The following is a 1,153,433-nucleotide window of genomic DNA, read 5'->3' as shown; positions in this document are numbered from 1 at the left end:
ATGGTGTGTTAGTTTCTGCTTTTAACAAAGTGAATCAGTCATACATAAACATATGTTCCCATATGTCTTCCCTGTTGCGTCTGCCTCCCTCCCACCCTCCCCATCCCACCCCTCCAGGCTGTCACAAAGCACCGAGCCAATATCCCTGTGCCATGCGGCTGCTTCCCACTAGCTATCTACCTTACTGCGTTTGTTACTGTGTATATGCCCATGACTCTCTCTCGCCCTGTCACAGCTCACCCTTCCCCCTCCCCATAACCTCAAGTCTGTTCTCTAAGAGGTCTGCGTCTTTATTCCTGCTTTACCCCTAGGTTCTTCATGACATTTTTTTCTTAAATTCCATATATATGTGTTAGCATACGGTATTTGTCTTTTTCTTTCTGACTTACTTCACTCTGTATGACAGACTCTAGGTCTATCCACCTCATTACAAATAGCTCAATTTCGTTTCTTTTTATGGCTGAGTAATATTCCATTGTATATATGTGCCACATCTTCTTTATCCATTCATCCGATGATGGGCACTTAGGTTGTTTCCATCTCCGGGCTATTGTAAATAGAGCTGCAATGAACATTTTGGTACATGACTCTTTTTGAATTCTGGTTTTCTCAGGGTATATGCCCAGTAGTGGGATTGCTGGGTCATATGGTAGTTCTATTTGTAGTTTTTTAAGGAACCTCCATACTGTTCTCCATAGTGGCTGAACCAATTCACATTCCCACCAGCAGTGCAAGGGTATTCCCTTTTCTCCACACCCTCTCCAGCATTTATTGTTTCTAGATTTTTTGATGATGGCCATTCTGACTGGTGTCAGATGATATCTCATTGTAGTTTTGATTTGCATTTCTCTAATGATTAATGATGTTGAGCATTCTTTCATGTGTTTGTTGGCAGTCTGCATATCTTCTTTGGAGAAATGTCTATTTAGGTCTTCTGCCCATTTTTGGATTGGGTTGTTTGTTTTCTTGTTATTGAGCTGCATGAGCTGCTTGTAAATTTTGGAGATTAATCCTTTGTCAGTTGCTTCATTTGCAAATATTTTCTCCCATTCTGAGGGTTGTCTTTTGGTCTTGTTTATGGTTTCCTTTGCTGTGCAAAAGCTTTGAAGTTTCATTAGGTCCCATTTGTTTATTTTTGTTTTTATTTCCATTACTCTAGGAGGTGGGTCAGAAAGGATCTTGCTTTGATTTATGTCATAGAGTGTTCTGCCTATGTTTTCCTCTAAGAGTTTGATAGTTTCTGGCCTTACATTTAGGTCTTTAATCCATTTTGAGCTTATTTTTGTGTATGGTGTTAGGGAGTGATCTAATCTCATACTTTTACATGTACCTGTCCAGTTTTCCCAGCACCACTTATTGAAGAGGCTGTCCTTTCTCCATTGTACATTACTGCCACCTTTATCAAAGATAAGGTGTCCATATGTGCATGGGTTTATCTCTGGGCTTTCTATCCTGTTCCATTGATCTATCTTTCTGTTTTTGTGCCAGTACCATACCGTCTTGATGACTGTAGCTTTGTAGTATAGTCTGAAGTCAGGGAGCCTGATTCCTCCAGTTCCTTCTTTCGTTCTCAAGATTGCTTTGGCTATTCGGGGTCTTTTGTGTTTCCATACAAATTGTGAAATTTTTTGTTCTAGTTCTGTGAAAAATGCCAGTGGTAGTTTCATAGGGATTGCATTGAATCTGTAGATTGCTTTGGGTAGTAGAGTCATTTTCACAATGTTGATTCTTCCAATCCAAGAACATGGTATATCTCTCCATCTATTTGTATCATCTTTAATTTCTTTCATCAGTGTCTTATAATTTTCTGCATACAGGTCTTTTGTCTCCTTAGGTAGGTTTATTCCTAGGTATTTTATTCTTTTTGTTGCAATAGTAAATGGGAGTGTTTTCTTGATTTCACTTTCAGATTTTTCATCATTAGTATATAGGAATGCCAGAGATTTCTGTGCATTAATTTTGTATCCTGCAACTTTACCAAATTCATTGATTAGCTCTAGTAGTTTTCTGGTAGCATCTTTAGGGTTCTCTATGTATAGGATCATGTCATCTGCAAACAGTGACAGCTTTACTTCTTCTTTTCTGATTTGGATTCCTTTTATTTCCTTTTCTTCTCTGATTGCTGTGGCTAAAACTTCCAAAACTATGTTGAATAAGAGTGGTGAGAGTGGGCAACCTTGTCTTGTTCCTGATCTTAGTGGAAATGCTTTCAGTTTTTCACCATTGAGGATGATGTTTGCTGTGGGCTTGTCATATATGGCCTTTATTATGTTGAGGAAAGTTCCCTCTATGCCTACTTTCTGCAGGGTTTTTATCATAAATGGGTGTTGAATTTTGTCAAAAGCTTTCTCTGCATCTATTGAGATGATCATATGGTTTTTCTCCTTCAATTTGTTAATATGGTGTATCACGTTGATTGATTTGCGTATATTGAAGAATCCTTGCATTCCTGGAATAAACCCCACTTGATCATGGTGTGTGATCCGTTTAATGTGCTGTTGGATTCTGTTTGCTAGTATTTTGTTGAGGATCTTTGCATCTATGTTCATCAGTGATATTGGCCTGTAGTTTTCTTTCTTTGTGACATCCTTGTCTGGTTTTGGTATCAGGGTGATGGTGGCCTCGTAGAATGAGTTGGGGAGTGTTCCTCCCTGTGCTATATTTTGGAAGAGTCTGAGAAGGATAGGTGATAGCTCTTCTCTAAATGTTTGATAGAATTCGCCTGTGAAGCCATCTGGTCCTGGGCTTTTGCTTGTTGGAAGATTTTTAATCACAGTTTCAATTTCAGTGCTTGTGATTGGTCTGTTCATATTTTCTATTTCTTCCTGATTCAGTCTTGGCAGGTTGTGCCTTTCTAAGAATATGTCCATTTCTTCCAGGTTGTCCATTTTATTGGCATAGAGTTGCTTGTAGTAATCTCTCATGATCTTTTGTATTTCTGCAGTGTCAGTTGTTACTTCTCCTTTTTCATTTCTAATTCTATTGATTTGAGTCTTCTCCCTTTTTTTCTTGATGAGTCTAGCTAATGGTTTATCAATTTTGTTTATCCTTTCAAAGAACCAGCTTTTAGTTTTATTGATCTTTGCTATCGTTTCCTTCATTTCTTTTTCATTTATTTCTGATCTGATTTTTATGATTTCTTTCCTCCTGCTAACTTTGGGGTTTTTTTGTTCTTCTTTCTCTAAATGCTTGAGGTGCAAGGTTAGGTTGTTTATTCGAGATGTTTCCTGCTTCTTAAGGTGGGCTTGTATTGCTATAAACTTCCCCCTTAGAACTGCTTTTGCTGCATCCCACAGGTTTTGGGTCGTTGTGTCACCATTGTCATTTGTTTCTAGGTATTTTTTGATTTCCTCTTTGATTTCTTCAGTGATCACTTCATTATTAAGTAGTGTATTGTTTAGCCTCCATGTGTTTGTATTTTTTACAGATCTTTTCTTGTAATTGATATCTAGTCTCATGGCGCTGTGGTCAGAAAAGATACTTGATACAATTTCAATTTTCTTAAATTTACCAAGGCTTGATTTGTGACCTAAGATATGATCTATCCTGGAGAATGTTCCATGGGCACTTGAGAAAAATGTGTATTCTGTTGTTTTTGGATGGAGTGTCCTATAAATATCAATTAAGTCCATCTTGTTTAATGTATCATTTAAAGCTTGTGTTTCCTTATTTATTTTCATTTTGGATGATCTGTCCATGGGTGAAAGTGGGGTGTTTAAGTCCCCTACTATGAATGTGTTACTGTCGATTTCCCCTTTTATGGCTGTTAGTATTTGCCTTATGTATTGAGGTGCTCCTATGTTGGGTGCATAAATATTTACAATTGTTATATCTTCTTCTTGGATCGATCCCTTGATCATTATGTAGTGTCCTTCTTTGTCTCTTTTAATAGTCCTTATTTTAAAGTCTATTTTTTCTGATATGAGAATTGCTACTCCAGCTTTCTTTTGGTTTCCATTTGCATGGAATATCTTTTTCCATCCCCTTACTTTCAGTCTGTATGTGTCTCTAGGTCTGAAGTGGGTCTCTTGTAGACAGCATATATAAGGGTCTTGTTTTTGTATCCATTCAGCTAATCTGTGTCTTTTGGTGGGAGCATTTAGTCCATTTACATTTAAGGTAATTATCGATATGTATGTTCCTATTCCCATTTTCTAAATTGCTTTGGGTTCGTTATTATAGGTCTTTTCCTTCTCTTGTGTTTCTTGCCTAGAGAAGATCCTTTAGCATTTGTTGTAAAGCTGGTTTGGTGGTGCTGAACTCTCTCAGCTTTTGCTTGTCTGTAAAGGTTTTAATTTCTCCATCAAATCTGAATGAGATCCTTGCTGGGTAGAGTAGTCTTGGCTGCAGGTTTTTCCTTTATCACTTTCAGTATGTCCTGCCACTCCCTTCTGGCTTGTAGGGTTTCTGCTGAGAGATCAGCTGTTAACCTTATGGGGATTCCCTTATGTGTTATTTGTTGTTTTTCCCTTGCTGCTTTTAATATGTTTTCTTTGTATTTAATTTTTGACAGTTTGATTAATATGTGTCTTGGCGTATTTCTCCTTGGATTTATCCTGTATGGGACTCTCTGTGCTTCCTGGACTTGATTAACTATTTCCTTTCCCATATTAGGGAAGTTTTCAACTATAATCTCTTCAAATATTTTCTCAGTCCCTTTCTTTTTCTCTTCTTCTTCTGGAACCCCTATAATTCGAATGTTGGTGCATTTAATGTTGTCCCAGAGGTCTCTGAGACTGTCCTCAGTTCTTTTCATTCTTTTTTCTTTATTCTGCTCTGCATTGGTTATTTCCACTATTTTATCTTCCAGGTCACTTATCCGTTCTTCTGCCTCAGTTATTCTGCTATTGATCCCATCTAGAGTACTTTTAATTTCATTTATTGTGTTGTTCATAATTGCTTGTTTCATCTTTAGTTCTTCTAGGTCCTTGTTAACTGATTCTTGCATTTTGTCCATTCTATTGTCCATTCTATCTCCAAGATTTCGGATCAACCTTACTATCATTATTCTGAATTCTTTTTCAGGTAGACTGCCTATTTCCTCTTCATTTGTTAGGTCTGGTGGGTTTTTATCTTGCTCCTTCATCTGCGGTGTGTTTTTCTGTCTTTTCATTTTGCTTATCTTACTGTGTTTGGGGTCTCCTTTTTTGCAGGCTGCAGGTTCGTAGTTCCTGTTGTTTTTTGTGTCTGTCCCCAGTGGCTAAGGTTGGTTCAGTGGGTTGTGTAGGCTTCCTGGTGGAGGGGACTAGGGCCTGTGTTCTGGTGGATGAGGCTGGATCTTGTCTTTCTGGTGGGCAGGTCCACGTCTGGTGATGTGTTTTGGGGTGTCTGTAGACTTATTATGATTTTGGGCAGCCTCTCTGCTAATGGGTGGGGTTGTGTTCCTGTCTTGCTAGTTGTTTGGCATAGGATGTCCAGCCCTGTGGCTTGCTGGTCGTTGAGTGAAGCTGGGTGTTGGCGTTGAGATGGAGATCTCTCGGAGATTTTTGCTGTTTGATATTATGTGCAGCTGGGAGGCCTCTTGTGGACCAGTGTCCTGAAGTTGGTTCTCCCACCTCAGAGGCACAGCACTGACTCCTGGCTGCAGCCCCAAGAGCCTTTCATCCACAGGGCTTCTTAATTTGGGATGATTCGTTGTCTATTCAGGTATTCCACAGATGCAGGGTATATCAAGTTGATTGTGGAGCTTTAATCTGCTGCTCCTGAGGCTGCTGGGAGAGATTTCCCTTTCTCTTCTTTGTTCTCACAGCTCCCAGGGGCTCAGCTTTGGATTTGGCCCCGCCTGTGCGTGTAGGTCGCCGGAGGGCGTCTGTTCTTTGCTCAGACAGGACGGGGTTAAAGGAGCCGCTGATTCGGAGGCTCTGGCTCACTCAGGCCGGGGGGTAGGGAGGGTCACGGAGTGTGGGGCGGGCCTGCGGCGGCAGAGGCCGGCGTGACGTTGCAGCCTGAGGCGCGCCGTGCGTTCTCCCGGGGGAGTTGTCCCTGGATCCCGGGACCCCGGCAGTGGCGGGCTGCACAGGCTCCCCGGAAGGGCGTGTGGCTAGTGACCTGTGTTCGCACACAGGCCTCCTGGTGGCGGCAGCAGCGGCCCTAGCGTCTCATGACTGTCTCTGGGCTCCGCACTTCTAGCCGCGGCTAGCGCCCGTCCCTGGAGCTCTCTCAAGCAGCGTTCTTAATCCCCTCTCCTCGTGCACCAGGAAACAAAGAGGGCCGTAAAAGTCTCTTGCCTCTTCGGCAGGTCCAGACTTTTCCCCGGACTCTCTCGCGGTGCACTAACGCCCTGCAGGCTGTGTTCACGCCGCCAACCCCAGTCCTCTCCCGGCGCTCCGACAAAAGCCGGAGCCTCAGCTCCCAGTCCCGCCCGCCCCGGCGGGCGAGCAGACAAGCCTCTCGGCTGGCGAGTTCCGGTCGGCCCGATCCTCCGCGCTGGAACCTGTCCGCTTTGCCCTCCGCACCCCTGCTGCTGTGCTCTCCTCCGCGGCTCCCAAGCTCCCCCACTCCGCCTCCCGAAGTCTCCACCCGCGAAGGGGCTTCCTAGTGTGTGGACACTTTTCCTCCTTCACAGCTCTCTCCCGCTGGTGCAGGACCCGTCCCTATCCTTTTGTCTCTGTTTAGTTTTTTCTTTTGCCCTAACCAGGTACGTGGGGGGTTCCTTGCCTTTTGGGAGGTCTGAGGTCTTCTGCCAGCGTTCAGTAGGTGCTCCGTAGGAGTTGTTCCACGCGTAGATGTATTTCTGGTGTATCTGTGGGGAGGAAGGTGATCTCCGCGTCTTACTCTTCCGCCATCTTCCCGGAAGTCCCAATGTGTATTCTCCACACACACTACTCTTATCAGCAACCCCACCCTTGAACTATTGCTATAAAACTCCTCACCAAGTCCTCCCAGGTTGGGACACACAGTTTTTTGGGACAGGAGCCCACTGTGTCCCCCTTTGCCTGGCAAAGCAATAAAGCTCTTCTTTTCTACTTCACCCAACACTGTCTCTGAGATTTGATTCAGCACTGATGCACAGAGGCTGAGTTTTTGGCATCAGTGTCTGTTTCATTTTTGAATTATCTGTAAACAATAAAGACATGACATTTCCTACCAGCTAGGAACATGAAGTCTCAAAACAGATTGAAGTTGATCAGGGAAAATAAAGGAATGCGACATTTCATCAGAGTTGTGGGGTTACAGCCACACTCCCTTATCTGTTTCATTTTATCCTTAAAACATTTCAAAGGCCCACCAAAGACTGAAAGTTCTTCAAACACAAGATTCAGCATAGCCCAGGGGATGCCCAGAACAGGGTGGGGTTTATAAAAGGTGTTCAGATACCTGCTGACTGATAACCAATAAACTTCTAGAAAGGTATTTTTAATACACAGAGAACTAGTTAGTTACTTAAGATAACCAATCTGGATTGTTGAGGAGGAGAAGTATCATTCATTAATTTACATTTATTCAGCAAGTATTCATTGAGCACCTACTGTGTTCTAGTCACAATTCTAGGTGTTGTATGTATGGCAGTAAATAAAACAGATAAAGTCCCAGTCAGCATATAGCTGACAAACTCATAAAGAGAAACAAATAATAAACTAACCAAATACAGGCATCCATAAGTGCTATGAGGAAAACTGAGCAGGGAGAGGAAGGATAGAGTGAGGGCAGAATGGGGTGGTGGGGCACAGACTGGGGAGCCAGATACTTAGGTGACATTGACTGAATGGCTGAAGTGAGAGAGCGGGTGTGGTGGGCAGAAATTTGGTCCCTGTTACCTCCATTTCCTGGTGTCACTCTTATGAATATGTTACTATGTTGCATTACATGACAACAGGTACAAATTAAGGTTGCTAATCAGTTGACCTTAAAATAGGAATATTATCCAGGAATATGGACTCATCACATGAATCCTTCAAAGCAGAAAGCTGGAGAAGAAAAGGAAGTGTGAGGACTCGACATACACTGTTGCTGGCTTGGAGATGGAGGGGTCACATGAAGACTGTGGGCTGCCTCTAGGAACTAAGAGGCAAAGAAAAGGGAACCTCAGTCCCACAAGCACAAGCAACTGAATTCTGCCATCAACCTGAATGAGCATGGAAGCAGATTCTTTCCCAGAGCCTCCTAATAAGATCCTGGCAGCTGACACCTTGATTTCAACTTTAGGAGACTCTGAACAGAGAACCCAGCCACACCACACCAGACTTCTGACCTATAGAACTGAGCTAATGAGCAAAGGCTATTCTAGGCTGCTAAATTTGTAGTAATTTGTTACTGCTGCAGCAATAGAGAACTATTACAATGGGCCATCTACTCTCTGGGAGAAGGGGATCCAGCACAGAGAACAGTAGGGTAACAGTCCTGAGCTGGAAGCACACTCATAATATTCTAAGAACAGCAAATCGGCCAGTGGGGTAGGAGCAGGGTGACGGAGATGATGAGTGGTCAGAGATGAGGTCAAAGATGCAGTTAGAGGTCTACTGTGTGGGACCTTAAAATTCTACAGGGTGTTACTGGAGAGTTTTGAGCAGGAAAATGATGTAATAAGTTTTAAACTTTAAAAGGATTATAAAAGGGTACCTCCTGCTGTCACACAGTAATTCACTACAAGGATACAAGTGTAGATGCAGGAACAGTTAGGAATCTGCTGCAGTAGACAAGGAGAGAGATCATTACGGCTGGGACCAGTTGGTAAAGGCAGGTGAGGAAAAGTTGAATATTGAATACATTTTGAAGATACAACCAACAGGATTTGCTGATGGAGTGGATGAGGAGTAAGAGAAGGTGAGATGTAGAGATTTGAGTAGGTGGTTAGATGCACAAGTTTGGAAACTTATACAAGGAACTGACGGTAGATAGATGCTATTTAAAGCTTCAAGACTGGAGGAGATTTCCTGGGGAGTGAATGTAATTAGAAACAAGGACTTCACTCTGCAGCAGGCGATATTTAGAGATCTGAAAGGCAGAGCGAGTGAATGAGGTATTAGGAAAAACAGAAGGGTGGTGTCCCAGAGCCAAAGGTTGCAAGGAGCGGGGGGTGGACCAGGAGACTAGGACTGAGAGTGAGTCACTGGATTTGCAGCAGGGAGGGCACTGGTGGCCTTCATAAGACTGCTTTTGTGGAGTGGTTGGGTGATCTCAAGAGGATTGGAAGAAGTGGAGACAGTGAGTACAGATACCTCTTGTTGAATCATTTTACTGCAAAGAGAAGCAGAGAAATGAAGCTACAGCAGGAGAGAAATGCAGGGTCAAGAGAGAAGGTATTTCTTCCTATGCTGGGAGCTATTACAGCATGTGTTTGATGTTAATGGGAATGACCTAACAGACAGTGGGGATTCCTGCAGGAGGGAAACACCAGAACAGGGATCCAGGGCCCGGGGAAGGAGGCAGAATGAACAAGGGCAGAGGTCAGCAGGTTGGAACACAGGTCAGGAGGGTGTGGATGTGTCCATGAAAAAAACTGTAACCACTGGAACACGTACACAGCCCCAGACACTTTACAGAGATGATGCTTTGTTGCCTCACGGGAGTCTCAGTCGTGTTTCACAGGCAAAGACAGAGGTTAAGTAACTTGTCTCTGGTCATCCATCAGTAGGGTCAGAGTCAGATGGCAGGTCATTAAGACCAACTTCAGAGAGAGAACTATTTGGAGGCTTTGATGAATTGGTTTTCTCAGTCCAGAGGGTGATTCCTGCTTAGAATGATTGGAAAATGCCTGGAGAAAGTCAGGCCTGCATGGTGGATAGAGCTGAGAAAAATCAGGAGGAAAAAGATCTTGTAGCTTTGTGAACAGAGGAGGTAAGAGTCAACATATATTAACTAGGATAAGGTATGTAATAAATAAATAAATAAATAATATAAAGCTAGGAACAAAAAGCTAGAAAATTCTAATCGAGATAAGATTTTATACCTGAACATACTTTATAAGGTTTCTGCTCAGAAAACTCACCCACTATAACAAAGCCTCTTGGTGTTTGTGCTCCAAATGTGACCTGGATCACATCACAGTGGTTCCAAGGCCTCACTCATACTGAAACTTGGCTACCATCACTACTTTTACTACGGAATACACATAGTTGCCCATAGAGCAGGCTGTCAGCTTCAGAATCCCTGGCTTATGCCTTGTTCTTTTCGGGTTCCTATGCCCCCTTGTTCATAGCCACAACTAAGCCATGTTTCTCCCCACAGCCTCTGCTGCCTGTGTTCATCACAGGATGCCCTCTCTGGGCCAATGACTGACTTCTTTGCCTGGCCTTGGGTAGCCAGTTGGTGCAGGGTCCTGTGCAGAGTCAGGGAGAACATCTTACTTCCCAACCTGGGACACATTTAGTTTCCAGATGTGGGGGCCAGAGCGTCAGTGTTTCCTGAATCCTTCTGTAAGGCCCTTGCCTCCCCACTGCCCCAGTCTGCCACAGTGCTGTCCATTTTCAACCTTAGGGGAGTCAAGCCCAGTTCAAAGGGATGGACAAGGAGTGGACACTGCACCATTTCCACCACTTCTCCCTCTTCCTTTCTCATACCTGCTCCCAATCCAAACCTCTCCTTTTAAATCATTTTATTAAATCTCCATTTAAATCAAGGTTGCCAACAGCTGGGGAAGAAGTTGAGGTGCTCTGCATGACAAAAATGTCTGTGCCCCAGAGCAGCCACAAACAGCTTAGTCCATCCTCTCCCAGCTATCCAAGGGTAGACTGGCTGCAGGTACCTGACAGGGGTGAGAAAATGGAAAGAAGAAAACGGGAAAAGACAATGGTTGGCGAAGAACATCTCACCACCCTCTTTAAGCTCTGTGAGGAGTCGGGGTCTCCCTGGGTCTCTTTGCTTAGAGCTAGTGAGCAAAGGAAAACAGCCTCCGACTGGGTTCTCTGAACCTTACAAGGGAGAAGATGCTGACACTGACTTCCTTTTAGTCTGTAAGCTCCTAAGGGCAAGGACCGTGTTTTTGCTTGACTTAAGCAGACAGACATGAACACTCAACTAAACCGTATGCGACTTGAGGGCAAAGGATGTGTCTGATACTTTTCTTGTTATTTCCACAGGGTCTGAAGGGGTTCATATTAAAGGCTTATCATACGCCTAGTTGTCATTGGGAAGCAGCTGGGATATCAGGCCAAAGCACAGGAGTGTGAAACGGAGGAGTTGGCTTCCAGTCCCAGCTCTGCTCTGTGACCATGAGCAAGTCCCTCCACCTCTCTGAGCCCCATTTTCACATTTGTAAATAAGGACACCACCACTCCCCAGGGCTGTGTGAGGTCAGATGAAACAATGTGCATGAAATTTCTGGATACAGTAAACTTAAAGCACTGGACAAAGGAAAGGTATTTCTACTCTGCCTTTCCCTCTCTCTCACCACAGGGCACAAAAGGCATATTTTAGAAAACGTTGGAATTGGTGAGCCAGCACCTTCCAACCAGAGGGGATAGGCCTACAATTTCAAGGCTGTTAGCACGATCACAAAGAGAAACACAGAAAGAGGAAGCTACATCCATGCACGCTGGCAGACAGACAGGAGGGCACTAAAGAGAAACCCAGGAGCCCAGACAGAAAATGTATCCCCAAGTCTAGGTAGCGCAGTTGCTTCTGCAGAGGCCCTGAGTCAGAATTAAGTGAGTAGCAAGTTAGGGGCAACAAGAGGCTTTAAGGAGACACTGGCAGTTTCTACTTTTCCTGCGACCAGATATGTTAGAAATAAAGCCTCATCTGGGGTCTCCCTAAAGTTAATGAGACGGAGCTGACAGTTCACTGACTTGCTTTGCAGAATTTATTTTATGTGTCTCTAATCCACATGGCTCCTCTTCACTTTGGGACTCAACCAAGGGAAACTCCCGAAATCCCACTGGCTTATTTACACTTACCACATCGCCTCAGACACAGTGTGTGCTCAATCAACATATTATTATTCCATTCTGAGATGACCTTAATCCACATGAGCATACACATGCATGTATGCAATACACATTTGTGCGTGTGTGTGACTGCATGCTCAAGTTACAGTTATAAATTTCCTACGGGTACTGGGCTTCCTGTTCAGTCTGTCATCTAGATGAATTTTACAGGGGAAGGCTATCCCCCAATTACAAATCAAAGATTTCCCCACCGGCCCAGGAGAGGAAGAGAAAGGCCTTTGACCTCTGCTCTTTTCTAAGACAATGTGTCCGGGCAAGGGCCAGACCTCAGAGGGGACATCTATCTGCATGCCACACTCAGGAAAAGAGGCCCTGGTCCTGGCCTTCCAGCCACAGTGAAGATTCTGATGCCCCAGTATACTGTGGGAGGTGGGGAAGATGGGACTGAAGGGACCATGGAGATCTCAGAATTGGCTGATCATGTGCAGAGATGACCAGTGCCATCCCCGACACTCTACTCCACTTGGGACAGAGAGCTTCAAGAATGACAGGTTAAACTTCCTCCCAGCTCAGTGAAATGGGAACTCAGGGTCAAAGTAGTAAGTTAGAGATTATAAAAGTAAGATTTAAGCACTCTGAGTTTATGGATAAGATTCATATCTATTCCAATGGGAAAATGATTTATTACCAAATGAATACAGTTGGTTTGCTAAATTAAATCTTTTCAAAATTCAGTGTCCATGGAGAAAACTCACAGTGGTTGGGGTATGGGGATTTCTTGGCGGTGAGGACATTGAAAATCAAGTCTCTGCCATAATCCTCAAGCACACGGCACTTTCTCCTCACTGCCTTCCCTGCCGGTTCCTGCGCCCCCATGAAAGAACCAGCCATGGTGCTCTGCTCTTAGGCTTCAGAGGGCAATGCTGACTTGCTTTGCTTCAGGCCATCTTTTCACTGTCTCAGTTACTTCATCACTCTCCCCCGGAAAGCTATCTCAAAAGAGCGTGTCCAACTAGTAAGGCAGTATAAATGGGTTGGCATGTTTAGCCAGGATCTTTGGGCTGCAAGAACAGAGACCCATTCAGGTTAGTTCACATTATGGGAGTCTGTCATAAGGATATGCATGAAAACAAGGGGTACCATAAAGCCCAGAAACAGCTGCATACCAGCTGGAGGGAATACAGAAGCCTAGTTCAGATGTTTTCTTTCCTGAGGAATTTCATCAGTCTTCACTCAGAACTCCACCATTAACACTAATGCAGGTCCTCTCCATCTCTGTTTCTACTTCTCCATGAACCAAGTCAGCCTCTACTCTAGTGACTCTTAGCTACCTCCTAACTTGCATGCTCATGGTTATTACACGGTTATTATCCTGGACTCTTCCATAGCATGATATCTGTATCCTACCTTCTCTCAGTGTGCTGTCCCGTTTCTGTTCCTCCTACAAACTAATCAACCCTTTCTAATTCTAGTTCAAATTTCTAAGGAAGACTCATGATGTCCTTGCTCGGAAGAGCTTTCATGCCATGTGACATCATAGGCTGCCATTTGCCAGCCTAGGGATTTCCTAATCTATACATCAGATACTTGCTACCAGTCTAATCGGTTCAAGCTGTGGCAGTGAGGTTCCCCTATATAGAGAACTTAGCCACTACTTCCATAATTAGAAAGCTTCCCATGCACATAATTAGAAAGTGCATGGGAATCCCTTCGCAAGAGGCTGTGGTCATAGCAGACTTTTAGCCTATTTGGAACAATCAGGAAGTGAGAGATCATTTGTCAATTAGCTGAGCATACCTTTGCATATCTCTTGCATTGTGTTTAATAAATAATTTTTAAACCCCTATTTTACAGGAGCTCATCCTCTCCATTTTAAGAAAGAAGATAACCATAGATATTTTATCCAATTTCCACTTTAAAGTGGAAGATATCACTGAGCAGAAAAGTGGCCTTAGATGCTTGACAAGAGTCCCAGTTTAAGAAGCCTCTTACAGTGAGTTTCTCAATGTCAGCAGGAGGGCACAGCAATCCTCCTGAGTGGGGAAATACCTTTTTCTCCATAACCAAAGGCTTGTGTTTCTAGGACAGTTCAGAAGAAAACCTGCCTAAGAAGGACCATCCTTGCCACTCATTTAGTTCCACTGTCTCCTCAGTCAGCAAACAGAGCACTGACCTGGGTCTGAAGCTGTCGTGTGCCGTGTACAAGACCTGTGCCCCAAGCAAACATCCTCTGGCATCGGAATCTAAGGTGATGGCCCAGCAGAGAAACTCAGTTTGGTCACCAGAGGCCTACACGGTGCCTCTGTGGCCTCCTGGGGTCTGGGGATGGGAGCTGATGACTCTAACCCTCTGTCCCCACCAAGTGCCACTTGAGTTGAGCACGGAGAGGTTGCTGCAATCAAACGGGCTGGCAGAATGAGCGCACTTGTGCTCAGTGGTGCATCTGGAAATTGGCCTTCTTTGGCTTTTAACAGGACATTTCTCCAGCAGCTTTATGATTACCAAAGACAATCAGGGCAGTTGGAAACCTGGAATATTTGTACCCTTTCCTCTGTTTGGGCCTCAAGCACCAAAAACATTAAGTCAGTGCTCTAGAGGGTCCCTCCCCTTTAGAGAAAATGTTTAGTAATTAAAAGGCACTGTATTTCTGTACTCATTAATTTTAAAATATTCCCCAGTCAATATTAGCAATTAACATGATTATTTACTGCTTAGTGATAAGCTGAAGCTATAACAACAGTCTTTTTTTTACCACCTTCTGTTTTCTATCAGGAATAAATAATAGCACTCAACTATTCACAATATCTATTGTAGCCAGTGTGATTTTAAATTATAGACATAAACATCTATCTTTTATGTTCCATCAATTTTTGGTAGTATTTCTTGACCACCACCTATTACTATAAGGTGAGGAATAGTAAGGACTACTCCTAACTTACTGTCCCTATCTCTCTTCTACTCTTATCCATATTTCTGTTGTATATTTTCTTTTACATAATTAATGATAATAACATTTAAATACTATTCCATAACCTTAATTATGTCTTCCACCCTTTGTTTACAGGTTGAGTCTAAAAACTAACAAGCCAGTAAATACCTTTTTTGTTATAATTACTATGCAAATATTATTCACCACAGAGGCAAATGATATCATATAATTACTTTTCCTTCTCTACAGGTAAAATATCATAACCCCTGGGACATCTGAAGAAGAACATCATTAGTGACAAGGTCAAATAAATTATCTGTCCTGACAACCAATTCTCCAATCATCTCACAATATATTAAACTTTCTATGTGACCCATGACTTTGTTATAAAATGATTTGGTTTTTCCCAAGATTTCTAATTGGTTTTTTTCCACTCAGTTGTAGGAGGGCATGGAAACCCCATTTTACCAAGGACCACCTTCAAGGACCTTCCCTCCTGGTGGACCAATCATTCTCTAGGCCTGATGCACCACTTGCTATGCTGGGACTTTCCTTCACCACACTATTGGGTTAGAACTCTTCCCTTAATCATGGCTTTCTTTCCCCCTGTTTTTGCTAGAATAACTCTCTTATTTTGCCAAGTAAATATTCTGAATTCATAATGTCTAAAAATGTATTTTACCCTCCCACTTGATTGGCAGTTTGGCAGGATACAGAATTCTAGATCAAACTAAATCCAGTTCAAAATAATTTTCCCTAAGAACTTTGTGGCACTGCTCCATGACTTCTATCATCCAGTGTTACTGATGCCAGCTGATTTTTGTTACAATGCAGGCTACTTGATTTGTCAGTTTGTTTTACTCTGAAAGCTTTTAGGGTCTTCTCTTTATTCTGATCTTTCTAAGTATGATGAGATGACTCTTATGTGTGGATCTTTTTATTTTTTCATACTGCTCTGCACTTGAAGAGCTGTGTCAAATTGAAGACTTGTACCTTTCATCAACTCTTGTAAATTTACTCACAATTAAAAAAATCAACCCTATATTAGTCATATGTTGAACCTGGATTGATCATTCTTTCATGTTCATTTTTTCTCATGTTTTCCATCTATATTTTGCATTATAGCTAGGAAGATGGCTTTGACTTTACTATCAAAATTTGCTTTTGATTTAAAATTTTTTTTTAATTTTATTTTTTACAAAAGTTAATTCTTTGACTATTTGTTTATTATATCATTCTGTTCTTGTCTTGAATACAATGTCTTCTCAATTTTCTGTGAGGACATATTCAGCTTTTTAAAGTTATCTTTTGTTTCCTGAAATAGCTTCTCCAGGATCAATTATATTTGTTTTGCTCCTTCTTTTACATACTGCTCTTCTTCCTCATATATTGTTCATTCATATTCAAGAGAAATGGACAAGGCTGATTATTCCAGGTAGATACTTTACCTAGAAGATTCCCTTCTGCTACTTTATAGGACTGTATGATTATTCCCCTAACAGACCTCTGCCCTAAATTGTAAGACTGATTGTAACTTTTGTATATCTGGATGGGATATATTTAATGGCAGGCTTTGTTTTAGGGTGATCAGTGAGAAACAAACTGCTCAAATTTCAGAAGGAAAAATTGCTTTATTCTGGGACAGCAATACTCACTAAGAGTCTCAGCTCTCTACAGATTGCTTGTTCTCTTTCTAGAGAACATTTTTCAGTTTGGGTTTGTTTTGCTTTTTGGTTTTGGCTTTTACTTATTTGTTTTTTAGTCTTGGAGTAAATTCAAGCTACTACTTGTTTTACAAAGGGAGGCCAAGGAGAAAGGGAGTATGGGGCTGACTTCTGCAGCTCTTATCTTCAATCAATCCTTTTCTTTTCAGTTGCCTCTCACTACTACTCTCTACACCTATTGACTCAGTGTCCAAAACCTCTTAATGGTTTCACAGGTAAGATCAGCTTCCACCTCTCCTGCAAGCCCCACTTGCCCTGTGGCTTCCTCTGCTTTGCTCACTAATCAACACATTTTCATTTTCCCTCTTCTGAAAATTTCCTGAAATCACTTACTCACCAATGATCTCTCTTTCCAAACTTTTTGCCATTACATGCTTATTCCGTTTTGTGTTTCTCTAAGTCCTGAAATTTCAACTGGGTTTCAGGGGGTAAAGGGAGTCGATGAGTGAACAGGTTTTGAATCTTGAATTAGCAGCCCCCCAATACATGTTTTGGGGTGTTTAGACAAGAGGAGAGCAGTATTTCCCCTCCCCCAGGGCCAGAGAGAGGACATCAATCGTGGTGGCCTGTGGAGGACAGCTATGCCCAGCAGGATGGCTGCCTCATAAGAGTCATGAGCCACAAAGGCTGTGTGGCAGCAGAGCAAAGAAGCCCAAGTAGAAGACCTTGAGAAACGATTGTGAGTCAATTGTATGAGTCAGTCATTTGTCTGCAGAGCTCTCATAAGTAACTGGGGGCCACTTTAAAGAGGGTAGAAAAGAGGGGGTTAATTTCTAAAAGTAGTTAAGCAAAAGCTCATTTCAACATACACTGGGATAAGAAAAGAAGTGTAATCTTATATTCTTTTTGTCCTTTAAAAATTTTCTTCCATAGAAGTGTTAGTACAGTTCAAGTGAAGATCAACCTTTAAAACATAGAAGGCCACCTCCAGGGACGAACTTTTGTTTGGTACAAGACATCTTGCCTGTTATGTAATGTCTAACTCACGGTGAGGGAAGGAGGGGGTGGAGGAAACCCATACTTACTACAATTCTGCTACACGTTAGGAATTTGAGATATCTTATTTTGATTCATCCTCACAAGAACTCCATGAGATTTATTCATTAATTCCATCAACCCACTAAATTTAATGAATATCCTATGTATACCTGGAACTGTGCTAGGCATGGGGGGAACAATGGTGTAGGAAAACAAACACTCATTGTGTTTACAAACTAGTGTAGGAAAACAGACAATTAAATGATCACATGAATGAGTGTAAAGCTAAAATTACAAGTTCAACAATGTGCTATATGATGCCATAAAAATGCAAAAATGAGGAAATCCGAGCTAGTATAAGGGGAGGATGAGGGAAGGCAAGAAAATGACATTTGATCTGAGATCTAAAGAAATAATGAGAGTTAACCAGCTGAAAAGGAAGGGGAGGAGTATTCCGAGTAAAAGACATATCTGTGCAAAGGCCCTGGGTAGAGAAAGCACTACAGTTTTAAAATATTTATTTATTTATTTGGTTGCACCAGGTCTTAATTGTGGCACGTGGGATCTTCATTGCCGCGTGAAGGCTCTTAGTTGTGGTATGCAGGATCTAGTTCCCTGACCAGGAATCGAACCCAGGCCCCCTGCATTGGGAGTGTGGCGTTTTAACTACTGGGCCACCAGGGAAGCCCCAGCACTACAGTTTTAAATATGTGAAAGAATCACCATTTGGCAACCACCATAGTATAATTATTTTAGGCAAGAATCATCAATGAATTCTAATATCTGAAGATGAAAGTTTGATAAGGAACAAGACTCTAGATAGTCTCAGAGTATTTCCCCACAAGACATTTTTTAATTATAAAGGGAAGTATCACAATGGCTAAACCTGACAGACATCACTTTAACTAAGTGATCAAAGTTAACATCATATCAACAGTAATGGGATAGTTGATATCATGTTCCTCCTGCTATGATGCACTAAGAAGAATACAAAATTGCTTCCGTGATATTCCTGCCCAAAATGTATAACCTGTATCTAATCATGACAAAACAGCAGACAACCCAAAATGAGAGACATTCCACAAAATAACTGGCAGGATTCTTCAAAAATGTCAGTGTCATAAAAGACAAAAAGAAACACTGAGGGACTATTCCAGATTAGGGAGTTGAAAGAGACATGGAAACTAAGTGGAATGTGTGATCCTGGATCCTGAAGCAGAAAACATTTTTTTTCTTTTGCTATAAAAGACATTAATGGGATAATTAGTGAAATTTGAGAAAGGTTCATAAATTAGAAAACAGTACTACTTTCATATTAATTTCTTTATCTTGGTGCTCTCAAAAAATTCAGAAAAATATAGTAAATGATACATGCAGTAAAATTTAACATTTGAGGAATATGAGTGAAGTGTAGACAAGAATTCTTTGTACTATTTTTGCAATCTTTGTATAAGTCTAAAATTATTTCAAGACGAAAGGTTAAAACAACAAAAATACATGAAAGATGACTCCTGTGAGTGGAAATCAATAAACAAAGGAAAGTGGGAGGCAGGATGAAGCTGAACTCATAGAGAAAGCCCAAACCATGCTGTCCTTGAAAATCATGTTGAGATGTTGGTCTTTATCCTAAAGCAACGGGAAGCCACTGAAAGCCATGGACAGGAAATGACATAACCAGATAAGCATTTTGAAAAGCTCACTCTGGTTGCAGGACAGAAGAGAGACTGTAGAGGATCCAGAATAACTAGATAGGAAGCTGTCATGTAAAGTGCAGCAGTGTGGTGGCAGTCAGCCTGGATAGCAGTGGATGGATTTAAGAGCCACTTGGGTGTTAATATTTACAGTGCTTGGAATGGAATGGAAATGGGAGAGGAGGGTGACGAGTGGGAATCAGAGGAATTACACTGGACTCCCAGGTTTCTGGTTTGCACAACTGGGTAGATAGTGGAGACCTTCTGTCAGATAGGGAAGGCAGAAAGAAGACCAAGTTGGGGGGAATCAAGAGTTTGATTTTGGACGTGTTGTGTTTAAGTTCCCTTTGAGACATCTAGGGAGAGCTGTCAAGTAAGCAGCTGCATCTGAACAGTGGTGGGAATGAAAGGTGGGGATGTGGCTGAGCTCGCCCAGAGAGCAGGGCCTAGGAGAGAGCCTCAAAGACCTCTGGTCTGTCTGTGTATCTCTGTTCTTACCCTCATTTCATAGATGAAAACAGAAGGCAATAAGTGACAGAGCAGAAATTGAAATGGAGGTCCTCCTGACTTCAAACCTCTGCCTTTCCCAGTAAGCTCTCAAGAAAGTACAAGATGCTTTTGGTCCTTTTCCAATTTTATGCAAAATCAGTCTGAAGGAATCAAAATGTATTAAGAAAGAAGTGACATGGTAGAAGAGGTTTTTAGGTCTTCCTTTCTCCAGATGCCCAGTTAACAAGATTTTTAGGAAAACCAAAAAGCCATACTTTTCTTTTATAGGTTTCAAAATTTGCTTGCAGTTTATCTCCAGAAGCATATTGGAAAGACACTTTTCTTTTTAATATAAACAAATCCTTTGGTAATGGTGTGGAGTGTCAGAAAAATCTATCCCTGCTTTGGGTATAAATTTCCATGGTCAGGCTTTGCTGAGTTGGTTCTTCCCCGAACTTTAACATTCATCTCCTGTTAACATGTAAGAAATGAGAGAATTGGAGCTTGCAGTGGCCATTTTAGCAGAGACTCCAACATAAAACTGCAGTAATACTGCTTCCCCCCTTACCTCCTCATCTCAGGTTATGGCTGTATATGTGGAGTGAAGAATTTCATGTGTTATTTAGAGATTTCACCTATTACCTAGAACTTTCATGTCTGTGATTCCATTAACCTTTTCTGAGCTAAGAGAAATAAACTCACAGCTATCCTTTGCACATCTCATAAAGAAGCTTGTAATAACTCCTGGCTTATGAGGTTGGCTGCTGACAAATCCCTAGGGCACTATGGTGGAATATGAGAGGACAGCCACAGAGCCCAGCTAACAGAAGTGCTTAGAGTGACGAGCTAAAAATGAGAGGTTCAAAGATGTGAGGCTCTGGGATAACTCAGAAGCCCACCTGTTTTCTTAGACAGTCTTTAACCTTTTTAAGAACATTCACACATTTATTTGATCTCCTACTGTGCTTTGCCAACACCAAATACCCCCACATCCGTATGTTAGTGTAGCTCTGACCCCAGCTCTAGGGTATCTTCCCTAAACTCACAGTTACCTTTCGAAGAAGCAGTGCATTTTTCAGACAAGCAAATAAATACAGGAGCATCCAGCCCTGTGCCCAAACTATGTTAATTTGAGTTAACATTCAGCTGTGGTCTTGAGCCCTTTGGCTATGGTGCTGACCATCCTTTGAGCAGGCTTAGACCAAAAATCTTGAGCAGAAATAGCATCTCTTATTCTCATTGCAACACCAAGACCCCGCTACTCAAAGAAGCATCCCCAAAGCACTATTACTAAACTATTCTGACCCAGGACAGAACCCTCATCAAATCTCTCAGGTCCAATGGGTTAACCTGGAGTGGTAGTGGGGCTGGTTATGTTGTACCCAAACTCCTCTTTATGACATCTGTCCTCTATTTCCTGTCCATGTCACAGAAACACAACTAAATGATAATCTGAAAACATGTCAGAACATAAGCACAATGAAAATAATAATAGCTAATATTTACTGAGTACTTACTGAGTGCCAGGCACCGTGTTGAGCCCTTCACATACACTATTTTATTGGTTCTTCCCAACAACTCTATAAGGCAATTACTATTGTCCCCATCTTGCTGATAAGGAAATAAGACTTGGCAAGACTAAGTAACAGCAGTCAGTGGTGCTTGGCCAAGGGGACAGAGTAAAACACAACTCTAAGTAAGCCACTCAATCTCAAGATGGGAACCCCCGAAACATAATTTCATCCAATTTCAAAATAGTTTCATGACCAAAAATCAGCCAGGAAAACATTGGACACAGTCTCATACAATGAAATTTAGCTTGTAAGCCCACTTCAAAGGGGTGTCAGCAATGTGATCCTATGCCAGAGCAAGCATTGTTTCATAAATGATTGTAAGTATTTATAACAAAACAATTTACATCCTTGTAAAAATTATTCTTTGTGCAAGAATTCTCATTGAGGACTTCCCTGGTGGCACAGTGGTTAAGAATCTGCCTGCCAATGCAGGGGACACGGGTTCGAGCCCTAATCTGGGAAGATCCACATGCCGCAGAGCAACTAAGCCCATGTGCTGCAACTACTGAGCCTGCGCTCTAGAGCCCATGAACCACAACTACTGAGCCCACGTGCCACAACTACTGAAGCCCATGTGCCTAGAGCCTGTGCTCCACAACAAGAGAAGCCACTGCCATGAGAAGCCCACGCACCGCAACGAAGAGTAGCCCCTGCTCGCCGCAACTAGAGAAAGCCCGCGCACAGCAACGAAGACCCAATGCAGCCAAAAATAAATAAATAAATAATTTTTTTTAAAAAGAATTCTCATTGAATTTTTTCAACGTTTTTGTGCACATTCACAAAGAAAGTGAACAAAACCTAACTGTACAACTCTATGTACTTGTATAAAGTAAACACACATCTAACAACCATCACTGATCAGGAAACTGAATATTATTAACACACAAATATCCCCCCTTCCCCCCAATATATCAAACGGTAAACTATTCTCCTAACTTCTATCACCATAGTTTTGCTTGTTTTTTAACTTCATATAAATGGAGTCATACATTAGACATTCTTTTGTGTCCAGCATCTTTTGCTCAACACTGTTTGTGAGATTCATTGTGCATGGTTGTAGTTCATTCATTTTCACTGCCTCATGGCATTTCATTGTATGAATAGACCATGATATATCTATACTTACCCATGATATATCTATACTTACCCAATTTGATAGACATTGTTTCTAATTTTTGATTATTATAAATAATGTTGTTGTGATGACTCTCACACATGTATTTTGGTGCCCATATTATGCATTTCTGTTGAGTATATATCTAAGAACAGAAACAGTGGGTCACAGAGTATGTACAGCTTCAATTTTAGTGGATGGTGCCAAGTTGTTTTCCAAAATAGTTATACCAATACCCACCAGCAGTATCTGCAGGATATGAACATTCTCATTGTTCCATATTCTTATAAATACTTGGTATTTTCAATCATTTTTATTCTAGCCATTCTGGAAGTTGTAGAATCTTGTTATGATTTTTATTTGTATTCTAATGAGGTTAGCATTGTTTTAAAAGTAACCGAGAGTTGGTTTAATCAGGTAAGATACATAAACAAGAAATGAGAGTCATGAAAAAAGAAGTTTCTATACTCACAGCTCCCTAGAAATGGCAGGCATGGCATGGCATGCCACATAGGGAGGTCACACAGGGAAGCACCAGGGTTGCTCAGGTGGCAGAGGGAACTGGGGAGAACATAAGCAAGAGCCTCTATGGTGGTTTTGTCAGTTGTTCCCAGGCCCTGGGATGGTTAGGGCACAGGTATGGTGACCTCGAATGTGAGACACTAATAATGGTGGCTGGGAGTGTGGACTCTGGATTGGTTGGTTTGTTTACTATTTCTAGGAATTAGCTAACCTTTAGAAGGGCAGATCCTCCAGAGTCAGCAAGGCCCCAAGATGTCAAAACACCAGAATACAGAAAATAAAAAGACATGGTTAATGCAAGTACTTTTTCATATGATTAATGGGCATTTGGAGATACTCTTTTGTAGCCATTCAAGTTTTTGCCCATTTTTCTACTGAATTGTCTGTCTTTCTCTTTTTTTTCTTGCTTTTTATTTTATTTTAAAATTTTTATTGGAGCATAGTTGATTTACGATACTGTATTGGTTGTCTTTCTCTTATTGATTTACAGGAATTCTTCCTGTATTCTGGATGTGAGAACTTGGTCAGCTATGTGTATTACAAATATCTTTTCCCATTCTATTTCCTTTTCACTATCTTAGTGCTGTCTTGTGATGAACAGAAGTTCTTAATTTTTATGTAGTTCAGTTTATCAATCTTTTTCTTCATGGTTAATACTTTTGCTTAAAAAATATTTGCCTACTCCAAGGTCATGAAGATATTATCCTCCATTATCTTCCAGAAGCCTTGTTGTTTTACTTTACTTATTGAAAACTATAATCCATCTGGAATTTACCTGTATGGTGTTCATATGGGGAAAAAAATTTTTTTTCCACATAAATATCCAATTTGACCAGTATCACTTATTGAAAAGCAATCCTTTCCCCACTATTTTCAGTAACAATTTGTTATAGATTAGGTGAACATTTATGTGTGTGTGGGTTTTTTTAAGACTTACTATTATGTTCAGTTGGTCACTTGTTTAGAAGATTTTGCCAACAACACACTATCTTAGTTACTGATACTATAAGAACTCTGGCTTTGTTCTTCTTTTTCACGAATGCCTTGACAATTTTGGGGCCTTTGAATTTTTATGTGACTTCTAGAAGCAATCTGTCAACTTCCACAAAAAAAAAGTAACCACTGGGATGTCTCGAATCTATAGATCAGTGATGTCAAGTTGATACCATTACAATATTGAACCTTCCCATCTATGAACATTGTATGTCCTTCCATTTATTTAAGTCTTCTCTAATTTCTTTCAATTTTGTTGTATAGTTTTCTTTGTACAGGTCTTACACGTTTCATTATATTTATTCCTAGTTATATGATGTGTTTTAATGCCTGTGGCAGTCATTGAGCTATACCGCTTGGGTTTCCCTTTAAAAAAGAACTTGCTATTGAGCTGCAAGAAGTTCTGATAGCTGACAGTCTCCAGCTGTTAGTACCTTTAGGATATGCTTCATCTTTAGAGGTTAAGAACAGGCTATTCCTGAGAAATCCCCAGACAATGACTGAATACTGTAAGGATACTTGGCTCTGGCCATATCTGCCCAATATGGGACCCCTTTAACAGACAATTTTTGCTTCAGTGCTCTGCATTGTGCTGGTCAAGACTTTGTGAGATCAATATCATGGTCTGAGGCTATCCTTTCCCAATTGTGCTTCCTCCCTCTTTTATCTTTCATGGATGTGACCCCACAACAAACACCTTGCACTCCTCAATCTGTCTCACTGTCTACTTCCCAGAGGATCCAACTGATAATGCTATTATTAAGGGCGTTTTTTAAAAATAGTATATTGTTCCATGTGCAGTACTCTTTATTTTAAATATTTATTTATTTTGGCTGCGCCGTGTCTTAGTTGTGGCACGCAGGCTTCTCAGTTGCAGCATGCAGACTCTCAGTTGTGCACGCAGATTCTTAGTTGCAGCATGCAAACTCAGTTGCAGCATGCGTGCCAGATCTAGTTCCCTGACCAGGGAATGAACCTGGGCCCCCTGTATTGGGAGTGCAGAGTCTTACCCACTGGACCACCAGGGAAATCCCAAGGGTATTTTTTTTGTTTGTTTGGGTTTTTTTTTTAATATAAATTTATTTATTTATTTTTGGCTGTGTTGGGTCTTCGTTGCTGCATGGGCTTTCTCTAGTTGTGGCGAGCAGGGGCTACTCCTTGTTGCGATGTGCGGGCTTCTCACTGCGGTGGCCTCCCCCGCTGCGGAGCATGGGCTCTAAGTGCGCGGGCTTCAGTAGTTGTGGCTCGCAGGCTCTAGAACGCAAGCACAGTAGCTGTGGCGCATGGGCCCAGCCGCTCCACGGCACGTGGGAGCCTCCTGGACCAGGGCTTGAACTCGTGTCCCCTGCATTGGCAGGCAGACGCTCAACCACTGCGCCACCAGGGAAGTCCTTGGTATTGTTTATTAAACTTCAATTTCTACTTGTTTGTTGCTGGTACATGAAAACACAATTGATTTTTACATGTGACTTTGTATCAGCAACATTACTAAATTCATTATTAATCATGATTCTTCTGCATTTTCTAGTACAAACTACAGAATCCTTATATCTTTAATGTTTTTCTCCTGCTTTGTTGCACTAAGACCTATTATAGAATATTATAAATATCCTAAGACAATGTTATTATTTTTTCTTTAAATAGCTCTTTGTATTTTAAAATAAAAATCATCTTCTATATTTACCTAAATACTAACTATTCCAAATGTTCTTCATTTCTTTCTAAAGATCCAAGTTTCCACAAGGTATAATTTACTTTCAATCTGAAGAAATTCCTACAGCATTTGTAGTGCAAGTTTTCTAACAGTAAATTCTTAGTTTTCTTTTATCAGAAAATGTTCTTATTTCACCTTTGTTCCTTTATTAAAATTTTTTTTAATAATTTCTTTTTTATATTAATTAATTAATTAATTTATGGCTGCATTGGGTCTCCGTTGCTGTGCACGAGCTTTCTCTAGTTGCTGCAAGCAGGGGCTAATCTTTGTTGTGGTGTGTGGGCTTCTCATCGTGGTGGCTTCTCTTGTTGTGGAGCACAGGCTCTAGGCATGTGGGCTTCAGTAGTTGTGGCACGTGGGATCAGTAGTTATGGCTCACGGGAATCTAGAGTGCAGGCTCTGTAGCTGTGGTGCTCGGGCTTAGTTGCCCCATGGCATGTGGGATGGTCCCAGAGCAGGGCTCGAGCCCATGTCCCCTGCATTGGCAGGCGGATTCTTAACCACTGTGCCACCAGGGAAGTCCCCTAAAAATGGTTTTATTGACATATAATTCATATACTACATAACTCACAATTCATTAGAAGTGTATAACTTAGTGGTTTTTAATATATTCACAGAGTTGTGCAACCATTGCCACAATCAATTTTAGAACATTTTCATCACTCTCCCACAACAAACCTCAAAGGAGTGGTCACTCCTCCTTTCTCCTCCACTATCTTTTTCCAGCCCTAGGAAACCACTAATCTACTTTCTTTCTCTATGTATTTGCCTATTTTGTAAAAATGGAATTACATAATATACGGGCTTTAGCGACTGACTTCTTTCACCAAGCACAATGTTTTCAAGGTTTATCCATGTTGTAGCATGCAGCAGTATTTTATTTCTTTTTATGGCCAAATAATATTCCATTGTATGAATGTGCCATATCTTATTTATCCATTCACCAGATGATGGATATTCAACCATTTTCACTTTTGGATATTATGAGTAACGCTGTTATAAACATTTGTGTACATGTTTTTGTGTGGACATATGTTTTCATTTCTATTGGAGTATATACCTAGAAGAGGAATTTCTGGGTCTTATGGTTATTCTATGTTTAACTTTTTGAGAAACTTCTAGACTGTTTTTCAAAGCATCTATTTGCATCATTTTACATTCCCACCAACAATGCATGAGGCTTCCAAATTCTCCACAGTCTTGTCAACATTTGTTATTAGCTGTCTTTTTTTTAATCATAGCTATCTTAGTGGGTATATAGTGTTATCTCATTGTGGCTTTGATTTGAATATCCTTAATGGCTAATAATGTTGAACATCTTTTCATTTGTATATCTTCTTTGAAGAAATATCTTTTGCCCATTTTTAATTGGGTTATCTTTTTATTATTGGTTTGTATACCTTTGTTCTTATATTTTCACTGGGTATAAAATTCTGGTCAAAAGATTGGTTTTTTTGTTTGTTTGTTTAAGCACTTAAAGATATTATTCCAGAAATCACCATTAGGCAAAAACCACAGTAAAAATTTTCACAGACAAGATCCATAGACAGATACTAGTGAAAGACTGAAGTGAAACAGGGTAGCTGCATGGTCTCAAAACACTTCCTACAAGACATTTTTAACTACAAAGGGAAAAATGATAACTTTCCAGTGAAGAAACGTGATGTTACCCAACTGATCAAAATTAACATCACCAGGAATGAGACATTTGCCATCATGAACTCCCTGATACGATGCACTGAGAAGAATACAACAACACTTCTGTGATATTCTTACCCAAAATACTAATTCTAATCACCAGAAAGCTTCAGACAACCCCAAACTAAGAGACATTCCACAAAATATCTGACAAATAACCTTCAAAAGTATGCAGGTAATAAAAGACAAGGAGAGACCAAAGAATTGTCACAGATGTTGGAGAGGAAACATAACAAATAAATACAATGTGGGATTCTCAGTTGGATCCTGCAACAAAAAAACAAAGCACTTAGTAGAAAAACTGGTGATATTTTAGTAAGGTCTGTAATTTAGTTAATAGAATTGTACCAATGTTAATTTCTAGGCTTTGATAATTATCAACGCTTATGTACACTGATAACATTAGAGGAAGCTGGGTGAAAGGTGGACAGAAATTCTCTGTACTATTTTTGTGACTTTTCTGTATTTTCTAAAGTTACTTTAAAATAAAAAGCTTTTAAAAAGATATTATTCCACTATCTTTTGGCCTCTAACATTTCTGATGAGAAGTGAACGATAATTCAAATCATTTTTCTTCTGATGTAATATGTCATTTTTCTCTGGCTGCTTTCAATATTTTCTCTTTAGCTTTGGTGCCAGCGATTTGCCTTTGATGCATATAGGCAAAGCTTTTTGGTGTTTATTTTGTGTGGTGTTCACTGAGATTCTTGAGTCTCTCAATTTATGTCTTTCAATAAATTTGGGAAATATTCAGCCATTCTATCGTTAAATACTTTTTATGCCTAAGTCTCTTCTCTCTTTGGGATTCTACTCATTTAGATGTTACCATTTTTGTTATTGTCCCTTAGTTGTCTGTGATTCTGTTTATATTTTTCAAACTTTTTTCTCTCTCTTCTTCATATTGAATAACTTCTATTGATATATCCTCACATTCACTGACTCTTTTCTCTCTCATTTCCATGTTTTCAGTGAAGCCCATTCAGTGAATTTTTAACTTCAGATACTGTACTTTTCAATTCTAGAATTTTGTAGTTTATTTTCTATAGTATTTCTCTGTTGAGATTCCTCTCTTTTAATTTATTACACGTTTATTTTCCTTCACTGAGCATACTCATAATGTCTATCTTTAAATCTTGTGAGCTAATTCCATGGGTTGATCCTAAATTTCTCAGTGTTGGTCTAAGTTTACTGTCTTTTCTCTTAAGACTGGGGCACATTTTCTTGGTTTTCATATGTCAAGTTGAATTGAATCGTGGATCTTATCAATGCTGTGTTGTAGAGACAAGATTTATTTACATCCCTCCAAAGAATGGTGATGCTTTGTTTTAGTGGTCAGTTAATCTGACTTGCTCAAATTGTAAACTCTGTCTCTTGCACAACAGCTCAAATCTCACTTATGATCTTCTGGCCTTCCTCGAGGTACTTGGAGTATGTCCCAGGCATGTATGGTTCAGGGGTCAGCCAGAAACTTGGGCAGAGTTCATACAGAGAATCTGGGGCTCTGACTCTCTCCTTTCCAGGATTATAATTTCACTTTCCAGTCCCTGTGGTAATCTGTTCTCTGATTCTTTAGGACAGAAAGACAGGTCTTAAAGGTCTTTTTCCAGAGTTTTTGTCACCTCAGATAGTACCAAACTTTGGCCTGCCCTCAGACTAAGTCATAAAAATGGGGATCTCCCCCTTATTGGTCCCTTCTTGCAGGTTTTATCTCCCCTCCAGACTTGCCCTCCTGAAAGATTGCTGTTGTTATCTGTGTGATGGTGAGGTCCAGTTGGAGCCCATTTAGTCTTGCCCTTGGCTGCTGTTTCCTGATTTGCTTCTTTCTGGGCCAGTGCCACTTACTACTTTGCAAACACATCAAAGAGAAGCAACTCAGACTGTTAGGCTCATGTCTCTGCACTTCCCTTTGCAGTAGCACCTTCAAGTCCAAGCTTACTCGGTAGTCTTGAAGGCCAATTATCATCTCCTAAGCACCATAGCACTGCTGAAAACTCTGCTCGGTTTCTTTCCCTCTTAGCAGGTGTCTTTTCTCTTACTTTCTGCCCCTCTTCCCAGGCCACTTATAAGGCAAATGTCTCATTTGGAAAATAGCACAGCTTGTCGGGCTTTCCTCAAAGAGTTTCCCTTCTCTCCAGGATTGCGGCCCTCCTGTCCTAGCTGCTTTGAAGCTCTCCAATGCTTCTGAAACCAAGTTTTGTTTTGTTTTTAATCCATGTTTTCTGTGCCACAAGCTAGTTTGTCATCACTGGAAGTTCAACATTATCATCTAAGTTTTTAAAATCAATTTAGGAGATTCACTTAAGCATATAGCAACAAGAAGGCAATTTTGATTAAATATTCATATTTATGTAAGATGAAAATAAGTTATAAAAATCAGAGTTTTAAAGGTTTAATTCAAGTCAGTGAACTCCCTGTATCATAGTGGATAATAGCATTCACTTTCCAGTAGCCAGATCTGACCTCGAATACTACTCTGCTGCCTCCTAGGCAAATAACTTCGGGCAAATCACTTCAGTTTTCTCACCTGTAAAAGGGAGATGATAGTATCTACAACCTCAAGTTATTATAAGAGAACTAAATAAATTATTATTTGTAAAGGCCTAAGGATAAATATCCTTAAGGTATAGGTAACACACACACACACACATACATATATATATATATATATATATATATATATATATATATATATATATATATGCCTTCACCACAATCAGCTAAGGACTTGAGGCCTCTTCCTTCATAAGGTAAATACATTGGGCATGGTAACCTAACCATTGTAACCATGTATCCCAAAATCAGAGTGGATTAACACAATAAATGCTATTTCTCCCTCATGTCACAGTCCAATGCAGGTTGGCAGGAAGTATGGGGGAGCCCTATGTTTCACACAGTCATTCAGGGATCCAGGCCCTTTCCATCTTGAGGCTCCATCCTCCTCTGGCTCTGTGGTATTCTCTCTATTCAAACGATAAATGCAGAAAGAGAGAGAAGGCTCGCACATGGGAGGGCTTCATCGACCAGGCCTAGAAGTGGCATATGTCACATCTGCTCACATCTGACTAGTCAAACTCCAGTCACTTGGCCACATCTAATTACAAGGGAGTCTGAGAAAAGAGTTGCCAGGAAAAAAATAAAAATACTTGCTGAACAAGTAGCCAGCAACAAATATCATATTAAGTTGTGAAATATATAACAGAGCATATCATATGATGATATTGATGACATAAAAATTGTATATCATCTATATTCTTAGCTAGATTTTGACATCTTTTAGGACAAGGATTTTGTATCATTTTTTCTAGAACAGTATCTAACACTTACAGTAGTTGCCCAATAAATGTTTGAAGAATGGGTTGTACAATATTGAAGCTAAAAGAGTCCTTGGAGATCTTCTAATCTAAATTCTTCATTTTAAATGTGAAGAATCAGAAATCTAGAGATGTTAAACCCTTTGCCCATGTTTACTGGCAAGGCTGGGACCCATTTATCTCACATTCCAAATCAAATGAGACAATCTTTTTTTTTTTTTTTGAGACAATCTTTTTAAACCAACTTATCACGCTTCCCAGACCAAATGAGATTCTCCTTTTAACCAACTTATCAGAACTCGCACACAACAAAAATTATTTGTTCCAAAGAAGTCTTCTTAGAGTTTCTATACTAGTCAGATACTACCACCATTTTAAAAATTCACAGAGCTTCATTTTAGGAATTGTTTTCATAGCCGATGGCATTTTCTTTAGAATTCCACTAATAGTGGCTGATAAATATTCATCCCCTTTATGGATTTGATTTTGAGAAACAGAAGTTGTTTGGAATCCAATTTGATAGATAAAGGTGAGTGGAGGTGACCCAGCTATGCAATACTGGTTTTGATTTTTTTGAAAAAGCTGAGACTGTGTGTTATATGATTTGCCAGCCTGTTTGGAGGACAATTCCAGAAAAGGGGATGTGTGGACATTTTGAGCAATGGCATCACTGTTGGAATAAGTTTGTGGAGTCCTAAAGTTACTGGTTTGAAGAAAAATAAGTAACAGTCATCTGAAATGTATACATTCTAGTTTAACCCACATGTCAGAAATGCCAGTGTTGTCAAACGCCCATGTCAAGTTCTAATGCCTAATATTCTAGTAAGAAACTTAGATGATTTTTAGGCCCATACTAGCTCCTTTTTCAAAGCAGCCACAGGATGAGGGAAAGAATTGCTATTAGAAGAATGGGGGAAATGTTTCTGGATAAAATAGCAGAAAGTTGGTAACCCTATCCACCCTTTTCTTGGGAAATACTTAGGAAAATACAAGAACAAAAAACTGCAAAATTTAGTTAGGAAATTTTGTACCCCAACTAACCCTTCAGCTCAGGAGTTGAGAGGATTCTAAAAGCAACCAACCACATGCTCAGTGAGAGGATCCAAGAAGAAAACTTCTGTCCTCTCCATCAACAAGCCTCAGACGAGGAGTGATCTCTCCTCCTTAGATGATAAACAAATAAACAAGAAGCAATGGGGACCCTTGATGAGAGTCTGCAACACAGAACAGAAAGAACAATGCTCTAGCAACAGGTGTCCAGGGTTCTGCCTTAATTACCCTAAACTAACCTGGGGAAGATGGAAGTCAGAGTTCAGAATCTTGCTTTTGTTTTGTACATCTTTATAGAAATGTAAACATCAGTCTCATTAACTTACACTCACACCTGGCCTGTTTTGAAACGCTCCATGGCATTTCCCTGACAACTGCATTTAAAGACTTTTCAATTGCATAATTACACTCTATTGGTAAATTACCATCTTGAGCAAAGATCCATGTGGAAAGGAAAGGACTGTTGGGCAAGTGCTTCCTGGGGAAGTGCTGTTGTACTGTAATAGGAATCTTTTTGGAAGTAAACATTTATTTTAGAAAACAGAAACATGTGAACATGTGGCCACAAAATAATTACCCAAGAATTCAACAAAGACCCCAGCCTAGAAAGCCTTTAGCTGGCCTACTCTGCCCTCACAGCTACACATAACGAAAACAATTCATTCCACCGTGCCTAAGCCACCCTTTTCTCAGGCTGAGCTCTAATGCCTCTTGGATGTGGCATTTCCAAGGAAGTGGGAGATATGCAAATTCACAGGTGGATGAATTGTCCAACCTCAACAAGCCAGTCATCTGCCTCACCTCAACAGCTGAGCTTCTTAAAACTCTTTTTCCCTTGGGCTTTTAGATCACACTTAACTGAGGAAGTGCTGAACCCTGATGTGTACTCCTGAACCAGCAGTTATTCACAGAAACCAACATCAGGGGGTTTCAAATTTCATCTCCCCGCAATTGCCTCCAGATTAAATTGTCCTCAGTTAACAGTCAAAAGCTGCCTCTACCTGCCAGTCCTAAATGCTCCACCTGGGATGAGGGACCCAGCTGTGCTCTTTTCTGCCTCTCACATCTTCAAAAGTAATAAAGCCTCAGCACTTGGAATTTAGCTGTCAATTTTGCTGATGAGGCAGCAGGAAAATTAGAAACCATTTCCTAGCCTATAGCGGTGCTGGACCCAACAAATGCTAACCAGAGCAAAAAGTTGTGGCTGCACACTTCAGTCAGCAGCCAGGAAGGGCAAGGCTTGGAGAGCCTTGACTGAGAAAGGGGCATTTAAAAATAGTTATCTTGCTTCCCAGAACTCCTATTTTAAAGGGGGCATCTCTGTTAATTGAAGGTTGTTTAAAATCTGATCTTCTCCCTTAAAAACAAAACAAACAACTTAGAAATGCATCAAGCAGATTCCCTAGAGACCAACATAACCCAGAAAATGTAATAACGCAAAGCCTCAGCAGCTGAGTTTTTATTTGTGCCTAGCTTCATAAAGCCAAACCCCTAAGGGGTCTGAACCTAGGGTTCATTTATTCTTAATAAGCTCAGTTCCAGAGGTGCTGTCAGCCTCCAGCTAATGACAACACTGCCAGAAGCTGGGGTAGCTGGATTGCAAAGAAGAGTGAGGATCTGAGATAAGAAATATAAGTGTTGATTCATGTCAGCATTTATTAATGTCCAGACCCCACGTCTTCTCTTTCTAACAGTTCATTCAGTATGGATTCTCTAATCCCCCTAAAAGAGAGCACTTCTTGGTGCTAATCAAGATGGCACTGGAGACAGAGGCAGTAATAGGTACTTCCATGCAGCTTCCCCTTCACCAACCACAGATCCAGTGTTACAGCCACTCAAATGAGCTGGGCCTGGCCCACAGGATACACAGGGGGACTGCCCAATGTCACACTACAAAATGGCTGTCTCCTGGTCACGAGAGACATCAACCCAGATGGTAAGTCATGAACTCATATTTTACTCTCTTCCCAGAGATGTGGTTTCCTCCCTGAGGAATCCAAGGCCCCCACACCCATGTGAAGCAAAGGATCTGGGTCAGCAACGTAGCTGCAAGTCTGGTCAGCTTGGTCTTGTAATGCAGCCACCCTATCACAGGCCTTGCTCAAGTCACCTTCCCTGGGCTCCCAGACTGAGTAATTCAGGTGGTCCTCCCTACTCTCTTAGTCAGCCCCATCTATAGCAAAAGTGAAGCATTTCCAAAATGATGTGAGCAGTGGAGATGATGATAAAGGAACAGAGTGAAGTTAATGGCCCAAGGGATTGGTTCTCTCTAGATGGGCCTGGGTTGCTTCCCTAACAGAACATGAAGAGGGGTTTTCTGGCTGAGGGTACATCAAAAGCAGACAAGGGGACATTCTTGGTAGAAATAGCAGGGTAGACACACTATGTGTAGGAGGCTTTTCGGATTTCTGGGTCCTATCTGTCTCCAGTCTAGTCTAAGTACAGAGCCTTATACTCTAGGAAGTACTGGGGTCTCACTTTCCACTAAACCCAGGATTCTGTAGCCTGACTCACAGAATCAAATCTCCAGTTTGGACCTCTCCTTGGTCTTGAATCTGCAGAACCATTGTCTACTCAACATCTCCACTTAAACATTTCAAATGATTATTGAATTCAACCCATCAAAAATGAAACTTATGATATTCTTTCCAAACCTGGCTCTCTTCCTATGAAATCTCCATGGACGTGCCAGTCACTTTAGCCAGAAACTAGGAGTCTTTGACATATTACTCTCCCTCACCCCTGATATCCAATTGATCATGGGATCCTGTAGATGTTATCTCCCAAATGTCTTTCAAATATACCCCCCTCGCCATCTCTACAGACACTCTCTGTAGTCCATGTGGTCGTTATCTGGATCCCAAGCTACTGCCATTGACTCCTCTTTGGTCTTCCTATTTTCACCCTAGCTTCTCTGCATTCAATTCTCCACAGAGTAGCCAGAGTGACCTCTCTGTAGTACAGATCTGATAGATCACTCCCATACTTATGCCCTTCAATTGCTTCCCATGGCTCTCAGGACAAAAGCCAAATCCTTGGCTTGGTTTATAAGGTGGTCCATAGACTGGCTCCTACCTACCTCTCCAGGCCCACCTGCTCCTCTCCAGACACATCAACTTTCCTAGGCTCCTCACAGGCGCTGTGCTTAGCTCCCACCACAGGAAGTATACATACCCAGCTCCCTCTCCCTGAAGTGCTCTCCTCTCTCTGCTTCACAGTCACTACTTTAGGGGCTCCTCTCTGACCTCCTGACCAGGCAAGTTGCCCTGTTACATGCTCTCATAAAGATCATGTGTCTCCCTTTCAGAGTCCTTACCACAGTTAGTTTCTGTTTGTTTGTATGATTATTTGATTAGTGTCTCTCTCTTCCAGTTTGCTGTAAGCTCCATGAAGTCCATTTTTGCTCATTAAAGTGTCTCCTGTACAATGATGAATAGTTGGCATTCAAAAATTGTTGAAGAAATTTATTGAATTAAGTGCTAGAGGCAATAAAACAATGTCTACAGAATCTTTAAGGAAAAATGTTATGATCCAAGAGATTGCTTTAAGTTTTAATTTTACTTGGAATGCTTCACACCGTCCTTGCTTAGAAAAATTAAAATCCTACAGTTGACATTAACAGGGTCTTTGACGACTACCCACCCCCAACACCACACACACACACACAAACACACTCGAACAAGCACACACACAAAATACCTATTCCTTACTTAAGAGATAACTACTGTTGAAAATGTGGTATGTAGTCTTTCAGAATTTTCTCTATACTTTTACATATATACACACGTACCCAGAAAAATACTTAATACTAGTTTATGAGAATGCGGGTAAGGTCCTCAAGAATTTTCAACTCGGATAGGATGTCTTTTACTTGGGAAGACAACGAAAAGACATTTCCAGATACACAAGCACTAAAAAATATACCACCCATGTATCCTTTAAAAAAAACTTTTGAAAAATTATTTCATCCAAGGGGAGATAAAAAGTGTGATAACAAAGGATTCATCTTCACACAGTTTAGACTAAAGAGTTGTACTGTATGTTTTCAGATGAGGTCTATGGTCAGAGGACAGCTTTCTTTACCACGTTTCTCATTATTTTTCCCTTTTTGTTTCCACACCTTCTAGTTTCAGGAAATTGGGTACTGAGCCATATTCCTTACTCCCCAGTGACTGCTAATTTTGTCTAATAACATCATAAAATAATAATAATGCTGTTCAGTCCTTGCTAATAATGATCAAGCTCCATGTGGCTAGGATGCTGCCCCAGGAGAATTGCTAGAAAAATCTCTTTTCTCTTTTCTCCACAAAAGCTTAGCTATAGGAAGAACATATTGTTCACTTCATTACCAAGGAAATTGAGATAAGATTAGCTGCTTTAAAACTCATACAGCTTTTTTAAGTGGTAAAGAATAACAAGCCAGATGCTGTCTGTCATTACACTTTTTCTGTTATCATTTTTCATCTAGTATCTATGAAGGTATCTGTGTAATTGATACTTAAAACCAATACACAAGTGAGTTATATTATATATATATATATATATATATATATAAATACCCCAAAATGTTAACAATTACTATATATCAATTTAATTTTTCATTTAAACAAATATTATTATATGAGAAGAATGGAGCAATGGGTAAGACAGGCAAGAAAGGGTGGTAGAATTTTGGCTGCTTTATCTCTATTTTACACTTTATAATAATTTACAATTTCTATGAATTTGAACATTTCTCATACTTTTGGGTTTACTGCCATTAAGCTATTTGTAATATTCCTTTGTAATATTCTTAAATTTGCCTGCATCAGTAGTTTTCTCCTCTGCTTCATTCTTGACGTATTTCTTTGTGGCTTCTGCCTTTTTTTCCCTTAAGTAATTCTGCCAGAGATTTGTCAGATTCCTAATGCTTTAAAAAAAAAAAAAAAACCTTTTAGTTTTGATACCTTTACTGTAACTTTTTTCCCTAGGTCATTAATTTTTGTCTCTTGTTGATTATTTTCTTTCTTCTATGTTTTTGGAAGTTTATCCTATTCTTTTTAACTTCATAATTTGGATGCTAAGCTTATTTATTTTCAGTGTTCTTTTCTAATACAAGCATAATAAGCTATAAATTTCCCTTTAAGTACCACATACATTCTAGACTATAAATTTCCCTCTGAGTACCACTAACTACCACACATCTTAATACGTAGTATTTATTTCTTTGCTGTTCAGTTCTAAGTGCAAAACAGTCCCGTAAGCAATACCTACAATCTGTATATTGTTAGCAGTTTACAACAAACACAATCTGTCACAGTCTATTCCTGATCTAAATTTTCCAATAATTCCCAAACAAGAAGCCATGCAGTACTAAATAGCACTAATAGTATTATATATAAGTACTAATCGGAGTATAAACTCTGTCTTTAAGATCTAAATACAAAGACTGGCCAAACAGGCTAAGACCACACACCCTGTGAAGTTGCCAATCCACTAATTTGGTAAATAACCTAATTACTTTCTCCCATCATGAATAAAAGTCTTTCATACACATCCTTGGGAAGTTATTTTCCTGATTGTATCTCAGGTGTACATCTGTACATCTGTTCATATATGCAAGTCTTTAATAACAATTTGGCTAGCGCTCAATATAGTTACTGCTTTTTGCTTTAGCACATATTTTTCAATACCCATTATTTCTGACATTTGGATTATTTAGAAATAAGTGTTACAGTATACAAACGTGAGTTTTCTTAAGTTATCTTTTTGGTGTTTAATTTCCGAACTTGTTAGCTTTGCAGTCATTAAATATGATCTGAATAATACCCAATCATTAGATTTGTAAAGACTTGCTTGCTTAACTACCTAGAATCAATTTTTATAAATGTTCCATGAGAATTTAATACAAATATATATTTGCTGTTTGTTGGGTGAGGTGCTTTATGTGCCCATTAGAACAGGTTTGCTGTTTGTATTGTTCAAATCCTCTGTGTTTATATTGATTTCTTTTTTTATCTGCTTGATCAAATATTGAGAGGTGTATTAAAATCTCATACTTTGATTACAGCTCTATTTCTCCTTGGTGTTTTATCACCAATCTGTAATTAGGTGCATTCCAGATTAAAACTGTTGTATCTTCCTCTTAAACTTTAACTAATACTTAGACCCTTCTTCATCTCTAGTAAAGCCCTTTTGCCTTAAAGCTTATTTTATCTGACAATAATATGCATAGCTATGCAAATTTTCTTTTGGTGACTATCTGTCTGCCTACATTTTTTTCTCATGCCTTTACTATCAACCATTCTGTGTTCTTATATTTTAGGTGTGTTTCATGTAAACAGTTGTTGGGTGGATTTTTTTTTTTTTAATTCAGTGTGACAAGCTTTGTCTTTTGAAAAAAGAGTTCAATTTATGGAAGTTTATTGTATTAATATACTTTCTAATGTTGTCCCTCCTATCATTCTTTCATATCTATCTATGGAGGGGTTTCAAACTAAATTCCTATCTTCCTTCTGGGGCTCCGATTAAACATATATTGGAGCTTCTCTTTCTATTATCCATGTCCCTTAATTTTCTTATATTTGCCATCTTCATGTCTCCCTACAAGAAATTCTAGGAAATTTATTTAAATCTATCTTTCAACTTGCTAAATCTCTCCTCAACTGTATCAAATCTGCTATTTAATCAATCCATTAGTTTTCTAATTTTAATCATTATATTTTTTATTTCTAGAAATTCTGTTTGTTTCTTTTACAGATCTGAGAATATATTGCTCCTTCATATACTTTCAATGACCTCTCTTTAATTTCTTTAAACATTGAACATACTTTTTAAAAATATTCTATCACTGATAATTTTAACATATGCAGCATTTGATGGTCTAATTTGATGGTTGTTGGTTTCTGCTGACTCTCCTTTGCATCTTGTTTTGTCGTGGGCTCAGTGATTTATACCTGTAAGCTCATATTCCTTGGAACTTTATCTGTGGAATTCATTGAGGTCTGAGTGTAAAGCAAGTCTTGTCTAAGATAATTTACATTTGCTCCTGCCAAGTATGTGAGGACACAACTCATCCAGAACCACTTTAAGTTAAATTTGCAAATTGGGGTTTTGTAGGCCAAACAATAGCATGAATTCCAGGCTAAAATCTTTTCAAGTATAAGCTATGGCTTAGGAATTCATAGGGAGAGTTTTTTCTTTGCCCTTCAACCTGGCCCACCAACAGCGCAGGTTTTTTCCTAGCTTTGCCTCTACCCGAAGTATACTGCCTTCCAGGGAGTCTCAGCTTTATTGAGAGGGAGTGTTCTTTGACCTTCCATCTGTTCAAACTCCTCTCTTATCTCTGCACTGGTAAGGGTTTCTCTGAACATCTACTCTGCCATGTTGCCAGAATCTAAAACTTTTAATATTTTTTTGTATTTTCAATTTTCTACAAAGAACATGTTTTACCTTTATGATTTTAAAATCAGATATTTTCCCCAAAGAGGTATATACCATTTTGGATATGACATATGATCATAGCAACACTGAAGAAAATACGTCCAAAAAAGATTAAAAGAAAATATGCCAGGCACAGTGGTTAAGAATCCACCTGCCAATGCAGGGGACATGGGTTTGAGCCCTGGTCCAGGAAGATCCCACATGCTGTGGAGCAACTAAGCCTGTGCACCACAACTACTGAGCCTGCACTCTAGAGCCCGTGAGCCATAACTACTGAGCCCGCGTGCCACAACTACCGAAGCCTGCGCACCTAGAGCCCATGCTCTGCAACAAGAGAAGCCACCACAATAAGAAGCCCGCACACTGCAACGGAGAGTAGCCCCCACTCACCACAACTAGACAAAGCCTGCACACAGCAATGAAGACCCAATGCAGCCAAAAATAAAATAATAAATAAATATACAAACAAACAATAAAAGGAATGAGCATCTTGTAACTTAAAAAAAAAAAAGGAAATATGCCAAGATATATTCTAGGTATAAGAATTACAGAGAATTTTTCTTTCTATTTTTCTGTATCTTTCAAATTTTTTATATAAAACAAATGTTTATATTAGAGCGGGAAAATGACAAAAATCTTTTAAGAGAAAGAATGAGATTAAGAGACAGAAAATGGTATCGTATCAAGAAACCATTCATGTACCCCTCTAGAAAATTGTTAAGCTATATTTTAGTTAGAAAAATCCATTTCTAACAATATTAACTCAAAAAGCTACTTCAATTTGACCTTGGTTATGGTCTCAGCATATCTTCCCACTAGGTCCAGATCATCCTGAAATCAGAACAGTTCTTTCCTAATGCATTTATAATGACACACACTGAAACCAAGGAACATCTACTGCATGAGGAAGATGTCAGTGCAGATAAATAGCCCAAACCTTTAATTCTCTACAGAAATACTATGCTTATATCATAGAATAAGCATAGTCTCCTTTCCTTTTGATTCCACAGCTCTGGGAAATCCTAATAGTCAAACTAGCAAGATTCTGAACTGGTATCGACCACACTGAGCCCTGTTTTTGTATTTTCCTGGAATGCAAGTTTCAGCCTTCAATTTATACAAAGGGAGAGTATATGGAAAGTAAACAACACACTCCTGAACAATTAAATCAGAAGGGAAATTTTTTAAATATATATATCTCCAGAAAAATGGAAACAGAGTACACCAAAACTTAATGGGAAGCAGCAAAAGCAGTTCTAAGGGGGAAGTTTATATCTACATTAAAAAAAGAAATATCTCAAATTATGCCTCAAGGAACTAGAAAAAGAAGAACAAACTAAGCCCAAATTAGCAGAAGGAAGAAAATAAAGATTAGAGCAGAAATAAATGAAATAGAGAATATGAAAACAATAGAATAGATTAACAAAACTAAAAGTTGGTTATTTGAAAAGATAAACAAAATTGAAAATCCTTTAGCTGGACTAACCAAAAAAAGGAGAGAGGACTCCAGTAAATAAAATTATAAATGGAAGAGGAGATATTACAACAGATAAGACAGAAATACAAAGAATCACAAATGACTACTATGAACAATCATAGGCCAACAAATTGGACAACCTAGAAAAAAAAAAGGATAAATTCCTAATACATACAACCTACCAAGACTGAATTCTGAAGAAATAGAAAATCAGAACAGATAATAACAAGTACAGAGATTGAATCAGTAATTAAAAATCTCCCAACAAAGAAAAGCCCAGGACCAGATGCTTTCACTGGTGAATTCTACCAAACATTTAAAAAAAAAAAAAAATAATAATGCCAATCCTTCTCAAACTCTTCCAAAAAATTAAAGAGAAGGGAGTACACCCAAACTCATTTTATGAAGCCAGCATTACCAAAGCCAGATGACACTGTAAGAAAACTATAGGCCAATATCCCTGGTGAATATAGATGCAAAAATTCTCAACAAAATACTAGCAAACCAAATTCAACAGTTCACTAAAATGATCATGCACCATCAAGTGGAAGTTTTCCCTGGAGTACAAGGATGGTTCAACACATTCAAATCAACAAATGTAATATATCACATTTAATAGAAAGAAAAATAAAAATTACATGATCACCTCAACAGATGCAGAAAAAGTATTTGACAAAAATCAACAACTATTCATGATAAAAAGAAAAACCTCTCAACACCACAACATAATAAAAGTCATACATGACAAGCCCACAGCTAACATCATATTAAAGGGTGAAATGTTGGAAGCTTTACCTCTAGGATCGGGAATAAGACAAAGGTGCTGACTCTCACCATTCCTGTTCAACATAGGACTAGAGTAATCAGGCGAGAAAAAAATAATAATAATAAAAAACATCCAAATTGTCTGTTTGCAGATGATATATTATCTATAGAAAACCCTAAAGACTCCACCAAAAAACTGTTCAAACTAACAAACAAATTCAGTAAAGTTTCAGGATACAAAATCAATATCCAAAAATCAGTTGTGCTTCCATATACTAAAAATTAACCATCTGAAAAAGAAATGAAGAAAATGATCCCATTCACAATAGCACCAAAAACAATAAAATACTTAGAAATAAATTTAACTGAGGGGAAAGAGCTATCCACTAAAAACTATAAGACGCTGATAAAAAAAAAATTGAAGAGAGTATAAATGAATGAAAACATATCCCATGATCATGGCTCAGAAAAATTAATATTGTTAACATGTCTGTACTACCCAAAGCCACCTAAAGATTCAATGCGGAGCTTCCGGGAAGATGGCGGAAGAGTAAGAAGCGGAGACCACCTTCCTCCCCACAGATACACCAGAAATACATCTAAACGTGGAACAACTCCTACAGAACACCTACTGAACGCTGGCAGAAGACGTCAGACCTCCCAAAAGGCAAGAAAGCCCCCACGTACCTGGGTAGCGCAAAAGAAAAAAGAATAAACAGAGACAAAAGGATAGCGACGGGACCTGCACCAGTGGGAGGGAGCTGTGAAGGAGGAAAGGTTTCCACACACTAGGAAGCCCCTTCGCAGGCGGAGACTGTGGGTGGCGGAGGGGGAAAGCTTTGGAGCCACGGAGGAGAGCACAGCAACAGGGGTGCGGAGGGCAAAGCGGAGAGATTCCTGCACAGAGGATCAGGGCCGACCGGCACTCACCAGCCTGAGAGGCTTGTCTGCTCACCCGCCGGGGCGGGCGGGGCTGGGAGTTGAGGCTTGGGCTTCGGTCGGAGCGCCAGGTGAGGACTGGGGTTGGCGGCGTGAACACAGCCTGCAGGGTGTTAGTGCGCCACGGCTAGCCGGGAGGAAGTCTGGAGAAAAGTCTGGACCTGCCGAAGAGGCAAGAGACTTTTTCTTACCTTTGTTTCCTGGTGCGCGAGAAGAGGGGATTAAGAGCGCTGCTTAAAGGAGCTCCAGAGATGGACACGAGCCGCGGCTAAAAGCACGGACCCCAGAGATGGGCATGAGATGCTAAGGCTGCTGCTGCCGCCACCAAGAAGCCTGTGTGCGAGCACAGGTTACTATCCACACCCCCCATTCCAGGGAGCCTGTGCAGCCCGCCACTGCCGGGGTCCCGGGATCCAGGGACAACTCCCCTGGAAGAACACACGGCGCGCCTCAGGCTGGTGCAACATCACGCTGGCCTCTGCCGCCACAGGCTCGTCCCGCACTCCGTGCCCCTCCCTCCCCCCGGCCTGAGTGAGCCAGAGCCCCTGAATCAGCGGTTCCTTTAACCCCATCCTGTCTGAGCGTAGAACAGACGCCCTCCAGCGACCTACACGCAGAGGCGGGGCCAAATCCAAAGCTGAGCCCCTGGGAGCTGTGAGAACAAAGAAGAGAAAGGGAAATCTCTCCCAGCAGCCTCAGAAGCAGCGGATTAAAGCTCCACAATCAACTTGATGTACCCGGCATATGTGGAATACCTGAATAGACGAGTCATCCCAAATTAAGGAGGTGGACTTTGAGAGCAAGATTTATGAGTTTTTCCCCTTTTCCACTTTTTGTGAGTGTGTATGTTTCTGTGTGAGATTTTTGTCTGTATAGCTTTGCTTCCACCATTTGTCCTAGGGTTCTATGCATCCTTCTTTTTTTTAATTATTATTTTTCATTTTAATTATTTTATTTTACTTTATCTTCTTTCTTTCTGTCCTTCCTTCCTTCCTTTAGACAATGAATCATCCCAAATAGAGGAGGCGGACTTTGAGAGCAAGATTTATGATTTTTTTCCCTTTTCCTCTTTTTGTGAGTGTGTATGTGTATGCTTCTGTGTGAGATTTTGTCTGTATAGCTTTGCTTCCACCATTTGTCCTAGGGTTCTATCAGTCCGTTTTTCGTTTTTTAATTTTTTTCTTTTTTTCTTAATAATTATTATTCTTTATTTTAATAACTTTATTATATTTTATCTTACTTTATTTTATTTTACTTTATCTTCTTTCTTTCTTTTTTTTCCTTCCTTCCTTCCTCCCTCCTTCCCTCCCTTCTTTCCTTTCTTTCTTTCCTTCTTTCCTTCTTTCCTTCTTTCTTTCTTTCTTTCTTTCTTCTTCTACTAATTCTTTCTTTCTACTTTTTCTCCCTTTTATTCTGAGCCGTGTGGATGAAAGGTTCTTGGTGCTGCAGCCAGGAGTCAGTGCTGTGCCTCTGAGGTGGGAGAGCCAACTTCAGAACACTGGTCCACAAGAGGCCTCCCAGCTACACATAATATCAAATGGCGAAAATCTCCCAGAGATCTCCATCTCAACACCAGCACCCAGCTTCACTCAAGGACCAGCAAGCTACAGTGCTGGACATCCTATGCCAAACAGCTAGCAAGACAGGAACACAACCCCACCCATTAGCAGAGAGGCTGCCTAAAATCATAATAAGTCCACAGACACACCAAAACACACCACCAGACGTGGACCTGCCCACCAGAAAGACAAGATCCAGCCTCATCCACCAGAACACAGGCACTAGTCCCCTCCACAACCCACTGAACCAACCATAGCCACTGGGGACAGACACCAAAAACAACGGGAACTACGAACCTGCAGCCTGCAAAACGGAGACCCCAACACAGTGGGATAAGCAAAATGAGAAGACAGAAAAACACACAGCAGATGAAGGAGCAAGATAAAAACCCACCAGACCTAACAAATGAAGAGGAAATAGGCAGTCTACCTGAAAAAGAATTCAGAATAATGATAGTAAAGATGATCCAAAATCTTGGAAATAGAATAGACAAAATGCAAGAAACATTTAACAAGGACCTAGAAGAACTAAAGATGAAACAAACAACGATGAACAACACAATAAATGAAATTAAAAATACTCAAGATGGGACCAATAGCAGAATAACTGAGTCAGAAGAACGGATAAGTGACCTGGAAATAAAATAGTGGAAATAACTACTGCAGAGCAGAATAAGGAAGAAAGAATGAAAAGAACTGAGGACAGTCTCACAGACCTCTGGGACAACAGTAAACGCACCAACATTCGAATTATAGGGGTTCCAGAAGAAGAAGAGAAAAAGAAAGGGACTGAGAAAATATTTGAAGAGATTATAGTTGCAAACTTCCCTAATATGGGAAAGGAAATAGTTAATCAAGTCCAGGAAGCACAGAGAGTCCCATACAGAATAAATTCAAAGAGAAACATGCCAAGACACATGTTAATCACACTGTCAAAAATTAAATACAAAGAAAACATATTAAAAGCAGCAAGGGAAAAACAACAAATAACACACAAGGGAATCCCCATAAGGTTAGCAGCTGATCTTTCAGCAGAAACTCTGCAAGCCAGAAGGGACTGGCAGGACATATTTAAAGTGATAAAGGAGAAAAACCTGCAACCAAGATTACTCTACCCAGGAAGGATCTCATTCAGATTTGATGGAGAAATTAAAACCTTTACAGACAAGCAAAAGCTGAGAGAGTTCAGCACCACCAAACCAGCTTTACAACTGCTAAAGGAACTTCTCTAGGCAATAAACACAAGAGAAGGAGAAGACCTACAATAATGAACCCAAAACAATTAAGAAAATGGGAAGAGGAACATACATATTGATAATTACCTTAAATGTAAATGTATTAAATGCTCCAGCCAAAAGACACAGACTGGCTGAATGGATACAAAAACAAGACCCATATATTTGCTGTCTACAAGAGACCCACTTCAGACCTAGAGACACATGCAGACTGAAAGTTAAGGGGATGGAAAAAGATATCTCATGCAAATGGAAACCAAAAGAAAGCTGGAATAGCAATTCTCATATAAGAAAAAATAGAATTTAAAATAAAGACTATTACAAGAGACAAAGAAGGACACTACATAATGATCAAGGGATTGATCCAAGAAGATATAACAATTGTAAATATTTATGCACCCAACACAGGAGCACCTCAAAACATAAGGCAAATACTAACAGCCATAAAAGGGGAAATCGACAGTAAAACAGTAATAATAGGGGACTTTAACACCCCACTTTCACCAATGGACAGATCATCCAAAATGAAAATAAATAAGGAAACACAAGCTTTAAATGATACATTAAACAAGATGGACTTAATTGATATTTATAGGACATTCCATCCAAAAACAACAGAATACACATTTTTCTCAAGTGCTCATGGAACATTCTCCAGGATAGATCATATCTTGGGTTACAAATCAAGCCTTGGTAAATTTAAGAAAATTGAAATTGTATCAAGTATCTTTTCTGACCACAACGCTATGAGACTAGATATCAATTACAGGAAAAGATCTGTAGAAAACACAAACACATGGAGGCTAAACAATACACACTTAATAACGAAGTGATCACTGAAGAAATCAAAGAGGAAATCAAAAAATACATAGAAACAAATGACAATGGAGACACGACAACCCAAAACCTATGGGATGCAGCAAAGGCAATTCTAAGAGGGAAGTTTATAGCAATACAATCCTACCTTAAGAAACAGGAAACATCTTGAATAAACAACCTAACCTTGCACCTAAAGCAATTAGAGAAAGAAGAACAAAAAATCCCCAAAGTTAGCAGAAGGAAAGAAATCATAAAACTCAGATCAGAAATAAATGAAAAAGAAATGAAGGAAACGATAGCAAAGATCAATAACACTAAAAGCTGGTTCTTTGAGAAGATAAACAAAATTGATAAACCATTAGCCAGACTCATCAAGAAAAAAAGGGAGAAGACTCAAATCAATAGAATTAGAAATGAAAAAGGAGAAGTAACAACTGAAATACAGCAGAGCAGAAATAAAAAAGATCATGAGAGATTACTACAAGCAACTCTATGCCAATAAAATGGACAACCTGGAAGAAATGGACAAATTCTTAGAAATGCACAATGTGCCAAGACTGAATCAGGAAGATATAGAAAATATGAACAGACCAATCACAAGTACTGAAATTGAAACTGTGATTAAAAATCTTCCAATGAACAAAAGCCCAGGACCAGATGGCTTCACAGGCGAATTTTATCAAACATTTAGAGAAGAACTAACACCTATCCTTCTCAAACTCTTCCAAAATATAGCAGAAGGAGGAACACTCCCAAACTCAATCTACGAGGCCTCCATCACCCTGATACCAAAACCAGACAAGGATGTCACAAAGAAAGAAAACTACAGGCCAATATCACTGATGAACATAGATGCAAAAATCCTCAACAAAATACTAGCAAACAGAATCCAACAGCACATAAAACGGATCATACACCATGATCAAGTGGGGTTTATTCCAGGAATGCAAGGATTCTTCAATATATGCAAATCAATCAACGTGATATACCATATTAACAAATTGAAGGAGAAAAACCATATGATCATCTCAATAGATGCAGAGAAAGCTTTCGATAAAATTCCACACCAATTTATGATAAAAACCCTGCAGAAAGTAGGCATAGAGGGAACTTTCCTCAACATAATAAAGGCCATATATGACAAACCCACAGCCAACATCATCCTCAATGGTGAAAAACTGAAAGCATTTCCACTAAGATCAGGAACAAGACAAGGTTGCCCACTCTCACCACTTATTCAACATAGTTTTGGAAGTTTTAGCCACAGCAATCAGAGAAGAAAAGGAAATAAAAGGAATCCAAATCAGAAAAGAAGAAGTAAAGCTGTCACTGTTTGCAGATGACATGATAGTATACATAGAGAATCCTAAAGATGCTACCAGAAAACTACTAGAGCTAATCAATGAATTTGGTAAAGTAGCAGGATACAAAATTAATGCATAGAAATCTCTGGCATTCCTATACACTAATGATGAAAAATCTGAAAGTGAAATCAAGAAAACACTCCCATTTACGATTGCAACAAAAAGAATAAAATATCTAGGAATAAACCTACCTAAGGAGACAAAAGACCTGTATGCAGAAAACTATAAGACACTGATGAAAGAAATTAAAGATGATACAAATAGATGGAGAGATATACCATGTTCTTGGATTGGAAGAATCAACATTGTGAAAATGACTCTACTACCCAAAGCAATCTACAGATTCAATGCAATCCCTGTCAAACTACCACTGGCATTTTTCACAGAACTAGAACAAAAAATTTCACAATTTGTATGGAAACACAAAAGACCCCGAATAGCCAAAGCAATCTTGAGAATGAAGAACGGAGCTGGAGGAATCAGGCTCCCTGACTTCAGACTGTACTACAAAGCTACAGTAATCAAGACAGTATGGTACTGGCACAAAAACAGAAAGATAGATCAATGGAACAAGAAAGAAAGCCCAGAGATAAACCCACGCATATATGGTCACCTTATCTTTGATAAAGGAGGCAGGAATGTACAGTGGAGAAAAGACAGCCTCTTCAATAAGTGGTGCTGGGAAAACTGGACAGGTACATGTACAAGTATGAGATTAGATCACTCCCTAACACCATAGACAAAAATAAGCTCAAAATGGATTAAAGACCTAAATGTAAGGCCAGAAACTATCAAACTGTTATAGGAAAACATAGGGAGAACACTCTATGACATAAATCATAGCAAGATCCTTTTTGACCCACCTCCTAGAGAAATGGAAATAAAAACAAAAATAAACAAATGGGACCTAATGAAACTTCAAAGCTTTTGCACAACAAAGGAAACCATAAACAAGACCAAAAGACAACCCTCAGAATGGGAGAAAATATTTGCAAATGAAGCAACTGACAAAGGATTAATCTCCAAAATTTATAAGCAGCTCATGCAGCTCAATAACAAAAAAACAAACAACCCAATCCAAAAATGGGCAGAAGACCTAAATAGACATTTCTCTAAAGAAGATATGCAGACTGCCAACAAACACATGAAAGAATGCTCAACATCATTAATCATTAGAGAAATGCAAATCAAAACTACAATGAGATATCATCTGACACCAGTCAGAATGGCCATCATCAAAAAATCTACAAACAATAAATGCTGGAGAGGGTGTGGAGAAAAGGGAACCCTCTTGCACTGTTGGTGGGAATGTAAATTGATACAGCCACTGTGGAGAACAGTATGGAAGTTCCTTAAAAAACTACAAATAGAACTACCATATGACCCAGCAATCCCACTACTGGGCATATACCCTGAGATAACCATAATTCAAAAAGAGTCATGTACCAAAATGTTCATTGCAGCTCTATTTACAATAGCCCGGAGATGGAAAGAACCTAAGTGTCCATCATTGGATGAATGGATAAAGAAGATGTGGCACAGATATACAATGGAATATTACTCAGCCATAAAAAGAAACAACATTGAGCTATTTGTAATGAGGTGGATAGACCTAGAGTCTGTCATACAGAGTGAAGTAAGTCAGAAAGAGAAAGACAAATACCATATGCTAACACATATATATGGAGTTTATGGAATTTAAGAAAAAAAACATGTTATGAAGAACCTAGGGATAAGACAGGAATAAAGACACAGACCTACTAGAGAATGGACTTGAGGATATGGGGAGGGGGAAGGGTAAGCTGTGACAAAGCGAGAGAGAGGCATGGACATATATACACTACCAAACGTAAGGTAGATATGTAGTGGGAAGCAGCCGCATAGCACAGGGAGATCAGCTCGGTGCTTTGTGACTGCCTGGAGGGGTGGGATAGCGAGGGTGGGAGGGAGGGAGACACAAGAGGGAAGAGATATGGGAACATATGTATATGTATAACTGATTCACTTTGTTATAAAGCAGAAACTAACACACCATTGTAAAGCAATTATACTCCAATAAAGATGTAAAAAAAAAAAAAGATTCAATGCAATCCCCACCAAAATTTCAATAGCATTTTTTACATAAATAGAAAAAAACAGTAATAAAATTTTTATGCACCCAAAAAAGACTGCAAATAACCAAAGCAATCTTGAGAAAGAAGAACAAAGCTGGAGGCATCACACTCCTTGATTTCAAACTATACTACAAAGCTATAGTAATCAAAATAGTATAAATGGCATTTTAAAAAAGAGCCCTGAAATAAACTCACACATATACATGTGACTAATATTTGACAATGGAGCCAAGACTACTCAATGGGGAAAATACAGTCTCTTCAATAAGTAGTATTGAGAAAACTGAATATCCACATGCAAAAGAATGAAACTAGACCTCTGTCTTACATCACTCACAAAAATTAACTTAAAATAGATTAAAGACTAATATGTAAGACCTGAAACTGTAAAACTCCTAGAAGAAAACAAGGGGGTGACCTTGACACTGGTCTTGGCAATGATATTTTTGGGTACAACACCAAAGGCACAAGCAATAAAAGCAAAAATAAACAAAAGGGCTACATCAAACTAAAAATCTTCTGCACAGCAAATGAAATGATTAGCAAAATGAAAAGGCAACCTACAGAATGGGAGAAAATATCTGCAAACCCTATATCTGATAAGGGATTAATATTCAAAATATGTAATGAACTCATTCAACTCAAGCAAAAAAATATATATAATACATATATATAACCCAATTCAAAATGGGCAAAGGACCCAAATAGACAATTTCCAAAGAAGATATACAAATGGCCAGCAAGTACATGAAAAGGTGCTAAACATTACTAATCATTGGGGAAATGCAAATCAAAACCACAATGAGATATCAACTCACATCTGTTAGAAGGGCTATTATCAAAAAGACAAGAGGTAAGTGCTGGTGAAAAAGGAACACTTGTGCACTGTTGGTGGAAATGTAAATTGGTACAGCCACTATGGAAAATAGTAAGGAAGTTCCTCAAAAAATTAAAAATGGAACTACATATGATCCAGCAATCCCACCTTTGGGTATATATCCAAAGGAAATAAAATCATTATCTCAGAGACATAGCTGTACTTCCATGTTCTTTGCAGCATTATTTACAATAGTCAGGACATGGAAACAACCTAACCGTTTGTCACAGGTGAATGGATAAAGAAGTTGTGAGATATAAATATACATACACACACACACACACACACACACACACATACACACACACTGGAATATTATTCAACCATAAAAATTAAGGAAATTCCACCATTTACAGCAACATGGATAAACTCTGAATGCGCTATGCTAAATGAAATAAGTCATATGGAGAAAGGCAAATACTGTATGATCTCACTTACATATGGAATCTAAAAAAGCAAAACTCATAGACACAGAGAGTTTATTGGTGTTTATAGGAGAAGGGTGGGGGATGAGTGAAGGTGGTCAAAGAGTATAAATTTCCAGTTATAAGAGGAATAAGTTTTGGGGGTCTAATGTACAGCATGATGACTATAGTTAACAATACAGTATTGTATACTTGAAATTTGCTAAGAGAGTTAATTTAAAAAGTTACTTTATACATACACACACACACACACACACACACACACACACACAAAAGAGTAGCCATATAAAGTGATGGATGTGTTAACTAGCCTTATTGTAGTAATCGTTTTGCAATACATATGTATATTCTATCATCATGTACACCTTAAACTTACATAATGTTGTATGATATTTATATCTCAATAAAACTGGGGAAAATTTTTCTGTGTTATTCCATATTGATATAGGGCTGGCTGTAGCTTTATTATTTTTCCTGAACCATTCTATCATATAGTAATATATTTCTGGACATTGGAAGGGTCTGATTCATATATAGTTAACTACTATCTATATTTCTCTTTCTGTGACTCCCTCCTCACTTGTTCTCCTGCTCTCACTTGCCATTGGCTGGTTCCCTTTTGGTCTCTTCCTTAGACACCCCTAGCCCACCCCGCTCCAGACTCAGCACTGAGCATCCGTATCTTCATCTTAAATTCCCAGGGTCTAACACAGTGCCTAAACTGCAGAAAGCCTTCAATAAATGTCTGGTGGAAGGCAGAGGGGAACCTCATGGTTATATGAACTTCAGTGGCAGCTGGAAGATTGTTTTCCCCTTAACATACATACAAATAATTCCCCAGTGTAGTTATCCTCAAACTCCACCATCACAGAAACATGCGTTTTTTAATGGCCTGTTGTTTGAGATCTTTATTAATAATAAAATGCAAGAAGGTCAGAAGCCATGACAGAAGCAACAAATCAGCGTGGTTTCACTCATGGCTGCCTTACCTCTAATGAATTAAACTAGGCAGACAACTGGGAGAGAACTATGAGGCTGGATTCAATTCACAATAGTCCAAACAAATGCTTGAGATTGTGTTTGCTGGGCACCGGGAATGTAGGAATAGGCCAGCTGAAGTCTAGAGGCAGGTCCAAGTAGAATAACAGGCAGGAGGGAGCAGCCTCAATGTGGGGAGTGGGGTCTTCCTAGAAAGTCGTTAGAGCTTCCAATGACACTAAGTATGCAAAAGGCTTGGTGAACTAAAAAGCCTTAAGCAAATCTTGGGGGTTATTATTATTGTAGAGAGAAAATGTTTGTGAACTTCTGGAGAAATTATCACCCCATCCAGGATTCAGGTGGGGCTGGCCCCGATCAGCTATGGCTGGAGGGAAAGCAAGGACCCCAAGTTGTCTCTGAGAGGCTTCAGACTTTGTGCTCATCTAAGCTGCCACCCGCCTGACGGAAACAGATTTCATGTATAATTCACATCATGGAGAGCGATCACAACAAATACCACAAGTGCTCTCAGGGATCGTAAGTCAATTGGGTTGTGCTCCCTTAGCCCTGGTTAGCTTCCCCTCAGAAACCTGAGCACTAAGCAGGTGAATCTTCCACAGTCCATCCCCCACCTCCCCTTTCTTTTTAAAGACACCTGAAAGAGCAATGAGCCAGAAATCAGTCCTTCAGGGCCCAAGGAGTGCTCTGCTTTCAAATGCTTAACCAGCACACCAGGGTGATGAGGAAACAGAAGGCGTAAAACTGCTTCCCCAAGCAGAGCTGCTCTAGGAATTCTCTCAGCTCCACGGCTCCCTCCCTCACAGTTCTTAGCTAGTTTTTTAAAGACAAAGACTAAACAGACAGACGATTCCTTAACACCCAATGCTTTATTTGTTCAACATGAATATGGGAGTTTAGCATAGACAGAGGGAATTAAAGAGGTTTGCATTTGTAGTCTTCCAGTGGATGGATACAATTTGAGCTCAAAAAGAGTGAGGGAGAAAGACCGCAAAAGAAAACAGGAGAGGTTCAACCCTCCAATAATTGGTCTTTGCCCAGATATGTGCTCAAGATGTTCTCAATAGGAATTTTAAATATTGGATACTGACAAATTAGTAAAGATCCTTTACTCCTCGCCTACAAAAATCGCATCCACATTGCCACAGCCTCTCCCTAAAGGACCACTAAAGACCACACACATCTTAGTGGAAGAAGGGACCACCCAAAGAAAGAGGTTAAAAAGACTTGTTTGGAGATAAAAGATGACAAACGGTTTGGCAAGGATGACAGCCAAGGTCCCTTTCTCACACTGTATATTCTTCTATAAGCTTGTCCTTGTCCTCTCACTGTGCCCCTCTATCACTGATGTTGTGGTCATCTGACCAAAGAAAGCCCAAGCACCTTTGTTTGGTTTTCAAGTGCCTCCTTGGGCAGATCCTGCACTGACTTTTCTAGCCTTTTCTCACATGGACCCTGGAACCACACTGCCTGGTGCTAAATCTTGCGTCTGCTACTTACTAGTGGTGACCTTGGAAAGTCAGTGGGGTTTCTGTGCCTCAGGATAATATAATATTTCACAAGTGCTGTCTTGACCCAGTTTTGAGATGATGGCTAAAAAAGCTCTCAATCCCCTTTTGCAGCATTCTGCTAAACCCACACTCCAACTGTTTCCCTTATGGGGCTCTAACATTCCTGGGCTATAACATACATACCACAACTGCCAGAGGCCTGACACCAAACTTCAAAGGACGGCGCCTTCTTCCTTGCACTTGCAGAATCATGAAAAAATATCCAATCCACAAGAAGCCTGGGAAACCTAGCTAACCCCACCTGCTTATCATACACATTAGCCATCTCCTACAGTTCCAGGTGTCACTCTTTCCCCTGGAGTGACCCCTTGTTGCTCTTGTGGCTCTGTGTGGCAGACTTTTCTCTTTGGGAGCTGTGAGTAATAAAACATTCTGCCTTCCATCTATTCACGGATCACGGTCTTGCATCCTGCCATTATCTGAACGTAACAAATGTTAAAATAAGATAACTCAGTTTCCTCACCTGTAAAATGAGGATACTAATTATTATTGGTTGTAACTACCTCACAGCAATGTCACAAGAATTAAAGGGGTTATTATTGCTAAAGCCCTTAGAAGCTATACTAGCATGTTATATAAAGAAAAGAAAAGAAGTCATCAAATCTAACTACGGGAGGCTGCATGGACTTAGTATGCATATTCCATCTCTGCTGCTTCCTCCAAGATTACTGTTTTTCCTATCCATGCTTTTTTCTGTCCAAATCCTTCCTATTCCTTAAGTTCCAGTTTAAATGCCATATCTTTAGGTCAACTGGGTTGTATTTCTTTTGCTCTGATTAGCTCCTTCTCAGAAACCTGAGCTCCAGGCTGGTGAGTCTCCAGCAATCCTCCCTTAACTTCTTTTTAAAGATATTTTAAGGAGTAATTGCGCCAACAACGATGATCCTTGATTTCGACAACAGAAGTCACCTGCCCCTCTATTTAACTCTCATAGCACCTAATTCTCGGTTACATAAAATCATGGACCTTTGAAGCTGAAAGAAAGCCAAAGGTCAGCGCATTCAAGTGGAAGCCTATCTACAACATCCCAGGGCATGGCCCGCCAGCCTCTGCTCAAGAACTACAGACATTCAATCCACTCTTGTAGCTCTGACCTTGGAAGAAGGCTGGTGCTGCAGAAAGTCGCCCAGTGCCACTAAAGCTTTTCTCTTCTCCTTACCCAAATCCTGGTTCTACCTTCACTCAATAAAATTCTAGAGTAGAGACTGCAAAATGGCAGCTTACAGGGCCAAATCTGTGTTTTGTTTATCCTTTGTAGCGATTTTCCTCTACATAGTGTTTTTTTAATTTGTAAAATTAACTGCCAACATAAAAAAATTGAGAGGTTTCATGTAAACTTCTGTATTTCTGATTCCTCTTTAAAAACTGAAGGATATGATTATGTTGAACCTGTAATTTCAGGAGACAATTATCACCTGGGGTGGAGTAGGGGCTGCCCCTAAGAAGGGCCATGTGCCCTCCACAGTTCTCACCCAACCCTATAGCTTCCCTGACCCAGGGTACTTCTGCTCGGCTATGTCACCTAATTGTTTCTTATGAACACTTGAGTTTGAAACGTTTGCCCTTGAGAGTCTGGCTAGTACATACCACATCTACTTGCACACTCAAATCCAAAACATAACTCAGGGAATACATGTGAGAGGAGCATGTTTCTTCCTCCTTTGTTGCTAAAAAAATTTCCATTCAAAATGGAGAAAACCACAGAGACACTGTTGAAACCCTCAATTTCTAGGAACTGGGGAGAATATTTTGATGGAGCCATAAACAACAACCCAGGAATACCCACATCCTGCCCAGACAATCATCCTAGACCTTCATCCTACCCTGTCCTGCCCCTCCTAAGGGAGCTCTGCACAACCACACAGTGTTAAGCAGAAAACTAGGACAATGGGATTAGAGATGTAGGCTGGGTGGGAATTGTATCAAAAATCTCATCCTCATGTTGTTTTCTATCTGGGTTACAATTAAACAAATATAATAAATTTTCTGCTTTAGCCAGAAACACTTCCAGATTTAGCTTTCTGGAACAGACACTAACTGCATTAGAAAGATGGGAATGTAATTTGGAGAGGGAAAGAAAAAAAGATTTGAACTCAGAGGGAAAAAAATAAACTATTCACAAACTTAAAATGGGGGTTGGGAGAAACCAGTGACTTCACAAAGGCACCTAGAAGCTACCTCCAGTGGCAAAGTGCCCCTCACAGAACCCCAGTGCATTTCCTTGGAACCCCAGGGTTCTAGAAGAAATGTTTGTGAAATGCTGCACTATCAGTTAAAACAGCAATGGCAGCAGTTGTCCTGAGTGAGGCCAAAGCATCTGACAAGAATTAGACACCCAAGCAAAGCAGCTGAGAGCAGTTGAGGAGAATAACCCTGCTGTATCAGACACACGCTTCCAATATTCCATTGCTACAAATGCCACCTACAGATCTGAATGCAAATACTGATGCCTTGACTTACTCAATGGAGCAAATAACTTCTCTGAGCCTTGGTTTCCTCATTTATAATAATATTACCTACCCGAGAGGGCAACTATGAAGATCAAATGAGGAAAGCGCTTAAATGTTCTATCTGGCCACCAGCTCTCAATAAATCTTGGCTAGTAATTATAATTATTATTGCTAGTGTTAGCAGGAACTGTAGCATGTTTGGATTAAAGAGAGTAACTTGTTGCTTATCTTGTGGTTTAAAGCCATATTTTCATCTATTCTCTGCTTTAACAATCCACAATCATAATGTCAGGGTCTCTCTCTTTTTGTCCCCTGACCTTTCCCTAAACTGACCGACAAATGTGGAAGTGTCTACTCTTGATGGTTCATGATTTTTGTTTCAGCCACGAGTTTGCTATCTGAGAGATGAGCTTCTGCTTTTAAATCTGGGGGTGGGGTGGGGAAAAAAAGGTAGGAGATGAAGCCCCTTATACTGTCTTATGTCTTTTGAAGTTTCTTTTCTGAAGTCATTTAAACTCTTTGACTCTATCTCTCCAAGCACACATGAGAAACAATATGGGATATTCTAGTCTGGCTTAACAATAAAGAACTTTTTCGAGGCCAGCTACAAGCACTGCTACTCCTTAATGTGATGCCTGCACTGCATTTTCAGTGCCTGTCCTGTTAAACAAAACTTTTGAGCACCAGTCTTAAAAAGCATATCCTTGCTCTTCAGTGGGGTTCTGTTGTTATAGTTCACTGAGAACAGAAACCCGTAGGATATTATAGAATCATGTTTGGGGATCTGGAAATGATCTGGGAGACTGCAGATTTAATAGTTTTTAAAAAGTAAGGCCCAGAAAGATCATAGAAAATAAGATCATATGTCTTATCAGAGGCAAAGCCAAGACTAGAACCAAATCTCCTTAGTTTGGGTTCAGGGCTCTTTCCATTACCCCCATTCAGATAGAGAATGGTCAGGATTTCCTATTTTCCCCAAACACGCATTTACTCCCAGTTTGCTCCTGGGCACCTCGGAGGCAACCCTTGGCCATCACTGTCCGCCCCAGCTCTGTGGCGCTGACAGCTGCCCAGTGACATCCTGCAGCTCCTATTTTCCCATCGCTACACTGGTGCTGACATTTTCCAGAGAGCCACAGTTCTCTAGCCCCACATTCTTTGTCCAAATGGAAATGGAAATCTGTAATTTTGGCTCCTAAAAGAAAGGTTAAAAGCCCTGAGGTTTATTTTCCCTGGTCTCTTCAGGGTGCTAATCAGCAGACAGCCTTTGAACTGCAGCGTCTGGATCCCTGCAGGCCTCTGCCACCTGCTGTGGCTATAGATATTTTTAAGTAAAGAAAAAAGCTACCTGGGGCTTCCCTGGTGGCACAGTGGTTGAGAATCTGCCTGCTAATGCAGGGGACACGGGTTCGAGTCCTGGTCTGGGGGGATCCCATATGCCACGGAGCAACTAGGCCCGTGAGCCACAACTACTGAGCCTGCGCGTCTGGAGCCTGTGCTCCACAGCAAGAGAGGCCGCGACAGTCAGAGGCCCGCGCACCGCGATGAAGAGTGGTCCCCGCTTGCCGCAACTAGAGAAAGACCTCGCACAGAAACGAAGACCCAACACAGCAAAAATAAATAAATAAAATTACTAAACTCCTACCCCCAACATCTTCTTAAAAAAAAAAAAAGAAAAGAAAAGGAAAGAAAAAAGCTACCTGGTTTTGCATCTAAAAAGTTGGAATTCCCAGAAATGGGGAGTCTGTTTCCTGAGGAGACTGTCCTCCTGATCGCATTCTGTGAGGAAATGATGAGGCTCTCTCGCTGAGAGCAAGAGGAAGGACCAGAAAAGGGAGAGGGGCTAAAAAAACAAAACAAAACAAAATAAAACTGAGAAATTGATCCTAAGACAAGAAAAGGCACAGGAAAAAGGAGACGAGGAAAACAGCCATATCAAAAGAGGAAGAAATGAGAAAGCTGAAAAGTAAAAGTGGGAGCTGGTGAGGCTCACATAGCAGAAAGAGCATCAAGGACAAAGATGACGGCTCTTCCATAGAAAGGACCATTGGTCTCTAACACAATGGGTCTGAAGTATAGCAGAATATGCCACCCCCAAATATGCCACTTCGGCATAAGGATCATCTTGAGTGAAGGCAGTTGAGAAGAAGCAGATACAAGAAAAGCTCTCTGTCCTCCCCCTATTTGTCTAAAAGCAAGACACTCCCCCCACCACCCCGTCCCAGCCAGGAGGGACAAAAGTTAATCGCCAGAGACAATATACACACAATCTACACACAATCACCAGAGGAATCTACACACAAACCATGCTAATACTAGCCCTTATCTTCCATTAGTTTCTCCACATATTTGCCTTCCCACAATTTGCCACTCTACAAACTCAAAGTCCTTTTCCTTTGCCTTGTCACTTTACTAAAAATTTACTGTTCTTTTGTTAAGATATTATATAAGCCCAAGTTCTAACGACCCCTTTGAGTTTACTCATTGCTAAGTGTTCACTTGTATTCAATCAATTCAGATGCTAGTAAACTACTGTTTGCTTTCTCTTGTTAATCAGTCTTTTGTCAGTCTAATTTATAAGGCCCCAGTCAATGACCCTAACATGGTGCTATAGACAATGTTTGTGTCCCCACAAAATTCATATGTTGAAATCTAGCCCCCATTATGATGGTATTAGGAGGTGGGGCCTTGGGGAGGTGATTAGAACATGAGAATAGAGCCCTCATGAATGGGGTTAATGCCCTGATAAAAGAGACCCTAGAAAGCTTCCCCCACCTATTCTGCCAAGTGAGGACACAGCAAAAAGATGACCATCACCAGACACTGAATCTTCTGGTGCCCCAATCTTGGACTTCCCAGCTTCTAGAACTGTGAGAAATTTCTGTTGTTTATAATCCACCCAGTCTATGGTATTCTGTTATAGCAGTCTGAATGAACTGAGACAGGTGGATAGAGAGAAAAAGAATTTTTCTTCTCCTATAGGTCACACCAGCCAGGGATAGTGGTCCAGCCTTAAAGACAGAAAGGAGCTGCACATCTAGACTTCCATGGTTTGACAATTCTTATTACTTCCCCAAGTGAGGTGGGAATGGACGCTGCAAGAGGTGGGGTTAGATATCTAGATATTGAAATAATAACACTCAGTAAATCATAGTTAAAATTCCATCTAAATGTCAAATGTCATTTGGGACATTTTGGGGATATTAGGCTAATGCTACTGAAACCAGTTCCCAAGGAGGATCTAACTCTCTGAACACCTGACCCAATCATAGCTGGCAGAGGCTCACATGTCTGAGCCTGTTTCCCTCTTGAAAAGAATAGAAAATCTAAGAGAAAAAGTGTAAAAGAATAACCCTCCTGGATCAAACACAACACTTCAAATATTCCATTGCTACAAATGCCACCTACATCACAAAAGCCTCTGTCAGATTTTCAAATTCAATGTTCACTCCTAAAGAAAATAAGAATGAAGGAAAAAAATTCATTCCATGTAACAGCTCAACTTCTTGGGCCTTTCTTTCTGAACAACTCTGCATGCCTGAGGAATTTTTTGAACTTGGAACTTTGGTTCATAATCCTCCCAGTAGCAGGTTGAGTTTTTATATTTAAGCTCAATGTTTTCTAGTCTTACTATTACATTTGTACTTAGCTGCATATAATTAATTAAATGTCTTTAAAGTCTTAAGTAAAAGTTTATGTATAGCATTAAGTGAAGACACTCTTTTTAGGATCCCCATGTGAAACTATGGATAAAGGATTAGGTATAGTATGGCAGATATAGACTGACTGGCCCCAAACCACTGGGTACCTCTTTCCCCTTGTTTTCCTCAGCTATAGAATGCAAAAGCCAGAGCACTTACCTCCCCAGTCTCCCTTACAGCTAGGGGTAGCCATATGATCCCTGAGGAGGTGTTCCCTTTCCAAATATGAAGAGAAACTCTCAAAAGAAGAAGGATTAGGGCTCTTCCCCCTTCTTCCTGCCTGGAATTCAGAAAGAGCTTCCTGGAGGCATAGAATCCATCTTGAAACCACATGGATGAAACTAAGAATGGAAAGCAGGAGATAGAAGGAGACAGGTGTATTGCCCTTAAAAAGCACTGCTCTAGGGCTTCCCTGGTGGCGCAGTGGTTGAGAGTCCGCCTGCTGATGCAGGGGACACAGGTTCGTGCCCGGTCCGGGAAGATCCCACATGCCGCGGAGCGGCTAGGCCCGTGAGCCATGACCAATGAGCCTGCGCGTCCGGAGCCTGTGCCCCGCAACGGGAGAGGCCACAGCAGTGGGAGGCCCGCGTACCGCAAAAAAAAAAAAAAAGCACTGCTCTAGCCGAGGGCTGCTTATCTCCAGGTTTCTTGGGACATGAGAAAAATAAAAACCTTGCTGATTTAAGCCACTGTTGGGTAAAGGAAAAAGTCTGAAAGCCTTTAAAATGGACCACTTGTCTTCAAAGGAAAGTTAGGCATTGACTAATGCACTCTTCCAGGTTGTCTGATTCTATGGGGTCTCTGCAGTTTTCAATGTTGTTGAAGTATTTTACAACTCTGTAAATTATATGGACCTGACAGCAAGGCAAATGATTCTTGCCCATAAACATGCAAATGAATTTTGTCTGGCAGAGGTGCAGCTGATCTCCCACAGTTCTGCTCTACTAAGCCAATGCAGTTTAGTATTCCTGATTGCTTATATATGTCTCTGTTCTCTGGATTACCCTTTGAATTGGTTGTAATATCTTACTGGTTGCCTCTTTAATTAATGAGTTAAATAAAATCATTGGCATGTGTTCATTCTATATTTGTATGGATATCATAACTTTACCTTTTTAAAAAAGATATATTCTTTAACAAGGGTCCTCTATTACTTGCAGTCTTACTAAAGTAATCTTAACTGACACATATACCTAGCATGACTACATATCCAAGTAAATTGGTACCCAGATGAGAGCTGAAGCCACCACCTCCAATACAGAAAAGCAGAGCAGGAAAACTCATTCTAGCAGACTGATCAAACCAGTGTCATCCAGACTTACCACACATGGCCATCTTCCTAGTCAACATCCTCCACAGCAGAGAACGAGCAGGGACAGTCTCAAAAAGAGCTGACTTCGCTTACAAATTCCTGAGATATTTTGGCAGAAGAGGAAATTGGCTATAAGAAAGTCTGGAAGAGGCTGTGTGGGTTTTACTTCCCTTCTAAGTGCTGACAGTTGAGGGTTTGATTTTGAGATGAGCATGTGCACGCTAAGAGAAGGAAGCATCACTCCTGCTCAATCCACTCTTTCTCTACCCACAGCAAGAGACTCTGTAAAAGAGAAGAAATGTTAATCAGGGTTCAATCTCTTTGGTCTCTGACATAGGGAAACAAGTTCAAGTGCCCTTCTCCTTCTCCTCTGTATTATTTGTCTGACCCTCTATGACCCCCAAATGTGTCTTATCTTTTCTTGCTGGAAATCCCTTGAGGGCTGGAGCAAATCTCTGTGATGGATCTCATAAAGCATCCAGCACACTGGGGGCATTTTATTTGAATTAAAGAGCATACTGGTAATTGGAATAAGATATTAGCTTTTTTTTTTCTCCCAGGGATATCTCTGCAACAGTTCCAGGAGATGGGCTAAGTTCTATCCTAATAAACATGGGGACATTTTGCATGAGACTATGAGACCTTGTCATATTCAACCTAACCCCCACCCTCATCTGACCTCCAGGAGGCTCTGTGAAGAATTGAATTCCATTGTCTGTGTTTGAAGATGTACTCTCTTGTGTATTAACATGTTAAAGGTTAACGCCAGCCCAAAAAGCACTTTCTAGAGACCTGGGTAAACAAGGGACCAGAGTTTGAAAGGGAATATCTTAACATTTGAAAGAGAATATTTTAACAGTAATGCTATTTAAGCCATACTTGATCTAAAGGATAACCAAAAAACTCCCCTGGGAGAAAGAATGCTTAAAAACTGTCCTTCCTTTAGAGATGTGGATTCTGAAGTAATCCTCTACTGGCTGGACCTGAAGTACTTTTTTTGGAAAGTAAATTACGCTTTTAAGATGCTAGTATCACTAATATGTATAAAATGGATAACTAATAAGAACCTGTTGTATAAAAAAAAAATAAAATAAAATTCAAAAAAAAAGATGCTAGTATCTGCGAGTGATGGTAAATGGTCCAGGACAGGGCTGTGGAGTCAGATAGACCCAGGTTATTACATTAAATTAGATAACATGGGGAGCTTGACAGGATGCTTGGCACATAGCACCAATAAATGGTCATTATTGATAGAAGTCTATCTGGCTTATATGACCTTACCTTTGAGGGTTTGTGACCTGGAGTTAGCCAGTGAGGTTAATTAGATGAAAGACAACCTTTTAAAGAGAGGATAGTAAGACCAAAGGCACTGGAATCAGTTTGTGAGAAATAAAATGAGGGCACGGACTTTGTCCTATTTACCCTGTGTCTCCAGACAGGGCCTGGCACATAGAAGGCATCAATAGATACTTGTTGAGTCCAGCAGGAGGTCCAGCTCCCTCCTCAGTACTTCTGGGCTTCAGGGGAAGGTGGGTGCTTCGGTTTTCAAGGTGGTTGTCGTGAGCTCCCTCGGAGCTCCACTCCAGGCACATCCGCTCCTCTCTCTTGAGTCTTGTTCACCAGGTGTGGGCGCATGAACCCTGGCCGCTTTCTCTTCCCATCCCCGTAACATCTCTAACACAAGGCTGGTGTGTGAAGCTCACCTTTTCTCAACAGCACATGAAGATCACTGCACAGTTCAGAAAAACACGCCCCTTGGAAGTCGGATGAACATTACCGTTCCTCGAGCCTCTGACCATTTCTGCCACAGGAGACCCATTTTAAACCAGCTCTCTCCCTCGCTCTCCTTACAAGGGCTCACTGCCCCAGGGGCACAGAAGCCAATACTATGGCGCCGGCTTTTGAGAAAAGAAGGAGCTTTATCTCCAGGTCTACTGGCAAGGAGACAGGAGACAGGACTCAAATCTGTCTCCCTGATCTGGCGTTCGCTCAAACATTTATGACTTAGAGGAGGAGGGCTGGTGTGCAGAAGACCTGGTGGGGCAGATTTCCATTGGAGGGCTTTGGAACGTGGCCATTTATGGTAAGATACGGTAAAGGGGTCTCCGGCAAAAGATCTTCCGGCACGTCGGCCCCTGTGCTTCTGAAAGGATTTGGCTTTCAGGTTCCGGTCGTGTCCTGGTCCTTTGGTTCCGTGTGGGAGGCAGGGTGAGAAACTTTCGTTCCGGTTGTTATTTGAGGTCAAAATTTTCTCCTCTGTGCACGCTTCGCCTGTGTGACTGTTCTGTCTCTAAAAAACAACTCAGTATCTTGTTAGAAACAGTATAGGGCCTGTTTGACCTGGTTCTACGGTTACACGCTGGTGGATCATCAGGTGCTTGGGGCTGGTTCCCCCATCTCCTCTCTCCTTGGAGAAACTGCCGTTTTTTGTTTTTTGTTTTTTTTGCGGTACGCGGCCCTCTCACTGTTGTGGCTTCTCCTGTTGCGGAGCACAGGCTCTGGACACGCAGGCTCAGCGGCCATGGCTCACGGGCCCAGCCGCTCCGCGGCACGTGGGATCCTCCCGGACCGGGGCACGCACCCGTGTCCCCTGCATCGGCAGGCGGACTCTCAACCACTGCGCCACCAGGGAAGCCCAAAACTGCCGTTTTTATCTCCTACACTGACAGCCTGAGGATGGCAGAGTGGGTGGAGGGGCTCAATAATTCTGCTTCGGCATAGCAGGTAAACCCCTTTTGTCAGAATCTCCCTCTTTCAAACTACACCAAAACCTTGTCTTTCAGAACCAAAAAGGACATTAACCTATTTCTGAAAATAATCATCCTCACTTCTTCATCTCCCCTAATATACCCCACTTACCCTTACGCATCCCCCTCACCCAAGTTCACTGGTAAATATTTCAACTCTTTTGCTTCCTTTTTTTTTTTTCTGGTTTTTACTTCCATATCTTTAAACATGATGCTTACACTGCTATTTCTTGCTTTATCAATTTTAGACATTATTAATTGACTTCTGTACCAGTCAGACTCCATAAACCTATGCCAGATAATTTAATAGAGGGAAATTTAATATAGGATATTAGTTAGAAAGTGTTAGAATTGCTGAAAGAGCAAACAGAGATCAGTAACTCCAGCTCCTGCCTCCCCCAGGGCTGGAGGGACCAGGAGAAGGAGGTGTTCCGGGCTGCTTGACAGGAGGGGGAACTACTGGGGCCACCTGACAGATTATGTTAATATTATTAACTGCTGAGTCAGTACTGTAATTACATTTTGTTTCTCATACATTTTTTTTTGTTTTTCCTGAAATAATTGCATTTTTTTGTGATATGCTTAGTTTATTGAATAACTAGTGCCAAGTGTTCCCAAACAGTCTGTGAAAACTCTCTCAATGCTCTCCTCCATTTGGTCCAACACACAGATGGAGTGATTCAGAACGTGCCACTCCAGGATCTGCTGCTTTGGTATATTGATTATTTTGAGCTGAAGGTACTTGAGAAATAACAGAGGCAGGAAAGGGTTCTCTCAGCTCCCCCTTTCTACATAAAAGCAGGTCGTAAAAGTTCCCATGAGAAAGGTGCCCTTCCTATAGCAGGAAGAAAAGAACAATCTCACCACCAGAATGGACCCATGCAAACAAAACTAGTAAAATAATCCTTATCTTTCATTAGTTCCTCCCCCTCACCCATATACCCCAGTCACTGTCCCACAATAGACCGTCCCAAGCCCAAGCCCCTCTGTCTTGTCACATCCCCACAATTTATCCTTCCTTGTATAAAAAAGTATATAAGGTTTATGGCCTATTGGCTTCTTTGGGTCTTCATTTTCCTTTTCAAGACTACCATGTACAAATAAAAATATTAAATAAATTTGTATGTTTTTCTCTTGTTAAACTGTCTTATGTCAGTTTCATTCTTAGGCCAGCCACAGAACCTAGAGGGCAGAAGGAAGTTTTCTCCCCCTACATAGATAAGCCATTGGTTCCCTGTACTTTCCCTGGAGACTCTCCCGCCACCACTGCCCCCCAAGCCCCCAGCCTGCCTGCTCCTGCCTAGGCTGGCTGCTGTGGAGCGGGGAGCAGGGGGCTGGAATATAGCTGTCATGCCAGTATGTCCCATAAGGGAGGCCTCCGTAGCTTTCTCTTTCTTAGTTTACTCCCTTACTGTGCTGAAGCATAAGCTCCACAGAAGACAAAAAGTACAATTTTTGAGTCATGGCTGTCTGAAAACACCTTATCCTATCCTTACACTTGACTGAATTCCAGATTGAAAGTTGTTTCTCTTGCAGTATCTTGAAGGCATCACTCCACCTCCTTGTAACCTTCACTGTTGCTTTTGAGAAATTCAATCCCATTCTGATTTCTGATCCTTTGTACGTGACCTCCTTTTCTCTCTGGAGTCTCTTAGGATTTTCTCTTTATCCCTGGTGTTCTGAAAATTCACAGTAATGTCCTTGATCTAGGTCTTTTTATATTCATTGTGTTGGCCAATGCAAGGATCTTTTCATCCAGACCAGGAATCAGCGAACTTTTTCTGTAAAATGAGATGGCAAATATTTTAGGCTTTGTGAGCCATACAGTTTTTGTCACAACTTCTCAACTGTATCATTGTAGCAAAGCAGCTGTGGACAAATATGTAAATAAATGAGCGTGGCTGTGTTCCAGTAAAACTCTATTTACAAAAAGGTAACAGCATGAATTTGACTCACAGGCTGTTTGCCAGCCCCTGATCTAGACTCTAGATACTCATGACCCTCAGTTCAGGGAGATTTTCTTGTGTTATTTCTTTGATAAAATCCTTCCCTCCATCTTCTCTTTTCTCCCTTTCTAGATCTATTAGTCAGACATTGGCTTTCTTAGATTAATTCTCTAATATCCTTGTCTTTTCTTTTTTGTTGTTTGTTTGTTTGTATTTTGCAGTATGCAGGCCTCTCACTGTTGTGGCCTCTCCCGTTGCAGAGCACAGGCTCCGGATGCACATGCTCCAGATGCGCATGCTCCGGACGCGCAGGCTCAGTGGCCATGGCTCACGGGCCCAGCCGCTCCGCGGCATGTGGGATCTTCCTGGACCGGGGCACGAACCTGTGTCCCCTGCATCGGCAGGCGGACTCTCAACCACTGCGCCACCAGGGAAGCCCTCCTTGTCTTTTCTTATTGTCTGTCTTTTTGTTTTACTTTATAGGAGATTTTTCCCACTATTGAATATTTTTTGTAATTCTATTTTTTAATTTCTTACATCTTTCTTGTTTTTGGATTCTTTTTTAAAACAGTAGCCCACTTCTGTTTTGCAGGTGAAATGTTTTTGTCTTTCTACAAATATTATTGTGGAGGATGTATTTTTACATTTTGTTCTGCTCTGGGTGGTATCTCTGTTTCCTCTGAGCAACCCCTTCCCAACCTTTCTTCCATTTTTTTGGTTTTATTTTGTTTCTCCATCTTTTATGCTGGATGCTTTCTTCAGACTTCTGCTGATCCTTAGCTGTTAATTCATATTTAAAAGTAAGGTGGAGAAAAGTGATGGCAGAATAAAAATTACCAAATAGTCATAACTACCAAAATGTACTTCCTATCAGCTCTTATCAGACCAACCCTCCTCCAGAAGACCACTGTAAACCCTGAACAAAATACAACAAACAATCACCTGAAGGCACTACCGAGTGACCAAAAGTAGCCAGATACTGGAGAAGAGTTGACATTAGGAGGCACTGGGTTATTTCTCATTCTGTACAGCTTCTAGCCTGAGAACAAGTCCCAGTCTGTACTACATGAAGGTCAAAATACTACGAGAAACCCACAAGACTTGCTGGCTTGAATAATCAAACTCCTGGGCAACAACAAAGTGAGGGCCAATCCAAAAAGGAGACAGTCAGAAAAAGGAAACCCCAAATTCTGTCTAGAAACTCTCACCCCATCTCTGGTTGCCCCCTGAACCACAGTGTATCAAGCAGACTTCAAGCAGCTCAGCTAAGGCTAAAGTCTGGAACAAAAATGTCAGCTGCTGCCTACTACAGGGCAGTTTGCAGTTCAAATTCAGACAAGTTAACTTCCTGGCAATTTTTAAAAAATAAATAAATAATTTAAAATAAATAAAAATAGAAGTGATGAGACATTCTGAACGCCCAGGACAGGCTTACCAACTTGCAAGGTTTAAGCGGGGGTCCTCAAACCTCAGGATCTCTAAACATTTCCTGGTCCATTTCCCCAGAGAAGAAGCCACCTCTCCTGCAGGGGTTTAGGCCCTGGCTGCCAGCATCTGCAGGGCAGGGTAGCTGGAGGGAAGACATATAATTGATCCCCATATTTTACCTGTGTGTTACCTCCACCATCTGTGGTTCATGATGTCCTCATAGCCCGAGCCTCTCCAGATTCAATTTCTAAAGAGAGAAGTTGGGAGTGTTAGAGGGGAGAAGTGTGGTTGTCCCCTCTCTGCAGGTGTCGGGAGGGACCCGGGGCTCTAACTGAACCCAGAGAGATTTTCAACCCATGGCCTGGCTCAGCCCATGTCCCAGGCCCCCTGCTGCACTTCTGGGGCCATCAGCTTGCTTCTCCTCAGTGCCCTTCTCTGTGGGCACTGAGGCTGTAGCTTCCCCCTCTCTGGTAGGTAAATCAGTTGCCACTCTTTCATTTATTTTCCATCCTCCGAGAATGTGTTGACATCTTCCCTAGTGTCCCTCATTTCCTCTATCCTGTGGCTTCATCACATTTTATTTTTACTTTGGCAGTCACTTTAGTGAGGTTTCAGGAGGAAGAAGAGCTGATTGCATGAGTTAAACTGCCATGTTTAACTGGAAGGAACTATGATTTGGGAATATGCCCAACAGTTAGCAGCAAACGGTCACAGCATCGGGCAGCCCAGGAGAGGATGTGCCTGGAGTGCTGACAAGCTCAGCCAGCGGCTGCCCTGGAAAGGCAGGTACAGACAGAGAGATTTAAAGACCACCTTCGGAGGTTCACAGTTGTCCTTTATTTCTGTTTGAAGAGGGTAGTATCAGGGCCTGGGGTTTTCAGCTCGAAAGTGTCTGATTTGGAGGAAAAGGAAAAGGAAACATAACCCAGTTCCCTGGTAGGTTGTCAATGGCTAAAAACCAGGAGTGTCCTAATGTTCTAGTTAAACCTGCCCTCCTTTCCTGGCATCCATGTGATTTGTGCTAAGGCCTCTCTCAGGTGACAGCTGCCCCTCTGTTCTCCTAGCAGAGTTTCTGGCTGCTTCCAGACTCCTTTTGAGGAAAGACAAAATAGTGTTTTTCACAGAACATGAAGGGCCACCTTGAGTCCAAGTTTCTTTCCCAATTAAACTGCTAGTGAGGAAAGCCAGACCGCCTCCCTCCCATCTGTACCTTTGGCTGTTCTCACATAACCAGAACAGGAACCAAACCTGCCTCACAGGTGTGTGAAGATGCAGATTCCCCAGGAATTGAGCCTGACATTCCCTGGGCAGCAACCCCAGACAGTGGTACTAGTGTTGGCTGGGTTTTATAGCTGGGGGCGAACTGTCATGCTCACCACTCACCCCTGGGGCCCAGCACAGTGTCTGGCACGTGCAGTAAGAGCTCAATAAAAAATTTTGTAAATATAAAAATGAATGAGGCGAGGTTAAGGACCCAACCAAGTCCACACAGCTAGTACCTGAGGGAAGGGGAATTGGAAGCCAGGGCTGTCTGACTCCCATGCTGAGGTTGGAACCCCAGAGCTGTGTGGACTGGAACAAGGTCCACTAAGAAAGAGCCCTTTACTTGAGCTACTGAAGACCTGCAGGCTCCACCCACATCTGACCCCATCCCAACTTGAGTCTGCCTGGCTGAGCCTCCTCTCTGCTTCCTTAGCTAGCCAATGGTGCAGAGTTTTTCTACAACTTGAGCAGACTGACTGTAGCAAATCAATGTCTTGGATCAAGAGCTGCCACCTTCCATCTGCAGGAAGGCTGCCTTGCAGCAGTAAAGGAAATCAATCCTTCCTGTAGTTACTTTAGCCAGCCTTCAGGGACAATAGCTAAGGCAGCGTCCCCTGCCCAGACTCGGGTGCTTCACCCAGCAGGGCACAGCAAGGGCATCTGACCAGGGGCCTCATGCCAGCTCTCTGGGGCACTTTCTGGAAGAAATAGTGAAACTGGAGGCTGCTGAAGGATGGACAACACCTCCAGTAATGAGCTGTGCCCACTCCAGCCTCTATGCCCACAGCTTGGGCAAGTCTTCCCATACTGACCAATAAACCACTCCACTGGTTCATGCTTCCCCATCAGGGGTGTCTCTCATTCTGTCCTCACTTGGGAGCCAGCAAGAACCTTTCTTTCCTCAGTAACACCATCCTTGTTTTCCATGACAACAAGCAGAAACCCAGTCAGTCCCAAACACCACAGCAGCCTTAGGAAGCTTCTGGAAGTGGGGAGAAAAGCATCAATCGACAGCATCCTTTTCAAAGGAAAGGGCTGGAAATCGGCTTCTCATCAGCATCAAGAAAGATTTTCTGTTTCTTTCCTTTTCTCCTGCTGACAGGCCATGGTCTACCTGCTCCAGGAAAAAGATTTCTTTTTTGCTAATCCCTCATGGCAGGGAGATTGTCCCTCTGCCATTCCAGGAGCCTGGAAAGCCTGAACCTCATTTTGAAAAAGACCCTAATTCCCATGGAGCAAAGGGATCATGTGGTTCAGATATAAAATAGGATTTATAGGGGGAAAACATAAATAGCAAAGCAGCTGAGCACATGTAACCCCTGGGCCTCTCACCATCCCACAATTCAGGCCAAGTGTAGACAGTCTGCATGCTTTGTGGCAAGGTTCCCATCAAAGGGGCCCCATCCCTGGACCTTTGTGTCCATTCTCATTTTATACGCACAACAGTTATTTAATACACGCCTAGCAGGTACCAAATGGATGGGATCTGCACTAAATGGATGGGAGATCCCAGCATAATGTCATTTAAATGTCATGCAAATGTCTGCTACCTTGTATTCCAAATTATCCAGCTTTCCTGGATAATTTCCTTCTCTTCAATTTGAAAAATAAAATGGATTGAGCATCACTCCCTCATTCCACTAAACTCCAAGATTTCTATGTGTTTTTGAAAGGACTCATGTCCTCATGGTCACCTCTCCACCTGGTTTCCCCTCCCCACCAAAGTCTCAAATAATCTTTGAGAGTTTCCTCCAGAAGCTCCTCTCTAAGTCAGTGTTCCTTCACTGCTCTACTCCCTCAAGGTTTTTGGCAATAGTTTCCCATTAGAACAAACTCCAAAAGATTGTCCACATTTTTATTTAGGACAAAGTCTCCCCTCACTGAATACTACCGATATAAATAGGCCATTGGGAATCACTGGGATGTACAGACTTTCATTACAGTGGTGTTTGCTATATGAGATTCCACCCATGTTTGAAATTTTCCACTGGCGTCAAATTGAATTCCTTTCTCTGACCTTCTAGAAAGTGAGATGCAATTGCCCCAAAACATCATTACAATGTTTAACGATATGGAGCTAACTCCTTCCCTCCAAAGAAACAACTTCCCTTAGAGTTCCAGGAAAATCTGATGAAGACAAATAGTCATACACAATATTAGGAAAATTCACTGACCTCATATGCACATTAACAACTCAGATGTAGACAATACAATGTCTCCAAGCCTATCTCAAAGTAGTAAATTTTGTCCCCAAATATATATATGTTAGGTTCTTCTCCATATTATATTTTTCACAATGCCCACTCAGTTCAATATTCCCTGACTTTCAAAACAACATTCTATAAAAAGCAGTAGCTTTGTCATTAAAAAAAAAGGAAGAAAGAAAAAAAAGTTGGAAGGACAAGTCTTCAGACGCAGTTTGTGCCTTGATTCAAAAGTGCTTGTCTTGGGCTTCCCTGGTGGCGCAGTGGTTGAGAGTCCGCCTGCCAATGCAGGGGACACGGGTTCGTGCCCCAGTCCGGGAAGATCCCACATGCGCCAGAGCGGCTGGGCCCCTGAGCCACGGCCGCTGAGCCTGCGCGTCCGGAGCCTGTGCTCCGCAATGGGAGAGGCCACAACAGTGAGAGGCCTGCGTACCGCAAAAAAAACCCAAAAAACCAAAGTGCTTGTCTTCAGCCATAGTGTCTAATGCTATCTGAGGAGTTCTTGGTCTCTTATGAGAATCTGTTGCCCACAGGAAAGGTCCTCAGACACTCACAAGCATTTCCAGTGTGTTGCATATCAAGGCCATTGCTATATGCCCTCCCAACACACACACACACACACACACACACACACACACACACACACACCCTCCTCTCAAAAAAGAAAATTGTCCAGCAAACACTCAGTTCATATAAATCCTAAGAATCATAATTCAGACAACCTACTATATCCTAGTCACAAAATGAGTCTATAAAATGCTCTAAGTGACCTGCAGGACAATACAGGAAGTCACTGGGGCAGGGAACTGCTTACCTCAAAAGCGTTTATGCAAAGGAAATGAAAGAGCGTTACAAGCCAAAGCACATGTGAAATGTCTACTCAATGCAAGACCTGCCCCTCAAGCTTGGTACTTCGTATAATTTATCTCAATTAAGTATGAGCATCTCACCTTTTAAGACTCTACAACCTACGTCACCTAACTTTGAGACCACCAACTATCCCTGGGTTCAGTCATCATCAAGAACCTACTCAAAATAATCCAGCTCGTACTGGCTGATGACACGTGAGCACCTGTCAGTGCACAAACTTGTGTGCAGGGGGAGCTTTCGAATCCATTTCAGTTGGGCAGCTGCTTATCAAGACTTTTTCCCAGAAGCCTATTTAGCCTAATGATTGTGAGTAGCAATGACTTCTGCTTAACTAGTACAGTAATCAGTGCAAATTCCCCCTAAATACTAGAGACCCATTTGGCACGTGCCAAGTGATGCTTAACCAGATGCTAAATAGGTGTGAAAGCCTCAGTTCTGGTCTTACCCAGCTAGTTGCCAAATACATAAAGATGAAATGGGGTTCTAAGTATGCCTGGATGGATGAATTGTTTAAAACGTCCCTCTAATTGCTGTGACAGCCCCTCCCTGCATTTCTTGCCTCAACGAGTCCTTGTGAAGGCAGAGACAGCACCAGAGACAGAATAGAGTAAAAGTAAAGTCGATAGCACTTTGAAGTGTCTGCTCCCGATTCCCAGTTCCCCCTCTTTCCCAGCCCCCACTCAGCATTCCTTTCCTGGTCAAATGTCCTAATTTCTGCCTTTGTACATAACAGCGGAGATGCCTTTCATGCACTAAACAAGGGCTACCATCCCAGCTTGTACACTGACTTGTTATCCATTCTGATGCTTGTGCCCCGGGACCAAAGGAAGGACTGAAGATAAACATTAAAGAGAGAGGACATTCCACATACAGTCAGGTGTATATGTGTAATTGACCGAAAAAATACTCTCTTCATTATTTGGAAAAATAACTAACTTTTACTGAGGGCTAGCTTGGGCTGGAAAATGCCCAGGGGTTATACAGTTAAATCCTTCCTGACACCCAGTCCACCCCATGCTCAGCCAGTCCATCCATGGCATTTCACTGCTGGCTATTGGTCCATGGGTGGGCATGTGTTCTAAGAGGGTCCAAATAGACGGAGGGAAAGTGCATGCATTCAACTCTTGGGGCAGAGGTTTTGCTCTCTCCTTCACCAGACATGAGGGAGAAAGCATGTTACCCCAATTGCTGCTGCTGACCCTCTTGCAAATGCAAAGGGAGCCAGCCTGACTACAAAGCTGAAAATCAGAAGAGGACACAGACAACAGAACTGGAGGAAACATAACTTGGGCCCCAGTTGCATTCTGCCTGTAGCCCTCTTTACCTCTGGACTTCTCCTTATGTGAGCAAATACATTTCCACATTGTTTACGTCCATTTGGGTTGACCTTTCTGTTATTTGCTGCTGAAAGCATCCTAATTAAAACTATAGCACCCTGGGGAAGGAATTGTAATATCCTATTTCTAGCTGAAGGACCAGAAATGCAGTGGAGTTAAATTACTGGGCTGGGGAACTGGCTGAGACCAGGTTCAGACCCAGGATTGCCTGGTGTCTGGGTTGTGCAAACTGTCTCCCGAGGAGTAAGAAGAGTCTGAGAATACCCTAAAAAGTGGCAGAACTTCATTCCTGTGGTGACTGATTTTATGTGTCAACTTGACTGGGTCACGGAGTGCCAGATATTTGTATAAATTTCATGGTGTGTTTATGAAGATGTTTCCAGATGAGACCAGCATTTGAATTGGTGGACTCTGTAAAGCAGATTGCCCTCCCCAGTGTGGATGGACATCACCCAATCCACCCTGGGGACTAACTAGAACAAAAGGCAGAGGAATGGAGAACCGATCCCTTTCTGCCTGACATCCATCATCTCCTGCCCTTGAACTGGGATTTACACCATCAGCTCCTCTGGTTCACAGGCCTTCAGACTCAGGCTAAATTACACAACTGGCTTTCCTGGGATATATTCCTAGAATATATGTATTCCATTGGTTCTGTTTCTCTGGAGAGCCCCGACTAATATAATCCCTTACAGTTACTTTTTTTTAATCAAGTAAGTGATTTGGAACCAAGTTTGGAAAATCAGGTGGGTGGTCAGGCAGAGAAAGGACATCTTGGCTAAAGTTAGGAGACCTTCCCTTGTGGCTGAAGGCGGTCCTGAAGGAAGAGTTCCCAACAGTTTTTAGCAATGAGAGCTGTGTCAGAACAAGACCAAAGTCTCCCAAGGTAAGTACTTTAAAGGACCCTATTTTTCAGATGCACATATTCTAGTCATTTAAGAAGTCATGGAGTCTTGATTATCGTCGTTCTATCCCGCATTCCAATCCCAGACTAGAAACTCTGGACATGTCTCTGAGCCCTCCCTCAAACACAAAGTCCTGAACATTCTCATTCCTTCACTGTGTCTTTGGAATTCATCTTTTCCCTTCCATTCACCTCAACTTTCACAACAAACGCCTTTCTCATTTTTCTCCTCACACTGCAGTCACCACTTCACTGTTTGGCCTATTATAATAGTTACCTATTATAATACTTACAGACACTTTCTGCTCTGACATCCTCACCTCCCCAAATAACTTACGTTGTTCCCCCTCTAAAAACACTCAGAAAACTGCAGTGTAGCATCATACAACAAAACACGGGCTTTGTCAGGAGACCTGGGGCCAAATCTTCGTTCCGCTACTCATTAGCCGTGTGATTTTGCATAAGTTCCTCTGTCCTATTAGGCCTCAGTTTTCTCATCTTTAAAATGGAAGTAATAACAAGTACCTTACTGGACTGTTGTAAGAATTCTAGTGGACAATAAATACTTAGCGATTTAAAGAGTGGTTAAATGAGAAATCACATCAAGTATCTACTACAGGACCAGGTAAATATGAGATGTTTAATTTTGGCACCAATCATCATTACTATTGCATTTACCATATTTAGTTATCATATAGTATATGGTGGCCATCACCAGTGATCTAACGTCTTGGTTTGGCAGGTAAGCTTTACCTGGATTCCTAGGCTTCTGCTTCTGCTGCCCTCTCTTACATTAGCATTTCACTCCAGTCATACTCTTCTGTTCATTGTCTTCTAAATATGACTCATACATCCCCAGGTCTAAAGACTAGTTTCTTCTACTACCCCTGCCTGCAGCACTCTTCCCAAGCCCCTCCACTTATCTAAATTTTATCCTTCACTTAAGGTTTTTAAATCATCCTGTCTCCTCTCTAAGTCATCTCTGACTGTACCAGACCATCTACTAAGCTTTTTCTCCATACCAGACATCTTCCACTCAGCCTAAGTGGGTTTTCCCAAACTGCTTGAGGGCCTACACCTCTTGGACTCCACAGTACTTAGCAAACTTCCCAGCACATAGTAGGAACTCAGTAAGTCTTGACTATTATCATTATTATATCACAATTTAGTTAGGCCACAACAAATTTTTTAAAAAAATCATTATCTTACAATACCAAGGGTCTATTAAGCAAAAATCTTTTATCCCTGATTTTTGAGGTTCTGGGTATGAGTGTACATTTCTGAAGCTGAAAATACTATTCTACTATAACTTCATTCAAATAGACCTTAAGAGAATTGATAGCCATACAACCTGTTTTAGGCTTTACTGACTCCAACCTCACATGTCTAAAGGTAGATATAGATACAGATAGATTTTTTTCCATGTAATCTGAGGCTTGGGTCATTCACAGGTGACAGCCCTGGAACCTTTGATTGCATCAGTGGTAGCAGAGCCAGCGTCTCTGTTTATTGATGATAAATCAATATGGAGCAAAACTGCTGAGTTTCCACTCTAAGGAAAGGACCAAGGGACGAATGAGTTAATACAGGTGAAAATACTTTGTCAAGTATAAAGCAGCAGTCGATGAATGAGTATTTCCATCGTCATCACCATTATTCCCCCTGATGATAATTAAATCACAAGGATTCTTTTAAGGACAGGGGATGGTCTTTACTTCTTGGAATCACTCCTATCACCCAAACTGGGTTTGTTCAAAGATAGCTCAGACTCCAGCACCTCTCTCTTTATAGTGACCAAGTAGAAAAAACTTTGAAAAGTTTTGCTTATTAATAACACTTCCACAGAGAAAGAATATGAGAGCTCAGGTGTGAGTGAATAAATGTCTGTGTGTGTAATAAATGGCCCAGATTTCTCTAGAAATACCTGGAAAGGAACCCCATCTTCTGACGGCATCATTAACAAGCTGTGTGCATTCATTGTCTCCATCCTAGATGCTCCCCACCGCGAGCTGGAATCTGTGATCTGGGACCAGCTGCTCCGCCAAGCACAGATTTTAATGAGGGACTCTGCAATGGGAAGCATAGCTGCCATTGCTTTTTACACTACTAGGGGCTGCTGGCTGGCACCAAGGAGGCTTGCCAAGGTCTTGGGGCATGTGGAAGGAGCAGTAAGCTGTGTACAGATAGAATTTTTACATGTTGTTGACAGCCAGTGAGAGCAAGCTATACAAACACAGCTCCTGGCCACATGAAGCTTGCAAAATTAAGCTTATCTGGCTAGAAAATACAAAATTAAAACTTAATTTCATTCAGCTGAATGCCACTGCCTTTTAGGCAGAAAAGAGTTTGTTTTTTCATGTAAACCTGTCCTCCCTCAAACCAAAATTCTTCTCAATAAATTAAGCAGAGCCAAGATTTGAAGTCAGAAGCTCTGGATTTAAATCCCAACTCTGCACCTTACTTATTAGTTGTATGGTTCTGGACTTAAATTCTAGGGGTCTCAGTTTCTTCATCTATAAATGAGAATATTGAAAGTAAATTTTTAAAACTTTAATTCTCACAGAATGGCTGTGAGAATTCAATGAGATTATATTGTCCTAGATCAGATTTCCCAGAAGGAGAATCTGAGATGAAGATTCGTGGGCAAGTGATTCAGTATGAAATGCTCCCAGGAGAAGCAGGTAAGGCAGTGGGAAAGCAGGACGGGAAGAGAAAGAAACTAAGCCAGGGTGCAATTTCAGGCAAAGCCTTATGGAGAGGTACTTCTGCCTGATCCCACAGAGCAACTTGGGAGCATAAATTATGCCTGAGTTTGTTTCAACCCAAGCAAGGGAGCTGGTCTTTCATACTCCACACCTGTCAATCATTGGCTAAGAGTTGACCCAGGGACCTGAACTCCAAGCCCTGACAACTCTGTGTGGAGACAGAGGACTCTAGTGGCTGGGAGCAGTCTTAAGAGAAGAAAAAAGCAGGAGCAAGCTGATGGGAGCAAAAGTGCACCAAACCCGGGAGAGAAGTGAAGAGTTAGGGTAAAAAGGTGTCAAGAGGGTAAAAAGGTGTCAAGAGTAGACAGAGCCTGGCACACAGTAGGGGCTGGACCTGAATCTGCCAGTGGGCAAAAGGTGCATCATCTATTTTAGGTCACAAATGGAAAATTCTATGCAACTAAATATCTAGAAGCCTGAAGGATTTTCTGAACTATTAACCCTGCCCAAAAGCTGCATATTCAATGCCCTGGAGAGATTCTTAAAGCAGCTTCTTGGGAAATGATCAATATTTTCTTCCTCATTGCTAGTTAGACTGTGAGTGAGAAATCAAGATGAGGTTGACGTTAAAATAATGAACAGGAAGCAATTCAAGGGAAATGAACTCAATTCTTCTTGAACATTTGGAGATTTCTGGCAAGAAGATGAAAAGGGGTCAGGAAATGGTTCCAGCCTTGTTAATAGACAAATCCCCAGATTTGACTCCTGGGACAAATTTCACAAATCCTCAGTAAAGATGTCTCTAACCACACCTCTGAAGCTGAACCAGCTTTAACCAACAGGTACAAAGGGGTCATCAGGCAGCCTCCAAAGGACATCTCACTATACTGTCAGCAGCTTTGTGTGGGGCATTTAACCTTTAAGGTACAGGAGGAGCCAAGACTGCAAGATGAGAGAAGCTTAGACGTAACTTTGGATTTCATCAGCCTCTGAAATCAGGATGCCCCAATACCCCAGGATCTTTGCCCTCTATCTCTCATGAGACACTAAGTTGAAGGATTTAGTGGGTCAATGAAAATTTGTCTCCTACTGTGTGAACGAATGACTCTCCAAACACATCAGTTTTCCTTCTTCCGGGTGGAGATGTGACGATGCCAAAAATACTCAGTCTTTCTGGAGAAGAATAAAGAAGAAACAGAGCTGAAGAAACAGAACCCTGAAGCTGCACTACAGCCGCACATTTTCATTCCAATTAACAGGTATTTTTCTTGCCGTTACTGTATGCTAGGCTCTGCTGTGTGCAGAGGGAACGGTGAGCGGTGCACCACATAGGTACCCCTCGGGGCAGCGGACTGACACTGGAGGCAAAGACAAGCATTTCAAGAAGGAGGAGCGGCCGTGAGGGGCAAGTCCCCAAGTGAAGGAGGAGAGGGGGGATGAAGAGAGTCAGAGGGATCCTGAGCAGGTGAAGAAGCAAGAGTGGGTGCCCGGTGAAGCAGCAGAAGCAGCAGCAAAGATTGCTTATAGCAAAATGATTTCTCTCTCAGCATTCTTACCTTGACCCTCTTACTCAGAATTCCTACCAGAGAAATATCTGCCTTTGGGGGAGCACCAGGGGAACGAGCTCCTGCCCTTCATTCCCTGCCCTTCCTCCCTCTTTCCCAAGGCAGGAGGTAAGTCTTCCTAAGGGGAAAAGCACAACCCAAGCCCCTAAAGGTTATCACAAAGAAGGTTCACAATGAATGTTGATGAGGGATTTAATTTCTAAACAGATGAAAAGGAGAGATTGAAAAAGAGACAAATAAGGGCTATTGAAGAATCAAGGTCTGAAGGCAGTAGAAATGGTGACGACCACATGTCCAACTTTTCCTATTGTCCTGGCTTCATTATTAATAATGCCCCCTTTTACTCACAATAGTGTCCCAGTTTGGATAATAAATTATATGGTCATAATAAAGGAAATGTGATCAAGCATATAGGAGGGAGAGTAGCTAGTCTTGGTAGGAGAACATCTACTCCTCAGATGAAAGAATAAGGGAAAGATGAAGATTTATGAGTGAGAAGTCAATTCAAGTGGCCAAAAGAGTAGATTATTATACCAAGCCAAAAAGCTGGGATAGGTTATTTCTAAGGCCTCTTCCAGCTCCTAAAACTCTATGTTCCCATGGTTTTTCCCAATAATAAGGGAAGAAAGTAAAGCTGCAAGCTTAAATGGGTTGGTAGCTTGGCAAAGAGTTACCAAGAGATAATTATCTTCTGATTCTATCTACCTAGTATCCCACCTGCAGGGCCTAACTCTCCACCTCCACCCTAAGAGAACCCTAACTGGAGGAGTTTTAATCTCCAAGAAACAACTTGGAACCTAATTAATTGTACAGAAAGTTGGGTGTAAACAGAATGAGAGGAAGTGGTTTTTAAAGAGTCTAGACAAAAAATAAAATAAAGAGTCTAGACAAACAGAGGCCAAACAACAAGAATTTGCTGTCACATTTTCAGCACTGCCTAGAGGATGATATAGCCTATTTATGGGCTTTTATTTAACAAACGACTTTTAAAATGATAACTTATGGATTTGCCTACAAAGAGAGAGGGCACAAACCAGCCAATTCAATATTTACACACACACACACACACACACACACACACACACAAATACACACTCACCCCTGCTCCACCCCCAAAATTTTATGTTCTCATTATAAATATCTGAGATTTTCCACTTATACATCAAGTTCACATGAGTTTGCTGAATGTGAGTCAGTTCCCTGAGTCTAACTTTCTCAGAAGAGACAATCTCATATTTCTGAAACCACAAAGCTTAAAAGCTGACCCCGAGTTGGGCAGGGTCCCACGAGGCCCTGACTGAGATGCCAGTCCACTTCTCTTTTTGGTAATTCTGTCTATTCATTCTTCAGCGTTAATACCCAGGAGCTCTGAGCAGCTCTGGAGCCTCTGGGGTCCCCTTGCTGTGGGTAAAGACTGAGCAACACAAGGAGGATCTGTGGTAGGACTGGAGCTCTGATTCCTCCTCTCTACATCCTCCAAGCATCGCTGGACCCATCTTTCTGGAGTGCCCACCTGAGTCGTCTTAAATCTCCACCTAATTCCTTTCTCTCTGGGACCAGCTTCCCAGAGTGTGTAGACTGGCAGTTCTTGCCCTCCCTGATGTTTGCTGACTTTGAGGAGCCTCCTCAGGCAAATAGAAGTTTTCAGTGAAACAGTGTGAATTTCTTTCTTAATTTCTTGTCTTTGCTAACCCCACCCGACTTAGCAAATGTTATTTCCTGCTATTCTCCAAGTCAGGCAAACACGGCCAATGCCACGTTCCCTCCGTTACCCCAGTCCTTTTCCTGCAGTATTCTCTCCCTTCCTTCCAGGCCCAGCCTGAGCACCCCTGACTCCAGGCAGCCTTCTCCCTGAACCGGTTCCCTTTCTAACCTCCAAGAGTTCTCACTAACTGCCGAACCAAACATCTAGCACTTGCCCACACCCCAGCAGCAAGAGAGAAGCTAGAATAAGGAGGGTGAGCTTGTCAGGGAAGCCTGGAACCCAGGCTTAAATAGGAGCTGTAGTAGGCTTGTACTAGTAGGAGCTGTGTCACTGGCTTAAGGTCACCCAGCCAGCCAATGGCCATTGTAGATTTTTAGGCAGCTGAAAGGAATGCTTTATGAAGGAAAAGGACATTTTCAATAATACCCTGGCACAGGATGCTGTTCGTGCAGAAAGCAGGCAGGAAATGCCTACTTGTTTAGTATGCCTCTGAGTGGCTGCATCTTTCAAGCTTGATTAATACTTAATGTGATTGTCTTTAAAATCTGTCACTATTTGGCAGTGATCAAGATGAGTGCCAGTGACAGAAGCACAAATATTTGTATTAGGGCGATGCCGTCTGCTAGGGTTATATGATTAATAAGTTTTGCCTGGTCACCCACAGAGATTTTGTTTTCTAATTTATCCAGCAGTAGTATTAACCAAAAATGCTGGAACCAGTGTGGAAAAAAAGGAGAGGAAGGGCAGGTTGTTAGTAGCTTTGGGGTTTTTCCTTTAATTATTGAAAGGGTAGCCCATTGCTTGAAGGGACTGGCTCACAAATTTAAAAGTCCTCAAAATCCTACTGGAACCAGAGCAGACAGTCTCGAAGCCTGCATTTCATCAAGGCAGACACAGTCTGAAGAGAGCAGAATATGCCAAAGAAATGCTTTAAAATTAAAAAGGGGGGAGGGTGGGCAGGGAGAGAGACAGAGATTTTGCTGCAGGGAGAACAACAACAATTTTCTTACTTTCAGAGAAAATGCACACAGAATACCAGATGCCGTTACTTCAACAATTCAAATAGAGCCACACTAAATATTTCCAAGCAAGAAAGAACATTCTGAAAGGAGACAGAAAAGAGGGGTGCCCAGGCTGCCGCCACCCCAGGAACAGCTGTGAAGTGATTACAGAAGACTCTGCCTGCTCCAGGCAAATCCTTAAAGGTCCAACTCAGCCTTTAACTCTTCAGTGGTCACAAGGTGGTCACATGGGGTACCATGTTCTAGTTTTTCTCATTTCAGGTGGGCAGAAGGGCCTACAGGTATCTCTCCAGGGCTTCCTGGCTATGTGTTCAAGCCAGCTACTCAGAATTGCTATGTCCTGGGGGCTTTCAGTCACTCAAACCTAGGTTTGAATCCTAGCTCTATCACTTACTAAGTATGTGATCTTGGGCAAGTCACTTAACCTCTTTGGGCACCACTTATCTCATCTGCAAAAATAAAGACAATACTTGGGTTATTTTGAGGATTAAATGACCTATAAAATGAAAAAAGTAGCCATTATTCCAAGAGACTCATTCCTTCAAATCTCTCATTTCTACCTCCTTTGCTTCCTCTATCTTTCCCTCCCTCCTACCTTCTCATGCAGTATTAATTTCCAGCCGTCCTACCAATACAAGCCCATCAGGTCTGCTAGCTTACCTGGATATTCGTTTCCATGACATCCACAATCATCTTTCAAGTACTAATCCAAAGACATTGATCCAAACAAAGGAAGACAGCAACCCCTACAGGATACAATACTAACAGAAAGTGTCTAGTTCAATCATCAATATATTATTATCATCATCATCATTAATTAGGTGTCTGCTGTGTGCTAGTTTTATAAAAGATGTCCTATAAGATAAGGCCAATAAATTCCTAGCAAGGCCAGATTACTCTGTGACAAAAGCCAAATACTGTACATGGTGGTGAGGGTGCAGAAAAAAGAAACCAACAGAGAAGAGGGGTCTGGGCTCAGTGAGTAACTCTGAAGGCTGACAATTGCATGAAAGGAGGCTAAGCAGTAATAAGGGGATAACTCCACAGATTTTTTTCCCCCAGCTTCATTGAAATATAATTGACATATAACATTGTATAAATTTAAGGGGTCCAACATGATGATTTGATACATGTATATACTGTGAAATGATTACCACAGTAAGGTTAGTCAACCTCATCACCCCACTTTTTGTTTTTTGGATGTGGAGAGAACTAAGATCTACTCTCTTAAAATTTTTCAAGTATGCAATATAGTATTGTTAACCATTATCACCATGTTTCAGCTTAGATCCCTAGGACATATTCACTTTATAACTGGAAGGTTATACATTTTAACCATCTTCACTCATCCCCGACCCTCCTATAACCTATAAATTTTTTTAGACTCCATATATAAGTGAGATCATACAGTATTTGTCTTTCTTTGTCTGACTTATTTTACTTTGCTTAGTGCCCTCGAGTTTCATCTATGTTGTTAACAATGGCAGAATTTTCTTCTTTTTTATGGCTGAATAATATTTCATTGAAAAAATTATATACGCCACATTTTCTTTATTCATTCTTCAATCGACAGACACTTAAGTTGTTTCCATGTCTTGACTATTGCAAATAATGCTGAAATCAACATGGGGGTGCAGGTATCACTTCAAGATAGCGATTTCATTTCCTTAGGATATATGCCCAGGAGTGGGATTGCCAGATCATTCTGCAGCCTTGAAATAGCCAGTGACAGACCCACAAAGGAATCACACCCACAACCTAAATCTACATTCCAAAGAAAAATTTTGAGCATGACGCTTCAACATATATAAATGCAAATACAATTACACACACACATAAATACATGTTTATACATGTACGTGTGCTAATAATTGTATCTATTATAAAACATACTCAAACACAGTAATTTAAGTGAAGGGATAAAGAACAGTTATATCCTTAAATAGCAATTCTAATATTTCTTTTTTTCTCCATGGAATCATCTTGTGCAACTTCTGAGATGTACACACTCCACTTTGGAAATGGTTATTTTAGCCATCTGAGCCTTCAGCCTCTTCAGTAATGAAAGTCTGTTTTCAATCAGTTCTGCTAAATCGAGCAAATCCTAAATATAAGCATCTTCTATGAGACCCGCTAATAGTGCTGAAGGGTCAAAGACGAACAAATCAGACTCAGTCCTGGCCCTCAAGGTGCTCACAAGCTAGTGGGAGAGAGCCACAGGAAACAGACCTTGTCAGCAGAATGTTGGAAGTTTGCCCACGGGCACCTAGCCCAGCCTAGGGAGGAAGAGTGAGCAATGCTTCCAGGAGCACACCTGAACCTGGTGGTGGAGCATGAGTAGGAGTCAGGAGTTGAAGGATGGTGATCTGCTTGTTGACTGAAAAGTTGTGTTTCCATATAGCCTTCCAAAAAACACAACAGTGAAAAGGAGAGTGCCGGCTAATTGAATCATAGAATAAATTGAGGATTAAAACCCAGAAAAGAATATAAGAAGGCATATGTAACATGTCTTGACCTCTGAATAATTAATTTGGAATTATATTAAGTCTAAGAGCCAAAATCTTGGCATACCATTCCTAGCTTGTTAGCCAAATCCCTGAGAAATAGGAAGTAAATGCATTTAAAACCTCTTGAACTCCATGACCCCATCTATAAAATGAGATGTCAACAAATCACTCACTAACCATAGAAAATACTTTAATCAGTAAACATAACAGAAATCTCTTGTAAGTGTATTTTGAAGCTTCTAAATCTAATCTAAGACCTTGTCTAAGTATCAATTAGCAGAGCTTTACGATTCCAATGAGATAGGACTAATTTTCAAAGGGGAAAACTGAATCACAAGAGTAGCAATAGCCTATCTACACTGGCACTGCTGGAGCCCAGGCTTATTGTCAAGTTCTCTACCATCCATACTCCTATAGTCCCTGTGGTTTCTGCCTTGGGCCCTCTTCTCTACTCTACCCTCTTCCTGCTGCCCTCACCACTCCCATAAATGTGCTGAGAGCTCCCATATCTCTACCTGTAGCCTTGACCTCTTTTACGAGCTCCCTGCCCCTTTATCCAACTGCCTTCTGACCACTGCTCTAATGGATGTCCCAAATGAAACATCCAAACTGATATCATTATTTTCCCTCAACAAACCTGACCCTCTTCCTGGTTTCTTACTTGGGGAAATGGTAGCCCCATCTACTAGATTCCCCCAGCCAGAACTGAGGAGTTATTATTCACTCCTTCCATTTCTCACCCATCAATCACCCAGGACAATGGACTTCCTCTTCTAACTAGCTCTCAAATCTCAAATCCCCCACACATCTCCATACCTGTGGCCACTACTACTGTCCCATTGGCCTTTGCTGAAATAGCCTTCTTCCTTTCCAATCCATTTTAAACTGTAAATTGTATCATGGCGTTCTCTTGCTTAAAACCCTTCAAGGTTTTCTACCGCCCTTAGTACAAAGTCCAAATGCCTTAACAGCGCTCATATGGCCCTTTAGGACCTGGTCTCTCTACATGTCCAGAGTCATCTCTCACCTCTTCCCTCCTCAAACTCTATGTCCTAGCCATGTTGAATTCTTTCTACTCCATGAATGCACTGTACTCTCACTACTGGGCTTTCACAGACATAGTTCCTCTGCTTGGAATACTCCTCCCTCTTCACTTGGCTAATTCCTACTTATTTTTCAGATCATCTTCCTCTAGAACTCTTCCCTCATCCACTGAGCTAGCTTGTAGCCATGTAATGTATTCCCAATTGCATCTGTACTAGTCAAGAAAGTACGAGCTGTGCTGTGGCAACAATAAACCCCAATGCCTTCGTGACTTAATAACATTTTAATTTTTTAAATTTAATTTGGAAATAATTTCAAACTTACAAAAAGTTGCAAACCTAAAAACAGTACAAGGAACATCCATACACCCTTTACCCAGATTTGCCTATTGTTAATATTTTACCCCCATTTGCTTTTGTATTTGAGGGTAAGTTATATAGATTATGGCCCTTCATCCCTGAGTTCTTCAGTGTGTATTTCTTAAGAATAGAGAGGTCTCTTACATAACCATAGCACAACTGGCATCTTCACAGGCTGACAATACAATACTTTAAAAAATCTAACCTAATATTCGCATTCCAATTTTGTCAGCTGATCCGATTATGTCCTTAGAAGCACTTTTCCCCTTTCTGTACATAATCCATTCTAGGGGCAGATATAGCATTTAGTTGTCTCCTTTAATCTGGAACATTATCCCTGTCTGTCTTTGCCTTTTATGACATCGACATTAAAAGTTTTTTTCTCATTCACAACATAGTCTGAAGCAGCCTGGGCTGCCCTCCTCCATTTGTAACTATGCTCGCTGGCATGTGTCTCCAAAGTCATCAAGTCTAGGCAAGAGTGAGTATGGAGAAAGTATGTCCTAGATGAAGGTGACACATTGCTTCCACTCACATGCCTTTGGTCAAAATTAATCACAACCCTACCAAATGCAAGGGGCTGAGAAATGTAGAAAAGCAGACAGATGAGTGAGTCTAACAGCCTCTGCCATTCTTCCTACATTTCCTGTATCTTGAAATCTATAATTTTCTATTGTAAATACTCATGAAACTAGTTGTCATACATGCAGATTTTTGACTGTGTCATAGCAGGGTTTCCTTAGTCACTGCCATCTCCCTAGCACCTACTGTAACGCCTAGAACATAGTCAAGGCTCATTAAATATTTGTTGAATGAATGAATGAGCAAGTTTGCTCAGTTTACGTATTATTTTAAGTATCATTCAACCTCAAGAACCCTAACAACGTTAGAAGGCTCAGGATAGAGTCTACACAATTAGTTTGGTTAAAGAAGTTTCCCTAAATTCCCAAAGAGACAATCAGTTCTAGAAACAAGATGTAAACCATACTAATGACCATAAGGAAAGCCAGGAAATAGTTAATAACCACCTAATTATGGTTTGAAAATTGTTTCTGGAATAGCCACAAATTCTAAGATGCCTACCGACTGCTGGGTAAGATATGTGAATTAAGAGGAAGAAAAGATTCCATTTAAGTCCTATAAATATCTCCAACCAGTCTCTCTGGAGCCTTTAACAATGTGTTAGAGAAGATTCTCTATCTCTTCCTTAAAATCCTTGGTTGCAACTTAACGCTTATGTGGAGGTTACTGAGAATAATACATAAGACCTTAAAAACCTACAGCCCACAGCTGTAGAGACTCACCAGTGTCACGAAACTGGCAAAATAATGCCAACATCAGAACCGAGACTTCTGATTCCATTGTTCGTGATATCCTTCCCTTATACCTGGTAACCTGGTCAAGTTCCAGCTCTCTTGATCTGTCCTGCCTCTGTTTAGCTGTTGCTATCTCAGCATCCAGATTCATTAATATGCCCCCATAGTGCTCTATCTTCAGGCTTAAGCTTAGAAATCTCTCATTGTATTTGAGATTGGCTACTTCCACGTCTTTTTCTCACGTTAAGCTCTGGGATATGGGTCCCTGTTTTCTTCACTTACATTTACCCCCAGTAGGCATGTTAATTGGCCAGAGTTGTTACAAATCTGACGGCATAAGCCCGAAGGGTTTTGCTCTGTTCTGTGGTTTCCTAGTCAGAAACCTCAGCTTTGAACTACCCCTGAAATTGGAGCTGGAACATCTAAGCAGATGTGACTTGGCAGGCAAAGGCTAAGAAAATATATACATCATCCTAGCTCCTGTAATAGTGGCTTTCATCATATTTCTTCCCTTTAACACAGCACAGTTAGCTCTTTTGTGAAGACTTTACCTTGAACATCTCTTACTAATTAAGCCCATTCCTTCCTGGCAGTCTCTGTACTGCAAATGGGATTCAGCACTGGCTGCTGTGTGATTTGCAGCCACAGGAGTTAGAAAGATCAGGGCGCCCAGAGAGCACTCTGGAAGTGGTGGGAGCGGGGGCGGGGGCGGTGAGAGGAGTGATAAATTGTTTACTTGTTCCAAGTAAAGATTACATATCCCCTCTTGGACTTTCTCACTAAGCACTGAATTGTTTTATTACCAAGTCCTGAAGAGAGCCAGAAAATGAGTACTAGACATGTGGAAAACATACTTTAAAGAAATAGTTCATCTGCCAAATAATTTGAAACAGTGCTTTTTTTTCAAGTTGGCCTTTTCTTAATAACCAACATACATATGGTGAGCATTTTATGCCAGGCACTTGTTAAGATCTTAATGTACACTAATTCTTTAAATCTTTGTATCAACCTTATGAAGTAGATGCCATTATTATGCCCATTTTACAGATGGGAAAACTGAGGTACTGGGATACTGAGTATGGTCAGGTCTTACAATGTTAAGGGGCAGAGCTAGAATTTGAACTTGGCAGTTTGATTTCAGAGTCAATTCACTTAACCACTACACCAAACTCTCACAGGAAAAAAGACAACTGTCACTAAATTTCCTTACTTAGTAAATGTTTTACTTTAAGCAAATTGGTTAACCTCAGTATCTGTCTCCCCACCTGGATGAGGCTAATAGTATCCACTTGGCACGTTGGATAGAAGAATTAGTGGCAGTCTATAAAGTACCTATTACTGGAACCCACAGCATGGACTCCATAGTACTTATTAATCTTTGTCATTCTTTATATATCAAGAGGGACTCCAAAGCAACTTCTGTAAACAGAATCACCAAGATGTAATCATTTAAACTCAAGACCAGAGGCACCAAATAAATATTAATATTTACAGCTTCAGCATTGAAAACCTAACCTCTAGTAGACAAACATCATGGATCCAAACACCTACGAGAAATTGCCTAAAATCTTCACCTCTCTCATCCTGTAGCTCACCAGGTTCTGGTCGATTCCCAGGGCCAGCCTCACCTGGGGGGGTGGGGGCGGCCCTTGGGCAGCCAGGTCAAGTCCAGGCCTTCTGGGCCCATTCAAGATGGGTTTGAGTGTTGGTTCAAAGTCTCCCCAGAGTATACCTCATTCCACACATACCACAGAGTTCAGCCTGGAATCCTCCCCTAGCCTCCCAAGAGCTCTTCAGATTGGGTGTGGCCTGGCTTAACCACCTTGAGAAGATCTAGATTTGAAAGAGCTCTGCTGGGAAGGAGAGAAGAAACAAAGCATGATTCCAAGGCCCTCAGAGTTTCCTGGCCCCAGGTTAAGCCTTGCACCAAGGAGGCTAGTCAAGTTCAAAAGCGCCTTTCAGCCTTCATGCAAACTTCTTTCAGGGAAGGAAAAAGCCATGAGACACACAGCTTCCAGCCAGGGCCTGTGACCACAACATCCAGGGCTTTTAGCCTGAGGATGGAAGCCCAGAGAAAATGCAGGCAGAGGGAATAGAGAGTAAACAAAGTGGACGCCCCCTTGGAAGCCCAGCCACATGGAGGATATCCCTGAAGAAGAGCGAGGAGGGTCAGACAGGGTGTCTGTCCTGCCTGGGATCCGCTGAGGCAAAAGGAGGGCCTCAGAAGCTTCAGACAGCCTCATTCTTTCAACGTGGGAAAGTCAATGCGCGACACTGAAGCTGATGCTTTGAGGGTGAAATTGAAAGAGATATAATCCTGAAGTGTGGTTTTGTCAGAATAGAATAAAAACTGTCACTAGAAAAAGAAAATTGCTCACGAAAGGGCATGAGCCTTTCCTGCCTACTCAGAAGAGTGAAAGAAAATGCATCTGCTCAGCTGCTGAACTTTGCTTGAAGAGCAAAGAAAAATCTATGAACCAGGAGAACTAGCGGTACCTCCGTGCAGGGTAAGGATTCATGGCCAAATTAAAACTTCATTTTGAAGAAATTGTTGTCAAAGTCCCTAGACATGAAATTATTATAATTAGGTAATAGCTCCTGAACTTAAATCTCTTATCAAACTGAGAGTGGGGAAAAGGTAGCTACACTGGACCTCATTAAAACTAAATGAATAAATACGAGCTTCCAGAAGAATGCCAACGAGAAAAAAATGCCAAAAAGAAAAAAATGCAGTGAGTGTAAGCTCAGGAAGGGGCAGAGGCAAAACAATGGAGCAGAAGGAACTCTAAATTGGGTGCCAGGAAACCTGGGTTTGTGTCCTGCTGGCAGCTGCATGACTTTGGACAAATGGCTCAAGCCAGTGTTTTTTTTCTTTTTTTTTTTTTTTTTGCGTTACACGGGCCTCTCACTGTTGTGGCCTCTCCCATTGTGGAGCACAGGCTCCGGACACGCAGGCTCAGCAGCCATGGCTCACGGGCCCAGCCGCTCCGCGGCATGTGGGATCTTCCCGGACCGCGGCACGAGCCCGTGTCCCCTGCATCGGCAGGCGGACTCTCAACCACGGCACCACCAGGGAAGCCCAAGCCAGTGTTTCTTAAACTATAGCATAATTATTCAGAATCCTCTGGAGGGCTGGTTAAAATGCTGGACCCCACCCCAGAGTTAACATGCAGATTGCTGGGCCCCATGCCCAGAGTTTCAGGTTTCCTGGGTATATGGAGCCTGCAAATTTGCATTTCTAACAGGTTCCCAGGGGAGACTGATGCTTCTGGTCCTGGGACCACACCTTTGGATCCACTAGGCCTATCGATTTCCATATCAGTAAAATGACATTGGAAACCAGGTGATCTCTAAGCTCTCCTCCTGTTCTAAAAGTCTATGAGATGAACAACCTGGGAAAGCAAGAACAGTAGCAAAAGACTTACCCTGCAATAGTAGGAACAGATCTGCTTGCTGCCTGAACTCTCAGGGAGCTATCAAGAGGAATGTACTCTGATTCAGTTATCTACTGAAGACCCAACAGCAGGACAGAACCCTGAGCAACACATCCTGTGTGGCAGCAGCAGTGCTGGCTCATCAGTCTTTCCCCTTATATTTATTAATATATATTTATATTAATTTATTAATAAATATGTATCTCTTATAACCAGAATGTGTATGTAAAAGTATGTAAAATTGACATAGCTAAGGACTAATTGAGCAAACGATAGAAATATGTATTTTTATTCATATTTATAATTAGTTGAGTTTATATGCATACATGTATGTATAATTAAACCTATATATATGTCTCAGAAAAACTTATATAACTTTATATATAATACTCATATGCTAACTCTTCTATGATGTCTCCCCTGATCCCCCACAATCAGTTTCATGTAGTAAAAACTCTTGCTTTTAGATGAGAAATTTATCTAATATATATGTATATTTAATTACTCTTACGGTTAAAAAAAATGACTTTAGAGTGAAGCTGCCCTAAGTTTGCATTTTGGCTCCACCGTTTGGTAGCTAAGAGATGTTGGGCAATTTATTCAACCCCTCTGAACCTCAGTTTCCCTGCAGGGAAAATGGGGGCAAAAAATACTTACCTCATAGGGTCAATGTGAGAATTACATGAGTTAATGTATAATAAAGCACCACATTTATAAAGTGGTAGCTATTATTATAAAACAATGTGCTACTCTTTTCATTAAAATGTTAAATTAAGTATGGAGCTTTAATACATATTAAATTAACATAATCAGTCTCTAACTTAAAAAATTAGGTCTCTATTTCCAAGGTTAACTTCAAAAATAATGTGGGGCCTGTCAGATGGCTCCCAGGAGGGGAAATGTTGATAAATGTGGTAACCTAACAAGCAATGACCATGACCTAAGGGAAACAGTATCATTTTATGAATTTGCTAGTTGGTCTTTCCTGTTAGATCTTTAGCCATGACTTAGAGACAATGATTCATGTTTGAAATGGTCTTTTTGGCCAATGTCTCTGACCTTAACTACTTTGGAGTCTCTCACCACCACTTTTCACTGCCTATGTGCTATTTCCACACACAGCCTCTTCCATATTATCACCTGGACATAAGTGCCTGCCATCATCCAGTCACATTAACAGATACCGCAATGCTTTGGATTCACCTACTGTGAGCAAAACATGCATAAAGATCCAGGCTTTGCCTTGAGCTGAAGTTTTTGCCTAAGGTCTTCAATTTTACATTTGGTCTATAATTAATTATGTTTATTAAATTGTCAAGCATTTGCAGAACCGCTCATGGACAAAGCTCTGGGCTGAGCACTCAGGAGGGCTACGTCTGGGGAAAAACATAATCTTAGAGTCTAGCAGGAGAAATAGTATCTAGATGCACGTAACTATCGCAGGTAGAGAGTAGAATGTAATGAGCATCACAAACTAAGACAGGCAGTTCAGAAGACAAAATTTCTCCCTACTAGGAGAGGTCTAGGAAGGCAGGACAATGAGCAGTTTTAAAGTTTTGAATTTCTCTAAAACAGCATAAATTGAAAGAGGAAACTGCAGGATGAGGCAATGATATTTACAAAGCTATTGACATATAAAGGTGGGATTTCTTTTGGCCACAAGTAACATAGGAAATGTAAAGGAATGGACAATAGTTAACACTGACTCACATTTGCTGAATGCCTGCCCTGTGCTTTATGTACTTTCGTCCATTATTTTATCTGATCTTCATAACAACCTTATGGAGTAACTATTAACCGAAACCAACACACTTTCCCATCCCTGGAGACAATAATAGGAACAGGCAAAAATAGTTTAGCTATTTGTTCCTGAAATACTTACTCCTGGAAGATAAGACTGTGAAGCACATAAAATAGCTCACGTCAAGACTCTTGCCTCCTGGCACCCACCAATCCAAAGCTACTGTCATAAACTGCCCAGTCCCAACATCTCCTGCCTTTTAAGACCTGCCTTAAAGTCATGCAGCCCAGGACCTAAAGCCCTATAAAAACCTTCTCTTGACTTCCCCCTTCTGAGACACTATATTCTTTGCCAAGTGATGATCTTTCCTTAACTGCAGTAAGTCTAATAAACTTAGCTGTGCTTGAGCAACAGATATTTTTTAGTTGTCTTTTGAAGACAACTACTAATATTACCACTGATATTGAGGACATACTAATATTATATCTCCATTTTACAGATGAGGAAACTGAGGCACAGAAAGGTGAACTAACCTGTTCAGTGTTTCAACAGTCAGTGGCAGGGCTGGGACTGAAACCTAGATTTTCTGATCCTTAAGTCCAAGCTCTTAACCAGACAGTGGCAAGTTGGGGAGTCTGAATAGTTTTGGTACTCAAAGGGATGTTCAAAGGCCCCTCCTCCCAAAGCCTTCTTGACTCCTGCCTTCTACAACAGGAGGAATTTCCTGAGGAACTCCCTCTATAACATCACTAGCAAGGGGCCAGAGGGTTTCTGTTTCAACATTTCTAGATACGGGTCCTTGCTGACTCAGAAGACAGCCCCTTGCATGATTCAACTGAATTAATCATTCTTTAGCTCTAGGCTTTGACAAAAGGAAAGAAGTCCACTTATTAGGAGCATGGACCCACCCCGTATTCCTTCACCCCTGGCCCAAGAGTAGAAGATGATCCAGGGTCTTTCTCCTTGGAATAGTGTTGGCTTGTGGTGTCATGATTTTAAACCATCTAAACCATGGTTCAGCTTAGCAGGCCCCTTGATTTTCATCCTGGGATATCCAGGGAAACAGAGTTGGGCCTTCAGACATCCCTTGATGCTACCAACCACAGCTCTTCCAGTTAGTTCCCAGGTCTCAGATGTTTACGCTGAATTTCCAGACTTCTGTTCATTAGAGCACAGCTAGCTTCTTAGTGATCCTTCTCCCCAAAGCTGTTACTTCAGAAGTAGGGAGCACCAGCTAAGGAGGCATGCAGGAGACAACTCACTGAGTTATAACTCAGTATAACTATTTCCTCCTGAAACTCAGGCAGAGGATGCAAGGTCTAACTTCTATCTGACTACTTCTTTTTTTTAATTTAATGAACAAGAAGAGCCTTCTGGCTGAGCTGTGCTCACTGGTGCAAAGTTAACTTTGTGATCACTTCTGAGACAAAATATAATTAGAAATTCCTTGGCTTCTACTTTTCCAAAGGGATATACATACACAGAAGAAAATGATCATACATAAGACAATATCTCATTTGTCTTTTTTCATTCTAACCTCAAGTTTAGAAAATTACCCATAGAATTTCAAGAAGAATTCACTACTTCAAAGATACTAGCTTAGCTCTGAAATTCACATCAGCCATAAACTTGAGCATCAAGTCTTCCACCAAAATCATTAATTTTTTTAAAAGAGGGTGAGAGCAATGACAGTTTCCTGGAACACATCTCTCTCAGCTCCCTGAAATGAAATTCACCCAGGCTCAGTGAGTTGAGCTCAGTTTCGGAAACTACACTCTTATTACCTCCTCCCGAGTCTTGTGCTTCAGTTTCCTTAATAATTCTTAACTAGAATTGCTTTTCCTTTCTGAGAAATTGATATCTCCCTCCTCCATACACATATAGCAATTTATTCATACTTCTATCCTAGCACTTACTCCTGTCCTGGGCCATAGTTCATTATAAGCAGCTTAAATTCAGGGACCATTTTTTCTGCCCTTTCAGTACCTGTCACAGTGTGGATAGAAGCCCCAACACTGTTTGTTGAGTCGCTGAGTGGAGCTAATGAAAAAGACATTTTGAAAGAGTAGTTCAGGATGATTAATCTGGCTTTGGCACGAGGGAGACTTGGGAAAGCATGGAGAATAGAAGTAAGAGCATCACTTAAAGAGTGATGATGATATCTTAGTGTGAGATTAGAAGGGCCTGAATTAGGTGGGTGGCAACAGGAATGGAAGTAAAGGACCACTATGAGAGAAAACTGGGGAGAGAAAAGGCGTGGTTGACAAGTGATTGAATCCATGGGGTGAATGAGCAGGCCCAGGATAACTAGCCGATGACCAAAAATTCATGCTTCCTTAGAATATCATCAAGAAGTGACTGCCCCTCCAGGGACTACATTTCCCCATTCCCCTTGCACCTAGGTGGAGCTCCCCACCCCCCTTGCACCTAGGTGGGGCCACACAACTAGCTTTTGCCATTGAAATGTGAAAGGAAGTAATGTGTGTCGCTTCCAGATCAAAGTGGGTGAGAGGGGGCGCTGGAGGGGGAGAGGGGGCTCCCTGGCCTGGGATGGTCCTGGCACCCTCGCACCTGCCCCTGGAGTGGCCACCCTCCCGCTTCTCTCCCCAACCCCCTCCATGGGTGCCCGCCCTTGCCCAGCACCACAGGTCTGTTCAGCCCTCTGGGTCCCCTCTCCAGCCACTGCCCCACATCTCCCAGGAGCCAGGCTGGTTTCAGAAATGCCCTTACAGCAGTAGCCATGTGTCTGACAGGGTCTTGGAGCTCCGGCCGCGTGACAGGCCTGTGCCTCTGAGGAGGGAGAGCCGAGTTCAGGACACTGGTCCACCAGAGACGTCCTGGCTTCACGTAATATCTAACGGCGAAAGTTCTCCCAGAGATCTCCATCTCAACGCTAAGACCCAGCTCCACTCAATGACCAGCAAGTGACAGTACTGGACACCCCATGCCAAACAACTAACAAGACAGGAACACAAGCCCACTCATTAGCAGAGAGGCTTCCTAAAATCATAATAAGGTCACAGACACCCCAAAACACACCCCCGGACATGGTCATGCCCACCAGAAAGACAAGATCCAGCCTAATCCACCAGAACACTGGCACCAGTCCCCTCCACCAGGAAGCCTACACAACACACTGAACCAGCCTTACCCACTGGGGGCAGGCACCAGAAACAATGGGAACTACGAACGTGCAGCCTGCTAAAAGGAGACCCCAGACACAGTAAGTTAAGTGAAATGAGAAGACAGAGAAACACACAGCAGATGAAGGAGCAAGGTAAAAACCCACCAGACCAAACAAATGAAGAGGAAATAGGCAGTCTACCTGTAAAAGAATTCAGAGTAATGATAGTAAAGATGATCCAAAATCTTGAAAATAGAATGGAGAAAATACAAGAAACATTTAACAAGGACCTAGAAGAACTAAAGAGCAAACAAACAATGATGAACAACAAAATAAAGGAAATTAAAAATTCTCTAGAAGGAATCAATAGGAGAATAACTGAGGCAGAAGAACGAATAAGTGACCTGGAAGATAAAATAGTGGAAATAACTACCACAGAGCAGAATAAATAAAAAAGAATGAAAAGAATTGAGGGCAGTCTCAGAGACCTCTGGGACAACGTTAAACACACCAACATTCCAATTATAGGGGTTCCAGAAGAAGAAGAGAAAAAGAAAGGGATGGAGAAAATATCTGAAGAGATTATAGTTGAAAACATCCCTAATATGGGAAAGGAAATAGCCAATCAAGTTCAGGAAGCACAGAGAATCCCATACAGGATAAATCCAAGGAGAAACATGCCAAGACACATATTAATGAAACTATCAAAAATTAAATACAAAGAAAAAATATTAAAAGCAGCAAGGGAAAAACAACAAATAACATACAAAGGAATCCCCATAAGGTTAACAGTTGATCTTTCTGCAGAAACTGTGCAAGCCAGAAGGGAGTGGCAGGACATATTTAAACTGATGAAAGGGAAAAACCTACAACCAAGATTAATCTACCCTGCAAGGATCTCATTCAGATTCGATGGAGAAATTAAAAACTTTACAGACAAGGAAAAGTTAAGAGAATTCAGCACCACCAAACCAGCTTTACAACAAATGCTAAAGGATCTTCTCTAGGCAAGAAACACAAGAGAAGGAAAAGACCTACAATAACAAACCAAAAACAATTAAGAAAATGGTAATAGGAACATACATATCAATAACTACCTTAAATGTAAACGGATTACATGCTCGAACCAAAAGACATAGGCTGGCTGAATGGATACAAAAACAAGAGCCATATATATGCTGTCTACAAGAGACCCACTTCACACTGAGGGACACATACAGAATGAAAGTGAGGGGAGGGAAAAGATAGTCCATGAAAATGGAAATCAAAAGAAAGCTGGGGTAGCAATTCTCATATAAGAAAAAATAGACTTTAAAATAAAGACGATTACAAGAGACAAAGAAGGACACTACATAATGATCAAGGGATCAATCCAAGAAGATATAACAATTGTAAATATTTATGCACCCAACATAGGAGCACCTCAATACATAAGGCAAATGTTAACAGCCATAAAAAGGGAAATCAACAGTAACACAATCATAGTAGGGGACTTTAACATCCCACTGTCACCAATGGACAGATCATCCAAAATGAAAATAAATAAGGTAACACAAGCTTCAAATGATATGTTAAACAAAATGGACTTAATTGATATTTATAGGACATTCCATCCAAAAACAACAGAATACACTTTCTCCTCAAATGCTCATGGAACATTCTCCAGGATAGATCATATCTTGGGTCACAAATCAAGCCTTGGTAAATTTAAGAAAATTGAAATCATATCAAGTATCTTTTCTGACTACAACGCTATGAGACTAGATATCAATTACAGGAAAAAATCTGTAAAAAATGCAAACACATGGAGGCTAAACAATACACTACTTAATAACAAAGAGATCACTGAAGAAATCAAAGAGGAAATCAAAAAATACCTAGAAACAAACGACAATGAAAACACAATGATCCAAAACCTATGGATGCAGCAAAAGCAGTTCTAAGAGGGAAGTTTATAGCAATACAATCCTACCTCAAGAAACAAGAAACATCTCATATAAACAATGTAACCTTACACCTAAAGCAATTAGAGAAAGAAGAATTTAAAAACTCCACAAGTTAGCAGAAGGAAAGAAATAAAAAAGATCAGAACACAAATAAATGAAAAAGAAATGAAGGAAACGATAGCATAGATCAATAAAACTAAAAGCTGGTTCTTTGAGAAGATAAACAAAATTGATAAACCATTAGCTATACTCATCAAGAAAGAAACGGAGAAGACTCAAATCAATAGAATTAGAAATGAAAAAGAAGAAGTAATAACTGACTCTGCAGAAATACAAAGAATCATAAGGGATTACTACAAGCAACTATATGACAATAAAATGGACAACCTGGAAGAAATGGACAAATTATTAGAAAAGCACAACCTTCCGAGACTGAACCAGGAAGAAATAGAAAATATAAACAGACCAATCACAAGCACTGAAATTGAGACTGTGATTAAAAATCTTCCAAGAAACAGAAACATAGGACCAGATGGCTTCACAGGCGAATTCTATCAAACATTTAGAGAAGGGCTAACAACTATCCTTCTCAAACTCTTCCAAATTATAGCAGAGGGAAGAACACTCCCAAACTCATTCTACAAGGCCACCATCACCCTGATACTAAAACCACAAAGATGTCACAAGGAAAGAAAACTACAGGCCAATATAACTGATGAACACAGATGCAAAAGTCCTCAACAAAATACTAGCAAACAGAATCCAACAGCACATTAAAAGGATCATACACCATGATCAAGTGGGGTTTATCCCAGGAATGCAAGGATTCTTCAATATACACAAATCAATCAATGTGATACACCATATTAACAAGTTGAAGGAGAAAAACCATATGATCATCTCAATAGATGCAGAAAAAGATTTTGACAAAATTCAACTCCAATTTATGATAAAAACCCTCCAGAAAGCAGGCATAGAGGGAACATAGCTCAACATAATAAAGGCTATATGTGACAAACCCACAGTCAACATCATTGAGACAATGGTGAAAAACTGAAAACATTTCCTCTAAGATCAGGAAGAAGACAAGGTTGTCCACTCACACCACTATTATTCAACAGAATTTTGGAAGTCCTAGCCACAGCAATCAGAGAAGAAAAAGAAATAAAAGGAATCCAAATCAGAAAAGAAGAAGTAAAACTGTCACTGTTTGCAGATGACATAATACTATACATAGAGAAACCTAAAGATGCTACCAGAACACTACTAGAGCTAATCAATGAATTTGGTAAAGTAGCAGGATACAAAATTAATGCACAGAAATTTCTTGCATTCCTATACACTAATGATGAAAAATCTGGAAGAGAAATTAAGGAAACACTCCCATTTACCACTGAAACCAAAAGAATAAAATACCTAGGAATAAACCTACCTAAGGAGACAAAAGACCTGTATGCAGAAAACTATAAGACACTGATGAAAGAAATGAAAGATGATACAAACAGATGGAGAGATATACCATGTTCTTAGATTGGAAGAATCAACATTATGAAAATGACTATACTACCCAAAGCAATCTACAGATTCAGTGCAATCCCTATCAAACTACCATTGCATTTTTCACAGGACTAGAACAAAAAGTTTCACAATTTGTATGGAAATGCAAAAGATCCCGTATAGCCAAAGCAATCTTGAGAAAGAAAAATGCAGCTGGAGGAATCAGGCTCCCTGACTTTAGACTATACTACAAAGCTACAGTAATCAAGACAGTATGGTATTGGCACAAAAACAGAAATATAGTTCAATGGAACAGGATAGAAAGCCCAGAGATAAACCCATGCACCTAGGGTTACTGTATTTTTGATAAAGGAGGCAAGAATATACGATGGAGAAAAGACAGCCTCTTCAAAAAACGGTGCTGGGAAAGCTGGACAGCTATATGTAAAAGAATGAAATTAGAACACTCCCTAACACCATACACAAAAATAAACTCAAAGTGGATTAAAGACCTAAATGTAAGGCCAGACACTATAAATGTCTTAGAGGACAACATAGGCAGAACACTCTACGACATAAATCACAGCAAGATCCTTTTTGACCCACCTCCTAGAGAAATGTAACTAAAAACAAACAAACAAAAAAAACAAATGGGACTTAATTAAACTTAAAAGCTTTTGCACAGCAAAGGAAAACATAAACAAGACCAAAAGACAACCCTCAGAATGGGAGAAAATATTTGCAAATGAAGCAACTGACAAAGGATTAATCTCCAAAATTTACAAGCAGCTCTTGCAGCTCAATATCAAAAAACAAGCAACCCAATCTAAAAATGGGCAGAAGACCCAAATAGACATTTTTCCAAAGAAGATATACAGATTGCCAACAAACACATGAAAAGATGCTCAACATCACTAATCATTAGAGAAATGAAAATCAAAACTACAGTGAGGTATCACCTCACACCAGTCAGAATGGCCATCATCAAAAAATCTACAAACAATAAATGCTGGAGAGGGTGTGGAGAAAAAGGAACCCTCTTGCACTCTTGGTGGGAATGTAAATTGATACAGCCACTAGGGAGAAGAGTATGGAGGTTCCTTAAAAAACTACAAATAGAACTACCATATGACCCAGCAATCCCACTACTGGGCATATACCCTGAGAAAACCAAAATTCAAAAAGAGTCATGTACCACAATGTTCATTGCAGCTCTATTTACAATAGCCAGGACATGGAATCAACCTAAGTGTCCATCGACAGATGAATGGATAAAGAAGATGTGGCACATATATACAATGGAATATTACTCAGCCATAAAGAGAAATGAAATTGAGTTATTTGTAGTGAGGTGGATGGACCTAGAGTCTGTCATCCAGAGTGAAGTAAGTCAGAAAGAGAAAAACAAATACCATATGCTTACACATATATATGGAATCCAAAAAAAAAAAAGATTCTGAAGAACCTAGAGGCAGGACAGGAATAAAGACGCAGATGTAGAGAATGGACTTGAGGACACGGGGAGGGGGAAGTGTAAGCTGGGACTAAGTGAGAGAGTGGCATGGACGTATATACACCACCAAATGTAAAATAGATAGCTAGTGGGAAGCAGCTGCATAGCACAGGGAGATCAGCTCAGTGCTTTGTGACCACCTAGAGGGGTGGGATAGGGAGGGTGGGAGGGAGATGCAAGAGGGAAGAGATATGGGTATATATGTATATGTATAGCTGATTCACTTTGTTATAAATCAGAAACTAACACACCATTGTAAGGCAATTATACTCCAATAAAGATGTTAGAAAAAAAAAGTGAGTGAAAAATCCCCATGATTTTTTGTCTCATCTGTCACCCAGAAGGAGAGAATTCCAAGGTCCTGGAGGAGACTGGAGACAATTTGGAAGACGCCTGTGTCCTTGAGTGACCACACTGAAGGCTGCCTACTAACTGAGAACACTGATATTGTACTTTACATGAGTGAGACGTGAATTGCTATTGTGTTTAGTTTACCTGTTACAGCAGCTACTGTTATCTTAATTAAAATATAAAGGGGCAGGAAAAGCCATGGATGCTTTTGGGTCCCTCGTGGCGTCCAGTACTTTGGAGAATGGTGGCACTGTCCTAATATAATGAGGGGTAACAAGAGGAGAACCATTAAAGAGGGGAATTTCAATACACAGCTGAATGATATAATGATGCAAAGAAGATGCCAGAAACTGGAAGTTAGAAGGCTCAGCCCAAGACTAAGTTGCTCTGCTTAAAAAATATGTCCTTAAACAAATTCCTTAACTTTTCAGCCTCAATTTCCTCATCCAGAGTGTAATATATGAAGGCAAGTCTTATAAACAATAAATAGCTATTCCAATGTAAAATGGTATTATTTTAATCTAACCACCCCCTTTTAAAACGACAGGGGAACTTATGGATCATCTGAGTGAGAAAAATGCTAAATCTCATATAGCAGTTACTATAAGTGGGCACTGTGTTAACTCATATCATCTTCATGACATAGATATTATTATTATCATCACTAATTTATAGGTGAAAAAATTGAAACACAGATGGGTTAAGTAATTTTCTCAAGGTCACACCACTAATAAGTGGAAAGTAGGGATCAAACCCAGGCAGTCTGCTTTCCAAATCTGTGCTCTTTACCACCACGAAAAGATATCATCTCTAGGTACAGCTTCTTCATTTCAGATGTGGAAACGTAGGTCATGTCACACAGGTGGTTATGCACTAAATATAGACTACAGTGACAGAGAAGGCAATTTTCTCCCCGGGAAAATTCTAGTTTCTCATAAAAGGCTGTTTCTGCAGAAAATCATTGAGCTGAGAATGCATAAATTACTAAAGAAACCTAACCAGATATTTGAGCAGAATTTACGTTGGTAGGAGAACAAGCAAAATGAGCTTTACCCTTGCTGTATCTTTCAAATATAAAACAGGAGGGATAAGCAGATGGATTTATTTAAATTTTTTCCAGGCAAACTTTTCCTGTGGTTCTAAGACATATCAAGGTCCTCAGGGAAGTGAACTCCAGTCCCTTGAACTCTTTCCAATCTGGAGCAGAAAAATGGCCCCAGGGTGACCAAGAGGCCAGATCGAGCTCAACTCTCCTTCTGGAAGCTTTTAGCCAAGGTAAACCAAGTATAAGGAGCTGCTAGGAGAGCACACAACATGCCTCCTCCTTCTTGATTTCCTGAGATGCCTCATCCCTGAGGAACCTGAATGTCCAAGCAGAGCCCCTGACAGGTGAGTGATGCCAACTGAAACTCTCTCTGGATAAAGCCACCTGTAAATAAGACTCTGTCCTCCAGATGCCATCTGAAGCCACCACATGAAAGAGTGGCCTCTCCTCATGTGAGATCCTTCACACTTGCTTACATTCAGGTCAGAGAAAATCTCATGTATCAGGGCCAACATGGTTCTCCCCTGGAACCAGTAGGATCCACATGGCTTTCTCATTCCTACTGAACCTGTTTGTGGAATGTCATCATTCTCTTACGACACAGGTGGAACATCTTAGATGAATTTCCAGATGGTTAGTCTGCCCCTTTCTATTTCCCACACTGAGAGAGACACAGGTCTATTGATTGCTACAGACCTGCGCAGACACTTTTGAGTATGTTTGTCATCTTTATATGGACTGTTTACCTCTGACCATTCGATGGCATTGATTAATTCAAGAAGACTCAAAAATCAAAAAACATTGACAAAGATCTTTATTATGAAATGTGAAATGATAAGATAAAATCAAGAAGAAAAAAATCATTCAAAAAAGAGAAGAGAGCTAAGTAGGGACATTGGGAATCTATGATGAAGAGGAGACCAATTGCTGCACAGATTTTTCCTCCTTTCCCAATGCCAGGGGTCTAGAGATACAGATAACACCTGCCCCTGCATCACAGGCTATTGCAGAAAGGAAGGGAGATAAGATAAAATCAAGAAGAAAAAAATCATTCAAAAAAGAGAAGAGAGTTAAGTAGGGACATTGGGAATCTATGATGAAGAGGAGACCAATTGCTGCACAGATTTTTCCTCCTTTCCCAATGCCAGGGGTCTAGAGATACAGATAACACCTGCCCCTGCATCACAGGCTATTGCAGAAAGGAAGGGAGAACTTTGGACTACACCACTTAACAAAGCCTCTCCTATATCTTACCTAATTGGTTCCCCCAACAATGCATTTTATAGGAAACTGGGATCAAATTATTTAAATGATTTGCTCTAAGTCACAGAGTTCTAAACAGAATGTGTCTACAGATTCCAACCCCAGGCTCTTTGTCCCACACCACATTCTCTCTTGCATCACCAAGTGAATTTGTGGGAAAAAAAAAACTGTTTCTGCCTTCAGCTATATGATCAAGGATGAATTACAACTTCTTTAGGGCCTCAGTGTCTTCACTTGGAAAATGAGGTTACACTAGAAATGGATGATCTACAGTTCTGAAAGTTCATGAATCCAGACATCTGTCCTCCATCAAGTTTAACAAAACAGTATTTTTTAAATTGCCAGTTATAATTAGTGGATCATGAAATTAATTTAGTGGGTAGCCACCATTACCTTTTTTTTTTAAGTGACAGAACAGAAAAGGTTTGAATAGAATAAGGAAGGGTAAGATAGGAAAAAATGTCAGCATGCATCCCATGAAGTAAGGGTGAACACTGTTTTGTAAAACTGGGTGTGTGCACTGAGTCATAATATAAAATTTATTTCTTACTATAAGACACAGTCAAAAATGATTGAAACTCAGGTTTAAATTATAGAGTCATATGACACATTACAGCAGAGTTTTACTGTATTCCAAAAATACGTATACACTTGCTTGGGGGGGGAGGAGTGTTGTTATTTTGTTTGTTTGTTTTTGTGATTCATTTGGCTCTGGTTTGACTTTCTCTTCCTTTTTTGTTATCTTTTCCCCCAACCAGGAGTTCTCATCCCCTCCTTCACTTTCTCATTTGCTTTGGGGAGGTTTCTGGCTGCTGCCAGAAAGGGAAGTTCTGAAGGAAGAGAAAGCAATGAGGTGTTAAATGGCATTGCATGTTCTGCAAAGCTCATGACATGTGGTTTCCTGAAGGGGGAAGCACAAATGACAAAAAAAGTCTAGTTGGAAGGAGACTGAAGACCCTAGAGATTCTGAACAATAGTGTTGTGGTCTAGGAGGGAGGGGGGCTATAATTAATATATCTCTGTCTCTTCCATCTTCTCCTTGTAGGAGAGTGATTAACATAAATGGGTTCCAACTCTTCAAATAAGGGTCTCTCATAAGGGGCCTATGTTGAGAGAAGTGGGGATTGTTTCTGCTTTCCCAAGGCTGGCAGCCTAAGAGAAAATTGTTTAAATTCATATAGGGAATGGAAGTTTGGGGAGGAAATTGAGGACTTGGTCTTCCCGTCTGTTGCTCAAAACCACTCTCTTCCCCCAAAAGACTGACCCCTCTAGTTCAAGTTTAAGCAGATGAGGCAAGTAGTTCCACAGGACTGGATATTTCCATGACCCTGGAGCCTCCCACAAGAGATTTCCAATTGTTACCCTTTCCTGGATCCTCTTGGGTACAAAACCTCTGACTTCCTGTGTGATTCAAAGTTTGAAGTCCCGGTCAGTGGCTAGAAAACGGAGTCTGTGATGAAGGTCGGTAAAAACATTTGACTGAGACCTTTTATCCTAAATCATCTGGCTGGAAACTTGAGATGTGGCATCCTAATTCTTCCTCTCAACCTGGCCTCAGGACAGCTTGGCTTGGAATAATGTCCAGGAAATTATTAATAATGAGAAACCTTCGTTCCCAGCAGGCCCAGTCTATTAATAGGGAAGGTGACATGTGTGATCTCATGGTTCTGCATAAATACTCTCTTTTGGCCTCTCAATGGCAAAAATACCAGTGTTTCCTTCAAGGGGCTGCAGGTGGAGGTGAGACAGGGCAGCCCCCTGGTTCTAACTGGCTCCCTGCGCTGAGCTCTGTGCATAGAGTCACGGTGTCCACTTCGGATCTGCCTGGCAATGATGCCTTTTCAAGTGCTACTGTGTTAAGCGGCCCCTGTGGCTTTATAAAACAGTTGACCTGCTATTGACCTGTTCTGCGTCCTTGCAGCTCAGGAGCAGTCTCTCTGGGCCCCATGATAGATTATAATGAAGATTACAAAGGCACTGTTAAACCTAATGTCTCCCAACTGCCCCATAGTACAAGGAGCAGTTTCCTGTTAGAGGAGCATGGGTGAGCCCCTCCAGGGACATTAGGTCAGTAGCAGTGACTCCAGAGCTGCTCAGTAACAACCCCCTCTCAGCTTCTATCCCTCCAAGGAAAGCCAATGGTCCATCAGGGTCAGCCCCACATTTTTTCAGAACACAAACCTTTCCTTCATTTATTCCCACATCCAAAAGTGCCTGCAACAAGTTTCCACAGGTAAAATCTTATCTTTAGCATGAAAAGTGAGTTACCAGGATTTATCCTTCTATGCTTTCTACTGGGTGGGGATGTTTAGCATCATTCCTGCCCTGGCCATAGTCAAATAAGTTAAACACTTGCAGATGAGAGAACCAAAGCACTAAAGAGGTACTTAGATTAGATAAAATCAACGTTGACAATCAACTTCCTGTGTAAGACAAGAGGTTCACCAAAGGAGCTGGGTAGCTGCAATAGCTGAACCTGGGTTTACTGAGAATTGAGTTTCCTGGGTATCAACACAGAGGGAGTTTGATGAGTTTCCCAGCTTTCTTCATTCAAGAGGAAGGAACTGTGCCATCTCCTCAGAGGAAGTAAAGCATGTCCTTAAATTTTTCCCTAAGATAAATTTCTCCCATGGAGCTTCATATTAGAGACACTGCATGGACAATGCTCTCAACAACATGAAGTGCAGTCACAATTTCAATAGGGCACTTGTCGTTTTTCTTGGTGAACCAGCAGGGTTACAAAACACAGCTCAGTGAAAGCAGTCTGCTGGAGGCCAAGCAGGATGGCCTGACCACATCTTTCCTATGGTCTGGCTTGATCAAATAATGAAGAATAGAATACCTGAAAAAATGAATAGGCCTTTCAACAGTCCTCTATAAAGAGTACTTTCTTCGTGGAAAATACTAGAGTGGTCAATCATGGCCTGCCCCGCTCTCCAAGTCTCCCTCCCCTAAGGAATCTACTCCATGGTAAAGCCACCATGAACCCACCTGCACTGGACACAGGTGGTTAGAGAAGGGCAGGCATTTCATCAGATGGCCAGATTCCTGAGGCCTGACTTGAAAGATGAACAGAGCTAAGCAGATTATTCCCCAGGAATTTGAATCCAAGGCCCCAGTGGGCATCAGGAATTGTTCTGAGATCAGAGGTGGGAAAAGCTGCGATGGCCAAGTACTGAGGTTGAGGAAGAGGGAAGAAGATGCCATATGATATTAGGAAAGACAGCTGGTAAAGAGTAAGAACAGAGCACATCTACACACAGAGATAGAAACAGGGCAAATCAGAGACCATGCAGCTCTTGAGAGAGACTGTGATGATATACTCTCCCCCAAAGCTGCCTTGGATCCAAACCACCTCCCATTTCCAGACCTAGCTATGGTGATGCCTGGGGGAGCCCTGGATTCTTATAATAAACTCTCAGTTTCTCCAGTAAGGTTGAGAAGGTCTTTATTCCTTGCAAATAAAGAGCCTGACCAAAATGCAGGCTTTTAATAAGAGTTGAAAACAGACAGTATTATGTCCCAGTCTCTACATTGCAAGCATCGTGTTGTTGAGTGAGGGCAGATCCAATGAATGAGAGATCAAAAGCAGATGGTATGACACACAACAACATGGATGGATCTCAGAGGCATTATGTTGAGTGAAAGAAGCCAGTCTTAAAAGGTTACATACTGTATGACTCCATTTATATGTCATTCTTGAAAAAACACATAATAGTGATGGAGAACAGATCAATGGTTCCCAGGGACAGGTGTGGGAAGAGAGTGTGACTATAACAGGACAACAAAAAGGGATTTTGGGGGATGATGGTGCTAGTGGTGGTTACACAAATGTATACTTGTCTTTAAAGACACAGAACAGTAAAAAGAAAAGAAGGAAGGGAGGGAGGGAAGGAGAGATGATCGCTCAAGTGAGAAGCGCTACTAAATGAGACCTTCAGACAGACCAGAAGTTGGGCCAACTCTAGGCAAAATCGTCTCAGCATATGCTCTTCTCATTGCTCTTAGCCTTATCTTTTCATCCCTCAACTCCTCCTTCTTTTCTTTCTGGCTGACATGGCCTTCATAACAAAATCAAACCAAGGAAATGAGCAATGAAGGTGGAATTTCTGGTATCAGTCAAGAGGTGAGAGAGGTCTTGAGCTGGGATCAGGTCTTGCCATCTCTCCTAAAATCACACTGTAAGTCAGAAGTAGTTCACATGATTAGCTCCAGGTTTAGGCTCTCCTGGGAAATTGAGTATCTGGCTTTCATTTTTTTTGTGCCCAACTGCTGTCTTTTCCTGCCATTATCAAATTCATTTTTCCCTTCTTTTTTTATACCCAGCAGCATCTCTTTTTACCTATTCAGGAAGTCACACTCTCAGCTTGCTAAAGAGATACTTCATGATATTTTCCCTGAACACAGAACTCAGAGGAAAAGCTTGGACTTGTAGCTCTCAGTTGTCTTTCAATTTTCCTCTTTGCTGGAAGATATTGGTATATCCTGACCGACAGCAAAAGCTCGAGCAAAGTAACTCTGTGTGAAATAAAAGGAAGCCTGTGTTAACGTATAAAATAGTAGCAATCACATCCTGGAGGATCTAAACTGTAAGTTGAACAGGATCTTCAGATAAGTAGCAACAAAGGACTGTCACGATATTTTAGAGAGGGGTGCAGAGAAGGTAATTCTGCAAGTCAGACAGGACTCAGAAACAATTGCAAAGGAGAGTGAGAGGACCACATACACCAGGGCTGGCCACCTAGTAGTCACCTGCCATCTTACATGGTCATTATCTTCCCAGCCACTGAAATGCATAGAAGGAAATGAGCAGAAGAGCAGTGGCCCTGGAGCCACACCCAGGCAACACCACATCCTAGAACCATGATCTCTGGCAAGTTCCTTGGGCAAGTTTCCTCAGCTTCCTCATCTATAAACAGAAAAAATAATAGTACCTACCTCATGGAGTTGTGAAGATTAAATGAAATTTACATATAACATACTTTAACAGTGTCTGGTTCAATGTGCTGCACCCCCTCCAACACACACACACACACACACAAACAATCACCATCACCACCACCACCACCACCACCACCATCACTGCAAAGTTATTCAAGGGGATCTCGGTGGAGCACCGACATTGTCCACTGTACAGAAGCTCTCAAAAATGCTAGTTCTCATGATGAACCTGACAGTGAGCCACCCCTGCTCCTCACCAGCAGAGTCAAATGAAATGAATTAGGAGACATTCTCTGTGAGAAGATTTACACCAGTAAGACAGGGAGCAGTAAATAAAAGCAACAGATTAGTGCAATATTACTAAACCTCATCATTTAGGTTCCCGCCTGGCAGATTTAATAAATGAGATCTATCTCTTCTTGGTGGATGCAGTAGCATAAGTACCATCTAAATCAGGTCTGCAGAGAATCAAGTGACCTGATGGATAGCTATCTCTTAGTTCAATAGCAGTAACGCATGGAGGATTTGGAGGGATTTGTGCCAGGAATTAGAGAATGCAACATTTGTCTTGAATTAACTAATTTTTATAATCAACGTACTGTGAGTGATATGCTCCTGCGAAGGTAGATTTGTGACCTGCCTGAAGTACCAATTATGTTCCAATTTGGTAATATGAGGTGTTGTGGCAATTTTAACACATCGGTAAAGATGGAAATCAATTTCTTTTCCTTAGTAAATTTTGTAAATAAAAAGAAAATATAGGGTTTCCGGGTCCAAGCCAGCCTTTTGCTTCAACTTTTTCTACTTCATGGCTGCTGACTGAGGACAGGGCTTGTCCCCCTAGAAATTCCACTCTGACACAAGACCAAGCTGGCCCCCCTTGGGCGGCAAACCTCTTGAGTTTTGGGAAGAGTGGGATCTTCTTCGGGACAGGCCTGTTGCTGGGCTGATGGGCTGAAACTGAGCTTTAAAAGTGTGTCAGATACTGTCACACACATTATTTCACCTGGCAAAGGAGGCTGGGCAGATACTAGCATTCGTACTTTACAGTAAGAAAAATGAGGCTCAAATTCAACAAGGGATTTACTGAGGATCAAGATGAGGCTCAAATACTACATCTTCAGACTGTAAACCCTGATATTTGTCTATGAATCCACAAAGTAATTTAATGGTTTAATATCTGTGTAAATATGCCCCTGTCTTCTGAGCAGATGAGAACATGGGGTCACTGAGACAAGTAGGAAGCTGCCAAGTGGAGGAAAGGGGAGGGAATCTCAGGTAGAGCAAGCAACATGTACAAAAGCAGGAGGCTTACAAGTGCACGTGAGATGGAGACAGTCAGAAAGAGCATCAGTCCTACACTTACAAAAAAAGCTATTTTACAAAGAAAACAGTACATCCAAAACTTTTCTTGAAACCACCAAAGAGTTGAGGTGGCAGGACAACTAATTAACACAAAATCTGAGGAAAGACAGGCACCTGCAAGGAGAAATGAAACGTGTGCTCTTGCTTACTTGGAATGGATGTTGTTAGGCGTTGAAGAATTTAGCTAAAATTGTCAGCAAATTGGTAAAGGACAAGTAGAATGTTTAGAACCCCTGGGGGATTTCCCTGAGGGGGGATCAATAGCCACTTGTAATTTCTTCTTCATGGATCTCACTGGGCACTCACAGAAAAGTCTTTCAAGAGTTCTGAGAAAGTGTCCCTTGTCCCACAGGCTTGTGGAAAGGAAACAGCTGTTGCTGCAGGAAACACGAGAAACCCCACCCAGATCCTGTTGCACTATATCCCCAACAGAACAAAAGCTTTAAACTGTTGGAAGAAGAACAACACACACTATCACTCTTAGGGCACAGAAGATAACCTACTGCAGCCAAGGGAAGAAAACAAAAAAGAGCCCTCTACTCCTGGGGATGAGGCAGTAATACCTGCTGTACCAGAACTACCTCTTGGAGGGGGCAGAAGCACTGAGACCCAGGGACATAGCCCCTGTCTGACACCTTCTAATGAGAATGACAGAGAATGCCTTTCCACTGCCCAACACTTCCTATGACCAGGCTAACAAGCAGCAAGTAACAAATAATAATCGAATATTGCTGAGAGACTTACAAAAGTGTGGAGAGAAACTCTCCCTGAGGAAATCTCAACGAGAAGATGGAAACCTGAGGATGGAGAAGACATTAAGAAAAACCCTCTGCAAGCCAGCCCCTACCCTCACCACAAGGTAATGCCAGAGGAATTTTAAGTCTGCAATGGGCTGTGGCTAATCATGGCAACAACAAACCCCAAGCTCGGGTCACCAAAAGCCTAGCAGAAGGAAAGGTGTACTCATTTCTACGTACAAAAACTATTTACAGTCTCCACTATGCTATATAAGATGTCTAGATTTTTTTTAAATTATAAGGCATATTAAGAAGAAGAAGAAAACAATACTGTCAAGAGATAAAGCCAAAAAAACTAGGCATATCCTATCAAAACTGCTGAAAACAGAAGACAAATGTTTAAAAAACATTTAATGGAGCTGGGGAAAAGATACATTATATACATAGGAACAAAGATGAGAATGACAGAAGACTTCTTGTCAGAAACCAAGCAAGCTAGAAGACAATGGAGTGACGGGTTTAAAGTGCTAAAAGAAAAAGACTATTAACCAGTTCTATAACCAGCAAAAATAATTTTCAAAAATGAAGAAATACTTTCTCAAAAACAAACAAACAAATGAAAAACAGAGAGAATCCATTGCCGGCAGACCTGCACTATGAGAAATATTAAAGGAAAAATATCAGGCAAAAGCAATATGATACCAAGCAGAAAACTTGGTATCAAGTTTTCACACAAAGAAATGACAAGCTCTTAAAATGGAATAAATGAAAGTAAAAATAAAATTCTTTTTCTTCTTATTTTTAATGGCTCCAAAAATAGGTGATTGTTTAAATAAAAATAGTAGCAACGTATTTTGTATTTATATCATATGTAAAAGTAAACTATATAACAACAATAGCACAAAGGATGAAAGGAAAAAATTGGCAGTATACTGTTGTAAGGTCCTGACATTACACACACGGAGATATAATATTATTTGAAGATAGACTGTAATTAATTACAGATGTATAAAGTTGTACATTGCAAACCGACTGGCAATCACTAAAAAATTAAAAAGGGTAAAAATAATAAACAAATAGCAGTAATAAAATGGAATCATATGTTTAACTAATTCAACAAGGGAAAGAAAGAGGAAAAAGTTTTTAAATAGATGGAAAAATAGAAAACAACTATCTAGATGGTCGATTTTAAGCAACTGTATCAATAGCCATACTAATTATAAATGGTCTAAACTCATCAATTAAAATGTAGAGATTGTTCAGTTGTATAAATAAAGCAAGACCAATGATAACACAAAAAATAGTCGAACTGAACGGAGAAATAGACCAATCCACAATTATAATTGAAGGCTTCAACACTCCTCCATCAGCAATGATAGAACAGAAAGACAGAAAATCAGTAAGGAACAGCACTATCCACCAACTTAGGCTAATTGGCATTTACAGGATTCTTCACCCAACAAAAGCAGAAAACACATTGCTTTCAAATGAACATAGACCAGTCAGTATGACAGACCATGTTCTGGACTAGGAAACAAACCTTAACAAATTTAAAGAAATAGAAGTCACACAAAGTATGTTCTCTAACCAGAACAAAATTAAACTAAATTTTATAAAAGAGGGACAGACGGTTTAACTAGAAACTTTGGTTTCACCAGGTTGGGAAGGGAGCTAAATGGTCTTCTAGGACTACACTGGTCTCAAAGCATGTGTTGCACATGCAGATAAAGACAGGCAAAAGCTTTATAATTTACTGTGAAATTAACACACATAGTAGGAAAGCTATTTTTGGTTATCACATTCCTCCCCATCTAGCAGAAAATGCCTATGATTTGCTGTGACTTGAGATGTATATAGAGTCAGCCCTTTGTATCCACACATTCAACGAACTGCAGATCAAAAGTATTTTTAAAAAAAATTCCAGAGTTCCAAAAAGCAAAACTTAAATTTGTTGCACACTGGCAACTATTTACATAGCATTTACATTGTATTTACAACTATTTACATGGCATTTACATTGTATTAGGTATTATAAGTAATCCAGAGATGACTTAAAGTATACAGGAGGATGTATGTAGGTTATATGTAAATCTATGCCATTTTATGTTTGAGCATCTGAGGATTTCCGTATCCACGGGGGTCCTGGTACCAATCCCCCACAGATACCAAGGGATAACTGGGCAGAGAAAGGCAGTGAAAAACAGATTGATATCTGGGGATCCAAATCCAGGGTCTCCTGCTGATCATGCCCTGCTTTTTCCTTTCATTTGTCAGACCACACAGTGCAAGCAATACAGTATGACGATTCAGCCCTCAGGCCTCAAGGACCTAGAGAGCAAAGGTCAATCTGTGTTCCCCTGCTCACCAGCTATGTGGTTATGGGTATATTATTTAACCTCTCTAAGCTTCATTTGCTCGTCTGTCAAGTGGAGATAGCAACTGGATCTATCTCAGATTGGTTTTGTGAGAATTAAATGAAAATGATGTATGAAAGCACTTGGTACAGGGTGTATAGACCGTAGTAAGCGCTCAGTAGAGATAGTTATCACCATTACCATCCATAATTATTATTCCTGGGGAAGAAATTCTCCTGGGAAGCTCTCCATAAGGCTAAAACACTTGTGCTGTTTAAAGACTATTTATTTAAATTTGGAACCTGGCAAAAGGCATAAAATTTATAGGTAGGAAGAAATTAAATCTGCTGTGGTTTCCCATCTCCTCTCTGGGAAGGTCAGGGAGAATAAAATGGAGCCAAAATATCGGGCTGCCCTTAAACAGACTCTCTCACAGGAAGACCCTGTCGCATCCCATATTCCCCCAAAGCTGTTTTCCCTACATGATTGTTGGTGCTTGAATTCCTTTAATTGGAACCAAACACTGTCATTCCACAACAGAAATATGACTTAAAATACATATAGTGCTGGGATGGGTGGTACAGTGTATTATTATACGTTCCTATTAAGAAAAAAAGCAGATTTTATATAAGTAGGGAGATGCTTTGTTTACAAGAAGGGTGGGGAACTGGGAGGTCCTCACTAAAAGGGGAGACAGTACATCCTAAAGACCACCTGAACCCAAAGAAAAAGGCAAATGAGTAAAACTAGAAGGATCCTGGAGGGCAGGCAGATCAGAGTTTTCCAAACACCAGCCCTCAGACCAGTTTGTTAGAATCTTCTAAAGAGACTGTTAAACATACAGACTCCTAGGCTCCACCCTGGACCTACTGAACCTGAACGAGTTGGGGTGGGGTATAGGATTTTAACAAGCGGGAGGAGCCAGATGTGGGCATCCCATGTCAATACCAACTTTTCCCTTCATAGAGGATGAAAACTGAGCCCAGTATAATGAAGTAACTTTGTCCAGGGTCATTTCATAGCTGTCTTAAATACACTTGGCTCAGCTGTCATTGTGGGAGCGAGAAAGAAGTGTGAGCCAGCAACTCTAGTCACTTTCCCACCCACCCCTAATGGTTCACTCGAGCATTTAACACATGGACAGTGTCACCTTCTTGCGATTCCAGTCTTTCTGTGCTACCCATGGCAACAACTCTCTCAGGATGGCTGAGCTAAGCCCAAACTCCTCTGTAAATTGCAACTTCTCGTTTGCAATTATCAGAGCTGGAAATGTCATATTTGGTCAGTAGCTGGCAGTCATGATTGGAGCAGCACACACTAACAAGAGGAAGTAGCAAGAAGCCAAAAATGAATCCAAAGGGAGCAAAGTGACCTCTAACCAACAAGAAAACACAAGCCAATCAACCAAGAAAATCAATGAGGTGAAAATGGTCTGCTCAGGAAAATCAATAGGGTGTAAACCAGCTGCGCTCAGCCCTGTGGCCTTGCACCTGCTCCAAGCCCCAAGCTGAAGCGCGTCATTCCTGCTTGTCAAAGACAGTGCCTCACTCCCACCTCAATCTCCTCCCACTAGAATCTTCCTATGTACCACATTTTCTCCCTGAAATACCCTAAATCTTGTCGACACATGAAAATGTGCTTTCTCCACCCTCTCATGGCCACCACTTTTACCCAGAACCTCATCATTTTATACTAGATTATTTCCAGAACCAGCTCCCTCTGCCTCCATCCTGTCCCTGGTGTACCTGGCATGCAAAGCTCAGCATAATGTCTCCTTTGCCTCCATTACTCCCTTATATGAACCCTCTGCCAACAAGGAAGGTCTCTTCTTTATCCCTGCCTGAAACTCGAAGTTTTTGTTCAAACCCGTCCTTAGGATGCCTATTCTCTTCTCTCTCTGAATATTCAGATCTTCCACCCACTTTGGGTTGAGCTAAAGTGTCCCCTTCTTTACCAGGCCTTCCTGGAACACCAGCAACCCCCCAAAATCCCCTCCTTCTCTCAGCACCTGTGGAACTTTTCAGTAGCATCCCTCATGTCTACATTAAGTACATGCCTACATTCATTGTTACAATGCTGGGGGTTGGTGGATAAGGGTGTTGTCTCTATAATATTCTAAACTCCTGGAGGAAGGCAGTATAGAATGAAAAGTACACTGGGATGAGAATTGGGAGCTCTTGGCCCAGCCCTCCTTTGCCTGTAATTACTGTGGGTTCTTGGGCAAGTGATTGAAGCTCTCAAGGCTTTTCTATAAAATGACATGGTTGTATGGGAGACCTCTAAGTTTCCTTCTCATTCAAACATTCTAGACTCTAAGACAAAAATTGTCTCTCCTTCATATCCTCCGTAACACTGACTAGCTCTTTCCCCTTAATATTTTTTAACCTCTTAAGATTCTCTTTCCTAACTTATTAAATAGGATTGATAATAATACCTTTTTCATAGAGTTTTTGAGAGGCTCAACTAAGATACTGTTTGTAAGATACTTAGCACAGTCCTAGACCAAAGTAAGGGCTTTATAAATTTTTGTTATTATTATTAAAGAAATAGAGGAGCATATTAAATATCTGTCAAATAAATGAATAAAAACAACTATGTTTGAGCCAAAAAAATCTGAAGTAATTTAATTGCTATTTAAACAATAAGGTATGTTACCTTTTCTTTAAAAACAGAATGTATTTTCCTTTCCTTTCTCTGAGCTAGAAATTCCCATTTATAACTGCCCTTCTGCATCCACATTGAAAGCAGAAGATCAGAGCTATTTCTGCAGGCCTATGTGCTGGACAGTGGGCTGTAGGAAGGCTAGGGAAAGATGTGCCCATCCCAGATGGCTCTCCTAAATGTCAAAGCAGCCGCACATCCCAAATAGGAAGACCAAACATTCCATTTAAAGAAGCCACAGTCGCTTTAACCTGAGACATGAAGATGGTGTTTCCTTGAGAATAAAACAAGGAGAAGGCTGCAGTTCAGAGGCCCCTGGTCCCTGGCTGGCAAGGTGTTAACCGTCAACGAGCTCACAGGGTGAATCCTTTTCCTTCTCAAAGCAGATCCACTTGATGATGCTTCTCTCAGAAGATAGAGAAATCTCACGGAGTTGGTGCTTATTCACTCAGACAGTCAAGTCCAAAGCAGAGGAAGTGTGTCCTGAGGCAGGTCCCCAGGGATGAGACCACACCCTGAGCCAACCAGCTGGGAGGAAGAGTCCCAGCTCAACAGATTGTGGAGTTTCAGGAGGAACCATGACAAGGCCAGCTGCCCCTGTGACTGAAAGACAAGACAGTCATTCCAGAAAATAGTATTCATGGAAATGGAGTTAGGCTGCCTGGAGTAGATTAGGAAACCAGAATACATGGCACTCCAGAATTCAAATAACCCAGACTAGATTTGGGGAGAGTGGCAAGGTCCTCTTCAGAAATGTAACAACTTAGTAAGTCCATAGAACAAAAAGCTTCATACAATAAAAAAATTTTCTTTACTAGTGCTTATGATTCCAAACTTTTAAAGTATTGCTTCAAGTGCCAACAAAAATAAATAAATAAATAAATAACCAAACCTTTCCTATCCTTTGATGGAATTCCACTGGGGTTGGGAGGCAGGTATGAGTGTAAAATATACAGCATGATTAAAAAAGAAATAAATACTTTCAAAAATGTATTACTCAGTAACTAGGTTATAGATGAACAATTGGTCAAAACCAATTTGTAAAGGAATTGCTACAGTCTCTCTATAAGCTTACAAATGTAAGATTATAGAAATCCGTATGCATCCCTCTTTCCATAGGACACACATCAATCCTGAAGTCTAATCCATTCTGGAACCTTTGTTGGTTGATGGTTGAAATGACAGCAACAATGTCTTCCTTCATTGATTCACTGGAAAGTAGAGCAAACACAAGGTTCTTTGAAGTCTCTCAAGCGGAAGTTGGATGGCATGATATCTGGGGATAAGGTTAACCACTGTTCAATTGTTTTTAATTACCTTGTGTTTATATAGGGTATTTGTATGATAACAAACATATAAAGCACATAGGGGAACTTGACCAAAGTTACTTGGTGACAAGGAAAGAAATGGTGAAAGTGTATACAGTGGGGACTTCCCTGGTGGCACAGTGGTTAAGACCCCACGTTCTCAATGCATGGAGCCCGGGTTCAATCCCTGGTTGGGGAACTAGATCCCACATGCACGCCGCAACTAAGAGTTTGCATGCTGCAACTAAGGAGCCCTCCGGCTGCAACTAAGACCCGGTGCAACCAAATAAATAAATAAATATTTTTTTTAAAAATGAAATTAGAACATTCTAAAAAAAAAGTGTGTACAGAGTACCATGGTGAAATCTCAGGAGAACAAGTGGGAAAGAGAAGAATTGTTATGGGGACGTCACAGAGCAGAGTAAGTATTAAAGGTAGGGCCCAAAGAATGGAAACATGTCATTGTTCTGCCTCTTACCAATTTTAGGACCTTGCATAAGTCCTTCATATTCTCTAAACCTCAGCTTCATCATTACAAAATGGAGAAAATAGTAACTGTCCTTTGTGAGATCAAAGTATTGCTTTTCTCATGCAGGATCTCAGAGAGCAAAGTATAAAGACAAATCAGTGATAAACCCAGAATTCTGATATTTAAAAGATTTCTTGATCTGTTTGGAAGATCTGTTGTTTGTGGTAGTAGTTTCTAGTCTCAGAGTGGCCTACATGTCCCTGGACATGAAATAAAATATCAGCCCCTGAATCCCTGAGTCCCTGAGTCAGGAAGGCCCCACAATACCATGAGAACTTGCGTCACGGAAGCTGGGACTGAACAAGTGGGTACACACGTCTTTTCACCTGTTCTGGCTATTAAGGTACAGGGGCAAGAATTCATTTTTATTTGCATACAGAAAGCCTCTTAGGGTGGCCTTGTCTCCTGAATACTGATCATATCCCCAAAGGAGGTAGATTAATAGGTTAGTTCTGTTTTTGTAACAGAGACACCCACGACTCTATTATGTTCTTGCACGATCTCTAAGGGCATGCACACATGAGTGTGGTGTGTGTGCGTGCGTGTGCATGTCAACCATGACAGACGTGCTCTGGGTGTAGAAGGCCACTGACTCTCTGAAGAAGAGAAAGCCAAAGTGATAAGCTTAACCCAGGTGCCCGTGGGAATTCTACTCCTGACCAATAGTGACCATCTCTGAATCTTCCTTGAAAGCAGTTTCAGCAAGCCTGGGAGCCCTGCCCTCCCCTCAGAGTCCAGCCCCTCTTCTGTGCCGAGGCTGCCAGCCAAGGGACAAATTAGTGTCAATGATGATGTCAACACTTGCCTGGTGAGTCCTGCATTCAGCACATCTTCCTAATGAAGCTCTGGACTATTTAATTAGTAGCTGTTCTGACAATTCTGTCCTTGTCACATCAGCCATAGATTGGAACACAAGGGAGAAAATGCCCGTTGAACCCATGCCATGGCATTTGCTCTTTAAATTGAGATGAGTGGGATGCATTCAGCTTGCTAATGCATGGAAATTAGAGGTAATGCAGTTTCTTACTCTATCAGGTGGGAAGGTACAGAGACACAGCCACACATAAAACAAAGGACGTTTTATTTTCTCCCCATCCAAGCAGTTGTTTTGCTTACCACCTCTCCTTTTTGAGGCATACATGCACTGCCTTTTAGGGCATTGTCCTTACAGTCAGAGGGACCTGAGTTTTAATTCTGCTTTGGCTTTTATTAACTCCCTGACTTTGGGCTAGATTCTTAACTTCTCTGAACCCCAGTTTTCTCATCTGTTAAATGAGAATAATAATGCCTACCTCTGAGGTTGTTATGATTCAAACAAACAAATGAAGCACTAAGCATAAATACTAAATATTTGAAAAAGAACTTTTGAAAAAGAACTTTTCATATTACTTTTCATATTATATCTCAATGTCCTAAGATCTGAAATAAGAGATTAATTCCACACTGTGGTGAGTATAGTACTGGCTTTATTCACCTCTCTTCTGTTTCCCACTCCACACCCTTTTTTTCCCAACCTAGTTTCTTCACCACTCCTTATACAACATAGGTTTCAGCCATCTCACCACCCCAATTGTCTTCCTCTATAAATTCCAGTTTGTAGGTAGTTTTCAAAAAGTGTGACTCCCAAGTTTAACCCCAAGCTCCCTTTCACTAAGTACAATGGGACTTTTATTTCCCTTGAACTAGACAACTTACTGACTAATTCAGTCTCAGATCCCATTAACTTTTCAGCAGCCATGCCATACAGGATGGGAAAGGGCCTTTCTATCCCAAGGGCCAAGAAAAGGTAATTTATTTGGAAGAAACGACCAAATTCCACCCATTTAAATTTTTATTAAACAGAGAGAAAATGAGACCTTGAGTGATACAGTTCATTTGTGATTATTAGAATCTTTGAAAAGGTTAAGGTGTTTGCTACAAAATATAAAACAGTCATCTGCATCTTTACCACTTAAATTTCAGGAAGGAGATTTAGAAATTTTGGAAGGCAACCATCCATTAGAGTCTTGGGAGACAAACAGTATTAAGATGGAATCTGACAAGGAAAATGAGGATAAACAATAAAATAGTTCCATAAATTTTAGAGGATGTGTCATTGTTTCAAGGCTTTCTATTTACTACTTTAAAAATTGAAGGAAGGAATATGTCCCTAGTACCTTCTTGAGAGTCAGTATGCCACAGAGAATGCAAAAATACATGAAAATCCTTAGTATTTTTTTATTATGATCATTCCTTTAGAGCCAGTTTTATTTCTAATTGTTAGTAGTTGTTTCATTTAGAATTCTGTTTTATAACAATGATCCACCTCTGTCATATTACTGATGTTTTTTACACCTTTAAAATAGATTTGTAATCAATAATACTTGTTAACGCTTGTCATAAAAATTTAATGTAAATCTTATGCATTCAGTGGTCATTGCTCTGTAATTTGTAAAGACTTACCAGTACTCTGTTCTGCTAATTAATTTGAGGATTTAGACTGTAAGCTCCATGAGGGCAGGCAGTTAGTAGTTTTCTCATTTTTGTAACCATTTCTATTGTATGTCTGCATAGCATACATTTTGATATATCAGAAATGGTGTGTTTTAATTGGGTCTTCTTTATAGTAATAAAGGCTAAGAAAAAGGAAAAAAATAGTTCCATAATTTTACTTGTTCCTCCCCTCCAGTTCAAAAGAAAACATAGGTCTTTTCAACAGATAAAATTGCCTTTAAAAAAATTAAGAAAGTAAGATGGGATTTCTTTCTTTTTCTAAAGATGAACTTTTTAAACACTGCCCTTTTACCCTTGAAACCACCACTCCACCTCCCTGAAGGGGCCCAACCAGATCATGTTGCCTGTCAGCAAAAACCCATGTCTTCTCCAGAGAATCCTCTGTGCCTTGCAGTGCCTGGCACAAGTCCAATAGTCAATAACTAAATGGATAAGTATTTGTTGAATTAATGAATGAACAAACAAATGAACAAATGAGTTCATGAATAACAATCTTCTCTGGGGGGAGTTTAGTTACCATATCATCAGGGTTGAGTGTAGATAACAGAAAAATAGTCCAGATCATTCAAGCAGAGAGCTTAATGCTGGATAATAGGGGCTTACACAGACATTGGTAGAACTGGAGGAGCATCAATCAGTCAGAGAGCTGCCACTAGACCTACAGATTTCAAGGTCACCTCACCATGACAAGCCACAGATCAGGAAGCTGCTGCTTTGGCCCTGGCTACAACTACCCTTCATACCTACAAATCTGGTGACTACACAGGGATATATACATATATACCGAATATATAGATATATTCTTTTTCTTATTCTTGTCCATTATGGTTTATTACAGGATATTGAATATAGTTCCCTGTGCTATACAGTAGGACCTTGTTGTTTATCCATTCTATATATGATAGTTTGCATCTGATAGTCCCAAACTCCCAGTCCAACCCTCCCCTGCCCCTCCTCCCCCTTGGCAACCGTAAGTCTGTTCTCTATGCGACATATAGTTCTTTATAGCTTCCTAACATAGCAAACTAGAAAGAGGGTGGAGTGAAGTTTGAAGGGGCCAATCCCTGTCAGGAAGTTCTTTCAATCTAATGAGAAAAAAGCTTTAGTCATGAGAGAGGATGAAACAAGAGAAGAAACAGGAAGGGCTAAGAGATACACCTAATGACTCTATGGCCTTGATTTTCTAGTATGCTCCAGTTCAACTGTTCGGGTCTATCATCAGACCTCATGCATCTTTTTGAGTTTGTAAAACTTGATGACATCAGATACAGAAGAAAAAAATTCACCCCATTCCCCAAATATCATTTCTTCTATGACTCCATCCATATAGAAGACAGCCAGTATTCTAGAAAGAAATTACAGTAATTAAGACTAGGGTCTGTCCTGCCAAATGTTTCCTTGGAATCTTGAAAACCTTCCCATCTGTTGCCTAGAGGAGGCAGGTTTTCCAAACCAACTTCTGAATGAATCACAAGCTGTGATGGTCATGACAATGGGCCTCACAAACTTCCATCTGCAGGAAGTGTAACTGCTCAAGGGCCCCAAGCTGCTGCTGGCTCTGACATCCATTGAAATTCATCGCTGCTGTGGCACCTAGGCCGCTCTTCCCAAAAGCTGCTCCCAGGCAATGACTAAGCACAGCAAGGAGTCTAAGGCAGGCTCTTTCCTGGGAGAAATGGGACTCCTTTAATGGGTGACTTTGGCTCAAGGACTCCCCCAGAGCCTTGCCAAACTTTCCTTAGAACTTTCCATAGCCTGCTCAGCATCTAGGGTGCTCCCATGCAACATTTCTTTCCTCTGTCCTTCACTCAAGGTCAGATTTGCTCTGATGGCTCTTCCAGTCTCTCTCAGCTCCCTCCCATTTTCTCAGGCATTTCCCTTAATAAAATCCTGTCTTGACATCTGCTTTCTGGAGGACCAGGACTATCACATGAGTCATGCTGGGAGAAGCCTTACAGCTGATCTTTAGCATCCCAAGCCCAAGTATGTCCAAAGGATGGGGAGGGAGATATGGAGGAGGTGGAGGTAAGAGATCATTATGAGACCATGCAGAGTAAGCATCTTACATAGGCAATGGAACCACGGTTTACATATACATATATCTAATGAGAGAACAGCTTTCAGTCATGGACAGGAGGAAGTCAGAGAACAAACAGTAAGAGCTAAGAGATATGCATGGCTACTCTATGACTGAGAGTTTCCAAGATTGTTCCAATTCAAATGTTCCGGTCTCACTAGACTTCATATACCTTTTTGAGCTTATAAAACAAGCTCATACCAGGTACAAAAGAACAAAATTTATCCCAATCCCTGAATATCATGTATAAATATATATACACATCTGTGTGTGTGTGTGTGTGTGTGTTTATATTAGAAGCAACTATTAAAAGGAGGACATTTTAGGGCTTCCCTGGTGGCGCAGTGGTTGGGAGTCCGCCTGCTCATGCGGCGGACGCGGGTTCGTGCCCCAGTCTGGGAGGATCCCGCGTGCCGCGGAGCGGCTGGGCCCGTGAGCCATGGCCACTGAGCCTGCGCATCCGGAGCCTGTGCTCTGCAACGGGAGAGGCCACAATAGTGAGAGGCCCGCATACCGCAAAAAAAAAAAAAAAAAGGAGGACATTTTATATTGTTAATCCTTGTCAAGAAAGATAATCTCCATTCTTGAATAGGTAAAATAATGAAAATGTTTTAAAGTTTTTTTCTCCTGCTTGTATTCAGGCAAAATTTTCTTTCCTTTTAATGAGTTTTTATTGTTAGAAGTTCAGTACTTTTGCTTAAACTGTCACTAAATCAGAGTTTCCCTTGATTATTTTATTTCTGAGTATACTCCTTGTTAGCATAAGTTAAGTAGGAAGATAGATAGATAGATAGATAAATAGATAGATAGATAAAATATAGATAGGCAGATAGACAGACAGGTCTATCTCACTATTTTAGAAATCTAGTCTGCAAACTCCATGTCAGTCCAGTGCAACACTGTCATCTCAGTTCCTAGCACTATGCTGGGTATACAGTAAGCACTTAAAAACAAATTAAGTCTCAACCTTGATCCTTACAAAAGCTGACTTGACTCAAAACAACTCACAGAAGATTCTCTTTGCATTTATCTTCTATTATTTGCTAACCCCCTAAACAAGAACACATCTAGAAGGAACTAAATTCGGAGCTGACTTTCATGGCCCAGATCATGTAAAGTAGAGAAAGGGATTGCCAGATGGAGCTTCACTGTTACCAACTAACTCTAAACACAGTCTGTCCAAATGCAGTGACTCAAACCCCTGTTCAGCCACTCTTGGAGATCATTACAATGTGAAATGTTCAGGGATACCCAGCACCCTCTGAGCAGTCTAAGAGGGGCAGGAATTGCTTCTATACCATTGTTTCAGTTCTGTAAGATAAACCTGGAAGCAGAAACTGCTTCCTGCCCAACATAGAGTCAGATTCATCGAGCCCACATACCCAGGGTCTGACCAAGACAGTCCCATGACCTAACTATTAGCATCTTTATAGGGTAAATTGGATTATATAGGCCAGGAATGCCATTTTTTAGTGGTCAAGAACTTGAAAAAGGAGAACAAAGATTTTTGAATGACAAAGGTAAGACTATTGGTGTGATGAGTTTGTGTCTTTTGTTGTGATTTTTTTTCTTTATCCTTCCTACCATTTTTTCTACCACTCTGGATCCTGCCCCTACTCAACGAGGCACACTTATGAAGTAGGAAAATCCTGACCCTTAGAAATTCATTCAAAAATTATTTATTGAGCACATACTACATTCCAGGCCTGAAGTTAGGTTCTGTGGAGACCATGATGAGCCAAACTTACACACTTTCTACCATCATTAGAGCTTTAAGTTTGGGAGGGAGATATCAGTAATAAAGGAATCCCACAAATCAATATCCAGTTACACATTAAGAAATGTGCTATGAAGAGCAGGATGCTATGAACCATCCCAGAGGAAGTAATAGATTGAAACATGAGGAACAGTTAACTCAGAGAAGCCAGGTAGGTAAGAACAGGTGGGTCAGGGAATGTGGCTCCAGGCAGGCGGATCAGCATGTGGAAAGCAGGAAGGTTTAAACACAGAGCATTTCAAGAACTGGAAGAAGGCCATGATGGCTGACCCCAAGCATGAGAGGGAGTGCAGTGAGATAAGACCACAGAAGAGGCCACAGCCAGATCAGCAGGCCCTTGTACACATGCCAGAGCCCTGAGGATTTTCTCTCCTTTGGTTTTTCCTTATCCCCTCACCCCAGAGCCCAGTGTCCTCAGAGTTCCCCCAAGCTTGCAACTGACTGCACACTTTCCTCAAGCATTTCAAAATTCTCTTAGCCTCCTTCCTCCCCCATGAAAACATACAGGCTCGCATCCTGGGCTAGAGCCCCTGTCCCTTTCTGCTATCAGCTCTCCCTCCTTGGCCTTGCTGCTTTTTCAGTGCCAAGTGTCTTGTTTTTTTTTCTCTCCCTCTTAGCTCAGATTTATTCTCAGATCCTCCCTTTGTTGATGTATAAATTCCAGGCTAGCATCTACTGTGTAATCCTTCCCAAGGATAGTGGACATTAAAAGGGAAAGCAGGGCCTCTCTGCTTTAACCCACAACAAGGAATCCCCAGACTCCAGGGAGTTTATCTTTCAGAGAGGAGAAACATTTGTGTGCACCACATTCCTGGTGCTCCTTAAATCTGCTGTGTAAACAAGTACCATTTTCCCCAAACTACACTTGCTTACATCCTAGTAGAAATATATGAGAGAAGATTATCCCCAGCTGTATTTAATAAACCAGTGGTTCTTAACTGGGGGGGGGGGGGAAATGATTTTGGCCCCCAGGGAATTTATGACAATGTCTGGGGACATTGTTGTTTGTCACGCTGGAGTTGGGTGGTGATGCTACTGGCATCTAGTAAATCGAAACCGGGAATGCTGCTAACATCTTAAACATCTCACAATGCACAAGACAGCCCGCACAACAAAGAATTATTTGGCCCAAAATATTAATGATCATGAGACTGGAAAACCCTACAATAAACTCCTCCAACTTTGAAGTGACAGTTCAAGGTTTATATCCCTCATCCCTGATTAATATCAGTAATTTATCATAATTAATATCATTCCATGGCTAACCACCTCCACAATGCATTCACATAATTACTGCCTATATTTTTACGTATTTTTATTGATTACACTTTCACCCTTTTTATCTCTTTAACTTGGATATTTAAGGTCTTCAATATTCTCTTTATACAGGACATGGGACTGCTGCAGTGGACCCCAGGGCTGCCCTGTGCAGAGGGAGACAAAGATGTTTAATAGTCAGGATAGAATTGAGCATGTTGTAGTGACAACAATCTCAACATTTTGGTTGCTTTAATGCTTCGAGTTTATTGCTCACTCACACTGCATATCCAACACAGGCCAGCTGGGGGTTCTTCTTCCCTGTGTCATTCAGGGGTCAAGGCTGATGGACACTCTGCTATCTCAAGATGGGGCTTCAAGGTTCACTTCAGGAGGGAAAGAGATGCTAGAGAATCATGCTTGAGCCCAGAATTGATACAAGTCACTTCTGCTCATGACTCAGAAATAGTCATATAGTCCTATCCAGACTAGAAATAACAGCAAGAGAACTAGGAAATGTAGGGGAACTAATAGAATATTAGCTGAGTTTGAATTCCAGCTTTATCACCTGTAAGCTGGGGTAAGTTATATAACTTCTCTAAGCCTCAGTTTCTTCACTTGTAAAGTGGCAATAATAATAAATATTTACTTCATAGAGTGGTTGTGAGGATTAAATGAGATGCTTTATATATAACCCACAGCATACAATATTGGCTTAATAAATGAAAATTGCTATTGTTATTACAGTGATGACAATAATGATAATATGGTTTTGGTTCTTCGGACCACAGGCATGTATAGGTTCAATAGATCATAATATAAAGCAGACCCAAGAGGAGGTTACGTCCTGACTGGCTTTTTTCACCGGGATAACATGGTGATTTGTCAAATTTTCTTTTGTATTCCTAAGAATAAATAGATTTACTCTTTGTTCATTCATCCAAGATCATTTTTGAATACCTACTATATTCCAAGCATAATGCAGATGGTGCCAATAGAAAAATGAAGAAGACCTCAGTCCTGCCTTCAAGGGTTCACAGTCTGGAGGGGAGGCAGCTGAGGTCTATGGAAGCTCTGTGATAGCACCCCACAGACCAGGGAGGCAAGAGTCAGGTCACAAAAAGCAAATGGAAGTTATCAGGGAAGGAGATGGACTGGACAAGGGAGAACAACTCAGCCAAGGAAAGAATATGGCAAAGGTACAGAGAAAGCTTGGTAGATTCCATCATTTAGCAAGTCCAGAGCACCGAGGAGGGGAAGGGGCAGATGCAGAGGGGTCTTCTACACAAAGAAGAGTTCAAACAGGACAGTGACATGATCAAGTCTGTTTTCGAAAGAATCTATTTAAGTGGTTACATTAGTCTGCTCAGGCTACCATAACAAAATACCACAGACTAGGTGGCTTAAACGACAGAAATTTATTTTCTCACAGTTCTGTGGGCTGGAACCCAAGATCAAGGTGGTGGCAGGTTTGGTTTCTCCTGAGGTCTCTCTTCTTGTCGTGCAGATGGCCACTTACTTGCTGTGCCCTCACGTGGTATTTTCTCTGTGGTCTGTATATCCCTAGTGTCCTTTCCTCTTCTTATGAGGACACAAGGTATATTAGATTAGGACCCCTCCCTTATGACCTCGTTTAACGTTAAATACCTCCTTAAAGGCCCTATCTCCAGATATAGGCACATTTGGGGGGTGTTAGGGCTTCAACATATGTATTGGGGTGGGGGGGGCTATAATTCAGTCCATAACAGTGGGCAAGCTTGGTTGCAGGCAAGCTAGAGAGGTGAAAGCAGCAGCAGCAGCTCAAGCAAAGCACTGCATTGAGTTAATGGGAGTAGGGATGAAGGAAAAGGGAAGTATCTGAAAAATAAAGAGTTGGTAGGACTGATGAGACATGATACTCATACATTGTCGTATGACTTAGGCAACTGAGTAGGGACTAATCATACCAGGTACTGAGATGGAGGGTGTGAAAATGTATTAAGGAAACCTAACTCAAAATTGGAATCGGGAAGCCGTGAAGTGCAGGCTCTCATGCACGTGCCCCCGCGCAGCCTGCTTTAGTGCCGTAGGAAGAAGGAAGCTTTCCTCTCTCAGCCGCAACAGTAAGCTGCCGTCTCCTGCAGACAATGAGAAGCTGCCACCACTTGGAATTCTCATTTTCCTCCAACGAACTTTTGTTAAAAACAACCCCGCCAACTTCCTCCTTTCCTCTGTGAGAGAACGCTCTCCTTGTTTGTTCTCCAGGCTTGCCTATGGTTCACATAGTTTGTACCAAATTGCAATTCCTCTGCTATTCCCAAATAAACTCATCTTTTTTTTTTTTTTTTTTTTTTTTTGCTTAAATAAAATTGCTCTTCGCTCTGTTTAAGGTTGACAAGGGAAAACAGTAGGTAGGGGACAGATGAAGAGTTCATGTTTTAACTGTTGGTTTTGAGGTTCCTGGGGGACATACGAGTGGAGAAATTAAACACGTAGTAAGTATGTGGTCTGCCTCCAGAAAGAAATCTAGGCTGGAAATACAGATTTGGTAATTGTCAGCATAGATAGGGGCTGATTAAGGACATAAGAGTGGATGAAATCACCCAAGGAAAGTAAGTAGAGTAAAAAGAAGAGATGGCCAATGGCCAAGAGCCAAACCTCAGAAAACAGAACAAAAGAAAAAAAAAAAACATTTAAAGAGTAGGTGGAATAAGATTTGCTTGTGAAGGTGCCTGAGAAGAAGAACCAGCCATTGACACAGGCAGCTCCAATTGCCTTCAGAATTTGGCCTGAAGCCCAATTATATTTCTCTAGCTTGTGCCACAGTACATGAACAGTACAATTTGTCTCACTTCTTTCTCTTGCTTTTTAGAATATTCAAAAAATTTTGGCTCCCTAAGTAGTTGCAGGCTGTAATGGAGGAGTAGATCCCTTCTAGCTCAGAGTTCATAATTATCTGTTTTTCCTGTTCTCTTTTAACGGAGAAGCATAAACACATTTCAAATATATGTTGGAAAACCATCATAATATCACAAAGAGAACTTGATACCTATTTTCAAAGCATTGTTATACGCATAACAATTCTAACAAGTTAGATGTAGAAGTATTATTATCATTTTTTTTTCAATGAAGAAACAAGAGTAATGAAATGAGGTGATATAACCACAGTCACAGACCCGGTGATTGGTGAAGACGGGATGAAGTTTGCAGCTCTTAGGACTCAAAGGCAGTGTTCTCTTAACTTCTGGGTCTCCATTTCCTCACAGAAAAATGAAGTTATTAGACAAGAAGTAGGAGTTTCCAATGACGTTTAATTGTGTAAGTTTTATTCTGGTCAAAGCTCACTTAGAACAGCCGCAAGTATTAGACATAAGTGGCTCTGGCTGAAGTAGAGGTGAACCCCAGAGTCAGAAAAGTGACATTTTGATATTGGCAGATGTTTTGACCAAGGAACATTTTGACTCAGGAGAAAATACAATCAATTAAACTTTCAACTTAAAAAAACTACCAATTTTCTTTTTAAATTACCAAATGTAGGGGGGGTTGAATGGTGGCCCCCAAAAGGTATATCCACATCCTAATCCCCAGAACTTGTGAATATTACCTTATATGATAAAAGCTTGAATGTTACCTTATTTGGAAAAAGGGTCTTTACATATGAATTTAAGGACTGTGAGATGAGGAGATGATTCAGGATTATCCGTGTGGGCCCTAAATCCAATGTAAGTGTCTTTATGAGAGACAGAAGAGAAGACACAGGCACAGAGGAAAAGGCCATGTGAAGACAGAGGCAGAGACTGGACTTACGTAGCCACATGCCAAGGAACACCTGGATCCACCAGAAGCTGGAAGAGACAAGGAAAGATTCTCTCCTGGAGGCTTCCGAGGAAGCACAGCCCTGCTGACATCTTGATTTTGGAATTATTGCCTCCAGAATCGTGAGAGAATAAACTTCCATTGTTTTAAGCCATCAAGAGTGCGGCAATTTGTTACAGCAGCCCAGGAAACTACTATACCAGGTAATGTGAAACATCAGTAAGCCCACCCTATACCTTACCTTTAGCACACTGCCAATACCATTCTAGGATGAAGAAGTAGGGGTGAGGTCAAGATGAAAGATGCAGTGAAGGTGGATGAGGTTCAGAGACAGGGTGAGACCGAGGAATTCTTTAAGAATTTACTTAGGGGCTTCCCTGGTGGCGCAGTGGTTGAGAGTCCGCCTGCCGATGCAGGGGACACGGGTTCGTGGCGCGGTCCGGGAAGATCCCACATGCCGCGGAGCGGCTGGGCCCATGAGCCATGGCCGCTGAGCCTGCGCGTCCGGAGCCTGTGCTCCGCAACGGGAGAGGCCACAACAGTGAGAGGCCCGCGTACCGCAAAAGAAAAAAAAAAAAAAGAATTTACTTATACCTTGGCTGGTCCATGTCTCAAATTCTCTCATTCAACCATCAGAGTTAAAGACACTGTGCATACTGATATTTAGCCCCTTATGCTCAGCTCCAGACTGCACAGGAAATTGCCAATTATATTTCTAGCAGTCCTCTCAGAACTTGTGATAATATATGTTTTCATTTCATAATATTCCTATGTAACTCTGGTTTGGGGAGATAAGCCTGAGGTTCCTAAGAACATATCCCAGTTTAATCAGACTTTTAAGAAATACCTTTAATATATTTTTCTGAGTAAAAGTAATACATATGAATAAAAATTCAAACAATAGATAAGTGAGTAAAATAGAAAATGAAAATCACCACAACAGGGGTTGGGTTTGGGGTAGAGTAAGCATCAAGGCTAGCCAGGCACACTTTATTGATGATAAGGACCCGGGGTTTTATGATTTTACAGGATCATTTTGTGCAGCCATGCCACGCCACAATATCTGTAGCAAAATGATTGAGCCAAGATGAATTTTGCATCATGATAAGCATGTCAAAATGTCCTGCTTCACCCATAGAACTGTACACTGTCTGACCTTCCAATACCCAGAAAGTCCCTTAAGAGATTTCCAGAAACCCCTCAGAGATCTTTGGGCCACAGTTTGCAAAATGCTGGGTGAGACGTCCTTCAAGTGCCTCTCAGCTATAACTTTCAATAAATGTGTGTAGATGTGAATGAGTTTAATAGACAGTGGTAAAATAACACAATACAGCAGAGAGCTATTGGAACGGATACCCATAAACCAGTTAATGCCCGTCAGCAATCAGAACACTAGTAGCTTCTGCCTCTATTGATACTTGCGATTACAACTTAATGTTTTTACTTAACTGATGGCAGTTGTCTCCACGAGAAGCTGTTAGCGCATTAGGTCTTTATTAAGACTGGCAAAGTAATAAATAATGTTTGTGACTTCTCTTTTGTTCACAAGGTTAATTGCTGCTTAAGAGTATTCTTGTGAGGTATTAAGAGCTCCCAAGAAGTTATATATGCAAACCATTAGACTAAAAACAGAAGTCTCAACAATCTACTAATTTACAAGTTGTTGATGGACCCAAGTTGTGCCTGGCAGTAAGATTCTAGCAGTAAGATACTGAGTATTACCCAGGATTTTGCATTCATTCTGATTTTTTCATTTAATTTGACAGATATTTATTTAGAAAAAAACACTAAGTTAGGAACTCTGGGAGGTACAAAGGTATATACCACCAACGCTCTCCAACGTTGTTGAGGAGAAAAATATACATGTGTTAAGTGAATTATTGAATGAGCTGTATTCAGAGGATGCAAAGAGAAAACTACTCCAGCTTGGTTGTAATATAAAATCTTTGGACTTCCCTGGTGGCGCAGTGGTTGGGGGTCCGCCTGCCAATGCAGGGGACACAGGTTCGAGCCCTGGTCTGGGAGGATCCCACATGCCGCGGAGCAACTAGGCCCGTGAGCCGCAACTACTGAGCCTGCACACCTGGAGACTGTGCTCCACAACAAGCGAAGCTGCCCCAATGAGAAGCTCACGTGCTGCGGCGGGCAGGGGGGTGGCCCCTGCTTGTTGCAGTGGGAGAGAGCCCGTGCAGCAGCTGAGATCCCATGCAGCCAAAAATAAATAAGTAAATTAATTAATTAAAAAAATATATATATATAAAATCTTTTTTCCACGTAGCTGAATATGGTTTGCTAAAATTTGCTTAGAAGTTTTTTTTTAAGTCTACGCCATTTGTCTAAGTCACTGTTAATTGGTTACTTTGCTACTTGCTGCCAAATACACCCTAACTTACTTAGGTCCATTAGACACCACTCACCCTGGAGTGGGACTGGACCTAAGAGATCATTAATTTCTATCTCTCTGTCCTACCAAAGAGGAGGGTGGATCCCAGAGAGAGATGAAAGGATTGGTCCAAATCACGTAGCAGCAGCGAAGCCTGGACCAACCAGGGTTCAGGTCACTAAATTCCTTATTTCTTTGAGGCCTTTAGAAGATGGATTCAGTTGTGCTAATACTGCGCTTTATAGTTTGTCCAGTTTGGACACAATACCTCAAATTCCACCACATGAATTAGACACACAGGCAGAAAAGAAAAAAAGATGATGATGGTCATAGTGATGATGATGGTGGTGGTGATGAAGAAGGAGAAGAGGAGAATAAGAAGAAGTAGAAAATAGCTCTATTTAGTGAGAGTTTACAATAGACCAGGTGCTTTACAAACACATCTATTATAACCTTGATAGCATCTCTCTGAGGTAGATACTAAAATTATTCTAACTTTACGAATAAGGACACAGTGTTGTTGAATGCTGAGGTTGCACAGTAAGTGGCTGCCAGTAAATGTGAAATCCCAGACTGGTCTGCCTTCAGAGCCTGGATTCTAAACACATATAACACTACAGGCTATGCAATTTCTGAAAAACCCTGCCCCCACTACCAGTCTGAGAGGGACAAGACAGGGACACACGACAGTCCTTGCTGGTGTCTGAGAAAGCCCTAAGAAAGACTCAGATTGTGCCAGCAGCCCCAAATGGTATTTCTGATGTTCTCACTCTCTATGGTGCTTTCAGTTAGCAAGACAATCATCTCCAACAGGAATTCCAATGAAGCTCAGAGCAAATTAATTAGCCTTGCTGCAGACACAATAAAACTCTGCAAGCAGTTACCATAGTAGGTAACCTTGCATGTTTTACAAAGTGTGGCGTTTTTACTTCATCTCATGTTGAATAATGAAAAATTTTCCCTGCCCCCTGCTAAACAGTGAATGATGAGAAGCCCTTTGGTAATTCAGTGACGTTGAATTAAATCTATGGTAGAATAGCCACATGTTTTCCTAGGCTACCATCCCCTTATTTTAGCTCCCTCTCCCTTTTCCTCTCTCTCTCCCTCACAAATTCCATCACAGACATTGAAAGGAGATGGTGCTACATTCCTGGCTACAGAGGGAGCATCTGTTGGCAACATCCAGCTGGAGTCAGGCTCCTGTGGGAAATTGGAGGTCACTGGGCACTCCAGGGAACCTAGATGTGGTAGTACTGCCCAGAGACCTCAGCACCCACTCTGAACCCACACAGCATCACCTCTGAGGAAGTCAATTCCAACATCCTCTGTTGCTCTCTAGCCCCTGCCCTGCTTTATTTGCCTTTAGAGAAGTTATATATTTATTTGATTTCGATTTTATTTTTCTCCACTGGATATAAATATCATGACAGCAGGGACTTTGTTTTGTTCACTGCTCTGCTGGGGAGAAAGCACCTAAAGCAGTGCCTAACACGTGGAAGGAATGCAGTAATATTTGCTGAACGAATGAATGACTGCCAAAAACATTGGCCAGTAATGGCAGTTTTACTGAGGATTTCCTGGGGGAGGTGGAGGAGAAAATGAAATCACATTCCATGTAGCAAGAGTTCACCCAGTCCCCCACTGGACCTCTTCCTCTGATGTAACTCCTCTCTCCTTTTCCCACCCAACCTCCACAAATGCACTTCAATTGTCCAAACAATCTAGGAAATATCAAAACAAAATATCAAAATAAACAAAAGCCTAGAGTCTCTGCACATGTACCCCAGCCCAAAAAACCACCTTAGAAATCATTTCAACCAAAGACAAAACATCTCAAGCATGAATAGGGAACTGACTAAATTATGGTACATTCATAAAATGGAATATTATGCATCCATTACAAAGAATTTGGCCAATGACCGATAGATAGATAGATAGATAGATAGATAGATAGATAGATATTGGGTGGACCAAAAAGTTCCTTCAGTTTTTTAAGTAAAAATAAAAGACACATTTTTCATTTTCACCAAGAATTTTATTTTGAACAATGTATTCACCCTTTTGTTCCACTACCTTCTGCCATTTTTCAGGTAGCTTCTTAATTCCATCTTCCCAAAACATTTTATCTTTTTGAGCAAAGAACTGTTCCAGGTGCCTTTTACAGTCTTCCAGGGAATTGAAATTTTTTGCCTTAAGAGAATTTTGTAAAGACTGAAATAAATGGAAATCCAAAGGTGCAATGTCTGGTGAATATAGTGGATGAATCAGAACTTCCCAGCAAAGCTGTAACAGTTTTTGCCTGGTCATCAAAGAAACATGTGATCTTGTGTCATCCTGATGGAAGATTATGCGTTTTCTGTTGACTAATTCCGGACACTTTTCATCGAGTGCAGCTTTCAGTTGGTCTAATTGGGAGCAGTACTTGCTGGAATTAATCGTTTGGTTTTCTGGAAGGAGCTCATAATAGAGGACTCCCTTCCAATCCCATCATATACACAACATCACCTTCTTTGGATCAAGACTGGCCTTTGGTGTGGTTGGTGGTGGTTGATTTCACTTGCCCCATGATCTCTTCCACTCCACATTGCTGTACAGTATCCACTTTTCATTGCCAGTCACAATTTGTTTTAAAAACGAACATTTTCATTACATTTCAGCAGAGAATCGCATGCAGAAATATGGTCAAGAAGGTTTTTTTCGCTTAACTTACGTGAAACGCAAACATCAAAGTAACTCACACAGCCAAGCTGGTGCAAATGATTTTCAGCACTTGATTTGGATATTTTGAGTATGTCGGGTATCTCCCCCGTAGTATAACGTTGATTGTTCTCAATTATTGTTTCGATTTGATCGCTATCAACTTCAACTGGTCTACCCAACCGTGGAACCACGGTCTACCCGTCACAAACCACTTTTGACACATTCGATCAGTCACAGCACATTCTCCATACACTGCACAAATCTTTATGTGCATTTCAGTTGCATTTTTACCTTTCTTGAAATAATAAAGCATAATATGCTGAAAATGTTCTTCAATATTAAAATGGCTATACAAAAATTCACCAATTTTGATGTCTTTTTTTTAATGCAAGCTGATATGACAGCTGTCACATACAATCTAACAAAATTGTTTCGAATGAAGTTAGACAACTAAGTGCTACTAGAGCCACCTTACAGAAAAAACCAAATGAAACTTTTGGCCCATTCAATAGATAGATAGACAGAAAGAACAATAGCCAAGATATATTGTTTAATGAAAAAAGCAAGGTGTAGTTCCACGTATATAGTATGATTATATAGGTGAAAGAGAGAGAGCAATATACATATATTAATATTTACTTAGTAGATCTTTGGAAAGACACATAAGAAACTGCTAATGGTAGCTGCCTATAGGGAACAGAACTAGGAAACTCTGTGTCAAGGGTGGAAACAGACTCTACTTTTTAGGGAGCTTTTGGTAGTGTTTGAAGTTTTAGTTTTAGTTTTTTGGGGGGTGTTTCTTGTTTTTTGAGTGTTTGAATATTTTATATACATCAAATAAATGTAAATAATTAGAAACTAAATGATAGAAAGTGTGGGTGACAGGTAGTCAAGCAAGCCATAGATCAATTCCACCTTCCCCTCAAAGACTTCATCCAACCAAACAGGAATATCGTGCCTTGGGAGTGTCTGCTAAAAAAATTAGACTTGAATCTTCACCCTTCCATTCTCTGCCAAAATGAAGCCTCAGAGCACATAATGGTACCCACTGGATCCCAAGGCCAAAGGAACTCAGGGAGCCGGCAATTAACTTAAATGCATTTGCTCCATCCAGAAAAGCTATTCAAATGTAACTATGAGGTTGGTCTCCCCAGAACTTTTAGCTTCCCCAGCCATTCTTTTCATAGAAAATAATGCTTAAAATCAGAGTAACTTAGCTTTTGTGATAACAATATAATGTAATGAGTGGTTGGAAATGTTCTATTTAGCTAAGAAATCTCCAGTCACATCAGCTTGGTCTTCTGGAATGTACATCTTACCAAAGTACTGATTATCTGCTGGTTCTGTTGCCTGTATACACCACTTGCTAATATGTCCTCTAGAGTTGTCAGGTCAATTGCTGAAGTAAGAAAGAGAGCAAGAGCAGGGATTTCTGGTTTTGTGTCAACCCCCCGAGAGGAATCCTGCCTGTCCCTTGGAAGGGTATTGTGAACTCTCCCGAGGGGTGAGGGTGTTGACTCTGCCAGAGAGATCCCATGGTGGCCGACGACCACCTTCAGTGGCTGACCAAGCCATGCTCCAGAGCCACTGAGGGACAGCAGGGAGTTAAGTCAGGATCCAAGAAATGTTCATTCCAGCCCATCCTCATCTCCCACAGATTCTGCCAGGCCCCTCACCTATGTCTACACCTACACCCACACCTAACATGTACGAAGATATCTATACCCTTTCTCTTGACTGAGCAGGACAAAAAACTGAGGGAGATTGAGCAGAGACAAGGAAAAGAGAAGGCTGGTGAAATTCACTCTTGAAAGAAGTAGGGGAAGCCCTTCTTTTAAAGTGATTCTGCACTATTTGGCACCATCAAGGAAACCATGGTGGAAAGAGCAGTTCCTGTCTGATTGCCAAGGAACAAACACGATTGGATTTTACACTTTCAAGCCAGCTGAAAAGAGAGGGGCCTGTGATAAAACTGAAGAGAAAGTCCTGTGCTATCAAATTCTGGGTAAGTCAGGTGAGATTGTCAGCAAAATGTAGATGATTAAAATATGGCCAACAAGTGTAGGTTCATATCTTCATAACTTCCTATTTTGCATCTTCCTAGAATTAAAGAAAAATTGCTAATGTAATCAGCAAATTCCTAGATCACTGACAATTCTAGAGGATAAATTAACACTGGCATTTTAATTTAGGAGCTGATTAGCTAGTAAAAGAGGTTCCATTTAGAGCTGAATGATCCTGTATTTCTAGCCTTAGAGCTTCATTCCTCTAATTTAAGTTCTTGACAGTCACTTACAAATCGCTCAAGACAGAGCCCACTTTAAACACTTATCAGTCAATCACACCTAAATGTGAATTAGTATGTTTTAGATCTCCCCTTAAGAACAGTTTTGTACAGGAGGAAGAGGGACAGAACATGCTTCTGCAAGTTTGAGGGAGTTGGAAAGGAAGTGCCCCCATAGACTGGAGTAACTGAGAAGAAAAGATGGGAAGCATAGAATGGGCACCAAACACAAATTTCACTACTTTTCTTGGGGAACAGGGCTCTCAGGCAGCAGAGAGCTTTGTCCACCTCACGTGCCTCTGTATTCTGTCCAGTGGCAGAGAACATGGTGGTTTCCTGACATCTCCTGATTCATATCTATATCTTTAGATCTTTATGTATAGAGGAACCTGGTCCAAAGGTATCTTCCAGCTCCCCAAGCTGTAGCGGTCCTTGGTCCGTCCCCCTAACTAGCAGCAGAATAGCATCACCTCACTCTGAAGTTTCATTCTCTGCTGCAGGGTATCACCTCCACCTAGCCACTCCCTCTCCTTCTTAACCACAGTAACATGACCTTGAACATCCTTATTATACAATAAACCTAGAACTGATAATGGTTTATGAATTCATCTGCATGGTCTATTATTGGCAACCTCTTGAAGAATCAACCCTAATGTTAAACATGACTTCATTAAGAAAACTTTTACACTAAAATCAAGCTGGCTCCTATAGCCAGAGACCTGACACTTAGGGAAAACTGAACCTCACATTATGAGTTAAATTGTGTCCCCCAAATTCATATGCTGAAGTCCTAACCCCTAGTACTTCAGAATGTGACCGTATTTGGAAATAGAGTTTTTGCAAATGATGAAGTTAAAATGAAGTCATTAGGGTAGTCCCTAATCCGATATAACTGTGTCCTTATAAAAAGGGGAAATTTGGACACAGGGATACACACATGCACACAGAAAGAATGCCATGTGAACATGAAGGCAGAGATCAGGATGATGTGTCTACAAGCCAAGAAACAACGAAAATTGCCAGCAAACCACCAGAAGTGAGGAAAGAGGAATGGAACAGGGCCCTCAGAAGAAAGCAACCCTGCTGACACCTTAAGTTCAAACTTCTAACCTCCAGAACTGTGAGACAATCAATTCAGCCAAACTGTTCTTGGTATTTTGTTACAGCAGGCCAAGCATATTAATACACTACACTTCAAAGCCCTGGCTCAAGATCCATTGGCTTAAACCCTAAAATCTAAAATTGTTCCTTTCTCTACTTTGCCCAACCATTCCAGGAATCAGTCTTCAGCTAAAAAGCTCCAAACTGAGATGGGTCTTGAGTTTCCAACTAGGGAAAGATAAATTTGGATTTTAGTCCTGGTTGACTCTTTGGGTGAACTTGAACAAGTTATTTCATCAATTTCCTGATTGTCAAATGAGGAGGTTAAATAAAATTCTGGTTGGCAAATAGATTGTATCTCTTGTGCCTATTCTAGCTGAGTTGTGGCAGCTACCTAAAGCACGATCTTGAGCACTCTACGAGGACCGTATTCCTACATCTCTGAGCCTGACCCTCTGGATCTGCTCATCTCATTACATGACTTCCAAATAATTTAATGAGTTATATCCATCCCTTTCACACACTGTTCCAATAGGCTCTAGGTAAGACTCTTCATATTCCCACAGAGTAAGTGCTTCAGCTTTGGGATCACTCTGTCTTGCCACTCAGGTGCCTTGACTGAATAGAAAGAATACAATGATTATCAACAATGTCTGCTGTGGACACAAGATGGGAAGTCCACCCCAAATGACCTATGTACTTGCCGTCCCTGGACTGAATTGAAAAACTTTACAATTTCTTTCTCCACTGATCCAGAGCTTCTTATTATTGCCCTTATTATCACTTTCAATCATTGCTGCTTCTTTATGCTATTCTCTCCCAAACTATCTGCTCTTTTTTCTTTTTTTTTTTTTCTCTCACCTCTTCTCCAATTGTGATGGTTAATTTAATGTGTCAACTTGACTGGGCTACAGGATGCCTGGATAGCCCATTGTTTCTGGGTGTATCTGTGAGGGTGTTTCCAGAAGAGATTAGCATTTGAATAGGTAAACTGAGTAAAGTGGATTGCTCTCACCAGTGCAGGTGGGCATCATCCCACTGGGTCCCTGAACAGAACCAAAAGTCAGAGGAGGAATAAATTTGCTCTCTGGTTGAACTGAGACATCCATCTTCCCCTTCCCTTGGACGTTGGTGTTCATGGTTCTTGGGCCTTTGGATTCCACCCAGGGCTTACACCATTGGCTTCCTTGGTTCTCAGCTTTTTGGATTCAAATTGAATTACACCACAAGCTTTCTTGGTTCTCCAGCTTACAGATGGCCTCTTGGCCTCCATAATCATGTAAGCCAATTCCTATAATAAATAAATAAATCTATCTAATTTTCTGTTAGAATACGTGTATATATCCTATTGGTTTTGTTTCTCTGGAGAACCCTTCTACACCAGCCTTTTCCTACTCTCACTCTTCTATGCTTTATGGCTTTGGTGCTGCCAGAATTGTCTATTATAGCTATCACCAGCCAACGAAAATACACTTTCCTTCTGGGCTGGTAAAATGGTCAATTACAGGACATTATCTATGACTTTTTTGGCTTAAGCTCTTGGCAATTTTCTTCAGTGTTTATAGTAGTCTTTTTTGTTAAGTCTCCTAAGGGTTCGTGGTAGTCCTAGGTGCTTATGCGTGCTGGATGCTGATACACTGGGGCAGTGTTGTGATACCACAAAGAGCCTTCCTAACACTCAGTGATTGAAAGGAGGTAAAGCCACGTTTACGATTTTTGAAATGGAGGTGATTACATTACAGCAAACAAAGTTCTGTCTTTATCTAGAGCTTTCCATACATTATCCTGTTTGATCTTCACAACCTTGTGATGTAGGCAGGACAAGTATTCTGTTATTCTCACATTACATTTAGGGATCATAATTAGAAAGACTAAGTGACTCAGTTACGCAGAATTAAAAGATTTCATGTTGTGTCATCTTACCAGTCACTCAGCAAATCATTTAATTTCATTCATTAAGATATTATCATATATGAGTAAACCCTCTTTAACAGCCATCAAGACCCAACAAATGAGTAGCGGTAGACAGTTTGACCAGGATTGAATTGATTAAAGACCACATTTAACGGAGCCTTAAACTGTGTCCAACTGTGTCCTGCTTTTCCCCAAAGCAGCAGGATGGCTTCTCTCTGAAGTACTCTCGCTTTTAGTGAAGCAGTTTTGTGTAATTTCATGCCGGACTCATAGGCTCTGCTTGCCTCATCAGGTGTGAATCAGATAAAGAAATAACTAAATTCACTTTGCCCATGGTTCCAAGTCAATACACTCAGAGTGAGGGCTTGTATTTTACTCCACACTTATCCCACAAGGGTAATGGGTTTGGGGGTCAGTATGTTCCTTGCTAAACAGTTGTTCTTTACACTATGGTCTAGAAACCATCAGTGTATCTGGTAATCAAACTCAGCATAAGTATACAAACACATTGCCACGTGCTTCCAAGGGAAGCAACCAATCTTTAATGTTTCCTAGGACTATAAGGAGGCCATAATGAGGTTTATGCTGTATATAACTCATTTTTCTGAAATATTGGCAAATAGAAATAACAAGTTCTCCTTTAGCCTAAATTTTCCTCTGGACCAATAACTAAAGAAAATTACCCTGAGAGCTCAAATAGTACCGGCTTGCTGTGAAAAAGCACACATCTCTAGGATGAGAAATAAGCATTTTCTTGTCTCCTGGCTCTGGGGAGACATCCAGCGTCAGAGGGAGTTCTGCAGGATGAGCAAGGCAAGCTCGCCTCAGGAGGTGCAGCTGTGCTCTGGCTGAGAACAAGAACTACAGGTTTGCTCCCCAAAGAGCTGGTGAGTATTAGGAGGAGGCATGAATACCGCCATCCTTTTTTGCTCTTGACAGGTTTTACCCAAGTTATTTGCCAAAAGGACAGAGCACAGGTTTCAAATAAGTCTTTCAAGCTAAGATAGCACAAAGCTCATGATCAGATTAGAGACTGAAAGCCACCAGGGTGATGGCTGCCGGGCAGGCTTCCCACAGCCCTGCATCACTCTTTTTGAGGCTGTCCGCCCACTCTTCTTCCCAAGTACGGCCATCCATCAAGTGTCTCTGGTATATCTGTGAGGCTCAAATGCCCAGAAACTTTTTAGGTCTTATTTTGTCAGACTTTTCATCAGATGAATCATATTTGGTCATACTCTACTTCTTTAAATTCTCTTTTTTCTCTGCATCTACGACATTATACTCTCACAGGTATTTTTCTACCCCTTTGACAACTTTTTCCCAGTATTTCCCTCATACCTCCTCCTCCAACTAACTTTCAAATGCTGGAGTTCCTAAAAGCACATTCCCAGCCCCTATTCTTTTCTCTATCTAGACTTTCTCCTAGGTGATCTCATTCATTTTATCTTTCTAAGTGTTATCTGTGTACTGGTGTGCCAAAAAAATTTCTCCACGGAGATTCTTCTTCCTGAGGTCTAGATTTGTTTATCCAACCACTTTTCCGTTATCTCACCTGAGATGTCTCAAAAGCTCCTCAAATTTAACAAAAGCAAAACTGAAGTCTTGACCCAAAAGAAATATCTGAGACTTCCCTCACGGATTTTGATCAAGAAGGACAGACAGCCACCTATTCCAGGAGAATCACTTCTGGTAATGGGGGACTACATAAATCAGACCAACTCTTTCACTGAGAACAGCTACAAAAGCCAGGGAAAATAGTTCTATATATGTTTGAGGGCCTCAGATAACTATCAATAACACAGCAGTGAATAACCATGAGGCCAAGATCCAAAAAAAGAAAGAAACCCAGAGAAATGAGCCTAGCTTTGGGGACTACTTTTTCCCTGGGGAGATCTTCCAATTACATAGAGATGGCTGAGAGGCAGAGAAACTGAGCAAAGTATTCAACAAACTGATAAGGCAAGGGGACGAAAATGACAGTTTGGGGCCTGCCAAGGAAGGGAACACTCTTAAAGTTCCCAAGCTTTGGGGCTTGATTTTGGACCCTGCATTATTCAGGAGTTCTCCAGAGAAACAGAACCAATAAGATGGACAGACAGAGAGAAAGAGAGAGAGAAATTTTAAGGAATTGGGACATGCAAGTATGGGGGCTGGCAAGTCTGAAATCTGCAGGGCAGGCCAGCAGGCAGGAGACGCAGGGAAGAGTTGATGCTGCAGCGTGAGTCAGAAGGCAGTCTGGTTCTGCTTCCTCGGGGAACCTCAGTCTTTTCTCTTAGCGCCTTCAACTGATTGGACAAGGCCCACCCACACTGTGGAAGATAATCTGCTATACTTAGAGTCTACTGATTGAAATATAAATTTATCTAAAAAATACCTTTACAGTGACAGCTAGACTGGAGTTTGACCAAATATCTAGGTGCAGAGACCTCTCCAGGTTGACATACAAAATCAACCATCGCAGATCACAGACCACTGCTGATTTAAGAACCACACTTTGAGTAGAACTAGTCTAAGATCATTGCATTACAGTTGAGCATTGGACAATGTGGGTTTGAACTGCAAGGGCCCACTAATATGCAGATTTTTTTCAGTAAATACGTACAACAGTACTACATGGTTGAATCCACAGATGTGGAACTACACATATGGAGGGCTGACTATAAGTTACACTTGAATTGTTTGCTGCTAACCCCTGTGTTGTTCAAGGGTCAACTGTATTTGGTATTAGGAAAAAGTATTCATTATATTAGGCTTTGATAAGTCAAGGATATATAATATAATCTCTAGGATAACCAATAGAGTAGTAAATTAATGTTTAACTTGGGATAATAGAAAATAATCTAAATACAAAGGAGAGATTAAAAAAATATATAAAATAGGTGAAACAAATAAAAAGCAAATACTAAGATGGTAGATTTAGGCCCAAATATGTCAGTGATTACTTTCAATGTAAATGAACTAAATATTTCAATTAAAAGAGGAAGATTATCAGGATGTATTTAAATACACACACACACACACACACACACACACACACACTGCTTAAGGACACACATTTAAATATAATATAGACAGGTCAAAAGCATGAGGATAAAAATGGTATACCATGAAAATACTAACCAAAAGAAACTACAATAGCTATACTGCTATTGGATAACTAAGACTTTAGAACAAGAAACATTATTAGAGCTAAAGAAGAACATTGCATAATAATAAAGAGGTTAATACACCAGGAAGATACAACAGTCCTACATTTGCTTGTTCCTTGGAACATAGCTTCAAAACATATTAAAAAATACAGAAAGAGAAGTCTGCAAATCCACAATTACACTGGAAGAGTTTAACACACCTATCTCATAGGTAGAGCAAGCAGTCAAAAAATTCAGTAGGAACACCAAAGATCTAAACAATACAATCAAACTTTTCCTGGTGGACATATTTATAGAACAGTGTACCTAATGACTACAGAGTATACATTCTGTTCAAGGACACACAGAACATTTGCCAAAATTGCCATATTCAGAGCCATAAAGCAAGTCTCAATATATTTCAAAATCAAAATCGTATCAGAATATGTTTGGTTTCAGTGGAATTAAGCCGAACAAGTAGGAAATCCCTCAATTTGGAAATTAAGAAGTAAATTTCTAAATGCCTATGGGCCAAAGAAGAAATCACAAAGGAAATTATATAACAAATATTAACCCAAAGATTTTTTTAAAATACATATTCAAATCACACTTACATGAAAATTTATAGCCCTACTGACATACAACAGAAAAGAAGAAAGCCTGAACATCAGTGCACTAAGTATCCACGTCAAAAAGCTAGAAAAAGAGCAGAAAATTCAGCCCAAAGAAATGAGAAAGAAGAAAATGATAAAGATAAGAACATACGTTAATGAAAAAGAAAATAGAATAGTAGAGGAGGTGATCCAAGAAAACAGTAGTTTTGCTGAAAAAACTAATAAGGTAATACTCCTTCAAAAAAAGGCACAAATAATTCATGTCAGGAATGAAAAGGGGATACCACTGCATATCCTACAAACAATGAAAGAATAATAATAAGATTTTTTTTAACTACATGCCAATATTTGAAAATTTAGATGAATTAGATGGTATATTCCATAAAACACACACACAACTTAGCAAAACTAAAAGTAATTTAAAAAGTAATTCACTGCTTAAAAACCTGCCCAGGGAAACCTATAGGCCTAGATGGCTTTGCTGTGAATTCTACAAAATATGTCAAGAAGAAACAATGCCAATTTTTCCACATATTTTTCCAGAAAAGAGAAAAGGAAAGATCACTCTTCAGTACATTTTTTAAAAATTTTATTAGAGTATAGTTGCTTTACAATATTGTGTTAGTTTATACTGTACAGCAAAGTAAATCAGCTATACGTATACATATATCCCCTCTTTTTTGGATTTCCTTCTCATTTAGGTCACCACAGAGCACTGAGTAGAGTTCCCTGGGCTATGCAGTAGGTTCTCATTAGTTATCTATTTCATACATAGTATCAATAGTGTATATATGTCAATCCATACCTCCCAATTCTTCCCACCCTCCCCCTTTCCCCCTTGGTATCCACACATTTGTTCCCTACATCTGTGTCGCTATTTCTACTTTGTAAAAAGATCGTCTATATCAAATTTTTTCATATTCCACATATATGCATTAATATACAATATTTGTTTTTCTCTTTCTGACTTACTTCACTCTGTATGACAGTCTCTAGGTCCATCCATGTCTCTACAAATGACCCATTTTCATTCCTTTTTATGGCTGAGTAATATTCCATTGTATATATGTACCACATCTTCTTTATCCATTCCTCTGTTGATGGACATTTAGATTGCTTCTGTGTCCTGGCTATTGCATATAATGCTGCAATGAACATTAGGGTGCATGTGTCTTTTTGAATTATGATTTTCTCTGGGTATATGCCTAGGAGTGGGTTTGCTGGGTCATATGGTAGTTCTATTTTTAGTTTTTAAGGAATCTCCATACTGTTCTCCATTGTGGCTGTATCAATTTACACTCCCACGAACAATGCATGAGGGTTCCCTTTTCTCTACACCCTCTCCAGCATTTACTGTTTGTAGATTTTTTTTTTTTTTCGGTACGCGGTCCTCTCCCTGTTGCAACCTCTCCCGTTGCGGAGCACGGGCTCCAGACGCGCAGGCTCAGCGGCCATGGCCCACAGGCCCAGCCGCCCCGCGGCATGTGGGATCCTCCTGGACCGGGGCACAAACCCGTGTCCCCTGCATCGGCAGGCGGACTCTCAACCACTGCGCCACCAGGGAAGCCCCTGTAGATTTTTTTTATGATGGCCATTCTGACCCATGTGAGGTGATACCTCATTGTAGTTTTGATTTGCATTTCTCTAATGATTAGTGATGTTGAGCATCTTTTCATGTGTTTGTTGGCCATCTGTATGTCTTCTTTGGAGAAATGTCTATTTAGGTCTTCTACCCATTTTGTGATTGGGTTGTTTGTTTTTTGATATTGAGCTGCATGAGCTGTTTGTATATTTTGGAGATTAATCCTTTGTCAGTTGCTTTGTTTGCAAACATTTTCTCCCATTCTGAGGGTTGTCTTTTCTTCTTGTTTATGGTTTCCTTAGCTTTGCAAAAGCTTTTAAGTTTCATTCTGTCCCATTTATTTATTTTTGTTTTTATTCTCATTACTCTGCGACGTGGGTGGGAAAAGATCTTGCTGCAATTTATGTCAGAGTGTTCTGCCTATGTTTTCCTTTAAGAGTCAACATTTAGCCAGACTTACTCATAAATTTAGTTCATTTTTTTAAGGCCAGAATAATCTTGATACAACAACTGGCCAAGGCCATTTCAAGAAAGGAACATTAGAGGCCCAGCTCACTTATGACATTGATTTTTTAAAAACAATCTAGACAAAGTCTAGAAAATCAAATATGGCAATGTGTGAAAAATATTATATCAATACATCACAACCAAGCTGGAAATGCAAGAACTGCAAAGTTGGTTTAGCATTCAAAACTCATTCAATGCAATCTGCTCCATTAATAAAATAAAGGAGATGAATCCTGTGACCATCCAGTAGATGCAGAAAAAAGCAGTTCATAAAATTCAATACACATGATTAAAAAAAAAAAACTGGTAGCAAACTAGAAAAAGAAATTAACATCCTTCATCTGATAAAGAGTATCTACAAAAACCTAAAATAACACTTAGGTCCTTAATCATCTGCTCCAGAGCCACTCTTCTTTGAATCTTCTCCATCTCAGTAAAATGACATCTCCATCCATCCAATTGCTAAAGCCAAATACCTGAAAGTTATTATTTTGGGTTCAGTCTCTCTGTCTCCTACCAGCCTCATACCCAATCCCTTATCAGTCTATTGATTCTACTTCCAAATATTTCCAGAGTTTTCCATCTCTTTCATTACCACTGTTTTCCATCTCCTTCATTACCACTCTGGGCTACTACCATCTCTCACCGGGATTACGACCATAGACTTACAACTGGTCTTCCTGTTTTTATTCTTGCCCCCTCCAAACCATTTTCCAAATCCACATAGCAAACAGAGTGATATTCTTAAAGCACCAATCAGATTACATCACTGCCTGTTTAACAACTCCCTAAGGTTGTTGGGGAAAAAAATCCAAAATCCTTACCAAGGTCTACATGCCTCCATGCCTCATCCTAGCATCACTGTCCCCCTCACCCACTGTGTCACGCTGGCCTCTTTCAGTTCTTTGCATTTGCCAAGCTAGTCTCCGCTTCAGCATTGCTCCCCCGACTTGCAGTGTTTGCTTCCTCACTTCTCACTGGGCAACCTGACCACCCTATGGTTTCCTTTCTTAGAACCCTATACTTTCCCTTCAGAATTCTTATCATAATTTGCAAGTCTATATTATTCTTTTACTTCTTAAATATCTTCTTCACTATATTATAAACCACAAACGCAAGAATCGTGACTGTTTTGTTCTCTTCTGTTTCATCTCTATCCTAGTGCCTAGTGCATAATAAGCATTCATTGAATCATTGTTGAAAATGAATGAATGAATAAGTGAATGAATGAATTCTTCTTATATTCCAAGTATATTAAAAGTGTGTGTAGCTTTTTCAGGAAATTGCTTCCAGCATGCATAGTTTGAGCGACCATTGTTAATAACTGACTGTAAGCAGTTTCAGAAATATAACCTTGAGCTTCCAGACAAACCTTGAAGTAAATGAACACTGTGTCTCACTTAGACCTCTGCAATTAATTCTAACTTCTAAAACACCTTATCTACTGGCACTAGAGCTTGCTTTGCATGGATCTTATGGGAAGTTATTGCAAACAGGCATAAAAGCAACCAAAGGCAAGATATCAAGAGTTAAAAGCTTTTATTCAGCTACAAATACAGTTTTCTAGCTGAGCAGACTTCAAAACCTTCATTTTCATGGTAAGCAAACAATGATCCTAAAATAAAATATGTGCAGCCAGTGATATCTATTTACAAATGCCCTATGACTACCTTCTAAGAAATGCTATATGATGGTAAAACTTCAAAAGACATCAGTGCAACCAACACCATCATTCTGTTAAAAATATTTTCATCTTTATGTGATAACCCCAGGAATACAATCTTTATAATCGCGCAACTAATCACTAACTCCAGAGTGATGTAAAATTAATTTGGTTATGCCTTAGTACCTCATTTTTTTCTACCTGCAAAAGGTGGCAGCTAATGTTATGTGAAAATAGAATCTATAGAGACCCTGTGTTCCTAACACACTTTAATGATGGGTCAACTCCCTCAGTATCCCAGAAAGAGAGGAAATAAAATTTTCATTTTTCTTCATAGGTTGAAAGACATGGCCAGACTTTGTACCATGATTGGAACCAGTTCTTTCTAGGATTAAGGCCAAAATCAAAATCACCAGGTTGATCATATGTTCCCAAAAGGTAGTTAACTCAGTCTCATAGACAGGGGCAAAGGAAAGGCATCTACCATTTGTATCCTTATTCGAAGGAAATAAGAAGAGTCCAAATTATCAAGCTGCAGATTTAAGGTCACTTAAGGGCTCTAGAAGCCACAGCAACTGGTGAGGGTAACAAGGGCTTTATATTCTCATGGTGATGAGTTCAAACCCCAGCTCCTTCACATGCAAATTGCATGTCCCTAGGCAAGTTACCAAACCTTACTCAGCTTCAATTTCTTCATCTATAGAAAAAGGATAACAATGCTGTCTCATACAGAAAGTACATGGCACACAGTAGGAGTTCAAAAAATGGTAGTTATTCAGTGGAATAGATATTGGCCTTTCTTTCTATTCCTCCTTTGTTAAAAATAAATGAAGGAAAGGAGAATAGGAACTCGCAAAGGTATTCTTAAATACTAACATTCCTCCTGGGGATGTTCAATACTGCCAGAAAACCTAAAACCCCTCAAAAAAGGAATGTGAATTAGATATAAAATATAGCTGGTCCCCAGGACTTTGTTCTTTCACATCCCCAAATTAACATTATCTAAGAAACCAAATGACATCAAATCTGTATTACATTGAGAATAACTTTCAAAACCCCATGGGTAAGAGACAGAAAGAAAGGGAGAAGGAGGCTGAGATGGAAATAAAATGGAGGGGAAGGGAAGACATGAAAGAAAGAGAAGAAAGAGAGAAACCAACCAGTTCCATCTGGATTAAAGTTCATTTATAATCAGAACAATAATGGGATTGTCTTCTCCTTTCTGCTGTGTTCCCTATGAAAGTCAAGACCGTAGTTGCTTTGTTCACTTCTGTATGCCCAGTAGCTAACACACTGCCTGGAACATAATAGGTATTTAATAAATAATTGTTGGATATACAAAAACATGAATGAGTGAGTGCTGTGTATGTCTCCGGAGTCGTAAATATTCACCCTGCATCCAAGAACTTGAAAACACAAAGGACTGATTTTATGCATTGACTCTGGGTACTTGGAACTGGAATTCCACATATGAGTGTCCCCAGGTTTGCACCATCTCTCTAGCCCTGCAAAATGGCCTTTTCGAATAAAGATCTGAAGGTCCTGTGGGGTGGCCTCAATTTCAGCTCTCACTCTGCCAGTGTTCTCAGTTGCCTTATAATACAGTGTCTGGTGCTAGATATTAAAATGCAGAAAGAACTTTTTAGAGACTCTGAGTCGTATACAAAAAAAAAAAAACCACATCAAAGATAGAGCTGAGCAGTTAGAAATCCGTCAATACAGTGTCTTGCTCTCATTATTGAGAGATGCTTAATCTCATTATTCAGTTTTGGGAGAGAACAGGAGGCATGTAGTGAAATTCAATAGAGACATAATATATAGCTTCGAGTTAGCAACAGATAGTGTAATGTTGAAATTTCCAATTTCAAAATAAGTTTAACTGTCAATAATTATAACTATTTAATCAAAACACTGTAAGAATATTTTTTGGTATATTGCATATTAAAATTTTTTAATCTATTAAACACAGGTCAAAAGCCCCATCAAATATAGAAAGGCTACAGAAATTTCACCTGGTTGATATAAACCACTTCATTTACATTTTCTAGAACAATTCTTATAAATCCACTACTACCAAAACACAGCTATGAGGATTAAATTTAATTGTGTATGTAAAAGTATTTTGCAACATTATGTCTTTTTTTTTTCTCGGAAAGATATGAGACATTTTTGTTTCTTTCTCAGCCAGTTTGCATGTAACATGTAATGAAATCACCTTCCATTTTTACCTGCCTCCCTATTAGAGGCAAGATTTTTTTTCTTTTCCTTCTTAAACTAATGGGATTGTGAAAAAAGCAATCTCATCCCATCAGATGCCACCATATTTCAGAAATGAAGTGATTTATGGGCAGTAATTACATTACGAAAAGTTTATACATCATTTGGGTATTATTCAGGGGAAAAGGTATAGTGTGTTGTTGTTGTTATTAAACCCCAAAGACCCATTGATCAAGAATATCAAGATCAACCACTTGTTTTGTTAAGTAATTAACTTAACTCTTCCCCATAGCTCCCATTCAGGCTTAGAACAATCCTATTTCTCATTGGAATGAAGAGTCCCGAGCAATGTAGTGAAAAAGGTGATGCCAATTAATTGCCAAAAGTAATTGTCATTTTGTAATCACATTATTATCTAATTTGCTGCCACTAGATCATTAAAGTACCAATTATGCATCTCTGCTCTAATGCATTAGTTTAAAAAAGGAATCATGCATTTATTGCCTTTATAATTCCTGAGATAATTATACAACAGGCTGAAGGTATATTTCTTCTGTGATGCAGCAAACTTAGCAACCACATGGAGACTCCAATGGTTAGGAAATTAGTATGCCAGAACTGATTATTAGAGCTAAAACCAAATATCCTCAGCTTCTTTTTTTTTTTTTTTTATCCTTAGCTTCTTTATTCAAGGTGCCGTAGGGACATTCTATAGAACGGAATTGTGAGGAAGTAATAGTTTGCCTCTGTAAAACAGTCCATTCCCTCTTCATCCATTCTTTGCCAGGGGGGAGTCACATAGAAAGAAAACCTTGTTCAGGAATAAGAAAATGGTTTCCAGATTGGTTTATAGATTATGAGTTCTTGAATGGACATGTGGTCCAGGAGAGGCTGTACTTCTCGGCTGTCCAATGAACCACTCTCATCTTGGGTGAGTCCCATCCTGCCTGAGGAGGGGTTAAAGCATCCCTACAGCATGGAGAAGGAAGCCGGGGCGGGGGGATGCTGGGGGCGGAGGGGCATGTGAAGTGGCAGTCTGGAGACATTTTCAAGTTTGGCTTCATTATTGTTCTTAAAATTCCGTGAATTCCCAGGTCATAAGTCTCTTCCTTAACATAGATATAAAATCCATTCTGGAGATAAATAGAAATAAGTTATGGAGTCTCTCTTTTGGATTATCTGTTCTCTCTATTTTTAATATAAATGGGTTTCAATCCAATTGAATTGTCCTTTCGCTTCAAAAAAAAAGTTATGGTGTTGCATGTTTTTTGTCTACTCTTCTCCATATTTACCACATTTAAGACTGAAGTGGTCGTATTAAGTGCTCCCTGTAGCTACACATATGGCAGAAGGATTCCCCAGGATACTGCGGTGGCCATCCTCTTCTCTCAAAAAGGATTCTGTGCAAGCTGCTTCTCCAGCTGTCACAGTCCCACTGATCCTCCTTTATTCATTCCCAACATTGTTCTAGCGCAGAGGTCAACAAACTACAGCCCAAAGACCAATCCAGCCCACCTCTTATTTTTGTAAATAAAGCTTTATAGGAATACAGCCAGGCCCACTGGTCTACATGTTGTCTCTACCTGCTTCACTCTACAACAGCAGAGGTGAGTAGCGACAACAGAGACTGCATGGCCCACAAAGCCTAAAATATTTGCTATCTGGCCCTTTACAGAAAAAGTTTGCCAATCCCTATTCTAGTGGGATTTTTTCATCTTACTATTACAGACTCTCCTTCCCCTGAAATAAAGACCTTTATTCTTACATTGCTTAATGTTTTTCTTTTCTTCTCTCTGGACAATTCTTTCTAAATTACAGCATCTTCTTTAACTTCTGAAATTTAAATCTCTGTAACATTTCATCCACACACTCCCTGGCAGCTTTGAGAACACCTCCCCCAAGGATGCTCACAAAGGCGCTTGATAATGTCTACTTTTGATCTGTAGCCTAAGGAATCGCTCTCTGAGTGGATCTAAAAATTTCATTCATTCCATCAAGAATAGACATTTGATGAAGGTCTTTGTTATGTGCCAGGCACTGATGCTAGATGCACAGTTCCATAAGACACAGTCTCTCCCTACCTAGAAACTCACAATCTGGAAAAGAAGACCTCATACACATCAGGGTATTATTGTTCTTGCAACTGTTGTTTGTTTTAACACTTTCTTAGTTACATGCCAAGAACTGTGTTGAGAGCTTAACATATATTAACTCATTTAATCCTCATAACAATCCTGTGAGGAAGATGCTATTATTATCTTCATTTTACAGATAAAAAAATTTAGGTATGAATAAGAGAACTTCATGTGAGGTAGAATTATAGCAAAGGTTTAGTAATTTGCCCAAGGTCACGCATTTATTAAGTAGCAGAGCTGGGATTTGAACCCAAGCAGTTTGGCTCCGGAGTCCAAACTCCTAACTACTTCGTCAGTATTAACTTTTGTTTCCTCTGCCCTGGACCTGAGAGGAGACACCCTACATGGGACACCCCTGAATTCCCCATCACATAACATGCAGAGGATCTGAGTTATGCCGTTGTTGACCGAAACAAAAAATGCACAACGTGAGAGCTGTGGCTTTCAGTTTTATTTGAGGACCTTACTGAGGACTATAGTCCAGAAGACAGCCTCTCAGATAGCTCTGAGGACCTGCTCCAAAGGGTTAGGGGAGGAGCCAGGATGTATATGAGTTTTTCTGGCTGGGAATTATATGTATTCAAGGATACATCCTGGTAAAAGATTACTGTTAATCACAAAAAAAAAAAACCCAGATATTTCAAGTTCATGATTTTAGTGCTTATCTCTATATGGGAAGATGCAAGAATCTGGGGTCATTGAAATTCTTCCTTAGATATGCATTTTAACTAGCTAGGAGCTCATATACCCAAAACATGGAATGCTTCATCCTGTTTTTGTCCTGAATCCCTTTCGGGGTGTGCTGAAGGTCAGCGACTACAGGGGCTAATGACCTGATCCTTGTAGAACTGGGTGGCAGGCACTTTCTTTGTTCTACACCCTGCAGACTCACATCACTTGCCAGCATCATCCTGCTTCGCTTGAGCACTGACACCTTCAGACTCCCAGTGTAAGACCTGGCGATCTGAGAATATTCTGATTTCCCAGAAAATGGTTCTTTTATCAAACTAGAGCCTCTCAAAAAAGAAAAAGCTGGTTTTAACTTCGCTGTAATGGGGGGTGGGGGGCTACTATCCATTAGCAAAACTGATGGTAGCTACTTCTGATTTCTATGGGAGAAGCAAAATTCCTCTGCAGAGAGACAATTCTTTAGTTTAGAAAAATACTCTGATGCATCTTAATGGGGTGTTTTTATTTGGGGCCTGGTTTTGGTTCATTTAAAAAAATTTTTGCTGTTACTGTAGGCACCTGAGTGTAAATGGATAGGAGTGTGTGAGACAATGAGAGTTGAACTGCTCTGCGTGGTAAGGTGAAGAAAATTTTGAGGGCACCCCAGAGAGAGAAGATAAGGCACTTGACTGAAAATGGAAGAGGTGTGAAGGAACCCTGAAGACCGAAAGAGGCTCAAGAAGATCCCCAGGCATTGGGGCCATCAGAAGAGAAAACTGGCCAGGGAGAAATCCCCCGTAGGGAGATGGTCAATGGTCTTTAGGACAGTGATGTCTGATACCAAGTTTAAAGTTGTTTGCTGTGCTATGTGATCCTGAGAGAGGTCAACAGCTCCAGAGGAGACAGGAGCAGTGATGGGGGAGGGGAGGATAGTGGAGCAAGACTGTTTATAAAAACAGCCTCCTAATAAAAGGCAGAATCAAGGTTGGAAAGGAAGAAGTAAATCTATCCCTAGTCACAGACAACATGCTCTGGAACATAGAAAATCCTAAGGAATCCACAATAAAACTACCAGAACTAATAAAAAAAATTCTACAAGGTTGCAAAATATAAGATCAATATATAAAAATCAATTGCATTTCTATGCACTAGCAATGAATAATCCAAAAATGAAATTAAGGAAACAGGTGTATTTACGATAACATCAAAAGAAATAAAATACTTGGGAATAAATTTAACAAAAAAGTGCAAGACCTATATACACATTACATTGTATATAAACACATCATCACTGAAAAAAATTAAAGAAGACTTAAATGGAAAGACATCCTATGTGCATGGATGGGAAGACATTATTATTAAGATGACAATTTCTTCCAAATCGATCTACAGATTCAATGCAATCTCTATAGAAATTCCTGCCTTGTTCACAGAAATTGACAAGCTGATCCGAAAATTCACATAGAAATGACAGGGACCCACAATAGCCAAAACGATTTTAAAAAACAACGAAGTTGGATGGGACTAGTAATTCCTGATTTCAAAACTTACTACAAAGCTTCAGTAATCGAGACAGTGTGCTACTGACATAAGGATAGACATATAGAGCAAGAGAATACAGTTAAGAGACCAGAAATAATCTCATATGCCTACAGTCAATTGATTTTCAATAAGGGGAGAGAATTCAGTGGAGAAGAATAATCTTTTCAACAAATGGTACTAGGACATGCAACAGAATGAATTTGGATCCTATCTCACACCACACACAAAAGTTAAATCAAAATGGTATAAAGACCTAAATTTAATAGCCAAAACTATAAAGCTCTTTGAAGAAAACATACACATAAATATTCGTGATTTGGGGTAAGGCAATGGTTTCTTAGACATGACACCAAAAGAACAAGCAACAAAAGGAAAAATAGATAAACTGGATTTCATGAAAATTTAAAACTTTCATGTTTCAAATGACAGTAACAAGAAAGTGAAAGACAAGCCCACAGAATGGGAGAAAAATTTTGCAAATCAGGTATCTGACAAGGGACTTGTATAGAGAATAAAGAACTCATAACTCAGCAACAAAAAACCAACCCATTGAAAAATGGTCAAATCATTTTGCTATTTCTCCAAATAAGACATACAAATGACCAACACGCACAGGAAAAGATGCCCAATATCATCAGTCATTAGGGGAATGAAAATCAAAACCATGATGATATAATTCTCATCTACTAGGATAGCTATAATCAAAAAGATGAACAAGTGCTAGGGCGGATGTAGAGAAGTTGAAACTCTCATATGGCTGGTGGGAATATAAAATTATGCAGCCCCTTTGGAAAACAGTACGACAGTTCCTCAAAAAGTTAAACACAAAATACAATGTGATCTTGGAAATTCACTCCTGGATAGATATCCGAGAGAAACTGAAAACATACCGCCACACAAAAATGTGTACACGAATGTTCACAGCCTTATTGCTTTTGGCCAAAAAGCAGAAACAACTCAAATGCCCATCAGCTGATGAGTGGATAAGCAAAATGTGGTATATCCAAACAATGGAATATTATTCATCAATGAGAAAGAATAAAATACTGATACGTGTTACAATATGGATGAACCTTAAAAATATTAAAGAAGCCAGACACAAAAGGCCACATATTGTGTGATTCCGTTCATATGAAATGTCCCGAATAGGCAAACCCACAGAAACAGAAAGTAGAATGTGGCTGCCAGGAGCTGGGGGGAGGGAATAATGAAGAGAGGCCTCTGATGGGTATGAAGTTTCTTTTTAGAATGATGAAAACTTTCTGGAATTAGATTGCAGTGATGGTTGCGCAACTTTGAAATATACTGAAAACCACTAAATGGTACAACTTGAAAAGCATGAATTACATATGAATTATAACCTCCATTTAATAATATTTTTTAAAAGCCTCCTTTTCACCAAGTATAACCAAAAGAAGGTGAGCCTGCTGAAAAGGTAGGGAAAGAGTTGGTAGGGGAGGAAATCACCTCATTCCTAGAGAAAGACCCTAAAAAAAGAGTATTCTTTTCTTTAACTCAAAAGAATTAAAGGTGGCTTCTAAGGCATTCGCACTTGAAGTACTGCACCAGATAACAGTTTCGTCTAAGGTAGAAAGTGGTTTCAGACAGTTCTGATGGAAAAGAAAGGGAAAAGAGACCTCCAAAATGATGTGTTGTGGGCAGATGCTTTTGGCTTTTCAGAGTGGCAGGAGTTCAAAGGAGGTGTGTGTAGGATTCTCTGGCTGCAGGTAAGCCTTTATCTCATAAGACTAGAAATGTTCTCAGAAAGAGCAGGCTGAAAGTATACTTGGGGCCTGAGAGCCAGCCCCAGCTAGGAGTCACCCAGCAAAGTGGGAGGGGGCACAGCCCTGGGCAGGCCCAAGGTCTGGGAAGAGGAGTTACCTGGACAAGGCTGGCCCTCCCACCCCTGCCCCACTGCCCTCAGTGGACCTGTGCTGGCACTTGTGGTCGGTTCGCGATGCTACCGACCACACCTCGATGAGCCTGTGGCAGAGCCCGTTTCTGTGACCTGTGACATGGTTTGTCCGTAACCTGAGCAACTGGGGAAAATGAGTGCCCCTTCCAGTTCAGTCCCTCAGTTCCCCAGTTTACAGTTCTCTTTTCACTAGAACTTATTTTCCAGAATGCTGTGTTAAGAATGTTTACAATTTAGGGAACACCAAGTTCAGCACAATGCATTTTCCCTGGTTTCTGTGTCAACACCAAGGCCAGGCAACCTGACCCATCCTCCTCTCGCCCTCCTGATAAAGTAAATAAAATCCCCACTGAGATGGTCTTTGCCAGTAAGGCAGGGACTGTGTACATGACGACTCCCTGGCAGAGAAAAGGATGAAGAGCCAGCAAGTAGTTAGATGTGTCTGAAAGCAGGCTTAAGAATAGCTCTCACATAGTTTCTACCAGGCAGAAATTCACTTTTTCCACAGGTATTGAACGAGGGCCATGGCTACTGGCTATCCTCACCTCTGTGTCAGTTGTTTTCATCTTATCAGCCACTGATTGAACAGTCTCTGGGTTTGGGGCTGGGAAGGCAGAAAGAGAAGAAAAATACCACACAGGAAGAAATGAGCACCTACTTGGGTCAAAATTTGCTATTAACCTTGTGAGACCAGTTAGGGCTCAATGGGGCTTGAGACTTCATTCTTCCTGAAGGGAAGTGTGGACACTGAAGGAGGGAAGAGTTAAAGGGAGAGGGCAGCAGAAACCAAGGTCAGCGGGGTGAGGGTAGAAGATGTGGAACACCCTCAGAATACCCGGGAACCCCACCACCACACACGCGCACGCGCACACACACACACTTTATTCCTACCCTCCGCCCAGGCTGGAGGCCTCTTTCTCACGCAAGAAAAAGTAACAGGTAGCTAGATCAAGGGCGCCACACCAGAACACAAGCGTCTGAAAACTGAACCATAGAAAAAAGGTATCGCCTACTCCTGCCTCTTCATCAGGGAGTGGCAACACTCACCAGGGACAGCCAGCAGCACGGTCTCTTATCTGAAGTTCAGCCAGAGAATCAGCGAGGTCCATGTCTCCAGCTTTCTCCTCCTCAGAGGACACCCCTCACTGGTAGGAAACTGTTGACCGAAACTGCCCGCCTTGGCCAGGCACGAGAATAGCCGCTTGAGTGAGTTACCTCATAATAGGAGGTCCCAATAAGGAACAAGGGACTGACAGCTGCCGCCAAAACCAACCAGAAGAATTTGGGAGGGGCCAAAAGGAAGGAGGAGATGCCAGCCCCTGATATGTCCTGCCAACCTCCCAGAAACGCTTGCGCTGGAAACCATCTTGACTGAGAGTTGCGTGTGCCACCAAGAAGGGCCCTGGCGAGACCAAATATGGGCACGAGCAAGATGATGGACCAGAGACAACCCGGAAGGCTAACCCCACCACCATAAAACCCGAGACTGCAAGCCAGGAGGCAGAGCAATTCTCCAGGGTTCCCTCACGCCTCTGCTCTCCCCTCCAGCACCCTTTTACAATAAGGTCTTTTGCTCTGTCAGTACTTGTGTCTCCTTGGACCATTCATTTCTGAGTGTTAGACAAGAGCCCACTCTCAGGCCCTGGGAGGGGCCCCCACCCACCCTGAAGCACCACCACTATAGGACAGAAGGAGAAGGGGTCAACTGCCTAGGTTCCAGCCCCTTACCTTTGGACACTTCAAAACTACCGCCTGTTAATGTTGTAGGCTTTTAGCTCCAGTTCTGAAATCGAATAGTCCCAAGTTCAAACCTCAGCTCTTCTTCTAACAAGCTAAATGACTTTGGGAAGTTACCTTCTCAAAAACATCTAAGGGGAGTTGTCAGGTAACAGATGCACGGGTTTGGACCTGAGGGCACTAGACCAAAGATATAAACTTGAAAGTCAGCTGTTGTTGGAGGCGACTGAAGCTAGGGCTTAGGTGAGGTTGCCCAGAAAGAACACAGAATGATTAGAGAGCTCAGGAGTGTTGGGGAAAATCATCAAAACCTCAAAAATGGGCCATAGAGACTACTAAGCTCTGGGCATTGTCCAGTGGACCCTCTGGGAATTATCTGATTCTGTAGAGCTGTGCACCTTTCATTGTCTTCCTATTGGCCAGGCTATTTTACAACTTTCTAGGGATAGAGGTTAATTTGTAGAAAACTGATAGCAATGCAAATGATTGTTGTGCATAGCATGGTGAATAAATGTCCCAATAGAGATACAATTGATTTTTACCCTGTAGAAAAGATGCCCCCAAGAATTACGTTTTACTGTTCTATATTAACCATTTTGCATCTATTAGCAAATTCATTTCAGCATTCCTGAATATATATGTCTGTTTTTCAAATTCTCCCTGAACCTGATTTTAAGATCTTCCTGGTTTCTTCATTCATTAATGGGCTACATAAAATCTTTGACGTGTTCCGTTCCCATTTATGTCCCATTGATTTTACCGTTTTGAAAATGCTTTAGCGGGACCAAGCCCTTGAGGAACACCAGCAGATGGTGGAGGAACATGATCTTACAAAGGAGGGAAGGAAAAAGCAGCCAGTGAAGCAGGCGAAAGCAGCAGGAGAGTCTGGGCACAAAAGCCAAGGTAAGATGAGCGTTTTGAAAACAGGGAGTGGGCAACTAAATCCAAAGAGTATTCAATTAATTTTCATCTGACTTGACCACACAACTGCACGCAGCACACAGCCCTCCTGCTGCTGTTCTGCGCCAACCATTCCTCACACCAGATGTGAGGCAAACTTTTCTAAACCACTCAAAGCACTGGATGTCTTGTTACTCCCTCCTCCTGGGACCGGAGGCCAACTTGTCTGACATTTATATAACCAAGGGAACCTACTCAAGCATCTTCTGTAGAACAAGGAACATTTACTTCAAGGTGGTTTTCTGTTCCCAACTTGAATCAGGTGGCACTATTTAAAAAAAAAAAAAAAAAAAAAGGAAAGGCCCTGATATGTCATCTGTCAGCGAACCGCTTTAAATAGAGTATATATTTAAGTGCTATTCTTAACACCCTTAGAGGTTGTCCCACCACCTTAACATCATGGGAAGACAATCACTTGGCAAATTTGATCATTCCTTCATTTCCAGCTCACAGATGGGAAAACTGAAAAGAATTATGCAGCTCATGCATAAATTACTCATCTCCTCAACCTTGCTCTTACTTCTTATGTGAACTTGGGATCTCAGTAAGCCCAATTTCCCCGTTTTTTTCCCCATGCTCTGACCTTCGGATAGATTGCATATATCATAGCAACAATCTTCCCCTATCATTTTCCAACTCCTACAACCTGCAGAAAGCAGGAGCAGGTTGTGATAAAAATCACTGAAATCCACCCAATAGGTTTTTGTTTTTTAAAGCAAACCCTTTCAGGTGTTCTCTAACCCTTAAAATCATAAGCCACAGGGAACGATTAAAGATGCTCTCATTTTTTTTTTCATCCCCATTGTCCAGGTTGAAGGGAAATAGCCCAGCCACCAGCAGGCATCATGACTTTTCATGTGTTGAGCACCCAATACACAGATCAACCTCGTGAATTGGGTGCTCTACTGCATCACCTGCTATGATCTTTACAGCATTACAGATTCTAGGGGAGGAACCTGACAGCACAGTATACCACCCTCTCCAGCATCCACCTTCTCGTCTGCTTCCTAAAGACAAAGATGTGCTGGTAGTCATTTTCAAGCTTTAGAGTTATTGGTATTATTACAGAATAACCACAGCCCAAATTCAGATGGCACTTGTGAGTACATGCTAGTAACACCTCGGTATATTCCAACCGTTGCCATGCTTAAACTTAACAAAATGTTGGTTAATTCTACTGAGTAGCCACTAGATGGCAGGCTTCAACCTCCTAAATCGGAGGTTTAAGGATCTCCAATGCTTCCAGTCTTTGCTGCCTGCAGGGCTGGGGGACACTGGAATGACAAGCTGTGGGCAGAGGCATCTCTTCCTTTTATTAATATTCCCAGGCACAGCTTGAGCAGTTCTCACTTCACTTTAGGAAGCTGGTCTGGCTGGGCATTCATTTGGTTTAAGAAGAAAAATTCCGCTATTAAAAAAAAGAAGAAGAAGAAGAAAAATTCCCTAATCACTTCTCAGGTGACATAATTTTATGCTTTAGCTCCTGCCTTCATAGAAAAACAAAAATGTCTACCCAAAAGATTCATGCTGGCCCCACGTAATATCAAACATCAAAAGCTCTCCCAGAGATCTCCATCTCAACGCTAAGACCCAGCTTCATTCAACGACCAGCAAGCTACAGTGCTGGACACCCCATCTCAAACAACTAGCAAGACAGGAACACAAGCCCACACATTAGGAGAGAGGCTGCCTAAAATCATAATAAGGTCACAGGCACGCCAAAACACACCACCGGACGCAGTCCTGCCCACCAGAAAGACAAGATCCAGCCTAATCCACCAGAACACTAGCACCAGTCCCCTCCATCAGGAAGCCTACACAACCCACTGAACCAACCTTACCCACTGGGGGCAGACACCAAAAACAAAGGGAACCACGAACGTGCAGCCTGTGAAAAAGAGACCCCAAACACAGTAAGTTAAGCAAAATGAGAAGACAGAGAAATAAACAGCAGATGAAGGAGCAAGGTAAAAACCCACCAGACCAAACAAATGAAGAGGAAATAGGCAGTCTACCTGAAAAAGAATTCAGAGTAATGATAGTAAAGATGATCCAAAATCTTGGAAATAGAATGGAGAAAATACAAGAAATGTTTAACAAGGACCTAGAAGAACTAAAGAGCAAACAAACAATGATGAACAACACAATAAATGAAATTAAAAATTCTCTAGAAGGAATCAATAGCAGGATAACTGAGGCAGAAGAACAGATAAGTAACCTGGAAGATAAAATAGTGGAAGTAACTACTGCAGAGCAGAATAAATAAAAAAGAATGAAAAGAACTGAGGACAGTCTCAGAGACCTCTGGGACAACATTAAACACACCAACATTCAAATTATAGGCGTCCCAGAAAAAGAGAAAAAGAAAGGGACGGAGAAAATATTTGAAGAGACTATAGTTGAAAACTTCCTTAATATGGGAAAGGAAATAGTAAATCAAGTCCAGGAAGCACAGAGAGTCCCATACAGGATAAATCCAAGGAGAAACATGCCAAGACACATATTAATGAAACTATCAAAAATTAAATACAAAGAAAAAATATTAAAAGCAGCAAGGGAAAAACAACAAATAACATACAAAGGAATCCCCATAAGGTTAACAGCTGATCATTCAGCAGAAACCCTGCAAGCCAGAAGGGAGTGGCAGGACATATTTAAAGTGATGAAAGGGAAAAACCTATAACCAAGATTAATCTACCCAGCAAGGATCTCATTCAGATTCCACGGAGAAATTCAAACATTTACAGACAAGCAAAAACTAAAAGAATTCAGCACCACCAAACCAGCTTTACAACAAATGCTAAAGGAACTCCTCTAGGCAGGAAACCCAAGAGAAGGAAAAGACGTACAATAACAAACCCAAAACAATTAAGAAAATGGTAATAGGAACATACATATCGATAACTACCTTAATGTAAATGGATTAAATTCTCCAACCAAAAGATATAGACTGGCTGAATGGATACAAAAACAAGACCCGTATATATGCTGTCTACAAGAAACGCACTTCAGACCTAGGGCCACATACAGACTGAAAGTGAGGGGATGGAAAAAGATGTTCCATGCAAATGGAAATCCAAAGAAAGCTGGACTAGCAATTCACATGTCAGACAAAATAGACTTTAAAATAAAGACTATTACAAGAGACAAAGAAAGACACTACATAGTGATCCAAGAAGAAGATATAACAATTGTAAATATTTATGCACCCAACATAGGAGCACCTCCATACATAAGGCAAATGTTAAGAGCCATAAAAGGGGAAATCAACAATAACACAATAACAGTAGGGGACTTTAACACCCCACTTTCACCAATGGACAGATCATCCAAAATGAAAATAAATAAGGAAACACAAGCTTTAAATGATACATTAAACAAGATGAACTTAATTGATATTTATAGGACATTCCATCCAAAACCAAAAGAATACACTTTCTTCTCAGGTGTTCATGGAACAATCTCCAGGATAGATCATATCTTGGGTCACAAATCTAGCCTTGGTAAATTTAAGAAAATTGAAATCATATCAAGTATCTTTTCTGACCATAACGCTATGAGACTAGATATCAATTACAGGAAAAAATCTGTAAAAAATACAAACACATGGAGGCTAAAAATACACTACTAAATAACCAAGAGATCATTGAAGAAATCAAAGAGGAAATCAAAAAATACCTAGAAACAAATGACAACAGAGACACAATGACCCAAAAGCTATGGGAGGCAGAAAAAGCAGTTCTAGGAGGGAAGTTTATAGCAATACAAGCCTACCTCAAGAAACAAGAAACATCTCAAATAAACAACCTAACCTTACACCTAGAGCAATTAGAGAAAGAAGAACATAAAAAATCCGAAGTTACCAAAATGAAAGAAATAATAAAGATCAGATGAGAAATAAATTAACAAGAAATGAAGGAAATGATAACAAAGATCAATAAAACTAAAAGCTGGTTCTTTGAGAAGATAAACAAAATTGATAAACCATTAGCCAGACTCATCAGGAAAAAAAGGGAGAAGATTCAAATCAATAGAATTAGACATGAAAAAGGAGAAGTAACTGACACTGCAGAAATACAAAGGATCATGAGAGATAACTACAAGCAACTCTATGCCAATAAAATGGACAACCTGGAAGAAATGGACAAACTCTTAGAAAAGCACAACCTTCCAAGACTGAACCAGGGAGAAATAGAAAATATAAACAGACCAATCACAAGTAATGAAATTGAAACTATGATTAAAAATCTTCCAACAAACAAAGGCCCAGGACCAGATGGGTTCACAGGTGAATTCTATCAAACATTTAGAGACGAGCTAACACCTATCCTTCTCAAACTCTTCCAAAATATAGCAGAAGGAGGAACACTCCCAAACTCATTCTACGAGGCCACCATCACCCTGATACCAAAATCAGACAAAGGTGTCACAAAAAGGAAAACTACAGGCCAATATCACTGATGAACATAGATGCAAAAATCCTCAACAAAATACTAGCAAACAGAATCCAACAGCACATTAAAAGGATCATACACCAGGATCAAGTAGGGTTTATCCCAGGAAGGCAAGGATTCTTCAATATATGCAAATCAATCAATGTGATACACCATATCAACAAATTGAAGAAGAAAAACCGTATGATCATCTCAATAGATGCAGAAAAAGATTTCAACAAAATTCAACACCCATTTATGATAAAACCCTCAAGAAAGTAGGCATAGAGGGAATTTACCTCAACATAATAAAGGCCATATATGACAAACCCACAGCCAACATCATTCTCAATGGTGAAAAATTGAAACCATTTACACTAAGATCAGGAAAAAGACAAGGTTGCCCACTCTCACCACTATTATTCAACATAGTTTTGGAAGTTTTAGCCACAGCAACCAGAGAAGAAAAAGAAATAAAAGGAATCCAAATCAGAAAAGAAGAAGTAAAACTGTCACTGTTTGCAGATGACAGGATACTATACATAGAGAATCCTAAAGATGCTACCAGAAAACTACTAGAGCTAATCAGTGAATTTGGCAAAGTAGCAGGATACAAAATTAATGCACAGAAATCTCTTGCATTCCTATACATTAATGATGAAAAATCTAAAAAAGAAATTAAGGAAACACTTCCATTTATCATTGCAACAAAAAGAATAAAGGAGACAAAAGACCTGTATGCAGAAAACTATAAGACACTGATGAAAGAAATTAAAGATGATACAAACAGATGGAGAGATATACCATGTTCTTAGATGGAAGAATCAACATTGTGAAAATGACTATACTACCCAAAGCAATCTACAGATTCAGTGCAATCCCTATCAAACTACCATGGCATTTTTCACAGAACTAGAACAAAAAACTTCACAATTTGTATGGAAACACAAAAGACCCCGAACAGCCAAAGCAATCTTGAGAAAGAAAAATGGAGCTGGAGGAATCAGGCTCCCTGACTACTACTACAAAGCTACAGTAATCAAGACAGTATGATACTGGCACAAAAACAGAAATATAGATCAAAGGAACAGGATAGAAAGCCCAGAGATAAACCCACGTACATATGGTCACCTTATCTTTGATAAAGGAGGCAAGAATACACAATGGAAAAAGACAGTCTCTTCAGTAAGTGGTGCTGGGAAAACTGGACAGCTACATGGGAAAGAATGAAATTAGAGTACTCCCTAATTATACACAAAAATAAGCTACAAATGGATTAAAGACCTGAATGTAAGGCCAGACACTATAAAACTCTTAGAGGAAAACATAGGCAGAACACTCTATGACATAAATCACAACAAGATCCTTTTTGACCCAACTCCTAGAGAAATGGAAATAAAAACAAAAATAAACAAATGGGACCTAATGAAACTTCAAAGCTTTTGCACAGCAAAGGGAACAATAAGCAAGATGAAAAGACAACCCTCAGAATGGGAGAAAATATTTACAAACGAAGCAACTGACAAAGGATTAATCTCCAAAATATACAAACAGCTCATGCAGCTCAATATCAAAAAAACAAACAACCCAATCCAAAAATGGGCAGAAGACCTAAATAGACATTTCTCTAAAGAAGATATACAGATTGCCAACAAACACATGAAAGGATGCTCAACATCACTAATCATTAGAGAAATACAAATCAAAACTACAATGAAGTATCACCTCACACCGGGCAGAATGGCCATCATCAAAAATCTACAAACAATAAATGCTGGAGAGGGTGTGGAGAAAAGGGAACCCTCTTGCACTCTTGGTGGGAATGTAAATTGATACAGCCACTATGGAGAACAGTATGGAGGTTCCTTAAAGAACTAAAAATAGAACTACCATATGACCCAGCAATCCCACTACTGGGCATATACCCGGAGAAAAGCATATTTCAAAAAGAGTCATGTACCACAATGTTCATTGCAACTCTATTTACAATAGCCAGGACATGAAAGCAACCTAAGTATCCATCAACAGATGAATGGACCTAGAGACTGTCATACAGAGTAAAGTAAGTCAGGAAGAAAAATACAAATACCGTATGCTAACACATATATATGGAATCTAAAAAAAAAAAAAAAAAGATTCTGAAAAACGTAGGGACAGGACAGGAATAAAGATGCAGATGTAGAGAATGGACTTGAGGACACAGGGAGGGGGAAGGGTAAGCTGGGAAGAAGTGAGGGAGTGGCATGGACATATATACACTACCAAATGTAAAATAGCTAGCTAGTGGGAAGCAGCCGCATAGCACAGGGAGATCAGCTAGGTGCTTTGTGCCCACCTAGAGGGGTGGGATAGGGAGGGTGGGAGGGAAATGCAAGAGGGAGGAGATATGGTGATACATGTATACATATAGCTGATTCACTTTGTTATCCAGCAGCAACTAACACAACATTGTAAAGCAATTATATTCCAATAAAGATGTGAAAAAAAAAAAGATTCATGGCAAGGGGATGTGTATGTGTGCAGAATAGTCACCTGTGTGTTAACAGAGAAATGTTTTCCAGCGGTTCAAGGGAATAAAGAATTTACCCACTGGCAAAATAAATGGAAATATATATAACTGCAACACACACATACAAACCAGAAAAAAAATATTAACTATAGCTTGCAAATACTGTTTCAAGTTCCAACCATAATTATAAGTTTCACCATGAACCCTGCTTATTCTTTCTGACTTCTGACGACTCAGTCGCCTACTCAAAAAGGAGAAAATAAAGGTGCAAGAACCTTTAGTTAAAGTGTCCAGTCACATCCTCAAAAAGCAGAAAACAAAATCTCATCCAATTTGTTTGGAAAGAGAGAATTATGTACTTGTTCCCATATAGGATCTACCAGTTGGGGAGGGGGCTGGTGAGGAGGGGAGGCAGGGTACAAATGAGGACAGGGATCTACGCTGGGGACAGTGGTTCCACAGACAGAAATAATCTAGGTTCTCTTGGACAAAATGAGGAGGTAATTTAGTTGCTGCTGGATCAAGGTTTCAGAGCAATAAGAATCAGGTAAGGCAACAGCGAGAGTTAATAGAGGATCGTTTAGATTCACAATAAAGATATAATTTCCTTAGGGCCTTCAAAATAACAATAACTTCCAGAAGGTAGTTAGCATGCAGATTTGGAGATTACTTTAGCTCATCCTGTTCATCAAGACACACATGGGTCCACCCACAAGAGCCAGTAATTAGATTCCACCACTCCCTGTCCCAAGCGGTCTTGGACAGTGACCATTAACCCTCTGCCCCAGAGGCAGGAGAAGCGATCTGGGAACGCTGCGTGCACAGGCCAGGGTTCATCACGACAGCAGCAATTACCCTCCCTCCAAGTGTGTGTCTGCCTCGGTGGGACCAGGGCACTTGGCACATTAAAGAGCATTTATAAACAGTAGGTTAGAAGAGCTCAGGGGAAGATGAACCATGTAATGAGTGATGGTTATTAATGACCATTATTATCCTTGTCCTGACCCAAGAACCATTCCTCTGAGAACGTTTACTTAGTATGCAGGACTGGAGCTGAGTCAAACATGAGGAGTTCTGTTTTTAATTCTGCTATTAACCCACCAGTTTTACAGGGAAAGGAAATAGCGCCATGAAGTGAAGTTCTCTTCTTAAAAATTAATATATATAAATGAAAATTTTAGAGCCCCTGTGTTCCACATGAAGAGAAACAGATCGATTCTCAGTGTGGCAAGTCACATAATGGAGAGCATAAGGGCAGGTTTAACGTGAATAAGATATTGATTTCCCCTTGTTACTTGATTCAACTTTATTCCTTTTGGATTGCCAAAGGCCTCTGTGACAACACAGGCTGTGGTCTAGAGGGCAATTTGGAGCTGTATTCTCTGGTCCTTCATTTATTCATTAAAGTTTTGTGCTAACAACATCTGAGTGAAAGAGAGGTTCAGTTAAGCCAACAAGTATGCCTGAGCCTTTTCAGACTGAAGAAAGAGTGAACAGTTTAATTATCAAGAAAAGGACAGGCAGGCCATTCTCAGTACGGTTTATGGTATTTTGGAGGGGTCTGGCTAATTTTTTTTACTTGTCAAAATTTCATAATTCATTACTACAGTTTTGTTAATATTTCATATCATACAAAAAGACTCTGAGGAAAAAGTGAACATCCTCTTTCACATACCTGCTCCCCTCTCCCAATCCATATGTCTCCTCTGGGTAATGCTCTTAACACTTAGATATGTGCCCATTCAGGATTTTCTATGCCTTTGCATCCATACTCATGTATATAGATTTGTTTTCACAAAAATGAAGCCATACCATAGTATTGTTCTAGAACATAATATGTCTTGGAGATCTTTCCGTGTCAGGATAAAGAGAGATCCCTCACACTTTTTAACAGCTGCACAGTATTCCACAATATGAATACTCTTCACTTATTTAATCCTTCTCCCACTGATGGGATTTCAGAACGTTTCCAGTTATTACTGCAATGATACCACAGAGATCACACATCTCAGCCTCACAGAAGGTCCCTTGACACATGGGTAGCCAGAGGAGAGGCAAAGTGGTGGTAGGATAGGTCTGGGATGGCAGAGGTATACCCTGGGACCACCATTTCCTGTCCTGGCAGCCTATGGCCCCAGAGACAGGTTCAGGACAACATCTGAAAGGTTCCCCTGCCCCTGGCTGAGCCCATCCTGTCCCTACTTTGCTCAAGACAGGTGCAGATGAGGCTGAGAATGAGCTGGTGGCCCTGACTAAACCTCACAGTTAAGATGAGGGTGTTGAAGTTGAATAAACGGGTTGGATCCAGTGACCTGATACAGGGGCGGCATGCAGAGTGGATACATCAGTAACAGACACGGAGCATTTAGAACCAATGTAATAAAGAAGAAAAGAGACATGGCAGCAGAATCCAGAGGACAGATACCTCCGTGTAGGGCCGCAGCCTGGTGTGAAAGGAAGGAGGGAAGAGAAAAAGAGGAAAATAGGAATTGCTTGAGTATTTATTCAAAAGAGACTGAATTCACCTGAAGACTCCCAAATTTGCTTTGAATTGGCAAGATCAAGTTTATCACCATCATTGAAAAAGATTTGAGTGTTGTATTGGTTTGCTAGGTCTGCCATAACAAAGCACAACAAACTGGACGGCTTAAACAGCAGAAATGTACTCTCTCATGATTCTCTTAATTCTGGAGGCAAGAAGTCCAGGATCAAGGTATCAACATGGGTGCTTCCTTCTGAGGGCCAAGAGACAGACTGTTCCATGCCTCTGCCTTGGCTTCTGCTGGTTCCCTGGCAATCTTTAGCGTTCCTTAGCTTTAGAAGCACCACTTTGATCTCTGCCTTCTTTGGCATGTGGTGTTTTCCCTGAGTGCATGTCAGTGTCCAATTTTCCCCTTGAGGTAAGGACATGGGTCATATTGGATTAGGACTCATCCTAATGACCTCATTTCAACTTGACTCCCTCTGTAAAGACCCTGTCTTCAAATAAGGTCATATTCTGAGGTACTGGGGGATCAGAACTCCAACATTTCTTTTTGGAAGGACAAAATTCAACCCACAACAAGTATTAAGGTCAGTTAAAGAGAAAAAAAGTTCTAATTTTGCACACCTGAATTATGTAGACTGAAATTTGAATCTCCAAAACTATTTCACTTGCATTTAAATACAGGAAAACTAATGTAAGGTTCTGTTCTTGAAAATGCTTGACCTGTAGCCTAGAATACATCTCACACTAGGTTGTCTCTAAGTTTAGCAGAATTTGCAATAGTCCTCTGAAAATCCACTGCCTCACCTCTACAGGGGTATGACCCTCAAGTTTCCCAAGGAAGCTCCCCAAGGAAGACCCCACTGGCCACCGAGTTCACCAGAGAATCAGCCCTAGGAGGCAGCACAATAAGTTACCATGTGCTGAGTCTTGCACTGAAGAGATGCCAGAGGAGATACCTAAGACCAGCAAAGGGGGCCGCCCAGGTTGTCTATGCACAACAGAGATGCCTAAGAGCAGGGAGCAGGATAGAAACCAGGAAGCTCGTGTGAAGCATCCATTTGACATGCAGCCTTCCTAGGACTCTTCTCATGGTTCACTTTCCTGTTCATCCTAGCAGGTGAGTTCCAGGCACCAGCTCCAAGGGGCAGTCCAGGTGCCCATGCCAACACTTTGAATGGTCAGGTAGAAAGCAGGCAGGATCCATCCCAAACTCAGAGAGGAAGAAACTTGTCAGAAGCCAATTCACTCTCAACTAGTCAATGTCTGAAATGAAGGCAGCAATTCGGCAGCAGCAGTCATTTTGTGGAGCTTCTGAAGGACTGTAGTACCTGCCATTGTCTTGACAGTTTCTATGAGACCTCATCCAGTTAGGGAGCTGGTTATGGCGCTTTGTACAAGGCTGTCATTTCCTCGTATGTGTCAGAGGTTGACAGTTCTTGGAGGGAGCGCTGTCAGCACAACAAGTGATTGAGCTGTTGGAGGCTGCCGCAGTACATTCCAGCCAAGAGTGGAGCTTAGACAGCCTCTTGTGACAAAGGCAACAAAAAACACAGAGACAAACCACCGAGAGTTGGTGAGAGGCTCACACCTATCTGCTAGATGGGTTTTCTCCAAAAAGCACAAATTGTGTATCACGTGCATGCTACATGCAGTGCTAGAAAAGCGGTCTCAAAGGATGACCAATGGAATGTGGTAAATAAACGCCCAGCTCCCTCACTCCAACTGGGAGAACTCCAGGCATCTTTTGTACACTGGCTGTAGAGTTCCCCAGGGGCATAAACTCTAGTTGCCCAAGTGGGCACTTGATAACACCCCTTTACCAGCTGCCTCCCTTCCCTGTCTCACTTTCCCCTTCCTCTACTGGTGTTTCCTGGAATCAATTTCCAAATAAACTCCAGGCACCCAAATCCTTGTCTCAGGGAAGACGCAACCTAGGACAATCACCTGCTGAACTGGATTGTTCCTATTTCACCAAGATGTAAAGATCAGAATAACCCGAGCAATTCTGAGCTAGGAGAAAGGACACCAACCAGTTGTCCTTCCTCCGTGAAATAGGCACAGTTGGAATTTAATACCTCCAAGGTAAACATCTGAAGGGTCATTTATGCTCTCCAACCCAAATGCCCTTTGACAGTGTGGGCAGAGATGATGTCCCCTTGGCCTAGGGCCTTTGACTGCTTCTACCACACTTACCATCAGGCTGGACATTGAGGCCTAGTGTGAGACTTAGAATACCATTCTCTGCCTCCATTGTAGTTATTCATGCTCGTATCTTATCTTTAGCCCAGGGGTGAGGACCCTGAACTGGGAGTTAGAAACCCTGGGTTTGATCTTGGCTCAGCACTGAAAAGCTAGAGATCAAGGGGAAATCTTTGACCTGTTCTAAATTCCACTTCCCTACTTCAAGAAATAAGTGGATAAACCAGGAAATCTCTAAGGTTTCTTCCATCTCCTAAAATATCTCTACTTTCATTCAATTTAAAGACACACAATGGTTTAATTGCTTGCATAGGCCATATTCAGTCACGGGGGTAAGAGAGGCAGATGGTTGAGAATAATACCTTTTCAAGACACCAATAAAAAGTAATTTATATTTCAAGACTCCCATTCTGTCTTCTTGGAAAGCCTGAAAGAAATTCCTTCTTTTATCCGGTTGCCAGACAACCTTTCTATTGAGGATTTCATTCCCCTTGTTTTAAAAGAAATATAAATCTGGCTTTGGATACCTGGTTAGGGGGTGAAAGCTGACTTCAGGTGTCCCTCAGCAAGAATGTGAACTATGCTTGCCCATCAGGAGCTTGACTGAAATTGAAAGAATTTAAGGAGAATGCTTTAAGGCAGCGGATGAAACTAAAAATGGCTAGTAGATGCTGGAGGCTAGAAAAAGCTATGGAGAGGATCGATAATTAAATGGTGCATTGTATTTAGTGATCCTCTATGTTGCAAAGATATCTTCCCAAATTGTATTCATCCTCATATTAGCCTTTTGAGTAGGAAGGACAGTCTCTTTGTAACTGATGAACAAATTACACCCAAAAGGATAAATGACTTGCCTTAATTTTCATTTCTAAATAACGGCAGAGACTCTCCAGTTTGGTGCCTGATTTTTGGGTGAGCGTCTACAGAAGACTAAGAAAGGTTATTTTCATCAATCATCTTCCCTCAGACAAGCAGCCCAAGAAGGGCCAGGACACAGAAAGATGAGAAGCACCGAGGCAGATTAGGCAATGTACCTCTAGGCCGGAAAATCCAGTGTTACTTTTTCAGGGGACAAGAAGAACCACATTTCCCTTGTCTCAAGTCCCTGCCCAGCCCCTGGGAGAATATTCCCTCCTAGGCAACCAGGGCACCTCCACTTGTCAGGACTCAGCACGATGTTTTACGAGGAAACAGAAAGAAGTTCGTCTGTTGGCAAAGCCAAATTCAGCAGAGAAAGTTGTTCCATTTCAGTTCCCCAGCACCACACTGCCAGTCTATAGAAAAAAGAACCACTTGTCGCACTGTAATGTATTTGTTTATATGTCTATCTTCCTATTAGACTGTAATCCCATTGAAAGCCAAAGACTGATGAAGCATACAGGTAGGTTTAAACTGGCAGGGAGAAACCACTTTTGCTTAATCTGTAAGGTTACGTGCCTGATTTCTTTGGCCAAGAACGCCAGAAGTGGTCGGGCAGCCACCCAGAGCAGAAGCAGATGAAGCTGTTTATAGCAGCTTCCCTTGGTGCCCAAAGCACCTGAGGGGCTGGGGGGTCATGATGCAGCCCAAGTCTAATCCTTTTATAGCTGGGACTTGCATCACTATTCACGAATGTATGCAAATAATTCATACCTTTGATAGGAAATATTTCCAGATACCATCATCCCTTTGTTTCTTGAGTCAAACCCAGCATCAGCAAGGCCATATCCAGAGGTAGAAATGGGGTGAGATGGGAGGGAAGAAAATAAAGGCAAGTATCCAAGCTTTTCCTGGACAATATTCTTACTTCCAGGTGCCCAGCAGGCTGGAAAGTCCATTTCCCTGCCATTTCTTATTCTTCCTGTTCCCCAGTGGCTATATAGTGTCTGGTCCATGGTTTGTACTTCACATGCATTTTTGAATTGACTACTGTAGTTGCCTCTTAGCTGGATTTCCATCTAAATGCCTTTTTGCTCCCATCCTAACTATACAAACATGAGCTTTGGAGACATTAAATGATTTGAATGATGACCCAGCTAGTTAGTAGCATAATCCAGATCTACAAGCATTAATTCCATCATTTTTTTCTACTCTACCACACAGCTCCTCTCCTCCTAAAAACCCACAGTAGTTCCCTATGGGTTCTAAAAAACCTACAGGGGTACCCCGTGGTCACTACATCAAATTTCGATGTTTCTGCTCTCAGTCTTCTCTCCCAAACGCCACCCATCTCTCCATTTTTTCCAGGTTAAAAAAGACTCTCTTTGCTAGTCAAGCATACCTGCTGGTCATCTCTTCATTCTTGCATTCTTACAAGCCCTTAATCGGGCAATAAAATGTTCCCCTGCCTCTTTCTATGAATTCATGTCTCTTTTCCTTTTTTGGAAAGTTAGGTCAGACTGCATTCCTCCAGGAAGCCCATCCAAACTAGTACCACCTCCCTCTGCTCTAATCTGACCACTCCCCTGTCAGCATCAAGTACTTCTATTCTCTTCATGGTTCATACTGGCTGACACATAGCACAGACTGAATAAATCTGTAGAGTGAATGAATAAATAGATGCTGTTGATTCTATTTCTGAGCCATCTCTCAAATGTGTCCCTTCCTCCCTGTTCCCACTGTCATAGCCCCAGGTAAGCCTCTCATCATTGTTCCCATGGACCACCCAAATAGTCTCCAAAGAGCTTCCCTTCCATCTTCCCTCTATCCAGACTCCACAAGTGCCACCTGAGTGAACTTTCTGAAAGAAATTTGATCATGTCTCCTAATTTCATGGTTCCCCAATGCCTTTGGGATAAAGTCAAAAGTTCTTAGCATGACTTTTAAAGCTCTTCACAATCAAGTCTCAAACAATTCTTCTGTCTCTGTTACTTTTCGCTAACCCTTCAAGCACAGAGTGTATGTTTTTTTGTTTTTTTTTTGTTTTTGGCTGCGTTGGGTCTTTGTTGCTATGCGCAGGCTTTTCTCTAGTTGCAGGGAGTGTCGTTGTGGTGCGTGGGCTTCTTATCGCGGTGGCTTCTCTTGTTGAGAGCACGGACTTTAGGCACGTGGGCTTCAGTAGTTGTGGCGCATCAGCTCAGTAGTCGTGGCTAGCGGGCTTAGTTGCTCCGCGGCATGTGGGATCTTCCCGGACCAGGTCTCGAACCCGTGTCCCCTGCATTGGCAGGTGGGTTCTTAACCACTGTGCCACCAGGGAAGTCCCAGGGTGTATGTCTTGTCAATGCTATTCTGTTTGCCAGAGGCATCCTCCCTACTTTTCTACCTGCCAAACTTCCACTTATGTTTTGGGGTCTATCACACATCTTACCGCCACAGCCTGGATGGCTGCCCCACCTAACCCTAGAGATAAACCTGCCCTCCTCTGAACTCCCAGTGATTTGGGCCACACTGAGTACGGTTCATTTTAATTGCTAGCTGGTCAGTCTTGCTCTTGCTTTGTGAGCCTCTTGAAAGCAGGACCAAATGTTCCTGTCTTTTATATCCACAGCCCCATTAGAGTACTCAGCTCCTAGGATGCTCTCAGTGAATAAGTGAACGAAGCAGTTTGTTCACACCATGTTAATTTTCATTCACTTGAAACCATACACTGTTAAAGGTGAAAAAGATATTAGAAAATATATTTTCTAAACTGTTCATTTTTCACATGAAGAAACTTCAGCCTGCAGGGCTTTAAGAGACTTGCCCAAGGTCACAAAGAGGCAGCAAGGGGCACTGACCCTGGTCACCTGACTCATAACACCTTCTACTTTATTGTACATAAAAAGTTGTGATGCCAAAAGCCAGAGTAAGCACCTCAAGCAAAAAAAAAAAATGAGTATCTTCTTTCTTTTGCATTTTTCTATACAGGGGACTATATAGCCTCATTTGAATTCAACAAATGTGACTGAATTAATGACATCTACAGACCTGCATCTCTGCTTTGCAGTTGTGCAGTTGCCCCTTGATATCATTTTGAAGTGCATTTTAATGAGTCAATTCAGTTGACTTACATTTTTTAAAAATTCTTCAGATATATTGAAATTCTGCAAAACTCCTCTTTGGATGATGTATATTAAAGTATTTAAGTTAAAGTGTTGGCGAGGATGTGGAGAAGAGGGAACACTTGTACACCGTTGCTGGGAATGTAAATTGGTACAGCTACTGTGGAAAACATACAGAGGTTACTCAAAAAATTAAAAATATAACTACCATATGATTCAGCAATTCCACTTCTGGGTATTTATCTGAAAAAAAAATGAAAACACTAACTGGAAAATATATATGCACCCTCATGTTCATTACAACATTATTTAAAATAGCCAAGTTATGGAAACAACCTAAGTGTTCATCAATAGATGATCAGATAAAGAAGATGTAGTATATATATACAATGGAATATTACTCAGCTATAAGTAGAAGGAAAGCTTGCCATTTGCAACAACATGAATGGACCTTGAGAGCCTTATTTATGCTCAGTGAAAAAAGTCAGACAGAGAAAGACACCACATGATCTCACTTATAAGTGGAATCTAAAAACAAAACAAGCAAACAAGAAATCAAGCACACGGATACAGAGAAGAGATTGGTGGTTACCAGAGGTGGGGGCTTAGGGATGCAAAATGAGTGAAGGGGGTTAAAAAGTACAAACTTCCAGCTATAAAATCAATGTCATGGGGATGTAATGTACAGCATGGGGGCTATAGTAAATAATACTGTATTATATATTTGAAATTGCTAAGCGAGTAAATCTTAAAAGTTTTCATCACAATAAAAAAAGTGCTGTAACTATGTGTGGTGATGGATGTTAACTAGACTCACTGTAGTGATCCTTTCACAGTGTATACAAATAATCGAATCATTAGGTTGTACAGCTGAAACTAATATAATGTTATATGTCAATTGTATCTAAATTTTTTAAAAAAGAAGAATGGTAAAGCAAGCAATATCTGAACCTGAATTTTCCCATAAATTTCCTTTGGCCCTCCTCTATACTTTACTGTTTACAGCCGAAAAACTATGTATTTACAGATAATTCCTTCAAATGTCCTGTTAATGCTTGAAAGGTGTTTGCTTTCTACATAAACTGCACCTCTACAATACAGAAGTCAAGCTTAATTTTGATTCCATATTGCTTAGATGTGATACTTATTTTTAAGTCCTTGTTTTATGTAAAATTAAATAGAAATTAAATGGCCAATGTTACAGAGCGGAGAGAGTGAGGAGGCTGCGTCTGGCTCCCGCTCTCACAGCCATTGCAGTACATTGAGCTCCATAGAGACAGCGCCGGGGCAAGTGAGAGCCGGACGGGCACTGGGCGACTCTGTGCCTCGCGGAGGAAAAATAATTAAGCATGGGCAAAGGAGATCCTAAGAAGCCGAGAGGCAAAATGTCATCATATGCATTCTTTGTGCAAACTTGCCGGGAGGAGCACAAGAAGAAGCACCCAGATGCTTCTGTCAACTTCTCAGAGTTTTCTAAGAAGTGCTCAGAGAGGTGGAAGACCATGTCTGCTAAAGAGAAAGGAAAGTTTGAAGACATGGCAAAGGCGGACAAGGCCCGTTATGAAAGAGAAATGAAAACTTATATCCCTCCTAAAGGGGAGACAAAAAAGAAGTTCAAGGATCCCAATGCACCCAAGAGGCCTCCTTCGGCCTTTTTCTTGTTTTGTTCTGAGTATCGTGCAAAAATCAAAGGAGAACATCCTGGCCTATCCATTGGTGATGTTGCAAAGAAACTGGGAGAGATGTGGAATAACACTGCTGCAGATGACAAGCAGCCTTATCAGAAGAAGGCTGCTAAACTGAAGGAAAAGTACGAAAAGGATATTGCTGCATACCGAGCTAAAGGGAAGCCTGATGCAGCAAAAAAGGGAGTCGTCAAGGCTGAAAAAAGCAAGAAAAAGAAGGAAGAGGAGGAAGATGAGGAAGATGAAGAGGAGGAGGAGGAGGAGGAGGATGAAGAGGATGAAGAGGAAGAAGAAGATGATGATGATGAATAAGTTGGTTCTAGCGCAGTTTTTTTTTTTCTTGTCTATAAAGCATTTAACCCCCCTGTACACAACTCACTCCTTTTAAAGAAAAAAATTGAAATGTAAGGCTGTGTAAGATTTGTTTTTAAACTGTACAGTGTCTTTTTTTGTATAGTTAACACACTACCGAATGTGTCTTTAGATAGCCCTGTCCTGGTGGTATTTTCAATAGCCACTAACCTTGCCTGGTACAGTATGGGGGTTGTAAATTGGCATGGAAATTTAAAGCAGGTTCTTGTTGGTGCACAGCACAAATTAGTTATATATGGGGATGGTAGTTTTTTCATCTTCAGTTGTCTCTGATGCAGCTTATACGAAATAATTGTTGTTCTGTTAACTGAATACCACTCTGTAATTGCAAAAAAAAGAAAAGTTGCAGCTGTTTTGTTGACATTCTGAATGCTTCTAAGTAAATACAATTTTTTTTATTAGTATTGTTGTCCTTTTCATAGGTCTGAAAATTTTCTTCCTAAGGGGAAGCTAGTCTTTTGCTTTTGCCCATTTTGGATCACACGAATTATTACAGTGTTTATCTTTCGTATAGTTAGCTGATAAAAAGCTTTTGTGTACACACCCTGCATACTCATGATGAGGGTAATAAAAGTTTAATTGAGACAGTTTTCATCCATAACTGAAACTCAAATCTTGATCGGTTGATATCAGATTTCACATAGCCCAGGTTCATTTACAAAGTGAAGAGTAACCAATCTACTCACAGCACGGGATTATTAGAATCAAACATTTTGAAAGTCTGTCCTTGAAGGACTAATAGAAAAGTATATTCTGATCTTTACATGAGGACTCTACATCCTTTAACTCCCATTACCATGTAATGGCAGTTATATTTGCAGTTCCCACGTTTAAGACTGAGAATGTATCCCCAAAAGCGTGAGCTTAAAATACAAGACTGCCATATTACGTTTTTTTGTTGTTGTTGATAATTAGTCCCAACAAAGGCTCTGGAGAAAAAGTGCTGGCTGTAAATGTCTTCTCCTATTTATCTAAATACGGATTGTTTAGGAAACTTGAGATCCTCCATTAAAGGTATTTTTAATGGGCCAACTTTTAAAATTGTATACCACATTTTAAATTGGGTATATTTTCCTATATTATGGTTTGCCCCTTTATAAATGAAGTAGACATGAGGGAGGAAGACAAGCTTTGTATTTCAGTGTGAATTACCTGATTTATTTGAATTTGATTTTTCTCTACAAAACTCAAGCTCATTCATCAGGGTCATATGTTTATCTGCTTAACAGTTTAGGGAACAATTTGGCAATTTTGTGGTTTTTGAGATTATCGTTCTCTTAAAGTGCCAGTGTTTTAAAATAGCGTTCTTGTAATTTTACACGCTTTTGTGATGGAGTGCTGTTTTGTTATATAATTTTGACTTGGATTCTTTCCATTTGCATTTGTTTTATGTAATTTCAGGAGGAATACTGAACATCTGAGTCCTGGATGATACTAATAAACTAATAATTGCAGAGGTTTTAAAAAAAAAAAAAGAAAAAGAAATTAAATGGCCAAAACACTGGCAAAAAATAAAAGTTTACCTTAGACAGTTATGGACACTGACTTCTTCTAATACCCAAGATCAAATTACAAAGTTCCCAATTTATGCCATTAATGTAGACAAACACTAATGTCTAGCTATTCCATTCAGACTTCTTTTTTTTTTAACTTATTTATTTTATTTTACTTATTTTTTGGCTGTATTGGGTCTTCTTTGCTGCGCATGGGCTTTCTCTAACTGCGGCAAGCAGGGGCTACTCCTTGTTGCAGTGCGCAGGCTTCTCATTACGGTGGCTTCTCTCGTTGCGGAGCACGGGCTCTAGGCACATGGGCTTCAGTAGTTGCGGCACATGGGCTCAGTAGATATGGCTCACGGGCTCTAGAGTGCAGGCTCAGTAGTTGTGGCGCACGGGCTTAGCCACTCCGCGGCATGTGGAATCTTCCCAGACCAGGGCTCAATCCCGTGTCCCCTGCATTGGCAGGTAGACTCCCAACCACTATACCTCCATTCAGACTTCTGTCTCACAGTATGATGCTGAGGATAATTTGCTCTTCTCAGAGGGGAAAAGTCAAAGAAAGATGATCTTAGTGATAATCATGGTAATAACAGACAAGTGGAGAAGCAGAGGAACTGACACTGTCAATCAGTGGGAAAATAGGGCACTCAGATTCTTCTATTTTTCAATCTTCTACAAAACTCGAACACAAAGAGAAATGTTTCTTTACAGGAAAAAAAATTAAATGAATTCATACTTTACTCTTTTGAGCGATGCAAGGCAACGTGCCCTCAGGATTCATCACTGCTTCCTGCTTGTTGACCCTGTCAGTCACGAGTTTGCATTCTTCTCACAACAGAGGGCAAGTGTCTTAAAAGATTCTAAGAATTTTGTTCAAGTAAATACACAAAAAGATTTTTCAGTCATTTTCCATAGAAAGGGAAATGGCCACTTTAGAGAGATTTAATAGCCCTTAACATCACATCCGTGCACGAATGTGTGCGCAGCCTGTAAGCGAGGAGGTTATCTTTTACGCTCCTGCTAATACCCTCCATTTCCCCCTTTGTCCTGCTTATAGTTCAAACAGGCTTCAGTAGTCACATCGCTGTCATTTGGTGCTATCTCAAAGTTAAATCATAATGAGCTTCGAGATTGTTGCTTGTTTCTCTCTTGTTTCTGCAGAAATGCAGGCTCCTTTTCCATTTTGGAGGGTATGAGCCTCCAGGTTTCTATGATTGCCTCTCACGCCTTCTTTCTCCTTTTATTCTCTCTTCTTCTTTGGCTCAGAAAGCAAACTCATTACCAAACCAAATATATAAGCCTCCCACACAGAATCTGGAGGAGAAAGTCATCCCATTTAATTCAGAGGAGCTGTTTCAGAGGCCCTCCACCGTCCTCAGCTTCAGCGGCCTGCAGGCCACGCCACGTGTCACCTGACTAAATACGGGACTGTCTCTTCAGAGCCTGCTCTGTTGGCTGAACAAAATCACTGACATGGAAAAGTAACTAATTTTCTACGGAATACACTTACTCCCAAACAATTTACAATCTCAAAATTAAAATTAGTACAATAATAATTACAACAATAGTAACAACAAACACATAAGCACTTTGTGCCCGGCACTCATCAGAGCACTTCACATATATCATTTCATCTAATCCTCACAACAATCCTATGAGGTAGATCCCCTCATTATCCTTATTTTATAGATAAGTGAAGTGAGGCTCAGAAAGTTTACTAACTTGCCCAAGATCACACAGCAGCGAATGGCAAATGCAGCCTAAATTTCAAACACTCTGGTGCCAAGTTCATTCTCTTCACCCCTATGCTGTGCTGTCTCAAATTAAAGGACAAATATATCCTTTTATAATAGAGATAATAATAAAAATAGTAAGAACAAACATTTATTGAGGGCTTACTACGTGCCAGATACGTAACTTATAACAACCTTCTGGTGTTTATTATCCTCATTTTCCAAATGAAGAGACTTAGGTTAAGTAGGTGGCCAAAAATTGCGCAGCTAGTAATTGTCAGAATTAGGAAGTGAATTCATGCACCCTGACTCCTAAGTCATCTTGGTATATTTCTTCTCCATCTTACTTCCGTAAACATGAGGAAAATGAGGCCCAAAGGGGTTTAGTATTTATATAACAATAACCTGATCTAATTATTTTCAAGGTAGTTTTTCAAAAACTCAGACCAAATTCCAGGTCTTCTGAGTCTCAATTATGTGCTTTTCTCATTGTAGCTGCCCTTCCTATGTTCCTTATCAGTGAATGCTGCCCGCTCCAGTCACGTAGGAGCCCATGTTAGACACCTGAAATCATTCCTAGTTCCTCTGTAATGCTCAGCAGCCTATAGCCAATTTGTCATTATGTTCCATTGAATCTACCACCAAACACTTCTCGAATCTAAATCTTTTGCCTTTGGGATAATGTCCAAACTCCTTAATGTAGCAACTTAAGGTCCTTCACAATCTTATCTCAACTTTGTTTGCAAGTCTCTCATTACCACAAGCGACCCCACCCCATACACATAAACACACACACACACACACACACACACACACACACACACACACACTGTACATTGCACAGTAGTCATGCTAAGCTACATGAAACCCATGTTTCTTTATACCCATGCTTTTGCAAACACTATTCTCTTTGTAGGCAATATTCTTTCCCAAACTCTCCATTTTGTAAACTCCTATACAATCCTTAAAGCCTTCTTTTGCTTACCCAGGCAGATCCAGTCTCTGCTTCCTTGATATTCCCATGTCACTTTTGTAGTATTTATCACACTGTGTTAGCATTTCTTATCAGACTGTAAATTCTAGGAGGGCAAGAACTTTGTTTTAAATTCCTTTGCATCTCTATCACCTAACACCATGCCTGCATCATACTAAAGGTTTAATAACTGAGAGTTCAGTTAAATTGAACTTCTCTTACACAACAGCTGCCTTTATTGGTCTAGCTCCTTGCTACTGAAAGTGGGATCTAAGAGTAAGGCCCTATGGGACTAGTATTTGAATCTCCCTTGTACTTAGTTATAACTTGAAATACTCAGGAATGTATTTTCCTTTCTTACCCAACTAGTATAACTGAGATTAATTTTTATTAATACCAGTCTTCTAAAATTTGTGGGAGTTCACAGATATGCAAAACTTTGCAATCAGATATTATTTCTCTAGGATGGCCAACAATTGAGATACTATATTAGGGTAACTTTCCCTTCTCAGTTAAAAACAAAACCACTCATGAAAAATCAGAGTTATATTGAGGAAGATAAATAAAAACTTAAAAGTTCTCTTTCAACAATTACAATAGAAATATAAATACTCCAAGTTGAAAGTTTAAATTGGCCTTGGAATTCCAGCTAAATTAATACATACATAAAAATATACAGAGTATATTTCCTTATTAGTTTTTAAGCACAGAAGATGAGCAGCAGAAGGAGTTGATAGTGTTTCACAGTTAGAACTGCTAAGGACCTAAAAATGATTTTTTAATTAGTTTTTCTTCCCAATTCTGGGTGGCAGGAGCATATGGCTACCCATTCATTTTAAAGATGAAGAGAATAAAGCACAGAGAGTTAAATGATTTGCTGAAATTACCCAAACTACCACCTTCTGGTAGTAAACTAGTAGTAATCACTCATTGGGGCTTATTCTGTGACTGACAGAGTGCTAAGAATTTCTATGAATTATCTTATTCCTCACATGAATACCATGAGGTAGGTGCTAGCCTACTTCCTCAACTGTAATATCCTTTTATTAAAAAACATTTTCACATCTCTAAAATAGGTGAATTTTACAATCAATGTTGTGTCATAGTTTGATTGGCAGGCATTTTTCTTCATTGGTTGTATAAAAAGTAATGTTAACATCCTAGATCTAAGAAAATACAGTATCAGCCCAATTTTTGCAGGTGAAGAAATGTGACCTTGGAGAAATAAAGTCAGCTTGTCCAAAGTCAAACAGCCAGTAGGTGGCAGAGTCAGGATTTGAACCCAGGAATTTGACTGGAAGCCCACATGCTCAACCATCTATGGTACCACCTTCGATAGTTAATTCACACTCACGGCATCTGAAGTTGCTGGTGTAGTAAAGAATGCTCTCCATTGGCTCTAGAAGACGGTTGTCTCTGGTTGCCAGGGTCATTGAGAAGAGTGATGACTGATGAATGAATGAAAAATTGAGTTTCCCTTAGCAGGTGGCCTTTGACTTCTTGGGGGTTCCTGCAGTGATACAAAGCATCTATTAGTAGGAAAGGCCTGTGGGAAGTGCATGTTCTTCCCAGAGGCTACAGTTGGGTTGCAACACCTTCCAGCAGGTGCCATGGGGTCACACCTCTCGCTTTCATCCCCCAGCTCTGCATCTCCCTCTTGCAAAGGCAGCCAAGTATGGACCAAGCTCTGATTAGATCATCATCCTCTATGAACACATTCTACTTCCTAACATAAAGCCTGAATCTTCTCTAAACTGTGAAAAGCCTTCTAAGACCACAGTTAAGTTTCCATTATTGGTTATGTTTTAGAAAACAAACTTGGCAAGACTTAAACTTGGCAATAACAAAATAGATATGTATTTTTCATTAAGGAGCGTTAGAATGCAGTTGTCTGCAGGAATTGGAATGTGTCAGCTGCTCAGAGAGAGACACACAGTTGATATGGGGAGCAGTGTGACTAATTAGGTTTTCTTTTGTGAAGGAATTGGTTTGTATTGATTCATTTACATCTGATGTAACTCAGCAGTCCTCCCTCTGCCCAGGGAAGCCTGCCTGGACTGGTAAGTGATAAGAAGACTGGCTCACTGGGGCTATGTCTACCTCACTGCTAAATCCGGTTTTCAGGGCCATGGTGACCAGATCACCCTTACTGGTGTCCATTCCCTGCTTAGACACAGGCCAGTCCTATGAGCTACCCCTGCTGGCTGGATATGGAAGGCCTAATACCAGGGCTGCCTTGAAAAGTCACTGGAGAATGCTCAGATTCTGAGCTGCAGAGAGTTTGTGCTTTCCTGATTCAATAAACTAAACCAAAAGGGACCCATCCTATATCTTATGTTAGGAAAAGCTCACTCCCTCTCTAGATGCAGACCACTACCGTCACGCCCATCACAGGTAGAAGAATCTCTCCAGTGACAGAACTCAGCACTAGAGTTAATATATCAAAAAACTATGCATGGGCTTCCCTGGTGGCGCAGTGGTCGGGAGTCCGCCTGCCGATGCAGGGGACACGGGTTCGTGCCCTGGTCCAGGAGGATCCCACATGCCGCCGAGTGGCTGGGCCCATGAGCCATGGCTGCTGAGCCTGCGTGTCCAGAGCCTGTGCTCCGCGGCGGGAGAGGCCACAGCGGTGAGAGGCCTGTGTACCGCAAAACAAACAAACAAACAAAAAAAAACACCCCAAAAGTATGCAGACAAAGCATTCAGGGCAACTTTTGGCATCAATAGTGCTTTTCAAAGAGAATTAGGAGGGGTGGATCTCAGATATGGTTTTGTAACTAATTAGCTGAATGTCCTTGATCAATTGACTGAACTTCTCTGGGTGTCTTTTATTTGTAACATTTCATATTAAAGATGACACTAGTAAATTTATCATCTCTAGAGCCCATGCAGAGTCATTTCTCCCAAGAGACTAGTGGTTTTGCACTGAGTTATCCACACTCTTTTGCCCAGAAACCGTTGTCTTCAATACACACCAGTACTGAGTCACTAAGAGCAGTCTGAAGTTCTGCAACCATGAACAGCATTTATTTCTGTAAAAACGGGCTCAGAGAGATTAGGTAAAGTCACCCATAAGTAGTAAGAGTGAGATGCTAACCCATGTCTGTCTCAATCCCAGAGTCACTCCTTTGTTACTACTCTACTGCCAGTAGGCTATGGACCCGGGAGAAAGGAGTTCCTGAAACAGTGAATCTCCAGGAAGGGAGAACAGAAGTCCCACTTGGGCATGCCACGGAGTTTTTTTGGTTTTTTTAATTTATTTATTTTAATTTACTTATTTTTGGTTGCTTTGGGTCTTTGTTGCTGCGTGCGGGCTTTCTCTAGCTGCGGCGAGCAGGGGCTACCCTTCATTGCGGTGCACAGGCATCTCATTGCGGTGGCTTCTCTTTGTTGCGGAGCATGGGCTCTAGGTGCACAGGCTTCAGAAGTTGTGGCACGCAGGCTCAGTAGTTGTGGCACGTGGGCTTAGTTGCTCCACGGCATGTGGGATCTTCCCGGACCAGGGCTTGAACCTGCGTTCCCTTCATTGGCAGGTGGATTCTTAACCACTGCACCTCCAGGAAAGCCCTGCCATGGAGTTTATAGAGAAACTAGAAGACTTTTAGAGAAACTACCAGAGACAAAAAGCATAAACTTTTTAGTACTAAAACAGGTGGTAGAACAGAAGCAGCTTCCTGGGAATGGAAATGTCCAAAGAAGACCAAGCCGGGTCAAAGTAACCATCATGGCAGAGCATAGGAAATGCTGCCAGATCAGGTTCAAGTGAGCACAGAGAGAACAGTTTCATCCCTACACTCTGTGAGCAATCTTAGGACCCAAGCAGAAAGGGCTTTGTCATCTTACTGACCGCCAGCCTGCCCTTGGCAGTTGTGATTTCAAATAAGTAAGGATCTGTATTGAGTAAGGTTTTTTGGGTGCAAACCACAGGAACTGACTCTAGCTAATTTGAACAACAAATTAAAAAGAAACCTTAGGAAGTACATGGGGCAGTTCACAAAAATTAAAGGAAAGCTAAACCTTAGATTTTAGAGCAGTCCAAAATAAGGGCAGCTTAGACAATCTCAATAGTAGGACCATTGGACAGTCACTTCAGGTCACTCTTCCAAAAACAAGCCATCCTTGGGTCAATCTGTTTAAGATTTAAATTCCTGAAGAAAATATCTGATTGGGCTGGCTGTTCATGTGGGGTGTGTGTGTGTGTGTGTGTGTGTGTGTGTTAGGTCTTAAAAGATTACAGTAATAATGTATTTAAAGTATTCATCAGCTTCTAGGTTATATAAACAATTTTAACGCAAACATTCCTTAGGGCATCTTTCCCATTGCTCCCAAGATATCATCTCTTTCTGTTGCTATAGGCATAGATGGCTTCACTCCATTCTGTCTTCTCTGGACCATGACAGAATTCCAGAATTTCTCACATTTCTTGTACTTGGGAAAGTGAAACACCTTTCCCTGTCATAATTATTTTCATCCAAACATCTGCAGAATCATCGGATTCTGACAAGCACACGTGCACACACTAAGAAAGGACATGCTCCAGGCGAAAGTCTCATCAAGAGCTGCTTGCAGTGTGGGAAGGGTAGTTTTACCACCAGGAGGGAAGGAAGGGCAGGCAGAAACAGTGGACATCCACTGCAGGGTCCCAGACCAGCAGTTCTACAACAGAACAAAGAGGGCAGATTGTGTGCCCTTCCAGGAACTATACCTGGAAAGTTCCTGGGAACCAGAGGCTATGCCAAGCTGAAAGAAAATCCACGCATGCAAGTAAGTGCTGGGGAATAGGAGGAACTCAGGAATCAGATATTCAGAGCAGAACTGGTGGACAGAAAGCCTGGACAGTGTGACCAAATTTCACCCCAGCCAGAATCATCTTAAATATGTCTTGCTACAGTTGCGTTCATATAGAACCTGGGTTAGCCGAGAGAGAGAGAGACAGAGAGACAGAGAGACAGAGAGACAGAGAGAGACAGAGAGAGACAGAGAGAGAGACAGAGAGAGAGAGAGACAGAGAGAGAGAGAGATATGTGAGGTGTTTAGGAGTTGGGTAACGGAAAATAGTACTAAGTCTTGCCAATGACAAGACAGAGAAAGCTGAAACAATTAGTTCTGCCCCTGGAGAGCAGGTAGACTCGAGTCAAACAGGGCAGGAATTATCTCTGGGAGCCCCCAGTTGTGCCCCAATACACACTAACAGACACAGACACACACACCACCACCACCACCACCCTGGGGTAAAACCAAGGAATAGATGCTATTGTCTTCAGTTTCTCCCTATCATTCTTCAAGAACTTAGATTAGTGTCCTTGACTTTCAAACTCTCGTCCCCCATGTTTTTTTATATTTGCAAACTCATTTAGAACATGTTATGCTTTTGCACTTTAAGACATTATCTTTTATTCCAACTCTGGAATAAAATATTTTATTGCTAAAACGTAGTGGAAAGAGCATTTTATTTGGTGTCAGAGGACTTAGGTTGATGAATCTAGGCTGGACACTCATCGTCAGGCTGTTCTCCCCTTGGTTCTCCATCACTGCAGGGTGAAGGGCAAGACAACGAACTGTGTTCACTCATCTTTCTCTCTCCTTGGCCACTCCGATCCTCAAGGTCTAACCTTCATTCTAAGCTGCTCTACCTTGTAACTAAATCATGTCCAGCCCACGTGAAGACAGTGTGGCATAGAGGAAAGGATCCAATTGCCCCAGTTCAAGCCCTAACTCTACCACTGATGAACTGGAAAGCTTTAGACAAATTACCTCACTAAGGCTCTGTTTCACAATCTGTAAAATCCTCTCTTTCCAGAAGTCCGTGAAATAGTTTATAAAGAAAGAAATGCCCACCGTAGCACCTGATGGCTATTATCATTACCTCTCACGCAAAGCCTTCCCTGACCAACCCTTTCCACTGATCTCTCCTTTCTCATCATACCTTTGGATGAATTCTCTGTATCATTTAGATAGTCATCCAATGCTCTGGGCTGCTAAAATATTACCTTTCTTCTAACACCAACATCAAAAATGTCCCCAATGTATTGTTTTAAAAACCTATTTGACAATGATCTGGTATGTTCTTTTTCCAGGAAATATCCTTTTAATTAAACTCTCCCATCAGCATGAAGTCCTATGACTTAGCAGCATGAGTAAGATGTTTAAAAAAGACCATTTTGAGTAAGAGGTTTATAACTATATGCTAAAATACCTAAGTCTGCTCCTTTTCCTTTTTAATTTAACCCAGAAAGGCTCTTCATGTACATATACTCAATTTCTGAACCTTGGGATAAGCATATATTTCCTGACTACCCGGAGTTAGTTGCTTCTCTTTTCCTGCTATTAATCCTAGTCACACCATCCACAGCCTGGCAGTCCTGTGTCCTAGTTGTGCACATCACCCTCTGTGTTTCAGTTGTGCTCAGCATTGGGATTTGTTAACCTAGGAAAAATGCAGAAGTGGGTGGAAATAAGAGCCAGGCTTTGTTGGAAACCTTGCCTGTAGTCCTCCCCTGTTACACCTCCCCAGGCACCACAGCCCTCTAAGGAGTTATTGAATTTGAGTCTCCTTTCATCAATTTCATCTAAAGTCCAGCAACAGCTGCTGCATTTGAGAAAAAAGGCAACGAGTGAGGAAGTTCAGAGCTCTAATATGAATTCAGCAAGTTCAAGTCAGAGACACAATTTGGCTTTCGTGGAGGAGATGAAAGGGCATGGTGGATGGCTTCCCTGGGTGGGAGGGAAATGAAGTCTGAAGGCTCTTTCTGCTGAGTGTGCTTATTGTCAGGTGTCTGGAAACAGATCCCTAAAAATTGAGCAACATCAAAGGACTATTCATCAAAGCTGGAATTCCATGCAGTCTGTATTAGAAACCACGTCCTCTCTCCAGACCCAGGAGAATCTGCACAGGCGGAGACAGTCTTCACTCCTGCTTATTGGTGTAAATCAATGATACTCAAAATGCGGAGGGGAGAAAAAGATAAATACCAGGAAAGTCAAGGTCTCTGAGAGCTTTATGGCCTTTTGAAATTCTTAAGAAAATCTCTACCTCCTTCTTTCCTTTCCTAGGAAGGCTCTCGCTAGCACCAAAAATAGGTTTATAGCTCTTACTATTTGTAAAAGGTAACACACTGAATGCCAGCAGTGATATCACACAGTGTACGGTTAGATCCGATCTCTGTCCTGTGGGCTCACATTCCCACTGAGATATAAATGAGAGAAAGGAAACAAAGGCCCTCAGGAGCAAGTACGTGCATAGTATTTACACATGTTCTCTTGCTTTCTCCACCGAGCTGCGGGAGAGTGGTGAGCTCTGCATCCAAAACAGCCCCTTGCCTCTAGAAGGTACTCCAAGAATTGGAAGAAGAGAAGTTGCACTTTGTTTTAGCTACTTTTGAATGCTAGATGAAAACTGAGGGGGTTTGCCATGGTCACAGATGGTAGACAGATAGGCAGAAAGGAAATGCCAAAGGCTACATCTATCTGTGATGAAGGACAAAGCCATGATTGGCAGACAAACTTCCCACCACATTTTCTTTTTTTTTTTTTTTTAATATTTATTTATTTTTTTATTCAGCTGTGCCGGGTCTTAGTTGCGGCACGTGGGATCTTCATTGCGGCATGCGGGATCTTTTAGTCGCGGCATGCAGGCTTTTAGTTGCAGCATGTGGGATCTAGTTCCCTGACTAGGGATCGAACCCGGGCCCCCTGCATTGGGAGGGCGGAGTCTTAACAGCTGGACCACCAGGGGATTCCCCCCACCACATTTTCTTGAGAAGCAGAATGCATGCTATGAAGTATTGGGTTGGGTACAGATTCATAATAGACTCGATACTGCAATTAAAGTTCATGACTTTTTCCACATGATCTCTAAGCCCAAGACCATGTGAAAAACAACAATGGATGAAATGTTTCTCCCTAAAAGATCTTGGTGAGACAACAGTTGATGATTCAAGGTTATGCATTAAAGGTTATGAGCCCAGATGTATCTTCCAATAAGGACAGAAAAATAGGAGTCAGTTTTGGACATTGCCAAACACTGTGATGTCTTTGCCAGACAAATCTTGTCTTAACTTTAAAAGCATTTGAGAAATGGGATGCTTCTCTACAGTATAGCTTCCTGTAGTTTTCATAGAAGAAAACCAAATGTTGCAGAATTTGAAGGGAACAAAAATCATCCAGTCCAATTAAGTTTTCAAGTGAGAACTGAGTTCTCTCAAATGAGGTCTTTTCAAGAGGAAACTGGATCCACATTTCCTACAATATTTGGGGTATGGCTTCAAGTAGACTTCTCTTCCTTATGGTCTCTGACCCTCTTCCAGGAAGTAACAGCTAAATGCAAAATCAGGATGAGGTCTTACTGGGAGGGCAGTCTCAACAGGAAGACTGTTCCAGGGAGTAGTCCTTCTGGGAAATAAATCCCCACACTTCAGTGACAACTGTGGGAAATGCTCTCAACAGACTTGCTACAGAGCAGCCACTGGGAGTGGGGTGGAAGATGTCACTGCCTGTCAGACACACAGCTTTTACTTATGTTTCTTAGGAAAACAGTACATGTCCCTTCTGTTTCCCACTGAGAGTGAATTACTCTTGCCTGCGCTCAAGCAGAGAGAGGCTGACGGGGCTGGGAGGGCTCAGCTACAGCCTATTTAACTGAAGTTGCCTTTAAAGTTTGTTAACAACAAGAAAAACTCTGTGCTCCCATCTATGTATATATCCAAGCTCAGATAAAGGAGAAAAAAGCTGGTGCAGAGGGACTTCTCTGGTGGTCCAGTGGTAAAGAATCCGCCTTCCAATGCAGGGGATGTGGGTTTGATCCCTGGTCAGGGAACTAAAATCCTACATGCCACGGGGCAACTAAGCCCACACACCACAACTATTGAGCCCGCGCCCCTCAACAAGAGAGCCCACGCGCCCTGGAGCCCCAGGCACCACAACTAGAGGGAGAAAACTCCATGTGCCACAATTAGAGAGAAACCTGCGTAGACCACGGCCGAAACGAAAAGATCCCTCATGCCTCAACAAAGATCCCATGTGCCACAACTAAGACCCGAAGCAACCAATAAAGAAATTCCTTTCTTAAATTTTAAAGTTGGTGCACAAAAATGCCTTCATTTGACAAATGTAAATGTTACTGACTTGATATCTAAAAACTCTTAAAGTTGTTGATGTAAAAGTTAAAATGCAACCTGAAAATGATTAAATCTATATTCTCTGATAGTTCAAATGTCTTGCTCACTTGCTCACACACCCACAAACAAAGTGACTTTCCTGGAGGTCAAACTGTACACAGCCTAGCTCGGCAAAGGAAACAGCAAACGTTTCCTCCCACTCTGTATCGTTACCGTCGGTGTTTAGCATTAGTGCAGCATGGCACTGCACTTTGGGTTGTTATTTATAAGCATTCCTATCAGCCGGCCCTGAGCAGTAACCTTCTTTTAGAGGTCAGGTCAGAGAATGCCAGTTTGCAAAAGAGTCACATGGAGGCCAAGTTTTGAGCAGAATCTCAAATCAAGAAGCAATATTTGAGTACATATCTTTGAAACAAGAACTAAAAATAAGGTAGATAACCGTCATACTCCCAAACCCAGTTGTTAATCATCTAGGTTGTTTCTTTTAGAAAAATTTTCAGGCCAAATCCATAGCAGTTTATTACCAATCCCTAGTATCTTTGTCTTTATTCACTATTACAATCAGCTCTAGGCACTTCTAACATGAGTTTCTGTTATGAAATAGCATTAATATAAAAAGCCTACATACTTGGAATTATCCTTCCATCAGTCTCACAAAGCCTGGTTTTATTTTACTACTCAAAAGCCATATTTGTATCTTAATTGTCCAAATCAACTGACCTAATTATTGTTGACATATTTTAACCATTGTTCAATTAGTTTAGATAAGTAAGAGTTGGTAACTTTGTATGTCCCTGTCACAATTTTAAAAGACAAAAGAACAATTTCGACATTCAATGATTTAGTATTAACTTTCAATGGAAAGCAGAAACAGTAAAGAAAAAGAAAAGCAAACTCAGCATCACATGCCATGATTTGTCAACTGTAAAGCACAATACAAATGTTTGTTGGTGTTGATGATGGTGAAGGGAATGATGTGGAGGAGGAGACAGTTGTCATTTCCACAGAGAAGTACCAAGTGTCATTTCTGGTCCTTAGTTTCAATGACGTAGACAATCAGCCTTGACTAATCTTAAACTGGTTTTGAAAAGTTCTGGTTGTACAACAGGGCTTGTGGCCTGGTCTGGAAGTTTAAGCTTCTGATTGCAGATAAGTTGACCCTATAACAGATATTTTGCTGGAGTGACAGGATCTCAATCATTTATCTAGTCTTTGATCTTGGAACTTCCCAAATGGCAGAAAGACTCAGAATGTCATAAAATGTAGCTGGAAATAACCTGGGACTAACTTGTTTTTTTTTGGAAGCAAAGGACACTGAAAACAGCTGGCTCTTTTTCAGAATCAGAACATCCAATAACTTGCAGTGATTTTAGCCAGGTACAAAATGTGAACATTTTGAACTCAGATTGTAACCCATTAAAGCTTTCCTATCTGAAATTCTGCAGCAACCATGAAAACAAGCACTAACTTGTGTACTTTGGGCCTAAAGAAAATTAGACAATAAGCTTAAAAAAGCAAACTCCGGTTTCTTTCTTTGTGCTATTCCCATGAATATCTGTACAGATAGCCTATAAACATCATGCAGAAAAGCACCACCATCCCATTCAAATGCCCTCTTTTCTGGTACAACATCCCTTCCCATCATTACCTCCGAGTATTTATTTTCTTAACTTATGGTGCTGCTTCCCCACCTACACACCACCCCCACTCTACCCCCAATCCTAATTATCTATCTCAGGTCATTGACCCTGAATAACTGGATAACTGTCTGATCATCCAGCCACTGCTGAGACATGGATAGTAAGGCTGTGTCATGTGGTGAAAGGGCCACAGACTCTGGAGTCAGACTGCCTGGGTCCAAATCTCAGCTTTGCCAGTTTCTTGCTACTTGACCTTGGGCAAGTTACTGAACCTCTCTGTGTCTCAGCTTCCTCCTCTGTAAATTGGGCATGAGAAAATTGCTTCCCCCGTAGGCTGTCATAACGATTGAATGAGTGAATACATGTAAAGTGTGTGGAGTAGAACCTAGAATATAGTAAGCATTCTACAAGTCCAAGATATTTTTCATCATTAAGGGCAAATGTTGAACAACCTTGCTGATGTCCTATTTCTGAAAAATACACTGCCTCTCTCTGGACAGGCAGGCAGCTCTCTGAACAGCTTTTGGCCCCTGACACTCCCTGGCCCTCCTTACACGCTACAGATGGGACCACAGCCACCAAGCTCTCTGGTGCAAGCACCCCCGGACTCTATTCATCCAGCTGTCACTCATATACCTCCTAACCTATCCCTCTGGCCACCACTACTCACAAGTGTCTCTAGAATGGGTACAGATTCAAGTAAAATTTTGTTGGGCAATGAAGGAATAAGATTGCTAATATTAGTAAGAGAACTAAAGCAAGGTTTCTTGTCTGTCTCCGGTCTGAATACTCCAGAGGGTAAATACCTTAGAACTGCAACAGGTCATTGCCAAGAAGCACTTTCTTTTCAGCATCATTCATCATATGATCTGCATAAACATTCTACCCCTCTCCTTCTCCTTGGCAGAAACATCCATTCAGTTCTCCTCTAGCCAAACCCCTGTTGCTTACTTAGAGGCTGGATCTCAACTATCCCTATTAAGGCTTTTTACCTTCTCCGAAAAGCCCTAAATTGGCCCACTTCTCCCCAACATTTCCTGCAGGTAGAAATTTAAAACCATGTAGGAGGAAGGAGAACCAGAGGCCAGTGGAGAAATGAGCTGGGACGAGCTAGATTCTCATTTCACCTTACATTTCTGACCAGCCAGTTTCTGAGGGTGTTTGTATCACATTTGCTACTTGTGCTGTTTCCTGAGAAGGAGACAGAAGGAAGATAGTGACCAGGAATGGCAAACATGGCAGGTCCAGTTTGAAAACTGACTTTGGAATGAATTTGTTTTTCTAACAGCAAAGATTGGAGAGCAGATACCAACATGCAAAGTGCTGATCGTTTTCCACTTCTAAAAAATTGAATAACAGGCTGTAAAGCAACCTATCCTATAATAAAGAATATATTATGTTCTACCATGAGAAGGAAATAGTCAATAAGTATTTTTGAAAATAAGATCTTAGGATCCTCCAGGATCCACAAGGTACTCCATTATAATTTTCTTTTAATTTTGTGACTTTATGGCAATTATGTCTTTAAAAAATAATGTAAGCATTGCTATAGGCTGAATGTCTGTATCCCCCCCAAATTCATAGGTTGAAATCTAATCACCAGTGTAAAGGTGTTTGTAGGTGGGACCTTTGGGAGATGATTAAGCCATGAGTGTGGAACCCTCACAAATGGGATTGGTGCCCTTATAAAAGAGGCCCCAGAGAGTGTCTCAGCCCCTTCTGCCATGTGAGGACATAGCACCAAGAAGCCAGCCCCTCACCAGACATCAAGTCTATTGGTGCCTTGATCTTGGACTTCCCAGCTTCCAGAAGTGTCAGAAATAAATGTCTGTTGTTTTTAAACCATTTAGTCTATTTTTGTTATAGCAGCCCAAACAGACTAAGACAAACATATTCTGGATCTCAGGCTTCCAAAGTCTCAAAAGCCACCAAAGATTGAGAAATCCATAGAACAGTTCACTCTTGAACAGAAAATATGGAAAACACGTATAAAACTCTAATCTAACAGATGCAGATAAGAAAAATGGCAGCCAAAATAAAAGTATCTTTGAATTTGTTATTTCAATCTTTTCATGAAAATTCTCAATTTTACTTCAGATAGTGTCACTTTTGCATGCTCTGTCCATAATTTTTATAGGAAAGACATTTTTTCTGACTCACAGTCAACTCAGGTGATTCTAATAACAGTTTCCAAGCCTTACCTCTTGTCTGATTGGGCTGAGCAGAAGCTGATAACCAGGTTCCAGGAGTAGTTCCACCTTTGCTACAAGGGCAAATACTCAACTAACATTTTTACTTACCTTTGGTTTGATGTTTCCCCCTCCTTGATCCTCTAAATTAGTTTAGTGAAAGATGCATTCCTCCCTTCTTCTTGAATCCTTGTAAACAATGGAAGGTTTTTTACTGATTATTAGGGGAGGAGAACAGCTATCCCCACACAAACATTTTACAGAACTGAAAAGGTAGGCCAACAAAAAGAGACTGCTAGGTTATAAACTGAATTAAGATACAGAACAAAAGGAAAGATAGTAATTTCTTTAATCACAACCTCCATAATAAATCTCTTCTCTTCCATTTCTTAATTGGCTCAGTCATTTGTTCAACAAATATTGATGGCAATTATGACCACAGGCACTATTCTTGGCCCCAGATATCCAGCAGTGACAAAACCAAGGCCCTGCTCTCATCAAGTTCACATTCTAGTTGTGGGAGCTGGTGGAAATAGACAAGAAATAAACATGCGGGGGGGGGGGGGGGGGGCGGGGGGGGGTGATGCTAAGTACTAGGAAGAAAAATGAAGCAGGCTTAGGGAGCAGAATATGATGGAGGGAGGGGGTGTTATGCAGGGTGGTTATTATGCCTTTCTCATTAGGCAAGACTGCAGCTGAGGCTTAAAGAGAGCAGGGCAGCAAGTCACTCAAATATGTGGGGACAGCATATCCCAAAGAGAAGGAACAGTATGAAATCCTGGAAGCTAGAGGGTGTTTGGAATGTTCTAGGAAGAGTCAAGAGGTCACTGTGCCTGGAGCAGTGAGAGCAAGGGGACAGGGATGACCCATGAGGTCAGGGAGATGGCAGAGGGACAGGGGGTGTGCAGTCTTGAAACTCATGGTAAGGATTTTGCATTCTATTCAGAGTGATAAGAGAAGATTTATAGGTTTTAGTGCAGAGGAGTGACATGGTCTTATTTATATTTTTAAAAGATTCCTCTGTGGTGGGGCTTCCCTGGTGACGCAGTGGTTGGGAGTCCGCCTGCCGATGCAGGGGACGCGGGTTCGTGCCCCGGTCCGGGAAGATCCCACATGCCGCGGAGCGGCTGGGCCCGTGAGCCATGGCCGCTGAGTCTGCGTGCCCAGAGCCCGTGCTGCGCGACAGGAGAGGCTGCAGCAGTGGGAGGCCCGCGTGCCACAAAAAAAAAAAAAAAAAAAAAGATTCCTCTGTGGAATATATGCAGGGAGTGGGGAAGAGAGGAGCACAGGTAGAAGCAGAGAGAACAATTTGGAGGCTGCTGCAACAGTCCAAATGAGAGATGATGATGGCTGAGATTAGCATGGTAGTAGTGGAGGTGGTGGAAGTGAGAATTCTGATTTTATTGTGACGATTCCATCTCTGGGGGCTGCTAATGGACTAGGTGTGCAGCAGGTGAGAAAGAGGGGTCAACTGGGAGAATGGTGATGCCATTGCTCAAGACGGGGGAAGCCTACAGGAGGAATAAAAGCGGTGAGAGGTAAGAGAATCAACATTTGTTATGGACATGGCAAGTTTGAGCTTCTGTTAGAAATCCAAGTGGAGATGCTGAGGCTATAAAATATGCAAGGTTTTTCTCCCATGTGTAAAATATTCAGGAGAGCGATTTAGGCTGGAGACAGAAATTTAGGAGTCATCAGGGAAAAGACGGGATGGCCAAGGTTGCCAGATTCAGAAAATAAAAGCACAGGACTAAAAAATTATTGGTGGTCTATCTGAAATTCAAATTTAACTGGGAATCCAGTATTTTTTGTCAGCCCTGTGGGTAAGGTTGGCTGAGATCACATAGGCAGTTAATGTGGACAGAGGAAAGAGAATGGCCCAAGGAGTGAGCCCTGAGGCATTGCAAAGTAAACAGATGAGAAAGGGGAGGGAGCCAGCGGAGAGTCTAGAAGGAAACCCAGTAAAGAAAGAGTTCTAAGAAGGAAGGAGTGATCAACTGTGTCACTTGCAACTAATAGTACAGGGGGAGGAAAGTCTGACTGGAGTGGATTGAAGAAAAAAAATGGGAAAAGAGAACAAGAACGTAGGCAATACTTTTTGAGTTCTACTATAATGGGGAATATATAAGTGGGCAGTAGCTGGAGTGTGATTTGTGGTCAAAGGAAGTGTTTTTATAAGATGAAATAGTGGCCAGCAGCCAGGACAGGGGACTGAATTGGCATCCTGACCCCAGAGTGGCCATGCACTTGACACAGAGAAGCTGGTACTCTCCTGTACACAAACTCAGAGCTTTGGCAGCCAGGTTGGAGTGGAAGAACCACAGCGCGTCCCACACCAGGAGTGTCTAAAATGTGCACAGTGTAACAGCAAGTTTAACTTAATCCCCAGAATGTACCACTGTCACTGGGGTGAGAAGTGCTTCTGCATATAAATCCCTAACCCTGGGAGTTTCAGGTTTGGATGGACGCTGTGTGGCTGAGTATCTAGGGTGCTACTACCTCTGACTGCTGGAAAATCAGAGAGATCTGAAACAATGGTTTGTCGTCTTTTCAGCAATCAGAGATCTTGTTTCTCAATAGAAACAGGCATTATGGAACTGAAAATACTTATATTTCTACTGCTCAGATGCTTAGGGCTTTGAAGAGGCAGCACAAGATCTCAGGCATGTCCTTGCAGTATTCAGGTGCTGGAACAGAGGATGTGACCCAGATGAAGGGTGCAGCTGGGGGAGATTCAAGGTCCAATAGGAGACAGTCAGATGGGGGGCTAGCAGCCATTTACAAGACAGCCAGGTGTCTCCATGGCTCATGGGACCATAGATGAGAGGCACCAATGAGTCCAGTGACTTGGCTGACAGAGCAGTCTGGCACCATACACCTTCCCTCTGTATCCTCACAGGTGATGAATCTTAACAGTGCTGAGCAATACAATTAAAGAATTTAGAGAAGCAAATGTGTTCACATTTCTTCACATTTAAGAATGTGCATATTATCTTTCTGGTACTTTCTTGGGAGTGGGAGAGTCTAAGCTATACCACTTCTAAACTTATTCTAACATCATCTGTATCAAAGTTATATGATTTCCTAGGTTTACTAGAAGTTTATGGCCCATCATTGTTGATTTTATTTAATTCTTCCACAGAAACCTGGTAATAATGCCTGTTTCTGCTTAATATTGGAGACTACCCAGCTTTAAATATAACAATTAAGGTTTGCTTTAGCATATTTTATAGATTGTCTACTTATTGTGTCACTAACTTTGAGCTTTGAAAAAATGTTTTACACTTCACTCAGGGAGAGGAGCCAGCTTCATGTTTTGTACATAATATTTTCCCTTATTAAAATGACTGTACAGAAATTTGTTTATCTAGCTTACAGTTAACACCAATACTGAAATTTTTTAAAGGGTGAGTATTGCAGCATGCATGGCGATGATCGACTAAGGAGGAGGATCATGCAGGAGAGAGTGTAAAATTGCAGAAATGTCCTTGAGTAAGCAAGGTTGGGGCATGTGCAGAATCTAGCCCGCAAGTGGAAGGACTGCCCTATATAGGTGCAGGAATAGCTCACCCACTGCAGCAACAGCAAGAGCAGGTTTGTGGGTACAGATGCAGCTAGGTTATGAGTTTGGGTGGTGAGAGCATGTGGAATTTCTCTTCTGAGTGCTTGTATCCTCTCAGTGAAATAAGAAATTAGGTCATGAGCTGAGAACGAGGAGTAGGGAGGGACGTTGAAGGCTGGAGGAGAGAAGGTATGAGATGATGTTCTAGCAGGGATGGAGGGAATTGACTAGGGAAATGCTGCAAGATTGGTTGGCTACACGATCCACGTGAGGCTGTGGTAATTAATTCAGAGTAGAGCAATGGAGAAATAAGGGGGCAAGGGAATTGAAGATACATGCAAAGAAATTTGTGGGGGGGGGCAGTAAAGACTTGAGGGGAGATAATGATCAGTGCAAAGGGGATAGAGTCAAAGGATTGCAGGTGAGGCAGAAGAGCTATTGGAGTCCAACTACTGGAGGGAATGAGCCTGACAGATGGTAGATGGTGGTAGGATATCAAAATATTTGAAATTGATATTATGAAGGGAATGCATTTCCATCAACATTCTCTTTGCCTGCCGTTATTTCTAAGGTTCAATAAGAGTCAGTTTGATATTGCCTAAGAAGACTGCACAACTGCCAAGGAACGTGGTTCGGAAAAATCTCCCCTTCCCACCACCCTTCTTACTGCTTCTTCCCATCCCCTTTCCTCCCTCCCTTCACCCACCCCCCTCATAAATCTGAAATGGAATAAAACTGCTCAAATTTGAATTTAACTGAAACAGACTAAAACCAATCCCTGATGAAAGAGCATCCTTCTGTTGCTCTGAAGATGTAGAGAAAACATAAAAAGAGCATGTTGCTGATAGAAGTTGAGAGGAAAAACACAAGAAATAGTTGTCTCTGGCATCTAAGCAAGCCTGATGCTGGGTGTTTTTAGATTTATATGACTGATAAATAATACAAGATTCCCTGTAGAGGACAAATCCAAGTGAAAAATAACCAATTGAGAAGAGAGGTATGTGGTTAGTGATCTCAACAAGAAAGGATGAGCTATTCTGAAATCCAAGATATCAAATGATGATTTCTCATTTGTAAAATTATACCCTTGGCAATTATCCAGCTGCCTTTCTCTCTCTTTCTCTTTCTCTCTCTCTCTCTCTCCCTCCCTCCCTCCCTCCCTCCCTCCCTAATGGATTTACATCTCTATCCAAGTAAACTGAGGTCCCATCTGTATTAGCAGGAATTAATCCTGGAATGTTATTTTATTTGGAAAATTCTTTGTCTGTTTTTTTAAACCTTTCTATTTTTCTTCTCATTCAAACATTTCAGCAAAATTCTTCTCCATGTCTGGCATTTTTAACCAGTGGAGTAGTGGGGTCGGGGATTACTGTGCTTTTCCTTGGGAGTGATCTGATTTCAAAAGTGAAAAAAAAAATCCATCCACTTTTTTATACTAAGCATTAAACACTTGGGCATTCATATTTAGCAGAAGAAATGCAAATGGTTAATAAATACATAAAAGGATGTTCAGTATCACTGGAATGCATTTATTTAACTCATATAGTGCATATTATGTCAGGCACTGCTCTAAGCAGTGTTTAGGCACCATTCTAAATCTTTACAAACATTAACATAATTAATCCTAATAATAATATTATTTTGCAGATACTATGATTTTTCCCATTTTCAATGGGAACAATGAAACTGAGTCACAGAGAAGCTATGTAACTTGCCAGGGTCACACAGCTAGTAAGCAGCACAGCCAGCCAGGTGGGCTGTGGGTCCATGCTTTTACACACTATACTATGCAGTCTTGCCAAGGAAATGTAAATTCAAATAAGATACCATTTTCTATCCAACAGATTGGCAAAAAATTTTTAAATACTGGTAACATCAAGTGCTGGTAAGGATGCAAGCAAATGAACATTCAAATACTGTTACACCCTGTTTAAAAGGCAATCTGGCAGTATTCACTAAAATTTATAGTACACAAAACCCTCTAAGTAACATTCTACTTTGAGGACTGTGGCTTACAGAAATAAAAGCATAAGTCCATAAGGCTGTACATGAAATTGCACCAGTGTTTGTGGTGATGACAAAACTGGAAAGAGGACAAATGTCCATCACAGGAGCTATGGCTGAATAAATTGTGTTACATCCATACCATGAAACATTACGCAGCTATTTTAAAAGGCTTCGATCTATATCTATTGATCCAGAGAAAGTTTCAATAATGTGGACAGTACGATCCCATTTTTCTGAGCATATTTGACAGTTACCTCAGGAAGTAGGACGGGCAGAGCAGATTATTAAATTTCTCCATATATATTTCTGAATTGTTTGACTTTTTATATAAGCTTGCATTGTCTCTGCAATTTGAAAATCTAAGTTAAAATAATTATAAACATAAATGTAATAATCAGCATAGAAAATTTTAGATCTTCAGTTCCACATAGAAAATTATATAAATAATATGGCTTTTCAGACCAAATGTGAAAGACTCAGATTTATATTTATGAAGGTCTCTTACGTACAGGCATTGTAATTTATAGTTCTCAGCAATTACAGAAGAAACATTAATTTTCTTTAAAGGGCATTTCTGGCAATAGAGAACAGAAGGGATAATTTGCTCATTCTTTGCTTAACAGTATAACTAGCTCGTGAAGGGTAATGTTTTAAAAATCAGTGTATACAACTACTGAGCCTGCGCATCTGGAGCCTGTGCTCCACAACAGGAGAGGCCGCGACAGTGAGAGGCCGGCGCACCGCGATGAAGAGTGGCCCCTGCTCCCCGCAACCAGAGAAAGCCCTCGCACAGAAACGAAGACCCAACGCAGCCAAATAAATAAATTAAAAAGAATTTTAAAAAATAAGTAAAAAATAAAAATCAGTGTATAATCTACAATCTCCTTTTCTATTCCTTCAGTTTCACCCTCAGGTAGAGAGAAAATCCACATTTAGGAGGGAAATGGAGGGGCTGGTGGTGTTGAAAGGTTTAAAAATTCCTTTCTTCTTTGATAAAGAGGATTAGACAGACATTTTGGGGGCTTCACGTCCTTCTTTCTATGCTCTACTCTGTGTAGGGCTCAAAGAGGTAAAGTGGAAATCTGAAATAGTGGCTGGAAATGTTGGGGGCGCCGGGAAAACAGTAAGGAGATTGCCAGCGTCATTTGATTTCTGGTTGTGTTAACCACAGGCCCTTCCTGGGCTGGTGAAATTTAAAGTGCTGCTGCTGCCATCTTCAGGAGTTCACCACTGTCATATCTGAGTAAGGTTATAAGTAAGTTGGGTACAGCCTTATAAGCCTCTCCAGGAGTTCTGAATTGCAGCTACAAAACAGACACCTCAGGTTACTGCTAAAATAAGGGTAGTTCCTCCTCAAAGCTTGAGACAGTTACCTCGCAAGGCAGCTTTGGTGTATATGTTTAATGTTACGAAGTGGTAAATTTCTCCCTTTGAGAGGTCATACTAATTAAATTAAGACTTAGGGTCCCAAAAAAATCCTCAAATGTGACTGAGAAGTAAGCCAAGGCTCTAAAAAAATGGGAAGGGGGTTAAGTTAGAGCAATTTGGATGTACCTAGTGGCTCTGAACGCAATCTAGTCAGTCTCCCGGAGGACCATGTGATCAATTTCCACAGCCAACATTAAGTTTAGAGAACATTTGTAAAAAATGAATCTGTGGCTTTCCACTTTTACCTCATTTCTTGAGTGGTTTGTTCATTAACTCTAAGCCTGTCTCTCTTCTCTGAATTCTTGAGTTATGGCTAATGGATATAAAAGTCCAAATTATCTAACAGTACTCTCAATAAATTTCCACTTCTTTCCCAGAAATAATTTTACTTCACTGCATTGTGAAGAAAAATTAATTAAGCCCTAAAGCGAAAATAGGTCCATTACACTATCTTTCTTCATGATAGTTAGAGGTGTCCACAAACGGTACAGAAGTCCGTGAGAACATGAATACCGCTGGTGGCTCCCAGCGGGGCAGTGATCCAATCTTCAGGTCATGATATCACAATATTCTCTCCAAATACTCTTTTGAGACACTGAAGTTATCACAGAGCTCACTTCACACTGTTTCTTTTTTGTTTATTCATCATTTTAAGCAATCTTAAGTTCTCATGGCAAGTTGGAATGTGCCTTATAGAGTCCATTTTTGCTCTTGGTTTACATTATTAAAAGCAGAGAGAAAATCCCTTTCAATTCACCTTTAGAAAAGTTTCACAACATTTTAGATATCCAAGTTCCCTTTCACCATAAATCTGGCAGTTAAAAAAATGTATACTGAAAGAAAGGATTATAATACATAGCTAGCGCCCCACTGGGTATGTCATCAGCATGACACTTCTGAAACTTCGCTGTATTTGGAAGACTGTCTATGTCTTCTGAAATCTTGCCTTGGAGTTATTTATTTCCTTGGCAAATACTTTCTAAAGGCGTATTAATATGCTAGGTACTTTTTATATGTTTTCTGTTCATTCTTCACAATGATTCTGTGAAGATCATACACTCCCCCTTTAGCAGATGAGGAAACTGGGATACAGATAGTTTAAGCAACTTGCCTCTGGTGACTTAGAGAACCCCAGTGTGCCTTACTCTTATGCCAACACTGCTTGCACAATAGAATTGCCAAAGCTGGCAACATTCTGAGCACTTTACTGTCTACTACAATTATGAAACAAGTCATTCAATGAACAGTTGACTCTTTGCTACATTCAAGGCATTGTGAATTTTATTAATATAGCAGTAAGAGAGGAAAAAATAAGTCAGGCCTAAAATTAGACTATAAAACAAGCAAAAGTGATAAAAATGGAAAGTATGACTCAAAGCATATTGAGCTACCTGTGCTCACTACCACTGGGGGCATTGCTGACTTACAAGTGGAAGGAGAACTAAGTGAACAGATTACACACCAGAGAAATCCCATACCTTTAATTTTGAACCCATCCACAATGCCACATAGAAAGAAAATGTTTAGGTAAAAGCCCAAGACATACTGAAATGCACCTCACCACAATTTGGCATCTGGGCCGAGGTATAGATTACAATTTTTATTTCTACTTTACTTCCTATCCCTATTACACCTGATCACTTGAAATGGGAAAACAAATGCTCCTTTGCAAAATTTACCCCATCTTGTTTTATGTATGATGCTGTTACTATTTCTGGATCTCAGAGCCTATAGCCTTAATTCACTGTTAGGGCAAATCTGGCCATGTTCAATTTCACCGCACTCACTGTTCTTTCTACAGAGCTCTAAATGGTCCCAGATGCAGAAGTTAAACAGTGAAGCCACCATCTCAGCCCAGTGCCCTAAGAAGCCTCTGGTGCCACTACACAGCTGCTTACAGCTTAATGAACCACTGCTTAGTGTGCTGCTAAATGAGGTTGCAAAGAGCGAACCATTTCTAATGGCATCAGCCTTTCACTCGAGAAAAGGAGTTCTCATCACTTACCCGACTTCACCTGAAGGACAAAAATCGCCCCCCAGCCCCCTGCCCCGAAGACATTTGCATTTGGGGAAACTGGAAACTCTGTAAGGAGCAGATCTGACTCTGCCCGCTGATCTGACTTTCTGCTCTAACACCCATCATTAGTACTAATGCTAAACTGGAAGGAGAGGCATTGGGGTCCTCGGGCAGAAAGTCAGCACAAAAGGCTGAATGTGAATTAGCCAGGATGGATGGGCCACACTTAATGCTGATAATGATGAAAACTTTATATTGCTCAAGTGCTTCTCGAGGAGCGCAGACAAATGCTACCCTGATTCAGCCTAAAAGCAGTGAAATCACTAGTCTTGTAATGACATTACATACATAAAAATGAAAAGTTGAGGAAATCATTTGGATATCTGTCTAGAGATATACTTCGTGTTCAAGGAGACCCTCTACCCTAGAACTGCCAGGGCCATTTATCTGAGCCACGTAATGGAAACTGCCTCAGACCTTAGGAGTGTTCATTTATTCCTACCACCGCAAACTCAATAGGTCTAGAATATCATCTGCAGTATCCCCAGCCTCCTCCTAAGCTCACTTGGTACCTCAACTATCCCAATGTCTCCAGCCTCAACAGCGGGCTCTCCCCCACCCTCTGCCTTGGCCCCAGCACTCAATGTCATCAAGTCTTCCTTAGGTCCACTTCAACATCCTTCCATCTGCCTTCCCCTTGTCCAGATTCTCATCATTGCAGTTCTGATTCTACACTGACTTGACCCTGAGGGTAGCAGAACATGCCACCCCAAAATAGGCTACTTTGGTAAATTAATTATTTTGAACTGTAGGCATTTGAAAAACAGCAAATGCAGGGAGAGGCTTCCTCTGAACTCCCTTATCTGCCCAAAGTCAGATCCTCCAAAAGGATCTCACTTGTCATAAATCCCCTCCCCAGAAGTTTCATCAACCAGGCGAGATTGACTCTTATCACAGGAGAGGAGCCTAGAAGTCGACACCACACCCAGACACACTTTGTCACAAACTATCACACCTCCCCTCTGTTCTTCTAAAGTCCATTCATCTTTTCTAAAAACTATTTACTCTCCCCTTAAGGGGCCTATGTACCTCTCCTCTTTCTCTGTTAGGATGGTATTTAACCCTGAATTCTAAGCCACCTCGGAGAGTTACTCATTTTTCCCTGGGTATCTCCCATGTATACATGAGGGCTACATGTTAATAAATTTCCATTTGTTTTCTCTTGTTAATCTGTCTTTTACTAAAGAGATCTCAGCTAAGAACTCAGAAGGGTAGAGGGAAAATTATTTTCCTCCCCTGCAACGCATAATCAGTCTCCTGGCCTTGCAGCATCCTTCACAGATTAAGTTACCTAATGTGCCACACTCCCCCATTCAAACCCCCTCCGTGGCTCCCAAGTCTTCAGTCAAGTTCTGACTCCTCAGCATGGTAGTCAAGGCCCCCATGAGCATCCCAACATAGGGCTTCAACTACTTCTCTAAGCTCACACGGCCCCAGACAGACCAGCCTCTCTTCCCGCCCCCGTAACAGGCCCCATCCCATCACTTCCATCCCCTATTATTCAGGCCATTCTGCCTGCCTCTTCTCTCATAAAAATCCTACTTCTTTTCAAAGACTGAGCTTACAAGAGTCACCACCAGTAAGCCTCCCCAGTTCACCCATCTGTGCTCTTTTCTTCTCAACACGACTTCTTTATTTATAACACTGTTTCCCAGAAGGATTTACAGCTAACTCCCGCAGAGATTGCTGACTAAACCACTCGCCACTCGTTTACCACTTTCCATTATAATAGTAGTGAACACGTATAGTGCTTACTAATGCCTGTCTCTATATAGTGCTTTACATATATTAACCTATTTAAAACTCACAACAAACCTAGGAGGCAGGTACTATTATTTCTCCCTTTTACAGATCAGACACTGAAAGCTCTCACAACCTGCCCAAGGTTGCCCAGCTAAACAACCGCAGAGCCAGGATTTTGACCCAGGCAGTCAAACTCCAAAACTATGTTCTAATAGTTAATCTTCTATTATTCATTAACTTTTTATCCCTGCTCCTACCTTTCCACATAGTAGTCACTATGTCTCATGCCTCATCTTACCCCTTCCCATAACTAGTACAGAGGTTTGCACATAATTAGTTCTTTACAGTTGCTGATCTTATCTGCCTCAGATTAGTCTTAAATTCTTCCCGGGGGAAAAAAAAAAGGTGGATATAAGCAAATAAATTATGAAGCCTTTTATATGCCAGTCTCCCTGAAAATCTAGGACCAGACCTTATAAAGACTTTTATCATCTCCTTTGAATCACGAATGCAAATCACATAGTCTGAAAAATCTGACTTTCTAGAATGTATGAATTCTAGTAACAAGGCATGTAAAGTGAAACCATTCCCCACCTCCCCCATACACACACCAATTTCCAATATAATGTTAAAAAGTATTTTTACAGGGAAAATAATTCCCAAGAAAATAATTCTTAAACGCATTAAATAAAAAATCATTATTGAAGAAGATTTGGGGAGGGTAGTCAATCTATTGCAATATTATCTTAAAAGAAGTTTTTGCAGCATTTAGAATTTATTATTCGCAATATATAACCACCTATGAGGTCAAGAACCTTGTCTGATATCACATTTATATTGTCCAAGCACCTAGCATAGTGATAGACACATATTAGTTCTTTAAAAATTCTCTGAATTGACTTCTCCAACTTTGGGGTTTTCTTGCCACCACTGATTTCTTTTCCTATCTTTCCCTGGAATATGTTAATTTCTCCCTAGCCTATGGATTCCCCTCCTCAACCTTTCCATCTCCTGCAGCTTTGTTCTCTTTGCTCATCTTTTTCTGGGCCATTCCATTGCCTACTAGAGTTAGCCTGTAATATCATATTTGCCAGCAGGTGCTGCCATTTGCCATAGGATTTGCTAATTTTCAAAATTCCCTAAACCTGAGACTCCAGATTTTGTAAAATAGTACAGTGCCTAATTTATCAACTTGGCAGGTTTGAAATGCTATAAAATCAGTTACCTAAAATGAGTGAAACTTGTAATGTGCTGCACAGTTTTAATGAGCAGAGCTCCACTGCTCCATTAAGACAACAGGAGACCACATTGAGAAAACAAGCAGCAAGAGTGTAGGTTGAGAATAGCAGGAAAACCTGCTTCTTGCCCACAAGATCCCAGAGGGGACAATGTGTTCAACAATTGACTTTCTCCTTGACAACTAAAAAAGACTCATCTTAATGTCTTTCATATCTGTCCTTTCTCTCCATTTCCATACAAGGTCAGCCTTTTATTACCTCCTATAAAAATTACTCCAGTAGCCTTATGTCTTTGCTCCCTGCCCCCAGGTTCTTCCCACTCCAAACCATCCTGTGCATTGCTGGAATAACTTTCCTAAAATGATTGCTTGCTTAAAAACCTTCAGTGCTGCCCACAATCAAGGCAGCCCTCTTCAATGTGACACTCCAGACCCTATAATCCAGTCTCAGGTTACCTGTTCAATCTTACTTTCTATTATTCCCAGATTCTCCACTTTGACAAGGCAGGGGATTTTATTCTTCGCCACAGATTAAGCTCCTTCCCGTCTTAGTATCTTTGTGCCTGCTAATCCACACACCTGAAATGCCTTCCTTCTCTTAACTCCTTAGTCAATGCTATGGCTATCGTAATTTCCCAGGAGTAATTAAATGCATGGAATATTGCTGGTTAACATTATTCCTTCTCCCAGCATTCCTGGGAACATCTGAAATGTAGGACAAGTACTCTCTGACAAAACAATATTAATGAAATACAATACTGTGTAACACTTATACAGAGCATTGAGTGAGCAGACAACACACAGATAATTCCTGAGGGACCTCTGTCAGCACAAGCCCTTCTACTTGCCCATTTCTGCATTCCCAGGTGAAATATGATTTTGAAGGAGCCTCCCCACCTTCTCAGGACTTACCTTCACTGCATGAGTGGAGTCGTAGAGGTAACAGGAAGAACCCTCTGCTCCATTTAAGCTCCATCTTTCCTCTCTGCCAGCCCAACCCACATTTTCCTGCTCTCCTAACTTCCTGAGAGTCACAGGCCACATCATGTTGTTGCCTACCCCACTACCCTGGACTTAGGACACACAAATCATGACATTCACTGGGATCACCAGAAGGAGGGCCAGCTCCATAATGTTTCCCTTTTCAATATGTTCATAGGCTCACCAGAGACTTCCCAGCTCTAGTTAGTCCTCCAAGAGCCTCTCTACCCACCCAGTCAGCCTCCTCTATGATACATCCTTGATTTATTGTGTTTGGATGAAATATAGTCTATTTGAAATCAAAAATCAAAAGGTTTTGAGCTTCCCTGGTGGCGCAGTGGTTGAGAGTCCGCCTGCCGATGCAGGGGACACGGGTTCGTGCTCCCTTCCGGGAGGATCCCACATGCCGCAGAGCGGCTGGGCCCGTGAGCCATGGCCGCTGAGCCTGCGCGTCCGGAGCCTGTGCTCCGCAACGGGAGAGGCCACAGCAGTGAGAGGCCCGCGTACGGCAAAAAAAAAAAAAAAAAAAAAAAAAAAAATCAAAAGGTTTAGATTCAAGTTCTAGCTCTGCTACTATCTAACTGATGTATATGAACCTCTGTACCCTCAGAGGTAAAATGGAAATTATAACTTCCAAAAATTCAAGAAATGAGCTCAAAGGGGATAATGTATATGAAGCACACTGAAAGCTATAAAGCACCACACGCAAGTACAAGGTCAGGTATTTCTTCATTCACTTGGTAGCACTCACAAACATACAGTTCACCCCATGAAGAAGACACAATATGAACAAAGCTAAGGCCCTGGCAGGAAGGAGGAGCACCCTAGTTATTTTATTTTATTTTATTTTTGTGGTACGCGGGCCTCTCACTGCTGTGGCCTCTCCCGTTGCGAAGCACAGGCTCCGGATGCGCAGGCTCAGCGGCCAGGGCTCACGGGCCCAGCCGCTCCGCGGCATGTGGGATCTTCCCGGACCGGGGCAGGAACCGACGTCCCCTGCATCGGCAGGCGGACTCTCAACCACTGCGCCACCAGGGAAACCCCCTAGTTATTTTTTTTCTTAGCACCATTATGCTATAGAAGCAAGAATTTGTCCACCAGTTCCAACTGAATGTCATCTGGGCACAAATTTCTTATGAGAATGGAAGTACGGCAAATACAAGTGAGGGTTCCTAAAGTATGACCCTCTGTCAGTATTATTAATGCACAATGTAAGTCTCAGCCTTAGCATAAGACAAATTAGTGGCCACCTATGAGGTACAATATAAAAAATTCTGATTAAGGCCCTGTTTCTTAGGGATTCTCCCCCCATTCTCCCATACCCCCCAAATTTCATCATTAGAGCTTCATTTATTCAACTTTTGGAGGGCTTTTAGTCTTTAAAAGTCCTTTATTAAAATTAGAAGATCTGTGAGCCCTTAAATCTCTTCTATCTCACACCTGAGTAGAGTTTAGCTGAAGGAAAAGAAGAGCAAAGTCATACAGGAATAGAAATCAGGAGGGGGAGGGAAGAGTGGAGGGCCTTGGAGGGTCACGAGAGGGTCAAAGAGGAGACCAGGAGGACCAACGGCAAAGTCCATACTCGCCCTAGTTTTGCTTTAGCCAGACCTTGTTAATATATGTTGTTTGCCTGATTTTCATTCTTTTTGTATCCAGCAGCTTACTATTAGCCTTGATGGCTGATGAAGCCCATACTCAAGCAAAAGTGAAAAGAACGTGTATTTTATTTTAAGTTTTAAATGTATCTCTGGAGCTATCTCGGCACACACAGAGGTCGAAGAGGAGCAGGGGGGCTGTAGGCAAAAGGGGGACCTGCCTTGTGATTTGAGTCCAAAGCCGATGGGGCTTCCCACCAGCAGCCCTGGTTTGGCAGCGTGGCACTGGAAGCATGCCTCTTTGGAAACGTATTGGAGCCCTGCTTAGCTGTGTCTGCTCCTCCTCAACGTGCTTCCTCTTCTATCTACAGCATCTAGAAAGATGAGAGACAACGCTATGAAGAACACAAAGGCTTTTGCAAACTGTCTCTGGCTTCACGTTCAAAGCTGTTGCTATCAGGGTTAGATTTAGCAACCTGGCATTCACTTCATAGGACCACCCCTATTGGTGGCCATCTGGAGTCTTGGAGAAGTTTTAAAGAGACACTGCTTGGAGAGCATTTTGCAGTGGAGGAAGCACTAGTGTTCAATCCAGGAAACCTGGTCTGAGGCCACCATCAGTAGCTAAGTGGCCTTGGGCAGTCCACTGCACTTCCTTGAACCTCTGTTTCTCCATCAGTTCACTGACTTGTTAATTCCTTGCAAGATTTAATAGTCTGGGGCCAAGGTCCCCAAAGTGTGGTCCCTGGAGGAGCAGCATCAGTACCACCTAGGAACTTAGCAGAAATACACATTCTCAGCCCCCACCAAGGCCTCCTGAATCAGAAACTCTGGGAGGAGGGCCCAGCAATCTGTGTTTAAGAAGCCCTCCAGGGAATTCTGACATCCAGTCAAATTGGAGAACCACAGCTGTAGAGTTCCTTGTTGTCCTTCTGCTGTTCCCAGTGTGCCTGGGTAACACTGATTTGCAGTTGGGTGAAAGTGTGCTGACTGCTGGCCACAGGAGGCACTCACCTGCAAAAGATGGCTGACCAGGCAGCTGGAGAGGTCCAAATCAGAGTGTCAGGGATCCTGCAGAAGACCCTTCTGTCACTTCCCCAGCCTCTCCCGTGGCCAAAGTTCCAGAAAATGCCAAGACTGTCTACAGAACAGATGTATCTTCTGGGCCATGTTCTCACAGCACATTGTTACAACATCAAAAGAAACAAGAGCAAAAGTGGTTTTAATGATGCTAACTTCTCTTCCAACTATTTTCATCTCTAGTCCCCATAGATACATGTCATTTAGTGCTGGGCAGGGAAAACTACTTCCTTCATTTTAGCTTTTTGTTTCTCCCCCTACTTTTTCTGACAGCTCTTGGCTTCCTCTAAGTTATCAGGGACAACTTGCAAGTGTTGTGCTGGGTCCCACCAGGGAACTGTGGTTTCCTAGCAACAGCCAGGGCCTGCTGGGCCATTCTGAGTCACCAGCTCCGGGCAGCTCCTGATAAGCAGTGCGGCTTGCAGAGGAACCCTCTGTGGACCCCACACTGGGGCCTGCCTCATAGAGTGATGGGATCTATAGAGAACAGACCATCGCTAGGACCTAAAGAGAGGCATAAATAGAGCGCTCTTCATTCTAAACTAAATGGTTCCTGATTATTCCATGATGTGTTGAAGAAGGAAAAGGGAGGAGGGAGGGAAGTAAGGGCAAAGGGAGAAAGAAAGGAAGGGAGGGAGGAAAGAAGAAATGTTTTCAACAAACATCCCCTGAACATCTGCAGTGTATACTTTAGCTACATACTGGAGATGCAAAATCAAATAAAGTGTAGTCCTTGACCTCAGGAAGCTTGTAGTCTAATAGGGAAAACAGTTCAGTAAACTCAGTTTGCATTCCATCCTAATAGATGTCATACTCCAATTTCCATGACAGGGTATAACTTCAGGGCTTCATGAGCCATAATAAGGCCTCTTTTGATTCCGTAGTATTTTTATTTCCCTATAAAATCATCATTACCATTGAGATTTTTAAATGTCTGAGGATTAAGTCATATACAATATTGGTCTTACAAGGTATTTAATCTCCGTATCTGTGGTTATATAACCTTTCTTATTCTTAATGCTGTGTATTTGGGTCTTTTCTCACTTTTTTGTGATAAGGTTTTCCAAGAGTTCGTCTCTTTTATTGATCTTTTTGAAATAGGCTCTTGGTAAATTTATCAATTTCACATTTCTTTCAAATGTATTGATTTCTGTTTTTGTTTTTATTGATTCCTTTCTCTTGCTTTCCTAAAGTTATATTTGTTTTTTGTCTCCTTGAGTTGGAGCCATAATTGAATCCATTTATCTTCATTTTTCTTGTGTATTAATAAAAGCACTTAAAGCTGTGACTGTCTCTGATTTCAGGTTTGGCTGCTGCCGTATGACTTACTATGAGCTCTTGTTGAATGTCCTTATTTAATTTTGTCTGCTTGATCTAGCACAGGGATTAAAGTCCCCCTCTATGATTATGGTTCTTGTGGATTTCTCATACTTCTAAGAGGCTTTGATATATATATATTTGATGTACACGATTTAGCACTTAAAGTTTCAATGATTCCTTCATCTTTGTTATGGATTGCACCTATTAGCGATGGAAAAAGGAAGAAAGAAATAGAAAAATGCTTCTTCATCTCATTTAATGGCCCAGGCCTTGAATTCTGCATCATCTGATATTAATATTGTCACCCCTGATTTACTTTTATTGTCCATACTATTCTCTACTTTAAATAGAGGTGTGTCTTGTATTTTGACCAAGTGTACTTGGTCCTGGATCTGTTTTCCCTCCAATTTATTCCTTGTGCTTCTCTTACTTAGCTCTGCATCATAGTGGGGTCCCTACAGACTCTCAGCTGGCTTCCCACTGGGTTTGGCCAATAGAAGAAATCTGTGAGAGAAAAAAATAAGCAGGGGTATTCCTCTTCCCCCACCTCTTATGTGTTGTTTCTTCAATAGCTGCAGCTCCGCTCTGGCTCCAGCTCCTCCTGAATGAGGCTGTTCTGCCTTCTCCCTTGTCTAACATTGAGTGGACAATAGTTTCCTGAGGTTGCTAATCTCTGGGCTGCCTCACTGTCCCCCGTTTAGCTTCTGTACTCTTCAATCCCCTGTGTAACTGACTTCCTACATTAAACCCCCTTTGTGGTAAATATTCAGTGGCTTTTGTTTTCCTGAGGGAACCTTTAATACGAAGATTTAACCTATTCATTTTTACAGAAAATACTGTGGGTTGACTTACTTAACATCAATCCCAAACCCCCTTTTCCTTGGCTTCTCTAGTACAAAAGCTGCAAAACCAGAAACTAAACTCTCTTTCAGCAAGCAAGGCCATGTGATACAATGAGACATATATAGATGTCTATTAGGAATTTTTGGAAAAATCTCGCTTTCCAAATAAAGATATCACCCTTTCTTTCCCTAGGCCTTCTTCTTCCTGTCTGGACACTGGATTTGATGGCTAGAGCTTCAGCAGCCATTGTGAGACTATGAGGAAAAGACAACTAGAAACGCAGTGAACTGAGCCCTGACCTGAAACGCTTGAGCCACTCTTGAACCTATACCAGCAACCTCCAGACTTCCTGTTACATAAGGAAAAGAAAATGATTATTTGTTTAAACTACTAATAGTAGGATTTTCTGTTATCCTCAGCAGAATGCAATTTCTAACTCAATATTTCCCAAAAGGACATAATTGACACTGGGGGCTGGTCAATTCTTTTTCTATAGGGGCAGTCCTACAAATTGCATCCCTGGCCCCAGGTATTAAATGCCAGTAACACCATTTAAGTATTATGCAAATCAAACTCTCCCCCCATATGGGGATATACGTATGCATATAGCTGATTCACTTTGTTATACAGCAGAAACTAACACAACACTGTAAAGCAATTATACTCCAATAAAGATGTTAAAAAAAAAATCTCCCCCATACATTTCCAAATGCCTTTGGAAGGGATAGGGTTGTGCCCTTCCATAAAAACAATGTGTATACACAGCAAACACAGGAAGTTTTGTTTTTTTCAATATCATGTCAGAGTTACATGCACCCACGACCTCCCTAAGAACTCATCAATCTCCTAAAAAAATTATTGTTGTAAGGACATAAGTTTAGATATTTATTACACTTTTGGGGGAGTATGAAAGTTTCTAAAAATAAAGAAAAGTACAAGAATAATATAACAAACACCCATGTATCCACTGTTCAGAATTAACAAATGTTAACATTCTGTCACTTTGCTTCAGATTTTTTTGAATAAAGGAAGCAAAATATTATGAAGTTGAAGTCTTTTATTTCAAACCACAGTCTCAAAACTCCCCTACCCTTCTTCCCCAGGGGTAATCACTATCATGAGTTTGGTATGTTTCCACTTAGTTCTTGTTTCTTACTGTTAATCGCTGTCTTTGTAGGCAATTTTCGTAGTAAAGTGGGTATGGCTTTGAGTGCTTCTTAAATGTGCATGAATCCTAGCATGGTATTCATACCATTCTGGAATTTGTTCTCTTTTTCTTTTTAACTAACTTTATGTTTTTGATATTTAGTTAAAACGCAAATGTAGTTCACTAATTTTAACGAATGTATATTATTCAATTGTGTGAATTAATCAAGTTCATTTATCTATTCCCCTTGTGATGGACATTTAGATTGTTTCCACTTCCTCACTATGACAAACAGGGACATCATTGGAGGAGTTCATGGGGAAGCACATTTACAAGAGTTTCTTTAAAGTGTATACTTAGAAATCAAGCAGCTGAATACACACACCTTCAGTTTTGCTTCACATTACCAAATTCTCCAAAGTATTAGTACTAATTTAAAGTCCACCAAAAGATTAAGAGAGTTTGTTTCCCCATATGGTCACCAACATGTGGTATTGTCAGACATATTAATCTTTGGCAATCACATCGATGGATAAGAATTAATATGTCTTTGTTAAATAAAATTTGCATTTTTCTGATTACTAGTTAGATTGAGTATCTCTTGGGGGGAGAGAGGGAGCATTCGGCTTTTATTTTCTTCAAATTGCTGTATTGAATTTTTCCTTAATCTTTCTATCAGTCTTTTTATTATTGTTTCATGGGAGTTTTAAATTATAATTGGTTATAGAGATTTGGCAGACTTTTTATTCATTCATTAAGCACCTGCAATATGCCAGGCACTATTCTAAGCCTGGGGATAAAATAGTAAACAGATCAGACAAAACATATATACTCACAGAGCCTCTATTTCTCCCTCTTTCCTCCACACTCTCAGGTTTTTATCTGAATAATCTACCTTTTTAGATCATATTATTATCATTTTTCATATTTTTGCTATATTTTATAATGCTAACAGCAATCATTTATACACTAATACTAAATTTTATTGGTTTCATCTTTTGCAATAACTTCTGTGATGCTCTGGCTTCCTCCAGTTTGAATTATTTATTTTGATTCCTTTCTTGAATTGCTATAGGACTTCTTCAAGGAATTTTTCTCAGGAAAAGGAATATTTTATTAGTTCTTGAATGTGTGAGAATAGATTTCTCTATGCCCTCTCACATAAACCAAATAAGAAATTCTTGGGCAATAATGTTTCCTTCAAAATTCTATGTATGTTTTTCCCTGTTGTCCAACAATTAGTATGGTGGGAAAGTAGTATGCTGATGCTCTTTTTTCCCTTTTCCAGATGATCTGTTTTGCTTTGTTGTTTTCCCCTGAGTGCAGGAAGGCACCTGCATTGGGCTCTATCTTAGTGTAGGAGTCTATACGCTAAGTTTACCTGATTCCTAGTAGGTCCTTTCAGTCTGAAGACGCAAATGTTTTATAAGTTTAGTTTTTTTCTATTATTTCTTTATTGTTACCATTTCTGTAGCTGCTCTCTCCTTTTGGTATTTTTATTATACCTAAATTGGATCTGTTGGATTTATTCCCTGTATATGTTTCCTTTATATATGCATTATGGTTAAGTTTGTATTTTTTCCTCTGCAATCTAGGAGACTTTCTCAACTTAATCATCTAATTCATCAATTCAATTTACTGCAGGGTTCAATTTTCTCTATGCTGCCTTTATTGAGAATTTTAAAGATTATATTGCTGATTTTATGGCAATATTTCCTACCCTTAGATTGTTCCATTTTCATAAATACAGTGTCCTCTCTAATCTCGTATTGAAATATTAAAAGGAACTGGTGATTCACCTAAGTTTTTTCTTCTTCTGATTTCTTGGAATAAGTTCATTTCAGAGGGGCTGTTTCCTTGGATTGCTCTGACTGGCCTCTCTTCTTCTACCCATGTTTTCTTTTGTTTTGCCTTCAGGTCTTTGTATATGATACAAAACCTCTGAATGAAGCTCTCATTCTAGCATAATGCCTGGCACATATTAAGTGCTCAACAAAAATTTGTTAACAAATGCATGTCTACATTTTTCCTGTTTGGGGATTTGAAAAGTGGCTTATCAGAAACTGTGCAGGTCTCTATTCAAACTGTTTCATTTCAGACAAAGAAGAAGGAAATTTTCATATTTTCATGACTTTATTTTTATAAGATTGGCTGTCTAGTTTGTACCCAGAAGTTAGGAAAAAGCGTGTGCAAGAAAGTTTGCCTGTTTAGCCCATTGAACTTAGGGGATGCTTTTCTATGTTTCTTGTGGTCCCCCAAGCCAGCCCTTTCTCTCAATGGCACAGCTTTCCTTAGTACCAAACTGCTGTGATGATGCCTCCATTTTACTTGACATGACAGTTCATGGCAAGGATGGAGTCAAAGTCCAACTTCCCAAGGTAATTTGTAGGGTTCAGATGTGTCCCACATTTACTTGAGCCCCTGTTGTCTGAGCCTGGAGATTATCGGAGGCTCTGCTAAGGGAATCTACCCACTTATTGTTCAGGTGTCTTTTCTTCATATACATTGGAGTCAGTACTCCTCTAAATCCATTTTTTAAAGTCTTCAGTCAAGCTTGCATTAGTTTCCTAAGGCTGTTATAACAAATTGCCACAACCTGGGTGACTTAAAACGGTAGGAATCTATTCTCTTCCAGTTCTGGAGGCTGGAAGTCCAAAATTAAGGTTTTGGCAGGGCCATGCTCCCTCACAAGGCTCTAGGGAAGAATCCTTCCTCGCCTCTCTCTAGTGTCTGGTGGTTGGCGTTCCTTGGCTTACAACTGCACCACTCCAGTCTCTGCCTCGCTTGTTACATGACCTTCATTCCTGTGTATATGTTCCAAATATCTCTCTTCTTATAAGTGCACCAATCATTGGATTAGAGCCCACCCTAATCCAGCACGACCCCATCTGGGTTTGATTACATCTATAAAGATCCTATTTTCAAATAAGGTCACATCACAGGAGCTTGGAGTTAAGACTTGAACATATTATTCTGGGGGACACAACCCACAACAAAGCTTTTAAAAATAATTCGTAAAGTAAGAATTTTTCATTACTAAATAGTAAGACCCTAAATCAAGTTTTATATGAACTATATCTTATAGAAATGTCTCTAAAGTTTCCGGCCTCCAGTTGCATCGTTTTCTGTTTTCTAGCTCTGCTGCAGATGTTTGCTAATATTTCTTGAGCCGTTTCAAATGGAAATGGGGTGAAAAGAAGGAGAGTTAAATGTGTGGATTCAAATCACTATCTTAAGTGAAATAATGTTATTTCACAAACTTTATCAATATTCACTTAATGATAAATATTAAATGGGATTAATAACGAGCACTAGGAGAGAAAAACAGTGCCATGGCTTTCAGCCATTAAAGAAACACAAATAAAATGATCGATGATGTCAAAAATCTCTGCCCTGAGATTTTACTGAACAACAGCTCAAGGCACACTGCTTCCCTCTGCTGAAAAATAGTTTTCCCCCAGAGAACTTGCTTAGGTGCCTAGCTTAGAAAATATCTAAGGGTGTTTCTCAAAATTTTTCTAATGTCAGTAAAAATGGAAAGATAATGTGGAGAGACATTTTCTCATTCTTCCTGCTGAAGGGAGGAGGGAGGCCCCAAGCACAGGTTGAACTTTGGGAGCAGTGTAGAGGGGGCAGCATGGATGAGGCAGGCGGCCGGAGGTGAGGAGAGACCAGGCACCTTGTCTGTTCCCACAACTGACCAGGGACTCTTCGTGGACTAATTCCTTTAATCCTCACGTGAGCCTGCAAGACAAGAGGTATTAGTTCTGTTTTTACAGATGAGGGACCCAGGCTCAAAGGGATTAATTTCCCCGCATGATCATATAACAGTTAAGAGACAGAAGCAGGGGGAAAGGGGTGGGTTGTTAAGACAGAAGTAAGTGCGGGGCTTAACAGTGAGGCAGGTACTTATCTTCTCTGAGCCTTAGTCAACTCATCTGCAAAATGGGACTAACACCCACCTTGATGGGGCTAAATGAGACAAAATATGTGATACCTGTTTCAGAAGAACATTAGTTCTCTTCTCCCACTTTTCCCAACCTAGAAGGGGAAATATCCCCAAGGGGATCCCGACCTGCCTAGCTTTGTTGTTTGAATAATACTTTTTCCTTTCATTCTCAAAGTACTTCCACATGCATTATCCTAGTCAATTCTGGTTAGGAAAGTCTAACCCCCACTCCACCGCTCTGGCAGGTAAAGAAACAGCCTCAGAAGCATTGAGAAATCATCCCAAGGTCATAAGCTCCAGCTGGAACTGGGCTCCAGATCACCTGACTTCTGGTTACAGCTACACCTAATGGAGCAGTCCTGAAACACTGCATTTGCTGAATTACAAAGCGCTGTAGCTGTACATCAAAGCCAAAAGCTATAACAAGCTGCTGTGACAGCAATTTTGGGTTGAGATTCTATTGACCTGTTAGCTGTCCACCTTTACTGAGGCATCAGCTATCTCGCCTATTCTGTGTACAGTGTGGGGCTTCAGTAAAGAGCTAGGTGGGGACCATCCATCAGTGTCACCTGCTGTGTCTGGAGGCTCTCGAGGAGACAGGAGTGGTGGGGGAGCAACACTGCCCACAATCTGTGACCTGGGAAGCAGGCTCACGTAACATTTGAATTGCCACTCCACGGGGACTCAGCCACCTAACGCCACCTCTCAGATAGAGCCTTATCTAGGAGATAGAAATGAAGGCCCCTGTCCCCTTAACCCCACAAGTAAAACAAAGAATAATCATAAATTATTATAAATAGTGTGGAGTAAATCAATCATTATCTATCTATCATTATTTAACTTCCACTCTCAGATTTCTGCAACCACTTAATCTCTCTCTCCCGCTCTCTCCCTCTCTCTCTCTCTCTCTCTCTCTCTCTCTCTCTCTCTCTCACACACACACACACACACACACACACACGCACACACGAGTCTAAATCAGGTTCAAGTTTGCTGGTGTACATATATCTTGACTTTCACAGAAAACAAGGCAAATGTTAAATCCTTCTTCCCGTTTGGATCCAAATCAATAATTTTTGGGAGCCTTAATACTTAATCCTCGGAGACAAGCTCCAGAGTAATGCTCAGTTAAAATGCTGCACAAGCGGCCTCATTTCCATCGCAGGATCTTAAGCTCCTGATTGTTAAATCTTCTGTGATGGGAATCCTTTGCTTACTATTCCCCTCATGTGCAGGCTGCATGATGAGCTGCTCAAACGCGAGCCATGCTTCTTGCCAAGGTGATCTCAGGCTACCGCACACATTACACAGACTTTGCATATCGGGGGAATAAATCTCAACGACCCTAAAATCTTTCCCCCATAATCAGTTTTCTTTCCTGTAACTGCATCTCTCTAAGGACTGTCTGGAGCTTTACGGCAACAAATAAGTTAATATAGGAGAGGAAGCAGATGGGCTTGACTGCGTTCCGGGATTTTTATAAAGCAACTCATTTTGGAAAGTGTAAGTAAGGTTTTGTCTACAAATTCCCCAAAGGCATGAATAAAGAATGGGAATTTGTGTCCCAAAATAATAAGAAAAGACAATAATTATAGTATCAACGCACAAGTGGCCTGAGAATTCAGTCAGTAGCACTGAGGTTCCAAACGCGAATTCCAGATAGTCACGAACTCACTTTATGATCTTACACACGTCAGTTAAAGCTCTACGCGGAGTTGGAGTTTTCATTTGCAGCACAGGTTTGATATTACAAATGTCTATTCAAAGTGAACATGCTACTTTTTACTAGCCACTAGAGATTTTTGTGCCTTGTCATAAAGAAAGGTTTGAGGCTCAGTTTAATTTAAAAATAACAAATTGTCATCAACAGACCACTTCCATGACTCAGGACTATCGATCATAAAGGTGGTATGCTGAGGGTGAGGTAAGGGCTAGATAGGAAGGGAGAAATTCCAGAAATACCCAGATCACTCCTTCTTTTCTGAGAACTGCTCCATGGGGGCCTCTGCATGACTGTGACCATTCTACTCCCACACACCACTGCCCATCCCCATCCTGAGCCATGTTGAGCAGAGTAGGTATCTGACCTAAAGGGAACCCATCCTGAGACTGAAATGGAGTAACCAGATTCTATCTCCTAGAAATTTGGAATTAAAAGACAATGGGGGGGGGGCTTCCCTGGTGGCGCAGCGGTTGGGAGTCCGCCTGACGATGCAGGGGACGTGGGTTCGTGCCCCGGTCCGGGAGGATCCCACATGCCGCGGAGTGGCTGGGCCCGTGAGCCACGGCCACTGGGCCTGCGCGTCCGGAGCCTGTGCTCCGCGGCGGGACCGGGCCACAGCAGTGAGAGGCCCGCGTACCGCAAGAAACAAAAAAACAACAACAAAAAAGACAATGGACCTCATCATACATTGCTGGTGGGAACACAAAATGACGCACCCACTATGGAAAACAGTATGGCAGTTCCTCAAAAGGTTAACATGGAATTATCATATGACCTAGCCATTCACCTCCTAGGTAGAGAATTGAAAATATGTTCCTGTAAAAACTTGTACACAAATGTTCATAGCTGCATTATTGATAATAGCTAAAAAGTGGAAACAACTCAAATGCCCATCAGCTGATGGATAGATAAACAAAATGTGGCATTTCTGTATACTAGAATATTATTTAGCCATAAAAAGTAATGAAGTATTCTTACATGCTACAACATGGATGAACCTTAAAAACATTATGCTAAGTGAAAGAAGCCAGACACAAAAGTCATATGTTATATTGTTTCATTTACATGAAATGTCCAGAATAGGCAAAGCCAAAGAGACAGAAAGTAAATTAATGGTTGCCAGAGAATGGGAGAGAGGGGATAGTTGGGACTAGATGCTAAGAGATACAGGGTTTCTTCTGGGGTGAAGGAAATGTTCAGGACTTAGGTAGTGGTGACGGCTGGACAACATAAAGAATATACTGAAGACCACAGAAGTGAACACTTTAAATGGTGAATCTTACATTATGTGAAGTGTATCTCAATTTCTTAAAAATACTATATTAAAAATAAGCATTGAGATTAAGTCAGATAGGAATGGGCTGTGGACAGGAAACTTCCTATAACACAGAGACTGAGGGTACCATTCATGGGCATCCATAATGAGCCAAACACAAGCTCAGCAGAGAAAGCTGGTCTGCAAGGGAAACAGAGAAGGAGCAGACATTGCAAGAGTAGGAGGAACAAGGTGACTGGCAGCCCCTGGAGTGCAAAGCTCTCTGAGTCCTAGTGGATCCTTGTGAGACCCATCTGAACATCCTGCCCTTGGGAGATAACCCTGTATCTACTTAATAGGTTCCCCACTTTTGCTCAAGCTTGTTTGAGAGGATTTCTGTTACTTGGAACCACACAGTCCCTGTCCAAGACCAGTACCAAGTAAATAACAATACAGTTAAAGTATTCATTCCCCTTCTCACCCCACCGAGATGTTAAAAGCACTTTCCAGTTTTCTCAGACACCCATATGAAAATAGAAATACCATCAAGTACAAAATACCCGATTCTACTTGAAGAAAGGAAAGCTCACTTTCGCTTGGTCAGCACACTTTCTCACCACAGCTTCTGAGCCTGCACTCCCTATAGGGCCCGTGAGCCACAACCACTGAAGCCCGCGCACCTAGAGCCCGTGCTCCGCAACAAGAGAAGCCACCGCAATGAGAAGCCCATTCACCACAACAAAGAGTAGCCCCCGCTCACCGCAACTAGAGAAAACCCACGTGCGGCAACAAAGACCAAACGCAGCCAAAAATAAATAAAAATAAAATAAGTAAATTTTTTTTGAAAAGGCTCGGAGGCCCAAACATAGCAGGAGCTTAGAGAAACATATGTCTAACCCAAGGGCCAGGGGGCATGAAAGACACAGCAAATACTGGTCTCACCTGACTCCTCAATCAGGGCTTGAAGGAAGTTCACCTTCAAGGTAGCTGCAAACTTCTCAGAGAACCCCTCTCAAGTTTTCTCCCTCCACCCTACCTACCCTGAGGGTATCCTTATTTCCCACTGAAGGGCTAAATGGTAAATGTCAGGGAGGACACTCACTTAAGTATAGTAGAGAGGGTTGGGCCATTCCCATGCCTATCTTTTTTTCTTTTTTTTAATCACCTATATAAGAGCTTAGCTTTTCTCCCAAAGTATAAAGTAACATGATATAGGAGATAGGCTTGTTGAACACCCTTCCTAATAGCATCCATGAAAATTAACTTTCATTGATTTGCTATTAAAATTCTACATCCATAACTACTTTGTATAATGATTTACTCAGTAAAGCTGATTTTGAGTCATGAGCTGGCAGGTGCATAGGTGCATTTATAGCAGAAAATTCAATTCTTTTAAGGGTGCCAGGAGATGCCTAAACTCAGCATCACTATTCACCCCAAGGTTCCTGAAGATTGGAATCTCAACATCTTCCAGAGATGCAGCTTACAGAAACTAGGTTTGCAAAATCAGGATGTTGCCTGTGAGGTCATTGGACCTTGGCCTAAACCTAATTTGAATAATTACATTTCATTCCATCCTGAGTCAGTAGAGGCCCCTGATTAATAATCAGCATTTGCTACATGCCAGTGAAGGTTTGCTGCTATAAATAGACAGAGTTAACAATCTCATTAACTATAGGAACTGGCAAGATGAACACTTCATTCAGGGAGAAATATAGATGACAATATTTTTAAGGTCTGTGAGCACTGAGCTGTCCCTGACCCTAATCCATTAGCAGTTATTGTCAAAGATCCCTCTGTTAACCCTCAGTTTTAAAACCTCCTTCCAAAAGCTGTCCCCTTTTCTTCCTGAGGGCAGGCATTTCAGTAATAAATATTCTGTAATGATACCATAGAACCTTGAGATGCCTAAGGATAAAACGTGACTGGAGAAGCATATGTCACTGTCATTCTAACACTTCTAACTCTGATAGTTCACAACCCTTAGACTTGCTGTCCTCAGTGACCAAGGCCCAACCTCTGGTGGCCAGGCCGGAACAATTCTGCCACTGCCTTTTTCACATCAGTGCTTGGTTCTCAGAGTTTCTTTGATGCTTTCTTCTACCCAGTTGCAATGAAATAAAATCCAGTATAGGGCAAGCCTCCTGGGCCAAGAGTGTGTTCTATTAAGTGATTTATAATCTAAAGTTCACAATCCAACTTCCATCTGAGTGTATCTGAATTTGGTCTACTATATAATTAAAATGAACATTTTGCCAACAGCAGGATTCCCGTCCTTTTATTTTTCTCTTTTTATTTCATTTGCAAAAATGTGTCTCCTTCCCTTGTCTTGCTCCCCAAAAAAAGGATGCCTGAGGGCTTCCCTGCTGGCGCAGTGGTTGAGAGTCTGCCTGCCGATGCAGGGGACACGGGTTCGTGCCCCGGTCTGGGAAGATCCCACATGCCGCGGAGTGGCTGGGCCCATGAGCCATGGCCACTGAGCCTGCGTGTCCGGAGCCTGTGCTCCACAATGGGATGTCTGAGTCCTAGAGTACCAAGCCAGATAAGCTGTGGCCTCACTATTAATCTCTGACCTTTAAAGAATTTTCTGAAGACAGGATCTTGGTTTTTCACACATTAACTAGATGCATATATCACCCCAGTGGCTGTGAGCCCAGGGCCTGGGGTCCATCTTGACATTTGGCCGTAGACTATATTTCTCTCCTTTCTTATTATCAAACCTCTCTACTGAGTGGCGCATTATCTGTTGCATTGGTCCTCTGCCTTCACTGCTGTGTCAAATGCCACCAGTGGTGTCCTAATGACAAAACCTCATTTCCATGGCTCTGTGGAAGTATCTGCCACCACTGAGCACCTTTTGCATTCTTGTACTTCTCTCCTCCCTTGGTTCAACTAACATTCTTCTGATTTCCATTAACTTTGGTGATAGGGTTGCCAGATTTAGCAAACTACAGGATACCTAGTTAACTTTGATTTCACATAAATATGCATGGGGTTTTTTTATACCTAAACTGTTATTTGTTGGTTAACTAAAACTTGAATTTAACTGTGTGTCCTGTATTTTACCTGGCAACTCTACTTGGTGATGATATTTCTCCGCCTTTTTCCATCCAGGCTTTAGTCTTTGTTCCTATCATTTCCTTTATGTTTGCTTGCCCCTCTACGAATGTATCTATTGTATCAGGCTCAACCATCATATTCCTTCTAGATCACCTCTCTCCTTCCTCTGAACTCCTTACACATGTCTGGCAATTTAATATGCTTCCCTGTCACATACAGCTCTTCCGTTGTCTTCAACTATTATTTGAATCTTTCATGTGTTCATTATTTATTGCTTACATGATTTTAGATTCCTAGAGGTCAGAATTCTTCTGTGTATACCAAGGCCTGCAGCTTGGCTTCCACGGATGGGCTTGTCAACAAACGTATAAAATTCCCATCCTTTGGCTTATATTCAAAAAATAACCCCTTACCTTTTCATATTTACAGTGCTGCCTGGAGATCCTACCACTACGTTTCCTCAGTCCTTTCACTCTCCCACACTTCTGAGTGTTGCATCTCTTCATAATTCCAGCTCCTGCCCCTCCTTGCTCTTAGCTGATTGTCTTTCTTCCTGCCTTGCTGGGATAATAGAGGCATTCAGAGAATACTTGCACAGGCTCTCACTTGTGTGACAAGCAACCTACCCGTGTCTGTACCCATATATTATGCCTTCCCCCCTGTGACAATGACTCTGCTCCATGCTCCTTTCCAAAGCTAACCTTTCCCCTGTTCAGTGGATCTCACCTCCCCCACTGACTCAAGGACATCACTGCAGCAATTCTCCTTTCTTTCCCTTGTACATTCAAGGTTCTCCTTTCTAAGGGTTGTTACCATTAACTTGCACAAGTATTTCTCCTCTTAATAAGCAAACAGACAAACCAACCTCCCACTCCCTTGACAGCAAATTACTCTCCAGCTACCACACTATTTTTCTGCCCCTTATGCAGCAAAATTCCTCTAAAGGGCCTCTATATTCTGTCTCTACTTCCTCTCCTACTATTTTCTTCTGAATCCACTGCAAGCAGGATTTGGTCCCACCTACACCTAAACTGCTTTTGTCAAGGTTGCCTATTAATCACTTCCAAGTTGTCATAATAGGTGGAAACAACTTAGTCTCACCTAACTCAGGTGGTCAGCATTATGTGAGTTGAGTTCATTGCTTTAGCAATTGCCCCTCTCTCTTCTGTGTGATAAGTTTCCAAACATTCTTGAAACATCATCTTCCCTCAGCTTCTACATCTCTCCCTTTTTGTTTTCCTCCTTCCTCACTGGCTGTTCCTTCTCAATCTCTTCTGCCTATTATTTCTCATTTTCCCGACCCCTATAAGGAGGAATGTCCCAGGACACAAGCTCTGAACATATTCTTTGTCTATATGCAACCCCTTAGGTGATCTCATCCAACCTCATAGATTTAAATACTTTCTATATGCTCTCAATTCCCAAGGTTTTGTCTCTAAGGAGGACCTTTTCCCTGAGCTTCAGACTCATATATCCTTTTGTGTACACCACAACTCTACTTGAAAGTCTACAATGAATCTCAAGTTAAAATGTCCAAAATTAAATTGGTCTCCCCACTCTTACCCCAAACCTACTTCTTTCATAGAATTCACCATCTTAGTAACTTTTAAATCCATTTTTCTAGTCACTCAACTCAAAACCTTGGAGTCATCCTTGATACATCACTTTCTTCCACACCCCACGTCCAATCAATCATAAAATCCTGTCATGTCTACCCTCAAAATGTATTCAGAATCTGACCACTACCTCTTGTCATTGATCTAGGACGGTCACGTAATCCGGCCTCCCATAACATTCTGACCTCCAATCCACTCTTCTTCTAACTGGATTCCTTGCTGTTTTTTTGAAGATCCCAAGAAAACTCCTTGAAATCGCTTTTTATTTGCTATTTCCTTGGCCTGACATAGCCTTACCTAGATACCCATCACTTCCTTCACAGATCTGCTCCAAAGTCACCTTATCAGAGAGCGCTTCCTGACTACTTTATGTAAAATAACATCCTTCCTCCCCTCTCCCCAACCCCATAAGCCCTATCTCCACTATTCTGCTTAATTTTCTCTCTAAAAATGTCATGTCAAGATAGAAGTCTGTTTAATGTCTATCTCCCCGACTAGAGTGTAAGCTCTACCCAAACAGGGACTTGGTCTATTTTGTCACTGCTGTATGTTTAGTACCTAGACCCATGCCTAGCACTTAGTAAACATTCCACAAATAATTTTGTGTACATGAATGAGTTTCGTATACTCTATACTTTAATATAAGACCTTAAGAAAAGTTATTTTACCAGCAAAATGAATTTATTTGAGAATAGTAGAGAATTGCAATTCAGGACAAGCAAATTATGGCAAACCATAGGCAAGTCTGGAGAACAGAGGAGAGGGGAAGGAAAGGAGGAAATTGAGGAGGGCTGTGATGGTGTTTCATTGGCTGCAGGCGGTGGGCAGCTTGTAGTTGATGGGTGGGAAGGAAATCGTTCTTCCTGCTGGCGTCTATAAATTGTGGTGAGTGATACGTGTGTGAGAGCTCCCCCTTCAGGGTTTCCTGACTGCAATTTAAATGAGGTTTCCTTTATTCATTTTCACAAATATATTAGCCTTCTCTCAGCTGAAATGTTTTAAAAGATTCTCATGTTTAAGTGTCAGATAACAAAGGCTCATCCATTCCTTTATTCATTCAACAGATACACGTTGAGCATTTACTATGGACCAAGTGTTTTCCCAAACACAAGACAGTGGAGCATATGGAGTGGAGACCAAAGTCCTGTCCCTAGGATTTACCAGCTGCGTTGCCTTTGACAAGTAAACAGCTTCTCTAAATTCTGCATTGATCAGCAACATTACATCAAGAAAACTATCCACCTTGTAGGGTGATTGGGAAAAACAAAGAAGGTAATGTTTTCACCTGGATGTGCTTTGCAAACATTTTAGGGCCATGTAAATCATTATTGATCCTCATCACAACTTTATGAAGCAAAGGTGGTACTTTTACAATAGTCCCATTTTTTAACTAAGTTTTAAAAACTCATAAAGGTTAAGTGATTTGCCACTAAATCACAGAGCTAGTAAGTAGCAGAGTTAGAGCTACATCTCTGGTCTTCAGGCCTGTGTCCTAGCTCTATTTCCATGGAACTCTTCCTTCCACGCAGTTCAAATTATGTTGTATGGATTAATGGAATTATGTTTATGAAGTCTTTCAAATGTCTTCGGCAAAAGATCTAGAGAAGTGTCTGTATTATTTTCCTAGGGTTGTGTGTGGTTAGGCCATTCAAGATGACTGTTCTCTTGCTCTCTGTACCTCCCCTGCACAACCAGTCCCTGCTTTACTCACATGACTATCCAATCCTCTTAATTATAGACCTTAATTAGCCCCTGGTAACTAATAAGCCCATATAACATCGATTCCCCCTTATAAAAGGTAGCCTCGTTCTCCCTCGTTCTCCCTCGTTCGAGTAGCAAAGACAGTTGCTGTGTCCTGCTTGCCATCTCCTGCACACAGGGGGATGTCACTCCAGGACCTTGCTTCAGGTATGTAAGATTCCCCCGGTCCAATAAGTCACAGATGTCTCTGTCACTGACTCCTGGCTCTTTCTTCCATCCTGAGGCTGGGCAACTGCAAGGCTTGCAGGCCTGCAGGGTGCAGCCCAACAGGTTGCCATAAGTATCACAAATTAGGTGACTTAAAACAACAGAAACGTATTCTATCACAGTTCTGGAGGCTAGAAGTCTGAAATCAAGGTGTTAGCAGGGCCATGCTCCCTCTGAAGGCCCTAGGTAAGACTCTTGCCTTCTGCTAGTTTCTGGGGTTTTCCCACAATCCTTAGCATTCCTTGGCTTGTAGAAATATCACTTCAATCTCTGCCTTCATCATCACGTGGCGTTCTCCCTATGTGTCTGAATGTTTAAATTCCCTCTTCTTATAAGGACACAAGTCATTGGATTAGGGCCCACTCTATCTTACAATGACCTCATCATAACTTGATTACATCTGCAAAGACCCTGTATCCAAATTAGGCCACTTTGGCAGGTACCAAGGGTTAAGACTTGAACATCTTTTGGGGGGACACAATTCAACCCAGAACAGTATTTAAAGGGCCTAGAAACATCTTTCAAAGAGCATGCCAGGCAGGAAGTTAACATCGTTGGAAAGTATGCATGTCCAAAGACAATCCAGGTATGCATGGCTCAGACACAAGACAGTTTCTCTTGCAACTGACAAATACAAAACCTAAAGGTGTGAAACTGTCACCCTGGTGGAGAAGGGTTTGGCAAAATGCCCTTGTTTCTCTGAGAGGCAGATTGATTCCTAAAGTAATCTACCTTAATCAGCGTTATATAATCCCACAAAAGGACGTGCCATGAAAGCAATGATGCAAGCAGGGCAGAGCTCAGGGAGGAATTTTGCCCTACATTGTTATGCGGTGCCGGCACACCTTTCATCTTGCTCTGCCTCTAGCACCTCAACTGGCAACTAACCCAGTTTAGTCAGACCTTCCAATGTTAAGGGAGCTCTATATTTAGACAGTGTTCCCTGCCTGAGGATGAACTATACTGGCTGCAGTGTCACACCTTAACACAGCTCTGTGCCTGCCCTTTGTGTTTGTTGGGGGAAACAGCAGCCTTCCCTGGCATGTGGACTTAAGGTATTTTTAGAGCTAGAGAGACCCCCAGAAGCTCAACTAATTCAACTCTTCCTTTTAACAGCATCCACGTGCAGACTTTGGATTTGAATCAGAGTCCCAACAATTCCTAGCTGTGTGCCTTTGCCTCAGTTCCTTAACCTCTCTGTGCCTCATTTTTCTAGTCTGTAAAATGCAGACAATAGTAGTAGTATTTACCAGAAAGGGTTATCGGAAGAATAAATAGATCCATGTAGAGTGCTTAAAGTAGTTCCTGGCACATAGTAAATACAAAAGAAGTTTTAACCATTACTATTTTCATCATTTCAGATGAGCACAATCAGACCTGGAAATATGATGTGAGTTGCCCAGTTTAACCACAAGCGCATAGTCAGACTTGGAATTGGTCTGCTGGGGAAATACTCTCTCATTTGGTCCACAGTTAGCACACTTAAAGTAGCTCCTTTGAGATGGATAAGAAAGGTAGGAGCTATGTCTCACCAGCTCTACTGTTCTGTCTTTAATTTGTTTCCTAGGTTACCTGATTGTGAAAGTCAGGAGATGGGCCTAAGGGGATGAGATAATAATAAAAACAGCAAGTTAGATTGGAGGGGTGTGAGATTAAAGGCAAGGGAACCACTTAGTGGCCATTACAGTAGGCCAGCTGGTAAAAATTAGATGGGCAGGGAAGAAAGAATGGGGAAATAGTTTATTAAAAAAATCATAATAAACTAAGGTGGTTTATTACCAGCAAAAGCACAAGGCAAGCAGTGAAAGTGTAAGTGTCTTCCTGGATAAGACCATGAAGGAGGACTCCAGGCAGGTAAAACTGGTTTGGTAAAAGTATGTGATCACTTCAGCTTGTTAGAAGTTAGATGTAAAGTTAACTGCTGAGGTACCCAGGTGGAATCTTCTCAGGTTTCAGCAGCTATTTAAATCATATGAGGAACGAAAGAAGAGAAGCTGTAGGAGGATTTATTCCTTCCCTCTAAATCTAAACAATTGAGGGTTGACAAGCCCGAGAAAACACCCTGACCTTCATAGCATAGGAGAACCTTGTGTGGCACTGAAAAGCAGGGTATCTTGAGTAAAGGTACAAATGAACTTTTCTCAGGAAAAGAAAAACTAATACTTTAAAAATATCTCTGAGCTCCAGGCATGTCAATTCATCTCATCAAATTCTTGGGCCCTGCATGAGACCGCAAATGATAAACAGGTTAAGGAAGTATGTCCCCATTTTACAGAGAGGAAGAGGTGTTGATAGAACTTGGTAAATTATTGGATGTGGGGATAAAGGGAAATGAGGCCTTGCAGATGACACCCAGATGGAGGGCAATTTCCTGAGTTTGGAATTAACAAAGCACTTTCACATCCACTTCTCATTTCTCCAAAGTACCTTAAAAGACAGGTAATCACAATCATTTGTTTTTCATACCTCCTTTCTTTAACCCTCAAAAGATCTCTACTAGGTAGACTTATCTTTATTTTACAGATAAAAGAATCGAGATTCAAAGAGGTCACAGAACTCTGGTTTTCCGATACCACTTTCCTGACTCTCAAGTCTGTCAGCGTGGTGGCAATGAGTCTTGTAAGGAAGGAGAACCAAATATGGCAGTAACTGAGAGAGCACACTCGGAAGCTTTGGCTTTGAAATGCCACATCTAACTGTCAGGGCCAAGAGAACATTCTAGCTTTACACTCAGACAGTGGGCCTCTGGAAAATCATGACACAAATTTACTCATTCATTTGTACATTCAGAGATACTTCTTGAGTGCCTGCTATTTGCCAGGCTGGTCCTGTTCTAAATGCTGAAGATACAGCCAAGGACAATACAGACAAGGGCCCAGTGCTTTGTCTCCTAGATGGGGAAACAGATAATAAACAAGTAAACAAATAAGATCTTCACAATGCTGCAAAGAAAGTAAATCTGAGGCAACTGGTACGGGGGCTCTGAGAGGGTATTTATCGTCATGAGGTGAGTGGGTCAGTGAACACATCCTCATCTACACTTTTTTCCAAATTAAAAAGAAAACCAGCAGAGAATTTCAGGTGAAAGAGTGTTGTTATCTGATTTGTTTTTAAAAGATTCCTCTAGTTGCCATATGGAAAATGGATTGTAGGGCAGCATGAATGACAGATGGGAGACGAGTCAGGGTATTCTATAGCCTGAAACGAGAGATGGTGTGGCTTGGATTAGGGTGAAAGCAGTGAAAATGGAAACAAGTGGATGGATGTGGCATATCCCTTTTTTGAGCACAGAGCTAATGGACTAGATGTGGAGAGTAGAAGAAAAAAGGGACTCAAGTAAGGATAATTCACAGAGCTAAGTTAATTCACAGAGCTAAGTCCTTGCTGTCTGCTGTGGTGAAAGAGAACACCATTAAGCCTAGGCAATGGAGGCAATAAATCGATGCAACCAAGGCAGTATGGAGGATTAGGGAGGACTCAGGCTTTGGCTGCAAATCTAAACTCAAGTTCTGGTTCCATCACAAATAACTAACTTTGGACCAATTTTCCTTCGTCTCTGAGCATAGCCTTCCCTCATGTACAAAATGGTAATGATAGTGCCTTTTCTCCTAGGATTATTGCTAGATAATTCATGGAAAATACTTAAAACAGTAGTGGCATATAGTAAGTGCTCACTAAATGCTAGATTACCATTCTTTTTCATTAAGAATTACTTATAGGGAAGCAAGGTGTCACCTCTTTGTGCTTAGCTTCCAGATCTCTTGTTTCTTATCACATACCTAATCACATCATCCTCTTGGATCTGAAAGCAGCTCTCTTTGAGTTGGGTCCACAAAAGAAAGGCAATTGATCACCTGCTCTCTGGGTGTTCACCTTATGGCAACAGGTACAAGGTTTCTGGGTCTACCCCAGGCATCCTTGCCGGGGATACCTGGCAGGTAGGGCATTTTCACAGGCCACTCCTGGCCAACTCTGCTCAAGCCAACTAGGATTTCCTTGACTATACTTGGCATACTCAGAAGCACTACTCAAGTGTTTATGCTATATAATACATAATAAATCTTGGTTATTCATGAATGGAGTCATATCGTGATATAGTTGTACTAGTCATCTGCTAGATCAGCATATTTGAAAAAATTTTAATCATGACCTCTAGTAAGAAATACATCATAACCCAGTAAACAGTGTGTAATGGAACGAACCATCATGGAACAGCATGTATTCTTAATACACATGGTGCACTCTGAATATTTCCTGTTCCTGTTCCCACCACCACCTTTTGTTTCAACTTCTGGTCACAACCCATTAAACTGATTTCATAACCTATTAATGGGTCATGACTCACAGTTTGAAAAGCTATGCTGGAGGGCTGCAGCAAATTGTTCTATAGCTGAGTATATGTTTATTTCTCTAAACCTCCTTTTTCAGAAAGTTTCTCGAGCCTCACCCTGTGTGGTTTGCTGTGATTTTCATGTATTTGAACTCTCTACATCTGTAAAAGGCATTCATTGCTTGTAATTTTTCAAAGGATGCTTCTAACTCAAGTGTTAACCCATCTGTTAAGACCTATTTATTGCTTTTTTTAAAAAAAAATTAAAAGCAAATTAGGAATTCCAGGCTTACACTAAGCAGGATTTTTTTTCCTTTTGTAAAAGCCTTCCATCTGCCTGCCCTCTTTTGCACATAACTCAAATAGGAGCACACATCTCGTCAAATCAAATGTGGGCTCTGTCAAAAAGCTGCCAAAATATCGTGCCAGTTGCTTTATTTTTTTAAGGAGAATTCAAATCAGATTTAACATAATGACTTGTTTGTTTTGTTGCTTTTCTTTCCATCCATTATAGAAACATGGACTTCAATTTACTGTAAGTGTATGCACTAGCCTTCCAGAGGCAGTCCCAAGGTACACTAAGATAAATCAGGATTACACAGTTCTGCCGGGTCAAAGATTAGTGGTGGAGAAACAAACCACTGTAGGAGCTGGGGTAGATCAAGAGCTCGGAGCTCTGAGCCCCATTAGACTAGGAACACCAGGGTGGGGCAAATTATCCCATCTGACTTGTTTTACTCTCTCCCACAGAGCCTGGCCCAGAGGAGCTCACCCTCCCATTCCATTCCCCTGGCAAGTCATTTAATCTTTGACTAGTTCTCTTTCTTGACCTAACCTTGAGATTTAAAATAATAGCTGTCTATCTATTCCCCCAAAGAGCTTCTAAGAATAATCAGAAATTAAAGAATAGAGTATAAGCAGATTGAGGGACCAAGAAGTTACTGCCCAGTTATCAGATGAAAGAGCCTGAAGCCTCTTGGAGAGATCTCCCTCTCTTCCTCCCCACGATGGGTGGTCTCAGGACTACTACCCTACCACCCACAAGGATGCCACACCTGGAGGGGAGGCTGGTGATATGCGATGGTTAAGGGCAATGACTCTGAAGTCAAGCAGATCCTTCCATTCAAATTCTGACCCTACCATTTAGATCTGTATGACCTTGAAAAAAATCACATAATCTCTCTAAACGTGTTTCCTCCTTGTTGTGGGATTAAATGAGAATAAATCATGTAGAGCCCTTAACATTCTAGAGAAAAAGAAGTCCACAAATAGCAGATGCTATTATTTTTGTTATTGTTACTTCTATTAAAGGAAGAAACTTAAGTATCTTGTAGGTAAAGAGCAATTGAAATGTAGAGAAATCTGTAAAAAAAAAAAAAAAAAAGAGAGAGAGAAAGCATGCTTATGATGAATATGTTGATAAAGCCAAATGCTTAGATTTGAAAAGCAATGACATAATACAAAATAAGAGATTGATGAAGCTGAAAAAGTAAAGCTGGAAAATTATTTTAAATGGAGTATTTAGGAAGAATTGCTTCCCTGAATCAGCCTAATTAATGTCTTGGTGGTTGGGCCTTATTTAATCGTGCATATATCTTGTTACCTAATCATAGGGTTTTATTAAAGCAGAAGCTTATTTTTCAATTTCCCTTCACATCATTTTTATCTTTTTTTGTCACATTCTCATACTGAAGAGCCCTTCACAGGAAAGCTAATTTTTGTTTACTCAAAATATGCCCTATCACATCTTATCCGCTAATGCTTTATTATTCTGTGATGTTAAATCTCCTTCTGTGGTTCTAATCAATGTACCTCTTGAGTAGTACTTGGGTATTCCATGCATATATCTGAAATAGAAGTAATTAAAGGGAAGTGGGGCAGGAGATCTTTAAGTTTGAAGATTCTGATAGAGTAAAAATAACTATGACAACATTTTCGGTCGGATTTTAGCAGCATTTCTTTACTTGTAGAATTTAGTATAACCTGTCTTTCCATTTCATAAATAAGAATCTTGTCTCCAGTTTTCAGCTCAGTTCAGTGACTCTCCTAATGACATCTGACAGGGTTCTTTTCAATGTAGCCTTCTAAAATACGTCTTCTAACTACCTAGGCAAGAATACATTTCCAGCCCAAATCAATCCACTTCTAGGATACATGTATTTATGGAAAATGGAACATATTAAGTTGTATTTTCCTGTGATTTATTATTCCAGAAATTCTGTATCCTCATCTCTTATTGATCAGCATTTGGCCATGGCTCCCTAGACTCTGCATCAAGTAACTAATGATCAATAAACAAAATGTGCCAAGGAAACTGTAATTTAAAGAAATCTTGCAATTTAAGAATATTTGTCTATAAAATAAGTATTATTTTATAATGTAGATAAATTTTTTGTGTTTAGACTTCTGTCGAGCACTTTTCTTAAAGGGGAGCCTCAAGGCTACACCATAAAGGAAAAACAAGCCCATATTTAAATCCCAGCTAATGTCTCTTGTGTGTAGTCTTGGGCAAGGTATTTAGCTTATCAGAACCTCAGTTTCATATCTGTTAATGGCAATGATATTGTGTACCTTGACTGTTGTAAGGATTAAAACTGATGACTAACACAACATTGTAAAACATCTATACTTCTATTTTAAAAATGAGATAATATTCCTGGCAAATATTAGCCATTTAATAAAGGCTAGCTATTTTCTATTAGAAACTCTGTTTATAATAATGAGACTGATAGAGCTGAAGAATAAGTCAAGCAGGAAAATTATTTTTAAGTGAAATATTCAGGAAGAACTACTTTCATGAATCAACCACATGTCTCTGTGGTGCCAAGTCATTCAGACTAAGCAAACAACCACTATGTATCCACTGGTGTGGCCCTTTGGGGGAAACTCTGAAAGCTTAGACTTCTGTCTCATTGGATAATTTTGCTGCCATGCTGATTTCCTTCTGTGTCATTTAGTAACCAACCTTCTTTGATTTACCCAAGTATTATCTGGGTCTGGTTTGTTATTAGAGGCTAGTACTGACATTTGTTAATGTGATGGTTAAACAGAGTTAAATGAGATAATGCAAAGCTGGAATCTTAAGTGCTCACTTAATATTATTATTTCCTAGCAGGTAAAAATAGTTGGATAAGATGACCCCTGAATTCTCTTCTGTTTTTTTAATATTTCATGAGTTCAACCCAAAAGACACTAGCAAAACTCACTGAAAACTGCGTAGTCTTTTATCTACAATTACAAAACACAAAGTGCTCTTAAAACTGAAAGTTTTTCATAATTCATCTGTCGACAAACTTGACCTGAATGGCTGGGAAGCTATTCATAGTCCTTACACATTTCACTGCAGAAATATTCATGCATTTGATTGCAGGGTACTTGACCCAGACCATGCTGGCTGTGTTATATAATATACACAGATTGTGTCATTCCTTTACAGTGGCCTGTAAACACTATAATCCAGGATCATATCTGGAAATCCTGAGAGTCACCCGTCACCAGCTCTTTTCCTACAGAGCTCAGCACAGTGCCTCGCCTAAGGCAACTTTCCCATTCAACTGATTAGATTCTTGTGAAGTATGTTCCTGCCTTGCAATTGTCCCTGCAACCCAGGTTTTAGCCACTTGACTCAACAAAGTAAAGACGGGAAAGAGAAAGGAACCAAAATTAAATCAGTAAGTATGTCTAATTATTAGGAAAAAACATTTTTTTAAAAACTTGAAATTATTGGTAAAAAAATGAGACAGGCATTACATGGAGCCTTCACACAAACACCCTTCTAAGACACTAACACCATTATCACCAGACATTTTGCTAAGTTCTTTCCAAAGAACTTCTACATAATATTTTACCCAAAGTGTATATAGTATTTATAGAAAACATAACAATTTTTACAAACAAAAAAACCTAGACCCAGCACCGTTTTCTAATTACCACCATTAACATCAACAGCAACAAAAATGTCTGTGTAGAAGAGTACAGGTTATTGGCAGACTATGACGTATGGTGATTTACTGTCTACAGCAAAGTTCTGAGAAAACTGGGAGGAGCTGTTCATCCTCCTCCTGTGCTCTTTCAGTCATGATTTCCTTCTACTCTTTTCCTGCTTGGAAAGAGAGCCATATCACTTTTGAGCAAGTAGCTAGTGTATAAAATACAAGGAAAAGTCATTACAAAAACTACTTTCAGATACCACGTGTACTTCATATTTAAACATTATACTCTGCTAAGTAAGAAGCACAGAACAAGTTTGGAGAAACAATTTACTACTAATAGGCAGACTTTGTTTTTGTTGTTGTTTTCTTCAAGCTTATCTCCATATGTTCATTCTTTTATAACAGTTATGCCTTATTTATGCTTTTACAAAATCATCCTGTCACCATATGATCCAGCAGTTCCACTCCTAAGTATATAGCCAAAGGAATTGAAAGTAGGGACTCAAAAAGATATTTGTACACCAGTATTCATTATAGCATTATTCACAATTAACAGATAAATGAATAAACAGTACATGGTATGTACATACAATGGAATATTATTTAGCCATAAAAAGGAATAAAGTTCTGATACGTGCTACACCATAGATAAACCATGACGACATTATGCTAAGTGAAATAAGCCAGAGACAAAAGGATAAATATTGTATGATTTCACTTGTATAAAATATCTAGAGAAGGCAAATTCATAGAGACAGAAAGTAGACTGATAGCCACTAGGAGTTGCAGGGAGAGGGAATGAGGATTTATTGCTTAATGTTTAGAGAGTTTCTGATTGGGGTGATAAAGTTTTGGAAATAAACAATGGTGATGGTTGCACACTACTGTGAATGTAATTAATGCCACTGAATTGCTCATTTTAAAATGGTAGATTTTATATTACATATATTTTACCACAGAAATACCCCCAAAAAACTCATCTCTAAAGACTGAAAAAAGTGAATTAGGAAAAATTAGGCAAAGTATTGAAGTCTATGGCTAATGCATTAATAGACTATTAAACAAGTTTGGTGTGCTAAACCCAGAATTATACCTGATGATATATGAAATACACCTTTCTCTTGTGCCTTCGAAATATCTCCCCTTTCTATATACAGGTCTCTACTCAAAGCTTAAACATTTTGAAACATAGTCAGATTTCTTCTACATTCCTTATTAAAAATATGGACTTAGGCATTGTGGGTGAGGCTAGCTGTTTAAAATACTGGAGGACAGGCAGCTTTTCAACTCAAAATAAGTAAGAAATTATGTACTTAAGAACAACAATCTTCAGAAATAGAAGTCATCCCCAGAACTCCAGGTTCCTCAGAGATGTAATATACCAAGAATAGACCTTGTCCAGGCATCACCCTCTAAAGCTCCATAACCCCTGAATCTTGTTTTCAATTGTTCATTCATACCGTGAGTCTCTTCTAAATCACACCTGGGGGATTCTTTTTGCATATAGATATTCAATTTTTCTAAGACATTTGCTGTAAAGATTATATTTTCTAATTGAATTACTTTGGCACTTTTGTCAAGGATCAGTTGATCAAATATATTAAGATATATTTTAGACCTTCTATTCTGTTCTGTTGATCTATTTTTCTATCTTTATGACAAAATCACACTATTTTGATCATTTTAACTTTACAGTAAATATTAAAATCAGATACTGTAAGTCCTACAACTTTGTTTATTTCCAAAATTGTTTGTCTATACTAGGTCTTTTGTGTTTCTATATAAATTTTAGAATCAGCATGTCAATTTCTACCAAAAAAACCAAACCTTGCTAGGATTTTTATATCCACAATATTGAGTCACTCAATTCATGAACATGGTATACTTCTCTGTTTATTTAGGTCTTTAATTTCTCATAATTAAATAGTGTATATTTTTCAATATACAGGTCTGGTACATGTTTTATTAAATTTAACCCTAAGTATTACATAGTTTTTGATGCTATTGTAAATGGTATTTTTTTACTTTAAATTTTCAATTTTTCATTTTGAGTACTGTTGATTCTCATTTTTGCAGTAGCTATGCTCTATGAAGTCATCACAAACACTGAAGTAATGCATACTGAACCTTTGCTCCTGGGGAAAATACAGAATTAGGTTGCTGTGCATCTCTGTTCACAACATTTTCATCAAATGATCAGTAGATAATCTTGTTTTATGTCTATTTCTGTTTAAAGACAACTTAATATATATTGTCTCCTTAGTGTTGAACTCACATCCAACAGCACTATAACTCATGCCTGAATTAAGCTTATCCAAACTAAGTAAGGTATATCACAGCTTTCTTGCACTTAGGAACACTATACAGCACTTTAACACTATTCTTGGTGTCATTTTAAACAGCAAACTCATCAACAAAAAGCAAAAAATATGAAAAATGTGACATTGGAGCCCCAAAAAGGAAACTTGTTTATAATATGAGAACTGAAACAAGAAAGCAAAACATCACCTTATTCAACTTCATCTGGGAATGTGAGTGTTGGGTGACTTGAATTTTTCACTGCTCTGTGCATGTCTACAAATGATCACAAAAGCACTATTAAGTATTGATTTGGCAGTTACAAGTAAGCAAATTTTAGTGAGTAAGCAAATTTGCAAATACAGAATCCAAGAATAATGAGGATCAATTGTATTTATTTTTTTTTAAATTTTTATTGGAGTATAGTTGATTTACAATGTTGTGTTACTTTCTGCAGTACAGCAGAGTGAATCAGTTATACATATACATATATCCATTCTTTTTTAGATTTTTTTCCCATATAGGTCATTACAGAGTATTGAGTAGAGTTCCCTGTGCTATACAGTAGGTCCTTATTAGTTATCTATTTTATATACAGTAGTGTGTATATGTCACTCCCAATTTATCCCTCCCCCACTTCTCCCCCCTGGTAACCATAAGATTGTTTTCTATATCTGTGACTCTATTTCCGTTTTGTAAATAAGTTCATTTGTTTAGATTCCACATATAAGTGATATCATATGGTATTTGTCCTTCTCTGTCTGACTTACTTCACTCAGTATGACAATCTCTAGGTCCATCCATTTTGCTGCAAATGGCATTATTTTGTTCTTTTTCTGGCTGAGTAATATTCCACTGTATATATGTACCACATCTTCTTTATCCATTCTTCTGTTGATGGACATTTAGGTTGATTCCATGTCCTGGGTGTTGTAAATAGTGCTGCAATGAATATTGGGGTTCATGTATCTTTTCAAATTATGGTTTTCTCCAGCTATATGCCCAGGAGTAGGATTGCTGGATCATATGGTAACTCTATTTTTAGTTTTTTAAGGAACTTCCATAGTATTCTCCACAGTGGCTGTACCAATTTACATTCCCACCAACAGTGTAGAAAGGTTCCCTTTTCTCCACACCCTCTCCAGCATTTATTGTTTATAGACAATTTGGTGATGGCCACTGACTGGTGTGAGGTGATATCTCATTGTAGTTTTGACTTGCACTTCTCTAATAGTTAGTGATGTTGAGTATCTTTTCATGTGCCTCCTGGCCTTCTTTATGTCTTCTTTGGGGAAATGTCTATTTAGGTTTTCTGCCCATTTTTTGATTGGGTTATTTGTACTTTTCATAATGATCAAAGACTTTTTATAAGTTTGTAGGAACTTTTTATTCTCAAATTTAAAACATATACTGTAATTTACCACACTCTATAATACTTTCAAATAATATTATACCTCTTCAAGTATATTATAAGAATCTTACCACAATATACTTCCATATCTCCCCTTTCATCCATTGTGCTAATGTGGTTCTGTATTTTATTTCTACAAAATTATTAATCCCAAAATACATTGTTATTATTTTAAATAATCATCTCATAGAGTTTTTATTTTTTTGAAATCAGAACTCTTTTAATTTTTATTTATTTATGGCTGTGTTGGGTCTTTGTTTCTGTGCAAGGGCTTTCTCTAGTTGTGGCAAGCGGGGGCCACTCTTCATCACGGTGTGTGGGCCTCTCACTATCGCGGCCTCTCTTGTTGCGGAGCACAGGCTCCAGATGCTCAGGCTCAGTAATTGTGGCTCATGGGCCCAGTTGCTCTGCAGCATGTGGGATCTTCCCAGACCAGGGCTCGAACCCATGTCCCCTGCATTAGCAGGCAGATTCTCAACCACTGCACCCAGGGAAGCCCCTCATAGAGTTTTTAATGAGAAAAAAACTTTTCTATATTTACTCATATATTTGCTGTTTCTAGTCTTTTTACTTCTTTGTGTAGATCCAAATTTCCATTTTCCTTCTGTCTGAAGAAATACCTTTTACATTTCTTGCAGTGTAGACTGCTGGTGATGAATGTGTTCTGTTTTTGTTTTTATGAAAATGGTTTTTTTTTTGCCTTTATTTTTTGAAAAATATATTTTGCTGGGTATAAAATCTTAGGTTAGATTACTTTCCTTCTGTACTATAAAGATATTCCATTGTTTTTTGACTTGCATGGTTTTTAACAAATCTGTTATCATTTCTCTCTCCCTCTTTGTTAATGGCTTTTATCTCTAGTTGCTTTAAGATTTTGTCTTCACTGAATTTCAACAATTTGATTATGATATGTCTTGTGGTTTTCTTCTGTTTCTACTACTTGAGGTACATTGAACTTCTTAGATCTGTGGGATTTGGGGGTTCATTAAATTTGGAAATTTTTTACTATTATTTACTATTATTCAAATATTTTTCTGCCATCCCTTCTTGTTTTCTCCAATTACATGTACATGTACATGTTAGAACATTTGATAGTTTCCCTGAAATCGCTGATTTCTTGTTACTGATTTTTTTTTCTGTATGCTTAATTTTGGATGGTTTATACTGTGATATCTTCAAATTCACTGATCTTTTTTGCTGCAGAGTTCTAATTATCAATTCCATTCAATATGTTTTTTATTTCTGATATTGTATTTTTCATTTCTAGAAGTTCAACTGAGATGTAATTAATCTTTCTTTTCTCATCATTTTCATGCTTTCCCTACTCAAACATATGGAGATGGGCATTTTTAATGTCTTTGTCAGATAATTCCATCATCTCTATCTTTTTTGGATATGCTTCTATTGATTTTTCTCCTAGTTATGGATACTATTTACTGCTTTTTGGATGTCTGGCAATTTTTCTCTTGGATGTAGGCCCTTTGTATTAGAAATTCTTACCACTCTGGCTAGTGAGAACACCAGCTATTCTGAGACCTATGAAATCTACCTACTCTTTTCCAGGGTTCTTTCCATGACCTCAGGTAATTTTCTCAGATGCAGTAGATAATTACTCAGCCAAAGACTCAAGGAACTCCTTCTACAGATATGTAAAGATTTCTTTCTGTGAATTTCTCACCTCTCCCACATTTTTCCCTGAATATTCTGGCCACCTTGGTCTGCCTAAACTTCAAACTCTGTCTTCTCATCTCAGCAGGACTACTACTCCCTGTTTGGCTTCCCCTTCCTGTGCTGCAGTCTGGAAACTCTCTCCAGGTAATAATCTGTTATATTTGTAGGACTCACCTCATTTGTTTCCCTGGCTTCAGGGATCACTGCCCTGTGCCACCTGTTGTTCCATGTCTGAAACCCATTGATTCATTTTGTCCAGTTTTATATCTGTTTAAGGAAGGTGAATGAATATGGTCTTTTTTATTCAGTCATGGCCAAAGGTTTCCTGAGGGGTTCTTTTAAATGTGAGACATTTTAGAGGTCTCACATTAAAAGTATTAACTGAAAATAATTGAACTGCTTTTTGAAGATAGGTATTTTGTTTTGTTGGTTTAATAAACAATTAGCTAGGACATAAGTTAAAGTTTAATCATGCGTAACAGTTTAGTGCATGGACTCTGGAATCAGATTGTCTCAATCTTAGTGCTGCCATTTATAAGCTGAATGAGACTGATCCATGTTCTCATTCCCTCTTTCCCTCTGCTTCCCCACCTGTAAAATGAGAGTGATAAGGCTACCTATTTTGTAGGGTTGTGGTGAACGTTAAGTGAGCCATATGTGCATAAGATACTCTAGCCATAATCTATTGCTGAGTAACAAACTTGTATAACAGAATACTCTAAAACTTAGTGACTTAAAAGAATAACCTACTTAGCTCACAGTTTGATAGGTCACAATTTTTTAAAAAATTTATTTTATTGAAGTATAACTGATTTAAAATGTATTAGTTTCTGCTGTATAGCAAAGTGATTCAGATATATATCTATATATATATATTCTTTTCCATTATGGTTTATCACAGAATATTGAATATAGTTCCCTGTGCTATACAGTAGGGCCTTGTTTATCCATTCTATATATAATAGTTTACATCTGCTAATCCCAAACTCCCAATCCAGCCCTCCCCCACCCCCCCTCCCCTTTGGCAACCACAAGTCTGTTCTCTGTCTGTGAGTCTGTTTCTCTTTTGTATATAAGTTCATTTGTATCATTTTTTTAAGATTCCACATATAAGTGATATCATACAGTATTTGTCTTTCTCTTTATGATTTCCTTCACTTAGTATGATAATCTAAGTCCATCCATGTTGCTGCAAATGGCATTATTTCATTCTTTATTATGGCTGAGTAGTATTCATATATATATACACACATATATATATGTGTATATATATATATATACATATCTCACATCTTCTTTATCCATTCATCTGTCAATGGACATTTAAGTTGTTTCCATGTCTTGGCTATTGTGAATAGTGCTGCTATGAACATAAGGGTACATGTATCTTTTTGAATTATAGTTTTCTTGGGTTTTGGGGGGTTTTTTTTTTGGCTGCATTGGGTCTTCACTGCTGTGTGCGGCCTTTCTCTAGTTGTGGTGAGCAGGGGCTACTCTTCATTGTGGTGTGTGGGTTTCTCTTGTTGCGGAGCTCGGGCTCTAGGCACGCAGGCTTCAGTAGTTGTGGCTCGCAGGCCCAGTAGTTGTGGCACACAGGCTGTAGAGCGCAGGCTCAGTAGCTGTGGTGCACGGGCTTAATTGTTCTGCAGCATGTGGGATTTTCCCGGACCAGGGCTCAAACCTGTGTCCCCTGCATTGGCAGGCAGATTCTTAACCACTGCACCACCAGGGAAGCCCCTGAATTATAGTTTTGTCTGGATATATGCCCAGGAATGGGACTGCTGAATCATATTGGCAACTCTAATTTTAGTTTTTTAAGGAACCTCCATGCTGTTTCCCATAGTGGCGGTACCAATTTACATTCCCACCAACAGTGTAGGAGGGTTTCCTTTTCTCCACACCCTCTCCACATTTGTTATTTGTAGACTTTTTAATGATGGCTATTATGATTGGTGTGAGGTTGTACCTCATTGTAGTTTTGACTTGCATTTCTCTAATAATTAGCAATGTTGAGCATCTTTTCATGTGCCTGTTGGCCATCTGTACAACTTCTTTGGAGAAATGTCTATTTAGGTATTCTGCCCATTTTTCAACTGGGTTTTTTTGTTGTTGTTGTTATTGAGTTGTATGAACTGTTTGTATATTTTGGAGATTAAGCCCCTTATGGTTGCATAATTTGCAAATATTTTCTCCCAGTCTGTAGGTTGTCTTTCTGCTTTGTTTATGGTTTCCTTTGCTGTACAAAAGCTTGTAAGTTTGATTAGGTCCCATTTGTTGTTGTTTTTTTTTGCTTTTGTTTCTATTGGGTAGGTCACAGTTTTGATTGCACTTCTGAACGTTGCTGTCTCAATGTGGCTTACTCATTCATCTACAGTCAGTTGCCAATGAAATAGTTGACTCTGCTTCTGGGGTTCAGCTCCTTGTTGGCTCTGATGATGGGGGTAAATGCACCACATGTCCCTCATCCTCCCACATGGTAGCCTGAGCTTGTTCATATAACTGTTCAGGGTTCCAAGAGCAACAGCAGTGCAAGCTCCATTGCTCAAGTACTTCTCAAGTCTCTGCCTCTGTCAAATTTTCTATTTTCCCAATTGCCAATACAAGTCATATGGTGTAGCCCAGAGTCAATGAAGGAAGGCACCGTCAGAGGTGTGAATACAGAAAAGGGGCAAATTTGTGGCCACTTTTGCTATCTACTATAAACTCTTAGCAAAATTATAACTGTTTAATACATGTTAGTTATTTTTTATTTTATTTTAATATAATACAACAAGCATGTAGTAGTTATTATTTACAAATGATAGACAGTAATAAGGATCAGGTAGCTGTGGTACCAATTGTTAACTCTATCTCATCAGTATATAGTTATAGCTAAAATAAATGTGTTTGTCTTGGCTCAACTGATCTTTTCACTCTGCTTCTGTGCAATCATTACAACTTCAGGGGACATCTCTTGCCTCCAATTCCACAGTCACGTTCTGCTGCAAAATTCCTTCTCTCTGCACTCTTCAGTGGGAACAGTTGTATAAATCACCCAGAATATTGACAAGAAAAGAGCAACTTCTGAGCTGAGTGCTTTTTGAAAAAAAATCATTCCTGCTTACCCAGAAGTCATTTACATACATTAATTCCTGGGAGTTGAAATCCACAGCACCCCTTTTGCTGTAGCAACTGTGGGAGAAACTTTTTTTTTTTTTTTGCAGCATCACAGAGGGTTTACTGCTTAAGCATTTTATGCACACATATGTGGGTACTCCCGACAACAGAAATACTATGTATTTTTCCTGCACATTTAGGATTAAATAGCTCTCCTTCCCTGGTTGTGTTACTCTCCTGACACCAAATGCCACAATTACTGTCCCAATGAACTATTGCCTGAATCTCCCAGGATCAAGCACTTATCTGCAAATCATTGCTCAGTCATTCTCTGGTCCTACATTCCCAAACTCGATTCAATCATCAATAGGCTGTGCATATCCCACAAGTCTTCACTGAACCTCAGTAACCTACAAGTCACCTTCTTTGTGGCAGGATGATTCACTGAAATATTAATTTTACCTTGTTCCTGCTGTAATAGGAGAATACAAAGAATGAAAGGGAAATTTTCCTCATCCTACCTTCCTTCCAAAAATAATCATGCCCCTGTGACCAGCCTCCCTTGCTTTGTGAGAATTATTTTAGTAGCTTTTTTGTGATTCGGAAGAGACCTTGAAAGCAACACCCCTCTCACACCCAGATCTCTGAGAAGAAGCTGATACTTGGAAAACAGGGAATAATGGCCTGACTTCTGGAGAAAGAGAAGGATTCCTTCAGAGTAGGAGGTTCTTGGAGGGGGGAGAGAGGTATTGTGTGTTTCAGGTGTAGATGGAAGACTTGGCCTTTACTCCCATGCAGTGGCCAGACCTCTGCTGTGGCAACACATGGATACCAGGTATCATGGTCTTTGGAGCCATGACCAAGTTTGGTACAAGGGAGTGTTCATATTCAAAAGGACCAGATAGGCTTGGGCAATGAACATCTTAGCAGCAACTATGATAGAATAAAGACTGAGGGCTTTTCTCCAAGTTTCCTACATTGTGTAGGAAATCCTTGTAGGAGAACAGCCCTGTCCCACCCTCCCCTGCCCCATGTGCCTGCAATTAGATTTCCTGCTAGCCCTAACGTGACCAAGCCAGTAAACAAATCATGAATTACCTTTCTTACATCTTAGTCAAAGTGCGAATTTACCGTGATATGCTCATGAAAACAAAATCTTCATCACAAGTTCCTAGGAGCTGGTGCTCTAAGGTATTTTCCCTTGTACTTTTTGGTTTCAAGCTAGTCATCAGAAATCCCCGGGATAATATGATACAGGAGTTGGTAGGAGTCTAGTATGTCAGTGCTAAAACTTCCTCTGGATCTGGTGCACGATAACTAGCTAACTGGCACCAATAATCCTGTTAGCAGGTGTGAGATAAAAAGGGTTCAGATCCTACCATGCCCACAGAAGAAATTACGTAGAAATGTAGCTGTAGGACTTAACATTAGAAACTCTCCATCAATTCTAGTTGTCTCTATCTACTAGTCCAAAGGCAATTTCCTTCCAAACTTTTAGCATTACAGATTCCCTCTTTCCCCTTGAACCTGAAAATCTAGCTGTGTTCTCTCGCCTCTGACATCAGCATTATTGGCTTTGATACAGCCAACCATCTGGTTGATGAGGCATGAGGCAGAATGGAACCTAGCTCACTGTTCCCTGCTGTTTCCACATGAACACTACCAAATCAGCTGGCATCAATATGGATGGTGAGCTGTGACTCAGACTCACAAAGAATGAACGTGTTGTATGACCTGGTCCGTAATTTCCAGTGACCATCATTGACGTTTTCAGGTTGAGAATGAGGCATCTCTTCTTGTGATATCATGGAACTTTTGGAGGATGCTTTTGGTTAGGTGATCTCCCCAAGAAGTTTACCAGATGATGGGAAATCTTTAGTGCAGTTGATAGAGATCTAGAAAATTGAGAAAAAAGAGTTAACATTTTTAGCTATTTTATTGTTTAAGTATGAAATGTATCTGTTCATTTACTGTTTGAATTCATACTCCTTCTAAAGTTGCTCTTTATTTTTTCCTACTCCTTTTCAATACCTTATCTGTAAGTAGGAAAGTTCTACTCATCAGTGTTAACCATTTTCTTCACCTCCCACCCAAAATAACTCACTCCCCCAGCTTTCCTGTCATTTATAACTTGGGGAGTTATAAGGGAAAAGAGACAACAACAACTACAAAAAAGGAATAAGAGTAAGAAGAGGCAGTATGATGGTGGAAACAGATTTTTTAATCAGAGAACCTGGAATTAGTTTTCATTCTGCTACTTACTAAATGATTGTATATCTTTGTATAACATCATTTGAACTCTCTTCACCTCAAATTCCTAATCTGTAAATTGGGGAATAGTAAATGAGGTCAGGTGTGGTCTGTGCAAGCCCTTATTGATATTATTTATTAAAAGAAAATTGAGAAAAGGGTTTTGAACTTTATATTAGACCAAAAATAGAGGCAATAAAATGAAAGTTGCTGGAGAAAACTAGTTTCTCCTTCTCATTTTCCCCATGAGCACTGAGGTAGGGACAATACTTGTTTGGTTTAGTACTTTCATTATGGAGATGAATTCTCTGAATAGATTTTCCCTGGTAGGGTGAGACTTTCTCTCTCTCTTCAGAGAATAGAAATTTAGGATTTAGGAAACAACACCAGGCCCTCTACTTATTTATCTGCCTGTGTCCCTGGACTGTCCATTTGCCCTTCTCCAGCTCTCCTTTGAAACTGAAATATAAAAAGGGCCATCCACATCCTTACTCAATGTGACTGTGCAAACCTATTTCGTTCTTACTTTGTATTCAAGACACACACGCTCCTTCTCCTGTAGTATTTGCTGATATACTTTGCACTCCAGCTGCTGCAATATTTAAATCAGTGATTCAGTACACAGACCACACGATGTGCCACTACACTCCAACAAGCAAGGTCTGTCTCTCCGTGGGGACAGAGGATCTAAGCATCTGTCATTCTCTTCCCGTCACTTATAATTAACCATACACCCCTTTACACACATAAATATTTATGTGCAAAAATAAAACTCCCTGGTGCTTTAAGCCAATCTCTCTTCTCCTCAGTGAGCTTTGAAAGTTGCCAAAATGAATGTTTTACTTAATTCATGACTCTATAAGAAACTCTTTAGTGTGAAGAATTTATAACACATAATAATAGTCCCAGAAAATAATTTTAAAACTTTGGAGTTAGAAGTAGGATACATGCAAATTTCTAGAATGTGAGCTTAATGAGGGAGGGATATTTGTTTTCTGTCTCATTGACCCACCCCAAGTGTTTAGAACAGTCCCTTGTGTAAAGTTTGAGCTCAATGAATATTTTTTGACTGTTGAATGAATGAATACACAGAAACCCCAAATATGAGGCATGATTCTGCTGTTTAGGATGAAGAATTTAAGACTAGAACATCTGGGCAAACATTGTGGAATCTGAAAATACTTTGATATTAAGTGAGAGTAAACCAGAGTGAGAAATAATCACCTACTTATTTATTAATTGACTCAACAAATCATTTAACTATTGTCAAGCATCATTATATTAAGTCCTGAAACTTTTATAAAAAATAAATAATGGTCCTTACCCTCAAGGAACTCTTGGCTTGTGTGTGATTCTCAAAGGATGGTGCATGGATCTCCTACCTGTATTTGTTAAAAGTGCAGATTCCCAGGTCCCACCCCAAACCAACTGAATCAGAATCACTGAGGCTGATCCTGGGAATCTGTATTTTCAACTTGCTAGCCAGGCACTTACTATTTGAGAAGCTGGTCTAGTGGAACTTCTGTTATTTTACTGTTTCTCAGCAATTACCATTCAGGTAATATTTACATTGCCACAGCCAAACATCCCTTAGTGAATCAATAAAATGTAATAATATTAAGGTAACATGACCGTTTTAGATTAGTTGTTCAGTGTCCTATTAATTGGAGCCTACAAAATGGTCCTCTTTAAAACCAACCTTTACTGGGACTGTAATTTGAGATGAGTTAAGAAGACAAACGTAGCGCATGTAGACTTTCAGAAACAGGCCTAAACCGAATTTCCTGCATGTTCACTAAGTTCCTAAACTTCTGCAAATAGTGTTTGAAACTTGCTTCAGGCCTCACCAATTTCAAGTATTCCAGTGTCTCCATTAAACTGTCCTGCTCAGCACTAACTCCAGAATTGACTGACACCTGCACACCTTCTTGAAAAGACTAATTAGGTCTTCAGTGCCTAAGGTGTAATCAGAATCAACTACCATCTGTCTCAGGATGACACAGCCTTAACATTCTGAATGTTTAGCTTTAATTATGTGTTTGTGTAATTTAGTGCAATTTTTTATGACTACTGACATAGCACATCTTTAAACAATTTGCTGGCCTCCTGTGGATTGTAAGATCCATCCATTTCCCAGTTGTTCTTCCCCATTGGAATATCTTCTTGGACCTCACTTCAGCAGGCAGAGCCTTTCACATTTTTAATTGTCTAATGTCTTGTTCACTTCTACTCTTGGATATTTCCACATTGTTCAACTCTGTGATTTCTTCTGGCTCACGAATCATGTCCTTTATAGATCCTGACATCTTTAATAACCACTCTCCCCATTTCAACATCCATGCCAATCTTTCTCCAATTCCTCAACAATTCTTTTTGAAATGATTTGCAAAAGTTTAATATTTAATTATTTTCCTTGTTCTATGACTCAGAACTGTGTTGTTTACCATTTAACTAAGTAGAGAGTACAAACGAAGAGTTGATCACATACTAGTGTTGGTTATTATTTATATATTAGTATATTATAATCTTATCCTCTGTGGAAAAGGTATATTAAATTTAATGCCAGCCAGAAAAATGAAAATGGTTTGGGAATTGCAAACACTGGTCACTGAGCTAGATGCAAACACCTCCTCAACATTTTTTAAAAAACAGATTAATAATGATTTGAGATAGCACCATTTAATGTCTTAATGTTAAACTGTTCATATTTGCTGTTAATCAAAACAATTTTTTCAATTCAAAGTGATGGTACTTAGTGTTCTGTTAATTATACAAGGAGCTAATCAATTTGTCCCTTAAATGGATGTTCAACTGATTAAGAGAAGCTAATCATCAGTTATGAAATCCATACGGCTCAGATGAGTCAGTGATAAAATGCTTCTGCTAACTTGGGGCCAGTAGTTCTGTCTCCTTAAATTACCTCTTATTTCAGTTGGGAGAAGTTATTTTCTTTTCTTAAATATGTAAGTGTTATACTCTTATTTGTGGATTGGAAATTAAAGCCCAGGTTAGCCTATAGTTTAGGAATCAAACCAAGGACAATGCTATGGTAGTTCAATTTTGTGTGTAATCCCTAAAGGACAATAACTAGGCACAGGAAATATAATTCAATACTAAGAATAGATTGCTATGAATGAAATAAGACTATAAGTTTAACTCCCCTCAATGCTATAAACAGGGGTTAGGTATGTTAATTGTTCAGTACTCTAAAAAGATCATTTTTCTGATAATACCATCCATTCAACAAATTTTATTAAGCATCTATTAAATATCAGATACTGTGCTAGACACCAAAAATGTAAGTAAGGGCATATAAGGCACAGTTCCTGATCTTAAAAGGCTAACAAAGAACCAAAAACAACCACCATGGTAGAGCTTAAAAGTCCTACTCACAAGAAAAAATAAATTCTATCTATGTATAGTGACAAATGTTAACTGGATTATTATGGTGATCATTTCACAATATATGCAAATACCAAATCGTTATGTTGAATACCTGAAACTAATATAATGTTATGTATCAATTATACCTCAATTAAAAAAATTTAAGCAACCAAAATGACAGGTAATTAGATACATTTTTACCTATGAGTTACTCAAAAATAAACAAATAAAACAAAAAAGAAAGAGAAGCAGAGGCATATTGCAATGTGCTAAAGCTTATACATCAGAGATTAACAGGTGGATAAAAGCTACTCATGCCAGAAAAAAGCATAGTTCAATGACTCCAAATTCAACTGACTGGCAGTCAGAATGCCTGGCCTCTAATTCTAGCTTGTAGCTGTCACTAACATCCTATTTGACTTTGGGAGTATTTAAATTCTCTCTGTATTTCAACTTTCTCATCTGTAAGAAAGAAAAAAAAAAAGGCAGTGAATTTTCCACCATACAGTAGAGGTCAATTTTAGATCACATGGAGGAAAACCAGCACATCCTCAAGGGCTTCTGTACTCGGAATCCAAATGCAAAGTGCATTGGTCAATCAATCATTCAGTCAGTAAGTATCTATTGATTATCTACTGAGTGCTCTTCAAGAATGCCAGGCCCTGTGGGGAAAGAGGAAATATAATGATTACTTTCTTAATTAGTTGCCAGCCTTGTTAGGAAGAAAACAATTAATATGCAACAATAATGAAGAAGGAAATAAATGAATGAATATTTATTGGGTGACTATTATATGCCAGACACTGTTATGCTCTTTAGACTGCAAGGCGTTTTCACATGTTATATTATTTAAGGGTGAGCAAGTGTATATAAGCAAATACTAGACTGTGTAGTCTATTAAGATCTGTATAAAGTTGGAGGAGAGAGATACCAGTTATGCTACATTCAGCGATAGCTCCACTGAAGTTAGAGGATTTGAACTAGACCAAGATGTAGAACTCTTTGGAGCAAATGAAGTTGGACAGAAAGCAACATATTCCAGAGTAAAGGGATCAAACCCCAAAGAGGCAAGGAGCAGAAGCTGATTGTGGTGGATTTATGGGCATATGCTTTTACTGAAACAGAGGTCATATAGACAGATGATGGGAAACTAGAAATGGACTTTGAATGCCTAATTTAAAATTTGCAGGAATGTCAATTTAGGAGAAAGTGTGTAGAAAGAAAGAAAATATTTGAAATTGGGATAGGGTGAAATTTCTAGAGTAGGGAACTCATGTGATAAAAGAGGCTTAAGGGAGATTGATCTGGTAATGTCATATTGACTAGATTTTAGGGTTCAGCAACTAGACCATCAGGAGATCGGCTTTTTCTGATCCCGTATTTCTGATTTCTGCAACACCCAAATCACAGATTTTGTTCTTATCTTTTGCAGAATAACATATCACTGAGAGATTTTAGATCTGCTATTTGATTTACTGAACCGGCAGTAACAGATGGCTCATGCAATATAGTGTTAATCCTACTTTTTCAATTTGAGAATTGTCATGCAAAGATGTTCTCAAAAAGAGGACAATTGTTTATTTGCCCAACTTATATTTCTTCACTATCTATCTTCCTATCTATCTTTGTTTTAGCTCAACCCTGAACCAAAAGTCAGCAAAATAATGCCATTAATCCTTTTCTTCCTTCAATATCCAGGCACAATGAGTGCCTGGCCGAGATGAAATGGGACCATGACTCCTGTGGGGTCCTCAAAGGTTTTTGTGGAATGAGAAGTTGGAGGTCAAAGAATCAAAATGAAAGTTGCCACAGCAACTGCTCTCTGCACGGTGACTGGAGAGAGCTTGGAAAGAAGAAGAAGGGAGGAGCAGTGAACAAGAAGAAAAGTGGAGATAAAGTGGGTGTTCTTTTCAAGTCTAGAAGAGGAGCCATGGGGCCAGTTCAAGACACAAGCTCAGTTCTGCAATTGCCTAGAGCATCTTAGGAAACTTCTGGGCAACACCCCCAGCAGAAGCATTCACCTTCTGTCTTTCCTCTTCTGTTTCCCCTCTCTCTATGTATCTCCAATCCACAACACCCCTCCTTTGCCAGAAACCAGTGCTTTTTTTATGCAGAACTACTACTATTCAAAGGGGAAAGAAGGAGAGTTCTTTGGTAGCACACAGGAGAGGCTGACATTTGATTTTTATGGAGAGTACATTTTTACAAGTTATGCTTCATGACTGTGTACCTATCTATTTATCTATACATCTATCTAAATATATTTTAACCTGATACCCTTTTGTAAGCAGGACCATAGGAATCTTGATTTTCAGGCCTATCTGGAATCCTCAAAAATATTCCTAACTACCATATTTTGTCCCTTATTTTTCCTATCCCTTCCTCCCTGGCTCTTCTCTACTCACTGTCTTCTCCTCTTCTCCATGCATGGCAGAAAACGTACAAAGCAAAAGAAAATATGGGGACTTCCCTGAAGGAATGCTGACTCTAATAGAGGAGACTGACTTTCTGGAAAATGTAAACTGTACAGGGGGACACCCAGACAGCACACTATTGTTTCTTCATTGTTTTTGTCAATGGCCAAAGGACTTCCCTCTTTCATACATCAGTGGATCTGAAACTGGGTCACTTTAACCACGGCCCTATTCATCAAGGTTTCAAGAATCATTGTGCTGCAGCCCTCATGCTCCTTTCTTGCCTCTCACAGAACCCCAGTGGGAATAATGTATTCTCATCTCTACCAGAATAGCTTTATCACTCAGGCATGCACTCCTGGCCATTGAACACAACACAGAAATGCTGAGATATTGCTTTGTGCTGGAGAGTTAGAAGAGAAGATCATCTAGTCTAGAGCCTGGACGGAACTTTCTGAACCCTTTTAATATTCAGTTTTTTTATTTCTGAAATCAGACATACTCCCATCGTTTCTAGTTTTTTGTTCTCTTCCCTCCCGCTCCCCACCCCCTCTCTTTTACACACACACACAAACACACACTTCTCTTATTCTATTTTACAGCAAAGAACTCCTATCTAGTTCCCTGTATTTTCCTCCATTTCAATTGCATGTAAAAACATCAGCAATGATACTAAAGCCATAAATTTTATGATTTGGAAATTCTAACTATATTCTAATTAGTTAACAGTGCATGGAGCATCTGTACACTGTTTCAGACCAAGTTCTGACTACTACACTTCCATAGTGTCATAAGCCCACTCTGTGATCAATTTTGTAATAGGAAATGGGTAAGTTTTAATAAATATTAGTCAAGTTCACCCACTCTGAACTGGTCTTCAGATTTCTTGTCAGTCCCTAGATTTCAATCACAGGTATTGCTGAAGTAATCATTCTCCATTGCTAATCAATAATAATTTTCCATTAGCTAATCAATGATCTTCCTTGTAAGAACTTTGACAGTTATCTAAGTATTAAAATAGAGGAATAGGATGGAGTAGAAAAACCAACAATGATTTGTTTTTAGTCAGACATAGTATCAGACATGTACAAGTTTTCATCTTAACCTCATTGTGATGATTTGAAAACAGAATAATAGGACTCTGATAGTCAAGGATTCAATGGCTTCAAAACATACTGGGTCTATTTTTCCTACAAGTATGACAAAGATATATTTTTACATTTTTTCTTCTAATGCAGTAATCTGGTATCATACCTGTTATATTAAATAATATTCCATTTTAACCTATTTAAAATTCATTTTTAAAATTAAAAATACTTTTTGACTCTTCTTAGAATGTTTCAGACACATACTGCTACATTAGACACATTTCACACCCACATTAATCAAAGCTCAGAGAAATTATTACTAAAGATGTGAGATTGAACACTGTCTTTTGAGACATCTAGAGCAGACACTATACTGCACAGAAGACAATATCCAACTCAAACCTCCATCTGCCCTCCTTCCACTTTTCAAAAAATCTCTACTAAAAATTTTTATAACCCAAAGAAGCCACCACTCAAGAAAAATTTTTGAAATCTTTACAGCCAGATCTATTTTTTACTTTACTGGGTAAACAAACAAACAAAAGAATAATCCATGGCAGTTGTGGTTATATTATAGAAATCCTGCTCTTAGACTTGGAAAAGTTTAAGAGAATGGAAGTTATTTTTCTCCAGAAAGCCATATTGCTCTCCATTAACAGTGATATTGTCATTTACTTTTATAAAGCGCATTGACATCAAGGGTCAGCAATGTTTTTCTTGAAAGTGCGTTCATTCTTTATTCAAAAAATATTTGACATCTATTATGCACACAACTTCAACATGCTGGGGTTACACCAAAGCAATCTTGAGAAAGAAGAACAGAGCTGGAGGTATCACACTCTGACTTCAGGCTATAATACAAAGCTACAGTAATCAAAACAATATGGTACTGGCACAAAAATAGACATATAAATCAATGGAACAGAAGAGAGAGCCCAGAAATAAACCTACGCAACTATAGTCAATTAATCTACAACAGAGGAGGCAAGAATATACAATGGGAAAAGACAGTCTCTTCAATAAGTAGTGCTGGGAAAACTGGATAGCTACATGTAAAAGAATGAACTCAGAACATTTTCTCACACCATAAACAAAAATAGACTCAGAATGGGTTAAAGACCTAAGTATAAGACATGGCACCACAGGGCTTCCCTGGTGGTGCAGTGGTTGAAGAGTCTGCCTGCCAATGCAGGGGACACGGGTTTGTGCCCTGGTCCGGGAAGATCCTGCATGCCGCGGAGTGGCTGGGCCCGTGAGTCATGGCTGCTGAGCCTGCGCGTCTGGAGCCTGTGCTCCGCAACGGGAGAGGCCACAACAGTGAGAGGCCCGCATACCAAAAAAAAAAAAGACATGGCACCACAAAACTCCTAGAAGAAAGCACAGGCAGAACACTCTTTGACCTAAACCATAGCCGTATTTTTTTATCTGTCTCAGCCTAAGGCAAAGGAAATAGAAATAAACAAATGGAACCTAATTAAACTTAAAAGTTTTGCACAGCAAAGGAAAGCATCAACAAAATGAAAAGATAACCCGCTGAATGGGAGAAAATATTTGTAGATGTTATGACAGATAAGGGGTTAAAATCCAAAATATATAAACAGCTCATACAACTCAATATCAAAAAGTCATACAACTTGATTATAAAATGGGCAGAAAAAAATAAATGGGCAGAAGACCTGAATAGACATTTTTCCAAAGAAGATATACAGATGGCCAACAGGCACATGAAAAGATGCTCAACACTGTAAATCAAAACCACAATGAGATATCACCTCACACCTGTCAGAATGGCTATCAGCAAAAAGACCGCAAATAACAAATATTGGCAAGGATGTGTCAAAAAGAAAACTCTTGTTGATGGGCATGTAAATTGGTACAGCCACTATAGAAAACAGTATGGAGGTTCCTCAAAAAAATAAAAGTAGAATTACCATATGATCCAGCAATTCCACTCCTGGATATATATTCAAAGAAAACAAAAACACTAAGTTAAAAAGCTATATACATACCAATGTTGTAAATAACCGCAGCATTATTTACAATATCAAAGATATGTAAGCAACCTAAGCGTCCACCAACAGATGAATGGATAAAGAAGATGTGGTATATATATATACAATGGAATACTACTCAGTAATAAAAAGGATGAAATTTTGCCATTTACAATAACATAAATGGACCTGGAGGGTATTATGCTTAGTGAAATAAGTGGGACAGAGAAAGACAAATACTGTATGTGGTTACTTATATGTGGAATCTAAAAAATGAAACAAATGAGTATAATAAAACAAAAGCAGACTCACGGATATAGAGAACAAACTAGTGGTTACCAGTGGGGAGGGGGAAGAAGGGAGAGGCAAAATAAGGATAGGGGTTAAGAAGCACAAACTACTGTGTATAAAATAAATAAGCTACAAGGATATATTGTACAATCAGGGAAAATAGCCAATATTTTATAATAACTTAAAATTGAGTATAATCTATAAAAATTTAGAATCACTATGTAGTACACTTGAAACTAATATAATATTGTAAATCAACTATACCTCTTTTTTTTAATTTAAGAAAAAGGAAAACTTGTTTAAAAAAAAAAGGACTGGGGATACAAGATTCCTCTTTTTCTGGGACTTATATTCTAGAGCAGTGTTATATAATAGAACTTTCTGCAATGATGGAAATGTTCTATATCTCTGCTGTCCAATATGGTAGCCACTAGCTACATGTGGCTACTGAGAACTTGAAATGTGACTAACACAGTTTGAAAACTGTATTTTGTATTTTATTTAATTTAAATTAAATTTATATTTAAATAGCCATAAGTGGCCAGTGGCTATATATTAGTGTGGTTTAGTTCATGCACGAGTGAGGGTGGGGGTGTAGTGAGGGGGTAGAAACAGACTCCATAAATACTTAACCGAATAAGAAACATCAAATTATACTAAGTGCAAAGCAGTAGGGTAACGTGATAGAGAATGTTTGGGAGGCTACTTTAGAATGGGTGGTTGAGGAAGGAATCTGACAGAGTGACATTTAAGCTGCCATCTGAATGACAAGAAGGATCCATGAAAATATCAGAGGATGAGCATCACAAGGAGAGGGAACAGCTGGTGACAGCCCTGAGGTGAGAACCAGTTTGGTGTTCCAACACCAAGGACAGAAGGGAGACCAGTGTGGCTGGACTGGAGGGCAGAGAATAAGAGGAGGGCAATAGAGTTGAAGCTAGTGAGTTATAAATACACCTGTATTTGTTTCCTAAGGCTGCTGTAACAAAATACCACAAACTTGGTGGCTTAAACAGCATAAATTATATTCTCTCACAGTTCTGGAGGCCAAAAGCTGAAATTAGGGTGTCAGCAGGACCTACATCCTCTAAAGGATCTAGGCTCTAGGGGAGAATCTTTCCTTGCCTCTTCCCAGCTTCCACCAGCTCTCAGCAAGCGCTGGTGCTCCTTGTCTTAACAGCTGTATCACTCCAATCTCTGCCTTCGTCTCCATGTAGGCTTCTTCTCTATATCTCCTCTGTCTCTGTGTCCTCTCATCTTCTTATAAGGACACCAGTCATTGGATTTAGGGCCCACCCTACTCCAGTATGACTTCATTTTAACTTAATTACATCTGCAAAGCCCTGTTTCCAAGTAAGGTCACATTCTGAGGTTCCAAGTAGACATGAATTTTGGGGAGGACACTATTTAACTCCCTACAGCACCCATTTTGTAAGACTTTGAAAGCCAGATTAAGGAATTTGACTTTTATCTTAAATATGTTAATAAATTTATTGGGAAATTCGGAGTAAGGGAGTGACTAATATGATTTATGCTTTTTAAAAAATCGTTTTGACAAGAGGAAGGAGAAGTAAGGTGGAAGAATGGAGACCAGTAAAGAAACCATTGCAGGAGCCCAGACATCAGTGGCTTGGATATGGTAGAGTTGGTGGAAATGGAAGAAGCAGGCATATTTGAAAGATGTTTGGGAGGTGAAGGGGATGGGATTAACTGGTAGATTAGGTATGGGAATGAGGGGAAAAGAAAAATCAAGGAAAACTCCTAGATTTGGGGTTTGAGCAAACAGTAAGTGATGTTGCCAATTATAGGCCAGGGCAGAGTGTGACTGAAGCAGGTTCTGTTGGTGATGTTAAGTTTGAGATGCTTTTTAGAGAGTCAAGTAGAGATACTGCTAGGCAATTTCACATGCAACTATAGAGTTCTGAGTAGTCAAATCTGGAGATGTAGATTTGGAGATTCAGATGAAGAAACTAAGGCACAGAAAGCTAGGGAAGTTTTCCCAGGTCACACAGCTAGTAAATAATGGCAGAGGTAGAGTTAGAACCTGAGAAGTCTGGCTCCAGAATCCATTCTTTAACCAATATGCTGTACTACCCATTAGCACTTAAAAGGAACTGAGCTAACTGGAACATAATATATCCAATGAGAATATACCCAATAAGAATTCAGCAATGTCCTGATCAAGTACAATCACACAAAAATAATTGTTTATTTATACCAACTATCAGAATTTAGTAATTAAACTGTAGCAACAGTTGATGCCATACCTTATAATTAACATAGATCAGTTTTTTAAATGGCATCCATGATTAGTGACAAATAGCAAAATACTTCAGTTTATAGTCACTGTATTTACTACCAAGAGAGACTGTGGCACTGGTAAAAAATTTCAAACTTTTGAAAAAGAGAAAAGTAGGAGATTTTAGAAAGATGTAGTGTGCACTGTAGACTCTTTTCTTTGGGGACTTTTGGGAGGCAAGAATGCACAGTGGTTAAAAGCACAGATGGCTCTGTGCCCTGCCGTGTCCTCAATGTGGGACACTGGGAAAGTTTTTAACTTCTCTTTCTTCTATTTTAAATATCTCTTAGAGTTATGGTAGGAATAAAGTGAGATTATACACAGAAAATGCTTAGAACACTGCCTGGCACATAAGAAATACTCAAAAAATGTTAACCATTTTCAGACTTCCTCAGTCTGTCTGTCTTTCTGGCCTTAGTCTGAAATTATTGTCTAAATATGAGGTGGTAAATGTTAGACCCTCTTCAGAAGCTCCCCCCAGTATGAAAGGGTCCACTCTACTGTCTGTATCTCTACCTTATCTCTGCTCTTGGAAGCTAAATGTTTTCTTCAGGAAATCATTCAAAATCCCCATTGTCAACCATGAAATTACACTTCTAGAATTTGCCAAATTTATTCTAAAAAAGAATTAAGAAGTTATGCTCAGATTTAGCTGTAATGTTGTCATTAATAGTGAAGAAATGAATTCAGAAAAAGTTAGTAACAACAACAGAGGATTGTTTGGATAAATTGTGGAGCACAACACATACAATAGAATCTTAAGCAATTCTAAAAAGAATATACAAAAATAATGAGTGACGGGGAGTGAAGTTCATAACATATATTTTTTTCATTTTTAAAAAGCATGCTACAGTGCAGCATATGCTCTATGGTACTATTTTTTTAATGTATAAGTTAATATAAGCACAGAAGATGTCTCAAAGGTTTTCACCAAAATGTAGCACATCATCCACTCACCCCTCCCATTAACATTGCAATGGTCTACTAGCTAGTCTAGAAAAACAGCCATTCTTGTGTAAGCTCAACCTAAACCTTCTCTTGCAAAGCAGAGACTGGGAGAAGAAAGGGGACACACTGGTTACAACTGGAAGGTAGCAGCAGCAGTCTGCACCTTCTAATTCTTCCCTGTATACCTCTTCGTGTTGAAGGATTTTCTGCTGGGGTTTCTCATGTCAATGTCCACAAGTAGCTAAAGGAGTCGTGGATGACAACAGAAGCAAAAGTTACTGTATTTCCTGTGTAGGACTTTGCCCATGGTCACTGCTGTGATTCTAGGGCCATTGTCCTACCCCTGACCTAGGCCTTTCAAATGATGTTATGATTATTCAGGGATTTGAAATTGTTCAAATAGTGAATGATCAAAATTAATCTCCCTGCTTTGTATCACTAATGGCAATATTTTTTAAAACAAATTATAGATTCAATTTATTACTATATTCTTAGTTATGAAATACATGCAATCCTTTTTAATCATAATAATTGAGAGTGCTTGTTTTAACTTCAGAAATGGAAGGGACTTCTATGTGTTAAAGTAATCAATATTTAAGGTCATTAAATCTTTTTATAATACATTCAGATGGTCATTCCACAGTCTCTGGTAAGAGATTTATGATTAGCCATAAAAGTTCATAGCAAAATGTCTGCTTCACATATTTTAATGAAGATGCTATAATATTTGTTCTAATTTTTGAGATCACTTTCAGTTCCTGGCATTTGTAAGCAAAGAAGAACCCTTTTAATGAACATTAAAGTACATTTTCTCCAAGCTTCAATGTTTCCATCACTTGGAACTATAGGTATAAATTAGCTGGTAATTTGTAAACTAAGATCAAACAAATGAAATTGGCAGTTTTTGACCTACCAAAAACTGACAATTTCATATGGTTCATCCTAATATAATTAAATGTATATAAATGATTTTTAAAGTAAAGCCCCCTAAAAAATTTTTAAACAATTATTTTTACACATATATATTTGTTATATACAACAGAGTTTGTTTGTTTGTTTTTAATCTGAGATTTAACAAAAATTTTATAATCAGTATGTTCTAAGGGAAACAGGAACAGGGAAACATTAAGTATAAATTATGTAACTTGCTCTAGGAAGTAAACAGGTTAAATGGGAAACCAGGGAAAGGGCCTCAGAGCTAAAATAACTTTTTATCCATTCAACAGATATTTGTTGAACTTATATATGTGGCAGGCACTGTACCAAATGCTGAGAACACACCAGTGAACAATTCCCTCATGGAAACCGTTGTCCAACTTTTTTACTTAATTTTATGTAAATATTCTCACAAGTATATTTCTTGTTTCTAGGGAACATTTAGCTTCTATTTATATGTTTTTCTCACACTAATAAAATATTTTTATTGTTTTATATATGACATCAAAAATATTTTTTGCAATGAGTTTATATTCTTACTCATGTACCACTGTCACCCCTGTTGCATTTTTTTAATTGTAGTAAAATACATATTAAATTTACTGTTTTAACCATTCTGGCAATATGGTTTTTGTTATCAAGTGTGTAAGGAAAGTGTTCAAACTATGTGCATTTAATACTATAGATCTATGTGCATTGGACATTGTGGATCTGTCTAATGAAGTACCAAAAGTTCAAAAAGTAGGAAACTAAACCAAAAAGAGAGTGTACCCTTTGGGAAACTGGCAGTCAGAGCATGGTAGCAACTTGGCAGCAAGTTCTAGGTCAGTGTTTCCCAAACATGTTTGATTATAATGTGGTGATGAAAAATCAACAGCTCATAAAATATAATAAGCATCTGGATTAAAGTAGACAGTAAAAAAGTGGTCTCTGCTGTTAGACATCATTAAAATTTTATCCATAACACAAATGTGTGTAATACAGGCTGAAGATCATGGGAAATTCGACATACGTTGCTGCTTAGATTGAGTTGGTAAAATGGTCAAATCTGACTCTGCATTAATTAACAAATTGAACACCAGTCAATTATGCTTCAGGTGACATATGCAACTTCCTTTGCTCTTAGAATTGCCCACCATATCTTGAGGACAGACTTTTGCATACTAAGGGCAACAGAAATACGCTTAGTATTTTTCTCACATATATATATATATATATATATATATATATATATATATATATATATATATTTTTTTTTTTTTTTGAAACACACTTTTGAAGCAAATATTGCTCCCACCAAGTTTTGGGGGTTGTTTTTGTTTTTGCTGAACCTATTAATATCTTAGGACAGTTTGGGAACACTCTTTTATCTGCCATGAGAAGCTATAAAGGATTAATGCAAAAGGCTTTGGTCATGTGTGGTGCCTCACCTTATATTTCAAAAGGTTTTATGAACACTGAGAATACCTTCCAACTTATGTGGCTATAAGTGATCTCCCCTAATTATTTACCAGGTTGGGACATTATAGAAAGCTAAGATGATAAGTTAATTAATTAAAGTGTTCCTTCTTTAGATTTTAAACTCGGAGAGACAAGGAGAGAATCAGCTCCTGGTTTATATCCCTAATCAGCTCCTTATTTAAAGCATCTAGCATTTATCTTTCAACGTCTGTGAAAAAGAGGCAGTATGGCCTAGTCAGACACACCTGAACTCAAATTCTCACTCAACCTCTTAATAGCTGAGCAACCATGGGCAAATTCGTTAATCTCAGAATTTGTTAATCCTGTATTATACGATGGTGACAACTCATTCCACTATTGCTGTGAAAAGTAAGTGAGATAAATATAATGTGTCCAGTACAAAACTTGGGCACACAATAGAGACTCAACAAATGTAAGGTCCTTTCCCTTACTTATATATTCTTCATACCAGAGTCAATCCGAAAAAAAATTATAAAGTGAAGCCCCCTTGCACTTTCCCTTTTAGTACCCAAAGACATTTTCACTTGTGGTGGGTTGATTAGGGCTAAGGTATAATTCCTGGATGTTCAAATTCCCTCTTTTGTCATTACAGTTAATTGGTTGAAAAAGTTGGTGACCTTTAAGATTTCTTTCAGCGCAAGAATTCTTTCAGCTCATCATTCCCCTCCTCTCCTCCCTACCAAATTTCTACTTAATCTGATAAACTAGGCATCAGGGAAAACCTACGGCATATTGCCCAAGGCTTCCAGAGGCAATTTTCTGGGCACAAGCAATTAGCAGTCCTCGGCAACATTGCACAGTAGGCAAAGCTTTCCTGCTCCCTCTCCTGCGGTACTCACCCCCATACCTGCAGGATTCCTCAGCTGCCTTCAGCCTGCCAGAGCATTCACACCCACCTACAATTCTGACTTCTACCGGAATGGAGCCTCAAGCTCTAAACTTTCCCCCTCCATCCCCCTTTATAATCTTCTATTCTCTCTTTGGAGTTCATCTAAACTAGGTTATACAAGGTAACCTGATTTAAACTTTTCTGATTGACACCTGCATTTTAAAGAAGAATGCGTTCATGGACATATATACACTACCAAATGTAAAATAGATAGGTAGTGGGAAGCAGCGGCACAGCACAGTGAGATCAGCTCGGTGCTTTGTGACCACCTAGAGGGGTCGGAGGGAGACACAAGAGGGAGGGGATATGGGGATATATGTAAATAAAGCTGATTCACTTTGTTATACAGCAGAAACTAACACACCACTGTAAAGCAATTATACTCCAATAAAGATGTTAAACATTTTTTTCTAAGATAAAAAAAAAAGAAGAATGTGTTGGCATAAATAGTGAAATGTTTATGGGAAATATTTCTGAACCTTTGAACCATTAAGATGTCCTTTGCACACTCTAGGCTACCAGATCTTGCTCTACTGTTTTATCTCATCAAAAGAATAGAAGCCATTTCTTATATCCTTGCTTATGAAATATTTCCAATTATTATGATGTTATTTCTTTTGTGTTATGATTCCTACTCATCTGGTGTGAAACTCATAGGATTTAAGCTATATTAAGTAATTCAAGATAGAGTCACAGTGGCCAAAGCGAACTTCTGTATTAGTTGTTTTGAAACGTCTGGTATAGGACTGCAAGTGTCTCTCGGTCTGATAAATAAAGAGTGCTACTTTAGATAAGGAATTTGTTTGTTAACTCCAAGGAAAGATATCACTAGAACAGAAGGAGGAAATGATAGAGACAAGACTCCCGGGGGCATAACAGTTACACCCTACTAGCAGACTCCTTAAAATGAGACCTCTGAGCCCAGTGACTCTTTGCTGGAGGACCTGACTCCATGCTGCTGAGAACTAATGCAGATGGAGGCTGCCAGAGGCTTCTCCTTGGAATGGGTCATTTTCTCTTTTCACTACTTTGACTAACCTGTGTTGTGTGCTAATTGTGTGCAATAGACCAGTGATTAATAAATTGAATATTAGCTACGTTTCCTCCGTCTCCAATCCCGTGATTCTTACCTGGCCTTACCACTGGGCCCTATGTCAAAACACCAATCCCTGTGATAAATTAACCAATGCCAGTAGAGCTCTTAGAAAACATGCAAGTCTCAGTGACTTCTTTTTCATATTGCCCTTCAATCTGTCATACCTCACTATCGTTCCTCCATCTATATAAAATCAGGGGTCTCAAGTTGGTGGCCTAGGATTTCTGTAGGGCCCTGGATATGTTCTGTTGGCTCTTTCATTGGGCCTATAATAGGTAATGAAGCACATATTATTCTTACCCAGCAACATAAACAGCTCAGCACCTATTGTGTTGTACCTAGTCTACTTCATATATTTATGTTAACTGCACAGGTACTTGAGTTTGTCAACCCCCTACTCATCCTTCAAGACCTCTCATCATAAAATCATCTTTTCCATGAAGATTTGAAAATCAATCCTTTGCATATTTACAGCAAGTTAGTTGCTAGTTGCATTAAGTTAGACTGCCTAGTCTTATGCAGGGGCTCTGAATAGAATAGTTGACAGCAAATGCAACCCAGTGGAGTAGGTGTTATGGTGGAGATTTCAGAATGTGGCATCCAGGAAGCAAGAGGTATTTTGAGGCTGACTGACCTTTCCTGTGCCCTTAAATTGCCCAGTGTAGGATGCTAACTCCTTTACATCTAGGAATGTCTAGTACAGCCACTAGTACCTTCTAGTGGCTCTGGAGGCAGTACTTACCCTTATATCCTATATACACCATGTCAATATTTATACAAATTTCATTTGCATTATGGAACATCACTTTTCCCTCCCTCTCATGCATAAACTGAACTATTTGGACTACAGCCAGGACCCACTCCTTTGTTACCTTCCTGCTCCTCTAAGCAAAATAAGCAAAAGCAGCACATCCTGCCCTCAACTCCTTCCTTCCATTGTCATGACTCTCCCAAGAGGATAAACATAATAATAAGGAAAGTAATCACCAATTTTTTTAAAAAAGGACTAAATCTAGTGTCTTGGAGCTTTTCTATGGGCCTACCATATAAGAACCATTTTCCTGGTATTTTGGTAACTGAAGCTCCTTGGACTGGAGATTGAAAAGACATAATATTATTCTAAACCTTATTCTTTTGCAAACAACCTAATGGCAAAATTCCAGCATAATAATACTGGATGTTTACATAATGTCCTTTTCACAGGCATTCATAGTGCTTTGCAAAATTTTTATGCATTTTTTTAATATTAGATAAGAAAAGAGGGGAAGATGATTGATTTTCGATGGGGAAAGAGGGATAGGTAAAGCCTGGGGAAAAAAAAGTGTGAAACAGAAAACTTAACAGTGGATTCCTGACTCTGAACCTAATGTTTGTTCTCTCCAATATCCTTCTAATAGCAAAGAATTTTTTTTCTTTTATTGAGTCTGCTATTCAATAGCACCAAGTGAATATTGAAAAGCAAAAGAACATTAGAGTGGCCCTTAGAATTGGACACAGACAAGAGACATGTTTAGAAGGCAAGGTTTGTTAAAAACACGTTCCAAATAAGCCTATTTTTATGAATTAAGAAACCAATAGCAAGTCAAAATTAGGAGAAAATATTAAATACCCACAACACAAGCTATATCTTTGTGTACCCTAATGATGGAAGATATAGGAAATTGTTAGCTAAAAAAAGACCAGACTATCCTTAAATAACTTAGAGATAAGCAATAATAAATTATAACCCAACTGATAAATTTCTCAAAACAAAAATACATCCAGCTTCGACTCACTGGGGATTTTTCAGAATACTAGATTTAGAAGAGAAAAAACAGTACCTGAAATAGAAAAGCGGGGTGGAGGGGGGAGGCAAGGAATATATAGAGTGATTAAATTCTGAGCCTGATTAAAAAAAAAAAAAAAAACAGTAAAAAGAACTAGTGATGTCATAATAGCCCTAAGGATTTAAAAAGAGTTTCCTCAAATATATCAGGGGGATAAGAAACACTGGAGAGAAAATAGGCCCATTAATAAGTGACAAATGAGAGGAAATCAGATTTTGAAATAGTTGGGTTACTGAACTGCTTTTTTATTTTTTTAATATAAATTTATTTATTTTATTTATTTATTTTTGGCTGCATTGGGTCTTCGTTGCTGCGCTCCGGCTTGCTCTAGTTGCGGCGAGCGGGGGCTACTCTTCGTTGCGGCGCACGTGCTTCTCATTGCAGTGGCTTCTCTTGTTGTGGAGCACTTGCCTTACCACTGAGTACACCCAAAATGTAACAGTAAATTTCATCAATCCATTTTCTACTTCCATAAGCAAAGCAAACTTCCTTTACAGATGTATAAACACACACACACACTCACACACACACATAGATGAATAAAACTAGAAAATATTTTGGTTCCAATGTGTTGTATCCATATATATTTAAAGTATATACAAAAGAATAGTTTTTTGCTATTTGTTTACTGATTTATTTGCTTACAGATTTACTTCTGTAGAAAGGATCTGAGGTGATTTATTAAAATAATAAAAAAGGGGAAAAGTCATTTAAAAAATCAGGACCAAGAAAAATATTAATTACGTTAGAAGATCATAAGCAGGGGTTAGGACCCAAATGTCCAAAGTAACAAAATTTTCTCTGAAATTCCTAGTAAGCCAGAAGAAAAGAAAAGCAAAACCAGTTTACTGACTTATCCCTAAGGAAAACTACATACCAATAGTTCTCTGAAGAGGCAACACTTTCTTTAGTACCCAATTCTGAGGGAAATTTGTGATGTGTGGTCACCTGTGGGCAGCAGTGGTGGCCGGAGAGAATAGGTGAGAGAATGATGTTTTGGATAATCTTCTTTACAAATGCAGGAAGTCTTCATAAAATTTTCTCAAGGCCTCCCAAGTGAAAGGTGAAGGTGTGACACAAAATATGACTCAGAGGAAGCAGGCAGCTCTACAGATGGCCCAGAAAAAGTCGATTCAAGCAAGTAGCTTTCTGCTGATGCATTGTGATCTGAGAAGAAAACTTGAAGTGGTATTGCTCAAAGGCCAATCCACAGATGACATATCAAAATCACCAGAGACTGCTTGTTAAAACTGTACTTTCTCCAGATCTACAGAGTAGGGATCTCTGGGGGATGAGCCTGGAAATCTGCAGCTTTTACAAGTTTCCCAGGGGATTCCTAAATACAGTAGAGTCAAGAACCACTGCCCTGGAGCAGTGGTCGTTAGACTTATTATTTTTTGCTTGTCTATTCTAAAAGAATTTTGAAACACTAGGGAGCTAGGTATCATTTCACATGTTTTTAGATTGACATCTAAACTTTTTTATTGTAAGTTTAAGTGGTTAAAAAAATACAATTTCTGATGTAATATTGATGTTTTCAAATAAATCTTATGTCACTTTAAAATGTATACAATTAATCTTAAAAACCCATATGCAATAAAATCTAAATACATGAACAAGTTCTTCTTTAGCAGTCAAAATTTTTACATTTTTGGGTCTTCCCTGGTGGCACAGTGGTTAAGAATCCGCCTGCCAATGCAGGGGACATGGGTTTGAGCCTTGGTCTGGGAAGTCACCACATGCCGCAGTGCAACTAAGCCCGTGTGCCACAACTACTGAGCTCACGAGCCACAACTACTGAAGCCCCTGTGCCTAGAGCCCATGCTCCGCAACAAGAGAAGCCACCGCAATGAGAAGCCTGCGCACTGCAACAAAAAGTAGCCCCTGCTCGCTGCAACTAGAGAAAAGCCCACATGCAGCAATGAAGACCCGAAAACAGCCAATAAATAAATAAATAATAAATTCTTAAAAAAAAACAATTTTTTTTACATTTTCTCCTTGAACTCAAATTTCCATCCCATTTCCCCCACAGAATTTTATTCAAATGCAATGTATTTTATGCTTGAAGTCTTTTTTTATCACCCTATCGTTCTTCTCTGCAAAATATGCATGTACATTGAAATTTTATTTTTTATTTCATGTGACCTTAAGTTTCTAAATGTTAAAATTTCTTCAGAATTGCATTAGCATTATAATTATTAGTAAGTAGTACACATTGACAAAAAATAGACATTTTCATAATAATTTTTAATTATAATGAATTATTTTAGAAATGCTTGTATTAATTTGATGGGTAGACTGTTTTCCCCCTTATTTAATTCTTCTATTAATAGGTGAATATTATTTATGGCTAGAATAAGACAGACTTCAGCATCAATTTTATTCATAGTTTTTGCTTTACATAAAATACTCACTTAGAAAAATTGTTTACACAAAGTAAATAGGAGTGGAAGGTGTTTTGTTATAGCAGTGTCACTCAGATCTTTGAAATCCTTCTGAATTATAAGCCAAAACCCATATAAAAGTGTGATTAGGAAAGGGGAGATAGGAAAAGCCACCAAGGGGCATTTTCAGGCAGATCCACTTCAGTAAAAGAGTACTTGTGGAAACCGAGGATCCAGCAAGATCCCCTGAAAACTACCCTTGTTTCCACGTTTCTTAAAAAGTCTTTGTGAAAGTTCAAATACCTCAGTTTGAAGACCATTGTACTAAGTATCTGGACACATTGAGAGAATACTTTCAAAAAGTCCTCAACAATAACAGAGAGTTTAAGAGTTCCAAAATTTAATCTCCATCTTCTAAACTACCCGGATTCACTCCAAATGTAGGTGCACTGTATCCTGGGACAGCTATAGCACAGATTAAAGTGAAGCAGACCACAAAACGGTCATAACAGACAACACAGGGAGATGTGGGAGATCTTCAAGAGCCTACAATTTTTGCTATTATGATTTTGCCAGCACATCTCTCCTTATTTTAGTTAATGGAATTCTTAAAATCTCCTCAGGGGCTGAACTGGCTCTGGGTCAGAAAGGACCAGAAGGTCCTCATGTTTCTTCGCTGAGGAATTCTGTAATTTTATTGCTACAACCAAGGATGAGTGTGAGGAGGATAGGAAAACTTTTTTTTTTTGCTTTAATATGAAAATAATTGTCTCTACTCTTGGAGACCTGGCTTAATTAAACTAATCTGATTTTCTACTGGTAAAACTAACAAAAGTGTTATTGCTCTGAGTTCTCTAATTATAGAACAATGACACTTTCTCTTAACAGATACTAAAATCAAATGCTATAACGTTGGATGAGGTCATTGTGAATAGCTTGTTATAAGGTCTATTTTGAGGTATCACATGAATTTCGGTGATTATGCAGTGACAGGAAGAAACAAAGCTTACTGCAGAAAAAAAATTATGAATTGCTACTAAAATTTATCTAATCAGTGATGAGGTTCTACAAGTTATTTCATAAGAAGTATGTTTGCTAACCATAACCTCCTGTTCTTCCATCCCAAACTCCTTAAATTCAACCCCTTCTCGATTTCCCCTCTTAGCTACCCCCTTCTTCATTTTTTTCCCTGCATCACCTGAATGAGATGATCAGCCTTTTGATAGATACTCTCACCAGTGCTCTCAGTATCCTTACTCCCTTGAACTTCTGCACATCCATTCTGCCAAGTCGCAGCTCAGAATCGAACAACCATCTGCTCTCTCTACTACTGCTTCTAGTTTGCCAAGTACTGCTGGAGAAATTGCATGACTGCTGATTCATGCCATGGCAGATCAGCAATTCCCAGATTACCTTGACCCTTAGCACTACTTGGCAATCCTTTCACTCTTGCGTGGTTGGCTTCCTTTTCCACTGCTCAAGTGCTATTCCAAACCTCAAGTTATTACTCTTCCAAAGTTTCCTACCATGCTTCCTCAATCAACAGATGACCTAAACGTCCACTTCAGGAAAAATTAGTGTTCAACTTCCTTCCTTTCCACTTCTAATGTTCATCTATATCTTCACCCTCCCTACCTCTGTCCCAGAGATAATGTAGTATGTCAATTATACCCTTTCAAAACTGGGGGGTTTGGGGTTTTTTTTGGGGGGGGTTTAAGCTCTTAAAGTCTGTGTACATTATTACAAGGCAAATATTCTTCTTAGAAGTCATATTCCAAGTCGAAGAAAGAGGCATCAGAATGTTAGGAAATTAAAGGTGCTGATTGGCTATAGAAAAGAGCACATCAGAATAGCAAGTGTTCTACTTTCAATCATTCCCAACCAAGGACAGAAGGGAAGGTGAGTTGGGATTCTGCATGTGCATTTAAAGTTTTAAAATTCTAACATAATTCTGCCAACCAAATATCACAACAAGAAATTTAAAGAGGTCATGCTTCAGTGATCAATGCCATTTTTGTCCTCTATTTGTTACCACCTGCCACGTCTGCAGTCTAAAAAGCCACAACTAATAATTAGTCCACCTTGTTCCTTCTCTTAACTGTGTGGAGTTCGCTCACACTCTTTCAATCCAAACTTTTCATGGAAAATCCTAGGGCAACCAATGTGAATTACATTATGTTTCACCTGATATGGCTATTCTAATGTAATGTCATATTATACTAGCTATCATACAAAAATTACAAGTGACATATATATGCTTTAGAAAAAGTATTTGTAGAGACTGCCTAAAGAGAAGTTTTGCTGTAGAAGATACTTTATATACCCTTAAAGTGTATATAATTTGGGGAGTTCTCTCTTTCCAAAAAAGAATACAAAATTATGAATGCCAAATGAGGTCCAGGGCCCTTTGGAAGAGGTCTGTGAAAATGAAGGGCTCTGAAGCTTAAGCTTCATTGGGATAATATAAATCAGCTTTTTTGTATTTGACCTCTTACTTAGGACATTAAACAATACCTAAACCCAAACCATTCAAAAATTCACTAAAATGTAAATACCTGACATGAGCCAAGAACTCCACATATTGTATTTCATCCTTACAACACACCTTTTAATTTACCATTCTCGTATTTATAAAAGTGGAAACTGGGACTTAGAGAATATAGTTTGCTCACAGTCAGCCCACTTCTCACAGCAAAGCTGAGATTCAAACAAAGATCCTGACAAACTAAATCTTGTGTTATTTTCACTACAATACTCTGCCTTTAAGTTTTCCCAAAAGACAAAAGGTTTAAGTCATTTTGGAGAATGCCCCTAGAAAATCCCTGAAAAGTCTCAGTTAATACTTGAAATTAACATGACAATTCACATTTGAGAACATCATTAAAAATATTGCCCTAGGGACTTCCCTGGTGGTCCAGTGGCTAAGGCTCCATGCTCCCAATGCAGGGGGCCTGGGTTCGATCCCTAGTCGGGGAGCTAGATGCCACATGCCGCAACTAAAAGATCCTGCATGCAGCAACTAAAAGATCCCGCATGTCACAACTAAAGATCCTGCGCGCTGCAACGAAGATCCTGAAACTAGGACCCAGTGCAGCCAAATAAATAAATTTTTTTTTTAAAAAAATATTGTCCTAAAACTGTGTGTAAAGAGCATAAAAGGGAATCCCCTAGCAGTCCAGTGGTTAGGACTCCATCATGCTTTCACTGCATGGGCCCAAGTTTGATCCCTGGTCAGGGAACTAAGATCCCACAATCCATGCAGCGTGGTCAAAAAAAAAAAAAAAAAAGAACATAAAGAAACAAATGTATAACTCTTACAGTTATCTTCTGATCACTAAGTGAATAGTTGAAGATGGGAGATTTTGGGGTCTAGGAGAAACGTGATTCTAATAAGGAGAGGAAAATGGAGGCAAAATCAGAATCTGGAGGTAAGTCTAGAATTACAGCCTCCCAAGAAGGAACTTGGCTATGAAATGACATACTGATGGTATGATCTTTTACAAATTATATCTTCTTGTTTCATGTCTGATATAATTCTACCTTGCCATTGTGATATATCACGTTTTAAAGATAGCAAAGTAGGGGCTTCCCTGGTGGCACAGTGGTTAAGAATCCACCTGCCAACGCAGGGGACACAGGTTTGAGCGCTGGTCTGGGAAGATCCCACATGCTGTGGAGCAACTAAGCCCGTGGGCCATAACTACTGAGCCTGCGTGCCACAACTACTTAAGCCCGCATGCTACAGCCCATGCTCCACAATAAGAGAAGCCACCGCAATAAGGAGCCCGCGTACCGCAACGAAGAGTAGCCCCCACTTGTCGCAAATGGAGAAAGCCCACGAGCAGCAACGAAGACCCAACACAGCCAAAAATAAATAAATAAATAAAAATTTTTTTAAAAGATAGGAAAGTAATGACAATTGGTTCATGTATTATATTACTCAATATTATACCCATACCTGTATTTGTCAGTTTGGCCTCTATTTTTTTTTTTCTTTTTTTGTTGTACGCGGGCCTCTCACTGTTGTGGCCTCTCCTGTTGCCGAGCACAGGCTCCAGATGCGCAGGCTCAGTGGCCACGGCCCACCGGCCCAGCCGCTCCGTGGCATGTGGGATCTTCCCGGACTGGGGCACAAACCCGTGTCCCCTGCATCGGCAGGCGGACTCTCAACCACTGCGCCACCAGGGAAGCCCTGGCCTCTATTTTTTTAAAATTGTATCCTAGAGGTATCCCCTCCTCCTCCTAAGTCTCCCAGAGGCAGATGCTTTGTCTTTACCTTTTCCTTATTCACAGAATCCAGTGCTGTGCCCTACAGATAGTAGGCATTCCATGGAGGTCAATTGCCATGGAAGATGGTGTTGATGAGTTATTTTTGACAAGCCATCATTTTCTAACACAATAGGAATTCCATAATATAGATGTGTTATGATTCTACCCTACTCAGTCAAAAACTTCAGAATAAAACTTTTGGCTTTGGTTAAAGCTAAGGCAAGAACTGCTCAGATGTAGTTAGTATTTTCAGTCAACAAGCTGTCTCTGATGTTGGAGTTATTTAAAAGACCTGTTAAATCTGTGGTCTTAGCGCCATTGTGACCTCAACCTGTAGCTAAAAATCTGTCCAATGAAACAGGAGTTTCAAGAACAGCAGCACAAAAATGATGACTTAAATGAATGGAACAAGAAGGCACATATTTTCAAGAAGACCTTTCTTATTCTTAGAGTAGAAGTTTTCCTTCAAGATGTCAAGTGCTTCAAACTCTCCGGGATCTTACTTATCTTCCAAAACAAGGTGAGTCTTTGACGGAAGATGCCAAGTGGTAACTATCCAGGAACGAAAAGAGGGTCTCTGTTATTAGCCCGGGCTGAAGGCAAATATAGTGTCTCTTCCCACAGAAGTCCAAAAATAGATGACAACTACTTGAAGGAGTTGAGTGAGGACTTAAAACTAAGGAAGCAGGAACTGCTAGAGATGCTAAAACCTCTAGAAGATAAGAACAAGCTGTTATTCCAGAAGTTGATGTCTAACTTGGAGGAAAGACAAAGAAGGTAAGTGTTCCCTTCTCAGGATTTCCTAGAAGGGGAAAGGCAAGAGAATTTTAATCCATAGGATTTAGCAATGATTATTTACATTTTTTAAAAGGTTTAGACCTTCAGCTATAGTAAATTAAAAGAATGTAACCACAAAATCAGGGTGGCAGGGAATCCTTCTTCTTTTAGTAGAATTAAATATAACTCAGCTCATCTCACAGGGCTACAGTTATTACTTTTCTTCCCAAGAAACTGTTAAGAGACTTTACTATCCTCAATCCATCATGGTCACACAGATAGCACCTCATTTGTGTTTGTGGAATCACTTTAGGATAAATGATTCTGTTCTTCCATTGCCACACAGTGAAATGGTAATCATTTCTGAGCATCAAAGTCCTCTGGATTATGGTCTGGCCTTACTAAATGTACTAGGCAGTTGAGGTCTTAACTCTTTGCTAGGGCACTCACTGTTCTTGGGATCCACCAACTTTCTTTTTCCTTTCTAGTTTCAGAGAATCTCACCTTAATGTGTCTACCTTCATTCTCTACCCTACCATAAACATTTCAGGGAGCTCAGACTTTTGGAGAGCAAAAACCAGGCAGAAAGTTGTGAGAACAAACGTCAGGCAGAAAGTTGTAGTCAAAGCACCAGCTGTTTACAACCGAGAAACTCAGCCCTCTCAGGGCAAGAGAACACAAAGGCTTGTTTCTTTGCTTATAATTAGAGAGGGAAAAGCACAAAGAACATAAGCATAAGTTAATTAATACCTTTAAAGAATATCCTCTCTTACAGTCATAGATTGGATATTCAGATTTTATCAGAAACTTCTTGATGGCCTGATTCTCTAGAGGCTACCATAAGGATATAAGTGGGTTCTCCAACTAACTCAAATGTTTTTATGTGGAGAAGTAAAGTAGGGGAGATGAACAGAGATGGGGGTAGGGAATAATTCTGAGATTTATCCTTAAGACAAGAGGTTCTTCAACCTCCTTCTTCACAGAGGCAAAAAAAGTCCCCTTCTACCCCAAAAGTCATATAACAAAACTTTCTTCTGAAGGGGTGGAGAGGAGTCTCACTAGCTGTTGGACACCTAAGTTCTGAGCCTTACAGAGCACAGAATTCGTTATAGAGCACATACCTAAGGCAAACGTCAATTAGGAATGAAATTGTCTTTTCGAGACCTTCTATGTCTAGAAGGACTTCCATAAATCTTGTGATTTCAGCCCCTATCTCCCTCTCATGGTAGAGTAGTTTCTGACTGGTCATGGAATATTAATATTTCTTTTTAGGAAGTATTATGTTTTGTGATATCTCTGTCTTCTTTCTAGTCTGCAGATCATGAGGCAGATCATGGCAGGGAAGGGGAATGGTGAATCCTCAGTCATTGAGCTCATTAAGGAAGCAGAAGAGACGAAGCAGAATCTGGTAAGAGGTTGGTGGGCACTCCAGGGAATGGCCTTCTGAACAGGGCTCTCAATTCCATTGCTGTCAGACAGAGTGCTCATCTCTAGCATTGGTGCTCCAACACTCATAGGTCCTTGATCTAGAAAAGTCCTGGGTGAACCAAAGGGAGTCAGGTGAAATGTTGGGAAGAATAAGAACTAGCTAGCAAAAATTCTATTTTTTTGACTTTTGAAAAACTTTTCATCTAAAGGTTAATGCATACAAGCATATTAACCCCTCACATTTCAGAAGAAATAGAAAATAACCAAAGTAAAAGAAAGGAAAGAGTTTGGTCTGAGAGATTCTTTCAAGATTTAAAGAAATTAACAATATAGGACTTCCTTGGTGGCACAGTGGTTAAGAATCCGCCTGCCAGTGCAGAGGACACGGGTTCAAGCCCTGGTCTGGGAAGATCCCACATGCCGCGAAACAACTAAGCCCATGCGCCACAGCTACTGAACCTGTGCTCTAGAGCCCCCGAGCCACAACTACTGAAGCCCGTGCACCCAGAGCCTGTGCTCCGCAACAAAGAGAAGCCACCACAATGAGAAGCCCGCGCACCGCAATGAAGCGTAGCCCCTGCTCTCAGCAACTAGAGAAAGCTTTTGTGCAGCAACAAAGAACCAACACAGCCAAAAATAAATAAATAAAAATATAAATAAATTTATTTAAAAAAATTAACAACATAAAGGATCTTAAAAATTAGTGGTCTAAGCCCCAAAGAAACTGCCATATGATCAGAACATCTTACGTGTTTCAAGTGTGAGAAACTCATTACTATATTGATATACCACAATTACCATAATTAAAGTTACTATTCCAAATTGTTATTATTTTTTATCATCATCATCAATCTTATCTCTCATGTTCCTGGGTTTGGGGCTAGGCCCATTTATTGCCTTCCTCTGTGGTTTACTATGCCCCTACCCCTTAGTCCCCCTATTAGTAATTTCTTCCAACTTTAATGACTAGACAAACACATATTTCTATTTGCTTTTTCCTCTCCACCAGGAAAGGAAAAACAAGATGCTTCGGAAGGAAATGGAGATGCTATGGAACAAGGTATGTGTGCCTCTAAGGATCTCTTGAAAGTATCTGTCTTACAAACCAGAATGCAAAGAAGCTTCCCTTTTTTCTGGTCTACATCCTCATTTTTTCATGTCTCTGTTTCCACCCATGCCTCATTCCAATTCATTCTCTGATCTTATTTAAAACAATCAAGTAATGTCACTCTCCTTAGGAAAACCCTTTACAGCCATTCCAGGTATAGTCTGGCTCTTGCCTACCTTTCTAGTCTCCTCTCATAGAAGTCCTCCCCTCCCACACTGGTCTCCACATGCCAAGACCTTTCCTTTCTAAAGACTTTTGCTTTTGCTTTATCCCTGGGCTTTGTAATGCTATTTTCTTATAGTTGGCTCATTCTCATCCTTCAGGTCTCCGCTTAAATGTCACCTCCTCAGGGAAGCCCTCCTTATTCACTCCACCTGAAAAAGGACATCACCCCCCACACACACCCTTCCTATTATACAATTCTGTTCATGTCTTCCGTAGCACTTTTTATAATATAAGATCACTATTTTTTAAATTTTATTGTGTTATTATTATTTTATTTGTTTATTATCTCCCTGCCCTGTTCTGGAATACATGCTTCTCCAGTATCTTGATTGCTTTGTTCATCTTGGAATCCCTAGCATGTAGCACAATGCTTGACCCATAGTAGACAATCAATAAATGTAAGTTGAATGAACGAATACCTGATTCTAATTCCCCTTTGACTTTGCAATAATCACAGCATTGTTTAATACAAAAATATTTTGCTGGGAAACCAAGCAGGGGTAGAAATTCCTTTGTGGACTAAGGCTTTGGGATCCAAGTGTTTTTTCACAAATTATGAGACCTGAATTGTCTTGTGATATAAACAGGTGTGAGTGTGATCGCTGACTGCTTTTTCCATCTCACCTTTCCACAGATAATTAGGATACTATCAAGCACTGCATCTTGTACTGAGATCTGCTCCTAGTTCTTAGTGGCAGCTACAAATCAATTCTATGAGTTGTGAGAAGTTTTAGTTTCTGAGTTCTTGAGTCTTAGTGATAGGAAATATGCCAGCATCATTCCTCTATCAAAATCCAGTTTCTCCAGAGCTCCCAAAAGACTTTGTATAAGGGATGTCCATATAGCTGAGCTTGTGATTGACTTTCCCTCCCCATACTTTTAGACAATGAGAAATAGAGAGACAAGATCGTATGCCTAGTGGTTAAGAAGACAGACTTCAGAGTCCAAGAGATCTGGTTCAGATTCCAGCTCTGTACTTTCCTAACTGAGTCACCCTAAACAAATGACTTAACCTCTCTAAGGCTCAGTTTTCTTATCTATAAAATGGAAATAAAAATAGTCCTGTGAGGATTAAATGAGAACATTTGTAATGTAGTAGAGTAAATAAGTAATGTAGTAAGTAGCTTACAGTAGTGATTGACATATAATAAAGGTTCAGTTAATAGTTTTTATTATTATAAGTTTCACTCAAAAGACCAGATGGAAGGGCTCATTCCATTCTGAACCTCCTTTGGTAGTACACTTTTCATATCAGGCCCTGAGAGTTTTCTGACTGGCAGGAACCAAAAGCCTTGACATTGGCTTTCCACTTCCCTCATGAAGTCCCAGTAATTTAAAGCTTTGCCAAAATGTCTCTCTACAGACATTCAGCACAGAAGAACTCAGTGATCAACAAAAAGCACTGCAGATAAAGAACAAAGCAGACTTACAGGACAGAAAGGCAAGTGGACTGCATGGTGCTCAGAATTTCAAAGTTGTTGATGCCACACAGATGGCAACAGCCCGTTGAGAATCAGGACTGATTAGGGTAGACAGATAGGAAGGATCTGGGCCTTAAGGGTATATTGGATTTACTGTCTGCTAAGACATTGCATTTCTTTCCTGGGACCTCCTTTTCCTTTAGCTATCTTCTTTATTCCCAGGCTCCCCAAACCCCCTCATCATCTAGGAAGACCAAGAATGAACTGGAGACATTGTATGCAGAGAAAGTGAAGGAAATAAGGAAGGTAGTATGATCTTTCTGAAAGTAGTGGCTTTTAGAGCTGATAGATTAGAAATCTTTAATGTAGCAATAATCTGCCTAAGTGTGCTCCTGAACTGATACAAAATTTTATAGGAGATCTGGTTCCCTTGGGGTATTACATCTGAGTCAGTGACACGGCAAGTTTCTGGTAAATCATGATAGCTAGAGCAAAGTGGGAAAATCTGTACCAATAATGACAACTTTGAAATAGCTATGTGATGTCAAAACACTTGTTAATTTGTTTTTGAACATTTATTTAGAGATATTATGCTTGTATCTAATCTTCCTGCAGCCAACTCATTGATAGAAAACATCCTGTTCTTTTAGCTTTTAGCTTTTGGAGAGTGGGATGTACAGGTGATGCCAATTAAGAGGACTGCAGTTGAAACCAATATATTAGTGAATCTATGACACCATAATTTTGCTATAAAGTCTTTGCAGCATATTGAGAAAACTGATTTCTGATCTCAATTTACTTTGTCACCAGAGGCTCTTTCTTCCACCAGGAAAAGCAACAGAGGAAAATGGAATGGGTCAGGTATCAGGAACAAGCTAACTTCATTCAGGTACTAAGTCTTCCAAGGCTGGACACAGGGTACAATTTCATTCATGCAATATAGAGGCTTTTAGTTTCCTAATGGTAAACCTGATCCTCTCATCTGGATTACCAATTGTCATGCTAAAAGAAATGTTTTGTGGGAAGATGGCTGAAGAGACCTATCTCCAGCTTCACCTTGAGTATAGCACTTTTTCCCTATGATCTTGATTTTGTCCTATTTGAAATGGGGGGAAAAATCACACATAATTTCTGCCCACTTTTAAAGACTGAGCATGATAGGTTCATTTTTAAACTTCTGAGTTAAAAGGATTCAGGTAATAGTGGATTTAGAGAAGTCAATACTATATGAGTAGTTTTGAAAAATGTTCTCTTATAGAATGACTTTAATGGCCAAGTGATCGAGCTGAGAATTGAAGCCTTGAAGAACTACCAGAAGCACAATGATCTTAAGTTATCACTGTACATACAGCAGAATTTTGAGCCAAAGCAAGCATTTTTTAATCTTCCTGGGTCCCGAGGTAGGTAGAGTATCATAGGTACACAATTTGAGGTTTGTTTGGTTTTACATTGGAGATCCCATTACCTGTAAAGTGATAACACAATACCTGGCACACAGTAAGTTAGTTAGCGGTGTTATAAAAAATGTTTTCACTATCATCATCATTATTATTACACTGAAACTCTTATATCAAGGTAAGGATTCCTCTAGAGGAAATAAAATTTTCCTTTGTAAAGACTGAGTAATATATTGTGTGCTTAGCATATGTAGTTGATACATAGTTGACACCTGATGAAATATTAGTTTTCTCCTCACCTCGTCCCCTTTCTTAGGAATTAGAGTAGTTTGATCTCACAAATCTTATTGGAATAGACTCTGCTACTTCAGAATAGAAGGCCAAAGAGACATCCAACAATGGTTGTGAGTTTCACCAATCCAGATATTCCTCTGGGAGTTTCACCATTTCCCCACCCCAAAGAATTTATGGCATCATTAGAGGAAATCATATAGCTTATCACAAAAAAATAAAGGAATGGTTTTCTTAGGGACAGGAAGAAAGGGCTCTTAAATTTTCATGGATCTATGAATCTGAACTCTGTAATTTAAAAAAGATGCAATAAGAGATGCAATAAGAGATCATGGCTAAGGGATGCCAATGTTTTATCAGTATTAATATGTATGTCTCTAATTTCTTCTCAATCATATTCCATAAGGTCTTGAATAACTTATAAAATCACACACAGCATGAAGATCAAATAAACAGATGACTAAATCAAGGCAAAGGGAAAATAAGTTGAAGCCAGGTAAATACATAAAAATGTGTAGTGAAATTACCATACAGTTGGTACAGGGAGGCTTCAGTCTTGGTTATGAATTTCCCCGAAAAAGAAACATGAATTTATGGTGTCCACAAAATAAAAATAAACCAAGTTCTCAGAAGAAACACAGCTTTTACTGGTACTGAAATGAGAGAGAAATTTCTCTTCCAGGTCCTCATCAGGGGAACAAGACACTCTATGTGTGTCATAGTAGCTAATGTCCTCAAAAATATTTCTAAAATAAATTCAGAATCTAAATTTCCTAGGCTGTTTCTTATCTGTTCCTTGGCACAATCTGATAAGAAATTATTGATGTGAACTTTTTTTTTTTTTTTTTTTTTGGCGGTACGCGGGCCTCTCACTGTTGTGGTCTCTCCCGTTGCGGAGCACAGGCTCCGGACGCGCAGGCTCACGGGCCCAGCCGCTCTGCGGCATGTGGGATCTTCCCGGACCAGGGCATGAACCCGTGTCCTCTGCATCAGCAGGCGGACTCTCAACCACTGCGCTACCAGGGAAGCCCCTGATGTGAACTTTTTTTAAAAGCGATGGATCAGCTCAAGATGATTTGGTCCAGGTCCATAGCACTCTGTTGGTCTGACTTCATCCATATTTAAAATTTAGAAAATCTGGATGATTGGAGGAACTACCTATCCTTCAGCCAGTGTTCCATTCATGTCTCTCTTTTAACTGTTGTTCTGATAAGATTGGAAAGCAGAAAGCTTGAGGTTTTCTTCTCCAATAAGAACCTGGAATACAACCAGAAGCAGTATAAAGTCATTAAGATGCAAATTAAAAAGATAGAGGAGGGGAGGGTTATGAGGGTGAGAGATCCACGTCTTATTTCATTTAAAATTAGTTGAAAGTCATCTCAAGGGATCCATAGAGTAAGGAGCCAAAAATCTTTTCACTCTGGATTCAAATCAAGCCAAGAAAATAAATAGTGAAAGATTCCCTTCAGCGTGATCACCGCGGAAGATATTTTTTCCCTTGCTTGCGGAACACTGAATCTCTGAACTCTGAACTAGAACAGCCCACAGATCAACATCCTCTTTTCTCTTCTCTCCTCTAATGCTTCTGGAGTATTAAGCGATAGGACTCTAAACTGTTCAGTTACCACAAGTGCACGTAGCCACAGGCATGCGTGACCCATTGCTTGCGTGTTATTGACTGTACATGCATTGAGCACTGATTGTAGACCAGTTTCATTTTCTAATACACACATATACAAAATCTCTGAGTTTGTCTGAGCCCAAGTGGATATGAAATTTAAGTCTTAGATTTTGGTTTTATTGACCTATTTATAACCTAGTGTTTAATTATTGAAAAGAAAACAAAAGAAATATTAGTTTTCTTCGTAGAGGGATTTTTAAAGTAGTTATATTAAGATATTATTACCAACAGTAATATGTGTTGTAAACGAAAAACAGATGTAGTTTTCTATAATAGAAAGTAAACATAATAAGTATACTGAGAACAAAATTTTAGTATTCTAACACAGTGCTGAACCCTAAGACCTGTTTTATCTTTATTAGGAAATGAGATCAGCAAGATGTAGAGAGTTTTAAAGAAAACCAGCACCAAACTGAAACTCTTCTCCTTGATGCCATCAAGGTGTCAAGTTTGAAAGAATCGAAAAAGGAATAATTTTCTCACTGTGATTTATAGTATTTAATGCTGTGTTCCAGCACCTCCTAAATTTATTGCAGTTGCCTCCTAAAATCATCTCACCATCAAATTTTGGGAAATAGCAATTTACTGGGAAAAGCACTGGATTTAGAGTCAGATATATGAGTTGCAGGCCTTACTCTGAGGCTAGCCATTTAGATGTCCTGGACCAGTCATTTTGTTTCAGTGTTTTTCTTTATCTAAAGCAACCATAACATATTATAGAGCATGTTGAAAACATGATTTTGTGTAACCCTCACAATGACTCTGTGGGGTAGGTATTATAGAACAAGAAACTAGTTCAGAGAAGCCAGGCTTCTGACTGCATATCCAAAGTTCACCTCCTAAAATATGCTATAAAGTGACAGTGTTCCAGTATGTGATTTCTTATGACTCTTCCACAACTAAAGGCTATGATTTGAATTCAAGCTTATCACTTGTTTAATGTATAATCCTCCCAATAAAGAATCATACCCCCAACATTAATTTGTTCAGTAACAAAAGAAATACTACTTCCAAAAGGGGTTGACAGATTTGTAATTCTTCATTTATCCCAGTAGGTGGCACCAATCACATCCAGGCCTTTAGTCCATAAACAGTGGTAATTCAGGAACCTGCAGGGAGCCATCAGTCTTCTATTGCCCTTAGGACAAAATGTGCTACATTTATGTATCAAATGAAAAAAATAAAAGATCTCTTGGTGTTTTCTGCCATGCTTTGTGACACTGAGGTGTATTACTGGCAGCCTTGATTATCCCGTATTAAATTCAGCATTCTGCTGCAAAATCTGTACCTATTATTCCACTCCGTGAACTACAGTGTCCTCCATTCCAAAAACAGCCACTGTCCCGCCCTCCACAATCCCTAATACTGTTTGTTTTTTTTCTACCACAGATAAATCAGGCGATCAGGACAAGGAATTAAAAAATCAGGCAATTGCGCAAGGTGGGGCCCTTTTGAAGTTTAAGTACTTAGTAGTGTTCCTGGATAATGTTCCTTTTCCTCTAGTTTCAAAAGAATTGAATTTCACAGATCTGTCTTAAAGGATTGAATGTAATTTTGGACACACCTTCCAGCCAATCAGGGTACAGGCCCTTCTGCTATAGGCATTTCCAAGTAGAGGGAGGGTTATCGCACTGCTCCTCGCCAAGAATTCCTCCTCCCACATCGTTTGTCCTGTGTGCTGGTTGGCTGCATTGCAGTGGTGTGATCTGTTTGGTTGGCAAAATATAATCCTGGGGCTTCCCTGGTGGCGCAGTGGTTGAGAGTCCGCCTGCCGATGCAGGGGACACGGGTTCGTGCCCCGGTCCGGGAAGATCCCACGTGCCGCGGAGCGGCTGGGCCCGTGAGCCATGGCCGCTGAGCCTGCGCGTCCGGAGCCTGTGCCCTGCAACGGGAGAGGCCACAATAGTGAGAGGCCCGCGTACCGCCAAAAAAAACCCCCAAAAACATATATATATATATATATATATATATATATATATATATATATATATATAATCCTGTGTTAATACTGACTTTGTAACACTTCAAGCAATCTCTACGTGCAAATTCCCTTGAGGCCCAGGTTGTATGTATCATTAGCCAGGTCAGTCTCATCGGTTTAGCATACTTCATCACCTAGTCTTACAGAAGAGAAAAATATTTTACATCCACGGTGAAGTCTTTCCAGAGACGGGTCACATTTGAAGGGATTTACTTCCAGACCAGTATAAAATTACAGTTTGACCCAGAGTGTACGGCAGCCCTACTCAGAATTCTGTAGAGTCAAGAGAGCAGTTCTTGGCCTTTGGCAGTCACCTATCTTAGAGCGCACAGGCACGAAGCGATCTTTAAATTCAGCTGTTTCCCATCACATCTGCGGGTATTTAAAGAAGAGGTTTATCTTCCATAATAATAGAACTGGTGATAAGACACTTGATTCTGACAGCCTTGCTCTTCTCTCCTCCCCTATCCCACCCCCAAACGCCCACCCCAACTCTTAGCATTTCCTTGAGCTCTTTTAAGAAGCTGAAGGTTGCATGTGAATATTTTGCTACACTTATAAATTCAGATGAAAGCCCAGTGCAGTGGGAAATGAATACTCTTGAGACCTTATTTATTCTATAACTCCCTCTGTTCTGAAAGCAAGTCATTCTCCCCAGCTTCAACCTTTACTTCACTTTAGTATTACTCCTCCTGATGGCTGAATACACTCCAGCAGGTGCTGCTGAAAGGAAAATAGTAGTGTTAAGCTAAAATTCTGAAAGGCAAGGGTGGAAACCCACAGCTGGCTCCAATGTGAGTCCTTGATAAATAACATTGCCCTCAAATACAGGCTTTTTCAAGCCTTGCAGCAACTTGAACCTTTTGAATGTCAGTCTTCGGTTCATGGTATTAGTAGGTCATGAAGTTAACTTTTTTTATTTTTATTTCTTTATTTTCAGTTGCATTGGGTCTTCATTGCTGCGAGCAGACTTTCTCCAGTTGCAGGGAGTGGGGGCTACACTTCATTGCGGTGCACGGGCTTCTCATTGTGGTGGCTTCTCTTGTTGTGGAGCACAGGCTCTAGGTGTGCAGGCTTCAGTAGTTGTGGCACGCGGGCTCAGTGGTTGTGGCACACGGGCATAGTTGCTCCACGGCATGTGGGATCTTCCCAGACCAGGGATCGAACCCGTGTCCCCTGCATTGGCAGGTGGATTCTTAACCACTATGCCACCAGGGAAGTCCGAAGTTAATTTCTAAACTAGCTCATTCTTTCACTTCCTATAAAACTCCACAGAAGTCCAGGGGAGAACAAAAGTCTTCTTTCCTAAATATAAATTTTGAAGGTTGAAAAAGAAGTAAACTGTACCTGTATTGATATTATGATTATTTCAGTGAGTGACAATATATTCTAAACTTTTTTGCATCACACAATCAGGAGAGCAGAAGGTTGTCTAGGATTAGGTTGTCATACTTAGCTAATAGAAAGAAGATCCCCAGTTAAGTTTGAATTGCAGGTAAACAATAAATGTTGAGTTTAAATATGTCCCAACTATTGCATGGGACATACATATACTAAAAATTATTTGGTGTTTATTGAAATTCAAATTTAACCGGGTGTCCTATATTTTAGTCTGGCAGCCCTCACCTAGGACTGACTCACCGCAAAGCCTATTTAACACCCTACAATTCTCCCTCTTTCCCTTTTTATTCTCTCCCTTTCTCTCTCAGTCTGTGCCTCTCTCTCTGCCTCCTCTTTCTCATCCCCACCCCCACCTTCATCTTTTGTTTGTTCTCCGCTGTCCACAGTTAGCCATTTTTGTGGAATGTGTGTCTGGGTTACCAGAGGGTGTGCAGATATGTGCGTGATTTATCAACTCATTTCTTCATTTAAAAGTTGTATTGGAAGCACACTTTGTAGGCTCTCAAATAAAATTGTTTTTACTTGATGTAATCTTCAAACGATTTTTTTGTCCTGTGGGATATGAGCTCTCAACAGAAAAAAAAGGTTTGCCAGGGCTTCCCTGGTGGCGCAGTGGTTGAGAGTCCGCCTGCCGATGCAGGGGACATGGGTTCGTGCCCCGGCCCGGGAAGATCCCACATGCCATGGAGCGGTTGGGCCCGTGAGCCATGGCCGCTGAGCCTGCGTGTCCGGAGCCTATGCTCTGCAACGGGAGAGGCCACAACAGTGAGAGGCCCACGTACCCTCCCCCCCCCCCCCACCAAAAAAAGGTTTGCCACTTCAACTTTAAAAACATTGTTTGATGAAGTTATTTTCTAAAACAACAATTAGAAAATCCACATCAATGCTAATACCAGAGTCAGTCCTACAATGATATGGTACTATGACGAATGCTAATAGCCTTGCAACTCAAAATAAAACTAGGTTTTTTACTCAAAGAAAGCTCTCATTTTCCTAATTTTCCCCATCAGGTACCATGGACACTGCAACTATGAGCAGAGCAACTACTGGCAAAAGTGAATCTAATGTGAAAATTACTTTGGTTTTCGAAATCATTTCAAAGGCTTGAATAGACAGTGGGTGTAGAATTTTGGAATGCATTTGTTAATATTTTTAGTATTCTAATTTAATATTTTTAGAGGATTTGCAAAATGAGTGCCAGGACACTTGGTGCTTTAGCTGTCATTTTTTTCTGTTTTTTCCTGTCTTAGAGAATTCTGGGCGCAAAGACCTACACAGAACAACAAGGAGCTAAAGGAAGTCAGTTTGATGAAGGAAGAGGGAGGCTCTTTTTTCTGAGGTCAAGGCCAGATGAAGCGCTGAAGGATTAGAAAGCTTTCACTCCCTTTGCTTTGGACAGATTTAAAGACTAGGTACAGCCATTTGTGTTCATTAAAATCTCTCAAACCTCCGTTTTAGTGCTATTTCCACTCTCTCTCCCCTCCACAATGAGTGGAAATGCTAGTTAGATGCTTGGCCTTAAGCATGTCAGGAATTTAGTCATTTAGGGATTGTAAACAGCCTCTGATTATTTTGATAGCTTTTGATTTTTGAAATGACTAGATTCAAACCACACTGTATGTTGTTAACAAGTCCATAAAAATCTGTTCTCTCCACCTCTGAAGTGTTTAGTTCTGGGCAGATCCTCCACTAGCAAATGAGCAAAAGTAGTTACAAAATAAGGAAATAATACTCCATAGACTCCTCTACTCTTTCACCCACCACACCCATCTGCACTGTTGATACTGCCTCCTAGTTATCTATTCCATGAATATCTTCTGCCTTCCCAGTGCCACTGTTTTAGTTCAGGCTCTCTTTCCTGCCTGGATTACCACACCCTCTTTTAACTAGTTTCCCTGATTCCAGCCCCTCTAATCCATCTTCCACAGCACCACTGAAACTATCTTTTCGAAAGGAGAAATGAGATCATGTCACGTCCCTACTGATTTCCCCTTGACTTCAGTATAAAGTCCAAACTCTTTCACAAAACACATAAAGATCTGCCTCCTGCCTACATCCCCAATCTCATCTTTCACTGAAACCTCCTTCCCTCATACATCTACAGTGAGCTGCACAGATCTAGTTGCAGTTCCCCTGATTCACCATGAGTTCTGTTATATCCATGCCTTTGCACAAAGCTGTTCCTCTGTCTGAAAGATTCTTCTCCTCTTATCTGCTTGACTGTTGCCTATTTGACCTAAGGGCCAAGTTTGGTGCCCTTCTACTATCCCAGTAATTCTCAATCCTAGTTGTGTATCAGAATATCCTTGGGAGCTTTTAAAAACACCAATTCACTAAGCCTCTCTCCAGATCATGTAAATTATGATTTCTGAGGGACTTCTCTGGTGGCGCAGTGGTTAAGAATCCACCTGCCAATGCAGGGGACACAGGTTCAATCCCTTGTCCGGGAAGATCCCACATGCCATGGAGCAACTAAGCTCATGCACCACAACTACTGAGCCTGCACTCTAGGGCCTGCAAGCCACAACTACTGAAGCCCGCGTGCTGCAACTACTGAAGTCCACGTGCCTAGAGCCTGTGCTCTGCAACAAGAGAAGCCACCGCAATGAGAAGTCCACCCGCGCACTGCAGCGAAGAGTAGCCCCAGCTCACCGCAACCATAGAAAGCCTGCTTGCAGCAATGGAGACCCAACGCAGCCAAAAATAAATAAAATTTTTAAAAAAAATTATGATCTCTGAGAGAGAGGGTAAAAACACCTGTATTTTTTAAAAAGTTCCCCAGGAAATTCTTATGTGAAGCCAGGTTTCAGAATCATTGTTCAGGCTACCTTATGTCTACCATAGCACTTAGCGAACTATCTTGCAATTGTTTATTTACCCAGCTATTGATCTCCCTTACCAAACTGCGAGCTCTTTGAGACCCAGGACTGTGTCTTCTTCATCTTTTCATTTTGATCACCTAACACAGTACCTGGGATTTGATAGAGCCTCAGGTATGGCATAAGGCCACAGAAAGTTAATTCCAAAGTCCCAGGTCTATTGACACCCTGTCTTGTGTCAGTATGATACCACTGGATCATACTGTAGTCCCTGAGATCTTCAGATCTTTTCTTTAATTAAGTTGTCATTAATTTCCTATCTCATGTCAATATGAGGAAAGTTGATTTGTTACAAAATACTTCATTACCTGTAGGAATCCCTTGTATGGTGTAATGAGTAAAGTAAGCCAACTAAGTAAAAATCTGCCGTCTCCCAAGGTCAATTTACATTTTTAAAGGTTGCTTTAAAGGCGGATTTTTTAAAATGTACTTTCAGACTGGAAAACTTTACATGAAATCATAGAATTTGGGCATTAGATGGGACTTTAAACAAGTATAAATCTCCATCACTTTACAGAAGAGGACACTGAAGTTCAGATATGTTGAAAGGGTGTCCAAAGTCCCACATGTTACTGCCCCACGGTAACAGTTAAGCTAATTACCAGAGCCTGGTATTATTACTGCCAATTCATATTCCGATTTAACTCATATCTTTCCTCTCTTGACCACAAAAATAACAGGCTCTGCAGTCCTGAGACAATTAGTTTCATGTTCTACCAACTGAGTTAGCTGAGTGTATAGTCCACATTCTGTTTCAAGAAAGCCACATCTGTTCTCATCTAGGCCCTCTGTGCTTTAGCAGTCCTGAAAGATTTTCCAAGTCAATTGGATTAGACAGAGCAATGAGAACAAAAATCAGGAAAATAAAATCTGATTGTACCACTGACTATCTGGAATACATCATTTAATCACAAGGCCTCTGATTCCCCTTTTAAAAATTGGATTAAAAGAACACCATTCAAATGTTTTAAAATCATGGTTTTTGTTTGTTTGTTTTTACCATTGAAATGGGTTTAGATGAGTATCTGACCTTTTTTCCCATTTATTTTTGTTAACCAAAGCATGAAATGAACAATTCACTTGCTAGCAGAGATGTATAACTTCTTAAAAAGTGAATCATTTGCCATCTCTAAAGTACTGAAATTGTATGTTCATTATTATTAGGCTTATCACCTTTCCCTCAAATGTTCCAAATCTTTCAATTTCTTCAAAGCACAAAACTGAAATATTATAGCCTTTTTTTCTACTGTCTTTAAGACTTCACATTGGATTCCGACTTTCACCTATATGGCAGTGCAAAGTTATCTGTTAGATTGGCTGGCTATGCCTGGGTGTCTGCATTTTGATAAGTCCAGAATATGGATCTCAGCTTTGTGGGTACAAATTTATTCGGTCAACTTACCCAACAGATCAGAGACTCATTCAAGATACCCAAACTCCCAAGAGAATCACTGATGAATCCAATATTAGTTTAAATTACAGGGAGGGCTGTTCCTTCCAATATGGTTGGAATATGTCTATATTTAGGACATTCCCATCTCAGAATCAAATTATTAGCAAAACTGAATTAGTAATCAGAAAATATTTATGGCAGTGAAACATTACAATTTTATTTATACTCATAATATTCCAGTTATGTTTCTCTCAGAATAAAATCACTGATACTCTTGACTGTACTTGGGAGATACTTTTCAATTTTAAATTCAACTGAGGAAAACTCTATCCCATCAGTAAAACATTTAATAACCATAATCTTGGGTAGTACTATTTTTGTGGCTTATCTCATTTATTTTACCTTGACATTCTAGCTATTCAAAGAATATTTGCTAACATTTCACCCCCAAAAGTTGCTGTTTTGCAATGACCACAAAGTGATTTGTAATGTTTGTCATACTTCTTTCCTAAATGAAATACGGCCAACAACAACAGTCTGCTATTTTCATCTTTAATCTAGAATTGCAGTCATCAAAGGGGACAAGGGACAGTATGCAACATTTCGCTTTACTCTTTTAGATCCAGGCAGAAAAATCCAGCTTTAATATTGTTTACGTGAACTCTGGCCAGGTTAGCTGGTGTCTCCTTTTATAGGCAGAGGCTTCTGCAAGCTGTTACATGGCAAGGCAAATTTCTAACAGCCCCTCTGGTACCTTGGGAGTAGCCTGCACTGCTAGCAATTCAAAGTCCCTATTGCCTTATATGTTCTGTATTTAGTCATCAAATATTAGGAAATGGGAAGGAAACAAGGTTCTGTGTCGGAAAGGGATTCACGCTCTGCACCCAATCAATCCCACAGCAGGTGATACACAGATAAATATGAAATGTAATTATTACATGGTAAAATGAGATTTTTCAGCACAACTGAAAAATCCATCATCTCTGCTTCCTTCACCAATTCATTTATGCTTTTTAACATTTCAAACTTCTACTGCAGGTTCATTTTAAGCTAAACTACCGTATAAACATTCCTATCGACCATACTTCCTCCAATTATTAGTCAACCTGGGAGAAAATGAGGTTACTTAGGTTAACAAAATAATTTTTTGTTGCTTTTATAGAGACAAAACTATTTTTCTAGGGTAGTTGGGCTTTGATTATATGGAAACCAATTAATAATAATAATTTTTGATTTTTTTTAAAAAGCTCACTTAAACTTAATCCATGTCAGTGGTTAAGTTTTGGACTATTTTTTCTTTGTTTTATTAAAAATATTTATTTATTTATTTATTTGGTTTGTTGCACTGGGTCTTAGTTGCGGCAGGAGGGCTTCCTAGTTGCGGCTCATGGGTTCCTTAGCTGTGGCACGTGGGCTCCTTAGTTGTGGCATGTGAACTCTTAGTTGTGGCATGCATGTAGGAGCTAATTCCCAGACAAGGGATCGAAGCTGGCCCCCCTGCACTGGGAGCACGGAGTCTTAACCACTGTGCCACCAAGGAAGTCCCAGGGACTATTTTTTCTTTACTTGTGTATACTGTATCCTAAAAACTGACGACCTTGTAAACAGACCCCTTTTAAGAAATTAAATAGTTTCTGGACACTTAATGTTACTTTTCCATTTAACAAATCTCATTCTCCTTTCCCTTATCCAATAATTCCTTCCTCTTCTAGCAAATACCGTCCTCCTCCTCTTCTGTCTACACTTTCTTTGAATTAAGGAGGGAGAAAAACCAGTGCTTTCTTTAGAAACAAAACCTTTTTGTTTCTGGTTTCCTTCTTTTATCAGGTAAGCAGCCATATAAATAAGTGGTGACCTTGTACATTTGTAAATTGTCAGGACACACAGGGAAGAGCTTCTGAATATTAACATGAAACAATGTGGGTCGTATCAAATGTATAAATTAAAGCCCTCAGAAAAGATTAAAATCTATAGTAATGGTAGAGAGAGATAGGAGATTTTGTGTGTGTGTGTGTGGGGGGGGGTGTTATGCATTTATTTTCCCAACTGTTATGCTACTTCAGATGCCTTAATGGAAGTATCCAGCTTTTCAACTTTTTATCACCAGAAACAATTTTAAGTCTCAGTTGACATTTCAGTTTAAACCCTTTCTGACTAACTACTAATCTATCAAGGCACTAGCCTTACATATGGTACCCAGATGCATCCTCCCTTGATCTTTGTCTACTTGGTAGGGGTTCATCTGATCCTGATCCTCTGGGTGAACACATGACTGAGGCCAACCAATTAGAAAATGCTATTGCCTTTGCCTTAGTGCTTTGGGATGGAGACATGACCTAAATTTGTGGTTTTCAAGATTTTGGTCTCAGGACACCTTTACACTCTTAAAAATTATTGAGGACTCCAAAGAGCTTTTGTTTAAGTAGGTTATACCTGTTGGTATTTACTATATTAAAATTTTTAAAATATGAGACTATACAAACACACATTCCATTAGCTATCAGAGTGATGACATCACTACACATCACGTAGCCTCTGGACAATTCTACTGTATCTAATGAGAAAATGAGAGGAAAAAGGCACATAATGGCTTAGTATTACTATGAAAATACTTTTGACTTTGTAGACCCTCTGAAAAGATCTTGGAGTCTCCCAGTATCCCTAGATGGACTCGAAAACTACTCATCTAAATTATAGCTTACAGAAGCCAATACATGTGTGAACTTCCTAGCTGCGTGAGCCAATGAATTCCTTTAGGCTTAAACTAGCGTCAGTCACTTGCAACCAAAAACAGCCTCATTCATCAGGATTTCGAGTTGGGGACCTCAGAGGAAGAGAGTAAGTGTGAGGAAAAATACAAAGGACTGTGGCATAAAATTATTCAAGCAGCAATCTGGGCAGCAGAATATAATATCAAAAGCCCAAGGAAGGAAAAGTTCAATTAATTTTAATAAACATGGCAGACATCGGAAAACATTGTCCTAGTTGTTCCCAAATAAGTGTCATCAAACTCCATGAGAAATTGATGTGGCTCAGCTCCACTTTACTAAAAGATAACAAGGGCATTAGAACTAAAACCAAAATGTCAATTTCATTAGTAGGACTGACTAAATTTATCTTATTAGACTTTGGAAATTTCTAATTTTGAAAACTACTTCTGGGGGGAAAGCATTAGGCTATTTAGGTCAAAAATTTTAAATTTCCCCAGTATTCTCTATTCTATAGAGCTGTATTTTCTCTAAAAATGTGTCTAATTTCTAAATCTCAGCTTTTTATTTCTTTTGAAAAATTATTTATTTATTTTTGGCTGCATTGGGTCTTCGTTGCTGCGCACTGGCTTTCTCTAGTTACATTGAGCGGGGGCTGCTCTTTGTTGTGGTGTGCAGGCTTCTCGTTGCGGTGGCTTCTCTTGTTGTGGAGCATGGGCTCTAGGCCTGTGGGCTTCAGTAGTTATGGCTCGCAGGCTCTAGAGCGCAGGCTTAGTAGTCATGGCGCAGGGGCTTAGTTGCTCCGCGGCACGTGGGATCTTCCCAGACCAGGAATCGAACCAGTGTCCCCAGCATTGGCAGGTAGATTCTTAACCACTGCGCCACCAGGGAAGTCCCTAAATCTAGCTTTTAGAGAAACTTCTGAACATTCTTTTCTAATAGGCTGAGTTTGTAATTTATATGTTTACACAGTAATGTAATCTATTACCACCTGTACTGGGTTGAATAGTGTCCCCTCAAATTTCACATCCACATAGAACCTTGGAATTTGGAAATAGGGTCTTTGGAGATGTGATTAGTTAAGATGAGGTCATAGTGGATTAATATGGGCCCTAAATCCAATGACTGGTATCATTATAAGAAGGGCAAGTAAAAATACACACAGGGAAGAAGGCCATGTGAAGACAAAGGCAAAGACTGAGTGATGCAACTGTAAGTCAAGGAACACCAAGGATGGCAGGCAACCACTGGAAGCTAGAAAGAGGCAAGGGAAGAATTCTTCTCAAGAGACTTTAGAGTGAGCATGGCTTTGCTGACACATTGATTTTAGATTTCTGGCCTCCAGAACCATGAGAGAATAAATTTCTGTTGTTTTAAGTCACTGAGTTTGTTGTACTTAGTTATGGCAGCCCTAGGAACTAATACCTTGCCTGATTCAGTCAGTCAAAAGTTCATCTTAACTCTATCACCCTTCCTTTGGGGAAAATACTATGTTAAAACCAACCAGAGCTTCAGCTTACATCCAGTTTTTAAAAAATTGTGCTAACTACACCAAACAAAATTTACCATTTTAATCATTTTAAAGTGTACAATTCAGTGGCATTAAGTATATTCAAAATGTTGCTTGCACCCATTTGTAATCCACTCAGTTGTGGCTATTAGCCAATCGGGAAAGAGGCAAGAGTAGAATAAGCCTTAGTGGAAGAATAATGCATTACCAAATTTGTTCTTGCTTACATCTAGTGCTAATGAGGAGCGTCTAACCCCAGAAAAGCCAGTAAACTTTTGCCTTATTTATATTGAAAGTGTGATTAACCACAGGAAAACTAAAGTACTGGGAGGACTAAATGTAAATATACCAGTACCAGAAAAACTCAACTGTCCTTCATTCAGTAATTCACTCCTACTGATAAACTTTCATCTTTATAATGAAAGTCATTATGACAGCCAAGTGTTTACCCATCTTTTGTGTTCTCAGTGTAAACTCAATTTTCATTATTAATATCTCAGGAATGGAGAGAATAAATCCCTGGGCACTTCTAATGCTTTATATACAAACTCTGAACTTTTCCACTCCCCCCCCATATATGTTCCTGAGACATTTATCAATCTTTGGAAATGCTACTCTCTTCCTACTTTCCAGAAAGTTTTCTTTGTTGTAACACTTGATTCCCAGATGAATTCTGAAGAAATGTCACATGGTAACAGGAGTTAAAAAGCATGTGGATACTGCAATATTCATTCAATAACCAGCAGTAAAACAAAAAGTCCCACTAGACAGCAAGGTCACTAGGCTTTTCCTGTGTAAATTTTCTTAGAGCTTCCTAAATTCAGCTAAGATTAATATACTTGAGGAAAATTGTTGAAAGACAAGCATCTATTATAATTGTCCAGTTTAATTCTATTAACATTACTTCTTTTCAGCAATTTTAGCAGGTTTAACAAACTAACCTCCATATACTTTAAAAGTCTTAATTCATCTTCACCCTTCCCAATTAAAAATTTTTTTATAAATTTATTTATTTTTGGCTGCATTGGGTCTTCGTTGCTGCGCGCGGGCTTTCTCTAGTTGCGGTGAGTGGGGGCTACTCTTCGTTGCGGTGCGTGGGCTTCTCACTGCGGTGACTTCTCGTTGCGGAGCACAGGCTTTAGTAGTTGCAGCATGCGGGCTTCAATAGCTGTGGCTCGAGGGCTCTAGAGCACAGGCTCAGTAGTTGTGGCGCACGGCCTTAGTTGCTCTGCGGCATGTGGGATCTTACCGGACCTGGGCCCGAACCCGTGTCCCCTGAATTGGCAGGCAGATTCTTAACCACTGCGCCATCAGGGAAGTCCCGAATGAAAATTTTAATGAATTTCACCATTGCTGATTTTATAGATACAGAAAGTCCTTTGTTTTCTGTTATTTGTGAAACAAAAGTGCCAGTTTCTTTCCATGAATAATAACGGAATATTCTAAATTGAAAGGGTGCTTATCTACCAGCTTATATAAACGATAAAGAAAAAGACCCCAATTCATTTACGTTTACAGAACCTATAGTGGGCAGAATTAGAATTTCTCTCTCTGAAAATTCAAGACATTTAAAAATCATTTCAAATTTGGGGGCGCTAGAGGGAATAAAGATAGAAAGGCAATGTAACCAACCATTTTCTCATCTTTAGTTTGAAATAAAGAAAACATACTTTTACATATATATCTCTCATTTGAAACTAGTTAAGAATCCATTGGCTCCCAGGCTCTACGGTGATAGATTATTATAGGAGGTGGGTTCATGATCTGGCTTCAATTTTAAATCCACTGTCAAAAATACTAGCAATACACATACTCAAAAGAAATTTTACTAATTAACTTTCTCCCACCTCAATTCCACCCATCATCTCCTTTGTACTCCCATTATTTAAAATGAAATACATAACAATGTGAATCTTCAGTTAGAGAGTAAGTCCACGTTCTAGTTGGCACAATAAAACATAAACATCAAACTGAGATTTTAATTGTATACAAATGATTATACATTTTTTGACATTTTGCTTTTCATTTTTATGCTTCCCGGTTTTACCAAAGCTGAGGAAAAAAATACATATACATGTGTGTGTATATAATGTTTTTTATTCATTAGTTGAAAGGACTAGAAAGAAAGGAACTAAGAAACCCATGTGAAATAGCCACAGGTGATTCATATCACACTTTATGAAAGACACATGAAGGTAAGTGGCAACAAAAGCTATTTTCATGGTAACCTCATATCCCACAAATACTGAAATGAAAATTGCCACCACCGGGGTTCTATTACCAGGTTTGTGATTGTGGCTCCGGGGGGAGGTACATTCTCTAATCTCATTCTCTAAGATTGGTGCTTTTCACCTAAAAGCAGAGCCTTTAGCGAAGAAGCCTGATGCCACAAAACCATGCGACAGCGGGAGAAAGAGAAGCCAGCTATCTCTCCTCAAGATGCTCTGCCGCAGGCTCCTAAGCTTCGCTAGTGAGGATCCTCCTGAAGGTACAGACTTGGACCTTGGACTTGGGAAATCCTACGGTAGGGCGGCAAGCGGGAAGATAAGGCAGGATAGGATACCTCCTTCCTGCCAACCGCGGGCTGTCACAGCAGCTGCGGTTCTGCCACCCACGCAGCTTTCTAAGGCACCTCCAGGGTCCCTGGAGCCTTTCCTCTTCCCCTCGGGAGAGCTGCTTTGCCGCCCCAACAGCCGCCCGGAGTAGCTGACAAACGCCGGGCTCGGCAGGAGATTGCTTCTGTCTGGAGCTCGGCTGAGGCAGCGTTCACGTCTCGCGCGCACCCGCGTTCTCCCAACCAATCCCGCGCTACTCGCGCGCCCAGGAGCGTTCGCCGGTTCTGCTCGGGCTGCGCCGGCTCCTTCCCGCTCCCAGCACTCGGAACCGAGCTCTTACTCCTCCCCTCACTCGCCACGAGTTCCACGATTCGCGGTGTAGCTCCGCCCCTGTCCCCGAGTCCGCCCCCGCGACCTCCCGAGCTTGTGCTCTCCTTTCCCCTCAGTCTCCTGCCGTCCAGCGGCCCTGGGTCTCGCGCTCCGCAAAGCGACAGGAGTCTCTCCCGCCTCGTTCCTACGCCTCCGCGCGCTCTCCCTCAGCAGCCACCGCTTAACCCACCCGCAGCTCGCTGTCTCGGACCCGGACTCGGGGTCGCGCGCCCTGACTCCGCCTACTTCCCCCCTCGGACTCGCGCTCTCGGGGCCCGGCCTCTCACTCGCACAGGCCGCCGAGCGCTCGCCTCGCGCTTGCCTCGCGCTTCCCAGGCGCTCTCGCGCTTTCCGAGGCGAGCGCGCTCCCGGCCCGCGCGCTCCGGGCTCTGGCTTTTCCCGGCTCCCGTCAGTGCGGTGACTGCGCTGGGAAACATGGCGACCGAGGGAATGATCCTAACTAACCACGACCATCAAATCCGAGTCGGAGTCCTCACAGGTAACCGGGGGAGGAGGTCCAGGACCGCCGCGGCTGCTGTCCCCGGCTTGCCTCAGGCTTCTCGCCTGTGGTGACCCTTCTCTGTGGCCTCGGGAGGAGGGAAGGCTGAGGAAGGGGACTGGGGGCGGGGGGGCGGACGTTTTACAACCGTTGAGAACTGCTGGAGGTTGGGGTGTTCTCGCGGGGTCCCCCGGGAGCTGGGGCCGACCCCGTGGGATGTCGGGTCCCACTGCCTTTGCAGCCGAAGTCCTGGGCCCCTGGGGACAGAGGGGCCGGTGCGGCGGCCGCTGCGGGGCTCCTTGCTGCCAGCGCAGGCGGCGGGATCCCGGCTCCGCAGGCTGGAGCACGCCGCTCTCGGCTGGCCCGCGCGCTTCCTCCGCTACTGCTGGTCCCAGAGAGGGGGGAATCCCATTTCCACCCCCTTCCTCCTCTCCCTTCCCCCCACCCGGGCGGCCCCGCTCTGCTCTAGGCGTGCTTTCGCGGGGCACCGGCCGGAGCCGACACGGATGTTCGTTAGGCGAAACTCTGCTCCGCCTCCAGCTGCCCCTCGCGAGCCGGGAATCCCCTCAGCCACTCACGGGACACCCCTCGTCTCCCCCGGGAGGTGGGGGATCGGCTTGCACCCGGACCTCGGAAAGTGTTTGCATTCCTCCTGCCCAAGCAAAGGGCCCTCTGCCCGCCTCTTCGTTTTCTTAGAGGGACAGACTGTTATCTGCGGCCAGGGATCCAGCCCTTTTTACTTGAGAGGGAAGGAGTCCCCCACTCGGGCTCCTCTGTTCCCCTCCCTTCGGGGACCACCACCCGCCCCCCGCCCGGATGGTCCCGAGGCTTCTGAGGAGCGCACTTTTCCCGGGTCGCGTTTCCCTCCCTCGCGGAAGCCGTGTGTGCTCTGCATGTCTGATTCCGTTGCGCTGTATTTGGGTAACATCCCTCAGTTCGGCGACAGGCAGTTGCTGCAGGGCATGACTTCCGAGATGAATAGCAAGCCGATTTGTAGGGGTTTCTGCTGTGGTTCTGTAGTTGGTATGGTTTCTGTGTAATTGAGTGGCGAGGTGGGGGTTAAAGAACTATATTTGGAACCTTAGGGCTTAGTTCGGAGTGAAGGAAATCCAGGACTTGCTGATTTCGGAAAAAGAAGCGAGGTAGACGGGAATCCTGGTGTTCTCCTCCCACCTCCCGCCCCCACAACACACACACACACACACACACACACACACACACACACACACTTTTAAATTTTTTTCCCTTGTCAAATTCTGACAGGTTGAGACGGTGCTCCAGAAGGAACTGAATTGAATGAGACTTGCTTTTATTATTAGGTAGAAAAAAAATCTCTCTTGGTAAGATAAAAAATGCAAAGCTTAATTTGGCTGCTGAGTTTTATGAAAAAGATTTCCATGGTACCCCTTCCTGTCTTTTAAGTAGCTGGGTCGCCTTTCTCTGATATTGTTTCCAGATGTTAATGGTGATTTATTGAATTTTCCTAATTGAAAGCCCCTGCGATAGAGAAACTAGTCTAAACCAGTTGCAGGGAAGGGACCCTCCCCCGCCCCCCCATTACAAGATGCGCTGTTCTTTTCTTTTGGTGCTGAAGTTCTTGCCTTGTGTGAAGATTCAGTTGTAACTCAGAAATCTTGGAGTTGACATTGCTGATTTTCAAAGAATCTAATTGCGGGGTGTAAAAGTATATGCCCTATATCAACCCTCAACTTGCACTTTAAATTCTAGCTGTGCTTTGAAAATTATTAGAGTAGTGAGAATGAAGCTTAATAGAAACCAAAGTATGTCAACTGTCCATGGAAATGAAAGGTCATAGATGTTTTAAAGTTAAACCATAGAGATTAAAAAAATTTTTTTACTTAAGCTTTCTATAATAGTTTTATTTAGTGAATCATCCCACCTGGGTTAAGTGACATTGTAGATAGCTGTTGTACAGAATGCTTTGAAAGATGCAGCCCTTATCTGTGTCTCTGCAGTCCAATAGGGATGACATTGGTATGCAAACAACTAAAGAAACAGTGTATGTCATCACTGTGCTAAAATTGTCTAAATAAATTACTTGTGTGATTGAGAGCTAAATATAAAAGGTATTCCATACTCGGATTAGGAGCAAATGTGATTACCTGAAGGGATAATTTGGTACATTTAACAGGGCTAAGAAGAAACTGACATTTTAAAGGGGAGTTGAAAGTCAGTGGCAACCTTATAAATGAATATGTTGCTGAGAGTGAGGCTCTTGCAGAAAAAAAAAATGTAATGCAAAGGCCCTGGAATGCCCAGGTAGGATAGGTAGGTGGCACGAGCAGAATGTCAATGAGAGAAGATAACTTTGGCAGTGGAATTAAAGACAATCTAGGGAAACTATCTCATGAGAATGAGGTACAGTAGTTTAGGGGGAGAAGTCTAGGGTCAGGAATAAGGATATAGGTGAAGGAATGAAAAGGAAGTTGCAACAGAGAAGTGGTAACAGAGGACAATAGAATTTGGTGATAAAATGGATATTTGAAGTCAGAAATAACTGAGAGGTTTCTACTTAAAGTTAGTGATATAAGTATTGTCTGCTATGATAGAGCCTGGAAATGTGGAGAAGAATCATAGGAAAGAGCACCAGTCTCCAGTCTGAATAGTGGATTTTACTACAAACAACTTAATATTTATGGTCTTAACATTCCATGTGATTTTGTACACACAAAGAAGACCTACAGAAATAAAGCCATGTTGCACAATTTTGTCTTGTAGAACTTTCAAGTACTGCAGTTGTACTATGTAAAATTATTCTTCACTGAACTTAAGTACTATGATTTCATACTTAAGAAAATTGAATTTGAGGCCACACCTAAAACCTTGATTTTGTGAGTTATAATTTGTGGCTTTCTTAAAAGTGGAAGGCTTGTTTTATAAAATATCCTCTCCATGTTTCATAATAGTGATTTTAAGTATTTTATCTAAGTCTGTTTTACAGAGGTTTTAGAGGAAAACTTAGAGGTTTTAGAGGTTTTACATATTTTAGAGGAAATGCACACATTTTACAATATGTTAGTATTTTGGTAAATTGTGTTGTCATTTCTAAAATCTTTGATTTCTTTGTGACATCTTTGATTATGTCTTGAAAGATAGATTTTATACCACTTTGAAACTTTTCATCTTCTAGGTGTTTTTGTAATCTTTATCTCAGCTATGAATTTGGCAAATGTGGTACGCAGTCTGTTGAAACCGTAAAAAATGAATTAACTGTTAGAATTTTGAAAGAATATGGTAGGAAAATATTTAGCAAAGGCATTTCTTTTTTGTATTACTATCTTGAATCATTCAGAACTTGGAAATCAGAGTATGATACTTAATGTAATATGGATATTTTAGTTATATTATCATTTTGTTCAGGAAAATGGAAACATTTACATAGATTTTCATGGAAACATTTTATGTTGAAGATTATCGTCCATCTCTAAAAACAATACCTTTGTTAGTAACTGTTTTATGTTGATTTGTTAGAAATGAAAGCTATATGGTCTTTAGTGATCTAAGCTCTAGGTTTTTTTTTTTTTTAAGAAGATGTTGAGGGGTAGGAGTTTATTAATTAATTTATTTACTTTTGCTGTGTTGCGTCTTCGTTTCTGTGCGAGGGCTTTCTCTAGTTGTGGCAAGTGGGGGCCACTCTTCATCGCGGTGCGCGGGCCTCTCACTATCGCGGCCTCTCTTGTTGCGGAGCACAGGCTCCAGACGAGCAGGCTCAGTAGTTGTGGCTCACGGGCCTAGTTGCTCCGCGGCATGTGGGATCCTCCCATACCAGGGCTCGAACCCGTGTTCCCTGCATTAGCAGGCAGATTCTCAACCACTGCGCCACCAGGGAAAGCCTTAAGCTCTAGTTTTTAATGCATCTGTATCTAATGTTCTTTACTTCTATTACTATTTTTTTTTTTTTTTTTGTGGTACGCGGGCTTCTCACTGTTGTGGCCTCTCCCGTTGCGGGGCACAGGCTCTGGACGCGCAGGCTCAGCGGCCATGGCTTATGGGCCCAGCCGCTCTGCGGCATGTGGGATCTTCCCGGACTGGAGCACGAACCCGTGTCCCCTGCATCGGCAGGCGGACTCTCAACCACTGCGCCACCAGGGAAGCCCTATTACTATTTTCAACAGACTAAAGAGAATGTGATGAATAACATGAGGCAAATAAACAAATATCTGTTGCTTTGAAACTAGAAAGAAGATGTGGGGCAGATGTAGGAATTTTTATTATTTTTTTACAACTTCAGTAGTAATTATACTTAAAGTCTTAACAAGTACACAGCAGGCTCACTGTATCAAATGTGTCATTTTTCACCTGTTTTTGTCTATTTCTAAAGAAGCTGTTTATCAAGGGAGCACACTACTTTTACCACTGTAAGTTCCATGGAAACATCAGGAAAATAATCAATACATATATGTTTGTGATACAGAGTGGGATAGATTATGTTTCGTTGGTTATTAAATATCATATTAGCTAACCACTGCTAATGTTTGGTATACCAAAGCGCTTAGCTAAAGATGATAATCCATTACCTAAATATTCACTAACAGTGGCATGGATGAGAAAAAGATACAAATTTTTAGGAAAGGGCATTTTAAAATCATGTTTTTGCTCTAGTAATTTACATTTTATTGCACTAAATTGTAGATTTGTAATCAGGAAGAGTTATTAGACATATATAAAACTAGGTAATAAAGATTGGATAAAAGACTAATTGTAAACTAGAAAGCAAAAATATTAGTTACATGTAGGGAGTATTTCAGTCATTTATAAATAAAGCCATTCAAAATATTAAAAAAACAAGTTCTAAGCTAAGGAGGTAATAATCATTTGACTCTGGAATTGTTCAGTTGTTTATTTCATTCCTCATGCTTATCCTTGTGCATTATGTGTGTCAATATTATTTTCTGAAAAGCCCATTTATTGATAAAGATATATAGATATATCTTTTGAGAATAGATGTTGTCATTAAGTAAGGCAAATCACTATTGCAAACAAAACCTATATCCTGTGAAATGGAATTGTGTGTACTGGCAAACATACCAATATTGATCTATATGACTGTTATTAAAAAGAAGCCTATTTCTCAAACTAGGTCGTTCTTTCATGAATTTTTGGTTGGAAGCAGTGTATTAGTGATTAAAGTAAGAAATCATTACATTAACTTCTATTGAATACATTTAATACTATCACCACTGACCAAAGACTTTATAAACTAGTAGTATGTAAACATAGTTAAGAGTTTTAACTATATTCAAGGTACATATGACTGTTTGACTTTAAGGTATGTCGTGGAGAATCAGCAGTATGTTATTGGGGAGGAAATGATGAATGAATCTGTTTTTCTCTTACTGGTGAGAGATTCCTGGTTAAGATGAATAGGGTGCTTTTTTGATACAGTGAGTAAAATAGATAAAGTCTATACTTTGCACCTGTAAATAGGATTGAAGAACTAAGCATATTTGGAATGTGAGATGTTAAAAAAAAATCCTAAAAAAAAAATTAAACCACAAGGGGTTTCTTCCTTCACCTCTGGGCAGAGAAGATGAATACCAAGGAAGAAGAAAAGATTATTTAACCTGTTTAAAAGTAGTTGGATCTCTCAGTGCTTTGTGACCACCTGGAGGGGTGGGATAGGGAGGGTGGGAGGGAGATGCAAGAGGGAGGAGATATGGGGATATATGGATATGTATAGCTGATTCACTTTGTTATAAAGCAGAAACGTAACAAATGATTGTAAAGCAATTATACTCTAATAAAGATGTTAAAAATAAAAAGTAATTGGATCTGTATTTAATATGAATAGCATGAAACCTTACTTAATTTTTGAGTGACCTCCCCGAAAAGCAGATGTCTAATGAGGTATTGTGATGTAGAAATTCCATCCAGGTTGTTTAGTGAGTTCATAAGTGAGTTTGTACTTAATTGATTTAAACTAAGTAAGTAGAACTTCTTGAATGTATTGTAATTAAAATAAATAACTCCAACAACTTTTACAATAGTTTTGCCAGTACGTATACATTTTGAAAGAATGGAATTAAATTTACTATGCTTTCAAAAATGTCCTGATTTGACAAATAAAGGAGCAGGTGGAAGGAACTTTACGCAATTTGTGCCCTGCTTCTCAAGTTGGGTTACATGACATTGTGTTTAAGGGATACTCTAAGGATTCTAAGCCTTAGAATCTAAGCTATGGGAACAAACATAATAATTCTTGAAGTATCAATTTTACTTAGAGTATATAATTTAAACCACTTTAATATTACAGTAAGCATGAGTAAATTAGGCATGAATATAGAATTGTAAAGGAGCTTTTAGACAAAATCAAACTTCAAAGAAATTTCAAGTGAACCCATTGTATAACTACAGACCTCATTGTTCTTCTGTTATTGGTACTTTGGTGAGAAAAAATTAAGGAGCACAGGGCCACAGAACTCTAGAAGACTCTATCTAATGCTAGTTTGGCCAGTAACGTCCTGTAACTTTGAGCAGTATTATTTAACTCTTTCTCTCAGCTTTTCTCACCACTAGCATGAAGGAGGCTCATATGGCAATATAGGTTTCTATGCTTTAGTATCTTGACCAGCCAGAAAGAGAAATATAGGATATCAGGCTTAGGTGGTTTTTTTTTTTTGGCTTTATAATGGGAATGATTATGGGGAGGGGTAGATTATACATTAAAAATGCAAGAGGAGGGCTTCTTTGGTGGCGCAGTGGTTGAGAGTCCGCCTGCCGATGCAGGGGACACGGGTTCGTGCCCCGGTCCGGGAAGATCCCACATGCCGCGGAGCGGCTGGGCCCGTGAGCCATGGCCGCTGAGCCTGCGCGTCCAGAGCCTGTGCTCCGCAATGGGAGAGGCCACAACAGTGAGAGGCCCGCGAACCGCAAAAAAAAAAAAGAGGATAAGAAATGGAAGAAAGGATGAAAAATTTCAGCGATTAGGTCCAGTCAGTATAAACCGAAGGGAAAATATTTAGATTTTTTTTTCATTGAGAAAATTTTGTGGTATTAATCACAAAATTAACAGTACTTTCAGTTTTATACTTAATTTCAGACTCAGCTCACACTTCATTTCCACAACAAAATCTTTCCTGGGAATTATTCTCTACAATGATGTCTTTCTTTTCCTTTAGTGTTTATAAATGTTGCTACATCCTGTAATCATGTACATGTGGGAGACTGCAAGATGTAGTTTAAAGAAAAAAAAAAAGACTTTGGAGTTAGACTTGTATTTCAGATCTCAGATCCTGATATGCCCTTTATTTTCGAAAGTCATTTAACCTCTATGAATTTCAGTTTCCTTCTCCAAAATGAAGATGGCAAAGCTTACTTCACAGAGTTGTTAAGAACTGAGGGGACTTCCAGTGGTTAAGAATCCGCCTTCCAGTGCAGGGAACACAGGTTCGATCCCTGGTCGGGCAACTAAGATCCCACATGCCCTGCAGCTCTAGAGCCGGCACACCACAACTAGAGAGCCCACGCGCCGCAACTGAGACCTGACGCAGCCAAATAAATAAATATTAAAACAAAAAACAAACAAAAAAACCAACAACAACAAAAAAAAACGGGACTTCCCTGGTGGTGCAGTGGTTAAGACTCTGTGCTCCCAATGCAGAGAGCCCAGGTTCGATCCCTGATAGGGAACTAGATCTCACATGCATGCCACAGCTAAAAGTTCGCATGCCACAACTAAGGAGCCCATGCGCCACAATTAAGGAGCTGGTGAGCCGCAACTAAGGAGCCCACCTGCCACAACTAAGGAGCCCACCTGCTGCAACTAAGACCCGGTGCAACCAAATAAATAAATAAATTAAAAAAAATAACTGAAATAATGTATGTGAAAATGCCTACCATGTATGTCTAACTTGGATTATACAGTTGACTCTTGAACAGTGGGGTGGTGGGGGGAGTAGGGTTGCCAACCCCCCGTCCCCCACCCCCCACAGTCCAAAACCCGAGTTTAACTTTGTAATTGGTCCTCCATAGCTGTGATTCTCCCCTATCCAAGGTTCCTTATATGTTGATTCAACCAACCTTGGATTGTGTAGTACTGTAGTAGTTACTGAAAAAAATCCTGGGTAAAAGTGGACCCGTACAGTTCAAACTCCTCTGGTTCAAGGGTTAACTGTATACTCAATAATCTCCGTTTCCTCTTCATATGCTGTTTTGGCATATTTTGCTAATAGCTTCATATATAAGCATCTTCTTTAAAGTAGATAAAGTTCTTGAAACAGGTGTTCTTCACTTCTTCTGTGCCTTTCTGTCATAGTACCTATTAATGAAGTATTTGCATAGAAGATGTTTAAAAAAAATTGGATGGTGTGACATTTAGTAGTTTAGGAAGCAGCTACTGAGAAACATTTAGATAAACTAGAACTTCGCAATTATTACTAAAAAGACAGTTCAGGGTAGATGGAGTGGGGTTTAGTATTTTTCTGTATATTTATTACTGGTAATAGGTTGATATCAATGATGTCTATTTGAGATATTTTATACTATCAAATTTAATATTTTATATATATTTTTTATATTTCCCTTATGTATTTCTTTATGTATTTTCTTATCTATTTTCTAATTAATTTGTATATGTATTCTTAGTTGATGGGCATAATTTGTATGAGGATTATTTTAGAGTAATTTTTTAAACTGTCATCTTAAAAAATGAAAAATTGAAATTATAGGTAAACTATTCTGAAAATGCTGAAGGTTATTTTGAAGGTTAATTCTGAAGGTCAAAGTAGCATAAAATATGAGTCAAAAGTTCTACATCTTCTACTACTTTCAAGACACTTAACCACATTTTACCTCAGTTTCCTTAGCGTTGAATGGAGGAAATTATGCTTACCTTACATAGTTAATGTGAGGGAGAAAGGAAATAATGTTTTCAATAATCAACACCTACTGTGTGCCAGGCTCTGTGCTAAAGTGAGGGATACAATAGTGAATAAAACAGACACAGTCCTTATCCTCTTGGAGCTTGTATTTTAGCACTAACATGAACACACTGTTTAGTCAAGTTAGATGTTGACAAATCATGCTTCGTGTATGTTGCATTTCAAGGAATAAAGTGCTTCTATATTTTATTTTTGTTGTAGATAAGTATAAGCACCAAAACCGTTTTCACGTTAAGCCATTTTTGACACAGATTTTTAAACCATTACACATTTCCTGCTTTCTAAGATAGAAAATATTGAACATAATTTAATTATTTTATTCAGGTTTAAGTAATTATAGCTAACATCTGTCGAGTTTATATGTATACATACATATATATGGCATAAATATGTTCTATTTGTGCTTAGCACTTTGCCCATGTTATTTTATCCTTACAACCTTTATAAGGTAATATATTATTCCGTTTACACCGCCTGAGAAGTAGGTAGCTTGCTCAAGATTACACCAGTGGCCTCGCCAGAATTCGATCACAGGTCTGACTGCACTCTGAGCAATTACATTTCTATATTCTGTTCTGAATATCTTTTATTGTGGAGTGTGGTAGTATAGTTCTCTATAGTGTTTTCTTTTCAGTTGTGACTTTACACACTTGTTCCCTTCCCCGCTTCTAGTTTCTAATCTACTGGAGCTGCCTTTTTGTGGCAGTCAGTGGCAGACTACAGGCCATAACTGACCAGTACACATGTTCATTAGGCCCATACTGTGTCTTTACAAAAAAGTATGTTTCTAACATTAAAAAATGACATTTTATATTAACCCGTACTTTTAGCTTTTTAAGATTCAGCAACACTGCAACCTCTTTCCCACAGGACAGTAGTTGATTAGAGTGGTTTGAGATAGGGCATGTATTCTCCAGTTTGCCACGATTCCCACTTAACCTATTTGTTATCTGCCTCACCTCATAGGTATTTGAGTTTGTGATCTTTGCTCATACATATTCTTCTTTTAACATCGTATCTTGGGCAACTTTTCATATTAGTGAAAATGATAATACAGAGTTTATCATGAGCTTACCAAGTGTGAAATAATTTTCTAGCGCCTGCCATAGAACCTATTAATTTATTTAATCCTCATAATAGTATCACCATTTTACATTTGAAGAAATTGTAGCAGAGAGAGATTAAGTAATTTGCTCAAATTACTGCAGTAAGAAGCCAAGCTGATAAAAGGCCAAACTGTAAGTTGAACCCATGTAGTCTGTTACTAGAGTGTAAGCTCTTAACCACTACATTATACTCCTTGGCATTTAATAATTAATTCATATAGATACACATCTTTCTTTGTAATGGCTCTATTGTATTGCATCATAAATTATGCTGTATTTAGTCTGTCCTCAATTGATGTCCATAGTGGTTTCTTATTTTTCATGTGACAAATGTTGCAGATAATAACATTGTACATTTATTATTGCATATTTGTGAGTTTTTAAAAAAATATAAGTTAAATTACTATAAGTAGAATTTTGGGGTCAACAGTATCTGCGTTTAAAATTTTTAATAGAAATTACACCCTTTTTGGAAGACAAGTTTGTACTAATTGTAATTAGTATTCTCACTTTCATTTGGTATTATCTTTTTAATCTTTACGAGTTCTGTTGAGATACAACTGTTTCTTGAGTTATATACGTGGATTAGATTGCAGACGACAGATACCCAGCTCACAATTACCTTAAGTGAAAAGGGGAATTTATTAATTTACATAGAGTATAGAGGAGGAACTGACTTTAGATACTCAAGCAGTGTGTCCAGGGGATTACTGTAATGATGGACACTTATTCTCCGTTTTAGTGCTTTGATTTTTCAGTTTGTTGCATGCTGACTTCCTTCATGTAGCCAGAATTGGGGCAGGGAGGGTGCAGGTTAGGAGATTATAGTAATAGGCAGTCAGGTTTTCCGTACCCAACTAGTGAATCCAGAGGAGAGATTTTCTTTTTCATGGCATTTGTATATAAAATTCCAGGTTGCTTCTTCACCTGGCTTGGCTCACAGGTCCATCTTTGGGCCAATCATTGTGACTAGGAAAGTGAGGACTATGATTGGCCAGGTCTGTATTTCATGTCTGTTTTGGGATTGGGACACTAAATAGGCAGCGTCACCAGAATCACACGCAGAAGGGGATAGGGAAGCCTTCAAAAGAAGAGGGGTTTCTGCCACTAGAAGGGCAGAATTTAGAGGTTTTCTTAAGTCTTTATTATGCCTTTTTTGCTTTCTTAATTTCCCCCCTAAGAGTATAGTTTATGTGCCCTATTTCCTTTCTCCTGCTTCTTCCATGAAAGTGGTCCTCTGGCAGATAGTTCTAATTGGAACTGGAACAAGTTAATGTGTGAGAACTAGTGGGTTAAACTCAGGGCCCCCTAATATCAACAGTGGTTAGTTTATCAGGAGCACTCACAATGACTGACTTCCACTTTTTCATATACTGCATAAGTGTGGTTATTTAAGGACATTTTAGAACAGTAGTATGCATGTAATAGAGTAAGATTTTACTAGTTTTTACAGTAGTTCTTTTATGTTGCTTTATTTAAATTTTTGATCAGCTATGAGTCTTTTTTTAATAAGTTAATTAATTAATTCATTTTTATTTTTGGCTGCCCTGTGTCCTCGTTGCTGTGCGCGGGTCCTTTCTAGTTGCGGCGAGTGGGGGCCGCTCTTTGCTTTGGTGGGCAGGCTTCTCATTGCAGTGGCCTCTCTTGCTGCAGAGCACAGGCTCTAGGCGTGCGGGCTTTAGTAGTCCTAGTGCAGGGGCCCAGTAGCTGTGGCTCATGGGCTCTAGAGCTCAGGGTCAGTAGTTGTGGTGCACGGGCTTAGTTGCTCCACGGGACGTGGGATCCTCCCAGACCAGGACTCGAACCTGTGTCTCCTGCATTGGCAGGCAGATTCCTAACCACTGCGCCACCAGGGAAGTCCCTAGCTATGAGTCTTTAGTCTTTTTTTTCCTACAAACGATCGCTCCCAGTATTTCCTGAGTTTTGTTCCTAAGTTTAGCACTTCTCAGGGAAATGTTATAATAGGTATGATGTTAAGAGATTTTTATGTGGTCAAATAAATTTGGAAAGTGGTATATAATGTATCTCTCCTTATGGAGATTAACAGTATACTAGAGCATATTAACATATTAAAAATGTGAATAGTGTTACAGTTGTGGAGCCTGTTGAACTTTATTTAGTTTAGTGTTTCCAAAACTTTTTGAGAATGGAACAGTTTTTCAAGACATAGCAGAATTGTGTTCAACACTTCTTTGGGAAATAGTGGTCTTTCCCCTGCAAATGATATTTTGGAAGTCTATATAACACCTTTATATTCTTTTAGCTTCTTTTTTTAAAATTAATTTATTTTATTTTTGGCTGTGTCGGGTCTTCGTTTCTGTGCGAGGGCTTTCTGTAGTTGCGGCGAGCGGGGGCCCCTCTTCATCGCGGTGTGCGGGCCACTCACTATCGCAGCCTCTCTTGTTGCAGAGCACAAGCTCCAGACGCGCAGGCTCAGTAGTTGTGGCTCACGGGCCTAGTTGCTCCGCGGCATGTGGGATCTTCTCAGCCCAGGGCTCGAACCCGTGTCCCCTGCATTGGCAGGCAGATTCTCAACCACTACGCCACCAGGGAAGCCTCTTTTAGCTTTTTGCTGTAGAAATAGTGGTTTCCTACAGTAATCTCTACTATGAAAATTAATTCTTTTTTTCTGGATTTGCCTTTAAAGTATATATATGTATATATACTTTAAAATGTAAATATATTTTTTTGTTTTGTTTTCCCAGTTATCACCTCTGACTTTTTTTTCTTTTTCTTTCCACATTAAAAGATTGACTGACTATATTATCTTATTCAGAAAATCTATGATAGCGAAGACCAGTCTTGATTCTGTTACTACTATATGGGGAAAGAACCCTGGAATAAGTTCTATTTTGGATTTTTCCAGTGAGCATTTGGTATCGTTATTTGTAAAATGTAAAGATGAAGAGATGCTTTCTAAAATCTCCTTCAGCTCTAAAAACTTAATAATCCCAATCTCAGAAACATACATACCTCATGTTTACCATTCTCTCATTGCTTGTATTCACGTTCTACAACCTGTTACTGACAGCAAAATTATTGATTTGAAATGTCTTCCTTGCTTCAAACAGGAAAAACTGCTAGAAAACACTGACATTCATACCAAGTGTAAATGGAAATAATGTCTGTAACTTCCATTGCAAAATTTGTGCAGTTTTATTTCATTCACTATCACATGCTGCAGAGTTCAAATTGCAAAATGTTTAAGATTTAGAATAAGAATTACACACATGTAAGTGTAATAACTGATTCACACAATCAAGCTTAGAAGAATAATAGAGATTTAGAGGTTTCAAGGCATTACCTTTTTCTTTTTAAATTTAAATTGTAGTGATATACCAGAGACCTGGAAAGCAAAAATTAGTATTCTCCCCAAATACTATGATTGTTTTGCTATTAAATATTTAAAATGAAGCTATTGTAAAAATAAGACATATACCTTCATGAACAATATTATGTTTTAGGTTCACACAGATATTCAGAATAGTAGGTAGGCTGTGGATTAGACCACCTGGGTTTATACCTGAGTTAAGTGTAGGTTTTAGAGTTACTTAACTTCTCCAAGCTTCAATTTTCTCATCCACGAAATGGGGAAAAATCCATTGCCTGCCTTAGAGGGTTGTTTTGATAAGTGAAATAATAGATGTAAATGTTGAGTGAATGTGCCCACATAATAAATATTCATTAAGTGTTTGTTATATATTGTAATAATTTGAATCTAATTACCTTTACAAAGATGATAACAGAAAGCAACCAATATAACTTTTAGATATCTGACCCAATCATGGTTTATTTCCATGCTGTTTTTCTCTTTTATTGTATCTTATTTTAGGAGCATCATTAGGAACAATACTGTACTGGGGTTTTGCTTGATCTAAATTCTTATTTTCTAGCTTAATTCTGGTGTTGTTAGAGTCAGAAGATGCTGTTTGTAGTGTAGTAACTAAGGACAAGAATTTGAGATTTTTGAGGCGTAGGTTTAAAGTAAAGTATATATGGGAAACTGCTTCTGATATTCTCTAGGGCTTGTTAAGATCTGTGGAGAAAACTGCCTCTACATACAGATATGTAGGTATTATAGTTATGGAATACTTTACTATAGTTAAGAAAGTGGAAAAGTTTTAAGTGTTATACAAATGGTGCAGTAATACAGGGTGGTAAAGTGATAGCAAAATGAAACTATTTACATCGATAATTGTTGATTTGTAGAAAAGAGAGTTTTAATTGACATATGAGGAAAATAGTAAATCCCAGGGACAGTGAGCCAAGGCTTAGACCTTGTGTTTGGGTTGACTTGGGGCATAAGACAAATGAATATTATATATAAAAGGAGAGAGATACTTTATAAAATCAGGTACCAAAAGAAAATCTATAGAATTTAAAGCATTGCCAAAGATGATTTTGGGCAGGAAGGTTTGAGAATAATTGACTTAGGTCAGTATTGGACTTGGAATTTTCCGGTTTTCTTCTGCAGATGGGTCTATGAAGCATTATTAATTTAAAAAAATTGTCACTTATGCATCATAATGAAACATTCATTACTTTCTGATTCTTAATGCAATTCAGAAGTGGGTCATATCTAATAACATGAGAAACTTGAAATAGAGACCCCCCCCCAACCCCATAAGTAGGAACTTTTAAACAGCTAAATAGGTATGGATCTGATTTTATTACTATTGTTTTCCTGGCCTGTCATTTCCTGTTGAGTAATCTGTTGGTCTGACTATAGCCTGACTTGTTAACAGACAATGCAACACAATTCAGTAACTGTCTCAGTCTACTTGGGTTGCTGTGACAAAGTACCATAGACTAGGTGGCTTATAAACAACGGAAATTCACTTCTTACAGTTTTGGAGTCTGGGAAGTTCAAGATCAAGTTACCAACAAATTCAGTGTCCAGTGAGGGCCTACTTCCTGGTTCATAGACAGCCATTTTTCTCTCTGTCTCCTCACATGGAAGAAAATGGGAGGGAACTCTCTGGGTCTCTTTTATAAGGGTACTGACCCCATTCATTAGGGCTTTGTCCTCATGACCTAATCACCTCCCAAAGGCCCCACATACTAGGGGAATAAGTTTCAGCATGCGAATTTGGTGGTGCCTGACACAAATATTCAGCCTTTGGCAGGTATGTGCCATGTGATATGCTTTGTGTTTTGTTAAGCTAATACTACTGAATGTTTATAGTGTCATCCTTTAGGTACGAGGAGTTGGTTGTAAAGTAGGTTTACAGGTTTAGTTATTTATATATTAAAGCACTTGCCAAGTCCTACATGACAGGGTTTACTAAACTTTTTATGTAAAGGGCCAGATAGTAAATATTTTAGGCTTTATATTTAGCCACTCAGCTCTGCCCTTATAGCATAAAAGCAGCCATAGACAATATGTAAATAAATGAGCATGACTGTGTTCCAACAAAACTTTATTTACAAAAACAGATGGTTGGCCAGAGTTGACCCAAGGGCCATAGTTTCTCAATCCATGCTCAGAGACATAGTCTGTGTTAGGAAAGTATAATTTTAAGTTACCTACATGTGAATTAAACTTTTATATTAAAATTTGCATTGTAAACCACCACAAAACTTAGTGGCTTAAAACTACAATTTAATGTTTCTCACATTTCTATGAATTAACTCAGTCATTCTCCTTTATGTGGCATTGGTTGGGGTTCTGGTATAGCTGCAGACATCTGGAGGCTTGATTGGACAACAGGGCCTTGGTTCTCCTGCATGTGGGTTTCTCCACATGGCTGATTCATTAGCCTCATGGTGTGATGGCCGGGTTCCAAGAAGTATTCCAAGAGCAAGCATTGTGACAGGGAGGAAACAGATCTGCCAGGATGATTAAGGGGTAGGCCTGAAACTGGCATAGCCTCACTTCTGACATTATTCTATTGGTCAAAATGCTCAGAGGCTTAGCCCAGAGTCATCGTGGGAAGAGACTAGGAATACTAGGGAGCATGATTAATTTGGGATCATCAAAGTGTCAGTCTATCACAGGATTGTTTTGGTTGCAAGTGACCATTCAAATTGGGCTAGCCTTAGTAAAGGGGACATTTATTGTAAGAATAATGGGGTGTCTATCTCATAGAACCTAAATATGGGATGAGGCCCTAGGAATATTGGACCCAAGGTTTGAAGGTCCTAAGGACTGTTTCTCATCTTGCTTCACTCTGTAAAGTAAGCTCTATTTTCTCTTACCACAGATCTGCCTTTTTCGCAGTGTGAAAAACATTACCATTGACTGCTCCTGTATTGTGTAGATCTTCCCATTTCAGCCATTCAGAAAAGGACTGACTTTATTTTCGCAGTTTTGTTTCTAAAATACTTGAGGAAGAACTTTGTCCTGGACCAGTCATTTGTGATACGAGGATAGAGGTTATGTTGTACCATTGAGACAGGAGCAGGAGCAGTTAACAGAAAAGGGATGCTGAATATTTAACTCCCAAGTAGTTCGCTTGCTTTCTCCCTAACCACCTATTTCCTGACATAAACTAATTTGGTAATTATTTTAATAAATAATTTGTTTCCCCATTTCAGGCCTAGTTTACTTTTTTTCTTCAGCTGTCTGCCTTTGGCTGTTTCATTGTTCTGCTGGAGAGTAGGCTAAAGTAAGGACTGGAATTAGTTCAGTATTTGAATATTCATTGTAATTTCTTCTTGCTTTGAGTAGGGTATAGCAGCATTTAGTATCTGTTATTTCACTTTGCCACCATTAACATAGACTCAGATATGAAGGTGATCCTACTATGCTGTTATTCATTGATTCCCAAGGTTGATTTGGGTGATCTGGTTGGCTTGAGTGAGTATATCCTTTCTCTGGAAAGGGTCCACTTGCATACAAGAATGCAGGAACTATAATACAGAATGAAATAAGAGCTGTAATAGATACAAGCAACATACTGCGGGTGCACAGAGGAAGGAACAATTAATTTTGACTGAGTGGCTGTAGGAGGGATGGTATTTTAAAGGAGATGGTTTGAGGGGGCGTGGAAGAATGAATAACCCATCCTTAGAAAAACAAGGAAAGGTAATCTGGCTGACAGGTTTCTTTCGCTGTTGAAGAGGTGGCACCAGAATGTCTTGGCTAAAGTAGATGAGCTTAAATATAGGTATAGAGGATTCAGGATAAACAGCAGCATGTACTTCTTTTAACCGTTTTCGGTTAAAATTACAAGAGCTAATTTGGTTTTGCTACATTCAGGCCTTAGGTGACTATGTGGTAGTTTGAAATTTGATTTTGTAAATAAAAGAGTATATCTCAAAGACTCAGATTTTGGATATAGAAAGAACTTTAAGTATTATCTGTACTAACCCACTCTAGTACATAAAGAAACTAAGACCGAGTTAAATGACTTATTTAAGTTTACACATCTAAATGATAGAGTTGGAGCTAAATCCAGGCTACCTTACTTCTAGTCTTGGGTATTAAAAAAATTATATGGTGTATCCTTTGTAGTAAGAGTTGTCCCAAATATCCCATTCAAATTATCTACTGTAGGAGTTTTAAAATTTAAGATATAACATGTATGCAGTAAAACACACAAACGTTAATTATACAGTATGGTGAATTTTTCATATGTATAGATCCTTGTAAATACCACCCATGAACATTTCCAGCACTCCAGAATTTTCCTTCATGCCTTTTACTCGTCAATATCTAATTCCCCTGCCACCTCCAAGTAATCACTATTCTGATTTTTATCATAAAGGATTAACTTTGCCTGTTCTTGAATTTTATATAAATTAATGACTTCTGTCACTCATTATTATGTTTGTGATATTATCCACATTGTTGTGTGTAGCAGTTATTCGTTCTTTTTATTAATATGTGGTATTCCACAGAACAAATTTATTATTTTTCTGTTGGTGGACATTTGACTTGTTTCTAGTTTTTGACTATTTTTAATAAAGCTGTCATGGATATTCTCATATGGGTCTTTTGATAAATATATTGTCTCCATTCTAGGTGTAGAGTTTCTGAGTTATTGTTTCCCCAAAAGGTTGTACTATTTTCTGTCCCCACCAACAATGGAGGCAAGTTTCAGTTGCTCTACATTCTTGTCAAAATTTGCTATTGTCAGTCTTTTTAATTTTGACCATTCTGGTGAGCGTGTAGTGGCTTCTAATTTATATTTCCCAGATAAGTAATGATGTTGAACACCTTTTAATATATTAATTTAAAAAATATATATTTTTAATAGGACTGTCTTTGTCTTATGGATTTGTGGGAATTCTTTATAATTCTGAATATGGGAACTCTGTGTATATGTATGGCAAATACCTTCTCCCAGTCTGTGGCTAGGCTTTTCACTCTCTTAATAGTGTCTTTTAATAAATAAAAATTCTTAACAGTAATGAAGTTCAATTTATTAAATTTTCTTTTTATGATTAGTGGATTTCTTGTGTCTTGTTTAAACAGTCTTTGCCTGTTACAGGATCATTAAAATATTATCCAAAATTTTCTTGAAGCTTTATTGCTTTTTCCCTTTTACTTAAGGTTCTGTGATACATTTCAAATTAATTTGTATGCACGACGAAGTAGAGATCAAGAATTTCTTTTGAACATATGGGTAGCCAGTTGATCTGACATCATTTTTTGAATGAACTGTCCTTTTCCCACTGGATTGTAGGGTACCTTTGATATAAATCAGGCAGATTTGTTTCTACAGTATTTCTGTTCCACTGGTCTGTTTGTCTATCTTTGCACCAACATTACCTTGTCTTAATTACTATAGCTTTATACTAAGTCTAGATATCTGGTAGTATAAGTTCTCCAAAGTTTTTCTTCTTCAGCTCTTTTTCTGTTTTTTTGGGGGGGGAGGGCTGTACTCCATCATTTGTATTGTCATATGCATTTAGAATCAGATTACAGTTTAAAAAATCTGTTGGTATTATGACTGGGATTGCATCCAAGCTGTAGATCAGTTTGGAGAGAATTGGCATGTTACAATATAGAGTCTTCCATTCTATGACTATGGATTATCTGTCTATTTCCTTGGGTCTTTAAGTTCTCTTAGCAGTATTTTATGGTGTTCAATCTAGATGTCTTACATAACTTTTGTTAAGTTTATGGCTAGGCATGTAATGTTTTAAAAATGTTGTTGTAAATGGTATTGTTTATTTAAATTTCATTTTCCAGTTTCATATTAATTCATAGAAATACCATTGATTTTTGTGTTTTGGTCTAATGAACAGCAACCTTGCTAAATTAGCTTTTTTTATTGCTTTCTATTTTATTTATTTGAAAAATTGTTTTAATTTTTTAAATTGAATTAAAGATTCTTTAAATTCTATAGTGCTTTACAGTTTTCAGAAGTTTTACAAACATGATTTCATATAATCCCATAATAAACCCCTTTTCCCCCTACTCCTTTATTGCCCTTCCCCCCTTCTCTCCCCTCTGGTAACCACTAGTTTGTTCTCTATATCTGTGAGTCTGCTTCTTTTTTGTTTTATTCACTAGTTTGTTGTATTTTTTTTTTTAAATTAGTTTTTATTGGAGTATGGTTGCTTTACACCGTTGTGTTAGTTTCTGCTGGACAGCAAAGTGAATCAGCTATATATATACATATATCTCCTCTTTTTTGGATTCCTTCCTGTCTAGGTCACCACAGAGCACTGAGTAGAGTTGCCTGTGCTATACAGTAGGTTCTCATTAGTTATCTGTTTACTACATAGTAGTGTGTACATGTCAATCCCAATCTCCCAGTTCATCCCCCCCCCCCACCTTCACCCCTTGGTATCCATATGTTTGTTCTCTACTTTTCTGTGTCTTTGTCTCTATTTCTGCTTTGCAAATAAGTTCATCTGTATCATTTTTCTAGATTCCACATATAAGTGATATTATATGATATTTATTTTTCTCTTTCTCACTTACTTCACTTTGTATGACAGTCTGTAGGTCCACCACATCTCTGCAAATGACACAATTTCGTTCCTTTTTATGGCTGAGTAATATTCCATTGTATATATGTACCACATCTTCTTTATCCATTCCTCTGTTGATGGACTTTTAGGTTGCTTCCATGTCCTGGCTATTGTAAATAGCGCTGCAGTGAACATTGGGGTGCATGTATCTTTTTGAATTATGGTTTTCTCCGGGTATATGCCCAGGAGTGGGATTGCTGGGTCATATGATAGTTCTATTTTTAGCTTTTTAAGGAACCTCCATATGGTTCTCCATAGTGGCTGTATCAATTTATATTCCCACTGAGTTTGTTGTGTTTTAGATTCCACATAAAAGTGTTACCGAGTCCAAGCTCATACTGCTTGCCACATAACATGCCAGTAATTCAAGAGACAAGTTGTTGGGGCAAGGAATAGAGACTTTATTTGGAAAGCCAGCAGACTGAGAAGATGGTGGACTAGTGTCCCGAAGAACCATCTTGCGTGAGTTAGAATTTAGGCTTCTTTTATAGTGAAAGAGGAGGGAGTGTGGTTGGTTGTGCAAATTTCTTGGTGCTGTAATCCTTTGTTCTTGTAGCTGTCTGCTAGGTCTGGTCGCAGTGTCCCTATAAACCTCCATCAAGACAAATGTTATTCTCTGTTCTGCAACTTTTTAATGTCTATATGAATAGAAAAGTTTTGAAGGTCAGAGCCTTGAGAATGGTCTATCCTGTATATTTCAGGCTATAGGCAACATTCTTTTATTTATTAACTTGTAGCAAAAGCAATAGAACACAAAGGTTAAAGTAAAAGAAAGAGATCCAATATGGAGTCAGATTTGTTCTTCCCTATTCCATAAGTGATGTCATACAGTATTTGTCTTTCTCTGTCTGACTTATTTCACTTAGCATAATGCCTTCCAAGTCCATCCATGTTGCTGCAAATGGCAAATAAATTAGCTTATTTTTAATATTTAGTAGTTTGTAGATTCTTTTGTATTTCCTGTTTACAACCATATCATCTGAGGATAATAATGATATTACTTACTCCTTTCTAGTCTTTATACTTTTTTCTTTGTTTTTCCTTATTGCAATGATCAAGACTTTCAGAACAATGTTTAGTAGAAGTAGTGATAGTTTTATTCCTGAACGTAGGGGGGGAAAATGTTCACTATTTCAACATTAATTATTTCGTTAGCTATAGGTTTTTGTAGGTACCCTTTGTCAGATTAAAGAAGTTTCCCATCTATTCCTAGTTTTCTATATTATTAATGGCTAAATTTTATTTATATTTAATTTAAATATAAATTAACTATTAATGGTTAAATTTTATGAAATGGTTTTTCTGCTCTTACTGAGATAAATCATATGAATTGTGCTCTTAATTCCGTAATATGGTGAATTACACTGATTTCAATGTTAAACTAACTTTGCACTCCTAGGATAAGTTCCACTTGGTCACAATGTATTGTATCACTGGATTTAATTTGTCAGTATTTTGTATGGAATTTTTATGTCTATTCACTAGCCTGTAATTTTCCTTTCTTGCAAAAAGTTTTGTCAGGTGTTGGTATCAAGTTTTCTGGCCTCATAAAAACTAGTCTCTGTCTCTCTTTTTTATTCTTTGAAGGAGTTTGTGTTAGATTGGTACATTTCATCTGCTATAAAAGAATGTTCTGCAATTTGTTGATGTTAGTGTTATGTGTCAACAAGGTCAAATTGTTTAATCATGTTGATCAAATCTTTTAATGATTTTGTTTCTGTTTTTGCCAGTTATGACAGAAGAATCTTAAAATTACCAACTATGACCATAGATTTTTCCTTTCAGTTCTTTCAACTTTTACTTTATGTATTCTGGAGCTCTTGTTAGGTATATAAAAATTTAGGATTGTTATAATTTACAATTGAACCATTATGTCATCATAAAATGTCTTTCTCTATCTCTAGTAGTATTCCTTGTCTTGAAGTCTACTTTAGAACTTCTATTAATATGATTGCTCTTTCTTTTCATCAGTATTTCTACAGTTTATTTCTTCCTTTTTATTTCAAGCTATCTGTATTCTCTTGTTTAAGGTATATCCTTTGGAAGTAGCATATTATTGGGTCATGTTTATTTGATCCAGTTTGACAATCTTTGTGGATTTTTTTTTTTAAGTTCTTAATTTAATTAATTTATTATCTTTTTGGCTACGTTGGGTCTTCGTTGCTACACGCGGGCTTTCTCTAGTTTCAGTGAGCAGGGGCTACTCTTCGTTGCGGCGCGTGGGCTTCTCACTGCGGTAACTTGTCTTGTTGTGGAGCCAGGCTCCAGGTGCCCGAGCTTCAGTAGTTGTGGCATGCGGGCTCAGTAGTTGTGGCTCATGGGCTCCAGAGTGCAGGCTCAGTAGTTGTGGCACACAGGCCTAGTTGCTCCACAGCATGTGGGATCTTCCTGGACCAGGGATTGAACTTGTGTCCCCTGCATTGGCAGGCGAATTCCTAACCACTGCGCCACCAGGGAGGTCTCAATCTTTGTGTTCTAATTGGAATGTTTATTTACATTTAATGTGATTACTAACATAGTTGGGTAGAATTCTGTCATCTCACCAACTCTTTTTTATCTATCCCATCTGTTCCTTGTGTTTGTTTTCTTTCTTCCCTTCCTGCATTTTTTGAGTTGTCAACTTTTATAAATTTCATTTTTACTGATTAACTTTTCAGTTATACATTCGTATGTAATTATACTGTTTTAGTATCCTAGAGATTTTCATAAACATCTTTGATTTATTGGTGTATCTTAATACTTTTTCAACAATATCTTTTTCTATTTATCCATATATATACTCTTTCTAGTGCTCTTCATTCATTTTTGCAGTTCTCTGCTATCATCTGGGATAATTTTCCTTTAGTTTGAGGTAATTCCTTTAATATTTCTTATATTGCTGATCTCTTGGAGGGAGATTTTCTTAGCTATTGTTTGTCTGCAAACATCTTTACTTCACCTTTCTTTTTAAAGGAAAACTTTTCTGTTACAGAATTCTAGGTTGGTGTCTTTTATTCTTTCTACAGTACAAGTATGTCATTCCTTTTCTGGTTGCCATAATTTCCTTTGAAAAGTCAGCCATCAGTCTTATTGTTGCTCTTTTAAAGGTAATGTGTGTTTCTTTGCTGCTTTTAAGAATTTCCTTTTGCTTTTAGTTTCTAAAAGTTTGTGTGGTATCTAAGCATGATTTTATTTGCATTTATCCTGTTTGGGGTTTGCTGGGTTGATATTTTTCACTAATTTTGGAAAAACTTTGGCTTTTATATCTTTGTTACTTCTACTCTAATCTTTCTCCTCTCTCCTCAACCTTGTTAGATGTTTTGGCTGTATCTCATATGTCTCTTGTGCTTGTCCTCTTTACTCTCTTCTCTGTGTGGGTTAGTTGGGTATTTTCTATTGACTTTTTTTTTTTAATTAATTAATTTATTATTTATTTTTAGCTGTGTTGCGTCTTCCTTGTTGCATGCGGGCTTTCTATAGTTGCGGCGAGCGGGGGCTGCTCTTCCTTGCAGTGCACGGGTTTCTCATTGTGGTGGCTTCTCTTGTTGCGGAGCATGGGCTCCAGGTGCATGGGCTTCAGTAGTTGTGGCACACGGGCCTAGTTGGTCCGTGGCATGTGGGATCTTCCCCGACCAGGGCTCAAACCCATGTCCCCTGCCTTGGCAGGCGTATTCTTAACCACTGTGCCACCAGGGAAGCCCTGACTTGTTTTTTAAACTTACTGTTCTCTCTTGATGTGTTCAGCCTAATACTGAAATTACTTCAAATAGCTTATTTTTTCAGTTTTAGGAATTAAAAAACAATAGAGTCCCATTTTTAAAATCGTCTTTTTAAATAGATTCCCATTTTTGTTGACTATCTCTATCCTTTCATAAACTTTTTCTAGTTTTTTCTTTCATGAAAATATTGATAATTGCTGTTTTAAAGTCTTTGCACTATCTGCATCATCTCTGACTCTGCTTCTATTTTCTAGTTTTTGTCTTGATTATAGGTCATATTTTCTTGTCTCTTTACATACGTTGTGACAGAAGGAAAAAAATATACCATGCAAATATTGATGAAAAGAGTGGTTATATTAATAGAAATTCAAATTTTTTATTATATACTGAACACTGTATATTGTAACTTAACTATATAGAGGCTGAAGAGGGTATCTTCCTCCAGAGGGTATCTTTCTTCCCTTTTTCAACTGTTAGGCCAATTGGGTGAGGTGCGGACACCTCAGTTTAATTAAGAATTGAGCTGGATTTAATCAGGGTCAGTCTGGAGTGCAGTTACAGTAATATTTTAGTAAGATTGAATCGTCTCTTACTTGTCAACCTTGCCCTACTAGATTTTTGATTGAGAGACTGTCAGGTTTCTTCTCCACAGTCCTGAAAGACTACAGGAGGTTCAGTTCTGTTCTTTGGAGGTCTTGAGATTGGCCCTTTCATCTCTTGCTTCACACTGCTTCAAATACAGGCAATGTTGGAGACGTGTCATGTTTTGCTAGTGTGATTCTCCCTCTTCTAGCAAGTTTTCTCTTAAGTACCATGAAACTAAGGGAAATCTCACTCTGCAATTCTAGCTCATTACCCCAACCTCTTGCATCACTGTAGAACTCAGCAAATGTCCTTTTTAGCCTTGTATTTGGAGCTTTCTAGTTTTCAGTCCATCACACTTAAAAGCTGTGCTGCTTACTGTTTTCACCAGTCCTCCTGCCTGGGCCAGTCTCAATTCTCAGTCTATGCCCGGAATCTTTAAATGCTCCTAGGAAAGAAATAGCAGGTGATTATCACCTCACCTAAAGAGGGCTCTTTAGGTGGAAATTCAGTTTATCTACTTCTTGTTACTTCTTAAGTTCTTTGATGTCTTAAAAATATCACATTTCCTTCATTTTTTTCCCCTAGTTGTTGTTGAAGTATTATACACCTATTGTCCTTAAAGATGGAAGCAGTGAAATCTATTTTTTTCTGATTATAAAAGTAATACGTGCTGAATTAACTTTTGCTGAGTTATACTGCATGACAAATTACCCCCATATTTCACTAGCTTACAAAGGTTTATTTTTTGCTCTTGATACATGTTACCTGAAGGTTGGCAGTGGCTCTGCTCTTGCTCTGTGTGTCTTCTAATTCTGAGATCCAGGCTGGAGAACAACTCCTATTTGGGCCACTCTGTTCTCCCAACAGGGGAAAAAAGAAAGATTTGGCAGAAATACGTTCTGGCTCTTAAATCTTCTGCTTGGATGTTTGTTTATACGTCATTGGCCAAAGCCAAAGTCAGTGGGGCATAGATGTTTACTTCTATAAAAGTGCTATGTTACATAGGAACAAGTAGAGGTAGAGGTTTCTTCTCCTTTTGAAGAAAGGTAGAATGAATAATTGCAAATTGTAATAAAACTTAGTAGCCATGCTAACTGAATATAAATGCAGAGATGTATAGTATTTATAGTAGAATTCTACCTTCTGCCCTCCAAGATCGTCAGTGGTGATAGTTTGGTATATATTCAGGATTAAAGCCTTCTTATTGTCCTAACTTGATGGTTTCTTTAAAAATAATAGTCGACATAAATTATAAATAAGACCTTTGTCTTTTCAGCCATTTACTCATAATAACAGAAGAGATCTCTAACTGGCTACAGTTAGTTCTTGCTTGCAGGTAGTTTCAGACTTACTGTAATATTCAATTTACATTTCTAAATATAAAATATCTTTTTATTTAAAAAAATTTTTCTTGGGCTATAGTTGTTTTACAATATTGTGTTAGTTTCTACTGTACAGTGGAGTTCCCTGTGCTGTACAGAGGGTTCTCATTGGTTATCTGTTTTATACATATTAGTGTATATATGTCAATCCCAACTTTAACACAAGTTTGGGTCTGATTCATAGCTTGTAGTGTTATCACTTTCTCATTCTCTGAGAGAAGATAAAATTCTGTATTGTGGGATTTTATAAAGGATATATTTAAGGGAGAGAGTGCTGGCAATAAGAAAAGTCAATAAAAAGTTCTCGTGCAGCTCAGTTATTTTACCTAATATGGTTCACGATGAAGTTTAAAGTGGGTTAACCAGACTTCCTGTTAGAATGAGAATAACCATGAAGAGGGTTTATTTAGTCATTTATATTTGAGATATTGGGTTGGCCAAAAAGTTTGTTCAGGTTTTTTTCCTGTAAGATGTTAATAGAAAAACCTGAACAAACTTCAGTATTTTTACATTCAGAGCGATTCTTAGCGATTCAGATTTTCATGAAGGGGGTCCATTGGTAGGGAAAAATGAAAGTAATTTTGTATAAATCGGGGGGAGGGCAAGACTCATTTGTGAGTTTGGACACTGAAGGGCTCTTAGCGTTTGAGACATGGAAGAAGAGGGAGGTGAAGAGGCCTGGGAAAAAATTGTTTAACTTGTAATTTGCTTTAGGTCCAACCTGGCAGAGGGTGGCATGCCAGTGAAAATCAAATTTACAAGACAGCCTGGCGCCGTTGGTACCATGGAAAGAGTGACTTGAATGAAGCACATCTGAGTTCATATTCTGTTCCAGTTATGTAACTGAAAATATGTGTAGGGCTTCCCTGGTGGCACAGTGGTTAAGAGTCCGCCTGCCGATGCAGGGGACCCGGGTTCCTGCCCCGGTCCGGGAAGATCCTACATGCCACGGAGCGGCTGGGCCCGTGAGCCATGGCCGCTGAGCCTGCACGTCCAGAGCCTGTGCTCCGCAACGGGAGAGGCCACAACAGTGAGAGGCCCGCATACCGCAAAAAAAAAAAAAAAAGTGTGATTTGGGCAACTTAAGTCTTATTTATAAAATAGAAATAATTGATTTATTGCTTCTACCATCTTTTAATTTGTTCCTCTGTCCCTTGAGTCACCACTTCCTCTTTTATCCAACTTTAATTTCATGGTCCTTCATTATCTGCAGCATGCATCCTCAACTCCCTGGCATATACCCTTAACTTTCTTGTCTCATTCTAATGTGGTTACACTCACTTGGAAAAACCATAACCCAGATTAAATCTAATATTCATTTAAATCCAATCTGTGTCTGTGGAGCTGTATGTGTCTAGAGGAAAATGCAAAATCATGCTGACTAGTTTTACTTTAAATTCATCACAAATGTCAAGTGAATCCTTAATAAATAGTACCATATTTTCCTAGATCATTTATTTTTCTATTCTCTTAAATGACTGATTTCATGTTTTTTGTCATGATACCTTCCAACAATATCTCATCCCCCGTCTTGTCCTCAGCTGATGATTTTGCTTCCTTCCTCACTGAAAAAAAATGAAGCAATCAGAAGAGAACTGATTGCATGGACTCCTTTTACTACATCTACCTACTACCAACATCTCTAATCCCTATAGTCTGTATTCTCACCTATTACTTTCTACCATTCTAAAGCCAATTCCCTCCATTGTGTTTTAGATTCTATTTTTTTATGCCTAATTAAGGACATCAATTCTCCACTCTCACCATGTCATAAAATTTTCTCAGTACTGTATCACTGCCATAAGAAGACAAAAAAACCTACTGCTCTTTGTATCTTTAAAATATCTTTTTTTTTCCCCTACTTACCAGGTAACACTTTATTTGCTCCCCATTTGCAGCAGACTCCTTGAAAGAGTTGTCTGTGTTGTATCCAATTCCCTTCTTTTTATTTCCTCTTAAATCCAGTACAATCAAGCTTTTGCCATTACCACTGCATTGAAACTACTTTTGACAATGTTACCAATGACCTTCATATTGTTAAATCTCAAATTAATTTCTCCATACTCATCTCCCTTAATTTAGCAGCAGCATTTGACACAACTGACCATTCCTTTTTACATATACCTTCTTCACTTGGCTTCCAGGACATTATAGTTTTCAAAAATCTTTCTTCCTATGTCACTTGTTTTCCTCCTCTTCTCAGTCTCTTAAATATTGGAGTATTTGTTTTGGGTTCTCTTCTATGTCTATACTCACTCCCTTGATGACCATGGCTCTAAACACCAACTATACCCTGAAAATTCCTATATCCTGAAAATTCCTAAATTTGTATTTATAGCTGATCCTTGAACAACATGGGTTTGAACTGTGTGGGTTCACTTATACTTGGATTTTTTTCACTAGTAAATACTACAAGTACTACATGATCCATGGTTGGTTAAATCTGCAGATTCAGAACCAAGGATACAGAGAAACCTTGGCTAAGGAGGGTAAACTATAAGTTATACTTGGATTTTCCACTGTGTGGAGAGTCATGTGTCCCTAAGCCCTGTGTTGTTCAAGGGTCAACCGTATATCCCCATTTAAGATCCCTCTCTTGAATTCCAGACTCATAGATGCTGTACAGATCCTCTGCTTGACACTGCCATTTGGATTTCTGATTAACATCTTATAATTAATATGTCTCAAACCAAATTACTCATTCCCTGCTCAAAACTTGCTTTTCCCACAATATTTTTTAGTTCAGTAAATGTTTACTACGTTCTTCCAGTTGGAGCTGCTCTTGATTCTTCTTTCTTACTCCCATAACCAATTTGTAATCAAAATCTTGTCAAGCCCTACTTTCAAAATATGAAAATATATTTAAAATGTGTCAGTTTCTCACTACCTAAGCTGGTTTCACCCTGGTCCAAACCACTATTATCTCTCACCTGGATTACTGCAGTAGCCTTGTAATTTGTCTCTCAGTTGCCCTCTTTTTTTGTTGCTGTTTTTTTGCGGTACGCGGGCTTCTCACTGTTGTGGCTTCTCCCGTTGCGGAGCACAGGCTCCGGACGCGCAGGCTCAGCGGCCATGGCTCACGGGCCCAGCCGCTCCCCGGCATGTGGGATCTTCCTGGACCGGGGCACGAACCCGAGTCCCCTGCATCAGCAGGCGGACTCTCAACCACTGCGCCACCAGGGAAGCCCAGTTGCCCTCTTACATGCCATCTAACAGTCTTTTCTCAACATAGTAGCTGAGTGATCCCTTCAAAAAGGGATTTTCCCTTTAGAAAAACTCTAAAAGTTTAGAACTCTCCAGTGGCTCCCAGGAACCACACAACCAACTTCTTTAAATGTCAACATCTCAAACCACTGTAATTAAAATGGCATCCTCATCTCTTTTTCACATACACTCCTCCCCTATATACATCTAATCCCCCTTACCTGCTCTGTTTTTTTCTGTAGCATTTTTTGCCATTTAACACATTTCTTAATTTACATGTTGAATTCAAGACAGAGCATCTCTTGAATTGTCTATCTCTTCTGTCAGAATAAGCTTCACTAGGGCAGAGATCTTCATTTATTAGTTCTGTTTACTGTTGTATTCTGAGTACTCCAAACAGTGCCTAGCATATAGTGCCCAGTAAATATTTGTTAAGTGAAAGAATTGCCTGCATCTCAAGATTGTGTAGATATTAAATGTGATAATGTACTTGTGTGAACCTCATACAATAACTGGCAAGTTGTACATACTTATTAATTTTGTTCTCTTTCATCCTCTGTCTCTTAGTTACTGATGCTTTATGTAGGTTATCTGGAGGTATTAGGAGTGCTGTAGACTTCTAGATACCATATTTTATCCCATTCTCCCTGGTGTAGCCTTTGCACTTGAACCCAGCTTTTCCTAATTCTTCTTTTTGCTCGCTTCCTCTATCCAACAGAGGAGGGAAGGAGTTAGAATTAAAGGAGTAGAAAGAAAGAGGAGGAGAAAGAGGTCTCTAATCTTCTTGTGCATGGATAAAAAATTTATCAGACTTCTTTTAATGATCTCTGTCTCTCTCATTTAAGTACACCTCTTTTTTTCTTTCTCTCCAATATTATTTTCTTTTCAGTATTTTCTTTCTCTCCAATATTATTTTCTGGTTCATAGTTCATGAAACGTAGTTGATGCTCAACAATTTTTGAATGACTGTATTTCATCTGTTCAGTGGAATTGATCTTTCCAAGCACAGACGGTTTCTTCTATGGATCAAATGAAGCAGAAGTATCTGAGAACTAGGGAGTTAATTCAGAACAGTGAGGAAAAAGCTGATATAGTCCTATGCTACATGGGCCAGGGAGAGAAAATTTAGTTATGCAGTGAATCAGAGATAGACAGGTTTTGGCACGAACAAGGTGTTTGAAAAAAGTACAGCCCCTTAGATTTTATAAGTCAGTTTTTGTTTTTTTTTTCTTACAAAACATTTGTTATCCCAGTGTTATACATGGGGAAACAGGTTCAGAGTTGTGATGTATCCTGTACAAGGTCAAATAGTAAGTATCGGAGTTGGTGCTCAAAATTAGGTCCTCTTGATAGCTAATTTCCTGCTCATTTTAGTAAGACAAGGAAACAATAAGGAATAACACAAAATTAACATTCTGAGGCATTTATCCTAAGTTTATGTCCTAGCTCTGCAGGTTATGGGTCAGATCACATTCTTTCTCTGAGCATGATAACCTTTTACAGGGTGATGGTTATGAGATTTAAATGAGAGGATGAATGTAAAAGTGCTATAAAAATGTTGTGTTTTTGGTGTTATTATTCTATCACAGGGTGGCAGACCATGACTGTACTGAGATTATAGAAAATGGTAAGACTGAGTAGAGGCAAGTAAGAATGCAGTTGTATCAAGCTCCTAGGAAAATGTCACCAGAGGTGAATAAGAAAAAAAAAATGGGGCTGGTGAATCTGAAGAAAATTAGTAAATATTAAAATGAATGAAAATAAATGAGAAGTTAAGGGAGAAAGAAATAATTTCAGAATGAGCAGGGGAAAGAGATGATATAAGCTCCTAATTTAATGAGAAGAGAGAATGTGAATTTTCTCCAAAAGCGGAAATTCTCAAACTGGAAGAGACCTACCTTAGAGTCTCTCATTTTATAGGTAAGGAAATGGAGGAGTCTCAGAGAAGTCAAGCAGATTGCTAAAATCTGCAACAAGTGGTGAAATTAGAATTTAAGCCCCAATCCAGGGCTTTTTCTATGTAACAGGAGAAATACTCTAATAATCACAGTTAACACGTATCATTATGATTAGTATATATCAGGCTTTGTACTGAGCATTTTACATATATTAACTAGGTTAAAAGTAATCATAACCTAAAATAATAAGGCCTATTATTCCATTTTTTCATGTGAGGAAAACTGAGGTACAGAGATATGAAGTGGTATATCTAAGTCACATAGTTTACTGGTGGAGCTAGAATTTCAACTTGGGTAGTTTGGGTTGTCCATTTTCTTAACCCCGCTGCATTATATTACAACTTTATTTCATTGAGATAAATGAAATAATGTTAAAGATACCGTAATTAGCTCTTTGAATGAAATTAGTATTTTTGAAAATGATTAAGTGATCAATTTTGAATGTGTTGGTATAACTGAAATTAAACAGAAGATGGCATTGAAATACCTGCTTTTCCAGTGAACCTGGTAAAGTTACTCACCTGTCTTTTCTAAAACAAGTGTTATCAATTTGAATTAATACAGAAGAAATATCACTGAAATTTTATTTATACAAAATAATGCTAAAATAAGGTATTTCCAAGCATGCTAATATTAATAAATCATCTAGTCTACATTGGTAGCATTTTGTGAAGTCCTTGAGTTATGTTAACATAGATTAAAAAAAAGCCGGGTTTTATTTTTTTATTTTTTATTTTATGTTTTGCGGTACGCGGGCCTCTCACTGTTGTGGCCTCTCCTGTTGCGGAGCACTGGCTCCGGACGCGCAGGCTCAGCGGCCATGGCTCACGGGCCCAGGCGCTCCGTGGCATGTGGGATCTTCCCAGACCGGGGCACGAACCCGTGTCCCCTGCATTGGCAGGCGGACTCTCAACTGCGCCACCAGGGAAGCCCCCATATACACTTTAAATCATCTCTAGATTATTTATAATAAGCTAATACAGTGTGAATGCCGTGTAAGTAGTTGGAAATATAATGTAAATGCTATGTAAATAGTTACCAGCACATGAGAAATTCAAGTATTGATTTTTGGAACTTTCTGAAATTTTTCTTTAATATTTTTGATCTGCAAGTTGTTTGAATCCACAGATTCGAAACCCATGGATACAGAGGGCTGACTATAATTCCATTTTCTTGCCCCTTTTTGTGTGATTTTTCATTATATGTTTTACTTCTGTGTGTGTTATGAACCCCACCTTACAGTGTTGCTATATTTTGCATTTAACAGTTATTTGACTTTTAAGTGATATAAGAAGAAAGAAAACATAATCTTTATATTTACCCAATTATTTACCATTTCTCGTACTCTTTGTTCTTTCCTTTAGATCTAAGTATCCATTTTGTATCCTTTCTTTTTGACCTGAAGGACATCCTTTAGCATTTCTTATAGTGAAGATCACGTGGCAAGTATTCCTTCTCTCAGCTTTTGTTTAGCTGGAAGTGTCTTTTTTCACCCTCATGTCTGAGGGATATTTTTACTGAATATAAAATTTTAGGTTGCTACTTCCCCACACCCACAGTACTTTAAAGATGTCATTCTGTTGTCTTCCGACCTCTGATGAGAAGTTGGTAGTCATTCTTATCCTTGTTTCGCTTGTGCGTGATGTGTCTTCCCTCCCCGCTTTTTTTCTCTGTTTTCTGGCTGCACTCAAGATTTTTTTCTTTATCTTTGGTTTTTATCAATTTGACTATGATATGCCTAGATGTGGTTCTCTTTATATTTATCCTGGTTGGGATTGGCTAAACTTCTTGAAATTGCTGTGTTTCATCATACTTGGGAAGTTTTCAGCCATTTATTTTTCAGATATTTCTTTTGCCCCAGTCTCACTGTCTTCCCCAGTGGGACCACAGTTATACATATTTTAGATCATTTGATAATGTCTGCAGGTCCCTGAAGCTTAATTCATTTTTCTTGAGTTTTTTTTTCTCTCAGCAAGGTTCAGTAATTTTAATAATTGGTCTTCAACTTCACTTTCTTATACCATCTCCAGTATACTGTTAAGCCGCTCCAGTAGTAAACTTTTAATTTCAATTCCAGTACTTTTAAGTTCTAGAATTTCCACTTGGAAATTCTTTGTGTTTTCCATTTAGTTAATTTCTTTATGTTTTCCATTTAGTTAATTTCTCAGTTAATCTGTTATTGGTTTTTATATGGATAGTTTCCTGGCTTCTTGATCTTCCTTTTGTTTAATTTCATCAAAAGCCCTTTTATTTAATTTCATCTTGATTATAAAATGGTACTAGATATAATTTAGTACAAATTAAAAATATTTGTCTAATTATCTAAAAGTTTACATTTTGGGATATTTTACTTTCCTGAACTTCCTGGGTTTTATTGTTTAAAAACCACATGGATTTACAATTTATGCAAGGGTTGGTGTGTGTAATCAGGGGCAGGGATGGGGACAGAAATGAGATTAAGGTTATGTTGGGTAGAATGGCCAGTGCAACAAATGGGGCTATGGCTTTAAAGACGTTTTAAATTAGGTGCAGGTCCCGGTAAATGATTGGATTTTACTTGAGTTTTGCTCTTATACTGTCAGTTGTACAGTTAGGGAATCATAGACTTTTAGTACCTGAACAGACTTTAGAAGTGATCCTAATAACCTCATTTTCATTCTTTGAAAGTGGGTATGTAAGGATTTCATTCACACCGAGTTGAACAGATATGTGAAAGATACTTCTAATGCAGATTGTTAAGCAAAAATACATAGTATGATACATACATGGTACAATATAAAGGTTTCAATAGTTTTCAGCCAGTTTGTGGCAAATAATATTAATGTATAGATTTAAAATATTGGAACAAAGGTGGTTTCAGAATTTGAAGGATAAACAAGTTTAAAAACACTAGTTTAAAAACAAAACAAAAACCAAAAGATGGTAGTAGCATAAGCACCTAATGTTTTTTTTATTATGTCACAAAACAAAATCTCTGTAGCAGATCATGAACATATGGTAGGTTACATAGAATGGTATATTACAAGTATGGTACATTATATCAAATATATTTATGCACATTTATTTATGTACACACATTTACCTAAGTTGTATTAAGTTCTATAATATTACCAAGTAATAATATTCATCTTTCCTATATTGATATGGGATTCATAGATGTTTATCAGTAAGAATGAAGTGACTGTTTTGCAAATGTGTATATTGTTTATCACTCTTATCTCCCTAGCATCTATTATAGTGTCTGGCATATGGTAGATGCTTAATAAGTATTTATTGCATGAATAAATGAATGCATACAATTTTTTTTTTTTTTTCTGCGGTACACGGGCCTCTCACTGTTGTGGCCTCTCCCATTGTGGAGCACAGGCTCCGGATGCGCAGGCTCAGCGGCCATGGCTCACGGGCCTAGCCGCTCTGCGGCATGTGGGATCTTCCCAGACCGGGGCACGAACCCGTGTCCCCTGCACGGCAGGCGGACTCTCAACCATTGAGCCACCAGGGAAGCCCGAATGCATACAATTTTTAAAAGAATTCTTTTTAAAGAGTGCATACAGAGATGAATTTCATTTTTGTACTGACGGTACTACCAAATACATTATAAAGTTGAGGCATAAGCCTATACAAAATCCTCTGACATAGAACTGTTATCCTCAAAATTTGGGGTTTGTCTTAGTATTTGGGATTTCTCCTTAGTCTGCTTCATAAACATTAACTTGTTTGTTAATAGACAGGTAATTGCTATAGCATTTTTATGTGATGTGTACCTAAAATTATCATATGACCTTTTTTACCCTCAGTTTGAATGGTTTCCATTCATTTTGGCATTTAATCACCTTCTATCTTGTATTATTTGTTATTTAAATGTTTCATGTATATTAATGTTATTTAAATAGGTTGTGTGCTTCTTAAGTATGGAGGCCCTCTTTTATACAATTATTTGCCACATCGTGTAATATTACTCATGTAGGTGATGGCCAATACATGTTGAATGATTTAAAAGGAGGTTGCAGAGCAGAAATATGTTTGAGACTTTGGTGGCCTTTAAGCCAAGACTCTAAAGAGATGTTGTTAAGTGCCTTTCTGAAACCCATATCTTTGTAAGGCAAACAGCTTCTGTACTATTACAGCCCTTGCCAAAGTGGCATGCTGAGGCAGGTGTGCATTTTGTATCTCTTGATACCATTCTTTCCAGCCATAGCCATTTGGACTTAAGAGGGGGCACCTGTTTCAAGAGATGCTCAGTAAATAAACTGGCCTGTAATCTGTTTATCTTCTTGTGTCTGAAGATGATTTTATCTAATCTGATGGGAATTAAGAAAATGAATGATTTAGCAGGGCAGCTAAAATAATGAGATTTCATGAGGTTGAGTTAGTTTATATTAAGTTGAATCTTGTACTGGCTGAAGTCATAGGAAGCAGAAAAGAGAAAGGATAGAAAGTAAAGTAGCTTGTTAGTAGAGAGATCAGAGCAATAGCTATGTGAATACTTAGATATGACACATAAACTGGCTTCACTTGAATCAGTATTTTAAATTATATACAATAAGGACTTAAGTTTTTGAAGTTTTATACTTAAAACAGGAATGACATTGCAATGTCAAATACGTATATGCCTGTTCTGTGACTCATCTTTTGTAATCTTATTGAGGATTAGTGTTAGTTTTTGTTAGGGCTGATCTATTTCACTTTTGCTCTTGTTCCATGTAGTCCAGGCCATTCTGAAGTCTCAACTTAAAGCCTAGGGTACTTTATCAAGGTCCTTTTAACTTTGTATGTATGTGTGTGTGTGTGTGTGTGTGTGTGTGTGTGTGTGTCTGTGTGTGTCTGTGTGTCTGTGTGTGTGTGTATTTATTATATATATATTTATTTATTCATTCATTTATTCAGGCTGCGCCATGTTTTAGTTGTGGCATGCAGGATCTTAGTTGCAGCATGCGGACTTCTTAGTTGCGGCATGTGGTTAATGCGGCCTGCATGCGAGATCTAGTTCCCCGATGAGGGATCGAACCCTGGCCCCCTGCATTGGGAGCACAGAGTCTTACCCACTGGACCACCAGGGAAGTCGCAAGGTCTTTTTAACTTAAATTACAGTCTTACCAACATGTGTGACTACTGAAACCTCTGCCATTTTCTGCTGGCATTCTTGGAGTTTTGCTCTGTGCATGTAAAGTTTAGGAGTATGTCAACAACTGGAGGGAATATCTTTACAGGTTTTTAGCCTCCTACTCTGCAATTCCTTTAAAGTCTCAGTCCCAGTAGTGGTTTAATAATAGTTTTATTTGTTTTCCCCCAGCCTTCTTTTCAGAAGCTAGGGTTGTGGTGGTGTGGGAGAAGTTTGAGGTATAAGTTCAAGCAGTGAGTTTAGCTGTGGTCTTTGCTAGAGCTAGAGAACTTTGGTTCCCGTTACCCTACAGGAACTGACTGATTATCTGCCACTGCTTTCTTCTGTACAGAGGAGCTCAATAGGTCTGTAGCTTTCACTCAGCTCACTTTACATTTTTATTTTATTTCCAGACCACAGGATGGGAGTGGGGTGAATATATAAACAGTAGGCCCTTGAACAATATGTGTTTGAACTGTGCGAGTCCACTTAATATGCAGAGTTTTTCCAATAGTAAATACTATAGTAGTACATTATCTGAGGTTGGTTGGATCCGTGGATGCGGAATTGTGAATACGGAGGAACTGAGGATACAGAGGGCCAACTATATGTTATACATGGACTTTCGATTGTGCGGAGGGTTGGAACCCCTAACCCTACGTTGTTCAAGGGTCAGCTGTATGTTTGTGTGTGTATATATGTACATACACACACACACAAGTATGTATACATAAATATAAAATATAAGTATATAACTATATAAAACAAGTATTTTATGTACTATTTATATAAATATATTTTTAAATGAATGTTGAGTAAAATTGACTTTTTTGGTACACTTCTATAAATTTTAATACATATATGAATTCACATAGCCATGACCACTGTCAGGATACAGAACAATCTCATCCTACCAAAAACCTCCCTTGTGCTATGTCATTTTGGTCACCTTCTCCCTGACTATAAGTTCTGGCAACTACTGATCTGTTCTTTGTCACTGTAGTTTTATCTTTTCAAGAATGTTATTTCAATGGAATCGTACAGTATTTAACCTTTTCTAGACTAGTTTCTTTCAGTCTGCATAATGGCTTCTGAGATTCATCCAAGTTGTTGCATTTATCAGTAGTTCATTTCTTTTTATTGTTGAGTTGTATTTCATTGTACAAATGTACCATGGTTTGTTTATCCATTCACCAGTTGAAGGACATTTGGGTTTTTTGTTTGTTTGTTTTTTTAACAGATCAGCTCTAAAAATTTACGTACAGGTTTTTGTGAACATACGTTTTCATTTCTCTAGGGTAAGTGAACATACGTTTTCATTTCTCTAGGGTAAATACCTGGGAGTGGGATTGATGGGACCTATGGTAAGTGTATATTTAACTTTTTAAAAGACTGCCAAACTGTTTTCCGTGTGGCTGTACCATTTTTGTCCCCCCAACAATGTATGAGAGTTCCAGTTGCTCTGCATCCTCACTAGTATTGTTTGTGTCAGTATTTTTTATTTTAGTCATTCTTTTAGGAATGTACTGGTATCTCATTGTGATTTGCATTTCTCTATTGGCTAATGATGTTGAACATCTTTAAAAATGTGCTTATTTGCCATCCCTGTATACTATTTGGTGAAATATCTATTTAAGTTTTTTAAGTCTTTTGCCCATTTTTCAATTGAGGTTTTTTTTTAAGCCTCACTAAATATCTTTTTTTTCCCTCCTTCCCAGTTTTCTTTTCTCTTTTCTGTCACTACCGTGTGTTTGGAGCTGATGCGATGAGTCTGTATAAACTCACTACACCATTCTTTTTTTTGGCTGTGCTGCATGGCATGTGGGTCTTAGTTCCCCAACCAGGGATCGAACCCTCACCCCCTGCATTGGAAGCGCAGAGTCTTAATCACAGAACCGCCAGGGAAGTCCCACTCACTATACCATTTTGATAGAAAGTTTAAGACAGAATATTTTCAAAGGCAGAATTTTTCATATGAAGGGATTGCAAAAAAACTATGGGAATGGAAATGGAAGGACATAATTGGGAATATCTAAATAATCCCACTAAATATTCGTTTGCAGATATATATCCTGATCAAAAAAATGGAATGAAACTAGTTTTTATTTGGATCAATATAAGATTTTGAGAGATTAGTGTAAGACTAACTTTTGGTTCCAAAAATTTAAATTTCTGCATTTAAAAAATAGTTTTAAAAGTCTGTTTATATAGTTTTATATTAAATATATTGAACATTTAACATTGACTTCATTAAAGAATAACAGAAGTACTGTTGTACTGTTACGTCAGATATGTCAGATTACATATATGTCATATTACATATGTCAGACTACCTTGACATGTTTTATTTCATTACCATTTTAAATTGGTGTTCCTTCATGGCAACTGTCATAGTATCTTTGGATGCTAGAATATACAAAGGCTTCTACTTCAAGCATTTGTTACATGCCTTAATTAAAACAACAAACTGATAATGTTTAACGAATACTAAGATATTACAATGTTTTCCCAAGCTTTGTTGAGAATATAATGGCAAAACGATGGTTTAATGCAAAAGCAACTTGTAATTACCACTTTAAAATAAAAGACAAGTCATCACTGATTTAAGTGAACAATGAGATACTTGACACCTGTAAATAGAATGACTGCTTATGTAAATTATGTCATCTTTAGGAAAGTTGTATTGGCAGAATTATGATGATTTCTAAGGGAAATAGTCTAAGGAAAAGAAGATACATTTTTTACATTAAATTATAAGATGGAACATGCTACATAGTTTTTGAAGGCATAGTTTTGAAGTTTTCAAAGCCTACGTGTTTTCTCGCAAATAAAATCAAAGTATTAAATTACAAGAAAAGTAAGGTCTCACTGTCAGATTATCTGTATGTTCCCTTCTGAATCCACTGGATTCTGTGATTTAAGTGTGTTTAAACAAGGCTGTCATCAAAAATCATCTTGACTTTTAAAAGTGTATTCTACTTCAGAATTATGTGTGGAATAAATCCCTTAAAACTGAGTTATTTTCCAGTTATGTGAGTTATTAATGTATCTTATAGTTGTGGAATTCCAAATTATGATAATCCTCTCTTGCCCTTGATTCTCATTTTGGTTTGAGAATATTTCTTTGACCTGGCTGCATACTAATTACTATCCACTGGAGACATTTAATAATAATCATTATTTTAGAAGCAGTTTAGTAATTTATTTGAAAAATTACTAAAAACCTTCACCTGAAAAAAATGACTCCCCCCCACCCCCACTAAATGAAATCTCTCAAACTAACGTGGGATAGGTTTCCAGTTGAAGAATTATGGTAATCTTTACTACTGTGTGCTAGGAAGTTTCACTATATAAAACTGAATGTTTATTGATTCCTGAGGAACTATAGCATCATGGTAACATGTACTCCCACTTAGAATTTATTTTAAGAAATGACATAAATACTGTGTTGTAATTGATCTCTTGTACAAAAAGTACTGAAATACAGTGAGGAGAATACATGAAGAAGACAACATACAGTCTTGAAGATCAGAAACAATTTTTCTGTGAAATTCTCAGAATAATGAAAATTTGAATAATGAGGTATGAGAGTGAAAAAAATAATCTGATTTTACTGTCTGTCTTAGATAATGATACTCATCAGACCCATATATATATATATTTTTTTTTTTTTTTTTTTTTTTTTGGTACGTGGGCCTCTCACTGTTGTGGCCTCTCTCGTTGCGGAGCACAGGCTCTGGGTGTGCAGGCTCAGTGGCCATGGCTCACGGGCCCAGCCGCTCCGCGGCATGTGGGATCTTCCCATAATGGGGCACAAACCCGTGTCCCCTGCATCGGCAGGCAGACTCTCAACCACTGTGCCACCAGGGAAGCCCCCCATATATTTTTTTATGTGGCTTCCTTTCAAAAAAATCTTTGTTTGCTCAGCCCTGAAATTTGATCCTTCATTTTAAGTCATTCTTATAATTGCTTATATCATTTAGTATAGAATTCATTGTTATAAATGGAATTAATTATGTAATGCTATTCTCATTAACATAATCTTAAATTAATAACTGTTTCTGTATTCTGTTTAATCCTCAGGATTCCGGAGTCTAGGATTGACTATAATTGCTGTTTTGATTTATTTCATAACAATTGCTTATGGGTTTCATATTACTGATGAGGAAATTGGTGTCCCAGTGGAGAAATGGTTTACCCAAGGTCACACAGATACTTAGCTGTCAGACTGTGGCTAGAATTCAGGTTATCTTATTTTTAGTCTAGTATTTTGCTTTATATATGTCTGTATGTGTATTATTTCTAAAAATAGGCTAAGTTAAAATAATTTATAAAACTGAAGTTATAGAATATATATTTTCAGTTGCTGCTGTAACAAATTATCACACAGATGGCTTGAGCAATACAAATTTGTTAGCTTATAGTGTTATAGGTCAAAACATGGATCTCACTGGGCTAAAGCCAAGGTGTCAACAGGGCTGCATTCCATTCTGGAGGCTATAGGGGAGAATCTGATTCCTTGCCTTTTCTAGCTTCTAGAGGCTGCCTGCATTCCTTGGCTCATGGCCTCTTTCCATCCTTAAAGCCAACAATGATGGATTGTGTCCTTCTCATACTACCATCCATCCTGTTTTCTTTCTTTGAAAACAATTGAGAAGGGTACCCTCTTTTAAGGACTCAGGTGATTAGATTAGGTCAACTCAGATAAACCAGGATAATCTCCCCATCTCATGGTCCATAATTTTCATTACATTTGCAGAACCCCTTTTGCTATGTAAAATAACATATTCCCAGATTCCGGGGATTAGGATGTTTACAGATTTTAGTGGGGAGGCACATATAATTTTTTTTCTTAAAGGATTTAATCGTAATCTATGAAGAGCTTCTTATTAAACAAAATGTAATCCTCTAGACCTCTCTAAGACTAACAAATTTTAGTTATAAGACTTAATGAACTTGGTTTTTTGAATGCTAGAAACATAATTTTAAAGAATAATATAGGGTGTAACATCTAGGATGGCTAATTTTGAGCACATTAAATTAAGATGTAATTTAAGCCTCATACTAATATGCAAGGTTTGGTACTTAGTGGGTTTATTATATACTTAACCTAATTCTTTGTTGATGGTTTCACTTCTGTCCCAAAAGCAGGAATGAAGAATTCTTTCTTTATTATTTCTGAATACTAGGTTTCATTTAAATGACTTCACCCCTTTTCCTTTTAGCTCTCTAAAGTTTTCATCTGAGCCTGTTAAATGCTCATTTGAAAGTTAGGTCAGACCTTAATATAGCATCAACTTCTTTCTAGATAAAGGAAATGTAAACAATCCTAAGTCAGTAACTTACTTTACATCCCAGTTCTAATATTTTTAGAATATTCTTATTTTACACCCCAGTTCTAGTTATATTCTTATTTTACATCCCAGTTCTAATATTTTTCTTTATGTCTTATGACCAAACCCTTTTTTAGTACTTTGGTTCCAGTAATACGTATCATGTCTGATTCATCACCACCTCTTTGGCCAACTCATCTTGGTAATTTTGCTTGACTGCTTGCATTTTTTTCATTGGACACTTGTATGTCTCTTTCTAATCGCAAATGCTAGTAATTTCTAGTCTGGCTTTTCTTGCCCACTGACAAATCCTTGGTTCTGCTATTCAGAGTTTAAGGAGACCACAGCAAGTTTTTATTATATTAATGTTTTACATTACTGTCAGCGTAGGTACACAGTAAGTACTTGATGAATAAGTTAAGTACATGTTCCATTTGAAGCATTCAGAAGGCATGAACATATATTCTTAACAATTTCCTGACAATTTCTCAAGTTGCTATTCATCTTTGTAGCTCTGGGGAAATAGATAGCTATCACTGTATAAATGTGGTTCCTTATTAAAATACAGGGAGATTTAAACCTTTCATTGGACTCAAAACATACCTGTCTTTAGCATTTACTTTAGTGGTTTCTAAAATTTTGGATTTCATGGACTAGTAAAATGTATTAAAAAGTTTGGAGGATGGACAAAGAAGTGCCAACTTTTTATTTTTCTAAGAGCATAATAAAAACCCAACTGTTATCAGCTATCACCGTCATAAAGAATGTTTGAACGTATAAAAAAGGACGAAGTCACTGAATAAAAAAGTCCTCTAAATTTAATAAAGTTAGCTTTATAGAAAAACTCAATACATTGTCATTTACTTTTCTGAGTATACTGAGAATGACTTAAACTTAAAAAAAAAAATTGGTCTTGGGTACCACTAATGTAGTCATTCCCTTTTATTTAAGTGAAGCTTCAGTCTCAGTGTATGTGGCTTTCTTAAGTCTTAAAGCTAGCTACTGGTTGAAACAAAAGGCTAAGAGGAATTTAGAAGTACTTAGTAGTCTTTTTCTTAGGGTGACTTGCTTTGATCGCACATCTAACATTTTGATGTAGTAAATAACATTTTATCCTTTCTGCTTCCCTTACTGTCCATTTCCTACAAAAACATCACATTCTCCCACTATGTATTCAGTACTCTGTAATCCTCTGTATTTTCCAGACCCTTGAGCCTTAATTTTGTTGTTGCGGCTATCTAATGCTTTTTTCATGGTCTGCTTAGTACTTTCTGATTTATTTGTATTTAATATATACATACATTCAGTGTAGCACAGAAATGTTTAAAATGAAAAAATTTTCAACCTCAATCCCTTGTCCTTTTCTTTAAAGGTAGTCACTGTAAATTTCTAGTATAACTTTTTAAAAAACATTTTATACATATACCAGTACCTGGATATATTTAAACATGTCTTCTAATATATACATCTATTAAAACATACAGCAATGGGTTTACATTTATGGTACATTTTTAGCTTTATTCCTGGCTCTACTTTGGTCTCACCCTTGTTTTTCTGTTTTTAAGAGTTTATGTTTAATTTATGCTCTCATCACACATTTTTTAATACACATATTTAGATGCTTCTTCATACAAGTAAGGATACAAAAAAATAAATAGTACTTTGTTATATTTTTAGTATGCTACAATTAAATCTTGATTGATAATAATTACTCCTTTACAAGTGCTAATGATTGTAAGCCAAGAATTTTTTTTTCACCAGTTAAAAGTATTAGCATTATTCCTTGGCATGTATATCATTAAATCTTTTCCTCAAATTTTATAACAAAGTATGTGTAAGAAGTAAAATTTGCTGTTTCTGGCTAATTTTTGTGTTGGGTGAGTCATCTATAAAGTGGGGAGGAAGAGGAGAAGGGTAAGTGTGTATGTCAGATTTTGTTTAATTTGGAAAGGTATTAAATTATCACAAGGAGCGGGTATATTATATGCCAACAACCATATCCATTCATAAAAATGAGATTTATCATAGCAGTCATAGTATAAAGCATTTGGTTCTTTTTATTGTAAATGTATCATCCATTCCTTTTGCTGATGTTCTGTAGCTAAGTGTTATGTACTTTTTTGATTACATTTCTCTTTCCTACTGAGATATAACTAGTTTGAGCAAATCACTGAACTGTGGGCTGAGACTCCTCTTTGGTAACAATGGACATCTTTCAGAGCACAGCGGTACTTTGAGCATCATAGGTCTGTTTTACCTGGACTTGACAGGTTTCCTAGACAATGTATTTGGTGTCTTGATGAAAGAAATCTGCTAAACTGGTATAAGATGCATGTATTTTTTGGCATACTGTTTTCTTATTGTGTTAGTTTAACTTATTGAAAGTCACTTCTCAGACAGAAGCAACTAATATGAGATTTAATGCTGGGTGTTTGACATTTCAAAATTAAGTAATATTAGCTAGGTGAAAAAAATTTTTTTCTCTATTTATAAACTGGATAATCTTGAACGATTACACAGTCCAACCCAAATAATCTTAAATGAATTGGTTGCATGGTGTAGTTTACAAATTTGAAAAACTTGCTCTTAGGCCTTGCCTGATGTACTTTATGTATAAATATAAATATACAAATTAAATATATTTGTTAAGGTTATCTAGCTTGAATACTGCTCGTCAGATTTCTTTTTCTTAAATTCTAGTTTGGCTCAAAATCAATGTTGTAATTATGATGATTATGACTATTGGTATGTTTAAAGGGACACATAGGTTTAACTTTACAACATTCAAAGTTAGGCAGGGAATTTCTGCTTTGTAGGGTATGGGAAGCTAATGTTAATTTATTGTCAGGGAAGAGAACTTAAATAATAGTAATTTTTTGTTTTTGAATCTAAACTTCTGGAAAAATTTTTTTTAATGAGCTAGCAAGTACAATTATTCTATTCATCAGCTAAGAACTGAATACTTTAGTTTCAGCCCTGACTCTGTCATTACTTAGTTGTATGACATTGGGAAAATCCCTGTGGGCTTTAGTTTCTTCACTTTTTATTTTATTAAAAAAAAAAATTTATTGAAGTATAGTTGATATACAGTATTGTGTAAGTTTCAGGTGTATAGCCAGCAATTCAGTTATATATATATAACTGAATATATATATATATATTTTTTTTTTTCAGATTCTTTTCCCTTATAGGTTATTACATAATATTGAGTAAAGTTCCCTGTGCTATAGAGTAGGTCCTTTGTTGGTTATCTATTTTATACATAGTAGTGTGTATATGTTAATCACTGCCTCCTAATTTATTCCTCCTCCCACCCTCCTTTCCCCTTTGGTAACCATAAGTTTTTTTTCTGTGTCTGTGAGTCTCTTTCTGATTTGGAAATATGTTCATTTCTGTCTTTTTTTTTTTTTTCTTTTAGATTCCACATATAAACAATGTCATATGATATTCACTTTTTAAATAGTGGAGTTGAACTCCTAGTTCATCTCTGAAATCCCGATCACTTCTAAAATTTGGTGACATTTTAAGATTCTTCAGCCCCTCCCCCCAGGCCAAGATAGTTTTGAATTACATTTAAATTTACCTTTTATTTTTTTCTATATATAAATATGGTTTTAGGACTTTGAAATTGAGAGGGTACAAGTTCTAAACCAGAGAGAATCTTCTTAATAATCCCTTTGCTGACCACGATGTATGACCTAAGGAAGGAGTTAGGGGTTCTAGGCTAGTGTGAGATAGGAATAATATTTTATGTGTATGTATGTATTTGTTATGTATGTATTTAAAGGTATGTGTACATATATATATATATGTAAGTGTATATAATTCACTGTCGTGCTATCAACTAATGTTATTGTTAAGTCCCAGTAGGCAGGCATTGTGTACCTGGATATAGGGATTAAGGCCTTTACAAGTGTTCCTTTCCCTCTTCTAGTTGTAAGGCTGGAACTAGCATGTATTCCTGCTCCTTCAAGAGTAGAGCATCCCTTCCCCCTATGATTCCCTCTCCTAGCTACAGTGAGTTTCCACCAGGCTATTATGGTTTTGATGTACTTCTCCCTATATATTAAGGATTTTCCTCCTTATGTTAGTGCAGGGTAGGTTCTTGTTTCGTCACAGAAAGAATTCAGAGATGAGACATGGAGGCCAAGTAAACAAAGTGAGGATTTATTGAGCGACAGTACAACTCTCCGAAGGGAAAGCCGGCAGGCTCAGGTGAGCCCCAGAGTTCCTTCTAGCAAGATGGTTATATGGGATGTGAAAATGATTGGGTGGAATATTCATTGAGGAGGGAGGAGTTTTGGGGGTAATTTCCTGGTTTTCATCCCAGCTCCACCTTCCTGAAGGGAGGGGAAGTTTTTGTCCTTATTTGGTCTTCTTGGATCTGTCATGGCATCAGGTGCATGATGGGTACTGCTCTGGTTGCAAGGCTAATTCTGTGGAAATGAGGGAATAATGAGCAAAAGGTTACTTTCAGATTCTGGAGGTTCCTGCCTTTCTTTCTTTGCCTCTAGGACCCCTGTTATCACAAGATGTATGGTTTCCTGTCACATGACCTGTGACATGCTCACTGAGAACTAGCTTCTCTGCTCACATCTGGCTAACTGCCTGCTCTAACACTTAGGGGAGATAATCCTGATGAGTGTGGTTAAAGTTTCCCACCTAGGTTAATTAGCAATTTTATTCCAAGTTGTATTTGCACTAAATTATTTTTTGCCTTCTTAACTTGCTTTATTCTGTGGGCTAATGTTGAAACATATTTGTTCTAGAGACTGACAATTTTAGGGATGCTGGAACTGCTTTTCTCTGGACTGGATGTACTTTGATTCTTTTGATCACAATGAGATTTAAATTTCAGTACACTAGGAAACAGAAACCTATGAAAAGGATTTCTCCCACCCTTTATTTCCTATCCAAAGGAATGTAAACAATACCTCTACTTTTCTGTACCCACCTGAAGGTGGCAATTGTCCAAAAAGTCCTTGTACTGAGAACTAGCTTTGTTAGCTTAAAGATTGTAGGTTGACCAACAGGAGAGTTTTGCCTCTAATCTGTGTCCAGGCATCTGTAGATACTAGCAAATGACTGCTCCAGCAAAAGGAAGTGTTCTGACCTTTCTCTATGGAAGAAGTTGTGGGGTCCAGTGACAACTTCTCTTTGCCTTGTTTAGAAAACTAGGAGATGGATTTGTCCTATAATCTATATATGGGAACAAACATATCAAACATGAAAAAGAGAAATAAGAGATCTTTCAACACAGAATTTGCAGAAGTTACTCATTTTATCTCAGGGAAAAAAATGTAATCCATCTTGTAGGAAAGGGTGCAGGGACGTTTTATACCTTGCCTAGGAATGAGGGTTATTATTTGCTAGTCCCATTTGTTTCCACAGGGTCAAATTGTTACATGATGGTACCAGGAATCTTAGACCTCAAGTATTACTTCTTAATATAAAACTAGAGAGCTAAAATACTTTAAAAATAGAGAATACTTTTATCTAAAATTTTGAGATATGAATAAGAGGACCTAACAATTTGTTTTCTTTTGTTCATTTGGTAAAAGAAAAATGATTAGGAATGGGGAGATGTTTTTCTCAAATTTTTAGTTAAAATCATATAACTGCTGATTAACATAAGATTTTGTCCCAAACTATGAAGGCACTGAACACTGAGATGAGCTGTTAAACAATCTTATGACTAATATGTTAACAGTTTTACAGTTAAAACAAGAGAGTATTTTATGTTTCAAAGTATAAGGTAAAGTTTGCTTTACTATTGCAATACTGCCATATTCTTACCTATAATTCATTGCTGTTTAATTGTAGAGGATTAGGCTTTGTTTCTTTGAAATATATGACCATTGGAAATAAGAATCAAAGGATTTTTTGGTTTGTTTTTGGTTTTGTTTTTTTTACCCTTTTTTGGTAGTAGTAGTTTTTGATCTGTTCTAGTAGTTGCCAAAAGTTCACTCTAAATTTAAGTTAAATGCCACAAAGTAAGCATTTCCAATGTAAGAAAAATAGCATATCCTCTGGTATGCCATTTTTAGTACTGAGTGACAAAAGCAAAGCAAGGGCTTGAAACACACACTATAGTCATAAAATGTTAGGACTGAAAAGGGCTTTAGAAATTATCCACTCTAACTTCTTCCCTTTTAAAATTACCATCTTTGGATAGATGAATAACTGTTTTGAACCTTGATTTACTTTTATATAATTTGGCAACAGACTTGTTGAGCCTTATGTGACTGTTATGATTGAATATAAAAAGATGACAGTTGTAAAATGTTAATGATTTTTATTGTTGTAACCAGTTATTATTACCCTAATTTTTAAAAACCAAGAAGAACAGTAGCAAAAGATATCACGCATAAAACTACAAAACACAAGAAACACTTGAACAGAAAATTTTGACTCCAAACCCTTGCTTTTGTGTGTGAACTAACAGATAATAACTTACATTTTTTATCCTTAATTTCATTTTAGTCATTTTACTATACATAAATAATCTGAGATTTAAAGTAAGGAAATACTGAAAACATGAAACTAAAATATAGTGCTAGATTTGAGAAATTCTTTCAAGACTTTCAGGAAAAAAAAGAAACAATATAAGAGAAAAATGAAAGAAAAAGCAAAAAGAAAATTCATTTTTCTACTTTCTATTTATTTTAGGATTTTCTATTTTTTAATACCATCAGTTTATCAATCCTAAAGATTCTTCTTTCTTCATTAGGAGTGATAATAATTTTAACACCAACTGAACTCATATCATGTCATTTTTTTTATAAAAAGTCTTCCTTCATTCCCCTACCTTTAAATTTTATATTACTGGGAATTTAGTTAATTCATCTTCTTGCCTTAAAGAACCTTAAAGTATTTTTGACATTTGAGTTATCTTTAGCCTACTTTTAAAAGTCTCTGGAGAAAGAGATTCCACTATTTCACTGAAATCCATTCAGGTATTTAATAGCACTCATTGAAGAGATATTTCCATTTAATCAAATAGGTGGGCATAAAAGAGACATAAATCCTTGTATCTTGGGTATTTTCTTAATTCTGCAACTGACTTTAGAAGATAGCTAGGCTGTTTTATGAGGGAATAAAAATAACTAAGGAATTGTATCGACTGTGTCTCTGACACATAGTAAGCAGATAGTATTTTTTTATTGTCTACTTTTTTCCCAGTCTAGGTTATATGGGTTCCTAAACTATATGTACTGTTAACTTAATGTAAACCTTTTGACCCCACTAGGCTGAGCTCCTTGAAGGAATTTCTTCTTCATCTGGAAGATCTTTAGTCAGGCACAGCCCTGGGAGGTAGTCAGTCAGCTTTTGTTTGTTGGTTTGTTTTCTGAACTGGAGATATTTTGAGTTTTAGAGGCTTAAGAGTGTTTATAGACTCCTAAATATTTTGTAGAATAAGGCAGAGGACATCACATTTTGGGGCAATGACAACATTTCTCTTGGCAACACAGGGCTGTTGATAGTTAAGGAATGTGAGACTTAACAGAGATTTAGCCTCTCTGAAACTTTGTAGCATAGTTTTGCCTGTAGATGTGGACTTTGGAAAATAAATCCCACAGGTAAGAGAGTAACCAAAAGGTGTGGCAGGCTAGGTTGTCTTTAAAAGTGTTGTGAGCACTACATTTTTAAATGGAGCTAGCGCCAATCAGGCAGGGCATTTCAGGAAATTCAATATAGGTAAACATCATGAAGGGATGTAATTATTACCTTGGAGCCAAATTTTGCCATTTAGCAGAGTCCTGGGATATGAATTTAGACCCCCAGATAAAGAACTGGTAAGAAAACAGAAGCAGGCACTAAAGCAGAATCCAACCCTGGAATCTTGTGCATACTAGGTTAGAGAAAGCTGAGACTCCAGAGCAGCATTAGAGCCTAGAGCCTGTCTTATCTTTAGATTTGTTTAGCAGTCTAGGGGACTTGGGATGGTGGTGCAGCTTTGGCAGCAGTGGCTCTATGTCATTACTTGGTCTGGAAGGGTGACTAATGCTAAGCCCTAATGGATAAATAGGTAAGGCTATTTAATACTGAATTGCCTTCATCTGGAATCTTCCAGAGGCCTGTTTTGTCCAGATATAGAGCAAGAAAATGAGAGAGGGTGGGATGCAGAGCTCATCAATCTAGGAGGATTGCTTTGATTCCTGTTTAAATCCCTAGGGATTTGTTTGGATCTTGACAATACATTGTAGGCTCACAGAAAATATTTGTTGAATGACTGACTAAATGTAAATGGTCACTTCGATGCCCTAGGGCTATTCATACAACCTAGTTTAAGTTATGTGGATCATTTCCTCTATGTGATTATGGGAATAATAAACTCATCACCTCAGAACTTGAATATAAAATCTCCGAGTTAAATTACTGATCTGGTTAATAGGTTTTATTGGTATCAGTTTTGTTGCTTTTGTTCATTGATGTATACCCTACTCAGTAAATAATTATTGAATACATTTTGTTGCTGTATACTATGTTTAGTGATTAATTTTATTTCGTGTCTTTTTTCAGTAGGTGTTTTTTGAGAGTCACTGTGGGATCTATAAAGTGTAAGATGTACTCTCTCTGCGAATAAGGAGCTTAAGTGACCGTAGCTGACTTAGAGGAAGTTAGGTAACTGCAAGTCAGTAAATGCAGTGAGTGATGTTTGAGAAGAAAATATTTGTAACTGTACATTCAAAACTTGATAATGGCAGCCTAGTTAGTATTTTGAAAACATTATTCTCTAATAAAGGCACTGTTAAAAGAAATAGAAAGTACTGTTATTTCACATTTTAATTAGAGGAAAGAGAACCAATTTATTTTTCAGTAGAGGTGTTATTAGATCACTCATTAATATTTCCAAAAGAAAAATTATAGAATTCTAGTCAAGCTGCAGTAGGAAGGAAGTAAATGTTTTGTAAATAATCATTCACTGTATTTAAGATTTGATTGGTTCAATGCATTAATTAATACAGATGTTCAGGATATTGTTTTATATTTTTGCGTGAAAGCACATTAGTGTTGGTTAAGTTTGTGTGCCCTGTTTTTTGTATTAGATCCATTTTAATTTAATGAGAACAGTGCCATCTACTGAGTCACCAACATGATTTAACATCTGTTATTTACAAGGAAAAAAAGAGGGAAATATACTTCTATGAAGTTACTTTTCTTTCTTATTTTATTTATTTATTTTTTTGCGGTATGCGGGCCTCTCACCGCTGTGGCCTCTCCCGCTGCGGAGCCCAGGCTCCGGACGCACAGGCTCAGCGGCCATGGCTCACGGGCCCAGCCGCTCCGCGGCACGTGGGATCCTCCCAGTCTGGGGCACGAAGCCGCGTCCCCTGCATGGGCAGGCGGACCCTCAATCACTGCGCCACCAGGGAAGCCCTCTTATTTTATTTTCAAATCTAATTGTTCAGTATCAAAAGAAGTTTTAATGAAAGAATATGAGTAAACAGGTGCTTTGATGCTAAAAAATTCCTTGGTTGGAAATAGCAATTGAATTTGAGCTTTAAATACATTCTTTTTCTAGTACATTAAACAGATTGAATGCTATCAAAAGCCTCTTGAACTACTTGTAGAATATATCACTTTATCCATCATCATCCCCATGCTTTCTTACTTTTATACTCATTATTCCATAGCATATTTTTCTGCTTAAGTCAAAGTTTTTTTTTAATAATGGATTGAATTCTTATCTTTTCAATTCAGTGGAGTAATTAAGTGAATTGTGAAAATTATCCCAATATCCCATCATTATATAAATTCATAGCATGTTTATAAACATATGGTTACATTTGGCTTTGAAAAGATATTCTAGGAAATCTCTATTTCCAAGAATAGAAAAGCATCTTGAAGAAAATATGTTGTGCTGTATATTGTAGCTAAATTCAAATCATTCTAAGCACATGAAGTAGTATGTAATGTATATATTTTTGATTTGTTATTCTTAATTTATTGGTACTGAATTATGGCTGTGTTTAAGCACCTCTGTTGATAGTTACCCATGACTGATGAAAAAGTTACTCTTCCTCAAGAACTAAGCAAACCTGTTTTCCCCTGCATGAATAAATCTATTGGTATGCTGAGGAATTGGTTGTACACAACTGAAAGGGAAAACTGTCACTGTCATTGTGAAATTGAATTAAAATGTGATCTTACTTTTCTCTGTTCCGTATACTTCTCTCATTTCTGTTAACAGACCCCCTTCCTCCCCCAACACATACCATTGTGCTTTTGTTGAGATTACCGAACATAATATTCTACCCTTGTTTATTGAAGTGGGGACTTAATCTAGATGTAGTCAATTATAATGCCCCATCCCACTGGCTATGGCAGTATATCCAGGGGCAGACAGGAGTTCTAACCTACCAAAGGTCATGCTCACCCTTCCATCTCCCACACCATGTAGATAGATAACCTACGTTTAGCTGGAGAGAATGAGATCCACTCACAGAGTGAAGAGGCAGGGATAATCCTGACTGTGTGGTCAACTCCCAGGTTCTAGTTCCTCTTGTCCCTGTAGTGGTCCTATATCTGGCCAGTTTTTGATACACGGAGGTGTCTAGATATCCTATAATAACCATACCCTACCTCTCTTTTTAAAACTTAAGTTATATCATTTACAATCAAAATAAATCTTTATTTTTCATACTTAATGTTGCCAGTTCATTTTTTAAGCACATTTGCTGAGAAAGCTGACTCTGCTTTAGTCCTCAAATTTAAATCTTTTCCTGCGGGCTAGAAAAGGCCTCCATTTTATCATTAAGTCGAGGGTTTAGAAACAAGGTTTTCGGCTCAAGGGATACTTGTGTTTTATATTTTTATTACCACTCTTCTTTCAGTCTTGGAACATGTGTAATACTTCTAATTAGTTCAGGAATGAGGGTGGGGATTTGGGAGGAAACTAGTGAAGTCAACAAATGTTTGAGATTCCAGGCATGGGACAATTCTTGTAATGATAAAAGAAGTTTAGAAAATTCTCACTAAGGAAGGTTCTGAACACAGCCACCTTCCTTGAGAGTATCCTCTGCCTCTCTACCCTTTAACCTGGGACAGTCTTAGCAATGTGGGTGGAATTCTGGGTGAGTATCTTTGCCAGCCTAAGATTTCTCCTTCTACTTCTTGTGGAATATTTTTGGGCAAGTTATCTTCCTAAATGTATATAGCCCTTCCCTGCTTCCTCCCTGCCAATCTCTTGTCCTTCTGACCCTAAATAAAATGTCAGAAGGATTCCTTTGCCTTAAGCCATTCATTTGACATCTGCCTGCACAGGTGTTAGAATGAGAACTAAGAAATTTCAGAGTCCCTAAAAACACTTCTGATTAGGCTAGTCACTTACTGTCTCAATACTTAACATTCACATCTTTAAATGAGTAAGTTAAACTAGTAGGTGATCTCATTAGTCTTTTCAGCTCTGAGAAATCAACAGTTCTAAATAAATTGCTTGTTTTAATGACTTATCTTTTTGGTTCACTTAAACGTATTATTAAGTGCCTACTGTGTACCAGTTACTGGACTAGGTGCTCTGGGGAATTAAATATAATATTCATTTCCTGTCAATAGAATTTTAAGCTATTTAGGGGATTAACCAGAGAGAAATATCAGTTAAGAAACAACATGGTGTGGTGTAGTGTTTCTCAAAGTGTGTCACATTCAGATACTTGGGATGATGATAAGGTGTTCAGGACAGAGCATTAAATAACATCAAATTGCATAAAAACGTTTTCCGTTTTTCTCTTTGAATCCTTTTCCTTGTATCTATAAACATAAGCCCTTAGCACCTCTTGAACACATTCTCCCTTTTTAACAAAGAGGGGCTCAGGCTCAGAACATTCTGTGGGCAACATTCACTAGTAGAATTTAATGATATTCTACTGTTATCTTTACTGTTGTGTGTGTGTGTGTGTGTGTGTGTGTGTATATATATATATATATATATATTTAATTTTTATTGGCGTATAGTTGATTTACAATGTTGTGTTAGTTTCTGCTGTACAGCAAAGTGAATCAGTTATACATATACGTATACACGTACTCTTTTACATTCTTTTATAAATTGGGAGATTGGGATTGGCATATATACTGTTATCTTCTATTTATGGCAAGTCATCCATTTCTCTCATTTGTGGTAATGATATAAAGGTTTTGTTTGGAAGTTTTTGTTTTAAAAAGTGAGTTGATTAAAAATGGCTAACATTGGAAATTTGGTATACTGTTTCAAGAACTGCCAAAATTAATGTCTTCCTTCTCTTGCCTGGATTGTTTTAATTTCTTTTAAATCACAATAAAGTAGAAATTTTAGGAGAGATGGTTCAAAGGTACTCATTCTTTCTTTATTCCTTATCAAATGTAATGTCTTAATATTTATGTGCTCTACTTTCAGTCATCTGTCTGAAAGTGTGACTCTTCACTTGTCCAAAGGGTGTTGGTTTCAGATATGATATTGTTCCTTCAATGATTAAGGGCAGAGGAGTACAGAAGGATTGTGCATATAACCTTTACTAGGATAGGTATTTTGGGTCCTGTGGTGAAATTTAGTCATAAGTTTATCCCTAGTGAAATCTCATCAGAGTTCTTCTCAGGCAAAATTCCTTTAGTTTTTTTCTTTGGCTATATTTTGGTAATCAGATGAATAAATCTCTCTCTAAAATATCTTAGACTGGTCAAAACAGCAGGGAGTAGGATTTCTTAATTTCAGAAGGAGAATTTGCATGTGTTATTCATTTTCCCGTAGTGTAGATGTGACTGATATAATTTCAACCTTGATTGGCAAATCTCGCCATAATTTAATAATACGATAGGTTACTTGAAGAAGGAACGATTGTAGCATGACACATTTGAAGGATTTCAGGTTCCCTATATAGATTTAATTGCCTTGTAATTACATATAAATAATTGAAGATTGAGAAGCACTGGTGTAGTGGAAAGTGCACGGAATCTGTTGTTAGGATAAGTTGGATTTTCTTTGGCTCTACTACTAGCTATAGTGACCTTGTTTAGGACCCTTAAGTTCTCTCTGTTTTTATTTTAATTAATTAATTCATTCATTCATCTTTGGCTGCGTTAGGTCTTCATTGCTGCCCGCCTGCTCTCTTTAGTTGCGGCAAGAGGGGGCTACTCTTCGTTGCGGTACGCGGGCTTCTTATTGTGGTGGCCTCTCCTGTTGTGGAGCACGGGCTCTAGGCATGCGGGCTTCAGTAGTTGTGGCACGTGGGCTCAGTAGTTGTGGCTCTCAGGCTCTAGAGCGCAGGCTCAGTAGTTGTGGCACACAGGCTTAGTTACTCCGCGCCATGTGGAATTTTCCCAGACCAGGGCTTGAACCTGTGTCCCCTGCATTGGCAGACGGATTCTTAACCACTGCTCCACCAGGGAAGCCTCTCTGTGTTTTTAGATGGATTATAAATTTCGTAAAGTCCTTTCCAGCTCTAAAGTTTTGTAATAACCTACTATATACCCTACTTTAAGTTCCTTGCTGCTCTTAAGTGTAGTCTGTGGTCTAGTAACAGTGTCATTTGGGAGTTAATTAGGAGCACAGAGTCTCAGGCCTCAATCCTAGACCTACTGAATCAGAATCTGCATTTTAACAAGATCCCTGGGTGGTTACATGGAAATGAAAGTTTGAGAAGCACTGCTATAAACTACTTATGTATTTTAGTTGTTACTTGAATGTTCAGTTACTCATCTGAACATAGGTGAAAGTGTTTTAGAAGGCATAGGAATTGATTTGAAAAAAGGGAAATGTGGAGATTCATGTAGATTAGCATAACTGAAGAACAATTAAACTTGATAATACTATTTCAAATTGTGAATTATTTAAATGGTTAGAATTCATTTTAGAGAAAAAAAGGAATTAAAAAACAGTTCATCTCTTTAATACAGAAGAGAAAGATGATAGCCAGCGTTTATTAAGAATATACTAGTTTCAGGAATTCCCTGGTGGTCCAGTGATAAGGACTCCGTGTTCTCACTGCCGAGGGCCTGGGTTCAATTCCTGGTCCAGGAATTAAGATCCCAGAAGCTGTGTGACACGACCAGGTGGGGAAAGAAAAGGAATATACTAGTTTTAATTACATGATTGTATTATTCTGTTGGTAGCACCGTGGGATTGACATGAGGGTATTTTAACTTTTCCTGTTATTTCCACCAAAAATTCCCACCCCCACCAAACCTTCCAAATAAATTTAGATTGCATATAGAAAGTATGCTTGCTGTGAAAATTTAAATCTTTTAGCTTTATGCTCTTCCAGGCAGATTTCTATCCAGGAGTCCCTCTTACATAGATATCACTGGCATCATTATACACATTTTCAAGATAAGACAGGTTGCAGAGAGGTTTAGTAAATTGACTAAGGTCTCTCAGCTAATAAATGACCGAGCCATGATTCATCTTAGGCTGACTGGGTTTAGTTTTTCTACCATTATACCTTACTGTTTCTCTCTTGAAAAAAAAATTCAAATTTAGTACAAAATATCTAAAGGCGGAACATTTACTTTATAAAATAATTATGCTTCCTTTAAAAACCATCAGAAGGCTTTCACAGTCCTTGGTGAAATAAAAATAACTTTTAACTTTTTAATTTCTTTATAACTTTTAGAGATACATGTAATGGAATAAGGGAAGTATGCTGGTATTCTCAGTCAGAGTTCAGTAAGGGAAGCAGAACCATCATGAGTGTTATGGAATCAAGGATGTATTATAGACATAAAACCTTGTATAATTGTGGGAGAAACTGTCAACTAAGAATCCTACAAGGGAAATTGGAAATGCAGAGGAAAGTCACTAATCACCTATTCTGAGACATTGATGTTGGTGTATTAATTGGAGCTTGCAAGGGAATATGGGAACCCAGTCATTTCAAACTATTAGAGTGGGATCACAAAGAATAGCTACTGGATAAGTCTGTGGAAGGCTGTTGCCTGTGCTTCTGTCTTTCATCACATCTAACCATGACGATCTTCAGAAACTAATGGCTACTGCTTCACCTCCGCCTTCCAGGTCTCATGGACATTTCTATGGATTAGCCCAGAACTAATCAGAGAAGAGGATTCTGGGAAACATAATTTTGGCTTATCCAAGTGGACGTTATTAAATCACCACAATGTGTCTTATGACCTAAGACTGAAAAAAGATGCTAAGCAATTGGTTGATGTTGTTATATACTATTAGCAAAGAATATGTTGACAAACTCCTTTCATGAATAATTCAGTGTGAGATTTTGGGTGAAATAGCAGTACTTTGGGGAATTTAGATTCTAATCATATCTTAGATTTATGGCCTAGTTGCTTAATTGTAGTCATGTTCTCTTCTATAAAAAGAAAGAGCCAGCTTCATTTGATAAATATTAGTAAAATAAATAAATGGAAATCTCTCAACTTCCCCCTAATGTTTTATTCTAAAAATGTTCTAACATACAGCAAAGGTGAAAGAGTTTTACATTGAATATCTGTATAGCACCATCTAGATTCTGCTACTAATATTTTATTTTTCTTGTTTCATCATGTGTATCTAGCCATCTGTCTATCCCACATTCCGTCTGTTAGTCCATTTTATTTTTGGTGCATTCACAGTAAATTGCAGGGCTTCCCTGGTGGGACAGTGGTTAAGAATCTGCCTGCCAGTGCAGGGGACACGGGTTCGAGCCCTGGTCCGGGAAGATCCCACATGGTGTGGAGCAACTAAGCCTGTGTGCCACAACTACTGAACCTGTGCTCTAGAGCCCACGTGGCACAAGTACTGAAACCCGCGTGCCTAGAGCCCGTGCTCCACAACAAGAGAAGCCACCACAATGAGAAGCCTGCACACTGCAACGAAGAATGGCCCCCACTTGCCACAACTAGAGAAAGTCTGCGCACAGCAATGAAGATCCAATGCAGCCAAAAAAAAAAAAAAAAAAGACAAAAAAACCCAAAGTAAATTGCAGACATCAGTATGGTTCTTCCTAAATACTTCAGCATGAATGTTATTAACTAGATTCAGCATTAATTTACAGGTTTCTTTTTTCTTTTTATGTAAAATTTACATACAGTGAAATAAATCTCAAGTCTATTTTCCCTAAGTTTTTTTTTTTCTTTTTTTGCGGTACGCGGGCCTCTCACTGTTGTGGCCTCTCCCGTTGCGGAGCACAGGCTCTGGACGTGCAGGCTCAGCGGCCATGGCTCACGGGCCTAGCTGCTCCACGGCATGTGGGATCTTTCCGGACTGGGGCACGAACCCGTGTCCCCTGCATTGGCAGGCGGACTCTCATCCACTGTGCCACCAGGGAAGCCCCTTCCCTAAGTTTTGACATGTGTATATCTGTGTAATCAAAATCCATATTGCTGTAGACTGTGTCCCACCCAAAATTCATAAATTGAAACCTAATCCCTAATGTGATGGTATTTCAAGGTGGGGCCTTTGGGAAGTGGTTAGGTCATAAGGGTGGAACCCTCATGAATGGGATTAGTGCCTTTATAAAAGATTCCAGAGAGCTCCCTTATCTCTTCCACCATGTGAAGACACAGCAAGAAAATGGCAGTCTGTGAACTAAGAAACAGGTCTTCGCCAGACACTGAAATCTGCCAGTGCCTTAATCGTGGATTTGTCAACTGTGAGAAACATTTCTCTGCCCACAAGACAGAATATATGTTTTACTCTAAAACCATTATAGTTTTAGGCCTGTTTATCTCAAATTAATTTTTGTGTATGATGTGAGGTAGACGAAATCTCTATACACTTGGATCAGTGAATGGAAATCACTGTGGGTTATATTTTATCCAAACACACTAGATTTTATTTTTCCCCAAATATGATAAAACAGATGCTGTGGATGTTATTTGTTTAATGTGTTTCTGGGTTAAAAAAAATTGAGAGTGGAAATGATCACAAATCGTATGACAGAGTCTTTCTAGCTGGCTCTGAGTTGACATTAGAAAATCAAGACCACGCTGGGAACAGAAATCTACATGTGGTAAATAATTTTGCTAGAGAAAGGGGCTGACTGCGGTGGATGACCTAATGTAATTCTGGTATAAAAATACCGTAAATGAACTTTATTATGATTTAGTGTCAGAGGTGAAATGCCTGCTTTTAAAGTTAAAGTGACCAATTATAATGTATGTGTTGAGACATACTTTCTTACATACTTTTATTTTTTCAACAGGCAAAGAAAGCAAATATGGACTTCCAAAAACTAAGAGTATTATCTCCTAGTGTAATACCTACTAGGTGATTCAGTTTGTTTACCTTTGGTGGTAAATTTCATAGCCAGCAAGCAGTGTCAGTGTAGGACTACATAAAGAAGTTGCTCTATTATTGAAAAATTTATGTCAAGTTGTATAAGTTTCTTAATCTGGCTCTGATGTGCGTTTTATCTTTCTTATACCAGGCACAAAAATATTAATTTTAGCAATCTTTAGATCATAGTGTTATTTATGAGTGACAGGAAGAAATGTAAATGAATGAAAAACTCAAAAACTAAAACTACTCATTTAAGTATAATATTTTTCCAGTGTTTGGGTCATAGAAGTTATCAAATTTTTATGATTGTAAAATCTTTTATATGTGTAAAAATTAAAAGTTTATAGTAAAAATTCTTGGGCACATAGTAAATGCAACCATCATATTAGCAAAATTGTCATTTTTCAAATGTTCTCATAGAACACTGAGATGATTTCTGTGGGGTTTTTTTCTGTGTTAGTTGATATGATCATATCAATTTTCTTCTACTGATATGGCACATTACGTTGATTTTTTTTTTTTTTTGAGTATTGAACAGTCTTGCATATCTGGAATATATCCCATTTGGTCTTGGTGTGTAATTCTTTTTATATACTGTTATTCAATTTGTTAACATTTTACTGAAGAGTTTTTGCATCTAAGTTCATGAGAGAGATTGCTGTGTAATTTTATTTGTACTATTTTTGTCTGTTTCTGGGTTCAGGGTAATATTAGCTTCATAAAATGAGCTGGGAAGTGTTCCCTTCTCTTTTCTGTGTCAGAAGGGACTTTGTAAAAATGTTCTTTAAATATGTGGTAGAATCCTCCAGTGAAAACATCTGGGCCTGGAGATTTGTTTTCTTTTTTTTTTAAACTTTTAAAGTTATGAATTCAGTTTCTTTAATAAGAAGCTAATCAGATATGTAGACCTAATCAGATATTCAGGGCTATTTCATCATGGTTGTATTTAGTAGTTTGTGGTTTAGGAGGAATTGGTTAATTTCTTATAGTTTGTTGGATTTGTGAGTGTAAAGTTATCTGTAGTATTCCTTTATTACCTTTTAATGGCTATGTGATCTTTACTACTGTTCTGCTTTATTCCTGATTTTAATGATTTGTATCATTCCTATTTCTTTCTTTGTCAGTTTTGCTACAAGTTTTAAAATTTTATTAACCTTTTCAAAGAACCAGCTCTTTGTTTCATCGATTTCCTTTATTGTTTTTCAGATTTTAATTTTTTTAATTTTTGGTTTTATAATTTTCTTCCTTTTGCTTGCTATGGGTACATTTTACCTTTTTTTTTCTTTCTTTTTTTAGTTTCTTGAAGTAGTTGGAGCTTGGATTACTGATTTGAGGCCTATCCTTTTATCTGATATAAACATTTAGTGTTACGAATTTTCCTCTTGGTACGGCTCTAGCTGCACCCATAACTTGATAAGTTGTATTTTCATTTTTATTTAGTTCTATGTATTTTTAAATTCTTTTGAGAGTTCTTTCACCCCTAGATTATTTAGGAGTATGTTCTTTAATTTCCAAGAGTTTGGAGATTTTCTTGTTGTCATTACATTATTGATTTCTAGTTTGATTCAGTTATAGTCAGCATACTCTGTATGATACTAATCATTTTAGTTTGTGAGGTTTATAATCTAGGATATGGTCTATCTTGGTGATTGTTCCATAGGAACTCGAAAAAAGTGTTTATTCTGTTGTTACTAGATGGAGTGGTCTATAAATGTCATTTAGATTCTATTGCTTGGTCATGTAGTACAGCTCAGTTCCTTCATATTTTTGCTGATTTTTCTGACTAGTAGTTCTTTCATATGCTGCAAGTGAGATGTTGAAGTCCCCAACTAAAATGTGGCTATGTCTATCTCTCCTTTTAGTTCTCAGTTTTTGTTTTTTGTTTTTTTAATATAAATTTTTTTTTTTAAGAAGATGTTGGCGGTAGGAGTTTATTAATTAATTTTTTTCTGTGTTGGGTCTTCGTTTCTGTGCGAGGGCTTTCTCTAGTTGTGGCAAGCGGGGGCCACTCTTAATCGCGGTGCATGGGCCTCTCACTATCGCGGCCTCTCTTGTTGCGGAGCACAGGCTCCAGGCGCACAGGCTCAGTAGTTGTGGCTCACGGGCCTAGTTGCTCCACGGCATGTGGGATCCTCCCAGACCAGGGCTCGAACCCGTGTCCCCTGCATTAGCAGGCAGATTCTCAACCACTGTGCCACCAGGGAAGCCCTCAGTTTTTGTTTTATGTATTGGGAAGCTCTGTCATTTGATTCATACATATTTAGGATTCCTATGTCTTTTTGATGGGTTGATCCTATTATCATAAGGTAAGATTCTGCTTTGTCCCTAGTAATTTTTATTGCTCTGAAGTTTATCTGGTGATAATGTATCCATCTTTGCTTTTTTTAAAATTAATGTTTGCATGACATCTTCTTTTACATCCTTGTCTTTTAATCTACTTATGTTTGAAGTAAGTTTCTTGTAGAGAGTGTATAGTTTAGTTGTGTTTTTTAAATTCACTTTGGCAATTTCTGCCTGTGTGTGTGTGTGTGTGTGTGTGTGTGTGTGTGTGTTTGAACTGTTTACATTTAAAGTAATTATTTACATGTGAGGGCTCAAGTCTGCCATTTTATTATTTGTTTTCTCTTTGATCCCTTGTTTCTCATTGTTCTATTTCTGTTTTCCTGGCTCCCATATAGATTACTTGAACATTTTTTAGAATTTTACTTTGATTATAATGTATATAGTTATCCATATAATTCTTCCAAAACCAAAACTACTATACCCTTTGTATAGTTTTCTTAGTGGTTGTTATAGGTAGTATAATAAACGTACATAATTTATCATAGTCTACTGGTAGGTGTAACCATTTTACCATTTCAAGTGAAGTGTAGAAAACTTAATTTCATTTAGACCACTTGCCCTTATATTTAAAATATAATTGTTATAACTATTTCCTTTACTTGTATTGAGCACATCAGATTGTGTTATAAATTTTGCATTTGCCATCAAATATGATTTTATAAATTCATGAGGAGAAGGATAGTCTGTTATATTTATTACTGTCATTACCTATTCCACTGGACTTCTTTCCTTTCTGTACTTCCAAGACTTCTTTTCTGTTTAGAGAACTTACTTCAATCATTCTTTAAAGGTATGTGTGCTAACAACGAGTTTGTCTGAGACTGTGTTTCCCACTCATTTCTGAAGGATATTTTTGCTGAATATAGAATTTGTGGTTGATACGTCTTTTCATTCAGCATTTGAAAAATGTTATGCCACTTCCTTCAGGCTTCCATGATGTCAGGTTAGAAATCCACTGTCACTGGAATTGGTGCTCCTCTATACATTGTTTCTTTCTGATTTCTTTCTTTCTTTTTCTAAAAAATTTTTTAAAAATTGAAGTATATTTGTTTTTGCTTTGTTTTGTTTTCCCAGCACCACTAATTGAAGAGGCTGTCTTTTCTCCACTGTATATTCTTCTTTGTCACAGATTAAGTAACTATAGGTGCATGGGTTTATCTCTGGGCTTTCTATCCTATACTCTTGATCTATATTTCTTTTTTTTGTGCCAACCATACTTTTATTTTTTTTAATACAACAGGTTCTTATTAGTTATCTATTTTATGCATATTAGTGTATATATGTCAAGCCCAATCTCCCAATTCATCCCACCACCCCCGCCCCCTGCTTTCCCCCCTTGGTGTCCATATATTTGTTCTCTACATCTGTGTCTATATTTTTCCCTTGCAAACCGGTTCATCTATACCATTTTTCTGTATTCCACATATATGCGTTAATATATGATATTTGTTTTTCTCTTTCTGACTTACTTCACTCTGTATGACAGCTTCTAGGTCCATCCATGACCCAACTTCGTTCCTTTATATGGCTGAGTAATATACCATTGTATATATGTACCACATCTTTATCCATTCATCGTTCCATGAGCATTTGGTTTGCTTCCATGACCTGCATATTAAATAGTGCTGCACTGAACATTGAGGTGCATGTGTCTTTTTGAATTATGGTTTTCTTTGGGTATATGCCCAGTAGTGGGATTGCTGGGTCATATGGTAATTCCATTTTTAGTTTTTTAAGGAACTACCATACTGTTCCATAGTGGCTGTATCAATTTACATTCCCACCAACAGTGCAGGAAGGTTCCCTTTTCTCCACACCCTCTCCAACGTTTGTTGTTTGTAGATTTTCTGATGGTGCCCATTCTAATTGGTGTGAGGTGATATCTCATTATCATTTTGATTTGCATTTCTCTAATAGTGATATTGAGCAGCTTTTCATGTGCCTCTTGGCCATCTGTATGTGTTTTTTGGAGAAATGTCTATTTAGGTCTTCGGCCCACTTTTTGATTGGATTGTTTGTTTTTTTAATATTGAGCTGCATGAGCTGTTTATATATTTTGGAGGTTAATCCTTTGTCCGTTGTTTTGTTTGCAAATATTTTCTCCCGTTATGAGGGTTGTCTTTTCGTCTGTAATTTCCTTTGCTGTGCAAAGGCTTTTAAGATTCATTAGGTCCCATTTGTTTATTTTTATTTCCATGACTCTAGAAGGTGGGTCAAAAAAGATCTTGCTGTGATTTATGACACAGAGTGTTCTTCCTATGTTTTCCTTTAAGAGTTTTATGGTGTCTGGCCTTACATTTAGGTCTTTAATCCATTTTGAGTTTATTTTTGTGTGTGATATTAGGAAGTGTTCTAATTTCATTCTTTTACATGTAGCTGTCCAGTTTCCCCAGCCCCACTTATTGAAGAGACTTTTCTTTTGTCCACTGAACATCCTTGCCTCCTTTATCATAGATTAGTTGACCATCGGTGCATGGGTTTGTCTCTGGGCTTTCTATCCTGTTCCTTTGATCTATATTTCTGTTTTTGTGCTAGTACCATATTGCCTTGATTACTGTAGCTTTGTATTATAGTCTGAAGTTAGAGAGTCTTATTCCTCCAGCCCCCTTTTTTTCCCTTCAAGATTGCTTTGGCTATTCGGGGTCTTTTGAGTTTCCATACAAATTTTAAGATTTTTCGTTCTAGTTCTGTAAAAATTGCCATTAGTAATTTGATAGGGATTGCATTGAATCTGTAGATTGCTTTGCGTAGTATAGTCATTTTCACAGTATTGATTCTTCCAGTCCAGGAACATGGTATGTCTCTCCATCTGTTTGTATTATCTTTAATTTATGTCATCAGTGTCTTATAGTTTTCTGCATACAGGTCTTTTGTCTCTCTAGGTAGGTTTATTCCTAGATATTTTATTCTTTTTGTTGCAGTGGTAAATGGGAGTGTTTCCTTAATTGCTCTTTCAGATTTTTCATCATTAGTGTATAGGAATGCAAGAGATTTCTGTGCATTAATTTTGTATCCTGCTACTTTGCCAAATTCACTGATTAGCTGTAGTAGTTTTCTGGTAGCATCTTTAGGATTCTCTATGTATAGTATCATGTCATCTGCAAACAGTGACAGTTTTACTTCTTCTTTTCCAATTTGTATTCCTTTTATTTCTTTGTCATCTCTAATTGCCATGCCTAGGACTTCCAAAACTGTTGAATAATAGTGGAGAGAGTGGACATCCTTGTCTTGTTCCTGAATTTAGAGGAAATACTTTCAGTTTTTCACCATTGAGAATGATGTTTGCTGTAGGTTTTTCATATATGGCCTTTATTATGTTGAGGTAGATTCCCTCTGTGGCTGTTTTCTGGAGAGTTTGTATCATAAATGGGTGTTGAATTTTGTCAAAAGCTTTTTTTGCATCTATTGAGATGATCATATGGGTTTTCTTCTTCAGTTTGTTGATATGGTTTATCACATTGATTGATTTGCATATATTGAAGAATCTTTGCATACCTGGGATAAATCCCACTTGATCATGGTGTATGATCCTTTTTTTTTTTGCGGTACGTGGGCCTCTCACCGCTGCGGCCTCTCCCGCCGCGGAGCACAGGCTCCGGATGCGCAAGCCCAGCGGCCATGGCCCACGGGCCCAGCCGCTGCGCGGCACATGGGATCCCCCCCGGACCGGGGCACAAACCCGCGTCCCCTGCATTGGCAGGCGGACTCTCAACCACTGCGCCACCAGAGAAGCCCGTGTATGATCCTTTTAATGTGCTATTGGATTCTGTTTGCTAGTATTTTGTTGAGGACTTTTGCATCTATATTCATCAGTTATATTGGTCTGTAATTGTCTTTTTGTAGTGTCTTTGTCTGGTTTTGGTATCAGAGTGATGGTGGCCTCGTAGAATGAGTTTGGGAGTGTTCCTTCCTCTGCAAGTTTTTGGAAGAGTTTGAGAAGCGTAGGTGTTAGCTCTTCTCTAAATGTTTGATAGAATTCACCTGTGAAGCCATCTGATTCTGGACTTTTGTTTGTTAGAAGATTTTTAATCACAGTTTCAATTTCATTACTTGTGATTGGTCTGTTCATATTTTCTATTTCTTCCTGGCTCAGTCTTGGAAGGTTATACCTTTCTAAAAATTTGACCATTTCTTCCAGGTTGTCCATTTTATTGGCATAGAGTTGCTTGTAGTAGTCTCTTATGATGCTTTGTATTTTTCCGGTGTCCATTGTAACTTCTCCTTTTTCATTTCTAATTTTATCAATTTGAGCCCTCTCCCTCTTTTTCTTGATGAGTCTGGCTGAGGGTTTATCAGTTTTGTTTATCTTCTCATAAACCAACTTTTAGTTTTATTGATCTTTGCTATTGTCTTCCTTGTTTCTATTTCATTTATTTTTGCTCTGATCTTTATGATTTCTTTCCTTCTACTAACTTTGGGTTTTGTTTGTTCTTCTTTCTCTAGTTCCTTTAGGTGTAAGGTTAGATTGTTTATTTGATATTTTTCTTGTTTCTCGAGGTAGGATTGTATTGCTGCAAACTTCCCTCTTAGAACTCCTTTGCTGCATCCCATAGGCTTTGAATTGTTGTGTTTTCATTCTCATTTGTCTCTAGGTATTTTTTGATTTCCTCTTTGATTTCTTCAGTGATTTCTTGGTTATTTAGTAACGTATTGTTTAGCCTCTACATGTTTGTGTTTTTTATGTTTTTTTTCCCTGTAATTTATTTCTAATCTCGTAGGGTTGTGGTAGGAAAGGATGCTTTATACAATTTGGGTTTTCTTAAATTTACTGAGGCTTGATGTATGACCCAAGATGTGATCTAACTTGGAGAATGTTCTGTGTGCACTTGAGAAGAAAGTGTAATCTGCTATTTTCAGATGGAATGTCCTATAAATATAAATGAAATCTATCTGGTCTGTTGTGTCATTTAAAGCTTGTGTTTCCTTGTTAATACTCTGTCTGGGTGATCTGTCCATTTGTGTAAGGGAGGTGTTAAAGGCCCCCACAATTATTGTGTTACTGTCGATTTCCTCTTTTATAGCTGTTAGCAGTTACCTTATGTATTGAGGTGCTCCTATGTTGGGTGCATATATATTTATAATTGTTATATCTTCGTCTTGGATTGATCCCTTGATCATTACGTAGTGTCCTTCCTTGTCTCTTGTAACATTCTTTATTTTAAAGTCTATTTTATCTGATAGGAATATTGCTACTCCAGCTTTGTTTTGATTCCCATTTGCATAGAATATCTTTTTCCATCCCCTCACTTTCAGTCTGTATGTGTCCCTAGGTCTAAATGGGTCAGCTGTAGACAGCATATAGGTGGGTCTTGTTTTTGTATCCATTCAGCGAACCTGTGTCTTTCGGTTGGAGCATTTAATCCATTCACATTTAAGGTAATTATCGATATGTATGTTCCTATTACCATTTTCTTAATTGTTTTGCGTTTGTTTTTGTAGGTCCTTTTCTTCTCTTATGTTTCCCACTCAGAGAAGTTCCTTTAGCATTGTTGTACACCTGGTTTGGTGGTGCTGAATTCTCTTAGCTTTTGCTTCTCTGTAAAGCTTTTGATTTCTCTGTCGAATCTGAATGGGATCCTTGCTGGGTTGAGTAATCTTGGTTGTAGTTTCTTCCCTTTCATCACTTTAAATATATTATGCCACTCCCTTCTGGCTTGTAGAGTTTCTGCTGAGAAATCAGCTGTTAACCTTATGGGAGTTCCCTTGTATGTTATTTGTTGTTTTTCCCTTGCTGCTTTTAATAATTTTTCTTTGTCTTTAATTTTAGTCATTTTGATTACTATGTGTCTCGTTGTTTTTCTCCTTGGGTTTACCCTGCCTGGGACTTTCTGTGCTTCCTGGACTTGGGTGGCTTGTTCCTTTCCCATGTTAGGGAAGTTTTCGAGTATAATCTCTTTAAATATTTTCTTGGGTCCTTTCTCTCTTCTCCTTCTGGGACTTCTATAATGTGAATGTTGGTGTGTTTAATGTCCCGGAGGTCTCTTAGACTGTCTTCATTTCTTTTCGTTTTTTTTCTTTATTCTGTTCCATGGCAGTGAATTCTACCATTCTGTCTTCCAGGTCACTTATCCCTTCTTCTTCCTTAGTTATTCTGCTATTGATTCCTTCTAGTGTATTTTTCATTTCATTTATTGTATTGTTCATCTTTGTTTGTTCTTTAATTCTTCTCGGTATTTGTTAAACATTTCTTGCATCTTCTGAATCTTTGCCTCCATTCTTATTCTGAGGTTCTGGATTGTCTTCACTATAATTATTCTGAATTCTTTTAATGGAAGGTTGCCTATCTCCACTTCATTTAATTGTTTTTCTGTGGTTTTATCTTGTCCCTTAATCTAGTACATAGCCCTCTGTCTTTTCATTTTGTCTGTCTTTCTGTGCATGTGGTTTTCATTCCACAAGCTGCAGGATTGTAGTTCTTTTTGCTTCTGCTGTCTGCCCTCTGCTCGATGAGGCTATCTAAGAGGCTTGTCGAATTATATTTGACTTATAACATTTCAGGTGTACAGGAAAGTGATTCAGTTATACATATATATGTATAACTGAGTATATATATATATTCTTTTATATATATATATATATATATATTTTAGATTCTTTTCCCTTATGGTTTACTACAGGGTGCTGAATATAGTTCCTTGTGCTATACAGTAGGTCCTTGTTTATCTGTTTTCAATATAGTAGTGTGTATATGTTAATCCGAAACTCCTAATTTACTCCCTCTCCCCCCGCCATCCCCTTCAGTTTTCTTTCTATGACTGTGAGTTTATTTCTGTTTTGTTAAAAAGTTCATTTGTATCATTTTTTTAAGATTCCACATATAAGTGATGTCATATGATTTTGTTTCTGTCTCACTTCGCTTATTATGATAATCTCTGGGTCCATCCATGTTGCTGCAAATGGCATTATTTCATTCTTTTTTGTGGCTGAGTAATATTCCATTGTATATATACACCACATCTTCTTTATCCACTCATCTCTTGATGAACATTTAGCTTGCTTCCATGTCTCAGTTATTGTAAATAGTGCTGCTGTGAACATTGTGGTGCACATTTCTTTTTGAATTACAGTGTGTATCTTTTCCAGATTTGTGCCCAGGAGTGGGATTCCTAGATCATACTGCAGCTCTATTTTTAGTTTTTTGAAGAACCTTCATACTGTTCTCCATAGTGGCTGCATTAGTTTACATTTCCACCAACAGTGTAGGAGGGTTCTCCACATCCTCTCCAGTGTTTATTATTTGTCTTTCTGATTTCAAGATTCTTTTCCTTTGGCTTTTATTTCGGAAGTTTAATTATGATATGGCTTGGAATGGATTTTGGAGGGTTATCCTGATGTGGCTTGACATGGAATTTTTTGGGTTTTTTGCCTATAGGCTTATGTCTTTTGTCAATTGGGAAATTTTCTCGCAGTATTTCTGTAAATTCTTCTCAGCCTGTTCCTCTTTCTCTTTTGCTCCAGTGATATGAATTTAGGTCTTTTGATATTATCCCACAGGTTCCTCAGTTTCTGTGTATGTGTTTTTTTAAGTCTATTTTTGCTGTTTTGGTAGAATTTCAAAGAGCGTTTGTAATTGTTTTTGAAGCAATTTTTAAAATTTATTTATTTTTTTTGATGTGGGCCATTTTAAAAATCTTTATTGAATTTGTTACAATGCTGCTGTTTTTTTTGTGTGTGTGTGTGGTATGCGGGCCTCTTACTGTGTGGCCTCTCCCGTTGCGGAACACAGGCTCCAGACGCACAGGTTCAGTGGCCATGGCTCACGGGCCCAGCTGCTTCATGGCATGTGGGATCTTCCCGGACTGGGGCACGAACCCGTGTCCCCTGTATCGGCAGGTGGACTCTCAACCACTGCACCACCAGGGAAGCCCCTACTTCTGTTTTATGCTTTAGTTTTTTGGCCACGAGGCATGTGGGATCTTAGCTCCCCAACCAGGGATTGAACCCACACCCCCTGCATTGGAAGGTGAAGTCTTAACCACTGGACTGCGAGGGAAGTCCCTTGAAGCATCTTTATGATGGCTACTTTAAAATCCTTGTCAGATAATTCCGGCATCTGATTCTTGATGGTGTTTGTTGATTTTTATTCTCATTGAAGTCTTGATTTTCCTTGACCTTGGTTTGAGGAGTATTTTTTGGTTGTGTCCTACAAATGTTGGATGTTGTTATTGATTCTATTTTAATCCTCTAATTTGGTAAGCATACACACTGTCAGTTTAATGCATAGTCTCAGCCTACTTTTGGGAGCTGTGGTTCCAATGACAGTTTAGTGCTCAGAGCTGTTATAATGCTATTCTGGTCTCCTTCTATGCATCCTGTTTGGTCCCTAATGGTGCCATCCTCAGTTGTGGAATGAATGTCTCTGGTCTGGATCTGCTAGGTCAGAGGTAGATGTCAGGCCTTTGGACACGGAAAACTCTTTCCCTGGCTGCCTGCTGCTGACAGGACTCCCACTCCATTCCAGTTGGTGCTTTTGTTGGAACCAAAGGTGTTTCTCAACCTGCCTGGGCTGCTTTTTACCCCTGAGTGTTGGGTCGGGTAACATCAAGGCTGGGGTGCCTTTTTTAGTTAGGTGATAGATTGAGCAATGCTGCGCTGCTGTGTTATTCTTCAAGTTCTGGGGTCCCTAGCCAGTTGCCTTCTTTTTTCCATCTTTCAGATTTCTCCTATGGCTGTCTAGTATACTATTTCCAGTTTTTTAAGTTGTTCTTAGCATGGAGAAGCATGGAGAGATGAGTCCATGACATTGTGCCCCAAACTGAAATCCTAATGCTTTTTTAAAATAATAATTTAAAAAGGTAGTAGTACTGTAAATGAGGATTTGAGAGGTTTTTTTGGTGATGGATATATGTTTAGCAGTATTGGCCATTAGATTTATTTATTCTACTTTCTTAAATTTGCTTGGATTTTTTTCAGAAATAGAAAGTACTAAAATTTTTTTTTTAGATAGTAAAAACACACAATAATCAAAAACAAACCTAATTTTCATGTAGCACCATTTTAAACCACATTATATTGGAGAGTACCATTAAAGCAAATTATTCTGAAACCAGATAAATATTTAGGTGTTAATTCATTTTTACATTTTATATTCTGTATCCCTTTAGCCATCTATGTATTTCTGTTGCAATTTATTATTATGGAACTGAAGTGTGTATGATACTGGATTAGCAAAAAACCCTGCAAAGTGGACCTAATAAAAGATATTGGTAATGTTATAATTAAAGAACAAAACCTTTTGTTAGCACATTCACTGAATGAGATACTGTTTCTGGGAAGCAACAAAAATTTTTTTGATAACTAGGATTAGGATAAAAGTAATTTGATGACATGGTAACAAGCTGTCTTTTTAGTATGTTTGTTGATTTTGTGGTTAGTGGGTTCTCTCTTTGAATAAGTACAATTGAGTAGTATTCAGTATATTGACAAACTTGTACAACTACTACCACTCTCTACTTCCAGAACATTTTCATCACCCCGTAAGGAAATCTTGTACTTATTGGCCGTCACTCCCTATTTCCCCCTCACATCACTTCCTGGCAACCACTAATCTACTTTCCATATAAATTTGACTATTCTGCACATTGAATATAAATGGAATCATACAGTATGTGTTTTTTTTTGTCTGGACTTTTTCCCTTAGCATATGCTTTTAGGGTTTATCTACATTGTAGCATATATCAATACTTCATTTAAGTGCCAAATAACATCCCATTTTATGAATGTACCACGTTTTGCTAATCCATGGATCAGTTGTTGGACATTTGGGTTGTTTCCACTCTGAGTATTATGAATTATGCTGGTATGAGCATTGATATACAAGTTTTTCTATGGACGTGTTTTCATTTCTCATGAGTAAATACCTAGTAGTGGAATAGCTATGTCATACTGCAACTTTATGTTTTATTTTTTAAGGAGCTGCCAAACATTCTGAAGTGGCTGCATCATTTGACATTCCCACCAGTAAATGTTTGAGGGTTCCAGTTTCTCTACATTCTTGTCAAGACTTGCTATATCTGTCTTTTTTACTTTATTCATCCTCTGATATCTCATTGTCATTTTGATTTGTATTGCCTGAGGACTAACAGTGTTGAGCATCTTGTCATGTACTTATTGGCCATTTCAATATCTTTTTTTGAGAACTATCTATTCAGGTCCTCTGCCTGCTTTTTAAAAATAGACTATTTTTTTAGTGCAGTTTTAGGTTCACAGCAAAATTGAGGAGAAGGTACAGAGATTTCTCATATTACTCCTGCCCCTGCATATATATAGCCTTCCCCACTATCTTAAAGTCCCACACCAGAGCGGTACATTTGTTACAATTGATGAATCTACATTTACACATCATTATCACCCGAAGTCACAGGGTGATACTCTTGGTGTCATTAGGGTTTACTCTTGGTGTCATATTTTGTATGGGCTTTGACAAATGTCTAACACGTGTATTTACCATTATAAAATCCTACAGAGTAGTTTCACCCTCTACACTCTGCCTACTTGTTCCTCTCTCCCATAGTCTCTGGCAACCATTGATCCTTTTACTGTCAGTACAGTTTTGCCTTTTCCAGAATGTCATGTAGTGGAATCATACGGTGTTTAGCCATTTCAGATTGTCTCCTTTCACTTAGTAATATGCATTTAAATTTCCTCCATGTTTTTTCATGGCTTGGTGGCTCATTTATTTTTAGCACTAAGTAATATTCTGTTGTCTGGATGTACCACAGTTTGTCCATTCACTTATTGAAGGACATCTTGGTTGCATCCCAGTTTTGGCAGTTATGAAGAAGGTGCTATAATCATTTGTGTGCGGGTTTTTGTGTAGGTATACATTTTCTAAATACCAAGGAGTGCAATTACTGGATTGTATGGTAAGAGTATGTTTACTTTTGTAGGAAACTGCCAAACCGCCTTCCAAAGTGGCTGTACCATTTTCCATTCCCACAAGTAATGAATGAAAGTTCCTTTTGGTCCACATACTTGCCAGCATTTGGTAGGGTCACTGTTTGAGATTTTGGCCATTCTAATAGGAGTGTAGTGGTGTCTCTCTGTCATTTCATTTTGCATCTCCCTAATGACATAAGATGTTGAGCATCTTTTCACATGCTTATTTGCCACTTGTATATTTTCTTTGGTTAGGTGTCCATTAAGATCTTTGGCCCATATTTTAGTTGGATTTTTTTTTTTATTTTTGAATTTTAAGAGTTCTTCTCCTATGTATCTTCTAGGAGTTTTATATTTATAGTTTCATGTTATATATTTAGATCTATGATGTATTTTTAGTTAATCCTCTGCCCATTTTTAAATTGCTTTTTTGTTGTTGCTGCTGAATTGTAAGAGTTCATATCCCTCATATATATGATTTGTAAAATTTTTCTTTCATTCTGTAGGTTGTCTTTTCATTTTCTTGATGATATCCTTTGAAGCATAACATGTTAAAATTTTGACAATGTCCGGTTTGTCTATTTTTTTCTTTTATAGCTTGTGCTTGTGGTGTCCTATTTAAGTAACTGTTGCCTGATACAAGTTCATGAAGATTTACTCCTGTGTTTCCTTTTAACAGTTTTAAAGCTTTATCTCTTACAGTTTGGTCTATGATCCCTTTAGAGTTAATTTTTGAATATAATGTGAGGTAGGGGTCCAACTTCATTATTTTGCATGGGGATATCCAGTTGTAATAGCACCATTGTTTGAAGACAGTATTCTTTCCCCATTGAATGATTTGGCACTATTGTCAAAAACCACTTGACCATAGATGTATAGTTTTATTTCTGAACTCAGAATTCTGTTCCATTGATCCTTATATTTATCCTTATGCCAATAACATACGATTTTGATTCCTGTAGCTTTGCAGTAAGTTTTGAAATCAGAAAGTGTGAATCCTCCAACTTTGTTCATCTGTTTCAAGATTGTTTTGACTATTCAGAGTTACTTGCAATTTCTAGGAATTTTAGGATAAACTTTTACATTTTTCAGAAAAGGCCATTATGATTTTGATAGGGATTGTACGGAATCTGTAGAGCATTTGGATTATATTAGTGTCTTAACAGTAGTGAGTCAGTTCATGATTGTGCAATGGCTTTCCATGTAGTTAAATCTTATTTAATTTCTTTAAAAAACGTTTTGTAGTTTTCAGTGCCCAAGTCTTGTTCTTAAAAAAAACCCAAAACCCTAAGATTTGATTAGGGTTTTTTTCCTTTTTGATGCTATTGTTAATAGAATTGTCTACTAAATTTCACTTTTGGATTATTCATTGCTAGTGTATAGAAATACTGTATATTTTGGTATATTGATTTTGTATCCTGCAATCTTGCTGAATTTATTCTAATAATTTTATTGTGAATTCCTATGTGTTTTCTGTGTACATGATCATGTTTCCACAAATATAGATAGTATTTTAGTTCTTCCCTTTCAACTGGGATGCCTTTTATTTTTCTTGCCTAGCTGCTCTTGCTAAAACTTCTAGGACAATGTTCAGTATAAGTCATGAAAGTAGGCTTTCTTTTTCTTGTTCCTGATTTTACAGGGAAAGCTTTAACTCTTTTATCATTGAGAATGATGTTAACTGTGTTTCTCGTAAATGCTGTTTTCATGTTGTGTAAGTTCCTTGCTATACCTGGTTTGTTGAGTGTGTTTGTCATGAAAGGGTGTTGGATTTTGTCAGATGCTTTTTGTGCATCAATTGTGATGATCATGTTGTTTTTTTCTTTATTACAGTGGCCTATGATATTAGATCTGATTTTGGCTACATTTCTTTATCCTTTTCAGTTTTCTGTAGTATTTCATTCTTTCTTTAAAAAATCTTTTTTGAACATTTGTTAGCAAGCACTGTCTTAGACACGTATTCATTCATTTTTGACCAGTTTTAAAATTCTTTTATATATACTGTTGTTTTATTCTGTGTTTGTTTAGGTTTGCCTTTACATTAAACAAGTTTTTTAAATAAATTTATTCATTTAATTTTATTTATTTTTGTCTGCATTGGGTTTTCGTTGCTGCATGCGGGCTTTTCTCTAGTTGCAGCGAGTGGGAGCCACTCTTCACTGTGGTGCGCAGGCTTATAGCTGTGGCTTCTCTTGTTGCGGAGCAGAGGCTCCAGGCGCATGGGCTTCAGTAGTTGTGGCGCACAGGCCCAGTTGCTCCGCAACACATGTGATCCTTCCGGACTAGGGCTTGAACCCATGTCCGCTGCACTGACAGGCGGATTCCCAACCACTGTGCCGCCACAGAAGCCCACAAGTTTTTTGATCATCATTTTTATTCACTTCTTATAGCTTTCTTTTAAGGACACATTTCCTCTTCTTTGGCATGCTTTATTGAGAAATTCTTTTTTTTTTTTTAACATCTTTATTGGGGTATAATTGCTTTACAGTGGTGTGTTAGTTTCTGCTTTATAACAAAGTGAATCAGTTATACATATACGTATGTTCTCATATGTCTTCCCTCTTGCGTCTCCCTCCCTCCCACCCTCCCTATCCCACCCCTCCAGGCTGTCACAAAGCACCGAGCCAATATCCCTGTGCCATGCGGCTGCTTCCCACTAGCTATCTACCTTACTACGTTTGTTAGTGTATATATGTCCATGACTCTCTCTTGCCCTGTCACAGCTTACCCTTCCCCCTACCCATATCCTCAAGTCCGTTCTCCAGTAGGTCTACGTCTTTATTCCTGTCTTACCCCTAGGTTCTTCATGACATTTTTTTTTTCTGAAATTCCATATATATGTGTTAGCATACGGTATTTGTCTTTTTCTTTCTGACTTACTTCACTCTGTATGACAGACTCTAGGTCTATCCACCTCATTACAACAGACTGCCAACAAACACATGAAAGAATGCTCAACATCATTAATCATTAGAGAAATGCAAATCAAAACTACAATGAGATATCATCTCACACCAGTCAGAATGGCCATCATCAAAAAAATCTAGAAACAATAAATGCTGGAGAGGGTGTGGAGAAAATGGAACACTCTTGCACTGCTGGTGGGAATGTGAATTGGTTCAGCCACTATGGAGAACAGTATGGAGGTTCCTTAAAAAACTGCAAATAGAACTACCGTATGACCCAGCAATCCCACTACTGGGCATATACCCTGAGAAAACCAAAATTCAAAAAGAGTCATGTACCAAAATGTTCATTGCAGCTCTATTTACAATAGCCCGGAGATGGAAACAACCTAAGTGCCCATCATTGGATGAATGGATAAAGAAGATGTGGCACATGTATACAATGGAATATTACTCAGCCATAAAGAGAAATTCTTTTTTGAAAGCTTGACAAGCTCATTTATTATATATCTGAAAATGTCTTTGTTTTGGTCTTGCTCTTGGGGAAAGATTTTTCCCCTCTCACCAAGGTATACCATTACCAGTTTAGGTTGGTAGTTATTTTCTCTTAACATTTTGAAGTTATTATTACATTTATCTTCTAGCTTCATTTGAGCTATTAAGAAGTCTTTCATCAATCTAATTGTTATTCCTTTGTTAGTGAACTGTCCTTTTACTTGGGCTGTTTTAAAGATCTCTTTTTTTTTGTATTACAGTTTCTGTGTAATATATCTGGATTATGTATAGTATGGATTTATATTTGTCATTATTTGTTCTTCCTGTATCTGCAGGTTCAAGTCCTTGATCTGTTGTGGAAAACTCTTAGCCATATTCTTTTTAAGTGTTATTGCTTTTTTATTCTTTGTAGTCTCTCCTTATTGTGCTAAGTACTGTGGTAAGTAATTTGCTTGTATTGTCTCATTGAATCCTAACAACTGCCCTTTCTTACATGTAAGAATACTGAGACTCTGCCAAAGACATTAATTAACTTGCTCATGGTTATATGTCTAGTGAACCCAACAGTCTTACTTTGGATGAATGTTCTTAGCCAAAGGATACAGTGCTCCTTCTTCCTGATTTCCACCCCTAAAAGCCAAAAGCAAAATAAAGAAATGGAAAGAAACTCAGTGGTCATTTTATCCAACCCTGTAGTTCATGTGATCTTTAGCTAAACACTCTAATAGTTTGGGAGGGAAGGCCATTAGTATAGTTTTGTATATGTTGAGCTTAAGAAGCTTTTGAGGCATGAATCTTTGATAGTTGCCTTACTTTCATGTATAACATTTCCCCAGCTCATTTTGTGCATTTTCTTTCCTTACTTAAAGAAACTCTTTTTAGTGGAAAGTAGTTTTAAGGAGTTTAATCTGCTAAGGGTGTTCATTGCTTTTCTGTAATAGTTATTTTTAAATCTTTCATTGGGTGGAAGTTTTTAAACTTTTTCTTCCTTACTCTGAGTTCACTTATTTCTCTGCTGTATATATGCCTTTGTATTTTATTTTATTATTTTCATTATAGGCAGAGTCTTCTCTTCATTTTTTTTATCTAAGTAGTTTTTTGGGAGAAGGTATATATGAAATTATATACTTCCTATTTGTTAATTTTACATCTTATTTACTAATTCTCTTGTGATTTGTTATAGATTTCTGTTGATTATTTTTGCATTTTTACGATGTAATAAATTATACCATAAGTATAGATTGCTCTAAATAGAGATTGCTTTATGTGTTTTTTTCCTTTTTTTTGCCTCTGATGTTTTCTCTAATTGTATTGTTTAACACTACCAATAAATGTTAAATAATAGAGGTGATAATGGACATCCTTGTTCCTTATTTGAGTGAAAAAAGTGTCTAGCACTTTCCGTTAAATAAGATGCTGGATCTTTAGACACACACACACACACACACACACACACACACACACACACATTCAGGTTAAGAAAATATCTCTTAATTTCTATTTTAAACTTTTTTTATTTTTTGTACATGAATCGTGTTGAATTTTGTTACTTGAGTTTTCAGCAGTTATAAGGATGAATATTTAAAATTTCTGCTTGTTTTTGTTAATATGATAGATTTTATGAATGGATTTTTGAATATTGAAGTACACTTGAATCTCTGGAGTATACCCCACTTCTTTATGATTTTTTCTAGTGTTTTGGATTTTTTTTCCTAATATCTTAAGACTTGTACATTGTTTTTCATATGTGTGATTGATATGTAATATTCTTTCTGTAGTTTTTGTCAAGTTTTGGCATCAATGTCATACTTGTTTTATAAAAATAATTTGGAAATTTTTTTCTATCTGGTGCTTTGATTTTATTCAGGCAGTAATTCAACAGAGGTTTGAGTACCTACTATGTGCTAAATAAGAATAAAGTATTAATGGTAATTAATAGATACTGATTTCTCACTATGTATTTGTCAGTGTTCTAAGATTCTCATTAACTTGCAGTATTTTGTACTTTTATAAAGATGCCACATATACTGACTTAGTAGATCCTGAACCATTGCTCCTGGAGGAATTCCAGGGATAGGTTCCTGAAAGTCTCTCATCACAACATTTTGGTCAACTGATCAATACATATAACCTCCGTTTATGTGTGTTTCTGTTTAAAGACACGTTATTTAATATGTAATTGATTCATTCATGTTGAATTCATGTCCAACAGTATTATGACCTATGCCTGAATGAAGCTTATCTAACACACATATTTTTCTCCTTAAAGCATATCACAACCTTCTTGCACTTCAGAACACTAAACAGCACTTCAGCACTATGCAAGGGGGCCATTCTGAATAATGAATCACCAACAGAAAGCACAAAAATATGGCACTAAATAGACTGTGTAAAGGATACTTGTTTACAGTATGTGAACTGAAACAAGAGTATCACCTTGTTCGAACTCAGCTGAGGTCATGTGAGTCGACTCAAGTTTTTCTCGGTTCTGCATATTTCTGCAGAATCGCAGAAGTACAGCAAGTATTGATGTTGGGCTTACAAATAAATTTTAGTGAGTAGGCGAATTCACAAATACTGAGTCTATGAATAATGAGGAGTGACTGTGCTTCTATGCATTTAATATGTATTCATTCATTTATTCATCACAGCAGTCCTGTGAGGTAGATTTCACTATGGTAGGTGATGTACTCTGCAGCAAAGAGGTTAAGTAGCTTTTTTAGTGTTACACAATCAGCGAGTGATGAACTTAGGACACTACTAAAACAATAGGACTGATACCATGACATAGTACCTGCCCTTAGGGGCCCTTTCTGTCTAAAAGGGTTAATAGGGTGTTTTACTAAAATAACTAAATTCAAAGTAATTTTTGTTAAGTAGCCTAAGGGTAATACCACCAAAATATAATAAGTATTCAGAGGAAAGATTATTTCAGAGATCTTGGAAGGGTTTTATGTAGCTGATAGTATCTAAACTAAGCCTTGAAAAATCAATAAAATTGCACTAAATGGGCTTGTGAGGATGGAAGAGATTACTTAAATTCAGAATGTGCTCATTTGTTACATAATGGCTGGTTCTAGTATTGCTGGAATAGGGACGTGATAGTGGAGGGTCAGGCTCTTAATTTTCAGGATTCATGTTATCACTGTGACCCTTTTTCAATTACTATCTCTTTTTCTTCTGTTCTTGTAATGTCAGAAAATATGACAGTAATGCCCTTAATTGGAAGAGGAACATGGCAGTGTTTTTTTTTGTTTTTTGGTTTTTTTTGGCGGTACGCGGGCCTCTCACTGTTGTGGCCTCTCCCGTTGCGGAGCACAGGCTCCGGACGCGCAGGCTCAGCGGCCGTGGCTCACGGGCCCAGCCGCTCCGAGGCATGTGGGATCCTCCCGGACCGGGGCACGAACCCGTGTCCCATGCATCGGCAGGCGGACTCTCAACCACTGCGCTGCCAGGGAAGCCCCCATGGCAGTTTTAACGTAAATGCATGAGTTTCTTATTAATGGAAGATGGAGAAACATTAGCTAGACGGAGAAACATTGGCTGAAACCAATCGGCATTTCCAAGTAGGACTGCAAAGAGTGAGTGTTTTGTGGCAGAGTAAAACAAACAAAAAAATTCAAGTAATTATTAAAAATTGCTAAAGTACAGAGGTTTTTCCCCCCTCATATATTACCTTTTAAATACTAGACTCATTGTCTTCTTCAGCTACATCTTATTAGACCATACCTTTTATTTTTTATTTTATTTTTTTGCGTTACGCGGGCCTTTCACTGTTGTGGCCTCTCCCGTTGTGGAGCACAGGCTCCGGATGCGCAGGCTAAGCGGCCATGGCTCCGTGGCATGTGGGATCTTCCCGGACCGGGGCACGAACCCGTGTCCCCTGCAGCGGCAGGCAGACTCTCAACCACCACGCCACCAGGGAAGCCCTAGACCATACCTTTTAAATTCATCGTAAAATCCAGAAAATTAAGAGGAGAATTTTTTAGGATCTCTTTTAAACCAAATGTTTTAATAGGCAAAATTGTGATTACCTTCTGAGAACTGGGTTCTTATAATTCAGTTGATTCATAGTAGGTGGTATATGTAGAAGTCTGCTGGAGTATGAACTAGTTGAGGCAAGAATTGTGGCTTTTCATCTTCTACATTCCTAATGCCTAGCAAAGTTCTTATCACATAGAAAGCTCACAGGAAATGTTAATATTAATGAATACTTCCAAACCCTTTGTGACTAATATAATTAGAAGTGGCACATATAATTAGAAATTTTTACTTGTTACTTAAATCTTCATAAAATCTTAAGTTAGTGAAGGAAGTTTAGAAGTTACTCCAATTCCATCTTAATGCCTATAGTAACAAGCACTTAATGCTGATAAAACTATTTAATTTACTTAACTAATAGGTAAAATTTAAGGTCAGAAAGACAAATTACTACCAAAATAAAGAAAATAGAACATTTTAATATGACTTGCAAGCTTCTTGGGCTCACATATTTTAGGGAGGATAGTTGGAAGATGAAGTTTAAGGATCACAAAGGCCTTAGCCAATTGGCCTTAGCCAATAAAATTGAACATTTTGAAATAAGAGTTATAGACTACTTAGTCTTTGTTCTTGGTCAAATTTTTTTTGTCCCCCAAGAAATTGGTTTTTGATCCAGTGTTCAGTTTGTTTCTGTTACAACAGGCTCATGAGGCTGAAATGGGGATCATTGAGCAGGTATTTCACCAAAGAAAATTGAAAAAATTGTTTCGAAAACATGGGATCCCGTTGTGAATCTCATAGGCTATGAAATCCTTGTAGGAAATTTATGTCGGTAAAAACTAAAAGAATAGGATTTCTAAAAATTCTGACTTTTAATTTATAAAATAATAAAATTTGAGAAATGCAAGATACACAAAGAAGAAAATTAAAAATTCCTGTAACCCCTCTATCCAGAAATAGTCATAACATTTTGATGTTTTTCCTTCCAATTTCATTTTCTCTGTGTATTTTGCAAACTTTGAATCAAACTCTAAGAACTGTTTTGTTCCTTGGGTTTTTCAGCTTTATGAACATTTCCCATGCTATTAAAAATTCAGCACAGAATCATTTAAATGGTTATATAACTTGCTATTGAATACGAATGTCATAATATAATCTTTAGCAGTTGGACATTAATTATATCCAGTTTTCAGTAGTATGAGCAGTGCTATGCTGAGCATTATTATGCATAATTTTTATACACTATTACTATTTTTTAGGATGAATGGAATGGGGTTTTAAATCATGTATTATGTCTTGCAGCTATGCTTCTATTTTATCTTAAATATTTTCCAATTATGTCTTTAAATATCTATCTTGGTAGTATGTAGTCAACAAATATTTGATATAAATTAGGTCACTTTTGTCTAAGGTAAAATATTCTTTATTTTCATTTTTCTATTTTTACCCATCAGTTGTAGAGTATGAAGGAATCTTATATTTTCTTAAATCTGAAACTTTTAAATGTAAAGAAGGAAGCTTGTATTTCTTCATGTCTGACAAGTTGATTACACATCTTATCATTAATGTTAATATTCCCTGAGAATATTCCACTGTCCTTTATGTACAGTCAACTGTACGTTGTCCACTGTGATAAAATATACCTCTGTGATATCCTGTGAATGCATTAGTTGTCAAAAACTTAAGGTATGAACACTTTGTTTCCATATGAGTCAATATGTGAGACTAAGCACTTTAATTGGATTATCTCATTTAATTCTCACAATATCACATGAAGCTAAGGTAGTATTTCTTCCTATTTTATAGACGAATTCTGATTTTTAGAGATTTTGCCAGAGTTTATGCAAAATATAAATGGTAGAATCACTATTAGAACATAGGAACTCTGGCTCTAGCATCTATATTTGCAAACATATACAACAGGAATGTATGTCACCTAATACTGTTTTCTTCCTTCTACTCTCATTTCTGAAGCTTATGGTTAATCTTGTAGATTATCTCCATTAGCGCAAGTTTAAAAATTTACTGAATATAATATCTATGCATATATTTGTGTGTGTGTATTCAGGTGTAAATATACACCCACAAGCGCAACTTAATGTTAAAGATTTAATATTAAGAATACTAAAACAGTTACTTTGTAGACACTAGGTTATAGGATATCCATTAAATGAAGTTTTGTTTCTGGCTATAATTGGAGTATAATTAAAATATAATTTTACATGTCTTTTTAAAAAATATTTCAGAAAAACAGATTTTACTGTTTGCTTCAGAAAATTATTCCAATTCTGTGACTACATTTGTACTCAGAAGTGCTTATGTCTAATTTAAAACTATTCATTAATTGTAAGCTAATATTTTTTGTTGTCAGTAGGATGGAAAATAGTTATTTGTCCTTATAAAGCCCTTCAAATAATAAAAACAGATTTAATGGTTATGAATTTAACCTTGAACAGAAATTTTCCAGATAGGGAACTAATAGAGTTCAGGGATATGCAGGGTGATTTTTTACTAGTAATTTGGTTATGTTTCCTTTTTTTTTTCCCTTAGAAGTTACATGAGAGCAGTGGTTATTTCTGTTGACTAAGGTTTATTCATTTGAATGTAAAGCATTATTTTTATGCTAAAGCCATTGGTGGTGGTGAAGAGGGCTGTGATAAAGAACTTTATTGGATAAGATGCCTTTATCACCAATATATTCTTTTTGTTTTGACACCATTTCTGTAAAGGCAACAAAGCATAGAGAGTATACTCATTGCTATTTGGAGTACTTTGTTGCCAATCTGGAATCCCTGCTTGTACTTTTATAGTAGTTTCATAACAAGGCTATTTTTAAAAACAACATACTAAACTGAAATTCCAACATTAATTGGATTGATACTGCTAGTTGTAAATTAACACTTCCAGTTGTAAATCTTGAGGAAATTGGCATCAGACTTCAACATATTCTGTTTTCATTTGGTTAGTGTTCTCAATATTATATTGTGCTAAAGAGAAGAATCTCAGTGCTTAAACTGCTGTAAAGATGTATAACTTGATATTTGTTCTTTTGAAAATCTTAGCCATCAATTACCAATTCAAATGCCTGTGTCCTTGGTTCCCTGTTCTTCCAGTCATTGCCCTGTTAGAGCATTATTGTCTCTCATAGGGACATAGTAATGCATCCATACTGTTCTTCATATTACTGCTAGATTAAAGTTTCCAAAGTTTAGCTCTAATCATGTTGTTTCCAAACTTGAATGTGCAAAATGATTTCCTGTTGCCCAGTGTGTTTTCTGTGGCCCAACATTTTAGGCTGTTTTGATGATTTCATCATCTATCTACTTTTTCAGGTGTCTCTCATTATTGTTTTCTTTTGACCTTATACTTAAGCCAAACTGTTCCCTAAATAGCCCAACACTAATAGTACTTTTATGATTTTGTTTACACTGTTTTCAGTGTCCACTTCATGCATTTGCCTGCCTTTGCCTGTCCAGAAAGATATACCAAATATGCCCAGTTCTAATGACTTTTCCATGAAGGCCTTCAAATCAAGTAATCACTTTAACTGTTTCACTTTTATAAATCTCATTTTCTCTCCTGTAATTTGTCTACATACTTGCTCCTTCTCCTATTATTTTTTAAACTTTTCATTTTGGAAAATTTAGGGAATATACAAAAAACAGTATGATATACCCCTGTGTACTCATCACCCAGATAGAGCAGTTAGCATTATGACTTTCTTGTTTCATTTATATGTTCCTCCACTTTCCACCTTCCACTCAGTTATTGTTAATTATTTGAGATAATTTATATATATTAAAATTCACAAATGTTAGCTGTATAGTGTTGACAATTATGTGCGTACATGAAACTCTTCCCCTTTCATAATACAGAATGTTTCCATCTCTCCAGGAAGTTTCGCCTGCCACTTTTCAGTCAATCCTCGCACACTGAAGCAAGCACTTTAATTTTTTCACCATATATTTGTTGTACGTTTCTTATTCTTTCCACGTAAATGGAATTATACTCTTTGTGTAAGGCTTCTTTTGTTCAGCATAACTTTTCTGATATTTATTCCTTTTTATTCCATTTTATTGCTGAGTACTATTCCTTTGTATGACTATCCCACGATTTATTTATCTGTTTGGTTAATGGACATTTGGGTTAGGTTCAGTTTTTGGCTGTTGTGAGTACAGCTGCGATGGATATTTGCATATGTCTTTTTATGGATATAGTTGATTCTCCTTATTTGTGGTAGTTATGTTTTATAAAGTCACTGTGAACATTGAACTAGCTAATACTAAACCATTTCTTCTAGGGGAAGTACAGGGTTAGGTTCCTGTGAGCTTCTGATCACAACATTTTTGTCAACTGATGAATATATAACCTTTTATGTATGTTTCTGTTTAAAGACATGTTATTTAACATATTCTGTTGATTCATTAGCACTGAATTCTACAGTAGAAACTAATACAACATTGTAAAACAACTATACCCCAATAAAAACAAACAAAGAAACACTGAACTAACGTCCAGCAGCACTATAACTCATGCCTGAATGAAGCTTATATAATACTCGTACTTGCACCTTAAGGCACATCATAGCCTTCTTGCACTTAGGAATACTAGAGAACACTTCAGCACTATGATAGGGGGACATTCTGAACTGCAGCATCACCAACAAAAAGCAAAATAACTTGAAAAACATGGCACTAAAGAGACCACATAAAGGATGCTCGCTTACACTATGAGAGTTAAAACAAGGCAGAGTGTTGCCTTGTTCCACTTGAGCTGACAGTGTTTGTGTCAGGCAATTCAAATTTTTCTCCATTCTGCACATGTCCACAAATTGTTATGAGAGTGCTATAAATGTTGCTTATTGGGTTACAAATGAGTTTTAGTGAGTAGGTGAATTCACAAATACGGATTCTTTGAATAATGAAAATCGACTATGTATGTTTTCATTGGTCTTGGGTAAATATTTATAACTAGGATTACTGGGTCAAATAGTGTCTTCAACTTTATAAGATACTGCCAAACCTTTTTCCAAAGTAATTGTACCATTTAAAATTTCCACCAACAATGCATAAGAGTTCAGTTGTTTCATATACTCACTAATATTTGGTATTATCAGTCCTTAATTTTAACCACTGTTGTGTTCATTTGGTTCTTACTTGCTGTAGTTATTTTTTCATATCTTATCTTTCCTTCCTCTCCCAGCTGGAAACTTTTTGATGGCAGTATATAATTCACCTTTGTATTAGCCAAACTAGTATTTTTCAGAGGTACTATATATAGCCTTGTTGTTAAGTGCAAAAACTTTGGATCCAGATTGCCTAGATTCAAAGCTCACCTCTTCCACTTACAAGTTTTGAGACCATGGGCAATAAAAATAGTATAGTATTAAATGAACTTTTCATAGTTAATTAATTGTTTCTCCCAACAAATAATTTTGGACATCAAGCTTCTTTGAGGTTAAGTAACTTGTCCCAGAGCCAATGAGTGGGAAGTACTAGAACAAGATTTTTAAACCCGGACTTAACTGACTCCAAAGCCTATTCTCTTAATCACTATACAGCATATTGCTGTCACCTGATTCCCACTTTGAAACCTACTATATATCATTAAATTACTGTTTACTATCCTCAATTAAGATGTAAATGAATGAAGGTACATCTTTAAATGTTGAGTGTTCCAATTCATGAATTTGATGTATCCCTTCATTTACTTAGATATTTTAATTTTTTTGAATTAAATTGCATAATTTTCGGTGAGGACATTTTGCATACCTTTCATTATATGGTACCTAGTTATGTGACATTTTCGATGCCTTCGTAAGTGGTGTCATTTAAAAAATCTTTATCTTTGTTATAATTAATTTTTTATATTGACCCTACATCCTTCAACCTTGCTAAATGTGCTTAGTAATTCTAATAGTTTCACTGTACATTCTTTGCATTTTTTGCCATATTGTACTGTTTAGCACCACCAGTTCATTTTTGAATAGAAGTGAGATAATAATGAATATTTTTGTCTCATTCCCAATTTGAAAGGGGAAGTTTTTAACATTTCATCATTAAGTGTAATGTTTTGCTTTTTGTACATATCAGACAAGGATATAACTAGTTGTAGATATCAGACAACTATTCATAGTTGGCTCAGAGTTATTAACATGAATGGATGTTGAATTTTATTTAAACATTTTTTTTCAAGTGCGAGATGGTCGTATGTTTTTCTCCCTTAAAAGAGAAATATTGGTATAGTAAGTAACATTGATTTTTTAAAAATATTAAACCAACCTTGAATTCCAGTAAACTTGGCTGAGGTGTATTTTGTAATTACTGGATTTAATATACTAATATTTAGGATTTTTATAATATGATTATGAGAAAGGTCTTTTTTATATATATATATATATATATATATATATATTTTTTTTTTTTTTTTTTTTTTTTTCGGTACGCGGGCCTCTCACTGTTGTGGCCTCTCCCGTTGCGGAGCACAGGCTCAGCGGCCATGGCTCACGGGCCTAGCCGCTCCGTGGCATGTGGGATCTTCCCAGGGGCATGAACCCGCGTCCCCTGCATTGGCAGGTGGACTCTCAACCACTGCGCCACCAGGGAAGCCCTGTCTTATTTTTTTGTCTGATTTTGATATCAGGGTTATATTGGAAGGGCTCACTTCTTTTCTGGAAGAGTTTTTATAATACTAATGGTATTTCTTTCTTTCAGAACTTTATTACTCTTGTTTGTCTTTTTCTGTGTTACGAGAGTGTCTAGGATCTTCAGTACAATATTGAATAGAAGTGGTCAGAGTGAATATCCTTGCTTTGTTGCCAATTATTAGAGGGAAAGCCTTCAGTACTTTAATATTATGAGAATTTTAAGCATGTGGTTTATTTATTGGATTTTATTAGATGCCCTATACTAGACTGAGGAAGCTTACTTTTATCCTTAGTTTAATGAGAGTTTCTTTTTTCAGTCATGAATTTGTGTTGAATTTTTTCAAATGCTTTTTCGGTCAGTATCTATTGAGGTTATATATTCATTGATCTGTGTAGAGGTTTTAAAATGTTAATCCAGTTTTGTGTTTGTGGTATAAACCCAGTTGGTCATGATGTATCATCCTTTTTATATATTTCTGGATTTCATTTTCCATTTTTAAAAGGGATGTTTGCATCTGTACTCATGATGGGTACTGGTCTGTGTCTGTTTTTTGTTTTCTTGTGATGTCCTTGGTCATTTTGTTGTCAGGATTATGCTGGCCTTATAAAATAAATTGGGAAGTTAAATATTTAATAGAATTTACCAATAAAGTCATCAGTGGCTGGAATCTGGGTTTGCAGGTTTTGTATATGGTTGTTTTAGATGGGATGGGGTATGTGGAAATTTCTCTTTTTTTTTTTTTTTTGCGGTACATGGACCTCTCACTGTTGTGGCCTCTCCCATTGCGGAGAACAGGCTCCGGACGTGCATGGCTCACGGGCCTAGCTGCTCCGCGGCATGTGGAATCTTCCCGGACCGGGGCATGAACCCGTGTCCCCTGCATTGGCAGGCGGACTCTCAACCACTGCGCCACCAGGGAAGCCCTGGAAATTTCTTAATTAGGGAGAGTACCATTCCAATTTTCTATTTCTTCTTGTGTCAGTTTTGGTAAGATGTAGTTTTTCATGGAATTGATCCATTTAATCTAAGTTTTCAAGTATATTAGCAAGCAATAGTTCATAATATCCCCTTAATCTTTTAATGTCTGTATAATCTTTCATGATATATGTCAAATCTTTTAATTTTTTTAAAAAATAAAATGTATGTATGTATTTATTTATTTATGGCTGTATTGGGTCTACATTGCTGTGCGTGGGCTTTCTCTAGTTGTGGGGAGCGGGGCCTACTCTTTGTTGTGGTGTACGGGCTTCTCATTGCGGTGGCTTCTCTTGTTGTGGACCATGGGCTCTAGGCACACAGGCTTCAGTAGTTGTGGCACATGGGCTCAGTAGTTGTGCCTCGCAGGCTCTAGAGCGCAGGCTCAGTAGTGATGGCACAGGGCTTAGTGGCTCTGTGGCATGTGGGATCTTCCTGGACTGGGGCCTGAACCCATGTCCCCTGCGTTGGCAGGTGGATTCTTAACCACTGCACCACCAGGGAAGTCCCAAATCTTGTAATCTTAATATTGATTATGTGTGTGTTGTTTTTTTCTCAGTCTTGGCACAGGTTATAAATTTTATTAATGCTTTCAAAGACCCCAATTGTTGATATAATTTTTCTCTATTGTTTGTCTATTTTCTATTTCAGTGATTTCTGTTCTTTTATTATTTCCTTTCTTCTATTTACTTAGGGATTAGTTTGCTCTTCCTCACTCCATCCCCTAGCTTCTTAAGGTAGAAACTTAGATCTTCGATTTTAAACTTTCTTCTTTTATAACATAGGCCTTTAAAACTATAAATTTTCCTATAAATTGTTTTAGATATCTCCTGAAATTTTTGATATGTTTATCATTTGAAATATTTTCTCTTGTGATTTCTTCTATGGCATTATTATTTAGAAATACATTCTTAAATTTCCCATTATTTGGGGAATTTTCTAGTTACATTATCATCATTGATTTTTTAAAATATAATGCTCTTGAGGTCAGAGAACATACTTTGTATAATTTCAGTCCTTTGAAATTTATTGAGACTGTCCTTCATTGGTTAAATTCTTGAACAAACTTTGGTACTTTCAAAGAATGGAATAGTACTCAGCAATAAAAAGGAATGAACCATTGAAACATGAAACAACCTGGATGGGCCTGAAGGACTTTAGGCTTAGTAAAGAAAGTCAATGTCAAGAGGTTATAACCTATATGATTCTATTTATATAACATTCTCCAGAAAAAATATCAATTGAGATGGAGAACAAACTAGTGGTTGCCACAGGAGCAGGGACAAGCATGGTGTGGGATGTAGGTGTTAATACAAAGAGATAATATGAGAAGTTATTTTGTAGTTTATGGTACTGTTCTGTATCTTGATTGTGGTAGTAATTAAACAAGTCCATAAATGGTATAAAACTGCGTGTAACTATATACAGTAATGAATACATGTTGAAAATAATAAGGTTTGTAGACTAGGTAGCAGTGACGTACAAATGTTAATTTTTCTAACTTCGATGTTGTACTATATAACATATCACCATTGGGGGAAACTAGGTTAAGGGAACACAGGACTCTAGTATTTTTGCAACTTCCTGTGAGTCTGTGATTATTTCAGAATAAATAGTTACATTACGATAACATTCAATTTGTCAGTTTGTTCTCTAATGGATTGTGTTTCGGTATTCTAAGAAATCTTTTGCTAAATCAGAGTCACAAATATTATCTTAGGTTTATTTGTAGAATTTATACAATTTTAAGCTTTAGGTCTGTGATCCATTATGAAATGATTTTTATACATGATGTGAGGTTTGGATTGAAATTCTTTTTTTTTTTTTTTTTCTGTATGCTTGTCCAATTTTCCCAGCATCATTTGATGAAAAGACTGACATTTCTCTACTAAATTTCATTTTCACCTTTTTCTAGAAACAAATTTCCACCTATGTCAGGGTCTGTTTCTGGACTTTTTTTCTCTTCCTTTGATCTATTTATCTGTTTTTACACCAATACCATCCTAGTTTGACAGCTGCATCTTTATGATAGTTCTTGAAATCAGATAATGTTAGCCTCCAAATTTGTTCTTTTTCCAAATTTTTTTTGTGGCTATTCTAGATCTTTTGCATTTCCATATGAATTTCAAAAGCAGTTTATCAAATTCTACAACAAAATCTGCTTGGATTTTTTTTGGTAATATCTTTATTGGAGTATAACTGCTTTACAATGGTGTGTCAGTTTCTGCTTTATAACAAAATGAATCAGCTATACATATACATATATTCCCATAACTCCTCCCTCTTGCGTCTCCCTCCCACCATCCCTATCCCACCCCTCTAGGTGGTTAAAAAGCACCGAGCTGATCTCCCTGTGCTATGCAGCTCCTTCCTACTAGCTATCTATTTTACATTTGGTAGTATATATAAGTCCATGCCACACTCTCACTTCATCCCAGCTTACCCTTCTCAAGTCCATTCTCTACATCTGCGTCTTTATTCTTGTCCTGCCCCTAGGTTCTTCAGAAACTCTTTTTTTTTTTAGATTCCACATATATGTGTTAGCATACAGTATTTATTTTTCTCTTTATGACTTACTTCACTCTGTATGACAGTCTCTAGGTCTATCCACCTCACTACAAATAACTCAATTTCCTTTCTCTTTATGACTGACTAATATTCCATTGTATATATGTGTCACACCTTTTTTATCCATTCATCTGTTGATGGAAATTTAGGTTGCTTCCACATCCTGGCTATTGTAAACAGAGCTGCAATGAACATTGTGATACATGAATCTTTTTGAATTCTGGTTTTCTCAGGGTATATGCCCAGTAGTGGGATTGCTGGGTCATATGGTAGTTCTATTTTTAGTTTTTTAAGGAACCTCCATACTGTTCTCCATAGTGGCTGTATCAATTTACATTCCTGCCAACAGTGCAAGAGGGTTCCCTTTTCTCCACACCCTCTCCAGCATTTATTGATTGTAGATTTTTTGATGATGGCCATTCAGAGTGGTGTGAGGTGATACCTTATTGTAGTTTTGATTTGCATTTCTCTAGATGTTGAACATGTTTTCATGTGTTTGTTGGCAATCTGTAAATCTTCTTTGGAGAATTGTCTATTTGGATCTTCTGCCCATTTGCGGATTGGGTTGTTTGTTTTTTTGATATTGAGCTGCTGCTTGGATTTTTGACTGGAATCTCCATAGGTCAATTTTGAAACAATTGGCATTTTAACAATATTGAGTCTTTTACCCACAAACAAGGTATATGTCTTATTTATTTAGATCTTTAATTTTCCTCGGTAATGTTTTGTAGTTTCAGTGTATAAGTCTTTCACATTTATTGTGACGTTTATTCCTAACATTTCCATAGTTTGGATGTTTTTGTAGTTGGTACTTAAAAAAAATTTCCCTTTGTTCATTGATAGTATATAGAAACAGTTTTTTTGGGTACATTGACGTTGTATTCTGTAACCTTGCTAAACTTATTAGTTCTAGTAGTTTTTGTGTAGCTTTGATGAGAGATTCGGATGCTGATAGACATGTGGCTTTAGGGAGGGAGGACAAATTCCCCCATTGGCTAGGTTAAGAAATGTGAGAAGATTCCCTGGGATCTGATAACCAATGCTTTACCTAAGTGTTGAGCATGAAGGCTGGGTGGGGAGGGAATTCCCCCATTGTCCTACCGATTGATGATGTTTAGAGGTTAAGCAGTGACTTCCAGGATTCAAACAAGCTGCCCAAATGGTACTTTGGTTGTTCACTCTCTTCTGTGTGGGAGGAAAAGGAAGGTTATCCTGAGAATGTGGTAGCAAGCCCTGTGGCCCTAGTCAGAGGCGATATTGCTTGGCTGCTGAATCAACAGTTCCCCCAAAATGAAATAAATTGTGTCAGCAGTGAGGATATAGACCTTTGGGTGAAGGAACAATATTAGAAGTTGGTTTGGTTGAACGATGGGACTGGCTGCTCAAAACTGAAAGTAAATGCAAAGCCATGTTTATTGTTTTGTGCCACTTTCTCAGTCTGCATCCTCTTATCCCACCTTCCCTGTGTACCTTGACCTCAGATGCTTCAAAGGAAAAACTAAGTGCTCTTGGGAACTCTGAAGGAGAGGAGGGACTCAAATTTTTATGGCTCTGTTGAATACAGGTGCTGAATTCACCATCCTTCCTGGTCCCACGTGAGGAGGAAAAGATGGCCACAGGTGTTACCAAAAGTGCCAAAGACTGAAGGGAAGAGCTGCAGTGATATGTAGGTCCCCTGAGCTGGGGTGCTTTCCATATATTGGAAGTTACATGAGGGAGGAAACAACCCCAGGGCTTGAACCCAACTGTGGAGAGAGAAGCTAAAGGAGAGAAAAAGCCTACCTACAGCTCTTGGTGTCCCCAGCATCCTTTTTCTCTCTTGCTACTTGCCCTTCCCTGCAGTTACACCTGGGAGTGTCATTTGTAATCATTTGTGGCTATTACTGTAGCCCCTGATGTGTGCTTATTAGACACCTTGGTCATATTTTGGTAGGGGAAAAAGTACCTGAATTCAACTGGTAGATTTGAACAAAGTTTGCAGCTGGGAAATAATGTTAAATTGACCTTCTGGGTAAAGCCCTTAGACTGATTACATATACAGAGTTTACTTTAAATGTTTGGGCCTGTTTCACTGATGATTCAGCTAAGTGAAAAACTGATGGTGTCCACTGGGTGGCAGCCACTCTCCAGCTCCAAGGACAACTCTGAAAGACCAATTGTGGTAAGGGCTGATTATGATTAGCACAATAGGCTAAATTGAAAGTTGTTTTCTTTGCCTTAGACCAGGAGTTGGCAAACTTCAGCCCATGTGCCAAATCTGGCTGCAGCCTGTGTTTATGCTGCTTTGAGCCTGGGAATGTTTTTTACACTTTTTAAAGCAGTGGGAATAAAATGAATACACACCAGAGATTGTATGTGGCTTATAAAACCTAAAATATTTACTATTCACCCTTTACAAAAATAAAAAATTAGCCAATCCCTGCTTTAGCCAGTACTCCAAAGGATCAAGTATGTTATATTTTTCCTGAGTGGTGGGCTATTGACAGTGGCCTCACTTGGGTAGGATTACAGAATATCAGATTAAAGGCACATCCTCAATGAGACCACAGCTGTGGAAACAAATCACAGCTGCCATTTGGAAGGTCTTGGTCACTCATATTGATGCTTAGAGTAAGGGCCTGTTTTTTTATGAGAGTGGCTAGAATCAAATTGCTGATCAAGCCTACACTTCTCAGGTCACCACCACGGCCACCTGGATCCATCATTGTACTGGGTGTGGCTAATGTATCCACCACCGTAGACTGGGCCAAAGATACAGTACTATATGCTTATGATGTACAGGCCATCACTGCCTGCCAAACTTGTCACCCCTGGCAGAAGTTGGCCTGTTTTTCTCATGGTGAAGGACCTTTGACTCCATCTTGGGTCTAGTGGTGGTCCTTCACATAACTTTTTTAGGAATGGTTTTGTTGTCCAGTCAGATCAACTGACTGGCTATACCGTTGTGACCCTTGAAACGAATGTGTCATGTTTTTGGCCTTCTGAACTATTTACATTCTGACATTGGTGTTCTTTTTGTCACAAAGGCCAAACTTGGTGGGGCAGTAGTCAAATTGTTTGATGGAAGTTCTGTGTTTCGTACCATCCACAGGCATCTGGTATTGTTGAGTACTGAGTTGCCCTTCTCCAACAACAGCTTAAAAACATTTTTGACTGACTCTCTTTCACCACCTCCTGGTGCACGTACCTTGGTAAGGCAATTTGACACTAAATGTGGCCATCCTCAGAAAATGATCATCTCTTGACTGCTTCCTTGCTAATAATGATCAGGGCTAAAAGGGCAGAAGATAATGTAGATCTATTTTGAAAATTCAAGATTTTGCCTTAACTATTCCTGAGCATAATGCTTCTTTCTTTCATGTAATAGTTACTAGGCTATAATGGTTGGTATATCCTCAAGGTGTCAGCTTAGCCAAAATGGGGAGAGTTGGAATGGCAGGTACAGACTTTATTTGTGGCTGGGGTTCTAGAGATTCTAGCCATCATGCTAGCCCACACTTGTCTTTAAATATTTGATAAAATTTTTCTGGTTTCTTCTTGTCCCCATTTATGGTGACTTCCTCCGGTTACAGCTGTTCTACCAAGGATGAAAGCAGCTCTTCTTCCATTTTCTGGAATTTATTTCATTTAGGTTTCTTTGGTAGAAGAAATCTCCCAGCTCTATGATTTTTTTTTAAATAATGATTTTTTGGTTTATTCAACATGTTCTTATATTTAGGGTGAGAATGATGTTCTCTTGTGACTGTAACTTATGCAGAAGAAGAAGTCTCTAGGGAATAGCTTTTAAATAATATAAAGCATAGAAAGCACTTTGTGACACAAATAGGGAACACTCAATAAATGTTAGTTTTTATTTGTGTCATTGCTATTATTGTTACTTATGCTATCCTTCTCTCAAAGGAATAGATTATGCAGTCAAATTTCTTTTATTATGATCTCCTCTGTGATCCAAACATTGTAGCTAGGCAGAATCAGGTAAATAAATATGGAACAATAAATATTTTAAATCAGATAGAGAAAATGAATATCATTTAAAAAAGAATATTTTTTCTTGTGTTTTAATCTTCAGAATCAAGGAACTGCACTGATATTATTAAATGGAAATTTTTATCATGAAGATTCAAAAGCAAAAGAAAAACACATTTTGTTACTTAAAAATGCATTGTAGCTATTGCTGGTAATTTGTGACAACTTTTTAATACAGTACCAGGTAACATGATAGGGTAGAAATCAGAGAGCACATTACCAAGTTGTTTGATACTACAAGAGGAAAGTCAGAGGCAGAAAAAACATGACTTTCTATAGAATGCCAGCATATTACAGTTAATTTCCTAGTATATCTAATATTATCTTTAGCAATATATCTCATCAGAACTTTGATAATTATATGATATTCACATGGGTTCTTTCCTGAGTTATATGATAGTTCATACCAACCTATTTGGTTATTATCCATGTGGATATCAAACATTATACATAAAACCTTTTGGATCCCAAATTCATTAATCCCCTATGAAAAACTAGACTTCATATGACATCTCAAGGGATTGTATTTTATCTAAAATCAACGTTTGTCACTTGGAGATTTTATATATAAAAGTAAGCAGTGCTCATCATATTTGTGTTTAGAAGGGTAACTCTGAGTCTATTGGAGGTTAAGTTATGGCCTCTTAGAAGAAAAGATTAAATGTAGTGATTTAATGAGGGATTAGGGATGATATGGACTGGGGTATGGCATTGGTTTTAAAGAAGAGGAAATGCCTAGGTGGAATGGATCATATTATTTTGTTTATTCCTGAGTTGATGTGTGTGTGTGAGATAATCTTTTTTGGCACAAGAAGTGGTTTTAGAAGGCATCTACAATAGTTGTTTTTCTAGGTCACATTAAAAATTAATATAAAATAGTATGACTTACCTAAAATATTTTTTACCCTTTGGAATTTTAAAAGTGTACCGCTACCTTATTAAACTGTTAAAATGTCAAAGGTGCTGCTAGAACTTGCTTATGGGGCAAAAATTATTCAGAGACTAAGTTTGACTTTGAACATCATTTTGGATTTAATATAGGCTTTCAAGTAAGTATTTGATGATGTAGAAGCTGAGTTTCGAAACTTTTTGAGTGCAGTGGAGTAGCTGGCAGCAAGTTAGCATTCTTACCTAGAAAAACAGGATAAAATATAGACATTATATTACATTACATTACTATAATATGAACAGCTGTGTTTATGTTGGGGGCATATTTTAAGTCTTAGTTGCATCTGTGTTAAGTCTCAGTCTACCTGTTCTGTCCTAATCATACTGGCAATTACATTAAATATAAACAGACTAAAATTCCAATTGAAACACTAAACTTGTCAGACTGTATAAAAGAAAACAAAACCCAATTACATGCTACTTTCAAGAACCACATCTTAAACATAAAGACCAGGGGAGGTTGAAGTAAAAGGATAGATAAAGATCTGCCATGTACTCTTAAAGGAAATCTGGTGTGGCTACACTAATGTCAAAGTAAACTTTAAAATCAAGACTAGATATAAAAGATGTATGAATATAATGATAAAAGGGTCAGTGTTTTAGGAAGTTATCACAATCCTAAATCTACATGGACATGGTAAGATAGTTTTAAAATATATAATGCAAAAATTGGTAGAAACAAAAGGAGAACTGGACAAATCCTCAATCATAGTGGGAGAATTTATGATAGCTCTATTAATAGCTGATAGAAGTAGATGATCAAAAAATAAAGAGATAGAAGAGTAATCAATGACCTCGTTAATAACTCTACAACATGTCACTGGAAAATGATAGAATACACATTCTTTTGAAGTTCATATGAAATGTTAGCTAAAATTGACCACATAGGTCATATAGATTAATAGCTGTAAAGATTAGTGCAATTCTTATTATAAGACACATAGATTTTTTGTTTGTTTTTTAAAATTGATGATCTAGTCTAAAATTTCTTTGGAAATTCAAAGGGCCAAGTATAGCCAAGGGAATCTTAAGGAATAACAAAGTAATTGGAAGACTTTAGGATACCAGATATTGATTTTCTGTAACACTAGAGTTATTAAGACAGTGATATTGGTGCAAGGGTAAACTAATGGAACAGAATAGAGTGTTCATTATAGTCGAGAGAATAATGTCCTCCAAAGATGTCCAGCCCTAATCCTTGGAACCTGTAATATGTCACATTATATAGCAAAAGGAACTTTGCAAATACAATTAGGGATGTTTAGATAGATAGATGATCCTGGGTTATCTGGGTGTGCCCAATCTAATCACATGAGCCCCTAAAAGCAGAAAACTTTCTCTGGCTGGAAGCAGCAGATAAATGCAGCAGAGGTGAGAGTTGGAGAGATTTCAAGTATTGGGAGGATTCTATGCACTATTATTGTTGGCTCTGATATTCAGGTGCCCATGTACAAGGGCTAGAAAGAGGCCTCTGGTTGCTAAGAGCAGTCCCCAGCTGACAGCCAGCAAGGAAACAGAGACATGAGTCCTGAAACCAAAGGACTTGGATTCTGTGAACTTGAATGAGTTTGGAAGTGGATTCTTCCCAGAGCCTCCTAATAAAAGCCAAGCTGACAGACACCTTGATTTTGGTTTTGTGAAACCTGAAGCAGAAAAACCAGCCAAGCCAACCCAGACTTCTGACTTATAGAACTGTGAGATGGTAAATTTGTGTTGGTTTAAGCTACTAAAATTAAGTTAGTTGTGTTAATTTGTTACAGTAGCAACAGAAAACTATTAAATCCAGGAAAGGATTTATACATACACTATCATCTGATTTACAACAAAGATAACATTGCAGTACTGTACAGAAGAGAATTTTTCCCCCATTGGATATCCTTATGGAAAAGATGACCATTGACCCCCACTTCACATCATACGTAAAAATTCATTTCAGGTATATTATAGGTCCAACTGAGAAAGATAAAAAAAATAATGCTTTTAAATGAAAACATGGGAAAATATCTTCATGATCTTGGGTTAGGCAAGGGTTTCTTAAACAGTAAACAGAAAAATTTGATAAACTGGATCACATTACAACTTAAGGAAAGACTGTAAAATTGGATCACATTAAGAACTTTAGGAAAGATACTATAAAATACTAAAATGCAAGCCATAGGATGAAAAAAGTTATTTGCAATACATATATACAGCAAAAGATTCATTTCTAACAACCCAATTTAAAAAATGATCAGAAGACTTGTAAGATACTTCACAAACAGTATGTGATCAATATGAACATGAAAAGGTGCTCAACACTGATAATCATTAGAGAAATGCAAATTAAAATCACCACAAAATATATATCTCTATACTTCCACCACAGTGGCTGGATAAAAAGATGACATTTCCAAGTGTTAAGAAGTTATACAATTATCCTATACACAAATTGGTACTACCACTTTGGGAAGCTGAACAGTGTTTACTAAACCTGAACATACATATTTTCTGTGATCCAGGAATTTCACTCATAGGTATATATCTGACAGGAATATTTGCTTATGTTCACCAAAAGACATGTGCAAAATGTTTATAGCAGTGCTATTTGTAATAGCCTAGATTGAAAACAATCCAGACGTCTGCCTATGTTAGAACAGATAAATAAATCATTGCATTTTCATGCTGTGAAATACTATACAATGAGAATGAACAGTGCACAATTAAATTTAAAAACATAGATGAATCTCATAAGCATAATGTTTACCAAAAGGTACTAGATAGAAGAAGACTGCCTGTAGTGTGATTTCATTTATATAAAGTTCAGAAACAGGAAAAACTAACGTATAGTTTCAGAAGTTAGACAGTAATTCCTACTGTTATGGGTGGAGTAGTGACTGGAAGTTTTGTTTTTTAAAAAAGTAAAGATTTACACCCTGCTTCCAACAACATCTATGGTTATATTATGGTTATATTAATATATGATTTTATTATCCTCTACTGTGGTTATATTAGAGGAATTGGCCTTTTAATTCTTTTATTTCCTTTTCTATATGATAAGTGATTCTGTTTCACTTTCATCAGTTTAATGGCACTGATTATTTACACCTTTACTTGAGTCTTGTACCTGTGCCAGGCAGGTAGGTAGGAAGGTATATGCATAGTCAAAGGTAACCAACTGAGATTTATTTGTAAGTGATGGCTTAATTCTAGTGAGATTTTAAATTACTACTTTTAATTAACCAGGTTTTTGGCCTTCATTGGAGTTTACCCTTAGAGCTGCCTGACTTTATTGAAATTTGGATTTCTCTGTTACTTAGATTTATGATTACTTCTGTAAAATTTCCAGTAAGCCTTGGGTTAAATTGTGAGTTTGGGAAGAAGTAATTACAAGTATATAGTAAGGTTCTCAAAAAATCTATGTACTTCAGATACCATCTTTCTTAAATTTGTCTATATAAATTACAGTGTAATCTAGTGGTTCAGTATACTTTTTTAGATATTCATGATGCTTTCTAAGATGAATTTTATTCTCTGCCCACATTAATATCTTTTCTGATTGCCTTGTTAATTAGATAAACCTTTAGCTGTGAAATGTGCCATCAAAAATGTTTCAGTTTTGCTTTTATCCTTTTAAGGGAATGTATCACAAAGCCAAAGCAGAGATAATAGTAATGATTACAATAATAGAAATAATAGCAGTAACATTTATAATGTGTCTGGCAGTATTCTAATCACTTCATCTGTATTGACTTATTTACTGCTTGCAACAACTCTGAGAGAGGTGCTATTATTGTTAGCCTCATTTTAAACATGAAAAAGTCAAGGAACAGAGAGGTTAACTTGCTGAAGGTCACACATTGATTAAATGGATGCTAAGATCAAATCCAGGTCATCTAACTTTGGAGTCTGTGTTCTTAAACCACTATGCAAGTAAAAGAAGGATAAGGAGATTTTAAAATTCAGTTGCTAAGTAAACTAGTCTGAGGTTTTTACAAAGTTTTGAAGAGGTTAATTATTATATTTAAATAGAAGTGATTAATTCTTACATAAAAATTTATAATTGCATATTTAAAATACTAATTTAAAATTTGCAGTAAGGCATGCAAATGTTTACTTATTTCATGCTTAGAAGTTTTGCTGTGTTTTTCTTTTCTTTGTTGAAAGAAGAAAGTAATTCATGCTCTATCCTATGGAAGAGTGGCAGGTTGTTCTGTAGCTCCATGTGATGAAGTTGATATGGAATTCTTAAATTGCTCCTTGGAAATTCCTGAATATTTAGGAACTTCATAAGAGTATTCTGGAAGCAAGCATTAAATGGAGAACATGGTACTTAAAAATCTATGAAGCAAATGAAAAATAGAAAAGAATTGGTATGAATGATAAGAATGACACTAATCTGAAAGATATTTATCTGGCTCCATTTATCCAGGTTTTTCTGATTTACTTATCATACATCCCAATCCTCAGTCTCTTTCCAGGTTGGTACATCTTTATTTTAAAATTTTCAAAGCTGTTTAAACTGATTTGGATGCAGCATTTATTTATATAACTTTATTTTATAGTTTTACAATTATCTCGTTTGATATTCAGGCTACCCCTATGAGATCGGATAAGGGCATATAATTGTCCCTATTGTATAGATGAGGGGCATAATGCTTAAAAAGGTTAAAATGTATATAAAAAGTCACCTTATAAATAATGCAACATAACTGTGTTTTGAAACACAGTGGGTTTTTTTCTACTGTTATTGGTTACTTTCAATACAATTTAAAAAAACTTACATATGATTAAAATCACACTATAAGAGTTATAATTTAGTTGCAAAAGATGAAAAACAACTCAACAATGAAAATCAGATGATTGGATTAAAAATGGGCAAAAAACTTAAATGGACATTTCTCTAAAAAAGATGTACAGATGACCAACAAGCATATGAAAAGATGTTCAACATCACTAATCATTAGGATAATGCAAAATAAAACCACAGTGATATATCACCTCACACCCGTTAAGATGGCTACTGTCAAAAAATCCAGAAAATAACAAGTATTGGTGAGGGTTTGGAGAAACTGGTACCCCTATGTGCTGCTGGTGTGAAAGTAAAATGGTGCAGCTGCTATGGAAAACAATATGGCAGTTCCTCAAAAAGTTAAAAATAGAATGATCATATGATACAGCATTTCCACTTCTGAGTGTATATGCAAAAGAACTGGAAGTAAGATCTTGAAGAAATATTTGTACAACTATGTTCAAAGCAGCATTATTCACATTGGCCAAAACGTGGAAGCAACCCAAAAGTCCATTGGCAGTTGAATGGATAAACAAAATGTAGTATATACGTAGAATGGAATATTGTTCAGCCTTAAAAAGGAAGGATATTCTAACTCAAGCTACAACATGGATGACCTTGAGATATTAGGCTAAGTGAAACAAGCCAGTCACAAAAAGAAAATACTGTATGATTCCACTTACATGAGATTCCTAGAGTAGTTAAAGGCATACAAACAGAAAGCAGAACTATGGTTGCCAGAGGCTAAGGGTAGGAGAAAATGAGGAATTGTTGCTTAATGGGTACAGAGGTTCAGTTTTGCAAAATGAAAAGTTCCTGAGATTGGTTGCACAGCAGTGTGAATATATACTTAAAAATGGTTAAGATGTGAATTTTATGTTGTGTATTTTACCATAATTAAAATTTTAAAAGTGAATTGTATAAAGTTTTAAGAAAAACGTAAATCAGATTATGCCAACCCTCCAAAGCCTCCTAGTATACTTTAAATACAATTTAAATTTTTAAGAAAGAGATTAAAAACTGTACAAGAAATGTGTATGTGTTTCTTACAGTTAGATATGCTCCTTCCCTTGTATTAAAGATCTTTTAATTTTTACAAGAAACCAAATATCAGCACGTCTTTTACTTTTGGATGTATAACAACTCAAAATATTTTATGTAGTATTTATGTGTGTTAAATGGGAAATAAAGGAAGATTTTAAAATATATATTCAAATATCATCTTAAACAAGTTGCTACCTTGATTTAAAGATCAACTTGCAATGGCAATCAACTTGCAAATCCAGGGGAATTTGCTATTACCTGTGTGTTTTCAGTTTTACCATAATGGAGTTATTGATAATGTGGTATCAGAAGGTTAAGAATCATGTGGTGGTGTGTATATAAATCAGCTGATTTTGCAGCCAAATAACCCGAATGTTATTGGTGTTCTGGGGATAAGTTTATGATTGCAAATAGTTGGAAATGTTTGTGAATGATGTGGAGAGAAGGATTTTTAACTATGGACACTTGGAGACTTTGCTGCAGTGGGTTTAACTCTGCATACTGACTACAAAATGAATGAGGGAAACAGAGCTCCAATGAAGACGATCTGAGATTTGCATGATTCAAAGTCCTTTACCTTAAAGGAATCCTTACTGATGGTTATTGCCATGTTAGAAGAGATATTTTTAATAAAAGACACATATTCAGAAATTTATAAAATAACATTTACTCTTGAAAATATTCCATAATGTCAGTCAAGGAACCTTGAATTTAATTATAAACCCATTGTACATTTATCAGTCCTGTTGATCTCTTTGCCTTAGTAATGTTAACCATACATCTTATTTATATGGTATCTTACAGGTCTCAGTGTGCTTTAACATATTACCCATTTGCTCTTTTCAGCAATTCTGAACATCAGGTAGTACAGATATTCTTATTCCCGTTGTGTATATAGGTGAAGAGTCTGAAGGATATATACTTATGCTCATATAGCTAGTAATTGATAGAACCAGACTGGAGGTCGCTGTTCAGACTTTACTCTTACTGTTCTTTCTGTTGTACCATTGATTTTAAAACCTGACTATACCCCAAAATCTTAACTCACAATTGCTGAGACAGAAGGAGGTTCTGGTACTTAAAAAAACAAAAAACAAAAATTCCCTGGATGTTTCTGATGCACGTTATGGTTTGAGAAGCATTGTCCTTTACTATGGTTAATTAAATTGATTGCAGCAAACATTACTCTTAAAATTTTTTCATAATACAATGTACAATTTGTTGGGCATCTTCCCAGGAGATCTGGTGACTACTCATTGTATTCCATAGCTAGTTATCTGATATTTGTCTTCTAGAAGAGAAAGAGCTAGAATTGCTGCTGAGCCTCCAGTTCCTTATAGAGAAAACTCCTGATTGCTTAATAGGTCTTACAAATCAGAATATTTTTGTCTTCAACAGAAGTCTCAGGACTGATTTCTAATTCCATGTGAACTGAGAATGGACAGGACTTTTTATTTATTTATTACAAATTATGATCTAATAACTTCCACAAGGTAGAAGCAGATACACACACACAGAGACACACAGAGGCACAGACACACACACACACACACACACACACACACACACACACACACACACACACACACACACGAATAGTAATTGTTAAACACATCCAGTACACTTTACTGCAATCGAGTACTAGATTTGACTCTAAGTATCCTGGAAACCAAGACAAAATAGGAACAAAAAAAATATGTCCTGTGGATATCATTATCTGAAAAGAAGAATCATATCAGTTTTCCAGGAGAGTCAAACTTCTCTCTTAAAAAAAAGTGTGAGTAATATTCAACATAAGCAATTTATAAAGCATAATGGATAAGGTATTCAATTATGGACTTATAAAAGATATATAAATGTTTTTCTATCACTTTTACTATTATGCTTTTGTAAGGAGGTGAGCATCAGAGGTTTTTCTTAAAAGGAAGAAGGTTTAACTATTTTAAATTACATGCAGACATATTTGGTTGTTCTAAAAAGAGATAATTTTTGGTAGTTTCTTTCACTTTTCTAACAGGATTTTTCACACAGCAGCAGTTTTTGATGAAATACAGTTTATATATATTTCTTTTTATGGATGGTACTTCTTGTTTTAAATCTAAGAATTCTTGCCTAGCCCATAAGACTTTCTTCTGTTTTTTTCTAAGAATTTAATATAATTTTACATTTCACATTTAACTCTATGATCTAGTTTGAGTTAATTTTTCTTTAAGGTGTGACACAGGTGGAGGTTAAACTTTTTTGCCTCTGGATGTCCACTTTTTCCAGCACCATTTGTTGACAAGATTGTCTTTCCTTCATTTCATTGCTTTTGTACTTTTGTCAAAAATGAGTTGGGCATATTTGTCTGGGTCTGTTCTGGGTTCTGTGTTCTGATTTATTGATATGTGTGTTCATCCTTCTGCTAATACCACACATTCATGATTACTGTATCTATATGTCTTGAAATCTAGAAGAGTGGTTCCTCACTCTTAGTTCTTTTTCAAAATTGTTTTTTTTTTTTTTTTTTTTTCGGTACACGGGCCTCTCACTGTTGTGGCCTCTCCCATTGCGGGGCACAGGCTCCGGACGCGCAGGCTCAGCGGCCATGGCTCACGGGCCCAGCCGCTCCGCGGCATGTGGGATCCTCCCGGACCGGGGCACGAACCCGCGTCCCCTGCATCGGCAGGCGGACTCTCAACCGCTGCGCCACCAGGGAAGCCCTCAAAATTGTTTTAATTATTCTAGTTCCTTTGTCTTTCTATATGAATTTTAGAGTGATATTGTGTAGGTATACAAAAAATTCACTGAGATTTTGATAGGAAGCATGCTAAACTGGATGTCAATTTGGGGAGAATATGTATTGTTACTGTGTACTGTGTTGAGTCTTCCAATCCATGAACACCATATGTCTCTCTTATTAGTTCTTTGATTTCCTCCACCAGCATTTTATAATTTTCAGTATACAAGTGCTGTACAAGATTTGTTAGATGTACTTACGAGTATTTCATTTTCTTTTGAACAATTGTAAATGGTATTATATTTTAACTTTAAGATAATGTTTTCATGGCTAATGCATAGAAATACAGTTGATTTTTATATGTTGATCTTACATCCTAACATCTTGATGAACTCACTTATTAGTTCAAGGAGTTTTTGGTAGATTTTGTCTGTTGACGACGATGTTATATGTAATGAGGGATAGCTTACTTCTGTCTTTCTAATCTGTATGCCTTTTGTTTCCTTTTATTGCCTGTTGCACTGGTTAAATCTTCCATTACTTAATTCAGTAAGAGTGATGAGAGGAGACATCTTCATTTTGTTCCTGACCTTTAGGGGAAAGCATTCAGTCTTTTTACCATTGAGAATGGTTTTAGCTGAAGATTTTTATAAATGCTGTTTATCAAGTTGATGAATTTCCCTTTTATTCTTATTTTTTTTGAGATTTTTTTTTATTATTATGGAGGGATGCTGAATGTTGTGAAATACTTTTTCTGCCTCAGTTGAATGATCATGTGATTGTACTTTAACCTTTTACTATGTTGGATTACATTAATTGTTTTTCAAATTTTGAAACAGCCTTGCATCCCTAGAATAAACCCCATTTGGTCTTGGTATGTAATTCTTTTTATATATTGCTGAATTCTGTTTGCTGACTTTTGGCTAAGGATCTTTGGAGTCTATATTCAGATGGGAAATATTTGTGGGATTTTGTTTTTGTTTTTTGGTACTGTCTTTGGTTTCTGCATCAGGGTAATAGTAGATTCATAAAATCAATTTGGAAGTTTTCCCTCCACTTGTTTTCTGAAAGAGATGGTATAGAATTGGTATTAATTGTTCTGTAGATATTTGGTAGGATTTTCCACTGAAGTCATCTCAGCCTGGAGATTTCCTTTTTGGGGAGTTTTTAAATTTCAAATTCAATTTCATTTATAGTTGTAGGATTATTCAAATTATTTATATCATATTGGGTGAATTGTGGTAATCTGTGTTTTTTGAGAAATTGGTCTGTTTTCTTTATGTTGCTAAATTTAACTCCTTTATAGTTGTTTGTAATATTCCTTTATTATTATTTTGATTTCTATGGAGTCTGTAGTCATATACCTCCTGTTTTATTCCTGATATAGGTAATTTGTGTCTTCTATTTTTTTTTTCTTTGTCAGTCTTGTTAGAGGTTTGTCAACTTAATTGATCTTTTCTCAGACCCAGCTCTTTAGGGTATGTGTCCTGGTGACAAATTTTCTTAGTTTTAACTTCATTTGAAAAATGTCCTAATTTCTTTTCCACCTCTGAAGGATATTTTCACTATATATAGTATGTAGGTTCACAGTTCTTTTATTTGAGCACTTCTTTCTTCTCTGGTTTCTGATCTCCTGTCATTTGAGTTGTTTTTCTGCTATTGATAAGGTGTAGTTTCTCTCTCACTGTTTTCAAGATTTTTTCTTTGTCTCTAGTTTTCAGAAATTTGGCCACGATTTGTCTTGGTACAGATTTCATTACCTTTCTCTTGTTTCAGGTTTGCTCAGCTTCTTGCATCTGTATGTTTGTGTCTTTTGCCAAATTTGGGAAGTTTTCAAGGCATTATCTCTTCAAATACTTTTTCAGCCCTGCACTTTTTCTCCTCTCCTTTAAGACTCAAATGATAGGAAAGTTAGGACTTTTGTTATGGTCCCATAGGTCCTTGAGGCTTTGTTTATTTTTAATTTTTTGGGGTCTATTTTTCTGTGATTAAACGTCTTTATCATTTCTGTATTGGTACCTATCAGTTGTCTTTTTTCATTCAGTTTGAGATCTTCCTGGTTCTTTTTATGACAATTGACTTTTTATCTTTTTTTTTCTTAATTGAAGTATAGTTGATTTACTATGTTGTGTTAGTTTCTGGTTTACAGCAGAGTAATTCAGTTTTGCATATATATTCTTTTTCATATTCTTTTCCATTATGATTTATTACAGGATATTGACTATAGTTCCCTGTCAATACAGTAGAACCTTGTCATTTATATATTTTATTTATAGTAGTTTGTATCTGCTAATCCCAAACTCCTAATTTATCCCTCCCCAAACCCCTTTGGTAACCATAAGTTTGTTTTCTATGTGAGTGTTTCTGTTTTGTAAGTAAGTTCATTGTATAATATTTTAGATTCCACATATAAGTGATATCGTATGGTATTTGTCTTTCTCTGTCTGATTCACCTCACTTAGTATGATAATCCCTAGGTCCATCCATGTTGCTGCAAATGGCATTATTTCATTCTTTTTTTATGGGTGAGTAGTATTCCACTGTATATATATGTATATATGACATCTTCATTATCCATTCATCTGTCGATGGACATTTGGGTTGCCTATTGTAAATAGTGCAGGTATGAATATTTGGGTGCACGTATCTTTTCAGATTAGAGTTTTATCTGGATATATGTTCATGAGTGGGATTCCTGGATCATATGGCAACTCTGTTTTTAGTTTTTTTAAGGAACCTTCATACTATTCTCCATAGTAGCTGCACCAATTTGCATTCTCACCAACAGTGTAGGAGGGTTCCCTTTTCTTTACACCATCTCCAGCATTTGTTATATGTAGACTTTTTAATGATGGCCATTCTGACCAGTGTGAGGTGTAGTTTTGATTTGAATCTCTCTAATAATTAGCAGTGTTGAGCATCTTTTCATGTGCTTGTTGGCCATCTGTATGTCTTTTTTGTAGAAATGGCTGTATGGCTGTTTAGGTCTTCTGCCCATTTTTTTTTTTTTTTTTTTTAGAAAGCAGAATTCAGTATTAAACTCCAAATTTCAGGGTTTTTTAAATTAATTAATTTATTTTTTCTGTGTTGGGTCTTCATTTCTGTGCGAGGGCTTTCTCTAGTTGTGGCAAGTGGGGGCTACTCTTCATCGCGGTGTGTGGGCCTCTCACTATCGCAGCCTCTCTTGTTGGGGAGCACAGGCTCCAGATGCGCAGGCTCAGTACTTGTGGCTCACGGGCCTAGTTGCTCCGTGGCATGTGGGATCCTCCCAGACCAGGGCTCGAACCCGTGTCCCCTGCATTAGCAGGCAGATTCTCAACCATTGCGCCACCAGGGAAGCCCTTCTGCCCGTTTTTTAATTGGGTTGTTTGTTTTTTAGATATTGAATTGCATGAGCTGTTTGTATGCTTTGAAAATTAAGCCCTTGTTGGTCGCATTATTTGCAAATATTTTCTTCCATTTCCTAGGTTGTCTTTTCATTTTGTTTATGGTTTCCTTTGCTTTGCAAAAATGTATAAGTTTGATTAGGTCCCATTTGTTTCTTTTTGCTTTTATTTCTGTTGCCTTGGGAGACTGACCTAAGAAAACATCGGTACAATTTATGTCAGAGAATGTTTTGCCTATGTTCTCTTCTAGGAGTTTTATGGTGTCATGTCTTATATTTAAGTCTTTAAGCTATTTTGAGCTTATTTTTGTGTATAGTGTGAGGGAGTGTTCTAACTTCATTGATCTACATGAGGCTGTCCAGCTTTTCCAGCATCAGTTGCTGGAGAGACTGTCTTTTCTCCATTGTATATTCTTGCCTCTTTTGTCAAAGATTAATTGACCATAGGTGTAAGGGGTTTTTTGGGGGCTCTCTATTCTGTTCCATTAATCCATAATGACAGTTGATATTTTTGTTGAAACCTGGGCATTTTGGGTATTACATTATGAACTGGGATCTTATTTAAATCTTCTGTTTTTGCTGGCTTACTCACACGTTGCTCAGGCAGGTAAAGGGAGGTAGTCATTTCCTGTTTACTGCCAGGCTGGGGTAGAAGTCAAGTTCTCCATTTGGCCTCCTTTTTTTTTTTATTTTTATTTTTTTCCCAGTATGCGGGCCTCTCACTGTTGTGGCCTCTCCCATTGTGGAGCACAGGCTCCGGACGCGCAGGCTCAGCGGCCATGGCTCACGGGCCCAGCCGCTCCACAGCATGTGGGATCTTCCTGGACCGGGACACGAACCCGTATCTCCATTTGGCCTCCTTTGATACTTGAGTTAGGCTCTCCACGGCACTGCTGGGTGAGAATGGTACTTCTGGCCCCCCACTGAGTCTTCAGTGATCTCTCATTGTCTAGGATTGGTCGGTGAACATATATGAGGATGGATGAATATATTTGGAAATTTTCCCAATAACTTGAGTTTTGATATGGGATTTAGCCAGAGATATAAAAAATAGAGGAGAGTATAAATCGGTTCTGTAATTTATGCTGTTCTGTGCATAGTCATGGAAATATGCTATACTAATGCATGTGCTAGGGATTAACATCAACTAGCTCTGTATGGTGCATGGTAATCCTGCTGTGTTCCTATAAACCAGAGATCAGTAAACTTTTTCCATAAGGGGTAGATAGTAAATATTCTGGGTTTTGTGGGCCAAGAGGCAAAATTGAAGATATTATGTATATACTACTATCACAAGAAAGAAAACATATTTTTACAATTTCTAAAATTTATGAAATCCAAATATAATTATAATAATTAAGTGCCGTATTTGTCATACACATTTACCAATTTAAAGAATGGAATTGGGTGAGGAATGATTAGAGTTTACAGTTAGTATTTCTTGTCATCAAAATAAATTGTAAATGTTCATTTATTAATGCTGATTTGTATGGAGTGTTTTATTTTTGCGTATGTCTTTCCACTCATTGAAAAGATAGTTACTGGTGAATACTGATATCAGTCCATGAACAGATAATTTTAATGGAGCACATTAATTATTTGGAATGTGATTTTAGAATTCTATTAAGTTTTCTTGCCTTTTAGCATGTACATTACATTGCAGAATAATCAATGTCCAATTGAAGACAAGGTGGAGGCTCCTTAGTTGCATAGTTATTAAGTGGATTTTAAAATATGAAAAAATTTCTTTCCACTTGGATCAGATCCAAAAAATCCTGCTCAAACTGTAGTTTGAACTCAGGAAACATATCTGTTGCAAATTTATTGGGAAAGGAGATTTCGCTTATTGTTTTAAATTTTCTCAGCGTGGGAATGTGTTACCTTTTGACAGCAAAGTGCACAACAGCTTGAAATTACTTAAAATTACTTAAGATTCAGGCATCATTGGTAGTTGTGAAATGGTTATCATAGTATAGGTTTTACATATTAGCATTATTTTGGCTTGTAATTTTAGGTTGGATATATTAAGAACATTACTAAATTTTCATCATGACAATTTTTATCTTCAGTTTGCTCAGTAATAGTTCTTTACTTAGTTTGCATCCTTTTTAGGAGAATTCAGGGAACTTTTCTTCTAGGAGGTAGAAAATGGTAGGACTTAAACATGGAAAAAAACATAAAGTGGCATATGAGGGTAGGTAATTGGTAATAGTCAAATGCATCTTAAAATGAATCTACTTAAAATGGGAAAAAAATTTGGTGTAAGAAATGGATTAGAGTCCTAATATTCATATGGAATTGCAAGGGATGCTGAGTAACCATAAATATCTTGAAAAAGAAGAAGTTGGGGGACTCACAGTTCCCAATTTAAAAGCTTCTTACAAAGCTACAGTAATAGAAACAGTGTGATATTAGCATAAGGGTAGACATATAGGTAAATGCTATAGAATTGAGTCTAGAAATCAGCTCATGTGTCTGTGAGTATTTGATTTTTCAGAAGAGTGCCAAGGCCATTCAATGGGGAAAGAACAGCCTCTTTAGTAAATGGTGCTGGAACAACTAGATACCCACACGTAAAAGAATGAAGCTAGACTCTTACTTTCACACCATGTACAAACATTAAGTCAAAATGAATAAAAGACCTAAATATAACAGTTAAAATTTTGAAATTCTTACAAGAAAACATAGGGGAAGTTCTTCATGACCTAGGATTTGGCAATGGTTTCTTAAATATGATACCAAAAGCACAAACTACCAAAGAAAAAATAGACAAATTGAACTTCCTCAAAATTAAAAACTGTTGTGCATTAAAAGACATCTAGAGAGGGCTTCCCTGGTGGTGCAGTGGTTGAGAATCTGCCTGCCAATGAAGGGGATACGGGTTCGAGCCCTGGTCTGGGGAGATCCCACATGCCGCGGAACAACTGGGCCCGTGAGCCACAACTACTGAGCCTGTGCGTCTGGAGCCTGTGCTCCACAAGAAGAGAGGCCGTGACAGTGAGAGGCCTGCACACCGCGATGAAGAGTGGCCCCTGCTTGCCAGAACTAGAGAAAGCCCTTGCACAGAAACGAAGACCCAACACAGCCATAAATAAATAAATAAATAAATTAAAAAAAAAAAGACATCTAGAGAGCATAAAGACAACCTACAGAATGGGAGAAGATATTGGTAAATCATATGTCTGGGTCTAGTATCCAGAATATATAAAGACGTCTTACAACTCAACAACCTAATTAAAAAGTGTGCAAAGAACTTAAATAGACATTTCTCCAAAGAAAATATACAAATGGCCAACAAGTATATTAAAGAATGCTCAACGTCATTTATCATTAGGGAAATATAATCAAAACCACAATGAGATAATACTTCACACCCCACTGTTACGACTAAATTTAAAAAGACAGACAATAACGTCTGTGGATGTGGGGAAATGGAATCCTTGTACATTGTTGGTGGAATGTAAAATAGTGCAGCTGCTTTGGAAAACAATTGGCAAAAAGTTAAACATGGAATTTCCGTATGATCCAGCAATTCCATTTCTGGATATATACCTCAAAGAGTTGAAAACAGGTACTCAAACAAATATTTGTACGTGTGTGCTTACTTAGCCTCTTCACAATAACTGAAAGATGGAAACAGCTCAAATGGCCAACAAAGGGTGAGTGGATGAACAAAAGTGGTACATACATACAATGGAATATTATTCAGCCATAAAGAGGAATGATTTTTCTCTGTACATGGATGAACCTTGAAAACTTTATGCTCAGTGAAAGAATTCAGACACAAAATGTCCTATATTGTATGCTTCCATTAGTATGAAATATCCAGAATTATTAAATCCATAGAGGCCAAAAACAGACTGGTGGTTGCCAGTGATTGGGGGAAGGGAAGGGAGGATTGGGGACTTGCTGCTTAACGGGTACCAGGTCTTCTCTTGGGATGATGAAAATGTTTTGGAAATAGACATGGAGGTGCACAACATTGTGAATGAACTAAATGTCACAGAATTGTGCACTTTAAAATGGTTAATTCTGTGTTATGTGATTTTCATCTGAATAACAAAAAATATAGAGATTTATCTTAAAAAAATGAAACCAGGAATTATGGAGTTAGTCTAATTTTTCTTATATCAGGTATTAATTGAACTATCTGATATATTTTCAAAATAAAAGGAATTAAGTGCTCCTATTTTTTGGTATATATTAAAATTACAGCATAATGACATTTTCCACTAAACCTTTAACTTTCACACTGTGATCATAGAAAGGGACAGTTTTTGAAAAATATGTGTGTTCCTAAGAACCAGCTCTTAATTTTGTGATATTAATCATTGGAACAAAGAGCATAGTAATTCCTTTTGTTGGCATATACTGGGGGGGGGGGAAGAACAACAAAAAAATATGATGACCAAACTGATTGATTCTGGTGTGATTTACACATGAAAAAAGTATGTTCACTAGCTTCTTAAAATCTACCATGTTCTTATTTATAATTCAAAAACAAGATTTGTTACATTGGTGAAATATATTTTATTTTATATTTTAAATATATTTAAATATTTTAAATATATTTTATTAAAAATAAATATATTAGGCAGGTAGAGTTTCAGAATATTTGTTAAGAAACTATTGAATTTCTTTAGATTTCTTGCTCTGTTTTAAACTTAAACTTTGGATGAGATATGAACGTTAGAAAGTGCCTCCTTTAGCAAAATTCATTTTCATTAGCTGACTAATAAGCCTTTATAGGAGCAAAGTTTTATTCTATTTTAATTAAGCCTCCCAAACTTTCAGGCTCTTGAAGTTTTAACTAAGCTCTCATATTTGCCAAATTGGGCAAGAAACTTTATGAGAACAAATTTTATGATATAATATATTATAATTTCAATATTAGTTCAACGCAACTGGAAACCAACTTTTCTTATAGTGTGGCAACATTTTATTTTTTTCCTTTTGGCCCTAATTAGGAAATGTTGTAATGAGCATTTGTGTTAAAATTATGAAGAGCAGGAAATTTGTCTCGAATCAATAGGTTGAGATCAGTGTCTGTTAAATACGGAGAGAAAATTATATATTGATCAAAATTACCTCATTGTGAAAAAAAAAGGGGATACCTTTTTGGAGTTAATAATAAAACTGCAAACTTGATTTCAACTTCAGATCCTTTAAATGCATCATTATATACGTTTTTCATTTATATTAGAGGCAGATTCAGATTTAGGGAGCTTATAATTTTGAGCTGTAAGAAAAGGGAATATAAAATATGAATAAAATATTAGGTAATGGATTTTTGAAAGGGACAAGGCAAGTGTTATATTCTTGTTGCTCCTTATGAAGATTGAAAATGGCTAAGAGATACATAATAAAACTGTTAAATTGAAATAGGAAATAATAACTTAATATTTATGCTTACAAATACAAAACTTTTATATGAGTAAAATTTTATTTCACCTTTAATTTTGGGATGGATAGTTTATCAAGGTATAGACTTAGATTCTAGATATTCCCCCAGCATTTTAACTATATTGTTCCATTGTCTTCTGTATTCCATAGTTTATGTTGGACGCTCAGCTGCAAGTTTTATTGTTTTTCCTTTGAAGGTGATGTGTCCTTTTTTTCCCCTTGCTGTTTTTAAGGTTTTCTTCTTATCTTTGATTTTCAGCAGTTTGCTGAGGGTGGTTTTCTTTCACATTTTCCAGTACAGGGTTGGCTGTATTCCCAGAGTCAATGAGTAATGTATTATATCAGTTTTGGAATATTCTCAGCTGTTTTTTCTGAAAATATTGCTTCTTCCCCATTCTCTCTCTTCTCAACTACAATTACATTAGCTGTTTGATTCCAACATGTCTCTTATGCTCTGTTCTTTTTTTTTTCTTCTTCTTTTTACTTCAGTTTGGATGCTCTCTTCAAGTTCACTAATCCTGTGTTTTGCTGTGTTGAGTTGGCTAAAAACCCACCCACAGATTTCTTAATTTCAGATACTGTATTTCTCAGTTCTAAAATTACTATTAGATTCTTTTTCACAGATTTTAATTCTCTATTGAAATGTGAGAACTTTCATCTACTGTGAACATTTTTTGTATATCTTCTTTAACTTATGGTTTTCTTAAAGTCCTTGTCTTCTAATTCTGTATTATCTGTGGGTTGGCATATACTTTCAACTGTTTATTGGTCACATTTTGTCCCCTTTCCTGTACTTTGTAATTATTATCGTATACCAAATACTGTCTATACTAGGATAGAAATTGATGTAAATGTTATTTTCTTTCAATATTATATTAGAAAGAAATGATTAAGTGTTAACCGTCTCAACTCAGCCACAAATTGAGCTGGGTGGTTTGAGTGACAGCTTTAGATATACTCAGTGTGCCTCTGGTTTTAAATGTCTTAAGGGCTAGACCTGTTGCATTGCAGTTATTCCTCTGTGCTGTGGCTTTGTACTAATGTACTATGAAATTGTTGGAGATTTTACTCTACCATTTGGCTTCTGCCCCCTTTTACTCATCTCCCCTCTCAAGGTGGGATGCTTTTGATTGAGAGCAAATATCTTGAGGGGAGACCTATTGAAATTCTGCACTGAAAGTGGTAGACCCCATCTGTTGTAGTGTGACTTTAACTCCTAATCACTTCTGCACTGCAGAAAACATTATTTGCCCTGTGTCCCATTCTCTTCTCCTTCCCCCAGAACTTCTTGTACAGTCCTAGGCCCCAGCAAATCTCCCAGAAGAAAACTGTCTGTGTCTTGTGGGTCCCATGGGATTCCAGTCTGTCATTGCCCGCCCAAGAGCTATCGCAAACTATGCTGGTTTCTCTTTTCCCTGGTAGTGTCCCTCTGTCTGGTTCTTACGTCTAGATGGTAAATCCTCCCAGTAATGAAACAATCAGGAGGCTCAGCTTACCCAAGAAGAGATAGCACTTTTCTCCTAGTTTATCCTTTTTGTATCCAAAGTTCTCCATTGTCTTTAAAAATATGATTTGGGGGGATAGTTTACCTTTTTTTTTTTTTTTTTTTTTTTGTTGTTGTGGAAGCAGTGACTTGCCACTATGGACTGGTAAATTAGTCTTGTAAAAGTAAAATAAAATTTAGACTCGTATGTTTATTCTTTTATATATTGTATTTATATAAAGTCTGTGTGCTTAGATTATTGATGTTATTGAATGTTAATATTTGCTGTTCAATCTACCAGGCCTAGAAATTGATCATTCTTGATGTTTAGAAAAACCCTATCCAGAGAACCAATTTTAATTTCAAAATTCCTTTTGGACAGTAATAATTTAAATGAAATGTAAACAAAAATTAATTTTCTTTTTCTTTCCCCTTTTCCTGTTTAGTGAGTGATAGTTGCTTCAGGAATCTTGCAGAAGATCGCAGTGGGATAAATCTCAAAGATCTTGTACAAGATCCTTCTTTGTAAGTATTTGGTTTTCAGTATTAAGTGTAAATTAAAACTTTATGATTTGTGTGACTTTTTCCAGAAGAGTTGTAACAGAACTGATTTAAGGTTGAGTAATTTCTTGTTTTCTGACAATTTGTGTTACATATAGTGAAGCACATAGAACAGTTTCAACAGAAGTGAAGTTATGGAACACTTTCTGTTTAGAAATTGAGGAGATTTTAGAAGACGAGATAAAGTTGTGATTAATGATTGACTTTCAAAGAGTATCTACTAATGGTTGATGATATCTTACCAATGTGGCAGTAGATAGTAGGCAGGGAAGATGATTAGTAGTTGTTTTGCTTGGGAAGGCAAGATTGAATTTGTTTACATAAATTTTAAGCTTTTTTGAATAATTTATAATAATCATTTGTAAGTATAATTACAAATGTAAAACGGTTATTTGTAATAACAATATACTTGACTGTATTGAATGTATTTCTGATGTTTTACATTAGAACACTATGTATAGCACAAGATTTTTGAAGAGTTTTGTAGGTTTCAATTTTTAATGTTCTGGCTCATGAGTCAGTTCCATTCTTTATCAGAACATATTTCATATCAGAATATAATGTCACTTTCTATTTCTATTTCATGAATCAATTTTTTTCAGCTTTATATTAACTGCAAATCATGCATACTATCTTCTGTAGGAAAATATCCTTCCAGTAAGATCACCTTTTATTAAAAAAACATTCAATACTAGTTAAGCCCTGGGCAGCAGGGAAAGAAAATTGAGTGTGGGCAGATGCTTTCTTTAATGATACTTAATGCATTCAGTAAAATATATTATAACAAAAAATTACTCTTCCACATCAGATGTAATCTATACTCATCCAGATTTTACTAGTAATTCATTTAAAATTGTGTGAGGAATAAAACACAGGAGTGTGTTGAACCTGAAGGTTATTGATTTCATAATGATTTTCCAAGTCATTAAAAAATAGAGTTATAAGACAGAATGGTGAAAATGATTGAATATTGAAGTTATTGTAATGAACTCATTATTGTAATGAGTTTCGAAATGAGTTTCCAATCCCAATTCTCTAATTTTTTTTTTAATGTCTCTCTTTTCCTCATTCAAAAGGATTGTCAATATTCTTTCTCCATGATTTTTATTGAAAGGAAGATTGATAAGTTGTCCTTTCAGTTCTATAAATATTTAATGAAGAATAGAATTGTTCTATGTGGATATAAATATTCCTAGTAAATGAATATTGAATAACATGTGCATGAGGATATGGGAAGCTTTACAATATCATTGAAAGATGTCACCCATTTGGATAAAATAAATTATTCCATTGTATTATTTGTAAGGTATATTTTTGGTACAGTGGGATTATATATCTTTTTAATGCAGTGTTTTTGGAAAAAAATGTGCTTATATGGACTTCAATAATATAAAAGCTGTGGAGAATATACTTGAAAATTGGATTATAATAATGAGTTGTAGTGTTTTGAAACACTTTGGTACTTCTTCCTAGAATGTAGAATAATATTCATAATGTCACCTATCACTAAAATAGGAATTTAATCTTAGAGAAAATTTCTAAGAGAAATTTATCTCAGATCACTACTGCATTGAGTGGACAAAATAATTCTAAGTCTCTGTTTTAAAGTAGCTAGATATCTTAATTTAACATCATTCTCTTAACTTGGCATTAGTCTCTTGGCATTAGTCTTGAATGTAAGAATTCAGTGAGCAAGAATTTGTCTTTGCCCTTGACACTTGGATTTGGAAGGAACTTTTTTCTTAATAAGAATTGTCAAAATGTACTATTAATGACTGTAATTCATTTTTTAAAGATATATTTCTTGCTGAAATTCTATAGGGAAAGAAATGCCTGATGTGGAAAACGAATGTGTTTTTTTCAGTTGTTATGATGGGAAATATTTTATTTTGAGTTACTATTCTGTAGCAACATTGACTTAGTACATACCTTGTACATACCTCTTGTCTGGCGCAGACTCCTAGATTTTTGATGTAATTCTTTACTGTTTGTTCATCAGTTCATGTACACTACTTTTTGGTTCTATATGAATTGTTTATGTTGTAACATTAAGTAGAAAATATTTCGGAAATAACTTTTCTGCAAAAATCCCCTCAAAAAATAACTGGCATTTGATGAGTACTCCTGACTAGTGTAAGGGTTGCTAAAATTGTATAATATGTTATTTTAATAAATGTTCCAAATAAAAAATATTATTAGAATAAGATATGTGTATTGAATGAATGCTCTATGTTAATATGCCTGGCAGATTTGTATTATGCTTCACCTACGTGAGCTCCTGATGCTGAAAGGAGTTGATGTGTGAAGAAAAATTAAGCACTGTGTTTCAATCACTAATGCTGTGAGAAAGGAAGACAGAATAAAGAGAGAAGGAAAAAGTAGGTTGAGAAGAACCCAGGCTAATCTGATCAATATTGTCACTCAGAATGGTGTGTAGAGTGTCTTAATCAGATAAATGAGCAGGTATGGGATATCTGTGGACAAAGTATAGTAATAAAACTGAGTTGTATGTGTGTATATGTATGAATGAATGAAGTTTGAGAGGTTTACTGCCACAGAGGAGAGCAAAAGGGCAGAACCAAAAGTGACTACTTTATACTCATATCTATGGCAAGCTAATGGAATAATGTGATAGATCCTCTGTAGTTTATCTAAACTGTGTATAGTACACAACCCAAGATTTTTAGTAAAATCATTGTAGTAAAAGTAATTATTGGGCTTGAGTGAACTGAGTGAGCTATATTGTGTGAACATGATGAAGGAGGGATGCCATGGGAGGAGAAAAAAAAAATAAAGTTGTGAATCCCTAACCAAGACTTTCTGATCTTGTTACTAACTTTTGATTTGTTGTAATAATGAGAGCAGAATCTGACTTGTGGCAAGGTTGTGGTGAGGAGAATACATGACAAGCTCTCTTCTTTGGGTAGTTACTCTAAGAATATTTGTTTCTGTCGTAGTCTTGTAGGTGTTATGTACAAGACCAAGTAGAGGAACTTGACTTTCACTTTTTGCTAATAATGTGCCTAAAGATTTGTTTGACTTAGTAATTTGCATGCGTGTTAAATTTTGAAATAAACAATTAACAGTTTTAATTACTTATCTTCTATTTATGATTATAAACATTTTAAGAATGATTTCCTCTGCTGTATGTATAATTTGTCAATTTGAGTTGTTTTATGAGACTTCTTGTATTAGTTGTGGTCTTCAATGGCACATTGAAAAGTGTCAAATGTAACTTGATGTTATGTTAGAAACGTATCTAATGTGATACGTAATTTTCATACATACAAGAAACTATTAACATGGTATAATTAATTTTTGTTCTTTTTAAGTGGAGAGTTATGTGCTATTTAAATCATAAAAATTTTTGCTTTTTCTTGTTATCTATGCTGGAGAGATGACTATTATATGAAAAAGAGATACTGTATATAGCATACAGGAGATACTGTATATAGCATACTTTAAGTTACATCAGTTGTGTTCTCTATAGTGATAATTCTCAAAAATGCTTTCAAATTTCCATTGTCTATTTGCTGAAGATGAAAAATAAAACATATTAGCATATTTATGCTTTAGATTTGTTATTGCTTATTTATAAACTATTTAGCAGAGATAATTATTTGAACTCAGATTCATTTATAGAAATTATTAAAAGCTGTTTAAGAATCAAAAGAGGAAATGTAACATAAGAATGTAAAGGACTAACAGAAATTGAATACCTGTTTGTGCTACTCATTGTGTTGATGCTGATTGTGTGTGTGTGTGTGGGGGGGCGGGTATAGATGGATGTGCCTTGTTTGTTTAATTTGCAAAAGCTCTTAAAAATTTTGGTGCATCGTAGATATGTGATATGTAAATCAGAGGAAGAATTATTTAATTCATAGAAGAATTGTCCATCTCTGAATACTAGAAATATAATTCATAATGTAGGATATTAGTAATTTTCTTTATAGGGCAAATAGGGAAGGTTTATATTCCTTGAAAATTTTGCAAAACATGACAATTATGTCAGTCTTTGTTGTTTTTCTGTTACTCAGAATGTATTTTAAATTGCTTCAGTAATGTTAAGATTTTGAAAAAGATTTTACCAAATTATGACCTCTTGTGATTTTTAAGAAAGGATGATTCAATAAAATAGAAGAAATCTTAATTATAAATTCTGGATAAATTGTATTACGGATGAGGAAATACTTCTTGTCAATATTCTTGGTGTTTTTTTTTTAATTGTGGTAAAATAAGTGTAACATAAAATTTACTGTTTTAACCAATTTTACCATTTATAAGTGTACAGTTCAGTAATGTTAAGTATATACACACTGTTGCAGCCTATCCCTAGACTTTTTCATCTTGGAGAACTGTAACTTTATACCGATTAAACAATAACTCCCTGTATTCCCCTCCTCCCAGCCTCTGGCAACTACCATTCTTTCTGTTTCAGTAGTTTTGGAATACTCTAGGAATCTCATAAGTGGAATCATGCTATTTGTCTTTTTGTGATTGGTTTATTTCAGTTAGCACAATTACTTATTCATCCATTGATGGGCACTGAGATGCATCTACCTTTTGGCTGTTGTGAATAATGCCGCTCTAAACATGGGTGTGCCAATATGTCCTTGAGACCCTGGTTTCAATTCTTTTGGATATATACCCAGAAGCAGAATTGCTGTATCATATGGTAGTTCTGTTTTTAAGTTTTTGAAGAACTTCCATAGTGTTTTCCATAGTGATTGCACCATTTTATATTCCTGCCAACAGTGCATAAGTGTTCCAATTTCTCCACTTCCTCACCAACACTCATTTTCTGTTGGTTTTTGTTTTTTAATATAGTAGCCATCCTAATGGGTGTGAGGTGATGTGTTCTTGGTATTTTTAATTGAACTTCACTTCTTTTATCTTTAATAATTTTGATGCAGCTCATCTAGAGAGTAAAGAAAAATAAAAGGTACTCTGTCTGATTATTATGATACTTTGGTACCTTGTGAAGTAAACTGTGTTACTTAGTAAAATAGAAATTCTTTTCACTGTCATTACAAAGATTATAAAGTACAAATACATCCAGGGTAATTTCATAACAGTATCATTTTAATCAATTAATCTTCCTTGTTATGTATTGTATTACTTGTCTTGTAGTAATACTTCTCTTTGTTATACCTAATCTGTAAAGGATTGCTTTTGGGTAAAAAATAATTTTCTTTTTTAGTTAGAAGGTGCCTGATTGGAAATGCAGCATACTAATTAAATAATAACAAAAACCTGCTAGTTGAAATGTATTTTGATAGTATAGATCATTAGTGTTTGATAATGGCATTTAATGTTTAAGAACAAAGATAAAATTGGACAAAATAGTTGTATCTGATTGTAAATTTCTTAGACATGAACATTTTATTTACCTTTATGTGCTTCTTTACAAATTTTACCACCTTTGGTGGAAGCTATTCTTTTCATGGTCCTGAAACACAGCCTCATCCCCCTGAGTATGTATACTTGTCTTCACACTACAATCTGATTGAATGATATTTTGGTCCCTTGGATCATGACATTAAATATGAAGGAAAGGCAGGATTGCCATCTGGAAAGCAATCATATCTAAATATAGCCTGTACTTATCTGCTGGTGTTAAGACAGGTTGCCGTGGTGAACTGAATTTCTTAAAAATGCCAGTCAACAGAAGATAAACTGGTTTTTGAAGTGGTTATTTTCCGTAGAGCTGTACATTCTCATACTTCAGGTAGATGATTTTAGTTAATGTTTTTTACGGCTTTTTGATTACATTTCAATTTTAATGTTTTTTATGGCTTGCTTATTAAATTTCAATTTTAGAGTATCTTTGAGACCTTTAAGATATTTAAAAAATATTTCTCTTTAGGTTTTTTTTAAAAATTATTTTATTGTTGGCTGCATTGGGTCTTTGTTGCTGCATGTGGGCTTTCTCTAGTTTTGGCGAGCGAGAGCTACTCTTCGTTGTGGTGCATGGGCTTCTCATTGCGGTGGCTTCTCTTGTTGTGGAGCACTGGCTCTAGGCACGCAGGATGCAGTAGTTGTGGTGCGCGGACTTATTAGTTGTGGCGCACAGGCTTAGTTGTCTGTGGCATGCTGGATCTTCCCGGATCAGGGCTTGAACCCATGTCCCCTGCGTTGGCAGGCGGATGATTAACCACTGCGCCACCAGGGAAGTCCCAAGAGACCTTTAATTATTAAACAAAATATAAGAGTTTTTATATTGTTATCCTTTGTTTCTCTTAAGATAAATTTCATTTGATGTGGAAATGATTTTTCCAAGGACAGCATTTTAAACATTATTGATCATTCATTTTGCTCTGCTGCCAATAGTTCTGCTAGATCTAAGACAGATACCAAAGCTGTCTTGTCTGTAGTAACATCTCTAACTGTAAGTTTTTATCATTTTTAATCAGGTTCCTTTTTGGATTATATGGTTATTAGACTGTAAAGTATATATTTGGACAGTACAGCTTAATCTAGGCTGGTGCTAAGGTATTATGGTACTGTGCTCTATGTCAGAACTGCAAATCCAAAGACTTTGGATTATACTTTACTTTTAGAAGACTTTCTCTCATTTTCATCATTCCGTACATTCCTGGGAATGTATGTTGCAGTTTTTATGGGTTCATTTGTTTAAAAATTTATTTAATCAAAACACTAGTAGATATTCATCTTACATCCTTCAGCAATTAGGTTTAATTGACATTGTTCTTGTAATTAAGGAACATATGGGGCTTCCCTGGTGGCGCAGTGGTTGAGAGTCCGCCTGCCGATGCAGGGGACACAGGTTCGTGCCCCGGTCCGGGAAGATCCCACATGCCGCGGAGCGGCTGGGCCCGTGAGCCATGGCCGCTGAGCCTGCGCGTCTGGAGCCTGTGCTCCGCAACGGGAGAGGCCGCAGCGGTGAGAGGCCCGCGTACCGCAAAAAAAAAAAAAAAAAAAAAAAAAGGAACATATGATTGAAGATGGATAATATCTGAGTTGTCTGCCTGAGGCATATAGATGACCAATCCAGTATTAGAATTTTTTAATGAAATAAATAATGTATTTTAATTAGTTGATTCTTTCATTTTCAGCGTACAGAAACCTAAGTCAAACTAGCTTCAGAAGCTAATTTGTGATTTGATTGGCATATGTAACTAAGGAGTACTTCTCAAGGAATCAAGAAAGAGTTTCAGAAACCAGATCAAGGGTGGGAGCCTCAAAGAAGAGAATTAGAGAGTTTGTGCAACTGGTTTTGTTTCTCTCACTTTCCGTCATCATCTCTTTTGGTTTTTCTTGGCTTTATTCTCACTTACAGCAGTCAGGCTTTCTCCATGAAATGGGCAAGATGGCTGATAACTTACTCTAATTCCCTTCCTTCTAGCTTCATGATCTCTCTTCACTTCATCTCTAAAACATAAAATCTCATGGAATAATTCTGATTTTGTTAATCTGGTCATGTGTCCAAACCTCCGCCAATCACTGTGGCCAGGGGTATAGGCTATCTTTACTTACCAGTCATGGGAGAGATGCCTGTGGTCAGAATGGTGGAATATCCTAATTAAATGAGAGAGAAGATAGTTCCAGAAAAAGAGTGATAAAACTAAGAGATGTGTAGTGTATTCAGTCTCAGCTGTTAATTTAAGGACAAATGTATACATTGTCAAGAATTGTTATTATTTTAAAGCAGAACATTTTGCTTGCCTTCCCATATCATCTCAATTAGATAGGTATTGGTAGTAATAGCTATAATAATTTTAAAGGACTGCATAGTTCAATTAATTGATAATAGTTGTTCCCTATTTCCTGATATTATTTACTGTTTATGTAGTACACACACGCAAATGTGAAATGACTCAGATGAATTTATTACATTAATTACAACTGGCTAGACAGCAGGTGGAATAATAACAGATTATTTCTGTCTTTCCATACTTATTTCTTAAAAAGAGAAACTTTACCGCTATCAGTCAAAAAAGGAAAAGGAGTCAAAGATTCTCATTCCCCTTTCCATTGTAATACCTTAACTGAGGAATATTATTATAGAGGCATATAAAAGTTTAATGGGAGCACTGACAAAGTATTTTAAAAAGAGGTGATCCTTGAAATGAAGCTTTTGTTAAGGAAAAAAAAAAGCAGGAAAGGAGGAATGGAGGGAGCAAAGAAGGAATAACAGAGAGAGAGGGAGAGAATGATTGATTATGAGAATGAATAGAAACTCCAGGGGTATGTTACACTTTTTAGAAACTCAGTTTGGCTGAAGATGAATGAGAGTCTACGAGATTAAAACTAGTGATTAAAACAAAGTTTTGATATCCATGTATTTCGTTTATCAAGAACACATTGATACATCTGACACTGATGGTCAGAGTGAAAAAATGAATGATTGCATTGTCTACTTATATTAGTTTTATATTGCCATGTAACAGATTACCACAAACTTTCTTAAAACAATACGTATTTATTATCTCACAGTCAGGATTTTGGGCACAGTTTAACTGGTTCCTTTGCTCAGGATCTCCCAAGATTGCAAATCTAAGTGTTGGCTGGGGATTGCATTTTCATCTGGAGGCTTGACTAAGGAAGATTGCTCCAAACTAGTTCAGGTTGTTAGCAGAATTTGTATCCTTGTGTTGTATGACTGTATATCCTGCTTTTTGCTGGGAGTTGGCTAGTTTCCATTTGCACCTTCCATCATCTTACAGTCTATTGCCCACTACATTGAAATTGCCTTTTCTGCATGGGAATCATACTCAATTAGTTTAGTTCTGTCAATTTAGAGATGTAAAACCTAAAGCTCAGCTGAGTTGTGATTTATCTAAGGTCCTAAAACTACATGGTGATGGGCCTCCTGACAACCAGGCATTGTGTTCTTTCTACTCCTCGCCTTAGTTTTGACTTTCTTGATTTTGTTCTCACATTTAAAAAAATTTTTTTTCCAGTTTTATTGAGATATCATTGACATACAGCACTGTGTAAGTTTAAGATCTACAGCATAATGACTTCACATTTGGTTTTAGTTTGTATTGCTGCGTTTATTAAAAATATGATGGAATAACATCTTAGCACTGGCCACCTAGGAACTGACATTAAAATGTTTGAAAATATTTTTTTCTATATGGCTTGTAGGTATATGACTTTTGATCATTTAATTGTTCTCTCACCATGAACTTTTATATATATTTTTTTTTCTCAATTTTTATTAGGAGGAGGTGGAACAGAATTTTTGTTTCCTTTGGTTATGGTTTATGTTGGTATCTGCAGAGACTAAACGTGAGATTGAAAGTGAGATTTAACACCTGCAAAGGAAAAGCCTCAATGAAATAATGACAGTTGAGTCCTATATATGAACTCCTTTTGGATTTTTCGGTGAAAGATTGTTGGTTGTTGGTTGGGAAGACAAACAGGCAGGTAAAGAAGCTTGCTAATCAAAAGTCTGCCTAAGTATGCTTCCCTAATGAGTTTCCTAAGAAACACCTGCTTGTGACTCAGCCCACATTAGGAAGAAAATGACAAAAGAAAAGCTAGGAGAAGAGACCCATTTATTTCTTTTCTAGATGTTTTAAGAGTTTAAAGTTTTAAAATACTATTCTTTGAGAGTAAGCAGAATTAAATTACCTTTACCCAGCTGGGAAAACGTCCACAATACTAGACAATTGGGCAGCAGTTTAAAGGAGACTAGCCCTTGCTGCCCCTTCTTTCCACTCCTACCTGGTCACTGTGGTAAATGTTAAGTACCCTAATCTTTTTTTACCTTCCGAGAGAGATTAAATGAACGTTAAGAAGGAAGCCTAAATTTTAAATTTAGGGTAATCCATTTAGGGAGGAAGGCTGGTTGAGCTGATAGAGCTTGGATTTTTTTCCTTCCTGGAGTCCTCTATGATCTCCCATGTGCTCCTCCTATATGTTGCCTAAACTTCTATCATAGCTTTTTACACTATATTATCATTGTTTGTGTATGTACTATCTGTATTTCTCAATAGATTATAACTTACTTAAGGGCAGAGACTGTTCATGTTTAATCTTATATCGCTACCACCTACCACAATAGACCCAACCAGACATATTCCTTAAATAGTTGAGTGAAGGAATGAATGTGCGATTTAGTGACTAAATGAAAGAATGGGTAATGGAAAGAGTAAGAGAGTAACAGACTGAATGTATAGTGAATATACATTGGCAAAACCTGCGTTTTCCCCATTCTTCAGGCAGTTCTAACATTCAGCCCTTTATTGGTGTTCAATACAAAAGTCTACCCTCTGTTGACCTAATAGCTGTATTTAAACTTTGATCAGCATTGGTTCCTTCTGCAGCCTCAGTATCTTTCTAAGTGTGTATGACATAAATGAGAGACCTAACTCCATGAGCAAAAGGAGTCACTAATCCTCATGGTTTTGATTTATAGGCAGTTGCTGTTTAGAATACTGAGAAGATGTCGCCAACAAAGGATTCCATTTTTTCCTGATGAAATCGAGGAAGATCCCTGAAAGCATTTTCAAAATTGAATCTATTTCTGAACAGTTCACTTTGAAAATAACTCTCATAGCATAATTTTGTAGAGGAAAAAAAATAATTTGAGTAATTCAGTCTTACTTTAACTTGTTTCTTAAAAGACAGTAGTTTAAAAAGTAAGTTAAGATATTTTTCTTTTCTGTAAAGTTGTATCTTATCTTTCCCTCTTTTATAAATAACTAAGAGCATAGTCAGACGAAAAATATTTGAGTTGCACTTTGTGAGGTGAAGTGACATTTATATTCTGGTCAGACTTTCACTTAGCCACCTGGCATTGAGTGCAAATTTTTATAGTTCACTTAAATTGGAAGCAAAGTGATATTAAGTCTTGACATTTTTTAGCAGAAAAAAATGAAATGTAAATAGGGTACTTTTTAATACTTAGTTTAAAACATTCTTTTCTCCTCTATCATTAAGTCAAGAATTTAGAAGTGCTTAAAAAATAACTAGTGAATATTTGTTGAGTATATACTATGTGTCATTTAATATGGTAGGACCTGGAAATTAATGGTAAATAAAGCAGGCATGGTCCTTGCCACAATTTGGGGGACAGTTTTTAATAAAATGGACTTCAGGTTACTCTTTCTGTTTCCAGAATACCTTTATAAAGGACAGTGGTTTGGGAAGGTGTCAGATATTGCTAAAAAGATGTAATCCAAAGGTCAGTTGTGTGTCCTAATAAAGTATATTACATTCTCAAAAGGGTAGAATTAGATCATTTGTTATATATGTTATTTATAACTTTTAAATTTAGTTATTTCATTAATTTATTCAGACCAGTGATTTAGTCAGGATAATTGGATTTGAGAAAGCCATCCAGAACAAGCTGTAGTTTGTCAGTGCCTCCCTTAAAGTGTAATGGAAAAACTGAAGACAGTGTTTTAGATTTGATCTGGCTATCACTGAAGAGATTAAGACTTGCTGAAATTGTTTGTTGCACTTCTAATTCTTTGTGAATTTACTTTAACTTTTTTTTTTGGAGGGAGTGGGGAGCAGGTAGGGAGCCTGAACAGAAGAAGCATTATCCTCCTTTTCTAAGGATCTTTTTAATGTCTAGACAACTTTATTCTTTATTGAGATCTAAATCATATACCATACAGTTCATCCATTTAAAGTGTACACTTTAAATGGGTTTTTTAAAAATTTTTATTTTATATTGGAGCATAGTTGATGAACAATGTTGTGTTAGTTTCAGGTGTACAGCAAAGCTATTCAGTTATACATTTACATGTATCTATTCTTTTTCAAATTCTTTCCCCATTTAGGTTATTACAGAATATTGAGCAGCATTCCCTCTGCTATGCAGTAGGTCCTTGTTGGTTATCTGTTCTGAATACAGCAGTGTACATGTCAATCCCAAGCTCCCAATCTGTCCCTCCCCTCCACCCTTCTCCCCGGTAACCATAAGTTTGTCCTCTAAGTCTATGAAATCTATTTCTGTTTTGTAAGTAAGTTCATTTGTATCTTTTTTTTTTTTAGATTCTGCATATAAGCGATATCATATGATATTTGTCTGACTTACCTTACTTAGTATGGTGATCTCCAGATCCATCCATGTTGTTGAGGTTGGCATTATTTCATTCTTTTTAATGGCTGAGTAATATTCCATTGTATATATGTAACACATCTTCCTTATCCATCCATCCGTCGATGGACATTTAGGTTGCTTCCGTGTCTTGGCTACTGTAAACAGTGCTGCAGTGAACACTGAGGTGCATGTATCCTTTTGAACCATGTTTTTTTCTGGATATATGCCCAGGAGTGGGATTGCTAGATCATATGGTAGCTCTATTTTTGGTTTCTTAAGGAACCTCCATACTATTCTCCATGGTGACTGTACCAATTTACATTCTACACCAACAGTGTAGGAGGGTTCCCTTTTCTCTGCACCCTATCCAGCATTTATTGTTTGTAGACTTTTTGATGATGGCCATTGTGACTGGTGTGAGGTGATATCTCATTGTAGTTTTGATTTGCATTTCTCTAATAATTAGCGATGTTGAGCAGCTTTTCATGTGCCTCTTGGCCATCTGTATGTCTTCTTTGGGGAAATGTCTATTTAGGTCTTCTGCCCATTTCTTGGTTGGGTTATTTGTTTTTTTGATATTGAGCCGGATGAACTGTTTGTAAATTTTGGAGATTAATCCCTTGTGGGTCACATCGTTTGCAAATATTTTCTCCCATTCTGTGGGTTGTCTTTACATTTTGTTTATGGTTTCCTTTGCTGTGCAAAAGCTTTTAAGTTTAATTAGGTCCCATTTGTTTATTTTTGTTTTTATTTCCATTACTCTAGCATATGGCTTGGAAAAGATATTGCTGCAGTTTATGTCAGAGAATTTTCTAAGAGTTTTATTGTATCTGATCTTACATTTAGGTCTTTAATCCATTTTGAGCTTATTTTTGTGTATGGTGTTAAAGAATGTTCTAATTTCATTTTTTACACATAGCTGTCCAGTTTTCCCAGCACCATTTATTGAAGAGATTGTCTTTCCTCCATTGTATATTCTTGTCTCTTTTGTTGTAGATTAATTGACCATAGGTGCATGGGTTTTTTTCTGGGCTTTCTATCCTGCTCCATTGATCCGTATTTTGGTTTTTGTGCCAGTTCCATACTGTTTTGATTACTGTAGCTTCGAAGTCAGCTCTGTTTTTCTTTCTCAAGATTGCTTTGGCTGTTCAGGGTCTTTTGTGTCTCCATACAAATTTTAAGATTTTTTGTTCTGGTTCTGTGAAAAATGCCATTGGTAATTTGATAGGGATTGCATTGAATCTGTAGAGTGCCTTGGGTATTATACTCATTCTGACAATATTGATTTTTCCAATCCAAGAACACGGTATATCTTTCCATCTCTTTGTGTCATCTTTAATTTCTTTCATCAGCATTTTATAGTTTTTGGAGTACAGGTCTTTTGTCTCCTTAGGTAGGTTCATTCCTAGGTATGAATAAACCTAGGAATTATTCTTTTTGATGTGATTGTTTCTTTAATTTCTCTTTCTGATCTTTTGTTGTTAGTGTGTAGAAATGCAACAGATTTCTGTGTATTAATTTTGTATCCTGCAACTGTACCGAATTCATTGATGACCTCTACTAGTTTTCTGGTAGCATCTTTAAGATTTTCTGTGAATAATATTGGGTTGGCCAAAAAGTTTGTTCAGATTTTTCCTTAAGATGTTACAGAAAAACCTGAATGAACTTTTTGGCCAATCCAATATTAAGTAATTTGCAGTGACAGTTTTACTACTTCTTTTCCAATTTGGATTTCTTTTATTTCTTTTTCTTCTCTGATTGCTGTGACTAGCACTTCCAAAACTATGTTGAATAAAAGTGGCAAGAGTGGACATCCTTGTCTTGTTCCTGATCTTAGAGGAAGTGCTTTCAGCTTTTCACCATTGAGTATGATGTTAGCTGTAGGTTTTTCAAGTATGGCCTTTATTATGTTGAAGTATATTCCCTCTGTGCCCACTTCTGGAGAGTTTTTATCATAAATGGGTGTTGAATTTTGTCAAAAGCTTTTTCTGCATCTATTGAGATGATCATGGTTTTTATTCTTCAATTTGTTGATGTGGTGTGTCATACTGACTGATTTGTGGATATTGAAAAATCCTTGCATCCCTGGGATAAATGCCACTTGATCATGGTGTATGATCCTTTTATTGTATTGTTGGATTTGGATTGCTGGTATTTTGTTGAGGATTTTTGCATCTATGTTCATCAGTGATATTGCCTGTAATTTTTTTTCGTAGTATCTTTGTCTGGTTTTGGTATCAGGGTGATGGTGGCCTCATAGGATGAGTTTGGGAGTATTCCTTCCTCATCAATTTTTTGGAATAGTTTCAGAAGGATAGGTGTTAACTCGTCTCAGAATGTTTGATAGAATTCGCCTGTGAAGCCATCTGGTCCTGGACTTTTGTTTGTTGGAAGATTTTTACTCACAGTTTCAATCTCAGTACTTGTGATTGGTCTGTTGATATTTTCTATTTCTTCTTGGTTCAGTCTTGGGAGATTGTACCTTTCTATGAGTTTGTTCCTTTCTTCCAGGTTGTCCATTTTATTGGCATATAGTTGTTAATGATCCTTTGTATTTCTGTGGTGTCTGTTGGAACTTCTCCCTTCTCATTTCTAATTTTATTGATTTGAATCCTCTCCCTTTTTTCTTTTTTTTTTTTTTTTTGCGGTACACGGGCCTCTCACTGTTGTGGCCTCTCCTGTTGCGGAGCACAGGCTCCAGACGCACAGGCTCAGCGTCCATGGCTCACGGGCCCAGCCGCTCTGTGGCATGTGGGATCCTCCCAGACCGGGGCATGAACCCGTGTCCCCTGCATTGGCAGGCGGACTCTCAACCACTGCGCCACCCGGGAAGCCCTCCCTTTTTTTCTTGATGAGTGTGGCTAAAGGTTTATCAATTCAGTTTATCTTTTTGAAGAACCAACTTTTAGTTTCATTGATCTTTTCTGTTGTTTCCTTTGTTTCTATTTCATTTATTTCTGCTCTCATCTTTATAATTTCTTTCCTTCTATTAATACTACCTTTGGGTTTTGTTTGCTCTTCTTTCTCTAGTTGCTTTAGGTTTAATTTTAGGTTGTTTATTAGAGATTTTTCTTGTTTCCTGAGGTAAGATTATATTGCTATCAACTGCAGAAGACCTTCCAATACTGGCAGGTAGGCCTGGCCCACAGGTCACTGATTTTTTCCCCTGGGTCCTGGTGTGAACAGGACCTTGTATGCACCCTCCAAGAGTGGAGTTTCTGTTTCCCCCAGTCGTGTGGAATTCTTGCGATCAAATCCTGCTGACCTTCAAAGCCAGATTCTCTGGCAGCTACTCCTCCCGTTGCCAGACCCCCAGGCTGGAAAGCCTGACGTGGGGCTCAGGACTTTCACTTGTGTAGGAGAACTTCTGTGGTATAATTATTTTCCAGTTTGGGGGTTATCCACATGGCGAGTATGCGATTTGATTTTATCACAGTTGCACCCCTTCTACCATCTCGTTGTGGCTTCTTTTTGTCTTTGGATGTAGGGTATCTTTTTTGGTAGGTTGCAGCTTTTCTTTTTTTTTTTTTTTTTGGGTCAATGGTTGTTCAGCAGTTAGTTGTGATTTTGGTGTTTTTGTAAGAGGAGGTGAGCTCACATCCTTCTACTCTGCCATCTTGCTGGCCAATTCCAATTCTTAATGGTTTTTATTGTATTCACAGAGTTGTGCTCTCATCACCACCATCAGTTTTTTAGAATATTTTCATTGCCCCAGAAACGACTCCCCAACCTCCCCGCTCCTAGACAACTATTAGTTTACTCGTTGTCTATATATTTGCCTGTTTGGGATAATTTGCATAAATAAATAAATATGTTCCTTTTCTGACTGGCTTCTCTCACTGAGCATAGTATTTTCAAAGTCCATCCATGTTGTTTCACATGTCAATACTTCATTATTTTTATTGCCAAATATTATTTCATTGTATGGATATACCACATTTTGTTTATCCATTCATCAGTTAATGGACAGTGCGATTTTCCCACTTCTTGGAATTATGAATAATACTGCTATGAACATTAGTTGTAAAGGTTTTTGTATGGAAGTATGTTGTCTTTTCTCTTTAATATAGAGCAAGCGGTAGAATTGCTTGGTCATATGGTAACTTCATATTTTAACATTTTAAGGAAGTGCCAGAATCACCCCCTTTCCCCCCAAATTTTTGTATTGTGGTAAAATACACACAATAAAGTTTACCATCTGAACAATTTTTAAGTGTATAATTTGATGGTATTATGTGTGTATTTTTGTGCACTTATCACCAACATCTATCTCCAGAACGTTTTCATCTTCCCCAAATGAAACTCTGTACCCATTAAACACTAACTCCAGTTCTGTGCTTCTCTGCAGTTCCCAGGAATTGCTCCTGGCAACCAGTATTCTACTTCTGTCTCTATGATTTTGACTACTCCAGAAACCTCATATAAGTAGAATCATACAGTATATATTGTTTTGTAACTGGCTTATTTCACTTAACATAATGTCCATAATGTCTTCAGAGTTCATCCATGTTGCAGCGTATCAAAATTTCCTTCCTTTTTAGGGCTGAATTATATTCCAGTGTATGCAAATAGCCCATTTGGTTTATCAGTTAATTTGTCAAAGTATACTTAGATTACTTCCACATTTAAGCTATAGTAGCCATCCTAATGGGTGTGAGGTAGTACCTCAATTTCCCTGATAATTAGAGATGTTGAACATCTTTCCATGTGCTTATTAGCCATTTGTGTGTCTTCTTTGAGAAGTGTCTATTCAAGTCCTTTGCCCATTATTGAATTGGGTTATTTGTTTTTTTGTTATTGAGTTTTTGGAGTTCTCTGTATAATGTGGATATTAATCCCTTATTACGTATATTAATTGCCCACATTTTCTCCCATTCTGTGGGTTGCCTTTAACCTTTGTTGACATTGTTGTTTGATGAAGAACATTTCTTAATTTTAATGAAGTCCAGTTTGTCTTTTTCTTTTTCTTTTTTTGCCTGTGCCTTTGATGTCTTATCCAAGAAATCACTGACAGATCCAATGTTATGAAGCTTTTGGCCTATTTTTTTTTTTTTAATATTTGTTTATTTGGTGGCACCAGGTCTTAGCTGCAGCATGCAGGAGCTTCATTGCAGTGTGTGGGATCTTTGTTGCGGTGTGTGGGATCTTTAGTTGTGGCATGTGGGATCTAGTTCCCTGACCAGGGATCGAACCTGGGCTCCCTGCATTGGGAGTGCAGAGCCTTAACTACTGGACCACCAGGAAATTCCCTTGGCCTACGTTTGATTCTGAGAGTTTTGTAGTTTTAAGTCTTACATTGAGGTCTTAGATCCATATTAAGTTAATTTTTATGTAAGGCATAAGGTAAGAATCCAACTCATTCTTTTGCATATGGACATCCAGTTTTCCAACAGAGTAACATTTTAATATCTTTAACAATTTTTCACTATATTTTTGAAGTATTTTCTTAGTGGTTACTCTGTGGCTTACAACAAATATCTTAACAGATCCTACTTATTTATAATAACTTAATTTGTGTGAGATATAGAAATATTAATACTGTACAGCTCTATTTATTTTCCTCCCTTTTTAAAAACAATTATTATACATATTTTCTCAAAAATGTTACAATCCCAACACATAAATTGTTATAATTAGGTTATATAATTTTATATCTTTTCAGGAAACAAAGTATGTGTGTATAAAAGTGTTCATTATGTTAATATTCTTACTTACTATTTTTTATTCTTTTCATTTGTTCTTGTGGCGTTATCATCTAGTATGTTTCCTAACCCAACACAGCTTTGTCCCTCAAGCTTCTTGTGTTATTTTGTCAATTATATTTTGTTTTTATGTGCTATAGGCCCAACAATATAATTAGGTCTTTCTCTATATACATACAAACATCATTTTATACAGTTGCTCTTTCAATCAGTTAAGAAAAAAAGAAGTATACAATTATACTGTCTTTTATAATTAACCTACACAGTTACCTTCGCTCTTCATTGTGTGTGTCTGTGTGTCTCCGTGTATATTGTAATTACTCTGGGGTATTGGCTTTCAGTCTTGAAAGTTTTTTAGTATTTATTGTAAGGTAGTTCAGCTAACAATAAATTCTGCCTATTTTATTTATCTATGAATATCTTTATTTTGTCCTCATTTTTGAAATATTACTTCCCTGGACTTAAATTTTTATTTGACCCATTTTTTTTCTTTCAGTGGTCTAAATATTTATATCATTCATTCTACTGCATTCTAGTCTCTGTTTCTGATGAGAAGTCAAATGTTTATCTTATTGGAGTTCCATAATATGTGATAATTCAGTTTTCTTTTTACTTTCATGATTTTGTCTCTCACATTTTCACTGTAGTGGGTTTATTTGTGGATGTCTTATCTTAATTGGAGTTGGTTGAGACTCTCAGATGTGTAGACCAATGTTTTTCATCAAATTTTGGAAGTTTTCAGCCATTTTTCCTTGTAATATTTTTAGCTTCATTCACTTTATTTTCTCCTGATACTCCCATTACACATACATTGATGTTTTTGGTGGTGTCCCAGACTTTTCTGAGCCCCTGTTCATCTTTCTTTATTCTTTTCTCTCTGTTCTTTGGTTTACCTAATCTCCATTCCTTTATCTCCAATTTCATCAATTCTTTCTATTGCCAATTCATATTTAATGTTCCCCTAGTGAATTTCCATGTCTTTTTTTAAAAAATAAATTTATTTATTTATGGCTGCGTTGGGTCTTCGTTGCTGCACCCGGGCTTTCTCTAGTTGCGGCAGTCGGGGGCTACTCTTCATTGTGGTGCACAGGCTTCTCATTGCAGTGCCTTCTCTTGTGGAGCACGGGCTCTAGACGTGCAGGCTTCAGTAGTTGTGGCTTGCAGGCTCTAGAGCACAGGCTCAGTAGTTGTGGCGCATGGGCTTAGTTGCTCCGCGGCATGTGGGATCTTCCCGGACCAGGGCTCGAACCCGTGTCCCCTGCATTGGCAGGCAGATTCTAAACTACTGCACCACCAGGGAAGTCCTCCATGTCAGTTTTATACCTTTCATCTGCAGAATTTCAATTTTTCTTTTTTTTTAACATCTTTATTGGGGTATAATTGCTTTACAATGGTGTGTTAGTTTCTGCTTTATAACAAAGTGAATCAGTTATACATATACATATGTTCCCATATGTCTTCCCTCTTGCGTCTCCCTCCCTCCCACCCTCCCTATCCCATCCCTCCAGGCTGTCACAAAACACCGAGCCAAAATCCCTGTGCCATGCGCTGCTTCCCACTAGCTATCTACCTTACGTTTGTTAGTGTGTATATGTCCATGACTCACTCTCGCCCTGTCACAACTCACCCTTCCCCCTCCCCATATCCTCAAGTCCGTTCTCCAGTAGGTCTGCGTCTTTATTCCCGTCTTAACCCTAGGTTCTTCATGACATTTTTTTTTCTTAAATTCCATATATATGTGTGTTAGCATACGGTATTTGTCTTGCTCTTTCTGACTTACTTCACTCTGTATGACAGACTCTAGGTCTATCCACCTCATTACAAATAGCTCAATTTCGTTTCTTTTTATGGCTGAGTAATATTCCATTGTATATATGTGCCACATCTTCTTTATCCGTTCATCTGATGATGGGCACTTAGGTTGTTTCCATCTCCGGCCGATTTAAATAGAGCTGCAATGAACATTGTGGTACATGACTCTTTGAATTCTGGTTTTCTCAGGGTATATGCCCAGTAGTGGGATTGCTGGGTCATATGGTTGTTCTATTTGTAGTTTTTTAAGGAACCTCCATACTGTTCTCCATAGTGGCTGAACCAATTCACATTCCCACCAGCAGTGCAAGAGTGTTCCCTTTTCTCCACACCCTCTCCAGCATTTATTGTTTCTAGATTTTTTGATGATGGCCATTCTGACTGGTGTGAGATGATATCTCATTGTAGTTTTGATTTGCATTTCTCTAATGATTAATGATGTTGAGCATTCTTTCATGTGTTTGTTGGCAGTCTGTATATCTTCTTTGGAGAAATGTCTATTTAGGTCTTCTGTCCATTTTTGGATTGGGTTGTTTGTTTTTTTGATGTTGAGCTGCATGAACTCAATAAACAATAAATGCTGGAGAGGGTGTGGAGAAAAGGAAACCCTCTTGCACTGTTGGTAGGAATGTAAATTGATACAGCCACTATGGAGAACAGTATGGAGGTTCCTTAAAAAACTACAAATAGAACTACCATACGACCCAGCAATCCCACTACTGGGCATATACCCTGAGAAAACCAGAATTCAAAAAGAGTCATGTACCAAAATGTTCATTGCAGCTCTATTTACAATAGCCAGGACATGGAAGCAACCTAAGTGTCCATCAACAGATGAATGGATAAAGAAGATGTGGCACATATATACAATGGAATATTACTCAGCCATAAAAAGAAATGAAATTGAGTTATTTGTAGTGAAGTGGATAGACTTAGAGTCTGTCATACAGAGTGAAGTTAGTCAGAAGGAGAAAAACAAATACCGTATGCTAACACATACATATGGAATCTAAGAAAAAAAAATGTCATGAAGAACCTAGTGGTAAGACGGGAATAAAGACACAGACCTACTAGAGCACGGACTTGCAGATATGGGGAGGGGGAAGGGTAAGCTGTGACAGAGTGAGAGAGTGGCATGGACATATATACACTTCCAAACATAAAATAGATAGCTAGAGGGAAGCAGCCGCATAGCTCAGGGAGATCAGGTAGGTAGTTTGTGACCACCTAGAGGGGTGGGATAGGGAGGGTGGGAAGGAGGGAGACATAAGAGGGAAGAGATATGGGAACATATGTATATGTATAACTGAATCATTTTTTTATAAAGCAGAAACTAACACACCATTGTAAAGCAATTATACTCCAGTAAAGGTGTCAAAAAAAAAAAAAAAAGAAGTATAGAGTATTCGAAAGGGAGCGTCCATCTCCTTTTGGCCAAAGGCTTCATTAAGGAAAAGGAAAGAGTGTTTGCATTATCAATATCCAGAGATAAGGTAGATTGTAGGAGCACAGTTGTGGGTATTTTAAAAAAAAAAAGAATAGGAATTGTTTGGCAAATAATGAATGTGCAGTGCATTAAATACATAAAAGAAAGTAATGGGAAACGATTGAAGGAAGGGACTTGAATGGCAAAGGAAAGAAAACTTGTGAGCAGGAAAGGCATGTTGGGAATTGTCATTAAAAGGATAATTAACTGACAGTAGTGTGCATGAAATGGGCTGGATCCAGAAAAGCATGGAGATTATTAATGCAATTGTACATACTTGACTATTCCCATAAATCACCCTAAGTTCTAAGTTATTCATATTTCAAAAGTTAATAACTTTATATATTAAGTTGTGGAAATACTAGAATTACTTCTACAATACAAATGTATGGTACATAGATTCCAGTCATCAGTCATATAATAATTTGCTTCTCTTTGATTATAAATCCCAGAATATATATTCAGGGTTTGGAATCTGAGAAGTCTCTTTTTCAAAACACTTTACATATTATATGAGCTATGTTAAAGTGGATCTAAGTTTAGTTCGTGCATCATCACGTTTCAGAAGCTGCTAGTTAGCCAGGTCGTGATATGTCTTTTTCACATATACATGAATATAAAAATAGCACTATATGTATAAATTTTCTTTTTAAGGTGCTTTACAAATATTATTTCTCCCTATATTTTATACTCCCTATACTTAATTCTCTCCTTTTATTTTATACTGCTTTATCTTTTCTGTAGCACACTTAATCAGATCTGCTTCCTTACCCTCAGGTAGAACATCTGGTAAGTAGTATTTATGGTGGAGTAGTATCTGGGAAAATAATTGACATGCAAGACAATATAGCACAAAAGTTAAGAGCTCAGATCCTCGTGTGACAACCTGGATTGAAATAGTATGTTTTCCTCTTAACAGGGCTTCTTAACCACTGGGCCTCAGTTTTCATATCCGTAAAACTGGGATAATAATCTTACCTGCCACGTAGGATTATTGTGAGGCTTAAATGAGGTAATATAAGTAAGAGCTCTTAGAACAGATTCTGCTAAGTGGAAAGCACTCAGTAGATGCTGTCATTATTTTTATAATTTGAGTTATTTAGATAATCTGCGAAAGCACTATATGTACTTAACTAGAATAGTTCTCAAACTTTATTGGGCAAATTTTATTGTACAAAGGTTAGGAATTTATTAAATTATATATTCCTAGGTCACAGCTGAGAGATTCTGATTCTAGAATAGGGGTAAATTCCAGAAATTTGTCTCTTTTTAAGAAGCATCACAGGTAAACCCGTTATGGAACGTATTTTCAGAAATTTTCCTTGAGTTTCAGAAAATGTAACAGTTGAGCTATTATAGGAATTGATGCATTGGATATTACTAGTTTCCATGTAAATCATACAACTTTGGAAAGAATTTTGGCATTTCTATCAAAAGCTACAAAAATGTTTTATGATTTGATTCAATAAATCCATTTTTGATTATTTTTCCTAAGGAAATAATCCAAAATGTTACATTAGTTCATCCTTTATTTTAAAATTTTGATATCAAATATGACAATGTCTAAATATAGATTGCTATCTGAATTATTGTTTATCTGTTTAGCGGATCATTGCATAACCATTAGATTTATAATTGTAAGTACTACAGTATCATAGGAAAATATATAGAAAATTAGAAAGCATAATTTATATGCACACAGTATTTGCAGTTGTGTGAAAATGTAACTTGGCAGGTGTTACAAAGAATGAAAGGAATATGCTCAAATTTAAAATAGTTGGCCTAGGATTAATTTAAAAGGGGGGTATATATACGTATGAACCCATTGTAAGCTATCTGGACAATGCATGGATTAAATTCAATGAATTATGCTTTCAGACTCAGCTTTCTTTGTATCATATAGTCTCTCCCAAGATAAAACAAAAATAAAGCTTCACAAGTTTTATTGTCAACACTTTCCTATAGATTCAGAGGCATTGGGTCCTCTCTAGCCTGTTTGCTGAGTAGAGCCCTGATGTCAGGGATCCTTCTGACTCTCAAAGATAGAGAAAATGTATTAATTATCAGTACAATTCTAGAATGTTACACTAAGGGTTAATAATTGCTTTCTGCTCACCTGCTGGCTTATGAAAAGAGAGCTGACAGGCATTAAAGATTTGACATTACACACACACACACAAATACCATAAGCCCAAACACAGCCAGTTAGTATAAATTTGGTACTCCCACCCCTTGCTGGTATCTTTTAGTCGATGAGTAATCAGTTAAATGACAGATTGGTGGCAAATGGTAAAGCAGAAAATAGGGTATGGCATGATACAAGAAAGTTTCTGTTTTCTATCATATAGGTTGTTTTTATTTATTCTTGTGGGACAGTTCGAGTCTTAAGATTTTTCTGGATTATCATTCTAAGAGAAAGTTAATCTACTAAATTGTGTTTTTATCAATTAGGAAACAACAGAAAATGCAACTCAACTTGGCTTAAACTACAAAAGGAATATATTGGTTTATAAAATTTAACAAGTTTATAGGTAGTTAGGGTTCAAGTATAGTTTAATCAGAGCTCCAGCTGTGTTTTTTGGTTTTGATTGATTAGTTGGTTAATTGGCTTATTTATCAATATTTATTTTTTATACTTCTCTCAACTTTGCCCTCTCACAGGCTGACAAAGTAGACAGCAATTCTAGGTTATTGATATTGAGAGAAAGCTTCTATGTCTCTGAATTCCCAGTGGACGATCATAGACTCACTTTGATTGTATTGGCTGGCTTAGGTAGTATACCTGAAGTGATTACTTTGGCAAGGGGTTAGAATGTGCTGATTGGTTTAACTTAGTTCATGCTTCAGCATTTGAAGCTGGAAGTCCAAGATCAGGGTACCACTATGAGGACAGCAAGAAGGTGGCCACTCAAGCCAGGAAGAGAGCTCTCACCAGAACCTAACTAGGCTGGTACCCTGGTCTTGGACTTCCAGTTTCCAGGACTGTGAAAAAACCAATTTCAGATGGTTAAGCCACCTAATCTGTTAGTTTGTTATGGCAGCATGAGCTGACTAACATACCTGGCAAGCTTAAATGTTATACAACTGTCAAGTTTAAGGAGTATGTAGTTACTGTCTTATATCTTGATTTAGTTGAGTCTTTATTTAGTTCTAATATTTTCCCCTCATATTCCTTGCCTTTACTGGAAAATAATGTGCTTCATAGTGTGGCAGTAGATAGCCACACTTCATAGTGTGGCAGTAGATCCTTGAAAGTAATGTTTTTAGGTGCAGAAAGGACAGATAGTTTTAATTGTCCCATTTCTATATTCTTCTGTAAATATAGAATATTGAATCCAGTTTTTATATATAGATAAAATTTTGCTTCAGGTTTTTTTAAAAGAAAATATTTCCATTTTTAATGTTCACCTTAGAATTACAAGATGGTCATGCAATTCATACGTGGTACTGAATAGGTCAATAAAGTCCTTCTGACAGCTTACTATTGAAGTTGCTACTATATCTTGACATTTATAATATACCAAGATGAAATCTGGTCTTTAGCATCGTGATCGCTATTATTGTCATCAGCTCTAAGTCAGTTTCTTCTGGGTTCTTGGATCAAAAGAGATGAAATAAAGACTGATACTGTTTCAACTGAAAGACATACAAATAACAGCTACTGCCAAAGATTGCTGAAATTAGAATACATAAAATATCAAATAGTGCCACAAAGTAAACATTTCTTTGGAAGACAAATCAAATATGTCTTACCTGTTCTCTGTTAAATTAATACAAATACACTATTCTTTTTTTTTTTTTTTTTTTGCGTTACGCGGGACTCTCACTGTTGTGGCCTCTCCCGTTGCGGAGCACAGGTTCCGGACACGCAGGCTCGGCGGCCATGGCTCATGGGCCCAGCTGCTCCGCGGCATGTGGGATCTTCCTGGACCTGGGCACGAACCCATGTCCCCTGCATCGGCAGGCGGACTCTCAACCACTGCGCCACCAGGGAAGCCCTCTATATTCATTCTTGAATATTACGCCAAAACAGTAACATAAAATTCAAGTTATAAATTGAAGCACCGTTAAATCAAAACTATCTTTTCTGTTTTATATTAAAGTGTTAAGCTAAAACAGATTTTCTTCCTATCCCAAAATAGTTACATAAGAACAGTCTGTTGTCACAGAAATCATTCTATTATAAAGGGTATAGTCTTTATTTAAAATGTTAAGCTCCAAATATTTATCCTTTTGAGCCATCTGCTCTCCTAAATACCCATAGTATTTTAGACTAAAATTTGAAAAATGGAAATACTTGAAAACCTTTTCATTGTTGACTTGATTTTTTTATAGCATGTGTCTTGCTTTGAGTGAAATAGATTGATGCTCATGTGAGCTTACTTGCAAAACATTACATTACCCTTATTAAAAAAAATTTTAAATCCTCTTATAGAAAGGACCCTCGATATCTGAAATTATTTTATTAAAAATACAATTTGTGATCTTAAATAAATTTAAATAGAAACTCTACTCAATATATTTATTCCCACAATAAATATATTTAACTCTTTTTTTGTCTATTCTTGACATTTTGTATATATATTTAACTCTTTAAGTTTAAAATTCTATTAGGTGAATTTATGTTTAAAATCATTACCTTAATTAACTAAGAAAGTTTCTGTTAGGAATGTGTGGAGAAAAGTTTGCTCCTCACTCCCTCCTAATGAAATCATTTTAATATTGCCTTTATAACTCCAGAAAATTAATAATGTCTTTAATTAGCCATTTTTATGAATACATGTTTTGTTGAATATTTCATATTTCCTTTTTGGATGTCATTTCTCTAAACATTTGGAGAGAGATTAGTCACGCTTGTACTACCTCTGCTCACCCATCACTCACACACACGCATGCACATGTGTGTGCACACACGCACACACACACACCCATTCCCAGAAGACCGAAAAATGGAAAGAAAGATGCATTAGAGATGGACAAAATAGGGGTTTAAGAAAAGTCCCTGAGAAGTAGTAACCATGATCTTAGAATGAATTTTCAATTCAAATTCGTATCACCTGGACTGTACAAAAAAACGTAAATTTGTGAATTTAGTTTAAAGTAGTTTGTGACTGATAGTGCTTCTAAGCACCTCACAGAAACAAATGCAGATTCCCTGGTGAATATATTTTATCCTAAAATTCAAAGAAATACCACAGATTATTTCCTATGAATATGAAAAGCCACAAGGAAATCATGTACCATGAATGAGAATTACCAGAAACACTAGACAAGTTTTGTAGTTTGATTTGGAGGCAGTTGCATTTGTGGATTCTATTCTATTTGGATGGGATTGTATATGCCCCCAAAGCAAGAAATTTATTAATTTTTTACTGTCTAGTATCCTTCCCCTGTTAGGATTCATTTGTGGAAGCAATGGTCCAGTATCCAGCAGCCATGATAGTGGCCTGATGTTGGAGAAATATGTTCTAGAGTCTAAGCCATGCTCTTTGTTCCACTAAAATATAATACAGTTATTTTTCCTGCTCCTTTTGTAGTTGATTTTGTTTCCACTTGTCTTCTAAGCCTGATTTTCTGGCCTTAATTTGGATTTTCAAACTTCTATTTCTTGTTTATGCCCTTTTTTGCTTAATGAAGATGGGGTTAGTTTTTTGGTTGTTTGCAACCAGTTATTTTGGTAATTGCCTTCACATTAGAAGGACCCTGTGCATTTTCTCAACTGTTCCCTCCTTGTGAACACAAACCAGGAAAAAAGCTTGCCTCTGTTGAACATGAGCATGTCACCGCCATGAAGAGAGTTTGTTTGTTTTTTGTTTGGTTTTTTTTTTTTTTGTGGTACACGGGCCTCTCACTGTTGTGGCCTTTCCCGTTGCGGAGCACAGGCTCTGGACGCGAAGGCTCAGCGGCCATGGCTCACAGGCCCAGCCACTCCACGGCATGTGGCATCTTCCCGGACCGGGGCACGAACCCGTGTCCCCTGCATCGGCAGGCGGACTCTCAACCACTGCGCCACCAGGGAAGCCCCTGTTTGTTTTTGAATGGCTCCAGTTTATACTTTTGGTTGATTTTTAATCTCTATTTTCCCCTCATAGTCCTAGTGAGCCCCACTCTCAATTTAAACACTAATAGTTTTCTTTTAAAAAAAATAAATAAATAAAACACTGATAGTATTCTATTTTCTATCCAAACACTTAAAAGGACAAAATTCATTGCTTTTCAAGGTAACATATGCCATTTCTTTTTCTTTTTTTAAAACATGGCTCCAATGTATTCAGTATCCTCTCTTTTACTGAGCCCAGATTTATCTCATTGCTGGTTCTAAATCCCTTCACAAGGCATCCAGAAAAGCTTACTCAACCTTCCATATAAAAGCTCTTTAATTACTTGAAAATAGCTAACAAGGTCAAGGCTCATTTTTTTCTTTGGGTTTTTTTTTTTTTTTTTTTTTTACCTTGTCAAAAGGGAGAAACTTTAGAATTTAATGTTTGGCAAGTCAGTATAGGAATAAGTCATCATTAGTGAAGAATAAACATTAGCCATATTGTTATTTTAAACAAAAGTTTTATTTTTGCCTTCAGAATTCTGCCTGTTATTTACTGCTTCTCATCCTTTCTCCTAAAAGTTCCCAAGCTTTCAGCCATCTCAATTAAAGCATAACTTACAGTTTTAACTAGCACAACTATATGTAATTGGTTGATGATACTGGATCCAATTGTGTATGTTCTGTAGCCTTCTTTCTGTCTACAGCTTGATTATAAAATTGCTTTGAGTAAAGTAAGAGACTAATGAAAGCCTACTCTGAGTTACTGTAGTATACAAAGTTTAATTGTTTTACCTCTACTTTCCTTTTTATATCCTTTCTCTCCTATCTTCATTGTCTTCATGATATCTCCCTCTTCCTTTTATTAAATCTTTTCTCAGGAAAAGATCTGATCACTTAGTTTATTGAAGATTTAAGTGGCTGGTCAGAAACAAGTTCTTCCTCTGGACTCTCTGCAGTTTAAACAAGGAGTGAAGTCATATACTGTTTTTGGTGGCGAGTGGTAGGGTGTGCGTGTGTGTGTGTGTGTGTGTGTGTGTGAGATATCTTCATAGCAGCCGTTAAATCATACTATGTATGCAACTATCTACTTGTAAATCCAGTGCTTAGAATAAACAATGAATTATCTAATACATTTTGCAATTTTTTTTTACACCATGAAAGAATGTAGTGGGTACTCAGTTCTTATATATTGAATAATTGACTAACATTTCAGAATACTAAAAAGTTAGGAATTGTAGTTGACAAAATATTTTAAGATGCTATTATATACAAGTTAACAAAAGCACTGGCTGTCCAGATTGGACTCTGTTGATTGATTCTGCCTAGAAAGGCAGTCATCTATTTGAGCAGTAGTTTAGTTGCCATTTCTGGTTGGAGATTTAATATAGCAATGAATAATTTATCTTAGAAAGCTTCTTTATGAGGGATTATGATCCCAAGTAGTATTTGACGTGTGGATAAGGTCTTTTATGGTATAGGAGCTTCATCTCCAGGGTAGATGCCCATAAAGCCTCAAGTCAAATTGATTCTATTTACACTTCAGGTAGAAGACCCATTAGGGCAAAAGAGAGTGAAGACACCAAGCTTTCAAGTGTAAAAAATTCTACATCTCAATAGAGGTTATAAATACTACATAAAGTTTATTTGTTTGTGAATTTATTATTTTCACCTTTTTGTTGTTGTTATGCCTCTTTTTTTCACCTTTTTATTTTGAAAACTTTTAGCTTTCAGAAGAGTTGAGAAAATAGTGTGATGAACACCTATACACTGCACACCTAGATTCATGAATGTTAGTATTTTCTAATACATGCTTTATCTATACATATATATGGCTCACTTTTTTTCCCTCCACTCTTTGAAAATATGTGCAAATATCATGGCATTTCACCCCTGAGTACTTCAGCATGTGTCCCTAAAAATAAGGGTATTGTTCACAAAACCCTTATCATATGCCAGAAGTTTAACACTGATATAATAATATCACCTATTTTACAGTCCAGTCTAGATTTCTCCAGTTTTCCCAAAATGTTATTTATATATTTTTAAATTCAATATTCCATCAAGAATCATGAATAGCATTTGTACTTTATTTTTAATTAATTTATTTTTTAAAATGTATTTTTTGGCTGCGTTGGGTCTTTGTTGCTGTGCACGGGCTTTCTCTAGTTGTGGCAAGCCGGGGCTACTCTTTGTTGTGGTGCGCGGGCTTCTCATTGCAGTGGCTTCTATTGCTGCAGAGTACAGGCTGTAGGCTCACGTGTTCCAGTAGTTGCAGCACACAGGCTCAGTAGTTGCAGTGTGCGGGCCCGAGGGCACGCGGGCTTCAGTAGTTGTGGCTTGCTGGCTCTAGAGCACAGGCTCAGTAGTTGTGGCACACGGGCTTAGTTGCTACGTGGCATGTGGGATCTTCCTGGACCAGGGATCGAAGCCGTGTCCCCTGCATTGGCAGGTGGATTCTTAACCACTGTGCCACAAGGGAAGTCCCATGAATAGCATTTGTTAGAGATATCTCTTCATTTTATTATATAAGTTGTCAGAAATTTGATGCAGAATAATTCCATATTTTAGCAACTATGGAAAGTGTCTTTTCAGTCATGAAAATATATGTAGATAATTTAGAAATATTCCACTGTAATTTTTATTATATAGTTGAATTTATTATTTAAAGTGACATATTCCTTGAAAACAGTTTACTTATGGATGTATGTGTTTGTGATGCCCTAATTAAAATTCTTTTATCTCTTTTTAAAAATTTATTTTTAAAATAATAATATAGTAAAACTGACTTTCTTTTCTAACCACCACCACAATCAGGATACAGAATGGTTCCATTATGCCCCCCAAATCCTTTGTATTTTCACTTCATAGTCACACCATGACATCCTCATTCTACCTCTGATGACAAACACTGATCTGTTTTCCATTACTATAGTTTTTGTTTTTCTAGAATGTCAAATAAACTGAATCAGATGGTGTGTACCCTTTTGTGACTGGCTTCTTTCAGTGCATTGTCTTTGAGATTCATCCAAGTTGTGTGTATCAATAATTTATTCCTTTTTACTGAACAACTGTGGATATACCACAATTATTTATCCATTCCCCTATTGAAGGACATCTTGATTGTTTCCAGCTTTTGCCTATCACAAATGAATTTGCTGTGAACATTTATGTATAGTTTTTTATGTGAACGTAGGTTTTCATTTTTCTGGGATAAATACTCAGAAGTAAAATTCTTTGGTCATATGGTAAATGTGTATTTAACTTTATAAAAAACTGCCAAACTTCCTTCCAACATTTGCATCATCTTGACACTGGAGTTAGTTGATTGTCTTTTTCTGAGTTTGTATCCTGTATTATAAGACCCTGAGTCTTAGATCCTGTGAATAATGATATTTTTGTGGACTTCTGTGGGCTGTGATTCTAATATCAGCTCTGTTTTACAAGACTTTGCCATGCTATTTGGGTTTGTCCTTCAGTGCACCCTTAGTGGTCACTCAGGACCTGCCTGTGGGTCTACTCATTACTGAAGGTCTTTAAATCTTTGGTATGCTAATTAGGATCTCAGATTCATCCATAAATGGGCAGGTCAAGAGTGAGTCCATCAGTTCACAACAGCTTTATGGGGTTGCTTTCCTGGTCTCCCTTCTCAGTTGTTGCCTAGGTATTCTTTGCTTCCTTGCAGTCTGCTTTTTGTTCCTCAGGGAAGAAACTGCTCTCTTCAGCAGTTGCACTACATCCAGGGCTGTGTGGTGGGAAGACAGTGACATACAGAAAAAACCTACAGGGTTTGGCCCTGCCCTTTTGGTTGTCACTGCTTCTCTGAGAGTTAGCTTCACCTTCCTCAGAGTTTTGGCTCCTGTAAGCTCTCATTTCCGGCCTCACTTATCACAGTTGCTGTGGGACTGCCCAGGCAATTGTGGTATGGAAAAAAGGAGAAGGAAAAAAAGAAAAGAACATAGGGATTTCTCCAACTCTTTATCAGTGCTTTAAGAGTTTAGAGCCACGGTCCCCAACCTTTTTAGCACCAGGGACCAGTTTTGTGGAAGACAATTTTTCCATGGACTGGGGGTGCGGGGGGTGGTTTTGGGATGATTCAAGTGCATTACATTTATTGTGCACTTTATTTCTATTATTATTACATTGTGATATATAATGAAATAATTATACAACTCACCATAATGCAGAATCCGTGGGAACCCTGAGCTTGTTTTCACTTGCCACTGACTGATAGGGTTTTGATGTGAGTCTGCAAGCAATTAATTTATTATGGTCTCTGTACAGTCAAACCTCTCTGCTAATGAGAATCTGTATTTGCAGCCGCTCCCCAGCGCTAGCATCACCGCCTCAGCTCCACCTCGGATCATCAGGCATTAGATTCTCATAAGGAGCATGCAACCTAGATCCCTTGCATGCGCAGTTCACAGTAGGCCTCATGATCCTATGAGAATCTAATGCTGCCGCTCTGACAGGAGGCAGAGCTCAGGTGGTAATGCGAGTGTTGGGGAGCGGCTGTAAATGCAGATGGAGCTTCGCTTGCGCTCCCTCTGCTCACCTCCTGCTGTGCAGCCCAGTTCCGAACAGGTCCTGGACCACTACCAGTCCGTGGCCCAGGGGTTGGGGACCCCTGGTTTAGAGAATTTCTCCTGGATCTCACCTGCATCACACAGTACTCACTTCTGGGTTCCTGGTTCCTGGCTTCATTGAGTTCAGGCAAGAGATAAGAGGGGAAGAAATGTTAAATTTACCACTGTTTCAGTGGTATTTTGAATTTTGATGTTCTTCCCTGATCTGCCTGTTAGCATTTTTTTTGCACAGTTTTCAAACATTCTGTCCAGGTTTTATAGTTGAATTGCTGGGAGCTAAAAGGAGTCTGGTCTTTATTCCACCTCACTGGAACCAGAACTGCTAATTGAATTTTTAAAGGGTATTGAGGATATAATTGACCATCTACTTTAGTAGATAATTTCCAAACTGTGGGAAAAGCGAATCTAAAACAAACATCAGGCTCTTTTTGTTGTCGTTGTTATTTGTACCTTTGGCATGAGATAAAATTTGTGGAAGGTGTAACTAGAACATCTTAAGAAGAAATTGATCCTAAGTGAAATATTAATTCATTCAATAAAAACGTAATAAATAGCAACTCTATGCCTGGGACTGGAATATGATAATGAAGAAGATAAGTAGAGTTTATTTTCTGTAAGGGGGTAACAGATATGAGACAGGCATTTATAGTACACTGTAAAAACACTATGTTCAGAAGTGCAAAGAGAACACTTAAATTGTTTTTTTCTTAAAGTATTTTTTAATTTATTCTTTAAGATACAACTTTTAAGGGTGTGGGGCCATGTTAAAGTTAAATGTACATTAATGCATTGATATATGAAATAGCTGAAGATTTTTAAAAATTCATTTAAAATAATTCTATAAATTAAATAAACAATTGGCCCAGCAGGTAAAAGGAAGATATTTCATATTTTTGTAATGAAGCCATAATATTTTTTTCTCTCAAAACTTTAAATGCCACATTATTTACTTAGGTAGTGAACTATAATTTCAACATTAAATAAATTTCCAAGCTTTTTAACTGCCAGACTGGAAAACAGTAGTCCATAGTCTTTTAAAATTGTCTTCTACCAGTGTATAAATACCTTATATCATTGTGTACTTTATACTTTTTTCCCCCCTAGGTAATTTTATATCCAGTCTCTAAGAGATCAAATTAGTCATCAGGCATTTTCTTTGATCAGTATGTTGAAGTAGAATTGATAGACCAGATATTAAACTTGAACTAAAATATCATTAGCTATAGATTTTAAGATTGTCTTAGACCTGTCAAATGTAATATGTTACTGATGACTTTTAAAATTCTAAAATATTGAAAAATTAAGTGAAATTATGAGTTTGGAATTTGGTGACTTTGACTAAGATCATTCATCATGCCCTTCCATAGTTACCTCCTTTCCCAGGGCCATTTTCCCCAGTATCATTTCTTTACTTTACTCAGAATGCACTTCCCAATATTTCTGACTTAAGGTATTTCTCTATACCAGGACACATATTTCATATAACAAGATATGAATATCCTTACTGCCATTTTGTAAAGGAAATTTCTGAGAAATTTAGACAACTTGATGAGTTACTAAGAGATCTCAGCTCTTTCATTCTTGCAATAAGCATACATAAAGCTCCTCCTGTAGTTGGGCATATTTCTAAGCTTTGGAGAAATGAAGACATAGTTCCTGATTTTAAAGACCTTGTGTGGTAAGGTAGAAAGCCATGATAATAAAACAGGTGGAATAAGATAAATGCCAAAAATAAGGAATACAAGATATAATACATGCACATTTAATAACTTCCCCTTAACCATTTAACTTATTTTCTTAATTACTTCTGTGAAACACACTGACAGATGTTCATAATACACTAAACCTTTTCCATTAGAGTAACAGACTGTTCTCTAGCATAGCTGCATACTTGTTCCCAGCAATTGGCGTTTATGCTTCCAAGAATCAGTTGTATTTATCTCAAACCAGTTTATCCTGATAGAACTTTTTATTATAATCACTGAATTAAACAATAAAAACTGTTGAAATAAGAAAGCGAAAAATTCATTTGTGTTAAAACTATTTTTAGAAAGATTGTAAAGTTGAGTTACTTAGAAATTTGTTTGAAAATTAGATATTATATGAGATAAAATCATACAAATATATTCTAATGATAGTTCCATAAGAAATTATAGATAATTAATTATTGAAAGAAACCTGATGCAAAACTCCAATCAGAAGACCCGTACTCAGAGAAAAACCTTAGCCAAGTCACATCAGAAGATTGGTGAGTAGATGTTCATGTATATGTTTTAAGGTAAAATGGAATGTGTAAGGAATTGTTTTTATGATTCCCTACCTTAACTAATTTTATTGATTAATCAACCAACACTCATGTTGAAATAGGCCTAGTTTTCATAGTCAATGAAACACAATCAGTTCTGCTTTTTCTAATGACTTTTCTTTATCAGAAAAGATTTTGAGTATTAAACAACTGTGAGGCTTTTTGTTACATTACAGTTTTTTCTTCTTTTTTTCCCCTTAGTTTATGTCTCCTGAGTCCATATGCCTTTCTATTCAGTTGAATACTAGTATCGTTGGAGCCGAAGTTTGCTGAGCACTAGTAATCATTAACATACAAACCCAATTATTTTGTTCATTCCTTTTTTTATAGACAAGTTAAAAAATGTGCCTGGCATTATCTCCCAAATTTGATGTCTATTTTACATTTCACCTAACTAGGTAACAAAAGGTACAAAAACATTGTGTTGAAGTAGAATACTGGAATAGGAGCCAAGAGATGTGACTTCTATGCCTGGTGCAACGTTAACTGGGATGACCTTGGACTAGGCACTTATATATGTTTTTTATCTTAAAATGGAGAGTTAAACTAAATTACTTCTGAGCTATTTTTCCTTCATAAAACCCAAACAGAATAACCCAAACAAATGCAGTCACTCTTTTATAGATTTCGACTTCTTTCAGAAGGCATTCCTTTTCTGGGGTTCTGATTTTTGACTCTGCAAGTGTCACTACTCTGATACTAAAATCAAACTTATAATAGCTCTGTTTTCTGAATCTGGAAATATAGAAAGGGCACAAATGTAGTAGCCATGGTCTTATAGGTTTAAAAGAAGAAAAATGTATTAATTTGGGGGGAGTGAGGAGGATGGCCTCAGTGCCTTTTTTTGCGGTACGCGGGCCTCTCACTGTTGTGGCCTCTCCCGTTGCGGAGCACAGGCTTCGGACGCGCAGGCTCAGCGGCCATGGCTCACGGGCCTAGCCGCTTCGCGGCACGTGGGATCTTCCCGGACCGGGGCACAAACCCGTGTCCCCTGCATCGGCAGGCGGACTCTCAACCACTGCGCCACCAGGGAAGCCCCCTTTTTTTTTAAGCAGAGGTAAATTTGATTTATAATGTCAACCTGTACTTTTTTTTTTCTTTTTTGTAGTAGGAACAAAATAAATTAAAGCTTGATAGGGCTCAGTAAAATTATAAATGTTGTTGGCCTTCTTGTATTTTATCCATGTAGAAAATTTGATGATTAAATCCTCAACTAAATGAGTTTGAGACTGGACTGAACATGCTCTAAGACTTCATGATTTTGACCCTTTTTATTTATTTTCCCATGTTACTGTTACTCCTAATTGTGGTAGATAGCTTTGGCTTAGATTCCAGCAAGCCAGGCAAGCTGGAACAATTGTCCTGAAAATAAAATTTTTGTTTGTTTTGCTGGGATAGCCTTTGGCTGATTTTCTAATTTTTTAGATTTGGCTCAGAATTAATTTGATATCAATGTAAGATTTGTATTTATAATATTCTTTTTTTTCCTAGAAGTTGTAAAATTTAAAAATAGCAGAAGAGCAGTAAATGATATTAAAAAATTTGTGGCACTCACATTTTGGACATGATCTTCTGAAGGCTCCTAAAAGAAGCATTGTTCTATAGTATATTGGTCTTATACCTATCCTTGTTTTCTTTTAAAAAATTTTATTTTCTATAAATACTTATTTTTTAATTGAAGTATAATAGTTGATTTACAGTGTTGTGCCAGTCTCTACTGTACAGCACAGTGACTCAGTTATACAGATATATTTATATCCTTGTTTTCTTTTTATCTTTTCATACTTGAAACAAACTCTGGTTAGAGGAGAGATTAGGGTACCTTCCTCCTTTTGCAAGCTTGTGTTTATGAATCACATATTTAGAACCAGAGGTCCACAGCAGTGTTTTTCCAACTATGATCTTGGACCACTTACATCGGAATCACCTAGAGTGCTTGCTTAAAATGCTTATTTCTGGACCTCATCCAAAACCTGTTGAATCAGAATCTTTAGGGATGGAATTCAGGAATCTGGATTTTAACAGGCTCTCATGTGGTTCACATGCCCACTTAATGTAGAGTAATGGTCTCTGAAGTGGGTGGCATATACTCCAGAATACAGCTTTTTGAGACCATTGTGACGAAGACTAAATCCTGTGCACCAAAATCTACTCTCTCTTTCTTCCTTCCTAACCTTCTATTGCAGTTAGGCATGGCCATGCGCTGACTGCCAGCCAAGGGGAATATGAGCTTACATTATTTGCTACTTCCCCGGCCTGGCCCTTATAAACGTCTATGCATATTCTTCTATTTTGTTTTTTCCTTCCTCTTGCTAACCAGGACTGAGATGACCATTATTAAAAGCTTAGAAGCAAAATGTTGAAAATAGTAGAGCCTTGTCACTGAATTTTGGGGGAGACATTATATCATCTAAGCCTACCTACCCTATCTAATATGGTAATGTTTTGGATTGAGGCAAAAATGTTAAAACTTACATTTATATATTTTGTTTTGTTTTTTTATTGAAGTGTAATGTGAGTCAGGATTGGAAAGGTACTAATTTAAATACAGTGTACTGTTAGTCTCTAAAACAAGGAAAAGGAAAAGAATAGTTTAAAAGGGAGACTTCTAAAATGGTACCAAAAAAAATATTTCAGTTGGTGAATGACCGAAAGAAGTACAGGGTAATACATGTCAAAGTTTGCCTCAGGTCCTGACCTTCAAGAGTTTCTTCCTACCAACTTATTAAAATTATGATTAGTTAATATTTATGCAAATGTCTGCTTAATGTCTCCTTCCTTTTATTATAAATTATATGAGTGCAAAGATTGTCTATCTTAGTCTCTTATTTATCCCCATTCCCATTACATTGATACATAGTAGTATTTGCTCAAAAAAGTATTTGTTAAAAATATTCATGAATTTGAATGTTTAACTTACATATTTACTTAAAAAGTACTTATGAAGAACTTACAGATTTAGTATGAATGTTCATTGCATGTTTACATGTCAATATTTAACAGCTAAGAATTATTTAGTGCTTACTTAGAGGTTATAAATGCCTTAACACTTACTATTTGTTGTCAGTAATCCTGTGAGGTAGATGATGGTACCGTTTCTGTTTTATAAGCAAGCAATGTGCAGTTTAGATAGAGCAAATAATTTGCTGCAAGGACACGTAGATTTATAAGTGACAGATTCTGGACTCAAACCATTTGTTTTTAGTATCTTTTGGATTCTTATATTAACTTTGTGTCGTATACCCAGTTGTTCATTAAGTAAGGGATGGTTGCAAAATTAACGTCTATATAATTATTATTTCAAATAAATAAATGAGTACTTTGGATTATTTCATATGTGCTGAAAATAATAGTCATCTTTGATAATGAGCATGATATTTCATAAATTTAGGTTTTGTTTAAATCTGAATTACATAAAAGAAAACAGAGCAGCCTTATTTCTAAGTTAATTCTGCAAAGCAGAAATAGAAATCCATGGCAATTAATGAAGGAGGAGCACATAGTGGACCTAACTTAGTTATTTTCTTGCTTGTTCTACAAATACTTGAGTTCAGCTCATTAAATTTTCTATTATTTCTTTAAAACCAGTTGCAGTAAGCAATAATACAAGGAGTGAAAGGAGATGACAACTGAGTAAATCAAGATATTTTGTTGAGAGTGTGTTTACGTGAGATTAGGGTGGGGAATCTGGAAAAACCCATGATGATATGAAAAAATAAAACTTACTGGTATATTTTATTTGGACTGGTAGAATCTCTAAGAACTAAAGAACTAAGAACTAGAGAACTGGAGGTATTCATTATATAGGATCATCTTTTTTTAAAGAATATGTCAGTCTTATCTTAATGACTAAAAAAGTACGCAGAAGTGTATATCCATGTATAGAAAAGGGAATATCTGTATATATCTCTATCTATCTATGCAGTTGCTTTTATATGCATAGAGGGACACATAGGAAACTGGTGTATCAGGCTAGGGAGGAAGAGTTTTCACCATGCTTTCCTAACATTGGATTTTTTTTTCAACCATTTAAGTGTATTATTTATTCCAGAAAATAACTTAAATGAAAAATAATGATATCTTAAAACAAGTTAATTTTTCTACATTTTGGGAGAAAACTGTAATCAGAATGAATTTATGATTTTTATGATTTTCAATTGAATTTTCTGAGAGCTTTCTCTTTTTAATTGGTTATTAGCAATTTTGATATTAGCCATGGTGTTTTTCTAGATCTAGTGTCCTCTACTTGATAATAATTAAAATGTTTAAGATATATCCTCTACCTTTTTAAAAATAGCTATTATTTTATTCAGTTTTACCTGTGAACTGAATGCTTTGTTCATCTTCACGTTAAGTATATGTTTGATTCCTTTAATTTCATGAAGCCTATCAATAATTATTAATTGTATTTTATTTTATATCAGAAATGAAGTTGTAGAAATTTTTAGCTTTATTGAGATATAATTTGATATACTAAAAATTGCACACATTTAATATATGCATCTTGATGAGTTTGTGCTTTTGCAAACACCCATGAGACTGTCACCATAATGAAGGTACTAAATATACCCATTACTTCCAAAAATTTCTGTGTTCTTTTGTGTTGTTGTTTGGTAAGAACACTTAATATGAAATCTGTCCTTAACATATTTTAATAAATACCATGTAGTTAACTATGGGTACTGTGTTGTATAGTAGATCTCTAGAACTTATCTTGTATAAAGAAACTTTATATCCATTGGGAAAGAATTTCTCATTTCTCTCTCCCCACCAGGCCTTGGCAACCACCATTCTATTTTCTGCTTCTGTGGCACTGACTATGTTAGATACCTTATATAAGTGGAATCATGCAGTATTTTCCTTTTGTGACTGCCTTACTTCACTTAGCATAATGTCCTCTAGGCTCATTCATATTGTTGCAGATGTCAGGAATTCTTTCATTTTTAAGGCTGAATAATATTCCAGTGTATGTATGCACCATGTTATCTATATCCATTTATTTGTCGATTGACATTTGGGTTGCTTCCATATCTTGGCTATTGTGAATACTGCTGCAGTGAACATGGTGCAGATATCTCTTTGAGATCCTGATTTCAGTTCTTTAGGATATTTCAGTTCTTTAGGAAGTGGGATTGCTGGATCATATGATAGTTTTATTTTTAATATTTTAGGGAACCTCCGTACTGTTTTCCAGAGGGGCCGCACTGTTATACATTCCCACCAACACAGTGTAAGTGTTCCTTTTTCTCCACACTCTGGCCAACACTTGCTAGCTCTTGTTTTTTTGAAAATAGCCCTCCTAACAGGTGTGAAATGGTAGGTCATTGTGGGTTTGATCTGCGTTTCTCTGATGGTTAGTGATGCTGAACATCATTAGTGATGATGAGTGATGTTTCATATACCTGGTGGCCATGAGTATGTCTTCGTAGGCAAGTCCTTTGCCTATTTTTTAATCAGCTTATCATTATCATCATCATTATTATTTTTCTATTGTGTTGGAGATTCTTAAATATTTTGAATATTAACCTCTTATCAGATAGATGGTTTGCAGATATTTTCTTTCCTTCTGTAGAATACCTTTTCACTCTGCAGATTGTTTCCTTTGCTGTGCAGAGTCTTTTTAGTAATGCAGTCCTTCCCACTTGTCTGTATTTTGGATTTGTTGCCTGTGCTTCTGGTGTCAAATCCAAGAAGTAGTGGCCAAGACAAATGTCAGGAAGCTTTCCCCCTATGTTTTCTCCTTGGAGTTTTGCAGTTTCAGATTTTACATTTAAGTTTAGTTAATTTTGAGGGTTTCTTTTTTGTATATGGTATAAGACAGGTGTCCAGTTTCATTGTTTTGCATGTGGATATCTAGTTTTTCCAACATCATTTGTTGAAGAATCTATCCTTTGCCATTTAATATTCTTAGCATTCTTGTCAAGAATAGTTGAATATATATATGTTGATTTATTTATGGAGTGTCTGTTCTGTTCCATTGGTCTATGTGTCTGTTTTTATGACAGAGTCATACTGTTTTAATACTTTAGTCCTGTAATATACTTTGAAATCAGGAAGTGTGATACTGGCAGCTTTATACTTCTTTCCTGAGATTGCTTTCGTTATTTGTGGTTTTTGCAGTTTTATATGAATTTTGGGATTGTTTTTCTATTCCTGTAAAAAATGCCATTTGGATTTTGCTATGAATTGTATTCAATCTGTACCTTGCTTTGGGTAGTATGGACATTTTAACAATATTAAGATTTCTTTCATCAAGGTTTTGTAGTTTTTACTGTACAAGTTAGTTGCCTTTTGGTAAGTTTATTTCTAAATATTTTATTCTTTTTGACACTATTGTAAATGGAATTGTTTTCTTAATTTCCTTTTCAGGTAGTTCATCGTTAATATATAGAAATGCAACTGATTTTTGTTTGTTGATTTTTCCTGAAACTTTTCCAAGTTTCCTGAAACTTGGCTCAACTCATTAATTATTTCTACCAGGTGTGTGTGTGTATTCTTTAGAGTTTTTCATGTATAAGTTTATGTCATGTATTTACAAACATAGACAATGTCATACTTCCTTTCCAGTTTGGATTCCTTTTATTTCTTTTTCTTGCCTAATTGCTCTGGTTAGGACTTCCACTACTATGTTGAACAGAAGTGGTGAGATGAGACGTCCTGTCTTGTTCCTGATCTTAGAGAAAAAGCTTTCAGTTTTTCACTGCTGAGTATGGTGTTAGCTGTGGACTTTTCATGTATGCCCTTTATTATGTTGCAATATATTCCTTCTAAACCTAATTTGTTGCGTGCTTTTATCACGAAAAAGTGTTAAATTTTGTCAAATACTTTTTCTGCATCTATTGAGATGACCAGTGATTTTTACCTTTTATTCTGTTAAATGTGGTGTATAACATTAATTGATTTGGATATGTTGAATTATCCTTGCATCCCAGGTATAAATCTTACTAAATCATGACATATGATCCTTTTATTGTGCTGGTGAATTCAGTGTGCTAGAATTTTGTTGAAGATTTTTGCATTTCTACTTTTAGAATATCAGTTTTTTTTCTGTTTCTGTTGGCTAAATATCAATTTATTTTTCCTATTTCTGTTGGCTTCCACTATCCTTGTACAGTCCCTTATCACATATGATTTGGAATATTTCACTATCCTTCTGACTTCTCTGTCTTTAATCTTTCACTAATTAGATCATTTTGCAGGCTATTCTTATAAAAGTTTTTTCCATCTTAGTCAAAACTCCATAAGCTCCCAGTGCTTTCATAAGTTAGTCCCTCCTTATTTACATATATTTATTTTCCACTAAATTTTGCACAGTTCCAGTGTTTTGCTGCCTTCTCTTTTCTACATGTACAGTTCTACAGTTTCTACCTCCGGGCTTTTGTTCATATTCTTTTTCCCTCTTTCAGGGTTATCTCCTACTTTGTCCAGTCATATGTGGTAGAGAAATATATTAAAATATTTGTAACATTCTATACCCTTCATATCTCCCAACTCCATTTCTACATAATAGTTAGAAAGGCAAGTGACAGAAGTCACTAAATTGCTTCACATAGTAAGGAGATGACTGGAGAAGGAGGAATTGAAAGGGGAAAGGAACATTAAAGTAAGAGATAAGTTTTGAGTAAGTTTTAGAGAGAAAGGAGAGAGATTGCAGTTAAATGAGATATGACTCTCTTCCCTTAGAGATTGAAAAAAAGACCTTTTAAGAAATTTTGCTGTGTGCAGGTAGTATGCAATGTAATTCCTTCATTCACATATTTTATATTTAAAATAGTTTTTCCTTATATTTTCTCATATATGTGACTTTTTTCTCATGTATGAAAAAATATGAGAAAAATACATTAATATAAAGTAAAATGTATTAACTTTTTTTTTTTTTTTTGCGGTACGCGGGCCTCTCACTGTTGTGGCCTCTCCCATTGCGGAGCACAGGCTCCGGACGCGCAGGCTTAGCGGCCATGGCTCACGGGCCCAGCCACTCCACGGCATGTGGGATCTTCCTGGATTGGGGTACGAACCCATGTCCCCTGCATCGGCAGGCAGACTCTCAACCACTGCACCACCAGGGAAGCCCTAACATTTTATATATTATATAGCATGCAAATAATTTATATAATACCTGCATATATAATATATAAGCCACACATATATATGTGCCCATTATATATATATATATGTAATTTACATAATTACATATGTTTTGCTCCTCTATCAAGATTATAAAGTTCGTGGAACCAAAAACCGTCTCTTTGTATCCCACAGATAACCCTGAATATTGCTAAAGTGAGTTTCCGTAGCTTACTTTTTTCATCTTTGTATTAAAGAGTATATCTCTCCATCTGTTTGTGTCATCTTCAGTTTCTTTCATCAGTTTCTTAGAGTTTTCTGAGTACAGGTCTTTCACCTTCTTAGGCAGCATTATTCCTAGGCATTTTATTCTTTCTGATGTGATTTTAAATGGGATGGTTTCCTTAATTTCTCAGTTTGTTGTTAGTTTATAGAAATGCAACAGATTTCTGTTTGTTACTTTTATATCCTGCAACTTCACCAAATTCATTGATGAGGTCTAGTGGTTTTTTGGTGACATCTTTAAGATTTTCTTTGTAGAGTATCATGCCATCTGCAAACAGTGACGGTTTTACTTCTTCCTTCCAATTTGGATTTCTTTTATATCTTTTTCTTGTCTGATTGCTGTGGCTAGGACTTCAATACTATGTTGAATAAAAGTGGCGAGAGTGGTCATCCTAGTCTTGTTCCTGATCTTAGAGGAAATACTTTCAGCTTTTCACCATTGAGTATGATGTTTTACACCATGGAGTATATGGCCTTTATTATTTTGAGGTATGTCCCCTCTATGCCCACTTTCTCGAGAGTTTTTATTATAAATGGATGTTGAATTTTGTTGAAAGCTTTTCTTTCATCTATTGAGCTGATCATCTGATTTTTTTCCCTTCACTTTGTTAATACTATGTATCACATTGATTGATTTGTGGGTATTGAACCATGCTTGCATCTCTCAGATAAATCCCACTTAATCATGGTGTGTCATCCTTATGTGTTATTGGAGTTGGTTTGCCTGTATTTTGTTGAGGATTTTTGCATCTGTGTGCTTCAGTGATATTGCCCTGTAATTTTCTTTTTTGTGTGATATCTCTTTCTGATTTTGGTATCAGGGTGATACTAGTCTCATAGAAAGCCAGTGGGGATTACTTTCAAAAGTCCCAAAAGGCTGGGGTTAATAGAGATTTCACTCTTAAAGGGCACACTCAAATGGGTTTGGAAGCATTCCTTCTTAGGCAGTTTTTTTTTTATATTTGTTTTATGGGATTCTTTTTTAAAATTAATTAATTTATTTATTTTTGGCTGCATTGGGTCTTCGTTGCTGTGCGCGGGCTTTCTCCAGTTGCGGTGAGCGGGGGCTACTCTTCGCTGTGGTGCGCAGGCTTATTTCTCATTGTGGTGGCTTCTCTTGTTGTGGAGCACGGGCTCTAGGTGCGCGGGCTTTTACTAGTTGTGGCACGTAGGCTCAGTAGCTGTGGCTCGCAGGCTTCAGAGCGCAGGCTCACTTAGTTGTGGCACACGGGCTTAGTTGCTCTGCGACATGTGGGATCTTCCCAGACCAGGGCTCGAACCTGTGTCCCCTGCATTGGCAGGTGGATTCTTAACCACTGCGCCACCAGGGAAGCCCTCTTATGCAGTTTTTTAGAATAGTTTGAGAAGGATAGGTATTAACTCTTCTCTAAATGTTTGGTAGAATTTACCTGTGAAGCCATCTGGTCCTGGACTTTTGTTTGTTGGGAATTTTAAAATTACTGATTCAGTTTCATTACTGGTAAGTGCTCTGATCATATTTTCCGTTTCTCCCTGGTTCAGTCTTGGGAGATTGTACATTTCTAGGAATTTGTCCATTTCTTCTAGGTTGTCCATTTTATTGTCATATATTATACTTGTTTGTAGTCTCTTACGATCCTTTGTATTTCTGTGGTGTTGGTTGCAACTTCTTTTTCATTTCTGATTTTATTGATTTGGGCCCTCTCTTTTTTTTCTTGATGAGTTTGGCTAATGGTTTATCAATTTTGTTTCTCTTTTCAAAGATCTAGCTCTTAGGTTCGTTGACCTTTTCTACCGTTTTTAAGTCTCTGTTTCATTTGCTTCTGCTCTCATCTTTATGGTTTCTTTCCTCCCACTAACTTTGGGTTTTGTTTGTTCTCATTTTTCTAGTTCCTTTAAGTGTAAGGTTAGGTTCTTTATTTGAGATTTTTCTTGTTTCCAGAGGTAAGCTTTGTATTGCTATAAACTTCTCTCTTAGAAATACTTTTGCTGCATCATGTAGATTTTGGGTCTTTGTGTTTTCATTTTCATTTGTCTTCAGCTATTTCTTTATTTCCTCCTTGATTTCTTCAGGAATCCATTGGTTGTTCAGTAGCATATTTTTTAGCTTCACGTATGTGAGTGTTTTGCACGTTTTTTTTAGTCTCGTTATACTGTTGTTGAAAAAGATGCTTGATAGGATTTAAATTTTCTTAAATTTACCGAGGCTTGTTTTGTGGCCTAGCATGTGATCTATCGTGGAGAATGTTCCCATGTGCACTTGAAAAGAATGTATATTCTCTTGCTTTTGGGTGGAATGTTCTCTCTCTCTCTAAATATATATGTATATGTGTGTGTGTATGTGTATATAAAGTCCATTTGGTCTAATGTGTCTTTTAAGGCCAGTGTTTCTTTATTGATTTACTGTCTGGGTGATCTCTCCATTGATCTAACTGGGATGTCAAAGTCCCCTACTATTACTGTGTTACTTTCAGTTTTTCTTTTTATGTCTGTTAATACTTTATATATTTAGGTGCTCCTATGTTGGGTGTGTGTGTATTTACAATTGTTACATCTTCTTTTTGGATTGATCCCTTGATCATTATGTAATGTCTGTTCCAGGGCAGAGTCTGGCCTATTGGTGCGTGGGCTGCATCTGTAGGCTGCAAGGCTACGGTTTTCTTGTGGCTGGTATCTACCCCCTGATGGGTGAAGCTGGTACCAAGGCTAGAGCAGGCTTGCAGGAGGGCGGGGCTGGGGCCCAGGGGATTCTGGGGCTGGTGCCTGCCCACTGGTAGATGGAACTGGGTCCTGGAGTCTCTGGCTGGAGGGCCTGTCGATCCTGGTTCTAGTGCCTGTACACTTGTTTGTGGGGACAGGTTCTGGGCTCTCTGGTGGGCAGGGCTGTGTCCAGAGGAAGCTGAAAGCTGAGTGGGTCTTAAGGCAGCCTGCCTGCTGGTGGGTGTGGCTGTATCCCTGTCCATTAATTGCTTAGCCTGAAATGTCTTTAGCACTGGTGCTTACAGCTTATTGAGCCAGAGCAGGGCTGGATCCTGCTAGAGGGAGGATTCCAAAATGGTGCTTGCCAGAACCAGTGTCCACATGGTAGAACAAGCTCCCAATAATGGTTGCTGCCAATGTCTTAAGTCCCCAGGGTAGGCTGCAGTTGCCTTCTGCTTTCCTGGGAGACTCTTCATGATCAGCAGGTAGGTCTGACCCAGGTTCCTTCCGAATTAGTGCTTCTGCCCTGGATCCCAGAGCTTTTGAGACTTTGAGTGTGCCCTTTAAGACTGAAGTCTCTATCTACCCCAAGCTTTTGGGACTTTCGAAAGTAATCCCCACTGGCTTTCAATGCCAAATGCTCTGGGGGGCCGACTATGGTGCAGGACACCTGGGGTGGGGAGCACAACATGGGGCTTGTACCCCTCACTCCGTTGGGAGGACCTCTGCAATTGTACTTCTTCTGTTTGTAGGTCACCCACTCAGTGGTATGGAAATTGACTATATCATGACTCTGCCTCTCCTATCTGTCTCCTTGTGATTCCTTCTTTATGTATTTGTTATCAATCTTTTCCAGTAGGTTCTTGTCTTTTAAATTAATGGTTGCTGATTTTAGTTTTAATTTTGGTGTGCCTGTTAGAGGAGGTGAGCTCAGGGTCTTTCTACGCTGCCATCTTTGCCAATATCCCAGAAAATTACTTTAAAACTAAGCTATTAGAAATGAATTATATATGAGTATTTGAAGTAGAAGTTCATTACAATTCTTTTCTTCAGCTGAGTTTTAGGTTTAACAGAAGGAAAATGTGAAACTATGTAAATCTGATCTAATAGGAGACGAATTTTGAATTTTAACCTAATATAAGGAACTAAAAAGATGTCTAATAACAAAAGTAGTTTAGAGGAGAAAATTTATGATCTCGGTTGACAACACCCACTTTTTCCTTTCCAGTAAAAAAACCTGGACATGGTAGAGCTGCAGCTTTATTTTTGCAGTTGTAGCAGGTGGTTATCATTATTCATCATTAAAACAGCAAAAGAATAGACTATACGGTAGAAAGTAAATTTATTCAATGGTTTATTCACATGTTTTTGTTTCATGAAGAATAGTAAAAATATGAGACTTTTGATTAATTGGGGGAAAATCCATTGCCATTATAGAAGTCTGTCTGTTATCTTGCATAAATGTTTTGGTCAGATACTTAAATACCATGCTTTTTATTTTTTTTATTTAATTTTTTTATGTTTTTTAACATCTTTATTGGAGTGTAATTGCTTTACAATGGTGTGTTAGTTTCTGCTTTATAACAAAGTGAATCAGTTATACATACACATATGTTCCCATATCTCTTCCCTCTTGCGTCTCTCTCCCTCCCACCTCCCTATCCCCCCCACAGGTGGTCACAAAGCACCGAGTTGATCTCCCTGTGCTAGGCGGCTGCATCCCACTAGCTATCTATTTTATGTTTGGTAGTGTATATATGTCCATGCCACTTTCTCACTTTGTCACAGCTTACCCTTCCGCCTCCCCATATCCTCAAGCCCATTCTCTTCTCTAGTAGGTCTGTGTCTTTATTCCTGTCTTAACCCTAGGTTCTTCATGACATTTTTTTCCCCTTAAATTCCATATATATGTGTTAACATACGGTATTTGTCTTTCTCTTTCTGACTTACTTCACTCTATATGACAGACTCTAGGTCCATCCACCTCATTACAAATAGCTCAATTTCATTTCTTTTTATGGCTGAGTAATATTCCATTGTATATATGTGCCACATCTTCTTTATCCATTCATCTGATGATGGACACTTAGGTTGTTTCCATCTCCTGGCTATTGTAAATAGAGCTGCAATGAACATTTTGGTACATGACTCTTTTTGAATTCTGGTTTTCTCAGGGTATATGCCCAGTAGTGGGATTGCTGGGTGGTATGGTAGTTCTATTTGTAGTTTTCTAAGGAACCTCCATACTGTTCTGCATAGTGGCTGTACCAATTCACATTCCCACCAACAGTGCAAGAGTATTCCCTTTTCTCCACACCCTCTCCAGCATTTATTGTTTCTAGATTTTTTTGATGATGGCCATTCTGACTGGTGTGAGATGATATCTCATTGTAGTTTTGATTTGCATTTCTCTAATGATTAATGATGTTGAGCATTCTTTCATGTGTTTGTTGACAGTCTGTATATCTTCTTTGGAGAAATGTCTAATTAGGTCTTCTGCCCATTTTTGGATTGGGTTGTTTGCTTTTTTGTTATTGAGCTGCATGAGTTGCTTGTAAATTTTGGAGATTAATCCTTTGTCAGTTGCTTCATTTGCAAATATTTTTTCCCATTCTGAGGGTTGTATTTTGGTGTTGTTTGTGGTTTCCTTTGCCGTGCAAAAGCTTTGAAGTTTCATTAGGTCCCACTTGTTTATTTTTATTTCCATTTCTCTAGGAGGTGAGTCAAAAAGGATCTTGCTGTGATTTATGTCATAGACTGTTCTGCCTATGTTTTCCTCTAAGAGTTTTATAGTGTCTGGCCTTACATTTAGGTCTTTAATCCATTTTGAGTTTACTTTTGTGTGTGGTGTTAGGGAGTGTTGTAATCTCATACTTTTACATGTACCCGTCCAGTTTTCCCAGCACCACTTATTGAAGAGGCTGTCCTTTCTCCACTGTACATTCCTGCCTCCTTTATCAAAGATAAGGTGACCATATGTGCATGGGCTTTCTATCCTGTTCCATTGATCCATCTTTCTGTTTTTGTGCCAGTACCATACTGTCTTGATTACTGTAGCTTTGTAGTATAGTCTGAAGTCAGGGAGCAGGGAGCCTGATTCCTCCAGGTCTGTTTATAATTCTCAAGATTGCTTTGGCTATTCGGGGTCTTTTGTGTTTCCATACAAATTGTGAAGTTTTTGTTCTAGTTCTGTGAAAAATGCCAGTGGTAGTTTGATAGGGATTGCACTGAATCTGTAGATTGCTTTGGGTAGTAGAGTCATTTTCACAATGTTGATTCTTCCAATCCAAGAACAAGGTATATATCTCCATCTATTCGTATCATCTTTAATTTCTTTCATCAGTGTATTATAATTTTCTGCATACAGGTCTTTTGTCTCCTTAGGTAGGTTTATTCCTAGATATTTTATTCTTTTTGTTGCAATGGTAAATGGGAGTGTTTTCTTGATTTCACTTTCAGATTTTTCATCATTAGTATATAGGAATGCCAGAGATTTCAGTGCATTAATTTTGTATGCTGCTACTTTACCAAATTCATTGATTAGCTCTAGTAGTTTTCTGGTAGCATCTTCAGGAATCTCTATGTATAGTGTCATGTCATCTGCAAACAGTGACAGCTTTACTTCTTCTTTTCCGATTTGAATTCCTTTTATTTCCTTTTCTTCTCTGATTGCTGTGGCTAAAACTTCCAAAACCATGTTTAATAAGAGTGGTGAGAGTGGGCAACCTTGTCTTGTTCCTGATCTTAGTGGAATGGTTTTGGTTTTTCACCATTGAGGACGATGTTGGCTGTGGATTTGTCATGTATGGCCTTTATTATGTTGAGGAAAGTTCCCTCTGTGCTTGGTTTCTGGAGAGTTTCTTCATAAATGGGTGCTGAATTTTGTCGAAAGCTTTCTCTGCATCTATTGAGATGACCATACGGTTTTTCTCCTTCAGTTTGTTAATATGGTGTATCACATAGATTGATTTGCATATATTGAAGAATCCTTGCATTCCTGGAATAAACCCCACTTGATCATGGTGTATGATCCTTTTAAGTGCTGTTGGATTCTGTTTGCTAGTATTTTGTTGAGGATTTTTGCATCTATGTTCATCAGTGATATTGGCCTGTAGTTTTCTTTCTTTGTAACATCCTTGTCTGGTTTTGGTATCAGGGTGATGGTAGCCTCATAGAATGAGTTTGGGAGTGTTCCTCCCTCTGCTATATTTTGGAAGAGTTTGAGAAGGATAGGTGTTAGCTCTTCTCTAAATGTTTGATAGAATTCGCCTGTGAAGCCATCTGGTCCTGGGCTTTTGTTTGTTGGAAGATTTTAAATCACAGTTTCAATTTTAGTGCTTGTGATTGGTCTGTCCATATTTTCTATTTCCTCCTGTTTCAGTCTCAGCAGGTTGTGCATTTCTAAGAATGTGTCCGTTTCTTCCAGGTTTTCCATTTTATTGGCATAGAGTTGCTTGTAGTAATGTCTCATGATCTTTTATATTTCTCCAGTGTCAGTTGTTACTTCTCCTTTTTCATTTCTAATTCTATTGATTTGAGTCTTCTCCCTTTTTTTCTTGATGATTCTGGCTAATGGTTTATCAATTTCGTTTATCTTCTCAAAGAACCAGCTTTTACTTTTATTGATCTTTGCAATCGTTTCCTTCATTTCTTTTTCATTTTTTTCTGATCTGATCTTTATGATTTCTTTCCTTCTGCTAAATTTGTGTATTTTTTGTTCTTCTTTCTTTAATTGCTTTAGGTGCAAGGTTAAATTGTTTATTTGCGATGTTTCCTGTTTCTTAAGGTAGGATTGTATTGCTATAAACTTCCCTTTTAGAACTGCTTTTGCTGCATCCCATAGGTTTTGGGTCATCGTGTCTCCATTGTCATTTATTTCTAGGTATTTTTTGATTTCCTCTTTGATTTCTTCAGTGGTCACTTCGTTATTAAGTAGTGTATTGTTAGTGTTTGTATTTTTTACAGATCTTTTGCTGTAATTGATATCTAGTCTCATAGCATTGTGTTTGGAAAAGATACTTGATATGATTTCAATTTTCTGAAATTTACCAAGGCTAGATTTGTGACCTAAGATATGATCTATCCTGGAGAATGTTCCATGAGCACTTGAGAAAAATGTGTATTCTGTTGTTTTTGGATGGAATGTCCTGTAAATATCAATTAAGTCCATCTTGTTTAATGTATCATTTAAAGCTTGTGTTTCCTTATTTATTTTCATTGTGGATGATCTGTCCATTGATGAAAGTGGGGTGTTAAAATCCCGTACTATGATTGTGTTACTGTCGATTTCCCCTTTATGGCTGTTAGTATTTGCTTTATGTATTGAGGTGCTCCTATGTTGGGTACATAAATATTTACAATTGTTATATCTTCTTGGATCGATCCCTTGATCATTATGTGGTGTCCTTCTTTGTCTCTTGTCATAGTGTTTATTTTAAAGTCTATTTTGTGTGATGTGAGAATTGCTACTCCAGCTTTCTTCTGATTTCCATTTGCATGGAATATCTTTTTCCATCCCCTCACTTTCAGTCTTTATGTGTCCCTAGGTCTGAAGTGGGGCTTTTGTAGACCACATATATACGGGTCTTGTTTTTGTATCCATTCAGCCAGTGTGTGTCTTTTGGTGGGAGCATTTAAACCATTTACATTTAAGGCAATTATCAATATGTATGTTCCTATTCCCATCTTCTTAATTGTTTTGGGTTTGTTATTATAGGTCTTTTCCTTCTCTTGTGTTTCTTGTCTAGAGAAGTTCCTTTAGCATTTGTTGTAAAGCTGGTTTGGTGGTGCTGAACTCTCGCAGCTTTTGCTTGTCTGTAAAGGTTTTAATTTCTCCATCAAATCTGAATGAGATCCTTGCTGGGTAGAGTAATCTTGGTTGTAGGTTCTTCCCTTTCATCACTTTAAATATTCCTGCCAGTCCCTTCTGGCTTGCAGAGTTTCTGCTGAAAGATCAGCTGCTAACCTTATGGGGATTCCCTTGTGTGTTACTTGTTGTTTTTCCCTTGCTGCTTTTAACATGTTTACTTTGTATTTAATTTTTGAAAGTTTGATTATATGTGTCTTGGCATGTTTCTCCTTGGATTTATCCTGTATGGGACTCTTTGTGCCTCCTGGACTTGATTAACTATTTCCTTTCCCATATTAGGGAAGTTTTCAACTGTAACCTCTGCAAATATTTTCTCAGTCCCTTTCTATTCTGTTCTTCTTCTGGGACCCCTGTAAGTCGAATGTGGGTGCATTTAATGTTGTCCCAGAGGTCTCTGAGACTGTCCTAGTTCTTTTCTTTCTTTTTTCTTTATTCTGCTCTGCAGTAGTTCTTTCCACTACTTTATCTTCCAGGTCACGTATCCGGTCTTCTGCCTCAGTTATTCTGGTATTGATCCCCTCTAGAATATTTTTAATTTCATTTATTGTGTTGTTCATTGTTGCTTGTTTCCTCTTTAGTTCTTCTAGGTCCTTGTTAAATGTTTCTTGCATTTTCTCTATTCTATTTCCAAGATTTTGTATCATCTTTACTATCATTATTCTGAATTCTTTTTCACGTAGTCTGCCTATTTCCTCTTCATTTGTTTGGTCTGGTGGGTTTTTATCTTGCTCCTTCATCTGCTGTGTGTTTTTCTGTTTCCTTATTTTGCTTATCTTAGTGTGTTTGGGGTCTCCTTTTTGCAAGCAACAGGTTCATAGTTCCCATTGTTTTTGGTGTCCGTCCCCAGTGGCTAAAGTTGGTTCAGTGGATTGTGCGGGCTTCCTGATGGAGGGGACTAGTGCCTGTGTTCTGGTGGATGAGGCTGAATCTTGTCTTTCTGGTGGACAGGTCCACGTCTGGTGGTGTCTTTTGGGGTGTCTGTGGACTTATTATGATTTTAGGCAGCCTCTCTGGTAATGGGGGTTGTGTTCCTGTCTTGCTAGATGTTTGTCATAGGGTGTCCAGCACTGTAGCTTGCTGGTCATTGAGTGAAGCTGGGTGTTGGTGTTGAGATGGAGATCTCTGGGAAATTTTCGCTGTTTGATATTACGTGGAGCTGGGAGGTCCCTTGTGGACCAGTGTCCTGAAGTTGGCTCTCCCACCTCAGAGGCACAGCACTGACTTCTGGCTGCAGCACCAAGAGCCTTTCTTCCACACGGCTGAGAATAAAAGGGAGAAAAAGTAGAAAGAAAGGGGGGGGGGGAGGGAGGCAGGGAGGGAGGGAGGAAATAAAATAAGGTAAAATTAAAGTTACTAAAATAAAAATAATTATTAAAAAAAATTTTTTTAAGTAAAAAAACCCCAGAAAACTGACGGATTGAACCCTAGGACAAATGGTGAAAGCAAAGCTATACAGACAAAATCTCACACAGAAGCATACACATACTCACAAAAAGAGGAAAAGGGGAAAAAATTATAAATCTTGCTCTCTATGTCCACTTCCTCAATTTGGGATGATTCGTTGTCTATTCAGGTATTCCACAGATGCAGGGTACATCAAGTTGATTGTAGAGATTTAATCCGCTACTCCTGACTCTGCTGGGAGAGATTTCCCTTTCTCTTATTTGTTCGCGCAGCTTCCGGGGTTCGGCTTTGGATTTGGCTTCGCCTCTGCGTGTTGGTCGCCGGAGGGCATCTGTTCTTCGCTCAGACAGGAGGGGGTTAAAGGAGCCGCTGATTTGGTGGCTCCGGCTCACTCAGGCCAGGGGGAGGGAGGAGTACGGAGTGTGGGGCGAGCCTGCAGCGGCAGAGGCCGGTGGGATGTTGCAGCAGCCTGAGGCGCGCCGTGCGTTCTCCCGGGGAAGTTGTCCCTGGATCCCGGGACCCTGGCAGTGGCGGGCTGCACAGGCTCCCCGGAAGGGAGGTGTGGATAGTGACCTGTGCTCGCACACAGGCTTCTTGGTGGTAGCAGCAGCAGCCTTAGCATCTCATGCCTGTCTCTGGGGTCCGCGCTGTTAGCCGGGGCTCACGCCCGTCTCTGGAGCTCCTTTAAGCAGCGCTCTTAATGCCGTCTTCTCACACACCAGGAAAGAAAGAGGGAAGAAAAAGTCTCTTGCCTCTTTGGCAGGTCCAGCCTTCTTCCCGGGCTCCCTCTAGTCTAGCCGTGGCGCACTGACCCCTACAGGCTGTGTTCTCGCCGCCAACCCCAGTCCTGTCCCTGCGCTCCGACTGAAGCCCGATCCTCAGCTCCCAGACCCGCCAGATCCGGCGGATGAGCAGACAAGCCTCTCGGGCTGGTGAGTGCTGGTCGGCACAGATCCTGTGTGCGGAAATCTCTCCGCTTTGCCCTCTGCACCCCTGTTGCTGCGCTCTCCTCCGTGGCTCCGAAACTCCCCCGCTCCGTCACCCGCAGTCTCCGCCCGCGAAGGGGCTTCTAGTGTGTGGAAACATTTCCTCCTTCACGGCTCCCTCCCACTGGTGCAGGTCCCGTCCCTCTTGTTTTGTCTCTGTTTATTGTTTTTTCTTTTGCCCTACCCAGGTACGTGAGGAGTTTCTTGCCTTTTGGGAGGTTTTAGGTCTTCTGCCAGCGTTCAGTAGGTGTTTTGTACGAGTTGTTCCACGTGTAGATGTATTTCTGATGTATCTGTGTGGAGGAAGGTGATCTCCGCGTCTTACTCTTCCGCCATGTTCCCCCTCCCATGCTTTTATTTATTATTATTATTATATTTATTTATTTATTTATTTTCCTTTACACGGGCCTCTCACTGTTGTGGCCTCTCCCGTTGTGGAGCACAGGCTCCGGACGCGCAGGCTCAGCGTCCATGGCTCACGGGCCCAGCCGCTCCGCGGCATGTGGGATTCTCCCGGACTGGGGCACGAACCCTTGTCCCCTGCATTGGCAGGCGGACTCTCAACCACTGCGCCACCAGGGAAGCCCCTCCTATGCTTTTTAAATAGTGTTTTTGAATGAATCTTCATAACTTCAGAGATTTCTTATGGTTTTAACTATAGAAATTTATTTTTCATTTTCTACATTAAATATTCCCTTTTTCACTCAGTGTGATTTTCCATTTTATTGCCTATTTCTTTCCGTTTACCACCTTGGAGAAGTTTAGCTTGGTGTCACTTTTCTAGCTTTTGATTAGTTAGTTGAATCGGTCAAGATTCAACCAGGAGAAGAGGAATCACCCTGGCTTTTTCAAGCAGGAAGTGATTTACTAGAATTAGCAATTTATAGAACTTTTTGAAAGGCTGGAATGAAAGTCAGGTAAGATCTTTGTTAGATCTTAGTTGTACTGCTAACATTTAGGACGTCAGGAAGTTGATGCAACTTCAGGAATTGTGTAGGGATGATTATGGCTGCCTCCAATTCCAAGTGTGTAATTTGTAGAAAAACACCTAGAAGGAAATGTTACTGAGTTAGCAAAAAATTTGATACTATAGTAAAATGTAGAAGGAGGATATGTTTAATATTTGATAGGAAAGTTAGCTCTATACATTCTGTTAATGGCCTAGGATAGCATTTTTTTTTTAAATGCATCATGTTCCATGTGGCTATTTGTCACCTTTTTCTCACTGAACCTATATATTGTGACTCTGTTGGTAGTCCCCAGCTTCTTGCTGTCTCATTTCACTGAATCCCAATCATATTGTGCAATTTTTTTTTTAAACCATGAAGTACTGAAGGTAAACCAAATACGCCACATTTAGAGGATGGGATTATTGAATGTACATGAAAAGGAAAATTTTTTTCCCAGGAAACATATTCAAGTATTAGTAAAAGAAAAAATAAAGGGGAATGTCATCAGGTTCTTACATTATATTCATAATTACCATTTCTTGGTCAGCTTTAAGTTTTCCACTGGAATATGAGAAGAAAAGATGATGGTTTCATAGGTCGTGAAGAGTGCAAGTACTCAAAATTTCAAAAAATCACTAATTTGGAAGGTTATGTCAGCTGTCTGAGTCAATTACAGTACGAGTCAGTGATACATAAACCTTTTCTTAGAAATCGTAGAAGTCCCCTTTTAGGTACTTACTGTCTTTGTCATTTAACCTCGTATAAGATTCTGTGTAGGAGAAAAGATTTATCTCATTCTGTTGCTGCATCCCTGATGATTCTAAGTGTTCAAGTGCTATAATTATAAATGGTTGAACAATGTTTATTTGCATGACTGTGACCAGCAATTTAATTAATCATGACAATGAGTGAAGAGAGAACAAGAAGAAAAGGGCTGCACCTTTTTTTTTAGTCAGATTGTGAACATAAGCCAACATTCAGAAAATCATTAGAACTCCAAAGTGAATTTGACCACAAAACGCAAGAGAATTATGTTATTTGAGAATTTAAAAACCTAATAAATTTTCTTTTAATTATCTAGAGATCAAGTAGTTTGGTCTTTTTCTGGGAAGTCAACACCCATTTATTTACCCATTGAAAAAAATCTCAACAAAGCATTTTCTTCTTCAAAATCACAAATATGTCTTCATCCTAAAGAAGCCAAAATTGATCTAAAAGGCAATTCCAGAATTTTATTTCCACTCTGAAGTACTTTTTGTTTTTTGTATAACAAGTAATTATGAAAATCATTAATACTTACTGAAATAGAAGTAAATAAGAATAGGAACAAAGACATTACTCTTCCTACCCTTATTTGTTTTAGATATTTTAAGTTGGTCTCAGTAATAAATATTTTTCTTTGTATTTTTATGTCAATTATGTATTTCTTATATTAAATTTTACCTTCACAACCAGAAAGATCTGTTGATGGAAAATGCTCCTATGGATGAAAGGTGAAATTTGTGCTTACCAACTTCAAAAAGTTGGTTTTAGGACACCAAATTAGATAATGCATGTGAAAGTATTTCTTAACCTATAAATGTCATATACATGTTAATAGTGTTTTAAATAATCATTTAAAATTGACAAGAATATTATATTTCTCTTTGTTTCAAGTCCTAAATCAGGAGTCACAAACTCAGGTGCTTATAGGAATGTATTAGAGTGGCTCTGTGCAATAGAACTTTCTGTGAAGATGGAAATATTCCACCTGTGCTGTCCAGTACTGTAGCCACTAATTATATGTGACTGTTGAGCACTTGATATGAATGAGTATAGCTGAGAAACCAAAATATTTTATTTTAATAAATTTAAATAACCACATGTAGCTAATGGCTACCCTATTTGGACAGCAGAGTTAGTGTAACACTAGATTCTATACAAATAAACCCAAAATTTCAACGATATAACTTAAGTTTTATTTCTTTTTCATGTAATAGTCCAATGTGAATATTTCTCTATGTCTGGAGCTGGTCTCGCTTCTTCATCTGTGGCTTCATCATCCCTTAAGAGCTTGGAGACTGTTGCTTTCCGGTGGTAAAGGAGAGAAAAGTCTACTTTTTAAAAACTCCAACCTAGAATTCAAAAAGATCACTCTGCTCACATTCAGTTATAGAGAACTTGTCATGTGGTCATATCTGGCTCCAAGGAACTGGAAAATGTAGTTCCTGACGAGGCAGCCACTCTGCAGCAATATATCTGACACTGTGGTGGGAGGAACACAAATTTTTGATGTTGAGTTCTGCCACAAAAGACTAGGCAAGTAATATACAAAAGTGAAATGGGCCAGATGTCAATGCATATGCATTCACTGTGTGAGGGGAGGCAGAGCTGTGGCACGCCCTGTACATAGACAAGTTGCTATTCATTATCAGCTAGTGTCGTCCTGTCCTAAGGTGGGAACCATGCTGCCAGATCTTTTAGGGTTTTGTGGGTTTTTCTTTTTTTGCGGTACGCGGGCCTCTCACTGCTGCGGTCCCTCCCGTTGCGGATCCGGACGCGCAGGCTCAGCGGCCATGGCTCATGGACCCAGCCGCTCCGCGGCATGTGGGATCTTCCCGGACCAGGGCACGAACCCGTGTTCCCTGCATCGGCAGGTGGACCCTCAACCACTGCGCCACCAGGGAAGCCCCAGTTTTGTGGTTTTTAATGAAAATCTGAAACCCCTGTTTTTATGTGAAATAGCCCTAGTTTTGAAAGAATTATGAATGAAACTGCTGTAAACATTCAAGTATAAGTTTTTCTATAAACAAGTTATGTTTAATTTTTAAGAAATTGTCAAATTGTTTTCCTAAGTTGCTCTACCACCTTACATTCCCACCAACAATATATGAGGATTCTAGTTGCTCTGCATCTAAACTTGCTGTTGTCAGTATCTTTTATTTTAGCCATTCTGAGAGGTATGTAGTGGTATTTCATAGTGGTTTTTATTTCACTATCATATTGGCTAATGATGTGGAACATTTTTTCCTGTGCTTATTTGCTATCTGTATATCAACTTTGGTCAAGTGTTTATTCAAATCTTTTACCTATTTTTAATTGAGTTGTTTGCTTTCTTCCTGTTGAATTTTGAGAGTTCATTATATATTCTTTGTAAAGATATATACAAGCACTTTGTTGGATTTGTGAGTTGCCAATGTTTTCCCAATATGTAGTTTGTCTTTTCATAAATGTCTTTCACAGAGCAAAAGTTCTCAATTTTGATGAACTCTTTGCCTAACTCCAGGTCACAAAGATTTTTTTTCCTGTATTTTTTAACAAAATTTTATAATTTTACAGTTAGTTAATTTCTGTATAAGGTGTGAAGTTTAAATCAAATTTTTTTGTTTGCATATGGATGTCTAATTGTACTAACACTATTTGTGGAAAAGGAAGTGGAATTGTGTAGGCTGCCAGGAGGAAAAGATATTTCTTAACTTCTATATTCTCACTAGAAACTTCCTATAAGGCTTTATCATTCCCATTGTGTAGCAAGTTCATTTGCTATAATGTGTTGACATTCTTCGGAAATGGCCTAATTTTAATCAAGAGCATGTATGTTTACTATGCTTATCATAGTGAATTCGAACTACACTATTCCTTTCCCATATCATTAGATTATGAGTGTAAGCCTATAACCAATGCCTAGAGTTTATCTTCTAGCAAACATGTATAAAAGGCAATCAAAAAGAATTTAGAAGCAAATGTTTTAATACTTTAAATGTGTAAACTCTATAGTTATTTTGGACATTATATCCACAATTATTCTAGCACAAATGTGCTTTATAACCTCCCCCAAATCATTCAAAAATCAATAAACCAACAAATATTCATTGAGCATTTGTTTTCTAGGAATTGTATTAGGTTCTGCAGAAGATAAAAATATAATGTTTTAATGTCCTCAGAAATTGTACACTCAAGTTGACATATAGTAAAATCTAGACCTGCAAACTCAAATGTCTTCAGTTTCCAGAGAAGTATTATAAACATTCCAAGTTCCTGTATAAGACAATAGGGAGAGTTAGGAACTTTGTTAACCTATAGAGTTCATTCATGTTTAAAGGCATTCACATAAACAGACAGACATACAAATGTCCAAAGAAATCACCTTTGAAGACTGAATTCATCCTAGGCTAAGTTTGCAACCCAACCTCTGACTTTGGGGATCAACCTTTAGGTGTCTGGAAGAACTTTGAATTTGAAAGCAGTGCCTTTAAAAACAGTTATGTGTTATGTCTACATACATACAGCTTTCTTTGGTTAAAAAGCAGATTCTTCAAATTTCTCATTAGTTTTATATATAGATAGTGTGTGTGTGCACACATACATGCACATCTGCTTGTGTATTTCCTGTGGTGAACATAGTCCTTTTATTCTCTCTTACATTTTCTAATTGGTCATTATTGGTATTTTGAGTTTTGCTTGTTAACCTTCCAACACTTACTTATTCTACTAAGCCTTTTAATATGAATTTAATTACAGCTGAAGATAGTATGCTTTCCTGACTTATTTTAGTGAGATGGTTTCTGACTTCTCACCATTTAGTATGAGACTTCTCACCATTTAGTATGAGTAAATGTTACTTTTGATTTCTTGTATACCTCCTTAGGAAATTTCTTTCTATTCCTAGTTTACTTGAAGCTTTAGATTTTGCTTATTTAAATCAGGAGTGTATATAGAATTTTACCAAGTACTTTTCCAGTATCTGTTGAGATGGTTTTATGTTTTTTAATTTACATTGAACCCTACTCTAGAGGTATACCTTACTTCAACATGTTATTTGATAATGTTATTTATTTAATACACTACTAGAGTCTATTTTAGGGTTTTTACATCTACATTTTAAAAAGACATTAACCTGGTTTTAATACTGAGTTGATGCTAGCTTTAGATAATATGTTGGGCAGCTTTCCATCATTTTTAATGCTTTGGAATTGTTTGTATAGCATAGGAATTATCTATTAATTCACTGTTTTATAAGACTCACATGTGAAAACCATCTTGCTTCTGATTATTATGGCTTTTTAGAATTGGATTTTACCTGTTTTTTTCATCTCTTCATTGTTGCTGGCATTTTAAAAAACTTATAAACTTCCTCCTGTATCGATTTTTAGAATTCATATTCTCCCAGGAAATCTTTTATTTCCTTTATATTTTTCAAATATGTGACCATAATATTGCATATAGAATTATTGGAGAACTTTATATTTTGTCTTTTCCTTTTAATATTATCTCTTCAAAGTCAGTGCTCTTCCCACTATACTATAGTATTTCCATATCATCTGTTTTGTATAAATCTATAATAAGAAAATACATGTAATTGAAGGTCATTTCTGTATTCAGAAATATGTATAACAGAGTGTCAAAATAGAGAAAATGACCTATAGCTAACCAAAATAAAATTTTATACAAAAGCCTGGAGTTAGAGTATTAGGTTCTAATCATTGTAAATTAAAAATAAGATAAATTTTTACTCATTTTAAGATCATCATCTTAGTAAGTCCATATTCATTATAATTATTAAAATGATCAGATACTGTTTCAGCTTTTCTTAAATGACAGTAATAATCAATTTCTATAGCATTTAGACTTTATAAGGTATATGTATATATATTAATTAATTTGCTTCTGGCAACAAAGATGTGAGGTAAGCAGGTTGCTCACAATTTTGCTTATTTTACCAATAATAAAATCTGGGAGATTAACCAGTTTACCTAAAGTCTTGTAACTTGTTGTTAGTAGATGAAGCTGTTATTAAGCTAGGGTTTTTTGATTCTCTGTCTGGTGTTGTGCAGACGTATCTGAACTATGTGTTTCTAACTTTCATTAAACTCTTTAAGTGCAAAATGTTTACTCTTCCTCTAAAAAAAAAAAAGAAAACCAAGTCCTGACTGTTCTTCCTTAATTTAATGTTCCCTGCTTCTTTCTACAGGCATCCCTCACTTTACTGTGTTTCCGAGATATTGCGTCTTTTTATAGATTAAAGGATTTTGGCTACACTGTATTGTCAGACGATGGTTTTTTTTTTTTAGCAATAAAGCATTTAAAAATTAAGGTATATACATTGCTTTTGTGGACATAATGCTAATGTACCTTTAATAGACTACAGTGTAGTGTAAACATAACTTTTATATGCACTGGGAAACGATGAATTTGTGTGAAACCATAAATTTATTGCGATATTCACTTTATTGCCATGGTCTGGTACTGAACCCGCAATATTTCTGAGGTATGCCTGTAGTCTATTCTTTCTTCTAAATCAGACCTTCATTATCACATACATGAATTATTACAGTTGTCTCTTTTCTGATGTTTCTGGAAGCACTCTTCCTCATGCTCCAGTACTGTTTCCAGACTAATCTTCCCATGATGGCTTAATTTATTTGTCAACTTGACAGGCTTACAGAATGCCCAAGTCGCTGGTAAAACGTTATTTCTGGTTGTATCTGTGAGAGTATTTCTGGAAGAGATTAGCATTTGACTCAGTAGACTGGGTGAAGAGTCACCCCTCACCCACGTGGGCAGGCATCATCCAATCTACCGAATACTTGAATGGAACAATAAGGCCAAAGAAGGGTGAATTCTCTCTCTGTTGAGCTGGGATAGCCATCTTCTCCTGCCATTGGACATCAGAGCTCCTGGTTCTTGGGCCTTGGGACTCTGGGACTTTTCACCAGTGACCCCTGAGTTCTCAGGCCTTCAGACTCCGTCTGAATGATACCACCTGCTTTCATGGTTTTCAGGCAGATGACTGATCGTTGGACTTCTTGGCCTCCGTAACCATGTGAGGCCATTCTTACAACAAATCTCTATCTCTATATCCATATCCTGTTGGTTTCTCTGGGGAACCCTGACGAATACACTTACTAAATCTGCTTTCATATGTTATTTCTCTAATCAAAGAAATGTCAGTTGCTCCTCATTGCCATCATAATAATGGCTGTTAGCCTAACACTTAAGACCTCATTGGTCCTGCCCCCTTATGTCTTTCCAGTCCTATAGACTACTTCATTTGAACATCCAACTTTTGCTCTAGGTGATCTGTATAGCTCCTTTCTACCTTAATTCATACTGTGCTTCTCACATGAAGTACTTTTCGTCTTTATCTCTACCTATCTAAATTCAAATGACTGTAGGCCCTAAATAATTTTTTTTTTTCTCTGTCAGGTCTTGAGTAGCCATTCTAGTATACCCAGATTTTTTTTTTTTTTTTCGGTACGCGGGCCTCTCACTGTTGTGGCCTCTCCCGTTGCGGAGCACAGGCTCCGGACACGCAGGCTCAGCGACCATGGCTCACAGGCCCAGCCGCTCCACGGCACGTGGGATCTTCCCAGACCGGGGCACGAACCCATGTCCCCTGCATCGGCAGGCGGACTCTCAACCACTGTGCCACCAGGGAAGCCCTACCCTGATTATTTTCTGTATTCTGTATTCTACTGTTTGATAGTTCTCATTGTCTGTATCATTCATTTTAATTATATGTTGTTGTACTTAATTATATCACATTCCCCTAACTATTTTGGCAGTTCCTGATAGACAACGATGATAAGTTAAACTACTTCATGTTCTAAACTTTTTTTGTGTGTGTTCTCTTCAGTACACAGTGTGATGCTTTGTGTATTATAGGTGCTAATTAAATTTTTTGATTTAAATAAATGAAACTACGTATTTATTGTTACTGTTAAATTAGTATGTTGGAAAGACAGCCTGGGACATAACTAATAGACCTTCATCTGTATCAGAATCCATGATAAATATATTGTACTACTGTAGATACTTATAAGAAAATGTTTTCTCATTTTCTATTTGGTTTCTGTATTCCTCTAATGTAGGGTTTCTCAATCTCAGCACTATTGACATTTTGGGCTGGATAATTGTTGTGCGAGGCTCTCCTGTGCATGGTATGATGTTAAACAGCATCTCTGGTCTCTCCCTACTAGATGTCAGTAGTACTATCTAAGCTGTAAATAATGAAAATGTATCCAGACATTGCCAGATGTCCCCAGGGAGCAAAATTGCTGCCAGTTGACAGCCACTCCAGTGGTTTTAGCAGATTTTTTTTCAACAGAGCATAAAAATGTAGATAAGCCAATTAAAATTATAATCTTATTCAAAGTACCTTTGGGGTTTTTCTTTTTAAGCGTTTTATTGAATTTCCATGCTATTACAAATACATGTTGCTGAACTATAAAGAATGCTATAGGGATATGCTGCTTCAGTGCTATTCAAATTTATAACTTCAGTAGCTTATAATGTCTAAGGTAAATTGTCAGAATGTTAAATTAGCTTTGGCAGGAAGCCTGGATGAACCACTTAGCAGGGAGCAGGGAAAACATAGGAATAGAGAGAAATCAAAAAAAAAATTAACAAGTTCCATCCTTAAGTGTTCATCTTCTCAGTGCAAAACGTCTCCATATTATTTGTTCAAGTTATATATAAAGTGCCTTATGTTTGCATACAAGAGTGCTAAATACTGAATGGAATATCTTTTTTAAAAAAGGTAGGACTGTTCCTGCTAAATATAAATTCATTGTGAAAATATCGCGCACACAAACCAGAAACAATAACAAAAATAAGACAGTATATGTGATTACATGACAAGTGAATTGGGATAACAAGTGAATATTAGAAGTCTATAGAGAAGGGAGATCATCTTATCTTGGAATGGTCTTTTTCTAAGGAGTTTTTACTAGGAGCATTTTGCTTTTACTCTGCTCTTTCTCTAAAAATCAGACTATCTTTGTACTGTTATTCTTCTCATTCAAATTTTCACCAGAGTTTAGAGCTCATTTCATGGACCTGAAGTTGGATATTCTCCAGCCACACATTCTTCTAACTACAAGTTTCCAGTCAATAATATGGGTTAATACAGTACTGTGAGTTCTATTAACCTCTCTGCAATTAACTTGCAAGTGAAAATAAACTGTTTTACTGCTGAAAGTCATGATTAGCAGAACTTTCTTCCTGGTAGTCCTATTGTTTATTTTATAGTGTTAGAGTTTGAGAAGGAATAACAGATATGTTTGAGGTGAGGAGAACAGAAAAGTTTGAAAGATAATTGCTGGTTAATGCTAAAAATAAAAACAGTGAAACGATCAGCTACAGCTCAGCTTAGTTGAATCTTCCACTCTCACTCCTGGCAAACATTTGAAGAGCAATCAGATTTTTCTACCATACAACGTCTTTAGTTTATGTTGTTTTTCCTTTTTTTAAACTTAATTCTTATTTTTCATTGAAGTAATGCATTCACATGTTTTAAAAAAACTCAAGCAATGCTAAAATAGCTCATGACAACAATAAAAACCAACTATCTGCTTTTTTCCTGCTGCTTCCAAAAGCAACTTCTTTCTTGTAGTTGTTTCTTCTGATGTTTGCATACATATTTCATACTGTGCCCTTTGCTGTATTTTATTTTTTATTTTGTTTTTTATAAATTTATTTATTTTCGGCTGCGTTGGGTCTTCGTTGCTGCGCATGGGCTTTCTCTACTTGCGGCGAGCAGGAGCTATTCTTCGTTGCGGTGTGCGGGCTTCTCATTGTAGTGGCTTCTCTTGTTGCAGAGCACAGGCTCTAGGTGCGTGGGCTTCAGTAGTTGTGGTGCGTGGGCTCAGTAGTTGTGGCTCACAGGCTTAGATGCTCCATGGCATGTGGGATCTTCCCGGACCAGGGCTCGAACCTGTGTCCTCTGCATTGGCAGGCAGATTCTTAAACACTGCACCACGAGGGAAGCCCTTCTGTTGTATTTTAGAGATTATATGTTGGCTTCTGTATTAGTTTTCTGTAGCTACCATAACATTATTATAAATGGCTTAAAACAAGAAGTAGTTGTTATCTTACAATTCTATAGTTTAGAAATCCTATACAAGATCTCACAGGCTGAGATCAAGATGTGGGCAGGACTACATTCGTTTCTGGAGTCTGAAGGGGAGAATTCATTTCCTTGCTTTTTCCAGCTTTTGGTGGCCACCTTCTTTCCAGGGCTCATCACCCCCTCCAACTTCGAAGCAAGCAACATCAGGAAGCCTAGTCTTCATACTGCCATCTCTCTTCCACCTTTAAGGTACCCTTGTAATTTTACACTGGGAACCACCAAGGTAATCCAGAATAAATTCTCTGTTTTAAAGTCAGCTGATGAGCTTCATTCCATCTGCAAGTTTAATTCCACAAACCACGTAGCTAACGTATTCACAGGGGCGTTATTCTACCTACTATACTTTCCCGTTATGATAGATAAGAATACTATTAGCTCTCTTAACTTTCCCTCACTTCTACCTACTGTCCCTTTATAGTTAATATCACATTTTTTTTATTGAATCCATATTCAGTGTTTTCATTTTTTACGGCTTGTAAATATTAGTGGTTGAACCAATTGGTGTACTTCATTTATGCACAACTTTTTGTTTTTCCTATTATGCATAATTATCTCATTTTTTCCTTGTTAAAAAATTTTTTTCAAACTCTAGCTACATTTTCTCACTTCCTCCTAGAGCTCTGTGAAATCTCTCACAGTACTCTTTACCACTTCTTCAAACTCATTAAATAATCTGATTTCTGCTTGTTACCTGGATACCTCTCTGCTATTCCTTCACCATCAGAATAAGTAGTTGTTTACCTGTACTGAGGACCTGAGAGTCTTTCTATATAAGCAATCTGCTAGCTTATAATTCTCCACCTTCTACAGTACTTTATACCTACAATTCGTAAGTATTCGAGGAGTTCTAAGATGAATCACCTTGTCATTGGTATTTCCTTCTGCAGGTGCTTAGGTAGTGCCTAGGGTGACCACATAATTGACCTTTATCTGAACATGGCATACTATAGGAGTAGGAAAGAAAGATAAAAGAAAGTCAAAGAAGAAGGAAAGGAGGCAGTAGAGATAAATTCAGATTACTTTTAGCCTAGACCAAGAGATATAGAAATACACAATCTCACTAATTTAAATAAAATGTTGATTAAATTGGCATTTAAAAGAGAAATTTTTGAATTGTAAGTTTTTGCTTATTTTTAGAATAACTTTATTACTTTAAATATATACAAATACTAGGATAATTAATATCAGACCTTAAAGTTAGTACTTTCTCAGAGCTTAACTAGCACCATCCAATCTTGTGCATGCTGACACATCATCCTGGTTTTTATGTTTTCTTCACAGCACTTACTGGATTGAAATATTCTTATTTCTTTCTTTGTTTATTACCTGTATCCCCTGATAGAATGTAGGATCCATAATTATAAGTACCAAATCTGTTTTTTTCATTGCCTTCTCTCTAGCATGTGGAGTAATGCCTAGCATATAATAAGTACTCAATAAATATTTATCGAATGGATGAAGAAAAGTGTTTGACATGTTATTTTAGCAAATAGATTAACAGAATTTTAGTAGCATATCAAAAGAATCTTTGTAAATAAGGCTTTAGAGACTCACAAATGTTTCTATCTTAGATAATTTAAATACTACTCTCCAATCTCATTTAATTATGGATTACACTCTTTGCATATCAGCAAGAGGTTAAGTTATGTTAGTCCTGGGCAAATTATCATATAATCTGTGAGTTCTTCATATTTACTGTAAATTATATTATGTGAAATACATGCAATGGAATTTCACTAGTGTTTATTAAAAATAAGACTACAAAACAAATTAAAACTGCAAATAAGGGAAATGGCATAGTTATAAATAAAGGCTTGTATCCAATATACTAATTACTAATGGTTTATGTCAAATTGTTAAAGATCTTAAAAGATTTCTAACTTCTTCCTAAATTTCTTTCTCTTTTAATTTATGAAGCATAATAATACAAACTTAATTGTGTTCCAGTGGTTAATCTATATGAGAGTTGTTTGAAACTAAGAATGTATTACAGTTAATATTTTTAATGATAATTAAGTTTTCTATTGTTTAAATAAGCTAAAGTCTGAAGAACATTCTCAGTCTTTAGAATAACATTTATATATGAAAACTTAATTCGAAGAAACATGTTTTCTGATGCAGAGAAGTATGACTTTGGTAAAAAAAAAAAGTCTGGGCATTGGAATGAGATAGATCTAGGTAAATGACACTTTTCTCCTTGCTTCCTGTCTATCCTTAAGCAAATTAACCTTTCTGAACCACAGAGACTGTACTGAGACAGTATATGTAAAAATGCCTAACATAATGCCCATTATAAATACTCAGTAAATTCTAGTTCTCTTTTCTTGCTGGATGAAGTGGGAACAGAAACTCTTCTCATTTACCAAAACAGTGGAGAAGAATGATGAGTTTAAAAAATACCCATTTAGGGCTTCCCTGGTGGCGCAGTGGTTGAGAGTCGGCCTGCCGATGCAGGGGACACGGGTTCGTGCCCCGGTCCGGGAGGATCCCACGTGCCGTGGAGCGGTTGGGCCCGTGAGCCATGGCCGCTGAGCCTGCGCGTCCGGAGCCTGTGCTCCACAACGGGAGAGGCCACAACAGTGAGAGGCCCGCGTACCGCAAAAAAAAAAAAAAAAAAAAAAAAAAAAAAAGAGGGCAGTTTCTAACAAAGGTATTTAGGAATCAAAGTTTGACCATATTTTAAAAAGATAGCTCATTTATTTTTAAATAGTTTTGGTCTAGTCTGTCTCATTTATCTTTATTCCATCACCTTCAGGCATGTCCCTGCACCAAGGCTGATTTGAGTTTAAAAAACTCAGAAAGTTATAAGTCAGCCAACCTAGGTACCTCAATCCGTAGCTACTAAGGAATCTTTGGGAATGATTTGTTGATTTCATTTGTTGAGGCAGAATTCCAATGACTTCTCTGATGCACCAGAAACATCTCTAGAAAATAGTTTCCTAGACCAATGGCCCTCAAAATGTGTTAGGCACTCATTTGGAGGTCCCTGAGGTCAAAGCTATTTTTATAATAAGACATATTTGCCTTTTTCACTGTTGGGATCCTTAATATGTTTTAAGAGTACGGGGGTTCTTAGACCAGAAGTCGGAAAACCACCTACTGTGACATTTTGAAAAGTTTTAAAAAAAGAGTATGTGAAAGTGGGGTTTCTAGACGAGGTAAAGTTTTATCTAGGATTGTGTGGAAAAAATCGTTTTGGTCTCTAAGCCATAAATTATATGATAATACAATTCAGAATGTCCTCCATCCTCCATTATGGCTATCAGGTGGAGGTATTTATTGGAGGTTAGATATACAGAGTGGCTATAAAATCTGGAAACATAGATAATATTATTTTATCACATATTGTAATGTGATATATAACCCTTTATTAGATATTCAACTAATGTTCTAGACTTAGTAGCCACTCACAAGAATTAAGGGTTGGAGATACAGATTTGACTTAGGCCGGCATGGGAGTGAGTGAGAGAACATCTAAGGAGAGTATACAGGGTAAAAAAAAGAAGGGACATAAGGAAACATCATTTAAGTGATGAGTACAGGAAGAGTATCAAGCAGAGGAGACCAAACATGATGTGATGGAATTCAAGGATAGAAAGTTTCAGGAAGTAGGAGTGGTTAATATGTAGGTAAAGAATTTGATGCTTGTGTGTAAAAGTGAATAATAGAAAACAACATAAAGGAACACCAGTAGGTAAGTGGGTAGGTAGTATATTCAGAAATTGAATACTATATATACATTGGGGAAAATGAATGAGCAGAGCTCCACATATTAACATGGATGAATTTCAAAGACACAGTATGGAGAGAGAAAAAAACAAATTGCCGAATGATACTTACATTGTAATACCATTTAAATAAATAAAATAAAACTAATTACTGTTTAAAGCCCTAGGAGGTAAAACTATGAAGAAAAGATTTAAACTACATATAGGATAGTGGGTACTTCTTTGGGTTAGGGGAGTGAGTATGATTATGTGATTAGAAAGGTTTAAACAGGGACCTATAACTGTATTAGTAATGCTGTATATCCTAATTTAAGTAGTGAGTACAGGATGTTAGTCATATTATTTATAATGCTTTGGGTATTTCTCAAAATTTTTAAAATTAAAAATTTTCTGAGAGCAGGAAATTGTTTATAAGAATAAAAAAAATCTGTAATTTACTTTTAACATATTTAAAAGAAGATGAAGCCTTGGTCTCATTTTTTTCTACAAGTATAAATCAATGAAATCCTTGATACTAGTGATCTAATGAAATGGCTGAGTAAGAAGGAGCATTTTATTTTATTTATTTATTTTTTTAACATCTCTATTGGGGTATAATTTCTCCACAATGGTGTGTTAGCTTCTGCTCTACAACAAAGTGAATCAGTCAAACATATACATATGTTCCCATATCTCTTCCCTCTTGCGTCTCCCTCCCTCCCACCCTCCCTAACCCACCCCTCTAGGTGGTCACAAAGCAGCGAGCTGATCTCCCTGTGCTATATGGCTGCTTCCCACTAGCTAGCTATCTTTTTTTTTTTTTTAACATCTTTATTGGGGTATAATTGCTTTACAATGGTGTGTTAGTTTCTGCTTTATAACAAAGTGAATCAGTTATACATATACATATGTTCCCATATCTCTTCCCTCTTGCGTCTCCCTCCCTCCCACCCTCCCTATCCCACCCCTCCAGGCGGTCACAAAGCACCGAGCCGATATCCCTGTGCCATGCAGCTGCTTCCCACTAGCTATCTACCTTACGTTTGGTAGTGTATATATGTCCCTGACTCTCTCTCGCTTTGTCACAGCTCACCCTTCCCCCTACCCATATCCTCAAGTCCGTTCTCCAGTAGGTCTGTGTCTTTATTCCCGTCTTACCCCTAGGCTCTTCATGACATTTTTTTTTCTTAAATTCCATATATATGTGTTAGCATATGGTATTTGTCTTTCTCTTTCTGACTTACGTCACTCTGTATGACAGACTCTAGGTCTATCCACCTCATTACAAATAGCTCAATTTCATTTCTTTTTATGGCTGAGTAATATTCCATTGTATATATGTGCCACATCTTCTTTATCCATTCATCTGATCATGGGCACTTAGGTTGTTTCCATCTCCTGGCTATTGTAAATAGAGCTGCAATGAACATTTTGGTACATGACTCTTTTTGAATTTTGGTTTTCTCAGGGTATATGCCGAGTAGTGGGATTGCTGGGTCATATGGTAATTCTATTTGTAGTTTTTTAAGGAACCTCCATACTGTTCTCCATAGTGGCTGAACCAATTCACATTCCCACCAGCAGTGCAAGAGTGTTCCCTTTTCTCCACACCCTCTCCAGCATTTATTGTTTCTAGATTTTTTGATGATGGCCATTCTGACTGGTGTGAGATGATATCTCATTGTAGTTTTGATTTGCATTTCTCTAATGATTAATGATGTTGAGCATTCTTTCATGTGTTTGTTGGCAGTCTGTATATCTTCGTTGGAGAAATGTCTAATTAGGTCTTCTGCCTATTTTTGGATTGGGTTTTTTGCTTTTTGTTATTGAGCTGCATGAGCTGCTTGTAAATTTTGGAGATTAATCCTTTGTCAGTTGCTTCATTTGCAAATATTTTTTCCCATTCTGAGTGTTGTCTTTTGGTCTTGTTTATGGTTTCCTTTGCTGTGCAAAAGCTTTGAAGTTTCATTAGGTCCCATTTGTTTATTTTTGTTTTTATTTCCATTTCTCTAGGAGGTGGGTCAGAAAGGATCTTGCTGTGATTTATGTCATAGAGTGTTCTGCCTATGTTTTCCTCTAAGAGTTTGATAGTTTCTGGCCTTACATTTAGGTCTTTAATCCATTTTGAGTTTATTTTTGTGTATGGTGTTAGGGAGTGATGTAATCTCATACTTTTACATGTACCTGTCCAGTTTTCCCAGTACCACTTACTGAAGAGGCTGTCCTTTCTCCACTGTACATTCCTGCCACCTTTATCAAAGATAAGGTGTCCATATGTGCGTGGCTTTATCTCTGGGCTTTCTATCCTGTTCCATTGATCCATCTTTCTGTTTTTGTGCCAGTACCATACTGTCTTGATTACTGTAGCTTTGTAGTATAGTCTGAAGTCAGGGAGCCTGATTCCTTCAGCTCCGTTTTTCTTTCTCAAGATTGCTTTGGCTATTCGGGGTCTTTTGTGTTTCCATACAAATTGTGAAATTTTTTGTTCTAGTTCTGTGAAAAATGCCAGTGGTAGTTTGATAGGGATTGCACTGAATCTGCAGATTGCTTTGGGTAGTGGAGTCATTTTCACAATGTTGATTCTTCCAATCCAAGAACATGGTATATCTCTCCATCTATTTATATCATCTTTAATTTCTTTCATCAGTGTCTTATAATTTTCTGCATACAGGTCTTTTGTCTCCTTAGGTAGGTTTATTCCTAGATATTTTATTCTTTTTGTTGCAGTGGTAAATGGGAGTGTTTTCTTGATTTCACTTTCAGATTTTTCATCATTAGTGTATAGGAATGCCAGAGATTTCTGTGCATTAATTTTGTATCCTGCTACTTTACCAAATTCATTGATTAGCTCTAGTAGTTTTCTGGTAGCATCTTTAGGATTCTCTATGTATAGTATCATGTCATCTGCAAACAGTGACAGCTTTACTTCTTCTTTTCCGATTTGGATTCCTTTTATTTCCTTTTCTTCTCTGATTGCTGTGGCTAAAACTTCCAAAAGTATGTTAAATAAGAGTGGTGAGAGTGGGCAACCTTGTCTTGTTCCTGGTCTTAGTGGAAATGCTTTCAGTTTTTCACCATCGAGGATGATGTTGGCTGTGGGCTTGTCATATATGGCCTTTATTATGTTGAGGGAAGTTTCCTCTATGCCTACTTTCTGCAGGGTTTTTATCATAAATGGGTGTTGAATTTTGTCAAAAGCTTTTTCTGCATCTATTGAGATGATCATATGGTTTTTCTCCTTCAGTTTGTTAATATGGTTTATCACATTGATAGATTTGCATATATTGAAGAATCCTTGCATTCCTGGAATAAACCCCACTTGATCATGGTGTATGATCCTTTTAAGTGCTGTTGAATTCTTTTTGCTAGTATTTTGTTGAGGATTTTTGCATCTATGTTCATCAGTGATATTGGCCTGTAGTTTTCTTTCTTTGTGACATCCTTGTCTGGTTTTGGTATCAAGGTGATGGTGGCCTCGTAGAAGGAATTTGGGAGTGTTCCTCCCTCTGCTATATTTTGGAAGAGTTTGAGAAGGATAGGTGTTAGCTCTTCTCTAAATGTTTGATAGAATTCGCCTGTGAAGCCATCTGGTCCTGGGCTTTTGTTTGTTCGAAGATTTTTAATCACAGTTTCAGTTTCAGTGCTTGTGATTGGTCTGTTCATATTTTCTATTTCTTCCTGATTCAGTCTTGGCAGGTTGTGCATTTCTAAGAATTTGTCCATTTCTTCCAGATTGTCCATTTTATTGGCATAGAGTTGCTTGTAGTAATCTCTCATGATCTTTTTTATTTCTGCAGTGTCAGTTGTTACTTCTCCTTTTTCATTTCTAATCCTATTGATTTGAGTCTTCTCCCTTTTATTCTTGATGAGTCTGGCTAGTGGTTTATCAATTTCGTTTATCTTCTCAAAGAACCAGCTTTTGCTTTTATTGATCTTTGCTATTGTTTCCTTCATTTCTTTTTCATTTATTTCTGATCTGATATTTATGACCTCTTTCCTTCTGCTAACTTTGGGGTTTTTTGGTTCTTCTTTCTCTAATTGTTTTAGGTGTAAGGTTAGATTGTTTATTTAAGATGTTTCTTGGTTCCTGAGGTAGAATTGTATTGCTATAAACTTCCCCCTTAGAACTGCTTTTGCTGCATCCCATAGGTTTTGGGTCGTTGTGTCTCCATTGTCATTTGTTTCTAGGTATTTTTTATTTCCTCTTTGATTTCTTCAGTGATCACTTCATTACTAAGTAGTGTATTGTTTAGCCTCCATGTGTTTGTATTTTTTACAGATCTTTTCCTGTAATTGATATCTAGTCTCATGGCGTTGTGGTCGGAAAAGATACTTGATACAATTTCAATTTTCTTAAATTTACCATGGCTTGATTTGTGACCCAAGATATGATCTATCCTGGAGAATGTTCCATGAGCACTTGAGAAAAATGTGTATTCTGTTGTTTTTGGATGGAATGTCCTATAAATATCAGTGAAGTCCATCTTGTTTAATGTATCATTTAAAGCTTGTGTTTCCTTATTTATTTTCATTTGGATGATCTGTCCATGGGTGAAAGTGGGGTGTTAAAGTCCCGTACTATGATTGTGTTACTGTCGATTTCCCTTTTATGGCTGTTAGTATTTTCCTTATGTATTGAGGTGCTCCTATGTTGGGTGCATAAATATTTACAATTGTTATATCTTCTTCTTGGATCGATCCCTTGATCATTATGTAGTGTCCTTCTTTGTCTCTTGTCATAGTCTTTATTTTAAAGTCTATTTTGTCTGATATGAGAATTGTTACTCCAGCTTTCTTTTGGTTTCCATTTGCATGGAATATCTTTTTCCATCCCCTTTCAGTCTGTATGTGTCTCTAGGTCTGAAGTGGGTCTCTTGTAGACAGCAAATATATGGGTCTTGTTTTTGTATCCATTCAGCCAATCTGTGTCTTTTGGTGGGAGCATTTAGTCCATTTACATTTAAGGTAATTATCGATATGTATGTTCCTATTGCCATTTTCTAAATTGTTTTGGGTACGTTATTATAGGTCTTTTCCTTCTCTTGTGTTTCTTGTCTAGAGAAGTTCCTTTAGCATTTGTTGTAAAGCTAGTTTGGTGGTGCTGAACTCTCTCAGCTTTTGCTTGTCTGTAAAGGTTTTAATTTCTCCATCAAATCTGAATGAGATCCTTGCTGGGTAGAGTAATCTTGGTTGCAGGTTTTTCTCCTTTATCACTTTAAATATGTCCTGCCAGTCCCTTCTGGCTTGCAGAATTTCTGCTGAGAGATCAGCTGCTAACCTTATGGGGATTCCCTTGTGTGGTATTTGTTGTTTTTCCCTTGCTGCTTTTAATATGTTTTCTTTGTATTTAATTTTTGACAGTTTGATTAACATGTGTCTTGGCATGTTTCTCTTTGAATTTATCCTGTATGGGACTCTCTGTGCTTCCTGGACTTGATTAACTATTTCCTTTCCCATATTAGGGAAGTTTTCAACTATAATCTCTTCAAATATTTTCTCAGTCCCTTTCTTTTTCTCTTCTTCTTCTGGAACCCGTATAATTCGAATGTTGGTGCGTTTAATGTTGTCCCAGAGGTCTCTGAGACTGTCCTCAGTTCTTTTCTTTCTTTTTTCTTTATTCTGCTCTGCAGTAGTTCTTTCCACTACTTTATCTTCCAGGTCACGTATCCATTCTTCTGCCTCAGTTATTCTGCTATTGATCCCATCTAGAGTACTTTTAATTTCATTTATTGTGTTGTTCATCGTTGCTTGTTTCATCTTTATTTCTTCTAGGTCCTTGTTAACTGTTTCTTGCATTTTGTGCATTCTATTTCCAAGATTTTGGATCATCCTTACTATCATTATTCTGAATTCTTTTTCAGGTAGACTGCCTATTTCCTCTTCATTTGTTAGGTCTGGTGCATTTTTATCTTGCTCCTTTAGCTGCTGTGTGTTTTTCTGTCTTCTCATTTTGCTTATCTTACTGTGTTTGGGGTCTCCTTTTTGCAGGCTGCAGGTTCGTGGTTCCTGCTGTTCTTGATGTCTGTCCCCAGTGGCTAAGGTTGTTTCAGTGGGTTGTGTAGGCTTCCTGGTGGAGGGGACTAGTGCCTGTGTTCTGGTGGATGAAGTTGGATCTTGTCTCTCTAGTGGGCAGGTTCACGTCTGGTGGTGTGTCTTGGGGTGTCTGTGGACTTATTATGATTTTAGGCAGCCTCTCTGCTAATGGGTGGGGTTGTGTTCCTGTTCTGCTAATTGTTTGGCATATGTTGTCCAGCACTGTAACTTGCTGGTCGTTGAGTGAAGCTGGGTGCTGGTGTTAAGATGGAGGTCTCTGAGAGATTTTCGCTGTTTGATATTATGTGGAGCTGGGAGGTCTCTTGTTGACCAGTGTCCTGACGTTGGCTCTCCCACCTCAGAGGCAGAGCCCTGACTCCTGGCTGGAGTACCAAGAGCCTTTCATCCACACGGCTCAGAATAAAAGGGAGAAAAAGTAGAGAGAATTAGTAGAAGTATGAAGAAAGAAAGAAAGAAAGGAGGGAAGGTAGGAAGGGAGAAAGAAAGAAAGAAAGAAGGAAAGAAGGAAAGAAAGGAGGGAGGGAGGGAGCACGGAAGGAAGGAGGGAAGGAAGGAAAAAAGACAGAAAGAGAGAAGATACAGTAAAATAAAGTATAATAAAGTTATTGAATTAAAAAATTATTTAGAAAAAAAACGGGACGGATAGAACCTTAGGACAAATGTTGGAAGCAAAGCTATGCAGACAAAATCTTACACAGAAGCATACACATACACCCTCACAAAAAGAGGTAAAGAGGAAAAAATCATAAATCTTGCTCTCAGAGATCACCTCCTCAATTTGGGATGATTCGTTGTCTAAAGGAGGGAAGGAAGGAAGGAAGGAAGGAAAGAGAAAGAAAGAAAGAAACGTATAATAAAGTTATTAAAATTAATTATTAAGAAAAAATTTTAAAAAAAACCCATGGACGGATAGAACCCTAGGACAAATGGTGGAAGCAAAGCTATACAGACAAGATCTCACACAGAAGCATAGACATACACATTCACAAAAAGAAGAAAAGGGGAAAAAATCATAGATCTTGCTCTCGAAACCCACCTCCTCAATTTGGGATGATTCGTTGTCTATTCATGTATTCCACAGATGCTGGGTACATCAAGTTGATTGTGGAGCTTTAATCCGCTGTTTCTGAGGCTGCTGGGAGAGATTTCCCTTTCTCTTCTTTGTTCTCACAGCTCCCAGGGGCTCAGCTTTGGATTTGGCCCCGCCTCTGCGTGTAGATCGCTGGAGGGCATCTGTTCTTCGCTCAGACAGGACGGGGTTAAAGGAGCCGCTGATTCGGGGCCTCTGGCTCACTCAGGCCAGCGGCAGGGGGGCGCACTGCGTGCGGGGCAGGCCTGCAGCGGCAGAGGCCAGCGTGACGTTGCAGCAGCTTGAGGCCCGCCATGCGTTTTCCCGGGGAAGTTGTCCCTGGATCCCGGGACCCTGGCAGTGGCGGGCCGCACAGGCTCCCCGGAAGAGGGGTGTGGATAGTGAGCTGTGCTCGCACACAGGCCCCTTGGTGGAGGCAGCAGCAGCCTTAGCGTCTCCCGCCCGTCCCTGGGGTCCGTGCTTTTAGCCGCGGCTCGCGCCTGTCTCTGGGGTCCGCGCTTTTAGCCTCGGCTCGCGCCCGTCTCTGGGGTTCGCGCTTTTAGCCGCGGCTTGCGCCCGTCTCTGGAGTTCCTTTAAGCAGCGCTCTTAAACCCCTCTCCTCACGCACCACCGGGAAACAAAGAGGGAAGAAAAAGTCTCTTGCCTCTTCGGCAGGTGCAGAATTTTCCCCGGACTCCCTCCCGGCTAGCCGTGGTGCACTAACCCCTTCAGGCTATGTTCAAGCCGCCAACCCCAGTCCTCTCCCTGCGCTCCGACTGAAACCCGAGCCTCAACTCGCAGCCCCGCCCGCCCCGGCAGGTGAGCAGACAAGCCTCTCCTGCTGGTGAGTGCCGGTCGGCACCGATCCTCTGTGCGGGAATCTCCCCGCTTTGCCCTCCGCACCCCTGTTGCTGTGCACTCCTCCGCGGCCCCGAAGCTCCCCCCTCCGTCACCCGCAGTCTCGGCCAGCGAAGGGACTTCCGAGTGTGTGGAAACTTCCTCCTTCACAGCTCCCTCCCACTGGTGCAGGTGCCGTCCCTATTCTTTTGTCTCTGTGTTTTCTTTTTTTCTTTTGCCCTACCCAGGTATGTGGGGATTTTCTTGCCTTTTGGGAGGTCTAAGGTCTTCTGCCAGCTTTCAGTAGGTGTTCTGTAGGAGTTGTTCCACGTGTAGATGTATTTCTGGTGTATCTGTGGGGAGGTAGGTGATCTCCGCGTCTTACTCTTCCGCCATCTTCAAGGTCCCCCCAATAGCATACATTTATAGTAAATTCTTTCACTTTCTTTTGTGTTTCCCAGGAGTATGTAACAATGTTTGTACAAAGTAGGTGCTGAAAGGATTATTAAATAAAAGTAATTGTCAGTAGTATTTCTGGGAATTACTAAAGAAGAGAATACTGCATATATCAGGGAAAATATCTAACACTCATACTAAATAATGTATTATAAGTTTATAATAAAAGAAACAGTAAAAATAAATAAGGATACACAATGATTAAAATTATTAATTTAAGATATGGATCTATTTCAAAACTTTGGACATAATTTAGAAGAGACCTACAGGAACATACAAAGATTTAGAAAGTCAGATTTATGATAAGCTGAGAATTTTTAAGTTACTAAAAAGAAAGCTGAGAAATGATTTAACCATCTAGTACACAGAACTGATATATATATATGAGTTCATATATATATGAGTTCATATATATACATCAGACTCATATATATATATGATTCTGAACATTTGTTTGATATATATACCAAAAACAGAACAAAAGAAAGTCAGTATGAATTGCAAAATGAGGGATTTTTAGTATATATCCTAGAGGGGAAATGTATACAATATGAGACACTGTAATAGATTACTATAGAAGATAATGTAATTTATTTTCTAAATTATTAAAAATGAAAATAGATTTTATAAATTTATTTCATATTTACTTCACTGAAAATTAAAATAGATTTTTTATGGTTATGTCATATCTATTAATTATAAGTACTAAGCCAAGTTCTGTAATAGACCTACTGTTCCTGACTTTTCAGAGTTCTGTAGCAGAGAGTTTTATAAGCAGTAAGTTTTAAAAAGGGACATTTTATACTGATAAAAGTGTCAATCCATCAGGAAGAAGTAACAATTATAAACATACACATGTACCTCACAGCAGAGTTGGAAATATATGAAGCAAAAACTGACAGAATTGAAGGGATAAAATAGACAATTCAACAGTAATAGTTGGAGACTTCAGTACCCCACTTTTAGTAATAGGCATAACTGTGTAGAAGAACAATGCATTATAGTCTACATTTATAAGCACAGCAATAGAAATAGATATACAGTATAGATAGACTAGAGTTCATGAGTTCATGATTAACTACTCAAGGGGTAAGGAGTAGTGGAGGGGTGGGAAAGTAATATCCAAAGTAATTTACCAGAAAAATTGACTTCAGTTCGGTTTTTTTTTTTTAAATAAATTTATTTATTTATTTTTGGCTGTGTTGGGTCTTCGTTTCTGTGTGAGGGCTTTCTCTACTTGTGGTGAGCGGGTGCCACTCTTCATCGCGGTATGCGGGCCTCTCACTATCGCAGTCTCTCTTGTTGCGGAGCACAGGCTTCAGACGCGCAGGCTCAGTAGTTGTGGCTCACGGGCCCAGTTATTCCGCGGCATGTGGGATCTTCCCAGACCAGGGCTCGAACCCGTGTCCCCTACATTGGCAGACAGATTCTCAACCACTGCACCACCAGGGAAGCCCCTTCAGTAAGGTTTTAAAGAACATATAGCTATCTGCCACCAGGAGGACAGCTCTTCAATTAGAGAAGAACTCTGTAGGCAATGTATACAAAGATATGGATGTGTGAAAAACTTTGGCTCTTTGGGCATCTATATGTGGTTTTGAATTGTTGAGACTTTAGTATGTGCATTGAGGTGGACTGGAGAAGCAATAATACTGGGAAATGAGACTGAAGAGGTGTTATTCTGTCTCAAAACAGTGAAGAATATAGGTAATGCACAGTATTTATTAACAGTACTTTTAAAAAATTGCTAAGCGTCTTTGAAATATAAAGAAATTGAGTTAGAAGGGAATCAAATTTAATTCTTCTTACTGTTCTTTCACTTCTTGAATTTGCTAGTTATGATTTTGTATCTGGTATATTTTTAAAAAATAATTTAAAGTTTTTGATCCCGTTTAGGATTTTCTTTAATTATATATTAACTTTAACATTGAAACCTATAAAGCCTGACAGTTGCTCTATAGAGGTTTTGAACAAAAATCTATTTCAGTCCTTCTACTGTACAGTATGTTATTTGCAGTTATCACAGCTTTCTACTTTTAGTAGTAACTAAGATGTGCATATTCGTTAATTCTGCATTAGTCATACAATGTTCTATGAAACACTGACATTCTAAAAATATTACTAAATGGTTCAAGTGGGAGGTATTAAAGGATTTTCAGGCCTCTCAGTTCCTTTACTACCTTTCATCCAATGATATGCTTCACCTAATGATATCCTTCACCCTTCCTAAACCACTGGCTCCAATGGTCATACCGTAGGATTTTTTATTACCAATAACTATAACCCCTCTGTAATTTTTATTTCAATCATCCCTCTCACCAATCACCACTTCTTTCTCTAACTCGTCTAGTAACTCAACTGCAATTGATCTCACTTGGACCTCCAATTCACTGCCCTTTGATTAGCTCTTTACCCTTTTCATTTCCCTTCTTACTTAATTTGCATTCTGTGGTCAATCTTTATAATTACTCCTATGAACACATCTTTAATTTTCAAGTCTTACTCATGTTTCACTGTGCTTGCTTGGCTGAATAATGCTCACTCAAAGATAACAGATACTAATCCCTGGGACTCTTTTACCTTATAATGAAAACAGATATCTGCAGATATGATTAAGTTAATGATCTTGAGATGGGGAGAATATTTTGTATTATCAGGGTGAGCCCTCAATCCAATCACAAGTGTCCTTATAAGAGAGAGGTAGATGAAGATTTCATACAGACAAAAGAAGACACAAACACAGAGGTGAAGGTCATGTGAATTGGAGGCTAAGATTGGAGTCATGTGGCCAAAAACTAAGGAATGTGGCAGCTACCAGAAGCTGGAAGAGGCAGAGAGCAGATTCTCCCGTAGAGTCATTGGAGAGAGTGTGGCCCTATTGACACCTTGACTTCAGTGATAATCTTGTATCAGTGATTCTGATTTCAGACTTTTGGCCTCATAAGCTGTGAGAGAATAAATTTTTGGTTGTTTGAGCTACCAAGTTTGTGGTGATTTGTTACAGTAGCCACAAGAAACTAATATACTTGGCTAATTCATAAAGCTGATGAAATCCTAACTTTCCATCTATTTTGGGCCTGCTTTCTTGCAGCTAAATAAAATGGAGAAAAATGTGTAACCATACTGACTCATCTGTCTTTAGATTCATGATCACTGACTTCACATGGGTCTGTTTATTTCAGCCTAGTTCTCTAGTACAGGAGTTGGCAAAACTTTTTTGTAAAAGATAGTAAGATTTTTAAGACTATGGACCATATGGTCTCTGTCATAACTATTCCACTCTGCTGTTCTAGCACAAAAGTAGACGTAGACATAATACATAAACAAATGAATGTTGTCTATTTTCTAATAAAACTATTTTTTAAAAAAAGCAGGGCTGATTTTGCCAAGCCCTGCCCTAATACATTCTCTCTCCCATAATGTTAGATGGCAGTTGTACCTTACTCTAAATCTTTAGTTCTCTAGCACCTCCTCCCCAGTCCTTTCTATTAGCTTATGATCTTGTTTCTTATGTTAGGGAGTAAAGAAAAACAGTCTAATACAATTTTCCTATGTTTTCATCATATTGATCTACCTTCCTTCATCTGAATCCAGACAATATGTTTTCTTGTGCATTACCCGTGAAAACACATATACATGAAAAACCATGTAGGCTTCTACGAAAGTTCAAGCCATTCATTTGTGTACTAAATCTAATCCCTTTTTATCGATCCAAATATGTAGCTCTCACAATTTACAACTCTCCTGAATCTTTACTTTTCTCTTTCTACTTGATTTTTCTCATTAGCATACAGTTATGCTGGTATTTTCCTATCCTTTAAAAAGATATCTTTTGATTCCCTTTCTTTTTTCAGTTATTGACCCTTTTTTCAGTTATTAAATCTTTTTTCCTCTTTAATAAGTCTTCCCTTTATTGTGCAGAAAATTTCTCTACTTTATATACAGCTCCTCTCCTCCCATTCTTTTTCTCTCCTTTTAAAAATTATGTAAAGACTCAAACATGTGTAAAAGAGAGACTAGTGTAATAAATCCTAATTTACCCATTACAAACCTTCAACATTTAATAATTTATGGCCACACGTGTTTCATTTCTACCCCATGTCTCCCCATACACCACTGGATTATGTTCAAGGAAATTTCTGTCATCACATAATTTTATCCACAAATATTTCAGTATGTATCTCTCAAAGGTGGAAACACTTCAGTGTTTAAACATAACCACAATACCATTATCATACCTAAAAAATTAATATTATTATCTTGATATCCTCAGATACTCAGTATATGTTCAAATTTTCCAGATTTGTCTTATAATTCTTCTTTATGTTTACTGTTGATTTGTTAGAATCAGTATCCAAACAAAATTGTTTTGACTTGATATGTTTAAGTATTTTTAAATCTAAAAGCTTCCTCTTTCCACCTTTTTTTTCCATTCAAATTATTTTCTGAAAACACCCCGTTTTCCCAACACCATTTGTTGAAGAGACTATCTCGTACCTATTGTGTATTCTTGACACCTTTGTCAAAGATCAGTTGACAGTATATAAGTGGATTTATTTCTGGGCTCTCTATTCTTTTTCATAGGTTTATGTCTCTGTCTCTGCAGTACCATACTATTTTAATTACTTTTGCTTTGTAATATATTTTGAAATCAGGAAATGTGATGCCTAGAGTTTTGTTATTTCTCAAAATTGTTTTGGATATTTGAGGTCTTTTATGGTTATATATTAATTTTAGGCTTGTTTTTTCTATTTCCTTAAAAAAAATGCTCTTAGGATTTTGATAGGGATTGCATTGAATCTGTAGTTTGCTTTGTGTAATATAGACATTTTAACAGTATTATGTCTTCCACTCTATCAACCCAGATGCCTTTCCATTTATTTCTGTCTTTTAAAGTATATTTTAGCAATGTTTTGTAGTTTTTGGTATACAAGTCTTTTGCCTTCTTAATTAAATTCATTTCTAAGTATTTTGTTCTTTTTGATACTATTGTAAAGGGGACCATTTTCTTAATTTACTTTTTGGATAGTTTGTTGTTAGTGTATAGAATAGAATGTAACTGATTTTTTTTTTTTGTATATTGATTTGGTATCCTGCAACTTTACTGAATTACTTTTTTAGCTTATAACATTTTTTGTGTGTGTCTTGAGAGTTTTCTATATATAGAATCATGTAATCTGTGAAGAGATATAGTGTTAGTTCTTCCTTTCCAATTTGGATGCATTTTATTTCTTTTCTTGCCTAGTTGCCCTGGCTATGGCAATTACAGAATTATAGAATTGCAGTACTATGTTAAATAGAAGTGATAAGAGTGGGCATCCTTGTCTTATTCCTAAGCTTAGAGGAAAAGCTTTCAGTTTTCCTCTGTTGATTTTGATTTTTTTTTCATTGTGGACTTTTCACATATGGCCTTTACTATGTTGAGGTACATTTCTTGTACACCCAATTTGTTGAGGGTTTTTAACATAAATGTGTGTTGAATTTTAAGTGCCTTTTCTGTATCTATTGAGATGATCGTGTGATTTTTATCCTTCATTTTGTAAACATGGTTTATCACATTAATTGACTTAGTTATGTTGAGGCATTTCTGCATCCCAGGGATACATGTCACTTGGTTATGGTGTATTACCTTTCAGTGTGCTGTTGAATGTGGTTTGCTAGTATTTTGTTGAGGATTTTTGTGTGTGTGTTCATCAGGGTTGCTGGCTTGATATTTTCTTATCTTATAGTGTTTTTCTCTTGCTTTGATGTCAATGTAGTGCTGGCATCATAAAATGCATTTGGAAATGTTTCCTATACTTCAGTTTTTTGAAGAGTTTAAGAAGGATTAATGTTACTTTTTTAATGTTTTGTAAAATTTACCAGTGAAGTCATCTGGCCTGGGCTTTTCTTTCTGGGGAGATTTTTCGTTACTGATTCAGTCAACTTACTAGTTAAAGGCCGGTTCAGGTTATATATTTCTTCATGATTAGTTTTGGTAGATTGTATGTTTGTAGGAATTCATCCATTTCTTCTACATTACACAATTTGTTGGCATATAAATGTTCATAATAGTGTCATGATTCTTTTTATTTCTGTGGTGTCAGTTGTAATGTTTCCTTTTTCATTTCTGATTTTATTTGAATCCTCTTTCTTTTGTAGTCCAGCTAAGAGTTTGTCAATTATTTGTTTTTTAAAAAAAACAACTTAGTTTCCTTGATTTTTAAAATGGTTTTCTATAATCTATTTTGTTTATTTCTGCTTTAATATTTGCTGTTTCTTTCCTTTGACTAACTTTGTTGCTCTTCTAATTCCTTGAGGTATAAAGTTAGATTGTTCATTTGAGATTTCTCTTTTTTTATTTTCTTTTTTTAAATGTTTTTAAAAAAAATTTTTATTATTATTTTTTGCGGTACATGGGCCTCTCAGTGTTGTGGCCTCTCCCGTTGCGGAGCACAGGCTCCAGACGCGCAGGCTCAGCGGCCATGGCTCACGGGCCCAGCCACTCCACGGCATGTGGGATCTTCCTGGACCGGGGCATGAACCTGTGTCTCCTGCATCGGCAGGCGGACTTTCAACCACTGCGCCACCAGGGAAGCCCATAGATTTTTCTTCTTTCTTTAAAATGTAGTATTTGTCACTATAAAACTCCCTTTTGACACTGCTTTTTCTGTATCCCATAAGTTTGGGTGTGCTTTCTATTTCTTTTCATTTGTCTCAAGTTATTTTTGAATTTGCCTTTTGATCTGTTCTTTGGCCCAGTGGCTGTTCAAGAGTCTGTTGTTTTTCCACATATTTGTGAATTTTCCAGTTTTCCTTATATTATTGATTTCTAGTTTCATTCCATTGTGGTCAGAAAAGGTACTTGCTGTAATTTCAGTATTCTTAAATTTGTTGAGACTTGTTTTGTGACCCAACATGTGATCTATCCTGAAGAATGTTCTGTGTGCACTTGAGAAGAATGTATAGTCTGCTGCTATTGGATACAGTGTTTTGTATATGTGTGTTAGGTCCATTTGAACTGTAGTGTTTTTCAGGTCTACTGTTTCCTTGCTGATTTTCTGTCTGGATGTTCTGTCTATTATGTAAAGTGGGGTATTGAAATCTCCTACTATTGTTGTATTGTAGTCTATTTCTCCCTTCAAATCTATCAATATTTTATTTATTTAGGTACTCTGATGCTGAGTGCATATATATTTATAATTGTTATAGCCTCCTGTTGACTTGACCCTTTAACATTATATAATAGCCTTCTTTCTCTCTTGTGACAGTTTTTGATTTGAACTCTATATTGTCTGATATAAGTACATCCACCGCTGCTCTCTTTTGGTTACCACTTGCATAGAGTATCTTCTTGCATGTGTGTACTTATTTCTATAGTGAATCTCTTGTGGACAGCATATAGTTCAATCTTTGTTCTTTTCTTTCTTTTTTTAAATTTTACGCATTGAGTCACTATATGTCATTTGATTTGGGAGTTTAATCCATTTACATTTAATACAGCTATTGATAGCTAAGGACTTACTATTGCCATTTTGTTCATTTTTTCTAATATTTTGTAGTTTCTTGTTCCATTCTTCCTCTCTTGCTTTCTTCCTTTGTGATTTGATGGTCTTTTGTTACTGGTATGCTTTGAGTCCTTTCATGTATATCATGTGTTTTTGCTTTGTGGTTACCATGAGATTTTCATTAATTATCTTATATTTATCACAGTCTATTTTAAGCTGATAACAATTTAATTTCAATAGCACACAAAACTCAACAGTTTTACTTTTCTTTTTTTATTGTGTATCCATCTCTAATATTTTAAAATTTAATCTTACTATTGTCTTTTAACTTTAATACTAAAATTAGAAGTGATTTACATATCACTATTGAGTTATTATGGTATTCTGTATTTGTCTATATATTTATCTTTCCCAGTAAGTTTTATACTTTAATATGCTTTCATGTTACTCTTTAGTTTCATTTTGTTTCAACTTGAAAAATTCCCTTTAGAATCTCTTGTAATGAAGGTCTAGTAGTGATGGGCTCCAAAGCTTTTGTTTCTCTGAGAATCTTTATATCTCTTTCATTTTTCAAGGATAATTTTGTCAGATTTAATATTGTTTGCTGGCAGTTTTTTTCTTTCAGCACTATATCGTAGAACTTCCCAGCACCTTTATTATTTATTATGCTAAGGAGAACTATGAAGAATATATCCAAAAAAGACATGTAACATGTTGGTGTCCTAAGTGTATTTGTATATTTAACTTTGGAATGAGGAGGGAGTGTATTTATTAACACCTCAAAGAACACTGTTTTCGGAGTGCTACATGAATTTCATTATTCATTCAATACAGATTTGTTTGATACCTGTATGACGTTATCCTAGACACTGTATGGAATTCAAAAATGAATAAAATCTCGATCGTACTCTCAAGGAGTTTACATTTATTCAGGTTTTTCTAGATATGATTTAATAGCTGGCCACATTAAGAAAATTAATGTCATGTCCTTTGTAATCAAAGGACATTTTTTTCTTTCCTCCATCTTCTCTTTACACGTACATTGCACATGCTGAAGACTGATAACACGGACATAGTTGAGTACCATAAATATTAGACTTAAGAAAATTAATCACTGTCCTGTTAAGATCCACTTTCCAAACTGTTGCTTTTTTTAAACTCTATTAAATAGCACACTTAGAAATTGTACCTGCATTACCAAATGACATAAAAGTGTATTTCTTTAAAAATCTAGGGAAATCTCAAAAGTGGTTTGCTTTTGTAAAGTTGTATTTCCAAGGACTGTTCATTTATAGATTTCTGTCCGAAGAAACCATTTTTGAAAGATTGATGTACACATTAGTATTTTGTATTATGTGTGACCAATTATGATTGGACCTAGACATTAATAATTTACTTTTTAGAGAAGGATGGTTTTTCAAATTTTTTGAGGTCTCTTTGCAGCACCCGCTGATTTTCTAGCATTCAATAAACCTTCAATACATTGAAAGTCTTTTTAGAAAGGAATGATTGTTGAATGAATCAATAGAACAATTCAGTAACAGAAATATAATTGAATAAAGAGACTCCCAGTTTCTTGATTTGATAATTTTAGTATTCATTTTCTTAATATTGTATATTTTACAATAAATCAGTAATAAACCACATTACCAGGAGATATAATTTCTTGAAACAGTTTTTTTCTTCCTCCAAGATTTTTTTGATGTGGGCCATTTTTAAAGACTTTATTGAATTTGTTAAAATATTGCTTCTGTTCTTTATGTTTCGGTTTTTTGGCAACGAGGCATGTGGGATCTTAGCTCCCCGAACAGGGGTTTGAACCTGCACCCCCTGCATTGGAAGGCAAAGTCTTAACAAGTGGACCACGCGGGAACTCCCTTGAAGCAGTTTTAGATTTGAATTTTAATTAGAGCTGGAAGCGAGACTTTATTTGCCACAACAGAGCCTTAAGCGTAGAAAACTCTAAAAATAATCACTTACAGAATTTATTGAATATGTGTGTATTAAGTTGGACTAGTAGTCTCACTTTTATATTTAATAGAAGAACCTTTCTATTGGGATTAAAAAGTTTAGCATTATTTAGACAACATGCTCTTGTTGGAAAAAAATAAGATTAATGTTACTTAATGTTAAACTGACATCTGATAACTTCTACAAATGGCAGGAACCAAGCCAAGGGCAGAGATATTTTTTGAACTCTGTCTAAGCAAGACTAATCCATTGAAGTTTAATGTATGAATCAATAATTTGGCTTCTTATGAAAATCTCTAAAGATATTCTGCTTGCTTGTTCAGTCAAGTTGAAAGCATTGAGGAATATAACACTGCTCAAACTAAGGTGTGTAAAAATTATTTTATAAAAGAAGTGTGCATAATGTGCATACCACAAACTTATATTATTAAGGTAGAGAAAATGCTTTTTATTGAAATATAATTGATTAACAAAGTAATATTAGTTTCATGTGTACAGCATAGTGGTTCAATGTTTTTATAGATTACATTCCATTTAAAGTTATTATAAAATAATGGCTATATTTTCCTCTACTGTAAAATATAGCCTTGCTGCTTATTTATTTTATACATAGTAGTTTGTATCTGTTAATCCCATACCCTTATATTATCCTTCTCTCTTTATTTTTTTTATAGCCATTTTTTTTTACTGTGTTCCACACATCTATTATTCTCTTCTCTGTTCTTATTTTGAATTTTATTTTATTTTTATTTTTTCATACAGCAGGTTCTTATTAGTTACCTGTTTTATACATATTAGTGTATATATGTCAAACCCAATTTCCCAATTCATCCCACCACCACCACCACACCCTCCCTTCCACCCTTGGTGTCCATACGTTTGTTCTCTACATCTGTGTCTCTATTTCTGCCTTGCCAGCTGGATTATCTGTACCATTTTTCTAGATTCCACATATATCCATTAATATACAATATTTGTTTTTCTCTTTCTGACTTACTTCACTCTGTATGACAGTCTCTAAGTCCATCCACATCTCTGCAAATGACCCAATTTCATTCCTGTTTATGGCTGAGTGATATTCTATTGTATATATGTACTATGTGTTCTTTATCCATTTGTCTGTCGATGGGCATTTAGGTTGCTTCCATGACCTGGCTATTGTAAATAGTGTTGCAATGAACAGTGGGGTGTGTGTGTCTTTGAATTATGGGTTTCTCTGGGTATATGCCCAGTAGTGGGATTGCTCGGTCATATGGTAATTCTATTTTTAGATTTTTAAGGAGCCTCCAGACTCTTCTCCATAGTGGCTGTATCAATTTACATTCCCACCAACAGTGCAAGAGGGTTCCCTTTTCTCCACACCCTCGACAGCATTTATTGTTTGTAAATTTTCTGATGATGCCCATTCTAACCGGTGTGAGGTAATACCTCATTGTAGTTTTGATTTGCATTTTTCTAATAATTAGTGAGGCTGAGCAGCTTTTCATGTGCCTCTTGGCCATCTGTATGTGTTTGGAGAAATGTCTATTTAGGTCTTCTGCCCATTTTTTGATAGGGTTGTTTGTTTTTTTAATATTGAGCTGGATGAGCTGTTTATATATTTTGGAGATTAATCCTTTGTCCGTTGATTTGTTTGTAAATATTTTCTCCCATTGTGAGGGTTGTCTTTTCGCCTTGTTTATAGTTTCTTTTGCTGTGCAAAAGCTTTTAAGATTCATTAGGTCCCATTTGTTTATTTTTATTTCCATGACTGTAGGAGGTGGGTCAAAAAAGGTTCTTCCTGTGTTTTCCTCTAAGGGTTTTATAGTGTCTGGTCTTACATTTAGGTCTTTAATCCATTTTTAGTTTATTTTTGTGTGTGGTGTTAGGGAGTATTCTAATTTCATTCTTTTACATGTAGCTCTCCAGTTTTCCCAGTACCACTTACTGAAGAAACTGTCTTTTCTCTATTGTATATCCTTGCCTCCTTTGTCATAGACTAGTTGACCATAGGTGCGTGGGTTTATCTCTGGGCTTTCTATCCTGTTCCTTTGATCTATATTTCTGTTTATGGGCCAGTACCATACTGTTTTGATTACTGTAGCTGTGTAGTATAGTCTGAAGTCAGGGAGTATGATTCCTCCAGCTCCGTTTTTTTCCCCTCAGGATTGCTTTGGCTATTCCGGGTCTTTTGTGTCTCCATACAAATTTTAAGATTTTTTCTATAGTTTTGTAAAAAAATGGCATTGGTTATTTGATAGGGATTGCATTGAATCTGTACATTGCTTTGGGTGGTATAGTCATTTTCACATTATTGATTCTTCCAATCCAAGAGCATGGTATATCCCTCCATCTGTTGATGTTATCTTTGATTTCTTTCATCAGTGTCTTATAGTTTTCTGAGTACAGGTCTTTTACCTCCTTAGGTAGGTTTATTCCTAGGTATTTTACTCTTTTTATTGCAGTGGTAAATGGGATTGTTTCCTTAATTTCTCTTTCTGATCTTTCGTTGTTAGTGATTTCTGTGCATTAATTTTGTATCTTGCAACTTTACCAAATTCATTGATTAGCTCTAGTAGATTTCTGGTGGCATCTTTAGGATTCTCTATGTATAGTATCATGTCATCTGCAAACACTGACAGTTTTACTTCTTCTTTTCCAGTTTGTATTCCTTTTATTTGTTTTTCATCTCTGATTGCCATGCCTAGGACTTCCAAAACTATGTTGAATAATAGTGGCGAGAGCAGACATCCTTGTCTTGTTCCTGATCTTAGAGGAAATGCTTTCAGTTTTTCACCATTCAGAATGATGTTTGCTGTGGGTTTGTCATATATGGCCTTAATTATGTTGAGGTAGGTTCCCTCTCTGCCCACTTTTTGGAAAGTTTGTATCAGAAATGGGTGTTGGATTTTGTCAAAACCCTTTTCTGCATCTATTGAGATGATCATATGGTTTTTATTTTTCAGTTTGTTTATATGGTGTATCACATTGATTGGTGTATATTGAAGAACCCTTGCATCGCTGGGATAAATCCCCACTTGATCATGTTGTGTGATCCTTTCAATCGATTATTGGATTCTGTTTGCTAGTATTTTGTTGAGAATATTTGCATTTATATTCATCTGTGATATTGGTCTGCAATTTTCTTTTTTTGTACTATCTTTGTCTGGTTTTGGTATCAGTGTGATGGTGGCCTCGTAGAATGAGTTGGGGAGTGTTCTTTCCTCTGCTAGGATGAGTGCTAGCTCTTTTCTAAATGTTTGATAGAATTCACCTGTGAAGCCAGCTGGTCCTGGACTTTTGTTTGTTGGAAGGTTTTTAATCACAGTTTCAATCTCAGTACTTGTGATTGGTCTGTTCCTATTTTCTGTTTCTTCCTGGTTCAGTCATGGAAGGTTATACCTTTCCAAGAATTTGTCCATTTGTTCCAGGTTGTCCATTTTATTGGCATAGAGTTGCTTATGATGCTCTCTTATGTCTCTTATGATGCTTTGTATTTCTGTGGCATCCGTTGTAACTTCTTCTTTTTCATTTCTAATTCTATTGATTTGAGTCCTCTTCCTCCTTTTCTTGATGAGTTTGGCTAAAGGCTTATCAGTTTTGTTTATCTTCTCAAAGAACCAGGTTTTAGTTTTATTGATCTTTGCTATTGTCTTCTTTGTTTCTATTTCATTTATTTCTGCTCTGACCTTTATGATTTCATTCCTTTTATTATCTTTGCGTTTTGTTTGTTCTTCTTTCTCTAGTTCCTTTAGGTGTAAGGTTAGATTGTTTATTTGATACTTTTCTTGTTTCTTGAGGTAGGGTTGTATTGCTATAAACTTCCGTCTTAGAACTGCTTTTGCTGCATCGCATAGGTTTTGGATCATCGTGTTTTTGTTTTCATTTGTCTCTAGGTATTTTTTGATTTCCTCTGATTTCTTCAGTGATCTCTTGATTATTTAGTATTGTATTGTTTAGCCTCCATGTGTTTGTGTTTTTTACGTTTTTTTTCTCCTGTAATTTATTTATAATCTCATGGCTTTGTAGTCAGAAAAGATGCTTGATATGATTTCAATTTTCTTAAATTTACCAAGGCTTGATTTGTGACCGAAGATGTGATCTGTCCTGGAGAATGTTCCGTGTGCACTTGAGAAGAAAGTGTAATCTGCTGTTTTCAGATGGAATGTCCTATAAATCTCAATGAAATCTCTCTGGTCTATTGTCATTTAAAGCTTGTGTTTCCTTATTAATGTTTTGTCTGGATGATTTGTCCTTTGGTGTAAGTTAGGTGTTAAAGTCCCCCCACTATTAATGTGTTACTGTTGATTTCCTCTTTTATAGCTGTTACCGTTTGCCTTATGTTGAGGTGCTCGTATGTTTGATGCATATATACTTATAATTGTTATATCTTCTTCTTGGATTGATTCTTTGATAATTATGTAGTGTCCTTCCTTGTGTCTTGTAACATTCTTAATTTTAAAGTATATTTTATCTGATATGAGTATTGCTACTCCAGCCTTCTTTGGATTTCCATTTGCGTGGAATACCTTTTTCCATTCCCTCACTTTCAGTCTGTACGTGTCGCTAGGTCTGAAGTGGATTTCTTGTAGATAGCATATAGATGGGTCTTATTTTTTTTATCCATTCAGCAAGCCTGTGTCTTTTGGTTGGAGCATTTAATCCATTCACATTTAAGGTAATTATCCATATGTATGTTCCTATTACCATTTTCTTAATTGTTTTGGGTTTGTTTCTGTAGGTCCTTTTCTTGTGTTTTCCACTTAGAGAAGTTTCTTTAGCATTTGTTGTAGAGCCGCTTTGGTGGTGCTGAATTTCCTTAGCTTTTGCTTGTCTGTAAAGCTTTTAATTTTTCTGTCGAATCTGAAGGAGATCCTTGCCGGGTAGAATAATCTTGTTTGTAGCTTCTTTCCTTTCATCACTATAAATATATCGTGCCACTCTCTTCCGGCTTGTAGAGTTTCTGCTGAGAAATCATCTGTTAACCTTATGGGCATTCCCTTGTATGTTATTTTTCATTTTTCCCTGTTGCTTTTAATAATTTTCTTTGTGTTTAATTTTATTCAGTTTGATTACTATGTGTTTCGGCATTTTTCTCCTTGGGTTTTTCCTACCTGGGACTCTCTGCACTTCCTGGACACTGGTGGCTATTTCCTTTCCCATGTGAGGCAAGTTTTCAACTATAATCTCTTCAGATATTTTCTCGAGTCCTTTCTCCCTCTCTTCTCCTTCTGGGATGCCTATAATGTGAATGTTGGTGTGTTTAATATTGTTCCAGAGGTCTCTTAGGGTGGCTTCATTTCTTTTCATTCTTTTTTCTTTTTCTCTTTTGCGGCAGTGAATTCCATCATTCTGTCTTCCAGGTCACTTATCCATTCTTCTGCCTCAGTTATTCTGCTACTGATTCCTTCTGGTGTATTTTTCATTTCAGTTATTGTATTGTTCATCTCTCTTTGTTTGTTCTTTATTTCTTCTAGGTCTTTGTTAAACATTTCTTGCATCTTCTCGATCTTTGCTAAACATTTCTTGCATCTTCTTGATCTTTGGCTCCATTCTTTTTCCACGGTCCTGGATCATCTTCACTATCATTATTCTGAATTCTTTTTCTGGAAGGTTGCCTATCTCCACTTCATTTAATTGTTTTCCTGGGGTTTTATCTTGTTCCTCATCTGGTACATTGCCCTCTGCCTTTTGTCTGTCTTTCTGCGAATGTGGTTTTCATTCCACAGGCTGCAGGAGTGTAGTTCTTCTTGCTTTTGCTTCTTACCTTCTGGTAATTGAGGCTATCTTATCCTTCTCTCTTTCCCTCTCCCCACTGGTAACTACTAGTTTGTTCTCTTTGTTTATGAGTCTATTTCTGTTTTGTTATACACATTCATTTCAGTTATGTTTTAGGTTCCACATTATGGATAATATAGAGGATTTGTCTTTCTCTTTCTGACTTATTTCACTAAGTATAATACTGTCTAGATTTATCCTCATTGTTGCAAATGGCAGAATTTCATTTTTTTATGCCTGAGTAATATTCCATTATATATATAGTTACCACATATTCTTCATCCATTCATCTGTTGATGGGCACTTAGTTTGCTTCCATATCTTGGCTATTGTAAGTAATGCTGCTATAAATATTGTGGTGCATGTATCTTTTTAAATTAATGTTTTCAGTTTCTTCATATATAGACACAGAAGTGGAATTGCTGAATCATATGATTATTCTATTTTTAGTTTTTTCTATATTATTTTCCATAATGGCTATACCTATTTAATTCCCACAAACTGTGCAAAAGTTTCCTTTTCTTCACATCTTCGCCAACATTTGTTACTTGTATACTTTTTGATGTTAGCCAGTCTGACGGGTGTGAATTGCTATCTCATTGTGGTTTTGATTTGCATTTCTCTAATAATTAGTGATCTTGAGCATCTTTTCATGTGTCTGTTAGCTATCTTTCTTCTTTAGAAAAATGTCAATTTGTATCTTCTGTTTATTTTTTATACTGGATTTTTTAAAATTTTTAGTTGTATGAGCTGTTTTATGTCTTTTGGATATTAACCCCTTATTGTGTATGTCATTGGTATTGTCTCCCATTCAGTATGTTGTCTTTGCATTTTGTTGGTGGTTTCCTTTGCTATGCAAAAGGTTTTAAATTAATTAAATTAATTTAAATTAAGGTCTTATTTGTTTATTTTTGCTTTTCTTTTCCCTTAGGAGACATATCTAAAAAGAAATATTGCTGTGATTTAGGTCAAAGAGTGTTCTGCCTATATTCTCCTCTGGGAGTTGTATGGTTTTAGGTATTACATTTAGGTCTTTACTCCATTTGGAGTTTATTTTTGTAGATGTTAAGAAATGTTCTAATCTCATTCTTTTACATGTAGCTATCTAATTTTTCCAGCACCACTTATTGAATTATCTTTCCTCCATTGTATATTTTTGTCCCCTTTGTTACAAATTAATTGACCATAAGTTTGTCAGTTTATTTCTGGGCTCTCTATTCTGTTCAGTTGATCTGTCTCTTTTTGTGCCAATACCATGCTGTTTTGGTTACTGTAACTTTTTAATATAGTGTGAAGTCAGGGAGCATGATACCTCCAGTTTTGTTCTTTTTCCTCAAGATTGCTCTGGCAGTTCTGGGCCTTTTGTTTTTCAATATAAATTTTAGAATGATTTGTTCTGTGAAAAATGTCATGGGTATTTGGTTAGGGATTGCATTAAATCAATCTATTGCCTTGAGTAGTATGGATATTTTAACAGTATTCTTCCAATCCATGAACATGGGATATCTTTCCATATTTTTGGTATCATCTTCAGTTTACTTCATCAGTGGCTTATAGTTTTTAGAGTATAGATCTTTCACCTCCTTGGTTAAGTTTATTCCTGTGTGTCTTATTCTTCTTGATGTGATTTTAAAGGGAATTTTTTTTTTTTGCTTTCTCTTTCTGATAGTTCATTATTAGTGTATAGAAAAGCAACAGATTTCTGTATGTTAATCTTATATTCTACAGCTTTACTGAATTCATTTGTTAGTTCTAAGAGCTTTCTGGTGGAGACTTGAGGGTTTTCTGTATAAAGTATTATGTCATCTGCAAATAGTGACAGTTTTACCTCTTCCCTTCGAATTTGGATGCCTTTTAATTCTTTATCTGATAACTTGTTTATCTCTGTTTCATTATTTTTTCAGAGGTTTTCTGTTGCTCTTTCAATTGAAACAAATCCCTATTTTTTTTTTTTTTTTTTGCCGGACGCGGGCCTCTCACTGTTGTGGCCTCTCCCGTTGCAGAGCACAGGCTCCAGACGCACTGGGTCCGGACGTGCAGGCTCAGCAGCCATGGCTCACGGGCACAGCCGCTCCGCGGCATGTGGGATCTTCCCGGACCGGGGCACGAACCCGTGTCCCCTGCATCGGCAGGCGGACTCTCAACCACTGCGCCACCAGGGAAGCCCTTTTTTTCATTTTTTTTTTGTCACTATGAATTTAGGTAAAACAGTTACCTATTGTGGTCTTGAAAGAATGTCCCTATATGGAAGTGTCCCTATACAGTCTGTGTGGGCCTGATGCCTGTGGTGAGAGAGCTGGATTTGACATGAACAGAAGTGACATCTTTCCTCAGGGTGTTGTGGCATCTATCACGTTGGTAGTGGATAGGGCTGGAGATGAAGGGATAGGGCCAGAGCTAACTGTAAGTCAGTGCTTCCCCTCTACTCATTGTCCCTTTCTGCCCTATTGGGGCTGGGGTTGGATCCCAAGTTTAAGGAGCAGAAGCCCTGAATATTGATTACGAGCTGGATTTGTTTCCTTAAAATATGTGCTCTCTCCTCTTTCAGTACCTGGCATCCTTGCCCTAGGAGAGCAGTGCTGCACCAACAGCGGCCATGCAGGCTCTGGGCTCATGATGGGGCATGGGCTTCTGTAGGTTGGCCACAGAGTTTTATGCTACCTCCAATTTGTTGCCTGCGATGACAGCCCCCGCTGCATCTGTGTCTCTATTTCCCCCTGCAGCCACACACTCCTCCGCAGTCTCCACTAACCCTGTAATGTTGTAGGGCTATGCCGCAGGGCAGGCAGAGCCCACCTGGCCTCTTGATGTGTATCAGGATGCAGGCTGTGAAGTCTGGCCAGTGTCAGAGATCAGGGTTGCTTCTGATAAGCTTTCTCAGTAAGCACCAGCATTGGCCACCGAGCTGTGCTCAGACACTGCCCAGGTCTGAGTCACCTCTGCCTCCCACAGATGAGCCTTCCCAGTTGTGGCAACTGTCACTCCATTGTGGAGCTCTGAGGTGAAATAAGCATGGCTGGAGCATTAGCTCAGCTTGGGCTGGGGTGCATGCTGGGGCTGTTGTGGGAAACTGGGTAGCCACTCATGCAGTCCTAATTCTCCCTCTCTGTTCTGCCGTGGGAGCAAGCCAGTGCTGGTTAACTCCTCACAAATGAAGTCTGTGCTGCCGACAGCCCTCCTGTTCATCGCAGCAGAGCTCAACCAGCCAAGGGGGCTTATCTTCCCTGTGTCAGACTCCAGTACTAGGGCACCTAATATGTGGCTGGAACCACTCTCCAGGGAAATTCTCCACCCCTGTAATCTCCCTTTTCCTCTGAGTCCCCTCCCAGGGGCACAAGTCCTGACCTGATCACTTCCCTTGCTGCCTGATTCCCTGTGATTCTGTCTTACAACCTTAGTTGTACAGGAGTCTTTATGCCAATTTTCAGTTACTTTTTAGTGAGAATTGTTCCTCATGTAGATGTATTTTTTTTTTATTGGAGTATAGTTGATTTATAATGTTACTTTCTGCTGTACAGAGAAGTCAATCAGTTATACATATATCCTTTCTGTTTTAGATTCCTTTCCCATATAGGTCATTAAATAGTATTGAGTAGAGTTCCCTGTGCTATACGGTAGGTCCATATTAGTTATTTCTTTTATATATAGTAGTATGTATATGTCAATCCCAATCTCCCAATTTATCCCTCCCCTCCTTTTCCCCCTGGTAACCATAAGATTGTTTTCTACATCTGTGACTGTATTTCTGTTTTGTAAATAAGTTCATTTTGACCTTTTATTTAGATTCCACATACAAGCGATATCATATTTGTCTTTCTCTGTGTGACCTCACTCAGTATGACAGTCTCTAGGTCCAGCCATGTTGCTGCAAATGGCAATATTTTGTTCTTTTTTATGGCTGAGTAATACTCCGTTGTATATATGTACCACATCTTCTTTATCCATTCCTCTGTTGATGGACATTTAGCTTGCTTCAATGTCCTGGCTGTTGTAAATAGTGCTGCAGTGAACAATGGGGTGTATGTATCTTTTCGAATTATGGTTTTCTCTGGGAATATGCCCAGGAGGGGGATTCCTGGATCATAGGGTAGTTTTATTTTTAGTTTATTAAAGAACCTCCATACTATTCTCCATAGTGGCTGTACCAATTTACATTTCCACCAACAGTGTAGAAGAGTAAAAGGTAAATTAAGGAAACAATCCCACTTACCACCACATCAAAAAGAATAAAATACCTAGGAATAAACCTATCTAAGGAAGCAATAGACCTGTATTTGGATAACTATAAGATACTGGTGAAAGAAATCAAAGGTGACACAAACAGATGGAGAGAGATACCATGTTCTTGGATTGGAAGAATTAACAGTATCAGAATGACTGTAGTACCCAAAGCAATCTACATATTCAATGTAATCCCTATCAAGTTACCAATGGTATTTTTCCCAGAACTAGAACAAAAAGTTTTACAATTTGTATGGAAACCCGAAAGACCCCAAATAGCCAAAGCAATCGTGAGAAAGCACAACGGAGTATAAATAATCAGGTTCCCTGACTTCAGCTTATACTACAAAGCTACAGTAATCAAAACTGTATGGTACTGGCACAAAAACAAATACAGGTGAATGAAACAGGATAGAAAGTCCAGAGATAAACCCACACACCTGTTCCATGTCATAATCTATGACAAAGGAGGCAAGAATATACAATGGAGAAAACACTGTCTCTTCAGTAAGTGGTGCTGGGAAAACTGGATAGCTACATGTAAAAGAAAGAAATTAGAACACTCCCTAACACCACACACAAAAATAAACTGAAAATGGATTAAAGACCTAAATGTAAGGCTGGATACTATAAAACTCTTAGAAGAAAACATAGGCAGAACACTATCTGACATAAAGCAAGATCTTTTTGACCTGCCTCCTATAGTAATGTAGATGTATTTTTGGTGTGTTCATGCTTTCTCCCACTCATCCATCTTGATCTGAAAGTCTGGAGATACTGCTCTTAAAAAAGATTTTTGTTTATGATCTTGGTGAAAATTCATATGTCTGGCTCCTCTAACCTCTCTCATTAATTTACCAAATGTGTGCTGCTTTATCAAGCTTTAAGTACTCACTATTTGCCAAGTGTAGAAAGTAATTTAAAATATAATCTGTACCTTCATAATCTAGTGGAGAAGGTAGTTCTCTAAACAGCTAATTATAATAGTAGGATAAAAGCTATAATGCAAGTGTGAGTAAGGCACTATTCACAGTAGAGGAGGTGCTTATTTCTGCTTCCAGAGTTTGTGTAAGTGTTCTCAAAGTGGTATTTGACTCCTGAAGGTTGATATGGAGTTTTGGGGGTGTAGAAGAGCATTCAAGATACAGGTAATAGAGAGGCATAAAGCATTTATGAAATTAGTGACAGTTGGGCATGGCTAGAACAAAGAGGTACTGTGAAAGGGTTACAGGAAATGAAACAAGAAATGGACTGAAGAGTCGAGTTTATAAAGGGAATTCTCATCACTTCTTAAGGTATTATCCATTAATAAGGATGTGACATGAGAAGAATTACATTTTCGAAAGATACAGCTTGTTACAACTGTGGCGAGGATACTACTAAAACTGTGGTTAGAAATGATAAAATCTTAAAGTACTGAAGTGGAAATGGAAGAATGGCTATTTTCCAGATAAATTAAGGCCAATAAAAATTTGACTGTTACTACTTGTAGGGGCTGAGAAAGGTAAAGGCATTTGAAAGATTTCCACACTTACGACATGGACTACTGGATCAATTAACATTTACCATAACAAAAACTGGGGAGAACTGTAGAAGAAGCAGATTAGAGTTGGGGAGAAAATTAAAATATTTCTGAGCAACTTTGAATTACCTTTAAATATTTCTATTCCTAATGAATTTGGACCAATATTTTTTTTCTGGAACTGTTTCAGTAATGGAAATAATCACTATCTACAGATTCCTTTATTTTTATTATATAGATTAATTCATTCAGAAAAGTCATATAATTAGAAGCCTGTTAAATGAAATTGCATTAAGGAAATAAATGTATTATCACATTTAATTCTAACAGTAAATTAACAGACACAAGCACAGTCATGTTTCAAAAGAGAATTGCTGATAATACACAAAGGAAGACCTGGAACATTTTATAGGATAAGCCAAATGTTAGGACACACAAAAAAATGTCTCAGTAAATTTAAAAGGATTGAAATCATTCCAAGTATTTTCTCTGGCCACATTGGAAAGATGCTAGCAAACAAAAATGTAGGGAATCTAGAAAATTCACAATATATGGAAACTAAACAGTTCACTCTTAACCAGTGGTTCAAAAAGAAATCACAAGGTTAATTAGAAAATACCTTGAGACAAATGTAAACAAAAACACAGCATACCAAAACTTACCGGATGCAGTGGAAGCACTCTTCAGAGGGAAATATATAGCTATAAATGTGCACATCAAAAAGAAAGAAACATCCTCGATAAATACAGTACTTTATACCCTGAAGGACTAGAGAAAAAGAGAAAACTAACTCCAAAACTAGCAAATTTAGCTATGACAACAACATAAAAGTAGGAGGATAGCCCTGTATAGGAGCAGACATTTCATGTAATGATTTAAGTTGTTATCAATCAACTAGATTGCTATAAATTTAGAATATTAAATGTATTCCCCATGGTAACCACCAAAAAAATACCTAAAAGATGTAAAACAGGAAATGACACGGGAATTAAAATGATTCACTACAGAAAAAAAAAAAATCAGCTTAGATACATAAAACAATTAATGTAAGGAAGGGAGGGAGGCAAGGTAAAAAGAAAAGATCAAGGAAGAAAATAATAAGGATTAAGGTGGAGCTAAATAGAGAATAGAAAAACAGTACAGAGTCAACAAAAGCAAAAGTTTGTTCTCTGAAAAAATTAAGAAAATTGACAAACCATTAGCTACATTGATTAAGAAAATGAGAAAGCTCAAAAACAAATCAGAAATAAAGATGTGAATATTACTACTGATCTTACAGAAATAAAAATGATTATAAAATATCCTCTAAACAGTTGTATGCCAACAAATTTGGTAACCTAGATGAAACAGACAAATTCCAAGAAGCATGTGAATTACCTAAACTGACATAAAAATAAATAGAAAGTCTCAACAGATCTGTAACAAGTAAACAGATTTTCAACAATTAAAAACCTCCCACCAAACAGAAGATTGTAAAACAACTATACTCCAATAAAAATTAATTACAAAAAAAAAAAAAGAATCTCCCACCAAAGAAAAGTCTAGGACCAGATTACTTCACTGGTAAATTATTCCAAACATTTGAAGAATTAACATTATGCTTTTCAAACTCTTCCATAAAACAGAAGAGGAGAAAATACTTTCTAACTCATTCAATGAGGCCAGAATTACCTTGCTACCAAAGCCAGATAAAGACATCCAGAAGAAAGAAAAATTATAGAGTAATAACCCTTATGAATATAGATGCAAAATAGGAAAGTATCACGACACTGAGTGCAACCACATATTAAAAGAATTATACACAGTGACCAAGTGAGATTACCCCAGGTGTTCAAGGGTAGTTCAATATAAGAAAATTAATCACTGCAATAATACCACATTAACAGAAAGATTGAAAAGCAGAAAACCACATGATCATCTCATTTGACACAGAGAAAGCATTTAACAAAAATCCAGCATTCTTTTCATGGTAAAAACACTCAGAAAACTAGGAACAGAGGGAACTTCCTTAACCTGATATAAGGCATTTGTGAAAACCCCGCAACTAACGCCATATTCAATTGTGAAAAATGGAAGGCTTTCTTTTTATATCTGGAACAAAACAAAGATACCTGCTTTCACCACTGATATTGAACGTTGCACTGGAAGTTCTAGCCAGAGTATTTAAGAAATACAAGAAATAAAAGGCATCCAGCCTGTTAAGTGAGAAGTAAATCTATCTCTATTCACAGATAGTATCATCCTGTATATAGATAATCCACAAGAAAGTTACTAGAGTCAATAAACAAGTTCAGGGACTTCCCTGGTGCGCAGTGGTTAAGAATCCGCCTACCAATGCAGGGGACATGGGTTCGGCCCCTGCTCCAGGAAGATCCCACATGCCGAGCAGCAACTAAGGCCATTCACCACAACTACTGAGCCTGTGCTCTAGAGCCCTCGAGCCACCGCTACTGAGCCTGTATGCCACAGCTACTTTAACCCGCGCGTCTAGAGCCCATGATCTTCAACAAGAGAAGCCCACGCAACTAGAGAAAGCCCGTGCACAGCAGCGAAGACTGAACACAGCCAAAAATAAATTAAATAAATAAATTTAAAAAAATAAACAAGTTCAGCAAAGTTACAGGGTACACGATCAACACATGAAAATTACTTGTTTCTATACACTGGTAATAAACAATCTGAAAAGGAAATTAAAAGCTACGCCATTTAAAATAGCATCTGAAAATAAATGCCTAGGAATACATTTAACCAGTGTGCTAAAAGACTTCTATGCCGAGAACCACAAAAAGATAGACCTATAGACCAATTGAATAAAATTAAGGATCCAGAAATAAACCCGTATCTATGGAAAATTCATTTTAGACAAGGGTGCTAAGTCAAAGCTTTGACAACAGCTTTGGGAAAGAAAAAGCTTGTCAACAAATGTTGCTAAATGATTGGATTTCCACATGGAAAAGAATTAACTTGAACCCATATCTCACACCATATTCAAACATGAACTCAAAACAGATCAGTGTTCTAAATAGAAGAACTAAAACCATAAAACACTTTGAAGAAAACATAAGGATAAATCTTCAAGGCCTTGGATTTGACAATGGATTCTTTTTTCTTTTTTACGTCTTTATTGGAGTATAATTGCTTTACAATGGTGTGTTAGTTTCTGCTTGGCAATGGATTCTTATGCATGACACCAGTAAGGTGAGCATGAAAAGAAAAAAATACATAATTGTGCGGCACCAAAATTAAAAGTTTTTGTGAATCAAAGTATTATCAAGAACGTTAAAAGACAGCCTACAGAATGAGAGAAAATATTTGGAAATAATATCTTAGGTAAGAGTTTAATATCCAGAATATATGAAAAACTACAACTCAACAGCAAAAAGACAAACAACCCAATTTAAAAATTGCCGGAGCACTTGAATAGATATTTCTTTAGAGAAGATATACAAATGGCCAATAAGAACATGAAAAGATACTCTGTAGCAGTGGTCCCCAACCTTTTTGTCACCTGGGACCGGTTTTATGTAAAACAATTTTTCCACTGACAGGGCAGGGCGGGATGGTTTAGGTGGTAATTCGAGGGACAGGGACTGGCAGATGAAGCTTTAGTCACTTGCCCATCGCTTGCCCACTGTTCCCTGGGTTGGGGACCCATGCTCTATATCACTGCTTATTAGGGAAATGCGAGTCTCAAAACTATGAGTTACCAGTTTACACCCATTAGGGTAGCCATTAAACAAATAGAATAACAAGTATTGATGAAGATGTGGATAAATTGGAACCATCATGCATTCTTGGTGGTAGTGTAAAATCGTACAGCCACTGTGGAAAAGTGTTTGGCAGTCCTTCAGATGCTAAACATGGAATTACCATATGATTGAGTAATTCATAGATTGAAGTTCTGATACATGCTACCATGTGGATAAAGCTTGAGAACTATGCTGAGTGAAATATGCCAGATACAAAAGGACGGATATTGTATGATTCCTCTATGTGAGTTTCCTAGAGTAGTCAAATTCGTAAAGACGGTGTTGTTTAGGAGTTACCAGGGCCTGGGGGAAGGGGAAAATTAGGAGTTACTCCTTAATGATTACAGAGTTTCTGTTTAAGTTATGGATAAGTTTTGGAAATAAATAGTAATGATGGTTGCACATCATTATGAATGTAATTGTCACTTAGCTGTACACTTAAAAATGGTTAAAATGTTAACTATATTTATTACAATAAAATAAAAAGAAAAACAAAAACCAGTTGACCATAAATGTGATGTTTGTTTCCGGACTTTCAGTTGTACCCTATTGCTTTATATGTCTATCCTTATGCCAGCTCCACATTGTCTTGATTATTGTAGATCTGTAGTGACTTGAAATCAGAAAGTGTAACTTCTCCAGCTTTCTTCTTTTCAAGATTTTTTGACTGTTATGTGTTCCTTGAATTTCCGTATGAATTTTAGAATTTGCTTATCAGTTTCTGGAAGTGAGTTCTTAAGCCCAGTCTGCCACTCCTAGTTGTGGGACCTTTGAAAAATTGCGATTAGAGTAAAAGAGCACTTTACCTCTAGAATGATTCCTTTAGTGAGGAAAGCAGTGTGTTGTAAGGGAAAGAACATGAAATTTGGAATCAGTCTTCCTGAGTACAATACTATAGAATACTGATGGTATGTTAAATTGATAGGTATTCTAAACCTAGCTGTGTCTCATGATGCCATGAAAATAGAAATGTCTGCTATTGTTCTTGATACATCTTAGTTGTGACAGAATCTATCAGTAAAAGTGACAGTTTGAGCATCATTAAAACCATCGATAAGAGAAGTTTAATTATGGTTAAAAATCTAACTTATGTTTCCTCTTTCAGTAGTCATTTACTGTCTACCTTTTTAAACTACTATATGGAAAACCTGAGCACAAAATGGTTGTTTTTCCTCCATGGTTGTTGGGGTGGGTAATGGGCAATTATTGGTGGCACTCTGATGCTAATGGAAGAAACAGTCCATATTTTTAATACACTGTTGCCGGTTTTGAGAATATTTTTTTCTCCTAATTTCAGGTTGGGTGGGACTATATCAGCATACAAGATAGTACCAGATGAAATAGAAGAAATCAAGGTATAGTATGGCGTTTTTCACCTCTACAAAGAATCAGTGTCTCAGTGGGAAGGTGGGCAAATAATTGTTTTTTCTTTATCCTATTGAATCTTTGGCAGTGTTAGGGCATCATTTAATTCCCAGTTATCCTGTTTGAATTAAAATATACATATCAGATAATCATCATCAGATTTCATCTACCATCATCAATACATGTTAGGAAAATCAAGAAAGCAACCCTTTCTTGTAAAATTAATTGAAAAATTTACTTAAGAAAGCACTTTATAAGCATTAGTATGCATAATGGACTTCTTTAAATCTTGTTTTAATTTCTTTTCCCTATCATCTTTCACCAATTATAAATAATATTAGTCTTCTAGTATATACTTCCTGGTTCCTTTGATAACACAGTAGGTCAATCTCAATTTAAAATTTACAGCACAATACATGAAAAATTGACCTTATTCTTTGAATATTACAGCATTGTTACATTTTTCTGTCTCTAACATTTTACTAAATCCTGTGGACTATTAGTCTTCTAGCATAACACGTGGCCCTTTCCTAAAAGCAGTTTACAGTCTAAAGAGAACTGAACTTAGTCTTTTCCATGAATAAAATTTAACAATTGGATAGCAATAGTCAAGGGTAAACAAGATGAGTTGAGCCTCTTAACAGTACATGTAAAGATCTCAACAAATTGTTAAGTTTGATTAGATCAAACTTTTCTAAATCAAGTTCAATAAATTCAAATCTTAGTAAATAATTCCTAAACTTGGTTACATTATTTTTAAATAAGTTAAATTCATGTTTATGTTCTATACTGTTACTTTCAGTATCTCAGGTGTTCTGTGTGGACAACACCAGTAATTAATACCATGATTGTATTCTAGCAGCAAGTGGGGGGAAAAAGTCAGGAGTGTCAAGAGACTCTTTCCAACTTGACATAAATTCATAAAGTAGTTTGGCTGAGAGGAACCTTATGTCTAATCCATATCTCTCATTTTTCAGAAAATAAAATGGGAATTAATAAAGGTGAGCTTATTGAAATTAATTTTTTGTGGTGCTTAAAGGTGCTCTGTCTTATATTACAGTTGCAATATGTGTTAAGTGATAAAGGTAAACAAAGTATTCTATGAAATACATAGGAAGGAAGGACACTTGGTCATTCAAAAAAGATAATCAGCAAAATCTTTCCAAGAGGTATACTAAGCAAATTGGAATTCTGTACAGAAGCAGAGGCACTTGTGAATGCATAAATAGGAGATAATATGACACCAGATAGATCACACGTGTAAAATAAAGATTGTTGAGATGTAGGATTTTCATTGGGCCTTTATGCCATGTTAAGAAATTTGGATTTTAAACTGAAAACTATGGAGTGCCATTATGTGATTTTAAGAAGGAAAGTGGCATAATCAGGTTGGTGATTTTATTAGGTTTTTCTTTGATGAGTGAGAAAAATTATTTCAGTGGAGAAGAGGTTCCATCTATAAAGAAGGAGACCAGATTGCAGGAATATAGGCAACGATTGAAACTTGAACTAAAGCAGTGGCAGTGAGGCTGAAGAAAAAAGCCTCAGATTCAAGAAATATTATTTAAGAAAATAGAATCAACAATATTTGGTGATTTATTGGATATTTAAGGGAAGATGGAAAGGTTGACCTAGGTTTCTGCCTTGGGAATCTGAGTAGATTGTGTTGCTGTTAACCTAAAGAGGAGATACAAAACAAGGAATAAGTTTGAGAGGAAATAGGGTAAGTTTTGGACTTATTGAATTTGAGGTTCCTTTTAGATAACCATATATCCACTAAGCCATTGGGTAAATCAGCTTGTAACTCAAAAGAAAGATAATTCTGTCTTTCAGTTGATACTGAGATTTGTCATTATGCAAAAGTTAGCTGAGGCCATGCTAGTTAGTGGAATTGCCTAAAAGAGCTATATGAGATCATAATAGTGGCCCCAAACTGTTGCCTTGGGGAAGGCCCATCCTAGAAACAGAGGATAAATATACTCTTTTATTAGTTTAATTAATTAGCAGAAATGTTTTCAATTTTTTAGTAGTGACTTTTCTCTAAAGGAGTAGTGTTTTTCATTGTTTTTTTTTTTCTTTTTCGGTACGCGGGCCTCTCACTGTTGTGGCCTCTCCCGTTGCGGAGCACAGGCTCCGGACGCGCAGGCTCAGCGGCCATGGCTCACGGGCCCAGCCGCTCCGCGGCATGTGGGATCTTCCTGGACCGGGGCACGAACCCGTGTCCCCTGCATCAGCAGGCAGACTCTCAACCACTGCGCCACCAGGGAAGCCCGTGTTTTCTTTTTAATTATAGAATTTTAACAGTTACTCCTCAAGAGATTCCTTGAAAAAAAACATGATTCATGGATGACATGTAATAGTGATTATTTTCCATCAGTTACTGTATCTAAAACAGCTTTAGAGAGTTTGAGGCCTGAGGCATAAAAAAATGTGAAATTGATTCTTCCTTTCAAAAGTGTTGGAAGAAAAACAGTCATAAAATATTTCAACATTTTTTGGCACCATTAGTATTTTCAGCTGATACTTTTTGTTTTGATTGGAGGAAATTTGAAACATCTGGTTGTAATGTTTATTTTATTTGGCTAGTATATGAGTAATTTTAAATTACCTAAATAGTACAATTGAGTCTAAATTTGAAATATACTCTTTGTAGTATACTATGTATAAATAAATATGCATGTTTACATTTACTATTAAAAAGATATGATTGGTTGATGAAGCATAATTCAGTTTTTGTCAGATGTGGTAATCTTTCACAATGTTTCTAGCACCAGAAATCATTATTTAGTTCATACACAGTTTGAATTAAGCATACATTTATAATTTACCGTAAATCACCTCATATTGAATGGCTGCTTGGCCAAAGCCTTAAGGGATAAAGAGCAAATACATTCCTAGCCCAATCACAACCATCTCTTCCACCCAATACCCTGAATTTTTATCATTATCAGTTCCTTTCTTTTATTTAGTTTTACTATATATGTATACATCCTTAAATGTTACAATTTATTTTTGTTTCTCTTTGAACTTTGTATGAATTGAGTCTCATTGTATTCAATCTATTGTGCCTTGCTTCTTTTTTTCAATACTGTGAGATTCATCAGGTTGTTGTCTATAGCTAAGGTTTTTGGGGGGGTTGTTTTTGGTTTATTTTTTTGTTTTATTTTTTGCTATAAAATAGTGCATTGTGCCACAAATTATTGAGACATCCTTCTGTTGAAGGATATTCAACTTATTTCCATTTGGAACTATTATGAAAAATGATGCTATAAAATTCTTATAAAAATATCCTGTGTAAGAGTTTCTCTGAAATATATACTGAGGAATGGGATTCCTGAGTTTTAGTAATGTATATTTTCTGGATGAAATCAAACTGTTTTCCAAGGTAGTTAAGCCAATTTATACTGCCACTTGGCTGAATTTATTTAAAATAGATATATTTAAGTATTAACTCTTTAATATATTTGTAATTTATATTGGTGTAAATTTGTTTTTATTTACAAATGAGATGACTAAACTTTCATAATATTTTCCAAATGTATCTATTTCCCCAGCCCAATTTATTGAAAAACTCATCTTTTCCCCCTATGGTTTGAATTGCCTCATGTACCATGTATTAAATTTTCATATGCCTAGACACACACATACACATACACAAATCTCTCTTTTCCTGAACTGTTGTTTCATTGATCTGTTTATCTGTTCCTTTGCTAGCACCATACTATTATGATTATAGTGCTTTCTTTGTATAGTAGGAAAGGTTGTATGTTGCTTTTCTTTTTTATTCTGTTGGCTCATGTATTAATTGCTCCAGATATTACACTGAGTTTGTCAAGTTCAAAAGTGTTCCTACTGAGAAGACTTTTGGTTCTAACCAAGGTGGAGTAGCCCTGTTCTGCCAAAATCTTTCCTCTCACAATTAAAAATCCCTGGACTTTTGTTTGTTTATACTAAAAAATAAACAAGCATAGAAAGACTCTGAAAGGTAGGAATAAGAAATCAGACTGCCTTAGGACTTCAGGACTTGAGGAATGACATGGCACTGAGTTACCTGGGTTTCTTTTTGTCTCCCATTTTACCCAGCCTCCAACCTGGAACCACCAACAGGCAAAGAAAAGCACGTAGAAAAGCCTGTTCCCTCTTGCCAAGGGACCCAAGACAAGGGTGGACTAACAGAACAGAAAGCCTTTTTTGGCATACCCTCCCTACTCCAGCCAAATGCCAGTGAGAAAACTACTTAACTTCCCCAGAGTTTCAGCAGAGCCAAGAAGGGAGCTGATCTTCCACCTCAGCCCTGCCACCTGACAGAAGCAGGTGGCAGATCTCTGAATCCCCTCTGCCAGTGGTGTTGGTGGGGTGATCAGGGAGCTATTCTTCCATCTCTCACATAGCAGGGTAGACAGTTCTCTGATTTCCCTGCCAGAATATGGTAGTGGGGACCAAGTAGGGAGTTGATATTCTATCACCAGCCCAGTAGAAACAGGTTATGCTCTGATTGCTCCTGCAGGGTAGTGTCAGTAGGGTCCAGTGATGAGCCGAGACTCCCCCAACCCAGCAGAAGTTAGACCAAGAGGCAGTGCAAGATAGGACTAGTCATCACTCTACTTCATCCCCCCTTTACTGTGTTAATGAGGCCTTTAAGGGAGATGACACTCCACTCTCATATACATCAACATCAGTGGAGATGTTACTGCACTCTCAGTATGAGTCAACCTTCTACTTCCCTTCCCCTCTCAGTGTTAACAGGGTCCAGCAGGGAGCTGAATATCTCATACTAACAACAATGTGGAGCAAGGTGATGCACCACTTTCACCAGAAAGGTTTCAGCAAGGTTAAGAGAAGAGTTAGACTTCTACCTTATTGTCTTCAATGAGGCAGTGGGAATCAGTGCTTCACTTCTGCCAGAGTGGTGTCAGTGGGACCCAGCAAGAAGCTGAACATATGGCCCTTATACTACAAGTCAACAAGAGGACATCTTAAAAAGATTAAATAGGATTCAGAGTCTCATAATATCCAGAACGTCCTGGGAACAGTCAAAAGTCACTCATCATACCAAGATCAGTGAAAATCACAACTTGAATGAGAAGAAAACAGTGAACAGACACCAGTATGAAGAATAATCACATGTTGGAATTATCTGACAAGGATTTTAAAGCAACAGTCATAAAAATGCTTCAACAAGCTATTAGTAATTCTCTTGAAACAAATGAAGAAAATAGAAATTACAAAAAGGAACCAAATGGAAATTACAGAACTGAAAAGTACCGTCTCCAATATAAAACACTGAAGGTGGGCCGGGGGGTGTGGTGGCAGGGTGGGCAGTGACACCAGAAGGAAGCGGCACAACATTTTTCAAGTGCTGAAAGAAAGAACTACCTGTCACAAAGTCTACATCCAGTCAAATTATCCTTCAGGAATGAATGGGAAGCAGATACTCAGACAAAAGAAAAATAAAAGAATTTGTCACTAGGAAACCTATCCTGAAAGAATGGGTAAATAAATTCTCTAAAGAGAAAGGAAATGATAAGAGAAAAAGGCTTGAAAATTTAGAAAGGAGGAACAACGGCAGAATGGGTAAATAGATTAGCTGATCTTTTTTTATGATTTTCTTAAATCACATTTGAAGGTTGAAGCAAAAATTATAACACCATATGATGTGGTGCACAATGTATGTAAAGTAAATAATGAACATAATCATATTTAAAATGTGGGAGGGTAAAGGTGCCTAAGTGGAAGTAGAGTTTCGGTATTTCACTTGAAATGATAAAACGCCAATACCAGTAGACTGTTTTAAGTTACATCTGTATATTGAAACACCAAGCAACCACTAAAGTATTTAAAATTGTGTACTCAAAAACACTGTAAGTTAAGATGGAATCCTAAAAAGTGCTCAAGTAATCCACAGTAAGGCATGAAAAGAGAAACAGAAGATACAAGCATAAGATAAATAATAAAATGGCAGATTTAAATCCTGAGATATCAACAATTACCTTAAATAAATAATCTAAATATACCAATTAAAAGACAGAAATTGATGTAATGGATTTTTAGAAATGATCCAACATATGCCATTCTCAAGAAACTCATTTGAAAAACAATGACATAGGTAGGTTGAAAGTAAAAGGATAGAAAAAGATATACCATGAAAACACTAATTTTTAGGGACGAGGAAAGCTCTCAAGTCACTAATCTATATTTCTTCCTCAAGAAACTAGAAAAATAAGAGCCAGATATAGTCAGAGCAAGAAGAAGACAGGAGATACTTAAGAATTGGAATCAGTGAAATTGGGAACATTAAAATGACAGGGGAAAATCAAATAAAAGGCTGGTTTTTTAAAAACTCAATAAAATTAGTAAACCTCTTACTAGACTAATGAAACTAAAGAAGACACAATCACCTATATTAGGATAGGACAAAGACTATCACTGCGTATCTTCTAGTCATTAAAAGGATAATTAGAAAGGGCTTTGAAAAACTATACTCATAAATTGGACAACTTAGAAGAAACGGACCACTTCCTCAAAACCCACATACTACCAAAACTAACCACAATGACATAGGCAATCTGCATAGTTGTATAACCATTAAAGAAAGTAAATTTGTAATGAAAAAGCTCCTAATAAAGCTCCAGTCCTGGATGGTTTCATGGGAGAATTCTATCACACATTAAAGAAGAATTAATATCTATTTTACTCAGCTTTACTGAGTCATTTCTCACCTTGTTTTATGAGGCTAGTATTACATTGATACTAAAATCAGAAAAAGACACTACAAAAATGAAAACTGTAGACCAAGATCTCTTATGAACTTAAAATCCTCTACTAAATATTACCCAATCAAATCCAACAATGTATAAAAAATTATTATACACTACTACTAAGTGGGATTTATTTGAGGTAAAAACTTGTTCAACATTGGAAAAACAATCAATGTAATCTATCATATCTACAAGCTAAAAAAGAAAAATTATATGGTCATATCAATTGATGCAGAAAAGGTGTTTGACAAAACCTAAAACCCGTTCTTGAAAAACCTCTTAACAAAATAGGAATGGGGCGGGGGGAAACCTCCTGAACTTGATATAGAACATCTACAAAAAATTAGAGCTAACAATATACTTAATGGTGAAAGAATGAGTGCCTTCCTCTTAAGATCAGGAAAAAAGCAATGTTGTCCGCTCTCACTACTTTCCTCCAACCGAGCACTAGAAGTTCTCAGTAGCACAGGAAGGCAAGAAAACGTATTAAAAGGCACAAAGATTGGAAAGTAAGAAATAAAACTCCCTATTTGCAGATCACATGATTGTCTATGTAGAAAAAAGTATCTAGAGAAAAACTGCAGCTAATAAGTCAGTTCAGTTAATTTGGGGGATATAAGATCAACATCAAAAAGGTCAATTTGATTTTTATATAATTACAACAGTAGGAAGCTGAAATTTAAAACAATACCATTTACAATTACTTCAAATAAAATTAAATAGGTCGCACTTAAGAACACACATATCTGTATGTTTAAAACTACAAAATGCTGAAGAAATAAAAGGACACTTAAAGAAATGGACAGACATACCATGTTCATGGATGGAAAGATTAAACATAGTAAGGGTGTCATTGTTCTCCAAATTGACATATAGGTTTATGCACTTTCTATTAAAAAACCCAACAAGTTTTTTTTATGACATACAATTACATAAATTTATTTTAAAATTATATGGAAAGGCATAGGTTCTAGAATAGCTAAAACAATTTCGAAAAAGAATAAAGGGAAGGACTAGCTCTACCCAATGATAAGGTTTACTGTTAGCTACAGTAATCAAGATAGTGTAGTATTGGCAGATAGATAGATAATATCAATGAAACAGAATGTATAACCAGTAAGTAGACTCACACAAATATGTCCATTTGATGTTTAATAAAGCTACAAAAGTACTTCAGTGGATAACCTTTTCAACAAATGATGCTGGAATAGTTGGGCATCCATAAGCAAAAAAATTAACCTCACCTATTTTATACCTCTTATATAAAAATTAACTCAAAATGGATTATAGATTTAAATATAAAACAAAAGCTGTTAAAAGAATAAAAGGACAAATGTTCAAGACCTATGGTTAGGCAAAGAGTTTATGTCCTATTTTTTGTTTCCTACTATAAATGGAATGCTTTCTCTCTTTTATTTTTATTTTAACCCCTCCTCATCTTTTTTTTTAACTGAAGTATAGTTTACAGTGTTGTGCCAATCTATGCTGTACAGCAAAGTGACTCAGTTTTATGCATATATGCATTCTTTTTTAAATATCCTTTTCTATTATGGTTTATCCCAGGAAATTGGATATAGTTCCCTGTGCTATACAGTAGGACTGTGTTGTTTATCCATTCTAAATGTAGTAATGGTTTGTATCTACCAACCCCAAATTACCAGTCCATCCCTCTCTCTCCCCCTCTTCCCCTTGGCAGCCACAAGTCTTATCTCTATGTCTGTCTGTTTCTGTTTTGTAGAATAGGTTCATTTGTGCCATATTTTAGATTCCACATATAAGTGATATCATATGGTATTTGTCTTTCTTTTTCTGACTTCACTTAGTATGGTAATCTCTAGTTGCATCCATGTTGCTTCAAATGGCATTATTTTGTTCTTTTTTATGACTGAGTAGTAGTCCATTGTATATATATACCACATCTTCTTTATCCATTCATCTGTTGATGGACATTTAGGTTGTTTCCACATCTTGGCTATTGTGAATAGTGCTGCTATGAACTTAGGGGTGCATGTATCTTTTTGGATTATAGTTTTGTCCAGAGTAGGATTGCTGGATCATATGGTAATTTTATTTTTAGTTTTCTGAGGAACCTCCATACTGTTTTCCATAGTGGCTGCATCAATTTGCATTCCCACCAACAGTGTAGGAGTAACCCCTCCTCATCTTGATGGAAATTTCACTCTGGGTAGATGTGGCATCGAGTATGGGGCTTCCTCTCCCCTCAGCTCCCAATTAAGGGTTATGGTATCTCTCCAAGATGGGCAGGCCTTCATCATTTCTCATGCCTCCAACTCTGAATTGCAGAGGTTAGATTCCTGATGAATGCAGTCGAAAGTCAGGGGCTCCCTTCCTTTACCCAGCCCCCATTCATAGGAGGGTAGCTCTAGTCCTGATGCAGCACACTGAGAATACTGGAGGCCTCATCATCCTCACTCCAGCTTGCTCATAGGGCAGAACATCCACATTAGGAGAGGCAGCCCAAGCAGACCAAAGGCTACACAGCACTTGGAACAGTGGCTTAAAGATTTTATCCAGGGTAGTCCATAAGAATATATTACTCTTAAGCTATTCCCAAAGGAAAGACCTTATTTGAAACAATGTGGGGAAGTTCAAGCCTAAGGTCACTCTCAAAAACAATGGATATTTTGGTGGTAAACAATTCAGAGTAGGCTGATAATCTCTCTAAAAGAGCAAGAAGCTAAATTAGTTTATCAGACTGAACCTGGGAGAAAGTCAGCTAAAAAGAATCCTTGGATCAGAACAAACCTCAAAGATGAAATGAAAATCTACCCTGTCTGAATTTAATTGATCAGACTGTGGAGCAACGTATGTCCCCAGGCATTGTTCATCACAGCAGTATCATTAGTGGAGCATAACAGCTGGATGTGCCAGCAAAGAGGCAAAAAGCTTAACAGATCAAGGAAAGAAAAGAGGCAGTTGAAGAAACCCCTACTAAAACCACTGTCTTCCCAAGGTGACTTTGTGTATGCCTTGGCTGTACCCTCTGAGGAGCAATATCAGAAGTTTCATACAGGGTGGAAATAGTCTTTTTAAAGTAGCCTAGCTGATTTCAGTAAACAAATAAATAAACAACAAAGCTCTGAAGAGAGGGAAGGGTGTCAGTATCCCAGGTTGCTACAGTATATTATATAACATGTCCAATTTTCAACAAGTATTTTAAGACACACAAAGAATAGGAGAGTGTGACCATACACAAGAAACAAAGCAGACAACAGAAACTGCCTGTGAGAGGTCCTAGATATTGAATTTAACAGATTTCAAAGCAGTCTATTTAAATACGTTTTTAGAAAAAGAAACAAATCTTCTAGGAAGCCATATTGAAAGAAGGAAAGAAGCCATGATGACAGTGTCTCATCAAATAGAGACTATCAATAGAAATATAAATTATTTTTTAAAAGAACCAAATGAAAATTCTGCCGTTGCAAGTATAATAATGAAATGGAAGATTTGCTAGTGGGGCTCACTCAACAACTGTTCTGAGTTGACAGCAGACTTAAAGACAGGCAAATGATCAGAACCTCAGACAAAGGTGAAACACCATTAAGCACACCAGCATATGGTAATGGGAGTACAAGGAGATAAAAGAGCACAAAAAATATGTCAAAAAATAATGGCTGAAAATTTGCCAAATTTAATTATAAACATTAATGTACACATCCAAGAAGCTCCACCAATTCCAGGTAAGATAAACTAAAATAGATCCATACCCACGCACCTGGTTTTAGTAAGTTCAGGCTGCTATAACAAAGGGCTCATATACGACAAAAGTTATTTTTCACAGTTCTGGAGACTAGAAGTCCGTGGTAATGGTGTCAGTATGGTCAGTTTCTTATGAGGACCTTCTCTGGGTTGCAGACAGCTTTCTTCCCATTCCTCACATGAGAAAGAGAGCTAGCTAGCTCCCTGGCCTTTTGTTATAAGGGCATTAATTCCATTCATAACGAATTCACCTTCATGACCTAATTACCTCCTAAAGACCCCACACCTACCAAATACCATCACATTGTGATTACGGTTTCAACATAGGAATTTTGGTGGGACACAGACTTTCGTTTCATACCACACATCATAGTAAAAGTGCCAAAAGACAAAGATAAAAAGTTTTATAAAAGTTATAAAAAGTTTTCACCAAAAAGGAGTGAACTTGATAAAATTAACATCTGACTTAACATCAATAAAAATGGAGGCCAGTAGTATGACACATTCAAAGTACTGAAAGAAAAAAAAACCTGTCAACAAACCAAGGATCTTGTATCCAGGAAAACTATCTTTCAAAATTGAAGATGAAATACACTCCCAGGTAAACAAAAACTGAGAGAATTTATTGCTAACAGATTCACCTTGCAATAAATACTGACGAAAATTCTTCAGGCCGAAGACAAGTGGCCACATAAAGTAAATGCACACACAGAAAGAGCACTGGTAAAGGTAATTATGTAGTTATAAAAGACCTTATAGATGAATGTTCTTTGTCCTTTCCTCTCATTACTGATTTGAAAAGCAATTGTATAAGACAATACATATACAACTTTTTTGCTGAGCCAATAATATATAGAAATGTAATATATTTGAAAATAACAAAACAAAGAAGGTAGGTTGGAGAGCAAAGCTGCATTAGAGTAAGTATATAACACCAGATGAAATCTTGAACCACAGGAACAAATAGAACCAGAAATAGTAAATAAGAAAGTTAATATCAAAAACTCTATAAATATTTACTTGCCCTCTTACTTTTCTTGGCTTCTTCAATAAACATAAATTATATAAAATCTTAATTATAGCAAATTGTTGAATTTGATGCATGATGTATTTGTATGTACAAAAACATATATATATATATGTAACGTGGATAACAATAGCACAAAAAGGAAAGATGAGAGACTAGAACTATGTAGGAGTAATGGTTCTATATCTCATGAAATTAAGTTAATAAACTCTAAAGTAGATTTTGATAAGATACATATAGTAAACCCTAGAGCAATCACTAAGGAAATAGCTCTAAAACATATATAGTATTTAGTTTATATATATATATCTATCCTTTTGAGAATGTCTCACATATTTGTTTTGTCCTGTTTGTTCATTCTTTTTACTTTCTCTACATCAGTTTTTACTTTTTTGTTTATTTGTCTTTGAATTTAATATTCTGTGTTCTGCTGCATTTTTCCTTTTGACCTGTGTTTATATTCTTCAATCCTAATAAACCTACTCATTTAGATCTAAATTTCAGACATTGTAAGTTTTATGTCCTAGTATGTCCATTTAATTTTTTATAGATTCCATTTCCTGGTGTAATTTTCCATCATTTTTTCTGTTTTATTTATCTCTCTTCTATTTTCTTGAATATATTAATCATAGTTTACTTTAAAATTCTTGTCTGCAAACTCCCCATGCATCTCTTGTGGGGTTTTTCGTCTGTGTTTTCTTTTTAATATTGTGCCGTATTTTCTTACGTACCAAGTAATTTTTATAAATATATTTCCTGTGTAAAACAGTCATATTGGTTATAGCTGATTTATCATCCATCATACTGTCTCCCTTTCTACTGATAGGTAGAAAATATGAGAAAGTGATCACTCCAATTCAGTCAAGAATTTTGCTGGGTTAGAGCTGAGTTGAGAATATAGTGGGTTTTCATCCCTTCCTTCCTGTTACAATAGGAGATTTAGCTTTGATAGTCTTAGGTTCCAGCCTAGCTCTCTTGCCTCCAGCCTAACCAATATAAGCCTCAAAAACTGGCAGATATCTTGAAGTGGAAACTTTCATTGTTCTTTGGTCAGCCTTCCCCAGCAGATCTTTCTTTCTTAAGCACCATGAAGAATGCAAAGGATTTCACTCTGCCTTTCATAAGCTTTTTGTCTAGCTTTGCAGGCTTATGTACAACACTGCAATCCACAATTGTTCCAAAGGAAAAAACAGCCATGTGTTTAAGTCTATTCAAGTTTCCAGTTTCTAAATGTCTAAAAGCTTTCTGGTTTCTTTTCCTCCCAGCAGAGGATCTCTGCCTGGAAAAGCTGATGGTCAGCCCTGTGACCAAAATCAGCAAATATCCCCAGTGTAGATGGGTGCGGTGGGTAAGAAAAGCTACAGATTATCAGTTTAACTTAGAAAAGTTTCCCCATTTCTAAAATCTTATTTTGTCTAATTTATTGGTTCTGTAGCTTTTCAGTGTCTTTTAAAAAGTAGGATTTTTGTAATTATTTGATTGTCTACTCATTATGGTATGTAAGTATTGACGTGCTATGATCTACTGCACTCTGCCCAAAAGCAGAACTCTGGCATTATATTTTTAACTGATTATTGCTAGGAAACATTGTTATTATATCTAGTAGTTTTTCAGTTGATTGATTTAAATAAACTTCAGTAAAGTGAAATCACAAAGTCACATCCTTTTGCCAGGATTGTGTTTTGTTTGTTTGTTTAATGTTCAGCGTATCAGGCACTGTGGTAATTGCTTAAAAACTACTAACTCATTTTAATCCTCATAACAAACATATGAGGTGGGTACTATTATTGTTACTATTCATAAGTGAGGAAAATGAAGCAAAGATCATTAAGTGATTTGTCCAAGGTCACACAGCAAGTAGTGGTGGAGCCAGGTTCAAGCCCAGATTCTGGATTCTTTTATGGTAATGAGAATTAGTAGTAGCTTAGATACAAGACATCATTCACCCAATCTTTCTACATGAATACAGCAGACCCATTGAGGAAATGTTTACTTCAATATTTGTTACTTTGTTTTATTTTAGAAGATGTTGGAAATAGGAGTTTATTAATTTATTTATTTTTGCTGCGTTGGGTCTTCGTTTCTGTGCGAGGGTTTTCTCTAGTTGTGGCAAGTGGGGGCCACTCTTAATCGCGGTGCGCGGGCCTCTCACTATCGCGGCCTCTCTTGTTGCGGAGCATAGGCTCCAGACGTGCAGGCTCAGTAGTTGTGGCTCACGGGCCTAGTTGCTCCGCGGAATGTGGGATCCTCCCAGACCAGGGCTTGAACCCGTGTCCCCTGCATTAGCAGGCAGATTCTCAACCACTGTGCCACCAGGGAAGCCCAATATTTGTTACTTTTTGATACCCCCTTCTCTTAATTGGATTGTTATTCTTAAATCTCTCATTTGCCCTTTTATTTATTCAATAATAATTTATTTAGCATTTGTTTCTTCTGTACTTAAACTCACTTGGTTATCTCATCCAGTTTCATAGCTCTTGTTTCAGTTCTGTTTCCTAAAATAAACTTTTTAATGAAGTATAATATTCTATATGAGTTGTACATAAAAGTCACAAATCGTAAGTGTAAAACTTGTTAAATTATCACAAAGAGAACACATCTGAGTAACCCACAGCTAAAGAAATACAGTATTACCAGCATCCCAGAAATCTCCCTATGCCCCCTTCCAATCACTACACCTTCCCTCTTCCTCAAAGGTAATTACTATCTGATTTCTGTCACCATGAATTATCTTTACCTGTATCAAACTTTATAGCAATGGATAATTGCTGTGCTTTTTGTTTTATTAAATGTACAATTTAGTTATCCATTCTTTTGATGAAGGATATTTGGGTTGTTTCCAGTTAGGGGCTGTTATGAATAATGCTGCAATAAACAGTCTTGAACATGTCTTTTGGTGCACATATATACACATAATCTCATTAGATATCCACCTAATAGACAAGCTAGATGTGACCTAGAGATACTGGATCGTAAGGTATATAAATGAATAATTTCACTAGATTCTGCAGTTTTCCCAAGTACATGTATGCATTTATATTCTCTTTAGCATTTTAGGAGAACTCCACTTAACTTCACATTCTCACTAACATTTTGTATTGTCAGTCTTTTTTCATTTAATTATTTCAGAGAATTGTGACCAAAAATGTTTCCAATATATGTATTTCTCTAGTAAATAACTAATGATATTGAGCATATTTTCATATAATTTGGATATCCTCTTTTGTGAAATGACTGTTCGTGTGTTTTGTGTTTTAAAAGTTAGGTTAGCTGTATTTTTCTTCTTTATAGTAGGCATTACCTATGTGTTCTGGATGAGTCCTTTGATATGTGTATTACACATTTATTCTCGCAGTCTGTTGCTTCCCGTTTTACTCTCTTAAAAGTGTCTCTGACAAATAGAAATTCCAAATTTTTATGTAAGTCAGCTTGTCAACCTTTTCAGTTATAATTAGTGAAGAAATATTTGTTGATTAAATGAATGATCCTGAAGATTTCAATGTCTTGTGCAAGAGACAGTCTTATTCATTATAAAATGTAATTTTTATGTTAAATATGTATACTAAAACTTTTAGAGCACAGAGGGGACAGTGACTAATTTTGGCTTAGAGGGTAAAGGAATTCTTCATGAAGAATATGATGAGAAGGGCTTCTAAAGCAAAAAAAAAAAAAAAAAAGTGAGCAAAGACACTATATATGAATAAACAGTTGGTTTTTAAAATAAATTTATTTATTTATTTTGGCAGCGTTGGGTCTTCGTTGCTGCACGTGGGCTTTCTCTAGTTGTGGCGAGTGGGGGCTACACTTCATTGCGGTGCGCGGGCTTCTCATCACGGCGGTTTCTCTTCTTTGTGGAGCACAGGCTCTAGGCGCATGGGCTTCAGTAGTTGTGGCTCACGAGCTGTAGAGCGCAGGCTCAGTAGTTGTGGCGCACGGGCTTAGTTGCTCCACAGTATGTGGGATCTTCCCAGACCAGGGATCGAACCCATATCCCCTGCATTGGCAGGGGGATTCTTAACCAATGTGCCATCAGGGAAGCCCTAAACAGTGTTTTTGAGAAATGCAAGTTTGTCTAAAGTCAAGGGATTATTAAGAATAACTTTAGGAGATGACAATGGAATGTTAAGTTGCTGGAGTCACATTGTAAATGATTTGTATGTCTTAGGGAGGGAAACTTGAAGATTTTGAAAAGAGACATTTTTTCAGGTATATTTCAGAGGATTTGCTATCCTTAGCAAATGGATTGGAAGGAGGTATAGGGGCAGAATACTTAGGATGCTCTATACCAATCTAGATGAATGATGATAAAGGCAAGGCTCATGTCTTTCCAACAGTAATGGAAAATATGGGAGGTACATCACAGTGGTTAATAAAACAGACTCTGTATCTTAATTGGATTGTGACCATGCCTGTATCTTAACCATTCTGTGTTTTCCTAAAAATATGGATAGAACAAACCAGCCTTTGTTGGATTACAAAACCTGCTGTTGTTATTTTGAGGATGAAATGTTTATAAAGTACTTAGCACAGTGCCTGGTACATAGTGAGCACACAGTAAATGGCACCTATGTGATATGATCCAAATAGACTTGAGAAGTGAGGAGTAGAAATAGACTGATTCAGGTTTTTAGCTTAGACAATGTCATGGAAGATAGTGCCAATCCCTGAGGTCAGGAATTAAAAGGAAAAAATCATATTTGGGAGGACTAATGAATGTTGGGGGTCTTTAAGGCATATAGGTAAGAATCTAAAACTGGGAATTTATTCACTTCCGAATGCAATTAATTTAGTGTTTTTGTCTGGTTTGTTCAGTGTTGATGATTTTCATCTCTCTTCTTTTCTGGTACTATTCACTTAATTGAGAGCACCTTTTTCTATGTTATATTCTCCTCAGGATAAGGGCATCCCAGAGGAATGATGAAAAAAAGTATTTATTTAAAATATTAGAAATATTATATTGCTGTAAGTTTTCTCTCACCATATTTCTGATCATTTAGTCCCTTAAGGGGGAAAATAAAAACAGACCTTGCATTACCATTGTGCAATGTAATTTTCCTCTCAATATCAGAACAATCTGATCTGGTAAAATGAGTTGTTCTTGGCTCTCTTTGAAAAGATAGTTTAAGCCTACCTCTCTTCTATTTTCGCTGCCTATAGATAGATCAGTGTTTTATTGTTCCTCTTACTAATTATTATTAATATCTTTACACAGAGGTCTTGGCAAAAATTCCATCCAAATACTATATTTAACCTTACTAAAATGAATTTCCTCTGCTCTTCTTTACTAATAAACATATAAATTATATTGTAACATCTTAAAAATATTTTTTGCCACTGATATTCTTATTGAAAACTAAACCATAGTGATGGTTATTACTATTAAAGTTACTGAAAATCAGACCTTTTATATTCCACATATGGCTAAATATCAGTGAATAAAATTGTTTTGAGATAACTTTTGTTAAGGAGATTTTTAAATAGCATTAAATTAATTAAATAATAGGTGTTATCTATGCCCAATTATTTACCTAGCTATATTCAGCCTGGAATAAAATGTTCAAAGGAGAACCACATCATATACAAAACTTTGTCAGAGGCATATCATTGACGTTTGAAAGAAGGTGATGTAATTTAAAAAATTCTTTTATGTCCTACTCATTATAAAATTTGAATATGAAGATGGATTCTCACACAAAATTTTGGTATATGCATAAGTCAGTAATAAATAATGTGGTTTAATCCATGGAAACAACCTAAATGTCCATCGACAGATGAATGGATAAAGATGTGGCACATGTATACAATGCAATATTACTCAGCCATAAAAGGAATGAAATTGAGTTATTTGTAATGAGGTAGATGGGCCTAGAGTCTGTCATACAGAGTGAAGTAAGTCAGAAAGAGAAAAACAAATACCGTATGCTAACACATATATATGGAGCCTGGAAAAATGGTACTGATGAACCTAGTGGTAGGGCAGGAATAAAGATGCAGACGTTGAGAACAGACTTGAGGACATGGGGGGGAAGGGGAGGCTGGGGTGTAGTGAGAGAGTAGCATTGACATATATACACTACTAAATGTAAAATAGATAGCTAGTAGGAAGCTGCTGCATAGCACAGGGAGATCACCTCCATGCTTTGTGACCTCCTAGAGGGCTGGAATAGGGAGGGTGAGAGGGAGGCTCAAGAGGGAGGGGATATGGGGATATATGTATGCATATAGCTGATTCACTTTGTTGTACAGCAGAAACTAACACAACATTGTAAAGCAATTATACTCCAGTAGAGATGTATTAAAATGAAAATGAAACAAAATAAATCTCTTCTGCATTTAGGTTGCAAATTAAACCAAAATTTCAAATACTTAAAAAAAATGTGCTTTGACCAACTATCTTTGCTTTCTTAATAGTTTTATATTGTGTGTGTATGTGCATCCATGCACATACAAACAGGCACTTATTTTTTAAGTTCCTGTTGTGTACTCAGAATTATAGTAGATGTTTTTCATGTCCTTGCTTACCTTACTCCTCTTAACAGTGGTCCAGCTTTCAAAGAATTTCACTAACTTGCCTATGGATATAAAGCTAGCAAATCGACTAGAACTGAAACAGGCACCCAGGTCTGTCTTGCCTCCAAGCCTGTTCCCTTTCTATTACCTTTTCTTCTACCCCAATGGCTCACAGTTAGAAAACTTATAAAGGTAAATAGTGTTGTTTATAGATGTGAAAAACTAAAAGCAGCAAAAATATTTATCCATAGGGTTTTTAAATTAAAATATATAGACTATTTTATGTAGATTTAAAAATCATTTTAGTGAACTTACTAATGATATATTGTCAAACTGAAAAATCAAGTTAATAGCACAGGTGTGTGTGTTTATATATGGAAATTTGTATAGAAGGATGATTAGCAAGTTTTAAATGGGTTATCTCTGGTAAAATGTTGGTGATTTTCAATTCTTTATACTTCTTTATTTTGATTGAATTATTTTTGTCTTTTTTTCAGTAAGCATGTATGTTTAGAATCATGAAAATCACTAAGACTGTTCTCATTTGGCACCCAAAAATTAAAAGTGGTACAAAAATAGGAACAGGTTAAAATACAAAACATTTATTTTTTTCACCAACGGTCATTTCTAGAACCTAGTTTGTAATTGTATAACAGATGATACGTGTAATCAAACTTCTCTCACATAGCCATTTCTTTTTTTTTCATATTGCCTATTCTACAGCAGTGAGTAGAATGACTTTAAATGCCAGACCCATAGAGGTGGCATTAAATTTTATTGATAAATAAAATAATAAGCATTTAAACTACTTTGAGAGGAAGCTCTATTCCAGTATAGCATAGTAGTTCCTATTAGAAGCCCCCTATTAGAAGCCCCTGTTGTTTTCATAAATAACAATTATAAAGTCTGGACCAAAAAACCCCCATAACTACCTGAAAGCACTGGAGAGTGACCAAGAGCAAGTAGATTCTGACATTTGGAAGAAGGCACTAGTTGAGTATTCCATTTTTATAACACTTAACCCCAGAATAGGCCCCAGTTTGGCCTAGCTGGCAGCTGAAATCTGTAGGCTTACTGGCTGGAAAAACAGAGTTTGGGCAGCCACAGCTGCTTTAAAGTGATGGGGGTACTACATCACACTGGTCAGAATGGCCATCCTTAAAATCTACAAATAACAAATGCTGGAGAGGGTGTGGAGAAAAGGGAACCCAGCTACACTGTTGGTCGGAATGTAAATTGGTGTAGCCACTGTGGAAAACAGCATGGCGGATCCTCAAAAACTAAAAATAGAGTTGCCGTATGATCCAGTAATCCCACTCCTGAGCGTATATCCAGACAAAACTACACTTCAAAGAGATACGTGCACCCTTATGTTCATAGCAGCACTATTCACAAGCCAAGACATGGAAACAACCTAAATGTCCTTTGACAGATGAATGGATAAAGAAGATGATGTACATATACACAGTGGAATACTACTCAACCATAAAAAGAATGAGATAACGCTATTTGCAGCATTACATGGATGGACCTAGAGATTATCATACTAAGTAACGTCAGTCAGAAAGAGAAAACCAAATACCATATGACATCAATTATATGTGGAACCTAAAATATGATACAAATGAACTTATTTACAAAACAGAAACAGACTCACTGATATAGAAAACAAACTTATGATTACTAAAAGGGAAAGAGGGTGGGGGAGGGATAAATTCAGAGTTTGGGATTAGCAGATACAAACTACTGTATATAAAATAAACCACAAGGTCCTACTGTATAGCACAGGGAACTATATTTAATATCATGTAATAAACCATAATGGAAAAGAATATAAAAAGAAAAGTGAGTGGGGAAATCCTGGAAAAGATAGAGCCAAAGAGAGGCGCCTCAAATTCTGTAAAAAAGCTCCCTAGATCTCTGGCTGACATCTGAACCATGAGTAAACTATTGTCAGCACAGCTAAGGCTAAAGGAATTGAATTAAATTTTGGATTGCCGTCCACTGCAGAACAGACAGTTTTCAGTTAGGTCTACCCAAGTCATCTGCTTCTTGAAATAGAAAGCAATCCACGTTCTTCAGAATAATATAACAAAACTTAGTATCTCTTCAACATATCATTCAGTCATGTACAGGATGCAATCCAAAATTATTTAACATACAAAGAAATAAAAAAATGTGACCCATTTTCAAGAGGGCAATCAACTGATATTAACCCCAAGATGACCCAGCTATTGGCGTTAACAGACAAAGATTGTTAAAGCAGCTACTATATCTAGGCTCAGTGATTAAAGAAAACATGCTTGTAATTAATGAAGAGACATGAAATCTTAGCCCTAAAATAGAGACTATTAAAAAGAACCAAATGAAAATTTTAGAACTGAAAAATACAATAGCTAAAAAGTGTTTTGAGAGTATCTTTTTATCTTTAATTCAGGGTCTCACATGAGCTAATTTAAGAATGATGGCAATAAGACCATGTAATAAATGCATAGAGTTATTAAATAAAACTTTACAGCATGTTGGATTCACTTTCAAACCAACAGAATTCATGCCTAGTTATTTGTGTTTGGAAAGTTTTGGTATTGTTTGTTAGTGGAACTGTACTGTGGAAATGTAGAATAAAAGGAAAACTGGAAAATATTCACAGTTTTTACTCTGAAAAATCATCTTTGGGTATGAGACAGAGATCATGCTAAAGGTAACACACTGTTTTACCTTGGCAAATTTCTTATGTAATATAGCATATCTATTTAGAATTAATAGTGGATAGTAGAACAGCTAGTGTTAGAGCTTCAAGCTCCCACCCCTCCACAGAAACACTATAAAGCAAGCAGAAACTTATTGGAGAGGATCAAGATGGTGGAGTAGGAGGATGTGGAGCCCACCTCCACCCACAGACACATCAAAAGTACACCTACATGTGGAAGAATTCTCACAGAAAACCAACTGGAAACTAGCAGAAGATCTCTTATACAATGAAAGCTTCAAGAAAGATAGCCATGTAAATGGGTAGGATGGGGGAAAAAAGGGATCAGGATGGGATCATCGCCACTGGGAGGGATCTGTGATGGAGGGAAGGCCCACGTGGGCAGCCCCTTGCCCTGGGGAGCCCCATTGCCTGCTGGGATGACTGCCAGGATACACAGAGGAGCTGATGGGGCCAGGACTCTGCTTGCAAGGAGTGAGCTCATGCTGGTTTGATAGCAATCAGGATAGAGAGAGATCTACGCTGACAGCTGCCATCTTGCTACGCTTCCTAGCCCAAAACCTGCACCAGCCAGGGTTACTAGTATGCACAGAGGCTAGGTACTGAATCTCAGAGGGAAGGGCCCTGGGAGAGGACTCAGTCTAGGTGCATGGAGACAGCCTGGAGGCCTTGGGGGCATAGTCCAGACCAAATCTCAGAGCCTATTGTCAGTGTGTGCACAGGGACAGGCCACAGGTCCTGAATCAGAGCCACGGTTAACACTCAGGTAGGTGGGTACGGGTTAAGCAACCACAGAGTTTGTTGGTGCACACACCAGGTGGCACCACAGAAATTCACGTCTCGGGTTGACAGCCTCTGGGGAGGAGTACACAAGTGGTTAATTTTCCAGCAGGAGCACACCAGTTCTGCTCATCCTATACCAGTACTTGGAGCCAGATCTGGGGTGACAGGTCTTGGGAGAGGCCTGCCACAGAAGCAACCCAGGTCCCAGGCCACAGCATAACCAACTCAATTCCTGCAGTGACAGCACCCTGGCCCCCAGCACCAGCCTAGCACCAGGTCTGGGATGAACACAACAGAGAAAGGGATGCAACCTTGGGCTGCTTCTAGGCAAAACCACAGATGCCTGCACGGGTAGCAGATAGGTTTGCTGTGACCACATGGGCCTCACTTGCTTCAGCACTCACCTCCTTTGGGACAAATCATGCACTTAAAGGCAGTGGAACCTTATAAAACCCAACCCTCAGGAGTTCTGCTCCAACTGGGAAGCAGACCCTGCCCTCCACAGGGCTGTGAGCAGAGAGGAGGCCCCACCTAACATCCAGTGCAGGCTCTGAAAACCATAACACCAATCACACCCCCTATCAAGGGAATAATGGCAAGCACACTCTGAGGAAAAACGTGGCTGGCATCCATACCAAAAACACCCCTTGCATCAAAAATATTGGACTCACACAGTCTACACAGGGACGCTCCCACATAAAAACACCCCTTCAAGATCACAGTAGATAACTGTTTTTCCTAAATTCATAGAGACAGAGAAAGTTAAGTAAAATGAAAAAGCAGAGGAATTAATCCCAATTAAAACAAGAGAAATCCCCTGAAAGAACAAATAATGAAATGTCTCACCAGTCTACAAGACCCCAAGTTCAAAAAGGAGGTAATAAAAATACTAAAGAAATTAAGAAAGATTATCAATAGAAATGCAGGTTATTATAACAAGGAACTAGAAACTATAAAGAGGAACCAATCAAAATTAGAAAACTCAATTGCCAAAATAAAAACCAATCTAGAAGCACTGAATAACAGAATAAATAACACAGAAGAACAAATAAGTGATCTGGAAGATAGAATAATGGAAATCACCCAATCAGAACAGCAGATAGAAACATGAAAAAAAAATTAACATGTGAGATCTATGGGATAATATAAAGTGTGACACCCTACCCATGATAGGGGTTCCAAAAGGTGAAGGGGGGATTAAAAACGTATTTGAGGGCTTCCCTGGTGGTGCAGTGGTTGAGAGTCTGCCAGCCAATGCAGGGGACATGGGTTCGTGCCCCGGTCCGGGAAGATCACACACGCTGCAGAGTGACTGGGCCCGTGAGCCATGGCCGCTGAGCCTGCGCGTCCGGAGCCTGTGCTCTGCAACGGGAGAGGCCGCAACAGTGAGAGGCCCGCGTACCGCAAAAAAAAAAAAAAAAAAAGTATTTGAAGAAATTATGGCTGAAAACTTCCCAAACCTAAAGAAGGAAACAGATGTCCAGGTACAGGAAGCACAGAGGATACCAAACAAGATGAATCCAGACAAACCCACACCAAGACATCATAATTAAAATGGCAAAAGTTAAAGAGAGGATTCTAAAGGCAGCAAGAAAAAAACAAAGAGTCAATTACAAAGGAACTCCCATAAGGCTATCATTTGATTTTTCTGCAGAAACTTTGCAGGGCAGAAGGGAATGACATGATATATTCAAAGTCCTGAAAGGGAAAAGCCTGCAGCCTAAGATAATCTGCCCAACAGATTATCATTTACAATAGAAGGAGAGGTAAAGAATTTCTCAGACAAGATCATTCTTTAACACCATTCTCAAAAATAAGCTCAAAATGGATTAAAGACCTAAATGTGAGACCAGACACTGTAAAACTCCTAGAGGAAAGCATAGGCAAAGCACTCTTTGACATAAATCACAGGAATATCTTTTTCGATCCTTCTCCCATAATAACGGAAATAAAAACAAAAGGAAACAAGTAGGACCTAATTAAACTCAAAAGCTTTTGCACAGCAAAGAAAACCATAAACAAAACGAAAAGACAAACGACAGATTAAGAGAAAATATTTGCAAATGATGGGACCAATAAGAGATTGGTCTCCAAAGTTTACAAACAGCTTATGAGACTTAATATCATCAAACAACCCAATCAAAAAATGGGCAGAAGACATAAACAGACATTTCTCCAAAGACATACAGCTGGCCAAGAGGCACATGAAAAGATGTTCAGCATCACTAATTAATAGAGAAATGCAAATCAAAATTACAATGAGATATCACCTCACACCAGTCAAAATGGCTATCATCAAAAAGTCTACAAACAATAAATGCTGGAGAAGGTGTGGAGAGAAGGGAACCCTCCTACACTGTTGCTGGGAATGTAAATTGGTACAGCTACTATGGAGAACAGTATGGAGGTTCCTTTAAAAAATAAAAATAGAGGTACCATATGACTTTGTAATCCCACTCCTGGGCATTTATCCAGAGAAAAGCATGATCTGAAAGGATACATGCACCCCAATGTTCATTGCAGCACTATTCACAATAGCCAGGACATGGAAGCAACCTAAATATATTGACAGAGGAATGGATAAAGAAGATGTGGTACATATATACAATGGAATATTACTCAGCCATTAAAAAGAATGAAATAATGCCATTTGCAGCAACATGGATGGACCTAGAGATTGTCATACTGAGTGAAGTAAGTCATACAGAGAAAGAGAAATATCCTATGATACCCCTTATATAAGGAATCTAAAAAGAAATGGTACAAATGAACCTATTTACAGAACAGAAACAGACTCACAGACTTAGAGAAGGAGCTTATGGTTATGGGGGGGGGGAAGGATGAGGGGAAGGGATAATTAGGGAGCTTGGGATTGACATGTACACACTGCTATATTTAAAATGGATAACCAACAAGGACTTACTGTGTAGCACAGGGAGCTCTGTTTAATGTTATGTGGCAGCCTGGGTGGAAGGGGAGTTTGGGGGGAGAATGGATACATGTATATGTATTGCTGAGTCCCTTTGCTATGCACCTGAAACTATTACAACATTGTTAATTGGCTATACTCCAATGTAAAATAAAAAGTTAAAAAAAAAAAGAATTTCTCAGACAAACAAAAACTAAAAGAAGACAGCAATAGTAAATGTACCCTAAAAGAAATATTGAAAGGTCTTCTCTAAATAGAGAAGCATGAATCTCTAGGAAAGGGAATATCACAATAGGAAAGGCAAATTTATAAAAAGAATTGACGATCACTTAAATAAGCTAGTACAGAGCAACAACAATAAAAAAGCTAATCGAAAAATGAACAGAAGAGCTAAATAGACCTTTCTCCAAAGAAGACATACACATGGCCAAGAGACACATGAAGAGATGCTTAGCATTGCTTATTAGAGAAATGCAAGTGAAAACCATGAGATACCACTTCACTCTAGTCAGAATGGCTATCATCAAATAATATATGCTGGAGAGGGTGTGGAGACAAGGGAACCCTCATACACTGTTGGTATGAAAGTAAATTGGTGCAGCCACTATGGAAAAAAGTATGAAGTTTCCTTAAAAACTAAAAATAGAGCTTCTATATATAATCCACCAATTCCACTCCTGGGCATATATCCAGAAAAGTTGGAAACTCTAATTCAAAAATCTGTATGCACTCCAATGTTTATAGCAGCACTATTTACAATAGCCAAGACATGGAAACCACCCAGGTGTCCATCAACAGACAATTGGTTTAAGGTGATGTGGTATATATATATACACAGTGGAATATTAATTAGCTATAAAAATGAATGAAATATTGCCATTTGCAGCAAAATAGATGGACCTAGAGAATATCATACTCGGACAAGTAAGACAGAGATAAACAAATATTACATGATTTCACGTACATGTGGAATTTTAAAAATAATACAAATGAATAAATATAGAAAACAGGAACATATTCACAGACATAGAAAACAAAGTTATGGTTACCAAAGGGGAAAGGGAGGGGGAAGAGGGATAAATTAGGAGTATGGTATTAATAGATACAAACTACTAAACATAAAATAGGTAAGCAACAAAGATTTACTGCACAGGGAACTGTATTCAATATCTTGTAATAAAGTATAATGGAAAATAATCTGAAAAAAGTGTATATAACTGAGTCACTTTGCTATATACCTGAAACTAACAGAATATTATAAATCATCTATACTTCAATTAAAAGAATAGAATTATTCCTCTTAAAAAACAAAAACAGGGCATTCTCTGGCGGTCCAGTGGTTAAGACTTCACCTTCCAATGCAGGGAGTGCAGGTTCGATGCCTGGTCGGGGAGCGAAGATCCCATGTGCCTCACTGCCAAAAAAACAAAACAGAAAACAGAAGCAATATTGTAACAAATTCAATAAAGACTTTAAAAATGGTCCACATCAAAAAAAATCTTTAAAATAACAAAGAAACAAGCAACAACTGTTAGCATCAACTTTTTCAGAGCTCTATTTCAGAAAATAGTCAAAGGTTTATAGCAGCCAAGCAAACACTGAATCAATAATTTTGATTTGTTTGGGGTGATGAAAAAGTTTTGAAAAGAGATAGTCATGATAGTTGCACTGCATTGTAAATGAAATTAATGCCACTGTGTCACTGAATTGTGCACTTAAAAATGGTTAAGATGGCAGGGTTTATTATATAAATATTTCATCACAATAAAAAACTTTTTGAAAAGAAAAGTAGAGTTATGTGTTGGTAATTTGCTACAACATGTGTGAGTCTTAAAAACACTATGGTAAGTAAAAGAAGCCAGTCACAAAAGACCACATGTTGTATGACTCCAATTGTGTGAATGTCTAGAATAGGCAAATCCGTAGAGACAGAAAGTAAATTTGTGGTTGCTTGGGCCCTCCCAGTCTGAGAAGTAGTGACTGCTAATGTTTGCCAGGTTTCTTTTTGGAGTGTTGGTAAATTCTAAAATTATATTATGGTAATGGTTGCACAACCTTTTGAATTTATTAACAACCCATGAACTGTATACTTTAAATATACAGCTTTATGATATGTGAACTGTATCTCAATAAAGCTCTTTAAAAAAAAAAGATTATGAGCTCACACAAATAAAGTTTCTTAAGTAAGCCTAATCCATGGGATGGGCTAAATAGTGAGAAAATGTAAAAGGATTGGTAAGTAATAATAGACCTTAAATATAATAGACCCTAATATAGACCTTAAGTGTGTATAATTAGTTTTACCATTCCTGGTCTTAGTGTATTTGAAGCAGATCAGGATGAACTGGGATTAGGAAATAAGAAGACAGCCAAGAAATACTAAATTATGTAATCTGGATGCATATTCACCTTTACACTGTTTACTAAGTGATATATCATTACTGCCTGAATGTGTGTGAATATTGTGTGACCTGCTAGAGCTGTTATATTTAATTTTTTGGAGGTTATGGATACCGTGACCCTTGTCTCTCCAGAAGATCCTCATAGGTATATACTTTTGGATGTGATTTTACAAGAAATGTAAATCATGGACCATGGTAAGAACATAGAGCCTTATTACTCTAATGAAATAGCCTGAGTTGGATAAAAGATTTAGGAGTTCTTGAGCGAGAAAGTTGATATAAAGAATTAGACACAGAGAGAGAAAGAATGTAAGACAAGAAAAGAGCCCTCTGAAACCATGGTAAAAATGGGTAAAGAGCTTGGAATCTATAGAGACCAGAGTTTTATTACTACCATCTACCAGTACTAATTAAACAAATCTCTTACTATAGAAGAACAAAATACATTGGTAAAGCATATGAATAGGGGATAATGAACGGAAAGAGTACCAGTAGTGATAACAAAAATAAAACCATATTCTAATAAACATCTATGTTTGCTTTCTTAGCATCCCAGCTGTTCATTCTAATATTATTTTCCATTACCTCATTGAAGTATGGAAAGTATACTCTTCAGGAAAAAAAAATTAGAAAAACAAAACAAATATGTTTGTTCTATAAACAAACAATAGAACAATCTTTTTTGTTCTATAAAGATTTTAATCATTAAAAAAATTAGCTTCCCTGAAGCAAGAGTTTATATTGACTGTTTTCCATTGAGATTCAAGACTCTTAAGGCTAAAGGTCGAAGAAGAAGATGCCATCATCCCCTTTTCTCTTAGATCTTGTTATATCTTTAGTATGTAAACAAATCCACACATATATTGTTATTCCAAATGTTCAACCTTGGAAGCAGCATTTTTCTATATTTCTATTGGCTACATTGATTCTGTATTCTGGAATCTTACTGAACTTTGATTGTTATCAGGCTAGTCATATAAATATCTCATAAATTTAGTGTGATATCTCTATAAAATGGGATAAATATTCTTGCAATTATCTCATGGGATGAGCAGATTTGTCCTTACCTTGCGGAGTTCTTTAGCAGTGGGCCACAATATACCACCCTAGACCTAGAAATCTAAATGTATCTATAGTAGAAAAGGAATGATGGTACAAGTAACACACACACACAAATTGAGCAAAGTGTAAATACTGTAGCAGTGTGTTCTATGTGTGAATGTTTCTCAGTTGTTTTTAACAACTTTGGGGACCTAGTATACTAATGTGATAAATGGTTCTCTCTCCTCTTTCCAAAGCCCTGGTAGTTCTGATTGAAATATATTGAATACCTAATGTTGAATTGCTCTCAAACTATTGGTCATATGTCTGTTTTGTCTTGTTCTGTTTTTTACTCTGTTGAGGTATAGTTGCTTCATCATGTTGTGCTAGTTTCTGCTGTACAGAGAAGTGAATCAGCCATATGTATACACATATCCCCTCCCTTCTGGATTTCCCTCCCATCTAGGTCACCAAAGAGCATTGAGTAGAGTTCCTTGCACTATACAGCAGGCTCTCAGTAGTTACTCTGTTCCATACATAGCAGTGTATACATGTCAATCACAATCTCCCAGTTCATCTCACACCCCCTCCCCCCTGCTTCCCCCTTTTGGTGTCCATACATTTGTTCTCTATGTCTGTGTGTCTATTTCTGTTTTGCAAATAAGTTCATCTGTACCATTTTTCTAGATTCAACATATATGTGTTAATATACAATATTTGTTTTTTTCTTTGACACTCCAGTCTGTATGATAGTCTCTAGGTCCATCCGCGTCTCTACAAATGACCCAATTTCGTTCCTTTTAATAGCTGAGTAATATTCCATTGTGTATATGTACCACATCTTCTTTATCCATTCATCTGTCGATGGCTATTTAAGTTGCTTCCATGTCCTTGCTATTGTAAATAGTGCTGTAGTGAACATTGGGCTTCATGTGTCTTTTTTAATTATGGTTTTCTCAGGTATATGCCCAGTAGTGGGATTGCTGGGTCATATGGTAGTCCTAGTTTTAGCTTTTTAAGGAACCTCCATACTGTTCTCCATAGTGGCTGTATCAGTTTACATTCCCACCAACAGTGCAAGAGCATTCCCTTTTCTCCACACCCTCTCCAGCATTTGTTGTTTGTAGATTTTCTGATGATGCCTGTTCTAACCGGTGTGAGGTGATACCTCACTGTAGTTTTGATTTGCATTTCTCTAATAATTAGTGATGTTGAGTATCTTTTTATGTGCCTCTTGGCCATCTGTGTGTCTTCCTTAGAGAAATGTCTATTTGGGTCTCCCGCCCATTGTTTGATTGTTTTTCTGATATTGAGGTCAATGAGCTGTTTGTATATTTGAGAGATTATTCCCTTGTCAGTTGCTTCATTTGCAAATATTGTCTCCCATTCTGAGGGCCGTCTTTTTATTTTGTTTATGGTTTCCTTTGCTATGCAAAAGCTTTTAAGTGGGGGAGACCTTCAAAATGGTGGAGGAGTAAGACGTGGAGATCACCTTCCTCCCCACAGATACATGAGAAATACATCTACATGTGGAACAACTACAGAACACCTACTGAACGTTGGCAGAAGACCTCAGACTTCCGCAAAGGCAAGAAACTCCCCACATACCTGGATAGGGCAAATGAAAAAAGAAAAAACAGAGACAAAAGAATAGGGATGGGACGTGCACCTCTGGGAGGGAGCTGTGAAGGAGGAAAAGTTTCCACACACTAGGAAAGCCCTTCACTGGTGAACACGGCTGATGGGCAGGGGGGAAGCTTTAGAGCCACGGAGGAGAGCACAGCAACAGTGGTGCAGAGGGGAAAGCAGAGAGATTACCGCACAGAGGATCAGTGCCGACAAGCACCCACCAGCCTGAGAGGCTTGTCTGCTCACCCGCTGCGGTGGGTGGGGGCTGGGAGCTGAGGCTCAGGCTTCAGCGGTCAGATCCCAGGGAGAGGACTGTGGTTGGCTGTGTGAACACAGCCTGAATGGGGCTAGTGCACCACAGCTAGATGGGAGGGAGTCCGGGAAAAAGTCTGGAACTGCCTAAGAGGCAAGAGACCATTGTTTTGGAGAGCGCAAGGAGAGGGTATTCAGAGCACCACCTAAATGAGCTCCAGAGACAGGCGTGAGCCCTGGCTATCAGCTCGGACACCAGAGACGGGCATGAAATGCTAAGGCTGCTGCTGCCGCCACCAGTAAGCCTGTGTGCAAGCACAGGTCACTATCCATACCTCCCTTCCTGGGAGCCTGTGCAGCCCGCCACTGCCAGGGTCCCGGGATCCAGGGACAACTTCCCTGGGAGAATGCACGGCGTGCCTCAGGCTGGTGCAACGTCACGCCACCCTCTGCCGCCGCAGGCTCACCCCTCATTCCATACCCCTCCCTCTCCCCGACCTGAGTGAGCCAGAGCCCCCTAATCAGCTGCTACTTTAACCCCATCCTCTCTGAGCGAAGAACAGACACGCTCAGGCGACCTACATGCAGAGGCGGGGCTAAATCCAAAACTGAACCCCAGGGCCTGTGCGAACAAATAAGAGAAAGGGAGATTTCTCTCAGCAGCCTCAGGAGCAGTGGATTAAATCTCCACAATCAAATTGATGTACCTGGCATCTCTGGAATACCTGAATAGATGAGGAATCATTCCAAAATTGACGCAGTGGACTTTGGGAACAGCTGTAGTCTTGGGGTTTGCTTTTTGCGTCTAATGTGTTTCTGGTTTTATGTTTATCTTAGTTTAGTACTTAGAGTTTCTTATCATCAGTAGATTTGTTTACTCCTATGGTTGCTCTCTTCCTTTTTTTAAAAAAATATATGTTTTTCTTTCTCTTTTTGTGAGTGTGTATATATATGTATGCTTCTTTGTGTGATTTTATCTGTATAGCTTTGCTTTTACCATTTGTCCTAAGGTCTATCTGTCCATTTTTTTTGTTTGTTCGTTTTTTTGCTATAGTTTTCAGTGCTTGTTATCATTGGTGGATTTATTTTTTGGTTTGGTTCCTCTCTTCTTTCTTTCATTCTTTTTTTTCATTTTTTAATAACTTTAATTATTTTATTTTTAATCATTTTTTAATATTAATAACTTTATTTTATTTTCATTTCTTTTTTCTTTCCATTTTTCTCCCTTTTCTTCTGAGCTGTGTGACTGACAGGGTCTTGGCGCTCTGGGCGGGTGTCAGGCCTGTGCCTCTGAGGTAGGAGATCCGAGTTCAGGACATTGGTCCACCAGAGACCTCCCGGCTCCACATAATATCAAACGGCGAAAGTTCTCCCAGAGATCTCCATCTCAATGCAAACACCCAGCTCCACTTAACGACTAGCAAGCTACAGTGCTGGACACTCTGTGCCAAATAACTAACAAGACAGGAACACAACCCCCACCCATTAGCAGAGAGACTGCCTAAACTCATATTAAGGTCACAGGCACCTCAAGACACACACCTGGACGCAGCCCTGCCCACAAGAAAGACAAGATCCAGCCTCATCCACCAGAACACAGGCACCAGTCCCCTCCACCAGGAGGTCTCCACAACACACTGAACCAACCTTAGCTATGGGGGGCAGACACCAAAAACAACGGGAACTACGAACCAGGAGCCTGAGAAAAGGAGACCCCAGACACAGTAAGTTAAGCAAAATGAGAAGACAGAGAATCACAAAACAGATGAAGGAGCAAGGTAAAAACCCACCAGACCAAACAAATGAAGAGGAAATAGGCAGTCTACCTGAAATAGAATTCAGAGTAGTAATAGAAAAGATGATCCAAACTCTTGGAAATAGAATGGAGAAAATACAAGAAACATTTACCAAGGACCTAGAAGAACTAAAGAGCAAACAAACCATGGTGACTAACACAATAAATGAAATTAAAAATTCTCTAGAAGGAATCAGTAGCAGAATAACTGAGACAGAAAAACAGATAAGTGACCTGGAAGATAAAATAATGGAAATAACTACCACAGAACAGAATAAAGAAAAAGAATGAAAAGAAGTGAGGATAGTCTCAGAGACCTCTGGCACAACATTAAATGTACCAACATTGGAATTATAGGGGTCCCAGAAGAAGAAGAGAAAAAGAAAGCGTCTGAGAAAATATTTGAAGAGATTATAGTTGAAAACTTCCCTAATATGGGAAAGGAAATAATCAAGTCCAGGAAGCACAGAGAGTCCCATACAGGATAAATGCAAGGAGAAAAGCACCAAGACACATATTAATCAAACTATGGAAAATTAAATACAAAGGAAAAATATTAAAAGCAGCAAGGGAAAAATAACAAATAACATACAAGGGAATCCCCATAAGGGTAACAGTTGATCTTTCTGCAGAAACTGTGCAAGCCAGAAGGGAGTGGCAGGACATATTTAAAGTGATGAAAGGGAGAAACCTACAACGAAGATTACTCTACCCAGCAAAGATCTCATTCAGATTCGACAGAGAAATTAAAACCTTTACAGACAAGGAAAAGCTAAGAGAATTCAGCGCCACCAAACCAACTTTAATACAAATGGTAAAGGAACTTCTCTAGGCTGGAAACACAAAAGAAGGAAAAAACCTACAATAACAAACCCAAAACAGTTAAGAAAATGGTAATAGGAACATACATATCGATAACTACCTTAAATGTAAACGGATTAAATGCTCCAACCAAAAGACGTAGACTGGCTGAATGGATACAAAAACAAGACCCATACATACGCTGTCTACAAGAGACCCATTTCAGACCAAGGGACATATACAGACTGAAAGTGAGGGGATGGAAAAAGATATTCCATGAAAATGGAAATCAAAAGAAAGCTGGGGTAGCAATTCTCATATCAGACAAAATAGAGTTTAAAATAAAGATGATTACATGAGACAGAGAAGGACACTACATAATGATCAAGGGATCAATCCAAGAAGAAGATATAACAATTGTAAATATTTATGCACCCAACATAGGAGCACCTCAATACATAAGGCAAATTGTTAACAGCCATAAAAGGGAAAATTGACAGTAACACAATCATAGTAGGGGACTTTAATACCTCACTTTCACCAATGGACAGATCATCCAAAATGAAAATAAATAAGGAAACACAAGCATTAAATGATACATTAAACAAGATGGACTTAATTGATATTTATAGGACATTCCATCCAAAAACAACAGAATACACTTTCTTCTCAAGTGCTCATGGAACATTCTCCAGGATAGATAGTACCTTGGGACAAAAATCAAGCCTAGGTAAATTTAAGAAAATTGAAATTGTATCAAGTATCTTTTCCGACCACAGCACTTTGAGTCTAGATATCAGTTACAGGAAAAAACCTATAAAAAGTACAAACCATGGAGACTAAACAATATACTACTAAATAACCAAGAGATCACTGAAGAAATCAAACAGGAAATCAAAAAATACCTAGAAACAAATGACAATGAAAACACCACAACCCAAAACCTATGGGATGCAGCAAAGAAATTCTAAGAGGGAAGTTTGTGGCAATAAATCCTACCTTAGGAACCAAGAAACATCTTAAATAAACAATCTAACCTTACACCTAAAACAATTAGAGAAAGAAGAACCAAAAAAACCCCAAAGTTAGCAGAAGGAAAGAGGTCATAAAGATCAGATCAGAAATATGAAACAGAAATGAAGGAAACAATAGCAAAGATCAAGAAAACTAAAAGCTGGTTCCTTGAGAAGATAAACAAAATGATAAACCATTAGCCAGACTCATCAAGAAAAAAAGGGAGAAGACTCAACACAATTAGAAATGAAAAAGGAGAAGTAACAACTGACACTGCAGAAATACAAAGGATCATGAGAGATTACTATAACAACTATATGCCAATTAAATGGACAACATGGAAGAAATGGACAAATTCTTAGAAAAGCACAACCTTCCGAGACTGAACCAGGAAGAAATAGAAACTATAAACAGACCAATCACAAGCACTGAAATTGAAACTGTGATTAAAAATCTTCCAACAAACAGAAACCCAGGACCAGATGGCTTCACAGGCGGATTCTATCAAACATTTAGAGAAGACCTAACACCTATCCTTCTCAAACTCTTCAAAAATATAACAGAGGGAGGAACAGTCCCAAACTCATTCCACGAGGCCACCATCACCCTGATACCAAAACCAGGCAAAGATTTCACAAAAAAAAGAAAACTGCAGGCCAGTATCACTGATGAACACAGATGCGAAAATCCTCAACAAAATACTAACAAACAGTCCAACAGCACATTAAAATGATCATGCACCATGATCAAGTGCGGTTTATCCCAGGAATGCAAGGATTCTTCAATATATGCAAATCAATCGATGTGATACACTGTGTTAACAAATTGAAGGAGAAAAAACATATAATCATCTCAACAGATGCAGAAAAAGCTTTCGACAGAATTTAACACCAATTTATGATAAAAACCCTCCAGAAATTAGGCATAGAGGGAACTTACCTCAACATAATAAAGGCCATATGTGGCAAACCCACAGCCAACATTGTTCTCAATGGTGAAAAACTGAAACTGTTTCCTCTAAGATCAGAAACAAGAGAAGGTTGTCCACTCTCACCACTATTATTCAACATTGTTTTGGAAGTTTTAGACACAGCAATCAGAGAAGAAAAAGAAATAAAAGGAATCCAAATCGGAAAAGTAGAAGTAGAGCTGTCACTGTTTGCAGATGACATGATACTATACATAGAGAATCCTAAAGATGCTACCAGAAAACTACTAGAGCTAATCAATGAATTTGGTAAAGTAGCAGGATACAAAATTAATGCACAGAAATCTCTTGCATTCCTGTACACTAGTGATGAAAAATCTGAAAGGGAAATTAAGGGAACACTCCCATTTATCATTGTAACAAAAAGAATAAAATACCTAGGAATAAATCTACCTCAGGAGACAAAAGACCTGTATGCAGAAAACTGTAAGACACTGATTAAAGAAATTAAGGATGGTACAAACAGATGGAGAGATATACCATTTTCTTGGATTGGAAGAATCAACACTGTGAAAATGACTATACTATCCAAAGCAATCTACAGATTCAGTGCAATTCCTATCAATCTACCAATGGCATTTTTCACAGACTAGAACAAAATATTTCACAATTTGTGTGGAAACACAAAAGACCGCAAATAGCCAATGCAATCTTAAGAAAGAAAAATGAAGCTAGAAGAATCAGGCTCCCTGACTTCAGACTCTACTACAAAGCTACAGTAATCAAGACAGTATGGTACTGGCACAAAACAGAAATATAGATCAATGGATCAGGATAGAAAGACCGGAGATAAACCCACGCACATATGGTCACCTTATTTTTGATAAAGGAGGCAAGAATATACAGTGGAGAAAAGACAGCCTCTTCAATAAGTGGTGCTGGGAAAACTGGGCAGCTACATGTAAAAGAATGAAATTAGAACACTCCCTAACACCATACACAAAAATAAATTCAAAATGGATTAAAGACCTAAACGTAAGGCCAGACACTATCAAACTCTTACAGGAAAACATAGGCAGGACAGTCTATGACATAAATCACAGCAAGATCCTTTTTGACCCACCTTCTAGAGAAATGGAAATAAAAACAAAAATAAACAAATGGGACGTAATGAAACTTAAAACCTTTTGCACAGCAAAGGAAACCATAAATAAGATGAAAAGACAACCCTCAGAATGGGAGAAAATATTTGTAAATGAAGCAACTGACAAAGCAGTAATCTCCAAAATATACAAGCAGCTCATGCAGCACAGTATCAAAAAAACAAAAAATCCAATCCAAAAATGGGCAGAAGTCTAAATAGGCATTTACCCAGAGAAGTTATACAGATTGCCAACAAACATGAAAGTATTCTCAACATCTCTAATCATTGGAGAAATGCAAATCAAAACTACAGTGAGGTATCACCTCATACAAGTCAGAATGGCCACCATCAAAAATGTACAATCAGTAACTTCTTGAGAGGATGTGGAGAAAAGGGAACCCTCTTGCACTGTTGGTGGGAATGTAAATTGATACAGCCACTGTGGAGAACATTGTGGAGGTTCCTTTAAAAACTAAAAGTAGAACTACCATACGACCCAGCAATCCCACTGCTGGGCATATACCCTGAGAAAATCATAAATCAAAAAGAGTCATGTACCACAATGTTCATTGCAGCTCTGTTTACAATAGCCAGGACACGGAAGCAAGCTAAGTCTCCTTTGACAGATGAATGGATAAAGAAGATGTGGCACATATATGCAATGGAATATTACTAAGCCATAAAAAGAAACGAAATTGAGTTATTTGTAGTGAGCTGGATGGACTTAGAGTATGTCATACAGAGTGAAGTCAGAAAGAGAAAAACATATACCATATGCTAACAGATATATATGGAATCTGAAATATATATATATATATATATATATATATATATATATATCTGGTTCTGAAGAACCTGGGACAGGACAGGAATAAATACACAGACGTAGAGAATGGACTTGAGGACACAGGGTTGGGGAAGAGTAAGTTGGGAGGAAGTGAGAGAGTGGCATGGACATATATACACTACCAAATATAAAATAGATAACTCGTGGGAAGCCGCCGCATAGCACAGGGAGATCAGCACGGTGTTCTGTGACCACTTAGAGGGGTGGGATAGGGAAAATGGAAGGGAGACGCAAGAGGGAGGAGATATGGGGATATATGTATGTGTATAGCTGACTCTTTTTGTTATAAAGCAGAAACTTACACACCATTGTAAATCAATTATGCTCCAATAAAGATGTTGAAAAAAAAAAGCTTTTAAGTTTCATTAGGTGTCATTTGTTTATTTTTGTTTTTATTTTCATTACTGTAGGAGGTGGGTCAAAAAAATCTTGCTGTGATTTATGTCAAAGAGTGTTCTTCCTATCTTTTCCTCCAAGAGTTTTATAGTGTCCAGTCTTACATCTAGGTCTTTTATCCATTTTGAGTTTATTTTTGTTTATTGTGTTAGAGAGAGGAAACTAGTCTTAGAATCCTAAGGGAAATTTTGGAGGGAAGCTTTTTTATTAGTTTGTTTTCCATATTTTAACCATTCTGTTTTCCTAGGTAGCAAATACTTGACTGATTGGAGAAAGCCTGAAATTGCATTTCTTATATTAGATAGATTCCTAAGTTTTCCTGTTGGAGTCATCTTGAGATAATATGTTTGATTTCCTATTATTTATTTCAATGTCCTTTCAGAGTTCTAGTCAATCTTAGGAAAAGCTTTATGTCGGTAGCATCATCACAATTTATTCACGTAACCTATTATATAAGATCACTCAAGAGTACAGATATGCACAAGATATGGCTCTTAAGCTTAGTGAAGGCCTTAGGGAAAATAGGATAAAAAGGTCAAAAGACATATCTCTTAAATCCATTTAGGTCTATAAATCATTTGATTATTCTCTTTTGCAGTTTATCTTTTAAAAAATGTCATTTCGATTTTGACCTATCATAATTCATGCTAAGAAGATTACCATGAACCCTGAACTCTACTGATATCTTCTAAGGTAATTAACTTGTGGAGAAATTCCATACTTAGACAGTGTAACTCTGACAGAAATAATGTTGAAAAGTAACAAAAGTAATCATTTATTCAGCCCTTGCTATGTCTGAAGTATTCTGCCAAGTGCTTAACTTCCATCTGTGATATTCCATCTTTAGGAGCAAGTCCTTGGTATTCTGTGAAACAATTCAAGTTACTAATTCCTCATCGTAACAGTGTTCCCACACTATTGTGATAATTGAAGAATGTGGACCCGGGTTACCTTCTTTCAGAACAATACACTGGAGATGCCCAAGCACAAATTATTTATACTTGAATAATTAGGCATGTGATATAGTTGTATCTACTCATTTCTATTTCTTTCAACAGTGAGAGGATTAATATACTGTTACCTAGTTAAGGTTGAGAAAATAATATTGATAAAAGACATTTAGTAGCACAAGAAAAGGATTATCATAAGTAATATTTATCTGCTGTCCACAACCATTTGACACAATCAGGCAAGGTCTTACATTATGTTAATGAAGATCAACAATGGTTAGAACTCTAATCACTCACATTCTTTAAAATAAAGATATAAGTAGTACATACAGTATTGGAAAACTATATAGTGTTTGGTGTCTAAATGTATAGAAGTAAACTGAAATTGGTCCAGGGGTTAAGAATCAGACAACTTGAATAAAAGAACAGCCCTCACTTTCTTACAAGAGAGAAGGTACAATTAGCCTGAAATAGCACCTTGGTTGACATTTTTTGTGGGTGTAAGAGAATAACGAATGATGATTTGAAATGAAATAAATCTTAGTTTTGAGATATTCTCTACATAAGAGATGTTCTAAGGATTATGTAAACATGCATACATATATTTTTTTAATTAATTAATTTATTTAATTTTGTCTCCGTTGGGTCTTCGTTGCTGCACGCAGGCTTTCTCTAGTTGCAGCAATCGGAGGCTACTCTTCAACACAGCGTGCAGGCTTCTCATTGCCATGGCTACTTTTTGTTGCTGAGTATGTGCTCTAGGTGCTAGGTACGTGGACTTCAGTAGTTGTGGCACGCGGGCTCAGTAGTTGTGGTGCACGGGCTTAGTTGCTCTGTGGCATGTGGGATCCTCCCGGACCAGGTGTTGAACCCATGTCCCATGACTGCATTGGCAGGCGGATTTTTAACCACTGTGCCACCAGGGAAGTCCAACACATATATATATTTTTAAAAATAGATGTTTTGAACGCATATAATGTTCATATACATGGAAATGGAAAATATAAATGTATGAAAAATTATGGATGAATACTCCTTGGATAAAGCCACCTGCTTTTTATCTCTACAACCCCCGAAATATCTCAGAAACCCTTATACTTCTCATTTTAATCACTTGCTATGCTCTTTAGTCTAATAGATGATACCTATTGTTTGCATTTACTTTTTTAAGAGCTTAGTGAAAGCTTCAGCTGTGTTAACAAATATTTAGAAAATGTGTTGCTGTTTTCTCCAATGAAGAAATGTTATTTTTAAAAAGTTTTAAGGAAATATATTTTAGAATATTAATTTTAAAGTGGCTTGGAGTAGATTGACAAAGCCAAAAAGGACCAGAGAGAGAGATTTTAAGCCCAGATAATACATGAATACAGATAAGGTGATACTAATGGACAAGGAATGGGAGGATCTGCTTAATAAATGAGAAGTTAAAACAATTCAGGAGAAAACTTGGAAAAAATGACGTGAAAGAAGAACTTAAGAAAATTTTCCTAAAATATTAAAACATGCTTAAGATACTTGGATATTTAAAATTGTTCACATTAAGTTATTTCGTTAGTGGAAATGATACTGCGTTATTTATAAAAACTAGTAACTGCAGAGTTTAAAAGAATCTAGGAAACAAAATTCTAACTGATTTAAAAATTTTCCATTTGAAGAATTTTAGTGGATTTTGAACCTATTTGTTAATATTTTCAAAGTAACATCTTCCAATTATTTTGTAGAAACAACTAATTAATATTATAAAAGATGGAAATTTATTAACCCCATTTCAAAAAGGCACTTGCGTGTTTGGTGGATGAGATTGAAAAATAAATGTTGTGTAATGATGTAGTAAATATAGGTAAAGTACTTCTTCGATTTCAGTCTAGTTATCTTTTAAAACTAGTTTTTACTTTTTAATTACCATATCACAAAATATCAAACCAAGATTTTCTAAAATAACGCATATTAATCACATTGCTCTCACAAAAACATTGTTGAGAACTTTTTGCGCATTATTTAGTAAAATAAAATGAAAAGCTATTTAAAATATTATGTCATCTTTATCTCATCTTTTTAAAATTTCTATTTAAGTGTGATATACTACATGCTTTTCCAGTGGTTTGTGAAAATAACATTCAGAAATTGTTTACTGATAGAGATACATGATCAACCTTTTGGAGGTTACTCTCAGAGATGAGACATGTAAACATGTAAATTTCTTTAAACTGTGAAAAGTGCTTTCCAGAGGAACACACTCCGGGAACAAATTGCCTGGAGGCATTAGAGGAGACTTTACTGAGATGACCCTAAGACCCTGTTTCATTATGTACACATAGGAATTTTTCAGGTGGTTATTTCACAGCTCTTTAGTAGACCAAAGAAAAATGTAACATTTCTCAAATGATTTTATTTTGGTGAGGTCTGCTTAATTCAATGATTCATGTTTCTGTCAATAAATGTAGAGAAAAGAAGAAAATGTATTATTTTAGATTTAGATCTAGATGAGTATGTGACTTCGGGTGGACGTAGAGAAAGATGGCTTGTCTAAACTTACTTCCTCATATCTCTTACTGTCCCATTTTTCTCTTTATTGGGTTTTTCACTCTTGGGCAAGAGAAAAGTATTGCTAAAAACCTCTGTAGTGATAGTTTTCATCCTAGTTATGGTAGAGAAACTGTTATATATTCATAAATATGTAATATCTGTAAAAAACTTTTCTTAACATGGGCATCCCTCTTTCATAGCACTAACCGTGATATATTGATGTACCATACTATATTAATTTGTTCATACCTCTGAGCTCTTTGATATCAAGGACATTTGTCATGGTTTTTTTTTCCCCCCCATTCCTACATTTTCCTGCACATACTAGGCATTGGTATGTTTCTTAAACTGAATAATTAAATGCTACAATCACTTTCGTGAGACTTTATGCCAGTTTTTTTAAATGTAACTCACGTCAAGTTCACTTTCAAAGCTATTTGGAAATTTATTATAAAGTTTGTATGAACTTATGACTAATAATATATAAATTGGAAATAGCCAGAGAAAGAGAAGGATGCAAAAATGCTAATTATTAAAATAGTTATCTGTACTGTATTTGTTGCATTAAAAACCACCACAAGGGCTTCCCTGGTGGCGCAGTGGTTGAGAGTCCGCCTGCCGATGCAGGGGACACAGGTTCGTGCCCCGGTGTGGGAAGATCCCACATGCCGCGGAGTGGCTGGGCCCATGAGCCATGGCCGCTGAGCCTGCGCGTCCGGAGCCTGTGCTCCGCAACAGGAGAGGCCATAGCAGTGAGAGGCCCGGGTACCGCAAAAAAACACAAAACAAAACCCACCACAAAACTTAGTGACTTAAAACAACAATGACTTAGTATTTCTCACAAATCTGTAGATTTGCTGGTCTCAGGTAGGTGTATCATCTGGTCTTACCTGGAATCACTCATGTGGCTGAAATAATTCGTTAGCTCAGCTATGGCTAGAGAATCTAACATGGCCTCAGTCAGATGTCTAGGGCCTTGCTGCTATCTGTTTTGCTAGGCCTTTCTCTCCACATCATCTCTCACCATTCCATGATTTAGCCTGGGCTTCCTATCATGTTAATAGAAGTATACCAAAAGAGTGAAGGCAGAAACTGTGAGGCCTTTTGAGACATAGGCTTCAGAACTCACACACCATGACTTCTGCCCCATTCTGTTGGCCAAAGTCATAAGTCCAGTCCAGATGCAAAGGTTGTAGAAATACATTCTACCTCTTGATAGGAGGACTTATAAAGAATATGTGACCATATTTAATCTTCCACAATAATACATGTGTTGTTGCTAAGTATAAAATTTGTTTCTCAGCTGGCTCATAATGAGGGGGAAATGAGACATTAAAGTACTAGCTACCAGAATGAAGAACTAATACCAGAAGAATCCATTTTTTTCTTCCAGTTTTATTGAGGTACAATTGACATGCCGCACTATATAAGTTTAAGGTGTACAGTATAATGACTTGACTTACATACATCATGAAATGATTACCACAATAAGTTTAGTGAATAGAAAGAAATAGAAACAAATTTTTCCTTGTGATAAAAACTCTTAATGACCTACTCTCTTAACATCTTTCATATATAATGTATGGCAGTGTTAGTTATAGTTATCACGTTGTACATTATATCCCTAGTACTTATTTATCTTATAACTAGATTGACCACCTTTATCCAATTCCCCCTCCCACCACCCCTTGCCTCTGATAACCACAAATCTGATCTCCCTTTCTTTAAGTTTGTTTATTTTTGAAGTATAATTGACTTACAACACTATGTTAGTTCCTGAAACAGGACAGAAAATTAAATTTTTAAAATCCCTTTAGTTTTTAATAATACATGGGAATTATAAGGAATTCCAAAAATACAAAAAAACTAAAATAAAAAGAGTAAAAAATAAAATGCACTTCAAATCTAATTACCCAGAAATAATTATTATTAAGATTAATTGTAAAACATTCTAACATCTTTCTATGTCTATATTACAGGTAGAAGAATGGATGAATGAATGTTTAATTGAGTAAAAGATACAGCTATATGAAATTAGGATAATTCTCTAAAGTTAATACAGAATAGCATTTTATTTCATTTAAACAGAGGGAAAAGAAAATGAATGAAAAGAGCATATTACAAGAGATATTATTTGCTAAACAGAGATCTCTCTAAAGTTAAAAAAAAATCAGGAAAATCATTAATAGGTTACAGTCATAGTTTTAACTTTTTAAACCTTAGGGTTGGTTGAAAGATAAGGAAGCTAGCACTGTTACATTTCCTTCTAACTACCCTCTCCTTGCCTTCAAATTTCTGTTTATTGTATGGTTATCAAAAAAAAAAAAAAAAGAAAACCTGCTTGAACAATATCCAGTCTTCAATCTGAGCTTATTTTATAAACCATTGCAGAGACGTAGGAAGAAAGATGAAGTCAGCCCAGAGTATATCAGATCTTGACAGACTTGCACAAAGGAAAATAGAGGAAGCGAGGGAATAGAGACAACATATCGTCTTTTATGGAATGCTCTGTTTTTCTCTGTGAGATTTTATTAAATGTCCAGTACTAGAGTTTTTCTACCTAGATAAGGGTTTAACTCACCGTTTATGTGGGGATATCATTGGGTTTCAGATTAGTTCCCCAATTCAGTGTGCATTTGTTCCTGGAACCTTCAACTTGATCACAGAGATTCAACCCCTTGTTTCATTTGTTTCTCACAGCAGCTGCTTTCAAGATGAAAAGATAGTTTCTTTCAGTTTACATCTCTCTAGATTTGAAGGTATTAGTGAGAATTTTTATGATTCGGATAATTCACCATTATGACTTCTTTGGGAGCCAGAACAGCATTATGAGCCTCAACCCTGCTGCAGTATGCTTCTCAAAGACCATTTATTTCTGTCGTTGACCACCCAACTTTTGAGATTTATGACATAAAGCTGTATATTTTTCCCCATTTGATCATTGCTGGTGGAAGTTTTTTCCTCTAGTTTGTACTCTTTTTTGTTGTTGTTGATTTCTGTTAGATATGGAGAGGCAGAAATTCTTTGTTACAGCTTGATCCTACTGTGCTAACCTGTAAGCTCAAGGCAGTAAATTTTTAAAGAAATACCTTTTATGTAAGGGAAAATAACCATTAAAATAGACAATGTCTTCAGCCTCAGTTTTGCAACAGATGCAGAGGAATTTTTCATAATGATGGTTTATGTAGAAATCCTCAATGACCTACTACCTGGTAGCAGCCAGGTATATCTCAAAATGAAAGGTATCTTATAGGTGCAGAAACATATATGATGAGATAAATTGCTTTCTGGTGATCTAACATGATAGAAAAGTAAGACTCACAATATCCTGAGTGGTACATGGTTAGAAAGCATGGCTTAGTCCAGTTTAACGTGCATATATAGCACCTTGAGGAGTCTTTCTAAAATTGCAGATCCTGAATCAGTAAGTCTTGGATGGGACCTGAGATTCTATATTTCTAACAAGCTCCCTGGTAAAACAAATGTTGCTGGTCTTCAGATCATACTTTTAGTAGCAAGGTTCTTGACTAGACTCACAGCACCTATACTTGACTAAATCCTTGAGGCCAGGGCCTTATTTGTCTTTAGATCCCTGTTATCTAATGAAGCGCCTGAATAAAAGGCACTTTATTGTTAAATAAACGAACTGATGTGTTAAATAAGTATATGACCACTAGGTGTCTGGAATACTCATATTTTATATTAACGGTTGAGAAAGAATCCTTATGTTTTGGAGACCAGCTGAGTGAATGATAAGATTGCTATTTTCTTTTAAAAGTCCAAAATCCTAACTAAGATTTTTGCTCAGTTGAAAAACTGTGGTACATCACACAGCTACTTTGGACCACAAAATATTACTTTTCAAATACTAGAACATATCCTTAACTGAGCTCAAGATATCAAATTTTATTTAAATGAAAGAAAATCTATAGAGTATGTGTTATCAGTTATCCATCCTGGGAATAGAAAAATTTAAGTAATATTCCTGTGGTGCAACTAATCTTAAGCTATGACATCTTTGTGGGCCCACCCAGTTGGGTTAGCTGTGAAGTTCACCTTCAGATAACTGAACTTATTGTCTCTTTAAGCTAGTAGTTCTCAACTGGTTGGCAGCATTTTAAAATTACCTGGGAAGCTTTTTAGAATCCGAATTTCCAAGCTGTACCCCAGAAATGAGACCCAAGCATCAGTATTTTTACAAGCTCCACAGATAATTCCAGTGTATAACCAAAGTTGAGAACCATTACTGGACTATGACCTCTTTAAAACCAGGGTCAGTCTTTCACTTATTTTTTAACTCTTAACACCTAAGACATGGTATAGGTCCTCAGTAAATGTTTATTTAATCAATGGATGAAATATGTTATAAGAATTATTGCCTGTTGCCAAACAATAGCATTCTTCACTCTAAAGGGACTATTTTGCCTATTTTTGTTGGCATCTTGAAATTTGAAAAGTTTGAATTGCCCTCTTGGTATTGACAATACTGAAAATTAGTATTTGATATATTTTTTTTTTTTTTTAGCGCTTGAGCTGTTTTTTTGTTGATACAAGTTAGATTTCACATCACTTTTTATCAAGATCTGATACAAATGGAGGTGTGGTCAAAGACTAGAATGCTGTGGCACAAACCCTTCAGTAATATGGAATATTACGAAGAAATCTAAAGTTTCTAAGGTCTATTAGTGGGAAGACAAGATCAGTTCATCTCATTGCTGAGTTATGGAGTCAACTATGTATTTTTTTATAGACCAGAAATAATAACTACTTAGAATGATGAGTATTTTTGCTTTTCTAATTTCTAAATAAATAGAAGAGCAAAACACTGGAAATTTTAAGTTTGATTTGTGAAACCACCACATAATCACCTTTATTATAATAATCATTGATTTTGTTTGTTTTTGTTTTTTTAACATCTTTATTGGAGTATAATTGCTTTACATTGTTGTGTTTGTTGCTGCTGTATAAAAAAGTGAATCAGCTATACGTATACATATATCCCCATATCCCCTCCCTCTTGCGTCTCCGTCCCACTCTCCCTATCCTACCCCTCTAGGTGGTCACAAAGCACGGAGCTGATCTCCCTGTGCTATGCGGCTGCTTCTCACTAGCTACCTGTTTTACATTTGGTAGTGTATATATGTCCATGCCACTCTCTCACTTCATCCCAGCTTACCCTTCCCCCTCCCTGTGTCCTCAAGTCCATTCTCTGTGTCTGTGTCTATTCCTGTCCTGCCCCTAGGTTCTTCAGAATCATTTTGTTTTTAGATTCCATATATATGTGTTAGCATATGGTGTATGTTTTTCTCTTTCTGACTTACTTCACTGTGTATGACAGACTCTAGGTCCATCCACCTCACTACAAGTAATTCAATTTTGTTCCTTTTTATGGCTGAGTAATATTCCATTGTATATATGTGCCACATCTTCTTTATCCATTCATCTGTCGATGGACACTTAGGTTGCTTCTGTGTCTTGACTGTTGTAAATAGCGTTGCAGTGAACATTGTGGTACATGACTCTTTTTGAATTATGGTTTTCTCAGGGTATATGCCCAGGAGTGGGATTCCTGGGTCATATGGTAGTTCTGTTTTTAGTTTTTTAAGGAACCTCCATACTCTTCTCCATAGTGGCTGTATCAATTTACATTCGCATCAACAGTGCAAGAGGGTTCCCTTTTCTCCACACCCTCTCCAGCATTTATTGTTTGTAGATTAACCATTGATTTTTTTTGTGTGTGAGCTTTCCTCAGAACAAAATTATAACTATATCAGTGGTGGGAGTTCTTCAGTTAGGCTCTAGTAGTCTATATTTTATGTCTTTTTAAAAATAGTTTGTTGACATTAATTAATCACAGCAGGGGAAAAAATCTCCTTCATTTGGAGTTTTGTGCTCTCCATTCCTGTGATACCAGGATGAAATAAAAATGAGTGAGAAAAGGGAAAAAAATCATTTAAAAATCCTGAATTGTCCTTCTGAATAATTATCATGCATTTTGTCTCACTGATGAATTAGAGAACTGAGGACATTGTATTTTACATATAGATATGAGCCTGCTACTGGTATTTCACATCTAATTATCAGTACATAAATGATATAATTGTATTATTAAGTTTTGGACCTGAATTGTATAAAGGTAATGAAACAATAAAATACCAAAGCAAATATTTAATTATAATTTAAATGAGCACTTAATAGTGCTTTTTAATAAATAGCCAAAATGTAGGATGGATGAATAGAACTAGCAATAGAGTAAGCAGAGATCCTTGTCCCACTTCTTTACAAACTAGCTGGGTAACTTTGAGTAAATTATTTAACCACATTGTACTTCAGTTGTCTTATCTGTAAAATGAATAGACAAATCTACCAAGGTCTCTACCAACTCCAAAATTTTATGGTATGTAATTCTGATCTCAACTAAGTGTCATAATATTGGTGTGGAAAAAGAGAAACTTTAACCAATCATTTATTCCTACACCTTTCCTTTAAGGCAACTATGTAAAATAACATCCTGAAAAACGTAAAACTTTCCTAAACCACTTGAAACTTAGGAAAAAAAAATATTGACTCAATCATAGGCAAAATATAGAGGAACATCGTCCAACAGCTCTAAGTTTAAATTCTAGCTTTTTCCCCTTCTAGTTCGTGAGCCCATGAGCAAGTATATTTCTTGATCTCTCTGAGTCTATTAATGAAAAAAAACAATGAGTCTGCTTCCTTAAATATAAAATTGAAGTGTGAATATTTACCTGACAGGATTGCTATACTTATTAAATAATGAGATCACATAATTAGAAATAGTGCTCAATTTTTTTAACCTGAATATATTTTGAGTGGCTGACAAGATGTCAGACATGCCATTTAAATACATAATGAACATTAATTATAAACTATTTATGCTATTTCCTGTGTAACATTTACTTTCAAGAATATGATGGTTGCATCTTCATTTTCTATAATGAATAAAATGCATACCCAAAACTGCAGTGTCTTTTGATTAACAGTGGAAACTGTTCCATGAATTGTGCTTCACATTTTTCTTAATGAGTGTTGAAAAGAATCTGTTTCTTCACTGTATACGAAGTATTTCAGTATGTGAATGTTTTGAGTAGGCAGGCAAGTCCTTCTGCATGTGAAAATATTATTGTTTTCTTTCAGGAAACCCTGATAGATTGGTGTGATGAAAAGGAACTTAATTTGATATTAACAACTGGAGGAACAGGGTTTGCGCCACGAGATGTCACTCCAGAGGTGAGATAGTATATGCTTTTCTGATATTCAATGAGTAGACTATTATGTTATTTTTAATCCTTTTTATTCTTTTTATATGATTTATGTAATTTTGCTAGACAGAACAAGAGACCTGTGGTTCTAAGAATGTGAACATTTTGCTGTGGGAGAATCATTATATTAAAAAAAAAACTTTCTTGACTTCTTTTCTTTGGACTTAAACTAGAAATTATCTAAACTGAGGAAGATTGAACTGGTCCAGAAGGTAATCCTGCATTTGCTCAGTGGTCTGTGGTATCGGCTGAATTTCAGGCATATTGCCAAAGTAGGTAATAGCAGAACTCTGACTCAGCATGGCATCTGGTCTGATGTGCTTTGTTAATATAATTCAAAATGTTTCTGATTTGTCTTGAAATACCCTTGTCATTGGTCTCAAGTAGGATGACTGCAATAGCATATTTATACCAATTTTATAGTATTTGATGAGAAAGTTATATATTCCATAATTTTAAATGTGAATTTAAATGCAGAATTTAATAAGCCAAAAGGCAGAATTAATCTCTAGGCTTCATGCCACAAGAATTACCTTCAACCTTGCACAGGAAAAATAATTAGGGAAAGAATGAAGAATAGTGCTCAGTGATACAGGGGGAAAGTCCTTCTTTCTTTTTAAAGAAGCCATAAGCTTCATGTGTCACTTCAGAGTCATATGCAAACTTATATTAATACTTGTGACATTGTTTCCTTTACCTCCCAGAAAAGTGTTTCTTGGCTGAATTTCAAGCTACTGTTAACTGGTTTTTTATTTCCAAATCAGTGCACCATTGTGTCTCCTATCTTATTCATAGCAAGATACTTTTGCTCAGTACCTATTAATTATTGTCCTTACTCTAATATAGCAGTTTTCAAACTTTAGCTTGTACCACAATTAGAGGTAAAACAGATTGCTGTGTCTCACCCACAGTGTTTCTGATTCAGTCAATCTGCAGTGGGTCCCAAGAATTTGTGTTTCTAGTAAGGCCCCAGGTAACACACATGTTGCTGGCCCATAGACCGTGCTTCCAAACTTTGGGAACCATTGGCTCTAGTATGTGAAAATGCACATTGTTTTAACAAGTTTTAAAATGTTTTCTATTCTTCTATGTAAAAATCATGGCACAGAAATTTTTGGAATATTATTATAATTAAGCTTATAAATAAAGTCATTTTGTTAAGCAATTAGAATAGAATTCTGGGAGATTGTTAGCTTCAACTACTTAAAAAAGAAGTAATTCTTATATAGCTTCTGGGTCCTAAGGGGAAATGGTCCTTTGGCCAATTTTTATATTTCTTTTAAACTGTGAGACTAACTTAAAAAGTACAATTGGAGGGGAGCCATCTCCTCTAAAGGTGTGTTTATGTTTTGTTTTGTTTGTAAGAAAATCTCCCACATATGTGAAGACATTGATTTTTGGAGTTTGAGTGTTGGGTTAAGTGTTTGAAGTAAATGACCCTGGTTTTATATATCCTTGTTGTTTGTGTACTGGTTTGATATTTTCATAATATTACTTTTATATCAGAAAAGTAAAAAAAAGTTACCATAGAATTCATTCATAACCAGTTAACAAAATTATTTTTAATTGTGGGAAAATAATTTGCATCACAAAATTAAATATTTTGTATTCCGTGGAGTTTCAAGTTAATACCAAAACACTAGGTTGCAAATCCAAACTTTTAAATTCTGGCTCTGCTACTTGCAACACGGTGAGTGTAGACTAATTATTAAATCATTCTGTGCCTTAATTTCCTATAAAATGAGGGAAATGAAAGTGCTTATCTACCAGGGTGGCTGTGAGGTTTCAATGAGAACTATTCCTGGCATTTTAGTAAGCACTATGTAAGGGTTAACTTATAAGGGTTAATTTTTTTTATTAGTTATTACATAACTACCAAAGTAGACAAATTTGTAGTATTTTTTATATATAACTATCAAATGGGCAAAAATAGTCATATACTAGATTTAAAGTATATCCATGAAATCGTCACAATCTTGTTAAATTTTTTAAAATTTTAACATAGTAAGCTTCATATTTTATCTTTTCCATCTCCATATAATTCAGAGGTCTTGAAATTCTACCATTCTAGTATCTGTTTATCGCCCAACATTTTTTTTGCTACTGTTGACAAGAGTCTATGTCTTTCCATGACTTTGTGTATTTCATTATATCAGAAAATTGAGAAGTCCTTTCTTTATTCTTCAATGCAGTTCTTCAGTTACCAGAAAACCTTAGAAGTGCTCTTATATTTGTATATGCCTATAGCAACTACCTGGCTAAAATTGTATTAGGGTAAATACATATAATTATGTCTTCTCTAATATCTATTTTTGAAAACAAGTAAGTTACTTGATTGTGAATATCTTGATCTTTAATAGATTTACTTTATTTCAAATTATATATATATATATACACACACACACACACACATAAGGTATGATTATCTACAGCAAAAGTCCATAGGGCTGTTAAGCCTTTGAAAAATAAACATAAAAGCAATATAAGACCACCCAAAAATAATTCTAATTTCTTCTTATCTTTAAATAGTTGCAATTCTTATAATATCTAAAATTTAACACTGGGATGTCAGCTAGGAATCCAGAAATATAATTTTGGACCTGTAATAATATAGTTAATTGTCTTAGATAATTGTGGCTAAAGAGAGAAACCTATTTGTAGAGCATATGTACCTATATAGAACTTAAGGTTGCAAATATTTTTAAATAGAGTCAGAAGTTATTGACAGAAAGCACAAATATTAGTGATAAAGGTAAAATAATATAAAACTTCTCCCTTAAGGTGCTAATATTTTATAGTCAGTAATTGTCAGTAATAAGTTTGATCTACAAACACAATGGACAATGTTTGTGAGTTGTGTGGGTTGTTTAAAAAAAGGAAGGGGGAGGGCTTCCCTGGTGGCGCAGTGGTTGAGAGTCTGCCTGCTGATGCAGGGGACACGGGTCCGTGCCCCGGTCCGGGAGGATCCCACATGCCATGGAGCAGCTGGGCCCGTGAGCCATGGCCGCTGAGCCTGCGCATCCGGAGCCTGTGCTCCGCAACGGGAGAGGCCACAACAGTGAGAGGCCCGCGTACCACAAAAAAAAAGAAAAAGGAAGGGGGAAAATGATAAGTTGAATGAGTGAAATAAAGCAATCTAAAGTTATTGGCACTGTGTTTGAACCTTAGAGAAAATGAAAAGTTTAATAGCTTTAGAGTTCTTCCAGGTCTATTAACAGAAAAATGGAAATAGCAAGTTTAGTAAAATGTATCTTATTTACATATTTTATACGAATAAGGCAATCAGAATTGATTTTCCTAAATTACGAATTTGTTTCTACTTTTAGGCCCTGTATCTTAGAATGAGGTTTATCTGATAGTCACGTACCTGCTGGTCTGTTCCCTGCCTCTCAACATGAGATACTATCAAAGCTTACATATAGTAGCATAATAATCCATACTCTACAACTTTTGAAAAGCTTTATTTTTAATAATAGATTGCATTTTCTCGGATCTGATAAAGGTTGGATAATCGTTGACATTGGTGAAATGCTAGTAATAAAATGCTATAGAACGTAACTCATTGCTATACCAAGTATATTATCTCTTCATGTCCCATTATCACTTAAAAGCAATTATATCCAAAATAGGTATTATTACGTAAAGAATCTTTTATTATTCTTAAAAGGTAAAAGTATAATTAAGGAGGTATAAGTGAGGTAAAGTGAAAGCCCTTTAGACATAAAGTCTAGAAGAGAATAAAAGATGAAGAAACATTTATTTTAAAAAGAACATCTTTGCAATTACAAAGAAATGTTTGATAATATATTATGGTAAATTAGAAAATACTGAACTATTTAATATTTGTAAGGTAAAAATAATTTTCAGCACTTTTAGACTACTAAGCTACACCAGAATAAAAGGTTGTATAGTAATATATTATTTTGATTATGAATTAAAGAGTTAAATAAAAGCCTAGCATGCATCTTAGGTCTCATTTATTTATTCATTTATCAAGCTTTTTATTTTTAATCCTTGATATGTATCTGATGCCATGTTGGGTGCTGGAGTTAAAAAATGAATAAGACATGGTCCCTGTCCTCAAGAAACTCAATCTATTGCAGGGGTCAGCAAACTATGGCCTGTAGGCCAAATTCAGCCTGTCGTATTTCTTTGTATGACTTGTGAACTAAGAATGGATTTTTCATTTTTAAATGGCTGAAAGAAGTCAAAAGGAAAATAATACTTTGTGACACGAGAGCTATTTGAAATGTAAATTTCAATGTCCATAAATGAAGTTTTATTGGAACATAGCCACACTCATTCATTGACCTATTGCCTATGGCTACAACAGCAGAACTGAGTAGTTGAATGAAAACCGTATAGGCCTGCAAAGCCTAAAATCTTTACTATCTGATCCTTTGCAGAAAAAGTTTGCCAACGTCTGTCTGTTAGATGAACATAAGTCATCTTTACTCACATTTTTAACTGACTTTTAAATTTACTTTTACCTTTTGTTCTTTAGTAATTTGAAATGATGTTGGGTTTCATTTCTTAAATTTTTACTTTTAGAAGGAGCAAAGAAAGAACACTTTTCTTCCATAGTAAAATGTATTGAACCATTGTCTCAGTAGACAATATAGAATAATAAAAACAAAAGATCCCTCATTATAAATAATATATAAAATTTTGAACCTTCAAAATTGATCAAATTATTGGATTTGTTATACATTAAATAAAGTCTCACTCCAAAAAAATTTTCAAGCATTTGTTCGTAGTAGTATCTCCTAAAAAGTGTCCTGATAAAAGTTGTCATTATGAAATAAACTAAAGGAGGAATCACAAAAATTTCAGGAAACTATAAATTTGATGTAAAGGATGTTCACTTAAAAGGGTTTTTATGGTTCATTTTGGAAGTGAAGAGGCATCTGACAAAATGACTAATGCTGAAAGAGGTAAAATCTGGTACAAAGGATGAATTTCTAGGAAAAGATTATGAATTCCAGATCACATATTTTGTTTATAGCCTAAAATATTTACATTTCTTTGGAACAGATTACTACCTAAACTTACTACAAATATTTTCCACTTGGGTTATTAGGAATTTTTTTACAGAAATATCAAATCAAAGAAAAACTATTTATTTTATAAAATTTATTTCATAATCAGTATATTGAAATTTATATATTTCATAACTTCAGGTATGAATGTACTGTAAGTCAACTATAATTTTATGTGGTCATTAACCATTTTTCTTACATTATAATGCTTCAAAAACGAGAATACTGTGTAAGTAAAAGGAAGGAGACATAATTGAGCTGAGTTACTGACTATATGTTAATGATTCTTAATTTGTGACTCTTATGAAAATCAGTGAGAATTTACATTTAACAGCACCATCTAAAAGTTAACATTGGACATTTTAAAAACCAGAAGAACTCTCCTGCATTATAGCAGAAGCATAGCAGAACAACATGTTTAATAATTTGTGTTTTTGAAAGAAAATTTGATCACTACTGTAGGTCATTTAAATTATATAGTTGCTTTCAAGTACATATCAATATTCTCTAGAAAACATTGTTAATTTCCCTAGCAAAATATCATATACTGATACTGTAGAACTCTACGAATATTTGTTTTGTAATTCTAACATTGTTATGACTAAAGTAAAATACTATTATACATGGTAAAGGTAAAAATAACCATATTGAAATAAAATTTTGAGTATTTTTAAATTGTTCTATATAAATAGGATAACTAAACAGTGTGAAATTGGTAAGAAAGCAGAATACTAGAAACTCTTGTACTGGAAATATTTAAAACTAGATTCAGTAAAATATACTATCCCTTTATGGTCAAATAAGGTTATATTTTATGCCATTTGAAGGAGCTCTTTTTGTAATTTTTATGAAATAGTCCTGGACATGGGAAATACGTTTTCATCTTTTTACCTTTGTCTAAATATGTTGGGATGCAATATGTCTATATCCTGATACTAACACTTAGTGAGTCAGACAGACCTAAATTTGAATCTAAAACTCTACCACTAACTAGCTATGAAATTAAAGCAAATTAACCTGTTCAAACTTCAGTTTTCTCATCTACTCAATTAACTAATGCCTACCTCTCAAGGTTGTTTTTTATGATAATTGAGATAATAAAAGTAGTCAATAATACTAATTAACAAACATATATAGCACTTACTATGTGTCAGGAGCTATTTCAAGCATATGTTAATTCATTTAGCCTTCAAAACAACCATGTGAGGCAGGTACTATTGTTGTATCTATTTTAAAGGTGGAGAAACTGAGACAGATCAATTAATTGATTTGCCCAAGGTTATCCAAGCTAGGAAGTGACTATAATGCATGTAAAAGCATCTAGTATAAAACCTGGCTTGTTTGTAGATGCTCAGTACATGTCCTTTACCATTTTTTTCTCATTTAATTAATAATATTACCTATTACCTCTAATTAGATATGACAGCCCCAAATGTTTCTGCTACTAACCATTGTACTCTCATACCTATTGTTAGCTATTAGCATACCTGGTGGATATGTCTAAAAAATAAGAATGTTAGTCAACATTTTCCCACTACTACTTCAAGGCATGGGCAAAGGAACAAGAATAAGAATTTCTATAGTCTATATGATATGTGGATTATTAGTGCAGTTGCATTAAGTACCTCCTGATATCCTGTCTGAACCTATTTACTTTGTACCTCTGTAGTTTAAAATTTTTGGAATATGGCTTGAAATGGCCCAAATATGTGACATTCAGGATAGCTTTTTAGTAATAGTCCCTTTTATCTCGGGTTTATATTTATTTTGCATTATCCATTGTAAAGTAGTATATGCCTCAGAGCATGGGCACATTTATGACCTACCAGTTTGCTAAAAACAACATTTATAGTCTTTGTTCAATTTAACAAGTATTTACCAAGCACCTTGGGCTTTATTGAGTGAATGCTAAAGTACATGTACTCCTAAAATTGTCACCTGACAAATCAAAACAATACAAACTTAGTATCAAAAATGTTCAGACAAATGGGCTTCCCTGGTGACGCAGTGGTTGAGAGTCCGCCTGCCGATGCAGGGGACATGGGTTCATGCCCCGGTCCGGGAAGATCCCACATGCCGCGGAGCGGCTGGGCCCATGAGCCATGGCCGCTGAGCCTGCGCATCCGGAGCCTGTGCTCCGCAACGGGAGAGGCCACAATAGTGAGAGGCCCGCGTACTGCAAAAAAAAAAAAAAAAAAAATCAGACAATTCAGGTCAAAAAAATTCTTTAAAGGGAAAGATTAATATAAAGCTGAGCTATCAATGAAATTTTTATACAAGTAGAATTTAAGCTAAATTGAAGGAGAGAAATAGGATTTAGATTAGGAGAGAAGAAGACATTACTGATGGGAGTAAGAAAGAAAGGGAAATGTATGATCAAGCTACAGAGAAAGATAAAATTAAGAAAATCTTCCTGGCTAGAGCAGAAGATTCACTTTACATAGAAGGATGGATAAACTAGAACTATGTTATTTTAATCTCTTTCTTAGAACAGCTAGAGTAGTACCATCTGTGGAGATGCAAACCAGCAACTATCATTATTCAGAGATTCCTCTGAAGCCAGAATTCATAAGATGACTATCAAGCAATACACACAGTAAAACCGTGCCATCAATCCTTTCTAAAAGTAAACGCTTTTGAGAATTGGCACTTATTCAATAAGTGTACATTCCCCAGTAAGACTAACATCATTATTTTTGAAGATTGGTTTTTTTGCCCTGGTTTTTGTTTTGTTTTATTTTGTTTTTGAAGTTCTGATGTAATGTGCAAACCTAGTGACTATCCATACCATTATTTGTATATAAAATTTAAACTGCTGTGAAGTACCAGGTTCTAATTTTGTTGATTTGTTGTTTGGAAACCTTTTCAGTCAATACTTATCTTACCATCAAAACAAGGGATATTTTTTATCATAGATTTTTTGTCAGTGCTGTACCTCGAGTTGGCTTAATGTTTTATATAAAATTACTAGGTAATAATAGAGAACTCACCGTTTGATGAGAATTCAAAATCTGTCGTGTTCAAAGTCCTAGCATGACCTTTTCATCATTCCCAGCCTTTGTGTGAACATCTCAGTCACAGCTTCTTTCATCTGAGAGTTTATTGCTTGTGTAGTTCTAGTTATTTGAAAGTCCAACCCTGCCACCTTACCCAAGACATTTACCCTTTGTTTTATTTATGCATTAAAAGGAAAAGCTCCTTAGTATTACTATCCCAGTTGAAAAGTAACAGGTATAACATTAGAACATTTAGATAATTAGAGCAATATGTGACATTGCATTTAAAAATCATGTTGAAAGCCTCCTGTTCCACATAGCAATACTGCAGAGGGAAGTGTACATTGTTCCTTGAGGTGGAGATTTTGGAATTTTTAGCATAAGGCAAAAAGAAAAATTTCATATATGAAGAACCCATAAATAAAACGCTATCTTCATTTTCCCTTAAGTACGTTTCTTTATTGCATGCCTACTCTGCATCAGAACAAGTTTTCAACTTTTGGGGAGTTCTGATGGGGAAGAGAGATGAATCATATCAGTTAACATACAAGTGAGTACAAATATACTTATTATCGTAAATTCTATGTCTAATTAGAGCTCTTACTAGAAAAGTAGTGTTGCCCATATAACCATTTGTGATGCAGCATAACATAGTGCTTAAGAGCACAGACTACTTGGATTCGAATCCTAGATTCACCTCTTACTAGCATGTGACCTTACACAACTTACTTTACTCAGTTTTCTTATGTGTAAAATGGAGAGAATAAGAGTACCTACCTCAGAGGGTAGTTATATTATGTGAGTTAATGTAAGTAAAAGCAATATTTATTTGCTACATAAATATTTTGTATTAGTACCTACAATCTAAATAGAACTTTAGCTTAAAAAGTAAGTAGATAATGGTTGAGTAAATATTGAAAGAATTTTTCTCTAGGGAAAAAATCAAGCAGGATAGGTTACAGAAAAGGAAAAAGAAACAGAGATGACATGCTAAATGTTTGTTTTTACCTTGAATTTATCAGAGTAATAAAATCTTGAAATCAGTGTTCCAACTCACCCTTAGAACCTACTCTCATAAAATGAACAGAGACTGGCAAACTAGAATAGTTTTGCAAAATATATGCTAAGATATTGACAATAAAGCATCATTAAATATTTTGCAAATATAAAATGCTAAAAGCATGTTTATTTAGAGATATAGTTTCAGGAATGAAGATTTCAGAATATTCCTTTCTTCATTATTGTCTGAAACCAAGAATGTGAATTCATCTTCCTTTTATTAGATCTCCATCTATAAAATGGACTTAATATCACTTTTCACACAAAATGTAATATGATGACAAATGGATTTATATCTATCAAGTCCTCTGAGCTTCTTAGAATAATATCACTGAATTAGAGCAGAATATTTGTATTGCCAGGCATAAAAGGAAACTGATAGAGGGTAAGAAAATGGACTCAGATAACAAAATAAACTGTTTGGAATTATGCTAATAATTTTACTAGTATTATTTCCTCATATTGGAACTTGGGAAAACCATGGCTGCTATTAAAGAATGGCAGACAAATATCCAACAGAGGGAGTAACCATTTCAGATAATCATAATAACAGACACAACTGAGAATTTACAGGAAGAATCCAAGTTCCTTCAAAAGATGCTGAGAAGAAAGAAGTAAAGCTGTTGGAAGTATGGAGTTTGAAAATGAACTGTTACCAGTTGCACAGAGAGAGCGAAGGACATCAAATATCAAAGGCACAATGCAGAAGAAGCAATTGATTGTGCTAAAAGGACCAATTGACAAGAGGCAATATATTATAATCCTCTATGAAGACTGAAGATAGCATTATATTGTTGGATGTCATTGAATAATTTAAGTGTTTTCCCCTCACCTTCTTCACTCCTTCCCATAAGTTTGATTACAGCATATGATATATGGCCCTTGCATGTAATAATCCTCAGCATAAAATTTTATGTGAGGAGAAGATAGGTCAGTTTTGATTAGAAGATGATTTTGAATAGAGTTCTGCAAATTTTAAGAATACTTTTCTACAAAATGTAGGCATTGGAAGCAATGACAAAATTAGTTTTGAATATTGTATAAGTACGGGATTTCCCTGGAGGTCCAGTGGTTGACTCCGTGCTTCCAGTGCAGGGGGGCATGGGTTTGATCCCTGGTCAGGGAACTAAGATCCCACATGCCATGCGGCATGGCAGTAAATAAGTAAGTAAGTAAAGTAAAATGGGGTCTTATTATAATGTTTCTCATGCTTGCAGTGATTCAAGACTATATTTTATATAGGAGACCCGCATTATAACCCCATTGATAAGATTCAAAAGAGATTCACGTCATGCCAATTTCCCACTATTGTTAAACACAGTATTTAGAGGTTTTGGGTAATTACGTGATACTTTGATATGAGTTCTATTTGTGGGTCCTATTTACTTCCCTTTCTCGTTTACTCCCTTTTTGGCATTTTTTAAGACTTGCCTGTACTGTATCCTGTCCCTTAAGATGAGATTGCTCTGTGGGGTGGATAGATGAATGAATATCACCATCAGTATTAAATATTTAGAGGAATGAGAGGTCTGCTTTTATATAATATTGAAAGCCTATCCAAATATAAATGCACCTTCCCTCATAGGTGTATCTTGTGCAACAGTATTAATAATAATGCTCTAGTTTATCTTTGTTCAAACTTTAGTTATTACTGTTTGCCTTTTAAATATAAAATACCTTAAAAGAGGGATCAGCAAACTTATTCTTTAGAGGTAGTAAATATTTAGAGATAATAAATATTTCAGGCTTTGTGGGCTATATAGTCTCTGTCATAACTACTCAGCTCTGCCAGCCCTGTAGCACAAAGTCTGCCATATGATGATATAAATGAATGGGCCATGCTGTGCCCCAATAAAACTTTATTTATGGACACTAAAATTGGCTTTCTCATAATATTCATGTCATGAAGTATTACTCTTCTTTTGAGTTTTTTTTCAATTATTTAAAAATGCGAAGATTACCGTGATTTCAGGCCATGCAAAAAAACAGACAGCAGGCAAGAGTTGTCCCATTGGCTGTGGTTTGCCACCCCCTACTTTAGGACATTCCTAACCTATAGTGTATTAGCATCTGCTCTGTTAATCAAAAGCTCATAGGGTGTAAGGTTTTCAGAAAAATGCTCTGAGAATTTAAGACAGAAAGGAGTTGCCCTGTGAAAATTAACACTTCATAGACTCAAATATGCCCTGAGTGCCTACTGTGTATATACCAGGCACTGTTCAAGATATTGGGGATACAGCAATGAACAAAGAAGTCCAAAGATTCTGCCTTTATGGAATTTACATTTTAGTGGTGTGTCACAAATATAAGTAAATTAGTAAAATGCATAGTATTAGAGATGGTGATAAGTACTATGGATAAAAATAAACCAGGGAAGGTGGATAGGTAGTACAGGCCGGAAAGAGGGTTGTAATTTTAAATAAGGCTATCAAGCAAGGCTTCATTGATAAGGCGACATTTGAGCAAAGACCTAAAGGAGGAGAAGGAGCAAACCATGGATCATGTAGAACCTGTGTGTCACCCTTAGTATAATGGAGAGTGAGCAGAGGTGTAACATGATCTGACTTATATTTAAACAGAGAAAGCATTTAGGAGGCTATTGAAATAATCCAGGTGAAAAATGATAGTGACTCAGACCAATGATAGAGATAGAGGTAGTGAGAAATACATTATTGTTATATATTGAAGGTAGAGGTAACAGATGGAGTAAGAGAAAGAGAAGAGTCGAGTATAAGATCCAGGACTTTGACTTGGGCAATTGGAAGAATGGAGTTGCCATTCAGTGAAATGGAGAAGACTGGGGGAAGAAGGGGTTTGAGGAGGAAGATCAGGAGTTTTACTTTGGTCATGGAAATTTGAATTGCCTTTAGATATCCAAATGGAGGTGTTAAGTTGGCAGTTAGGTATATGCATCTGGAGTTCAAAGGAAAAGTCTGGGCTAGAGAGACTATTTTTTTTAGAGTCATCAGTATCTTAATGGAATTAAAATCCATGACAACCGATGAGATCATCAAGGTATTTACTAGTATTACTATTTATTTATTGTATTACTACCCCTGCTTCATTTCCCATCCACTTTCAAAGAGGTATGTAATTTCTAGTAACCTGTCCCCTCTGCTCACTCACGAAGGGTGGAAGGGATCCCACTGAACAGGAACCTGGCCTACACAGGAAGTACTATTAGTTGGCTATCCTGAAATTTTGCCATGGTGTAAACATGGGAGTGAATTTTCCCAAGTACCTCCTTGCTGGAAACTGTTTGCACTGGAGGTAAGTGTGAAAGGGGAGGTTGTGGGGAATGATGGGGTGAGGGCTTCCTAAACCTTTCCCAAACCTCAGGAATGGCCTGATTCTGAGGAAGGGAGAAGGTTCAGGCTGGTTCTTGTTTCCCTGAACCAGTTTATACAGCCCTAAATTTGACCTGCTTTCCTCAAACTGGGAGTCAGAAATCCCTTTTCTCTTCTGTTTTTCTGCTGCAGAAATTCCCAACATTCCCATTTTGTGGGCTCCAGAAAGGGGTAAGCGAAGACTTCAATCCCAGCCAATCATTTCCAGATTAATAATTTTTAGTGTTTTGGTTTCTTTTATCATCATAAAAAAACGCTTGGACCCATTTTTCCCATTTGTTTAATTTCCTTGTGGATTGTTATGTATCTATGTTCTAGGGTCATTCCGTATCCCTGGGCAGTAGAGTTCAGATCCATATGCTATCTCCATTTGTGTGCTGTTTCTCTTGTAGATTCTCATACACAGTTTATTGATGACTATTTCCTAGATGGAAGACACCCCATTCAGGAGACTGCTTCAGTCTTAATCTCTTCTTTTCCTGAGTGTTGTTTTGTTCTCCTGCTGACAGCTTTTCACTACCCTACCCAACTGCTTCTGATGATCTGTCATCACTTCTCTGCTGTTCTGTCTTCCTGTTTAACTGCCTTTGATTTTTGTCTCTCCTTTTTCCCCCCATTACGTATCTGCTGAATGATTTGCATTCTTCACTCACTGGTGCTTTGTCCATCAGCAAATGGCCTGGTACTACATATTCATCTGCTATTTTAGCATTTTAGACTGCCCAGCATTGTCTGTCGGCTCTCCTACCATTCTCCTATACCGTGGCCTTCCAAGTGCTATGCTATCTGTCTGCCTGATCTTGCCCTACCCAGTCTATACCAGTAATATTATAAGTAGGTTCAGATTGTTTAGCACTTTTGTTACCTATCTCTACTTGCCTTGTGCCACTAAGTTGGACTGCTGACTGAATTTGCTTGACTACTGTTCTTCTCTACCTATTTGCTGCACATGGCTGCCCCATTAGTTGACATGAGATATCACATTCATCGCCTGTGTACTCAGCCTTGCAACTTGCTGATTGGTCCATATTGCCTCCCTTATACTTCTCTGCATCTGGTAAATCACTGGCGTTGCTCCTCTGTTGTCTTGTAACCCTGATCAGATTTTATTTCCAAGAAGTGTTGCCTACATATTGTCCAAACATATCTTAGCAATAGGAAAATGCCTCACTATTTAAGTCCAGTCCAGTTTACTCCTAAACTGACTTAAATTCACTACTACCATCTTTCTGCTTTCTTATACAACTCCACATTCTTCCCTCTATTTAGGAATAGATTTTTTTCTAAATCATTTATCATCTTTGCTTCAGTTGCCTTTTCATATCATATATTATGTACTTTTGTTCCTTGTGTATGGGATCTTTCAGTAATTTTCCATATAATAAATTTGTTTCCTAATTTATTTTCCCTGATTTTTCCAGGACTTCATGAGGATAAATTACTCCTATTAATTTTATCCTTTTAGTTAAGACCAGAAGAATTTTTTGAAACTTTAAAGTATCATCTCTAAAAATAATAAATTTAGTTGTCTTATAGCTCTTTGTAGTTAAGATTAAGGTAACTTTCCGCTCTGCTCCATTTTTTCCTTTGAGAATATCATTTCTCTGCTACTCCATAATTTATGTAATATCATTTAGAGATCCTTTTGATGTATTTATCTTTCCCTCCCACATTTTAGACTGTGTTTTCTTTTGTGTGGGTAAACTTTTAAAATTGAAATTTTCCTTTATTTACTAAGTATTTGTCAACTAGACTAAAAAGCTTTAATTATCTGGACTATAAAGCTTATTGTCTTATTCACTTGTATTTAAACAAAAGACAAGATCAAACAAAAAGTAGAGAAGAATCTTGGTGAAATTTTCACACAATTTCAAGAATCTGAGGAGATTTAAAGTGGGGTGTGTATGCATGCATGAAAGTGTGTGTATGTAGACTTGAAGTGTTCTATGTGTGTATATATCCACAACATCATTGTGCTTGAAGTGTGGAAAATGCTGAGTATCCATATTAAATTTTATTTTATTTTTACTAAAAATGAGAGGGAAAAGGAGAAGGGAAAAGCTAAAAAGAGAGCGATAAACAGGGAGTACAGGAAAAGGTATGGATAGGTTTTGCTTCTGTTTCTCCCTCTCCTTTTCCTTTAGTGATAGAGCTAAAATTGATATGAAGCAAAAGACTGCTCTAGGAAAGTCAAGAAAATTACTTCTGTAGGTTTTAATTTTTTATTGTGATAAAATACACATAACATAAAATTTACTATTTTAAGTGTACAATTCAGTGGCATTAAGTACAGTACATTCACTATTTTGTATAGCCATCACCACTATCTGTTTCCGGAACTTTTTCACAATCCCAAATAGAAACTCTGTACAGTAAACAATAACTCCCCATTCCTCCCTCCCCTAGCCCCTGGTAACCTCTATTTTACTTTCTGTCTCTGAATTTGCCTATTCTAGGTACCTCATATAAGTGGAATCATACAATTTTTGTCTTTCTGTGTCTGACTTAACAATATTTTCAAGGTTCATTCATGTTGTAGCATATATCACAATTTCATCCCTCATTGTGTGTATATACAATTTGTTTATCCATTCATCTGTTGATGGGTACTTGAGTTGTTTCCATCTTTTGGCTCTTACATTAATGCTGCTATGAACATTAGTATGAAAGTACCTGTTTTTCTTACCATTCTTTTGGGTATTTACCTAGAAGTGAATTCAGTAGCTTTTAATACTTTTGTCTAAGAAGAAATTAAATTAGTAGCAAAGACATCAGGGAAACTACATAATTAACACGAAAGATGGATAAGTCCAAGATACTGTATCAGGAGTCGAAGAAATTATAAACCTTTAGAAAGGCCACAGAAGGCCAAGTGAGATTTAGAAGACACTATATTCTAAGAATAAAAGGGAGAATAAAGTTGAAATAACACAGATATTGGATGTTTGAAGGACAGCAAAAGTGATTCTGGAGAAGGTTGAATTTAAAAAATAGTCGAAGTGGAATAATGCAGACTTTAAAAGAAGCGGAGGTAAGCGTTTGAAAGGCAAGGTTTAAATGAAGTTAATGGAACTGAGATGAGGCAACCAGGTTGTGTTTATAGGAACCAGTAATGGGAACAGGAGTTCATTTCAATTCAGTGGTCTTCAATTCTGGATACCCAGCTTTCTACCTGAATTGAACTCTGCACCATAGTGTCCTAGACCTTACAGGAGTTACAAAGATTGGAAAAAATTGTTCCTTGTCTTCAGGGGGTTTGAAACTAGAGTAGTTAAATATGCAATAATAATGTGTTTAGGAAAGAAGATTTTCAATCCTTTAGGTGATAATGTTTTCACAACTCAACAATTTTTTGGTGATTTTACATACTCTATCCAGCCTTTCTGAGCCAAGGTTCCTCATCTAAAGTATCAAACACAGAAAATGATTTGAGTGACTATCTTCTCAGTTCTCCCAAGGGTGGTGTATAAACTAGTACTATTCTGTATGCATAGGAGAGAAGTTAATTCAATACATCCAATAATTCTCTCAGAATCTATTCAAAAAGGCTTACTCTGTGCCATATACTCTGTTAGGTGTCTGTAACACAAAGATAAGGCCTTGTTCTCAAGGAACTTACATTCCAAAAGAGGGAAAAAGACATTTAGCAAAAAAATACATTTCTAATATCATCCACAAAATTTTGTTATTTTCTTCTAATTCTTCAGGGAAAATGTTCAAAGTCAGAGTGATTGTATATGAGGGAATCGTTTCACCTCTTCTAAGCATCACTGATTCAGGAAAAAGAATGTCTTCTATGTTAATACCTTTTCACAGCTGAAGGATTCTGGTAATAGTTTAAATGCCAATAAGAATCTCTTTAATTTTAAAACCTAGGGCATTCAGTGACAGATTACTGATTTCACTGGTTAGCTGTTAATAAACAGCATTACCTAAAACCAAGTTTATTGGTTTTATAGTGGAAGAATAGAGAATGGTTAGAGATAAATAGATAATTAATGTTCAGGAGGTTGTTCTTGAATGTAATTGCAAGCACAATGAGGGATTTTACCCCCTGAGGTACAACTATATACTAATACTGAAAATGTTTGGTAATTTAATTTATTCTTACTGTCAACTAAAGCTCACTTGAATTCCTGGTTACATTTATTGGTTTTTATTATGGTTTTGATTAATTTATCATTTGAACTAGGAGTTTGTTTGTCCTCCCTATCTTGATGTGTGCCTTCAAATTTGAGAGCAATTAGCTTCATTTCTATTGGTCAGTACTTCACAGTGATTCCTTTAAAGTAATCTCTTTAAAAGTGCTGCACTTAAGATAAGTTTTAGTAACCTATTTTTCCTCCCATCCCCTGATATCCTACTAAAGTTATTTATTTTGACAGCACAGCTGGGAAGATCAAAGTTCTCATGTCAGGAAAAAAGCATTAAAATAGAAATTACATCCAGATTTAACTTTTATTTTTTTTAACAATGGTGAATAATTTTAAAAGATTTTTCTTCACTTGTATTCATTCTGAAGAGCATATTTAATGAAAATAAATGATTTAGGTTTTTGTTTTTTTTTTTTCTTAGCGGTACGCAGGCCTCACATTGTTGTGGCCTCTCCCGTTGCGGAGCACAGGCTCCGGACGCGCAGGCTCAGTGGCCATGGCTCACGGGCCCAGCCGCTCCGCAGCCTGTGGGATCCTCCTGGATCGGGGCACGAACCCGCGTCCCCTGCATCGGCAGGCGGACTCTCAACCACTGTGCCACCAGGGAAGCCCGATTTATGTATTTTAAAGTATAAGACCTGGGCTAAAGGAAAATATCAGTAACATCATTTTATTCAACTTGTTTTATTTGTAATAAATATACTTTTTATTTTCTCGTGACATCTGAAATTCTGTTTTTATTTTGAGGGAAGCTCAATTGGAAATAGAGTTTTGTAATGTATTTTTTTGTAAAGGTTAACCTGAAAGGCAGTATTTCTGTCATACCTTTATTAGTCTTCAAGTCCTTTTTATATTTAATAAGAAGATCCTCTAAATTTCTTTGCAATCAGGAGATTCTTTGTAGGCAGCTACTCCTAACAAACAAGTTGTCGTGTAATTTTTCATTTTCTTTTCTTTCTTTTTTTCCTTTCTCTCCTGAAGAACAGTAGATCATTTTCAATACTTCGCAAAGGAAGATGTAGCTTCCTTATATGAGCATTTTGTTAGGAAGTTTCACTCCTTCAGTTCTGAATATAGGCAATGACAGTAGCAGGTACTAATAACCAGTCTCTGAAACCCCAGTCTCTTTTTCTACCCTTTGTCTCCTACATCAAATATTTCAGTGTTGCTGGCAAAAACTAACACATTACATGTGTGGCACAAGAGATCCAGTGGAGTGAGAGAGACCATTGAGGGAAAAGTCAATTGCCTTGGATAAAGAAACTGTTCAATACAAACTTCTTCATGTATATTTACCAGTATTTAATTCCGTGAACATCAAAATCAATACCTGAAAAGTTCACTAGTTAGATATTTCGATGTTTATAAAATACAAACCACTCTAAACTTTTTGTATTTATCTCTGAATGCTTTTAGATTTCTTGTAATATTTAGTACTTATGAAGAAATAGAGATTATTTTCTATTCATATAAGCAGCATAAAAACATCTTAGATGTTCAGGAATCAATATTTATTTGGTTTGTTCATAACCATATTACAGTAGTAGATGTGTACTTACTGTGCAATCATAGGTAATCTCATTATAGAAATCTTGAGCAAATGTTCTGAAAGAAAATATCTCTTATTAGTTAAATTCTTTTCTCATCCTCCAACTGGCTGTCCTCTGGTCAAAACTAAGATCAATCTTGAGAGAAGGATAAAAGGCAAAAGCCTTTGTAGATGTCCTGTTTCTCATGATGGTTAGTAACTAAAAATAAAACTTAAGGCCGTCTGCAGAAAGCTCCTATTTTATTAACCAGAAAATCTGTCTTCAAATTTCCATAATTCCTGGTTTGTTAGAATCAGAATGAGAATATTAGGACGCCAGCATTTTGCGTATTATAGGTGTTTAATAAGAGCATAAAAATGGTGACCTTTTTATTAAGACACAGTATTAAAGGTGAGATTTTAACTGAAAAACATACGGTCATTTAGGATAAGGAAAAGACAGATGTTTTTATGACTTACAAAAGGCATAATAAAATGCCTTTTATGAATAGCTTTAAATTTTTTTTCTGAATGTAGATTTCTAAATATATTTTGATTTTACTGTTTTTGCCAAAAAATAATTTGGGAAATACAGAAAAGCAAAATGAAGTAAATACAAACCACCTGTAATCTCAACGTATAGTTATTAGCTAGGACTAATTGATTAATTTGCCCAGTAGCAAACCCAACATATATTAAGGTTTTTATCTTGGGTTTCTTAATAACATCATCCCAAGTGATACCATAGCTATGAAAATTTATTGTGCACTTACTGTGTGCCAGGCATTGTGATAAACATTTATGTAATGTCTTATTTAATCCTCACAACAAACCTACACAAGAGGTACCACTTTACAAACAGGAAAATTAGATTTAGAAAAATTAAATCATTAATAAGTTAATCCAGATCACAGAGTAGAAGATAATAGAATTAGAATTTGAACAAGGTAGTCTTGACTCTAGAGCCCTTGTTCTTAATCACTCTCCTTTTCATATAAAGTAAGATTTTCTCTGTTTTGTAAGTGTTCTTATAAAAGAACAAAAACGGGGAGGAGGGATGTGTCAGTCACTACAGAGTATAAACAAGCTATGAGTAATTTAATTTCCCTGTCATTAATCATTTAGGTCCTTTATTATTTCCTGTCATCAACACTCTCTTTATATAAATTGTCATATACTTCTCTGATTACCAGTTTAGAAATATTTCCTTAAAATAGAATGACAGTCAAGATTGCTAAGTCTGCCAGTTTGCCCTCCAGAATATGTACAAATTTATATATTCATACTATCAGTTTATGAAAGTACACATCCATTATCATTTTTAATCTTACTAATTTGATAGGTGAAAATTGTATGCATTTATTGGCATATTGCAGACTAATAATGAGATTAAACATTTTTCTTGTATTTTGCCAGTTTTGTTTCTTTTATTAACTGCCTGTGTTCTATATTCAGTTTTGGCTCAGCAGCCTGTTCTTAAAGACTGATTCTAATTGCTTGTCAGGAAATAATTTTGGCAGAGTCAGATTTATACTTTAACTATCTCAGTTTGACACATAAATATAAACCAATTCATTTTCTCTTTTTTCGAACTCCATTAACATAATAGTACTCAATTATTTCACTACTCACCATCTTGCAACAGAGGTCAAGTTCAAAACACATCCTGAATCAAAAACATGCAGTTTATAAAGTGCAAACACATTATTTTCTAACAAGCTAGTTATGCCCTTGGTCAAGTTTTCTTCTCATAGCTGATGCACAGTACTTTATTTTCTAACTATTCTTTTCTTATGGAATATTCACACTAAATGTTTTATGGATAGAATATTATGAACCTTAATATTTTAGAATTAATGGTCAATTCATAGATACAAACCTTGCAAAATAATTTATAGTTAGGACATTGAATACATATAGCTACTATTAACAGTCATTTTTTAAAATACCACAATGTACAGTCCTATTTACACAATTATTTTGCTTGGCAAACTTACTTTTCTGCATAGAATTCCAAAGGAAACAATATTCTAGCATGCAATTAATATGAATTACGTTTGATTATCTAGACATTTAAAGCATTTTATAAACTTTTCCTGACAGAGCTTAACTTCCCCTCTAGTGTTCAAGACAGCTTACGTTTTTTAGTCGCCCCTTAGAAGCAAACCATGTAATGCCCAAAGTTTTTTGGTAAGTGAATTGTTTCACACTTGGCTTGGCTTGGCTTGGGAATTCCCTGGTGTCCACCGCTTTCACTGCAGTGGCCCAGGTTCGATCCCTAGTGGGGAACTAAGATACTGCAAGCCACGCGGAAAAACATGTGGCTTGTATTTTTTGACAGAAACATTTTTTTATGTAAGTGATTGTCAAGTAGGGCATTTTGGTCCCCAGGGTACATTTAATGCTTTGTGACATTTTTGGTTGTTCCAACTGGGGGGATGCTACTGACATTGGGTGATTAGAGGCCAGGAATGCTGCTAAATATCTTCCAATGAACTGGACAGTTCCCACAACAAAGAATTCTCTGGCTCAAAATGTTAAATGTGCATAAATTGAGAAACCCTCATTTACATAATATTAGTGATTACTCACTGCCAGGCACTGTGCTGGGGCATGGGGATACATGGATAGAAAGTTATGATCTTAGTACTCAGGGAAGTTCCTTAGAGATATTTATTATCTTAGTACTCAGGAAAGAGTTGGATATATAAAAGGTAACATGATCATCAATATAATATTGGTATATATGTAAGATAAAGTTTATCTGAGGGACATAGGGAAATTTTCAAAAAAGTGATACTAGAACTGTTGTTCTTATTTTACCTTTTACTTAAATTTACATAAAGTGTACAAATAGTATAGTTACAATTTAATGGATTTTCAGAAAATGAACATACCCATGTAACCAGCATCCAGATCAAGAAACCAGAATAATTTTTTTTGTTTCTTAATCTCTTCTTTTTTTAATTGAAATATAGTTGATTTACAATGTGTAAGAAACGAGAATATTATCAGTGTCCCAGAAGACCCTCTTGTGCCCCCTTTTCCTCACAGCCCAACCCGTGAGAGTAACTACAGTTCTGACTTTTAGCATCATAGATTTTTTGGGTTTGTACTAACCATTATATAATTGAAAGTGTATAGTAGTATGTAATCTTTTGTGTCTGGATTCTTTTGCTCAACATTATATTTGTAAAATTGATTTATACTGTTACATGTAGCTGTTTGTTGATTCTCATTACCATTGTATAAATATGCCATTGTATAAATATACCATTGTATAAAGAATTGATTAATTCTACAATAAAGGCACAATGGCTGAAATCATAAGTCTGCCAGTAGGTCAGTCGGCCTGCAGAATGGGTTTTGAGGAGGCAGTGGCAAGAAAGAGCCTGGAGAGGGGTAGAGTCAAATGATGAAGGCTCTCTGTGTCATAAAAAAAAAAGGCATTTGGATTCTTTCTAGTAGGAAATGAAGATATATATATATTTTTAAAGATGTTAAACAGCAATGAATTTAATGAGATTTGCATTTTAGAGAGACTACTTTGGCAGCAGAATAGAGAATGGGTTGAATGGGAGTGAACTTAGCTACAACACCAATTACGATGTTATTGGAATATTCAAATAAAAGATGCTGAGAACCTAAATGCAGATGCGGGTAGAAAGGGTAGATTACTCTCAAGATAGAATTTATAACACTTTTTGACGAACGAGGTATGGAGGTTGCAGAGAGTAGTTTTCTGAGCCACCTTTCAAAAGACTTTGTGTGTTCCTGATGTACAAAATGTGTGCAATGAAGAAAAATAATAGAATTAAATGTTAGTAATTAAAATTGAATTCAAAATAACATTCAAATGTATCTATAATGTTCAAACTTGTAGAAAAACAGATGTCATTAATTGAAAATGAATAAATTGATGGGAATCTTTATGGAGAATATGTAGGAAAATTGTTAACAGTTTAGATGAAGGTTAATGGCATTGGCCCTTTATTTGTTTTAATTTTAATCTAAAACTTATGTCTTCCTTTTTGTTGTTTCAGAATTTTGCTATTTTTATTTTTATTTACTAAATTTGTACATTTAGTCTTGAATAAGGTGGTTTGCAGTTCAGGAAGAAAAAATAAGAGATAAGTGTGTGTGTGTTTGTGTGTGTGTGTGTGTGTGTGTGTGTGTACTAAAAGCACAAGTTGAGAAAGGAAAGGAAGAAAGGGGTTAAAATATTGCATCTCTGTGAATAAGAAGGAAATTGTCTGAAGTGGAATTAATAGAGTTCCCAGTTATCTCTAGGTAGGAAGATTACTGTGTTTTAATTTTGTTTGTGTATGCATCCCTAAAGAGAATAAAGGCAGTGAGTCAGAAAGTTCCCCGTAGTCACCCCTAATAGCATCACTTCAAAGATGCATTGACTGCTATCTGAGATAGTAAAGTCAGTTGTCTCTTTGTGACCTAGAGAATGAGTGCAATTAGCTTTTGATAACAGAGCACACTGCTTATTAATGTTTTTAAAATGAAGAACTCTAACATGAATTTTTTTAAAGCTGTAAGCCCTTTATTTATGGATGTGATTGTTCACCTAGAAGACCCAAAAGAATCAGCTGAAAAGGTATTAGAAGCAAGAAGAGTTCAGGATGGCAGCTGAATATGAGTATTTTATTTTATAAACATCTATATGCTAATATTACTTAAATTAGAAACAACCCACTAGAAAAAAGTTTGGAAAGATTTCATTTGCAATAGCAGAAAAAAGGAAACTTCATAATACCTAAGAATAAACTTAAGCCATTTGACAGACCTGAAAAAAGAAAACTTTATTAAAGGACGTAAAATATAGCTTGAATGATTAGGAAGTCATGCGATATTCTTAGATGCAAATATTTTTGTGAAAATATTTTTTGTGTAACTTATCAATTTACCTTAACTTGATTAATACATGTGATATAATTCCCACTGGAATTATGGAGGAGAAATTGATTCTAAATCAACAAAGTTGATTCTAAATTTCATTTTAAAATAGCAAAGGTATGAAAATAGTGATTTTTTTCAAGTAAAACAATAAAATATAAAGGCACAGCAATGACAGGAAAATAAACTCAGAAAGAAATGCAACCAAATGATATTTCATTAACATACCTATGTATAAAATTGGAATTTAGTATTATATATATATGATACATCAAGACATTGGAGGAAAGAAGGGTTGGTCATTCAATAAAAGGTGTTGAGAAAATTGGCTATCCATTTTGGTGGAGAAGACTGATCATGCAACACAGAATTAAACTACAGACATTAAATATTAAAAACTGCAAACTTATGATTTAAAAATTAAGATGTTATTTTTATCTCTAGGTAAAAGAAACCTTTCTAGGTGAGACATGAAACCCAGAAAATATAATAAAAATAATGATAGAACCCCTGTATAAGCATTTAAAACCTCTTAATGGAAATGTCAACTAAGTAATAAATTTTACTAAGCAACTAAGCAACAAAAATTGTAACAAATGTCAACTTAAAATTAATATTTGCAATAGATTTAACTGCCAAAGGTTTAATGTTTTCAATATATTAAGTTTTCTAAATATTAAATAGGAATAACATGGCAATGAGTAGAATAGCAGGCAAAGGATATATACAGGCCATTTGCAAGGGGAAAGAAGCACGTTGCTTTTAAATATGTACTCATAACTCGTAAGAAATGTAAATTTTTTAAATATTCTGTTTCTTTGTACACATCAGTTAAATAACTATTTAAAACTGAGATTGCCTGGAATTGGCAGGGTTTAGATGAAAAGAGCATTGTTGTTTGGCATATAAATTGTTAGCATCTTCTTGTAGGGCAGTGTGCAGTGCATCAAAAACCTCAATGTAATGATGATATAAAAGACATTCATTTTATAGGAGAATAAAGCATTTTACGAAAATTATATGGCCTGGAATAATTGTTGATTTGGAACTTTGAAAAACCTTCCCTCTGTAGAAAAATTTGACCCAGTAAAAGGACATACCCTATGAGGCATACCCTGTTAAAGGACATATACTGTCAGTCTTCACATTCACTCTTGCCCCAAAATACCATGAGACCAAGGAGCGGGGAGCAAGAGCCAGAAATGTAGGAAGCCAGGACTTGGGAGAGGGAGAAGGAGATGCTCTGAGGACAGATGACCATCGCAGCACTGCTGGTAAGACACTTAAACTTAGACAAGCAGCAATGTGTAAAGCTCAGCCTGGGATCCCTGAGACTATGAGACACTTGTGGGAGGCTGAAGTGGAACTGGTCAGTGGTGTCCTCTGATTAAAGGTAGAAGCAGAAATAAATTTTCTCTGTAGGAAGTTCTCCCCACTTTCGGTCAGCCATACTCCAACAGATTAAAATCAAGTAATGAATGTACTACCAAAACTCACCAAGCACAAGTAAGGCAGCAAAACCATTAATCAATAGATGGACTGAAAAGATGACTGCTAGAACTGTCAAATACAAAATACAGAGAAGAATTAGGTGAGCATTATCATTTATTATCCATATTTGGAAAATTTTGTTTAGGACAAATACTAAACCACAAAGGATGCAGACACAACAGAAGTATATCAAACTGTCCCTGACAATCCAAGGTTAAGTAGTGTATGATGAAATATCCAGAAGAACAAAGACATATTGGGTTGGCCAAAAGGTTAGTTCAATTTTTTCCATAAGATGGCTCTAGTAGTGCTTAGTTGTCTTTAAATTCATTCGAAACAGTTTTGTTAGATTGTATTGTGACAGCTGTCATATCAGCGTGCATAAAATAAAAAAAAATCAAAATTGGTAAATTTTTGTGTAGCCATTTTAATATTGAAGATGGAAGAAAAACAACATTTTTAGCGTATTATGTTTTATTATTTCAAGAAAGGTAAAAACGCAACTGAAACGCAAAAAAAAAAGATCTGTGCAGTGTATGGAGAAGATGCTGTGACTGATTGAAGTTGTCAGAAGAGGTTTGCAAAGTTTACTGCTGGAGATTTCTCACTGGACGATGCTCCACAGTCGGGTAGACCAGTTGAAGTTGATAGCAATCAAATCGAGACATTAATTGAGAACAATCATTATACCCCACTTGGGAGATAGCCAACATACTCAAAATATCCAGATCAAGCGCTGAAAATCATTTCCACCAACTTGGTTGTGTTAATCACTTTGATGTTTGGGTTCCACATAAGTTAAGGGAAAAATAAACCTTCTTGACCGTATTTCCACATGCGATTCTCTGCTTAAACGTAACAAAAACATTCTGTTTTGAAAACAAATTGTGATGGGCGATGAAAGTGAATACTGCACAATAATGTGGAATAGAAGAGATCATGGGGCAAGCGAACTGAACCACTACCAACCACACCAAAGACCAATCTTCATCCAAAGAAGGTGATGTTGTGTGTATGGTGGGATTGGAAGGGAGTCCTCTATTATGAGCTCCTTCTGGAAAACCAAATGATTAATTCCAACAGGTACTGCTCCCAATTAGACCAACTGAAAGTAGCACTGGATGAAAAGCTTCCAGAATTAGTCAACAGAAAACACATAATCTTCCATCAGGATAACACAAGACCACATGTTCTTTGATGACCAGGCAAAAACTGTTACAGCTTGGCTGGGAAGTTCTGATTCATCTGCCATATTCACCAGACATTGCACCTTCAGATTTCCATTTATTTCGGTCTTTAGAAAATTCTGTTAATGAAAAAAGTTTCAATTCCCTGGAAGACTGTAAGAGGTGCCTGGAAAAGTTCTTTGCTCAAAAAAGATAAAAAGTTTGAGGAATATGGAATTATGAAGTTGCCTGAAAAATGGCAGAAGGTAGTGGAACAAAACAGTGAGAACATTGTTCAATAAAGTTCTTGGTGAAAATGAAAATGTGTCTTTTTAGTTTTACTTTAAAGCCGAAGGAACTTTTTGGCCAACCCAATACTTAAAAGATGAAAACATAACAAGAGACCATCATTTATGAATGAGCAAATGGGGAGAAAATGGGACTCTTAGCAATAAGAAAACATAAGTTAAAAACTTTAAGTATAAGAACAGAGAAAACAGCAGATTGGACCAGTAGAAGAGAGAATTAGCATACTGAATTATGTACCTGAGGAAATTACCTCATTTGGAAACAATTACATAGAGTGATGATGTAATGGAAAAAAGAGAGACATAGGTTATGGAGAATGAAATGAGTAGGTCCAAGATATATTATTATATCAAAGCCCCAAAAGAAGAGAATGGAGGAAAGGCAATGATTAAAGAGATGATGGCTGTAAATTTTACAGAACTGATGGAAAAACATGAATCCACTGATCCTAAAGGAATAGTGTATCTCAAGAAGGATAAATAAAATAAATTGATGCCTAAACACATAAAAGTAAAACTTTAGAACCAAAATAACTGAGAAGATTTTAAAAGTTGTCAGAGAGAAAGGACAGATCACTTATATAGGAATGACAGCAGGCTTTTAAACAACATTGGAATAAAATAGATAATAGAATAATATCTTAAAAGTATTAAAGAAGTTATATTGGAAATTATTTTGTACAGGGTTTCATTTTTTGACATACATGTGTGAAGTGTTTATTTTGAGGTTCACAATATACTACAAAAACTTGTTCTGAAATTTTGGATAGAGAGCAGTTAGACCATATTCATTAGGTCAGGACAACAATATTATCATAGGATACCATGTACCTATTACATAGGATACCATGTACCTGTTACATTTGTGGTTTGTATTAAAAGTTACAAAATGTTTTCCTGAATGAAGATATCTTAGGTGCTTCAAACTTAGTAATCATGTTTGACTTTCTTTAATAATATTAAAATGAAACAGTTATATTTCACAACTGAATTAAATATCTAAATATTATATTATTTTCTCTTCCTAATATAATATTTAATACTTTCTATTTTTCTACTGCTACCTGCCTTCTCACTTTGATGTTTTGAGGAACAATTTTTAAAAATCTTCCATCATGTTATTACTTATATGGGGAATGTAAAAAATACAGCACACTAGTGAATATAACAAAAAAGAAGCAGACTCAGAGATATAGAGAACAAACTAGTGGTTACCAATGGGGAGGGCGGAGGAGGAAGGGGCAAAATAGGAGTAGGGGACTAAGAGGTACAAACTATTATGTATAAAAAATAAGCTACAAGGACGTATTGTACCATACAGGGAATATAACCAACTTTTTATAATAACTATAAATGGAGTATAACTTTTAAAAATTGTGAATTGCTCTATTATACACCTGTAACTTATATAATATTGTACATCAACTGTACTTTAATAAAACAGGAAGGGAGGGAGGGAGGGAAGAAGGAAGGAAGAAATGAAGGAAGAGAGGGAGGAAAAAAGAAAGGAAGAAAGGAAGGAAAGAAATACAGGACTCCCAGTTAAATATGAATTTCAGATAAATAGGTATGTTTTTAGCATACATATGCCCATTCAATATTTAGGGAGTACTTAAGCTAAAAATTATTCACTATTTATATGAAATTCAAATTTAAATGGATATCCTGTGTTTTATTTGATATCCCTAAAAAATAAATAAAACTCTTCCATCATGTAATAAAAATAGTATATTTTAAATAGTAAAAATAATATATTAAAAGCTATGCTTCTCCCACATTGTAATTTTGCTTCTCACTTATAATAATTTTACTGTTTTATTTAATTGGTAAACTTTGAAAAATCTTGAGAGCAATCCATAGAATGATCTTAATATGCCAGCATTGAAAACTCACTGATTTTTGAGACTCATGTCAAAGTTATCCATAGTTAACCAAAAGCAGTTTCCCTTTATCTGTAAAGATTTATGCCCAGAATATATCATATTAGATTGAAAACAATATAGTGTCTCATATTTCTATGAAGTAGCATGTAAGTAATTTTGAGGTTACTTTTCAATTATGATAATGATTGTGTCATATCATTTGTCTCTTGCTTTATTTTTTTTGTATTTTTTATTGAAGTATAGTTGATTTACAATGTTTCGGGTGTACAGCAAAGTGATTCAGTTATACTTACAGATATATATATCTATTCTTTTTCAAATTCCTTTCCTTTATAGGTTATTACAAGATACTGAATATAGCTCCCTGTGCCATACAATAGGTCCTTGTTGTTTATTTATTTTATATATAGTAGTGTGTATCTGTTAATCCCAGATTCCTAATTTATTCCTCGCCCTTTCTCCTTTGGTAACCATAAGTTTGTTTTCTATCAATATGTCTGTGAATCTATTTCTGTTTTGTAAATAAGTTCATTTGTATCATTTTTTTTAGATTCCAACGTGTGTGATATCGTGATATTTGTATTTATCTGATTTACTTAGTATGCTAATCTCTAGGTCTATCATGTTTCATTCTTTTTTATGGCAGATTAATATTTCATTATGCACACACACACACACCACATCTTTATCCATTCCTCTGTAGATGGACATTTAGGTTGCTTCCATGTCTTGGCTATTGTAAATAGTGCTGCCATGAACATTGGGGTGCATGTATTTCTTCAAATTAGAGTTTTTGTCTTTTCCGGATATATGCCCAGCAGTGTGTCCCTTGATTTAACTAGTCTTTATTGCTTTAAATATGCCCAGGAATGTGTCCCTTGCTTTAAATAGTCTTTAATGTTTTGGATTTCTATTAATTACTATTTATTTAGCTTCCTAACCTACCTCTGCCAATGACACAAGAACAACTCAGACCTACCCTCCATTTTAATAAATAATTTTAAGAGTAAATCTACATTTTCCCTGATTGATTTAGGCCACATTTATTTTGAGATGCTGGAAATTAATACTATAATTTCATTCTTTTTTAATGATTCCTTCCAAGTTTAAACAACTGCTGTTTCTCTTTGATGTTTTCTTGTCATTGCTCCTGGAGATCAGAGACAGGTCAGAAAGATTAAGAATATTCCTTAAGTGCACCCATCATGTTGTAACATAAAAAGCTTTTAAAAAATAGAGAATTTGCAGAAGTGGTGGTATCTGAAAATTATTCACAGAAAATTCTAAAAAGTCTGATAACTTCTGGGAAACTTGTGTTCAAAAAAGAAAAAGAAGGAAAAAACAAAGACTCCTCTGGGAAACCAGGACACGACAGCATCTAATGTTGCCACTCTCCACATCCCCACCTATTTCTTTGTTTTCTTTCCTTTCTCTAGAGACAAACTTGGTTAGGTATAGACGTCTGCCCTTCCTGTTACAGTATTGATTGAGCAAAATGTCAACTTCCATCTGCCCCAGTTAATGTTCCTACTTTGGGCACCTTCTACTCTTGGATACTTAATTTTTATTATGTGAAGAGAAGATCTGAGTTAACTCTTTTCATAATTACCTATCTGGTTACCAAATCTTTCAGGTTTGTTTTATAAACCTGAATTTTTTATATCCTTTGTTTGTTGATTCTTGTGTATTTGGTTTGGGCCTACCATATGCTGAGCTACACTTAGGGGTACAATTAAGGGTACAGTTAGGGGTAAAGCATATAATTGGGCTAAAATGAACATCAAGGTAGCATTGAAAGAGGCAGTGTTGTAAATGAGCAGCCTCAGGAGTGTGTGTGTATATTCTTGTGTATGTTGTTTGCGTGTTAGTAGAAATGGTCATTTCTACTCATTCTGACTAGGTGATGGGATTTGTTTAGTGGTGGTAGATAGAACCAATTTCTTCTTCCCCATTCCCACCAGCTGCCGTAATAAAGTCAACTATTCAGTTGCTTATAGCCCTAACCTAAAGAACTCAACTCCAGTTCTAAGACATGTACTTGTGTGTACACACACATATACATTATCCTCAGTTTTATGAAGTGTAATTGTTTTGTTCAAGGATGGACTCTATTCTGACTTCTAAATCTCAGACTTGAAGGCAACATAGGCTTTATTTGGATAGTGAACTGCCTTATTCTAAGCATCATAATCTGGATGTTCTGAAAAGAGTTTGTGATCTTCAGAGCTTAAATTATAGATCCTGATTCTAAGATATCAGCTCTAAGTTCCATACCAAAAAAATATATTTGGTGTGTGTATACACAAGGGTATACACACACACAAATATGTAAGTTACGATTCCATGGAAGAATCTCATAATTATAGAATAAAATATTTCTTTTATCTTTCAAATTAGAGTGTATATAAGAGCTGTTATTTAACTTTTTAAGAAGTTTTTTTATCTTTTTTGCATTCCTACAGTTTTACCTTTTTCATTGGCGAAGGATAGCTGCAACTCTTTAGAATAGTTTTTAAAAATTGGGCCTCTCATTATTTTAAGTCCTTGTTAAGAGATTTTTCTTCCATTATAATAAAGGTAAAGATTTTCTTTCATCTGACTTATATCAATTTTATTTAATAAATAATGTGTGTTCTTGCTTTTATATGTCTTCCAGATTGTAACTCACTGAGTTATTTTTCATTCTTTTTTTTGAGAGACTCTTGCAAAGTAGATTTTTCTACTATAAAGTATAATGTTGTTGATTTTAAGTGATTATGATAAGACCCCTCTGTTTAGCATGAGCAGCAGAGCATTAACTTGAGTCAAACGTTGCCTCTTTGCGTTCCCCTATTTTACAACATCCTGGGTCCAAGTCCATTCTGACTTGTCAGGCTGATGTTGTTTTCACAGCCTTAATTTGTAATGTATGGTTGTTATGGAAATTTTAAAAATTATATAAACTTATTTGGCTTACCAATTTGAACAATTTATTTACCATAAGTAGTTATGGATACTTGCTTATATTTTTTCATCTTTGCTTACATATGTAATTATGTAGCTGTTTTCTATTGGACTTAGGTGAAAGCATAAATGCAGGAGGTGCTGTTAGTTATTTTTCTTCAAAATATATTTATAATCGTCTCACTTTCTTTTCCCAGTTTACTTTGGAGGTTTTATGGTAATGTCCAAGGCTATATTCCTGGTCATTGGTATCTCCAAAACTGCTGTTTCTTGATAAATCTTCATTAAGTTTTCAAGATTATTGCTAGCATATTGCAATCTTCAGACATCTGGTAATTCACACACATTCAAAAACAAACGTACCCATAACTTCTATTCTGTACTGCTTCTGGTAGAACTATTCAGTTTTCACAATTGCTTTGACTGTAGTCCATTACAGCAACTTGTATGACATAAGTGACTTTAGACTTTTGTTTTAGTACAAATCATAGTATTCAACATTTGTTAAGCACTTACTACGTGTTAGGAATGATACTGAGCATTTTTATGTTCTGTCGCATTTAAGCAAAGTACAAAGATCCTTCCTATGTCTGAATAGGGTGTAATACCTTGTAAACTGAAAACATAATAGATTTAATGGATTAATTTCAGAATTGGAGTCTACAGGCCTAAGTTTTATTGATTTACTGTGTGGCTTTGCGTTATTCATAGAATTTATTAGTGTGTCTATTTCTTCACTTACAAAAAGATAATAAAATATGTCTCCTCTGTATTACGTAATATAGGAATATGTTGTGTTTAAACACAGAATATCTATAGATGTTTTGTAAGAAAGGCTCCATAAATAAAACATTCTGATGTGAATATTTCTCCTATTATTAAATTATGTTGCTAAATAATAGTATTCATGTTTAGCTCTCCAGTGCAATAAGAGAAATAAGAGCTTTTTCACATTATAAATTTATGTTATATATAATGTTATCATACTAGCATTATAAATATGACATCCTTTTAGTTAACTAAAATTGCTTTATAGTGTTAACAATTTAGTTTTATAAGATGGATAACAAATATTATTACCCCTTTTTACAAATGGGAAACTGAGAGATGGATAAATTTCTGGAGGCATAAGAACAAAAGCTTATATTTATTTAATATGTGAATAATGAAGGACTATTAGGTTATAGATGACGAATAAAAATCCTGATCATAAAGTGAGAGGTTAGTAGCTTTAAAATCCATCTTTAGATGAGCAAAACCGTAAGAGAACAAGTTATTTAATTCAAGCTACAGCATGTCATAGCCTCCAAATACTTAATGTGTATGGATTTTTCTCTCATCTTTACTATTGAAACTTCTACTAAGTTAAGCTTATCGCAAGACAACAGCAATATTGCATTTCTTTGCTTTTAGGAAGTACTGTACTCATTTCCATCTTTCCCAGTTGGCCTGTAATTTTAAAACTGAGGGTGGTATGAGAAGACAAAATGCAACACCTTATAATAATATTTAAAATAGGAATGAGCTGTTTTTGGTTTTTCTCTTTTCTTAGCAGTTCTTCCACTCACTCTGTTTCCTTTACCTCACCTATTTCTTCCTCTCACTTTTTCACATGTGTCTGTTTTGGTGAGAATCTAGTTTTGTCGCAAGAGAACTGCAGATGTGATAATTACGTGTTTCTAATGTGGATACTTCCTAAAGAGGCCACCAGTGAGAATTATTGTATCTTAAGGCAAAAGAGCAAAGTTTTAGATTTTCTAAAATCAATTGGCAGTGAGTCACTTGCAAATAGTATTTATAAGTCTAAAGTAGGAGCTTATTTCCTTTATTCTCAATTAAGATGTTCAAGAATGGCTTAAATTATGTTGTTATATGAACATTAAAAACTTACACTGCTTTTAGTAAACCAAGTAATTATGTGTGACCATCAATAGAGTGGAAATCCAATGTATAGATTTTTTTAGGTAGCTCTTATGTTTCTACTTATATTATACACCACTAACTACATTAAAAAAACAAAATTCCAAAGTAGCTGGAGTAAAGAAGCTGGGTTATACATTCACCAGTTAACTGAGCAGACAACAGCCTTTCAGTACAATTTCAAATTGGATCATCTTTCTACTTCATTTTTTTTCAGATTTGAGAACAGGATATATTTCCATATCTGTATATCAACTTTTGAAGAACATGAATGAATAACATTTTCTTCTCTATAGCTTAAAGGACATGTAACCAACAATCTACAATAAAGGAGAACTTTATTATTTTTCACATAGTGCCAAAAATGAATAAAAGTGTAATGCATATATAAAAATGCTAATAATCCATAGAAATACCACTATTTTCTCCCTTTTCCTGGAATGAGATATAAAATAGTACAATTTATAAGTAGACTATAAAGATAAGTGCTATTCTTGTGAGAATCTCTTATAAAAAATAATTCACTCATTTGAGTTCCCTGATTTTTTGTTTGATAATTTGACTACCAATATTTAGATAAATGAGGAAAATAATATGAAAAAGTACTCACTGGGTAAAGAAATTATAAAACTTTGGAGTACTCACTGCTATACATATACTCAACTTGGTTATTTAATAAGGGTTGAGATGAACAATGGAAACAGTAGACTCTTCACTCAACATCTCATGCTCACTGCAGAGTACATGTTCGTTGAATGGAATGGACGATGAAATTGCCTGGAGTACTTAAATTTTTATTTTTATTTTTTTGTTTCTTTCTCTATAATTATACTGTCTCCTTTGATCTTTCATTATAACCAGATCTTACTTAAATATTGTACCACTTTAACTGAAAAACAAAATGGAGTATCTCCATTTTGAAAAGCTTTCTGCTTCTTCCAAGAGTGGAAAAAGATGTAAATATTTAAGAAGGCTAAAGCTCCAAGGAAGAGAAATACATTACCAGTGCATTCATAACTCTCAAATTAAACTGGAATAACTATTTTCATTACTTAGTTGCAGCTTCTTCTTTGTAGCAGTAGTTTTTAACCACTTAGTCACACTGTTATGATACAATGACATGATTAGTTGAAAGGTGTTTGTAATTAGTAATATAAAATTAACAAAATCTGTATATGAATGTTTTTAATCAAGTGGAATAAATTAAAGACTGCCCTTATAATACTGCGACTCTTACTTCCACTCCGCTCTGCTTCTTAAATGAGGAGAGAAAAGAGTAAATTTATAGCTGGTGTTCCTTGAACATCCCTATGAGTTAGTCATCTATGTAAATTTTATTCATCATGTATAGTCCTGAGAAAAAAATATATTAAAGATAGCTTCTCTGTACCATAGGATACATATAGAGACAAGATCTGAATTGTTTATTATAACCTTTTATTAAAGTGTAAAATAAAATTTATGTGTTTGAGTCAAGAAAATGTATTTGGCTGACGTTAATGGATAGAGTCAGGAAAGTTTGATTGGCTGGCATTAAACTGCCTATTTTTACCTAATTTATCTCCTCACTAGGTCTATATTTTGCTCTGATGAAGGATCCTCACATTTATTTCAATCTATTTTACAAAGTTGATTATAAGGTGATTATGAATATTAGAACAAGTTGTGTACATTATCATGAATCTACCTCATTCCTTCTATCTGCAGTCTGTTTTTCAAAGTGTAGTCCTCTGACCAGCATCACAAGCATAACCTGGAAACTTGTTAGATATGCAAAATTTGAGACCCTAGCCAGACATTCTGGATCAAAATCTCTGGGTATGCCCAGCAATCAGCATTTAACAAGGTTTCTAGGAGATCCTGATGCACACTAAAGTTTGAGAACCACTGCTGTAATCATATCCCACCTTGATAGCTTAACAAGGTTATTAGTACCCATTAGATACTGTTTCAAAGATAGTCTTTGTTATTTAAGATTATTTAATCAGCAGAGGGCACTGTAGTAGTTGTTAGGAGGAAATTGTATTAAATCTACATGGTCAAGTAACAAGCATGTAAATATTAATGCATAAATTATACCTGTTAATAAAAATATGTCTATAAACATAAGTAAAAGCACTATACTAAGTGATTTTTCACCACCACCATGCATACAAGAAATTTCTGCACATTTACATTTAACTATTGTGTGTCCTGTGCATACTTAAATATCATTGACTTTTAGCAATAATGTTTTTTAAGGTAATTTTTCCTATGAAGGTTAAAAATGGACTTGAACTTCATTGACAATTTCCCTGGACTATAGAATCATTGTTTATGACACCCTTTTTTGCAACTTGAATAGTCTTTGAAGCATCTTTCTGACTTTCATGTTATCTTCAAAGTGTCAAGGGTAAAAGAAAAAATCACAATAAGTGATTCTGCGTAGGAGATTGCAACCTTCAAAGTTTAGAAAGTATTTAGAAGTTAAAAATAAAATGTCTTATTTAAAGAGTATAGCTAAATCCAATTAAACCTCATTATTTTGGAAACTACTAGTCCAAAAAAGGTTATATCTGAAGTAAGAATATAAATTTCTACTATTGCTCAAGGAAAAACAGAAGTTGGTAATCAAATTTAATAATTTATTTAAAAAATGTGGGAAACGGAATGAAACTAATTAAGAAAAAAGGATTTCAAACTTTTAATGGCATCTTTTTTTGCCATTGATTATGAATAGTCCATTGATAATGATTGCTTGTTATCTACTTGTTAACAAGTACTGATAACCTTCATTTATCTGTGCTTGTCATCCTAATGTATATGATTGAAGGAATAAAGCTACATTTGTTAAAACTACTCTTCTGTTTGGATTTTCTAGTAAGTTCGACAGATAGTTTTTTCTCATTTTATTCTAAACTAACTTTTATTCTCTTGCTCTTTGCCTTCTAGTTGAGCCTCTCCATTTACAGTTTACAGATGTTTTCACCCAGCTCTTGCCCTCCTGTCCATCTTCCAATTTCCATCTCGTTTGGCTGTTTCTTCCCTTTAGATACCATTATTTCAGTATTCTTCCTGCCCCCAACTTGTCAATGTTCTTACATTTAGGTTCTTGCTCTCTGTTCTCTTTCCCCTCATCTTTGGTTCTCAACCACTGTTTCTAGGTTTGGTTTCTGGATTTTTGTATTATTTCTCTTCTTTAACTGGTATAATCAAAACTGCAAGGATGTAACAATTGGAAAGCAGAGGCATAGAGAAAATTGACATGTATTGAATACCTACTCTATGCTAGGTGATTTACTTACATCATTTAATTCTCATAAAATGTAGGTATGCTTTATTATTAGCTCCATTTTATTCATAAATACACTGAAGCTCAGAGAGATTAAATATTTTGTTCTAATTCACAGAGCTACTAAGTGACAAAGCCGGGTTTCAAGCCTATATGGGTTCATTTATTCACTCCTTTATTCAACAAATATTTATTGAGTGCACGTTCTGTATGTTGGACACTATGGTAGGTGCTTCAACAGATCCGGTCCTTACTCTCCAGACCTTAATTGTATGGTGGTATTGTCTGACTTCACAGATGGTGATCTTTTTGCTACACCAAACAGAAGAAGAGAAAATAAAAAGTAAATAGAATGGTTCTAATGTTTTATGGAAAAGATGTATTTGTTATAGATGTAAGAAAGACTATATTTGTGCATTATTTAGGAATATATAGCAAAAGGGTTGCTTTGTGTCTAGTCCTGGAGAGGGTCTCCCTCCTCACTCACCCCTGTCAACACCAATGCCTTGTAGTGGCATCACCACAATATATATTTTCCTCTTATGTTCTATGCTGTACAAGATTTATGTCTATAGGCCAACATTGTCTAGAAAGTCTTCAGAAAGAATTAACTGTCCTCCCTAAATTATGTTTGGAAAAAGATGAAGACCCCTGTGTAAGAATACATACATTCATTCATCCATCTATTATCCATATATTTACTAATACCCTAAAAAGTATTTAAGATGGTTTAGCCAAATACATAAAATATAACAGAACTTTTAATAAGATAAATATGGAAAATAGGGCAAGGAAAAATAAGATGAAATTGGGTTGTATTCAGTAAGCCTACTAAAAAATATTCATAAATTAGTCTCTCTTCTCAACGGTAACTTGATTCACAGTCATCATAATTTTAAAGACAAACTGGTATCACAGAAGTGTACCCCATTCCTAGTTGTAATACGTAAGAGGAAATTTCTCCTACAGGTCCTCCTAAAGAGGACCTCAGTACAGTGTGGTGAGCAATGTTCTCAAATACTCGCTAAAATAAATATGAGTTTCACTGAGCCATTTAATTGTATCCACCTGCATACCATAAAAGCAAAGTCCAGTAAAACAGTTCTTTTAAAAGTGGATGAGCCTTTTCAGGTAGATCACTGTGGTCTGGCTAAATCCGACGGTATATTTTAGAGGATCTCGAAAAATGAATGAATTACATTTCTTTTAGGTAATTCTCATATGTAATTTGTCAATTGAGTTTTTCATGTACTAGATAACAGTGAGTTTGCACACTCTTACAAGTTTTACTCACTACTGCAACATCATTGCATAGAATACCACCTAGTACATAGTAGGTGCTTAATAAGTATTTGTTGTATGGATGGATAAATGTTGTGCTTTGAAGTATGTAAGTGAAAGACTTCCTCTGTCACTTCTCTGTTGATATTTTCTTCCTTTGTCCTTAAATAACGTGTGCTACTATACTTTGGAGTATATCATCTTTATGTGGACCCTCAAATTCATTAAATGTCATGCATTGCTTAGGTGACTTTTTCAAACAGATAATGAAATAAATATTAACCCTATACAAAGAGCTGTTTTAAGATTGTTCTCAGTAACATCCCTTTGTTGATTTTTAGGGCTCTAAGATTTTAAGGTCCCTAAGAAGAAGTTGTAAACTTCAGTGAAGCAATTTTAACATGGAAATAGTGTTTCTTCTCAGGAGACCTCAAAATCATACCGGATTTATTAAATTTGGAAAACATGGGATAGATTATATATAACACTAGCTCAACAATTTTCAGCTATATATTGATATTTTAATGAAAGTAGTTAGCTCCCAAACTTAGAAATTTAAGTATGTCCTTTTCTCCTTCCTGTTGGCCCCTTATTTTTAAAGCAGGTTTTATTGAAAAGCTTTATGGTAGTGTTAATTTTCCTTTAAAATTTCTGACATTGTTCAATATTGCATTATGCTGGGATTCAGTGAACCAGTAGATTACATCAATTCCAGTAATCCTTTATTCTATATAATTATAAGGGATTAACTAATTTATATGCATCTTAAAAGTTTATTTATAACATCAACTGGCATGTAACACATACTTGGTGCATTTTAACTGCTCTGCCCAGATTTCTTACTCTATGAAAATCTGTTGAGCTATTATAACAATCTGAGGCTTCATTTTAAAGTTTAGGTTATTAGGCTAGATGAGATATTTACCAACCTAAATTTTGCCTAGAACAGTGATTTTTACTTAGGACGATCACTCGACTTCTAATGAAATATTGAACTATCAATCTTTCACTATATTTTTCCATAACTTACTTTTTATTTTGTCTTGCTTCTTACTGTAATACTTTATTTTGCAAGCTTTCTTCCTGTGTTGCTCCCAGTTATTGTAACCTGCTACATATGTAGAAAGAGGATTAGAAATGGATTAAATCATGTGTTTCACTCCCAACTTTAGCCTAAAACATATCTTTACCATCACATTATGATAAATATATGCCTATTTTCATTGACCTTTAGAAAATGAAATTTTCTTGCCTCCTTCAGTACCTTATTCGAGGTTTAACCACACTTGTCTTAAGAATGCCCTATCTTAAAAGTTCTATTATATAGTTAAAGCCTATCACTTCATTAATTCTTTTTTAAAAACAGTTCATTTATATCGAAGATATGGAAATGGTAAATCTAGAGTTTTTCTTCTACCCAATTTATGGGGAAAGTTGACTTGATGATTTCTTGAGTTCCATTTATTATATCATAAAATCATAGAGCTAGGAGAGATACAAGGTGATCTTGGGTTTTTACGGACTAATTATTTCAAGAGTAATAGACAAAGAAAACTACCCAGATTTTTTATTCTGTGAAAATCTATTGAGCTCTTATAGCAATCTGAGGCTTAATTTTAAAATACAGGTTATTAGGCAAGATGAAATTTCTATTAAATACTTCTGAATTGTAAGGGATAAGAAAGGTCTGCTAATGTAAAAGCTCCCTTGATGTTCTGGTCCTCAGCTTTTATTCAGTGGTCCCAAAGAATTGAGTCTTGGTGCCTTAAAAAAATATTTGGAGAACTACTAAGTATGGTTTATAGATAGCATGATTTATAATTAAGTTAATTTTACTACTCTGCCTTCCTTATTTTTGGTTAATTTCACTCAGTCTGCTATTTAATCTTTAATTACAGGCCACAAAAGAAGTAATAGAACGGGAAGCGCCAGGGATGGCCCTGGCAATGCTGATGGGATCACTTAATGTTACACCTCTGGGCATGCTCTCTAGGTAAGAAAGTCACCAACATGTTGCAAAGAAAATTAATTCCATACCACTAATCACTACAATAGACTGATAAACCTAAGAAACTCCAGTCATACCACTTAATTTTGCCCCCCTTATTTCCCAGAGTTATGAGTCTCAGTATCCTGTCTAGTTAAATATTGGCCACAGTTTCTTTCAAGTTCTTTTTTTGTTTGTTTGTTTTTGCATATTGTGTTGAAACTTTTAGAAAATATTGTATTACTGCTAAAAGTTATCAATTATAACCCCAAGAAGAGTCCAGTTTATTAAGATGTAAAATATTCTTTTTTTGTGTGATTATAATCATCAATTAATTTCCCTTAGTTGTCATTAAATACTAATTTAGTAAAACTAAGAAGTAGGGTCTTTTTTAATAAGTTTTTACAAGTCAGTTTATAAATAGGCATGTTGATGTGTGGTCATGAAAAGAAGCTCAATCAATAATATATTACTAGTATATTAAATTAGTGTATTTAAAACTATGCCTTTGTTGACCTAGATGGTGACATCCATCCTCAATTTGATGGTTTAGTTACTTATTTGTTATTATTTTAGCAATTCTTAGATTAAAATCCCCTTTAATGAGAACAACATACATCACTTACGTTAAAGACAGAAATATCAACTTAGTGAGAATCTGTTGATTTAATGACCATTGATTAATACAGTTGATTTCAGAGCAATCTAGAAAATATACAGCAACTTTATAATTGCAGGGTTTCACAATCATTATTTATAGCCATTTATTGATCCTGTGTGCAATATGAATATAAAAGTAAATATATCTATTGAATGCATAGAATATGAGTTATAATGCTCTTTCTGTTACTTAGGCTAAGTTTGTATGCCATAAATGTCAGCCACTTGAAGCACAGCTACAGGGAAATGTGAATGGGTCATTAGTTAACTGTATTTTCTTTCCTGTTACAAATACTATATTATAACATTTCATTTTAATAAGAGCAAAAAAAGAACTAAAGTAGCTTGAAAGAGATTTTGAATTTAAAAGTCCATGCTGGTCTTTAATGAACTCACATTGATTCTTTTATGCTGTTCTTTTTTTTTTTTTTTTTTTTTGCGCGGTACGCGGGCCTCTCACTGTTGTGGCCTCTCCCGTTAAGGAGCACAGGGTCCGGACGCGCAGGCTCAGCGGCCATGGCTCACAGGGCCAGCCGCTCCGTGGCATGTGGTATCTTCCCGGACCGGGGCACGAACCCGTGTCCCCTGTATCGGCAGGCAGACTGTCAACCACTGCGGCACCAGGGAAGCCCTATGCTGTTCTTTTTTTAACCCTTACTTATATTACCTGACTGTAGGAGATCAAAGGTCACATTTGGTCTCTTTTCTCTATGGAATTAAGTAGTAGTCTTTGAACATAAAAGAACTCTTTCTTGGCATTCAAGGAATATAGTCAAGAAAGAATTAAACGTTACCTCTTGTTAATTATTTTATAATAAAAATCTAATTCAACAGACATAATAATACTCTATTTGCCAGGCCTTGCATTAACCATTAGGGATGTAAGTATGGAAAGAAAAGTAAGAAATGGTCCTTACCTTCAGGATCCCCAGTTTATCTGGAGAACTTGTTCCTTACAACTGCTAAGGTAACTCTTTAAATTGAATATAGCTTTCTTGATCTAATATAGAAATAACACTTTTGCCTTATTGAAAGATTTTTCTGGATTAATTTCTCCTCTCCCTTCTGAATCCACATAATTACTGAGCAGTAGACTGCTGAGTGAATGGGAAATAAGTTAGCAAGAGCTGATTTTAAGTATTTTGAAATAAGTCCATCATCTTTAGGCTGAAGGCTTTGAAAACTAAAGTGTACACAGCATAGTATACACAAGCAGATTCTATATACACATGGTATACACAGTCAGATTCTTCTGGCTTTTCTTTATGTTCATTACCTATTGAACTGAGAGTTTATTTACAAATTTGAAACAGAGATAGTAGTTGGCATGAGCTATGGAAAAGGGAATTGTGGACTATTTCCCTTAATGTTTATTTTTTGGTGCTTTTCAAATCGTTTAAAAAAAATGTTAAACAGCCATGATTAGATTGATGCTTCCTTTGTTTAGCATTTTTACCTTGTATGTACTTGGGGCTTTGTACATGCTTATATTATAACATGTGCTATATTGTAATTATTTACTTTCTTGTCTGTTTTACCTAATTTGTATAAAATCCAAATTTGTATTAAGAACAGCAGCTTTATCTTATTCATTTTATATCCTCAGCCCCAAAACAATTTCTGACACATAGTAGGTACTCAAAAAAATGTTTCTTGTTATGGTTCCTATTGATAACTCAGTGTTTCATCCTAGCTGTAATAGAATTTTTTTTCAAGGTTAAGTAATGCATCAACTTGGTGCCTTGCCTTCCTATTTTTATCTCTAGAGAGCAGCATTAAATAAAAATAATTTTTTTAATTACTACATCTGTTTAAATGGTTTTCATCTGCTTGGTTAACTTAATATCTTCCAGTTTTCCAGTTTTTTTTGTACAAGTAAGTTGGAAGATTGCATCAAGTAAAGGTTAAGAGTGTCATCTCTGAACTCGGACTGCTTGGGTTCTATTCTTGTTCTGTTACTAGTTACATAACATCATTCTTTTCTCATCTCTATAATGAGGATGTTAGTAGTACCAGCCTTCTTGCATTAAGTAAACTAGCCCGCTTAAGTGCCCAGAACAGTTGATTCATAGTAAGTTTAAGTGTTGATCACTGTTGTGTTGTTATTTGTTCAGAATTCTAGTTCTTAGAGCAAGTCTGCTGGCAGAACCTTTTAATGCTTTCCTTCATCTGGAAATGTCTTTATCTTACCTTTATTTCTGAAGGATATTTTCACTAGATATAGAATTATGGATTGACAATTCTTTCCTTTCAGCATTTAAAAAAATGTTATTCTATTCTCTTCTGGCTCCATGGTTCCTGTGGAGAAATCCACAGTCTTTTGAATTGATATTCCCTTATATGTATGATTTTTTTCTCTGGATGCTTTGAAGATATTTTTTCTTTATTTTTGATTTCAACAATTTGATTATTATGTATCTGGGTGTGGTTTTCTTTGAGTTTATCCTTTTGGGTTAAAGGAGCTTCTTGAATCTGTAAACTTATGTCTTTAACCAAATTTGGGAAATCTTTAGCTATTTTTCAGACTCTTCTTTTTCTGCACCAATCTCTTTCTCATTTTCTTCTGGTACTTTTGTGATATGGATTATACATCTTTTGATAACATGTCACAGGTTTCTGATGTTCACTTTTTTTGTTCATTTTTACTCTATTCTTCAGATTGTTTTTATTAATCTATCTTCAAGTTCACTGACATTTTTCCTCTTTCATCTTTATTTTGCCTTTGAGCCTATCTAGTGAATTTTTAAAAATATTTGTTTACTTATTTATTTATTTGACTCCGTTGGGTCTTAGTTGCAGCATGCCGGATCTTCACTGAGGCATACAGGATCTTTCATTGCTACACATGGGTTCTTCATGGTGGCTCACGGGCTTCTCTCTAGTTGTGGTGTGTGGGTTTTCTCTTCTCTAGTTGTGACGTGGGCTCCAGAGCACGTGGGCTCTGTAGTTTGCGGCACGCCGGCTCTCTCACTGAGGCGCGCGAGCTCAGTAGTTGTGGCACATGGGCTTAGTTGCCCAGCGGCATGTGGGATCTTAATTCCCCGACCAGGGATCAAACCCGCGTCCCCTGCATTGGAAGGCAGATTCTTTACCACTGGACCACCAGGGAGGTCCCTCCAGTGCATTTTAAAATTACAGATACAGTATTTTTTCAGTTCTAAAATTTCTATTCTGCTGCTTTTTTATGGTTCTATTTCTTTGCTAAGAATTTTTATCTTTCCATTTATTTCAAAAGGAGAATGGTTATAATAGCTACTTAATATTATTTTTCTAACAATTCCAGTGTCTGAATCACCTTGGAGTTAACATCTGTTGATTTTTTCTGTGAGAAGTGCTCAGATTTTCCTGATTCTTTTCTGTGTTGAGTAATTTTGGATTGTACCCTGGACATTTTGAGTATTATCTTTTAAGACTCTGGACTCTGTTAAAATCCTCTGGAGAGAGTTAGTTAGTTAGTTAGTTAGTTAATTTGTTTCAGGAATCAAGCTGATTGGATTCAGATTGAAAATTCTGTCTCACCTTATGTGGATAGTGATTCAGCCTTTGCTATACTGTCTGGGTCTGCCCAGCACATGAACTATTCAGGAGTTAGCCTGAGATGTGGGCAGTGGAGTATATTTTACTTATGTTTTTAAAAGCCTTTCTTATAATTCCTTGAGTTTGTTACATGTGCTTAGTTCAGGAGTGAGCCTGGAACTTGTGTCAGTTCATTCGCAGAATTAAGGAATCCGCCTTCTCCAACTCTCTCCTCTCCAAGAATTTCCCTACACTCTTCACTTCCCAGTTAATACTCTATAAGAAATAGCTTCTGGCTAAAGGAACTGGAAATAGATGATATTTCTTGTAGAGTATTAATCCCCTGTGCTATTATGCAATTCCGCACAATTGGAACACCTTCAGGGCAAAGGCAAAAGAAAAGGAAAAAAAAAAAAAAAATAACAGAGCTTCCTCTCACCCAAACTTTTACACTTTAGCCAGAGAGATAGGTCTTCTCACCGGGTTCTAGTGCTTGCACCATCACAATCGCAGTAGTACAGCTCTATAACTGGAATTAGCCCCCTTAAGGGTTATTGACTCAAGTTCTGACTTCAGTCCCCAGTTTGCCTGCTATTGTTTATGTTCAGAGTTCTCAGGTAGTCATTCTTTGATTTTCTGTTCTCAATAAGTAGGAGACAGAGCCATAGTTAAGGTTCTACAATGTTGGTCAACACCAACAGAAAAAGAGCTCTATTTTAAAAATCAGATCCCTGAGTTTATATCCTAGCATTTACTAGCATTTACTATCTATGTGACCTTGGGAAATTTACTCAGCTAGGTTTAGCACTTCCAGTCCCAGGAGCTAATTGAACTGCCCACAGAAATTCAGCATATAAGCTCCCTAAATCTGTAATTTATGCCCCACTCACTTTTTAAAGAGATCAAATACTTTTTTTTCTAAGCATCATTGACAGTAATAGAGCAACCACTGTGGTTACACATTGAGACATAATTTATCCTGGTTTTATTCTCAGTTCAGTCATTAACTTGATTTGTGATCTCTACGTAGTTTTTTAGTGCCTTCACATAGCTCATGGTAATGTTATGAGGTCCTATATAGATTAACTCACTAAGAATAACTATCATATGAATATCTAAATTCATAAAAAGAAAAAGTGATAAGGAGTTTTTAATTTTATAAAGAGATTTACCATCGTAATACTCCATAACGTATCTTTCAATTGTGTTTTAAATATTCAGCTTATTTTTTTGTTACATAGAATTTTTCATAATATCTGTCTTATGAAATAGAAGATGAAGTCTCTAGTTAGTTTTTAATATATGAAGTAGGACTAATCTTTTTTTCTTACAGTTTGCCCTACTATCTACCATTATTACCAATTTGATCTCAGCTTCATCTAGTCAGTAACTGAACATAAACACTCAAACACATGCACTGTTATTGGGGAGGAGTAAACTTTTCCCATTCAGTGCCAAAAATGGTTTCATGCTAATATTGTTTAAAAGTTTTTTAAGGAAAAAAATACTGGATTTAAATTTTTATATCAGTGAATTAAATTATCCCTAGTATTATTTAATACATGTTAAAACAACATGGATCATTTAAAATAATAATTGACAATAACAGTATTGCCATCTTGAAGTGCTTCTATTTTTTAACCTAAAACCAAATATACTTAGCTTATAAAAGGCTGTAGAAGGGAGCTGGGCAGAAGACGATGGAGAGGAAGTACCAGTAATCCACTTCTTGACCTAGACAATAGTTGACTAACAGAATCTGATATAACAATTTTGGATATCTAGAGTGTATTTGAAGGCTTTCAGCTTCCAGGGGTAGGTTTAGTTGGTAAACTATGGTTAATTTTAGTCAATTTCAGCCCAAAATAATTGTAACTATACACTCCCCAGTCCCTCAACCCCATGCAGGCAGCCACACTAACATGCTTGTGGGAGCCAGAGTGGGCAATTAGGACCTTGTCGTTCAAATATCAGGAATCTAGGTTCTATTTGTGGATTACTGGTTTGATTATAGGGGTACGGACAAAGGCAGGTGGCTGCTGTTGTAACCCCCACCAACTGAAGTGACTTCAAGGGGAATTAAAGGGACAGTGCCTTTTTTTTCCCCTTTCTCTTTTACCCTTTTTGGGAGCCAGACATTTAAGGATTAGGACACTCAAGAGCAACCACATACATAAGGGAATTTAAAAAGCCATTGCACATGCCCAAAGAGGAATGCAGGCTCAGAAAAGACCTGAGTTGGCCTTAGGTTTACACCTCAGACTGATCCCAACACAGAGACACTCTACAACAATCAAAAATATAGCAAACCCTGCAGGGAGGGGGAGAATGTGATTTCCAGAATTACCACATTACAAGATTCAGATACCCAGTTTTCAACAATAACAACACAACACAAGATATAGAAAGAAACAGAGAAGTGTGGCCCATTAAAAGAAAAAAAAAAAATTGACAGAAAAGACTGACTAGGATGACCAGATGGTAAACTTACTAGACAGAGATTTTTAAAACAATTGTCTTAAAGATGCTCAAATTACTAAAGATGTGAACAAAATCAGGAAAATGATATGAGTAAAATGTAAACATAAGTAACAAGATAAAAAATAAAAAGGCAAAAAGAAATTCTGGAGTTGAAAAATACAACTGAAATAAAAATGTCACTAAAGGGATTCAGAACCAGTTTCAGTAAAAGGAATCAGTGAACTTCAAGATAGGGCTATTGAAATTATCAAGTCTGAGGAGCAGAAAGGAAAGAAATTGAATACAAGTGAACAGAGCCTAAGAGACCTGTGGAACACCGTTAAGTTCTTGGTCTAACACCATTAGACCATGCTTTGTGAAAATCCCAGAAGGAGAAGAAAGGGAGAAAGCGGCAGAGGATTATTTGAAGAAATAATGGCTGAAAACTTCCCAAATTTCATGGAAGATATAAATCTGCAAATCCAAGATAAAAAACAAACTCCAGGGGCTTCCCTGGTGGCGCAGTGGTTGAGAGTCCGCCTGCCGATGCAGGGGACACGGGTTTGTGCCCTTGTCTGGGAAGATCCTACATGCCGCGGAGCGGCTGGGCCTGTGGGCCATGACTGCTGAGCCTGTGCGTCCAGAGCCTGTGCTCCGCAACAGGAGAGGCCACAACAGTGAGAGGCCTGCATACCGCAAAAAAAAAAAAAAAAAAAAAAAAACAATCAAACTCCAAACAGGATAAGCTGAAAGAAGCCCATATAATAATCAATCTGTCAGAAGCCAAAATCAGAGAATATTGAAAGCAGCAAGAGCAAAGACACTCATCATATACAAGAGTTCTCAAAAGATTATAAGTTGATTTCTCATCAGAAACATTGGAGGCCAGAAGCAGGTATGGAAGTGAAACATTCAAAGTAATGAAAGGAGAATACTGTTAACCAAGAATTCTATAACTGGCAAGCCTGTCCCTCAAAAATGAAGGAGAGGGCTTCCCTGGTGGCACTGCAGTTAAGAATCCACCTGCCAATGCAGGGGACACAGGTTCAAGCCCTGGTCTGGGAAGATCCCACAGGCCCACGAGCAACTGGGTCTGTGTGCCACAACTACTGAACCTGCACTCTATAGCTCACAAGCCACAACTACTGAGCCTGCATGCCACAACTACTGAAGCCCGCAAACCTAGAGCCTGTGCTCTGCAACAAGAGAAGCCACCACAGTGAGAAGCCCATGCACCGCAACGAAGAATAGCTGCTGCTCGCTGCAACTGGAGAAGGCCCACGTGCAGCAATGAAGACCCAATGCAGCCAAAACTATAAATAAATAAATAATTTTTTTTAATGAAGGAAAAATTAAGACATCCCTAGTTAAACAAAAGCTGAGCAAGTTCATTACTATTACACTCAACCTACAAAATAGGCTAACAGGAGTTCTTCAGGTTGAAATAAAAGGACGCTGTACAATAACTGAAAGCCTTGAGAGGAAATAAAAGATCTCCAATAAAGGTATAAATATGGACAAGTATAAAAACTAGTATATTGAAATTTTGGTTTGTAATTCCACTTTTTATTTTCTTTATTTAAATTTTTGCAATTTAAATGCATAACAAAATTATTAGTCAGTGTTTTGGAGCACACAATGTATAAAGATGTAATTTGTGACAACAATAACTGAAAGGGAATGAGATGGAGCAGTTTAGGAGGAGGGTTTTTATATGCTATTGAAGTTAAGCTGGTATACATGCAAATTATACTGTTAAATTTTAGAATGTTAAGTGCAATTTCTATGGTGACTACAAAGAAAATAGCTATAAAATATACACGAAAAGAAATGAGAAGGGAATTAAGATATTTCACTAAAAAAAACAACTAAACTCAAAAAGAGACACTAATATGGGATATGAGGAACAAAAAAAGCTATAAGGCATATAGAAAACAGTTAACAAAATGGCAAAAGTAAGTTCCACCTTATCAGTAATTACTTTAAATGTAAATGGATTAAGCTCTCCCGTGAAATAATACAGACTGGCACAATGGTTAGAAAAGCATAATCTGATGACATACTGTGAACAAGACTCTTGGTTTAGATCCAAAGACAAATATATTGAAAGTTAAAGGATGGAAAAGATATTCATGCAAATATTAACCAAAAGAGCTGGTTGACTATATGACTATCAGACTAAATAGACTTTAAATTTTAAAAGGTTAAATATCCTAAGTCAAAACAGGTTACAAGAGACAAAGATATTTATATAGTAATAAAAGTTTCAATTGAATAGGAAGATATAACAATGATAAGCATTTATATACTTAATAACAGACAAATAACAAAAATAGATGATGATGGAATTGAAGGAAGAAATAGATGGTTCTGGGCTTCCGTGGAGGTGCAGTTGTTAAGAATCTGCCTGCCAATGCAGGGGACATGGGTTGGAGCCCTGGTCTGGGAAGATCCCACATGCCACAGAGCAGCCAAGCCCGTGTGCCACAGCTATTGAACCTGCGCTCTAGAGCCCATAAGCCACAACTGCTGAAGCCCTCACACCTAGAGCCCATGGTCCGCAACAAGAGAAGCCTGTGCACCGCAATGAAGAGTTTCTGCTGCTCACCGCAACTAGAGAAAGCCCGCACACAGCAATGAAGACCCAATGCAGCCAAAAATAAATAAATAAATTTATTAAAATAAAGAAAAGAAATAGATGGTTCTTCAATAGTAGTTGGAGACTTCAATATCCTACTTTCAGTAATGGATAGAAAAGCCAAACAGAAGATAAGTAAGGAGATGTGAGTTGAGAAACACAGTAAATCAGCTATCTCCAACAGGCATATAAAGAACATACCACCCAACAACAGTAGAATATACATTCTTCTGAAGTTCCCATGTGACATTTCCTATAATAAACCATATGTTATGCTGCAAAATAAGTCTCAATAGATTTAAACAGGTAAATGTCATCTGAAGTATATTCTCTGACCACAAAATGATGAAGTTAGAAATCAGTAACATCAGGGACTTCCCTGGCAGTCCAGTGATTAAGACTCCACACTTCCACTGTAGGTTCAATCCCTGATCAGGGAACTAAGATCCCACATGCCATGCAATGTGGCCAAAAAAAAACAAAACAAAACAATAACATCAGGAAAATCCACAAATATGTGGAAATTAAACCAGTACACTCTTAAACAACCAACTGGTCAAAGAAGAAATCATGAGGGGAATTAGAATATATGAACAAATTTAAATGAAAACACAGACTACCAAAATTTCAGTGATTCATCAGAGAAAACAGTGCTAAGAGGGAAAGTTATAGCTGTAAATGCTTACATTAAAAAGGAAAGATCTCAAAAACAACCAGCTAACATTACAGCTTAAGGAACTAGAAAAAGAGTAACAAACCAAAGCCAAGACTAGCAGAAGGAAGAAAATAATAAAGATTAAAGCAGTGTTAAATAAAAGAGAAAGTGGAAAAACAATAGAGAAAATCAACTAAACCAAACATTGGTGCTTCAGAAAGATCAACAGAATTGAAAACTTTTAGCTATATTGACTAAGAAAAAAAAGAGGTATGACTCAAGTTAATAAACTTAGAAACAAAAGAAGGGATTACTACCAATTCTACAGAAACAAAAAGGACTATAAGAGAGTACTATAAACAATTGTATGTGTATGTCTAACCTAGATAAAATGGACCAATTCCTACAAACACAAAACCTACCCAGATGAATCACATAAAAGTAGAAAATTCAAGTAGATCTGTAACTAATAAGATTTATTCAGTAATCAAAAATCTACCTACAAATCAAACGCCTTTACCAGATGACTTCCCTGGAGAATTCTCCCAAACATTTAAAGAAAAACAGACACCAGGCCTTCTTAAACTCTTCCCAAAAACTGAAGAGAAGGGAACACTTCCTAACTAATTCTGTGAAGCCAACATTGCCTGCAGATCAAAGACAAAGAGCTGCAAGAAAAGAGAACTACACACCAATATCCTTTAGGAACATTGATGCAAAAAAATCTTCAACAAAATACAACCAAATTCATATCAAAAAGATTATACACCATGATCAAGAGGGATTTATTCATAGAATGCGAGGGTAGCTGAACATACAAAAGCAGTCAATGTGGTAAACTACAGTAGCCGAATAAAGGAAAAAAAAATCTTCTCAATTGATGCAGAAAAATCATTTGACAGAATTCAGCATGTTTTCATGTAAATGACCCTCAACAAGCTGGGAATAGAAGGAAACTATCTTTAAATAAATAAATAAACAAACACAGAGCTAATGTCATGCTCAGTGTTGAAAGAGGAAGCTTTTTCTCTAAAGCAGGAACAAGTCCAGGATGCTTCCTTTTGCCACTGTCATTAAACGTACCACTGGAAGTTGTAACCAAAGCATTAGGCAAGAAAATGAAATAAAAGATATCCAAACTGGGAAAGGATAAGGAAATTTGTTTCTGTTTGACATGATCTTATAAGTAGAAAACCCTAAACCCAAAAAAAAAAATCTAATAGGACTAATAAATGTATTCAGCACAGTTGAAGATATATAATTAACATGCAAAAATCAGTTGTGTTTCTATACACTAACAGTGAACAATGCAAAAGAAATTATGAAAACAATTCCATTTACAATAGCATCAAAAAAATAAAATACTGTGTAATTAACTTGATCAAGGAAGTGAAACACTTGTACACTAAAAACTATAAAACTTTGCTGAAAGAAATTAAAGAAGGCATAGATAAATGGAAATACACTCAAGTTTATGGATTGGAAGACTTAATATTGTTAAGATATTAATATTGCCCAAGGCAGTCTGCAGATTTAATTCAATCCCTATCAAAGCACAGCAATATTGTTTTGCAGAAATAAAAAAATCTATTCTAAAGGGACCCTAAATAGCCAAAACAATCTTGAAAAAACCTCAGCAAAATAGGAGGACTCACACTCCCTGATATCAAACTTACTACAAAGCTACAATAATCTAAATAGTAGTAGTGGGAAAAAAACAAAAAACAGTGGTAGTGGCATTAAGTCTGACTTCTAGTCCAATGAAATAAAACAGAAAAAACAGAAATAAGCCTTTGCATATAGGGTCAAATGATTTTTAAGAAGGGTGCCAAGAGGAAAAAACAGTCTTCAGAAAGAAATGGTAATGGAAAAATTGAATATCCACATGCAAAAGAATGAAATTGGACACTTATACCATATGCTAAAATTAACTCAAAATAGATCAAGACCTAAATATGAGAGCTAAAATTATAAAATTCATGGAAGAAAACTTTGGGGAAAAGCTTCATGACATTAGATTTGGTAGCATTTTATTGAATATGACACTAAGCGTACAGGCAACAAAAGGAGAACTCGATAAACTGGATTTCATCAACATTGAAATCTTTGTGCCTCAAAGGACACTATCAACAAAGTAAAATGGCAACCACCAAATGGGAGAAAATATTTGCAAATCATATACCTGGTAAATGTTTAATATCCAGAATATATGAAGAACTTCAACCCAGAAGCAAAAGCAACCCAATTTTAAAATGGGCATGTTTATCTAAGCAATGGACAGAAGTAAATTTTCTCTGGAAGAATTCTACTTCAACCTAGATCTCAAAGATTTCTCACAGATAAAGTTCTAACAAAATTAGCAGGTCACACATACAGAATAGAAGTTGACAAAAAAACATAAGAATCAAGGCATACTAAGGAATGAGAGACTACAGTTGGATCCTGAAAGACTTAAAATCCTGGTATTATCAAAAGAATAAAAATAAATAAATGTAATATATTTAGAGAACTAAAAAAGAAGCTTGAAAATTATATATGAGGAACAAATAGTTTGAAAAAGAACTAAATATGCATTTAGTTATGTAAAATATAATAATGAGTGTTTAAAAACTTAATAGTTGTATTAGATTGCAGATTATATAGAATTGAAGAGAGAATTGGGGAACCAAATAAAACTATTTGAAGAAATTATCCAGAATGCAGCTCAGATTGACAGAAACATAAAAATGGATGAAAAGTTAAGCATGGAAGATAGAGTTAGAAAATATAAAATATACATAGAGTTCAGAAGGAGATAATAGAGAATGAAGGAAAGGAAATGGTTGAAATATAATACCAAAAGTAATCTCAAAATCTTGAAAGACATCAATCTGCAGATTTGGGAATCCAAACATATATTTAGCAGGATGAATAAAAAGGAATCTTTGGGCTTCCCTGGTGGCGCAGTGGTTGAGAGTCCGCCTGCCGATGCAGGGGACGTGGGTTCGTGCCCCAGTCCAGGAAGATCCCACGTGCCACGGAGCGGCTGGGCCCGTGAGCCATGGCCGCTGAGCCTGCGTGTCCGGAGCCTGTGCTCCGCAACGGGAGAGGCCCGTGTACTGCAAAAAAAAAAGGAATCTTTATCTATGCACATGGTAGTAACCCTGTAAACTATCACAGAAAAATAGATATTAAAAATTTCCAGGAAAATGAATTTTATGGTATGTAAATTCAATAAAGTTTTAAAAAGTGGAATTTTCTATATCTTGACATTATAAATTTGATTCTTTCTCATTGTGATAAGCAGTAAATGATATGTCATTATTTACCTGTACATTTCATTGCTTAATAGCAATATTAAACATTTTACATGTATTTTTTTGACTATTTATAGTTCCTCATTTGTTAGTTGAATATTCATATCCTTTATCAATTTTTAGTTTGGTATGTTTCCTTATTGATTTTATGAGTTTTTTTAATATGTTAAGATTTTAAACTTCACTTGTAATTTTTTTCTAATTAGTCATGCAGACATTTTATTTATAGTATTTTGTCAAACATAAATTTCAGTTTTATGAAGATAAATCTTTAAAAATAAAATTGGGGAGACAGAAAATACAGAGTACCTAAATTTAGACAGCAATTTGACTAATTGCTAACCTCTCAATAACAATAATTAAAAAGAAGATACTGGAATAGTACCTTCAATGTGCTGAAAGAAAATATCTGTTAACCATGAATTTCACAACCAGAAAAGCTGACATTCAATTATGAGGGAGGAAAAAAAATTTCATTTTTCTACTAAGGCAAATGGGCAGATTTTATCACCAAAAGAATTTCACTTCAAAGATTTGAAGGATATTCTGGCAGAAGAAAAATTATCTCAGCTGAAGAGTGAGGATTCAAGAAGGAAAAGGGAACAATGGTTAATGTCTGCTTTATGGATGAAAAAAAGACACTGGAACTAATACTTGAAAACAACAACATTGGGACTTCCCTGGTTGTCCAGTGGTAAAGAATCCACCTTGCAGTTTAGGGAACATGGGTAAGATCCCTGGTGGAGGAACTAGGATCCCACATGCCCCGGGGCAACAAAGCCCATGTGCAACAACTACTGAGCTCGTGCACCTCAACTAGAGCCCACATGCTGCAAACTACAGAGCCCATGCACCCTGGAGCCTGCGTGCCACAACTAGAGAAGAGAAAACCCGCACGCCACAACTAGAGAGAAGCCCGCATACCACAACAAAGAGCCCACACATTGCGACAAAAGATCCCGCATGCCTCAACAAAGATCCTGTGTGCCACAACTGAGACCCGACACAGCCAAAAATGAAAGGAAGGAAGGAAGGAAGGAAGGAGGGAGGGAGGGAGGGATTCAAAGTAAAGAAAAGAATGCCACTGATGATTATAGATGCAAAAATTCTCAACTAAATAGCAAGCCAAACTCAACAGGACATTGAAAGAATTATATATCACGACCAAGCGGGAATTATCCCTGGGTTGCAAGGATGGTTCAACATATTTAAATCAATAAATGTAATATGCCACATTAATAAATGAAAGATTAAAATCATTAAAAAAAAGAAAAGAATAACATGTAAATTGGGTTGATATGTTTACAGTTAAATATTCTAAAAGTCCTGTGGTTTTTCTAGTAGATTAAAGATACTGATTAATTTTTTAAAGTTAATGTACATACTAAAATTGTTAGGGTAATCACTAAAAGAATGGCTATAACTTTCAAAAACAAAGGGAAGAAATGAAATGAGGAAAACAATCAAAATAAGGCACTGAAAGGAGGGAGAAGATAAAAAGAAGCAAAAAGGCAAGATAAGTAGAAAGCATATGTTTTTTTTTTCACTAAAGCATTAAAATACAGGCAGACCATCAAAACATCTCCCCAGATAATAATTTCTTAGTAGAACACCACTTGGTTTTTTATATTCAAATTTTATAAATGTGTACCTCTTAGTATACCTTTGGCTGATATTTACATATAAAAATATTTACATCTACAAAATCCAGTACATTTTTAAAAAATTGGTTATTAATTAAAACTTTTTAAAGATAATTGTAGACTGACATGCAAATGTAGGAAACAGTACATGGAAATCCCATGTACCCTTTATCAAGTTTCTCCTAGTGGTAACACCTTGTAAAACTATAGCATAAAATTATAATCAGGATATTGACATTGATATAGTCAAGATACAGAATGATTTTATCCCCACAAAGATCCCTCCTGTTGCCTTTTATTTCCACAACCAACTATCTCCCACTCAGCCTTCTTTTTCTAAGCTTTGGCAACCACTAATCTGTTTTCCGTTTCTGTATTTTGCCATTTCAAGAATTTATATACTTAGAATCATACAGTATGTAACTTTTGGGGTTGGCTTTTTACACTCAGCATAATTCCCTAGAGATTCAACCCAATTGTTACATGGTTCAATACTTTGTTCTTTTTTATTGCTGAATAGTGTTCCCTGGAATGGTTGTACCAGTTTGTTCCACCATTGAAAGACATCTGCGTCTTTACCAATTTAGGGCTGTTATGAAGAAAGTTGCTATGAACGTTTATGTACAGGTTTTCATGAACATGTATAGAATTATTCCTCATTATCAGCATCCCCCTCCAGAGTGGTACCTTTGTTAACAATTGATGAAGCTACATTGACGTATCATAGTCACCAAAAGTCTACAGTTTACATTAAGGTTTACTCTTTGTGGTGTACATTCTGTGCATTGGGGCAAATGTATAATGACATGTAGCCATCTTTATGGTATCATACAGAGTATTTTCACTGTCTTAAAAATACTTTATGCTCTGCCTATTCATCCCTCCCCCCTTGTCAACCCCTGGCAACCACTGATCTTTTCACTATGTCCATGGTTTTGCCTTTTCTGAAATGTCATATAGTTGGAATCATGTAGTATGTAGCCTTTCCAGATTGGCTTTTTTTCACTTAGTAGTAAGAATTTAAAGTTCCTCCATGTTTTTTCATTGCTTGATAGCTCTTTTCTTTTTAGCACGGAAAATATTCCATTGCCTTGATGTACCACCATTTATTTATCCATTCACCTACTGAAGGACATCTTGGTTGCTTCCAAGTTTTAACAGTTATGCATAAAGTTGCTATAAACATCTGCGTGCAGGTTTTTGTGTGGACATAAGCTTTCAGCTCCTTTGGGTAAATATTAAGGAGCAAAATTACTAAATTGTATGGTAAGAATATGTTTCATTTTCTAAGGAGCTGTCAAACTGTCTCCCAAAGTGACTATACCATTTTGCATTCCTACCAGCAACAAATGAAAATGCCTGTTGCACTACATTCTTGCCAGCATTTGGTGTTGCAGTGTTATGAGTTTTGGCTGTCTAATAGGTGTGTAGTGGTATCTCATTATTGTTTTAATTTTCATTTCCCAGATAACGTGATGTTGAGCTTCCTTTCATGTGCTTACTTGCCATCTATATATCTTCTTTGGTGAGGTGTCTGTTAAGGTCTTCGACCCATTTTTTAATTGGGTTGTTTTCTTATTGTTGCATTTTAAGAATTATTTGTTTATTTTGATAAATATTCCCCTAATGGTTGTGTTTCTTCTAATATTTTCTCCCAGTCTATGGCTTCTCTTCTCATTTTGTGAACATTGTCTTTCATAGAGCAGAAGTTTTTAGTTTTAATGAGGTCCAGCTTATAAATTATTTCTTGTGTGGATTATGCCCTTGGTGTTACATCTAAAAAGTCAATGCACCTACTCCTATGTCATCTTCTAGGAGTTTTATAGTTTTTGTGTTTAACATTTTGTGCTGTGACCCATATTGAGTTAATTCTTACAAAGAAGTAAAGTTTCTGTCTAGATTCATATTTTGCGTGTGGATGGATGTCCAGTTGTTCTAGTACCATATGTTGAAAAGCCTAATTTTTTGCTCCATTGTGTTGCCTTTGCTCCGTTGTCAAAGATCAGTTGACTATATTTATGTTGGTTTCTTTCTGGGCTCTCTATTCTGTTCCATTCATCTGTTTATCTGTTCTTTTGTCAATACCACAGTCTTGATTACTGTGGCTTTATAATAAGTCTCCAAGTCGGTTAGTATCAGTTCTCCAACTTTGTTCTCCTTCAGGATTGTGTTGGCTGCTTGGAGTCTTTTGTCTCTCCGTAAAAACTTTATTTTTTTAAATTAATTACTTAATTTATGTATTTATTTATTTTTGGCTGCGTTGGGTCTTCGTTGCTGCATGCAGGCTTTCTCTAGTTGCAGCAAGCAGGGGCTACTCTTTGTTGCAGTGTGCAGGCTTCTCATTGTGGTGGCTTCTCTTGTTGTGGAGCACGGGCTGTAGGCATGTGGGCTTCAGTAGTTGTGGCTCACGGGCTCTAGAGCGCAGGCTCAGTAGTTGTGGTACACGGGCTTAGTTGCTCCGTGGCATGTGGGATCTTCCCAGACCAGGACTTGAACCTGTGTCCCCTACACTGGCAGGCAGATTCTTAACCGCTGCGCCACCAGGGAAGTCCCCTCCATATAAACTTTAGAATCAGTTTGCTGATATCCATAGAACGACTTGCGTGAATTTTGATTTGGTTTGCATGAAATCTGTAGATCAAGTCAGGAAGAACTGAGATCCTGACAATATTCAGTTTTCCTGTCCATGAACATGGAATATCTGTCCATTTATATAGTTCTTCTTTGGTTTATTTATTTATTTCATTCAGGGTTTTGTAGTTTTCCTCATGTAGAACTTGTACCTATTTTATTAGATATATCCCTAAGTATTTCATTATGGGGAGTGCTAATGTAAATGGTATTATGTTTTTAATTTCAAGTTTCTATTGTTTGTTGCTGGCATTCAGGAAAGCAATTGGCTTTTGTGTATTTACTTTGTATCCTGCAGCCTTGCTATAATCACTTATTAGTTCCAGGAGTGTTATTTAATCTGCAAGAATTGGGGGATTTTTCAGTTATCTTCTTGTTATTGAACAAGTTTAATTTCTAGTTTAATTCCATTGTGGTCTGAAAGTAGACATTGTATAATTTCTATTCTTTTAAATTTGTTAAGATGTTTATTTTATGGCCCAGATTGTGGTCTATCATGGTGAATATTCCGTGTGAGCTTGAGAAGAATGTGTTTTCTGCTGTTGTTGGGTGAAGTTTCTGTAGGTGTCAATTATACCCAGTTGATTGATGGTGTTGTTGAGTTCAACTGTGTCCTTACTGATTTTCCCTGAGTTATATCTGTCCATTTCTGACAGAAGGGTGTTGAGTCTCCAGCTATATTAGTGGACTCATATATTTCTCTTTGCAGTTTTGTGGTTTTGCCTCACATAGTTTGACACTTTTGTTAGGGGCATACACATTAAAGATCATTATATCTTTTTGGAGAATTGATCCCCTTATCATTATGTAATGTCCTTTATTCCTGATAACTTTCCTGACTTCGAAGTCTGCTTTGTCTGAAATTAATATAGCTACTCCTGCTTTTTTGATTGTTAGCATGGTATATTTTTATACATCTATTTACTTTTAATCTATATGTGTATTTTATATTTAAAATGGATTTCTTGTGCACACATATAATTGGGTCGTGTTTTTAATCCACTCTGACAATTTCTGTCTTTTAATTCGTGCATTTAGACCATTGGTACTCAAAGTGATTATAATTGGAGTAATGTCTACCATATTTGTTACTGTTTTCTATTTCTTGCCCTTTTTGTTCCTGTTTTTATCTTCCACTCTTTTTTTCTGCCACTTGTGGTTGTAACTGAGGCTTTTATGTGATTCTATTTTTTTCTCTTTTCTTAGCGTATAGGTTAAACTTCTTTTTTTACTTTTTTTTAGTGGTTGCCTTAAGAGTTTGCAATATACATTTATAGCTAATCCAGGTCCACTTTCAAGTAACATCATACTACTTCACAGGTACTGTGAACACCTTATAATAATGAAGTTATCCTTATAATAATAAAGTTATCCTAATTCCTTCTTTGCATCTCTTATATCATTGCTGTCATTCATTTCACTTATATATAAGTATACATAAACATATATGTACATAAATATACATAATTAAATACATTATTACTACAGTTTTGAACAGACTGTTACCTGTTAGATCAATTAAGAATGAGAAAAATAGAAGTTTTTATTTTACCTTAACTTACTCCTTCTTTGATGCTCTTCCTTACTTTACATAGATCTGAGTTTCTGATCCCTTCTTTCTAAAGAACTTTCTTTTTAATTTTTTTTATTGAAGTGTAGTGCTGTGCCAATCTCTGCTGTACAGCAAACTGACTCAGTTCTACAGATATGGACATTTCTAAAGAACTTCTCTTAACGTTTCTTGTATGGCAGATCTGTTGGCAGCAGATACCCCCAATTTTTGTTTGTCCTGCACTTTTGAAGCATAATTTCACAGGGTATAGTATCTAAGTTGGTTTTTCTTTTCTCGCAACACTTTAAATATTTCACTCCACTTTCTTCTTGTTTGCATGGTTTCTAAGGAGAAATCAGATGTAATCCTTTCCTTTGTTTCTCTTTAGGTAAGAGTTTTTCCCCTTTGGCTTCTTTCAAGATCTTTTTTTTAATCACTGATTTTCTGTAGTTTGAAATGATACTCCTATGTGTAGTTTTCTTGGCACTTATTCTACTTGATGTTCTCTGAACTTTCTGGATCTGTAATTTGGTGTCTGACATTAGTTTGGGGAAATTCTCATTCATTATTGCTACAAATATTTCTTCTGTTCCTTTCTTTCTTCTCCTGCTAGTATTCCCATTATGCATATATTACACCTTTTGTATCGATAGTTGTTCCACAGTCATTGCATATTCTGTTTTGTTTTTTTCTGTTGTTTTTCTCTTTGTTTTTCAGTTTTCAGAGTTTCTATTGATATATCCTCTAGCTCAGAGTGTCTTTCCTCAGCTGTGTCCAGTCTACTAAGGAGCCCATCAAAGGCATTCTTTATTTCCTTTACATTGTTTTTTATGTCTACCATTTCTTCTTGGTTCTTCTCAGGATTTCCATCTCTCTGCTTACATTGCCCATTTGGTCTTGCATGCTATCTACTTTAACCATTGGGCCCTCAGATAGTTGTGTTAAGTTCCTGGTGTTATAGTTTAAGCACCCCTGCCATGTCTGGTTCTGATGTTTGCTCATCTTCAAATTATGTTTTTTGCCTTTTAGTGTACCTTGTAATTGTTTTCTTAATAGCTAGACATAATGAACTGGGTAAAAGGAATTGCTGTAACCGCCCTTTATTAACTTGGTCATGAGGTTGGAGGGGGGAGCATATTTTGCTCTATAAGGTTCTTAAGGTGGGAGCTTATATTATTGATTTGAGACTTTACCTCTTTTTAAATGTATTTTTAGAAACACTCTTTTAGGTGAATCTCACAGATTTTGATATGTTGTCCTTTCATTTTCACCCACTTCAATATATTTTTTTTCATTTCTTTTGAGACTTTTTTCATCCATTGGTTATTCAAAAGTTTATAAACTTGGTTTAGGTTTGAAGTGTATGGGAATTTTTCTGTTAACTTTCTATTATTGATTTCTAATTTTATCCTGTTATGGTTAGAAAACACACTCTGTATGATTTCATTTCTTTTAAACTTGCTGAGCTTTGTTTTTATGGTCCAGGATATGATCTCTCTTTGTGAATGTTCCATGGGCTTTGGAGAAGACTGTAGATTATTTTGTCAGGTGAAATGTTCTATAATGTCAGTTAGATACTGTTGATTGGTGATGTTTTTAGTTCTTCTATACTCTTGTTGATCTTCTGTCTAGTTATTCTATCATAATAACTGAAAAAGAATTTACATCAAGAATAAAGGAGCAACGTAGTAAGGTAGATAGCTAGTGGGAAGCAGCCGCATGGCACAGGGATATTGGCTCGGTGCTTTGTGACAGCCTGGAGGGGAGGGATAGGGAGGGTGGGAGGGAGGGAGACGCAAGAGGGAAGACATATGGGAACATATGTTTATGTATGACTGATTCGCTTTGTTATTAAGCAGAAACTAACACACCATTGTAAAGCAATTATACCCCAATAAAGATGTTAAAAAAAAAAAAGAATAAAGGAGCTCCTAGATATTAACCCAATTGATTTGAAATTTTATATTCATGAAAAAATCTGCATGTGAATGTTTATAAGAACTTTATTCACAATTGCCAAAAGCTGGAATCAACCAAGATATACTTTAATAGATAAGTAGATAAGCAAACTGTGGTGCATCCGTACAATGGAATATTATTCAGTGTTTAAAAAGAAATGAGCTATCAAGCCACACACACACACACACACCAAAAAAAAAAACCATGGAGGATCCTTAAGCGCATATTGCTAAGTAAAAGAAGCCAGTCAGAAAAGGATGAATCCTGTATGATTCCAATTTTATGACGTTTTGAAAAAAGTAAAATTATAGAGACAGTAAAATGATCAGTGACAGTGACTGCCAGGGGTCTGTGGGGAGAGGAGGATAGATGCATGGATGAGTCACAGCAGATTTTTAGGGCTGAAACACTATGCTGTATGATACTGTAGTGGTGAAATATGGAAACATGACATTATGCATCTGTCAAAACTCACAGAACTTTATATCACAAAGAATGCTTACTATATGCAAAATTTTTATAAAACATTATCTAGACATAAAATAATGCAGACTCTGACAAGAGAATCTAAATGTCTTACAAATACAGGAAACAGTTTCACTAAAGGGAAACTGACACTGAGGGAAAAGACACTGATCTAAATAACTTAGGATATGAGTGGTGTTTATAAGACTGAAGGTGAAAGGAACTATACATAAGCATTTTTGTTGATAATGTTGTAGTCCATGTTGGTGTGCATTAACAATTCTGATACCTTACTGTATTTGTACAGATCTTCCTCAGTTTGACATGGGGTTGCATCCAAAAAAACCCATTCTATTATAAGTCAAAAATGCATTTAATACCTCTAACCTACCAAATACCATAGCTTAGCCTAGCCTATCTTAAAATGTGCTCAGAACACTTATATTAGCCTACAGTTGGGAAAAATTATCTAACACAAAGCTTGTTTTATAATAAAGTGTTGACTATCTCAAGTAATTTATTGACTACTGTACTGAAAGTGAAAAACAGAATGGTTATATGGGTAAAGAATTGTTGTAAGTGTATCATTTTTTACTCTCATGATTGCATGGCTGACTGGGAGCTGCACCTCACTACTGCTGCCCAGCATTAGGAGAGAATATCATACCACATATATTGCCGGAAATATCATACCACATATATTGCCGGAAAAGATCAAAATTCAAAATTTGAAGTATGGTTTCTACTATATGGTTTCTACTATATACATACTAGTATGGTTTCTAGTATATCACTATCACACCATCATGAAGTCAAAAAATCATAAGTCAGAAATCATTGTAAGTCAGAGCCCTTACTGGGATTGAACAATGTAAATGGGTGATGAGTGGTGGGAACCATATTTCTCACTGATACAGTAGGAAATCACATAGTTACAAGCAAGAGGAGGAGGCTAGAATGATCCATGTGGTGTAATGGATCAGAGTTGGAGTAATCAGTATGGATTCATGTTAGGTTTAATATAGATACAAATGAGATATATAGAAATATTTGTAGATCTGTATATATATGCAGGTTAGCATGCACATATATATTCCTTTGCTCTGTCAACAGAGAGGACCTAAAAGAAACAACACCCCAGTAACAACAACCATATCTAATGGCTCAGTTCTTGGTTTTGAATACCATTTTCCAATAAACGGAATTTCACCTCAGAGAAATGGTTGATTCTAGGACTGGAGCAAGAAATATACAAAATGACCCTGGAGTATCTTTTAGTGCTTGAAAGTAAGGAAGTGCTCAAAAAATAAAAAATAAAAAACCATATTATGGATGAATGTCACAGGAACATAGGAGCCAACTGACAAAGCTTCTAATGGCCAAAGACAGAACAGTTTGAGCAACAAAATGAAGTAGTATTTGATTATAACCTAAAGTATAAAATAAATATTCAAGAGTCCTTACTGATATCAATAAATAATTGAATAAATTAATAGTGAGGGAAGAGAGACAGATATCTCTTACAGAAGATTTCCAAATAATTTATGTAGACATTCTACCCTCGAGGAGGGGACACGTAACTCCCCACTCCTTGGCATGGGCTGCACACAATAACTTCCTTCCAAAGTGTACAGTATGGAAAGGAGAGGAGAAGAGTAACTTTACTGTGGAGAAATCTCCCAACTACCTCAGCTAGGTAATCAAGATTAATAACATGCATAAATCATGTTGATTGCATGGACCTTTGCTGTGATGTGATGAAAATAACACCTTACTTCTATGGTCTTCCACCCTAAATCCCATTATGAGAAGCATATCAGGCAAACTCAGTAATGGGGCACTCTACAAAATACCTGACCAACACTCAAAAACTTCAAGAGAGTGTTAGTGGTATAGTGGTGAGCACAGGTGCCTTCTAAAACTGTCAAAAGCATTATAGCCAAAGAAAGCCTGAGAAATTGTCACAGCCAAGAGGAGACATGAAAACTAAATGTAATATGATAATCTGGATGGGAACCTCGAACAGAAAAAGGACATTAGGAAATATGAATAATGTATAGGGGAAGCTGGGTGCAGGGTATATATGGACTCTCTATACTATTTTAATTTTTCTGTAAATCTAAAACTCTTCTAAAGAATGAACTTTATTTTTTAATAAGTTTAGTTCATTTTATAGGCATATTCTATACAACTTTCAAGGAACAGATCCAATCTTACATAAACTGTTCTCGAGAATAGTAGAAATGTAAACGTTTCCTAATTCATGTTATGAAACTAGGATAATCCTGTTATCAAATCCAGAAAAGGATAGTAGAAAAAGGAAAACTGTAGTCTAATGTCATGGTGAACGTAGATAAAAAACTTCAAAAATAAAATATTAACACAACAAATCCAGCAATGTATAAAAAATGATACATCAAGACCAAGATAGATTTATTTCAAGAATACAAAGATAGTTCAACATTAGATAACTGATTAACATGAGTCACCTATTAACAGAGTAAAGAAGAAAAGCCATGTGGTCTTCTCAATGGGTTCATAAAAAAGCATTTATTAAATTCAACACCCACTTATGAATAACAGCTCTTAGCAATCTGGGATTCGAACAGAGAACTCCCTTAATCTAATCAAGCAAATATAGTTAATAATTAGATGTTAGACTAGTAGTCTTCTCTTTAAAGTTAGGAATAAGACAGAGTCCTACTATAACTACTTTTATTCAGTATTGTGCAAAGTAAAAGAACTTGTATAAGCATTGAAAAGGCCAAAACATAGCTTCATGATTATCTGTGTAGAAACTTATAAGAAATCACTAGTCTTTTAGAACCAGTGAAAGAGTTTATCAAGTTTGTTAGATAAAAAATGAAGATAGGGCTTCCCTGGTGGCGCAGTGATTGAGAGTCCGCCTGCCGATTCAGGGGACACGGGTTCGTGCCCCGGTCCGGGAAGATCCCACATGCCGCGGAACGGCTGGGCCCGTGAGCCATGACCGCTGAGCCTGCGTGTCCGGAGCCTGTGCTCCGCAACGGGAGAGGCCACAACAGTGAGAGGCCTGCGTACCGCAAAAAAAAAAAAAAAATGAAGATAGATACACCAGTTGTTATCCTATAAACCGAAAATGTTTTTTTCAAAATGGAGTCATTTGTAAGGTTTATTTCTTGTTTATTTCATAATGTGGAGATTATAATGGCACAATTTTCTGAACTTACCTTGTTTCATAAAAATTGAATTAAGTGCATAAATAAATGATCATGGCATTGTATTAGATGGTATACGAAAAAGTCCATACCTGCCCTCCAGAAGTTTACAATTCTTAGGCACCCTGCACAAACAGATGGAGGTACATAAATTACAGGAGAAAAATAATAAGCTAAAACATAAATAAACAATGATATACTTATATAGAGTCCCAGTACCTTTCTAAGGGTGGGAAATAAGGATAAATATAGTAGACAGGGAATTTAGAGAAAATCGGTAAGATATCCTTGTCCAAACTGGTCAAGGTGAAATATGAAATTCTTTTTCTTAACTCTGTGGACACCTCTTAGGGCAGGTGGTATTTTCAGAGCTGTTTACAGGATGAGATCAATGAATGGTGGTTAGAATGAAAGAATCTTCCAGTATGACATTGCTTTGAAAAAACTCTTAGAAAATTTAAGTTAAAGTAATTTTACTCCAAGCTTTTATTATGAAAAATAACAAACATATACCAAATAGAAAGAATTTTACAATGAATACCTTTATGTATTCTAACTAAATTCTACGGTTAACCTTTACTATAGTTGCTTTATCACTTATCTATCATCTGTTCATCCCGATGTTTAAAAAAATCCACTTCTGGGTGTTTATCTGAAGAATATGAAATTACAGTATGAAAAGATAACATGCATCCTTATGTTCACTGAAGCCGTTATTTATAATAGCCAAGATATGGAAACAACCTAAATGCTCATCAATGAATGAATGGATAAGGAAAATGTTTTATTTGTGTATATATGTATGAATACAACACAGCCATAAAAAAGAAGGAAATCATGCCATTTGGGACAACATGGATGGACCTTGAGGGTATTATGCTAAGTGAAATAAGTCAGATGGAAAAAGACAAATACTGTATGATTTTACTTATATGTGGAATCTAAAATATGACACAAATGAACTTATCTATGAAACAGAAACAGACTCATGGACATAGAGAACAGACTTGTGGTTGCCAAGAGGGAGGGGGTTGGGGGCGGGATCAGTTGGGAGTTGGGGATTAGCAGATGCAAACTATAATATAGAGAACAGATAAACAACAAGGTCCTACTGTATAGCACAGGGAACTATATTCAATATGTTGTGATAAACCACAGTGGAAAAGAATATGAAAAAGAATGCATGTGTGTGTGTGTGTGTGTGTGTGTGTGTGTATAAAACTGAATCACTTTGCTCTACGGGAGAAATTAACAACATTGTAAGTCAACTATACTTCAATTAAAAAAAGAGGGGAGGGCTCCATTTCCCATGAATGGGGGCGGGCAAATAAATAAAACAAAACCAAACTCATAGATAAAGAGAACAGATTGGTGATTACCGGAGGGGAAGGGGACTTGAGGGTGGGAAAAAATGGGTGAAGGGTGTCAATTATATGCTGATGGATGATAACTAGATTTATGGTGGTAATCATTTTGAAGTTTACACAAATATTGAATTATAATGTTGCACACCTGAAATTTATATAATGTTATATACCATTTTACCTCATTTTTTTTAAAAGTAAATCTTTAAAAATAAAACAAATGCTAAACTAAAAAGACAAAAAGAAAAAACTATGTCAGTATCAAGTTTTGTCAGGATAGACAGCAATACTGCTGCTGATAGGAGTATAAATTGGTACACTATGGAATATGATTTGTTTTTATGTAGTAATGCTGTACATCTGCTTATTATTATGACTTATAAACTCCACATCTGGTGATATTCCCTAGAACAGTAGCTTTCACTTTTTTGACCATGAGCCATACTAAAAAATATACTTCACATTGTAATCCAGTACCCTCACACATAATGTATGTGTATGGCTCTGTGTATGTGGGTATGTATATATGCATATATATGGACACATGTGTTTAGAAGGTACAAGTTTTTGGAAACAATAGTTATCCTAACTACAAGGAAGGCATTCTGATATTTTCTTTTCTGTTTTTTGTATTTGTGTGTGTGTGTGTATGCTACTTAAGACAAATATTTAAGTTGGTGTACTGCTCTACTAATTAGTTTTGACCTGCAAGTTGAAGAACACTGCCTTAGGGAAAGACTTGGCACATATATACGAAGAGAAATGTAAAGGAAAGTTAATAGCTGGATTTTTTGTAATAGCAACAAATGGAAGCAAAAAATGTCCATCAGCAGAAGAATGCATAACTATACCACATTTTATTTATCCAATAGAATATTGTACAGCAGTGAAAATGAATGTCAACATGGAGGAATCTCACAAATACATCATTGAGTGAGAAAAACCAAGTTATATAAGAATATATGCCACATGATTCCATTTGTATAAATATCAAAAACATGCTAAACTGAACAATATATTTCTATAAACCTATGTGCAAAAGTATTTTTTTAAGTTAACTATGACTGACATATATTCCAACATGGATGAACCTTGAAAACAAAAGAAGCTAATCTCAAAAGGCCACACGTTATATGATTCCATTTATGTGAAATGTCCAGAATATACAGATCTATAGAGACAGAAAGTAGATTAGTGGTTGCTCAGGTCTGAGGGTTGGGAGAAAATGTGGACTGCTGTTAGGTATGGGATTTTTTTTGTGGGGCTGGGGTGGGGGTTAATATAATATTCTAAAATTGATTGTGGTGATGGTTGCACAACTCTGAAATACACTAAAAATAATGTTTTTCACTTTAATGGGTGAGTTGTATAGTATGTGAATCACATCTCAATAAAGGTGTTACAGAAATAAGTAAGGGAATGATTTTTAAATTCAGGAAAATAGTTATCTGAGGAAAAATAGGACTTGAGATCAGGATAAAGCACCCAGAGTCTTTGAAGATATAATAGTCTGTTTCTTAACCTAGACTGTAGGTACATAGGTAGGTTTTTTTCATTATTGTCTGAATTTTATACATACATTACAAACTGTATGTATTTAATACTTAATAAAAATTTCTTTTTAAGGGAAACAAAATGGTATTTTTCGTATTATTTTATATCCATGCCTATTGTGATCAAGTTAACACAGAATATCAAATTTCTGGTATTAATCTAGACTAGGACTTAGTTTTCATCCAAGTATGTCCCATTTTAAAGAATTATTCTCTATGTAATTTACAAAAATATATATATTTTAGGATTGAAAGGTTACTGTCTCATTATAGTTTCTGTAAGTCATGAAAAATTAAGACTCTAAGTCTCTGTAAGTCATTTAAAAACTATAACCTGTCTATTTTCATCACCATTGCAACCATCCTAACTCACCTCTCATATTCCAACATTCTGTTTTCTTTGCACCTCTTCAATCAGTTTTCCACATTGCAGCCCAGAGACATCTTTTGAAAACACAAATATTAGTATGTTATTTCTCTGCTTAAAACTTCAGTGGTATCTCATTTTTCTATGGATAAAGACTGAATTCTTTAAGATTATTTTCCAGGACCTATGTAAGTTGTCTCTGCTGTCAATTTAGCAGCATCTCCCACTGTCTTAATTTGGGCTGCTGTAACAAAGAACCAGAGACTGGGTGGCTTATAAACACCAGAAATTTATTTCTCACAGTCCTGGAGGCTAGAAGTCTGAGAATAGGGGGCCCAGCACGGTCAGATTCTGATGAGAACCCTCTTCCAGGTTGTACACTACTGAGGATACAGAAAAGAACTCACATAGTGACAGGTGTGGTGCTCTATAGTGCTCTTTGGAGTCTCTTCTTTAGGGCACTAAATCACATTCATGAGGACTCTACCCTCATGACCTAATTGCCTCCCCAAGCCCCCAACTCCTAATACCATCATATTGAGGGTTAGGATTTCAATATATAAATTTGGGGAGGATACAAACATTCACTCCATTCCACCCACCTACCCTCATTATTGTTACTACACACAGCAGGTTCTGTCTCTAGCTTCTGAGTCCTTTGTTCATGCCATTTCCCCTGCCTAGAATGTTCTTCCCACTCTAACTGATAACACCTGTTTTTCAGGTAGCAGCTTAGGTTTTCCTTCCTTCCAGAAGCCTTCCCTAACCATCCCTTGCCCTCCCCCAACTAAGACTAAAGTGCCCTTCTTGTTGTTCCTATAGCTATTAATGTGCCTATAACTTAGTTAACTATCTTAATACTTACTGATATTTTCCTATAAATCTGTAAACTCCCCTAGGGCAACACTGTTTGCTTATTGCCCAGGTTAAGTACTCAGTAAATATTTACTGAATGAATGAATTCACTCTGATAACCATACTTTATATATTTTAGAAGGTGTTTTTAAATAAGAAATTCATGTTAAATTATCCCACAATTAATTAGCAAATAGGTTCATGGTCTTTAGTACTTGTTTTTTTGTTTTTTTCCCCTGATAGCTCTCCATTAGATGAGTTATATTGAAATTAATGACAGTTCAGTCTATCATTTAAGTTTATGCACTAACCAAGTTCACCTGATTTTTAAATATATTCTTTATTTTTTAAAAAACGACTGTTACATTACCATTTAATATTGAATATTTCTGGCTGTTTATGCATCTTCTCATTTGATATCCTTTTTTTTTTTTTTTTTTTTTGCGGTACGCGTACCTCTCACCGCTGTGGCCTCTCCCGCTGCGGAGCACAGACTCCAGATGCGCAGGCCCAGCGGCCATGGCTCACGGGCCTAGCCGCTCCGCAGCATGTGGGATCTTCCTGGACCGGGGCACGAACCCACGTCCCCTGCATCGGCAGGCAGACTCTTAACCACTGCGCCACCAGGAAGCCCTCATTTGATATCTTTAAAGAAGACAAAAACTAGAACATTCTTTCAAAGGAAATAAACAAAAATCCTATTATTCTATTTCTAATTTCCTTTTTAATTTCTGAGATTTATTTTGTAAGTATAAATTCAGGCAAATATATCTCAAACTTTCATTGAATAAAATGTTGCTATTCTAACTACAGTGCTTACAAAAATAATTTATCTTCTGTATCAGACATAGAAATATCTAAAAATGAGAGCTAAAAGGCAAGTAATATCTGTCAAAGTTGGCCGTAATTTATATTTACATATAAAAAACTAGAAGGTAATATACTATTATATACATACCTCGAGGGGGTGTTTTGTGTGTAATGTAAAAATGCCAGTAAAACACATGACATATAACAAGCACTAGTTAAATGTTAGATGTTAAGTTTTTCACAAGTCTTCTCAATCTCATTGCCATATCATTAATAGCAAAAGAAAAAAAAATCAGGTGTTGCCCCCTTTCTCCCTGCAAAAAAAGAAAAGTGAAAAAACAGTAGAAAAGGAAGTAGGATTTCTCTAGATAAAACAAAGTACTGTATGAGGTACTGAAACAGATACATCATAGAACATATACCAGGAATCATTCAACTTTTATTTAGTGTTTCTATTATCAGACTTTCTTTTCTTTGTATCTTGTATTATGCCCTTCCCATTTATTTTAGACTGTTATTCCTCAAGTAGTGCTTGATTATATTGAACAGAATCCATCAGTGGTCCCTGATACCTTAGGAATACATTCTAGCTCTTTATCGTGAATTTATGACTTTCAGTGTCTAATCACAATATACTTTCTAAGAGAAAAAGGGCCAGGTACTTATTAAGTATCCATTAAGTACCATACTGTACATTATGTATCCACTGTACTATACATTATATGTCAAGGATTATATTAATTCCTACAACAACTCAGATTTTGAAAACTACATTAAAGAGACTCAGTAACTAACGCAAGTTTACACTGATAATAAATAGTAGTACCAAAATTCATAGTTTATCACAGTAGTTCTCAAGCTTTGCCATGGAACAAAATCAACTAGAGAGCTTAGTAAGATACTAAGTGGTAGATCTCACCCCATAGTTTTTGATTCAGTAGGTCAGTCGCAGTGAGGAAAGGAGCAGGGCAGTGTGGAACGTTTTACATTTCTAACAATTTACCAAATGATGCATATATTGCTGGCACAGAGACCACACATTGCAAACTATTAATCTTTCAGACTGCAACATCTTCCCACTGGTACTTCTTATCTCACATTACTCCTCTGAGTACAATGTGCTCTCACTAGATGAAGGACTTAATATACCCAGAAAGTACTTGGTGCTATTTTTTTTGGCTCTGTGCTTTTATCTTGTTTTTCCCCTCCACTTAAAACTATCCTCTTTTTCTTGCCCTTCCCCCACTTTCCTACCTGTTGAAATATTTTCCTTTATAAAATCACTCAAGAGCTATCTCTTGCATAAAGACATACTTCATACCCTCCCATAGAAATTTCTTTTATTTTGAACTCATTGTATTTTAGGATAACTTGTGTCATCACCTACTATCTTGTAGTTGTTTATATGCTTTTGTGAATCTGTATTAATATTTGTAAACTCCTTAAGGAATTGGGTTGCATTTATCCCATAATACTTACTGCAGGTCATTTAATAAGTTTTGGAATATGCTAAGAATATGGTGCTTATGTTTTTGAAAACTATTAAGTAAAATAGTGTTTGTAAAAATACTTCATTAACCAAAAAGGTTTATATAAGTGAAAAGTACTTTCTTCTTACAATAACTCTGGACGTTCTAGAAATGAAAAAACACATCTCAAAATTAATTTTTTTGTGTGTGTGTGGTATGCGGGCCTCTCACTGTTGTGGCCTCTCCCGTTGCGGAGCACAGGCCACAGGCTCCGGATGCGCAGGCTCAGCGGCCATGGCTCACGGGCCCAGCCGCTCCGTGGCATGTGGGATCTTCCTGGACCAGGGCACGAACCTCTGTCCCCTGCATCGGCAGGTGGACTCTCAACCACTGCACCACCAGGGAAGCCCTCAAAATTAATTTTTAAACACTCAAAGAGAACAGGGAACTAACAAAGAATTTTTGTTAAGTCTTGTCTCATATTTTTGGCAAAATAAAAGGCCAAAGAGATTGAGGGGGGAAAAAACAGATATAATTTCTCATGGCTATATACTAAGGCTTTTAATTATATCACACATAACACATACAGAAATAGTGGTCTAGGTATTATAATTATTATGTACATACAGTACTGGTAGAAGTTTATACCCATAGCTTTATTAACACTGCTATTTGGGTATCAGCCTAGAGCAGATGAAGTATTATTGGAGACATAACAGGACTGGGCTTGATGACCAAAAAGTTGGAATTAAAAGTATTGACTGAATTTTAATTTGTCACTAACCTTGTGGTGGAGGGAGTTAATAAAACTTGGAACATTCTTGGAAACATCCTTGGAAAATAGTTATATTCTTGGAAAATATATTCCATGTTTTGTAATACTTGATAAATTAAAAATGTAGATAGACCCAACATCATTCTAAGTAAGGATAAATTTATGGCCACTATACTTAGAAAAAGAAATGACATAAGCACAGTTAGAATGAACTTGCTTCATAAAATTACAAAGATCCCAGAGGCATGTATCAATCTGTACCTAAAAGACAAAACCTCAAAAAAAGACCTTAATGAAACAGAGATAAATGGTTTACCTGAAAAAAAGTTCAAAATAATGGCCATAAACGTGCTCACCAAGGTCAGGAGAACAATGCGCGTACAAAGTAAGAATTTCAACAAAGAGAGAATATAAGAAAGTGCCAAACAGAAGTCACAAACCTGAAGAATACAATAACTGAACTGAAAATTTCAGTACAAGGGTTCAACAGCACTAGATAATGCAGAAGCAGGGATTGAGGAACTTGAAGACAGGGCAATGGAACTCATCCAGAAAGAGGAACAGAAAGAAAAAGAGTGAAGATAGCTTACAGGGCTTACAGGACAACATCAAGCAGAATAATATTAACATTTCTGTGAATTCCAGAGAGAAAAGAGGAAGGGACAGAAACCTATTTAAAGGAATAATTAATGGCTGAAAATGTCCCTAACCTGGGAAACAGACATCCAGATCCAGGAAGCCCAGAGAGTTTCAGTAAACATGAATCCAAAGAGACCCACCCACACAAAGACATATTGCAATTACATTGTCAAAAATTGTAAAGACAAGGAGAGAATCTTAAAAGCAAGAAAGAAAAACAATGTTTTATATATAAGGAAACTTCCATAATACCTTCAGTAGCTTCTTTAGCAGAAACTTTTCAGGCTAGAAGGGAGTGACATGATGTATTTAAAGTGGTGAAGTGAAAAAATTGTCTATCAAGAATACTTTACCCAAGAAAGTTGTCCTTCAGTATTAAAGGAAAGGTGAAGAATTTCCAGTCACGCAAAAGCTAAAAGAGTTCAGCACCACTAGATTGGCCTTACAAGAAAAGTTAAAGGGACTTCTTTAGCTGAAATGAAAGAGTGCTAACAGGAAAGCATATGAAAATGTAAACCTCACTGGTAAAGGTAAATACATAGTTCAGTTTAGAATAATCTACTCTTGTAATGGCTGTGGATTGACGACTTATCTAGTGTGAAGGGTTAAAGTAGTAAAAGTAACTATAACTACAATAATTTGTTTAGTAATACTCAAAAAGATGCAGATTGCAACATCAAAAGCATTAAACACAGCAAGAGTAAAACTGTAGAGCTTTAGAATGTGTTTGAACTTAAGTTGTTATAAGCTTAAAATAGACATAAATAAAAGTTGTTATCAGCTTAAAATAGACTTATAAATAAAAGATGTTTTACATAAGCTTAATGGTAACCACATAGCAAAAACCTATGGTAGATACACAAAAGATAAACAAAAAGGAATCTAAGCATACTACTACCAAAAAAATCACAAAGCAAGAGAAAGAAACAAAGGAATTGTGAAACAGCAAGAAAATAGTTAACAAAATGGCAATAAGTGCATACTTATCAATAATTACTTTAAATGTAAATGAATAAATTTTCCAATCAAAATGTACAGTAGCTGAATGAATTTTTTTTTAAAAAAAGCACCCCACTATATGCTGCCTAACTTCTCACATAAGGATACATACACATTGAAAGTAAAAGGATGGAAAAAGATATTCCATGCAAATAAAAAACAAAAGAAAGCTGGGATAGCTATAATTGTATGAGACAAAATAAACTTAAGCAAAAGACTATATAAGAGACAAAGAAGGTCACTGTATAATAATAAAGGGATCAATCCAACCAGAGGATATAACGTTTGTAAATATTTATGCACCCAACATAGGAGCACCTATGAATATAAAGTATATAAAGCAAGTATTAACATACCTTAAGTGAGAAATAGACAGTAAATACAATAATTGGAGATTTCAATACTCCGCTTTCATCAGTGGATAGATCATCCAGACAGAAAATCAGTAAGGAAACACTGGACTTAAATGACACTTTAGATCAAATGGAAAGCAAGAGAATACTCATTCTTCTCAAATGCACATAGAACATTCTCCAGAATAGATCACATGTTAAGCCACAATACAAATCTTGAAATTTAAGAAGATTAAAATCATATCAATCATCTTTTCTGACTACAATAGTATGAAACTAGAAGTCAATTACAAGAAGAAAATTGGAAAATCCACAAATATATGGAGATTCAACAAAATGCTACTAAACAACCAGTGGGTCAAAGGAGAAATCAAAAGAGAAATCAAAAAATATCTTGAGACACATGAAAATGGAAATACAACATACCAAAACTTATGCAGCAAAAGCAGTTCTAAGAGGGAAGTTCAGAGCAATCATTTCCTACATTAAGAAAGAAGAAAGAGCTTAAAGAAACAGCCTAACGTTACACTCCAAAGAATTTTTAAAAAATAAAACAGAACTAAGCCTGTAGTTGAAGGAAGGAAATAACAAAGACCAGAGTAAAAAAATAATAATAATAGGGACTTCCCTGGTGGCACCAGTGGTTAAGAATCTGTCTGCCAATGCAGGGGACACAGGTTTGATCCCTGATCCAGGAGGATCCCACACGCCGTGGAGCAAGTAAGCCTGTGTGCCACAACTACTGAGCCTGTACCCTAGAGCCCGTGAGCCACAACTGCTGAGCCCACTCACCGCAACTACTGAGTCTGTGTGCCTAGGGCCCATGCTCTGCAACAAGAGAAGCCACTGCAATGAGAAGCCTGCACACTGCAATCAAGCGTAGCCCCCGCTCACCGCAACTACAGAAAGCCCACGCACAGCAACGAAGACCCAATGCAGCCAAAAATAAATAAATGTATTATTTTTCTTAAATGACATAGAGACTAAAAAGACAATAGAAATGATCAATGAAATGAAGACCTGGTTCTTTGAAAAGATAAACAAGATAGACAAGGCTTTAGCTTAGACTCATCAAGAAAAAAGAGGACTCAGATAAATAAAATTAGAAATGAAAGAGGAGACGTTACAACTGATACCACAAAAATACAAAGAATCTACTGTGTACAAAGAGACTGCTATGTACAATTATACACCAACAAACTGGACAGCCTAGAGATATGGAAAAATTCCCAACATCCACAGATCAGTGAGTATGATAGACCACAGTAACAGAATGATGGGTAAAAATCATACGATCATCTCCATAGATGCAGAAAAAAATTTGAGAAAATTGAACATCCATTTGTGATGAGAATTCTCAGCAAAGTGGGTATAGAGGGAACATACCTCAATGTAATAAAGGCCATATGTGACAAGCCCACAACTAACATACTCAATGGTGAAAAAACTGAAAACTTTTCCTCTAAGATTAGGAACAAGACACGGACAGCCACTCTTGCCACTTTTATCCAAGATAGTAATGGAAGTCCTAGCCAGAGCAATTAGAGAAGGAAAAGAAATAAGTCACCCAAATCAGAAAGGAAGAAGTAAAATGTCTTTCTTTGCAGATGACATGATATTATATATAGTATACTCTACGGACTTCACCAAGACAAAAAAAAGTGAAAACTAATAAATTTAGTAAAGTTTCAGAGTACAAAATCAATATATAAAAATCAGTTACATTTCTATGCACTAATAAATTATCAGGAAGAGAAATTAAGAAAACAATCCCATTTACAATTGCATCAAAAAGAATAAAATACCTAGGAATAAATTTAAGAAATTGAAAGACTTGTACACTGAAAACTATAAAACATTGATGAAAGAAATTGAAGAATTCTCAGAGAAATGTATATATCATTCAAACATGAAGTCAAAAAGGAAACATAGTCCTTAAATGAAACAGTGGACTTAAGATATTTATACAGATCATTTCATCCAAATGCAGCAGACTACATATTCTTCTTAAATGCACATGGAACATTTTCAAGAATATACCATATGTTGGAACACAAAAGTCACAATGAATTTAAATATTGAAATCATATCACGCATCTTTTCCACCGCCATGGCATGATCAACTATCAATACAAGAAGAAAGCTGGAAAAATCACAAATATGTGGAGATTAAACAACATGCTACTGAACAACTATTGGGTCAATGAAATCAAAAGGAGAAATCAAAAAATACCTGAACACAAATAAAATGAAAATGCAACATATCAAAATCTGTAGGATGTAGCAAAAGCAGTACTTACAGGAATGTTTATAGCAATAAGGCCTACCTTAAGAAACAAGAAATATCTCAAATAAACAGTCTAACATTACACCTAAAGAAACTAGGGTGGGGGGAAAGAACAAAGTCTAAAATCAATATAAGGAAGAAAATAAAAATCAGAGCAGAAATAAATGAAATAGAGACTAAAAAAGGCAATGGAAAAAAAGTCAATGAAACTGTTTCTTTAAAGAGATAAACAAAATTGACAAACCTTTAGCTAGACTCACTAAGAAAAAAGAGAAGGTGTAGATAAATAAAATCAGAAACAAGGAAAAATTACAGCCAATATCACAGAAATACAAAGGATCATAAGAGAATACTGTGAAAAGCTATGTATCAACAAATTGGACAACCTAGAAGAACTGGATCAATTCTTAGAATCACACATTCTTCCAAGACTGAATCATGTGAAATAGAAAATCTGAATATATCAATCACTAGTAGGGAGATGGAAACAGTAATCAAAAACCTCCTAAGGAACACATCCAGGACCAGACAACTTAATTGCTGAATTCTACCAAACATTTAAAGACTTAATACCAATTCTTCTCAAACACTTCCAAAAACTAGAAGAGAAGGGAACACTTCATAACTCTTTTTATGAGGCCAACATTACCCTAATACCAAAACCAGACAAGAACAACACACAGAAAAGAAAATTACAGGCCAGTATGTCTGACAGACATAGATGTAAAAATTCTCAACAAGACATTAGCAAACTGAATACAGCAATACATTAAAAGGATCATACACCATGATCAAATGGGCTTTATTCCAGGGATGTAAGGATGGTTCAGTATCCACAAATCAATCAACATGATACAACACATTAACAAACATGAAGGACAAAAATCATGATATATCAACAGATGCCCAAAAAACAGCATATGACAAGAGTCAACACCCATTTATGATTTAAAAAGAAAACTCAATAAAATGAAGGAGCATACATCAACATAATAAAAGCCATATGTGACAAACCCACAGCTAACATCATACTGAATGGTGAAAAACTGAAAATTTTTTCTCTAACATTTAGAACAAGAGAAGGATACCTACTCTTGCCACCTTGCCACTCTTACTCAACATAGTACTGAAGTCCTAGCTAGAGCAATTAGGTAAGAAAAATCCAGATTGGAAAGGAAGAAGTAAAACTGTCACTATTTGTGGATAACATGATTTTATATATAGAAAACCCTAAAGATTCTACAGAAAAACTATTAGAAATAATAAATGAATGCAGTAAAGTTGTAGGATACAAAATCAGCATGCAAAAATCTGTTGCATTTCTGTACACTAAGAATGAACTAGCATAAAGAGAACTTAAGGAAACATTTCCTTTTACAATCAAAACAAAAAAAATAAAATACCTAGTAGTAAATTAATCCAAAGAAGTGAAAACTATAAGACATTGTTGAAAGAAATTGAATAAGACACAAAGAAATGGAAAGATAGTCCATGCTCATGTTACAAAAATTAACATTGTTAAAATATCCACATTACCTAAAGCAACCTATGGATTCAGTGAAGTCCCCATCAAAATACCAATGACATTTTTGATAGAAATAGAACAAAAATCCTACAATTTATATAGAATTGCAGAAGACCCTGGATAGCCAAAGCAATCTTGAGAAAAATGATCAAAGTGGAGGTATTACACTCCCTGATTTCAAATTATACTACAAAACAATAATAATCAAAACAGCATGGTACTGGCAGAAAAACAGACATAAATCAATGGAACACAATTGAGAGCCCAGAAATAAACCCATACATATATGGACAATTAATTTACAACAAAGGAGCAAAGAACATACAATGGAGAAAGGACAGTTTCTTCAATAAATTGTGTTGGGAAAACTGGATAGCACATGCAAAAGAATGAAACTAGACCCTATCTTACACCATACACAAAAATTAACTCAAAGTGGATTAAAGACTTGAATGTAAAACCAGAAACCATAAAACACCTAGAAGAAAACGTAGGCAGTATACTTTTCACATCAGTCTTAGCAGTCTCTTTCTGGATATGTATCCTCAGGCAAAGGAAACAAAAACAAAATTAAACAAATGGGACTACATCAAACTAAAAAATTCTACACAGCAAAAGAAACCATCAACAAAATGAAAAGAAACCCTACCAAATGGCAGAAGATATATGCAAATCATGTATCCATAAGTGGTTAATATTCAAAACTATAAACAACAATTTTTTTTAATTAAAAAATGGGCAGAGGATCTGAATAGACATTTTTCCAAAGAAGACATACAGATGGCCAACAGGCACATCAGAAGATGTTCAACATCACTAATTCAGGAAAAGCAACTCAAAACCACAATGAGATATCATCTCACACCCATTAGAATGGCTGTTATTAAAAACAATAACAAGTGTTGGAGAGGAGATGCAGAAAAGGGAACCCTCATACACTGTTGGTGGCAGTGTACATTAGTGCAGCCACTGTGGAAAAAAGTATGGAGGTTCCTAAATACATTAAAAATAGAACTGTCATATGATCCAGCAATTCGACCTTTGGGTATTTATCCAAAGCAAACAGAATCCCTATCTCAAAAAGATATCTGCACCTCCATCTTTACTGCAGCATTATTTACAATAGCCAGGACATGGAAACCAACTAAGTATCCATTGATGGGTAAATGGATAAAGGAAATGAGGTATATATATGCTATAGAACATTATTCAGTCATAAAAATAAGAAAATCTTGCTACTTGTGACAACATGAATGGACTTTGAGTCCATTGTGCTAAGTAAAATAGGTCAGAGAAAGACAAATACTATGTGATCTCACTTACATATGCAATCTAAAAATAATCAACTCATAGATACAGAGAACAGATTGGTGGTTGCCAGAAGCAGGGGTTGCTGCGTGGGTAAAATGCGTGAAGGTGGTTGAAAGGCACAAATTTCCACATATAAATCCTGGGGATGTAATGTACAGCATGTTGATTATAGTTAATAATATTGTATCGTACAGTTGAAAGTTTCTAAGAGAGTAGATTGTAAGAGTTCTCGTCACAAGAAAAAAATTGTACTGTGTGTGGTGATGGATATTAACTTATCGTGATAATCATTTCACAAAGTATACACGTATCAAATAATTATGTTGTATACCTAAAACTAATACAATGTTATTTGTCAACTATATCTCAATTAAAAAGAAAAGCGTATGGAAAGTTTTAAATAGCTATGAACACTTTGTGAATAGGACAAGAAAAAAACAATAAAATAAAAGACAATTTTAGGTTATTTCAAAGAGTTAAAGTAATTAAAGAAGAAACTCAATCAGAAGTTTTAGGAAAAGATTCTTATGTGGCTTACAATCTAAGTTGTGAAATTTTAGAAATAGACTAATCTAATCTAGTCCTTTTGTTTTCAAATGATGGAAATGATATCATTACCAGGTCAAAGTAACACAGCCAATTATTGGAAGAGCATGATTTGAACTCTCATGAAATCTAGGCCTTCAACTCTTTTTTTTTTTTTTAAGATGTTGGGGGTAGGAGTTTATTAATTAATTTATTTATTTTTGCTGTGTTGGGTCTTCGTCTCTGTGCGAGGGCTTTCTCTAGTTGTGGCAAGCGGGGGCCACTCTTCATTGCGGTGCATGGGCCTCTCATTATCGCGGCCTCTTGTGTTGCAGAGCACAGACTCCAGACGTGCAGGCTCAGTAGTTGTGGCTCACGGGCCCAGTTGCTCCGCAGCATGTGGGATCCTCCCAGACCAGGGCTCGAACCTGTGTCCCCTGCATTAGCAGGCAAATTCTCATCCACTGCGCCACCAGGGAAGCCCATAGGCCTTCAACTCTTTATTCCAGTTTCCCATGCTTTTCCACTATTTATGTTTCTTATCTAACCACTTGGTTTAAAAGTGGCCTGAAAATTTACAATGATCTCTGAAAGACCTTTCTACTTTAAATTGACACATTATCAATGAATCAGTTAACAGCTGAGCTCTCTAAACTCTCCCCAATGCTGTTGATTTATGAGAGACCTGTCTTACTTTAAAACTTATAGACTTCCTGAGAAGCAAGAGTTTAAACATCTCACTCAACTCATGAGTGCCTTATGTGTTAGACTTTTGAACATAGATATTACTCTACTAGTCATTTTTAATATGCTATCTCATTGAATTCTTAGAACTGTAAGAGATATGAAAAAGTTGAAGTTAGAGGAAGAAGATAATTTGGCCAGTATTTCTTTAAAGTGGCTAATTTATTCTGATTTCATGTTCAGTGCATTTTTCAAATCCCCTGCACTAACCATTATTATAAAAATCTCAGCCAGAGTGAGTGCCCAATTTGTATAACAATTGGTGAATCTTTAGCTATAACAACTTTATTCCTAAAACAGTTGTTCACATATAAAGTACAATGATTGATCTTTGTTGTTGAATGTATTTAAACCAACTATCATTCTAATTTAGTATTCATCAGGTTTCTCTTTCCTTCCAGGCCTGTATGTGGAATCAGAGGGAAAACTCTGATAATTAACTTGCCAGGTAGCAAGAAAGGATCTCAGGTAAGCTATCTTGAGATTTATATGGTTTAGTGTAAGAAATTTTGGCCACTGTGAGAGGCAAACAAAAAGTTGGAGCACTCCACAAGACTACCCTCACTTCTGACACCAATTGCAGTTCAATGCCTTCCCCAAACCACCCTCAGTTTCAGTAATTCACAAGATGGATTCAGAGAACTCATTGAAAGGTGGTATACTCATGGTTATGGTTTATTACAGGGAAAGGATACAGATTAAAATCAACCAAGGGAAGGAGTACATAAGACAGAATAAAGGAGAGGTACCAAATGGAGAGCTTCTAATATCTTCTTCCTGTGGAATCATGAACACATTGCTCTCCGGGCATCAGTGTGTAACAGCACAGGGATTATTGCTTATCAGGGAAGCTCTAAGCCCTTAGCATCTGGAGTTTTTATTGAGGCACATCATATACTGCCCATATACCTGTAGTCTCCAACACTTTCCAAAGGCAAAATTGATACCACATTTCCCAAAGCCCCCATCATAAATCACAGTTAGACTGTCTGGCGGCCAGAGTTTCCAGACAAACAAAGACACTCCTTTCATTTCCCAGTAACTGAGGGCAAAGGCCAGACTCTCTTTGGGTAAGGTTAATTCTGTATTACACAAGCTACCCCCTGGCCTCTGGCCAAGGCTTTCTTACAACAAAACAATCATATTTGTATGGCTGGCCATCTGTATTTAGTATAGCATGTATATTATAGACACAACATCAGTAGCAGTGTGAATATGCCTAAGATTTGGAGGAGCCAGAGTGGGATAGGAATAAATTTAGAGAAACATGTAATTCATCCTCTAAAGCCATTATACAAATTTTCATATTTTTGTACTCATTTACTAATTTTCCATCTTGATCTACTATTATTTGTGCCCTATGATACATTCTCACAGCTATTTACCATAGAAATTAGCTCTCTTGCTCAGGCCAATCATTTCCCATTGGTATTGCGTATTGAGGAGGCTTTAATTCACATTCCCAGTATATATCACTATCAATATCAGCATTATAATCTTATTAACAATGCCTGTATTATAACATATCACAGTATATTAGTAAATATAACCTGAAAAATAAGAGTCAAAAGATACTGGCACATTACTGGAGTCCTACACAGACATTAACAGTTATCCTAGTCGTCATCATATCATATGATCAAAACATGTCCCAGAGCAATGTTCCTCAGGTTTACAGACTTGTCAGGTTCCAAAAGCAGGAGTAGTCTCAGCAACATATGGCTTTTCCCTTTCTGGCATCTGCTACAGCTGAGCCAAGAAACAATATCGTCTTTGTTCTAAGCTTCTTTTGAGACACCAAGGTAATACTGGATTTCCCTTGTTGCATAACGCATTTACTCATTCCTTTACCTTTAACTGCCATTCCTCCTTCTTTCCATTTATACTCAGACATTTCCTTTGAACATCTTTGAATGAGACCGTTGGTTTGGCCACTGGGCTGGCCCAGATTGCCATTAGTAATACTAGTTTAGCAAATACTTCCCACTCAGTCCATTTCATTCATATAAGATAAGGTTAAGGTTACATAGGTACCGAGCTAGTAGGCAGTCTGAAACACCAGGCAATATAACTGCATTTACTGTCAAGCCCAATTTGACCAGATGGAGTAAGACATAGTCTACACCATCAGGCCCTTAGGAATTCTGACATAAAGATTTAAAAGTATAGTTACGGTTTGGGCTTAAGAATCATCCCTGCTTCTGGCACCCACAGTTGCAGCCCTGGTCCTAGGACCATTGCATCAGGTAGAAAAGAAGAAAGTTGAGGTGACGTGGGGAAAAACGAAAAAGGTTAACCGTAAAGAGAAAAGTATAGTTGTACAAGCATCCTTTGCCATCCCCTCTTCCCAGAAAAGTAGAGGAATCTGTCTAGAAGGAACTCTCACTTAGCCTCCCTATTGTTCAGTGTGATCACACACTAATGAAGGCTTCATGACTTTATCTCCTCACATTTTAGACAACAAATATTTCAATTGCCCATTTCAATTTTCTATCATATTTTTGCTCTGAGGATGAAAGTGTTCCTTGGTCTGAAGAAATGTGCCTCCATGGTCATTGATACAATATCTTCTTTTCTGGTCCTTTTATAGTACGTTGAACATTTGCATCTACTCTGGGATAAGCAAAGCTCATACCAGAGTAAGTGTCTATACCTGTTAGGACCCATTTGTAGCCTCCAGGGACTAAAAGCATCAGTCCAACATGACAGCTATGTGTAGGACTTTTCCCCTGTGGAATTTGCTGCATAGCCCTCTGCCTCTGTGTCTCTCTTTTTAGCAGACAAAACAGTTCTTATTGGCATTTTGTGTCTCAGAGTGTAAGAGGAATATATCTAGATTCAGCCCATCTCTGCATTGCTACAGACCTCCAGTGTCCACTCACTTTATGGACCCAGGTGGCCATCTCAAGCAAGTACACCAGGATATCTGCTCGCCAGTACCAATCAACTTCCAGTTCTGGAAGGGAATTCTTCTTGTGGGCATTAACATAATCTACTTTAATATACCCCTTACGTTCCCAGAGTGATTTCCACAGGGCCATGTCCCATACAGGTATTCCTTTAATAGACCAGTTTTCCATTGCCCATCTGCCTGACCATACGGCCAGGCCATTTGGACACTTCCCGTGACTCAGTAAAAACCCAAACATAGGTGCAAACATGTAGTTCAGCCCATCGAGCTGATTTGTTTTTACCTTCTTCAATCAGAGTGGCGGCCTTCCAAACAGGATGCTGTCCCTTCACCTTGGAATTGCCATCCATAAACCAAGCAGCTCTTTGTTGATCAATAGAAAGCTGTTTATAGGGCACCGCCCAAGTGGCCCAAGTGGCCATAGGATCCAGCAGCTCCTCAGGTGGTTCCGAAGTCAGCCCTAGGTGAAAAGAGGCTGCCTGCTCGTGAGTACCTCCTTGCATTCTCCTGGTAGCATGATTCTATATGCAACATTTCCATTCTATTATGGAACTCTCCTGGGCATTGCCATCCCCATTAGAGCTTTTCTCTGAAATTACCCAAGACCTTTTGGATATTTCAGGCTTTAGGATTATTTTGTGTCCTTTAGTTATAAAGGCAGTCTCAGTTAAAGTCAAATAGCAAGTAGTAATTGTCTCTCAAATGGAAATTTTCTGGTCCAAAATCCCAGCAGTTGTTGTTGGGTGGCACTCAGAAGTTTTTGCTATAAGCCCAGTCTGCACTCCACACAGGGCTTTTGTACAGCAAATTAATGAACTGTGTGGGCCCATTTAGCATGTCCAATTATATTGGTGGAAGAGTGGATTTACATGCCTGCTGTTTTACAATATGAGGTAGAGGACGAATTCTCCAGTCAGACACAACATCCATGCCCATAATACATTCAGGTAAAGGAGATTCACCACTTCACATGAAGTGCACTTTCCAAACATTCTGATTCTTATCCAAACATTCACCTTAATCCCATCAACTATTGCATTCCTATATCTTCCCATTCTAACTGTACCCCCTCCCCCATTAGGATCTCAACAGGTTGTAGAATCACAGTACATGAAGCTCCCATGTCAAGGAGTTCCAGAAAAGTCTCTTCTCTGTCTCCTGATGATTTTAGCCATTTGTGTGCATATGGCCTTGGAGTTTAAGGCCTGGGTTGGGTCAAGGGATCCATACCCTTTTGTCAGACCTTATATTGATTAGATTATGGGTCCATCACTTAAGGTGATTAAAGGTAAGGTTTCTTTGCTTCCTAGCTTTTTTAATTGCTCCAAACCAGGGTAAATAGAGATTTGTTTAGGACCCCTTAATGTTAGGAGACCAGCAGGGTCTCCAGTCTGTCTATTCAGCCCACAGCAGTGCTTCTTTAAGACCTCTGTTTTGTCCCCATCAATGCCCACTTTTTTCATACATTTCTTAATAACCATTTAAATATTTCCACCCTGCTAGGACAAGTCCCTTGAATCTCTTGTTTCTTTTTCCCCATTTTCTTATGAATCAGTCCAACTTTATTTACTGTTTATTGCTTCAACATAAATTTTTCCTTGGGAAGCAGCTCTGAGGCTAGCAGCTATATGTCAGACCATTCAGAATCCAAACTTGGCCCAGCCTCAGGATCCACCCCAACATTCTCCATTACTTTTGTTTTAGCTGGTACAGATACCATTAACCAAGAAATTGTGTGTTTACTTTGTTTTTTATCATTTTGCATTTCTTGTGCTTTGACATAACTCCTTAGGAGTTAGATCTTTCATTTTAAAACTTCATTGCTAATTTTATCTCCAGTAACTAACTACAGTACAGCTGCAGTTCCATACTGTGGGTGACCCTGTGTTCATCTAGGCTCTAAAGATTCGTTATCCACCACCCTCTCTTCCTTCCTCTTCCCAGATCACAAGTTTCAGTGAGTCAGGGTCTTTCTATCAAATCCCACTTCTTAACACCAACTGTAAGGAGTTTTGACCAACTGCAGAAGTTAGCCAGCTACAAAGTTGGAGCACTCCATAAGACTGCCCTCATTTCTGACACCAATTGCAATTGAGGGGATCTCTAAAATCACCCTCACTTTTAATAATTCACAAGAAGGACTCACAGAACTCACTGAAAGCTGTTATACTTATGGGTATGTTGTATTACAGGGAAAGAATACAGGTTGAAATCAGCCAAGGAAAGAAGCACATATGGCAGAGTCTAAGAGAGGTACCAAACAGGGAACTTCTGGTCATCCTCTTCCATGGAATCATGGAAGCATCACCTCCTCTTAGCCACAATATAAGACAGTATACACAGAGTATTGGTAACTATGTACATTCTCCTTTGCCTTTGGTGTTCAGAGTTTTTATTAGGATTTGATCACGTATTGCCCACATGGTTGACCTTTAGTCAGCCATTCCCAGTTCTTTCCAGAGGCAAAACTGATACAGTGTTTCCCAAAGCCCTCATAGTAAACCACATTGTTAGACTGTGCAGTGGCCAAAGCCCCCAGGCAAACAGAGACACTCTTATCAGGCATGACATAACAAGGAACTAGAGATCACCTCCCAAAAACTAAGAGTAAAGACCAGACCTCTCTTTGATTAAAGTTAAATTCTTCACTATACAATTTTTTCCAGTAGGTTAAAAGATTAGATACCTTCCAGGTAGTCCATAAATTGTAAAATATTTCTTTACATATTAGAATTTAAGGTAAGTTACTGTAAATGTAAAAGAGAAAGACCTCTGCTCAAACATATTCCCCAAACATATCTGGCCTTATGTTCTGATTTTAAAATTCTCACCTATTTTCTTTTGGTGATACAATATAGGTAATAATGGATATATTTTGAGCATTAGCTGCCTGTTCTCCTTGCTTGGCACCCTGCAATAAATGCTGTACTTTCCTTCACTGCCCCCTAAAAACAAGAAACCAAGAGACTATATTGACTTTTATGCTGTACAAACTTATACCTATTTTTACATATTGTACAATGGTGTCTAGCTGTACATTATGACTGTAGTCAGAACTTATCTCTCTGAATAAAATAGTTCAGTACTCAATTGGTTTGTTAGTTCTAGTATCCTTCTCTAACCAGAAAGGTAAAAATTCTTACCTGCTCTCTCATAATGTATCTTTAAACCCTAAAGTTGTATAGAAATTTTACTTAAAAAAAAAAAATGTGATGTGTGCTTATATAGTGTAGTTCTTCAGCTTATGGAGAATACCGTAATATATACCACTCTTACTTCATATTTTGCATTGCAAAGACAATACATTAAATATGATTCTTCCTTAAGACAGATGGAGAGAAAATCACAAATCCAAAATCACAAACACATTTGATTGCTGCCATTTTGTATGCCTATAAAAATGCTTTATCTTCATTTTTTTTCTTCCTCTTGCATACAGGAATGCTTTCAGTTCATACTGCCAGCCCTACCTCATGCCATTGACCTTTTACGTGATGCCATTGTAAAAGTAAAAGAAGTGCATGATGAACTTGAAGATTTACCTTCCCCACCACCACCTCTTTCCCCTCCTCCCACAACTAGCCCCCATAAACAGACAGAAGACAAAGGGGTTCAATGTGAAGAAGAGGAAGAAGAGAAGAAAGACAGTGGTGTTGCTTCAACAGAAGATAGTTCTTCATCACATATAACTGCAGCAGCCATTGCGGCCAAGGTAAGTCTGCTGAGAGAGACCCAGAGATCTAAAGGACCCACAGGTAAATGTATTGATTTCATCTCTCTTTCCATCCCATTCTTCCATAAGTTAAGTACCACTTCAGGGCATCCTTTAAAAAGAACGGGGATATTCATGACACTCCACAGCTATATTCCCTCCATTATGTAGAGTTCTTGAAAGCATTGAAGTTTTATTCTGAGTTCTGAGGCATTAAAAATTCTGCTGTTATCTACTGAAGTAATAGCTCCAATGATAAACAATGTGACATTTAAGAACTCTTTGAAGATGTCATTTTTGTGATCATAGTAAATATACAATGTTCATGTATTCAGAACATCAAATATTCACAAATACTTAGAGGAGCACCAAACTGAAGGTAAGATACCTAAGGTGGTTCAAGAAATTAGCTGAGGAAGATTAATAAATATTTTTTTTAAAGACAAGACTTTTCAGCAGTTAAGTAGCACTTATTTAACTATTGGACACAAATTACTCCAGTCATAAAGAGAAGAAATGGATGTAAGATATTCATGTTTTTAATTTAATAAAGTAATAAATATTATAAAAAGAGCATCAAAGTGTTACAAGTTCTCTTTGAACAATTCTGGGAGTAAATATAGTACCATGAAATACTTCAGTAAATTTAGTTATCATCTTAAAGTCACAGAACATGATTTATATTATTATCCATATCTAGTATAACCCACCTTGTACACTTTAAAATCTTCAGACAGTAGCATATCACTTCTGGGAGTAATGATTGTTCATTGAGAGTGTAAAGATTGAAAATCTAATCACTATATGAAGTGATTTTTAAACTTTATGGCTCATCCAGATACTTTGGGTGTGAGCATAGCATGAGAGGATTTTTTTGACAATGTATATATTGGAAAGGATCATAGAGATCCTTTGGAAGTGTCCATTCAGACAACAAGTAGGTGGTTCTTTCACTGAAGATGGGATTATTCTGTCTCCAGATCCATTCAGTGATCCATTAAGTCCTCACTTAAGGCTAGTAAGTAATTGTTGTGTGTGAGGTTTGTTCTGTTTTTATGGAAATGATTGATGAAATACATTATTAAATCATCGTATGTTCTCTTTCTTTTACTCTTAATTAAAAGAGTTAAAAGTACCATCAGTTTCAATCTTAAAAAAAGCTTGTACCATTTGAAATCTAAGCTAATTTTGTCATTCTTCATTTGAAAATTTTTGACATTCCATTGTTCCATTTGTTTTCACCCTTTTTCCTTTCCAGTCATTTTGCTTGTATAGTTTCATGTTTTCCTGTCACTATATTCATAGTTGTTATGTGTTGTGCATTAGAAGCATCCATTCTACACCAGTCCTGCTGTTATCATGGCACACGGTGAGCAGCCCATCCCTGGTCTCATCAGTTATTCCCATGATGCAACAGGCAGTGCAGAGGAACCGGTAAGACAAGAGGCTTTTGCATTAATGATTTTGCAAGCATACAGCCTACCTCCTATCCTTGGAGGTAGGCTATAGCATATGACGGAAGATGTGTTTTACTCTGAAAGACCTTCACTAGTGCTTTTTTGGGAAAGTGTAAGTGCCACTGACTATCTTCCATCAAGGAATTTAATAGAGTTTCTCCTGTACCTAAAGTACTCTAACATCATTAAGATTTTGTAGTATGTGGCAATGAACTTTCATCACATGACTTTCAAGAAATTCATTGCTCAGAAGTTATCTTTTTCTTTAGTAATTTCATCACATACCTTAAAATAAATTGCCTAGCTTAATTAAGATAATCCCTTAAGAGGATCACATTAAGTTTTAATATCCAAACAGATTGGTCAAGATAATATTTAATTTGTATTAATCTTGCTTTTTTTCCTTATGATTTTGCATCTTTTTTTCTTTTCTTTCACTATGTTCTCATTACAACCATTTAGAAAGTTGAGTCTTTGTACAAATTCTGATATTACTGATCTTCATATAGAAACTTTTAAGGGTGTTTATCACTTCTTTCAGTCATTGGCTGAATGATACTTTGTAAAAAGTGTCAGGCTAGGAAAGATTAAACTGATAAGTATAGCTGAATAAGCAGTGACAATTTAGACCATGGCTGCAAAAGAAACCTCAGTCCCTGATATGAATATAAAATGAGAAGGAAAAAGAAAAATAAGTAATAAGTGTAATTTTGTTTTTAATCCTTAGGAAGAAAAAACACCCAGGGTTTCAGGGGGATGCAGGGAGGAAAACTAGTATCAGTCGACCCTTAGGAGCTAAACTACCCAATGATGACTTTAATGCTTATATTCAACAAGCCATGCCTGGTTGGAAACAAACTTAGCTGAGTCAAAGGCCAAGTAGAAAATGTAAATATTGATTAATAAAATTATTAATGAATTCCAGTTGACAACTGAATTCTCCAGCTATAGCTTTGCTGTAACTTATAAACATTCCAAAGTATACCAAACTGTCTTTTGTATTCTCATATTATAAAGCAGCCACAGCAACTACAATAATTATCCTGGTTTTCAAACTAAAATATTTGGAAGTTTTGTATTCATAACCGAGCTTTTAAGTTATCATATTCTGAGTTTTGTATTATTACACAGAAAATGATTTGAATAACTCTTCAATAGTTAGCTCCTAGTGATCTGAATACCGGTTATTGCCAAACTGATCAACTTGCTTTTTCAGGAAATAAGGAGGCTTGAGAAGTGCTTCTCATAATGGATATTTGTTAGTTGCCTCTCCAGCAGCCATTTCCCATCCCTCTTTCTAACACTACACTGCATTTCCCAGTCATATAGTTTGGGTGAGATTGACTAATCCTCCAGGGTAGGTGGCTTAGTATAATCAGCATATCTATTTCACATAACCACAGTTTTTAGTTCAAGGAACACATAATTCAGGTCAATAGGAGCAAGTGGGTCTCATCTCTTAGATTTTATTTGAATGACTAGGAACATAGACTCTCTGTTTCCTATTGAATGTGAATGAGGAAATATACAACTCAAAGAATTCCTATCTTGGAACCATGAAAGTAATGCCTGCCAATAATGGAGCCAACTGGAAAGAAGCATTCCTAAGAAATGGGAGAGAAAGAGAGGTACTCGGTCCTGTCACATTTTTCGACCACTTACTCCAGCCCCTGTTGAACTATACCCGCCTCTTGACTTTTCAGTTACCTGAGCCAATACGTTACTTTGAAAAAGCTAATTAGAGATAGAGATGGGTAAACTGTTGTCTGCAACCAAAAAGCATCTTGACTAATAATTCTCAGTATGTAGTGTCTCATCAAAGAGCTGAAAAGACTTCCTTATACTAACTGAAAGATAAATAGGAATCCCTGAAGTTTCATATTTGAGTGAGAAACCTGATTCAAGAGAACAGAGAGTAGGGGTGTGTGACACATGGAAGGAAAAAAGGAAAGATAAATCTTGCCCCTCTGTGATTACTAAATAAGTGTAAAGGTCTTTTCAAGGAGACTGGATCCAAACCTGAAGAAACTACAACTATACTTTGCATAATGCTTGTATTATGCTTGCAAAACTCCAAGCATAATGAGAGGCAAGGAGGAATTTAAGACAAAAATAGCCATGGAGATACATAATAAGAAATCTTGTCTTACTGACAGAAATTAAATCTTCTGGAGAAGTCCCACATAATAATGATGGTCCCCAAGCTCCACTGGATGCAAGAAAATCTGCTGCTTGCCCTGGGAAGAAAGAGTTGCTGATTTCCTTTTGGGAAAGAATATGGAGAAAACAAATATGTTAGATTGATATGGTCAGTCAGGAAGTGTCTATCTTCCTAGGGCATTTATTTGGAACTTAAGAGAGAAAATGCTAAAAGTTAGCAACCTGCCACACTTACAGATTTGCCTGGAGATAAATGATACCATTACAAAAGACCAGAAGCACTTAAAAAGTTTTGGTCAGAAAATTGAAGAATATACATATTTGTATATATATGGTTTTATTGTTTCTTCCTATCCATGATGATTTTAGTATATTAAAATAATATTAATTGTCATTCTTCTAAACATTTTATATATACCAACACTTTACATACATTGTCATTTTACTTATGAGAAAATTGACACACAAAGAGGTTAAGGACATATAACCAGCTAGAGACTAAACTGGTATTCAAGTCCAGGCAGTCTGGCTCCAGAATCATCACTCTTCACCTCTCTGCTATAGCAACTCTCAGTGCAAGAGAGAAAGAAAAAGAATGATGTTATGGGAGATGACTAACTAGTTACAAATTCTTCTAAAGAATGAGAATTAGGATTTTTAGACCTTGGTTTGGAATACTTGAATGATAAAATGTATTGCACAACCTAAGAACTGTGAACAGTAGACTATATTTACTCTGGAAGTTTGCTGGTCCAAGCAGCAAAGCTTTAAGCTATAAGCACAATTGGAGTCAGAAATATATTTAGATAAATCCATGAAAACAAATACTTCGGAGAACACAGTATGTATGCGTTAAAGGATAATATTTTTAAAGGTTGAATCATAACATTCATAGAAATATAAATGTGTCAATTATTCTATTTAATTAATTAATGAGAGAACAGTAAGCTGTTAAACCAGTTCAAAGAAAAAAAATCAAAGGACACATACATATATCAACAGTCACAAAGACTGGGATGAATTTATAAATAGATACAAAATTGGTCAGTATACACAGGGCAATAATCAATTGTTCCTTCTCAAGACAAAATTTATTTGCATTTCTGTAGACAATAATTTGCATTAGCATTAGTTTTCTATAACTTGCAGAGTTGTAAAATAGTGAAAGTAAAAAGTGCAGATAACCCAGAAGAGTATACAAATGAGGACATTTAATAATCTTTCTTGCCCATTTTCTTGACAACTCTCTACACCCCCAATCATAATAATCTCATAATGATTTTTGTTGCAAAAAAATGGCAGATCTCATTAGTTTGGGATTGATTATTTATTTAGCTGCAGCAAGGTATTAATTAACCAGGTAGCTTCTCTGAGTTTGCAAATACTGAGGCTGCAAAATTAACTTCTCTCTGGAAGTTTTCATAGGGAATCTCAGATTTTACTTTTAAAAGTTTCTATTTTTGCCATTCCAAGTTTAGGAAACCAAGCCCCAGACAATCTCTTCACCCTATTTCACCTGCAGGTACCTGTTACTGGGTGAATTCCTCTCTTCTCCAGGTCACCAAAAGTTCATTACCATATATAAGTGACCTTCCTTAACCACATGCAAGGCTGAGACCCTCTACTTCAGGTACCAGGTCATTTTTCCTGGGAGGGCTTTATAGGTATTAGCTTCGTGAGTACAGCCAGTCTTTGTTCTTCAGAAGTGGTAGGCATATCTGATAAAATGGGCACCATTCTCAAACATGACACAGGTAAGTCCTTGGTTCCACCATCAGTTTGTCCAATTATATCCTGTTAAAAAGGAAGATATTCTTAATAAATCTATGGAAATCACTATATTGTCAAGAAAAGTTAGCAGACCTAGTAAGAGTTTCTGAATTCTGAGGGACTCAGTGAGAATCAAAACTTTTAGTTTTAAGAAATCAGGATGTACGAAATTGTGTGGGTTATATATAGATTGAGAAGAAAGAAGAAATTTCTTCACATACACTGAAAATAGAACATTTAAAACATCAATAATATTCCAAACAAATAGCCAGGAAAAAATTCTTCTGTTTACTCAGTCCTATGTAGTTAATTCTCATTCTACTAGATCTTAGCAGTTTGCTTTCATGAAGCTTTCAGCTTCCGGACTAATGAGAGTTTTGGAAATACTAACCTTGTCCACTATTATAGTCTAAAAGTTATCTAAGCAATATCACTTCAGCAGTCTGTACCCAAGAATATATTCTTTGAAGTGTCAGTAGTTGGAAGTATCTGGTACAGTTCTTTCTATGAGGCTTGTGAAACTGTCCTTCTTGTTAAATGCACAAGCTCTGGTCTGTAGCTTACAGCATAACTTTTAGGTAAGCATCAAAATCCATCTGTAGATGACAGGAACTTAATAGCTGTAGTTATTAACTGTAACCAGTAATAGCAGAATGGCAGGGAGTAAAATTCTCTATTGAGGGATGGAATATAACTGTTTCACGAGTTTTTAAGCAGTATGTCCCCTTAGAGTAAAACCATTAGGGACTGGGGGTAATTGACAATTCTCCAGGGACTTTACACAAAGCATACAATTAATGAAATAGTTATATTAATAACATTTTGCTTATATAAACTTAACCTAGAGAAGACTGGGCTTCTCTTTTGATATGACGACTTCTCATGAAACTTATAGTTGTAACTCATCAAACAAATCTAATTATATCTTTCATCACTCTTATCTATTCTGAAAGAACAAATTTCTGTGATTTTTAGGAGACTGCCAGGAAATCTCAAAGATAGTTTTCAGTGAAAGATACCCTGAAATTTTTTAATAATTTGATTTGATTTAGAGTTGTCAGAGGAAATTTGGACACTTGATTTAAGATAGGATCATGGATGCCTGAGAAATAATTTTTTGGTTGCCTTTTTTTATTAAAATGACAATAAAACATTTTTAAAAGCACAAAAGGTAACACAGTTGTTAAGAAGTAACTCTTTCATAACTGAGGAACTTTTTGTTCTTTTTCCCCTTAAATACTCAAGCATATAATAAAGTTAACCTATAGCAGAGAAAATTATTCTGGTAAGACACAGGATCTCTTCTATCTAGGCAGATTAGGTAGATAGTGGGTAAAAGCACTAATCAGTAAGCCAAGGAAAGAAGCCCATCAAAATTAAGTGAACCTTGTTTTAAGTGAATGTGTATTTTAACACATTTTATAACTTATTTTCAGGCTCGGGCATTATAAATCAAAGGAAATAATCTTCACTTTCCAAGTTCTATCTTTCATTATGTTCTTTCAAATATTCTGGAACAAACTGATACCTTGCTTTAGGATTACAGTTCTTTCTCAAATGACCCACAAGTTGAAAACTATCTTCATAATAATATAATGGTATAGTTTATTTAACATGCAACATGTTAATCATTGCTTTTTTCAAATGAATTAATAAGTTCGTAAATTTTTTGTTTTGATTTCAAATTCAGTAAATATTGATAGTTATAACCCACATGTACAAAAGCTCTATGAGTTCTAAATAAATTATAAATTTGTAAAGGGGTCCAGAGACCAAAACGTTCGAGGACTGCTGCTTTAGGGCAATTTTTTTTTTCCCCTTAAAAAAATAAAAGCACATGCTCAGTTGTATATCTCAGCGACTCATATTAAGTATAACTTTTAATGAAAGTCATTTCTATTTCACAGAGAAAACTTGGGGTAGATAATTAAGAACTATCTGACATACGCATATATTAGCAGACAGCAAAGCTCATAAACATGCATAATATAATTTTCTACAGCAACATGCAATCCTTTGACTACTTGTTAAAGTAGCAAAAAGGAACATGTTCATAAATATGACACAAATTTCTAGCATCTATATAGCAAATAGAAGTAAGCAAAAGTATATAAACTTAAAATTATGATTAGTAATCAGTGCAACAAAAGAAAAAATAGATAAGACTCCATCAAATTAAAAACTTTTGTGCAACAAAGGATACTGTCAAGAGAGAAAGAGACAACTGACAGAATGAAAGAAAATATTTGCAAATCACATGTATGAGAAATGATTAATATCTAGAATATAAAAAGAACTGCTGCAACTGAGAAAAGAAAAAAAAGGGAACCCAATTGAAACATGGGTGAAGGATTTGAAGAGACATTTCTCCAAGGAAGGTATACAAATAGCAATGTGCACACAAAAAGATACTCAACATCACTAGTCATTAGAGAACTGCAAATCAAAACCACAATGAGATACCACTTTATATCCATTCTGGTGTTTTATCAAAAAAAAAAACAAAACAAAACCTCCCCCCCCCCCAAAAAAAAAAAAACAAATAACCCAGAAAATTAGTGTTGGCAAAGGATGTGGAGAAATTGGAACCCTTGGGCATTGCTGGAGGGAGTATAAAATGGTGCCACCACGGTGAAAAACACTTTTGTGGTTCTTCTAAAAGTTAGCCATGTGATCCAGCAATTCTACTTCTACTTATATACCCAAAAGAATTGAAAGCAAGCAACTACTACACCAGTGTTTATAGCAGCTATATTCACAATGGCCAAAAGGTGGGAACAGCCCAAAGATACATGGATAAACAAAATGTGTTATACAGATATAACTGAATATTATTAAGCCGAAAGAAGAAATGAAGTTCTGATGCATGCTACAACATGAATGAACCTTGAAAACATTATGCTGAATTTAATAAGCCAGAAATAAAAGGACAAATATTGTATGAGTTCACTTACATGAGGCACTCAGAATAGTCAAATTCATAGAGGCAGAAAATAGAATAGATGAAAGTGGAGAGTGGGAAGTTACTGTTTAAAGGGTATGGAATTTCTCTTTGGGATGATGAAAAAGTTCTGGAAATGGATAGTGGTGATGTTTGCATTACATTGTGAATTTGCTTAATGCCATTTCGTTGTACACTTAACACTGGTTAAAGTAGTAAATTTTATGTTATGTTTCACCACAGTAAAAAAAAATTTATTTACGATTAGTACTTGATGTTTCCTATTTTATCTTATTTAAAAATTATCTAGACTTCTAATGATCATCCATTAATTTAATGTAATGCACTCCAAAGTTTAAGTTACCTAAAGATCATGGAAATTATGTTCAAGCTGACATGGATTATGTAGGAATAATGTAAGCTTCTTCAGTCAATAAACCTGTATATGTTTAGGGAAAGCAACCCAAGAAAAACAAAATGTGTACTTGTATTATATTTAACATTAAAAATTATTTAAGACAATTTTTAAACCAAAATTATTAAGCTAGTCTTATTTGCCAAAGATTTACCCTAATTTTATGAACTTGGATTCTTAAAATATTTATGAGTTAGTTTCTAGTAGAAGATACTTTTTTAAGTCTAGCATATTTAAAGTATTAGAAATTCAGTTTATTTTGGGAAATATTAGGAATAATTAACTTATTTAGGCATTTATCTCTGTAAGCCAGTCAGAACAGAACTCCTTTAACTTCAGAGACAATATAGCTTTATACTTCCCAGAGATTGGGAAACATTTCACAATGGTAAAGGGTAAAGGTCTTTCTGAATTACAGATAAACACAGAGAGGGCTCATAATTTCAATTCTGCAGCTTCAGCCACAGGTCTAGAGTAAATACAGAAACACAAAAACTCATCCCCAATACACCCCCCCCCAAAAAAAAATCAAAGACCTGTTCTCCTTCCCAGAGGGCACCAGTTTCTTAATTGTTTTGAGCTCAAAATGGAGAAATAGACAAATAAAACTACAAGTAGGACTACAAATAGGATTCTGTGTCATCTTTTACCCAACAAAGAATGGACATCTATAATACATTTACAGAGATCACCAAATGGTCAGACCATAAAAGCAAAGTCTCAAGCATTGCTGCCACCAGGAAGCAATAATTTCCTGGCAGTGCACAAACTAGAAACAAAGACAAAACACAAATCAAAAAATAATGGGGTTGGGGCTTCCCTAGTGGCGCAGTGTTTAGGAATCCACCTGCCAATACAGGGGACACAAGTTCAACCCTTCATCCAGGAAGATCCTACATGCCACGGATCAACTAAGCCCATGCGCCACAACCACTGAGCCTGCATTCTAGAGCCTGAGAGCCACAACTAGTGAGCCACGTGTCACAGCTACTTAAGCCCATGCACCTAGAACCCATGCTCTACAACAAGAGAAGGCACCACAATGAGAAGCCCATGCACTGCAACGAAGAGTAGCCCCCCTCGCCAAAACTACAGAAAGCCTGCGTGCAGCAACGAAGACCCAATGCAGCCAAAAATAAATAAATAATAATAATGATGATAATAAAATAAAATAAAAGAGATGATATTTTAAAAAAAAAAAATCCACCTGCCAATGCAGTGGACACGGCTTCGATCCCTGTTCCAGGAAGATCCCACATGCCACGTAGCAACTAAGCCCGTGGGCCACAACTACGGAGTCTGTGCTCGAGAGCCCCAAGCCACCACTGCTGAGCCCGCGTGCCACAACTACTGAAGCCCATGCACCTACAGCTCGTGCTCTGCAACAGAGAAGCCACCACAATGAGAAGCCCGCACACTGCAACAAAGAGTAGCCCCTGCTCACCGCAACTAGAGAAAGCCCGCACACAGCGACGAAGACCCAACACAGCCAAAAATAAATTAAATAAATATATTTATTTATTTTTTTAAAAAATGGGGTTTTGTTTTCTGTTTTGTTTGTTTTGTTTGTTTTTTTAAACCTAAAGAAACAGTCATCTAAGTAAAGTTCTGTTGGTATTTGGGATTCACCTCCAATTGCCAAGAAAAGATACTTGTGGGCTTAAGCAAGTGCTTAAAAGTGTACTCTTTACTATACTACAAAGCTACAATAATCAAGACAGTATGGTACTGGCACAAAAACAGAAATATAGATCAATGGAAAAGGATAGAAAGCCCAGAGATAAACCCATGCACATATGGTCACCTTATTTTTGATAAAGGAGGCAAGAATCTACAATGGAGAAAAGACAACCTCTTCAATAAGTGGTGCTGGGAAAACTGGACAGGTACATGTAAAAGAATGAAATTAGAACACTCCCTAACACCATACACAAAAATAAACTCAAAATGGATTAAAGACCTAAAGGTAGGCCAGACACTATCAAACTCTTAGAGGAAAACATAGGCAGAACACTCTGACATGAATCACAGCAAGATCCTTTTTGACCCACCTTCTAGAGAAATGGAAATCAAAACAAAAATAAACAAATGGGACCTAATGAAACTTAAAATCTTTTGCACAATGAAGGAAACCATAAAGAAGACCAAATGACAGCCCTCAGAATGGAAGAAAATATTTGCAAATGAAGCAGCTGACAAAGGATTAATCTCCTAAATTTAGAAGCAGCTCATGGAGCTCAATATCAAAAAAACAGACAACCCAATACAAAAATGGGCAGAAGACCTAAATAGACATTTCTCCAAAGAAGTTATACAGATTGCCAACAAACACATGAAAGAATGCTCAACATTACTGATCATTAGAGAAATGCAAATCAAAACTACAATGAGGTATCACCTCACACTAGTCAGATTGGCCATCATCAAAAAATCTAGAAACAATAAATGCTGGAGAGGGTGTGGAGAAAAGGGAACCCTCTTGCACTGTTGGTGGGAATGTAAATTGATACAGCCACTATGGAGAACAGTATGGAGGTTCCTTAAAAAACTACAACTAGAACCACCATACAACCCAGCAATCCCACTACTGGACCTTTACCCGAGAAAACCATGATTCAAAAAGAATCATGTACCACAATGTTCATTGCAGCTCTATTTACAATAGCCAGGACATGGAAGCAACCTAAGTGTCCATCAACAGATGAATAAAGAAGATGTGACACATATATACAATGGAATATTACTCAGCCATAAAAAAAATTAAATTGTTATTTGTATTGAGGTGGATGGACCTAGAGTCTGTCATACAGAGTGAAGTCAGAAAGAGAAAAATACTGTATACTAACACATATATATGAAATCTAAAAAGAAAAAAATGGTTATGAAGAACCTAGGGGCAGGACAGGAATAAAGACGCAGACCTACCATAGAATGGATTTGCGGACACGCGGAGGGGGAAGGGTAAGCTGGGACAAAGTGAGAGAGTGGCATGGACATATATACACTACGAAACGTAAAATCCATAGCTAGTGGGAAGCAGCCGCATAGCACAGGGAGATGAGCTCGGTGCTTTTTGACCACCTAGAGGGGTGGGATAGGGAGGATGGGAGGGAGATGCAAGAGGGAAGAGATAATGGGGATATATGTATATGTATAGCTGATTTGCTTTGTTATAAAGCAGAAACTAACACACCATTGTAAAGCAATTATACTCCAATAAAGATGTTAAAAAAAAAAAGTGCACTCCTCTAGCAATGCTGTTTACTGGTTCTATTAGGTGAATCCATTGGGCATCTCAGTGGATGATCTCTAAAACTGTTAAAGAATTATTTTTTAAGTTAAAATCATGTCTTTGTTACAAATACCAAATTAATACATGTCAAAGATCTTATTTCATTCGTTAATTAATGAGGGAACCAGAAAGATGTTACAACTGGTTAACAGGAGAATTCAAAGAACACAAATATATAGGCATTGGGAGTGCTGAAATGAATTTACAAACAAATGCAACACTTGGTGATTACCTGCAAGGCAGTCCATTGTACTTCCATGGTACAAAAGGATCATTTGGACAAACACTACTTACATTACTCTCAGTTTTTTACAACTTATATTTGTAAAATAGCTAAAAGACTAAACAGTGTAGATAATTCAAAATGGTCCACTACACAAGACACCTAATAATAATTTTGTCCATTTCAAAGTCTTTCACAATTTTTCCTGGCATATGAAAGGAATACAATAATGCATGGATGTTTACAGAATAAAATTTCTGTTCAATATGTCCATGTGCTTAATGTGCTTTTTTATTCTTGTTTATTTGTTCCTACTCATATGGATGCCATGTAGCAGGATTTTTTAGACGGTTATGTTATCTTTAGTAATAAATGTTTGACTTTCTCAAAATTTTAATTGAAAAAACAGAAGTTTTTATATCACTACTATAGTTGTTAATGTAGGGATTGAGTTATTAGGATGCCAGTTGTTTTTTCCTAGCATTAACCTTTTAGTACTGTGGACTGATTTTGTATGCATGTGTAGTAAACCTGTAGTAATCACTATTTGGGCCAATAAGTATATGTTCTTATAAGTTTTTCACAAAGATTGCCATTATTATCAATAAAATAAGTAGGAAGCTGTATTAAACTACATAGACCTTTTTCAAATCTGGGAAATAGTATGCATTGTGCTTTAACAACATGAGCTTTGGCATCAGATAGTTTCTATTCTACTAGATTCTACATGATCTGGTTCTAGGCCCTTCCCTTACCATCTCTCTCCCTCTCCCCTTTGCTCACTAAGTTTACATCCAGCTTTTTCTTGGCTCTGAGCACATGCTGTTTCCACTACCTAAAAGCTCTTAACCCCACTCTTTACCTGGCTAACTTCTGTTTATTTTTTCTGTTCCAGTTTCAGTGTCTCTTTATCACAGAAAGACTTCACTAATCTTCTCCTCCAATCTAAATTTTTCTCAGAGCTATTCTCTCTCATAACACCTTGTTCTTTTCCTTTATAGCACTTACCACAATTTACAATTATATACTTATTCATATGTTTGAGTTCTATATATGTAGACTATAACGTCCATGAGACAAGGATCACATCTGTTAGTTTATATGATTTATCCAACATCCAACACGGTTTGGCACATAGTAACACTGTGTGAATATTTGTTTAATATGTTTTATGAAAAACTACAATGCATCATCCAACTAAGTTCACAAGACAGATATAAAAAACCAAAATATATTTAGCAATTCCCATTATGTACAAGGACTTTTCCATGAGATAGACAAATAATCAGCATATTCTCTCCCTATAGTAGCAACTTCAGTAATAATGATAATATTGATAGATAGCTTTAAATAATTATGTAGCAGACACTATTCTAAGGGTTTTAGACAGATACACCATCAGAAATTGATACTGGAATGCAGGTATCAGCAAGGTTATACCTTTTTATTTTCCTGGAAGGCAAATTTATATGGAATAATAAGAACTCTGATTACTACCATTGAGAACAACAAAAATCCCAAATGATTTTAGTAAGTATAAACAGTTGTTAAGAAACAAACTCATATGAATATTTAAATTTTTATGTTTATTTTAAAAGATCTGTTATAGTCAAGCCTCATAAGTTCTCTGTCTAGGCAAAATCATAAAGTGTGGCTTTTCTTTATAAATATAAATCATAAATTCTTGTGGATTTTTTTACCATTGATTTTAATCTAAATCCAGGTCTTCACATTTTCTTGTTTAATTTCATTTTGTTGCATTTAACTGATCAGTCTACCCCAAGGAGACCTTTTTTTAAATCTATATCAGACATTTGTTATTTTACCTGTCTTTTCTAGTGCTGTCACCTGCAAATATGTTAATCAAATCATTCAAGTCACTGATGGAACATTTTTTTAGGATAGGCTATTTCACATACTACCAGAAACTCTACTGGTTAAGTGCTTAACTACCTAATATATGTTTCTCTTGTAGCCCATCAAAATGCACTTTGTCTATCTTGTTCCAAGAACTTTTTAAATACTCGTCAAATATATGACTTGTCAAATACCTTAGTGAACTCAGGATACTCTGGTTTGATACTTTTGTTCTTTAGTAAAATTTTTATAACACTTAATCATAACACTTTAATTGGTGTTCTGATCAGTATTAGAAGCTCTGGGAAGACACATGATTTTTTTTTTTTTTCTGAAAGAACCCATTTAGGCATTCATATGTAATCTATTTTTATTATTAGTTCAGATCCTATGTTGCACAATTGGATGTATAGTAGGATTTTTAAGAGAGTGCAACCTACCTTAAAGGTCTCTAAATAGAGACGTTACCAGGAAAGGGTTCATTTGATAGAGCTAACCATCAGGCTGACAAGGACTGCAAAAGCCTTACAATGGGGACTGGCAAATTGTTGCCATGGAAGCCATACTCCTTCATGCATGGCTGTTTTGGGAGACTCACTTCAATTATTATCAATCTGCTCACTAGCTACCCAAAATTAAATCCAAATAACAGATCTTCTGTTGTATTAGCCTTGCAACTTTTCTGTAAGTTAGATATTTTTTCAAAACAAAAAAATATTAAGTGGTAAAAATAGTGCTTCAAAGAGGAAATGTATGCCAGTAAAGAATTTCTCTAGCATCAAAATACAAAGTTGTATGTTGACTTCATTGGTATTCTTACTGGTGTTTCAAAAGACAGAGTTTATAAAGGGAAATGATACTTTGGCTATGTATTCTAATTTTGATAATTCTCCATTTCTTCTTTTAGAAGTGTTTGCCTAATCAGTCTAAGTAACTTTCGGACAGAATAGCTACATACCTAGAAAGAATCAGCACAGTTCCTAAGAAAATATGTATTCCAGTTATAATTTCCCTTACGAGGAAAATTCTATTGTTTAATAATTCACAGTTGAAATTACAGTGCATATCGTCAGAGGGTTTGAGATCAACTGAAATAAATTGTCTTCCCTACCTTCTCAGTTGCATAATATAATAGGAATACAGATTAGTGCTCTAAAAGTAGGAATGCTATTTCTTTTGGAAGTTATTTGGCATTTCTCCTTCTTATTTGTGCTGACTTACCCACTACAAATTCTGCTTGCTCTAGAACCTCACTACTTAGCAAGCCTTTCATTCATCTCTTATTGACTCCTTTATATACGTTAATGAATTGCAGTTTTCAGACTTTTACCTTTTTTCATCTCCTCATTTCCCCTATTCTCTCCTCTTGCTTATTATATTAAAATAAAGATCACCAAGGCTAAACAACTATCCTTTCTGATTAAACTATTTTTCTGAGTTAATACTTAGTTCCATTCCTTCTGTCTCAAAGAGAGCTTGTAATTCTCAGAGTTGGTGGCTGCTTCTGCTTCTTTATTATCAAAGAATAAATTATTAATTATCAACTGTATACAAGACATTATGCTCATTTTTTTTACTTCTCTCAGGCTCTTGAGTATATTGATCACTCCTTAATTTTTGTAACAATCCCTCCCATAGTTTTTATCACTAAAATTTTTTTTATTGTATAATAATACATGAGTACATTCTTTTTATTAAAAAATAAAAATAAACATGGATAAGATTAACATCCGCTTGAACCACCCTCTCATCTCATTCTCATTTGCTTTCACACACACCCCTGAAGTAAACACTTTTCAGTAAATTAGAGGGGTATCCTTTAAAACTATTATCCTTTTCTGTACAAGCGTAGTAAATGAAATCCTAACAGTTTGTATGTGGTGTGTGTGTGTTTGTGTATGTATTTAATTAAGAGAGGGAGAGAGAAACTTGACAAGCTGCTTCTAAAATTTATACAGAATGGAAATGCAAAGGACCAAAAATAACCAAGATACTCATGAATAAGAAAAAGAACAGAGTGAGAAGATCTGCTCTATAAATACCAAGACTTAAAATGATATAAAGTGCATTATTGGTGCAAGAATTAACACTTAGATCAATGGAACAGAATAGAAGCCTAAAAAAAATGCCAACACATATGGACACTTGGTATATGACAGAGTTTGTACTACAGATTAGTGAAGTTCTTTTTTCAATAAATGATGCTGGGACAACAGGCAGTCCTTATAAAAAATGAAATTGATTCTCGTATCCCATACAGTATCCAAAAAAAAGTTCTAAATTTTTTAGAGACCTAAGTATGAAAGACAAAACTATAAAGCTTTCACAGATTTATATAGGACAAAATTTTCATTGTGCTGGATTAGGGAAAGATTTCTTTTTAAATATATAATTGAAGTAAAAGTCACATAAAATTCAACATGTTTAGGTGTACAGTTCAGTGACTTTTAGTACTTTTACAATATTGTGCAAGCATCACCTCTAATTCCAGAATATTTCATCACCCCTCAAAAAATACCACACCCAGTAAGTAGTCATTCCCCATACCCCCACCTCCCATCCCCTATCAACTTACTGGTTATGTATTTGCCTACTCTGGACATTACATATGAGTGGAATCATACAATATGTGGCGTTTTTTGTCTAGTTTCTTTCACTTCACATCATGTTTTCAAGGTTCATCTGTGTTGTAGCAGACATCAGTACTCCATTTTATGGCTGTAAAATATTCCGTTGTATAGATGTAATGCCTTTTGTTTAGCCACTGATCAGTTGATAGACATTTAGGTTGTTTCCACGTTTTCGTTATTAAAATAATGCTGCTATCAACATCTGTGTACAAGCGTTTGTTTGAACACCAGTTTTTGATTCTCTTGGATATACACCTAGGATAGAACCGTTGAGTAATATAATAATTCTGTGTTTAACTTTGTGAGGAACCGCCAGATTGTTTCCACAGAACTGCACCATTTTACATACCTAACAGAAATGTATGAGCTTTCCAGTTTCTCTACATTCTCAACAACATTTATTTTCCTTTTTTAAAAAAATTACAGCCATTGAGTGAGTGTGAAGTATCTCATTATGGTTTTGATTTGCATTTCCCTTAATGACTGATGATAATGAACATCTTTTCATGTTGCTTGTTGACCATTTGTATATCTTCAGGGAAATGTCTATTCAAGTCTTTTACCTCATTTCTTAAAATCAGGTGTTTTTTTTTTAAATGGATTCATCTTTTGTTGTTCTGTTGTAAGTATTCTTTATATATTCTGGATACTAAACCATTATCAGATATATGATTTGCAAATATTTTCTCCCATTCTATTGGTTGTCTTTTCAACCTTTCTTGATAATCCTGTGATGTACAAAAGTTTTTAAATTTGATGAAGTCCAGTTTGTCTAAATTTTATTTTGTTCCTTATGCTTTTGGTATCATATCTAAGTATCAATTACCAAATCCAAGGTAAAGAATATTTATCCCTCTGTTTTCTTCTGAGAATTTTATAATTTTTAGCTCTTACATTTAGGTTGTTGATCCATTTTGAGATAATTTTTGTATATCATGTGAGGAAAGGGTAGAACTTCGTTTTTTTTTTTTTTTTTTTTGGCTGTGTTGGGTCTTTGTTTCTGTGCGCAGGCTTTCTCTACTTGTGGCAAGCGGGGACCACTCTTCATCACGGTGCGCGGGCCTCTCACTGTCGCGGCCTCTCTTGCTGCGGAGCACAGGCTCCAGACGCGCAGGCTCAGTAGTTGTGGCTCACGGGCCCAGTTGCTCCGCGGCATGTGGGATCTTCCCAGACCAGGGCTCGAACCTGTGTCCCCTGCATCGGCAGGCAGACTCTCAACCACTGCGCCACCAGGGAAGCCCGAGAACTTCATTTTTTAAATGTGGATATCCAGTTGTTCTGGCACAATTTGTTGAAAAGATTATTCTTTCCTATTGTCTTGGCACCTTTGTCAGAAATCACTTAACCATAAAAGAATAAGAGGGTTTATTTCTGGACTTTCAATTCTATCCCACTGATCTATATGTCTATCCTTATGGCAGTATTACACTGTTTTGATTACTGCACCTTTGAAGTAAGTTTTGAAATAGACAAGTGTGAGTTTTCCAACTTTGTTTTTCAAGATTGTTTTGTCTATGTGGAGTCCACTGAGATTCCATATGAATTTTAGGATGGGCTTTTCTATTTCTGCAAAAAATTCTATTAGAATTTTTTTCCAGTTTCCGTGATACTTTTAAATTTATTTTTTTATTGGGGTATAGTTGCTTTACAATGTTGTGTTAGTTTGTTGGAATTTGATAGAGATTGTATTGAATCTGTAATTCCCTCTGTGTAGTATTGCTACCTTAACAATATATGTCTTTCCATTTATTTATGTCTTATTTTAATAAAGTTATTTATTTTATTTATTTATTTTTGTCTACGTTTGGTCTTCATTGCTGTGTGTGGGCTTTCTCTAGTTGTGGTGAGCGGGGACTACTCTTCGTTGCAGTGCATGGGCTTCTCATTGCAGTGGCTTCTCTTGTTGCGGAGCATGGGCTCTAGACGAGCGGGCTTCAGTAGTTGTGGCACGTAGGCTCAGTAGTTGTGGCTTGCAGGATCTAGAGCACAGGCTCAGTAGTTTTGGCACATGGGCTTAGTTGCTCCGTGGCATGTGGGATCTTCCCGGACCAGGGCTCGAACCCATGTCCCCTGCACTGGCAGGCGGATTCTTAACCACTGCACCACCGGGGAAGCCCTATTTATGTCTTTTTATGGAGGAAATTTATTCCTTAATATTTAAGGAATAATTAAGGAAATTTATTCCTTAATATTTTTTTTTAAGAAGATGTTGGCGGTAGGAGTTTCGTAATTTATTTATTATTATTATTATTTTTTTTTTTTTTTGCTGTGTTGGGTCTTCTTTTCTGTGCAAGGGCTTTCTCCAGTTGTGGCGAGCGGGGGCCACTCTTCATCGCGGTGTGTGGGCCTCACTATCGCGGCCTCTCCTGTTGCGGAGCACAGGCTCCAGACGTGCAGTCTCAGTAGTTGTGGCTCACGGGCCTAGTCACTCCGCGGCATATGGGATCCTCCCAGACCAGGGCTCGAACCTGTGTCCCCTTCATTAGCAGGCAGATTCTCAACCACTGTGCCACCAGGGAACCCCAGTTCCTTAATATCTTATTCTTTTTGATTCTGTTGTAAATGGAAATGCTTTCTTAATATTCTTTTTTTAAATTTTCAGTGTTAGTGTATACAAATACAACTGATTTTGGTGTGTTCCTCATATGTCCTGCAACTTTGCTCAATTTATTAGTTCAAATATTTCTTTCTGTGGAAAAAAAAATTGTGTCATCTGTGAATAGAGATTGTTTTACTTCTTCCTTTCCAATTCGGATGCCTTTTCTTTCTTTTTCCTGCCTAATTTCCCTAGCTAGAACTTCTAGTACAGTGTTGAAAAGAAGTGGTGAGTGCAGACATCCTTGATCCTGATCTTAAAGTAAACTTTCAGTCTTTCATTAAGGAGAATGTTAGCTGTGGGGTTTTCATAGATGTCCTTTATCAGGTTTAAAGTTGTCTTCTATTCCTAGTTTTCTGAATGTTTTTCTCATGAAAAGGTGTTCTATTTTGTCAGATGCTTTTTCTACATCATTTGGATTCTGGGATCATGTGGATTTTTTCTTCATTCTATTAATGCATTGTATTACACTTCGATTATATTACATTTTAATACATTAATGGAATGTATTACATTACCTTACATTAATGGAATTAATGGAATAATTCCATTACATTACATTACATTAATGGAATAATGTAATTATTACATTACATTACACCCTTACATTAATGGAATAAATCCCACATGGTCATAGTATATAATCCTTTTAATATGCTGTTGGATTACGTTTTATAGTACTTTATTTAGGATGTTTGCCAAACATCTATATTCATAAAGGATATTGGTTTGTAATATTCTTTTCCTGTGTCATCTTAATTTGTCTTTGGTATCAGGGTAATACTGGCCCCGTAAAATAAGTTTAGGAAGCCTTCTCTTCCATTTTCTGGAAGAGTTTGTGAAGGATTTATTATTTAGAATTATTTAATTCTTCTTTAAACATTTGAAAGAATTCTTTGATGAAGCCATCGGGTTCTGAGCTTTTTCTTGTTGGAAGCTTTTTTCTAATTACTGATTCAGTCTTTTTACTTGTTATTTGTCTATTCCAGATTTTCTGTTTCTTCTTGAATCAGTTTTGATAGTTTTTGTGTTTCTAAGAACTTGTCTGTTTCCTCTAGGTTACCTCATTTGTTGGCATATAATTGTTCATAGCATTCCCCTTACAATCTTTTTTATTTCTGTGAGATCAATAATAATGTTCCCACTTCATTAGTGATTTTAGTAATTTGAGTTTTATCTTTTTTTCTCTTGGTCAGTCTAGCTAAAAGTTGGCCAATGCTGTTGATATTTTCAAAGAACCAATTTGGGTTTTGTTGATCCTTTCAGTGTTTTTCTGTTCTCTATTTAATTTATCTCCACTGGAATCTGTATTACTCCTTCCTCCTCTTTTTTGGGAGGTTAGTTTGCTTTTCTTATACATTTTCCTCTGAGCATTCCTGTTGCTATATCCCATAAGTTTTGGTATGTTGTGTTTTCATTTTCATTCATATCAAAGTATTTTCTAATTTCTATTGTGATTTTTTTCCTTGACTCATTGGTTGTTTAAGAATGTGTCTAATTTCCACATATTTGTAAATTTGTCAGTTTATTTCTATATTGATTTCTACTTTTCTTCCATTATGGTCGGAGAAGAAACATTGTATGACTTCAGTATTTTAGTGAGACTTATTTTGTGGCCTGACATTTGGTCTATCCTGTAGAATGTTCCATGTTCACTTGAGAACATGGAACAATCTACCTGATAGGTAGATTGTTTTCTATATGGTTACTAGGTCTAATTGGTTTATACTCTTGTTCAAATCTTCTGTTTTACTTGTTGATCTTCTTACTGGCTATTCTAGCCATTATTGAAAGTGTTGAGAGCATTGAAGTCTGCCAGTTTTATTGTTAAAAAAGTTTTTTCTCTCTTTAATACTGTTGGGTTTTGTTTTATATATTTTGGGACTCTGGATAAGTGTTTATAACTGTTTTGTCTTCTGATGAATTGACCTTTTTGTCATTATCTGAGGTCTTTGTCTCTTTGAACAGTTTTTGCCTTACAGTCCATTTTGTCTAATATTATTATAGCTATTCCAGCTCTCGTTCTTTTTTTATTTATTACATTTTTATTGGCATATAATTACTTTACAATAGTGTGTTACTTTCTGCTTTATAACAAAGTGAATCAGTTATACATATGTTCCCATATCTCTTCCCTCTTGCATCTCCCTCCCTCCCACCCTCCCTATCCCACCCCTCCAGGCGGTCACAAAGCACCGAGCTGATCTCCCTGTGCTATGTGGCTGCTTCCCACTAGCTATCTGCCTTACGTTTGGTAGTGTATATATATCCATGCCTCTCTCTCGCTTTGTCACAGCTTACCGTTCCCCCTCCGCATATCCTCAAGTCCATTCTCTAGTAGGTCAGTGTCTTTATTCCTGTCTTACCCCTAGGTTCTTCATGACATTTTTTTTTTCTTAAATTCCATATATAGGGCTTCCCTGGTGGCGCAGTGTTTGGGAGTCCGCCTGCCGATGCAGGGGACACGGGTTCGTGCCCCGCTCCGGGAGGATCCCACATGCTGCGGAGCGGCTGGGCCCATGAGCCATGGCTGCTGGGCCTGCGCGTCCAGAGCCTGTGCTCCACAGCAGAACAGGCCACAGCAGTGAGAGGCCCGTGTACCGCAAAAAAAAAAAAAAAAAATCCATATATATGTGTTAGCATATGGTATTTGTTTTTCTCTTTCTGACGTACACCACTCTGTATGACACACTCTAGGTCTATCCACCTCATTACAAATAGCTCAATTTCGTTTCTTTTTATGGCTGAGTAATACTCCATTGTATATATGTGCCACATCTTCTTTATCCATTCATCCGATGATGGACACTTAGGTTGTTTCCATCTCCGGGCTATTGTAAATAGAGCTGCAATGAACATTTTGGTACATGACTCTTTTTGAATTATGGTTTTCTCAGGGTATATGCCCGGTAGTGGGATTGCTGGGTCATATGGTAGTTCTATTTGTAGTTTTTTAAGGAACCTCCATACTGTTCTCCATAGTGGCTGTACCAATTCACATTCCAACTAGCAGTGCAAGAGTGTTCCCTTTTCTCCATACCCTCTCCAGCATTTATTGTTTCTAGATTTTTTGATGATGGCCATTCTGACTGGTGTGAGCTGATATCTCACTGTAGTTTTCATTTGCATTTCTCTAATGTTTGATGATGTTGAGCATTCTTTCATGTGTTTGTTGGCAGTCTGTATATCTTCTTTGGAGAAATGTCTATTTAGTTCTCCTCATTTTTGGATTGGGTTCTTTTTTCTTTTTGTTATTGACCTGCATGAGCTGCTTATAAATTTTGGAGATTAATCCTTTGTCAGTTGCTTCATTTGCACATATTTTCTCCCATTCTCAGGGATGTCTTTTGGTCTTCTTTATGGTTTCCTTTGCTGTGCAAAAGCTTTGAAGTTTCATTAGGTCCCATTTGTTTATTTTTGTTTTCATTTCCATTTCTCTAGGAGGTGGGTCAAAAAGGATCTTGCTGTGATTTATGTCATAGACTGTTCTGCCTATGTTTTCCTCTAAGAGTTTGAAAGTTTCTGGCCTTACATTTAGGTCTTTAATCCATTTTGAGCTTATTTTTGTGTATGGTGTTAGGGAGTGATCTAATCTCATACTTTTACATGTACCTGTCCAGTTTTCCCAGCACCACTTATTGAAGAGGCTCTCCTTTCTCCACTGTACATTCCTGCCTCCTTTATCAAAGATAAGGTGACCATATGTGCGTGGGTTTAACTCTGGGCTTTCTATCCGGTTCCATTGATCTATCTTTCTGTTTTTGTGCCAGTTCCATACTGTCTTGATTACTGTAGCTTTGTAGTATAGTCTGAAGTCAGGGAGCCTGATTCCTCCAGCTCCGTTTTTCGTTCTCAAGATTGCTTTGGCTATTCGGGGTCTTTTGTATTTCCATACAAATTGTGAAATTTTTTGTTCTAGTTCTGTGAAAAATACCATTCGTAGTGTGATAGGGATTGCATTGAATCTGTAGATTGCTTTGGGCATTAGAGTCATTTTCACAATGTTGATTATTCCAATCCAAGAACATGGTATATCTCTCCATGTATTTGTATCATCTTTAATTTCTTTCATCAGTGTCTTATAATTTTCTGCATACAGGCCTTTTGTCTCCGTAGGTAGGTTTATTCCTGGATATTTTATTCTTTTTGTTGCAATGGTAAATGGGAGTGTTTTCTTGATTTCACTTTCAGATTTTTCATCATTAGTGTATAGGAATGCAAGAGATTTTTGTGCATTAATTTTGTATCCTGCCACTTTACCAAATTCATTGATTAGCTCTAGTAGTTTTCTGGTAGCATCTTTAGGATTCTCTATGTATAGTATTATGTCATCTGCAAACAGTGACAGCTTATTTCTTCTTTTCTGATTTGGATTCCTTTTATTTCCTTTTCTTCTCTGATTGCTGTGGCTAAAACTTCCAAAAGTATGTTGAATAAGAGGGGTGAGAGTAGGCAACCTTTTCTTCTTCCTGATCTTAGTGGAAATGCTTTCAGTTTTTCACCATTGAGGATGATTTTGGCTGTGGGTTTGTCATATATGGCCTTTATTATGTTGAGGAAAGTTCCCTCTATGCCTACTTTCTGCAGGGTTTTTATCATAAATGGATGTTGAATTTTGTCAAAAGCTTTCTCTGCATCTATTGAGATGATCATATGGTTTTTCTCCTTTAATTTGTTAATATGGTTTATCACATTGATTGATTTCCGTATATTGAAGAATCCTTGCATTCTTGGAATATACCCCACTTGATCATGGTGTATGATCCTTTTAATGTGCTGTTGGATTCTGTTTGCTAGCATTTTGTTGATGATTTTTGCATCTATGTTCATCAGTGATATTGGCCTGTAGTTTTCTTTCTTTGTAACATCCTTGTCTGGTTTTGGTATCAAGGTGATGGTGGCCTTGTAGAATGAGTTTGGGAGTGTTCCTCCCTCTGCTATATTCTGGAAGAGTTTGAGAAGGATAGGTGTTAGCTCTTCTCTAAATGTTTGATAGAACTCACCTGTGAAGCTATCTGGTGTTGGGCTTTTGTTTGTTGGAAGATTTTTAATCACAGTTTCAGTTTCAATGCTTGTGATTGGTCTGTTCATATTTTCTATTTCTTCCTGATTCAGTCTTGGTAGGTTGTGCATTTCTAAGAATTTGTCCATTTCTTCCAGATTGTCCATTTTATTGGCATAGAGTTGCTTGTAGTAATCTCTCATGATCTTTTGTATTTCTGCAGTGCCAGTTGTTACTTCTCCTTTGTCATTTCTAATTCTATTGATTTGAGTCTTCTCCTTCTTTTTCTTGATGAGTCTGGCTAATGGTTTTTCAATTTTGTTTATCTTCTCAAAGAACCAGCTTTTAGTTTTATTGATCTTTGCTATCGTTTCCTTCATTTGTTTTTCATTTATTTCTGATCTGATTTTTGTGATTTCTTTCCTTCTGCTAACTTTGGGGGTATTTTGTTCTTTCTCTAATTGCTTTAGGTGCAAGGTTAGGTTGTTTATTCGAGATGTTGCCTGTTTCTTAAGGTAGGATTGTATTGCTATAAACTTCCCTCTTAGAATTGCTTTTACTGCATCCCATAGGTTTTGGATTGTCGTGTCTCCACTGTCATTTGTTTCTAGGTATTTTTTGATTCCCTCTTTGATTTCTTCAGTGATCACTTCGTTATTAAGTAGAGTATTGTTTAGCCTCCATGAGTTTGTATGTTTTACAGATCTTTTCCTGTAATTGATATCTAGTCTCATAACGTTGTTGTCGGAAAAGATACTGGATACAATTTCAATTTTCTTAAATTTACCAAGGCTTGATTTGTGACCCAAGATATGATCTATCCTGGAGCATGTTCCATGAGCACTTGAGAAAAATGTGTATTCTGTTGTTTTTGGATGGAATGTCCTATAAATATCAATTAAGTCCATCTTGTTTAATGTATCATTTAAAGCTTGTGTTTCCTTATTTATTTTCATTTTGGATGATCTGTCTATTGGTGAAAGTGGGGTGTTAAAGTCCCCTACTATGAATGTGTTACTGTCGATTTCTCCTTTTTTGGCTGTTAGTATTTGCCTTATGTATTGAGGTGCTCCTATGTTGGGTGCATAAATATTTACAATTGTTATATCTTCTTGGATCGATCCCTTGATCATTATGTAGTGTCCTTCTTTGTCTCTTCTAATAGTCTTTATTTTAAAGTCTATTTTGTCTGATATGAGAATTGCTACTCCAGCTTTCTTTTGGTTACCATTTGCATAGAATATCTTTTTCCATCCCCTTACTTTCAGTCTATATGTGTCTCTAGGTCTGAAGTGGGTCTCTTGTAGACAGCATATATATGGGTCTTGTTTTTGTATCCATTCAGCCAGTCTGTGTCTTTTGGTATGGTAGGAGCATTTAGTCCATTTATATTTAAGGTAATTATCGATATGTGTGTTCCTATTCCCATTTTCTTAATTGTTTTGGGTTCATTATTAGGCTACCTGATGGAGGGGACTAGTGCCTGTGTTCTCGTGGATGAGGCTGGATCTTGTCTTTCTGGCTCGCAGGTCCACCTCTGGTGGTGTTTTGGGTTGTCTGTGGACTTATTATGATTTTAGGCAGCTTCTCTGCTAATGGATGGGGTTGTGTTCCTGTCTTGCTAGTTGTTTGGCATAGGATGTCCAGCACTGTAGCTTGCTGGTCGTTGAGTGAAGTTGGGTGCTGGTGTTGAGATGGAGATCTCTGGGAGATTTTTGCCATTTGATATTATGTGGAGCTGGGCGGTCTCTTGTGGAGCTGGGCGGTCTCTTGTGGACCAGTGTCCTGAAGTTGGCTCTCCCACCTCAGAGGCACAGCACTGACTCCTGGCTGCAGCACCAAGAGCTTTTCATCCACACGGCTCAGAATAAAAGCTAGAAAAAGTACAAAGAAAGAATTAGTAGAAGTAGAAAGAAAGGAGGGAGGGAGCAAGGAAGGAAAGAGGGAAAGAAGGTAAAAACAGAAAGAAAATAAAGTAACATAAAATATAATAAAGTTATTAAAATAAAAATTATTAAGAAAAAAAATGGACAGATAGAACCCTAGGACAAATTGTGGAAGCAAAGCTGTACAGACAAAATCTCACACAGAAGCACACACATACACACTCAGAAAAAGTGGAAAAGAGGAAAAAATCATGAATCTTGCTCTCAAAGTCCACGTCGTCAATTTGGGATGATTCGTTGTCTAAAGGCGGAAAGGAAGGAAAGAAAGAAAGAAAGAAAGAAAGAAAAAGTAAAATAAAGTTATTAAAATTAAAAAAAATTATTAAGAAAAAAAGGACGGGTAGAACCCTAGGACAAATGGTGGAAGCAAAGCTATACAGACAAAATCTTACACAGAAGCATACACATACACACTCACAAAAAGAGGAAAAGGGGAAAAAATCATAAATCTTGCTCTCAACGTCAACCTCCTCAATTTGGGATGATTTGTTGTCTATTCATGTATCCCACAGATGCAGGGTACATCAAGTTGATTGTGGAGCTTTAATCCACTGCTTCTGAGGCTGCTAGAAGAGATTTCCCTTTCTCTGCTTTGTTCTCACAGCTCCCAGGGGCTCAGCTTTTGATTTGGCCCTGCCTCTGCGTGTAGGTCGCCAAAGCGCGTCTGTTTTTCCCTCAGACAGGACGGGGTTAAAGTAGCCGCTGATTCGGGGGCTCTGGCGCACTCAGGCCTGGGGTTGGGAGGGGCACGGAGTGCAGGGCGAGCCTGTGGCGGCAGAGGCCAGCATGACGTTGCACCAGCCTGAGGCGCCATGCATTCTGCCGGGGATGTTGTCCCTGGATCCCGGGACACTGGCAGTGGCGGGCTGCACAGACTTCCCGGAAGGATAGTGGATAGTGACCTGTGCTCTCACACAGGCTTCTTGCTGGGGGTAGCAGCAGCCTTAGTGTCTGATGCCCATCTCTGGGGTCCACGCTTTTGGCCGTGGCTCACGCCCGTCTCTGGAGCACCTTTAAGCAGCGCTCTTAATCCCCTCTCCTCACGCACCAGGAAACAAAGAGGGTAGAAAATGTCTCTTGCCTCTTCGGCAGATCCAGACTTTCCCCTGGACTCCCTCCCGGCTAGCCGTGGTGCACTAACACCCTGCAGGCTGTGTTCAGGCCGACAGCCCCAGTCCTCTCCCTGCACTCCGACCGAAGCCCAAGCTTCAGCTCCCAGCCCCGTCTTCCCTGGCAGGTGAGCAGACAAGCCTCTCGGGCTGGTGAGTGCCAGTCGGCACCGATCCTCTGTGCGGGAATCTCTCCGCTTTGCCCTCCGCACCCCTGTTGTTGTGCTCTCCTCCTCCCCTCCAAATATTTCTCCCTCCACCATCTGCAGTCTCCGCCGGCGAAGGGGCTTCCTAGTGTGTGGAAACCTTTCCTCTTTCACAGTTCCCTTCCACTGGTGCAGGTCCTGTCCCTATCCTTTTGTCTCTGTTTATTCTTTTTTCTTTTGCCCTACCCAGGTACGTGGGGAGTTTCTTGCCTTTTGGGAGGTCCGAGGTCTTCTGCCAGCGTTCAGTAGGTGTTCTGTAGGAGTTGTTCCACGTGTAGATGTATTTCTGGTGTATCTGTGGGGAGGAAGGTGATCTCCGCGTCTTACTCTTCCACCACCTTCCCCTCGTCCTCTCCAGCTCTCTTTCGATTACTGTTTGTCTGGAATATTTTTTCCAGTTTTTCACCTTCAGCCAATATGGGTCTTTGGATCTAAACTATATACTTGGATCATGGGTTTGTTCTGTTTTGTTTTGTTTTTTTGAGGGGGGTTTAATCTATTCTGCCAGTCTTTGCCTTTTAATTGAGTAGTTTAATCCACTTATATTTAATGTAATTACAGATAAGGTAAGATTTCTTCCAGTTCACTGTTTTTTTTCAGTGTCCTTTGTTGTTGTTCTTGTTCCTCATTTCCTCCATTACTTCCTTCTTTTTTGATTAATAGATATTTTCTAGTGTACCATTTTGTTTTTCCTCTCATTTCTTTTACCAAATATTTTTTCATTATTTCCTTAGAGATTGCTGTGAAGATTACAGTTAACATCTTAATTTGTCACAATCTAGTCTTAATTAATAGCAAGTTAGTTTAAATATTATGCAAAAACTTTTCACTATCTCCCTCACTTATATTGTTATTTTAACAAATTATATATGTATACATTGTGTGCCCATCAACACAGATTTATAATTAGTCTTTTATGTAGTTTTTTTTAAAATTATATAGGGAAAATACAGATTCATGACCCAAAATATACATTAATAGTGATTTTTATGTTTACCTATGTAGAGTACCAGTGTTGTTTGTTTCTTTATATGAATTCCAAATTACTGTCTAGTGTCCTTTCATTTCAGCCTGAAGGAATCCCTTTAGCATTTCTTGTCAGGCAGGTCTTCTAGCACTGAACTCTCTCAGTTTTCGTTTATCTGAGAATGTATTGATTTCTCCTTCATTCTTGAAGTGTAGTTTTACCAGACAGAAAAATTATCATTGACAGATTATTTTTCTTTCAGCATTTTTGAGTATGTCTTCCCACTGCCAACCAACCCCTTTGCTTTCTGTTGAAAAATCAGCTACAATTCTTATTGAGGATCCCTTGAGTTGCTTTTCTCTTGCTGCTTTCAGGATTCTCTCCTTTCACTTTCAGTAATTTGATTATATATCTAGTTGTAGATCTCTTTGAGTTTATCCCTCTTGGGGTTGTTGAGTTTCTTGGATGTGTAGATTCATGTATTTCATCTAATTTGAAAGTTTTCAGGCATTATTTCTTCAAATATTTTCTCTGCCTCTTTCTCTCTTCTAAGTGGGATTCCCATTATGCATATCTTGGTACATTTATTGTTTTCCCACATGTTTCTTAAACCCTGTTCATTTTTCTTTATTCTTTATTTATCTCTGCTCCTCAGTTCATTGATTCTTTCTTCTGCTTGCTCAAATCTTGTACTGAACCCTTGTAGTGAATTTTTTATTTTAGTTATACTTTTCAACTTTAGAATTCCTATTTGGTTTCTTTTTATGATTTCTACCTCTTTATTGATATTCCCTATTAATGATACATCATTATCATGCTTTCTTTAGTGCTTTTCCATGGTTGCTTTTAGCTTTTTGAATATATTTCAGTTAGTTAATTTAAAAGCTTTTTCTAGTCAGCCCAGTGTCAGGACTTTCTCAAGAACAGTTTCTATTTCTTCTTTTTTTTTTTTTTTTTCCTATACATGGGTCATACTTTCTTGTTTCTTTGCATACCATATAATTTTTTTGTTGAAAACTGGGCCCTTTGAACATTTCTAGTAGCAACTCTGGAAATCAAATTCTCTCCCGTCCCCAGGGTATGTTATTACTGCTTGTTATAATTGTTGTTGTTTGTTTGTTGATTAACTTTTCTGAACTGCTTTTTTTTTTTAACATTTTTCTTGGAGTATAATTGCTTTACAATGGTGTGTCATTTTCTGCTTTATAACAAAGTGAATCAATTATACATATACATATGTCCCCATATCTCTTCCCTCTTGCATCTCCCTCCCTCCCAACCTTCCTATCCCACCCCTCTAGGTGGTCACAAAGGACCGAGCTGATCTCCCTGTGCTGTGCATCTGCTTCCCACTAGCTATCTGTTTTACATTTGCTAGTGTATATATGTCCATGCCACTCTCTCACTTTGTCCTAGCTTACCCTTCCCTCTCCCCGTATCCTCAAGTCCATTCTCTAGGAGGTCTGCATCTTTATTCCTGTCTTGCCCCTAGGTTCTTCTGACCATTTTCTTTTTTTTTCTATTCCATATATATGTGTTAGCATACGGTATTGGTTTTTCTCTTTCTGACTTACTTCACTCTGTATGAAAGTCTCTAGGTCCATCCACCTCACTACAAATATCTGAACTACTTTTGTCAAGTCTGTTCTTCTTTGTTGTGTGTGGCCACTGAAGTCTCTGTTCCATTAGCTTCGTAGTCAGCTAGTGATTTGACATAATTTCCTTAAATGCCTGGAAAATATAAATATACAGAAAAGGAAAATCTCCCATTCTTTGCAGATGAGCTCTTTTTGTATATTGGAGCATGCCTTCAATGCTCAGCCAGGCAGTTTACTACTCTGCCTAATCTTCACTTCCTACTTGTGCAAAATCTTTAGTTCAGCAAGAGGTGAAACATTAGGTGAAGTCTTCTAAGGATGTGCATTGTCTTGGGCATAATCATGACCTCCTGGAACTCAGGAATATCTGGGAGCTTTTCAAAGCTCTTATGCCTGAAAGCATCTCATTACACGGCCTTTCCTCCCAGGTTTTTAAGTTAATCTGTTATTCATTCCACCTGTTATCCACTGCCCAGACAGCAGTGGCTAATATGTTTGACTTCAAATATTTGGATAACCTCCCCTCCAGTTAGTTGCCTGAGCCATGGGAGTGTTCCAAGATAGGGAAAATAAAGGAAAGCCCTTTGAGAGTATCCTTCAGTGAGGTACCAGACATGTTGAAACAACCACAACCCTTGAGAATAAGGTTTGTTTCCCTTCAGTATTCAGAACCTTTACCAGACATGTAGGCTGTGTCTTCAAGGCCATCACTGAGCTATATAGTAGGGGATCAATTGGGGGGTTTTGTGGGGGGTTTTGATTAAGCATTCACCTGGCTGCTGTAAACTTGATTAGTTTCTAGATTTCTGATAAAGTTGATTCTGACAGATTTTGTTAGTTTATTCACTTCTTTAGTAGAGGTGTGGACTACTGACATTACCTACTCTACCTTTCTACTGATGTCACTCAGAAAGGATTCCTTTTAAGACACAAAAACCACTTAACTATAAAGGAAAATATTGATAGAGCTAACTAAATTTAAATTAAAATATTCTGTTCATCACAATACATGATAAAGAAGGCAAGCTACATAGTAGGAATAGATATTTACACCATATAAAACTGATAAAGGACTTGTTATCCAGAATAGATACAGAAATGTAACAATTCAATAAAAAATGAATGACTTAATAAGGGAAAAATAGGGCAAATTGAATAGGGACTTTACAGAAGAGAACATCTAAATAGCTGATAAACATGAAAAGGTATTTACTCTCATTAACAATGATGGGAAAAGAAATTAAAACCACATTAAGGGGACTTCCCTGGCAGTCCAGTGGTTAAGACTTCACCTTCCAATGCAGGAGATGTGGGTTTGATCCCTGGTCAGGGAGCTAAGATCCCACGTGCCTCGCATCCAAAATATCAAAACATAAAACAGAAGCAATCTTGTAACAAATTCAATAAAGACTTTTAAAAAACACACACATTAAGACATTTTTAGTAACCCATTTGAAGAAGAATTAATAATACTGACAATACTAGGTAGAGCTAAGTAGTGGAGTAAGAGGAATTGTCACCATTTTCTTTTGATAGACATATAAATTGACTTAACCAATTTGGGAATTTGTAAAAGAAAGTATTCACACCCTACAACCAGCAATTCTGTTTCTGAGTATATATATCCTAGAATTAATGCATGTGGGAATTATGGTACATGAACAAGAATTGTTCATAATATCTCCAAAAAGGAAACATTACAAACACTGTACAACAGAGTTATCCATATTCACTGCATCCTTTTCCTCCAACTTTTTTCTTTACCACCTCTATTGAGGTATCTATCTTCATCAAATAATCTCTTTCTTTTAGGTTACTAATGACCACCTCTATCTTGTTCTTTAATGTCTGTTTCTTTCTCCTTTTTCTGTTTTGCTGTATTCTTTCCATAAGGTCTTTGTCTTTCAGATCTCATCTATTTCTGTAGCTTCCACAATCTTATCTCTGCAAATAATTTCTAAGTCTCTGTCTGTAGCATAACTTTCTTTTTTGAGATGGGTGAAGTTTTATTTCCACACTATATTACATAATGAAATTGGAAATTTATGGTTGCCAGGATTAACTGGATTCTCAATGATGGTTGATATTTCCTTTGCCAATGCCTTAGTTATCCTCCATGCTTCAGTCATCAATGCATTTTTCCAGATTTTTATGACGCTCCTAGAGTTATCTTTCCCACTTTTACTTCCCATTTTTCTCATTAGATAGATCTTCATTCCAAGCACCAAAGAAAAGAATATTAGTGAATGTCTCTCTTTTTTTTCCACCAGTTACCCTGGTTTGTCATCCCCACTTGCTTCCTCAACTCGTTTCTATTCTTTTTACTTTACTTGTATCTTCTTTAATTGCTAGATCTAATGGCATCTTTTCAACTCTCACCTTACTCCTGTTCTCCCCAATAGTTGATATTTTGTAACATCTTTTGTAACATCTTTCTTCTCTTTTCTCTTCCCTTATGTTCACTCTGTCTTAATTTTCCTCTTTTGTCTCTGTTTCTTAAAGATAGGAAGACCAAATAATTTATCTTCCAAACTGAAACACTTCTGAAAGTGAGAAGATGTGTTATTTAATAAAGTCAGGATAATAGATATAAACCCAGATTATTCAAGGAAAACAAGATTGTATCATCATACCATTTACAGGGCTTTTTTTCCCCCTAATTCCTTTTCTTCTGTTAACCCCTTATGGATATCACCTAGAATTTTGAACCGTCATCTTTTGTTCTTTTACATGCCCTCCTTGGGTGACCTGAAATATTTGCATGACTGAAACTACCACCTTCAGTGATAATTCCCAAAGTATATATCCAATCCCTAACTTTTTCCTGAGCTCCAGTCTCATATTTCCAATAGTTAATTCTGTATTTCCAGGCTAGTAACCCAAAAGTATGTACCTCACAATTTAAAGTTACCTTCTTCCTCAAATATCCTACTCTTTTGTTTATTGGGGGGATGAAGATATTGTGTGTGTGTGTGTGTGTGTGTGTGTAAGTCTGGAAATATACATCATACATGTATACTACTTTGTGCAGATGCTTCATTAGGTACTGGATGTACAGTAGTAGCAAAAACACAGTTCCATCATCATGACAATGCATTCTGGTGTGGGAGATAGACATTGATCAAACTAGCATACATATAAATGTAGTATAAGTATGGGTAATTTCTGTGAAAGAGAGAAACGTGGTATTATGTGAAATATAATAGGGGCATTTGACCTTTTTCTTTCCAATACATGGCCTTTTATATTAGACATACGTGACAACATATAGCTCTTGTAAATTAGACTGCTTCCATTTCTTTAAAATATTTATTGCAATTCACTATTCAAATATAATAGCAAATGGAGCTATTTTTCTTCTCAGAATTCCCATTGCTTTTCATCCTAGTTATGGGGTTATTGTTCATAAATCACATAAATTGTTAAGCCCTGAAATGGTGGCAGTACCTTTGGTATTGAGGATGTAGGTATGGAAACTAAATAAAAGAGCATTTATGAAAATAATATGTCCTTTGTGAGAAAGAGATGGTGTGTTAGATAGAGAGCACCTTTCTAGTCACAAAATCTGGCTGCTGTTTTCTTCTTTTCACATAGTAAGTAATATTTGTTGATTGAATGATAATTGCTTGAAAGTAGTCAAGTTGTCATTTTGAGATTAGAAGACCTACACTTACTAGTACTAGCCCAGAACATGAACTAAATTATGCATAGCCCCAAATAATAAATTTTATAATCAACGTAAATATTAATATGTTTTTTAATAATCCACATTATTTGTCCTTACATTTATATGTTTTTACAGTAGTAATATTCAGTTACATCAGTCTTTACCCTATTGATAGGTATAACAACTAGCAATCGCCAACATTTATTAAGTATTAACTACTTGTAAGTGTTACATAATTTATATACATTATCTTATTTAACCCTCAGCAATAATCTGGTGAGGTAAATGCTATCATTATCTACATTTTTTAGGTAAAGGAAATGGCAAGTTAAAAAAATATATCCATCAGTATCCCAGCAAAGTCACAGCATACTTAAATGGATAATTGAAAAGAGTTTAATAAAGGACTATGATATTTACAAAAGCTTGGGCAGATTTTAGGGAAAGCAACAAAACATGATGCAGCACCCTGGGACTAGTAATAGTGGGGATCATTAATACTCCTAGTCCTAATGGGGCAAGGGAGGGAGCTGCTATTGGAATCCAGAAAAGAGCTGAAGGCAAGGGTCATCTGATAGGGGCTGTGATCTTAGCCAACCTACGGTGACCTGGTAGAGAAGGAGCCAGGGGAATAAATGTCAGACCTTACTCTCCTACAACTCTTCAGTTTCCTGACAGTGGCTCCTATTAGCTGAGCCCAGCTAGAAACCAGAGAGCACAAAATAGCTTATTGATTCTATCTATACAGGTTAGCTTCAAGCAGAGAGAGTGAAGAAGGGTGGAGAATGAATCTGAAAGGGAAATGGAAAATATCTAGGAATTAAATAACTATTAAGTGGCAGAGCCAGTATATGAATGCCAAACACTTTACTTCTCACTACAATTCTGTACTGCCTCATAAAAAAAGCTTTGATGAAATATTATTTGGCCAAGGAAAATATTTTAAATCTGAAGGTTTCTACCCTATCCCAAATTGTTGGATGCATTCATACGTAACAGTGAGTGAGACCAAATATCTGAGAGCTCAGCAGCAAAGAATGCCCCCCTCAAAAAATGTTTGATGTGGGTATTGATTTTACATGTTGTTGGTATTTTCAGCATATTAAACCATACTTGTTCCTCTTGTCCAGATTCCAGACTCCATCATTTCTCGTGGCGTTCAGGTGCTCCCACGAGACACAGCCTCCCTCAGCACTACTCCTTCAGAATCTCCTCGTGCTCAGGCTACATCTCGCCTATCTACAGCTTCCTGCCCAACACCAAAAGTAAGTACAGTTCCTTGGCACCTTACACCTGCTCTGCTATGTGAATCTGGGAAAACTAACCAACCAATATTTCCCTCTGCTTGTCAAGATTGGATTGCATGCAAGATAACACGATGAAAAATTAATGGGCTATAACATAGTTACCACCTAATGTTTCACAGATTGTCGTATTAGGCCAACAGTAGAGCAACAGAAATTTCATTCAAAATGCCTACCACCTCACAGCGATAGGTATTACTTTGTGTAGCTCCTGTTTCTTTGTTGTAGACTTATTACTTTTTAGCATACTTATTAGTATAGAAGTGAAGTTATTTATGCAGGGGATGAATGTGTTTCTGGCCAATAAACAGTAAGATTAACAAAATAAAATAATATCACCAAAGGGATTTTTTTAACTTGTCCAGGCAGGGGTAGCTCCCTGCTCTAGTATCATTCCAAATTTTTTCAAACATATTCAACTTGGAATGTTGCTGCCTAATATTTGGAAACAAATCTAAATTGATTAGAAAGAAAGTTTTAATGCCAACCGTTGGGGGAGGGAGGAGGTGTCTTAGTATTTATTTTTTATAATTTTTCCCAAGTACTGAATCATGTAAGGGGGTGGGGGGAGGATTAGACATTTATTTGCTACCTGACATCTTCATTGTTGTGAAAAATTGAGTAGCAAACCTAATTATGACTGTGATGCTTTTTCCTGGAATATCTCTTTCCAGGCAAAGTTAGTCATTTGTGCTTTCAAGTTTTCTATGGGATAGATCCACTATTGGCATCAAAAGCTTAACAGTAACATTCCTTCTTATTTAATAGGATATGACGTTAGATATCAGGCTATACAGTAAATTTATTTCAGGGCTCTCTAGGTAATTTTTCAAACTGTGGCTTTTTCACTGTCATCAGATTTAAGGACTTATATAGCTATCTTCCTCAATTCCAGCTTTTCTATGAGTTTTATGAATATTATCATTGAATTTAACTAGAAGTAATCTCAAGCAATTCTTGATATGTGTAGTGCAGTTGTTTTTACATTCCATGGTACAACCTTTTCAGCAAAGTCTTCAGAGTGTTAACTGTTGTATATCATTGTTTTTAGACTTGTGTCAAAAATAGCTGATATTAATTTTATAGTTTAAAAAAATTGACGTCCTAAATCTTCAATAAAGAAAAACTATAAAAACATTCTAGATATAAAATGTATGTTATACATTTATACATGGGGTGCCAGTCAGCTACATCTTCAACTGAATGAAAACATGGAGTTCTCAAGACATAATTTGGGTAGAAGAATCTCATCCATATCTTATAAATTTTTAAAACAAAATAATTTATTTGACTTCATTAAATTCTAACAGTATAAGTTGTACTCATTTATAAAGTCTGGGAATAATTAAAGCTAGATGTTAAGTCCAGTATAAAATTTACTCATTCACCAAATATTAAGACCTTAATGATGGGAATACAGAATTATCTAAGACACAGTATTTTTTTCTTAGTGATATACTGTGTACATAAATATTTTAAACTAAGTTTAATTATACATAGTAGTTCTTGAGCCTTTTTAAAACTCTGCAATTACATCTTAATTGCAAAGAGAATATTAAATACAGTTTTAAAAATCACTCCAAATTTCTACATTAAGTTAATTTGCTTATTGCAAAATTTTAGGGGAGGAAGTGGCTTGTCTTGATATTTTTTCCATAGTTAACACTTAGCTGTTCACATTGACAGTAAATTCAAATAAAACAATATTTGAATATCTTTTTTTTCAGGAATTTTTTTCTGTATTTTTGTCTAGGAATAAGATTCTGTTTCTTTTAAATAATTTTTACCAACACCAGAATGTAATCTCAAAGATAAAATTATTGCTTTGTTGTAATTTTAAAATTAAACTTTTACAGTTAAATCAGAATAGTAATATAATAGAAAAATTAGTTTGTATATTTTAAAAAGAAGTGAAGATAATCAAATTAATCCTCCTATTAAAAGTCTCAAATTATAAGACTGCTTAATTGAATGTAAACTAGATGCTTTTATATGTACTTTTATATCAGTGACATATAATCTCTGCCCTCATGGAGTTTACAGTTTAGTCAATGGTATATTGAAGTAAATAGGTATTTTTAAAATAAATTTATTTAAAATAACTGTTTAAATTATAATAAATATACTTTTACAGTAACTTAATAATGATACATTGAAATTCACACTAAGGAGAAGTAAAAAAGTGTAGTGATAGAAAATAAAAGGAGGGAAACCTCACTTAGATGAGATGATCAGAGAAGCCCGCTCTAAGGAGTAACATTTCACCAGGGACATGAAAGATGAATAAAATAAAACAAAAGCTTTTTTGCCAGGTGGAGGTTTTGAGAATTATATTCAGCAGAAATGACCACCTTACAGGTAGTATTCACCAATCAAGAACTCTCAGACTAAAACTTCATTAGTACATAAATAACCTAATTCAGTGACTTCAAAATTCAACTTCAGGTATCAATTCTTTTTTATTTTAAATAATGACTTTTTTTTTTTTGCCTTTGCCTGCTGAGTCAAATTTCAAGGATGTAGGTTTTAGGACATTAATCTGTTCTAGATGAATTCTTTATTTTAATTTTATAGCATAAAAATTTAGGGCAGAGAAGAAATCAAAAAGAAAGTCAGGTTTCTAATTTGAGATATGGGTAAATGATGTTATTAACTATACTAAGGAATAAAAGAGAAAAAGCAAAGGAGAGTGGTTAATACATTTTGGTTTTGAATGTTTTCAATCTAATATATGTATGAGACATCCCAGGAATGATATCTTAGCACAAGATTAGAACACAAGTTGAGTTTGACATTGTTATTGTTACTGCATGTTAGATGGGATATTTATAATTTAGTACATATTACTGTTTGCCAAACCCCATAGAAATACCCCTTCCATGTTTCAGATTAGGCATGCAGTCTGTCATGTGTAGAAATATATGTGCGAATATGTTTTCTTTACATCGGAAATACAATACAGTCTTAAAAGATGAGCACTAGAAAGAGCACTTGACTTGATAATAGACGACCTGGATTCAAATGCTGACTTCTCTACTTAATTACTACACTGCAATAAGCAACTTGCTCAACTTCTCTGAGCTTTTTGTCTGTGATGAAGCTGGTAATCCTTGCCTCCCCAACAGGGTTATTAATCTATTAAATAAGTCTTTGCCTGGTTCTGGGAAAGCAGTGGTGAGCAAATAACATTGTTCTTGGCTTTACAAACAGATAAAACAGGCAACTATAAATTATAATAAAGTATAATAAGTGCTATGATTTATCAGCAGGAGTACAGAATACTCTGGGAATAACCATCAGAAGCACTTACCCTAGTCTTTGTGAAAACACAGAAGAGTTAAATAACCAAATTATGATTAAAAACTAACAGTTCCAACCTTTCCCTCTGTAGCTTTTTATCATGGGGGAGGATTTAAGATGAAAACTTTCTGTCCATTTGTATGTATGCATCTATTCCTGTGAGGTCAACAATGTAATATTAAACATTATTTTAAATTCACGTTTTTTAATGCTCACTGCAATATAATTGTTCTTTGATTGTGCTTTGATCCTTTAAGATTCTCCAGCTATAGTGAGAACACGATCTGTAAAACATACAAAGTTTGGATTTCCTTTTCAGTACACTCATCACAATCTAACAAGGACAACAAGGTGTTATCTTTTCTAAACAGTTCTTCATAGAATGACATTGTCTCCAGCAAAAATTTATTTGCTGAAATGACATATTTTTCTGTATATGGAGAAAGTCGTTTCTCTTTCATATCAGATATTTTCTTTTAATGAAATCTGACTGAAATGACAATTGATTTTCACTTCTCTTGCTTGAGAACACAGTGAAGTATATTTTAAAAACAAACTTGGGATTTTAGTCTTTCATTGCCCTAAGTAAATTAGTGCCTAAGTCAAAAAAGTCAAATAGTATGTAGATTCTATGAATGGGCAATATCTAGAGGACTCAAGTTCTAAAATGGTGATAGTCTCCCAAAAATGGTTTGCTAAAAGAATAATTCTGTAACAAACTGCGTTTTAAAGTGAGCATGGTCCACAACTTAAATGAGTTCTGATTTTCAATTATGAAAGGCAGCAGCACCTCTATTAGAATCAAGAGGCTTGTTGTAGAGCATAATAACCAGAACAAAAAAGAAAAAAATTCCAAACTTCCAATCAATTCACCATTCCCTATAGATGTTATTAAAATAGAGAATTTTTTACAAAGACCAATTCAATTTTCCTTTTATTCCCTAAGCATCTGAAGTTTGACTAAAATAAATAAATGAATAAATGTAATCTCTTGTCACATATTCCCTTGTACCTCAAAGGTTAGAATAGAATTTTGTGCCCAGACTAACCAGCAAGTTCTTTTTTTTTCCCCTTAAGAAGAAAATATAAATTCTCCCTAATTAAACTGAAGTTTATAAAATAATTTAAATGTATATATTGAAATATCTTTAGGTAGTATGTGTTCGTTTAATAATTAGTAATAATGTCTAATCTTATATTCAAACAAAATGCAGAATTATGACTTCTCTCTAGGCTTCTGTTATTGTCCTTTGAGCAAAAGAATTTATATTACTCTGGTTAAAGAATATTTTCTTAACCCAAAGTTTTTAATGTGTATGTTTGAAAGGCAGTGTGATTTCCTTTACATATAAAATGGCGTTATTTGATCCAGTAATATTTGATCCAGGGTAATATTTTCTCTGAGATTTTTTTCCTAGGATGTTAGTTTTTACAAACTATTCCATATTATCACCACTTTCCTTTGTGAACATCAGAGTGATTGTGTACTATGGCTAGTTCATTGGTTCCCAGGTCTCTGGAGAATGTCATGAAATTTCTAAAATTCTAGCCTAGACCAAGGCAATAACTGAGGACTACAAATGCTTTTCCACTATTTTTGAGAGCCTAAATAAAATCAGTAAGACTACACTAAACATCAGGTTTCTTTGCTTTTGTCTGAAGTCATGTCAACAATGGTATATCAACAACTGTTCAGCAGTTAATGACATTGTAGAAATGTATGGGTTCTACATGTGGAGTCAACAAACACCAAAAAGGTTGGGAAAAACTGAATTAATAACATTAATTAATTTAATAAAATACATCCTCTGGACATAAAAATATATGTTTTTTTGTGTTCAAAGTTAACTGTCCCATGGGGGCGTTGGTTATTGAGCAATAATATTCTCAACGTTATTGGTCAGATCCAGCAGCTCTCAAACTTAATGGTCTCGGGACCCCTTTACAAACTTAAAAATTATTAAGGACCTCAAATAGTTTGTTTATGTGAATTATAGTTGGTGATGTTTACTGCACTGAAAATTAAAACTTAGAAATTTTTTAAATGTTTATTTATTTGCTTCAAAATGAGAATAATAAGGCCTTTCTATGTTAATATAAATAATACTGCTATGGGAAAAATAATATTTTCCAAAAATTTTAAAATCTACTAAAAAGGATGGCACTGTTTTACTTTTTCTTCACATTCATTTTGATGTCTGGTTTAATGGAAGGCAGGTAGATTCTCACATCTGCTTCTGTACTCAATCTGTTGTGATATGTTATTTTGGTTGAAGCATATGAAGAAACAAATCCAACCTCACAGATCCGTAGTTAGAAAAGAAAGGACTATCTTAATAACATTTTCTTATAATTGTGGATATTCTTTGACACTACATCAAAATTTTTCAATTAGTAGTCTATTAAAAGTTAGTTGAAGCGTAGGGCTTCCCTGGTGGCACAGTGGTTGAGAGTCCACCTGCCGATGCAGGGGACGCGGGTTCGTGCCCCAGTCCGGGAAGATCCCACATGCCGCGGAGCGGCTGGGCCCGTGAATCATGGCCGCTGAGCCTGCACGTCCGGAGCCTGTGCTCTGCAATGGGAGAGGCCACAACAGTGAGAGGCCCGCGTACCAAAAAAAAAAAAAAAAAGTTAGTTGAAGCGTAGAATCTAAAACCCTGTCAAGGACAATTTCATACTCCTATGTATTAAAATCTGTTGGACACACTACTGTATATAAAATAAACAAGGATCTACTCTATAGCACAGGGAACTGTTCAATACCTTATAATAATCTATAATGGAAAAGAATCTGAGAAAGAATATATATATATATATATATATATATATATATATATATATATATATATATCACTGAATCACTTTGCTATGCACCTGAAACTAATACAACATTGTAAATCAACTATACTTCAATAAAAAGTTGTTTGTTCTGGGGAAAAAAAATCCATTGGTCTGTCCTGAACGTTTATTGGATCTTATAAACAGGTATGATTTTGTAACATATTTTTTGATCACATGGAAAATATAAGTTCTTCCAAGTGTTGACTATATCCAAAATCATTTTAATTAATATAACCACCAAGCTCATTAAAAATGCCTTGGAAGCATTGGAAGCTCTCAAGCTCATGGTGATATACATTTTCCACAGTTCTAATTTTTGCTTAAAACGTAGAGTTTCTTCTTTGGCAAAAAAAAAAAACAAAAAAAAAACCCAACAAATCCTGTCTGTTTTCCATGAATTGACAGTCTCATTTCATTCATTTTCAAGAAAATGCCTACCAGACATCTAAGTCTGAATAGTCATAGTTTGTCAGACATTGTTTCAAGTAAAAATTGTTCTGTGCAAAACCTGGCTAGTTCAGCTTGCAACTCAAACTATTGCCTAAGTACTTTAACCTGAGACAACTGTCATTCTTTCTTATGCAGCAGAAGTATTTTATTTCATACTTTCCATTTTATCACACTCAAGGGACAAGCTTTAATTAAATTGAGTTACTATTTACTGTTTCATTGAGGAAAGTGTTAAACTGTTAGTACATAGTGGTGAATAATACAATAACTATTCACACTATTTGGATCCACTGCCTTAATTTTTTACTATAGTACCAACCCACCATTGCTTTTGTACTATCGGTGCAAATGTCAACATAGTGTAAGAGACAAATAATGTCTTAGTATTATTATTAAAATAATTTGCCCTTGTGGACCCCTGAAAGGATCTCAGGGACCCTCACAGGTCTGTGGACCACACTTAAAGAACTGTTAGTATAATCAAATGAGCAGAGTGGTTTATGTTTCTTGGAGACATCCTGGGTCAAAATTACGTGTGTTCTCTTTTTCATTTAGACCATGTTACAGTGGTATTCTCGTTTCAGAGATCTTATTCTTTAGGAAAATGACCACTGGTACCATGCTTAATATAAATGATTCACCCTAGATTCATTCTAGGACAGGGAACAGAGTTTCTCCTCCCTGATTCAAAATAATAGAAGACTTCACAAAGTCTTGAAGATACAACCAGAAAATGTAATTCCCAGCTAACTTTACTCATTTCCAACGTGATACTACTTCTATGTTTGTATAGTAACTGATGTTTCCCTAGGGTCTCCTTTCTACTCATAGGTGCACAGAGAGCCCTCTTTTAAGTCATAACCTAGTTGATGGAAGATAATTTTATTAGGGATATCTTTGGGGATGACTTCCTTTTTTATAACTAGTTTGGAACATTTAAATTTGGTGAGATTTTAAATAAAAATACAGTTTTCAGCTAATCTAAAAAAATCAGATTGACAGGGCTTCCCTGGTGGCGCGGTGGTTGAGAGTCCTCCTGCCGATGCAGGGGACACGGGTTCGTGCCCCGGTCCAGGAAGATCCCACATGCCGCGGAGTGGCTGGGCCCGTGAGCCATGGCCGCTGAGCCTGCGCGTCCGGAGCCTGTGCTCCGCAGCGGGAGAGGCCACAACAGTGAGAGGCCCACGTACCTCAAAAAAAAAAAAAAATCAGATTGACATTACTGGGCCAGCACGACATATATCAGTACTCAGCTGACATTCTTTATACCCTCCAGCCGACTTTACTTATTTGCATTAAATGCCTGGCTCCTATACACTTTTGAGTAACTGATTTCCACTCTCATTCATTATTGTCTAGTTTCTCCTCATTTATAACAGCATATTTATTTTGCTATTTATTCTAGTTTGATAGCAAACAGATTTTTGAGACTTCAAAAAAAAGGATTGTTTTCATATCATTTCTATCAGGAGAGACACTATCCAGTATGGTAAATTAGTTGTTGACACTTTGAAGAAAATTAAAATCAAATAGTAATAATATACTTTAGCTATGAATTTTGAGTTTACAAATTATTTTAAATGGTTGTTCTTTGACATTCTGCTAAATATACAGGACTTTACATTGATTTCTGTTTTTCATTCATCTGATTAAGTGTCCCCTCTACCTTTATGTACAATGAAAATTGAAAATGGAATTCGCCCCATCCTTTTCTTATTATTTAATGCTCACAGAATTATATTTATCATTGAAACTAAGAATAACTTAACTGTGAAGTGTACAGTCACCACTTTGGAATCTGAGTTACAAATGAAATTTGATTAGCTAGCCTGAGAAGATATAGCTAACCAGAAATTATTAGCTATAGAGTTAACAGTTTTATAGATTAGACAGTCTATAAGTGGCATGGTCTTTTTTTTTTTGATTTAAAAACAGTAATATACATGCTCATTTTAGAAAATTAATATAAGCAAAAAAAAAAAAGAGTTCCTGTAAGACTGCCTTTAATAAATAACAACTGTTAAAACTTTGCTTATATCATTCTGGTTTTTTTTCCTATGCATTCAAATATTTTATATAAATGAATCATGATAGCAAGGCAGTGATTAAGAGCTCTGGTTCCAGAGTCTCCAGGCTTGGCAATGAATCTCAGCTTTATCACTTACTAAATGTGTGGCTTTCAGAACGTTACTTCACTTCTATAACCTTAATCATCTATAAAATGAAAAATAATAATACTATTTGCCTCATAGGGTTGTTGTAAAGTTTAAATTTTAAAATGCATATACATCACTTACCACAGTGTTTGAAATATAAGAAACGATCACTAAATGTTAGCTATTGTTATGAAACTATATTTTAACCTATCTCATTCATTTAGTAACATTCTTTCTATGTCATGTACATCTTTATTTACATGTTTTTAAATTATCTTCTTCAACATTAATATCAATTATTGTTCAGTATTCAAATTTGTGGGTATAGCATAGTTTTTTTCACCAGTCCCTATTTTGCATATTTTAGTTGTTACCTATTTCCTAGTTTTAAATATAATTCTGTGATAGTCTTCTGGAAGTGAAGTGTTTTAGAATCTTCTCTTAATTAAACTTAGCAACTTGTATTAATTCTACCTTTGTTGAAAGTATATGCCAAACTTTTAGGCCCATGGTTCCCATAATTCATATGGATATCAGGAAGAGATCATTTTTGCATCTTCATGAATTCAATTTAATGATATTCTGGAAGGAACAGTCTTTAGCATTTGCCTTTGACAGATTTACTGACAGATATTTAAAAAAATTATGGATCCAAAGTTGTTTGAAAAGTCAACAGTATTGAGTATATAAAAGTATTGCACTATCAGGCACCAAATATTGAGTATCAGCCCTAGTCTTCCACTTTATACCTTTGTTAGAACTAGTAAACCTCAGTTTCTATATCTGTAACATCATGATACTAAATTAGGTAGCCTCTAAAGTCCCTTCTAGACCTATAATTCTGTTCCTTTGCAATAAGTCTCTACACTGACTGAATAAATATTATCATTCTCTTTAGCCCTTCTCTCTGATATTATGTTAATATCCAATTAATGTAAAATAATTTACATTTATTTCAGCTTTTGCATTTCATGCTACTACATAAAGTTAAAGATTATGAAGTGAAAACGTTCTGACTTCATTTAAGATCTTTCTCATTTAGGTCAAGCTTTGTCTCTGTTAAGTGGAATATTGATTTCTCTTGGTATTCACTAGCATTTTGTTTAAGTTATAGGATGACAGGGAAGTGAGAACTGTAGAAATACAAGGAATAGTGAAATTAAGAATACTAGCTTTCGGTTAATTTAATATCTTTGATTCCTATAAACTTCTTTTTAAAGATTTGGGGTATGTTTTGTGTAAAAGCAGCTCAACAAAAGTAATCTGTGCCATCATTATTTCACCAGCAGAATTGATTAGATATAGCCATTATTCAAATCTATATAATTAACGGGCCATGTCTCATTCATGACTTTAATAGACAACATATACCAAACTAAATTATTTTCTAGATCTTTATATTTTTAAATGATACATATTCTAAAATTGGCCATGTATTTTCTTGCCCAAAACTTCAGGATTATCTGCTCTCCCTTTTCATCCTACTTTCATTAAAGACAAAACACACATTAATTCAGAAATTCATTCAATGAATATTTTTAGTGCATATTATGTCAAGTACTTTTGGGAATAGGTTTTGGGTCAAGTAGGTTTTGGGAATATAGCAATGCAAAGACTTACTAACCATGACCTCAAGGATCTTATAGCGGAGCAGATGTGAAAAAGAAAAAAAAAAAATTACAACAAATCTATCAAAGCTTTGATAGCCTAAAAGAGCTCTTCTAATCTTATAGGGGAAAAAAATGTACCCTCACAGAAATCTGTTAAAAATTTTGTAGTCAAATTGGTAACTTTTTAAATTATAATCATCCATGCTATAATGAGCAGTGACATGAATATTCCTAGTCACACTAGTAGGAATATAAATTTGTATAACCTTGCAAGCAAACTATATATATAAAACATTTTTTGTGTTTTAACCAATCATATTATTTGCAGAAATTTTTCAATGGAAGTTATCAAAGAGGACATGAAAGACTTATGTACAAGATTATTTATCACAGCATTATTCATATTCATGAAAAATTAGAACCAACCTTAATGTCTATGGTTGAATAACTTATATAATAATATGTATATATATGAGTTATTTATATAACCTAAAAAATCATATCTTTAAGAATATTTAATGACAAAGGAAAATGCTCAAAATAAAATATGTAGTTTAAAAAAGTAGTAAACAAAATTGCATAGGGATTAAATTACAGGTTATTTTATAATCTATATTATTTTTTAAACCAGAGAAGTGTAAGTTTTTTTTGGTTTGTTTTGTTATGTAGACAGGTTCTGGTAATGACGAGGATGGATGTCTTTTGCCTGCTTTTCAGATTTATGGCAAATCTTCATAAAGCTAACTATTTGTTTGTGTTTGTAACTCTGTTTATACCAGAGCATTTTTATATGCAGGCTAAGCCATTCTAAATCTTGCTGGATAGAAAATTGTATTTCAATGGAAGTTTGAAAATAAACTTTTTTCTATCTCCTACACAAATAATAAATAATTCTGAAAAACATACTAATTAAAACTTATCTATTTCAAAATGCCTAATAAATTTTTTATACCATACCTGTGATGGGCTTCATTATTTCTTTTTAGACAGATACGAAACTTGGGGAAAAAGAGCATGGATTGAATTATTCTCTGGCTAGTGGGCAGGAAATAACTTGCTTAAAAGTCTAATTTTGTATAGACTGTATTATTTTGGAATCAAAGCTATTATAGAAACTTAGGGATCAAAATTATAAATGTACAATAAAATATAAATAAATATTTGAAATGTTAATAAACCATTAGAAATCAGAGCCTTTAAAATAAAGGATCTCCTAAGTATAAAAATTTTTCATAAGTGGGTGGGGCAGTTGGTAGAGCTGTGACTTGCTACCAAGATTCTAATTTTTGACTTAATTCTTCATTATTCTTTGCAATATTTCCTTGAACTTCTCTATTCTTTTATTGGTTTGCCTTTCTCCAGAAATGCATTAGAGTGTTTATTTTTTCCTGACACACTTATAGAATTATTGCTTCTCTTACTTTCATTTCTTTCTTTCCTCTTTTTTACTTTGCCTTAATAAATCACAAATGAAACAGAATTGTTTTACAATGAAGCACCAGTTTTACTGAAAGGGCTGAAATATAGTGAATTGAAATATTAACCGGATCCCCACAAGAATTTCTTTATTTACAAGAGTTTGTTTAAATTTTGAGTTCTCAAGTAAAACTTTTTTAAAAACCTCCTTCTCCAGTCACAACTACCAGAAGCAATCTATAGCTGTACCAATATGTACTGAGTGATATTGGTTGGAAGAGAAACAATTTCTAAAAAAAAAAGTTTTCTTTCCTGTCACTGATACCCATACTTTAAAAAAGAAACTGGCATAATAAAATAGGATTAAAAATGTCTGTCTCTCAGGGTAGTTCTGAATGTAAGTTAGATAATTCTAAAAATAAAACAATTCAATCCCTAGGACAAACAAACAGAATTTTTTTTAATCTGTACAATCTTAATCTAAATCAATACAAAATATATCAGGGGAGAAAAGGGGGAAATCTACATTAGTCATTCTATAATGAGAGCCCAAATTTAATGAAGAGACCTGAGAGCCAGAGAATCTAATATAAGCTATTGCTTTTTTTATTGATATGTCTCCAAAAAGCTAATGGACCTCTCTAAGACCTGTGTTCTCTCACCAATAAAACAAACACACAAAATATTAAACTTTTCTCACAGTTCTTCACCAGACATCTTGCAGCTAAAGAGATGTGTTAATGCATACATCCAGCGATATGGGTGCCTACCTTAAGTGGCTTCTACACCCCCAAAATTCCTTGAAGTTTCATATTTTATTTCAAAAATCAATACAAAGTTGGATTTCTACTCCAAAATCTTGTTTTTGCCTTTAAAAAATATTACACTTACAACTACTTATTATTGGCAAGAGAGATGAGGGTGAGATGGAGTAATTTTCTACTTTGTTAATAATGGAAATAATTTTACAGTGGGCTCAGTTTTGGAGAACTGAGCTAAATCAAAGGGAATCAACAGTCCGTATTGTGTTAGCACCCAGGCCATTTCTTTTGTTGCATGATATATCTAAAATTCAAGCTCTTATTTAAAAAAGTGAATACAAATAGCAGTCATTTCACTACTTCAGTAACCACATCCTGGTAATTAATTCCTGAGGATAGATTACCCAGTAATTAATTCCTGAAGAAATATTCCCAGAATGTTGCAAAACAGGTGATATAGTGCAATCTTTTCAGACAATTTTTTTTTTTTTTTTTTTTTTTACTTTTTTTTTTTTGCGGTACGCGGGCCTTTCACTGTTGCGGCCTCTCCTGTTGCAGAGCATAGGCTCCGGACGCGCAGGCTCAGCAGCCATGGCTCACGGGCCCAGCCGCTCCGCGGCATGTGGGATCCTCCCAGACCGGGGCACGAACCTGCATCCCCTGCATCAGCAGGCGGACCCTCAACCACTGCACCACCAGGGAAGCCCTTTTCAGACAATTTTTAATGGATATCTTGTTAAATATATTTAGGCTGAGAGGCTGAATAGAAGATTGAAATGATTTTGATACTCTGATTTATGTCTTTACAATCTCAGTAAAAATATTTATAAAAGGATTTCTTCAGGGTACAAAAATCATTAGTGATAATATTTTTTGTTTTGCAGGTAACATTTTAGTTTTCATATATCATCATTATAAACTAATAATCTCAACCAACCTGTTATCCCTACAATTCTTTACATCTAATTCTCAAACTTCATTTATATTGCAGTGATCTTATATGTAGTATAAACATTTGCAGTTTAGCCTCTCTTAGTTATTGATACAGAATGTTTATAGCCTCATAGAAAAATATGTATAAAATTAGCTAACAATGTGAGGCTTTTATAATTATCATGAAGAGTAAAGTTCATTTTATTCAAATGCTAATCTTTTGTGATTTCTTTTAAATTCCAATCAAAGAAAAATAGTAATCAGGTATCTGGATTAGCTGTGAATTTCTTTTATTTATACTACTCCATAATTGGTGATTAAGGGTTGACCAGCATAAATGAGAGCATTATGTCTTAAAATCTATCGATTTGACTTTTCTCTACAACTCAAGTTTTAGTATATGTGACAAATCTTTTTCATGTTCTTTCTGAAGTTTTTCAATATTAGGGATAATTACCTATATCAGGAGCCACAAAAAATCACATGACACCTGATTTACAACCACTTGTGGCTTTGATAACCACATTGGTTTTCTAAAGTCTTCCTGTTACAATAGTTAAGGATTCACAAAATCAGATTTAAATACAGAAAATTGGTGTCAAGCATTGACAGATGAGCTGTCTGCTCCTAAAAGTCTTTGTGTAAATTGGTATATAGTCTGTTTTTCATGTTCAGAGTTCAATGGTGATTGTCTTTTCTCTTCTTATATTTCATTCTTTAAGCTTTTGTACTTGCACTTGCATTTGGAATTGAAATGATTTAGGAAAACTTTCATTCATACATTAATGTGGTAACATAAAATTTCCTCCATAAATGAGATAGACAAACAGACACACAGGGACATGTATACATATACATCCTATTATAAGCATCAGATTTTTTCCAACCCATTTATTTCCAGGCCTATTAAGGGAATACAGCTTTAAAGTAGAAACCAGGAATGGTGGTGGTCTTAGATTTGTCATTAATGTCCTGTGTAACCTTGAAGAAACTACCTCATGTTGCTGGACTTGATGTAATTTTAAGCTTTCCAGAAATAAAAGATAATGTAGAAAATGGTGTTCACTTGTTACTATATAACAATGCAGTTTCTAAAAGTTTTCAGAAAGCAGCATGAAACATTAGACTTTATATTTTTTTATAGAAAACTACGTTGTTTATAATCAAGATATTGTGTCAATTTAAAATGGAAAATAGCTTTTGATATAAAGATGTTCTCTGAAATCAAAGAAAATAGCATAAGAAAATGACTAAATAATATGAACTCACTGTCCATCCAGAGGCCCTTTCTTATAGACTGTTTCCATTCTAATTAGTATCCACTGTTTCTAAATTTAAGAACTCTGTTCAACCAAGAAGGGTAAGAATCAGTGATTATCTTTAGGGTACAAAATTTAATTAATGTTGAAGAATTAGTAAAAACTATTTATATCAAATAAAACCAAAAGTTGACAGAATTCTTATGGATCAAGATGCTTTTTTTCAAAGTGAAAATCCAATTTTCTCAGTATTATTCCTAAGCAATCTACTTATGCTATCAGAGATGTCCTAAAAGGGATAAGACAATCTATAGCCTGTCTCCAGAAACTGTAATTTTGTAGCACGGTCAGATTTCTTATTTTTCCTGAGGACTTTAACACTGGGAATTTGGCATCACAATGATACTTCATCAGTTGTCTCCTAATACAAGCAAGAGAATCACAACTAACTTGAGCTATGCTGCTCTGAATGGAGACCGTTATTCTGCACATGTAGGAATCCATAATGTAAAAGCACTTGGTCTGAAGCTTCCTTCCAATCTCCCCCCTACTCTTTTTTAGTTTGACTTTCTCTTTAACCAAAATATTATTGTTACAGCTCTATTAAAAAGCAAAGGGATTTCTAATTTATACCTAATCTAATAGGTATATTAGATTGGGTTTAGAATCTTCCTTTTCTCATTTACACAGTGAGGTGAAACAAATTTTTAAAATAGCAGCTTTACTTTTCTTTTTTTCCTATCTTACCCAAAAGGAAAAAATAACTGAAAACTTTGAGGGAGTAAATGTATCTAACTTTGGTCTGGCATTAAAATTTTCTGGTTGGGCAGCACAGTTGTTTAATTGGAATCTCAGTGACAGCTGAACAACCTCAATGCTTGGGTTAACAAGCAGAGGAGCTTCGTTCTGTCACCTGTCAAGAATGATGCTTGTCAGGACTGATCTTTCCACTTAAGGAACACTCATGTTTCTAGTCATAGCACTGATGTTTTCTGATATTACAATGGAATAGACACTAAAGGAGACAAAGTTTTCTGCATAGGTATATTTGTAATTCTTTGTTTTTCATAAGCCAAATGCAAATGTAACACTACTCCAGATACTGCTTCATGAGAAGTCCCCAAGATAACCAAAAGTAAGTGCCCATTTCCTCATCTTAGGAATAGTGTCATAACAAAGACTGAATTCTAGTGACCAACCTATCTGCAGAGCATGTCATATAGCCTCTGGGTTAGTTAACTCCTTGGCTTGGCCTCCTAAGATGTATCTCAAAGAGTCAATTGTTGTTTTTGCATGTATTATTTAGTAATGTTTAGAAAAATTTTTAAGTTCACTTTTTCTTTATTCTGTCTTTTTTACCCATCTTCCCTCATTGTAGCAAATTAGACGGCCGGATGAAAGCAAAGGAGTTGCTAGTAGAGTTGGATCCCTCAAAGTAAATATGTTTCTAACATTTTTTGGCAAGATTTCGTCTATAGCCTACACTTCTTCCTTTTTGGAGGGTGGTGGGAGGAAGGGGGCTTTTTCCATTTTTCACCATCCCATTTTGTTTTATTTTAATATTTTTATTGGCTGTTGGGTCATATTTTTTTTGTTTCAGCTACACATAGAGCAACCAGCTGAAGGCAAGCTGCCAAATAACTAGCTTTGAGTGGCACCACAAACAATAAAAAGGGCACTGCCTCATTACGGGTGCCTGTAATTTGGGGTTCTAGAGTAAACCGTTCCTCTGATTGATGTCACTGACTATGTGTTAAGTTCCTGTTACACAGAGAACTAATATTTATTTTCAGAATGTTATATGCCCTTTTTACTTTTTTTTGTTAAATGTTATTTTAGTGTCATTACCATTTGTAGTTCATTCCAGAAAATAATTATTATGAGTTAATAACATGTATATTTTATATATATGTGTATATATATATATATATATATAATCTTAAGAATTAGAAAAGGAATTTCATATGATGCTAGCTAGTATAGGGGCTCACATATAGCTAATAGTAAGCACTCTTAATCCCCTTTGTTTTATTTGTTAAAAGTTAAAAAATTTATATAACAATCAACAGAAACTGATATATATATATATATATATATATATATATATATATATATATATGTTTGCCCATTTGTGTATGTGACCTACAAATACACCACTTAAAGATTTCTGATCTAATGGTCCCATTTGGTAGTTGTTAAATATCCATTTGGTCAATTTATCTTGGGCATTCGATACTCTAACATTTAATCACAATGAAAGGTAACTAAATTATCACCCTTAAGAGACATAGATATAGCCAATTAATCACTTTTAATGCTGCCACTATAAATGCAAGTTAGAAAATTTGCTGAATTTTAAAAATATGCAGAGAAATCTCCCTCAATATTAACCACTTCTTCTATCTCAGTCCCATTTGTCCTTACAGCAATAGTAACTGCTAAATTAATCAAAATGACATAATTCACTGTACTGGGATGTCCCAAAATTCAATAACTACTTTGAGGCTAATATTAAGTCATTTTAAAATTTTACACACCTCCAATTTATTTCCATTTAACAATTTATGAAGCACTGATTTCTGCACTCTTTCCTCTCCTTGCCTCTTCTGCCTTCTTAATTTTACTTTTTTGTTGTTGTTTATTTATCTGTGTGTGCACACACATGAGTGCACATGGATGAGGGTGTGTCTGTATGTTTGTGTCCTTTATTCCAAACAAGCCATCTTCTCTGTTCTCTAACACTGCTATATACTGGGTAGCATTTTTGTTGTTGTTGTTATTTCACTAAGAATAATCAGAGGGGATGGGAAGTGTCTATTATATACCTAATTCAGAAGCGAGGCAAGCTAAAATTATTTAGTCAGAAAAATATGACTTTATGTATCTTGATGATATATCAGTAGCATTCCTCACTGTCTACCTGTGAGGTATCATATTTTAATTTTTTTAAGGGAAGATAAATCCATTATTGTTGAGACTATGGATTATGACTCAGATTCAAGTGAAAAGGTGCAGATGGGCATAACTTTTTGGAAATGACTGATAGTGAAATAGAGATAAAATGGCATCCATACTGCAGCACCATCTGTTATAAACTGGATTGTGTGTGCGAGTACACGTGTGTTTATCTCGAAGTTCAGCTTTTGGATGTGTAGAACTTCAAGTTGTGATTGTATGTTTATTGTTTTTAAGTGTATATACAATATGATTATGTGTATACACATAAATATGTATAAGAACAAAATATACATTTTAGGGTTCAATCAGTTTATTTGAATATGGATGCAGCCTTAAATCAAAAAGTGTGTTTGGGAAAGGCAAATTTCATAATTTTTAAATGTCTTTATTCCATATGTCTACAAAATAGAAAATTTTAAAGTGAATCTCTAGGGGTTTATAAGGATAGTTAAGGTATTTATTTTCTCTAACACTTTGGGGAGAAAAGAGCCTTTAATTAAAATAAAATATTCTCTTCCTAGTCACGGTTTATTGAGCATGTATTCTTGCGCTATACAAAGATCTTTGATGTTTTGAAATGTTTGCCAAAGGCAGTGAGAAATGTATAATGCTATGATTTATTTTTAAAAGGAAAAAGGAAAACTGAAAAGAGACCAAGTTGCTTTTTCAATTCATTTTCTGATGTTTACATGTAGCTCCATCGAAAGCTGGAGGAGCTCAGAGATCACCTAGAAGGCAATGTGAAAGGATACTCTCTCAGAGTAAATGTACGATTTCACCCGGTGATTTTTTTTTTTTTTTTAACCTAAACTTCTGCTGACTGGTAATTCCAAATCTGATTGGTTTGTCCTCTCATCTCCATCTTTTTTACTTTCTGTCTCTTTTCTCCCTATCTCTTTCTTTTTTTTCTAACTGCAGCTTCATGCTCACATTTATGAAAGAAAGATTAAATCGGCATAGAATACCTTTAAGCCACACTAACATTGCATTTGATTTAATAGCATTCTGGCTCCAGTGCAAATTAAAACCTTTTTTTTTTTTTCAAAATCTGTGTTTCTTATACAATTGTATAATTTTCTGACGATCGTTTTATGAGACTTCATTTGGAGCTTTTCCATTTACTGTGTCTTCTGTCCCTTGTTGGATGTGTCAGCAGGATTATAAATTATGGGCTGGATCCAAGTGATAGAGCCTTGATGTTTCAGTTTCAGTTGTCAAGGAAGATATTCAGTGTTAGAGTCTCATTATAGGTAATCTGGCAAGTAGATACATCTATTCTGAGTTAATAGACGTCTCTTAACTCAGACTCTTTGGGAATAACTATAAGATATCATTTTTTGTCTAAAAATAAGAAAATTAGGCAGTAAGAATCTTCACTATGAACACTATTATGTAACATCTTACAAATACTTGAGATAATGGCTAATATACCCAGGACAACACTGAAGGAGAACAATACCTTATAGCCACTCAATACTGTACATACGTCATATAGGCATACTAACAATTGTATTTTTTGTGACTGATAGTTCAGACTCAGAATGCTTGGTCCTTCTCCTGAATATATATTTTCAAGATAAATGGAATTAAAATCTCTAAAATGGTACATGGTATAAATATGGTAGAAGAAAAGCTAAAATATTACAGTAAATAATTACTGGCTCTATTTAACCTTGACCTCCTATTTCTGAGGCTTTAAAAAAAAGTTCCTATGAAACTTAGCCCTGGTTTACTTCTCCCGAGATTATTGTCATACATTTAATTCATATTGCTATAATAATTTTGTTATGAAGGATAGAATAAAAAATAATAGTGTTATGATAATTCTCTGGTTTCTCAGCTTTGGTTTTAATTATATACTATGTGTATTTTGTATATCTCGTCATTAAATTTCTGTTGACTAAAGTTCAAAGTTTTTTATTAATATCAGTCTTTAAATTCTGATAACTAAACAGAAAAGGAAATTAATACATGTCTCATTTTTCTACTTCTTTCTTTTGAGCCAGTCCTTCTTTTCAGTCATATTCTTAGAGAATTTGAAAAATTACCCACAATCATCCCCAGAATCTATCCCACTGTTTTAAAAAAAATAAAAAAGATTAGTATGAATTTTATGATTAAATCAGTCTAGATATATCTGGATATCATTCTAGAAACTCCTAAAAAGATTCTGATAATGTGTGTTTTTAGTGCCACACTCTTCCCTAACCAGTCATAAAAAATGATATTATTTTTCTTTCAGTGAAACCAAGACCAGAAAGTTGAAACTTGCTAAGATCTATATGATAGGGAGTTTGTGTTAGATTAGGGTTAAATTGAAATCTCTGTGCTTTGGAAATTGGTTTTCTCATGCCACTCTTCAATTTCTTTTTTTCAATACCTGTACTGCGTGGTGGAGTACATAATAACTAGTCTCAGTGTCTTCATCTTTTGTTTCATTTCACTGGGTCACACTTTGTTCTGATTACCCTTCTTCTAAAAAGATTGAATATAAGGTGTATCCTTCTAAGATTCCTGTTAACTAGAAAAGTACAGAAGAACAAAAAATATATTGTCAAAAGGCAAATAATAGTATTTTCTCTACAGAGTTCAGCTAGCAAAAGACACAAATCAAAATCTTAGCTGAGGGCTTCCCTGGTGGCGCAGTGGTTGAGAGTCCACCTGCCGATGCAGGGGACATGGGTTCGTGCCGCAGTCCGGGAAGATCCCACATGCCGCGGAGCGGCTAGGCCTGTGAGCCATGGCCGCTGGGCCTGCGCATCCAGAGCCTGTGCTCCGCAACGGGAGAGGCCACAGCAGTGAGAGGCCCGCGTACCGCAAAAAAAAAAAAAAAAAAATCTTAGCTGAATGTTCAGTGTCTCTCCTTCCCTTTAATTCTTATTGCCCCAGAATGCCTTAAAATATGCCTTGTATATTAAAAATTGTTGCTTAGAAGCAGAATAAAGTTATTCTAAGTACCATACGCTATATAAATAGATCTCGTTTCTAAAATGAGATAAATTGGCATATAGTGACCATTCCATTTTGTGAAAATTTATTGTAGGTGTCCACACAGAAGAGCAAGTATATGAATGCCTTTTAATTCATTGAACATCGCTAAATATTTCAATAAGATGACAGGTTCAGAACCATGTTGCCACTTAAATATCTTATAGTTGAAGAAGGTGAGACATCATTCAGAAGTTTGGGATGAGAATTTAATTAAATTATTCATGTTTCAATTGGTATCATCTATATGATGTATTATTTTTTAGAGGACCTGCATTTTTATTTATTACTTATAATCAATGATATAAAGTAGACTTTTATTAAGAGGTAATTTTTAGAACAGTATTAAATTTTATTTATTTCTCATATGAAAACATACTTTTTAATTTTACATGGACTCTTCTATAGCAAAAAGTAGAATGCATTCGATTCTTGAATTCTCAGTTAAGAATGTATCATCTTTTTCTGTACTTTATACAAAACTGAAGTATTCTGAACCCTAAATGAGTTTTTAGTAATTTTCATCTTGTACCTAAACACAGTTTGCCTAATTTAACTACTGCAAAAGTAACTACAAATCCTTAGATTGATACTGTGCTGAGAACAATGATTGAAGAATAAAACCACATAAAGGAAAAAATTAATTTTCCATGTAATCTAATGTATGAATCTAGTAGGAAGTATATAAATCAGACAGAGAAAGACAAATACTGTATGATACCACTTATATGTGGAATCTGAAAAATACAACAAACTAGTGAGTACAAAAAAAGAAGCCAACTCACAGATATAGAGAACAAACTAATGGTTACAAGTGGGGAAAGGGAAGGGGAAGGGGCAGCCTAGGGTTTAGGGATTAAAAGGTACAAACTATTACATATAAAGCTACAAGGATATATTGTACAACACAGAGAATATAGTCAATAGTTTATAATAACTGTAAATGGAGTGTAACCTTTAAAATTATGGCTCACTATACTGTACACCTGTATTTACATGGTATTGTACATCAACTATACTTCAATAAACAATTAATTAAAAAGTAATGCAGACAGATGATAATTGGAAAACATAAGATAATGCAAATGAATTCCTTTAAGTAATGTACATCAAGGTAAATTTATAAAATTGAAGTTAATTCATTAAAGAGCAATAGGGCCCTGGGAAGCTTGAATGTTAAAACATTCAGAAAAAAAGTAGATAAGTACTCATGAAATAAAGACAAAAAGAAAAGAAAGGAGATGAATAAAAATACCTCAAAGCCACAAATTTTTTATTTTCACTCAGTCTATGTAATATGATGATACATTTCCATTCAGCTACAAATATATACAGGTAGGTTTGGGGTAATCAAATATGTTAATTTTTTAAAGGCTTTAGCAAACAGTAAAAGGGAAGGTGACTTATGAAGACAGATTATTGACACATAAGTGAACTAAGAAGAAAGGTGATGAAGTAGAAGGAATATGATAATTATAAGTACCTGCTATGCTAACACAAAAAAGGGATGGTGTTATCTAAAGTGGAAAAAGTTAAGGGAGGAGTTATCACTTGACTATATTTTTATTAAGTTTAAGAAAAATGTTTGAATCAAGCCAGAAAGTAATATCTTTTGAAGTGTAGTTTTTAAATGTTTAATAATTTCCTGAGTGCCAAAATAAGACTGGTGTGAAATGGGGTAATACAAATAATGAATTAGATGGTTGTGATTTTATGTCTTTCAAGATCAGTGTCTTCATTCCAGCTTTAGTTCTAAGCTAACTCATCTTATATTGTTGATGAATTGTCTGTGGGTTTTTTGCACTTTTTTATTAATTAAATTAATGCTATAACTCAGGGGTCAGCAAACTACAGCCCTTGGGCTAAATCCTGTTTCTCTTTTGTGGGCCCGTGAGCTGGGAATGATTTTTGCAGTTTTAAATGCTGTGGGGGAAATCAAAAGAATATCATTTTGTGACATGTGGAGAATTATATGAAATTCAAATTTCAGTGTCCCAAAAATAAAGTTTTATTGAAACACAGCCATACTCTTTCATTTGCATATAATCGGTGGTTGCTTTTGCAGTACAACAGCAGTTGAATAGTTATAACAAAGACCGTATGGCACATAAAGCCTAAAATACTTACTATCTAACTGTTTACAAAAAAGTTTGCTGACACCTGCTAAAACTGGTTAGTGTGTCAAGGCAACATTGACAAAGAAATTATTATAATAGAGATTGTGTGAAATTATCATCGTTTTACAAACTGAGAAAAGGAGAGCTGCTTATTTTTTCTGAGGATGGTTTCGGATCATTCTGCATGGAAGCATGCACTTAAAAGAGTTGATCCCCTGAAATTTTCTACCTTTATGTTTTTATTCTTCCTTTTTGCACTGTTTATTCTGTGCTCTTCGCATGCCAAGCACACAAGGTAAACTCACTATGGAATTACATTAAACCCTTCAAATATAGAACTATCATATGGATAAAGTATCGATTATAAATTCCTCTTCTTTGGGGAGCCCCTTACAGAGATTTAAAGATAAATTCCACTGTTGCTCTTTAAACTTATTTAAATATTTAAATGTGTTTTTAGAGTATTTTTATTTAAAAATAAAAATGTGTTTTTAGAGTATTTTTGCTGTACACATTGTATTTTTCTGTTTATTACTTCCTTGCATCTTAATAAAGATATTTCCCCTGAAAACCACAATCAACTTTTGATTTCTGCTAAATTTCCTACTTGACCTCACCTAAAATCATACCTTCTATAGGAAATTTCGTACAACTAAGAAAGACACCCTGAAGTGATCAAGTAATACATCATATCTTAATATAGCACTTAAAAATCTGAAAGTGTCTACATTGAATCAGCCTACTTTGACTGAGGTGAGGAAGAACTACTGGAACATTAGTCCTTAGATGAATAATCTTTTGGTAGCTTTTAAATGACTAAAGATCAATTTGTTTATGTACTCTACTTTCTTTAAGCAAATTTCAGTGTTTTTTGGTTCTTGTATGTAGAACATTGAGCCTCCTGAGTCTTCCTTGTTTGACATTTTGGCATTTACTCATATTAATAATATGTGTCTTCTGCTTTGAACCATCTATTACTTATAAAATCGCCTGCAGTAGCCTAAGACATCATTTGGAGTGGAAGTGACACATCTGTGAGGTGTTTAATGCTTACTGTGGAATTGCCTTCTCAGAACTGCCATTAAGACAATAGGGTACTAGTAAAAGATCTCCTTGACAAGTAAATTTCCCTAGTAATTAAAAATGGAAAAGTGAGGGGAAAAAAAAGACAAGACTCAAACTATTTTGAAAGATAAAGTTTTTCACTTTTATGGGTATAGTTATAGGAACAGAACAAACATGCAGAGGAAGGCTTTCTTAGAACTAGGATCCCGCTAAAGAAAAGCAGATATGTATGTGGTTGAAAGATTTAATTTCTTAATATGTATAGCATTGATCATATTTTAGAAACTACCTCATAGTAACTCATTAAGTGGCAGTGATACATTTTATCACAAATCTTTGTGATGGTAAGTGTAAAACCTTCTGAATATTATTTCACACAATTCAGTTTTTGAGGATAGAAGAAAAAGATTTTGTATATTCACTTATTCAGTAAGTCATTATTGAGTGCCTACTATATTCTGCTCTGCTGGGTGCTGGAAATACACTTAAAGAACAGATCAGATAATAAGGACATTTCTGATTTCTCCACTGTGCCATCTTCTTCTTTACCTTATTTCCCTACCCTAACTTTGTATTTTGGAACTTCCTGAAGAATTTCTAACTAGAAAATGCATACTTGAATATTTAGCTCACATGGCATTCTGACAACATAATGAAAGAAGAGGCCACAAAATTGAATGTGGCAGTGTGACAACCTAGAAAGTAAGAACAGGCCAGGAAATTATCAAGTGAAAGTCATGAAGATTAAACATGGTTTTAAGTATAAAATAGTTATCGCAAAAAAATCAATGAAACATTCTGATAAAAGACAGGTCTGGAGAAGAGTTTTGTGGTTAAGTTTTTTAAATATCTTTTTGGTGTTGCTACTGGCTTATTTGTTTATTTAGATTCAGTAATACTGAATGGATTCAGTAATGAGAATGAAATAGTAGGAACAGGAAATTAGAATCAGAATATTGATCGGGCTTTGGTGCCCTCTTTAAAGAGTAATATGAAAATGTACAATAGAGTCATTCTATAAATAATCTCACATGTAGTTTGCTAGTGTTAAGACTGAGATCAGTGTGGTACCATAGGAAAAAGTGACCAGTGTTCCACTTTCCTGTTAACCTTAAATGAGCGTCTTCTGAGCAAGATCATACCAGATTCTGATCTGGAGAGCCATCTCCATCATGGATCTTTTTTTTAAGCCAGGTATTTTTTTATCACAAAGTTCTCCTCAAATAGTATGAACCTTGAGATTTCAAGCTCAAGTGTCTCTTTATAAGGCTGTTTTATTATCTGGCAAATGTGTTGGTGATGGAACCTTCTAAACTTCTGAGACCCTTACTGTGCTATCACTTCCTCTTTAACAGTGTTTTCTTTTCCCCACTGCAAAACCAGGCTCAGCTTCCCTTGTGCTTATCTACCTGTAGTGTATCTGAGGTATACTTTGCACATAGTTTATTTACATGGTCAACAACATGCTCGCCCTCACCATTTTTCTTATTTTATTTTCCTTTTGCCTTAATTTATTTTGCCTTGCACTTTGCACTTGGCTGAAAGAGATGAAGGGACCAAAGGGGAAAAGTTAGCTGTTTTATGGGGAAATTTCTATATTTTCATACAGCACTTTTTTCTGAGTAACTTTTTTTTGGCAGTCACTGTATCAAATTGAAATGGTTAAAGCCCAAACAGCCAACTTAATTGTTGCCACCACCTTAATTCCATAAAGATTCCTTTGAACTGGGTAATTTGTTGTTAAACTCATGTTGGCTAACGGCAAAGATTCCAGTTTGCAGAGCTGTATAGGTCTGTCTCTGGTAGCTGAAGATTTACATTAAATTAGTAACAATCCTGCCCCATTAACCATAGACAGAGGAAAGCCTCCAAATTGATTATTAAATGAAAATTTAATATGATTCCCCTATTTTTATGTAAAATAGAAGATTCACTCCCTTTTAAATAACTGATTAGGTTACTCAGGAAAATAGTCTCCTTGATACTTGTATAAGGTTCTTAAAATCTAGAAAAGCTTACCACTCATGAGATTCATGTTCTTTTAACAGAATACTTTACATCAACTTTGACCTATGTTATTTGCCTTTTCAGAGGTTTAATTTCTTATTCTTATGGTGTTAAACCATAGCATAAGTGGGTTTTCTGGTTGTGTAAACCAGGGGTCCCTGAAATATCACTAACAGGCTCTGAATATCCTTTAAGTCTACTATTCAAAGCAGGGGCACTATTGAATAGCTAAGAGAAAAGAGTGTATGTACCTCAAAATATGACTAGTAAATAACAGGACTTTAATAGCCTGTGAATTTTAAGATCTTAATTTTTTACTTTACAGACATATTTCTACACATATTTACTTTGTGCAGGCAACTTTAGCTACTATGCGTAGTCCGGTATTGTCAGCGTAATTCTGATCACAGAAATATTATCTCTGAATTTCATGCAAAAAACAGAAAGATGGCACTGTCTAAAATACCAGGTAAATGTATGTAGAACCACAGGCAGAATATCATCTTCTGACTTTAAAACTTTATAAAAAGCCTTGAAAGGAATAGCATTGCTAAACCTGTAGCTTCACAAAGTTGAACTTATTGAGTCAATAGAATTAAAGCCATCTTCTTTAATTTTTTCCTTTGCAAGTTGCAGCTGTTAACAAATTTTTTTTTCCTCTTAAAACTGATTTTGTGGAGAATTGATTTCTTCTTGAAATGTGTGTTTGTAGGGAGAAACGAAGTAATGAAAGGGAAATGAATTAACTTGCGATATTAGCAAAGACTTTTGAAAGAGAAGATTGGTATCATCTCATCACCGCATTTTCCACAGGTCTTTTCTTAATACCCCAGGATTATGATTCCCAATGTAAAAAATATATAACCCATTTCTTTCTGCCACTTCATCCAGGCAATTCTCCATTTCCCATGAGAGTGTTTAAGAAGTTTACCATTGGCATCATCTCCAATCACAGCCTACAGCATCCATCAGGGTATTACTTTCTCTGTGACAGCATGTTTGCAGGAGGGCTCTCAGGTTGGAATGCGGAACTGGTTTCTGGGGAGTCGGGATTGTGGCCTTTTCTCCATAGCACTCAGCTCTTAAATGAACTCTGGCTTCACCTGGGTGTGTTTCTTTCATTGTGACACATGAGCTTTATTTACTTGTCATGAAGTGTGTTTCTCCTTTTGTCATCTGTGGTAGGGTTTCTATATTTTATACTCAGTGCCACATTTCTGTGGACTCCATAGGTGGTGTTTATGTTTAATTTATGAAGCTGTAATGACCGATACAGTGAAGAACTCCTTAGGGAATCTAACATTCATGATGTCCTCTTTACAGAAATAACCTTGCATAATTGTTTCCTGTTTCATTTTAAATTGGTAAATGATTGTTTCACAAAATTTAGACTATAAGCCTTAACAGTTAGAATTTCAAGGAATGTTCTCATGTTTCTATTTTTCATATGGAAGCCTCTTCTTATTTATTTTATAGCATCACTATGGAAGTAGCCAAACCTTCCATGTTTGGCTTCTCTTCTTTCCCTCACATTTACATCATTTTCATTTATCTCCACTGCTGAAGAAATAAATTCTCCACTCCCTGATGTAGCACACTGATTTTACCAATTTCATGTCACTATCTTCTGTGACGTTCATGAGACCAAAATAATAAGCCTTGTTCAAAAATTAATCTATCCATGAGATGTACAAAAACAAGATCATTTCTAACCTTACCTGGCTCAGCAAATGTTACTCCATGTAGTTGACAGCCCCTTTGTAAAAAATACAATTCTCTTACTATGTGACAAGCTCTATGTTTGACATCTTATTTATCTTATCTCAGTCTTCACTACAGCTCTGTTTGGAGAAGATATTATTGTCATCCTCATTTTGCAGATGAGGAAACTGAAGCTCAAAGAGGTTAGAGGGCTTCCCTGGTGGCGCAGTGGTTGAGAGTCTGCCTGCCGATGCAGGGGACACGGGTTCGTGCCGCGGTCCAGGAAGATCGCACATGCCGCGGAGCGGCTGGGCCCGTGAGCCATGGCCGCTGAGCCTGCGCGTCCGGAGACTGTGCTCCGCAGCGGGAGAGGCCACAACAGTGAGAGGCCCGCCTACCGCCAAAAAAAAAAAAAAAAAAAAAGAGGTTAGATACCTTGCCCAAAGTCGTAAAATCTGCCAAGTGAGTAGCAGAAAATTGTTTTGTCTTAAAAACCATGCTTTTCACTTTTCAGGAGTTATTAAAAGTCGTCAGCTCTCTGAATGGCATGTGGTAGTCTTGTGTTTTCACAGTACCTGGTTCAGGTTGATTATATAGTTTTGGATTTTATCTTATGAAAGGATACAGGTGTTTCTATAAGATATGAAACTTTAATTCAAGGAAATATTAGAAAGACATTCCTTTGTGTAATTTATTATTCTTATTCTCATATTTAGTCATTTAATAAATATTTATTGATCACCTACTATGCCTTTCTTAAATATAATCTTCTAGCTATTTCTTGATCTTTGGAATTGGCTTCACATTTAGAGTGTATAAAATATCATGAATGTAATGAGATCAGTGGCTCAGGTTGTACACTAATCATCCCTTCAAGCCAAGTTAAAAAAAAGCTGGGGGTTGGGGGAACAGGGGAACTCACCTTCCATATCTCTAACTAATCTTCAACTTTGTTCCAACAGTGTTCATTTTTTAAAATCCTTTGAAAAAATTGCTTCAGAATTCCCTTAGCTTAAACCAAAGCCAGAAATAGTACTATCTCTTGGTAGAAATAGTGTTCTTTCTGACTTATTTGAAAAGCTGGAGTGTATACTAGATATGTCTTTTATGATTTGTAACAGTATCTAAACAACAACAACAACAAAATTAATAAACATTGAACCTTTTGAAATCTTGTTTTTAATGTCTTAGATTTCCCAGTAGCAAGATTGATTTAGATAATTTGAGATTTTGAAGCTAAATTCATTTTTCCTGTTCAGTGGACAGAGACTGAAACTTAATTATATTTTTACCTAATGCTTAAGGACGTTTAGGGGACTTCCCTGGAGGTCTGTACTTCCACTGCAGGGGGCACCAGTTCGATCCCTGGTTGGGGAACTAAGATCCCAAACACAGTGTGGCCAAAAAAAAAAAAGAACTTTTACCTTTAACTTTTAAAGAAAAGGAGGCATTTTTAAATTGTAACATGCAAAACAGTTGCCATTTGAACTCTTAACCCACTATTAGCACACCAATTCTAATCTAAACAAACCTTGATTGACTGACAATTTTGAGCTTATACAAATGGAAGTTTTAGTTGAATTGCAGATAGGAGATTCAAGAAAGGAAGGAAAGGAATAAAACTTGACTTTAAGCACTGTAGCATTTCCTGTTTCAAAAGGAAAAATGGGACCGATTTTTAGAACCAACAGGGCCACAAAATGTTTAAGCTGGAGGAAACTGTAATAAAATATTCATAAAATGAATATACTGCGAGATAATCACATAAGATTTTCTACTTTACAAAATCTCACTTAGAAAATCTTTATTTCTTATTTATTTCAATATAGTTGTCTGGGATGTTCCACGTTCCTTTCACTCTTATCTGAATTATTTTCATGCTGTTTCTATATAATAGTTGGAAATTTGGAGATAGTGTAAAGAGATCTGTTAGAAATGTATCTTTTGAAAACACTGCAACTACTCTACCAAGTTTCTTAACTCATACCTCTTTTTGGAATCTTTAAAAATGAATTGGGGAACCGCAGCCCCGAGCGCAGAGGGCGATGAGGCTGGCGCCAATGGCCAGCGATTCGCAGCGGGAGCGCGGCCTGGAGGGGCTGGCCTAGCTGGGGCTCGTGGCCCTGCGTCGTCTGGTTGCGACGTGGGTCCTGTGCACGCTGTGGGGCCGCAGCCACCGGGCGGTGAGGGCCCGAGGGGCCGGGAAGCGAGCCGGGGACCCCAGGCGGGTGTGGGCATCGTGTCCACAGCCAGCGTCCCCGAAGCCACGCTCGGGCCATGATCACTCGGTGAAGCTGCGCTGCGACACCGCGGCCGACTTCTTCCCGCGCTGTGAGGAACTGTGCGCGCTGCAGGGCTCGGTGCCTCTGCCCGCCTTGCACGCTTCCCTGCGGGAGGCCCTGCTGGACTTAACACCGACCGCCTCCGCGGGGTGGACTGGGCGCCGCTCCTGAGCACCCTCTGCCCTTGATCTGTATCCAGAGCTTCTTCCAGCCATGGCTGGGCAAGACAGTTATTTGTCAAGGTGTAAAGAACTCTATCACTCTTCAGACAGTAAACTTCACGGGGTGTAATCTGACATGGCAGGGAGCAGATCACATGGCCAAGATCTTAAAGTATCAGACTACCAGAAGGCATGAAGAAACCTGGGCTGAGAGTCTTCGTTCCAGGAGACCTGATCTTGACTGTATGGCTGGTTTGAGGCGCATCACTCTGAACTGCAATTTGCTCATTGGTGACCTGGGTGCAAGTGCTTTTGCAGAATCTCTTAGGATTTGTGGCTTGGAGTACCAGTGGGTAGCTTCTCCATCGGTGAAGGAACGATCCAAAGCTGCTAGACAGAAAAAGAGAACTATAATTTTGGGAAGTGGTCAAAAAGGAAAAGCTACTATTAGAATTGTGGAGCCCCAGAATAGAAGCAAGATGAATATTCCATTCCACATTGGCAACACCAAAGGAGATGATGCTTTAGAAGAAAGATTTCTCGACAAAGCTCTTGAACTCAGTATGATCTCCCTGAAAGGGCATAGCTCGAGAGAGGCTATATTCATCTGTGTTAATCACTGCTCTGTTTCCTGAACATGCCTATAAAACATACTGAAGAAGGATGCCTGAAATTTGACTTTTAGAAATTAAAACTCAAGTTAAAAAGTGAGTGACGAGCTTCCCTGGTGGCGCAGTGGTTGAGAGTCCGCCTGCCGATGCAGGGGACACAGGTTCGTGCCCCGGTCCAGGAAGATCACACATGCCGCAGAGCGGCTGGGCCCGTGAGCCATGGCCGCTGAGCCTGCGCGTCCGGAGCCTGTGCTCCGCAACGGGAGAGGCCACAACAGTGAGAGGCCCGCGTACCGCAAAAAAAAAAAAAAAAAAAACTTTGCACCAACAATGGCTAAGAATGAAAGGAACTCAGACCTGAATATTTTTTCCCTTGTCAAGCACAGAGAATATGGGAAAAAATGAAATTGGGAAATTGTTTTGCTCTTCGTCCTTTCCTCCTTTTTGGTCAGTTACCTTAGTCGTCCACCTCACTTTGTATTTCTAGCCTGGCTTCAGAAAGACCTGAATTTGATGAACTACACACTGTTGGAGTAGTAGATTGCTAGAAGGAACCAAGATCCAGACGACCTTAAATGGCATCTTCATGGAATTATATTCAAGAAGGATGGTCCAGCCAATTTCCTCACTACCATTGTGAAGGGAGTTCCCTGTTCCTAAGAAAATGGACCTATGTCCGACTGACACAGAAGATGGAGATTTATCCCAGTGCATTTATATGTGTATATATATTAAAATTATATATATATATATATATATATATAATGCCTAATGGAAATATCTCAGATGGTCTATTTTGTGTTTTTTCTTTAATTTTACTTATAAAATTGTAACCATTTTTTAACTCAAAAGAGGAGAACCTTAAAAATTAATTAAAAACACATTCTCAGTAGTCTAAGGTTCAGAGCGACTTGGCAGAGAAAATTGCTGAATGGTTAGATAACAGTGCTGGTATGCTTGGCTATTGTAACACTTTATATTTGAGTTTCTCTTCCTTGAAATTACAAGAACTATATGACTCAAGATAAAGATTGATAATTAGGAATATTCTACTTGCTTTTTATATAGCCCATTGAAGAACATTTTGATTAATTATTTGGAAGTCATAGGAAGGTACCTTCATGATCTAATTTTGGAACAAGTAGTGTTACAACACAAAGCTATGACTTAAAATTAAAAAGGAAATTTGAAATAAAAAAACAATTGGAATATATAAATTGTTTGGGTCAAAATAAGAAAATTAAGTACATATTTCTCTCTGACATCCAAATAAGTGACCAGCCATAAAGATAGTGGGAAAGCACATGACTTTCTCTTTGACAGGGATATTTGATACATATAATCAAAACATTCTTGGAAAAGAATTGAAACGAATTGGTTGATAATTTTTGACGAAAGACAATGGGTACTTCTTTCTACTTGGCCATACATTCTTAAATTTCCATTATAAAAAAGATTTTTGAAACACATTATTGTAGTTGACACTAATGAATTTCTGCTTATCCTCATATATTGCCTCATATACTCAGGTCGTTTGAAATACAAAAGAGGGTCATCAATGGAAATAAGAAATGAGAATTCTAAAGTTTAAGATGAGGAAATATTAATGCTGTTAATATAAGCAGGTGAGTTCCCCTGCTCACCATCCCCCCCCCCCCCCAGCTTTTCTTAACTTGGCTTGAAGGAATGAACAATAGTGTACAACATGAGCCATTGATCTCATTACATTCATAATATTTTACACATTCTAAACGTGAAGCCAATTCCAAAGATCAAGAAATATTAATGCATAGATAACAAGTTTAGGAAGTTTTTGAGGTAAGTGTCTTAAAACTAAAATATAAACTATATATATCTCTCTTTGAGAGAGAGAGGAGATAGAGATATATTGTCTTGGTCCAAACACAGGTTGGAAAAGAATTTCCAGACACAAAGCAGAATGTAAAGAAGGTAGAATTCATTAGAGGGAAGGGTTGCTGCCAGAACAGTGGGGCCGACTTCCTAGTAGTTTGGGAGAGTCGAGCCCGAACATGCACTATTGATCAGGTTTTATAGCCAGAAAACAAAAGAATGGTCCGAGGTGAAAATTTCATTTACTGATTGTTCGAGGCACATATACCTTCCTTCTATAGGGTGGGAGTGGGACAGGCCAGACTCCTTTCCTTATTTGGGACAGGTCCCATTGCCCAGGTGGGCTCAGGAATTTCGTAACCATCACAACATGGTGGGGAGGGTGATTAAGAGTCCAGTAAGGGGTGTAACGCTTACACGTTTTCAGGCAGGGTCGTCCTTTGTCCTTGAAGCATCATTGTTCTTGGAGCACCACATATATCTAGATAGATACATACATAGATAGATAGATAGGTAGGTAGGTAGGTAGGTAGGTAGATTGGTAAAAATCTCCTTATGTGGAAATCTAGCTTTATCCAAATAGATTAGCTTATTGTCATGATGTTATCATTTTTCCTATGCCATAGAGAATTTACAAATACAATAGGTTAATTAGAGTTATCGATAGTTAAAGCCCAAATACATGTTAGCTTGTTAGAATATACACTAAAGTGACATAGCTCACTTGCATTCATACTTATATTTCCAGCTGTTGTTTGAATGTTTTTTTATGATTTCAAACTTAGTATATCCAACTTCTATCTAAATCCCTTCTATCATGTTCTTAAAGTTTCTTAGATCATGTTCTTAAAGTTTCCCATCATAGAAATCTTCTAGTTATTTTTTACCCTTCCTTATTTTTTGTCTTTAACAGTGTGCCATTAAATTTTGTCATTTTTGTTATTTCTTCCTTTGAATTATTCTTACTTCTAATACATACAATGAACTTTGTAGCCAGATCTACTTTCAAATTCTGGCTTTAGTAAGACAAGTAATGAACTTGGTGTGTCATATAGAAGTCACTCAAAAAATATTTGGGAACGATGAGTAACTGTTTAAACAAATAAATCAATCAACTTTTCAAAGGTTTATACAAGTTTCAGCATCTGAGTGTCAGGAAGGATTGATAATTTATGTAAAATCTAGTAGAGTACCTGGGATATAGTAAGGATTAAATAAACATAAGTTTCTATTTTAAGCCTTAATCACCTCAGACTTAGATTACAATAGTAGCTAAATAATTGGATTCCCTTTGTATAGTCCTTCTTCCCTCTAATGGCAGACTAATCTTCCTAAGCACTACTTTAATTCCTTTTAGTTCCCTGATTGAAAAAGCTGTAATAGCCTACCTCTGAGTTGTTGTATCAAGAGTAGATGCCTCTCTGCCTCTCTTTCAAAGTCCTTCATACTTTGGCCAGCCACTGTTTATCTGGTAGTATTCTCTAGTGACCAACTCCTCCCAGTTTGCCTAGGACTTCCCTCACTTTAGCACTGAAGTACCATGTCCTGGGACTGTCCCAGTTTTAAAACTGAAAGTTCTGCATCCCAGGAACCCCCTTAGTCCCTGGCAAACAAGGACCGTTGACCACTTACTCCCTATCATATGCCTACCACTCCAGTCAGGGTGAACCTTCTTGTCATATTATGTTCCTTCTTTCTTGTTGGCCGTTATGTGTGCTAGCCTGTCTCCCTGAAATGCCCTCCTCCACTTCATAGCTCCAGTCCATACTCCTCCAGAAAGCTTCCTCTACCAACTCCCATTCATCCTAATAATCCTATCAAGGGAATTTCAATTGTGCCTCTAAACCGTGTTACCCTATATTGTTTTTCCTTTTGCCTATTTGACTGTTTTTCTGCTATTCCTTACATGTTGATGATCAACTTGATTAATTCCCAAATTCTCTTGATTTCATTTCTCACTATATATCTACACTGTCCAAAACAATAACCAGCAGCTCCATATGACTTTTAAATTTAAATTCATTAAAATTAAATAAAATTTAAAATTTTCTCAATTGCAACAGCCATATTTGAAGTGCTCAGTAGTCACATGTGGCTATTTGCTACCATATTTTAAAGTATAGACATAAAACATTTTCATTATCACAAAAAGTTCTTTGATGCTCTGTATACTTCTGAGTTATCTCATAATCAACCATTTTTATTATTATGATCATCACCATCCATCATCATTATTATTCTACTTACGGTATAGCGCTTACTTTGGTCAGGGATCATTCTAGGAGCTTCACATATATTAATATTACATCACTATATAGTAACTACCTTGGCATCAACTCCTATTTACAGCCCAGATCTCTCTCCAGAGTTATAAGCACCTTGTACATAACTCAACCCCCAAATTTGTACCTTCATCCACTATTTCAGTATATGACACTGCCCAATCACGCAGACTAGAAACCTGGGAGTTATATCCCTTCTAACCAATCAGACCTGAGCCTTAAAGATTCTGCCTCTTTTGTATCTCTAGAATCTATGCCCTTCTCTCCAGAACCTCGTTCAATTATTTAGTTGGATTTTTCATCTGGATTACTAGATTAATATCCAGACTAGTTCCTCTACCCTCATAATTTATTCCATAAATATCTCTAATCCATCTTCACATGCTTACCGGAATGAACTTTTTAAAATGTTAATGTAATCATTGTCATTCCACTATTTAAAATATTTTCAGTGGCTCTCCACAACCCGTAGGAATTGGTCCCTACCTACATCATCAACTACTCCTCTTACCACTCCCTATCATGGTTAAAACTAGCTTCAGCCATGCTTTTTGCCATTTCCCAGTTGCCATGATCTCTCAAATCTGTGAATTGCGCTAGCCTTTTTCTCTGACTTCCCCATCTTTTCTTCACCCAAATTATAATTGTCCCTTAAAACTGTGCTCATATATCCCAGCTCCAGGAAACCTTTCCTGATAACCTTCCCCCATCCCCCCGCCCCATCTGAGTTAGGAGCATCTCTTACATATCCCCATAGCAGTTTGTACTAAATTCTATTATACTACTTATCATGGTGTATTGTAATTGTATGTTTTACTTGTCTTTCTGTAATGAATTGTGAACTTCTGGAGACCAGAGGCTGCTTTCTTTTTAACCTGTAATTCACAGGCCAGATTAGTGTGGGGCAGACAACAGATAGCAAGTGTAAGTTGAATGAATGACATTAATTATGCCTTAATTGCTATATCTATAATAATATTCACTTTGTTATTAGACTATGAAACTTGGTTGGGTAAAGGCATTGATTTACCTTCTTTATCCCATCTAGCACACAGTAACCATTTAATAAACACACATTACCCAAATCATGAGTTACAACCCAGTCTCAAATATCCCATTATATATGTATCAAATGTCCCTAAGATTTGTATGCATTTTTCTAATTCCCTGAAGCATATATTAATCTAGGTCAATGCTTCTAAAACATTTTAATTCTACACTGCCTGACTGTTCCTACAGTCTACTCTAATATTCCACTTTTAAATAAATAACAGGGGTAGCTGGCCCAATTTTTCTTCATTGTGGCTCAAACAGTATCAAACAGTCATCCCAGTCTCTACAACTTTAATTCCTTGTTGACCTTGGATGTAACAGGAGGGAAGAGTCTCAAACAGTAGAATTGACTTTCTTGCCCTATTATTGAAACTTGAAGTTTACATAGAGCAATGCAGCTTTGTTCTCTGTGACCGCAGTCAGTCTCCTTGACATCCAGTTTGAAAACCACTGGGAACTAAAAGTCTATGAAAAATCATACTCTCGTAAATTCAGATGGGAATTCATATGGGAATCAGAATTGGTACACAAGCAAAAAAATAATAATAGAAAGCTGAGGTTTATTGTTAAGGCAGTAAGTATTTCTTAGTTAGCTTTCAACAAAATTGTAGTCAGAATCTAATGTTATTGATTGATAAGTAAGTTGTATATAGGCCTCTGATTAAAGCTTCTTCATCTATTACTAAGACACAAAGGGAGTACTGACAGGCAATTTAAGTCAAAAGAAGGCTCAAAATATAAATTTCCAGTGGCTTTTGTACTCTGTAACCAATAGTGAGGGAAATTTACACCAAAGTGATTTTTACTCCCCATTGGGCTCATGCCCATCATTCTTTTCCTTCATGTGCCCTTATGCACCACAGGCCAGCATTGTGTCTCCATTTTTCTTTTTCTTTCTTAACCCAATTGTCACTTCTGTATAGGAGGTAATACCAATGCATGCTTGCACAGCTTCCTGTAAATTACAGAGGTTTAATGAATTCTGAGCAGTTCATGACCATACCCTGATGTGGTTCATACCCATAGATTTACAGACAGGTTTGGTTTACCACCAATCCTGTTCTAATTCTTAAAGATTTTGATAAATATCTTCTTGACTACTAGCAACGTAAATTTTCTTTTACTTGTTTACAGAAATATGCATTTGGATACAATGGAATATATAGCTTGGACTTCAGCAAATAGAATTATCAGTTTTCTCTAGTCACCTTATTTTTCCCCTTTGAAAAGCACTTCCTCTCTTAGCCAGAGGTCCTCATCTGAACCACAGTACAAGAAGTGACTTGTGTGGCTATTTTCTAAAGCTCCTGTGAAGATGGTGCCATTCTAGATTCATAAAAGAGAAGTTAATTCATTATATACAATGGATGTATAATGCATCAGGGCTTAATTCTCTCCCAGAATTGAAAAAAATATAGTAATTCTTTCTTTGCTTTTTAAGTAGTTCAGTGCTTCCTGAAGCCATTTGTTATTTAAAACCGTACTTAATATTTCTTCTTTGGGAATTCTCCCTGTTGCCTTATTCTTTGGATACTAAAATCTCTAAATAGCTTCATGCTTAGTGTGTGAATTTAAGAGTTGAGAGTATGAGGCCGTGTTTTTATTTGAGAGTTTTTTTAAATAAGCTTTTTAATTTTCTGAAAGAATCAAGAACTTTAACCAGCCTCTTAACATATTCCAAAGATGTTCATGCTTTGGCGGTAATGAATGTTTTATTGGTTGTCTCACAGTGCTTAAAAATCTGAGATTGGGCTAGATTTCAATCCCAGCCCTAGATTTGAAACCCAGCCCTGCCTCTTACTAGCTTTGTAATATTAAGCACTTGATTGTAAACTTGATTAAGTTAACTTGTCTGCACTTCATATTTCTATAAAATGGAAATGATACCACTTTAAGGATTGAATTGCTAAAGACTGCTTGGTGCAGTGCCTGATATGAATAAGTACTCAATAAATAATAATTATTATTATTATCAATACTGGTTGTTATACTAAAGGCCTAAAGGTAAAGTTATTTTTAGTTTGAACTAACTCTGTCAGACATATTATATGCTACATTTGTCACACAGTAGAATGTGTTTTGCATATGGTTGTTAGCCACAATCTGACTAAAATATCAAATATTATTAGCTTCACTGTCAACTTGACACAAGTTAATGTCAGCACTTGTGCCATTCCTGCCTTGCTTCTTTTTCCTAATCATTGTCCAGTGTATTGAAGATGATATATATGAACATATATCTACGAGATATATCTTTTTTCATTCAATGAGTTGACTGTCTTCTTCAGGTTTTATCTTATCTATTTCTTCAAAATCACTTTCCTATTTAGTGGCTGGATTATTTACGCGCATACACCTCACCTCACTGAAGATTATGGCTAAAAAGAATAGCACTTTTTATTATAATTATTATTTTAGGGTAGGAAAAAGTTTTTCTTGACCCCCTTAGGGTCCCTGGTTGGGTCTGAAAATTAAACTGACAAAGATTAACAGGAGGAAGCATACAAATTTATTTAATATAAGTTTTACATGACACGGGAGTCTTCATAAGGAAATGAAGACCCAAAGAAATAGTTAAATCTGAGTGTTGTTATGCTAGGTTTGATGAAAAGGGGACAGTCACAGAGAAATATGATGGGGCATAAAGTATGAACTTAGAGTAGTAAACTAGAAGAAACTTAGTAAGGCCTGTTCATTCTTATTCTTCTTGGTGCCCTTTTGTCTTGGAGAAAACGATGCTCCTTTCCTCAGGGTATAAGGAGGACACCTCTTGTTTGAGGGTGTTTTGACCTTTTTCAGGGGAGAAGGGCAGAGGAAGGACAAGAGACCTTCTTGCTTTCGCCATCTTCTCATACTTCTTCAGTTTTATTCAGTATGCAAGATGCCATGTTTTTGGGTAGCACATCCTGAACCCCATCATTATATTATCCTTAAATTCCGTTATATGCCATACTCTACAGACAGTCACCAACTTATAAGTGGGGCAAAGCAGTTTCCAAAGAAAACAACTTTATAACTGGTTACCAGATTCCTAAGCTAGTTCTCAAAAGTTTATATAACCCTTAATAAGCTGAAATGGTGCTACGGTTTAACTGAATTGAGGGTCAAATAGACATATATGGATTAATGTAGGAATCTATGTACCATATGTAACATTATTTCTTGGGAAAATGCTTTTTAACCTCTAACAGAATCCAGCTTACTCCAAAGTATTTTTACCCTGGCAAATTCTGAATGGCAACAGGATCTTACATTCTGTTTTCTTCTTCCAACAGCTCAGATAGAACATCTTCTTTAAAATACTCATTGTAGTGGAAGGTAAAGCGGGAGGGAAACTGGCAGTTTGGGGCAAGGACTTCTCCACAGCGCCATCAGTCGGTGTTTGTTGAATGAATTTATAAATTGAATGTTTATATGAAGGGGTTATGCCTATATAGTTAAGTTTCAATAAGCTTTCTATAGTATGGTATTATTATTTTCTAATTCCTCTTTCTAGTGAATGCTGATTTTTCTGACTTATTAAATGCCTTCTGTGTCCTTAGTATCTTGTAAACAAGATATAGGTCTTTGAGCCAGCTGAGCAAAGTAAAACAAACATATGACTGTGAATTAAAAGAGGTGATTTCTACTGCGTGGTCTGTTCATGAGAAAACTAATATATCATGAATGTAGCAAACAGGATTTTTAATCCTGTTAAAATATTAATGGTATAATTTTAAAGGAACTGGACTTTGAGTATCCTGTATCCATTTTGCTTTCTACATGAAAGTTCAGTCAGAGTGCCAAATGCAGATAAAAAACATACTTAGAGCTTGAAAGTCTATAATGCATCTTGATGCCCTGAATTAATGTAAAAATTGGATTTGATACGATAGTTATTTTTACTTGATTGTTTATGCTTCCAGGATTATTGCAGACCCTACCAGTAGGTCACAATTAGTCATCTAGTGTCTGTTGAACATCTGCACTGCAGAGTAGATATTACCATATTAAGTATATAGAGAACATAGCAAAAATTAAATATGGGGCCTCACTTAAGGATTTTACAAATTGGAATATTGTCTTTTTTTAAATCGTATTCTATGTGTTCAGGCTATGGTGTTTGAAAATATTACTAGAAAAAAATGCCTTTGGCTTGAAAATTAAAGCTCTTCAGTGTTAGCATCAAAAAAAATCCATAGGGAAATTATCATTTTGAGGTCCTGTGTTTACAAAATAGTCATGGGGGAATTACTCAGAAACTTATGAAGTTATCAGTAAGTCCCGAAAAGGAACTTGCATAGGGTAGATTTTCCTAGAATAGTTTTGAGTTCTTGGGATCTTATTTTATAACTTTAAAAATGCCATATTTCTTTAGGCCACACAGAGATGGTGTCACTTATTCTAAATTGGTGGTAGGTCTTATTTAATTTATTTGCCAAGTACGCACCTCTTTGGAAAAGAGAAATAAAAGCAAAGCATGATATTACATTTTATTTCCATTGCTTATGGCAAATTTTCACCCCTTAAATGCTCTCCTGTGCTCTGCTAAGCTATCTGACACATTTGAGTGGTATAGGAAGACAGAGGACTCCAGTAAACATTATAAGTCAGGATGAATAGCATATGCAAAGGAGATATCATTTATGAAAAGGAATTTGATGTGTTTTTTTAAGTCTACTCAATTGAATTTAAGGGCATGTTTTGAATCCTGTGGAATCCGTTGTGATCATACTGATAGTCTTTCGCGTGTATTTTAGGCACTTACCTGTGTTATCTAGTAACACCCTATTTTACAATTGCAGCTATCATTCTCCAAAGTAGATTAATCTATAATATTCACAGTCTTGTTAATCCTATGTGTACTATGTCTATTATTCAAGAGTTTTTTAATGGTATTCTTTTGTCTTTTCACAGCATCTCTCATTAAGATAGAGTTTTCATTTTATTCTCATTTTTAACAAGAATTACATAATTTGGAATTATAAAGAACTGTTGAGGGTTTTTCCACAAAGCACCCTATCATCATCAGTAGGCTAAGCTAGAAATAAAAATGGATAATGTATGGTAATACTCTTTCCATTAGCTTTTAAAAGTTCAGCTTGTGTAATTACATGTATATAATGTCAGAGTATTTCATAGGTATGCACATTTATCATATTCACTTACTTCTCTTCAGCGTAAGTATTTCAGGAACCCAGATTCATGTTTGGTTTTCCAGTGAGGTATATTTTTTTATCCATGAATAAGTATCAATGCATTGGATGATAAATTGTAATCACATACAGCTTTTTAAATATATGTGCTTATTAACATTTATGAATCTACCTTTTAAAGTGCTTTTGACTTAGTTTCCATGTGACTTATGTTATGAAACATAGTAATGTTATTATATAAAATAACATTATTTTTAATATAACACATCTCGATGTGTATTGTGAATAGGAAAACTAGAATGGCATATATCCCTTGGAATTGAGTGGGGAGAAAAAGTAGGTATGTTGGTACTCAAATGTTTTGCATTATAAGAAATTAAAAAAAAAAAAGAAACAGAGAAGTGGGGGGCAAGGGGAAGGGAAGAAAGGGAGAGATGGAAAAAGGAAACAAGCCCTAGTTTTTCATTCCCTTTTCTGCCTCAGTATTTTAAAAATTGGTCACTTATTCTAACTTTCCCATATTAAATAGTTGCAGAGCATAAGGAACAACTTATAGAACAAGGTGATTTCAGAAAGACCTTAAAGATATTTTTAGATTCATGTTCTATGAAACCCTGAATGGAATTCAGATTCATATGGACTTTTATAGCCATAGTTTTCAATTATATTAGCAATTTTCCTTGTTCTATTTCTGAGTCTGCCTTAGGATAAGAAAAGAAGGGTCTATTTTTGAAATTTTGTCCTTGCCATTCTGCAGTCAGTATTGCCTACAGTCATAAAAATCAGGCTTGCTGCTTTTTTTTTTTCCCTCTCTGGCAACTTGCTGCTATCCCAGCACACAGCAATTAAATCCAATTCTGTTTGGGCTGCCATGCCTGACTGTTCTTGTTGAGAAGCATGGCATGAACTAATGCATGGCTCTTTGAGAACGCTGCTGTGTATATCTGCACTGAAAGAAAACTTCTGTAGCAATCTAGCCCTTTGAATTTAGTATTAAAGCTGCAGTAATTAACGATGAGCTCCTGTACAGTGCTTGACAGAGAAGGGAATTCCCCAGGAATAAAAGTGGAAACTGAAGGAAAAAATGATCTTTTGCAGTCAGATGCTGCTAAATTAGTCGTTGGTACTTCTCATCTGAGGAGGTAGGCATCCTTTCAGAGCATGCATATGAGTGAGAGAGTAGGAAAGAGATAAAAGGATGCCATTGAGACCTGAAAGAGGTTGTATAAGGAAATGTTGGGTCAATTCTTAATCTCAAGTATTTGGCTCAAGAGTCTGAAGTAGTTTGGGTGAAAACGAGACTGATTTTAATTATCTTGCCACGAGATTTCACAGCCTAATCATCCAGCATTAACTATACTGAACATGACTTAACTCCTTCATACCATGACAGTTTCAAGCTGTTTTTGTAAGCAACCTTATAATTGCCTTCAGTATTTTAATTAGGAGCATTGGTTTAATGATCAAGTGATCTGCACCCTTTATTAGTTCCGTTAAGCATTTGTCTTGTTTCATGTATACATTTTTTCTTTACTAGAAAATAAACTAGACACTATTTTTCCAAGTGAAATAAACCTTCCTTTTTTCCTTTCATATTACAATTTGATCTTGAAAAGATGGGAAGCAAGTGAATGGTCCTGAAATTGGGCATTTAATCTTTATATTCCTAAACAATTTTTCTGGGCATGAATTATTAAGTTTTACCTAATTTATATCAGGATGTTCTCAAATAAATGTAAGTACAGAAATTGAACCATGCAACTGTCAATTACTCCAACCTTGATATGTAGGTTAATGAAGTTTGAACAAACAAAAAATGTTGTATGACCAGAAGTTCAGAATCATCTAAATCACCTCCTTTAGCTCATTTCCCTTTATACATAACAAGTTTATCTGTAATCTCCCCAGTTCATCTGTTTTAGAGCCATGTAGCACAGTTCAGGAGTTCAAAGGACAAGTCAAAATAATATTGGGTTATTTGTTCAACCTTAACTGCCACCATATAGCAAGGATCTCTGTAGCCATTCTCACTATTACAGGTCAGTGATAGTAGCATTTCTGAAGCATTCATTTAGGTACCACTCTTTCAGTCCACCTATATCACTATCCTTTCACTTGCAGTTATCTGTCTTTCAGCATAACTGACCTCTGTTTCAAGGCTTTGGTCTGAAATATTCTCCAGCTAGAGTTACCTACTTGGACTTTGCTTTACTGAGTCATTTATCCTGGTGGATGTAGTCATACTGTGTCATTGTTTTAAGTTGTGTTTGAAATCACTTTGGTTTCCTTTTAAATATCCCATCCACAAAGAGAAATTTTGCTACTGCTCTTAAGATTAGTCATGATGGGGCTTCCCTGGTGGCGCAGTGGTTGAGAGTCCGCCTGCCGATGCAGGGGACACGGGTTCGTGCCCCGGTCCAGGAAGATCCCACATGCCGCGGAGCGGCTAGGCCCGTGAGCCATGGCCGCTGATCCTGCGCGTTCGGAGCCTGTGCTCCTTAACGGGAGAGGCCACAACAGTGAGAGGCCCGCATGCAGCAAAAAAAAAAAAAAAAAAAAGATTAGTCATGATGTGTTTCAAAATACCTATTTTTTTTCTTACACACACACTTTTTTAAATTTTATAAGCTATGACTTTTGATTTTAAAAGACAGTTTCAGAGCAGGGATGATATTGGTGTTGTTAAGGTCTGCTGTGTGTTTTGAAGGTTGACGTAAGAAGTGTGAAGAGGAGAATAATCTATACGAATCCTCATTCCCTTATTTATTACCTCATTTACATTCATCCACCTTCCTAACGCAGTTCCCTACACTTCACTCTTTTCTGTGCTGCTTTCCCCTTTCCTTGTGTGTGTTTTAGAATAGAAATTACCTGCCTTTATCTAGCTGTTTCTTGTTTTCCTTTCCATTTTCAGTGAAAACCCATCTCAGCCACTGAGAATTAGAGTATGAACCTTAATGATTGTTGTTAAAATGAATATGTGTATCTCATTTTGCTATAAAGGGACAAAATGAGATGAACATACCTGCTCTAGTGTTTAAATATGGTGACCCAACCATATACTGTGCCTCAATTCTAGGCCAACTAGTTCACAGCAATCTAGGAGAGGTAATCTGGATGAAACTAGCATAAATGAATTAGATATAACATCTCTACAGGTAAAATTTCTAAGTCTAAAATACAGTGATCCTGTGAAAAGACTGTAAAGTATTTATGTGCCTTTTTCAGCTTAGATGAGTGAAAACATAATGCTAATGAGTCCAGGTTTACAATTTATAAAACCAGTTAGCTTCACAGCTGTTCTATGATTATAGACTCTAAACTAATCCTAAGTATCTTATTGCAGATATGTATGCAGAGGAAGGACTGAGGAAGTATGTGTTGATGGCTCAAAATAAACCTATCAGGAATTGACTGAGACTGACTTGAACAAATATTATAATGGTCAATCTATATTATACTAAAAGGTTTGAATTTTAGAATTTTTTAAAAAATCAAATGTCTATAATTTTCTATGACAGTTTCTATTTTCCTTACATTTTCAATGACTTTTGTCTTGTTTTTCACATGTTCAGTAAAGAATATAGATAAGCAAAGAGGGAGGAAAAATCACCCATGAACTCTCCCATGTTAATTGCTATTAACATTTAACAGAAAGAAATAACATGGATGGTGAGCTGAAGAAAAGAGAGGAGAAAGTAGGGAGTTCTACAGAGACAGTAGAGTAAATAAGCAATAAAGGAGCATGTATACAAGGAAGAATTATTATTTAAGAATTCCCTATGTGGAAAAATTTTAAGAACAGCTAGTAAATAAGAGATTTAAGAGTTGGAAAGCTCTGATGGATGCATTTCTGTGGAGTTTTGAGTTGATTGTGATTGTATTCCTCATGTAACAACTGAGCAATGCAAGGCACAGCAAAGCTACCTGAAGCAATCCTGAGAAGGGTTGAGGGAGTAAACTGGCTAATGGTGAAACTATCAAGGACAGTGGTTGCAATTTAACAGCATTCTCAGTACAGTGTATACTTAGTAAAGAGAAAAAAAATGATGAAAAATATTTGGGTTGAAATCATTGGCATTGGATATTTTTAGAATAAAGAGGGCAAAAGGGTATCCAGATGATCCCAGATTCTAAATGTAAGAAACCTAAGCCAAAGGATTTGAGTATGGACAGCATCATGTCAATGTCCTTTGGTAAATCAGTCCCCTCTTTTCTTTTTTTTTTACAGTTCTCATTTTTTAATGAAATATTTCAAATATATAGTAAAGAATATAGCTGACAAACACCCATACACTGACTACCTCGATTTAATAAATATTAAGGTTCTCTTTCCCTTTGGAATTTTTCATGACTGAATCTTGACAAGATAAGGTTTATATTCAAACTGAGTTTTCACTGAACTTGGATGAAAAAGAAAACTACAAAAATGTGTGTGTATTAAGACTTGGAAGTTATATTTTTCAAGTCAGATTTTAAAAAGAATGCAAATTTCATATAAATTCCATTTTTTCAATGTAGTAAACTTATTTTAATATTACAATCAACACAAAAACTGAAGTCCATTTAAAAGGGACTACAGTAGGTATTTCATATAATCTTATAAGGCAAAGTTATACACTAGGGGAAGAAGTATCTAAAACTAAACTAAACAAAACTAGAACTCAATTAATAGACATAAATTCTATTAATAGGTACTCCCAGGTCAAAAAGTTATCAGGTAAAATTGTGAAAGACTTTGAAATAAATGAAAATGATTATTGGCTGTCTTATCTAGGGCATCCTTCTGAGTCATCTCCTTCTTTTACCATCTGAGCTATTGTACAAGATTAAATTGTAGTATATGAATAGTAATGTAAATGATCCTAATCCATAGAAATGCACATTGTGTCCAGTTGGAAATACAATTGATTTTTGCTCAATTAATCTGAAAATTCATTTCAACATTCCTGATGGCCCATATATGTGTGTTTTTTTGATTCTCTTTTGAACCAATTAAAACATCTTCCTGGTTCTCTCATTAATTAACACTTTAGACAAAATCTTTAACACATGTTCATTTTATATTTGTATGAGAGTCATGAGTTTGTCTTTTAAAAAAAATAATAACTTTTAATAGTTATGCCTTCTCTGTAAGCCAAAAGTTCTGTTTTAATGACAGTGGATTTTTCTGCCTTTCCTTTGATTAAGCCTAGACATCCAAAACTTGAGAATTCAGAGAAAATGGAAAGGATATGTATAATATAAACAGGAGTCTAACAATAATATCAAACTATATCTGTTAACTGTTTACTTGGTTAGGTCATGAGAGACTTGATTGACAATATAATATACACCACACATGGCTGCAATACAAGGCTTCAGAAAACTTAGCTCATATCTCCAGGCCTCACAGGAACTGCCTAAACATTTTCTAAATCATTGCTACGTACTAATATGTTTTAGAAATGTCTTTGCCTTCATACATCTTCCATGTGCCTTACGAATGCTAATTAAGCATTTAGAGAAATAAAAGTCACAACTTTTTAAACCAATACTGTGTTTAAAAAGAAACAAGAGGCCCAAAATGGAGTCACTTGTGCTAAACCCTACATCAGCAAACCAAGACTTAACACTTAACCTAATTGCAGTTTCAGCCTCTCCCAGGAATGTAACCTTTAACTAGTCAATCTAGGGTTTCCTGGCCAGCACTGGTGAGGCAATCCACCTGATAGACACCTGCCTTCCCCCACCCGCCTCCACCACCCTCAAGGAAGTTAGCCTAGCCTAAAATATTTCTTTCTTTTGTTTATGACTTCCTTGTCTTACTGCCTTTCTGCCTTCAAAAACCTTCCATTTTGTACAGCTTCTCAGAGCTCCTAACTAATTACTAGGTGGGATGATGCTTGATTCATGGAATGTTGAAAAAAGTCAAGTAGATCGTCAAATCTTCTCACTTGAATTTTGTTTTTTAACAACTGCAATACAACAGCCTTTGATTTAGAAAGGAGAACAATGCAGCCATACTCTTACATGGTATATTACACTCAGTAGAAATAGTAGGTTTTTTGTTTTGTTTTAATGAGTAAGTGGTATGACATGACATTTAAGAATGTGTAGAGGAGGCAAATAATTTTTCATGTACCTTTCTGAGTTCTTGGCTGAGACACCTGTGATAAAAGATTAATGAGAGGAAAACAAAAGTTTGTTAACATGTATACCTCATGTTTACTTGGGAGCTACCAGGAAAAGATGAGTAACTCCCTAAGATAGCCTAAACTACCAGTTTAAATATCATCCTCAACTAAAGACAAATGAAAGGTGGGGGCAGTAAGTCCAGTTACAGAGAGGTTCCCAGGAAAAGCACAGCAAACAAGAATAAGGTTTGTTATATAGATTAAATTGGTGCCTTCTCCATTGACAAGATTTATCTTGTGATTTAAGAGTCATCGTTCTTCTTCCAAGTCCAGAGGACTGAGACCCCAGTATAAATAGAAATTTATTTCATAAGTGTAAATTTCCCTTACAAAAGGGTAACTTCTACTCTGTTTTCAGAGCCTCTTTTATGTCTGCTCTTTCTCAAAATAATCTTTATGCCAAAGAGGCACATTTCTGCTACCACTCAAGGAAAACCAAGGAGAATATTAAATCTAGTTAAAAACTCAGCATTTCAAAACTCATATTTAATGAAAATGAAGGTGATTTTCTTCTAAGAATGTCAGAAAATGATAATAGTTACAAGTGCTCAATAATTCAGGTTTTTATATTATTGACTGTATCTATTAGGCTTTATTTCATAAGATATACTCGTTTTTTTTAAACTTTCTATTCAAATACTTATCTAAACTAATCTTACTTGATCTTATTTATGAGAGCTGTCAAAATCATGAAAGAAATTAGACATCATTCTTTATTACAGATCTAGAGTATCATCCAAACAGAGAATGGTAATAGTATTGATAACAACAGCAAACACAGTATTAGTTAATACTCATACACTGTTCACTCTGGGCCAGATATTCATCTAAGCAAACACTTTATGTATATTATCTCATTTTCTTCACAGCAACCCTATAAGTTAATTATTGGTATTCTTCTCATTTTATACATAAGAAAACAAAGACACAGAGAGATTATGACTTATCCAGTTTCAACAACTAGTAATGATAGAATCAAGATTGAAATCCAGTTTGGCTTCAGAGTGCTACTCCCCAAACTGCCTTCCATTATATCATTTTTTCTTCATTCCTGCATTCACATACTTATTCTTAATGGTTTTCATTGCTAAGAGAAATAGTCAGGAGCAAAAAGTCAATGAAAGTTCAAGGTCTAATTAGGAATGCAGCGCTTGCCATTGGTAGGTTAGAGAGATAAGGTCATCTACTAGTGTACAGAGAAATGGATTTAGAAGTCAAGAGGGCTGAGTTCCGTTACAACTTTACTGTGTGATCTAAAGCCAGTAACAATCCTTGCTTTCTCATCTCTAGAATGGATATAAATTTCTCTTTAAAATAATCGGTTATTCATCTGAAAATTGAGAAATTGTGTCATCAATAATTGAAAATCCCTACTAGTCAAAAAATTTTATTTAGGTTTGTTATATATATAATTTATATATATATATAATTAGGTAGTTGTATTTTCCTCATGTTTATCATGATCAACATTAAAATTCTCAGAACAAAAATCAACTCACAAATATTGTTGGTACCGAGGGAAGACCAACCTAGGACTTTCAAATTTTTTGGAGGTCATTGAGAGTGACTCAATTTAGAATTAAAGCTTTAAATAGGAAATACATTAAGAATATTCACGATTGATGTTCAAATTATATTCCCTTGAGTCATAGTGTGATCAGTTCTATTCTTAGATATGTTCTACATATTATAGTATTCTCTTTGAGAATAAGGAACTCACCATGTTACCTATAAAGCAGCATAAATAGGCTTTTCATTTTTAATGGTAATTATTCACTTCACCAGCTGTGTAACCTGCCATAGTTCAGCTTCTTTTAGAAGAGGTTAATACTGAAAAAAGAGAAATTCTTCACATTTACCTAGGACTTAGGAAAGCTAAGTGGAATTTAAGACAGTAGTAATTCAGATGGTGGTGGGAAAACATTTAAGAATGGTCCTCTGGAAAAGATGTGTAAAATTATGTTGCTTATAAATATTGTCTGTGTGCCTGCAAAGATTTATGTTATACTTAGATAACAGCATTGTCGCTCTCTGCCTGTGGTCAAGGTATGACTGAGTTCAAAGAATATTAATTAATGATACACATTTATCCACACACACACGTGTGTGTGTGTGTGTGTGTGTGTGTGTGTGTGTGTGTGTGTGTGTGTATGTAAGTTCACCTTTGGTTAGAGAGTTTGAAATGTGATGACAGTTAAATGATTATTCCATTTAATTAATTATCTAAACCAATTGGAAAAGAACAAGTAAAGCAGAATTTTTTTTTTTAAGTCTGAGGTCTTTATAACTTTTTAAAAGCCATGTATCTTTTTTGTTTCTGAGATGGTCTGTCTATTAAATGGGCAGTTGCTTAATTCAGTGACCAATATATAATTTTCTCAAAAAGAGAAGGGCTTCTTTTATATGTGGTTTCATAAAGGGCAGCAGACGGAGGTGTTAAAGATTTCTTACAGCAACAAAATCCTAGAGATAAAAGGAAGCTTAAAAGTTATCTAGTTCAGAGTTTTTTTTAACATTTGCTCCCATAGACCCATTTGGGAATCTGGCAAAGCCTACAGACTCTTTTTCAGAAAAATGTTTTAAATATATATAAAATAAAATACATAGGATTACCAAAAAAACTAAATTGAAATCATTAGCAAAATATCTATTACAAATTATGATATAATAATAATGCCTTTTTAAAAACACATCAAATAACAAACTTTAGCAGCAAGTCATTAGACTACTGTAATTTGAAATCCTGATGAACATACACAGTATTTTTAAATATCCATAATAATTTGAAGCAATAGATTCTGCTATTATTACTATAATTTGTCACCTAAGCTCATAATGAAAGAAAATAGTAAAATTTAATTAGGTTGGTGAATATAAAAATGATAATTTTTTTCTCCATCACAGTAAATGGACCCCTCATTTTTATCCACAGGTTCTCTCAAGGGGTCCATCAACCTCAGTTGAAACCCCCGAAAACATCCTCATTTTGCAGATAAAGAAACTAAGTCCCATGGAAGTGAGATAACTTGACTAAAATCATACAACACAGAATTAGATTAACCCTTGCAGTGGTAACCTCACACCTTAACTCAGCCTTTTTTGAAGCTTTAGTCTAGAAATTGGCAATTATAGTCTTCTGTTTGTCCCTGATTTATGGCATGATCTGGAGCAAATTCTTTATTCTCATTGTGCCTCAGATTCTACCTATATAAAATGTAGGTGACTTAAAATGTACGTAAGGATAATAATAATGACTTAGATTTGTATTGCTCTTTTTCATTTACAATAGTTTTTACATATATTATCCTGCTTAATTTTCCTCATTTTATGGATAAGGAAATTAAAACTCCAGGATGTTGAATGTCGTCTAAGGTTCTAAAGATCAGAAAAGGAAAAACCAGTATCAGAAACCATACCACTGGACTCCAAAGAACATTCCTTTATCATGCTGCCTTTCACGTTATAAATAAAACTCTGAGTTCAGTCACATATGTATTGTGATATCATAAACACAAATTAAACACAAATAAGTGGTCATTGGGCTCAGATGAGCCAAATACTTATATCCTAATTTATCCAGATAAAGTGATGAATGAATAGAACTATGGAACGGAGCTTTTCTAGACCAAGTCTCCATTTTTGCAATAAGAAGTGAGAAGAGAAAGAAATAGAATTTAAGAGTCTAAGATTGTAGAGTTGTTGGCTTAATGTTGTTTAAATCAATCCTTTCTTTCCTTCTCTTTCAAGGTAGGCTAAAGAGGCAAGTAATCTGAGTAAATGCCAATGAGGTCATTTTTCTCTATTCTCTTAAGTTTTACTTTTATGAGTTAATGGTATTCAGTGAAGTTTGTTCTTTCAGAGACAGATTACTCTTAAATAAGTTTAATAAGGTAGAGAAATTAAAGTCAAAAGGGCCATGATACATCAAATATCTCTGTCATTCAAGTGACCTGACCTATGAGATACAGGACATTCTGTTCTCTCAAAGAAATCTTCTTAACCTGACCTAAAACCTATGGTATAGAATAACCTTTATTGGACTCCAAATGTCACTATTTGATTAACCTTAAGCAGTATTAATAGTAATTTGTTTTCCAAATTCTTATAATCATTCTATAGGGTATTCAGATATTTCTTTGCTATAATCCACATACTTTTCATATTATATCTCTTAATATTACCTGATCCAAATAAATTAAAAACATTTTAAGATAGTACAGGAATAGCTATGATCATACTTAAACTATAAATAATAAATTTGAATCTGCTGAGATTGAAAAAAACTATAATTACTACAAAAATAAACACATTGAGATTTGGCAAATGTTTATACAAAGCACTATATTTGACTTAGCTAGAAATATAAAAAGAATTAAAGTCATGGTCCTCTCCCTCCAAAAATAAACAGTATATTTGGGAACCTACATCAATAATTGAAATGTGAGTAACTATGAGAACTCTTAAAGTAGAAGTTCAGTTAAGAGGCTTTAAGAATTTAGGTATACCCTAAAACTAGATTGTGGTGATGGTTGGACAGCCATATAAATCTATTGAAAGCTATCAAATGTGTACTTAAAATATGTGAATTTTATAGTATGTAAATTGTTTCTCAGTAAGGCTGTTAAAAGAGTTCAGGGAAAGAAGAGATTATTTCTGGTTGAGGAACTTGGGGAATATTTTTTGCCCCAAATACAATTTAAGCTGTATCTTAAAGGACAAGTAGTATTTGGATCAGAAAATAAGCAACAGAGTATTCTAGAAAGAGGAAATAGCTTGTCTAAGGTCTAAAAGCTCAGGAGTACAAGAAATATGCTAGAGGAGCTAGTTCAGACTTTGCTCCATGACTTAGATTATATGGCTTTCATTCCTACCAGTACATGTGGCCATATGGCTATGACGTTTCCAAAAAGTTTTGGTCAATCCCTATTGAGAAAAACATATAACTGTACATGGCTATTTTTTCTTTCCATCAAAAATAAGAACTTGCCTCCATTTTGAGCTGATGAGAAAGTTATAATGAGGAGTGTGTATAATTCAGAATGTTTCACAGCTGTCAGTGGCTCCACTGATCATAACAACCACTGACATTTGTTTCCGTCTTTATAGCTTAAAATCACTGATACATACATTATTTCCTTTGAGCCCGTAACAGTCTTTATTTTACCGATGAAGAAAGTAAGATTAAAGCAGGGTCCAGAGCCTAAAATAATAAAGACATGCTAAAGTAAAGATCAAGATATTCTGGCCTGCTAAGAATAGGATGAGGGAGAGAAAATGGTAATATAAGTAAATGATCTTTAAACAATTAAAAATCTGCTAACTAAATTGCATGCCACACATGAATCAAAACCCATCTCATACAAAAAATAAAACAGATAAAGTTAACTACTGTCATCAATAATAGGAATCCAAAGTTGACATTTTTCCTAATAAGCTGATAAAACCCTCTTATTGACTGGAACAGCCCATGTTAAAATAAGATTTATCAACAGTAAAGAAAAGTACATAGGGAGCTTACTAACAATTTCTAAATAGGTAGTCATTTTTGTTATTGGCTTTTTAAAATTTAAACAGATTAAAATTTAAAGCAAACCACTGACATAGAGTTTCTCGGATTATGTAAGTAAGCATATATACAGAAGCTTAATTTTTAATTTAAAATGTAACTGCCAACCAGTAAAATCATGTTAAAAATAGAGAGGGCTTTCATAATGTCCATCAAAGAAGATGACTTTTGTTCTTGACTTTGACACCATCTGACCAACTGCTCAGAAATTTTAAATATGAGCCATATTGTATAGATTTATTCCAAATTTTTACAAGGAAAAAGAATACAAATTAACCCAGTGAGCAGCAAAATAGAGGCAGTTTTTATGAAATCTGAGTTGTGTTAACCTGCAATCAAATGTAATCTCCATTTTAATATTTACACATCTTTATATTGTTATGAACCTATTCTTGACATGGGTTTTATTTTGTTTCTCTCCTCCCTCACTTCTGTGAAATGCAGAAGGGAAAAGATGTTTGTTATTCACATATTTGTACCCCACTAACTGGTGTTACACATCTGGCTTCCACTGGAGAGCCCCTGACATCGCAGGGAACGGTGATCAAAATTCCACACACTAGCTTCAAGCTGGGGGCTCGTAGCTATTGCAGCATTGAAGGGGGTATTTTCCTGGCTTCTTTAAAATAAGCATGGTGATGGGATGGTTTAAGGGAAGAACACCTCTCAAATCACATGACCACTGCTGTGCTTCCGTGTGTCCTGCTTTCTTCATAACAGCTTGGCACTACATTCTTTCTCTGTATCTTAGTGGGCTTTTGTGTGTACAAGTGGGATGGGGGTTGGGTGTGGGGGCTTTCAGTGGATGCTTACACATTATGCATGCATCTTTCAATGTTAGAGTGATGTGCCTTCCCTTATGTGTCACAGATTACGGTCACAGATTAAATCTTCTGTGTTCCTGAGAGATTGGGCTGTCTCTCTCTTATTGGTGTGAGATTCATGTGTTTTGATGTTTACACCCTCAAATGTTCTTCATGTTGCATTAAACATAAGTTGAAATGTTTTCCCATAAGAGTTAGCTTTTCATGTTGGGCTGAAAAAGTCTTCATTTCTGTGTAGCAATTCGTGTTATTATAACCTATGGCTTTCAATTGTACCTCCCATAATGAAGAGCTGACTTTAAACACTGTGCTATTCTTGTTAAGACCTAAGCATAAGGTAAGTCACTTCTCTAACTGTATCTAAAGATTGTGGTTGTTTGTTAAAGTTTTCTCAGCTTTGTTTAAAGCATTTTCACTTTTTTTCCTTACCGTTTATTACGTGCTCTCCCTCCTTTTGTTTTCTGTTTCATTGCTTAAGATGTCTTAATGGACAATGTGATCTTCAGCAAAAATTATACATGTAAACACATGTTGAAATGAATTAAATGAATTATTTGATGTCTGAAAGCAGTCTTGATTAGTAAATGAATACCTTCATTTTCAGTAAGTCTCTTGTGTTTTTTATTTCCTCCATTGACTTTAATATACTGTTTCTACACATGATTTTAGCTTTGATTTCAGTTGAAAGGGGAATTAATTGTCAATACTATAAATTTATCTTAGTAAAATAACATAATCCAGTAGAATAAAGTAACAGATCATCCAACACCATACTTTTCATTTTTAATCCCTGACAAATTGGGTAAGATAAAGAAAAACAACAGCAAATCATAAAACTTGAAACAGACCTGTGTTACCTTTTTTATAGTCCATATTGTGAGAACAATAGTTGTTTCTCAACTTTATTCTTTCAAGTAAATCCCATTACATTGTGAGCTAGGCAAAGTCTTCATATTGGGATTTTATTAAATTAAGTCAGTATTATAATGATGACAAGTTTCATGGTACAGAAAAGGGCATCCACTGCACACATAAGTATTAAAATGTTTTAAATTAATTTTCTCAATTTTTTAATGTATACTCAAAATCACTACAGTAAAGAAGTTCATTTAATCATTGATTTTTAAAAGTGATTTCCCTCAAATCTGGATCAAATAGCCAATGTAATGTGAATGAGAAGACATTGGTTATACTGATGTTGGCAATTTTTGAACCCAGATTCAGAATATTGAATTTTTCTCATCATCCAAATTTCTCTTCAAAACTGTTTGAAATATATCGTTCTAAACTGATGTGCCACAAAGCAAGACTTGGGTTTCTTTATTAAATTCATGCTATGAGGGACTTCCCTGGTGGCTCAGTGGTTAAGAATCCGCCTGCCAATCCAGGGAATGTGGGTTCAAGCCCTGGTCCGGCAAGATCCCACATGCCGCAGAGTGGCTAAGCCCATGTGCCACAACTACTGAGTCTGTGCTCTAGAGCCTGTGAGCCACAGCTACTGAGCCCATGTGCCAGAACTACTGAAGCCTGCGTGCCTAGAGCCCCTGCTCTGCAACAAGAGAAGCCACTGCAATGAGAAGCCCGCACACCGCAACGAACAATAGCCCCTGCTTGCTGCAACTAGAGAAAAACCTTCACACAGCAACAAAGACCCAACGCAGCCAAAAATAAATTAAAAAGTAAATTAAAAAAAAAAACTACTTAAAAAAAAATTAATGCTATGAATGAATTTTTTGTTAAGTTTTAGGCCACCTAAGAAAGGGAGAGAGTGTTTTTTTTATTGTGGTTTTGATTTGGTTCGCTTTTTTTGGTAAAGCCAGCTAGTACTTCACCTCCATTTCCATTTAGACATTATATAAGTCTGTTGAAACATTTGATGAGACAATTTGAACTACTCATCTGAACTGCTTTGTTCATTGTAAATCTCTTGTTTCTATCCATACACTAGCTCCACTCTAGATTGGAAGGGCTTAAAGATGAACTCTGGAGGAATAGAGGATACGACTTAAGAGTAACTATTACTGATCAAAGGAGCTGCTTTCCATTCGCAAACGTTGCTTTGCGCTATGGGTTTGGCTCCTTCTGTTTCTACATCTTGTTGAAGACTTTCTTGACTTCCATTTGACTTCTTTGAATTCTGTTTTTGTCCTTCAACATTTTCCCCTTTCTTTTCCTTCTCTCTCCAGATTTTTCTCTCACTCTTTTGGCTATCTCCTGTGTTTTTTGAATCGTTTTTAAAAGTAGTTTATCTCTTTATTAAGCTTGTCTATTAATTTGTCTATTAGTGTTTGTTTCTTTTCTCCTTTAAGGCTGTACTGATATAGTTAACACTTATTTTCATTCCATGGTATGCCAACTTGCTTGTTTATTTTGCAGCAAGTTCATTAGTCATTCTTACCCTCTTGGTATGAATTTTCAATAAGAAATGGCAGAACATTCTGCATTGACATATTGTCCCCTTCTATAAGACCATACTTTCTTTTCTATCTACTAGATTTACCCTCCTCAAACCTCTCTCTCTTTTTTTTCTTTTCCTTGCTCTCGTGTCTTCCTTACTGTATTATTTTCTTTAAGTAGTCATTAATTTCTTTCCCATTTGGTCCAGCATTGTTCTCCAATAAAACTTCGAGAAAAGAATATAAGAATATTATCTTACAGATTAGCTTCTTCATTCTAGTGTATTTAAAACTAATTAAACAATCTGGGCCAAAAGAGAATAACTTTAGCATCTGGAATTATATTTCCTCTCTCTCTTTTTTTTTTTTTTTTTTTTTGGTGTGTCTTGTGTGTATGTGATTTTTTTTATTGTTGTTGTTTCTTTAAACATTAACAATTGTTTTTTTCAGGGAAGGACAACCATTACCCACCCTAAGTTGCAACATTACTTTCATAATTTGTTTCATTACAATAGTAGACTGTGTTAAGCGATAGAAATTAATTTGCTGTGTATACCATTTGGGGCAAGCTGCTGGGGAGTGGGAAGAAGAGGTGTGGAGTTTCAATACAGTTGCCTCTGAAATCAACAAGTGTCAATGCCATCCAGCATGGCCCTTGAATTCATCAGTTTTGCAACATGTAAAAGAATGTTCCACTTTGACCTGAAATATTTGAATCAGCATGAGTTTCTGATTGATAACTACATACACACTTAAGAACTGGCAAATAAATGACTTCAATTTCATTGATTTCCAATTGAAACATCTTTCATAACTAATATTATAATTATAATCAATTATTATAATCAGTAAATAACAAAGGTTATTAGACTCACATGTAAATATTGTATATGAAGATTTCTCTTTTCCCCTCATTAACATATGTAACTAAAAATGACTACCAGTGAACATTTGATTACAGCTTTATTACTTGAATTGCATTATTGTTTTAGTCAAGAGATAAGCACAGTATCTTTAATATTAAGCATCTGAATTCACAACTGAATATGTGGTAACTTGAATTTTTTCCCATATACTAATTTCCAATACACATCAATTAAAAAATGCCATTAGTTTTACCCTTGTCCCATGTACAATATTGTGCCCCCAATTTTTTTTCTAGAAATCAGTCCTTTCTTTAAGTAAGAAAAGGAAAAATTAAAAATATATGGAATAAGTGTAACATATTTTTATTAACATGTTTTTATATGTGAGATACATAAAGCCTTTGCTCCTAGACCTCAGGAGTTTGCCCATTAAATATACATATCTGGCTATCTCTGTTATGAGCCCTAAATTACTGAGTTTATGCTCTCTCTGCAGGTCCAGTCCAGGTGCAGCAGCAAGGAGAACATTCTCAGAGCCAGTGAGTATATCATTATTTCAGATGGACTACTGGATTAGAACTTGTGGTTCAACAAGAAGGAAAGCTAAAAATGACATTTTGGTGAAAGAATAAAGAAGAGCACTGGGGAAAGTTTATGTCAAGAATATGAATTTTAGAGCTTTTGCCTTCTAAAAATAACAGTATCAATATATTATGAATATTTCCCTTATCACAATTGTTTTTGCAAGTCCTGACATCAGAACTTTGACAGGACTACTGGTTAGGGTAGTAATGAGCTCCTCTGTGACTCCAAGATGAGAACCCTCTTTAATTGCCCCACTGCCAAAAAGTTATTTGAAAACAGACTAACTGAAAATAATGTAATATAAATCCACTAAATGAATCTAAAAAAGAAAAAAAGGACCCCTAAGCAGGTACATCATAATCATTTCATTAATATGAATTCCTAAAAGATGTTATCTTCACAGGCAGCATATTTCAGAACATAGTGCCCTAAACCAAAGATGAAGAAACCTTATTTTTCTGTTTTATCACCAATAACATTTGCATGGAAGTCATTTGACTTTGCGTATTATTCATTTTCTGACTTTGTGTATTATTCATTTTCCTATCTTATAAAAAGGAAATATAAATAGCTTTTCCTTACCTGTATCCTTGAAATGATGTGACATCAAAGGTTGTGCCTTGAAAGCTTTGGGATTCTAAGAGAAAAGTGCTGTATAAATGCTAATTTTGTAGATATTGTTCTCTGTCACTTAATATTAATGGTATCACCCTATCTTCTTCCTGATCATTATCAAGAGAAGAAGTGCAGGAGGACAATACTGAAATGGGTCCTTACTTATACCACTGGGAGTTTTAGTAAATGGAATGATTTCTATTTACAGTAGAATGTCTGTATTATTTAACAATTTAAAAAGTACCTGGAGAACTTCAAATAGGTAAAATTTTGTTTCATTTATTTTTTTAATGTAAGATTTTCCCATTTCTGTGTTGTAAATCTGCTACCTTAGCTTGAAGACCTTGAGTTATTAGGCAAGCACACTTCAGTTGTTTGTCCAGGACCTTCATATTAGAGTTATATAAAAATAAGTGCAAACAGGCATGTTTAACTTGTATACTTTTGTGAGTTTTCATAACATCTGACAGGCATGTGAATCTGAGGGAGGTGCTTCAATAATAGGAGATGTAAAGTCCTATAATCCCTTAAGACCTAAGGTTGAGAAAACTAAGAGTCAAGGAAGTGATGATTGAATATTTACTAAAATAAAACAACAGAAATAAATGAAATTTTAAAATGACATTTTTGATGATTTCCATTTATTGTTGATCCTGAGATGATGATGGATCACTGATAGTGATTGTGGTGATTAGGAATTAAAAAAATTTCTTACTGAGAACAGATTTCTTTGAAACCTTTTTCACCTCTATCATGGATCTTTGTGCTGTTAGAACTGCTTTCATTTCACTTATGCTCTAACTGGCTTGTTGGTTGTTAATCACTTTGGATGGACCTTATGATGGTCCAGGTTTTTCTGTTCACCTTTTCTTAGGATAAAATAATCATGTAGATGGTCCATATAGCCATTTAGATCCATGTAGAGAGCCCATCCAACATTGTAGCCTCTTAGTTCTGTGAGTTCTATAAGTTTAAGGTCGTTCCTCTCAATACTGCTTTAGTAACTCATACTCATGCCCATAGCCACACCCAGGACTTTTCATGAGCTGTTCTACCTCTGAACTTCTTAATCTCATTGCTTATTTAGTCTATTTCTATCTTTTTTTTTTCCTTCCTTTGCCATGTAATACTATATTGCAGTCATAGAGACCCTATTAGCAGTTCTCCCATTCTCTCAGTGCTATGTCCTGCCTCTATTCCTTGGGACCCTTTCCCTCAGAGCATAAAATATCCATTCCCCTTATTTTCCTAGAAAACTCTTACTTATCCTTCCATACTCAGTTCAAGTGTGATCTCCTCTGTGATGGCTTCTCTGAGTTCCCCCAAGGCAAGGTGACTAATCCTTCTTGTATACCCCATACAGTTTCTTCTATTTTAATCATTTTTTCATTTACTTACTGAATTAACTATCCTCAAGGAAAACATTTCCAAAATGTAGCTAATAAAAAGAAAACTATGATCAACTGCTTTTTTAGCACATATAAAAATGTATCAAAGCAAAAATCAGCAGATACTAGAGAAAGGAAAAAAGTTAGAACTTAATAGAGCTTGTTCAGAATTGTCCAAGGAAGAGTTAACTTTGGTAACTTTGTTCAAGCAAGAGGTAACCTTCCTTTAGCACCTCAAAACTATTGAATTGGCCAAAAAGTTCCTTCGGTTTTAAAGTAAAAATAAGAGACACATTTTTCATTTTCACCAAGAACTTTATTGAACAATGTATTCACCGTTTTGTTCCACTACCTTCTGCCATTTTTCAGGCAACTTCATAATTCCGTCTTCCCAAAACTTTTTATCTTTTTGAGCAAAGAACTGTTCCAGGTGCCTTTTACAGTCTTCTAGGGAATTGAAATTTTTTTCATTAAGAGAATTTTGTAAAGACCGAAATAAATGGAAATCTGAAGGTGCAATATCTGGTGAATATGGCAGATGAATCAGAACTTCCCAGCCAAGCTGTAACAGTTTTTGCCTGGTCATCAAAGAAACATGTGGTCCTGCATTACCCTGGTGGAAGATTATGCATTTTCTATTGACTAATTCTGGACGCTTTTCGTCGAGTGCTGCTTTCAGTGGGTCTAATTGGGAGCAGTAATTGTTGGAATTAATCATTTGGTTTTCCGGAAGGAGCTCATAATAGAGGACTCCCTTCCAATTTCACCATATACACAACATCACCTTCTTTGGATGAAAACTGGTCTTTGGTGTGGTTGGTGGTGGTTCATTTTGCTTGCCCCGTGATCTCTTCCATTACACATTATTGTACAATATCCACTTTTCATAGCCCGTCACAATTTGTTTTAAAAAACAGTCCATTTTTGTTATGTTTAAGTAGAGAATCGCATGCGGAAATATGGTCAAGAAGGTTTCTTTCACTGAACTTATGTGGAACCCAAACATCAAAGCGATTAACATAACCAAGCTTGTGCAAATGATTTTCAATGCTTGATTTGGATATTTTGAGTATGTCGGCTATCTCCCACGTGGAGTATAACGATGATTGTTCTCAGTGAATGTCTCGATTTGATCGCTATCAACTTCAACTGGCCTACCCGATCGTGGAGCGTCGTCCAGTGAGAAATCTCCAGCACAAAACTTCGCAAACCACTTTTGACACATTCAATCTGTCACAGCACCTTCTCCATACACTGCACAAATCTTTTTTTGGGTTTCAGTTGCGTTTTTACCTTTCTTGAAATAATAAAGCATGCCGCAAATGTTGCTTTTTTTCTTCCATCTTCAATATTAAAATGGCTACACAAAAATTCACCAATTTTGATACGGTATTTTTTTAATGCACACTGATATTGTAGCTGTCACAATACAATCTAACAAAATTGCTTCGAATGAAGTTAAAGACAAGTAAGCACTACTAGAGCCCTCTTACAGAAAAAAACCAAATGAACTTTTTGACCAATATTAAAACAACCTGTTGATAAAAGGCTGAGTTTATTCTTACTCTGGTGAGAGAAAGTGCCACTTCAACAGAGTCTTAGTCTCAGAGTCTCAGAAAGGGAACGGCAAAGTCAGGATATTTATAAGGTTTTGAAATTTGATTTAAAGCAGTTCTTTTAACGTGGGCTTGATTAGAATTAAATAAGGATCATGATATAATCATTTAGAAATCACGGGCATGGCAAGGCAAGGACTTCTGAGTCTTGGTGTATAAACCGTTTGTTGGTGCTTTCTGTTTAAGAAGCTTCTGGAATGAGCAATAAAGTTATTTATAACTTTTATCTTCCAAGGAAGAATCTTCTGGAATAGTAAAGTTATGCTGATAAAGACAATGGAATAGTAATGTTATGCTAATGAAGACAGTAAGCTGTGCACTTACAGATGGTTTCAGGTATCAGAATTCCCCTTGTGATCAGCCTAAGCTGAAAGATAGACCATTAACATCTAAGGATGTGATCAATCAATCTAGACCTTCACCCTTACTTAAGGAATCACAGTATTACATCAACTATCTAGGAAAGTTTTTTCAACCTTCATAAGTGTCAGTTTGCCTGCATTTGTTGTTGTTGGATGGTCATTTATTGAACTATTGAATGAGACAGCAGCTATATAGCAACATTTAGAACTGTGGAGGTCTCACATCTGAACCCTGCTACACAAATGTGAGAAGGATTATGATCAGAGTTTGTAGTCCTTTTTTCAGCCAGGAGCCAAAAGTGTCCAAAATTAAGCCAAGAACAACTATATGTCAACAAACTGGACAACATAGAAGAAATGGAAAAACTCTTAGAAACATATAATCTATCAAGACTGAATCAGGAAGAAATAGAAGATCTGAAGAGACCAAATACTAGTAAGGAGATTGAATCAATAATCAGAAATCTCCCAACAACAAAAAAAAAGCCAAGAACAGATGGCATCACTGGTTAATTTTACCAAATATTTAAAGAAGAATTAACACTGATCTTTCTCAAACTCTTCCCAAAAATTGAAGAGAAGGAAACACTCCCAAACTCATAAGACCAGCATTACCCTGATATCAAAGCCAGAAAAAGATACCACAAGAAAAGAAAACTACAGGCCAATATCCCTAATGAATATAGATACAAAAATTCTCAATAAAATACTAGCAAACTGAATTTATCAGTACATTAAAAAGATCATTCCCTGTGATCAAGTAAGATTTACCCCTGGGATACAAGGACAGCTCAATATATGCAAATAAATAAATGGGATGCATCACATTAATAGAGTGAAAGAAAAAAATCATATGATCATCTCAGTAGACACAGAAAAAGCATTTGACAAAACTCAACATTTGTTCATGATAAAAAAAAAAACTCTTAACAAATTTATAGGTATAGAAGGAACGTACCTCAGCATAATAAAGGCCGTATATGGTAAGCTCACAGCTAACATCATATTCAATGGTGAAAAGTTGAAAGCTTTTCCTCTAAGATCAGGTATAAGATAAGGGTGCTCACTTTCGTCATCCCTACTTAACATATTACTAGAAGTTCTAGACAGAGCAATCAAGCAAGAAAAAGAAATTAAAAGCATCAGAATTGGAAAAGAAGAAACAAAGTAGTCTGTATTTGCAGATGACATGATTATATAGAGAGAAAATCCTAAAGACTCCACCAAAAAACAGAACTGATCAATGAATTCAGTAAAGTTGCAGAATACAAAATTGACACACAAAAATTCAGTAGCTTATCTGAACTAACAATTATCTGAAAAAGAAATAAAGAAAATGATCCCATTTATAGTAGCTTCAAAAAGAATAAAATACTTAAGAATAACTTTAACCAAGGAGGTGAAAGATCTCTACACTGAAAACTACAAGACATTGATGAAAGAAGTCAAAGAAGACACACATAAATGGACAAGTATCCTTTGTTCATAGATTGGAAAAATTAATATTGTTAAAAATGTTCATACTACCCAAAGCCATCTGTAGACAGTAGACTATTCCTATCAAGGTTCCAATGGTGGGCTTCCCTGGTGGTGTAGTGGTTGAGAATCCACCTGCCAGTGCAGGGGACACGGGTTCAAGCCCTGGTCCAGGAAGATTCCACATGCTGTGGAACAACTAAGTAACTAAGCCCGTGCACCATAACTACTGAGCCTGCATTCTAGAGCCTGTGAGCCACAACTACTGAGCACGCATGCCGCAACTACTAAAGCCCATGTGCCTAGAGTCCATGCTCCACAACAAGAGAAGCCACCGCAATGAGAAGCCCGCGCACTGCAGCCAAGAGTAGCCCCTGCTCGCCGCAACTAGAGAAAGCCCGCGTGAGGCAACAAAGACTCAGTGTAGCCAAAAGTAAAATAAATAAGTAAATAAATTTATGTTAAAAAAAAACATTCCAATGGCATTTTTTGCAGAAGTGGAAAACAAAAATCCTAAAATTTGTATGGAATCATGAAAGACCCAGAATAGCCAAAGCTATCCTGAGAAACGAGAACAAAATGGGAGCCATCACACTTCCTGATTTTAAGCTATATTATAAAACTATAATAATCAAATAGTATGGTTCTGGCATAAAAATAGACACATAGACCAATGGAACAGAATCAAGAGCCCAGAAATAAATCCATGCATATACAGCCAACTGATATTTGACAAGGAAGCAAAGGATATTCAATGGAGAAAAGACTATTCCATAAATGGTGCTGGGGAAATTGGATATTCACATTTAAAAGAAGGAAACTAAGGACTTCTCTGGTGGCACAGTGTTTAAGACTCTGAGCTCCCAATGCAGGGTGTCCAGGTTTGATCCCTGGTCAGGGAACTAGATCCCACATGCGTGCTGCACCTAAGAGTTCGCATGCCACAACTAAGGAGGCTGCCTGCTGTAACTAAGGAGTCCATGTGCCGCAACTAAGGAACCAGCAAGCTGCAACTAAGGAGACCTCAAGCTGCAGCTAAGGAACCCACCTGCCACAACTAAGGAATCAATGAGCTGCAACTAAGGAGACCGCCTGCCACAACTAAGACCCAGCACAACCAAATAAATAACTATTTAAAATAAAATAAAAGAAGGAAAGTAGACACCTGTCTTACACCACTTACAAAAATTAACTGGAAATGACTTAAAAGACTTAAATGTAAGACCAGAAACCATAAAACTCCTAGAAGAAAACACAGGAAAAAAGTTCCTTTACATCAGTTGTCCCCAACCCCTGGGCCATAGCCCGGTGCCAATCTGCAGCCTGTTAGGACCTGGGCCGCACAGCAGGACATGAGCAGCGGATGAGTGAGCGAAGCTTCTTCTGCCGCTCCCCACCACTCACATTACCACCTGAACCATGCTTCCCATCACTTGCATTACCGCCTGAACCATCCTCCCCCGCCACCCCAGTCCATGGAAATATTGTCTTCAACAAAACCAGTCCCTGGTGCCAAAAAGATTGGGGACTGCTGCTTTACATGGATTTTGTCGATGATATTTTGGATATTACACCTACGGGACAGGCAACAAAATAAAAAGTAAGCAAGTGGGACTACATCAAACTAAAAGCTTCTGCATAGCAAAAGAAACTATTAACAAAATGAAAAGACAACCTATAGAATGGGAAAAAAATATTTGCAAACTGAATACCTGATAAGGGTATATTAAAAGTATATAAAAAGCTCATACAACTCAATAGCAAAAATAAATAAATTAAAAATCCAGTATAAAAAGACCTGAATAGATATTTTTCCAAAGAAGATATACGAATGACCAACAGGTACATGAAAAAGGCACTCAACATCACTAATCATAAGGGAAATACAAATCAAAATCATAATAAGATATCACCTCATGCCTGTCAAAATGGCTTTCATCAAAAAGACAAGGGATAACAAATAGTGGCAAGGATGGGAAGAAAAGGGAACCCTCATTCATTGTTGGTGGGACTGCAATTTGATGCAGGCAACAGGGAAAACAATATGGAGATTTCTGAAAAAATTAAAAATAGAACTTCCATACTACTCAGCAATGCTACTTCTGTGAATATATCCAAAGGAAACAAAAACACTATGTTGAAAAGATATCTACATCCCTTATTCATAGCAGCATTATTTACAATAGCTGAGACACGGAAAGAACTTATGTCCGCCAATGGATGAATGGATAAAGTAGTTGTGTCATGTATACACACACACATAGACACACACACACACACACACACACACACACACACACACTGGAATATTATTCAGCCTTAAAAAGGAAAGAATTCTTGCTATTTGCAACAACAAGGATGGACCTTGAGGGCATTATGTTAAGTGAAATAAATCAAAGAAAGATAAACCCTATATGATCTCACTTATCATAACAATCAAAAAAACTCCTAGAAAAGGAGATCAGATTTGTGGTTACCAGAAGCAGGGAGTGTGTGTTAGGAGAACTGGATGAAGGTGGTCAAAAGGTACAAACTCCCAGATATAAGGCACACAAGTACTGAGGATATAATATACAACACGGTGACTATAGTTAACATTATTGTATGGTATATTTGATAGTTGTTAGAGTATAGGTCCCTAGAGTTCTCATCACAAGAAAAAAATTTCTTTTTCTTTTGTATCTATATGAGGTGATGGATGTTAAATAAACTTATTCTATTAACCATTTCACAATATATGAAAGTCAAATTATTCTGTACACCGTAAACTTACAATGCTGCATGTCAGTTATATCTCAGTAAAACTGGGGAGAGAAACAAAAACAAAATTAAGCCAATCTGAGGAGTTTTTAGAAGAAGATATAGGGTTATTAGCCAAACTACCCAATTTTCTGACTTCTTTGTTTGCTTACTGGACCCTTTTAGTAATATAAATGATTCCAGAGAAGTATACAGGCATGTAAGAACAACATTCTTATCTAAAAGCAGCACATGTTTTTCCTTCAAAGGCCAATATTATAGCTAAAGCAGCTGAGCCACTGCCACTGTAATTTCATGAAACTTTCAAGTGAGGAGTTCTTTAGTCTTGGTGGCATTATCTAACTCACCTACTAGTGTCTGAATCAGAGCATGTAGCACACTCCCTACTTTCTGCGCCTCTTGTAAAGCTTGAAGTAAAGAGGCTTGAGAAAGGAAGAAAGAAATCCAGAATTTCTCTGGAGTGATCATGATATTTATTCTTAAATCAAGGTCCACTTTTCCTACTTTTTTAAAAATTAAATTATCTAACAATCTTTTTTTTCTTCAAAAAGAAACTGATGGCTTAAAAATGGATCTTGGATGATGCTAGGGACTCTACTGAAGGCAGGCGTCAGTTTACAAAGATAGTAAGATCCTATCCAGTCTGTAGGCTTTGTACCACAAATCCAATACCAGTAATTGGGGAACACCCAATGACCTATTTGGGATCAAAATACCCATAAGTGGTTATCAAATATGTTATAACATTTGGAGCCACTCATCAAAAATAATTCTGCACCATACAATAAAATTTAAAGTGTTGAGTCCATTTAGAGGATCTGAAACAAAAGAAAAATAGTAACTTGTAAGGTGTATAAAAGTGAGACAGCCTCCAAATAATATATTGTTGTTTCTTAGTTCCCTTACAAGTTCTATTTCTTTTAAAGTTTGCTTCCCACCCAAAAAAATTAGAGAATTATTTTGGTGGAGTCAAGAACCTTGTCTTCTAGGTATGACCTAAGAAAGGGTTTTAGATTTCCATCTCTTTGGCCTGTTACATAGTGTGTCATTGGAAAAGTCACCTAATAGTTGAGCATAGTTCCCCAGGAAACCAACAGATTCAATTTGAGGAAGTGGAACCAAAGGAATCTGGTTGGCTACCAAAAATAATAATAATAATGTAGTGCAAAACCAGTTTGGTTGTATACTTTAGCTAGTTCACAAGTAAATAACAGCCAAGTATTAGATACATACCAATGAATGATTAAGGATGCAAACGAAGTGCAATATTAAGAATAGGGCAATGTAGATAACAGTTAAAGAAACATTAAACCAGGGGAAGAAAGGGAAGAAAATAACAATGAAAATAAAGAACAATAGAATGCAGATAAAACTGTGGCAGTCCACCTTCTTATTCTATGGATCTTGGGTAGAAGCTCGCTACACTCATATGGTCAAAGGTCTTGGATGGAGGATGTCTCTTTCAGAGAATTGTCTGTTTCTAGAGGATTTCTAAAAACTCCTCGGCTTAAAATCTACAAATTCAGGAATGGATTATGCCTCTTTGGGAGACATGAATCCAAGGATCAAACCTTTAGAGTTGTATAGCTGTGCTGATTACTAACAGTACTTGATAAGGTCCAACGGGGTTCCAGAGCTGTCTTTCTCTGATGTCTCTTCCAAAAGACCACTTCTCTGGGTTTTAGGTCATACAAGGTTATTTAAAAGGGTGTTGATGAAAGGCTACTTGTACCTGTTTATAAGACTTGGTGTATGGCATGAATAATTCCTTGCAATATTTAGCCATATCTGCTTGCAATAGTGTGGAATTTAAGGAGATATTCCTAGATGTATGTGGGAGAGTTGATGAACCACAGAAAGATTTGATCTCGTTGCCATTAAAGACAATGCCTTAGGTCATGGAAGTTCAAGAGTTTCCATGTTTGTTCTCTCTACCTTTCCTGAAGATTGGGGGTGAAATTAGTAAGTGGCATATCTTTCCAAAACTCTTTAGTAATAGGCCCAGGAAAATGGATGCCTCCATCACTAGAGAGAAAGGTCAGAATTCCCTGGATTGGGAACATGAGATCAAGAAAATTTTCCTACTATTAGAGTTATAGCTCTTTATCAAAGGAAGGCTTCAAACCATCCTAAGAATAAGTAAACAATCACCATGAACATATTCAAAACCCAGAGAGTAGTTTCATGAAACACATTTGGAGGTGTTTAAACCTCAGGAGGGGGCCCTGAGTTTTGGACTCTTATCCATGTCCCACCTTTATATTCTTACCAGGATTATAGTGGTGACAGATGAGATAGAGTAAAGCTTTCCCATCAGTATTAATTATGTACAGTGGCAAATTTCTTCTTTAACTTGTGGGTAATTTCATGTAAAATTTTTATAAGATTCTGTTTGAAGTCCTTCAGTGCTGCTAAATAGCTAATAGTGCAATTTACACCCAGCTTTCTCGTGGTACCTCTTTTCTGACTGGAGCTGATTGCTAGCATTCTATAATAGGGGCTTTGAACTCAATTCGCTTTTGAAGCAAACACTTGGTCCCTTGGGGTATTATAAGGGCTATAATTTTAGTGAAGGCTGCCTGTCTGGCATGATGATTAGTCAAGACATTTCCTCTAGCTTCCATATTATCTCCTTTTGTTTGAGCTCCTATTTTTATAATAGCCACTTCCTCAGGAAGCATTAGAGCACTTAAAATTTCTATAAATTGCTAACCTTTTTTTTTTTTTAATTTATTTGGCTGCGCTGGGTCTTAGTTGCCATATGCAGGATCTTCATTGCAGCATGTGGGATCTTTAGTTACAGCATGCGGGATCTAGTTCCCCGACCAGGGAACGAACCTGGGCCCGCAGCATTGGGAGTGTGGAGTCTTAACCATTGGACCACCACAGAAGTTCCTAAATTGCTAACCATTCTTAACTGAGGTTCCTTCTGAGGTCAAGACCCTTCCTTGTTTCCAAAGCATTTCAAAATCATGGAATAACACAAAAGCAAATCTACAGTCAATGCATATATTAACCCTAATATCTGTAGCTAACTAAAACTTCTGGTGTGCTCACAGAGTTCTGCCATCTGGGAAGATTTGCCTCTGACAAAGGATCATATCCTAGGGATGAAATTTTATAAAAATTAGGTAGGAAGTTAGTAAAGAGCTAATTTTAACTCACAAAAGGCCTGTTCATGTTTGGTGCCTAGGGAAGAGGTTCACTTTCAAAGGACTTGGTTAAGTCTTTTATTGGCATGGCAATTGCAGAAAAGTTGGGAACGCATGGCCCACGACAGTCAGTGAGACTCAAGAATCCTTTTTATTATCTCTTAGTTAAAGTCCATATTCTGTCAGGAGTAAGAGATTTACTTCCTTGAGAGAAATCATGTTCTAGGTAATGAACTTTACTTAGACAAAGTTGTAACTTCTCTTTGGAAACTTTATCCTCTTTGTGAGTTAAAAAAGTAAGTGGATAGATGGAATCAATCTTAGAGCTCACTCCATCTTTAGAACACAACGTTACCCACATGTTGAATTAGAGTAGGATCACAGGGAAATATAAAGTCTTAAGGTCCTGGTTGAGGACTTGTGAAAAGTAGGAGAGTGTTTCAGTAAATCTTTGCAACATAACAGTCAAAGTATATTTTGTATTTTCTCAGGAGAAGGCAAACAAATATTGACTATTTTGACCTAAAGAGTCATTAAAGAAAGCAGAACATAAATCTCCACAGTCAAATATGCAGCCTCAGGAGGTACTGAAGATAAAATACGTTTGGGGATTGGTACTACATGGAAGTGGGAAATGACTATTCTATTATGGGCCTGTTGTGCTGAACAAATCCCTATCCCCACCCATGCAGCATTTTGACTGAGGGATAGAAGTGTTACAAAAACTAGTACAACATATGTTGCATCTTTTCTCTATTTACTTTTACCTGTTAGTTTTAGTGCTTCTTTAGCTTCTGGTTCAAGAGAGCATTTTACACTTTGGGGTATAGGTTTCAACGGCTTGATTTGGGTACTAATAGGTTCAGCCCCTGTAATCCTCCCTATATTCATAGAATTTTTGCTCACAGAATGAAAAAGTCTGACATCTCCTTCAGATCTTCAATTTAGGGTTGATTTAAACACAAAGATACTAGTAAATCAATTTCCAAATTAGCTATATTCTCTTTGCAAATAAGGGAGTCCTCAGAGATTTCAAGAAAGAAACCATCAGGAAAATATTTAACAATTCCATTATAGTACACCCTGCCTAGCAAGTTAGCAGGTATGATATCACAGAAGAAGGAAGAATGTTATTTTGTTAAATGTCCAAGGATAACAGTTATGAATGACATGGAACCAACAAAAGGATTATTAGAGATACCCACTGAGTAGGTTTTTTTACCCCATGGGGGAGATTGTGTAACAGTGGTCGAGTTTAAGATTGATAGTGTTTGCCTCTATATCAATAAAAAAAAAAAAAAACTTTTTTTTGGCAAGGTTCTCCTTTAATATTTAGAGAAATTTCTCCCTGGGAATTTAAGGGTAAAACAAAAAATATCCCTCATTAATTTATTTTTTTTCCCCTTTAGCTAAAGGGGAAAGTCAGAGCCCAGTCTACTTTCTCAGGAAGGACTTCTGGAATCGCCTCCAAAAGACTATGACCAACTTCTCTAGCTTTTCTAAACCCCTCTGGTTTCCTGTGCAGTTTAGGTTCTTCTGAGTTACCCTCAGGTTCTTCAATTCTGCTTTCTCATGGAATTTTTTGTGTCTCAAGCTTCCACAAACATAAGAACTAATTGTTATAGAACTGGAAGCCCTGGGTATGTTCTTAAAATTATTCCAAATTTCTCTGCAAATTTCACTCTGCCCTTTCTAGGCTTTGGAAAGTCATTGATGACTCTCAGCTCAGAGGAAGAACGGAGCTTAAAATCAACCATAAGGGGATTTTTTTCTGTTCTGAAGGAAGTTAAACTTTAAGAGGTAACTGAGCTTTGGAAGTTTCTGGCCAGCCACAAGGAAAGGGGAGTGGAACAGAGGGAGAGACGGATGGAGGGAAATGGAGGAGTATAGGATGGGGAAAGAGAAATAAGATAAAATCCACTAGGTTCAAGGTATGATTTTGGAGGATCTAAACAAACATTATTTTAAGTTTTTCACATTTTTATTTTGCCTTGACCAAGGAATTTCTTTAAGCAATTTTGGAATCTGAATTTCTTTTGGTTATTTCCTCACACCAATCAAAAATATCCAGCCCATTAGATGTTTGGAATTTTGTTCCTTTTTTGTCCTACAGCACCTCTCAAACAATTTTGTTTATAACAGAAGTTCCCCAAAGTGACCACTATAATTCTAAATTATCCTTGGTGAAATTAAAGATAAATACATAGATTTGGGGTATAACATAAATGCATGTAAAAAGTAGGATTCTGGCCTGGATAGAGGCATAGATTTAAGTTTAGACTAACGCAAACGAGAACCTGTGAATAGTCCATCCAAGGTGTTGCTTGGACACCTCATACATCAGACTCCCCAACCTAATGAGTGGACTGTCCAACTACAAACTGACGTATTTGTAGTTCCAGAGCATCAAAAGCTTTGAAGGGAGCTCTCTTCCACAGTCAGACTCTCACTAACAAAATAAGAACAAGGGAAGTTCTCAGAGGTTGATGGGTAACCCAGGGCAAAGCTTAATGAAAGGACACCACTTTGAGAAGAAACCTGAACCTCTCAATTCCCAGAGCCAGTTTGCAAAATAGACTTATTGGGGCCTACGCCCATATTTTTCCATATGAATTTTCCCCTTATAGAGGTATAACAGAAAATGACAAGGATAGACAGAGACAAACAGTAATGTTAGTAAGAAGATGGGTTCCTTATTCCTACAAGACAAAATAAATTTAGCTCTTGGGGAGCTCAAAGAAAATAAATGAGTGCTCAGTCTAATGTGAGACTTATCTCACTGTGGTGATTAGAGACACTCCCATTCCCCAAAGCAGGAGGGTCAAGGGGTCTCAGAGGAGCTTGCTGTTGTCAAATCAAGAATCTTGCGCTTTGGCGGGAAGGGGTCAGTCTTGACTGGGTCTCCTGATGGCCTCTAAGACTGTTGAATGTTGACTCCCCACAAATATGAGGTTAGTGTAGCCAGGGAGAATACCACCTTAACAGAGTATTAGTAGCATCTCAGTGTGCGCTCAACATTGAGGTATTTATGATATTTTGAAGCGAGGTTTAAGTTGAGTTTTTCCTTGTGACAGTTTGATTAGAATTGGGTAAAGATCATGATGTAACAGTTTAAGATGGGTGGATACAGCAAGACAAGGATTTTGTGTGTATGGTGTGTGGCTTTGTTTGGTTTTACTTTAATTTTGGCCTTTCTACTCTACAGAATAGATTTGCATGTAAGTAAAATTAATTACAACCTGAGCAAAGCTCAAGTTGAACAAAAGGGCCAATGCTAACTCCAGGAAATCCTGCAGGGATCCCCAAAAATAAAGACAACATGTTAAAGTTGTGACTTGAACATATGGATTTTTTTGGTGTATTCAGTCATTTAGCCACAGTCTTCACGTTGTCAGTCAGCATGAGTACCCAGGACACAGGTAAGGCTTATGTTAATAACAACCTAACCAAACTATATAGTGATAAGGAGTTATATTTTTCAGAGAAATGAGTCATTCCCAATCTGAAATGACTAAAATAGTTCATTTCACTTCATTCATACTCAAATTCCACTGGACTCAGAGATGAAGTGTCATCGTCAATTCCAAAAATGAAATCTTTAGGTAATGTTAGATGCTATCTAAACTAAATGTCATATGAGCACGTGATCCATAATTTCTCTAGTTGGTAGGTTTCTCTGGTTTCTAGAACATCAAATGAATTACCATGGCTGCCAAAGTCCACATAAAACCAATCATCAGTGTCTTTCCTTTTAATTTTTTTTAATTGAGGTAAAATTCACATAATGTAAAATTATTAATCATTTAAAGTCAATAATTCGGTAGTATTTAGTAAATTTATAATGTCGTGCAACCACCACCTCTGTCTAGTTCCAAAATATTTTCATCACCCCAAGGGGAAACACCATACCCTTTAAGCAGTTACTCTCCATTCCCCAGCCCCTGACAACCACCAATCTGCTTTCTGCCTCTAAGGATTTGCCTATTCTGAATATTTCATATAAATGGAATCATACAATTTCAGATTAATGTAATATGAGACGATTTTTATCTAGCTTCTTTTACTTAGCTTAATGTTTTCAAGGTTCATCCATGTTGTAGCATGTGTTAGTATTTCATTCCTTGTTATGGCTGCATAATATTCCACTGTATATTTATACCATATTTTGTTTATGCATTAGTCAGTTTATGAACATTTGTGTTTCCACCTTTTGGCTATTGTGAATAGTGCTGATTTGAACATGCCTGTACCTACATTTGTTTGAGTACCTATTTTCAGTTCTTTGGGGTATATACCTAGGAGGTAGAATTGCTGGATCATATATTAATTCTATGTTTAACTTTCTGAGGAGCTGCCAAACTATTTTTCACAGTGGCTGAACCATTGTACATTCTCAACAGCAGTGTACAAGGATTCCAATTTCTCCACATCCTTGCCGAAACTTGTTTTTCATTTTTTGTTTTATGTTTTTTGTTTTTTTCATTATAACCATTCTAGTAGAAATGAAGTGGTATCTCATTTTGGTTTTCATTTGCATTTCCCTAATGAGAAATGATGTGGAGCATCTTTTCATGTACTTCTTGGCCATTTGTGTATCTTCTTTGGAGAACTGTCTTTTGAAGTCTTTTGTCCAGTTTTTATTCAAGTGGCTTGTCTTTTTGTTGTTGATTGTAGGAATTCTTTATATATTCTGGGTACTAGACCTTATCAGATATATCATTTGCAAATACTTTCTCCCACTGTCTAGGTTATCTCTTCACTTTCTTGATAATGTTCTTTGATGCACAAAAGTTTTTAATTTTGATGAAGTTTTATATATATATGTTTTCTTTTGTTGTGTGTGCTTTTGATATCCTATCTAAGATTTCATTGCCAAGTCCAAAGTGATGAAACTTTACTCCTATGTTTTCTTCTAAGACTTGTATGGTTTTAGCTCTTATATATTTAGGTCATTGATCCATTTTGAGTTAATTTTTGTATATAGTGTGAGGTAGTGATCCAGTCATTCTTTTGCATATGGATATCCAGTTGTCCCAGTGCCATTTGTTAAAGAGACTATTCTTTCCCCCATTGAATGGTCTTGGCATCCTGGTCAAAAATCAACTTACTATAGGTGAATTGGTTTATTTCTGAACTCTCTATTCCATAATCTATATGTCTATCATTATGCCAATATTACATTGTTTTGATTACTGTAGATTTGTAGTAAGTTTTAAAATCGGGCAGTGAGAATCCTTCAGCCTTATTCTTATTTTTCAATATTGTTTTGTCTCTTTGGGGTCCCTTGCCATTTCATATGAATTTGAGGATTGGCTTTTCCATTTCTGGGGAAAAGAAAAAGGTCTTTGGGACTTTGATGGGTATTACAGTGAATCCATAGATTGCTTTGGGTACTATTACCATCTTAACAATATTAAATCTTTCAATCTGTCTTCCTTTGGATCTTAATGTGAGGCTCACTTTTACATCTCAGGCATTTGTACATTTCACAGTGAACTAGGTAGGCCATGACATGTAAGTATCTGATGGAGAGTCCATTCCCAATCACAATGTGTATATACACAATCTGTATACACAATATACACAATCTGTATATTTCACCTCTGGAGGAACTTTTATCACACAAATATCTCTTTCATTTTCTTGCCCCAAAGTGAAACCAGCATATCAATGCCAAATTTGGGATTAATATGATCTGCTGTGCCAGACTCCAGGCACCCCTCCCCACTTTTCCTCCCACCTGCTTTTCCAGGCAGGGCTTAGGGCCAGGCAGCCCAGGCCAATTGCTAGTTCTGCAGTAGGCCACCTCATGGCCAGCAGTGGAGACCAGGGCCATGTGCCCACAGCATGCCTCACTCCCTGGAAAGAGGTTGTGTACCACAGCAGTGCCCAGGGCCCCCACCCCCACCCCACCCCCAGCACACAAAGATTTGTGGATGAGGGCTTAAAATAGTCTTGGTGTTTAAACTGTCTTTGATACTGTCTATTTAAGAGCTAATGGGTCGGGATTTACCTGGCAGTGAAGTGGTTAAGAATCCGTCTGCCAATGCAGGGGACATGGGTTCGAGCCCTGGTCTGGGAAGATCCCACATGCCGCGGAGCAACTAAGCCCACGCGCCACAACTACTGAGCCTGTGCTCTAGAGCCCGCAAGCCACAACTACTGAGCCCGCATGCCACAACTACTGAAGCCCCTGTGCCTAGAGCCCATGCTCTGCAACAAGAGAAGCCACCGCAATGGGAAGCCTGGGCACCACAACAAAGAGTAGCCCCCCCTCACCACAACTAGTGAAAGCCCACATGCAGCAATGAAGACCCAACACAGCCATACATACATACATACATACATACATACATACATACATACATACATACATACATAAAAGAAGAAACACACACACACACACACACAAGAGCTAATAGCTCTTTCAGAAAATTCCTAGACTGAGTAATAAAGTTATTTGAAGTTTTATCTTCCTGGGCAAGAAGTTTCTGGATTAATAAAGTTATGATTATGAAAACAATAGTATAGTAAGGTCAGGTTTCAACTCTCATTCTAACATAGTAGTCAACTGTATTTATCTAGGCAGAAATATCCCTAGAGTGCAAAGTAATTTATCTGCACCTAATTTGGTGAAAAGGCATTCTTCTTCATTTAACTGTGTGTAAAATTCTATGCTAATTTCTGGAGAGTATTTGAACAAACTGTAAAAGAAGTAAAATAGAGGCTTTGGGATTTGGGTTAAACAACGACAGAACTGACTTTCTTCTTTTTTTTTTTTTTTAAACATCTTTATTGGAGTATAATTGCTTTACAATGGTGTGTTAGTTTCTCCTTTATAACAAAGTGAATCAGCTATACATATATATATATCCCCATATCTCCTCCCTCTTGCATCTCCCTCACACCCTCCCTATCCCACCCCTCTAGGTGGTCACAAAGCACTCAGCTGATCTCCCTGTGCTATGCAGCTGCTTCCCACTAGCTAGCTGTTTTACATTTGGTAGTATATATAAGGCTATCTATTTTACATTTGGTAGTATATGTAAGTCCATTGCCACTCTCTCACTTCATCCCAGCTTACCCTTCCCCCTCTCCACGTCCTCAAGTTCATTCTCTATGTCTGCATCTTTATTCCTGTCCTGTCCCTAGGTTCTTCATAACCTTTTTTTTTTTTAGATTACATATATATGTGTTAGCATACAGTATTTATTTTTCTATTTCTGACTGACTTCACTCCATATGACAGTCTCTAGGTCCATCCACCTCACTACAAATAACTCAGTTTCATTTCTTTTTATGGCTGAGTAATATTCCATTGTATATATGTGCCACATCTTTTTTTTTTTTTTTTGCGGTACGTGGGCCTCTCACTGTTGTGGCCTCTCCCGCTGCGGAGCACAGGCTCCGGACGCGCAGGCTCAACGGCCATGGCTCACGGGCCCAGCCACTCCGCGGCATGTGGGATCCTCCCGGACCGGGGCACGAACCCGTGTCCTCTGCATTGGCAGGTGGACTCTCAACCACTGCGCCACCAGGGAAGCCCCACATCTTTTTTTTCTTTTTTTTTTAACATTTTTATTGGAGTATAATTGCTTTACAATGGTGTGTTAGTTTCTGCTTTATAACAAAGTGAATCAGTTATGCATATACATATATCCCCATATCTCTTCCCTCTTGTGTCTCCCTCCCTCCCACCCTCCCTATCCTACCCTTGTAGCTGGTCACAAAGCACCGAGCTGATCTTCCTGTGCTATGCAACTGCTTCCCACTAGCTATCTATTTTACATTTGGTAGTGTATATATGTCCATCCATACACTACCACTCTCTCACTTTCTCCCAGCTTACCCTTCCCCCTCTCCATGTCCTCAAGTCCATTCTCTAGTAGGTCTGCATCTTTATTCCCATCTTGCCCCTAGGTTCTTCATGACCACTTTTTTTTTTTTTTTAGATTCCATATATATGTGTTAGCATACAGTATTTGTTTTTCTGACTACTTCACTCTGTGTGAGAGACTCTACGTCCATCCACCTCACTACAAATAACTAAATTTCGTTTCTTTTTCTGGTTGAGTAATATTCCATTGTATATATGTGCCACATCTTCTTTATCCATTGAGCTGTCAATGGACACTAAGGTTGCTTCCATGTCCTGGCTATTGTAAATAGAGCTGCAATGAACTCTGTGGTACCTGACTCTATTTTAATTATGATTTTCTCAGGGTATATGCCCAGAAGTGGGATTGCTGGGTCATATGGTAGTTCTATTTTCAGTTTTTTAAGGAACTGCTGTACTGTTCTCCATAGTGGCTGTATCAATTTACATTCCCAGCAACAGTACAAGAAGATTCCCTTTTCTCCACACCCTCTCCAGCATTTATTGTTCGTAGATTTTTTGATGATGGCCATTCTGACTGGTGTGAGGTGATATTTCATTGTAGTTTTGATTTGCATTTCTCTAATGATCAGTGATGTTCAGCATCCTCTCATGTGTTTGTTGGCGATCTGTATATGTTCTTTGGAGAAATGTCCATTCAGGTCTTCTGCCCGTTTTTGGATTGGGTTGTCTGTTTTTTTGATATTGAGCTGCATGAGCTGCTTCTAAATTTTGGAGATTAATCCTTTGTCAGTTGCTTCATTTGCAAATATTTTCTCCCATTCTCAGGGTTGTCTTTTTGTCTTGTTTATGGTTTCTTTTGCTGTGCAAAAGCTTTTAAGCTTCATTAGGTCCAATTTGTTTATTTTTTATTTTATTTCCATTTCTCTAGGAGGTGAGTCAAAAAGGATCTTGCTGTGGTTTATGTCATAGAGTGTTCTGCCTGTGTTTTCCTCTAAGAGTTTTATAGTGTCTGGCCTTACATTTAGGTCTTTAATCCATTTTGAGTTTATTTTTGTGTATGGTGTTAGGGAGTGTTCTAACTTCATTCTTTTACATGTAGCTGTCCAGTTTTCCCAGCACCACTTACTGAAGAGGCTGTCTTTTCTTCATTGTATATTCTTACCTCCTTTATCAAAAATAAGGTGACCATATGTGCATGGGTTTATCTCTGGGCTTTCCATCCTGTTCCATTGATCTGTATTTCTGTTTTTGTGCCAGTACCATACTGTCTTGATTACTGTGGCTTTGTAGTATAGTGTGAAGTCAGGGAGCCTAATTCCTCCAGCTCTGTTTTTCTTTCTCGAGATTGCTTTGGCTATTTGGGGTCTTTTGTGTTTCTGTACAAATTGTGAAATTTTTTGTTCTAGTCTCTGAAAAATGCCATTGGTAGTTTGATACGAATTGCATTGAATCTGTAGATTACATTGGGTAGTATAGTCATTTTCACAGTGTTGTTTCTTCCAATCCAAGAACATGGTATATCTCTCCATCTGTTTGTATCATCTGTAATTTCTTTCATCAGTGTCTTATCGTTTTTTAGAGACAGGTCTTTTGTCTCCTTTGGTAGGTTTATTCCTAGGTATTTTTTTCTTTTTGTTGCAATGGTAAATGTGATTGTTTCCTTAATTTCTCTTTCAGATTTTTCATCATTAGTGTATAGGAATGCAAGAGATTTCTGTGCATTAGTTTTGTATCCTGCTACTCTACCAAGTTCATTGATTAGCTCTGGTAGTTTTCTAGTAGCATTTTTAGGATTCTCTATGTATAGTATCATGTCATCTTCAAACAGTGACAGCTTTACTTCTTCTTTTCTGATTTGGAATCCTTTTATTTCTTTTTCTTCTCTGATTACTGCGGCTAAAACTTCCAAAACTATATTGAATAATATTGGTGATAGGGGACAACCTTGTCTTGTTCCTGGTCATAGAGGAAATGGTTTCAGTTTTTCACCATTGAGAACGATGTTGGCTGTGGGTTTGTCATACACGGCCTTTATTATGTTGAGGTAAGTTCCCTCTATGCCTACTTTCTGGGCGGTTTTTATCATAAATGGGAGTTGAATTTTGTTGAAAGATTTTTCTGCATCTATTGAGATGATCATATGTGATCATATGGTTTTTCTCCTTCAATTTGTTAATACGGTGTATCAGATTGATTGATTTGTGTATATTGAAGAATGCCTGCATTCCTGGGATAAATCCCACTTGATCATGCTGTATGATCCTTTTAATGTGCTGTTGGATTCTGTTTGCTAGTATTTTGTTGAGGATTTTTGCATCTATGTTCATCAGTGATACTGGCCGGTAGTTTTCTTTTTTTGTGACATCTTTGCCTGGTTTTGGTATCAGGGTGATGGTGGCCTCATAGAATGAGTTTGGGAGTGTTCCTCCCTCTGCTATATTTTGGAAGAGTTTGAGAAGGATAGGTGTTAACTCTTCTCTAAATGTTTGATAGAATTCGCCTGTGAAGCTATCTGGTCCTGGGCTTTTGTTTGCTGGAAGATTTTTAATCACAGTCTCAATTTCAGTGCTTGTGATTGGTCTGTTTATATTTTCTATTTCTTCCTGGTTCAGTCTCAGAAGGTTGTGCTTTTCTAAGAATCTGTCCATTTCTTCCAGGTTGTCCATTTTATTGGCATATAGTTGCTTGTAGTAATCTTTCATGATCTTTTGTATTTCTACAGTGTCAGTCGTTACTTATCCTTTTTCATTTCTAATTCTATTGATTTGAGTCTTCTCCCTTTTTTTCTTGATGAGTCTGGCTAATACTTTTTCAATTTTGTTTATCTTCTCAAAGAACCAGCTTTTAGTTTTATTGATCCTTGCTATCATTTCCTTCATTTCTTTTTCATTTATTTCTGATCTGATTTTTATGATTTCTTTCCTTCTGCTAACTTTGGGATTTTTTAATTCTTTTTTCTCCAATTGCTTTAGGTGTAAGGTTAGGTTATTTATTTGAGAGGTTTGTTGTTTCTTGCAGTAGGATTGTATTGCTGTAAACTTCCCTCTTAGAACTGCTTTTGCTACATCCCATAGGTTTTGGGGTCATCATGTTTTCATTGTCATTTGTTTCTAGGTATTTTTTGTTTTCCTGTTTGATTTCTTCAGTGATCTCTTGGTTATTAAGTAGTGTATTGTTTAGCCTCCATGTGTTTGTATTTTTTACAGATTTTTTTCCTGTAATTGATATCTAGTCTCATAGCATTGTGGTCAGAAAAGATACTTGATACAATTTCAATTTTCTTAAATTTACCAAGGCTTGATTTGTGACCCAAGATATGATCTATCCTGGAGAATGTTCCATGAGCACTTGAGAAGATAGTGTATTCTGTTGTTTTTGGATCGGAATGTCCTATAAGTATCAATTAAGTTCATCTTGTTTAATGTATCATTTAAAGCTTGTGTTTCCTTATTTATTTTCATTTTGGATGGTCTGTCCAGTGGTGATAGTGGGGTGTTAAAGTCCCATACTATGATTGTGTTACTGTCAATTTCCCCTTTTATGGCTGTTGGCATTTGCCTTACGTATTGAGGTGCTCCTATGTTGGGTGCATATTTACAGTTGTTATATCTTCTTCTTGGATCGATCCCTTGATCATTATGTAGTGTTCTTCTTTGGCTCTTTTAACAGTCTTTATTTTGAAGTCTGTTAACTCTGATCTGAGAATTGCTACTCCAGCTTTCTTTTGATTTCCCTTTGCATGGAATATCTTTTTCCATACTCTCACTTTCAGTCTGTATGTGTCCCTCGGTCTGAAGTGGGTCTCTTGTAGACAGCATATATATGCCTCTTGTTTTTGTATCCATTCCGCCAGTCTGTGTCTTTTGGTGGGAGCGTTTAATCCATTTACATTTAGGGTAATTATCGATAATGTATGTTCCTATTACCATTTTCTTAATTGTTTTAGTTTTGTTACTGTAGGTTTTTCCTTCTCTTGTGTTTCCTGCCTAGAGAAGTTCCTTTAGCATTTTTTGTAAAGCTGGTTTGGTGGTGCTGAATTCTCTTAGCTTTTGCGTGTCTGTAAAGCTTTTAATTTCTCCGTCAAATCTGAATGAGATCCTTCCTGGTAGAGTAATCTTGGTTGTAGGTTTATCCCTTTCATCACTTTAAATATGTCCTGCCACTCCCTTCTGGCTTGCACAGTTTCTGCAGAAAGATCACCTGTTAACCTTATGGGGATTCCCTTGTATGTTATTTGTTGTTTTTCCCTTGCTGCTTTTAATATTTTTCCTTTGTATTTAATTTTCCATAGTTTGATTAATATGTGTCTTGGCATGTTTCTCCTTGGATTTATCTTGTGTGGGACTTTCTGTGCTTCCTGGACTTGTTTGACTATTTCCTTTACCATATTAGAGAAGTTTTCAACTATAATCTCTTCAAATATTTTCTCAGTCCCTTTCTTTTTCTCTTCTTCTTCTGGGACCCCTATAATTCAAATGTTGGTGCATTTAATATTGTCCCAGAGTTCTCTAAGACTGTCCTCAATTCTTTTCATTCTTTTTCATTATTCTGCACTGAAGTAGTTTTTTCCACTATTTTATCTTCCAGGTCACTTATCCGTTCGTCTGTCTCAGTTATTCTGCTACTGATTCCTTCTAGAGATTTTTTAATTTCAGTTATTTTGTTGTTCATCATTGTTTGTTTGTTCTTTAGTTCTTCTAGGTCCTTGTATTTTCTCCATTCGATTTCCAAGATTTTGGATCATCTTTACTATCATTACTCTGAATTTTTTTTCAGGTAGACTGCCTATTTCCTCTTCGTTTGTTTGGTCTGGTGGGTTTTTACCTTGCTCCTGTATCTGCTACGTTTCTCTGTCTTCTCATTTTGCTTGACTTACTGTGTTTGGGGTCTTCTTTTTGCAGGCAGGAGGTTCATAGTTCCCACTGTTTTTGGTGTCTGCCCCAGTAGCTAAGGTTGGTTCAGTGTGTTGTGTAGGCTTCCTGGTGGAGGGGACTAGTGCCTGTGTTCTGTTGGATGAGGCTGGATCTTGTCTTTCTGGTGGGCAGGACCACATCCGGTGGTGTGTTTTGGGGTGTCTGTGACCTTACTATGATCTTAGGCAGCCTCTCTGCTAATGGGTGGGGTTGTGTTCCTGTCTTGCTAGTTGTTTGGCATAGGGTGTCCAGCACTGTAGTTTGCTTGTTGTTGAGTGGAGCTGGGTCTTAGCATTGAGATGGAAATCTCTGGGAGAGCTTTCGCCTTTTGATATTCCATGGAGCTGGGAGGTCTCTGGTGGTTCAGTGTCCTGAACTCGGCTCTCCCACCTCAGAGGCACAGGCCTGACACCTGACTGGAGCCCCAAGACCCTGTCAGCCACACGGCTCAGAAGAAAAGGGAGAAAAAAAGAAAGAAAGAAAGCAAAAAGGAAAATAAAAAGAAATAAAGTTATTAAAATAAAAAAAATTTAAATTATTAAAAAAAAATTAAGTAATAAAAAAAAAGAAAGAAGAAAGCAACCAAACCAAAAAACAAATCCACCAATGATAACAAGTGCTAAAATTATATTAAAAAAATAAAATAATGGACAGACAGAACCCTAGGACAAATGGTAAAAGCAAAACTATACAGACAAAATCACACAAGGAAGCATACACATACACACTCACAAAAAGAGAAAAAGGAAAAAAATATATATATATGTAAAAACAAAGAACAATCAAATCAATAAACAAATCTACCAACGATAATAAACTCTAAATACTAAACTAAGATAAAAATAAAACCAGAAACCAGTCAGTCACATTCAGCAAACCCCAAGTCTTCAGTTGCTCCCAAAGTCCACCACCTCAATTTTGGGATGATTTCTTGTCCATTCATGTTTTCCACAGATGCAGGGTACATCAACTTGACTGTGGAGATTTACTCCACTGCTCCTGAGGGCGCTGGGAGAGATTTCCCTTTCTCTTCTTTGTTCACACAGCTCCTGGGGTTCAGCTTTGGATTGGCCCTGCCTCTGCTTGTAGGTTGCCTGAGGGCATCTGTTCCTGGCCAGACAGGATGGGGTTGAAGGAGCAGCTGATTAGGGGTCTCTGGCTCGCTCAGGCTGGGGAGAGGGAGCGGTACGGAATGCAGGGCGAGCCTGCGACGGCAGAGGCCAGCATGAGGCGTGCCGTGTGTTCTCCCGGGGAAGTTGTCCCTGGATCACGGGACCCTGGCAGTGGCGGGCTGCACAGGCTCCCTGGAAGGGAGGTGTGGATAGTGACCTGTGCTTGCACACAGGCTTCTTGGTGGCTGCAGTAGCAACCCTAGCATCTCATGCCCAGTTTTTGGTGTCTGCGCTGATAGCCGCGGCTCGCTGCTGTCTCTGGAGCTCGTTTAGGCAGTGCTCTGAATCACCTCCCCTCGCACACCCCGAAACAATGGTCTTTTGCCTCTTAGGCAGATCCAGGCTTTCTCCTGGATTCCCTCCCGGCTAGCTGTGGCACAGTAGCCCGCTTTGGGCCGTGTTCATGCAGCCAACCCCGGTCCTCTCCCTGGGATCTGATCTCCGAAGCCTGAGCCTCAGCTCCCAGCCCCCACCCTCCCTGGCGGGTGAGCAGACAAGCCTCTCAGGCTGGTGAGTGCTGTTCGGCACCGATCCTCCATGCGGGAATCTCTCCGCTTTGCCCTGTGCCACCCTGTTGCTGCGCTCTCCTCCGTGGCTCCGAAGCTTCCCCACCCCACCCCCGCCCACATCCCATCTCCGCCAGTGAAGGGGCTTCCTAGTTTGTGGGAACTTTTCCTCCTTCACAGCTCCCTCCCAGTGGTGCAGGTCCCATCCCTATTCTTTTTCTCTGTTTTTTTTTTTTTTCTTTTGCCCTACCGAAGTACGTGGGGAGTTTCTTGCCTTTGGGAAGTCTGAGGTCTTCTGCCAGCATTCAGTAGGTGTTCTGTAGGAGTTGTTCCACATGTAGATGTATTTCTGATATATTTGTGGAGAGGAAGGTGATCTCCATGTCTCACTCCTCCACCATCTTGAAGGTCTCCTCTGACTTTCTTCTTTAAATGAATTAAGACATTTTATTACTTCAGTAGCAAGAAACTGGAATAATGATTCAGTCGAGTCACTACTGGAGTAAAGGATTTCCCATAGCTCTATTTTGAAACTGACTCAGCATTGTCCTTCTTTTCAAGCAACTCTTTTCTTCCAAATTGTTTTGCCAGTTCTCAAAGACTAGCACATTCATCTCAGGTTTCAAATTGGCTTTTAATTTCAAAGTAATTTTATCTTACAGACACATTTACTTGAAGACATTACTGTTTTTTTGGAAACACTCATTGTATGATAAAACAGGGTTCAGTGGGATGCAGATGAGATAAATGTCATTCATTAGAATTCTTACCATAACTATTAAATGAAAATTTTAAGATATGTTAGTTTATCTGCAGCTCCTAACTTTCTGTGAGGCTTTGCTTTTTCTACTTTATGCATAAAAAGTTGCTAGTCTTATTCTAATCAACTGAATTTTATGATTTTTTAGAGTTCCTCTCAGGACCTTAATACTTCAGGCAAAGGTTTCAGGAGTTAGATTTACTTCTGTTTTATTTTATAATTAATTATTTTCTATCTATAACCTTACTTATATCTCCTTCTGTTCACATACTTTTAATATCCATACATAAATGTGATACTGCCTTTATGTATGGATATTACGTACATAATATTCACACATAATGGATCATCTTTTTAATGATGCCATCATCACCTTAATGATAGTGATCTTAAATATTTGTATGAAACCTGTCCATCATCCTATTACCATCAGGTTTGATAAACATTTCCTGTAATGATAGATCTAGTCCATTAAAACCCCTTAGTATTTAAAGTATTATAAGTCCCAAATGTTAATTCTAACTTAAGAAAGTAATGAAACACTTTCAATAAGCAAGATTTATGATTTAACAAGCCTGAACTCTCTAAATTGATGTGCTGCTCAAATTCAGGCACATACATAAGCAGAGCAAGTGGGTGCCTTTTTTATATATTTTGAGATACAATGAAAAATCTGTGGATCTCAAACACCTGTCCTCACTGGCTCATTTTATACAGGAAAACACACTCTAGTATTCAACTACCTGAATCTTGGTTTCTCTACTTACTAGCCTTCATTTTTTCATCTGTAAAATGATATTAAGAGTATCTACCTTAAAGGTTATTATAAGGGTTGAACTGTGAAATGTTTGGTAAACAGTAGTCACTCAATAAATGTTAGCTGCTACTATTGTTATTATTACTAGTAGTACTGCTGATATTACTGTTATTATTTTAATAATTATTCTTTAGAGTGAAGACATTGTTTCAAAAAAAAACTACTACTTCAGTGATAATCTGTTAATTGAATGGGGTAACAAATCAAGCCTTTAGAATCCATTAATTTCAGGTAAATTTATCAGATAATCTGGCTGCGACCTCTAAGTGTTGAGTTTTAAGAAAATGGGTGCATACAGTACTATTATTAGGGTATAAGAGAGAGGGAAAGCCTAAAGGTAGGTAGGTCAAGTTTGGGCAACTCTTCTAATCACCCCCTCCTTGAAACAATTATCTTCCTTGGCATTGTCCTCTCCTTTTATTTATTTTTTTAACATGTTTATTGGAGTATAACTGCTTTACAATGGTGTGTTAGTGTCTGCTTTATAACAAAATGAATCAGCTATACATATGCATATATCCCCATTATCTCCTCCCTCTTGCATCTCCCTCCTACCCTCCCTATCCCACCCCTCTAGGTGGTCACAAAGCACCAAGCTGATCTCCCTGTGCTATGCGGCTCTGTCCTCTCCTTTTAAAATATCTGTTTCCTTTTTTTCCAGCTTCTCTGAAGGCTCCTACTTTAGACCCAGTCATTAAATATCAGTGTTATTCAGAGTTCTCTCTTAGACCTTGCATTCACACTCTGTATTCTGCATGTGCAAGATCATCTACTCACAAAGCTTCAGTAAACCTATATATTTCCCTAAACTTCAGACTTATTTCCAATTATCTATTGTAGATCTCTTCTTGGATATTCCACAGTTATCTCATACTCAGCATGACCAAAACTAAATTTATAATCCTAACCTGTTCTTCCTCACATCTCAAGGAATGACATCACTATCTACCTAGTTGTACAAACCAAAAATCTTTCCAGTGTTTATCTTTTGTTCCTCTTCCTGCAACCATTATTATCTTTCTAAAATGCAAATCTAAACCTGTCATACTCTTTTAATGACTTTCATTCTTTAATAGTTTATTCTTGTTCTTAAAGTCCCAAATCCTTGAAATTGCTTATAGTCTAGCTTCTGCTTACCTCTAGTTTTACCTTTACCACCCCCTTGAATTCAGTGCTCCAGCCATACGACACTTTCAATTTGCAAAAGGTTCCCTCTTTTCCAAAATGTTGTCCCTTCTCTTTCCCTGGAAAACTTCTACTTATTTTATATTTCCTCAAGGGGTACCTCTCAAATCTGAGCAAAGTGCCCCTCCTATGTTTTTCTCTTGTGCCCTATAGTCCCTTACCTTATCTATCTTGTTCACCAGTACTATTCTCAGGATCTAGCACAATTACTGTTTCTCAATAAATGGGTTGAATGGGTAAGTGAGTAAATAAATTAGAGGAAGACCTTGGGCAAGCAGAGCAGGCAAGGGACAGCAGAACATCCAGAGTAAGAATTCAGAATGGGAACAGAGAAGGAAAACAGTAGACATTAGCAGAAATGCTAACCTCTTTGTTACCGACACTATTTTTCTTAACTGCTCCTTCTCCTTAAATTATTTTGTGTTTTTATTCTGGCCCTTATTCCTTCACTCATTCTCACTACTATCACCCAGGTTTAGGACCTATTACTACCTCTTACCTGGAGTGTATCATTACTTTTTGGTTTTAGTCTTATGCCATTCAATCTATTCTTTATGGATAAATCTTCTAGTTAATTTTCTTGCACCTTGCCATAAAAAACATGAAGTTTTCTTTTTCTTCATATTCCTCAGAAAAGAGAATTATGAAATAGTTCTTGAAGAAGTATGCTCATTTCTTATAGTTCTTATTTTTAGAAGAAATTTCCTAGTTCTCTCCTTCGGCAAACTAATTCCTTACTCCCTTAATTGGCACTTACTGGATCAAACAACAACTGCTTAGCAGAATAAATCAACTGTTTCTTTCATATATCCTCATATAGTTTATTTACCAAGTTTTCAAATTTTTTTTATTGGTAAAACTTAATAATTCCATAAGGAGTATTTACCTTCAATTTAAATTTGATCTCACTTGTCTTGTTTTCCTAGCTTATCACATTTTTAATTTATATGAAAAATTGTGACTCATTTATTACTTTTAGTCAATCTTTTTAGCCTCCTCATTGTCAGTATTGTATCTGGTATAGCTAAAAACATTAAGTTAATAGATTGCAGAATAGGAAGTCCTACCCTTCTTTCCCCTACAGACACCAACTTAACAATATATGGACCAAAATATCTTATGAGAACTTCAGAAACCACTTAAGATGTTGCAGTACCCAGGTGTGGGCAAAGCCAAGAACAAGCCAAGAACAGCTGCATTAAAATGGGTAAGAAGAGTCTTTTCACTTTACCTGTGATCTCTCCTCCCCCCAAGCCAACACAGCTCACCATGATCAGCGGAGAGCACCTGGCTTGTAGTCTGTCACTGGAGGGACAAGGAGAGAAAAGAATAGAATGTGCACCCAACATTCCAGCTTTTCACAAGGCTGCCCAAGGAACTCATTTCTGTCTTGCTTGATGCAATGCTAATGGAATCGACATAGTTTGGGTACATGGGGGCCACTGAAAGCAAGGGAGAGCAGAAGCAGCTTGCACTGACACCACAGAGTCTGAAATGATGCAGAGGCCAGCATGGCTCAGTTTGATGGGGAGAAAGCACCCAACTCACAGTTTCTCCATTGGGCAGAAGGGAGAAGAGTAGAGCCTGTGTCCGGCTTTTTTTTTTTTTTTTTTTGGTGGGTGGGGAGGTTTCTGTCTACCTGACTCAGGACATTTGAGCCAGCATACTTTCAATGCCTAAGAATAAAAGAGTAGATTGGTTTGCTAATGCAGCACCAGAGAACCTGCAACACTGCAGGCAGACACCAGAAGGAATAAGAGATTATGGACTTCTGAAAAGAAACTGGCAAACCTCTGATTAAAAAGTTACATACACAGCCAAGAGAAGTCACATCACCCAGAAAAAGGTTTCAGAGGCCTGCAGAATCTCTAGACAGGCTGACTGGTGAAAGTCTTCACCTGTACAAAGCCAGTCCATAAACACTAGGAGATGTGGCTAGTTTTTCAAATGCATAAAACTCAGCCAAAAAAAAAAAAAAAAATTCACAAGGCATGTGAAGAAGCAGGGAAACATGACCCAATCAATGAACAAACTAAATCTCCAGAAAACAACCTCAAAGGCACAGAGATCTATAAATTTCCTGACAAGGAATTCAAGGTAATTTTCTTGACGCTAAATGATCTACAGGAGAACACAGATAGAAAACTGTGCAAAATCAGGAAAACAATTCATGAACAAAATGAAAGTATCAACAAAGACATAGAAATTAAATAAAGAACCAAATAGAAATGCTGGAACTGAAGGATACAATAACTACATTGAAACATTCACTAGAGGCATTCAATAGCATACTTAATCAGGCAGAAGAAAGAAGTTGAAGAAAGATCATTTGAAATTATCAAGCCAGAAGGGCAAAAAGGAAAAAATGAAGACCAGTGAAGAAAGCCTAAGGGATTTATAGGACTACATCAAGCAGATTAATATATGTATCATGGGAGTCTCAGAAGGAGAGAAGAGAGAGAAAGGGACGTAGAGCTTATATGACAAAATAATGGCTGAAAACTTCCCAAAGCTGAGGAAAGAAATGGAATTTGAAATTCAAGAAGCTCAAAATCTTCCAACTAAGAATAGGAAAGTTTGAAAATTCACAAATTTGTGAAAGTTAAACTCTTGAGCAACCAATGAGTCAAAGAAGAAATCACAAGGAAATCAGAAAATATCTTGAGAGTAATGAAAATGAAAACAAAACACCAAAACTTATGGGATGCAGGAAAAGCAGTAATAACAGGAAAGTTTATAGCAGTAAAACCTACATTAAAGAAGAAGAAAAGTCTGAAGTCAGTAACCTAACTGGACAAATTAAGGGACTAGAAAAAAAGAACAAACCAAACCCTTGCATATATGGTCAAATGATTTTTGACAAAGGTGCCAAAACTACACAAAGGGAAAAGGACAATCTCTTCAACAAATGATGTTGGGAAAACTTGATGCAAAAGAATGAAGATTGACCCTTATCTTATACCATATACAAAAATTAACACAAAATGTCTCAAAGACCTGAAGGTAAGACCTGAAACTATAAAACTCCTAGAAGAAAACATAAGGGGAAAGCCTCAAGACTGGAATGGGTAATGATTTCCTGGATATAACACAAAAGCACTGGCAACAAAAGCAAAAATAGACAAATGGCACTACATCAAACTTTAAAACTTCTACACAGCAAAGGACACAATCAGTAGAATGAAAAGGCAACCTATAGTATGGAACAAAAAAAGGCATATAGTATGGAACAAAAAAAGGCATATAGTATGGAACAAAAAAAGGCAACCTATAGTATTTGCACACCATATATCAGATAAGCAGTTAATTTCCAGAATACAGAAAGAATTCCTGCAACTCAGTAACAACAACAATAAAAACTGTTTAAAAAAAAATGGGCAAAGGACTTGAAGAGACCTTTCTCCAAGGAAGATATACAAGCATATGAAAAGATGCTCAACATCACTAATTATAAGGAAAATGCAAATCAAAACCACACCTATTAGGATGACCACTATCAAAACAACAGAAATACAAGTGTTGGTGAGGATGTGGAGAAATCAGAACCCTTGTGTACTGCTGGTGAGATTGTAAAATGGTGCAGCTACTATGGAAAACTGTAAAGAAGTTCCTCAAAAAGTTAACATTAAAACTACCGTATGATCTAGCGGTCTCACTTCCAAATAAATAATCAAAAAGAATTAAAAACAAGATCTTGGGGCTTCCCTGGTGGCACAGTGGTTATGAATCCGCCTGCTAATCAGGGGACATGGGTTCAAGCCCTGGTCCGGGAAGAGCCCACATGCCACAAAGCAATGAAGCCAATGCACCACAACTACTGAGCCTGTGCTCTAGAGCCAGCAAGCCACAACTACTGAGCCCGCATGCCACAACTACTAAAGCCCACATGCCTGGAGCCCGTGCTCTGCAACAAGAGAAGCCACAGCAGTAAGAAGCCTGCGCACCTCAACAAAGAGTAGCCCCCGCTCACCTCAAATAGAGAAAAACCACATGCAGCAATGAAGACCCAGTGCAGCCCAAAATAAATAAATAAAATTTTTTTAAAAAACAAGATCTCAAAGAGATATTTGCACATCTGTGTTCATTGCAGCATTATTCACAATAGACAGGATGTGGAAGCAACCTAAATTTTCATCAGCAGAGGAATGAATATATACATACAATGGAATATTATTTAGCATTTAAAGACAAGGAAATCTGTCATATGCTACCACACGAATGAACCTTGAGTCATTATGCTAAATGAAATAAGCCAGTCACAAAAAGGCAAATACTGCATGATTAGACTTATCTGAGATATCTAAAGTAATCAACTCATATAAACAAAGTAGAGTGGTGGTTGCCAGGGGCTGGAGGAAGGAGGAAATATGAGGCATCATTGTTCCATAAGTACAGAGTTCCAGTCACACAAGATGAAAATGTTCTAGAGGTCTGTTGTACACAATGTGCATACAGCTAACAAGACTGTACTGTACACTTATAAATTGTTGAGTGTAAAAAAAAAGAAATGTGTATTATTGGATTTACTAGGTGTATACTACTGATGCTTAAATATAGGCCTACCTTCTCTCACAAACTCTAGACACTCCTTGCTGTTGCATACTGGAATCACCCCTTGATGTCCTGCTGACATCTCACATTTCCCTCATCAGTAACCAAATTTAGTACCCTTCCATCCAAATTGTTTCTATATTGCTCTCTTAGTTAATGATACTCTCACCCACCCTAATAACCAAACTTGAAATTTCACTATAATATTTACCTTCTCCTTCCCAAAGCACAATCACTCATAGAACCCTTTGTTATGGCTCTTCTAAATATCCTTTATCCAATTTCTGTTGTATTCTGGCCTTCATTGTCTTTTAGCGTTAGGATTACAGTAGCATACTAACTGCTCTGCCTGTCTATAGTCTCTCTTCCTTACAATCTACCATTAGTCAGGAATTACATTTTTATGTATCACTTCACTATAAAAAGTCTTGAATAGTTCTCTATTTTCCACAGTACTATAAGCATCTTCAAAATTTGTCCTAACTGAATTGACCAGTTTATGTCTTATATTTCATCCTCTCCATCCAACCTCTAACCTCATTATGCAGTTTCTCATTCTCTAAAATGAGAATTCTCTCTCTTTTTTTGCTCATTCTGTTTCAAATGTTCCTTCCTTTTTCTTATTGTTTAAAGATCAAAGCAATTGTTACCACCTCTATGAAATTTTGCAGATTGTTCCATCAGAATTAGTTATTCCCTTTTCTGTGTTATCATACATAGTATTTTGCTTTTACATGAAAACATAAATATTTACAGGGGTTTTTTTTGTTTTGTTTTGTTTTACTTAAAACACAGCCTGATTTGTGTGTTCCATGAGATTATGGAAACTGGAATCCCATCTAATTTACCTTAACATCACTCCCTAATGCTTAATAAACAGCCTTATATAGAGAGAGTATTCAATTTATATTTAGTAAATGAAGTTGACAAAGAAAGTTCCCCTAATGTAAGATAGGAGGAAGCACACCAGACAAAAGCTGGAGATTTGGTCTTTTCATCTTGACCTACTGTCTATTAAGACATTTGACTTTGAGCTAATCTTTTAACCTCTCTGTGGTAGAATTTGTTTTCTACAAGAAATCTTTATGGGCATCACACCCATGCTTAAAAACGTTAAAATATTGGCTAACATGATAAAGTTATGTAAATGGTTTTCCATCGGCTTACATGATAAAGTTCAAAGCCTAGCATTCAGAGGCCTCCACAGTCTGGTTTTAGTTACTGTTCTGGTCTCAGCTCCCACTAACAGGAGGCCAAGGGGAAGAAATACCTTAGTTCTGTACTCTTCTCCTGCTCACCACTCTCCTGCCAATACTTCCCATTGGCTGAACTCAAGCAGAAGCCACAGGGACAGGGAGACCATTGGTCCTATTCATAAACACTAGCTCCTTGAAGGCACAGAGCAGGGTAGAGAAGAGTGACAGTGATGAGAAGGAACAGATGGAGCGGCCTTATTCAAACTGTTCTCACTACCTGAATTTAAGGCTATTTATCTCAGTCGATGGCTCTATAAAAAATAATATTAATGCAAGTGTTTAACATTTATGGAGAGGTTACCATGGTCCAGGCAGTTTGACATGCAGATAGAGGAGGAGGTATGGTTTGAGGAGGAGAAAGAAGGGAATGAGGGAAAAAAGAGGCTGAAGAAGTTACCAGATGATGACCTCCAATTGGCCATATAATTTTTGCAGACAGACATCCTAATTGCCATCCTAATGGGTTTGGACCTTATTGTAAAGACCAATAAAGGAATTTAAACATGGAAATGACAAGATCAAGTTTGAGCTTTTGAAATAATGTCTACTACTATGTGGAGAATGAATTGAGTCAGGGTGAGATCAGAACCAGGAATCTGATGAGAGCTTGAATGAAAGCTGAAGCAATAGTAATAGAAAAATAAAGCAGGATTTTTGAAATATTAAGCAATCACAATCGACAGGATTAGAAACTGGATGTGGAAGTTAAGGAAGTCAAGAATGACCCCCAATTTCTAACTTGAGCAACATAAGAATTAGAATACCATATATTGATATAATCCATACCTTATCTTCATAGTCTTAAAATATAAGCAAGTATTTGCTAGTTGGACTGCAAGAAGGAGAGTTGATACAGATGTGTGACAAAATCATGCTGTGTACTAGAAATTATTGTTTGCTATAGCTAGAAGAAGGGTATGTGTAAGAGCAGAGAGAGATGAAATTGAAGAGAAAGAACAGATCATGAAAAGCCTAACACATTACTCTAGGCAGCCTGAACTTTATCCTTAGAACAGTAGGAAACTTTTAATAGTTAAAAGTGCAATTAAATCAGATGCTGTTGAAAAATTTCCCTATAACCCTAGAATTTGGACCATGAGTTTGGAAGATATTGACTAGGTTTGACTAAGAAAATAATAATTTCAAATTAAAAAGCATTTATTAAATATTTTTGAGTATTGTAGAATCAGTCAACAATCTGAATAATAAGGGCTTCCCTGGTGGCGCAGTGGTTGAGAGTCTGCCTGCCAATGCAGGGAACACAGGTTCGAGCCCTGGTCTGGGAAGATCCCGCATGCAGCAGAGCAACTAGGCCCGTGAGCCACAACTACTGAGCCTGCGCGTCTGGAGCTTGTGCTCCACAACAGGAGAGGCTGCGACACTGAGAGGCCTGCGCACCACGATGAAGAGTGGCCCCCATTCGCCGCAACTAGAGAAAGCCCACACACAGAAACGAAGACCCAACACAGCCAAACATAAATAAATAAATAAAATTTTAAAAAAAAAGAATCTGAATAATAAAAGTAGGGAAAAAAATCACTTTCATCCTACTACTTAAACATAACTACTAACATATATAATTATTTTCTTCCAGTATATACCTTGGATTGTACTTTATTTCTACAGTTACAATCATACTATGATTCATACTTTTTTTTAATGTACGGCATTTATATCAGCAGAATTAGTAGTGAATTAACCCTACTTTTTAGGCCTATGGAAAGACCTAGATCATATCAAGTGCCCAATAAATATAGAGTAAACCACATAGTTTTTATCTACATATTGTGCAAAATACCTTAAAAACTAGATTTGTTTTCACCAATGACACTAACTCAGTCTTCACATTTGCTTCATTCTCTATGATCACCTGTTCTAAGATTTCCTTTCTCAGCCATACAAATTAACGTCTACTACTTGCCTAAAGACCGTGATATATATGTATGTCTGAAACTGCATCTTGACAGCCTCTTTAGGGAATAAGAGAATTCTCAGTCAGCTTTTTTGACTACTGAAGATTAAAAGGGGGGTCCTAGCAGCCTAACAAAGGCAGCTAGAGTTCAGAGACCCAAAGTGCACCAAACCAGAAATCAGATAGTAGGACAGGAATGAACCAAGGAAATATAAACCAAGCTCTGAGGTTTGTATTCCTGAACCAGCATAACAGCGAAGCAAAAGGTAATTACCAATAGTGTAAGCAAAGAGAAAGATCTGAAGAAAGATGGGGGCAGAAAAGGGGAAGATTGTGTCTGAAAGCTGGTCTTTTGCCATAATGGCTATAACCAGTACCCACAATTCTTAATGTATATAAAGCACTAGCATTGCTAGTAAGGGCAAGAACCCAGGGATCCCGATTTGAGAGCTTCCTCAAGAGCCCTCATCCTTAAGAATACCTTGTTGTGAAATCCAGCCCTATAAACACAGTCATGAAAAAACTACTGTTGATCATCTGAAGCCACCTCAACTCAAAAGGCTTTGCTTCCTTTGTTAGGAATATTGGCACTTGATTCCTACACTTAAAGTTTTTTTAAATAATTTTATCCTTTTTTAGTGTTACTTTAACTGTTCTCTTTAATCATTATATCTTCTAATACCATTTTTTTCACTTCATCTGTTTTTACACTGTTCTGTCAGTTGTTTTACCTATTTATTTTTCTATATTTAACTTACATGATGTGACAAATTTAAAATAAAAGCCAAAGGAAGACAGCTGCCAAGACAGTTCATACCTGACCATGGGAAATGACTTACTTTTTCCTCCTTTTGGACTTATAATTTTTCTGTAGATAAACTTCTTGATCTCAAAAAGAACCTATAAGGATTTATTTACAGTGTTGCTTACAGTGTTATCATTTAATCTTCAAGCTAAGTAGTACATGCATTGAACAAAGCTAATTTTCCATTTCCCTGATTAGTTGACCTTAGCTAAAAGTGATAATTATCATATTTTTTACTCTCCTTTTTCTTTTCCCTACTACAGTGACTCACTACTTTTTAACAAAAAGGTAGAGAAAAGAGGAATACCTAGTTTTCACTTCATTGTTAACAAATGTCTGCAGTTGTCTTTAAAAGGGGGGCCGTTCTAATAAAAAGAACATTGAAATTAATGACCAGTATAGGGTTTGAAACTGTATTTCAAACTCTAGAATACCATATATGTTCTATATATATAGAATAGAATATGTATATATCTCTACAGCCCATCTTCTTTGGCAATCTATGTATTCTAGACTGATTAAAATCAAGCATTTAGAAACTCATTCATCAAAAATTTTCTTTGTGACCGCTGTGTGCACAGTATTGTTGGGCCTTGACTTAAAACATGTTTTCCTTTCTCAAAGAGCTGTTAATCTAGTTAAGAAAACAGACATGTATATAAAAAAGTATAATTACTGTAAGATATGTAGTAAATACAATATGCAATGAGAATCCTGTGATAAAGTATTTCCTAGTGCCTCAGTGCAGAAAAAAATAGAATGGTCATGCATTGCTTCATAACGAAGGGACTGTTGAAAAAAGCTTCTTTAATTTTTTTTATTTTGAAGTGATTTCAAACTTCAGAAAAGCTACAAGAATGGTACAAACAGTTCCTGTATATCTTTCACCAAAATTCCCCCAAGTGTTAGCATTTTGCCACATTTGCTTTATCATTTCTCTCTACATATTAATATACTTCTTTTCCTGAACTGCTTATGAGTAAATTGCAGACATGATGCCTTTTACCCCTTAATACTTCAAATGTATACGTCCTTTTTTTAAAAAAAAAAAAAGGAACAAAAGAAAAATATATATATATTCTTAACTAACCACAGTACAATTATCAAAATCAGGAAATGAACCTTGCCATAATGCTATTATGTAATCTTATTCAAATTACATTTTGCCAATTTTTCTAATAATGTTCTTTATAGCCAAAAGGAAAAAACATTCTCTTCTTCTGATCTGGGATCCAATCCAGAATCATGCATAACTTTTAGATATCATGTGTCTTTAGGCTCTTTTATCTGGAACAATTCTTCAGTTTTTCTTTGTCTTTCATGACCTTCACATTTTCAAAGAGTATAGGAGAGTTATTTTGTAGGCTATCCCTCAAATTTAGACTTTTCTGATGTTTCCTGATGACTTGGTTCAGGTTATGGATTTTTGACAGTAATACCTCATATGTGATTTTGTGTCCTTCTTAGTACATTATATTAGGAATTTCATAATGTCATTTTGTCCCATTACTAGTGGTATTAACTTTGATCATTTGGTTAAAGTGGTGTCTGTCAGATTTCTCCACTGTAAAATTACTATTGTGGTTAATAAGAATCTTGTGGGGATATATGTTGAGACTATATAAATATGTTGTTTTTCTTGAGGTTTTTCAGCTTCTAGTTTTAGTATCCATTGATGATTTTTGCATGAACCAATTATTACTATGATAGTTGCCAAGTAGTGACTTTCTAATTCCTTCTTTTCATTTATCAGTTGATATTCTGCTATAATGAAGAATTTTATTTAATCATTACTTTATTAGTATATGCTCATGGATTTTAATTTTTATTTTATTAAATTCATTGTATTATCTGTTAGTATCCTAATAACACAATCCCCTCAGCCACGGTTTTTAGGTTTTGTCAGATATATTATTCATTATCTTGAAAAAACAAGTAGAAAAACATAGAATAATCAAGTAGAAAAAGGCTATTAAATTGAAAACAATATAAGAAATTATTTTCAGATATACAAAATGCCCTGTAGACCTGAGCCTACAAATGCTACTATTGCCACAGTTTCCCTAGAGATTTGGACCTGATTTCTCTTAATTTGAGGTTTATATGAAAGACTAAATGCTTTGTATATCTGAACCACACATTCTTTGAATTACCAAAGGCCCTAGCTATTTAACCTGAATAAATTACTATCACCTTTGCTTTTTAAGCTTCCTAGGAAAGTTATTCATTGTCTTCGATGGTTTGTGTTCAGAAAGATCCAGGAAGTAGAAATATAAGAAATTCAAGCTTCAAATACAACGGGAAATAGAGGCAGTAATATTAATAAGGCAGACCAGGTCTCTCCCGTGAGATTTTCTGTATCTAAGGAATGAATAATGATTTACACTTTAAGTAGTTTGGAGAACTCTTTTATTGATTGTTTTGAAGAATAAACTTTTCTCTTGAGGTTTTGAATTCAATCAAGAAGAACCTGCATGAACATCTTGTTTCTATTATACTCTGTCACCTGAAAGCATCTTTTCTTCATTTACTTCTTTTTTATTTTTTTGATTCTCTCAATCTTCATTTACTTCTAATTTAAAAAATGGATTTTCAAGCCAAGGTGAAACATTGTATATTAAGAATTGGAAGGTTAAAAAGGATGCATTTGAAGTGGGAAAAAGTCATTCCATTGGTATGAACAGCTTCATTTAAGATGGCCATGCCATAAGAAAAAGATTACTGCTGTATAACAAAGATCCCTGGTTTGCTCAGTAGAAAGGAATCCATTTGTACTTTTTTGTCCCTTTGAAGGCCTTGTACATCATAGACATTGCCATTAGTATTTAAATATATCTTTGATGATGGCAATCTTGAGTGAACATCATATATAGTCTTCTTAGTGATTATAAATGCTGCATGGAAAATAGGAAATCTCAATAATATTTTGAGTACTTTACCTGCAAAGATTCTGAACTCACATATAATCAACCCCATGTCTGGACCTAAACACGGGAAAATATAAAAGAGACAAGTTAAGTTCTACTAATGGAAACCTAGGCTTATTAGAGAAACCTCTAGATCATCAATCTGTGGCTAATTTAGAATTGCTTTAATCCTGAAAATCTACTTCAGAAAATTAAACCCATCATATAAGAATGTTGTCAATTTAGATATTATAATAATTCAGCCTGTTACTCTTTGCTTAGGTCGGACATCTATGAGTAGGGAAGATGTCTAGACTTCCACTCCCCATCACCATCCCTACTCCCATATAAAGATCCCATATCCTAAAGTACTTTGTAGTTTATTTTTCTCAAAGTAGCCAGTCTACCTACAAATTATCATTACCATACATCACCAGCTAAACTGTTATAAGTTTAGATTTGATCAGCTCAAGATGGTGGAGTAGGAGGACATGGAGCTCACCTCCCCCCATGAACACATCAAAAAATTATCTAGAGCGTCCCCCCACCACTAGGGCACCTGCTCACCGCTGATGGGGGACTCTGATGCCCAAGGAGATGGGAGGAACCCCAAAGCGAACCAGCGGCTTACGGGACCTTGGTTCACAAGCCTGGGGTCAGGCAGAAGCTCCTGCAGTGGGAGCTCTGAGTCCAAACCACTGGACTAACAGAGAGCCTCAGACCTCCAGGAATATTCATTGGAGTGAGGTCTCATGGAGTTCCTCATCTCAGCACCAAGACCCAGCTCTACCCAATAGCCTACAAACTGCAGTGTTGGAAGCCTCAGGCCAAACAACCAGAAAGACAGGAACACAATCCCACTCATTAAAAAAAAAAAAAGAGAGAGAGAGACGGCAAAAAATATGTCACAGATGAAGGAGCAAGGTAAAAACCACCAAGACCAAATAAATGAAGAGGGAATAGGCAATCTACCTGAAAAATAATTCAGAGTAATGATAGTAAAGATGATCCAGAATCTTGGAAGTAGAATGGAGGCCCAGATTGAGAAAATACAAGAAATGTTTAACAAAGATCTAGAAGAACTAAAGAACAAACAAACAGAGATGAACAACACAATAACTGAAATGAAAAATGCACTAGAAGGAATCAATAACAATAAGGCAGAAGAATGAATAAGTGAGCTGGAAGACAAAATAGTGGAAATAACTGCCAAGGGGCAGAATAAAGAACAAAGAATGAAAATAATTGAAGACAATCTCAGAGACCTCTGGGACAACTCTAAACGCACCAACATTCACATTATAGGGGTCCCAGAAGATAAAGAGGAAAAGAAAGCGTCTGAGAAAATATTTGCAGAGATTATAGTGGAAAACTTCCTAACATGGGAAAGGAAGTAGTCACCCAAGTCCAGGATGCGCAGAGAGTCCCATACAGGATAAAACCTGGAAAAAAACACACCAAGACACATATTAATCAAACTAACAAATTCAAAGAAAAATTATTAAAAGCAGCGAGGGAAGAACAAAAAATAACATACAAAGGAATCCCCATAAAGTTATCAGCTGATTTTACAGCGGAAACTCTGCAGGCCAGAAGGGAGTGGCAGGATATGCTTAAAGTGATGAAAGAGAAAAACCTACAACCAAGATGACTTTACCCAGCAAGGGTCTCATTCAGATTCAATGGAGAAGTCAAAAGCTTTTCAGACAAGGAAAAGCTAAGAGAATCCAGCACTACCAAACCAGCTTTACAACAAATGCTAAAGAAAATTCTCTAAGCGGGAAACACAAGAGAAGAAAAAGACCCACAAAAACAAACCCAAAGCAATTAAGAAAATGGTAATAGGAACATACATATCGATAATAACCTTGAATGTAAATGGATAAAGTGCCCCAACCAAAAGACACAGACTGGCTGAATGCAAAAAAACAAGACCCATATATGTGCTGTCTACAGGAGACCCACTTCAGACCTACAGACATACAGACTGGAAGTGAGGGTATGGAAAAAGTATTCCCTGCAAATGGAAATCAAAAAAAAAAGCTGGGGACTTCCCTGGTGGCACAGTGGTTGAGAGTCCGCCTGCAGATGCAGGGGACACAGGTTCGTACCCCGGTCCAGGGAGATCCCACATGCCGCGGAGCGGCTGGGCCCGTGAGCCATGGCCTCTGAGCCTGTGCATCCAGAGCCTGTGCTCCGCAATGGGAGAGGCCACAACAGTGAGAGGCCCGTGTACCGCAAAAAGAAAAACAAAAACAAACAAAAACAAAGAAAAAGCTGGAGTAGCAATACTAGTATCAAATAAAATAGAATTTAAAATAAAGACTGTTACAAGAGATAAGGAAGGACACTACATAATGATCAAAGGATCAATCCAAGAAGAAGATATGGCAATTATAAATGTTTATGCACCCAACATAGGAGCACCTCAATACATAAGGCAAATGCTAACAACCATGAAAGGAGAAATTTATAGTAACACAATTATAGTAGGGGACTTTTAACACCCCACTACACCAATGGACAGATCATCCAAACAGAAAATAAATGAGGAAACACAAGCTTTAAATGACACAATAGACCAAATAGATCTAATTGATATTTATAGAACATTCCACCCAAAAGTGGCAGAATACACTTTCTTCTCAAGTGCACATGGCACATTCTCCAGGATAGATCACATCTTGGGTCACAAATCAAGCCTCAGAAAATTTAAGAAAATTGAAATTGTATCAAGCATCTTTTCTGACCACAGTGCTATGAGATTGGAAATCAATTACAGCAAAAAAAAAAACTGTAAAAAACACAAATACATGGAGGCTAAACAGTGCACTACTAAATAACCAAGAGATCACTGAAGAAATCAAAGAAGAAATTTAAAAATGCATAGAAACAAATGACAATGGAAACACAAAACCTATGAGACACAGCAAAAGCAGTTCTAAGGGGGAAGTTTATAGCAATACAATCTCACCTCAAGAAACAAGAAAAATCTCAAATAAACAATCTAACCCTACACTTAAAACAACTAGAGAAAAAAGAACAAAGAAAACCCAAAGTCAGTAGAAGGAAAGAAATCATAAAGATCAGAGCAGAAATAAATGAAATAGAAATGAAGAAAACAATAGCAAGGTCAATAAAACTAAAAGCTGGTCCTTTGAGAAGGTAAACAAAATTGATAAACCCTTAGCCAGATTCATCAAGAAAAAAGGGAGAGAAACTAGCACACCACTGTAAAGCAGTTGTACTCCAATAAAGATGTTAAAAAAAAAAAAATGGAGAGGACGCAAATCAATAAAATTAGAAATGAAAAAGGAACAATCACAACTGACACTGCAGAAATACAGAGGATCATAAGAAACTACTACAAACAACTATATGCCAATAAAATTGACAACCATGAAAAAATGCACAAATTCTTGGAAAGGTACAATTTTCCAAGACCGAACCAGGAAGAATTAGAAAGTATAAACAGACCTATCACAAGCACTGAAATTGAAACCATAATTAAAAATCATCCAACAAACAAAAGTCCAGGACCAGATGGCTTCACAGGCGAATTCTATCAAACATTTATAGAAGAGCTAACACCAATCCTTCTCAAAGTCTTCCAAAAAATTGCAGAGGGAGAAACACTCCCAAATTCATTCTATGAAGCCACCATATCACCCTGATACCAAAACCAGAAAAAGATATCACAAAAAAAGAAAATTATAGAACAATATCACTGATGAACATAGATGCAAAAATCGTGAACAAAATACTAGCAAACAGAATCCAACAGCACATTAAAAGAATCATACACCATGATCAAGTGGGCTTTATCCCAGGGATGCAAGTATTCTTCAATATACACAAATCAATCAATGTGATACACCACATTAACAAATTAAGGAATAAAAACCATACGATCATCTCAATAGATGCAGAAAAAGCATTTGACAAAATTCAACACCCATTTATGATAAAAGCACTCCAGAAAATGGGCATAGAGGAAACCTACCTCAACATAATAAAGGCCATATGTGACAAACCCACAGCAAGCAACATACTCAATTGTGAAAAACTGAAAGCGTTTCCATTAATATCAGCAACAAGACAAGGATGTCCACTCTCACCACTCTTATTCAACAGAGTTTTGGAAGTCATAGCCACAGCAGTCAGAGAAGAAAAAGCAGTAAAAGGAATACAAATTGGAAAAAAAGAAGTAAAATTGTCAGTGTTTGCCAATGATAGACATTCCAAAAGATGCCACCAGAAAACTACAAGAACTAATGAGTGAATTTGGTAAGGTTGCAGGATACAAAATGCACAGAAATCTCTGGCATTTCTATACACCAACAACGAAAAATCAGAAAGAAATTAAGGAAACACTCCCATTTACCATTGCAACAAAAAGAATAAAATACCTAGGAATAAACCTGCCTAAGGAGGCGAAAGACTTGTACTCAAAACTATAAACACTGATGAAAGAAATCAAAGATGACATAAACAGGTGGAGAAATATACTATGTTCTTGGATTGGAAGAATCAATACTGTGAAAATGACTATACTACCGAAAACAATCTGCAGGTTCAATGCAATCCCTATCAAACTACCAATGGCATTCTTCACAGTTTTAGAACAAAAAATTTTACAATTCGTATGGAAACACAAAAGACCCCGAATAGCCAAAGGAATCTTGAGAAAGAAAAATGCAATTGGAGGAATCAGGCTCCCTGACTTCAAACTATACCACAAAGCTACAGTAATCAAGACACTATGGTACTGGCACAAAAACAGAAATATAGATCAATGGTACAGAATAGAATGCTCAGAAAGAAACCCATGCACATATGGACACCTAATTTATGACAAAAGAGACAAGAACATACAGTGGAGAAAAGACAGCCTCCTCAATAAGTGGGAAAATTGGACAGCTACATGTAAAAGAATGAAATTAGAACACTATCTAACACCATACACAAAAATAAACTCCAAATGGATTAAAGACTTAAATGTAAGACCAGACACTATAAAACTCTTAGTGGAAAACGTAGGAAAAACACTCTTTGACATAAACCACAGCAAGATCTTTTTAGACCCACCTCCTAGAGTAACAGAAATAAACACAAAAATAAACAAATGGGACTTAATTAAACTTAAAAGCTTTTGCATAGCAAAGGAAACCATAAACAAGAGAAAAAGGCAACCCTCAGAATAGGAGAAAATATTTGCAAATGAAACAACAGACAAAGGATTAATCTCCAAAATATTCAAACAGCTCATGGAGCTCAATATCAAAAAAACAAACAATCCAGTTAAAAAATGGGCAGAAAGGGCTTCCCTGGTGGCGCAGTGGTTGAGAGTCCGCCTGCCAATGCAGGGGACACGGGTTCGTGCCCCGGTCTGGGAAGATCCCACATGCCGCAGAGCGGCTAGACCCCTGAGCTGTGGCCACTGAGCCTGCGCATCTGGAGCCTGTGCTCCGCAACGGGAGAGGCCACAACAGTGAGAGGCCTGCGTACCACAAAAAAAAAAAAAAAAAAAAAAAATGGGCAGAAGAACTAAATAGACTTTTCACCAAGGAAGACATACAGGTGGCGAAGAGACACATGAAAAGATGCTCAACATCACTAATTATTAGAGAAATGCAAATCAAAACTACAATGAGGTATCACCTCATGCCAGTCAGAATGGCCATTATCAAAAAATCTAGGAACAGTAAATGCTGGAAAGGGTGTGATGAAAAGGGAACCCCCCTGCACTGTTGGTGAGAATGTAAATTGATACAACCACTATGGAAAACAGTATGGAGGTTCCTTAAAAAACTAAAAATAGAACTACCGTATGACCCAGCAATCCCACTACTGGGCATATACCCTGAGAAAACCATAATTCAAGAAGAGACATGTACCACAATATTCACTGCAGCACTATTTACAATAGCCAGGACATGGAACCAATCTAAATTTCCATTGACAGATGAATGGATAAAGAAGGTGTGGTGCGTATATACAATGGAATATTACTCAGCCATAAAAGGAAACGAAATTGAGTTATTTGTAGTGAGGTGGATGGACCTAGGGTCTGTCATACGGAGTTTAGTAAGTCAGAAAGAGAAAAACAAATACCGTATGTTAACACATATATATGGAATCTAAAAAAAAAAAAAAAATGGTACCAACAAACCTAGTTTCAGGGCAGCAATAGAGGTAGACATAGAAAATGGACTTGAGAACATGGGGTGGGAGGGCGAAGCTGAGGCAAAGTGAGAGTAGCATCGACATATATACACTACCAAATGTAAAATAGTTGGCTGGTGGGGAGCAGCAGCGTAGCACAGGGAGATCGGCTCGATGCTTTGCGATGACCTAGAGGGGTGGGATAGGGAGGATGGGAGGGAGGCTCAAGAGGGAGGGGATACGGGACCATGTGTACGCATATGGCTGATTCGCTTTGTTGTACAGTAGAAACTAACACAGTATTGTGAAGCAGTTATACTTCAATAAAGATATATTTTTATAAACTATTATAAGTTTAAGTAAATATTTCTTTGAACACAATAATCTCAGTAGGACCCATATTTCCATATGTTTGTTAGTTTTGTTTTGTTTTATATTGGGTTGACCGAAATGTTAGTTCGTTTTTTTCCGTAAGATGGCTCTAGGAGGGCTTAGTTGTCTTTAACTTCATTTGAAACAATTTTGTTAGATTGTATTGTGACAGCTGTCATTATCAGCATGCATTTTAAAAAAGACTTATCAAAATTAATGAATTTTTGTGTAGCCATTTTAATATTGAAGATGGAAGAAAACAACATTTTTGGCATATTAGGCTTTTTTATTTCAAGAAAGGTAAAAGCGCAACTGAGACCCAAAAACAGATTTGTGCAGTGTATGGAGAAGGTGCTGTGACTGATGGAACATGTCAAAAGTGCTTTGAGAAGTTTTGCGCTGGAGATTTCTCGCTGGACAATGCTCCAAGGTTGGGTAGACCACTTGAACTTGATAGCGATCAAATTGAGACTTTCATTGAGAACAATCAACATCATACCTTGTGGGAGATAGCCGACATACTCAAAATATCCAAATCAAGCATTGAAAATCATTTGCACAAGCTTGGTTATGTTAATCATTTTGGTGTTTGGGTTCCACGTAAATTAAGCAAATAAAACCTTCTTGACCGTATTTCCTCACGCAATTCTCTACTTAAACATAGCAAAAACATTTCATTTTTAAAACAAATTGTGACGGGCTATGAAAAGTGGACATTGTTCAATAATGTGTAATGGAAGAGATGGTGGGGCAAGCTAAATGAACCACCACCAACCACACCAAAGGCCGGTCTTCATCCGAAGAAGGTGATGTTGTGTATATGGTGGGAGTCCTCTATTATCAGCTTTTCCCAGAAAACCTAATGATTAATTCCAACAAGTACTGCTCCCAGTTAGACCCACTGAAAGCAGCACTCGACGAAAAGCGTCCAGAATTAGTCAACAGAAAATGCATAATCTTCCATCAGGATAACGCAAGACCACAAGTTTCTTTGATGAGCAGGCAAAAACTGTTACGGCTTGGCTGGGAGGTTCTGATTCATCTGCCGTATTCACCAGACATTGCACCTTCAGATTTCCATTTATTTCGGTCTTTACAAAATTTTTTAATGAAAAATATTTCAATTCTCTGGAAGACTGTAAAAGGCACCTGGAACAGTTCTTTGCTCAAAAAGATAAAAAGTTTTGGGACGAAGGAATTATGAAGTTGCCTGAATAATGGCAGAAGGTTGTGGAACAAAACAGTGAATATGTAGTTCAATAAAGTTCTTGGTGAAAATGAAAAGTATGTCTTTTATTTCTACTTAAAAACCAAAGGAAATTTTTGGCCAACCCAGTAGTTTACCTAAATTGAATGGAGCTAGTACAGTCACAGATTATCTTTGTGACTGTTGGTATTCATTTGTAAGGTAGTCATCAGGATATGTTTGTGGCCGGGAAATAGCTTTTGCTTTATAGGAAAAACTGTATCCAAATTTTGGATATTTTCTCTGTCCAAAACCGCAACTTCCTTTTGTTATAACCTTCTTTCTTTTTAAAAATTATTCTTTCCTTCCTTTCCTACTTCTTTGTAGATGGATTTATGGACCACTCAGTGAAAACTGGCTGCTAGGCTATAACCCATCTGGCCTTCAGAGACAAGAGTGCATACTTTTTTTCCCCAGTTTTTTTCTCTTCTATCAGATTTCTATGCTGAGCTCAGAATCAAGAAGAGGGCTGGGGTGTGAGGGAGAACATTTCATGGTGCTTTTTCCTGTCTGAGTCAGTTCTTCAGTGGCCCAGGACTGTTAGAAGTGCTTTGGGGTTTTAACTTGCAAAATAGGAGAAGTCAGAGGCAACTATTCTTAAATTTCGTGAAGCTTTCATTTTAAAGCTTCTTGTCAGTCACTGGTGTCAACATCAAAAAATAGTTGAAATTTTTTTTTTATGGAAACAAAAGAAGGAAACATAACTATTTGCTTACCAGATTTATTTTGGAAATGTATGCCTTCCAAAAATGGGCCTCACCATGCCAGCCCATGGGAGGCCTGCATAAGAGCCCCTGAGCTATACATGTGAGTGCTGTGCATCCTCAGCCTGTGCCTCCAGCTGCCAGTGGCTCTGTGTGTGTGTCCCTGGTGCTGTCCCTCAAGCATGGCTTATCCACTTTTGATCTGAACGTGAGAGTACTGCATCACCTAGATCAGTGGTTTTCAAACTTACGTTAGCTACAGTCTTTTGTTAAATGGAATCTTATGTGGTCACATAGTCATCCTACATGTGGTGAGGGATACAACAGAACTAGGTATGTTAATGTTATATATTAATTCTATTTACGTAAAAGGAGCAGCTATTAATTATTAGAGAAATGCAAATCAAAACTACAATGAGGTATTGCCTCACACCAGTCAGAATGGCCATGATTAAAAAGCCTGCAAATAATAAATGCTGGAGAGGATGTGGAGAAAAAGGGACCCAGCTACACTGTTGGTAGGAATGTAAATTGGTGCAGCCACTGTGGAGAACAGTATGGAAGTTCCTTAAAAAACTAAAAATAAGAGTTACCATATAATCCTGCAATCCCACTTCTGGGCGTATATCTAGAGAAAACTCTTAATTCAAAAAGATACATGTGCTCCAGTGTTCCTTGCAGCACTGTTTACAATAGCAAAGACATGGAAGCAACCTAAATGTTCATCAACAGATGAATGGATAAAGAAGATGGTGTGTGTGTGTGTGTGTGTGTGTGTGTGTGTGTGTGTAGATATAGATATATATAGATATAGATATAGATATAATGGAATACTATTCAGCCATAAAAAAGAATGAAATAATGCCATTTGCAGCAACATGGATGGACCAAGAGATGATTATACTAAGTGAAGTAAGCCAGACAAAAACAAATATCATATGTTATCACTTATTTGTGGAATCTTAAAATATTATACAAATAAACTTATTTACAGAACAGAAATAGACTCACAGACATAGAAAACAAACTTATAGTTAGCAAAAGGGATAATGGCGGGGGGGGGGAATAAATTGGGAGTTTGGGGTTAACATATACACAGTAGTGTATATAAAATAGGTAAACAACAAGTACCTACTGTAGAGCACAGGGAACTATACTCAGTATCTTGTAATAACCTATAATGGAAAAGAATCTGAAATAGAATATATATATATATATTCTTAGCTGTATACTTGAAACTAACACAACATTGTAAATTATACTTCAATTTTAAAAAGAGCAGCTGTTATCTATATCATTTTATTCTTGTGTGTAGAAGGTAACAATACTGTTTTTCTCATATTTACACAAATAAGGTAGCCCTTCTTTATTGGTGAAGTAGCTGACTATTTCTACTATGTGACCGTGGGTGGGTCTTGAGTGGGAAGAAGCCACTTGGCACATAGAAGGTGCTCAGTGAACACTTGTTGAGAACACACACATACACATACACACACACACACACACACACACACACACACACACACACACACACGTATCTGCTAATGTGCCAGAGAATTAAAATACTCCTCTTTTGAGACATTTCTTTCAGTTAATTTATTTTATATCCAGAAAGCCCCTGTGATAACATGCAAATAGTTTAGTGAGGGACCAATATTAACCCATTAGCATCAAAGTTTGGATTATTTATCTAGCAATATGGATTATTTATCTGTCACTTTGTGACAGAGAGTTTGTAAATATGAAAGGACCTAGAGACACAAAGGGCAGAACAGGAAGTGCAACTTTGAATCTTCCTTCCCAACTTTTAGCTTTGTTTGAAGGATTTGCTATTCATTCATACCTCGTTTATTCAGTACCTACTGTTAGTATAAGGAAAGCATTGCTCTAAAAGTAGCAAAGGATACACAGATTAATAAGATACAGGTTCTGCCTTCAAGGAGTTTATGATAGACTAGCATAGGTAAGGCAAATATTTAAATGTCTATAACATTAGAAAGTGGTAGGTGCCATAAGAAAGATATAAACAAGGTACAAAATTATCTTAAAGACAGGAAAGATTTTTCCAGGCTGGGGGAAATTGGTATGCAATTTCCAATTTAAAAAAATATCAATCTCTATAGTTAGAGAACCATCCATTTGTTTACTGTCCTCCTGCCCTTATTTTTTAATTCACTTACATGTCTTTCCTTTCTGCTGAGCTGAAACATTCTTCATGGCAGGGTGTATCTTACTCTTTGTATACCAAGGGTGTAACTGTGCCTGGCTCATAAAATGCACTCAATAAATATTTGTTGAATGGATGTGTGTATCACTGATAATCAAACTTGCTTTCTAATAAAGTACAATTTTCTCCTCAGAAACCAAACATTTTAAAAGCACAGCTTTTATAAGATTGTACACAATTTTCACCATAAAGAAACTAAACAATATCTTAGAAAAGATCAGATCTGAGATCTATAAACCCGAATAAAAGGGTCTATAGAAACACCTATCTATCATTCTCTTCAGTTACACTGGTTGTGACAATATGTATTTATTGATATTTAATGATGTGGCAGGGACTGTAGTGAAAGTGAGTTATGAATAAATTTATGTTTCAATTATAGGTAAATGATAAATCATACATAATCCTTCTTTAAGTGTTCACCTTAAAGTAGAAAAAATTTTTCATATTTAGCACTAAATAATTTCTAAGGTCCTTCAAGCTTTGAAAATTTTGTAATTTTGTGATTACCCATGGGTGAGAAATAAGTATAAGCATATTGTATGTCTTTTTCTTTGACTACTTATGACAATGTCATTTGTCTTAGAATGAAAACTCTTTGGGACAGTTCCTGTAAGTCAGTTCAGTGAATATGTCTGAAGCAGCTGCTGGGGTTTGGGTAGGAGGACTAAATTTAATAAATTGCAGTGACCAGGAACTTACAGACTGCAGGGGAATATATACAATCATAAAGTGGATTAAAGAAATAGGAGCTTATTTGTCTCACATATAAAAAGTCTGGAGGCAGGCAGTCCAGGGCTTGTACAGCAGCTCAGTATTGTCATCAGAGACTCTGCCTCTTTTTATTCTCGTGTTTCCAATACTTATGTGTGGGTTTCTATCCTCATGGTTGAAAAATGGCTATGGCACCTCCCAGTATCTAACCATGCTCTCCTCTTAAAGCTTTATCTCTTTATCTTTTTATTTGTAGTAGGAAGCCTGCCCCAGGGACTTCTTCCTACATCTCACTGGCTGGAACTATATCGTATGGCCAGTCTTACCTGAAAGGTGGCTATGGAAGAAGCGAATTGTGGATATCAGTTACAATAGCCAAGCAACAGTGTTTGCAGTTACTCCTTTTATGTTTACCCTTTGGGCCAAGTTGTTTATGCATGGGCCAAGTTGTTTATTGTGCTCTAAGAATTTCCTTTTTGTCATTAAATGATTCATTTATTAGGTCAACAACTATTTATTTTTTATTGCCTAATATGTGCCAGATACTGTTCTAGGTTTTGGGGATGACAACAGTGAATAAAAAAGACAAAGTTGCTGCTGTCATGGAGCTTACATTCTACTAAGAAGGTTATAAACAAATAAGTATAAATATATATTATAGGTATATAAATATCAATATATATGTGTATAGGTGTGTATATATATGTATGTATATATATATATTTTTTTTTTTTTTTTCCCGTGAAGAAAAGTAAAGTAGGGTAAGGAGAATAGAGAGTGATGGTAGGTAATATTCTATGCAGGATGTTTAACAAAGGCCTCTGATTAGGTGATCCTTTAGCAAAGACCTGAAAGAAATGAGGGATGAATGGAACCATAATATCTGGGGAAGAATGGTCCAAGTAGAGGAAATGGCAAGTATGAAGACCCTAAAGAAAGATGTATTTGGCATTCTCAGACAAGGAACGAACCAGTTTGGCTAGAGCACATTGAATAAGGGTGAAATGATAGGAGAAGAGAACAGTGTAGGCTATAATATGTTGGGCTTTGAGGGCCATAGCAAAGATTTTACTCTGAATGAAATGGAAAGTCATGGAGAGTTGTGAGCAGAGATTAGCACAATTCAGCTTACAGTTTAAAAGGAGCGTTGTAACTACTGTGTGGAGAATAAACTGTAATGGGACAAGGATAGAAGGAAGGAGACAAGTTAGGACACTATTCAATTTCCCAGGAAATAAATGATGGTTCCAATTATTGTAATAATTGTAGAGATGGTGAGTAATGATCAGATTCTAGAGACATTTTAATGGCAGTTTAGATATGGTTCTGACAAAACTAGAAGAATCAAAGATGTCACCAAGGTTTTGGATTAATAACTGAGTGAGTAGAGTTTCTATTTGCTGAGATGGGAATTGCAAGAGAATAAGACATCGTGCAGGTAGGTTAGGAGGGTGGGGAATCAAGAGTTTGATTTTGAGCATGTTAAGTTTGAATTGCCTGTTGCACATTCAAGTGCATATTTGATGATTTATAAGCTTGTAGATATACGCTGTTATCCCCCAGCTATTTGGATGACATATAAGTATAGAGGTGAAGGTAGAGGTTGAGGTTGGAGATATAAAATTAGGGAGTTTAGTGTATGGGTGGTATTAACGCCAGGGGACTAGCTAAGGTTACATGGGGAGTGAGTAAATAATAATATTTTTCTATGCTTTTAGAAGAAAGAAAATTTCCTATGAAATTCTGAATAAATTCAAGTTTGTATATTTCAGTTCACTAACTAGCTCATTAAGTGTTCAAACAGTATAGTAGTTAAGGACATGGACTCTAAAGCCTGGCTACCTAGGTTTGAATCCTGGCTCTTCAGCTTCTAGCTTTGCGATTTAGGCCAAGATATGTAAACCTCTTTTTCCTCATCTGTAATAAAGGATAATAATGATGGCTCCCTTTAGGTTGTTGTGAAGATTAATTAGAATAGTGCCATGGCACATAGTTAAGCACTCAAAAAGGATTAGCCAGGGCTTCTCTGGTGGCGCAGTGGTTGGGGGTCCGCCTGCCGATGCAGGGGGCGCGGGTTCGTGCCCCGGTCCGGGAGGATCCCACATGCCGCGGAGCGGCTGGGCCCGTGGGCCATGGCCGCTGGGCCGGCGCGTCCGGAGCCTGTGCTCCGCGGCGGGAGGGGCCACAGCAGTGAGAGGCCCGCATACCGCAAAAAAACAAAAAAAGGATTAGCCAATATCATCATTAAATTTCACCAACTTTTGATACATGATGTAACATTACTAACTTGATTTAATGTTCCACCAAAGCAGGCTATATTTTGGAAGCAGGAAAAAGTTTCTCACCTTGTAATCTTCATTTCTGGACACATGAAATTGAGAATTGTTGATATTTATAAGCCTTTCCCACTTTTTAATCAGTGTTTCAGCATCATATTCTTAGTTAATTATCTTCCTGTTTAGGTCACAGTGCTGTTGATATCACCAAGGTGGCTAGAAGACACCGCATGTCTCCTTTTCCTCTAACATCTATGGACAAAGCCTTTATCACAGTCCTGGAGATGACTCCGGTGCTTGGGACAGAAATCATCAACTACCGAGGTACTGTTATATTTGCCCATTGCCTTTTATTTTCATTTTTTTCCAAATAAGATTCATCTAACACTAATACACAGTTTTCCTGAAAGAGAAATGTTATTAATCATTACTGCAATTATCATCATCTTGCTTTTTGCTTCTTATTTCTACTCAACTCTAAGATCAACCTTAATGGTATACAGAGTAAAATACCCATAAAGCTTCCTTTACATAAAGAAAAAAAAAAAAAGGAAAAAGTCAACAGTGTTTCTCCTGTTCATCAAAATACCAATACTCTAAAGAAAGGGCTGTCAGCCCTGAGTGAGAAAAACAGTTGACTGTGAGTCTGCCTTATGTCCTTTCTGACAGAAATGGGAGATAACTAATGTGTCTCGTAATTATTTTCATTTGTGGAAATCATGTCTTTAAATGTAAAATGTAAATACTACGTTAATTTATCTATGGATCACTGAGCAACCAGTCCGATCTCAGTTTTTCTGCTTCATATTTCTTATTTTCTGCTCTTAGTTTAGTAGTACATTGAGACCAGCTTGTGGAAAGATAATGGAAGGGTAGTTTTCCCCAGTGTTTTCAGTTTTTAATCAACTACTTCCCTTTCTAAAAATTCAGTTCAGGTGCAATCTGAATAAATTATAGTTTCTTAATTGTTTTTGTTATACAGATAAAAACAATACAAAAGGATTGCTTTTACAAATAAAGGACTTTATTCACAGATCATAAAATATTCAAATTTCAATGAACATTAGAGAGCATCTATACAGACACCATAATTTTTCTACAAGAAAACTCAAACTCAGAACAGCAGAAAAGGAATAGGATTAAGGCTCAAGACTTAACATTCTTGGGAATTCCTTTGCAGTCCAGTGGTTAGGGCTTGGCGTTTTCATGGCAGTGGCCCGGCTTCAATCCCTGCTCCGGGAGCTAATATCCCGCAAGATGCGTGGCACGGCCAAAAAAGAAAAAAAAACAAGACTTAACATTCTTATTTTTACTACATAATAGTGCTCTTCTTCCAGTGTTAAAATATAAAAAACAATAGTAGATAAAGTAACAAATTATGTGAAAATTAAAAGGCCTAAAATTAGTGAAATATTAAATGCCAAATTCTAGCTCTTTGATCCCTGACCCGACTTAGACAAAAATTATTTTTACATAACTTACACCTATCCTACATCTTTGACTTACATTCTTTTAGATATGTTATCATTAGGTTTAAACCTTTTCTTTTGTTTTTGTTTTATTCCTCATTAAAGGAAATAAAGATAATAAAACTGACTAGAGTGGGGAGTTAGGAATTAACTACATAATTTCAGAAATCAATTTTAATGAAATAGGTTTCTTTCTATTATTAAGTACAGATATTTAGATATTTTTATGTCAAGCAACACTAAGACATCTTCAGAAAATATGTATGTAAAATTAAGTTGAAAAAATTTACATGTTATAAAAATAAGTTAACCATCCCTGGCCTCTTGTAATATCAGGGTAGTTTCTCTTAACATCAGTCCTTAGAAAAATCTCACTGTGATGCCAAGTCACATTTAGACAGAAATTCCAGTCCTTTTAAGGAAAAAACAGAACTGGAAATGGCCATTTCTATTTCTCCTCTAGAAAAAAAATAATACTGTCAGGTGGATTCTCTTTTCCTTTCATGTGCTTGTTTCCCCTTCATTTGTTCATCAAATCAGTTGTCACTCATAAGTAAGCAAACTCTTCATGGATGGTTAACTTCTTGTCAAGTGTTTCCATGCATGATGATGAAAAATAATAGTTAGGTTTGCATTCAACCTTTGAGTTGGATCAAACTCGATTTGTAATGCAAAAGAGCATTATAATTAAACCTCCTAGGCACTTTAATTAGTTGTTTAGAAAACAACACCATATATAGAAACATAATTCAATTTGTTTAACAATTATCTATTAAAAATCTAAATTCCAGGTACTATGTTAAGTCCAGATAATGCAAAGATGAATAAAATAAAACCCCACCCCATGCATCTCACTGTGTAGTGCAGGAGAGGGACAGATAAACAATGTGGTACATTTTCTCCTTTACTGGCTCTTTTGTAAGCTTGCCTTCCTTTGTCAATTCCTTGAATATGAACTTTCTTTAGAGTGTTTGTCTCTGACCCTTTTCAGATCTTACACATTCACTTCAGATAACCTCATACATGCCAATTGTTTCAAGTACCAACTATTAAGTGATTTCTAAATCTGTATCTTTGCCCAGACCTTGCCTGAGCTCCAAACTCTTACAACAAATGTATACCTGCTGCGAGTAAATTTAACATGACCAATATTAAACTTATTTTCTTTACTTCTACAATACTCATTTCCTCTACGTCCTGTTGAATCTGTCCCTTGTTTGCCATCCCCACTGCTATGATTTTAATTTAGGTCTTTATTATTAACTTTCTGGATTATTGTAAAGGCTTCCCTCCCCCAATTAGCATCTTTACATCCATTTTCCAATTGCATACCAAAGTTATCTGTTCAAAATTTGATATTAACATTCCTGCATACAACTCTTCAGTAGTATTCCTCATAACCTCCAGATAAAATTCAAACTCCTTGATATGTCATATAAGGCCCTTTATAATTGGCCACTATGTATTCTTTTTTTTCTGACTTTATTGAGGTATAATTAATAAATTAAAATTGTGTATATTTAGGGTATACAACATGATGATTTAATATATATATACATTGTGAAATAATTACCATAATCAAGCTAATTAATACATCTATCACTTTATAGTTACTCTGTGTATGTGTATGTATGGTGAAAATACTTAAGATTTACTCTTTTAGCAAATTTCAAGTATACAATACAGCATTGTTAACTACAGTCACCATGCTGTACTTTAGATACCCAGAATTTATTCATCTTATAAATGAAAGTTTGTACCCTTTGACCAACATCTCCCCATTTTGCCAGTACATGTTTTTTAAGATTAAGCTTAAGAAGCTCTCCTCCATGAAGACATTTCTGGTGTCCACTTCTCCCTTTCCCTAGCTGGGTTAAGTATCCTTCCTCCATGTCCCCATAGCATTTTGTTCATTCGTTTTGTAATAACAATGACTGACATATTTGATCACTCTCTCTCATAAGTGCCCTAATAAACAACACGGGTATAAAAAGCTGAGTGATCTAAATGTGAATCACTATAAATTGAGTTTTGAGTCAAATGTGGCCTGTAATTCTCTTACTCAAGATAAGCAATTTCTCCCCAGAAAAAAGATTAGAAACTCATTCTCACTATACTTTAAATGTTATCTTTTCCGAGGATGTTTGCATTTTAATGAGCAAACCTTCATAGTTCATTTTGATTTCAACTAGATGCACCTCTAACTATTGAATTTCATAGGGGTGAGGAGGACTGAAAGGCCTTCACAGTTCTCTGAAATCCCAAATATTTTGCCTCTGCAAATACTCTGACACCTACAATTATAGAAGCCTGTAGAGGAAAGCCCATGTTTCCTAAGAGAGATCCAGAACCACTGAAATCTATGAGGCAGTTTGCTACTGTAGGATCTCTAAAATTACTTTTTATATGTCTGTGAAGGTTCAACAATAATCCAGAAAACTAAGAATAAATCATGTATACAGAAGTGCTGGTAGTGATGCTCTCAAGGTCATACATATAGGGTAACTCTGTGAAGGAATGTTACCATATAATATATTAAATACTTACAATATTACAATAAGAAGGTAACTTGGAGATCAGGTAGTCTCTCTTACTTTAAAGACAAAGGAATTTAGGACCAAAGAGGTATAATAATGTTCTTAGAGTTAGACAAATTGTTATGATTAAAAACAACTAGAACCTAGATCCTTGACTCCTAGTCTACTGTTCATTCCATTATAGCAAAGCACATCTCAAATCAGTATGAAAATTATTCTTCTGAAGTAAGTGCCTAGATGTGTAAAGTGTATTGTTTGTTTGTTTTAACCTATTTTGACTACAGGTGAATTTTCTATTGTCTCTGGTCTGCCCTTTAGCATATCTACTATTTTCAGCTCCTATCTGCAAGCAAGGCCTTTAAGGAGCAAGTGCTCCACTGATTATAAATACCTTACTTTGGTTTCTTGGGAGAGGAATACCAATAGAAGATAACATTTGCAAGACTACCATTTATGATTCATCTTTGCTTATAAAATGCGTGACATGAACACATTACAAATTCACACTTGGTACAGTACTAGCTACTGAGGCAGTAGCTGAGGCAGATTAAAATATTCTAGAATTCCCTGTAATCCCCAATATTGTTCAGTTAACAATGGAAAAACTATAATCTTTGAATAGAAAGGATTCTGCTTTCTTAGGAGCATTATTTTATAAGCGCTAGGCTTTTTTTTAAGATTTCATGACCAAAGACTTTAGCATCGCTGACCTCAGTTCTTTGTATTTCCACAAAAGACTTAAGCAATTCTAGACAAGGAAGCTTTAAGTTTACTGAACTCAGTTTAAAGCAGTGAAGTATCCTTTTTAGAATATTAACCACAACAGAGGTAGTTCTCCCTGTCTCTGACCTAAAGCAAGATATATTTATAATATATTTTAAAAGAAAAAAATATATATGAAAATATATAATGATATGCATAGAAGGAGGTATGAAAGAGGAAGATTAGTCAACCTGGTTGTGACATAGGAATAATTCAGCCCGCATTATAGGTCTGATTCTTCTGTGAGTTAATTTTACTCAATTGTGTAACTATAAAAAGAACTGCCCCACACAAGGGGGCTTTATGAGTGCCTAAACAGTCATAATATCTAGTTGAGAAGTTACTGCTGCCTGGCTCCTTTTCTAAAACCATGTGCCCAAAGTTTATTCAACACTAATACTTGGGCTCCACCTATGGGCAAAGAGAAGAGATGGTTTAACGTCTATCTAAGTATTTATATGTATGCAAGAGAGACTGCCCCATGTGATAAAGTAATTTGCAGCACTACTATATACTCTTTAAGTTCCAAAGTCGATCATTGAATGAAATGTAATATTGACTGCTTGGAAGAGCTATCCATTGTCTAATCCTTGAATCCTACTGAGATATATGGATATAGTTGCTGCTGTAGCAGAGGGGTGTACCTGACGTTTATTCCTTCAGTTCTCAAGTATTTGCTGCCAGCTGGGAGTCCTTAGCATTTTCTAATCAATTGCGTTTTTCTCTTCAAATCCTTTCCCTTGCCTTACTCAGGCTTTTAGAAAAAAACTTGAAGTAATGCATGTTTTTCTCTTTGAAGAGATGTAAGTTCTGCTGGTAGGTTAACTTGATACCAACTCCAAAAGCAGAACTAATCCAGTAGGGATCTAATTTACCTTAAAGATAGAAATCCCTATATTTAGCATGAGTACAAAATAAAAATCTGGCCAATTTTCTATTACTAGATTTATATTGATAACCTTAAGCATGAAGCTGTTCTTTCTTTCCAAATGAAATGTTTTATTTTTCTTTCCAAGATATTTTAAAGATCTATAAAGACCAGATGGTATATGTGTGCTTCAAATATGACTTTTCTTGACTCTTCTATATACAGCTATATGTTAAAATGACAGAAATATTCTTTTTTAAAAAACCTCTTATTCTTGCCCTTTAAAAAATAAGTTTACTGAAATACAATTCATATACAGTATAATTCACCCACATAAATTATACCGTTCAGAAGTTTTTAGTATATTCACAGATATGTACAGCCATCACCACAGTCAGTTTTAGAATATATTCACCTCAAGAAGAATCCCCATCCCCTTTAGCTATCAGCCTCCTCCTGTCCCCGCAGCCCACCATTCAGCCTTAAGCAACCATTAGCCTACTTTTTATCTCTATGGATTTACCTATTCTGGACATTTCACATAATGGGATCATATAATATGTGGTCTTTTATTACTGGCTTTTTCTACCTAGAATAATATTTTCAAAGTTCGTCCATGTTGTAGCATGTATCAGTATCTCATTCCTTTTTAAAATATTACTGTAGTAAAAAAAACATATAAAGTTTATCATCTTAGCCATTACAGTTCAGTGGCATTAAGTACATTCACATTGTTGTGAAACATATCTCCAAAAGTTTTTCATACTGGATGCGTGAAACTCTTTACCCATTAAACAACAACTCTCTTTTTCCTCCTCATCCCAGCCCCTGGTAACCACCACTCTACTTATTATTTCTAATAATTTGACTATTTTAGATATGTTATATAAGTGCAGTCATACAGTACTTGTCTTTTTGTGGCTAGCTTATATCACTTAGTATAATGTCCTCAAGGTCTGTTCATGTTGTGCCATGTGACAGTATTTAGATATATACACCACATTTGTTAATCCATTCATCTGTTGATGGACATTTGGGATGCTTCCAACTGTTGACTATTATGAATAGCCATACTATATGAACATGGGTGTACAAATATCTCTTCAAGACCCTGCTTTCAATTCTTTGGGATATCTACTCAGAAGTGAGATTGATGGATCATATGGTAGGTCTATTTTTAATTTTCTGAGGAAACTTCTTCTGTCTTCCATGCTGGTTGCACTATTCTACAATCCTACCAACATTACATAAGGATTCCAATTTTTCTACATTCTCATCAACACTTTTTATTTTCTGATTTTTTGATAGTAGCCAAATTATGGATGTGGGGTGATATCTCATTGTGATTTTGATTTGCATTTTCCTGATAATTAGTGTTGTTGAGCATCTTTTCATAAGTTTATTAGCTATTCATACATCTTTAGAGAAATGTCTATTCAAGTCCTTTCCCATTTTTAAAAATTTTTTAATTTTAGTTAATTTGTAATGTTCTGTTAGTTTCAAGTGCACAGCGAAGTGATTCAGATATATATATATGTGTGTGTATATATATATTCAGATATGTGTGTATATTCTTTTTCAGATTCTTTTCCATTATAGGTAATTAAAAGATATTGAGTATAGCTCCCTTTGCTATATAGTAGGTCCTTGTTGTTTACCTGTTTTATGTGTAGGAGTGTGTATACGTTAATTCCAAACTCCTAATTTATCTCTCCCCCCACCTGCTATCCCCTTTGGTAACCATAACTTTGTTTTCTATGTGAGTCTATTTTAGTTTTGTAAATAAGTTTATTTGTATCATTTTTTTAGAGTCCACATATAAGTGATATTTGTCTTTCTCTGAATGACTTACTTCACTTAATGTGATAATCTCTAGGTCCATCCATGTTGCTGCGAATGGCATCATTTCATTCTTTTTTTTTTTTTTTTTTTTTTTGGTACGCGGGCCTCTCACTGTTGTGGCCTCTCCCGTTGCAGAGCACAGGCTCTGGACGTGCAGGCTTAGCGGCCATGGCTCACGGGCCCAGCTGCTCCGCGGCATGTGGGATCTTCCCGGACCGGGGCACGAACCCATGTCCCCTGCATCGGCAGGCGGACTCTCAACTACTGCGCCACCAGAGAAGCCCCATTTCATTCTTTTTTAAGGCTGAGTAATATTCCATTGTGTATATACACCACTTCTTTATCCACTCATCTGTTGATGGACGTTTAGGTTTCTTCCATGTTTTGGCTATTATAAATAGTGCTTCTATGGATATTGGGGTGCATGTATCTTTTTGAATCAGAGTTTTCTCTGGATATATGCCCGGGAATGGGATTGCAGGATCATATGGTAACTCTTATTTTTAGTTTTTTAAGGAACCTCCATACTGTTCTCCACAGTGGCTGCACCAATTTACATTCCAACCAACAGTGTAATTGGGTTCCTTTTTCTCCACACCCTCTCCAGCATTTATTATTTGTAGACTTTTTAATGATGGCCATTCTGACTGGTATGAGATGATGCGTCATTTTAGTTTTGATTTGCATTTCTCTAATAGTTAGTGATATTGAGAATCTTTTCATGTGCCCGTTGACCATCTGTATGTCTTTTGTAAAGCAATGTCTGTTTAGGTCTTCTTCCTATTTTTTGATCAAGTTGTTCAGTTTTTTTTTTTTTTTTTTATTAAGCTGTATGAGCTGTTTGTATATTTTGGAAATTAATCCCTTGTCAGTAGCATCATTTGCAAATATTTTCTCCCAGTCCATGGCTTGTCTTTTTGTTTTGTTTATGGTTTCCTTTGCTGTGCAAAAGCTTTTAAGTTTAATTAGGTCCCATTTGTTTATTTTTCTTTTTATTTCCATTACTCTAGAAGACGGATCCAAAAAAATATTGTTGTGATTTGTGTCAAAGAATGTTCTGCCTGTGTTTTCCTCTAGGAGTTTTATAGTATCTGATCTTACATTTAGGTCTTTAATCCATTTTGAGTTTATTTTTGTATACAGTGTTAGAGAATGTTCTAATTCCATTCTGTTACAAGTGGTTTCCCAGCACCACTTATTAAAGAGACCATCTTTTCTCCATTGTATATTCTTACCTCCTTTGTGGTAGAGTAATAGACCATAAGTGTATGTGTTTATTTCTGGGCTTTCTATCCTGTTCCATTTATCTATAAGTCTGTTTTTTTGTGCCAGTACCATACTGTTTTGATTACTGTAGCTTTGTAGTATAGTCTCATGTCAGGGATCTTGATTCCTTCAGCTCCGTTCTTCTTTCTGAAGGTGGTTTTGGCTATTTGGGGTCTTTTGTGTTTCCATACAAATTTTTCAATTTTTTGTTCTAGTTATGTGAAAAATGCCATTGGTAATTTGATAGGGATTGCATTAAATCCATAGATTGCCTTGGGTAGTATGATAATTTTAACAATACTGATTCTTCCAATCCAAGAATACGATATATCTTTCCATCTGTTTGTGTCATCTTCAGTTTCTTTCATCAGCGTCTTATAGTTTTCAGAGTACAGTCTCTTGCCTCCTTAGGTAGGTTATTCCTAGGTATTTTATTCTTTTTGATGTGATGGTTTCCTTAATTTCTCTTTCTGATCTTTCATTGTTAAGTGTATAGACATGCAACAGATTTCTGTATATTAATTTTGTACCTAGCAACTATACTGAATTCATTGATGAGCTCTAGTAGTTTTCTGGTAGCATCTTTAGGATTTTCTATGTATAGCATCATGTCATCTGCAAACAATGACAGTTTTACTTCTTTCCCAGTTTGGATTCCTTTTATCTCTTTTTTTTTCTCTGTTTGCTGTGACTAGGACTTCCAAAACTATGTTGAATAAAAGTGGCCAGAGTGGTCATCCTTGTCTTGTTCCTGATCTTAGAGGAAATGCTTTCAGCTTTTCACCACTGAGTGTGATGTTAGCTGTGGGTTTCTCATAGATGGCCTTTATTATGTTGAGGTATGTTCCCTCTGTGCCCACTTCTGGAGTTTTTATCATAAATGGATGATGAATTTTATCAAAAGCTTTTTTCTGCATCTGTTGAGATAATCATATGGTTTTTATTCTTCACTTTGTTAATGTGGTGTATCACATTGATTGATTTGCAGATATTGAAAAATCCTTGCATCCCTGGGATAAATCCCACTTGATCATGGTGTACGATCCTTTTAATGTATTGTTGGAGTCAGTTTGCTAGTATTTTCTTGAGGATTTCTGCATCTATGTGCATCAATGATATCGGCCTGTAATTTTCTTTTTTTGTGATATCTTTGTGTGGTTTTGGTATCAAGGTTATGGTGGCCTCATAGAATGAGTTCGGAAGTGTTCCTTCCTCTGCAATTTTTGGAATAGCTTCAGAAGGATGGGTGTTAACTCTTCTTTGGTCATCTTTACGATGATTACCATGAACACTTTCTCGGGTAGATTGACTCTCTCCACATCACTTAGTGCTTCTTCCAGGGTTTTATCTTGTTCCTTTGTCTGAAACATCTTCTTCTGTTGCTTCATTTTGTCTAAATTGCTATTTGTATTTTTATATATGTGGTAGATTGGTTACGTTTCTTGACCTTTGAGAAGTGGCCCTCTGTGGGAGATGTCCTATGTGTCCCAGCAGTGCACTCCCTTCTTGTCACCCAAGGGCCAGGGGCCAGCTGGTCTGTATCTGGCCTTTGTCTGTGGACTCGATATGCAGGCTGCAGGACTGTAGTTTTCTTGCCTCTGGTGTCTGTCCCCTGGTAGATGAGGATTGTCTAGAGGCTTGTGCAGGCTTCCTGGCAGGAAGAGTTGGTGCCTGCCCCCTGATTGGTGAAGCTGGGTCTTGGTCTTCTAGGGGGCAGAGCCATGCTTAGGGACGTGTCTAGAGGTGGCTGTGGGCTCAGGAAGTCTTTAGGCAGCCTGTCTGCTGATGGGTGCAGCTGTGTCCCTATCCAGTTTGTTGTTTGGCCTGAGGCATCCCAGCACTGGAGCCTACATGCTGTTGGTGGGGCCAGGTTTTGGTGGCAAAATGTCAGCCTCCAGGAGAGCTCACACAGATGAATCCTCCCCGATATGTCCTCCACCAGTGTCTCTGTCCCCAAGGTGGGCTATAGTCACCCCTTGCCTCCCCAGGATACCTTCCAAGACCAGCAGGTACGTCTGGCTCAGGTTCCTATCAAATTACTGCTTTTGCCTTTAGTCCTGGTGTGTGTGAGATTTTGTGTGTGCCCTTTAAGAGTGAAGTCTCTCTAACACAACACTGTAAAGCAATTATACTCCAATAAAGATGTATTAAAAAAAAGAGTGAAGTCTCTATTTCTCCCAATCCTGTGGAGCTCCTGCAATCAAGCCCCACTGGCCTTCAAAGCCAAGTGCTCTGGGGGCTCCTATTCCTGGTGCCTTTCCCATTTTTAATTGGGTTATTAGATCTGTTTGTTTTTGAGTTGTAGGATTTCTTTATGTATTCAGGAGATTAACCCCTTATCAGATATATGATTTGCAGATATTTCTCCCATTTTGAAGTTTGCCTTTTCACTCTGTTGATAGTATCCTTTGATGCACAAGAGTTTTTAAGTTTGATGTTGTCCCCTGTGTCTAGTTTTGCTTTAGTTGCCTGTGCTTTTGTTGTCATATTCAAGAAATCATTGCCAAATCCAATGTCATGAAACCTTTCCTCAGTGTTTTCTTCTAAGAGTTTTATAGTCGTTGGTTTTACATTTAGGTCTTTAATCTTTTTTGAGTTAAGTTTTGTATATGGTGGAAGATAAAAGAGTCCAGCTTCATTCTTTCAAATGTGGCTATCCAGTTTTCCCAACATCATTTTTTGAAAAGGTTATCTTTTCCCTGTTGAGTGGTCTTGATATCCTTGTCAAAGGTCATTTGACCATATACATGAGTGTTTATTTCTGTGCTCTCTATTCTATTCCGTTTGTATTAGACAGAGTTCTCCAGAGAAACAGAACCAACAGAATATATATAGGAACAGATTTATTATGAGGAATTGACTCACATGATTATGGAGGCTGAGAAGTCCCATGATTTGCCATCTGCAAGCTGGCGACCCAGGAAAGCTGGTGTTATAATTCCAGTCCAAGTCCAAAAGGCTGCAAACCAAGGGAGTTGATATAAAGCCCATCCAAGGGCAAGAGAAGACCAACATCCCAGGTCAAACAGGCAGGCAGAAAGCAAAAGGGACAATTTTTTTCCTCCACCTTTTTGTTCTATTCAGATGCCCAGTGGATAGAATGATGCCACCCACAATGGGGAGGGCAATATACTTTATTGATTCCACCAATTCAAATACTAATCTCATCTGGAAAAACTCTCACAGACACACCCAGAAATAATGTTTAATCTAGGTATCTCATGGCCAGTGAAGATGACACATAAAGTTAACTATCAAACCATTAGTCTATTTGTCTGTGTTTATGCTAGTGCCACTCTGTTTTTCTTACTGTAGCTTTGTAATATGTTATAAAATCAGGAAGTGTGAGTCTTACAACTTTGCTTTCTTTATAATCGTTTTGGCTGCTCGGGGTCTCTTGAGATTCCATATGAATTTTAGGATGAATTTTTCTATTTCTGCAAAAAATGCCATTTGCATTTTTATTGAGATTACATTGAATCCATAGGTGGTTTTAGATGGCATGGGCACTAAGAATATTATGTCTTTCAATCCATGAACAAAGGATGTCTTTCCATTTATTTGTATCTTCTTTATAATTTCTTTTCAGCAATGTTTTATAGTTCCCATTAATACCTCACTCCTTTTTATGGCCAAGTAATATTTCATTTTATGTATATACCATGTTTTATTTATCCATTCATCAATTGATGGACTGTTGGATTGTTTCCATCTTTTGACTGTTAATGAATACTGCTGCAATTAGTATTTGTGTACAGGTTTTTGCATGGACATATGTTTTCATTTCTCTTGGATTTGTCCTTGCCTTTTAAGAAGAACTGAATTTAAGTAATAGCAGAGACTCCTCTGGAAGCCTAGGCTGCTATAAGTCATTTTAAATATAACCTGTGTTTGTTGCTTTGATTAACCATAAATGAAAAATACAGTTCTCTTTCTTCAGAATCTTAAGAAACCAAACACACACTTTTCTCACACTCACCACCTTGAGAACTCTTACACACAGTTTTGCAAATACTTGCTGATATATTACTAACTGAATATACAAGAGTAGTAATCAGAGGGGCAATAATCAAGGAGAACCTACTGTCTTAAATGGGGTCTTGAAATAGGTGATAGACATTTATTGATAACAAAAAGAAAGATGATAGTCCAGGTTTAGGAAAGTCATGACTGTAAGCATGGAGGTGAGCATCCATTACACACACAAAAAATGACTTGCTTAGAGGAGTCTAAGTGGGAAATAATGAGAGTAGAAGTTAGCAAGATGTCCTTCTCCATTTTATGTACTCTCTGGTTGAAGTTGGTTGTATTTGATTGATATGACCTTTTTCTCTATTTACCTGACATTTCTTTCCCTCCTTAGTTCTAATCATTAATGTACTCAATCATTGACTCAGTCATTCAACAAACATTTACTGGGTGCCTTTTAAGTATCAAGCACTGTGCTTGGTACTGGGGATACAATGATGGATGAGATATGCTGTGACAACAAGGAATTCGCAACCTGATGGAGAAGTCAAGATAGTTTCACAAACAACCGTAATGTAATGTGGAAAGTGTACCATAACAGATGGATACAAATGTTTTAAGAATATGAAGACTAAGTACAATCCCTCCAAACTATTCTGTATCTTGTCACTAGGCAAGTTCATAAAACGTTCCATTATCTCTGAAGAGACTTAAACACTGCTGGGAGGTTAACTTGAAGTCATTACTCTGCTTAAAAATCCTACATTGGATTCCCATTTTCATAAGATTAAGTTTAAACTCCCTCGATCCTGCTTCCGTTGTCTAAAATGTCCCCTCCTTTCTGCTACTTGGTTCTTACTTCAAACTGTGAAACTCAGCATAGATACCTCATCTAGGAAGATTTTCTCGATGTTCCACAAATTGTTGGTTAGGTGTTTTTTTCTGTATGCTTCCGATATTGCCCTGATCATATATCTGTCACTGTCCATATCATACTATCTTGTAATCATATTTTTATTTTTCCATATCCCCCTCTCTCACATGCACTGTTACATGTGAATTCCTTGAGGAAATCAGCCAGGTCTTACTAATATTTTTGTCCCCAGTGTCTAGCATATAGTAGGTTCCCAGTGTTTGATGAATGGATAAATAAATTGGTCAATGAACTAACTTTTCCTGTTTAGAGACAGAAGGCCAAAGACATGACATCTGAGCTGAAACTTAAATGTTGCCTAAGATTCACTAGGGGGAGAAAAGAAGGAAAAAAGGTATTGCTGTCCAAGGCAACATTATTTGCAATGGCATAGAAATAAGAAAAAGCCCACCATGTTTAAGATGTGTCAAATCATTCTTTGTGTCAGAAACTGGACACTTGTCAAAAATAAAGTTCAATCTCAGTATAAACATTTTCAAATTACGCTAGGCAAGTCTTATGCTAGCACTACAGAATTCTTAAAATAGGATCTGTGTATTATTTTGTAGCCTAATGAAGCTTGGATAGATTGTAGCATTTAAATAACTCGCTTATAGGATGTAAAGAAAAGGGAACCTCCTCGTCCACTGTTGGTGGGAATGTAAATTGGTACAGCCTCTGTGGAAAATAGAATGGAAGTTTCTCAAAAAACTAAAAACAGAACTACCATATGACCCAGCAATTTCACTCCTGGGTATATATCCAAAAAAGCAAAAACACAAATTCGAAAAGATACATGCACCCCAGTGTTCATGACAGCATTATATATGATTGCCAAGATATGGAAGCAGCCTAACTGTCCATCAGGAGATGAACAGATAAAGAAGATGTTACACACACACACACACACACACACACACACACACACACACACACACACACACTGGACCACTACTCAGCCATAAAAAAAGAATGAAATTTTGCCATTTGGAGCAACATGAATAGACTTGGAGGGCATTATGCTAAGTGAAGTAAGTTAGGAAAGACAAATACTGTATGATATCACTTATATGCAGCATCTAAGAAATACAACAAATTAGTGAATATAATAAAAAAGAAGCAGACTCACAGATGTAGAGAACAAGCTAGAGGTTACCAGGGTGGGGAGGAAAGAAGGAAGGGGCAAGTTAGGGGTAGGGGAGTAAGAGGTACAAATTATTAGGTATAAAATAAGCTACAATCATATATTATACAACACGGAGAATATAGCCAATATTTTGTAATAACTATAAAGAGAGTATAACCTTTAAAAATTGCAAACCACTATATTGTACACCTGTAACTTATAGAACATTTAAAGCAACTATACTTCAATAAATAAATAAACTCACTTATTCTTGTCATATTTACATCTTCTCAATCCAGAGTTATTATTTGAGCCTCCTCAGATTTGAGGGCTATTTCTTAGTGTTTATGTGTATGGTAGGCTGGGGGTAGGGGGTCAATTATTATTGGAAACTTACGGAACAGAGTTTTTACTTTAGTTTCCAGAATCTAATTTTGTCAAATTATGATTGAGTAGACTCTATACCTTAGGAACCCTCCAGAGTGGAATTGCACAGTAAGATATATGAGTAACTCAGGCATTAAAGGGAGAAATCAAGTCAGCTGATACTCTTTTCTCTAAATTGGCTGTCAATGAGAACTTAGTTAACTTATGTTAAGCCACTACGATATCTACAACTGTCAGTATCAATAGTCTTTCATACTTAGCATACTAAGCATTCAACCTCTTTCTTTCTGGAATACAGGAATAAAAAGAGCCATCATGAGCATGTATCACTTCTCTTGGGCTACTGGCAAGGACTTAGGAAGGAAAAATAACATGTGCTAGCTGTTGATGCCATCAGTTCTTTGTAGTTTTTGTGATGGTGGTAACACATACATAAAATAAGATTTACCATTTTAATTGTGTTTAACCGTACAGTTCAGTGACATTAAATACATTTACATTATTCTGCAGCTATCATTACCATCCATCTCCAAAACTTTTTCATCTCCCCACACTGAAACTCCATACTCATTAAAAAATAACTTCCTATTCCTCCCTCTCCCCAACCCATGGCAACCACCATTCTACTTTTTGATACTATGATTTTGATTTTGAATATTCTGATTACCTCATATAAGTGGAATCATACAATATTTCTCCTTTTGTGACTGGCTTATTTCACTTATTTTCACTTATTTTATAATGTCTTCAAGTTTCATTCATATTATGGCATATGTCAGAATTTCCTTCCTTTTTAAGGCTGAATAATATTCTTAAATGTACATACTACATTTTGTTTATCCATCCATCTGTCAGTAGACACTTGGGTTACTTCCACTTTTTGACTACTGTATTGTGAATAATGCTGCTATAAAAATAGTGCACAAATATCTGTTCAAGTCTCTGCTGTTAATTCTTTTGAATATACACCTAGAAGTGGAATTGCTGGATTATATGGTAATTCTATGTTTAATTTTTTGAGGAATCACCTTGTAGCTTTTTTAAACGTCAGAGAAACAGAGGAAGAGCTGTACATGGAGAGTATGTAGCTATTGCCATTGTAATAATGATTGATGCTCTAAGATCTAAATTTCAGTCCTACCTTAGCCACCTGTGAAATACATGACCTTGGATAAGTTACTTACCCTGTTTAAATTTCTCTTTTTTCATCTGTAAAATGAATATAATAATGCTTTACTAGATTTTTTAAGGATTAAATGAGATTATATATGTATATGATATTACTTAGTAACTTATAAAATGCTATATAAACATTTACTAGATTAACCGCACCAGCTGCCAGAAAAACTCAGCTCTGGTGCTATATTTGATTATTAACCACTGTTACTGAGCTATTCCAAATCCCAGAAAATTATTCTCTTAGGATCTGAACTGGCATAACACTTATATTTTCATTCGGCACACCTGACCAGAATAGTTTCAGATAAGGAGCTACCCCAGGTAGTTTATTGTGACCCTGGACAGATGTCATGGGGCTCAGTACCAGAGACTGCCTTATAGCTTCAGGTTCATTTGGGAGTTAATGTTGTATATGTGAATACAAACCAGACCCTCTGGTCCTACCACTTCCCTGGTCTTACAAAGTATGGTCCATAGCTACAGAATAGTTTCAACCTCCTGGGAGTACCTACAGCTAGAATCTGCTAAGAAGTTCTCCCTTCCAATTCAGGTGTCACTTTCCTTAAAAAGAAAGAGTCACTATCACTATCACTGTGGATCAGAGTACAAAATTTATAATCTGTCTGTCCTTACTTCTTTGTCCTGGAATCTAGAAACCAGAGGCTCTAGGTGGCTAAGAAGGACAAAGCTAAAAACAAAAAAGAAACAAACAAAAAAAGACTCATCCAGCTCTGGAAACAATGGAATTTTCTAAATCTATACAAACATCTTATGTAAATCAAGTTCTATATTACTTACAGTCTTTGGAGAGAAGCTTGATTTTTTTTCCTTCTCCTCTTCTTCCTTCTCTATCTCCTATTAATTATTCTGTTACTTCTTTAGAATAATAACAATAGTAATAATAATAATAAGGACAGATTCTGACTAGAGGATTTAAGGAATTGGTCATGACTCTTGAAACTTTTATTCTTTTTGGCACTAAATCAAACTTCTGAGCTGTAACCAAATGTGATTGTCATCCAGAGTGGATGAATAGTGGTTTGAATAGTCACTTCACACAATAGATCAATGGTGCTCTTCTTATAGTCACTAATTTTTTTTAGGTTAATGAAGCCAGAATTTTGGCTAAAGTTAAATAGAATAATAAGGAAGCTCCTTTCTTTTCTTTACTTTTCTCTTCTAAAGGAAAAAAAGCTCTAAAAATTACATGTGATCATTGTAGAAAACTTGGAAATTTTCAGAAAATTATAGCAAAGGGTATAAAATTATACATAATTCTAACATACTGCAGTAAACAAATACTTTATATTTTCATGTATGCCTTTCCCATCTTTTTCTATTGCTCTGTATACATATATCTTAACATAGTTAGGATTATACATTGTATATACAGTTCTGCATGTTTTTAAAATGTATATCATAAGAATTTTCCTGTGTCAGTGAATATTTTTCATAAATATTACTTTAGCCTGTATAATATTTTATCATAAGGATACATCATTGTTTAAATTTATGTATTGTTAAACTTTTGATTTCTTTCCATTTCTCACTAATGTAAGCAACTCTGAAATAAACATGTACAGAAAGATTTATCCATTTTCTTAAGATAGATTTCTAGAAGTGAAATTACTGGGTCAATGTCTATGACTGTTTAAGAATTTACTTTTTAAAGAAAATCATCTTTGGATTGTTAAAGGATTAATGACACATCAACTTGAACACATCTTTGATGACTGTGTAGCTACTCATATTCAAATAATCCCTGGAAGCATTGCTATTAATTGACTGAATCTTAATCTTTCATTTCAGACACTAGGATGCATCTCTTCCTTCTGTCGCCTATTCCTTGGGATAGAAATCAGGAGATCTGACTGAGCGCTTATACAAGCCTTGTCAGACAAGTACCTATGTCCATCTTGTTTAGGACTACCTGTTTAACCCACTGCACTTAACATCCATATTTTCCTTCTTTTCTCTTACAGATGGAATGGGGCGAGTTCTTGCTCAAGATGTATATGCAAAAGACAACCTACCCCCGTTCCCAGCATCAGTAAAAGATGGCTATGCTGTCCGAGGTAAATATTTTGGTTTTCTTGAGTATCAACATACTCACATTGTAATTTGGTTTTTTTTTTTCAGATTTTTGGCTAAGCCCAGGTACCTAATGACTATTACATCTATTTTCCCCTTGGCTGTCAAAATAATTTTATTCACAGATAACAATGTTAACCTACACCTATATATTTTCCAGCACAATCTTGATTAAAACTTTTCAGTGACAGTACTATAGTTACTTGAAAATTCTTACTTACAGATAAATATGTAGAGGTTGATAAAGACACTGTATCATGATTTATTCTTTCGGCCTCTACACATACCAGATGGCAGACAGTCTTGGTCTGGAAGTCCAAATGTTTTCTAGTTGAAAACATCTGTATGGTCCAAGAAAGAAGAGCAAACTCCCAACACAGGGATAAAGTGGGGAATTTTTTTTCTCCTGCTTTAAACTCAAACATCAATAAGGGCTTCATAGAAAGCAAGCATGAGGGAAACCTCTAATTCCCTAGAAGATTCCATATTTCAAGGCTCTGAAGCCCCAGATGGTACCAGCAGCTCATGCCTTTAGAGTTGCCTGGGATTGCATGAAGCTCAAAAGCAAATACTAAATAGCATTTGCCTGCCTAAAGTCCAATCTACGAAAGAACCCAAAATGAAAATGCAGCTGAATTGCTTAAAAACTATTATTGGTTATTAACTCAAGGCTGGTATCATTGAAGAAATGCCTAAAAACATTTCCCAGTTTATCAGAGCTGTTAAGAAGGCCAATTCCTTTTTGATGGTCATTTATGGAGTCCCTTGCTTGATTTTTTGGTTTTGGATTTTTTTTTACTCTATCTAGCTATTAAAATAATTTCTTCTTTCTTGTAATTAAATACATTCATTGACCTCCTCCGTGTTCCATTGCCATATCTTAGCAGTATCTTTCTCTGTTGGAGACAGTAGAACAAATGGTTAAGATTATGGACTTTGAGTGATAAAAAAGTGAGTGATAACAAAGTAAGAGTGATCTGGGTTCTAGCACCAGTTCCATCTATGTAAGTTTGAGCAAATCACTTAAACTTTTTGAGGCTTGGTTTCCTCATCTATAAAATGGTGATAATTATAACAGTATTTATCCCAACAGGTTATTGTGAGAATTAAGTGAGACTGTAGAAGGCCTTAAAGTATATGGCAAACATACACACACCAAAAAAGCACTCAATCATTTTTTTAATGTATAATAATAGTACCTATTATTACTATTATTATTTTTTATTTTTTTATTATAATTATCACATTTTCTTAAACCATCTCTGAAAAAAGGATAACATTTATCTAACTGTTATTCTCATAAAATGGTGGAGAGATTAATTCCTACTAGTGTATTCTTTCTCAGGAAACTGTCTTAAATGCACCTCATTCAGCTCTATCTCACAAATTAGAGTATTTCTGAAAATATAAATAACAAATCCCCAATGCCTCCTATGTTTTCTCTTCCAAATTCATTTATTCTATAGTGTTTATTATAATGAATATTATCCAGAAAGAAATTTATTTTAGTCTTCTGATAGCCTCACTGGCTCTTGTTTCTTATTCCCTCTAAAATGTAAATTCTGTTTGAACTTATAATTGGTAGCCATATTGGATTGCTATGAAATGATGAATTCTTACTTCCAGAGTAGAACAAACAACTACAGCAGATGAAACACCAAAAGAACAAGAAAGTCTATTTTTTATATTCTCGGTAATGTAAAGTAAGAGAAAGTGAGAAAATAAATTATATTAGGCAGAATTATTCTGAAACAGAAAGTTGTTCTGTGATTTTTAGATGAGGTAGCAGCAGCTCAATAAAAAGAAACTATTGCTCTTAGCTTTTCTAGTTAGCCCATGTGAGCCAGGAAAGAGCCTTTCTGCAACTGTAGATTCTATCAAAGAAATTTATATATAAAATTACCATTTAGTATATCATTTATTTTGTTTTAGAGTGGTGGTGTTTTTAGTTATTTCACACACATACGCAAGCACACACACACACACACACACACAAACATTTAAAATGACATCTCACGGTATAAAATGTTCAACAGATAATCCACCATGCAGCTAATTCACATTATTTCTTTCCTGTGAAACATTGCTAGTTCTCTAAGATGTGGAATGTATAACAGAGACATAACAGATAACCATCATGGATATGGTTAAATTTCAAAGTAGGAATGACTGGTTAATTATGATCAACATAATTAAGGCAGCAGAAGTCATCAGTGAACAAAAAGGCATGGTCTTAGTCTTTTCTGTGTTATAATACCAACCCCAGGCAGTGTTTTGGTAAAGAATATCCTTGAGGCTATTGTTGTGGCTCTCTACCTCTCTACTTTGTATACCTTCTTCTCTCCACCCCTTCTTCCTTTACTCCCACTCCTTTCTCCCCACTCCCTTTATTCTCCTTGTTTTTCTTCTCCTCTGCCTTTGCCTTAGGCCTTCCAGTAATAACCAGTGGCACCTGTGAGCATTGCTAACCCTCTAGGTGTAAAGAGGTTGCTAACTTGCTCTGGATCACTAAGCATTAGCCAGTATCCTTCAGAAACATGTGGGATAAAACTCCAAACCAGTTGGAGGATCACTTGCTTTAAGGTATGTGGGTTGAAAAATCAAGACAGTAACAAATAGCTAAAGAAATAGGAACAGCTTTTAAAAAATAAGAAAGAATAGAGTATAAAGAAGATAGGAATCAAGTGATGATGATGTAAACTAATAAACCTAAAACTACATTCAGGAGGGAATGAATTTGAATGATGAAAGAAGAGAAAAGAAAATGAAAGTAGCATTTACCAGTTAGAAGCAATACAATAGTTTTATTCGTATTTTTGAGGAGTTATTTCTCCCTTCACACTGATTAAGCCAACCACCTTCTTGATGCATTCACACACTCCTATAGAGATGTGGGTGCCCATTGTCTCACAATTGCTTCTTAGATGTTAATAAAGGTAAAAATATCTCAGAATACCAAATTCACTCTCTTGAAAATGTTCAATTTGAAAGGCTTATCACTTCAGAATTAGTTTTGGGATTATTTAAGAAAAGGGAAAATTATAAACAAGCCAGTAATTATTTTGAGAACCATGTGCAACAAACAATTCTGGAAAATTATATTAAGAGAAATCCTTGCCATTTAGGTTAAATAAATATTAAAGCTTTTTCTTTTATACATTCTGATTAAATACATGCTTATGGAAAATACAGAAAATCAAAAAGAACATTTTAACCCATCATCTCACTGTCTAGCTACTATTAACATTTTGTTGTACTTCCTTCCAGTGTATTAAAATGCATACTAAAATTCGGTATAACCTTTTTGATTTTGAGCTATTTCTTATTCTGTCACAAAAGTAATGTTTTAGAGTTTCTGTTTTGTCCATTTAAATCCTGTTTGGCCATAGCTGGTTTTCCAACTCATTTGACAGCCAGTGGCCTTCCACTGTAGGACACTTTGGATGAAAAAGAAAGCCTTATGATATAGGAGTATTACTCATGTGAGCAGAGAGATAATTTTGAATAATTAAGTTAATCCCCAAAAGCTTAAAATAATGTATTTAAGGAAATAATATATCTTTTCTCAATACTAACAATATATGGGCATTTTTCTCCTGGAAGATGATGGTAAAGAATACAAAATGCCTTCTCATTCATCTGTTCTACTCCTTGCTCCCTGCTTTCCAGGCAGCAGATTTAAAATTCCAAACAACTCACCTGATTTAATCCCTCAGTATAACTGCAGCAAGTATTAATCCTGTTGTGCTAGTCTTGTCACCTACCCTTGCCACCACTCCAAACTCATGCTACAATGTTAATTTTAGTATACACATAAATATCAATACTATTACCCTGTTGCCTATCATCCAGTCTTAGACAGTTTGGTTCTATAATTAGAGATAAACAGAATATTAGTCCTTCTGCCTTATTCCTCTATTGAAGAATAGAGGTGCCTAGGACCTCTGAAAGTTATGCTATCTATGGCCTCTGTTTATTCAGTCCTAACATGGAAACGATGAGGCTTTTGTTATTGAAAATAAGTGAATAGCTATAAAGGATTTCAAGAGAGCTCCCACATGGCTGGAAAATGAAAATGAGGGATAATTCTAGGGCAAATGGCTTGACGATTTTCTATACATTGCCACAATGAATAGTTATCTAATGGTATCAATTTTATATCAAATGATATAATCAGAAATCTTCAAATAAAGACTAAAAGTGTTTTCTGGACATTAAAAAGGTGGAAGTGGGAGCAGTTTCACGGTCTAGCATTAAGCATTATACAGTGCATTTGCTGTTAGGATTTGGTTTGTATTGCTTTTATCTCTTCCTTCAAATTAAATTCTACAGTTACAAAACAGAAAAGAAAACTTATTAATAGAAATGCCAGAATTAGTGGGGGGAAAGAGTCTAAGCCTTTTCAGAAATCCTTGGAATCCATCCATCTTTTCTAATGGCGTACTGTGGCTTACTTAATTTCTTTCTAAGCTTTAGCTTCATCTGCCACTGTACCTCCACTTCTGCCCCCTCCCACCCAAGCTGGTAGAATTCATCTTGAAAATGGCAACTTTTCTTTTACCTGTCTCTTTAATAGATATTTTAAAATAAATATCGGTAAGCTAGGTAGATTGATCGTTACTTTTCTGTCTTTATAATAAATAGTTAGCCTTGGTGTTGATGTAAAATCAGGACTTCTGTTGTAGTTCACTGATTTTTTATTTCTTAAGTTTTCTCTTAGTCTGAATTTGTCTGTATTCCGTTCAATCTTACAGTGCTCTGCTCCTCAGAAGGGGTAGTCCATGAACCAGCTGCATAAGCATCAGCTTGTTAGAAACGTAGAACCTCAGGGCCTGTCCCAGACCTACTGAATCAGAATCTGTATTTTAAGATCTCCAGGTGATTTCTATGCACATTAAGGGTTAAGAAGCACTGTTATAAGGGAAATGGTAAAAATGACTCCTCCGTTGGTACCAGGGACTTTCTATAATGTTGGTTGACTGAGCCTTCCTTATCTAGCATGTTTCCCAGGTGGAAATTTTCAGAGCAAAGTGGAGAACATAGTTAAAGTGAGATATATTCTCTCCCCAGTCAGTGTACCTTCCTTGGCAACAAATCATCTTGCTTCTTAGAATCATTTAAAGGCTCTTTCAGTTGTTGGCCTCCCTGACACTCTATATCAACCTTGCCCCGGATTATCTCTAGCCACTCATTATATAATGACATTTGTTTGGAGCATTTGTGCAGAACAGTGATATGAGCATTTTGAGTGTATGTATATTTGCATGTGTGGGGAACAGGAGACAAGAGGAAGACTGAAGAGCAGAGGGTTTCAAAAAAGAAATAAAGGAAGTGATCCCTACCTACCACACATTTATAAAATTATTTAAGAAAATTTACAAAGCACAATACTAATGTGTATAAGACAGTTTACAAACTTCCCACCTAAGTATTATGGAAGTGCCAAATTGATTTCTTTGTTTTATCAAATATTTACTGAGCATCAGTGATGAACTAGGCACTGTGCTAGACATAATCTAAGTTATATAGAATTAAGCAGAGCAGTCTTTCTGAACATTCTAAAGATGGTGACTGTTGACTCGTATTTTGAAGAAAACAATATACATGAACCAGCAGAAAATGGAATGCATTCAAAATACAGCATTTTGCAGTGGAAAATATTATTTATTGTTCATTCATGCATGCATCTTTCTACAAAGATTCTTAGGAGCCACACTCATTCGTTTCTTGAACTTTCGAATACTTCGTATATTGAACATTTATTGAATACCTATTATTCAGCAGGTACTAGGAATTTCCCTGAGACAAATAAGCAAATGGTTACAAATACATTAGGAAGCCATAATTAGAGTTATTTCAGGAATACACTGTGGAAACAAAAGAAGAAGTAGGTGACTCTTGAGGGAAAGGAAGTCAGATATGACTTCCTGGAGAAGGTGACACTTGAGCTGAGTCTTAAAAGCTAAGAAGTCTTTAACCAGAAGGCAGGGAAAAGAAAAGGACACTCCAAGCAGTGAGAGTAGCATATGTTATGGAGCTGAAATATGAGTCATCTTGGTATTCTCAGGTACTCCTGAGAGTAGCTAGACTATAAGATAGAGGGAGGACGTGAACCAGAGCCTTTACACATACTGTTTTCTTTAGGTGAATATCTATAGATGAAGCATTTTCATTTCCTCTCTGTCTCTCTCCCTCTCCCTCCATCTCTCCCTCTCTCCCCATCTCTCCCTCTTCCCCCCACCCTATCTCTCCTTCTCCTTTTCCCTCTCCCTCTCCCCCATCCCCACATATTTTTGCCTACTTAGCTCTTCCTCATCCTTCATATTCAAATCATAAATTCTTTTATCAGGGTGTCTTTCCCTGACCCTCCAGTGTAGTTCAGGTACTTTCAGTGTATGCTCTCATAAAACCGTGTTCCTTTCCTTTAGAATGGTTTTCTTAATTTGTATTTATATACAAATTTATATGTTTGTTAATGTGACTATTTGATTAGTATCTATCTCCCTCACATCGGTGGCTTTAAGAGTTTTGTTTTCACCACACCCATAGAAAAACACACATTAATACATTAGACATCACAAACCAATGATATACACATACATATATAACATGTACAATGCATATAAATATATATGCATGCATATATATAAACAAAAATAAGTTTCTTGACACAATTTTCACCTTTACCATGCGTGATGAGATATATTTTCTGTTCTTTTTCTTTACAAGATGATTTTACAGCCCACCTGTATTTGTGATCTAGAGTGTGAAAAACATTGCAACAGACTGACACTGCATTAGAATAGAAACAATATCTAGTTTTACTCTCTAGTCTGTCCCAGCATCTAATATAACACTAAGAGCACAGAAGACCTCAGTAGAAATTTAGTGAATGAATGAAAGGAATAAAAAGCCTTAAATGATATTATTTTTAAAGTATGGTTATTCCCATTTTTATCAACAAGCAAACTGAAGGTTAGAGAAAGTTTTAGTAATTTGCTGAAAGTCCTGAGGCTAATAATAGGCAGAACCAGGATTCAGATTCAGCTTTTACTCTAAAACCATGCTAATTTTCCCTTGAGCAAGAAGTAAAAAGAGAAAACATCTAGGTTGCTTATGGGAGGTGGAAAGCTGGTAATATCTCTAGCAGAGAAATAATCAAAACTAAGTTTATTCAGTTTTGAGATGCAGTTAGTACAGAACTCTGAAAGATAATTGACTTTTTAATTTTCTACAGTAAGAAAATTATGATTAAAATACTGCAAAAATAAGTGTGGGGGCAGATGAAACAAAATTGGTAAAATGTTGATAATTGTTGAAGCAGTGATTTCTATGTCTGTTCTAAATTGTTTCATTAAAAAAAAAAGAGGAAAGAAAAAAGAACCCATGAAAGCAGCATAAGAATACCATTGCAGGAAAACTACAGTATTCTCTTTCTTACAAGTGAACACTGAAAATACAATAGCATTCCAAAAAAACACCAGAAAGCCAAGAGTTTATTAATTGAGACAATGTCTAAAAAGCACAAGATACAACATCTAGTAAGTAGAAGACACCCAATGTTAATTTTTATTCCTCTTCACATCAGGTTAACCAAAGCCAGCTGTGCAAAATAGTGACTTATTATAAACGGTATTGTATATATAAGGCTTCAGAAAAAATACTACTTTGTAGTCACATAAAGAAACAATAATTTTTTTAAAAAATAAATGTAATCAGGCTACATGGATTCTCTTATATCTGGCTTTCTTTCTTTCTTTTTTAAATTTATTTATTTATTTATTTATTTTTGGCTGCTTTGGGTCTTTGTTGCTGTGCGCGGGCTTTTCTCTAGTTGCAACGAGCGGGGGCTACTCTTCCTTGCGGTGCATAGGCTCCTCATTGCAGTGGCTTCTCTTGTTGCCGAGCAGAGGCTCTAGGCGCACGGGCTTCAGTAGTTGTGACTCACAGGCTTCAGTAGTTGTGGCTCACGGGCTCCAGAGCACAGACTCAATAGTTATGGCGCACTGGGCTTAGCCGCTCCACAGTATGTGGGCTCTTCCTGGACGAAGGCTCGAACCTGCATCCCCTACATTGGCAGGTAGATTCTTAACTTGCGCCACCAGGGAAGTCCAAGAAACAATAAATTTTATATATCCTCTCTAAAAGAGGGAAAATACTTTTTATTATTTATCAACATGACTGCAAATATGATTAAAATATTCATATAAATAGTGTTATCTTTGCTGTGTATGTGCCCCCAAACCCTTGCTGTATGCTGATTACAAGGAGATAATGGTCATGATCATGAAACTCATTTGGTATGCATTGCCTTGCCAATAGTATTGGTCTGAAATCCAATTGCATGTGAAGAAAACCCTTTTGAATACATTTATCTCCAGGAATATTTTTTCATCCAGCCATTACTATACTGTATATAGAAAAAAATTGGATGAGAAGTTTTTTCCGTCTCAAGTCTGAAAGTGTTTCTTCCAATTTAAAAATAAACAGTCAATGGGAATTGTGATGCAGCACTGCCTGTGTATTTTGATTTAGAAACAGAATTTTGATCCATCATAAAAAAAAAATACTGTATTGGAAATTCAGGGACTGGGGTTTTAGTCCTAGCTCTACCACTAGCCAGAACTTGTTAAAGGTACTGAACCTTTTCTACCTGAGTTTCTTCATTCTGTAACTCATTTCCTTCAAGGGTCAAATGAAGAAAAGAATGTATGTTCTTCCTACTTCACTTGCTACTTCATACATGTGTCTCCATGAGTGTGTACACACATATAACGCATACATGCCCATTTATTTAGGACAGTAGGCTAAAAGAACTTCCTATTAAAAAGTGCAAGAGTGGAAATTATGGAACAACAAGAAAACTATCTCCAGAGACACCAAGAAAAGGCACAATCTGGACCACTTCTGTTGGTTCTTGTGAGTTGTGGATACCGAAGATCAAACTAGTAATAACAAAGCCCTTTTCTAAACTAGGAGATCAGAAAAGTATTCCACTTTCCTGAAGCCTTATCTGATCATTTGAGTCAAGTTTTAGAATTCCAACACTAGGTTCTTATTCTTTGCTATAGGTCCATTCTGATGATTGTTCTTGGTTCTGTTCATCTCACAGCTGCCGATGGCCCAGGAGATCGTTTCATCATTGGGGAATCCCAAGCTGGTGAACAGGTGAGATTCATAAGCCTGAAAGACCCTAAAGATTTTAGTTTCATGGACTTTGGGCTTCTAATTCTAGACTTCTGCCATTGTTATAATGGAAATCTTAGAGAAGGATTAGACAGGTTATCAAAGAGATGAAAGGATGGTTCCCATGAGAAAGAACCAAATGAATTATTTCTTAACTGAAAGAATCTGCATCTATTAATATACAGCATGATGTTACTGGTATGTCTCAGATGACATGCCCCACAAGCATTTTCCAGCCCTGTGATTGGATGAATCTTTCTTCTGGTATAAACATTAATGTTTGAATAGAGCTAAAATTTCTAAGTGGTCTTCGCAGAGTTTTCCCCGACTCGTGTTACATACAGGGAAATTTAGAAGAAGCAGATTATTTAATCTTTCTAGCTAATCATTTTGATTAATTTTTCTCATCAGGGAGCTAACCAGAGAACAGGTATTTCTTAATAGAATCGAAGCACTAATGGGCCATGGTCGAAGTACAACAGAAGTCCTCTTAATTAATGCTTTGGATACCAGTAATTGGTCATTTAATTGGAAATAAGTTACAAGTGGGAAATTATCTTTTACTTTTAAAATAAATATAAATGTAAGTTAAATAAATGAACATTTATGTGTCAGTAATTTGATGGAGAGCTAGGCTTTTTTTTTTTTTTTTTTTTTTTCAGTACGCGGGCCTCTCACTGTTGTGGCCTCTCCCGTTGCGGAGCACAGGCTCCGGACGGGCAGGCTCAGCAGCCATGGCTCACGGGCCTAGTCACACTGCGGCATGTGGGATCTTCCCGGACCGGGGCACGAACCCGCTCCTCTGCATTGGCAGGTGGACTCTCAACCACTGCACCACCAGGGAAGCCCTAAGGCTTTTCTTTTAATAAGTATCTGCTATTTGAACTTCTCTTATACCCAAAAGGCATTATATGTGATTTCAAGTTTTAGTTTCTTTAAAGTAGAAAAAAATTTAAGGCCTTTGCAAAGTATCTAAGTATACAATCCTTCTAGATTTTTATTACACTTTTATAATTTTTTTTACAGTTGCTTCACCCATACCTAATTTGACATCAGTTCTTTTTAGCAGCCTTTTTTAAATGAGTTTTTCCAAAGGTTTAACTTAATTTTTATAGGAAAAAAATAACTCCTTTTACACTCATATATCATTGGTTTATGTAATATTTATTTAAATAACTTAATTCAGTAGCAACTATTGCCACAAACTGGTACAAACAAGTTTGGGAGCAAACTCGGTTGAATCTTAGGTGTACAAGAGAAGAGTCTAACAGTTTCAAACAAAGTGTCTGTAGGCATCATTACGTTCAATAGGAAATAGAGAACATATGTTAATCCAGTGAGTTTTGAAAGTTGGTTAAAAGAGCACCTTCCTTATTGACTAGAGGCAAAGGGAAGACCAACGCACTTTTCTGCTACCACCAAACACTCATAAGGATTATATAAAAATAAAGGACGGGGGCTTCCCTGGTGGCGCAGTGGTTGAGAGTCCGCCTGCCGATGCAGGGGACACGGGTTCGTGACCCGGTCCGGGAAGATCCCACATGCCACGAAGCGGCTGGGCCCGTGAGCCATGGCCGCTGAGCCTGCGCGTCCGGAGCCTGTGCTCTGCAACGGGAGAGGCCACAATAGTGAGAGGCCCGCGTACTGCAAAAAATAAATAAATAAATAAAATAAAGGAGGAAATAAATAAATAAATAGGGCAGTTTGAGCAAAAGCTATATCCCACGCCTTAACATGTACTCCCATATGTGCTAAAAATAGAGAGGGGTTGAGGAAGTATATAGGAGAAGGATGGTGCCAATGGTGGTAACCCTAGCTGCCTCACCTCTACATCCAAGCATTGAGGAGTACTGTGTACAGGTCTCTGAAGCTAAGCCTGGCCCTGTAGTAATTAGATCCTTGTCCATGCTGTGCACAGGCTGGTTTTGCTCTTCATGACTGTTTTCCTGACAAAAAGAACAACTAGACCTAGGTCGCTTTTTTATAAATAACTTTCATTATGACCTCATAACTTACTTGACCTCTTAGTATGTGTATCCATCAGCAGTGGGCATACAAAGCATCCATTTTTTTAAACAAAGCCCCAAAATATCAATTATTCAAGGAGTACTTCTCTGATCTTCAACTGAGTCTATCCAATATTTATCAAACATACCTACTGTCTGTACCAAGAAGCACTGTGCTAGGTTCTAGGAATATAAAATAGATTAATACATGATTACTACTCTTAACAGTTTACATATAGTGGAGGAGACAGAGTATAAACAACTAAATATAATACAATATATTAAGTGTTAAACTAATGCTCTCAGTCATGTGCTATGGAGCACAGTAGAGAGGTTGAGCATTTTGTCCTAGAAGGGCTAGGCAGATGACATTGGAGCTGGGCCTAAGAGAGTTTTACAAAAACAGAAACAGAAATGAAAAAGGAACATTCCAAGCAGAAAGAACAGTATAAGTCAAGACCCAGTGGTGTTTGAAAAATTGCATGGTATTAGGAAATTGCAAATAGTTTGTGGTAGTTACAGCCTAGAATACTTAGGCATAGATAGCAGATTGTTAAGAGCCTTATGGACCCTTAAACTTTATTTACTAGTTAAGACTTCCAACTGATAACAAGGAGCACAAGAAGAGTTGTGAAATTAAAAAATTGCCAACTTCTTGTAAGTTCTCATAAAATTTTGATGGGAAAAAAGATCAAAACTATATAAGAAAACAGGGTTTTTCCTCAAGTTACCTGTGATGTACTTTATCTATAACTGATGTATCATATACATACACTCTTTATAGCAATCTCAGGGATCTTGCAAGAGCCAAATTGCTCACTTATTGAAAGTAAATACACTTGAGCACTAGGGGACCATTGCATACACTGAGACAGTTATTTACAACATGGTTTATTGGTGTACCAAAATACTTAACCTTAAATCACTTATAGTTTGGTCCTATTGGTTAGCATTGGACACTTTCAGTTTCAGTTGTGTAATTATAAAGTGCTATCATTGGACAAAGTTCAAAAAATCCAACTCAATATCTCTATTAAGGAAAAATCAAGATTTTTATAGTTTTTACTTTATATAAAGTATATAAGGTACCTATATCAATAAAAATAAAAGAGTTGGTAGTCTTAACAATCTAAAGGAAGTACTTCATTTATTGCTAGAGTTTTTCCAGTTGATTCAATTCAATTCCAGTTTATATGTCTACTCTAAGTAGATATATAAATGTCTTTATATATCCAGTAATATCTTTTACATTAGATTTAATATAAGTGAGCTGGTGGGAATCCTTCACCTACCATTTAGAATTACTGGTTTTGGAGAGGAGCCAAATTTTTTATTTAGCAGCCACACAGAAACACTTCTTTAAAGTTGGTTTAAGCCAAGAAGCAGAGAAAATTACAGGTATAGCCACAGTAAAGCTTAAAGTAAATTTACATAATATGGTACATTGAATCAGACTAAATTGAGGGAGGGCTCCAGGCTAACACACATCAGCTTAAGAAGCAACTACCCTGAAACTCACTTTGGGAATCACTTTCTGCCTTAGCCAAAAAGGCACTTTCAGGGGAATAAAAGGGCTTCTTTAGACCTACATTAAATATTTTTATTGCACAGTCTCAGAAGATAGTTTTGACATTAGCACCTCTACTAAAAAACACATATATCAAAACATTAATGCTTTTCATCAGAAATCACTGCACTGCAAAATGGTCATGTTTAGTGAATTAAGAGATGCACCAGATAATAAGTAGTATCTGGGGTTGAAAAAAAAATTAATGCATTGAGGACTTGCCCAGTAGCGCAGTGCTTAAGAATCCACCTGCCAATGCAGGGGACATGGGTTCGAGCCCTGGTCCAGGGAGATCCCACATGCCGCAGAGCAACTAAGCCCACGCCCCACAACTACTGAGCCTGCACTCTAGAGCCTGCTAGCCACAACTACTGGGCCCACGTGCTGCAACTACTGAAGCCTACGTGCCTAGAGCCCATGCTCCACAACAAGAGAAGCCACTGCAATGAGAAACCCACGCACCGCAACAAAGACGCAATGCAGCCAAAACTAAAAATTAAAAAAAATTAATACATTGAGCCCTAAGCTTTTTTTTAAATTCTATGCATTATCTTGGTAGAAAATTACATTAGAATGTAACAATTCCAAATAAGCCTGAAATGTGTTTTGTTTTGTTTTTCTTGCGGTACGCGGGCCTCTCACTGTCGCGGCTTCTCCCGTTGCGGAGCACAGGCTCCGGACGCGCAGGCTCAGGGGCCATGGCTCACAGGCCCAGACGCTCTGCTGCATGTGAGACCTTCCCGGACCGGGGCACGAAGCCGTGCCCCCTGCATCGGCAGGCGGACTCTCAACCACTGCACCACCAGGGAAGCCCTGAAATGTCTTTTTGTCAAATAACATAATAAGGGGATATAAAGTATGTAGTTCAATGCCAGATTTGATCCCAAGAACCTTTCTCCAGTGACTTGTGGGAGAAAATCAGTGAGAATACCGGAGTTGTAAGCCAAGAAGGATTACATGGTTCATGTAGTTGTTGTGGTAATGAGACCATGCATACTTATTCATTCATTCTGGAAATATTTATTGACTACCAACTTTGTGCCAGACACTTTCTAGGCTTTGGGATGATAGAGCAATAAATATGTCTGGAAAGAGGGTGATTAAAGATTAATGAAATGACTCTACCCAAGATATAGACAGGATTAAGGGAAACTAACAAAGGAATGTGAAGCACTCAGGTACTAGCAACAGTGAGATTTCATTACCTCCTCTAGGTTTGAAGGGGCAAAGGGAGAGAGTAGTACCTAGACCTGGGAGATTGATAGCTATGAGAGAGGTCCACCTAATAGGAGCTGTGGCATCAGTAGTAGAAATGGCATACCCATCACCAAACTGCAGCCCAGCAGGGAAAGGGCAAGGGGAATAAAAATTGTACTTCTCTCTCTCTCCTACCCTCTGATCTCTTGTTGGCCCCTCCCATTGGCTGAACCTAACCAGAAGCCAGAGTGATGGGAAACTGGTTGAAACAGTCCATAGAGGTTGGCCTTATGGGCCACAGCACAGGAAAATAACGATGTGATCTAGAGAGGCAAACAGAAAATGAAAATTTCTGTCTTTATAAGGCTTATATTCTGGAATATAATAATGCACCTAACACTGCCTAGCATAGATTGAGTATTCAGTAAATATTAGCTATTGATGGTATTGTTTATAGCAATAACATTATGGAAATAAGCTTTTTAAGGCTTTTCTAACAAATAAATTTCCAGTTTTACTTTGATTGTACATCTAGTGGAAGGGTATTTTTCCTTAATCATTCCCTAATATTTTTTAATGTGGTAAAAAATGTATAACATAAAAAGTACCATCTTAACCATTTTTAAGTGTACAGTTCAGTAGTGTTAAGAATATTTACATGTTGTAACCTAAAATTTTAAATACCTAAGAAGCAAATGTCTTTGGAAAGATATCATTTTTATTGGGGAATTAATGTTATCTCAGAATTTTCTTTTTGGGGAAATTTAAAGCATTCCTTTTCCCAAATCTGCCCTAAATCATGGCCCATGACAAGTGACTCTTCTGAGGCCAGATCAAACCTATTAGATGGAGCTGACAGAAATATGATTTTTCCTGTGCTGGGAGGAAGTGTGCAAGGTAGGTCCTGTAGTCAGTCTCCCATACCATTCATATGAGAGCTCAAACAATAAAAATCTTGGATATAATATTTAACCCAAATCATTACAGACACTGGAATCATTTTTAAATGATTTATTTACATTTGTTAGACTTTTATTATTAGTTGCAAGGTGAACTAATATATTTTATAAAGATTTTCAAGAGTAATAATTAAAATAATTTTTCTGGCTTGCCTTTATTTAACTAAAACGTTGGTTAATAAAATACTACATTTCTCAAACATCAGAACTTCAGTAAATGATCAACATGATGGTTTTTCATAATTGTCATTCATAAAATCATATTACATGGTATTTTTTTAAAGACTGTAAAATCGCTTTACATATATTAAGAAAATTCACAATGAGTGAGAGACAGTAGTGGCAAATGTAAGTGGTAGTTCTTCAAAAGGAAAGCAGGGCACCAAGAAAGACATCTAAATAAGTCATTACTTAAGTCAAATGAAAGCCTCTTTGGTGTAAGTATATTTGTTCGTGACTTTTATTCCATTTTCCCAAAATGAATAAGACTGTAAGATTTTCCTTTTATGGTTTGTTTCAAAAACTGTCACATCTCCTGCAGACTTTTCCTTTGCAGCAGTAAAGTAAATCGACTCTTTCTTGCATGTTTGTATTTCCAGCCGACTCAGACAGTAATGCCAGGACAAGTCATGCGGGTTACAACAGGTGCTCCAATCCCCTGTGGTGCTGATGCAGTAGTACAAGTGGAAGATACTGAACTGATCAGGGAATCTGATGATGTATGTCATTACCAGGTCTCATGGCTCCATTCCTATGGCGGTATTATAAGTCATGCCTATTTTCTGCAATGTTTATGAGATTAGCCCAATTTTTTTGGTTATGTTAGAACCTTACATTGTAGTGTATAGTAAATAAGGAACTGCCTTAGGCTTGAAAACCTTTTGTTATAGTAGATGTTTTTATGATCATTACTGTGATTACAGCAGAATTTGAGCCACATTTGAGCCAAGAAATTTCATATGCAAGCAAGGAAAGAAACTACCTCAAGATAAAAGAGCAGAGATATTAACTGTTGACTTATCATTCTAGCTGAGAAACTTGTTCATCAAGACTAGTTTCTGGTAAAATGTGAAGGAGATTTTAATAGAGAAGAATTAAACAAAGAACACTTGGGCAAGTTCTTGAATATTACACTAAGCCAAGCATTTAAACCAAACGATCCTTTCAGCTCTGGTTTTCTATAATTCAGGAAAATCTGTGCCGCCAAATTACAGTCTGGAAACATTAAATTTATGTCAGTTCCCCCTCTATTGCCTAAAATACAGGACTCTGTTCTAAGTAGGCCTTTATCTCACTGAAACTAGTGGCAGTTATTGAAACCAGAGGATCAGTCACTAATAAAAGAATAACTTCAACTGATGCTTTAATGACTGGCTATCTTACTTGTTTTGAGAAGTTTAAGATATCTTGTATTTTTAAAGTTAGAATTAATAACAAATATATATTCTCCTCGGCTGGGTATATAGTAAAATTTGGCCATGCTGAGACACACCCTCTTTTCTTGATTTGGGGATTTTCTCTTTAATCACCTTCCCACAAGTAAATCTTATAAAATTCAACTCTTGGCACACAGATCACATTGCCCTGCTGTTAAAACTGTCCAACAGATTTATTGGCATCAGTGAAGCCAGCAGAACATTGAAATCCAGAACACATGCCTCCACAGACTCTGTCAGATGACAAGACACAGTTCCAGTGTCACAATGTTATTCACAGTCCATAAATGTAAAAATGATGATCACCATTAATTTATAGAAATCTACTACCAGATAAACTATAAGTCCTTCACTGAAATTTCTGCAAGTATTTCAGAAATACCTGCAGATATGTATGCAAGGATCCTTGGTAGTATTGAACCCATGATTTAGAAGAGACAGGTTATCTCCATGCACATTCACTGTATCTATTAGGGTAGCCATCTTTTTTTTTTTTCCTAAAGAATGCTGCTTACAAAGTAAGAGTCAGTATTTGAATTGGTACATTTTTTAAAAGCATGAGAATCAGTGAAAATGTTTGTTTGTTTATTTATTCATTCATTCATTCCTTGGCATCAAACCTGATTTTTCAGGAAACTGTGGTAGAAATTCATCATGTTCAAAGGGTTTAGCAAAGGCTTTTCTGTTCCTCTATATTTTTATATATTCTGGGCCTATCTGATGATGAAAGCATCTGAGTAGCTAAATTCTATTGATCAAAATTCAGTTAGATTGTTCTGTTTGAAATTACATGATTTGCTCTTATTATAGGGCACTGAGGAGCTTGAAGTACGAATTCTGGTGCAAGCTCGGCCAGGCCAAGATATCAGGTAAGAACATATAGAATGTATAGCCAACTTTTGTTTCTGCCATGATCATGAACTCAGGAGAGCATGGCTATTATAAATTCACAGCTCAATCAGTTAACCATTAGCTTTCAGGGCTTTTAACAAGTAGCAAAATTAATTTTCTGAATTCTGTATCCCATGTCTGCCCTCCCTACTTTTTTGTAAAGTTGGTAAAGGCAAATGAAATATTCAGAAGCAACATGAGAAGGAGGCAAAGTCATGAACCTACATAATCCACAGTTAATCCTCCTCCTAGATAATCCAGAATTACCCATCCCTACCCCCTTGGTAATCCAGAATTTGATATTAACACAGATACTTTCAGAGTTGAGTATTTATATAATTAGCTGAAAGCCCCTCCCCTATTGACTGCCAATAATAATGGAATAATGTACTACTGTTTATATACAAAGATGAGACTACTGTCTTACCATAAGTAGTGTATATTTGTCAAATGATTTTTCTTACAATTGAATATGTTTGCCCTGATTCTATTAATGCTAATTTGCTCAACATTTTGTAACAAAGCTATACTTCTCCAGTTCCTGTGGCAGCAGGCCAAGAGTGAATGGACCTATACAGCCACAGAACTGGACCAGCCTAAGTGGTCTAAATGGAAATTATCTCCATGACTGTAACCTCATTAGCATTATTCTCCTCACCACAAAGCTAACAAGCTATGGACATGGCATTAGATATTTTCATATAAATGCTTGCCTTACATCAAAGAAAGATTGCAATTGGTGTTTTGGACTGTAATGTGATACAAAACAATTTATAAAATAACTTTCAAACATGAAGTAACATATTCCTGTTTAACAGCAATAGATACAAATCTATTTCTGTCTTCTGTTATGTGATTTAATTTTTTTAATTAAAAAAGCATAGAGTTTGTAGAATCTCTTCGTTTTAGTATTCTGGTCCTGCCTCATCTCTTCACTTTTTCCCCCTTGAGTGTCCTCCTTCTTTAAAGTTTCCCCTGAGTTGAGAAAATACTGTTCTTAGTCATACTGTTTATGGTTCTGCTTTGACTTTCAGACCCATTGGCCATGACATTAAAAGAGGGGAATGTGTTTTGGCCAAAGGAACCCACATGGGCCCCTCAGAGATTGGTCTTCTGGCAACTGTAGGTGTCACAGAGGTTGAAGTTAATAAGTTTCCAGTGGTTGCAGTCATGTCAACAGGGAATGAGGTAAGGAAAAAAAGCGGAGGTTGGGGGGGGGGGTGACAGCAGGGGCAAGATGGTGGGTAGTGGGGCTTTCAGATGAAAGTATTTCTGACATTCTGTGTTCTGTGTTCTAAATAGAACATTAAGGATTATAGATCTTACCACATTTCTATAACAAGGAAATAATAAATTGGCCTCAGGATAGTTCAAGTACAGAAAATGAAAAGGAAGAACTAGAAATTACATATTAAGAAATGTTCCCTTCCATTTATTAAAATGAAATATTACAACCAATGACCTTCCACACACTCAGTACATATAAACAAAGAATGTTGACTGCTAGCTGTAGGTATTCAACTGTGCAAACCCAGTACTTAGTCTGTTGGGACAATCAATTGTGCATACCCTGCTGCTGAGATGATGGGCCACCTCTGTGTGGGAAATAATTCAACGAACTAGGACACCATGGCTAGCCCCTTTTCTTGCTAAACATTCCATGTGATCTTTAATCACCAGGAAGGATTTGAAAATCAGAGGGTTTTTTTTTTCTCTAAAGATAGCATCTCTAGTAGCATGCTATTCAGAATGTGTCAAAATGTCATTTCAGCCCTGATTTAGGAAGGGGAATTTAGTCAGTCTTTTTATGAGAACTCTTGAAAAACTTCCTGTTCCCTGTTTGTTTAAGTTATACAAAACTTCAGTTGGAAGCTGTAAGGTCAAACTGGGAATATTGAAAAGGGAATCTGCTGGAAATTCAAAGCCTAAAAGCAGAATCAAACTATTGAGATTTTTTTAAGTAATTCCTTTAGATCTTATACTATTTTTAAACAGATTAACAGGATTTTGTTTTTTTTTTTCTCTTTTAACCTCTAAAAAGAGGTTGCTACCATTATTTTTAATTTCCTAGGGTCTTGGAGATGGATGTTTTCAAGGGTCTATTACCATTATAGTTCTTTTGGAAAGGGCAAAAGAAAAGAATGTTTTGTTTTGCTAATGGAGAGGTAAATCAGAATTCTAGATTTGCTTACTTCCCAGTATAGGTGTACTAGTCATTCCCAAAAACTATTGACTGACCCAAAATAAACATTCTTTTTAATTGATCTACAAAGTGATGATTCTAATATCCCTAGGATGAACTGACACTATGTTTAGCATCAGAAAGAAATTTCTGTTAAACTGGTTGACTTAATGATCTATTCTTATTTGAGATTTATTTATATGCTTTGTGCATCTAAGTGACTTCATGGGGTTTAGGAAAGCTAAGTACAATGAGCAAACTAATAGACAACTAGTTATTAGGCAACTTTGTTTAAGCTACATGTATTGTGTTCTTCCTAATGACTTTGTAGGCCTGGATTAATATTATCAGTTATCCCCCAGAGTACATTGGTAGTATTTTTTAAGCTATCTTTTTTTTTTTTTTGCGGTATGCGGGCCTCTCACTGTTGTGGCCTCTCCCGTTGCGGAGCACAGGCTCTGGACGCGCAGGCTCAGTGGCCATGGCTCACGGGCCCAGCTGCTCCGCGGCATGTGGGATCTTCCCGGACTGGGGCACGAACCTGTGTCCCCTGCATCGGCAGGTGGACTCTCAACCACTGCACCACCAGGGAAGCCCCTAAGCTATCTTTTATAACCTTTATTAAAACTCTTTACTAGTAGTAGGGAAAAGTGACAGGGTGAGAATAGAGATGGTACATACATGGTAGAATCTAAAGAAGATTTTGTAGTCCTAGTTCCCTGCCCCCATAGATTTGATTGTCCTTAGAGAAGCTTTGACAGATTCCCCTACGTTTTCTGGCCTGCTGTACTTAACATGGTTTTCCAAGGGAATAATGCTTCTAAGTTCCATGATCTCTGGCTCCATGTAGTTTGACATTCCTCCTTACTCCCATCCAAAGTTAGCTATTATTATGACTCTCTATCACCATATAGTTTAGTTCAACAAATGTTTGTTGAATACCTCTATGCCAGACACTATACTGGAAACTAGAGATAAAAGTAATAAATAATGCATAGTATCTCTCCTGAGGCTTGAGATCCTCAGATAGCCAGAAAATAATAAGGAAAAAAAGTATTCATTTATTTCAGAAAGGCCAAAAGAAATTACATTTGTCTATGAATGTGACAAGTCTATAATTTATTCAGTCACAGCACAAGCTCCCCTTAAGTATTAGTTCTGATTTCCCCTGATATGTATGGCTTCACATACGCCACCTCTTGAATCCAGTGTGGTATATTGCTAAGCAGAACGGTAGCCTTAGCCAACCCAAAGAATGCCATACAAGATGTCTATGTATACTATATTTAAAGCCTGCTCTGTATTTTGTGACTACATGATCTTATTCAGGATGAAGGAATTCTTTTAGAATTGGGAAGGTAGAGTTGTAAACAATAACTAACACAGACCAGCTGTTGTAGACATTTGTTGATTTCGACAAATTATGCAGGTTAAAATTTAGGTAATAGAATACCATTCAATAATTACTTAATTGTGGTCGTACATTTCCAACCTCATGTATTTGTTCAATATATATTTATTAAGCATCTGTTACATGCTGGAATGCTCACCAGAGGTTCTCTTAACTAAACATCAGACTTAACAATATATGAATATACTGTACCTTGAACCAGCTTACTTAGAAAGATATTGAACAGGAAACTCAGCATCCAGCAGGGGAGCATCATGCTTTCTTCAGTGGGACCAGTCATCTTAGCAGTTCATACAGCCATCCAACAGCTGTTCTCTTTGTTCTTCAAGTGACATTTAAGTGCAAGAGAACAAGAATTCTACTAGGGGAGTATGGGAGCCAGCAACTTAGAAGCACCATCTCCTACATATTTCTTATAACAATCTTAGGCAACTTCCAGAGTCCCTACAAGGGATATGCCCAGCTTCAAGTGTCACCACATTCGTGGAAGCCCAAAGCTTGGCTTTCCACTAGGGATTTATAGGTCATCTGTAATTTCTTCCATTCCATATGCAAGTTACTAATCAGAGACCATTTTACCAGAAGAAGTGTTGCCTACTAACAAGCTGACATTTTTCTTTATCAGATTTCCAGAGGAACTGAGCTAGAAAGTTAACCCAAGTTCAAATTTGTCCTTAGACATGGCAAAAGGGTTTTATTAAGGCTTTACCCTCACATAAAAGAATGCACTGTCTGCAGAAAATTCGAAAACAGTAATAAAACTAACTACAAGTCATTCTGTTCTTTATTATTACCATACACTGGCAATCCTAAACAATGTCAGTGATAAAATACTCCTTTCCACTGAGGCAGTCTTCTCTCACAACCCCTCCCCTTTTAGTATGCTACCATACTGATGTCAGGCAGTGTTCTGACTCCTGGAGATACAGCAGCAAGCAGGACAGACAAAGCCCCTGCTCTTACAGAATTTATATTCTGATGGGGGGGGGGGCAGGTAGTCAATAAACAAACATATAGTGGTAAATGATACGAATTTTTAAAAAGCCGAGTGAGATAATACAGAATGCTAGCAGAAGAGGTATATGCCAGGTATTATCTATTGAAACTTATTCCACATCAACTCTTTTGTTCTCTCCCCTATACAATAAAGCTGGAAGCCTGAAAGCAGTTTCCCAGACTCTCTTTCCAGCTGTGGTCCAGTTAGGTTTTGCCATTGAGATGCATTAACATGGTATTAGAAGGTGGAAAGAAGGTAGCAGGAGTATATCTCCTCAACTCAGTAACATCACTTTCCTCCAACAGCCCTGGGGACGATGGTGACTGCAGTTACTGATCTTTAGTAATACACGTTTCTTCTTTTGTTTCTCCAACTCTGCCAACACATTTGTAACCAATCCCATGCATTAAATCCTCTCTTCTCCTACCCCCTCCATTTGAAATACCTAGAGGAGTTTTGGTTTTCTTGTCCCGGACCTGACTGGTAGACAGGTAGAGTCCTCTGTTTTACAAAGGCTAATCAGGCCACACTGATGAGGGGAAATTAGAGTGGAAATCTGAAGCCATTGAGGGTATATGCCTCGTGAGCAGAACTGTGTTTCAAGCAGAGGGGACAACAAACACTAAAGCCCTGGAGTACATGCTTATCAAGTTTGAGGAACAGCAAGGAGGCCAATGTGGCTGAAGTATAGAGGGAAAGGAGAAAAGTCAAAGGAGATGAGGTTGGAGAGGTAACAGAAACAAGATCATTTTATTCTAAATGGACAGTTTTGAGGAAGCGAAACATCATGGAACATAAAATGTCTTAAATTTTTAAATGATCACTCTGGCTTCTATATGTATGGCTTGGCATATGGGAGAGAAAAAGTGAAAAGCCAGGAGGCCAGTTAAAAGGATATGCAGTGATTACTGTCTGTACCTCTTTGAAGCTTGTATTGTTTGTTCACTACTGTATTACCAATGCTGATAAAATTGCCTGACACACACACACACACACACACACATACACACACACAAAATTAAATTAAAATTAAAAATTAAAATAAATTTAAAAAAGGATATGCAATACTCCAGCAAGAGATTTGGACCAGAATGGTAGTGGAGATGGTGAGAAGTAATCAGATCCAGGATACATTTTGAAGGTAAAATCAACAAACAGGATTTGCCAGTGAATTCAAGGTAGAAGATAAGAGAAAGTGAAAAATCAAGATGAGCTCCATTCCATAAAATATTTTGTTTCCCTTGAAACTGTAGATGGTGAATTTTAGGTCTTTAAACTGGACATCAGTCAGCCAGCTGCCATTAGCTTCAGGAAGTCAAGATTGTATGCTTGTTATCTAGTTACCCAAAGTACTAGCAATAAATATTCCTTCCATAGATGGTGAGTTTTCTTCTAGTTTCAGTCACCTTCTGCCATATTCCATAACTCATTCATTCATTTCTATTCATTCTCATTCTTCCTACCCCCTCCTTCCCTGTCTCTTCCTCTCTCCCTTCCTCTCTCTCTCTCTCTCTCTCTCTCTCTCTCTGTCTCTCACGCACACACACATACACATACACAGAACTAAGTGTATTTATCTCCACTATGCCTCTCCTTATTTTATTCTGTCTTTTGTAAATCTCTTGGCCACTCTCAATAACAGATGTCTGTACAAACAAGTTTAAACTTCAGATATATAAAGTCTGTCTAAAATTTCCATATACTGTTCTTTGGGAGCTGCCACAAGCAGCTGTTATTATAAAAGTAGAATCTTTAAAATCTTTGTCCCCACTAATAAGAGAAGGAATAAGAAGTTGAGTGTCTACTATGACCAGTACCGCTATGTGCTTTATGATTAAAGCAACACTATGAGGTTAATATAATTATCCTTCTTTTTACATAAGAGAAAATTGAAGCTCAAAAACAAAGCAACTTACCCAACATTATATATGTTGTGTAAGTGATGAAGCCTGGTTTCACACCTAAATCTTTTGGCTGTAATGACTTTTTTCCACTATTCCACAATGCTTCCCACTTCCTTAAATTTCATTTCCCCAGCTTTTTAATGGCAATCTCTGAAACCTATCAGGTTAGATAGTCCATTACTTTCTTCTAGCCACACTATACTTCTTGTCCAGATTAAGGACTATGACTCACCACTTTAAAGTTGCCTTCATAACACTTCAGATAGCTTCACTCCTTTAACCTATTCCTTTGCTTACTGTGGTAATACCCAAAGTGAATGACTCCATTCTCCACTTTCTCCATTTTTGCTCCCAAGCAGAAAAACATTACTGAAAAAATTCATAGAACTATGATTACCTGAACAACTACAAATTACTGCCATTTAATGGCAACCTGGCACTTAAAGTTGTTCAGTAATTCTGATGTAACTGTCTTGTTGATTTTCTAGTACATTCTTCCAGTTCCAGTATGATAGTTCATTCATACACTCTATACCCTCTTTAAACCTCAGTAGCAGCCCTACTTTGTACTCTTGACAGATGACCTAACCACCTTTATGGGAAAAAAGTAAAGGTAAAAAATAAATATATTTGTCAAACTGAACTAGATGAGATCTCCCTCTTCTTCCCATCTCATTACCTCGAAAATTTCCCCATTCCTTTAGCTATCCTCCTTTCTTCCAATCTAAAAGGAAAAGGTACTTCTTTCTAAGAACAATTCCTCTACTTCTACCTTTAGACCCACTTTTTCTCACCTTCCTCAGAACTTTGATTTCTAAATTACTTCCTGTGTCTTCTATGTTCTCTGATTATTTTCTCTCTAGTGGCTCATCCTCCTTTCACATCCAAAAAGACAAAGATTACCGCTATCAGAAGAGAACCTATATTTAAACACCTTCTTGCCTCCTTGAGCTACTGCATATTCACCTCCTATCCACTACCAGCTTTGTTGAAAGAGAGGTCTGCACATGCTGGCTTTCCTTCCTCACTCTGCACTTTCTCCTCAAACTCCCGAATTTCATTATTGCCCCCCATTAGTACAGAAACTGCTTTCCTGAGTATACTATTCACCTCCTAACCTCTAAAACCTGCTCTGATATTTATCTTCCTTAACCTGTCTATATCATTTGACATCAGTGGCATTCCTCACCCACCACCTTGAAACTGTCTCTTTCCTGGTGTTCCATGATTGTTCTCTCTTGATGCCCTGCCAATTACTACTTTTTTTCCTCATCGTTCCTTTTCTTGATCCCATTCCCTAATTGGAATATTCCCCTAGGATGCTGTTCTCTGCTGTGTCTTCCACTCTCTCTAAATTCTTCCTTAGAGTTTTCCTCTCATGTCAAATATATGCAGGTAACTTCCCATATCTGTAGCCCTAAACTTAACCTCTTTTGTAAATTCAAGCCTTCATTTACAACTTCCTCTGGATATTTCCACCTGATGTTCCGCCATTACCTAATCTCACTCACCATCTTTCCCTTCCTACCAGGAAGAGTGGAATACTTCCTTCCTGACTTGCCTCTTTTTTAAAGGCATCACTATTCCCTGAAACTGTTATTGCCAAGGTCATCAGTGACATTTAATTTTTTTCATTTTTAATTACAGTAGAATACACATAACAAAAAATTTATCATCTTAACTGTTTCTAAGTGTATACTTCAGTAGTTTTAAGTACACTCACATTGTTGTGCAACCAATCTCCAGAACAGTTTTTATCTTGCAAAACTGAAATTCTATACTCATTAAACACAGCTCCCCATTTCCTCCCTCCCACAGCCTGTGGCAACCACCATTCTACTTTCTATCTATATGAATTTGGTTACTCTCAGTACCTCATCTGAGTGTCATCATATAGAATTTGTCTTTTTGTGTCTGCCTTGTTTCACTTAGCAAAATATCCTCAAGTTTCAACCATGTTGTAGCATGCGTCAGAATTTTCTTCCTTTATAAGGTTTCTTAAAGGAGGTGAGTCTTGATCCTTCAGTATAGTTTTTAACAATGTAAAAAATGACCATGGATTGGCAGACAGGGAGACAGTGCTGAGTATAGTTGAGGAGGAGAAAGTCATAAGATTGGTGTTTGAGAAAGATCATTTTCAGTAGATGTGGGCTCCTGAGCAACAGAAATGTCAAAACCCCCGTACAAAGACCACCAGAGCCCTGGGTATGACTCATTAGAATTTGTAATCTAGGCAGGTTGCTGGAACTGGACAGTCAGTAGCCTTATCTTTGGAACATATGAATCTATGTGGAGTTACTATTAAATCATTTTGTTCATGATCTTAGAACATGTGGTTCTGAATGAGCTGGTGTTAAAAAACAATTTCAGCTAAGACAGTTTGTGCTCTGTATTATGGTTTGGCACAATTTATCTGTATTAAAAGTCATAGTACACTTTTGCAAATTCTGATTTCAATTTCATTTCTCAGTGCCCCCACTTCTGGTCACTTTCAGCCTAAATTAGCTCATTATCTTTGAGATGTGATCAATCCAGATTGGTACCACTTTTTGATGGGCTATGATTGTGTATTAGGTTTTCTGAGGTAGTTTTTTTGATCTCTACATGCACCATGCCTTTGTGTACTCTTTATTTCATGATAATTTGTTGAACCATATAGCTTACAGCAAATATGCAGCAACATTTAAGGCTCTAGAGTTTATATATTCGGCCACTGCCATACAGACAAACATTAGGACAAATATATTACCAAAGTTTGCAAGGTACTTCAAAGCCATGATTCTAGACTTCCAAACCTGTACGTGAAAATATGTCAAATATTTTAGCATGGTTCTCTTTATAAGAAGAAAGGAGTAAATCTTTGTATTATGTAGTAGCCATCCAGTAAACTCAAAAATTGCTTAAAATGTGTAAGAGACAACAGATTTATTCCAAATTTGGGAAAGGCAAAACCAAGAAGAGTTGTCAGAAGAAACAAGATATTAATATGTCATAAATAAAGACAATAAATATTTACAGACAATATTTTTAATCAACAATAAGTAACCATTATTTTTAGAAGCTTTTGATTAAAATGATTTAAGAATGTGCCATAAACCAGAGAGTTAACAGAATATTTTGGTTATAAAAAGGGACCTTTGTTATCTGGACACAAATTAACTTAGCCATTTTTAACAAAAAGAAAACCCAAATTCTGGTAACAATTTACAATAAAAGATCCATAGGCCGTTTTTCCTTATGAATGAGCCCACGTCATGTAGCCAACTTTGTCAATGTTTTTAATATATATTATTCTTCCTGTATATTCATTATTTGTAGTTATTACTGCCAAGCAATAAGTCATTGCCCTTCAGACCTTCTATACTTTACTGAATAATACTCCTAAATTTATTTTTTACTGTCTTCCTTTATATTTTGGCACAATCAGTAATTTTTACTTTAAGAAAAATATTGTTCTGTTTTTTCCTAATAAATAAAACATAATCATTACCTTGCACAAGCATTCCTCTATCTTCATATATCCTTTCTACCCTGTTAATGATGGTTACTTTAACCTGTTAATGATGTACTTAATATAAACACTAGTATATATTTTTTTAACATCTTTATTGGAGTATAATTGCTTTATACTTTATACTGGTGTATTAGTTTCTACTTTATAACAAAGTGAATCATCTATACATATACATATATCCCCATATCGCCTCCCTCTTACGACTCCCTCCCACCCTCCCTATCCCACCCCTCTAGGTGGACACAAAGCACTGAACTGATCTCCCTGTGCTATGCGGCTGCTTCCCACTAGCTATCTATTTTACATTTGATAGTGTATATATGTCCATGCCACTCCCTCCCTTCTTCCTAGCTTACCCCTCCCCCTCCCCATGTCCTCAAGTCCATTCTCTACGTCAGGCACTGGTATATTAAACATTACAGTGTCCACATATCCAAGATTATTTACCAGTCAATCAAATTAATATTAGTTTAAGATCTTAGAGTTAACTGAGGATCTGGCAATTAAAATTTAATTTCTTATAAAGTCATGATTTAATAGAAGCGTTATAAGAATTCATCTTGTAAGGGAGGAAAAATATTTTTTCCTCTACCTTTCTAATTTCTCAAGCTCTGAATTTTATTACCTCTGTAACAAAAGACAGATTAATAAGAGAAAAGCACAGCATTAATTTAATGTAAGTTTTATGTAACACGAGAGCCTTCATTTAAAAAAAATGAAGACCTGAAGAATCAGTTAAACCTGAGCATTTTTTTAATTAATTTTGATGAAAAATGGAAAGTTGTGGAGAAATATGAAAGGACAGAAGTCATGAGGAAAGTGTAGTAAACTGGGGGAAACTTAGCAAGGCCTGTTCCTTCAGATTCCTCCCTCTGTCCCTTCATCTTCAGAGATAAGGATGCTCCTTTCCTCTGGGCATAGGGAGGGCACCTCTAACATAAGGGTTTTTTGCCGTTTTTCAGGGGGAAGTCAGAAAGTCCTTCCTGCATGTACTATTTCTCAAATTCCTTCAGCTTAAAATATTCACTATGCCAAATGCCATATTTTGGGGTAGCATGTCTTGAACCTCATCAGTCTCTTTTCACAGAGACATTCCATATCGTCATCCCCATATTTAGATGAACACAATTTAGAAGGTTCAAATTAGGATTTTTTTAATAAGAAAATAGGGAATTCCCTGGCAATCCAGTGGTTAGGACTCCACACTTCCACTTCCGGGGGCCCAGGTTTGAACCCTGGTCAGGGAACTAGGATCCCACAAGTCGTGTGGCATGGCCAAAAAAAAAAACCTATTAAGATTTTTTATATATGTGTATGTATAGCTGATTTACTTTGCTGTACAGCAGAAACTAACACAAGGTTGTAAATCAACTGTACTCCAATAAAAATTAATTTTAAAAAATTTTTTTAAATAAGAGTTTTTAAGAATAGAAAAAAAAAAAGCAGAGAGACCCAAGGCTTACATAACTAGAATGTTATACTAGTATAACTTTCTTACGTGGTAGTAAAGTTAGGAAAAAGACATAGGACAGTTTTTAAACTAAAATTATTAAATCAGTCTAACATGTCCAGAATCATGATAATAGAAATAGAATATGAATTTTTTCTAATACAATTTGTAAACCTCTGTATTTATAAACCAAATTCTTAAGGACTCCTTAGATTATGTTTAAAAGCTCTGTATGTTCCTTTTTCTTTCTTACATCCAAGCAACCAAGGCAATTAATTTAACTCTCAATTAAAACTTTTTTTTCAGAGTTTAATTAAAAGCCATTTAGAATAAGACCATTCTCCATTAGAGTTTATAATCTGACTTTTCTCACCTTTTTTTGTGTTAGGTCTGTTTGTCTGGACTATCTAGGTATTTCTAAGGTGTGGCCATAATTAATTAATGTCCATAATTAATTAATGTCCATAATTAGTTAATTACATTTTCCAAAAGAAGGAGAAAGTAAGGATGTATAAGGAAGCTGTTTGCAATGGATATGGTAATAGTTACTGACCTATAAAGTTCTAATACCTTCTCTTTGCAAAGAGGAGAAGTCTTAGATGCAGACAAACCCATTTCAATACATTAAAAAGAGAGAAAGTAAGTTATTACAACCAGTCTTAGGCCCTTTGACAGTTCCATCAAGACCATCAAGATAGAATTAAATAGGATTATTCCATCAAGGTAGGATTAAATCTCTGAAGAACAGAAACAAAGAGAGAGGTCTCTTAAAATAAACTAAGTGATTTCTCTTTTAGACAAATAAGACAGAGAATTTCCTCAATACAGGGTTTAACAAACTTGTAAATATTTTGTATTTTTATTAAAATTTCATTTTGAAGCAGTGCATAACAATAAAAGTGATAATCATTGAATATTCTGAATTGTATTCACCCTTTATTCTAAAAGTGCTTTCAAGTGAATAATTGTCATGTCAAAAGTACTCCAAAATGACCACTGCAATTCCAAATTTTCCTTGATGAAACTATGCTTTCTAGAAAAATAAATGCAAGAAAGATAAAACAGAAGCCAACTTATGCCAGGAGAAGTACAAGTTTATTATTAGATGAATCCATGAATTCATTAGCTAAAAGCCAGTCAACAGGGAAAATATCACTTATATATATCTAAAGTCCTTAAAACTAAGGCTGAGAATGGAACTGGAGGAATCAGACTCCCTGACTTCAGACTATACTACAAAGCTACAGTAATCAAGACAATATGGTACTGGTGCAAAAACAGAAATACAGATCAATGGAACAGGATAGAAAGCCCAGAGATAAACCCATGCACCTATGGTCAATCTATGACAAAGGAGGCAAGGATATACAATGGAGAAAAGACAGTCTCTTCAATAAGTGGTGCTGGGAAAACTGGACAGCTACAGGTAAAAGAATGAAATTAGAACATCCCTAACACCATACACAAAAAGAAACTTAAAATGGATTAGAGACGTAAATGTAAGACCGGACACTATAAAACTCTTAGAGGAAAACATAGGCAGAACACTCTTTGACATAAATCACAGCAAGATCTTTTTTGATCCACCTCCTAGAGTAATGGAAATAAAAACAAAAATAAACAAATGGGACCTAATGAAACTTAAAAGTTTTTGCACAACAAAGGAAACAATAAACAAGACGAAAAGACAACCCTCAGAATGGGAGAAAATATTTGCAAATGAATCAACAGACAAATGATTAATCTCTAAAATATATAAAGAACTCATGCACCTCAATATTAAAAAACAAACAATCCCATCCAAAAATGGGCAGAAGAGCTAAATAGACATTTCTCCAAAGAAGACATAAGATGGCCAAGAAGCACATGAAAAGCTGCTCAACATCATTAATTATTAGAGAAATGCAAATCAAAACTACAATGAGGTATCACCTCACACCAGTTAGACTGGGCATCATCAGAAAATCTACAAACAACAAATGCTGGAGAGGGTGTGGAGAAAAGGGAACCCTCTTGCACTGTTGGTGGGAATGTAAATTGATGCAGCCACTATGGAGAACAGTATGGAGGTTCCTTAAAAAACTAAAAATAGAATTACCATATGACCCAGCAATCCCACTACTGGGCATGTACCCAGAGAAAACCATAATTCAAAAAGACACATGCACCCCAATGTTCATTGCAGCACTATTTACAATAGCCAGGTCATGGAAGCAACCTAAATGCCCATCGACAGACGAATGGATAAAGAAGATGTGGTCCATATATACAATGGAATGTTACTCAGCCATAAAAAAGAACAAAATTGGGTCATTTGTTGAGACGTGGATGGATCTAGAGACTGTCATACAGAGTGAAGTAAGTCAGAAAGAGAAAAACAAATATCGTATATTAACGCATGTGTGTGGAACCTGGAAGAACGGTACAGATGAACCAGTTTGCAGGGCAGAAGTTGAGACATAGATGTAGAGAACAAACGTATGGACACCAAGGGGGGAAAGCGGTGGGGGGTGGGGGTGGGATGAATTGGGTGATTGGGATTGACATGTATGCACTGATGTGTATAAAATTGATGACTAATAAGAACCTGCTGTATAAAAAAATAAATTTAAAAATTTAAAAAAAAAACAAAAAACTAAAGTTGAACCCTTGAGAGCTAACCCTAAAAGTCAGCAGGCCAGAATGGGGAGGTAGATCTCTCTGAAAGCCAGTTTCTCATACATAAACAAAGAAAAGTTCTTACAGACACACAACAATGTAGCCAGTTGACAAACAAAATGGTTAGTAGCAAATCAACACTTTAGCAAACCAACACTAAGGAAAACAAAAATCCTTACAAATTCAGTCAGATAACCAAAAAGTCCTAGGAATCTTACTCTTAGAGCAGAAAAATTTTCCATCTACCCTTCTAGGTTCTTTGGCTAATCTAATAATTAAATTGACATAAGGCAGATCAACAGGAGAAAAGTTTAATTTTGTACATACAGGAATCCCATAAAAATATGAGACCCAAAGGCAGTCAGGCAATTGAGGCTTGAATGTCAGTCTGAGCTAGGGAATGGGATAGGGCCTGGGGCTTCAAAGGGGAGAAGGGCAGTTCAGGAAGATGAGAAGAACAGATGTTTAGTAATCAGATGTTTGCCCTACCATGCAGGTAAGTCAGATAAAAAGTTATCTCTGGTAATGGCTCTCTTTCTGGGCCAGGCCCCCTATCTAAATTCTTTTAGGCAGTTAAGGGAGTAGTAAATGTTTTTATTGAGTCTGCTGGGTCTTGATTGCCTTCAGCTGAAAGTAATGCATGTGCCAAATGGGCACATTTGGAGGTGGCATATTCTGCTCCCCTTCAAAAACAAAATAAATTTCAGCTAACTTTGGGAGCTCAACAAAAAAGCATCAGAGTTTAATGTAAGTGCTGGACTTACCATCATAAAGACTCCCCTGAGCAAAGAGGCTCAAAAGACCTCAGTGAAGTGCAATGTAACCAATATGAGAATAGTGGTGGCATGAGGTCTTGCCTAAGTGTTGGTAGGGACCTTCATGACCATCATTGTCCTAATACAAAGGCCACCAAGGAAACCTGTTGATCATACAAAGCTGGATATATTAAAGTTTCTGAGCAAGGAAGAGCATCACCTTGAAAGTCTCAGTAGTGTCTCAAGAGGAGGAAGTTACAGAAGGATACTTACAGGATTTTGAGGACTGGGATTGGTCATGAGGTGGTTTTAAGGTAGTTAGTAAGTATGGTCTAGGCAGACTGATCACATTTTGTGAAATAGGTGAGTTGCTGAAACAATTTCATTTTATCTTTGGAGCACGAGTCCATATGGAGTTACCATGGTCTCTAATTGTCCATAATCTTATAGGACCATACAGGTCTGAACAAGCTTATGTTATAACAATTTGACTTAAGATAGTTACATATCACAGTTTGGTACAGTTTACCTGTTATGCAAGTAATCATACAGTTTTGCAAGTAGATGTGTCTATTTTATTTCTCAGAAGGGAAGAGTCTGTAGGCAAGATAGCCAATTATAAGGCTTTTGCAGAAATTCAGATATATTGAATGCCTGAAATTGAGGGATGGGGAGGGTTGATAAGAGAGTGAATAAAAATGTAGTGTCAAGGAGGAGATGGATTCCTGTGTATAAAGCAGCAAAACATTAAAAAAAAAAAAAAGATGGAGTAAGGATTAAGGATTGAAACCTTTGGGAAGATAGTGGACTACAAAAGGAAAAAAATCAAAGGCTAAATGTTTGAAAGCTGGAAATACAGTGGCACCATTGACAATAACAGAAACAGGAAATTGAAATTTAGTATGGGGTAGATAAGAAAGTAACAAGGTATCAAGATAATGGGTTATGTTTTTGTTTTCTTGTTTGTTTGTTTTGGGTTATGTTTTATTTTACTTTATATTGTATTTTTTCTTTTATATTTTAACTACAATAAGTTTCAGGCATCATTCCAGAGATGACTAGAAGTATAAGAAGCTGGAAAATAAGATTACATTTTTAAAGAGGAATATTGTGAATTTATTCTAGTGTATGCAACCTTATAATCTTCCATTCGATTCTGTATGTTTTCTTTGAAGATACTTAAAATGCACTGGAAATCCCATACCCTCACTTAACTAGCTATTATTTCATTATGTCAATTTTACAGACAAACAACTGGTTCTCCAGTGATCGCTAATTGTTCTATTATTTCTGGAACTGTGTGCAGCAAAATAACAGAGAGGAACATGAATGGCAAAGAAACCACCCTAATAACGGGGAAATCTTATTACTCAGTTGGTGGTCAGTACCCTTTGTGAAAAAACTATTATATAACCATTCAGTTTTCTTTCTGCAGCAACTTGTCTGATTAATGGAGTTTAAAAGCTGCAAGCCTTGGCCTTATAAAATTATAAGTTCAATAACTGTGTGTTAATTAAGATCAGAAAATTAATCTGTATTAGTACTGCAATAGCAATTTTCCAAGCTCTGCCAGTGACAAAGGATGAAAGTGGGTTAGTGTCACATGGGATCTGATTAAGTTAGATTAGTGCAGTATTTGAAGGGAAGTCTCCCAGGTGACAGTGAATAAGATGATCAAAGTTTTTCTGCAGATATTTTAAGGGGACAGTTGTTTGCAAAGCTACTACTTTTCCAACATAAAGCCAAAGGTCCAGCCACATGGTATCACTAATGAGTCAGAAGGAAGACTAAAGGGGCTTTAGGTCATTGTTTGGCAGAACTGAGATACAAAACCCTGGGTATTGGCCATATTAACAGCCTAAGCATCTGAAATGTGCAGGCTTGCCTTCAACCTCCTAAGATAATATTCCAGATTTTCTCACTTCAAAGATGTACTTTTTTTTCATTTTGTAATTTTCTGAAATCAAAGTATATCTTAAAATTGTGTAAATTAAACTTGCATGTTGTATGTGTCTGTGTGTGTTAGGGACCTCCTACTCTTAAGTATTTTATAATCTAATAAATGTAAATCTGTGTTCACGTTATGAACTGATTCCATCCATACTAGCACCTAGGAGGAACAATATGAGAACAATTGGGGGGAATTAGGTGCTCTTTCAATATCATGTATCATAAAGAAAGGACAGAGAATTGTTTTTATTGTATATTTATCTATGTTAACTGAGTGTTCATTATCTCAGTCCTAACAACTGCCTTTCAAGGTAGTTTTATTACTATATATTATAAATGAGAAAATTATGGCATAATGTGTTTGGGCAACTTGAATCTGAACCTTATCTGAATAAGGTAGACTCTTGCTTGCTACTACGCTACACTGCTTCATTGGAACATCCTAACATAAAATAAGCTTCTTATAATTTTCTTCATTGACATATAATAGTAGATATTAAATCTCTAAAGGGTGATTCAGTTCAAAGTCATGGAATCATGGGTGTGTGCAGTTAAGTATTACTTGTTTAAGTTTGCTAATAGAGGCAAGATATCTGGCTCCCTCTCCTTCAAATAAGTTTGACTTCTTCGTTACTACTGATCCCACTTCACAAAAGAGATCAAAAGCTTGAAAGAAAAGATAAATGATCATTCTCTTCAGACTTGAGAATATCATGTCACACAGTCTCTTCCTCAAATATTCTCAGTGAAGGACAGATTAGAAAATAATAGTGGGAGGAAAAAAGAAAGTTTTTTTTTTTTAATTTGACCCAGTAAACAACCAACCAGTAGAAAGGCAGCTATCTCCAGAGCACTATTCTGTCAAATTGTAGCCAAAGCTGGTGTGAATTTGGCCTGCTGTTTAGTCACCACTTAAATTTCTGCATGTTTTTTAATTCTGGAGGACTGTTTTCTGATCCTCCTATGCTTTCATTATTTATCAAAGATCCTTTAAGCATATATCTTCTATGGGCCAGATACTGTTATAGGTGCTAGATGTGCTAAACTCTGTTTACTAGATCTATTTTTTCCCCATTAACAATAGGCAATATTATCCTAAGAAAATAATTTGTAGTGGTTTTTTTTTTTTTTTTTTTTTGGCTTTGTAGCTGCTAAATCCTGAAGATGACCTCTTACCAGGAAAGATTCGAGACAGCAATCGTTCAACCCTCTTAGCAACAATTCAGGAACATGGTTACCCCACAATCAACTTGGGAATTGTGGGAGACAAGTAAGTATTGGATTTTATTTTGAAGTTGTTATTGTACAAATATGAATTTTGGGAATACTAACTAGGCGGGATTGTTGCTAAAGAGAAAGAAATTTAATACCATAATTTTCACTTATTTCATTCTTCAGAAGTCAAAGAATTATGGAGATGTCTGTGTCCTTTAGCGATAGACATTTTCCTGGAATGCCTTTTACAATAGGAGAAATATGTTGCTCTGCTTTGGGTGTTATTCCTATTCATACTTTTACTTATGTCAAGAAAGATAGGGAAGACATGGGTGAGAAGAGTAAGAAGGAAATGTCAAAATTAGTACTAACTGATTCTTTGAAGTTTAAGTACAATTATTTTCTAGAACTTTTATATTGATTTTTGTGTTCTTATAAAACCTGAGTTTCTCCAGGCTTCACCCACTTGTAAATACAAAGGGAGGCACATTGACTAAAATTGCCCATCTCTGAGAGCATATTACCCCATTTACTAAATTAACTCAGCCCTCTGCTAAATTCTCCAAGTATTTCTATAAATTTCCAACTGCGTCTCCAGCTCCAGCTGCACATGCAATCAAAAACAAGTCTGCTCTTTCTGAGCATCCCACTTCCATGCAACACTGCTGTTCAGCCATCTTTCACCAGGCACTATTTCCAGTTCACCAGAGGTGTGCCTGCTCTTAGTAACACTCAAACAACAGCCCGCTGGAGACAAAGCTAGGAGACATATCTGAGTGATGGATGCCCTGATGTATCTGTCACCCATAATTGCCCCTTTCTGTCTTATCACCACCTTGTCACTGAGCAAAGCTCATTATGCCTGGATCCTTCTTCCCTTAAGATGAGTGCTTTCCCAGGGCTCAAATATACTCTTGAAAAGGCTCTGTCCTACCATTTCACAAGGTATGCTGGGACTCCTATAAACCCCAGTTTAGGCTCAAACTGGACACAATGTAGTCCAAATCTGGAGCACAGCGTCTTGCTAGTAACCTGAAAGGCAGTAGTTTTTATGTTAATCTCACCTTTTAAACTTCTCTTCTTTCCTCCTGATTTTTTTCTTTCTCTGTGGACACTGGAGTAGAGTCTGTGACACATATTTTCAAACATCATTTTATTTTTTTAATTCACCATTTGTATTTACCTGAAAGTTTAGTTCTAGAGAAGTCCATAGGTAAGTAACCAGCCAACTTAGAACCCATGCTGGTGAAGCCAGTGCTGCAGGTTACCTAGTATCACCCTGACCCAGTCTCCGTAGCCCTGGGAAGGGATAGAAAGAACCCAGTGAAAAAAAGCATGGAGGGTTGAATTTGGACCTGACTGGTAACCCATCCTTTCATATATATAAACTTCCAAGCATCTAAAAATTATCCTGATGCAGATACACCTTTAAAGAAGGCAAAAAGTAATTTCTGAGAGGAGGTAGGATGAATCCAAGAGTTCCAACAGCACAGAACAGACCTGAAACTCTAGGGAACAAACGCACCAGATTTAGAATTTGTTTCCCAGCCACCGCTGACTTTGGCCCTGCCTCCAAGTGCATTAATGAGCTCTAAGAACTATTATAAGGTAAAAGGTGCTTTTTGTTTGTGTGTATCATTTTTACCTTATGCTGTCTTGACTATAATTCTGTTCATTCTCTCCTCCTAATGTTGTACTTTTGTATTAAATAAAAAGCTAACTTGATATATACTATATATGCTGCCATTACCTTACTACAAAGGCCAAAACACCATTGAAAGGTTCCTATGTTGATATGCTAATATTTGATTTTCTAGGACCAGCTGTTGATTCGTTGTAGACATTTCCTAATAATTAATGTTGCTATTACATGTAACTTCAAAATGTCCCTTGAAACAACAGCATATAAAGAACAACAAAACTTATAAGCAAGATATAGGCAATTTTGAGAATATGCACATCTTTAGTATATTCTTTTCTTGGATTTAATACCTTACATAAAACTGAGAACAATTTTTTTTTAAATACAATTGATGCAAATCTAAACTTTCTCAGCCTTAGAGTGCTGTGTTGAAGAGGCCCAGAGTAAATGGTTTAAAATGCAGAGGTGGAATGTGGGAGGAAAGAATTTATAACTGTTCAGATGGAAATCTGTGCTGGGAATTTAGCAAAGGAAACAACGCACATTTAATCTGCAGCCTGTTGATATTCTGTGAAGGTTGTCTCCCTCTTCATCCTTCTCTTTCCTATATAGCCGTTTGCTAGTGAAAGCTAATGTTGTTATACAGAAGGCTCTATGTGAAGCTCTCCAGGGAAACAAGCAGGGTCACGGGAGAAACTACCCTATGTTTAAAGCAGGGAGAGAAATAGCTCAAGAATGTCAGCAAGCACAGAACCCTTACTCAGCTATGCCAGATAAGAGTAGGGAGTAAGAGTGCTATTCTTGTTATTTTTAAAAGGTTTCAGTCTGGGTTTAAATTCTGTATGATTCTACTTCTTAGCTCTTATTCTTACCACCTACCATGACTTTAACAATAAATGTTAAAATTGAAGGGTAAGACTCTATAACTTATTTGGATTGACCTGGATGAATTTTGCCTTTGTTTCTTGTACATTTCATTTAAAAAGAGGGTACAGTGGAGCTTATGGGAGGGGTGCTTCAAATACGTGAGCATTAACTATATTTTTAAAAGATTCATTTTTAACTATTATGTGAATATTAAAACACATTCCTTAGACATATTTTCTCTCATTGTGTGGAACACAATACCATTGTGGTTCCTAGCGTTTTTCTTTAAAAAGACAAATTTTTTACAATGTAAAAAAAATTTGATTGAGGTATAATTTACAATGTTATATTAGTTTCAGGTGTACAACATAGTGAGTCAGAATTTTTATAGATTATACACCATTTAAAGTTATAAAATATTGGCTGTATTCCTGTGCTATACAGTACATTCTTGTAGCTTATTTATTTTATACATAGTAGTTTGTACCTCTTAATCCTCTACTCCTTAATCCCTCTTCTCTTCCCTCTCCCCACCGGTAAACACTAGGTTTTTTTTCTATATATGTGGGTCTGTTTCTGTTTTGTTATACTCACTAGTTTGTTTTATTTTTTAGATTACACATATAAGTGATATCATACAGTATTTGTCTTTCTCTGTCTGACTTATTTCACTAAGCATGATACACTCCAGGTCCATTCATGTTGTTGCAAATGGCAAAAGTTTTTTTCTTTTTCATGGCTGAGTAGTATTCCATTGTATATACCCCATCTTCTTTATTCATTCATCTGTTGATAGACTTTTAGGTTACTTCCATATCTTGGCTGTTATAAATAATGCTGCTATGAACACTGGGGTACATGTATCTTTTCAAATTAGTATTTTGGGATATATACCCAGGAATGGAGTGGCTGGGTCATATGGTAGTTCAGTTTTTAGTTTTTTGCGAAGCCTCCATACTGTTTTCCACAGTGGCTGTACCAATTCACATTCCCACCAACAGCATAGAACGGTTCCCTTTTCTCCACATTCTCACCAACATTTGTTACTTGTGGTCCTTTTGATAAAAGCCATTGTGGCAAGTGTGAAGTGATATCTCATTGTGGGTTTGATTTGCATTTATCAATGATTAGCAGTGTTGAGCATCTATTCATGTGCCTATTGGCCTTGTGTATGAAAAAGACTAGCTTTTAAACCCAGAGATGTTCATTGAACTTGCCCAGCAATATACAAGTTAGTGGCAGAGGTGGAAATGGAATCTAAGTTTCTTGAAAGTAACAATCCACAATTCTCATTATGAAGACAAGATAGTATCATTATGAAGATATTTCATTTTAGCTAGAACAGGAAGGATAAATAGGATTTGTGTATTTAGAAAAAGAGAGTATGTTAACCAAGTAGGAAACGGAATGAACAAAAATAGAGAAGTAGAAAGAATAGTTTACTCAGGTCAGGCCAGACTGTTTAGAGTAGGAGGTTCAGGTAAAAGGATAATATGTGTAAATTTGGTAGAAATTTGAAGCCAGATTTTAAAAGGTTTTGTAATCCAGGCAGCACTACCCAATTTGGTTAAATTTGCAGCTTTTTTAAAAAGCAGAATTAACATAGTAAACCATATTTTGGAAAGATAATTTGCCCAAGTTGTATCACATGAGCTAAAGTTGGAGACCTACTAGAAATAAGAACAACAATACAGTTTGTTTATTCATTGTTCAGTTAGTCAGGAAGTATTAATTGTGTACCTATTTGAATCACCTGGAGATCTTATTAAAAATGCTGATTGTGATTCAGCAAATCTGGAGTGGGCCAAGATTTTGCATTTCTAACAAGTTCCCAAGAATACCAAGCCACTGGTTCATGGATCACAGGAAGTAACAAGGGTGTGGTAAACTTAATCATGATTCTACTATGAACTTTTAACCAAAGGCTCTTGAAGATTCAAAACTGAAATAGATATAGATCTTGTCCTTAAAATTACATGTACTGTAAATGCACTATGAACTACAGCCTAGTAATAAAGATGTTTTAGAAAGTTCCAGAGCTTATGCTCAAATTTGGAAGTAGAATTTTTAAAAAAGAGATTAAATCGAAAGACATTTTGAAGGCTATTACATAGAACAGAAGGGCGTCAGTGTTGATTCATCTTCATCTGGATTGCAAAGCCTCATCAAAATGGTATGTGTCTGTAAACACAAATAAAATGCCTGCATAACCCAGCTATTAGGTCTCTCTACCACAATTTTACATTCCTCTCCAGCAATACACCATTTCAACTTCTTCATTCTCCATTTGTAGTTTATTCTTTCTTGTTTTGGCAGCTTCTCTTCCTATGCTCATTCCCAAATGGAAGTGTCACCATGGCTCACCCTTGACCTTTTTTCCTTCTAATTCTGTATGCTATTGACTCCCAGATCTTATCTCTGTCTTGAGCTCCATGCCTAGATCCACCTGCTTACTAGGTATATTTTCTTTAAGTTCAATAGGCAGAGCAAATTCAACATGTAAAATTAAATTCATTGGGCTTCCCTGGTGGCACAGTGGTTGAGAGTCTGCCTGCCGATACAGGGGACACGGGTTCGTGCCCCGGTCCAAGAAGATCCCACATGCCGCGGAGCGGCTGGGCACGTGAGCCATGGCTGCTGAGCCTGCGCGTCCGGAGCCTGTGCTCCGCAACGGGAGAGGCCACAACAGTGAAAGGCCTGCGTACCGAAAAAAATAATAATAATAAAAATAAATAAATTCATTTTCCTTCCTTTCCTTTCTCACTGTGCCTCCCACTTCCATCTTACTCCATTTCTTTGAGTTCTTCTAGCTCAGTGACTGTGCCCACCAGCCACCCAGTCACCCGAGCCATAAGAAACCTGAATGGAAAGCTTCTGTCTCTCACTCAGCCCTATATTTAAATCCCATACAGTTTCCCTCATCAGTACTTCTGTACATTCCTATCTCTTCATTTCTACCATCCTGGCTTAGTTTGGGGCTCCGTTTACTTTTTGTCTAGGCACATGAGGCTATCCTCTTAACTGGTCTCCCTGCCTCAAGCCTTGTTTTCCTCTAACTCACCCTCTATTCTGCTACAAATATGATCTTTCCAAGGTGCCAATTATATACTTGTGGCAGAATTGGGGTTTTATTATATGTGGGTAAGTATACTCTAATAATCCAACAAACTTTTATGAAGTTATGCTATATCAGATGTTGTCTCAGTCTTTGGTACTACAGAAATGAGTAAGATAGTTATTAGTAAGAACTACAAAAAAGTTTTCAATTCTATTTCACTCCCGTCTTTCCTCCCCACCCAATCCACATCCATTTTCTCCAGCCTCCTCACTCCAAACATGCCAGTCTTTTCCTGGAAAGAGATACTAATCTTTACTTACTACCTACTATATATATAGTACTATACTACATTCTTTCACTTACTTATCTTGTTTAGGCCTCATGAAACAACCGATCCAGATAAGTGTCTTTTATCCCCATTTTGTAGATAATAATACTGAAGCTAAAAAAAATTAAATAAGCTGTTCAGAGTCATACAACTAGTAAAAGACAGAATGAGGAGTCCAACCTAGGCCTGTCAAACTCCAGGGTCTTTCTCCTTTTGCTGTACCATGCTGCCCTCTTAACTGGGCTTAGCACCCACAATTTATTAATATTAAGGTTAATAAACTAAATATTCTATATCCATTTTAATAGATAAAACCCCTAAGTAAATAGTAACTATCAATATTTCAAAAGCCAGAGAGGAAAATTTAGTTTAAATTTTGAATTAAATATTGACTGTAGGTATGAATGAATTATAAGGACTTGAGTTGCAAAATTCTAGATCTTTAGGTGATATAGAAGTGGGAGAAAAAGGCAAGAGGATTTATTACAGTAGCTCAAGTTTACTTTCTGGACCCCTAAATAAAGCTGCTTATTCACTGTAAAATAGACACCTCTCCCTTCCATAAAGAGAAAATCCCCTTCCTTTTATAATTTCTTATTTTATCTTTCCTCCCACAACTACTAGAGCCACTTTTGCAGCATTTATTACCTCTGGGTAATTTGTTATAACAAGTTCATAGTATCTTCCAGGGGGTGGGAAGGAGTGGAGAGAGGAGAATGGGAAAGAGGAGAAGAGAGCGTGCATGCAATGTAAATAATGGTAATTTGGTATTCAGATCTACATTAATTCAATTTATAAATGACTGAGATTCACAAGTGGCTACCCTATTCTAACCTTTCCCCTACTCACCATCTAAGCTCCTCTGTCAGTACTTTTAAGAGAAGGGAAGCTTTTTGAGAAGTGAAAGGGGAAAAGCCATGAACAGCAAGAAACTTTAAAAGAACAGTTAATCTCCTTATTCCCTGACTCTCAAGACCCAGTCTGTTTAGGAGAGGTGTTTTATTAAGCCCAAATATCCTCCACATTGGCTAAATGTGTTTGTTCTGTTCACTTTGCTGTACTTCTTGATAATCTAATATTTAGAGGTGCATTTGTGTTTAAAAGTATTCTACCTGAGAGTGAGTTGTTCACATGTTAATATTTAATAGTTCAAATCAGACATGCAACATCTGGGTAAATCTGCTGTCCTAAATAAACAGGAACTAATCACTTAGAACTTAGAGTTCTTTGACTCATAGGGCAAATCCTGAACAGGACCACATCAGAACCTTAGCATAGCAAGATACTGTAGGCATGGCAAGAAGTACCTTTGACAGCAGGAAAGGACTCTAGAAAGGTAGATAGGAAGATAACTTAAACAAATGCTTTCCATTTCAACATTCTTTCTTCAGTCTTCCACCTTGTTTCCAAAATTCAGGTTAATACTAAAGCATAATTCAGCAACATATTAGTAACATTATGAGCTAAATGAAGATTTGTTTTTTTGTTTTTAACTACCCTGGAGTCTTGCCCACCATCTGTAATATTATTTTTAAAGGAATGTGTTCCAGGTTCCAAACAGCCAATTTCTCATATAGACTCTGGGAACATAATCTGTGAGTTAGGAACTACCTGTGCGAAAAAAGACTCTCCTGAAGCAGTCAGCTTACTACTGACTGTATACTGTCTTTCAGTGCTGTTTAAGGAGTTGTATTGGGTTGGCAAAAAAGTGCCTTCAGTTTTTAAGTAAAAATAAAAGACACATTTTTCATTTTCACCAAGAATTTTATCAAGCAACATATTCACCCTTTTGTTCGACTACCTTTGCCATTTTCAGGCAACTTTGTAATTCCATCTTCCCAAAACTTATCCTTTTGAGCAAAGAACTGTTCCAGGTGCCTTTTACAGTCTTCCAGGGAATTGAAATTTTTTCCATTAAGAGAATTTTTGAATAAATGGAAATCCAACGGTGCAATGCCTGGTGAATACGGCGGATGAATCAGAACTTCCCAGCCAAGCTCTAACAGTTTTATCCTGGTCATCAAAGAAGCATGCAATCTTGAGTTATACTGATGGAAGATTATGCATTTTCTGTTGACTAATTCCAGACGCTTTTCGTTGAGTGCTGCTTCCAGTTGGTCTAACTGGGAGCAGTACTTGTTGGAATTAATCATTTGGTTTTCCAGAAGGAGCTCATAATAGAGGACTCCCTTCCAGTCCCACCATATATAAAGCATCACCTTCTTTGGGTGAAGACCGGCTTCTGGTGTGGTTGGTGGTGGTTCATTTCGCTTGCCCCACGATCTCTTCCATTCCACATTGTCGTACAGTATCCACTTTTCATCGTCTGTCACAATTTGTTTTAAAAACAGACCGTTTTCATTACGTTTAAGTAGAGAATCGCATGCAGAAGTACGGTCAAGAAGGTTTTCTTCACTTAATTTATATGGAACCCAAACATCAAAGCGATTAACATAACTAAGCTGGTGCAAATGATTTTCAGCGCTTGATTTGGATATTTTGAGTATGTCAGCTATCTCCCATGTGGTATGATGTTAATTGTTCTCAATTCATGTCTCCATTCTCGATTTGATCACTATCAACTTCAACTGATCTACCCAACCGTGAAGCATCGTCCAGCGAGAAATCTCCAGCACGAACCTTCGCAAACCACTTTTGACATGTTGGATCAGTCACAGTACTGCACAAATCTTTTTTTGCGTTTCAGTTGCGTTTTTACCTTTCGTGAAATAATAAAGCATAATATGCCGAAAATGTTGCTTTTTCTCCTCCATCTTCAATATTAAAATGGCTACAGGGCTTCCCTGGTGGCGCAGTGGTTGGGAGTCCGCCTGCCGATGCAGGGGACGCGGGTTCGTGCCCCAGTCTGGGAGGATCCCACGAGCCGCGGAGCGGCTGGGCCCGTGAGCCATGGCCGCTGAGCCTGCGCGTCCGGAGCCTGTGCTCCGCAGCGGGAGAGGCCACAGCGGTGAGAGGCCCGCGTACCGCAAAAAAAAAAAAAAAAAAAAAAAAAATGACTACACAAAAATTCACAAATTTTGATAAGTCTTTTTTTATATGCACACTGATATGACAGCTGTCACATACAATCAAACAAAATTGTTTAGAATGAAGGTAAAGGCAACTAAGTGCTGCTAGAGCCATCATACAGAAAAAAACGATCGAACCTTTTGGCCAACCCAATAATTAGTAGTAGGACGGTGAAACATTTTAAAATGGGTGTAACATGATCACCTTCTCTTCCTGGTCCAGTTCTATTATGAACTTCTTAGGCCATTGTTCTAGATATTCTAGGTATACGTTTTCTTTTTTCTTCTTTTTTATTTATTTTCTTGTTTATTTACTATTTTTTTATTGAAGCATAGTTGATTTACAATATTATACAAGTTTTAGGTGTACAACATAGTGATTCAAAATTTTTATAGATTATATTCCATAGATAGTTATTATAAAATGTTGGCTATATTCCCTGTGCTATACAATACACACTTGTAGCTTGTCTATTTTGTACATAGTAGTTTGTACCTCTTAATCCTCTACCCCTATCTTGTCCCTCCTCCTTTCCCTCTCCACACTGGTAAACACTAGTTTGTTCTCTGTATCTGTGAGTCTGTTTCTGTTTTGTTATATTCACTAGTTTGTTGTATTTTTTAGATTCCACATATAAGCAATAACATTCAGTATTTGTCTCTCTCTGTCTGACTTATATTATTAAGCATAATACCCTCCAGGTCCAGCCATATTGTTGCAAATGGCAAACTTCCATTCTTCTTTATGGCTGAGTAGTATTCCATAGTCTATATACACTACATCTTCTTTATCCATTCACCTGTTGATGGACATTTAGGTTGCTTCCAAACTTGGCCATTGTAAAGAACGCTCTTATGAACATTGGAGTGCATGTATCTTTTCAAATTAATGTTTTCATTTTCTTTGGATATATACCCAGGAGTGGAATGCTGGGTCATATGGTAGCTCTATTTTTATTTTTTTTGAGGCATCTCTGTACTGTTTTCCACAGTGGCTGCACCAATTTACATTCCCACCAACAGTGTACAAGGGTTCCCTTTTCTCCACATCCATGCCAACATTTGTTACCTGTGGTCTTTTTGATGATAGCCATTGTGACAAGTGCAAAATGATATCTCATTGTGGTTTCAATTTGCATTTCTCTGATGATTAGCGATATTGAGCATCTTTTCTTCTGCCTCTTGGCCATCATATGTCTTCATTGGAAAAATGTCTATTAAGTTCTTATGCCCATCTTTTAATCAGGGTGTTTGGGTTTTTTTTAATATTGAGTTGTATGAGCTGTTTATATATTTTGGATATTGATCCCTTATTGGTCATATCATTTGCAAATATTTTTTCTCATTCCGTAGGTTCTTTTTTCATTTTGCCAATGGTTTCCTTTGCTGTGCAAAAACTTTTGAGTTTAATTAGGTCCCATTTATTTATTTTTGCTTTTGTTTCCTTTGCCTTAGGAGACAGCTCCAAAAAATTATTGCTACAATTTATGTCAAAGAGTGTTCTGGGTTTTCTTCTAGAAGTTTTATGGTTTCTGGTCTGACATTTAGGTCTTTAATCCATTTTTAGTTTATTTTTGTATATAGTATGAGAAAGTGTTCTACTTTAATTCTTTTACATATGGCTGTCCAGGTTTCCCAGCACCACTTATTGAAGAGACTGTCTTTTCTCCACTGTACATTCTTGCCTTCTTTGTCATAGATTAATTGACTACCACAGGGGCATGGGTTTATTTCTGGGCTTTCTATTATATTCCATTAATCTATATTTCTGTTTTTGTGCCAGTACCATACTGTTTTGATTACTGTAGCTTTGTAGTATAGGCTGAAGTCAGGGAGTCTGATTCCCCCAGCTCTGTTTTTCTTTCTCAAGATTGCTTTGGCTATTCAAGGTCTTTTGTGTTTCCATACAAATTTTAAAAATTTTTGTTCGAGTTCTGTGAAAAATGCCATTGGTATTTTTTAAGGATTACATTGAGTCTGTAGATTGCCTTGTGTTGTGTGGTTGTTTTAATTCTTCCAATCCATGAACACGGTGTATCTTTCCATCTGTTTGTGTGGTCTTCAATTTCTTTCATCAGTGTCTTATAGTTTTCTAAGTACAGATGTTTTACCTCCTTATGTGGGTTTATTCCTGGGTATTTTATTCCTTTTATTGTGATTATAAATGGGGTTGTTTCCTTAATTTCTTTTTCTGATCTTTTGTTGGTAGTGTATAGAAATGCAACAGATTTCTGTATATTAATTTTGTATCCTGCACCTTTACTGAATTCAGTGATGAGCTCTAGTAGTTTTCCGGTGGCGTCTTTAGGGTATTCTAATGTATAGTATTATGTCATCTGCAACAGTGACAGTTTTACTTCTTCCCTTCCAATTCGGATTCCTTTTATTATTTTTCTTGTCTGATTGCTGTGTCTACAACTTCCAATACTATGGTGAAGAAAAGTGGTGAGAGTGCGCATCTTTGTCTTGTCCCTGATCTTAGAAGAAATGCTTTCAGCTTTTCACCATTGAATATAATGTTAGCTGTGGGCTTATCATATATGGCCTTATTATGTTGGGGTATGTACCCTCTATACCCACTTTATTGAGAGTTTTTATCATACATAAATGTTGAATTTTGTCAAAAGCTTTTTCTGCATCTGTTGAGATGATCATATAGTTTTTATTCTTCAATTTGCTAATGTGGTGTATCACACTGATTGATTTGCAGATATCAAGCCAGCCTTGCATCCTGGGATAAATCTCACTTGATCATGGTGTGTGATCCTTTTAATGTATTGTTGGATTTGGTTTGCTAATATTTTGTCCAGGATTTTTGCATCTACATTCATCAGTGATATTGGTCTGTAATTTTTTTGTGTGTGTGATATCTTTGTCTGTATTGGTATCGGGGTGATGCTGACCTCATAGAATGAGTTTAGAGGCATCCTTCCTCTGCAATTTTTTGGAATAGTTTGAGGAGGATAGATGTTAATTTTTCTCTAAATGTTTGGTAGAATTCACCTGTGAAGCCATCCGGTCCTGGACTTTCGTTTGTTGGAAGTTATTTGGTTACTAATTCAGTTTCATTACTGGCAATTGGTCTGTTCATGTTTTCTAATTCTTCCTGGTTCAGTCTTGGGAGATTGTACATTTCTAGGAATTTGTCCATTTCTTGCAGGTTGTCCATTTTATTGGTACATGGTAGTTTTTATAATCTCTTATGATCCTTTGTATTTCTGTGGTATCGGTCATAACTCTGCCTTTTCATTTCTGATTTTATTGATTTGGGTCCTCTCTCTTTTTTCCTGATGAGTTGGCTAAAGTTTTACCCAATTTGCTTATCTTTTCAAAGAACCAGCTCTTAGTTTCATTGATCTTTCCTATTGTTTTTTCAGTCTCTATATCTTTTATTTCTGCTCTGATGTTTATGATTTCTTTCCTTCAACTAACTTAAGTTTTTGTTTGTTCTTTTTCTACTTCTTTCAGGTGTAAGATTAGGTTGTTTATCTTAGATTTTTCTTGTTTCCTGGGGTAAGCTTGTATTGCTATAAACTTCCCTCTTAGAATTGCTTTTACTGAGTTCCATAGATTTTGGATCATTGTGTTTTTGTTTTCATTTGTCTCCGGGTATTTTTATTTCTTTCATTTTTTCAGTAATCCATTGGTTGTTTAATAGCATATTGCTTAGCCTCCATGTGTTTGTGTCTTTTGCAGTTTTATTTTTTCTTGTATTTGATTTCTAGTCTCATAGCATTATGGTCAGAAAAGATGTTTGATATTATTTCAATTTTCTTAAATTTACCGAGGCTTGTTTTGTGGCCTAGCATGTCATCTGTCCTGGAGAATGTCCCATGTGCACTTGAAAAGAATTTGTATTCTCCTACTTTTGGATGAAATGTTCTATATATATCCATTAACTCCATTTGATCTAATATATCATTTAAGTCCAATGTTTTCTTATTGATTTTCTATCTGGATGATATTTCCATTAATGTGAGTGGTTTGTTAATGTCCCCTACTGTTACTGTGTTACTGTAAGTTTCTTCCTTTATGTTTGTTAATATTTGCTGTATGTATTTTGGTGCTCCTATGTTGGGTGCATATATATTTACAATTGCTATATCTTCCTGTATTGATCCCTTGATCATTATGTAACATCCTTCTTTTTCTCTTGTACAATCTTCGTTTCAACATCTGTTTTGTCTGGTATAAGTATTGCTACCCCAGCTTTTCTTTTGATTTCCATTTGCATGGAGTACCTTTTTTTCATCCCCTCATGTTCAGTCTGTGTGTGTCTTTAGATCTGAAACAAGTCTCTTGTAGGCAGCATATATATAAGTCTTGTTTTTGTATTCATTAAGCCATTCCATGTCTTTTTGATTGGAGCATTTGGTCCATTTACACTTAAAGTCATTATGGATAGGTATGTATTTATTGCCATTTTGTTATTTGCTTGGGGGTTGTTTTTGTAGTTCTTTTTTGTTCCATTCTTCTTTTGTTCTCTTCCCTTGTGGTGTGATGGCTATCTTTATTGTTATGTTTGGATTCCTTTCCTTTTTCTGTGTGTGTATCTATTATAGATTTTTGGTTTGTGGTTACCATGAGGTTTATATATATAGCAATTTACATATATATATGTATACGTGATTATTTTAAGTTACTGATCTCTTAAGTTCAAAAACATTTTAACAACCCTGCATTTTTACTCACCTTCCCTCAAAATTACTATTTTTAACATCATATTTTATGTCTGTTTGTTTTGTGAATCCCTTAACTGCTTATCATGGATATAAATGATTTTGCTACTTTCGTCTTTTAACCTCCTTACTTGCTTTGTATGTGGTTGACTTTTACTGTATATTTGCCTTTATGATGATCTTTTTCCTTTCATAATTTTCATGTTTCTAATTGTGGCCTTTTCTTTTTCACTTAGAGAATTCCCTTTAACATTCATTGTGAAGCTGCTTTGGTGGTGCTGAACTCTTTATGTTTTCCTTGTCTGTGAAACTTTTGATCTCTTCATCAAATTTGAATGAGAGTCCTGCCAGGTAGAGTATTCTTTGTTGTAGGTTTTCCCCTTTCATCACTTTAAATATATTGTGCCACTCCCTCTGGCCTGCAGAGTTTCTGCTGAAAAGTCAGCTGATAGCCTTAGGGGAGTTCCTGTGTATGTTATTCATTGCTTTTCCCTTGCTGCTTTTAATATTCTCTCTTTATCTTTAATTTTGCTATTTTAATTACTAGTGTGTCTTGGTGTGGTCCTCTTTGGGTTGATCCTGTTTGGGACTCTCCATGCTTCCTGGGCCTGGCTGTCTGTGTCCTTTCCCAGGTTAGGGAAATTTTCAGCTGTTAACGTCTTCAAATATGTTCTTTGCCACTTTCTCTCTCCTCTTCTCCTCTGGGACCCCTATAATGAAAATGTTAATACATTTGATGTTATCCCAGAGGTCTCTTAAATTGTCCTCATTTTTTAAATTCTTTTTTCTTCAGCTTTAGTGACTTCCACTAGTCTGTCTTCCAGCTCACTGAGCTGTTCCTCTGTATCACCTAGCCTACTGTTGATTCCTTCTAGTGTATTTTTCATTTCAGTTATCATGTTCTTCATCTCTGGTTCTTCTTTATATTTTCTAAGTCATTGTCAAAAATTTCTAACTTCTCACTCTGTTCATCCATTCTTCTCCCTAGTTCTTTGATTGTCTTTACGATCATTACCTTGAACGCTTTCTGGGGTGCATTGCCTATCTCCATGTCACTGAGTTCTCCTTCTGGGGTTTTATCTTGTTCCTTCATTTGGAACATGTTTCTCTATCACCTCATTTTGCCTAACTTGCTGTTTTTTATTTCTATGTATCTGGTAGGTTGGTTACGTTTTCTGATCTTGAAGAAGTAGCCTTTTGTGGAAGACTTCTTATGTATCCCAGCAGTGCACCCTCCTCTGGTCACCAGAGCTATGTGCTATAGGGGTGTCCCCTATGTGGGCTATGTAGGTCCTTCTGTTTCAGCAGGCTGACTACTCTGGGCAATCTGGTAGGTGTGACTGGCCCCCAGTTTTGTTGGTTACCAGGCGCTGCCTTGTACAGAGCTGCCAGCTACTGGTTGGTGGGGCTGGGTCACAAGACAGCTAGCTGCAGAATCCCAGGGTGTCCAGGGCTATTGCTGGCTCACTGGTGGGTGAAGTCGGAGTCCAGGACATCCTGGGGCTGGTACCCACCTACCAGTGGGTGGAGCCAAGTCTTGGAGCTAGTGCTGGCCCATTGGCAGGGTTTGGCTGCAGGGCCCAGTGGTCCCAGAGCTGGTGTCAGACCACTGGTCATTGGGGCATTCCTGACACAGCTGGCTGTGGAGTCCAGGGTGTCCCAAAGCTTGTGTTGGCTTGCTGTTGGGCAGTGTAGGGGCCCAGCCAGTCCCAGGGCAGGTAGTGGCCTGCTGGTGTGTGGTCTGGGTCCTGCCACAGTGGGCTGTGGAGCTGCAGTTGTCCCAGGCCTAGCATTCTCGTCCAAGGTTCCTGCTATTGCGTGAGACTGCTCCCAAGGCTAAAACAGGCACACTGGTAGGTGGGATCAGGACCCAGGGGATTCTGAGGCTGGTGCCTGCCCACTACTAGGTGGAACTGTGTCCCAGTATCTCTGACTGCAGAGTCTTGGGGGTCTCAGGTCTAGTGCCTATGCAGTGGTGTGTGGGGACAGGTCCTGTGCCCTCAGTTGGGCAGGGCCGTGTCCAGGGGTGGCTGTGGGGCTCAGGGGATCTTAAGGCAGCCTGTATGCTGGTGAGTGGAGCTGTGTCCTGGCTCAGTTAGTTGCTTGACCCAAGGCATCGCAGTACCAGTGCCTACAAGCTTGATGGGCAGAGGTGGGGCTGGGTATTGAGACTAATAAGCTAGAGGGAGGATTCCAAAATGGCATTTGCCAGCACCAGTGTCCACGTAGCAGAACAAGCTCTCAAAACTAGCTGTCGCCAATGTCTGTTTCCCCAGGGTGATCTCCAGTTGTCTCCTGCCTCTCCAGGAGACTCTCCAAGATCAGCAGGTAGGTCTGACCCAGGCTCCTTTCAAATTACTGCTTCTTCCCTGGGTCCCAGAGCATGTGAGATTTTGTGTGCCCTTTAAGAGTTTAGTCTCTATTTCCCACAATCCTCTGGGACTCCTGAAAGCAAGCCCCGCTGACCAACAGAGCCAAATGTTTTGGGGGCTCGTCTTCCTGGTACAGGACCCCCAGGCTAGGGAGCTTGATGTGGGGCTCAGACCCCTTACTTCTTAGGGAGCACCTCTGCAATTTTAATTATTCTCCCATTTGTATGTCCCCCACCTGGGGGTTTGGGTCTTGACTATACTATGACTTCACCCCTCCTACCCATCTTGTTGTGCTTCCTTCTTTATGTCTTTAGTTATAGTATCTTTTCTGGTAGATTCTGGTCTTTTTCATTGATAGTTGTTCTGTAAATAATTCTAAAATTTTTGTGCCTATGAGAGGAGGTGAGTCCTGGATCCTTCTACTGTGCCATCTTGGGAACGCCCCCCGCCCAGCTATACATTTTTAATGTAACTTTTTTTTTTTTTTTTTTTTGACCTAGCCTCATGGCATGCGGGATCTTAGTTCCCTGACCAGGAATCAAACCCGCACCCACTAGAGTGGAAGCGTGGAGTCTTAACCACTGGACTGTGAGGGAAGTCCCTAATGTGACTTTTTAATCTTAGAACAAATAAACATTCATTGAAGAAAATTTAGAAAATATAGATTTTTTTTAAAGCAAAGGAAATTAACACATAATCCTGTTACCCAACATTACTCTTCTTCTATTCTTTAATTCTATGCATGTATACAGTTTATGTGTATGTGAATGTGTAATAAAAAACAAAGAAATTATACTTATTTTTGCCTTCCATTTTCCTTCCCTCCATTTTTATACTCAGTATACCATAAACATCTGTCCATATCATTACATAGTACTCCGCTATGTCATTTTAATGCCTACATATTATTCTCTAGTAAAAAGTATAATTTGACTGATTTATACAATCACTTGTTGTCAGACATTAGATTGTTCCTAATCTTTCTCAATTGTGAGTAATTGATGAAGACCTTTATAACTAAATCTTGGCATACACCCACAATTATTTGAGAGTGTTTTTAAATTTTTTATTTTGTTAGCTTTACGACCATTTGTTGAGTGTCTGCCGTATGCAAAGCTATATTGATACCAGGGGTAAAATGATAAATAAAACAACTGCTATCCTCAACTGCTTGCTGGTAGGCATGTGAAACAAGTTGTTCATGGCTTTATCCTTAGCATTTAGAATGTTGCCAGCACATAGTAGCTACTCAATAAATGCCAGGAAGTAACAGGAAAGGAAAGAGGGGGGCACTGAATATGGTCTGAATATGAAACTAGTCAAACCTAGTGATTTCAAACTGGTACAAATTAGTTTGTGTTTACAGGGGTAAACTATAATACTTCTAAGCTACATCCTATTTCTACTTTGAATATGGAACAGTAGATATCCTAGTTTTCTTTTCCCCATGTCTGGTTCAATAACCTGTTAGCTTCCTTTTGTTCTCCTAGGCAGCATGAATTACTGTTTCCCTACTGTGGAGGAAGTCTAAGACAAATGAGGATGTTTGCATACGTACATAAGTACAGAGTATTATATGTGCCATGACAATTGTGGCCAGACTTGGTTAAGATATTTGTCATTTAGCACATATGTGCTTCTCTGTTTTTACATTTTTTCTCTTTTCCCTCAGTGTCCTGATGTGGCCTAAACAGGGTGGGAAAAGGATTTGTTCATATTGAGCCAGTGTTGTTTTCTTTCCCAACATGTAAGCTCCATGAAATCCAGGACAAGGTATGTCTTGGTAACCCTATGTCTATAGCACTTAGTAGGAGTACCTCTTCTAGATTAGACAACTCTGCTATCTTTTCCTATACCATCCTCCTTTTCCATGGAACCTAGAAACTTCCAACTGTGCAACTGTCCAGAAAAATCTTACAGGGTCCCTTCAAAGTGAGTACAAAAACCTTAGCCATAGGAGCAGACCAGAAAATATGGCACTGACAACAAAATTATATTGGTAACTGAGGTACCTCAGAAAAAATTGCATGATATAAAGCTTTGCACCTAGGATGATTCATTTTATATTTCTGAAGAATGTGGGGCAGGACGGGGGAACAGAATTCCAAATGAATTTAGGAAGCTTCTAACTTTAAAAGTTGGGGAGCTGCTCCCACTGGCTTACATGATCTTACACATTAACGTCTTTTTTTTTTTTTTCCCCAAAAATAATTCTTATTGTCACTCTCATTCACTTCACACACAGTTAATTCTTCCAAGCCATCTTTCACAAAAGGTAAAATGTTTTTCCAGAGTAACATATATGCATTCTGGCACCCGAAAATTTAAGTACAAAATGACTCATTATATTGTGAGGAGCAGGATGGTGATGATTTTAAAGAATCTGTCCAGTTCATGAATATAAACCAATTAACATATCAAGTTCAATGCTTAAAACTACATCTCTGAGAGGTGTTGTCATGTGCAGTAGCAAAGGGAACAGAGTGAGGGACTCAGTTCTCAGTGGGTACATCTCTTCATGCTCCAAAAGTACTAGATGGTCACAGCAGGTATTAAAAGAAAAAAAAAAAACTACTATAATAAAACATGTCATGCATTTCTATCAGGCCAAAAGAAGTAGAGTAACAGAGTGAAAACAGGGTAGATTTGGGGAATTTAATCATTCAATAGATATTAACATCCAAACATTACACATTAACTTCTTAAATATACCAAGCAGTAATTATGATTCAAATACACAAAATCCACTCGAGGAAATCTTTTTAAATAAAGTTCAGCATTGATTAAATTTATATCATTCCTAAAACTGAGTTTTAACTATTGAGCTGTTTATATTTCTACATAAGTTTTGAAACAGCTTGGTGTAAGGTAGCTAACAAACTGCTGACTTGGACTTTCTAGCCTTTCAAGGCCTGAAAGGCTGGGAAATTCCCTTAATTAAGAAAAGAATTCCCCCTTCTGGAAAATTGCCATCACAGAAGCCTGCCCCACTCAAATCATGCTGGGCTTGCTTGGTTCTGTCATGAATTGATGTTTTGGATTTAAATTGCCTGCTCCTGCTGCTGCCAATTTGTGAAGCTGCCTCTTCGCAGCGAAGCGTAAAACAGAAGGGGAACAGGCACGGAGATAGCAAATTGGATTCTTATAAAACTGACACATTTAGCAGGAATTATCAAGATAGACTTAACAGAGCCCAGTGCCTTACATCCTCCAATTTGTGAACCAAACATATCCTAGCTTCCTAGTGCTTAATTTATAAAACTAGAAATTTCATATTATCAGAATTTAGATCTGAATTTAAATGGTTCTTATCCTCTTTATAAACTGCCAGCTTCCCTTATGGAATAAAGTTTTAATTTTTAAGTCAACATAATGGATTTATTTTCTGATCATTTATCAACAGAGGTCTCTCATTTTCTATTGGTTAACCAAAAATATTTTTTTTACCATAAAAAACATGTGTTTATTGACAAGAGATTCTTCCCATTCTTAATGACAGACTTTTTAGTGCCTACTACATTTGCCTTTTTTAATCCTTAAGAGCTGCTATTACAGTTGATGTTACTGTTTCTTCCAAGAATTACCTCTAGGTATTACTGTAATTTTCGAAATGTTTTTCTCATATGACCTGACTCCCATAGAGAGTAATATGTCCAGAAAGCCTTTCCTAATTATCCCAAACCAATTCTGATCATTCTATTCCACTCAACATTTATAACATTTCTTTTTATATGTATTTTCACTTTAATTAATGTATTTTAAGTTCAATCAGTGTTAATTTATTTGCTCATTTTATTCAGTTTTCTAAATTTTGTCACATGTTTTCTGCACTGGTTTGTACATCTAAAGGCAGTGACCATACTTTGTTCTGTTTTATATGACTCCATAGTACCTGAAAACCCAGTGAGACTGAAGGAGGACTAAATGATGACTATATGTAGTATATAGTTTGATCCTATACGTGAAGTAGACACCCAGAAAATATTTATAGTTCAGGAATTTATCCTTGACCTCTGAAGAAATTAGTATATGATTAGTTTATCCTTAACTATTTTTTTTTGTTATCTTGGTATGATCAACTGCCATTATTGTTTTAATCTCCAAATCCTAGAATTTTTTTCTCAGTCTCCTGCTGTCATCTTCACTCATCCTAAAATGATACAGCTCACAGTTGGTGTAACAGATGAAACAGGAAACTAATTAGCAGCTGTTGTCCATCTGTGTGTTTATATTAAATATGTTAAAATAAAACTGCATTTGCATTCTGAATACACTAAGTCCATAAAATCTAATCTTGGGTAAAGGATCTGTCTTTGTTTTGACTTCTATAGTAGACTATGTGATAAAGCAAAAAAAAGTTTATCCCAGAATCAGGATTACAGTAACTTAAGGCAGATACAATTTTTTCCACTTTTATTGAGATATAATTGACATCCAGCACTATATAAGTTTAAGGTGTACAGTATAATCATTTGACTTATAGTAGTTCTATATTTAGTTTTCTAAGGACCCTCCATACTGTTCTCCATAGGATTGTACCAATTTACATTCCCATCAACAGTGTAGGAGGGTTCCCTTTTCTCCACACCCTCTCCAGCATTTATTGTTTATAGATTTTTTGATGATGGCCATTCTGACCAGTGTGAGGTGATACCTCATTGTAGTTTTGATTTGCATTTCTCTAATATTTAGTGATGTTGAGCACCTTTTCATGTGCCTCTTGGCCATCTGTATGTCTTCTTTGGAGAAATGTCTATTTAGGTCTTCTGCACTGGGCATATATCCAGAGAAAAATCATAATTTGAAAAGATACATGCACCACAATGTTCATTGCAGCACTATTTACAATAGCCAAGACATGGAAGCAACCTAAATGTCCTTCAACAGAGGAGTGGATAAAGAAGATGTGGTACATATATACAATGGAATATTACTCAGCCATAAAAAGAACAAAATAATGCCATTTGCAGCAACATGGATGGACCTAGAGATTGTCATACTGAGTGAAATAAGTCAGACAGAGAAAGAAAAATATCATATATGATATCGCTTATATATGGAATCTAAAAAAATGGTACACATGAACTTATTTACAAAACAGAAATAGAGTCACAGATACAGAAAACAAACTTATGGTTACAAGGTGGGAAACATGGGGGAGGAATAAATTGGGAGATTGGGATTGACATATACACACTACTATATATAAAGTAGATAACTAATACGGACCTACTATATAGCACAGGGAACTCTACTTAATACTCTCTAATGACCTATATGGGAAAAGAATCTAAAAAAGAGTGTATATATGTATATGTATAACTGATTCACTTTACTGTACACCTGAAACTAACACAACATTGTAAATCAACTATACTCCAATAAAAATCTTTTAAAAATCATCTGACCACATCATGAAATGATTACCACAATAAATGTAGTGAACATCCATCATCTCGTATAGATATAAAAGAAAAGAAAAAAACATTTTTTCCTTGTGATGAGAACTCTTAGGATTTACTCTCTTAACAACTTCCATGTATAATACACAGCAGTGTTAGTTATATTAATCATGTTGTACATTACATCCCTAGTATTTATTTATCTTGTAACTGGAAGTTGGTACCTTTCTACCACCTTCATCCAATTCCCCCTCCCCTCACCACCTGCCTCTGGTAATCAAAAGTCCAATCTCTTTTTCTATGGGTTTGTTTGTTTGTTTGTTTGTTAAGTGTAATTGACACTATGACACTATGTTAGTTCCTGGTATACAACATAGTGACTCAATATTTCTATACATTACAAGATGACCACCATAATAAGATTAGTTACCATCTGTTACCATACAAAGATATATTATTATTGACTGTATTCCCACACTGTACATTTTATCTCTTTGACTCATTTATTTTATGTTTGTACCTCTTAATTGCCCTCACCTATTACAGTCATCTCCCCCATCCCCTCCCCTCTAGCAACCACCTGTTTGTTCTCTGTATCTACGGCTCTGTTTCTGTTTTGGGTTTTTTTTGTTTGTTTTTTTATATTTTAAAATATTTAGATAATGCTATTACATATATTAATAAATATCAACCAAGCAGAGAAATAGGTATAAAAAAATATAACCAGTTATTGACTTTTTTTTTTAGGGCTTGCTTTAGTAAATCAAGTATTGATCTCTCCCATTTGGAACTTTGCTCTGTTCCACTCTCCACTCCTCAGTGAAATGGATTCATTGGTCTTGGCTTCTTCTTAGCAAATTGTAATCCACATAACAAAATATAAGCTGTTCATCTCAGCCAATCTGGTCTTTTCTTTATGAGAAGAGGCTCACAGAAGTCTTCCATGGAGACCCAAAGAAACCATCTCCTAAAAGTACGATTTGAAATCATCCACCTGAAACACGTCTTCTCTCCACATTATTTTAATAAGCATTATAAACCTCTCCCCACCTTTTCTCCGAGATTTTCTTCTGGCCCAGAATTAGGTGCTTTTCATGGACTCTAAGAAACTTTTCTGTCACACCCTAGGTGTTGTTTTGTTTCTTTTTCTTCTTTTTTTTCTTTTTCTGGCTTTTTGCTTTTGCTTTGGTTTTGGTCAATAAAAGTCATTAAAATGCAGGAATGTGTTTGGAGGCATGGCAAAGCCAGCAGTTAGCTACTCTCTCATTATTGTTCATTAGCAAAAGCAGCGCAGCCTTACCACACCCAGAGGGAAATTTAAGAGTCATCGCAGCCATAAGAAATGCAGTGGCTCACTCAAATGTAGTGTTAATCAGTAACTACAAACATTTACATGTGTTTAACAAGTTTGATCTGGAAATAAAAAAATTATCTAAGTCATGAGATATTGAAAATCTTGCAAGAGACAAGATTATTTTTACTGAGAAGTAAGAAAAAACTGAAAAGCCCTATTTATCAAAACCTTAAGATATTCCCCATCAGAGGCAAGATATTTGGTTCTCTCCAGTCAAAACAGAAGCCTCAATATCCATGAGAAACAACCATCAGTGGAGGGAAGGCATACCTCCCCAGGGTTCTTTAGGTGGGAAACAAAAGCCCCAAATCTCTTAAATTCTACGATTAGCATTAGTACTGTCTAGATGTGAAAATGTGTCAGGTTTACCATTGAGGGTATGGAAGGACCACAGCCAACACTTCTTCAATCACAAATGTTACAGTTTTTGAGGGAACTTCGTGCCAGTGTCTCTACATGTTCCCGTGAAGAAACAGTTTAGTGCATTTACCAAGGAAGCCTAAGTTAGGAAAATGTTTGACTCATTTTTTGAAATGCTAAATTAAACTTAAATAGTTAAGTTTACTAAAGTTATAGGGACTATGTTTTAAGTCACAATTTTACTACCCTACTGAAAAATGATGCTAATTATTCTTTAATCCTATTTCCATTTTTTATCAGTTGCATGCAGTGCAACCTCATTGGGTTACAATATGTAGGATCTATACTACTTAGCCAGCTACAGACATATCAAAAAATCACAAACCTTCTCAGTTTTCCCAAATAAAAGGAATTAACTTTAAAAATGTAACTTTTAGGGCTTCCCTGGTGGCGCAGTGGTTGAGAGTCCGCCTGCCGATGCAGGGGACACGGGTTCGTGCCCCGGTTCGGGAAGGTCCCACATGCTGCAGAGCGGCTGGGCCTGTAAGCCGTGGCTGCTGAACCTGCACGTCCGGAGCCTGTGCTCCGCAACGGGAGAGGCCACAGCAGTGAGAGCCCTGTGTACCGCGAAAAAAAAAAAAAAATGTAACTTTTAATAAGAGTTGAGGTGGGTAAAGGAGAAGAATGGAAACCTCTTTCTCTTCATTTTGGCAAATTTTTATAAATGTGAGAATTATTTCCTCCTGATGAGTCAGTTGAGTGGCTTAAGTAATGTGCTTTCTAGGCCATCAGGTAACATATGGCAAATAGTTTTTGTTTTGGGGACTTTGCTCTATTCTACTCTCCACTCCTCAGTGAAGTGGATTCATTGGTCTTGGCTTATTCTTAGCAAATAGAAATCCGCATGACAAAGTGGATCCTACTAGCATCCTACCTAGTAAATTCTCAGAGACAACAATGAGAACTTCTTCTTTAAAACAAGTGTAAAATAGGTCCTGACCTTTTAAATGATTAAAGTTATATTCCAATGAATGTAAACTTAACAGAGACAATGAAATCTCCAAGAGTTAGTTTATTACTACACTCTGTTATTAACGTGGTCAAAAGGCTATTTTCCATAAGTTCCCACCTCTCCTTCCATCTCCACACCTACAAAAACATCCATAGAAAGAATAATAGGTTGGTTAGTAGTAAAATCTACACGCTAAATGTTAGGTGAAAGTCTTTAAGAAACAAAGGCACGACAGGAGAGTTTGCAGCAAAACAAAACATGGCCATTGGTATCATCCTTCAAGACTACATGACAATAAATACATGAATAATAAATCAACTTTCTAAATCATTTGAATTCAGGATGTATGCATCAGAAAGGCCAATATAGTTATTGTTCCCTGTAAAAGTGCTCACTGCTTTTTATGCATTTAATTAAATTTTAGAAATTAAAAAGTTTTTAAACTTAAGGTTTCTAGAAATTTAAATTTTATTCCTGATATAAAGTGAGTTCGCTTCTTTCAGTGATAGCCATACAACCCAGAAAAATTAACCTGGAATTTGCAGCAATATGTTTTCTTAATTTCATGACTAATCAAGTATTTATGAAATCAAATCAAGTTTTTATCAAACAGGACACTATACTTGTATATGTGCATGAAATATACAGTACACGTTATTAAATCCTTATTTCATTTATGAAATGTCTTCACTTTTTTCCTATTACTGAGTTAAATGCTTTCCTGCCAAGCCTGTTTGTATCAAAATCTACAAAGGTAATTCGTTTCATGCACTCCTCAGCTTCACCTATAGAAAGAATTGGGGCTCGTCATGATGCCAAACGAGATTTTCAATAAAATATCAAACATGAGACAATGCACTATGAACAAGAGACGTAAAGTTTCTTCTCATGAAGAAACATGAAGACAGAAATGCAGACATTGACCTTGGGGGCTGTGACTTGTCTCTCCTCTAGCTAGCAGCACCATCATTCCTAGAGTTCAATGTGATTAGTAGAAGTTTCACACAGACCTGATTTCTCGCTGCACAGCTTGTCAGCGAGGTAGTGTGCCTCCTGGGCCATAAGTGAGAATATTTCATCTTCGTACTCTTCCATTATAGTTTCACACGCGAATTTCAAATGTCTGTAAGCATCAGAATAAAAATAGAATTTTAAAAATTCTTTGTATATTTTGTCTCCTTTCCTTGGAGCAAATCTCTTGAAAGTCTTCTCCTTAGTCACGGGGTCTTCTTCAAGCTTATAGTCATTCATTCGCTCACACACTTTATCCAAGAGGTCTGTGAGGAATGCCTCTGACTGGGCTAAGGGAATCGAATCACCCCGCTCGCAGGTACAGCTGCGCTGTCTTTGGAACAGCTGTGCCCGTCTCCGCGTGCCCCTCTCCCTCCGGAATCCAGCGAGGATTCAGAGGACCCTTTGGCCACCACCTCCGCCCCACGCCTCTGTTTCTGTTTTGATATGTATGTTCATTTGTCTTGTTTTTTAGATTCCACATGTAAGTGAATCATAGAGTATTTGTCTTTCTCTGTCTGACTTATTTCACTTAGCATAATACCCTCTAGGTCTATCCATGTTGTCACAAATGGCAAGATTCCATTCATTTTTATGGCTGAGTAGTATTCCATAATCAGTATAGATACACACACCATCTCTTCTTTATCCATTCATCTATCAATGGACACTTAATTGCTTACGTATCTTCACTATTGTGAATAATGCTACAGTGAACGTAGCGGCGCGTGTATCTTTTCAAATTAGTGATTTTGTTTTCTTTGGAAAACTACCCAGAAGTGGAATTGCTGGATCATATGGTAGTTCTACTTTTAACTTTTTAAGAACCTCCATAGTGGCCACACCAATTTACATCCCACCAGTACTGCACAAGGGTGCCCTTTTCTCCATATCCTTGCCAACACTTGTTATTTGTTGTCTTTTTTATAATAGCCATTCTGACAGGTATGAGTTGATATCTCGTTATGGTTTTGATTTGCAATTCTGTGATGATTAATTATGCTGAGCATCTTGTCATGTGCCTGCTGGCCATCTAAATATCTTATTTGGGAAAATATCTATTCAGGTCTTCTGCCCATCTTTTTTTTAAATTAATTTTTATTGGAGTATAGTTGCTTTATAATATTGTGTTCATTTCTACTGTACAGCAAAATGAATCAGTTATACATATACATATATCCCCTCTCTTTTTGGATTTCCTTCCCTTTTAGGTCACCACAATGCATTGAGTTCCCTGTGCTATACAGTGTATTGTCGTTAAGTTACCTATTTTATACATGATATCAATACTGTATATATGTGAACCCCAGTCTCCCAATTCTGCCCATTTTAAAATCAGGTTGTTTGTTTTTTTGATATTGAGTTGTATGAGCTATTTATGTATGCTGTATATTAACCCCTTATTGGTCATATCATTTGCAAATATTTTCTCCCATTCAATAGTCTGCCTTTTCATTCTGTTGATAGTTTCCTTCTCTGTGCAAAAGGTTTTTAATTAACAAATATAGTCCCATTTGTTAATTTTTGCTTTTGTTTCCTTTACCTGGGGAAACATATCCAAAAAAAATATTGCTACAACCAATGTAAAACAGCATACCGCCCATGTTTTCTTCTAGGAGTTTTATGGTTTCTGGTCTTACACTTAGGTCTTTAATCCATCTTTAGTTTATTTTTGTATATGGTGTAAGAAATTAGGCAAGTTTGAGTCTTCTGCAAGTAACTGTCGAGTTTTCCCAACAACGTTCTTTGAAGAGACTGTCTTTTCTCCATTGTGTATTCTTGCCTCTGTCGTATATTAATTGACCATAAGTCTGGGTTTATTTCTGGGCCATCTATCCTATTTCATTGATCTATGGGTCTGTTTTTGTGCCAGTGCCATACTGTTTTGATTGTTGAAGCTTTGTAGTGTAATTTGAAATCAGGGAGCTTGATACCCCCAACTTTGTTTTTCTTCTCAAGATTGTTTTGGCTATTCAAAGTCTTTTGTGTTTCCATACAAATTTTTAAATTATTCTAGTTCTGTGAAAAAATGCCGTTGGTATTTTGATAGGGATTACATGAAATCTGTAGATTGCCTTGGGTAGTATGGTAATTTTAACAATATTAATTCTTCCAATTCATGGACACAGTCAGTGTATCTTTCTACTTGTGTCATCTTTAATTTCTTCCATAGATGTTTTTATAGTTTTCCAAGTACAGGTCTTTTACCTCCTTAGGTAGTTTTATTCCTAGATATTTTTTTTCTTTTTGACACAATTGTAAATGAGATTATTTTCCTGATTTCTCTTTCTGATAGTTTGTTTTAGTGTATAGAAACACAACAGATTTATGTATATTAATTTTGTATCCTGCAACTTTACTGAATTCATTTATTAGTTCTAACAGTTTTTTTGCTGGTGTCTTTAGGATTTTCTGTATATAGTATCATGTCATCTGCAAACAATGACAGTTTTACTTTTTCCTTTCCAATTTGGATCCCTTTTATTTCTTTCTCTTGTCTGATTGCTGTGGCTAGGACTTTCAATGCTATGTTGAATAAAAGTGGGTATCCTTGTCCTGTTCCTGATCTTAGAGGAAATGCTTTCAGCTTTTCACCATTGAGTCTGATGTTGGCTGTAGGTTTGTCATATATGATCTTTATTATGTTGAGGTATGTAGCCTCTGTAACCACTTTATTGAGAGTTTTTATTATACATGGATGTTGAATTTTGTCAAAAGCCTTTTCTACATCTATTGAGATGATCATATGATTTTTATTCTTCAGTTTGTTAATGTGGTGTATCACATTAATTGATTTGTGGATATTGGACCATCATTGCCTCCCTAGAATAAATCCTACTTGATCATGATATATGACCCTTTTAACATATTGTTGAATTCTGTTTGCTAATATTTCATTGAGGATTTCTGCATCTATGTTCATCAGTGATTTTGGCCTATAGTTTTCTTTTTTGTGTGATATCTTTGTTTTGATATCAGATGATGCTGACTTCATATATGAGTTCAGAAGCATTCCTTCCATCTCAGTTTTTTTGGAATAATGTGAGAAGTATAGGCATTAATGGTTCTTTAAAAGTTTGATAAAATTCACCTGTGAAGCCATCTGTTAATGGACTTTTGTTTGGTGGGAGTTTTTTAAATTACTGAATCAATCTCATTACTGGTAATTGGTCTGTTCATATTTTCTAATTCTTCCTGAGTCAGTCTTAGGAGATTGTACGTTTGTAGGAATTTATCCATTTCTCCAAGGTTGTCCATTTTATTGGCATATAATTGTTTGTAATAATCATTTATGAACTATTGTATTTCTGTGGTGTCAGTTGTAACTTCTTTTTCATTTATGATTTTATTTATTTGTGTCCTCTCTCTTTTTTTCCTGATGAGTCTGGCTAAAGGTTTACCAATTTTGTTTAACTTTTCAAGGAACCAGCTGTTAGTTTCATTGATCTTTTCTATTGCTTTTTTAGTCTCTATTTCATTTATTTCTCCTCTGATCTTTATATTTCTTTCCTTCTATTAACATTGGGTTTTGTTTGTTCTTTTTCTAGTTTCCCTTTAGGTGTAGGTTAGGTTGTTTATTTTAGATTTTTCTTGTTTCCTGAGATAGGCTTATATCACTATAAACTACCCTCTTTGAAATGCTTTTACTCTGTCCCATAGTTTTTGGTTGTTGTGCTTCCATTTTCATTTGTGTTTAGGTACTTTTTTACTTCCTCTTTGGTTTCTTCAGTGATTCATTGGTTATTTAGTAGCATATTATTTAGCCTCCACGTTTGGTTTTTTTTTTTTTTTTTTGCAGTTTTTTTCCTTATAGTTAATTTCTAATCTCATAGTGTTGTGGTCAGAAAAGATGTTTGATATGATTTCAGTGTTCTTAAATTTAATGAGCCTTGTTTTGTGACCTAGTATGTGTTCTATCCTAGAGAATGTTCCACATGCACTTGAAAAGTATGTGTATTCTGCTGCTTTGGATGAAATGGTCTGTATGTATCAACTAAGTTCATCAGGTCTAATGTGTCATTTAAGGCCAATGTTTCCTTATTAATTTTCTGTCTGGGTGATCTGTCCATTGATGTGAGTGGGGTGTTGAAGTCCCCTACTGCTATTGTGTTACTATCAATTTCTTTATGTTTGTTAATATTTGTTTTATGTATTTAGGTTCTCCTATGTTGGGTACATATATGTTTTACATTGTTATATCTTCTTATTGGATTGATCTCTTTATCATTATGTAATGTCCTTCTTTGTCTCTTGTAACATTCTCCGTTTTAAAGTCCATTTTGTCTTGCATTAGTATTGCTACTTCAACTTTCTTTTCTTTTCTATTTGCAAGGAGTATCTTTTTCCATCCCCTCTCTTTTGGTCTATGTGTGTCTTTAGATCTGAAGTCAGTCTCTTGCAGGCAGCATATATATGGTTGTTTTTTTTTTAATTTATTCAGCCACTCTCTATCTTTTGATTGGGGCATTTAATCCATTTACATTTAAAGTTATTATTGATAGGTGTGTACTGATTGCCATTTTGTTACTTGTTTTTGTAGGTCTTTTTTGTTCCTCTCTTCTTCTTTTGCTCTCTTCCCTTGTGATTTGATAACTATCTTTATTGTTATGTTTGGATTCCTTTCTCTTTTTGTATATGTATCTTTTATAGATTTTTGGTTTGTGCTTACCATGAGGTTTGCATACACATATACATGATTATTTTAAGTTGATGCTTTCTTAAGTTCAAATGCATTCTAACAACCCTGCATTTTTACTTTCCCCTACATGTTTAATATTTTTGACATCATATTTTATATTTTTGTTTGCATATCCTTAACTACTTACTGTGAATATAGATGATTTTACTACTTTTTTCATTTAAGCTTCCTACTAGCTTTATGAGTGGTTGGTTTACTACGTTTACTGTATATTTGCCTTTGCCAATGAGATTTTCTGCTAGTCTTCAGGTCATTCTCATTGATAGTTTCTCTGTAAATAGTTGTGATTTTGGTGTGCCCATGGGAGGAGGTGAGCTCAGGGTCTTCCTACTCTGCCATCTTGGCCCTATTCCAGATAGAAATTTTAAAAAGCAGAGTCTGAACTGAAAGTGGACCCCCAATACCCACTGAAATCTGAGAAGATATAATAGTCAAAAGATATCATACCCTCTAGACATATTCCTCCTTCACAGAAACTGATTAGTATGTAAAGTCTTGAGAAAGCCACATTCATTTTCTGATAGATTTATTTTGAGATATACATACTTCTTTCTCTTTTATCTACCTTTCTATTAACTTTAAGCTTTTTTGACATCTAACTAAGTTACAACTCTAGGAAGAGTTGTTATTATTATTGGTGACCATCTTCCAAGATGAAGGTGAATATCATAGCTTGGGGGAGGAAAAATGCTTCTATTTTTTTCACTCAAGTCAAATAGTCAAATGTTCCTGGTGTCCAAAAAGTGAGAGGGAGACACGTGTGATCTACAAGCTGAGTATTATATTACAATGCCTGCATCAGTTTCTCCATCTCTGGTTCAGTCTATACGTGAAGAGACAATAGTCATTGTGTTAATTATATAAATTTTGGTATTTCCATAGAATACAATATCTTAGAATTGAAAGGAATTTCTGATGTTAGCTTCTCCAATATTTTACTCAGTGGAGGTGTTAGAGAAAATTTCTAACAGCTGGCCATCAGGTTTTTGTTTGATGCTTTTAGTGAGAAAGATATTATTTGCCTCATGAGGAGAACATTTATTGTTGGATGGCTGTTATGGCAAGGATGTTTTTCTATTACCCTGAGCCAAAGTCTTTATCCCTGTTTCTCTTATCCATTAGTTCTAATTCTGCCTGGAGCAACACCAAGTAAATTGACTCCCTCTTCTACATGACATCCTCTCAAAGAAAGTACTATTTATGATTACGTAAATGTTAGTAGTATCTTCTCTTCTAGCCACAGATAATATTATTTGCCCATAATATCATTATAGTTGTAAATATTGTACATTATTTATTCCCAAAGCTAATGTGGAGAGATTAATTTGAGGCCAGTGTTCATTCATTTATTGAGTGCCTACAATGTGCAGGGATTTGGTAGATCAGTCAAGAAGCCTAGATAAAATGAGAACGTGACTTGTGAGGCAGTCATATATTATTGTATCAGTTTTGTACATTTGCCTTTTATCACAATTAGTTTCCTCTCTTTATCCTTTTTAATTCTTTTGACTTTAAATTCCACTTTGACATTAAAATGCCATTCCTGCTTTTTTGAATATTTATATTAGCCTGGTGTCTTTTGGGCATACCTTTCATTTTTATTCTTTCATCTCTTTTAAGTGTATCCCTCATAAATAACATCCAAATGGGAATTGAGCTTTAAAAAACTCAATCTTGCATTTGCCTTACTGTAACCCTGATCCTAGCTTGACGTTCATTTTGCTTTACCATGAAGTTTTCTATATATTATTCTCTTGATATTTTTTCCTTCCATCTTACTTTGTTTTTACTATTAATAGAACTTTGTTATTTCTTCTTTGTCCTTTTCCCTATTATTGGTTTGATCCAGGTGCTATTTGTTTCCTTTCACTCATTATTTTGGAAGGTGTGCTGTACTCTACCATCCCCCTCATGCTTTCCTTCTAATTTCTGATACTAATAATCAAATATTCATTTCTCCACTATTATATTTTTAAAAGGTGCTCACTATATCCCTCCTACAAGGCCTTCCCGTTTCCTCCATGCACATCCTACACCAATGAGACTTTGAGAAAACTTTTACTTCTCCCATCTCCTCCCACTCCCTCAACTTTTAGGCATTGCTGAGATAATGCTTTTAAATCTAGACTATTACTAAGTTTTCTCTTGCAGTATGTCTCTACAACTTCTGGGAAATCCATGTTTAGTACATATATTATAATCCCCCAGTTTATTTGATTGTTATTCATTTAGATTTAGTTATATAGTTTATAAATATGTGTGTATTTTACTAGTGTTTTCTCTACTCTTCATCTTCCCCTATCTTGAGGTCTCTGATCTGGTTAATTTTTTTCATTTAGAGTCATTTTTCCAGAACATTACTTGTTGATTTATTATCTAAATTTTTACATTTTCACAAATATTATTCTTCTGTCCTGACAGGTGAGTGGTGTCTGACTGGATATAGGATTTGGGGGTTGCAAGCCTTTTTTCTTAGAGCATGTTGATATTAATCTACTGTTTTATAGTTTTTAGTATTGTAGGTAAGAAGTCCAAAACCAGTATCTTTTTTCTTTGTTAGTAAATTTAATCTTTCTGTCTGACAGCTTGTAAGATATTCTCTTTATCCTTGAAATTATAAAATTTAACCAGGACATTTTTAGGTTTATAATTTTTTGTCAGTCTTACCTGGAACTTAGTAAATCTTTTCAATCTCCAAGCCCAAGTCATTACAAATAAATGAAATTTTCCTCTATTTTCCCCCTCTATCAGTTCCTTTTTTCCCGTATGGGATTCCTATTAATAATATGTCAGTGTCTTGCTGTGTCTTCCAAATTTCTTATCATCTCCTGCATGACTTGTGTCATTTTATATTTTTGTACATCTCTTTGAGACATTTCTACTACTTGGTTTTCCATGCCACTAATTGAGTTTCACCAGAGACTATATTCACCTTCATCTACTAAATTTTAAATTTTGAAAATTATATTTTTTGTTCCAGAACATCCTTTTAAGGTTGTAAATGAATCTCCATTAGTGCTTTAATTGTGTGTTGTTTTTGTTGTTGTTAAAATTATCTATTTCCCCCAACATGTTGATTTCACTAAGAGCCATCCTAACTATCGTTCTTATTCTTCCACCCTCCAGTTGCTGGCAGCTTAAATTGCTGGTATTTTCCTTTACCTACTGAGAGTTGTATTCACCCTCAGCCCTCAAGAATCTGCTAGGGTGCCATAGACCTGACAGGAATGTAGTTATAGTGGAAAAGAGCATCAAAGTGGTAAAAGGCATGGAAGTCACAACTCCTGAATTGGCAAAGCAGCAATAGCAAGCTGCCAGTCTTCTATTGAAGCCGCTGTGCTTCCTGGACATTTAGTTATGAAGGTTTGGGCTTTCCCAGTTGTTAGGGATAGGGTAGTCTTAGTATTTTTTAAGTAAGTAGGGTAGTTTTTTAAGTAAGTAGGGTAGTTTTTAAGTAAGTAGGGTAGTCTTAGTATTTTTTAAGTTGACTTCTGGGTCAACTTAAAAATAATACCTTTGTGCTTAAACTGCATCCCAATCAGCTTCTAGTGCTTTAAATCAGTGAATGTTAGACATGGAAAGGACCTAGTCCAAATGTTCTCATTTTACAGATAAGGATAATGAGACCCCAAGAAATGATGTTCATTTTTCAAAGTCATCTCAGCGGTAGAGACAAAACTGGATTCTAGGCCCTGACACACTCAGGCTTCAGTTGACAGTCTGTTTTCTGTCACCGAGTACTTAAATTTCTAGCATTTAGCACTAGATCAATGCTCTTATAGAATGTTTTCATATAATATTGGTACTCTCAGAGAACCATGGGTAGGTACTTATTTCAAGTGAAAATGGATAGAAAGTGTTAGTAAATCAAGATTAATGCTAGTATTAGATTTATCTTTAAAGAAATGGTTAATCACCTTTCAAATCTAATTAAAACTGCAGTTTTTAATGAAGAAAGAATTAAATGATATCACAATATCCCTTTAAGATCTGCTGTTCTTTGAGAAAAGGGAAGCTACTGGTATATACCTAGAAAACTTACTAATCTGCTTAATTGAACATCCCTTCGAGTGGCAATGGTGAGAAGATATTTCAAATGTAAAAAATACAAGTTATTGGTTTTTGATCGTCACTATTTGGCATACACAAATAATATTTATATACTTAGATAAAAATGATAACTTTTCTGACGATGTATATAACAAAGTGTCTTTCACAGTGTGAATACTACTGTAGTTTAAAAGAATAGTAGAGTGAACATAGGTGACCTTGAACCTGTTACTACCTCTGTGAATTTCATTGACCTCTCTTGCCCTGCCTACATCATAGAGTTGTAAAATTAACACATAAGTGTGACAGTGTATTGTTCTTTTAAAACAAGAGAATTATTGTCATTAATTTTATTTCTTAAATATCAACTGATCTTATATATAGGAAGTAATGTCATATATAAGACATATAAGGTCATATTATGTTTTCATTTTACTCTCCTATCGTTGCGAAAATTAATATGCTATGCTCTCTATTTAACAAAACTGAGAAAATCATAATTATTTTTATCCTACTATAATATCCATGATTATAATCCTTGCTACCTATTTTTTATCATTATTCAGAGTAATCTCTTAGTCTTAGAAGCAAACTCAGTTTTTAGTTCTTAAAAATAAAAAGGTTGGGGGGATGGAATATGAAATAAATATGGGAAAATATTAGCATTTGTCAAATCTGAGAGATGGATACATGGGTGTTATACTGTTATCTTATGTGAGAAATATTTCATCATTTAAAATATGAATCACAAAAAAAAAGAGAGCAAATTTATGACTTGTGAGCAAGCCCTAAGTTATGTTTAATCAAAATCTTATTTAGTTTTCATCTGAATATAGGATTCAGAACTATGTTTGTTTCATTCCGCAGAACTAACGTTCACAGATGCACTTTTCTTGTCATTCCAGACAGATCTTCTCCTGCTGCCTTAGCATCCTCTGTTTTATGCTTTTGCATAACGGTCCATTCTCATGAGAGTTTTCCTTGTATGACATATCATATGCCTGAAAAAACTAGACAGTCACTCTGCTTAGGCACTCGACAAGGAAACAGAGGTTCTAGTCCTAGCTCTGCCACTTACTGCTCCGCCTAGCCTTTAATATGCTACTTTGCCTCTCTGAATATCACTTTCCTTTTCTGTAAAATAGGCATAATCATACTGTTCAATCTACCTCAGAGATTTATTGTGAAATAATAAATGGAGTTATATCATGCAGTATAAGTGAAGTTACAAATCCTCTGACAGTTGCCATACCTTGGTCCCTGTCCCTGTAAGCTATGATCTCTTACTAGGTCCCACACACCAGAAGTATGCAACTGAAAGTAGAGTTAAAGAGATGGGCAGAGGGAGATAGAGAAGGGCAAGCCCCAAAGAATGCTCCTAGCTCTGCTACTGAACACAATGACCCCCAAAGACCTTTCCAATTTTAAGATTTGGTGATTTTGTGAATCCATCAGCCACAGAGAAGAAAGCAGCATTGAGTGTATTCTTTGAAACATAATAAATTACAGTAAGGACTTGCTTGATATAAAATTCCTTTTAGTTTATTTCTGCAAGTTAGAAAATATCATGTGAAGAGTTGATGACTCTGCAGTTTTACAAAATAGGAAAAAGTCTTTCCCAGATAATATGAAAACAAGGAATAAGGGGGAAAAAAAATCACTGAAAAGTATGTTTATTTGCAGCCATCAGCTAGCCTGTCCCAGGAACTTTACCCACCTACAAAGATGTTGATGTGTATGTCACTGCTGCTTTGTTTCCAATGACTTTGCCATAATCCTGTAGAGCTGACAAGCTATAAATTAAATATTGTAAGATTGGTAAAATTAGCAAATGTCTCTTATACTAACACAAAATTATATGTTGTGTTGATAATAGTCATTGTCCCTTCACCTGAATCACATCCCACATCACCCTGTGTTTGTGATGTTTTTCCCATTTACTCCATAGGCCAACCATTGGCTCAGCTTAATGATTCAGCAAGGCAAGGGGACCAGAGTGCTGGGCATGCAGTGATCAGGAATCCATCACATACATATCTTATAGTATTGCAGTACAAAAGAATAATTTGTTATCTTTTTCCCTAAAGCTAAATGAAAAAGATTGATGAAAAATCTGTTCAAAATACATAGTTCAAAAATACACCCGTTTTTTAATATAATTCTTCCAAGATGTTTGCCCAACCAAATTAGCTTCAAAATTCATGTCAGGGATTTTTTTTTAAGTTTGTTTGTTTTTTTAATGTTTTACACATAGATCCTACCTTCATTGAATACCTGGGTATCTTTTTGGCTGCATAAGCAATTAACTGGATGATTTCAAAGGATCCCTGTGTTATAGATTGAACCTCATGTGAGCCATTTTTCAAACTTTTATTGTTGTCTCCTTGGGAACTTGCTCACCAAAGCCAAACAACCTCTGGTACACTCATGGACAGGGCAGTGCTTGAGGAGCAGGAGAATTTTATCTAGAGTCAGTAAGAGAACCTAATAGTAAATGGAACTATTCAGGCTGGAACCAGGCCTAGCTTATTTATTGAGCCCTTTGGGCTTTTCACATATAGTTCTATGAATGTATTTGAGGTCCAATCTATGGTTTTCTTCTGTGTTAGTCATAGATATTCTCCTAAATAAAAACAGTCAGATATGCTAAAGTTGAACTCTGCCAGGTTGTTAGGTTTGTATGATAACTTTTGTCAGTACCACAGTAATAACAACAACAACCAACCTTTCTTATAAACTCAGTTTGTACCAGGTACTATCCCACAAACTTATATATATTATGTTACTTAACCCACATAACAACCCTATACTATCCCTACCTTACAGATGGAAAACTAAGGCAAAGAAAGGTTTAGCAACTTGTCCAAGGTTCTACATCTAGCAGGTAGTAGCACCAGGATTTAAACTCAGGCAGTCTGACTCCAGAGTTCACACTCTTAATCTCTGTAATGTGCCACCTCCCAACTTTGTCTCCTGAAGAGCCTCTTGGGTAGATCCAAGTTCCTCTCCTTACCTCTGTCACCCCTGGATAAAATTTGTGCTAGTTACAAATCTCCTCCTCCTCCTCCTTTTCCTCTCTTCCTCCTCCTCCTTCATCTCCTCTCCCTCCTCCTCATCCTCCCATGAAAAAATGCATCAAGAGAAAAGGATATGAACAAACTTCACTACCATGAGAGATTTGGGAGAACATATGCTATCCCATTGAGACATCATTTGATTTCAAGTTAACAAAAACCTGCTGATTCTAGTTTAAGCAAAGGGGGGGATTTATGGGAAGAGTTGTCTCCTGGAGCACAAGACCAAGAATATGCCTCAGGAAGGACTAAAAACAAGAACTAGAGCATTAGAAGCCAGGATGGTTCCCTTTTTAAATGTACATGTTAGATGTCTATGGAGGAGAAAGGGAAATACCTCCCTTCTCCACAGGGTAAAAAGTTCTTAGAAAACAAGGGTTTAGGCTGAACAAATATTCCTCAAAAGGCACCTTTTCTGTACTCCATCATTTGAAGGTAAATGCAAGTACAGTGCACATTGCCCAGTAGCTTTGTATGCATTTAAAATTGTGACTAAACAGTCCCTTTCAGCTATTGCCTGATTTCCTGTCCCTCCAGAAACCCTGATGGTTGGCATTTTGTTTTTTTCTCACTTGATTAATCTCAAGTTAGGCCTTTGCAACCCTTCTAACATCAATAGGATAAGACTGTTGATTTCACACCATCCTTCCTCCCAGGCCTTCCATCTGTACAATCAGAGGGCCTGGTGCACTTGTCTTTTCAGTTGACTGTCAGGAATCTCACTAGTTTCAATCCCTAACATTCACCCTGTCCCTTTATCCTCTCAAAATATCTCATACTGTCTCTGCCTTCCTTGTTCTTTTTTTCTCTACCTTTTTCCCAATAAACACCTACTGGCTTTTTATATTTTTAGGGACCCCCCCCCACCCTTTTCCCATTAGATGAAGTTCAAATTCTTGACCTTGAGAGCCCTCCAAAATCATGCCCTACACTACCTATCCCAGCCGTTCCAAGTCAGGTCCCTCACTCAAGCAGTTCATTTTCCCCATTCATCGAGAACACCACAGGCTTCATCACAGTCCGATCCTCTTGCTTACAAGGCCCTTTCCCATTCCTTCCCACCTGTAAAAATTCAGCCCATTTCTCAAGGCCTAACTAAATTAAGTCATATTCCCTCTAAAGAGTCCTAAGTCTCCAACACCTAGGGCGATCGACTGTCCTGGTGTGCCTGAAATTTCCTAGGAAATGTAACTTTCAGCACTACATCTGGGATATTCCTAGGCAAACTGGGATTGTTAGGCAGCCTATCCACACCTCACTGTCTCCCCTCATTATACTGCCTTTTTGAGTAAAAAGCCTGTGAAAGTACCAGTAACTACTATTTCCACACTTACAAGTTTCTTTCTCCACAATGAGTTATGCTTTTACTGTGCAGAGACCTTTTTGATTCCCACTTCATACAGACTTTTGTGCTGTACTCATGTTAATGCCTACTCGTTGAATAGGTGGTCTAGTTTTTAGTTGGCACTATATTTAAAATATTTTCCTTGTGTGTTAATTTATTTGTCTTTATTTTTTTTCCAGCCCAGATGACTTACTCAATGCCTTGAATGAGGGTATCAGTCGTGCTGATGTCATCATCACATCAGGGGGTGTGTCCATGGGGGAAAAGGTATGAAAAAATGAGGTTCATGAAGTATGCAGTTGATTAACAGTGGTGTGGTAGTCATCTGGTATCCATAACCAGACTCCCACAAAGCTGAAAATCCACAGGGCTTCAGAAATTTCTGGGCATTCTAAAAGGTATGCAGTGCAGATAAGTCAGAGAGCTTACCATCTCAAATTAAATCCAGGAGTGAAGGTGTTAAAATGTAGATAGGTATTCTCTTCATAGCAGACAGATTGCCGGGTCAGTCTTCCCTCAAAGTCTCCTAGAGGTCTTGAGCCCTGGGTAGAGCAGATTGCTGCAGTCCTCTCCCAAGATCACAAAGGCTAGGCTGAGGTCTGCATTGTAGCAAAGCTATAAGAAATAATTTGCAACATGTCTGTTATCATTACCATCAAACTGCCTGATGTGCTCTGAGCATCACGAGGGCAAACCCTGAAGTTAAGAGTACTTAAATTTTCAATTTCTTATTTCCAGGGAGTATTTCATATAAAACTTATCTTGGTTGCTAATGAACTTAATTATGGGACAGTACCTATTTGGCAGACCAGAAGTTTGCTTTTCCAGTACTTCTGAAGAGGCAACAAGCTTATAGCTTACATAGGCTTGGCAATTGTGGCTCAACTATGGTAAGAACAGAACACTTCTGGACCTTAACCTTCTTTATTAAGATGTCATTTATCCCAGGGATTTGCTCACAGGTCAACAGCCAATATAGTAAAGCATATTGGTTTTCTTTTTTTACTCTCTGTGTGGTAAGATACTTACACTGAACCTTTAATTTACTAGGAAGGAGATTTTTAGGAACTGGGCATCCCAGAGTATTCCATAGGAGCTAATAATTGTCCTTCCTAACTCCTTGAGGGGGAATCATATGAAAGAAGAACCAGGAAGAAAGAGAGAAAGCATCAATGCAGCAAACTCCCGCCAGCCTGCAAATTCTAGTCCCCAAAAGAATTCCAGTGTACCTCAGTAGCAGAAAGAAAGAAAAGTGTAAGAGAGAGAACATCTGCTTCAGCCCAAGGGCAGAGCCTGAAAACCAGTCACTGAAAAGACAGGGAAGTTAGTCAAGGAAAGATCCAGAAGCATTATGTAGTACGCATGAATTTTAAGTGCAGAAACTCAGGTACACAAGAAATTTATTTATGTGATTCAACTTAAATTCTACTGTGAGTACCTACGCTACAGAACTGGCAGGAAATTTTATTTAAGCCACTGTAGGACTAATTGCCTCCCAAAATTATGCCAAAGAACTGGGAGGGGCTTAAGAGGCAACAGAGCATCAAGGAGACACATCTGGTCACCAGTCTTCGCTGGACACATCTAGAGTGTCCTTGTCATGCCATTAGATCTCAGATCTTTGTTCTTTTGGGCCATACTAATAGCACTGGGATTATGGGGAGACTGGGAGTCTTAGGGCAGAGGAAAGGGGCCCCTGCTGCTTGTGGGACCCACAGACCTCTATCCTCTTCTCAGCCAAGGAGAAATGACTCTTCCATAGTTGCTTCCCTCAAAATCTCTCCCCACCCCCACCTCCTCCTGTTTCACATAGCCTTTGCGAAGAGTTTTCATTTTTATAAAACACCGAAAGTTTCAGGTAAACAGTATCTGCTTTCTGCCCTAAAAACTAAAGAATTGTGTACATTACTATAAATTTTCCAGCACGTACAGAATTGTAAAATAGCTCAAAGACAATGAAACGTGTAGATAATCGATAAGGATACGCTAGACTGGACATCAAATAATTGTTTCTTCCTATTTCAAGGTCTCTTAATTTTTCCTAATAGTGTCTCCCCCACCCCATATGATCAAAATAATCACAAAGATCATTACTGATCACAGAAAAGGACTGGTCTCATAGGTTTGCCCTGATTATTTAGCAACAAAAGTATTAATTAACCATATAGGTCTCCTTGAGTTTGTTTTACACATCTACAGCCATATAGCAATAGAATATTAAAACTAATGAACAATATTCCAAACAAATAAATAATTTGTTAAAATATTTTTTATTTCCCTTAACATTTCATTTAGTCCCATGGTTTTCTTGTTCTGCTGGATCTTGGGTTAGCAGTCTGCTTTCTTGAAACCATCTGTTTTCATTCTAAAGAGTCCTGGGATTCCTGACTCAGTCCACTGGTACTGTACAAAAGTTATCTAAGCTATATCACCTCGGCAGCCTGTACCCTAGAGACTATTCTTTGAAGCATCAATAGTTCAAAATACCTATGATTGGCCTTTTCCCTAGTGCTCTGAGTCTCTTTGTTGCAGACACAAACTATTTACTGTAGCTTATATAGCAGAGCCTTCAGGCCAGCATCAAAGTAAAACAGAGGCTTTCCTTAGCTAGTAGATATTTAATACCTGTGCTTAATTTATTACTGTAACCAATAATATTAGAAGATAAGTGAGATTCTCTATTGGTACACAGTAGGTAACTATTTCATAAAAGTTTTGGTCAGTGTTTCCCCTGAGGGTGAAAACATATTATGAACAGCAAGGGCATTGTCAAATCTCCAGACACTTCCCATAAAGCATACAATTTCTGAAACATTATATTAATGACATTTTACCTGCATAAACCTAACCTAGAGCACAGTGAGCCTTTCTTCTCAGATGTAACAGTAACTCCCTTCCTCTGAAACTCCTGTAACAGTAACATATCAAACAAACCTATTTCTAATTTCTCTTTTTATAAGATGAAAGAACAAATCTTCGTGACTTTCTACGGGCCCTCTAGGAAATTTCAAACATAGTTTTAGGCGTTGAAGATATTCTGAAAAAAATTTTTTTTCCTAAATTTAGATCTGATCTTTAGAAGGCAAAAAAGAGTTGTCAAAAAAAAAAAAAAAATTGGGCACCTGATTAAGATAGGATCATAGCTACCTAAGAAACATACTTGGTTACCTAATTTTTCAAAGCAACAATAAAATATTTGAAAACAAGCATAGAAGGTAACATGATCATAAATAATATTGGCTCATTCATAAATTAGGAACCTTTGTTCTATACTTCTTTATTTCCTTAAATAATCAAAGACAAAATAAACAAAAAGGCATATTACACAAAAAGAATAACCTTACATATCATAGGGAAAGCATTAATCAGTAAAGCAAAGAAGTAAGCTCGTCAAAACTGAGTGAACTTACTAAAATTTTAATATATTTCTCAGCTTCATTTCAAACACAGGTAATTAAACCAAGGCAAATCAAAGTCATTTTCAGAGTTTTGTCCTTTATTATGCTTTTTTTTATATGTTGGAACAAACTGACACTTTACTTTAGAACTAAGAGTGGTCTCCAGACCAAAGAGGGTCCTGGAGACTCTTTAAGTGGGTCTGCAAGGTTAAATCTATTCTCATAATAAAACTAAGACTTTATTTGACTTTTTTATTTTCCTTCTCTCATGACTGTATAGTGAGTTTTTCCAGTGACTGTATGATCTATAATATCTCATCAGACTGAATATGGAAGCAAATAAGAGAATCCACCTGACTTCTATTAAGCTGAACATTAAAGTGATTTTTAAATTATAAAACAATGTATAAACAATAAGTTACTTATGTTAACATGAAATAGCTTCATCACTGCTGTTTACAAATGAACCAACAAATAAATATTCTTAAATTCTTAGTTTTAATTTCTAATACAGTAAATATCGATAGACATAACCCACATAACAAAAGCTCTAGAGATCCTTAATGGATTTTAATTTAAGAGCATGTAAAGGGTCCTGAGACCAAGTATTTTGAGTATTGGACTTTTTTTTAAATATTTTTTTTTCCTGAAAAGTGAAAGAATATGCATAGTTTACTTGTCTGTCATGATTACTTCTAACATAATTGCAACCACCCATATTTATTATAATGTTTAAGAAAATCACTAATTTCTATTTCACAGCAAAAATTAGGGGGCATCAATCATTGACAAATCATATGTAAGCATTTTAGCGGACTAGCAAAGTTCATAAACACAGAATACAACTTTGTACAGCCACACACATCCCCTTTGTACCTTCTTAATGTAGCAAAAATGAAAACATACTCATTAACACGGCCCAAAGATATATCCTTTCTATGGCATATTAAAATAAGAAGCAAAGTATAATGTATTAACTAAAAGTCATGCTTAGTAAGCAGTGATCGAGTATCCTATTGTACTTAGAAATCAAGGTATCTCATGATTATTCATTAATTAATCAATTTAATAACTGTTCAAGATTTTAAATTACTTAAAAATCTTGAAAATTATTTTCAAGCTGACATTCTACAAACATAATTACTATTGAAATTAAAAGTTTGTCAGAATAATGATTCTATTTCATTGAACCAAATTTTAGATTTTTCACAATCTTAAGTATTATATAAGAATAGCGTTAGACTCTTTGATGAGTAACCTATATAATTTTAGGAAAAAACAAACCCAAGCAAAATAAAATGTATTTTCCTACTTAACACTGATAAGAGAAAGAACATGGCTGGGTTTGCTTATTAACCAAAATAATTAAGCTAGTCTCATTTGCCAGAGATTTACCTTAACTATGTGAACTTTATTCTTAAAATTATAAGAAGAATTTTTTTTAGTGCAGCATATTTAAAATAGTATAAGATAAATTTTCTTATTATCTGGGAACTTTAGGAATATTCTATTTATGTAAGTACTTATCTCTCTAAATGAATCAGAATAGAGTATCTTTAGTTTAAGAGACATTAGAAGTGTTTCGGTGTGTTCGTTTTTCTCCCCGTTGGCAAAGCAAACTTTATTGTGGGCCTAAGATCAGGGCTCTTCTCTTCATGTCCTGCTAAACCAGAGAGTTGGGGATGAGAGGCTCTTGTGTTTCCCCTGCAACACCTCCATCACATTCAAATTCAAATGGAGAGAGCCAGGGTAGGGGACACCCTGAATCTGCAGCATACTCTGAGGAAGGCCCACTGTGCATGGTGGTCTCACAGGCATATAATTTATGAATACCCTCCAGAAATAGGAAAACATTTCACACTCACAAAACAAGATAAATGCCTTCCCTGGATCACAGACACATAGACACACAACCACATAAAGAATATACAGCTTCAGGGACTTCCCTCGTGGTCCAGTGGTTAAGAATCCGCCTTCCAATGCAGGGGACGTGGGTTTGATCCCTGGTCGGGGAACTAAGATCCCATATGCCGCAGGGCAACTAAGCCTGTGCGCCGCAACTAGAGAGCCTGTGTGCCACAACAAGAGAGCCCACATGCTGCAACCACTGAGCCCGCGTGCTCTAGAGCCTGCATGCCACAACTAGAGAGAAGCCCACGCACCGCAATGAAGAGCCCACTTGCCGCAATGAAAATCCCGAGCGCTACAACTAAGACCCAACGCAGCCAAATAAATAAATAAATAAAATTTTTTTTCAAAATACAGCTTCAGCTCTACAACTTCAACCACAGATTAAGAGTAAACACAGAAACAAACAAACAAACAAAATTAGTCTACAAATAAAGAGCTATTTTCCTTCCTAGAGGTCACAAAATTCTTAATTGGTTTAGGCTCAAAATGACAGACAAACAAACAAGAAAGACTAACAAACCAGATTCTCTATCTTCTCTTACCTAACAGAGAATGGATTTCAATCACCCATTTATAGGAATCACCAAATGGTCAGACCATAAAACCGAATTCTCAATCATTGATGCTACAAAGGGGAATACCTTATTGGCCATGCATAGAACCAAAATTAATAGAGGAGGCAAAAATAGAGAAACCCAAAGTTAGCAGATTTCAGGTTTTATTACTCTTTGGCATACACTCCAGAAACCAAAGAATGATGTATGCAGGTTTAAGCCACCCATAAAATGCACTTTTCTGGCAATTGAGTTTACTTGGTTTTGTCAGATAAATCAATACGGCATCTCAGTGGAGCCTTCAGAATTGTTAAGGTATAGTTTTTTAAAGATAAAATCATGAATCTCATATATTTTTTTATTTTATAAAATGAACATGTGTCAATGATTTTATTTAACTCATTAATTAATGAGGGAACCAGTAAGATGTTGCAAGAATTCTAAGAATTCTAAGAATTCAAAGAACAGAGACACCTATAGGTAATCAGAAATGCTGAAATCAGTCTGCTAATGGATGCAGAACTGTTCTATATCCACAGGAGAATAATCAATTACACTGCCACCAACAGAATTAATTTGCATTTCTTTGGATACTAATCATGTTCACCATCAGTTTTCTACAGCTTAATTTTTATAAAATAGCACAAAGACAATGAAAGGCACAAATAACCCAGAAGGTTGTTTGGATATCCAATAATCTTTTTTGCCCATTTCAAAGTCTTTCATAATTTATCTGACATTGTTTGTTCTTACTTGAGTTGAGGGAAAGACCTGTCTCCTTCATCCATTCGTGTTTCTTCTTCCTATCTGGATCTAGCTTTCAGAACATCAGACAGAGGTCCTTCCTGCTTCTATAGGTAGACAAAAACTTAAGAACAGTGATGATTCTCAGCTTTTATTGCTATGTCTGGTACAAACTTTCCATCACAAGAAACATGAAGCATTTCTTCATGTTCAGAAAGAATGAAAAGGGGCATTTTTACAACAGAAATGCTTTTTTTTCAAGAAAAATAAAATACTTTCATTCGTTTAACAAGTATGTAGTGAGCATATATGCTTTCCAAATTCTGTATCATTACCCATAAGGCCCTGCATGTGTGGCCTCTGCCTGTCTCTCCAACCTCCCCTTATGCCTCTTTCCTATTCATTCACTACCTTCCATTGTCTTTTCAGTTCTAGACACACTCTTTACTGCTCTTGAAGGTTTTGTATATATACTTTCCTCTGTCTGGAATTCTCATCCCTCCACACTTCTCATGGCTGAGTCCTTCTCGTCCTCACCACCTCTTTTAAAATGGCCTTTCCTTATTCTCCACCTCATACCGTTATTCCCTATCCCAGCACCTGCTTTTTTCCTTCATAGCATGTACCACACTTTATAGTTATTTTATTTGTTGTTTTATTTTAGGCTGTCTCCTCCTCCTCCAGTAAACTATAACAGGACATCCTTGTGCCAGGGACCATATGTATCTTGTTCACTATTAAATCTCTAGCACAAATAGAATTCCTCAGACATAGTAGGCACTCAAAAATATTTGTTGAACTAGCGAATGAATGAAAGTCATGTGCTAATCACCATGGACTCATTATATATATACAGAGGGTTTCTGATCTCACAAACTTTATAGTACAATAAAGGATACATATCTGTTATCAGGCAACTGCAGTATTACTTAAGTGTATGATGTCAGGAGGACATAGTACTATAAGAACACATAAGAAAGGCCTGGAGATTTCTGCTTCTACTATGATGGAGTGGCTTATTTGGACCAACTCTCCCACCAAGGACAACTATAAAAGCTATGGTGGCACAGTGGTTAATAATCTGCCTGCCAATGCAGGGGACACGGGTTCGAGCCCTGGTCCAGGAAGATCCCACATGCCGCGGAGCAACTAAGACCGTGCACCACAACTACTGAGCCCCCGTGCCACAACTACAGAAGCCCACGTGCCTAGAGCCCATGCTCCGCAACAAGAGAAGACATTGCAATAAGTCAGCCCACCGCAACAAAGAGTAGCCCCCACTCGCTGCAACTAGAGAAAGCCTGTGCACAGCAACAAAGACCCAACACAGCCAAAAATAAATAAATAAATAAATTTATTAAAAATAAATAGATAAAAGCTATGTAAATTTTTTTAAAGAATAAGAAAAAGGTGTCCAAAGAGAACAACCAAGACAGATGGGATTCAAGGCACCAAGATCTCAGAGAAAAGTGAACCACAGAGAGGCTGAACTGGAATTCTTCACCATATATTTCCTCAAGGCATTTACTAACTCCTAAGCCAGGAGGGACAGGGGATGATGTAATGGTCAAGAGGTCAAGAATCTAAGCATAACAGAATAGCTAAAAGGCTAAGAAAATAAGCAGAGTTTTCAAAAGTCTTAAGAGTTCAAGACCTGCCATGGAGGAGGGACCCTGGCAAATACCTCAGGCTTTCAGTTTAAACCCTTGAAGTGCCGTGATCTAAGAATAAGGACAAACTGGAAAAAAAAGCAGTCTTCACAAAGACTGCAATTGAGCCTCAAATTATCTCAGTCTCTGATTATATCAAGGTAATCTTAGTTAAGCTGCCAGAAAAAATTAAATTCTTTCTGGAGGAATAGATCATCATTCAAAACCTCTGAATTTTTTTCATATATAATGTTTGGACTTTACCAGAAATAGCACAAAATAACTAAAAATTTAGAAGGGAAAACAAGATAGTACAACCCTAAAAATGGTCCTGACATTTATATTGCCTCATATGGACTTTTAAAAACTGTAATTAATGTGTTTAAGAAAAAGAAATGACAAAGAATTTCACTAGAAAATTAGAATCTATTTATAAAAACTAAATGAAAATTTGGAAAAAATATGGAAAAGAGCATAAAAGACATATGGGATTTGGTGAAAGGTGTAACATATGTGTAACTGGAGTCCCAAAAGGAAAGGAGAGAGTGAACAAAAGCAATATTTAAGAGGTACTGGCAGAGAGTTTTCCAAAACTAATAAAAGACATAAAGCCAGATATTCAAGGAGTTCTGCTAATCTCAAGCAGGATAAATACAAAGAAACCATACGTAGGTAGTCATAGCAAAACTACTGAAAACCAAGGACAAAGAGAAACATCTTACCAGAAGGACATGTTAACGTCAAAGGACCAAAAATAGAACTAACAGAAATGATTTAAACAGAAATTATGGAACTCAGAAAACAATGGAGGGACTTCCCTGGTGGTCCAGTGGTAGAGAATCTGCCTTCCAATGCAGGGGACACAGGTTCAATCCCTGGTCGGGGAACTGAGATCTCACATGCTGCAGGACAACTAAGCCCACGCACCACAACTACTGAGCTTGCACGCCTCAACAAGAGAGCCCATGTGCCGCAAACTACATACCCCATGCACCCTGGAGCCCGCACACCACAACTAGAGAGAGAAAACCTGCACGCCACAACTAGAGAGAATCCCACATGCCACAATGAAGACGCGACACAGCCAAAATAAAATAAAATATTAAAAAAATAAAAACAAAATCAATGTGTTCAAAACAGAACTTCTAAAACATAAAAGAGAGAGAACAATGGAATGGCATTTGTAAAATGCTGAAAGAAAATAAAAGCTAGTGTGGAACTGAACTAGATAAAAACTGAACAGACCTATCCTAAAGGGAGTTTTTCAGGTGGAAAGATTATGGAAGCATGAAAATGTAGAAAGGACTAAAGAGCAAAGGAAAGGGTTAATATGTGGGTAAATGTAAATGAATTGTTATCTTGAGGTTTAAATGTATATAAATATATATTGAATATATAGAGTATATATTGTTTGTATAGTATATGTAGAATGTATATATATAATAGTTATATATATACACACACACATATTTATAATGTATATAGAGTATATGATAGCACAAAAAGGAAAGAGGAATGGATGGAGTTAACATGTTTTAAAGTTCTTACATTGGGAAGTGATAAAAATACCAAATTATGATAGATTGTAGTAAGTTAAGAATGCATGTTGTAATCTCTAAAATAACCACTAAAATAATAAGAGAATGTGTAACTAACAAATAGAAGAAAAAGAAAATTAAATAACAAAAAATTTTGGTGAATTGGAAGAAGACATGAAAGAAGAAAAAGAAATAAAAACAAAAGTGACAAATAGGTAATGAATAGGAGGGCAATAGTTTTAAACCCCAAATATAGCAATAATTATATTAGGTGTAAATGGACTGAGTCCTCCAATTAAAAATTGTCATTCTGGATTTTAAAAAACAACCAATTGCATGATGCTTATCAGAGACCCACCTTAAATATAAGGACACAGCTCATTGCAAGTAAAAGATGAGAAAAATGTTACAAGGAAAGATAGCTGGTATGACTCTCTTGATATCAGAGAAAATTAAGATAAAAAGGATTACTAGATATTAGGTGGAGGGACATTTCCTATTCATATATGTACATGGATCAGTTCATCAAGTAAATTCTAAATTATTGCATCTAATAATATAACCTAAAAATAAATACTAATCAATCTACTATCCAGCCCTGGGAATTCAGGGAGGCTGAGAAGATGACTGAGATTGAGAGTCATCTCAGAGATTGAGAGAGAGGAGGGTGGAAAGAAAGAGTTTTCTAAACGGAAGGAAGAACATTTTCAAAGATTTGAGGCAAGAAAGTGTAAAAACTGACAGCAATATAGTCCTGCTGGAATGTAGAGAGAGAGAGATTAAGGAAGAGGAATTGGGCTGGTGGGAAAAGGATTGCCTGATAAGAGCAATGATTGGCAAAAGGGGACTAGAAAATACAAGAATCTTAGCTATGATATTTAAAAGCTGAGACTTGTTTCTGGAAACCAGGAAGTTATTGAAGTATTATATATTGATTTGATCAGATTTGTTTCCAGGAGGCCTCTCTCACTACTGTGGCGGGAATAAATTGGAGGAGGGCAGGAGTGTTGGCAGAGAGACCTATTTCAGTAATTCAGGTGAGATTATGCTGGCTGAGGCTGTGGAGATAGAAGGAAACAGCTTTTAAAAATAAAGTGTCCCGGGCTTCCCTGGTGGCGCAGTGGTTGAGAGTCCGCCTGCCGATGCAGGGGATACGGCTTCGTGCCCTGGTCTGGGAAGATCCCACGTGCCTCGGAGCGGCTAGCCCGTGAGCCATGGCCGCTGAGCCTCCGCGTCTGGAGCCTGTGCTCCGCAGAAGGGGAGACCACAACAGTGAGAGGCCCGCGTACCGCAAAAAAAATAATAAAAAAATAAAAGTGTCCCATAACTTGTGAAATATTTAAAATTTTAGTAGGTTACTAGAATCTTGGATTAGTGAGCAGGAAACTCAGTAATAGACCAAGAGGTTGTATTACTTAAGAGAAACTTTTTAAACTGCAATTTTTTTCTTTATGTTTACAAAACCAACTACAAGGCAGTATTGCCTTTCCTTTCCAAAGATCGTGTTTTGTCAGATGGCTCTGGGTTGGTCATAACCTTAGGTTGGTTGTGTTGGTAATAGCAAAATATAAAGTTGGAGCAATTAAACACCCTTGACTTTCTGTTTTAGAGCTCCCTCCCTACATTTTCAGTTGACTTATTTAGATTTGGTAATCTGTGGGCAAATGTCCAAGTGTCTCCTCAAGGAATGTGCATCATTTTAAGTTATTAGACAGAATAGTGTGTGATGCATACATGTGGCTTCGCTGCCCAGGCACAGCTACTTAAGTCATATTTATTAACATCCTTTCTCAGACGTAAAAATCTGTCTTAAAAGAGAGACAACAAGCTATCAAGTAATGATTTATATGTTAATGTGGTTGCTTGGTTTACTATCTAACTACTTCTATTAGACTGTACCTTTTATGAGGGAAGGGACATTGTTTCTTTTGCTCCAGGCTGTATCTCCCTGTACATGGATTGATACTCAACATATACAGGTGCTCAGTAAATATTTACTGAATGAATAAATGAATGAGGAATGAAGGGATATTTGTCTTAAATCAACTTCACTAAAATAAGGTGTTTCTTTTCATTTCAGTCTTACAAATTTTTTTTTTTTCATTTAAAGTTTGAAAGTCTGATATTAGAATGTTCAAAAGTAAAGTGATTATTTTTCATATTTGCAGGACTATCTCAAGCAGGTGCTGGACATTGATCTTCATGCCCAGATCCATTTTGGCAGGGTTTTTATGAAACCAGGGTATGAAAATTATCTTGTTATCTAATATATGGGGTTGGTTTGGCTTGCTTTGACTAACAAAGTTTTTAAATGCTTTCTTTTTACATTTTCTATTATGGATTATTTATTCTAATAAAAAAATATTATAGTATTAGAGTTCTCTGAACAAGTGTATATCCTACCTGAAATGGGAATTCATCTTCTTTATAAATCACTGGGTCTGGTTTAAACAAAGCAAAGCAACTTTCCAAACCTTTTCTCCCTTTAATTTCCAATTTCTAGTTCCTTCCTTCTTTTTTTCTGCTTCTTTCTCTCACTTATAACATTTCAGTATGAAAATTCTCAAACATACACAAATGCAGGGAGTACAATGAAACCCCCATATACCCATCGCCCAACTTCAGTAACTATTTTTCTGTAATTGTTTTATCAATCCTCTTCTTCACCTTTTTGGGGGGGCAGAGGGCTGGATTGTTTTAAAGCAAGTTCTAGACATGTCATTTTAGTGTACATCTCAAATATTAATAACAACAGCAGTACTTTCTTACATAATCACAATGGTATTATCTCAAACAGAATAAATAAGAATACCTCAGTATCATCTAATACCGTGATCGTATTTGAAAATTCTCCCAAATGTCAAGGAAAAGTATGCCTTCTTACATATGTTTTGTATGAATTAGGATTCAAGTCAGGTCTACTCACTGTATTTGGTTAAGTTTCTATTAAACAGGAACATTTACCAACCACCGCCCCCCTTTTTTGGCATGCCACTACTTGTTGAAGCAACTGAATCTTTTGTCCTAGTTTTGTCCTAGTGAATGGATTTGGCTGATTGCTTCCTTGTGGTGGCATTTAATTTGTTCCTGTCTCTCTCCAGTATATTCTGTACATCGGAAGTTAGATCTAAAGGTTTGAGTAGACTCAGATTCAATTTTTTTTTTTTTGTAAGAATACTTCATGAATAGTGTTTCATACTGCTTCTTACTACCTCCCAAGAGGAAAGAAAAGTAACCACATACCTAGATCTTGCGTAGCTCCTAAAAACTAATAGCTCCCTCAGGAAGGGCTAATGGAGGTTCTGTAATCCATTGTAAATCCTCAAAGAATGCAAACATTGGTGTTGATAAAATATGTGTGGCCATGTCTTTAAACAACAGCCTGCCTGTTGAAACCCCTGCTCCTCTATAAACCTGTGGTATGTAAACATTATAAAAACACTGTTGAAAGCCCTCAGTGTGTGGGTGAGCATTCCAGCACACCTCCATGCTGTCAGGGACAACAGTAATGATGCTTTAGTTCAGGGTCATACTCTGATGGGTGCTCATGTGAACCCTAACAGAAAGTAGAGGTGGGACTTACCAGTTGTTACAAGTGAGCCATGGGAACTAGCAGCAAATTCCAGAAACCTTTTTTAAGTGTCAAGCCAGCCCTCCTAATCTCCCTGATTTATTGGATACCTTGTGTCAGTTCTAAGGCAGAGATCAGGCTTTACATTTAAGTATGAAGTTAAGATTGTCCCTAAAGCCTTCTCCACAATGTAATAGAATTTAGAATTCTTGGCATTATATTTCTGTAGTTGCTCTGATATGCTGCCACTGACAAGGCCCTTTTACTATTGAAGGTGTTGGATTGGGATCATTCTTATTAAGAATATCTTGTCTTAAGCAAATATTATTATGCTATGAGTACACAGGCTTTTTTTTACTCTGTCCCCATGGGCAGTACTAATTTGATTAGAATACAGAGGACATCCCAAAAGTATGTCAGTGTACTTCTCACTAATCTCAAAAATTGAATTGATTATTCCTTTGCAGTGAGAAAGAAGCTGACATTACTTACCCTCACCTCTAGAGGAGAAATATTTATATAATATCTATTATTTAAATTATCTATTATTTAAATTAATCTCAGCACCCATGATGTATAATTTTGGTACTCATTTTATTTTTAGTCTATTATTTACCACTTACTTCAGCTGTAGGACTTCTGTGACTTCGGTTATTGTATAAAAGCTGTTACATTCTGATCTCAAGAGGAAAAATGAACAATAGGTGTTGAGTTTCAAGGAAATGACTTTCCAGATCCTAAACAAAAACTTCACAGTCTAGCAATAAAACACTCATGATAGCAGCGCACATAACAAAATGTTTTATTGTAATGGAACCTTTTTAAAATGAGTACCTTCAGAGAAATCACAGTAGCTGTCTGCAAGGTTCAAAAGATGATTTAAATTGGTTTTAAATACAGTAGAAGGAATGTGTTATGCATTCCCTCCTCAATCTTATTATGTGTGTTAGTTTGCTATTTAAAAAAAATGGTGTAGAAGTTTAAATGGGCTTCCTTTAATTGTCCAGAATTTTATACTTGTCTGAAGAGAAGAAGAATTTAAAGGTAATTGCTACTTAATAGTAGAATAAGAAGAAATATAAAAAGCTCAAAAACAATTTAGCTTTGCTCTTCCCACATACAGTACGTTCAGAATGCAATTAACCTCTTTCCTTTTAGACACGGAGATACTCAAAAAGCATTTGGAATATTATCAACCAGATCTACGAATCACAGTTTTTATGGATCATCTACAGTGAGCATAGCTGTTGTCGAAAATGTATCTTGGAAATTATTTTCATCACACAGTAACAGTCATTGCCAAATAACCTATCTATAAATGGATATGACATTCTAATCTCAGTTTTCTAAAACACAGCAAAGAATCAGGAAGTAAGCAAAAAAAGGCCTCAGAGTAGCCAAGAATAGATGTTACAAAGTCCATGTAATAACACTTCACAGTGCACCCTATGAGAGGCTTATCTAATTATGAGCCATAAAGTTAGAAAAACCTTGGTTCCAATCTTAGTATCTGAGTAATTTTGGCCAAATTGCTTAATCTCTCTGAGTCTCATTTTCCTCATCTGTAAAATGGGATGACAATTGTCACCTCATGGGATTATTGTAAGAATTAAATGAAATAATGGATATAATGCTTAGATGTTTCTTTAAAAATAGTAACTTCTATTATTACTATTATTATTATCATTCCAACAATATAACTATTACTACTGCTCTCTGGTTCCCAAACCAAAGGCCAGCTTTAAGGGTCAAGATGATGGCAGTCTAGCATTAAGGGGACCTACAGAAAAAAAAACTAGGGGAAAAAAACAGAAACAAGAACTATAGAAACACTGCCACGTGTACTGTTATGTTATGGTTTAATACCCCTGTGACCCAAAATCTCTGTATCATAGCAGAGTAGAATCAATTCATAATGATGGCTGTAATTCATCAAAAATATTAATGTTCATCATATTATTGCAAAAGGTAATGAGTGAGTGATCCTTTCTTCTTTCAACCAACGAGCAAAAATAGTAAAAAGAAAAACAATTTGGGTGCTTAAAAGGGTAATTTTTCAGCTACTTTTAAATTTCAGCATTCCCTAAGAATTTTGCATCACTCAAGATTCATTAATATAATAAAAATTTTAGCTGAAATTCTATATTAAGGGTAGTCAATAGAAAAAAATCACTATTATTAACCACCTGCCCTCTTCACACTCACACCCCTCTGCATACCCCCATGATGAGGGTTCATGTCAGACTTTTGAGGAAGTATAATTTGATAATATTCTTAAATTACTATTGCTTTAATTTTGTTCTAGTCATGGTATTTTATTTATTTTGACATTTCAAAACATTCCCTTCATAGGAGGGAAGCTTATATGTTTATTGCTGAGTATAGTCTTAAAGGGCTGAGAAATACTCATCTTGAACAATAGGTAGTTATCTGATAGACGTGTATTACCAGGTAGTCTTCAGATAAAAAGAATGATTGTTATTCTCCAGCAGAAAAAAAAACGTATAGACATTGTTAACTAGAGGGGTGGAGAAACTCCAGGATTTGGCATATGCTTCTACGGCACTGGCAAGAAGGAAAAAAATGTAAACTACAGAAAACCAGGAAGTTTGGTTACTTGAAAACAGAAGATGCTAAAAAAGAATTAATTTAAATGCTCTCGAAACACTTCAGGTTATAAAGATTTAAAGGAGAGTCAACAGAAAAGAACTTTCACACAATAGGTGACCTGTATGAAGAACCATGTAACAAGAAAACTGCAGTATTTAACTTACTACTCAGGTTGCTTAGCAGTCACTAACAAACAACCTCTACTTTTCCTCTAGCCTGCCAACGACATTTGCAACTTTGGATATTGATGGTGTAAGAAAAATAATCTTTGCACTACCAGGTAAGAATAATTGAAATAGTTTCTTTTGCTTTTTCTGGAAAAATGACCAAAATCTTTTTGTTTCCCAGGTGACCAGTCCCCTATCAGAGCGCATGATTTGGAATCTGAAACACCTGGGTTCAAATCCCAGCTTTTCATACTGTATGACCTTGGACAAATCACATAACCTCTCTGAAGCTGTTTCTTCATCTATAAAATGGGGCTAATTAGGGTTGGTGTGAAAGTCAAATTAGTATCTTTCAAAGCACATTTCAGACCCTAAGATGATAATCAGGAGTTAAGTGTCACTACGTCTTTCTAGGGCACCTGCTTTTCCTTACAGGAAATTGGTCAAAGTTAGCAGTATGATTACCTCTCACAACTAGAGTATTATGCTCAAGGGGCCAAAGGGCCTTAAATCGCCCATGGAAATACTAGAACAAAAAAGTACAAAGCTGCCTTTGGTTCTCACCAGATTTGGACTGGTTGGGGAGAGCAGCAACACAGGAGGGGCTGCAAATACTGATGCTTCTCAGCCAAATCCCAGGCATCATCAGTCTGACCACATCATTATCCCCACCCTCTCCCACGTGAGCAGAAACTCACATGTTCAGATTATAGAAAAAGCAAAGTGGTTCAGTTTACAATTTTTGGACTTCGGCTGTGCATTTAAAGCCAGGTTTTAAAGCCATTACTAATCTTGATAAATTCTAAAGCAGTTTAGAAGTTTTGTGTATCTACTTATTTTTTTCAATTTTAAAAATTATCCTCTGATCTGTAGCAGTGTCCCATTCTCTATTTTTTGGCATAGATTCCTTTAGAAAATAACCTACTTATTCCTTTCAGATGTACAAGTCTGGTGGCTTTGGGATATTTACCTGCTTTTTTATATTAAGTAAAGGTCAAAATAGAGATAGAAAGAAAAGAAGGCAGGCAGAAAATTTTAGAACTTTAAAAACATGTTTAAAGCCCCTATCTGTAAGCATAAAAGAGAGTATGTTTCTCTCATATAGGAAATGTTAAGAGCGAGGTCATGTAAATAAAGTTTTAGTCTTCAAACGATTTCTGTGGTACAGAACTCCTTAGGGCCTTTAATACATCCCTAGATACTCTGAAGACCATTATATAGAGAAATGAAATCATCTTCCTAGCTTCATTTTGACTAGAAGAGACTGTTTTTGTTGTCTACAGAAGATATGACTTGACCTACAAAGTATGTTATAGTGGGAGCCTATTTTGCCTTTACTAAGTGTTGTTGATCTGCCAAAGAAGTTATAATTAAATAGCCTATTTTCAAATTGCTGCTTTATTTTGAGATTTTCACTGCTCAGCCTGAAAGTACCAAAAGAGGGCAGCAACAATTCACATGTTCAGATTGTAGAACCAGCAAAGTGGTTCTTTTTATAAGAATTTGAGAACTCAGAATTGGATTTTTGGTTTCTTAAGGTCCTTGCAATTAAAGCCATTACTAATCTTGATAAGTTCTAATGCAGTTGAAAAGTTATGTGTTATCTACTTTTTCTTTTTTTTAACTTTTTAAAATTACTATAGTAACATGTGTTCACTGTAAAAACATTAGGAAACACGGATAAGCATTAAGAAATGTTATCCAAAATCTCCCTCCCCCTGAAATAACCACTATTTGCAATTTTCTTGGTGTTGATTTTTCCAGTCCCTTTTCTTATATAGAGCAATTCATATTTTATAGAGTAATTTTATAAAACAGTAGCATTACAAGAATACTGTAATCATTGTTGAGCAATAGCTTTCTTACTTATTTTTCTTTTATTTTTCCTTTTTTTGCTTTTCCAGAAAAATTTCCATCTGTTCATATTTTGAGGCAAGAGGAAAGCAATTGATTCTCATTAAGAGTCTGCTGTCCTGTGGGACAATTCACTTTTTCTATTGAAATAATCAATGTCATTCATCACAACTTTTTTTAACAACTTAAAAAAAATCTATTCTTAACTGCTTTTGTGGGTAGAAGAAAATTAAAGGTATGCTTTTAGCTAGTAATAGGCTAAACTGACCATTACTTTTATTTTGATGATGAAATTAGCAGCACAAAGCCAGGCCAAGGTAACCTAAAATATAATAAGCATTCCCTACCCCCTCTCTCTCTATATATATACATACTCACATACCACTGTATAAAAGTATTAGTAAAATTTGAATTTTAGAACCAAAAGGAATATTAAGAATCATATAATCCAAACCTTTCATTTTGTGGATGAGTAACGTTAGACCCAGAAAGGTTTGGAACTCTTGCCTGGGTCGCATGGCTTGGTTAGTTAACAATACCACACAAGAAGCGAAATCTGTTATTCTCAGCTCAGTCGTTTTTTTCATAGGCCACCATACCTCTCTTTGAAGTGCGTGACACACCCAGATTTCTTCTTGGAGAGGTACAGTTGAATTCCTCAAATTTTTCTTATAACTGCAAAAAAACTTGGTGTTTGTATTAATCTGCTCAGGCTGCCATAACAGAATGTCACAGACTGGGTGGCTTAAACAACAGAAATTTATTTTCTCACAGTTCTGAAGACTGAAAGTCTAAGATCAAGGTGCCAGCAAGGTCGGTTTCTGTTACAATCTTTCTTCCTTGCTTGCAGATGGCCACCTTCTCTCAGTGTCTTCACGTGGCCTTTCTTCTGTGTATACACACTCGTGTTTCTTCCTCTTTTTATAAGGACACCAGTCCTATTGGATTAGGGCCTCACCCTTACAACCTCATTTAATTTTGGTTACCTCTTTAGAGGTCCTTTCTCCAAATACAGCCACATTGGGGGTTAAGACTTCAACATATGAATTTGAGGGGAACATAATTCCGTTCCTAAGAGTATTCGCCTTCAAGTCCTTCACGTCTTAAATCATTGTTGTTTTTTTTTTAGTTTAAAGAAATTTTTGGTTAGAGGGGATTATGGATAAATTTCTTTATTCTTATCCTACTTGCTAATTTTCTTTTGCACTGAGCATGTACTACTATGGTAATTTTAGAACATTTTAAAAATAGCAAGTGCAAACTCATTACTAAAGGCTTTCAATGCACGGCTCTCAGGAAAACAGATATAAATGGTGCCAAACAGCTTCTGTGCATCAGAAGTCTCTGCGTTTCACTGCTAGATCCAAATATTTACACCCTCTGTGGCATTTGGTCAACTACAGCTCTATTCTGGCATCCTTTTGGATTCAAGGTGATTCAGAAGAGGAATGCTAGTGGTTAGTCATTTCACTCTCTATGATACCTGAAGGTATAGACAGTCATAATTATATGGCAAATTTTTATGTGTGTACTATAAATAACTGCTTGGTTGACTTTCAGGGAATCCTGTGTCAGCCGTGGTCACCTGCAATCTCTTTGTTGTGCCTGCACTGAGAAAGATGCAAGGCATCTTGGATCCTCGGCCAACCATCATCAAAGCCAGGGTAATGTTTTCTAATGACCGGAAACCAAAATTGAAGCCTAATAACAAATTAGGATATGATTTTTTAACTGCCCAAAACAAACGTCTAGAATTTTATATTAGTTTTGAGGAAAAATGTGGTTATAGTCCCCTCTTCATGATAGAAAACAGAGGGAAAGGAGTCCCGTTTATTCCCTTCCCACATTATTCCATGACTCCTAAAGTGAATAATTTTCTCCAGCTAGAAGTCCATTTAGGAGTGGATATGTAATGACAAAATGGTCAATAGAATACTAAACTAATACTAAACCTATATGGAAGGAGGGACAAGAATTTCCCCTATGTAAACTTAGAGAGAACAGCAATTTAGCTGATCACTTTTTCTGTGACCCCGCTGATAAATTTTAAACAGTTCAGAAAAAGACAATTAAAGGACAAGAAAGAGACTCTAGTGAAGCAGAAGAAAAGGGAGACCATATTGTTTGGAAAAAGGACCACTAAGGCTGAGGAATTATACCTGCAGTAAAAATCACTCCGAAATTAGAGTCCCCTTCTCCACCAACACTAACTTCAGTTTGCTTTACTACTACTAGTAAACTAATTATGTAACACAGTTTCTATGTAATAACTAATGAACAATTTTCCTGGCAATTTAAACTATAATACTAAATCAGTACTTTTCTTTCTTTTAAGCTTTACTAAGGTATAATTGATATACACAAATTGCACATATTTAATGTAGACATTTTGATGAATTTGGACATATGCAAACACCTGTGATACCGTCATCACAATGAAGGTACTAAACATATCCATCACCTCCAAACATTTCTTTGTGTTCTTTGATTTGTTTGTTTATTTCATGCTAAGAACATTTAATGTGAGAACTATCCTCTTAAAGTGTTTTAAAGTGCACAATACCACATTGGTAACTATAGGTAATATGTTGTACAGCAGATTCTTTAAAATGTATTCACCTTGCATAACAGAAACTTTATATCCATTGAGCAACAATTTCCCTTCCCTCCTCCCCTCAGCCCCTGACAACCACCATGCTATTCTCTGCCTCTGTGAGTGACTATTTTAGATACTTCCTATAAGTGGAATCATGCAGTATTTTTGTAACTGGCTTATTTCACTTAGCATCGTGTCCTCTAGGTTTATCCATGTTGCCTCATGGAAAACAGTATGGAGGTTACTCAGAAATTAAAAGTAGAACTACTGTATGATCCAGCAATCTCACTTCTGGGTATATGTCCAAAAGAATTGAAATCAGGATCTCAAACAGATATTTGCACCCCGGTGTTCATTATAGCATAATTCACTATGCAAAGATAAGAAAACAACCCAAATTTCCAACAACAGATGAATGGATAGGGAAAATGAAGTGTATGTGTACAATGGAGCATTATTCAGCTTTAAAAAAGGTCAGTCATTGAACATCAAAAGGTATAATTGGATACCTGTTATATGAGAATATAATGGCCTATGGATTGATTAAAAAACAGATATTGAAAATGATAGAACTGTCTATGATTTATAAGAAATATAAACCAGTTTTATTATTATTCAGAGATGAAAAATATAACTAGGTTATAGAAACTTTGGAAAAATTAACTTAAAACTGATCCGCACCAACAGGTGTAAGAATTTTTAAAGTTACTTGATAAATTTTAGATGATTTATAAGGCAGATGAGCTCAAGCGCCTCTGTGTTGGACTAATGAAATCAGTGCCTCATAACTTCTCTAGTACTTTTACTGAGCATGTGTAAAGCTCCTTTAACCACTCTTTGGAAGTTTTGACCAGATTTGAGCAGAGTCCGGGCCCTAGGTACCAACCAGGGCCTGGAGCATGTCACGTGGGACCTCCACTCTAATAGAATCCCCTCTGGTCATCTGTTTTCTCACAAACTCTCTTCTCCAATCTGTGCAGCTTAGTCCAGCCTCTTCCCTGAGTCTCCTGGAGCTTTCACCTTCCCCTCATTACCACCATCAAACCTTCCCAAGACTTTCAGGTCTTTGGCAATCGTCTAAAAGTCTTCTCTCCCTCACCTCTTATCATCAGTTGCTTTATTTTCATAATTCTAAATAACTTTATTTCTGCTTCAGCAACTCAATACACATATCCTTTTTAATACCATGAAGTGCTCCATCTCAAAAATCACCAACTCTGGTATACAGTTTAGGAACAATGGCAAGTTACCTACCCGTAGATATAAAAGAATTTAAACACTCCTATAACACCTTCCCTTCTCCCTTTCCATAAGTCCCTTCTGGCTTTACCCCTTTCCTCATCCAACCTAAATCCTGTGGTGTATCACTTCAGTGTTTTTCTAACACCCTCAAATTTTTTTTGCCTCTTCTTCCATGAACTGTAGTAACTCTAAGAATCCACAAACTTAGATCAATCCTCCCTTTTTTGTCCTTCAGTTTTATTCCCAGGGCACTGAGTACAACTAGAGAAGAGAGTACAGCTGTTCAAGTTATCCCTTCCAATTTACAAACCTCAGCAGGGGCCCAAATTCCCCTTGATGATCCTTTTATATCCCGTGGATCAGCTTTTTCCATTCCTTACTGCAGTCTTCCAAATCTTCACCATTCTCCTAAAGCGCCCTCCACCATCCACATCCCCTGTGTTTTATAGCCAAATAAGCTGGTTTGAATGATGGCTCCAATGTTTAATGGTTTCTCTTCTAATCCTGCCTCCTTTTAAATCCCTTTTCTAACTCTAATCATGTCAGCATCTCCAATTAAAATTCTTCAATGCTTCCCATGACCGCAGGGTTAAATCCAGACTGCTCAAGTGCGCACAGGAGGCCCTCCATCCCAAGGCCTGTTTTCCCTTCCAGCTTCATCTGCTTCCCATCCTGCACTCTGACCATACCAAGCTTTTTTCTGCCTCCAGAACGGACGTGAGATCTCCTTCCTAGGAGGTTCTCTCCTAATCACCCCCATCTCTTTTCTCAGCTTGGAAAATTCCTTAGTCATAAGACTCAGGCATCATGCCCTCTGTGAAGCCTTTCTCAGTGTCCCTAAGAAGGGTTGATTATTTACTTCTTTGTGCCCTATTACACTGTGTTTGCAATTAATTATTTACTGTATTAGATAATTCTTTGAGGTCACTTCTCTAAAAGATGGACAGGACAAAGAGGAAGGAAAAAAATATTCTCCCCTTTTTTTTAAGTAACAAATTTTGTTTTTAGAGCACATTTAGGTCCATAACAAAATTAACTGGAAACTACAGAGAGTTCCAGTATTACTCCTCCTCCCCACCCCATCCTTACACACACAACCTTCCCAGCTGTTGACGTCCTGCACCACAGTGGTACATTTGTTACAATCAATGAACCTACAGTGACACATCATTATCACCCAAAGTCCATAGTTTACATTAGGGTTTACTTTCAGTGTTGTGTATTCTAGGGGTCTTGACAAATGTACAGTTACATGTATCTACCATTGTATATCGTACAGTTTCACAACCCTAAAAACTCTCTGTGCTCTGCCTATTCGTTCCTCCCTCCCTGCTCACCCTTGATCTTTTTACTGTTTTGCCTTTTCCAGAATGTCATATTGTTGGAATCATACAGTATGTTACCTTTTCAGATTGTCTTCTTTCACTTATTAATATGCGTTTTTTCCTCCGTGTCTTTTCACGGCTAGATAGTTCATTTCTTTTTAGCAAGGAATAATATTCCATTCTCTGGATATACCACCGTTTATCCATTCACCTACTGAAGGGTATCTTGGTTGCTTCCAAATTTGGGCAATTATGAATAAATCTGCTATAAACATTTGTGTGCAGGTTTTTGTATGAACATAAACTTTCAGTTCACTTGGGTAAATACCAAGGACTGTGATTGCTGGACTGTATGATAAGAATATATTTCGTTTTGTAAGAAACTGCCAAAATGTCTTCCAAAGTAGCTCTACCGTTTTGCATTCCCACCGTAGTGAATAAGAGTCCCTTTTCTTCCACATTCTCAGTAGGATTTGGTGTGGCCAGTGTTTTGGATTTTTGGTCTTTCTAGTAAGTATCTAGTGATATCTCGTTGTTGTTTTAATTTGCAATTTCCTAATGACTTATGATGTTGAACATTTTTTCATATGCTTACTTCTCATGTGTATATCTTCTTTGGTAAGGTGCTCAATTCTTTTGCCCAGTTTTTAACTGGGTTGTTCATCTTCTTATTATTGAGTTTTAAGAATTGTTTGTATATTTTGGATAACAGACCCTTATCAGGTGTGTTTTTTACAATTATTTTCTCCCCGTCTGTGGCTTATCAGCTCATTTCATTCACCTTTCTTTTTTTTTTTTTCTCATTCTCTCTCTTAGACATTCACATGTAGAGCATACCATATAATACTATACCAAATGATACAATTTTATCTCTTGAGTGACTACTGTGTGCCAGCAAAATATTCAAAGGAAACAGAGGACTCCTAGTCCACAGCTCACTGCCCAGTTTTGAAAGAGTAGAAGAAATCGGCAGAAGTGAAACATCCACCATTTGCAGTGTTTTTCCACCAAAATATTGATATATGTGTATGTTTACTCATGGTACATCATTCTTATAAGCACTGAAGCTTATAGTAAATAGGTGCTTTCTTAAACTAACTGATGTAATATACCAGAACTATAGTGTCAGTGTAACTAAATATATTGGTGAATAAAGTATTCTGCATTTCAGCAAAATACCATAAAAATCTAATTAGCTTCATCTCTTGCTACAAAGGGAACAGCTGTTTGTGAGGCTGTGAAAAAATTTCATTCACTTTAATTTGATGCAATTGATTCTTGTTTATTAAATTAACAAATATTTTCCTTTAAAACAAACAACCCCATTTTGTAGATGAACAAACAGGTATGGGAAAGCAAAATAAGTTGCCAATACAGCACATCGGTTAGCAGTAAAACTGGGAGTAGAACCTAGGTGCCAGTATCTTCCCAGTATAGTATTTGCTCCACTGTACTTCCATGAGCCATTCAGTGCCATTGCTGGGGAAAAACCTTAAACACTTAGCAAATGACACAGCCACATGAATAGCTCTTGTGGTTTAGTACTGGAGAACACACACACTCAGGTTGAAAGACAGATTTTTGTCCTCAGGTAAGCACAGAATAATTTAGGAGCAATGGCAAGTTACCCCCCAGTAGATATGAAATAGGGTATAAACATAAGTAATATCATGTGAAAGAGCAGAGTGTGACTTAATCAAGGAGAAGCACCCTAGAATTGAATTTTATTCTGGATTCCAGATAAAAAGCATAATTAGAATGTTTTAATATTCTAATTAGATTATTAGAATATTTTAAAACAAAGTAACCAGAATGGATTAGAGATAAACTCACTTCAATAAAAATTTCCAGGTCAAGTTTTAACTATATCATTTAATCTAAGCAATATCTGTTTTAGTTGAGTAAAGGATTTCTAGACCATTTTAAGATAGAGTAACTTAAATGATTATTATGCTAATGGAAAATGTTAATTTTCATGCATTGGAATGAGTCTTGTTTTCACTAACATTGAACTAATCTTTGATGGGCTATAGATCATAATTATGTACTGTATAAACTTGTTCAAGTTATACCTTTTAGGCACCTGCTACCAACACATTGTCACCTTGATCAGATTTCAGGATGAATTTAATGACATAGATAAAAAAAAAAAAACAGTGGCTCCAGGTTGAAGGTTGATTGGTCATTCTGTATAATGTGTGTGAACAGAAATTGGCTATGTTACAAAGATATGAAAGATGCCATTCCATAGCAAAGACTCATTCAGAGGAATTCTTTTAGTGCCAGTGATGTGACCAAACCAAAGTGGTATAACTTTTATGAGACTACTTTTATTTGCTTTAATGAGATTGTTTATCAGTATTGGGACTGATATAATCAGTCCTGATTACAGGATAATCTGATAATCAAGAGAAAAGAAAGTAACTATCCCTTTTGATTAATCTCTAAAATATACAAATACCTCATGCAACTCAATATCAAAAAAACAAACAACTCAATCAAAAAATAGGCAGAGGAGTTAAATAGACATTTCTCCAATGAAGACATATAGATGGCCAGGGGGCACATGAAAAGATGCTCAATATCACTCATTATTAGAGAAGCGCAAATCAAAACTATAATGAGATAGTCAGAATGGCCATCATCAAAAAATCTACCAACAATAACTGCTGGAGAGGGTATGGAGAAAAGGGAACCCTCCTACACTGTTGGTGGGAATGTAAACTGGTACAGCTACTACGGAGAACTGTATGGAGATTCCCTAAAAAACTGAAAATAGAGCTACCATATGATCCAGCAATCCCACTCCTGGGCATATATCCAGAGAAAACCATAATTTGAAAAGATACATGCACCACAGTGTTCATTTCAGCACTATTTACAATAGCCAGGACATGGAAGCAACCTAAATGTCCATCAACAGAAGAATGGACAAAGAAGATGTGGTACATATATACAATGGAATAATACTCAGCCATAAAAAAGAATGAAATCATGCCATTTGCAGCAACATGGATGGACCTAGAGATCGTCATACTGAGTGAAGTAAGTCAGACAAAGACAAATATCATAGGATATCACTTATATGTGGAATCTTAAAAAAGGGTACAAATGAACTTATCTACAAAACAGAAATAGAGTTACAGATATAGAAAACAAACTTAGGGTTACCTGGGGGTAAGGGGGGAGGTGAGGAAGGATAAATTGGAAGATTGGGATTGACCTATAGACACTGTTGTAAAATAGATAACTAATAAGGACCTACTCTATAGCACAGGGAACTCTACTCAGTACTCTGTAATGGCCTATATGGGAAAAGAATCTAAAAAAGAGTGGATATATGTATATGTATACCTGATTCACTTTACTGTACACCTCAAACCAATAAAACATTGTCAATCAACTATACTCCAATAAAAATTTTAAAAAGAAAATATCCCTTTCATATTAAAGATAAGTGTATGAATGAGTCGCTGAATTAGCACCTCAGTAAATCTTTACTGGATGGATGGATGGATGGATGGATGGACGGACAGTTGGATGACACACCGATAAATGGATGTTGAGCTTGTATGTTTGTGTAGGTCTACCTCCTTTATTTTCAATGTTAAAACATCTGCTTTGATTTCTTAATTCATAGGTCAGAGGTAAAATTAGAATTCAAAAATAGACTTTATATTTTTCATCTGCCCTTTTTCCTACTGCGGGTACCAACTTCTTAGCCTTCTTTTCTCTTTTCACCAGAGCAACGCAACCTCTGGACTTCCTGTATTAAGAACATAAGGTGGCAGTGGTGGAGACAGCAGAATGCCAAGATATTTCCATGTCCATTGAACTCTTTGCACAACTGCCACCACCCTGTAGTTTTAAGAGATGATCAGGTGATCAAGTTTGTTTTCTTTTCCTCATTTTTCTGCAGTTATCATGTGATGTAAAACTGGATCCTCGCCCAGAATACCATCGGTGTATACTGACTTGGCATCACCAAGAACCACTACCTTGGGCACAGAGTACAGGTTAGTCATTCACACCTGCAGGTATCTCTATACACCCATCCTGTTAAAACACAAATTTATGTATAACCTCCTTCCTTGAGTATACCTAATTTTGTAATAATTGTACATTTTCCCTTTTGAAAGATTAGATGTTAACTTATTCCTAAAACAGTGTAGCATAACAGGACAAGAGTAAAAAATAAATAAATAAAGATTTTGTTATTCCATGGAGCCATATTTTCTAGATAAACATTTGAAATACAAATCTAAAATTATAGAAGATTTTTATCTGTTTGTTCAACCAGTAAGTTCTGAGCATAACTTTGATGGTAGGAAAAGGAGGGGACTGGGCTATGCCACCCATCAGTGTGAGATTAAAGCCCAATTAGAGTGTGATTCTCTGTAGCCTTTACTATACACTAGATATTGGTAAGATTTAAGGACTGAGAAATCAACGTTGATAATTCAGAGTTCTGAAGTTACCTGCTGTAGACTTTAAACTTTTATCGCCAACTTCTCTAGTCATATTTTACCTGACTTTTGATGGGATTCCAGAAAAAAATTAAACAAAGGTCCTATCAAGTGCAAACATCAGCTAGCACAGTGAGTAGGTCTCTGATGGGCTTTACCATCAGACTTGCATTCAAATTGGCCACCAACTAATTAGTAGGACCCTAGGTAAGTTATCTAACCTCTTTTGAGTCGTTGAGAATTAAATAAGGTAGTTGAGTAAAAGGTCTACCACCTTGTCTGGTACTTAGTAAATACTAAAGAAATGGTAGCCACTGCTGTTATTATCATTATTATTTTAATAGGGTTTAAAAGCCTGTCTTTTCAGACACACGTCACATTTTAGCCTGAATTGAGAAATTCTATGGTATTTTCCACAATGCTGTAAAATTTTGGTTTTGTTCTTTTAAGCAATAATTTGTAATGTTTATTTTTAAAGTTCAGTGAGAAGGTAGTAGGATACAGTAGCAAGGCCACCTGAAAAAGGTACTGGGAAGTCTGATCATCTCTCTTCCTCTTGAAGACCTGTGTTTCTGTTCATCAGCTTTTATTCTGAAAAGGACTGCAAGGGCTGCGCATGCATACACCATGACGCTGATGCTGCTGTAATGAGAGTATTTCCTCCTAGGTAATCAGATGAGCAGCCGTCTGATGAGCATGCGCAGCGCCAACGGATTATTGATGCTTCCTCCAAAGACAGAGCAGTACGTGGAGCTCCACAAGGGCGAGGTGGTGGACGTCATGGTCATCGGACGGCTATGATGGTCACCAGCGGGAGAAAGCTTTGATGCATGTCTACATACCATTGACTGTATCCTGTAATATGCAACGGCACAGCTAGTTTTTCTGATTTGGATAAAAGTTGATCTGTATGGTCAACATCTTGAACTATATTTCAAAAGAATTTAAATACCTTTTAAAGAAAAAAACACCTAAAAATAAATCTTAACAGACAACTCTATTCTGATTATATCAAAGCAAATTTTTCCTTTCTTGCAAATTGCTTTGTGTGTTCAATGCTAGGTCTGATAGCGATAGCTTTTAGTAGACAGCAGTAGGTGCCTGCAGAACTTGTGTTTTTCTCATCTTTAAAATACAACTACTTATGCTCTTAAATCAAGGCTGTCTGCTTATTTATACTAGCGTAGGCAACACTTGGATTTCCCTTCTTAGTATGCTTCATAACCGCTTTACAGAGAGCTTTTGCTTGTTCTTTATCATGTATCTCGTGTTTATGTGCACAGTGCCAAACAAAGAGTGACTGGGTGGTGGCCCTGCCCCGCCTCAAGGAGAACCATCCCCGCAGAGCGTTCGGGGGTGGGGGGGCCTCGCATCCCAGTAGCCTCATGGCACAGTACTCTTGGGCAGTAACTGGATACCTTTTATTTGAACAAACAAACTGGGGGGAAAAAATGCTTCCTTAAGTGCTGACAGCCTTTTTAACCAATACATTTAAAATTGTACAGAATAAAAAATAAAATCAAAGACTGATCTTGTACAGATATTAGTGTTACCAGCATTCATGTGGAAATCAAGAGCAAAGAAAAAACAATGTTAAACAACTCTGTACCATAACATTTTCTGTAATGATACTGAAACTTAATGAATAAAAAAAATCCTCGATCATTATTTAAAATCCAGTGTGTGTTGGCCTTGTTAATAAAAAAAGAGAAGATTGTTATGCCATTCTGTTGGGGTTCTGCCTGGATAAAAGGAATAGTTCAGATGGCTTAGCAAGGTTAAGTGGTATAAAGGAGATTTTTAAAAATATAGAGTAATCTATATTTTACTGTAGCATTGTGCAAATACAGATTAGAAAGTAGGAGAGAGCCTGTAGTTGGTCTGGTCTTTCCAGTCATAGCTGGAGAATAGCAAGCAAATTTAGAGGAAAGATAGTTGATAATTTAGAAAAAAACTACAGTTTTATTTCAGATGTCATAAAAACAAATTTCAAACATCTACAGTTCCTTGGAATAGAGGGGGAAAATAAGTAATGAACCATAAAATTGCAGATGAGTACCTGGACATTTTTTTTATCATGTTTGGAAGTGAAAAATGGGAAAAATCTGTACTGACTATAGAAAATACAGTTGAAATATATGCTATCCACAATGGCTTCTTTAATAAAAACTTAGGGGCACTTTCCAAACAGTGGTAACGGGGGACATTAAATATGCTATAGAGTACTTAGTAAAGCAAACAACAAAAATTAGCCCACTAGTAGACAAGGTGCCAAATGATGGTAATGAAAAAAGCCAATTTGTAAACAATAAATATTTGATACTTATACTTGATATTTCCAAAGTTGAAAATAAAATGTTCTACATTTTAAATTTAGTTTATATGTTCAATTAAAGAAGATAAGGTTAATTAATAGAGGCCAAATGAAAGCTCATGCAAGGAGTTCTTTACCTACATTCATCCAAGAAATATTTATTAAGCATATACTGTGTGCTTGAGTACAAGGTCCATCATGCTATACTATTTACAAGAATGAATAGGGATAATTGCTAACATTACAGTCCATCAAGGAAGATTAAAAAAACATGTGCAAGTAAGCATAATATTTGATATGTTTGATATTTGATAATATGGTAGAATGTGTAAAATGTGATAAATGCTGTAATTCAGATTTAAAGAGTTGGAGGAGTTCCAGTGAGAACCTTCTACAAGGTAAGATTTCAAGGCGTAAGTAATTTTAGTGGGTCTTGAAGTCAAGGTAGAATTTTAAAGGTGATAATGCAGGAAGAAGGGTATTCTAGAAACAATGTACAATTAATAATAATTGTTATTTTTATTATAGAATTTAAGATCCACAAGGGCAATGATTTTTGTTTGTATTGGTTACTGATATTATCCCCAAATCCTTAGAGTTCCTGGCATATGTGCATATGGATAGGCAAAAGTAAATATTTGTTTCATGAAACATTATACAGAGCTTACCAGGCACTTTTCTAAGCACTTTTCATATGTTTAATTTTCACAACAACCCTGTAAGTGTTATTATTCCTATTATAGATGAGGAAACTGAGGCACAGAGAGGTTAAGAAACTTGTCCAGGGTGACACAGCTAATAAAAGGAGGAGCCAGGATGCAAACTTAACAATCTGGCTTCAGAGTCCATTTCCCAAACACTAAGCCATAGAAACAGAAAATTGATATATTTGTAAGACCAAAAAAGTACATGTTTGAGGCCCAAACTATGAACTTCTTGAATACCAGGGTAAGGAGTCTAGATTTATTCTAGAGACAATTAAACCATTAGAGATTCTTGATGAGGGAAGTATTAGGATCATTTTTTGGGAAAAAAAAATGCTCTGGCAGCATTGAATAGGATAGACTGGATTGGGGAAAAACTGAAGAGAGACACCAATTAAGAAGTGATCATTATTGTGCAGGTGAGGGGTGATGATAGCCTTAACCATAATGTTAGAGGGGTAATGGTGATAGGAATGTCATGACATCTGAGTGTGCCTCTGGACCTAAAAAATGGAAAGAATTTTATGACTGATTACAAGTGTTGGAAAGGAAGTTAGACAAATAAGAGATGATTCAAAGTCTTTAGTCTTGGCTGACTGAGAACATGTTCAACAAGAAACAAAAAAAAAGAAAGTCAGAAACATGGATTTTGTGGAGGAGCTGGTGAGTTTGGACATGTGTTTGAGATGTCAGAGGGGCCCTAAGGTAGCCATGTCCTGTTGGCATTTGAAAGCATAGATTAGGAGTTCACAGAAGAGATACTGGCTGAATATAACCTTGGGGATCCTTCACATGAAGGTAGTATTTGAAACATAAGGGTAGATAGGAAAGATTATTAAGGAAGGACTTGCCAAGAAAAGAGGACAGAGCCTTGGGAAGCACCTTATTTTGGAGTGTTGGAGGAAAAAGCCATGGATGTAATGAAAGGAAGAGCAGTTTGTAGAAGAGGAAAAACTGGGAACTGCAGTGTCCCAGGGGAGTTTCAAGAAGGAAAGATAATCAACTGTCAAAAATAAATGTCAAGAAGAATGAGGGCTCAAAAGAATGTATTGATCAGGCAATCATTTGTGAGCTGCAAGAGTGCAATTTCAATAATGGGTTGAAGGCAAAAGCCAGATAGCAAAATAGAAACCGTGACTATGAAATATTTGGAACTTGGGCATGAGGAAAGAAAGATAGACACAGGATGGTAGCTTGAACCAATTACAAGATGAAGAAAAGATATTTGTTTGAAAAACAATAGTAGTGGGCATATTAAAAATTTGAGAGTAAGGTTCCAGATGGGGAAAGGAGAAGAGGAAGGAAGGGCTGGATTAAAGGACACTGATGGCCCAGTTAGGCTGGAGAAGAAAAGGAACATTTTTCTTTCTGAATTAGAAAAGGAAAAAAATATATATGAACACATTTGAGGTAGATTCAAGGGAAATTTAATTTAAAACTTAAGGGTCAATAAAATGGTTCTACTTGGCACAGTGAAAGTCAACGTCATATAATCTATTTGCATTATTTGACCAAAATTATTTTAAAATTATGTATGTATGATGTATTACAATTCTTTGTCTTAGTAGTTGATATTTAAATAAAAGATTATAAGGTGTTTTTAGATTCTTGCTTATAGCTGTGTGGAAGTTAAGCAGTTCCTTTTTTTCATGTTTGTTTGTTTTTTCTTATGATTATACAAGCTGTACATACCTAGCCACCAAAGTCTACAGCAAGACTGCCACCCCCACTAAATTGACAGGCTCCCTGCCCAGACACCCAGCCCCTTCTCTAGGTCACAAAGAAGTGCTTGACCCTCTTCTGTCAAGGACCCACCTTTCTGCCCAAGCCCTATACTCTGCTCTATCTAACCTATAGTGTCACGTCTCCCTGCTTACATGCTTTCCCATCAGCTTTATACATCCTTAAAATTCTCCTATGTCCTAAAAACAAAAATGAAAACCTCCCTTAGCCCCCTGCCTACCCATAGCAATTACCCAGTCTTTCTTGTTCCCTTCAGAGCTTGACTTTCAGAAATAATTGTGTATATTTATCTATGTAGTTTCCATTTCTGGGGTTCTTCCTTCTTTGGTGTGGATCCACATTTCCATCTGGTATCATTTTTCTGTTGCCTGAAGGAGTTCCTTTAAAATTGTTGTGTGGGTCTGCTGGTGATATATTCTTTCAGCTTTTGCATGTCTGAAAAAGTATTTGTTTTGCTTTTGTTTTTGAGAGAGATTTTTGCTGGGTATAGAACTCCAGGTTTATAGTGTTTTCCTTTCGTTACTTTAAAGATGCCCCGCTTCTCGCTTGCATTGTTTCCAATGAGAAATCTGCTGTCATCCTTATCTTTGTTCCTCTGTACATAGCATATATGTTTTCTCTGGCTGCTCTTAAGACTTTTTTCTTTGTCGTTGTTTTTGATCAGTTTGATTATGATGTGTATTGGTGCAGTTTATTGAGGTTGAGGTTTATTGAGCTTCTTGGATCTATGGATTTATCATTTTCATCAAGTTTGTAAAGTTTTCAGTTATTTCTTTAAATACTTTTTCTGTTTGCCCCACTCTCTTCTCTCTTCAGATACTCCAATTATCTGCACATGAGGGCACTTGAAATTGTCCCACAGTTCACAGATGCTCTTAATTTGGGGGGGACTCTTTTTCTCATTGTGTGTTTCATTTTGTATGGGCTCTATTGCTATGCTTTAAGTTCACTACTCTTTTCTTCTGCAATGTCTAATCTACCGTTAATCCTATCGAGTGCAATTCTCATCTTAGACATTGTAGTTTTTATTTTATTGAAGTATAGTTGACTTACAATATTGCATTAGTTTCAGGTGTACAGCATAGTGAATCAGGTGTGGGTTTTTGCAGATTATATTTCATTATAGGTTATTACAAGATATTGAATATAATTCTCTGTGCTATGGTAATTCCTTGTAAGCAGTTCCTTTTTAACCTGCTTTCTTGGTTCTGTGCTTTGGTTGTTTCAAATCATGTAACACACAATGAAAAAAAGAATATAAGCAGATTACATATACCAAGTAAATGCTATTAAGTGATGTTGCATGTTACAGCAAGTGGATTCTTTGGATGGCTTTTGTTTTTTCAATTATTTGCTAACCAAAAAAACTTTGTGGATCTAACCCATAACCAACTCTTGATCTTCATGAAACCCTAATAGGTAAGTCATTATCATTCCTAATTATAGAAAGTAGGGATTTATGTACATACAGAATTCAAAGCAAATAAATTATGTATCTTATTATCCCAATGATGATGGGTGGATCTATGTTAAATAATACATTGTATTCTAACAGGCTTACAAGAAGTGTTGAGCTCAACTGTCTATAACAGAGTTACATCATTATAGAGTTCATTTATAACTTGGCCTAGAACCAAAAGGTTAAAAAGTTGCTCAATTCTGGCCATTTTGTATGGTCAGTTAGCAATATGTCTCCTGTAGTCTTTTGTAATAATTCAATAATTTATTTAACAAGCATATATTAAGTTCCTACAGTATGCAAGGCTCCATGCTAGGCTCTGAGGATACAGTGATGAATGAGACCAAGACTCATATCCAAGAGGAGACAGATTATGAGAAAGCAAAAAAAAAAATTTTTTTTGAAATACAGATTATGAAAAGTCTATGAAGAAAATCCTATTATAGTTAGTAACTGGATGGAGCCCTAAATCATATTCAGTCGTGTAAGATCCAGCCATTAAGAAAGGCAGAAATTACACTAAGAGACTTTAGCGTAACAATAAGTTAAATCTGTGTTGGAGATCTGGAAAAGCACAAAAGAAACATGGAAATGTCAGAGATAATAACTATAGGAAGCGGATACCACAAAAAACTAGGGCTGGGAGATGGGAGGAAGAGGTTAGAATTATCAGAATCTGGAAGCTCAGAGGTTAGACCTCTTGGAACTAGGACTCAACCCTCCAAGGAAAGGGCACTGCCCAGATGCTAATTCTGAGAGTGAGGGGGAAAAAAGGCTAGAACAAGTTGCCATTACCAGGGTGACAGAGAGAATCAAGAAGCAATCAGGAACGAACACAAGTCCCTTCTTCGCTCCCTCTGCTTGCTGAGTTCCCTATAGTCTAATGCAGCCTATTGTTCAACCTAACAGGAAGCCAGCTGGCAAAAAAAAAATGTCATTAGCTGAGTTCCAGCCCCAGCACCACAATGTAAAATGCAGTGGTGGATTTAGAGCTGAGAGACAATCACTTGTCCGGGGATTGAGGAAAGGGTTCTCTAAACAGGTGACATTTGAAGTCAGATCAGAAGAATGAAAATAAGCCCCGCATGTTAAGAACTGAGAGAAGAGCATTTCAGACAGAGGAAAGGGCTTAAAGAATACAACACCAGAAAGGAGACAAGCATGATGAGGGAGAGGGGAGGGTTCTGAGATACAGCTGGAGAGAACTGAAGCCAGGATGCAGCCAGATCACGCTCACACATGTATAGGCTCTTGGGTGTATACTGAACACACACACACACACACACACACACACACACATATCCCTATGATATATGTCAAATAGCCTAAGAGCATGGGAAGCCACTGAAGGTTAAGAAAAAAGCCTCTTATTTACTAAACACCTATTGAATACAAGGCACCATGCTAGACAAGGGCTCCTGCAAACAAGGAACTCATCCTTCCTGCCTCCTACACCTGTTCCTCTGCCTGTGTTTTGTTTCTTGGTTAATGGTACCACCATTTACCCAGTTTCCCAAACCAGAAACCTCTGAGTCACTCTTTCTTCTCACTTCCCACATCCAGTTAGTCACCAAGTTCTGTCAACTCTACTAATAGTTCCTAAATTAAGCCTCTCTTTTCTAGTCCCACTGCTACCATCTTAATCTGTATGCCTCCAGAATTGCCCTCCCTGAGTCTGTCCTTCACACTGCTACCAAAGTGATCAATGCAGAGCATAAATCTCTCTGTGCTAAAACTCCTCATTAGAAAGCTGCTGCAACAAATTAAGTCCAAGCCCCCAGTTAGGTTCTTTAAAGTCCTCTGTGATCTAGCCCCTCCCTCGTCCACCTTCACTTTCCCCCCTCACTTAACAGCAGACCATTTGCAGTTACCCCTTCAAAGCATGTCATTTTATGCCTCAATGCCTTTGCTCAGGCTGGCTAATCTTCCAAGATTAACCTTGGACATTAACTCCTCCAGGAACCCTTCCCTAAATCCCCAAACTGGACTTAGTGCCTCTTATCTGTGCTTCCACTTATCTCTGCATCCCACTGAAATTATCTGCTTACATCACCCCTCCTCCACTTGATGGCAGAGACTGTTCACCTCTGTAGCCCCAGGAAATAGTAGGTACTCATTGCTAAACTGACCAACAGAATTGACCTTGTATAGCACTCACCAGGGAGCCAGAGACAGAACCTGGCATAAAAACTTCATACCATGCTTAGGACATGCAGTAGAGAGGACCCCATGCAGGCATGAGCAAGTTGGCACATCTCATGAGGAACAAGGACAGAAGGTTAATTGGTCATGGACCTCATTTCAACAAAGTGCCTCAGACTCAGAACTATGACATCATCTCCACGTAAAGTTATAAGTATGGTTTAATACGCTGTGCACATTAAAAAGCATTAATATTTTAAAGGTAAATATTTAAAATATACCATGATTTTTATTTCCCTCTTTTGGTATTTCTTCACTTTTTAAGATACCAGTAGCCTCGAAAGAAATAGAAGTGAGAAACGAAGAGTTTCATCAAGACATCAGAATTAGTAACACCAACATGGAAGAGATGAATCAGATTTATGCAAACATGTACCCTGGTCCTGAGTCAGGAAGCACAGAAAATGGCAAGTGATCACACAACAAATATGCTGAATGAAGAAAGAGCCAATGGTACTCATACAACGAGAGAAAGAATTTGTCCATCCGAAAGAGGGCATTCAGGATAAAAGACAGGAAAGGGAGTGTCTGAGGCAAAAATAAAACAAACCCTTTGATCCTGCACATGTACAGACTGCCCTTGCCTGCAGGCTGAGCCAGTTATACGTGGAGAGTTATCACCAGAGCTTGATGCCAGTAAACACTCCATTTATGCATCCAGCCCTCAACACTGCTTCTAGGAAAACTGCCTGATACACATCCTATGGGAGTGGATGCTGTGGTCTCCCTGACCCCAACACATGGTCCCACATGGAAGTTACCGTTCTTAAGGAAATAGGAACCCTATCATCCACTCAAAAACTCAGATGATATTTATTCTGAGAGACTGAATATCCTCTGGGCCCAGTCCAAAGCAAGTGTTTGAATCTAGAATATGGTGACCCAAATGAAGTTAATTCACTAAGGTCATGCCCCCCAGGCCTAAGTGGTGAGTTAGCATCCCCTGGTGCCCTTCCATCCTCAAGAGCAGGTGAGGGAGTGGCTAGACAGGTGGGCATCTGCAGCACTGGACCACAACACAAAGGTGAAGAAGGACAATCTGACAGGGAAGCCACAGAGAAAAGCAAAGACAAATAACCTAATCATGTATCTTCAAGAGAGAGAAGAACTTCAGAGAGAGAATACCATGCAGTTCTTTACATTCATTCATTCACCCAACAATTACTGAGTGCCTACTACAGCATGTGTCAGAATATACTAGAAGCTGGAGGTATGAAGATAAAGAGGCCTCTGCCCTCTAAGAATCCTACCTTCTTTAGAAGTTTTTCTTCATAGAAGCACAAAGCGGCTTAAATATGTTTAAGTCTCTGAAAATTGGGATGTTGGTAGATTGAATGATAAATTGTCACTTGAATGATAAATGATAGTGTTTTCAACTGTCTCAGTATGATATCTTTTCCATGGTGATCCTATGACTAAATTGGCTTTTCTCTCCAGGGAAGCCTCTGAAAACTTCACGTGGCAACCAGAACTACTGCTCCTGAGCTGTGCAGCTCCACAGGAATGCTAGCAACACCTAACCCCAGGGTTAGGGGCTGACCTTCAGGGCTGCTGCTTCCCAGCGTTCTTCTCTTACTTCAGAGACTATGTCAGCACATTATGATGCAGGAGCCTTAGAACAATGCCCAGGGAAGTCTGGCCTCCTGTGCTTGTTTTACTAAGTGGTAAGTTGCCTGTCCAGTAGACTGAAAATACCTGCCAAAGAAATGTGAAAAGAGTTGGAAACGTGCTAGTTGGAGACTTCTAGTAGACATCCAGGAGATCTCCAGATCTGTTTCATCCTCACCTCTATGTAAGTGACTGTCTGCCTACTGCAACTTTGGTGTGAACCTGAGAGAGAAGGAAAGGATAGTTCGATGAATTCTCATAATTCGAGGGCAAAATGTCTATTCTTTTTCCACCTTCCCCTTTTCCTTAAAGTTTCATTTCCTTCTAGTTTCAACCAGAGCAAGCAAGAAATCTCAGAGACTTAACACCTGGTTACTGAATTTCTTTTTCTTAAAAATAGTTTCATTGAGAGTTTCTTTGAAAACAAGTTTTCTGATGATTTTTACATTTTGATTTTTCAAACTTTCTTCCATAAGTGACTGAATTGAATGAATTTGTGGAAATATGGTCATTTTAAATTATTCAAATGAGAGAGAAGATCTAGAACACAGGGCTTTTCTGTTCAAAGCTAAAAGGTTAGCTGGGGCCCCATTGTCAGAAGAGAGGGACGCCACAACAGTTATATCTTCTCTAAGGTTCAACCAGAATTGCAACCTATGACTGTGATGGACCAATACTAAAAATATGTTTACTGCTGTGTTAAGAATCTTAGAAAAAAACTAAGTAAATGCTATGCTTCAAAGTGCTACAGAGAACTAACCTCCAAGCTCCAAGTATCACAGAGACCAGTTCTAATGAGTGACAGGTAAACCCCATCATTCAAGAGCTTTCACATCATTATGGAAATAACACAACAAAAGAAAAAAAGAGAAACTATGTGGTAGGTATATGGGTGTTCACTATAGAATTTTTTCAGCTTTGTTATAGCTTTGAAAATGTTTTATCATAAAATATCAGTGCGGGGAAAGACTACATGGAAGTGGTATTATTTTCAGGGCATTTATAGACACACTCTCTGATTTCAGTGGTCAGAAAAGCCAATGAAAACACTTGCATGCTAGCTCCCAGACTTTCACTCTCTCCCCTTCCCAATTTCCATTAAAACTCAAGCTGTTGAGGAGGACCTTCAAGATGGTGGAGGAGTGAGATGTGGAGATCACCTTCCTCCCCACAAATGCATCAGAAATACATCTACATGTGGAACGACTCCTACAGAACACCCACTGAACGCTGGCAGAAGACCTCAGACTTCCCAAAAGCCATGTGGCTGACAGGGTCTTGGTGCTCTGGCCCGGTGTCAGGCCTGTGCCGCTGAGGTGGGAGAGCCAAGTTCAGGACATTGAACCACCAGAGACCTCCCGGCTCCACATAATATCAAATGGTGAAAGCTCTCCCAGAGATCTCCATCTCAATGCTAGGACCCAGCTCCACTCAACGACCAGCAAGCTACAGTGCTGGACACCCCATGCCAATCAACTAGCAAGACAGGAGCACAACCTCACCCATTAGCAGAGAGGCTGCCTAAAATCATAATAAGGTCACAGACACCCCAAAACACACCACTGGATGCGGTCCTGCCCACCAGAAAGACGAGATCCAGCCTTATCCAACAGAAGACAGGCACTAGTCCCCTCCACCAGGAAGCCTACACAACACACTGAACCAACCTTAGCTACTGGGGGCAGACACCAGAAACAACGGGAACTACAAACCTGCAGCCTGAGAAAAGGAGGCCCCAAACACAGTAAGTTAAGCAAAATGTCAGGCTGCCCTTCTGTGATCTCCCCACAAGAAAGCACAGCAGAGCACAGGAGACTCATCAGAGGGAGAACCTTGAATCATCCACTGCCCTTTAACAGAAAACTATTTCCCAAACATCGGTTGAACCATTGCGTGCAGTTCGTTTTGGCACATCTTACAAGAGACTGTGATGTTCCAAATAGGTCCACACCATGATTGGTAACTGCTGTTTTTTAAAATATCTAATGTCATGGGAAAATATTATATATATTATATTATATAGCTAAAGCAATTTGTAAAACTGGAAAGATATGAGATATATATGGATATATATATATATATATATATATATATATATATATACCAAAACTTTAATACTATCTCCAGTTTTTAAGAGTGGTCCTAGTAAATAGTTAACAGCTGACCCTGCTTTTGGACCACTGACAAAACACGTGTGCACTGCCACACAGTTGGTTTCACAGAACGATTCATATGCCGTAAGAGCAGTGCTATCTTGATTAATTAACCAGCATAACTGAAGAGGTTAGGGGTGGAGGCTTTGGTATACAGAGAGATAATCTCAAATCACAGTTACAACAAAACTAGTTAAAATTCAGCACACATTTACCATCCGTACACATAATTCAAAAGTATCGAAGTATTTCCAGAACAAATATTTAGCAACAAACAATAAAAAGCATCAAACCAGAGAAGATAAAATATATGGTTACATTCTTTGTTCCTTAGCTGACGCCTACCTTTGTTCCGGGGTTCGAAGGGGACAAGAGGGGCCAGGCCTGGTCTTGGCTACCAATCCCCTGGAGCCCTTCCTTCTCCTCATTCTCTCCTCCCTCTCTGTGACCTTGGATCCACAGCTACACCTGCTCCCCTGGGAGATCATCCTCTCTCTGGAGGAACTGTTCTCAGATCCAGGGATTCTGGAACCCACATAAATGACTGTGCTGCGAAAGGGCCACAGGGCACATACAGACTAGCATGTGTTTGTGAACAGTAGACATACCCTCCAATATGTGGATGTTGTCACTTTGTTAAGTGATTTTTTTCCCCAAAAATGTGTACTCTATCATCCACTTGTGGATGAGCAAGAGTCAACTACTGTGTTTTATCAAATCTGAGATCCATCAATTATAAGATACATCATTATACTATGGACCACTGAGAAAGAAAAAAAATGCAGCTAATTATGTGACTCAATGCTTTCTTACTACTTGGGATTCTTCCACACAATATTTATCTGTCACTCTGTGTGCCCTCATCCTCTGTGCATTTCTTAGAGGAGTGCTCCACTCTGGTCTCTTGGACCTTCTTCCAAGCCTCTGATGTGCATTCTGCAAGTTTTATACAGAAACTTTCTCAATCTTACAAGAAGGTGTCAACAAAAGATTTTCAGGTACCCATTGGGAACACATTTTAAATGGCAATTAAATGCAACGCATGCAGTACAACCAATGTACCTAATTTAATGTGAACAACCATGACTAAGTCCATGCAGGTACAGCCAAATGACAACCACCATGCAATTGTCCCTGCCAGTGGAGAGTGATCACAAGGCACACTCCATTTCACAGTTTTTAAGCTGAGGAAATTCCTTCATTCCTTAGAATGAATGAAACTTGGGAAATATGAAACTAACAGTGATCAAGAAGGAACCCAGCCTGGCAAACACTGAGGAGATTATACTTTTGGACACAGGGTCAAGTGTGGTGGACCAGCACAAGCAGCTACAGGTGCTCACTGTGCAATAGCCGTGCTATTCAGTGTTTTTTATACATTGGTGCATCCAGTGGTCCCAACACTGAGTTGAGTCGGGTGTTGTTTTTTTTTTAATTTCATTTTTTAATATTTATTTATTTATTTATGGCTGCGTTGTGTCTTCATTGCTGAGCGCAGGCTTTCTCTAGTTGTGGCAAGCGGGGGCTACTCTTCATTGAGGTGTGCGGGCTTCTCATTGCGGTGGCTTCTCTTGTTGCGGAGCAAGGGCTCTAGGCGCGTGGGCTTCAATAGTTGTGGCGCACGGGCTTAGTTGCTCCGCGGCATGTGGGATCTTCCCGGACCAGGGATCGTACCCGTGTCCCCTGCATTGGCAGGCAGATTCTTAACCCCTGTGTCACCAGGGAAGTCCCGAGTTGGGTGGTTTTATCCTCACTTTATAGATGAGGAAATTGAGCTCAGGGATATTAAATAACATGCCAAGGTCACCAACTGGCAGGTGACAGAGCCCAAATATGAACCTGGATGTGTCTGACTCCAGATTCTTTATATCCCCACCACACCAGTTTCCATACTGGCCTTACAGCACTTGAGTTCTGAGAGCAATTATAGTTGTAGTTTACCTGGTCCCAGGTATTCCTGAAGGGGTTATTTCAGAATTTTATGGAGAGGAAAAAGGAGTGTCTATGGTGTCTGCAACCACAATACGGTGTGAGAACTACATACTCGTGACAAAATAGTATGAGCATATGTAAGTGTACACATGTACACAACTACCAGTTGGGATGGTAGAGAGTTGAATAGAGTGCTGTGGCTCTTTATAGGAAGACAATAACCCAGGCTCCTTACGACCCTCCATGGCACAACGGTTATTTGAGTCCATATTACTAGCTTTGTCACATTATAGAATATCCTCATGACTATAGGAGCCCAGGATTTCACTTATTTGACAGTTTCAGGCCAGCTATGGGCTACAGACTCATGACTGTCTGATTCTACCCACCAAAAACCGTGATTGGCACCATCGCCAACAGCTCAGCTCAAATACAGACAGCAACCTTCTGACTACTAGTGTAATTAGAGGAACTCTTTTTTTTCTTTTTTTAATTTCAGCATGGGCAAAAGCCTTTATTTATTTATTTTAATTTTTTTTTTTTTTTTGGCCACTCAGTTCCCTGACCAGGGATCGAACCCGTGCCCCCTGCAGCAAAAGCACGGAGTCATAGCCACTGGACTGCCAGGGAAGTCCCTAGAGGAGCTCCTTTTAAGGCATGGTCCTCATGTAGTAAATAAAAGTAAGGATTAGTATTTTCTTCCTTTGTACACTTTATTTTCCATTTCTTGCCTCCTTCACAGAAGACTTCATCATTAAAAGGAGGAAGCCCAAAATGAAGTGAGTTAAAAACTTTGTCTCTGAGAGGACTGTGGCTTGATCCTGAGTTGAGGTAAGAGGTGATGGTGCGTATGGCTGGCGGGGTGTGGGGGACCACGTAGAGCTACACTGTCACATGCGCCCTCACCCTTGCTCTCTCTCTCCCTTCGCTTTCTACTTACTCCACTTTCCAGGCTTTCTCTTTCTCCTTTCCTCTTCTGGGAATGACGCTGTACCAAAGACACTGCTTACAGGGATCAGCTTTTCTAGACCTCAAGCAGGTACACGTGAACTGATAGTAGAGAGTCTGGGCTGATAGGGACAAAAGCGTAACAATCACAGCTGTTCTGGGAAGTGAAGGGTGAATAGTTGATGTGATATTGCTGGTAACCCTGAACCAAAAGGCAGCCGACCTTTGCTTTCCTTCCTCCGTCATACCTTGCTCTCATCTAAAAATGCACCTTTCTTGTGATTTCTTGTCAGATTCTAGGAGATCCCCGTATATTTAGGCCCCAAAGAATCCAGTTGATGTTTTCAGCACTTGCTGTGTCCTCTAATTCTCTAAGGCAGCTTCATTGTTTCTCAGCCACTCAGCGATGATAAAATAAATGCCTTGTCCTGCTGGATGTCACGGAGGAGAGAAAACCTAGATGGCAATGGGCCATTATGTGCCTTTTTCCTACCATCCTGTCACTGTGAGGATTCTCTCATTGCTATTGCAAAGCTCTCTCCTTGGAATCCTGAAGTGGCTAAATACAGCCTTTTGCACTGATGGCCAAACACTCAGAACTCATCCATCTCCCCTCCTCCATCCTCTCGTCTATACCAGCAGTCCCCAACCTTTTTGGCACCAGGGACCGGTTTCATGGAAGACAATTTTTCCATGGACCGGGGGTGGGGGACATTTTCAGGATGATTCAAGCATATTACATTTATTGTGCACTTTATTTCTATTATTCTTACATTGTAATATATAATGAAATAATTATACAACTCACCACTGCCACTGATCTGACAGGAGGCGGAGCTCAGGCAGTAATGCGAGTAATGGGGAACGTCTGCAAATACAGATGAAGCTTCGCTTGCTCGCCAGCCACTCACCTCCTGCTGCACGGCCTGGTTCCTAACAGGCCACAGACTGGTACCAGTCCATGGCCCGGGAGTTGGGGACCCCTGGTTTATACCTTCTTTTCCTTCCTCTTTCCTTGTATTATTATTCCCATTAAAATTTTTAAACAATCACAAACAGAAATATAGCAAGTACAATACAAAGACTTTTTTTTTCCTGAAGCTTTTGAGAGTAATTTGCCAAGTTGTTGCCCTATTATCCCTAAATACAATCAAGGGCATTCTCCTACACAGCCAAAATACAACCATCAAAACCAGGACAGGGGTTTCTCTGGTGGCACAGTGGTTGGGAGTCCGCCTGCCGATGCAGGAGACGCGGGTTCGTGCCCCGGTCTGGGAAGATCCCACATGCCGCGGAGCGGCTGGGCCCGTGAGCCATGGCCTCTGGGCCTGCGCGTCTGGAGCCTGTGCTTCGCAACGGGAGAGGCCACAACAGTGAGAGGCCTGTGTACCTCAAAAAAACAAAAAGAAACTAACAAAAACCAGGACAGGAGCATTGCCTATTACCACCACCTAATCCCGAGACCCCACTCAGCGTTTGCCAGTTGTCCCAGTAATGGCCTGCACGGCCAATGGATCCAGTTCAGAATCACTGTCATGTCTCTTTAGCCCCCTTCAGTCTGGAACATCTCTATACTCTTTCTTTGACTTTTGTTAGTTTGACATTTTTTAAGATCACAGGCCAGTTATTCTGTAGAATGTCCCTCACTTTGGATCTGTCTGATGTTTCCTAATAATTGGATTCAGGTCATGCATCTTTGGGAGGAATATCACAGAATGATGTGTGCATCTCGTTGCATCCTGTAAGGTGGTACATCATTTTGGTTTTTCCCATTACTGATAGTGTTCACTCATCACTTCACTGAGACGGTGTCTGCCCGGCTTCTTCACTGTACAGTTATTTTTTCCCCTTGACACTGATAAATATGTTGGTGAGAGGTACTTTGAACTAAATATTCTGTTCCTCATCGAAATTTTAATTTACATAGAGTCTCATGGTCTCCTATTTTATTAGATCAATTCCCCTGCATGAACATATTACCCATCTCTGCCACCGTCCTCTCTCCCTCTCGGACCCCCTCCTCAGGCTGCTCGGCCCTGGTTTCTTACAATGGGCTGCACCCCTTCTCCTGGTAATAGATGCCCTCTTGCCTCCCTTGTGTCCTGAGCTGTGGCTCCTCACTCCCCTCATTACAGAGTCCTGCCTCCCTTTGTCCCAGCTAATGGATTTAGGACTAAATTATTCAGGAAGGGAAGAGAATAGGAAGAAGGGGAAGGCACCTTCTGTTGTCTCTGGTTCACCCTCCTTTTCCTTTTTTCCCATACGTCCTGACCTATCCTGACCCCTCGCACCCTTGCCGATTCTCACATCCATCTTTCCAAGCACTCAGGGCAGGACTGAACCTTAGGCCATGGCATAAGCTCCTCTAGTCAGACTATGAGGTTCTGATTCCTGGTGTGGGGACTTACAAGGTGTGACCTCGGGTAAGTTACTTTCCCTCTCCAAGCCTCATGATGTATAAAATAAGCATCTTAAAAATGCTAGTTCATAGTGCTTTTAGAATCAAATGAGACAGTGCATGTGAAGCTATTATTGCCTGCTACAAAGCAAGAACTAAATATATTTTGTTGGTTATTATTTTCCATCCTCTCTGTTTCAGCTGATGGTTGTTGTTTTATCTCTTTCTCTTTTTTTCCTGAATGATCTGTCTCATTCTTTTTACATTTTGGCTCCTCTGGACTATTTCACTTTCTCTTGAGTTATTTCACTTTCCCTATGTTCATGTGTAAGATGCGCTGGAGGGGGGCATTGTGTTGTCACCAGCAGAAGGTCTGATGAGAATTCCCAGGGTCACACGCTCATGGGATAGCAGGCAGCAGTGACCTCTGTGTCCCAGGCCCTGGCTGGGACAGAGATGGGGCATGTTCACTGCTACTCTCTAGCTTGGCCAGGGAAAGGAAAAGAAGGATCTCTGAGAAAGGACTGAGGTGGAAATAAACATTCAGAACTTACTGCTTTCCTCTAACCGGCATGGAGTTTGTGAAGAAGGAAGAGTGACCTTCTGAAGGTTTGAACAGAATTGCATTCTAGGACCTGTTCCTTTCTTGGAACTCTGTGATTTCTGGTAGATGAAAGGTGAAATCCAATGATGTAGAGCCATTGGTGTCTACTGAAGCAGGTTCTGGAGAGAGAGCCAGAGCGACAGCAGGAGATGTACAGCTGTCAGTGACTAGATAGATACCCACTGTTCACTAAGCCTCGGTAGTGGGTGAATGGTCAGGAAGAGATGGTCTCAGGTTAGTATGGTATACCCTACTTACAGAAAAGGACTTTAGGCCTATGCATACTGGGAAGGATAGAGGTACCATTAATTAGGAAGGTGGAAAATAATGGTTTGGGGAGGGGGGATGCTGAGAGGCCTCCCCTAACCACCCTAACTAATTTCTGTTGCCAGTCCCACACCCCAGACACTTTCTATCACATGGATCTGATCCAGAGTCTTTGTAGCCCTTATCATCCAACATCTTCTTGCTTACTCGCTGTTTCCCCAGAGACTGTAACCTGCGTGAGGGCAGGCATCTTATTGGTCTTATTCACATGGATCTCCAGTGCCCATCACAGTCCCTGGAATGTCGTAGATGTTGATAAAATTTGTTGAATTAGTGGAAAAGTGAGGCGACTTAATTATTATATTAGATTTTCTCTGTCTCTGTTCACTGTATTTCCATTTCTTCAACTTTCTGAGGTTTATACATAAGCACAATGAAGAAGAATGACAGCAAGTCTACTATGAGTATTGACGAGCAAGATGACATCTGTGTCCCAGGCTCCAAGGATCCAGGAGAGCTTCAAAATATGTTGGATGAAGGAGAGTATGCCCCTTTTGTATCTCCTCCCATATTAGAGAGCAGTTTTATCCAGGTAAATAATAATTGAGCCCTGAATTAAGTTCTAATAACTTTGGTAATTAATTTTCTCAAAGACAACAGAAAAGGTTGGAAAAATTGTTTTAATGTGGCAAGGGAATGTGTGATACAATTAAAGGAACGGTTTGGGAACTTCAAACAACCTAAAATAATTATGATGTAAAAGGAAAATTCATTTCAAATTTTCCCAACAAACTCTTACCTAGAAATTCTGTCCCAAGTCTACTGAAATTTTCATTCTATCATCATCTCCCCAAAAGTACACAAAGAGATTATAGTCATTTTTAGAATATTCTGCCACAGGAAAGCACTCAGATAACTCCTTAACTTAGGAGACATTTTAAAGAATAACATCTATGACACAACTAGGGATTAAAATGCATTTTGGTTCTTAGTTCTGAAGGTAAAATATAATTGTCAAATTGTGCCAGGGAGAAAAGTTTCCTTCTCCTGAAAATGTACCTACATGATGAATGAAACTACACTTCAATGCATTTGAGAGCAATTCTAACTTTCCGCTAAACATTCAACATTAAATTATTCAGACAGGGGCTTCCCTGACGGTCCAGTGGTTAAGACTCTGTGCTTCTGCTGCAGTGGGGTGCAGGTTCGATCACTGGTTGGGGAAGTTCCGCATGCTGTGAGGTATGGCCAAAGGGAAAAAAAAGAAAACTCAGACAAAGAAACAGGGAAATGAGTTCAATGGTGTTGGCCATACCCTTAAACTTCCTGAAAATGTCACAACCAAGTCTAACGTGAAACATGCCCATTTAAGCAGCTCCTCAGCTGATTCTACAAAGGAGTGACAGGAACGACAACATACACACATTCTCTGCACTGACGGGAGACCTCCTCACTTCCAGACACCATAGGAGGGAGGTGATGCCTCAAAGAACACTAATGTTTAAGTCATGCCCCAGAAGGCATGAGATGCTGTGATTTGATGCTCTTTACCTTCTGTGCGCTTCTTTCCTACTAATAATCTTTTTATTTTATTTTTCACACTTCTGCAAATAACCATTTTCAAGCTCTAATGAACACTGGGAGAGGCAGTCAAATAACCATTTTCAAGCTTTTCAATAACCATTTTCAAGCTTTTTTCAAATAACCATTTTCAAGCTCTAATGAACACTGGGAGAGGCAGTCAGCATTCTATAAATCAGACATGGCCCCATGTCTTAACTGGGTATGTTATTCCCTTTAACACACACAACCTCTTGTGGTCAGTATGTCTTTGGCAGCAAGTTATCAAGGTTCCTGACTCAACTGTGAGCGAAAAAGAACAATTATCTCAAGTAGAGTGAAAGAACCACAGGACACCAACTCACTCTTGGGAGTCATCAGGGACCCGGGTTGTCTCTTTTTGTTGTCACCCTCAAATTCACTCCCTTCGTGATATCACATGCAAACAGGACATGACAGCTGCCAGCAACGGAAGGGATGTGTCTCATCCTTGAACTGTCTGTGAGGGCTGAGAACCCTTTCCCAGAGCCTCCAGGAGGCCCCCAGCAGTGTCTCATTGGCCAGGGCCTGCTGAGAGCAATCACTGGCCAGGGGATGGAATGGATCCCCATGACCAGTTTAGGTGGATCAGGATTTAGCTCCTCAGCTGGGGCAGCATCCCTGAGGGGTGGATACTGGACAAAACCAGAATTCCATTAATCCGATGAATAGGAGCATGGCTTTGGGTAGGTAATCAATAGTGTAGGCTACAATCTCTTTCTAAATATATTTGCTTTTAAGTCATTTATTTTTTTGAAGCAGTTAATGTACAGCTGAGAAACCAAGTGTTTCCCCTCTCTGGCTTCCTTCACATCCCTGTCTACCCACTTTCCAGTCTCCTCCTCTTCCAACTGGCAGAGATTCTCAGCCAGTCTATGTCCCACATTGTTCAGGTCTCAGCTAGAGGTCCCTTCCTCAGGGGAGGATTTTCTGACCCTATGGTAAGGGTGTGCTGGAGCTGGCCGATTGGTAAGTGTTCAGGAAGTTTACAAGTCAGTTGTTAAACACAGCCATCGTTAAGAATTAAATTGTATAAACTTATAAATAAAACTATTCAGGGGCTTCCCTGGTGGCGCCGTGGTTGAGAGTCTGCCTGCTGATGCAGGGGACGCGGGTTCGTGTCCCAGTCCGGGAAGATCCCACATGCCACGGAGCGGCTAGGTCCGTAAGCCATGGCTGCTGAGCCTGCGCGTCCAGAGCCTGTGCTCTGCAACGGGAGAGGCCACAAGAGTGAGAGGCCTGCATAACGCAAAAAAAAATAAAAATAAAACTATTCAAAACAAAGGCAACAAGGGATTTCCCTGGTGGTCCAGTGGGTAAGACTCTGCACTTCCAATGCAGGGGGCCTGGGTTTGAACCCTGGTCGGGGAACTAGATCCCGCATGCATGCCACAACTAAGAGTCTGCATGCTGCAACTAAGAAGTCCACATGCTGTGACTAAAAGCCCACATGCCGCAACTAAGACCCAGTACAGCGGAAATAAATAAATAAGTAAATGTTTTTTTTTAAAGTACCCCCCCCCCCAAAAAAAAACCAAAGGCAACAAATACTCAAAACTCATCATTCCTATTATATTACTACATTTTACTATTATCTTGAGGTTATGGATACAAGTTTGACTTCTGGGAGAATCAATTGGTTGTATGGATTTAACATAAAGAGTATGGTATATCATTGTCTGTAAATTGTGTGCTACTCATCTTTTATACCAGTGAAATTGATAATAAACTTATGAGTATCTCCCGAGAGACAGTGGTTACACACTTATCAGCACACCATTGCCTTCCTCCTCCCAAGTCAAGTTTTCTGTGATGTGCTCCACAGCACAGCACCCTGAACTTATACTCAGTAACACTTACAACAACACTTAGTGACATACTTGTTTAATGTTCGCCTCCCCCAGTGGACCCCACAGGTCAGAGACTGTGTCTGTCTGTTCTCTGTGATATCTCTAAGAATTCACTTGAACAAAGGCATCATGGTTCATTTCTCCTTTATTCCTACACTGCTTGGGTAAACGAGGTTGTCAGGGCCACACACTTTAACAGAAAACTCCTCTTCCTGTTCTCTGCCTCAGGTCAACAGGAGAGGTGAATCCATTTACCTTCATAACCGAGCCAACTGGGTGACTGTAGGCATCTGCTCTTCCAGTCCCACCCTCAAGACCCCCAACGTGATGCTGTTGGCACATCTGACACCCGCCGCCCAGAAAGATTCAGAACCCCTTTTTAAAAGTCTTCTGACATCTCCTTCTCCGGAGAATGTGGTGCTTACCAGGTGAGTTACAAAGAGAAGAGGTTAAAGACCTCTCAGAAAACATGCTTTGCCCCTGAGGAGCTGAGAATAGAAACACAGATGACAAGTGGTCCAAGGGAGCATCTCACTTGTGCTCCCTGCTGCAGATGAGAGAGTCACATCCTTAAAGTCTGGGGAGATAGTTTGACAACCTGGAAGTCAAACAGGCCATTCACTTTTCAAAACTTAAACCTAAGTAACAGGAACTGAAGGCTCATAATAAAATGCCTCTCTAGAACATTCCCCCCACCCTATCCCAACTTCCATCAGAATTAGCTCTGGTCTTGTCTCAAGCCACCAACTTGCTGTAGGACCCACAGAAAATCACTAACTTCTCTCAGTCTCAACCTTGCAGGATTAACTAAATGGGACAACTTCTCCTAAATAAATAGTAAATAGTTGATATTTTAGTTCATTAGAGTCTTAGTATGATTCAGGCCAGATGGCCCTCAGGAGCCTGATTACATGTACTAAAAATCAAAGTTTTGACCCTCAAAAGCTAAGAACCAGACCTGGGAACATATGGCCACAAGAAGGTCCTGCCCCATCCCATGCCTGCCCCTCCCCAGGCCCGTCAGAGAGACACGCCTGTTGTCCTGAGTCTCACGCCACAAACTGCTATAAAAGGAAAGTCCTCATGATAGTTTCCAATCAGGCCTCCAGATGATATTTGCATTTGTCTGCAGGTTTCTCCCTCTGCAGTTTGTGACTCTTTCTGTGCATGATGCTGAGAATATGCGCATCAAAGTAAAGCTGGTGAGTGGCCGAGCCTACTACCTACAGCTCTGTGCCCCTGCATGCAAACAAGACACCCTATTCCGTCAGTGGGTGGAACTCATCTCCCTCTTGAATGAGGAGAAAGCCAAAGCTTCCAAAGTGTCAGAAGTCTTCAGCCTCTCAGAAATCAAAAACAGCACAGACATCACAGGGTCAGTGGACATCACGGATATTGCAGCCTTCACAGCTGTACAGACCCCACACCTGTACACATGTTCAGACCTCATCAATGGCATAGAAAGCATTGATTTCTCAGAATTCACGGACATCACCGATGTCACCGATGTCACCGATACTCCAGAAAATGAGGTCACCGAGGCCCCGGATATAAGGATTGTCACAGAAGTCACAGAAGTCACGGACATCTGCAATGTCACAGTGGTGTTTGAAAATGATGACATACTCAGGGCCAAGCGGGAGGAAGAGGTATGTGACATGGAAGACTTTCATTCTCTAATAATCACTCTCTTTCACCTTCTTTGGTAAAAGCTACCTGACATCGATTATCAAAATGCTATGGAACTTACTCTTAGTAACCTAATATTAACAATGAGTTCCGCTACCTGAACCCTGGTGTAAAAGAGTTGTAAGATGTTCCCTGAAACAGGCAGTGCACATCCATACCATACAACTTAACCCTGTAGAAAGCTATGGTGGGATAAAAGGAACTTTGGTATCAGAGTCAGAAGCCCTGGGTTGGAATCTTGCCCTGCTGCATGTTAGTTTGGCCAAGTCACTGAACCTGCAGGAGTCTGTTTCCTCACCTCTCAAATGAGGATATTAATATCATGCAAGGGCTATATTAAGGTTTAAATGTACACAAAAGTATGAAGTATACTGAAGGATAGGGTGAAATTTCAATAAGAAGTGAAGGTGGAAATAAGAAAATAAAATACCCAAAGTGAGCATCTTTAGAAAGGGCCAGAAAGTGGAAAAACACAGAAACACATCTGAGAATAAATCAGTTTGGCTGGAGCATAACATATGTGGAAAATATTAGGATATAGGATGGAAAGTTGCTTGCAAACCTTGAATGCCAAAATAAGAAGTGTAGACTCAGTCCTTGGGCAAACCTTAGCCACAAAATCTCTGTGTAAGGGAGTGAAAGCTGTGTTTTTAAAAGATTAGTCTGATGGAAGGATGGATGGCAGGTAAAGAGATCAGTGTGTAGACTGCTGCTGAGAAACCTCCGTGGGGCCCACAACAGAAAAATGGCAGAGGGCAAAGATGGACATTTCCAGAAGAAGAAAACGCTAGCTAATGAATTTAGTGGGAAAGTTTTACCTCACTAGTAATCAAAGAAATGCAAACTTGAAAAAAATTTCATCTATAAAACTGCTAATTAAAAGAATAAAAATAGTCAGTGTCGGGCTTCCCTGGTGGCACAGTGGTTGAGAGTCCACCTGCTGATGCAGAGGACGTGGGTTCGTGCCCCGGTCCGGGAAGATTCCACATGCCGCGGAGCAGCTGGGCCCGTGAGCTATGGCCGCTGAGCCTGCGCCTCCGGAGCCTGTGCTCCGCAACTGGAGAGGCCACAGCAGTGAGAGGCCCGCGTACCGCAAAAAAAAATAAATAAATAGTCAGTGTTAGTAAAGGTGGGGTCACCTTGGAATTTGTAAAGATTCATGGTAGGGTGAGAATTGGAACAAACTTTCTTGAAATCATTATGAGTGAAGAACCTAGAAATGTTGACACCCTTTGACTCAGTGATTCCACTTTTAAGAATCTTTCTTAAGGAGTTAATCATCAATAGGAATGAGGATTTAGCTATAAAGATGTTAATCATACCACATCTATACCATGTTTATAAAAATGAAATAATGAAAATACGGAAGTAAACTAAACATCCACCACAGAGAAATGGCTAAATGAATTTAAATCCACAAAGGTCAGGTACCATGTTTATCTCATTCAGGAGCAACCACAGTGACTGGCAAGATCATAGTCACTCAGGAAATATTTGTTAAACGAATGACTACTCTGTAGCTGTTAAAATTGTTGGAGAATTTTTCTTTACTTGGAAAAATGTTTATGATGTAAACCTGAGTGAAAAATGAAGTAAAGAATATGATCCTTATTACATAAAAATGCATGTAAACACACAGACAATAGGAGGGGGAAAAGTCATATTGTTAATAGTAGTTTATTTCTAGATTGCAAGTTTATAAGCAATTGATGTTTTCTTCTTTATATATTTCTGAATTTTCTGTTTCCTACAATAAAAATAATTTTTAATTAGAAAAATTCAAGTAGCTTTACACAGTTTTTAATAACATGGGGAAATTTTTATAATAAATCATTAAGTGAAAAATGTGGGATATGACCACAAAGCAGACACATTCAAAATAAATAAATGGACAGAAAGATCGCAATGAAATGTGTCATGGTAGTTATTTCTGGCCTGTGGCATCAAGCAAGCAATAATTTTCTCCCTCTAACTTTATATCTCTTAGGATTTTCTAAATATTCTATGATAAATATACATTACTTTCATTGTCAGAAAAATATGTTTTAGCTTTAGAGAAGATTATTGCATTATTTTCAAGGAACAGCCATAGAGGTGATGGACTATGTAATGACAAAGGGAGGAAGAAGGTGCAGATGTGAAGGACATCAGAGAGACGGAGTCTTTTTTTAAAGATTTATTATTTATTTATTTTAATTTTTGGCTGCATAGGGTCTTAGTTGCAGTACGCGGGATCTTTCATTGCGGAGCATGGGCTTCTCTCTGGTTGTGGTGTGCGGGCTTCAGAGCTCATGGTCTCTGTAGTCTGCGGCACGTGGGATCTCAGTTCCCTGACCAGGGATCGAACCCACGTCCCCTGCATTGGAAGGCAGATTCTTTACCACTGGACCACCAGAGAAGTCCAAGAGAGAGAGAGTCCTTAAGACCGGCTGACCTATTGCTCTGAGGCCTGAGAGAGATTCTAAGGAAGGTGGGGAGCGACAGAAGTGGTGTATTAACAGAAACCAGGACATTAGAACGGGAGATATTTTAGGGTACTAAGTTTTAGATTCTAAGTCTTTTGAAAAACAAACTCTTTAGTATTACTAGGAACCTCCAACTTCTGTCACCTATTAGATGCTCTTAAATCAAGAGCAACCTTGGATTGGGGAGCAGGTGTCAAGGCATTTCTAGAAAACCTTCCTTTCCTGCCAATTCAGGGAGAGGAAGTCCTGCAATTGAGTCCTAATTTTCTTGTGTGAGGTGACATTGGTATACCTGACCACATGAGTTTTAGCATGTGCTGTGTCAGGTCCCCATGCTGCCAGCCTCCAGCGCCCACCGGGGCTCTTCTCAATGGCTGTGCAATACCAAGCCTCACCCCCCTCATCATTGTGCCTGTGCACTTGAGGCCACTCAGTAAATATAGATGAAATAATTACTGCTCCTTAAATAATCTGCTTCTGTATGATGCTCTTCTGCTCCCTGATTTGCTGCCGCCTGTTATTTTCAAAGGAAAAAATGGAAAATATTCTGAAGGCTGGTTGTCTACAATATACAAAAATTAAGAATGAGTTTAGAGACTCCTCAAAACATGTCACCATCTCAAACCTAATGCTAACTTTCGAAGGTGAAAGATGTTTTCAAACTACCTTGACTCCAGAAGAAGGTGAGACAAATAAATCCAAAGAGATGAGCGATAGGCCCTCTGAAATAAGGCCAACAGACTCTAAAAGCACAGCTCTCAAGGCTGAAGAATCCAGGTATGTGAGGCAGGGAAATGCCAAGTGATGCTAAGATGTGAAGTATGTAAATAAGTGCATGCTTTCAAGTCCCTGCAACTAGGGCATTGTTTGCTGAAGATCCTCAGACATACATACAATGTAATTGAATGATAACATAATCAACTCAATTATCCACATTTGGTTCAACCTTGTCTAATTTTTATTTTCACACCAACTTCTCACACCATTCAGTTGGCATTCTGGGCCATCTGCCTGGTGTCAGTGGTGTGTGCTGAAGAAAACAACAGAATCACGATGTCCACATTTTGGAGTTAGAGGCTAGAGTATTTACAGGTATTTTTATCTTTACACTTCTCTGTATTTTCTTCTCTACATATCCCTTACCCTTTTTTTTTTTTTTTTTTGCGGTACACGGGCCTCTCACTCTTGTGACCTCTCCCGTTGCGGAGCACAGGCTCTGGGCGCGCAGGCTCAGCGGCCATGGCTCATGGGCCCAGCCGCTCCGCGGCATGTGGGATCTTCCCGGACTGGGTCACGAACCCGTGTCCCCTGCATCGGCAGGCAGACTCTCAACCACTGCGCCACCAGGGAAGCCCCCCCTTTCCCTTTTCTACATTTCCAATGAATAACTTAATAATCTGAAAAACTATTTTTATAATTGTAATACCCAATTGCAAGATGAATGTGAGAGACACTGTGGTATTATAAAGATAAAAATTAATATGATCATTCTGGAATAACAGCTAATAAGAAACCAGAGAAAAATATAGAGATCTAAATGCTACATTAGCAAGAATGAAAATGAGGAATGTCATGAATTATGTCCAAGCTCTTTTTAAATATAAAAAGGAACAGGGGAAAACAGGGAAACAAACTTTTTAAAAGTTTGACTCACTCATTCAATAATATTTACTGAGCACCTTCTATGTGCTAGAGACTGGAAATACAGCAGTGAAAACGAGTCATGGAGTGTTTCATTCTAGTGGAGGGTATAGATAATAATCAAATAAAGTATATTATGCCACTGGAATGTGCTGCGAGAAAACAAAAAGTAACAGAAAGATTTGAGGAGGGAGTAGGGTTATTTTATATAAGTGGTCAGGAACTGCTTCTCTGAGGAATGGCAGAGATTTGAAGGAAGGGTGGAGCTCTGAGGGAATAGAGTTCCAAGCTGACTGACTGCATTAACAATTATAAATGGGACATGTTAGGTGGTCAGCAAATGATCATTATTGTCACTATTACTTCATTTCCAATAGCGTAGATAAAAGAAAGTTGGCTATTCTGTCAAAACAAAAACAAAAACAGAAAACAAAATATCTTAATTGACTCAGGGTTAAGTGTTCAAAACTGGCTTTCTTCTTAACCTTCTTTCCCAGCTAAGAAGGGGGTCCAGGGAAGGAAAGGAATATGGATGATCCTTAGAGGATTCTTAAGCCTTGAAGTCAGAGTAACATTTGCTTTTGCCCCTGGGCAGTCACATTTCTCGCAGTTCTAGGGCCTCTAGATCCAAGTGCCAATACATTCAAGGTGTTGGTGGATCTTGATTATAATTTCAATACTTTTGGTTGTATGCTTCAGCAAAGCATCGTGTCTTATCTAGGGTTTCTATACCATTGGTCCTTTTTTTCTTTTTTGGTGGTACACGGGCCTCTCACTGTTGTGGCCTCTCCCGTTGCGGAGCACAGGCTCCGGACGCGCAGGCTCAGTGTCCATGGCTCACGGGCGGGCCCAGCCGCTCCGCGGCATGTGGGATCTTCCCGGACCCGGGGCACGAACCCGCGTCCCCTGCATCGGCAGGCGGACTCTCAACCACTGCGCCACCAGGGAAGCCCTACCAGTGGTTCTTAATGTGTGGCTGGTCAGCAGCATCACCTGAGAGCCAGTTAATGATGTAAATTCTCAGGCCCACCCCCACCCTGCTGAATCATAAACCCTGGGATAGTCTCAGCATTTTGTGTTGTAATAGGCCTCCCAGTGGTTCAAATGTACAATCAGGTTTGAGAACTGTTGCCTTATGAGAAGCCATTCCTAGGTACAAAGCAGGGCTGAGCAAGGCTTGTGAGGGCTTCTCCTGAGGCCCCGGAGCCAAAATGGGGATTCCCCTTCATAGCCATAGGAAGAACAATCAGGTCAAATTCAAGGGAGGCTTCTTCAGAAATTTTTCCCATATGACCAAGAGCTTTGAAGTTTGGATTTAAAAATATATTAAAAATCAATTCATATAGATAACTAATGAGAACCTGTTGTTCTCAGGAACTCTACTCAATGCTCTGTGGTGGACCTAAATGGGAAGGAAATCCAAAAAAGAGGGTATATATGTATACATATAGCTGATTCACTTCACTGTACAGCAGAAACTAACACAACATTGTAAATCAACTATACCCCAATTAAAAAAAAATCAATTCATGTCTTTTTCTTCTCTGATTGCCATAGCTAGGACTTCCAAAACTATGTTGAATAAAAGTGGTGAGAGTGGACATTCTTGTCTTATTCCTAATCTTAGAGGAAATGCTTTCAGTTTTTCACCATTGACATGATATTAGCTGTGGGTTTGTCATACATGGGCTTTATTATCTTGAGGTAGGTTCCCTCTATGCCCACTTTCTGGAGAGCTTTTTATCATAAATGGGTGTTGAATTTTGTCAAAAGCTTTTTCTGCATCTATTGAGATGATCATGGTTTTTATTCTTCAATTTGTTGATGTGGTATGTCATACTGATTGATTTGCAAATATTGAAAAATCCTTGCATCCCTGGGATAAATCCCACTTGATCATGGTGTATGATCCTTTTAATGTATTGCTGGATTTGATTAGCTGGAATTTTGTTGAGGATATTTTCATCTAAGTTCATCAGTGATATTGGCCTGTAATTTTCTTTTTTTGTGGTATCTTTGTCTGGTTTTGGTATCAGGGTGATGGTGGCCTCATAGACTGAGTTTGCAGGTGTTCCTTCCTCTGCAATTTTTTGGAATAGCTTCAGAGGATAGGTGTTAACTCTTCTCTAAATGTTTGATAGAATTCAGCTGTGAAGCCATCTGGTCCTGGACTTTTTTGCATGTTGGGAGTTTTTAAATCACAGATTCAATTTCAGTACTTATGTTTGGTCTGTTCATATTTTCTATTTCTTCCTGGTTCAGTCTTGGGAGATTGTACCTCTCTAAGAATTTGTCCATTTCTTCTAGGTTGTCCATTTTGGGGGCATATAGTTGCTTGTAGTAGTCTCTTATGATCCTTTGTATTTCTGTGGTGTCAGCTGTAACTTCTTCTTTTTCATTTCTAATTTTATTGATTTGAGCCCTCTACCTTTTTTTCTGGATGAGCCTGGCTAAAGGTTTATCAATTTTGTTTATCCTTTCAAAGAACCAGATTTTAGTTCATTGATCTTTTCTATTGATTTCTTCATCTCTATTTCGTTTGTTTCCGCTCTGATCTTCATGATTTCTTTCCTTCTACTAAATTTGGATTTTGTTTTTTCTTTCTCTAGTTGCTTTAGGTGTAAAGTTAGGTTGTTTGAGATTTTTCTTGTTTCCTGAAGTAAGATTGTATTTATATAAACTTCCCTCATAGAACTGCATTTGCTGCGTCCCATAGGTTTTGGATCGTCGTATTTTTATTTTCATTTTTTCTAGGTATTTTTTTTCAATTTCCTGTTAGATTTCTTCAGTGATCCATTGGTTGTTTAGTAGCATATTGTTTAGCCTCCATGTATTTGTGGGCTTTTGCAGTTTTTTTCTTGTAGTTGATTTCTTAAGTTCATAGCATTGTAGTAGGAAAAGATGCTTGATATGATTTCAATTTTCTTAAGTTCACTGAGGCTTGTTTTGTGGCCCATCATGTGATCTGTCCTGGAGAATGTTCCATATGCACTTAAAAAGAATGTGTATTCTGCTGCTTTCGGTTGGAATGCTTTTATTTATTTTCCAGATGGAAGAAACTTTCCTGCTTCAGATTGAGGGTGGAGAAGTAGCTGAAATAGAGAAATTTCCCTCAGGACACTGATCTATTATTTCTTGATGGTAACCACTGAGTTCTTTCAGTGGAACTAAATAATGCCCAGGAGGACTACTGGAAGTCTGATGTGTTAGAGGAGAAAGAAGGAAGGGAGATTTAAAAACTAACCAATCGGTGCTTTCCTGGTGGCACAGTGGTTGAGAGTCCGCCTGCCGATGCAGGGGACACGGGTTCGTGCCCCGGTCTGGAAAGATCCCATATGCCGCGGAGCGGCTGGGCCCGTGAGCCATGGCCGCTGAGCCTGCGCGTCCGGAGCCTGTGCTCTGCAACGGGAGGGGCCACAACAGTGAGAGGCCCGTGTACCGCAAAAAAAAAAAAAAAAAGTCATCAATCATCTGTCAGAAGTAGTGAGAGAAAAACAAAGAATGTAAGAGGCAAAGGTATAGAAGCAGGTGCCACTCAATAGAAAATATATCTTTTGCTGTGTATGAGTATGACTTTCATAGAAAAGCATAAGATTTCTAAAAAACAAATGAGATAAAATTGAATCCATCCAATCTAGCAATTTGTCCTAAATAATAATTAATCAAGTCTGATCATTCTGACATCTTCCTTCTGCTTTATTTCATTCATTATGTCTCAAACTCTGTCCCGCCCTTGTCTAAGGCTTCAGAAACACACAGTTCAAAATCTAACAAGGTTAACTGTTTAAATCATTTCAACTTCTTTCCTTGCCCTTTTGCAAATAATAGATGCCCTGAAGCACTGGATTAACTTTTAATGCCTTTAAAAAAAGAAACTTAAAAAAAAATAATTAGTAAACTTTTTTTAAGTACAGTTTTAGATTTACAGAATAATTGAGGACATAGTACATACAGCCCCATATACCCACCCCACAGCCACCTCCTCACCCTCCTCTCATCCCCAGTTTCCCCTATTATTAACACCTGCATTGGTGTGGTACATTTGTTACAATTAATGAACAATATTGATATATTATTATTAACTATAGTCCCTAGTTTAAGGGACTATAGTTTAAGGTTCACTCTCTGTGTTGCACAGTTTTGTGGGTTTTGACACATGCATACTGACAATGTATCCGCATAAAGAACAGTCTCACTACCCTAAAAATCCTCTGAGCATTAGATAAGCTCTTAGCAGTTTTTTTAAATATTAAAAATTGTAGAGAGAACTTAAGTTTTTAGGTTGAAAAATGATCTGCAGGTGCAAAATTTTGTTAGTCTCACTATTATGATCACTATTAGAAATGATGAGAAAATGAATGCCTATATAAATAGCAAAAATCTTAGAATTTTAAAGATTGAAAAGGATCTTGGTTGGCAAATCCCAAACTCTTCCAGGCCCTGCCCTTCAGTCTCTCAGCTTCCTGTGTGATCTATCTGCTGACCCTACTGTAGAGAAAGAAAGAAATAGATAAAAACAAAGCAAAAAACAAATTTTGGTTCTAACTAATCCTCTTAAGTCCAATTTAATCAAGCATAAGTTATATTTTATTGCCTATTTACATCAGGAACTTAATTACTAGCTAGAGCCTAATTTGAGAATGTTCATTATAAATGAAAGATGTGATAAGATCAAAGAACAGAATGGGATTCACTGATGCTTAATCCTGGGACAATTGCAGGATTAAGTCAGGACACCATGAGAGTGATAAATAAATTCTAGTATATATTCATTTTTCTTCTCCAAGACCATGGATTTCAGTGACACTTTCTAACCGTATACTTTGGAACAATGGAAAAAAAAAAATTAAACAATGATGTCATTGAATATTTTGCCCTCAGATTCATTGGTCTTTAAAATGTAAATTGAGCAACTTAAATCTAGATGAGTGAAAGACGCTGGAGACTTGTATAATGTCATTTTAGGTGCTTTAGAAGTGAAGGATTTACTTTATAAAGCATTTATATTCCTTCGCATACCTTGGCAATAGTGCTACTGTGACTCTTCCCTTTGTTTTAAAGAGGATAATGGCAGGCTTTATTTTAATTTGCACCTATTTTTTTTAAGTACACTTTCTTGATATTTCTCAGTCTCTTGAAAACTTTTATCATTAAACTCAACCTTATTTAAATCACCAGACCTACTTGGTACATGAGTAGTTGTTTGCAAACTTCTCAGAAAATTACTAATTTAACCTTAAGATCCATTGTAGAACCTGAACTGCATGGATTTGCCAGGCCTCTTAAATGGATCAGAATTATGTCTTTGCACATTTATCTGGGAAGATATTATCTAAGGATAATTATTCTTCCCAAACCCTTTTACTCAAACAGCAATACTTCCAAAAGAGTTACTGAAATGTAGCCAAGGAACAAAGATTTGGTGAAAATTAGCTGACAAGTTTATACTTTAGCATGTCAATGAGGTTACAAAAATAAGTATTTTTTGATATTAATTTTAAAAATCAGGCATGCAGAAAACAAACTTCTTTATCCAAAGACATCTCTGAAAGTGAAATAGCCTGAAAAACTGACAGCTAGTCTCCTATTTTATCCACTAAACCATAAGAAGTGTATTAACTTGGACAAATACTTGGGTATGTTATTCACCTACAAGATTCCCATCAGGGCCATAGAGATTGTGATGTAGAGCTAGCAGAGTAGGCACTGTTACCCCAGTCACCCCTCCATTCCAGAATGTACCCCACGTGTCTATGAGAGCTTCCTGTGTGGTCTATCTGCTGACCCTACTGTAGAGAAAGAAAGAAATAGTGATCAAACAGCTGACTCTGTTTACGGAAGCCCCAGAGCAGCAGCAGTTAGCTTCTTGGAGTCTCAACCTCAAATGAATTTTCAGGGGCTCGAGAGGTAGCATGTTAGGGATGGTCACAGCCTCACTGAGTGACAGGTGATAGTTACAATAAAAATAGGTTAGGGCTTCCCTGGTGGCGCAGTGGTTGAGAGTCCGCCTGCCAATGCAGGGGACGCGGGTTCGTGCCCTGGTCCAGGAGGATCCTGCGTGCAGCGGAGCGGCTGGGCCTGCGCGTCCGGAGCCTGTGCTCCGCAACGGGAGAGGCCACAGCAGTGAGAGGCCCGCGTACCACAAAAAAAAAAAAAAAAAAAAAAAAATAGCTTATATGTAATTACATACAACTCACTTTTACAGCTTTTACATGTTGGATAGCTTACATGTTATGAAAATTTAGGTAATTTTACTCTAAGATGTATTATAATGAATAATTCCCTTGGCTTGCTAAATATGTTTCATTACTACCTACAAAGTACTTAAAGAATGATTATCTCATACTTAGTAGTTCTTTTCTAAGTATTTGTGGTTATACTGCCAAAACTTTGAAATGTGCTATTTATTTTTACAGGAGCAGGAGAACTGATTCAGACACTTCAGGTATGAAACAAATTCCACTACATTTCTTTGTGATCCCTGGTATCAAGCAGTCACCTCTGGGTCCTAGAACAGAGTAGTTAAGAACAAAGGAATCCAGCTAGATGTTTTGATGCATTCCCTTTCCTGCCTTTGCTCCATTGTGAGAGTCCTATCCTGCAGAAACTGCCTCAAAGACTATATTCATGCTATCTTTCAAGTGGTAGGCATCACTTTGCTTTTTTCTGTGCTGATAGAGTTCCCTAGTTCCCTGAATGTCTAACTCACTGGGCGTGAACCACTCCCGAGGTAGCTCTGCGGGCAGAACCTGAACATGATACGGCCTCTTATTCCTACTGATTTGGAAGGGAATTGATCCACAGCACAATTTCTTGGTAAATCTAAAACCACCTAGCCCCTCTTTTCTTCCTGCTTACGTCTTTGGCTTCTGCTTCGCTGTCAGGTGATACCATTTAATTACCATTTTCCTTACATATTTCCATGGCTCAGGATCTTTAACCTGTAACAAGTATTTGAAGTAGAGGCTGTCTTGTAGGCACCGGTGGAGATTTCTCCCCTTACTTGCTGCTGACCCACTTCTAAGTTACTGTCTAACTTCTGGGGGGGGGGGGGGTAGAATGGGCCTCAGCTCCAGTCATGCACATAAAAGAACATCATGGAAGGAACACAGAAGCACACTTAACTAAATGTAAATGGAGAGGAAAAAAATACCAAAAACACTTGAAGACATTTTTAGTCACTTTTGCAAGAGTACTACCAAAAAAAAAAAAAAGCAAATGATTGGTGGGGAGGGCTAAATGGGTGAAGGGGATCAAGTGTATGGTGACAGAAGGAAAATAAATTTTTGGTGGGGAGCACATTGTAAGATATACAGAAATAGAAATATAAAGTTGTACACATGGAATTCATATAATGTTATAAATAAATGTTAGCTCAATAAAATTTTTAAAAAGCAAATGATTATAGGAAAGCTATTTATACAAGTGGGATTTGTCTTTGGGCCTTCCCACTGGAATTTAGTGTCCAAAAAACCAGGTGAACTTCACTGTAATATGGTTTTACCTATATTCCAATCTACAGTATTAAACCTGAAAACAATGTAGGAAAATGCTATCATAGTTTATAAGAAAAATACAAAATTTTATTCGCAATATATAGAATTTTCATCTATCAATTTCTATCCCAAATTTTATTTCAAAAAGAAATCAAATCTGTAAAAATTCCAGAGATATCCTACACCGGCAAACATTTTCCTCTTATTTTCTAAAGACAAGGATAAATCTAGCAAGAGCCTTACCACTAATACATAATTAGTGCAGGAGCATATAATTAGTACATTCTTTGTACATTCTGAAGCACTCCTTATTTTAGCCATAGAAATTTGAAATTAATGTAGGACATTGATAACTTTTATTTTCATCTTATATGTGACTGATTCTTTTACCTGTCTTCTGGCACAAACTCAATTTTGTTCAACTGAACAAGCATTCATTGCCTATCTATTATATATGAGGCACTGTGACAGGCTCTGGGAGAGATTAAAAATAAATAACAGGACCTATTACCTGGCCTCAAGACATGTGCACAAATAACATAAATAGGAATGTTATAGGCCCTATATGAGAAAAGTGGAGAACTAATTTTAGCTCAAGAGAGAAAATCATGAAAGATTCTACGAAGGAAGCAGTCTTTGAGTTAGGAAAGGGGAAACAAGGACATCCTGGATATAAGGAACAGTGTGGGCAAAATCAAAGGAATGAGACAGGGCTGGGCATGTTGAATTTAGGAGTAGTGAGAGAAGCAGCTGGAAAGCAAGGCAGGAGTCAGGTCATGGAGGTTTTAATCCACACTAAGGAGTTTGGAAAGTACTACTTGGTAGGTAAGGAGGAGTCACTGAAAGCCAAGGAAATGACAAAATTAGTATTACATTTTAGGATGAATACTCTGACTGCAGTCTCTAAGAGAAGCTGGAAGAGGCTAGAGGCAGAATGTCATTATAATAGTCTAGGTGAAGGGTACCAAAGTCTTGGCCAGGCAAGAAGCAATGAGATGAGAACAAGGACATGAACACACAGTCAACAAGCTTTAATGACTAAACTACCTGTGTGGACACGAGAAAAAAAGGACTGAGGAGGACAGAGTTTGGGAGGCCACATGACTAGGAGGTAGTGAGTCCATGAAGCAAGCTGGGAAAAGGAAGAAAATCTGGAAGGAAAAGGTGAAGAAATCAGCTATGAAACACTGAACTGAGAATCAAAAGCCCTAGGTTTGAGTCCTAACTGCACTTCCTCTGTTTCATGAACGCATCATTTAATCTCTCTGGGCCTCAGTTTCCTCAGCTATCAAATGTGTGTGCGTATGGGTGGGGGAACGAGGAGGGCGCGACTGGCTGTCTCAAGGCCCTTTCTGCTGCTGTGATTTTCTTAGCTCCCATTTGTGGTCCTGGTGGCGCATCTATGTAAATTTACCAGGCAGCTTGAAATGGGGCTCTGGAAATCAGGAGCTGAGGAAAGATATGGCAAACGTGCAGCGAAAGTCCCCTCTTGCGCTTGTTAAATCACGAAGATGGTACAATATGCACGTTTGGCGTGCGGTTTTCACGAAGTATTAATTATTTTCCCTGTTTGTTTTCTTTCATGTACTTTCTCATTCTTCCCGCTTTCCTTTCCTATATCCTCTCACTTTTCCTCACTTAGGATTGTACAGTTTTTCAATGTTCCCTCTGATTAGCATTTCTTTCCCCCTTATCACACTCTTCTGAATCACTTCTTTTTTCCCCTTTCACACTCAACACTCTTCACCCCAAGAAAAGCAAAGATTAGTAGAATTTTAATCCCTTGTCCCATTGAATTTAGACTGAATGTAGACGGAAAGTGAGTTTGTAAATCTGATTTCTATTCTAGGCAGGAGCCAGAATAATCACTGCTCCCACGGCAGTAAAACAAATCACTGTTTCTATTAACGCCATCAGATTCACATTCACACAACTCCTGGGCAGGGCTAGTTGGGGACCATGGTCTCCAATTCATCTCTCCAACCTCTCAGCAGTTTGAAAGAATGACATTTCTTCTCCTTTTTGAGTAAGGTTTTGGGTAAAGTGGCACTGCAAATGTACTGTTTTTATGAAAAGGCTACAAGGCAGGGCCCAGGCTAAACCCATCTTCTCTGGATCTGGGTCCATCTTTCTCCTTTATTGACTTTCAATTTCTTACCTTTCTAAGCTTTATTCTCCTTAACTTTGCTGATTTCTTTACAGTGAGCCCAAACAATAGGTTTATCTATAATCCCGTGTTATTCTTCCAAGATGGAAAGAAATGAGACAAAGGATAGAGATTCAAGAAATAAGAAAAAGAGGGCTTCCCTGGTGGCGCAGTGGTTGAGAGTCCGCCTGCCGATGCAGGGGACACGGGTTTGTGCCCCCAAACCCGGTCCAGGACAATCCCACATGCCGCGGAGCGGCTGGGCCCGTGAGCCGTGGCCGCTGAGCCTGCGCGTCCGGAGCCTGTGCTCCGCAACGGGAGAGGCCAGAACAGTGAGAGGCCCGCGAACCACCACCACCCCCACCCCCGCCCCGGCAAAAAAGAAAGAGGGAACTCATTTAAGAAATACTGGGAGTCCTCCCCTCCCCCACCCATCTTTCTTTTCCACTTTCCTCTTAACTGCCGCAAATCAAACCCTTGGAATCCTAAGCAGCCAGGTTCATTCTCTGTTTATGAAACCAGGGCTAAAAAGAAAAAGAGTGGGAGAAACTGTGAAATTTAACAATGGGCTCCATCGGAAAGAATAAACACATTTTTGATGAGACATTTTGGAACATCATTTGAATTTAAGACTCAAATTTAAGTTCTCTCTACTTCTGTGACATTTTTCTCTCCTGTTTTTGGCTTTTTTCTCTCCTCACTTCCTCTCTCTCTCTCTAGTGATCTCTCTTCCACCTTGTCCCAGTATTTTCTGGCTCTCTCCTCTCCTGTCAAATCCTCTTCTAATTTCCTCAGTCTTGTGCCTCATCTGTCCTCCCTTTCTCAGGGGAATACATGTGAAGAAAGGAAAGTAAAACAAGAAAAGGCCAATGGAAAAAAACAAGTAAGACAACCTAAAGGTAATTTTTACAATTATAAGTCTATAGATATAAATGACAGACATGACTTTTTCACAAAAAGCTGTCAATAAACTGAATCTTTTAACATTGAATCTTATTACTTCTACTGTAGTAACAATAGAGGTGGAATGGAATATTGAGATATTGTTGTGGCTTCTGCTCTAGAATCCACCAGTGGTCAAAATGTAACATCAGCACAGGGCAAGAAGGCGCTTCAGGTGAGGCACTGGCAGGGAATTACTTGCTACTGCTTTTACAGTGATTCCTTTCTCATTGCTACCTTCCTCTTTGCTCCCTTATCATACTGTTTCCCAACCTGCTTTCTCAGATTAGCCAACACAGCCAAAGCCTCTTACTTTCATACCAAAATTATACAAATATTCACAGAGTCCCTGCAGGGCTGCCATGTACAATTGTGCAGATTGGACACTGCACAGAGTTGGGGGTCCCATTCACGTTGTAGTCTCTGTGCAATGAATAACTTGCACAGCTGTATGTGGTGGCATACAGTATTCTAAATTTCTTTGAGACACTAGCTTTACAGTGAGTTACTTATGAATGAAACTTCTCTCAGTTGCCTCTCCCAATATAGCTAATGCTGTGTGTGTGTGTGTGAGAGAGAGAGAGACTGCATGTGTGTGTGTGTGCATATGCACACACATGCGTTTAAGGCTGAATTCACACAATTGAAGGGAAGTTTGGTGAAACAGGGGTGGCTTCAGCAGGAAGCACATGCCCATCTTATCAGGGCTCTGATGATGGAATTGAGGTGCCTACCCTCTTTTCCGCCTTTCTGTCACTCTGTCACCAAAGTCAGTTTAGCATTTGAGCACTGAGTTTATTAACAGGGCCCCACCCAGGTGCACACCATGGGCCAGAGATAATGCACCAGAGAAAAACAATGTGGCCAAAAAATAACAAATGTTCACACACCATAATCCCCTGGCCTTCACATACTCTCCTTAGTCTGTGCTGTTCTTTTGTCACTTCTTAATAGTGTTATTAAGAGCATACACTATTAAGTATGCTCTTAACAGTGTTCTATGGTGGTGGACAGTGAAGGGATGGCACTCAGGGTGATATGCTGATTCCTATACCCACCTAGGGAGAGTCCCAAGCCCAGCTACTTCTCAATATATTATAGCATTTAGAGAGAGAAGTTCCTTTAAAAAGCTAACCCAATATTCTACAGTGATTTCATCCTTTCATTGATACATTCTATAACATGAAATTTCAAATATTGTGGTCTCATTAAGAGAGATCTACAAATGCAAAGAAGGGCAAAAATGATGATATACATAATGTATTTAAATCTTGACTTCAGAAATGCAAAAAGTGGCTCCCAAATATTTAAATTGTGAATCGCTAATATATGGGAAAAGGTAGATGATTTTTTTATGTGGTGAAAAAAGTTTGCTACTAATAAAGACTTCGTATTATTACAACTGAAATAATGTGAAAGTTACTTGGCCCCTTATTTACAATGAGCATAAATTATGTGTATGTAAATCTCACATATATATGACTTATTTCAGGACTCAGTTTAGCATAGATCAAGAACTTGCAAATAATTCAATGACAATATCTATAAGTCTTAAAGAATAAAAGCCCATAATTTTAATCTTGACTTTTTGATTTATTAGATTATTACATGGTAGAAACAACTTTTAAGAACAAAAATTTTAAGAAATTAAGAAGTTCCTTTAATATTGCATCAACTTCTAGATTTAAAAAATGAGATCTTACCTGTCCAAAGGATATTTATTGTTATATTAAGAAGAAATGCTGTATTGTATTATAAATGTAATTTTACTTATTTCAATCACTTATTTTACTCATGTTTAGTTACTTTAAGTTTTATACTTAACAGTAATAACTTTAAAAGATTCTGTATTTCAGACTTTTGAATTAATTGAACTGACTCCATCTTTTTTTCTTTGCCAGATGAATACAAACTACTAAACTAAAAAACAAGCACAGCTCAGGAAATAACAATCGAAGGAAGGGAAAACAAAGCAGTGTCTTCCATGTGGCAGAAATAAAGGTTACTACTGCTCATTAAGCATTTAATCCATGTCAATCTAATTTCTTAAATCTTAATTATTGTAATTGTGCGTACCGATTTTTTTTTTCGGTATGCGGGCCTCTCACTGTTGTGGCCTCTCGCATTGCGGAGCGCAGGCTCCGGACGCGCAGGCTCAGCGGCCATGGCTCACGGGCCCAGCTGCTCCGCGGTATGTGGGATCTTCCCGGACCAGGGCACGAGCCCGTGTCCCCTGCATCGGCAGGCGGACTCTCAACCACTGCGCCACCAGGGAAGCCCGTGAGTACTGATTTTAAAATAAGTAGAGAACTATACAAACTATAAGATTTTCAATTCGTAAACTCACTTTTATCTGTAGAGCTTCTTTTCTTTGGGGTTGTTGGATAAATATGTTATTCTCTTTGGTTTTACTTTTTCTCATTTGGACATTAGCCCACCACTGTGTTGTTTCTAACATTGGACACTCTGGGGTCCTTGAAGGTGGGACCATGTTCTTTCCGTCTTTGTGTTCCAGTGAGCAGCTGGCCTAAGAGGCAATACTTAGGGAATCAATGAATGCCATTTTCAAACAGGTTGTTTTAAACTCTCTACACTTCCAAGACATTCGTATCATATAAGCAAACAATCCTACTCCAGATATTTACTCAAGAAAAATAAAAACATGTTCACCACAAGACATATGTTCAAAACAAGACTTATACACAAACTCCCATAGGAGTTTTGTTTATAATAACCAAAATCTGAAAACAACCCAAATACCCGCCAACAGAGAAACAGTTCAACAAACTGTGGTACTGTGTATTCATACAGTGATACTAAATAACAACAACAAAACGAGATGCAACAACAACAATGAAGTCAGATACAAAAAGAATACATACTATATGATTCCATTTATATGAACATTGAGAAGGTAAAACCAATTTATAAAAACAGATTAGGTCAGTGGTTGCATGGGATCAGGGTGGGCTGGAAGGTATTGACTGCAAGTGGTAAAGGACACTCTTTGAGGTGAAGGAAAGTTCTATATCTTGACTGGTAGTGGTAGTACATTGGTGTATACCAATTGGTAGTACAGTGGTAGTACACTGGTGTATGCATTTATCTAACTTAACACTTTAAAGTGGGTGCATTTTATTGAATATAAATTATACCTCAATGAAACGATTTTTTTAAGGCAGTACCATTTTTTTTTTTTTTTTTTTTTTTTTTTTTTGCGGTACGCTGGCCTCTCACTGTTGTGGCCTCTCCTGTTGCGGAGCAACAGGCTCCGGACACACAGGTTCAGCGGCCATGGCTCACAGCCACAGCCGCTCCACGGCATGTGGGATCTTCCCGGACTGGGGCACGAACCCGTGTCCCCTGCATCGGCAGATGGACTCTCAACCACTGCGCCACCAGGGAAGCCCAGTACCATATATTTATAGAAGAAAAGAAACTCAAGGTAGTTCAGCCTGAAGTTGCAAATTTTTATTAGGTTTAAACATACACACACACACACACACACACACACACACACTCACACACACACACACACACAAGCTTGCTCTTAATAATGTACTGAATTTTTTTCTTAAAAATAGGTTTTTGGTCAAAGAAAGTTCATAAATATTCCATAAATGGGTTGTTTCAACTTTCTGCAATATTCATTATTCTTTGTTATATAACACGTAAGACAGGTTTATAATATGTACCTAAGCTTTTAGAATTTCGTAGCAGTACTCCTTTATATTATTTTCCATATCGTCCTGCTGTAAAAATAGTTCATGGGATAGCACATTGATTCCTTAGTAGAGCACTGTGCAGTAGAATTTCTGTGATTATGAGAAGCTCAATATCTGTGCTATCTAATATGATCAGCATAGCCTTAGAACACAATTCTTAAGACAATGCCTATTATAAGGAAAAATATGTTCATGATTCATTCTACTTTAAAACAAAAATATTTTAAACTATACTTTGGAAATTTTTCAATAAAATGAGCGTGATATTCCCTGTGGATGGATAAATAAGTGTTACCTATAAATACCAGATATTAATCTTGAGCATAACTGGCTATCAACTGTCAATGGTCTGTTAATGTCAATATTTAAGGAAAATTCAACTAAAGACCAATAAGCTAATTATTAATACATGGCTGATGCAAGTGAATGCAGTGTTATCTTTCTAGGAAGCAGATGATCTCCATGATTTAGACATAAAGTCAGTCCTTGAATGTATAATATTTGTTAGAAGAGCCTTTAGATATAAACAGGCTGAGCCATCAGAAGTGCACATTTGTCCTTTGTCACTGCTACTGCTACAGGACTCTGAGCCACAGAGACAGTTCTTACCTTCCCTGCTACTGGCACCACTGCATGGGACCAGGACAAAGTAGGGGTGTCCCAGATTTTCTGGCTAGAGAACTAGTGTGAATACTACAGGAAGCAATCAATTCCCACAGTAATAAGTTTTAACTTGGAACACATTTTCTGAGGCATTGGTGAAGTTCTGTAGGAGCAATATTATGGATCAAATAAGGTGTTTTGGTTTTGGAACTGATATAAAAACCTCACCATCATAACGTGTCTGTTATTTGAGAGATCCTTGTATCTTTAAATATATCAAGCAGATCTAGATTTTGCAGGGCAGAACGTCTCTGTGGCTCACTGAACACGTAAATAAAACCTTCTTACTAGGGGAAAAGCAGCATGACTTCTGAAAGGGAGACTCATGCCACAGGAATCTATCAAAGTTCACTAGAGCTAAGTCTGTGTGAAAACAAGGGCAACTTTATAGAATTTTAGAGTGTGAATTTATTTGAACTGTTCACACCTTTTGACAACGTGCCATATCAGAAGTGTTCTGCTATGTGTGGAAAGCAGCCCTGCTGTGGGAGTATGACATTTCCTATGCTCACAAGAAAGGAAATAAGGGGCTTCCCTGGTGGCACAGTGGTTGAGAGTCCGCCTGCCGCTGCAGGGGACACGGGTTCATGCCCCGGTCGGGGAGGATCCCATGTGCCACGGAGCGGCTGGGCCCGTCAGCCATGGCCGCTGAGCCTGCGCGTCCAGCTCTGCAACAGGAGAGGCCACAGCAGTGAGAGGCCTGCGTACAGCAAAAAAAAAAAAAAAAAAAGAAAGGAAATAAGGATCTTCTGCAAGAACTGGAGTACGTCCTGGGTGGGTTTGGGAGAGAGGCAAGTAATACAGCTATTGTTAGAGGGAATGTGGACACAGACAATAGACTGTGATAATGCTTTGAACATTATTTGATTTTATCTACCTGATCCTCATGGTCATTGCTCAGAGGAGAGTAAAAAGCTCAAGGCTCACAGATAAAATATTCCTCAGCCCTAAATATGTTCACATGTAATTTATTGATGCCTAAAGTACTTATAAAATGTTAGATTACCTGGTGGTTTTAAAAATATGTCCACAGATGCTTGGTACTCCTCCCTTCAAGAGTTGGAATCTGTTGCCTTTACCTTGGGTGTGGGCTGGATTTAGAGGCTTGCTTCAGGAGGATAAAGTGGCAGTGATGGAGTGTGGTTTTGGAGGCTAGGTCATAAAAAGGCCCTGCAGTTTCCATCTTGGTTGTTTCTCCCTTGGATTGCTTATTCTGGGAGAAGTCAGCTGTCATATCCTAAGGAAAGGTCCACATGGCAAGAAACTAAGGCCCCTAGCTAACAGCTATGTGAAGAAAATTCCTGGAAGCACTTCCTCCCGTCCTTGTCATGCCTTCAGATGACTGCAGACCCAGCTGACATCTTAACTGTAACCTTAGGAGAGACCTTGAGCCAGAGCCACCCAGCTGAACTAAGCTCCCGGTCTCCTAACCCTCAGAAACAGATTATATTTGCATGTAATTTTGCATCACAAAATCTCAGCCTTAATTCTACTATTACAAGAGCTTGTCTTTCTGGGTATATTTTATATGAGAACTTCTAGATGTTTTGTGAAATATGTTAACATGTTTTGGACATCCTTTGAAAGAGCTCAATTTTCTCATTAAAGCTAATAATTCAAATGTAAGAGAAAAAATAACATTGCATAAAGCAAAGGTAACTATTAATCTTCTAATGCTTTACAAGGGGTCAGCTCTTTTCACTGCTAAACATAATTTGCTAAAAGATAGTTTTCAAGGAATAATTGTTAAACTGTGATTTTGAATAATGTCTTTGACTTCTAGGTTACCAGATGAGAAGAAATAGGAAACTCTCAGAGTTTCTGCATACTTTCAAGAGCCTTTAAACATGTGGTTGATGTAATGGATGTTTACAAATTATATTTTTTTTAAGTTAGAAAAAAAAATACATTTAACCATGATCCTAGGTATATTCATTTCCTATTCTAGACTTCAAAGAAAAAAAGTCAGTGCATTTTTATTCTTGTTGCCAAACTGTCCTCAGCTCTTCTGTGCCCTGAACTGAGATCACAAGGCTTGGGGTACACCTGTTTGCTACTCCACCCTCTAACATTTGATTCAAGTGTTATCCAGGTGCTACGAGGCCTGAAAGCTTTCAGTCTAAGTACTTGGTTAGTCAGGCCCTGGCACCAGCTTCACACTATTTACTTTTACTTGATTTAAAGCAGTTTATATTCTCAAATATGGTTTGAAAAATTCTTCTAAAAAATACTCCGGAAAAAGGGGGAAAAAGATACCTTTTTTTTCCTCAGTGGCCCTAAAGTGTCCACTGTGGTACTCCAGATCTCTCATTCAACCCAACACATTTTTTAAAACTTAGTTGAGGGCAAATGCGTATTCTGTTTCTCCTGGAGTCTATCACACATCAAAGTTAGGACCTGTCCCTGAGAAAGAAGTTTGTAAAGTCCCAGATATATGTTTCCACTGAGTTTTTGCAAATTCCTGGTTAGAACTATCTCCTCTATGTGATCTGTAATTTCCATCAGAAACTCCCTTCCCCTACCCTGTCTCATGGCAGGGGTATGTACGCTCTGAACTGACACGTCCATTAAAGGTCACACACATAATAAGCCCTTATAATCTGTCGGATGTTAGAAACAAGATATCTAAGCTTGTCAGAGACTTGTGTAAGTTCAGAAGTAAAAGTTAAGTGCAACGAATTAGTTATATCTATTACTACTTTTGAAGGAGATTTTTGCTTTCTAATTCTCAACTTTATCAGATAGATGAGGATTTATTTTATAGCAAATGGAATGACCCATGAAGCATAGGAAGGAGGTCGTGAAGAACAAATAGTTTTCTCTTCCTTTTTTTATTTGTTATACTGTCTCCCTCCCTCAACACAGAGTACTACCTAAGAGCAAAAACAATAATCTTTAGGCAGAATTTATTTCTAAGGCTAGTCATAGGCCAAACATTTGACAAAGCTGAAGTTTTTCTTTGACCCTTTCATCATCATCCTTATTCCACATACTCAGATCTATTTCACTCGTTCATTCATCGAATATTTATTGAGTACTAGTTAGAACTATCTCCTAACTATGTTAGGAACTATTTTAGATACTGGGGAATCTAAAAATAAGTAGTGGTGAGTAAAATAGACAAAGTCCTTGCCATTACATTCTAGTTTGGGGAGACAGATAACAAATATGCAATATGTCACATGGTGAATAAATACAATGAAAAATAAAGTTGGGTAGAAGGGATAAGGAGTGCTGGGGCGTGAGAGATATTCTAGATTTTATCTATAATAAGACAGGTCTCACTGATAAGATAACGTTTGAAATGAGACCTAAAGGAAGTGAGGGAGAGTAAGCATATGGAGCTTGGATGTTTCAGGCATAAGAAATAGCAAATGCAAAGGCTCTGAGGCAGAAGCTGTTGGAATATGTGAGGAGCAGCAAAGATGCCAGTGTGGCTGGTATGAAACGAGAAGGAAAAGTGTAGTAAGAGTTGAGGTCAGGGAGATCAGGCCAGGCTATAGGCGACTAAGCAGAGCAGTGACTTGATCTCACTTTTATTTTAGCAGGTTCACTGTGGCTGTAGTATCGAGAAGAGAAAATACGGGTGGGAAGAGCATATCTCAGTAATCTAGGCAAAAGATGATGATGTCTTGGAGTACAGTGGTAGCAGTGGGGTTGGTGAGAAGTGGTTAGAGTCTGGGGACTTCCCTGGTGGTGCAGTGGTTAAGAATCCGCCTGTCAATGCAGCGGACATGTGTTCGAGCCCTGGTCCGGGAAGATCCCACATGCCTCGGAGCAACAAAGCCCGTGTGCTACACTACTGAGCCTGCACTCTAGAGCCTGCGAGCCACAACTACTGAGCCCACGTGCCACAACTACTGAAGCCCATGGGCCTAGAGCCCATGCTCTGCAACAAGAGAAGCCACCACAATGAGAAGCCCGTGCACCGCAATGAAGAGTAGCCCCCGCTCACTGCAATTAGAGAAAGCCTGTGCACAGCAACGAAGCCCAACACAGCCAAAATAAATTAATTAATTTTTTAAAAAAGTGGTTAGAGTCTGGAAACATTTGGAAGGTAGAAATAAAAGTATTTCCTGATGGATCAGAAGTTCAATGGTAAAGAAAGCCTGAACAACTGGAATAGTGGCATTACCATATACTGAAATGAAGAAAACTGGATGAAAATGAAAGTTTGACGTGTTAAATTTGTAATGCTCATTAGAAATTCCAATGGAGATTTTGAGCCAACAGTTGAATAGGTGATTCTGGAGTTTAGGGCAGAAGTTCAGGCTAGAGATAAACTTAGAGTTTATGGTGTAAAGATGGAATTTAAAGCCACTGAGACTAGACAAAATCATGTAGGAAATGAGTGATAAAGAACATGATAATATGAATAAGGACAAGTAGTTTTTTTTCCTTGTAGATCTCTCTTAGTGCCTCTAAGAGTCCTGTGTTAGACAGGGTGCTTCAGAGAAACAGAACCAGGAGGGTGTGTGTGTGTGTGTGTGTGTGTGTGTGTGTGTGTGTATGTGTATGTGAGAGAGAGAGAGAGAGAGAGATTTATTTTAAACCTTGGCTCATGAGCCTGGGGGTCTGGTGAGTCCAGAGACACAGGGTGGGTGGGCAGGTGGGCAGGCTGGAGACTGAGGGAAGGGCTGATGTTACAGACAGGGTCCAAAGGCAGTCTGGACAACAGCATGGCTGGGCTGGACTTTCTTCACTGTGAGATTTAGGAAAATCTGGCAGAGTAGAGATGGCGGAGTAGAAGGATGTGTGCTCACTCCCTCTTGTGAGAGCACCCGCATCACAAATAACTGCTGAACAATCATTGACAGGAAGGCACTGGGACTCACCAAAAAAAGATAGCCCACATCCAAAGACAAAGGAGAAGCCACAATCAGACAGTAGGAGGGGCGCAATCACAATATAATCAAATCCCATAATTGCTGGGTGGGTGACTCACAAACTGGAGAACACTTATACCACAGAAGTCCACCCATGGGAGTGAAGGTTCTGAACCCACATCAGGCTTCCCAACCTGGGGATTGACAATGGGAGGAGGCATTCCTAGAGAATCAGACTTAGAAGGCTAGTGGAATTTGATTGCAGGACTTTGAAAGGAATGGGGGAAACAGACACTCCACTCTTCGAGGGCACACACAAAGTAGTGTGCACATGAGGACCCAGGGGAAGGCGCAGTGACCCCATGGCAGACTGAACCAGACCTACCTGCTAGTATTGGAGAGTCTCCTGCAGAGGTGGGGAGTGACTGTGGCTCAGCATGGGGTCAAGGACACTGGCAGCAGAAGTTCTGGGAAGTACTACTTGGCGTGAGCCCTCCGAGAGTCCACCATTAGCCTGACCAAAGAGCCAGGTAGGCTTCAGTGCTGGGTCACATCAGGCCAAATAACCAACAGGGAGGGAATGAGCTCCACCCAACAGCAGACAAGCGGATTAAAGTTTTACTGAGCTCTGCACACCAGAGCAACACTCAGCTCTACCCACCATCAGTCCCTCCCATCAGGAAGCTTGCACAAGCCTCTTAGATAGCCTCATCCAGCAGAGGGCAGACAGCAGAAGCAAGAAGAACTACAATCCTGCAGCCTGTGGAACAAAAACCACATTTACAGAAAGAGATGAAATGAAAAGGCAGAGGACTATGTACCAGATGAAGGAATAAGATAAAACCCCAGAAAAACAACTAAATCAAGTGGAGATAGGAAACCTTCCAAAAAAGAATTCAGAATAATGATAGTGAAGATGATCCAGGACCTCAGAAAAAGAATGGAGGTAAAGAAAGGGAAGATGCAAGAAACATTTAACAAAGACTGAGTAGAATTAAAGAACAAACACCTAGAAGAATTAAAGGACAAACAAACAGAGATGAACAATACAATAACTGAAATGAAAAATACACTAAAAGGAATCAATAACAGAATAACTGAGGCAAAAGGACGGATAAATGAACTGGAAGACAGAATGGTGGAATTCACTGCCATGTAACAGAATAAAGAAAAAGGAATGAAAGGAAAGAAGACAGCCTAAGAGACCTCTGGGACAACATTAAATGAAACAACATTCACATTATAGAGGTCCCAGAAGGAGAAGAGAGAGAGAAAGGACCTGAGAAAATATTGGAAGAGGTTATAGTCGAAAACTTCCCTAGCACGGGAAAAGAAATAGCCATCCAAGTCCAGGAAGCACAAAGAGTCCCAAGCAGGATAAATCCAAGGAGAAACGTGCCAAGACACATAGTAATTAAACTGACAAAAATTAAAAACAAAGAAAAATTATTGAAAGCAACAGGGGAAAAATGAAAAAATAACATACAAGGGAACTCCCATAAGGTTAACAGCTGATTTCTAACCAGAAACTCTACAAGCCAGAAGGGAGTGGCACGATATATTTAAAGTGATGAAAGGGAAGAACCTACAACCAAGATTACTCTACCCGGCAAGGATCTCATTCAGATTCAATGGAGAAATCAAAAGCTTTACAGACAAGCAAAAGCCAAGAGAATTCAGCACCACCAAACCAGATCAACAACAAATGCTAAAGGAACTTCTCTAAGCAGGAAACACAAGAGAAGAAAAAGACCCACCAAAACAAACCCATAACAATTAAGAAAATGGTAATAGAAACATATATATCGATAATTACCTTAAATGTGAATGGATTAAATGCTCCAACCAAAAGACACAGGCTCCCTAAATGGATACAAAAACAAGAGCCGTGTATATGCTGTCTACAAGAGACCCACTTCAGACCTACGGACACATACAGACTGAAAGTGAGAGGATGGAAAATGATATTCCATGCATATGGATATCAAAGGAAAGAGGAGTAGCAATACCCATATCGATAAAATAGACTTTGAAATAAAGAATGTTACAAGAGACAAGGAAGGACACTACATAATGATCAAGGGATCAATCCAAGAAGAAGATATAACAATTATAAATATAAATGCACACTACATAGGAGCACCTCAATACATAAGGCAACTGCTAACAGCTATAAAAGAGGAAATCGACAGTAACACAATAATAGTGGGGGACTTTAACACTTTACTTACACCAATGGACAGATCATCCAGACAGAAAATTAATAAAGAAACACAAGCTTTAAATGACACAATAGACCAGATATAGTTCATGGATATTTATAGGACACTGCATCCAAAACCAGCAGATTACACTTTCTTCTCAAGTGCACACTGAATATTCTCCTAGATAGATCAAATCAAGCCTTGGTAACTTTAAGAAAATTGAAATCACATCAAGCATCTTTTCTGACTACAACGCTATGAGATTAGAAATCAATCACAGGGAAAAAAAATGGTAAAAAACACAAAAACATGGAGGCTAAACAATACGTTACTAAATAACCAAGAGATCACTGAAGAAATGAAAGTGGAAATCAAAAAATACCTACAGACAAATGACAATGAAAACACGATGATCCAAAACCTATGGGATGCAGCAGAAGCAGTACTAAGAGGGAAGTTTATAGCGATAGAATCCTACCTCAAGAAACAAGAAAAATCTAAAACAATCTAACCTTACACCTGCAGGAACTAGAGAAAGAAGAACAAACAAAATCCTAAGTTAGTAGAAGGAAATCATAAAGATCAGAGCAGAAATAAATGAAATAGAAACAAAACAATAGCAAAGATCAATAAAACTAAAAGCTGGTTCTTTGAGAAGATAAACAAAATTGATAAATCTTTGGCCAGACTCATCAAGAAAAAGAGGGAGAGGACTCAAATCAATAAAATTAGAAATGAAAAAGGAGAAGTTACAACATACACCACAGTAATACAAAGGACCATAAGAGACTACTACTCTATGCCAATAAAATGGACAACCTGAAAGAAATGGACAAATTCTTAGAAAGCAACTCTATGCCAATAAAATGGACAACCTGAAAGAAATGGACAAATTCATAGAAAGGTATAACCTTCCAAGACTGAACCAAGAAGAATTAGAAAGTATGAACAGACCAATCACAAGTAATGAAATTGAAACTGTGATTAAAAATCTTCTAACAAACAAAAGTCCAGGACCAGATGGCTTCACAGGTGAATTCTATGAAACATTTAGAGAAGAGCTAACACCCATCCTTTTCAAACTCTTCCAAAATACAGCAGAGGAAGGAATACTTCCAAACTCATTCTACAAGGCCACCATCACTCTGATACCAAAACCAAATAAAGATACTACAAAAAAAGAAAATTACAGACCAATATCACTGATGAATATAGATGCAAAAATCCTCAACAAAATACTAGCAAACAGAATCCAACAGCACATTAAAAGGATCATACACCACGATCAAGTGGGATTTATCCCAGGGATGCAAGGATTCTTCAATATACGCAAATCAATCAATGTGATACACCACATCAACGAATTGAAGAATAAAAACCATATGATCATCTCAATAGATGCAGAAAAAGCTTTTGACAAAATTCAGCACCCATTATGCTGAATATGATATGAAACTCTCCAGATAGTGGGCATAGAGGGAACCTACCCCAACATAATAAAGGCCATATATGACAAACCCACAACAAACATCATTCTCAATGGTGAAAAACTGAAAACATTTCCTCTAAGATCAGGAACAAGGATGTCCACTCTTGCCAGTATCATTCAACACAGTTTTGGAAGTCCTAGCCACAGCAATCAGAGAAGAAAAGGAAATAAAAGGAATACATATTGGAAAAGAAGAAGTAAAACTGTCAGTTTTTGCAGATGATGTGATACTATACATAGCAAATCCGAAAGATGCCACCAGAAAACTACTAGAGCTAATCAATGAATTTGGTAAAGTTGCAGGATACAAAATTAATGCACAGAAATCTCTTGCATTCCTATACACTAACAACGAAACTTTAGAAATAGAAATTAAGGAAACAATCCCATTCACCATTGCAAGAAAAAGAATAAAATACCTAGGAATAAACCTACCTAGGGAGACAAAAGACCTGTACGCAGAAAACTATAAGACACTGATGAAAGAAATCAAAGATGATACAAACAGATGGAGAGATATACCATGTTCTTGGATTGGAAGAATCAATATTGTGAAAATGACTATACTACCCAAAGCAATCTACAGGTTCAATGTAATCCCTATCAAATAATCAGTGGCATTTTTTACAAAACTAGAACAAAAAAATCTTAAAATTTGTATGGATACACAAAAGACCCCAAATAGCCAAAGCAGTCTTGAGGGGAAAAAATGGAGCTGGAGGAATCAGACTCTGACTTCAGACTATACTACAAAGCTACAGTAATCAAGACAATATGGTACTGGTGCAAAAACAGAAATATAGATCAATGGAACAGGATAGAAAGCCCAGAGATAAACTCACACACCTATGGTCAACTAATCTATGACAAAGGAGGCAAGGGTATACAGTGGAGAAAAGACAGTGTCTTCAATAAGTGGTGCTGGGAAAACTGGACAGCTACAGGTAAAAGAATGAAATTAGAACACTCCCTAACACCATACACAAAAATAAGCTCAAAATGGATTAGAGACCTAAATGTAAGACCAGACAGTGTAAAACTCTTAGAGGAAAACATAGGCAGAACACTATTTGACATAAATCACAGCAAGATCTTTTTTGATCCATCTCCTAGAGTAATGGGAATAAAAGCAAAAATAAACAAATGGGACCTAATGAAACTTAAAAGCTTTTGCACAGCAAAGGAAACCATAAACAAAACGAAAAGACAACCCTCAGAATGGGAGAAAATATTTGCAAACCAATCAATAGACAAAGGATTAATCTCCAAAATATATAAACAGCTCATGCAGCTCGGTATTAAAAACACAAACAACCCAATCCAAAAATGGGCAGAAGAGCTAAATAGACATTTCTCCAAAGAAGACATACAGATGGCCAAGAAGTACATGAAAAGCTGCTCAACATCACTAATTATTAGAGAAATGCAAATCAAAACTACAATGACGTATCACCTCACACCAGTTAGAATGCGCATCATCAGAAAATCTACTAACAACAAATGTTGGAGAGGGTGTGGAGAAAAGGTACACTCTTGCACTGTTGGTGGGAATGTAAGTTGATACAGCCACTATGGAGAACAGTATGGAGGTTCCTTACAAAACTAAAAATAGAGTTACCATATGACCTAAGAATCCCACTACTGGGCATATATCCAGAGAAAACCATAATTCAAAAAGACACATGCACCCCAGTGTTCATTGCAGCACTATTTACAATAGCCAGGTCATGGATGCAACCTAAATGCCCATCGACAGATGAATGGTTAAAGCAGTTGTGATATATATATATATATATATATATATACAATGGAATATTACTCAGCCATAAAAATGAATGAAATTTGGTCATTTTTAGAGACATGGATGGATCTAGAGACTGTCCTAAAGAGTGAAGTCAGTCAGAAAGAGAAAAACAAATATCGTATATTAATGCATATATGTGGAACCTAGATAAATGGTACAGATGAACCAGTTTGCAAGGCAGAAATAGAGACAGAGATATAGAGAACAAACGTATGGACACCAAGGGGGGAATGTGACGGGGATACTGGTGGTTGTGGGATGAATTGGGAGATTGGAATTGACATATATACACTAATATGTATAAAATAGGTAACTAATAAGAACTTGTTGTATAAAAAATAAATTAAATTAAGAAAAAATTTAACAAAACTAAGCCAAATGATTAAATATATCATTGTAATAAATGATTTTGGTGACTGAATGAAAAAAAAAAAGAATAAGGACAAGTAGTTAATGCATACAGTGTCGGGCACTGTTCTAAGCACTTTACGTATACATTTCATTTAGTCCCTATAACCACTGGAGGTAGCTAATTTTATTATTCTCAATTTATAGATGAGGAAATTGAGTCTTAGAGAAATTAAGTAACTTTCTTCTGATTAAACAGCTAGTAAATGTTAGGGCTGTTTGTTCAAACCCAGGCAGACAGAGAAGTAAAATATTCCATGTGAGAGCCCTGGGACACCCCAACTTTTAGCATTCAGGGGGATATAAAAAAGAACCAGCGAAGGAGACTGAACAGGAGGATGCAGTGGGTAGGACAAGAAGCTAGAGTGGTACTTCGGGAGCCCAGAGGATAAAATGGAGAAAATGCTCAACAGTGTCAAACGCTGCTGGCAGGTCAAGGAAGATGAGGACTGAGCATTGCCCTTTGCATTTAGGAAAGTTGCTCTTGAGAAAGGCTGTTTTGACTCAGTGGTGGAGTTAAATCTCAATCAGAGTGAGTGCAAGAGAGGCTAGAAGAGGCATTAGAGTTCAGCTCTTTGGAGTTCAGCACAGGTACCACTCCAGACTCAGTCTCAGACAGGTATTCACATATGGATATGAATCAAAGTGACAGGTGAGATTAACACACTAACAAAATAGAGATTTGATTGGAGCTTGGTGAGGAAAAAGATGTGGGTCACTTTATAGCCCTTTTTCAAGGAGAACAAATTTGATTTCCTTTCTCTTGGCATTCAGTCTTGGACTTCCCTTCATTAGAAAAATTTCCAAGCTCCAAATTTGCCTACTACCTCTCTCCAAAATAAAAATTTTCCTGGGTCATGTTTTATTTATATATACATCTTCAGCGTAGCAAAGGACCAGCTAAGAAGGGTACAAATAAAAGTGTGATAAATGACTAATATCCTATATATTGAATATCCTACCCTGAAGTTATTGTAGACTACTTGCTGTTCCCATATGAGCCCATGTTTGTCTCTGTGGACTGTACTCAGTCATTCAAATTGATTAAAAATTTTATATCTATCTTTCTAAAGCCATGTGTAAGATCTCGGTTTTCCTGTTACTGTGGGTATTTTCATTGTAGTTTACTCTCTGTCCCTCTCTCTACCCCCCTGTCGTTAGAAGTTAGTAAAGTTTCTCTTAGTATAAGACTACCTTTCTCTAAGTCCGTAGAGCACCTTATTTTCATTTACCATATTTTCCCTTGTATCTTACCTATATGAACTTGCCTTACTTTTCCCTTTCCTCACCTTTTTATAGTCCAGGACAGGAGCTCTCACATGTTTTGATTCCCTATAGCCCAGTTCTAAGCACATAGGAAGTACTCAGTATACATTTTTTAAATTAATGAGTGAATATTTAGTAAAGTCAATTGAGTTGAATGCTACTGACCTATACTGAATGATACTGATGCTAACTGCAGACAGTGGGACCTCCCATTCCACATGGCAACAACTGCATAGTGTTCTTAGCTTAGGGACATAATATTTTTAGGTAGGTTTATGAAAGGTTAAGAAGTACTATAAAATATCAAAATAATAATAACTAAACCCAATTAAATTAGAAAAGTTCATGGTTTGTTGGTTTGCTTTCTGGTTTTTTTTTTTTTGCATTGATAAAAATTTTAGATATTTGTTTAATAATTAATGTACCTACTAATTTGTTGTTTCATAACTTCTCATATCTGAATCAGTGAGTATTCTTCTTTTAATTTACATTATTTCTGATCATCTGGTTCATACAATTATAAGGTGATTAGGCTATTAATTCAGTTACGAAAACTCAGATTTCACTAGTACACAGAGGTGATAAGACCAAAGGGATATAATAGCCTTAGTTAAGAATTTCACATATAACCGTTAATGAATCTTGAAAACTGAGATTTCAGACCTGCTGAAAATATCTGAAATGCAATATTAATATATTTCCCCCAAGCCTTTAATGAAATAAACAGCACAACATTTTATTACATCAACATGTAATAGAAGCTGTTGTCAGATGATAGACTGAACAGATGCCAAGATGAGGAAGGAGGAAGGGTATTTACTATGGTTACTCTGCACCATTCACTTGATTTTACAGTTTGACTTTCATTATTCATCCAAAGTACTTAGTTATAAATTTGCCAGGGTGATTCAGTGGGTAAAGTGCCTTCTGACAGGAGGGTTTAAACCACAGATTGCCCATTTCATTCTATTTTGGGATGAATATTATATTTTCTTAACTCCCTATGCTATCCATGTTAGATTACACAAGCAGAGGCTTCTAGAATCTTAAAACTAGAAAAAAGAAAAAGTAGTTAACTTGTTAATTTACACATGAGAAAATTTAGGCCCAGGAAACTTGTCACGCACCCATATCACAGAACTAGTTAATTTCAAAGCTGAAACTCAAATCCAATCACCTTGCCTCCAGTTTCTATACCTTCCATTCTTCCAGCTATCCTTCATTTTTTGCACACGAGACCAGTAATTTGAGTGATTTGGGGATTCCGGGAATGGCTCTATTTACCAGAGAATAAACTTTTTATTTGCCATAGGTTCTACTCTTTTTTAAGATGAAAATACCTTTAGAAAGTAAAGATAATAATTAACATTTGTATAGCATTTCACAAAGGAATTTCCACATATTTTGAGGTCAGTAGCTGCTATCTCAGAGAGTTGTCAGCATTTTATTAGGATGGGGCTCTGTGACAGAGGAGTCCAAGCAGCTGGGGAAGCAAGGCTAGGTAGCTGGAGGGTTCATTTGGGTGGGGTCTTTTGCAAAAGTGCTTGAGGCCAGGCAATTGGAAGGGATGGGTAGAGAGACTACTTTATAAGGAGGCCGTTTCTTTGAACAGCTAGATCAGTGGTTCTCAAATGGAAGTGAGTTTATCCCCCAGAAGATCTTTGGCAACGTTTAGAGGCATTTTTGAGGGTCACAAATGGGGGTAGTGGTGCTGCTGGTATCTAGTGGGTAAGAGAGCAGGGGTGCTGCTACACATCCTAAATTGCACAGGACAGTCCCCAAAGAAAGAATTATTTGGTCCAAATGCCAATAGCGCTGAGGTTGAGAAACCCCGAGCTAAAGGGGAAAAAAATTCATTGAGGAACCAAAGGAAATTTCTTGAATTATTACTTATTTTATGCATTTAAGAACTTAGAAAATGAACTAGGTCTCTCTTCACACACACGCAAACCTTTTTTTTTTTTTTTTTTTCCTTTTTGGATATGGCTGTTTCTAGGGAATCCTGAAGACTCTTTATCTGGATTTCCTTGCGTTGGATGTGGGTTGAGCCAGGGACTTGAGTTTTGTGAAACAGCTGTGGCCCTTGGCACCTTCCTGTCTGGTTTTCAGAACTCGGTCCTACGTACTAGCTTTGTGGCGTCTTCCGTGGTAGCAGAGACTCTTTTGTGGGACACTACACACATCCAGGTGTTCAGGTATGTCGTGGTTCTTTTTTACACAAATGTTATATTGTGTGATGTGTTTCACAGGACACGAGGAGTCGCCTCAAGAGGAATCAGATTTTCTTCAGGAGCTGACAGACATTCAGGGAGAGAAGAAAGGTCTGCAAGAGCGTTAACCCGCCCATTGCGTCTTAAGGAAACCTCACGTCCTCCCACAACCTGGCCCGCAGACTCAAGCCGAAAGCTGTTCCCCAGCGACTGAGCGCGAAGAACTTCGCTTTTTCCACTTGAGGCGCACGAGTGCTTGTGCGATCCGGCCCCCGGAGCTGCGGAGCGGACCAATGAGCGGGCCCTTTCTCCGCGCCGGCTCGGGATTGGGCGAACCGCGCCAGGCTCTCTGCCTAACAGCGCCGGGAGCGCGTGCGCGGTCTCGAGGTGGAGTCGCTGGGGGCGGCGGGGGCGGCTGCGGCGACGGCGGCGACTGGCGGTGGGGCGGGGGCGGGGACTAAGGATTGTGAGGTGGGGAATCGCGAGTTTCTGGATTCTTTATCCGGTATTTTAAGTGCCGCGGGGGAACTGTCGTTTCTGCAGTGTTTGGGAGAGGCCAGGGCGGGAGAAGCGGCGGCCGCCGTGGCGCGGAGGTAAGAGGCGGACCGGCAGCGGCTCGGTGTGGAGGTCTTAATCAACAGGTCCCAGCGAGCGGCCGGGGGAGGGGCAGCCGGGCTCACCCCCTCCCCCACGCGCCGGGCCCGGGCGGGACCCCGGGCTGCTGCAGGCAGCCGGCGCCGGGCCGGCAGCGGAGGGCGTGAGCCCAACCTTTGTCCCTCGGAGGAACGCTGTCTGGCGGTGCCCGCTCCCTCTGCCTTGGTGAACGACTCACCTCGGCGGGGGCTCCTGCCCGGCCGGCCCGAGGTGCAGGGAGGCGCCTTCTCTCTGCGCCCGCGCTCCCGAGTTCGCGACTCTCCTGACTCCCTCCAGGCAGGGTCCGGGAGATCGGCGGGGCGAAGAACACTTTTCTTTAGAAGACGGAATGTAGTTGGCGTTTCTCTGCCCGACTCAGCTGCTGGTATTCGGCTGCTCGCTGCATTCTTTAAACAAATAAACAACTTGCTTCCTCGTAACCATTTCAAGAAGAGCCTAATCTTCTTCATGGTTTCTGATAATTTACTCTAAGTTTGCAAGGTGAGCTTTGAAGCCTGTAAATTGTTTTAAGCTGCTTTTAATGAGAGGCTTTAAACAATCTTTGGTGCAAATTATGTAACTTCCTAATGATAATAACTCACCTCTGTTTAGTTGATTGACATACGGTAAGGTGTTCGAATTTAGGTTTCGGTCGAAAGGTTTTTCTTGGCATTTGGCGCTGAAATTAAAATCTGATAGCCAGAAGGTTTCTCGTAGTACATAGTGTGTGTTTTGTCTCCATACTCGTTTAGGATTGTGAGAATTTAGATTTGGAAAGCCTGTAGCACAAGAATTTTGAAAGTTTGATTTTAATGACAAGGTGAAAGGAGTTAATATTTCTGTTTTTTTAAAGTGTATATGTTAATGATAGTATTCTAATTATGCCTTTGGATTATACCGGAAATTAATAACGTAATAAATTCTGCAATAGGAACAAATGGCATGTTGGTTATTAGTGTCTTTGAAGTATTAGTACTGGGATAATGAAATTGTTAAATAAGCTTTTTGGATTATGAACTACTGATTTTTTACTAGATTCCTGTGGACTTGGCATATTACAATTTTTTTTTTTTTTTTTTAATTGCTGCGTTGGGTCTTCGTTGCCGAGAGCAGGCTTTCTTTAGTTGCAGCGAGCGGGGGCTACTCTTCGTTGCGGTGTGCGGGCTTCTCATTGCGGTGGCTTCTCATGTTGAGGAGCACGGGCTCTAGGCGTGCAGGCTTCAGTGGTTGTGGCTTGCGGGCTCAGTGGTTGTGGCTTGCGGGCTCAGTAGTTGTGGCACGCGGGCTCTAGAGCGCAGGCTCAGTAGTTGTGGCGCACGGGCTTACTTAGTTTCTCTGCTCATGTGGGATCTTCCCGGACCAGGGCTGGAACCCATGTCCCCTGCATTGGCAGGCGGATTCTTAACCGCTGTGCCACTAGGAAGTCCCTATAAGTTTTAAAAGGCTGGCTATACTATTGTAGCAGGTGAAAGCTATTAAATTATAATGTAGGAACTCTGTAGGTGAAACAGGCAAAAAATACGGAAAGCAATTTGTCATTTTATCTTTGTTAAAACAAAATCAAGTAAATCTTACCATGTACTTCAATGACTTTTGGCCAGACTGATCTGAACTTGACAAGGTGGACTCATTAATATTAACTTGTTTAGAATGTTAAAATGCAAAAGGATATGAAGGTTACCCAAGTCAGTAGGGTGAGTTTAGGAGTTTGTATGGTCTTTCTAAATTATTATTATATGATTAAAAAGCTCATCACAGACATGCCAAGAAAGTTGGTCCATTTTTTTGTATCAGTGTTCTTGTTGAGTTGGAAATAATCTTAGTCTTTGTATAGTCTAACCTCTTCATTTTCCAGGAAAAGGAAGGTGAGGTTTATAGACAGACTAGTTAGTGGCAGAGTTGGAACTAAGTGCTAATATGCTTGCCTTCAGATTCCAAGTACAGTGTTCTTTTCACTATATACTATTGTTAAATAAACAAACCAATAAGTTACCCTTCTTTGTTTTTTTTTCCATCTTGCATTTTCTTTCCTTTTCTTTTTTAAATAACCACTAACCACAATTAATTCATTCCCTCACTGAAGGGTTGTTTTCAGTTTTTCAATATTTCAAACAATGTTTAATGAACATCCCTGTGCATATCCCTTTGAGCACATTTGTGAAGTTTTCCCTAGAATGAATTGCTGGGCCATAGGTTGATGTGCATTTTCAACTTTACTAGCTGCAGCCAAATTATCCTCTAAAGTTGTAACAATTTACATACCTGCCAACAGTATATGAGTCATCCTTGTCCAAACTTGGAATTGTCAGATTGGCATTGTCAGATTTTTAAATTTGTGCCAATCTGATGGGTGACAAATGATATAATTATTTTCCTTCTTTCACAGAGGTTTTAACTTTATTTTTAATTTACGTGAAGTGAAATTAACTCTTTTTGTTGTACAGTTGTCTTGACAAATGCATAGAGCTGTGCAACTACCAAAGTCAAGATACACAACAGTTCCAGCACCTGCAATTTCCTTGAGCTGCTCCCCCCCCCCACCCTTAACCCCTGGCATCTGATGTTGTCTTTCCCTGTAGTTTGTCTTTTCTAGAATATCAGGTAATGGAATCATACAGTGTTTAGCCTTTTGAGTCTGGCTTCTTTCATTTAGCGTAATACATCTGAGTGGCCGTCCATGTTGTTGAGTGTATCAGCAGTTCCTTCTGTTGTATTGCTGAATGTAGTATTCCATTGTATGGATGTATCACAATTTATTTATCCATCCACCAGTTGAAAGACATTTGAGTTTTTTGTTTGTTTGTTTGGACTATGAATAAAGCTGCTATAAATCTTTGCCAACAGGTTTTTACGTGAACATAAGCCTTCATTTCTCTTGGATAAGCACCTTCAAGTGAAATTTCTGGGAAGTGTATGTTTATTTAAAGAAAAAACTGTGGTGGGCTGAATAATGGCCCACAAAGATGTTCTAATCCCTAGAACCTGTGAATAAATTAGGTTACATGGCAAAGGTGAATGAAAGTTGCAGATGGAATTAATCAACTGACTTTAAAATAGGGAGTTTATCCTGGGATTATCCAGATGCTGTGCTGGTGTATCCTGACGGTCCTTAAAGGGGAAAGAGAAGATAGAGTCAGAAAGATGTAACAATGAAAGCAGGGACAGAAATGCAGAGTTCTTAGTTTTGAGGTTGGAGAATTTGGGGCACAAGCTAAGGAATGTGGTGGTCTCTAAAAGCAGGAAAAGGCCAGGAAATGGATTAACCTTTAGAACTCCCAGAAAAGACTGTAGCTCTGCCAGCAACTTGATTTTAGCCCAGAGAGCCCTGTGTCAGATATTTAACCTACAGAACCTGAGAATAATAAATTTATGTTGTTTTAAGCCACTAAATGTGTGGTAATTTGTTAAAGCAGCATAGGAAACTATACACTGTAAAACTGGTTTTCCAAAGAGGCTGAATTGTAGTCCCACTGGCAGTGTATGAGTGTTCCAGTTACTTTAGATCCTCATCAACACTTGGTATGATCAACCTTTTTAATTTTAGTCACTCTAATAGGTATATAGCAGTATTTCATTGGGGTTTTTATTTGCATTTTTCTCATGAATAATGATGATGATCATCTCTTCTTTGCTTATTTGCCATCTGTATATCTTCTTTGGTGAAGTGTCCAAATTCCAAATCTTCTCCCATTTTTAAATTGAATTTTCTTCTTTTTATTTTTGGCTGCGTTGGGTCTTCGTTGTTGTGCGCAGGCTTTCCCTAGTTGTGGCGAGCAGGGGCTACTCTTGGTTGTGGTGTGTGGGCTTCTCATTGCGGTGGCTTCTCTTGTTGAGGAGCACGGGTTCTAGGCATGCGGACTCAGTATTTGTGGCTCTTGGACTCTAGAGCGTAGGCTCAGTAGTTGTGGCCCACAGGCTTTGTTGCTCCGTGGCATGTGGGATCTTCCTGGACCAGGCCTCAAACCCATGTCCCCTGCATTGGCAGGCGGATTCTTAACCACTGTGCCACCAGGGAAGTCCTGAGTTAATTTTTGTATAAAGAAAGGTTTAGGTTGAGTTTCGTTTATTCAGTTGTTCCATGACCATTTGTTGAAAAGACTATTCTTCTCCATTGAATTGCCTTTGTCTCTTGGTCAAAAACCATTTGACTACATTTGTGTGGGTCTATTTCTAGACTCCTGTGTTCCATTGATCTATTTTTTTGCCAATATCATAGTGTCTTGATTAATACAGCTTTAAAATTAAGGCTTGAAATCAGGTAATGTGAGTTCTCCAACTTGTTTTTCCTTCAAAACTGTTTTAGCTCTTTTAGTTCTTTTGCTTAAATTTTAGAATCAGCTTGTTGATATATCAAAAAAAATTCTGCTAGGATTTTGATTGAGACTGTATTAAATCTATAGATTAACTTGATAATTGACATCTTAACAAGGCAGTTTTCCAATCTACGAACATGGTATTTCTCTCCATTTGTTTAAGTCTTTGATTTCTTTCATGAATGTTTTGTAGTTTTCAACATGTAGATCCTGCAAATATTAGATGTATACCTAAGCATTTCAGTTTTTTAGTCCTATTGTAAATGATCATTTTTAAAAACTTGGGTTTCCAATTGATCATTGCTAGTATAATTGATTTTTGTATGTTGACTTTGTATCCTGCGTTTTTACTAAACTCATTTATAACTTTTAGGAGCTTTTTCCTGTATATTTCTTGGCATGGCATTTGTCTGAGGATATAGTCATGTCATCTATGAATAGAGTAATGTTTCTGGAGATAGTCATGTCATCTATGAATAGAGAAATGTTTCTTTCTAATATGTATGTCTTTTCTTTTTCTTGACTTTGCAGTCTAGGAGTTCCAGTGAGATATTGATTAGGAGTGTTGAAAGGGAACATCCTTGCCTTGTTCACAATCTTAAAGCATTCAGTCTTTCACCTTTAAAATATAATGTTAGATATAGGTCATTTTGTAGATTCTCTAAATCAGGTTAAGGAAGTTTTCTTCTGTTCTGAGGTTGCTGAGGGTTTGGGTTTTTTTTTTTTTAAATCATGAATGGATGTTGAATTTTGTCAGATGCTTTTCTGCATCTATTGAGGTGACCATTTGAATTTTTTTCTTTAATCTGTTAATATGGTGAATTACACTGATTAATTTTTAAATGTTGATGCAGCCTTGCATGTTTCTGGGAATAACTCCAGCATTGTTACAAACTAAATCATTTTGGATTATTTTTCTTTGACATTAACATTTTTCTTAAAAATAAACAAGGAAACTGAACATAAGATTTTGTGAACCAAAGTGTTTATAAAGTCAGATAAATCAAGGTATTCATTAACAGTTGTGTAAATTTTACATGTTGGTAGGACTTAAGTTTTCTTGATCTGTCTATACTGGAGTTTATACACTGTACCACTGGAGGACGCTTCTTTAAAATTACTAAATGGAGAAAGGAAATATTATTTGTGACACTGTAATCAAGCATTCCTCATGCTGGCTTAATTTAGGCAAGTTGTTTAAATGTATTTGCATAGTAAGTATATTTTGAATGAAGATAAAATGATTTAATTAGGAGATTTTTTTTACTTGAAATGAAAACAACCACAGGAAGAAAACAGGCTCCTTCCTCAACACCGGAAGATCAATAATAGACCCTTGAGTGATCACATAAATGTTTGGCTTGGTCCAAGTATAATGAATTAAGTGAACGTATTAAAAAGTGTGAAGTGAAATATAAAATAAAGTACTTATAAGAAAAAGCCAGGCTCTGTTTTGCTATACTGAAGATATTCTTTCATGAAAAATGTGGGTACGTAGTAAAAAGATGCATGCTTATTAAATATTCTTTAGTATGTTGAATTGTGAAATTTTTCCTCCATCAGTTCAGACTACAGAAGACAGTTTAATTATTAAGAATAAGGTTTCATGGGGAGTTCCCTGGTGGTCCAGCGGTTAGGACTCTGTGCTTCCACTGCCGGGGGCACAGGTTCGATCCCTGATCGGGGAACTGAAATCCCGCATGCTGTGCAGCGCGGCTTAAAAAAAAAAAAAAAAAGAAGAATAAGGTTTCAGTAACTTCATAGTCAAGCTGTTTAATTTTATCATTTTTATAAATTTGGGCTTATCATATGATTTAATCACTATAAAAATTCAAGCAATTTCTCCCACATAATTTTAAAGTTCCTTCTTAAGTTATTAGTTGTCTCAAAGACCCTAAACATCGAAGTTTTGAGGCCTCTGAGGTTCTTGGCAGTATTGATCCTTTAAGGCAGGGGTTGACAGATTTCTTTAAAGGGCAAGATAGTGAATATTTTAAGCTTTGCAGATCATATAATTTCTGTTGCAGGTCCTCAACTCTGCTGTTACAGTGCAAAGATGGCCAAACGAATGTGACTGTGTTCCAGTAGAACTTTGTTTGTTAAAATCAGGGTATGCCTTGATTTGGCCTGTGGGCTTAGTTTGCCTACTTTGGTTTTGGGCAAAAAGTTAGCAGGAGAAATGAAAATAATTATAGTAATGTAGCAGAAAGACCCTTAGGGTCAGCTGAGTTGGGAGGTTATTCCATGCTCTAATTCCCAGCCAAGCCCTCACTTTCCTTATCTTTAACATGTGGCCACCTCGGAAGATGATTTAAAAGGTTAAAAATAGGGTATGGAAGGCACTGAGCAAAATATTCTGACATATAGTAGATACTCAATAAATATTTGCTCCCACCACCCCACCATTTTATATTATTTTACAGTGTGTAGTATATCTAATTAGTTATTCCAAATATTAGAAATCATAGTTGTGTTTATAGCTAAATTGTCTTTTGAATTATGCTTTTTGGCCATGTAAGTTATAACTGTTTGGCTTCACAATAGTATCAGAAACTTCACATGAAAAAAATTGAGAATTTGTGTTGAAATATAATTTCATGTTTTGAAGATTTTACATTGTCACAAAAAGTGTTTGATAATGTCACTTAAAATGCATTACTTTGATTCGACCTAAGAAGTAGGTTTTCTGTATTTTGTGTGCTTCAGAAGTGCCTTTAAGACTGCATTCATTTAAGTTAATTGACTGCCTCCTGTGAGTGAACTGAACTAGGTGCTCTGCTAGGATTTGGTTGTACTTAAAAAGTACCCATATTTAGGTACTCATTTTTGTGTAATGTTTGGGACATAAGGGAAGCGTCAGAAAGTTGTTTTTCTTTCTTTCTGAATTACTGTCAAGATAAAGCTGGATTCGAGATTTTTAACTCCCCTCCAAAAAAAAATTTTGTGCTCCTTCACAGATCAGAGGCAGAGATGCCACATAGGTGGATGTTGAAATAATTTTGCGCCAGTAGTTGGTGGCAGGACTAGAGTTGGATCTCACATACCAGATGCATAATCTTTCTAGTACTCTTTTCATTGCACCATTGCCTGGTTTGTTAGCTCTGTTATCACCTGCATCTGGACTCCCAGAAATCTAGTTTTCTTGTCCCACGTTCTCCATTTTCCCCCTAAAGCTTAAACAGAAGCTGTTGCAAAGTCTTATCAAATTTTACTAAGAAAACTTTATATTATTGTTTAAATACAGTTACAGCTTAGAATATAATTGTATTATACTTAATATGAAAGAAAAGTTTTCTGTTTTTAAGCAGATTTTAAAAATTCTGCTTTACATTGGTTATATTATCTGTATGATATTTATGTATAAGGAGTTGGTTTTCCTTTGTTCTACAAGTAATCATCGTTCACTTTTGCACACTTTTGTCTGCCTCAGATTTCCTAACTAGTTTATTCAGAAAATTATAGGTAAATACTGAATACTTACAATGTGAAGACTTTGGGCAGGATATAGAGAAGTATTAGATAAAGTCACTGCCCTCAGAGGTCTGGCTTTGAAATAAGTATGGACAGTCCCTTAGAGATTAGGTTGGATTAAGAGAATTTAATAGTTGTTTGAAACGGGCAGTCAGAGAATTGCTCAAATAATATGCAAATAAATTGTAGGATTGTACTTATAATGTTACAGAATTATAAGTTTATTTAAAAAGATAATATATCACAGTTTATTTAACTGTATTACTGTTGGTGAGTTGTTTCTAGCTTTTGGTTATTATGAGTAATGTTATCATGAATGTCCTTACACGTTTAGTCTATCAAGGTTAATATGTACATGTGTTTCTCTAGGGCTGTGCTCTCTAGTATGGTAGCCATTAGCCACATGACTATTTATTTATTTATCTTTGAATTTCATTTATATTTTTATACAGCAGGTTCTTATTAGTTATCTATTTTCTACATATTAGTGTATATATGTCGATCCCAATCATGACTATTTAAATTTAAGTTAACTAAAATTAAAAATTCAGCTCTTCAGTTACACTAGCCACATTTCAAGTGCTTCATAACCATATATGGCCAGTGGCTATGTTATTATTGCACAATGCAGATATAGAATATTTCCATTATTGCAGAAAGTTCTATTGACAGCACTGTTCAAAGTATATAATTAGGAGTGAAATTGCTGGATGATGGCATAGGGGAATGGTCAACTTACTAGATAATGCCATACTCTTTTAGCGTAAACTATTGAGTTTCTTCAAATTGCCTCACATTGAAAACTCTACTTTATAAATACTGGACATGTAAACTTAACTGTCTGTTAATCTTTTGTGAGTCTTATGGTCGTTTGGCCCTGTCCCCCAAAACACACACACTGTTGTGCATATCAGGGAATTCATGGAAATTAGATCATGAACCCCAGAGTTAAACCTCTGATCCAAGTGATTTGTCTGAGAACTATACACATAAGCTGCAGGTGTTTTTCAAAATAATGATTCACTTAAGAGTAATCAGTAGATACCTAAGAGTTTATGAAAGGAAATTTGATGGTTCTTTGTAGGCATCTAAAGGGATGGTGTTCCTTTTATGTCTTATCCTTTTATACTTTACATCTTACCCTTTTATACTTAAATTTTATAGTGAGAGTAGTAGTGCATTTGGCTAAATTACAGTACTTTTTGCTTTCCTCAACTCCTACCCAGAACTGTATACCTTGCCCCATCTCTTAATGTGTCATGCAGTATGCTATATCCTTTGTATATAGTTGTTTTTTACATAAATTTATTTTATTTATTTATTTTTGGCTGCATTGGGTCTTCATTGCTGCACGCGGGCTTTCTCTAGTTGCGGCGAGCAGGGGCTACTCTTCGTTGAGGTGTGTGGGCTTCTTATGGCAGTGGCTTCTCTTGTTGTGGAGCAAGGGCTCTAGGCGCGTGGGCTTCAGTAGTTGTGGTGCATGGTCTTAGTTGCTCCGCGGCACGTGGGATCTTCCTGAACCAGGGCTCGAATCCGTGTCCCCTGCATTGGCAGGTGGATTCTTAACCACTGTACTACCCGGGAAGCCCTGTATATAGTTTTAAACATTAACAACTTTGTGACTGAACAGAGGCTCAGAGAGATTATTTTATCCAGAGTCCTATTGTAACTGATAGCGGGTATTTGAATTCAGTTTGACTCCAAAGCCCTTGGATTCTTCTACTTTGTATTTTAGCCTGCCTTAAGACTTAGCTTGTTTAACACTGTCTTTTTGGTAAGATTAAGATCTTTTTTTGGGAAAACCATCTTGAATTAAGTGTTTAAATTGTACTTGAATTAAAGTGAAGAACTTTGAACCTGTAAATTGTAAGCTCCTTAAGGGTAGGGGCTATGTCTTTTTATTTTAGTATCTCACTGCTTAATATGGCACAAGGTAGGTGCAAGTTATCAGTTTGCACTTTTTAATCATTTACTTGTTAAACCTTAGCCTTACTTGTGAGTTTCATCCCAGAGACTGTTCTAATCTAGTTACCTCCTGTAACCTGAGAGAATTTGAGATTCAAAACAATTCCATTTATCCTCTTTTGGCTGTAAGTGTGTTTAATTATGGGTGGAGGGTTCTTGATTCACTTTATTTACAAAGATATAAATATGAACAGATGAATTTGCTCATGGCTTTGTCTTGCTTTTTTGTGGGCTCTTACTGATAGACATTATAGTTACAAACCTTGCGCCGATGAAGTACTCAGACTATGGAGTCAGACTTGTGCTGAAATGCCTTCTTGACCCTTCTTGACTTGTGTGTGACTCTGGGCAAGTTTACCTGTGAAAATCTGATTAGTTATCTGCAGAATAAGGAATGTTGTACTTGTGGGGGGTTGTACTTGTGCCTGATTCAGAAGGCTTTAGGGGAGGAAAAACCTTTTTCTCTTTCCTCCTAGGTTCATTGTCTGGGGCCCTGTAAATTAAACTGACAAAAGACAGATTAACAGGAGAAATGGTTTATTACTTATGCATATGGAGACCTTCAAAGAAAAGAATTGAAGACCAAAGAAGCAGAGAGACTGAATGATAAATTGTGGAATCCAGACAAGACAAAGGAAAAGAGGCTTTTAGGGGCTGTAAATTGTGGGAAGGTAATTATGTGGGGGGAACTAACGGAATATAAAGGTTATTTTAGTAAGGTTTGTTATGCAGATTTAAGTTGGTGTCATCTGATTTGATAAGAGTCAACTCCCAGGGTTGAGGTCCTCTTTTTTTTTTTTTTTTTTTGAGGTCCTCTTTATGGTACCTTTACAAATGGAAATTCATGCTAGCTTTAAAAAGGGAAATTTATGCTGTGCTTTTTAAGCCTGATAGGGGAGGACAGTTTTTTTTCCTGTGTCTGTTTCTTTCTTTCTTTCTTTCTTTATTTTTATGGTATGCAGGCCTCTCACTGTTGCGGCCTCTCCCGTTGCGGAGCACAGGCTTCGGACGCGCAGGCTCAGCAGCCACGGCTCACGGGCCCAGCTGCTCCGCGGCATGTGGGATCTTCCCAGACCGGGGCACGAACCCATGTCCCCTGCATCGGCAGGCGGATGCTCAACCACTGCACCACCAGGGAAGCTCCCTGTGTCTGTTTCTTAATTGCCTTTAGCTCACAATAATCCTTATGCCAGTGTCACATTTTGGGGTGGAATATTCTGATCCTCTTCAGAGTCTTTATTTTGAGGATTAATTGAGATGATGTATCAAGAATGATTAGCGAGAGGGCAGACAGCAGAAGCAAGAAGAGCTACAATCCTGCAGCCTGTGGAACAAAAAACACATTCACAGAAAGATAGATAAGATGAAAAGCAGAGGGCTATGTACCAGATGAAGGAACAAGATAAAACCCCAGAAAACTAAATGAAGTGGAGATAGGCAACCTTCCAGAAAAAGAATTCAGAATAATGATAGTGAAGATGATCCAGGACCTCGGAAAAAGAATGGAGGCAAAGATCAAGAAGATGCAAGAAATGTTTAGCAAAGACCTAGGATAATTAAAGAACAAACACCTAGAATAATTAAAGAACAGACAAACAGAGATGAACAATACAATAACTGAAGTGAAAGATACACTAGAAGGAATCAATAGCAGAATAAATGAGGCAGAAGAACGGATAAGTGACCTGGAAGACAGAATGGTGCAATTCACTGCCGCAGAACAGAATAAAGAAAAACGAATGAAAAGAAATGAAGACAGCCTAAGAGACCTCTGGGGCAACATTAAACGTAACAACATTCGCATTATAGAGGTCCCAGAAGGAGAAGAGAGAGAGAAAGGACCCAAGAAAATATTGGAAGAGATTATAGTCAAAAACTTCCCTAACATGGGAAAGGAAATAGCCACCCAAGTCCAGGAAGCACAGAGAGTCCAGGGAGGATAAACCCAAGGAGAAGCATGCCGAGACACATAGTAATCAAATTGACAAAAATTAAAGACAAAGAAAAATTATTGACATCAACAAGGGCAAAATGAAAAATAACATACAAGGCAACTCCCATAAGGTTAACAGCTGATTTCTAACCAGAAACTACAAGCAGGAGGGAGTGGCACGATATATTTAAAGTGATGAAAGGGAAGAACCTACAACTAAGATTACCCTACCCGGCGAGGATCTCATTCAGATTCGACGGAGAAATCAAAAGTTTTACAAGCAAAAGCTAAGAGAATTCAGCACCACCATACCAGCTCTACAACAAATGCTAAAGGAATTTCTGTAAGCAGGAAACACAAGAGAAGAAAAAGACCCACAAAAACAAACCCATAACAATTAAGAAAATGGTAATAGAAACATACATATTGATAATTAGTTTAAACATGAATGGATTAAATGCTCCAACCAAAAGACAGGCTCGTTGAATGGATACAAAAATAAGACCCATCTATATGCTGTCTACAAGAGACCCACTTCAGACCTACGGACACATACAGACTGAAAGTGAGAGGATGGAAAATGATATTCCATGCAAATGGAAATCAAAAGAAAGCTGGAGTAGCAATACTCATATCAGTTAAAACAGACTTTAAAATAAAGAATGTTACAGGAGACAAGGAAGGACACTACATAATGATCAAGGGATCAATCCAAGAAGAAGATATAACAATTATAAATATATGTGCACTCAACATAGGAGCACCTCATTACATAAGGCAACTGCTAACAGCTATAAAAGAGGAAATCGACAGTAACACAGTAATAGTGGGGGAGTTTAACACCTCACTTACACCAATGGACAGATCATTGAAACAGAAAATTAATAAGGAAACAAAAGTTTTAAATGATACAATAGACCAGATAGATTTCATGGATATTTATAGGACATTCCATCCCAAAACAGCAGATTACACTTTCTTCTCAAGTGCTTATGGAACATTTTCCAGGGTAGATCATATCTTGGGTCACAAATCAAGCCTTGGTAAATTTAAGAAAATTGAAATTGTATCAAGTATCTTTTCCGACCACAACACTATGAGACTAGATATCAATTACAGGAAAAAATCTGTAAAGAAAATACAAACACATGGAGGCTAAACAATACGTTACTAAATAAGAGAACACTGAAGAAATCAAAGAGGAAATTAAAAAATACTTAGAGACAAATCACAATGAAAACACAACAATCCAAAACCTATGGGATGCTGCAAAAGTAGTCCTAAGAGGGAAGTTTATAGCAATACAAGCCTACCTCAAGTTAACAAGAAAAATGTCAAATAAACAATCTAACCTTACACCTAAAGGAACTAGGAAAAGAAGAACAAACAAAACCCAAAGTTAGTAGAAGGAAAGAAATCATAAAGATCAGAGCAGAAATAAATGAAATAGAAACAAATAATAGCAAAGATCAGTAAAACTAAAAGCTGGTTCTTTGAGAAGATAAACAAAATTGATAAATATTTAGCCAGACTCATCAAGAAAAAGAGGGAGAGGACTCAAATCAATAAAATTAGAAATGAAGAAGGAGAAGTTACAGCACACACCACAGTAATACAAAGCATACTAAGAAACTACTACAAGCAACTCTATGCCAATAAAATGGACAATCTGGAAAAAATGGACAAATTCTTAGAAAGGTGTAAACTTCCAAGACTGAACCAGGAAGAAATAGAAAATATGAACAGACCAATCACAAGTAATGAAATTGAAACTGTGATTAAAAACCTTCCCAACAAACAAAAGTCCAGGACCAGATGTCTTCACAGGTGAATTCTATCAAACATTTAGAGAAGAGCTAACACACATCCTTCTCAAACTGTTCCAAAAAATTGCAGAGGAAGGAACACTCCCAAACTCATTCTATGAGGCCACCATCACCCTGATACCAAAACCAGACAAAGATACTACAAAAAAAGAAAATTACAGACCAATATCACTGATGAATACAGATGCAAAAATCCTTAACGAAATACTAGCAGACAGAATCCAACAACATATTAAAAGGATCATACACCACGATCAAGTGGGATTTATCCCAGGGACACAAGGATTCTTCAGTATATGTAAATCAATCAATGATACACCATATTAACAAATTGAAGAAAAAAAACTATATGATCATCTCAATGGATGCAGAAAAAACTTTTGACAAAATTCAACACCCATTTATGATACAAACTCTCCAAAAAGTTGGCATAGAGGGATCCTACCTCAACAGAATAAAGGCCATATACGACAAACCCACAGGAAACATCTTTCTCAATGGTGAAAAACTGAAATCATTTCCTCTTAGATCAGGAACAAGACAAGGATGTCCACTCTCGCCACTATTATTCAACATAGTTTTGGAAGTCCTAGCCATGGCAATCAGAGAAGAAAATGAAATAAAAGGAATACAAATTGGAAAAGAAGAAGTAAAACTGTCACTGTTTGCAGATGACATGATACTATACATAGAGAATCCTAAAGATGCTTCCTAGAAAACTACGAGAGCTAATCAATGAATTTGGTAAAGTTGCAGGATACAAAATTAATGCACAGAAATCTCTTGCATTCCTATACACGAATGATGAAAAATCTGAAAGAGAAATTAAGGAAACACTCCCATTTACCACTGCAACAGAAAGAATACAATACCTAAGAATAAACCTACCTAGGAAGAGAAAAGACCTGTACTCAGAAAACTATAAGACACTGATGAAAGAAATTAAAGATGTTACAAACAGATGGAGAGAGAAACCATGTTCTTTGATTGGAAGAGTCAGTTTTGTGAAAATGACTACACTACCCAGAGCAATCTACAGATTCATTGCAATCCCTATCAAATTCCCAATGGCATGTTTTTACAGAACTAGAGCAAAAAATCTTAAAATTTGTATGGAGACACAAAAGACCCCGAATAGCCAAAGCAGTCTTGAGGGAAGAAAATGGAGCTGGAGGAATCAGGCTTCTGGACTTCAGACTATACTACAAAGCTACAGTAATCAAGACAGTATGGTACTGGCACAAAAACAGAAATATAGATCAGTGGAACAGGATAGAAAGCCCAGAGACAAACCCATGCACCTGTGGTCAACTAATCTATGACAAAGGAGGCAAGGATGTTCAGCGGAGAAAAGACAGTGTCTTCAATAAGTGGTGCTGGGAAAACTGGACAGCTATATGTAAAAGAATGAAATTAGAACACTCCCTAACACCATATACAAAAATAAACTCAAAATGGATTAGAAATGTTAATGTAAGACTGGACCCTGTAAAACTCTTAGAGGAAAACATAGGAAGAACACTGTGACATAAATCACAGCAAGATCTTTTTTGATCCACTTCCTAGAGTGATGGAAATAAAAACAAAAACAAACAAATGGGACCTAATGAAACTTAAAAGCTTTTGCACAGCAAAGGAAACCGTAAACAAAACGAAAAGACAACCCTCAGAATAGGAGAAAATATTTGCAAACCAATCAACAGACAAAGGTTTAATCTCCAAACTATATAAACAGCTCATGCAGCTCAATATTAAAAAAACAACCCAATCCCAAAATGGGCAGAAGAGCTAGACATTTCTCCAAAGAAGACATACAGATGGCCAAGAAGCACATGAAAAGCTGCTCAACATCACTAATTATTAGAGAAATGCAAATCAAAACTACAATGAGGTATCAGCTCACACCGGTTAGAATGGGCATCATCAGAAAATCTACAAACAACAAATGTTGGAGAGGGTGTGGAGAAAAGGGAACCCTCTTGCACTGTTGGTGGGAATGTAAATTGATACAGCCACTATGGAGAACAGTATGGAGGTTCCTTAAAAACCTAAAAATAGAACTACCATATGACCCAGCAATCCCACTACTGGACATATACCCTGAGAAAACCATAATTCAAAAAGACACATGCACCCCAATGCTCATTGCAGCAGTATTTACAATAGCCAGGTCATGGAAGCAACCTAAATGCCCATCAACAGATGAATGGATAAAGAAGATGTGGTACATATATACAATGGAATATTACTCAGCCATAAAATTGAACAGAATTGGGTCGTTTGTAGAGACGTGGATGGATCTAGAGACTGTCATACAGAGTGAAGTAAGTCAGAAAGAGAAAAATATCGTATATTAACACATATATAAGGAACCTAGAAAAATGGTACAGATGAAGTGTTTTGCAGGGAAGAAATAGAGACAGAGATGTAGAGAACAAACATATGGACACCAAGGGGGGAAAGTGGTGGTGGGATGTGTGTGTGATGAATTGGGAGATTGGGATTGACATATATACACTAATATGTATAAGATGGGTAACTAATAAGAACCTGCTGTATAAAAAAATAAATAAAATAAAAATTAAGAAAAAAAAGAATGATTAGCATACTACTTGGTGTATATTAAGCACTTCATAAATGCTTATCCATAGATAAGAGATAGGAAGAATACAAAACTGGTTTATGATGTTTACATGGAATAGCAATGAGCTGCATTATATTTTAATAAATATATTTTGAATAGATTGTATGATTATCAATAATTTGATTAAGCAGTTTTATAGGAATTGTGTGAATTGGTTGTCATAGACTGAGTCAGTGATGAATAATTATAATTGTGTGTTGAGGTAGAGCTTTTTTCATCTCTGAAATAATAGTGAAAGTGAATGGGGGAAAACAATTTGTTGCTTTATTTATAAACAGCTTATGTATGTAGTGAGATCAAGTTGTACTCAGCTTTATCAGTTTCTCTTATTGACTCTCAAGCATTATTCTAGGGTAATTTTTACTAGGTCATTTTTACTACACATGTTTAAAATAGGCTTAAAAAGTAACAGTTTGTAGAGTTTGAGTTTCATTAGGGAGATTTAAAATTTTATGTTTAGAAAGCATTTGTTTAATTTTACTCATGTCTGTGTGCTTGCATTAGTGTTTTGTTTACTTTTTTTCCTTTTGTGTAATGGAAGCCTTTCATATTTGTCTTGGGTCTTATATTCTTTCCCACTTATACAAGTTTTCTTAGAATGCTCTTCCTCTATAGGTAATTCCTATAGCATTTTCTGCAGTTGTAGTATAGCACTTACCAAATACCATTGCAGTTCTATAGGGGTTTTGTTTGTTTGCTTGTATACTTCCCTGTTTTCCATACTAGAATTTAAGTTCCTTAAGGATAAAGACTCTGCCTTAGCTGTCTTTTTCTTGCCAACGACTATCCCATGTTTTTGTACCAAATGGGTACTTACATTGTTGCATGAACGTGTAGTTTAGTAACTCTTCATAACTGTAGTATTTCTGTACAGTAATCTTTAAGATTGACCTTTTGTTTTTATTTCTTGTTGCATAATATGCCCTTTATGTTTTCCTGCCTTCTAAGACTGTCTGGTCAAAATCAGATCATTACTCATACCCAGACATCAGTCAGCAATTCTATAGTACTAAAAGTTCAGTGGATTCTAAACTTGGTGACAGTTTTATCCTCATCAGTCTTCTTCATTCTCAAATTTTTTTTTTTTTTTTTTTTTTTTTTTTACGGTACGCGGGCCTCTCACTGTTGTGGCCTCTCTCGTTGCGGAGCACAGGCTCCGGACGCGCAGGCTCAGCAGCCATGGCTCACGGGCCCAGCCGCTCCGCGGCATGTGGGATCTTCCCGGACCGGGGCACGAACCCGCGTCCCCTGCATCGGCAGGCGGACTCTCAACCACTGCGCCACCAGGGAAACCCGGTTCTAGAACTCTTGAAAGGGCTTTGTTGCTTCTGCTAATTTTTATGTACTTTAAGAAGGTAGTTGTAATTTAAAAGTTTCTATGTTTTTTCTTTCAAAAAAGTATTATCTGTGTGTTTTTTCTCCCAAAATATGAAAGTAATACTTTTTTTGTCAATATTTTGTAAGATATCCAAATTGTACAGAAGACAGACCTGAGAGGTCTGTTATCCTTACTTTTCAGAGATAGTAAGTGAAAACAGTATTGCATATATTCTTCCAGATTTTTTGTTAGTAATTTTATAAACGTATTTTTAGGTGCATTTATAAAAATGGGATGATATATAAACACCATTTGGAAACCTGATTTATTCACTTGCCTTTGTTCCATGTTAGTTGATATAGGGCTTCATGCTCTAGTAACCACATTAAAAAATTTTTGAAAGAAACAGGTGACATTCCTTTTCTTTTCTTTTTTTTTTTTTTTTTAGCTGCGCTGCATGGCTTGCAGGATCTTAGTTTCCTGACCAGGGATTGAGCCCAGGCCATAGCAGTGAAAGCCTGAAATCCTAACCATTAGACCACCAGGGGACTCCCTTAATAGTATATTCTATTTAACACAATGTCTAAAAAAATTACCATCTCTACATGTATTAAATACAAAAAATACTGAGACGTTTTACATTTATTTTTCCCCCACACTGAGTCTTCAAAATATAGTGTGTATTTTATACTGATGGCACATCTCAATTAGAATGATAAACTTTCATTGGAAATACTTGATCTGTATTTAGAGTTTTTAAAATTTACAGTTGAAAAAGTAGAGTAACATATCCCAGTTTTTCCAAACATACTTTATAGGATAAATTTCTAGAAAAGGAATTGATAGTGAAGGTTTATTTAAAATTTTTGGTATATAGTTGCAAAATTGTCCTGGATAACATTGTACTGATATATGTAAGAGTCAACAGTACATAATGTCTGTTTTCCTATATTGTTTCCAACACTGGACATGATTGGTCACTCACACAGACACACAAAAACCGTATACCAAAGTGAATATTTTTACGTATTTATGCTACTTTTTTTTTCTTCCTACTTTAATTGGAAGAAAAGGGCCATTCTCACTATAAATATTTCCTTGGCAGAGCCAGAAGTCATGAGCAGCTGTGAGGAATTAAGGTAGGGGGCAGGGATGCAAAAGAATAACTCAAAGAGGATGTGATCTGCTCTAGTACCACGTAAATCATAGTCTTAACAAATTTGCCTCGTGTACTCTTTCTGAGGAAGCTATTGAAGGTCTCTCAAAAAGAAGGGAGTAGATAAAGAGGAAAGAGGTGAGGAGAATTTATCAGGGTAAGGATGAACAAATGAAGATGACTTAGGAAATAAATTCAGACTGGAGCGTGTTTTTGTCAGATTCCATGCAGAAAACAGATGGCAAAAGCAGCCTGAGTAATGGAAGACAGTTTAATCAATGGACCGTTCACAAAGGTGTGGGTTGGGTTAAGGGAGCTAACAAGGATGGTGAAGCACCCAGGGTTAGCAATAGCAGGCAGCCAGCTAAGCCTGGGCCTGAAAGGGCAAAGGTGGAAGTAATTATTGGTATTTACAAGAGCTACTGCTGTAAGAGAGGGGCCACTGGATGAGAACTGTGGCCTTAGAAGAACATACCGCCTACCAAACTACAGGAGGAAGTGAGGGGGATGAAGAACCCAACCACTCTCTCCTCCTTTCCAATGGGTATTTCCCCCCTGGCTGAACCCATGGGAAGCCAGAGGACAAGAGAACATGGGTAATACAGTCTGTAGAGGTCAGCCTTTTTGGATGTGGAGCTGATGGAGAACGATAGTGAGTGGATCTGGGCAGAAAGAAAATAGCCAGTTTAGAACTGGAGAATGGAGGGCTCCAGAAAGGATGTCACTAAAAAAAATAAAACAATAGGGCACCTGATTTGCTTGAGTATGTACATTAAAACGTAAATTGAGGGCTTCCCTGGTGGCGCAGTGGTTGAGAGTCCGCCTGCCAATGCAGGAGACACGGGTTCGTGCCCCGGTCCGGGAAGATCCCACATGCCGCGGAGCGACTAGGCCTGTGAGCCATGGCCGCTGAGCCTGCGTGTCCAGAGCCTGTGCTCCGTGGCAGGAGAGGCCACAACAGTGAGAGGCCCGCGTACCGCAAAAAAAAAAAAAAAAAAAAGTAAATTGAATCATCTACCAGATAGTATGGAGATATATTAGTGACTTAACTAAAAAGTGGAATATAACTTATGGGAAAGGGAAATGTATAAATAAATGCTACAGCAGAGGCATAGATTAAGTACTCTGGAAGGGTAGGGTTGGTTGTGGATGGGAACAGGCAGAATTAAGGAAGATTTCATAAGACATTTAATGGAAGAGGAAAATTTTAACATAAAGAATTGAACAAAAACGACTTTTCCCCCAGGTATGAGAAAGAATAAGTCAAAGTTGCAGAGGAAGGAAATTGCAGGGCTTGTACTGGAAATGGCAAGTACAACTGACCCTTGAAAAACTCGGGGCTTAGGGGCAACCCCTGTGCCCAGTCAAAAATCTGAGTATAATTTATAGCCTGCCCTCCGTATCTGTGGATTCAACCAACCTCAGATCGTGTTATACTGTAGCATTTACTACTGAAAAAAATCTGCATATAAGTGGATCTGTGCAATTCAAAGCCGTGTTGTTCAAGGGTCACCTTTAGTTTGATATGGAAGACAGAGGAGGGAGAAATAAAGTGGGAAAAGTATTCTGGACTAAGTCAAGGGGAGCCATATTCCAGGCTAAGAAGTTTGAAATGTGCTCTACGGAGTAGTTGTTAAGTGCCAGAGTCAAACAGACTTCAGTTTGATGCTCAGCTATGCCATTGAGCTTTTGGCAATGGGCACGTTACTTATCTTTGCTAAATTACAAAATTGAGCAAGGAGATGGTTGTGAGGGTTAAATGAGATGTTTCATACGAGGTGTTTAGCTCAGTGGATGAACGGTACCTAGTAAACCCTTGGTAAACAGTTGCTTAAGATATGGGAAAGGCAACAGGAACTTTTGAAAAGGGATACTGTCATGATTGTACGTGTGCTTCAGGAAGGTTAATCTGGCAGTACTCCGTAAAATGTAAAATGATTGTCAGCTAGAGACACTGAGTTGGGGGTGACTATCAAGAAGAAGTTCATAGAAAAACCCATGAAAGAAATAATGTGTATATGATTTAAGGTAGTAGTATGAGAAGAGAGAAGCTGAAGGAGGTATATGTGAGATATTATGGAAGGAGAATTGATGGGAGTTGGTATAATTAGTTATTAACATATTTAGGGGTATTAAGGTTATAATTTTCAGTACTTAAATTTGACCCCATGGGGATAGCTAATTTATCTAACAGGATCTGGTCTATTGTATTTTTATGGTATTCATTTTTCAAGCTATACATTAATATTATCAAAACAGTTGTCAAGACAGGACATTTGGCTCACTATGGCAGGACATACTGAAATTGGAACAATCCAGAGTAGAGAATAACATTTTAAAAATGTTACTGAGAAGTTGGGATATTGGTAGCTTAGTTTCACTTTTCAAATAGGTTGGAAAATTCACTTGCATTTTCTACTGTTGCTCCACTTGACTACTTCTGCTGCTTGACTGAGTATTTAGAAACTGAGCAATAGATGTTACGCTGCCGCAATCTGGCACTATAGTAACTTTGTAGTCTCTTAACACATGTAACAGTGAAATTAATTACCAGATTAAACTTCATTTTATGAAGCACTCAGTTGAGGAGAAAAGATGAATTTTCTATAATCATATTGTAAAGGTAAAAGAATGATGTAATTATGTGATTTTTGAAAGGAAGCCTGTAGTCAGTATGGTATTGTCTTACAGAAATATAGCTAACTTAGCACTGTGGATCCACATAAAGTTTCACTCATCTGGGTTTTAGTTCCTATTCTAGTACTTCTAGCTCTGACTTAACTTGCAGTGCTTGCATATCTTCTGGAAAATGGGGATATCTGACCTGCTTACCTTTCAGGGCACCTGTGGAGATCAAATGAGATAATGTGCTTGGATTACTGTGGAAACTGAAAAGCTTTACAAATGCAAGATGTGAATATGAAATCACTTACAAATTTTCATTTCTAGCCTTTGGTTCCCTGACTAGCAGTTAACAGCCTGACAGAATTCCCACTTTAAATGCAATACTTCTAAAATGGAATTTATCGTCTTTCTAATCCTCCCCCTCCTCTTTCTCTCACTTCCAGGAAGAGAAACTTTATTCTCTGAATTTTCCTATTTTAAGGTCCCATAATTTCTGCCAGGTTCAATTGTCATGCTCAGTATTTTAGAATTGTATTTGGTTCCTGGTCTCCAAAGCCTGTCAAATCATCCTTTGTTATCAGCATTGTTTGAAATTATCCCTTTTCCTTTCTTCTCCTATTTCCTTTATCCTCCCATGCATAAGTATTAAAACATTGCCTCTTTTGGCTTCTCTACTTACATTTCCCCTAGTCAACTCTGGTTACAGTGTAGAGAAGATTTAACTTTCTAAAAAACCTTTTTTTGATTCTTTTAAAACTCAGAAACCCATAGTCTCCCATTGCTTGCAGGAGAAAATTCAAACAATTTAGCTTGCATTTAGAGTCAGTTCTGGCTTTATCTTCTATCTCTTACACTGGCTCTGTTCCTTATCAGAGACTGTTCTTGTTCTCCAACTAGGCCATATATATTGTTGATCGGTAGCAATATTACTGAAAAGCCATATTGCAAGTAATTTTATCCCACAAGTTTAAAAATCCGTTTCTAGTCAGTTTGAAAATGTTGTAAATTAACTTTTGTCTTAGTGCCTTTTTCAGAAGCTTTACTTAACCTTTTGGATGCATTTAATCTTTCATTACCAAGTTGTTGAAGGTGATAATGGGGCAGTTCAAGTAACCAACCATTTGATATCTTTGATACTGTTTGGCTTTTAACCAATTCCTACTATGAGTGTGTGGTCTTGAATATCTCCAAAGACCACCATATCTTCTATTTTGATATAAGCAAATGGAGAATTTTCCCACTGAATTGAAAAAATATACTTTTCTCTGCAGAATATTACATAATATATAGGGAGCTTATTATCATCTGGTTAGCAAAATGATTACTTGTTCCTCCAACAGTTTTTTTTTTAAACTTATTTATTTTATTTATATTTATTTTTGGCTGCGTTGGGTCTTCGTTGCTGCGCATGGGCTCTCTCTAGTTGCGGGGAGTGGGAGCTACTCTTTGTTGTGCTGCACGGGCTTCTCATTGCGGAGCACGGGCTCTAGGCGCACGGGCTTCAGTAGTTGTGGCTCGCGGGCTCCAGAGTGCAGGCTCAGTAGTTGTGGCACACGGGCTTAGTTGCTCCGCGGCATGTGGGATCTTCCCAGACCAGGGATCGAACCCGTGTCCCCTGCATTGGCAGGCAGATTCTTAGCCACTGCGCCACCAGGGAAGTCCCCTCCAATAGTTCTTAATATTGCAAGGTACTACTATAACAGGATACTATCCAGATTTGTAAAGGAACATGGTGAATGATTTTTCTTTAAGTAGTCCCATTGGTCCCTGGGAATAATTATGGCCAAAGCTAAGTTTTAGGCATAAAAAAGCAAGAGGAGGCTATTAGGTATCTGGATCTGCAAGTGTGATTTTCATAGAAGTTCATTGGTTAAAAGAGAGACTCTATGGACAAAGTGAAGGAAGGTTCAAACTGAGAATAATCAATAGAAGTTTTCTTTCTTTCCTCTTTGTATTGGATAAGACTAGATAAAAGTAATGGCAGGAGTGAAGAGCTTCTATTCTGAAGTCATACAGACTTGGTATGAGTCTTGGCTCTGTCATTTAGATTTATGACCTTGGGAAGCAACTTAACCTCTTCATACTAGTTTTCCACATCTGTAAACTTGAGGATAACTTTGAGGAGTTGGAAGGATTGAATGTGAATAATATATGTGAAATTTTTGGCACCCTGCCTGGCAAGAAGTGCTACTGCTTCTACTTCTATTAATACTAACCGCTATCACCATCACTGCTACTCAAAACCATTTAAATAATCGTTCTACTTTTGGCCTCTGTAAAATACTACATAAGGATGTTGTAAGGATTATATGATACGAAGGACTTGAAACCATATACATAAAAGTGCACGTTACAGCTGTTGAATATTTATGTTGAGGTGCTCTTGGGCAAAATACTTTGCTTCTTTAAATTTGTCTTCCTTTTTGTCTGGGGATAACAGTAGTACTTAAACTTGTAGAACTGTTTGAGGATTAACTATGTAAAGTTTGGTAGCCCAATGTTCAGGACACAGAGAGAATCAGTAAATAATACTAGCTTGACCATTAAATGTTTTGTCTAAACACTTTTTTAGTCTTGTTTGGGCCGCTCTTAATGTAAATATCATTTTATATGCATGTTTAGTCTCTGGCCAGATGGTAATCGTTTGATGCCGGTGTGGGGTGGGGGGGAATGTATCATATGCTGGAATATGTTATTGAAATTGTATTTGCTTTCCCACTCAGGTTCTGGTATGCAATACAGGGCAATTTATTTGGCACCAGTTTTTATTCCATTTACTCTGTTGCTATTCTGTTGGCGATCGTTACCTTGTTGAATTTCTAGATTTATTGATCTCTGCCACTTTGTCAAGTGACTTAAATTTTTCTGGACCTTACTTTATGATTTGTAAAGTAAGAGTAGTTCATGAGATTAAAGGTTTTATTATTTAAACATTTAAGTTAACAGAACTTTTATTCCTTGAACCTTAAAAAGAATGACAAAAATGAGCTTCTGCTCTTTCCATCCACTGCCAAGATGACTCTTGAAATAAATCCTTTCCTGAACATTTTGAAAAACACTAGATGATATTTAAGCATCTCTCAGCCGCAGTTTATTTGGAAACCAACAGTACTGTACTTGAAAAAGAGTTGAAACACAATCAGTGAAAATAATCTAACGATCAGTGAAAATAATCTAAGTGGTTATTAGCAAGGGAGCTTGACTGTTTAAAGTTTTGTCTTGGAAGTGTGAGAAGCTTATTGAAAATTATTGAATGAGTGAATGCCTCAATTTTGGGTTAGTGATTGCTTGGTTTAACTCAGGGTCTCTCAACTTTGGCATTACTGTCATATTTTGGACTGGATAATTCTTCGGGGGTGGGGACGCTATCCTGTGCATGTTTAGCAACATTTCTGGCCTCTGCTAAGTAGATGCCAGTGGCACCCCTCAACCCAGTCCTGACAATAAAAAATATGTCTAGACATTGTCAAAATTCTCCTGGTGGGGACAGGCGGAAGGCAGAATCACCGTTGATGGAGAGCCACTGTAATCCAAAAATGTTTTAAGAAGAGTCAAGGTGATATTTATAAATAAATGTTTGATAAACTGGTAAATGAATATTTTAGGATATAGATATTTAACAAATGATAAATGCAGCATTATTTTTCCAGCTAATTTTTCCATGTTGTCTTATTTTTATTTTTGTCTTAAGGCAATCATATGGCCTAAAATTACAGGGTGAGAATAGGAACTTGAAAATTAAATGTTTCTGTTGCAGATATGTTTTATATACAACTTTTGCCAGTTATGTTCAAAGCTGCTAAGTCTCTGAAAGTTTTCATCTGAGAAAGATGTGTCTTGTAAGCTATTGACATGGCCTTATTGATATCCAGTTACATTGAGCAGGAATCATACCATTCTTTTTTTTTGTCTGTGAGAGCAGATGACTTATGTGGCTTTAAGTTATATGTTACCCCTACTTCCCTTTGAAATATTTACTCATTTGATTTCTACTTTGAGGATTTTTTTCAAATGAAGGAATTTTGCTTCCATTCTATACAAATATATCTGACATACTACATTCTAAATATATAAATAGTTTTAAAGCTGTGAGTGTAGCAGTGGCTTCTTTGGCATGCAGTTATCTGGATGATAAATAAAGGTACGTTTATCTGAAACCTAAACCATAAACTAAGTAGAATTTTAGAAATGCCATTATTATAGGACTTGTCAGAATGTTCCATTAAAAAATAAACCCAGGACATTTGCATTTGGTCTTTTTCTTAAGTTAAGGGGCTTGGTTTGTCAGTTGTATAAATCTGTTTTGCACCTTAAAAAAATTTACATTTTTACCTGTTGAACTCAGTTTACTTCAGATATATTATTTTTTATTTTAAAAATATTCTGTTTAGTTCTCCATAAGGAATAATTGAAAAAACTAGTTTTTCAATTAAATCTTTGGTGAATTTATATATTTTTGCTTAAATTGTTGTCACTAGTAATTTCTGAGCTAGTACTTTTCGTGACTAACCCAAATACAGTTGACGCTTAAACAACATGGGTTTGAACTGTGCAGGTCCACATACAGATGGATTTTTTTCAGTAGTAAATACTATAGTATTACAGGATTCATGGTTGGTTGAATCCATGAATGCAGAATTGCGGATATGGAGGAATCACCTATACGGAGAACTGCCTGTAGGTTATACATTTTCCATTGCACAGAGGGTTGGCATCCCTATACCCGTGTTGTTCAAGGGTCAACTCTATTTGAGTTTTGACTTGTATTTACTTAGTTTTAGATATAGCTAAATTTCTTCTCTGTGAAGATGATGTGTGGGGCATTTATTGTTGGAAACTAAAATTTTTGCATTGAGTTAAACATTTATTGAGTAAATAGGGTTTTTTTATGTGATGTCAGTAAATGACTTGGTCTTCTTTTAAAATTGGTTTTGTTGAGATATAATTGACATGTAATAAGATGCGATTTTAAATGTGTAATTTAAAATCAGCTCAATAGGTGTAACTTACATTAAAATTTAATAATTTTAAGTGTTCAATTTGATGAATTTTGAAAACAACTTTATCGAGGTATAATTTACATTCCATAAAATTCACATGTTTTACAGGTACAGTTTGAGTTTCATTAAATTTATATCGTGTAGATATCACTGAAATCTAGTTTCATTACACTTCCATCCCATAAAAAAATTCCCTTGTCTCCTTTTATAGCTAGTTTCTGCTCCCATCCACAGCTCCAGGAAACCACCAAACCGCTTTCTCTAACAGCACTAATTTTGCCTTTCCTAGAAATTTCATTACAAATGGAAATCATACAGTATGTACTCCTGTGTCTGGCATTATGTTTTTGAGGCCATCCATGTTGTTGCATATATCAGTAGTTCATTCTTTTTTATTACTGAATAGTATTCTGTTTTTTTAATTTATCCATTCACCAGCTGAAGGACATTTGGATAGTGTCCAATTTTAAGTTATCATTATTAATAATGCTTCTATGAATATTCCGTATAAACCTTTGTGTTTTTTTACAACTAAAAATATGTATTTCTCATATGGAATTAGTGGGTTATATCATAAGTGTATGTTTAACTTTTTAAGAAACTGTCAAACTGACTACCGTTTCATGTTCTCACCTGTATTAGGGTTTCAGTTTCTCCACATCCTCTCCAAAGCTTAGTATTGTCAGTCTTTTAAATTTTAGCCATTTTACTGTGTTTGTAATGGTATTTCATTGTGTTTTTTTAAACAGCTTTATTGAGTTATAATTCACATACCATGTACAATTCATCCATTTCAAGTGTACAATTCAGTAACTTTTAGTATATTCAGAACTGTGCGACCATTACCACAATCAATTTTAGCCTTTTCATCACCCCTCAAAAGAAACGTGTATCCCCCTTAGCCATAATCCCCCCACCCCACCCGCCGAAGGCAATCACTAATTTACTTTCTGTCTCTCTAGATTTGCCTATTCTGGATATTTCATAACTGGAATTATACAGTATGTGGTCCTTTATGACTGGCTTCTTTCAGTTCTGTTTTTAAAGTTCATCAATGTTGTAGCATGTAGCAGTACTTTCTTTTAATTGCCCAATAATATTTCATTTTGGATATACAACATTTTAGTTATCGGTTGATGGACATTTGGATTTTTTTCCCCCACTTTTTATATTAATAACGCTGCTGTAAACATTTTTGTACAAGGTTTTTGTTTGGACATATATTTCATTTCTCTTGGTCGTATACCTAGGAGTGGAATTACTCTGTGTTTAGCCTTTTGAGGAATTGCCAGACTATTTTACAGTGTGGCTGCACCATTTGACATTCCCAACAGAAGTGTATGAGAGTTTCAGTTTCTCCATCTCCTTATCAGCACTTGTCTTTTTGATTCTAGCCATCCTAGTGGGTGTTGTGGTGTCTCATGGTTTTGATTTGCTTTTCTCTGATGGCTAATAATGTTAAATATCTTTTTATGCACCTATTTAATAAAGCCATTTGTATATTTTCTTTGGAGAACTGTCTATTCAGGTCCTCTTCCCACTTTAAAATCAGACTATTTGTCTTTTTATTATAGTTGTAAGCGTTTGTTACATATTCTACACATAAGTCCCCCATCAGATAAATGATTTGCAAACATTTTCTCCCATTGTGTGCATTGCCTCTTCACTTTCTTGATGGTGTCCTTTGAAGCACAAGGTTTTAAGTTTTGATCATGTCTAATTTATCTATTTTCCTTTTGTTGCTTGTGCTTTTGATGTCCTGTCTTAAGAAACCATTGCATAATCAAAGGTCATGAAGATTTATTTATGCCTGTGTTTTCTTCTAAGAGTTTTATAGAATTCTTACATGTGTGTTTTTGATTCATTTTGAGTTAATTTTTGTATATGGTGTGAGGTAAGAGTGCAACCTAATTTTTTTGCATGTGGATATCTGGATATCTAGTTGTCCTGGCACCATTTAAGAGACTGTTTTTTTCCCATTTAATTGTCTTGGCACCCTTGTTGATAATCAATTGCCTGTAAATGTTAGAGTTTATTTCTGGTCTCTTAATTCTATTCCACAGATTTCTGTCTATCCTTATGCCGGTATCTCATTGTGGTTTTAATTAGCATTTTCCCTAATGATTAATGGTGTTGAATATCTTTCCAAATGTTTATTTTTTGCCATTTGTACATCTTTGGTGGTCAAATTTCTTGCCTCTTTTTAACAATTGTATTATTTGACTTTCTGAGTTATAAGAGTATTTATAGTGAATATAAGTATTTTGCAAATATTTCTCTTTTTATAGCTTGCCTTTTCATTTTCTTAACAGTATCTTTTAGTGGCATATTCTGGGGTGGCTATTCTGCCACTTTTTCAGTGGATCCTAAAAACCTTGTGGTATCAACAGATCTTTGCAACTGATTGGATAATAAGGCTTGAGGAAGATTTAGATCTAGATAGTGCTATAATTAACAATAGTGGGAAGAAGTTCAGGTCAGTTTGGGATATATTGAAATTGAGATTCTGGTGACATCCAGAAAGTAAAAATGTACTTTCTGTTCCCTCAATCTGGAACCCTTTATTTCTGGATCTTCCCACAACTGACTTTTTTTTTTTTTTTTTTTTAATCATTCAAGTCTCAGCTTAATTATCATCTCCTAAAATAGGCCTTCCCTGACCATCTTATCTAATGTTGCCCCTTCCAAACATCACTGTCTATTGTATAACCCTGTTTTACTTTCTTTATAATTCTTTCTCTGAATTCATCTTATTGTGTATTTGCTTTTTATTATCTTTTACCCTATCAGAATGTAATCTCCCATTAGGACAGGATCCTCTTCTATCTTGGTCTTCAATGTAGCATCAACATTCCCCCCTCTGAATTAACTGTGGTTCTTGTCTGTCAGATCCTTTTTGAATCTTTTTGGATCCTAAACTTCTCATTTTCTTGACTTTATGAAACTATTTATAAGGTTTAAAATGGATCCAGAAGTTGTAGTTAAAGAAAAAAACCAAAAACTGCATTTTTGTTTGAGCCTAACCTAGAGATAAAAAAAAAGTCATTAAAAATCATCTACAAAAGGGTCTTGTGCTTTTTTTAAAGCTTTTAAACCAGTTATGTTTACCTCTTTCTTATCATTGACTTCAGGTAATTTATATTGATTTTAATTGATGTTCATTAGAGATGAGTGTGTGTACATTTTTATTGCTTTATACTGAGAAACCCTAGTCATCTGAAAACAGAATTGGATATCATATTGAATTAACTTTTCTCTGCCATTCCCTCCCTCTAAAAGACACTACAGACTTTTACACTTGATTAATTGTCTCTTTTCTGTTTTACAGAGTAAGAAAGTTAGTCTGAGTTCTGTGAAAAATCAGAGAAGAACTAAGGATAGTAGACAAGGACTTTCCAATTTGCATAATGTAAGTTCTTTTCACTATTCTTGGCCTGAATTTTGTGTTAGCTGACAAAGCTGTTTCTATGGAAACAAATAGTGCAACTTCTTAGAATGTCAGAGGAATGCTGATCACTTAAAATGAGACTTCCCAGCTGCTGGTCAAAGGGCATTACTCCTGGGAGAAGGGGAGGAAGGATGAATTGAAAAAAAAAATCTAGAGTTCTAAATGCTAGTGTAGACCGACTGTGTTTTCATATGAAGTATGTTTTACATATCCCTTTGCCTAAAAGCTAGGATACTGATTATATAGAAACTGGTCTTCCTGCTAACAGTTCATGTTTCCCAGCTCTCACACAAATGGTTTTGTTTCTTGGTGTGGAGTTTTCAGTGGGCCTATATCCCTATATCCCTATTTCAGGCCCCCCAGTCTCAATCATTTGTACTTATTGAAGCTTATTTAGCTTCTTTTTACCCCCTTCTTCTGTATTCAATTCACATAAGCAGAGCCCTTTCTCTCCACTAGCTCAAAGTTAACATTGAAATAGCTTTGGCCTACGAGCCTGAAAATTCATTTTCTTCTTTTGTGGAGTGTAAAGAGTTTTGCTTTGTTTTTAAAATTTTTCTTTCTTTTTTTTTTTTCCATGGGGGTGTGGGTATAATAAGCTGGGACTTTGATTAGGATTTGAAATGTGGGCCTTTGAGGCATTTTTATTTATTTATTTATTTTGCGGTACGTGGGCCTCTCCCTGTTGTGGCCTCTCCCGTTGCGGAGCACAGGCTCCAGACGCGCAGGCTCAGCGGCCATGGCTCACGGGCCCAGCCGCTCTGCAGCATGTGGGATCTTCCCGGGGCCAGGGCACGAACCCGTGTCCCCTGCATCAGCAGGTGGACTCTCAACCACTGCACCACCAGGGAAGTCCTGAGGCATTTTTAAAACAATTTATTTATAATTAGAGTATTGAGATGAGAGGAATACTCTTAGGACCAGCAGCTTGTAACTACATTGTCTGCATAAGTCAGTCTTTCATTTACATATAAGGAGGTAATTCTCTAGTTCAGTTATTTACCAGCCTCCAAATTGTCAAACAAAGGACTGTAGGGTTTTTTTCCTCCCCCCCACCCCCCAGAGTGACAGAATAATTCCTTTGGACTGGTTCTCTTTCATTGTTTATTGTTATGTGATGACTACATAAATGAGCTAGAATATTCATGGTTTGCCTGTTTAAAAATTATAATGATCATTAATGCTAAAACTGTGGGACACAGCATAATGTTTCTTTGATTCTGGAAGAATCTGTCATGGACCTCATGAATTAACTTGTGAGCATTATGAAGTCTTTAGGAGTGTTGGTATGATGAGATCATTATTTAACTGGGGTGATCTGGAAATATTTCTTGAAGGAATAGTGATTTGTGGTAGATCTTGAAAGCAGAAGATGAAGGGAGAAGCAGTTCTTATTTCTTAGTTCGTAAGACATTTGGGCAGGAAGAGAAAGATATGGGATAGGCAGGCACAAATGAGGAAGCTAACTTAGAAGGCTTGTACGGGAAAGTAGTAAAAGATACAGTTAGAAAGTTTGGATTTACCTTGTGAGTTTAGACTCTGTTCTCTAGGCAATAAGAAAGCCATCAGATGTTCTGAACACAGGAGTAATTTGCTTATATGGTTAATTAGGCGTTTATCCCTTAACTAGTTATCAGGGCTATAGAGATCAATAAGACAGATCCTTGCTGATTAGATCATTTACCTGTATGACGTATAATCACCTTGAAATTGTGTCTAAAACTAAACCCGTAATGCCCTTTAATTTATCTCCCCTTCTATCGAATTCTCCATCTTAGTTAATGACATTGCTGTCCACCTTGTGACCCAAAGATAGTGGCCGTGAAGTCACACTGCCTGGGTTCATATTCTGAAGCCTCCAGTTTGCTTGGTCTTATACTAGGCAGTGTCACGGATCCAGAGATGGGTCGGCATGGTTCCTGACTTCCAAGCGTTTCTAGTCTGGGGCAGACAGACAGAGATACAAATAGCTGTAGTCGAGTTTGATCAGAGATGTGATAGGGATTGTGGGATTTCAGAGGAGGCACATAGCCAGTTTGGGAAATTATGGAAATCCAGAGGAGTATGTATTTGAGCTGAGACTTAAATGGAAAATAGGCAAGGATTAGATCCTAGGCAGCCTGGTTCTGGAGCCTGTACTCTTAAACATTGTGCGGTCTTGGGTAACTGGGTAGATATAGTGGCATTGATTAGAATTGATAATGAAGGAAAAGGATCAAGGAGAATAGAGGGGATTAAAGGGAAATATGAGTTTAATTATGGACACATTAATTTCTAGATCTCTGTGAGACATTTTGGTAGATAAACTAATGGGCAGGGATCTGTCTCTGTAGCCCCAGTACCTAGCCAGGGGTAAGTGCTCAACTAAATTTATGTTCAGATCACCCCTTTTTTCTAAATCTTTGATGGCTTTCTTACTGCCTTGAGATTAAGGACTTATATTTAAGACCTTTCATAAGTTGGACCCAGTCAAATTTTCTAGCCAGTATTCTCTTATACAAACTGACTGCTATAGTTCAACTAGCTTTGTTTGTACTTTTCCCATACCTTTAATTTTTTGTCTTTAGTTCATATGGCCTCTTTCTTTTTCCTTCACCCTGTCTTCAAGGCCTACTTCAATCCCCATTCCTCATTTATAAAACAGGCATATCTGGACCTACTTTTAGAGTTTTAGTGAGGATTAAATGAGTGAATACTATGTGAAGTGCTTGCAGTAGTGTCTGGCATAGAATTATGTGCTCAGTAAATGTTGTAGTTGTTGTTACTACTACTACTACTACTACTACTACTACTTCTTCTAGTGTTACTACTTCCTTCTCTCCTTTTTGCCCTGCTATATGAAATATAGACACCAAGTTTTAGGAATTCTGTAACTTACATGCTTCTTTAATATAACTTTTCTTCATTCTCACTATCTTAAATTAGTTCAGGACCCCATTTCTTTCTTTCTTTCCCTTTCTTTCTTTCTTTCTTTCTTTTGGCTGCATTGGATATTTGTTGCTGTGTGCTGGTTTTCTCTAGTTGCGGCGAGCGGGGCCTACTCTTCCTTGTGGTGCACAGGCTTCTCACTGTGGTGGCTTCTCCTGCTGTGGAGCACGGGCTCTAGGCACATGGGCTTCAGTAGTTGTGGCACGTGGGCTCAGTAGTTGTGGCTCGTGGGCTCTAGAGCGCAGGCTCAGTTGTGTGGTGCATGTGCTTAGTTGCTCCGCGGCCTGTGGGATCTTCCTGGACCAGGGCTCGAACCTGTGTCCCCTGCATTGGCAGGCGGATTCTCAACCACTGCGCCACCAGGGAAGCCCAGGACCCCATTTCTTACAGTTGCCCTCAAACTGGTCTCATTGCCACCCTTCAGTCTATCCTCTAGTCTTCTACCAGAGTGATATTTCTCTAAAAGTGAGTGTGATCATGTTAGTCCCTGCTTTAAATCCTATGATGATTCTTACTACTTTCAGGATAAAGGTCAAAGTTTTCATCTGTTACTCTTCTCCAACTGGCCCCCTGCTTGCCTTTCTAGTTTTATCATTATTCATGTATGACATGCTCCCATTGTCCCATCCAGCCATTTTGCATTCCATTCTACTTTATGCAAGTGCCATATTCTCACGTTCTTCCTTCCTTTTGGTCTTGTGTTTCCCTCTGCCTGGAACAGACTGTTCTATCTGGCTAATTTTTAGTTGTTTTTTGAAATGCTGCTGGAAGAAATGTGTCCTTATGTTTTGAGGGTTTGCTTTGACTATCACAGACTAAATTTTAGAGCCCATCATCTGAATTTATAACATTTCTAAGTTCAGTTGAACAAATACTTAATGGGCATTTCCTATATGACATGTATTGTGTTAAGTACAGGGAAGGTATAAAAATAAGACATGAATGACCCGTTTTTAACAAATTTAGAATCTAATGAGGAGAAATCAACTGAGAAGAATAATCATTCATTTTCTTTGCTGTCTCGGCCAGTGGACTATGAACACGCTAAGGGAGATGTGACCAAAATGGAGATTTAAGTGAATTAATATCAGGTTGCAGAAATTTTTCTGAGGGTAAAAGACTAGATCCAGATAGACAACAAGCATGATTATAGTCCAAGCATGAGAACTCTGACTGAGATCACCTGGCCTAGTTTCTCTTGCATGATTGTAATTTCCACCTCCATGATTTAGTACAGTGAATATGGACACATTCTTATAATTTTTAAGCTAAGTTTTAATTTCAAATCATAATTTTTGTAGACCAGCATATATATAAATAAAAAATACTCATGATTAAGTTTGATTTTTAATATCCCATAAATGTTGTAAGTAGAGAAAGTTGAGAGTTTTAATTTTCTGGAAGTAAATATACTCCTAAATTTTTAAAATTAAACATAACACTACAGTAACTCCTACATAAATTTCTGCTTGTAATGAAAATATTAAATAAGATAAATTTGCATTTAATCAATATTATAAAACAAGAATTATCTAACATAATTTTTTTAATATATAAATTTATTTATTTGTTTTATTTTTGGCTGCATTGGGTCTTCGTTGCTGCACACAGGCTTTCTCTGGTTGCAGCGAGCAGGGGCTACTCTTCGTTGCAGTGCACGGGCTTCTCACTGAGTGGCTTCTCTTGTTGCGGAGCATGGGCTCTAGGCTCGCGAGCTTCAGTAGGTGCAGCACGCAGGCTCAGTAGTTGTGGCTCGTGGGCTCTAGAGCGCAGACTCAGTAGTTGTGGCACACTGGCTTAGTTGCTCCGCAGGCATGTGGGATCTGCCCAGACCAGGGCTCGAACCTGTGTCCCCTGTGTTGGCAGGCGGATTCTTAATCACTGGGCCGCCAGGGAAGTCCCTATCTAACATAATTCTAATAGCTCTCGTTTTAATGAAAAAGAAGGCAATTTAATGATAAATAAGGTATTTCTATGTAGATCGCATAATTATAAAAAAATAGAGCTATAATTTGGACGGAAGACAGAAAAATCTACCAGAGTTCTTGTGAAAATGTAATTCTAGTGGCTCATGTAGCTTGCATCTATTTTCCTGATTATTGGTCTAGTGGTTTTCCACTAGATTATTGGTCTAGTGGTTTTCCACTAGGGTGGGTTTGTGTTAAGCAGTCTGTGACAAGATGTTTGCTTGAGAGAAGACTGGCTGGCATTAGGAATATCATCTGAAAACTCAGCTTTTGCTTAGTTGGCATGTTCTCTAACCAACCTATTAACTGGAGTGCTACTCAACTCAAGGAGGTAGTAGGTTTATTATTGTAAATATTTTTAAAGTCTTGAGCAAAAGAAGACTAATTAGATTTAATGTGTGGGTTTGCACATATATAAATAATCTGCCTATTTATGCCCAAGAAATGGCTTGATGAAAAGCCATTGTCATCCAGTAAAATATTTTTCTTGTCTAAAATATGTTGAAGGATTTTTAAAATAGGAGAATCAAATTAATACTAAGAATTAATATAAGTATAAATAGTTTTTAGTTCTAAAACTTTATATCATTTAAAACTCAGAACAGGGGACTTCCCTGGTGGTCTGGTCGTTAAGACTTCGCCTTCCAATGCAGGGGGTGCGGGTTCAATCCCTGGTTGGGGAGCAAAGATCCCACATGCTTGCGGCCAAAAAAACAAAACATAAAACAAGCAATATTGTAACAAATTCAATAAAAGACTTTAAAAATGGTCCACATCAAAAAAATCTTAAAAAAAAAAAAAAACTCAGAACAATTCTATGAATAAATTTTCCAAAGGAATCTAAGGTTCAGAGAGAGAAACTAGTCTTAAATCATAAAGCTAGAGGAAGTAGCAGAGCCAGAATTAAAATTCAGTCTTCTGGTCTCCAAGTCCAATATGTTCTTGTTTGCTGTATAGTGTGACTTTAAAACATTTTTGAGTGGTAACAGATACTACCATTTTCTCTAAATGAATCCTCTGAAAGAATTAACCCTAATTCTTTTTTTAATGCCACCAGTTATAAAGACTGATAACTGACATAGTCTTTTTCTCACTTAAGGTAGTTTTATCCTGTAGATGCCTTAGCTGCTAATTAAAATTTCTTTTTCATTGGGTATCTTCTTCATCTCATAAACTCCGAAAAGTGAATTGTCTCCCATAGTGCTGCCTTTATATCGAGTCAACAACATGGCTTGCTGTATGCCAGGTTCTTTAGGAGTTAACTAGGAAGGGATTTCAATCTCATGTATATTAATTGAGCATAAAGGATTGTGTTGAGACAACTGTAAAGATGATTAAAATACTTTTACACCTTAAATATCTCATTCTCTACTAAACTAGTACCCAGAACCTTCTTATTTTCTTGCTGTGCTAAACTTTCTAATACGTCATTTTTCTTAGCTGTAAAATTAAACAGTATACTTGAGAGGGTACTTTTTTTTCTTGAAACACCTTGTTTTCCTCAGATCTATAAAATGAAAGGAAAATATTTAATCTATATAGCAAGATAATATTATATACTTATGAGATATTTTCTATATTGTGTAGAGATAGAGATTGGAAGTGGACTATGTAAAAAAATCTACTTTTATATTGTAATTCTTATACTTTTTTTCCCCATCTTTCCCCTTAGATTTCCTTCATGGATACATTTTCATAGCATTATTATGTGATGTGAGAAGTTTTTTTTTTTTTTTGAAGTAACATGGATTTTATACTACAGAATCAAGAGATTGGCTTTATAGGAAAAATTGAATTATAAAAAGTGGTACGGGTTTTTATAGATAACCATGACAACATCCCATATGAATGGGCATGTTACTGAGGAATCAGACAACGAAGTAAAAAATGTTGATCTTGCATCACCAGAGGAACATCAGAAGCACCGAGAGATGGCTGTTGACTGCCCTGGAGATTTGGGCACCAGGATGATGCCAGTACGTCGAAGTGCACAGTTGGAACGTATTCGGCAACAACAGGAGGACATGAGGCGTAGGCGAGAGGAAGAAGGGAAAAAACAAGAACTTGACCTTAATTCTTCCATGAGACTTAAGAAACTAGCCCAAATTCCTCCAAAAACTGGAATAGATAACCCTATATTTGATACAGAGGAAGGAATTATTTTAGAAAGTCCTCATTATGCTGTGAAAATATTAGGTAAGTAAAAACAGTAGAATAATAGAAAATGTTTTGCTTTTGTTTCTCTTGCCGTGACATAAATGTGTATAGGAGGGAGGAGGGATATAAGAGAATGTAAGTAATAGCAATTTGAATTCAGACCAAGATCAGTTCCTTTCTCGGAAAGGCCATATGACCATTGTTTACTGTTAGCCATGTAGAGCTAAAGCACATATCCTAAGTGTTCAGTCACTACAACATAATTTTTATATCTAATCTTTGAATTAAAAATTTATGTATGAGACCTAACTTTTAAAGCCTTGAAATTCACATTTTATTTCAAACTCAAACTTTTATATCAAAATTACTGAAAAATAGTTTTCAGATTTTGAATTTCTGATTTCCTTAAGGTTAGTAAAATAGTGATAAAATTAATATATGTAGCTTAACATTGATTTGATTTTCTTTAATTAATGGCTGTTAATGAGAACTGGTGCTATTCCTATGGCATAATCCTATACTAACTATTCCCAAATTTCATTTTGTGAAGAAAACAAAAAAACTAGTGACATGAGATATTAATAGATATAAATAAAAAAGAATTCTGTGATCAAATAAATTTTGAGAACACTTGGTTAAATAAGTTAAACAGCTTCTTATTACAGTACTTCTTGTAGCCTTTATAATCTAATAGGCATTATGAATCTGTGAGAGAAATTGATGTCGAATGTGTGTTTCCAAACTTAAAATATTTCATAATTGAACTTAACTGCCCTCTCTTCCTACACACACACAGGAGAGATTCCTGAACTAGTGTCAGTGGTATACATTAACTTGTGTTCCCTTAAAACCAGGCTAACTAAAAGGAAGTATTTTATTTCTTAGTGGTTTATTATTTATAGATGTGAAAAGAGAGACACTTCACTTTTCTATGGAAGGAGAGGGTTTTCGTCGTTGTTTTGCCATTTATTTAAGTGTCTGTTGAATCCTGTACTAGATGCTGTAGCAAACAGCTTTCTGTTTAGTACCCAGAGTAGTCCTGTTAACAGGGCTCTGTAATATCCATTACAGAAAAAGAAATTGAACCTCAGTTAAATCACTTGTGTAAGACTCCATGCTAAGTGGTAGGACCAAGTTTGAATTTGCCTAATCTGGATATGCAGTTGATGTACTGCAAAGAACAGGGGGTTTGAGTGGAGACTGATATCCAGCCTGCTCTTCACTCACTAGACCAGAGCTTTGGCTACCAAGAGTGGAACACCTTTTTCTGATTTACTCAAAGGTACCATATGTACTCTCTCTTTGTATATAGTATACCATATATATTAAATCTGTATATATAAAGGTACCATATATACTATATATGGTATATACACCATACATACTATATCTAGTCTAGAACAGTTTCTACTTTATCACATCTGCTTCTTTTCTTTGCTATACATTTACTAAGGATCCACATTTCTTGACAGAAAGCAGTGTGCACACTTCTCTGTGACTTAAGAAATCATAGGTGTGTTCAGTCATAGTGAAGTCTGCTAAATGCCTTCAGATGAAAGGCATTATAGTAAAAACAGAAAGATTACATATTTTTTACAATACATTTATGTGAAGGAATTTTATGCTCTTTTTCCCTAAGAGTTTTGTTAGAGTAAAATTGTTTCATTCCCAATTGCCTCTTATTGGCCTTCATCTCCTACCACTCCATTATTTTATATTAAAATATTCTGTAAATATTCTCTGTGACTTGGAGAAAGCTTACATTGTAACATATCCAACCCAAGCCTGGATTGAGTCTTCTGGGTTTCTGTTTAAATTTCTTTAAGATTAATGTATTTGTCCATTTGCTTTAATTGTATGAGGCATAAAAGTCCATCTAATAGACAATATTCGTGTAATCTCCATGAGGAAACAAATACAGCTTAAGCCAGATTCACTTAGGGAATTTTTATTTATTTTTTTACCTAACCACAGAAAACTGAAGACCATTTCTCTTAAATTTTTTGCTTTTTCCTATTTCTTTTTGTATGCTGCTTGGTTAATTTTTCTACAACAATAGATTAAAGTACAGATATATTTTCTTCCAACTTGCAATCCAGTGTGGTTTTAAAAGTTATCTTTGTGCAATCTTTGAACGTAAGGCTGTTTATTATATTTTATTTTAAAGTAATTTGAAATGTAGTACCAGGTATCTGTAAGTCATTTCTTGGTTAGGAGAATATTTCATATTTTGAGAAATAAGTGATAGATTTAATTTTAATACACTCAACACAAATGTGTTAAGTGTAGGAAACATGAAAAGTTATAAGGTTGTTATTGTCAGTCAAATCTTCAGTTTTTGGATATACTCAGTTTTAAGTTTTCATTTTAAAATGAAGTATATTAGCTTTGTATCAGACATTTTTTTTCCTGTTTATAATTTGCTAACACATCAGACTACAACAGTACTCCCTTAAAGTTGTATGAGTCTCCCTGCCAGTGTTTTGATTAATATACACATGCCAGGAGACAACTTCTCAGCCTTTTTCACAGCCAGAAACAGCAACCTTGTGTTAAATGAGGGAAGGATGGGGCAACTGATTTATTTCTTTGAGAGGGAGCCTTCAGTTTCCAAATGATACATCATCATTTATCTGTGAGTAGAGGAAATTCTCCTTAAAGAATTGAAAATGTGATTGGAAAGGTTAGATACTTTAAGTATCTGGGTGGTGGTTTTTAATGAACATATTTATAAATTCGGCACTGTATAATAATAAAAATGCAGGGATGGAATTAATAGAAAATATTCAGAAAGGATAAACTGAATTTTCTTATTTAAAAGCAGTTAGAATCTTATTGAAAATTAGAAAATAGTGATGTGGAAATTTCAAATGAATAATATTAGTAGTATAAATTATAAGAATTTTGATATATTAGGGAGGCTTTCCGTAAAATTGGCACGAGTTATTCAAACTTGCTTTGCTACAAATACAATATCATTGTCTTGTTCTCTTTCATAAGTAAAGCAAGCTACCCTGTGAGAAAAATTCTGAGAAAAGAGCAGAATGCAGGTAGGATGAGGTAGAGTAGGATCATCTTCAGATGTCTTTAGATTATAGAATTCACTGTTTGATTGATTTTTATGGTCAAAGATAAGTAATTTGGGGCCAGGATTGTGGACAAGTAAATATAGTAGACAGAATATTTAAAGGGAATAAACTAGGAAACATTGCTATCTATCATGGATGTCACTGTATGATTACCACACTTTTGAAGAGACCTTAGGAAAGGCATACACACCCACCCATCACACAACCATGGCGAGCTATCTGTTTTGTGGCTAATAAGGAGATTCTTGAAATTTGTGATTAGGGACTTTCTGATTTACACCAGATGCTACTAGTGTTAAGAAAAAATAAAAAAGACACACCAAGGGGAAGAAAACTAGGATGAATAAAATATTTTCGTAATATTAATAATACCATGTTTCAGTCTTTATTAGTATCTACATATTTTTTGCCAGGTGTCTCTGAATATTCAGACTTTTAAGTCAAGAGTATTCTTGTGTTTGATGTTATAAAATAAAATATTTCTTCCACATTTGTTTCTGATGTTATTTGACTTTGATTGACCGTGGGAAATGCTGGAATTTTGCTGGCTTGTGATAAACTTTTTTTAAGATTGGCTTTTAAAATAAAGTTTATTTAAAGGCAGCAAACAAAATTCTAGTGCAAATAAACCTTGAGTTCATACATTTCTGAGAAGTTAATTATTCTTGCTATTAAATTTTTGCTCAACTGCTATAGATATTTCCAAACTTTATTAGGCATTCTTTGAGAAATTTTTTTTTTCTGGAAATGAAATGATTAGACCCATTGGTATTATGTTTAAAATGTTGGGACATTTGATGATTTTTTGATTTGTTCAGATTGCTAAAATTAGAACTAGCCTAAAATAAAGATTAAAAAATTCATTAGAATATGTGTATAGTCATGTAATGTTTGGTTATTAAATATGCATAATGCTACTGAAAAATAATTAACTGCTATACCATTTAGTCTTTGACACAATGTATCAAAACTTCATTCCACCTATAAAGTATTAATAGGTTTTAACTTTTCTCTTTGCAAAGACTTGAATCATTTTATGTTCAGAAATGCATGATATCATTACATATTGGTACAGGGATGCCTGGAGTCAAATGTAGAGTTTAAATACTTTTTACCTTCACTTGCTATTGACCTTTGACAAGTTACTTAAGTTTCCTGAGCCTCAGTTTCTGTATTTTCTTGAGGATCAAGTGAAAACACATATATAAACATGTTGCACATTGTAAGTTTGACTAAAATTTAACTTTTGTAAGGACCAGAAGCTACCAGAGATCATCTAACCTTTTAGTCCATGAAATTAGTTTGTGGATCTTAACCAGTAATTTTTTACTTCATTTTTTAAAATAACAGCTTTACTATACCATAAAATTCACTCTTTTAAAGTGTACAATTCATGAGTTTTTAGTACATTCACAAGATTGTGCAGCCATCACCATTATGTAGAGTGTTTCCATTACCTCAGAAAGAAACTCTGGACCCATAAGCATTCACTCTCTATTCTCTCCTCCCCCTAACTCCTGACCACCCTAATCTACTTTCTGTGTATTTGTTTATTTGGGACATTTCATCTAACTGAATCATACAGTATGTGGCTTTTTGTAACTGGTTTCTTTTCACATAGCATAATGTCTTCAGGGTTCATCTGTGTTGTAGTATGAACCATTACTTCATTCCTTTTTATAGCTGAATAATATTCCACTGTATGGAAATACCATGTTTTGTTTATCCATTCATCTGTTGGTGGAATGTTTGGTTTGTTTCTACCTTTTAGCTATTGTGAATAGTGCTGTTACAAATATTCACATATAATTTTTGTTTAAACATCTGTTTTCAATTCTTTGGAGTATATACCTAGGAGTGGAATTGCTGGATCAAATGGTAATTGTGTTTTAACTTATTGAGGAACTGCCATATTTTCGCCAGTACCTGCACTATTTTACCTTTTCATCAGCAGCATGAGAGGGTTACAGTTTCTCTACATTCTTGCTTCTATTTGTTATTATATCAATATGTCTTTTTAATTTTAGCCATGCTATCAACCAGTAATTTTTTTTTTTTTTTTTTGTGGCGGTACGCGGGCCTCTCACTGCTGTGGCCTCTCCCGTTGCGGAGCACAGGCTCCGGACGCGCAGGCTCAGCGGCCATGGCTCACGGGCCCAGCCGCTCTGCGGCATGTGGGATCTTCCCAGACTGGGGCACGAACCCGTGTCCTCTGCATCGTCAGGCAGACTCTCAATCACTATGCCACCAGGGAAGCCCAACCAGTAATTTTTTTAAGAACTAGAAAAAAATAGAAGATATTAAGGTATATTATATTGCATGTAAGTATTTATAAATTTTTATCTCAAATAGGGATGTATATACTGGGTTGAGAAATTTAAAAATACACATTTTTAATGGATCACTAACGAAAGTTTGAGAAATAATATCCAAGTCAAACCCACTCATTTTATAGAAAGGCCCAGAGACTTGAGATGGATTTTCCAGTGATATATATTGCAGCTAGTAAGTGATCCAAGTCATAACTAGGACCCAGGTATTCTGCCTTCAAATTTGGGTCTTTTTCTTGCTCACCAAACTCATTTCAGTTTTGTCCAGAGAAAAATCATGAAGCTTTTGTACTTGATTGAATAGTAGTCATTTCAATGATATTTTTCCATTGTCTTATATTTAGGGCTAAGGTTTTTGCTCTGCCATCTCTCTCAACTGTCTTTGCTTGTATGCTTGTTTAGAATTTCTTTTTAATTTGTAATGCAATTTTTTAATGATTAATTACTGTTCAGGGTGTTTCATGAGCTTCTCGTTATTTTTAATAAATGCAGTTTAACCTAGTCCACTGAAAACCAAAGCTCAGAGATCTGAATTTTATGTCCTTAAATTTAAAAAGAAAAAAGAAAAAGGAAAGACAACCCATCCCTACTTAAGTAAAGATTTCCTAAATGAACATTCGAATTTCGAGTCAGTGGATAGATGTACTGGAAACTGGTATAATCTCCTCATACTCAATACTATTAAGTTCCTCATCTGAATAGTCAATTTGACTGTACAGTTTAGGGGAAAAGAAGAAATCTTTAAAAGTGTTCAGGAAAAAGTCATGAAGTTGGTTGAAATATAGAAATTTCTGAGGATAGGTTAAAAGAATTGGTATTATTTAAACAATGAAACGGAAGAATATTAATGCTAGAATAGATATGTAGAAACTGTTTTCATGTGGGGTAAATGATAGCAGTAAGTGAAAATAACAAAGTTAATCCAAGGTAGATGGTTATCTCCATTGCTTTGAAAGATCTCCAGAAACGGAGATTCCTTAGCTTCCTTGAGTAATTTTATTGTTTACCCTTACTGCCAAACAATTCTCCAGTCTTGGGTGTTTGAAGATAGAATTTTCAGATAGAGCAACTCTTGGTGATTGCTTTCTGTTGCCCATTTTAGAGTCTTCATTCTTTTATATTTTAGGCAGCCAGGAGAGGGCCAAGAGGAGAGGAGAGTGTTGGGGGGTGGATTTGTGGGCTTATGTGTGTGTTTGTATTTATCTGATTAATTGTATCCCAAAGCCAAATGTAAGTGATTTTTCTTGCTTTTAGATAATATGTCCTCTCTTTTAACATAAATAATCAAGATTTAACTGTTGTATGAAACGTTAGAGGAAATGGGAAACTTAAAACAATGTCTACTGAACATCAAATAAGAGGAAATAGATCAAACTGCAGGACAAGGCATTTGAACTAGATATAAAGAACTTGCTTCTAGGGAAGTTGCTACAGATTGGAGTTTATCACCAAAGCCAGATTTGCCATGCCTGCCTTTGCCTTCCCCTCAGCACAGTGTCTGTCCTCATTTCTGTCTTCCCTCCATCCTGCCTTGTTCTGGGTACTGCTCTTCCTCCGTAACCCCTTCTTTGTTCACTCCCCGCTCTACACCTGTGTCATTCTTTCTTGCTAGCCCTGTGTTCTTTATTTATCTCTCTACTTCTCTGTCCATGTGGTTCTTTTTCCTTGTGCCTGTTGTGTCTCTGTGTATGGGAATGGGAAAGGGAGCCTCTGATATCTGTATATGGGGAGTCTCTGTTCTCTCTCTAGTCTGTCCTCTCTTTGTTGTCTATCTTCATCATTATTATAAAAGAGGGTACATATTTGACAGGATGGATTTAGCTGCATCTGATTAGATTTTTCAAATTTCCTCTGGAATTGCACAGAATTTCGAAGAACTTAGGTGGTTTTCGTTTAAGTAGTATGTAATCTAATTACTATATCATACAATGGAACATTTCTTATGTGTAGAAAATTTGCTGTTTTGCATAATATGTATTTGTAAAATGCTTTTAAAGATATACCATATAGAAACAAAGTTTTTTAAACCTACAACAAAATACCTTTTGAAATTAAGAATTTTTATATGAAACTAAAATGAACGTGTGTCAGAATGAGAATCCCAGAGTTGATATTGCCAACAATTATTTTTCATTATGACATCATACTTAATATCAAAGAAAAGACCTTTTGTCAGAATTCCATTCAGAATTTTCCAATAAAATTTATCATAATCAGTATTTTAAGACTAATGCGATAGATATTTTTTGCTTTCTCTGTGACCTTAAAACTTTATTGGGCAGAGGCAGCATCATTTTTAATTTCCATTAAACTGATAAACCCTCTGATGAAATTCATGTCTTTATAAATAAGTTTATATCATTTACTGTTTCATATTTCCTTTTACATATTTATTTGTTTCAGCTACATATGGTTTAATCCATATCTTCTTGTCAAGCTATATATTTATATTTAATGAAGTCTTAAAAACTGTGATTGTCTAGTAACTTAATCTGTTCTGTTTGTTCATTAAACATTTGTCATGGAAACATATTTGAACCTGAAGCATGAGAGTACTTGGGGAGCTTTCCTGCCTAAGAATGCTATCTGGAAAATTTCCCAGCTAAATTGGCCATGAAAGCAGATATGGAATTTATCTGAAAACTTCCCATTTAAATCATAAGTTATCAATTTTGCTGAACTACTTAGTTACCCAGGCTAGTGCTACACCATCAAAGATATTTTTACAATATTTCTCAAAAAGATACATAGCCTCTACATTCACAAGAACTGCAGTTTTGGTTTCTTTTGCTGAACTTTTACAGTGTACTGCCTAGCATACTATTGTGATGTTAGAGTTGAAATAAAATACTCTGAGAAAATATTTGAAGCACAAGACACTTGGTTAAAACAGCAGAAATAAAATGCAACAGTATTATAAAAGTAGCATTTGGAGGGTGTATTATATGTGTGAACATGTACAAACACAGTTAACTAGAGGAAATTCTTCGTACAGGTACATGGTAAAATAGAATGTGTAAGCTCCTCTAAATACTAGTCAGTGTACATTGCATGCTGCTATATTGGGCAGAAAGACACTTTAGGACAGCTTTTCTAAAGCAGATAAATGACATGTCACAATCAAGCCCTAAAATCTAAAAAAGAAACAAAAATTTATCTTTTTTTAAGCCCTTGGTATGGCAGAAAAAGCACTGCCTTAGAAGTTCAAAAAGATTCTTCACCCAGGTGCCATTTTTCTGTATGACTTCATTTTCTCCATCTGTAGAGATTTGCTCTGAACTATGTATGTCTCAGGTTTTGGTGGGTTTTTTTAAATTGGGAAAAGTTTCTCAGATTTTATGAGGATTAAATAAAATAATATATATGTATATATGTCTGTAATACAAATATTGTTCTATGTCTTTCTATTCAATATCGGCAGTGACTAGTGTGTAATTCAGACCAAATACATATTTGTAGTTTTTCAACTACAAATAACGGGTTGGTGATATTTCATTGTGAAAGCTGAGCTTAAGTGCAAATGATCTCAATTTAGTCTGGCAACATTGATTAATGCAATAAGTCTGGAGACAACTCCTAAAAAAAGATAATTTCAGTGAAAACACTTTTTACTAATTAAACAGCAGAAACGTGAATAGGACTTCATAGAGGTTAGTGAATTTGTAAAGGATGATAATTAACAAGTTTAAATTGATGCTAACCTACAAAATTTGAACCTTGATGCTAACCTACAAAATTTGAACCTTAAGCCCAGTTAAAGTTGTTATTTCTGGCACTTGGCATGGTCCTTAAGTTCTCCTGATAGCCTTTACTTAAGTAGATAGGTACTAAGTCAACAGCCTCTTTGGGACTCAGTTGTATAGTTCTTCTGCTTTCAGCCTTCCTATTTCCTATAGATCTTATCTTGGTCCCTGATCTCCTGAGAGAAAGACATTTCCAGTTTGACCCTGAGATTTTTTTTTCTTTTCTGGATTTTAAACTGTCCCGGATGGTCTTTAATGTCTTTAGAATTCCTCAGTATGAACACAATATGAAAAAATTGACCAGATTTACTCTTCCTCTGGAACCTGTATTCCTTACCTAACTTCCTATCAACACGAGAAGCCTACTGATTTCTTAGAATTTTTTTTTTCTTTTTTGTTTTTTGGCTGCGTTGGGTCTTCATTGCTGCACGTGGGCGTTTTCTAGTTGCGGCGAGCGAGGCCCACTCTTCTTGTGGTGCGCAGGCTTCTCATTGGGTGGCTTCTCTTGATGCGGAGCACGGGCTCTAGGTGCGCAGGCTTCAGTAGTTGTGGCACACGGGCTCAGTAGTTGTGGCTCGTGGGCTCTAGAGCGCAGGCTCAGTAGTTGTGGCTCAGGGGCTTAGTTGCCCCGCGGCATGTGGGATCTTCCCGGACCAGGACTCGAACCTGTGCCCCCAGCATTGTCAGGTGATCGATTCTTAACCACTGCGCCACCTGGGAAACCCCTCTTAGAACTTTAAAGCAATCATCCCTTTTGGATTAACCACAAAATTTCCTGTTGCCTGGGCTTCCCTGGTGGCGCAGTGGTTGGGAGTCCGCCTGCCGATGCGGGGGACGCGGGTTTGTGCCCCGGTCTGGGAGGATCCCACATGCTGCGGAACGGCTGGGCCCGTGAGCCATGGCCGCTGAGCCTGCGCGTCCGGAGCCTGTGCTCTGCGGCGGGAGAGGCCAAGACAGTGAGAGGCCCGCGTACCACAAAAAAAAAAAAAAAAAAAAAAAATTCCTGTTGCCTCTCTGTGCTGCATCTCAGCTGTTAACTGATATCGTGAAATAAGGCCATTGATCTCCAGTTTTATCTCTCATTAAGCCATCCCTAGTTTAGATTACCCTACCTTACTTTTCCTATTTCCTTGCTGGCTTATGACTACAGTATTTTATTTGTGCGTAAAATATTCTAAAAATGAAAATTCTATGCTGTGTTTACTACGAAAGTAAGAGAGGGCAACAAAAGGAAATACTGAATAGTTGTAAAGGAGGAACTAGAATAACTATAAAGCAGACACAAAAATTCAATACAGCAATCAAGGTTATTTAGTATAGAAGAAAATAGGTGTGAGTGCTTTAGTTATTCCCAAGTATATCATGTCTTAAAATATTACAATAACTGCTGTTAATAAAGCCTGTAAGTCATTGGTTCTTAACCAGAAGGGTACATAGTCAACTTTAAAAATATATATATATATATATATGTATATATATATATATATATATATATATATATAAAATTAAAGAAGACACAGGAGATTCTGATTGTGTTTGAAGTAGAACTCAGGACATAAATATCTTTGTAAATTTCCTTAGTGATTCTCATAAATATCCTTGATTAAAAACCATTGTTCTGATACAGCAAGAAAATTTAGTACATTCTGCTTAAGACTGCAGGGATATTTATATAATCTCTGTAATTCTAGTCATTAAGGAAAATAATCTAGTAGAAAAATGGTCAAAAGATAAGGAGAAAATCGATGAAAGAAGAAATGTTAACCTTGTGAAGATACATTAAATGTCACTACTAGACAAAGAAATACGTTTTCCTAACCAGATCACCAAAAGTGAAAAATTTGGGCTGTTTGTAGAAACAGGCACTCAAGTTCTTCAGTGGTAGGAGTATGAGTTAGTACAAATCTGTAGGGCAGTTTGGCAATATGTATCAAAGTTTTAAATGTTTTTATTATTTGATAAGTAATTTTATCCTAAGAATGAATTCTAAAGACATTGGAAAATATCAGATTACAAAACAACATTTACAATGTGACCTCTATGGTTAGGATCAGCATTTTTTGCAAGTCTGAAAGGCTATATATATATATAGTATGACAAAATAATACCGGTAGTTATATCTGAGAGGTATGACTACGATAAAAATTTTTTTTTTAAATGTCAGTATTTTAGTGTCTGTGGGTGGCTTTGGTACACAGAGATTATGTAGAAGTTTCTTTGTCTCTAAAATTTTAAATCCCCCTGGGCTTGAAGAGACATAGTAGGGAGTTTGTTACCTTCTGGGCTGTCTAAAGTTGCTTACTGATTTCATTCAGCAGTGAGATCCTGAAGCTCCCGATTTTCTCATTGCCCTGACAACCAGGCTGAGCCGCTTTAAACGATTACTGAAATTTAAAACAGAAGTCTCATTATCCACTCAGAAAGTCTATAGTCTCCTTAAGATTGTAGTCAATTACCTTAACTACTTTGTTGGTTTTGTAATTCTTTTTCCTTTTAAGATATTTAAATGTTTTCCTGTTTTGCTCTAAAGATACTTTAAGGCTATTGAATTCTTTATACTCGGGGAATTCTTTATACACTTAGGTAATTCTGTGGTAACTTCTTCGAATTTGATGAAATCTGACACTCCATATTCTTCCCCCACCCCAACTTTATTGAAGTGTAGTTGGCAAAAAAATTTTATATATCTAAAGTGTACAATGTGATATTGTGAAATGTTTACCACAATTAAGTTGATTAACACATCCATCACCTCACATAGTTACCTTTTGTGTGTGTGGTGAGAACGCTTAAGATGTACTGTCAGCAAATTTCAGGTATACAATACAGTATTATTGACTCTAGTCACCATTGCTGTCCATTAGATCCTCAGAACTTATTCACCTTAAAACTGACAGTTTGTACTGTTTGAGCAACATCTTTAAATTTCCCCTATCTATATTCTGTCTACTCTTGTAGATAACATTAACTTATGGTTAAATTCTGGCTATTTCTCAAGTTTTATTTAGTTCTGGATCACAACTTCTTAGGTCATTCAAATGACAGTTTTGACTTTCAATTTTTTTCCCAGTTTTTTGGTACATTTTAAATTACTAAAGAGCATACATAATTTTTATAAGGAGAGCTAAAGCTGTTTTGATTTGGGGGGGAAAAGATAGGGAACTTCAGAATCAACAGAAGAGCTATTCTAACCTATAAAACATTTAACAACTGTTAACTGGTAGGATATAAGATAAATAAGAATGAGTAACTTTTCTACAGGTCCTGTGTGAAGAAAACTAACAGAAAGACTTAAACCAAGAGGTTTTCTGCTTTTTTTTTTTTAATGTGACTGTATAAGACACAGATATACACAGATACTATCTACTGAAAGTTTTTCCCAGAATCATTTACAGTTTTAATTTTAGTCAGCATCTCAATAGGTTTTTCTTTCTGGATGAATAGGAAATAGAGAGTGAGGAGGTATCTTAAAAATGATTCTGTAGCTCATTTGAAGTCAAGACATTTTTGAAAAAGTAATGAGCAAGTATTTGTCATATCAATATGAGCAAAGACTATAATACTATTGTAAGAAGATTGTGGTTCTGATACACCAGTGGACTAGAAACAGACCCTGATATATGTAAGAATTTGGTGGTATCATAAATCAGTGGAAAAGGAGGGATTATTCAATAAATGGTGTTAGAATAATTGGTTAACCATTTGGAAGAAAAGAAATGAAGTTAAAATTTCCCCTCAAATCTATAACAAAATTCCAGATAGATTGAAGTTAACTACAAAATAGAAGCCATTAGAAAATTTAAATGTAGGTAAACATTTAATGACCTAGGGGAAGGAGTTTATAAGCTTAGACAGTGAAAGAAATCACACAGGGAAAGGTGGACCATTCTCAACACATAACAGCCGAAAACTTCTACAATAAAGGTACCACAAATGCAATTAACAGACACATGGAAAAATTAGAAAACTATTTCGAGCAAATGTGACAAAGTGTATACATGTGCACATATCTACCTCTTGGGGGTCAGAGAGGAGATAAACTGTAGTTCTTAACCATTTTGGGATAACCCTCTTCCAGAAAAATGTATGTGCTGCACGTGCACACTAATGGGAACGTGCATATGTACACATGCCCCAGATTTTCAGTAAAATTTTAGGAGACTCACATGTTCATAGGAGTTCTATGAACCACAAAAGAAGTGCCTGAGTAAGCTTCAACCTCCCTGTTAAAGAAGTGGAAGGTTTTTAAAAATGGTAATTTTGAATATTGGTAAAAATATTGGTAATGGGATATAAATTAGTAAAACCTCCCTAGAAAACTCTTTGGCTTTTAAAATGTCAGAATCTTATTTAAAAATTCTGTTTCTTGGAATTATTTTAAGAAACACCAGAATCTCAGACATTTTTACTGTACATAGCAGTGATCATTATGTACAGAAATGCTCATTACTTATACTAGCAAAAAATTGGAAGCACCCTGAATGCTCAACTTAGTGTATTGGTTATTATAAGTTTTAGTTTAGACATATAATAGAACATCATGGAGCCATTATAAGTTTTTTAAAGACTGTTTGGTGATGTGGGAAAACAATGAAAATGCCCTGTTAAATGAAAAAAGGAAATGCAGTACGATTTTTTTTTTTAAGTTGTTTCTAAGTGATGGGACTATTGGTGGTTTTAAATTTTTTATTCATTTATGTATTCTATCCTTCATTTATTTTTATAGTGATATGTATTAGTTCCATAATTAAAACACTCTTGAAAAAAAGTTATTCTGTTGTATAATTTTTAAAGTCTTACTTAAAAATCAGTAAAATGACAATGATTTGACACTCAAAAATATTTGCAAGTTTTGTTTTTCTTGAAAACTTTGTTATTGGTTCAAGAAATTTTATCTTAAAATACATGTGGAATTAAGACAGAAAATTAATTTTTGGATACCTTTTCCTTCTCCTACTAGAAGTGGAAGACCTGTTTTCTTCACTTAAACATATCCAACATACTTTGGTAGATTCTCAGAGCCAGGAGGATATTTCACTGCTTTTACAACTTGTACAAAATAAAGATTTCCAGAATGCATTTAAGATATACAACGCTGTCACAGTACACATGAACAAGGCCAGTCCTCCATTTCCTCTTATCTCCAATGCGCAAGACCTTGCACAAGAGGTATGTATTCTGAACGTCTCATTGACATATACAAAGTAATTGATAGTGATAGTAAGGCAGCGTTCTTGGAAAATACTGGTGTGAATATAAGGTTTGTTAGAATTACTGCTGATCACATGTTAATAATTTATTGTGTTAGGAAAAATTTGCTTACGTGTATTTTATCCTGAAAAAAATATATGCTTAGTTCACAGTCAGGGCTCTGTTTCATGAAGAGAATAGCATTAGGTTTGTATATACAACTACATATTTGCATAGTAAGAGAAATATTTGTCTAAATTACTAAAGGGGAAAAATTTTAATGTAGTATAGTTTTATTTTAAGCATTATACATTATAAACTGAGATAAATTAATACTGATGAGGTTAAATTATATTCGATAATCAGGTATCATAAATATGTAACTTCTAAGATTTGTTACTTGTAGGTATTTTGAAGTTTTTCCTCTATAGTTACTGTATAGAAGGTCCAAAATAATTAAATTTTAATGTACAGTGAGAGTATCTCATGTTAACATGCTGATATTTAAGTTCTAGTGTCTGCTGCTTGTTGATGTTTAGTGTTCAATGTGTTTTGCAAACATTTTATTTTATTTATTTTAAAAAGTATTTATTTGGCTGCACCGGGTCTTAGTTGCAGCACGTGGCATCTTTAGTTGTGGTGTGTGGGATCTTTAGTTGCGGCATGCAGGATCTAGTTCCCTGACTGGGGATCGAACCTGGGCCCCCTGCATTGGGAGCACAGAGTCTTAACCACTGGACCACCAGGGAAGTCCCTCTGCAAACATATTTTAAATTGAAGGTTTTAAAAGGATGTAAGTAAGCCATCTCCTATTTTTGGGGGGTGGACACTCTGTCATTATTACAGGATTTTAAGTTATTTTAAAATGAATAATTCTGGAAGCCCATCAGGTAAATCTATTTCACTGAACCCAGACACAAAACAGAAAATGGGCTGAGGGAAGGGTAGGACTTCCAGAGCTACAGACACGTAAAATAGGTTAGGAGGCACTTTTTGAATTAGCACAGAATGTATTTTCTTCATTTAGATGCTTACAGTGAGCGAAGGTCCTATGTGCAAGAGTGGCAGAGAGAAGTCTCATGTTGCTCAGGATAGGAGTGTGACCTAGGGACCTGTTTCTAGAGGGGAAATTTCCCATCTGCTAGTTAAAAGACCTAGTTGAGACCTATTCTTTGTGCTCATTTTTTATTATTGAAATTAAATATGCAGAATTTTTCATTAATAAATTATCCCTGTAGTTTTACTTATAGTTTAAATGGGTTTCCTGAAAATTCCTTATAGAGATTGAAATAGCTGACAGTACTTTGATCTTATTTATTCACAAATATAGTATAACTTTTATTGTGTAGGGTTGGGAGGAATACATAATAGATAATTGTAATCCTTCTCTTCCCATTTAGGAGGAAGGTTTGTCCAGCTAGGTACTGGGGCTTTGTTTTGTTAAGAACAGTAGGTAGAAAAGAGAATGATATAAGCAAGAGAGATTTAAATTGCTCCATTGGAAGAAAGTGACACAACATAAAGGCTGGAAGGAAAGGGAAAAAAAAGGAGGCAACGTAGCTTTAAAGGGTTTTAGGAGTTCAGAGGCAAAGAACTAGAAGTGGCTTAAAGAGTAATGCTTTGAGAGAGAAAGAAATGGTTAAAAAGGACTTTAAAAACTCAATTTTCAATATTAGATTTAGCACAGTTAACATGTACATGGTTCACAATTGTAAAAGTATTGATTCTATATCAAGGAGATTTTCTCAAAGTTTGCTTTCACAGCCTTCAGTAATACTTGAGAATTGTATTGCTTTGGTGGTGGTGGGATAGTAGGTGATTAGTGACATTGGGCAGAGACTGGTCTTAAAATGAGTGCAAAATGACTAACCTAGTTGGGGCAACAACATACGGTTGTGCTACAAAGTGAATGACTTCCCCTGGAGTTGTGCATGCACAACTGTGTGGCAGCCCTGACTTGACAGTGCATAACATGTGAGAAAAGGATGTACTTGGAACTCATCAAAGAAGAGTGTTAAATCTGATAACAAAATTCTGAAGGTTAAATGGACTCATTGCTTTTATTTTACAGCTGGAAAAGCTTAACAATCACCTTATTCAACCCTTCTGTTTTATGTTTCTGAATTTTGAGGCCAGGTGAAGTTTTGTGACTGGGATGAGACTAACTAGGCTATTCATATGCTCATTGCCTAATTTTTTGCTTTTTAGCATTCATCATTCCAGCTTTTTTCATATACAGTATTTAAAGGAAGAAATTACTTCATGTTTCAGTTAGTATATCATTTTTAAATGGAAATTTAATCCAAGTAAGTAAAAAAAACTCAAGAATTTGATGAAAGAATGTCTTAACACATTAGGAAGTGTTCTTTGTTTTTATAGCTTAAAATATCAGTTAAACATTAAATATCATATAATAGATAATACAGCTTCTGAAAACTTCAGATACTGAGATCCAGATTATATCTTTGACAATCCAGGATACTCATTAATAAATGTAAAACAAGTTTTTTGATCATTTTTAAAGTGCTTTTATCAAGAAAAGGTTGAGAACCTGGGTTTCGTTAAATGAACTTTTGCTTATCCAGTAAAAATGCAAGCCAACAAACTACAAAATGGTATTTGATTATTTGATTTTGAGATATTGAGGTATATACGTGTATAAGTATATATATAACAAAAACTTGCATCCAAAAGAACTGTCGCGAATTAACAAGAAAGAGACTACTTAGTTTTTTTTTTAATGGGCAAAGGACTTGAACAGACGCTTCACAAAAAGAGGAAACCCCAACAGCCAGTAAGTATGAAAAGTCCAGCATCGTTAGCTAATAGAGAAATGCGAATTAAAACAAAATGAGAGACTACCGCATAGACACCAAAATGACTAAAAAAATTTTTGAAAGACTGGCAATGTTAAATCTTAATGAACTTATGGAGGAACTGAAACTCTGATAATGTTACTGGTGGAGTATAAATTGGTACTGCCACTTTGGAAAATGTTTGGAAATGTCTGCTAAAGCTGAAGTACCTACATCTGTGACCCAACATTTTTATGTCTGGGTATGTACCTGAGAGAGATGAAAACATATCCACACAAAGGCTTAAGCATAAACGTTCATAGCAGCCAGATAATCATTAGAAGCTGGAAGGAGCCCAGATGCACATCAACCAGTGAAAATTGAGTTAGACTCTCACTGTGGAAGAAAAATGAGTTAACAATCACAATCTAATGAGAAGTACTATGGTGGCAGTATGAAAAAGGTACCAAGAGCATAATGAGATGTGCCTACTTCAGTAGGGGTTGGGGAGAGGCAGACATGGCAGAGGAGGAGATTTGGGAGGAAGGAAGAAACAGAAAATTTAATATGCTAAGTCTTGAAGGACAGTTGGGAATTTACCTGAAAGCCCAAGAAAGAAGAAAAGCCTTTCCACTGGCAAAGGGTTCAAAGATAGTAGTGACTGAGAAAGCATGGCATATTTATTGCACAATGAGTAAGGAGTAGGATATGATTTTCAAGATAGAGTCCAGATCCTGAAGGCCAGATAAGCCATATTAATAAGTTTAGATTTTCTTACGATGGATCCACATTGGTAAACATTTTAAAATAATTAAATTACATGAATAGATGAAAGGAGAAAACCATATGATCAACTTGATGCAGAAAAGACATCTGAAAAAAAATTAATACCTTTTCCTTGATAATGAGAATTCTTAGAAAACCAGGTACATTTTGTTAACTTGATAAAGAACAATATCAGAAAACTAATAGGGAGCATCTTACCTAATGATGAAACACCCAACATGTTGCTTTTTTTTTTTTTTTTTTAAATTTTTGTCTGCATTGGATCTTTGTTGCTGCGCGTGGGCTTTCTCTAGTGGCAGTGAGCAGGGGCTGCTCTTCATTGCGGTGCACGGGCTTCTCATTGCGGTGGCTTCTCTTGTTGTGGAGCACAGGCTCTAGGCGCGTGGGCTTCAGTAGTTGTGGCACGCAGGCTAAGTAGTTGTGGCCTCAGGCTCTAGAGCGCAGGCTCAGTAGTTGTGGTGCACGGGCTTAGTTGCTCCATGGCATGTGGGATCTTCCCAGACCAGGGCTCGAACACGTGTTCCCTGCATTGGCAGGCAGATTTTTAACCACTGTGCCACCAGGGAAGTCCCCAGCATGTTGCTTTTTAAGCCTGGAATAATAAAAGGAATCTACAGACTCTCACCACTAGTATTCAACATTTTTCTGGAGGTACTAGCTAGTGCAGTAAAACAACAAAAAGTCATGAAATATAATGTTGTAGGGGAACAGGGAAAATGTGAATAAGTTTAATTAGTTACTTTGAAAAACTAAAACCTTGATTCATTTGGTAGTCAACATGAGGCCTATTAAAGCATAGATAAAATGTGTATACACACGGATATCCTATTTGAAAATGCAGGTAAAGAGATGTTGAGAGAAATAATAAATTATTAACAAGGCTATCTCTGGGTGGTGGATATATAGGTAATTTTCTTGTTTAGATGTTGATGTGTTTCTCAAATTTAATACACAAAAGCCACTAAAGGAGAGTTCAAAGCAAGAAATTTATAAGTGATTGCAGAGCTACCGAAGGATTTTAAACAAGAGTTTGATATAAACAGGCTTCCAGTTTAAAGTATTATTCTGATAACATTGTGGGAGATGTGTGAGATCAAGAATGGAGTCCGGCGTAGAGTATGGAGGCTAGTGTAATTGTCCAGATGTAAGATTTTGAACAGCCATTGAACATGAAGTGAAGAAATATTTCAGTAGGAAATTGGGGCTTCCCTGTGGTGCGGTGGTTAAGAATCCGCCTGCCAATGCAGGAGACACGGGTTTGAGCCCTGGTCTGGGAAGATCGCACATGCCACGGAGCAGCTAAGCCCATGCGCCACAACTACTGAGACTGCGCTCTGGAGCCTGTGTGCCACAACTGCTGGAGCCCACGCACCTGGAGCCTGTGCTCTGCAACAAGAGAGGCCACCGCAATGAGAAGCCTGCTCACTGCAACGAAGAGTAGCCCCCGCTCACTGCAACTAGAGAAAGCCCGCGTGCAGCAATGAAGACCCAACGCAGTAAAAAATAAACAAATTAATTAATTAAAAAAATAATTAGTATCAAATTGAAATAGTTATATTGTTATAAAACAGTATGACTAGCATGATCTCATTCTGGTAAAAGTAAGAAGTAAAGGATATACACAAAGATTTTCTCATGGTTATGAGGTTATGGGTGTATTGTTTTTGATAACCAACTTTATTGAGATATAATTTACATACACTTAAAATTGGTATGCTTCATTATATAGTTCAATATTTTTGGCACATGTATACACCTGTGTAATCTACCACCACAATCAAGTTATAGAAACATCTGTGAATGCATAAAGCTCCCTTAATTTCTTTTGTAGACAGTAACCACTTCCCACTCCCCAGACCCTGGGCAGCCAGTGATCTGTTTTCTGTTTTTACAGATTTGCCTTTTCTGGAAATTTCATATAAATGGAATAAAATAATATGTAGTCTTTTATATCTGACTTGTTTTGTTTAGTATAATGTTTTTCAGATTCATCAGTGTGTTGCATGTATTTAGTAGTTTGAACTTCTTGTTGAGTAGTATTCCATCGTATGCATATCCTACAGTTTGTTTAACCACTTTCCTATTGGTGGATATTTAGGTTATTTCCATTTTATTATTCTAGCAGATGTGTAACAGTATCTTGTTTTAGTTTGCATTTCCATATGTTGAGCATTTTTTCATAAGCTGTTTCCCTATCTTCTTTTGGAAAATATTTTGATCTTTTTCCCATTTTAAAAATCATATTGTAAATTTTATTGAGTTGTAAGAGTTCTTAATGTACTCTAGTTACAAGTCCTCCTGTCAGATGTGTATCTCTTGGTGAATATTTTGGTAAAAACAAGTATAAGAATATAGGAGGATATATACCAAATGATTCTCCCTAGGTTTGGGGATTATGGTGAGTTTTATTTCCTTCTTTTGGATTATCTATTTTCTGATTTTTCACATTTAACATATACCATTTCTGTAATTTAAAAAAATTAGTTTAAAATGCTCTGAAGGAAAATAGAGAAGGTATTTTAGCTAGAGAAGAGTACAAGATCAAGAGAGAACTTTTTTTTTTAAAGATAAGAGATTAGAGCATTTTTATAGCCTAATGGAAAGGAGCCAGTATGATGTAAGAATAGCCTTTTAATTCCTTAGGCCTTTGTAGAAGTAGCTCATGTTGTATGTTGACACTAAAATAGGCAGCAACTGGATTAATAGGGGAAGGAAATAAACACTTAACAGGAGTTGAAATTTCTTTAGAAGGGGCTATCTGAGAGGTGCTAGGAACTGATTTAAAAGTAAAAATAGGAGGGAATTCCCCTGCAGTCCAGTGGTTAGGACTTGGCACTTTCACTGCCATGGCCCCAAGTTCCATCCCTGGTCGGGGAACTAAGATCCTGCAAGCCGTGCAGTGCAGCCAAAATAAATAAATAAATAAAAAGGTAAAGATAGGAAAAAAGTGTCTATACACAAAATTATTGAGTTGACTTTGTACATTTTGTTCAAAGTGCATTTCTAATCCAAAATCTTCTTTCTCTCTCAGGATTACTTTCTTAGGGACTATAAATTTCATTTTAAATTAACTGGGATATGATATATTTAAAAAAGAAAAGTACCCTATTTTAAAAATCAGCATTTAATTATTCACAGTTTTGGATTACTGCACTCGACCATTAGTAAGACTTTAATCGAATTCTTGCGAAACATAATAATTGCTATGCCCCCCTGTTTATACATATAGAACTTTACATTTAGAAACATGTTTTTCTAGGTACCAAAACCAGAGGACAGGCTAATTTTGATGCTGTCATTGCTATGATCTACTTGTGGTCAAATTAGTTAATCCCAAAATTATCATCTCTTAGGTTTGATAGGGGAATTACTTTAAAAATTATTTAAAATAACCATAAGAGGTATTAGAGAATTACTAGATTCCTGTTCTAATCATGAGTTACTTTTTTTAAAATTAATTAATTTAATTTTGGCTGCGTTGGCTCTTTGCTGCTGTGCACAGGCTTTCTCTAGATGCGGCAAGAGGGGGCTACTCTTTGTTGCGGTGCATGGGCTTCTCACTGAGGTGGCTTCTCTTGTTGTGGAGCACGGGCTTTAGGCGCGTGAGTTTCAGTAGTTTTAGCACCGGGCTCAGCAGTTGTGGCTCCGCGGACTCTAGAGTACAGGCTCAGTTGTTGTGGTGCACAGGCTTAGTTGCTTCGCGGCATGTGGGATCTTCCTAGACCAGGGATTGAACCTGTGTCCCCCACACCGGCAGGCAGATTCTTAACCAGTACGCCACCAGGGAAGTCCCAATCATGAGTTAGTTTTATTAAAAAATTATACTATATATTAATTTACTTCTATATGTTTTCATTGATGATGATAATTTTGGCTTTGTTAATCTGCATTGCTGCAAAGTGCTCTTTTTGGTACTTGAGTTACGAAGCACAGAAAGGAAGAAAATCAGAGGTATTAATAGTGAAAACATATATAGTATAATCTTTGAGGAAAACTAGTCCACAGAGCAAATTTTTACCTTTAAATATTTATGGTAGAAAAAAAGATGGAAAATAATTCGACTGAACATACAGCTCAAGTGATTAGAACTTGAAAAGGGAAATAAACTAAAGCAGAAAAAAGGAATTAAATTATTTAAATGGAAAGAACAATAGATTTAACATCAAAAGCTGGTTTTTTGACAAGTACAAGAAAATAGAGAAACCTTTGACCAGTTAGAGGAAGAAAAAATACTAATAACATTAGGAAAGAAAAAAGAAGCATAGATGCAAACACAGGAGAGTAAAAAATTATAATTGCAACTTTATGTCACTAAATGTGAAAGTGCTGTCAGGTGGGTGGCTTTTGTAAGAAAATGTAAATTGCCGAAAGTGACTTAAGAAAAGGTAACCAAAAAAAGTAGTAACTATAGATAAAATTGAAAGTTGGAAATCCACCCCTAAAATAAACTACCAGGCCCAGATAATTTTACAAGCTCTATAAAAACATTAAGGAACATATGAGTCTTACGTTAAATAAACTGTTTTCATGTATAAATGTTGACTATTTCCCAGCTCATTGTGCTAGAATAGTATAGATACTAAAAACAGTAGTTCTGTAACCAGTGTATATGACTATGCTCACCAAGTCTCTAATCCAGTTTATGAACATTAATATAGAAATCTTAAAATGTGAGTAACTCACATCTAGAAATATATTAAGGTAATAATTTACTATGTGCTAGGTAGTGTGCTAAGCAGTTTATGTGGATTATCTCAATCTTTTAAGAACCTTACATTGTAGGCGCCAATCTACAGGTGAGGAAACAAAGACTAAAAAAAATTCTTCATAATCAAGTGGAGTTTATCCTAGGAGTGCAAGAATTGCTTGACTTGGGTAAATTTTTTAATGTGATTCACTGTAGTATGGTGGTTGTTTCATTACTCCAATATAAATTCATATGTTAGTCTGTAACTCTTTAAAATGTCATCTCTGATTTAAAATGTAGTTACATAAACATATGATTAAAACACTATAAAATAGCAACATAACTGTTAGAACAGTTCTTCCCTTATATAATCATTATTAGTCTCTTTTACATAGTATGTTTGCAGAAATTTTCAAGAAGGAAATACCTCATTCATAGGCATAAATAAAAATGCTATTGTCAATCAGGTAACAAGATTGAAAACTCTGTGAGAAAAAAATACTTTTTTAAGTTATAATTCTCTTTAGTGCTTTTCTTTCTTACAAGTAGTTTTTACAATTTTTTTTTGAATTTTTATTTTATTTATTTTTTTAAGCAGCAGGTTCTTATTAGCTATCCATTTTATACATATTAGCGTATATATGTCAATCCCAATCTCCCAATTCATCACACACACACCCCACCACCACTTTCCCCCCTTGGTGTCCATATGTTTGTCCTCTACATCTGTGTCTCAATTTCTGCCCTGCAAACCAGTTCATCCGTACCATTTTTCTAGGTTCCATATATATGCGTTAATATACGATATTTGTTTTTCTCTTTCTGATTTATTTCACTCTGTATGACAGTCTGTAGATCCATCCGTGTCTCTAAAAATGACCAAATTCTGTTCCTTTTTATGGCTGAGTAATATTCCATTCTGTATATGTACCACATCTTCTTTATCCATTCGTCTGTCGATGGGCATTTATGTTGCTTCCATGACCTGGCTATTGTAAATACTGCTGCATTGAACATTGGGGTGCACGTGTCTTTTTGAATTATGGTTTTCTCAGGGTATATGTCCAGTAGTGGGATTGCTGGGTCATATGGTAGTTCTATTTTTAGGTTTTTAAGGAACCTCCATACTGTTCTCCATAGTGGCTACATCAATTTACATTCCCACCAACAGTGCAGGAGGGTTCCCTTTTCTCCACACCCTCTCCAGCATTTGTTGTTTGTAGATTTTCTGATGATGCCCATTCTAACTGGTGTGAGGTGATACCTCATTGTAGTTTTGATTTGCATTTCTCTAATAATTAGTGATGTTGAGCAGCTTTTCATGTGCTTCTTGGCCATCTGTATGTCTTCTTTGGAGAAATGTCTATTTAGGTCTTCTGCCCATTTTTGGATTGGGTTGTTTGATTTTTTAATATCAAGCTGCATGAGCTGTTTATATATTTTGGAGATTAATCCTTTGTCTGTTGATTGGTTTGCAAATATTTTCTCCCATTCTGAGGGTTGTCTTTTCGTCTTGTTTATAGTTTCCTTTGCTGTGCAAAAGCTTTTAAGTTTCATTAGGTCCCATTTGTTTATTTTTGTTTTTATTTCCATTACTCTAGGAGGTGGGTCAAAAAAGATCTTGCTGTGATTTATGTCAAAGAGTGTTCTTCCTTTGTTTTCCTCTAAGAGTTTTTATAGTGTCCAGTCTTACAATTAGGTCTCTAATCCATTTTGACTTTATTTTTGTATATGGTGTTAGAGAGCGTTCTAATTTCATTATTTTATATGTAGCTGTCCAGTTTTCCCAGCACTACTTATTGAAGAGACTGTCTTTTCTCCACTGTATATCCTTGCCTCCTTTGTCATAGATTAGTTGGCCATAGGTGTGTGAGCTTATCTCTGGGCTTCCTATCCTGTTCCATTGATCTGTATTGCTGTTTTTGTGCCAGTACCATATTGTCTTGATTACTGTAGCTTTGTAGTATAGTCTGAGGTCAGGGAGTCTGATTCCTCCAGCTCCGTTTTTTTCCCTCAAACAGCTTTGGCTATTCGGGGTCTTTTGTGTATCCATACAAATTTTAGGATTTTTGGTTCTAGTTCTGTAAAAAATGCCATTGGTAATTTGATAGGGATTGCATTGAATCTATAGATTGCTTTGGGTAGTATAGTCATTTTCACAATATTGATTCTTCCAAGAACATGGCATATCTCTCCATCTGTTTGTATCATCTTTAATTTCTTTCATCAGTGTCTTACAGTTTTCTGCATACAGGTCTTTTGTCTCCCTAGGTAGGTTTATTCCTAGGTATTGTATTCTTTTTGTTGCAGTGGTAAATGGGAGTGTTTCCTTAATTTCTCTTTCAGAGTTTTCATCATTAGTGTATAGGAATGCAAGAGATTTCTGTGCATTAATTTTGTATCCTGCAACTTTACCAAATTCATTGATTAGCTCAAGAAGTTTTCTGGAGGCATCTTTAGGATTCTCCATGTATAGTATCATGTCATCTGCAAACAGTGACAGTTTTACTTCTTCTTTTCCAATTTGTATTCCTTTTATTTCTTTTTCTTCTCTGATTGCCATGGCTAGGACTTCCAAAACTATGTTGAATAATAGTGGCGAGAGTGGACATCCTTGTCTTGTTCCTGATCTTAGAGGAAATGCTTTCAGTTTTTCACCATTGAGAATGATGTTTGCTCTGGGTTTGTTGTATATGCCCTTTATTATGTTGAGGTAGGTTCCCTCTATGGACACTTTCCGGAGAGTTTGTATCATAAATGGTTGTTGAATTTTGTCAAAAGCTTTTTCTGCATCCATTGAGATGATCATATAGTTTTTCTTCTTCAGTTTGTTAATATGGTGTATCACATTGATTGATTTGCGTATATTGAAGAATCCTTGCATCCCTGCGATAAATCCCACTTGATTGTGGTGTATGGTCCTTTTAATGTGTTGTTGGATTCTGTTTGCTAGTATTTTGTTGAGGATTTTTCCTTCTGTATTCATCAGTGATATTGGTTTGTGATTTTCTTTTTTTGTAGTATCTTTGTCTGGTTTTGGTATCAGGGTGATGGTGGCCTTATAGAATGAGTTTGGAAATGTTCCTTCCTCTGCATTTTTTTGAAGAGTTTGAGAAGGATGGGTGTTAGCTCTTCTCTAAATGTTTGATAGAATTCACCTGCGAAGCCATCTGGTCCTGGACCTTGGTTTGTTGGAAGATTTGTAATCACAGTTTCAATTTCATTACTTGTGATTGGTCTGTTCATATTTTCTATTACTTCCTGGTTCAATCTTGGAAGCTTATACCTTTCTAAGAATTTTTCCATTTTTTCCAGGTTGTCCATTTTATTGGCATAGAGTTACTTGTAGTAGTCTCTCATGATGTTTTGTATTTCTGCGGTGTCTGTTGTAACTTCTCCTTTTTCATTTCTGATTTTATTGATTTGAGTCCTCTCCCTCTTTTTCTTGATGAGTCTGGCTAATGGTTTATCAATTTTGTTTATCTTCCTCAGAGAACCAGCTTTTAGTTTTATTGTTCTTTGCTATTGTTTTCTTTGTTTCTATTTCATTTACTTCTGCTCTGATCTTTATGACTTCTTTCCTTCTACTAACTTTGGGTTTTGTTTGTTCTTCTTTCTCTAGTTCCTGTAGGTGTAAGGTTAGATTGTTTATTTGAGATTTTTCTTCTTCTTGAGGTGGGATTGTATTGCTATAAACTTCCCTCTTAGAACTGCTTTTGCTGCATCCCATAGCTTTTGGATCATCATGTTTTCTTTGTCATTTGTCTCTAGGTATTTTTGATTTCCTCTTTGATTTCTTCAGTGATCTCTTGGTTATTTACTAACGTATTGTTTAGCCTCCATGTGTTTGTGTTTTTTTTGTGTTTTTTTTCCCTGTAATTGATTTGTAATCTCATAGCATTGTGGTCAGAAAAGATGCTTGATATGATTTCAGTTTTCTTAAATTTACTGAGGCTTGATTTGTGACCCACGATGTGATCTATCCTGGAGAATGTTCTGTGTGCACTTGAGAAGAAAGTGTAATCTGCTGTTTTTGGATGGAATGTCCTACAAATGTCAGTTAAATCTGTCTGGTCTGTTGTGTCATTTAAAGCTTGTGTTTCCTTATTAATTTTCTATTTGGATGATCTATCCATTGGTGTAAGTGAGGTGTTAACGTTCCCCACTATTATTGTGTTATTGTCGATTTCCTCTTTTATAGCTGTCAGCACTTGCCTTATGTATTGATGTGCCCCTATGTTGGGTGCATATATATTTATAATTGTTATATCTTCTTCTTGGATTGATCCATTGATCATTATGTAGTGTGCTTCCTTGTCTCTTGTAACATTCTTTATTTTAAAGTCTATTTTATCTGATATGAGTATTGCTACTCCAGCTTTCTTTTGATTTCCATTTGCATGGAATATCTTTTTCCATCCCCTCACTTTCAGTCCGTATGTGTCCCTAGGTCTGAAGTGGGTCTCTTGTAGACAGCATATAGATGGGTCTTGTTTTTGTATCCATTCAGCGAGCCTGTGTCTTTTGGTTGGAGCATTTAATCTGTTCACGTTTAAGGTAATTATGAATATGTATGTTCCTGTTACCATTTTCTTAATTGATATGGGTTTGTTTCTGTAGGTCCTTTTCTTCTCTTGTGTTTCCTGCTTAGAGAAGTTCCTTTAGCATTTGTTGTAGAGCTGGTTTGGTGGTGCTGAATTCTCTTAGCTTTTGCTTGTCTGTAAAGCTTTTGATTTCTCCGTTGAATCTGAATGAGATCCTTGCTGGGTATAGTAATCTTCGTTGTAGGTTCTTCCCTTTCATCACTTTAAATATATCATCCCACTCTGTTCTGGCTTATAGAGTTTCTGCTGAGAAATCAGCTGTTAACCTTATGGGAGTTCCATTGTATGTTACTTGTCGTTTTTCCCTTGCTGCTTTCAATAATTTTTCTTGGTCTTCAATTTTTGTCAATTTGATTACAATGTGTCTCGGCATGTTTCTCCTTGGGTTTATCCTGCTTGGGACTCTCTACGCTTCCGGAGAGTGGCTATTTCTTTTCCCATGTTAGGGAAGTTTTCGACTATAATCTCTTCCAATATTTTTTCGGGTCCTTTCTCTCTCTCTTCTCCTTCTGGGACCCCTATAATGCGAATGTTGGTGTGTTTAATGTTGTCCCAGAGGTCTCTTAGGCTGTCTTCATTTCTTTTCAGTCTTTTTTCTGTTCTGTGGCAACGAATTCCACCATTCTGTCTTCCAGGTCATTTGTCCGTTTTTCTGCCTCCATTATTCTGCTATTGATTCCTTCTAGCTTATTTTTCATTTCACTTATTGTATTGTTCATCTCTGTTTGTTTGTTCTTTAATTCTTCTAGGTCTTTGTTAAACATTTCTTGCATCTTCTCAATCTTTGCCTCCATTCTTTTTCTGAGGTCCTGGATCATATTCACTGTCATTATTCTGAATTCTTTTTCCAGAAGTTTACCTATCTTCACTTCATTTAGTTGTTTTTCTGCAGTTTTCTCTTGTTGCTTCATCTGGTACATAGCCCTCTGCCTTTTTCATCTTGTCTTTCCGTGAATGTGGTTTTTGTTCCACAGGCTGCAGGATTGTAGTTCTTCTTGCTTCTGCTGTCTGCCTCTGCTGGATGAGGCTGTCTAAGAGGCTTGTGCAAGTTTTCTGATGGGAGGGACTAGTGGTGGGTAGAGCTGGGTGTTGCTCTGGTGTGCAGAGCTCAGTAAAATTTTAATCTGCTTGTCTGCTGATGGGTGAGGCTGGGTTCCCTCCCTGTTGGTTGTTTGGCCTGAGGCAACCCAACACTGGAGCCTACCTGGCTCTTTGGTGTGGCTAATGGCAGACTCTGGGAGGGCTCACGCCAGGGAGTACTTCCCAGACCTTCTGCTGCCAGTGTCCTTGTCCTCACAGTGAGCCACAGCCACCCCCTGCTTCTGCAGGAGACCCTCCAACACTAGCAGGTAGGTCTGGTTCAGTCTCTTATGGTGTCACTGCTCCTTCCCCTGGGTCCCAATGGGCACACTACTTCGTGTGTGCCCTCCAAGAGTAGAGTGTCTGTTACCCCTAGTCCTGTGGAAGTCCTGCAATCAAATCCTGCTAGCCTTCAAAGTCTGATTCTCTAGGAATTCCTCCTCCCTTTGCTGTACCCCAAGGTTGGGAAGCCTGACGTGGGGCTCAGAACCTTTACTCTCGTGGGTGGAGTTGTGTGGTATAAGTGTTCTCCAGTTTGTGAGTCACCCACCCAGCAGTTATGGGATTTGATTTTATTGTGATTGGGCCCCTCCTGCTGTCTCATTGTGGCTTCTCCTTTGTCTTTGGATGTGGTGTATCTTTTTTGGTGAGTTCCAGTGTCTTCCTGTCAATGATCGTTCAGCAGTTAGCTGTGATTCTGGTGCTCTCGGAAGAGGGAGCGAGCACACATCCTTCTACTCCACCATCTTGAACCCGTTTTCCAGTTTTTACAATTTTAAATCGTACCTTTTAAAAAAAAAATCTTTATAAATGCTAGTGATAGTTTTTATAACCTAGGAAGAATATTCTTTGTTTCTTAGGTACAAAGTGTTTTGAAGCCAATCCACCAGAAGGAAGGACAAGAATTAACTGCTTTGCTGAATGCTCCACATATTCAGGTAGAAAATGGAGAGAGCATCACATGTGTGGTTTTTCCAGCATCCAAAATCACTTTGAATCAGAGTCTCTTGGGCTAAAAGGGACCTCAAATATTAACGTAGCCTGTTTTGATTGCTTACAACTTCCACTGCAGAATAATTATTGTTGGATTATATATTTTTGTACTTAAAGTTAACCACATTATTTTTGAAACAACTTCTTATTCTTTACAAATTCCTCCCTTTTTTGGTCATATTTTTCCATACATTTTAATTATCTGTGATGTTGGACCCTTGAGGTAATTTTGTTTTTTATGAAGTTTAATAAGCATTTTAGACTTTGATAACTCATCCCAGAGTATTCCCTATTATACCTAACAAATCTTTAGTTATTATTAGCTATAAAAGTTACAGGGTTGCATCTGTACTTCAGTTGGAAAGTTTGGAAAGAGATCTGAATGCATAATTAATTACAGCACTTCTTTTAAAGGTTTAATGATCAGGATACTATGTACATGATTAGGTTAAAATCTCTCTACAGAAATAAATCATGCTGTTACTTTAAATGCTATGGGTTTCTTTGAAACAGGCACTTTTACTGGCCCATGATAAGGTTGCTGAGCAGGAAATGCAGCTAGAGCCCATCACAGATGAGAGAGTTTATGAAAGCATTGGCCAATATGGAGGAGAAACTGTAAAAATAGTTCGTATAGAAAAGGCTCGAGATATTCCATTGGTAAGTGTCCCACATCTCTGATATAAGATCCTTTCTACACAGGGGTCTTCTGTATGGCAGATAGTTGAAGACCCTTTACATTTCTGGTAGTTTTTCTCTTTGGAGGCTAACTTTTTGGAATTCTTTTATGTTCTTCCTCATACTCCTTATTCATCTGAGAAATAATTTGTTCATCTTTTCTCACCCATAATTTGATGAAAATAATAGCTTGTGAAGTAATCGTTGAACAAAGAAGGGACAAGTAATCTGCTTCATTAGTCTGCCAGCTTTTTAAAAAAACAGTGGAAAGTCTGATCTTTTCATTCAATGTAATTACTTACATTACTTCACATATACTTAGAAGTATGCATTGTTTAATGTTAATATTTTGTAGTTTTTATATGTAGAACATTTTTCTGTTAGTCTGCTATCATTGACTTAATTTTCTTTATTTTCAGAGAAATATTTTTGAATCCTAAGTTCTCAAATTGTCTTGCACAGTGTGGTATATGAAATAGGGACTTTTATTAAAGGGCATTTTATGTAACTAGGTTTTCCCCACCAGAAAGAAAGAAATTGGGAATGTCATGACAAAATTTTAAAATAAAAGTTCAGGAGAAAAGTGTTACAAACTATCTACTTTCAAGCTTTATTCTGTATTTCATATTTCCAGTTTTTGAGTTTATATATTGCAGTTGTACTTCCAATTTGTGTAATAAATATTAATGTTTAATACATTTTAATGTGAATTGGATGCAGCTATCATATTTAACATTTTGATAATTAACCAGATTAGTATTCATCTCTTAATGATATTTTGAATTTAAAAAGACTTTTAGTTACAAGTCATGTTCACTAATTATACCTAAATATAGTATAACCATTTGAATAGCATCCAGCATATAGAGAACAAATTTGATTATAGGCTTTCACATTGTTCTTGAGCAAGTGCATTTTTATGCTGTTGTATGCTTCAAAAGTCTGATTTTAGAATTTTAACGAATGGAATGCTTCTGAAGCACAAAATGTGGGGGAAGTGATCAGCTTTCAAACCTAATTGCCATGATTATTCTAGCTGTGTAAATACATTTTTTTCTCAAGATAACTGAAGGCTAGAATTGTTGAATACAAAAATAAAAATTAAAAAATGAGGACATGTTGAACCAAAAAATTGCATTTTTATTTAAATATTGGCTATTGAATTTTTTTAAGGGTGCTACAGTTCGTAATGAAATGGATTCTGTCATCATTAGTCGGATAGTAAAAGGAGGTGCTGCAGAAAAAAGTGGTCTGTTACATGAAGGGGATGAAGTTCTGGAAATCAATGGCATTGAAATTCGGGGGAAAGATGTCAATGAGGTTTTTGACTTGTTGGTAAGTTGCCCCGTGTAGAAGAATAATTGATAGACTCTCAAAAGCCTCCTTTGTTATTGGACTTCAGAATAAAATATTTAAAAAGCATTTTAAAAATAACTGTTAAGATCTCTATACAATTTCTAGCATAATTTTCCCATGGTATAATTGTTTCCACAATATTTATTAGTAGAATTTTATTCTTGTGGGGGTGGAGGTGCTGCTGATTTTTTTTTCTTTATTACTACCAGGTATATTTTGTTCGCCTCTGAAATCACTAATAATAACTCATTCAAAAATACATGTATTAAATGCCTACTGTGTGCTAGCTGCTAGGGAAACAGTAACAAAACAAAGTTCACACCCTCATGATTTTTATGTTCTTTTTTTTTTTCTTTTTGCGGTACGCCGTCCTCTCACTGTTGTGGCCTCCCCTGTTGTGGAGCACTGGCTCCGGACGCGCAGGCTCAGAGGCCATGGCTCACGGGCCCAGCCGCTCCGCGGCATGTGGGATCTTCCCAGACCGGGGCACGAACCCGTGTCCCCTGCATCGGCAGGCAGACTCCCAACCACTGCGTCACCAGGGAAGCCCTCATTTTGGTTTTTTATTACCTAATTTACTACCTAATTTTTATTACCTAATTTACTACCTAATTGATTGTTGTTTCCTTAGCAATATTAGATAATAGCAGTGGTATAGATCTACATTGTTGAATATAATAACCATTAGCTACATGTGCTAGTTATTTCTATCTAAGGAACATTTAAAATTCAGTTCCTCATTCTTACTAGCTGCATTTCAGATGCTCAAGAAGCGTATGTTACTAATGGCTATCATATGAAGGTGTAGATATAGGAATATGGCATTCTGCAATTCCAGTCCACTGATCAGAATTCCGTCATCATAGGAAGTTCTGTTAGACAGTGGTGGTATAATCAGGAGGCCATTTAGAGCCAACTTTTGAGGGTGATTTATGATCACTTCATATATACCCATCAATCAGATTTATATTCTTACTTAATATCAGTTGTTACATTAGAATCTCTCCTATCTGCTGACGTCTACTGAAGAATCTAGAAAACATCCTCACATCCTTATTGTCACCCAGTCCCATTCATTGCTTTGATAGCACAAAGTGCCAGTGGTCATTGTTCTTAGCCCTTGTTTTACTGGCTGCTGTCTCTAGATTGAGTACTTCTCCCTGCTATCTCAGGACCATAAGTGTGATTACTGTCTATGCTGGAGGTAGCTGAGCAAGGTGGGCAGTGGTGTACAGTTGTCCCTTGGTATCCATGGGGGATTGGTTCCAGGGCCCCCATGGATACCAAAATCCATGGATGCTCAAGTCCCTTACATAAAATGGCATAGTTTTTGCATATAAGCTACGTACATCCTCCAGTATACTTTAAATAATCTCTAGATTATTTATAATACCTAATACAATGTAAATGCTGAGTAAATAGCTGTTTGCAGGTGGCAAAATCAAGTTTTGCATTTTGGAACTTTCTGGAATTTATTTCCATCCGCGGTTGGTTGAATTCACAGATATGGAACCCATGAATACGGAGGGCCGACTGTGCTTGAAGATAATAGAGAACCTAGCAGTAAGACTCTATACAGTTATAAAATAGAATGAATGACAGAGACAAAGCATCTGGGAAGTAAGAATATTTGTGTACTTGCATCGCTTTTCTAATCCTAGTAAAATTACTATTTCAAATTCTACTGTATTAAAATTGATGTATGTCAGAGTAGATGACCCTGAAGTGCTGCAGTGTCTTCCAGTCCTTCACTGTGGAATCTTCCAAACTTAAACTTAATGGAAGATAAAAACCCTAGACTTATGGGCTAAGTGGCTTTTCCCAGTGGACGAGAGGACCAAAATTGCAGAATGTCATATTGCTGGGTAGCTCTATAATGGAGTCCACGAAAGGCATAATTTGTGCTTCCTGATAAAATGGGATTCATCTTTTCCAATTTTTTTTTTTAAGTCTCCTTGGAGTTCCAGAATAGTCCAGTTTAGGGACTATTGATCATAAGATCGTGGAATGATTTTCATAAATACAGCTTTTTAAAATAATGTACTTTTTCTGTTACAGTCTGATATGCATGGTACTTTGACATTTGTTCTGATTCCCAGTCAACAGATCAAGCCTCCTCCTGCTAAGGAAACAGTAGTAAGTGATTTTTTTAATGTTCATTATTTATTTTCTGATGGCTACTGTTTACTTTTTTCTTAATTAACAAACTTTATTTTTTAAGAGGATTTTTAGGGGACTTCCCTGGTGGTACAGTGGTTAAGAATCTGCCTGCCAATGCAGGGGACACGGGTTCAATCCCTGGTCTGGGAAGCTCCCACATGCCACGGAGCAACTAAGCCCGTGCGCCACAACTACTGAGCCTGAACTCTAGAGCCCACGAGCCACAACTACTGAGCCTGCGCACCACAACTACTGAAGCTTACACGCTCTAGGGCCCACGTGCTGCAGCTGCTGAGCCTGTGTGCTGCAACTACTGAAGCCCACACGCCTAGAGCCCGTGCTCCGCAAGAAGAGAAGCCACCATAATGAGAAACCTGCGCACTACAACAAAGAGTAGCCCCCACTTGCCACAACTAGAGAAAGGCTGCATGCAGCAACAAAGACCCAATGCAGCCAGAAAAAAAAAAAAGAGTAGTTTTAGGTTCACAGCAAAATTGAGCAGAAAGTAGAGTTCACACATGATTCCCACTCTCACACATGTGCAACCTCCCCTGCTATCAACATTCTACACCAGAGTGGTGTATCTGTTACATTGGTGAATTGATGGTTTCATTATTACCCAAAGTACACAGTTTACTTTAGGATTCAATTTCGGTGTTGTACATCCTATGAGTTTTGACAAATGTATAATTACATATATCTACCATCGTAACGTACAGAATAGTTTCACTGCCCTAAAAATCCTCTATGCTCTGCTTATTCATCACTTCCTCCCCCCAACCCATGGCAACCACACTGTCTTGACTGCGATGGTTTACCTTTTCCAGAATGTCATATAGTTGGAATCTTACAGTATGTAGTCTTTTCAAATTGGCTTTTTTCTCTAGTGGTAAGCATTTAAGTCCTCCATGTCTTTTCATAGCTTGGTAGCTCCTTTCTTCTTAGCACTGAATAATATTCCATTGTCTGGATATACAACAGTTTACCCACACACCTACTGAAGGACATTTTGGTTGCCTCCAAGTTTTGGTAGCTATGAACAAACACCCCTGTGGAGGTTTTTGTGTGGATACAAGTTTTCAGCTCATTAATACCAAGGAATTGAAAACCTCAAACAAAAGCATGCACAGTGATGTTTATCATTTGAGCATCAGAAATGTCACTCTAAATATTTCTTGCACTCAAGTAAAAACAGGTAAATTCAGTAGATTTTATTTAAATAAATATGACATATTAATATTTCAAAGTTAGTGAACTCTGAAAAGTAAGAAAATAGAAAATACTTCTTTTTCAGAATTTTTATGACTTACAATGTTCAGCTTTGTCTTTTTCTGTCAGTATAGGTGGGTTTATTTAACTTAAATATGCTTAGTGTAGTGGGAAAAGGTGCTTTTTACAAAGTATGCACAACTCTTAAATACTCTAGCTATAGTAAAAGCAGACTTCATTACCATATGATCCAGCAATTCCACTCCTAGGTATAGACCCTAAGAGAACTGAAGACATACCTCTTTTCAAAAACTTGTACATGAATGTTCAAAACAGTATTTTTCATAGTAGCCAGAAGGTAGAAACAACTCGGTTGTTTGCCAGCTGATGAATGGAAAACAAAATATGGTATATCCATAAGAATGGGATATTATTTGGCAGTTAAAAGGAATAAAGTACTGATATATATGCTACAACGTGGATGAACCTTGAAAAAGTTATGCTAAGTGAAAGAAGCCATTCGCAAAAGGCTGTGTATTGGGTTCATTTATATAAAATGTCCAGAATGGGTAAGTCCATAGAGACACAAAGTAAATTAGTAGTTATTTAGGTGAAAGGGTGGGGGTTTAGGAGGGAATAAGAGTGATTCCCAATCAGTAGGGCTTTGATAAAAATGTTCTAAAATTGTTTGTGGTTGCACGACTCTAAATTTACTAAAAACCACCCAAGTGTACACATGGGTGACTTGTATAGCATATGAATTATATCTCAGTAAAGCTGTTAAAAAGTCGTAGACTTCAGTGTGCTGGATTAACATGGTAGCCTGATGTATTGCATCTGTTACTATTCTTAATTTTTGTACAAGCATAACAATTTGAAAGGGAACACAGTTTCATTTTTTTCTTAATATTTCATCACAGTTATGCTTTATATTTTGGCTGTCGTTCCATCTTTTCCCTTTATTGGAACATATTGAAGTCAATATTGCATTTGCAACCTTCCTTCTGTTTAAAGTTCTTTGTAGGAAGAGAAATGAGGAAATAGTTTGTCTTTGAGTTTCAACAGCCTTATTCTCAGTGCACTATACTTTCCCACATATCTCTCCCATGAACAAGCCCTGAACTTCAAAGGTAGCTATGCAGTGTGAGGAGACACAACAGAAGAAGGTTGGAATATTTGCTTACTTATATGACTTTAACAAGAAAGGGAGAGAAAGGAAAAGAAAAGATGCTAGGCTTATCCCTTTTAGAATACAGCATTTGATGGGTAGAGGTGTTTTCAAAATAGAAATGGTGTGCAATATTTCTTTTCCCTTCATTTCCTCCTTTCATTGAGAAGAACTCTCAATTGCAATATCTCTTATAAAGTTTTTATCAAACTTAAACAGGTTTGAAATGAACTACTATTATTAATGCTTGCATGGAAGATTTCCGCAAGGAAAACAGTGATAGTATATCATAATTTTATTTGGCATATGCAGAATAATTTTATATGGGATTAGTGATTTTAAGAAATAACCATTTTTTAAAATTGAAGTATGGTTGATTTACAATGTTATGTTAGTTTCTGGTGTACAGCAAAGTGATTCAGATATCTATCTATTTTTCATATTGTTTTTCATTATGGTTTATTACAGGATATTATCGTTCCCTGTGCTATTCAGTAGGACCTTGTTGTTTAACTATTTTATATATAGTAGTTTGTATCTGCTAATCCCAAACTCCTAATTTATCTCTCTCCCACCCCCTTTCTGTTTTGGTAGCCGTAAGTTTGTTTTCTTCCTCTGTGGGTCTGTTTCTGTTTTGTAAATAAGTTCATTTGTATCATATTTTAGATTTCACATGTAAGTGACACCATATGGCACTTGTCTTTCTCTTTCTGACTTCACTCAGTATGATAATCTCTAGGTCCATTCATGTTGCTGCAAATGGCGTTATTTCATTCTTTTTTATGGCTGAGTAGTATTCCATTGTATATGTTCCACATCTTTATCCACTCATCTTTTGATGGACATTTAGGTTACTTCCATTTCTTGGCTATTGTAAGTAGTGCTGCTATGAACACTGGGGTGTGTATATCTTTTTTCATATTAGAGTTTAATTAGAACCAACATATTAAGCATAATTATGGTACAGGTCGGGATCTAGTAAGAGCAACAAAAGGTTATCATTCTGATGTATGTTTTGTGATGTTAGAAAGAAATATGCATTTAAGATAACAAAATAGGTGTTATCTGAAACTCCATCATAATCACTTGCTGAATTATAATATTACAAATGGCAAGACTAAGCTGTGTCAGGAGAAGTACTCCCTTATTTGGTAAGTTTCTTTTGTATCACACATAGCAGCCAGGGGCTGCTCCATTGGTTGCAGTGGACAAAAGTCTTGACACCTTTGTAGTTTAGCTTCCTAGGTTACTGGCACATTTGTCTGAGGAAACATTTACATTGTTTAAACTGCAGTTACCTTCTCCCCACATTGACTAAAAGAAAAGTTGTGTACAACTTTAGATTATTTCACAATATAATTGAAATAATATTGAAGGGAGGAAATAGAATATTTGAGCCAAAGGCACTTTTTTCGTCTAGTCTGATGCCCAAATATAAACAGGAGTAAATTGAAATGTAGGGGATCACACTAGTTATTAGTGATGGAATATGCACTAGAAAATTCAGAGATTATTGATTGTCCAATAAGTGTTAGCTATTATTATGATTACTTACTTTGTGCCAGGCACAATACTAATTGTTTTACATGTGTTATCTCATTTAGTCCTTATAGTATCCCTTTTAAGTATAGCTATCTTTATTACTCCCATTTAACAAGCATTGCAACTAGAATTAGAAAGGTCAAGTTAATTGCCCAAGCCCACTATTGGTGAGTGACTGAGCCAGGACTAGAACCCATGCCTATTCCAGAACTTTTGCTCTTAACTGCTGTGTAATATAACAGGTACTGTCCCACAAAGCTACTAAATGTTAGAAGTTTCTGTATTACTGTTTATTATCAGTCCGAAGAAAATAATTACAATACCATGATAGAAAATTGTAACTATGGATGAATTAACCTGTTAGTAGCTATATGATATGGTAGTGAGTCTGGATTTTGAGTATAATAAAAGCATATTATGAGACTTTAGTATTTGAAATTGAGGTAGGATCTCTTCTGTCTGTAGGAGCCTTGATAACTCTAAAATGCTGGGAGCATGACTGAAGTCTCTTGATTTTGGGGGTCTGGGCTGGGAGTATGGGAGAAAGATGTAGTTTTAGGGGAATTTAAAGACTTAGGAGGATACTAAAATCATAGTTCAGGGATACAAACCATAGAATTAGCCACTAGGCCAGTGGTATTAATAATTGAAATATTATGGGCCCCAAATAGTTTTTTTCCTCACAGTGATTATGTACTTGATCCCTTTTGTGTACTAGGACACTGTGCTAATAAGTGCTAGCTTTATAATAATGAACATGACATTAATTATAGTTTGCAGTAAGTGATAAGATGGAAATCAATAGAATTTGAACACTGAGAATAAAAGGAGGTGGGATTGATTATATAAGGTTGGCAGGAAAGGCCTCCTGGAGGAGACAACATGAAGCTGAGACCTGTAGAATGAGATGAAGCCAGGCCTGTTAATTACCAGAAGGGCTTCCAGGTATAATTTCTAAAGAACTTTGTGTTTGGAAAGCCTGTAGGAATGGAGCAAAGTAGGGGAGTAGAACGGTGAGGAGGGAATTCTAAGAGATGAGGCTTGAGAGGTAGATAAGGCCAGGTCAAGTAAGTCTTCTTGGCCGTGGCAGGGAGTTTGCATTTCAAATACAGTAACATGGTGTGATTTGTATTTAAAAACAAAACACATCTGGCTGCTGGGTGGAAATTGGATTAGTAGAGCCAATAATGGAAGCAAGGAGATTGAGGAAACTGTTGCCGAAGCCATTATAAAGTATGATGTTGACTTATAAATTTCGATGATAGCAGTGGCAGTGGAGAATATGAATCAGGCTGTTCTGAAGTAGAAATGACAGGACCTTGTAATAAATGTGGAGAGTAAAGGATAGGGAAGAAGCAAGGATGCTCGAACAGCTGGGTGGATAGTGGTGGTGCTTTATGTGGAGGAAAAACTGGTTTGGGGAGAAAAATCCAAAGGTTTATTTTATAGACTTGAGATACCTGAGAGGCATTCAGGTAGAGATATCGAATGCATAGAATAGAATATATCATTTTGGAATTCTAAGGAGAGATCTGGGCCATAGTTGTATTTATTGTGGGGAAATCAGGTCAGGGGAACAGTCTGTTTATATGTACTTTATGTGTTTGCAAAAAATTCTACAGATTTTAAAAAATGATAGGTTAAGAATTGTTCGTAGCCTATGAAGATAACTGGGTTGAAAGGAAAGGTTGAGAACCACTGCCATCCAGTATACTTACTTTTCTCTTAGAGGTATAAAATGTATAATATAATTTTCATCTTAATTTTTTCTCATTTGGAAGAAGATCTGGAATTTTATAATGCAGTAAAAATTTTATAAATATTTTATCAGAAGATGAAAAAATATTGAAAATTTCTGTGTACAGTGTATTAGATGGACATCCCCTTTCAGGTTAGGGCAGTTGCTCTATTAAGTTTGCTGTTACCCTAAGGTTCATATTTTTGTCTGCCTACTACTACTAACCATTAACTGGATGCCCCACAGATATCCCAAATTTCTCCTGTTAAAAATGGAAGAGAACAAATAATAAAGATATTCCTTCTTGAATGGGCATTGGAGAGGAGGAATCTCAGGATGAGGAGAAGGAATTTGAAAACTGTTGCTTGACACTCAAAGGCTTTTCTTGATGCTGCCCGTAGTTTTATAATCTGCCTATGGTAAAGTTTAGGCCAAAGACAAAAGAAGACACACTTTCACTATTTTCTCTTCTATAAGTAATTTTAAAAGTTAGAGATAAGTCTAGTATAATAAGAAATACAGAAATAAAAATTACAAGGAAAAATTATTTTTGAGCATTGAATCCCTTAGGAAAGATGTAAATAAATTAATGAATTATTATTCCTTTACTGTGCTCCCATCATTAGGATTTCAAATGTGCTTAAAAAAAAAGGGGCAAGGAGAAAAATGTTGGACTGGAAGATAAGTGTGTCTAAACAGCCCTGTAATTTAAAATTTAAACAGATGATTTTGTTTGGATTAGAAATCAGACATTGTTTTGGTCAGATACATTGTAGTGATACTACAGCATTGTTAAACCCTGGAGCTTTCCTATAGGGGTCGGCATCTCTCCTTCATTTGAAAAGGACTCTGTTTTCTTTTGTATGGGAAAGGAAATAAATTAGCCACTAACAGAGCTGAAGAGGAAAGATTGCTGAAGATAACTTCTAGAGCTGATAAGAATTGCAGTGGAATACAGGCATACTTCAGAGATATTGCAGGTTCGGTTCCAGACCACTGCAATAAAGTGAGTCACACTGTATCTGCAAAATGCAGTAAAGTGAAACACAATAAAACAAGGTATGCCTATATATAGATAGAAGTCACATAGTACATGTCAAGTCAATACTCAGACTTTTACCCTGTCATATGGTTAATTTCCCTGATATGAAATAAACTTTGCTCTCAATTTTACTCCTCTTCCCAGCCTGCACAGAGGGGCCTCATTCTAAACCAACTAAATCTGAATAGTGAATAGGTAAGACCTAAGCAGAGTAGGGAGAAAAGCATCTCTGGGTGATTTTGTTTGGCCTCTGGCAAAGGTCATAGACTTAGATACAGCGTCCTCACTGGTCTATTTAGTTTCCCTCAGGGTAGTAGTTCCCTGAGATTTTAGGGTACATCTTAAACAGCATGTATGTAACAATTATCCAAGGAACATAATTAAAATACAGAGTCTGAAAGTTTGAGACGTGGCATAAGAAGTCAGTATTTTAATAAACATCCTAGCAGGTGTTCTGAGCAAAACAGTTTGGAAACAACATGCTGGGTATTGATTTCAGAAAGTGATTTGATAAAATCATCAATCAGGCTGACAAGTAGTCTGATTTCATGCATCTTTGAAAAGCCTGTTAATAAAATGATCTCTCCACCACCATAAATGATGCCTATAATTTCATGTTCAGATTGCTAAGATTGTTTGACTAAAAAACAACAATTTAAACAGATGTAGAAGCATTATTGATTAACAGGGATGGTACTCAAGCAGAGATTTTTTTTTTAATCATCCTATAGATTAGAGACCTCATGCCAGGGTTACAGAATTGTATGTATAGTCTTTTTACCCAGTCTCTCAACTGTTTTGACTCACTACTACCCTGTATAACTCTCTAAAATTCATTTTTGGTTTTAACTGACAAAGTTTTCAAGATTTTATTAAAAAGTCTGTTTTTCATATCAAGAATAAGGCTGTTTAGGGCACACTCCAGTTGTAATGCAGCAGAACACTGTTAAATTGAGTGAGGTATCGTAAACATATTTAAGCCAAGAGTGTGTACTATGTGATTCCATTTATATGAAGTAAAATACAGGGAAATTAATCTATGCTAGAAATCAGGGTGATGTTTACCATTGGAGGACAAAACTAATCTATTCTAGAAATCAGGATGATGTTTATCCTTGGAGGACATAGCATGGCTAGTGACTGAAAGGAACGTGAGGTGGGGCTTCTGAGGTGCTGGTGATATTCTGGTTCTTGATTTGGGTGCTGGTCACACAGGTTTGTTTTGTTTATGAAAATTAATTGAGCTGTACATTTAGGATTTTGTGTACTATTTGAACTTACGTAGTACATCAGTGAAAAGCTACCCCCCAAAAAGCAGACTAGCATTTAAGTTCTATATTTTTAACTGAATCACTTGCTTTACTTCAGTGTTGCTGTTTGTATATTGAGACTTAGATTTCCTCATTTCATATTTATAGCAGTAAAATATTTTTCTGAAATTAAAAAATACAGTATTCTTTATCTAAAGATACCTTCAAACAAAATTTCTGAAAGAGGCTGTTGCTTTCATGAGGATTCTTGGTTATTATAATGGCGGGATATGTATTATATATATAGCACTTTAAAAGTATTTTATCAGTTTTCATATATTCTCATTATTGATTGAGAATAGTCAATTTTTTCAGTGTTTCAGGAGCTGAAAAAAGATAGTGTTTTCTCATAAAATAGTTTTTGAAGCAGACCAGTATTATCTTTATGATTGGTGGCCTCAGTCATGGTTAGGGTAAAAGGCTTAAGGAAAGTCAAACAACAGTTGGATAGAAGAGAACTCAGAATTATAAAGTTCTTAGACTGTCAATCAGGTGCCTGGCTCACTGAGCCCAAACCTGAAATATAACCTATGTGGGGCAGAAAAACTCATTGAAAGTAGGTGTAGGATTTTATTAGATGAAAATGGGCTTCTTACAGATTTTGGAAAATGCCACATGCCATTTGACCAGCTTGGATAAAAAGTACAGATAGGGGAGTTAAAGAGAATATTAATTCCTTTATACCTCCTAAGAAGTAAGAATACTTTGTTTATCTTATAGAATATATTGAAGAAAATAGCATCGGAAATAACTTAGCTTTCAATAAGTTTCATGTGAATTCTTACCTTTAGTGCTAAGAGCGTTAACAGGTTTTAGATACGCAAAAACACAGTTAACAAAAATTTTAACTTATACCACTAGTAATAAAGCCTATGTATAGAACACGATAGGAATGATTATACACTTGATTTAGATAATTTTAGCAGTTTAGGGTGTCTTTATTTATGAACCCTAAACATATCCCTTTAGAAGAAACTCTGAAGGAGATTAAGGCGCAGTCGCGCTGACAGTGGCCAAGAGCAGTTTCCCTGGATGATGGCACCAGGGAAACTGACACTCACCTGCTTAGATGACAGATGTGGTGAGGTTTACAGTCTACCTTTCCTGGTAGTAGTGGTTTAGAAATTACATACCTTACTGCAGAGTCATTGTTTTCACAGGTCAGGAATGGAAGGGGAGGGAGTCTCTATTACATTCCTTCTGCTTCTATCAAACCTTTGAGGCCCCTTAGCACCTCAGCTTGTTAGCAGCTAACAGTGCAGTGTTTTGCATACTCTTGTACATGTTTGCAATCAACAGGACTGTCTTAACTGAAGAAAACAGATGAGTCTGGGAAAATTCTGCTCCCAAAATACAGTTAACTAAACTAACCTCCCTTCTTTCAATTCATAATATCTTTGCACTAATGAAAAATGTAACATTTTAATTATATTTATGCTGAAGATTTTGTGTCGCCATTTCATTATCGTTGTTCTTACTTTTACCCTTTTAATCTTTTAGATCCATGTAAAGGCTCATTTTGACTATGACCCCTCAGATGACCCTTATGTTCCATGTCGAGAGTTAGGTCTGTCTTTTCAAAAAGGGGATATACTTCATGTAATCAGTCAAGAAGATCCAAATTGGTGGCAGGCCTACAGGGAAGGGGATGAAGATAATCAGCCTCTAGCTGGGCTTGTTCCAGGTAAGAGACAGTATAGTAGAAAGTACAAAGTTTAAAAAAACATTTAAAATACAAATCTTCAAAGAGAAAAACTCACTTTTTCATGCCTTTTAAAAAATGATGTAAATACTTTTTCACGTCGTTGATTTTTATGTTGTATCTGTAACATAAGTATCTTGAATATAAATTAACCAATTTGTTGGGCTTTAGAATGGAATTACGATATAATCTCGTCAGCCAATCCCATGTTGTACTACATTCACTGTAGGTACATTGAGACTACCCTGTTTTCAAGCAACGAAACTTGTATTGAACAACAAAAGCATCAAGGCAACAAAACTTATACTATAACAGGAGATTATCATCAACTGGAGCATCAAACTTGATATCTAAATAGGAATTTGTGAAGGTGCATCACTTTATAAGGAATCAGGAGAGTAAGACTACTGAATTTATCTCTCCTAAGATATCTTAGGGTGGAAATAGGATGCCCCCAACTTTTCATTGAAGAAGACTCTCTAATTTAGACTATACTAAAATAAAACTTTAGCTCACATTGGACATTAAGATTATTAAGGGAACATATTTCTTCTGAAGAGTGAAGATGATGCTTAATGGAATGAAGTGTATAGATGTAATTTTTCCTACAAATTGTTCCTGCAGTTCCCAGGATGTGGGTATGGTGGAATGAGGGAAACAGAACCAAGGAAAGTATAATAAGATATTAGTGAAGGCAAAGGAATACTCACAGAATGATGAAATGGGAATAAAGTGATAATTCATTGGCTTATTCACTCAAAAAATACTGTTATATCAGCTGTATAAGGCACTGAGATAAGCTTCTCTTCCATATTTGACTTTAAAGCATATCCGTTAATACTTTAATTATACATTAATGTAAAACAATGTTTTTTTTTCCTTTTTTGTGTGCCCTACTTTATAATACTTACATGGAATTGTCTGTTACAGTACTTTGTACTGTATATTCTCAGTTTGTAAACTTCTAGGCCAGTGACTACATTTTACTAATTCTTTTAAATTTAGGGCAGTATCTGCTAAATTAATAAATAGGTGGTTTTTAAAAATAGTTCTGCCAGAACTGGTGCTTCTGATTAGACCTTCTAAGGCTGTTTTTTTTTAAAAAAACTCTTCCAAGCCTTGACTTTTGCCTATAACATTTTTTAGGGATTATACCTCCTATTAAACCTTAAGATTTTAAGCATAACAGATCTGGCTATAGAATTTGGCTTACAATGACTGTGACTACAAGTAATATATTATGTGTATAATAAAGTCACAGCCACAAATCATCTGCTTTAAAACCCCAAAGCTGGAGATTCTGTGTATACTGACGCATATATCAAGGAAGGAGGAATGGGCTTCTTATATTAAGTTCAGAGGATGATACTGTACCCTTGATTCTTCACAGTAACAGTTACAGGAACATTCCTCTAGAATCCTGGGGTACTGGGCAGCCATTTTGGTTCATAGTGCTTGTGCCAGATATCAATTTGATATCTTTCACCATGTCAGCTTTAGCCCATAAATACTTAGAACTAATATCTATTGACTGATTGATTACATTGAGTTTCTGAAAATAGATAGATAAATCAAGGAAGTTTTAATGATACCATTTGTAAGTCTTTTTATAGGACAAATAAATGGACCCACGTTAGTTTGAGTTTGACGGTTTTCTGTCAGGAGGATTTCTAAGAGGTTATAATGTCCATCTCCCACTAATGTCTGCTTCTATTTCAAAAACAGTCTACATATGTGTGTACTATAAAAATGTGCCATAGCAGTACATTACTGTAATGTTTTTAAACATTTTAATATGTAAATTATTTAAATTATTTTGTTCTTTTTTTCTAAATCTGTTGAAGTCAAATACTTTTTTAAAAAATGTAATGCTCTTAAAAATTTCCCTATAGTCATAGCTACTTGTTTTATCTAGAAACACAATCTGTACAGCTTCTGGAGATAACTTGATTTCTTTTAATGTTTTTTATGTATATCAAACTCAATACTGTTTTTGCTTGTGCTCTTATAAAATGCACTAAGTTCAACAGATTATCCCAACATCATAGATGGAATTTGCTTATTGATTTTTAAGAATCTCTGGCCTGAAATGGAAAGAATTAAATATAAAAATTAAATATAAAAGTAGAACTCTAATTCAGAATTTTCTAATTAAAGCCACTTTTATCCTTCAGAAAAAAAATACATTTGGTTCTAAGGTAGATGTCTGAAAAGAACATGAAAATCAGAAACCTTGAAAGCCTCCTATATTTAAAATCTTAATCCTGAGAGGAAAAATGTAATAGGTTTTTCATTTATTTGTATCATGGGTAGCTTAAGGTAGAAATGAAAAATCTTTAAAGCATATACATACATACAAAGAAAAAGAGGGATTGAAAATGATAAATGCAAGGGAATATGTTGAATGGTGTCTTGGAATCAAAAACTGGTGACTGTTTACATATTATTTTGGAAAGTTAACTCGTAGAATTAATTTGCTTGATTTGCAATAATTCAAATGATCAGAACCATTGTAACATCCAGCACAGTGCTTTCCACATAGTAGATGCTAAATGAAAACTTTGTAAAAATTGAACTATTAAATTTTGTAGCACTGGTTTGTTATTTATCTTTTTTAATAGATGATATATAGTCCAGTAATACATGTTCTAGGATTGATTGAGAGCAAGGTGGAGACTTAATACTTTAACTGTTTGGAGCGTATAATCATAGTTGACATACTCTGATGTGGTGGCAGGAGGATTTAGAAGGGAATATAAATGAAGAGTTACTTCTGGTGGTGTCCCTTGATTTAAAAAAAAATACTTCTATCCTTTTGACTTAACTATTTTACTCTTTTTCCTTTCTGCTTATTAGGGAAAAGCTTTCAGCAGCAAAGGGAAGCCATGAAGCAAACCATAGAAGAAGATAAGGAGCCAGAAAAATCAGGTTGGACACTTATATTTGACATTGAGGTTTCTTGGGTCTTCATCTGGAATCAGGTTTAGATTTACATATCATAACTGTCAAGAAAGATGTATTCATGGCAAGAGTGATGTGAGAAGCAAAACTGATTACCTTAGGACTGTAAAGGAAGGAGAGGATTTAAGTATTAAAGATTATCTATCTGTGATGTGAGATTAATGGAAAATTATAACTACTTCTCTGAAAAATAGTTCTTCTATGAACAATGTAACATGTGTCTATAAATTTAAAACTATTTGAGTTCTTCTATTTGAAATATGTAGTTTTATTCAAGGAAACAAATACCACATTTATACTTACGTTTTTTATTCTCAACAGGAAAACTATGGTGTGCAAAGAAGAATAAAAAGAAGAGGAAAAAGGTTTTATATAATGCCAATAAAAATGATGGTAAGTTCCACTCTCAGATATAGTTGTATTTATATCCGAAAGAGGTCCATATCTAACACTTGAAAGAAATTAAATTGATATTTTCAGGGAATTTTATTTCTGGTCTTGGCCTCTTAATGTAACATGTGTGCTTAATAAAGCCATTTAGCAGAAATTATTTTCTTTTGGAATCCTATGAGGAATGCACAGTTTTAAATTCTGAGAAAAACTGGTAGAAAAATTATAGTACAATTTAGCATGTACAGTGTTATATTGATAGTTTCCTCATAGATTTTTTTCTACTTAAACTCTTTATTTGCAAAATTAATACATGTTTCTAACAGATTCTAACAATATAGCTGTATTTTAAGTAAAAAATGAACATTTTTGTCTACAGTAACTCATGTCACCAAGGCAAGCCATTGCATAGAGCCTGCTGGCTGAGTCAGGCACACAGGAGAGTTTTCTGTTCTATTTTAATTTATTGTTAAGATTAAAAATATTTTAAGTTGTAGCTTCTCTTAAAATCAAAAGCTCTAATAACACTGGGCTCATATTCCCACATGACACTGGTCTGCTGGACCTGAATGATATGCTTTTGCCTTTATACTGGGCACCTACTTAGTTCAGCAGTCTCCGCCACATCCAATTTTTTATAAACCCAGCCTGATTTAGTGCTTTCATTACCTTCTTGGTTGGTCCTTATGGGCTTTAGAATTTGCTACCCCTTCTTTAATTCACATTAGAAACAAGCCAAATAATAAAGCAAAGGGAGTCTTTAACTTCTTACACAATTTATAAGGCTTATTTTTATTCTCTCAATACCTTGAAAATTTCTTAAGTGGCATAAATTGAACTAGTGAAAATAAAATGTTATAGATTATTGGAAAATTTGATACAAAACTAAACCTGAGATTCCATCTACTATAATAAATTTTTTTCCCAAAATAAACATCCTTAATGCTAATTGATAGATTATGTAGCTAAGAAGATTTATTGGAATTTTAATCTTTTCCTCTATACTTGGGTAAGTGATTAATATCTGTTTCTTTATCTTTTGAAATACACTAAAATTAACTGGTTCAGCTCTAATAGCTGTTATATTATGATATATCTACGTCTGTGAATCAAAATGCTTCCACAGTCTGTACATGTTAGAAGAAGGAACTTAGATTTTTCAGAGGGAAAAGCGTTTTGAGAAGGGAAGGAATTACATTTCTGTTCATAGTGCTGTTATCATAGTTAACATTTTTATTAATAACTATCATTTATAATAACTTCTGTTCCAGGGGCGGTAACCTTCATCCATTTAGTTCTCAAAATAAATTCCTTGAGATTACAGATTAATGAATTCAAGTTCAGATGTGAAAGTGGCCTGCTTAAGTTCTTACAGCTAATACATGGTTGAGTTGGAGTTTAAACAACTAGAGTTTGAGTTCCTGCTCTGTGCTCTGTGCTAAGCACTGACAAGATTAAGATGGTCCCCTGCCCCCATGGAATTTATAGCTGACGGTCTGACTACACATCTGATGCTCTTACCCAGTTAGGTGAAGTAATATGATTGAGAAGATAGCAGGTCACTAGTTGTCTGCCTTTGTTCTTACCACTTGACAGCTCTGATTTCATCTGGATTATGGGCTTTAGGAATGTTACCCCACCTGTTATAATTTATACCTCTTCTTGAATCATGATCTCAGGTTAGTATTAGTATTCCAGGATAAAGTAAACATAAGTGTAGAAAGTTGGATAGCATAGATATGCTGTGTTTTCAAGTTATATGATCACAGAAAAGTATTCCAGCTTTCTCTGATAACACTAGTTGCAGCACTATTTGTAAATGTTTGTCTATGCCAGGTATTGTTTGCAGCATATACATTGTCTTCTCCTTAAACCAACCCTCTAATTAAACTATTAGTATCCCCATTTTACAAAAATGACAGATATTATTCTCATTAGTTTATGCCTTGGTGCCTCACCCTCTGTCAAAGTATTGGCTGCAAACTAGCTATTTGATATGAATCAGTATAGTTATATTGTATTAAACATTCAAACACAGTATGAAATGAGAAGCAATAAACATTTCTAGAAGCATTAATATATTATTTGATTTATTTTCATAATCCTGGCAAGGATATAATGACATGGGAAAATACTCATGATTTTCCATATTACTGTCTTGATCCCAAAAGTTAAGCATTTTTAATGATAATAACTTGTGCTTTTTTTCAATTTTTTGAAAGATCTATGAGTATATATTTATTACATGGCAATAATTCTGTCTGAAGGGCTTAACTTTTTCTTTTTCAAAGATTATGACAATGAAGAGATCTTAACTTATGAGGAAATGTCACTTTATCATCAGCCAGCAAATAGGAAAAGACCTATCATTTTGATTGGTCCACAGAACTGTGGCCAGAATGAATTGCGTCAGAGGCTCATGAACAAAGAGAAAGACCGCTTTGCATCTGCAGTTCCTCGTAAGTTTGGATGCATTCCCATTTTCCTGTGCTTTTCAGCTTACTACCTTAGAACCTAACTGTGTAGGGAAGTTTTTCACCCATTTCATCAAAAGAGTGTTGTCCAAGAAAGAGGAACTTTGTTTTAACCAAATCTTTTGAGAATTTGCTATTAAAGATAGTCACTCTTGATAAATATACATTTTCTCTAAGAGTATGGTACTAATTACTTTCTAAATGAATTTCAATTTGGGCCTCTTACAATGCCGTGCTCAGTATGGAATCAGCTCCTGTTTTTTTAACTGATGCAGAAGATAGAAATTTAGACCTAATTTCTGAATACAGAAGTTCTGTTTAAAGATTGTATAGTACCTAATCTTATGGAAAAACTGAGCGATAGTATTTTATTTTACTTTTAAAATTTATTTATTTATATTTATTTTTGGCTGCGTTGGGTCTTCGTTGCTGCACGTGGGCTTTCTCTAGTTGCAGCAAGTAGGGGCTACTCTTTGTTGCAGTGCGTGGACTTCTCATTGCGGTGGCTTCTCTTGTTGCAGAGCAAGGGCTCTAGGCACGTGGGCTTCAGTAGTTGTGGCACGCGGGCTCAGTAGTTGTGGCTTGTGGGCTCTAGAGTGCAGGCTCAGTAGGTTGTGGCGCATGGGTTTAGTTGCTCCACGGCATGTGGAATCTTCCCAGACCAGGGCTCAAATCCGTGTCCCCTGCATTGGCAAGCAGATTCTTAACCACTGCGCCACCAGGGAGGTCCCCAGAGTGATAGTATTTTAAATGAAATGCAAGATGAAGTAATTTGGAGTGTAAGCATAAAACATATTAAAGGTAATGGTTATTAAGATAGTAAAAACACAGTTTTGTTCATTTCTCAATCTAGAAATAAAACCAGTCAATGTTAAATTAAACACATGGGGGTCTAACATTTCCTTAATTCATTATTTTTAAATTTGTATTACAAAATAAACATTTTTTCTGACTAACAGAATTATCCCTCATCCTTACTCTGATCCACGTCCATTATTTTTACCTGATTTTGTTTGCCTAGATACAACTCGGAGTCGGCGAGACCATGAAGTAGCCGGTAGAGATTACCACTTTGTTTCACGGCAGGCATTTGAGGCAGACGTAGCAGCTGGAAAGTTCATTGAGCATGGTGAATTTGAGAAAAATTTGTATGGAACCAGCATAGATTCTGTACGGCAAGTGATCAACTCGGGCAAAATATGTCTTTTAAGTCTTCGTACACAGGTAAAAACTATTTTGGTTTAGGGTGTTGAACTTGAGGACATTTTTCACAGAGTAATTTTTAGTGGGAACTGTATTTTGGTCCAAGAACCACAGGACATAATTAAGTTCTCATACAGTTTTTTCACACTGATTCCCTACGAATTTAGGTTGCTAAATCTCTTTCAGTTTCCTCTGAGGGGAAAATACATATATTCCATACTTACATATACACATGTACATGTTTTCTGAAACTTAAAATACAGTAACTGTAGTGCTGGTATAGTACTTTAGTATTTTAAAGGTTATAAAAGAATTTCCCTTTCCTGATTCTTATATGAGAAAAATTAGAATAATTAGAGGTCATTTTTATGGTTTTAAATGACGTAGTTCAAGTATTAGTAAGTATCATTATGAGTGCTGGGTTGTATCTAACGAAATGTCCACTGTTCTGTTATCTGTCATACAAAAGAAAACCTTCAAAAATTACTAACAGTTGCTTTTTAGATTTCCATTAAAGATAAAATAATTTTAGAAATTTGGGATTTTTAAGATTGTGTTTGTTGTGAATTTTTTTTCTTTTTGTACATTGTACAGCTTTAGCATAAAACTTTCCTTAATGTCGTGGAACCTACTGTGTATGTCAACTCACGAGACATAGGTAGTGGTCATTAAAGAGATGTATATGAAAGAGAATTGAGGGACTTCCCTGGTGGCGCAGAGGTTAAGAATCCGCCTGCCAGTGCAGGGGACACGGGTTCAAGCCCTGGTTTGGGAAGATCCCACATGCCGCGGAGCAACTAAGCCCGTGCACCACAACTACCGAGCCTGCGCTCTAGAGCCTATGAACCACAACTGCTGAGCCTGTGTGCTACAACTACTGAAGCCCATGTGCCTAGAGCCCGTGGTCCGCAACAAGAAAAGCCACCGCAATGAGAAGCCCGCGCGCCACAACGAAGAGTAGTGCCCCCTGCTCACCACAACTAGAGAAAGCCCGCGCACAGCAACAAAGACCCAACGCAGCCAAAGATAAATAAATTTATTTAAAAAAAGAAGAGAGAGAGAGAGAGAGAATTGATTCCAAAATGGCTTTCCTGAAATAGTAATTAGGTTTTCTTTATTTTTTAGTGAACAAAAGAGCTTCTTAGTCTCTGCTGTTTCAACTATAAATGTCAGACTTAAGAGAAGGATTGATGTTTTTACTAAATTCCTTCAGAATTCTTTATATTATTTTGGCTAACAAATTTACCAAAGGACTTAGAGTAGTTAAGCATATTGTCTTAATTACTGTTTTTAAGATAGAAAAGGACATGTCCCTATAATCCCCATTTTTGTAGAGTGCTTCAATTTAGGGACACACATTCATGCAAAGGCAAGGTGAAAACCACAGTCTCTTAATTCAGACAGTATGCTTTTTCTTCTTGGATGTGCTTTTCCAGAATTTTCTTTTGTATGTGTATGTGAAGTTTTTCTCTGATTCTTTTTGCATTTAGACCCTGGCACATGGTAAGGTGACTGCTCATTTGTAATTCCTTCAAAATGGATTTTTAATATGGTTATTTTAATCTGTGTGTGATCTTATTAGCAGGGTATTTTATCATCACATAGTTGTAATTCTTCATTAATTTTATTTCATTACATATAAAGAGTAAGCCAATATTCTATGTGTGTTATAGGTACACAATATATTCTTATATTGAATGGTTAAGATCTATCTTTTCTTTACAGTCATTGAAGACTCTCCGGAACTCAGACTTGAAACCATATATTATCTTCATTGCACCTCCTTCACAAGAAAGACTTCGGGCATTATTGGCCAAAGAGGGCAAGAATCCAAAGGTAAAGTTATTATACTGTCATACTATTCCATTGAAAGTAACATGAAACAGTCATGGCTTAATATGTCACAGTGCTTAAAAACTACATCAGGCTTCCCTGCTGGCGCAGTGGTTGAGAGTCCGCCTGCTGATGCAGGGGACACAGGTTCGTGCCCCGGTCTGGGAAGATCCCACATGCCGCGGAGCGGCTGGGCCCGTGAGCCATGGCCGCTGAGCCTGCGCGTCCGGAGCCTGTGCTCCGCAACGGGAGAGGCCACAACAGTGAGAGGCCCGCGTACCGCAAAAAAAAAAAAAACTACATCAGCTTAGGCTTTCAAACGGATTATTCTTTCTGCCATATCACTTTCCCAAAACTGCCACAGTTGCCTCTGGTTGGACTTCAGCAGCTCTCCAAAGCAGGGGGCTTCTCTTGTTGTTCTGCATACATTCTCTATTATCACTCCAAATGTATGGTAGGAATACATACATTTTTATGTATTCCTACCATATATACATACAGTAATACATACACCTTTGGCATTTCTTAAAACTTCCTTACCCTTCTTCACACAGATCTATGTTATTTCTAACAAGGATTAGGTAACACCCTCCCCCCACACCAAATATTCTCAGCAGATTCTTAGGGATTACCCACTTTTATCTGCAGATATTCCACATATGCAAGGAGCCAAACTTGAGTCCTCTTGCTTTTCTCTTCTTTTTTCTCATTGAAATTTTATGTTCTGTTTGTCTTCTGCCTTTGATCTTTTTGTATGATCTGAAATGGAAAAATGTTTTTAGTTATTTTTTTTTTTTGCCAGAATATAGTCAAGTTTTATTTTATATGTTCTAAGGTACAAACATATGATGCCAGAGATTGTACTTTAAATTTGGCATTGAAAAAATATAATTTGGAAATATAAATAATTATTCAAAGTTCCATAATATATTACTCCTCAGATTTGAAATTCAAAATCTGGCGTTCCTTTCCTATGCTCCAAGATATCAATCAGCATGAGGTTGTGAATCTTGTGTTGCAACATGTAGCAGAGAATTCATCTTTGAATCCTTTAACTTTGAGTAACACTTAGTTTTCTTTAGTTTCATAGCAGAAAATAGCTGCTCACAAACATAAGTACTTCCAAACATGGACAGAACCTTTGCATAATGGTTTTTATATTTAGGGTAACCTCCCAAGATATCTGTAGAATTCTGGGATTCCAACGTTATCATATTTGGCTTTCAGTATAGTGTTGACCTGCAATTCAGTAACTTCCATTTGTAGCTCTTTATTCACATTATTAATACTAATTGAGAAAAGGGAACTAAACAAGATTAGTTCATTCTCATAAAGTTGGAAAAGTCAGAGAACGTTTTTTGGAATTGAGTCTTCAACTCTTTAATTTGGGGAATGTAGTTCAGGCTGTCATTTTCATTTTCAAAAACTAATTTCATCGTAGGAAAGTGGGCCAGGTTGTTCCTTCCCAAATGAGTCTACCAAAGACAAAATTTCACTAGGAATGAGCCAACTGAATCATACATTTGTGTCACCACTTGTGAACGCCTTTGCAGAGAAATATCCAGCATGTTTAGATATGTTATAATAATGTCAACCAAAAAGGTTAAGGCTCTGAGCCAATCTTTGCTCGTAAGCTGAGGCTCAGATTTTCCTCTAGAAAACATGAAAAAGTCAGTTTCCTCCAACTGTTCAAAAATCTGCCTTAGGACTACACCACAATTCAGCCACTTAAGTTCCACAGAGCAGAACATGTTTCCATATTGTGTGTCTAACTGATTAAACACAGCACCGATTTCTGTGGTCTGAGCCATGGGAGTGTATCCAGGTTATGGTATAAACTATGTCCATGATGTGATCCATTTTTAATCTTTTAGCACAAAGTGTCTCCTGGAGAATGAGACCATGCAGAGACTTAAGTTCCTTGTCTTGGCAAAGCCCTGACACTTTAGATTTCAGTTTTGTAACTAGTTCTTTAACACTAACCATCACAGAGTCACCATCTGTGCTAATACTTACCAACTTTGACCATAAGAACCTGCTGTATTAAAAAACTAAAATAAAATTCAAAAAAAAATATGAGACATGTTCGCTGGCTGTTCTTGAGGAGGATCACATATAATAAGGAAAACTAGATTGACAGTCTGTGAAACTTGGTGCCCAGTTAACTACTTTGGTAGACCAGAAATACTGTAGTGGTTCTAGGAGAGGAATGCACATAAAGGACCAAAATGGACTCCATTTTACTTGTTCAACCTAATTTTCTATTTTCTGACATGCACACTTATTTTTTGTTAGGTTATTCTTCTCCAGCAAGAATTTGATAGCATGCCAAGGGCCACATGCCGTTCCAAAACATGTTAAGCAACTTTCTTTTGGTTGGTGGTCTCTGCCAGGGCTCTCATGGAATTTTTTTACCTATTTTATTTTTGATATTTTAATATTTAATTGTAATATTTAATATTTAAAATATTTTTACCTACTTTATTTTTAATTCAGATTGAGTGAGTTCTAGAAAGAATACCTATTAACAGTTGACCCTTGAACAATGTGGGGTTTGGGCACCAAAACCTCCATACAGTTGAAAATCTGTGTGTAACTTATAGTTGGCCCTCCATATCTGCAGTTCCACATCCTCAGATTCAACCAACTGCAGACAGTGTAGTACTGTAGTATTAACTATTGAAAAAAATCTGTGTACAAGTGAACTGTGCATTTCAAGCCTGTGTTGTTCAAGGGTCAACTATATACATGCTTTTAAAGCAGGAACTTAATCAGTTACCACAATGTTTTAGCAGTATACAATGTGCTTGATTTTCTAATTATAGTTTTCTAATTTTAAAAAATTAACTTTATTGAGATTACTTTACATGCATGCATTTTAATTGTATAATTTAGTGAGTTTTGGCAAAATGTGTACCTGTGAAACCACCATGCCAATCAACATTTAGAACATTTGCATCACTCTAGAAAAGTTCTCTCATGCCCCTTTAAAGTTAATACCCCTCTACTCTTTCCTAGGTAACCACTTACCTACTTTCTGTCGCTATAGATTTGTCTGTTCTGGAAGTTCATATAAATGGAAACCATTTATAAGTTTAAGTTTATAACCATTTATAAGTAAGTTTAAATTTGTATCTAGCTTCTTTTAAAATAAATTATTTATTATTCATTTTTGGCTGTGTTGGGTCTTCATTGCTGCACGCGGGCTTTCTCTAGTTGCAGTGAGTGGGGGCCACTCTTCGTTGAGGTGTGTGGGCTTCTCATTGCGGTGGCTTCTCTTGTTGCGGAGCATGGGCTCTAGGCGCTAGGGCTTCAGCACCTGTGGCACGTGGGCTCAGTAGCTGTGGCTCACTTGCTCTAGAGTGCAGGCTCAGCAGTTGTGGCACACGGGCTTAGTTGCTCTGTGGCATGTGGGATCTTCCTGGACCAGGGCTCGAACCCGTGTCCCCTGCATTGGCAGGTGGGTTCTTAACCACTGCGCCACCAAGGAAGTCCTGTATCTAGCTTTTGATAAGTATAATGTTTTTAAGAGTCATCTATGTTGCATCTAACAGTAGTTCATATCTTATTGCTGAGTTGTGTACCATGATCTAAATATATCACAATTTGTCCATTCACCAGTTAAAAAACATTAGGGTTGTTTCCAATTTTGAGCTGGTGACTAAAGCAGCTCTAAACATTCATAGTTTTTTGGTGGACATATGTTTTCATTTTTCTTGAATTGCTGGATCAAGATGATAAGTGTATGTTTTAAGTGTATAAAAAGTACAAAACTATTTTATAAACAGTTTTCCTTTCGACACTCTCACTTTGGTTCCATTTGCTCTACATCCTTACCAACTTTTGCTGCTGTTGTTTTGTAACAACTTTTTAGTCATTCTAATAGGTGTGAAGTGTTACCGTTGTGGTTTTCATTTGCATTTTCCTGATGACTAATGATAGCATCTTTTCATGTAGTCATTTGGACAAATTCTTTTGTGAAATGTCTCAAGTTTTATTTTTTTTAATTGAGTTGCTTTCTTGTTGAATTGTAAAAATTCTTTATATATTCTGGATATAAATAGTTTTTCAAACTCTTTGTAATTTAAAAACATATTTTTTGAAGATCAGAATTGTTTTTAATGAAGTACCTCTGTCCCTTGGTATGCATGGGAGATTGGTTTCAGCACCTGCTGCGATACTAAAATGGAGGATGCTTAAGTCCCATACTTGGCCTTCCATACCACAGTTTCATGTCTTCAACCAACCATGGATCATGTAGAACTCTATTTATTGAAAAACATCTCTGTATACACAGTTCAAACCTGTGTTGTTCAAGGGTCAACTGCATAATTTTTTTCATTTTTCTTATGGTTAATGATTTTTGTGTATTGTCTAAAAAAATTTGCCTACTCCAAGATTATAAAGATTTATTCTGTATTTTCTTCTAAAAGCTTTCTTGTATTAGCTTTCCCTTTAAGGTCTATAATCTATCTCAAATTAATCTTTATTTTAGTGTGATGTAAGGGTTTGTTTTTTTTTTTAATCACACATGGCTATCCAATTGCTTTAGTATCATTTCTTGAAAAAGGCTATCCTTTTTTTCCCACTGAATTACATTGGCATCTTTGTCAAAAATGACTTGACCAAATACGTAGCGGGGAGGGATTATTTCTGGACTCTATTCTGTATTTATGCTGAATCACATTGTCTTGATTACTGTAGCTTTATCTTTTCTCGAAAAATGGTCATTAAAAGGAATGAAGTACTGATACATGGTACAACATGGATGAACCTTGAAAGCATAAGTAAAAGAACCCAGTCACAAAAGACCATATTTTGTATGATTCCATTATTTGGAATGTCCAGAATAAGCAAATCTATAGAGACCTGAAGTAGATTAGTGGTTTTCCTAGGGCTGGGGGTTGGGAGAAAATGGGGAGTGGCTGCCAATGACTGTGGGGTTTTGGAGGGAGCGGGGTGAGGGGGGATGGAGGGTGATGAAAATGTTTTGAAATTGATTGTGGTGTTGATTGCACAACTCCTCTGTGACTATACTAAAAACTATTGAATTGTACATTTTAAGTGGGTAAATTGTATGAATCCCCCATTGAATTGCTTCCAGTTCACCATTAAATGGGTGAATTGTAAATGAATTATATCTCAAGAAACCTGTTATCTGGGCAAAATAAATCCCAGTGGGCTTTTCTCTGGAAATTGAAAAGATTATTTTAAAATTGTATCGAAATTTTAAAGAATAACCAAAACACTTTAGAAAAAGAAATAAGTTGGGAGACATTTTTGTTAATTTTCTTTATTGTTTGACTATTTTCCATTTAATTGACTTATTTTTATTCTTATACTTACGTTGGCTTTAATTTGCACTTGCTCTAGTTTCTGAAGAAAATTAGATGATTTTTAAACCTTTCTTCTTTTCTAATATAAAGTTATAAATTTCCTTCTAAGTAGTTCTTTAGTTGCATCCTACAAATTAAGGTTATATTTTTCATTACCATTTTGTTAGAAATATTTTCTAGTTTCCTCTGTCATTTTCTTTAACCCATGGGTTATTTAGAAGTATCTAATTCCCATCTGTTGGAGATTTATAAAATATTTTATTGATCTACAATTCCATTGTGGTAAGAGAACATACTCTGTAAGATGTCAGTCTTTCAAATCTTGGTGAGTCTTATTTTATGACCCAGTATCTGTTCTATCTTGGTGCATGTTCCTGCACACCAGTAAGAATGTATATTTTGCAGCTGTTGGGTAAAGGGTGGTGTATCTGATTGCCTTTTATGTTTTATCTTCTTTGGTATTTAATAGTGTTTTATCACACAGTAGAAGTGTTGAGTAAAAACAAATTCTCAATTTTAACTCTGTGAGATAGTGCTAACTAAGAAAGTGATGGTGTTCCTCACCAAATGCAAAATTTAAATAATCAGTTATTTCATTGTACTGTGAATCTGTTCTGCTGTAATGGGGGCTTGAGAGTGGTAAACTAATAGTATGAACTATTATGGTCAATTTGGCCTATAGATAATTTTTTCAGGCCAAAGATATTTGAGCAAAAACATTTTGTTTCAATTTCGTCATGAATTGTAATTTGAAAAATTAAAACATAAACTACCAAGTAAATAAGTCATTTTGGCAAAAGATGAATACTTAAATTTGATAAAGAAAAACTAGGTGGATTAGATATTCATGTGAATCTATGTAAGACGTGGGGCTTAACATTTATATTTCAAATCTAGTAACACAAGGTTTAGAGTCTACCTTGAATTCTAGAATGTTCTTTCAATAATCTTCAGCTTTGAGTAGACATAAGTTTTAACCAGAATGTCACAGTATGTTCAGTTACAGTGGTGTAGTAGAGTCCCTGCTGGGAAACAAAGGATTCTGTGTACCAGAGCCAGATGCACAACATTCCAGAACGAAAATTAGAGGGCCACACAAGAAACTAATTCAGGACAAGCCAGAGCTGTCATCTTTTTTCCTTGACTTATGTTTGTTTTTATCTTTAATATCCCATAACTTAAAGACAATGATATAAAATTAATACTACTTAACACTATGATATATGATCTTATGTTACATGATAAGGAAATAAGAGAGGGAAGAAAACAAAGATATTTTAATAAAAATGTATTCTGAAGTAAATAATGAAGAAATACTTATGACAACTACAGTCCTTATTTCTTTAACTGGTCACATGGTCATAGGTGGTATTTGTAACTACTTTCTTCTACTATGGTTTTTTTTTTTTTTTTTAACATCTTTATTGCAGTATAATTGCTTTACAGTGGTGTGTTTCTGCTATACAACAAAGTGAATCAGTTATACATATACATATGTTCCCATATCTCTTCCCTCTTGCATCTCCCTCCCTCCCACCCTCCCTATCCCACCCCTCTAGGTGGTCACAAACCACCGAGCTGATCTCCCTGTGCTATGCGGCTCTAGTGAGTTGGATGGACCTAGAGTCTGTCATACAGAGTGAAGTAAGTCAGAAAGAGAAAAACAAATACCGTATGCTAACACATATATATGGAATCTAAGAAAAAAAGGGTGATGAAGAACCTAGGGGTAAGACGGAATAAAGACACAGACCTACTAGAGAATGGACTTGAGGATATGGGGAGGGGGAAGGGTAAGCTGTGACAAAGTGAGAGAGTGGCATGGACATATATACACTGTCATATTTTTAATGTTTTCCTTCTGTTAAAAAAGGTCAGTTGAACAATACAAATTGTTTGGTATTGTGGGTCCAATATAGTATTGATGTGTGGCCTTTACGTCTGAGACATATGGACATTTAATTAGTTCTCTTCATCAACAGGGGTGATTTGGGGGCAGTTTCACTTTCTTGGACACATGTGCCTGATTATCAGAAGGTTCTCGATAAGTTTTGCATATAACCTTGCCATCTGCTTATCTGTGAAACAGCTGTTTCCTTCATGCATTATTTTAAAGTAGCCTGCTCTATATGGCTTCCCAAACTCTTCTTAGGATACTTGTTTTTGCATCTTGAAGACCTCCTTTGTGTATTGAAAGCAGAGAAGCAATTTTAAAAGCTATTTCCCCCCAAAAATATATTAATTAAAATCTTGGATTTCCAGCAGTGTTTTCATAGAAAAAGGTACCCATTCTGTTGATCCTTTTCTCATGATGTTTACTCTTTTTAACTCTGCAACAGATATAGAGGGCAGGGGTTCTTTATAAGAGCCAAGAGCAGGTGGCACTTGAGGTCCTGCCAGAAAGGTTCACTGTTACAGAAGATGTTATTTTTAGGAAGAGGTTATGGTGCCCTGAAATGTTTGAAAACGAACGTCTGTAGGGAATTCAAAGTAACAGTCTGTGCTCTTGAAGCCTCTTCTTGTGGATAAGACAGAAATATATAAAAACCTAAATAGCAGTATAAACAGGTTATATTGAGTTGCAAATGGTTCGCAGTGTCAGTGCTGAAGATACCAGAGCAAAGGAAATCCCTGTGGCCATGACAGGGTTGGGTTGAACACTGGAGACTGAGTATTTTGAGAGACAGAAGGAAAGCAGTGTTAAGGCCATTTCTTGTTCTTCAGCCATCTCTGACTCATTGTATATTTTGGTAAGGAATGGACTACCTCTTAATTTTTTTTTTTTTTTTTGCGGTACGCGGGCCTCTCACTGTTGTGGCCTCTCCCGTTGCGGACGGAGCACAGGCTCCGGACGCACAGGCTCCGGACGCGCAGGCTCAGCGGCCATGGCTCACGGACCCAGCCGCTCCGTGGCATGTGGGATCTTCCCGGACCGGGGCACGAACCCCTGTCCCCTGCATTGGCAGGCGAACTCTCAACCACTGCGCCACCAGGGAAGCCCCTACCTCATAATTTTTATCTTCTCTTTGCAGCCTGAAGAGTTGAGAGAAATCATTGAGAAGACTAGAGAGATGGAGCAGAACAATGGCCACTACTTTGACACAGCAATTGTGAACTCGGATCTTGATAAAGCCTATCAGGAATTGCTTAGGTTGATTAACAAACTTGATACTGAACCTCAGTGGGTGCCATCCACTTGGCTGAGGTGAAGGAAACATCCATTCTGTGGCATGATTGGACTTGATCTGGCAAACTGCCAATAGGAAGATAGCCCTGATACCTGAGCAAGTCTCTGAGAAGGTGGCAGGCAGTATAAATTGTAGACCTGTTCTTAGATCTTCAACTAGTGAGAAGAAAATCCCCTTAGGCAATTCATTAACAGCATTCTTTATTCTCTGTACATGGGCTTTAGAGGTTCTTGCCTCATTTGGGGATTTTAAATGGAAGTTTTCAACAGAGCAGTTCCATTTTATCCACATAAAAACCTTTTAATTCTGTTTTCATCTAACCAACTCTTTTCTGCCTAGTCATATTTCCATGAAAAACTTTTGTGTGTATACACAATGGTCCATGTCTCACATAGTAATAAATATTGATGTTATTTAACAGTTAACTTAAATGACTTCATGGGAATTTGTGGGTGAAGGGAAACTGCTTCTGTGCACTGGGCAAGACAACAGTATTTGGTTAGTCACCAGAACTACTTTAAAAAAAAATGGTGCCACTTTGGTCTGGAGCTGCTCTGTTGTTAGGTTTGAATTCATTTGTATGTCTTTTAATGCATAAAAACATTCCGTTAGAAGCACCAATTTTTTAGCCCAAACTTGTGGATCAGACTTCACTGCACATGTGAAAGGTTTATGCAACAGTCACACCTGTTTTAGACTCTGCTCTAAAACATGTACAACATATGCTGATCTTTTTAAAGGTATAATGGTTTTCTGAATTTTTTTCTTTAATCGTTGCAACGGATTGGGTAACTTTTACTTCCTTTTCCTGATCTGCATAGTACAATAGAATGTATAAGTTACATTTTTACGAATGGCAGATATTGATATAAACTCTGTTGACTGTTAAGTTTCTTCCTCATGATGCAAATAGTTTTTTACATGCATAAAAGGACATAGCACATTTGACAGTTTCTTCATTTTTATATATGAGCACAGTATAATTTGATGACTGTGCCATATATGTAGGTAATAAACTGGAATTTGTGATCAATACAGTTGCTGTACTGTATACTGATATTTAATGGATTGACAAATGGTCATTGATTACACTTGTTCAGCATTGGAATAAAATTATATGAGGGAAATGATATGACAATTGACTTTGAGATCAGAAGGAAAAGATGACCTGAAAGTCATTTGAACATTTTAGGAAAAGAACATTGCAGGGGAAAAGTTAAGCATATAGAAATAGGTTTTTATCCTGATAAGGTCTGCCTCTTATGATCAGAAGGCAACAAGCTAAATCATAAAACATTTAAGCTAATGAAACTTTCATACTGTCTCTATAGCTTGTAGCTTTAAAATTCAACTTCTGTAATTGGCATGGAAAGTTAATTTGTAGTATTTTCAAGGCTTAAGGGATGGTGTGATGTGTGACAAACAACCTCAAATGTGAATGTCTTGATTTTATTTATATGGTGACTTTAGCTACAATTCCTGTTCCCAAAGCTAAACACTGGAATAATACTGAATTGTCACTTAATTTAACATAAGCAACTGTTTTTAATGAGTAGTTTGTCTCAGTGTCATGTACATACTTGAGTTTTTCTCCTTTGCATAATATTATTTGAACAAATTGTAGACAGTTTATATGCTGCCTTTTTCTGTTGAAATTCACATGGCCTCAAAGTTGGCTGTGGAATATATCTTGTGTGGAAATACTTTCAAGATAATGTTCCTTAGGAAGAAAGTTAACATTCCTAGGTTGAGGTAAGGAATGCCATACATACTGTCTCTTCAGGTCTGAAACACTCCAGTTTATGGCAGGAAAATGCAAAGGTCACAGTGATTTTCAGCACTGAAAACAAGGCACTGTAAGTACTTAATCTTTTCAGTTTTCCAGTATACTTTCTCTTTAGGAATGAAAGGTAGTCTGTGGTAGACAGTGGAGTTTTGTGAGCTGCTTATCATAACTGACAACTATTTTCAACCCTACGATCTAAAACGTTTGCAGTTTGAGTCAAGTTAGAATGAGATTTCAGGCGGTGTCAGTAAGCGGCTGCCGCGCTAGTCCCTGAGTTACCTGTAGACCACAGGGCCAACACTAGGGCCATGTGCTATGCAGACTCAGGCATGGCTTTAACAAGCAAGTCCAAGTCCCCTACCGAGGCACATGCTATGCCGTAGTATACTTCTTGAAAATCTAAGCTGATGAGGTATTTTGGGGATCAGTTAAGTCCTATATATTTTTCTCCTTCCTCATCAGCAGTGGTAGAGGGATAGAAATGTTTATATCCCAACTTTCCTCAATCCTGGTGATATGGATGTGCTGATATTCGACATAGTCCCTACAAAGTGAAAACTGAGTTGTTGCTGACTTCCTTGAAAGAAAATGGAAAAAAGCCTTGCTCTCCACCTAGTTGTGCCCTACACCGCTCTGGCCAATTCCATTTCCTGTCCCTCTGTGGTTCTGATTGGAGACCCCAGTGTGGAGGGAGGTCTTAACCACTTATAGGAATGATACCAATCGCTAATGAAATGTACGTTAGTTCAAGTAAGGAAATAATCTTCCTTTACTAAATTTCCTTAAGTCAGAACAAACAGAAAGGAGAATAGTGTTTAGATTAATCCAGATTTGCTTTCTATGAAAATCTAATGTCTGGATTTTTTTTTTCTTTTTCTCATGGCCTAAGGAATAATTTGAATGTAATTCTGTGAATGTGTGTGGAAAATTTAAACCAGGGATTTAGCCTTAATAAAGGTAACCTTTCTGACATCTATTGTTAATTCTCCTTTGTACTCTTATCCTGCCTGTATCTGCACTCTGTTGTTTTGAGATGTAACAAACACTGCACATTGTAATGTAAAAATAAAAAGTAAAATTATATTTCAAATTTAAAAAGTCACTGAATACTTTCTCTTGCTGTGTTTATATCCTCTACCATTCAAGGTGTCAACACATCTAAAATGACCCACCCTTGTCTTCAAGTTTTGCCAGAATCAAGTCCGTTGGAACCTCTGGGTGAAACACAAATACGTTTTAATTTATTCTTCACAGTGGGGGAGTGCCCCCTACTGGCACAAATGTAGGTTCTGTTTCCTTAATTGTTTAAACTGTATTAAAGATGATAGATAGATAGATAGATGATAGACAACTTAAAGCTGCGAACTCTGGAACTAGTTTTCTGGGGAAGAAGGTACGTAATACTCAGGCGAATTCCACTACATGCAACCACCAATTTGAGAACACTGAGGATAGGATGACTTGTTGACAAATATATAACATATTTTCATTCTCCATTCTTCATCCCTCCCCTTTTTCTATAATACCTACTCTGTATCATCTCCCAAAGGAGGCCAATCATGTACCAGAAAGTGTTTGTTGTTACACATACACACACATGCTACCCCAGTCCAGCTTTCTATTCCTATTCCTGATCTACTCCCTTCCCATACAGCTCCAGTCACCCCAACCCTACACAACAAATTTTCTGTCCACTCTTGTCTCTTTCTTTTTAACAATATGCTAAACTGTAAAATCTTCTACACTTACTTATGTAGGGAGGGTAGCCAAAGCCAGTAAGTACCAGAGGTTTATGGTGCCACAGGAAAAACTCTAGGGTACTTCTCTGGCTTAGTTCCTTAAGTTGAACATAAATTTATCTAAATGAAAACCCACGAAACCTGGCTCTCTGCATCTACTTTCCAGCTAATTTTTGCCCCCTACAGAGCCGTACATACATACATACCACTTAAGAACCAAGGCTCTGAAATCAAGATACATTTGGCCTGCCTTCCACCTGCAAAATGGAGATGATGGTATTTATAACTCACTAGAGTGTTGTTGGGAGGATTAAATATTAAGCAGTTCATTGTTACCTATTTATTTTCAAGACTTACGAACTCAGTTGTTGGTTTTCCAATCACTACTGAATTTACATTGAATCTGAGATTTTATTGTGAGCAGCAACAGGATTTCCTAAAAATCAGCTCCTCCAGGACAGGCCTTATGTCTTTACCTTTACCCAAAGTTTTTAACATAGGGGAGGCAAAAAGGATAGAAGTTAAGGATGTAAAAATTCTGAAGGTAGACTGCCTGGATTTAAATCTGGGATTCACCACTTCAAGCTCATTGTGCCTCAAAATTTTCTTCTGTGAAATGCAGGATTAAAACAATATGTACCTCTTAATGGTTGTTGTGATGAGATAATAATAGATAAAACACAAATGTCTAATACCACTAAGCTATTTTATAGTAGGTCTTTGTTAAATGTATGCAAAATTATTTTAAAATTACCTACTTTAAAATTAGCCTATGCTGTGATATCAGTTGATTTAAACACAATACGGTTAAGGCTAGTGTCACAATTTCACTAATTAAAAACTGTTCCATGGCCAATCATGTCAAACAATGCCTATAACTGAGTGCAGGCAAGCCTGAGTAATCATGGATGGCTCACACCAGATCAAACTACTAAAAACCTCAGTCACCCAATATGGTCATTCAAATGCCTCAAGTTGTTACTGATTATAAAATACTACAGTTACCTTATTACTCTCAAATGGGAATTAATTATTTTTTCTTAGAAAAAACAGCAGTAATAATAAGCCCTCTTAACTCATTGGCAATCATATTTATTAGTATCCCAAAATTCAACAATCACTCACTCACCTCAGTAAGTTTATGAAGGGGGGAAAAGGGAAGCTACCCACTTCATACATGTCTGCAGAGAAAGCTCTTTTTGGATGCCAATCCCATGTGGTGATCTGAGCATAAGAACACAACTTAGCAGTAAATTCATTAAAAAAGGAACAACTCATTTTTAAATCATTTTACTGTATATTACCATAGTCACATTTGAATTGGCAGAACTGTTCCCATGACAGACAAGACAGACCTGTCATTCAAGGAAGAATAAGTGAAGGTTTTCATAATGTTTGAGGAGAAGTCCCACAGTAACTAACACAAGGATGGCTGCAGCAATCTCAGACAACGGTGTGCAAGTAGGTAGGAACAAAGGGTGTTCCAGCAGTAGCTGGCCTACGTGTGTTGGCCTGAGACCACTGCTGTTTCCTAAGGGGAATTTCTTAATATGTTGGTAAGCAGGTCACTTGCAACAGACATGTAAGTGGAGTAGGGTGACACTTCGCAGAATAAATTCTGTAAGTTTCTGGGCAGGTTCTCCAAATGTCATTGGTGATAAATGGTTGTTGAATTATGATTCTGCAAAGGTAATCCCATAAACAGACAACAGGGAATTTTACAACTGGTGAAATTCTTAGGCTAAAAATTAAATAGCCACACATACCAAACCTACACACCGTGAATTAAAATGATGCCATGTTAGGCCTTCTGAAGGAATCAGAGCAGGAAAGATTATTCAAAGAGAAGATCCTCATCCTTCTCTTCAGCCAGAAGATTAGCAGGTTCCATCACCTCTCCAGCTGCCTTCCGTTGTTCCAAGTCCTTCTCAGACTTTTCCTTGAGAATCTTTTTCTTCTCCTGTATTTTCTTTAACCTATAAAATAAAATAAAGGAGGGAATTTTCTGAATGCTGTTTTGGTACTAAGTAGAATTGATTTCTTCTAGTTTTGTAACAAGGATAATAAACACCTACAAAGTAGAACAAAATTCTACCTTTATTAATTTCAATTTCAGTAACATATTTATAACCCATTAAAAAAAAAAAAAAGATTTGAGGTAGAATACACACACATTTTAAGCTAATAACTGATTTCAAAAGCTCCTGTCTCAGGGTGAATAAACTTTGATGTCCATTCCCTGATAATGGAACAGGTTTTCAGCATTCAGACACTAAAATTTTGGATCATTCAATCTGGATTACCACAACCCTGAACATCAACTGAAGGACAAACTAAATTTTGCTAATTACGATTATAAATCATACTCAGAAGCTACTCAAGGTCCAAGACAGCTATGTCTTTCCTGAATACGCCTGCCTTCACCTATCTCCCACTTCTCTGAAACTGACACACTGACCCCTGCACACCACCTATTTAGTATTTATTGTCCCTACTAGCTCTAAATGTTCAGAGCTAATTCCTGTACAGGTATCATTTCTCTCCAAGTACTCTGACTTTCTAATGGTATGATTTATATTATTATGTAATGTCCCCAAGTACTTTATACCTTCTCCTGGAACATTTCCAACATGCAATACATATTTGTTGATTGACTGATTAATTCCAGTTTCTTTTTATGTGGGAGACACCCCATCTAAATCATTGTTTCATTTTAAAGAATTATCGAGGCTATTTATAGTTTCTCTGAAGGGCCTGAGTTTTCAGAGATGCCATATTTTAGGTGTGTGCAAAACTTGGCACAGATCTATCTCCACAGCCTTTGGCAATATTATTTCCTTGTTTCTTATCAGAATAAAATACAAGTTGTACTAATTCTTTTTTTTTTTTGCCCGCGCTGCACTGCATGTGGGATCTTAGTTCCCTGACCAGGGATCAAACCCATGGCCCCTGCAATGGAAGCGTGGAGTCTTAACCACTGCCAGGGAAGTCCCAAGCTGTGCTAATTCTAAAGAACATAAGCCAACATGTCTCAGCAAATCGAGCTTTTGGAATATGGAAAAACAAAAAATGATCAATAACTGCAAATTCCAACAAACCTATAGAACTCTTCTCTCTCTCTCTCATCCAGCTCTGTGATGATATAAGCAAGGGTACGTTCAATCCGGGGAATGATGACTAGGGTTTAAAAAATATATATATAGTGAGAACTTCAAATCTTTTTTCAAATTGCCAGTGCTCATTTGTATAACAGTAACTTATTTTTTCTAACTGTAAAATAAAGGTACATTTAATGCAAAAAACAAAAACACAGGGAAATAAAATGAAGTATAATCCAACCACTCTATAGTTAACTAATTATAAATATTTTGGAATATGCCCTCATACTGTCTTTTCTATGGACAGGTAACACTGGACCATGATATATATACAACACTGAATACACTGAATTTATATGAATATGTAACATTGAACCATATGTTACAAATAGATGTTATTTTAAATACAACAGCAATCCATTGTTAAAAACTGGAGCATTGAGCAGAGAGAATACAGTAAGTTGAATTTTGTGTCAATCATAAGGTTCTACTTTACACAGAATTTGCCTATTCTGCTTCTAGAATGTGAACTTCTTGTGAACTGAAACTGTTACCTTATCCATTTTGTTTTGCTTGCAATTCCATGCAAGAGGATGGCACAAGCAAGCAGTCAGGAAATGTGTTTTAAGTTTTTAAACAATGAGATAACTTCCTCTTTAACACTAATAGAGCCCAACCAAAATAATTTCCTTGCTGCTCAAATTTTGCTCCTTTCTTACTTTAAAATTGAATAAGTGTTGCTTTAATGAAAACTGAGTTTCTTAAGCAAAAAGTACTGTGGCAACATTCAGCAGTCATAGTTTTAAAATAATGAAATGAGAGATGGAAAATAAATGCATTCAATGGGAAAATTTATTTTTAGAAATCAAGAAGAACAGCAAGAGAACAGGACATAAGGCCTAAGAAAGACAGCTTTAAAGTTTAATACTTCATGTGTTCAAAAACATTTATCACTCAGTCATTGGAAAGAACTTACAAAAACATTAGGGCTCTTGAGAAATAGTTTCACCTTTTATTCATGAATAATCAGAAATGAGTAAAACATTCCGTACTTTTTAACTCACCACTCTCCTCTAACTACCCGCTAAATCATACACACACTTCTATCAAAGGATTTACTAACAGTTATCTGTATTACTGACTCACTGCCCTTCCTACTGTGGGCAGGGGCAACATCTTATTCAGCAGGTGATCAGTGCCTGATTCCTAGTAGGTCCGTGACAAATGTGGAGGTGCGGACAAGAGGATGGACAAAGAGCCTCACAGCAGCTTACACTCACCATGTTCAATGGCATTTACACGCCTGTTGGTTATCTTAATAGCTTCATCCAAAGTAACAAAGGAAGTCTAAAATAAGAGGATAAATTAATAATGTAAGCACAAAGTCTTCCTACTCATGCCCTGTCCACCACTTGCCTTCACTCAGCACTTGTAGAAACATTTGGAAACCAAGACTACTTCAACATACTTAAAGAACAGAAAATTCTTATGAGATTTCCATAGAGCTAACATGATTTCCATTCTATTAGAATTTGTTTACTTCAGACTCACCTGAAGTTATAAAGATGGCATGAGAAGAGAAACATACACTAATGACCTAGATATATATTAACTGGCTACAAAGCAGGGGGGGAAAAAAAAGGCTTTCATGCATAAACCATATTATATTTGCATTTAAATCTATATTGACTATTGCTGTTCTCACCTAGCCAAGAGTGAAACTATACCATTGCACAAACATTTTGTTAGTAGTAAAAAGTAGGGACAATGGTGCAGAAGCCACCATTTCAGAAACTTACCTGCAGCGAAGCTAGTTCCACCAGTAGTTCCACTGCTTTGGCATAATTCCTCTTCAGTTTAGCCAACTGTTCACCTCCTCTGGCTAAACCAGTCAGTTCATAACCTGAAAGAACCAGTCAGACAACATTCGTATTTAGGGTGTAATCTTCCCCATAAACTTCCCAAAAGAAGATAAGTCAGAATAATACCAAACATGGAAAAACAAATTCACTAACCCAAACATTAAGTGCCCATTTCACTCCCCCAAAACTGTAGGACATGTTGCTGAGTAGTTTTGCACAAGGATACTTTCTAAATCTAACTATAGGAGAAGTTACCTTGCTGGATTAACGAATGCACCCCTTCCCTTTGTAGATTATACTGCCTGATGCCCCAGTACGGTTGACACTCTCTGTTAACAGGTGACTCACTAGAATATTCTACTTCTTTATTCAAGCAGTACTAAATATTTGATGTGAACCAATTTAATATGAGGGCCAAAGAAAGAATATTGTTGTTTCTATGAAAGAAAGTTGATTAGTTTGGAAAGACTCAACAAAGATGCGTTACTACCTGAAACATGCTGTCAAATTAGGAAAAGGTGAGACAATTATAAAAAAATCGGGCAGGCTGGCTATAAAAGTCTAGGAAGATTCAGCATTCAGATTGTATCACAGTGCCTAAGATCTTACTGTACTTTAAAAAGACCCAAACTGGAAATTATAAACAATACATTGTGGGTGTGGTTTATGCAGACAGACAACATGGAAGTCTAATCAGTGGATTCATACTCAAAGAAAGGCCATGGCCTTATATTTTTAAAATTGCAAATGACTATAAATTTCTTGGTTGAAATAAAATATTTTAAGCAATGTATAATGTTTTGTGACTCCCTGCAATAACACTTTTTTGATTAACTGATAAACTATTGTCCCAAATATATCTGATAAGAAGGCTTCTGGACTTCCCTGGCGGTCCAGTGATTAAGACTCCACACTCCCAATGCAGGGGGCATGGGTTTGATCCCTGGTCGGGGAACTAAGATCCCACATGCTGCCCGGCGAGGCCAAAAAAAAAATAAAAAAAAAAAGAAGGTTTCCAACACTGGAACCACTGAACTCTAAGCAGGTCTATTTATCATCATTTTCCAGAATAAGTTTCATTTAAAGAGGAACTGGAAGAACCCAGAGACACACACATAAAAAGTTTCACACTTACTGTCAGTTCCTTCATGGTAATGTTCAAATACTGGCAAAGTAACACCTGTTAAACACAGAAACATATATGGATTCACAAACATGTCCTTGAAGTACTGTTTCTGAAGTACTGTTTCTTAACCACTGTTTCCTGTGTTTCTTTTTCAGCAAATACTCAAAAGCCAAGAGATTGCCTGGAACTGTAACTGGTTTCAATGAATGAATTTAGGAACCTTCCTTAAGTGTTCATTCCTATTCAAAAGTCAAATTATCCTTAGTAAGGGATCTGGCTGTTACAATGTTTGTTTTTTTTTTCTTTCATCTTTGAGGTATACATAATATACAAATAATTGCACATATTTAATGTATACATTTTGATGAGTATAGAAATATGCATATACCCATGATACCATCATCACAATTAAGGTAATAAACATATCCATCACCTCCAAAAGATTTGTGTCCCTTTTCCTGTGTGTATGTGTTAAGAACACTCAACATGAGATCTACTTTCTTAAGCTTTTCAGTGCACAACACCCTATTAACTGTAACTATACTACTGTACAGCAGGTCTCTAAAATGTATTTATCTTGTATAACTGTAACTTCACATCCACTGAACAATAGCTTTCCCCACCCCCATCCCCTGGCAACCACCAGTAAACAAGTTTTAACATGTAAAGCCAAACAACTTTGTCTAAGGAGAAAAGATTAATTGGGCCATCAAGATCTTGCTGTATAAACGGGTTAATTTAAAAATGTTATCTTTTCTCTGCCAAGAGTTCCAAAGGGTTGAAAAGTTACCTGCTACATTATCTTTCTTTGCTCTAATCTTCACTTGGGCTTTATTTACATTTTGGATTACTGTGGTGCTGCAGAAAAAGAAAAGGCCTTGATTTAGTTGAGTTTTTAGAGTGAGAAATAAACCAGCAGGGACCCATCAGGTGACTTCAACAAAAGTAAGATGTCATGATTATGCTTTGATGATTGTCTTCTTTCAGAAAAGAACAATCACTGCTACCAGAGGAGGGCCTCAGAGAGCAAAGTATGAACAATATTCAAACATTAGCCATAAGAATACAAAGAATGATTTTAATGTACATGGGCTGCTTAAGTTTTCAATCAGACATGTGGTGCATGGATGTGACTTTAGGGATTTTCTTTCCACTAATGTAATTTGGAGAAAACGTTCCTTCCTTCTGGGTTTGCTGTTCAAATCTGTAGGTGTGCCTAAGCAGGAGTTCAATTCCTTTACCTTGGAATCTATCTAATTTCCATCTGGCTTTGTCTGACTCCCCACCTGTTACTATCACAAAATAAAGTGTCTTCCTCAAAACCACCCTAAAACACCTTCACATACCACATACACACTATTTATTCCCGCCCTCTCATGGAAAAGTCAATGCAAATTGTTATCCTACCAACACTGGCAAAAATTAAAAGTCTACTACTTCAAAACGTCTTATGACAAAAAAAAAAAAAAGGTCGGGTTTCCCTGGTGGTGCAGTGGTTGAGAGTCCGCCTGCCCCGGTCCAGGAAGATCCCACATGCCGCGGAACAGCTGGGCCCGTGAGCCATGGCTGCTGAGCCTACTGTCCGGAGCCTGTGCTCCGCAATGGGAGAGGCCACAACAGTGAGAGGCCCGCGTACCGCAAAAAAAAAAAAAAAAAAAAGGTCTTATGCCCCTCAAGCTGTAAGACTGTCCACAGGTAATGTTCCCAGATAACACAAACTAAGAATGGAGGCATTGTGTTATTGGTAAAGAAGACTAAAATCAAAAACCCTGAAAACTTCCACTTCTGCCCCTGAGTAGTCATTTGACTTTAGGAAGGCACTAAACTTAAACTGAGAACAACAATGCTCGCCTGGTCCACCTCACAGGCTTATTTGGAGAACCAAATGACATAACCAAACATAACATATGTAAAGCAATAACTAAGCCATTTTGTACACTTTGTAAAGCACACATTGACATATGCCATAAAGTCCATGCCCTTTAAACAACCAATTCCATTCTCAAAAATTTTCCTAAGGAAATAATTCAACAGAAATTTAAAAATATATACATAAAGATGTTCATGGCACCTTTTCTAATAATCCAAATATCTGAAAATCAACCCAAAGGCCCACCATTACAGGAAAACGTTAATACATTATCATACATCTAAAGATTATGCAGCTATGTGAAAATAGGGAAAAATGTTTATGATACAATACTAAATGAAAATGGACTGTAAAATATTAAGTATTCTGTGCCTGCAACTATGTAACAGATACACGTGGGTGGTAATAAACACAAAAGTGTTAAGGTGATGGGGTTAAAAGTGTTCTTATTATTACTATATCATTTGTCTTTAATGCTTATGTATTTTTTTTAAATTAAAAGAGGCTTTTACATGAAATTATGAACATGATAGCACTTTGTTTTTCAAAACACCCCACTTAAGTGTTCTTACCTGAAGTCCCCTGCTGTGAACTTGGCCTCAGCAAGTGAAAAGGCAGCTTCTCTCATCACTTCACCCATCAACATTTTAGTCTGGAAAAGCAAAAACCAACAGCCAATAAAACCAAGTTTTTTTACAGGGAAAAATCATATCATAATCATGTTCCTTTAACAACCATCAGTATTTTACACCAGGTGTACATGTAAATATTGATTTGGTAACAATAAAATAAATATATCCAATTTTGCTTGAACAGTTTTGGTTATGGTTACTAACAATGTTGCAAAACCATGAGTTTTATAATTAAAATACTGGAACAAAGGCACTAAGAAATAGAAAACTGAATCTTTACTGAAGGGCCGACCTTATTCCTGAATGAGTCCATGCTGTTTTGCTCAAATTAATCTTTTAAATTCACTATACTGCTCTCAAAATCCTAATGGCACAGTGATTCTAAAATCTGGAATATTTAATGTTTGAGAATACACAATAATTTTTTTTGAAAGAGAAGAAAAACTGGGACAGGTGGGTAGAAAGTTACCAGACAGGCCAGAGGACAGTTATAATAAATTCTGGGGAAAGAGCATTTCGGGCATTAGAAACAGCTAATGCAAAGGTCCTAGAGGAGGATATTAGAAAAAAAGCTCCAAATGAGATCAGAGGGGCAGGCAGGGGCCAGAGCAGATCAAGTGGGGTTTGGGGGCAAGAGTAAAGAGTTTGAATCTTATTAAATGTACTTTCTGAAACTTGTTACATTTACAATGGCATTTTTACTTTTGAAAGAAAAATGTTTAATTAAAATGCCAACAGTCGTGCTGGATTTTCCATAGACACTTCTAAAATAAATACAATTCTAAGCAAACTTCACTCTACCTCTATTATCTTCTTAAGGATCTGTCGAAATCGAAGAGTTAAGGCATCAGATTTTTTCTTTAGGAGGTTTCGACCTGTCTGTGCTCCTTTTAACCGAGCCCTCATGATGGTCTGTGCCCTATGTAAATAAAGTTAAAGACATTTAAAATAAAAATACTTCCCCAATATGGTGTTAAAATTATGCGAATTCCTTGATGTCATGAGAGCAAGAATATATACCATTTGTAACTGACAGGCTTAATTGGTTTCTCAATACTGTAGATTTCCACCCTCAGTGTTCCATAAATAAGAAGTCTTTTTTATTTAAAACAGAAACAATCCTTTAATAAGAACTTAATAATTTGATAAATAAGTTAATAAATAACATTAATAATTTAATAAATTATAATAATAAATATTACTTAATTGGTTAATAATTTAATAAATTTTATTATGATTTAATAAATATTTATTAGAACTATTTTATGATACCAGCATAGTTTAAATAATTACTTGATTTGTGAGTTAAAACAGTATATGTTTCCATTAGGTATGCACTAAGAAAAAAAAATCTGTCCAATGATATATGTCAAAATTTGAAATGCATTTACCTTCAGGACCAACAATTCTACTTTAAGGGATTTATCCCCCTGATTTACTCCCACATGTACACAAAAACATGTACAAGGTCAAGAACGAGTAGTCCAGCCTTATTTATAATAGCAAAAGGGTGGGAACAAGTTAAATGTTCCACAAATCACGGTTCATCATACAACAGAATGATATGAAGCCATTAAAAAAAAAGAGGAAGGTAGATCTGCATGTGCTCCTCATATTACATTGTCTCAGTTATGCACAGTAAGGGATGAATGTGCTTATATAAAGAGAATAGTTCTAGAGAGGTTCACAGAAAGTGGTAACAGTTTCCTTTGGAAAGTGAGGTTGAGTGAAAAAGATGGATTTACTTTTTACTACTATATTCTGTTTTACCTTCTGTATTTCATACCACAATCATTTATCACTTTTTCCATTAAAAGTGTGGCATTGAAGTGTTTTGATATCATCAATTAAGACTCTACTACCAATCACTTTACTAATTTGTAAATGACTCCAGGTAACAAATGACACATATAAGTAAACACTTCTGAGAAGTGACAAGCCACTTAAATCTCCTTACCTCCCTATTTCAATCTTTTCTCATCAGAAACCCCAAAACCAAAGTCAAGAAAGCAACAGCAGAAATTGACATTTCCATTCTTGCTACCATATGCCAGATAAAATTTAATAATGAGAAAGGATAATAAGATTCAATAATCAATTGTATAACATACCTAAAGTGATTTAAGGGGACATAATTTCATATGACTGGTGTTATTACCAACTGCAAAATAGTTTTTGCTAAACTTCTGACTAAATTCTTAGATTATACTGAATCTTCTACCATAGGCCAAAGATTACTAAAATAATTCTATAGCTGGAAGGGGCTTTAGACATTATCTTAAAAGATAGGAAAACGAAGCTCAGAAAAGTGAAACGACTTTCCCACAGTCACTCGGTGAAGAAAATGCAGAGCAAGGCCTGAAACAGATTTCTGACTCCAGGGATTTAACCAAGGTTCAAACCTAGGTCCACTGTACCCCAACCATGTGCCATACTACCTCACCTATAGATTAAGGGGACATAATTCAGGTGAACAGTTCTGTCTTTGAAAAACTAGCTATCAGTGGCTGAATTTGCACTGACTAGCTTCACTGGAGGTCTAACCAAGTGAAGCTGGTTCAGCTTCCAGCCTGAGCAAGAGCTATGCACCCCAATGTACCGTGTTGTTGACACTAACCACCAGACTTTGGGCTCAAAGAGTTGAACCAAATTTAAGTCAAGCCCTAGTACTGCAAATGGCAGCAAGTTTACAGTAAAAAGGTGAACTGGTTCATAAAACTGAATTCACCACGCTAATTTTAATTTCCTCCTATATTTAATTTATTTTCTCATGAAACAGACAAATTTTAATTCCTGAGACTCAAAGAGTGACTTGCCCAAAGGCTTATAGCCAGTATGTAGGAGAACCTGGATGTGACTGACTTCTGTTGACTCCAAATCCGTCATGCCTCTTTTGCTTCCACTCTAAACTTGTTTTGCTCTCTCTGGTGCCTAAGTGGGTGACAGCCCCATTTCACAGGATAACACTGTAAGGTAGTAGTGTCTGAAACAGAAGTCACTAGTGTGTTTCCTAGCCTCGCTCTTTAAACACTTGTTATTTTACAAGTTACAGAGCTGCTTGGCCCTACAAAAAATGTTTGACCTTCAGCTAGGATGATGACTTTGCTTCCAGCTGAATCAAAAACATCTGACTACATGACAAAGTACCTGCTGATAAGCCTTGGGGAAAATACTTAGAGAAGCAGTTACTTCCTGCACCTGATTTTCCTCTCAATCGGCAAGCTGAGTGCTCTCAAATAGCAATTTTCACATTCACAAACCTATCATTCTTGTCTAAGCCCAAAGAGTGTATTTTCACCTCTTAGTCTCAAAGTAAAAACAAAACAAAACAAAATGTTAACATTCTGACTACTAGCAAAGATAAACACAGCCAGACATTAAAACTGTGAAAACAGATATTATTCAGTAACCACTGACAGCAGGGGAAAGAGCTGAGCTCCTTTCTGATTGTGCACAGGTGATTAGGCATTTTAAAATGAGCGAGGAGAGTGAGAGTGGATGCGAGTCAGAGAAAAATTCCAAAAGGTTGGGCATTGGAAATGCCATCAGGCCAGCTGTGTCTGCTAGCAGGCAATTAAGGAAGGGAGGTCAGGGGCATAGTCTCAGGTGTTGCATAGAACAAAGAGTAAATTCTGGCTGGATGAGTTTTCTCAAGCAGGCATTTTACTAGGGGCTGGAGTCATTCTAGGAACATAGCCTTAGGCTACTAGAAGCCATGCTAGAGTCTGGTGTCTCTTAGGGCAGAGGTTTGGATGGAGTCAGTCTTTAAGTGCTGGGAGTTCTACAGTCCTCACTACCCCAGGGTAGTCCTGAGCCTTATCTATTTCACAGGCACTGCCTTTCTCCACAACTGACTTACTTCCCACCTAGGACTAACAGCTATTAGAAAGTCAATAGGCAAAGGCAGAAACCAAACAAACAAAATCCCCTTCATTTCGTTAAAAGCTGTAGCCACCCAGGTAGGTACAGAAATCTAGGTTTGGGGGTTAAAATACAACTCTTATTTTAAAGCATCCTCAGATTCTCTGAGAAAAAGTCAAAATAAAGAAAAACAGCAGAACACCCCCAAAGAGATAGGACCACAATCAAAAGATCTAAGTGTCAAAGCCAAAACTGATTTTCTGCTCCTCAGTGAAAAAAAGAGGAAAAGGAAGAGGGGGAGGGGGAGAGGGCAAATAAGAACAATCCTCACCTTCCACAAGTTGTTAGGCACGTTTGAGAAAACTTAAAATTTTTCTCCTGACAAAGAATTCAGGCCCAAAGAGAAAAGGAGGCCACAACTGAACAGACTCCACGGCATGGGTTCATTTAAGTAACATTTTTTGTGGACCTTCTGTGGATTAATAATCAAGACACTTCTCATCCTGGAGAGAGCTCACAGTCCAGTGGTAAATATACATAAACAAATATGCACTTTACAATGTGATGGGTGATATTAACAGAAGTCTGAATGACATGCAACAGTGACAGACAAAAGGAGTGCCTCGGAAATTCAGGTCTAGCTTCCCACCACATGTGACATTTCAGGGGATCTTGGAAAATGAGTATGGGTATCCAAGATCGAACCTGACGCCCACTTTAGGGCGATTCGATTCAACACCCAAATTGGTTTAGAAGGCTGCTTCCCACCGCAGTAGACTTCTCTTCTCAAAGCATTTATCAGGGCTTCCCTGGTGGCGCAGTGGTTGAGAGTCCGCCTGCCGATGCAGGGGACGCGGGTTCGTGCCCCGGTCCGAGAAGATCCCACACGCCGCGGAGCGGCTGGGCCCGTGAGCCATGGCCGCTGAGCCTGCGCGTCCGGAGCCTGTGCCCCACAACGGGAGAGGCCACAACAGTGAGAAGCCCGCGTACCGCAAAAAAAAAACAAAAAACAAGCATTTATCAAACTTCGTCCGCTTGTCTATCCCTCCACTAAACTGTGAGCCCTGTTAGGGCAAGAGTGGCGACGATTCATAGTTATATAAATCCAGTGTCCGGATCAATAAGGGAATATGGAATGAATGGCTCGATTAATGACTAAAGTCAGCTGATCTCTACAAAAGCCAGCAGGCCGGGCGCCTGTTCTCACGGGCTGGACTTGCCCTGTCCAGTCTGGTTCACTCAGAGGAATGTGTAAGGGGCCCCTCAGGGAGCCTCGCCCTGGACTCACGAGAAGAGACTGGAGAGAGCTCAGGTCGGCCCAGGAAACAAGGAGCCCCGCTGCTGGTCCAGGGTATGTAGGGACAGCGGCTCGGGCAGGTCTTCCTGAACACCTGTTCGTTCCATTCTTTTACTTACATTCTCGAGGGAAAGATTTCAATTCGGTCTTTGGCCGACATTCTGACGATGTCTGTTCGGCCCGGGTCCCTGGCCGGACAATCGTGGCTGCAACAAGCCCACCCACTGAGTCTAGCGCTACCTGAGTCAGCTGGTTGTGTCCCGTGACCCCCTGGCGTTGCTAAGAGGCAGCCAAGATACGCCTTCTTAACTTCCGCTTCCTGTCGGTAGGGGTTGGGGGTAGGGGTGTGGGGAAGGCGACAGGAAGAAGGCGATGCCCGGATGTTGAGGCGCGCGCACCCCGGAACCGCCTCTCATTTCCGGTTCGTCTTCTAGCCCCCCCCCCCCCCGCCCCGCCCTCCCCCCCCCCCCCAGTCTGCAGCTCCCAGGCGGCTGCGCAGGGCGAGGCGAAAGAACAGGGAAGAGTACACTCCTTCTCTTCCTCCACTTTTCATTTTTGGTCACAGCGCCACCTCATGGTTGACTAAAGATTTCAGAGAGGATTTATTTTTCAGGGACAAGGAATCAGAGTCCTCCCTCTTACCTGCGCCTTGAAGGTTACTTAGCGAAAGCTAAAGACAGTGAGAAAACGTACTTTTCAGGTCCTCCTAAGGTCCACATTCTTCTTTGTTCTCGGAGGACCTGGACTCCATGGTCAGTGACGAAGAGGGGCCTCCATCCTGTTGGCGCTTGCGTGCTGCGAGGTGGTTCCGCATGCGCGGTGGGGTCGAGCGAAGCGCACGCTGAGGAGAGTCGGCGGCTGCTACGGGTGCATCAAGTCTGGTCTCTCCGATTGAAGAGCGTGGCGCCGGACACCAGTGCGGGATTCACACACATACCTCAGGTGACTAGTCGCCCCGATCGGTTTCTCCAGGAATTCACTTTGCTTGTGTCCAGTGACATGGGTGATCGATAGAGGGTAGGCCCCGGGCTAACACCCCCTCCTTCTCCCGTCCCTGCGCGGGAAGTGTCTGCACACAGCTGCCACCGCCCGCCGGCTCCGTGTCGGTCTCCCCGTGTAGCAGAGGTGTCATGGTGCGAACGGAGGCCTCTCGTGAAGGGAGGCGGGCCGAGTGACTGAACAGCCCTTTCAGTGTGCTTCAAGTGGGGACGCCGTGAGGTGGGGCGGCCTTGGGAGAATGCCGTGACGCCCCCGCCCCGGGACGCGAACACTTTGCCCTTTCCGGGCCTGAGAGTTCCATCCTTTTTTTCTTTTTTTTTCCTTCCGCCCCAGCAAATACTCTCAATTGTAACCAGACCTGGCACTTCAAGGAACCCGTTGATTGGGCCACGATATTGACAAGAGTTGGGTTAAAAAAAAGATCCAAGTTTGTTCATCTGATAAGTGATAGTAAAAAAATCGAAGCTGCTTTCGCCCTGTGTTGCTGGAGTGGTGCGTTTCTGGAGAGTGAGTCGCTCCTTAAGATGGCACTAAAAGATCCTATTGAAGAATTTATTACTTTTCGTATCGGTTTGCCGTGTTTCAGCACCGATGAGAATAGACTTGTAGAAATACGCGCTGTGATCTTACGGTTAAGCAGAACTAAAACACATAAGATACGGGAATTTCAGGTCCCTTTTGTCAGCGCCCCAAACTTAGGCTACTTTAACGTTCATTAACAAGAAACATTGTTTCTTGGGGAAAAGGTGTAGCAAAGAAGTCTTGTTTTTTCTACCGATTTAAGCTGTTATCCAAGGGGAAAAAACCTTGTAACTCTGTGTCTTTCAACAGTTTGGAATTATTTACATAGAGCTTTACTGCCTCTTCTCAGTTCATTGGCTGCCACATGACAGTTAGCGATTCTCAAAACATCTCAAAAAGATGCACAGTAATGTTTTTAGAGATGGGTGCTTCCTATTTCAATGACAGTGAACTAGTTTAAAAGCTTTATTTGTGTAGCATTTATGTAGTAAAAACGAGCATTCAGAACGTAACTAAGTGTTAGGGCCGAATCAGAATGATCACGGGAGTTGCCTCTATCACATCATACTTTACTTTGGAAACGAATGTGGACTTCTGTATCCATTATGGCGACTTGACCATGCAGTGGTTTAAGAAGTCCTGCCTACTGTTTGACCAGGCAAAATTACTGACATTGCAGGGTATTTGAAATTATCTTGGAATTCAGTTCATGTATTTTGAAAGATGTGTGTTCTTTACTGGAGAACACATACTGTATTGTAGTACTCTGACATATTGAGGCTTTGTGGGTTAAACTCTGGAGTCAATGTCAGATGACCTGGATTTAGCTCCTGTTGTACTTAGTAAGCATTTGTCTTTGAGGAAGTCATTTAATACTTTATTTTAATAATAATTGTTTAATGAATTAAGTTACAAAATGGAATTGATACCTCCTTTGCCTTTTAATAGCTTATATTTGTATAGCACATTACACTTTCCAAATTTTATCACATGTATATTATTTCATTTGATACCCGCCACAAACCGGTGAAGTACATGGCACACACTAGAAACTACAGTTAATGGGAATGCATTTCCCAAGCAGCCACAGCTAGTAAGTAGGAGAGCGAAGTCTAGAACTATTCCCAAAGTCAGGCTATGCTACTTGCCTGACTTGAGGACCCTATTGAGGGCAAAATAAAATAAGTCGAAGTGCTTTGAAAATTATGTAAAAGGGCTGATAGATACTTGATGTGTGACTCCTATTTTCCTGACTGATTTTTTTCAAAGTTAGTGTTATTAGCATAATATTTCCATAAATAAGGAGATAGGTTCAAAATCTGTTAACCATTATGCAGGTTCTTTTGCAAAGTAGATTTTTTTTATACTCCATTACTTGTCTTTTACTGGGAATGACATACCATTAGCAGTATTCCTTTATTTACACCGTCTATTGCAAAGAGACTTGTACCTCCTGAAGCATTAGCATCCATATCTCCCTTCAGGATTCTTTTACACGATTGCCTATGTTCTTTTACAATTGAATTAAGTCTTGCTTCTCCAAAATTATTGGCTTTACTATTTGAAGAAACTTGGTGAGTAAAAGCGGTTAGCACCTGTTAAATCTCTTAAAACTGTTTCATACATTTCCATAACGTTTATTTTTATATCCAGTTTGAAACTTTTTCAGCTCTCAAATTTTAGTACTTTACATGCAGATATTTGACAACAGTTGTCCAAGAAAAAAAAAAGCCCTGTTTAAAAATGAAACAACCAGCTCAGCTGTTTCTTGGTGGGTAATTGAATGTCTGCTTCCCTTTATTTGCTAAATCCCTGTTTTGTCAGGCTTCAAAGAGAAATACATCTCTGCCACTATTATTAATATGCAGCTTTATTTTTTGTTATACGGGATAGGTTAATACTAATAGTTTGCACTAATTTATAGTTTATGTTCCAGCACTGAATATGTACATTGATAGTGCTTTTTGTTTAAGATGTTTTACTGATTGTCATGTATTTATCAGTGATATTGAGAGAAAATATAGCCTGACGTATAAGACACAAACTATGGATTCAAACTTCATAGGTTCAGATTTTGACTGTCACTTGTTAGCAGTATATGACAAAACAAGATGCTTAACCCATGCTTCATGTTTTTCATCTATAAAATGGGGAAGACTAGGAGGAAAGTGATACCTCAGGGAGATAGGCAGTGGCCAGATAATATAGGACCCTGTAGGTAGTGGAAAAATGTATAAATCAGTGGGTAAGCCACTAGGAAGAAACATGTGGGTGCAGGTAGCAAGTTCTCAAACTGCTCTGAAGCAGAACTCTGGTGTTCTATGAGCTGGATGTAGGTGTTCTGTCTTTAAGATAAGTAATGACAGTCTTATTTCCCAATTAATATGAAAAAAAATAAGTTAGTAGGTGAAGTTTCACAAATTTTTCATAGGACCTTAGGTCTTATTATTGCCTGTCTTCTGAGCTTTGACAATAGTAAGTTAGTTAAGGTTAGCAGAAAAACATGAAAATTATCAACTATGATTAATTTGAAAGCTTCCTTTTAAAAATGTGTTTCTACATATGGTATGATTTTAGGCCTGTGGGTCATAATACGAGTGGTGTTGAAAATAGGTTGGGTGGATCAAAGGGAGTAGTTTTAAATATATTTAATGTGTGGAGGTTAAGAGAAACTTGAACTTTATAGTAGAGGGAATCTATAAAGCTGTTCTCGAGCTTGGGTATAACTATTCAACAAAAGAGAAGAATATTTGGGAGTAATGGGAAAAGTGGAAGCTAAAAATTATGGTAGTTGTGAATTAAATTCAAGTTTGTTTTAAGAGGAAAAAAATTCAGATTACTGTCTTTTGTGATTAATAAATTTTTTGTTTTTGTCTTGACATGTGATACTATAATTTTGGCTATAATAAATAATAGAGTACATCATTTGATATATGGTTAGGGTTAGGATTTAATTTGTTGGAAGAGTCTTCCCTTCATGTAGCAGGCGGTAACATATCCAGTCTTAGCTGACTTGGAGGAAGAATAGCTTTAGTTTTTCTGACAGGTTTATAATAGTAGTGATGCTTCCTATCATTTGTTATTTCTTAAAGTATTAAAATAATATTTTACTCTTAAGGTATACCTTTAATCCTTCAGTGTCAGGACTTTGTAAATGGTCGTTATTTTTTATGATTCCTCTGAAACTGATGGTAGAGAATCACGCAAGCCTTACAAAAATGTGGAGCAAAATAAAAATTAAAGCTTGGTTCCAGAACATTCCTCTGTTTTCTGGTACCATTTAAGAAGTTTAAAGAGGGGAGAAAACCAATAACTTCTTCCAGTGGCAAGATGTGGAAAATTGACATTTTAACATTTTGACCTTAACTGAACACTTACTTGATTCTTTTGTTCAGATTGCAGAATGCCGGGTCTAAGTTGTAGATTTTATCAGCACAAATTTCCTGAGGTGGATGACGTAGTGATGGTGAATGTAAGGTCCATTGCTGAAATGGGAGCTTATGTCAGCTTGCTGGAATACAACAACATCGAAGGCATGATTCTTCTGAGTGAGTTGTCCAGAAGGCGTATCCGTTCTATAAACAAACTCATCCGAATTGGCAGGAATGAATGTGTGGTTGTTATCAGAGTGGACAAAGAAAAAGGTAAATGAGAAAAAGATTTAAAATAATTTATATTTAAAAAATTTATATTTACTTATTAAATATAAGTTTATATTTAATATATAAGTATTCATATATTAAATAATTTATATCTGGAAATTTTTGATTTAAAATGATTTATTTTAAAATATATTTTTTGTAAATTGCCTACTGAAGTAAAAAAGAAAAAGAAAAAAAAACACCTCCTTTTGTCTTTAAACTCTTTTACATACAGAGTTGTTAGAGAAGGGTGCTAGTTAACCATCTAAACAAGACCTTTTAAGTTAGTAGTGTTTTGGGGGTTTTTTGGTGGTTTTTTTTTTTTTAAATTTTATTTATTTATTTTGGCTAAGTTGGGTCTTTGTTGCTGTGCACGGGCTTTCTCTAGTTGCGGCGAGCGGGGGCTACTCTTCGTTGCAGTGCATGGGCTTCTCATTGCGGTGGCTTTTCTTGTTGCAGAGCATGGGCTCTAGGCATGCAGGCTTCAGTAGTTGTGGCTCGTGGGCTCTAGAGTGCAGGCTCAGTTGTGGCGCATGGGCTTAGTTGCTCCGTGGCATGTGGGATCTCCCCGGACCATGGCTCGAACCTGTGTCCCCTGCATTGGCAGGCAGATTCTTAACCACCACGCCACCAGGGAAGCCCAGTAGTGGTTTAATTAGTACATCCCAGGACTAGTTTTTGTGAGCCAAGTAACTTGAATTTTATTCCCAGAGGTTATCGGGATCTTGATAATTGACTCATTGCCAAACTAACCAAACTCAGAGAGACAAATAAGCAAACCAGAGTACTAGTTCATTCATATTTGTCAGGTGCCTTTTTATTGATTTAGAGTTAGATTAGTAATCAGGTTATTGAATAAGTGATGGAAATTGGGCAAAGGTAAGTGGATTTTAGGAATATTTTTTATGTCTTTAAAAAAGCAGTATACTGCAGACACACACCCAAAACCCAATATTGTATGTCTCTGATAATCAGAATGTTTGTGACCCCCAGATCCTATGGGATCTTTCTGGCAGAGATGAATAGGTATTCATTTATTTACTCTTTGGGTGCCCCTTCTTTGGACCCCATGTAAATCTTCACCTTTGTGAACACAATTTTTCTAAATATATTGTATAATACCATTGAGTAGGTTTTGTCTTCAACTGGCTTAATATAGTTAAGATAATTTGTTTTAGTCATCTTACTATAGTTTGTTAGATTTTAGTTTCAGGCAAGTGGTTACCATCATGCTTAAAAGACCAATCAGTCACCCTGACTGAGCTTGGCTTTCTGAATCTCCTCAGCCACCTAGTTAATTGATACTTCTGCAAATGAATAATTTTATACATAACTGACTTCTTTTCTGATTATAATCTTAGACAATAAACTTTCGAGGCAGCTTGTATTACCCCTTAGGTGGTGCTACCACTTAGCACATTGATTATTCTAAATGCTTTGATATGACTTACTTGTGCCACCCTCCCCAGCTTCCATTTTTTAAACTGCTTGAAGACTGAGATTATTCCTTAAACTTGTGTTTCGTTGTTGCTCCAGTAGGACCTCGAATGGTGTCTTATCTTATATTGCTTTCCTATTATATGAAATATATACACAAAAAGGAATCAAATCCATTTTCAACTGCCGTCAGAAAAAGTGAAAGGGTAAACTTGTATAAGTACAGTATTTACATGTAAAAATTTATTTTCATAATAGCATTGTTTTTACAGTGTTAATTAAAAACAAGAAACAACAATCTAAATTGTGGTTATATAAATCATGACACAACCAATCAAGGCAATTTTATACAGAATGGGATCTGAATATTCTGATATGAAAAGATCTCCAGGGTAAGATAAGAAAAAAGGCAAAGTGCAGAAGATCTATAGAAGGGATCCTTTCTGTTACTAGAAGATTAAGTCCTATTGGATAAACCATTCATCATAACTGCTATAAACCCTAAACAAGTATCTGAACAGGTGGTAAAAATTACTCAAGGAGAGTGGGAGCAACCAAAAGCAGGCTGAAACTGAAGGCAGGTTGACACTTGGAAGAAAGGAACTGCACTGGATAAATTTTACAGTTTTTTGACTGAATGCATGTTACAGACAACTTCCAAGCAGGGCATTGAAAATTCTAGGGGAAAACCTACAGTCTTAATGGCTTGAGAGCCAGAGATGAGAGTTCTGGACAACCACAACAGTTGGAAAGTAGTGATAGGGATTAGAGAAAGGAGAGACACAGAGGGAGAGCCCCCAAGTTTATATATAAATTCTGCTGAAATCTCTGGCCAGCCCATGAAACTAGTAATATACAGGGTAGACTGCAGCCCAATAGGGTAAAAATCTAAACAAATTTTGTTTGCTTTCCATCTGGGGAGACAGAGCTTATAGTTTTGAATTCAAACAAGCTAACTGCTAAAACAAAAATTCAGTATCCTTGGGAATTCCCTGTCAGCCCAGTGGTTGGGATGCCTCACTTTCACTGCTGAGGGCGTGGGTTCAATCCCTGATTGGGGAAATGCAAGCCGTGCGGATTAGCCAGAAAAAAAAAAAAAAGAAAAAATTCAGTGTCCCTAAGAGGAACCTAAAGGAATTCACAATGTGCCACATATATTTCCTAATGTCAAGGATACAACTCAAATTGCTAAATAGTTGAAGAAACAGGAAAATATGACCCATACAAAAAAGGTAATCAATGGAGACTGACCTGGAGATCACCCTAATGTTGGAATTAGCAGATAAGCATTTTAAAGTAAATGTTATAACTGCTCAAAGATATTAGGAAAATATGCTTAATAGTGAATGAACAAAATGAAATCTCAGTAGAGAAATGAGAAACTCTCATAAAGAACTAAATATAAATTATAGAAATGAAAAATATAATATCTAAAAAATTCACTGGATGGGCTAACAGCAGATAAAAGGTAACAGAAGGCTCCTTGAAATTTGAAGGTAGTTCATTTAAAAAGAACCAATCTGAAGAACTGAGAAAAAAAAAAAAAACCTGTCAACTATCAAAAGATCTATTCCAAAAGAAGGGGAGAAAAAGAAAGAACAGAAAATATATTTGAAGAAACCATGGCCAGAAGTTTCCCATATTTGCTGGGGAAGAAAAATGTTTATATATTAGAGAAGCTCAGCAAACCTGAAGCAGGATAAATACTAAGACCACATTTAGGCATACCAAACTATTGAAAAACAGAGAAAATCTTCAACGTAGCCAGAGGAAAATGATGTTATTTGTAGGGGAACAGTAATACAAATTACTGTGGCATTCTTATTGGAAATAATGAAGGTCAGAGCATTGAATGATATCTGTAAAACACTGAAAGAACACTGTCAAACCAGAATTCTGTATTTGAAGAAAATATTCAACAACAAAAATCAAATGAAAACATTTTCAGGTAAATAGAAACTAGGGGAATTTATTACCAGGTAAGACCTACATTATAAGAGATGGTAAAGGAAGTTGTTCAGGCTGAAGAACTGTGATGGCTGAAATGGAAAATATGTGGGTAAACGTAAAAAACCATTTTCTCCCTCTTTATTCTTTTTTTTTTAAATGGGGGTGTAGTTGATTTACAATGTCGTGTTAGTTTCCAGTGTACAGCAAAGTGAATCAGTTATATACATATATCCACTCTTTTTTTAGATTCTTTTCCCATGTAGGCCATTACAGAGTATTGAGTAGAGTTCCCTGTGCTATACAGTAGGTCCTTATTAGTGATCCATTCTATATATATAGTAGTGTGTGTATGTCAATCCCAATCTTCCAATTTATCCCTCCCCCCACCATCCCCTGGTAAACATAAGTTTGTTTCTACATCTGTAACTCTGTTTCTGTTTTGTAGATAAGTTAGTTTGTACCCTTTTTTTAGATTCTACATATAAGTGATGTCATGATGTTTGTCTTTCTCTGTCTGACTTACGTCACTCAGTATGACAGTCTCTCCATCCACATTGCTGCAAATGGCGTTATTTTGTTCTTTTTTATGGCTGAGTAATATTCCATTGTATGTATGTACCACATCTTCTTAATCTGTTCCTCTGTTGATGGACATTTAGTTGCTTCCATATCCTGGCTATTGTAAATAGTGCTGCAGTGAGCATTGGGGAGCTCCCTCATAATTCTTTAAAATACATGTAACTACTTGTCTCATTGTGTACCCATGGGCCTTTTATTTATGGAGGTGACTGGTGACATGGAGAGGCCAATGCCATTGAAAGAACATTTTTATTATTAAAGTTTCCCAAGAGATGGGAACCCAGCATGCCATGCAAAGCCACATGAGGAAGCACCGGTTTTGATCAGGAGATAGAAGGAGCAAGGGGAAAGCCTAGGCCAGAGCTTTTATTGAGGTTTCCATGACAAAGGCAAGGCAGGTCGGCATAAACAGTTTAGGGTTGGCTCATTTGAATAGTTTGGGCAGGGCTTGGTGCATTGGGGCTGTCCCTAGTTGTCTGGTACCTGGCTCTATGCCGGTTTAGGGCATGGGATAATATTGGCCTGCTGTGTGGAACTTTGATGAGATGATTGGAGGTATGGGCTCTAGATTGGTTGATTTGCATGTAAAAGGCTGCTCCCACTGAGACCTTTGCCAACTCTAAGAATTGTCTAGTGCCAGGCAGGGAAGTCTCTTCCCCAGTCAGCCAGGCCACAAATGTCAGAGCATCAAGAATACAGAAAATATAGTTAATGCAGTTGACCCTGTGATGAATGGATGCCAGATAGACAAATACAGTGTCTTTTGGCTTTAGCTCTCATTTGGATAATTGAAAATTATCCCCTCCACTAAGGTAATAGAATATGCAGTTACACGATGATAAAAATTCATTTCTGAAAACAAAAATCTCTTACCTTGTACTTTTTATGCAGTATTTTGTTGATACGATTTTAGTGGGGAATAAGTGTAGGTATGCCAACCCAACAATCTGGTGGTAAAAATTGTCACAGTGATTCTTTGGCACTTAGACAGAGATAATTTTTTCAAATTTTTCTCATATAGGATATATTGATTTGTCAAAAAGAAGAGTTTCTCCAGAGGAAGCAATCAAATGTGAAGATAAATTTACCAAATCCAAAACTGTAAGTTGATTTTTTAATCAAATTAGTCCACTATTTGATGTGTTTAATAAATAATCTGCATGGTGTGTTCCTGGCAGAAACAAAACCTACATTTTCTGTAACAGTATTACCATTTCTCATTCTGTGTTACATAGAAAAACAATTTGAAGACTTTATTTCAAAAGAGTATGACTTCAGTGTTCTTGTCTCATGATGTTACTACCTTAAAGCATTGCTTGATGTGTAATATTTTCAAACCAGTACTGGACCATTAGTGTTTTTAAGGTATTTTAGGTTAAATTAACTATGGGTGATTTCAGCTGATTGGGCTTGTCGCAGCATGTAGTTTTTGATTTTCAGCTGTGTTCTGGGATAAGGATCACAGAGACAACCAGATCTTGTTTGTTAAGAATGAGCAAAGGTCGGGCTTCCCTGGTGGCGCAGTGGTTGAGAGTCTGCCTGCCGATGCAGGGGACACGGGTTCGTACCCCGGTCCGGGAAGATCCCACATGCCGCGGAGCAGCTGGGCCCATGAGCCATGGCCACTGAGCCTGCGTGTCCAGAGCCTGTGCTCCGCAACGGGAGAGTCCACAACAGTGAGAGGCCCGCGTACCACAAAAAAAAAAATAATAATAATAATGAGCAAAGGTTTGTAAAATGTCTTTGAATCCAGGAAAGCAAGGCAGGGCCTGTTACTTAGTGTGGTTCTCCACACCACCCCTCACCCGCCTTGGTTTTTTTCCTTTTCTTATTAGTTTTGCTGTAATTTCCTCAGTAAGCACTAATAAAGCAAGGACAGTCATTTCTTCATTCTCATCTTTCTGTATTTTTCTGTTCTCTGGTCCTATTTAGATTTTCCTTTATTCCCTAGATCCTCAGTGCTTATTGGCAGTTTCCACTGGTTCTGTTTTCTCTACCCTTCTCTTGTGTCTTTTGTTCTCTGCCATGTGTGTTTCTGTCCTCAAGATAAAATGCCAAGAAAACAGTGTTTACATGAAGAAAAGATTTTTTAAATCTTGTTTAACCCCAGTAAAAGAGAGTATAAATCTAAAAGCCATCAGACCATTACCCAAATCTTTCAAGTCCCACCAAGTCCAGATCTGAGAAGCACTGCTCAAGGAAACTTCCTTTTTGTTTTGTTCCCCTAGGATATTGTAAAATGAGCATAATAGATCTTATTAGGATAATAAGACGATAGAATGAAATAGCCAATGTTAGTACTTTTCCTCACTCAGATTTTGTGTGTAATTAACATGAAGGCCTCTTTATACTCTTTTTCTTCTTTAAGCCCTTTTATGTTTAGATTAGGAAAAGAGTTTGGCAGCAGTGGGTAGGAGGTGGGTAGGATTGAAGGATAACTGTTAAATGATAACAGAGCAAAAGAAATAATAAAATCTCCATCCAGGTTCCATGCTCTTATGGAGTAGTAATAATACTATCTTACATTTTGATCCGTAAGACCTCACTACAGTAAAAAGGAAAGATACTAGTATCTCCCTTTCCAGCTGAGGAAATATATTCAGAGAGGTTTGTTTGTCCCAAAATTGACTTGATCTGGGTCTTAGGTTGTAAATGGTATACTACTTGTACTTGTTATACCCACTTGAGTTCGTTATTATGGAAAAGCGAATATTTCTCTATGGAGAAAGAATTTGTGTGTGGCGATCTTTTGTTGTTAAGGAATTAGTGTAGTCAAATTAACCAAACGTTTGTTTTTATATGCTATCTACTAAAATGTAAAAATACCTTTTTTTTTTTAATATAGATCTCTTACCTTTGAATTGTTGAGCTCTTCATTTTGTTTCTAGGTTTACAGCATTCTTCGGCATGTTGCTGAGGTCTTAGAATATACCAAGGACGAGCAGCTGGAAAGCCTGTTCCAGAGGACCGCTTGGGTCTTTGATGACAAGTACAAGAGACCCGGATACGGTGCCTATGATGCATTTAAGCACGCAGTCTCGTAAGAACACCTTCTTAGCTCTGCTTCTCCATTGATACTACAGCTGCTGGGTCTAGCACACAAGTTGAGAGCCTGACATTTAATAGCACAACATTCATGTATTAAGTCCTTGCCAAATTTAGATTAAAATATTTTAGTATAATAGGCCCATGATATGGGCCAGTCCTATAAAGCCGAGCCTATATGATTTGGTATACCATAGTTATGTAGTTTTGTAAACCATATGGTTTCATCTCACACTACTGTCTTACATACTCTCCTCTCCTAGTTTTGTTATTGTCCTAGGTGACTTCAGGGCCAACATAGATGTTTTGTTTAAAACTTGTTTTCTTTACCTCAGTTCCTTAGACCTTCAGCCCATGCCACATTAGCTAGTCTTCCATATAGCCTTACCCTGGGTCTTACTGTCACCAGGATTTGCTCTGTCTCCGAAACCTTTAATTCACACATTCTGTTCTTTCACCACAGCCTCCTGTCCTTCCAGCTCCCACAGTTAGTCCTACTCTGTGTCGTTTTAATTCTTATTATTATCAGGCTCTGATTCCAATCCTTTTTTTTTTTCTCCCTTTTTCACCCTTTTCTGCCTTCTCTTTCTTATTCAGCATAGACACACCATGGTCCATCATTTCAACAACTTTCTTGCCAGTGTCATGAGTTTTGCCCTGTTTTTCCTTCTGTTACATCCAGCCTTGGAGCGATGTTCCTGCCTTCTCTGCACTTGTAGACTGCTGGGTGCTGCTAGGAAAAACCACAGTCTTGCAGGTTGGTGCCACTGCATATTCATGGTCTCCAACCTCAGCTGGGCCTTAACTGCTGCCCCACATTCTCTTTGCTCCTGGTCACTTCCTCTCATTCTTAGATTGGCTATTTTAGAACTTCTCCACACTCTTCCTCAGATACCCACTCTGTCCCTCTCCTCTCACTCTCACCTGGTGCGCTCACTACCTAAAAAAGAAAGTAGAAGCCATTGCACAGGATCACCTCTACTTCCACTTTCTCAGCCAACTTATCTCCACCCCACCTGTCACTACCTCCTGTGCTCCTGTCATACTGGAATTTGGATCCTTCCTGCTCTCAAAGTAATCTTACCACCTGTGCCCAGCTATTCCTAAGGGATGTCTTTCCATCTACTATTCCCTCTCTTGGGTCTTCAGCCTTTTTCTTTATTGGTTTTGCTCCATCAGCATAAAAATATGCTCAGATTTCTCCCATTTATACTAAAAATGAACTTTTCAACCTCCCCTCTACTTTCTCCTGTCACAAGCACTGTGTCCTCTCTTTTTAACAGCCAGATTTCTTAAGTCCTCTGTACTTACTGCTCTACTTCTGCACCTCCCAGTCCTTCCTAGATGTTAATACCTCACAAGCAGCCTCACCACTGCATTGTTACTTTCCCAGCCCTTGTGCTGCCAAGGGTTATTGGTCTCCTCAGCCCTCAGAATGGCCAAGTGGGGCTTAGAACTGTTAGAACCTCCATCAGGCCTACTCATCAGAGGCTCCAAATACCTTCTAGTTTACCCCCTCCCCTCATGTCACTTATTTTTTTTTTTAAATATCACCTTGTGGGAAAGGTGAGAATAATAATAACAGCTAACATTTATATATTCTCACAACAACCTATGGTATAAGTGTCATTATTATTCCTATCTTATAGATGAGGAAATTGAGATGAGATTAAATTGTCCAAGTTCACACAGCTACCAAATGGTAGAGCCTCAAACACAGGCATTGTAGTTATGCTACAGAGCTTATGCTATTAACCATCAAGCACTCCTTTGTATTTCTGTCCTCCCTGACTTCAGTCCTGGACTCCTCAGTCAGTACATGTGTTACCTTGGTTTGCTGTCATTATCAGCCCTGCTTACCTCTCTAGCTTCTGCCTCCACCCCGTCTCCGTTACCACTCTGCATTCTTAACAAATAACAGGTTACATTCTTAACAAATTAACATTGATCTTAACGAATTAACATTCACTCATCACTGTTCACATTCTTTCCTTGCTTCATCAGACATGTTGCAACTGTCCAGATTTAACTCATGATAATTCTGTGCCACATGTGCTTCATTTTTTTTCTCTTAATTAAATAATTAAATATAATTTCTGAGATTGTTGGAAACGATATTTTATTCCTCCCAAGCCAGAATTCCGGTCACTTATCAGTGGTAACCACTATTCTGAAATTAGCATGTATCATTATCATTTATATACATATACATGTGTGGGTAGGTTATGAAAAGTATGTATAGAATCTTTTTTATGTTTAAATAATTTGTTTAAACAAAAAATAATTTATCATTGTAACAAGCTTTTCTGTACATTTTTACTCATAATGCTATTATTGACCAGAATTTCTCCAAATTGATAGATGTATGCCTACTGCATATTAATTTCTATATAGTATTTCGTTGTGAGAATATGCTTTATTTGTTCCTCTATAAAGAGATTTTTACATAATCCCCTCCGCCCTTTTATCCCCCTACTTTTCAAAACTGCTATGACAAATGTCGTACATGTCTCTCTGTACAATGTCTGGGAATTTCTAAGATACCTAGGAATAGAATTGTTGGGTCATAGGATTGATTATATGCACCTTTAAATTTACTTAGTTTTGCCAAAGTACTCTCCAAATTGGTTCTACAATTTATATTCCCTCTTCATCAACATTTGGTATATATCTCAGATTTTTTTTTTTTTTTTTTGCCAAACTGATTGACGTACAATAGTGTCTTGTTTTGATTTGCATTTTGCTGGATGTTGGTAAAGTTAACAGCATTTCATATGTTTATTGACCATTTGTATTTCTTCTGTGAAACATCTGTTTATCTCATTTCCTCATTTTCTGTTGGTTTATCTTTCAGTTATAACTTTCTTAAAACTTTAAGTTCTACCTTAGCTCGTTAAAATCCTACCATTCTTTTAGTCATCATTTCATTTTTTCCATTTGTTCATTCGTTCAGCAAACATGCCAGTGACTAAGACTGTGGTCCCTGTTTGTGGCACTTACAAGGGTCAGATGAAATGCCACTTCACCCATGAAGCCCTTCCTGACCCCACTAATTAATATCTTCCTCTCCTCACCCTCAGGGATGCACTTCTGTTTGTTTTTTTAAAAATTTTTCCATGTTTTTGTTCTTTTTAAGCTCCTTGAATCAGGGACTGCTAATTACATGGAAATGCTTAATTATAGTGGGATGTGAGACGTATAAGCATAACTCATTTTATTGCACTTCGCATATACTGTGTTTTTTTTACAAATTGAAGGTTTGTGGCAACGCTTCATCAAGCAGGTCTGTTGGCGCCAGCTTTCCAACAGCGTTTGCTCACTTCATGTCTCTGTTACACTTTGGTAGTTCTTGCAATATTTCAAAAATTTTTCATTATTTTGTTACCGTGATCTGTGATCTTTGATGTTACTATTGCAAAAAGATCACATCTCTCTGAACACTCAGATGATGGTTACCATTTTTTAGCAATAAAGTATTTTTAAATTAAGTTATATACATTTTTTTAGACATAATGCTATTGAACACTTAATAGACTACAGTATAGTGTAAACATAACTTGTGTATGCACTGAGAAACCAGATGTGTGACTCACTTTATTACTATACATGCTTTATTGTGGCAGTCTGGAACTGAACCCGCAGTATCTTCAAAGTATGCCTATATAGGCGACATTTTAAATTGCTTGCTTTAGCCAGATCTCTAAAATTTTTCCTTTAATAATAATCAGTTGGATGTTTTCTGTTTGTCATACAGGCCTAAACGCTTTACTTGCATTATCTCATTTAATACTACAATCCAGTGAGATACACTGTTTTCATTCACATTGTACATATTTGGAAATTGAGGTCTAGAAAGGCCCAAAAACACATAGTGATTAAATTGTGAAGCTAGGATTTGAACTCTAATTCTGACACTGAAGGCTGTGCTCTTAACCATTATTCTGTGGTATTATGTTTGGTGTCCTAATTATCAGTAAAGTAACCTTGACATTTTGTTTTGTGTATGTGTGTGTTGTTTTTTTTTTAATTATCAGAGACCCATCTATTTTGGATGGCTTAGATTTGAATGAAGATGAACGGGAAGTACTCATTAACAATATTAATAGGCGTTTGACTCCACAGGCTGTCAAAATTCGAGCAGGTAAATGATTTTTTAAATGATGTTTAAAATATTTTGCATGTACCAAAAAAGCTGTTACATAATGAGCCTCACCAAAGAATATGTTGCTACATCAACATCTACCTTTTTCTAAACGATTTTCATAACACGAAAAGTTAAAGAAATTAAGTTATCTTTGCTTTTACAGAATTATAAAATACATATATATTGACGAAAGTAAATGAGTTCAGCTAACCTTAAGTTAGCCCGCTTTCTGGGGCATGGGGGGTGGCGATTATTTTGTTTTAGTGCCTGCTTTAAAATTCCAGCAGTCCAGTAACATCCTCCCAGGCCTCTGGATTAACCACTGTTATGTTAGTTTGCAATATATTCTTTCAGCAGAGATTTTTCCTATCCACATATGGTGTATAGGAATGTATGCTGTTTATATTCAGATGTAAATTTTTATGTTTTTATAAGGATGAATACTATGCAAAATTTTCTTCAACTAGCTTTTTCCACTTGGTGTATCATGGCTGCCCTTTCATGTAGAACATGGGAATCTTTCTCATTTTTAATAGCTAAGTAATATTCCATAGAATGATAAACCTTGATATAAGCCAGTCTCCTCTTGATGAGTGTTTAGGTTGTGCCAGTCTTTTTATAGCAGTTGACCCTTGAGCGACGTGGGGGAGTTAGGGTCGCCCACCCTCTGTACAGTCTAAAATCCACATATAACTTAGTCCTCCATATATGTGGTTTTGAGTCCAAGATTCAACTACCATGGTTCGTGTAGTGTTGTAGTGTTTACTGTTGAAAAATTCTACTTGTAAGCAGACCATGCAGTTCAAGTCTGTATTGTTCAAGGGTCAACTGTATTACAAAAAACACTGCAAATTAACACCCTTATACACATACACTTACCCATTTATACAAGTGTTCGGTAAGGCAGATTCTTAAAAGTAGAATTGCTGGGTCAGAGGGTATGCAGTTTTTAAACTGTTCTAAACAATTTGTGGTTATTATTTCATTCAGTCTTCATCACACTCCTCATCTCCATTTTACAAATAAGGAACTGAAGCACAGAGGGGTTGAAATCATGACTTTTAACCCAGACATAGCCAGAATTCAAGGTGTTCGTTAAATTTCTCTGGTTTTTTTATAGTTTCATCATTCAGGGGCTTGATGTGAATGAGAAGATACAATTTCAGTGCATATTCAGATATTTTTAATTATGAAAATTAATGGCTGGGATTGATTGATAATTGAAAGGATGATGAAAGCTTTCATACGTATTTGAATACTAGTGTATTTGTCATGTCTCTAATTTCTTTTAAACCTCTAAAAAAAATTTTTGCATTTTTTTGGTATAAGCTTTTGAATTTTTATAATTTTAGATATTGAAGTGGCTTGTTATGGTTATGAAGGCATCGATGCTGTAAAAGAAGCCCTGAGAGCAGGTTTGAATTGTTCTACAGAAACCATGCCCATCAAGGTGAGTAGTCAGTTTTTTCCCTCCCTGATAAACCAAAATCACCTAAACCAAATCAAACCAGATTTTTTTAATGATCATGTCTCATAACAAATGTTATGAAAAGTGGTTCTTAATATGATATTTCTAGGAGATGTTTACAATTATGTGTAGGCTTTTTGTTGTAGCTACTGCTACTGTCACAGTGGATGGAGATTCCTGTTGGTATTTAGTGCCAAGGGGCCAGCTGTGCTAAGCCTACTTTACAGTAAAGAGTCACTGTGCCCATAATGCTCATAGAATCTTGAAAAGAGCAACTTATTCTCTCATATTCACACAGAGCTTTCAAGATGTTTGCCTTGAATCTTGCATTAGCAATAAAATTAACTGGATGGTTGTTATTCAGAATCTCATAGAAGAATTTCTTCTATCAGTTTAGTTTGGAACCAAACAGGAATTTTAGAGACAAATTATCCATTGTGCCAATGATAGCTATAGTTAGTTTAGCCACCAAAGACCCAGAAGTCATAATCCTTCATATTTGGTATTGCAGTAGCCTGTTTATACTACTGGATTAGATCATAGTATCAGTTAGCTTTGGCTACTTAAACAAACTACTCCAAATTGCTGTGCTGCAGAATTGGGAGTAAGTTTTGGGGTGATTTGTTGTTAAAGAAGCAGATAAGCAAAACGATTCTCGAACATCCTCATTGTTGTGTGTGGTATAGGTACATTCATAATTGAATTTTGTCTTCCTTAGATTAATCTAATAGCTCCTCCTCGGTATGTAATGACTACAACCACCCTGGAGAGAACAGAAGGCCTCTCTGTCCTCAACCAAGCTATGGCTGTTATAAAAGAAAAGATTGAGGAAAAGAGGGGCGTCTTCAATGTTCAAATGGAGGTGAGGTCAATACTGGGGTTTTTTGCCTTGTTCTTAAAGTTCTTAAGAAATTTAAATGATCTAAGTGATTTGCATTCTAAAATATCTAATCGGAGTCATTTTAAAACATGAGATGCGTTTAAGATTACAACTCCCCTAAGCATAAAATAATCATTGACTCAGAGAGTTCCTAAAAGGGTGTTTATAAGTAAATAAGAACTCTCATGGGATGGTTATTCAGGACTGTGGTCACTGATCCCCCAAAAGGAAAAAAATATAGACAATGAAAATAAGTGATTGGTTATTGCCAGAATTTAATGTAGAATGCTTAAAATTTGATTTCAGAATTAAAAACAAGAATAGTCTCATACTTTCCTCATCTCAACAAGAACAAAAACTAATTTTCATATATAATTTTCAAAACAATTTCTTCTGTGGAAAAGAATAGTAAGTAATTTATTTTGAAGCCAGAAGATGCATTTTTACAGGACATCTTTTTGTGTATTTGAAAGATACAGCCACTGCAATTATTTTCATATATTTTCCGTTCTAGCTTGTTAGAAATTACAGAAAATGTATTAGGTTTTAATATATATGTTGTCTTTTCCTGTATTGTCTTACTCTCATAAATTTCTTTTATTATTTATCTCATGGAATTTATTGGTGATATTTCAGCACTCAAAAGTGAACAGATAGGGCAGAGTTGTTAGCAAAGTGTTTTTTTAAGAGTTAAAATACCAGGCAGTAATACTATTGAAATTGAATTTGTGTACTGTTTAACTACTTCACTTTGAAATTGTGCCTCTGCCTCCACAGCCCAAAGTGGTCACAGATACAGATGAGACTGAACTTGCAAGGCAGCTGGAGAGGCTGGAGAGAGAAAATGCCGAAGTGGATGGAGATGACGATGCGGAAGAAATGGAAGCCAAAGCCGAAGATTAACTTTGTGGGCAACAGAGTCCAGTTTAAGGAACACAAAGCAGCCTTCCTGGCTGTTAACCCTAGACTTGAAAGTTTTCCAGTATTGAAAACTTCAAAGCTGAATATTTTTTATTTCGAAGTATTTAAATGTTCCAACAGACCAAAACGTGAAATGCCCTCCTAAATGTCAGCTGTTTTCACACAGTAGCTCTGACACCTTGAGCATTTTTTAAGGGAGTGGCCTGATTTCACTAGAGACAAATCTTTAAGAACAGTCATAAAATGGGGCGTGTGATTTCCATTTCTGATGTCTCCAGATTGGCACCCCTCTGTAGTTCAGTGCCTCCATGAGATTTACCAGGGGCACCCAAAGCAACTAGTCCTAACCTTTCTATATAAAATGTATCAAGCAAACATTAAATAAATTTCTGGGATATTTAACCATAGGTTTCTTCCTTATTGTCACCAGTTAAAAGCATTATGATTACTAAGACCCTAATTCTATTATCTTCATTTTATTTGAAATGTAGTAATATAAAGGCAGGTGACCTAAAGGATCAATATAGCAGATCCTTTCAAAGGGAGGGTTTAGAGAACATAATTTTAATTAGTGAAAGTTTACTCCTAGGGGGAAAAAGCCTTAAAATGCAACTAAAGAATTACATTGGTTGTGTGCCTTTTACCTATTTGAGACTGATGACAGCATGTGGTATGAGGGAGAATTTATCACACTGGTCCTTGCTGGTGTACTAAGCTGCTTGCCTTGAGTTTGTAATTCAGGGTGGTAAAGGTTTTAGGGGTGTTTTTTTTTAAGAAAAAGATGCTGCTTTTTAAATTAAGTTATTTGAGTCTCATTGCCCAACTTTTGGGGTTTTTTTCCAGTAAAATATTTGCTAGGTGCCACGTAGAAGCTTCAGTTCTCTTCATAATAGAGTGGGGATCTGTTTGAACACAATTACAATGGTTTTTCTGTGTTTCCATCATGTTTTTCTTTAAGAGCTGATTGTTCTAAAGGTAAATAAATAATATATACAAAGGTAAATAAATTTCATAGGTAACGTATGGTTTGCAGTTACAGTTACAGTAGCCAGGGTGTAGAAAGTCTTAAGTTAACTTTGGTCTGCTTCATAAATTTAATCTCTTAGGGTACTTGAGGTACTAGATAAATTAATTTTACTAATCATTCCCAAGAAATACTTCTTAGAAGATTAAACCTAACCCACCTTAGTCAGTCCAGGACTAGACTTACCTCAGTGTTAAAGGGAATGGAAAATAGAAGAGTGTGTCGGTGAGCCATTTGAGCCATTTTTGAAGGTTTGTCCCTTTGTTTAATTTAGCAGCCTCTACTAGCTCTTTAAATCCAGAAGTCTAATTTCATATAACCGTTTCCACGAGGGAGCCATGATTGCTGGCTTGCATACTAGGAATATTTAGAGGAGAATCTGGCACATAATTTTCACTTCAGTCTTTCTGAGGAGTCAAAAAAAAGTCTATAAAGCTCACAGCATCAAGAATGTTATCAAACTGTAACAGGTGCTCCTTAAATGTTTGCTGTAAGCAGAGGAATTGAATTTTCACTTTGTTTACTGAATTTTTTTTTAATACTTCAAAAGCCATAACTGTCGAGAAATACCGGTGGCATCAGTGGTGAGTGATTTTATCCCATGCAGGTCTTTTGCTCAGTTTCGCAACAATTTTGCAAATTTATGACCCTTATGAGAAAAAAGATCAATACCTCACTGATCATGAAGGAGAGAACTAACTAAACTTACCCTGGTGACCTAAAAGTATCACTTTCAAATATGAGAACAAGATCACACCCAGCTCCAAATAACTTGAACAGATTTGACAAAGACAATTGACCAGTTTATCCAAATGGATCTCTCCCCACAAAGACTCTTCATTAAAAATTGACGATTTCATCTATTCCCCATACTGCCTTTGAGGTCAAGTGGTTATCGACTCATAACTGAAAATAGTTTGAGTCTCCATTAGGCATAATTAGTTGAAAATCTTAAATGGCCTGGAAAAATATGAACGCAAACCATTTTTCATGTTTTCTAGTAAAACAAGACAAGCCATTACTTACATGGATAATGCTCAGACACTTAGTGGAAACCTACAGAGACATGCTAAGCAGTACAGTTACTACTCAGCTGCCGTACTTGACCTAGCTACTTTTACATCAAGAACAGTGTAAATGGTTCCGGATTTTTAAAAATTCAAGTGCTAGAACTCTTGGCGAGAGTTGACCCCTGGTTTGCCTCAATGTGATAGTCAACTACTTTTCAACACACGATACTGATACCATACAGAGTGGGGTGTAATTGTGCTAATTTAGAGTCAAGAAGCCATCAAACCAAATGCAGTTTAATTCAGGTAAACACCTGTTGATAACAAGAAGCAATAAAGAAACTAATTCCAAGGACATAGACCTTGGTGAAATGCCAAATGGAAAATGGTGCTTTAAAAGGCAGTCTCTTAGAATGTAAGGAATTAAAGTAAAACCTCAGATCAGTTATTCTAGACAAGATTAAGAGGAGACAGTTCAAACTATTGAAGAGAATGAATTTTTACTTAAGCACTTTGGAAGTATCCACTCCCCTTAAATGTAAGTTACGTATCTATTCATTAAAGGAAGCCGAAGCACTTGTACTTGGCAGATTACTGTATTAAACTTGAAAGTAATAAAAATGTTTTTAAAGATACTGTATGATGCAGACTTTTCACTACTTCAGATTAACCTCCTAACTGGTGAAGCTTCTTGGTACCTATTTGTCTCCATTAATCTTCATTCTAAAACCCAAAATTTCATGCCTTGATTTAATTCTTTTCCCACTGACATCTTTCTGTGTCCTTTAGAGAGCTCCTGTTCCTGTCCTTCAACAAACTCCTGCTCTATCTAAATGACATTTTTATCCACAGAAAAACTGTAATTTTACTTTTTTTATATGTGTGACTAATCTGTCTGAGTCCATGATTTCTTTTCTGCAACGTATAATACTTACGAAAGCTTATTTTTCAAAGCAAAACGGTATTTTCAAAATTTTGCCCCCCATCCCCACTTTAAGATGAGGCATGTTTTAGTGACAGATCACTTGAGATGTTTTTATAATCAGCTTGCCTAATAATTCGTATAGCCTTAAGCATGAAAAACCTTTGAAAACTAAAACTTGGTATAGGAATTCTAATAGCCAGGAACAAATAACAATTTTTATTCATTCCAAAGAATGAGTTGCTGACAGCATTTCAGAGAGCACCACCATGACACTATAGTGTTTTATTTAGTATTACAACGTGGCCAGTTAGTGTGACAAGGGAAACCTACTTTGGTACCCAAGGAATGGCTGGTTGTGATGATGAGCGAAAGTCAAGATGCTGATGCCTAATGGCTATTCTAGCATTTCCATGTTAACTTTGAAGGTGGGGAAGGAAATAGCACCACTGCCCACTGTAATCTAAGGAACTCTTCACCAATCTCACTCCAAAGCAGTACAAAATAGAAAAAGCTAAAAGTCTTAACACATTCCCGTTTTCCAGGAAATCCTGTGTCATCTGTTAAGAGGGAGGAATCCTGATCCCATTCCCTCAGGTCCTTGTCACGTTAGCTTTTTGATAGCTTCAATCCACTCTGAACGCTCAGCCTTGCTGCTGGCCTGGATATAATAGTGTGTGTCATCCTTAGTAATCACTTTGAAGAGATTTCCCTGGACATTCCCTTTAACCCCTAGGCAGGAAGAAAAAAAAAAAAAATCAGCGAGTGAACATCCATGTCTGCTTTCAGCTGGGAGTAGCTGAAAGTCAACTGAGACACAGACAAAAACACATACCATGAAGTATTTCTTAGTACAAATGTGTATGGTTAGGAAATCCCACCAGATGTGTGCTTTCCTGTATTCCTCCTGTCCATCCCCTCTCCCTCACCTGTGCCTTAAGGCCTGCCAGTGCTATGTCTGGACATTCTTGGAAGCCCTCCTGGCCTGCCCCCTATGCAAACCACAGGTCTACAGTCTAACTCACATCAAAGAGTCCAGTATGTTTATGTTAAAACCAGACACAGATGTGGGATTTGACTTGAATTGTTTAACTTATTTGAACCTCAATCTCTACATCCATAAGTTAAGAATAATACTATCCTCCTACCTCAACTGTCTATTGTGAAATTAGTGTGCTAATAGTGTGTTGTCAATCCTTAAGCACTATTGTAAGCTACTGTTCTTAGGTGGAAGCCTATGGGCCAGTAAGCACAGAAAAGGATGGGAAAGAATATGAAAGACAAGGGTCATTTAGTTGTGTTGTTAACACACTAAGAACACCCCACTTGCCCTTTCTCTAATCGGCTTCAAAGCTCACACCATTCATCGTCTCGCTGAGAAAGCCCATCAGCCCTCACAGCCCTTCATCAGCAGAGTGTTAACTGAGAGCACAGGAGGGAGGCCCCCGAGATCAGGCCAGGGCGAAAGTTGCCCCTTACCAGTGGGAACGCCATTATCCTCCAGAGCAGATACGAGTGAACCACGAAGAGAAAACCCACCCACTGGCCGGTTCTCTTCCTGCAAAGGAAAGGAGACCTGATTAGGAACTGTGTGAAGGCACAAAAAAGAAGAGTCACCCTCTCATCTATAACCACCCGCAGTCAGCCTGCTAAAGTAGTCTGTGGAGTCATTTGTAACAGCAGTTGAGGCTGAACTTGGACATCACATGGCAAGTCGTCTGCACCAGCGAGGAAGTCCGGGCTTCTTCATTCCACAGCCAGCTGCAGCAGTGCCAACCCCCTCCCTGTCCCTCGGCCCTCCCTGTCCCTCGGCCCTCCTTGTGGTCTAGCAGGGTCCCGGGGTGGGGGGCTGTTTCAAGCTCCTTCAGTTTCTCAGCTTAGGGTGGGGTTCCTGACTGAAGCTCAGCAAGGGAGGAATGTCCATTCTTATTTCAAAAAACAAATGAATACATCTACCAAGACAAGGCTGAACAGGCTGACCAGAAGGACATTTTTCTTTTCTTCTGATTGGAATTAGATCAAACCCAGCATGCAGGACTACTTATTATCTGAAACTCAGAATTATGGCTTAAATATTAAATGGTAAAAGAAACCTTTCAAAACGTTGGTGGGGACATGAGGTTGAGGGGGCAGAATTCATGGACTCTTTGGGTGGAAAGGGGTGAAAAGAGACTAGAAAGCACCAGTTAGGAGTCTCTTTATCAGCCCACCTCACCTTCCCTAGGCACACAGCCAGCTTTGGAGAAACTGAAAGACGCTTTGCCTCTCAAAACAATGTAGATCCACTGAGCAGGCAACAATGTGATGAAAGAAAGGAGTGATCAGACTGTGAGGGGTAGCTTGCACCGTGGAAGGAAAGGCACAGTGGGTGGGAGTTATGGTAGGGATGCTGGGAGGAAGGGCGGAGGGGAAGCCAGCTGCCTGCTCTGCTCTGGAGGGATGTGTCTGGGAGCATGACAAGGCACTCACTTTGGAAGGGTCGTAGTAATGCAGAAAAGCCGGGTCCTTCCTCAGAACAAAGCGCCGCACCTTCCAGTTTTTCCTCTTGTGCCCCTGAGGCAAAGAGAGGGTGCAAGGCTCATCGGTGACAGCTCTCAGTCACTTCCTCCCACCTCTGTGCCTCCAGTGCGGAACCTCGAACCTCCCAGCCAGCCTGCTCCAATGAACGACTTTCTCAAAAGAGCCTGGAGACCTGGGGATTGCAGTGACGTGTCATGGACTTCACGGCTCAGTGACACTTCACCAACAGCGTCACCTTTAGCCGAGCTGACACAGCCAAAGAGGGTCAGCACTGAAAGAAAGGGGGAGCACTGCCTGGACACCACTCAGGGCACACGGAGGACAGGGAGGTCACAGGTTTCAACTGGACCAAGAACTCACAGGCAAACTTGAACCCAAGGGCACCAAATTTTAAGCGTCAACTTAGTCTGAAAACAAACCTACACCTACAGGAATATATGTGCACTTATATACAGTGAAAACCACTTCGGCATTCTGCATCAGAAAAAGAGTAAGGCGTATGGTTACCAAAGGGGAAAGGGGGTGGTGGAGGGATAAATTAGGAGTTGGGGATTAGCAGATACAAACTATTATATATAAAACGGATAAACAACAAGGTCCTACTGTATAGCACAGGGAACTATATTCAATATCCTGTAATAAACCATAATGGAAAAGAATAGGAAAAAGAATATGTATATATATATTTATAACTGAATCACTTTGCTGGACACCAAAAACTAACACGACCTTGTAAATCAACTCTACTGCAAAAAAAAAAAGAGTAAGAAACAATCAATTATATGTTTAAATCTAAGCGTGGAAGATACTGCCATGCGTGTGACTGTGGCTTCACCCCTAGGTCACAAAGCTTCCTTAACCCTCTAGTCTGGAGCACCCCGAGTCCCTCCCACACCCTCCTCCTCTCCCAGGACCTCACTACCTCCCCTCACCAGACTCCCTTCAGGCCCAGCAGAAGCAGAGCCCTTGGAATAAACAGGCAGTTACGTGGACGGTAAGCAATCTAAGAGCAGAAGGGGATCCTGATACGCAAGAAGCAGGTGACAATGACATCGAGTGCTCCAAGAAGATGGGAACGGTGCGGAGCAGTGTTGTACAGACGCACACATTCACGTGGCGTGTCAGGAGTGCATAGACACAAGAGGTGTGTAGGAGACTCGCTTACACCTCACGTGCCGGGACGCGGCAGCTTGGTTTGCAGGCACAGGTGGACATGCCGCAGGCGTGACTGTGACCCAGCCGTCCCCGCTTAACGTGGCCGCTCTCCCAACGTGGTAGGAGCAGTGGCCACGGTCAGTTTTTAAACACAGAGATTACACTGCAGAATTTCACCTTCAACCTACTGAAGTAGGTGGAGAAAATACTTCTCAAGGGGGCAGGCAGAGTCCCACAAAAGCAGGCAGAGACCCCAGGAAGCCTCAGGGAGCAGAAAGCCAGCAAAGGCAAAATGCCAACCAGTAGGCAATGCCCTTCCAGACAAATAAGTGAACTGGGCAGTGACATAGGCATTGTTTTCTAATGCTGTGATAACTACTTGTGTGCACTTTTCCCGGAACGCCCCCTTGTCTGGGGCTCGTGTATGCGCGAGTGGACACGTGCATGCCCCTTGATTTGCTCCCGGTGGCTGCCACTGGACCCTGACTTTAGCAGATTCTGCTGATAATTAGTGCCCCTGGCAGTCTCAGCCCTTCCCGCCCTTTGCGGGGATTCCTGCCTCCCCCGAGCTTGCGAACTGCCCATCTGCTCCCCGCTCCAAGGCGGCCATACCTGCTTGGCCAGATAGCCTTGCTTTACCACTGTGCCACTTAACTCCACGGTGCTGAGACTGATTTCTTCCTTGGAGCTTATCTTCCTCTTGGGGCTCTCAGCCTATCGGGAAGGAGAGAGCAAGGACTCTGTTACCAAAAAGTCCTAGTTCTAGGCTGTGGAGGCTACCGCGGGGGAAAGGAAAAGCCTCCATACAGAAAACCCACTCCACCTGGGGTGAAGCTTGGCCTCTCACCCGTGACTGTGGATCCCCGCCCGCCCCCCCACTCTGTTGCCTCTTCCTCTCTCTGCCCCAGTGGCAACAGGAACCCACTCCCTAACTTACAAAAGTGTACAGGGCCATGGAGTCATCCAGGAACTGATCAGTCAGATCCCCAGAGCGAATGGCTCCCGTGCTTCGGGTGCCTACCGGCCTCAGGAAGTTCTCCTCCATGAGCATGGAGGCCAGGGTCACGGCCTCCAGACGGCTGGCTGCGAAGTTGTTGGAGATGAGCCAGTCCACCAGGGAGGAGCCTGCATCAGGGTAAGGGCAGCACCCGTCAGACGACAGGCTCCAGACCAGCTTCCTCAGGGGTGCTTGGCTGTGACCTCATTGACCTTGACCTCTTGGGCAGCCTTGCATAGCCTTGGGGCTCTGCCCTAGAGCAGACCGAAGGTCACACCTGCTGCTCAGAGCTGTGGCCGCACTCACATGTGGCCATCTCAGGCCAGCCCCTCGGCTGGCAGGCAGCTCTGGCCTCAACACAAGCCGTTCAAGCCAGAGTCCCGGATCACCAAGTTCCAGGTTTCCAGTGCCTGGCCCAGCCCCCGAGAGGGGAGGCTCACCTATGAAGGTCTTTTTGTAGGTGCTTCCCTGCTCCATGTTGGGGCTTGGCCGGATTCCGCTGCTGCTGTCATGCATCTTGTCCACAATGCGACTACACAGAAGGAAGGCAAAGGAGAGGGACCCTGGTCACACTGACAGGTATGAGGGAGGGTCCAAAAGTCATTGCTAAGGGTGTAAAGCACATGGCACATGGGATGATACACATCGCAAAAAAAGGGGTATTCCATTATGCATCAGGATTTGAGAGGTAGGATTTGGTGACGTTTCTTTTTCTTCTTGCTCATCTAAATGTTCTAATATTTCTAGACTAGACAGGTATTACTTCTGTAGTAGAACTAATGAGCTGTGGCTTTTAATTTAGAAACAAAAGAATGTTCAGTAATGATTCTCTATGATCTACTGCATAAAGTTCAAACTCCTCCAGCTACTTCTCAAAGTCACCCATCACTTGAACCCACACTCATCTGCCACTGGTCCTCCTTGCACTCACCACGGTTCAGCCGCGCCCTAGATGCACAATCAAGATCCCAGAGCCTGGTATGAAGCTTTTTGGTAGTTTTGCTACCTGGAAGGTTAGGGGGTATTTCCTGCAGATGGGCTGATGTAAGAGATTCCATGATGGGAACTCCTTTCATCCGTCCCTACTTTATAGTATCGCCTCCACTACTGTTTTCCTTCTGTTCTGTGGGATGATTCCTGCCACAAATGGAAGATCTTTTCTCATTCTCTGTTTATGTACTTGGGCTGGAAAGTCCCTGAGATGAGACTTTGTTTATTCTCATTTGCATCTCCTGAGCACGTAGAGCAATGTATGGCATGCAGTAGGCACTCAATAACTGTTTCTTGAATGAATGAATAAATGAATGAATGGATGAAGAATCCCACAGAGTGAGAATGCAACTGCTACCGGAACACATCGTTCTTGCTCCCAGGCTGCAAACAAGACTAATGACTTGGGTGAGCAGGGATTCCTGGGGAGCTGTCACATAGCCCTGAGCACCCTGGGTGAAACTGAAGAGAGGGTGTCAAGACACCCCCTGAGGGGGGCAGGAGCAGCAGAGGCCCCAAGAGGTTCCCAGGGCAGGTAGGTAGGGCCACTCCCAGGCAGAGAAAACGATGTAAGCAGGACAGTGACAGCGAAAGGCCCTGAAGTACAATGGTGGTACCAGTCAGGCCTGGGTAACAGCCACAGGCCGCTCCCCCCGCCAAACCCCACCCCAACCCCGCATCCCCGCTGCACACACACAGAAGAGTCTGCAGCCAGGCCAGATAGGGCAAGGGCAGGGCCCAGGCACTCACTGCAGGCTGATGTGAGGGGGCAGCTTGAAGGAGTTCTTCAATATGTGGAGCTGTTGGACCTTGCCCGGCTGCCCCGCGTGAATAGCTCCTGTTATCTCAAAGGCCCAGGCGTCCCTCTCCTCTCGAGAACAGGCCTCCAGGAAGTACTCCGTGGATGTTTGAGTCTTCAGCTTAATGAGGAGCTGTGGGAAAACAGCCAGTCAGACCAAGCAGGCAAGAGAATGCTGGCTGAGCAGCTAAAATGACAGAACCGAGGGGAATCTAGGAGGCCACATGGTCCAGTGACTGCCGAGTGCCCGAGTGCTCAACCACACCCCAGCTGGTGGTCTTTAAAGATTTGCTTGTATACCTCCAGTGACGGGGAGCTCACCACCTTTCCCCTTTGGACAGACTCATTAGCATAGGGTCTGCTTCCTGGGCACTTGGTCTCTCTGCTCCTGATTCTGCCTTCTAGAACCACATAGATTAAGCTCACCTCCTATGACAGCCCCTGTGCTGAAGTGGGAAATGCACAGGCTTCCAGGTCACACTGATGTGGATACTTAGCTATGGACGTTTGGGCACATTAAAGGACCCACTGACTCTCAGTTCCTTCATCTGTCGTATGAGGCTATTAATGCCTACCTTGAAGGAACTGTTAGTTCTGTTCCTTTTCATCCTCTCTCTAATCGGGTCTAATCATCCCAAGTCTTTCACACGTTCCTCATATGACACTGTTTAAACTTTCTCAACCAGTTTATGCCCTGCTAAATGTTCTGCAGTTGGTTCAACATCCTCATAAAATATGACCCTTGGAATGGAACAAACTGCTCCAGGGAAGGTCTGGGGGTACAAGGCAGCATGGGCCTGAGGTCTCATTAGCAGTGGCATCCTCAGGGCTTGATGCTCTGTGCAGTCAGCTGAGAGTCTTTTTCAGGTGGGCCACATCTCCTCCATCTTTTAAATGGGCATTTAGGGTTTTTTTTCAAACATTGTTGAGATTTTGCATGTTGATCCTACTAAATGTCATCTGAGTAGACTGGGCTCACCACTTCTGTTGCAAAACAGAAGGATTCTGTCTCATTCTGATTCTGTTTTCCAATGTATTAGCTCCTACCTCGCTTTGCTTGCAAACTTCATCAAGTCCTTCACCTAAACAGCAAAAATGGTGGATAAGACAAGGCGGGCTCACGGTCCCAAAGAGTACCATGTTCCTCCAAGTTAACATGGATTCACTCATCAACATCGTGGAAAGATGAGTTCAACCAGCACCCTGTCAGTCTGTAGTTCGCCATTTTAATGAAAAGATCTCAGGAGAGACTATAAAGTTCCACATGAAACCCAGACACACTTTTTTATAGCTTCCCTAATTAAAACACACACACACACACACACACACACACACACACACGATACACTTTATAACTTGTTCTTAGTGAACCTACTGACTCCTCTTGGCTTCTTCCCCCTCAAGTAGTCATGGACTGGCAGATGCCAATTTTCTCTGTTTGAGAATTTTACGTAGAATTAGCAAGAAGTTCACAGCTCCAGCTAGCAACTTGTCTCCTTTTTTGAAACACAGAACAAAGTTTTCCTATCGCCCGCCTGTTCTACCAGCACTTCTGCTCTCCACTGTTCCTTAAAGACTATGAGGCGGTATCAGGTCAACAAGTTAACCTACAGCAGAGGAGGAGCCAAGATGGCAGAGTAGGAAGAGGTGGAGTTCACGTCTCCTCACAACTAGGGCCCCTACCAGGCACTGGTCAGGGACCTCGGAAACCTAAAGGGACGGGAGGAATCCCCGAGCAACCGGGTAGGATGTTGGGGGGAAGGGGGAGGGGAGGAAAAGCAGAGGCGGGATGGGACTGGCACCTCTGAGGGGCGGCTGGGGGAAGGGAGGGGTTCCCATGATTGGAGGAGCCTGCCCATGGAGCAGGGATTAGCAGGGATGGGGAGAGACCTTCGGGGTACTGGGGGATCGGAGGGGAACGAGGCTAGCGTCTCCCCTGCCTGCTTGAGCCCCAGAGAGCCTGCCGGGGCGCTGGGCCTAAACCTCAGCCCTCCGGGACCCCCTCCAGCCGTGCTGCACCTAAGCTCCGCCCACCACCAAGGCCTTTTCCAGGCTTCTTTTTTTTTTTTTTTTTTTTTTGCTGTCGTGGTTCTGTTTTGCCTTGTGGTTGTTTCATTTATATTTTTATTTTTCCTAATATATTTTTAATTTTTCCAATTTTATTTTATTTTTTATTCTTTGTTACTGTTTTGCTTTTTTTTTGCTGTGCTGCACGGCTTGATTCCCAGGCCGGGGCTCAGACCTGAGCTCCTGTGGTGGGAGCACTAAGCCCAAACCGCTGGACAAACAGTGAACCTCAGACCCCAGGGAATATTAATCGTTGTGAGATCTCCTGGAGGTCCTCATCTCGGCACCAAGACCTAGCTCTATCCAACTGCCTGCAAACTCCAGTAATGGACGCCTCAGGCCAAACAAACAGTAAGACAGGAACACAGCCCCACCCATCAAAGAAAAATGAGACAACACAAAAATATGTTACAGATGAAGAAGCAAGGTAAAAACCTACAAGACCAAATAAATGAAGAGGAAATAGGCAACCTACCTGAAAAAGAATTCAGAGTAATGATAGTAAAGATGATCCAGAATCTCAGAAATAGAATGGAGGCACAGATTGAGAAAATACAAGAAATGTTTAACAAGGACGTAGAAGAACTAAAGACCAAACAAACAGTGATGAACAACACAATAACTGAAATGAAAAACACACTAGGAGGAATCAATAGCAGAATAACTGAAGCAGAAGTATGAATAAGTGACCTGGAAGATAAAATGGTGGAAATAACTGCTGAGGAGCAGAACACAGAAAAACGAATGAAAAGAAGTGAGGACAGTCTCAGAGACCTCTAGGACAACATTAAACGCACCAACATATAAATTATAAGGGTCTCAGAAGAAGAGAAAGAGAAAGGGTCTGAGACAATATTGGAAGAGATTACAGTCAAAAACTTCCTTAACATGGGAAAGGAAATAGCCACCCCAGTCCAGGAAGTGCAGACAGTCCCATACAGGGTAAACCCAGAGAGAAACACACCAAGACACATATTACTCACACTAACAAAAATTAAATTCAAAGAAAAAATATTAAAAGCAGCAAGGGAAAAGCAACAAATAACATACAAGGGAATCCCCATAAGGTTGTCATCTGATTTTTTAGCAGAAGCTCTGCAGACCAGAAGGGAGTGGCAGGATATATTTAAAGTGATAAAAGGGAAAAACCTACAACCAAGATTACTCTACCCAGCAAGGATCTTATTCAGATTGGACAGAAAAATCAAAAGCTTTACAGACAAGCAAAAGCAAAGAGAATTCAGCACCATCAAACCAGCTTTACAGCAAAGGAACTTCTCTAGGAGGGAAACACAAGAGAAGAAAAAGACCCACAAAAACAAACCCAAAGCAATTAAGAAAATGGTAATAGGAACATACGTATGGATAATTACCTTGAATGTAAATGGATTAAATGCTCCAACCAAAAGACACAGACTGGCTGAATAGATACAAAAACAAGACCCGTATATAGGCTGTCTACAAGAGACCCACTTCAGACCTAGGGACACATACAGACTGAAAGTGAGGGGATGGAAAAAGATATACCATGCAAATGGAAATGAAAAGAAAGCTGGAGTAGCAATACTCATATCAGATAAAATAGACTTTAAAATAAAGACTGTTACAAGAGATAAGGAAGGACACTACATAATTAACAAGGGATCAATCCAAGAAGAAGATATCACAATTGTAAATATTTATGCACCCAACATAGGAGCACCTCAAAACATAGGGCAAATGCTAACAGCCATAAAAGGGGAAATCGACAGTAACACAATAATAGTGGGGGACTTTAACACTTCACTTACACCAATGGACAGATCATCCAGACAGAAAATAATAAGGAAACACAAGCTTTAAATGACACGATAGACCAGATAGATTTAATTGATATTTATAGGACATTCCACTCAAAAGCGGCAAAATACACTTTCTTCTCAAGTACACATGGAACATTCTCCAGGATAGATCACATCCTGGGTCACAAATCAAGCCTCGGAAAATTTAAGAAAACTGAAATCGTATCAAGCATCTTTTCTGACCACAACGCTATGAAATTAGAAGTCAATTACAGGAAAAAAACTGTAAAAAACACAAACACATGGAGGCTAAACAATACACTACTAAATAACCAAGAGATCACTGAAGAAATCAAAGACGAAATTAAAAAATACATAGAAACAAATGACAATGAAAGCACAACAATGCAAAACCTATGGGATGCAGCAAAAGCAGTTCTAAGAGGGAAGTTTATAGCAATTCAATCTCACCTCAGGAAATAAGAAAAATCTCAAATAAACAATCTAACAATTTAACAATCTAACAATCTAACAATCTAAACAATCTAACCTTACACCTAAAGCAACCAGAGAGAGAAGAACAAAAAAAACCCAGTTAGTAGAAGGAAAGAAATCATAAAGATCAGAGCAGAAATAAATGAAATAGAAATGAAGAAAACTATAGCAAAGATCAAAAAAGTTGGTTCTTTGAGAAGATAAACAAAATTGATAAACCTTTAGCCAGACTCACCAAGGAAAAAAAGGGAGAGCTTTCAAATCAATAAAATTAGAAATGAAAAAGGAGAAATTACAACTGACACCACAGAAATACAAAGGATTATAAAAGACTACTACAAGCAACTATATGCCAATAATATGGACAACCTGGAAGACATGGAGAAATTCTTGGAAAGGTACAACTTTCCAAGATTGAACCAGGAAGAATTAGAAAATATAAACAGACCAATCACAAGTAATGAAATTGAAACTGTAATTTAAAAATCTCCCAGCAAATAAAAGTCCAGGACCAGATGGCTTCACAGACTAATTCTATCAAACATTTAGAGAAGAGCTAACACCTATACTTCTCAAACTCTTCCAAAAAATTGCAGAGGGAGGAACACTCCCAAACTCATTCTACGAGGCCACCATCACCCTAATAGCAAAACGAGACAAAGATATCACACACAAAAATGAAAATTACAGACCAATATCACCGATGAATATAGATGCAAAAATCCTCAACAAAATTCTAGCAAACAGAAACCAATAACACATTAAAAGGATCATACACCATGATCAAGTGGGATTTATCCCAGGGATGCAAGGATTCTTCAATATATGCAAATCAGTCAATGTGACACACCATATTAACAAATTAAAGAATAAAAACCATAGGATCATCTCAATAGATGCAGAAAAAGCTTTTGACAAAATTCAACAACCATTTATTATAAACTCTCCAGAAAGTGGGCATAGAGGGAACCTACCTCAACATAATAAAGGCCATATATGACAAACCCACAGCAGACATCATTCTCAATGGAGAAAAACTGAAAGCATTTTCTCTAGGATCAGGAACAAGACAAGGCTGTCCACTCTCGCCACTCTTATTCAACATAGTTTTGGAAGTCCTAGCCACGGCAATCAGAGAAGAAAAAGAAATAAAAGGAATACAAATTGGAAAAGAAGAAGTAAAACCGTCACTGTTTGCAGATAATATGATATTATACATAGCAAATCCTAAAGATGCCACCAGAAAACCACTAGAGCTAAGCAGTGAATTTGGTAGAGTTGCAGGATACAAAATTAATGTACAGAAATCTCTTGCATTCCTAAACACTAACAATGAAAGATCAGAAAGAAAAATTAAGGAAACAATCCCATTTACCATCGCAACAAAAAGAATAAAATACCTAGGAATAAACCTACCTAACAACGCAAAAGACCTGTACTCAGAAAACTATAAAACACTGATGAAATAAATCAAAGATGACACAAACAGATGCAGAGATATACTGTGTTCTTGTATTAGAAGAATCAATATTGTGAAAATGACAATACTACCCAAAGCAATCTACAGATTCAATGCAATCCCTATCAAATTACCAGTGACATTTTTCACAGAATTAGAACAAAAAATTTTACAGTTTGCATGGAAACACAAAAGACCTCGAACAGCCAAAGCAATCTTGAGAAAGAAAAATGGAGCTGGAGGAATCAGGCTCCCCGACTTCAGACTACACTACAAAGCTACAGTAATCAAGACAGTGTGGTACTGGCACAAAAACAGAAATATAGATCAATGGTACAGTATAGAAAGCCCAGAGATAACCCCACGCACCTAAGGTCAACTAATCTATGAAAAGGAGGCAAGAATATATAACAGAGAAAAGACAGTCTCTTTGCTGGGAAAACTGGAAAGCTATATGTAAAAGAATGAAATTAGAACCCTACCTAACACCATACACAAAAATAAACTCAAAATGGATTAAAGACCTAAATGTAAGGCTGGGCACTATAAAACTCTTAGAGGAAAACATAGGAAAAACACTCTTTGACATAAATCACAGCAAGATCTTTTTTGACCCAGTTACTAGAGTAATGAAAATTAAAAGAAAAATAAACAAATGGGACCTAATTAAACTTAAAAGCTTTTGCACAGCAAAGGAAACCATAAACAAGATGAAAAGACAACCCTCAGAATGGGAGAAAATATTTGCAAATGAAGCAACTGACAAAGGATTAATCTCCAAAATATACAAACAGCTCATGCAGCTCAATATCAGAAAAACAGACAACCCAATCCAAAAATGGGCAGAAGACCTAAATAGACATTTCTCCAAAGAAGACATACAGATGGCCAAGAGGCACATGAAAAATGCTCAACATCACTAATTATTAGAGAAATGCAAATCAAAACTGCATGAGGTATCACCTCACACCAGTCAGAATGGCCATCATCAGAAAATCTACAAACAGTAGATAGTGGAGAGGGTGTGGAGAAAAGGGAACCCTCTTGCACTGTTGGTGGGAATGTAAATTGATACAGCCACTATGGAGAACAGTATGGGGGTTCCTTAAAAAACTAAAAATAGAACTACCATATGACTCAGCAATCCCACTGCTGGGCTTATACCCCGAGAAAACCATAATTCAAAAAGACACATGTACCCCAATGTGTATTGCAGCACTATTTACAATAGCCAGGACATGCAAGCAACCTAAATGTCCATCAACAGATGAATGGATAAAGAAGATGGGGCGCATATATACAATGGAACATTACTCAGCCATAAAAAAGAACGAAATTGGGTCATTTGTAGAGATGTGGATAGACCTAGAGTCTGTCATACAGAGTGAAATAAGTCAGAAAGAGAAAAACAAATATTGTATATTAATGCATATACGTGGAATCTAGAATAGAGACACATAGAGATCAGACATGTGGACACGGGGCGGGAAGGGGAGAGTGGGATGAACTGGGAGATTAGGACTGACATATATACACCACCATGTGTAAAATAGATAGCTAGTGGGAACATGCTATAAAGCACAGGAAGCTCAGCTTGGTGTTCTGTGACGACCTAGATGGGTGGGATGGGGGGTGGGTGGGAGAGAGGTCCAAGAGGGAGGGGATACATGTATACATATAGCTGATTCACTTCGTCGTACAGCAGAAACTAACACAACATTGTAAAGCAATTATACTCCAATTTTAAAAATTACCACCCCCAAGCAAAAGTTAACCTGCAAGTTCCAAGGTTTAATTTATTGAAACCCAGAGTCTTAAATGCACCTAGAAAACTAGGTTGTCTTCTTAGAACTGTCTCACTTATCTGTAAATCTTTCTTTTTTATTAACCATTTATTCAACAAACATTTACTAAGCATCTGCTATGTGCCCAGACATTGTGTCTGGTCTGATGATGCTACAAGGAAGAAGATGCAGACCCAAGTCTCTTACCAGGCTCAGCACTCCCCAGCAGTCCCATCCCACCCCCACGGAGAGCTACGCCATCTCTTTTAATCAGTGGCATTTCCAGGTTTGCAGTGGAAATTACAGAATGACATTTCACTTTTGCAGCCTCTTAGGCTGGAATGATATTCAATGCCTCTCTCTCCCTTGCCCTCAACATCCAGTCAACGATGTCCTGTCAATGTTTCCTTCATAATGTTTCCTCAGGTTCATCCCTTCTTTCTGCCTCATTTCATGCCTGATTATTTTAACAGCTCCTTTTGTTTCCTATTTGAGAAAAATTTTTTTAAAATTTTAAACTATAAAGGAGTACAAAACAAACACCAGTAAACCCATTACCCATTACCCAGAATTGACTGTCATTAATATTTTCTTATACTTAGAAGATTCATCAATTTGTCTAGAAGAGTCAGAGAAGAAAAACATGATAAGAAAGAAGAAAATGGTAAGACCCCTTCTTTATGGAACTAGTTCTCTTATTAGGAACTGAGCTTAGGTGTTCATTTTGGTCTTCCTAAGAGAGTTTTCACCAGCCCCTTCTCTCAGTCAAGACCTTCAATGGCTCCCTATTACCTGTACCTGGCCCCAGCCAATCTCCCACCACTCCTTCATTGAACATACCCTTTGGCCACAATGCCCATCCTGATCTCTAAATTTATCCCTACCTGTCCCTCCACTTTTACCCAAGATCTTCTACCTGCCCAGAACCTCTGCCTCTTTCCTCTTTCAGATTTTTGCCCAAACCTCTATCCCCCTCAAAGCTGTACCTGAGCAGACAGCCTATGATGGCATTTTCCTCCCCTTCAGCAGTACAGTGTTCTCTGCGGCTAATAATGTTTGTACCAACATTTGGAACTCTGAATGTTTTTCTGTTAATCACTTGCTTTCATAATAAGGTCATTAACTGAAAGAAGCAATCTTACCATTTTCTTCCTTGACACCTCCAAGCCCAGCAAATTTCTTGGTACTTAATGGGCCCTCAGTAAATGATTAATTCAGATTCGTTTCTGATGGTAGAGTTGAAGCTGCCCCGAACTTTTGGAACATGTGCCCCTCGGGGGATGAAAGTCATCCTATTAAACCCCAAGTAGCAGTAATTATTCACATTTGTGTAGTGTCTCCTAGCCTACAAGGTGTTTTGACCCACCGTTACCTTCATGATTCTCATCACAGTCGTGAGAGTCAGGTGTCATTATTTTATCCCATTTTATAGATGAGGGACTAAGGCTCAAAGAGATGCAATTACTTGCCCAAGGTCACATGCCTGGTACGTGATGCAGCCAGGATTTGAGTCTAGGTTTTTCAGTAACTCAGCTCTTCCCATGACCCACACCACCTTCACCAAAGAGGCCAGAGACGGGAGGGTCCAGGGAGTGGGAGGGAGGAGCTGGGAAGCGGGGGCCTTCACTTACTGGTCGGTTTTCATACTCCAGGCAGGGGCAGGTGATGGTGCAGCCATCCAGAAGGATGCGGCCCTTGGGGGGGATCACTTTCCGACCCCCCTCGAGCTTGTAGTACAGCAACGTGTTCTGCTGAAGGGTGAACCATCGCACCTTCCAGTTGTGGACAATGTGACCCTGAGGACAGACAGGAGAACCCTGAGGTGAGGTGGCCGAGGGGACAACGTGGTGTCCAGGGAGAGGTGGCCCATGGCACAGGTGACCAGACTGTGCCAATGGGATCAACTCTCCAATAAGGGGACAGAATTATCTCTCTTTTTTAGCTTAATTTTATTTTTTTACTTTGAAATAGTTTCAATTCAGAGAAAAGCTGAAGAAAATTATAAATTTTTTTACAAAAGCAATTAAGAGTTAGTTTTTAACATGATGAAGCTCCAATCACTTCTCAGTATTTTATTGTGTAACTCCTACCAAAAACTAAAAAGGGTATTTCCAACATAACCACAATACAATCAACATTAGGAAATTTACATGAATATATTATTTTCATCTGTTCCACAAACTCCATTCAAGTTTCACCAATTACCCCAATAATGTCCTTAATTGCCAAAGGATCCAGTTCAGAATCACATGTTTTATTTTCATTTTCATGAAGAAAGCATGAGCTTTGGATCTCTTTGTCATCTCTTTTGAGTATGTAACAAACACCTTTGGCATTGACTTTCTAGTTCCCATCTGTTCTTTTTTTCTGGTTATAATAAGCCTCGAAAGAAACTGCAAAGTCAACAGAAGAAAAGATCCTGCTACTGGGAGACAGCCATTGTTAACATTTTGTATTTCCTTCCAGTCTTTTTCCCTTTTAGTTTTTACTTTCTAGTTTTTTTAAAAATCAGGATATTACATATATGAGTTTTATTTTCTAGTTTTTCTTTTGCTGACTTTGCCAAGCATCGTCTCACACCATTAAATTTCTTTAAAACATGTCTTTTAATGACCACTAGGTGGATGCATCATTTTCTTGTCCATCTCCTGTTGTAACTGAGGTTGTTTTTTTTCCACTATTATAAACAACTCTGCAATGAATATCCTTGCACATAAATTTTGATCTGCATCCCTTAATTTTTTTTCCTTAGGATATATTCCGAAAAAAGAATATTGTTAGTTGAAGGATGTGGGCAATTTGTAAAGTTGAAGCCACAAATTGTTAAGGACGCTAACATTTTTACCTAGCCTGCTGTGACAGGCCTAAAAGGCAGGGGAGTTTGGGGGGCTCTCAGGTGGGTCATGGAGCCAGTGGACAGGATAGTCAGGTGAAGGCAGAGAGTCCGCTTCTAGAACAGAACAGTGGATGGGAGAATGTCTGCTGAAGAATCAGAATGAAATGATTTTGTACACGCTCATGAAAGTGACTTTCTTGGCATGTTTCCCAGAGCAGAGCCCAATTAGGGCTGGATTCTAACCAAGAGAGATGCACTTTATCTGATTCAGAGACTGTCCCCGATTCACTGGTTTCCTGACCCAGCATTTATTAATTTCAAAGGCCCCTTCAGTTCTCATACCTGTGGTGCTGCAATTCTGTTCCGCGCTCAGCGTGCGTGTACTGACTGTGTTAGGGAACCGCAAATTGTCGAAGGAGTCGACTGTGTGAGCACTGGTCTACACCAGACCACGTGGCCCAGACTCAAGTCCCCTCGCCCAGCAATCCCTGCTGAGGGGGTCCTGGCACAGCATTAGCAGTAAAGGCAGTTGCTGGCACACAGGTGTGGCTCCGGCATGGGGGCCGGTGTGAGGCGGAGAAGGGGAGGGGGCAAAATAGTCTTAAACCTTAAAACATAGGTGTTCTGAGCTGAATTATCCCCCCCCCCATTCATATGTTGAAGCCCTAACCCCCTACTACCTTAGAATGTGACTGTATTTGGAGACAGGGCCTTTAAAGGGGTGATTAGGTTAAATAAGGCCATTAGTTGGGCCTTAATCCAACCTGACTGGGGTCTTCACAAGGAGAGGAAATTTGGACACGCAGATGTCAGGGAGGCGTGCACGCAGAGGAAAGGCCATGTGAGCACACAGCAAGAGGCGCCACGTACCAGCCGAGGAGAGAGGCCTCAGAGGAAACCAAGCCTGCCAACAACTTGACCTTAGACTCCGACCTCCAGAACTGCAAGACGATAAATGTGTTGTTTAGGGGGTCCTGTCTGTGGTATTTTGTTACAGCAGCCCTAATAAACTAAAACAACCGGAAAGGAGAAAGGGGCCTGGAGATGTTAGGGAGAAAAGTGTAACCAACACCTGTTGAGCAGAACAAACCAATAGAGATAGGGCTACGTTTCCTGGACAAAATGCTACATTTCCCAGAATCGACGGCAGGAAGGAACAGGGAGGTGGCCAGGTTGCTGCCAGTCCTGTGCACGGGCATTGATGCATGTTGGGCAGCCACCAAGGTGGCAGGACAGTGGTGGAAGGACAGGTTCTTCTGACACCCAATCCCCAGAGTTACCAGGGACAAGTGGCAAACAGCGGCGGCAGTGACGTTTCCACAAGAAACGTCTGGTGGTGCTGTTGGGTATTTTGGTCTGGCTGCCTCATCTCTGGCTGTGTGGCACCCGGCCCTCCCAAATATTCCTGAGTTACTTGATATTTATTATTCTCTATGAAACCCCTTCCGTTGAAACTTGCTAGAGTGGACCGTGTTATGAGCAGCCAAGAATCCAGACTGACAGCAAAGGAGAGCAATCGAAGAAAGGCTGATGAGATAGACTCTACTACGTAGGGTGGAAAACTCGGAGCAGCTGGTGACTTCGCTGGGGCCGGAGGGGAGTCCCTGAAGACTTAAGCAGAAGGATGACAAGCGTAGGTTCTCATGTTAAAAGGACAACCGACCACACCTGAGCAGAACAGCTGAGTAAGGTCGGCCAGACTGGAGCAGCCAGCTCGGCTGGAGGTTACTGTAATAACCCACAAAATGAGAAGGAAAGCCCCCTTATCCCTGCTTCTCAGATAAGCTTCGCCATATCAGACGGCATAAGGGACTCATCCAAAATCAGCAGGCAAATGGTGTCAGAGGCCGAAAGGACAGTGGTATAAGCTGAAAAAGAACCCAGGCTTCCCTTCACCTGGGAATCTGCCTCCCTCTCCAGGCTCCTTATCTGTAAGTGGCTGACTGGGACCAGAGGCCAGTTGGACCATGAATGGCTTAGAGCCCCCTTAGGGGGAAGGAGGAGATTCCATAAGCTGGGACGTGACCCTAGGACTGGGCTTAAGAAGCGCAGAATGGGACTTCTCTGGTGGCACAATGGTTAAGAATCCGCCTGCCAATGCAGGAGACATGGGTTCGAGCCCTGGTCATGTGGAAGATCCCACATGCCGCGGAGCAACTAAGCCCATGTGCCACAACTACTGAGCCTGTGCTCTAGAGCCCACAAGCCACAACTACTGAGCCCGTGTGCCACAACTACTGAGCCCGCATGCCACAACTACTGTAGCCCGTACGCCTAGAGCTCCGCAACAAAGAGAAGCCACCACAATAAGAAGCCCACGCACCGCAATGAAGAGTAGCCCCCACTAGCTTCTCTGTGCAACTAGAGAAAGCCTGTGCACAGCAACAAAGACCCAACGCAGCCAAAAATAAAAATTAAATAAATAAATAAAAATTGAAAAAAAAAAAGCACAGAATGTTACAGCTGGAGGACCCTTTGAAAAAGCCTATACTGTACTTCCTAACTTTAATGATGAGGAAACTCAGACCCAGAAAGGTCTTGCCCAAGACCCTACAACCCCAAAGAAGCAGAGATGGTTTGTGTTGTGGGTTGAATTATGTCCCCCCAAAAGATACATTGAAGTCTTAACCCCAGGGAACTGTGAATGTGATCTTATTTGGAAATAGGGTCTTTGCAGATGTAATCAGGTTAAGATGAGGTCATACTACACTAGGGTGGCCCTAATAACACTAATATGATTGGTGTCCTTATATGAAGACGAAAATTTGGACACTGAAAGACACACAGGGAGACGACAGTCATGTGATGATGGAGGCAGAGATAGGATTATGCATCTACAACTCAAGGAACAGCAAGGAGTGCCTGTGTGAGATAACAGAAAATGCAATATATTGCTCTCTGCCCCCGGTTCTTGGTACAGAGCTCCTGAACCCCCTGTAATTTCCTGGGTGACAGGAGTATCTTTTGTGCTAATGAGGCAACTCTGGGTGGGCTCCTGGGTGAGGGCTGGTCACTGGAAAGACCACACCATGATTAGAAGCTTGGAATTTTCAGCCCCCCCCCCCCATTCTCTTGAGAAAAGAGAAGGGCTGGAAATGGAGTTAACAATCTATCATGCTTACATGATGACACCTCCATAAGGTCCCAGAAATATGGGATTTGGAGAGTTTCCAGGTTGGGGGACACACGGGGGTGCTGGGAGAGTGGTACATTCGGAGAGGGCACAGAAGCTCTGGGCCCCTTCCCACAAACCTTGCCCTACACATCTCTTCCATCCGGATGCTCATTTCTTTCCTTTATCACATTCTTTAATAAGCTGGTAAACATAAGTTAAGTGTTTCCCTGGAACCTCTGATCTATAGGCAGTTGGTCAGAGTACAGGTGACAACCTGGGCTTTTGACTGGTGTCTGAAGTGTGTGTGTGTATTGGGGCATGGGGGAGGGCTGGGGAAGCAGTCTTGTAGGACTGAGCTCTCATGCTGTGGGATCTAACGCCGTCTCTGAGTAGATAGCGTCAGCCTTGAGTTAAATTGTAGGACACACACTGGGTGTTGCAGAGAATTGCTTGGTGTAGGGAAAAACCTCCACACATTTGGTGACTAGAAGAGTCAGAAGTGAAGTGTTCTGTGTAAAAGTAAAGGAACCCCACAGGATAGAGAAACACACAGTGGGGAAGAGCTAGGTTTTTCCTACACAGGAAGGAAAAACCTGCGTGTTTCCTTTACAGCCTGCGAATACAAGAAACAAAAGCGACAAAGAAGGATTCTCCCCTGCAGGTTTCAGAAGGAGTATGGCCCTGCGAACACCTCGATGTGAGACCTTTAGCTTTCGAAACTTCTTCTAGCCTTCTTGCTTTTTTCTTCCAAGCAAATTTTTTCCTTACTCACACCATTTATATTTTTACTCTTTGGATTATAATATTATAAACATTTTTAACATCTGCATAACTAAAATTCACTTGTAATCATTTGTTTATTTGGGGGGACATATAGGTAGTTTCCAGTTTTTTCACTACAGAAATAACACTTTGTTCCTGAAGCTTGTATGGCATTTCCTGGGGATAGAGTCCTACAAATGAAATTTCTAGGCCAGAGCATGTCGACACTGCCGTGTCATTTTCTGAGTGTTGTTTCTGAGGCACAAGCCAGGCAGCAATGCCTGATTCAGTGCTTCAGCTGCTGCTTAAAGCACAAGCAGTCCTACCCACGCAGATCCGCCTTCCTTCCCCCTCACCCTCCTTCTAAAGCCAGGCCCAGTGAGCATTCTGCATTTCTGTCGGGAGCTTTGCTTCCTTCTTGTCTGGGCTGGATTAAGAGCCAAATCCATCATGTCCCTGCCCGTCTCCTGCTTTGCCCTCACTGGTGACGACTGTTCTATATGCTGGGTTTCCAGCTTGGGCCCTGCCCCACTTCTGGACCGTAAACCCCCCCCTGAATCTGTGGAATCCCCCCGTCGTAGCCTTGCACCTTCTCCAGTGGCCACGGGGGCTGCTGTTGCCATCCAGGAGGAGAGGGGAAATGGGGGAGAGGAAAAGTCCGACTGATCAGTGGGCAGGGACAGTTAGCAGGGGCAGGGGCCCCATCCCGGCCTTGTAGGAAAGGGTGTGGCTTCCGCTTGCCTCAGGGTCAGGCTCCAGCTCCAAACTCTTGTCTTTGGGTTTGGCTGGAATGTGCTTTAGGTATTTCAGCCAAGGCCCTCGGTGGGCTCTTGGGGCCAGACCTGGTTGACTGTCCTCACTTCCCTGTACCCTATACTCCCTAAGCTGCCACCCTGGACTGGGTGGCCCATCTGGAAGAGAACTCACATCCTTCCTTCCCTCCAGCCCTCCCCTGACTCTGCGTGGTGGTGGTGTTGGTGGGGAATCATATAAGGCAACCCCCAGGAACAAGGGGACGCCCCAAAGGGCCCCTCTGCGAGGGCTTGTCCTCAACAGGCCCCTACCAGGGCTCGGCTATCCCGGCAATCAACAATGCCCATCAAAACCCCTGCCCAAACACCCCTCTCCCTCTCACCTTATAAGCTGCAGGAAAAGCTCCCCATAGGTGGTTTCTCTGAGGTGCAGCTGCCTCCACAAACTGTGAGGGACCAACCTATCACTTTAATCCCAGTGGCATGGAACAGGCGTGGAATTTTGTACCTGCTTGTATCCACTCTGACCCTTGATCCGGCACAGCCTCCTACACCTCCTGCTTACAGTTTTGAGCAAACAACACACCCGCCCTCCTACATCAAACAGTGTGTAAAATAACATGGCTGCAGTACCTACTGAACAGAAAGTGACTTGAGACCTCAGGGTTGATCTGGTGGCCAGGGGAGGCCGAGTCCCTTCATCCCTCTTCATCCATCCCCCTCCCAAAGCTATAAACGCAGAAGAGCCAAAAGGCTCATCCCCAGATTTTATGCTCTGCTCTTAGGGTTAGCGTAAATGTTTCGTGTGAACATCAATGTTAAAAGAACTTTTAAAAATCTAATTTCCTCTTGCAGCTGCTTTTTCATTCATTTTCTACTTTTTTTTTTTTTTTTGCGGTACGCGGGCCTCTCACTGTTGTGGCCTCTCCCGTTGCGGAGCACAGGCTCCGGACGCGCAGGCTCAGCGGCCATGGCTCACGGGCCCAGCTGCTCTGTGGCATGTGGGATCCTCCCCGACCGGGGCACGAACCCATGTCCCCTGCATCGGCAGGCGGACTCTCAACCACTGCACCACCAGGGAAGCCCTCCCTATATGTTGAGCTTTTGTCTGGACTCTTGCTTGCTGTGGGAAAGGCCACATGGGGTGATGTGGAAGAAACGAGGATGGAGGTTCCAGTCCCGGCTGTTATTAGCCCTGGGGCTCTGGGCAAGCGCTCTCATCTTTCTACCCCTGTTTCCTCATCTGTAATACAGGAATAACAATACCCACCCTGCAGTGGGCAGAAAACGGTTTGGAGTCAGCCTGAGTGGGTTTGATCCTGTTCCATCACGCACTAGTCCAGATCCTGAGCTACTTAACCTCTTGGAGCTTTGTTTTCCCCTTGAAGAAACGGGGGGGTAATGTGATACCACCAACCTGTCGGACTGTTGGGAGGATTAAAGGAGACAACGTCCAGGACTGGTGCACAGTAGGGGCTTAAGAAACATAAGCTTCCTCCTCCCTCACGGGTTATTGTGAAGAATATAGGAGATGATGCATTAACTGGACGGGCGCTGGGGACTACCGAACACACTTTCGTTGTTTTAATACATCATATTTAAATCCTATACGCTTCGTATTTTAGTAAGTTGTTTTAATTAAGCTGTCCACTACGAGTAGCCGCCCCCTGCACCCCACACGCCCTAGCCAAGCGGGATTCTCCTCCTCGCCTGTGCCCTGGCCCCTCTTTTCTATCTAAAGCTCACCCCCAACCACCGTCCACCCGTCTTTCCCTACTACACGCGACTCCGCCCAGCGTGGCCCCAGGCCGGCCGACCGCGGCTCAGGTGAGCCGGCGCCCGCCGCGGGCCCGCCCCGGGCCGTGTCCGGAGAGGCTCCGTTGCGCTCACCCTCTTGACGAGGAAGCCCTCCTTGAGCACGCCGTCCTCCATGTCGCCGCCAGCGCGCCCTCCCCGGTGCGCCGTCCCGCGCTCTCGCTCCTCCGCGCGCAGCTCGGCGCGCGCTGCGCCCAGGAAGCGCCTCCGATCCGGCGCCGGCGCCGCCCCGCTGGCCCGCGCCCAGAGCCCGAGGCCGCGGGGCCTCCCGGGCAGGAAGTCAATCCCGGACGGGATTTCTGACGTGGTCTCCCCGCCGAAGGTGCCCTAAGGTTCGTGGTTAGTCCTCAGGGGAGGGCCACCCCCGTGTCGCCTCCCGGAGCCTACCCCGCCCAGGCTCTCTCCATCCAGGTCCCCCCAGCGCGCTCTGCGCCTCTGACTCTTCCCGTCTTTGCCCATCTTCCTCCACTCCCAGCCTTAACCAGGTACTTGCCTGGCACTTAGTATATTGCTGTTGACTAATACTTAACGGAATTAAGCTGAACCGAAAGGATTTCAAAGATTTGGGGTCATTCCTGAGCTCCATGGAAATGGGGGTGGGAGAGTGGAGGAGTTGGAACCAGGCTGGGAGCTTTATCCTGGCCTCTGGTGGGGGCAGAGAAAAGTTCCCATTAGCAAGGTCACAGGTTTAAGGAAGCAGGCACAGTCGGTCCCCAAAATACACCTCTCCCCTCAAAAAGTTAGAGCTGAAGTTTCCATCATTAGGGGCAAAAGTTAAGGGAGTGCCAAGGAGCTCAGTAATCAAGATAAATAATATTTTAATGCAATGTTTTAAAATATGTTAAATATTTTTTCAAATTTTAGTAAAAATTAATGCAAAAAAAAATCCATGATGAACAGAATGTCACAAATTTAAATGAGGACTGGATGGATGGACAACAAGCCATATTGGAGCCGGAAACAAAAGGAAGCATCAGTAAAACTGATCCTGTCTGGTAGTCCTTAGGAGAAGGTCAGTTTATTCCTTGTTTGCCCTGCAGTGTGAAGGGCCCTGTTAGGACTGTTCACCAGGAAGGGGAAAGGCCCCAGATGCCTCAAAGGGAAGAGAAAGCTCTAGATTGGGAGATGGTGCCCCGACTGCCTTTCAGACCCAGCCTGGAGTCCACTCCCAAAGCACAACGGGCTCCCGTGCCCTGGAAATGGCCCATTTCAGCCTTCTGCAAAAAGCGACTTTTGGATCTCAGAGGAGTCCAAAAGCAATGGGGCTTCCACTCCATTGCAGACTGAACGTCGACTCAGCACCTTCTAAAGCCAGGCCTGTATTGGGTGCTGGGTTCTATTTAATGCACAACATGCCATGAGGTGAGTTTATTATCTCATTCTTTCCAGCCAAGGAAACTGAAACTTGAAGCAGTTAAATAACCTGCCCAAGGTCACACAAACTTGGATTTTAACCCCAGGGCAGTGTGAATGCACTTGTTTCTCATGTCAAGAGCTGGGAAGAGGAGGAAAGGATAATCGGAGCTGTGAAAACTTGCTAGGCTCAAACCCAGGACATGAGAGACTGGAATGGGAAATTCTTATCCTCTTTGGCTCTAACTATGGTCTGTTATTCTCCTTCTTCTTCTCGGATGCTGGGGGGCAGTCATTTGGCACAGAGGCAGTTTTGGCCTTACCCAGACACAACCTTCTGAGGCTTAGAAGAGGTGGCATTTTCTTTGGCAAGAGGGGTTCCTAAATGAGTTCACAGAAATGGGAAAGGGAGAAAGATTGGTCCCCTATCCTGGCAGCGTCCATATTAGGAGGGAGCTAAGGCCTCTGCATACTAAGAACCTGCTTCCTGTCCTAGGGAAGCCCCTGGTCCAGCCCACCCCGAGTCTGACTCACTGGACACAGGGCATGAGTCACACTCCCTCTTCCCCTGGTTGTGGTGGCTGAGCCACCAGTCCACCAGGGAACTACACTAACATAAACCAGACTCAACCACAGCGAAGAGGATGCAGATAGAGGAAGCAGGGAGACAGTGGGAAAGAGCTTGAGACTGGAGGAAGGAAGCAGGGAAGGGAAGGAAACTCGGGACCAAGGAACTTGTCTTGTTCTTCCAGAGAGACACCTCCCGTCTCCCTTTCAGGGCCAGAGGCTGATGTGGAAGGGACTCTGACTCTGTCAAAAGGGCCAGCTGATGTCTAGAATGTGTAAGCTGTAGAGAGCTATAAGGTCAGTATTTGGGTGTAGGTGATTCACAGTCTGATATGAAATTCTACCATTAGAGAGTCACTTCTTTAGCTATAGCTAAGAATCCCATTTACTAACACTAGAAAAGGATAAATCATGAAGCCTTATTCACAATGAATACCTTGACCCAGTGAGTTTGTTAGAATCACAGAATCAGAATTTAATTCTTAAATCATCTAATCCAGTAACCTCATTTTATAAATGAGGACCCCAAAGCCCAGATAAATAAAATGACTTGTCCACAGTCCCACAGCCAGTTAGTGGCAAAGCCAGGACCAGAATACAAGCTAACCATGTAAGGCTTGCTCCTGGCAAATGCAGGGGCACTTCCCCCAGCAGTGTCCTGCATCAGAGCAGGACTGCAGTGAGGGAGTGACTGTCTGCAAAACCAGAAAAGACTTTAAACAATGTTTTCTATATTTTTTCTGATCATAAAAATAATCTGTGCTCATTATAGAAAGTTTAGAAAATACCCAAAAGGATAAAACCACTCAAATCTCATCACCTAGACAGATGATAAGTATTTTTACATGCACATATATTTTTATTAAATCTTATTTTAAAAATTTAAACCCTTCCTTTTCCATTTGTCATAGCTAATAAGCATCTCATCAAATCATTAAAAACAATTCAAAAACATAACTTTAATGGCTGCATAATATTTCATCATGCCTATTTCATAATGTATTTATTTGATCATTTCCATTTAGGTTGAATTTCCTGTTTCACTGTGTAAATGATGCTATGATAAATATCTCTATACATAAAGATTTTGATTATTTCAGATAAATATCTAGGGCTTAATTTTAGGTTAAAGCATATAAATTTTTAAAATTCTTGACACATGTTGCCAAACTGCCTTCTAGAAATGTACCACATTTCTAGGAGGAGCTAAGAGTGCAGGCAACAGGAAAAGTTGGAAGAGAAATTTTGCCCAAACCTTGGCTTTGCCCAAGGCCATCAAATTGCCCTCTTAGAGTGAGAAACATTCATTCATTCATCCATCAATTCATTCATTCACTCGCTGGAGCAGGAGACTCATATTGAGTGTATCCTGTGTACAAGGCACAAACCAGTTGCCATGGGTAATACACAAACCCTGCCCCCAGGCCTCACCCATCAGTGTAAACAAGGTATCATTTTGATTAACCACAAATATTTCCCTGGTCTGCCGCAGCTGACCCGGCAGGCCCACCAGCACATAGTGAATGCAGTGTTCCAGAACATTGCCCCTCACGCCGTCTGTGGTGACGACCAGCGATTTTCATTTCCTCTGAGTCATAGACAATTGTGTGGTCCTACTTGCATGACTAGAATGGCCTCCACCACATGCAACTTACCAGAGACTTCTACATCACCTAAACTAGTCTGTATTCTGTTCAGCGAAAATAAGGCTATTTCGCTTTAGCTTGAATGTCATGGCAATGTCCACCTGCCATAAGTTTCCAAACTTACTCTCAGTTTCTTTTCTTATCTACCAAACAAATCACTCTCAAAAATCATTGCTCTAGAGCATGGGTCCTGGAATCTAAAGCATGGCTTTAAATCCTATTTCTGTCACTGCATGACCTTTGGCAAGTTACTTATCTTCTCTGATCCTTATTTTCCTCATCTATAAAATGGGGTAATAATCGTACCTACCTCACAGGGTTATTGGACAAAACAAGTGAGATCATGAAGGTAAACTGTGTGGTTCAGTGCCTGGTACGTAGTAAGGACACAATAAATTCTCTCTGTTCCACTTGATCCCAACCCTGTGAGGTTAGTAGATGGAGTCTTGGTAATAAATACCTCCAGAGTTATGGATAAGATACAAAAGATGGGCAGGGAGTAGAGTAGGGAGTTTTTATTTACTGTATTCCTACTATGTGCCAAAGACTTAATATATACTATCTCATTTAAGCCTCAAAATTTCCCTGTGAACTAAGTATTATACCCATTCGGTAGATGGAAAAGAAGATTCAGAGAAGGTAAATAACTTGGACAAGATCACACAGCTAGTATGTGGCTGAGTCCAGGTTATAATCTAGACCTGTCTGATTCCAAGCCTTTTTCTTTTCACCACTTCATACTGTCTCCTTTGGCCAAAGGATGTTCTCTCTTCCTTAGAAGGAATCCCCTTGGCCTAAGTCAGGGTCCCACTGTGGGAGATTGCATTACTGTTCTTGATTATTCACTGCCCTATCCTTGTGATAGAATCATACGTCCCTGCTCCAAGTCACACGTAAGAGACTTGGGATGGGTCACGTGACTTGCTTTGCCCAATGAAACGTCAGCTGCATATCCCAGCAGCCGCTTTAAGCACCATCACTTGGTTCCACCATTGCTCTTTCCCTGTGCCACAGCCCAGCATGACCCAGAGAGGGGCTGTTCCTACAGCTTGGATCCATTAATGAAGACAACTTGGGAAGGGAGCTGCAGCCAGACTGAGTGAGAAGTAAGCCTTTGTTGTAATTACTGAGGTTTGAAGGGAGGGGTTGCTTGTTACCATGGTGTAACTTAGTGAAAACTGATACACCCACCTCTCTATCCCAGCTGCCCACTCTCACCATAATGGATGCTACAGGGCAATGCCAAAAGAACTACGTGACTCGGAACCTCTCCCAGACATGAAGGGGTGGAGTGCCCTCTCATTAACACCCTGGAACTCACCTCCCTTTTCCACTGGAAAGGCTGGAACACCTTGAGAGGGGTGTCACTCCCTCCAGGGTGCTCAGCCAGCCGTTGGTGGAGGAGAGCCCAGACTCCCTGCCACCAGTACCAGCAAGCCTGTGTAGCTCCCAGAACCCAGTCCTGAAGGAGAAATGCCCATTGGCAGCTGTCTCACTTCCAGGTGGTGGGGGGTGGAGCAGGACACCTAGCATGACTCAGCTGTGCTCACAGGCAGAGCTGGACCTGTTTAATGTAGATAAGGGCCCTCCCCTCCTCCTCTTCCCCCTTCCTTCCTCTTCCCTCCTTCACTCCCTTCCCTAAATGTTATTCCTGGAGGTTAGGCTTTCTTTTTGTTTATTCTGTGTGGGTAATAAAGAAAGGGGCAGAACCTTGGCCTGAGAATGTCTGAGGAGCCCCACAGGAAGTGAGTGGCCATGGCGCCATGTTTGGCCAAGATGTATCACCTCCACTCTCCAGGCCTCAGAGACTCCCATTGGCCAGTCATCAGAAATACCTGCAAGGCTTTCACCAACCCCACCCAGGTCCATGGCTCACAGCAGTGCAGGTTTTGTTCTGCATAAAGCGGGCAAATGGGGCCGAGGGCAATGTGTGTCCCTCGGTCCAAGATCTCCGAGCCCCCGGGGCTGCACTCCTAAGGGGAGGGCGTTTCTTCACCTGAAGGCTCCATCCACTTGCCAAGCCACATCCCAGCAGGGCACATCTGCTCAGAGTGGGCACCTTTTTTCTACTTCATACAAAAGTAGCAGGGGCCATCTCCAGGAGATTCTGATGTGTGTGGACTGGAGAATCCTAATTTTAGAAATCTCTGCAGGTGAGGAAAAGCTCTGAAGTTATGTCGGCTCTGGGAACCTCGGCCCTGGAAAATCACTAAGTTTCTCAGCCCTCCCATCAGCAGGACCCTCTCCACTCCAGCAGCCATGGGTGCCAGCTGAAGGTCAGCGCCCTTGCTGATGCAGAGCCCCAACTAGACGCTGCCCCAGGGAGTCTCTGGCCTCTCCCGGGTGCTGTGAATGGCTCGAGCTGAATTCAGGTGAGCCACCTTCAGCCTGGCCTCCCGCCTGCACTCATGCGGGCACAAAAGCCGCCGGCCCCACGCACCCAGCTCCGCCCCGGGAGGGGTTCTCTGATGCCGGGTGAAGGCAGCCCCAACCATCTCCAACGCAGAGCTGTGAGCTTAAAGGTACCAGAGGGGTACAGGGTTGCTGCTAGCTTCCTAGGGTTAAAAATGAGAAGAGATGGTGAAAGGATTGAATTCTGATTCTGAGCAATCAGGCTCTTTTTTGGCGTACCCTGTACCGAGCTGCTCTAACCAGAAATCCCCAGGACTGGAGCCTGGCTCTTCTAAGCGCCCCACGCGCGCCTGCGGAACAGCGCGGACGGGCACCGAACCGGTGGGGGAAGCGCCAGCTAACCGAGACTTCTCACTTTCCCCTCGCTTTCACTTTTCACTTTTCTCACCTGAGGCACGCATATCAGAGCCGTGCGGCTGCGGAATCAGTACCTGGGAGCGCGTGCCTCCTTACATTCTGCGCCCGCCGCTCCTTGGCGCCGCCGTCCTAGTCCCACCCCAGTCCGGTCCTGGGGACAGTGTAACGTCTGAATTAGCTGACGCTGCTGACAGTCTGTGCGGGGGGCCTGCCCACGCTGTTCTAGGATCTGGGACCCTTAGAAGCCCACTTCCCAGAAGCAAGGTGAATCTCCCCTCACTTGATGATCAGAAATTGAGGTCTTTCCTGTTTCCAGTAAATGCGGACATGGAAGGAAATAGCAGACGACAGCGATTGAGATTGCAGGCTCTGGATCTGATCTTGATAAAAGCGCAGATCTGACTCCGGAGGGCTGTGCCGGGCCTGGGACTCTGCATTTCTGACTAGCTCTCAGATGATGCTAGCTATTGTCGTCGGTCAGGGACCACAACTGTCAGTTACTCAGCTACTCTAGAGGGGAGACCGGCAACATAATTTGCAGGGCCCAATACCAAATGAAAAGGTGGGCTCCTGGTTCAAAAATTAAGAATTTCAAGACATTGACAGCTAGGGATTAAAACAATTGCTGGGCCCTTTGCCACTTAACCTGAGCCTCATAGGGTTGTTTGGAGGATTAAAGCTTAGCTACGTAAAGCACTTAGAAAGCACCTGTGCCTGGTCAACCCTTGATAATGTTAGTGATCATTATTGCCCAGCCCCAAACAGCCTCGTCCTGAAAACATGAACTATCAGTCTGAGAGCTTACGTAGACCAACCTTCACTTTACAGGGGAGGAAATGGAGCCCCATAGCAGGAGCTCAGAGAATAACGGTTGGGTGGACGGGTGACTCGGGTCTCCAGACACCAGGCTAGGGCTCTTCCTTCTGGATTGTCTCCTCAGTGGGGAAAAAAAAGTGGTAACAAGAAGTAGGTAACGTTGCATCTCTCAGAAATGCCGGGGAGAGCTTGAGACTGGATGGGTGAGGGTTGGCCCTATATGAACACAGTGCTAACCATTGCATCACTCACCCGTTGGACTTCTAGAGATGTATCTTCTGAGCCCGTTGGGAAGAGCATGGAATTATGCAGGAACTGCAGAGATGCTGTCAAACACGCCCTCTGAAACAGAGCCAGACTGCTGTGCTTTATGGGTTTGTGGTCTGCTTTTCATAGTTTCTCTCTCTCCTCCCTTATTACCGGCTGCCACTTCTCTTGCTGTCAGGGTGCCCATCTCCAGCGGCTACTCTATAAATTGCCTACAATCTGATTAGACTCAGACAACTAACCCGGGTTATTAGATGGTGCTTAAGAAAAGGGATAAATGGCATCCAGAAGCATTAGTGCTGTCATCGTGTGATATCTGTTTCAGTTTCTCCAGGCTTTTCCTCCTTCACCTGATTTCTGTTTCTGTACTTTGTTTTGCACATGAGTGAGGTTGCCAGGTACTGAATTCTGGATGAATGAGATATCAACATAGCAATAAGGAAATTGATACCAGAAAAACTGCAGGTTTTAAACGTTACTGCCACTGTTACAATTTTAGTTGTCATTATTAGGATAAAAAGACCGACAGTGAGTTTCTGAGGTCATTCTGACAGCCAGACCTGCTCGTCACTTCCTATGACAAGACAGGGTACTCCGTGCTAAGAGGGCAGTTGTGCCTTCTCTTTCTAGAGGCCACCACCAGGCAGCTTATATTGAGGACAGTCCTGGATCCCTCATGGCACTTTTCCAGGGATGGGGACACGCTATGGCCAGAGATGTGAAGATGCGGTGGTGAGCTATCCAGCCCTCAGCTTTGTGTCCACCCCAAACCAGGACACAGATCATGGCCACCTCCTCCCTCCCTCCCTCTCTCCCTCTTACCCCTCGTGGTGTCTCTTGATTGGCTTAGGAAGGGAAAAGTGGGGGAGGCTCAGGGGTCAGCCCAGTCAGGCAGGCAGCCCCAAGGACTGGGCAAGACAATTGTCCTCCTCCCAGAATGGTCCTCCCCACTTCCCTCTCTAGCATATGACCCTGCCTGTCGCAGACCCACCTCAGCTACTGAAGCCCCCTTCAGCTACTCCCAGACAGAGCTGTGGCTCAGCGCTGAGTGTAACCACAGCTTACTAGTAATAATGATAGCTGACATATTTAGGGTACCGTGCTAAGTGGTGCATTAATCCCAACGGACCTGTGGGGTAGCTGCTGTTTTTCTCTGCATGTACAGGTAGAGAAACAGAAGTAACTTGCCAAGGTGATACAGGTCTGACTCCAACTCTGGGCTCGTAACCTCAGAGGTGCAGTGAGGTAGTGTATTGTATTCTACGGAGCTGGTCTCCCAAGGAATGGAGCAGCACAGAGGCCTGGTGCTCCAAAGACTTCTCTTTTTTTTATCACTTTTTTTTCTTTTTTTAAACGTGTAATATTTTATTTTATCTATTTTTAGCTGCACTGCTCTGCACACGGGATCTTAGTTCCCCGACCAGGGATTGAACCTGTGCCCCATGCAGTGGAAGCACAGAGTCCCAACTACCGGCCTGCCAGGGAAATCCCTCCAGTGACTTCTTTTTTTCAATTTTTTTTAACATCTTTATTGGAGTATAATTGCTTTACAATGGTGTGTTGGTTTCTGCTGTATAACAAGGTGAATCAGCTATACGTATACATATATCCCCATATCTCCTCCCTCTTGCGTCTCCCTCCAGTGACTTCTGAATGAATAACAGAATGCAGGGGATGGAGGCATTTTGGAGGACAGGTAACTCTGTAGCACAATCCCAGGGAGCTGCCTGGTCTGCAGGTGTGAAATGCTCTGGGGTGCCTTGAGGTGCTTCTCCTTGTGGTTGTGGCCTGCTCAGTACATTGCTGGCTTCTGGAAGTGGACTTGGGTAGGAAGCCTGTCACCTATGATGTCAGGGTCTCTGGGAAGTAGGCCTGGTGGGGAACAGTCCATATTTCCCTGAAGACCATGGTCAACTTGAGAGGATGCAGTGCTTGTGTGTGAGACCCAGAGGCAACCAGGGAGGGCAGACCTGGGGTGGGTCAGCCCAGCCCTAGGACCTGGGATGACTCAGTCCCCTCCTCATGTGTCCTTTTTGGAGCAGACTCTTGGGAAGTGTATTTGTTTTACCCTCCGGCTCCTTGTCGTAGCCCCTGAATCAAGGTAGCTATCCCAGTTACATGTCCCTGTGCCCCAAGGGCTGCACGTTTGCATCTCGTAGCCTCACACCTTCTTCCCCTTCTGCCTTAGAATTAACACCAAGAGGTCCTTCCTCCTGGGGTCCTGAGTCAGGACTGGGTTCCAGGGTGGGGACCTCCTCGCTGCCCCCAGCCTTGCTGTCTCACAGATGGGGCAGGTTTGAGACCGCTGTGGTGGGCTCTCATTCTGCGAATTTACCCACCAGCTCAAGCCCTGCAAGTGGTGTCACTGAGCTCATCTTAAAAGTCTGAGGGCTGGACACCTGGCCTGTCCACCACCCATACACACATGCATGTGCGCGCGTGCACACACACACACACACACACACACAAAGACACAATCGCACGCATGTAGTGCTTTAACCACCAGCTGGTCCCAGTCTGTGTCTTGGTCCAGGAGTGGGATGACAAGTAAAATAAGCGGACCTCCTGTTACACATGGTCCTTTTCTCTAAGCCAGCATTATCCAATGGAACTTTCTTTTCTGATGGAAATGTTTTATATCTGCCCTGTCCAATACCACTAATGGCTATTGAGCGCTTAAAATGTGGCTAGGGTGTGGAACTGAAGTTTACATTTTATTTCAGTTAGAATTAGGTAGCCACACGTAACCAGTGGCTAGCAAATTGGACCATGCAGATCTTGACTTACAGGGGTCATCTTGCTTTCCAAAGAAAAACTCAGGACCCAGGGCCCAATACACGGGAGTGGACACGTAGGGCAAAATATTTGAAATTGAGACTGAATGCTAATTCCTGGACACTAGATTTGTGCTTGAGCCCTAGCTTAGGTTTAAAAATCTCCTCTCTCTCCTTCTTTTATACATTTTTATTTCTAATCCTCACAGAAACTCTGTAAAGAAGATAATCTTACTCCCTTTTTGCAGATGAGGCAAGTGTGGCTCAGAAAGCTTAGTGATGGCCCAGGTCACGCCCCAGAGCTGTCTAGTTCCAAAGCCAGCCGCCTCCCACTGGGCCACACTGCCGCTCCTTAGGCCTTTTGAAGTCAGTTCTTCAGAGGGTGGCCCAGCCCTCCCCCAAAGCCCCGGGCACAGTTGCAGTGAGAAACCTGGGTGCAGAGACCTCTGAGTTCCGTGGCGGAGGAGAAGTTACTGGTGTATCCAGGAAGGGAAGGGAGCAGCCGGCCCACCCTGAGAGCCCGAACTGCACCCCAGGCATCTCCCATGCAGAGCCCACTGGTGGCTTATGGAGGAGGGTGTGTGGGAGGTGCCAGGTCCAGGGCTTGCCTCCTGCCTAAAATTTGCTTGCTGTCTGAATTCCAACAGTGACAGGCTGGTTTTCTCTCTCAATATCTCATTCACTTGCTCTCTCACTCTTTTTTTTTTTATATAAATTTATTTATTTATTTTTTATGGCTGTGTTGGGTCTTCGTTTCTGTGCGAGGGCTTTCTCTAGTTGTGGCAAGCAGGGGCCACTCTTCATCGCGGTGCGCGGGCCTCTCATTATTGCGGCCTCTCTTGTTGCGGAGCACAGGCTCCAGTTGCGCAGGCTCAGTAGTTGTGGCTCACGGGCCCAGTTGCTCTGCGGCATGTGGGATCTTCCCAGACCAGGGCTCGAACCCGTGTCCCCTGCATTGGCAGGCAGATTCTCAACCACTGCGCCATCAGGGAAGCCCTCTCACTCTTTTTTAAGAAGAAAATATAGGAGAAATTCTTTGATAGATTGGTTTTTGGGGAGGCAAAGGGGGTTTTGATAGGGAGGAGGGTCATTTGAAGGGTGGGGTTAGAGGGAAAGGCAGGTCTGGGTGGAGTTCCAGAATGTGCAAACTTTAGTCAAAGAGCCTTGAGGACACAGGGTTCCTGAAGGGCAGTGTGGGATGAGCAAAGAAGCAGGGGGTATCATGGGGAACACTGGTAGGCCAGATTTGGGGAGACACTGAAGGCAAACTTTTCAACCCACTTAAACTCTAGTCTGCTTCTCTCAGAGCTCTTAAACCAGCCTGGTTCCCTCCTGCCCCAGGGCCTTTGCATGCACTGCTCCCAGTATCCCCAGCCCTCACTAGCTTCTGCCTGGTTCACCCGTCCCCTTCCTCCTTCAGCTCCTAGCTTATAGATAGATAGATTGCTTTCTCAGGGAGGTCTTTCCAGCTTCCAGGCTTTGTTGTATGTACTGTATTGTAGGTTCTCACAGCATCTGTTCGTTTCCTCCATGTTAGAAGCTTAGCTCAGCTTCTAATTATTTACTTGTTAGGATTACTATTTGGTTAATGTCTTACTCCCTCATTGGATTCTAAACCTCATGAGAACTGGGACCGTGTGTGGTTTTGCTCTTGATTCTAGCCTCAGCAACTTAACCCTGATGCCCGGGACGTAGGTGCCACTCTATAAATATTGGCTGAAAAAGTTGAACAAAGGTGACGTTGGCCCATCTACCACAGGATTTTCTGCCCCTTTCCACGAAGAACTTGGGTTTGCCCAGACTGGTCACTAGAACTGTGATTTGTCCATCCCCAAATCCCCCTTAATTTTCTTCTCTCATTCAGGGAAGAAAATGTGTATTGGTTATAATGCTTTGGGCTACAAGTAACCAAAAAGTCAACTAACAGTAGCTTAAACCCTAGGGGGATGTTTTTATTTACTTAACAAAAAGTCTGGAGATAGATGGTTTCAGACTTGATTCAATGGCTTAATGCTGCCATCAAAAACCAGGCTTTTCCCATTTTTCTGCCCTGTCATCTTCAGTGTGTTTGCAGCAACAAACATCACATTCTTTCAAAAGTGTCCCAAGCTGGAAGGAAAGGGACAAAAAGGGATTGGGAGCATATTGTTTCCAAGACTGAATTTAAAAAATTAAGCGACCATCTGTATAAACCTCTAGGATAGTACTTACGACAAGGCTTTGTAGTTCTTTCTTTTTTTTAATTTTTAAAGTTTTTATTTATTTTTGGCTGCCTTGGGTCTTCATTGCTGCGTGCGGGCTTTCTCTAGTTGCGGTGAGCGGAGGCTACTCTACGACGCGGTGCGCGGGCTTCTCATTGCAGTGGCTTCTCTTTGTTGCAGAGCATGGACTCTACACGCGCGGACTTCAGTCGTTGTGGCACACGGGCTCAGTAGTTGTGGCACACGGGCTTAGTTGCTCCGCAGCACGTGGGATCTTCCCGGACCAGGTCTCCCCGTGTCTCCTGCATTGGCAGGCGGATTCTTAACCACTGCGCCACCAGGGAAGTCCCTGTAGTTCTTTCCTGACCTATGACCACCCCTCCCCAGTCTCCTCCCCAACCAGCTTCTTCGTAAGAGAGATTGTACTATAGGAATTTCCTCTACCAGCCCCTAGCACAGTCCGGGCACCCTTGGTGCTCACAGAATGGGGAGCCCTTAAGGGGGCCAAGACTGAGAGGTGGGGAGGGGCCACAGAGTGGGGAGAGTCTGTGCCCATTGCCAGACTGGGGAAAGTGGGGCAGCCCAGGAAGGAGGAAGCGGGGGGTCTGAGCCAAGACTGGAGAGGGTTGTGGCAATACTGGCACAGTCAGAGGGAGCTGCAAGAAAGGGAAGCGTGTGGATAACGAGCTTGTGCTGATGCAGCTACCTTTAGGTCCCAAGTGTTTCTTCCATCTCAGGGGGTGTTGTTTCCCCCCAGAGAGGGCAAGTGTGTGGCTGTCACCCTACTCGGAAGCATCCAAGTGCAAGTGAGCCCTTGGTGGGTGTTTCTGATGGCTCCTGCAATAGTTGGAGGAATTCAAGGATTTTAAATCCCTCTCTTTCTTCTCACCTATTATGGTCCAATGAAACTGAATGCTCAACACCAGGCAGGGGAGAGAAGCTGAAATATTAGGGGTCGTAAAGAGAGAAGGAAGTAGAACCAACCCCCTCCACCCCCATCTTGCCTCTCACGTCCATTCTCAGCATCCTACATCCTCCCCATTTCTTGGGCCCCAGCCTGCTGAGGCTTCCATGGGGGGCAAAGCTCATGGGGTCAGGCTGGCTCTCAGGGTGCCATCGGATCAGGAAAGCCATGCCCACTGCTGTGATCCCATCATGTGCTTGGGAGTCGGTCCCCCCGTGGTCCTAGCCCAGCTCTTGTCCATCAGAGCAGACCCAGCTCCCCTCCATTGCATCCTCCCCTCTCATTGCCTTAATTCTTCCCAGGTCTCACTTTGAGAGGAAGGACGTCATCCCAACTGGCTCAACTGCTTTGCCTTGCCTGGGGAAACAAAGTTTAATACGCAGAATGAAACCATTTTAATGGCTGGCTTATGCTGCCCCAAACAAGACATCGGTAAGTGGTTTCTCAAACTAACACATCCAAAACCAAAACACATACCACATCAAACACCAAAACACATACCACATCAAACATTTAAAATATTCAGTATGACTCTCAGATTACCTTTTCCTGCGGAAAGATAATCAGCAATGGCCTCTAAGACACTCCACACAAGGGAGAATACTGTTGGATCTGAGAGCATCTTGGCCGAGCTCCTGAGGAGGGAAGAGGATCTGAACCTCACCCTTGGGGTTTTCAATGATCTCAGCAGAGTTAGGAGCCAAAGACGAGGGATCATGTCTGTGAGACCTTTGAAAGTATGGGAACCTCTGTAATTTGCCCTGTTGGAGGTTTCATTATCTGCTACCCCCTTCACTCTGGGGACAATCGGTAAGCCCCTCAAACAGCAGCAGAGAAAGGACAGGATGTGTGCTGGTTTGGGGGGGATGGTGTGGATGGAGTCTGCTTTAAAGAGGAGCTGAAAGTTGCAGACTCCTGGGGTTTGCAACTCAGAAGCAAAGACAACTCAGAGCAATTCTAGGCCTGAGGTGTGTCCAGGGGGTCAGGACCACTGTGTGAAGAAGGGAGAGCGTGGGCAAGCTGAGCGGAGGGGCTGCCATTTTCCAGCTGTGCTCTCCAGTCCTCTGGCTGGAGCAAGGACCCAAGGCCCTGGAGGAGTCAGAACTCACCCAGTCCTCCCCAGGCTCCAGGACCCTTTCCTCCACCCGTAAGGAAAAACTAGATGAGTCCAGGGAATCGGAAAGGTGGAGTGTTGGAGGTGGCTGGGGACGGGTGGGGGAAAATATGCTCCAAGTGGCTGAGGACTATGGGAGCTAGGGGGCGTACTCAGCAGAAAGGCTACACATATTTGTGACAGTGCCTTTTAACTGAAAAGCGCTATCCAAATGCTGTTGTAAAATCTTCGCGTTTTCTCCAAGAGAAGAACTTCTGCCTAGTGGCCGTTAGGGGGCAGCCAAGTCCCACACGGTCGAGATGGCTTCCGCGGGGAAGGACCACCTCGGTCGGCCAGGGGAGGGCATGAGGGGCAGCCCTGGTGGGCTGTGGCCCACGGAGAGTCTGTCAATGGTGGACCCAGGGGCTTCAACCCGAGGTTGAAGCAGGCCACCTTTGTCGGGTGCTTGCCTCCTTGCTCTCTGCAATCCCCACGTATGCCCAAAACACACTCAGAGCTTCTTGTCTGCCACCCAGGGCCCACCCACCTGCTGTCCCACACAGAACCCGTGCTAGGACCCGCCTGCCCCATCCAATTTTAGTTCTCATTTCCTTGGGTTCTGCTAAAACACTGGCTCATCTGAGAAACTCATTTGCGCTGAATGGCAGATGACAATTTACTGTTTAGCCCATCCAGGGGTATCCGACTTGAGGGGATTCGATCCCGAATAATGAGGGGGTAAACTTAGTTTCCTCAGGCCCCTGCATGGGGGGTTATAGTAATTTGTGAGACACTGTATTTTTCTGGTATGCTCTGCCACTGGTATGGGACCATCCAAAAAGCCTTTTGCACACATTTCTGAGACTCTCCAGAGAGTGTCTTATAGGAGCTCCACCTATGCCCCAGACCTTCAGGCGGAAGCTCCTGACTGTTTCTACTGCAACGTTACAGGGACCACCTGCCTTCCCCCGTGCAAAGGCGTCCTCAGCATACCAAGCCCAAAGCAATATCATAAAAATATTCGCAGCCAGCACTTATATAACACGTATATGCCTGGCACCTTCCTAAGGACCCATATACACTTAGTCTTCACAACAACTCAGTGGGGGGAACTCCTGTTACTACCCCTGCTACACAAAAGAGGAATGTAAAGCCCAGGGAGGTTAAGTACTTTGACCAAGGTCACAGAGCTGCTAAGTGGAAGAACCAAGATTCTGGGTTGTTGTGAAGACTAAGTGTGTGTAAGTCATTAGGAAAGTGTCAAGCAGCCTGGCTCTTCAGCCAGGTCTTTAACCAATGCCCACAATGCCTCTTTAGAGAGCTCAAGAAACCGCGTTTTCAGCCCGGAGTCACCTCACAACTTTTCTTACTAGGACTCAGTCTGGGGCAGACATTTACCCTACTCAGCGATGCCTGTTCCTTTGGAACTCAGACTCTGTTTCTCAGGTAGACTTCAGGGCCTGGCACTCCTTCCTTTAATATTGGTTACCTACCAGGCTACTGCTACAGGCAAACTCCCCACAGCCCTTCCTGCCGCCGCCCTGGGATCTAGGCCAGGAGACAGACAGGCTTTGGTTTGAAGAAGCCTGGTAGACTTTTGGCAACCTCTCTCATCTGATCATCCTAACATTGGTCCCCGTGGCAGGTGGAATTACCCCATTAGGGTCAAAGGAATCGTAGGATCGTGGAGTAGGAAGGAATACAAGGCTCAAGACCCATCCTCTCATTTTATATAAAGTAAGAGCCCACAGAGGTGAAATAACTTGCTCAAGTTCACCAAGCTCAAGCTATCACTAGAAACTAAATCATTTCATTAATAACAACAACAAATTAATATTTATTAAGTGCTCACTACAAGCCAGGTACCAACAGTTAGCCCTTTATATGCATTATCTCATTTCCTTCTTTTGACATCCCTGTAACCTGGCTCTATTTGATCTTCATTTTACAAATGAAGAAACTGAGATTGCAGGAGATTTAAGTAACTTGCTCAAGGTTGCATGGCTTGTGAACTGTGGAGCTGGGATTGAACCCAGGTTTGTCTTTGACTCCAAAGTTGTTGCTCTGAACCATTATAGTGTATAAGGGAATCACAAGCATCCTTGTTAAACTCTTACAAGAGGAGGGCAAGCCTGGCTATGTCTTGGTTGGAGCTGAGGCCCATGGAGACAGGCCACGGTCATACATGCCAGCCCCCTCTTATGCTCGACAACCCCACACCCTAGATGGCAAGGACCCAGGGCCTCCTGGGACAGAATCTGAATCCTGTATACAATCTGAGCTCACTTACGTACAGTCGGGGCTTGGGAAAGATAGGTCGTGGGGAATAACATCAGGGCACTGCTAAAGTGGGGAAGGATCCTCACCTGGTGGCTCCAACTCAAAACCAAGGCCCAAATGGTTCTGGAGAAAGGCTGCGCTGGCCCCGCAGCTGGTGCCGGACTGAAATGTCAGTGCTCCGAAGGAGAGGGCTGTGTGGCAGAGCCGAAGGAGCCTCCGTACTGGGGGCTCAAGGGACTTTGCTCTAAGCCTTATACCCCCAAAGCAGGATGAAGAAGGGGCCTTTATTGGCAGAAGGCTGACCCAGGTAGAGTGTCACATTGACCAGCTAGTGCTGTCGAGGGGATAGAGCTTTCGAAGAGGCCAGTGGTGACAACTGGAGGAGTGGAGTCTTGGCAGCGAGCGGGCTGGTGCGAGTGTCAGGCACAGCCCTGGGACATAGAATCAGGGGGAAGGACCCAGATGAGCCCTCAGGACCTTGGAGGACCTGCTCATCACCTGGCGGGGGGTGGGCAGAGAGCTTCATTAAGTGGAGGCAAGGCTCTGCTTCCCATTCTGATGCCTCGGGGACTCTGATTAAATCACCTCTTTTTTTTTTTTAATTTTATTGAAGTATAGTTGGTTTACAATGTTGTGTTAATTTCTGCTGTACAGCAAAGTGACTCAGTTATACATATATTCTTCTTCATATTCTTTTCCATTATCGTTTATCACAGGATATTGAATATAGTTCCCTGTGTTATACAGTAGGACCTTGTTGTTTATCCATCCTATATATAATAGCTTGTATCTGCTAATCCCAAACTCCCAGTCCTTTCCTCCCCCTCCCACTTCCGCACTGGCAACCACAAGTCTGTTCTCTATGTCTGTGAGTCTGTTTTTGTTTCATAGATATGTTCATTTGTGTCATATTTTAGATTCCACATATAAGTGATATCCTGTGGCATTTGTCTTTCTCATTCTGACTTAGTGTGATAACCTCTAGGTCCATCCATGTTGCTGCAAATGGCATTATTTTATTCTTTTTAATGGCGGAGTAATACTCCATTGTGCGTGTATATACCACATCTTCTTTATCCGGTCATCTGTCGATGGACATTTAGGTTGTTTCCATTTCTTGGCTATTGTGAATAGTGCCGCTATGAACGTAGGGGTGCATGTATTTTTAGAATTATAGTTTTGTCTGGGTATAAAGCATTTACTTCTTGCCGTGCCTTTGGGATGAGCACAAGACCTCAAAATGCTCTGGGAAAATGCCTTCCCAAATATGCCTTTGTCTTTACACACAATTCTATAAGTTGCCCCAATCACTTGGCAAGAGGGGTCCCTATTCTCTCTAGATTTCAAAAAGGTAAATCAGACAATGTGAAATCCATGGCAGGGCTGGACACCCAATTCTATTTTCCAAACTGTGGATTAACACAAGCAAGGAAAAATGGTTCAGGAGATATGAGCTGGGTCGTGTCCCAGGAGCTCCTGCACCGGAAGCTCCGGAGAGACGGAGGTTCCTACCTGAGGGCCATTGGTGCCCACATTCTAGATGTCTTCGCTGGGCGACGATGGAAATGGGCACACAATTCTATTTACATTTTCCCCTTCATTACACATTAAAATATTTTTAACATATTATTTTCACTATATGCATGCAACAAAAAAAGGATACAGTGAGAAGTAAATGTCCCTCCTGCCCCTCCTCTCTGTCCTGCCCACCCCACAGGCAAACATGAGTGATTGATAACATCTGCCTGATGCTTTACAATTTAAACAATGATTTCCCATAAACTGTCTCATCAGATCCCAGCAATAACTCCCTAAAATATGTTAGGTATAAATTTTTATTGTCTCCTTTTACAGATTGGGAGTCCAGCTCAAAGAGATTAAGTGACCAGCTCAGAGCGACACTTCTGGCAAATGAGAGTCGAGATTTAGGCCCTGGTGGTCTGAGCCCAGTTTCCGAGCTTTTTGAATTACATCACACTGCCTCCCTTGCAAAAGAGCCCTGGGTTCTTAGAACTTGGAATATGCCATAAATAGTTCACCTTCTACAAAGAGAGACTGTGGTTGGTCAGGAAACAGGAAAAATCTCATCATTTCTTGAGTATTTACATTCCAGAGTGGACTGTTCATTCTCTGCTTTGGGGCAGGCTCACAAGGAGATTTCTCTGTGTTTTAGATAATCCTACAATGAAAAGTCAGCACTGGGGACGATTTCAGGTGAGACCAGGGATCCTGTGTAGACTAGCTTCGTAGGGCTGCCGTAACACAGTACCACAAAATGGGTGGCTTAAGTCAGCAGAAATTTCTCTCTCACAGTTCTGGGGGTCAGAAGTCTGAAATCAAGGTATTGGCAGGGTTGGTTCCTTCTGGAGGCTTTGAGGGAGAATCTGCTCCAGGCCTTTCTGCCAGCTTTTGGTGGTGACCAGCAATCCTTGGCCTTCCTTAGTCTATAGATGCATCATCACCCCAATCTCTGCCTCTGTTGTCAAATGGCATTCTTCGTCTGTGTGTCTGTCTGTGTGAGTGTCTGTGTCTCTGTTTTCTCTTTTATACAGACAACAGTCATTGGATTTAGGGCCAACTCTAATCCAGGTATGACCTCATTTTAACTAATTACATTTGCAAAGACCCTGTTTTCCAAATAAGGTCACATCCTGATGTTCTATATGGACTTGAAGGGATACTCATTCAACTTACTACACTGTATCTTCCTGTTTTGTTCAATAAATAGGGATGACACTTCTGGAATACTCTAAGTCTTCCTAACCAGCTGTGTCCTAACCCAGGAAGGTGGTGCCGGGACAATTCTGCCCATCTTACAGGCAGGGGAAGGAAAAGGGAGTAAGACAGGTGGAGGTGACCTCAGAGCAGCTCACACACTGCTGCTGGCTGCAGCCAAGAAGCAACATACGCTGGGCCTGGGGTGGGGGAGTGTATCATTTTATTGGCATGGATTTTGGGTCAAAATACGTATATTTTAGTGAGTATAAGGATAAATTAAGAGTGGGGCAGAGGGAAGGAAAAAGGAAGAGGGAGAGCTGGCTTAGTCACAAACATGATCCTCCCTCCCCCAAAATAGTTGGGAATTCATTTAACTTGGAAAAAATGATATATATATATGTATATTTATAAATTTTTATTTTTTAAAATTTATTTTTGGCTGCGTTGGGTCTTCGTTGCTGCGCGTGGGCTTTCTCTAGTTGCGGCGAGCGGGGGCTACTCTTCGTTGCAGTGCATGAGCTTCTCACTGTGGTGGCTTCTCTTGTTGTGGAGCACAGGCTCTAGGCACACGGGCTCAGGAGCTGTGACTCGGGGGCTCTAGAGCGCAGCCTCAGTAGTTGTGGCGCATGGGCTTAGTTGCTCCACTGCATGTGGGATCTTCCCGAACCAGGGCTTGAACCCGTGTCCCTTGCATTGGCAGGCAGATTCTTAACCACTGCACCACCAGGGAAGCCCCTCAATGATATTTTTTCAAAGAAAATTTTAAAGTGGGAAGAGTAAAGGAAAACATGAATGAATGAAGAACTCTCCTCTTGATTATAAAGTCTAAATAAAGTTAAGATTACAAAAGAATATAACTTAAAAACACAATGAGATAGATCACAAGATTTAACAAATTCTGAAACTCAGCTGGAATATGAATGGGCAAAATGTCAAAAAATGTTTTGGGGGAACTTAAAATAACCAGACAGCCATTACTGTATTTTCTTGGAGTAAAGACAAGAGAATCTGCCCAGGGGAATAGAATAGACTCTACAGAAAGAGACTGAAGTTATTTAAGGACTTGATGTAAGATGAATGAGCATCAACACAAGGCTATAAGAAAGAGTCACTATTTAACAAATATCATCTAAATCGTGGTACATCATGGGGACTTTCCTGGTGGTCCAGTGGTTAAGACTCCATGCTTCCACTGCAGGGGGCACAGTTTCAATCCCTGGTCGGGGAACTAAGATCCCACATGCCACACAGCACGGCCAAAAAAGAAAATAAATTAATAAATAAATAAATTTTCAAAAAAATCGTGGGACATCAGCATGGATCAGAATTAGCTTATATCCATATTTTTTCCCACCGTGCACTACAATACATTTCAAATGGGAAAAAGCCAGAGAAGGAAATGGAAAAGCAAATGCGTTTCAACTGTGATGAGAAAACATTTTGACTACTGCTGAAAGAGATATCAGAGACAGGACGGATGGACCCAAATGTGTTGTTAAAAGCCTTTTGTGCCACAGAATGTAATAAAGCCAATCCGAAAATGAAAGCCACAGAAGGGGGAGAAATATATGTGGCAAATAAAGCTTTCTATCCAAAATAGCTAAGGAATTGATATAACTATAAAAGGCCAGGATCCTGCTCCTTTTTTGAGAAGTAATCAGAGGAAATGAGCCGATAGTTCACACACAAAGCTTTATATAGAAAAATGACCAGCCCTATTATAAATCTTGAACTTGCAATATGGACAATTTTATACTGTTATAAAAATCAATTTAAATGCTAAAACTTAATGTTCAATTATTCAAATTCCCTTGAGACTACTTTGGCAAACGCTACAAAACAATTCCGATCCTTTGATTCTGTAATCTTTATTTTAAGAAAATGTCTAAAGAAAATAAGGTAAAAGAAAAAAAAATCATCTCTACAACGTCTTCATGGCAGTATTATTTAAATAGAAAAGAATTGGAAAGCAATCAGTTGCACAGTGATTTCTTAGTACTTCTCAAAGTGGGGTCTTAGGATCCCCTACATCAGAGTCACCTGCGATGCTTGTAGAAATGCAGATTCTGGGGCCACACTTCCGACATAGTCAATGAGAATCTCTGAAGGGTGCCTGGGAATATTCATTTTATCAAGCAGGTCAGCTGACCCATAACAACACTGAAGTTTAAGAACCACTAACCTCTAAGCAAACCGCAGACCATGGGAACATTTAGAGGACTAGACAGCGTTTCAGGTGACAGACCCTGTGCCTGCATGGAACTGGACAGAAGGAATAGTGATGACTGCAGAGAACGCCAAAGCCCATGGGCAGCCCATGCCCCATGTGAGATGCCCACAGAGCAGTGGCCACAGCAGGGTAGAATCACTTAAGTCCTTGGTACTTGTTATGTTGTATTTTGCTCTAGAGACTGTTTAAAAAATGCCTCATGGTCATACAAGTTTTCACTGATTTGTCAAAATCCCAGGAAGGGCACTTGAAAAGTTAACAGAACACTTAGAAATAATCTCCAGGATCCCTGCCTCGAGCCAAACCTGCCTGGATGTCACCCCCTCCCCTTTCCCTCCATTGGACCCCCAGTCTCTAGGCGGTAACAGGCCCTTTCTGCCTTGGATTCGATCCAAGCCCTCGCATCCCTTTACGTGTCACCCCACTGCGTCCTTGGCCGTGTCTAGCGTTGGCGCCACTGTGTGGGATGTAGTCCTCTCATTAGGAGAGTTTACTGCCCACACATTTTTGCAATAAACTGGGGAGCAGGGAGAGCTTAGCAGGCAGCTTTCTGGAGACTGCTGAATATTTCCTTTTCAGGATGAGAAGGGGAGACAGGTCTGATAGGGTGTGTTGCTAACGCAGTTCTGAGCTTCTGTGGCTCCCAGAGGGCTTACTTCCTTGCGAGCCGATCCCTGAGGTACAGAAATGTCACCATAGCTCTGCTTCCCACAGAAGCCTCTTTCCTGGAACGTACAGATCCATTCTTGCCCAGAGCCTTGGGGCTTCTTGCCAGGATCTAGGGATGTCACAAGAAACTACTGTCCTGTCAAGGTTGGCCAACCTCCCTTAAGAAGGTTGGGCAAATGCCCAGGACTCCAGGTGCCTGTGTGGGATGGGAGAGCCCACCCGCTCTCTACATGGAGCGGCGGGGGGTTAGTGGGGGGGCCAGACCTTGCCCAGCGACATACCCAAGGTTTGAATCTTGATGTTCTGCAGCCCTGAGGGAGAGTACAAATGCTTCCTTTCAAACTACCACATCTGTTTCCTGGCCCTGAAATACCAGATCTCACCCACTCCTGGCTATCTCACAGCTGCTCCCTCTAGGGGGTACCCAGTCTTCGGCATCCTTGTGTGGTCCAGCAGAGGGGGCTTCTTTTCCACGAGGGAGACCAGGCTGGGGAAAGAATCTCCTCAGGACACCAGAGTGGGCGATTGGGAGTTATCACTCTGCTTCCAGCCCCCATCAACACCCTAGAACCTCACTGCCGCTTTCAGCCCTTTTGCAGGTTTTTCCCACGAGGTCAGAAACCAGCCCAGAGAGCAGATTCCTCACTTTCCCAGCCTCCGTGCAGCGGGCCAGCCCCTTGAGGAAGAGAGCAGAGGAGTAGAAGCAGGAGGGGCAGGAGAGACACTGGGCTGAGATCCTACTGTGACTTTTGGAATGGACTTTTAATCTTTCATCCAAAAGTATGTGAGTGCCAGTGCTGTGCTAGGGAGCTACGACCGTAAGCAGACAGATCCCTGCCTTCAGGGAAATTACAGTCTGATGGAGGAGGCCAAAAATAAACAAGTAAGCAAAGCCATGAAATGACATGTTTATATTGTAGTGAGTGCTCAGAAGGAAATAAACGGGTACTGTGCTAGGATATGAAGTAGAATTCTGCTTCGGAAAAGATGGTCAGGGACGACCTGTCTGAGCTGAGCCTGGGTGGTAGGAAGCTGTTGACCGGGAACAGCATTCAGCTGAGGGACCAGAAGGTGCCAAAGCCCTTTGGAGGAAGATGGATTCTAGGAACTGCAGGTTCATCGGGGTTGGGGTTCACTGAGTGAGGGTGAGACCTGTGGCCTAAAACGGTTGGATGGGCAGGGGCCAGACCAGTCAGACCAATTCTAGGGATTTTGATTTGTGTCTATGTGGAATGGGAGATCATCGAAGGCTTTTAAGCAAGTGACATGATCTGGTTTAAATTTTCATGCATCACTGTGGCTGTAGGTCTGGGAATAGGCTTTAGGGGAGGAGTGGGGGAGAGGAGAGCATTCAGGAACCCCTGCAGTGTCCAGGTGAGAGAGGACGCTGCTTGGACTCGGTGGTGGAGTGGAGGGGAAGGGGTGGAGCTTGAGACATATTTGGGAGGTTGGACCTGGAGGTTTGCTGATGGGCTAGAGTGAGAGACAGGGAGGAATCGAGGCTGAATCTCAGACTTGCAGCTTGAGAAGCCTGATGATGGACGGTGCCGGTTACCAAGGTGGGGAGGACTGGTGAGAGAGAAGGGGACAGGGAGTGGGGGACGGGAGCAGAACAAGGTCTTCAGGCTTGTCCTCACTCCAAAATCAAGGAAGTCATTATCTCACGTTCCTTCCCAGTCTCTTGAGTAAGCCCTGTGAACCCCATTTTCCAGGCTGAGAAAACTAGGTTGAGCCCAGCAGGTCAAGAGTCGAGGCTGAGAGATGACACCAAGCAACCAGTTTGCCATTTGGGAACTTTTGCACCCAGCCTGGTGCCCTCTTTCCCAGCCCAGCTATGAACCCCCCTCCCAAATACCTCGCCAAGGCCACTTTGAGCCATGTTGGCAAGAGCTCCAAGGACAGCGTGCTCTGGCCCCAAGATATTTTGTCCTGTCCCTAATCTCCCCTCGAGTCTCCTTCCTTTTCTAAAAATGCCTGTCCAGTGCCTTCTCCTGGTCAGCGTCTAGAAGGTGGGGTGCTCGTGGGCTCGGACAGGAACCTAGGAAGCATGGGGATTTAGGCCTGATGCTGGTTTCAGCTCCAACCTGGTCTGGGACCATTACTTCCCTTCTCTGAGCAGTTTATATTTCTGACTGCAAAATGGGACATAGTCTCCCCCTTTCTTTACAGGATTAGGAATAGGGGCTTTAGAGTCAGGAAGACCTCAGTTCGAATCCCAGCCAGCTGTGTGACCTTGGTAGGTCGCCTCTGTAAGCTGCCGTTATGTCACCTTCAAAAGAGAAACAATAAACCCCTTTCCTATGGGAGTCTTGTGAGGATAAAGGGAGATCATGGAGGCCAAGGACCTCATCCAGAGCATCAAGGTAAATGGTAGCTGCAGTGATTGTGTTGTTGTTGGACCCTGACTGAAGGAGGCCATCCATACAGGGACAGGGACAGGGACAGGGACAGGTACCAGTTTCTCTCTGGCAGGTGGGAAATTATAGGATCCAGGACAGTGAGCTTTGGTCTACATGTCCCAAGGCTTAGACACACACATACATTTAATCTGACCTCTGCAGAGTCAGGAGAGTCCAAGGTCAACTGAATATTATTTTGTGACGTCATTATTTTGTCTGTGCCTTAATGTCCTTATCTGCAAAATGCAAATAATAATCATTTCTACCCCATGGGGTTGTTGTGAAACTTGAGTTCGCTTTTTAAACTCTAAATATGTACAGTGCTTATAACAGTGTCAGGAACAGGCTGTTGTTCGTATTTTAGTAGCTGTAGTAGCAGTAATGGTATTCATAGCAGTAATGGTAGTAACAGCAGCAGTAGTAACAGCAGTAGTAATAGCAGTAGCAGCAGTAGTAATAGTAGCAGTAGCAGTAGTAGCAGTAATGGTAGTAGCCGTAGCAGTAGTAAGAGCAGTAGCAGGGGCAGTAGCAGTAGTAATAGTAGGAGCAGTAGGTTTTCATCGGCATGGTTTGGGGGAAATGTCTCTTTCCCGTCGTAGACGTTTCCATTCTCTCATCTGCAGAAGGAGGAAAGGGCAGCTAAGGGCTGGGCTACTGACCGTTCACAGACTGATAATTCTGGACAAAGGTGCAGAACTGAAAGATTCATCCTACCACATTACAGCTTGAAGATGGACCTGGGAGTATGTGAAATTTAATAGTCACGAAACTCCAGGCACCAGAGCAGTACATCTATGGTGCTCTTTTCTCCTGTCTAGGGCAATATTGGGAAAAAATACGAACTAGTGGATTTTTCTTAAATCTAAATTTACCCCATTTTTCAACTTTGAGATTTTGTCCTTTGTACCTTGGGGGTTAAAATAATCTTTCTTCCATAAAATGTTGGTGATCGTTGCTGATGATGTGGCTACTTATGATGATTTAAACTGGTCCATGAAACCCAAAATCTGAAAACCACTGGTCTTTGGACAAATGGGGAAACTGAGAGCAGGGGAAGGAGTGACTTACCCAAGGTCATAGCCTGGTTTGTGACAGAGCCAGTGCTGGAACCTGGGTCTCCTGACTTTCAGTCCAGTGCTCTTTTTACTGGACTCTTCTATTGTTCACTTAGGGATCTTTCCACTGGCTTAAGCAAAAGGGAAATTCAAGAAGAATTTCAACTACAAAAAAGGAGAAATAGATTCTTGGCAGGAAAAAAACTTCGAGTGCCCATGAAACCCCTGGAAATAGACCCCCATCTCTGGTTCAAAACCCATGACTAGACTTCCCCAGTCTCTCCCTCATCCTCCACCAGACCCTTTCCAACACACACACAGACACCCCATACACAAACACACACGCAACACATTCATTTCCCCCCAACACACGCACACACCGTACATACACACACATTCTCCTCATTCTGAGCAGCGGCTGAGGACCCATCCTTTGACTCACTCACCCTGACTCAAGCCTTCTCTCAGGATGCACAGGCCAGGAGTGTCTAATCCACCCCACATCCAACACATCTCATTTCTTCCTCAGGGACAGAGCTACCTCCCCAGCAAAGGTCATCAGAACACACTGTCCCCAGGAGCCTTTCATCCAGGATTTATTAGCTGGGTAATTATGGGAAGCATTTTTCTTTTCTGCATTTTCTTTACTGCGTTGGTGACGATCTGCACACGTCCAGAGAACTAAAAATAAATAGCAGGAGGTCTGACTTGTTTGAAGCTGGGTCAGTGTTTATTTCCTCAAAGATCAAACCTCCTTGATATGGAGGTAAAGCAACATGAAATGGGCCTTAGGTGCATAGACTGCGGTCTATGATTTGAATATGCAGGCGGGGAGGATTTGCCCTGAAAATCTTAGCTGTGAACTCTCTGTCTCTCTCGCCTTGCCCCTGCTCCTTGGTCAGGCCTGGGGCATGGGAGACACGCTCCATGGATCTCCCAGTTTGCCCTGGTGTTCCCATGATTCTATTTCACCACCTGCCTTGACACCCTGAGCAAATGGGTACTCTTCTCTAGGCCTTCTCTAGGCCATCCAGCTAATGGGCCAATGGAAGAGACGGCAGGGAATGATGGCAGAATATTGATCTTAACTGTTGTAGCGTCCTAAGGATAGAGATGGTTTGTGACGAAGGAAACATGAAAACCAGTCATCCGAGGCCTTGGCCCTCTTTCTTTCCCATTCCTCCCAACTAGAGATTAAAATGCCTGGGTCCCAGTCCGCAGGCCCAAGACCCTTGGCAGTGAGCCCAGGTAACCACTGTGTGCAAGAGCCATCTCTTCTGTGGGTCCCATTGACAAAGTGGTAACTCCAAGGAAAGGGCCACATCTAACCTACTCCCTGACGCTCAGGGCCAACTTCTCCAGGAGGCCCAGCAGACGAGGCGCCTGAGGTCCTGGCTTGGTTAATTTTCTGTGTCAGCTTGACTGGGCCATAAGATACCTAGAAATCCGGTTAAATATTACCCTGGGTGTGTTTGTGTCACATGAGAGTGACATTTGAATTGCTGGACCCGTAGGGCAGGTTGCCCTGCCCAGTGTGGGCGGGCCTCGTCCAATCTGTCAGAGGCCTAAATAGAACAAAAAAAGACAGAGCAAGGAAGCATTCAAGCTTTTGCCTGGCTGTCTTCAAGCTGGGACATTGATCTTCTGCCTTCAGACTCAGACAAGAACTTACACCATTGGCTTTCCTGGGTCTTCAGATTGTCAACTGCAGCCTGTGGGACTCCTTGGCCTCTGACGCCACATATGCCAATTCCTTACAGTAAATCTCTCTATATTTATATATCTATGTATCTATATCTATGTATCTCCTACTGGTTCTCTTTCTCTGGAGAGCCCAGTCTAATACAGGCCCACGATACTTGTAGGGGCCCATGAAAGTGTTTTAATTTTTAAAAATCAGAAGTAGAAGATGAATATAATAAAATATAATATAATAAAAATGAATATATAAAAAATGAGTCAAGGCTGAATTATATTTGTCTTTATGACAATGTAGTCATAAAGTATAACCTAAAATATATGTTTTTAGAGGAATGGGCTATGAGGGCACAAGTGCCTAAGGCCCATGAAATGCATAAGGTGGTCCCACTCCCCCTCCACAGTGCCCCATCCTTGAGGGTTGGGGGTCTTTTTATCTGAGAACCAGTGTCCACCTATTGGTTCAGCGGGTTGACCAGGATGGTGTTTCTATGGCCTCGCACTGACCTTGAAGAAGAGGTTATTTCTGAAGCTGCTGTCTTGAGTTGTATCTATTAATAGAAGCGTGTGTGTCTAGTGGGGGTGGATCTAGCAGTGCAGAAGGCAGAGTAAACCAGAACCAGACATTCAAGAGCAATAGCTTCTCCTTCCGAAGAGGATAGCTGTCAGGGAGTGCCCTCCCTACCCACACCACCAGTTTTCCTCTGTGTCCTGTCCTGGATCTTGTCTAATTAGGTTACCCTCTCTCTCCTATAGACCCGGACTCAGTATTTAGTGAGCCTTCATGATGTGTCAGATACTGCTCAGGGCAGAGATCAACGACCTGATGCTCACAGCCTTTGCAGGCAAACAGCCTGTTAACAATCTAATGGAGCAGAGTACAAAGTGCTATGGGAAGACCTGTTTTAATTCTGCCTGGATGGACCACGAAGGCTTCGTACGGGAGGGAGTGCTTGAACAGGGCTTGGGAGGATGGCTGTGATTTTGACCACAAATGTAGCCTCAGGGAAAAGGGGGGTGTGGGCGTGTGCCCTTGCATCTGCCCACAGGGAAGAATTTGTGATGATCGGAAATGTGATAGAACCAACAGCAGTGACGTGAAATGAGTGCTGTCAGTTGTGAGCCCCAAATTACATCTCTGTTCTGTGACAGTGTAAAATGATTTCTTCTAGCCAAAAAAACAAACGTACATTAAAAGTACCCTGTCATAGAAGACCTACCAACATCACAAAGCATTCTGTGCCCTACATTTTTAATCACCTGCAATCTGACAGGAAAAGAAGGGAAAGAAGTTCATTCCAAGCAGACGACATGGCACAGGCAAAGGGGAGGAGGGCCAGTGTCCTGGGAATGGCAGGAAGTCCTGTCCACTCAGAACTGGGGGCATAAGAATGACATGGCCCCAGTCGATCCCCTTACCCCAAATAGGGAAACAGGTACAAAGAAAGGGAGCATCGTTTTCTTTCATGGGAGGAGGGTGGCCTCTTAATGATGAGCATGATAAAGTGCATGTCCAGAGTGTGTTTTTAGGGCTCTAGCTATAAACATCCTAGCTGATTTAGGAACTCCATAGTATAGTGTAGTATAACAACAACAACAAAATTGGTCTTTGTCCTAGGTTCCTGGCACAGAGCTTCCTTGGAAATTCCTGATAGGAGTGTCTTTTGCTATTCATAGCAGGCCCTTTTGAACACATCAGAGTTTATGCTAATGAGGTGACTCAGGATGGGACCCCTAGAGATAGCTTCAGGATGGGAGCTGGTCACCCG

At 37.7% G+C, this 1,153,433-nt stretch overlaps 8 protein-coding genes, 2 long non-coding RNA genes and 1 pseudogene across 46 annotated transcripts; 8 read left to right on the top strand and 3 right to left on the bottom strand.

Moving 5' to 3' along the window:
• Window positions 1–172,606: 172,606 nt before the first annotated feature.
• LOC109550793 (high mobility group protein B1 pseudogene) lies at window positions 172,607–174,917 on the top strand (annotated as a pseudogene).
• A 92,937-nt stretch (window positions 174,918–267,854) lies between these two features.
• CCDC196 (coiled-coil domain containing 196) lies at window positions 267,855–280,643 on the top strand. The gene is made up of 10 exons (XM_073799920.1): window positions 267,855–268,009; window positions 268,114–268,266; window positions 269,578–269,674; window positions 270,704–270,754; window positions 272,391–272,468; window positions 272,671–272,754; window positions 273,278–273,337; window positions 273,707–273,848; window positions 280,210–280,265; window positions 280,450–280,643. Exons 1-10 carry the CDS (start codon window positions 267,960–267,962, stop codon window positions 280,567–280,569), a joined length of 891 nt encoding a protein of 296 aa, XP_073656021.1. The 5' UTR covers window positions 267,855–267,959; the 3' UTR covers window positions 280,570–280,643.
• Window positions 280,644–290,593: 9,950 nt separating this feature from the next.
• Window positions 290,594–907,974, top strand: GPHN (gephyrin). Of its 19 annotated transcripts, none has more exons than XM_073800347.1 (26): window positions 290,603–291,112; window positions 404,534–404,612; window positions 506,858–506,915; window positions 554,246–554,338; window positions 566,944–566,982; window positions 593,560–593,654; window positions 634,298–634,364; window positions 640,247–640,519; window positions 641,846–641,953; window positions 675,486–675,620; window positions 691,764–691,820; window positions 694,039–694,110; window positions 732,921–732,963; window positions 786,892–787,029; window positions 805,006–805,098; window positions 814,227–814,282; window positions 820,629–820,763; window positions 822,276–822,334; window positions 823,391–823,544; window positions 840,326–840,447; window positions 878,854–878,941; window positions 890,637–890,710; window positions 894,865–894,929; window positions 898,231–898,334; window positions 905,753–905,849; window positions 906,967–907,974. In XM_073800347.1, exons 1-26 carry the CDS (start codon window positions 291,049–291,051, stop codon window positions 907,098–907,100), a joined length of 2,502 nt encoding a protein of 833 aa, XP_073656448.1. In that variant the 5' UTR covers window positions 290,603–291,048; the 3' UTR covers window positions 907,101–907,974. The 19 variants fall into 19 exon arrangements, 17 of the variants coding, with proteins under 17 accessions (XP_073656453.1, XP_073656454.1, XP_073656451.1 ...); XM_073800348.1 differs by having other exon boundaries at window positions 290,605–291,112; window positions 820,629–820,748; XM_073800354.1 differs by lacking the exon at window positions 290,603–291,112 and adding an exon at window positions 328,308–328,337.
• Window positions 409,848–418,272, top strand: LOC141277961 (uncharacterized). The gene is made up of 3 exons (XR_012329941.1): window positions 409,848–414,041; window positions 415,036–415,258; window positions 416,622–418,272. It is a non-coding gene; the product is annotated as an uncharacterized lncRNA (long non-coding RNA).
• Window positions 865,468–865,800, bottom strand: LOC101335312 (protein canopy homolog 1). The gene has a single exon (XM_033852543.2). The coding sequence runs from the start codon at window positions 865,744–865,746 to the stop codon at window positions 865,468–865,470; it is 279 nt and encodes a 92-aa protein (XP_033708434.2). The 5' UTR covers window positions 865,747–865,800.
• An 8,131-nt stretch (window positions 907,975–916,105) lies between the features above and the next one.
• GARIN2 (golgi associated RAB2 interactor family member 2) lies at window positions 916,106–946,649 on the top strand. Of its 5 annotated transcripts, XM_073800344.1 has the most exons (9): window positions 916,106–916,513; window positions 921,157–921,245; window positions 925,048–925,223; window positions 928,309–928,508; window positions 929,213–929,729; window positions 932,764–933,011; window positions 940,292–940,320; window positions 944,238–944,416; window positions 946,361–946,649. In XM_073800344.1, the coding sequence occupies exons 3-8, from the start codon at window positions 925,065–925,067 to the stop codon at window positions 944,369–944,371; spliced, it is 1,287 nt and encodes a 428-aa protein (XP_073656445.1). In that variant the 5' UTR covers window positions 916,106–916,513; window positions 921,157–921,245; window positions 925,048–925,064; the 3' UTR covers window positions 944,372–944,416; window positions 946,361–946,649. The 5 variants fall into 5 exon arrangements, with proteins under 5 accessions (XP_073656445.1, XP_073656446.1, XP_073656443.1 ...); XM_073800345.1 differs by lacking the exons at window positions 916,106–916,513; window positions 921,157–921,245 and adding an exon at window positions 922,275–922,313; XM_073800342.1 differs by lacking the exons at window positions 916,106–916,513; window positions 921,157–921,245 and adding an exon at window positions 923,594–924,598.
• A 16,875-nt stretch (window positions 946,650–963,524) lies between these two features.
• On the top strand, window positions 963,525–1,063,918 carry PALS1 (protein associated with LIN7 1, MAGUK p55 family member). Of its 8 annotated transcripts, none has more exons than XM_073800338.1 (15): window positions 963,525–963,647; window positions 993,267–993,347; window positions 1,000,190–1,000,477; window positions 1,014,561–1,014,769; window positions 1,029,603–1,029,680; window positions 1,030,249–1,030,395; window positions 1,031,587–1,031,748; window positions 1,033,828–1,033,905; window positions 1,043,439–1,043,622; window positions 1,046,497–1,046,568; window positions 1,046,923–1,046,994; window positions 1,049,259–1,049,450; window positions 1,050,487–1,050,689; window positions 1,052,394–1,052,504; window positions 1,060,870–1,063,918. In XM_073800338.1, exons 3-15 carry the CDS (start codon window positions 1,000,213–1,000,215, stop codon window positions 1,061,044–1,061,046), a joined length of 1,950 nt encoding a protein of 649 aa, XP_073656439.1. In that variant the 5' UTR covers window positions 963,525–963,647; window positions 993,267–993,347; window positions 1,000,190–1,000,212; the 3' UTR covers window positions 1,061,047–1,063,918. The 8 variants fall into 8 exon arrangements, with proteins under 8 accessions (XP_073656439.1, XP_019777872.1, XP_073656434.1 ...); XM_019922313.3 differs by having other exon boundaries at window positions 999,954–1,000,477; window positions 1,049,283–1,049,450; XM_073800333.1 differs by having other exon boundaries at window positions 999,954–1,000,477.
• A 1,708-nt stretch (window positions 1,063,919–1,065,626) lies between these two features.
• On the bottom strand, window positions 1,065,627–1,079,118 carry ATP6V1D (ATPase H+ transporting V1 subunit D). 4 transcript variants are annotated; one of them, XM_033851036.2, is made up of 9 exons: window positions 1,078,990–1,079,118; window positions 1,073,940–1,074,057; window positions 1,073,079–1,073,158; window positions 1,071,427–1,071,494; window positions 1,070,646–1,070,690; window positions 1,069,448–1,069,551; window positions 1,068,929–1,068,995; window positions 1,067,649–1,067,727; window positions 1,065,627–1,066,526 (listed from the first exon to the last, which is right to left on the bottom strand). In XM_033851036.2, exons 1-9 carry the CDS (start codon window positions 1,079,013–1,079,015, stop codon window positions 1,066,385–1,066,387), a joined length of 729 nt encoding a protein of 242 aa, XP_033706927.1. In that variant the 5' UTR covers window positions 1,079,016–1,079,118; the 3' UTR covers window positions 1,065,627–1,066,384. The 4 variants fall into 4 exon arrangements, with proteins under 4 accessions (XP_033706927.1, XP_073656442.1, XP_019777902.1 ...); XM_073800341.1 differs by lacking the exon at window positions 1,078,990–1,079,118 and adding an exon at window positions 1,078,939–1,078,957; XM_019922343.2 differs by lacking the exon at window positions 1,078,990–1,079,118 and adding an exon at window positions 1,078,416–1,078,573.
• EIF2S1 (eukaryotic translation initiation factor 2 subunit alpha) lies at window positions 1,079,099–1,098,289 on the top strand. 3 transcript variants are annotated; one of them, XM_033851033.2, is made up of 8 exons: window positions 1,079,099–1,079,238; window positions 1,083,213–1,083,461; window positions 1,088,446–1,088,525; window positions 1,090,313–1,090,464; window positions 1,094,504–1,094,610; window positions 1,095,966–1,096,063; window positions 1,096,800–1,096,943; window positions 1,097,739–1,098,289. In XM_033851033.2, the coding sequence occupies exons 2-8, from the start codon at window positions 1,083,221–1,083,223 to the stop codon at window positions 1,097,862–1,097,864; spliced, it is 948 nt and encodes a 315-aa protein (XP_033706924.1). In that variant the 5' UTR covers window positions 1,079,099–1,079,238; window positions 1,083,213–1,083,220; the 3' UTR covers window positions 1,097,865–1,098,289. The 3 variants fall into 3 exon arrangements, with proteins under 3 accessions (XP_033706924.1, XP_033706926.1, XP_019777863.1); XM_033851035.2 differs by having other exon boundaries at window positions 1,079,121–1,079,238; window positions 1,083,220–1,083,461; XM_019922304.3 differs by lacking the exon at window positions 1,079,099–1,079,238 and adding an exon at window positions 1,079,783–1,079,802.
• Window positions 1,098,290–1,101,090: 2,801 nt separating this feature from the next.
• PLEK2 (pleckstrin 2) lies at window positions 1,101,091–1,124,372 on the bottom strand. Of its 2 annotated transcripts, none has more exons than XM_004313406.4 (9): window positions 1,124,241–1,124,372; window positions 1,116,517–1,116,681; window positions 1,107,251–1,107,432; window positions 1,105,951–1,106,042; window positions 1,105,451–1,105,638; window positions 1,105,126–1,105,227; window positions 1,103,308–1,103,391; window positions 1,102,318–1,102,396; window positions 1,101,091–1,101,570 (listed from the first exon to the last, which is right to left on the bottom strand). In XM_004313406.4, the coding sequence occupies exons 1-9, from the start codon at window positions 1,124,280–1,124,282 to the stop codon at window positions 1,101,443–1,101,445; spliced, it is 1,062 nt and encodes a 353-aa protein (XP_004313454.1). In that variant the 5' UTR covers window positions 1,124,283–1,124,372; the 3' UTR covers window positions 1,101,091–1,101,442. The 2 variants fall into 2 exon arrangements, with proteins under 2 accessions (XP_004313454.1, XP_019777854.1); XM_019922295.3 differs by having other exon boundaries at window positions 1,105,535–1,105,638.
• Window positions 1,124,373–1,124,393: 21 nt separating this feature from the next.
• LOC109547815 (uncharacterized) lies at window positions 1,124,394–1,152,372 on the top strand. Of its 2 annotated transcripts, XR_002173742.3 has the most exons (7): window positions 1,124,399–1,124,497; window positions 1,125,030–1,125,177; window positions 1,126,271–1,126,382; window positions 1,128,746–1,128,837; window positions 1,129,885–1,130,103; window positions 1,137,825–1,137,954; window positions 1,142,750–1,152,372. It is a non-coding gene; the product is annotated as an uncharacterized lncRNA (long non-coding RNA). The 2 variants fall into 2 exon arrangements; XR_002173744.3 differs by lacking the exon at window positions 1,126,271–1,126,382 and having other exon boundaries at window positions 1,124,394–1,124,497.
• Window positions 1,152,373–1,153,433: the final 1,061 nt, after the last annotated feature.

The sequence above is a fragment of the Tursiops truncatus genome, chromosome 2 (assembly GCF_011762595.2).
Source record: "Tursiops truncatus isolate mTurTru1 chromosome 2, mTurTru1.mat.Y, whole genome shotgun sequence".
Lineage (NCBI taxonomy): Eukaryota > Metazoa > Chordata > Mammalia > Artiodactyla > Delphinidae > Tursiops > Tursiops truncatus.
Note: the sequence above shows the minus strand (reverse complement) of the source record. Positions and strands in the feature narration are given on the sequence as shown.

What these genes read in the sequence shown, in the direction of transcription:
- GPHN (XM_073800347.1), top strand. Translation starts at nt 291,049, where the DNA reads ATGGCGACCGAGGGAATGATCCTAACTAACCACGACCATCAAATCCGA. An exon ending in ATGAAATAGAAGAAATCAAG is followed by an intron (nt 506,916 to 554,245) that starts GTATAGTATGGC and finishes GTTTTCTTTCAG; the next exon opens with GAAACCCTGATAGATTGGTG. An exon ending in GGAGAACATTCTCAGAGCCA is followed by an intron (nt 732,964 to 786,891) that starts GTGAGTATATCA and finishes CTTCCTGTTTAG; the next exon opens with GTCACAGTGCTGTTGATATC.
- ATP6V1D (XM_019922343.2), bottom strand. Translation starts at nt 1,078,456, where the DNA reads ATGTCGGCCAAAGACCGAATTGAAATCTTTCCCTCGAGAAT. An exon ending in TTCACAGCAGGGGACTTCAG is followed by an intron (nt 1,071,495 to 1,073,078) that starts GTAAGAACACTT and finishes CTTTTTCTGCAG; the next exon opens with CACCACAGTAATCCAAAATG. An exon ending in TGGAACTAGCTTCGCTGCAG is followed by an intron (nt 1,068,996 to 1,069,447) that starts GTAAGTTTCTGA and finishes CTCTTATTTTAG; the next exon opens with ACTTCCTTTGTTACTTTGGA.
- GARIN2 (XM_073800342.1), top strand. An exon ending in TAGAGAGCAGTTTTATCCAG is followed by an intron (nt 925,224 to 928,308) that starts GTAAATAATAAT and finishes TCTCTGCCTCAG; the next exon opens with GTCAACAGGAGAGGTGAATC. An exon ending in GGGCCAAGCGGGAGGAAGAG is followed by an intron (nt 929,730 to 932,763) that starts GTATGTGACATG and finishes TTATTTTCAAAG; the next exon opens with GAAAAAATGGAAAATATTCT.
- PLEK2 (XM_004313406.4), bottom strand. Translation starts at nt 1,124,282, where the DNA reads ATGGAGGACGGCGTGCTCAAGGAGGGCTTCCTCGTCAAGAGG. An exon ending in AAGGCTATCTGGCCAAGCAG is followed by an intron (nt 1,103,392 to 1,105,125) that starts GTATGGCCGCCT and finishes TCTTTGCCTCAG; the next exon opens with GGGCACAAGAGGAAAAACTG. An exon ending in ATTACTACGACCCTTCCAAA is followed by an intron (nt 1,102,397 to 1,103,307) that starts GTGAGTGCCTTG and finishes TTTCCTTTGCAG; the next exon opens with GAAGAGAACCGGCCAGTGGG.
- PALS1 (XM_073800333.1), top strand. Translation starts at nt 1,000,111, where the DNA reads ATGACAACATCCCATATGAATGGGCATGTTACTGAGGAATCAGACAAC. An exon ending in TTATGCTGTGAAAATATTAG is followed by an intron (nt 1,000,478 to 1,014,560) that starts GTAAGTAAAAAC and finishes TTCTCCTACTAG; the next exon opens with AAGTGGAAGACCTGTTTTCT. An exon ending in TGAATGCTCCACATATTCAG is followed by an intron (nt 1,029,681 to 1,030,248) that starts GTAGAAAATGGA and finishes TCTTTGAAACAG; the next exon opens with GCACTTTTACTGGCCCATGA.
- EIF2S1 (XM_033851033.2), top strand. Translation starts at nt 1,083,221, where the DNA reads ATGCCGGGTCTAAGTTGTAGATTTTATCAGCACAAATTTCCTGAGGTG. An exon ending in CAGAGTGGACAAAGAAAAAG is followed by an intron (nt 1,083,462 to 1,088,445) that starts GTAAATGAGAAA and finishes TTTCTCATATAG; the next exon opens with GATATATTGATTTGTCAAAA. An exon ending in GCATTTAAGCACGCAGTCTC is followed by an intron (nt 1,090,465 to 1,094,503) that starts GTAAGAACACCT and finishes TTTAATTATCAG; the next exon opens with AGACCCATCTATTTTGGATG.
- CCDC196 (XM_073799920.1), top strand. Translation starts at nt 267,960, where the DNA reads ATGTCAAGTGCTTCAAACTCTCCGGGATCTTACTTATCTTCCAAAACA. An exon ending in TACTTATCTTCCAAAACAAG is followed by an intron (nt 268,010 to 268,113) that starts GTGAGTCTTTGA and finishes CTCTTCCCACAG; the next exon opens with AAGTCCAAAAATAGATGACA. An exon ending in AACAAGCTAACTTCATTCAG is followed by an intron (nt 273,338 to 273,706) that starts GTACTAAGTCTT and finishes GTTCTCTTATAG; the next exon opens with AATGACTTTAATGGCCAAGT.
- LOC101335312 (XM_033852543.2), bottom strand. Translation starts at nt 865,746, where the DNA reads ATGAATGACTATAAGCTTGAAGAAGACCCCGTGACTAAGGAGAAGACT.